The following is a 1,153,433-nucleotide window of genomic DNA, read 5'->3' as shown; positions in this document are numbered from 1 at the left end:
TGGGGAGGAGAATCAAAAGAATGTAACTTTCGCGGGTTGAGATAAGAACAGTCCAGTAACCAAGGTATAGCACAAACCACTGCTGCTACCACCAATAATAATAATGGTAAGGGAAATAATGAGGGAAGAGAATACAACTGCTCACCACCCACCGACCAATACCCAGCCTGACTTGAGCAGCGATCTAGCCTTTCTGGGTAACTGCCCCCAGTTTATATAGTGGGCATGACGTGCTGTGGTATGGAATACCTCTTTGGCTAGTTTGGGTAAGGTGTTCTGTTTCTGCTTCCTTCCAGCTCTCCCTCCTCCCTGGCAGAGGATGAGACTCCGAAAGTCCTTGGTCAGACTAAACATTGCTAAGCAGCAACTAAAAACATCAGTGTTATCAGCGCTGTTCCCAGGCTGAAAGTCAAGAAAACAGCACTGCATCAGCTACTAAGAAGGATAAAAAATGACTGCTACTGTGAACCCAGGACACTAGGCAAAAGTGAAGCTCTGTTTAAGAAAATGGCTGTTTGTGATTAAAGCTCTAACCACAAGCCCAAGGCCATGGAGTCCATCATACATAGTGCAGAAATGGCAGTGGTTGTGCCCCATCTAATTATGATCTAATTAGTTTAATTAGACAACATTAGCTCATGTTTTAAACCATGGCATCACCTATCACTCCGTGGTTTCTAAGTTTACTTACAAACTCCTGTAAAAAACTTTTATCAGACTTTTTCAAAAGGATAAATTCTATCCATTTGTTTTTCTTTTCACACTAGCGTGAAGGTACTTCCAAAGAACATGAATACATTAGAGAAAATTGATTTGTAGCAGTTGGCTGTATTCCAGTTTTCATTTTACCACCCTCCACTACCTGACAAAGTTTTTGAGCTGCGCTTTCCCCAGAATGGAAGCATATGTTGCGGATTCCACATGGGTGATGGTGCAGGAGGACCTGCATGATGAGCTTACCTTTGGATCAGAGATGGTTATTTTTCGCTGCTTTCCTACACTTAGAACACCTCCATATAGTGGAGGCCAAATGAGAACTCCCTTGACTCCAGCTGAGATACTTGGCTTAAAAGTCATTGCCAGCCTGCATCTTTTTTTTTTGCTTGGGGGAAATTTCCCATTCTCATACTGTAGTACAATTCTTAAGAAACCATATGGCCATTGTTATGAAAGAATTACCTCTAAGCAGACATCTTTTTCCATCTTGGCCTCTCTCTGAAGCTTGCGCATCTGCATGTGCAGGCTGATGTACAAAGGCACTGAATCAAAAGGAGGCAGCAGGGGATTACTAAGAGAAAGAAGCAACATCCAGTCCTATCCCTTTCTCCCTGACATGCAGTATGCCAAGTGAAGGCTTGAAACAAGTACAGCATCCATCTCAACACCACAAAATAGTAGGCAGTGGTTTGGCCACTATCTGAGACTGCTGGTGACCCATAATTGTCTCCCTGTTTCCTCTACTACCCTGCTTGCCAGCAACCCTGTGCTATTTCGTGAATCACAGCCCAGGCCACCTTTGTGGTAGACATGAGCACACTGCTCTCTGCTCATGTTTGTTATAAAATATTTCAAATGCAGTTATACAATGCTAATACAATTGTACTGGAAATTGAATAACTGCATTAGCTGAACTAGTAAAGTTTTTCTTCTTTGGGCACAGCACCATGACATGGAAAAAACAGTCCCCGAAGTATGGCCATTCATGTTTGCATGCAAAAGACTACAGAGGTGAACTGTAATCTCTTTTCATGGCTTACCACTGCCTTGCACAACAGGGACCCAGTCCATGGCCCAAAACCCTAAACACCCCAAAAGTGCTGCTGTAACTATGCAACAACATCTATTAATGCTAGCAGGAAAAGTATCCATTTTAAGCTCTGATTTTGTACAATGTTCATCTTTTTTTTTTTTTTTAACAGGATTGAAAAAAACCTAAAATCATATCATTCAACCAAACCCAGTTAAAACAGTGCTCTGTTATTTCTGGAATATGCAGGCAAGAGCCTGTGTAGACTGGGACAAACAACCAAAAACTCCCTTGTTAGAGAAGAGAGCCCCCCACACCAATTGGTGTGTTTTGGAGCACTGATGCTCCAAAAGTACTTGCACTTCACCTCTGAAGTACCACAGAGTTGCTTGCAGGGTGCATGAACAAACAGGTTTTATTTTTACAAACTGCATGACAGCCTTTTCACAGAAGCCTAAATTTCATCTGAATACTAATGCTGGCATTGTGTTGACTTTACAACGCAGAGTTCTCACACTCCCACTATCAGCTCAAATACCATAAAAATTTCCTTCGTTACTGCTGCAGCCTCACATACCAAAACCCTCCCTTGCAGGAAATTACATGAATTTCAACACTGACAACAAGCAAGATCTGACAAGTAAATATTCTGTTGCAATGAGATTTGAAATCTGGACTACAAATGCTTTCATCTCCAGAGGATATTGCATTAGGCTTTTTCACATGAAGATTTAAAATTTTGTGTCCCTTTTACAAAGCCAGAAAAAGAATCACTGAAGAGTGTGAAATTAGACAATTAGAGAAAAATTTTTAGTATATATACCTTTGCAAAAAGCTGAAGATAGAAAAAATCTGTAAAGTATTTTGAAAATTCCTGTGTTCTCAATAACATGAAAGCAAATCCAAGAGTGCCGTGACTTCCAAGTTGTTCAGATAATATGAAAACTATACAGTATCAATACCAGCCCTGTCCTTATGGAATAATGAGAATTTATCACACACAACCAAATTCAAATTCTAATTTGAGAAACAATGCTGTTTGTTGCAGATTACCTTTATTGGTGCTTTACAAATACCAAAAGCCCTTTTAGGGGAGAAATGCTGTCTACCAAGGTGAGGAAAGAACACAGATGGAATTTGCTGTGTTTTCCCAATCCCAAACTCAAAAAATTTTCCTTTAGGGTCACAGGGCAGGTTTCATGACTTTCAGGCTGTAATATACTGCAGAACTACTACAGCCCAGCAAGAGGGAGATATAGTTTATATAATCATGGCCTTCTCCTCTGCTGTGTCCACAACTCAGCACCAATTCAAGGGAACAGGATAAAATTCAGCTGTATGATATAGGAGGTGTTATTTCCATGCTTCAGACCTTTTCTGCTATTACTCTGTGCCATTATGTCTATAAACCCTGAGATCAGTTCAGTGGGCAATGAACTGTGCCTGAACTGTACCACAGGCACCAGTACTGTTCCATGATTACCTTATGCCCTCTTTTTATGCTTCAGCTATTACCTGTGTGTTTAACAAGTATGTTTCCACGTTCCATTTTGTATGAATCTCATAATTTCAATGCCCTACATGTCCCAGTGCACCACACACACCTATACCCATGCCTTGGTGGGCAGCAAACACATAATGAAAGAGCCAATTATTAGTGCCTGTCAAAATGCTAAAAGGCTTAACTATAATCACCTATCTCTTGGTGGGTGTGGATTTCTTTCCTTTACCCACACACTGAATTTTGTATGCTTATTGGAACATGGTAGCTATGAGGTGGGTGCCTGTCTGCCATTTTGGTTAAAATCAGCCAGCATTTATGAAATTACTAAGGGAAAGGGTAACCAGCAGAAAAGGCAAAATGATTGCATGAGCTATGTATCCTTTGGAAACCAGGAAATTAAATAAGTAATTGGATTCTGTAATAACTTTGTGTAAGTGGTTCTGAATTAATCCAAAGAATTAATATTTGTGAAAAGAAAGAAGGAAAAACTCATGATTCCATTTATTTTTCCTCCCCAACTATCTGCTGCCAGCACAGGCTAGTGTTTCTCTTTTCTTTACTGCAGTTCGTTTTCTCTTCAGGCAGGAATATATTCTAATCTGAGCTATTGAAGGAAATTCTGTAGATGTTGTGGAGTTGCTCCATATTTTAATCAAAGTGACTAAACTCAGAAGAAATATAAATATATATTTTGTATTTTTATTTTGCTTCTTTTTCAGTTCTGGGCCCAGCCTTTCAGTTCTTTACTGCTGCATTGCTGCATCAAGTCTCCTCTTCAGAGGAATATTCCCCAAAGTGCCTGTTCCTTGAAACAGTGTTTTCTTTAAAAGGCAGAAATGACTTTGTGGTCTGACACTGGAATACCTGAGGGATTTCTACTGAACTTACCATGTGAATGTTGACAGAATCAGCAGGAGACAAATAGAAGCTTTACTCTTCTAAACAGGGTCATGGAAATGCCACTGTATTTATAATGGATGTATAAACCCCCAAATCCCTTTGTTCATTGTTCTTCGAGAACTTGCTTAAACTAAACTAAACAAAAAACACTTGTGCAGCAATTCTGTTAGATTATACCAACAACAAAGGAATAATCAATATGCTAGTCACAGTCTGTCACAGTCCCCTTCCAAAATTCCTTGTTTTTCCACTGGACTGATTTATGTCTAGTGCAGAAGGCTTATCGTTCACAGGTGTATTATTAATGTTATAACCAATAACAAGGTCTGCAATAATAAAGCAGTCACTGGACTTTGGTTGACAAAGTACTCTAGGCTCATCTTCATTTGGAGCGCATGTGGAGAGAATACGTAAAACAGCCAAACCCCATTCTATTCATTTTTAAGTAATTAAAAAAACCAGTGCCAAGCAGAGCCTGAAAGACTCCAGAAAAGTGCATAGTAAAGGTGGAAAGAGAGTGAGAGGGCAGGCCCAAGTCAATGAATAACTAAAATTAGATTAGGATAGATTAGGATAGATTTATACCTCATTTTGACCCACTTCTCTTTAAATAAGGTAGTGAATTACATCAGATGTGTGCACGCTCCATCATGCTGCATGCTTTCCTAAATCTTCTTTCTTCCTAGAAAGAAAAAGACACAAAAATTGGAAAGAAATGTATGCTACTCTCTTGGAAAAAGGACACGGAACAAAGTGAGATATGCAAGACCTTTACCACTGATTCTACACTGGTAACATGACTAAATTTGCATTTGACATCTGTGTACACAACAAAACCCGGGACACAGAGGTCAAAAATTCAGCTGCACACACACAAAAAAACAGTGGGAATATGCAGAAGCCAAGAGGCCTACAGTGCTGAGGACCACATTAAGGAAGGGTAACATGACAAATCTCTTCTGTCCCTTTCTGGGTTGCTTGTGTAAAAATATCTCTAGCCCACTTCTGTTCCTTTGTTGTGCAGTTGAGGGTATGTCAACACAGCATTCAAAAGCGTAATTTTGGATTGTGTGAATATACCCAACTTTTAAAATATCTAGCTTGTGTACTCAAAACACTGTAGCTGTGGATGAAGTCCAATGCATATTTTCTGACAGTGTTGCCAGAAAATATAAATTACTGAAATTTGGTCCAGACTGGGTCCCATTATAGAACTCATTCAACTCCATTTTCTTTTCCAAAATATGGATAAACTAGCCACAGACATCAAAAACAAACAAACAAGAAGAAAGAAACAACACCCCCCCCCCCCAAACCCACCCAAAAAACTAAACCAAACCTAAAAAAACAAACCCAAAACAAAAAAAAAAGACCAAACCAAAAAGAGAAAAAGAAAAGAATACAACTCTTTGTTTGGGTTATTCTGACCATAGTACTGTGACACCACGTCTAGTAGCATAAGTATTGTAGCCAACAGCAGTAAATTAAATGTACTTGGGACCACGCTGGCTTGGAAGCCAACTGGAACACAACAGCCAACGAAAACAGGACAGCCATGCAAAAACCTCTCACCCCTCCATACTGGCTGATTGCACCCATACTGCTCACTGAGAAAGTCCCTGGCCTGTGCCTGTTCCTGATCCACAGCCAGGATTTCTGTATGAGTAAAATCACTATCAAAATTGTGCCAGCACAGTGCTGAAGTGAGCCAGAGACCAAGCTAAAGGATTGGATCGCTGCTCACTCACATTGCTTAACTCTTAGTCTGGCTACTTCTGGGTCTCTCCAAGACACCAAGGGATAGCCTGGGGGAGAAGTCACACCAGGGATTGTATGCAGCAGTCAGTAGAGGTATAATTGCACCAGGGGTGGCTTCTGACAATCCCAGCTTCAGACCCTCAAACTCTTCCCTGTATTGTCTTGCTGTATCTCAGGGTATGCCGTGCACCTTGTTTTACACTGTGCAAACAAGGCTGCCAGTACCTCTGACACAAGGTATCACATTATTTCATATTTATGGTTTTGGGCCTCACAAGCTTCACCTGACAAGTCAGCATACTAGATAAAGAGCCTGCCCTGAGTTCGCTCTGGATGTGAGCCAGTTTCCCCCAAATTGCTGTGAAGCACCCTCCTATTAAGCAGTACAGAAACAGTTTATGAGATATTGCAGAGATGCAGAATAAAAAACTGATTCTTCTATTCTCATTTTTACATCCATTACATCTAGAGCTTTCCCTTCCTCACCCTAAAATGTCCCCTCTGCAACTTCCATAGCTTGGGCAATATGAACTTCAGATCCCTTAACAGACCTTCTTGTGTACTGGGCATTTACAGGTAGGATATGATGCCCTTTGAACTGTCTGGTACTTTGGGTTAAAGTGGCCCACAAATCCAGGTCTGCAGGTCTAGACATTAAACCTCTATGTTTGCCCTAGAGCAGACACAGTTTGAAACTACCATTCCTTCAGTTCACCCGCTTGTCTCTCTCTTCCTTCATTTAGTCCAGCTTAGGCTGAAAGTACGAGAATGGGATGTCAGTAAGTGACTGTCCCACAAACTCGCTTATATTGCTCATGTCTGACCCCCAGTTGTCTGGTTGCTGCCCATATGAAGAAACCAACCAGAAGAAGAGCCAGGAAATTCACACATGGCTTCTGAGGAGGCCTGTTCTTTGCAGCTAAGAGGCAAAAAATGTGGGCTGCTCTGCTGTGCATTATGAAGAGAGATACAGATGGTGTAAGACAGCTCAGAATAATTGAGAGGGAACCTCAGGATAGACCTTACATATCAATGTAGACATATTATGCTTCCTTTGCAGATGGTGCACACCACAGCATATAGATGCAACAGAAGCTCTTCACCCCATAAAAGTAAAAGCTGCATGCCTTCTACGTAAAAACCTACCACCACACAGCTAAAGTGAAGCAATCAATAATCTTTCCACTACGTCTATTTCTTGAATTTGACAAGGTGCCTGACTGATCAAAAATAAAAATTGTTGTCTCTTTCTTAACTTACAGACACAAAGCAAGTTTAGTTTTGCTGGGTACTCACAGAAGGCAAAGGATTATCTTCCTCCTTTTTGAATGACACTGGGGATATTTTGTTTTAATTAATTAATTACAGTCTAATGCTGCCACACTGCAGTTGGAATAAGAAGTTCTCACTGTATTATACTTTTTCCCCTTTCCTAAGATGTTTCCACTTTCTCACTGCAAACCTTCTATCTCTAAATTATTTCTGGATTTCAGATTTATACAGAAATATGTATAAACCAAATGAAGAAGAATGAAAATATATTCATGCAGCTGTTTCTTCCTATCACCTTTAATCTTTCATGCACTTTAAAATATGTGCTTCCCACAAAGGGAGAGAGATCTATTTTTGCTTTATGTGAATATAAAAGTAATTTGTTGCCATAGCAATATTTTTCCATCCAAATGCTCTGAACACTACAGTTGCTTCAGGTTTTGGGCAAGCTGTAACTATCCCCCAAAAACCATGTAAAATGTTATGCTTCAATAACCTTTTCAGTTCCATTATAATCACATTTTTCTGCTAAGCATTATTAACAAAAAATAATTCAGTACAGATGTTTATGTCTATACAAGCTTACTCCCAGAGACCACTTTCAAAATCGCTTGCATCTTGTTTAATTCAATTTGAATTAAATTTATGAAGAATGGACTGAGGAAAAAAACCTCCAGTCTCTATCCAGTAGGCCAAATTCTGAAGCCCACAGGAACAGTGCACAGATCTACAGAAAGATGTTAATCTCTACATGCTCTACATTCTCAAATCCTCTCCCCCTCTCATAGTTCTCTTCGGTAGGGTTCTCAGAGAGGTTAGCCCTGAACATTTCCATAGCAACCCTCTCTGAAGAGTGGAACAATTTGTTAAAATTGTTGCAGTTCACCCTTGGTAAACAGCCCTACCATAAAGACTGATAAGGAGAAGCCTCCCAAACCTTGGGCTAGGAATCTCAAAAGCACCTTTTTTTCACCTTAATTTTGATCCTGTCCTGGGAACAGTGACTTCCATGGCTCTGGGAGGACATTGAATGCAAGCTGGAACTATGGATTATGGCATGCAAAACACAGTGCCTGCTTGAAGCTGTGTATTCTTATTGCAGTATTACATAATATTTAAATAAAAATCTAACAGATCCAAATGAAACATAATCATCAAGATCTTAATAACCTCCCCCCCCCCCCAAACACACAGATGTTGGCAGCTTTCCACTCTCTTCCACCTACACCTGATGAACAATTTCACAACACAGGATTTGTATAAATTGAGGTCGAGTGCCCTATCCCACTGACAGTGCTTCCAGGCATGATGCCACATTAAACTCCATCAAAACCTCCACACTGGCCACCTGGTGCTCATACATTCCATGAAATTCTCCAGATGTGACTGAAGCTGAATCACTGTGCAGATTTCATTTGGAAAGAAAGCACTGTAGATGTGCATGTTGTTTTCTTACTGTTTCTGACTGGATAGGAGTTGTGCACATGGAACTGTACTTGTTACCTGGCATGCATTTTCACCAACTGCTTGTCTGTTTTGCTGCACACTCCTGAGCCTGTGTAGCCTTGCTGTATGCTCAAGAGCCTGTGGACCCCTAGGGGATATTTATTACATAGCCCACAGGGCCCCAGACTGGTTAAGACTAGAATATAAGAACTGTATAAACATGGTTGTTATAGGCCAGACATGCTAACTCAGATCTTAATTCTTAAAAAGCCTATTATATGTTTTGTTAATCCAGATTAAGTTGGGATTTACCACTGCATTTAATTGTCACCATCTGTTTAAAGTGGACATGAAATGCAAAATGATTTTTTTTTTCACTCTCTCACAGAGAGCCTGAAATGCAATGTGCCTTTCATACTTTTGAATACAACTGACTCTTCTGCATATGGCACTTCTTTTATGCAAGCACTCACACTGGTAGTGCCAGCATGTGTCTTTATATATACCAAGACAGAGAGGGAAAGGAGACAGGACAAAACAGCATTAAGTCCATGAAGAGGGATCAGGGAGTCTTCAATAGATACTTGCAGTATATAAACTGACATAACACACTTGCCTTGTTGAAGTTTCATGGTCAGCTTAATACAAACTAAACCCACATATACAAAACCCATGAGTGTTCTCACTTTTCCTTTTGCCCCAGTCTGCAAATTTCTGTCTGCTCCCTTCTGCCAGCATTATAGCAAGACTGGGAAATCAATCTAGCAAAAGCATTTTTCTGTTTTTGAGTTTTGCCAGGTTATTTTCCAGACTTGGCTGATCGTGCAGCCATGTAAACCCCAGTGCAGGAGTGAAATTGCCCCTTCCAAGGGCATCACACACAGTGCAAATGGAGGTCAGTTAATCCCTATTGTGAAAGAACACACTTAACTGACTAAATTTCATATTGATAGAGTTCTCTAAGGGGTAATACACAAAATAACTATCAATGCATCAGGCAGTTTACTGCCAGAGGAAACAACTTGCCATAAACAATGTTTCTGCAGGACAAGCCCATATTTAGATCACTATTTTACAGATAAGGAAAGAGTCTGAACCACATTAATTTTTAGCCCTAAGGTCAAAGAGAAAATAAATAAAGCAGGATAGGAGGAAAGATCTCCTGCCTCTGAACTCCTGTACTTTAACTACAAGGCTACCTTTTTTGCATATTCACCTCTCTTTCGTGTGTGAGTGCATACATATATAAGCAGATATAAATTTATGTTTCAAAAAGATGTGTGTCTAACACTGACAAAAATTGATTTTTGTGGTCAAAAAAAAGGCCAAATAATTTTATAAACTCTACTAAACTATAGGATCAACAGAGAAAATTAACAGCATGTGCACAGAAGAATGTTGCTCAGCATCGTACATAGACTTCATTCTTAGTAGCAAAATTATTAACCATTTTTTACACCTTGGAATAACTAATAGAGACCCATTCTGTACTTACACTACACTTCCAATGTGTTTTGAATATTTTTCTTAATGTGAAATTCCATAATTTTGGTTTACCAAGAATCAACGGGTATTAATATAATTGCATCAAGGTATACTGCTTATTACTATTATTTTACTGTTAAGTTCAACTAAGTAGCACCTAGGTGGGGAGCATAAGCTATTTCAAACACAATGGCAGATGAGCTCTGATTTTGCGTGTATCAACATCATAGTTTCAGAAACACCAGCTAACAATGAGCTTTATTGTACCGAATGGGATACATGATTAGGCCTTCCTTCATGATTTTCCTTCTGGCTGCCTTCTTTGTCTCCACAGTAAGGCAGTTGGATGACTGGCAATGTTCCAAAAGTCGTGGAGATTCATAAATGCAAATATGTATTAAATATGCAAACATTATGGATATGCAAACAGTATGCCCTGAAATATGCATATTCTTAAAACATAACAACATAGTTTCCTGATGATACCTAATGACATCTGACAGCATATTCTAAATGGATTTCCATCTGGAAGAAGAATTCCTGGTGAATACAGATAGAGAGATACAAGAAAGTAAAATAAATATGTTTTTACAGAAAGAAAAACATTTGAAGGGCAAATAGAGAACCCCCCGGTGTCGATCATGCTACAGAAGATCTTGAATATATTGCAGTACATGGTGCAGAAGGTCTGTTCCACCAAATAACATTGCAGAGGGCTTGGGAGAGTCTGGGAAAGGAGGGACGTGAATTTTGGAGCAGAGGTATACTGATGAATCTGCAAGCATGCAGGCTTCATAGCCAAAGTCCTTGGGAAAGAAGGATGAAGCTACCGTAAAGGTACTCCAAGGGGCAGATACATAACCCTCACAGAATTCTCCAACCTATGGCTCATTTATCATGCTTTAGCTTGGGGCTGTACGCTTCATGAGGTCAGGGATTTATTCCTCCTTTCACACAGTGAAGCATCCATTAAAGCTGTGCCGTAAACAGCTTCACCAGCTGGAAATAATGTGCCAGAGAAAGTTTGCGTTTAAATAGGCAAAACACCGGGAGGGCCATTATCTCAGTTGCCTAAACACCCTTTATGCCACCCTGACAACTGAAGGCAGGCATGTAGTATCCAGATCCAGTGAAGAGAATGCAGCCTGGTGTTGGACTAGCCCAAAAAACTGCCACTGCAGCCCAGGTCCTTGAGCAGTGTGGGGAAAGGGAGCAGGCAGGGCGGAGATGGGCCAGACAACTGCAGCCTTCGAAACTTGGAGCTGGGGCACCCCGCGGGGCCTCTACCTGAGGGCATCATGAGAGAGCAAACCATAACTGAATGATGGACACAAACTGCCTGCTGGATCCTCAGCATAGAGCCTCTCCCAGTATGGTCAGTTTCACAACGAGGAATCGCAGAATCACAGAATGGTAGGGTTGGAAGGGACCTTAAGATCACCCAGTTCGAACCACCCTGCCCTGGCCAGGCGCACCTCCCTCTTCACCAGGTTGCTCAAGGCCCTGTCCAAACTGGCCTCGAACACTGCCAGGGATGGGGCATCCCGGGAAGCAAATTTTGGACTCCCGTTAATGTGCCTGGGTTACGCTGGGATCCCAAAGGCGGGCCATAGGCCCCAGGGTGGCTCAGGGAGTCATGGTGCTGCTGGGGGGTGTGGGACCCAGCCTGGGGAGACCCCAGCGGGGTCCAAGCCTTGTCAGCAAGCGGGAGCCACTGCCCAGCCCAGCTGTAGAGGGGACTCCCCTTCCCAGAGCACAACCAGCAGGACCCTGAGCTAACACCCAGGCACTTGCCCCAGCACCTCCTTGCTCTGGTGGCAGCATGGCTGCTCACCCTGCTGCTTCCCAGCACCCAGGAGCTCCCTCGCTCGTCCCGGGCATTATCCACGTTTCCTCCCTGCCTACCAGAGCATGGCTCCTGTCCATGGCTCAGCTGCCCATCCTTCCATTTCCATATCCCATAAATGAATGGGAGGGAAAAAAACTACCATATCAACGTATCCCCTGGCCCAAGCTGAAGCTGGCCTCAGCCCTCAGGCTGGCCAAGCAGCGGTGTGAGGCCTGGGGTAATTTGCTGTACCTGGGGATGACAGATCCCTCCAGCCTCTTCCCCTGCCTCAAGCAGTTCTTATAAATAGAAACATGGACATCTGCCCCGGTTCAATATACAGTGGCAAAGAGTTTCCATAACTCTATGTATTTCAAAAGGGGGAGAAACATCAGTGCAGTCCTCCAGATTGTTCTGAACAATATGAAGAAGGATGCAGGTCACTGAGGTGGGTATAAAAGAAAAGGATCTGGGGGCATAGGGAGTACTGCCATAAGACAGAAAGCTTAGACTTCAGACCTGAAACATCTCATGATCCAAAAGAAATGGAGAATCGCATTATATGCCAGATGTGGCCTCTAGTCACTGTTTAACCACTGACTTGCTGCACAAAGTTGATCTGAATCATCACTTTCTACTTTTTTTCTTTCTTTTTTTCCAAACAGAGATAATGTGTTTTGCCCTTTCTGTGAGGTCCTTCAGCTTCCATGGAAGAAAAACCAGTATGTATGAGTCTTTTTGTTACTTGATGCATGAAATCTGCCAGGGTCCGTCATTTTGGTTTGTATTTGTACAGCATGGTCCTCCTTTTTTGCTAGGGTTTGCAGGCACTGTCAGGCCAGCAGAAGTACATGGAGTAAATTGTACCCATTCACGAATGCATGAAGAAACACATTTTTTAGAAATAAAAGTAAAAAGTAGTATTCTGGAAGACTGTCTCCTGGGGCAGCCTATTTGCATCAAACCCCTTGAAAACTAACTGAAAGACAACGTAGAGCAAGCACAGTATCTGAATGAAAAAAATAAAACTGTCTTAACAAATAGTGTCTATATGAAATGTTCAAATCCTGGTCTTCCTTACAGCACCAAACAAACATACTAAAGAGAGGCTTACATGCCAGATTTTGGTGTAACCGGACTTTTGTTCCTGATCTGCTGGTGTTTGTAAGCGACTATACTGATCTTGCTCTTGGGAGAGCTCAGTGGGAGCCAGTGTTTGTCATCACCAGGCAACTGTGACTAACACTTAGGAGTGACGATCTCTTAAGTATCCCAGTTCTTTTTCTAGTCAACTGCACTTCACACAGACTCCAAAGGTGTCCCAGTCCATGTAAGTTAGCTAAGAGCAGGAGTTACCTCCTTCTGGAGCTGGCCTGGTCCTTTAAAAGTTTTAAATCTTTGCTTTAAAGGCTGACAATTGTTTACTCTCACGCTGCTCCCCTCCGCTGTGCTCTTTATTCATCTCCTCAACAGTAATTAAACTTCTGTGTCAGCACCACAGCTTGCTTGCAGATTTGCAAAAACAGAACTTTGTTCAGCCTCCAAAGGTCTTCAAAAAGTGGGTGTTCATTTATACACCAACCCCACTTAAAAGCATGAGGAAAAACCCTTTAGGTACATGAGCAGAGCTTATTAAATTCAGTGGAAACTATGGCTTCAGTTCCTCCAGAAATCTGCTGTACACAGCTGGCCAATCCAGGAACTAAAAAATAAAATAATCTGTTAAAAAATTATTTGTTTAAAAAAATACTTAAAGGATGTGTTATCACATATTTTGGAAATATATTACATTTCCTATGTATACATTATCTGACTTTAAAGGTTTCATGAGGGGAAAGTCCTACAGCATTAGAATATGAAATTAAGCAAAGGATCCTGTCATTTCTCTACTGACATGCAGTCTTTTGTTTTTTGTTACGAACATTATATCGTCCATAATTATGGTGACCCTTTACTTCCTCAGGCTGTGCACTTCTGCCCTTATTCTGCAAGGCACCCAATTTACCATAAATTGGACATTAAGAGAATTAATTATTAACATATTTGTAACCTGGAACACAATTAAAATGCAGTTCAAGTATGCAACTTGGATAGCTGGAAAAACTGCTTTCAGTAGTGTATTTGCATCTTACAGTAGTGACTGAAAAAATATAAAAGAGTAAAATATATTTTCCAGACATTTTTTACTGATCTGGGACTTGTTTTTACTGGAGAAAAAGGAAGAAAGCAGGAATTTGAGAAAGACAGTTGCAATAATATTTTTATCAGTTAAGAACTGAACACAAAGCCCATTTCAGTCAGTCAGGGAACGAAATATAATGATAGATGTGTAGTACTCTTGCAAAGTGTAATCAGTAGCACAACAGAGCCTACTTCTTATCACTGTTGATGCTAGAAGCCAAAAGGAATGAAATAAAAATAGCTGGAGATGCTGAGCTTGGAATCAAATGGCTCACACAGCGTATCTTGACATATGAACTTAAGGTCCTTTCCAACCCTAACTGTTCAATGATTCCATGATTCTGTGTTACAAACTGGGGATATGCACAGATGTATCATGCCATTTTGGCATGCTAGCATTTACATCATTTAAGGCATTATTTAATAAGTAACAATGGATGTGCCATTGTATTCCAGTTACTGTGCTTGTGCTAGGTTTTATCCAAAAGCCTCTGCAATGAGCAAAGAGGCTAAAGTTACTAGTGAATTTTCCAACCACTGCTAATTAAAGAGGTGAAGGAAAAAGCTAGCAGACAACTATGGAACCTTGTTTCTCAAGGAAATAAGATAATAAGACTTTCTTATGTTGTATTTTCAATAACGAGGAAATCTGATGTTTGTAATAAAACAGTATTTTGATTTCGGTAAATCCCATTCATCTAGAACATGTTAGTGATATAGTATTATACTGATTTTAGCATTGTCAGGGTTTTGGAAAGTCATAATGATTGATAAGTACCATGCACGATAAACAGAATAACAGCAAATTCTGGGCCCTTAAATGACACGATTTTATCTCTTTGATTTCAAAGAAGTAGTGGCCCATGAGAAAGGCAGAAAATTTTACTCCTTACTATCAATTCTAACAGATATTTGCCAGTTATTCCCACAAATCTGTTCTTATTATCGTGTGCCTAATAACTGATACTGTCATTACATTATATGCCAAAAGATTAGCGGGCCATAAAATTAGCTGATACTGTGATTGGTGATATTAAAAGGATAAATTAGAGGTGACACATATGCTAACATTTGCTAAAATGCTTTGCTAAAATTATTTATTTAGCTGTGTAAAAGATGATGGTTAAGAACTTTTTTTTTTAAGTTTTTCTTTTTCAGCTGAAATCTGATATACTTATTCTCAAATATGAGATAGTATTCTTAAGTAAAAACTTGTTAAATTATTTTCTAGATGGAAATAAGTGCATGTGAGGGTAAGAAAGCCCTTTTATTCAATCTTCATCTGAGCAGCTCTCACACTGCAATGAAAACTGCTGAAAAATTGAAATTTGTCAGAGACATATTTCTGGAATGTAGATATGCCTTTCACTGGTCTGCTGAAAAATATGGTTCAGGATTATAGTGCTTTAATAACATACTTTATACACAGACGTAAATTATTTTAAATGGATAAAAGCAAAAATCTTCCATTCTTATGGCACTTCTGTGAATATATTAAATAAGTGAATATTGGTTAGATGATGTTTCAAGATTCCATTAGCTATGAAGATGCAAGCACATAAAGGTGGATGGAATATAATACTTATTTGAGGATTGAAAATAAGATCTGTGAAGGGGTGTATAAATGAAGTCTGGGCCCCAGAAAATACTTTTTCCTGCATGATGCAGAAATATCCAGATGTTTCTGCCAGGGTGATGAATATGTAGCATGTAGTGTGGTGCATTAATTCTATGAAATAGCAACATGTGACTTTTTTTCTTTGTTCTTACTTTTAGTAGATGTCAAAAATGGCAAAAATCCCATGTTTCACAGTAAAGCACTTAGTAATTAGGATACTTTGAGGCAAATGTCGCTTCTCTAGGCTAAACCTTCCACGTCTTTTGTCCTCCTCATCCCACTCTGGCTTTTATTGTAGAAGGCCAATTGCATGGGCATAGAGAGAGATGGGAGTAGTGGGGATAATGCAGGTACTTCAGTGACTGACTTGATGCAGTCAGCCTGGGAACCAGGGACTGCAGGATACACCAGAAAACACATTGCCAGAGGGCTGGGTGTGTAGGAGAACCCTGCTTCATGGTGGCTGGGCTGGTTTTTCAAGGGGAAAATTGTGACATCTCTTTCCAGTGTGGGTACAACATTTCCAGGAGGGTAAATTACCACACAGAGCTCTGTACTTGTCTCTCACACAATACTCTGTCTTGACTTCTGAGTCAATGAGTTAACACTTGCAAAAAACGCAGTGCCAAGACATGGCCCCAGATGCCCTTGGTCAAACTGTTGGATCAGTTCCAGGTGCTGTTTTAGCATTCAGGATTTAGCTAACTTCTGGCTCAGAGACCTTGCCCAATAGGCAAGTTGGATGTGGTTATCCTGCCTTGGAGTCAAAAAGACCTAAATAGTATGGATTTAACTCGATGGCTAGGGCATGCCTCCTTGTCTCAAAATCAAAGAACAGACCAGCTACATCATGTAGCTAGCAGAAGGTTTAAAATCTTGGATTTCAGAGGCCTTTGCTGACTTCTGAAGTTTCCTCCTTCCTAAGGCAAGCACTTGGGTAGCCCAGTATAAGCACACCTGCTCATAGCCACATTGCGTAGCCTGTTAGCTATGTCAGGTTTAAAAGCCTGTTCGTCCTTGTGTAGATCAAAAATGCTTTTCTTCTAGTATTACACCCTGGATAGATAATCCCACTTCCCCACACCATCATATGGTTGCCTCATACTGAGTCAGTTACTCACTGTGACCTCTAAACCCTTCTTGAAGTTAATGTTTTTCATGGTATATCCCTCAGTTCTCTGCTACTGCTTACTTCCTTGTTCCTAGCTGCTGGAGCTTGAACTTGGCTTTCTTAAAATGCATTTTTAATGGTCTACCTTATAGATGTCTCCTATGGCTTTCTTATGCTTGTTATTATTTTTCCACTAGGTAGAATAATCTGCTGTTTTCTAACACTAACATCTGAAAGGTTTCTTTAGAAATACTGTTTATTATTTCTTACTGATCACTGCTTTCAGAGATGTGTCAGACAGTTTCTAAACCATGTAAGAACTGTTGTTTGTTAGGATTTTACAGTGCGGTACTCTTATTCCCATGGCAGTGGGGTGCCTGGTTTTGCCTCCCCCTCACTGCCCTTTTTTTTGTGGCTGTTGGTCATTTTCAGACAAATTTGTGAGGAGATAAATATCCCAAAGACAAATATATTTCATGAAAGTAGAGAGTTGTAGGAAAATACTACTGGAGTTCAAATATAGCTCTCAATAATTTCTGAATCCATTGGGTAGCTTATATACCTAAAGATGACAGCATGTTTGTCATTCTGAAATACCCTGCAGCAAGAAATAATAACCCTGTGTTGATATATGCAGAGTAAACAGAAAATCTAAGTATAAGACTGTTGAACAGTCAATTAACCAAGAGACATGATTCCGTAGAAAGCTGGGTTTTGTTAGCTCTCAGAACTACTTGTTTAATCAGATTGTCATGTGATACTAAGGCAAATACCTTACAAACCTCTGCCACACTTCCATTATCAAACAAATTTGTAGTTCAAAAAATGAGATTGTTTTGGCCAGACTGATTTATCATCTTGAAATTCTATTCCTATCACTTGCTATAGACTCAGGCTCTTACCAGCTTTTCTGTTACTGGGTTCAGGCTGACTCCATGCTAAAACTCTGTGCTAAAAGGTTACTCCATGCAGTAACCTTTTTTTGATCATTGACATAACATTAGCACTGTTTTTGTCTTCCTGAATTTCTGATATATATTAAAAATTAACCTCATCCATTTGTACTCTGACATCCACACCTCAGAGGCATTCAGTTTAATATCCTTCTTCTTTACCAGGGATTGGCTGGGAAGTACTTCTTTGAATTCTTATGAAATTAGATATTTATTGAGTTCTTCTGCCTTTTCTACATCATTATTTATACATCTCCTTGATTATATGTCTTATTAATGAGACCAGTGTCAAAGCGCTTCCTGAATTATTCATGGTAGTTTGTGGTGATGAAACCATGGAACATAACAGAAGATGAATGCTTTTGTGGTTAAGATATTATTTTAGCATTGAGATCTAGGTTTTAGTCTTACAGACTTTCAGTGTGATACTAGCAAATTAAAACACTATTTGTATTGTGTGACTACCTTCTTCTGGAGATGCTGATGAAGTATTTAAGACCTTGTCTGTTTTTCTAAGTCCATTCTCTCTGCTTCCTTCATGATACTTGTAATTCATGAAGATTTTCTATTTTTAGTTCTCAGGCCTCCTTCCTTCTTAAAGGCTATCATAATCCACTGTCCTCTACTATCAAAAGACAATGAAAGATCGTCTCAGACATGCCCCAAAATCTAATGCATCTTTAACTTTACTGCTTCTCCTTGCTTCTCTTCATGTCTCAGTTTATCAAACATACGGCATTGAACTATTATACTGAATTACCGTTTATCAGCTTTCATGTATGCAGGCCTGACCTCCCTACACTGTGGTCTCTCTACTCTTTCCTGCACTGAAACTTCTACATGGTCTTCTGTGATGTTTTCTTGTGCCATGGACATTTTCTGCATCACAATATCTTATTTTCCTTGACTACCATGGCTATCTTGCATTGGAAATACCCATATCTTCATTTTTCAGCTTCTTGGGTTTCAGCTTTTACCTGTAGCTTTTGTTGTTTTTTGTTTATTTTTTTTCTTTTAATAATTTGTTGGCTAAACAAATTGGGAAGTTTCAAGCATTTCACCTCATCAATTGCAGTTTTCTTTTGTTTTCCTGTTAATCTCAACTGTACTCCTTTTTCCTGATAATATTTGTATCTTGCATTGCAAATAATCTTGATGGTCATTAAACCTTCTATTACCAGCTTAATGTGAGAAATAGAAAGGTTCACTGATAATCAGGTAGGTCAGATTTCATAATTAGAGCTAGTGAGGTTATCTTTGCAAGTAAGATTGGGCCCATCAGTAGGAATGCTATATAATCGTTGAGTATTGTTTCTGGATGAGTGTTTTTGGATGACAGCAAAATGGACTATCTCTATGTTCAGCTTCATAAAGATGCCCTTCCCCTCTTCCTATTTCTGGACATAATTGCAACTAGGTGCATCCACAATCAGCTATCTTAGCCAGGTGTTACTTCTGAAGATCATCAGCAAGTTGTCATTCTTCAAGTCATTATTATGTTCCTGGATTTGAGTGCAAACAGGTCACCACTGCTATTTCTGAGACTTCGTGCATTTATTTTTTATGTTCTATCCATTGGCTTTTCCAATTCTCTGATTTTAGAAAGGCTTCTGTCTCTTGAGACACTATTCACCACTTGAACTACAAACTACATGCAGGTAATCTCTGCTATGACATTTTAAAAGTAACCTACTGGCATGCTAAGAATGTATCTGGGAAGGTATACAAGAACTGAAGTTCAGCACTGTATGTAGATCAAGCATATGGAATATAAACACCCTAGAGTAAGCTTACAATGATTCCCATTTTGTTTTTGCAAAAGCGAGTACAAACATGCCACACTCAGCACCTACAATACACAGCACTTTTCTCCCCCTGCCTCCACTTTTCAGCTGGGTAGTTTGATACAGATGAGATGATCTCAAGGAGGAATCCCAGGTTCTGAGTAGAGCTAACATGGATCAGCTGGAACCAGTGGGAATCAGACAGGTAACAAGGAAAGCTCTTATAGCAGATGACTTTAAAAAATAGAAGACATGTAGGGACAGATCTGGGAATGACACTAGGCCCTAGGAAGAGGAATGAATGGACTTGAAACACATCCACAATCCATTAAAGCCATCTACCTATCCTATTTATTACTACTTGTAAGTACATCTAATATAAATTTAAATATATCTGGGAGCAATTTCCTGTGGTTTGGCCAAGACATTTACTGCTACAGGAAACAGTTTACTTCTGGAGTGTGCTCAGTTTAAGTTAGGAGCAGCGAATGTAAAGTGACTTTTCATAATTAATTTTCTGTCTCTTCCAGCTTCGGCCCTTCTGATCTCATGTGTTCAAAATGGTAGGCTGAGAGGTGGGAAAAAACTCTCAACATATAACCCTGCCTGTTTCATAAGCAGACTTTCCTGATTTTTACCATGATTATAGGGTTATTTTCATAGCCTGAGTAGGTTTTTATATAATTGATTTCAGTGAGTGATTACATCAGTCATTGCTGGGTTTTATGGCTTTCCTATAAGAGCACTGGCCAGGTTTTAAGAACACACTGGCCAGTATAGTGTGCAATGGTGATAAGTGCCAAATTCTTCAGGCAGTAGCTGTAGCCTGTCCTCATTTTGACTGCTTCCTGGGAAAGATTCCAGAGGGCTGGTATTTCTTGCTCAACTAATATTAGGCTTAACATGCTCAGATGTAAATATTCTGGGAACAGTGAAGAACTGAAAGAGAAAATGAGACATCAGTCATTGTGCGTCCTCTAAGGGAAACTCATGATAGTAGAAAGCAAGGCAGACTGGAGAAGGGTGGAGTGTGAAAGGGACATTCTGCCACTATTAATAACTCTATTACTCATTTAGAATTTTTTCTCCTAATGACAGAAGGCAATTCTTGAAATATTGCCTTTATCAACAACTCTGGACACACCACTGTGCTCAGTGCAAACAGATCCATCTTCGTATCTTTAAACTTCCTTTCCTTTCTCTGCTATAACAGGTATGTATACATATCTGTTACAGATAGGAGAGAGAGTATAATGGCCATTAGGGATATATTTCAAATTCCTATATTTCCTTACTTATAGGGCTCCTCCACTCTCTATTACATGTGTTTCCTTACAAAATAATGGTTTTGAAGCTACTATCAAATAAATAAATATGATGAAGAGCACGAGAATGTTTTTCACTAAGTTTGCAAACGATACAAATCATCTAGACTGCACATGGGATGCTTCATACAGCCCTCAGACACAGATGTTAAATGAAATGGATTTACAGTCTCCTCTACGTCTAAAAATTGAGATAAAAGGCAACAGACTTGAAATTCAGAAACCATACTTTAATCCTCAAGTAGTAACAGCAGCCCTCACTACCCACCTACCCATCCTGAAATAATTAAGGTTCTTTCCTTGTGGATTCTTGTCATTCATGCAGTACAGATATCTTTACAAAATATTTACAAAATAACCCAGCAATACAATGTTATATAACAGAATATATGGAATAACTTCCCTCCCCCACTCAGTGAATGTATTTGAGCTCCCATTCCATTTAATCAGAAAAGTATCGCACACTTCTGAGCAATTCTCGTTATCACACTGTCAAGATATTGGAGGAAGATGTGATCTTCCCTGGGCTTGCTCTGAACCTGGCTCACATTGAGGCCTATGGCTTTGTGAGTGTAGACCAGCATAAAACCTGGGAGTTCCCCTGGATTCCTTCTGTATAAAAACATTCCAATCTACCCCTGCAGTTGTAGTGCGGAGTGCTACAGTCTGTATTATATTTGTCACAGTAGTATGCAAACGTTCTTTTAGTTAATGTCTGCTATGTAAATGCATACTCCATTTAACCCACTAAATGTGCTCCTCACTCTGTTACTGAAACTGCTTTGTATTTAACATAAACTTCTTCTTCCAAGGCATATAAAGCCAAAGTCAGTCGTCCAGCATGATTTTTGGCACTAACATCTCATTGATAACAACAGTGTTAAGAGGAAAATGAGTTTCTATTTGTCCCAGCCTATAAATACCAGTCTTCCTCAATATCCTGACATTACATATCTTGCCTCTGCTTCCCAGGTGGGTGTTAAAGAACCTGTAATTAAGACCACATGCCTTGAGGAACCCAAGGTGAAGTATCTTCTGATTTGACACTTTTGGTTCCTCCTTCCTCAGGACAAATTCTGGCCATACTCATGACAATAAAAAAATTCAGTTTCACTGGCTATAAATTATGTTCCTTATCCCATCCAGCCATCTGCGTGGTGTAGCCATGATAAGATCCCATTGCAAACCTCCAGCAGTTGACTGGCCAGTATCAAATTGGTTATACACTTACCTATGCTAGTCTGGTTTATCCACTTCCATCAGTGCACAGCCGTCAACTTGCACACCGGTATAATCACCTTCATTTGGAACAGGGACAAGGTCCCTCTAGCAGTTGCAGAAAAGTCAGATGCTTCACCTGGGGGATCTGCTTTCACAGCTGATATCAAAATGGTATGATCCCATTCTCTAACTGCTCTTATCCCTGACATGTACCTCTGGATGCAGTAGAACTACACAGCTATTGGATTTTTCCTGAAGCATGTTCAGTCTGCTGCAGATATGCCATCCTTCAGGCTTACCAAGACCACAATAGTCTGCTCCATACTTCATCTTGGAAACAAGACATTTCAATCTAAGGTTTGGATGCGTGATGCAAAGGAGGCCCAAATCACCTCTGTGCTGGAAGTATGAAGAAAAAGTCAGGTGTCCCAAAAAAAAAGCACAAGTCAGTTCTTAAGGATCTTATTTTATGACAGTGGGAAATCTGAAAAATGCACCCACAAATCCTAGTGCTGAGTATATATACACAGAGTATAAGTGTAGGAATAGGTATTTGAGGTGGCTGGTGTTTACAGCAAGGCACTGTATAAATCTGAGGACAGAGCCTGGTCTCATCTGAGCAGGATCTGGGTGCTCACACTGTGGATGAAGTCTTTGATATGTTCTGTAGATCTTCCCCTGCCTTAAGCCTGTAGAAATGGTTGGAAAAATTTTCTGACATGTCATCTCTGTGATATCTCTACACAGAATCCATGCTTATACCAGACGTTATTCTGAACATGTTGTCTCTTTCTTACTACTCAGTTAAATGAGCAAAGGATGATCACAATACTGACAGAAAGCTGAACACATGAGAACTCAGTCTGCTGGAAGTTGATCTGTTCATCAGAAATTTGCCTTCTATATGATGACTAGCAAGCGTGAAATAAAAAAGCAAAGACATTGCACTTGCAAATGAGTTCTGATCTATAAAGTTCATGAAATATTGTAAAAGTGGTAGAGAAAAGATTCTGTCAGGGAAGAATCTTGCTTAGAAGACATTCCCCTCCTTTTCATTGTTGTTGGTGATATAGCTGAGTTCTCAGACATAAGAGGTACTTAAGTGCTATCTTACTAGTTCTCCTGCTCTTTGATAAGTCACTGACTTTCAAACAGACAGCTGCAATGAGTGACTCAGAGTATGGATACTTAAAGTCCTAGGTGGTTAAAGAATGGTGTTTCTGAAAAATGGTGACTTATGACCATATGCCAACCAACTCACACATTAACAACAGCAACAAATCATCAAAGCTGAATTTTTCAAAAATATCTAATTGTGATACCATGCAGCATATAGGCAGATGTTTATATCTGCAACAATTACGTGAATTACAAAGCTATAACCAGCCTAGTCTCTTAGGAAGTATACCTTCTCATATGCCATGGGAAAGAAGAGTTTTCCTTTCAAGAACAAATTAATGCATTATCTTCATTATCCTTTAGGCAGTGCTTTCTATATTGCAAAATCATTACCCCTCTGCAAACAAACAGTTGATCTTAAAATGTAACCTAGTTGCCAGTTTTAAGGCACTCTGAGCAATAACACAACATGGTATAATAAAGCTTTCCTGGAATTTATTTTTAAAATGTTGATTTCCATAGTTTTCTGTCTTGCACAAAAAAAACCCAAACACAAAACAAAACAAACCAAATAAACAAAAAAAAAAAAAAAAAACCCAAAAACCACACCTCAGAGGTAACCACAGTGTCAGAGAGAGTGAAAAACCCTGATTAATTATAACTATTGTCAGTAGCAAACTATATTGAAAAACAGCCACTAGTATTTTTTAGGCATCTTGACTCATTCTTGAAATTGTGTTCCAAAGGAGCACAACAGAGAGCAAGTCTGACTGCAGAATGCAGGAACATGCAGTTGTGGGAACAGAATTCAAACTCAGCATATCCTCTGAAATCAGTGTGGTTGCACCAGAGTAGCTGAGAGCAGAATGTTCTGTATGTTTCACATTGGAAGTCCTGTCATAAGTCAGACAAAGAAGAAATACATGGCACACACAAGATGTGACACAGCTAATAGGAACTAGCCATTTTCTGTGATAAAGATCTTGAAATCTTTTGTTTTCTGTAAAGCATAGAGTTGAATTTTAAAGTATTTTTGTACAAGGCATCATTGAAACTGTGTAACTCTGTGTTAAAAGCTATTTTTCTTTTATTGTAATTTGTTTGCTTTTATTATAGCAGGAGCTAGAGGCTGCAGCAAGGGCTGAACAAAAAGCTGGAACTTCCATCCACTTTGGGACAAGAAGTCAAAATATCAACACACACTGTGGAACAAAATGTTCTGAAAAACATGGATTCAGAAACAATTGAACATTTCTTCTTTTCCCAGCTGAGCACAAAAGCTGCATATTTCGGCAATGTTATGCTGCCTGATAGGGTTTGGAGGTTGAATTGCCTATTGTGTCATTCCGTCCTTGGTGAGTAAGACCACTGGTTCAGGCCCTGTCTCCAGCATCGCATCACAGCTGTAGGAATGACAGCAGGAGCAGTAAGTGTATTGTATGTAACCTTCTAGGTAGAGTCTAATCCAGGAGTTAACCACAGGAGATAGAGTAGGCTAAAAGTACAAACCCAACTATATAATACAGCATTGTTACAGAAACCAGGTTCCTACTGAACCAAGTTAAATTACTTTGGCTCAAAGAAAAGGCACAGAACGAATTTTTTCCCATAGAAAATTTGGGAGAATGTTTTCCTTGTGAGAAAGCAATTTTGACCCAAAGCAGCCAGGTGACTGTTTTACTTTTTGACCAGTGGTGACTTGATGGTGTTAAAGGCTGTACAAACCTAACCAGACAAAACAGTGCATGTTTAGACAAATCATGTATTCTTGCCTCCATGTCATGAACCCATGCACCATTAGCAGATACTTTGCTCTGTCTTATAGTGCTCTACCTAAACTAAACATGCTCAGGATAAGCTCCCCCAGATTTGTTTTGGCCTGCACCATCTAGCACTGTGTCTGGGCATGGTTTGGGACACTGGCCTTAAAAAGCAATATGGATGAGATCACCCTGTTTTTGGGGAGAAAATATACATGTGGGATCCATCAAAAGGCAGACCTCACCATACCTTTTGCCCTCTGAGTCCTGTCCATGATCCATTTCAGTTGCTTACACAGACATCATCAGGTGGTAACACAAATGTGTGCCCCTGTGGTAGCCAGAATGCACAGTGGGTCTGGGCTGATAGGAATCTTTTTTTGGTGCATCAGTTTTAGTCCAAATCTGTCCACTAGTCCTATTCAGCAATTGTGCGTCTGCTTCTGCAGGTACATGAGAAGGGGAGGAACAGGCACTAAGGAGTGCCAGGGGGCAAAGAAAGATAAGACTGCAGTGTTGGCTTAATATATTCGTGAGTCTATGGCCATATGTAAATTTAGGTACTTACCAAAAGGGTCTTTGTGAACTATCATTGTTGAAGCCCAGCTCTACTGTCCATGGCAAGAAGTCTCATAGAATCATAGAATCATAGAATAGTTAGGGTTGGAAAGGACCTCAAGATCATCTAGTTCCAACCCCCCTGCCATGGACAGGGACACCTCACACTAAACCATCCCACACAAGGCTTCATCCAACCTGGCCTTGAACACTGCCAGGGATGGAGCACTCACAACCTCCCTGGGCAACCGATTCCAGTGCCTCACCACCCTAACAGGAAAGAATTTCCTCCTCATATCCAATCTAAACTTCCCCTGTTTAAGTTTTAACCTGGGGTTAAATTAAAGGGTTGTTTAGAACTGCCTGCCTTCTGCTTTTGTTATCAAAAGGTACATCAGATGTGGAAGTGCAATTAAAATCCAGTGGGCCCAGTTTTGCAGCTAATAAAAATTTGCATAAATTTAGTTCATTGGAGCACTATTGATTTTCAGCACCTGAGGAACTACCCCTTAGTTTTAACTTCATTTCTTCAGTTTTTGAAGTATTCGTCTTATTGTGCTGTGGCAGAAAGGTGCAAGAGGCAGAAGTCAGTATGAAAGAGAAAAGACATATTTCTTCAGTACCTTACAAAAGGCCATAGGGAAAATAGAAGCTTTAACCCAAATAGATGCAGGAATATATGTTTTTGTTTTGCTGGGTGTTATTTTGGTTTGTGTCAGTGGTTATGTAGAAAGAATGAAAATGCCCATCAGAATTGAATCTGCTAAATAGATATTTTTATCTGTGTAGAAATACATGATTGCGAGATAGACCTATTGAGAAGATTACAAAAGGCTTATTTCTCACTAAATAAAAGGATGGCTCTTCCTTCACTTATCATCACTGTAGGTTGGTGCCATCCATTTAAAAAGTAAATACAGCTCTAAGTAAATTGACCTGCACTTTAACATATGGGTCCTCCTTGGGGTCACATAAATGAAAAAAACTGAATATGAACATGTACCCAAGGGACTAGGAGGTTGTATATAGTACTTATTATGTGTAGTACTTAATTTGTTCTGGTCCATTTATAATAAATATCTATAAATAAAATGCAGCCTTAATGTCCATACTTTGGTCATCAAGCACTTGCTAAATGATGTTTTTTGTGACACTTTATCAGTAGCCAAGGCTAGTACGTGGTATTATCAAATGACAGCTGCACTGACTGTCTTTTCTTTCTAAATGATAATGCTTGTGCAAAACAGCTTTGATGCAGAGCACATTAATGAAACGTTAGTGAGGGTTTGAGACAGTCTTCTCTGATTTAAAACAGTATTTCATTAATTGTTGGCTGCATCTACAGAGCAAAAAAAGTGTCCTACAAAAAATCAAAACAGATGAGCCCACCTTTGGAGTCATGGGGAAGTTACCATACCCCATTCCTCCTCTCCTAGCAACTTTCCAAGGCTGACAGTGTCAGGAGATGTAGCTGCTAGGTGGCGGGTGTCCCTCTTCAGAGCTTCCAGAGTTGGGGATGCTTGTTCCCAATCAAGACCAGCAGCTGAGGAAAGGAAGGCAGAGCAGACTAAAGGAGTGCTGGGTGAGGCATCAGAGGCTGCAGAACAGGCCCTTTAGTATCCATCAAGTAGAAATTGCTAAAAATGCTGGGTGTAATTTGTAGTGTGTAAGAAAATCGTGGACAAGCGAGGCTTGTTTCTGCCTGTAATGGTTGCTGCCTGTGATGTGCACCCGCACTGGATTCAGCAAGGATGTGTGGGGAGAGGGAGTGCTGAGGATTAGGAAAGGATGGAAACAGTTATTTTTCAAACAGTGAATTTTAAATCTATACCTGTATAATCATTTGATAATACAGAGAAAGCAATGAATCTTTTACCGGAACCGGTGTCCTAAAACTATTCACGGTAAACAAAGAAATGGGAGGGAGGGAGAAGGGAAGGAAAAAAAAAAAAAAAGGCAAGCCTTTACCTGCTACCACCATCTAGTGGTAAAACAGAAATAGAGGACGCGTTTGCAGAAATGGTCTGTGGGAGGGATGCGGCTGCTGAACACGATTAAAGAAACGGAGAATTGTTATCTGGCAGCCACTTGCTTTCCCCAACTGCAAACACACACATTTATCCATCGCTCTGCTACACCCACACCCTGATCCTGACACAGAAAGTAAGCTCAAAACCAGAACTAGGAATAGAAATGATAAGTCACCGAAACATCTTGACCTTAGTCCACATTTGCTTGATACATGATCTTCCAGCCATGTCCACCTTTGCATTCATAAATATACAATAGCTAACAAATAGCTAACGAATAGCTTACTATTATCTACAAGAAAATACTAGGTCATGTACATAAATGAGTGCTTCTCCCTTCCTGAGGTAGGGAATTTAGTATGGTGGCCTCAGCCCCTTCTGTCCTCACACTCCTTGCTGTATGCCAAGGGAAGCTCTGCCACCCTGCCCAGAGGATGCCCTCCACTCCTTTCCAAATTGCCTTCTGTCCTCGCTGTGCAGGGAAGCAGAGCCTTTCCACCTTACTGGGACTCTCAGACAGAAGCTGGATATTCCCTCATGGGAAAGAATTGGGACTCCATCTGCCAGGTCCTTCTAAATTGCCAGTCTAGGTGAACTTCTGCCTCACAGGAATGCAAGCTTATCTGTCTAAAATGCAAAGTTAAGAAATTATTTACCATATTTAGGACAAGTGTAGGGAGGGTAAATAGTAGCGGACTTTCCAATTGCCTTGCACATTGTTTTGGCTTTGAGCTGTGTTCCTTTAGCTCACAAATGAGCTGTTGCTCGAGGTGATTCACATCTCTTCCCAAGACAATGGAAAGTTCTTCCAAGCTGCCTCTATCCCAGTGCAGCTTGCTTTCCTTCCATCAGTGATAAACCTAATGCTTTTTAGCTGTTGGGAATCTCAACAGATAATTCAGTAGTAGACTTCTGTGTCTACACATGTGTAATGCAAAGAAGGTTTAGGAGTATAGTATAAAAACCAAGAACAATGTAGGTTATTAGTTTAAAATATAATAATTAATGGACAAGAATAATTGGTTGTCATACACTGGAAGACAGAAAAAACTTGTCATTGTCCCCCAGTGACTTGGATTGAAGTCAGCTGCCACTCTCCCATATTTCAGAAGGATTCCTGATGCATATGTATGAATCTTTGCAGCTTCCTGCAAGCTTCAGTAATTATTTCATCAAGGTATCAACTTCAGTGTCAGGTGTGATTGGAATCATGCATACCACACCTCCAGCCACCAGTGTGTTGGGTATCCTTGGATCAGGTCTTCCTCCTGCCTGAACCAGGACAGGTTTCACATGTAACTGACAGCAAAAAATCTGTAAAATGTGCCTTTTCCTTCCAGACACGTCCGAGTGTAATCAAAAGTTTATGTACCTAAGTTCAGAGCATACTGTTACTGTTTGAGAAGACTGATTTCAACCTAAAGTCAATGCCTGTAACAAGTCAGAAGAATCAAGTGCCAACAATACACTCTCTAGCTCTCCAAAGGGAAAAAATAAACACAAAACCCCCAAACCCTTAAAAACATGCTTTATTTTAAACTTACAGTTTCAAACTTGATGCCTAAAATAGGTCAACCAACCACTAAAAGCACTTATCTCCACTGACTATAGCAGAAGCACAGAGGACCAACTCCAGTGGAAGATACAAAAGCTAAAGTGGCTGAAGGTCAGCTTTGGCTGGAATTTTGGCTGGTGGGTAGGAATTTTCACTGCTGATGGGGCACTAAAAACCAGGGAGAACAGGACAAGGCAGACATTCCCTATTGACCATCCTCTTGGGAAGAAAGCAGCAGCTGGACAACCACTGGTTCTAGAAGGAAAACTTAAGGTATAAAATCCTGACCTGAAAACAGTGCTGTAGGCAAATTGGACCTCCTTTTACATCCAGATATATGATCACTGGAAGGCCCATCACTGTTTTATCACCATCTCGGAAAGAGGTGCTGGCCCATCTATCATTAGCATCAAACTCCAGCAAGTTATGGGGGCAGATCTGTCCCATGTCTCAGGTGGCTTTCAAGAATTATTTTCTTGCAAACAGCTGGAGCAATGCCAATGATAAATAATTCATATTCTCCTTTCCATCTCCCTAGTTGCATGTTGTACAGTCATTTATTAGAATGATGCTGTCTCACATTTATTCAAGTATCTATTGCTGAGAGACTTGAGAAAATAGAAAAATAATTATTCTTCATCAGGATGCAGTTGCATTTATAGAAACATTTGTTATATTTATAGAAGTGTTATCTACTTAAACACTTATTCATGTAAGTGTAAATGCCAAGAGATTCTGTAGTATTTATAATTAAAGGAAATAAGGAACTTTAAATAAAAATGACATGCATATTTGTCTCATAATAATTTAGTTCTAATATAAGTTGCTTTTGCCATTGCATTTATTTAATTAATCTATTCATACATTTATTAATTTCAAGCCTTACTTTAGATAATCTTTCACTGACTAGATGGGAACATTTTGTATCATCCTTTGTACTGGTGATTGTATATCCCTCTCTTCATGAAACACCTGGAGGTGAGTTCCTCCTTCACGAGAGAGCCACAAAGACCTTTTATCTGACCAAGATGTTTAGATGCAATTTTCTACCTCCCACATATGATTAAAACAAAAAGTAATGAATCATATTGAGATCCCCTAATTATTTTGATTAAGCAGTTGGTATCCTGATGACTCAGTTAAAAGGCGCTTTTGCATTTTGTTTGCAAAAATATTAAGCCTGCATATCAGGATTTATCCCTGCGAAGATGGCATTGTTTTTATTCTATTTTCCCCTACTGCATAAATGACACATTTTTTTCTTCTAGTCTGGTTTAATGAAAAATAAAGTTAATAAGACTGTGTTACCTGTCTTCCTCTTCTTCCCCTTTGTCTGTTTTTAGCCAGAGGTCTCAAAGATTATGAAGTCTTAAAAATTCTGTAATAATGAGGGACTGAGTAGGGAAGACTGACTTCCTTAATGCTCCTTCTGAGTGAAAAGAACAGAGGATTTGATCATGACTCAGTTCTGGTTAATAGCAGGCACCTGGACAGCCAGCATGGGCAGTCAGTGTGTCTGTAGCCTTCTCTCTTGCTCATGTTGTCTTGCACAGCCAGTAAGTCCCAAGAGGTAGATTGAGAAGAGATGCATGGGCAAGTGGAGGTCCTGTGGTGTGGAACCTCGGGGAACAAAGCAGTACTGGGAGCTATATGGGGCAAGTATGAGATACTTGTGACACCTACATGCAATATGGTGGGAGTGATTGTAGGTATATGGAGAAGCTCTCATTCTTGAGGTGAGCAGGTGTGGCGTGGGACATTGGAGGCAAATCCATGTGAAGCAAGATTTCCTTAGCTCCACTCTTCATGTGCTAACTTCCTTTCCTTTATGCTCGACTTAACGTTATTTTTATCATCCAATTTTCCTGCTAAGGCACAGGTCACAGAGAGTTACCTGCCTACCCAGCCAGTAACCTTTGCATCTTCTCTGCACAGGACCCACTGTTGTTGTTTTCCAGAACTGCATTCATGCTTTCAGATGCTCTCCATCCATCCTAGGTTCTTGTTGTAATTTCTTTCTCATGATCATAATTTTCTAAAATGATGATCTATCAATGGTGAATGTATGCTGCAGCTTTTTTATTACTTTCCATTTACCAGGAGTATTTTTTTCTTGGGTTTAAATGCTTTATGTCATCTTTAGTTTTCTTCGTGTTTATTTTAACTCCCCGTTTCTTGCTTGTTGCATAATGATAATTTATTATCCTCTGTTTTATAGCTGCTAGATACTCAAGAAGTGCAATGTCATGTGCAAACTGCATTGGTACTTCTCATTTATTCTCTGTAATCTTACTGCAATACAGCTTTCTGAAAACTTCCACCAAGCATGTATAGAGAAAGGGGGTGGGTAGTTGCAGTAGCAAAATTATTATTATTTTTCTTCTCACTCTTGATGGATGGACCCCTTGGTGGATAAAGAACTGGCTGGATGGCTGCATGCAAAGAGTTGTAGTCAATGGCTCAATGTCTGGCTGGAGACCAGTAACGAGTGGTGTCCCTCAGGGATCGGTGTTGGGACTTTGGTCTTGTTTAACATCTTCATCGCTGACATGGACAGTGGGATTGAGTGCGCCCTCAGCAAGTTTGCCGATGACATCAAGCTGTGTTCGGTTGCTACGCTGCAGGGAAGAAATGCAGGGGGACCTCGACACGCTTGTGCGGTGGGCTGATGCCAGCCTCATGAAGTTCAACCATGACAAGTGCAAGGTCCTACACCTGGGTCAGAGCAATTCCAGGCACAGCTACAGACTGGGCAAAGAAGAGATTCAGAGTGGCCCTGCAGAGAAGGACTTGGGGGTGCTGGTCGATGAGAAAATGAACATGAGCTGGCTGCAGTGTGCTTGCAGCCCAGAAAGCCAACCGTATCCTGGGCTGCATCAAAAGGAGCGTGACCAGCAGGTCGAAGGAGGTGATCCTGCCCCTCTACTCTGCTCTTGTGAGACCTCACCTGGAGTATTGTGTGCAGTTCTGGTGTCCTCAACATAAAAAGGACATGGAAGTGCTGGAACAAGTCCAGAGGAGGGCCACGAGGATGATCAGGGGACTGGAGCACCTCCTGTATGAAGACAGGCTGAGAAAGTTGGTGCTGTTCAGCCTGGAGAAGAGAAGACTGCGTGAAGACCTCATAGCAGCCTTCCAGTACCTGAAGGGGGCCTATAGGGATGCTGGGGAGGGACTCTTCATCAGGGACTGTAGTGACAGGACAAGGGGTAACGGGTTAAAACTTAAATAGGGGAAGTTTAGATTGGATATAAGGAGGAAATTCTTTCCTGTTAGGGTGGTGAGACACTGGAATGAGTTGCCAAGGAAGGTTGTGAATGCTTCATCCCTGGCAGTGTTCAAGGCCAGGTTGGATGAAGCCTTGTGTGGGATGGTTTAGCGTGAGGTGTCCCTGCCCATGGCCTTTCCAACCCTAACTATTCTATGATTCTGTGATGGTCTCTGATAACTGTTACTATGGGGAGATAAGCGCTACTTTAGCCCCAAATTAATGAGCTTCATGTGACAATTACTTAGTGGAATTTCATGGCCTATGGTATGCAGGTCAGATTTGATGATTCTTCTGGCATTAAAATTTATTTATCTAAATCTTCTTGCTTCTCGCTTGTTCTTGTAATGCTTCCTAACATTTGCAATGAGTAAGAGCCTTCTCATCTATCAAATACGCAAAGCTGAGGTAAATTATTCTGCATGACCTTCAATTCTATTCTGTCATTTTAGGTCCAGTCTTACAGATGTTGTGTCTCTAAACCTCTCAGTAGCTTAGAAATTATGGGTGCCTAAGGATGCCAGCCTGAGCGTTTGATATACTGCCTTAGCATGAAAAATCAGGTGGCTTGTCCTAGGCATAGGTTGCTTGCCATGTAAAATGCTTTTTAACTAGCTAGTTTACAGGAGTAGATTATTTGTAACTCACAGGAACTTTTTTTTTTGTTTGTTTTTTTCTTTGGGTTTTTGTTTAACTGCTGGTAGAAACAGTAGATTTCTATTGATACATTTAGGAATTTATTACATTTGTTTGTAGCCCCTTCTTTCTTTAGCCCTGATGTAAGATTTCTCCTACCACCCAGGGTTTTTCTGACTGTGTATCTGGACGTACGACTCAGCTCTGATGAAGCACAGCTGCATAACCTCCACCCAAACTGCTCAGAAAAAGCTGTGTGAAAGTCTGCATGGAGATAAGAGAGGTAAAATTACAGGCAGAAGCAGGATTGTTGAGATAGGATCAGAAGTAGCTGGAGGATTCAAAAAGTGAAACATCAGTGTGGAAAGGTGTGACAAAATAAAGGACAAACTTCAGGAAGGCTGGTCGTGCTAGTCAGGGCTGCTAGTTGCGAAGCATCAGCTCATTGGGGCAAATGATGTGCCATCAAGAGCAGATGGACAAAGATAACCCTGTGACAGTGAGGACCTGCTCCAGAGAGCTACAGAGGCCAGCCCTGTCACTCCTTGCTCATGCGTGCCTGGCCAGCAAAAGCTTTCAGGGTGCTCTTAAGGGTGGGGAGCACATCTATGCTTAGCCTTAAGGCTGGCTAAATGCTACCTACCTGCCTCTCCCTGTTTGCCATGAAATAAGTGCTTTATGCTTTGAAATTGTTTTTTTTTTTATCTTGCTTGCAGAATCCCTTGTACCAGGGTAAGGATACTGGAACACATTAACTCAGGAGAGGTTCAGAAATACTTTCCTTAGATGACAAGTTCAAAACTCCCAAGTATTTTTTAAAATTGACTCCTTAAAAAAAAAATAATAAATATTTGTTAGCATTTTTTAAGTCTTCATTCTGATTTTCCCAGTTGTCATGATCCTAATAAATGCTCTTGTCCTTGCTTTTTTTCTGCTTCTATTGTGTGTGTTGTATCACTCACTATTTTGTGACTGTTCTTAATTATTTGCCTTTTTTTCTTTAGGAATTTCTGAATTGTTCTATAGTGAAAGCTTTAGGTAAGAAGCAGGTTTAACATACAGATTTGCAGCATCCTGATGCAACATAAGCGGAAATATTCACAAAAATGTTTGTACTATCACTGGAGAAGGTGCTTGGCCTTCAGGGCTAGATCCTGGAAGATGACAGATAGGTTTCTCACTGCTTGACAAGCACAAATCCAAGTTAAAGTTGGCCTAATCAAGCAGCTGAAGATTCTCCAGAAGGGATCTGCCAGTGAAAGAAAATGATAGAAATCAGATGTCCACCCTTTCCAGGTTGCCTGACAATTGTAGGTGTTCCTAAAGACCCCTTTATTATAGGCTTGTGGAAATGAAACTTCAAAATCATGAAGAAAGCCTCTTTGAGAGGGCTCGAGAAGGGAGTTTTGGGCTTATCCAGAGCAGCACTCAGGCACACAACCCTCAGAGAGACCAAGTAGCGGCTGCAATTAGGTAGAACAATCACTGACCATTTGGCAGGAGAGCATCCTCTTCACTCCAGAACTGCCTTATCAAAATGACTTCTCAAATGAGTGATCTAGACAGAAAGTTTGAAGGGTTGAGTGGAAACACACTGAGGGAAACAAAGAAACATAAGGGACAGATCCCCAAATAGGCTTGTAAGTCAGAAAGCACTTGAAAGGTTTTCTTCCAAATATGCTGGGGGACAAGATGGGAAAACACCTTCAGGGCATATTTAATATGTATTAGGATAAATCAGCACTGTTAAATGAAAATAGTATGGTGAGTGATGGAAAGGGGCTGTTGTAATAATTTATAAAGCCAGACCTTCACAACTGTCAGCATAAAGACAAGGAAGGCAAAGAAAGTCAAGCGTTTTTCTCATAGTACTGGGAGGAAAACTGCAGTCACAGAAATAAGACATACTCTTATGGGCACATGGGTTATTAGTTTTTTATTAAGTTTCATTGTTCAATCAGAAGCTCTACTGCTTGCTAATGAAGGATCATTTTTAGCAAACATTTTTATTATTATATGTGTGTATTATTGCATCATTTTTGTTAATGTTGAGTACTAAGAAGTCATGAAAGGATTTTAAATCTTATTATTTCAGGAGCATTGAGTTCTCTCTGTTTGCTTTACTGTTGAAGTTTTTAGTTTTTTTCCTCTAGTCCCAAGTGCTAAGAACTTGCCTCCCTCAAATTCTTATTTAATTACTTCAGCCAAGGAGTTTAGGAACTTTAAGAAAAACACCAAATATCAATGGGTCAATTAAAAATGGCAAAACTGACAACAGTGTTATCTCCTTAAGCCATGTACAATGAAACATGTCATTGTACATTTGAAGAGCAAAATACCCTTAAAGACTTAGGGTTTAAATAAGGGAAACAACCAAATGGTTGACGAAAGGATGATATTCTCACAATGTCTCAGCTGTAGATTCCTGACAGACTCACCCAGGCAGACTTTGTAAAATGAAACACAGAAATCGGTTGTTTTGCAGTTTGAAGGAAGATTTCAGTTCACACGTAAACCAAATATCTCTCGCGCTGATAAATTTTTTCTCTGGGCAAAACTAAATCCCTTTCTGAATGCAGTAATTATGAATACACTGGCCATCAACTCCAGAGTAAGAATGGGATTCTTAGGTTATTGAAGTTAAAAGGAAGATGGTTGCAAGATTTTTTTTAGTCAATTAATTTCTGTGGGTGGTTTAAATAAGATTGCATCTTGCATTAGCTACGTCTTTTATCAGTGTGTTCACTTACTCTTCTGATGTCTGAAACAAGCCAATAAATCTATGTAAGAATGTAGAGGTCCAGTTCATAACCTAAAGAGAGATATTGGAAAAAAACTTTAGTTGCTGGGTTTTTTTTTTTGAGCTGAGAAAATTAATAGACATTTTTCCACCTCAATGGTTAAATCTATACCCTAACCACACCCTTCCTTCATTTGGGAAACAAAGGGAACTTTTATAGGTTCTGAAGATTACTTTCTTTGAAGCAGTCAGATAAAAATACTGCCCTTTCTTGGAGGCTGACATGGTATTTGACTGATGAGCTAAAATGTTTTATTCCATTTTGTCCCTTAGGGAACTGGTGTCCCAACAGCACCCTTTTCATTTATTTATTTATTTATTTTACTTTTTTTGACTTGGTATTCCAGGTTTTTTACAGTTTGGTCAAAATAGAACAGATAAATCAGAGTTGCTGGAAACTAAAAAGAAAAGGAAACGTATAGGCAGATAATAGGATATATACATATAAAAATTAATTTGCAGAAGAGATGAAACTATTACAGTAGAATCTGATAATTTTAACACTGATTTTTTTTCATCTGTATCATCTACTTTCTACAGAAGTACAGTGTATTTTGACAGGTACAAAAAGCTGTTAGGAAAAGCTTCTCAGATTTTTACTTTTTTCACATACAATGTAGATGGTTAGTGTTATAAGTTTGGATTCACTTTCATCTCTCTAACAAATGATAATGAATCCCTACTCCCTTTCCATGCCTACGAAGGTGGGACCTTGTCCTGCACTATACTAAGCCAATAAATGACGCTGTATGACATTCCTATTCATTGCCTTTTTCTATCTCTGTTTTTAAAGTAGGGTAAAATAATAATAGTAATAGTAGTAATAATAATAATAGTAATAATAGTAATAGTAGTAATAATAATAGTAATAATAATAACAGTAATAACAGTAATAATAATAATAATAATAATAATAATAATAATAATAATAATAGAATTGTTATCTGGCCTAAAATGAAAGTGATGTAAGTTTTCTTTGTGAATAAGGTCTGGTACCATTTAGGTACTACTGACATTATAATTATTTCTACTATCTCCTAAGTTGGTTTTTGGTTTAGTCTTAGATTCCATCTCTCCTATAAAAATAGTGCATCTGTGACAGAGAATTCCCCATGGGTCAAATCTCTTGTCAGAAGTAAATGGTGGGGTATTCAACTGACTAAAACAAGTGCAATTTATTTTAGTTCACTGGGCCTTACCAAAGCTTGTTCTTACATTTTACTTGTTGACCACGTTGTTGCTTCAGGGCTCCATAACAATCTGTGCTAATAGTTAAAACTATATTTTTCCACCAATTCTTCATTCTGCTCAAAATTACTGGTCTTTCAGTTGTAAACAAAGGGTGATTTATCATTGCTGCTAAAAGTAGTGGAATTAGCCCGTCGTAAATTCAAGGTAATCTGTTTTTCCATTACTTGCTTTGGTTCAACAGCTAATGAAGGCAGAAGCCAGAACATTAGAGAATTATTGTAAGGTGACATTTTAATGAGAACATAACTTTTGGGGAACTAGAAAAGGACATGCAGCCACAAATCCCACTAGGAGGTTGAAAGCTGGCCTTACTTTCTTTCATGTGAGGCAAATAACTGCCAGAATAGTTTTATTTAAATGTGTCTCAAACTGGCTGTACTTGCTATGCATGAAGAGCAGGGCAGCCCAATTCATTAAACAGAAAGAAATGAATGACCCAGTTCAGGCGAGGCATGGCTGCTAACCAGTATTTCAAGTTTTGACAAAAACACTCTTTACTTGAGGGTCGACCTCAAGTATCATGTTTCTTATTTTACTGTATAATGACTATTTTACTTTAAGTGATTCACTAAAAGCATTTCTGAGCTATACCTTGGAGTAGAAAAAAAAATAAAAATGTTTATGCATACATCCAGATTCAAACGGACAGATACATGTTGTTCCTACTTATAAGTGTGTGCTGTGTGCATAAACTTACATTCTTAATCCACTTGCTGTGTCTTATTTATTCTTCTGTTAGATTTCCTTTCAGCTGGTAACATTAAATAGCACACTACTTAAATAGAATGTCTATATTTCTTTGTTTCTAGCCATTAATTTGGCTTCATATTTTGTGCTTGTGAAAGTAGTCTACAATTCATGCTGTTTCCAGACAGCAGTTACCTTCTGCTGTCAAAACCTGCCACATTTCTGTAATTAATCTCTATTATGAAAGCATATGCATGGTTCTGGGGGAATAGTAGGAAAGAAAAGAGGAATCAAAGAGAGGAGCTTTGGTTCATCCAGAGCAGTGTAAAACAGATTGTGAGACAGTAGCCCTGCAGGCGTGTCTCTGTCCCTTGTGTGCCTCTGGGGACACCACTGTGTGCCTGGACAGGGGTGGTGCTGGTGCTGTATGCTGTCCAGTGTCCGCAGTGTCCTGCTGGAGATGGGAGGCATCACCATTTCTATCCCAAACCAAGGGTTTCTATTTCCAAATTCTAGGATAAAAGGTAAGTTAAAAATAGCAGTCAAGAACTGAACTTTGCTATATTTTTATATGTGAGGGTTATTGGCTGGTAAAATCTGGAAACCCACTCATGCTAGCGAAATGTGGAAATCCACTCAGGCTGGCACTGGAACCGTGTTGGGTCCAGCAAAACCTCCTGTGCATGGTAAGCCTGGTTAATCCAGGGTGCCAGCTGCTTTCTACCAGCTGGCAGACAGAAAGCAGACGCTGGGGGGCCAAAGGCCTCTCTTAGTAAGTACAGGCTGGGATAACTGTATGAGGTGTGAGACAGTGAGCAATCTAGCTTTGTGCATCACTTGAATGGCTGATAGGACATGCTTGCTTGCAATATAAGCTAACCAGGCTCATCGACCTTGGAGGTCCCACTCAGCTCTATGCAAAAACATGGTTATTATGGTTTTCATATTGAACAAGGGGATACTCTTCTTTAGTTTCAAGGAGAAAAAGGCCCAGATACATTCCAAGAGCTCTGCATTTTGTCGATGCACAGCATCGCTCCATGAAATGATGTATCCTTCCTCATGCCCAGCTCTAGCATAGCCAGCCTTGCCATAGGCAGGAGGTTGGAGCTACAAGCATAAGCCTCGGAAGTGGATGGTTGTGCTTAGGCTTGAGACCCAGTGCAGTGACCCTGCATGCAATGGGGAGATTTCTACTGAGTTCAATAAAAGGCACGTCTCTTTGAATGATGTTTTCAGTAGTTACAGTGTTTGAGCAGGCATAATTAGGGCAGGATCTCTGTGACAAACTGGGCATCAATCAACAAGAACATTTAAAAATGTTCATTTGTGTGATACGTATGTTTGCTTCTGAAGGAAAGTTAGAAAAAAATGAGTAACCTGCAGTGCTGAAAATTAAGTTTAGAAAGGCTTGTTGACTCAGATGTATCTTATTTTAAACAACAGTGTTAATCTTAAGGTTTCCAATTATAAGAAAGAAGAACAAGTGCAAATGTCTTTGTGAACATTATATTCAAATGTGAGTAATTGAAGGAATGAGAACATTTTGTCTCTCAGTGGAACTGAGTGAGCTTTATAATACTTGCTCAAATTTAGATAACATAACAGACTGAATGCAGCTCACATCGCAGTTAGCAAAAAGCATTATTTTCAAAATCAAAAGGGCAATTATGAATGAAGAAAAGAATTAAATTACACAGTGCTGTTTTATTGTAGTGTCAAAATAGAATCAACAAAGCAAAGTCAGAATTTAAAAGAAATCCGGATAGCTGTTATTTAGGTTGGATATTTGTAAGTGTGCCCGACAGAAAAGGAATTCCAGAAATGCTCTTGACAATGCTGAGGAGAGTTATGCTGTTCTGCAGCTCTTGGGGCAAGCGAAACAATTAAAATTTAAATTTTAATTAATAGTATACCAGTGTAACTGGGAGAATCCATATGTAATCTTTAGAATTCCTGTTATTTTTTGAACAGTGCTTCGAGTGCAGGAACTCGAGCATGAGATACTTAATGTGAAATTTCACACTTTGTAAAAAGCTACAGGACAAAATACGTTGTAACTGTGAAAGCCAGCCTCTGACCATAGATAAACTAAGGAAAATTGAGTCAGGAAAGCCAAGCAATGTTGAGAAAGTTGACCTTGTGTAATCTCCCCAGAAGCTTCAACCAGGTGCCTACTGTCTATCATAATGAAAGGGTTTAAAATGCAGCTAACATCTGGAATAAAAAGAATGAGAGTGTAGGGTTTTTGGTAATACTGGAGATTTCTCTTGTCCATAGAACTAGCTAAGGTTAAAGAAAGCCGTTGTGAGCATACAAAAAAAACAGTGCAACAGCCTGACTAATTATAGTCTCTAAGTGAAATAAAACCCAGGCTCCAACGGGAGATTGTAGCTGCTCTTAGAAGTGTTTAACAACCCATTGTCTCCAGGGTGCAAGAGGTCCATGAGACATCAGAACATGGTCCACAGAACAAATGTATTAAAAAAAAAAATCTCCAAATATACACATTCCTACCTATGCAAATAAGGAACAATGTGGAAAAACAGAATTAATAAGCGATTACTCAAAACTTAGGTTAATTTCTATTTGTCTGTTAATATAAAGCAATGATGTGATATTTCATAGACATGGTGATCCTTGCCTTAAAAAAAGTTAAGAAATAGTATCTAAATCAGCACTTCTCCTTGGTGTGTCTCATTGTTCGCGTTTAAAGAAAATTTATGAACCTTAAAATGTCTTTTGCTTTTTCTCTTTCCTGATCAATAAAATTCATCTGCTACCTATGATAAGGAATCACGAAGAAAGTTCTTCATGAAGCACTGGCTAAAATAAAATTGAGGAATTTCCTTACACAGTGGTGACGAGTGAGCATTCAGGAATGATCAGAAAACCCAGGCAAGGAACAACAACCAGGTCTGTCAATATTTTCACTTTGATCTGCATGTCTCTCACACTAACATGGATAGAAACTTCATCAACAGTAGTGTTGGGATACCTATGCTGTCTAGATGTTCCCCCACGGCCAAGGAAAGATGTAATCTTACATCACTCCGGCTCAGACCACGGGAGATGCAGGAAGCCAGGGCTCAAGGGATGACCCTTCTGGGCAGAGGGGATGCTCTGTGGCTGTGTGACAACCATTGCAATAAGGGTTAAGAATTGCAAAGTCAAAAATTCAAAACTATAAAAAGAAGCTGCAAGAAATTCCTTTACCTTCAGCTTTGTCGCATCTCCAGCTGCTGGTACTGTATTTTCACTCTACCTCTGCATGCTTCAGACATCTGTCTAATGTTGGGAGGGACTGTTTTAGTTCAAGTCCCTGTGTCTCTTACTCAGAAAGTTTCATGTGCTGCTTTAAGAACTTTGCTCTCTTCTTATTATCTATGGGGAAAGCTAACTGAGCTCAGATTACATTCGGTTCACATGAAAAAAGAGAAAATGAAAAATCTTAAAGAGATGTTGCTGCTGCTTACATAATAGCTGCCGTCTTGGGCTAAAGCAACTCTGCACATTTTTGCCAAACAGGATTTAGTGTCATTTCATATCAGTACTTACATCTCCTTGTGGCTTGAGGGGAGATATAAAAAAAACTTTGCATATTTGCTTCATTCTCAGCCTTCCAGCTGATGAATAGCACTGTGAAACTATCTGACAAGTTATTGTGTCACTCGGTTTATGGCAAGGATATGATAACTTTATATCTTTGTGGAATTGCATTTCTTACCTGAATACAAAGACGAAAAGGTGGCAGGAGGTAATGCAACCAAAGATATCAATAAATCCCACTGACATAATCACTTCGTGCAAGAAAGCCTTCTGAAGCCAAGCTCTGTGGCAGAACCTATATCTGTATTAGTAAGTAGTGCAACCAGAGAGGAATGCATTCGCAAAGCAAAGCAGTTGTGGCTGTGGACCTGGCATCTATTTGTATTTAAGGTCTTATTCACATAGCTCTAACCTTCCTGCTTGGACTGAATACCCATGAGTGCCTTAGTGCTCCCCTGCAATGTATCTGCCAGTTTGGCTCCACTGGGAGGAACTTGTCTCCTCTCCCTGATGTCAACCAAAGCACTGCAAGTGGGGACAACTGAGAGACTTCTTTTAAAACTGCGCACCCACTGCAGACTAAAATGCTACTATAGATGCAGTCCACAAAGCATGGCCTGAAAAAAGATGTTCAATTCAATTAATTGGAGTCACTGGACACAGCTGAACTTGATCAACCCATTGTAAGGGTTTGTTGGTGATGAGGGGTTTGGGGTTTTGTGTCTTTTTAGTTTTTTCTTTTTTTTTCTCTTTCCTTTAAAAGCTTCTAGAATGAATAACTAAAGCAAGATAATTCTGTGAGATAAATCACTCTGCTATGAACAGGGAATTCTTCAGGCAAGAGATGTATTACTGTTTGCATATTTCTAATGGAATGAGAAGAGATTTGTTTCACTGCATCTATTGATGATTGAGTAGTGTGGTTCAGAGAATCTCTTCAAGCAAAAATGATGCGCAATGAGCTATGAGATGAGACTGGCTAAGGCATAAGTGCCTATATTTTCTACTTCACCTTCTTCCCTTATTGTTTAGAAAAATGAAGACAGGGTACCAGAGCTTACAATTGCATACATGGTTCATCTTTACGGAACCAAGCTTCTGGCATAATTTTAATAAAATCAGAAACTCATCTGAGACACTTTTCAGATTGAAGGAGTCAGTGTTCAGCTCCTGCCCATTTTGATATTTTTGGACATCTGAATCATGAAAACATAGATAGGATAGAAGGATCCAGACTCCATTGCGGAGGCAACAGATGGTTACAGGAACGCTGAGTAAACTCCCATTTGTTGCTGCCTGCAAAATGGAAAGCTGTCAATGACAGCAGATTCTAATCACCTCTCCAAGTCTGAAGACCACTTGGAGACTAATTTCAGCCTGGACATGTTAATTTGAGTGGGTGAGACACCCCTCATTACATGAATCTGTACAAAAATACTCTTCAAGGAGCAATGTCCAGGGGGTTAAAATGATGTTACCCAACTAAATCTGTATAACCCTTATATATTTGTACACTGGAAGCACTGACACTGGCTGTCTGTAAGTTGCTTCTGAAGAAAGTTTAATCACAAATCATGCTAAATTTGAATGCTGCAAATATATTGTTGCTGGCAAATATTTCTTCTGTGAAAGCTGGGCCAGGATTTGGAAGCACGTGAGTGTATGTCGCTGTACAACAAAGCCTGGAGAGCATGGACTCCTGCTCTGCGTGGGCTGTATAGCTCTACACAAAGATTTGGGTTCTGTATGGTCACTCCGTTAAATTCAACAGCCATCCAATATATGTTTATATTCAAACTCTGTTCAGATCTCCTTTGAATAATTTTCTATGTCTTGAAAATCTAAATGCTTACAAATTCCTAGCCACCACCAACGTATTTAATTAGAAATTTAAATACACACTTGCATACATGCATATGCATCACATTATTGGTAATTGCTGATAAAAACCATCTGATTCTAACGAATCATTTGGAATCCATTCCCAAAATGACTGCTATTTACTTTCCCTACCACAAAAACTACTGGTTGGATTGGGTCAATGTAACAGTCTCAACAAATAGGAAGAATATTTTTTAAGCACAGATTGAGAAATACAGTCAGTCTTAAGTTGGTGGTTTCAGGTCATGGCCAAGGCGGTGTGTGTAAATAAGGAGTTGGAAGTCCATAGAATTTGGATCTGGAAGTTAGGAAAGAAGGCATAATGTGGTAGTAAATGCAGTTTTTGACTCAAGCTTTTCTGAAACAAAATATATGCATATGCTGTTTGAAAATGGAGTTGCCATGGTAATTTGTTATTTACCAGAGAGGAGTAATTGAACAATTTTTTTTTCCTAACTGGTTTATGAACAAGTCACACCTGTTCCTGAGTGGGTTTAAATTACTCACCCTTCTTTTCCATGCCAAACTTTTCATGTTCAATTGCTTTGCTATTTCAGATTCCATACACTCCTTTCACTGATGACTGATGCTACTTCTCGTTTGAAAGTAATTTTTTTCTAGCTGAGATCTTAAAGGGTATTTTTTTTTAATTACTATTTAGAACCACTACCTACAAATAGCTAAACCCCATGCACTAATCATGTATTCATATGTATATAAAATGCATATATGTAGGTATATGTATATATACTTTTATATTTCATTGAAACTCAGGTAAGCACTACTTTTTAATAGATTGCAGAGATTTAATATTCATTGGTTTTACCTCTGCTCATGCCAAAAGAATTCTCTGAACAGATGAGAAATTGGATCCACAAAAGAGAGTGTATAAAAAGAAATTGTTTCCAAAATTAATTTTCAGCTTTGAGCAGTGTTGCACACTAAGACAGCTGAAGAAAAACACATAGAGGTAAATGTCATACCTATTGAATTATAGCAGCTTGGAGACTTCCTTTACCGTTTAGTGTGTATGCAAATTTCAGGTAGGTTGGTTGGTTGTTTTTTGATTTTTTGGGGTTTTTTTTTTTTTTTTTGGTTTGTTTGTTTTGGTTTTCTTTAGGGTCTCCCCTCTCCCCCCAGTAACTTTCACAGTAAAAAATCAGCTTACTTTACAGTAAATCTCTTAGTAGGTTAGAAGTGTCTATTAGCATCACTTGAAAAACCCTTGACAGAATGGAGGAATGAGATAGCAAAATCATGGATATATTATGATTTGATGCTACCGCAAATTCAATTAGATCAAAGCTTACTAGCTCCAAATACCCATTTTTAATGTTATAGTGATGCCTTAGGGTGCCATGGCAGACACATTCTGTGACGATAGCTGAGATATTTAAAACTCAAAATATTCCTGATTTTTAGGGCTATAATGTCTGTTTTAAAGATTTTTAATTAACACTTTCTGCATGCATTAAATATGTTCCTTTCAGCCAATGAAGATTTTTTCTTCCGTTTGAATTCTCTGAAAAGAGTTTTGCTTCAGGTCTTTTATCACTATCAAAAAATAATAGCAACCACCACATTAAAAAGAAATTACCCGACAAAATGAAAGATTTGCTTGGCTGAGAACATGAGAGAATGCATACAGTTGTGTGTTAGCTCTTACTTACGATTAATTATATTGCTATATTCTTCAGAGGAGGAAACAAGATGATTTAGCCAAGATGATGGGGAATTGTAGGAGCCTGAAGGTTATGGTGAGGGGGCGGACAAATGCCAAGTCTATAGGCAACTTCAATCATGCATTTAGATGTCAAACACATCCGTATCCACATATACAGAAATTGGTACTTCTGACTAGCATTATCCTGAGTCTCTCACAGATCAATGGGTGGTTGAGGTGTGGTTCCCCTCCCAACTTGCTGGCCCATGCCACAGAGGTAACCACTATGTAAACTATCTGCAAGTTACCATGAAGCTCCTTTCAGGCCAGGGTGTGCTGGGGAGCAGTTTTGGTACAGCCCTGTCATGTTTTTTGGCTAGTTGATTAGAGAATTACATAAACAAAACCATTGCTTGTTTACATACGAAACTGTAAGTGCATGAGAATTATTCACTGACTGCCAAGAAAATAATATGATTTCCTACTTACTTGTGCCCATCTCCTTTTCCCCAGCTTCCCCTACTCTCTTTCACAGATGATACTTTCCCTATGGGTTTGTGTCCCAAAACATGGGAGGTCCCCCTTGGTGTCTCCTCATTCACAGTGTTTGAACCTCTTTTTCTATAACACTTCTGGAGCCCTTCTCTTCCTTCTTTCCCTGACCATGCTGCATTACCATGGAAAACAGCTTCCTCAGAGCCTCCCTTGTCACTTCATTCCTGTCCTTCTTTCTCCTTCTGTCACTGTAGAAACTTTAGGTTCTATGTGACCTTTGTTGCGCTCCAGAGGTGTCTGAAATGAGTAAACAAGTCCGACATTTGAGGCTGCTCTTTGTACATGTCACAGATTTCACTAATGACCTTCCTCCTCCCTGCCTCCCAGCAGTGAAGCTCCAGTATCTTTCCAGCATGGCTTGGGGATGGTATGAGAGCCTGGCTGCTAATTAACATGTTGGTAGTACCAAAAAGATGACAAAAAGCTTGACAATTCATGACAAAATGTTATTGATTTATCATGCAAATTACCTCATATTACTCACTGTGCTCAACTGAACTCTACTTTGGCAACGCTGTCTGTCTCAGGGGCACTTCTGTGCTAGGTATTAAAGGAAAAAAAGTCCTTGTTTGGGAGCGGTGTTACAGTTTGCAGGATTTGTATGGCTTCAGTATGAACCCCCTGCACAATTCACTGCAAGTTTAAGATCCCCCAGTCTTATGGTCCCATTCCTGCATGATGTGTGCCAGCAGATAGACCCGTGATGCCTACCTCTGTGTAGGATCAAGTGCTGTTAAGAGAGAGTATTTATTTGTAGCTCTGGAGAATCTCTTGCTGTTTATGACAATATGACCTTGGTGACTAGATAGAAGGAAAAAAAAATATTTGCTTGCAGTCAGTGGCTGGAATTTACAGTTTGAAATGGATAAATTGGCACAGCTCTTCCTTGGCACAGGGAGCGCTCAGTGGGAGGAGGACACTGGAGCGACGGTGAAGGCTTTGTTATGTTTCATGCAGCACGGGATGCTCCAGCTTAGCGATGCTGAAACACTTTCCTGATCAGTATCAGCACTCTCCAAACTTTAAAAGAAACAGCCTCCTCAGTCCTCCTGCCTTTATTCTGTATTTTAAAACAGCTATTCTCCTGAGAAGCTTTAGCTCCTTATAGAACATTTCTGAACTCTTTAGTCCCCAAGGAAGCATGCTTTGAGGGCCTGTCTTCTGGCCAATATCTCCTTCCACCTCCTTCCACCCATGTCCTTAACAGTGGGTTTTGGGGAAGGCTTTGTCTAACTGCAGCTTTCTGGAAGGGACCAGAATCAGCCAAGGTCTTACAGTACCTTTCCCTCTAGGAACTGTTAATATATTTACATCTTGAAAGGTTGGGCTTTGTAGCTTTGTTTTTGATGTTTCTCTTCAAGCTGACAAATATGAATGCTAAAATCACCCAAAATCTTGGAATTAAAAGAAATCAAAACCAATCTGGCAAAACAGATTCAAGATTCATAACTTTTAATTCCTGCAAGAGCTATTGTCATCTTGTCATCAAATCCTTCACCTGTACAATACAGGCTCACGACACAGATTTGTCTTGTGATTGAGCAAAATATGTTTTTCAAAGATGTCAAACTTGATATAATGACTTCAAGTGATGGCAAATCTAAGGTGTTCCTTGTTAGATTATTCCTATGGGTCTATATTTACAATACTGATCATCCATAAGCAGTGACAATATAAGAAATACTCTTCCCCTCTTACTATTTATGAACTGATGAAATCATTATGTGAGGATTATATTTCTAGATTCAAATCTCAATTACTGACTTACTGGGGAAAAAAAAAAAGAAAAAAAGAAGGAAGTGTGGAGCCATATCTTCAAAAAACATTTCTGTGAGTGGAAAAGGGGCTTCGTTTCACACCCGTGTTGGTGTGCATTTGTTAACCCAAAGCTTGAATTCAGAAGCAGCCCATCTCAGACCTGAGGCTGGTCTGAAAAAGCTTTATCCTCTTCGTCCTTATTCCATCCTGCTCCGAAGTCAGAGGAGCACTGACACAGGTACTGCTTCCATGTGAATGCCTGCCTCTCTCCCCTCTGTGCTGGACCAGTGGTGCAGAAGGTCCTGAGCCCATCCACGGCTGCCAATAAAGGGAGCAGGGGTGGCAGCTATCCCTGGAGGAACTGATAGTGGGATACAGAGAGGTGACAGCCAGCACAGTGCTCCAGCCACTTCCTGTGGTGGCTCTGGTGGCTGGTAAGGAAAGCTGGTGGCTCAGACACGATGGCCTCCGTGCTGTCTGCTGTCAGTCCCCTGCCTGCACAGCAGTGGCTTTGTTAGCCAGCATGACTAATGCTGCAGAACACACTGGGAGATATCTGTGCTGTAAACAGACAGCTGACAATGTGAATTTCTGTCTCCAAAATTCATTTTTGCTGGAATTCTACAGGCAATAAATGGGAATTAGTTTTTTATATCTGGGTGCTTACCATGTACTCTTTGGTCAGTCTAAACCAAAATGTTAGGCAGAGATGAAGGCTACTAGTTCCTTCTGGTATTGTAAGAATTTGCCAGATGTCAGTGTGAGTCCATCTTGGACAATAATGCTTTTAACATTTGCTTTGGTCCTAGAGATACCAATTTCCAGCAGAGACATGAAACAGCCTTGACCATTTCATCTGGACTATATAACATTCCCCCTGCTGTTTCATTTCCATGTTGTCTTCAGGAGTGCTTTTATAAATTGCTGCTTGGTATTACTTTGTATTAATGGGCATTGGTATATTGACTTTTATTGATGGAAGAAAACAGTATTTTTTGAAATCTAATATTAGTGAAAAATTGTGAAATCCTATATATAACAAAGTCTGTAGTTCATAACAAGTTGAGACATTAGGTAGCATACCTGCTGTAGTTAAAGGGCTTTCATTAGCACACAAGTCAGCTGCTTCTGATGTGAATGGGAGTTTTACTATTGACTCCAGTGGAGCCAGGATTTCAACCACGTTTTTAACGGTTTTATTATAGAAGGAGGTTTATTGAGTGATTTTACAGTCTTGAGAGAAGAAAAGCTGTCCAGCTTCCTGTCTTAGCTTTTTAGCTCTGAAGCAAGACCCAGACAAAATCTATAAAAACCAAATTTCTTTTACAGGCAATGGAAAGTGCACGGAGTTGAATTTAGCTTTGCTGTGTTTGATCAACTGTTCTTGTGACTCTGCATGCACTGTCTGTGCATAGCAAGTGCATGGTTAGCCTGCCGTAAATGCACTGTACCAGCAGAAAATGTAGAGCAGACTCTTTTTCTTGAACTATCAGTAATACTATGCAGTGTTGTATTAAGAAACACCTCACATGGTACTTTATAGGCAACACACACCCACAGCAAAGTGGTTGAGTTCTTTTGGCTAATCTGAACACAGGGGGATCAAACTTCAAGTCACTGGGTTGATGTATTGCTTGGATAAAAGCGAGCATGAAAGGAATGGGGAGTAAAACATTCAATGAAGTTGGAGTGTGCAAAAGGAAGTAAGAAGGCAGTTGGAGAAACAAGTACAGAATGAACACAGCAGAAGAAAGGCATAGAGAAAGGGAACTATTGAAATATTAATATCCATAAATAGCCAGTGAAACCTGTGTTGTGTCAGGCATCATTACTATTAGGCTAACTCCTGAATTAAGAAACATCTGCAAAGAATTTGCCAAAAGCCTGAGTATAATTCTCTGTCATTAGACGACTTTTGAAACAACTGGTTTATGTCAGTCTGATGCAGCTGCATGAAACATAAAACATGCCTTACACGTGATAATACCTTGTGCCAACTGTGCTGTTGGGTTTTCTCCTGGACATTGGGTTATGAGGTGTTCCATGATTACTGAGATATAACACAGGCTAAATTAATATGTAAAATCCTTTTTTTTTCTCCTGGATACAGATTTAAGTGATGCAGAATAACTTGCTGGATCCTGCAATTTTTGCTGCTGGTGCTGACACAATACAGTTTTTGTCTGACCACTGTATTCAATATGCTTGTTTGCGTAATTTTCTAGCCATATATTTCTGACAGATTTCTGATGGACATTCACATGAGTTGCCTTATTATACTGCAGTTATTGAAATATTTTTGGGCATAATCTGTATTTCCAGCTCTGGGGTAGAGATCCTGATGGAATGGGTTATTACCTCTAAGTCTGAAAAATTAAGGAAAAAAAAGGTGTCTATGTTGAGAAGGATAACTGTTTTCCTTTTGAGCTTGCAGGATCTCTGTAAATATGAGGGATGATACTAATTTTCTATAATGGTTTTTGTATTTTCACGCGTGGGGACAGATTTCCAAAGTCACAGACCAGCACATCCTGGACAACAGATCTCAACAAGGAAGAGCTGAAAACTGCCTTAGAAGTGCCAAGACACTTGCTGCTTGTGCATGATGTCAGCAGGTGCTGGTCCCTGGGATGTGCTGGGAAGTGTGTGCTCATGAGAGGCCACAGAAACTCTGCCAGAGGAGCAGAGCTGGGCAGGGAACAGAAGGGGCAGATGAACACTGCTCCCCACCATTGCCCAGAAAGAACTGCAAGCTTCAGTGGTATTTTACCTCTTGCTCTGAAGCAGTGAATGTGCTCAGGTAACCCCTACCTGCTGTGCAGGCAGAGCCCATGGGCTGAAGCCCAGATATCATGTCCAAAGAAACAAATGTTTGGAAAACACAGGACTCTATAAGCATGGTATTTTGAGATTTACCTTGCCAGACGATCCCACTGAATGCCAGCTGGAATATGCATTGCTCCGTTTGAACCTGAGACATGAAACAATAGCCGCCAGAGCCTTGTAGTAGGCATTTAATTTTGCTTGGCCTCCTTCAGGACGGGTGAAGCCTTCTCTTTTATAAACTACATGGTAGGTCCGTCTGAAACAATTTTCCTCTTGAGAAGTTGCTCTGAGGATGTTGTTTATAAGCTGCTGACCTTTAAATGGCCTTCTTGTTCCATTACCATGATTCTTGGTTATTTAAAGCCCCAGGTCACTTTCACTTTTAATTGTGCTTTATTATTCTTCATTGTTACAGAATGTTTCAGTCAATTTAACTAGAAGGGAGCCTTATACTCTCCTCTTAATGGATTGAATTTGGGTCATAACAAAATGAACAATTATCCTTGCCTATTTTATCAATCTTAGTCTTGTCTAATTTATTTTTAAGTTTCAGCAGATCTCTTTCAAAGGCAGATGTAAGCAGAGTTTATTGCAGGTTATCAGGAGGAAGTGCTCTCTGCTGCTGTGGGTGAAAGCGAGATGAGGAAGACGTATGAGATGGGGAGGGTTTAATACCACTAGGATTTTGAAATAATTGCATGGTTCATATATTTCTATCAGTGTCAAGTGAAAATTAATAAAGCTGCAGTTTTATCTGGCATTTATTCCTGATGATATTACTCCTTTTTATGTACAAGCTTGTTGAGCAAAGCATAGACTTGCATTCCTTTCTTTCCAAGATTTACTAATTGGACTCCAGCACTAGACCTTACTATATGCAAAATCGCTCATCTTCCAATTAACAAATGTGATTATTAAACACATAAAACACATGATGGTAACTTCAAATGCTCTTTCTGTAATACTCTGGTAGAGCTGTAAGATGCCAATCAGGTTACTAGCTGTGAGCTTTCAACATGAAAAGTGGCTGGGGTTTATTTTTAATCCTGATTGTTCTCATTTTCTCCCACTCCATCCTAATTCTGCTGTTCTCTTCTTACACCCTTTTCCCCACTTTCTTCTCCCACTCTATCCTTATTCAGCTTCTATGTCCTTCTAGCACATTGTTTTCCCTATTTTAATTTTAAATGTTATCTTGTTTGAATTGCAGGATAGTTCCCATTTCAAACATAGGGAATTGGCACAAGGGGAAAAATTATTTGCCTGAAATTCCCCGAAGTCCGAAGTTTGAATCTAAGCCTACCTATCTATACGCCACTAACCCCTGGGGCTACCTGAGCTATGCTTTGAAAGTTCACCTTTATGCCAAAATTTTCTGCAGTCTGAGCAGTTTCTGACAGTTCAGAAACTAAGAATTCTCTTGCCTACAAGCCCTCAGGTCCTTTATTCAGTCAGCATTCTCCAGTAACATACAGTGCATGCTGCAAAGATTTGATTCCTCACCAAATGCAATTATTTTCCTTAAATACATAGTTAAAGATATAGTGCTCAGACATACTGGGTTAAGTAAGAGGAGGTGCCTGTGAAGCAGGAGATCTGATTCCTTCCTCAGCATCAGTAGTTTAAGACATTTTATCTCCTGTGTCCTAGAAGAGTAGACAAGCAAACAGAGGCAAAGGATGAGAAAAAATTGTGTTCCCAAATCAGTTTGTGCATCATGTCTAAGCAGCTATTTAGTCCTATCTTTTCTCCTTCATATTCCCTTTCTTAAGGGAAACTTCACCAAGTTCCTTCTCATGCTCCCTTTCTGGCCTCATTGCTGCCTGCAGTGAAAAGGAACTCCTGCAGAACATGGTCCCTCCTTCTCCATCTCTGATATCAGCCGGTGTAGTTCAGGAAATTATGTTGGGAGGAGGAGAGGAAGCAAAGGAGTGACTCTAGGTCTCTCATTTTACAGCTGATGTGTGTGTGAGGGTGTATGCACCTGGATCTTACTCTGATGTAATACCAGGTCGAGGTTGTAGCAGGTACTGAGGCCTGGGCACTGGGTCCACAGGTATGTCCCAGTCTGAGACACTTATTCTGCTTTGGGGTGTAGGCAGAGGAAGGCCCATGTTCTTAGTTATGTATCTCAGCTGTAGTTCAGTACTCTCAACTCATTTATGCCATTGCTTGGCCTTTGTGCTGCTGACCAGTTCTTACATAAAGAAATTATGAATACTGACAGAATGGGGGATTAACAGTAGTTTTGGTACCAGGTGATGGTCCAAGAATGATGGCAAAGTGAGTTTTGTTTGCAGAACTAATATTTTATTCATCATCAGCTAGCAGGGTTGGAAAAATGTGACATGTTTTTGTGTGCACAAACATCCCTGGAATAGAAGTACCAAATTGCAAAGCTCTGTGAATGGTGAGGACCATGCAGCACCTTCTACACTTCAGTCTAGTCCAACTGATGAAGCTATTGAAGCATGTAAGTGGCGGTGGGATTCACCTCACTTAACGGTAGTGTGGTTGTTTATGTCTGAGATAAATCTCTGTATATGCCCTTTAGAACTGACATAAAATCAGTTCTAGCCATTAGATTTAAATTAATTACGCTGTAGAGCTTACTATTCCCTTTATGGGCTATGAAGGGAATGTAGGCAACTAGGTCACATTAGATCATGCTCTTAGATGTCTACCTTTGATCCAACAAATCTCTGCCAATGCATTTTACTTGCAGTAGGATCATGTAGTGGCTGGCAAGCTGAATTTGTGGTATATAGGCCAGATGACAGATTTGCCAGGAATCAGGCAAGGATTGAGGGGCTCAAATCTAATCTCAGAATGCTGAACGTCTCCTACTCTCACTAAGGGGAGATAAGAACACTCATTCCATTTAGGAAGCACTTGTTGTCAGCAAATGCACACTCTGTAGGAAGCTCTTGTAAACAATTCACATCATTTAATGTGATAACATAGTACCTCATGCTGGAAATAGGTTAGTGTTTTAAATTTGTAAACTTCAAAAAGACCAATAGTGGCAAAGGAATTATTTGACCACTGTGTGCTGAGGGATACATTAGCTGAACAGTGACATGACTGGATGCCACTATTAGGCTCACAGAAGTTGCCAGACTGCGTCAAACCAGTGGTGCATGAAAATTTGTACTACAGAAGATGGGAAACCATTGCAGGCAAATACATACTACATAAACTTGTCTAGGGTGGTAGTTTCTGTCTAATCACCAAAATTTTACTAAGTGATGTCCTGAAACATGAGAATTCACAGCTTTGGTAATGTTTATTTTGTATTTAATTTAGCTGTGTGGGTTCTCATGCTCTCTTGGCAACAATCAGATAGTTTTTTGGTGCTCCTAAGTTATTATGTCTATGCTACTAAAGGAAACAGATGCAGATGCATTGCCTGCCCAAGGGTAAGTGATGTGGCACATCTCACATTGCGGGTAGGCCAGGAAATCATCATCCCCAGGACTAATGGCATCAACTGGCTTGCATTCACGTGCCACTCTGCAGTGGAGTGCGTCTAGCATATGGTAGCTTGGCTCAGTATTGCCTTAGGGCTCAAATGGTGGTCCTAGGACATAAGAATATATTTTTATTGTGGGTTGTTGGTTTTTTTTTTGTTTACCAACTCAAAGCGTCTGAAATAATGTAAACAATATTTCAGAGTCTGTGAGAGTGGCAATTTAGCAATATTAAACTGAGGACATACATCTAATGGCCTGGAGTGCATCTGGGAATATCTGATCCTTTGAGAATCTCATTAAAGGGCAGAAAGAGAAAAACTGATGCACTGTTGTCCATACAAGAACAGGAAACTACTTGCTTTGTAAGAAAGCAATTTGGAGCTGCTGAGAGAGCAAAGATGTAAGATTATGTTTAAGCAATGGGAATGCCTGGAGGTTCAGTATATGAGCAAACTCCCTAGTCCTCTTTTTGCTTAGCAGTTGTAGAGATTCTCAGAGACACCTTGCAGCAGTGAATTCCAAAGTCAATTGTGTTTCATCAAAAAATGCATATCCTTGTAGCAGCTGGGTACCTGTTGATTTCACTGAACATTCTTTGCCTCCTGTGCATTGACAGGAGATTAAACAGCACACAGAGTCTAAACTCCTCATACTGTCTGTTGGTCTACAGATCTTTGCCATTTGTCTTTAAAAAAAAAAGTCTGTTCGTTTTAGACTGCAAAAGGATTTGGGCAGAAAATATCTGTCCATTATGTGCACAGAGGTGTCCAGCAAAGAGGAGTATCTGACTTCTAGGAGATACCACTTTAGAAATTATCAGTGGTGATATTCTCCTTTTTTTTAGTGACTTCCCATGTAAAAACCCTTCCACCTTCCTGATTACTTCCATTAACTGCAATTTTTTTTTTTTTTTTAGGATATCAAACAACCAGATGTGATTCTAGAAAACCTATTTGGCCATTTGATATTTCGTATTAATTTTGTGAACAAACTTGAACTAAGTAAAATCTTCTGAAGTGGCTATGCAAAGTAGATCTCTAGGCTCAGGTCAGTTCATAAAGTCCAGTTTTCAGATGTATGAGCACATGCTAACCCTGTGTTATTTGGGAAGTTTAGTGCTACTGGAAACTGGGCCACTCTGGTTTGCATCCTCCCACATGAACCCACATTTTTCAAAATGGAAAATACAGGTCCCAAGGGGTCTGGATTTTGAATCATCTCAGGCGTTACTTTTTTTTTTCACTGAAAAAATAAGCCCCACTATCTCTGCTATATGCACCCTTCCCAATTCCTGTATAGTAAATATTGTAAAAATATCCTTAGAAAATCAGACGGCAGCTGTTAAAATGCTGTGTTCGAGTCAGGTCTATGGTACCTGACACTCAGGTCAGGTACCTGACAAAATCCTTAACCTGCTTTCAAGGATGTTCTTCCCTTAGGTCTTCTTAATGAATTAAATGTGTTTATCTCTTAAAAAATCTGCTTTCATTTTATTTTATAAATCTTATATATTGTCCCTTGTCATTCAATGTGGTTGTGCTCTCAGCTTAGATTAACAAAGTACTGTTCTTTAGGAAACTGGGAAGAAATATCTGTTAAGGCTGTACAAGTGATAAGTTACCACAATGTGAAATACCAGATATTGTGTGTTTCAGAAAATACAGCTCATTTTCAGTTCTGAACTATGTTTCTTAATAAAGGTGATCTATTTATGTAGTTAGCATAATCAATGGCATCAGTGGTGCTACTTAGTCAAGTTGATATTGCTTGTGGGAACAGAATATGTTTCCCTCCTGCCTCCTTTGTGATTTATGGTTCTGGTATCTTAAATCAAGATTGAATTGCAAGTGCCTCAGAATAGGGTTCAAGATTCAAGACCTTTTTTTGTGAAGTAGCTAGGACACTTGTTTGTTAAAAATGAAAAACTCCTAATTTATTTTGAATATTAATTATTCATTTGCATTAATTTTTGTTAAAATTTGCATTTGCATAGTTGTTTTGCATTGAAAATCCTTTCTAAAAATACTTAAAAGGGGGAACTAAAATAATAAGAATTGCAAGAATAATGAGAATAATCAAATTAAGGGTATTTCAAAATAAGAGTAAATTAGTAATTACTTTAAGAATTATGAAATTATTAAAAGGGAAGGAGAGGAAAGTGTAAAAGCAGAAAAGCCAAAAATATTCTGTGATCTGGGACTTCGTACTTTACACTGTAGTCCATCCTGTGAGGATAACGCAAAGCGTTCAAAAGATGAAATGTAGTGACGGAAAAAGAATAGCAGATAAATCCAGTGTAACTGCTGGGCCCCACTGTGCTTTCTTACAAACAGCATCGTGAGATCTCGTAGAGAACTGAACAAGTCAGTCCAGTTTCAGGTGAGACTGCAATAGCACAGAATAAAAACCATCTCCTTTGTCTTACATTATTTCTGTCATTTTGGTGATCTTGAATAGAGTGGGAACAGGTAACAAGAGCTGGGCAGGAGTTTTGGGAGAAAACCTTGTCCAGAGGAAAATGCAGTCTGACAACATAGAAATATTTTACGCTTTCATGTCTAGAAATCTACTGGTTTTTGTCTTTGTTTCCTTGGTTCTTAGTTGCTCATATAGCTTTTACTAAGGTAGCCCTTTATAATGGCTCCCATGTGTAAAAAACACAGAATCAATGCTGGTCTTCTTACATTATTTTCCTCATAGTTTTATCTGTGATGTGACATGACATTTATTGTGTAACTCAGTAACAGTGCATTAGCACAGTATTTATAGCCTGTGAAGATCCGTATTTGTCTAATCTCAGCTAAAGACTTTCAGCTCCCAAATAATAAAATGTTCACAGAATTTAATTGACCTATGTCTGATCCCTTATTGAACTGGTTGTGGTCTAGGGCTTGTAGCTGAGCTTAAGATACATTTACGTGTATTCAAACTATGTCACTTTACAACCCACACGAGCATCTTTTTTTCAGATGCAGCCATATGGAATGATGATACCAAGGCCGTATAATCTATTTACTACAATTTTGAGAACTCAGATGGCATAGTAATTGTCCCAAAGTCCTCAAGAACCGTGAATGATTTGCATTTCTTTGGGAAGTTGTTTTTCTGCAGGACAAATAGCAGTTGGCAGAGAAGTAAGCTTCCAAAACTAATTTAATTTAAATGCATACATTCACATATACAAACAATCACACTTCAGCATGAACTGTAGCTGTGGAATTAGGGTGTGATGCTACTAGGAAAATCTGTGATTTCAGAAATTCTTTTGAAGTACATGATTAAATACTAATGAGGGAAACAAAAGAAGGTCACCTCATCTTTATTGTCTGAATGATGCGACTGTATTTTTGTCAATCCTGTTTACCACAGAATGTAACACTAGAAGACCCGTATTCCCTACCTTCATGTGAGTCAAAACTAGAAGCTACAGAAGGCTGCGTTTTAATGCGATGCTGATTTCTTTGCCCTTTGATGAATTAAATGATTTTGAAGACATGCAGTGTGCCTTTGCTTATTTCCCAAACACTTTCAACAGCTAGTAGGCTCTCAAAGGTCTGATTGCTTTTTCTTCAAATATGTGATATATTTTGCATTGAAAATCCAATTTACTGCTAAGAAACCCTCACAAGAACAGACATTGTTTGCCTCTAGTTTTATTTGCTGGCTCTTTTGAGGTTATCTCAGGCACATAATAAGCATTATCAGCCCATCCATTAATAAATGTCTCTGAGACCAAGACAGCTGAAATGCTTTGCCCATCAGAGCATATTACAGACCTGATACTGCACTCTGACTACAATGCCTTGTCTTCTTGAAGCCACATGAAAATAAAAGAAGCCAAATTAGTGCTTGAAGCCTAGAAAGAAAAGTGTTTTGATATGTAAAATCCTATAGAAAATATGTAGGCATCTTGACCAAAATATCTGTTACTCTATATGTTTCTGTATCATTTTAGAGTCTTATGATTATGAGGCTTCTTGTTTGTGGTTTTTTTTTGGGGTATTTTTTTACAGCTTATCAATTTAGCATCAGTGACATCGTGCTGCTTCCCCAGTGATTTTCATCCTTCTTGTACCTTGTATACTGATTGTTGTTGCTATATGGAGGAAAAGCTGACTGTTGTTTCGGTTTTGATTTCAAGAGGCTTTGTTAAGCACATGCTGTAGTAACAAGCTGCAGGTTCGGATGTAAACTTCCACCCCCCCCTTTTTTTTTTTGCCAGGCCAGCTTTCAAATATATTTTTTGTTTTAAAATTTAGTAAGTTTTGTCCTCAGCAATGATGTGTCTGAAACTCCTGAATCGATTGTTCTTCACTTACATCCGTACAAATTCATTAAAGCATGATGCTGGTATATCAGCATTTCCAGATGCATTTTCAAAACTTTGGCCCAAATAATTTTACGGAATGAAGTTCAGAATCGGATCCTTATTCAACAAGGCGTATAAGTACTTTACGGAGATTTCTTTTTTTTTTTGAGGTTAAAATCATGTGTTGACTTTCTGCTTGTGTTTAGTGATCCTGGAATAATAGTGGTTGTAATTACGAAATGAAGAGTGCACTCTCAGGCACCATATTTTGCTGGTTTTCAAATGAAAATAAGCAAAGTTCTTTTCTACCAGTGTCTCATCCCTCAAACCAGCAGTAAGAGAAACACCCTTGCACTACTCCCTCAGTTTAGGTTGTTTCCTATTCTGAAAGCTCGCCACCACTTCTGCACAAAGGAAACTCCTGCAGTTGCTTCTTCAAAACCTCTAATTAACTCAGATCCACTTTATTTTATACCTGTTTTCTTTTACCATTGATTAACTAAATAAATCATTAGAGAAAGAAGTAAATTTATGTTCATTTTGCACTTTGTAAGTTTGTCCATAAAGGTATCTTCATCAGAAAAATTAACATTTTAAAATCTACTGGAGATGCTATTTCAGAGTATAATTAACTAGATTACAGGGAAATAATTTTGTCATTGATCTTTAATGTGCTGCCTTGCGCGGTGTTTCCTTGATTTGAAAAGGCATTTATATGGAACAGCTAGCCTGGATATCACGGTGCATGTACAATCTCCTTTTATTAGAGATCAGTAAGAATGAGAAAGGAGGACTCTGAGAATAGGAAGTGTCATAAACCATTTTGTTGCTTCTGGACTATGTCTTGGGTAATGTTGTTTATGACTTGGCTGCAATGTTGATATTTTGTGAATGTTGTCTCATTTAATAAATATAAATGTGATTAACTTGAATAGGCTGCTTGGAGTGCACTGTAACAAGATTTTTTCCTTTTGCATTATGAGATAGATACTTCTGAAATGTATATGATGTTTTCTTCCCCTGGTTCATTAGGACCAAATCCAAGATTCACTTCTGAGGTTGAGTAAATGGAGTACCTGATGGAGAAGCCATTCAAGTTGTGGAGAGCAGAACACAGCTTCTCAGGACAGGCATCCTGCAGCCTGCTCTGCATGGGAGAGACACTTCAGTGGTCTCATCATTGTTGTCTCCAGCCTAAATCTTCTGAAGTCTTCATCACGCTCAGTCTTTTAAGCGGGAAATGGAGGCAGAGCGAGATTTATCCATTTTCATATGGTCAGGAAGGACATCAGAAGCAGTGTAATCAATAATGGATCTGATTCCCTGACCTGCTAACAGGCAGTGTACTCAACCAAACAACACACTAGCTGTATAACATGCACAGTTTGTTAAACAAACACACTCTCCTGGGTTCAGCAGTAGCAGTCATTTTTCTCCTTCTTAGTAGCTGGTGCAGTGCTGTGTTTTTGACTTTCAGCCTGGGAACAGCGCTGATAACTCCAGTGTTTTTAGTTGTTGCTCAGTAATGTTTACTCTGACCAAGGACTTTCTGAGCCTTGTGCTCTGCCAAGGACGAGGGGAAGCCGGGAGGAAGCAGAGACAGGACACCTGACCCAAACCAGCCAAAGAGGTATTCCATACCACAGCACGTCATGCCCAGGGAGGTAAAACTGGGGGCAGTTACCCAGAAAGGCTAGATCACTCCTCAGTCTGGCTGGGTATTGGTCGGCAGGTGGCGAGCGGTTGTATTCTCTTCCCTTGTTATTTCCCTTATCATTATTATCACTGGTGGTAGCAGCAGTGATTTGTGTTATACCTTAGTTACTGGGCTGTTCTTATCTCAGCCCGTGGGAGTTACATTCTTTCAATTCTCCTCCCCATCCCTGCGGGAGTGGGGGGAGGAAGGGGGTGGAGTGAGCGAGCAGCTGCGTGGTTCTGGGTTGACATCTGGACTTAAACCACGACACACACTAAAGAGAATAAACACACTGAAGCAAACAAGCACACTAACACAAATCAGGTATATATTTATATATATAGTAAATAAGCACAATAAAGCAAATTACACACACATATATATATGTATAGCACAGAGGAAAATTAGCAATGCATCAAACCATTACTGCATAAAGAGAATAGTGATTAAGAAAAAATACGTCACCAATTACCAACAAATTATCATCCAGGCCCACACTTCAAGCTGGGAAGCCCTGTTGCAGCCAATGCCAGGAGTCTCAGGTAAACGGGAAAGTGCCTACATGGTGCATCCACCTATAGGTGTGGCTTTGGATTTGGATACAAGAGAGTCCTGCTTTTATATCCTTAGAAAAACAGCCAGCTTTATACCAGATCTGTAATTGTTTACTCATAGGGCTGTGCAGTTTGTCATGATCTCACTATTGTCCGTGATGAGAACATTGGCCAGGCACCCCAGTGCCTTTGTTATGTCTCTCAGTCATGAGTAGGAATCAGCTCTCATCTAGGTTCCCATCCATTACATTCCTGTAAATTGAAGGCTATTTCTCTGTCAGCAGTTTTGTTGATTAAAAAATGTAATTCTCCACTTCAGTTGGTTATTAATGGATGCGAGATCCTGATGCATTCTGTGCATATTCGGAGAAGTCACAGGACAATAAACTTGAAAGTTAGACCCTAACCCCATGGGACATCAGAGAGCCTTGCACAACAGAATGGAGGGTAAATATCAGGCACTAATTTGATTAGAAAATCAATACTTAGAGCAGTATCCTTGCACTTCAGTCAATTAAGACAATGATAAACGAAAGTCCCTGGGCTGCTTACGCATGTTACATTAGATCTTTACTGGATAAAAGCCACAGCCAGAAACCAGAACTCCCTTCTCCCACCCGAATGCCCTAATTTTGAGGCTGGGGCCACAGTACTTTACTCCAGGTCTTTGTGATTGTGAAGATTCCTCTTTGGCTGCCCAGAAGATGGCTGCTGCAGCAAGAATCTCTTCCCCATTCTGCATATCCGAACACCACGATGTCTGGTATTTTTGCGCACTCCTTTACATAGAATCACAGAATCATAGAATGGTTTGGGTTGGAAGGGAGCTTAAGATAATCTAGTTTCAACCCCCCTGCCATGGGCAGGGACACCTCACACTAAACCATATCACCAAAGGCTCTCACCAACTGGGCCTTGAACACTGCCAGAGATGGAGCATTTACCACTTCTTTGGGCAACAAAAACCCTATGTTGCAACCCACCAGGCAGGAGCATGTGGGGTCAAGGTCTTGGCCCCCTGGCAGGTGCATGCTCTGCCTACCAGGGTCACCATGTAAAATACTGATGTCCCCCTTTGATCTTTCAGTGTCTGTCTTCTAAAATGAGTCCTGTGCATATAAATGCCTCTCCCCAGTTGGGACATCTGTGCTCTGAGCAGAGGCATTTTGTGTTGGTCTGACTGGACCCAACCCCCCCAAAAGGTGGGTTTTTTAATGGCCATTCCCTATTTACTGCCTTTAGGACCAGCACTCACGCAGATGGATGCTCTCTGTTCAATTTCATCCTATCCACTGCCTGCAAAGGGAGTTCTAATCTGGATGCCCCTGATGAGAGTTAGACTCCCAGTTTTAGTAAGGGAGTTGACAGTTTGTGTACTAGAAGCGGATGAGCCGGTGCTTGCCCCTTGTTTTATCTTTCATTTAACTCTTTTCTATTTTTGTCTGTACCATTAGAGGACCTAGTTCCCATCCTGAATTTTTTGCAGAATCATGGTTCATTGTTTGAGTACAAATACTATGTGGCATATTTCTTTCTGCATGAAGACCCTTGTTCCCCAGCCTGTAAGTAAGAAGAAACCAGGATTCTTTTCTTGCAAACCGTATTTCAGTCATCAAGATTTTTATAATCTGAATGTATAGTGGGTATATTAATAATGTAATTTGATATTGAAGTTTCGTTCATGGTCTCCGTTTCCTTAATGTGATTGGATGGTATTTTATATCCTGATTTAAAGTATTGGTTCTGGATGTCAGGCTTCTAAAAAGAAATGATTGTTTTGTAATGCAGAATGGTGGATCAAATCAATGGTATGAAACCAAGTGTGTATTTTACACATTAGGTGAGAGCTGTACTGGTCTGACCTCATTCACACTGAGTTCTATGCTGCTGCCCTTTCGCTGATGTAATGGAGTTAGTCCAGATTCACATGTATGTGTGCAGAGCAGAGCGCAAAGAGAAGGAATGGACGTCTTTGTGCAGCTCTGGCTGTGGATGGGTGCACGGGGAGAGGGTGGGTGCTGCTGCACTCTTGTGAGTCTGTACCCTGAGAGGTGCCTGCACCCTGATACTCCAGCAGGATCCCTGGGCACGAGCTCCCAGTGTGATCCTAAGCTGCACCCTCCCACAGGAGTCAGGCTTCCTTGGGCTGGGGGAGAGGAAAGAGGAAGAAGACCCTCACTGCTCCTTGCCTGGTATTTTCCTAATAGAGAGTGACATGCTGATTTTTCTTCACGTATTTTGCACCATTAAGGCACCATATGAAGGCCTTAAGGTGAGCATAAAAGACAAACACTTGAGTTTTTTGGAAGATACTTTTTTTGGGGGGAAAGATGTTTTCCTTACATTTTGTGCAGCACTAAGCCTTTGAATTAATAGTATTCATTATAGTGATAGTAACTGTACACCCAGAACAGCAACTTGCAGTCCAGGTGTCTCTCAAAAATTTAGACCTGGCTGAAAATAAATTGATTTGGTCTCAGTCTGAGTTTCTTCTACTTGGCCCCAGGCATGGATGGAACTAGATGAGCTCCTTGCTTTTTGTAGTTCAATAGGATTAACTTAATTCTATAAACTCCATAAAAAGCCTTGATGTTTCTTGACCATAAGCTTTATTTTACTCAATACATCTCTTCTACTACTCAGATATTTATCACCTTAGAAGCAGTGCCAGAATTAGGCGTTCCGTTACCCCAGCTGATGTTGCAAAGCACATTTATGTATTGATGACCAACTGGTCCTTTTCAGATATTTGGTGTGTTCACTGAGGGTGACAATAACATTGTTGAGTCATAATTGTGTGTGTGCTGGAGATGTTGTTAGTGTTCGGTGTCAGGGAGAAATGTGATGGTACTGGGTAATCCCTTCAGGCTGGCCCTGTGCAGGCTGCGAGCTGGCTGCTTAATGCGCTACTTGTTTGTCCACTGTAATGGAAGACATTTGGGAACCCTAAATCCATCCTAATGCACCTTTTGTGGACAAGTTGTTATTATGTTATCTCAGTTAATATTTGTCTAGTGCTGATACCATTCTGCTTGCCTCACAGAAATAAAGACAAAGTCTATGCCTTGAAGAGCTTGCAAATGAACGTCTCCACAGAGCTCAGCAGTCCTGTGGATTATAAATTGTACGGACAGGCCTTAAAAAAAAGCAATAAGGTAATGTGGGGAAATGTTGTACCAAGTGGTGTACAGTGAAACTGCGCGGTAGCAGCCATTAAGCTTCTGATTTGACAGTTCTGCTATTTCTGTATTGATTTTAGAATTATTTTCTGCTGTTTAGATGCAGATATTGCAAGCATCGCATCTCAGAATGAAACAATAGTAGTAGATTGTGGAAGGCAAGGCCAGGTGAAAGTTTCTTGCAGGCAAATTCACATAAAGAAAAGAAAAAATGCTGCCACTGCAACTTCATTCCTAGGATACAGGACCTAAGCTTCTTGCACTAGTAGAAAGTGGAAAATAGAGATAATAATGGTAAATTCCTGAGTTAGAGCCATAAGTAGTTTTGTTTCTTCTCTTACTCTTTGTTCCCCAAACTGTAAGGTATAGAAAAGTCCATGTAAACTACCTCTCAATTTGATATCAGTTTGGTCTTGGATGTGATAATACACAAATCTCGGGTGATGCTTATAATGAGGTAGGAGACAACCTAACTCATACTTTCTTCTGCATTTCAGCTTGTTTGATGCTCTTTGATTTCCAATAATTTTGAAAAAGTTTTTTTGAGGAGACTTCATGGACTTGTGCATACTTCCAAAATTAATGTATTTTTTTGACATTTTTACCTCCTGATGTTTCTTTTGATTTTTCAAATTTTGGTTAGACATATTGAATCTTAGCATTATCATTGTATATTGTGCTGTTTTCACTAACACTGAAGGATCCAAGCCAAAATGTAACAGCTCATACTGTGTCAGAGAAAGCAATGAACAAATACCCGAATGCCTTCTCCCCAAGGGCACAGAGACTTTAATAAATCAGGTGAAGGTACTGACTTCTTTGGCACTGATGCTGCCAACCAACACCACTTAGGGTAGCTGTAGCCACCTGATCCTGCAAAGATTTCCATGTTCTGCTTGTAGTTTCGCCTTGTCCTTGTTCTGGCATGAGCTTCACCTGTTAATGACCATGTACTCTGTGTGCAGGCTTCCCTATCTGCAACAGGGGATACGGGTATTGGGACTGCCCAGCTACATAACCATGAGGCGAGTAATTCTGGGTCTCACTTGACTTGGCCATCCATGAGCTGGGTATCTAATCTGAGAGAGAGAGAGAGGTATTTCAGTAGTCAATTGAGAGAAATGGGAAGAGAAGGAAGGGATAGTGCTTCATTTGAACAGACATGTCTGAGGCAGGTAAAATAAATTATTTATCTTCAGAAGAGTTTCTTTCCACTGTGCTTTGGAGGAGCGTGGACAACTGTTTCAGATCTCAATCCTTATTTTTACATGGCTAAAATTAAAATTGAGATCAATCCCATCTTTTGCTTATTTCATTATCTCAGATGGTAAATTCTTCATGAGGGAAGTAGTGCTTCCTACCCACTGGGCAGTAACTAGTTTAATGGTTTCTGATTTCAACTGAGGCCTATAAATGACTGTAATAAAATAAAATTACTTTTGCTGCTTTCTGTTCTTTCTTTACTGATTCTTCAAGGTTTTCATCAGCATTACAATGTGGATTTTAAAAGATCATGTTTCTGTGGGGTACAAAAATAAACCCTTACACAACAAACAGCCATTGTTTTTGGGAAAGCTTCTATTTGTAATAACTTATAGGTCCATTTGGCTGCTCAGACAACTGAATTCAAAGTATTTGATTGATCCTTCAGGCCAATAGGCTTTCATAATTTATTCCAGGAGTTTTCGATACAGCAATGTCAGTTCACAGAATCACAGAATCACAGAACAGTTAGGGTTGGAAAGGACCTCAAGATCATCTAGTTCCAACCCCCCTGCCATGGGCAGGGACACCTCACACTAAACCATCCCACCCAAGGCTTCATCCAACCTGGCCTTGAACACTGCCAGGGATGGAGCACTCACAACCTCCCTGGGCAACCGATTCCAGTGTCTCACCTTGCAGAATATTCAAACCTGTATACTTTTTATTGGTAGAAATGTTCTATCACATGTGCAAAGTTGGGCAGCCCTAGAACAGTAAATGTACATCGGGGGGTGTCTCTATGTATTGTTGGAGAAAGAACCTCACAGTCCCTCCAACTTCCCCTGCTTGTCTTTCCCTTCCCCTGCTGGTGGATTCTGCTGCAAAGCCTTTACTCACTTTTCTGGTTTATTGTTGTTTACTGATGTTGAAAAAGACTGGAAGGTCTTCCCCCACCACCCTTATTCCACCCCTGGTACTATAGTACTGTTTGGGCCTGGGATCGTTATTTGCTATTTCCAGCATTAAACAATATGACAGAATCGTAGAACAGCCTGGATTGGAAAGTGACCTCCGATGATCATCTGGTTCAACCTTTCACGGGAAACAGAGGCTAGATAAGATTATCTAGCACCCTGTCCAATCACATCTTGAAACATCCAGCAATGGGGACTCGGCCACATCCCTGTGGAGGTTATTCCAGTGACTGTTCTCACTGTAAAAAATGTCTTTATTATGTTCAGATGAAATCTGTCCCATTGCAACTTGTACCCATTGTCTCTTCTCCATCTGGCTCCTTGCAAAGAGAGAGCTTCTGTCCCTTTTGCAGCTGCCTTTTAAGTACTGGAATACTGCAATGAGGTCCCCCTGAGCCTTTTCTTCACAGAGAAAACATCTGACTCCTTCACCCTTCCTTACAGGACAGGTTCTCCAGCCGTTTGATCATTTTCATGGCACTCCTTTGGACCTTCTCCCATCTGTCTCCATCTTTCTTGAACTGTGGAACCAAAACTGAATACAGTACTCCAGGTGCAGCCTAACAAGCACTGAATGTCCCTATTCTGCTAGCAAGGCAGAATAGCCTTCATTGCTGCAGCTGTGCGCTGCTGGCTCACATTCAGATTTTGTCCACCTTGAACCCTGGGACCCTTTCAGCAAGGTGCTCCACAGCCACATAGATCCTAGCTTGTGCTGGGCTCTCAGGTTATTTTGTCCAAGGTACAGGGCTTTGCACTTTCCTTTGATTCTGTCTTGAATTTTCAACTTATTTCTATTTGATCCCACGTATTTTCTAACATACAAATGTCTCCACAGAGACTTTGCCTCCTCTGTTCATCAGAGCAACAACTTTCAGTAGCAGTGGGCATATGGGACAAACAGGGCATCCTGAGTGCTGGGTGCCTCCTGGAGTTACACAGGTGACAGCTGTAGTACCTGTGCTCTGTGAGCAACAAGGACGGCTGAATGCAGGTGCTGATCATTAATGTGACTACATTTGTATACCATATGTCATCATTAGCTGTATAAAATAATATTATTTTCTTTTCAAGTAAGTTACTTGCTGCTCAATGATGCTCTTCAGCCATTCCAAATGTTCTGCTTTTCACATGGCTGTGATTCTTCCTTCCTTCTTAGCTCCCTGGTCCTTGAAGAGGTACAGCGGTCATAGGAGCAGACATCGTTCTTAACAGCTTTTCTCCTTTTTAATTTTTTATCCTCTGATTTTGTTTTCCTTTTCCATATGTCCTTGTTTTGGCTGAGATAGAGGTGTTATTTTATTTGGTTTGGTTTGGTTTTTTCTTGTAGTAGCTGGTGCAGTGCTGTGTTTTGAATTTATCGTGAGAACAATGCTGGTAACACACCCATGTTTTAGTTGTTGCTCATTAGCACTTACCCCAATCAAGGACTTTTCAGTCTCATGCTCTGGCAGTGACAAGGGGCACAAGAAGGCATGAGGAAGCAGAGACAGGACACCTGACCCAAACTAGCCAAAGAGGTATTCCATACCACAGGAAGTCATGACCAGTATATAAACTTGGGGGGAGTTACCCCGAAGGCCCAGATCGCTACTTGGGTCGAGCTGGGTATTGGTCGGAGGGTGGCAAACAATTCTATTGTGCATCACTTGAGCTTTCTTCTTTATTGTTCTTTCTCGCGTTTTACTCTTCTCTCTCTCCTTTTCCTGATGTTGTTGTTATTATTAACATTATTTCCATTATTAAACTGTTCTTACCTCAACCTGTGGGTTTTACCTTTTTCTAGTTCTTCTTCCCACCCAACCTGAGTGTGGGGGTGAATGAGTGAGCAGCTGCGTGGTACTTAGCGTCTGGCTGGTGTTAAACTACTACACTGTGGAGCCCAATGTGATATTTGATCTTCTCTTCATTCTTCCTGAATCTTCAGTCCTTCCTTTTCACATTCCTGTCTGCCATCTGTGTAGCAGCATTATACAGTGAATAAGAGTGTTTTATACAAAAACAAATCCACCTAACTGTTTACTTTCAGATGCTGTGGTGTTTGCTGGCTGTACATGGTAACTGAATGACATTCTGCAAATCAACCGAATGTTATTTTTTTCTATTCAATATTGTTTAAGATTTCCTTCAATCAAGAGGAAACATACATACAAACAATAATGAGAAGATATTTTGTGCACACAAGTGATGTATGTGTCATATATTATAACCAGAGATCTGTTAAACATAATATACAAATAATTAGACTTAATAAACAGGGTGGATAAGCATTTTTTTCATACATAAATTATATTGGCATTCAGCCATAGAGAATTTCACTCTCCCACATTACTATCACTTTATTTATTGTAAAGTGCTGTTAGTGCTGATATGTGGTTATAGCAGGCAAACGGCAGAATAACTCCAGAAAACAGAGTGCAAGGGGGATAGCTGCAGATGCCTTTCATCAATGCATGTTCAGGAAGCAGGAGTCCTAGGTAGCCCATTGGACATTCATGATAAAGAGCACCTGGGCATATTCCAAAGGAGAAATCAGAAACTGAATGCAGTGTCTTAATGTACTGAGCCATTATAGTTCTTATACACTAAAGGCAATCTGCTTTTTGCACAAAGGGTGGCGGCATTCAGGGCTAGAGTAGGGAAGGGAAGGGAAGCACTTTTGACCTAAGAATCTGAAAACAATGGGAAATGTATCTTCATCTTTAGGGGAGACAGAATGTTTATATTCCCCAAAATAACTGAATTTAAAGAGGTCACAGAATGGCTGTTAAAGTCCACATTTACTAGTTGCATCTATAATGCTTTTATAGTGGTATTTATATAACTCTCTACACAAGACTTAACTGCATGCTCAGCCTCAGCATTGTGTGTTTCCATTGTAGCAACATCTATGGTACAGTGCCAGTTTCTGCATTTGCTGGCTGTGCAGGCATTCCTCTATATGGGAACATGGAAGTCCAAAATGAGAGCAACAGCTCTGTCTACGTTACCAGGGCTCAAGAATGTTTGCTGAAGACTGTGTAAGCTGCCAGGCTGCTCCCTTTCCCTTGATGCAGTCCATCTCTGGGTGGCTCTCGATGCCTGTGCAGTGGCTGGAGCCTGTGAGGCATGCTCAACACTTCCACTGCCACCACCTTTCTGAAGAGTGACCTTCTGCAAGGGACATGAAGATCTGAAATCCACCTTTCTGCCAGACTGAAAGCCACAGGCAAGGGAGGATTGGAAATGAGACCTGATGCCCAGCTGACGTGCTAAGTCCCAAATATATTTTTGCTGTGAGAGTCTCACTCTCAGTGATTATTAAATCCATCTGTTGATCAATTGGTGTTTCTATTTCCACTGCTCCTTGGCAGCTTAGCTACATTGTGACTGACTGGTTTAGACAGCTAGGTCAGAACAAATTGTACTAATTGCATGCAACCATTTTACTTCCAAACTTCTGCCTGTGCAAGAATATCCCAGAGCTAATCTTTAGTACCTATTTGGTTATTTCTCTAATTAAACACAGGTGACTGAATGATATAACACTGGCTTCGAATGATATTTTACTTGGGGGAGGGGTGGGGTGGTGGAAATGACTTGGCCCCATTCATAAGGTGCTCCGGAGGCTGCCTTTATTCTGAGTGCTCCAGGCTGTCTGCCCTGGCAGCATCAGTGGAGTCAACCTCACTTAGCATCTTTGCCAGGTGCTCTCAGGCCTGCCTCAGGACATGGAAGAGACAGCAGTGAGCTGAGCAAGGCTTTGCACATCCCCAATTATACGTCTTTCCCCAGGGAGGGTGGAGGAATAGAGAGAGGACAGGCAGCAAACAGACCAAGGCATCCTCTCCTGTTTCTCTCAGTCGACGTGCTGGAGGACCTTCCTAGCACAGCAGGCTCAGCACCTCACCCCTCCCAGGAGAGCTGTCATTAGTGGATTAGTAAACCACAGAGTGTGCCTGTCTTATAGCTGGATTTATTAATAGCATCACTTCGAGTCTTCTGAAGATCAGTCCTGTGCTCTCTCAGGAATACCTTGCACTGCTGTATAGGAAAAAAATACCTTTCTGTTAAGAAAACTATTAAGTGACAGCTGTAAGAAAATGTATTAAGCTACGTAAATTGAAAGACTTTCCAGGAATAGTCCTTCCCCCCTGATTTCCAGTGAATACGTTACTGGCAAGCAGGTAGAAAGTCTTCCAGTTGTGGTGCTGAAAAAATAGTATTTTCCTTAAGGACATGTGACATTTTGAAAACCCAGAGCTCTGGCATCCTGCAGAGCAGCATGGACCAGGGAGCCTGAACCTTTCTCTGTCCCTGTACATTCATGGCTGCAGAACACACCAGTAGGAGAGTTGCTCCTCCTAATCTGAGGATAAAAATTTCTCCCTTTATTCCAAAGAATTAGAGATCACTCAACAACATTATAAGAGCTGGCTCAGCAAAGTGACATTTGGGACCAGCTAGGTGGTCAGTAGGGACAGTCACCTCCTGGGATGGCTCCTGAGACTTACTAGTCGCAGAGGGAAGCCCAGAGGGATTCCCTGTCCACTCTTGAAGTCCATATGCATGCGACAGTCTCAAGTTGCTGAGTTTCTTGATTGCATATTGAGACATAGAAGTACCACGAAATATAATATAGCCTTGAAGAGCGCAGTTTAAAATAAATCTACTGATAGAGCTTTGACTATAAAGGTGTGAAGAATGTCATGATAATAATAAATTTCAGCCTTAAAAATAAATCTATTAAACCAGATGTAGCAATTTATGTAGTTGAACCATTATAAAGTAATTCTGTATTCTGTACTGTGGTGCTCAAAGAATACTAAATCTGGAATATATTATTTTCTAGCAAAATCCTTTAACCTGTAAAATCCTGCATCTTTAACATACCACAAGAATTTGATTAGTATAAAACCTTAAAGGTTAAAAAATACCACATGTCATATTAAAACCTCCTCAAATTTTTAGAACCCAAAGGTCACCATGTTAGTTGGGAATTTAGAGTTTCACAGTTCAGTTTCCTCCCTGTTTTGCAGAAGGCTTCTTTTCTGTACAACAGAAGTTATTCCTTTCCTAAAGGTTAATTTGTGGGTCTGAGTTTGATTCAGCACTTTCCATGAGCTAGCTGCCTTCTAATTCAGGAGCAATATCGACACTGAGCCTTTCTTCACCAGTGATACGCAGACACTTTATCAGAATAGAGGGACAGCACTAAGCCCTATATTCTGTTGTGCTGTAAGTTGCAGCTCTTCTGTAAATAAATGGGGTTATCAGTACTTGCAGGTACCTCTGGAATTTGTCCTGTCTTGTCACAGCCCTTCAGTATTTAACATCAGAGCACACCACCTGGAATAAATATGTAGGCTCCTCCTCTAATCAGGGGGTAGGCTCCAATGTGTATTATTGTATGGGATGTAAACTGGCTCCTAAATGTCTGTCTTTCTCCAGTCACCAAAGTATGAATCTAAATGACTAGTTTGGATTAGATTAATCCTGCCTTTTTGTCTTTGTAGCCAAAATTCTCTGCAGCTAGACTTCTGCAGGAAGTTTATGGTCTACCTGGTTGGGAGATCAAGTATTCCCCATATCCTTCTCCATAGAAAATGCCAGTAGTTGAAGTCTAGGAAGGGAAGTGCTTTGTCATGGGTAGGAAAAAGAAAGCAGAAAAGAAATGTTTGTGAGATGCTCAGATGCTGAGGTGAGTATAATCAAGTTAAGTGATCAAATAATAAATTTACTTATTTTTTAATAGAGTGGTCTTGCTAAGAAAAAATATTTCATTCTGCTAATATAAGAATGTTTCGTAAGGAAGTGTTGATTTTTGCAAACTTTTAGAGGGAAAAAGTCAGACATTTTCCGTCAAAGATATTTTTGTCTGATTTTGTGGCAATAATACGCTTGTATTACATTTTGTATATCTATACATAATGTCATATATACTCATTTCACTATTATTCGAAGCCTGGGGTAAAAAAAATTCTGAGTGACATAATTTGAATACAGCATTCTGAGTGTCTCAGAGTTTTTGGAGGTCCCAAATTGTTTGATTTATTGTCTGTTGTGTGCTGGGGTTCTTTTCCCCAGAAGCCTGAATTTTCTGTGAGATTCTAATGATCCTTTAGTTTTGAGGAAGAATTTAAAAATGTCTAGTTAACGGAATTGTCTTTGAATATAAGTCCTATCGTCAGTCACCCCTAACACCTAGATAACATTATCTAACTATCCACTTCTCACGTGGTGGTCCTAGGTGGTGCTCTCAGTGAGCTGTAGTCCATGTATCTGTATGCCTGTTTCCTGCTAACTGCTGTTTTGTCTTTAAGGATAAAGTATGCCAAGGTGAACAGAACTATACAAACACAGGTGCATGCTATAACAGTAAATGCCTTGTTGATTACTTAAATTAAGACCAATTTCAGAACACAGCTGCTAGGTATACTAACAAGTCTCCCTTAGCTATTGTTTTTAACAAGTTGTGAAACCAGCTTGAGGAGGTTTTTGTCACATCTGCTAGTAAATATTACGTGGTAGAGCAGTTGTATGCAGAATAATGAGAAGTTTTGCTAAGAATATCCAAATTTAAATTTGTTTTTAATAGGTGAAGTATTTGAGCTTGACTAACAGAAATGTATCAATGTTCAGCTTTTTACAAGACAAAAAAACCCCCACAAACAACCTGATCTTGGATTCAGCAGTAGGGATATTTAAGTTATATGTATACTTCCAAATCATAGTCCAAAAGCACTGATTTAAGGAACAGGAATTTCCAATATACAAATGATCTTTGTATAGTAGAAAAGCCCAGGTGGTTGATGGGGGATGTTCCTGTCAAATTTGATGTTCCTGTCAAATCTGGCATTTGCTGGACAAATTCATAAAACATTAGGATGCAGCAATGGAGGATCACTAAGTTATGCTTAGCCTTTAGGACTGACTCACAATTTTGAAAGAGTGCTAATGCCCAACTTCTGCACAGGGGAAATTAATGAAAAATACACAAGGATCAGGACTAATGGACATTTTGATTTAGCTCCATTCACTTCTAAAACACTGATGTGGCCCCAGTAGGGAGAGGCTTTTGCGTTATAGACACCTGCTGAATTTCCTCAGGGGAGACAATGGGAATGTGAATATGAATGCATGGTTGACAGATCCCAGTTGGAGTCCTGAAAGAATTTCAACAGATCCTCTCACAAAAGCTGTTTAAAGAAACTGAGTCAGAGAATAAAGAAGACTGTCTTCATATTGCTGATGAACTGTTTGAAACTGAAAGTCTGAGTAAATGACTGGAAAGAGCGAGGGTGGCGGTGGCAGGTCACTGGTGGATTCTTGTCAAAGTCTGAGTGGGCACGAGGACTGTTCAACGTATTTGTAAACAAGTGAAGGAAGGGATGAGCAATAGCATGACAAAGATTGCTGATGATGCAAAATCATAGCAGGACTAAAAATAAGTGCAAGGGCTGAATGTGAAGACTGGCAGAAAGATCTTATGAGACTGACTGCAGAATAAAATGGCAGGTGAAATTCGGTGTAGACAAATAAAAGTGATGCACAGAAGAATAAAACTCACTTTGTGGATGAAATTATGGCCTTCTGGCTGACCATTGCCTCTCAAGAGTGAGATCTTGAGGTTATAATAAGTAATTCCATTAAAATGTCAGTCTCCGTGCTCAGTAGCGGTCGAAGAAGCAGATGCAAATATTAAGGATCATTAGAAGAAAAGAGAGAACAAACCAGAAAATGTCATAATGCCATTGTATGAATTCATGGTTTGTCAACATTTTAAGTATTGCATAAAGCACAGGTCCCCTCATCTTCAAAAAAAGTTGTGTGAAGGGCAACAAAAATGATTATGGGTATTGAATAATTCCAATGTGACCACCATCTATATAAAATACGACTCTTCAGTACTGGTAAAGAAGCTTGTGCAGGAGGGGATAAGGTGGGGGCATGAAGGATCATGTTTGGTGTGAAGAGGAAGAGGGGTTGATATATTCGCCGTTTCTTCCAGTGCAGGTATTTAACAGATATTGTACAATATAGGTTAAAAACAAACAATAAGAGATGTATTTCGCCCACTGGGTAGTCAGGTAGTTGGTGAACAAAGTGCTTGTGGCTATCGTGGATGCTAAAGCTACAGGCATAAAGGGAAGAATGGACCAGTCCATGGAAGAGAAAGACATTGCACAGCTTGATATCATTGGCAAACTTGCTGAGTGTGCACTCAATCCCACTGTCCATATCACTGACAAAGATGTTGAATGGTATTGATCATAATACCAACCCCTGTGGAATGCCACTTGTCACTGGTCTCTACTTGGACAACCAAAGAATGCAACTCATTCAGTGCAACCATATAGCCAATGCCTTATCCACTGAGTGGTCCATCCATCTTATCCATGCCTCTCCAGTTTAGAGAGAAGGATGTTGTGCAGGACAATGTCAAATGCTTTCCACAAGTCCAGGTAGACAACATCAGTTGCTCTTACCTTATCCACCAACTCTGCCACCCTGTTGTAGACAACTACCAATTTTGTCAGGCACAATTTGCCCTTAGGGAAGCTGTGTTGGCTGTCACCAATCGTCACCTTTTTCAAAGAAGAATCTGTGATTAGATTATCAGAGTTTACAGTAGATACTTGGATTACAATAGTCAGGAGGTTTTCCTATTATTTGACATGCAATTAAATGAGTTTATGTGCTCAAAAGCAGAAAGGTGACTGCACTGGGGAATATTTTAAGGCATATTTTTGGCCTTAATTAGTTCAAACCTTTTATCTGCTTCTGTGGATTTCCTACTCCCCTCCCTTATAATTACAAAGACTAAAATCTCTGCCGTATCTAGAAGCCAACAAAAAGATAGCTGGCAGCAAGGATCCCAAAACTAGGAAAACTAATGCCACCACTGGTATGTCTCAGCAAATATTTCTTTTTTCTTCTTGCCACAACTCCCTGCTACAGATTAACAAAATATCTCCTGATTTTTCATTTACATCATCAAGTGTTTGTTCTACATACTGTGGAATAAATAAAAAGACCCAGACTTCTTCAGGACAGCTTACAGGCTAATAATAAAAGGGGAAGTTTATATGTTATCCAAACAGTGAGTCAGTTTGTAATCATAGGAAACTCTGAGTGAGCACAATGAGGTGCCACCTTAGCCAAAAGACTATAGTATTCTCCTGAAGTTTGATTTGTAACTGCAGATTTTTTTCCCCCATGTTAGTGATTTTCAGGTCTTTGCTTATGGTGGCTCTTGTAATCCTTCAGTTTTGGCCTTCAAGGACACTTGTGTGTTTCAACAGCCTGAAGGAAAATGCTGTTTCTCTGGCAGGTACCTTCATCACTGGTTAATACAGAGATGTTTGGTCATGAGGTATTATTGAACTGGCTGATAAGTTCATAACTGGCTAGTAAGTTTTATCTCCCTTCTGAAAAGTCAATGTAAAGACCTGTAAAGACCCGGAGCAAGAAGAGAACCATCTGGGTGCTGCAGTTTTCACAAATGTGCGTATTAGCATTGCGAAGTACAGAAGGTGCAGCAACAAAGTACTCTTGAGAGGAAAGTCTTGCAGACCTGCGGAGAAGAGTGACAGTTAAGATAAATAATAATAATTAAAAAATTCTGAAAAGCTCTGGGACTGTGATATCACCTATGATTTGCCAAGTTAAGCAGAAGACTTTCTCCTTTACCAAATATGATGAGACATTGTCTGGGAAAACTATTAGTGTCTGCAGATCTCAAGAAGGCCAAAGAAGAGACAAAAGTCTTGGATGAGAAAGATGGCAAAGATTTGTATTCTTCCAAAAGACTCAACCAAGCTTCAGTAATCTTTTGGCTTGTGAGGTTTTTTTCTTCCTTTCAGATTTTAGACAGATATTAAAGGGTTTGGTACATTTATAATAGTTTGGTAACACTTCCTGTTTATTGGTAATAAGTGAATCCTGGGATGATAGCCTTTGCTGTGCCTGTTTACGAGCCTCATCCCTTCCAAAAAGAGAAAGCACCCACTGCTTAATTTCAGTGTCCCTCTCCAGCTCTCTGAATCTCTGAGGACCTCTGAAGAAAAATAGCTTCAGGAAATATCTCCATACAGTGCAGGCAGCAGTTACATAAGGAAGCACCATTTTAGCTAAGGTTCTTGGAAGTACTACAGTCTAATAAGATCAATGAGAGCTTGAAAGGCCATATATTCATTGTTCTAAAGAATTGTGCTTATTTCCCTTGCTGATCTACCCACCTGCCAGTGGTGCTCAGTAGCTTTGCAAGCCAAGAAACCCAGCAACAGTGTCCTTGCCTGTGGTGTAGCCTGCCTGGGTCAGCCCTGGGGATGTGGAAAAGCCACACTGTGAAGCTTTTGTGAGATCTGGAGACAGCCAGTGCATGACATGGAGAGGACACATAGGTCTGAGTCACTCAGTGATGGCACTGCTTGTGTTCCATGCATGCTACTCTTGCAAACTTAAATCTAAACCCAGAAATATTGTTGCTGAACCTTTAGAGCGTGGGGGAGCCCAGAACAGAGGATAAGCTGTACTCTTGTGGCATACATTTGCTGAAATTGAGAATAAAAAAAGACATAATTCCTGAGAGTTCTGTATTCTAGTTTACTCTGGCAGGTACCAGACTTTTGACTTTCCTCTCACTCTTTCAAAGTGAACCCCGTCATATTTTTTCTTTCCATTAAAGTTTCAAATTGTATGATGCCAGGAAAATGTTCAAGTTTTCTTAGAAGTTTTCCCTCTTAGAATTCTGAGACTTCCAAGTGCACTAAAAGCTGAAAACACAAAAACCTTAAAAAAATACCCTGAAAGCCAACATTTAAAAAATTAGTTTCTTAGCATTTCTAAGACAATTGCTTGAGTTTTAATCCTGACTCAATGCTTTAGAACACATGGCATTAGCTGTAATGATTTTCACATCTGTTAAATTTGGATAAATATAATTAACTGCCTTGAAGCAATGGTGGAAAGTTAATCACTTGGAAGAATGTATGAAATGGAAGTTACTATATGGCTGTAAAGTATTAGTGTTATTAGCTACGATATCTTGGCAATTAAAATATAAATTTTGCTAAACTCAGGATTTTAACTGACATCAGATCACGAAGTATGTTTTTCCTTTATGCCAAATACCCCAGAGGAAAGCTTAAATCTATATTTACTCTCCAAGAGAAGGGATGAGTTGGCTTGTTCAAAGCAAATTGCATTAAGTATATAAACACAACAACACCATCAATTACTATGTTAGCCCTTATGCACTCAGCTTGAGGTTGTTCACCAATCATGTGGGAACAATTATCTTTATGGATTATTGATTATATTCAACCCTCAGGCAGCTGTGGGCCTCATAAGACATTTTGTGGTTGCAAAAAGGGTAAATTTTGCAGGCTTTGTCAAGAGCCTTCCTGAATAATTTGAGAATGTATTAATCAATGTCTAGGGTCAGTTACCACTAGTAATCAAACTAGATGGATAATTTGATTAATTAGAGATTCTTTAGGACATAATTAGATACAATAATAATGTTAGGAAAACTAAAAATACAAGATAGTGGCACAAAGGTCTAATTCATGTATATATAAGGAAAGAAAATTATAAATATGTTGGGACTGGTGGTTGGAAACAGTCATTGTTTTCCTCAGAGACAGCCAGAGGGAAGGAAAGGATGGCACATTTTTCTCCTGATGATTACCTTCAGTGGAGTATACCAACAACAGTTTCTTCAGTTGTTTATGAAAAACAGAGGTCTTTTTATTTCCAGTGGTGAACTGACTCAAAATAACAGGATTTGAGGCAAACCCCACCAAAGTCAATGGAAACCCTTCTGTTTAGAATGCTACTGTACTGATACAGGACTCTCTTTAATTCTGAGATGTCTGGCTCCTGTTTTACCGGCAAGTATCGTGTTTCCAGCTTGCTGCTATTTGGTCTTTAAGGGTTTTCTCACACTCTTTTAAAGAAATAGTGTTGTCTGCATACTGATAATACAGCTGTGCTTTGTATAGCATGTCCATTGTATATTCATGTATTGTTTTTTTTTTTCTGGCTACCACTTTCTCCCTTTAATCTTAATGAAGTTTAATCTTAATGTAGTTTAACCATGCCAAGTGCAAGGTCCTACACCTGGGTCGGAGGAATCCCAGGCACAGCTACAGACTGGGCAAAGAAGAGATTCAGAGCGGCCCTGCAGAGAAGGACTTGGGGGTGCTGGTCGATGAGAAAATGAACATGAGCCGGCAGTGTGCGCTCGCAGCCCAGAAAGCCAACCGTATCCTGGGCTGCATCAAAAGGAGCGTGACCAGCAGGTTGAAGGAGGTGATCCTGCCCCTCTACTCTGCTCTTGTGAGACCTCACCTGGAGTATTGTGTGCAGTTCTGGTGTCCTCAACATAAAAAGGACATGGAACTGCTGGAACAAGTCCAGAGGAGGGCCACGAGGATGATCAGGGGACTGGAGCACCTCCTGTATGAAGACAGGCTGAGGAAGTTGGGGCTGTTCAGCCTGGAGAAGAGAAGGCTGTGTGGAGACCTCATAGCAGCCTTCTAGTACCTGAAGGGGGCCTATAATGATGCAAACAGTATTGGTCATATTTTAGGCAATCTGTAGCCCAGTGGCTTTTACATCTCTGAAGACAGTCAAGGTTTCAAAATTTTGTGGTTTGGGCTATGGAATCGACAAATACTAGGTTGCCCATAGGAATGCAGGTCCCTTCTCCTTCTAGGTAATAATTCCAGCAAGTGATATATTTACAGAGTAGAAAGTCAAAAGTGCATGGATAAAATTTGTGCGCCATTGCACAGTTGTGTTACTGCATACAGGCCTAACAATTAGCAGAATTTAATTGCAGAATAATGAATAACAATAAAGCTAGATTTAGATCTAGATTCTTAGATTTTTCAAACATGACTAATTTTGGCTGAACATGCTTTTGTTAGACAGAAAACCATACCTTGCATATTAGAGTTCAGCATTCCTATCTCAGAGAAATTCATATCTGAAAACACATCTGTGGCTTATTCTTAATTAACAGTTACAGAAAATGCAAGCTGAATCTCTAATGTTGCATAAAGTGCATGATCAAACAAATGTGCTTATGTGCAGCCAATTTAATATTCCATATATCTTACATCTTGAACCAGAACTTCCCCAGTATGTATGAAACCTCATCCATGAGACAGACGTGTCTGGCATGTTTCTGTTCTTGTAATTTCTGGACATTTGAAGCTATGTACTTCATATTTTTAAGAAAGAGAAAGAATGGCAAGGTCTTATATAGAGTAGCTCTATGCATTTGCTAAATGTTTATTGCTAATAGAAACATGGAAAACAATATTTCTCAAACAACTATAAACAGAGGGAGGAAAATCTTTATGAAAGTGGAGATTTAGAGAAAAATGTTCTCCTGTTCTCTGGGAAACTTTCCTAAATGTGTGAGAGAAGGGTACTTGGGCTTTTTATCTGACTGTCTACCAGTGAAATTCCTGGAAGGTACTAAATTCTTCTTTGCTAGAGATTATTAGCTTGAGAAATGCTGAAGTTATGTGAGGCACTAGTTTATATTTACACTGTTATCTCTTTTATTTTAATATGGGAGGAGGAAAGGGGGCAATAAATAATAACAATGTAGGTACTTTTGATCAAGCCTCAAAGAGATTAAGGAAAGACACTGATTCTGGGCCCTTCAGCTGGCCCAGGCAGGGCTGCAAGGTGGCAGGGGTTGCAGCTCCAGCCATGTGACACTGCTGAGTCTGAGCTGAACGTGGCTCCTGGGGGCACAGGCTGGCCCTGGTGGAAGTGTCAGTCATGTGTCAATGGATGTCACTTGGGTAGATCTGAACATCTGCTAGCAGAGGTTTAGAGGAGCACCACTAATATGGAGACCAAGCAGCAGCATAGAAATCTTGAGGTCAGGACAGCTTGTGAAAGGTTTGGGTAGCCCAGCATCTTGTGTCCAGGAGTACCTTATAGCATCTGTCTGGAAGGGAATGTAAAAGCAGGGCAAACAGGCAGGGTACTTCTTCAGAGATGTGTCACATAGGGTCTTGCTTAAACCAGGGGTTGATATTCCTTTACACAACAAGCTGTAAAGCAAAGAAGAAAAATATGACGGAGGAGAGAAACAAAAACATGTCTATGTTGGGCAAACCATGCCTCTGCAAGCAGCCTGAGGTGTTCTTTGGCTTGTGGGATTTTTAAAAGCATATATTTTCCATGTACCATTCCTGTGAACTGGTGCAATTTCCTAAATTTATTGGTATTTTTCTCCATAACGATTGTACTGCCTATGCTTGCCGTCTCGGAAGCTGTGCACCTGTCAGATCTTCTGCTTGTTATCTAGCATGTGTTCCCAAACTCCTTTCTTAGGTCTAGATTTGAACTCTCAAGAAGATGAAGTGTCTTCTCTTATCTATTTCTTCTTCTCTGTGAAAGTCAGGCTGTTAGCATGTGTGGGGGCAGTGCATCTCAATTGCATCCTGCCACGGCCCTGATAAATCCAGCAGCATGTGTCAGTGAAGTAAGTGGTTGGCAGACCTCAAAGATAAGCAAGATAAATGCTGTGTGCTTTTCCAATGAAGATCACAAAAATATGAAGTCTCTCAGGCTGTGATCTGGGCCTCTTTCTTCGTAGAACTGCTGTATTTTCCCATCTGCTGCATAGAAAGGCAGATTATTTGTAAAAGGGCAAGGATTATTCGTAAAACTTGAAAGCTTGGGAAGGGAATATTAGATCATGTAGTGTCTATTGTAAAAGCAGTAAGAGTGCTGTTAATAGACGTTATTGTTACAAATGGTGGTAAGCCTGGCTTGATCTACCTCTTGTAAGGATGCCAGCTGCCCAGAGAAGGCTTAAGGCAGCTCGAAGTGGCATAGGTCTCATTCTGTTGCAAACCTCCCGCCAAAAGACCTGTGCAGTGTTGGACCTGGCACTGCTTACTGCTATGGCAGGACAAAGAAAATAAAAGGGAAATCAGCAGCTGGCGTACAGCTCCTTCCTCACCAGGCATTGCTGTTTATGCCTGTCAAGATCCAGGTTATTCAGATTATTCAATCAGGGAATGAAGTGCAGAAAGGTGCTTATTGCTGGCTAGTGGCGTGTCCACCTAGGCATCAGCCCAAGCAAATATGCCGCTACCAGGGCTGGGGCTGCTAGGGAACTTAAACAAGACTTACTATCTTTGATTTTGGCAGTATTACTCAGTATTGAGTGTTGATGCCTGCAAGCCTGAGCTAGTATCAGCCGTACTAGCAAAAGTGATAGCTGTTGTTTATAGGAAAGACAGGTCTGTGGTTGCCCTTGGTTTACACAGCATGGCAGCAAACCTGTTGTTACCTTTGCCTTCTGCTTCCTGACCTCTCCTGTTCTATGCTGTGCATCTATGCTACATGATGCTGTGCTATGCTGCACTGTGCTATGCTGTGCTATGCTACACTATGCTAATCTATGCTGCCTATTCTTGGAGCATGTACACCTGCTCCTCCCCAGCTACAATACTGTGAATGAGGCTTTAGTATTTTCTGAATCGCTGTGTCAGGGCAGCCTAGAGAAGACAAAGACCTAATCTCTTCAATCCACTGTACCACAGCTGGTAAACAATTTTATCCTGTAAAGCTGCCATTTTCACAAACACAAAGTTTTACATAAGGAGGTGAAAAGAAACAATTAAACTCAAGTAGAACATTAAAGGTGAACTGAAGAGATATCATTTTGTGTTTGTTACATCTGTTCAGGCAGTTTTTTGAACAAATTATACCCTCTTAGCCAGAAAGATTTACAGTAAGTCCTTTACCTACTGGTCTGTGTAATTTTAACATTTCAATTTGTACCTCACATTGCTATATAACAAAATTATAACAGTGCCTCAGTGAAATGATGCAAACTTCTTATTGCAGTGGTTTAAGCTCAAATTCATTTGAAAAAACAAAAAGACATTTCAAAATTATACGGGATTGATGCCCTTCAGCTACAAAATAGGTAAAGACTCATGATTCTCCTCTTTTACTATTAAACTTATTTGGAGTACAAGGTAAAGTGCATTAGTTAACCTACTAGTTAAAGACCATAAAGCTGTCTTCTTTCTGGCAGGTAGGAAATGCTTCCAGAGTGCGAACAAATGCCTGCTTTTTTCAGCTGTGATCTGTGCTTTAATTTTACTGGTATGTTGTTATGCTATCCTGTGTGCTAGCTCTTTACACATTCCAGAGATTATGAAATAGTGTAACAGAGTTTGCTTTTCTTCTACTTATTAAGAGAAATACAACTTCCCAGTCACTGTCTGAGTTGCATCGACAGTTCCCAGGCTTGTTTTCCAAAGAAGAAGCTCTCAGAAGCCTACAAAGCCTGTTGTTGAGCCATTTATTGTATTTGAACTGTGGCTGAGTTCGGAGTCCCTAGCTGAGATTAGGACTCCATCAATCTAGCTGAAACCAGGAGAGCAACGTACAGCCGTACTGTAAAGACAGTCTTTACCTAATGATTGGGGAGAGTGGGCCATGCTATACCTCCACTATCAGCTAACCCTAGGAGGAGTCCCTGGTGACTCATAGCAGGCACTTCCAGGCTGAATATGAGCTGCTCCCTCCCCCAGGTCCCAGCATCCCATCACCATGAGAGGATAAGGAAACTGTATCCCCCTTCCCTGCACTGAGCCCACTAAGCTGTCTCTTTTAGCACAGTGCTGGGCACCGGGAAATGCTGTGGTGTTCCCAGAACCACCAGGTACGTCGACTTACTGCTGTCATCATGGGATAAGGCTTCCTCTGTTAGACAGTAAGGAGAGAATCACATCCCTGTGCCATAACAACCTTCTGAGAAGCTTTGCCTTTCACAGCCAGACATGTTGTCCATGGCCCTGACACAGCAGAGCTAAGACAAAAAGGACCATCAAATGGTACTATTTGGCCTGTGTACTGAGCAATAACAAAAGGCAAGAATTTGTGGCGAGCAAAAGAGTTATGTCCCTGGGCACAAAAACTGAGCTGGGTGAGCAGAGAGAGCATTGTCCCAGGTGCCTCCTTCATACCTATCTTTTGGGTGGGAGAAGGAATTAAGCTTTCTCAGCTGTAGCCCCAAAAGCAAGGTTTGTGCCTTCCACTACAAACCAAATGGTCACGTACCCAGCAGGGCTGTTCGAGCAGACCAGTAATGGTTTGTGGCATCTACAATGAGGACAAATAGGAAAAGTACTGTCTTTCATTATAGACAGAGGTTCTGCCTGAGTAATTATATTGAGGAAGCTATATTATAATGTCTCATAATTATAAGTGTCTCATAATTATAAGTGTCTCATAAGGGCTTCTTCACTGTGCCAGATCACATTAGTTTTTCCCTACTGTGTTTGCTATTTGCAGGTGTATTTATGTGATTGTAATCCAATTTGCCATATGAGGAATGTGGAATATGAAGCCTTGATACCTTTAATTCAGTCTTTGATAGATCCACATTTTTTTCTTGGAGCTGAAGTTGCTACCTTTCATGTCTAGATTTGACCTAAATCTGTTAAGGTCAGAGATAACCCTTCAGAGTTTGCATTGCAATCTATATATTTCATGAGCTGTGGTATAGCGTACTTTATTCTATAAAAAAAAGACAATGAATGAAATATTTTTGCTAGTTAAGAATGACCTTGGAAGCAATTCACAAGGGTTGAGCACAGTTGCACAGATGCATGTGCAGATTGCATAAAGCTATAGCCATTGAACAGGGAATATTTCAAAAAGAAACCATACACTGAAGCATCGTGGTCAGACATATGCAAAATAATGAATCTTTTTAAAAGTCTCACCAGTAACAGGGAAATTGTCCATGATTGGTGGACTTTGCTTATGTCCCAGCTGATAAAAAGTCAATGGTCACGCAGTTTCACTGTACTGTATATCATCTAAAAGGCAATTTTCCCTCCATTTACAGGAACACTTCAGATTTGATCGATTACATTGCTTTTTGCTTGAATTTTATCTGTACAGATTGATGACTATTGTACTATACATGTAGTACCTGAACAAATAAACTAATTTCGCTATCATTTTATTTATGGAACACCTTCAAGGGATATTTACATTCTTTGTACAATATTTACACTGTGATACATTTGGTTATAACAAATGCTTTTCCTTCAGGATGTTTACTTGGTTGTGTGTCTTGGCAAATATGATTTTACTAAGCATCGAGTAATTTTGTTTGGCCCAGGCTGGGTCGCTTGCCAAGCAAAAGAGCGTCTCACAGGAAAGGACAGGCTCTGTCTGGCAGAGTGTGGACAATAATTTATGAGTCAGAAGTGGAAAATTAGGCCAGAGGTGACATAATGGCTTCTTTTTACTCTCTTACACCCAGTTTGAGTTAATTGACCTACAGTAAGTTGCACTATGTCTGCACTGCTGCAAAATGACACCCTGACTTGCAGCACCTCTTTTCCTGACTGGCTGTGTGATCTTGTTTGTTTGGATGGAGCATCAGAGAAGGATACAGATGCCTCTACAGGTACGAGGTAAGTCAGGAAAGGACATATTTCTGAACCCCCCACTAGGAATCATCTGTTCCATCAGCCTTCTAACAACTTCCAGCAGTCTAAAGCTTCATACTTTAACTTCCCAAAGATGAATGAAGGGCTTAGTTAATCACATGGGGTTGGAAGCTAGAGTCAAGCAAATAAATGAGATGGCTTCCAGTTAGGTAATGTAATGGTTTCCAGCTAAGTGTTGGCATTTTGGGATAACCTAAGTTTTGCTGGTGTCTGTTGGGCATCCTCTGAGCATTGAGACCTGAGTAAATAGCTGGAGTTAGGCAGAGGGCACTAAACCAATCTGGGCACTATGTTTGAAGATGGGATACTAGGGAATCTGATTGCCTCACAGTAGCAGCTGACTCCAATCCAAATTGTCCATGAAGACAGACTGAGAAAGTTGGGGCTGTTCAGCCTGCAGAAGAGAAGGCTGTGTGGAGACCTCATAGCAACCTTCCAGTATCTGAAGGGGGACTATAGGGATGCTGGGGATGGACTGTTCATTAGGGACTGTAGTGATAAGACAAAGGGTAACAGGTTAAAACTTAAACAGGGGAAGTTTAGATGAGATACAGGGAGGAAGTTCTTGACTGTAAGGGTGGTGAGGCACTGGAATGGGTTGCCTAAGGAAGTTGTGAATGCTCCATCCCTGGCAGTGTTCAAGGCCAGGTTGGACAGAGCCTTGGTTGACACGGTTTAGTGTGAGGTGTCCCTGCCCATGGCAGGGGGGTTGGAACTTGATCTTAAGTCCTTTCCAACCCTAACTATTCTATGATTCTATGTGGAGGAGCTTTCTGGGTACGAAAAGAAGCAGCTGTGCTACATACATGGCTAGAGAGCCACAGCAACTCTTAATAAGTAGCACTAAGTATACAACCTGGACTTTGGATTTTGTGTGTGTGCTTGTGTGCCTGTTGTTCACTTCCTGGTTTTCTGTTTTGCTTTTTTATTTGATCTTGGGTTTGTGTGTGTGTGTTTTAGTGTGGTTTTGTTTTGTTTTGTTTTCAATTAAGAAGCTCACTCAGGGTATACAAGAAGCAGCTACTAAGAGGGGGTTTTACCCCGTGGGAAAGCATTCAGCATCAATACTTTTCTTATTTGTAGGCAATGCACCATTCAGGTGGGAAGAAAGAGGCACAGGTGCTTAGCAAGCCCTAATGCTTTCCTGATGATCCTGCAAGCAGTCTGGCTCCACAGCTACTGCAGGATCAGATCCCTGGTCCCCACTGGCTGTTCCTTGCTCTGAGCACTGCTTTTATTTTCTTGCCACATTTGCTCAGAAAGCAAGGGTGAAGTCCCACCTGAAGCACGAGGGTGCACTCTTCCTTGGCAAACCTTTCTCAGAGTCCTGAGAAACATTCTTATCACGAGGGTTTTGCTTCAGATTTAATGAAGCTTTTATTTTATTTTTAAGTAAAAATGTGAAATAAAGCTGTTTGCGAGTGGAGATCAGTATAAATAAGAACCAAAAGCTGAATGTCCTGCCTGGTATATCGCAATTAGCACTGGATTATTAGTCTGCTGGGGTGCCAGCCTTGAAGTAGCAGGCTGTCTTGTAAGACAGCTGGGAAACTCGTTAATTGTTTTTATTAATGAAGAAAGCTTCCTCTCCTCAGCTACTTCTTAATGAAATTGTGGGTTTTTCCTTGGTTAGTAAATCAAATCAAACCACATTTGCACACATTTCTGTGACCAGCAGATTGCAGTTTGGATAAGAACAGCCTCTGAGTTTCAAATACAGCTCATGGATAATTAATGCACATTCAATGGTAATAATTAAAATTATTAACACATGAAATATTGTATCTGACTGAGATTTGGTATAAGAATACTGGACCCAATACAGAAAGAGAAATACTAGGGAATAACCTTTGACATCAACTTAGATTGTGTTTATCTTAAAAAAAAAAAAAAAAGAAAAAATATTTCTAGTTCAAATAAATATTTCAACAGCTATGTATGGAATGATGTGATGTAGTTTGTAATAGGTGTGTGACACACCAAAGTGCTGCCAAGAGACTTCTATTTCTTGCTCGAGTCACTTGATGCAGGTGATTGCTTTGTGAGATTAATACTCTTGTCACATAACACTTGCCTCTGTCTAGTGTTGTCTTGTGTCTGTGAACCAAATGCAAATAAAATGGTGGTGTCAACTAAATTTGAAAAGAATAAAATAGCATCCTTAGTCAATTTTTTGATGCCTCTGAAAGGCCAACAGGGATTTCAGGGCTTTTTTTAAGTTTTCTTTTTTTTTTTTTTTTTTTTCATTTAACTCATCCTATTTAGTGATGATATAAAAAGCCATTCCTTCACAAGGTCCTGGTCTGGGTAGGGCTGGTGCCTCCCCTGCTGTGCTCTTCTGTCTGCCACATCTGTACCATGGTGATGCAAGTGTGCGGCAAACTTGAAGCAGCTGAACAAACTGTGTGTATACATTTGTGGTTTCAAACATTTTTTTGTGGTAACAGGGAAGGCTGTGAACTGTGCACTAAATTAAGAGTGTTGGTCCATGCTGTACACACTTTGAAAGCCATGGTAATTGGAACACTGGGTCATGAGAGTAGTGACAGCTGGAACAACCTTTCCAAAACTGAGTAAGAATGTGAAACACAGTATGCAGGATCCCATCCTGTGCTATTATAGTGATAGCACTGGAATAGGAGAGATTGTGGAAAGCTGTATCCATCACTGGGCCCATGACCAACTGCCCCACTTATGTCAGCCCAAAGGATGCGCTCCACAAGCTGATGCAGTACTTGGATTGTAACATGGGCTACCTTGCTCCAGCAATCTGTCCCACTGACTCTCCCCTAAGCCCTGCTCTCCTTTCCCTTTCACCTTTTCTGTCAAAATTGCTGGTATACTGACTTCTCTGGAGTGCTGTAGAAGCAGCCCTCTAGTAGGAGAAGTTCATAATGGAGATCGAATAATGAAAAGGCATTGAGAAGACAGGGAGAAAAGGGAATTCCTGAAGGTCACTCCAGGGTCAGAGTGTAAGAATCTTCCTTTTCTGACAAGAAGTCAGCTCATTATTTTAGTCCAGAATGACTCGAACAAGAGGAGTTGATTTTCTCAAGGATGATCTTACTTGAGAAATGCAGTTATCTTGGGAAAATACATGTGAGATTTTAAGCAGGAAGGGAAGTGATGGGGGAGGAGAGGAAATCTCAGGAGGACATATTGCTACCTTCCCTCTCAACTACTCCTCATCCACAAGGATGGGAACACTCTGTGAGGTAAGAGGTTCAATGCAACACTCTTTGGTGACACAATGGTGAACTTCAATACAAACGCCTGGTGACATGCCAGAGCCAGAGCCTCTGCATGGCCAGAGCAGCTTTACCAGGCAAAACTGAGGGGCCAGGACCACTTTTCAGGATGAGGACCTGCAGAAGGTAAGATGCTGATAATGTTATTTTCCTTCTGCTGAGAGGGTAACTTAGTTGTGACTATTCAGTGCATGTCTGCTCCCATCCACAGCAAACATGCTATTTCCTTGACTGTTCCCATGAACAGAAAACCATTCAGTTGTTTAAGTCTGCCCTGTGACAAATCTGCTTTTATTTTTACCTCCACCCTGGGCCAAAGTTTCAAAGGAGAAGCATATGGCTAAGCAAAGAAGAGCTCTTAGCAACCAGTGACTTGTTCTTCGTGACAGCTTCGGAGAAGGTGTCACCAAATCAGCCAAGAAACCACTTTCCTAGGGGTTGAACTCCAATTAAAGTGATAGGAGAGAAAGAACAAAGCTTCTCATCTCCAGATGGAGATCTCAAGAAACACTAAGTCCTGGGCCCTTGTGAGCAGATCCTGAAAGCTGCTAGAGGGCAAGATCCCGTTTTGACAGGCATCATAGCTAGGACTTCTCTGAGCTGATTTCAGTCCTTTTACCTACAGTTTCGCCTTTATCTTTGATCTAGCTGTTTGTTACATGGGTTTGGACCTTCCATACACATCAATGAATAATTTGCTTCCACCCTTATCTCTTTCTGCAGGTCTTAACTCTAACAGAGTGGGGTGGGTTTGTTTTGAAAAAGATTACCTTGGTTGTTGCAGCAGGAGAGAGAAGAGAGAGAGGAATACATTCAGCACTGATCCCAGGACAGCTGGGCATGAGCTGTCCTTTCGGAGAGGCCCAGATGCCATCTGAGATCAGGGAGGGCAACTATTCCGGCCTGAGCAGTGTGTGGCCAGGGTATGGAAAGGACAGGCAGCATTTCAAAAGAAGAGTTCAGCCTGGATGGTGGCTATAGTCCAGTTCGAGGATATTGTAAAATACTGGAAGAGGTTTCCCAGAGAGGTGGTGGATGTACCATCCCAAGAGACATTAAAGGCCAGGCTGGATGTGGCTCTGGGCAACCTGATCTAGTTGAAGTTGCCCCTGCCCATGGCAGGCGGTTTGGACTAGATGACCTTTGAAGGTACCTTCCAACCCAAACTATTTTATGATTCTATGATATGCAAAAATCTTATGCAAGTTTTTAACATTTACAAAACTGAGCATGTTTCTCAAGCAGAATCTCTCTCTCACCTCAGCTGGTGTATGAAGTGAGGAAGATTCAATATACCACTTTTTCCAAAGGTACAATAAATAAAATGCCAGCTGCTGCTTGATAAGGCTGAAAAAAGTTCTCTTAAAATAGTTATCTAACCTGTACCTTTTCCTTTCACCTGCTATAATTTCTCTGCCACTCAGCAGCCCAAAGAGCAATGCTCAGCATGTTTTACAAGTACTTTATGTAACTTGCGGAGAAGAATAAAAAGGTCATCTTTCTCATGCTGTGTAATCCTGCACATTATTAAGTGCCAAAGATACTTCTCTTTTGTACCAATCGTACTGAAAAAGCAAGAGTGGAAGTCATAAGCATTTGAAAAGTGTTCTGTTGGACATACATGTGATCAAAGCCAGGAATAGCCCTTTGCTGAGAGAGACATGCCATACATTTTCAAGCTGTAGCATTTCTGTAATCTTGCCCAAGTGTTACAGCATATATTCTCAGCTGTGTCCAGTGATGCAATGGATTTGCCTTAATTTCTGTATGTCTGCTGTGTGTATTGATTATCTGGGCAAATGATGCTAAAGCAGCTAAGTGGTGTTTACCCAGATTGAAAAGATAATTTGCCAGATTCATCCCTAATATAACTGTTCCAATCACTGAAGTTCTTTCAAGGACAAATTTGTCTCGGGAGAAGGAGAATTCCCCATGATGTGCCTATTAAACCTATTAAACCAAAGCAGTTGCCAGAAATAAAGTAGGAAAAACAAAGCAGCTCTCCCAGAAAAATCGCATTTTATCCAAATATATGATTCCCAGCTGGGATCCAGAGAGATGTTGTTGGAGGACAAGTTCCTATGGCAGGGTGATGCTGTAGGGCTTTTGTGCCCAGTCTTTGCCCAAGTGGTTGGGTTGCAGAGGCTGCTCTGATCAGGTACCCAAAAGACTTGGCCTGGGTGTCCTCACCAACAGATCTCCATTGTGCAGGTGGGGACAAGCCAGTGCAGGGTTGAGTCGGTGGAGACCTCTTTACCTCTTCTACAACTGTACCTCTAAATAAAACAAGAGCACACATCTAATCCTTACAGCTCCAGCAGACTTGTGTCCACCATGCCTGTGTCTAGTACTGCTTAGAGTGGACAGCTAGTTAGCAAGGTCGAAACAGAGCCCCTTTTACTTATCAGCATAAACATCCCCACGGGGCTGGATTGAATGTCTGCATGCTGGGGAAAACAGACTGTGCCAGCAGAAAGAATGAATCAGTCCTAAAGACATGCATCTTGCATTCAGCTTCTGTGACTGCCAAACTATTACTGCACCCTATTACTGGGAGGCTCAAGCCTGTAGTGTGATTTTTTAGTACTAGTGGATATTTTTAGTCAAGTTTTCTTTCACATTCACTCTCCTTACATGCTAATCATTAATGCAATACACATTTTCTTTGTGGCATTTTGTGTTTAGAGTTTTCTCAATGAATGGATTGTTCTGTAATACAGCTAACCCTAATGAATAAATGTCAACTCAATGTTTCATAAAGTAAAATACTAGAGCTGTTCTTGGTAATACGCTAAAGTAATTTTACCTTTACAGCAATTCTGATCTCAATTTCAGTCTGTTTTTAAATCTATCCAATATAAATCTGACCAAACAATTCATTTTGGATAATTTATGCAGCAGTTTTGACCCACTTTTCTGTTTGTAAATTACTATAAATCCTCTGCAATGGTTCTGTTTTCTCCTCTAGTTTTTGCCCTCTAAACCTAGACTGAGGCCAAGTAAGGCTATTCTAAACTGAATGATAATTTAACCCTACCTAATGCTTGCTTTCAGACTGTAGGTGCAACTCTTCTATGAGCAGATATGAAAACACACTGTGATTATTTAGTTTTTGTATTATTCCTCTTTGAGGAGAAAGGCAATCAGTTGTTTTCTGAGAATTTTATGCAGTTATCACTGGCACATTTATAGGATTTTCATCTTGTGATGGGTCATCTCTGTATTACTATTGTTGTTAATTAGTTAATAGAGTTGATTTTGCAAAGAATCTCTGAAAAAATCAATAATGGGCATAGAAAGATCAGTGGAAACTGAAGAATAATCTATTTTCCTCATCTTCTCAGAGCTTTGTCTTTGAGCTTCAGTTCTAAAAAAAATCTGGCTTAATTCCTGATTGATGAAATACAAAGACACGGGAAAAACATTGATCTGTGGCTGCACAGAAGAATTTGCATTTTTCTTTTTCCTGACATTCTTTAAACAACAAAATTGTATTTGCACAGTCTTTCTCATGAACTATGCAGTGATAATTTTTCCTCTTTCTGTTTTTGATTAATTATTATAGCACCTAAGTACCACCCTGAGACTCTGGGGAGCTTGTGTGTGTTGTACTCTGAATACAGTTCAGAAAAGGAGTTTCTAATTGTTCATGGGGAAGTAAAGCCATATGCATTTACTTTAATAATCCCAGTGGTTCTGATACAGAGAGATGTTTAATCTGCTGAACAACTCTTTTGAAATATTAGGGCTTTTCAATTGATCTTTTTTTTTTTTTTTGCTTTTCAGAATACAGTGTAGCATTACAGTTGTGTATTTCAACCTCAATAAAGTACAGCATTTGGCGCTCATCCTTTTTAAAAGCATTCTTATCCCTTTATGAATGTGGATAGTATGGTCATGAAAAGCAGAATATAGCGTCTGAAAAAAATGGGAACAATGTACGAAGAGGCAGTAAAAATAAATGAAGCATTAGATTCACTAGCCAAGCAAGATGCTACAGTCTACAGAAAGGCAACGATTCTGACTTCACAGGACCCTGTGAGCAGAGCTTCTGTGGGCAGCAGCAATTTACAATTAGTGGTACATTAATAATAGTATGTGATAAGTGAATTACTGGGACGTTGGTAAATGCTATTCTCGTTAAAAGTCAATCTATTGTTGGCACTAAACTCATAGTTTTCAGAGATGCCTACAAGTTTAACCATTATCGTTCTGAGCCATCATCTGGCAAGAAGAGTCTCAGTTGAGGAGTCAAACCTAATTTTAGTAGGTGCTGTAGAGAAAAACCTTTTAAGTCATTGAAAAGCCATACGTGTGTAAGATGTTGGAAAACACCTTTCTATTAATTTCCTGCAGAAGTAGGTTAATGATATTTGAGTTACACTTTCATCAAAGCTGTCAGCTAATCTTGAAAGATGAAGTGCCCTGGCAAGAAGGTTTGGGGCATTTCATATTTCAGTTGTTGTAAAGAATCTCTCCAAGATCCGATTTTCTCTGTTACGGATTGGACTGCCTTTTAGTTATTATCCCGTGGTGATCTTGGTTACTTATTTCCGTGTTGGTAAATGAGTTTAGGTTTTCTTTTGGTTTAGGTGACCTGGAGATGTTTGCTGGGGAGAGTATCTTTCTAAAAGACAGAGCCTAGGGAGTGGGACTGATGACTCATTTAGAAGACACTGAGCTAGTGAAAATATGGGGAAAATGGGGAAATAGCTGTGAATGGGAACTGTAGACCTTCTATCCTCACATTCATCTGAAGAGCTAGGCATGTATTCCTAGATTTTTTTGGGGTATAGACAATTGTCTGAAACGTTACTGTGCTTCCTCTCAAGGGCTTCAGTCTAGGAAGTCCAATTAAGTAAGTAGACCTCTTAGTTTTTGAAGATTGTACCTGAATAAGGATTCTAACATGGGGTGAACCTTGGAATGCATTCTCTGATCAAACGATGGATCAAAACATTTTCTGTTTGTCATCTTGCTTATACATGCACCTGCTAGCAAAGGTTTGCCTCAGCAACTTGACTGGAGTGCTAAGTCTCTATGAGATGTGAAGGGGCCCCTGAAGATGTGAATAGGGACAGTAAGATGCATACATCCCAGAAGAGTTCTGTGACTGGGGAAGAGACCAGCAGGATGTGCAGAACAGAAAAGAAGAATTTCCTGAGTCAGCCAAGAGGTTCCATTCATTTTATTCTGGCAATTTTGTTCTTAGTCTTCAAGGTCCATAGACAGTAAACAACATTAGTGCCCTTCAGCCTTAATCTTGTTCACTCTGCCTCTGAAATATCTACGGACCATGATAATATCCTTGTTTCCTTACTGGATGTTTTATATTTGCGTGACTTTGTGTTTTCTTATTAGGTGGCTCTTGGGACACATGACATTTTTAGGTAAAGACCCTTTCGATTCCCAAATTGATCTGAACTAATATCAGACCGGACTGAAGGGAAACTGTTAAAGGTAGTGTGGCCCAGTAAAACACTGTCGCCTTGGCAGTCCATTAGCTGCACAAGCATTTCTGAGAAACTCAGAGGCCCAAGTAAAAAGACAAAAGTATTTATATGACTGTAATCTTGAGGTGATGTGTAAATGCATTACATTCCTTAGGACATTGTACTAAAGAAATGGGGGTGTTGTGCTTCTGCTGACGGGCTGTAAAAAGAGGCTCTGGTACTGCATGAGTCTCAGTGACCTATGATGAAGATGATTAGACCTAAAGGTTTCCTCCTGTACTGCCATTTAGAAAACATACCCTTAGAGAAAAGCATGCTTATTCAAGGTTTTAGCAAGCTTCTCAGGAGACCTCTTCTTCCTGGAATAATTTCCATCTTCTTGAATTATTCTTCAATCACACTTTCTGCAATAGCCTCATGTTTTTCATTGACATGTTGACATAATTGCAGTAAGCTATCATGTAAAGAGGTACTGCACACAGATTGAAAGCACTGGATGTCTTGTGATTCTTCAAGAATCTCTTAGGAATGTTAATGAATCCCATTCTTACTCATTCTATCACAGCCTTTGTTTTTTTAGCCTTTTTTCTTTTTTTCTTAAGAAGATGAAGTGCAAAATGTTTAAAAATGCTTATTGTAAAGTGCTGAAAATAGAGCCTTAAAATGGGAACAATACTCTCTACTGAGCAAGTTTAAAACAGAAAAGGTAATTGGAAATGCAGTTTCAGTTTTCTTAACTGGTGATCCTTACTCTGACCTCATGTCAGAATCAACTGAATTTTTCTCCACTATGTGCAAAAGAACTGCTGTATTTTTACTGATCTGCCCATTCACATTTTTAGTGGTCATACTGGAGATAAACTAGATAGCCCATCACACATCTGCAATATAAAAATCTTGGAAGTTGGAAGACGTGTTTCATCCCTAAGGCTATATGTTTTACACCGTGTCATAGGGTAGATTAAATTAAAATTCAATTTAGGGTTTTTGGATGGCGCATCATTCAAATAAAGAAAATTTGTGTTCTGTGGTCTGTGGAAAGGTGGTCTTACATGTGCGGTGAGGAAGGATTCAAGGATTCGAGCACTGGCCACTTAGCTTCCAGAGCGTATTGCAGCTTGCCTTTATGATGTATTGAGAATGTTTCCTCACTTGGTAAATACTGCCCACAGTGGTGTCAGGCTGGAGGAGAATGAACCAGAAGCAACCCTCTTGCTGTGCCAAAAAAAAAAGTTTCCAGAAGTTGTGATTCAAAGTGCAGCTATTCTGACAGCACTTGGGATGGATACCTATCTTGATGACAGCAACTCTAGACTGCCTATTTTCCTTCATTCAATAGTTGGTGCTGAAGCCATTACTCAAGTTGTTATGGCAAATACTGTGTGATCTCAGCCAGCAGGAGGTAGGTACTATCACTTACAGTGTAAATGGATAAAGATCTTGGGTGTTTCTTTCCAGTGATGAGGAGAAGGTGCCAACCTACACACTCCAGTAGGTGTGAGCACACTCTCTAGGTCTGGTCACAGTGCTAATATCTTGGTAACGATAATCTGCTTAATGACGACGTGGTAAGTTGTTCCTTGTGGTTAGTGCCTAATTAAAGTGCTGTTCATGGAGGAGGATGATATCTTATGATATCTGTCACGGAACCTGTGTACTAAAAATCTATGTAGTCCTGATCAGGAAGTGAAGCAGAATGTTTTAGATTACTTTACATACTTGTTTGAATGGAGCACTGGAAATGCACATCCAAGTGCTTTCAAAGACCACTAGAACTTCTCTTCAGTAGCCATCAGCAAGTATGTTCCTGAGTTTACACACTGGTGTACATACATGTGAGGGTTTTCATGAAAGACTCCAAAATTCTTACCACAGATAATCATGATGGCTTCTTCAGTGTTTCACCAACACCATATTGAATAATGATAATAGTGTTAAACTAGTAGCTTTCCGTGTTCTGTTTACTTATTTTCCTCAAGCCCTCTCTTTTTTTTGCACTGTGTGTTCAGATAATTTTTTGTAGGTTACCTCATAATTTTTTCCTGTCAGTACAAGAAATGAGAGAGTGATTTTGTAAGCCATGTGTAATATAAGAAAGCATTTGATCTCTCCTCTAGTGAAAACAGAAGGTGTAGGAGAGAAGCAGCATGGAGTAGATGCTTTGGTCCCAGAGTGGAAGGTGAAAGGCATATGTAGCACACCCTGTGCATAACCCCAGTGGTGTCTGGGGACTCAAAACCTCACACTGAGTGGGATGCTATCTAGAGCTAGCCACCAAGAAACACTAAAAGAGCTAGGTCAAAAGTCTTGCTCATCTCCAGATGTCAGAAACTAAAGCGAGGCTTGCAGAGAAGCACCTTTTCCCTCTCTAGCTGCAAAACATATTTCTGAACATATGTTACTACTGTATGTGTTGTTCTGAAGAACCAAAACTCATTCAAGTTGATAACAGATGTGCAACTCGATGCCTTTTATACAACAGCTTAGGTACTGGTACCCACCCATGGAGCTGGAGACCTGGGCCCAATTTGTTCTTTGCTATGATGGAACTCTCTTATATCACATCTCACAACAGAGGATCTTCACCCTGCCCGAGGCTGCAGAGGGTTGGACAAATGAATCTTGTATTCCCCCTAGTTATTTCCCTCATTTGAGAGGGTGATGCAGAAAGTGGTGCTATCCCTGGGCTTGGGTTCTTTCTTGAGATGGTGGGTTTGAACCCTCCCAGGCCATTCATTTGCTGAACGGAGGCTCTATTTCATTCATTTCTGTGTAAGAAATGAACCATGCTGTCTTGTCTTAAATGACAAAGTAGTCATATGGCTTATATGACTCAGCAGTCATATTTTAAGAGAGAGAGAAAGCACAATTTTCACAATGACTTTAGACTGTAAAACCAATTCTTAAGTAAGTTTAAGTTAAAACTGCAAGTATGTACCTCAAAGACAAGATTTCAGGCACTTTGTTTCTCTATTGATTTACGATTGCACTAAATGTCTTTCACATACAATGTCTTTCATATACTATTTCTTTCGCATACTATTCTATACCAGCATAGAGTCATAGAATGGTTTGGGTTCGAGAGGACCTTACAATCATCCGGTTCCAACCCCCCCGGTAAGGGCGAGGACAGCTCACACTAGACCATGTTGCCCAAGGCTCTGTCCAACCTGGCCTTGAACATCTGTGATTTCCTTTTAAAGCTTATGAGTTCTACTAGGTATCAAGGATATATACAAGAACCTGCATTTTTAACTCACGTTTGTGATCAGCATTTTCACACCTGGATGCCCCAGTATCTGTAGTGTGGAATAAAATCAGGACTGAGTGAAGGCACATCTCCCAGGGGGGTGGGTCATCACTGATAACAAATGTGGCTTCATTATCCTTTTCCTACCACATTACCTGTAGAGGAAACCTAGGGTGAGATTTGCTGTAGGGTATTTCAGTATCTGTTGTTTATTTACATTGCACAGTAAGAAAAAACAGAATAAAATAAACTTCTTCACTTTGTCCCTTGGCATCAATGCTCTGATGTTGTCTTTATACTACAGCTTTCATGTGGCTTCCAGTGGGACTGACTGCAGCCAGGAGAACAGAGAAATGTTCTTTTTACAAACGACAAACATCTGCTTAATGCTGTCAACAGGTCCAGCATGTGAAAGCTTCACTTTTTACCAGCTGCTGCCTCCACAGCCTCTGCTTCTCTCCCAGAAATATTCCAGTTCTGGGGATCAAATGGAAAATACTGTGTGGTAGCTATAGGCTCCCCAAGAAGTTAGTTTGTTATGAGCAAAGATTCAGTGATATCTGTCTAAGACAGTGAAGGAGCTGATATTTCAGATAGACTAAAGCAAAGCTGCCAGTCAGATCTGGAGTCACAGTCTGGCCTGTCATTGTCTTGGAAAGCAGAATGGCCGTTGTCCACCAGGAAAGCAAGCTCCGACAGGCTCTGGAATAGTTGAGGAAAGAGCTTCCAACTCTAGAGGAGATTCAAAATGACCACAGCCAAATTAGTAATTAGAGAAACAAGGTCATTGGGATTCACCACAACACCATCTGACCTCCAGGTATCTTAAGTCATTGAGATAAATGAGTCTACTGAGCATCTGCAGTACCTCAGCGTGGTTGACCCTGGCTGGATGTCAGGTGGCCACCAAAGCTGCTCTGTCACTCCTCAGCTGGACAGGGGAGATAAAATATAATAAAAGGCTCATGGGTTGATATAAGGACAGGGAGAGATCACCCACCAATTACTGTTACGGGCAAAACAGAATTGACTTGGGGAAATGAGTTTAATCTATTACCAATCAAATCAGAGTAAGATAATGAGAAATAAAATGAAAACTTGAAACACCTTCCCCCCACCCCTCTTCTTCCTGGGTTTAACTTTACCCACAATTTTCCTTTCCTCCTCACCACCAGTGGCACAGAGGATTGGGGAAGGGGTCTCGTGGTCATTTCATCACACATTGTCTCTGCTGTTCCTTCCTCCTCAGTGGAGGTCTCCTCACACACTTCCCCTGCTCCAGAGTGGGGTCACTCCCATGGAGACAGTCCTCCACATACTTCTCCAGTGTGGGTCCTTCCCATGGGCTGCAGTTCTTCATTAACTGCTCCAGTGTGGGTCCCTTCCATGGGTGCAGTCCTTCAGGACCAGACTGCTCCAGTGTGGGTCCCTTCCATGGGTGCAGTCCTTCAGGAACAGGCTGCTCCAATGTGGGTCACCCATGGAGTCACAAGTCCTGCAGCAAGCCTGCTCTACTGTGGGCTCCTCTTTCCACAGGACCACAGCTCCTGCCAGGAGCCTGCTCCAGCGTGGGCTTTGCAAGGGGTCACTGTATCCCCCTGCTACTGCATGGGGTCTTCCATGGGCTGCAGGTGGAGACCTGCTCCACTGTGGACCTCTAGGGACTGCAGGGGCACAGCCTGCCTTACCATGGTCTTCACCATGGGCTTCACCATGGGCTGCAGGGGAATCTCTGCTCCAGCACTTGTAGCACTTCCTCCCCTCCTTCTTCACTGACCTTGGAGTGTGCCGTGCTGCTTCTCTTACATATTCTCACTCTATGTCCGCAATTGCTCCTGTGCAGTAACTTTTGCCTTTCTTAAATGCATTATCCCAGTGGTGCTACCACTGTAGGTGACGGGCTCAGCCTTGGCCAGCAGTGGGTCTCTCTTGGAGCTGGCTGGAAATGGCTCTATTGTACATGGGGGAAGCTTCGAGCAGCTTCTCACAGAAGCCATAACTGTAGGCCCCCCACTACCAAAATCTTGCCACACAAACCCAATACACTCAGTTTCAGTGGTTACAAATACTTTATGATTAAATCCAGCAGCACAGAGTGCCAGGAGATGGATCATATGGAGCTTAACACAATCAGAAAATTGTATCTGTTAAATTTTCTGGCCAGCTCAGCCATTAACAGTTAAACTATGAAAGCATTGGCCTGAAATGCTGAATCTAAACAAAATGCAGCAGATGAAACACATTACTTTATGGGATTATTATAGCACTAAATCCAAGACCTTGGAGCCGTATCTCAAAGTTTTTTCTCCCTTAGTGAGTTGCTGCTTAAGGAAAGCAAAGGTTCCAGAACACTGACTGAAGGTAATACTTTAAGTACACTGACCACACCAACTACTGAAAATAATGAGGATCTGCAGCTTATACGATAGCAGCATACTTCCTCCATTGCTTGTTTTAATTCAAACTGATAGAGTCATAGAACTGGTCTAGTTTTGCATAAATCACCAGTGGTAATACTCTTTCAAGGGTAATCACATCATTAATATCCCAGGCAGGGCAAGAAATAATTAAAATGTAGTAGATTCCATATAGAGATTTCCAATATTAATGTGAAGCACCTTTAGTCAATAAAAATGAGCAGTAGCTTTAGTTCATAGAAATGAATATTTAAAACAATACTGTAATGCATTTTCTTTCAGTTGTTTTTTTTCCCCTCTTGCAATCTTCATCCTTCTTGATAATAATGGCATTTTTTGTCCTACTAATATATTTAATTTTTCTTTCTAAGAGATGAAATGATGACACATCTCCCACATCCCTCCCCCATCACTGGGCAGCAATATATAGCTCCATAGATACATCTCACATGTATTAGATAGCAGATTGCTCTTTCCAGAAAAGGAATCTGACTTCAAATCCTTTTATTATGGGCCCAGCTCAGCTGTCCCTGTTTTTGCTGAAGAATTTGTCTAAGAAAACTGAGACTTCCCACAGAAGATGGCAATCTCTGGTTCACATCTGTAGCTGTTGAAAAGAGCGGCTCTTCAGAGAAATGCTTTCACAAGCTCCAAGGTTATTATTTTTTCTAATTATCTTTGACATATAGCCATTTCTGAGTGTGACCCTCTCAACGCACAAGTTACTGTGACATTTCCTTACTGTTTACAGGCATCCACAACAGATTTGCAAACAAAAGCAGACTAGGGTGAGCTCTGTGATTTCCGTACAGGTTGAGATATTTGAATTAAATAACAAGATTAGTGATTTTAGATTACAAAGGAAGTAGCTAATTAATTATATAATATTTGATCTTTCCTAGTATAAAAAAAAAAAAAAAAAAAGGATGGCAATGCAGATTCTTGGCCACTTCTTGGCATTTTCTGTGGCTACAAAATGGCTATTTTGCAAATAATTGAATTGAATGCAAAGAGATAATCAAGGTAACTCAACAGCTTTACGATTTGTCCATGAATAAGCCAATGGCACAGCCAAATGCCAGTATTGGAGAGCTATAGTCAAAACCAGAGTTTGGCATCTGGCCTTAGTGATGGCCAGATTTATTCAATGAGGGACTGCAATGGATGACTGTGAAAAGAGTGAGAGAGAGCTGAGTAAGGATGCAAAACAACCACCTTTCCCTCCCATTTCTCCTCCTCCTCCATCCCCATATGTCACAGTGCTAATGAAAAGAATGACATTCCGCCAAATTAATGGTTCAGTCCCATGTCTGTGACCACATTTTTGGAATGCAAAAGGTGCTCTAAAACCTAAGCTTGTATCAAAGTCTAATTTGTGACGTCGGTGATAGGATGTGTTTGGAAAGGAGCTCAGCCAACTGGCCTTTTCAAGCCTTATAGAATCAGGTTGTCCAAATACAGTGCAGTAAAGCTGTTTTTAAAAGGATGTTTTCCACCACCCCATTGTCACATGACAGTGTGTGTTGTCAGCAGACTGTCAATGAAGCATGACACGCCTAATGACACTGGCTATCATTAATGGTTGATTGAGAGCTGCTGTGTTTCGTCTTGTGGTTCTCTGACAACTGAAGCTAACTTTATTTTTTTATTTTTTAAAAAATATTCTTAATCCATATAAGGCTCATGTACTATGGCCAATAACTACCATTTAGAGCTTGTCCACATTTTGATGCTGAAGGAAAGTGATCTGAACTAAACATAGTGATTTTGAAATTGGTTATTGAAGTTACATTAATCTCCCATGCCAATGGAAACTATTACACAAAATGACACTTACTTTCAGTCATTATACTTCCCTTTGGACTTTAGAAGTGAAGCAGATGAAATTGAATTTAGCCCTGTTACTTTGTGAATAACAGTGTCCATATAAGAGGTTTAATCTGGTATTACAGTTATTTAGATTAACTTTACTGAGAAAGATTATAGTAATTACATGGGAGAAGGTAAATAGAGACTAAAGGAAAAACCTTTAAAGTATGTAAAATCTTTCTTGCTTCCCAAACCTTATTTTAGCCTTTCAACAGGAACTGCAGATTCGGTGGCCATTTTCTGTAATTAAACTGTCATGGCAATATTGAAATAACTTGAGTGTAGGCCTTAATCGTCCTAAAACATGCACAGATGCACTTTTACCTTTGAAATCAGTGTATTACTGAAAGTATTACAGCCAGCCACACGAAGTACAAAAGCAGGAAATGGCAGAAGAAGAGCCCTAATAACTCTGTTGTTTATCCATTTCTGGGGTCATAAGAGTGTAAAGAGTAGCAATTTTTTTTTTTTAGCTTCAGCCAGGGGTGCACGACACGATTCCCCTACTGCAGACTTTATTGACTAGCTGTGGACATGTGTGGAGTATCTGAGTTTACCATTTGAGTTTCTTTATGGTCAGTGGAAATAAACAAGAGCTTCTAAGGTGCTCTTATCCTGAAGTAGCTACGAGGTTATGCTCTTAAAGTATCTATTTCCCTATGTACCAAATGAATTCTCAGCTAGGTCAGATGCTGATGTGTGTTGCTTGGATTTCATCTGAAGTTAGGAGAGATCAGTTTGTCTTCCCAGAGACTCAGAAGGATATTAGAGTGCAGTTCTTGTCATCTGGTAATGCAAATGCTTTCTCTGTCCAAGATGGACAGATGTGTTTCTGAGAAAAAACATACAAAAAAGTGCCGTCATTTTCATTAAAAGTTTCTAGGTATATTAATGACCAATGTCACATCTAGGGAAATCTGGGTAACTCGCTATCCTCCCCAGATAAAGGGAAGAAAGGGAGAGAGAAAGAGGGTTTTATTTGTGCCTCTTCCATCTGCTTGCTCTCTCAGTACAAACTACTTCAAGAGCTTTAATATTCTGGTGAAGACCTCTTTACTCTCACAGACCCAAGGTAAATATCTTTTCTCCATCTGCTTGATGAATAAATGGTACTGAACAGATTTTTTCACTCACTAGATTGTTATAATTCACCATTTGGTAAAAAGCTTTATTTATAACTTTATTCTTTCATCAGAAACTCATTTTAAAATAATTTTATTTTGCATAAGAAGTTAGTAGAATGAACAATATCAGGTATTTTAAAACTAGTTTATTCCAGCTACCTGCTAAAATGCATTTCACTGACTGTTTTTAACAGCATCTCTATGTGAGATCAGGCTGTCTCCCACTGCCATATCAGAGGGTTGTTTAAGGATATCTTCATATTTATCTGCCTCTCTTCTACAATTTTTGCAAACAGCTTTGCAGAAGACAGTAATGGTCTTGTTTCTTGCCTGCAGAGCTGGACTCACGGCCAAAATTAGAGCTGTCTAGAGAAAATAAGTGTGGTGAAGGTAGGGCATCAGCAGAGAATCACCTCCTATAGCTCTATACACAGCTCCAGATTGAAAGTGTTTTATTGCATTACCAACCTTACACTTTTTTTTTCTGTCCATGTAACAAGTCAGTCAAATTTCATGTAGTAACTAGAGAGTTATCTCCATATCCAGATGTGTCCCTATATCCAGATGTGCCACTGGATCAGAAACAATTGGAGCCTGTGTGAGCTGCGTCCAAATATTCTGCAAGTGGATAGTTGATGCTTACAGCCTGGGAACGATTTTTTTTCTGGCTCTCATGCTGGGGATTTGTCTCATCAGAATTTAGGCTCTGTCTGGAGTAGGACATCATCATGTAAGACAAGATCAAGGCACAGTTGAAAAGTTCCTGAATTGTGATTGCAAAAGCCTCATGCTGCAGCACTTAGCCCAGTTTCATTTTCAAGGACTTTGGAAACTAAACAGTATGTAAGAACTTTGGATGCAGGCTACATGTAATTTGGTCCAAGAGAGCACTTCTCCTTTCCCTCCCCATGGTGCCTTGCTTGCTGAAGCAGCAGAAAGACCTGAGTTTTAGTGGCTAAATGTTCTCAAGTGCCCAAAGTTATGCTCCAGTGCAAGGCTGGAAATGTTGCCACTTAGCTTGAACTGAGCATCCAGCTGTTTATTTCTCCCAGAAAACTTGACAGTTCATTTTAAAACATAGAACTGAAGAAGGAGGTCCTCTGTGCACAGTGATGGCTGGCGCAGCGTCTCAGGAGGCCAGGGTCACCAGCATTCCTGTTCAGGAAGTTTGGCTTTACTTTAATTCCAGTAGAGCACCGTCTGGCTCTGCAGGTGGTGGACAAGAATGTTGTGCCAAGACCTGCAGGGACAAAAAATACAAGCTCTATTAGCCAGAAGGATGGGAACAGGTATCAGTTTTCCTCTGTAATAATGGTACTTTTGGAGGGCAGAGCAGATATAGCACCAGTTATACTGCTGTTTATTCATTTGAATACAACCCCAGAAAGGATCCTGGATATTAATATCAGAGCCTGACTCTACTGTTTTGCAGGGAAGTGCCCTGACTATCACACTTTCTGAAATGTGTATGCTCTCCAATTTTGCCCAGAGTTTGGAGAGCTTTGCTATGTACTGTGATCAAGTCAAATAAAGGCATGGATGCTGACCACATCCAGATTAGGTTTCTTACTTGTAGGCTTCGAAGCTACTGGAAAGTGTTGCTTGCAACCATACAATCTGAAGATGGAAGTAGCCTTGTTTTCCTACTTTCTACATCACCACCTTGCCACATTCAACTCTGTTTACTGCAAAGATGTAGATGCAGATTTTAGGCATATGTATATGTGTGTATGTATGCATGTAGGTATATGAAAATATGTATGATAGTATATGACTACTACTGAAGGTATCATGTCTTTTCTAACTGCAAAATCTCAGCTCTGGGTTTTACCCCAAGCCAGAAGACCTGGCAGAGGCCTTGCAGACCTTTATTTTCTAGTACCCATATCTTCTATTGGATACAGACCTCAGATACAAAACCAGACATGTCTGCTTCTCCCGTTACCTTACACTATGAGGAACATAAAGTTAATTCATATGATAGGGGGTTGGTTGTATACCAATAGGAGCTGAAGAGCACAAAAGGTCAAAGGAAAGATGTGTTTTAAGTTTTTCGCAGTGTATTGTGTGCACCTGCATCTGGTGGGGGAAAGGGGATTAAAGGTTTCTCACAGTTGGGCGACATTCTTTCCATGATTATTTAAGCATTACTTGAAGCAGATTCTAGTTCATGCAAATATCTGATTAGTACAGCTAAGGCTGTCAAGGAAAAGGCGAGCAGTTTGTGAGGTCAGATTTGTTTTGCTGGAATCAAATGTGCTTATGAAAAGCAGTGGAAGGTTTGGGTACTTTCATTCCTTCCTGCATTTTTTTTCCTCTGTTCAGAATGGTATAGACTTCACAGAGTTTATGAAATGTCTACATGAAAAATTCTTGCTAAAGTAGCTATATTAGTACAGAGTGTGGAAAATGCAGTCTTGTAGGCAGTTTATTCTGATAAAAAATGCCAAGGCTGATGTAATGCTGCCTATGAAATTGTTCCTTTTTCAGTATAGCTGCATGTTTGTTAGGTGGCTTTGACACTCTAATTTCAGTACTGTAGGCTAAACCACAGAGAGTCAACTGCCCAGGCATGCAGTTTTTGTTTGCCAGCAAGTCCTTGAAAACGATGTCTGGTGAATCTAGACCAGTTCATTTGTGCAGACTGAGGACATGTTTTGAAGAAAATCTCCCATTTATCCCTGTGAACCTAGCTCTGGGCCATGGAGAAGTCTCTTAGCATGCAAGCTGGCCTTCCTTGGTTGAACTAAAGAAAATGATGGGCTTCAGGAGAGCCTTTACTGTGTTCCAGCCAGTCGTGGACATTTAGTTCATGGGGTGAGACTACTACCTGAAGTACTGATCCCTGAACCTGCAGATCCTTCACACCACTGCAGATTCACTCCTATTGCACATCACTTCTTACTAACGCAGACATGAACCAGGTTTTTAAACAGAAAGGAAAACCAGGGTTTATTAAAGCATTTTTGTTTCTCATCTCCTCTTGGCTTCAGCATGGGGTTTTGTCACTGAGCAGCCCAGGCATTTTTGCCACTTAAGATTAGACCGGCATTAGGTCTTTCATACTGCATTTATTATTTCATAACAGATTTTTGTTTCCTCTGCATGAGTAAGCAGAACAGCATGACTCCTTGTCTTCCTTCAGGACTCGCAGCGTGAGCTAGAGAAAGGCCAATGCAACCAAAACAACAATATTTTGACTTTACTGAGGAGTCCTCTCTGAGTGGGAACAGAGATCTGTTGATGTATGTGATTTGCAGTTTCAGTGCTGGTATTCTCTTCTGGCTAGCACAGCCTGTCCCCTAAAAATAAGTGTAGAATGAATGCTGTAGGTGTCCCAAAAGGAGAATACAGAGCACAATAGTCTAACCTGCTAGCTTTCCTGCCAAGGAAAGACATTTTATTTTGGTTATGTTGAAGAACATTTGCTTCTTCTGTGAAAAGCTATACTGAATCCTGATCAGCAAAATAGTTTTGGTTTAAAAAAGGAACATGATGGTCAGTTGTGCCACAGCTACTGCTTCCTTTCTTGGAAATAAGCTCCCTGGACAAATGACCTAGGTTGCAAAAAGAGGCAGCCCAATGGGTAGGTACCCACATCATCAATTTGGAAGCAGCAGTACTAAAGGTAAGACTTCAGGCTTTAGCTGTCAGAAGGCTACCTGATCAGGCTAGTTAAGCTCCTGTCAGGACCAGGGGGGAGACACATCTCCAGAGAGCAGCATGCCCCAGCCATCTATCTTAACGTGTGAGGTACTGTGCTCAGAAGATGTCTCTCTTGCTCTCTCAGAGATGATTTTAGACTGGATATTTAATGTTTGAAGTGCTGAGATCACTTCCACCTTAAATTTCCATTCCCAGTTCTGCCTTCTCCTCTTCAGTGTGCAACAAGAAGATTCATGTCTGTCTGTCTGTAATCAGACTCCCATTTATAAAACCAAGATAAAATACCTTCTCTACATCACAGAACCTTTTTTGCAGCTATCTTCAATAAATATTACTGGCGATCAGGTTCTTTGGTACTGGAGACTGAAGATCCTAAACCCTGTAATTATAAATTACGTAATTGAAAGTGTTTCAAATCCTAGCTGTCCCAACACTGAAAACATGATTTTGATAATTCAGAAACAATATTTTCTCAAGTATGTTCTTGTAAATGTTGTTAAAAGTCTGGCAAACATGAATTATACCTAACAGCTTTTCTGTGAGGACTGAAAAATCCGTATCTTTGCACCTATTTTATATAAGGGTTAACTAACTCACAGGGCACTAAGTGACTTTGTTAGAGAGAGGCCAGGCTACAATGCGACACTGGGCATTCTGATTACAAAAGCCATTATTTGTTAGATTGTTTGTTCCAACCAATAAGATAAGAGAATGTCCTAGTGCAAAGAGATTTGTGGCATGCTCAGCCTGTCCTTTTCTCTCCATCTTCTCTTTGTTTTTTCTCTTGAAGCAGAAAGAGTTCTCAGTGAGTTTCTTTGGAAAAAATAAAATTCTACATGTCCTGGGTTCAGCAGTAGCAGTCATTTTTCTCCTTAGTAGCTGGTGCAGCGCTGTGTTTTGACTTTCAGTCTGGGAACAGAGCTGATAACGCCGATGTTTTTAGTTGTTGCTAAGTAATATTAACTCTGACCAAGGACTTTGTGAGCCTCATGCTCTGCCAGGGACGAGGGGAAGCTGGGAGGAAGCAGAGACAGGACACCTGACCCAAGCTAGCGAAAGAGGTATTCCATACCACAGCACGTCATGCCCAGGGAGGTAACTGGGAGTTACCCGGAAGGGCACGGGCTCTCTTCTGGGGGTCAGGCTCATTTCGGAGGGTGGTATCATATTCTCTTCCCTTGTTATTTTCTCTTATCATTATTATCACTGGTGGTAGCAGCAGTGATTTGTGTTATACCTTACTTACTGGACTGTTCTTATCTCAGCCCATGGGAGTTACATTCTCTTGATTCTCCTCCCCATCCCCCCGGGAGCCGTGGCGGGGGGGGAGGGAGAAGGAAAAAAAGAGGGAGGAAGGAGGGGAATGAGTGAACGAGCTGTGTGGCTGAGTTTAAACCATGACACTACAGGAGGCTATAAACTGAGGAGACCAATTCATGCTACAGATGGAAAAGGATCTGATAAATATGGTTAATTTTCTATTTGAAAAAACCCAGACAGCTGAAAAACAGGGTTCTTGGGTGCAGTGTATCTGTGGTTGATGGGACTGTCTCAGATTTTACAGGTATGGTTTTACTCCATCCAAAGTAAGTTTCCTCATGCTGATCACATTATTGTGCTCTATGTATTGAACTACTTACTGCAAGAGCAAATCCAGTAAGCATATGAAATAGTTCTGCTGTGAGCTGCTAGGAGCTTGAGATCTCTCCTTCTGTAGCATTGTTTCTGTACAAAACCTACCTTAAAAATTTACATCTATTCATTTGTACATATACTGTTGTAATATCAATTAGGATAGCATCTGGGGATCTTCACCTTAATGTAGGTGTGTCTGCTTGCAGTGCAAACTGTGTTTTTACCACTCTAGATACGTGCTTTAGCAACGCACAAATTGAGAGACAATGCGCAAAGAGAGGCAGACCCTTGCATATTGAAACAAAGCTGTTTGATGGATTTCAACATTTGTTCTGTAAAAAAGTAAAGCACAGAGGACTATTACATCAAAGAAATCTGCTAGGTAAGTGGCACAGCCAATATGCAGCACTGCATAACTGTGGCGAAGGAGAAGTTACAAGACAAAGATGATGGTTGCTGCCGTTCCATTTCCCAACCTGTCTCTAGCTGTGGAACTGTCTGGGAGTCCTATTGACATCTAGGGCCAATAATCCTATTTTGTTAGAATATGAGGTGTTGAATGAAGGCTTGAGAAGTTAAACATGATTAAATAAGACGTACCAGCTAAAAAAGCATCAGCCTGCAATTCCTTACTTCCTAGAGAACTCCAACAATTTGCTTGCCCCAGGTTCTCAAACATGTATGAGTTGAGTGATGCTTAGAAAAAGGAGGCAGTGGACTTGGTTCTATATGGAGCTGACAAATAAATAAGAAATGTATTTTGGTTTAACGCTTCCAACTACTGTCCTTAGTATCCTTTGGTAGATGTTGTTACCTTTTCAGTTTTGGTTTTCACATTGCCAGTACAACTCCAGTGGTGTCTGGAGAAACGACATAGACAGATCTTGGGCCTGACACTGATCTCCCCCTTCAGCTGGTGCCTTTTGGAGGGGAACACCTTGCCATAAAGAGGCCACTCTTAGAGTTACAGTTCCTGGAGGCTTGTCAAAACTTTCCCTGACTTGCATATTTCAAGAGCCTTGGCTTCTCCTGCTCTGGAGCTGGTGTTCAGACGTGAGTAATGACAGTCAGGCATTTTCTTTTCAGGTGAACATCCATATATCTCTGTCAGGTGACAAAAGAGCAGCTGGGGAAAATGGGTTATGTGAATATTTACAGGCACATAGAACACATGATTTCCTCTTTAATGCTAATCACAGGCCTGAACAAAACAGGCAGGGTTGGCAAAGGAAAAGCATTAGTCTAGGTTTAGTATTCGGCTGACAAACAAATAGGAGGTGTATTTCCATTTTAACATTTTCACTGACATTTTTAGTATCATCTATTTGGTATTACCCTATTTTGATTCATAAATACTTGCTGACATCCATTTGTGCTGCAAAATACATTGTCTGTGTATTTTTAGAACCATAAAGTGACCCTTACCCTATTTTTTCCACAGGGGAACAGCAAAATATGGAACAGTAATTGAGCTTTGAATTCTGTGTTTACAGGGAGCTTTGCATATATTAGTGTGTTTAAAATTAATGATCCTTTAATTAGTATGATAAACCAGAAAAATAAAGCAAACATAGGATGACCAACTCTTTTAAAATTGTCAGAACCTCAGTTATCCATGCTGATCTGAGAACTATCAATGTTTGAAATACATATTAATGAAAATTACAAACGCCTGCTTATGACTAAAAAAATTTACTCATTAAAATAAAAATAGCATTTTGGAAGTTTTGAAGAACTATCTACATACCAGAGAAAGGAATCCAGTTTGAAAATACTCTCATGGCACAACTTACTGCCTGTTTTGCATGAGATTAGACTAATCAGCTGGCACTGAAAAAGATGGCATTTGGTTTTACTGATGCATTACAAAAGTGCACTGTTGCATTCCCTGCTCCTGTAAGCCTTGATTAAGGTTTTACACTGCTGTTAGAAAAACACCTTGTTGCAGCAGTGAGGAAATTCACATTCTCCAGGTCCATGTGGTTGGATGTCATGAATGAGAAAGGATTGTGTAAGAAGGAGTGTCATCTAGATCAAAAAAAAAGGGGACTTCTTCCCAGCCCTAACAGCAGAGCAGAGTGTAATACACCTTGGGCTTAGTAAGCAGTTATGATGAAAACAAATGGGATCTAGGAGAAAGGAGGGGGTGAAAAGAGAGAAGAGACTGCCTAAAGAAACTGGAGGAAGTTTTGCAGCTGACACCCAGGCATGGGTGCAGTCAACATGCTCAAAGGCAGGGCTGTGTTCAGAGGGACCCAGGCTGCTGGGAGAAACAGCCAACAATAACCTCATGAAATCTGGTAAGGAAAAATGCAAAGTCCTGCCCCTAAGCAGGGAGAAGCAGTGGCACCAGCACAGGCTGGGGATGGACTGGTTCTGCTGTGGGACAGCTCTGCTGTAGATGCTCTTTAGGTTTAGTAGATGGTGAGCTGGGCATGAACCAGCAGTAAGCCTGGCAGCAATGAGGGACAATGGTATCCTGGCCTTGACGAATAGAAGCAGAGCCAGCAGAGCAAGGGAAACGATTACTCCATCTGCTCAGCACTTGTTATGCTATATCTAGGCTACTATATCCAGTCTGGGCTCTGCAGTTCATGAGAGACATTGATAAACTGGAAGAAGTTCAGTAGAGCTCAGTAGAGGCCACTACAATGGGAGGGGGAAGGACACTTGTCCTAGAAGAAGTGGAGGGACCTGGGCTTGTTCATCCTGGAGAGGATGCAGCCTGGGGGCATCCAGCATCAGCCTCCTAGCACGTACGGTGAGAATGGAGCCAGAGTCTTCAAAGTGGTGTGTGGTGGGACTACGCTGAGCTTGAAGCTGACCCTGCTAGGTGCAGGAGGTTGTTCTAGAAAAAACATAGTCACTTGCAAACTGAACTATCCAATGACCCTACAAATAGTAAGAAAGGGAATACATTAGGCAACTAAAATATTGGAGTAATTTGCCTGCCCAAGATTTGCATGCAAGTCTTTCCTAACCTGGGTCACGATTGCTTTTTTATGCACCAATAAGACAGCACAAACAGGCAACACAGTAAATCAGCAGGTAGGTTTCCAGGTGGATAAACATTCAAAAGCCACAGTTACTCCACTACGAAGAAAGCAAAGCTTCAGAAGTCTCAAAAATGAAGCAAAAACTGGAGAGAGAAAGTGGAAGAATCTGAAACAGTTGACTTGGCAGGGTAGTTGGTGAGGCTGTGAGAAGTGCTCAGTCAGGCACAAGTACTCAGTCTGGGTCTTGACTTCAAGTCTCTCAGTCCTGATGAATAATGAGAAATGAAACCAAATGAGCCTTAGAAACATGCCAGTTGGTTTTATTTGGGAGCAACTGAGCTCTTTGTGGGTAAAAACTAGAATCAGAAGAAGAGATGAAATGCATAATTCAAAGTTATAAGAGAACATGAGTCACATGCTGAACGCCACAAAATGAAGTTTCAGGCTCAGAGTTACCATTAAAATACAGTAGTTAAAAATCAGCATTCTGTTTCTGAAGGAAGTTGCAGCCAATTTGCTGATTAATCCTCCTTCAATGCTGTAGAACAAGTACTCTTTGGCCTACATGAAAAGCATCAGAGGCTAAAACTCCAGGGCCCTTGAATACATTTTTTAATGAACCTATTTAAATTAGTGTTGAAGAATTCAATATATTCAGGGAGAATGTATGTTTTGGGTGATTGGTTATGGGTGACTGAGCTTTTCATTTTGTGTCACTGACTTGAATACTGTTCAGAACTGAACTGGTTGGAAATCACGACTGCTGTCTGCTGGTTCCAGTCCAGTTTCTAGTGAACAGGTGTCTATACTATGAAAAAACCATCATCACTACTGACATTAATATGTATCTTTATGGAGAATCAAAGTAGAGAGGCAAATATTCCCATGAGCTTGACTCTTGAAGAGCTTTTGCAGGGACAGAAATGGAGTATTAGAGTAAGATGGAAGCATGACTGGAAAATACTCATGGCCTGGTTTTATATATATGCTCTACTTATAATATACCAAGAGAAATACAGTTTCCAAGCCTTTAAATTTTACTGTTCTCCAAAAATTCACATTGAAAAAAATGTCAGATAATGTTTACCTTCCAGTCAAGCTGTCTTTATAAGTTCACTTCATCAGAATGTCTGTTTTACTGTGTTATTCTCAAACGATTATCTTCCACAGGAGATTTCCAAGATAAAATCAGTGCAAAGAACTGCATCCCCACCCCATAATTCATCTCCCTGCTATCACAGAAGGTGATAACTCCAGAGTCCCACTAATGCTCACAGATTTCCTCACCAGCTGGCTGCTGATTTGCACAAGGAGGGTGTTTCAGCAGGTCATTGACTAGGGGCCTGGTTATTGGACTAATTTCAGGCTTTGGCAGTCTTTCTGTGTCTGAAACTGCAGGGATACACCTGCCTTCTGGATTAGCAATAGAAAGGCAAGACAGATCTTTACACACCCCATCCCCACATGAAGTTCCGGCTGGCCTCCTAGCCTCAAGTAGAGCAACTGGGAGAGGGGGTTATGAGAAAGACAATAAAGCCTTCTTCAAAGAGAGTTCTGAGGATAGATTTCTTTCTCTTCTAAATGAAGAAGTAAAGCCATTGTTGGGGGATTAAAATGGAAGATGCAGCCAAACATTTCATGATGTGGTCCATGCCAGAAATAGAAATGTTTCCTTTGGTCTTCTCATGCCATGAAAGTGATACACTCACCTACCAAATCCACTTGTCACCCCATGGCCTTTTAGTTGTGATTATTAGAATTGTTTTATATGTGATCATTAGAATTGTCTGATGCAAATAAAGAGATATGTGGCAGAGGAGGCAATAGAGAAGTACTTAGCCAAAATCTGGGGACATGTAGACAAAGGGGAACATGTAGCATTACGTATGTAGAAATAAGTTTTGTTTTGGGATTTTTTGTTTGTTGGCTTTTTCTTCTGAAGGTGCAAAGATTCCACTAGAGTTCTAGAACTTCCGGATAATTTTGCATTAATTACTGTAATAAGGGTGTATCTAATTAAGCCAATAAATATAAATATCTCCAGCCTAAGGATGAATTGCTTTATCCTTCTATTTTTGGCAGAATTTCTTCCTGTGGCTACCTTCTTAATGTAGCACTTGAGGGTACCTAAAGCTTATGGAATCCAAAGAAATCTTTTGTAGAATTCAATTTCTGACTGCTGCTGGATGTTGATTGAACGAAAACAATTTTATATTTAGCCTTGCAGGCCCAGCCAAGTCTGTGGGAAATGAAGCTTGTACTTTCTGGCTTGTCACTTGCCATAAACACCTAACTCTCATCAATTCATGCAACAGGAACACTGTTGTCTGTCTGTGTCATTTGCTGTTAAAAACATGGTTTGCAAAACAAATACATTGTTACATTTCCTTCATCATTATATTAGTTGATTCCCAGATGAATAAGTGTATTCAAAACTGTTCTGAGCTGGTTTAACAGCTGTCAAGAAATTTAATTGGACTTTTGTTGAGTAGTTTTGAAGACTGGCTCCCTTGTGTCTCTCTAAACACTCACAGTCCTTATACCAGTGTCAAAAATCCTGCATGAAATGACTGTGCTGCCGAGGGGGCAGGGATTAGAAATAGTGTAAGAGCTTGAGCACTTATTTCTTGCGGTTGCTCATTGTCCCTTTTGGTTGTTCTGACTGTCCGCGTTGCAAAGTCATGGACTTGAGAGAATTCTAGAAAAGTAATCAAGACAGGTCATATGCAGCCCTGACTCTGTGAAAGTTAAGCCCCTCAAAGAAATTTGGTTTCCGGGACAGCACAGAGTGGGGCACTAGCCCTCTTCCCTGGTAAAGCTGAGCCATCCTCAGCCACAAATGCAAGAGCTCTGGGCCAAAAGAAAAGACAAGAGAAAATTGATTTTATAGCCTGGTTGTAAGTGTGTTTGTAAGCGAAAGGGGGCCCCCTGAATTCTGTGGTTACTGACCTTCTCAACATCTGTGAACAACCACATGGTATCTGTCTTTTTTAAAACAAAAATGTTTCTCAGATTGGTTTAAAATTATTGCCACTTTTTAGCTGAGAGAAACCATTAACACCAAAATCATGTAATTAGCAAAACAAAAAATAGAATAAAAATGTTTTAGGAATGAAGGCTTTCATTTGTATGTTCTGGAAAGTCTTCTCATTCAGCTATAATACATGGAAATAAAAGTTCTGTCTATAAAGCTAGAAGAAACACTCTTTACCTGGACAAAGTGGGAGATATGAGACACTTTTTCAAGGTTTGCACATTTCTGCTTTGTAATAGCTGTAAACAGAATGGCATTATTTTCCTTGCTCATTTAGTTCAAGTAATGAATGTACAAACCTGGGGTTGTATAAATTTTGTAGTCCCTAATAAATCATACCCTCTGCTCGATAAGAATGTAATCCATCACCCATAGAATTTAAATGGAAAAAATACCCATGGTCTACTGGGCGCTGCTTCAAGCCATCCCACCACAAGAGTAAGCAGATTCTTAACCCCAAGTTATGATGAGAATCAAATGCAGCAAAGGGTCCTTTCTTATTCAGTATGAGACTTTTATGCCCGCTCTTCTTTTCTTTGCATTAGTCCAGTCTCCCACGTTCTTTACCTTTTTCTTTAACTCCCTGATTTACGATTCATGCTGAACAGCACTTCCCAGTGGTTTCATCAAAGTGAAAGGGATTATGAATCAAATCACCTTTATATTCTACAAGTACAGAAGATCATTGTAATTGTGACACCTTTGGTGTTGCCTAGAGCTCCAAAACCTCAGAACAGAATACTCCTTCTAAGCAGGGTAAAAGAACTCTATAAAATTAAAACTTTCCCATATGCCGACTTTTTGCAGAGAATAACTTTCTTACTGTTAAAATGACAAATAGAAAGCATCATAAAAAAGGACCTGACAATCACTTGATTACAGCATCACTTGGTTGACACTTTCATAAAAGTGGCCTTAAAATAATATAGAATATAAAATCTTAAGATGAAAATAAATGGGACTTTTGGACCCTAGGATTTTTTTAATAACACTGAGTTACCTTGCAGTGTTCATATTTTTATCTACTGATATGATTCAAAGGGCGATAACAGCTTAGTGCCAGAAAAAATGCTGAATGGGAAAAGGAAAGCTATATTGCACGTAAGAAGAAAGATTCCTCCCCAGTGCAAAAAAAGAAGTTTTGCACAGACTTCTGTTTTACAAAAAAATACAACCATGCCAGCGTTACTAGAGCATTAGTGAGCTCAATGTTGTCAATGTTTACAATGTCATTTGTTTACTACTCACAATCCTGATCTTCCAAAACAGGTTATATACATGTATATATATATCTTTATGCAAAGAAATATCTCAACACCGTGAAATGGACTTTTTAATATGAATGTTCACAGGCATTAATAGGAAATAGTACAAACATGGCATTTTGTGGGCTTTGTTTCATAATCCAAAGGCCTCTTAAAGCCCAAAGCTGGCCACTGGGTAATAGGCAAAAGGCACAGAGATTTAAGGGAGATTAGGCTATGTGAGTCTGGGATTCATTGTATTCAGCCAGCCCTATCTCACACTTTATTCTTGCTATCTCCTGTTAGTTTTCAGTCTTCCTGCCCCATTAAAGGAATGCTTCCCTGTATTTATGTGTTGCAGTCTTGTGTCAGCATTCACCTACCCTGAGCCCCTCAGATTTTCCGAATTATTAATTGAAGGAAATTTGCTAAGACACTGGGCAGAGCAGCAAAAGCAGTGCCAGAGATGTCACTGATTTCCAGCTACTCCATGACTGGGTGTGTATTTTGCAAGCTCACCAAAAGGAGTAGGGAAGAAAGAAAGGTTTGGAAAAGACATGTTGCACAGAGAAGACTCAACCTGCTTTTGAAATCTGAAAGTTTGTCCCAACTCTAGACTCCAGAGGAAAGTGCCAGTTTACATTCCCTGTTCACACTGACTTTTTAGCATGTCACCACTCAAAAATAAAAGGCTGGTTCAATACTTCTAAAAAGAAAATCACTAAAAGTGTGAAGTGCTATGGCAGTGCTCCCTCCTATTTCTTAAAGTCTTTCCAATGTTCTACTGATAAAAAAATATGACAGTTATCAGCCTTGTAGATCCAAAGTAATTCTGGAGCTAGACTCCTTTTTACCGCTTTATCATAACTCACACTGTTCGAATCATGACTTTATTGAGAACATTGTCTGTAAATAAATCTTACCTTGAAATTTGTTCATCTACTGCCTCCAGTGGCTCTGTGGATCTAAGATTGTAATTAGAAATTGCAAATTAGAGTTGGCAATTGGCTTCATGACTGGATGTTAATAAATGGCTCTTGCACAGCTCAGAAGAAATAAAATCTAGCCCAATGTTTTAGCTGCATTGGCTTCATAGAGTTAACACAGGCAGAAAGTAGTAAAAACTTGCTTTTGTCGTTAAAAGTGAACAGATCTGCTTCTGAACACATTAAAGTGACAAATCTGATGAGTTAGAAGGTGACATTTTTACATAGCTACTTTGCAGAATAGAGCTGAATTTTAAAACATTAATTAAAAGTGAAGGTTTCTTGTGCTGGTTGGGAACATATTCCACCCAAGGATAATTTGGGGCCACAATCCCAGTGCAAAGGGGATGAGGAGAGACAGCCAGTGTCACTGAGACAGTGGACTTTGGGAATGAAAAACCTTTCATCTGAACAGCTTTTATTGCTCACTACAAGTTGTCCTGGTAGGACAGCTATCCCCAGGCTTGAACAAGGTGAGATTCAGAGCTGCCTGGTGTAGGCGATAAGGGCCTAGGGCACCACCAGCCCCTGCTAAAGCTGCAAGTTAAGCTGCAAGTCACTGCTTGCCACTTGACTAGTCCCTCTTATGGAGCTGTGTGGCACTGGCTGCCTGCTAGGCACTCTTCTGGGACTTGTTTCTGGCTGTGGCTTGCCTAGCTCTGTGTTGATTGTACTTGTTATATTCAGTTCCCTAGATAATATAAATCTTCCCCTCTTTTCATGTGAGATCACCAGCAGTTATTGCTAAGAACATCCTTGGTGGCGACGTTTTTCTCCTCCCCTTATCAGGGCAAGACTGTACTATGCAGTTAAACAGTAATACCCAGAAGTATGAAGACGTGATGGTTTGTATGTGATTGATGAAAAGCATTTTTTTCATGAGGCAAAAAGGAGCAAGCTTAGTACTATGAGTTTACAGTGAACCTGCGTTATGCTGTAAATACATGTCCATGTGTGGGTATCTGCAGTTGTACTGTACTCCTGTCCCCTTCTATTGCCTTGCTTCATTCTAAGCCTATAGCACCTTCAAGAAAATTTCGAAGAGGAATCCCACCTTTCTCAGACACATCTTGCTGCTGCATCCAGCCCTGCAGACTCTTAGTTTTTGAACAGATTTCCCATCTGTTAAAATTTACTCCTGTCTCCACTTAGCACACAGATGGAGTAAAGGATGGAAGGTCACAATAAAAGTCACTGAAATAATGCTTTGAAGAATATTTTAAGTTGTATTTTGGAGAAGATGAAGGGAAAAGTTGAATGTTTTCACCAGCTAAAATATCTCTCCTCCTAAAGGAAGTGATGACATCTCCTGTCTCATCTCAAAAATATTCAGAAAAGTTGAATAGAAATAAGAATAAAATTGATTTTAGCATCTCATATGCAGCATCTGCAGAAAATCAGGAGCAGAGAAGTTGAGCACAGATTGTGTGTGGCAGTCATAAAGGATATTCAAGACATACCAGTAGATACCCATAGGGACAATCCAGTTTGCCATCTTCATGACAATAATCCTGTTGGTAGGGGCTGTAAATCATGTAAAACATGTGGAAAGCAATGTGTTTTTCTTAGAAACTGCTTATTGCATACATGATATATCTGTAGGAGAAAGAGGTCTAATGTTGTGTGTTCTTGGGCACCATGACTGTTGATTATCAGATAAGAATTGTGTTTCATAAGCCAAACTTCATGTGAGACAAATCACCTCATCTTCATAGACTCTCCCCAATTTACAAAAGCCAAGAATATTGCAGGAAATCTGGCTTCTTCAGAAGTATTGCCTGGTGCTAGAGTGCAAGATTCTCATTCTTCCAAATGCCCAGTCAATATTATGAAATAGAAATGATACCTAACTAATTACTGAGGACTTGCAGGCCTGATTTCACGTTATTTTGCATCAGTTGGACTATGTACACTAACATGGAGGTGAATGAGACCCTCAAAGCATGCTACAGTGCACAGCATGAATTTATAAGCACATTTACCAGGCAGACTTTTTTTTTTTTGGACAAACTGAAAAATCTAAGTAAGGAGAAGCAGTAGATATGTGGATCTGAGTCATGCACGCTTTCCACTGCATTTCATTAAACTTTATTCTTTAAAATGTATTCTCACTCTCAGGACTCACAATCCATGTGATTGTGCTATCATGTAGAAAGAAAGCTAACTAAAAACTATTTGAAAAAGGAATGTTAAGTGGCACAGTATCTTGATGGCTAATTGTTTGGTGAGGTAAGAGCTGGAAGAGAAAATAAACAGCACTAATGAAACTAACAGATGATACATTACAAGAACTCCAGCATACTTGGGTGAATGGAAAAATCATTTCTTGAAGAGTTCAGAACATAGGACCCACTTCAGGAAAGTTGGGGAAAATGCCTAAGACAGAAATTCCCATCTGAGAAAAAAAGGAAAATAAAAGTGGGAAAATAAGGTTAAGAATGAGTGATTATTGTCCATCTATTAGCTGTCCTCCAGCAATATGCTCTTCATTGTACTAAACCAGTGTATTCAGACACTCATGGTCTTGAAGACATGTACGCTCACATGGTTACGTACTTGTGGACACACAGAGGTGGAAGTTGCTCATCTGTCGTGAGCTACAATGTAGCTAGTTACCCTAGGTCTGTTTTGTTGTGTATTTTTCCTGTCACTCTATACTCCTTCCTGGTGTATGGATAGGGACTGGCCACTTCAGGGGACATTTCATCTTTTCATCTCATCCTTAAATGCTTACCTAAGTGGGATATCAGCAGCAGAATGTCTACTTGGAGACTAGTAGCTAGCAGTGTATGCCAGAGGTCAACGCTGGGTCCAGTCCTCCTTAAATATCTTCATTAATGACCTGGATGATGCGCCAGAGTGTATCCCCACCAAGCATGCTGATGACACAAAACCAGGAGGAGTGGCTGATACTTCAGAGGGTCATGCTGCACTCCAGAGGGTCTTTGAGAGGCTGGAGAAATGAGTTCACGAGGACATCATGAAGTTCAGCAAGAAGTGCAGAGCTCTGCAGATGAGGAGGAACAATCCAAAGTACCAGTACACACTGGGGGCCACCTGGTTGGCAAGCAGCTTTTCAGAAAGGCCCTCGGGTGGACGCCAAGTTGAACATGAGACAACAATGTGTCCTTGCAGTAAATAAGGTATTATACTGGGCAGCATTAAGTAATGCAAGCAGGTCAAGTTCCCTTCCCTTACCTCTCCTCTCCATGAGGAAATACTGAGATACCTGGGGCTGTTCAGCCTGGAGAAGACTCAGACAGGATTTTATTAATGTCTATAAATATCTGAATGGATAGTCTTACAGGAAAGACACACCACCCTGGCCTGGCAGCCAGAGGACACACTGCAGTACTGAAAGACGTATTTCATGCCCATGTTTAGGTGACTGAATCCCATCCAGCTGGGGTCTTTCCCATCCCTTGTTCACATAGCAAATGAAATATCTGCTTGCTGTGAAATACGGCAGTGATTGGCATGTGTGATTTTAGTTTCTGCATTCAGAGGCATTGTACAATGAATGGTGTTTAACTCCAGATTCAGTGAAATGTCTAAGCTCTCACTGTAGTGAATGAAGATCTAGCCCCCACATTCAATAGAGTCCTGACATCATTCACCAGAAACCTCTATTGGGTCAGCTGAGTAACTCTCAAGACTCCATTGCCTCATGAGGCAGGAAATGATTGGGACAAATATTGCTTTGAGCTTCAGGAACTGCAGGTGTGTTCAAAACGGTGCAGAGAAGTCTGCAAAAACTGTCAAGAATTATTGGGGAGTAATGAAACTCAGAGACAGAAGGAAGAACCTGACTCTAGTCAGTGCCTGAGATGAAGCATTTGTTTCAAAAGGCTGTGCGAGTGGGCCACAATATGGTCAGAACTCGAAAGGTCTTTATCCCGAAGGAGTCACAGCAACAACCAAATCATAAGTCACTCCAGAAGCTGTCAACAACAGAGGTAATGGCTGAAAGAGAAAGCAGAGAACAGTCATTATCTCTGCCACTCCACCCTGAGAAAGACACAATATATTGTGTACCTTCAAGCAGGGATGAGGAACTATTAAACTATCATGAATATTCATGTTAATCTTTAATTCTTAAGAAGCATTTTGTGTGGATGAGGACAGTGTAATGTGGACCTCCAGGCTTTTTGTCTTTAAATGAATGGAAAAATGAACTTCAACTAATTAATTATAGCTACAGGTCTATTTTAAAAACTGGCAAGCAGGAAGAATGCCCCCTCTGATATTTTCAAGAAGCTCAGTGTACAAAAGATAGAGGAGATCTTCTGAAGCCTGCGCTGCACTCCTGGAGACTACTGTCCCATTTGTCTCATGAGCATTCTGAGAACAAAGCAGCGCTTGAAAACATGACAAGGCCGCTACCTATGTCACAGTCCTGAAGTCCAGTAATATCCCCCAGAGTCTTCATGCTAATGTTAGAATGGGTATATGATGAGTAACAGGAAAATATTTGTTAGCATTTTGTCTTAGTTCCCAGTCCTTGTAACACATTGAGTGTGAATGGTGAGGGGAGACAATTTCTAACATGGAAGTTACTTCAGTACAATCTACTTGAGGGTTGCAATTCAAAATAATTGCAATTCAAACCAATTCAAACCTGTTGTTTCCCTTTTGTACTTATCATTTTCACACCCTCCACTTTTGAAATACTTGTAGAAGTGTCTTCTACCATATGCATCTTCCCACTTGAGGGTGGTAACTTATCAGAAACAAGAAGCATTTTGAACCTGGGACATCTTTTGCAACCTTTTTAAAACCTCCCTTGACTATACTCATAGATAGTCTCCAGATGCTTTTTGCCCAAATATTCTTTTGCTCCCCAGGGATATACTGCAAACACTTTTTGCTCATGATGTTTTTGTACTGTCTGTTGTACTTTACATGATTATAATGCTTCATATATTGCAGATTGTTTACAGATACACTGGCAGGATTTTATCATCAAGACCTCTTTTGCACTGATATGTCAGTTAAAAGGATTTCCTAGATCAGGTCTGCCTCTCTACCCATCTTTTCTTTTTACCCTTTTTTTCTGGAGTCCCATGTTGCAATGCAAAAACGCATTTTACCATTAGGAAAATAAAAGGATTTCTAGCTTCTGTTTTCTCATCCATCATCCATTTTCCCATTTTATGTGGGATCCTAAGCACCCTAATTACAAGTTTTGAAATAGTAGTGGATAGATTTCTGTCACCCTGAGGGGAGAATGCCTGTGTTCTAATTAGAAGTTTATTGATGCATTTTGCTGGATTCAGAATTATCCCACATAAACTTTCAAAATATTTTTCTTTGCAAAACCACATAAATAAATAATGTTTCCTGAGGGCATTTATTGGTCAGCCGATAGAATGTTTCAGGGCACACTCCTGGCAGTTAGGATAATGAAATATGAGTTTCTATTCAGGGTTTGGTTTTTTCTTCTTTTTTCCGTAAAGTCTCTAGATTAATTTGAATATGCCAGGTCTATAAAAAGGATCAACTTGATCTTACACAATTTTAGACCTTGCATAGTGTTTAAGCAGTGGTCAAAATGGGTTGATATGTCACATGAACTATACGTCATAACAATACTTCTCCAGATTTCAAAGGCACATACTGAAGCTTTCTGGGTATGGGTTGCAAGACTTCAGGACTTCTAGACTTCCAGTTTGTCAGTCATATTTGAATCTGTACAAACTGAGTGTCACACATGTCACCAAGGCTAAGTACATTATGAATTCTTACTTGGAGATATTTTGTGTCCAATTTAAACAGCTTTAAGTTTTCAGTGACCATCAGAAACATCCAGTTAGGGCAGAAATACCTTAAATTTTATTATACAGTTATTTTTGTCTTCATTTTATTTAACCTATCATCATCAGAGAAAGTCCTGAATACAAACTGAGGGCCAAACCAGCAATTTTTCCTTCTCTGTCACATATGAAAGGACAAAAGAAGGTAAAAAACAACGACAACAACAAAATAAAACCAAGCAAAACAAAAAATCAGGGAAATCATAAGAGGACCTAATTAATTTTCCTCTCACCCCAGTTTACATCCTTTATTGCTTTCACATAACCTCACAAGAAAACCGGTTGAGTTCCACCAAGTAATTATCCAGAGTTAAAGTGTGTTAATCACTTGTTTTAAGGCAACCAAATACCACCCTCAGAGCCTAGGGGCTTGGCTTGGATGCCCCTGCTTAGTTGTGGAGTTTCAAATGTCATACTACAGATAGGATAGATAGAAAGTACAAACAGATCTGACACTAGGCTTAGAAGAAAAATATACCTTCAGGATTAGCAGCTGGAGGCCAACTAGTTCCCTGAAGACATCTCAAATGGTTTCTCAACTTCCATGTCTAGAATCAAGCTATGTCTCTTTCATCTACTGTGCAAGAGGTGAAATTCAGCTGTCTAACGTAGCTGCTTTAACCACTTTATCTGCCTTTAAGCAGCCTGCCTAGACTCTTTCCCATGGAGGAGTGTCCCACAGAGCTTTTGTCAAGTCTGTGAATCCCAACTGAGGAGCTGTCTCAGTTTCCACAAGATATATGAAAAGTCATTAAAAATTGATGTTTAGGCAATCTAATGCTGCCGTGGGGAGTCTAATGAGACTAAACTCTTACCCTAGGCATCTCTGATGGGTGTCTAAAACCAGGTGGTTCAAGTCCCATGAACTCAGACATAAAATTAACTTAGCTGCCCAGAGGTAATTTTATGTCAATGTCATACATCTGGTTATTTTGAGATGTCTCCACGTACCCTAACTTGCCCCTAGCAACTGTTGCAGATGATCATCAGTCTCCTAAAGGTCCTATGTTGTGGTGGACGTCTTCCAGACACCCTAGGGCATCTCAAACAGCAGTGGATACTTCAGCGTAAGCAACTGAATTGAATTGTCTTCTCCAGTAGGTCTGGGAAAAGCCACAATGATCCCAGTATCTCAAAGGTTGTAATATATGTCAAGCTAATGCTATAAGCCATGCCTAAAATGTCAGAAGGGTTTATGTACACCCATAAGGACCAGAATAATGGAGGACAAATCTGAGTGATATATGAAATATCTATATCTGGGAAATAATGATATTTCAACATTTAGTGTTCTGAATTAGAACATAAACATCTTTATGAAAAAGACAATGTAAAATAACGCAGAATATGAAAAGATACATTCATAAACAATAATCACAAGGTTTCTTTAAATACTTTCAGTCTGTTAACTGCACACACTAAGGGGGGCTTTGATTTGGTTTGGGGTTTTCTGTTTGGTTCTGTTTTTTGGTTTTTTTTAATTTAATTTTATTTTTTTTATTTTGGTACAGTTCAAAGTGCAGCTGCATTCGCTATCACTATTCCTCCTTGGAGATGGACAGATGTAGCTGTAGTTCTTTTTATTTTGATCATGTTAAGTGCTCTAGACCCCCTCACATGCACTGTGGTCTATTTTCATAGTATCTGCTGAACCTGGAATGCAAAGTTATGTTTGAAAATGCTAACTCGGACATACCTTGTTTGTCCTTATTAAATCTTTAAGTTAACATGTAGAATGATGCTTAGGAAAAATTAGCAAGCTTATAAAAATCTTGACAGGCAAGAAATAATGGATTGAATAGAGAAGGAAAGGAACCTGGTTACATTATGAAGTGACCTTCATCAGTACACAATTAACTTGTATCTACTGAAAATAAAAAGGAAAGAAAAATGACTAATTAAATGCTGCACCAAAGAGTATTCAAATAATTCAATAATGGATAATAGTATTTATTCATACGTTGTCTTCGGAGAAAGAAATCCACCCTTTGACTACATCCTCAGTTTTCTTAGATTTCTGCAATGAACTAAATTTGCCTTTCATACCAGCATAGTAATTTGGTAATCACTGGGGAATTGGTAATCTTCTGGACTACTGGTTAGTGGTCATGCCATGTGCAATGTTTGAACTTAGAAGAAACCTTGCTGGAGATTTAAAGCACAGGGACCACGGGCTAATGTCAGTCATGTGGAGTTTGGTAGAAGTGGCTGAGTAACAAATTAAAAAATTGAGTACTTGAGGAACAGCATCTCAGTACTGTTCACATCACTTCTGTTTCTTTTCTAAAGTGGTTACAAATCCCTATTCATTTTTTTCTCTTACCCATCTCAGAACTGCTGTTCTAGAATTTTTCTCAGGCTAACGTGCTACTTTACCATCCCAAACTAGAACAGAGTCCATGTGGTCAGAAAACATAGAAAAACTTCTGGCAAACAGTTCCATAGAAACTGCACTACAGTAACTGGCATGTTGTCTAGAAGACCTCAGAAGCTAAATCCCCACTGTAACCCACCCCTCTGACTTTGGTATGACCAAGTAGGTAAAGTCCCACTGCACCTAATATATCTTGCTCCCAAACCCAGGCAAAGATTTCTCCCTATTTGAACTTCATGCTCTTTCACTAGTGAAAATAGCGATACAATAGAGAGGTCTGCTTTACTATGACAAGTGAAGAAAAAATTGATGGAAATTTGTAATAACCTAAAAGAAATTTCATACATCACTGAAGGCAAAGAAACTGAAAATAAAAGAGATTGAAGCTATATTTCTTTTTAATAATGTCAGTCAAAATGTTCCAGTCAGTGATCTGAACACCATGGGTGACGGCAGATTCACCACTTCACTCCACTGACTATCAATTTCAAAGCTTAGCAAAATCTTTGTAAGAGGAGATGGTGAAGCTTAAACTTCCTGTCAACAAAATACCCAAGACAAATAATGCATTCTGATAAAAGAGCTGCATGATCCTTGAACTGGAATATCTAAATGAGAAAAAGGGTTTTAAAGGAAGGTTGAAAGGAATTTGTAAAGAATCAGTGATACTAAATAGGCTCATGTCCAGTTTTGCTGCCACATAAAAGAGCTGGGGCAATGCTGGGTGACACAGATAGCCTTGTAAACACTATGTAATGGTAAACTCTATTAGAAGAGATGTGGGTAGACTTCTGACTTGAGAAAAAAAGACAAGAGAGTGCAATCAACAATGTAACATCACTTGATGCCGAAATGATTGTTTAGCAATGAATTAGAGTGATGCTCAATTTGTAATATGGGCCTGATTTCTTGGAATTCAGGGTGAGGTTTTGCAGTTAGCTTATGCAAAACTACTGAAGCTTATGCTTCAGGGTATCCTGCCTTCCTCCATCCTTATACTTGATTATTCTTGCACCACATCATGCTGTAAGGTTTCAGTCAGTTCTGCTCAGTTCCTTGATTCTGCTCCTGAAAAAAAAAAGGATGACCCAGTCATGGGTCTACCATTGTATCTGAGCTTTGTGACTTTCGTTTGGATAAAAAGGAGGACATAGGAATGAACATCCTCTTGAGTGGGAATTTGGTCTGAAACTCTGCAACTACACTTTATTTCAGAATCCATTTATCATCAACAATCATAGGCTGCAGCAACGCAGCTGTCCAAATTCCACATTTGGATTCTTAATATTATGCTAGATTTGGTTGCTTTTCTTTCACCCCACTTGATAACTCAGTGGCTAGGTGAGTTACTGCATATTATTTCTGTTTTCAGATTGATCAAAAAATCTTATGGAGGTAAGTAGTATACAATATTGACAAAAGCATCTTAGATTAGATTTATACATTTTTAAGGTTTTACAAATATTTTCATAAAAAATGTGAATGCGTATATTTGTATACTAACAGCATTATGACAGAGCAGAATGAATTCTATGTATGTTCATTTATTTCTCCATTCTCCTTATTTTTTTCACATTTTTCTTACTGTTTATGTCACACAAAAGTGCTCTGCAGAAATGTGCAATGGCTAATATAAGTAGTTAGTGGCAATACCAGGGATGAAGTTTTATATCAGCTGCAGGCTACAAGGACAAATAAGAAAAAGCATGGGAACACAATTCTAAAGCAAAATTAAATTTTAAACAGTATATGCCATGGATAGTCGTGTAATTTTTAAGGATACCTCAACTAGCATTGTACAAATCTGCTAAGGTAGAAGGTCAGAAGTGTGCTTAATGGTGGGTATCACAGGGATTTACATAGAAATACTACAAGAAATAGATATGTATGACAATAAAAATACAGTAAATAACAATAGATTATAATTGACATTTGGAGTAATTCTTTCAAAACTGGATGAACACGGTCACCTTGCAGATCTCACACAGTATTTGTTGAATGTTTAAAACTTTCAGTGGTATTCAGAGAGCCATTTGTGCTGCAAGAAAGTATTGAAAGTGTTGTGAGGTACTGGGTTAGGAATGCTGTGCCCTTCTTAAATGTAAATATAGATTGTGCTGTACCGGTGAGAACAAGAGCCTGCCTCTGAGCAGCAAAGGAAGTTCTAAAATACCTCCCAAAGGCACAAGATGGAATAAATTTTATTAATATTATCATCTGTTTTTAATTCATAGCAGTATAAATTTGGCAGTGTCCAAAGTGAGCAGAGCTATCCCAGTGTGAGAACACCTTAAGTTTTGTTTTTAACTCATTTTGATTTTTATTTCCTCGTTTCATTTATTTGCTTTCAGTAATTTTCCTTGGTTTGACAGGTCTTAAGGAGACTGCTTGTATGTGCTTGTTTTAATAAAAGAAAGTAACAGAATTTCAGACATTCAAAGACGTATTTCTTGCCCCATCAATACCTTCCCATCTATGGAAGTATAGGCACAGACATGCATTCATATGTATATGCATATGTACAGGAGAGATGATATAGAGAACTGAAGACGAGAGACGAAGATAATTTTATTTAAGCTTTCACAGACCTGACTATTCCCAACAGTCGTTTACAAACCTGGGACACTTAGTGAGATTAAATGGGAAGGTTCATCTCAAAGGTTATCATCCTAAAAATAACCTTTAAAAGGCTGAACACTTGTAACAACAGAGAAAACTGTCACAGGCCGTGACACAGAGCAGCAACAGTAGTCTTATAGAAAGCTAAAGATAGCTGCACTGACCATGGCAGCAGGATGCCTCAAGTCCCAGGCTTGGAAAAAGGGCAGCCCTAGAGGTGGCCACAGGCAATGACAGTACCACTGGTGCTAAAAAAAATATAAAATTATATAATAAAATTAAACGCTCTTTATTGCTTAAAAGGCAGACTTTTAAAAGGGCCAGTTTAATACAAAAATAGCAGAAAAGGGTCGTGGTACGCCTGAAAAAATGAAGTAGACAGCGGGGTTTCTTTTCTTTAAATGAGAATGAAATACGTAGAATTGCATTAAACACCCTGTCAGAGAAATAGTCCTCAGGATAGCCTCAGGCACTGGCAGTACAGACAAGTAGCAATGAGTGAGGTGTGTGGGTGTGTGTGCTTTAAGGGAGCATACCTCATAGTGCTGGCCTCCAGAGAGGCTAATAAGACCATAGAAAGAAAGGGAAAGAAGGGGAAAAGAACTAAACCCAGACATCCTTTCTATTGCTGTGAGAGAGCAAAGGAGTAAGGCGCTGCTGGAGGCATATCATGCATTATGCAAATGCTCACAGCTGTCCAGCTCTTCCAGATCCTCAGTATGGTTAGCACCAATGTAACTAACGATGCCAAATGTATAGTGAGTAGTTGAGGGATGAGGAGCAGGCTTAGTCACTGAGAGATCTAGAGTATTAAAGAGCTTTTCTTCTGAATTCAAATGCCAGAGAAGGACTTCCACACATGTCAAAAGGTGCAAACTTCACTGGGACTCTCAGCCAGGAGTTCCAGGGCAGCATTCCCTGCTGTATGCCAGCATTGATGTGAGCTGAGTGATGCTCGGGGAGCTGCAGAGGGCCAGAGGTGGGAATGATGGCAGAGCAGTGGGGAAAGCAGTGCCTGACAAATAGCTGTGTGGTGATAGCGGGCCTGATGTTTCTGAAAGGCAGTCATGGGACGCTAAGGAGGACTCAGGCTCATACAGTAAAGCCTGGTCTTGAAACTGTGCACATTTCCCAATGTAAGGTGGTTCCCGGCCACTTCTGCTGCGTGGGGATGTTCAAGGAGCTGCATTGAACTACATGCCCCAGTGGACAACTCCTCCACCTCTTCTCCCTTCCTCCTCCAGCCCAGGCTCATAAATCTTCATTTGTGATGGGAAGAAAGGTGCTGACAACACCATGCTCCTGCCCCTGGAGAAACCTCCTCACTCTCTGCCTCTCTTCATCCTAATTCCCTAAAACAGGATAGATTTTCTTGTGTTCTTCTGCACTCAAACTTACTCTGACAGGACAGCAAGGCATCAGTGCTAAATTCCACAAGGACTTGAGATGTCTAACTGGTACTAAAACCAGTGTTGCTTTTGATAGAAAGAACTCTGCTTTGGTATCAATAAATACAGTGTCTCATCAAGGTGAACAGGAATCTGCTAGCACACATTCACCTTATCTGCAACTAGCTCAAGAGCAATACCATCTATGTTATCTTTTTTTTTCCATATAAATTCTGAAAATGTGTTATGATAAACACATTCTGTTTTCCACAGCTCTAATTACAGGAAACAGCATCAACCAATATATGTAAGTGGGACAATTTGGGAAGAAATGGCCATAGCAGCTTTGCTGCCATTGTCCAATTTCTTCACTACTAGCATCTTCCTGCTCTGAAGTACTTCTGCTCCATTGTCTTTCTCAGCAGCCCCCAAGCTTCCATGACAGCAAGATAATCTGCCAGATGACAACTAACCATTTCAAAGAAATATAAAAAAAGGAAATTTTTTCCCATCCCTCCTAACCAATTCCCTTTATAGCTCTGATTTCTGTGGTGATCGAAGTAGACTTGGTGCCTCAGAGCAAAGTAAACACATATGTTTGGGAAGGCTTTTAAACTACTTGGCACCAAATCACCTTGTGCCAAACACAGAATATTTTTTTCAGCCTTATGGACTTCTGATGTGTACGAAGCACTGGCTTTCAGATTCCACGTGTTTCTTTGAGATACAGTTGGTGGTGTGGTGGTACGTGTGACCTCAGACATCTGGACTAGCTGTCAGCCTGAGCCTTTAGTGTTTGCAGCACCATACTGAGGCTCTTGCACATCAGATGGAGAGGAAAATATTCCCAGATATTGGCTCCCTCCCAAAAGCAGTACTTCCCTTGGATCACACCTCATGCAAAGCTCTGTATGAACTGAAAAGAGAGATGGGTTATTGGCATATTTTGTACAGGCTGTATGTTGGCTTTATTGTAACTGACGACAGCTCCAGCCTGGAAGAGGCATGACTGCATGTTGGTTTGTGCATATATATTCCATTTTGCCTGCTGTTTCAATTTGCTTTTGTATTTTCTCGTTGAAGAATATGAGACAAATAAAAACCATCTTACTTTTGTAGCAAAAAGTATATGCCAGTTGCAGGTACTCCTGCAAAAAAAAAGTGCGCACATAGAACAAAAAACAAATAAATTTTTTTGTATATACTAGCAAAACAGAACACTGTTTGAAGGTAAAATCTATTTAATCCCTCTTCCATCCACTGCTGCTAGAAAAAATAAGCCACAAATTGGTCCTAACCCTGAAGAGTGTCACTGAGATTACAGAGTCCTCATTAGAAATCTGCATCTAGATCCCATGGGTTTTTGAAGGCATTGCTGCTGAAGTGAGACAGGGCTATCATTTGTCAAGTAATCCTCTGAATAAAATTCTCAGATGCCAGCTGACTTTAATCAAGCATAGAGTAATATCCCAAGGTAGGCAGCTTGCTAGTAAGCCTTCAAATAGTGCTGCTGAGCAGCAGCAAAGGATCCCAATGAGAAGGACTACAGAAGTTAAGGAGATGCAAGCAGAAACTGAGTACTTGGATGGAAGAAGGCCATTAAACTCACAGGGTTTGGTTCATCACCATGTCATGGCAGGGAGAGAACACGCTTTTCCTGTGGTGGAGCTCAGCCATGGCAGACTGAGTGCAGTACCCACCTCTCCCTGTTGAAAAGGTAATGGGAACCTAGGCCAGTGGGTCTGCCGAGCCATTCATCACAAGTCACTCCTGATATTAAACACTGGGTCATTATTGAAATCCCTTTTATAATAGCATACCATTCTCTATTTTAGATTAAGATTAAGATTAAGAATAACTCTCTGATTAGATAAATAAAACTCCAATTACATTAACAATAAATCCTTGTCTTTGTTTAAAAGTAGTGCATCTTTCTGTCTATAGCAAGATTTTGAGTGTAACAATGACTATATTCAGTACAGGATTGGATATGGTACATAAGTTGTTGGTGAGTGAAGAATTAGTTCATGACCCAAGAAGGACTGGGGTGGGATCTGCACCCACAAAGTTGCAAATCTAGGCAGGAAAAAAAAAAAAAAAATGGTGAGTATGAAAAGGTCTTCAAAGAACAAAAGTGTTCTTTGTGAACACTTAGTAAAATAGCTTCGTGCAGCTTAACAACAAAAGAAGAACTTTTGTACTACAAGACTTTCAGGAGATAGCTCTGAAGAGCTGGCATCTTGTGTCCTGTGAGGCTGAAAGCAGCATTGCTCAATGCAGAATGGTTTGGTAATGGAGGGCAATGAAAATTATATTAAGCAAAGGAGGAACTATGGAGGATGAATGCAACAAAATGATCTCTGTTGTGCTGTTTGCTTCCTGCTTAGAGACTACACTGTCATTCATGTAGACAATTGCATCAGGGTCTACTCAGAGCATATCCAAGAGCCCGTAGTCAACAGCATCACTAAGACTGTTCTAAAAGGTCAAACTAAAAAGGGATCTTTCCCATCTCAGGTGAGTGCTGTGACCCCAAACTATCCCATAACTATTTTTTTGTTAGGTTTTTTGTTTTGTTTTGTTTTGCTTGGTTTGGTTTGGTTGGTTTGGTTGGTTTTGTATGTTTATTTGTGTCTTTTTTTTTGGCTCAGTTTCATTCAGCATCAGAAAAAAAAATCAGATTTTGAAACTTCAGAAAGTTTTCAGCTTGCCATCCTTACCGAAATCCAGTAACAACTTCAGTTTTCTGCCACAGGTTGACTAATTCACAGTGGGGAATAGAACTGTAGAAATGTGACATTATGATGGAAGGAGTAGTATACAACGGAAGAGTTTCAATTTCTTAGTTCAGGGACTACACATCAGAAATACATTGGCTATGAGGCCACTATTAGCAGCTCTTCTTCCCCACATAATTGACTTGGGGCTGGAAACCCTCTCTCCAGAACTAGAAGCAAAGGCTGCTGCCATTTGGGCTGATGGCATGGCATTAGTTGCACGTGTTAAGAACCTTCTGTTCATGTGGAAAACTCTCTAGCAGCCAACTCTTCTGCTCTGGGCCTCCAGTCTTTTTCTTCTCTTTTTCTCATGCTTCAGTGATCATAGCAAAGACTCTGTGCTATTGATATATATACACACTTAGCATAATTTGACTGATATCAGAAGAGATAATGTCAATGACAATGTCAAATCTTTTTTGTCATGACTGTTTCTTTGCTGGCAGTACCACTTAGCAAAAAGAAGACTACACAGGAGGGTGACAACAGTCATCTCTGGCAAGAATAAGTGGCTTTAAAAACATACTTCAGGCAATGTATATTCAGAGAGATTATTCTGTACTGAAACCATTTTCTTGCAAGCATGCTGTGATGATCGCGCTTGCTATGAACAATAGCTTTGCTGAATGCCGTTCTTTGGCAGTGTTAGAAGGATGAATGCGGTCATGGGTAATTGCCACTCATCCCACTGTGTGTTCATTACAGACAATTCCAGTTGCACCCATTTGCACTATGCACAGTGTGTAACGTAACATATAGTCGAACAAATCTCATAGTCTTTTTATAAGTCTTTTACTTTGTGTGGCAGCAGATGTCCAAGGTTTTAAATAAGTGCACTGTGAAAACAGAAAATGAAAACAGCTTGGATGATGTCATAAGAGGTTACAGGATGAAACGTCCGTAATTCCTTTCATGTCAATGTACTTATAGTAAGTATATCAAGTATATTTCATCAAGGGCTAATTATTAGCATATTGTTGTCCAGTAGGGGCATTAAATTGCCAGTAACAAATCCTTGCATGCCTAGAACCACAGCATGCGTAAATAATTATGATTGACTTAACAGTTACTGCTGTAATGAATCTAAAAATAATTAGAAGCCTTGGAAACAAGCATATGAAATATACTAAAACGAGGGAAAAAATAAGGTAAAGTTTTGAAATTCTGTAAATCCATAAGGTCATACTAAAATCTACTTGAATAATAAAGGGGGGATTTCCCATGCACAGAAGCCACCATCTCAGTTTGCCAGTGTGGTGGAATTCCAGGTTCAGCATCCATGGGCACATCTGCATGGTCAAGAACACAGCCCCAGACCAGTTTGTACAGGGATGTACCACCCTGCATACCTGAAAAAGATCCTTGCATAGTCCCAGGTCCAGCTTACTAAACTGTAACTTGCCTTTTCAGCAGGGTGTATTAGTTTCAGGCACAGCATGGCACTTCAGGACCAGCTCTGAGCACAGGCAAAGAGAACTCAAATCTCTCTGCATGTACTCATTTAGACATATCCTCATAGTTCTCAAACACATTTTTGCTGTGGTTGCCAAATTCCCAGTGGCGACAGTTTTGACAGTCACAGTCAAAATACAACTGTGTAATAATAAGTTTTCATGTGTCAGCTGCTCATAAAGTCCTTGGTGACTACACGTAGACACCAAGCAACATTGTGAACTGCTGCTTTAAGGCTGGAGTGGCTTCAGTAAAAGCTTTCTGGATATTAAAGTAACCAATAAAATCATGTTACTGGAAGTCCACTACAGAGACAAGAATTATATTTTCCTGGGTTCAGTTTCTTCCCTGTGAAAGATAAGGAAACTGTTTTCCATGATCTTCCAAGCAGAGAGTATGTAAACAAATTTAACGATGTTTGTCTTAGAACAGTTAAGAAGATTGCTCAAGAAAGGCTGATGTTCCCCCACCATGAAACTCTTCATTACCAAAGGGAAAGGTAAAATCAATGGAAGTTAAGAAAAGCTTTAAGTGTAATTAGCATAATTCTTTTTCCTTTTTTTTTTCTATTAAGTGGTTAAAAACACTGGTTGCTAGACTAGAAATAAGGTGTTATCACATATGCATGGCTGTGGACCACAGTGAATGCTTTATGTGTCATAATTCTCATTCTCACACTTGGACCTGAGAATTTCCCCTTAGCAGCACAACAAGCCATTAGCTCATAACATTGTGTTAACCTGATCTTCCCTTTCCTTCTGCTTCCTCAGTTGCTGCATATTTCTTCTTCATTAGCTGTATCTATAGGCATTTGTTTGTCTCATCTGCCTTTTGAAGAATAGGATGTCTCAGGCCTGTATCACCACTGACTATTTTAATCTCATCAGTTAGCTGGCATTCAAGAGATTTTTGGATGAAGAAACAGAAATTTGAATCACTGTGTTCTTTTTTATTCATGGTAAGTCCAGTTCCACAGAAGATTTCCCAATAAAATGATTAAACTATTGCTGCCTTCCTCTCTGTTCATGTTAGCCTGAGATCGTACAGATCTGCACTGCCTCTGGAGGGACTGCCACTTTGTACAAGGGTGCCATCTATTCCAATGTTGTAAAGGAGCAAATTATTTCCCACTTTTACATCAAAGCAAGAAAGGGAATAGGCCAAATACTAATGCCTGTGACCACTTTCTTAAATCATTTTGCTTCTTGGGGGACATGAGCCAATGTAACAAGTCAAATTAGTGCAGTTCTATGAAGGGATTATGTTGATACAGCTATTCTGATAAATAATGAAGGGACCAGACAAATTTTCCACACCTGAAAACTGTTAATTTGCTTCAAAGTTTTGTTTTGGACCACTCCAAACAGCCTTCTCAAAAACAATGTCCAGGTACAAGTAGCAGAACTTCAGTGCCAGGACCAATCCCCAAAACCAATACTGATTAACCTGTATGAGATCTGGCTCCATCCGTCCTGCATATTCCTAGGGATCACAGAAGGCTCTTCATTCTCACAGATACCCATATGTTTGCATCTCAGTGCAGGCAACGAAAGCTACAGCATGGAATTTATATTATTTATGAACTTAAAGCTGAGAAAAAAACACATGTAGTAATAATTATATCCTAGATCCAGACTAGTTGCTATGACACTCATGGCAACGTTGCATTCCGATGTACTATGATAATACTTTTATCTCAAGATGTACTGCTATGCAACATAAATGTAGACAGCCTGCTCTAGATCAGGCTAGCTCTGAATGCTGTAAAGGTCATCTCTACTCTCCCCATCATTTGATCATAGTGTGATGAACCATTTGCTTGAATGGATGCATTTAACAGAACAGATGTAGCCCTTGTGAGGGTTGCAAGCAGGGAAGCAGGGCCATCTTTTGATGTCCTCTTCTATTGCTACTGATTTAATAAAGGACGTTGAGAGCAACTCTTTACCTAAAGCAAGCACCTCATACTCCAGTTTGGAGCTCTAAATCTGCCTTACTGCTGACATGAATGATATGCCCACTTCACCTCTAAGCCCAGCATTCACACAATTAATCTTTCCTATATTACATCTGGCTCCTCCAGTGAAACTCTGTTTTGGTTTTAGGGATGATAAGATTGTCATTTTTAACATAATTTACTGATGTGGAAGGAGAATAATATGCTACAAAAAATGGCAGAAAGGCAAGAAAACTCGTAGAGAAAAGCACGTGCCAAACACTCAAGGACTTAGGGTAGTAAATAGCAGCATGTTTGGATAGGCTGAGGTTGTCTTTTTTTTTTTCATAAAAGTTTTGAGCCCATTCAGTTGTACAATTTGGCAATTTCTCATCTAGACTGTGTCAGGTTATTTTTGATTGTGCAATTCTCTGCCAGCTCGCAAATACAAAACTTTTATTTTCTATTAAGAAGCTCTTTTCAGTTGATTTTCTATGATAGAAAATGAAATTTCTATGAGCTAGCCACTAGAGAATCTGAAGGAAGCAATATCTGGGTTAACAGACTGTTTTAAACACATTCTCTCAGGACTTTTGCCCTTCAGCATTTTCATGCCTCTTCTTTCCTGCTTGTTTCTTCAGTGTTCAGACCTGTTGTGATCTACTTGAAAAAGTAGACTGGGTGTAGTAAAGAAAGTCTTCTCATACCAAGTGAAGATTCAAAATAATCTGACAGTAACAGAAAGGGAGAATGTTGAAAGGTTCTAGAGAACAATACCTAGGGCAGGACTGGAGGAATGGTGGGCAGATCAAGGCACGTTGCACAGGACAAATAACAAGCACATTAGCAAGCAACTAACTTTTATCTCATTAGTTGCCCTTGAGATAGCTGTATTGCTTTGATCTTAATTTGCAACAGCAATAGCAAAAATAAAGTGAAATCTTTAATCTTGTAAGTGCAGTAGCCCCATATTCACTCACATTTATCAGCCTTGAAGATAAACTAGTAGAGCGCATGTGAGTTGGCCTGCCTCTCTGCAGTCTGTCTGTGACATAAAGGTGTAGTTTGCACAGCTGAAAAAAAGTTTTGTTAGAACCAGAACTATATGTGCGCACACATGTATTTTACTTTGCACTTTGTAAAAGGAAGTTTCCATAGATTCTTCTCCATTCCAAAATGTCCAGACTTCCATTTGCAAACTTTCAAACCTGCCTTATAAAATACCCAGGGCCTGAGTCAATGCTATGCACTGCCTTTGATATCAGCAGCCTCTATTTTTCCTCCCAGCAGGAATGATAGAGTTCGCCACCGATTGCTTGGAGCTAATGGCATCCAGACTAAAGAAGTGCAGAAAGAATAGCTATTTTGTGCCTGAAAAACATTAACAGGTCCAGTGAAAAAGAAATATGAGCTACAACACCCTCAGGACTTTGAAATAACACTCGTGACAACACTGCATTGTATTCTGATATACTGTGGTCTAACTCTTATCTGAAGAACAAGTATTTTGAACTGTACAGAGACAGAACATGGTACTTTGTAAAGACATAATGATAGACTGAAGTCCTACAGAACTGTGTAAAGATCATCAGTTTCACTCAGGACTTTTGGCTAAATTGTCAGCCACAGCACTAATAACAAAATCTCTTCAGCTCAATTATGTGGCTTAGTCTTACTCCACATTTAACTGTCATGCAGTGGATGAACCAAGAGAGGGTTTCCACCAAAATAATTCTGGAAAGCACTTGAGGAGCCATGTGTTGCTGTTTACATATTAAATCCATTTAATCAATAAACATTGGACATCAGATTTCCTAAACAATAAAAAAATAAAATAATTGAAACAGTGAAAATTGTAAGAAAAAAAACATACCCATATTTTGTTTCAGGAGCAGAAAATAGTAGATCATGGTTTGTAGATACAAAATTACAAAATGTGGTAACTGAGTAGAAATTAATTTTTTTCAAGTTAGCCTTTCTTTTACAAAATAATAAGCTGATCACATCAATCTCGTCTTCAACACACCCTCTCCTTAGTGTTACTGTGACATTTCAAATGTAACTGAGATATCAGGACAGCTTTGTTGTTAACAAATAACAACACAAGAACAGCAGCCATACCCTCTTATTAACCTAGTGGAGGTATCATGTGATTAAAATACCATACAGGGATCCTGGAAATTGGAGATTCTCTTTCACAGGTTACACGTGATGTTGAGTATATCACTTAGTGGATTACTCAACCATGAAAAATACAAGCCCAGTCTTTCTTAGCATATCAGTTTGTTCCTTGTATTCATAATTATATCTGCCTGTGTTAGAGGGAAAAATATGTTTCTGGCATTAACTCCTCTGAGGAAACACAGATAAATGAATATAACCTGGAGTCTGTTCTTGCTTACAAAGTGCCAGTGCAGGTCACACAATGCATTTCTCCTCATTCGCATCAGTCCTGCAAAACCAAAACAAGAGTCCCTGACATTCTAGGTGAAGCCAGTAAATCAGGCAGGGTAACTCAGGTCCTAGCACTGTCCCAAAGGATTTGTACTGCTTTCTGCTGTACGAAGTGGAAAGAGTTAAATTCACTGTGGGACCCAAGACTGAATTTGCAAGTATGGCATTTGGGGAAAACAAAGCTGCTACTGTCATCTATCACATATGTACTGGGAATAAATGAGAAAATATGGAACTATTGTTATGGGCTTAGAATTCACAGTAAGCCTGCATTGCAACTGAGTGAGGTGAGCTCTGTAGGGATTATTTATTAAATGCTTTGATGTCTAAAGAAGAAAGGTGCAATAGACATTCAAAACTGCCTCTATTCAAGTGATATGGTTGCTGAGCTCCAGCTCCTGTTTAAATGATGTACTGAGCATTGCAGAAAAGCCACGATGTAGGAAAAGGGCTGTGTTCAAGGAAAGTGGGCATATTTGGCAGCGAAAGCATTTTGTCTGGAAGACTGCCACACTACACAGCTCTTGCACATGAGTCAAGGTAAGGAGCTCTTGCTGTGGTACAGGTGCTGGAGACTTTGGAGGCGGAGTGGACACCCTTCACCATTACAAATAGGGACATTCTTTGCACTGAAATAATGAGTCAAGGGAAAGCTGAGGAGACCACAGCAGATTTTACTGTGAAAAAGGATAACCTGGCCAATGCTCTGTCATGTTCCTTTCATGCAGAAAGCCAGTTCTTGCATTAGTTCTTGGGAGAGATCAGGCAATGCCTAAGGATCAGGTTCCTCAGGTAAGGGCAAAGATGTGACTGAGATTGTGAACTTCAGTGCTACATCCACAGAGATGGCCTTCCTCTTCCAGGTGTCCTACTATCTGAAAGTCACTGGCTATGAGCCAAAATAGGCATAAGCAAATTAAGGCTCACACATCTAGCTATTCCAACGTAGATAATGGCATTACACCACGGCAAAAACAGTTTCAGAGATTAGTCCTGAGCCCTCTGGGCAAAGGCACAAGAAGACCCAAATATATTCACTCATTTCACACATATTCATGCTGAAGAGTGTGTCAGCAATATGCAGTTTATCTCAACCCACAGAAATCTATCCATAAGGCATGTACGGAAACATCCCAACATAGTGACTAATCCTGCACTAGCAGCGTTGTTTTCTTAGTCACTTGGTGGCTTGGAAGATACCCACATTTAGAACCGAGCTGACAATTGGAAGCGAGTAATTTAATGGTTTAAATCAACCTTTCCTAATTATTTATTTGCAATCTCAGCAAAATTTCCTTCCATACTGTAATTATCCACAACAAATCCCATTTTATCAGTGTACACATGTGCGATTATGGATTTATTGAGAGGTGCATAATGCATATTCAATGTATTTAAGTGACAACTGATTAAACAAGTAACATGTCTCTTTTCCCTCACTGGCTGAGAGTAACTGTTGACATTTGGAGTTGAAAAAGCTGGTGCAGGGCTGAACACCCCAGGGGAGTGTGGTGCTTTAGGGATAGGTTGTAGCTAAAAGAGATAAGAGCTACTTGAAACACTTATAAATTCATCCTTTTCGAACTACGTAAGACATTGCTTAGGCAGGATCCTAAAAAATCCACAACCTCCTACACTCTTTATTGGTATAAGTGCAGAATTTGAACTTAATTTTGGCTCACACTGCTCATACAAATGAATCATCTGTGGAAATGCTCAGTGCACTGGCAAAAATTTTCAAACCTTGATACTTCTTCTTTGGGTCTGAAAGGGTTGATAGATCTAATATTGGGCCTGGTGCTGGCATTTCTAACTTCCCACTGCTACCCTTCAGGCCATCAATATGTCGTAGGCAACAGAAGGGAAACACTTAAACTGGGGTATGACACAGAATAAGTGTCTGCTATGCTTTTTTTAGTGTTGTCATTTATGTATTGGATTAGCATGAGCCTTATGTAGGGACATGACTGAAACCATAAGGATGGGGCTGTGAAGCAACGTTGCAAAGCTGAAGCAAGGAGCTGCCCAAGTCTGACACTAGCTCCTCCAGGCAGCCTCTGCCTCTCACACTGTGCTGCCAAGGGTTAAATTGAAGTTCATATAATTTGGCAGTACTTACATAGTGTCTTCTCTGCCTCCATTCTCTTTTACTCCATATGCAATGTAAGTTTATCTCTTTTTTTTTTTGCAGGATATTATGACCTTTGAACTGAAATATCCACAGCCTGCTATCCTAACAGAGCTGCTGACATATCAGTATAACCCAGCTTGGCAGGCATCCCTGTAAATACTATAAAAAGCTTTATTGCTTAAAAAGTGCAGCTATTCCTACCTCACACTTTTTTACAGGAGCAGTGCTCATGTATACTATGAGGCAAGGAACTGCCGTGAGCATGTGGTGGCTGCTGAGGCTGTACTTTTAAGGCTACACTTGTTGTTTCCTAAGGAGCAAGCAAAGGGGGAAGGGATGGGGAATGGCTCCAGGTAAAATAAATGCCTAGAGAAATGGTGAGACACTTGACCAAACTAATATCAGGGCTGATCACTGGTGTTGTTAGAGAAGATAGCATGGGACTTGTGCAGTTCCTTGGAAGAGGCACAAATGCATAAGAAGCAAAGACAAATCAGGTGCAGAGTATATTGCCTGGAAAGATCACCCAGGTGACTATGAGGTCCACATATGAAATCAAAGGAGGGGTAAGGAATGGCTTCTATTAAAGTATGTTGGTGTTATAAGGAAAAGCTGATGGTAGCTAATCTAGGCATGCATGAGTTACCTGTAAATTAACTAACCCGTATCCTGAGAACAGTGTACTTGATCTGCAATTACATCAATGCAGAGTCCAGGGATAGATTTATAATCTTTGCTAAATGCCATGTTTACTGAAGTTAAGTATTGTCAGCATGTACACTGGGTAGGTACTTAGCCTACATAGCTCAGATAACCTATGTTATCTTGAATGCTTGAATATTACAAATATTTTTCTATTTAGGAGGAACCGGGGTCTGGTAGGTAACATCATACCATGTCATGGAAACTTCCAGCAAAGATGAAGAATGAACCTCACCTCTTGATTTCCAGATTTATGTCTTAGCTGTGGTAGCAAATATCTTAGCAATATCAAATGGACGCAACTATTAGAACAAGAAAAAGATATGTTGCTAAGGCAGTGGGACCAAGTGGGTTGCAAAGTATTGTGAGTTATGATGTCAAGGAACAGATGAGGAAGGCTCTGAATAGATTGGTCAGATATTGACTGTGACTTGGAAAGGCATTACTGAAACCTGTGTCTGTATGGTCTTTGCATCCTTTGAGTGTCTTAAATACAGATTAACAAGCCTTGGGTTACATTTGCCCTATAGGTCCTCACTGAAACCCTGCAGTTCAACCACTCCTGTACTGACTTGTTTTAAATTTTCTTTTCACTAGCACTTGTTTCTGGTTTCTGCCTGGTCCATGTGGGCTTGGTCTCTGGAGGTCATTATGCCTTTAAATTTACCAGCAGCAGCTACTAATAGTGATCTAAAACAACCTTTTAAAGCACAGTTTAGTATTTTTTTCTGAATTTAACTAAGTGGGAAGCACAGTTACACTATCACTGAGGTTTACACACACCTGAGTTTATTTTCTAGGTTTTATTACATTTCTTTTAGGTTAGGCACGTGTAGGTTTTATTAAATTTCTTTTAGGTTAGGCACCCATGACATTGAGATGGAGACAATCTCCTACAGTAACTCCTGCACTGTCGTCCCCCCCACATTACTTCACCCCTGGTTTCTTTATTCCCCCACGTTGCCTTCCCCCCAGTTTCTTTGCTCTCCACTTCTATCTAGGAAGATTTTTAAACAAATAGATGTCTTTTGATCTCAAGCCATAGAAGTGGGACAATAAGCTTCTTAACCTTAGTCTGAACCAGGCAGGTAGGCACTTTCAGATTAATAGCCTACCCATTGTTCTCTGAAGGACTCTTGGTATTTCCCCTGGAGATATCTTATCTGTATCACCGAGCAAGCAGGAAATGAAACATAGATTCATAAAGTTTAAGCCCAGAAGGGACCATTAGAAGAGCTATTCTCATCTTATATGTATCAGAGGGCCTTTAATTTCACCCATTTATCCTTGTAGTGAGTTCAATAACTTCAATTTGACTAAAGAGAATGCTCCTCCTAGTAGATGCTCCAGATTTAAATTCGAGCACTCAAACAAAAAAAAGTATGAAGCACATAAACTGAGACAGGTAAAACAGCCATTGAAAACCAATACAGACGTCTCCCTTATTCTCTGTAACAGTGCCTAGCAGTGTTTTGATACAGGCCATGGTATGATGTATCATACCATGTTTTAGTTTGTCTGCATAAATCACTCCAAAGTTAACCCATTCCCAGCACAAGAGATCCTTCCAGCAAGGAAGTCATTAAAGTAAGTGTAAGAAAGTAATGTACTCTACAATGCTTTGCAGCAGAAGAGGGAACACTCCTGATCACTATTAACCAAATTAACCCAACCAAGTAACAGAACTGACCTTGTTGTCAAACATAAAACAATCCAATACAGTAACATCTTTGGACATCTGCAAAATCTGCTGAGACGAGGAAGACTTTTTTACCTGTGTGTATTATAATTGTGTACCCTTCTGTATGCACTATCATACCAGCACTCTTTCACGCTGCTTGTAAGCAGTCATTGAAAACAGGAAGGTTTTGAATGATAATACACACCCCTGCGTGAGGTACCTTCTCAAGGAAGATAATAAGGAATGTAAGTGTGGCTATAACATTCCTTTTCCTAAAGACATTACAATGTTTAAAGTTGGCTTTAGTTCAAAAGATTGAGAAAGGTTGTATTTACATACCTTGTAGTAAATTCACACAGTAGATTTTACACAAATATTGGCTTCCAAAAGTAACAAATACAGAACTATCCAGGTCAGATAATTTTAGGACTGGGTTACTTGGATTTATTTTTTTGTGGATGCAATCTGCAGTATGCTCAATCATACATTTCAGTTTGGGGCGTTCTCGCTCCAAAAGGCCAAATCTGAGAAGATTTTGAGCAGTCAGCTTCCATCAGCTTCTGAATATTAAAGTAGGCCCATAGGAAATAATTCAGTGAATTTTTGCTTCTCACCTTTGGTATATTCTATATCTCTGGTTCTGTAAACCAAGACAGAATATGCCATTATTCCTGTGAAATCTCCGAACTTCTTATTACTACCTAATTGAAATTACAAAACCCACTATGCCGTGACGGAATGCAGTTGAGACAATGCGTGCATGTTTCCATCCAGGGAGAATATTTTGCTGACACGGATCACAATTTCATGACAATGCTGGTTTAACAAAAGTTTTAATTCGTCTGTACCAATGCACCTGTTAGGAGAGGATTCTGCAAAGTCTTTGAACTAGTTTAAGGGACAAAACTAGGGAATAACACACCTAAAAATGGAAGGCAAATGAGGAGACTATAAAATTCAATCCATCTTCTGTGGGATTCCTTAAATTTCAAAAAGTTAATTCCATTAAGTTCTAATTTAGAAACTAACTCATTAAAGCCACAACATTTTACTAGAATGAATATGGTTTGATTTCAAGACTCTTAGCATAAGGAAAGAATTTGAAGGACATTGCTCAGGGCTCACTCTGATAAACAGAGATTTTTGTGATGTCTCTAATTTCAAGCATCCCATGCTTGGATGCAACCTAGTCAGGTGCTAGTTTACGGTTTCTTTTTTATGATTTTTTTTAGAGTAGTTCCCGCTGATAAGTATGTGCACTAATGTAGCTCAGCAACCGGTCTATCAGTATTAATAAATATCAACAGACTAATTAATGTGTGCCTGCTGTGTGTATTTCAATAATACAAATGTCTCACTATACAAAAGGTGTCAGATAGTAAGGCAATTTTTAGAAGTGGGCTCTGTTTCCTAGTTATAGATAGCTGAAATATCTTATGACCTTAGTGTAGTTCAGGAAGCAGAGTAATATTTTCAACATTTTATTTCAAATATAGTCTATAATTTTCAAATAAGTAACTGACTTTCCAATTTATCTTTTTATGTATATTGTTTCCCTTAACTCCAGTGCATATTGATAATATGCACTTTTTGCAAGCAGGAGGGCTCATTCTTTTCATTTATGGTAGTTTTATGCTGAAATAGCTTCAATAATACTAGTTAAATCCAGTATGGCCAAGAACAGAATGAGGTCCAGTGACAAAAGAAAAAAACATAGAGGAGTAAATTTCAGTTCTACAACCATCATAACAGACAGTCCAGTCATGTAGAGAATCTCCTCTTCTCCATCATAGCCTCTTTAATATACTACAGAGAACCACTGAAGCTTTCACCTCATTACCAGTGTTTGCATATGAGTGCAAATTCATGGTTTTCTATGAATACAAAAGAACTAGTGGAGTAATGCCAGCCCTCCACTTACCTTGCTACATGCGCTTTTTCTCCTTATTGCTTGTTTAATATCATCATATTAAACAATGAAGGTCATAACCTCTTCAGTAACACTACTTCTACTAGTCATGTGTGAGAAGCTGAAATAGATTTTGAGAGAATGCTATTATGCATATATACAAAACCCAATAAAGTCATTAAAGCTGTATCTTATTCTCCTGTAATGTTCTCACTCTAGTATCCAGTAACTATTATGAAGTGAGTCTGGCTGACAAGAAGACAAAGATTTTCCTGTTAAGTCTATGGGTACTCAGAGCCTCCTCCATGTTTGGAAAACACTGCACACTCCTTCACCAATTGCATGATAGATGTTTACAGGAATCATTTTGGTTCCCAATACTCCTTTGAAAAGCTAAACTTTTTAATTGATGTAATTTGCTGGGCTTATTAAGAGAGGTAAGTGCAGTAATATTCACTGGTAAGCAAACTGCATAAAGGGGGAATATGTGTGCTGTTTGCCACTATCATTGTGTATCTGCCTCCAGAGAGACTCCAACAGTCTTCTGACAGCAAGCAGACAATCCAGCCTTTGCAGACAATGTACTTCTCAATACATTTTCTGCAATGGCAGACTGAAGAAAGGGAACCTTGGCATCACAGTCGGACCATAGTGGCGGTTTGTTCAGCGTAGTCATCCCCACTGATGTGAGTCTCAGCTCACTGACAGCAAACAGCTCCTCCAGCCCGAGGCTCAGCAGGCTGTGTTGCCCTCCCCAGGATCCGGGGCCTTGGAGCTGGCAGGCTTCAAAGCTGCGGGGAGCTGCAAGGATCCTGCAGTGGCCACAACAGAAATGCAGGGCAGGATGTAACGATGCTGCATGTAAGGAACTGCCCTGACCAGGTTCCCAGGGTTGGGCTGCAAATTGTCGCTTCTTTTAGTGCTGAAGGCACTATGGCCAATGTCTTTAGGCATTTACATGTCTGATGTATGGTGCTGTTGTGAGGCTGCTTCTTGTGAATAAGTAAGGAGCTTGGCATTGAAAGTAGCCATCCCGATGACCAGCAGCTTCTGAACTGTGATGGGCCCGAGCTCTGCCCACAGCTGTCTGCACCTGTGTGGCACCAGATGCTCCATTTTACTTGTCAGAACAAATATGAGCCCCTGGGCAGCATTTCCCTCTCAGGGGGTTACGGGGGAGCTGAAGTTAGGCAGACCCCTTTGCAGGAGCAGCACTGATGGCTGGGAAAGGTGGGTGAGCTGCCCTGCCATGTAGGGAAGGTGACCTGGGGTGACTCGTGCAGTGGGAACTCTGCTGCCAGCACTGAGAAGCTGCTGTCTAGGTCCCTGCTGTGATGATGGGAAGAGTCTGCTCTGTACATGTAATTGATGATTTTGAAATGTGAGAGATATATTGATACCCTGAGTGCCTGCATCCTCTGAGGGTGTTTATAGTTTACCTAATAACATCCCAAGTTGCTAAGACAGATGAAGTTGCTGCCAACAACAGGGAAAGAAATGGAACCAATGATGAACGTAATAACACTTCCCCACATTGGATCAAGGCAGCTGCTATGCACTGTAGAATAGCAATTTTTTTTTTCCTAAAAGATCTAATACAGACTTTCTGTACATTGTGGGGTTTGCTGGTGCTTTGTTAAAAGCCTGAAAGTTTCCAACAGGCTGGTAGCATTCTTACTGTGTATTTTAAACATACTTTGTGGCAGATTTGCATTGATAACTGACTTGAGTGAAAGATATTTAGACCCCACTTAGTCAGATTTTCCTCCTCTGCTAGTCATCAATAGATCAGTGTGACTGTGGCACCTGTGTGAAACTGATAATATCGCATCACCTTATCTAATGTATATAATGGCGCTGTGGGAGTGTGGTGTTTGACATGAAGGTTGTTTCCTTATATAGCTCTTTAAAAGTTTCATCTATTTTTCAATAAGAGTAATTAATACTGGGAGTGATTAGTTAATACAGTGTTCAGTGATGTTGCTTTGACTCCATTAATACGCTCCTTTGTACTTCACTTCATTCAATATTTGCAAGCAGTGTTTTTGCACTGTGCGCTCTTCCTGCCAGCAGGCAATGAGCTGCATGGCCTCTTTGTTGCTGTTGGTTTACCTGCACTAGAGCTGGCAAGGCCTGTTTTGCAATGGCTTTTGTTTTGTTTTGTTTTGTTTTGTTTTGTTTTGGTTTGTTTTACGTAAGTGCTGGTGTTAAGAAAGTTCTGTAACACAAAGTTTTAATTACAAAGAATTAGATACCTTTAAAATTCTGACTACAACTGCATTTAATTGCAATTTTAGCATCTCTGCCTTGACAACAGTGTAGCATTGCATAATGCTTGTATGCTCAAAATCAGTGGGCACCTTGTGCCTAAACTAGAAGCTTTCCAGGCACTGAAGCTAGGGGCTGTACATGCTAACCTGAAACCTCAGAGAAGCTGGTATTCGTACACAACTTATGCATGACAGTCTTGCAGTTGGAAGTGTTCTCCAGAGGAGAGGGACCAGAAACACAGGGTGTCTTGTTTGAACAGAAATCTTGCAGTCATACTCTTTCTTTTGTCCTGTTTTCCTTGTAACCGTGTGGATCTTGCATACCAAACTGAGATGTGGCCAGGCAAATACTCTGTCTTCCTGCCCTCCCACCAAACCCCACAGCAAGGGTCTGAAATGCTCTACAGCACAACCTCTGAGAATGCAGATCTGAGCCCTCTCCATCTGAAGGACTTTTCAAACCCAGATTGCGCCCTTCTTGAACCAGTGCTTCAATATCATTGGTCTGTCACAAAAAGATGCAAGCACAGCCATCTGGCAGCCTTCAAAATGCAAGCGTTCAGCTCACTTGGATAGCTGTGTGAAAAGGCAAAATATTTTCAGCTGGGATCAGAAATTGAAGATGCAGAGAGAATGGGAAGGTTTCTCACCGCTACAGGTTTTTCTGGCTACCCCTGCGTGGTATCCTGTTCAGTGTCAGTTTTCAGGGACAGTATCTCTCTCTGCAAACCTCCAGATGATCTAGATGTCTAAAGTGTGTTGTGTGGGCCGCCCTTTGCAAAGCCGGGGGAAGTAGTTAAGCCCTCATTTTGGATATCTCTGCTAAGACCTCAAACACTCAAGTAAATCACCTTGCATGTTTTTCCCTTACCTTCGTTTCCCCACCACCTCCTGAGGACTCTGTGCCAGGTGCAGAGGGACTGAGGGAGGTTAGTGCTGAAGAGGAACCCACCATGTTCTCCTGGGACTTCTGCATTGGAGTCAAGACAATAATTGTCCTGGTGGCAACTGTGACCAAATAAATTCTACTTCAGACCAATTTTTAGTTCCAGTTTAATGTTAAATATCTTAGAGGATAATAAATTGCTTGCCACAGCAGTCTATCAACCTCTGAATGCCATGGCTTCAAAGGCAATTTCATCATGTTTTTTAAAGATTCCAAATGCATTAACAGCAGCTAAAGTTTTATCTTAAATCTGTACTGATGCTGTCATTTGCCAGAAGTTAAAAAACTGCAAAGATTCCTTATTAAAAAATGTTATATACTGCTTAGTACCAATAATGTCAGCCTTTTGCTTCACTCAAGCAAAGAAGATGACTACCCACAGCATTACAAAGATGGATACTCACAACATGTACTGCCATAAAACCTTGGCTTAGGCAGTTTTGAAGCATGAGGGCAATTTTATACTTTTTAGATTAAGTTAGAAATAAGTATGCTTCTAACAGAAATTTGATCCAACTTTCTCCATCTCCTGGTGGGTTCTTGGAAGATTTTCAAATTTTTAAAAAATCCAATGACTGTCTGTGCAATTTGTATTTTTGTTTCATTTACAAGGGAGGTATGGCATTCTTCCTGACACTCTGAGAAGAAGTCCTGGCTCTGATAATTTTGTGGTGGTCTGTGATGATGTCCTATAAAAATGCAACCCACTAAGAACTGGGTTCAGCTCCAGACTCTTAATGAGTTCACAGACTTCTGTGGGCATTTGGGATGCTCTGAAATGTAGCAGCTGTCCTCTATCTGCAGTTCCAGAGGGTTGTGAATGCTCCATCCCTGGCAGTGTTCAAGGCCAGGTTGGACGAAGCCTTGGGTGGTATGGTTTAGTGTAAGATGTCCCTGCCCATGGCAGTGGGGTTGGAACTAGATGATCTTGAGGTCCTTTCCAACCCTAACTGTTCTATGATTCTACTAAATGTCTTCTTCAAGTTCTCAGCCATAGCCTTCAGCTCTTTGTGAATCTTGGCTGCACTAAGCTGTTTCGTATCACATAAGATACTATAAGCTATGTATATGCTCCTGTTGTAGCCTAGTGAACTATTGATCTCACCGTAAGGCAGATACCTTCATCTGGTCAGCTGAATAGCTTCTCAGATTCCACTGTCTTTTACCCCAAATAATTTCTATGTAACTAATTTTCCTGATTATCCTCACTAAAATGATCAGTATTGGCACAGATGAAATGAAGAAAATTTCCACGCATGCTAAGAAATTCGAGTTCTGCCTGCCTTAATCTAGTAACTCTTGCACATATTAATGGATATACTACAGTTTCACGGAATTCATGGGTAGCAAACACGTGGATGTGGGCGCACATCTGGGAGCTGAGAAAAGGTGCTTCCAAGAATGCCTTTTCATTCAGTATGTAATAAGTTGTAAGTTTCTACCGTTCATTTTCAATCAAAGTATGTTGATAACTATTTTTCAGTCTCTTATATCTGCCTTACCTACTGACAGTATAATGGATTGTAGCAAAAATAGTGATAGCCTCATTAAGTATGGTCAGGCAGTTTTTGACATACCTTTGGTGAAAGACATGGCTTCCCATTCTTTGCAACCCTTACTACATGAAAATACACTTCTAACTTTCTGATACTTTGCCCAATTTTTTATAACTTTGTACCTAACTGACCATATAAAACTCCTATTTATTTCCTTATTAATCCAGGGCATCATGGACAGAAAAAGATAAAATCAGCAATAGTCTTCTGTAAAATAACCCCAAAATTGGGACATGCAAATCAGTCACTCATACATATTTTGCTCTACCTTATGGCAACTGATAAATCATATATTAGTACAATTTCAAGACTTGTCACAGGACTCCTCAAAAAATAAGTTATTTCCCTTATTCTCAGGTTTGTGAAGGGGTCTGAAAATACTATGGGTGGAAATATACCTAGATGAAATCAGGATCGAAGACAAAGGGTAAGACTATTCCCTTGATAGCAAATGTCCCACTGATCTCAGAGGGGGAAGGATTTTGTTCCAAAGAGTAACATGTTCTTAGACAGACACTATAATGCCTAAGTGATGCTGCTGCTGCTAAGCTCCTATTGAAACAGGCTCCTTGGAAGGATGAGAAATATGTACTTGGAAAACAAATTAAGAGCCATAGCAACTGCCTGAACACACCCACTACATGAATGAAACCGCCTCAGTGGTATGCTCCCATCATTCAATCTCTGATTGACAAATCTGTGCACAGAGCAGCCAAGGGATGTTTGCACATTGCTGAAGGGAGAATGTGGGAGAAGTCAGGGCCAAATGCAGCAAATTTTCTTGCTACCTAGCCATCAAATTCCTCTAATTCTACAGAAAATATAAAAGTAAAATATTGCTATCCCTGGCAGCGGTCACCCCTGAAAGAAAACGTCACAGCTCACGATTGGCTCAATTCTGGCAACAGATAGACCAGTGGGAATTTGCTATTCAATTCACCTGGACAGTGCCTGAACTCTGCTTTAGCATGTAGCCAGGTTTCCCTGTGGCAGTAAGATCTATCTGTATATATACATTTACATAGATGTATATATTTAGTCATCCATCTTCTCTACATTTGTAGGTTTCTACAATTTCTAAAACTATAAAATTCAAAATAAAGACAAAATCACTTTTTTTTCTTTTAATTTTGTCACATGGGTACAACAGACAGTATAAGAGATGTAATTAATAACCTGTAACTTAAGACATGAGATTTTCCTTTTAGTCAATTGGAAATATTTTATAAAGGAATCTTTCAGAATAACTACCCTCACTTGATAAATAAGGAAAGTGGAGCATATAAAGGAGAAAGGACCTGTCTGTAGCAATGGTATTTCAGGTCACTGACGGAGCTGGAAACCAAATCTTTTGAGTTTTAGCCCAGTGCCGGCTCAGCTGGATTGTGCCTTTCTCCAAGTAGGCAGGTGTAAGGACTGATCTGAGCAGCTCTACTCACCACCTGTCCTCTCTGCAAAACCAGTCTGGTATGGAGATAAGAAAGCTTTCAGTGACTTTCAATCATCGTCCATTTGGTGCTCTCAGAAACCTCCCATGTGTTTCTGTTAGTCCTGTTTCCTTTTAACTCCATTTATGTTTTTTCTCTTCAGTTTTATTTCTCCTCCCCAAGAAAATACCAGTTTCCAAAGACTAGATTTCTTTTCTAAGAGTGCAAACACCTCAGAATACACATTGCTTCATCCTTGCATGCTCTTCAGGGTGTTGATGGCTGGGACCTGCCCCATTCACATGTGCTCTCCAGCCGAGGTGCTGTGGCTGTCCCACTTGCCCTTTGAGCCCAGCCTTTTGGAGTGGGCTCCCCTGTTCACCTCACTAATCACTCTGCAATGGCAAGTCAGATATGAAATCATCTCACCTAATTTTAGACATCCCTAAAAAAGGGGGATGCTTGGTTGAAGGTTTGGTATCAAGTCGTCTTGTGCAATCAGTAAATACAGAGACATTTCCAGACAACTTCATCCCAAAATTTGAAGACCAGAAAATGTGTGATAACCAGCCCTCTGGAGGTGGCCCTGTCTCTTTCTACAGGCTGAAGACAGACACTGTCTATGTAGAGTAGACAAGGTGCCTTATATTCAGATAGCTGTTCTTAGGTGAAGTAAATATCTTTAATACCTTCGCACCCTGTTTTGTCCATCTGTTAACTGGGACTAATACAGCCATCTTTGAAATGCTGGGTGTCCATTTTTATTATCTGCAATTATGGAAAGATCTTTAAATGTATAACTCTGTGGAAATATGAAGAAATCATTACTCACAACTGCGACAGATGTCAGAACTGGTTTTAGGCACAGTTTACTGTAAATATTCCATATATTGTGTTTTGTTAGGAGGTTTAACTAGGCAACAGGGAGGTAGAATGACTGCTTACACTGTCTTGACTACAGCACGGAGTCAAGCAGCTAGGTAAGCTTGGATAGGAGCTCCCAGAGGGCTATGTGGGGCAACAGACAAGCTAGAGATACTGTCAGCAATGGATGGTTGCAGTGGGACAACCTGCTGGCTCCCAAGAAAAGCAGAGAACTAGTTTGTACAGCAGGGTAGAGACAAAAATAAATGCCTCTGGCTTTCCTGATGAGGCAGAGGAAACTGTGTGACAGTTACAACAGCCCAGAAAGATGCTGAAAATTACTGGACTGGAAAGCAAAATGGAAGATGCCCCTTGGAAGGGCACAGTGGGGAGGGGATTCATCTTCCAATCTTTTAATTTAATCTACTTTACCCAGCAATGATGAATGTATTAAAGGAGATATTTTAGTCTCATTTATTGTTTCTGCACTCTGATAAGTCTTACTTTTGAAACATTGTTATCTTTAGATGTCTTTTGGTGTGAATGCTCTAAAGAAAAAGCAAGCTAATTTCACCTCTGGCTTACATGAAGTCATGTCACAACTATCTACTTTCCTCTCATGCTATTCACTCTGGCATGTGTGGATCCCTACTACAACTGGGTACAGATTTAATTTTAGTGAAGACTCCCATGAAACAAGTATTTAGTCCTCTGGGGGGAGAGTGTCTCCACATGAATTTACAATTAGGTTGAGAAATTTGTTTACGATTTGATTTTAGAAATGTAAAGTTATATTTGAAAGTAAACAAAATCTTGTTGAAATAAGGCAGCTACAAAGCTGAATAAGCTACAGAGGCAGGTACTGCAGAGTACAGCATTTGCTGTAAATCAATACTCTCACTTTACTCACAATAACTTCTTCAGAAATGTATGAATGATGGATGTGCCTTGAAGCTGATGGAACTGGAATGCCTTAGGCCAGTGGGGAATTTGGCCCACCACCTGTGACTGATATGAATTACTGAGAAATAAGAGAGTATTTTCATAAGCAAAAAGGTTCTTTACTTGATGTCAGATTACAGGCAGAAGGCCAGTTTAACTGCTCTGTTAAACCTAGCTCAAGATATTTTGACCTTGGCAAAAATAATAGAAAACTGTGTGTTTGGGATGTAGTAGCGGCAGAAATAGACATCAGAGCGGCTGGAAAAGTTCACGGGTATTCAGAAGGCCAGGGCAGGGCAGAAACTTAATAAAGATGTATTTTGTGGATTTACTTGGTCTGAACTGAGATATTGAAGTACTTAAGTGATGTAACTGAAGTTGGGTGATTTTGACAGATTTTTTTTTTTTTTGTGTCTGCTTTTGCATTTTATATTTTTTTCAGTGGAATTTTTCAGCCTAGGGAACGTTTGTGCACAGTGTAAAGCACTGGATAGTGGGACTCATCGTTGTACCACCCTATGCTCTTGAGTTCTTATAAGCTTGATGAATTAAGTACTCTTACCATTCTCTACTTTAGGTTTTCCAGGTAATAAATCCCATTCGTGCTCTTCTACCTGTATTGGATTCTCTCCTCCTGGTCTCATAGCAATAGCACACCACTTGCACCATAATATATGGAAACACTTCTATTGCAAATGTCAGTGTAATGTACAGCATCTGTTTACAGCTTTCATGAGCAATTATGCTGAGGCACAGCCTCAGTCTGGTGTTAAGAATTATTTGGGTGTTCATAACAGTTTCTTTGAGTGAACTAATGTCCTGTCACATAGACACAGCAATCCACAAAAGACTGCAAATTTTAAGAAAAGGGTTAGTGTAGAGCAATTTCATTGCTATATATATGCACATATATATGTATTTACTGCAGTATCTTCAAGTGGAGCAATTACTGAATATTCAAATTATTTACCTAATAAAATTTCATATAGGCAGATATTTTCCCCTAGGAACTCAATATTATGAGCACCAGAAGCAGAGTACATCTTGCATTAGGAAGCATTTGCTTTCTGAAGACAGATGACAGTACATTCAATTTTCTTATATATAACCATCTGAAAATCGGGAATTGACCTCTGACAACAAGTATTTCACTGAAAGGACCTGTGAAAACCTCTAAAAAATTATTCTGAAAATCCACCTGAGAATTTAAACTGTTTTAAAATATGTTAATTTATACAGATCTGAACCATTCAATTGAGCTCATGCTCAAAATGGTTTCCGCTGACAGGAGCTGCCTGCCATCTGTTAAGTCAACTATTTCTATTGCCAATGATCTTAAGTTCATCGTTTATGCTAGAGTGATTGAGATTCTTAATCATAAGTATCGTCTGTTCTTTTCCCTCCCTGTCATGATTCTGGCGGGGGGTGGGGGGAAGGACGACGACACTTTCTTAATCATCATTTTCTGAAAGTGAAACTGCAGGAAGAAAGAAAGCACAGCCTGGGAGAGGGGTGGCTGTTACTGTTACCTGCCAGTTTACAGTGATTTTTTGCTGACCACAGCACTATCAGTTTGTGTGCATTTTCCTTGTATTTGATACACTGCCACAATGAAGTGGAATGTTAACAACAGCTTTGGGTCATCTATTTACTTTCTTTCTGCACGTCAGTGTTTTCCACACAGACAAGAACACTTTAATTTTCATAAAAGGGTCAGGTCCCTAAGGAATTGTAAAAGACATCTGAATCAGCAATATTTGCTTCAATAATCCCCAGAAGTTTCCTTATACAGTTCCTGCAGGCCAATTCTTGTATCTGAGCCTCCCATATCCTTACAGTAGCATATTTCTCCCGACAAATATTTATTTTTAACTGAAATTAAGGACATGCAAACAAACAAAGAAGAAATGATTGTCACAGTGTCTTGTTACTGCTTTTTAGAGCTGCCCAACAAAACAGAAGACCAAAGATTTGCAGTTATCCTGTTCCATTTAACAAATAATTTGCTGGTTTAACATTTATGGTACTCTGTGTATACACTTATCTATTGCTTTTCTCAGCTGTTGTATCTCCTGGCTCATTCCATCTCCCCTGTCTTTGCAATCATACAGTTTTGCCAAGTCTGCCTTCAGGAAGAAAGCAAGGAAGGAAGAAGTGAGGACCATTGACTTCTAACCCTGCCTTCCTGCATAGCTGCTGAGCATGTTCTTCGTGCTCCATAACAGCATGAGGAACAGAAATTTATGCTTAAATTCTTGCTGCTGGATCTAGAGTACACTGGGTCATACATTCATCCTGAAAGTGTATATGCGTTGGCTATGTGATTTTCATAGAGCCTAGCTGGTGCAGAAGAATCAATAAGCTCCTAGCACCTGAGAGCCATCATATTTGCATGAACTATGTGGGTTGTAAGAACTCCCACCCTGTCTCTTACTGCATGGTTTTGACCTAATGAAGCAACTCAGGCTTTGTTCTGCAATAAAAGATAAAAGGGAATAAGGGTAAATTAATTATTGACTTTTTAACTATATATTTCAGGGTTGTTCTGTTTCTCTTTGCCTTTTTCGCTGTGTGTAGTGGACATCTTATCTGTTTGTATGAAGAGCTGAGTGAAATTCAGCATTGGAGACAAAAGGGTTTTATCAGCAGGGTAGCAGTGAGGGTGCTATTACTTTTGCACCACCAGCTGCTTACTATATGAATGATTTATGAAGGTGTGACTGTCTGACTTCACATTGGATTCTGCTATTTCAGCACCCCTATTAGCAAGGCTATTAGCAAAAATTATCATTCTTCTGTGTTTGAACAAGAATTTAGAACCTTATTCTTATAAAGCAAACAACAGCAACAAAACCTCAAATAGATTGCATTAAGAGCAAGATACACTGATGTACTGAACTTCCACAACTCCCACTGAGACAACGGAGTGAAGGCACTCTGCATTTCCTTGGATGGGGAAATCTAGTTCACTCAGTATCCTGATAAATTATAAATACACAGTTGATTTTACAACTAGATCTTGATGAAGAATATATATTGCTGGAGCAATCAAAGAGGAATCAGAGTGGACATTTAAATTCAGCAATATTCGGTTGATATGCAAAATCGAACCTACATGGCATGATTTTCTAAGCTATTTGGAATCTGCTTTGAAGTGTGTTACTATTTCCATGACATGTTACATTTCCAGGAAGAAATACAGCCTTTTGATTTTACAGTACAATATTCCACAGTCATTTCTGCAGCTACACATAGCTTATTTACTTAAAATACGTATTGAAACTCCAAAGCTAGATTCAAGTTCACTAGTAATGTGATTTGAACTCTGAAGAATCAAGACATATCAGAGGAAATAAAGCTGATGTTTTAACATGAAATGTAAATTCCCTTGGCTAAAATGTAAATGCAATATTATTTTGCTTTTCTGATGCTAAGGAGCTGCAATGTAATTAAGCCTGATTTGTTTTGTTTTGTTTTGTTTTTAATTGCAAAACCTGGTATTTAATTTTGTAGCTACTTTGTTATCAGATTTCACATCATCATAATAATGTAATTTAAATCCCACAGATAGTAGGTCTTTAACTGGATCCTTCACAAGATACTAAACTGCATTTCATGGTATGCTATTACTGCAAGAAAAGTGCATGTTATGACTTCCATGACAAATATCTCGATGCAAAGAGAAGAGCTATAACTTCATGAACAACCATATGTTACCATGAAATTGATGCCTTGTTCCCTTTAACTTAGGTTCTTGGAAACTAGGATGTGGCTATTAGAAACCTTTTTAAAGTCACTGATATTCCACGACTCCCTTGGATCTTGTGAGTGTGTTCATTGCAGTGACAGCTATTGCACGTGTGAAGCTGCAGTGGTGTTTATTATTATGAGTAAAGAACTGCAATTTAGGATCAGATCCCCATAGCTATTTAAGTGCCTAAGGCTAATGCTGGCATTTCAAAATCTACAGCTGAGTTTCTGCTCTTCCTGAAGGTGACTAATTTCCCCCCCTTCAGTGTCTGTAAAGAGGACTAAAGAAGCAACGCTATTTCACTGCTGACTAGCTGCTCAGAGACCAAGGTCAAGCTGAGGCCCAAAAGATTCCCAGAAGCGAAGTTATTAAGAAAATGCAAATTTGATACATAAAGGAAAATATCTATAGAGTTTTGTATAGCTTTCTTCTTTCATCCCTTTTAAGCCCCATTTCCCATGACGTGTGCTAAGAACATGGGTGGTACCGCTCTAGGGCAGGGGAGGGTGGAATCCAGGTGTTGCCTTCTGTGGGAAATGTGGCAGGGGGCACAGAAGCTTACCTGCGTAGTAAGGTTCCGTCCTATAGGACGGGGCGGGGGCCAAGACTGTTGGTTGATATTCAAGGATCACCTGCTACAAGCTCAGGAGTGCTGCATCCCAACTAGAAGGAAGTGCAGCGGGAGGGCCAGGAGACCTCCTTGGGTGGATAAGGAGCTGCTGAGGAAAATTCAAAGGAAAAAAGTGGCTTATAAAAGGTGGAAGCAAGGACAGGCGGCCTGGGAAGAACACAAGAATGTTGTCCAGGAAGCTAGGGACCAGGTTAGGAAAGCTAAGGCCCAGTTAGAATTAAACTTGGCTAGGGATGTGAAAGGTAGCAGGGAGGGATCTATAGTTACATTGCAAATAAAAGACAGACTAGGGAAAACGTGGGCCCCCTCTGGAAGTTATCAGGAGAACTGGTTACCCTGGATTTGGAGAAGGCTGAGGTTCTGAATGACTTCTTTGACTTGGTCTTCACTGGCAAATGCTCTGACCACACCACCCAAGTCTTGGAAGGCAGACGCAGGGGCTGTGAGAATGAAGACCTTGGGCCCACTGTAGGAGAAGATCTGGTTCGAGACCATCTTAAGAACCTGAATGTACACAAGTCCATGGGACCTGATGAAATCCATCTGCGGGTCCTGAAGGAGCTGGCAAATGAAGCTGCTAAGACACTGTCCATCATATTTGAAAAATCATGGCAGTCAGGTGAAATTCCTGACAACTGGAAAAAGGTCTTCTATGACGGGGCTACAGAACCTATGGACAGGGTTAGAGCAGTCGATGTCATCTACCTGACTTGTGCAAAGTTCGACACTGTCCCACACAACATCCTTGTCTCTAAATTGGAGAGACATCAATTTGATAGGTGGACCACTCGGTGGATAAAGAACTGGCTGGATGGCCGCACACAAAAAGTTGTGGTCCATGGCTCAATGTCCGGCTGGAGACCAGTAACGAGTGGTGTCCCTCAGGGATCGGTGTTGGGACCGGTCTTGTTTGACGTCTTTGTTGGTGACATGGACAGTGGGATTGAGTGCGCCCTCAGCAAGTTTGCTGATGACACCAAGCTGTGTGGTCCGGTTGATACGCTGGAGGGAAGGAATACCATCCAGAGGGACCTTGACACACTTGTGCAGTGGGCTGATGCCAGCCTTATGAAGTTTAACCATGACAAGTGCAAGGTCCTACACCTGGGTTGGAGCAATCCCAGGCACAGCTACTGGCTGGGCAGAGAAGATATTCAGAGCAGCCCTGAGGAGAAGGACTTGGGGGTGTTGGTCGATGAGAAACTTAACATGAGCCTGCTTCAGTGTGCGCTCGCATCCCAGGAAGCCAACCGTATCCTGGGCTGCATCAAAAGGAGCATGACCAGCAGGTCGAAGGAGGTGATCCTGTCTCTCTACTCTGCTCTCGTGAGGCCTCACTTGTATTTTCCACTATCTGAAGGGTGTCTATAAAAATGCTGGGGAGGGATTCTTCATTAGGGACTGTAGTGATAGGACAAGGGGTAACGGATTAAAACTTAAATGGGAAGTTTAGATTGGATATAAGGAAGAAGTTCTTTACTGTGAGGGTGGTGAGGCACTGGAATGTGTTGCCCAAGGAAGTTGGGAATGCTCCAGTCCTGGCGGTGTTCAAGGCCGGGCTGGACAGAGCCTTGGGTGGCATACTGTAGTGGGGGGGTTGGAACTAGATGATCTTAAGGTCCTTTCCAACCCTAACTATTCTATGATTCTATGTAGAAACAAAGCAGTTTCCTGTGTCAAAATAACAGTGATCTTGTTAAGTCTAGTTGAGTATCCTCAAGTCCCAGAGAACTTCCTACACACAGCTTTCACCCTGTAAAGTTACCAAAATGTGACTTTTTTTCAGCTATTATTACTTACTACCAGAATGAAAACACCAGTATGAATAAACAAGGGTTGTCTTCACTTGCCACTTGACTTGGGACTCTCTTAAAACTGTTCTTATCTATTCTTAGAAAAAAATATTTTTCTTTATGTGGAATTTAGATGATAAAATTGGTCAGCAGAGGTATATTTGCAGCTGGATTAGGGAAATAGTTTTATAATAGAAATACAAATTGAAGTGTAATCATATTGATATTGGTAAACATCTTCTCTGTGGTATATGTGCGCAGGTTAATTAGAAAGTTCACAGCCTTGCCTGTAAAATCCACCTTTTTAAAAATGTAAATTTGAATTTGGAATTTTAATGAGATCTACAGAAATCTTACAATGTTTTCTGTTCAAAGGCAGAAGGCAGAAGAAATAACACTACAGACTCTTTCCTGACCTTTTCTTGAGCAAATTGACTAGCTTGGATATGCAAGGCAATTATTGACTCTGTAGACAGTAATTACATCCATATAATACTTATAGCACACCAAAAGAAAAAGAGAAAATTAGAATTCCATGGTCAAGTATTCAGCACACAAACAACACCAGCATGAGCACTGCTTGTATTTTACTTCCCAAGCCCAGAATCATGTTTTTCAGAGAAAAAGCACTCTGCAGGGAAAAGCTTTAGGAATCATTGCAGAGAGCTTTACCACTCAAGCTCAGGGCACAGCTGATATCAGTAGCAGGAGATATTTTTGTGGGGATAAGCAGAATATAGAATGGCATAGTTACCCACTGAATGTCCAGCTAGCACTGGAGGAGTGGCCAACATCATAGAATCATAGAATCATAGAATGGTTAGGGTTGGAAAGGACCTCAAGATCATCTAGTTCCAACCCCCCTGCCATGGGCAGGGACACCTCATGCTAAACCATCCAACACAAGGCTTCATCCAACCTGGCCTTGAACACTGCCAGGGATGGAGCACTCACAACCTCCCTGGGCAACCCATTCCACTGCCTCACCACCTTAACAGGAAAGAATTTCCTCCTTATATCCAACCTAAACTTCCCCTGTTTAAGTTTGAACCCATTACCCCTTGTCCTGTCACTACAGTCCCTGACAAAGAGTCCCTCCCCAGCATCCCTATAGGCCCCCTTCAGATACTGGAAGGCTGCTATGAGGTCTCCACGCAGCCTTCTCTTCTCCAGGCTCAACAGCCCCAACTTCCTCAGTCTGTCTTCATACGGGAGGTGCTCCAGTCCCCTGATCATCCTCGTGGCCCTCCTCTGGACTTGTTCCAGCAGTTCCATGTCCTTTTTATGTTGAGGACACCAGAACTGCACACAATACTCCAGGTGAGGTCCCACAAGATCAGAGTAGAGGGGCAGGATCACCTCCTTCGACCTGTTGGTCACGCTCCTTTTGATGCAGCCCAGGATACGGTTGGCTTTCTGGGCTGCAAGCGCACACTGCCGGCTCATGTTCATTTTCTCATCGACCAGCACCCCCAAGTCCTTCTCTGCAGGGCCGCTCTGAATCTCTTCTTTGCCCAGTCTGTAGCCGTGCCTGGGATTGCTCCGACCCAGGTGTAGGACCCTGCACTTGTCGTGGTTGAACTTCATAAGGTTGGCATCAGCCCACCTCACAAGTTTGTCAAGGTCCCTCTGGATGGCATCCCTTCCCTCCAGCGTATCAACCGGACCACACAGCTTGGTGTCATCGGCAAACTTGCTGAGGGCGCACTCAATCCCACTGTCCATGTCACCAACAAATATGTTGAACAAGAGCGGTCGCAACACCGATCCCTGAGGGACACCACTCGTTACTGGTCTCCAGCCGGACATCGAGCCATTGACCACAACTTTTTGTGTGCGGCCGTCCAGCCAGTTCTTTATCCACCGAGTGGTCCATCCATCAAATTGATATCTCTCCAATTTAGAGAGAAGGATGTCGTGTGGGACAGTGTCAAACGCTTTGCACAAGTCCAGGTAGATGACGTCAACTGCTTTACCCTTATCCATCAATTCTGTAGCCCCATCATAGAAGGCCACCAAATTGGTCAGGCAGGATTTCCCCTTAGTGAAGCCATGCTGGCTGTCACCAAGCACCTTGTTGTTTTTCATGTACCTTAGCATGCCTTCCAGGAGAATCTGCTCCATGATTTTGTGTGGCACAGAGGTGAGACTGACTGGTCTGTAATTCCCCGGGTCTTCCATTTTCCTCTTCTTGAAAATGGGGGTTATATTTCCCTTTTTCCAGTCGTTGGGAACTTCACCTGACTGCCATGATTTTTCAAATACGATGGCCAGTGGCTTAGCAACTTCATTTGCCAGCTCCTTCAGGACCCGTGGATGGATTCCATCACGTCCCACGGACTTGGGTGCGTTCAGATTTTGAAGATGGTCACGAACCAGATCCTCTCCTACAGTGGACCCAAGGTCTTCATTCTCACAGCTCCTGCATCTACTTTCTAAGAACTGGGTGGTGCAGTCAGAGCCTTTGCCAGTGAAGACCGAAGCGAAGTATTCATTCAGAACCTCAGCCTTCTCCAGATCCTGTGTAGCCAGTTCTCCTGAAAGCTTCCTCAGGGGGCCTATTTTGTCCCTGGTCTGTTTTTTGTTTGCTACGTACCTGTAGAATCCCTTCCTGTTATCCTTAACATCCCTGGCTATGTTTAATTCTAACTGGAACCTTAATTATAATGGGAACCTTGGCTCTGCTGTCAGATCTGGAAAGGAGTGTGCAGGATCATATCTGCCTTTCTCGTACCTATGTGATCGTTTCTGTTCAGATACATCTCAGTCCTGCCTTCTGCACACCCTGCTCCAGTCTCAGTCTGTGTTCATCTATTTGCCTGGGCTTCATGCCCTAAAAGTAGCTTTCCCACGTGACTATTTTCAGTCCTCCAGTTTCTTTCCTTCAGACTACTTATCAACAAACCCATGATCCTTCCCTATCTTTATTTTTGCCAGCATCTTTTTCCCACTTTGCCTTCTAGCCATCCCTTCCCTGCAGATTCCTTGTCTTCTCTTTACTGTGACTACTGTAGCAATTTCTGACATCACCAGTTCTCCTACAGCTTGCAACAGGTTTTCAAAGGCTGCCTACTAATCTGTGAAGATCAAACTCCCCTACCAGCTTCTGTATAATTTACTTTTAAAGGCTGGCATGAGAAAGAGGCATTGCATTTCCTCCTTCCTCAAATTTGACATAATAACTTAGTTTGCAGATCTCTTATCTAGGAAATATACTAAACTCCATTTTCATACTGAAGTACCCAGATATGCATGTTTTATCAGTTCAGTAATGTGATTCCAAATACGATTTCACTGGGTAGGAATGTGACAAAAAACCTAAGCTGTCTACCTACCGACTAGCTGGACCACTGGGCTGAGACTTACTATTTGTCTTTTCTACCAAAAATGTATGTGTATCTGACACTAAAAGTAGAGAAAATAAAATACAGAAAGACTTACTGAGACTCAGGGATCCTTTTTTCCCACCTTGTAGAAATGCTACAGCCACCATGCTATAAAATAAGACTGTGTTCTTTATACTTTGCCCAGTGTACCTGGTACTACTTCTGTGTGGTCACAGAGCTTGTACCAGACTTTCACATGAGATGGTAGGTCTCCAATTTTGTAGCAGGCATGTGGGCTAGACCATCTGAGTGGCAGTAATAGTCCTGTCCTTCACTTCAGGGTTTCCTGTGTCCCTAAGAGAGGCTCACGAATCTCTGAACAGCTCAGTTTGGTGGCGCAAAGCCTCGTTATACATCTCTACGTTTCTAGCAGTTTTTACAAGTGAATACCATGATCAGGACAAAGAAGTCACAATCACATTACAAAGTGGCTGGCGCAACCCTCAGAAGGCCTAATTTGCTCAGGATTGTCTTGTGACTCCCTTAGAAGTATGCCTGTGGGTACTGGGAGCCATGAGAGTGCAGCAGTTGATACAGTAGGAAAATTTGGTAGCACCAAGCTCTGGGAACATTTAGCAAATCTTTTTAGCAATGCTCATGATCCAGTGGGTGTATGCCTGCATCAGAAGGAATGTCTGAACTATACCCACAGAGTGCTGCAGAGAAGCATTACACATGCAGACAGCAGTGGCACTCTGACCATGCTCTCGCATCTCAGTACAAGCAGGGTGTGCTTGGGGTTTCTGGGAGAAATTCCAGTGTCTGGAAACAGGAATTTCCAGGAGGAATCTCTTGTTTCTGCATGGTGGTGGATCCTGCAGACTGCCCTTCCCAAAGAAAGGATGTGGTGACGCATTAGTTGCTCCATGCTTGCACAGAGGTGGATTTCCACAGTCAGGAGCCATGGCACATTCTAGGGTTTCTCCAGCTTTAGGGACACCTGTCAGCCCAGAGCTGTGGTATACACCTGCACGGGGCTGTACTGATGGACGTATGGTTGCAGCAATTCCCCCAGTGGTTTGGCTTTCACCTCTTGTGTGCTCCTCTTCTGACCCTGCTGGCTAACTATCGACACTGGGGGTTGCAGGCAGCCCAGATCTGCCTTGAAACCAGTATATTCATCATTTCTTGGTCTGCTTTGCTGGAATAAGAGCTCATGTTTCTGATGAAGGCCCAATGTCAAGGCCACAATAAGTATTAATTTATCAGCCAGTCCTGTATCCACCTTGCCTATCACCAGCTTTTCTCAGCATCTGGGGGTGTCTGAGATGACCATTTCCTATACAAATTCTGATAAAATTTTCCCTTTACTGTCCTGGAGTGCATCCAGATCTGACATCAGAAAAGCCCAAGCCTGAAACCCAAGGCTGCTGCAGTAGCCATCCACTGGCCAAGGCCTACGAGCCCTCAAAACCACAAGGACAACTCATTTATTTTGGGATTTTCCCTTTGGTAATCACAGTGTTCATTTGCTCAATCAGGTCTGGTATGTAAATATCTAAGCTCTGCATGTCCTTCCCCATCCTCCTTCCTGAGGGGTTTAGTGCATGATGACCACACCAAGACAGCATCCTCTGAAATGCTGCTTGCTGGGCCATGGGCATGACTCAGTTGCCTACACATATGCTTCTAGTGCTGCTTGAGATGCTGTGAAGCATCCAAGTCACCCAAAGAAATGGCATATATGACACACAGCAGAGGAAAATGTGTGCCTGTAGGGGTCCAGGTAATTTAGGGTTGAGATACTTTGGGGGTCTGCAAAGATCACTAGATTCCCATGTTTGTGCACCCATGGTGTGCATGGCATGGGTTACTTTGGGATGCGAAAGAGGAGGAATTTGCCAAGTGGTTCATCTGAGTCCAAGGCTTTACAGCGAAGGAGCCTGTGGGACTCAGAGAATTGGAGACAGCTGGAAAAGCCCACCCTGGACTGTTCTCACTGAGATGGTCATCAGAAGAGATCTACAAGAGTTTTTGCAAGGTGCCCCCCACTAAACTTCATTAATCTTCCTAACAAAGTCCATCACAGCTGTTGCAGCTGTGCTCTTTTCATTAGCAAAATAAGGTACTCATTATGTTTGTGTGTTTGTTTAGTTTTGGGTTTTGATTTTTTTTCAGTTTAAGAAAGATTAACTAGTATTTGCACATCGAACTGTGAAGAATTTTTTACATGTGATAGGTCAGAATATTTCCCCAGCTCAATAAATTTGTCATCATATGACAATAAACATAAGTACTACACAATCAAAGGTATAAAGCAAATCATGGCTGAAGTGCAAGGAGGAGATAACTCATATTTTTTGTGGAAATCAATATTAGGGAGTTGTTCTATAACCTTATCACGGTGTTTAAGTATGGATGATAAGCACCTAAATATTACATTAATATTAAAGTCTGCTGCTTTGTAACCTATTCCAATGATTAGTTATTAGGAGAGGGTAATAAAGTTGCACAGAGGTGCTATTTCATTAGCAAGTTATGCTGTCCATATGACATGGCTTATCATCATGGTATTAACAAATTCTTGCCATTAATTATGAATTCACCAGAGCAAGTCCTTAATTGGAATTTTTATTGGTTTCAAATCAGAAGTCTTCTTGTAGAGAACACCTTGGCCTCTCTGCTGCTCTCATGAAGGTGAAGAGAATTTCTGTTGCCTTTAGCAGGTGTTAATTCACCTCTTCTTGTTTTTTCTACAAGATAGACACTGGGGTTTCTAAAAGGCAGCCTTCTACATCTGTTCGACCTAGGAACAGTTACAGTCACACTGACTGAAACTGCCTTCTCTGTATGGCTGATAGAACTTGGAATCCTATAAAAATAGATAAATAGTACACCTGCAGCATGTACCTTAAATGCCCTGGAGATGGTTCCCTAAAAGAGCGAAGGAAATTACCGTTTTCCTTTTCTGAATAAATGTTTTTAAAGAGATGTATCCATTCCACAACAGTAACCAAAAAGTAAATATATCTGAAAAAAATAAATAATTACCTTTGCAAAATAAGATTGCTAATAGTAACCGATTAGTTAAGCAGTGGCACTGGTTTCCCACAGGTTAACAAGATCCTTTGTATACACAAGGTTTCATACATTTTTCAATGGCAGGAATAACAATTTTCTTGTTTGGCAGCTCCCAAATGTCATTTTACCATAGCACCTATGTTAGGAATAGATGCCATTTCTGTTAGTGTCTGGGAGGTTTTCCAATTAAATGAGCTGGAGCTGACAGGACTTGAATGAGTTATAGTCTGATTTTATGTCTTTTTAAAATTTGTGCTTGATTTTTTTAGCACTTCAGCTGGGTTGTTAGCATAACTTAGACTTTTTGTTCACTTCCCCAAAGTGACCTATACAGTTTCAATCTTATATGCAGCCTTCACTTAATCTGATTTCAGTAGCAGCTTGATTCCTCAAAGCTTTTTGTATTTGGGCCTCTACTCCTATGTATCTGCTCTAATTCCCATTTAGTTAATCAGATTATTTTATTTTAATGAGATAATATTTTAACTTAGATAAAATCCTGAAATAGTGAATTAGTCTTTCCACTTCAACAAGAAAAAAATACATTATGTTTCGGTAGAAACAAACACCATCACTAATTATAATTAATAAATTATTAAGTGCATCTTAATAAATTATTTAAAATTACAATGGAATAAGTATTCGTGACAACTATTAATTACATTTTGAAAGACTCTCTGATTTTCCTAAAACAGCATCCGTTTTAGTTATGGATTTCACCATTTCTTATACGAGTTTGCAATGTGTCCATTACGTCGTTTGTTCTTCCGAAAATAATATTTTTATATGTTTGTAAAGATAATTCCTTTTATAAAATGGTACCAAATATTTGTCATTTTTCTACCCAAGACAACAAGTGTCTAAACTGTTCCCTTTCTTATTCTGTTTATTTCTGTCAATTATTTATTTCATGCAAGTTTTTCTAACCTAATCAATTTTCACACTTTGGTTTTCCACAGTCAGGCTTGGAAAGTAGAGAAAATCCAGTTAGCTGAGGTGATGACTTCAGTTAAACAGAAAAAGGAAATCTGGTATGCTGTGATTTATTTTATCAAATACCTACTGAATACTGAGGAAAGTTCTCTGTGACTGATATCTGTGCAATTCACGTGTCAATCACATTGGGCATTTGGTATTATTAAAACGCTTTTTTAAGTCAGTCCTTTATTCTTCATCTGTTGTATGCAAGCTAGTTGGGGTTTTTGTTTTCAGTTGCCAAACCAAGAATCCCAGTTTGGCATTCTGTTATTTAACAGTATGAACAAAGACAAGCTAAACTTGATTAGGCCTGTTTAAGGATACCAGCTGAAGGCAGAAGCTCAGCAGGCAGGTGCCGGACAGAGTATTTCCCTGGTTCCCAAAATGCTATAGCTTTCTATTGGGTGCACTGCAATCCATGATGAAGATCCAGGACCCCCTGCCTGGGCAGTGAAGTGGTCCCACAGCCTGCTTACTGGATGCCCGGCACACATGCCCACAGCTTCCTCCCAGCAGACATGATGGCCCTTAACTGGGATCCAGAAACTGGCTGGGCTTGTCTCATCCCATATACTGGGGAGCCAGAGTGACTGGAGCTCTTAGATCACAGCAGGTATGTCCAGACATGATCATGCTTCCTCAAATACATTCCTGGAGTTCATTTATTTGGGAAAAGGTGAAGAAGGATATGATGGTAGTTCCCTTTCATGCAGTGCTGTAGCCACAAGAGTACCCTTGGGAGCTGTGTCATGGGCAGGGATGTCCACTCTAACCAGGGCAACCACCAGCAACCACAGCTTTTCCTGGAGCAGTAGCTGGGGGGTTTGTCTTTAGCATGTGTTTAATTCAGTGTAAATATTCTCACCTTCAGAGCAGCCTGTAGTTTCATGTTTTCTCTGCACATGAAAGAATGTCAGAAAAGTAAGGGGATAATTTAACAGTTGTTAGGGTCTCAGAAACCCAATCTCCTTTTTCTGTTTTCAGATGTTTGCCCTGCAAGAGGCCTGGTAAGATCTCTAGCTATATGCAAATCTATGCAAGGGTAACCTCAAATCTCAAGACAAACTCCCCAGATCTTGGTTTAAATGCTTATTTTAGTTGGAGCAGGTATCCTTTCTAATAATAGCAGATGATATCTTGTTGTCAAGATACTGCACAAATATCAGTGAGCACACAAGGCGATGAGCAGCCTTTGCTACAGAGTAGATACATTTGGATAGATATCACAGACAGGTATGGTTAGATGGAAAAACATGCCATGTGTAAACAGGGTGATGCTTTGAAGCTGTCAGTATTCTCAGAATTACCTCCACAGTATTTTTTTTTTTTTTTCCTGGAGTTGGAAAGGGGTTTTGTGTTTGGTTTTTTTTGTTTGTTTGCTTTTCTCCTTTTACCAAAATCTGTTGTTTTGAAATCTCAGAGGAAAAGGGTGCAGCAATAAGGCTATAGATGGACAATATGCAATAGCAAAGGACTTACTTTTCACTTCAGACGTACAAGATACTGAAGCATTTTTGTTGAACTGCAGTCACAGTTGGAATCTCTGGTTATCAATTACTATTATCTCTGATGGAATTTCTTTCCAATCATTATCCAGCAAACACGACTGGAATAATAAGCGTCTTTTTGTTAGTGGAATTGAGCAGACACTGGTAACATAAGCAGAACAAGATTTCCAGTTCACTCTCAACATTTCTTGCTGTCTTCAGTGTTGTTTACCTCAGTTTGCTCCCTCATCTTGGATAACCAGCCCTACTATCCATCCAGAAAAACCTGATGTACCTGACTTCTAGTCATTTTCTTCAGCGGTGTTTTAATTTTTTCTGTTGTTGACTCTGGGGAAGAGGATGGGAAGGTTTTCTCAGTGTTTGTAAAGTAGCCAAATGTTGAATTATAGCTGTCTCACTGGAAAGTTTAGAGAGAAGTTAAAAGGATCTTAGCCCTCATTTACTGGTAAAACTTAATAGACATTGTTTTGCATTTTTCTTGCACTGATTATGGTATTTTTATAGTATTACGATTTTCACATTCACACTCACATTTCATAAGCAGTTTCAGATTCAATCACACCAAATTTTGAAACTTTATTGGCTAAAATTAAAGGCATTAGTCTACGCATAAGCAGCTGTCATGAGAAATAGTGTTCTGTCAGATATTATAAACTTCCTATATTGGGTCTGTAGGTACACATATTTATTTCACCTTTTCCAAATGAAAATTATCTAATTTTCAATGGAAGTTAAGCTGATGCTTAAATATTGTGTTGAATTAGGCCGTGATTACTTGCTTGTTAAAAATAAATGATTGCTTTCTGGTTTAATTTGATTCCTTGCATTATAAGGGAGCTGTCTTAGAGCTGCTAACATGTACTTGCATGACAGAAAAATCATGAGGCCAGCTTTGTTACTTAATGGTTCTTTTATATTTTTCATAGTTTATATAAACTAGGATTTAAGCAACTGTGAATACATGTAGCTAAATACATCACATACTGCATTGCACATCATTATAAATTTGTGCCCCCTTCAGATATGATGCCTGGCTAGCCCAGCTTCTGCTAGCCAAGAGAGATGAAGAGAAATCTTTAAAGCAGGAATTCTCAAACTTTTAACAAACAAGTAATTAACTGCAGGATGTGAGACAATACAAACGATGTCTTGCAGAGAAAATGCAAAAAGGTGTAGCTGAAAGATACCTCTGCAACATGCAGGTATGCATAGCAGCCCTAAGGCTGCATATCTCACCCTTGTAATTATAAAGCAAATGAGCGGAGCATTTTCTGCAAGCTGCATCTTCGGATGTAGTGCAGTGCCCTGTAGCGCATTGGGAATGTTACTTACTGTCTGAGATGAAGCATGGGTTAAAAAAGTAACACTGGTTAGTGGATAACTCTCTTAATGTATCACTGAAATTTCATACATTCATTCATCTCAGTAATCATCTAAGGAGTCCTGAGGTAAGAGTTTAGGTGCACAGTATATTTCTCTAAAATAGTGTATTTTTAAGGAAATGTGAATGAAGATTTTGATAGACTAAGAAGCCTAACCCTCTGGAGTGATCTGTAAAACGTAAATTATTATAAGCTTGTATCTGTGATACAGCATATTTGTTAAATATTCCACAATCAGAAGGCATTTATTCATATCAACAGATTGTACCTGATTTTTCTAGTTATTCAACTCTGGGCTCTCTTTAGTGCTCCATTCCCAAAAGACACATAGAATTATAGAATCATAGAATAGTTAGGGTTGGAAGGGACCTTAAGATCATTTAGTTCCAACCCCCTTGCCATGGACAGCAACACCTCGCACTAAACCATGTCACCCAAGACTCCATTCAACCTGGCCTTGAACACCGCCAGGGATGGAGCATTCACAACTCCCATGAGCAATCCATTCCAGTGCCTCACCACCCTTACAGTAAAGAACTTCTTCCTTATATCTAATCTGAACTTGCTCTGTTTAATTGAACCCATTGCCCATTATCCTCTCTCTACAGTCCCTAATGAGGAGTCCCTCCCCAGCATCCTTTTAGGCCCCCTAATATCTTCAGTGCTCATTCTGCATCAGCTTAACAAATGCTTCTTCCACAAATAAGGCCAGTCAATGTTTTTCCATCAGTGATCCTCTGCCACTGTTTCTTCTTTGAAATATTTCTTGAAGCTACTCACCACTTAAGTGAATAGCTTTGGGAAATATGCTCACCATCATTATTATTCTAAATACCCAGAAACATGTATCTGACCTATGAAAATAATTGTCAATGGTGAATGACAAATTATTGTTCAGTCCACAGTATGTACAAGCTCACCTGAATACTGGGAGTTCAGTTCAACATGAATTCAAAAGTTATTAAGTTCATGTTTGTCTAGAAAGACAACGAGTGATAAATGTTTATGCTAGAGTGTTGGACTTAAAAATATAAGTTATGGTTTCCATAGCCATTTAAAATTATATCTGAATAAATTGTACTAGTGTGACTAGTAAAACAGTTCAGGGCAATGGCCAGTTAAAAGTGAACAGATGGGAATAGGCTTGAATCAATGAACCAGTGGTCCTTAAAAGATGCAGGTGACTATGCATCATGGACTTGGAATCAGGATTTGCAGTTAGAAAATGCTGCAAACTGATCCAAAATAAAAACCAGTCACATTAGTGACACAGATAATAGATACAGGCAAGTGGGCACTACACATTTCTTCTGACTGTATCTGATCTTTTCTTAAGGTTTTTGTTATCTGATAAAACAACAGCTACGTATCCAGTAGCCCTTTAAGCCCTAAAAGAAATCATGGATGCCGCTGAAACAAAAAGCAAGAAGGATACCTCAGAAAGTCATTGACTTCATTCCCAAGCTTCAAAACAAGGTTAAACACAGTTTCTGGGCTACTCTAACTGGATCTGCTCTTCAAAAACTGCCAGGAACTCCAAAACCTCCAGAAATAACTAAATCCAGTGTTCAAATATCTTGACAGCCAAGTTTTTGAAATATCTAATTTAAATGTCTCTTGTTATAAATTAGGCAATCACTTCCGATGAGAAAAGCTGATTACTGTTAGTGTCAAATCTCTTAAAGTGATTATACTGGCCTGTCTCAGTCTTCTCCTTTCTCGACTAAACATTTTCCTTATCTTTTCTGATAAATTTTTTAGGTTACTTTTCACTTTTGTTCATGACTTCAGGTTTTCCTCCAGTTTATCCATAACATTTTTTAATGATGTTTTTCAAAATGGGACTTAATGTTGTCATCAAGTGCCTACCATTTGTTCCAAGGAGTATAATAATTATGTAGCACATTAATAATTATTAGCATGTTAATATTTAATTAGGAATAACTCTTGTATGTAATGAGATTTCAGAATGAGACTTGTCTCTTTAGTGACAGCATCTCAAATGAGGATTCAGTTCATGTGAAGCTGCCTGAGCCTTGTTTGCAGTGCTGCTGACTAACCAGTTTCTCTGCTTTTTTCTCATTTTGCATTTACGAATTTAATTTTTATTTTATTCCTGGAGAACTTTTCACTTGGCCTTATTAAATTTCATTATATTTGTTTCAGACTAGTCGTCTACTTTATCGGGTTCATTCTTTATTCTACTTCTGACCACTGAAGTATATGTTGTATTTCTCATATTTCTGTCATATGTAAATTTTATGGGACTACCCCCTTATTTCACCATCATAATCAAGGTTTGTATTAAATATTAATGGCAAGAGACTTTTTAAAGGGTCTGTCAATTTGTCATTTTAAAAGCAAATTCTTCATAAAACCAATTCAACAACATTTTCAAAGTTTACACATTAAAATATTGCAGGGGCTCTGCCACAAACTTTACTAAAGTCAAGATGTACATATCTACTATTTCTATCCTATTCACTAGGCTTTGTTATCCCACTGAAAATGGAACTTGAGTGATGTGACTGCTCTTGACAAATCCATCTTGACCTGTTTTTCTTACTGTATTTTCCTTCAATCTGAGAGGTTTAGGAATTTGTTCCAGTAGTTTTCCAGGTAACAACTTTAGGCTAGCTGACTCTTAGCTATGCTTTGCAAAGGTTGAGTCCATATTTGGAGCTGGTCTTCCAGTGAGGAAGTTAAAGAAAATTCTGTGACAGCTCTGGGTTTAGCTCCAAAGGAATGGCAACTCTATTTGGGTTTCCGACAAAACTTAAGATTTTTGGATGGAGGAGCTGTGATACTATTACAGTCACACTGCTGCTCTCCTGTGCTGGATAGTCCCTGCAAATAGTATCCACTTTGTTCCATGTTGACACAGAAAAATAGAAGTGAATTAATGTTAGCATACCAGAGGCTATGTTTGTATATCCATTAATATTTAGAGCTAGCCTTATAGACAGTTTCTGCAGGCAGAGGCTAGAGGGAAAGCAGTAACTTCTTGACCTCAAGAGAAGAGAAGCAAAATACACACAAGAGGTATGAGATCACTCTTTCAGAAGAGAAGTAGGTCATATTAGGAAAACAGATATTCCCAAGTTTCTTGTGAGTCACTTCTGAAAGTCCCACAGACTGACTGACTACCTGTAGGTGTCTGAATACTTTCATTCTTTTCTTCACTCTCTGTATGTAAAGTAAAAGCATTAGAATTCCCTTTCTTACCTAGTTTATCCCTAAATAGCTGAGTGTAATGACCTATATGCTTTCTGATTATATTTGTACCGTGCTTTCTACAATAGCGCCCTGATTTTAAGGACATTATGCACTGATAACAGACAAAAATAATAATATGAATGTCAATACTGAGCCAAACGGGAGGAAATGTTTCTGGTCTCCTCAGACAATTGTACATGAAATCCAGATGAAACTAGCTGGAGCATGTAGAGACCTAAATTGTCTGAGGGGTCCCAAGCATGTTTACACAGTCAAAAAGAAGTATATAGAGGGATTATGCATGTGAAAAACAAATACAAAGAGATGTGGGAATAGTGTGAGAAAAGGACATGTTATGACATACACAGGACAGTGGGCAAGCAAGCAAGAAACAGAAAACAGCACTGAACCTAAGCAGGTAAATTGTCCCATTAGGACAGGATATACTGCATTCTTGTCTCTGCTTCAGTGACTTGACTACTTGTCTCTTAGCAAAAGTCTATTTATTACTAGAGCCATTCTTGTTAGTGGGAGAACCAGCAGGTCTGTGGTGCAAATGTGGACACCTTGTCTTGACTGCTTCATTGCCAGATGCTCCCTGGGTGGGAGCAGGATTTGCCCTTAGCACATGCAGCAGCCAGTGGGCTGTTTCAGGCTGCTCCCAGGGAGCAGAGAAAGGGATAGCTGAAGCCCAAGGGGCAGAAAAAGGACTGAATTCCACTTCCTATTCTTTCCTAGTTAGCTCTCCAAAAAATTAAATGTGAACTTACAGAGGACATCCCCACACTTGCAGAGTGGCAGCTAGAGGGACATCTCAAATGGTGCTAAAGTTTTAGGCAACTGATTTAGCCCTAAATTTCTCTTGACTGTGATGAGAGCAAGGTGATATGATTTAAACACTGAAATTGGTGTGTCAAACATCTGAATAGAAACTGAAATGCTTTGAAAGAGGTGATGAGCAACACAGATCTGGTCTGCAGGAGAGGCTTCCAAAGTCTTGATAGTGAATTTTAGACCCTCTTCAACTCACTCCTCAGGCATTACATATAGAGAACAGTACTGCTGTTGGTGGAGCTATAAACAAAATGCACAGGAGGAATTATGGTATTCCCCAAACTAGGAGACGGCTAAAGCAAGGTGTCTGACAAAAGTGCCATGCTTTGGTGTGCACGCTTATGTACAAGGGAAGTACCCTCACTACTGCAGGCCCCAGGCAGCCCCTCTAGGCAAAACCACCAGGATGTCCATCCTCCCAGTCTACGTGATAGCTGGAAGCAAAAGAGTTAATACTCTTCTCAAACAAAATACCCAACAGAGGTGCTCACACGCTGGGACTGCAAAAGAAGCCAGGCAGGAGGGAGTGTGACTGAATTCTCTTGCTGTAAATTATCATAAGGAAAAAAGTAAAGAAGGAAAAAAACTACAACTATAAGCATTCAGCAAAGCTTTCCTCTGTAGATTTTGTGCTGAGTGAAATCCAGGAACTGTCAGAAGACAGTTCAGTAGTAGGAGGCTTCTTTTGACTTACATTTTTTTTAGCCCTGGATACAGGAAGAATGTTAGCTCTGATTTGCCTCAGCCCAGGGCACCAGGTTATTCTAAATTTAGCCAATCTAATGCTAAACTGCAGAGAAAATACTAAACATTTTATCTGAATATTTGCTTAAACCTCCAACAAATTCTGTGATCTGATGTTATATTTTTTTATTGCAAATGAGGTATTAATTTATACTAGAAGCTGTAGAAGACTAAGACAACAATATATGTTATGACACAATTCTGTTTAAAGAAGTACATGACAAATGACCTAGATAAATTGAACGAGCTTACGAGGTGTTAGTTGGAATCTGGATGTTGAAGTATCAAAATGCTGAAGTTCAATATGGATGTTGAAGTATCAAAAACCACATAGTAAACCACAGGCTGTCTAGCCTGGAAAAGTGATAAGGCAGAACTTGATAGAAATTAAGCCTGATAAAGAAGATAGGCTGAGTGGCAAGATTTACCCCAATTTAGTGCAAAAAGAAACTGAATTTCCATAAGATCGTACAATCATAGGTTCATTAGATTGGAAAAGACCCATAAGGTCATTGAGTGCAACTATTAACCTGTTAGCACTGCCAAGTCCACCACTAAACCGTGTCCCTAAACACCGTATCTAGATGTCTTTGAAATACCTCCAGGAATGGTAACTTCACCACTTCCCTGGGCAGCCTATTCCAATGCTTGAATACCCTTTCGGTGAAGAATTTCTTCCTAATATCCAGTCTAAACCTTTTCTGGTGCAACTCAAGGCCATTTCCTCTTGCGCTACCACTTTTTACTTGGGAAGAGATTGACACCCACCTCACTACAACCTCCTTTCAGGTAGATGGAGAGGAAGAGGGTCTGCCCTGAACCTCCTCTTCTTCAAGCTAAACAACCCCAGTTCCCTCAGCTGCTTCTCATGAGACTTGTGCTCCAGACCCTTCACCAGCTTCATTGCCCTTCTTTGGACATGCTCCAGCACCTCAACATCTTTCCTGTAGTGAGGAGCCCAAAACTGAATAAAGTATTTGAGATGCAGCCTCCCCAGCTCTGAGTACAGGGGGATAATCACTTCCCTGGTTCTGCTGGCCACACTATTTCTGATACAAACGATAAAAATACAGAAATGAATAATATGTTGCATAGTTAACATTTCCAGAGGAAGCTTATTTTCACAGTTTCACCCAGTCTGATATTTAGTAAGACTGAAAACAAAGATTAGAAGTGAATATAAATTAGAAGAGTAATGACAATTGAAACAAAGCATTCATCTACATATATAGATACAAAAATGCATACTATATTTGAGAGAGGACAAGAAATCCCACGACTGTTAACTAGTGGAGATGTTAGAAACTTTTGAGGGAGGACACTACAGTATTAGTTGCTTGCTTAATTTTAATATAAAATCCCTGATCAGTATTAGAGACAAAATATGAGGAGAAGAGCTGGTATGGTCTGGTATTCCATTTCTGTGTGCTCATTAATGCACTAACCCGATCATTCTGGACAATCTGACTTTTGAGCTTATATAATTCATAAATGGTGGCTGGCTAATAGTCATCTGAATCAATTTTTAGAACGACCTAACAAAAAAATCATGACCACTACATCTTTTGGCTAAAATATACATTTAGGTATTCAATACATGTGCTTGTATATTATGTATTTATTATAAAAAACTCCCAGATTTAATCACAAGATTCAAATCTGGTAGATTTGTTAAAACTGAAATGTACTGGAGGCTTGCTTTGTCACAAAGCACTTTACAACATTACTGCTCTTCTAACATGCTAAACATGCAGTTCACTCAAAATGAGGTTTTAGTAATGTCTTTTTCTGTTAGAAACAAAACACAGCTTTGAGATTTTTCTCGCAAAATAATGGCTTTTGAGAGAAATGTATTTAATACAACAGTTTTACAATTCTTGCCTAGAATCAGTAGCAATTGCAAAGATTTAATTGGGATTAGTGATATTTTATCTCACAGATATCCATTAAGCTTTGTTTGAAGCAAGAAATTAATAAATTCTTAGAGGTAAAATTGCATTATATATTTTTTTCTGTAAGTTCTTCCTTAATCAAAAAGTGATATTAGTTGCAGTATCCTCAAACTAAGCAATTTCCTTCATATTTTATTACTCTATGTGCTACTGTTCTTTCATTTAGCCTCAACATGGCTTGCAAATTATGGAAATAATATTATCTTCATTTTTCATGAGGCGAATTTTTCATAAATGGAACTGAATCACAGAGAAAATAAGTGGTTTGTCCAATCTAATACTGGAAGGCCAGGGCAGGGTCAAGGATTAATCCTGATCTTTCTGCAGTGTAAGATCAGAGCATGAAGCAAGTCAAAATGTGACCATTAGTGATTGAATGAATGATGTGAAATTTCTAAGACAACGATGTTGCAGATCAGCATATTTCTTCAGATTTTGAACTTAATGCCGTTATATTGCAAGTGGGTTTCAACTTAGAAACATGGAAATCGAATTCAAATGTGTAGCTGTTAAGTTATGGGTGTATTATACTCCTTGGATCTAGTGAGCTTAGGTCTAACTTCTCTCACCTCTGATAAGTATTGTTCCCGTGAGCTCTTGGTCTTGGCTGTAAGGAATAGTGTCTTCACCACCCAGTATCTACTTCCCTCGGCTTGTAAATGTTTGTTTATTAACCTGAGGAATGGATTTTGTTTACACCAAAATTTAGACGGTTAAGAGGCAGCTGAGTAAAACCTTGCTGAGATGAAAAGGGGAAGTTCAGATCTCACAGTTACTCTTCTTGCTTTCAATCAGCTCACGTAGTAATGCCTGGTTTAAATGAGTCATGGGTAAGTTTTTCAGAGCTGTGACAACTGAAGACTTATTTTCATAACTTTTTTGGGGAAAAAGAATTAGATCATATAGTCTGACTGTTCTGCCTCTTACTGTGCATCAGCTATAAAACTCCCCTGCCCCATTATGTGGCTGGTAGATAATCAAGTGAAATTTAACGTTGAGAATGTAACCTTGACCTCAAAAGTGGATAAAAGAGATAAAGAACATGGATATTCTGACTTATGTGATACATAAGCATGGAAATTATAACCTTCTTTCCACAGGGAAAGAGAGCTATTTGTCTTATCCTTTTATAGGAAAACTCATCCTCTGCAACTTAATCAAAGAATCATAGAATAGTTAGGGTTGGAAAGTTAGGGTTGGAAAGTTAGGGTTGGAAAGGACCTTAGGATCATATAGTTCCAACCCCCCTGACATGGACAGGGACACCTCACACTAAACCATCCCACACAAGGCTTCATCCAACCTGGCCTTGAACACTGCCAGGGATGGAGCACTCACAACCTCCCTGGGCAACCCATTCCACTGCCTCACCACCCTAACAGGAAAGAATTTCCTCCTTATCTCCAATCTAAACTTCCCCTGTTTAAGTTTTAACCCGTTACCCCTTGTCCTATCACTACAGACCCTGATGAAGAGTCCCTCCCCAGCATCCCTATAGGCCCCCTTCAGGTACTGGAAGGCTGCTATGAGGTCTCCATGCAGCCTGCTCTTCTCCAGGCTGAACAGCCCCAACATTCTCAGCCTGTCTTCATACAGGAGGTGCTCCAGTCCTCTGATCATCCTCATGGCCTCCTCTGGACTTGTTCCAGCAGTTCCATGTCCTTTTTATGTTGAGGACACCAGAACTGCACACAATACTCAAGGTGAGGTCTCACAAGAGCAGAGCAGAGGGGCAGGATCACCTCTTTCGACCTGCTGGTCACGCTCCTTTTGATGCAGCCCAGGATACGGTTGGCTTTCTGGGCTGTGAGCGCACACTGCAACTGGCTCATGCTCATTCTGTCATCAACCAGCACCCCCAAGTCCTTCTCTGCAGGGCTGCTCTGAATCTCTTCTCTGCCCAACCTGTAGCTGTGCCTGGGATTGCTCCGACCCAGGTGTAGGACCTTGCAACTTGCCAAGGAGAAACTTCATAAGGTTGGCATAAGCCCACTTTACAAGCGTGTCCAGGTCCCTCTGGATGGCATCCCTTCCCTCCAGCGTATCAACCGGACCACACAGCTTGGTGTCATCGGCAAACTTGCTGAGGGCACACTCAATCCCACTGTCCATGTCAGCGACAAAGATGTTGAACAAGATAGGTCCCGACACCAATCCCTGAGGGGCAACACTTGTTACCTGGATCACTGAACCAGTGACCACAACTCTTTGAATGCAGCCATCCAGCCAGTTCTTTATCCACCAAGTGGTCCATCCATCAAATTGTTATCTCTCCAATTTAGAGACAAGAATGTTGTGTGGGACAGTGTCGAACGCTTTGCACAAGTCCAGGTAGATGACGTCAACTGCTTTACCCTTATCCATCAATTCTGTAGCCCCATCATAGAAGGCCACCAAATTGGTCAGGCAGGATTTCCCCTTAGTGAAGCCATGCTGGCTGTCACCAAGCACCTTGTTTTTCATGTACCTTAGCATGCCTTCCAGGAGAATCTGCTCCAAGATTTTGTGTGGCACAGAGGTGAGACTGACTGGTCTGTAGTTCCTTTGATCATTCATTTTCCCCTTCTTGAAATTGGGGGTTATATTTCCCTTTTTCCAGTCATTGGGAATTTCACCTGACTGCCATGATTTTTCAAATATGATGGCCAGTGACTTAGCAGCTTCATTTCCCAGCTCCTTCTGGACCTGCGGATGGATTTCATCAGGTCCCATGGACTTGTGTGAGTTCAGGTTCTTAAGATGGTCTCGAACTAGATCCTACAGTAGGAGTAAGGTCCTTCTCCAAATCCAGGGCAGCCAGTTCTCTTGATAGCTTCTGGAGAAGGCCTACATTTTCCCTCGTCTATCTTTTATTTGCAGTGTAACTATAGATCCTTCCCTGCTACCTTTCACATCCCTAGCCAAGTTTAATTCTAACTGGGCCTTAGCTTTCCTAACCTGGTCCCTAGCTTCCTGGACAACATCCCTGTGTTCTTCCCAGGCCGCCTGTCCTTGCTTCCACCTTTTATAAGCCTTTCTTCCTTTGAAGTTTCCTCAGCAGCTCCTTATCCATCCAAGGAGGGCTCCTGGCCCTCCTGCATTATTAGATGTGCTAGATTCTCTAGCCAGCTTACAAGAAAACATGCACCTTATTACTGTCCAGGCTGTTGTGAGTGGATACAGCTTCTAGATGCCAGCTTTCTAGCCATTTGATTCTAAATCCAATTTTTAGATCTGGAGCTAAGGGCACACGGTGAAGTTCCAACCCTTTGCCTATCATCTGTTGAAGATAGGTAGAACACAGTCAACCCAGAAACTGAAATGCCATTTCTTTAAGAGTGACATTCTTCTAGGGCTCTCGCAGGTACCTTCATGGACTTGCTTGTACATGTCTGTAGGATCAGACAACATTCATGCTTCCTCTTTGCTGGCTGAAGAAATTAGCAGCAGCTCACACTGCCACCTTTCTCTTGGAGGCTGCTGCTCACTCAGATCCGGTGGTATATTTCACGCATGGGACCTGAATGAAGTGGGCAGTTCAAATACTCCATCTTTGCTAAGTGTCCTCATTTTGATGGGAATGATTTCATGAACAGCTCTCAGAAAACAGTAGCTGACAACCAGAGCCACCAACAAACAGCTGAGACAGTGGAGGCAAAGGAAGTGGTGCTTTGTTTGGCTCAGCCAGCCAGAAATGGGTATAACTAAACACTAACACTGCAGAACTAGTTGGATCTGAAGTGCCCCATTACTGATTTGGTGGTTTCTCATCTCTCCAGGCCAAGGCAGCTGTCAGGAGCACAGTTCAATAGGCATACCTTTGGCAAGATAAGACATGCAGCCAAAATGCAACTCATAATCTGTCACCGTCACCGTTGCCATCACAGCAGTCTGTATTATGGTTGAATGCAGTCTTCTTTCTGATTTATTATAATACAGGGGAAAAAAACAAGCCTAAACAGTTGGAAAATTAATAAAGGAAATTTGAGAATTTCATATTTCACACGGTAAAGGAAAGAGAACTGTATTAATTTGAACTTAGTCTTCATACAAGTAGAAATAAGGTTTGTGGGTACTGATAATTCAAAACATGAATTAGTCCTAGAAAAAGAATTAGAATTAAATCATAGTAATTATTCAAAACAGGGCATAGAGGAAGGTTTAAAAGTACATTTAATTATCCAAACTTCATGGTTCATATAGTAAAATTAACATGTAATCATGTTCAAAGGCTGTGTTTTAAGTTAACAGATTAAGTTATATTTTAGAAATGATAAATAGATTACAGTTCTACTGACAGAAAATTATAACATGCAGCAGTTTTGCTCTTTGCTAGCCCCTTTTAATGCAGCAGAGGGATGGGAGCCTGCCTACACATGAATGAGCTGAGCCCCACAAGGAAAATAAGCCACAGGAGGCATCTGATCTCTGACTTGCTGCTTAGTGATTGCCTGGGGCTGCTACAGGAGACTGCTGAGAACATCTTGAGTTGGGGTCCCATTCTGCTTGGCTATAGAAGGAGTCTTAAGAGATTAGACCCTTACAGCTAAATACAGACTTCAACAACCTTCTTAATTTCCTTTTGTTTTCCTGACCACTGCTTGATAGTGTATTACAGTCCACTGTGTTCAAATACATCCACACATCACCCTGCACTTCCAGAGATGCAGATGTCTCAAAAGATATGTGATGTATTGTACACTTAGAAAAGGAAACATTCATATTCATTGTAGATAGACATTTAAGTCACTGTATTAAATAAGAAGAAACCACAATAGGCTACAAGCACCCTGTTGATATCCAGTTGAACTATTCCTAGCATGACACTTGTCTCCCTGCTATTTCTTCCTGGATAAGGTTCCAATTGCAGAGCAGATGGGAACAGAAATCTCTGTAATTTAACTTCCGATCCCACCTTGCTCAAAAAAGAAAATAAGTGAACCACAATTACTGACCACCTTCTTTTTCTTGTTGTCCTTGAACTTTAATGAACTAGAAAGAAGAGTAAGAAAAGAGAGCAGCCAGGAAAATAAGGTCACCTACCCAGCTGATCATATATACTCTTTTGCTTTCTTTTGCTTTTAATTTTGTTATTAAAAGAAAAATGTTTCCATCAGTAGTAAACTGCTTGAACAGTGACTAATCAGAAATATGTAGTGTGATACATTCTGAACTCAAATAAAGAAATTTGATTCTTCTTTTTCTTCATATGACGTCTTCCTTCACCTCCCATTTATCTCTCTTCCTATACTCTGTTCCACCTTCAGCAGTTTCCTTTTAATGAAGGGGCAGAATATTTCAGATGCAGAGGTTATGTTCTGTCATGTCATTTATCTTTGAGTCCAAAAGCTTGACTTTCTCTCTTGAGGATGAGTTACAAAATACTTGCAGAGCTGGACATGCATCAATTTGAAAGTTCCAGGAGGTTTATTTTGGTGCCACCAATTGCTTCCTGCGTTTCATTATGTTTTTGTTGCCCTTCACTTTCGTAATTCCCATACGCATTGGCAAGTAAGGTTTAAATTTACATGTATTTGCCTAAACACATATTTTCGATCTCAATTTACTTGTGACATGCTTAATGAAATCATATGGACAGCATGTATTTGTATACCAATTAGCTTTCAGAAATTGCCTGTTTATGTCCATAAAAAGTTAGGTAGTAGGCTTCTGAGGTGTCAAAATATCTGGACAATATATGATTTGCCACATCATATGCCACTGCATATTCTAATATCTGCATATATAGGACTGCTTTCTGTTTCTTTGCTTTCTTGCATTATCCGTCACAGTATCACAGAGAGAGTTTCAGAAAGCCAGAAAACGGGCTTCATTTCCTGTTGCCTTGAAGATGCTGTAAAAGGAACACACACACTGTTTGCAGCATATATTGATGTATGCAAAAACTGGCCATGTCCTCTACCAGCAACAATATCTAAATTATCTACAATTTAAGAATATCCTTTTGGGGCAATCTTTGTGTTTGAAAGTAAAACAGAACAGTGTGGAAGGAAGAAATTAATCTAGAGGGAATAGTACAGTTTCTACATAAGCAAATATGGTATGCTAGCTGATAATCTCCAGGAATGTATGAAGCATTTGAGCATAGATTATTCTTCAAGTATGCAACATTTGCTGATGCCTTGAAGAATATCCCATGCCTAATTTGGATGAGCTATTTTTTCTAAGTAAGACAAAGAGATGGCTGTGGCTTGGCTAAAGCGGAATATGATAACACAGAACAATACAAAGACCCAAGGCAGGGCCATTTTTTAAATATACATACTTGCTGCATATCCACTGTTTCAAATTCATACAATAGAGTGCTATAAAAATGCCCGTTCAAGTCATCTGCCTTTTTCTGCTCAGTGTTGCCAAGATTCCCGTCAACCAGACTCTATTTCTTTTACTTGGTTATTATGTATCAAGATAACATTTTAAATGCCACAGTCTATTTTTTTTAACATATTTATGTTTTTAATTGTTTTTTTGGTTTGCAAGGGAAAGGTCTAGATTGGCCTGTATATCCCTGAGTTATTCATGAAAAACAGAAGAATAAATATTTAGAGAAGAGGCCTGTAATGTCAAGGGATTTTAAGGATTATGTATATTCATACAGTGATCCTGAGGCTGTGAGTAGGTCAAGCTAAAGAGAAAAAAAGTAAAAGCAAAAGGTCAGGATACAAGTTGATTTTGCCACAAGGTTTTCCATTATATGACAGATACTTAGTGTTCAGGAAGGAAAAAGATACACTATAAAATGTTTACTTGCAGTATAGAGTATTTCTCCAAGAATTCCCATTTCAAAATATTTCCCCTTGCAAGCAAGGGTATTGTTTATAACTTACATAGTAGAATATTTTTTCTTGCTGACTGTCTCTTGGTGTACTCTGATTATTGGTTCATCATATGCCTGAATAAAAGGCAATGAATAGAAAACTGATGTGAAAATAACACATTCTTAAAACAAGAACCTGTGTGATAGTTTCTAATTCCATTTACATGAATTTAAACCAGACTCAGCCCTTAAACTTCAGAGGACCATTACAGATTCACTGTGGTGTAGCTCTGCTTCGAGCCCTGAGCTTTTAGAAATAAATGTGTTCCATTTGTGTGATATAATAACCAGAGTTTTCTGATATTCAGGGGACTTGAGAGTTAACATCCTAGAGCAAAATCAGTAAGGCATAGATCGGAAAGGTAATGTGTTTTGGCTTATGGAAATAATAGAGCATACATGCTGGAAGGGATCCCAGGGAGCGCACATACTCTGCCTTTGTTAATTTTTTACGGCATTTTGCATACAAAAGTACACACACATCTCACTTGGTGAGAATTGTTTGTGTATGTAGAAATGGCATTTCAGCCTGGAAGCCTTTGCAAGCCTTCATGTTTCTTTAAATTCAAAAGTATGTATTGGTAAACTTGTAGTAAATACATAATTAGGACATTTCAGATCTACAAATCCATCAAAATACCATAGAATATACAAAATGTATTTCAAAGTTATCTCTATCTTACAGACAATGGTATTTTTTTTATCAGAATTGCAAAAATGTCCTGATGGACATTTTGGCAAATAAAATTCCCACCAAGATTTTAATAGAACATTCTGTCTTTACTCTTTCCAGATGTGGATGAGTATAGATAATTACAAAGAATATAATTTATAAACAACAGGGACTCTTTTAAGAACAATGTAGTCTTCTAAGGACTAATTGCCTGCTACACAATAGTGTACACTGCACAGAATATGCAATGAGTCAAAACATGCATACATCTACCTCATCATACACCAACAAACAGAAGATTGAAAGTAGAACTTAAGTTAAAGATGAGATCAGTTCAAGAGAAATCAAGACCTTGTTACCAAAACTCAAGAATTCTCATTTGTCTTATTTCACCTAACTCTGATCCAGGATAGCCAAGATCTTCTGAATCTGGACAGCTGAAGAACTGAAAAAGCATGTAATGGGATTTGCTGCTCTTTTACAATGATGGAATGATTTTCCATTTATATCAGGACAAGTAAAAGGAAAGTGAGCCTCATTATTGACAGTGGAATGTAGTTGAAAGCTCATCTGAACAGTCCTGAAGAGAGGTTTGTAAGTTACAGGGTCACCTCCTACTCACTAATTACAGCAGATCCCAAGATAGAACTCAGGGAGCACTTTTACTTGTTATGTTCATCTTGAGGACAGACACATTGGGAGAGATTGAGAAAGCGGGGACTGTACTGAATAAACTTAATGAGCAGAAGCTTAAGAAATCAGGAAATAGCATTTCAACTGTTAATTGTAGGATGATACTGAAACACTTTGAATTAGATGTGATTGTCCTCCTGCAAGGGTTAAAACACCTCTTAAGAGGAGCTATTTAAAGAAGTACATAATTTCCTCCCTCACAAATCCTGAAAACCTGTTCTGTCCATGCTGAGAGAAGAGCATCAAAAAAAGTTCTCAAACAAGGAACAAATGATGCCTTCCTAGCAAGAAAAATGTTTCTAGACAGTCCATTGTTGAACACTTTCCAAATGTCACAGATGAATTAGATGGCAAAACTTCCCTTGACTTTTGTGGCAACAGAAGCACTGAATGACAAATGAAAGGGCAGGTAAATCTAGAATCACAGAATCACAGAATCCCAAGGGTTGGAAGGGTAGTATATCATGTCTTGCTGTGATGCAAAGCATATTGGCATCTGCCACCATGCCCAATTTTGGGTCTTAACAGTGTGTTTTAAAATGTGTATTTAACTGAAAATGCAACTATAGTATTGTATAAAAAATTAAACCAACTTGGAATCTTTCTAAATCTGAAGAATATTCACAGTAGTGTTTGTATTGGTACTGAATGAGGTTTTGTACAGAGAGAACCACACCCGCACCAACGCCTGGATAATCATGCCTTGGTAGGCCAGAGATCTGTCCAGTTTTAATGTGGTCAAATTCTATGGTTTTAGTAAGTCTGTTGGAATGGAAGCAGAACATAGTGGAGTTCCCAGGATCCAGTTTGTATGGAAAGTTTGATTACTTTGTGAATGGAGATGGTTAAGGTCACACTCATCTGAAGAGAATGCCAGTATTTTGTTTAGAGTTGCCAAATCTAGTACATTGATAGATGTACTAGATAGATGAACGATCTACTCATGTCCACAGGTCCAACCAGTAATGAAACTAAACATGTGTCCTTTTAGGCACACATGCACAAATGCATTTTGCTGGCCCCCAGGTTTCTAATCTTTCTTGTTGCTGGCCTGGCTTGCAGTTCATGTGTGTTACGTGTACTTACATACGCACACAGAGGATTGAAGTTCCCCACGGAAACACCCTTCCCCACTTGTTGGTGCTTAGACCTCCCGTATACACACACTGAACAGAGATCCCATCACCTCAATAAGTCAGCTTTGGTAAGATGGTAGAATAAAGCACTTTTTGTGACAGGAAGCTACCTTGACAACTATTCTTGACTCGCAATCTACAGAGTTGAAATTATTCTCGATATTTTAACTGCCTTCAAATATTCTACCACCTTTATTTAAATCATTAGTATTCCTGAAGCTGACAAAAGGAATAAGTGAAGCAGACCAGGGCAACCATACATGCACTGCTGCCTTCAGGTAAATTGCTTTTGTATGGCTCCATATAATTCACTTGCCTCAACAGGAGAAAGTAACACTGGGATAAATCTGGATCTTGCTTATGGAATCCAAACCTATACAGAGTATAACATGACATTTTTACAATGGATTTTCTATGGTTAGATATTCTTAAGAAGAATTTGATGTATGCTGTGCGAACATATCCACCAGTACAGACAAGTTCTGGTCCTTAATTACTTGTCTGTTTTATTGTTTGAAAGTTGTGCTTATAAAAGAGTAGGTACTCTGGAGCGGGTTTACTATTTCCCAAATTACCTTTTGGTGGCATTTCTATTTGTATTTAACTTGGGCTTTTTTAAGCTTCTTAAGTTAAAATACACTATATTTTTGTATTTCTGAACTTGCAAATCACTAATGCTCAGGAAAGCTCTTGTTCCAATTATATTTAACAACAATTCTCTGCTCCTCAGGATGTTCTAGAGACTAAAATATTCAAGATCATAAAGCATTCACATGCTGTATTTACAGTATTTTTATGTCCACTTGAAACATTTGAGGGAAACATTGCATACCAATTCACCCATGCTACTACCACCAGAAGTACTTTCCAGTTCCTTAGACTGCATGTGCATCCCAGATCTCTTCTATCTTCGTAGCAAGATGAGACTGATGCACAGTAGTGTATTTGCTTCTCCAGTTATCAGACAAGCTGGAGCAAACTAAGCAAATTATTTGGGTGTTGGAGAGCCAGGACCCCAATGCGTTATGTGTAAAAAGACAGCAGTGGTATCTCATAACCGGTTATATCATTCATAGTTTACACAGAAAGTTTCGATTTTTTGACACCAGTGGATTTAAAATTGGTCATAATATGAAAGAAATTGCTAAGAAAAAATACAGCTCAAGCCTTGAGCAAAAGGAAAGGATTCTAGTGTTGCAGCTGGGGTACTGTAAGATGTAGCTTTTAAGTACCTGGTTTCTACAGCAAAGTCTAAACCCCTACTTTAGGTAAACTTATTCCTCTCATAACCACAGACAGGAATTAGTGACTCGGACTGGGACTCCCCAGAACAATTACACTGAATTGCTTAAGATATGGGGAGGGGAGAAGTGAGAAATTGGTGGATCTCACTCAGCACCCTGAGAAAGTGGTTTATTCTACCAGGGTTTAATAACCCAGGAGTCTCTCTTGCAAATACATATTCCTGCTTTTTCTTTCTTCTAAATGAAATATAGATCCCTCTTCAGGCAGAGATAATGGGCAGGCCTTGTTGGAGGACTGATCAGTATGCACACTCATCTAACAGCTTCACTGAAATACCACTCAAAGCAATCCTGAGAGACAGCTGCGATTGATAGACAAGTTGTCTATTCAAGATTGTGTTAAGTCAGTTGGAAGGGTGGAACAATATGCATGGTCCTGCGAAAAAAGTGTGTTCACTGAATTGAGGGTGTATCAAGGTGAAACATGAATATCCAGAATGGGAGGTAGAAGCAGTCTGAAATGTTGCTTTGACCAATGTATCAAGCAGGGTCAGAAGTAATGTAACAGATTTTGGACATGGAGACATGATAGAGCTTTGTCATGGGCACAACTGTGCTAACACCTTGCTGGACAAACTACTTTTGTTTTGGCTATGCTTTGGTGACAGAAAACCAGGCTATGACTTTGCCACTTTACTGAGCCTACAGCTATGTTATACAAGACAAGATTAGCGCTGGAGTTTCCAGCTGCTAAGCTGCCACCAAGATTACAATACCAACACTGCACATCTACTAACAGTGGACAACAACAGCTGGAGAGAACATTTTTATAAAATAGCTTGACAGTATGTGAGAGACCAAGTTAATTTGCCTAGTTTGCCTCAGGAAAGATCTAGCCTACAGGGGTAGGTTGAAAAGTCCTCCGTACAAGTTTCCCCTGTGACCAGTCTACAGATGGATGGTTAGGGTACACTCCTGGCATGCATGAATTTGGATCCCTTTCAGATGTAGAAGTATCCTCCCCTGTACATGAGAATGCTCTAACCAGCTGGCTTTCCTGGGAGGAATGTAACACCTCCTTCTGCCCAAGGGTTTACAGAGGAAGAAATTTCCAACACTGTATCTTGTAAGTATCACAGTCTTGCATGCTCCAACATGCTACCTGGATTAACTTGTTATAGGAATGTCTATACTGCTGCATAAAAGAGGGTTATATGAAAGAGTGAGATCAAACACTGATCATACACCCTGCTTAATTCCTGTCACTGATTTGAACTGCTTTAGCTAGTGCTCTCCATGAGAGATCTGCTGTGAAATGGCTTGTCCTCAGCAGCATGGACATGAGCCAGTCCACACTATAGGCCTCTCCACTTGACCCCCTCCTATTTACACAATGAGCCTAACAGACACAAGCCAAACAGTGTCTCTGGTGTCTATGGAGAAATTCATCTTTAATTTAGGAAACCAAAAGTCAAAGTCTGTGTACTTCTCCTATGCTATCCATATAAACAGTGGAGGTAACTCTGGGGGTGATGCAACTCATCCAGGACTGGTATCTACACTGTCAGCTCCTGCTTCACTACCAGATCCTGAAACCCAGACTGTCCAGGCCAGATGCCTTCTTCTGAGGGCCAGCCATCAGCTCCCTTAGAAGTGAGCACTGGGTGCTTTCAGCAGGCTTATCCTGACTAGGCAGGCAGTATGGCACGGTAAGTCCCATACCAACACCCAAGCAGGGCTTGTACCCTGGTGTGGCCCAACCATCCTATGTTATACTGCTTTGCACACAGCACATTTACCAGGTTACACATGATGAAACAAGGCCAATAATTATTTTGGACAAATTGAACTGAATCCCGCTCCTCAAAACATTATTTTATGGGGCACTACAAAAGGGCTAGAGAAGATCTGACCAGGACTGAATAAGGGCAGTTTTCACGGAATGGTGACAGCAATGTGGTCATCTTTAGGCCAGAGTTTTTGTACTTAAACCTTTAGCACGTGCTCTGCACCTGCCTGGTGGGCAGTCCTGGAAAATCGGTGACCTTCTCTTCTCAAACCTCCATTCTGGAGCCCTCCAGGCTGGTGCTTCACCCTTCACATGAAAGATGCAGAGTTTGTGTTTTCATAACCAGTTATTCCTGCCTTCCCCCCACTGCTTTTGAGTGTTATTTCAAGTATTATTTTGAGTATTATTTCAAGTATTATTTTGAGTATTATTTCAAGGCCAGATTGGATGAAGCCTTGTGTGGGATGGTTTAGTGTGAGGTGTCCCTGTCCATGGCAGGGGGGTTGGAACTAGATGATCTTGAGGTCCTTTCCAACCCTAACTATTCTATGATTCTATGATTCTATGATTCTATGATCAGATAGTCAGCAACACCTGGTATGGAGTTCTCACCCTGGAGTGGTGACAGAGGCAGCGCAACGCTGTCCTACAAGGCTGTCCTAATGATCACCCTCTTGAGTGCCTGTTTCTTTGTATAAGGAGAACCTATGGTGACATGCTCAGACCCAGAGATCTAACTTTTATATTATTACAGATGAGGCTTGGAAAGTGATTTTTGAGGACAAGAGTGTTGAAGTGCCTCAGGAGGAGATATTTTCCAACATAATAAGCAAACACATTAATCCTTATCAAGTACCACAATGTTTCTACCCATAATGCTTAAACATTATTGACTATATCAAGAAAGGTTCTTTTGCTGAAGAGCACAACATATTAAAATTGCTCTGAAAAACTAGTTAATATTTATTATGCTTGTGACACCATGAGAGTTTGAACGACTGATTTGACAGCTGCAGTTGATGATAATAGACTTAGAAGCCATTAAAGATTTGATAGCACAAAATAGGTCCTTCCATTCATCACCTAGTACCGCTTAATAAAGAAGATATGTTATTTGGTGCATCTATACTCCATGAAAGGCCTGGGCTTCAAGCATACACTTGAGCCCTAAATCATGTTACACTTACAGAACATGGAGGAAATCTGTATTATCATGTGGCAACACATCAGATCCTGTGTTGTGGAGGATTGGCTTGTCGAAAAAGGTCAAAAGGTCATGCTCCCATCAACGAGCTGAAACAAGACATCTGTGTAGAAGATGGTGCAAACCTCTCACGCCAGATAATGAGGAAATGAAGGACACCGGCAAACAGCAACATACTATGACCAATCACAGCCAAGGCCACTAAGTGATAAGTGCATGAGAAGGAGGATGGTGGGGGGGTGCACGGTGTAGCTGCAAAAAATGTAGAAGCTACAAACCAATGATCTTGTAACATGTAAAAGCTGTAAGCCAATGATCTCTCTGTAACCAAACTATAAACATGCAAGCAAGGTATATAAGTATCCATCTGCTTAGCAATAAATGAGACTTGTTGGTCATCATCTGATGAGCTCGTCTCCCAGCGATTCCCACACTGTGTTCCTTTCATTGGCTGGACACGCTATGTCTGACCCAACTATAGACAAACATCTGTCCTTGCAACCCTGTTACATAGCTGCTTTCTGGTGGACGATTTACGTCTGGGATCTTTTTTGAAATGGCCTGATATTATGTGATACAAGAGTAAATATGAGTTTAAGAGAGTGGGATTTATTATTACTGAGGACACATCTAATCTAACTACAACTGCCCTGCACCCTGGTTATGTGGAACTTCAGGACTGGATCAGGGGCACATGGGGGTATTGCACATCTCAGCATATAGATTACAGATTGTATAGATAACAGTATTCCCATAGACTTTATCCAGTCTGTACATTCTGGGTTTGTGGGGTTTTTTTTCACTTCCTCAAAACACTAGCTTTAGAAATAATATAAATTCCAGGGGGCTTTTTATGCAGACTGAATGCTGCATTTTGGTTTGCAGTGTTTGCAAATGAAGCAGTCACTTCAGTCTCATGATTAGATTTGTGTCATAAGAACTCACTGCACCATTGCCTGAACATTACTGTCATCTCTGGATGACAAAACATACATTTCCTGCAGAATTCAGTCTGAATTGGACAATCTCAAGCTTTTTTACAATTCCATGTGAAAACACTCTAATAACAATTTCTTCTTCCAGAAAAAGAGCAGATCCCATCCATATACTCGGATGGTTTTTGAATCTGTAAGCTTTGGGGAGGGAAAAGCTAGGTTCTGTTGGAAAACTGAGAGTGTTTGATTTGGGGCAGGAAAGTTTTACAGAACTGCAGTTTAGTTGTGTTCTCTAAACATTCAAGTGAAAGACTTTGCTTTGCTAATAGTACAAAATGAGGTGGGAAGTGATCTCACACTATCAACACTGGACAGGCAATACTGAGCCAACAGCCACCTGTAGAGTGATTTTTATTTTTTAAAATATGAAGGGATTCTCTTAGTAGAACTTCCTGGCTAACATACATTTAGCTTGGTTTTCTTTCTCCTTCACAAGAAAATAATGACCACCTTCTACATCTAATTGCCACTTAGATCTTCTCTCCACTTTCTAGTAGATGCAAGGTCACAACGGATACTTTAGCTGCAAATGTCTTAAATCTAAGGAGCAAATATGTGTTCAGTTTTTTCAAACTACATCCCTCTCTCTACTTAATTCTTGGCAGTAATTATAATCAAAATTCTTCTTCAGACAAGGACAGAATTTTCCAACACATAGAGAAGAAGTGATGTTGAGGGTAAGTCTTTCCTCATTAGTCCTCAGTTTGTTGTGCTTTAGCAGGGTTCACACCAGCAGTAACTGGTAGGAAAGAACAACCCAGATTAGGAACTAATGTGAATTACAAACCATCTGATTCTGGCAGCATTCAGCATGTCATGACCTCTTCAGCCATCCCATCACACCTATTCCAGAGGAATGAGATGTATAAATAGCTATACGTATCCATTTTCAACAATGTATATCAGGAAACATACATCCCAGGTGGCTGCTCGAAGAACAACTCATACAACCCTATTTACAGATTAGGTAGACCTGTAAAGAATATTGTAAAGAAATCCATTGCAAATAATTAATTAATCATTAAGGAGTGAAAAATTATAGAAAACTATGTTGCTGTTATTCTTGAAAATTTATAGGGATTCACAAAAATAAAGAGGCAGAGCAATCAGCAGCAGCTGGAATAACAAGTAGACTAAAGGAAACTGTAACAGATATAAAATGCAGAAATAATAACTTGCTTGAGGTTTGTTGAAATTACCTCCATTTCTCCCTCAAGCCATCAGCTATTTTTATGTTAGTGGGAATAGTACAAGGCTGGCAGGTCTGCATCCAACCCACAAAACCATAGCCAGGGAGAAAAACATCCCTAAAAATCTCAAAACAAAAGAAGCAGCTGCCTGAAAAGATAAATCACTGCCAAAATGCTCAGACAGCCTATTGAAACACAAGCAAAGAAGGCAAATACTAACAGTTGAGAAAAGCACCAAATGAAGCAATTGATGCTCAGCTCTTGTGGTACATGGTAATAGCCTGTGCAGATTTCACTCAATTGTTCTCCTTTCTGAAGGGTACAGATTGGCAAGGGGGTTGCTCTGCTTTCAAAAGTTTTTGCAGTAACACTTCTGCAAAATAAAAAGATGGTCCACACATTTTCTAATTTTGGGAATTCGGGATTTACAGTTCTCTGGCCAATACCTCTCTTAGTTTTGCTATGCCTTGATGTCAGCTCACTCATGCCACTGGGTTGTACCAGCTTTGGTCTAAGAGGGTAGTGTAACACAAGCACTGCTTTCAAGTGAATGGCTCTTTATCACTTTTTTTCTTAATAGCTCTGTACCTACACTTCAAGTTGACAGCACCCTCCCCTGCAAAAAGGGCTACTTCCTGTCTGTAACTTATGAAGTGAGGTTTGAGCTAATCTCAGTCCAATAACTGAGCTGTCTCCATGTCCTGGATGGCACATAAAGCTTTACATCCACATGTCCGCCAGATGAAACTCCACCTTGGGCACAAAAATTTTACTATCTTAGTTGCCTTTGCAGATTTCAGGTGGAGATTATCTAAAAAAAGCTCCTATGAGTGACATATTCTTCTTGTGAGACCTCACTTGGAGTATTGTGTGCAGTTCTGGTGTCCTCAACATAAAAAGGACACGGAACTGTTGGAACAAGTCCAGAGGAAGGCCACAAGGATGATCAGGAGACTGGAGCACCTCCCGTATGAAGACAGGCTGAGAAACCTGGGGCTGTTCATCCTGGAGAAGAGAAGGCTGCTTGGAGACCTCATAGCAGCCTTCCAGTATCTGAAGGGGGCCTGCAAGGATGCTGAAGAGGGACTCTTCATTAGGGACTGTAGTGATAGGACAAGGGGTAACGGGTTAAAACTTAAACAGGGGAAGTTTAGATTGGATATAAGGAAGAAATTCTTTACTGTAAGGGTGGTGAGGCACTGGAATGGGTTGCCCAGGGAGGTTGTGAGTGCTCCATCCCTGGCAGTGTTCAAGGCTAGGCTGGACAGAGCCTTGGGTGACATGGTTTAGCATGAGGTGTCCCTGCCCATGGCAGGGGGGTTGGAACTAGATGATCTTAAGGTCCTTTCCAACCCTAACTGTTTTATGATTCTGTGATTCTATATAACCAACATCAGCCATGTGACGGCACGGCAAGTACCAATGGGAGCATGTGGTGGACATGAAGGATAATGTTTGACTGGTCCACCTGCACTGGAGGCAGATGATAAGAGTACCACATTTCTCCTGGGAATGGGTCTCTGTTAAAATGTCTAAATCATTGTCTGAGCACAGGCTTTCATCCAAAAAGTAGCTCAGAGTGTAGCAGCAGCTAGAAGGTCAACAAAATACTAGGCTACATCAAGAGTACTGAGAACAACACCAAAAAATAAAGACAGCATCTCACTGCTGCAAAAAAACTGGTATAGCCATATCTTGAGATGTGGAAGTAGGCATATTTCTAGTGTTCAACTCAATATAAATACAGAAGAAGAAATTAAAAGATCAAGAGGACAGAGCATCTGCATTATGAGAAGAGAACAAAAAGGTTAGGACATAGAAGAAGAGACTAAAAAGCAAGGAAGAGATCATTAGTCTCTTAATTTTTGGAGAGGAGAAAGCTGGATGGGTATGACCAAAGCCATGAAAACAGTAGATAAGACCATGTAGAACTGTTATTCACAATCTTTGAACTACAGACAGGTTTTAAACCAATAGGAGCTTGATTTAAAACATGTAAATGAAAGTACTTCTCTCCGGTGGGTAGTGAACTTCTGCAATTTACAGCCATAAGAGTTTGTGGATGCAGATCGTATCTGCAGGTTCAAAAAGGTATTAGACATCTCAAGCACAATGGGTCCATAAACTGATAATAAAAGGAGAAGAAATACACGTATTTTCTGACATCCCTGACATACCAGCTGGCGTGATGGGGAGTACAAGCAGAAAGGACAGCAGAATGTGGTGGTGGTTATGTGCTGCTGGAACAGCATCTCCTTTTGTTAATGGAGACCAAACAGTGAGCTGGATGGACCCCTGGTCTGACCGAGACAGGCATTTATTCTGGTCTTACATTCTTATGTTCTTATCTTCACTCTGCCATGAATACAGCTATGTGCTAGGCAATTCATATTCTGTTGACTTCAACTACTTCATTACAAATGACCCAAAAAAGACAGTCTTGTCTAACAACGATTATGCTAAGGTGAAATTCTGAATTCTTTTCCAATTAATCAACTAAAATAAAAATGCAGTTCACCAAAAAGGAAAAAAAAAAAAAAAGAAAACAGTAAAATCATTCTGCTATATTAATATGTTTAATTCTTTATGCAAGCTTTTGTTAGTCTGGCCCACACAGCTGCTGCAGGAAAAGCATACAGTTGTTTCTGACATGATATAGAGACTAAAGGTGGAAAATGACCAGGTAGGAATATGATTGCCTAGTACTCAATTTGTGTGTGACATTCAGAAAGTGCCAGGAAGTGAATAAGGATAATTCCGTCATTATCCATAGTTCTCACATTTAATGCTTTTATAATGTACAATAGCCTTTCTGGTCCTTTCCACAGTAATTGCTGGGTCTACTCACAGCCTCATCAATATTCTGCAACTGCATTAACCTGCATAATGCTAATGGTATTACAGAATGATATCAGGCAAATAATTACAACAAGAAGCAAAGGAAGAACAGGGAAAGGACAGAGCATTATGTAGACTGTATGGTGTGGTTCTAGATGAGGTAGGAAGGGAGGTGGAGACACTTTACATAGTTAACTTGGTGTAAAAAAGAGAACTTGTCACTTCTGTAGAATAACAGGCCTTTATGTTCCCTAAAACAAATCACACTCTGAGTCTGCAATAACCTCTGAGTTTTGGTCTATGCTGGATATGGAGCTCCAAACTAAGAAGCCTGTGCTGGAGAGGAAAGGTGGGAGATTTTGTTTTCTCTTCCCTGCAGCAGACCTGTGCTCTTGTTTCTCTAAGATGAGTAAAATGAAACGTTGGTTACCACATGACATTTGTTGCTGACAGTGCTCCAGATAATGACTTGGCTTGCTATCTTAGAAAAAGGAGAGAAAAAAAAAATTAGTTTCTCATACTTTCTCTTTTTGGAACACTGAGCATTTTGTACATTTTAGAGAGGCACATGAACTGTGGCAGGCTTTCTAAGGTGTTTTTTGTGGGTAGCCCTTTACATTTAAATGAAATCTGTAAATACAGTTGAGATCTTTTTAGGTCCCTTCCAACCCTTGGGATTCTGTGATTCTGTAATTTCCAATAGGCCTAAAAACAATCCACAGGGATGTACAGCTCTGGTGTGGTCTCATCTATTATAGACTGTTATACAAATATTTGTTCTAAAGAACATGGAGCTGCATTTGTATTGTGCCTATAAACTATTAAATTGTAAGTGAAAATAGAAAATAAGTAAGAAATGTAATTTTCACTTTAATCAATTCTTATCCCAGAATATTTGGTATTTTTTAAGTATTTTTTAGTAAAAATCTCGAACATTGTGTGAAAGGCTGGCTCCTTCATTGTGAAAGGAGTGTGTGTATGTAATGGCTCCAGTTGACTTCATGATCGGAATTTTAAAATCGAAATTAAATAGAAAGCAATTGCAGAATGTTAGCAGGAACCTTTAAGCATCTTCTAGTCCAACCCCCTGCCATGGACAGGGACACCTTCCACTAGACCAGGTTGCTCAAAGCCTTATCCAACCTGGCCTTAAACACTTTCAGTGATGGTGCACCTACAACTTCTCTGGGCTACCTGTTCTATTGTCTCTCTAACCTCATCATAAAGAATTCCTTTCTTATGTCCAATCTACCTTCTATTTAAAACTATTACCCCTTTTCTATAAAAACGACATCTGTACTCTTCTCCATTGCATCAGCTGGAGAACTGGAGCCTAAACTGAGCCACACTAGTTTTGCAGGATCATGACTGAGCTTTCTGGAGCAGACTGGAAAGCTTTCCACCATAGCCCACACTCATCTACCTGGTCTGAAGACATAAGTTGGTCCCTGAGGGAGAGAGTAGGTCAAAGGTGCCAAGTAATAGTGAGGACAATACAGAAGTAAAGCAGTTTGGGAGCTTTCTCTTTTCCACCCTTATCTACATCTGAAGCTAAATGCCACTTCTTTTGTTGCTAGGACATCTGGAGAAAGAAGTGAGGGAAGGCACTGACTTCTCTACAGTCTGGCAAAAAATCCTAAAGAGATGATTTCTAGCCCCTTGGGACAAAAGACGGCCATGTGGGTCAAACTTCCTAAGAAACAGAACTGGAGAAAATTAAACATATAGTGTAGTATCCCAGTCATCTTGTATATATGGGGTTTTGGGGGGTTGGTTTTGGTTCATTTTTTTAAATAACAGATGCGAAGGTTCCTTCTGATAAACCAGAAGACTTCTCCACCAGTGCTGAGTGTTTTCCTTTGTAGGGGCCTTATGGCCAAAGACTTAGGCTGGGTGGATTTCACTTCACACAGTTTCTGACTGCTGAAATGAAGAACTCTGTTAGCATCCTGCAGCTAACAAAGATATATAGACACTTTTGTCTTATTGAAGATGAAGTGTGCCACAAAATGTCCTTTTCTGTCTGTTGCAAATCAAAACAATCCAGATGACTGGTAAAAGTGTAAAGTTTTATTACACCTACACTCAGCAAGGTTCTTCTCCAACAGGCCATTGCTTTAAAGTTTTCCATCAGTGGTCTGGGATGGTGAGTGAAAGCAAGCATGTTCCGCAAATTCCTCCAAAGCAATATTAACACTAATTCTTATTAAGCTAGGAAAGAAGTGGCAAAAAAAAAAAAAAAAAAGATCTTATTCAGACTACAAGTAAGCATCTAAATCTTACACTGTAGATAAAATATCATATTTTTCCTTTTTTTTTACTTTTCCTCTTGATACACTTACATACCCAGCTATTCCTTCTGCTCATCTTTAGGCATTCAAACTTTCTCTTCCAGCAGAAAAAAAGTTTTGATGTCAAATTCAGAACTGTGATTTCCATTCCTGGAATAAAGTACCTAAAAGTTCCCAATTACATTCTTAGATCTAAACCTTGAAATCCCCCAGACAGGTTCAAGAAAGATAAATTAAGCCTGAAGCAGGTGCAGAGAAGAGCTATTATGGTGATCAGAGGAGCAGAGAGCAAATTTCATGTGAAAATTTAATGCTAACATAGTTTAACAAAACAAAGGTGACACAACTGATTTTTAGAAATACACTAGAGAGAAAGTAGAGTTACTTAATCTGAAGAAAATACTATTACAAGCACAAAAAGGTATAGACTGCCCAAGGAATAAATTAAAATTGGATATTGGAAAAAAAAATCTATTTCCTGTTTCAGTGAAGCACTGGAAGATCCTTCCAGCAAAGCCAATGGGGAAGAATAGAAAGCATATAACTTCAAATGGCTCCTGGCCACCCAAACGATGGAGTCATCTGGTGCACCTGAATTACTTGTGACAACTTCTGACACTGCTGAAGTCAGTAACCAAGGAATATGCTCACAGTCTTTTCTTCCTCATATTCTTAACTGCAGACAGGGAGTTTTAGCTTATCTCTTGCTGGAGTCAAGCTGTAGCTTGAGCAACCTATTTCAGCTAGGGAAGGAGGCTAGAGGTGTCATTTTGTTGGCACTGATAATATCAGACGTTGATGGCATTTCTGCTACTTTCCCATTGTCTGTAGTTAATCTATGTCTGTGCTGTGACATGTCCCAGCTCAGGTCACCCAGCTGCAAGGCAGAGGTACATTTCCATCTGCATCAGTAAAGTGAGACAGATATCAGAAGGGGATGAAACCTGTCCCAGGGATGCCTTACCAAACATTTGCTACAGCAGAACCTCAGGGACCATCTCAGCACTCAGAGCAGCTCTGACCCTGGGGTCAGTTTTACAAAACAGAGATGCTGAAGAGCAAATCAAGTGCTATGAAATGCCCTCTTGGGTTCTGGATGAGGCAAGCTGGGATGTGTCATGTAATCCAAGTCTGTCCTGAAGGAGCAAGAGCAGAGCATTGCCTTCACTTCTCATTCCAGCTCCCCAGAGTAAGGAAGAAAGGAGATGACCCTACCTCAGGTACAAAAGGCATCAGGACTTTTGACTTACTCTGATACTGAAAAATATACCTGAGTGTTCTCTACTTCTCCTTACTTTCTGTGTGGTCTGAGTGTATTTTCTATCCACTCTTCTGTGAATTGCTAGTACCTAATTTTAGCTAATATGCGCTTAATAGTTTTTCTTGTATTAGGGATGCTCTACTGTAACTCAGTGAATATAAAGTACAATATTAAGAATTAACGAAGTCTCTTTTCTGTAGTTCTAAGATGTAAATGAAAAAATAATAACTACAAGGCATGTATGAGAGCATTTTTTGGCTTTTTTGTGAGGGGCAGTATTTGGCACTACTCTTTCCTGACTGCTAAAGAAAATGAGATTTTCACAGTCAGAACAGTCTTCAAAGCACCGTTTCTCCATTTGAAGGCAGGACACCTCTAGGAGCGTTTGAACCATCCCAGGAGCCCAGAGCAGCACTTTATTATCCTTCTTCTGCTCCCAGTTGTGTTATCTCAGTAAGTACCCAGCGCAAACCCCTGCTTATAGTTCCGGCCCTAAAGAATCCAGCCAGTTTCACCAGTGACCTCAAGATAGTCAAAATTTTAAATTTTAACTAGATCTGAATTCCACTCCTGCACTCTGGACTCATTTCTAATACATAAACCACAGTAGTAGTTCTCATCCTGCAGCACTTAAACCTGGCACATTTAATGTGGTGATAGCAGAGCTTAATATGACACTGCAAATATACTGAGCAAACCAGGGCAAACTAGCTTAGCTAAATGCAAAAGTCTCTCTCCAGAGCATCAACCCAGAATGATTTCAGTAGAACAAAAGATTTTGATCGGATTGCTCTCACACAGAAGGAGTGGTGATACACTGTTCATTTTACTGATGTTAAATGTGCCTTTTAAGTTCAAGATCATAAGCAACACACATTTAACCACCTGACATATTTAGAGGAAAACAAATTTCCTTTCTGCACACCAGATGAAAATTATAGGTGTGAGAGCTGGGCACAAAGCAATGTCTGTAAATTGATAAAAAGGTTGATAAAAAATTTTATCAACCTATTTCAGGCTACACAATTAGAAAAGTTATCAGTTAGATCACAACTCATGATACATACCTGCTGAAGTGTCCCCTTTGGGAAGATCAATACAGCTAGCTCATCACAAGAGTAAAAGATGTACATCATTTAAATTACACTACACTCCCAGGTGATGAGCTAGGTTATCTGGAAGCAATTGCACTGCACATGGAACTGATGTCAGGCCGCAGGGAGTGCTAGGATTTACGTTGTACATTTTTTGAATGCACTACCAAGGAGATCGCTGTGATCATTTTAATGGAACTGATTATTCTCATGATCCATACCCAATAGATGAGACTTTTTACAAGTGGGAAAAAGTGGAATGTGGATACATATTGATTAGAATATGTCAAGCAGTTAGTCGAAAATGCCAGGGAAAATGTATACTGGTAGCTCTTTCTTCTCTATTGCATGTGACACCTACCTCAGGGGAGCGGAACCAATGCCTCTGTGAAACCAGGTTGGATTAATCCCATCCTAACCTACACCTGAGTTTGTCATCCTCTTGCATTTTACAAGAGAAAACTTGGAAATTTCAAGCACAAATCACTTGATTTCCTTAATACCTTTATTTATACCTTTATACTTTATGTCCTCTACTTTTAAGAGAAGTCATGATGTACCGTTTGTTTCTCTCATCACTTAAAAAAACCCCAGCTGAATAGATAAAGCCAGATGTAGGCACCTGTGTTTCGCCAGATGAATTCCACCCTGGTATTTACAGTTTTGAACTCCCTCCTGAGTTCAAGTTTTCTTTTTTGTGAATCAGAGTGGAACTATGTTATGGTCATTTCATGCATAAACAGGAGCATATTTGGCAGAAGGGTCCCTGGGCTTTCACCTTCTCACTGTCCTTCAACACTGTGAGCATGGTCCCATGCCACATGATGCAGTGTGGGCTACATATGCCCTGTTTCATTCCTGCCTTATTCAGGTTTTTCCCTGTGTTAAAGCTTAGTGAGTAATAAACTTGTTCAAGAAATGAGACATATGACTTCTACACGTTTCATTTGGAGGAAGTAACACCAAATCCAAAGTTGTTTTCCCTGGGAGAAAAATGTAATTAATACTTTGGGAATGCTCCTCCTTCCTGTTTAAGTTGGGCATACAGCCAGGAGTATAAGAACATGTAGGTCTGAAAGGAGAAAAAAATAAAGTGGAAAGCTTGAGTCCAGTCTTAGTCTTCAAGTACTCAGCCAAGTAAAACTGCTGATTAGAAAAAGGCTGATTATGCTAATAGAATGATTTGTGTCAAGTTCAAGGTTATCTCCAAAGTAAGGTGAGGTTTTGTTTTTCTAATTCATTACCTTAGTCTGCATTTCTCAAGATTAATCCATATCTATTAACATGGGTAAAATTAAGCAAGAAACTCTACTTTCTAAAAGATAATACTGCAAAGACAGTACTGCTGCGGGGAATGATGTTGCTAGCATTCCAACTAACAAAGGGTTTGGCAGTATAGGAACATGGCATAATCAGTGCTTTCAAGAGCTATATTTCCAATTATAATGCAAAACATATGATAGTTCCCTTTAACTAGTGCTGCAGGTAGAAAATTAAAGCTGTACTGCCTTGGCAGATGTGTTTTCCTCTGTTCCTGTGTAGTCAGTGCAGTCTTATTTTTCTAAATGTGCTTCAATCATCCGTTTTAATTATCTCTTTAATAACTAAATATGAATGAGAGATTTCAATATAAAAAAAAAAGAAAAAATAAACTTTAATGGTGCTAGGAGGGCTAAATAAGCTCAATCTAGGATCTAGCCTAGTATCCATCCTCCAGCAGTGAGCAATAGTAGGTGCTGATGCACATGAACAGAGCAAGCATGTTGTGACACTGATCAAATACTCTGAAGCCTGTAGCTGAAAGGTTTCTTTAGCCAAAGATATTATGTTTGCTTATGACATGAAGGCAACAGAAGAGTGAAGAAGTATCAGGCCTCTACTTACCTGCAATGGTGATTTTGTTTATGAAATTCTATGTTCTAAAGGAAAAAATGAAGGGAAAAATCCAGCTTGATATGGTCTTACATTTCCTAAAGACTTTGTAGAAATACGTTGCTCCTCTTCATCCTCCCACCACCTGATCCTGGCCGTGCTCTAGGGTTCATGAGCATAAGAATTCCCAAATTTATGAGTCTAGCAGCCAGCACCACACACCTTTTACTCACAAGTGAGCAAATACAACTCTTCACAGCACACAGCTTCCCTTGTATCCGTGGAGTAACAGCTATCAGTAGTAAGTTGATTTCTCCTGTAGCAACCTGAAGTATGGCTGTATTGCCTATGCCGCATTGCCAGGGCTGAATTTACATTCCTTGTTCATGATGTTGCCAGAGGTCCTCGCTGCTGAGGTACCTATGTGCTCATTTTATTGTCACAAATGCTGTTGACTGATCCTGTTAAATCTGTGTATCTTGTGTGTGAAAGTATCATTTAAACTAGACATCGCCATGTGGGAAGGTTCAAGTGGTTTATATTTATAATGTCACTGGGATTATCTTTAATATAATTTGCAACTTTTCTGCTTATCAGGTTTTAGTTGTTGCAGAGACAAACACAGAAACAACAATTTGTAAGTAATAAATAGGTACTTGAAATAGTTTCCAAAGAGTCTGGTTATTGGAGTCCATCCAGGTGGTCTAGTTGGGATTTGTTTTAACTTAGAAATTTCAGAAGAAATAAAAGGATGTCCCTTCTCTTAGCAGTGGTTTTGAAATTACCCTTCCAAAAATTCAGTTTTAAGCACAAACTTCTCCAGGAGCTTTCTGAAGCTCCTCTGCTCTCTCCTCTGCTGGGAGGCAGCCTATTTCAAAACTGAACAAAGAAACACAAAATTCTTTGAAAGCAAAGACTTTGGAGTCCAGTTCAGTTCCACTAATACAGTGAAGATACCAGCATCTCAGCTGCAAATGCAAAGGACCCTAGAGTTAACCCAGCTGTTTACTATACATAAAACACTGCAGCAAGATCTGCAAGCAGGAAACCGAGTATAGAGATTGGAAAAAATATGAAAGTAAATATGGATATAAGAAAAATATTGTGATTATCAGTAGAGTATAAGGATTTCAGAAGTGATAGAAGTACCAGTCACATACAAGAGAGATTGGCTACATTCCAATGAGGAAAACAGACAGGGCCAGAGCTGTAATACATGAACTTGGCAACCTCCACCTGGGACACCCACCATTACCCCTCTCTGGCATTCATTCATCCATCCCTATGTGTCAGTCCTTTCCCTCATGGACAACACTGCCTGTTCCATGGGAGGATGGAGTTAGGAAGAGAAGAGTGCAGTCGTGACCTTTGCAGCTGGTCCCTGGGGTAGCAGCAGGAGTGTTCACTTGATCCCAGCTGATGTCCCTGCACAAAGTTCTTCCTTCCTCTCACTGCTCCTGGTTGAGGCCTTTGTTATACCTATGTTACAATGTATTGGCTGGTGCTAATTAGACAACTGCTAGGAGTGGCCTGAATCCCTCTTCATTTTCCCGAGATCTGGCTATTTGCAGCAGTACTACCCCTGTAAGTAACATGCACTATAAATGTGTGATGCCTGTTAGTCCCATTTCCAATTGCAACAGATGTTTTTAGGCCCTGACTATGGAACAACTCATGATTCACTGCCAGACACACAGCATCAGTGCAAAGGCAGTCAGGAGGCATGGAGACCACTGGGTCATATCTTGCGCATTCACACTGCAGGTAGGGGCCCTACTGAATGTGTGAGTGCACACACTTTGCTGTGTCTAACTTGCAAGATAAACTGACAGGTTTTGTTCCCCTGCCAGACCCTATGTTTCATGATAAATCTAGTGCAAGTGCTTTTGTCAATGTAAACTGTATGTGAATTTGACATAAAGCATGCTCTAAAAAAGCAGTTCAGAGCCTGTGAAGTGTTTCTGATACACATACACAGAAAGAAGTTGAAGCACATAAACGTGGAGCTGCCTGTCCCAGGAATGAGAGATGGTTAGAAGTGGAAAAGCGTAACGGCCCTTTACAAACAATGTAGAAATCCCCCAACAGCACCTGTAACCAGTTGTCATGCTTTTTGAAAAAACCCTATAATTGCTGAGAGAGAGGAGTGGCAGTAATTTGCAGTTCAGCAGGGAACTCTTAGGTGCTGTGGTGTTCTGCGGGAGCAGTTAATGAGAAGATGGAGTAGGAAGTTACCACTGAGATGGATCTCTGTTATTAGGATGAGTAAACCAACAAACAGAAGAGATGCTTATAAGAGAAAGAGGAGACACAGAGATCTGTTCAGCTGCTTGTAGGGTGCTATCACAGATTTAACTAAACAGCTAAAGCTCGTTAAATCAGTGCTGAATTTCAGCACAGATTTCAAAGGGTGAGACATTCTCCCAACTGCTGGGCACTACAACAGGTGGCACATTGCAACTCTGGCCAGCAGCTCCTTGTTGTCCCAGGTGATGATTTTAGCATGATAAGCTGCAGCAGCTCACCAGGAAGGAAGCTGGGGGTATTTGCCTACACCTTGTGAATGATGTTTAAAACCCGGGATGTTCTCAACATGTCTACCTCCAGCTGACATCTCCATTTTGCTTGCAGAGCTGGTTTTTGTTCCACTGCTCTCTTCTGACCTCAATCTCAATCAAAATTCTGCACTGACAGTGGACAGTAGTGGAGGGAGCTAACAGAGGAGCCTTAAGTGTTGAGAAAACAAACCAAACAAAAAGATTGTAACCATCCATTGCAGGGCAGTTTTTCAGTTCTGAGCTATAAGGAAGATGCAACTAGATCTCAGAAGAGTGGACTGGAGACTTTGATCGTATATCAGAAGGCCGTGGATTTATTACAGGTTCTCACTGTATTGGAGCATGCCTCTACTGCTTAATGAAGGATGGCACAGCTGCTGGAGATGTTTGCAGTAAGTCCACACAGTGCATTATTAGCCCAGCATTGTGCTGAGACAATTTCTGACTCTTGGGAAAATTGATCAGCCCAGAGACACCCTGACCCTATCTGCTTCACATCTAGAAAATCAGGGTGTTGTACCCCACTCCCCAGTATTTCTGATTCTGGGACTATCACAGGAAAAATGAGTTCAGATCTACCTCGGTGTGACAGAGCAGTCACAACCTGGGACAAGTTGAAGGAGAAAGACTCAATCCTCTTTAAAAGCCTGATCTTGCTGGAGTAACTGCCAAGCACTAGCTGCTGCAGCTGCAGGGCAGGTCATACTTCATTTTCATACTCCAGAGGTTCAGGCGCTATGACATTCAGTGATCATTCTGAACAACACATTAGTCTTACAGCCAGCAAAGGGTTTAACTTTGTTGAAACACGGAAGGTTTTAGTGAACTTCAGTGAAGGCAGGATTCACCTTGTGATATATAGCAGCTTTCAGACTAGAAACAGTTTTTAGGTCCTTGCAAATGTCAGTATTCTTCTTTCCAAGTGACTCTGAAGCAGACTACACTGCTCTTGAAGCACAAGGAATGGGAGCATCCTTGGAGCAGGATTAAGCATACCCTGTCCCAGGTTCTTCAGCTCTGTAGCCCACTGAGTATGGGCCGCAAAGCCATATTTTAGATATGGTACTGACACCACTCACCTCTCAGAGGGCTCTTACCTCAGGTTGTGACATTGTCCGACTGCCATTTCTGGAGAAAATTTCATGTGAGCTCTGTGGTTAAAGTTTAATCCTGAGTCAATTTGCTGCATCCAACACCCTGTAATCTCCATCAAGCCCTTCTGTCCATCTGCAATGACACTGTCAGGCAGACAAGAAAGATTTATGTTGTCTCCTGGAAGGGTCTGGCACAGCCATCTGCAGAGCGGTGGGAGGTTGTAGGCAGAATTCAAACTGGGCTGAATTCAGGCTGCTGGAAAAGACACTATGGATCCACAGTGCTGGGCTTCTGACAGCCTCAGCTTCAAGCCTCTCCAAGGAAGCATCTGGTGCAGTACGGACAAATGCAGTCAAATAAAGCAAAATTGTGGCTGTCTTCCAGACTATTCGACCATAGTGAATTCAGCCCAGCCTGTGATCGCATACGGCCTCCCCTGTATAAAGGAGACCCTGGCCCGTGACAAGGTGCCAGCTGTATTTGGCAGCTGTTGACATGTCCTGACTACCACATCAAGTGTACTACAGATGAGTTTGAAGTTGCAGTTGGCCTTAGGCCTGCAGGTAACTGAGGGTGCAGCCTTACAGACTGTGGGGCAAAAGGCAGCCCAGGTATGAAGAGGCTGATTTCTACTTTCATATATTTCTGGACCATAAGTCTTTGCTGGCGTTTTTTTTCTGGTCTGCTTTGATGCATGAGACAGTTCAAACTTCTGCTAGGGAAGAAATTTGACTTTAATGAAATATATAGGTATAAGCAAAATCTAGATGATACATGTGCCACTGTAGAAGAATCCTTTAGAAAGATTTCAGAAATGGATGCTTCTGAACAATTGTCCTTGCCCATTTCAGATCACCTTGATCTTCCTGGACCCTAAAAATGCCCTTTCTAAAAAACATTTGCAGAAGCTATTGCAGCAATGGTCTTGAAGGGAAATTTGAAAAGTGCTGTTAGTTTTCTGTTTGAAACACTTTTTTTTATCCATTTATTTTAATTTTATTAATTAGTACCCAGCTTTAAAAATCTGAAGAAGAGGCAAAGGGATTCAGTCTCCTTCAGAGTGTCATTAGTAAAGATTTTTCCAGATATGGAGGAATACTTATATATCATTATTGCAATTTTCTGATGATACTTCATTTCCGAAACCTCGGATTATTTCAAACCTAATCAGTTCATCCAAAACTCTGGTAGGTCGATTTTAAGCAGCTGAAATCCTTGAATGGTGTAAATGAGAATAACAGCTGTCATTGCTTGGTTTCACTCTGGTCTTCTATTTCTTTGAGGATTTGAGTACATTGAAGTTAAGCCCTCTGCTACTACTTCATTTACATTTTAAATGTCTTTTGGATAGTTCTTCACCCAACTATATGCAATCTCTTATTTAACTGAAAAACAGTAACATTTTTCATTGCATATGATACCCATGGAAGGGACCCACACTGGAGCAGTTCATGAAGAACTGCAGCCCGTGGGAAGGACTCACTTTGGAGAAGTTCACTGAGAACTGTCTCCTGTTGGAGAGCATCCTTTATGCTGGAGCAGGGGAAGTATAAGGAGTCCTCCCCCTGGGAAGGAAAGAGCAGCAGATTTGGGTCCATGTGAGGAATTGACATTCATTGTCATTGCCACACATGCCTCGCATATCTTCTACAAGCAATCATCCAGGTTTAGTCATCTTCTTTGCCCTCCACAGCTACTACTGAGTATGAAATATCTCTCTATAGAAATATCTGTGACTTGTTTGGTCTTCTGAGTAAATCTAAAAGACCCATTATGTGAATAAGTTCAATACACTTATCTGTTGGACTGATGCTATAGTTCTCCTGAATATGCTATATGCTATGGGGCTCAGGACTTAACTGAGATGCATAAAACAGAAGGTAGCTACCCCCAGCAGTCTCAGTAGCCTGTGGTGATAGAGATGCACCTCAGAAGGGCAATTCAGATCCAGCATACGTAGAATTGCTCTTTGCAGGTACTTCTCTCTTTCTGTCTGCATTTTACAGAGCTGACAAAGAAAAAAAACCCCCACCCCCCACCCCCCACCCCAAACCAAACAGCAAACAAACAAACAAACCAAACCAACCAACCAAAACAATCGTGTCCTGTTTGAGCTAGGAAAGGATCTGAGTCTTATCCACTATTAATGGAAAGACAATGATCAGTCTGAAGCCTCTGTGCTTCCTGGGATAAATAAATTCCTATATCTGGAAGGCGACAGCATCATACTATAAAAAGTACATAGAACAAATCAAGAGCTGTCTTAATCTCAGTGATAAATAATTGAACATTGGAAATGTTTAGCTCTAAGTATATTTAGATACAAAAATCTAGGTTTAAACACAAATATTCAAATCAATATTAGCCCTACTTCTTTCCCTGCACTCCTCACCTTGCCCAGGCTCTACTAGAAATTTGAAGCCACTGGTTTGGAGAGAGAGAAAGAAAGGAAGCAAGAATGAACCCTGCAAAATCTATTATGTAGGAAAAAATATGAGATGCAAATGGAAGTGAGTTTCAGTGTGTATACAGCAGAATACTAGCATTCAGCTGGCTGAGAAATCTGCTAGTGAATACCAACCTTCAGACAGGAATTTTTTTTCCTGTGATTCAGCATATTCCTTTTTCATTACTTTAAGAAATATCATAGAGCATGTAAAGCTCTGGATTTAGTATACTAACAGCTGGAAAAAAACAACATTCATGAGTATGATCTATAGGATGAATGGAAAGGTCTTTTGCCACAATAATTACAAACCTTGGCCCTCCACTATTTGTCTTCCAATAGGTGAACCTGGTACATAGTAAGGTTTAAAGCAAGAAATCTATTGACTTTAAAGTGCTGAAATGTTGCTATTGAAGAACAGAAGAAAACAAAACCAAGCAAAGCAAAGGAAACCTACCCTGTTGACACTAAAGTCAAACACAATCCAGCAGCTGTCTGTTGTTTCAGGATCTGTTTCCTGCATTATGCCCATAATGTTTTGCAGGATATATTTCAACACCTTCAAAGATTAAATTTCAATATCACACCCAAAAACTAAATTGTAAAGGCTTTGAGCTAAAGTGGTAGAATTGAATCTTAAAAGGAAATATTTCATCTGTGATTACAAGCAAGGGAGCAAGCTCTAAAAAGCAGAAACTGAATTAATTTTCTCCTTCGAATTTCTATACTGCCTGTGCAATGCATGAGGTTTTACCTTAGCCAGTACATAAGTGAGATTAAAGGGAAGATACATATTAATGGAGAGGTTTTACTGAACCTATTTCCAAGCTCAGCTCAGTAGAGCAGTACAAATAGTGGTAAGCCACTGTGCAATTAGAGACATGGTCATCAGACAGGCAGCTGGTAAGACATGAGGTACATGAGATCTCGCATGTACCTTTCTGTAAGGTCTGAAGGAGTGACCTGGGCTCTGAGAGAAAGTGGTACACAGCCACCTAATCACAAAAACAGCTTGATGAAAACAAAGGAGCATCAATCACAGATGTTTTTTGAAGATGTCTCAAATAATGTCACTTTTACAATTTTATCACACATAAGCAGACTATTAGCTGTGGTATTGATGCAAAAACTTGTGCTCTAGTGGCATACAATAAAAGCAAATCTCTTTCTTCCTATCTTTCATGATGTGCATAAAATGGTGATTTAGAGCTTCTATTTAAAGACACAAAACAGATCCAGTAAACGCATGAGCATAACCTGAGGGACTTTGTCTTCCTTTCCTTCCTAATTGGGTTTTGTTTTGTTTTTTTGCCCCAGTCCAAAATTAGATTGTTAAGTCTTCAAAGCAGGGACCCTGAACTCAATTATCCTCTCATTTTCTTCAGTCAAAGTCACTGGAGTTTCACTAAGAGTAAACTTGCAAAAGTGGGTGAAGAATCAGACTTGCCTTACTGTGTCCCCAAAGAAACTGAAATTACACAGGAGTGTGATGCAGTCACCAGGAAAATCTGCTGCATGCTTACATGGGTTGTTCCACCTTCCCTGTTGTAATTTCTTTCATTATCACGACTACAAAAATGCTGCCCCTTGCTATTCTAAGGTTGCTTCCACGTCTTAAGATGCAATTACAGCATGACATATTGCTTTACTGTTGCTTCCATGTCTTAAGATGCAATTACAGTATGACATATTGCTTTACTATGGTCAGTTATAATTCTGGCAGAAGTATTTCTCATTCCAAACATGTTGGCCTCCTCCCTATCTTACAACTACAAAAAGACAGGTCCTCAAGTTAAAAATTCAACTTTAAAAGGAAACCAAACAAACCAACCTTCTTAAAATATTGCTCCCAGGAGAACCACGTTGAGACATGTCAAACAGAGCTATATGGTTATAAATCCCAAGCAAAGGGAAGACCTTCTCAAAGGTGCGTCATAAGGCACCTGACCAACTGTGTCAAGAAGGGCTTAGCCTGCAACACTCCTTTCTGCATCTCTTTCGTGTTAGTTTACAGCTGCTGCTATGCTTAAATCCTAGACTTTAATGCTTATGGCTCTTCCTCTTTAGCATATATTCTTTCCCATGCACTATGTGGAGGACTCGCCAACTTCCTGACATTTCTGGATGCAGTCACCGTAGTTACTAGGATTTGGAAAGTCTTCTCAATCCCCAAGAATGGTGCTGGGAATTAGGAAGAGTATTCTGCTTTGAAGAGGTAAAAGTCGTGGGATAAAAATGCAGCAGAAACCTCTGTCCAAGCCAGTGTCAGGGTGACAATGCACATATCAGACACATTGGAATGGCAAGAGAAGTGAATATCGAAGGTAATTCTGGAAATCTTAGGAAAGCCTAACTGTTTCACTAAGTCAAAGGGCATAGAGAGGAAGTGAATGCTTATTTAGCTTGCTTAACCTTCTGTCCTTGTAAAATTTCCTTTAATTATGTGTACATGTACAGGGGTATGCAGATACAGCTATAGAAGCAAACTCCTAACTGATCCCCCAAAATCACTTAATCATTCTGACGTTCTGTTCATAAATGGCGTAGGTTACCTTTATAATTACCTTTATAGTTCCATTTTATTACCTTTATAATTTATTAGCCCTTTTATACATTGAACTTTAACCTAATATATGAGGTAATGCTTTATAATGAGTTTCATTTGTTTAAAAGGCGCTGCAGTATTTTAAATAGAAGTTGTTTTCACATAAGGTGTCTTAAAATGAGAACTATTTCTGTCTAACAACAATAACCAGGTACAAGAATTGTCAGCCTCAAATACAGTGAATGAAAAATAGTTAAAATAAAATTTGAACTCTACCTAACAGTACTCCAGCCATATTTATAGATTTTATTGTTGCAATAAAATTTGAGGGGGAGAGGTGGACTGATTGATCTTCTTTGTTACACCTATTAGGTCTACACTGGGTTTTATAAGATATCCAGACAAGGGAAATAATTAAAACAAAAATATTCTTAATAACATGAAGAAAATAAGCTGAATATAGTATTTTGAATCTCCTTCAGTTATTGCAAATCATAATGATAAAATTGGAACACAAAGAGGCTTGTTTGCTTTTATTAGGCTGGAAATGTCCCTTTCACATTCTAATCTAAAACTGAATTGTGCACACTCTCTCAAGTCTTGGAAAAAAAAGATGAAGTTTAAAGAAGCAGTTGATGTCAAACAACACTTATTCTGCATTTCTCTTGAAAAAGTGGTAGGACTGGCAGTTTGCTTTGGTTTTTACTTCAGTGTTGTTGTCAGTTTATGGGTAAAAACTAGATCAGTAACTCTGCTTCATTATAGATTTTTTTCTTGTTATTTATCTGTACTTTGAAAGAACAGAGAAAATATGATTTTACTCCAAGTACACGAATCACACCTGTATGATAATGTCTGATTAATGGTCCAGATGATTGTCCCTCTACTCCGCTCTCGTGAGACCCCACTAGAAGTACTATGTGCAGTTCTGGTATCCTGTCCTGGGTTGAGCAGCAGCAGTCATTTTTCTCCTTCTTAGGAGCTAGTACAGTGCTGTGTTTTGATCTTTTGGCCTTGGAACAGTGGTGATAACGCCGATGTTTTCAGTTGCTGCTCGAATGTTTGGTCTGGCCAAGGACTTTCTGAGCCTCATGCTCTGCCAGGGAGGAGGGGAGGCCGGAAGGAAGCAGAGACAGGACACCTGACCCAAACTGACCAAAGAGGTATTCCATACCACAGCACGTCATGCCCAGGATGTAACTTGGAGTTACCCGGAAGGGTTGGGACTGCAGGGTTGGATGAGGTATCGGTCGGTGCTTGGCTGGGGGGAGTGGGGCGAGTTATTGGTCGGCTGGTGCTGAGGTGTTGTATTCTTTCCTCTTGTTATTTCCTTTATCATTATTATTATTGGTGGTAGCAGTAGTGATCTATGTTATACCTTAGTTACTAAACTGTTCTTATCTCAACCCGTGGGAGTTGCATTCTTTTCGATTCTCCTCTCCGTCCCTCCAGGAGCAAGGGGAGGGCAAGAAGTGGGGGGAGTGAGTGGACGAGGTTTGTGGTTGAGTTTAAACCACGACATATCCTCAACATAAGAAGGACATAGAACTGTTGGAACAAGTCCAGAAGGCCACGAGGTTGATCAAGGGGCTGGAGCACCTCCTGTATGAAGATAGGATGGGAAAGTTGGAGCTGTTCAGGCTCTGTGGAGGCCTCATAGCAGCCTCCCAGTATCTGAAGGGGGCCTACAGGGATGCTGGGGATGGACCCTTCATTAGGGGTGTAGTGACAGGACAAGGGGTAATGGGTTAAAACTTAAACAGAGGAAGTTCAGATTGGATATAAGGAAGAAGTTCTTTACTGTAAGGGTGGTGAGGCACTGGAACAGGTTGCTCAAAGAAGTGAATGCTCCATCCCTGGCAGTGTTCAAGGTCAGATTGGACCAAGCCTTGGGTGACACGGTCTAGTGTGAGGTGTCCCTGACAAGGCAAGGGGGTTGGAACTAGATGATCTTAAGGTCCTTTCCAACCCAAACTATTCTATGAAAAATAAAAGCTACAAAATTAAACTTTGGAGTAACAGTGACCTACAAAATAAAAAACCCTATAAAACCCAACACAACAGAGAGATCAGACCTGCTCTAGGGACGAATAGTGCTTGTTTAAAGTTACTAACAGAGGTTCCAGAGATAAAAAGAAGAGGGTCTTCATAGCAACTTATTAGATACTACCTGCTATGTGTACAGAAAGAATGGTAATGGCCTCAGGTACTGTAAATTAGGCCAATGCAAAATTAAGAAAATGAACCAAGTTCAAAAGGATGAGGGAGAGTAATAAAACCCTTCTGGATTCTAGTGGGACCTGTTAATTAAGGACAGGCAGGCTGCATAGAGATCCCAGTCAGTTTTTTCTTATTCATATGACTAATATGAGTTACTAAGGAATACTTCTAGGAATAAAGCAAGGCTGGAGCTGAAGTTAGAGTGGCCTCAGACGCTCAACCTGGTGTCTGAGAGGCTAGTGCCTAACCCCAGCAAGGAGCCACTTCTTCATCACCATCAGGGGAGGGTTCTCTTCATTAGTGTGATGCTGTGCAGCTGAAATCAGAGTGGAGGACAGTGACCAAAGTCCTGCTTCTCTCAGACCAAGATCTCATGATTTTCTGCTTTAATAGACAGGAGTGGAATATAAAATGCACACAGTGTTTCATGAGTGAGCGCTGACTCATATGCTGCATGCACCTCACAGCTGACTGCTGGTTAGGGGTTGGCCCTAGCCTCCCACCCCTCTGGACTTACGGCTTTTGCACTGCTGGGCACCTCACAGCTCCATCCCGACAGTTAGGCTGCTGTGCAGCGAAGCAGCGCTGTGGCTGACCCGACCCTGCAAGGCCTCAGGGTGGTGCAAGACCCAATGAAGAAGATGTTCCTGTGCAAGGCTGTCCTTATGTAAGTCTGGAGACCTGGAGGTCACTCCTTATCTGAGATTTACACCCTCTGAACTAATCTGATTTAGTCCTCACCCTTCTGCAGGTACTTTCTGTCAAAATGACATAGCAGGAACAGTCAATAACATTCACATAAAAGTCACTATAAAAAAATGAAAAAGTTTAATAGGACGTTATCCATTAGCTTTTTTGTGATTTTATTTACTGTTTGAAAACCAAATGGAAAGTCTTTACACTAACTGATAACCAGTCAAAATGCAGATTTGACTTTTCACCTGCTTCTTTTCTAAGTGATGAAGCAATGAGTCAGGCTGCATGTGAAGGGCAGTTTTATAAAAACACTTTTCTGATAATTTCTATTCCTGATCCTTTTTCAAGAGTATGAGTTTCAATACATTGCTATTACCCACTGATTTCATGGTCCGTAGCTGAACATAAGGCTGTAATTCAATTATGTTTTTTTTTTCTAATATCATAAACAGCAAGAGTAATTCTGATTTACATTCTCAGTGTTCACTGAGGACTATGTATTATTACCTACAATATAGGCAGTTTATAATATAGGCTATTTATAATATAGTCATTAAGTTATTTAAAGTCTGTCATGCTGGAAAAGAAAAATTAATCCATAGAATGTAGAAAGAAAGGGATTACACTGCTGGATATCTCAAAAGGAAGAGATTATCGAGGAAAAAGCCACGAGCGGAGTGTTTGTTCTCTGAGGAACTATCACTTGTAGGCAAGTAGCAAAGAGAACGCAGTGTGCCTGCTTGTACTATCAAGTTTTTAACTAAAAAAGTATTATGTGGCCAATCAAATACAAGCAAGTAATTGCATTTTAAGGTATTTATAACAGAATACACTTTTCACATAATAATACGTGGGAATTAATTGACAAAGTAATGAAGATCTCTTATATCTACTTATGCTTGTTCTGGCAGATATCTATTTCACGTTACGTTCAGATGAACAAGAAAGTACCTTCATAATTGCAGTAGGAAAAGCTTTTGAAAGATGTAAAATCAATAGCTGTCCTGAAATTGGTACTGGAAGAGAAATATTTTGCAGAGTGATTAAACTTACAATTCACTGGGAACCATGCACTGTCATAGCACTTGATCTTACAAGAAGCTGAACATTTTCCCTCTGCTCCAGCAGACCACTCAAGCATGGATGACAGATAAAGTCCCAGGGACAGCACTGACACTATTCATGTGCTCATATTTAAACTGGTCCTTACACACTTCAGGTTTTGAACCAGGATGCACAGCAAGATACAAGAACAAGCCTTTAATGAAGATTGATTAACCATCCAGACCTGAATTCTTCAGTCCTCAAGGTCAAGAAAAGTTCTGCTTCTTCACAGTCTGTGACTCATGCTGCTTAAGGCACCTGGGTTGCACATTTAAATTATGATTATCTCACAGTCTCTACATAGGCAAAATGCTCTTTGGTCTTCCTATTGAAGCAGATGTATAAATTCTACATATCAGATTCTGGACTTTTGATAATAGCTTAATCCTCTTCCTTTAATTCTGTACCTCAAGCATTCAGGTTGACAGTGTGTATCACTGACAAAGGTATCTTTGCTGCCATCGGCAGATCTAGCAGCATTCATGTGCTTGCGATGAGAAAGGGAGGACAGGAAGAACCTGAGGTGGCTAGGCACAGGGCTTATATCTTTATCTTATCCCTAATTTATATCTCAGAGACTCCCACTGTGGTGGCTGCTTTAAAAACAGTGAAGGCAGGAATAAGTCAGAAAAGTTGTGACAAGGCAAACAGATCTACTATCTTTTTTTTTTTTATGGAAAAACCAAGGACTGGAAAGCAGCAATTCGGGAATTGCCTGTTGGAAAGCAGGGATTCAGGGATGCAGGAAGCTGTTTCCACTAACATGGGGCAAACCCTCTGCTCTCTTCCAGCCAGAGAGGTAAGTTCTTTCTCTCTCCCTTTCTCTCTCTCAACTTCTTCAGGTGGCTGAAAATGGGTAGAGAGATTAAGATGCTCCCTCTGCTATCGAGTGTCCTCACTGCACTGCTATGGGAAGTTAATTTTATTAATGCCTGACCACTGGCTTCATGAAAACTAGAGCTTGTTCAGCTAAATTAATATCTTTTTTATAATAGGGAAGGCTGGTTGGTAAAGAGAATAGCATTGACCTAACATCAGCAGAGAAGAAAATATTTGACTTCATGTTATACATTTTTATTAAGAAACTAAAACAACAGAAAAAAAATCACATGGTAAATGTATTAAAAACTAGTGAGCTGATAGATCTCAAAAGATATCTATAAATTAATAATTTTTGCATGTGTGTGCTTCTTGGGAGCCCTCCAGGCAGCAGGGTTTCGTTCTGAGTTGTGTAGCACTACTCTCAGTGAGGTGGACAGAAACATAACATCACGCAGGTAAGATCTGCAGATCACAGGGTTAAGGATGGAAAAGAGTGAACAGGCTCTGTCACTTATGAAGAGAATAGTGTTAAGCAGTGTTCATGTGAAATACAAAGCAGGAGGGATAAACACAAAGTCATTCAAGAATACAAAATGCAGATTATACATACGGGGGCGGGGGGGGGCTGTGTGTAGCATAGACAGCAGTCTGAAAAGAGTTTGGGGATCACACTGGACAATCTTAATATAAAAAAAACCTAGGCTGACACTGTCCAAAGGACTAAAACAATCCCAGGATACATAAGAAAAGGAAATTTCCAATACGTGGATAGAAAATTATGTTTCCAGATGTGTTGAGAACCTGCTTCCTACTCTGCATGGCCCGAAGCTTTTCAAAATGCTTCAGGGAGGAGCCATGACAAAGACTGATTGAAGGGGTAGGAATCTCTGCTTTATAATGCACTCAATTTTGCTTACCAAAGAAAGGTTCAAGGATGGATAGCCGGTTTATGAGAATCTATGTAGGCAAGAAAACAAGGACAAAATTCTCTGACTCACAGACAACCTATGAATTTTTAACTGTTAAAGCCTGTGCTGAATTCAACTTTGCCCAAGCTACATGAAAGGTCAGAATATGAGATCTTAATGGCTTCTTCTGGCCTTCTAGACTTTGAGTATATATTCTACAAAATGTTTTACTTCTACAATCTCCTATTTCAGATCCAGTGTTCTGAGAATGTTTCTTCTCTCTGACCTGGAAATTTCATTATCTAAGGAGAAACAGGTTTAGTAAATTGAACTAAATTTCATCCACTGGCTTGGCAAAGTTTGCTTCCAAAAGAACAGTAGATGTAAACTGTACTGGATACTTTACACTGTGCATTTTTTGTCTCCTGACTACCTTGTGCTTTCACAGTCCTGTATGTGCAACAAAGCCATAAGGATTAAGGGTATAAGAATAACTGCATTTCCCATTTGACTGATAAACCAAAATATTGGAAAAATCTCCTCACCAAAGTAAAACCAAGAAAATCAAAAGTATGAAATTTAGAGTAGAATAATTCACTCTCAGATCTTTGATGGAGAAAAAAAGAGGCAGAATGACTAGAGTAAAAGGGGGTGGGGGAGAAGGAGACGGTGTCTGGGTAGTTCGTTCTTAATGTTAATAAGCCTGCTTGCCTATCACAGCTCCCAGCTGGACTGCCCAGTATATTCTGCTTTGGCGTGTCTGAAAACCATTCTACTGATGCTGTCCTTGGCTAGGGGTGCTTAGATACTCACTTACCCTTACTGAGAGAATAAGAGAAAGTACATTCCCTGGAGGAACTATAAAATGAATTGAAAGGACATATGCCTCCATTGGCACTCTTTGGAGGAACAGCCAAAGGGTGCACACAGCTAAGCAGTGCAAGCCTTCCAAAAGCACTCTTGTGAGGTAAGCAGGGACCCAGAACAGCCAGAATGAGTATGGAAACATGTGAAAGATAAGATGCAGAACATCTCATTGTTTCTCCTGACAACAGCCATACTCAGAAACAAAAGAGGATATGGGCCACTGTACCACTGTGTAACTACAAGGCCAAGTGTCACCAGCCAGCCCACATGCATACTGCCTATGATATTTCCCACTATAGCAAAATATGCTGGAGAGCTGATTGGAGCACAAAACAGAGCCAGAGAGTGAGCAGATGAACATGGCACAAGTGCCTGTTCTTACACCCCAGCCATATGTGCACAGAATCCCCATATCCCACTCTGCCACTCTCTCCATTGCAAGGATGCACACTGTCATTGGTTCAGCACACATTTCAATATGTCTGAGAATAACTCAGAATACCTTCAAACGTGGTAGCTAGGATATTGTAAAAGAAAGGATTTCTGTCCACTCTCATCAGACTGTCTGAATTCCTTCTCAATGAATAGAAAGAGATCATCTTTACCTTGACAACATTGCCGAGCCAGCACACTGTGTCTTTGCTTCTATTTAGTTTTGGACGTGAAGGGATTTTGGAAGTGCATGTAAAGATATTTTAGAAAACATAAGAATTAACTGTTTTGACATTCCTAACTTAGCAATACACTGTGAATTTGTCCAATGATTGCAGCTGTACCAACACTGTTTTATTTGTTTTTTTTTTTTTTCTGGTGTTCTTTAATTTTTGTCGAATTTAAGATTTACTGAAAAAAAAAACCCAAAACAACCCTGGCTTATATCTAGTCATCTCATTAGCAGGGCACCAAGGTTTGCCTGCAAGCAGTGTGATGATGCCCATTTGTCAAGAGCCCAGGTATGAAGGAAAGGGGCTGAAGCACACCCAGTTCAGTTCTTTTCCCCACATAGAGTCACTACTGGGCCAGGATGTTAATTTGAATCTGGGAGCTCAGGACCTCTACCAGTTCATTTGTTTGGTTTCCTGCAGCTCTGGGTCACACAATGACGGGAGCGTTCAGGGTCTGGAACACATTCTTCCCCCTCTAGAGTTTAGAAGGCTGTGCTCAAGGCCAGGTCACCAATGACTGCTATGCAGCATGGGCTGGAAAAACCTCAAAGAGGGCTTTCCGTCTCTTGGAAGCTGCTTTGGAGGTGAAGCTCATGTGCTTGGTCCCCCCTTCAGCAGCACTTCAGCTGCTTTGCAGTCATAACTGTGCCCCATATTGTGCATTCCTGATCTTGACTCTGATCATGAACCTCTGCATTGTCTTTCTAGCATCACCTTGGACTTGCCTCATCACTGTGGATTTGCTAGAATGTTAGTTTGTGCCTGATAATGGCTGCTGTCACAAGCCTGCTCTACACTTCTACCTCAGGTGCCATGGGACAGCCCTGGATGGTGACAGCACTGCCTCTGCCTGCTGTGCTGTGAATCTCAGCTCCCAGCTCCCCTTCCCCTGCTTAGCGGTCAACCTTCACCTCTCCCTGTCAGACAGTGTCCTTGCCAGAGCTTTTCAGTCTGGTTTTGATTTCCTGTTCACTAGTTCAAATTCAGCTTATCTCAAAATGCCTTGAAATCCCTATTTGAGTTCAATTGCCTTCATAAAAGGAATAATATTGAGTTGGCTTCCTGAAGATTGCTGTCCACATCTCAACTGACATCTCATCTAATCAGAGTTAGTGCTGGTATTCTCAGAACCAAAATGCAAGTGTGGATGATGATATGAAATCAATGGAAGGACATCCACTTATGTGGAAAAAGACCCTCTCACCTCGAGTACTTAATTTCATAGATCTGACATGAGGCACAAAGGCTCAGTAGTGCAAACTCATCTACTCATTTCATCATGCCTCTTACAGGGGCAAAGGGAAGACCCCAGTCTTTCTGTGCCTCTCAGTCTGTCACTACTTGTCTGCACACAGGGAATTATCTCTTTAAAGACGACACAGGAAAGAATGAATTAACAAATAAATAAATCCATGGAACTATTTGAAAAAGTTAACACAGAGATATAGTTCATGTAACACGCAGCAGGACACTTAGGGGTTTCTCAGGAACATAGATGCTGTTACACAGATGCCTTGTTTGTGTGAAATTCCATTATATTCTGTTAATTCAAATTTAAGACTAATATAAGGTAGGAAAATTTAAAGATCTGGAGGGCTGAATTTACTCTGCAATGCTTTTAATCCCTGTTTTTAATCCTTGGTGAGTTTAAAACTGTTTGGCCCAGTTACCTGTTGGGCATGACAGGAGGTGACTAGCAATACTCTTAGCTTAAACTATGAAGTATTTGAAGCAGAAGACACTCTTTTTAATCTTTGTCAAGCACATGGTAATCTGAGGTCCTATGTCATTGTCATGTAAATTAAACATATTAAATTAACATGACTCCCTCTTCACCCATCCAGAATTAAATCTTTATCCACCTCCACAAGAGGTGTAGAATGTAATATTTTGTTAAAAAAAAAAAAAATCCCTATTGATAAAGATAATATTTTTCAGCAAAGCTGAAATTAATCATAAGAAAGAATTACAGGTGAATTGAAATATCTTTATGGCAAAATAAGAGGAAGATAAATGTGTTTAGAAATTAATCCAGTACTTGTAGTGCAGATAAAGAGGAAAGTGAATCTAAATTTCATTTTCTCTTCAAAGGTGAGGCTTTCCATATAGAAATAAAAGATCTGTCCCTTATGATAACTTTTCTGAAGCAGTGGAATTTAAGAACAAGATTGTTAAGTTAGCAATCATACCAGCATACCAGGATCATAACTTTTGTTAAATTCTCTAAGAACTGTTATTTTATTCAGAAAACCATCCGGATGGATAAATACGATTTTCAGAAACCATACAGAAGCTTAGCTTTAGTAGTCCAATACAGCCATATATATGAGCAAAAACTTCACACGCATAGCAGGGATACACAGAGAAGCGTTAAACTCAGACTCTGAAGTTTACAAATTTGCCAAAGAAAACAGTCTGCCCACTGCTGAGCTTAATCAAAGACAAGAGAAATAAAGTGCTTCTTTAGGTAGTGGAGGCTCTGAATAGCCCTGCCTGGTTCTCAGTGAGGCACCTCCCAAGGGGGTTGGTGCAGCCGCTGCACGCATTAGGCAGATGAAGAGAACAGAGTATATGTGGTGTACTGATCTCCTTCTGAAGGCATGATCAGCATTGCCCTGAAACAGTCTTCATGAAAAATGGACTTGCATAACTGTGTTAGATGGAGTTGTGTGTGATAAAAGGCACCTGCCAAATCATACACCTGGCTTAGAAGGGCTTGCATGAGAATAAAGAAATTTTGCCCAAAGATCAGGTGATTTAAAGGGCTCTAAACTGGGAATGTGTTGTTGGGGTCATGGGAATTTGAGAGCTGTATCATCATTCTCCACGCTGGATGTACTGTAATATTTTATTATCAACATGTACATATTTACACTTAAAGTGAGGTAAAATAACTGAAATCAGATTAAGCTGCTGAAAGGACTATAAGTAAAATTTATGCCAGTTAGTGTGATTTGAGTCCTTGTCCTGCTAAATTCAAAATAAGTGATTAGGTACAACCCTCTCTAGGAAAGTACTTATATGTACATTTAGTTTTCATTCGTGTTAGCAGCTGTTAAGCGAGCATTTAAAACCTAATGCATGGTCAAGAGCTTTACTGAATATGAATTGAAAAACTGAGGCTTTAGTTACAGTAACAACCTTGGGAAGCCCAACTGTGAATTGGGATATAAGTCAAAAAATTTCCAGTGGGGGACAAATACTGATCCTCCTTCTTATGTTAAATAGCAATTTATTCTACCCACTGACTAATTCAAGTGAATATCAAAAATTGGTCCAAATGGCCTAATATACCTGTACTCCAAACTAGGATTTTCCAGAAAACATTTTATGAGACCCAAAGTCTTAAGGCTCAAAGCAAATATTGCATATAAGAAGATAATACATGTTAGAAAGGATCAGAGATCTACAGTTGTCATTCCTCAGCATGAAAAGTAGAGTTTTTACTTTTCTAAAAAAACTTGATTGTTGCAAAATTTCTTCCAAGCAACCCCCCCCAACATTAATAGAACAAGGCAGTTTCCATTGCCTGAATTCAAACTAAACTTGAACACATTTTTTTCAAAATCAAGCCTGCCATTAAATAAAGGGTAAATTTATTAAATGTGGGTGTTAGATAATCAGAATTGTGGAATGGGTACAAGCTGTGCTTTTTCATCCTAGACATTTACACCAAAAGATTTCAGTTTTCCAGGAAGCGGGGAAAGAGTTCAGTCAAAACTAATATTGTTTAGTGTAAAGCTTGCATGATAAAGTACTTCTTAATTCAAGAATTTTTATATTTGCCATAGAGGAGGCAACACTTAAATGAAACCAGCAGAAATATCAACTTGAACAAGTTATAAATGGCTGCTTTCCTTTTTTTTAAAAAAAACCCCACCTTTTGTTATGTCATAATAATGATTACTTTCAAGGGCTGTCATTTGACAGTCCCACACAGTGTAGGAGGGGTGGATGAAAGCTGCTTCTTCTGCCTTCAGGCTGAAGCACACAGCAGACTTGAAAAAAAAGCAAGAGCTGAGAGTATGCTATATAGCATTATCTCAGTCATTGCCTAATGAGTTGTCCTTAGATTTGATTTTATTTTTCAGGGGCTTTTTAACAAAAGTAAGCCTCTATTGCCTTCTAACCTTAGTGAGCCACATTTTGTGCTTTTAACCATTTGCTTCTTTTTGATCTGCCTCCCAGTAAACATGAAGCTTGAAGAATGATTATGTTGTTCAGGAAAAAAATAACAAAAAATCTCCTCTTAGCCTGACTTCTCCTCCCCTGCAGACAGCCTACACAAAACTATGGACATTATTATCACAGATAGTATTTAAATCTCAGTTACATTCTTGAGGCCTGACCGCCACTGACTTACGGCAATTTACACAGATGACTTTCTGACCCCTTGCTGACAGGCTAATGGAGTCCATGAAATCCTGCACTGTGGCTCAGTTGCACTGAATTGCACCTGAAAATACAATATGTGGATAGATTTCAGTGTCAGTGTCCAGTCTTTCAGCAAGCTTGTACACATATTTAATTTTACACACATAAGCAAAGCCATGGTTTCATTTCAAGCAAAACTAAGGGCCTTAATGTATTCTCCTACCACTTATAGTATTTCTGTTAACTGTTCCACTCCATTAGTTATTTATGCTCTTAAAATATTATCTGTTACTATTTTTAAAATCTTCAGTTTATGCTTACACAAAGCACGAGTCTGATTCAGCTGCCATGAAAGTCGCTCTATCTGCATTACCATTGTTGTTGTAGGTGGGTGCTGAGATTTTACCAGCTGGGCAAAAACCCAGTTGTATTCACACTGCAACCATAATAGCACATTGATACTAACCCTGACACATCCAACCCCCAGCTTAATTACTGTCCTCCCTGTTGCCCATGTGAAGTGTTCTGCCCTCTGTAAGCAGTGAAGGAGTTTGGTATTTTTCTAACCATGAAATGCAGTAGAAACAAAGAGTGAAAAGCACAGGGGCTAAGAGGCTTGTGGGCTGAGATAAGAACAGGAAGAGATCACTCACCAATTACTGTGACAGGCAAAACACACTCAACTTGGGAAAACTAGTTTAATTTATTACCAATCAAATCAAAGTACCATAATGAGAAATCAACCCAAATCTTAAAACACCTTCTCCCCAACCCTGCTTTCTTTCCTATCTTTACTCCCAAATTTCTCTGTCCTCACTCCACAGAGGCTCAGGGACATGGGGTCATTTCATCATACATTGCCTTTGCTGCTCCTTCCTCCCCAGGGGAGGACTCCTCATGCTCTTCCCCTCCTCTAGTATTGGGTCCCTCCCACAGCAGGGCAGTCCTCCGTGGACTTCTCCACCCTGTGTCCTTCCCACGGGCTGCAGCTCTTCATGAACCACTCCAGCATGTGTGCCTTCCATGGGCACAGCCCATCAGGAGCAGACTGTTCCAGAGTAGGTCCATTCCATGGGTGCAGTCCTCCAGGAATAGAAAGCTCCAGTGTGGGTCCCTCCCATGGGGTGCAGTCCTTCAGGAAGAGACTGCTCCAGTGTGAGTCCTTTCCATGGCTGCAGTCCTTCAGGAACAGGCTGCTCCAGTGTGAGTCCTTTCCATGGGTGCAGTCCTCCAGGAATAGACTACTCCAGCTTGGATCCCTTCCATGGGTGCAGTCCTCCAGGAATAGACTACTCCAGCTTGGATCCCTTCCATGGGTGCAGTCCTTCAGGAGCAGACTGCTCCAGTGTGGGTCCCCTGTGGAGGCACAAGTCCTGCAGCAAACCTGCTCCAGTGCAGGCTTCCCATGGGGTCACAGCCTTCTTCAGGCATCCCCCTGCTCTGAGGTAGGGGCCTCCATGGGATGCAGGTGGAGATCTGTTCCACCATGGGATGCAGGGGCACAGACTACCTCACTATAGTCAGCACCATCAGCTCCGGGGGAATCTCTGCTCTAACACCTTGAGCATTGCTTCCCCTCCATCTTCACTGACCTAGGGCTCTGCAGAGTTGTTGCACACGCATATGCACATATGGCCACACTATTCCTGGTACAGGCCAGGATGCTGTTGGCCTTCTTGGCTGCTTGGGCACAAGCTGGCTCATGTTCAGCCATCAGTCAGCTCCCCTAGGTGCCTTTCAGCCGAGCAGCTTTCCAGCCACTCTTCCCCAAACCTGGAGAGTTGCATGAGGTTGTTGGGGCCCAAGCACAGGACCCGGCACTTTGCCTTGTTGAACCTCATACCATTGACCACAGCCCACCAATTCAGCCTGTCCAGATCCAGAGGGATCTTCCAGAGCCTTCCCACCCTCCAGCAGATCAACACTCCCACCCAACTTGGTATCATCCTCAAATTTACTGAGGGTGCACTCATCCAAATCATCAATGAAGACATTAAACAACACTGGCGCTAACACCGAGCTCTGAGGGACACCACTAGTGACCAGTCACCATCTGAATGTGATGTCATTTATCACCACTCTTTTGGGCTCTGCCATCCAGCCAGTTTCCAACCAGCAAAGAATCTTTCTACCCAGGCCGCGAGCAGCCAGTTTCTCCAGGAGAATGCTCAGTATTTTCTCTTCTGCATGGGCTGCTAGTCATAGCAGCCAAGTCATTATTCATGCCTCATTAAATAATGTTGATAATACCTACAAAAGCAGCTGAAAAAGTCACCCCCTGGCATAGAAACAGGTACAGGCCGCTGTAAAAGCACATGCCATAGAGAAGGAAGCCTTTTGCCCTGCCCCCAGCACATCCAGCAAGCAGTGGACATCCTGTCCACTTCATCGAGCTTGCTGAATGCCCAGCTGACACAGGAGGGATGTAGCCTCTGTCACAGAGGGCTTAAGCTTCACCAACTGGCAAAAATTACTGAAAGTGGATAATGGGAGAGATTTAAGGCAAAAAAAAAAAGTGATGTTATCTGATACAGCTCTGGAGAATCATTTGACAACAAAGGCCGGAGAGCCTGAATTATTTCAAATTGGGACAGCATAGGGTGTTTTTATACACAGAGCAATATAATACCGTGAAACATAATAGTCTTCTTATTATTAATCTGGTATTTATGTGAGAACAAATTGGTTATACCAAAATCATGAGAAAAAAGCCATATAAAAATGATACTTAGATTCTTATTACTCTTCGGTATGTCATAACCAAAAAGTAATTTCAGGAAGTGTATAATAACAAAACGATATCACAGTATAAAATAAAATAATCTCTTTGCGGACTGTAAATAGCTCTCAAAATAAAGCTGCCAAGCTTCTGGATGTCAGTGAAAAATCTATAGCAGCTCAAGCTAGGTGAAATATCCCAATTGCTTTATACTGGTAGAACTTTCTATCTTGTTGTTGGAAGTCCTTACTGGAGTAACAGCCTCATCAGCCACCTATCACACACATACTATACCTTGTTACAGATATATGTATTACCGTATAGATATACTACCATGGTGATAGCAGAGCGGTGTAAAGTACACACACTATAGGAGATAATCCCCCTCCATTTCACTAACTACAGAAACGAGTCTTTGAGGGCACCATGGGTAGTAAGTGATAAAGACAACAGAGATTGTTCTATTTATCCTGAAGATGAGAAAAAAGACATAGACTCTACTCAGAAATTAGGACTAGGATATCAGTCCTAGTATCTGGAATTAAGGTAACTACAGAATAACAACACCAAAATCTGTTGAATATAAAAAAAAATAAAGTAAAGTGAAATGCTAAATGCTAAAAATTATCATATACATGCCAAAAAATGTAAAGAAACTGCTATGGAGCTAAAGCCCTCATTCAGTTAAAAGAGATAGCTGTAAGGCAGTATCAGCAGGAAAAAGAAGAGCAAGTTTCTTCACTTTGGCTGGTTTTGATACAATTTTCCCCCTTCACTGGCAGGTAGGAGGAGTCTTATTATACAAAGATGAAGACACTGAAGGCAAAAGAGTGCCTAGTTTCACAATCAATAAAGTTGTTATTTTGGTAAAATCAGATTCTTCCCAAAGTCCTCAAAATGCATGAGAAGATCTCAACCTGGGGGCTGTTTCTTGCTTTTTTTAAACCCATGCAGCTTAATTAATTTTAAGTTTGGTTTAGACAAAACATAAGCATTAAATAAATTAACATTTAAGTTAAGTTTAGACAAAACGTAGAGCAATTTCATTTAAGTTGAATTGTAATGCAAGGTATGGAAGCTCTGTAGTCATTGCATGTTCTCTCTTTGCCCTAGGTAAAGACAGAGTGGACCTTTTTCCTCTCAGATTACAGAGGGTAAAACTAGCTGTATACCACATCTTGCATCTGCTATCATGAAATATATAACATGTTGCTTGCAGTTTGTTTATGGGAAACAACATAAATGCAGTATGAAATGGATCTTTCCACAGTCAGGCTATTTTTTCACCTGTGATGACTTCAAGATCCTTTAAAGATCTTAAAAGATAATTGAAGACTGCTTTTTGCTGTGGGTTTGGATTTTTTAGGTTTGATTTGGGGTGGTTTTTTGTACCTACACTGAAAGACTTACAGGGAAAAGATTTGCCTGATCCTAACATCCTCATGTTAGGTCTCACAGATAACTCCAAGGTAAAAGACTTCTATTACGATATTGTGAGCAAAGAAATTCTTGTTACTTCTAAAACTTCAGATTATTCATTTCTCATGGAGAAGCATCAAGCTTTGCTAGCATTAAGGATCAGATACGAGTCACAGGGCTTATATACACTGTTTTTCCCAGTAACCTTTAACTTTACCTTTGATGATTAGCCACTGTTTGGGTTTGTTGTTTTTTTGGGGGTTGTGTTTTTATTTCCCCCCCCCCCCTACAATCTACTGAAATTGAGGCTATTATTGAAAAACTTAAGTTAGAAACCTTCAAAAATGCTTCTGACACCTTACTTCTGAATTCCATTTGGAAATAGATAGTATGGACTTTTTCTTTTCATAAAATACCTTTAATGTGCAGCTCTGACAATAAAAAAAAAAAAGGATTTCTATATAAAGAATTCTATGTATAACACCAGTGAAACAAAGTTTTGTACAGAAAGAAGGTAAGGTTTCCTTTAGGGATTATGTTTCCCTTCAGGTATAAAGGGAAGGACTTTAAATGCGGAAGTAAAATCAGTCTGGGCCAAGCAGAAAGAGGCAAAAGACTGAAAAAGGAATAATGATTTACTATTGAAAGGACAGTCAGACAATAGTGAGGAATCAAGAAATGGTGTCATGTCACTGTCACTGTCGTGTCTCCCACAATTTTTAAGTTTTATAGACTTTTCAGTGGGAAAAAAAGGGGGGGAGGGAAGAATATTGCAAGGTATTCTTGGATTTTATTCAAAAAGTCTGTTAGTGCAAGTACATTAAACTACCATACCTGAAACATCCTGAATGTAATTCAGACTGTTCCAAGCTTGCTGCAAAACCATTTAAACACATTTAAGCAAATCATACTTCAAAACTGTTATTGGTGCTCCCTAGCAACAGTGTTAACTGAGTAACATAAACTGAACTCACTGCAAAATCTTAAGAAACCAGGCTGTGGTTGAAGTACAAAAGAAATTTCACCTAAAACTCTAGAAGAGCATCCCAGTCCGTAATACAATGAAACAACCTGTTTCATTGAAGTTGTTAATACTGGGCAGCATATAATGAAAAATATTTATGATAGGAACATAGAATATCTCAAGTTGGAAGGGAGCCATAAATATCATCGTGTCCAACTCCTATATGTATAGATATATACACACATATATCTAAATCATCTGTACATTCCATTGATTAAAATGTGTGCTGGCATTACCATGAATCAATGCACTTGCATTTCAGATGTATCTCAGACATCAGAATTTCACTGATTTATTCTGGTACATTTGATTTTCTTTGAGACTGCTTGGATTCAGACTTTAGCTAGGAGCACAACTGCTCAAATATGGGTCAATATCAAGATCCTCCCGCACAGGCATCATCCACTCACTGTCCCCACAGCAGGGAAAAGTAGCATATGTCTTTGTGGGCTGATGAAAAAGCCATCAAAGATGCCACTTCAAGATTCGCTTGGGCATCCATTTTATTTAGATAATGGAGAAGAACACAGTCAGTCTGATGTAAGAAGGATTAGCTGGAAAAGTGCTTAGAGAGATAACAAAAGAACTACTTTCAAGATGTCTGAAGTGGTAAAAGTATTCACTTTGAAAAGATTCGTTTATTATGCTATTTATGTCTAGACTAAAATATTGAACTCTTTACAGCCCAATAATACAAGTGAATTTTGACACTCTCCCATGTAATCCTTGGTTTTGCCTTAGTTTTTAATTGTGGAAAGATCTTCTTAGTTGTATCCTGTTTCTTTTTTATTCACTAAAAAGCTTTTGTATACCCCACTTTTTTGGACTCCCCATCCTATTGTAGTGCTCCCAGAGCTATAGCCAGAGCTGGCTTCAGTGCAGCCTGGGGCAACGGCTGGAAACTATGGCACAGAGTGCTTAAACACCAGCGTTAGGCACCTAGTCCTCAGGGTGAGACAAGAGGCTTCTTAGTTTCTAAAACATTTCCACATTTTGGCCCCATCTCCAGGCTTCTGAGAAAATTTTTCATTTTTATTGCAGCTTCTAAAGACGTCCTTTGTTTCTTGTCTGTTAATAGCATATCAGTTTGCTTTAGATCAACTCATAGTACAAATACGATATCTAGGTGTGAGGACACAACTACATTTCCTTTTTATTAGCCAGAACACACTGGACAGTGTGCAGCTGGGTCTATGTCTACTGTATAAAGAGAGAGACCTGATCCAGCAGAATGTATGAAGGGATAAAGTTACTCCTTCAAAATTTTAAAAGGAGTTTGAACTGGCAGAGTGAACTTGTGTTAATTCAGTGCTGTGCATCGTGTCAAGGCAGCATCTCAGATTTGGTGTTTTAAACACTAAAATTAAATTTACACTATTAAAAATACACAGACTTGGTGACCCCTGAAACATAATCTAGATACTGGGAAAGATTCCAGTTGTTTACACCTGCATAAAGCAAATGCTAGCACTGAGAACATCCCAAATAAAACTCACTCTAGAAAAGAAGATGGCTTTTTTTGTATACATATGCCTTGGGGATCTTTCCTTTACTGTTGTGCAATGCACACTGCTATTGTGCAGATGCCTGTAAAATATGGTTTCATGTTGGTTACAGATACATATATAGTACAGATGTGGTTACGTACCATAACCACACATATCTGAGAGAATCCATCTGTAGACAGGTCCACATGAAGTCCAGGTGTAATGTTAAGCATGTAAGCACCAGTTTGTTTATAGTGAATTGTCTTTATAGTTAATTCAGAAAAAAAAAATACTATTTCTACAGAAAAAAAAGGACTGTGATGGACTTCAGTAATGGACTAGGAAGTAATAAGGACATTAGGAAAGATGAAGGAAACAGGCTAGGGAAAAGATACAATTTATAAAGTTTAAATATAGTAAATTTAGCAAAAGTGTATGTAGGTGGTTTTATAAGTGTAACATCCCTTTTCATGTCAAATAGAACATTTATTCCTGGTAATTGTGATTTCAAAATGATTACAAAATTTATATTAAAAGCCCTCAGGAGAAGGACTTGGGTGTGCTGATTGACAAGAAGCTCAACATGAGCTGGCAGTGTGCACTTGCCTCCCAGAAAGCCAATGGAGTTCTGGGCTGCACCGAAAGGAGTGTGACCAGCAGGTCAAGGTGGGTGATTCTCCCCCTCTGCTTCACTCTCATGAGACCCCACCTGCAGTATTGTGTCCAGTTCTGGGGTCCCCAACACATGAGGGACATAGACCTTCTTGAGTGAGTCAAGAGGAGGGCCATAAAGATGACCAGAGGGCCGGGGCACCTCTACTAAGAATGCCGGGCTGAGAGAATTGGGGTTGTTCAGCCTGGAGAAGAGAAAGCTTCCAATACCTTAAGGGGCCTATAAGAAAGCTGGAGAGGGACTTTCTACAAGGGCATGTAAGACAAGAGGAAATTAATTAAACTGAAAGAGGGTAGATTTAGATGTAGACTAGGAAGAAGATCTTTATTATGGGAGTGGTGAGACACTAGAACAGGTTGCCCAGAGAAGTTATGGCTGCCCCATTCTTGGCAGTGTTCAAGGCCAGGTTGGATAGGCCTTGGAGCAACCTGGTCTAGCAGAAAGTGTCCCTGCCTGTGGCAGAAGGTTAGCACTAGGTGATCTTTAAGGTCCTTTCCACCTTAACTATTCTATGATTCTACGATTACGATTTGGGGCTCCTGAAAATCAATGTATTTATTCTCAGGGTTTATAGTGAGTTGTCTTTAAACGTAATTCAGAAAAAAAAGCTATTTCTACAGAAATGTGGCAAAGGCTGAGGTTTCATCAGATATTTGTCTTCACATACATGTTTTGAACTGTTTGACTATTCATCTAGAATTCCCAGGCTGCTTTATTATTTGTGTAATCCTGTATGGGGGCTGCTATCTACAAGTTTTGAATTTATTATCTTAGGCTGCACAAAAGGCCCATAAACCAACCTCCTCCCCTACCATTCTGCTGTGGCTGATAGTCACTTTAAACATTCTAATAATGGAAAAGATCAGAGCTCGGCTGAGCCAGCTGTTAGCTTTTTAAAGCTAGTATATACTAATACCGCAGCAACAGGAAGAGGAAAAGAGAATAGCTGATGGGAAGGGGGAAAGAAAGCATGCAGAAAGTCATTTTAATATAGTGCTACGCTTTAGAAATTCAACCAAAGTATAAAATGAAAAAGGGAAAATTCAAAGTAGCTGTAAAATGTGAAGCTATTTCAAGCTGAACAGTGCCTTGGAAGGCATTCCAACACGACTCGTGCTGACAGTGACTAAGGCAGGACTAGCTGTAAGCTTCCCTGCAGCTACATTTGTCCTGTATCATACGCGACAAGGTCAGCTGTAAGTGTCACAAAGTGCACGTGTCTCCTTCAAACAATTCACACTACTTTATAACCTAGTGCACACATTTTTTATTTATCTCTCTGCAAATGAAGGAGATGGTTATGGCAGAAGAAAATTGTTCAGCAGTAGTGAAGGTCAGGAGCTGAACAGATTTTTTTTAACAAACCATCTCAGTACCATCTTTTTAATCCTCTGAGAGAGGAACAGAGCAGAAGTGCTGTGAAAATTCAGCTACTTCATTATTAATTTGCCTTTTTTCTTCCCTATTAACTCATATAACACCTTCCACTTCTAAGCAGCAGCCATAGTAAAAGCCAGGGTCTGGCCTCAAGCAAGAAATATGTACTTGTCTTACAGAGGCTATCCAACATGATGAAACCATGGAGCCTCTAGTTAAAGGAAACAACTACAGATTCCCCATCACCCTCACTCCTGCTGCCTGAACAAAACCCGTGGGGAAGTGCAAGATGTACCCAAAGCATTAAATCCATTTTCCATTTCAAATGTGGCAACTTCCCACTGTGTTTACATGGACATGTTCACGCAGATGTATACTCACCAGCATCTCCCTGCCTCTGGAGAAAACTAGTATGGCTTTAGCACAGTGCAGTCTCATCTGCAGATTTGGTGCAAGAGCAACTGGTTGCGCAATACACAATACCTGCTGATATCTATATGGAGTGAAATCTGTGTGCAACTCTTGGGATATAACCAGGACTAGTAAAAAATAATTTGGGCAAGAGGATTGTAGGTGTTTAAATTTATTCCTCATTTCAAAGAGTAGATCTATGTACATCATAACCCACAAAGGACTGCACACATACAATGCATACATATGACCTGAGGAATCAGTAAAATGCCTCAATTAAAGCATTGAGCTGGACAATAAATTTGGAGAAGTGCTGTTATAAGTAGATAATAGTAAAATAACATTCTGAATGGCTTTCTCTAGTGCAACTGCCAACACATGTGAACTAAGAGTATCTGAAGCTTTACTCTAAAACACTTCATTTGGCAATGAAGACCCATAGAAAATTAGACAGCAGAAGTCCCTCAGTGTTCACGGATATTCTTGGTGTGGTTATTCAGTGAGGGACATAATTTCCAGGCACTAAGAGCTCCTGAGAAGGGCAAACTGAGCAGCCTTTTAAGGTAAGATTTCTGCTCCAATGATATGTAGTGGTTTTCTGGTGAAGTCTTCCCAAGCACCATGGCCTTTCTTCATTGCAGCTACTGGCTGTTCTGTCTACCTGCAAACACTACCTCAGGCATAAGGACACTGCCCCGGGTGACTCCTCTTAGCTTCTCTGGTTTTTACACTCTTTTAATAAGTCAGTCCTTTGTAAAGAATCCCATGCACCATTGCAAAGAAAAACTAAAACACCCTTAGTGACATTTTCCTTAGCTAATTCCTGGGGAGTAGGAATCCTTTCTGAAAACAAGGATTACAGACCCTGAGAAGTGAAAAGGCAAGTTTTTATCCTCAAGGCATCTATCAGGACGCACATATGTATCAGACCTCCTACCCTGTCAGTATATCACTTTCTTACCCATCCTTCTCTGTTTTTTCACACCCATCCTGAGGTAACTGGACCCCAGCACTTCCTTGCACCTCAGAGACAGATAGGCATGTTAGGCTAGGAACCTGGTGTGTCTCTCATTGCACTGAACTAGGCATTTACATGATGTGTGACTGTCCAAAAGCTCCTCAGCTCATGCACTGGCTTTTTCCTTTCAGGTGGCTCACTCGTTAAAAAAATATGAAGATAACTACACCATACATGAAAAAGAGTATGAAAAAAAGAGGGTGTTGTCACTGACACCCACTGTGCTATACAATGCCTTAATGTTAGATTGTTTACTTCACAATTGAATAGATGTCAGACTCAGGAACTCTGAGAGTCATGTGCTCTTCCTGATGAGAAGAAGCCATGGCCACCAACAGAGATTATCTCCACCTACCTCATGTGTTAGCACTGGACACAAGCTGTCTTGCAGCACACCTGCAGAAAATCTTTCCAAAGTTAACATAAAATGTGGTTACCTTTGCAGAACAAGCTATTTCTACTTTTTCCCCAGGTGTATTGTAAAATCTATGCACTAAAGATCATTTTAAAGGCTAGAAAGGATTCAGAAGCTGAAACCATGGATTTTTGTTCAAGCCTGAGATGAACTATTACAGCCACCCTCTGGTTTATAGTAATGGATTCACTTCAAGGCACAAATATTATTTTTTAAAATATTTCTACACAATTACTGCTTTTGATTTAGTTCTCTGATTTCTACCTAGTCATCACCCTCCATGGTGACTTGAAATATTTTCAGGAAGTTGAATTCCACCCTATTATCTTTATTAACCAAAGTTCTGATTACAATATTGGCAGCAGTCATGTAGTACTGATGCAAAAGTAAGAAGAGTAAATCTTTCTAAAACTAGTTCCAGGAAGAAGTCTTTGGCTTTAATATCTTGTTAGAAAAGTTGCAGTGGCCTTTTGACGCAAAAAAGAGCCTCATTAAAACTCAGACATCAGTGAACTCTCTTGATCAGGATTGATTTCTATTTCATTGTGCTGTGCTTAATTAAGGAAAAAGAGAAGTAGTATTATAGTAAACTAGCCAAGGGTTATCCCTTTAGGGACAATAATATCTGCTCAGTCAAGAGACCTCACAGAACAGCTTTTTGTTCTGATTAAAGTATATACCCGGTTAAAGGTTTCAAACCAGTTCCCACTCAAATCAATGGGAGCTTTCTCCACCAACTTCAATGGTTGGTGATTAAGCCTGCAGAAAGGTAATTCTTTCATATATTAAAGTATTTCCAGATTACTCTGGGTTTTTTTTTTTTTTGAGGTAAATTACTAGTTCAAATAGAAGAAGGAGGACCCTGAGACAACAGATGGCCTGAGAGATTTCTGAGGTAGGAAATTTGCAAAGAAACAGAAGTCAGGATTTTTTTCTAAGAATTCCTGCCTAAGACCCATTTATTTGAGTCAGGCAGCTTAGCTGTGAATTACTATAGGTGTACACATAAGCATCCACAGAATAGCCAAAGGGTTGTTTTATTCATGTTTGAGAGTGTATTTAAGTTAATAAATAATGTGGACTAACAGATAAAAGCAGAGCTCTGAAGGATTACAAAAGGGGTTTGGTTTTTTTTCTTGTTCTTATTGTTGGGGTTTTATTTGTTTGCTTTTTGTTTAATTTTTTTTTGTTTGGGAGTTTGTTTGTTCCACCAGTGCATGTGAAATTGACTATCACAGGAGAACTATCACACTAAATTTCCCCAAAAGTCTTCTTAACTCCTGTGAGAATGCTTGAAAATAGTTTTGGAAGGGACAATAAATTTATCTGAACAGAACTACATTGACAGAGGTATTACTAGAAAAGAAAGTACGTACCAATATCTCTTTGGTGTTAGAGTCTGCATGTGAAACACCTTTACAGGTGTTACAAGAAACTGGGATTGCTTTCATAGTTAAGAAGCGCTGTGGCCTTTCAAAACTATTGTTTTGTTGCATTAATTTCCTTATAAAATTTCTTAGTCAAATAGATGAAGCAAAATTCAAATAAAGAATAATTTCAAAAAATTAACAAACATCTAATAAAAAATTATTTGAAAAGCAGTTAGGAAGCTAATCATGGTAAGTCATGCATCTAGAAACAAGGTTTATCTATACATTGGCAGTTATGACTGTAAGTAGCATAAGGTTAAAGACTGCATCTAATTTTCAAAATTACTTAAACTATTTAACAGAGCTGAATCTTAATATTTAGTTAGTTTCATTAATTAACATCTTGTGATATAAGGATCTGGTCTACAGATCTATACCCTTCAACAAGATGGAAGACCTTCAGTGGTTAAAAATGTCTTTTCTTTTTTATAAAGAGTATTTAAATTCTAAAGCAGTTAGAGGCAAAACTTCAGCATTTTAAGAACCAAACCAGACAGATTAAAATCTAGATGGATTTACGGGAAGGTTAGAGGAGATAGGAGATGGAAGCTGCAAGTATGGCTGGCTTATATTACTGAACAATCGCATTCTTTGGGAGGTAACTTGGGCATATTGCACAGCCCATTCAAAAGCTGTATTCATAAAGCAAAATTTGGACATACAACCAACAATCATCCATAGTCAAGAATTTTTTAACTGTCAGTGCACTTCTAACAAGGGCAAAAAGGCAGCAGTGGAGAGGGCAACTAGCAAACCTTTCAGCTATCATTAGAACATGAGTTCTTAATGTCTTTTGCATAGCCACGTAGGAAATATACTCCCCATTTTACAGCATTTGACAACTTGTGGAGTAGCACGTGAGTGCTGGTGAAGTTGAAAACTGGAGGTTATCTTGTAAATGAGGTTAGCAGGAAAAAGAATAAAAAAAATCATAGCAAAAGTAATCTTTAAGAACTCAATAAAACTTCTTGAAATCCTTATCTGTCATATTTGAGACCATTTATATTGCAAATAGGCTGGAGGTGGAATTCAGGTGTCTGCACTGATCCAGGTAGAGCAGGTGGATTTCAGACCACTGAAGGTGAATTATTGGATGCTTAAGTTTGCCAGTGCTGGTGAATAGCTAGTTTCAATTCTCAAAGGAACGTGGAAGGGATCAGCAGCAACCTTCAGTAGGCTGTGTTATCAGCTATTAACTGGTATGAAATTTAGTCCAGTTTGATGTCTTAAGCCTGTGACCTAACTCTAAATTCACCATGCTGCATTCCCTCCACTTACATTACTTCTGCAAAAGCCAGAATCCTGTATTTCTGCTACAAAGCCATTGAGTGTCTGAACATCTGAGCTAGGTCACAACATACCAATGTGGAGCTTGAAGATGCTGTCAGTCATTGTGACCATGATGGCATGTGATAGTTATCACCTTTAATAATGCCAGCTGAAATCATCTTAGAACAAACCGGTTCTGTCAAAACAACCTAATCACTGGGCTACACTTGTTTTGTCACTTGATTCTCTACCTCCATGTATGCTACATTCTTTCCTGCACTTTCACACAACAGTATACAGTAAGAGGTTAAGTAGATGTCATGACATAGCCTTTTGCTTGGTTGTTTTGACACATTCTTCAGATGAAAGAAGTTCTGGGCTGGATTTGTCAACATAAAAGATAATTCAAGTGATGTTTCACATGTGTTGGGGAAGCTTCTAGTGCCACTAAGGTAATAGAATACTCATCAAATTACAAGAAATTAGCTATTGTTATACTTATGTCAAGATCCTATGCAGGCTGACAGTATATTCACTGTTACACCTACATTATATGACTCTGAGAAGCTTCTAGATCCCAAGAGGGATTACAATGAATGAAGACTCAAACTATTAGGAGCAGGGAGATCTTTACATACATTAAGAAAGGACACCTTAGGCAGTTTACAGATTTGAAGTGAAGAATCACTGGCATTTAGAGATCTTCGGAGTAAAGCAGTTAATGGCACTTTGGAGACTTTGTGTCTACAGTCATAGAATCATAGAATCATACAATAGTTAGGGTTGGAAAGGACCTCAAGATCATCTGCTTCCAGCACCCCTGCCATGGGCAGGGACACCTCACACTAAACCATCCCACACAAGGCTTCATCTAACCTGGCCTTGAATGCTGCCAGGGATGCAGCATTCACAGCCTCCCTGGACAACCCATTCCAGTGCCTCACCACCCTAACAGGAAAGAATTTCCTCCTTATATCTAATCTAAACTTCCCCTGTTTAAGTTTTAACCCATTACCCCTTGTCCTGTCACTACAGTCCCTGATGAAGAGTCCCTCCCCAGCATCCCTATAGGCCCCCTTCAGATCCTGGAAGGCTGCTATGAGGTCTCCACGCAGCCTTCACTTCTCCAGGCTGAACAGCCCCAACTTCCTCAGCCTGTCTTCATACAGGAGGTGCTCCAACCCCCTGATCATCCTCATGGCCCACCTCTGGACTTGTTCCAGCAGTTCCATGTCCTTTTTATGTTGAGGACACCAGAACTGCACACAATACTCCAGGTGAGGTCTCACAAGAGCAGAGTAGAGGGGCAGGATCACCTCCTTCGACCTGCTGGTCACACTCCTTTTTGATGCAGCCCAGGATATGGTTGGCTTTCTGGGCTGCAAGAGCACGCCGCCGGCTCATGTTCATTTTCTCATCGACCAACACCCCAAGTCATTCTCCGCAAGGCTGCCAGAATTGTAGAATAGTTAGGGTTGGAAAGGACCTTAAGATCATCTAGTTCCAACCCCCCTGCCATGGGCAGGAACACCTCACACTAGACCATGTCACTCAAGGCTCTGTCCAATCTGACCTTGAACACCACCAGGAATGGAGCATTCACAGCTTCCCTGGACAACCTATTCCAGTGCCTCACCACCCTCACAGTAAAGAACTCCCTCCTTATATCCAATCTAAACTTCCCCTGTTTAAGTTTTAACCCTTTACCCCTTGTCCTATTACTACAGTCCCTAGTGAAGAGTCCCTCCTCAGCATCCCTATAGGCCCCCTTCAGATACTGGAAAGCTGCTATGAGGTCTCCATGCAGCCTTCTCTTCTCCAGTCAATCTCAATGTTATTCTGGATTTGGCATGTAATCACTAAATGTCATATCTCTTTGCATATGTTCTTTCTCTAGCTGATATTTCTTGATTCAGACAGTATACAGTTTTTGAGTGAGTATCAAAGGGCACAATGTCAATGTGACCCATCATTGTGCATGCTCACCCTTTTGAATGGAGAATTAATTGGAACACTGAATATCTTCAAGAATGCCAAGGAAGTCTTGCATAATTCCAGCTTCAAAAGAATTATTGGGTTATGTTGAAAAGAAACATTCTTGGCATCTCACAATTTTGATCCCCTTGGCTAAGCCCTGTTTGCTTTCAGTCATTTCTTAGAAAATGTAAATCTTCCACTTGTCTGACAAAATACGCAGAAATTACTAGTAACCTTTAGTTAAATATAGCACATCTGCATTCCTACAATTTTCATACTTAGTCTTACTAATTTTGACACCCAACATTCCTTTCAGAATAAATTCTATAGTTGAAAGCACCATTCCTGTTATTGCATGTATTATTAGAGTGCCCATGTGTGTATCAGCCAAGCATTTTTAGAGTGCATCATGCTGCAAGAAATGAAAACAAGAATACAATCCCTGTTTCAAAAAGACTGCTATCTAGGTAAAACAGGAACAAAAAACCCACAATCCTACAGTGTATTAATGCACACAAGTCAGCACAAAACCAGTTATTAATTTTTATTTTCTTGTTTCTTCAGATTCAGAATTGTTCCCTAGCCTTTTGCTTGTCTTTCTGAGTGCATCCTTTGATATGTTAGTCCTCAGCATTCTTACTTTACTGCAGTAAAGATTTTGTCCTGCATGCTTACCCCAGAATTATTGAAAAAATCCAAACAATGGTCAAGTATTATTGCCATGCAATTGTAAAATTGATATGAATAGCATTCTTGAAGGCTTTTCTTTTTATTTTTTTAAATTCTTAATATAAAACAAAGTGAGCTGATCTAAGCATCAGTGAAAATTAAAGGAAGAAACAACATTCTTATCTAGACCCACATGGGCTAAGCTGGAGATGCTTGAGTTATAAGAGGAAAATAGATGCAGCTGACCTTCTTTGAGCAAGAATAACTTCATCTCTGTCAGCTTCCCAAAATACCTGGCATCCCCTCAGGGGTCTGAGACAGCACCAGTTTCTCAGTATTCCATGTTCTTTGTATAAGGCCTGTGTATAAACTTTTCTTTTGCATAAAGCATCACCATAAAGCAGCTAGATGTTTACCTGACTTAGAGGACATTTATATTGCTTATTCAGCTCAGTGGCTGGTGTAATGAGACTTCTGATTGTCAGATGGTTTGGATTTTCAGATACACATTTTCGGTTCCAGGAAGCAGGAGCTGGTTTCTTGCAGAAGCAGCACTGTTTGCTGCCACCTCCCCAGGCAATCTGGTACCTGTGTTATGGAGTCCTATTTTTTCTGCTCTTTTCCAAATTAAATGGGTGAATTTAAACCACCTGTGCTTGTAAATAATTATGTCTCAAGCTCCCCTAATTGACTTTGCAGTGGAAGAAATAAAGATCAGTGGTCTCAATGTGGAGATGGCAAACAGCAGAAATACCTTTCACTTGGTGGAAGTTGTGCGCTGAAACTGTTCACTGCCTCTGGTATTTCACCACTTTACCAGAGTACCCTAACGTTTTGTGTTTGTTTGCCACAACCATATTCAGCAACTTCATATGCACCCAGCAATATACCTTAATAAGCAGATTTTGGTAAAACTTTGGAGACAACAGGGAATACCCATCCAAGTTTAGTCAGCAAGAACTGTACTTTGACTTCATGGTCCTCAAGTCGTACTCCCTCTGATTAGCTCATGGAGAATTGGTGCAACAGATAGTGTACAACTAATTCCTTAATGTACCTCTGGGTTTAGATCAAAACAATGGATCATGCCACTCACAAAAATTGTCCTTGTCTAGCAAGGATGCAATACCAAAGGCAGAGCAAAATCCTTCTGTCCTGGGTTCAGCAGTAGCAGTAATTTTTCTCCTTCTTAGTTGCTGGTGCAGCGCTGTGTTTTGACTTTTGGCCTGGGAACAGCACTGATAACACAAATGTTTTAGTCTGACCAAGGACTTTGTGAGCCTCATGCTCTGCCAGGGAGGAGGGGAAGCTGGGAGGAAGCAGAGACAGGACACCTGACCCAAACTAGCCAAAGAAATATTCCATACCATAGCACGTCATGCCCAGGATGTAACGGAGAGTTACCCAGAAGGGCTAGGACACTGCAGGGTTGGAGAAGGTATCGATCAGTGCTCGGCTGGGAGAAGTGGGGTGAGTTATCGGTCGGCTGGTGTTGAGGTGTTGTATTCTTTCCTCTTGTTATTTCCTTTATCATTATTATTATTGGTGGTAGCAGTAGTGGTTTGTGTTATACCTTAGTTACTAAACTGTTCTTATCTCAACCCATGGGAGTTGCATTCCTCTGGGAGTGGAGGGCGGGAAAGAAGCTTGGGGAGTGACAGAACGAGCTGCGCGGCTGGGTTTAAACCACAACACCTTCCTTACAGGAGAAAGAGAAAGGGTTGGAGAAAGTGACTCTGACAGCACCTTCAGGGAAGGAAGAAGAGAGGAAATTCAGCATGGAAGGACCAAAGTGGAAATAAAGCTGATAAGTGGAAAGAAGCCTTCATTCTTACACGTTTCAAGGATCCAATGGTTCGTCTCCCTTCCCAAAAATTAATTTCTAAGGTTATTCTCCCATGTCAATCTAATAGCTCCTGATGTTCACACATCAAACCATTTCAGACTCAACTTTTACATGACATTTTGAGTCCTCTCTGGCATATACCATATATATAAATTGCATCATTCATCTTGATTTTCCCAGCAATATATTTACTGTTCTTACCCCCTTCTTATTTGAACAGGACGTCACTGTTTTATTTGCCATCTGTGAGCTCCATATGGTCACAGCTAATGAAAGCAAGTAGTCTAAAAAAGATGACACCATTAAATAACCTTTGTTTGATTAAATACACAGTCTACTTCTTTTAGCTTATCCTTGCCATCACTAAATGTCAAGATAGATAGTTTTCTTGCATTATCTGAAGACCACAGTGTTTGGGATAGGTGAAAAAAACTTTGGCTGTCAAGTTACAACTCCAATGAAATTTGCTAAAAGCTCTCCAGAATTAAAGTCCTGCTATATCTTTTTCACTCAGATAACACATGTTCATATTAGCAGTTTTCCCTGAATCTCCAGCTCCACCAGAAACAAAAAAGGAAGCTGATGGGCCATCACATTTTTGTCTTCTAGCTTTAGGCACTTGGACCCCTCAATCCATAGAGGTTATCTTTGATTCTGTGATCTCTTTTATGAATCTACTTCTCTTGGTGGGATGAGCAGCATGGGAAGCCCTTGGTGTGCTCTTAGGCACCACAAACACCACTGTGCTTTAGAGGAATGAGCGATAGCAAAATCAGCTGCATCTCCCTCTCACTTGTCTGTCTCATCAGTACCCATTGCATTTGGTAGACAATAAAATATTCTTAGGCCTGTATCTGCACCAGTGAGGCCTTTCAGATCCATGCACTCTGCCTTCCCCTAGAGGAAACCTTAGCAACCAGAACAGCATCTGCAAGGTGTCCCAGTGAAGCTCTCCAAGGAAGACGCTTTTTCTGACAACTCTTGAGAAAAGAGGCCAGGCTTTGCTCCTGATATATTTTTACATTTTAGGGATATAATTAAGGCTGGCTAACATCTGTGAAACCCCATTAAAGCTCTGGCAGTCAGAGTGAGGACCTTTTAAGCCGGTCGGTTTCCAAGTTTGATTTTTATAAATGAAGTTGAAATGGTTGCCAACTTTATGTGGCTACAGCACTGCTACTGTACACATGAATAGTGGGTTTAATGATTTGTTAAAATCCCTGGGGTCTTGGATGAGGTTTTAAATACTGTTTTTAAATACATTAAATGAAAATAATTAAATAATGCATTGCTTTTACAGTGCAACTAAAAAGACTATGTAATTAGAATGAGGGGTAATATACAATATTTAATTGTGGTCCTGGTGTTCTTTATAATGAAGTTTGAGTAATTAGTAGGATGATGACTGAGTGCTTATTACTTAGTATGAGGTTTGTGTTCCATTACATAAAACATCAATCACTGTTGCCCCATGACAGCTGTTAAAGGCAGTGTCTCTTTTTTCTCTTTTCCTGGGACTCTGTCTGCACATTTATAGAGTTCCCCTAATTTTCGATAAGCATTTTTCACTATCTTCCTTGACTGTTTTGACAAGTGAGACCAAATTCCACTGTGATCTATATAATGTAGCATGAATTACTACTAAAAGGGATATCTATTTTTTGTTTTGATGAAACTACTTGTATTGAAAGACATACTGCAAAAATGTTAGGTTTAACAGGTTTTTTCAGCATAGTTATGCATCTATGAAGTTTTTACACTATGCCCATTTATTACAGAATTGAAAAGGCCTTTTTGTGGCACCTGGTAACCTTTTTTATAAACATCTATTGATGGGTTCTTCCTATACTTTTCTCTGCTCTTCAAGAATTGAGACCATGGGAAAATACCACCTGCTATTGTCTGGCCTGATCCTCTCAAGGGTTTTGAAATGCAAAAATTGAGTGTTTGTCTGATGTTTAATTAGGATCCAATAGTGAAGAAATGCTTTTCTTATCACATTTTTGTTTGCTAGCAAAGAGTCTGAGGTTTCAGACTCAGCACCAGTTGAAGTTTCTGTTTGGTTGTTCTGAACTTTATTAAAATGAGGGGAAGTAACTCAAAAATGGATGGGTTACATGACTGTGATAGTATGGCCCTTCTTTTTTTCTGGCTGGGGAAAACATGAAGGAGTCTTTTTTCATTTTCTTCTTGCTATATATTTATTTATTAAAAACATGCTACGGAACAAGCCAAAGCAGTTTCAGTGACCAGGGAATAACTGGCACTCTAAGAATAATGGAAAGGTATTAATTGCCTCTTCAAAGATTGAGTACTACTCAGCATTTCCTGACTACATCCAAGACAGCTGTTCTTTGTTCAACATCTCACATCATCCACACCTTGAGGACTGACATGGTATTTCGGCTGAACATGAAAAATGACAGCATCTTCTCAGTAAAACTAAGACCACAGCACTTCCTTGCTAGCCAGCCACTCCAGGGCATCCAACAGATACTACTGTCAGTTTTCTGTCATGATGTTTAATGACCAGGCTGAGATCAAAAAGCATCCCCTTACACCACACACTAGTAAAGGATGAACCACATGTATATGATGTAACAGAAAGAGTCTTTAATGGCTGCAACAAGCAATGGCCTGCTGTGATATCTTGCAAGAGGCAAGGGCATGTATTCAGCTTAAGTGACTGGATGTTAGATTGTGAGTAGAAGATAAAGAAAAGAGCTAGGTAGTTGCTGTCTATACTGAACAGACTGAGGGGCACCTCATGACTGTGCTAACCATAACAGCAAAAGGTCATTTTAAACATGTGCAGACCTAACAGTCTAACATCATAGCAACATCTTTCTAACACCAAGAAGAACAAGGGGGAAAGGGCCTTTTCTATAGATACAAACAGACTAAATACAGGAAATTGCTCTGCTTGTTTTGATTTTCCTTCCTCTGTAGAAGCAGAAAAAGGCTGAGTAACGTAAGAACTGTAGTGGCTGTTAGATAACACACTTGGCCTGGACCCTGTAACCTCTGGGGTTTATTTATACATTTTTTCTTTTCTTTTTGTTTGCATGGTTTTATTCCACATTCAAGGAACAGAGAAAGACAATCTTTTACAAAAAGGCATTTTCATGAGACAAATGAGACCATAAATATTACCAGTTTGAAGTATAAAGTCAATCCTGAAAAGATGCTGCTCTGCAGTTGCTAGCTTGAGCAACTTGAGCAACTTAAGCAACAATTTGAGGTGGGAAAATAAGTAAGGACCCTTCCCTGACAAGTACTGTTGCTTGTGCTTAGATTGGCCCATACAGTCAATTTACTTGACTTCAAGATAACTGTGCAAGGTTCTGATTTCTTATCGATTTAAAATAAATTTAAAACATATGGAATACATTACATCTAATGATAAATAAGATGAAGGCAGAATAGGCCCAGGGAGAGCATTTGAGGTGAAATGAAAAATGAAAGGATTAAAGAGGGGAAATGGGAATAAGCCATAGGGCAAGCTTAGTTTCATGTAACTTTGGTCACCTAGAAGCTAAATGTGTAGCCTGTGATAATTATCCAGATTTTCTCCATAGCCATGAAGAGCAAATGGCACCTCCACAGAGATATTAATTTCACAAATCTTGGAAAATTATTTTTGAATGGAATGAATCACCCTTCAAGGTATCTGTGTCTCTCTACTGAGTTTAGAAAGAGTCTAGGGAATACTGGGGAAACTTTATCTGGGAGATGAATGTATCCATTTGGAAGAAACCAAATCAGCTATGAAGCGGTTTGTACCACTATCCCATAGATAAATGAATTATAAATTAGCCAGATTTGCTGATTTATTTTAGGTGTTTTATTGAACTCTAAGGTATAAAAGATCAAAAAGACTTTTTCATCGAGTAACACTACTAATTTTTCTCTCTAGCTCCACTCATTTTTAATCAAATGAACCTCAGTTTTTAAATGTACCTGAATGCCCATATAAAGAAAATAAACCAGCTGTTATGTGCTGGGAGCATCTTACATGCAGTCATAAGCATTTGCATTATTACCATTTAATCCATGGTGGGTGTATCCCATCAGACTGGTAAATCCTTCATTGAGGGCTATAACCATAGGAGAGCTAAATCATCTAAACCAGGATTTTGATCACACATAATCTTCACAATCTTTAAACCTCAACCCAGTTGTAGACATATTTTCTATTTGATTTCTAACAGCCTGCTCTGCGAACAGTACTCTGCAGAATTATTCCTATCTGAACCGTTAGGTGCATCACTCATTACCGATAGATGCCCATAAGTAGATGCTATGAAGCTGTCTGACCACTTGCTAATTAGGTGTTCCAATGACTAACTTTTAAGCATCTGGACACCAGCCTGGTATCAAAGATTCAGAGGTGGAAGCTTAGGAAAAGCTGTAAAAAAAAATTTCAGTAAGGAGCCACCTTTAACTAATCAGTAGTAAACAACATAGTTTGGGAGTAGGAGAGAGTGTGTTTGGACAGGGTAATGGTCAAGGAGGCCAGAGAAAGGGCACAAAGGAAAGTAAAATGTTTCCCCTGAGACTTGTGATCATAAAATCACACTTACGGGAAGTGTGGAAGGGGGCTTAGAAGCGGAAGATAGTCTTGAGACTGCCTTGAGCCAACTACCTGCCCTTCAGCTCTCTGGTCCTCTCAGTGAGGAGTTCACAATGACAGCATGCCTGCCTTTGGAACTTTCTCTGAGAGATGCTCTTTACCAAGCACTCCCTTTTTTGAGGTGTGCTCAAATGCTACATATCCTCCGGGCCACTGGTTTCTTCCAGCATCTTCTGAACAAATTTGGCAGGAGGTTGGAGCCTGTTTCTGCCCCCTTGTCAACTTGAGGACTTCAAACCTTAATGTCTCACTCACCACTGCCCTAAGAAGACATTTACAGCTTAGATTGAGGGCAGGAATCCTCTTTCCCTTTTTGTTGAAGTTACCACATTGTCTGGGAAAAAATAAATCAAGATTTCTATAATCAGACAGAAAGAGAACAAACACAGTCAGATGAAAAAGGACAGTTACCTGTCTGGGAACTGCAGGCCTATCTTGACAGAGAAAAAAAAAATCCTACTTGCAATGTCTTGAAACTGTTAATACCTGTTCCATACACTTCCTTCCTGGGTAAATGTCCTGGTTACTAGACAAGAAAAACAGACCTTTTCTCTCTGAGCCTTGAATTTCTGAAATGAGCTCTTAGCAGCCCAGCAATTCCTAACTTGTTCTAGAAGAAGGGCTACAATATATATGAATGTTTTCTCAGACATGGCTTCTTTTGCAACCCAGAAATCTCATCTGTGAGTGGTTCAAGAAACTGATTGTTCCACATGTCCAGCGCTGTGCTGCTCCTTGTCTCCAGGAACAGTACAGCCCTCCAGCGATGACAGAGTGTGTGCTCAGTGGGGAGTGCTGGACCTGTGTAGCAGATGAAAATGTTGGAGTACACTCTGGGACACTGCACAACACATTAAATCCAATGCTTTTTGGAGGTGTTAGGCTTACAGTTCATTGTGGGAACGTGCAATAAGTTTGGAACTGCCTGGAACAATTCAGCTTACTGAGACTTCCTAAATGTCACACTCTACTGATCCTTGATACACAATCATTTCTCCATGTCAGAATATGCAGTGAGAGGTTATTTCATTTTCCCAGCCAAAAGTAAAAATATCTTCCCATGTGGCAAATAGGCATCTAGCACAGACCTGACTTCCAGGAACAAGCTCTATCACGTGAAGCATTGTGTTATGTAACCTGCATGCAGCTAAGTCTTCTTCTAGATTTGGTCCCAACTGTCCGTTTGCTAAATAAACAAAAGTTTCTCTACCTTGTGTTTGCATTAATAGCTGTGCAGCATAAATGTAAAATATTATTCCTATTTGACAACCTTTTGCACTAATTTCTGGTCTGATATACACCGGACATGAAGGCTTGGGCTGTGATCATTGAGCCTCACTCTGATTTTAGTTGCCCCTGAATAACAGTAACTGTTTAACTAGATTGGTTTGTGATAGTCAGGATTAGTTTCTCAGGAAATAGAATAGTTCTATGCCACATAAAGTCCATGAATAATACCATGAGTCTGTGAGCAGACTAAGTGCCATGACTAGCAATGGTAAGAGTAGGAAAAGCAACATTTCTCAGAAAGATACTGCATAGCATGTCTTTTTACTCCTGGTCACTTAGAGATATTGTATCACCTTCCAGAGTGTTGTGGTTTAAACCGATCCACACGGCTCGTCCACTCACCCCCCTTTTTCGCCCTCCCCCTGCTCCCGGAGGGATGGAGAGGAGAATCGAAAAGAATGCAACTCCCACGGGTTGAGATAAGACCAGTTTAGTAACTAAGGTATAACACAAACCACTACTGCTACCGCCAATAATAATAATGATATGGGAAATAACAAGGGAAGAGAATACAACACCTCACCACCAGCCAACCGATAACTCGCCCCACTCCCCCCAGCCGAGCACTGACCGATACCTCCTCCAACCCTGCAGTCCCTGCCCTTCTGGGTAACTCTCCAGTTACATCCTCCCTGGGCATGACGTGCTGTGGTATGGAATACCTCTTTGGCTAGCTTGGGTCAGGTGTCCTGTCTCTGCTTCCTCCCAGCTTCCCCTCCTCCCTGGCAGAGCATGAGGCTCAGAAAGTCCTTGGCCAGACCAAACATTTGAGCAGCAACTGAAAACATTGGCATTATCGACACTGTTCCCAGGCCAAAAATGAAAACAGCACTGTGCTAGCTACTACGAAGGAGAGAAAATGACTGTTAAAGCTGAACCCACGACATAGAGTTAAATTTTTGGGGTTTGAGAAGTTCATAGCTTCAGAAGAAATCTTACTACATATAATTTTCCCTCTTGCTGCTACACCAGCATCAAGGATGCTAATGCTTTCTTCATTCTGACACATTCTCCATCTCCCTCTGTTCCAATTGCCATTAAGATGAATTTAGCAATCTTTACTCACACAGAAGACAACAGCTTGAGGACAAGGGGGAATGAGTGGTGACTCTGTAGTCATGATTACTTCCTTAAGCCAAATTTAGCCAAGCTGATTCCTCATATCCATCATATTAGCTTGTTAACTCTTAACAGGCCTCCAAAACCTGCTTATCAGTCTGGGCTCTTACCTCGTTTCAGACCCTCTTCAAAACTCACTCAAATATTAAAGTATATTTTTTAAACTAAAGGAACTTAAAAAGGTCAATATGCAAAAATGCTGTGCCTTATCAGTCATAGCCACATGGACACCTCGGTTATCCTACAGCATCTAAAATGTCATGAGTCATGAACATTCAGTTGTCATGACTGCTCACCACATAGTCAAGTCGGTTGTCTAAGACAGTTACCCTTCATAACAAGTAAAAGTAAATAGGCAGCCCCAGCAGGCCAGTCATTCTGTCTGCTTCAGACACTTAGCTAAGGGAAAATGAACCTTTCTCAGTGGATGCCTGCTTCTTCCCATTGATTTAAAAGGGAACCTAAGGTAGTGTCATGGTTTAAACCCAACCACAAAGCTCGTTCACTCACTCCCCGCCCTTTTCTTTTTCTCCCTTTTTCTTTCCTTCTCCCCCACCTCTGACCCTCCCTGCTCCTGAAGGGATGGGGAGGAGAATCGAAAGAATGTAACTCCCATGGTCTGAGATAAGAACAGCCCAGTAACTAAGGTATAACACAAATCACTACTGCTACTACCAGTGATAATATTAATAAGAGAAAATAACAAGAGAAGAGAATACGATACCACCGCCAAACAAGTTCGACCCCCCTGAAGAGGGACCATATCCCTGCCGGGAACTCCCCGTTACATCCTGGGCATGACGTGCTGTGGTATGGAATACCTCTTTAGCTAGCTTGGGTCAGGTGTCCTGTCTCTGCTTCCTCCTGGCTTCCCCTCCTCCCTGGCAGAGCATGAGACTCAGAAAGTCCTTGGTCAGACCAAACATTTGAGCAGTAACTAAAAACATCGGCGTTATCAGCTCTGTTCCCAGGCCAAAAAATGAAAACACAGCACTGCACTAGCTACTAAGAAGGAGAAAAATAACTGCTACTGGTAAACCCAGGACAGGTAGACAGGTCAGACCTGTATAAGTTCTAGGTGCCTATTTTAGGACAAATGAATCCCAACTCAAATCTTAGGTGAGCTCCATTCATATTTGAGTTAACCTTCTTCAGGAATAATGCAACAGAAACAATGACATCTAGGTTACCTAATTGTCAGAATTTGAAATGCACCTTATCCTGCAAGTTCTAGGCAGATTCTGCTCTTTCCATGCAATGGTTCAAATAGAAATAAGATCAGTGAGAACAGAGTGAGTCTCAAAAAATACATTCCTGACTAAAGCAACCTGCACAGTGTAATGCAGAGAGTTAACTGCAGAACAGTCCAGCTGTTTCATGGCTTCTTACTGAGTGGGAATGAAATTAAACAGTTTGCAATAATCTACTAAAGAATAAAATTGTTTCAAAAAGCTCTTTGGGGACTGAAAGCAGATCCTTTTTGTTTAATGTGTGGAGGGTACAAGCATTTTGGTAGCCACGTCAGTGAGCTCATCAGAGGAAGATCTACACCCAGGGTGTGCTCTGAAGGGGCTTTCCATCCCACCACCACAACAGATCAGGAAAAGCTCATTTGAGACAGTGCTGGTATCACTGACTTACTTTTTCTTGAGCTTTAAAACCCATTCACTTTACCATAATCAATTAGTTCCATTTCATTCGCTGTATCATAAGCACAGAGAAAACATTAATGGGAGTGTGTAGTTAAGATCAGGCAATTTTTGCGTAAAATGCAAGTTTCTTGTCATAGTGGGATTATATCTTTATAAATGGCTTGTGTTCCTAAAGCAGATAGTGAAAAGATTGGTATACTTTTGAAATTAAAAGCAATAAAACCAACTAAAACCCACCCAGAAGATTCTGCGGGTTTGAATCAAAATAGCAAGAATCAGCTCTATCAAGGAAATCTTCATGCTATAAAACTAATCAGGTAGAAGTTTGGGGTTGCAGTTTTGTGTTGAATTGATAACGTTACCATATGAAGGTCTGTGCAAAGCTGATTTTAAAAACTAAGGACCTGATAAACAGTTTCTAGAAAGTTCAGCTATACAGAGACTGGAAAGGAAGGTTTGACCTGCTCTATGCCTTCTTGGCCATGTTTTCCCTGTAAGAAAAGTCACGTGACGTTTACCCATGTTTTTGAATCAGGGCATAATCTAAAGCTTAAAGAAATTATTTTGAGAAACTCCTTTCAATCAATTGGAGTAATCTTTTACATGGCTCTTTTCCTGAGGCATCCTTCCCCAAGTCTTACTTTCAAAAATGCCATATTGCTGGCCAGAAGTTAAAAAAAAAAACCCTGCACATTCAAAATTTCACCAAGCACTGAGCATTTTGCTTTCAGACATGAAAACACACTTTTTTTTCCCCTGGAAAGGAATCCAGACATATGAATATTCAGTTCAGCTCTTCCTGAGATTTGAGATATATACAAACAAATGCAAAGGGTAATGTTAGAGTGGTGTAACAAGTAACCTCTCATCAGCTGAACTGTGGTAACTGTCAGCATGCATAGTCCTAGGCAATTACAAAAGTGAAATAAAACATTTTAGCTTACATTTCGCTGCAAGTATGGAAGGTGATCGCTCTGCATCTCAAGATCGGACATATAAGGTGTTGGAGATGTGTTAGATTCAGTTCAGAAGGGTACATCCTCTTTTTCTCTTAAGTATAGTGAGTACCTGACCACACCTGGAAATCTGGGCCAGGCACATTCACTGCCATGTCTTCTATTTCTTCAGTTCATTAGTTTGTATAAAACTACCAAGCAATACTAATTAGACTGCTAAAAAAAAAAAAAAAAAAAGGAAAAAGAAAGAGTAAGGAAAGATTAGGTGGGTGAATTGCATCTTGTAACATCACGATCAGTTAACTGTGAAATTACTGCTTATCACCACTATACATTTTCTATTACCCTATGGACATTTCCAAACTCAGTATTTTGCTGGCTGAAAAATAAACTTTTTAAAGCTGTAGGTTAAAGACAAGGTTAAGCAAACATATATGTATGTGTGTCAAGGTGAACACCGATAAAATAGATTTTAGTTAGATTGTTAGGGCTTAGGAAGAGCTATTTAAATTTGAGGTGATTATTTTCTTGAGATGAATATCTGAATAAACAGAATTTTGCATTAAGACATCCAGACATTCTAAACTGTGCCCTACATGTATTCATTAAGAAGCTTTAAGAAGAGTGACTTATCATCCCTAACAAACAATTCCCTCTGCACTATGTGCAGCTTGGCCAGACTCCAAATCCTGTCCCAGAGAGTGTATTTTCTGGTGGATATAAAAGGATTATATTTCCTCTTAAAGGAATACATTCTGCACATGATTAATTACCACAGGGATGTGATATTGATCTAGACAGAAAACTGTATTTTAGAACCGAGATTAGGAAGTGCCAATTCACAAAAATTCCATTAATTCATTAAAACAAAGATCCAGAGGTTGTTCATGTAGTTATTCATTGCAATAACATAAATCATAGTAAAACTCTCATATATGAATCTGTATCAATATGATATATAATAACAACAGAGAAAACAACAGGTATACACAGAAATAGCTTGTTGACTTTTGTACAGCACAACTAAGGCAACATCTGAGTACTGTCAAATGGCTAAAGAACAAGAAGCAATCTAATTTTATTCTACAGGAAACATTTTAAAGAAATTAGATAAGTAAATTTCAAAACCAGGTAACTATTCACTTTTTAAAAGCCATTCTTCTTTAACAGCAGACATTATAATAGCTTGTTTAGTTTATATAGCTGTAATTTCTGAAATATTTGTAATTATGCAAAATATATGAAGTACAAGGACTTCATGAAGGTTATAGGAATTAGCATATGACTAATGAAAAATAAAAGCTCAAAAAACATCTCCAAGTTTTTCCGTAAAATACCTTCAAATTACCTCAAACAACAAATCTATTACACAATATATTGGAGCCTGGATCTTCTAGCAGAAAGTAGCACTCTACAGGTGGGAGGAAATAGAGACAATAATAGCACATCTAACTAAAGAATATTCATTCAAGAATGGAATATTGACCTAGTCTGTTACTGGTCTTCATTTTTTATCTGATTGAACTCCTACTGAAGTTGAGGGAAAGATTTCAAATTACTTCACCTGAAACTGGATCAGCAACTGTACTCCTTAGTAGATGCTCAAACTAAAAGTTACTGGCATACACCAAAAGCCAATGGAATATAAAGCAGTGACTTCAACCCCAGACAAACTGCTCATAACCCCCTGTGGAGGAGCCATGACAGTTAGTAGTACATTTATTAGGCTATCCAGAGCATCAAAATTTAATAGAGATCTCTGCAAAATAGCCATTCCAAAATAGCCGTACACTGTTTAATTACGTCTTCTAACAGTGCAGCATTCAGTATGGTGCAAACTAATCCGCATTGTATCGCATGAGCAGCCACTTTAAAATAATTGGACACACAGCCTTGGTATCCATTGATCACATGGCACTTTGAATCATCACTTGTGTTCTTATAGGCTATAGAGACTAACTAAATGACATTTGGCAGTATACATGTATATACTAGTATTTCAGTCATGTTGGTTCATAGGGAAAGACTACCTGCAGCTGAACTGAGCAATGGCATCTAGGTTCAGCAGTGTTGAACACTTTCAGGGCCTACTAAGGAGATCCAGCTTTATCTATGTGGACAACAGACTTTCTCCACAACATTAAAAGCTGATTTACTTTTCATAAAAGGAATTGTGGCATACAAGACACTCAAGCAGATATCAGAGGCATGTAAGCTTCTAACCAAATACCAGAACTTGGTACTTTAGTCAAGATTTAAAAGCTTGCTCTGCTAAGTGCCCTGACTGCATCAGCAGGGTAACACAGACGCATGAGACAGGAAGCAAAAATCACTGCTGTTATCTGGCTTATCTCACAAGTATGAATAGGGTTATAGGGTTTTACTTTGTCTTTTACTGATCAGGGTTTTTTTTGCTGAGATCAGGATTAGGTGTAGAATCTGTAAACTCCAGTCAACAGACATGACACACCAGGATGGAGGAATGTTTCAAAGATCCATGTGCTCTTTAAATGAAAATTTTAAATGAGAAAGAATATTCTTCTGAGAAAGGTAAATAATGAGAGGTACTTCATGGCGTGCAGTGCAAAGGGTATGAGACAACATAATCACTGTTAAAAGTGACCTCATTTTTATTTCTTTTGACGTTTGTGCATGTTCATTCAACTGAAAGGACAGACAGTACAAAAGCACTGCAAGCCAGTGCCTAGCGCCAGTTACACAGCTACTGTTCCATTGAAGTCTTGCCAGTATGTATGAAGGGCTTAGGTTTTTGTATGGGATCATGTGGTTTTATTTACTTTAGCCTTTGCAGGCCAGCAGTGGAGTGGTTTTGGATCACCAACTGGAAGAATATAGCCACTGGCATCTCACAGCAAATCACCATCCTCTAGTTTGGGTGTCAAATAAAGAATAGCAAAGCACATTAGGTAGAAATCTAAGAGCTTAGTTAATGCATCCCTTATTGAATGGTTTTCTCAATAAACTATCAAGTGTATTTACTGTGAAACATTAGCTTGGTGTTAGAAGAAACAGTAACATAAATTTATGAGACACCGGGAAAATAACAATGACAAATCTCCTCAAATCATTAGTATAGTCCTTCCAGTTTTAATGTACTCACAAGATAACTGTTTTTTTCTTTAGTAACTGAAACTTTTTGCAGATTCTAGAACAGCTTGTGAGATGAAATATATTATGTGCTTTTTTGCACATAGTTCAGCCTATGTGTTTGCACTATCTTTCTGTAGTGGAGTGCACACTATTGTTCTTGTATCTTGTTTCAATTATGTAAGTGTTGTAGGAAACAATATTTAAACCAGTAAATAGAAAAAAAGTATTTCCAAAATGGCTTCAGGAACATCAGGATGAATTTTTTTCTGTATTATTTTGTGCAAGCAGTCGTGCTTCCATTATCTGCATAAGTACTCCATTACTGCATACTTCCAACTAAATCAATATAAAGACTTATAAATGTCAGCACAGTAACTATTAATTTTATTTTTAAGAATACCGAACATATTTTATTTATCACTTTTGACATAATGACAGTTTCACACTTGGTCTACAAAATGAATGAGCTTGCATGCACTTAATGTTACTTCAAAATTTAAAGGTGCAACTGCAGAGGGGATATAACAAAATGTCAATTCATAGGAAATAAAGACAATGATTCCAGAAAAATACTCTCTACCCTGCCCAAATCTCAGAAATAGTCACTAGGCGAGAGTTACTCTTGAAATTTCAAAAGATAAAGCAAAGTGTCTAAATGGGACAGGATAATTGGTGTCAGATGGAAAATGTGACACAGAAACTAGCATTGGTAAAAAACTGGAGAAAATTGATTTAATATTTGAGCATATAGCTTGAAAACTTAAAACAGTGGTTATCCCATTCTGACTTTTGAATTTAGTTATATACAGTACTTATAATTAAATCCTGAGTTTCTTTATTAGGTAAATTCCTACCACAAAAACTGAAACTTAGCCAGAACAAGGACATGCTCACAGCTGAAATGATAACTTCTTCATTTGTGTGACAATAATACATCTATGTGAAAGATGTTTGGAGTTCTCATGGAGTCCTTTCCCAATTTTTCACCAGGACAGAAGTCTTAGGATGTTTGTCTCCTCTCCCCTCCTCCCTGCCATCCCTTTCCACTAAAAACCTTTAGGATATCAGGATAATGCAAATGTAAACCAATATTTTGTGTATGATGTCTCCATAATGAAAATTTAGTGAAAGAAAAGAGCATTTTGGTGTGATACCTTATCAGCCTTCTGTAGTACCAAGACTATATTGTGCAAGTCAAGTTCAGGCAGTCCAATACCTCCCAGAGCCAACCTAGGCCACATCTGTGCTAGTAAATCTAACAGACCAAGGCCTGTTCTCTGGATGTGACATGATGTGGTGTAAGCTATAAAGCAAAAGAATATTTTCATAGCCTGTGTTGAGAGAGAGGAAATTGATCATCTGATCAATGGAAATTCAGGGGTTCCCTTTCTTAATATAGCTATTCAGTTATGTATCATAAAACCTTGGAGTCACAGAATTGTAAAATCATAGAATCATAGCATAATTTGGTTTGAAAGGAACCTTTCTATCCTGAAAAATACTACTTCTGTTCCAGAAGTTTTTCACAATTCCTGAAGAATCTAGAAACTTCCTCCCTTCTCTAGTGTTTATCCTGTAAGTCTCAGCAAGTGAGGCTCTCCCTTTCCCTTCCTTTCTACTCAGTGCTGTAAGAGCTTCTAGCTTGGAGCTGCGATTGCTCTGAAGTGTCTCCAAAGACACTGTGGAAAGAACTCTGCCCCCCTGGAGGACCCCACAACTTGCCCAGGGGATTTTTGTAGCAGGGCTTTCTTTAATGTGACAGGAGAAAACTAGAAAAACCTAATATAGCCTTAGACCATGAAAGTTTGATGACACAGAATAATTCTGGGGAGAAGAGCTCAGCAGTCCTTTATGCAAGCCTGTGCCAAGCATGCAGAGGGACTTTTCTGTGATACATGAAGAGTGTTGAATGTGCTACCAAGACAGATGGCTTCTGCAAAGCGGGTCTCCCCAAAGTACAAACAATTTGAAGGTGGAATAAACCAGAGTAGTGCCCTAATGTAAGTGAAAATATGAAGGTTGAGTACTGCATGGTAAACATCAGTGAAATGAGGTGTTTTCAAACAGCAGGTCTGTGTGGAATTTTAACTACAAATATTTTTGCAGTTCTGGAGGAGAAACACTTTCCAATTTAGCAAAGGATCTGAATGAAGGGAACAACTGTGGCAAAACAGAGTGTGAACACAGTAGATTCTGCCAAAAGAGAAACCCTTGAGGGAAAAGGAGGATGAAGGTGAACTCTCAGTTTTTATTGGATTAGTTCCAGTATAGTGCTGCATGTTGAAATGAACAGCAGCAAGGCTTGAAACAATTTCTGGTCAGGAATCTGGATTTATTTTCTCACTTCCACAATGCTATGGATTATGTATGGCTTTTATGTCATGTTCATTAGCTGCACCTTACTAACTAACCATTTGCAAACTTAACTAACAATTGCAAACTTAAATGGCTTCATTATTTTTAAACTCTTTTAAACTTAACTCCCTTTGACCAATTTCTAAAAGATCTTTATTATTTTATTCGCTCACTGGAGCCTGGAACCCTTGAAAAGTTATCAAGATCAAAATCTTTCTCGATTTATGACATTGCAACAACTGAGTCAGAATAAAATGTCAACAAATGGAAATAAAAGAGACAAAGAGAGACTCAGCTGTGAAAAAGGTTAGGGGAAATGTGTTGCTTTTCCTGTTCTCTATCCAACACCTTTTGGAGGGTCTCAGAGCTGGTGACAGACTGAGAAGCCCAGGCCCTTCTTTGGAATTATCACAATTTTCTAATCACTGTGACAATGCCAGATACCTGCAAACCACTGCAAAACAGAGTTAGCTTCAGTGTAAGCCAAAACTAGAAATCCAATTCAGTGCTTTAAATCAATGACGAAGCCTTGCAGAAGCCTTTAGCTCCAAACCTTTTTTCTTTGTCAAGAGGAAAATCCAAGTCCAAAGAGCTGTATAAGGAAAATAAAAAATGGTGCTGATCACTGTGATAGCAGAGGTGTATTTCCTTTAATAAAACAAATACAAAATTTCTAGCAGATCACAAATATGAAATAGCAGTTAGTAAAAAAATAATAATTAAAATGAAGAACGTGCTAATTGAATAGCTATATTAAGAAAGAAAAACCATAAGTCAACCTAATGCATTTTCATTTGTCAGCTGTTCAATTTCCTCTGTCTCTCAAAACAGGATATGAAAAAGCTTAAACCACAACAGAAAATATTCTCTTGTTTTACAGCTTACATCACATAACAAATTGCAATATCTAGAAAATATCTTTTATCTAAAATCTTAGGGTTTTTATAAAATTCTATTTTAGGTAAAATATCTCTTTTTATTGCTAAAAAAGGTGAAAATTAAGACTGACGTGTCTTTGCGCAACAGCTAATACAGAAGTTAAAAAGCTTAAGAAACTTTGTAGGATATGAATGAAAACCTTCAAAGGAGGCTCCTTAGCTGTATCTGCAATACTAATTTTCAAACAAGAACCCCAGCTAAAGCTCAGGACCAAGGCTCTGATACTTGTCAATTACCTCATGAGGCCCCTCCTGAGTAAAGAAGATTTAAACCACAGTTCAGTATCTTAATGCAAACTTAAAAATATTAAAGCCCGTTCCAGCACACACTACCCCAAATATAGTTCTTCTTCAGCACTAAGTGCTGTGAGCCCAATCTACAGTTAATATAAGAACCCATAATCACATAAGAAAGTATAGATTATGGGGGTCCATGCAGTTAAACCTCTCTAAAGTAGTGTGTGGTAATCTCCAAGGAGATCTGCTAAGGAAAAATGTTGGGAATCTGCTAATTCTGCTCCTTTATGACAGTACAGAAACCCTGTAATGTTTCTTTTTATAAAAAATGCAAAGGATGGTGTTTGTAGAGGGGTTAATTACACTTGGACAAATATTTAGCTGTAATATGGAAAGCAGCTTAGCAAGCTATTTGGGATCTCCTTGAAACTAGGGCAGTTTCCAGGCAGAATTTCTTCATTTCATCCTACAGAACAGTTAGCATGTTCCAGGAAAGGGAGCTGTCTCCTGATACCTCTGATAGGGAACAAATGTCGCACACAGCAGTAAAACAGTGAATTGTTTAGAAAGGAAAAGAATATGCTAATACGGGTGTATGCCCATGATTTGTAAGTGCACTGATGAATAATCTGGAGAATACTATTGAAATTGCAGAACAAGTGGGACCGGAAACCCTAGCTGCTGCTGTGCAAGCTTCCATCCAGACTGCCTGATTTCAGTCATAAACAACTTTCAGGAGCTATCATCTATCTGGTTTTTCAGGTAGCTTTACTGTTCCAGAGTAATTTCTTGTTGTTTTGGGGGTTTATTTTAAGTCTAAATCGTAATAGTCCGATTACTTTTGTGAACTCAAAAAGAGGAATATTATCTGCATGACAAATAATGAAAACCATTCCAAATTTTGTAAAAGCTCTAATGTCAACACTGTTATCAGACCATGAACGGCATCCCATATTGACAGCTGGAGAAACATGAGTCCCTTTCTTTTCTTGTGCACATTTACCTAAGGTGCACAAAAGTGCTCCCATCTGCTCCCCTGAAATGAAACTTACAGGATTTACCAAATTACCAGGATTTTTTTTAATTTTTAGGAACTTCGAATGAGAGTTCTTTTCATTGTGAGAAAGGAGTTGAAGATCATACTTAAGTCCCCAACAAGACCAGCTCGCTGGTAAGGAGAGTTTTGTGAGACACTGTACAAGCCTATGTTCCTCAACCTTGGAGCTCGTAGAGTTGCTTTACTGGGACACTCTTGCCCTTCACCCCCAGAAGAATTGCACTGTATCACAGCTGTCTGCATGGCCATAGGTCCCATGGATCCAGACCTCAATCCGTGGTGTCACATTCCAGCCCAAGCTTGGGCCACCCTTGTTCCCAGGGAGGTGCCCAATTCCCTGGGCTGGGGATGCCCCCAGCCACCCTTCTTGCTGAGGGCTGTGCAATGTCCCTGGCTGGCGAGGCTCCTTTAGCTGCCACTTTCCACTCCTGTCAAGCAAGGTGGGATGCAGTCCTGACAGGCAAATAGCCACAGATTAATGTCACTAAAAATGAGCAACTAACTGGGACTAAATGTAGGATCTTGCACTCTCTCATCCTCTAGAACTAGTGCCCTGACTCTGGAGAGCGCATATAAAGTTTAGTTTCCCCCACCTGCAGTAAAACTTTGTAAATAACCCCCAAAATGTGCTTTCCATTTCATCTAGCATCTGTAAGGTAGGCATCTTGGACATCAAGACTGTCTAAATAGCTGACAGACCAGAACAAGCCTCTACAGAATGTAAATTATCCCACCGATTTTCGACAGCTGTCTCAAGATAAGGCACACACCTTTTACTAGCCATGGAAGGTGCTCAGACGTCAAAGCCCAAAGAGTGGTGGTAAATGGTATCACATCTAGTTGGTGACCAGTCACTAGTAGTGTCCCTCAGGACTCAGGGCCAATATTGTTTAACACCTTTACTGATGATCTGGATGAGGAGGTTGAGTACACCCTCAGTAAATCTGTAGATGACACCAAGTTGGGTGGGAGTGTTGATCTGCTGGAAGGTAGGAAGGCTCTGCAGAGGGATCTGGACAGGCTGTATCAATGGGCTCTGTCCAGTGGTATGAGCTTCAACAAGGAAAAATGTTGAACCTAGTACAGCCTTTTCCAACCTAGTTGTTTCTATGATTCTATTAATTAATATTTCTTTCAAATGTTTTCTAAAGCTTAGCTTACTACTGAAATCAATCTAATCTATTGTGGCTGACGTTACTCCATATTTTTCTCTTTTGAAATAGGTAATTTTCCAGTCATGAAGCACCACCCAGTATTGACAGAGCATTTTTTAAAACTTTGTATAAATATCTGTGATTTCATGTGATTTTTTTTTTTTTTTTTTTTTTCGGATTCTGGGTAAATATTTAACTGAACTATGGCAGGAAGCAACAACTGTATTTTATTTCACCTTAGAGTCATGCTTACTGTATACGATTTCCCCCTTGTTTCCCTTGTTAGAAACATATCATAAAAACATGAACCAAAAATATTTAGATGCTAACGATCACCACTGGACCACTGGAGGGTTTTTGGAGTTTCTGATGTTACTAGTCACTCAGATCTGAGAGATCTAAATAGGGGATTGATATATTTTGGAGGATAAGCCCCTGCTAGCACTTTCAGATACACCCCAAAATTCTCAGTGTATTTCTAAACTAGTTCTCTTCCAGATAATTTAATGCACCTACAGCAATAGAGCACTACTTCTTTGTCTGACAGATGTCATCATTCTGTGATGCAAAGATGGTGCTCCTGAATGCAGTCTGGATGTTCTGAAACATGTATTTCTTGTGCTATGCCAGTGCCCCATATTTACTTACATAATTCAAATCAGAATGAAGAACTTGATTTAAATTGGTAGGAGTCATTAAATTACATCCTAGGGCCTCCTCCTAAAATGAGTTTAGTCTTGTGTTTGCATTGCCTGAGACTGTTTTTGTTGGGTTCCCTTTATCAGCTTTACCTTTCACCACTGTCTCTCCCCCATATTCTGCACAGGAAAAAGCTGCTGCCTCCTCAGTCATGTCTAGAAATAGTGCAGAAAAAGTCCTGTGGTTAAGCTTCTGAAATTACTTCTCCAAACTATCACAAAATACATATGTGACCATAGACTGCATGTCACACACAACTGCAAGTATTTTGCACAGACACATCTAACATCAGTTATACCTTTCTACTAAGCAATGAAGAGAATCCATGGCAGGACTTTAGTCTGGTGCCTAAGGTTAGGTGACCTGAATCTGAGAGGTAAGATTCCAGCTCAAATAAAAGTTGTAATGGGCATAAATACAAGTTCCTGAGGAGTGTTAGTGAAGTCAATAGGTTTTAAGAACATCATTAAGATCAAGCCTGCATGTGTTTTGTTTAATGGTGTAGAAATTCTCAAATTAAATATGCCTCAATGTGTTAATGGATGGGAGCTTTTTCCTCTGTATACCTCCTTCTCTCATTTAGAAAGAAGAGCTACTCTTTTACTTTCTTTTGCTTTCTTTTATTCAGTTTGTGACATCCCTAGGGCAGACAGTCTCTGGAAGTGGAAGTGAAGAGGGTCACTGCTGTCTGTGCCTCTGTATTTCTTTGTAATGTTTTTCTTATAGTCATGCCTCCTCAAGTTATCTGAACACTCTGGAATCCAGGCCTTCATTTAAAATATTGAAAACTTCTATGCTCGGTAGATACAGAGAGACGTTTGATACATGCTCAAATTTATCTTGACAGTTTAGCAATCAGGCAACAACAACAACAAAAAAAAAAGCAATGATAATCTTTAAAGCATCATTACTTCTAAACTGATGTGATGATAATTGGAGCTTCATTTACAGGTTTTGAAATGTTGAAATGTTTGAAAAGTTGAAATGATCTCAACAGTGCAATGGGACAAAATATTCACCAGAATCAAACATTGCAAAAAAATGCCTTATTAACTTTTAATTTGCATGAGCTCATGTACAGACATTTCTGTCTCGACTTTATCTGGAAATATTATTTGGCCTAGGTAAGTAGCTAGACTATTTTAATTCTCCCCTCCTTAGCTGAGGCAATTGTCAAAGAGTATCTAATGACCAAGGACACTAAGGACAGGGCAGGTACTGCCATTTAAAATGAGCAAGAGTGGTGATCTCAAACAGGGAACAAAACTTTTCAGATATTCCCAGATCTGGGGAAACAAATGCAAGTGAAAAGTCAGATATTTCAGATGCTTATTCACTCTTTTTTTTCTTTTTTTTTTTTTCCTTCTCATGTTAGGAAGAAACGTGTTCCAAAAAAAGTATAAATGTTCAAGGTCTGCTTATGTCTATTCCTGCTTTATGAAGGACATAATTAAAAAAATCCTGTTGAGCAGAAGACTTTTTTAGAATTTACCAAGTTTATGCAAAGCCTGGACACACTTTTGGTGATTGCTCTTTGCTGTACATAAAAATCCCACAACACTGTTTCTCATTTACTGAAGGTCTTTGGCTAGGTCTTTATTTCTTCCAGGTCCATTTGCCCATTGACAATTGTTAGTATTCTGTATGAATGTTTGGTCTCTAAGACAGCTTCAGGTACAGAATAAACTATGTCTCAGCAGGCTAGCTACTTATAACTGTAACCACTTGAAAACAGTAGCAGTAGGAGAGCAAAGTGAGATTATCATATGTGTTTGAGAACAGAACAAGAAGTCAAGGAAAACAAAAGTCACTCAGAGAAATAAATGCTAGAAAAAGAGTTCAATTATAGAATAAGCACATCTTCTGTTGTGTTTCTTCTTCTAAACAAGAATAACAATGCTGCAGAAAAAGGAACTTTATATTTAAAGACGAAGTACTTTTCAATTATGCCAAACTGAAGCTTGAGTGAGATAAGGGTATATTTTCCTCTTGATGCATGTACTTCAAATTAATGCTAGTGAAGGTAAAGAAAAAGATCTCACCAAACACATGCAAAGAAAGATATACCCTAATACCAACTATATATAGACTTCATCAAAGCCATTTATTTGGCCAACCAGTAAGTGAGAAGCAACATAATTCCTGATACTTTATTTGCTTAGCTCATGTCATAGAATTATAGAATCATAGAATAGTTAGGGTTGGAAAGGACCTTAAGATCATCTACTTCCAACACCCCTGCCATGGGCAGGAACACCTCACAATAAACCATGCCACTCAAGGCTCTGTCCAACCTGGCCTTGAACACTGCCAGGGATGGAGCACTCACAACCTCCCTCAGCAACCCATTCCAGTGCCTCACCACCCTCTCAGGAAAGAATTTCTTCCTTATATCCAAACTTCCCCTGTTTAATCTTTAACCCATTACCCCTTGTCCTATCACCACAGTCCCTAATGAAGAATCCCTCTCCACCATCCTTATAGGCCCCCTTCAGATACTAGAAGGCTGCTATGAGGTCTCCACGCAGCCTTCTCTTCTCGAGGATGAACAGACCCAACTTCCTCGGCCTGTCTTCATACGGGAGGTGCTCCAGTCCCCTGATCATCCTCATGGCCCTCCTATGGCCTTGTTCCAACAGTTCCATGCCCTTTTTACGTTGAGGACACCAGAACTGCACACAATACTCCAGGTGAGGTCTCACAAGAGCAGAGTAGAGGGTCAGGATCACCTCCTTCGACCTGCTGGTCACGCTCCTTTTGATGCAGCCCAGGATACGGTTGGCTTTCTGGGCTGTGAGCGCACACTGCCGGCTCATGTTCATTTTCTCATTGACCAGCACCCCCAAGTCCTTCTCTGCAGGGCTGCTCTGAATCTCTTCTTTGCCCAGTCTGTAGCTGTGCCTGGGATCGCTCTGACCCAGGTGTAGGACCTTGCACTTGTCATGGTTGAACTTCATAAGGTTGGCATCAGCCCACCTCACAAGCGTGTCAAGGTCCCTCTGGATGGCATCCCTTCCCTGCAGCATATTAACCGAAGCACACAGCTTGTTGTCATCAGCAAACTTGCTGAGGACTCATTCAAGCCTACTGTTCTTTCTTTTTAGGAATCTTCCTGTACTTTGTAATCTTACGATTCTGTCATTTGCGTATTCCTACAAACATTACTTCTTTCTGAAACTTTGGGAGGAGTCTTAATTTGTAAAAGTACTTGAGCTCATACATACGCTTTTGGTAGGAGGAGGCCTCACCAAGACACTCAGTTTTCCAGGAAATGCAAATATTTAAAGAAGACTGGAGCAGTGTTTTGAAAGAATTGTTTTTTCTCATACAAAGTAACCCAAGCCTAAATACAAGCAGCAGTGAGGCAGGTGAAGTTGGATGATCAAACATTCTTAAACCAGCTACATTTCTTTCAAGTACAGTACACAGAAAAAGGTATCCATAATGCAAGCAGATACGAAGGCAGGAAGTATAAAAGTTGCTGCCCCTGCTGACCCCAGCATTTACCCAGCATTAAGGGTTCTGCAGCTTATTTCTGTTAAGAGCAGGAATGGGTGGAGCCAGGTACCTTTGATCCTCTCCTTATTTACAAACAGAGGAGTCTCAGTCCTTTTCCTCTCAAAACAACAGAAATGAAAAAGCCAGAGGCAGTTTCCTTGCCTGCAGCTCCAACCCCCTTCTCAGCTCACCACTGTTTAATAAATAGCTTCCTTTCATAGCAGAAGACTGAGAAAAGGTAAGAGTATATCTCTGTTTGTAGCTTGGCCTCCTTCTTGATTTATTTGTGGTTAACTTTGGTGCTTTTAGTAATTCTCTTCAATTTATCACCTTGGTCTGCCTTCACCTCCTTTGCTGTTATTTGACATTTGGAAAAATCCTGGAAACACAAGACCTAAGTTAGCTTCAAGATGCTCATATTATTGAAAACCTATGAAATTTCTCAAAAAAAATAAGGGAGGTAATTGAACATCTAAATTTAGCTGGTAGCTAAATTGCAGCATTCCTATCAGCATTTTTAATTTGGGCTCATCTCAAAGAGGGGAATAGCTGGTCAGGACCCAATTAATCTATTTAGCTTCAATGACAGACAGCAATCACATTCAATCAATTTCAGTGAATAATATAGCCATATCACTTGTTTATTTGTCATCTGGGGGCATTTCTTCACTCTGAACAATATGATTTCCTCTATGATAGTCAATACATACAGTGATAACGAATGTCAGACCCTGCTTCTTGCCTGCCTGGGCTCAAGGTGCATTTAGACAATGGTGCCAGTGTTTGGCCTTGAAGAGAGCTGTTGGCAAAAGCTCTGCTAAAAAGCCTCAGTGTAGGTCCGTCAACAGGTCTGCTAAAATGCCCCAGCAAGGAATCCACTTCGTTGCCCAGGAGCTCACTTTAAGCTGAGGCTTGCACCCCCAGGTGCTGCTGGGGCCATGCTGCAGTGGTGTTAGAGCCATGCCTGCTCCTTGCCACATACCCGCTGATCCACATCTGGACCCTGACCCAGAGACTTGCTTCATGCTAGGAAGTTGGCTGGCATTTGCTGGGCAGTTGACTAACCTGGTTGCCATCACCACTCTCTTCCATTCAGGTGCAGTGGTGAGCTGCTGCCCTGCTGCCCCTGGGAATGCCCTTCTGTTCCTGGCCCCCAGGGAGCAGCCAGCCTCTCCTGAAAGCCCAGTAAAAAAGCAACAAAACCACTACCAAGGGAAATAAGCAACTGAAAGAAAGCACAAGAACCAACCCCCCCCCCCCCCCCCCCAAAAAAAAAAAAGAAAAAACCCAGCCAGAACAAATGATTGCTCTGATAGCAAAGCCTTGTAAGTAAACAAAAGATGGGAGTGTCTGTCCTGAAAATTATAAGTGCTAGTCTTTCTTTTCCACTGTACCCAAAGGTGCCACATGCCTTCCTCCCGACTAAGCCAAAAGGCACTGTCAAACTTTGCCAGGCATAAAGTACACAATCAGGTGATGTATATGGGAATTTGACCCTGATTTATAGCAAAATGTAAAAAAATGCAAATATAATCTATGTTGCATCTCCTTATAATGGATGGCATATTAGTTTTGAATACCATTTTGTTTTAAGATGCCTGACTTATTTCATTTAACAAACCACAGATTTTAATGAAAAAATATTCAACTGCCGCCAATAAGAATGATAATAATTAAAATTATTTCAACTACATTATCATTAGAGGCCCCAGGTTAAACGAATTCAGATCAGCTTCTAACACAGCTACACACATCATAACCACCCTCTGTCTTTTTTCTACCATAAGAAAATAAAAGAAAAAAAAAATAAAGCAGTTGTGCCTTGTTCCAATAATGTTTCTTGAAAGCTTTAGCTTGTGGGGAAACTCAATTTCAGCCACTTTATTTTTGCTGTGTAAAAGAATCTATTTTTTCTGATCAAAGAGTGATTTATGAACAGAAGTGCCTACAGAAACAATAATCTGCAGGTACTTGGCAAATTCTTACTTAGCCTGGAATGTACATTGTACTTTATACATTCTAAGTAAAATGCAGATCCATTCCTCTAAGTGATATCTTACTCTGCAAATTATTTAGATGAAATCACTAAGAATACCTGCACAGGAAAGTGACAAACATTGTGAAAAAAATAACAGAGAATCTGATCATCGTTGCATAAAAAGAAAAGGTGGAGGCTAAAAGAATACTGTTAGCTCTCAGGAACGCTTTCAAGACAAAAAGAAAGATAGCGATGCAAGAAACCAATTTATACTTATTTGCTGGTGAGCTGAAGTTTGAAGTTAGCTATATAGACCAAGATCAGAATATAATGCAGGAAAACTAAATGGACACAAAGACTAAAGAGGAACCAGTGAACAGTATGTAAATAGTACAAGGCGCACTGTGGTGTAGACAGACAGCTCTGAGAATATATATGTAAACTGGGAGTTTATACTTTGAAACTTCAAATAAATTTCAGGGAAGAGTATGTCATACAGGAATTGTGTCCACCAATGTGGGGGGGACAGAAAAATGCAACTTTAAATCTAGAGTATATCCCTTCCTACAGAGAAAGAGAAACATGAATATTATAGTCCTCTGGAGGTCCCATCAAGTAGGTCATGCATTTCTGGTTACCTGTGCTCATGGAGGTTATTTCAGATAAGCTAAACTTGGGGAATATTAACCAGATTGTTCTAGAGAATGGAAATCACATTTTATTATCTGTGAGGTGTGGCTTGCTTAGACAAGCAGGAAGAATCGGGGGGGGGGGGGGGGGAAGCAACGGGGGCAATGCTGTTTATAAGTATCTCAAGCAGAGATACAGATCTATTTATAATAAAGAAGAACCACTTATGAATGGACCATGAATACATTTGCTGCAGAATAGGCAGGCTATGAACAAACAGCACAGTGAGGTGCTGAACAGGTTGCTTGAAAGCTTGACAGAGAACATTTCCATTTTTTTCAGCCTCTGTTCAGAAAAAGGTTAATCAATACATAACAGGAGATGGTTCTGCTGAAGCTGATAACTCAGGAGTTCCCTTCCAGTCTTGTGCAACCTGAAGTGGCATGGGGGAGGTAATAAAGATTATAAAAAACCCTGAGATTAAAAGACAAAACAAAGGAGAAAAACTATGACCTTATAAAAGCTATTACAGGACGTTTGGACATTTATTTCAACATCAGTTTTCCATAAATCCATGCCTGATCTGAATCATATTCTGTATTTATAATTTAAAATGGATACAGAATGGATTAGGGCAGAAAGGCAAAGGAGCTGTCCTACCTCGGTGGTGATGAGGCATTGGAACAGGCTGCCCAGAGGAGTTGTAGGTGCCCCATCCTTGGAAAAGTTCAAGGCCAGGTTGGATGAGGCTTTGAGAAATCTGGTTCCTGCCATTGGCAGGGGAGCTGGAACTGGATGATCTTAAAGGTGCCCTTCAATACAAACTGTTCTATGATTCTATGAGATATTCCAAGAGCTATACTCAACACTGTGGAAAGAAGTGAATGCACTAATACTCAGAGTGTTTCTCAGGCTGCTTGAGTTTACTGAAAACAAGCCTTTTTTCCCAAAGGCAGAAATCTGTTGTGTTTGGCCTTTGTCATATAATATGTAATTGGGATGTTAATTCAGTTACTTGCTAGCCTTCCTATTCCTTTGGCCCACTGAAACTCAGGGTGGCTCTCACCACTGCGGGTGGTACATATTTCCCTGTGTGCTCTTCTTTCAGGCATGTTTTCTGCTAGATTGCCAGTACCAGAAATTGCAGTGAGCTGTAGAAAATCAGTTTTGTAATGCTCTTGCTATGTTCTCTTTCTCAATGTCTGATGTGACATTTTGTTTGTCCTCATGCCTCTCTGCATGGCATTTAAAATGAGGGAACTCTGAAACCACAGTGCTGTCAGAAAGCTGGAGCTCAAGCAGGGTTCACGGAGCAGTTAAATGACCAGGTCCTGTGGCAGCTGCAGTTACGGATTTTCTGAGGACGGCTGTTTAGGGAGGGTGGCTTCCTATCCAGGCCCTCTTCAAGGGTTAGGAGAACTGTTCTAAGCAAAGTTAGATGGTTCAGTGCCTTGCTCTGCACCCTGCACTTCTAAATCTCTGTTCACAATTTTGCTCCAAGCTGCTGGTCTAAGCTCAGTCGACACCCAGTAACAAAGTCGCATATCTCAAGCAGTGTCTCAATGCTCCCCCATATACCCTCTGAGCTACTTCTGTCTTGAATGTAGCTACAGCATTTCACACATACTAAAAGGCCAGCAACTATAATTCTTTGTTCCTGCTGAGTTTGTGGCCACATATGTCCCCGGCATAGATAATGAACAGCAGACGGTGGAGACCTATGGGAAAGTGCTATCCAGTCCTGTATCTGTGCTACCTTCTACTAGATTGCTCCCAAAGGACATTCCAGTAAGGAAGGCTGAGCCTGATGTTCCACATGCATTTCAGGCTTATACAGTAGTACCTTCTGGCCCTGCCAGCTATCTTCACTTTGCATGTGATGTGGGAAATCTTTGGGAATACATGGTGTCCTGCGGGACCTTGTGGTACCTTTGCAAGGGCAGGCCAGAGCCCAGGTCATACCCTAGCTTGTCTTCAGTTCATATACTTTTTTAATCTCACATGCTTCCTCTATAAGGGAACTGCCTTGCACTCTGCCTCAGCATCCACATTGATCATGCTCTGCAGCACACTAACACAAACTGTGACTCACAAATTTAGGTGACAGTAACAGAAATAGCAAATCTGCTTCAGCATCACAGCACCACTGCATGGTGGGTGATGAAGAGCACTCAACTTACCCTGGCTTTGATGGTGCAGTTTGTGATGGTCCCAGACACACTGTGAATAATCTTTCAGCCTCCTTCCCTGTCACATGCCTGTTGCAGACATTAAAAGCCATCAGTGAAGCCCATATCAGCTTGAACTGGTATGTGCTACTGTGCTCCAGATTGTGTTTTTTTTCCCCAATAAAATGTCTACTTATTTCTAGTCTCCATTTTTCTTAATGAATTTGGCACAGGGGTTTTTTTTGCATTTGGGAGACTGGAAGGTTCATGAGTATGAAAATCACCAGCTCACTACCAGTCCTGGTCCTCTGACTGTGCATCTGTTGGTTTATTCCTGAGACTAGTTTCCTCTAAAGCAAAACCTTGGCATGGTTCTCATGGCTATCGAAGAGCAGCAATGACAAGAATGCACCAGATGTGTCTCCTATAATTCTGAGTACCTCTCCAAAGTCCTCTTTGTCTTTTAATCTCAGGTTTTTTTCTAATCTTTGTTATCCCCCCCATGCCACTCCAGGATGCACCTCCAAAATTCTTCACACACCTGTATTCTTGTGGTCATGACATGCTCTAGGGTGCACAACACAGCCTTGGTTTCATTGTATAAATCGGTAGCTATGCATGGTAGCCTGAAATGCAGGTCTCAAATTATTATGGTTGCTCAAAACTAGAAAATTCACCAAAAAAAAAAAAAAAAAAAAAAAAGTTGTATGACCACAGAGCATGACAGGACGACCAAGAAGGCCAGGTCTTCCACCAGGATTGAATCTGTCATTGTAATGTAGAGGAGACTATTGTCACATAGTCCTGTGACAATACAGGCACCCTACAGGAGGGTGTAAATATTGTACCCTGGAGCAGACAATGTCAGCTCTGTGGTCATAGCCCATGTTTACACTATTTGCATTCACCCACCACCATAGTATTTTACCCCTTATTGTGATTTAAACCCAGCTGGTAAATCAGAACCAATCACTCACCCCTCCACCTTCTCCTCTCTGGGTGGGATGGGGAGGATAACTGAAAGAATGTAAACAGATGGGTTGAGGTAAGAACAGCTTAATAACTAAAGTATAATATGCTACTGCTATTACCACCAATAATAATAACTATAAGGGAAATAACAATGGGAGGGACTATAAAGCTAAATGGGAAAAGGGAAAAAACAATAAACACAAGGGATACACAATACAATTGCTCACCGCCTGCCAACCGATTGATATCCAGCCCTACCTAAGCAGCGATCTGTCCCTTCCAGGAAACTCCCCCCAGTTTATATACTGGGCATGACATGCTGTGGTATGGAATACCTCTTCAGCTAGTTTGTGTCAGGTGTCCTGTCTCTGCTCCCTCCTGGCTTCTTGTGTCCCTCCTCACTGGCAGAGCATCAGGGGCTGAAAAGTCCTTGATCAGGGTAGGTGCTACTGAGCAACAACTAAAACATCAGTGTGTTATCAGCATTGTCCTCAGACTAAAGCCAAAACAGCACTGCACCAGCTACTAGGGAAAAAAAAAAAAAAACAACAAACCAACAAAAAAAACTCTTACAGTTAAAATCAGGACACATCTGCACCGGGCAGCTTTTGCTAGCCTCTTCCAGAGGCCTCCCTTGTCATTCATTACTAGCTCTCCCCTCCTTACTTCAAAGAAACTTCCCCTATCTTTTTCTCCATGTTCCACCATTTTTCTGTTGCCATAAAAATGCCTTAACAGCCTGATTGAAACATAGCAAATTTCTCAGAACTACCTTAACAAATATTCTTTATTTGAAGATATATTTATTTGTGCTGCCTTGGACTCCAACCAGAACCCACTGCAAAGTAATGCAGGCAGCTTTTCCTTCCACCTGCATACCCCAAGGTTTACCTTTAACCACACACATATTCTAACCATTTTCCACTCCTCTGTGCCTCCTTCTGACATGTGGCCAGATACCAGGGCCATGCCCTATCATCTTCTCACTCTATTTCTCACTCTGTTTTTATTACTCATTGCAAATAAACTCTAAGGCTGCAGATAAACAGACCAGTGAAAAGGGCAACCCCTAAAAAACAGCCCTTGTTTAAGCAAGGGAGCGTAAATTAATGTACAAAACAAACATATATAAAGAATAGCTGCCTTTTGGACCCAGCATAACTAATTAAAAAACCCTCCTGTAATACATAAGGAGAGGCTTACATTTGTATTAAGGACATCATACATTACTTAGAATCAATGGCTCTAAATAATTTTTTCCTAGACCTATTGTTTACTTGAGGCAGGCCAAGCACTGTCACAGAGTAGTGACATTTCACATATCTTTATTTACTAGAGTCACCAAGAATCCTTGCTTCCCCTTCAGACTAAGTTCACAGACCAAAAACCAGCTGCAGCAGGTTATTTAATGAAAGGTAAGGTACAGGAGCACACTGTTCTCTGAGAAACAGAGTTTCTTGTAGCTTCCAAGAACCAGATATGTAGCAGTGCCAGTGTAATACCTCCCAGGTGCACAGAGGAGGTGTGACTTGGATTCTGATAAAGACAGAGGAACTATGGGAGCCCCGGGTGATTCACAAGTGCTCTTCTGCAACTACCTGGCAGGTTTGTATCCCAACAGGGTGAGGTTTAGCATCATGCCCTGGTTGAACATCATTTTCCTGCCTGGGTCCTTGCTCATTGAGTCCCTAGCAAATAGCAAATAGTTTCCTGGATGCCTGTGGTGAGAGGAGGCATTCACATATATGCCTGTAGTTTGAGTAAATGGGGTACCCTTAATTTGAAAGTCTGTGTGTCTTCCTCTTCCTTCCCCTGCTCCTCACTGATAATGGTGCTTTCCCCACTCAAGACTGAGCTAAGCATTGCCAAGGGCCACACAGAAGCTTTGCTGCTGAAGCCCTTCTGTAAGACATTTTAACTGTCAGGATTGCCCACCCTGGACGTTAATTGCTGCAGTGTTGGACTTCTAAGCACTTCTCCCTTGAGTATCAGGATGATTTGGGTATAGGCTCCTAAATATTCAGTCTATCTGTGGAAAATACAGAAAACTAAACTCAAGGTTCCATTCTCAAATATTTTTTCTTTCAGTTGTACACTAAAATCTGCAGAAATGGAAGACCTTTGAAGGATGTTTGTTGTTGTTGTTTTTTTTTTTTTAATATTGATTGCAGTATTTTGCATCCACAGTATTTCCCTGTGTTGTGTTAAAGTACAAATACAATGGAAAGCTTTCTTAAAACTATTACAAAAATAGAGAGGCCACAGTGTGAATTACAACCAGACCCGTGAGTTTTCTTGCTTTTTTCCCTTTAGAAGTTTCCTTATATTATATCACCTTTCCATTGCTTTTGCTCTGGAATGCTTTTGAAAGGCCCGGATAAAGCTATTTTCATTTACTTCCCTGGGTAAAGGTGTTAAACTAATTGTCTACGGGATCACACTTCACTAGTGCCAGGCATAATTGTTGGAAGCTTTATCATTTGGGATTTTATGAAGAGAATAAGGAGCATAATAAGTATTCCTGTAGTGCCAAGGTAAAGTAGCTTTATGTCTGAAAGTTAAGAGAAGCTTCAAGAAGCAGAGGGGCTTCATTTTCTCCCTTGATAAATGATTTGCTATTTGCACATGATGGTTTAAACTTCATATGAAAAAACAGTAATTCTTAAAAAAGAAAAACAGCCAGAGGGAAATGGTGTCTTTCAATATACAGCACACAGTCACTGAAGGTAGAGCAGAACACTTCAACAAATAAAAGGTCATATGAGTTAATTAGGCTTTTTTCCTCTTCTATTTAATAAGAAACAAAGTTACCATGGAGACTGTATAATGCATTCTATTTTGGTACAAAAACACCTTTTAGAAAGAACATATTTAGTGAGGAATTTTCAAAGTTAATGCCCTGGAAAAAAAAAAAAAACAAAACCAAAAAAAACCCCCACATGAAACCTTTAGTCATTCTTTCTCTTCTTCATTTGTCTGTGTGTTACTGGTTCTGTCCCTGATGTCTGGTGCTTGTCTGGGAAGAGTTCTCTGTGGTCTCCATAGAATAGATATGTGGAAATAGCAATATTGGCAAGAAAGCAGCCCTACCTATCTTGAGATAGGTAGAACAGGAGAAATTATCTGCAGATCTGGTACTCCTGGGACTCCTGAATTCTTTGACTCTTCAATGAGTTGCTTTCTAATGCTATGGATCTTAAATTCCCTGTGTCTAAATTGATTTGGGCCTTATATTACTGCAGTAAGGCCTTCACAGAACAGAGAGAAGTCTCTTTCTTAAGCCCTAGGGCATTGAACCAGGACTAGGAGAAAAGGTGCGAAGAGGAGTAGTTTTCATCCTGGTTTTTGTCTGGTATAGATACCTAATTCATAAGAATGCTTTCCTCTGATGGTTATCTACTGAGACAAATATTTCAATACCACTTTCATCTTGATAGATGGCATGAAGTATGTTCTCAGGCACCACACCTGTCTTCTCCAGGCCGTTCTTTGAACAGGCAGCTGACTCAGAGCTCACCATCATTTGCCGAAAGGACACCTACAAGTTTCCATAAGCTGAAGGGGTTGCCATTACCATTTCTAATTGTTTTGATTTCTATGAAAAGAAATTTCTCTCATGGAGACTGGGACTATAATTATAAGACTTTGAGTTTTAATATTCTAGCTTTACATTTCTCTGTAATAATTCAGTCAGGTTATTGGATAATATATTTTTTACCTGAAGGAACAGTCCCAAGATATTTTCTGATTTGTAATTAAGTTTACCTTGACAACAGATTTTTTATGTGAGCTTTCATATGTACATAGCACAAATTTGCTTCTCCAGTCACAGAAAAGTTAATGGAAATAGATAATAATAAGAAGAAAGGAAATTATATTCAGAAGTGTTTGAAATGTCAACGAATATTATTTCATTACTCAATGTTCAGAATACTAGTGTTTAGTAAAAGTTGATTAATCTTACTCAAAATCAGGCTTATAAATGAATTCTAAAATGCATATAGTAAGAATATTGTGAAGGACAGTCATTATCTGTTCTCTAGGTTAAATACATATTGAAATATACATTGCCTATGTATCTTAACAGGTGAAAAACACTCCATAACGCTAAAGGTATTTTTTTCTGGTTTTCTCATTCATTTTAAATTCCTTGTTTTCCTTTGCATCTAATCCAATTTAAGGAAATAAAATTGCACATACTTCAAGTTAAATATATCTTTTAAATAATATACCATTCTCAGCGTTTTGACACATACATTAGACTTTGTCTGCAAGTGGGCTATTTTAAAATGTCCCATAAGGAGCCCTTACCTAGCAGGCAAGGAGGCAAAAACATCTGGACAAGCCTGATTATGGTCTCCAAACAGAGCAGGTAGTAGCTGTGTGGAACCAAGCATAATCTGTCATAGGAAAGGCTTACTTGGGGCGCTTGGTAGAAGTGAGACCATTTAGAGGGGAAGTATTTTTTCTTAAATTTATTCCCTGAAGGACAAGAGGAAATATTAAATATTTAATGACTGCGCAAAAAAATAAAATTGCCAACTTTAACTCAATTTCCAAGACTGATTGATGCTGTATTATTTCTACAGCTACATAGATGACTAAGAACTTGACATATGACCATAGTTTCTTAGAGACATACAGAACAGCTAGAAAAATATGGGAAATATTACTACCTTTGATGGATTTGGTAATTGACCAGAAGAATTGCTCGGCACACATTCCAGATAGATAGATACTTTCAGGATGACACACTCATGTTATGCTATTATTAAATAGTGATAGTGGGAAATTCAAAGAAAGTGTTCATAATATGCAATTTTTATAAAATATGTACTTTAATGCTTTCAGGGTGAAGTCATAACATAGGACTGCTCTTACTATTTCACTGATTTATGGTTGATGTTTATAGAGACTGATGTAAACTTCATTTGCAGTAGACTAATAAATGCTAATATATGAGGTCTTAAATAAATTTAAAATATGAATCTATAATACAACTTTAAAATAAAACTAAGAAAGAAAAAGCATCAAAAAGAGTAAAATTAGATAACCTACAAGAGATGGTTATCAGTGTAATTAAAGCATAAAACCATGCTTTCCTTCCACCAGCCATATTCTACAAATCATGTAGAAGAGGACCTGTTGAGTGGGAACTGTATTGTCTAATTTAACATGTCTGAAAGTGAGACATCAAGCCTGACCTAGTCGCTGTAGGATACTTTATGATCAAGAGGGGAGAACAGGCACTGTCAAAAAAGGATTAATGTGTCCTTTGTTGGACTCTGATCACAGGATCACGATATAATTTATTTCTCTCCTCTGATAGTAATATGAGCCCAAGTTGCACAGATTTTCTACTTTTTAGATACTGAAGAAAATGATGATTCATTCCTCTTGTTTCTTGTGAAAACACACGTTCTTTTCAAACAATTCTCCAACTTAGGTACAAGAACTTCTATGAAAGGGAAAGAGTGCACTGTGTTTCATTAATACCCAGAACAGACTGAGCATTCCACAGTTGCATGCATCTTGAATCACAGGCAAGGTTCTGGGACTGGCTTTTTTTGTATGTTACATATGTTGCTTACCGTGATCACAGCTTTTTGCTGAAATATTGGTGCTTGAGCTTCAGATGCAAAGTGTAGATACAATCTCTCTCCTATAGAATTGCAGATAATTTACTTAGATTCTTATAGGCAGAAACACTATAGGAAACTGCTTTCAAGACAGTGCAAATTGTCCAAGAGGGATTACCCAAATACTTGTAATAATTTTATACGTGTCTTGGAATCAACCAACAACTAGTGCTCCTCATGTTCTTCCAAATGCACGACTGATTAATACTCGTAATAGGATAAAGAAACAGAAGTGCCTGTGTTGCACTATTGTATAAGGTAATCCTTATATGAGGTTCACAAGAAAAGGTGTCCTACTCCTTCACTGTGCAGTCAGACCCACATCTGTAAGAGCTACTTCCAAGAAATATCTTTCCTGATGCTATTAGAGATCCAGTTAAGGAACAAAACAAACGCATCAAACCTGCAGCAACTTCAGTATGAAAATGTTCACATCTTTGTCATCAGCCAATTGGACTTTCACCTTCATATAAACAAAGTCCTTAAGTTCTATAATGAGGCTGAATATGCTTTTTTCGCAAATGATTTAACAATGCCAATCTGTAATTCTTTAATTGAATCACATAGTGTTATTCCTTTCATCAGAGAAATAGGGACTCTTCAACTACCTCACAGATGATAAAGCATGTACCAGATTTGATGCAAGTCGTCCAGTTAGAATGTCTTCAATTGTTTTATTTTTCTTTTCATTTTTTAATCGCAAAGGAACCGGCAGACATATGGCTTCCTGAGGTACCAAGTAACTGCATACTACAAACATTTTTAATTTTGCTTCTTTGAACACATTTGTTTTGCTTTAATCTCTCTTTTTTTTTTTTTTTTTTGTTTTTGTGTAAGTGGAATCCCTCCTATGAAGATTTGCTAAAGCTAGAAGATAATGGTTAGACCTCCCATGCCTGCACTACTGATCTTCCTACATGAGGTAATTTTCTTTTCTTCTTCACAGTAAACAACTTCATTAAACTGTAGATGAACAAGTACAAATGTGCCAAGACATTCAGCTCAAACTGTTCATTTTTAATGATATGATTCTTCAAGCAGGAACCGCAGCCTGAGAATACAGAGTTTGCTTTACAGTATTTTTAATAGTTTTATAATTTTAATAATTTTTAGAAATTTATTGGATTTACAACTCTGCCCATCACTTTAGTTTAATTCTAAATGTGAAGTAAGAAAAGTATTTTGTAGGCAATTGGTATATGATGAACAATCTCAGCAAGTCCACTGTGGCTACCAGTGTGCTTTGCTTAGGCAAACAATTTTGAGAACTTCGTTGGAATTAGCTGAGATTCTTTGATAAAAGCAATAGTACTTTTATAGCTGGGCATTCATCTATGCATCCTACAGAGGATCACTTTGTGGCATTTTAAGGATTTGCATTATAGATGGGGCACAATACCATCTCCCAAGGGTTTTTAAGTAAGACTGAGACTGTAGTTTATAGATATAAATGAACAAAAGCAACAACTCCAAAACAGAAAAAGGTATGTGGTTTTGAAAGAAATTCAAAAGAAACCTGAACATACAGAGCCATAGCTCACCTCAAAAATCCCTGCCATGTAATATTGGGACTCAGTTTTATCACATCAGCCAAATCCTGTGAGAGCCTGACTGGACTGTTCCACTGCCTTGCTGGATATGTGGGCAGTAATTTTACCTCAACAACAATTACATTGTACTTCTCCATACTCTCTTCAAAACTCAGGATCAAATGTCCAAAGTTATTTTAATTAGCTTAATTTCATTCCACATTCAGGAAGCCTTCAAACTCCACCTGCACTTGTGCTTGGCACATCAAAGCACTCCTGGGTCCTGGCATCCCTTTGAGAAAGGACCCAATTTGTTTGTTCCAACTGACATCCTCACTGCAAGGTTTCCTCCAAGAATACCAGCCTCCTACTACTTTTATAAGTTACCACTAATAATAGCTACACTATAGCCATTACTATGATTAACAAACACTTAATTAATACAAATTAATTTGGGTCTGGGTCTGCCTTGTGGCAGTGAAGGCACAGCCATTCTTTCTTGTAAAATATCAGTCATCAGGGTTTTTCCAGTCTGCATCTAACCAAAATCACAAACAACTTCCACACTGAGCCTTTTAGTTATGAAAGTATTTTACAGTATTCCTTTTCACTTGGCTGTCCTTCTACATCTAGAATGTAATTACTTGCCCTTTTCTGTGTCCTAATTTCTAAATTTGAACTTAGTTTTTCCATTTTATTTCAACTTAATTTTGCTTTAAAATAACTTTTTTGAGAACTGATTAAAGCAACTGTGTACATTAAAAATTGTTGGGTTTGGGTTTTTTTTTTTTAAGTATGTCCTCACTAGAAGCACTTTATAAAAACAAAATAAATACACATAAGGTAAAGTGTTTTAAAAGTTGACTCTAGCAAGTGGCAACACAAATCAGAAATGAACCATTATATCCTAAGTGAAAATAAACTATTACAATTTCATCGGTATGACGGGAAAAGGCCTGAATTCCACAATTCTAACCAAAACATGAAATTGAGAAATTAAGGGGGTTTTTTCAGAGTGAATTATAGCCTGTTTTGTGGCTTGGTTTTGAACTTTTAGTCAAACTCACTATATTCTCTAAGCACCCACAGAAATATTTAAACATATGTCACTTCCTTATGAAAGGAAAGACACCATTAGAAATTTGGCGAATACAGTGAGTTTCATTTAGTGTTCAAAATGACAGCATAAAGAGTCAATACAGCGTGTTGAAGCAATGAGAGAAAATTCTCAGCAGCTTCATTCATTTAGAGAAAAATAAAAGAAATACTGGCAGCCTGAGAAGGAAACCCACTGAATGGGAAGAGCCCTTTAAAATGTTTTTTGCTCTGGATCAGTAACAAAGGAGGACCCACACTGTAGTGAAGGTGCAACTATAGCATAAAACATATATGATATTTATTTGGTCATGCTCCCTCTATTCTGCCAAAACCATCTGAAATCTCATTAGCATAAGTCAGCTGTGTAAGATCCCTACTTGCCAATATTTATTGACAACTGCTTTCAATGAGTAAAAGGCAGAAACTTGAAAGTTGTTGAAGTTATTTCTCAGAGAAAGATAATTCAATAAAACTGAAGGTACTCCATTAATGATCAGCAACTCTAATAGAAGTGCACAGTTTGGTAATTTTAGACCTATATAACTGGTTTTGGCCTGACTTTCACAAAGAAAAATGTTAGATGTTTCACTTTTTTGTCTGCTCGAGACCTCCACACACCTTCATGTGACAAAAAAGAAGAAATTGGGGTTTTTTTTCAAGTGTCTTTGTGTTTGGTCATCTGTGTGTATCTATGCATGTGTCAGAGTAAGCTACTGTGTTCTCGGTTAGAGTCCTTATTTCCTTCTAGTTCCCAGGCCTAACCATAACCATTCACAGCACAAGAACTGGAGCCATTACACCATATGAACCCGTGTACAAGATGTATCTCAACAGTAAATCCGTTTATTAAACACTGTTGTTTGCAGCCTTCAGAAGAAATTTCTGCAAGAGTTCCTGGAATACTATGGTCACTAAATTCTGCAATGATGAGAATGTTTTCATATAAGGATGAAAATATTTACATGTCTACATGGCCTTTGTTTCTTCAGCATTTCCCCTTTGTCCTGAAGATACATCTAGAACCCTTTTTTCCACAGCTGTCAGTATTAAATGTTTGAATATCTGGTTCTGTATTTGCACTGTATGGGGAGAATGTCAGCTACATTATAATCCAAGCTTTCTATATTATCTCTGAAAGCAACCACATGTGGTTTCAGTTCCTTTGCAGTAAGGTCAAAATTGCTGTTTACATGTGCCAAACATTGCAGTTGGCAGTTCATATCCTAGCCCATGTTATTAAATGGTCTTAGGCAGCGGGCCATGCCCAGTATGTAGAGACAGGAGGGGAGCAATCCCAGGCACAGCTACAGGTTGGGCAGAGAAGAGATTCAGAGCAGCCTTGTGGAGAAGGACTTGGGGGTGCTGGTCGATGAGAAAATGAACATGAGCTGGCTGCAGTGCGAGCTCACAGCCCAGAAAGCCAACCGTATCCTGGGCTGCATCAAAAGAACTGTGACCAGCAGGTCGAAGGAGGTGATCCTGCCCCTCTACTCTGCTCTTGTGAGACCTCACCTGGAGTATTGTGCACAGTTCTGGTGTCCTCAACATAAAAAGGACATGGAACTGTTGAAACAAGTACAGAGGAGGCCACGAGGATGATCAGGGGACTGGAGCACCTCCTGTATGAAGATAGGCTGAGAAAGTTGGGTCTGTTCAGCCTGGAGAAGAGAAGGCTGCGTGGGGACCTAATAGCAGCCTTCCAGTATCTGAAGGGGGCCTATAAGGATGCGGGAGAGGGACGCTTCATTAGGGACTGTAGTGATAGGACAAGGGGTAATGGGTTCAAACTTAAACAGGGGAAGTTTAAACTGGATATAAGGAAGAAATCCTTTCCTGTGAGGGTGGTGAGGCACTGAAATGGGTTGCCCAGGGAAGTTGTGAATGCTGCATCCCTGGTGGTGTTGAAGGCCAGGTTGGACAGAGCTTTGAGTGGCATGGTTTATTGTGAGGTGTCCCTGCCCATGGCAGGGGGGTTGGAAGTAGATGATCTTAAGGTCCTTTCCAACCCTAACTATTCTATGATTCTATGACACAAGTTTCTAGAAACATGAATGGATTAACTGCACAACTCTTAAGCCTGCTGCCCATCTGCATCGGCATGCCCTGCCTTGCACCACTTTCATTCTGTGCAATGTGCAGGATTTTGCCAGTTGAGGTGGGCACTGCGAGAGGTCAGTCTTATTCTGTACACATCATGCCAATTCAGAGACAACAACAAAAGAATCCCTGCAGAAATAGAATTCTACCCCCTTAGTGCACGACTGAATTTGTTCAAATCAATGGCTTTTTTGTGTTTTCAAGGTTTATGCAGCTATTGAGCCCTAGAGACCTGAACTGACAGTAGAGAACTGAGGAAATCTGCATGCTACTACAAAGTTTTATCATTGTATTGTTATGTTTTACTTGCAGGCTGTCCACATCTGCTGCTGATTTACATTATTACAATAGAAAACTCTATTATATAGTTCACCTTAGGACTGGCATGCTGGCAGTAGCTTGGCAGGTTTGTGTTGATCCATCAGGCTGAGAAGTCCATATTTTAACATAGCACAAGCAAATTTGCTCTACAGTAAATGGAAGACTACCATACAGAGATACAAGCATAGCTGTACATGGTTAGGCTAAAAGTGATTGGAGCAAGTTACACTTTTGTCTTCAATGAAGCTACATAACGACTTCCATGATTTTACTGCCTGATGCAAAGAATTAACTAGGTCGTTTTTAACTAGATGTTGACAGCCACCAGCAATTCCTACAGCTGCCAAGAACAGGACCATGGTTCATAGACCAGACAGAAAGCTGGTACCCATTTTTCTAGTACGGGTGTCACACTCCTATTACAATGTTCTGAAAATGAATCTTGTACATTACCGGCAATTCTTGAGTGGAACATACATTTATGTAAAGGCCAAAGCTTGCTCCCTGTGTGGGGCTTTGGCCAGAGCATACCTAAAATTCATGAACCATCTACTTAATTCCAAAGTCACAAAGAAAATACCTTGGATAATGTGGAACATACTTTCTATAACTGTCAGGACTACACAATTGAGAGGTACTACTTTCTTATCTTGGCAAGATGTCCAAAGAAGGATACACTAATTTGCTATATTTAGTCCAGCACTACATGAAAAATTGGTTGTAATAAATAATTATACAAAGCAGAGCGCCCAGGAAAATTAAGAAATTACTTGCTTTCTCACTTTGGGGAAGGTGTCATCTTGTTCTTTTTTTGTGTGCACAGAGCTCTTACTTGCTAGTGAAAATGTACGGACAGAAAAGAGTACCTACAGACTCCTGAAAGCTCATGTCGTGAATCTGTCATTGCTGACTGCCTTGTTAAAAAAAAGAACCCCAGCAGCTACTCATTCAGGAGCATCCACTGAATTTTAAGTTTCCTAAGTTTTCTATTTTTATGTATGGAGGAAATAGAGCAGAAGTAGAATTGTGAGTGGTAAAAGAGTCCCTTTAGTATCTGTACTTCTGTAAAACTGGTGAAAACAATTTCGCTGGCTGCCTTGGTTAATTTTCCTTCATAAAAGTTCACCAGATGATCAGTGCTCATTTTTGAGCTGTAGCCTGGTTAAGACTAAAATGAAAAGAAACAACTTCTACTTCAGATACTACAGCAGAACTAAAAGAACCCCTACTACCTTCTACCAACCTTGTGGTTAAACATAAGCAGTTGCATTAATTTGGTGACTTAGTATTTGATACCATTGGTTTATTGATTCAATTTCAATTTTTACCTTGATTTAATTCTTGCATCAGTCCATTGTTAGTTAATCTCAGACAGTCACAGCAGCTTTAATCAGTGATATGTATGTTTAATTCTGGATTACATTGTCCTTTTAATAAAAATCATAATAATAATCTGTTTTGATACATTCTTTTCAGCTGCAACAAGGGCCAATTCTTCTAAAAAAAGTCATTCAGATAAGGTATTTGAAAACCAGTTGGTTTTCTTTCTAAATTCATACCCTTGCCTCTCATAGTTGCGTCATGTCAGTCAGCAATAAAGTTGCGGTTTGACCCATGAATTGTTGTTTACTAGCACTCCCAACAAGAGTTGTCTTAGGAATGTTAACACTATCACCTGCAGAAACAGAGTCACCAACTAGAGACTGTGATTTAAAAGAAAGTTAACTAGAACTATAGTATAACCTGAGTGTCTTTTGCCTCAAAGCACTCAGTGTTTCCCCTTAGCCAGGCTAACATTGCTTTATCACCCCCCTCCTCTGTAAACAAAAATAATTATTTTATTGAAAATTAAGTGTGAACAATATCAAGAATCATCAAAAAGGAACTAGACTGGTTGTGGTTTATTAAATTTGAAAGAGAGGACGATGCATATAGCAAATCAACAGTAGGTTTGAATACCTGCTCAGCAGACTGTCCTGGGCAGATCTGTCACAACAGCACAACCCCTTAGACTTGCTTGTGGATAGCATGGGAACAATGCAGAGGCAGCAGATGTGCAGGACCCTGAAGGCTGAAGCCGGTGCTTTGTTTGTCAATGGAAGCAATACTGTGCTGTACAATCACTGTTTTTAGCCTCTTCAGTTTCTACCTACAGTGTGCCTCCAGTACACATGTGCATGAGCTGCCACAGTCATTCAAGACCATGCTTCCAAGTATAGCAGTGATGCTTTCTTCTATTTCTTCTTTTTTAGAAGGAATGACAAGTCTTTCAAACCGTAGCCACTACTGTACACAAAGGGCTAAGGAACCTTGGAATGCTTCCCAGACCACCAGTGACAACGTGGATGGACAGTCTTCATATCCTCTTTTTCTTCAAATACTGAGTCAACCAGCCTGTTGCATAATCAACATCAGGTCTGACAGAATTTCATGAACATGGTGTCCTCCAGCAGAAAACTATGCAGACTCATCCCAGACTGAGAGCACAGTGTAGTCCCTCTGCACTGTTTGTGTGGGTCTTGCTGTTTTGTTTACTAGGGAGGCATTCAGCCACTCTCTCACGTAGTATTTGTGAACTATCTCCCCTGCATCACCTTTCAGTAAGTCAGGGCATATCAGATAATAAATAAGCATGTTTCATGGTGCTTTTGGCAGCTTCCCTTCTAGCCAGAAAAAAAATGGTTTAGATATAACACTGAAGAACACATGCTGATGAACATCAGAAATTATCTATTAGTGGTCTGTGTAGTAAAAGGAGAATTAATGCTTATTAGGATTTCTACCGTCTAGAAGGCCCTAGAGGACTTACAGGACTTAGTACATGAAGGGATTTCTAAGAATCTGGTGGTGTTTCCAACAATGCCAGATGGTCTTCAGAAAAATTGCTATTATCTGCAACAGTCTAAAAATTGGATTAATGCTAGAAATGTGTGCCTAGGAGATGATAGTTGTGTTAAAGCAGTTAACCATTAGTATAGATGCAAACTGCAATTATAGGGAAATAATATATGTGAATCCTTGTTATTGTGTGAAGACACAACGAGCAATTAGGAAAGCTATCCGCCATACAAGAGCTCTATAGGCAAATATATCTGCAGCTTTACCAAATCCAGCAAAACTTCTCTACCCTAGACTGCAATAATCTGTATTCAGCAGTATGGATTCAGCAAATAGGATTTAAGAAAAAAATGAAGTGGAATCAAGTAATGGGTAGCTATAAAATAAAAATTAAAAAAAAACCCACACAAAAAAAAAAAAAAACAAAACAAAACTGTGTACATTATGGAATGAAGTAATGGGTTTTATGAGGGGGAAGTCATGTATGACCAACCTTATAGCCTTCTATGAGGAAGTGACTAGGTGGAGGGATGATGGTAGAGCGGTAGATGTAGTTTTTCTTGATTTCAGTAAGGCATTTGATACTGTCTCCCACAGCATCCTCATAGATAAGCTAAAGAAGTGTGGGCTTGACGATCAAGTAGTGAGGTGGATCGAGAACTGGTTGAAAGGAAGAAGGCAGAGAGTTGTGGTCAATGGCGCAGAATCTAGCTGGAGGTCTGTGACTAGTGGAGTTCCTCAGGGGTCGGTGCTGGGACCGGTGCTGTTTAATATTTTCATCAATGACCTGGATGAGGGAACTGAGTGCACCCTCAGCAAGTTTGCTGATGACACAAAACTGGGAGGAGTGGCTGACACACCAGAGGACTGTGCTGCCATTCAGCGAGACCTGGACAGGCTGGAGAGTTGGGCGGGGAGAAACTTGATGAAATTTAACAAGGGCAAATGTAGAGTCTTGCATCTGGGGAAGAACAACCCCATGTACCAGTACAGGTTGGGGGGTGACCTGCTGGAAAGTAGCGAAGGGGAAAGGGACCTGGGGGTCCTGGTGGATAGGAGGATGACCATGAGCCAGCAATGTGCTCTTGTGGCCAAGAAGGCAAATGGCATCTTAGGGTGCATTAGAAAGGGAGTGGTTAGTAGGTCAAGAGAGGTTCTCCTCCCCCTCTACTCAGCCTTGGTGAGGCCGCATCTGGAATATTGCGTCCAGTTCTGGGCCCCTCTGTTCAAGAAGGACAGGGAATTGCTTGAAGGAGTCCAGCGCAGAGCCACAAAGATGATTAAGGGAGTGGAACATCTCCCTTATGAGGAGAGGCTGAGGGAGCTGGGTCTCTTTAGCTTGGAGAAGAGGAGACTGAGGGGTGACCTCATCAATGTTTACAAATATGTAAAGGGCAGGTGTCAGGATGATGGAGCTAGGCTTTTTTCAGTGATATCCAGTGATAGGACAAGGGGCAATGGGTGTAAACTGGAGCATAGGAAGTTCCACGTTAACATCAGGAAGAACTTCTTTACTGTAAGAGTGACAGAGCACTGGAACAGGTTGCCCAGGGGGGTTGTGGAGTCTCCTACACTGGAGATATTCAAGGCCCGCCTGGACAAGTTCCTGTGTGATGTACTGTAGGTTACCCTGCTCTTGCAGGGGGGTTGGACTAGATGATCTTTTGAGGTCCCTTCCAACCCTTGGGATTCTGTGATCTATAAAAAACCCCAAACAAAACCCAAAAAACTGTGTACATTTTAAAGACAGAAACAACTGGGTTTCAAAATGTTATTTTCTCTTATAGCAATTATCTGTGTACTCTGAGTTTTTAGCTAGATAATTTAGGGACATAAAATACCTGATGAATAAATTGGATAAATAAAGACATGAATAAAAATTCACCTCTTGCCTCACAGCAAAGAGGGACAAACAAAATGTAATTTTCCTGTTCTAAACATTGAATGAGTTATTTAAAGACTGCATTCAGCTTGTGCTGGGCACAAACTAGTATGACAGATATCTTTTACATGTTCACAACAGAGAAATCCAAGTTTAGATGGTAACTGCAGAGCTGCCCTGAATTCAAGTTATGGGATGTTGAGCCCTTAACAGAAAAGTTTAGGCTGGGTCTTCACTTGATATGATTTTTTAAGATTCAATATCCATTTTTTTGGCAAATTTTCCTGAAATGATATTTTTCCTTGATATTTGAGGAACAGGAGTAGGAAAAAAAATTATTTGGAAAAGGAGTAAAGGAAACAGGTATTTAGAATGTATGGGACGCTGAAGTAATAAAGGGACACTGTCATACAGAAATGTAAATATTTAAAGTATTTGTACAGAGCAGAGATACAGCCACGAAAAGTATGTGAGCAGTATCAGGTATATAGCCTTGTGTCCTCTAGGTTCAGCTGTTACAGCCATAACATACTATACTGTGGAATGCAACCATCAAGTCTGAAATAGAGGTGGCTACTTGTGTGCACTGCAGAAACCTCTCTCCTAACAAACATTGGCTGACAAGAGCATACTTGGCTATCTGTGCTAGGAAACATGACCAAGGTCAAATACCAAATCTTGATATCAGCCCAACTCAGAGAATTATTTTCCGCTCTTATCCTGATAGAAAAAGAAGAGCTAATGTTCACAGGAGTGCATCTCCTGCTTGTACCTCTCCAATGACAGATCCTACCACTGTGATGATCATGCAAGGATGAGCTAGACACCTTCAGGGCAAGAGACAAGATACGTTTTTGTTATACTTCATATCACATGCATATTTTTTCACACCTCAGAGATCCTCTTGAAATAGAAAGGAAAACTATGGGAGTATCAGCTAGGATAAACAAGGGAAATAAATAAGGGAAAGCAAACAGATCCTTGTGCAGATGAGCTATTTAAACTGTGCCAGTAGTGAAGGCACACTCATTTTACAGAAGCTAGTGTTTCAAAGATGGACTGAAGGCATTAGTAATAAAGGCACACGATATCCAACTTGGCTTATAGTGCAGACACGTGTTTCTATTACGCTGAAACCAGTATTTTACCTGATATTATTACATGGGGAAGAACACAATATTGATATAGTTATTTCTGGGAAATTAAGGATGTTCTATAAAGAAGAATAAGACATCTAAAAAAATAAAAGCTATCAGTTTGGGAAATCATAGTCACTGTACAAATAGAGTTTGGTCTTAAAATTTTATGATTTCATAACTATCAACATACTGCAGCTGATATTATTTACAGTCAGTCTTTCTTAGAGCAATGCTTCACAAGGAAATTTTTTAATACTCTCTTTTCTAGACCAAGTTTCCAATTGACAGAGGTGACTACATACAGAATACTGATTGTCACTCTACCAGTCTGAAGACCTGTCAGTGAAAATTATTGACACTAGCAGTTCTCCCTTCTGTTAGTAAAAAAATTCAGAGCTACAGCTAGCAAGTAGCAGAGGAGCAAGTTTAATACATAGACACGCATGGTACATGCAAACACGTATACACTGAAATGGATGATAAATTTTTTCCATGGGAGGGTACGTAATGTATAATCAGTGTCATAAAAAATTCTTTCACATTTCCACATTATCTCCAGCTCTTTTGAAGCTGCTACACTAAGCTATGCCTATTGAGCCTTTTCAGAGCTAAGAAATAGATTGAAGGTGGCAAAAAGGATCCATGTGATACTTGAATTTCAATTCTCTTTGTGTAGAGGCAACTTTGGCCAAGAAACAGTCGATATTATACAGTAGGAAGAGAATGATTTTTTTTAATTAATCCATCCTGATGAATACACTTATGAAAAGGATGCAGAATTCAGCTAAATTTGAGTATAAGTATGATTAAATCAGTACCCTAATTTGATTACAGATCTGGAAATAAAAAAGAAAAAAAAAAGACATCCCAACATTGACATCTGCAAGTCTTACTCTTTAAGTTGTAAGTCTGAAAAGTTTCTGTAACTTATGATTTTGGTGTAGCTAGACCATGTTGAAAGAGACTCCTGAGATCTCATTCAGACCTTGTTTTCCTAGCTTTAGGATCTTTGCTCCTCCTCACCAGGTATAAAGTAAGGAATAACTTTAGTATTGCATACAGCTTTAGAAATTCCTGTGAGGATTTAAAATTCTTTTAATTCAGAAATAAAAAATATTACGTGCATGTTTATGTACAGTTTCCCCATATTGCTGCCAATTTCAGAAGCAGAATTGTATGTAATGACTGCATGTGTATGTAATGACTGCATGTGTATGTAATGACTGCATGTGTATGTAATGTAATGACTGCATGTGTATGTAATGACTGCAATGTAATGTATGTAATGTAATGACTGCATGTATGTAATGACTGCATGTGTATGTAATGATTGCATGTGCTCCCCACCAGGACTAGAAAGGGATAAAAAGACCACCCACTGAGAAGAGGCACCCCGTGTGTGAAGCCTAGTTAGTTTAAGGAGCAGTTAAAAATGCTGACTGGGAAGGGAAAATAAAATAAATCAGAAACTGACTCCTACCATGAGGAATGTGGCACCTTGCTTTCCTTTCCTGGAAAAAGGTGGGAAGTAGGAGCCTTGTATGCCTTGAGAGAGGAATGACTCGAGTGTATGGATTTGGGAAACGCTTTAAATGGACTCCCCCAAAAGGAGAAGATGCATAAGATTGTGTTCCCAAGCCTCCATTACATTAAGCACAACTGGCTTTTAATATCTTTTAATATATTTAATATATGCTCTATCTTTTTTAAGCATTCTGTACTCCTTTTGGACATACAAATGGATGTTTCTACTAATAGCCCTTACTAGCACCTTATATACAAAAAGGACCATCATCTATTGAAAATACACACTGTTGATGTCAAAGTGAAACCCTACTCCACACGTACTATTTTTTTTTCTTGCAAAAAAATAACTTGAAATCTTTACAGGCTCATCTCCCTAACTTGAGATATTTATAAAAGAGGATGAGCTACTGAACAATTAAATGTTCCAGCATTTCAGATTATGAAAAATTTTTTGTACCTCCCTTCATTAGAATTTTTTTCTACACATCAAATGATTCAATACTAATTATAGCACAATACATGGACATCTTCATATATGGTGAACACCTGTACTGTATTGAGTTCTTTCCAAGTACTTTCATGCATTAGACTATACATAAACCTTGAAAGGAATTTCTGAGTGTAGTTTCTTCAATAGGTTACTCTAAGACTTTGGCTGAATACAAAGAGTAAATCTTTTCAAGATACTCCTTACTGCTCATCAGACAATCACTAGGAAAAGTTTAATTTCAGTATATCAAGTTTACCCTTAGGAGATGATGATTCAGAGTAGTCAATCAAAATCATTCAATTAATAGATGCCATTCAGTACTTCAGAGGACTGACACACTTGGGAGATATACACTCTATCTAGTCATATTTTTACATTAGAGATTTCCTAAAGGAAGAAAAAATTCTGCAATGAGTGTTCTGAGAAATGGAAGCAATCTATAGGAATGCTATTTAAGTCTTTCAGTGCCTTCTCATTTATTACTGAGTAAGAGCTATCTGGCTTTTTAAGCATGATTTGTCTTTAAAAGCATGCATTTGCTGATGGAAGGGAGACAAATACCTGTTAACCTCAAGCACTAAAAATATCTAAATAAATAATATTACCCATCAATTATTTTTTATAGTGTTTCGATTTTCAAAACCTTGTGCAGTTAACAGTTCATTGTTGTAATATGAACTCATTTGCTGCATACTGCAACTTTATTAGGTCCTAATCCTCATTTTTGCTCAGTTTATAGAAAATGTACTGCAAAAATATTACTTGTTCAAACAGCACAGAGTGCCCGTTTTCTGTACTGGTGCTTGTGTCTTGAAGAATTCATCCACAATATTTCCAACCTTTCAAATAAAATTAGTATCTTTCCTAACTCTGCAAATTAATTCTGATTTGTTTCTGCTTCTTAGCCTGCTCTCCACCTTTCTGGAGCTGCACTGGTTTACATTCACTTGTCATGACCCATGTTCTCATATTTAGGCAGAGAAATAAAATCTCTATGTTTGCATCAATAACATTCTTTAAACTGAAGAAGTGAAAATAATGAAAGAATAAAAGCAAACATAATTCAGAAATTATAGTATATGTTTTCCTGTAGCATGCTGCAGTTCTTTGACCAAATGACAGGCTGCTCTTACCATTAAATTAAGTAAATCCCATTCAGTAAGGCTGCATCCTTACGAAATCATGATGCCCTCAAAAATCACAGAGATTTCTTCAGGGATTTCTCCCTTAAATTCGTATACATAGGATGTCTGCCTAGCAACTTGCATTCTCTGGTCAAGTCCAAAACTTTTCTGTTTCAGTAGGAAAATAAACCCCTCATATTGCACCACGCACTTGAAGGTTTCCAATCAGAAAACTGTTTTCTCCAGGAAGGATGCAAATGCTTCACACCTATAGACTTTCCTTGATTAGGGGGCAAAACTGTTGGTCAAATAGTCCTAAACAGATTACTCTCTCCTTATTAGTCCACCTAAACCTGTCATCTTGATTCCCTCTCTCATACTAGAAAGAAGTAGACATTTCTGGGATGTAATGCCTATCTATCTTTGACATTTTTCTTAGGATGGGCTTGACTGACCTCTCTTTTTCATGTTTCTTTCCAGTAAATGTATTGATGTGTACTTCATTATTTTCAGTAAGATAGCTAACATTTAGAAGGCTATATTCAGTGAAATAATGTCCACCTTTTTGCGTGTTTATTCTGCTAGTGCCCTGAAAGATTCATGTTATTCTTTCTCTTGTGGTATACAAAGGAGAAGGTGAACCCAGCAGCGCCTTGCCAAGATTTCCAACCCAACCTTGTCCTACACTTTCTAAGTTGTAAAGCAACAGATGTTGTGTAGAAAGCAGAATTGCTCACCTCCCTAAAATCGCCAGAACCAATATTTGAACTGAAGGACTTAAAGCAATTTCTGAAGTTCTCAATCTTAGGTTGCTCTTCTACTGGGTACTAGTCTGACAGGTACAACTGAGGAGCGTATTATATAGCTGGAGTATGGAAGCCAGGGGGTAGTTATGGTGAATTCTGAGAAGGTCTCTGATTGGATGTCCTGTAGATCCAACTGAAATGATACTGCTACTGAACCTAACGAGCTGAGATGCTCTTCCAATGAAGTTGCTGTCTCCCTCCCTCACATGACTTCCTTCCGTGACTTAAGGAATATCTTGTCAAAGAGTGTGAGTATTTGAGTCATTGGAATTAAATTAATGATCACATAATAATTTGGTATCATTTCATGCTTGAGAACACTCTAACCTACTGCTGTATGCATGCTGATTTGGAGAGGTGGAGGACAAAATGTAATTATTCAATCACTCTAATCTTACAATAAAAATGGTGCTCACACAAGAAAATGGAGTAGACCTTACTATGTCAAACCTGTCCATCACAGTGTTCTGCTATAGTACTGAAAAATTAATAGAGAACTTTTTAGGCAGAAAAGTAAGTCCACATGAGTATATGCAAACTGTGTTGCATATATAAAGAAAAGCACTGCATTTATTACGAAAAAAAAATCCACAAAACACTTCTGCAGTGGAGTAATCAAATTATTTGATGTGGAAATTTTAGCCTTCTGAACAATAAGGTAGCAAATCAGAATGGGGCTAAAGCGTTTGGTTTCATTAACTGAATTGAACTCCTCCACAATAATTACTTTCCCTTCAGTCTCACATTTCACTGAAAATTTGGTGCATTAAAAAGTATAGTTCACTGTTTTATTTTCTCTATTTATACAAGGTTTATAATGGTAATACAGTCTGCCATTCTTTATGCAGTCACATAGCAAAATATGAAACAGTTGGCTTAGAAAAACGCTAATTCCCAGCTTCCCTTAAATGGCACATCATTGGCAAATGCCTCTCATGGATACCACAAAAATGTAATTATAATGTCATGGGGTTTTATCATTCAGATGCAGTCAATATTAGTCTGTTTGAGCCTACTGCATGGGACTTTGAGTCTAGACAAGGCGTGAAAGCAAAGCAACAGCTGACAATGCCTTTTGCTGTCTCAGATATCCTCATCAGTCATATGTTAGTGCGCTTGTATCATCTACCCTGATCCTCTATTTTACCATGAACAAAAATGCATTCTCAAACTGACTTGCCTTTGATACAGTGCCAATGTTGAGAATTTATGGGGCTTCCAAGTAACAAATTTCTATCTCTTCCTTACAGATATATTGGTAATATAACAGAATATGCCATACAGTCTGTGTAAACAGTAGTACAAAAAAAAACATAAATCAGAAGTATATACAAGGGAGTAAAGAACAATATGATATTGTCTTGAATTCTGGGAATTTCCATTACTGTAGTTATTGTTTCAAAGCTGTGCGCAATATGGACACTAGAGTGTTAATGGTAAGGTTAAATTAATGGTCTGTGACATTGCAACCATAAGCCTGTTACAGCAGCAGGATGCATTAAGAAGAATCCACAGTCTGAAGAAATCATGGCCTGTTTTCTACGGACACAAAGGCAAAAATGATGAAGATGCAGACGCATTTTGTAGTAAACTGTGTTCAGAGAATGAGTTCACAGTCTATAAGACCTTTCAGCAGTGGGAAGAGATGACATTACTCTTAAAATTCCAAAGGCAGAATTATCCTTGTGCCCTTGTTTCACATCTCGAAATCTTTTTTTCTCAAACTGAAGTACTACAATGCTGTAAAGCATAAACTGTTCATATTCGCATCATTCTACCAGAGGAAACAGAGTAGAATATCTACTGTCAATAATGTGTAGCTTTACCAAAGTCATGGACTAAATTGACATATAAAAACCTGGAATGAGATTCTGTTTCTTGTAAAACCCTAGCTTGCTTTCAAATGAAAAAAAACCTCTTTAGAATTAACTTGCATGTCACATTTCATTTGAGACATTTTAACTAGGTTAAAACACTTTAAACCTGGTAGCATGCCTTATATATATTCTACTTACATATACTGTATCTTAAAATACCTTAGACCAAAAATTTTATGATAATTTAAGGGAGAAAGACTACTTCCATTTCATTTACTGAGGTTATCTGTAACAGCTTAGCTTTACAGGTCTTTTTAATATATCTTATATAAGATTTGAGATGCAAATATAACAAAAGGCAGCTCTAAATTGTGTGATATACTTCAATAATCAAGTACAGACAAATGAAGTAGGCATTCATGGTTCAATTTTCTCAGAAGCTGAATAGCTGCTAATTACAGTAGACAGTATTTTATTCCATTTAAAATACCTAGTAATGCTTTATGTTTGTTACTAGGAAACCATTAACACATTATAGAGAACATGAAATAGCATAGTAATGCATAATTTTGTTATTTAGCCTTTCCTTTTCCTATTAACCCTTAAAAATAAGTATTTTCCTGTGCTTTTATAGTGAAGAATGGAAATATTTTCCAGAACTCCTGAAAGATATTGTAGTTAAGGTTAAAAATCATTTACGTGTTCACATGGTCAGTAATGCAGTCCAAATTTACACCAGCTAATTTGTTAATACATCTCCTAACCTAGAACAAGCCTTTTAGGCATAAAAGATTTCTCTGTCACTTTAAAAAGGGTTGCCATTTGTTATCCACTGGTATAGTTTCTGTGAAGATACCACATCTGCTGGAAAGTGATTTAAATATGCATATCACCCTAGCTGTTTGGGCTCTGTTTTGTTTTGTTTGGGTTTTTTTTTTTTGTTTTGTGTTTTTTTGTGGTTTGTTTTTTTGGTTGTTGTTGTTTTGTGGTTTTTGGTTTGGTTTTCTTTTTTTTTTTTTTCTCCTTTAAGTATGAAATATCAATAATTCCTATGTTAAATGAAGTAGGAATTGGCTGCAGCCACAAATCCATAATACAGTAGGTTTGGCAGGAATGCCAGCTTAAGAAATTCTTGCTCCCTATCTAACTCATGCTTCTGAGATTTAAAAATGGATTGAGTAATCTTAACCCTATATGATATAGCTGACGCAATGAAAAGAGCACCATGTTCCTGAATGGGGATGGGAACAAACAGTTAGGCATGCAGCCAACAAAGTTAAGCCAACATTGCTGCTTAAGTCCTTCAGCTGAGAAGCTGAGGTTCCACTGAACTCAAAACAGGTTTCAACCTGTTCAGCCATTACTAAAGGTAAGGTGCCATTTCTGTGCTTGAAGAAATGAATTGGAATAAATCATATAACAGTGGAGAAATAATTTTCAAATTACAGTTAGGATTGGTAAACAGTGATGGAAAGCCATATTAATACCATTAGATTAAGAAAATCCATATGAGGAAAAACATGTCCAAAAAAGCTGGGGAATGATGACTATATATTGGAAAACAACAACTCAGGAGAGAAAGAGTCACAGTGGGCAAGCAGCTTAGAATGATATCTTAATATCACTCTTCAATGTAAGTGCAGAGGAATATCTGAGAAGAGTTGAGAGAGTATCTTTTCCCTCATTACATGACATTACTGGACTAGAAACTGCATGTAGTTCTTGCATTTACACCCTTAAAAGCTGTAGAAAAATTACAGTAGGAACAAAAAATATGACTCAAACTATTCAGAGCTAGGAAAACACCTTATAGTTGTAGACTGATGGTAATCAAAAAAAAAAGCATCAAATATTTTTGTATATGTAAACAGATCTTCTGGAAGAAAAATATATTATATAAGAAAGGGTTGTTTGGACAAAGTCTTAGATATCCAGTTCCATAAGTTGCTGAAGCACATCAGGTGCTAATGACATTTCCTCTTGCAAATAGTTTTAGTCTCACACAACAATAATTCTTTATATCAAAAATAAATGTAGTTTAAGTACAGAAGAAAGTTCTGCTACACAAATACAACAAACAAGAGTCTAAGTTTATTGGATTTTGAAAGTTGATGTAATAGTTGTTTCTATTCTCTAAATAAAAAAGAAAAAATGTGCAGCTTTATGAATATACTTGGAGATAAGGGAGTATGAAACATCTATACATTCATGAAAATATAATGTGGATAAAATGACTTAGGTTCCCAGAAAAGAACGATCATATAAAAGTCAAAATTCCATAAAATACAATCTTTACTCCAACTGTAAGAGCAGCTTTTTGAATTGCTAAAAAGGAATTAAAAGCTAGAAGAGAAAAGTTTTCTAGCATTTCATTAATCAAACTCTCTAGAGATTCAGACTGATTGATTTTAACAGCAAAATGTAACATCAATATGTCAGAAAAATATATTACTATGATAAACAATAATGTGTCCTTCTAACTCCAAAAAAAAAAGAAACCATCTAAGACCTGCTTATATCCAGTCAAGGGTTATTTGTTCAGATTTGCTGACATGAGAAGTGTCAATGAAGATCTGCTTTGGTAAATAACAGTAATGTGTCTACAAACAAGCAGTGTTCAGTTGCTCAGTGTTGCTCAGTGTTGTCCATTTGAATTTGAATTAAGAAGAAATATTTCCTGTTTATTTAATAATGCTTATTTAAATAAAACAAACAAGAATACAAGTGCAGTAGTACAGAACACTAGCAGCATCTTATTTATCCCGCACTTTCTTTACAAAACTTATTAAAGCAACATGTCATATTTATGATAGTCAGGAGAAAGGATCAGTGCAATAAACCTGTGACACATAGTGTGCTAGCAGGAGACTGATTGTTTTTTTCTGACACGACTCACACAATCTGGATAATGACCGCCATAGACTGACTTTTCTTTTTTTACATTGACTTTGACAGTTTAGGCCACAAGAGGACAGGATGCTAATCTTATCATGTTTGTACAGTGACTCATCTTCCACAGAAGCAATAGAGGCAGAGAAGAAGTAACTTCTTTGTAGTATGTCTTTCCAGAATACACATTACCAGAATCTGTGGGGTGAAATATGGGAGGAAGTGGGGGGAGGAAGGAAAATTAGAAAATATGAGTTAAAAGGGAGGATGTGCAGAATTGCTGAGCTTTGCAATTCCAACTCTGCTCTTCCTCAAAAATGAAGATTACTAATTCCTTACTCTCGCAACCAGGGCAAATGATAGTAGATATTTAAGCACACCAAATCTGCATATTTCAGAAAAACGAATGCTACTGTGGCCTTCACACTTTCAGCATTTCTTTGAATAAAAGAAGAGGAATGTAGAAGGATGGGCCTGGATCATGCAGGAGACTGAAAGAATAATTGAGGAAGGAAGCATGAGGGAAGCTGAGTTAGTTGCTGCGGACATTGGTATAGGACAGAAGAATAGTGACTGGTTTACAGAAGGACTTAGTGTATCAGGCAGGCTTGAGCAATAACAGTGCAGCAACTACAATAGGACATTGGCAGCTGCTGTAGGGTGCTGGTATATGTGGGTACATGATATTGGGTAGTATTTGTATCTAAGAGTTGGGTTGCCTATATAGCAGAGCACTGATACTGGAGACACTAGTGTTCTTTCTTCTCCTTTATCATTGCTCTTCGTCTGTGTGGCACTTCCCCATAGCTGCTGACTGTAAGATTGGTGAAAGACAAGGCAGAAAAAACACATGAAAAGAGGATGATAAAGGAAAGGAAGAGCTATTGAGTAATGTCAGCAGCCCTGATGAATGTCTAGCATTCCAGCCAGGCTGTTAGAGACGTGAAATGCATGTGTTTTGGCAGATTAGAAAATAAATCTAAGCCCAGAAAATGCTGCTGACTGTTGCAGTCTTTCTCCTTTTACCTAGAAGGCTTTCAAGATCAGCTGTTGATGCAAGAAACGGCTATGGGTTCAACAAAAAAGAGTTATATGTCACCTAAAGGAAGATCCCAAGTGAAACAGCTTCAGTCCTGAATGCAGGGGAAAAAAGAAGTAATAAAAGCTGGTGTGATGAACACTCGGAGTGTCCACATAGAAAAGGATAAGAAAAGACTGAAAGGGAAAAAGACTGTTCATTGGAGATTTTGGACAGAAAAGAGGGCTTGCTATTGATAATACCAAGATTGAACTTTGCATGAACTTCAAAGCATATACCCATTTCCTATTTAGAAGGCACTTGGGAGACATGGGAAAACCACGAACTGATGAGAGAACATTACATTACTGAGGGAGTCCAATGTAACGACAGTGAAAGGGAACAGAGCAAATACATGATCTACTGGTAGCTGCAGAATAATGGTTCTTTGAAGGGAGCACACAGTGCAGTGAAGAATGACTTTATTTAAAGAGCAGGAGTGGTTTAGAGGAGCCCCACATAGCTGCATGCTGTAATCAGAGGGAGGAGTTAGGAGAATATTTCAGAGATACAGACAGATATGCAAATCAGCATTCGTCAGAAAAAGGAATTGATGAAACAGTGATAACATCTGTGGAAGCTATTAGATAACAGCAGGAGAAATTGAGGAAGAACAAAGAAAAATGCTGAAAGTATGTGATCAGAAAGAGGACTAGAGCAGGAAATAACCTTGTGATCAGCAGGAAAGCTACTTAACACAATGCAACAGGAGACAAGTGGGAAGGTCTGGAATAAATTTGCTGGAAAGACCTCAAAAGTACAAGGAAGTAAATAATCAAGGGACACATTTTCATCTAAAAAGTTACATGAAAGTCTTATGGGAAAAATATTTAGGGGGTTGTGTTTATCAGAATGCATGAGTTTTGAGGAATAGGAATTCTATGATGATGTGCATTTTGAGAGTATCTGCTACTCTGCAATCCTTATCTTGACTGAAGCCTATGAAGTTACTATAATATACATACTATTGTTGTGGTTTAAGCCCAGAGGGAAATTCAGAACCACACAGCCATTCACTCAGTTGCCACCTTCTCCCCCCCTGGCCCCACTCCTTACGAGACAGCAAGGAGAGTTGAAAGAATGCAAATCCCACAGCTTGAGATAAGAGCAGTCCAGTAACTAAGGTGTAACACAAAACCACTACTGCTACCACCAATAACAATAATGATAAAGGAAGTAACAAGGGAAGAGAATATAAAAGTAAAAGGGGGAGAAAACAAACAAACAAACAAAACAACAAAAAACCCACAAGTGATGTTCAATGCAATTGCTCACCACCCACTGACCCATACCCAGCCCAACCTGAGCAGCAATCTGGGGCTTCGGGGTAACTCCCCCCAGTTTATACACTGGGCATGATGTGCTGTGGCATGGAATACCCCTTTAGCTAGTTTGGGTCAGGTGTCTTGTCCTGAGTCTGCTTCCTCCCAGCTTCCTGTGCCCCTCCTCATGGGCAGAGCACGAGATTGAAAAGTCCTTGGTCAGGATAAGCGCTACTTAGCAACAACTAAAACATCAGTGTGTTATCAGTGCTGTTCTCAGACTGAAGTCGAAAACACAGCACTGTACCAGCTACTAAGAAGGGGAAAAATATTACAGCTGAACCCAGGACAACTGCGTTATACCAATATGACAGTAATTTTATCACTTCTGCACAACAAATAGCATGGAAATTAAATGGCTTTGGGCATATTCTTTGTGTTTGTGCATGTAAGATCATTTCAGACACATGTATGAAAACTTAATTCATTTAGATTTACAAAATATACTTAGGGTGCTTTGGGCACCCTGCCACCAGGTCTACATGCGAGCCAAAGCCAATCTCGACAGTTAGATTTCCAGTCATTGTAACAGAGGCACAGAAGTCATTTGCCTCCCGCATAACCATGACACAACATTTAGTAGATCTATCATAATCACCTGAATATTGAGTCTTTCATGACCAGTATTCTAGAATCACTTTGTTTTCCAAAAGTCAAAAACCAAAGAGGTCATGCAAGACAAAGTACTAGCAGGATCCAGGATTAAAGCAAACTTGTTTTGCTGAAAATTTGGTTTAAATTGTCCTGCTTCAGTCTTTTAACTTGTTTCCTGATTTCTGGTTGTATGAAATCAAGCAGAATCCAGCCTTATCATTTCTGACAGTGATATTAATGCTAAACAAAAAACTAGTAACAAAAACATTATTAGGAAAAAAAAAAGAAAGAAGAATAACTTTTATATGCAGAGAAAAAATAAATGAGAGCAAAAGAATCTAGTTAATAAATGAAGAGGAAGAAAATTAGTGATGATGATATAATTGCTGAGGTGCTGACTGCTCTGTTTTTAATGAGGGGAAAAGGGCGGGAAGTAAGTATAATTAGGAAGCAATGAAGCTTCTTTAAATACCGCTGTTTCTAAAATAGAGGTAAGAACATGCTGGAATGTATAATGGCTATATTCACCAGCATTTTGTTTGTACAGAAACTATTGACCAAGGCCACAGTTTCTTCTGCTTAGACTGCTGTGACTACTGAGCCAAGGAGCACAGAGGTTATGGCAGTTAACCTAAAATATTCTAAAGTGAATTGGCTGACTAATTTCTGATATTGTTCATAAAGAAATGAGAGCACAACACAGATGTGATTCTAGAGTTAAAAAGTAAGATAAGGGTTTTTTTCTGGTAAGTAGTGTTTGTTAGCTCAACACTTTCAAAATAGCAAACAGGTTGTTATCTAAAGTTTGGAAACTGGCTGCTGTCTGTCTGAAAATGATTCTGTAGTTTCAGTTAATTTCTTAGTGGAATATAGTAAATTTCTGATGTAGTCTACAATATTTATTATTTCCACTGTAATTTCCAACAGGCAGGGCAACACTGAAGCTGATATTCTAGAGAGTTTACCTTTAAGGGTGATCCTCTAAATTCATATTTAGGGCACCTAGCACATAAATATAAAGACATTCTTCATGCTTCCTGAAATTGTATGTCCATGCTGACTGGAAGGTAGCCAATATACAAGAAGGGCATGAGGGAAGATCCAGGGAACTACAGACCTGTTAGTTTAACCTCAGTTCCTGGAAAAATTATGGATAGGATCATAATGGGTGCTGTTGAAAGACATGTAAAGAACAATGCTATCATCAGGCATAGTCGATATGGATTCACAAAGGGAAAGTCCTGTTTAACTAATTTTATATCATTCTATAATAAGGCCACCTGCCTAGTGGATAAAGGGATGTGGTGGACGCAGTTTTTCTGGATTTTTGTAAGGCTTGTGGCAGTGTCCCTCATAGCATCCTCTTTAGATAGGAAGTTGTCAGACTGTGGGATGAGGGGTCCACAGTGCACTGAGTGATGAGCTGAATGAAGGGTAGGGTTCAAAGTGGTGCAGTGAATGGGTCTGGCAACTGGTCACCAGTGGTGTTCCTCAGTGCCTAATTTAGGGCCAGTTCTTTTCAATATTTTTATCACTGATCTGGATGCAGGAGCTGAATGCACCATAAGCAAGTCTGCAGATTATATTAAGCTGGGAGGTGTTGTGCAGTCTCTTAAGCGACAACAGGCCTTGCAGACAGATCTAGGTAGACTGAAGCAATCATCAATGACATGACATTTAACAAGACCAGGTCCTGGATTCTGCACCTAGGAGGGAGTAATGCCAGGCACAAGTATAAATTCAGAGAGGAGTGGTTGAAGAGCAGCCCTGCAGAAAGGGAGCTGGAGGTGCTGGTTGACAGCAGGGTCAACAGGAGCCAGCAGTGTGCCCTGTCAGTTAAAGGGCAAACATCACCCTAGGGTGCTTCAAACAGCATAACTATCCCGTCAAAAGAGTAATTTTGATGCTGTATTCAGCACTGGTGCTGCAGAATATCTTGACTATTGTGTGCAGTTTTGGGCCCACAATTTAAGACGAATGTTAAGGTCCTTGCATGTGTACAAAGGAGGGCAATAAAGGTGGTGAATGGGCTCGAAGAAATGTGATGTAAAGAGTGGCTAAAGATTCTGGGTTTGTCTCATTTGAAAAGAAGTTTAGGGGGTGACTTCATTGCTCTCTAGCAGCTTCCTGAGGAGGGGAAGTAGAGAGGGAGGTGCTAATCTTTTCTCCCTGGTATCCAGTGACAGAACACTTGGGAATGGTTCAAAGCTGCACAAGGGAAGGTTTAGACTGGACATTAAGAAGCATTTCCTTACTGAGAAGATGGTCAGACACTGGAACAGGCTTCCTGGAGAGGTGATCTGTGCCCCAACTTGTCAGTGTCTAAGACGCATTTGGACAATGCCTTTAACAACATGCTTTAACTTTTAGTCAACCCTGAATCGATCAGGCAGTTGGACTAGATGATCATTGTTGGCCCTTTCCAACTGAATTATTCTCCTCTTCTATTTTCTCTCTTCTCTTCTCTTCTCTTCTCTTCTCTTCTCTTCTCTTCTCTTCTCTTCTCTTCTCTTCTCCCCTCCTCTCCCCTCCTCTCCCCTCCTCTCCCCTCCTCTCCCCTCCTCTCCTCCCCTCTCCACCCCTCTCCTCCCCTCTCCTCCCCTCTACCTCTTCTCCTCCCCTCTCCTCCCCTCTACCTCTTCTCCTCCCCTCTCCTCCCCTCTACCTCTTCCCTTCCCTTCCCCTCCACCTCTTCCCTTCCCTTCCCTTCCCTTCCCTTCCCTTCTCCCCTCCTCTCCCCTCCTCTCCTCCCCTCTCCTCTCCTCCCCTCCCTTCTCCTCTCCTCCCTTCTCCTCCCCTCTTGTCCCCTCTACCTCTTCTCCTCCCTTCCCTTCCCTTCCCTTCCCTTCCCTTCCCTTCCCTTCCCTTCCCTTCCCTTCCCTTCCCTTCCCTTCCCTTCCCTTCCCTTCCCTTCCCTTCCCTTCCCTTCCCTTCCCTTCTTCTATTCTTCTACTCTTCTCTCCTCTCCCCTTCCCTCCCCTTCCCTTCCCTTCCCTTCCCTTCCCTTCCCTTCCCTTCCCTTCCCTTCCCTTCTATTCCATTCCATTCCATTTCAACTTGTATGCAGGCTAGTCCCTGACATCACTCTCTGAGACCATGGATAAATTCCCACAAGTAGAAATTTCACAGGATGTTTCTACATCTAATGATGTTGTAAAAGAATTCATGGGAGATACAAACAAAAATAATCCCATGCATAGGAAACTGCAAGGACCAAATTAAGGCAGAGATAGTATGTTTAATATTATAAAATTTCACCCACAAAATAGTTACAGAAATGGATGGTGACATCTGCATGCACAGGGTGTGTATGAGTTAAATGTCATATGATACACATTGCAAATTACTTGCCCATATTGGTTTGATAGTAAACAAGTCAAATAACAGTTTTACATGCAAGAAAATCTAAAGGGAGTTGGTAAAGAAGAAAAAAGCATGCTCTTTGTACCTGTTCATCTACAGAAAATTAGAACAGTGTGGTTTTATAGTTAAAAAGGTGTTTAACATTTTAAAAGGTGTTTAACATTTTAAAAGGTGTTTTATACTTCAAATGAAGCACAGGCAGTTCCAAGTTTCATTTTACATTCCCAGGTCTCAAGAGCCAAATTCAGTTCTGATGCCACACAAAACTTTCAATGTGCCTAAGTTCTTCCCCATTTATGTCAAAGGCTGAGCAGCTATAAAGGATACCAGATTTTTCTCTTGCAGGTGAAACCCGTTTATTCTAGGAAATAATATTTGCACAGTGTCTGTTATGACAGGATATATCTCTCCTTGGTGTCTCTGGAAACATTTAAAACAGAAACACTTTTAGTCTGCACTGTACCAAATAAAAACAATACTGAGTTTATACAATTCAAAACCAAATAGGTACAAAATGAAGCAATAGTGCTATTTATCCTCATTTTATAGTTCATTGAACCTAATCAATTACATTAACATATTTTATAACAGTTATATAATAACTGTGGACAGAGCTCAAGGATGAATGAATTAAGTTGAGCTTCAATAGGTGAAACTGAAATCCAGATTTAAATCCCTTGAACTCATGTAGTACCCAGATCCAAGCATTGTCTTGCATTGTCTCCTGTGGATATACATTTTGCAATATGATATTGTAAGGCAACAAGGCTGGTATGGTTTGAGGGTTCTGCTACAATTAAAACCCCCTTACTTTCTTAATCATTTATCATGGTTTAACCCCAGCCAGCAGCTGAGCCCCACACAGCCACTCGTTCACTCCTCCCAGTGGGATAAGCGAGACAATGAGAAAGGTAAAACTGAGAAAACTCATGGCTTGAGATAAAGGCAGCTCAACAGGTAAATCAAAAGCTGCACATGCAAGCAAAGCAAAATAAGGAATTAATTCACCATCCCATGGTCAGGCAGGTGTTCAGCCATCTTCACGACAGCAGGGCTCCATCAGCAGTAATAGTTACTTGGGAGGACAAGCAACACAATTTCAAATGTCTCTTCCTTCCTTCTTTCTTCTTCCCCCTACTTTATATGCAGAGCATGACACCATATGGCCTGGGACACTCCTTTGGTCAGTTGGGGACAGCTGTCCTGGCTGTGTCCCCTCACAACTCCTTGTGCACCCCAAGCCTGATCACTAACAGAGCAGCGTGAGGATCAGAAAAGGTTTTGACATTGCATAAGCACTGCTCAGCAACAGCTAAAACATCCATGTGTTATCAACACTGTTTTCATCAAAAACGAAATCTCACAGGAGAACGGATATTGTGAGTTGGTTTTGTTTGGTTTTTTTTTACTTTAGATTGTTGTTTTTACTACTGGTGCTTGTTGTGCAGGCACCTCCCTGTCACACTCCTAAAAAAGGAGCCCCTGCTGTCATCCTGCTATTTATGGGATGGACCCACAATACACATGGTCTCAGAATTCTTGGTGTGGAGAGGAAACCTTGTACAGCCCTTCTCTTGTCAGATAAACAAAATTTTTGAGCTCTCTTGAGGGCTACCTTGCCATGTGCAGATGACCTGTACCCACGACATAACGGACATAACTTGGAAGCCTACATTTGCTCAGACAACATTGTTGTATTCACCTCAGCTTAAAAAAAACACAACCCAAACCAGGCCAAATCAAGAAACCTCACAAAAAAACTGCTTTTGTTGTTTTGAAGGGGCTGGGGGTGGTGGGGAATCAGGCATGCAGATGGGGCCTGCTTTAGCTAAATCTGTTCTCTTCAGTGCTTCAGGCTCTTCAGTGGCTGGTGGTATACGAAGATGGTGTGCCCCTCTAAAGTCTTCAGGGAACGCTGAGCTGCTCAAGGATGTTCTTTCCTGAGGACTTGCCAGCAAAGACAACCCCATACATTGGATGTTTCTTTATCAGGTTTGCACATTTGACAGAATTTGTGATGTGTAGACCCTACCAGATATCTTAAGAAAATAGAAGCATACAAGTTATGTTGATGCTTTCTGTAATTATTTTCTTTTTGGGGGGGAGGGAAATATCTCCTGTGTTAAGTTTATGCCAATAAAGTATATGCCAAGAAAATGAAAGAAGATTAATTTTGCAATTGTTTTTCCGGTTTAGCATTCTGCTCCCACAGAAACCAGTTTTTCTTGATTATCAGGAACAAGTAAACAAAGACCATCCCTAACTAATCTGTCATTTATGGCACCTATATCCTCTTTGGCAGTAGTTTAGTGCAAATAAAGAGTGGGCAAGCTTAACTTTTTCATGCATTACACAATAATTCCCAAATGACAGGCAGATAAATTTTACATACCTGCATTTATCTTCAACTATATCTCAACTATAATTCAGAAAAGTAAAAAGGAAAATATCCTTAAAAGATCAGCTCACTAGATTAACTCTTTAGCTCTCACAAGAAACGTGTATCAAAAATATGGAACGTCATAGGCATGACAAGGCAAATAGAAAGACTTCAGCCAATTATCACAGGAACCCATGGATTCAACGGGTTGCCCTTAAAACTATGTTACTGTTGTTGTTAGGCAAGAGGTGTAACTCTTGTTCTGCTCTTCACATCATTCTTTGTCACTGAACTTACAGTGCGCAGCTTCTTCCCATGACTTTTCTTTCCCTTTTCTAAATGCAACACTCAGCAGTCTCAAATCTTTACTTCTGGAGGGTGCTTAGCTGCTCTTTAGGAAAAGCATAATCTCCTCTCAAAGCATCCTACCAAACACATTCAACTTCTTAAAATAAAATAACAGATCAATAAGTGAAGAGAACATATACTATCTATCTGTTAAGGTGAATATGCTGCTACTTGATAGGAACTAGGTGCACCCTGCCCTTCTATATGACAAAACATTGGAGATGGTAGAAAGGGTGAGTAAAAGATCATCTGTCACGAATTTAAAGTTACTTTAACAAACATAGCATTTAACTGTTAATATTTTGAGAATTAGGATCTGTAATTTCTTTCCATACCCTCTCAGAAAGTCCACCCTCCATATATTTTATACCATGACTTCTATTTCATTGTAAGAAACTATAGGGGAATTGCCTACAAAAGTATTTTACAGAATATTTAACTGTCCATGATAGTACAGCAAATGTATATAAGCTAATTAATCTTATTTCTAAAAAAAAAAAAAAAAAGTAAAAAATCTTATTCTTGTTCTCCTGGAAAATCAATGCCAAAAGTGCTAATACAGTTGTCCTTCTTGCTTTTCTACGATCCATTCTATCTATATGCTTTCAGATAGAAATCTGGATTCATCTGACCCATCTTTGGATTTCTAGCTGGAATTTTAAATGCATGTTTCTGTACCGTGACCCTAAGATACCTTCGTAGTCAATAAAAAGAGATACTTGCAAAGGCTGACCCAGAACTTCGTTAGGCATTTCACTCTGTGTGGAGTATAAGGGATGTACAGAAACTCAGCTTCTAGCCTAGGTAACTCAGTTAAGTCTCTATAAAGTTAGGTGGAATTGATCCTTGACTGGGTCTTAAACCTTGCAATAGCAGAGGCACATGGTAGTTTTCTAGCCCAAATGATATTAGTGAGAACAGGTAGCACAGCAGGAAGCAGACAAGTGAAATCAGAGTATTATTTGTCTTCTTCTTTGTTGCGGTTTAAGCCCAACCGGTAACTCAGAACCATGCAGCTGCTTACTCACTCCCCCTCTTCTTCCCTCCCACTCCTGGACGGATGGAGAGGAGAACTGAAAGAGTATAAACCCCATGGGTTGAGATAAGAACAGTTCAGTAACTAAGGTATAACACAAAACCACTACTGATACCACCAATAATAATAACGATAAGGGGAGAGAATATAAAACTCAAAAGGGAATAAGAAAACAATAAACACAAGTGATGCACAATACAATTGCTCACCACCTGCCAACCAATACCCAGCCTGACCCAAGCAGCAATCTGGGCCTTCCAGGCGACTCCCCCCAGTCTATATACTGGGCATGATGTGCTGCGGTGTGGAATATGTCTTTGGCTAGTTTGGGTCAGGTGTCCTGTCTCTGCTCCCTCACAGCTTCTTGTGCCCCTCCTAACTGGCAGAGCATGATACTGAAAAATCCTTGATCGGAGTAAGCATTATTTACCAGCAACTAAAAACACTGGTGTGTTATCAGCACTGTTCTCAGACTAAAATCGAAAACACAGCACTGCAACAGGTACTAAGAAGGAGAAAAATAACTTACAGATGAACCCAGGACACTCTGTCTCATGGTATTCACCCAATTTCTATATTACCTGCAGAAAAACCCCAAAATTCAAGTACTGTAAGTTTTCATGGCATTGAATGGAAGAAAAAGTCAAATTTGCATTTTCCTGTATCTTAACTCTGTTTTGTTCTTTTTCTTTTTTTTTTTTTCCTAGGTACCTAATATTTTGATTTTGTTATACTCTGGAAGGATATGTGACCAGAAAACTGTAACTCGGTATTAACAATGATTCTTGACACTGAATATAGATATCATGTGCAAAAAGCAGGAAGAGTTTTCATTTGGCCTGCCATGATATCATCTAGAACAATTAATTCTAATCTCAACACTGCAGAGTTTTTAATAAAATTGTGAGACTTCAGAAGTTAAAAACAAATTCTTAAGGAAGATGGTATGATAGAAACACGACTTTTTCTTCAAGTAGTTAAAAAGTGGAAATGTAACAGCATTTGGAAAATACAGAGAAGTGCAAATACAGGAAATAGCTGAAGGTGTTCCAAAAGATTCTGACTTGGTGAAACAGGAAAGCTGTACAAAAAGAACAGGACTGAATAGTGAGAACAAATAAATCACGAACAATTCATTAAAAAGGGTGATGAATGTTTCATTGTGAGTAATTCCAAATTATGCTAGAAAGTATGTGATAGGTGCCGTATGAAACAGTTCCATGTTATTAGGCATAAATCTCTTAACCTGCTTATTTGAAGTTGCTAAACATGTGGAGCCATTGAGAGGTCAGAATGCTCTACCTCTCTAAAATCCAGATTGTTCACTTCATCTGTTCTAGCTTTAGCAACCAAGCTAAACTAACAAATTTAGATGCTTAAATAATATCTAGTAACCACAGTTGTTCTCTATAGCTAGCACACGGAAATAAGCAATATGTGGTGGGCAGAACGACTCATCCCAGGGTATCTAAGGATCCTTGACAGTGTCATTAACGATCTGGGTGATGTGGCATAACGTACCCTCAGCAAGACCTCAGATGACACCAAGCTGAGAGGAGCAGCTAGTACAGCAGAGGGTTTGGTTGTCATCCAGAGGCAGGCCATCATTGGCAGGTCGGAGAAATGGGCTGACATGGTGTTCAACTGTGAGAAGTGCAAAGTCCTGCACCTGGGGAAAAACAACCCCATACACCAGCGTATGCTGGTGGCCACCCATCTGGAAAACAGCTTTGCAGAAAAAGACCAGGGGGTCCTGGTGGACCACAAGTTGTGCATGAGCCAGCAATGTGCTCCTGCAAATATAAGCAGTACCCCGGGCTGCATTGGGAGTGTTGCCAGCAGGCTGATAGTGATCCTTACCCTTGATTCAGCACTGGTGAGGTCACACTTGTGCAGCTGTTTCCAGTTCTGGGCTCTCCAGTGCAAGAGAGACATGGACATACTGGAAGGGCCACAAAGATGGGTAAGGGACTAAAGCAATTTACATATAAGGAAAGGCTGAAAGAGCCGGGAGTGTTCAACTTGGAGAATAGAAGGCTCGGGGCAGTCTTAATGTATATAAATGCCTGAAAGGAGGGTGTAAAGAAGACAGAGTCAGGCTCTATCGGTACCTAGTGACAAGACCAGAGGCAGTGGGCACAAACTGAAACACAGGAGGTTTCCTCTGAATGTGAGGAAATATGTTTTCCCTGAGAGTGACTGAGCACTGGCACAGATTGCTCAGGGAGGTTGTGGAGTCTCCCTCCTTAGAGGTGCTCAAAAGCCACCAAGCCATCTGGATAGGGTCCTGGGCAACTAGCTCTAGGTGGCCCTGCTTCAACAAGGGGTTTGGGCCAGATTATTTCCAGAGGTGCCTTCCAAACTCAGCCATTCTGTGATTCTGTTAAGGAAGCTTACATATTCAACCCTCAACAGCAGCTTGTTTCTCTCACTTGATTATGAACAAAAAGGATGGTGAACAGATGGTCTTACAGGTTCAGCTTCTAGACATATGAAGTTAGGTTAGATGATTTTGATGATTTTCACTCACAATTATCTAAATATATATTTAACTGCTTTTGGACATATAGGCATAGGCAAGCCCTTAAGATGACTTCTGCATTTTGTTAAGTTTCATTTTCACTAGTTCAGTAGACTGTGAACAAGGTCCAAACTAGCATGTGAAGATTATAAAACTTTCTATTTCATAAATAGCTGTTCTGATACCTTATCTGATATATTTTTGTCCTTATGGAAATGAATTCACAGAAAAACAAAGTTGCACATTGTAAGCACAGCGATTACAGCATAATTGTTGTCAAAAGCTACCACATAATTGTAACATAATCTTTCAAAAGTTTTGAACTCTGCCTTATTCTTTGTAAATTTTAATAATGTAGCTAATTTAGATTGTAAGTGGATATTTTGCAATTGCCTTGAAGTACATTAACAACAGTCAAACAAAAACACACAGAAGTCAACATGGAGTGTAGTATTACACTGGATTCTCTTCCTAAGCTATGAATATAACAGTATTTATTGGAAAACACTTACTAAACTGACATTACTTAAATCTTCAGAAATATCAAACTAACACAAAATTACTGTAGATCTCGTGAATTTTTAAAATGCTTCCTTATTTTGTTCATGCAAATAGGATCAGAGTGTTAAGTATCATAATTCCTCAGCTGAAATTTACCATTCCCATTCATCACCCTCCTCAGTTCAAATACAGTTACTATAATTAAGACAAAGAATCATTCAGGCTGAAGTGAAGAGTCTCAGGTCCACCCTCCTGCTCCAATCAGAGTCAACACTGAAGCCAGAGCAAGTTGCCCAAGGATTTACCCACAGCTACTCCATGCTGACTATTCTGAATTACCTCATTTTAATCCATGTATCCAGAAATGTCTTCATGATTTTCTCAGGAGACAGCCTGAAATTCTTCGGATTGTGGTTCTTGTCATTATCTATTATTTCTTCTTCTTCTAACTATTATTTCTTCTATTAATTAACCATTATCTTGGCATCATCTAACTATTCTATGATTCTATGATTTTTGAGGACAGGACATTTGCTTTTCTCCAGTCATCAGGAATCTCCCTGCCCCAATGTCTATGATCATTCAGACGTCATAAAGCTAGCATCCTCTGCATCCTTGGAAGCATCCTGTTTTGTTCCATGTACTTTGATAGGTGAAGATTTCTCAGGTGAACCCTAACTTGATTCTTTTCCACTACTATTTCCTCTCCTCCTCAAACCCTGACCCTGGGCACAAATGCATAATTTAATGAATCTTGATTTCAGTGGTAGTTTCAACTTAACAGCAGTCATAACTGACTCCCTGACAGATTTCTTAGTGTAATTCAGTAGAGAGTATGGAGGGAACAGCATTCAGTGAATACAGGTCCTATTTCAGCCATCACTGCCATCCAAATAAATGCTTGTCAGACTGAATCCTTGGCTGAATAAGATTTAGATATCTACAGTCAGACTAGACAGATCCCATCCCTCATGTGTACACAAGGTAGCCCTGGAAGTCTTTATGCATTAAATATTTGAAGCTCTATTAAAAAGGAGACAAATCAGATATGTTTTCTGCTATTCCTTTTTATGTTATGTGTAGATAATAAACTTCTGAAAGGTTTATTACAGCTAATGGCAAGTCATTTTCAAATATAGACTTACGAAGTTGGAACCAAAGATATGAGCATTTCCAGGTATGAACCAAATGCATAATTATGGGCTCATACTTAAAGATTCATATCTTTTGGATGTGAATGTTGGCATAACTCATTTCCTTGTTTTTCTATTTTCACATTGAGGGAAATTCATCATTCATTTCAGCAAATTCTACTCAAAATCTGATGTTTTGGAAGCTTAGTTTGGAGGAAATTAATATTTGTGCTGAAGAAATAACAAACAATATTTTTAAAAATCTGTGTTCATAAATAAATATTTTGAGTATGTTGAGTTTTCTGTATAAGCAATTCCCAGCTTACTGCCCAAGTGTAACTTACCATTTTAATCTGAAACATTTACACTCTGCTAGACATGCTGAAGTAGCTTAATGATTCAATAAATAAATGCATTAATTACTTATTTAGCATAGTACCAGATGAAAGAAAGCAGCCAGTGTCACTTACAGATTTTCTATTTTGTTAAAAATTATCATGATAGCATTGACATTTAATAAGAAGCAATATGTATTACTGGGGTTTGTGACATGAAGAAGTGAAAAGGGGCTGTTGTTTTGCTCCTGGTGCTGCAGGTGATGATGCAATTTTCTTCCTGTTATAAATTATCTGGCCTGAGAATTTCCACTCTAGTGTCAATCAGAGAAATGTTAATGACTTTTCAATCTTACTTTTCTTTTTTATGTCAGTGTGCTACCTAAGTTCAAGACACTGCCCAGGAATATATTTGTGCTCATAAATTAAATCAGCAGGTGATCAATGTTTAATGTTTATACTGCAGACATCTCAAGATTCCTTAGCACCTAATTACATTTGTATTATTTGATTATTGTAAAAAAAACCCCTTGGACAAGTTCCTTATCCCCAGAAATACATGTTATGACACTGATTTCAGTGGCGTCCCATTGAAGTGAAGGCTTACATGAATTAAGAATCAAACTCTTAATGGAAGAGACATTTAAGTTGGGGGGAGGGGTAAGAGTACAGGGGTGCCCTTTTGACATTTTTATCAGACTTTAATTGCTTTTTCAAGATGGATTACAGAAGAATAAAAACCCATCCAGGTTCATACTAACCTAACAGATGTGCTAGCCTCTTATAATACAAAGAGTCACAGGATCACTATTAGGAATAAAAAGAATATTTACGTGACAAGTTACACAACACCACCAACCAGTTTCCATCAGGTCTGGGACGCATGTAAGCTTTTATAGCATGATTGCCAATGACACTTGAGAAGAAGGCTTAGGAAAAGAAACTGAGGAAGGGATACACTAATTTGAGGGTAAACGAGCTGCACTGAAGAAATCTAAGCTGAATGCTTTCATGAAAACCTGTCTAGGAAGAGCCAGTATAAGTTCAGGAATTACTTTACTCTCCAGTAACTAAGCCACAGGAAAAGCAATCTTGAAGGAAAAGTGATGAACAAACCTGAGGCTCTATTAAACCAGGAACACAGTGTGTAGCATAAGAAGTACAAGCAGATATTTTCAGTTCTTTAAGCAACCTGATAAATAGATCTTGACCAGCTACTGTATGAAAGGCAGTGCTTTGGCTATATAGATTATCCACACCAAAGGCAGTATGAATTGTTTTTATGTTACAGTGTAAGGAGGGGAGCGTTGGAGAGCAGAGAACCAATCCAAAGGATTAAAAGAGAATATGGAAATCCTGGCTGCATGTTGCAAAATCACATCTTGCAAATTATTTAATAAAGAATGATTAAAAAAAAAAAAAAGCTGCATTGTTTGGATTATCTGACAGTAGCTGGGACTTTTGAAAATATGGAGTTCCTTCACCATAAAACTGATGATCACTTTAAACTGTGATGCCACTTTCTTAGGAAATGGGTTATTTGTACTCTGTACAGTATACGGTACATCCAGTTTATCTATTTTACACACTGTTACGTAAAATGAGCAAGGAACCATCTTCTGGTTCTGAGATCAATGTTTCAGTTTCACCTGTTGCACATCTAAACCTCATATTGAAACTTAGAGCTCTATATAACACCAAAGTTAACACTATCTAAATACCAGAATGAGTCCAATCTATGAGGTTGCATGCTGAAGACTGAGCCAGTCGTAAACAGGCAAAATAGATTGAGTTAATTTTACATCAGAGGCCAAAGAGAATACAATAGAAAATGTTTTTTATATCCTATGCAGACGGCTGTGCTGGTACTACTCAGTTTCCTCCTACTAATCTACTTAACACTACATGTAAATCTCTTAATCTGAATGGTTTTGAACCCTTGGTTCACAGTTGCAAGGATACTGCCCCAGCCACCATGCTGGAATGATAAAGTAGCGGGACAATACTTTCTGCTGGACCTTCACACAGAAAGTGCAATGGATAAGAAACAAAAAAAAAATAAAAGCACACTTGACTCTCCAGTTCAAAGAGAAGGAAACTCCCGAGGAAGAGCTCCAGAGCTACTGAAGAGAACTTCATGATGAATAGAGATGCTTACTGTGCAGCCCTAATTTAAGTTCTTACTCAAACACACTCTCTAGTCACCTTCTTATACCAGCTCTAGGTTGTTCTTCACACAGGATATGACAACACTTGCTAACTCTGGAGGCAGTTATCTACAGGGGTAGTTGGCTCAAAAAAAACAGCCAAAAATAATCCAACTCACCCCAAACCACAAAACAAAACACAGAGAAGGAGAAATACCTCATTTAGATCTTCCAAGGCAGGCTTTGTTAGGCCATATCTTTTCTCTACAGAGACAGAGCCCACAGATAATCCAAACCACACTGCTACAATAACTAAATAGCAGGCAGAGAACAACACAAAATCTGTCAGTGGACCTGGTCAATCAGACCATTTCTGCAGATACACGGGGCGGGGGGGGGGAACCTAAAGCTATATGAAACTACCTGTCTCATTATGAATTATTACTTGTGCTGAGAAATAAAATGGATTCTGAAACAAAATTATATTCTGGGAGGTCTAAGAGCAGGAGGGAGAGCGAACAGACAGTGAATGTAAATGTTTATCAGAGTACCTTAAATCACCAGCAAGCTACACTGGGATTTTACCAGTTTTGCTGAAGAAACATTTAGCTAGAAGCTTATAAGGTAATGACTCTATTTATGTTTTTAAACGCAAGAATGAAAGTCCAGTCAATAGCGCAAACCATTCACAAGCAGAAGTATGTTTGAAAATAAAGCTTTCCCAGATGGAGCTTGATAAAACTTGATTTCAGGCAGCTAAGAATAACTCCAAATGAGCACCCCCCAGAATACGAGCAAGGACAATACTCTCTAGTAAGCAGCAAACAGACTAAATATTTCAAAGCATCTTAAAAACAAATAGTAACAAAATTCTGGATTAAAAAAGAGGCATAGACTCATAGGATTGCCATAGAGGCATAGGATCATAGGACTGGTTTGGGTTGGGAGGGACCTTAAAGTTCATCTAGTTCCAACCTCCTGCCATGGACCGGGACACCTCACACTAAACCAGGTTGCTCAAAGCCCCGTCCAGCCTTAAACACTGCCAGGGATGGAGCATCCACAGCTTCTCTGGGCAACCTGTGCCAGGGCCTCACCACCCTCACAGGGAAGAACTTCTTCCTTCTATCTAATCTAAATCTACCCTCTTTCAGCTTAAAGCCATTCCCCTTGTCCTATCCCTATATGCCCTTGTAAAAAGGCCCTCTCCAGATTTCTTGTACACCCCCTTTAGGTACTAGAAGGCTGCCCTAAGGCATCCCCAGAGCCTTCTCTTATCCAGACTGAACCATTCCAACTCTCTCAGCCTGTCTTCATAGGAAAGGTGCTCCAGCCCTCTGGTAATTCCTGTGGCCTCCTCTGGCCTCGCTTCAACATGATCCTTCTTAAAATGGGGACCCCAGAGCTGGACACAGTACTCCAGGTGGGGTCTCACAAGTGCAGAGTGGAGGGCATGATATCTTTCAATTTTGCTTACCTCTGTTGAAGATATAAAGATACAGGTTCGACAACTCATTTATAGTGATAACAGCTCTCACAGCGTAATGTGCAAAGAAAGCTGTCATGAACAGGGAAAATTTGAAAAATCTTCAAAGCTTAAAAAAAAATAATTGGAAATATGATACTATAATAAGATCTGTTGGGTTTTTTTTGCTTAGCAGTGAAGACAAACTCTGTGAAAGGAAAAATTTTTTATCTAACCTTTATCCATACTCAACACTGAAATTAAAAGCTGAAGCAAAGAGTGTCTTGTTTCCTTCACACCTACATCAAACCCAAATGCCTTGTAAGCTATCTATAAAGAAATTAAAGATAGCATTGATGTGTCTACCTCAAGTTGGAAACTGCAAGTGATTGAACTGTGTGGAGGTTAATAAAAACGCTGTAGCTATCCAAGAAAATGAGTCAAAGCTGTGAGTCTCCGTAAGTCCTTTTTTTAACTAAGCAAACCTTTGAGGTGCAATGTGTACAAGGCACAGTGAGACTGACAGTTCTGATCAAATATAACATTAACACTGTTCAAACATTGCAACTTAGTTATTACTCGCCTGGTCTGTATAACCTGTAGGGAAAATAACCTGACACTACATTGCACCATGTTAGTATAAACAGAAATAGATTTAAGTTATTTCAGTGTGAGAAAAAAAAAACAAACCAAACAGCAGTTGATGAAGTTTTATGTAGAATAAGTTGTATTAATGTGCTCTTAAAAGCTACCTTCCATTTACTCAAGAAAAAATAAAAAAGCTGTAGAAAAGAAAATTCTATAGCCCAGATATTCCAAAGTTAAGTTTTGCTGTGCAATTACAACTGCTCCCTTGTGCTTACACGCTATGGCAGTGTAATCGTTTGATCACCTACTAATTTTCAAATGATACATTAGAATATCTTGCAACAACTTTTACAGCCCTTACGAGACACATTTTTGAAAGCGTGGTTTTCCTGGGGACTTTTTCTACATCATTGGGTCTTGGTAAATTAATTTTATTGATGGACTTTCACATACAAAACATCTGTATATTTATAAAAAGATTGATGAAAATCTGTAATTTTATCAAGAAAATTTTATATAACTGTGAAAATGAGGATAAATTGGTCACACTACAAAAATATGCAAATAACTTTAGTGAAACCCAGTTTACCTTACCAACCCTTTATCTGTCTAACTGTCCTCTCTATTACAGAGAGGACCCTAAGAAAACTAACTAAATACTGATGAGTGCTGATGAAATCTTTTCAAGAACTTCAGCTGTGGAGGTATCTGCTGAAGTTTTCAAAACTTCTTCCTCTAATGCACAAGTTTTATGGACAAACATATAACACCCAAAACTTGTGGGTTTTTTCCCTTCATCTATATACAGAAGTAATTTACAAAAACCTGACACAGTAAATGTATCATGGCCAGCAGCCAAAAAACAATATTAGAAGTTGCCTGCCAAGCAGGTAATCTTGTTTGTGTGGGAGGGAAATAGGGTTGTACCGATATTCAACCATCTCCTAGGGAGTGCCAGGGAATGCCCCAAATGGTGTAAAACCAGGAACACTACAGCCAGTGATGCAGTTCACACCAGAGGGAAAAACAAAGGAGCTTACAGTATCTTTCTGAGACTGCACAGGACTGCAAGAGTCAGCACAGCTGTCGATGTTGGCATGTCACAACAGCAGCAGCAGCTCCCCAGCAGCAGCCAGACTGACTGCTCCTGGCACAGAAGTCTTCACTGAGATGAAGCTCTTAAAAGAGGACTTAACCATCTGGGTCTCAGGGTGCAGAGAGAGCCTGCTGCTTCTCCACAAGACTGCTGGAAGTGATTGTGTATTCATCCATATGAGGCTCTGCTCAAAACGTTGAGCCACCAGGTGAAAACGCCAAGGAAGTCAAACAGGCACAGTGTTGGAGGGAGTGAAGGGGAGGAAATCTACAAGTTCTTGATGAAGGTTTATCAGAGGTAAGCCAGAAGCTACATTTGAGTGAGTGGTGGCTGGAAACACTTGTCACTTCCACCAACAGAATGAAGGATCCTTCTATTACTACACACATGCAACTGAGGGACACTTGCAACAGGGCAAAAAGAACAAGTTTCATGAGGGGTTCCAACTGATCCATACGTTAAAAATCTGAGATTGAGAGGCACTAAGATGCTGCAGTGGTAACCTGCTTTCTGCAGGTGACAGAGGCACCAAGCAGCTGATAAAGCCTGCCATACTTGGAGGTTTGTTTGCAGGGGCTTGGATCTAAGATGTTGCAAAGAGATTGCCAAGGCTTGCTCAGCCCTCAGACCATAATACCTATCATCCCTGTGAGCACCAACGTTGTCAAGAGAGACTCCAGGGTTCTGTGACTTAAGCGGAAGAGCACAGGAGCCCAGATAGGCTAAGGTAGGAGTAGAAATATGCTATGGATCAGCAGTTGGCTGAACAGCTGATTTTGTAAGCAGTGTTCTGGTTTCTATGACCACAGCACTGTCTTCGAGGAATGAAGACAACTACAGGGAGATAGCATCAATCAGTCAAAATGTGGCATCTTTGTCAACAGGCTCAACTCATGAGGACTTCAGACTACTTTTGTCAGAGGATAAAGCCCAAAGCTTGGAGTAGGCAAAGAAAGGAGGACAGAGAAGGGCCTGTTGGACAGTATAACAGGGCAGGTTCACTATTCCCCTGAGAAAGCAGCACAACTGCATACTCAGTGGAATGGGAAACCTTTCAACTTGGAATTGGAAATGAAGAGGAATTAGAAGTCCATATACAACCACACAGCTATTGTCAAAGACTTATGACCTCACTGGAATCATAGAGGTGTAGTGAGATAGCTCATATAGCTGGAGCAATGCTATGGATGGATGTATATTATTAGGAACCACAGGCTGTAAGACAAGGAGGAGGCGCTTTCTACGACACAGAAAAGTCTTGAATGCACAGAGCACTGGTATGGAAAAAGTAACAAACAAACCAAAGCTCATCTAACAGGATCATAGGGGAAGTTAACATAGAAAGCTGTGAAAAGCGTCTATTGCAAACTGCCTCAAAAAAAATAGGAGGTAAACAAAGCTTTCTTTGAACAACAGAAAGAAGCCCTTGTTCTCATGGGGGATTTCAACTACCCTGACATCTGTTGGAACGATGGCACTGCACGGCACAAGCAATCCAGGAGGTTCCTCAACTGTGTGGAAGACAACTTCCTTCTGCAAGTAATAGAGGAGCCAACAAGGAGTGGTGCCATGCTTGACCTTGTGCTCACCAACAGGGAAGGTCTTGTTGAGAATGTGGTACTCCAGGGCAGCCTTGGATGCAGTGATCACGAGATGGTCGAATTTGAGATCCCCAGGACAGTGAGAAGAGCGTGCAGCAAGCTCACTGCCCTGGACTTCAAAAGAGCAGACTTTGGCCTCTTCAGGAGCCTGCTTAGCAAGGTTTCATGGGATATAGCCCTAGAGGGCAGGGGGGCCCAAGACTGTTGGTTGATATTCAAGGATCACCTGCTACAAGCTCAGGAGTGCTTCATCCCAACTAGAAGGAAGTGCAGCAGGAGGGCCAGGAGACCTCCTTGGATGGATAAGGAGCTGCTGAGGAAAATTCAAAGGCAAAAAGAGGCTTATAAAAAGTGGAAGCAAGGACAGGCAGCCTGGGTAGCGTACAGGGATGTTGTCTGGGAAGCTAAGGACCAGCTTAGGAAGGCTAAGGCCCAGTTAGAATTAAACTTGGCTAGGGATGTTAAGGATAACAGGAAGGCATTCTACAGGTATGTAACAAACAAAAAACAGACTAGGGACAACATAGGCCCCCTGAGGAAGCTCTTGGGAGAACTGGCTACACAGGATTTGGAGAAGGCTGAGGTTCTGAATGACTTCTTTGCCTCGGTCTTCACTGGCAAAGGCTCTGACTGCACCACCCAAGTCTCAGAAGGTAGACGCAGGGACTGTGAGAATGAAGACCTTGGGCCCACTGTAGGAGAGGATCTGGTTCGAGACCACCTTCAAAATCTGAACGCACACAAGTCCATGGGACCTGATGGAATCCATCCGCGGGTCCTGAAGGAGCTGGCGAATGAATTTGCTAAGCCACTGGCCATCGTATTTGAAAAATCATGGCAGTCAGGTGAAGCTCCTGATGACTGGAAAAAGGGAAATATAACCCCCCATTTTCAAGAAGGGGAAAATGGACGACCCGGGCAATTACAGACCAGTCAGTCTCACCTCTGTGCCTGGCAAAATCTTGGAGCACATTCTCCTGGACAGCATGCTAAGGCACATGAAAAACAACAAGGTGCTTGGTGACAGCCAGCATGGCTTCACTAAGGGGAAATCCTGCCTAACCAATTTGGTGGCCTTATACAATGGGGTTACAGAACTGATGGACAAGGGTAAAGCAGTTGATGTCATATACCTGGACTTGTGCAAATCATTTGACACTGTCCCAAACAACATCCTAGTCTCTAAATTGGAGAGGCATCAGTTTGATAGGTGGACCACTCAGTGGATAAAGAACTGACTGGCCGGCCTCAAACAATGAGTTGTGGTCAATGGCTCGATGTCTGGCAAGAGACCAGTAACGAGTGGTGTCCCTCAGGGATCGGTGTTGGGACCGGTCCTGTTTAACATCTTCATTGCTGACATGGACAGTGGGATTGAGTGCGCCCTCAGCAAGTTTGCCGATGACACCAAGCTGTGTCGTCCAGTTGATATGATGGAGGGAAGGGATGCCATCCAGAGGGACCTCAACATGCTTGTGAGGTGGGCTGATGCCAACCTTATGAAGTTCAACCATGACAAGTGCAAGGTCCTACACCTGGGTTGGAGCAATCCCAGGCACAGCTACAGATTGGGCAAAGAAGAGATTCAGAGCAGCCCTGTGGAGAAGGACTTGGGTTGCTGGTTGATGAGAAAATGAACATGAGCCGGCAGTGTGCGCTTGCAGCCCAGAAAGCCCACCGTATCCTGGGCTGCATCAAAAGGAGCGTGACCAGCAGGTCGAAGGAGGTGATCCTGCCCCTCTACTCTGCTCTTGTGAGACCTCACCTGGAGTACTGTGTGCAGTTCTGGTGTCCTCAACATAAAAAGGAACAAGTCCAGAGGGCCACGAGGATGATCAGGGGACTGGAGCACCTCCCATATGGAGACAGGCTGAGGAAGTTGGGGCTTTTCAGCCTGGAGAAGAGAAGGCTGCGTGGAGACCTCATAGCAGCCTTCCAGTATCTGAAGGGGGCCTATAGGGATGCTGGGGAGGGACTCTTTGTCAGGGACTGTAGTGACAGGACAAGGGGTAATGGGTTAAAACTTAAACAGGGGAAGTTTAACATTGGATATAAGGAGGAAATTATTTCCTGTTAGGGTGGTGAGGCACTGGAATCGTTTGCCCAGGGAGGTTGTGAATGCTCCATCCCTGGCAGTGTTCAAGGCCAGGTTGGATGAAGCCTTGTGTGGGATGATTTAGTGTGAGGCGTCCCTGCCCATGGCAGGGGGGTTGGAACTAGATGATCTTGAGGTCCTTCCCAACCCTAACTATTCTATTCTATAAGCCTCAAAATTGCAGGTCCAGGTTCCCATTTGGGGGTCTTTAACCACTTTAGAAGAGTAGCATGGTGGATTGTAAGCAATCCAAGAGTTTTCTTGAGTCCACTGAGGACAGACTTTTGACACACGTGACACATGAGATCAACTTCAAAGGTCATCTACTAACCAGTAAGGAAAAAACAGTTGGTGATACAATTATCAAAGGAAGTTTTGGCTGCAGTTACCAAGTGACGAGAGGAATTTAAGATCCTGACTGAATTAATGAAGGCAAGTAGCAGAATAAAGATCTTTGATCTCAGAGCAGATTTTGGCTTGTTCAGGCATTTGCTTGGCAGAAACCTATCAGAGGCTGCTCTAAAGAGCAAAGGAGACAGGAAAGCTGATTAATCTTCAAGGATATCTTCCTCAAAATGCAAGAATGTCTCCATCCTGGGGTACTGGAACTTAAACAGATATAGCAGAAGGTCACTCTGACTTAATGGGGAACCTCTGATTGATCTCAAATGCAAAATAGCAAGTGTACAGAAGGTGGAAGTAGGGACAAGCTATTTAAAGTAGGGACAAGCTATCAAGGAGGATTAGAGAGACACTGGTCGAATGTGTAGGGAAAGAACTGGGAAAGCAAAAGCTCAGTTGGGATTCAAATTGGCAATGGGTCTGAAAGGTCACAAGAGCTTTTATAGGTAAAACAAAAGGAAGAATAAGAAAAATGTGGACTTGTTGATGAAGAAGTTGAAGAACTAGTGATCAAGAATATAGAAATGCTGAAGTACTCAGTGCTTTCTTTGTCTCAGTCATTATTGGCAAGATCTGCTCCCAGCCACTGGTCCCTCCCAGGTCCCTGGGTCTAAAGGCAGAGTTTGCAGGAGCCAAGTGCTGAGGAAGAGTGAACTGATGATAATTTAAGCAAGTTGGACATACAAATACATCCAGTACTGAGAAGGGAATTGGCCAATATTACAGGGCTGCTCGATATCATCTTTGAAATGTGTCATGGTTTAACTCTAAATGGCAACTAAGCTGCTCACTCACTTTCCCCCCTGGTGAGATGTGGGAGAATATTGAAAGAGTAGAAGTAAGAAAACTTGTAGGTTGAGATAAAAACAGTTCAATAGGTAAAGCAAAAGCTGCATACAAGCAAAACAAAACAAGGAATTAATTCACTGCTTCCCATTGGCAGGCAGGTGTTCAGCCATCCCCCAGGGCAGCAGGGCTCCACCGCAAGTAGCAGTTACTTGGGAAGACAAAACACCATAACATTCCCACCTTCCTTCTTCTCCCTCCTGCTTTACATGCTGAGCATGATGCCATATGGTCTGAGATATCCCTTTTGTCAGTTGGGGTCAGGTGTCCTGGCTGTGTCCCCTCCAACTACTTGTGCACCCACAGCTCACTCACTGGAGAGGTGGTGTAAAGAGCAGAAAAGGGCTTGGCTCTGTGTAAGCACTGCTCAGCAACAACTAAAATATCACTGTGTTATCAACACTGTTTCCAGCACAAATCCAAAACATAGCCCCATACCAGCTACTATGAAGGAAATTAACTTGATCCCAGCCAAACCCAGCACAATAGGTCTTGGGGATCAGGCGAAATTCCTGACGACTTGAAAAACAGAAATGTCACAATCATCTTCAAGAAGGTTCAGAAAGAGGATTGTACACCAGGACAGTCATCTTCATACCAGTCTCCAGGAAAATGGTGGAGCAAGTCCTCCTAGAAATCATTTTCCAGCACATGAAGGAGATGATTAGGAACAGTCAGTGTGGACTTATCAGAGGAAGATGTGCCTGACCTGACTGCCTTCTGTGGATAAGGGGAGAACTGTTAATGCTCTTTATCTTGGCTTTAGCAGAGTTTTAGATAAAACCACCCATAGTATCTTCCTAGACAGAAGACAGAGGTACTGGATGGGCGGACTACAACGTACATGCAGAGCTGGCAGTGGTCAGCAGCTCGAAGTCCACCTGGCAGCTGATCATTAGCGGAATAATAAACCCTCAAGGGTGGGTGTTTGGGGTGATTATAAGGAAGCAGGAAAGTTCCCTGCTCCACAATGGATGTGGAGCGAGAAGCTGAATGCAACAACACAGGCAACAGGGCAAGGGCCTTGGTGGTAAAGACCCTGTCCCACGGTACCTAAATGAGGCAAGTGGGGTCTGGCTGAGGTGGCCAGGGTGAGACATTGTCCAGTGATCGCAAGGCAAGTCCATACCGGTAAAGCACAGCCAAAAGAGTCATCCTTTGCTGAGGCCTTCCTGGGACCACTCTGTCCAAGGCCATCAGAGGAAGGGGAGTGGTCCTCAGCTGCGCTATCCTAAAATTGACCCTGAGCCCAGGGTGCCAGACTTCCAGGAGGGAGAATGCTCTCAAGGTCCTCTGCCAGACAAACTGATAGAGTCTGGCACAGGCCATCAAGATGGTTAAATACTTTTCAGTATCTTTAATAAAGACCATAATACTAGGATGAAGTTCATTCTCAGTTTTGTGAATACTACCACTGACAGAAACAGTTGATAAGGTGGAGGGCTGGGCTGCCGTTTGGAGGGACCTCAACAGAGAGAGAAACTGGATGGCAGGAACCTGCCAGGGAGCAGTAGGGGCTGTCTCCCCTGCAAAGAAAAATAACTGGCAGCAAGGCAGGCAGAGGCACACCTCATTAACAAGGAGCCAGAACGCTGAGTCATTAAATCTGGGTCAGGATCAGGTCTGGACACAATGAACAGCTCCAGCTCCGATTCAGTGATCGCTTTAAAAGTCTACAGTAATAGGACAGGTCCAGTGCTGCATTGATGAAGTGCAAAGCCAAATTGGAGGTTCTGGACCAGGGTCAGGATCAAGAAGGCACAAGATCAGTCTCAGCTGTAGATGCTCCACAATTGCAATGTAGCACAGGCAGGGGCCTGCAGTACAGCCCCAGCGTAAAAGCAGTTTCCAAGGGAATGGAGGGGCATGCCCTCACTTCTATCTTGCTTTGCAACAGCTTTCACCAGTGAAGGAGCTGACTTTGGACTGAGACAGCTACAGTCCTTAGCTCAGGCAACTAAAATACTAGAAGGGGGAGAATGTGCTCAGGAACCTGAAAGCATCTCATGAAATTCAGCAGAGGCAAATGCAAAATCCTGAATGTGGGATAGAATATTGTAATGGCACAGGCTGACTATTTAGAAAGCAGATCCACAGAAAAGGACCTAGGGTTGCCTAAAGGACAAGAAGATAAGCATCACTAACCAGTGCATTTCTGCAGCAATGAAAGCTTAAACACAAATCAGGTTGCATTAGTAAGAATATAGCCAGTGGGTTAGCTGAATTGCTTATTCTCTTCTAGCTGGCATTTATGAGACTGCATTTGGAGAATTGTGCCAAGTGTGGGACTCTCCAGTATAAGAAAGACATTGACAAACTGGCAGAGTCTGGCACAGGCCATTAAGATGGTCAGAGAATGAGGGCATTGGGCTCGCTCATTTTGAATAAAAGAAGGCTGGATGACAGCTAACTGCTGTCTTCAACCATGCAACAGTTGGCAATAGAGTACATGGAGTCAGAATTCTTGGATATGCACAGTGAAAATATCAGAGGCAATGAACAGAAGTTGCAGATGAGCAAATTCCTGATAATTACAAGGGCAAAAAGTCATCATGAGTATGGACAAATATTAGAAGAAGATTCCGAGACAGGCTGCAAAATATTCAATTCTGGAGATGTGAACATCTAGAGATAGTCAAAACTTGACTGCTCAAGGTTCCTTGGCAACCCAAATTTAATATTGGATGTAACTTCAAAACTGACCTTGTTTAAGGCCTCACAGTGTTGTGAGTTGGGGGTGTGAGAAAGGAGAATTAGATCAGGTCACCTTCCAAGAACCCTGCCAGCCTAAATTACTTTGTCATGCATCCTATTGTCAGCTCAGCTTTTTGGATTGTCTTAGAACATATTTTGAAAGTAAGACTTGGAATCATTGTATGTAACTTTTATTATCAGGTTATAATGAACATAAATATACAGTTCTTTATAATGAAGAATAGATATAGATGGCTCACTGTCCACATGGAAAACAGTGCCATGTGTTCTTGTGCAGGGGTGACCAAGGTTTGATGCTATGTAATAATGTCATTAATGATCTGGATGATGGAATAGAGTGCATACTTATTAAATCTGCAAACAACTCTAGGCTGGAAGCAACTGTGTGTACACCGGAAGACAAGATTAGAATTCAAAGTGATCCTGACAAACCATAGGAATGGTCTGAGGAAAACAGGATGCTATTGAACAGACGTAAGTGTGAGGCATTACTTTCAGAAGGCATACAAAATTGCAAATACAGGATGTGGCTCATTCAGCTTGTTTGTATTTCTGCACAACAGGATCCAGGGGCAACAGAGGATCATAGGCTGAGTAACAGTCAACAATGCCATGTTGCAGGAATGAAAGCTAACTACACTGGCATTTTTTCTTTAAGAGGTGTAGCCTGCAAGACATGAGAAATAATCTTCCCACTACACAGTACTGTAAAGTCTCAACTGTAGTAGCCAGCCCAGTTTTAAGCACTGCTACAGGACAGATACAGGGCAATTAACTAAAGGTCATGATTGTAAACATAAAGCCTATTGGAATTCTAATGACAGGTTAATTTTAACTTACTTGGGGCAACCGTAAACAGCCAGAAATACATCCTTTTCCCTGATGTGTGCCAGAACCCTTTTTCTACAGTCATAGACTGAAGTGATTAAGCCAATGTCAGTAAAATACCCTGAAAGATAATCACAAAACAAAGGAAATAAATAATACTTGGAACTCGAGGAAGAAGAGTATCATAGCTCTTTCTTGATGATAAATTGCTTTTTTTTTTTTTTTTTTTGGGGGGGGGGAGAGGGTGATGTCAGAAAACAAAAGAACTACCCTGAATAACAAATTCTTTTAATTTTACTGCCAGCAAAAAGAAACTACATAAAGCCCTTTGGAGAAATCCTGTACCTATTTTCACTCATTAAACTTTGAAGTCAGTTGGTTTGCAGGAGTATAATGAATATGTCTATTGGGTCTTTGTTTGGTTGTTGTGGGTTTTTCTTAAACTATTTCTAATGTTACAGATATAACAGCTAAATATATAATTTATGAAGATAATCACAGAATCATCGAACCATAGAACAGCCCAGGCTGAAGGGGACCTTCAAAGATCATGTAGTCCCAACTTTCGTGGGAAAGGGAGACTAGATGCGTTTATCTAGCACCCTGCCCAATGACATCTTGAAAACCTCCAGAGATGGGGACTCTGCCGTGTCACTGGGGAAGCTGTTCTAATGAATGATTGTTCTCACTTTAAAAAATTCATTTCTTATGTTGACTGTCCCAGTGCTACTTGTACCCCTCCTCCTTGGTCTTCTCCATGTGGCTCCTTCTGAAGAGTGAGTCTCCATCCTCTTTTAGCTGTCCTTTCAGTATTGGAACACTGTGATGACCTTGGCCCTAAGTCTTCTCCACAGAGGAAAGACCTAACTCCTTTAACATTTCCTCATAGGGCAGATTCTCCATCCTTTTGATCATCTTTGTGGCCCTTCTTTGGACCCTCTGCAGTATCTTCACATCTTTCCTGAATTGTGGGAACTAGAACTGGGTACAGTACACTGAGTGCAGGCTGACAAATGCTGAGTAGAAGAGTAAAAAGAATGCTGAGTAGAGCAGAAATACTGTCAAATAATACTCATAGTTACTGTAGGTTCCTGCTGATAATATTAATGATATTTCAATAAACTGTTGAGTGTTTCCTGATAATAAAATTAGGCTGTCAAACACACACTTAGAATCATAGAATAATAGAATAGTTAGGGTTGGAAAGGACCTTAAGATCATCTACTTCCAACACCCCTGCCATGGGCAGGGACACCTCACAATAAACCATGTCACCCAAGGCTCTGTCCAACCTGGCTTTGAACACCACCAGGGATGGAGCATTCACAACTTCTTTGGGCAGCCCATTCCAGAGTCTCACCACCCTAGCAGTAAAGAATTTCTTCCTTATATCCAATCTAAACTTCCCCTGTTTAAGTTTTAACCCATTACCCCTTGTCCTGTCACTACAGTCCCTAAAGAAGAGTCCCTCCCCAGAATCCTTATAGGCCCCCTTCAGATCCTGGAAGGCTGCTATGAGACCTCCACGCAGCCTTCTCTTCTCCAGGCTGAACAGCCCCAACTTTCTCAGCCTGTCTCCATATGGGAGGTGCTCCAGTGCCCTGATCATCCTCGTGGCCCTCCTCTGGACTTGTTCCAACAGTTCCATGTCCTTTTTATGTGGAGGATACTTTGTAGACATAAACTAGCTTACCAATTTTAAACCTTCAACTAATTTCTGTTCCTTGGTGTACTATAAATATTAAGTCCTTAAAGTTATAAATTGGTGGTATCTTTTTGAGCAAATGCTTCTTGTCTCCTGTTACTGGTCATACTGTGGTACATAGACAAAGTGTGTCACCAGCATCCTTTCTGTCTCAGCATCTATTTGGTTCCAAGTAGTTGAAGTATAAACATGCAGAAGCATACAAAATACGCATAATTTGCATTATTAGGTCTTTTTCTTAACCATAGACATGTATAATAATAATGATTAGTTTGTTGTATTATTGCAGAGAATGTTTCCAGCAGAAGTTAATGTACATCATAAGTTATTGCCTAGAAACCTGTTACAAGAAAAATCTCAGAAGTAAAAATAATTTCACTCATACACATGGAACTTAAAACAATGCTTGTTTCTTGTACCATTTTTAGGACACTTCAATTAATTCTGTAAGAGCTACATGCTTTTAACCCTAATTAGGATTTTGAATTTATAATTAAAAATATTTTTTTCTAAAGCCAGCACACGGAGATCTAGTTGTAAAAAGCATCTTGGACTAGCAATGGTAGTATGGAGTGATTTCTTTGTGAACTGGCCACATCCTAATGAATGCTGGAGGATAACTAAAGTTAGCTGGCAGCTTGGCATACTCTATGCAAATGGAATACTTAACTCAGAGTAGGGAATACAGGGAGAGGGGAGACTAACATGATTTTTCTTATGATCTTTACTGATGTCTAGAAAATAGATCTTTATGGGTCATCATGTTACCAAATTCCCATTGAATTGTGCAAAAGCCAACAACATAGACTGAAGCATCTACAGATCAAGGAGATGAGGTATCGGGAACAATGAAACAAAAGGTTAAGGAGAGAACCAACAAAGAGATCAATATTAATCATTAACCTTCATAATAATTTACGTTATAATAAATTCGATATTAAAAGTGACTGTATTAATTTCAGCACTGAAAAGGCTCTCATATTTAAGTTCAAAAAAATGAAAAATATGAGGATAAATGGCTGAACTGATTAAGCAGCTCAAACTCATGGTTTTAAACAAGATTTGTGACTCAATCACAGAATAAACCCTTTCAAAGCCAAGAACATAAGAGCTACACATTAGTATAACAAATTGTTCTGTATTTTTTCTGTAATTTCATGAATCCTGCTATTTACATCTATGATTATACCATAATGAAAGTAAGTATAACTTTTTTTAAAAAGACAAATTGAATACTGATTTTCATGTCAGAGTTATATTTTAAGTGGATCTGGTTACTGTTTAGCAGCTTCTCAGACTATTACCTCTTTTTACGCTAAAGGTTTATATTTACTGAATTCTTCCCAGTAGCATTTACAACCGTGAGAACAAACGTAATGTCTACTTTCTTTTTACTGCTTAGAGTACAAAAAAGGAGAAAGTAATTTAAGTTTGAATAATATAAATTTCATACAGATATTAATTACATCTTTCTAAAAATCACACCTGAATTATTTGGATAACTTTTTGCAATAAAATTCACAATAACTTAGTGAAGTTATACTGGCTTCACGTGATTCACTGTCAGTGAAATGTTTATAACCTCACTTGGAAGGCCTGTTACAGTGTTTCTGAAATTGCACAGGGTATAACAAAACTTGCCTCTGGAAATACATACAAGGGTTTGGTTTTTGTTAGTTTTTTTTCACATTTTTGTCTTTCAAGACTAAAGAAAAGGCATTCTAGAAAAAGCAGGTAAAAATCATTTACAGTTAGAGTAGAAAGAAAAATCTGACTTCATGGTTTTGACTTCTGCTTTCATGCACCCTGTCACATGGAAGTTTAAAAGCAATGAATGGAACTACTTGGTGCAATATATATGCACAGTATGGTAAGTTTAGATGATGTGATGGCCTTTCAGTTTCTGTTTCCTAGTTTTTTATTTTAAACTTTTAAGAAATCCTGGTTATCATGAGAAAGGGGCTAACAGCACTTCCTGAGCCTGGCACAGGAACAAATCCCATTATCCTTCCTCAGGGGAATAGTCTAATTAAACACAACAGGAGTCCTCATACGGACATGGTAAAGCAAGCAGTAGTTTAATGCCACAGTGGCAGATAAATGAAAATTGTCTTTCTCAAACATGGCTCCACCCTGATCTACACCATTTCACTCCTTTTTTTTTTTTTCTAAAATTTAGTGTAAATACATACCTGTACAAAGCAGTCCCTATTCACTTAAGTAGTTACCTTATTTGTAGCCAAGAGTCTGTCTTCTAAAGCATGTTTTTTCAAGCTTTCTCTTTTTACCCCCAAAATAAAGTAGTATTGCTACAATTTATTTTCCAACTGAAATAAAAATGGAGCTAAAACATGTTGATTTTATCTTCTCCCTCATCTGTTTGTTACAAGCATAGGAACATGGGTACATGTCTTTTTCTTTGGTTTTTGAAATTATATTTGACATGATCTTTTGGCATTTAAAGAGATTGGATGCTGAGAAAATTTGAAGAATACCATAAAAGAAACCTCGTCATCTATTACAAGTGAAGCAAAGGTGTAGTCTGGGAGCAAAGGCATTGCTTTCATTTCAGTGGGGAAGAAGTGTTGTGAAAGGTGCAGATCAGATCCTGGCATCAGTCTTTGTGGAGGATAAAGGAGTGCATAGCATCTTTCCATTCATAGCATCTCCTGCCACACCTGGTCTGGGCCTGTGTCAGTGACTGATCTTGCAAGCTGAACTGAAAATGGTTTTAATCATGTAAATATTATGATTCTCTAACACGTGCAGAACACTTTGCTGGACTGGGATGCAACTCAATACTTCATTGAATGACATTGTCACTGACAAATTCAGTCTTTGTACTGAATATGTCAATATCAAGGAGATAAGACAAACATTAAACTGAAAGAGGGCATATTTAGATTAGATATTAAGAAGAAGTTCTTCACAGTGAGGATGGTGAGGCACTGGAACAGTGTTCTTTCAGAATGCCAGTGCTACAACAACATTCACATGACCTGATGAATAGCTCACCTCAATGAAAGTTTGCTTATCAAAACCAAACACTTTTGATTAGAGAAGACAGCTACTTCTTAACAGTGTTACAGCTTATAAAGAGAACGTGATTTTGTAAAACCAAATAAGAGATTAAGACCCAAAGAAAATCTCTCTTATTAAACCTAATGTTGGGAGTTTACCTTCTTTTAATGAGAGTTTTTTCCTGTACAATATATAGCATATTGTGTAATTTCAGCAGAGGAAATGACAGTCAGACAGCTGAAGTCCTAAACTGGAAGTTATATACTGAAGGATTTCACAAATGCAGCTTCTGAACAAACTCTTGATTGTGACATTATCAGAAATTCAGTGTTGAGGAATGCACTGATGGTTGTGTATAGACCAGCCATACACATGTACTAAACTAAAACAGCATGTGGGTATATATGTAAACCATGGAGTCTCCTATGAACAGTAGTATGAAGTATAGAATGGATAAGAAAACAAATCAAACCATATGTTGTTATCCTACTTTTCTAGAAAAAGGAAGTTTTTGGGGTTGTGCTATTGGTCCATCTGTTCCAATCATAAAGATGAACAAGTCATTGACAAATTTTAAGTAAATTTAACACTGGATCTCAAAGTTACAAAGTTATTTTGGGATTTTCTAAAGTTGGTAAGTTGCTATACAAGTTAATATACCTACCCACAGAAAAGCAATTATAACTTTGCCGAGGAAACTTCAGAGGAAAAAAGAAGTTTCTAAAAGGTGGAAGCAAGGACAGGCAGCCTGGGAAGAATACAGGGATGTTGACAGGGAAGCTAGGGACCAGGTTAGGAAACCTAAGGCCCAGTTAGAATTAAGCTTGGCTAGGGATGCGAAAGATAACAGGAAGGGATTCTGTAGAAAAGTAGCGAATAAAAGACAGACTAGGGACATGGGGCCACTCCGAAGCTATCAGGAGAACTGGCTACCCTGAATTTTGAGAAGGCTGAGGTTCTTAATAACTTCTTTGCCTCAGTCTTCATTGGCAAATGCTCTGACCACACCACCCAAGTCTTGGAAGGCAGAAGCAGGGACTATAAGAATGAACACCTTAGGCCCACTGTATGAGAGGATCTGGTCTGAGACCATCTTAAGAACCTGAATGCACACAAGTCCATGGGACCTGATGAAATCCATCTGTGGGTCCTCCAGGAGCTGGCAAATGAAGTTGCTAAGCCACTGGCCATCATTTTTGAAAAATTGTGGCAGTCGGGTGATGTTCCTGATGACTGGAAAACGGGTGGTAAAATGCCCATTTTCAAGAAGGGGAAAATGGATGACCCAGGGAAATACAGACCAGTCAGTCTCACCTCTGTGCCTGGCAAAATCTTGGAGCACATTCTCCTGGAAGGCATGCTAAGGCACATGAAAAACAACAAGGTGCTTGGTGACAGCCAGCATGGCTTCACTAAGGGGAAACCCTGCCTGACCAATTTGGTGGCCTTCTATGATGGGGCTACAGAACTGATGGATGGGGGAGAGCAGTTGATATCATCTACCTGGACTTGTGCAAAGCATTTGACATTGTCCCACATAGCATCCTTATCTCTAAATTGGAGAGACATCAATTTGATAGGTGGACCACTCGGTGGATAAAGAACTGGCTGGATGGCCACACTCAAAGAGTTGTGGTCAATGGCTCAGTGTCCAGCTGGCGACCAGTAACGAGTGGTGTTCCTCAGTGATTGGTATTGGGACTGGTCTTGTTCAACATCTTTGTCACTGACATGGACAGTGGGATTGAGTGCGCCCTCAGCAAGATTGCCGATGACACCAAGCTGTGTGGTCCGGTTGATAGGCTGGAGGGAAGGGATGCCATCCAGAGGGACCTTGACACACTTGTGAGGTGGGCTGATGCCAACCTCATGAAGTTTAACCATGACAAGTGCAAGGTCCTACACCTGGGTCAGAGCGATCCCAGGCACAGCTACAGGTTGGGCAGAGAAGAGATTCAGAGCAGTCCTGCAGAGAAGGACTTGGGGGTGTTGGTAGATGAGAAAATGAACATGGGCCGGCAGTGTGCGCTCACAGCCCAGAAAGCCAACCGTATCCTGGGCTGCATCAAAAGGAGCATGACCAGCAGGTCTAGGGAGGTGATCCTGCCCCTCTACTCTGCTCTCGTGAGACCTCACCTGGAGTATTGTGTGCAGTTCTGGTGTCCTCAACATAAAAAGGACATGGAACTGTTGGAACAAGTCCAGAGGAGGGCCACGAGGATGATCAGGGCACTGGAGCACCTCCTGTATGAAGACAGGCTGACAAAGTTGGGGCTGTTCATCCTGGAGAAGAGAAGGCTGAGTGGAGACCTCATAGCAGCCTTCCAGTATCTGAAGGGGGCCTATAGGGATTCTGGGAACGGACTCTTCTTTAGGGACTGTAGTGATAGGACAAGGTGTAATGGGTTAAAACTTAAACAGGGGAAGTTTAGATTGGATATAAGGAAGAAGCTCTTTACTGTTAGGGTGGTGAGGCACTGAAATGGGCTGCCCAAAGAAGTTGTGAATGCTCCATTCCTGGTGGTGTTCAAAGCCAGGTTGGACAGAGCCTTGGGTGACATGGTTTATTGTGAGGTGTCCCTGCCCATGGCAGGGGTGTTGGAAGTAGATGATCTTAAGGTCCTTTCCAACCCTAACTATTCAATTACTCTGTGATTCTATGAACTTAACTCCCCACCCAATTAACAGGCAGCAGCCATGTGATGAATTAGAACAATAAAACTGGTCAACCTATGAAGCTTCCAGGCAACTGTATTATTCGTAGCAAGATGCCTCACCATATAGATGCAGATATGGGAATAACAAAGAGAGCTGTTGGGTGTTAGCTCCTAATTGTGTTACACTTTTTATCAGTGTTACAGAGTTCTAGGCTTAGGTTTCAGTTTTGCAAAAAAAGGTTATGCATTCTTGATTTCAAAAATATTTACGTTTATAATTAAATAACTTGTTTTTTATCCAAACTTGAGGACCTCCAAACTCTAAGAGGTTACATGGTTGACAGATATGAGTCACTAAGAACAGCACCTCAGCGCTGCCCCTCACGCTGCGGAGGTGGCAGTGCGGCTCCCGCGCACCTTTTTAAAATCAAGAGGAACAGTTTAGGGCAGCCTAACTTAACATTTACTTAATTGTTTGGTTTTTAAACTGGAATGGTAATTTAACATTCCTACATAGTCAAAAGTTTTACCTTTTGGAGAGGCTTTTTTCTGTTTGTCTGTTTTTACAGTAAATGGGGCAAAGTAAAACAAGTAATGGAATCCTTCAGTGATGTTCCCAAGCTAAGGATTTTTGCCTAGGTTCTTCTGGAGAATCTTTTTGAAAGCTTCTAGAACAGGACTTCTTTCAGCCAAGGATAGAAACAGCAAGTGCAATTCAGAAGACACTACTCCATCAGCTTATTATTATCCACTGCTTGGAAGTTATTGTGCCTGGACCTCACCCTGTTATATACGAGAGCTTCTTGTCCTCTACAGTCGAAAGTCTGCCTGATTACCTCACTGGAACACCCGTCTTTGGGGGCTTAAGCTAAGATGGGCTGACTCTGTTGTAAAGCAGTTAAGCGCATGTGTATTCATTTTTACTAGTTCTGCTATGGGGCTGGTGGGAATAGGACCTTTGGCCCCTCTGTGAGTATATGAAATTATAGTTTTACTGAGTCATACAAGGTTGCTTGTGGATGGTGAAAAACTGTAAAGGAATTTCTTTCCAAGAAAATTTTGTGCTTTCTTATCTCCCATAACCAACCCTTTTGGGTTTTCTCTCCATCTTTTGCAACTTTCTGAAATAGTGTAATTTCTGTGAATTCCAGCTAACCACTGTTTTAGTTATGTCTATGCATCTGGGCTATGCATACTGTCAAGCACCTATGGACCTTTCAAACAAGTAAATATAACTGTATTTACCAGTTCATAGAGCTAATGCATCTCAGTGCAGAGCTAAGGTCTTCTCTTTCTTCTCTTGGTGAAGCAGAGCAGCTGCTGTAATCCTGGAGGATGGAGTGATCAAGTCCTGCTGACTGTGTTGATGCAGTTTATTATCTAGCTGGATATAAGGAGAACTGGCAGTCTAGAAAATTCCCAAATCTGGAGCTATAGAAAAGACAAGATTAATGGTATTCTCAGAACAAGGTCAACCAGATTTGTTGTCAAATTCAGCTTTCTAATGATAATCACTACAAAGCCAAGACAGAACAGGTTTTTGAACAGGGATAGATTATCTCCAGCACATGTATAGCAAATAGATACAACTTTGTTCAAATGACTATTTGAATAATTTGAGCCTCCTCAAAAAAACTGTTTCTCTGATATAATACTGGAGAGACTTGGGAAAATGCTATTGCCATGAGTCATCACTGAAACCAAGGGGCTTGGTAAAATTGCTGCTGACTGGACACCTCTGTATACGTCCATCACCACCAACACTGAGGAGGGCAGGTATTAACAAGAACTCTGGAAAGACATCTCTCTCCTTGAACGAGCAGCACACGAGCTCTCGTTTGGCAGACCCCCAGATTTCCCCTATCACACCCCAAGGGGACCACAGCTCAGAAGCCCTTGCACAACCCCTGACACCCTCACTCAAACATGACCACTTCCTAGGACTGGAGTTTCTAAAATAACCCACCCCAGAAGGTTCCTATCCAGACACTTCTCACTCAACAGCGTGGGACCAGGGGGGGAAGAGTCACGGCAGGGAGCACCAAACCTAAACCAGAGAGCACTGAGCCCGCCGAGGAGCCTAACAGAGGCTGGCGAGGGACACCGCAGGGTCCCTCAGCAGCAGGGTCCTGGGGGAGTCGAGGAAGCGGCACTTCCCCGTGACGAGCGGCCCGAGGGCCGGCCCAGCAGCCCGCCCCTCCCGCAGGGGGCGCGGGTCTGCGGGGCGAAGCCGGGCCCTCCACCGGGGAGCGGCCCCGCGTCGAAGCGGGAGGGCGGGCACCACCCCCTGCCCGTTCAGGCGGCGTTGCGTAACCTCCCGCGGTGGGTGGGCGCCGGCCCGCAGCAGCCCGGCGGCAGGCGGCGGCTCCCCGCTCGGCGCTGCCGCTCACGGCGCGGCGGCGGCAGAGCCATCCCCTCGCACCTGCTCACCTGTCCCCCGGCCGGCTGGGGGGGCCCTGCCCAGCCACTCCCCCCGACGGGCTCGGCGCAGGCGCGCTAGCGGCTACCGCAGGCAGGGGGCGGCAACATGGCGGCGTGAGCGGCGGCGGTTTCGGCTCCACAACAACAGCGGCAGCGGCGATCGCTCGCGCCGCCGCCAGCTCCGCGCGCCGCTCGTCTGAGCCGGTTCACGCCGCGCCGCGCTCGGCCGCGCCCGCTGTTCGGGCGCACGGCGGGGAGGCGGCTCCGGCCGGGCAGCCTTCGGATAACGGGGCATCAGCGCCCATAATAATCCCTCATTATAACGGTGCGGGGGAGCGGCTCTTGGGACGGTGCCTGAGCCTCGGGCCGGCTCCCTGCGGCCCCGCCGGGTGCGACTGCGGTGGATGCGTGGCTCGGCCCGGCCGGGCGAGGAGGCGGGGGCGGCGGCAGGTGCCGGTAACGGCGGGAAGTAAATGGCGAGCGAGAAGCTGGTTTCGGGGCCGGACCCGCAGCCCGCGGGACTCATCTCCGTCGGGGCCGGCGGTGGAGGAGGCGGAGGCGGCGGCGGCAGCAGCGTCGCGGTGATGGGGGAGCTGAGAGCGTCGGGCTCCGGGGCCGTAGTGCTCCCCGCGGGGATGATTAACCCGTCGGTGCCGATCCGCAATATCCGGATGAAATTCGCCGTTCTCATCGGACTCATCCAGGTCGGGGAGGTCAGCAACCGGGACATCGTGGAGACGGTGCTGAACCTGGTAAGCGGCCGGGCACCCTGCCCCGGTGACGCCCCGGCGGTCAGAGGGCCCCAGCCACCGGCCCGCGCAGCCCACCTCCTCCCAGGGCAGCTTTCCCCCGCCCCTGGGCAGCCCGAAAGGGACCTTCATTTTCCTGGCCCCTGCATCCTTCCTACACGTACGGCCCTTTTGCAACCGTCTTCCCTTCCCAAACTCCTCTAGTGCCTCTCTCCCCTCGTTAATACTGCGACCTGCGCTTCTCCTCGTCGTGCGTGTGACAGAAGCCCCCCCAGCGCTCCCTAACTCTATGCAGGACCCTACCTAGGCAGGCCACTCTTCCCCATCCCAGTGCCTTCTCTCGGCCGCCTCCTGCAGAAGTGGAGTGTGTGCAATTCCCAATGTAACTAAAATAAGGAGATTAAATAATTCACAGTTTAGGGTGCTGGATGCTGCCATATAACGTGGTGGCTTCCTCACTGGAAGAAGAGCGGTGTGAATGGAGTATCTGTTTTTAATCGAAAAACATGAACAACAAAAAAGGCAGCTTGAATTGGTATCTTTTCTTAGTGGCTGAAATGTGAAGGGTTCAATGCTGTTAGCTCAGACCTAGTTCAGTATTTTATGTAGAGGAAGGGGGAGGAGGGAGATTTTTGCAAGGATTTAATATGCTTTAATATCTGTAATAAAGAGTTAGTTGTATTGCAGTATTGAATTGGGTTACTCGTGTCTTAATGATCTCGCATGCTTTCCAAACCACATTCCTGTCTGCAAAATAGGTGCTGGTGTGAATTATTTTTTTTTAAGGTCTGTGTATTGCAAAGTACTGTTGTATGCTGGTAAATAGCTTTGATCAAGGAAAAGATGCTAAAATGTAGCTCCTTAGTCATCTGCTCAGTTCACGGAGTGAAAGAGTTACTGCAGGACTGTATGACTTAATGTTTTTGCGCTACCTACACCAAAGCCTGAGGAACCTATAGAAGCCAAAGGAGTGGATCTAAAAATGAATCACTTTCAATTATGTGCAATTTGGTGCTGTTCCTGAATGCAAGATTTGCTGCAGCAAAGCTTTTGAAGCAGTTCAGTCAATGAAGTATTCTCAATTTTTGCATACAAAATAGGATAGAAAAATGACTGCTCAAAACTGAATGGCAATTAATTGAAACTGCCTTTGTTTCAGATGAGTTTAATGCTTCTATACAAAGTCACATAAATAATATATCTTGTTTCAAATACTTTAAAATGGTGTATTCTTCTGTTTGACAGTTATTTGCCTTTGACCTAGCACAGACTGAATGGAAAAGCTGCAGCATGCAGGGAAAGACATGATTTGGTCAGATCGTTTTATTATTTATAATTTATCTGAACACACAGGGTTAAAGCCCCTGTAGTTTTGTGAACATGTCAAAACAGTAATTTGGTATATTTCCCACTCCTCTCTACAAGCTGTTTGACACTTAACTGAAACATGATTTGTATATATTTTATTATTTTTGTACAAGTGTGGTATAAGTTATCATAACTTTTACAGGAATAGGTAATAATCCAATAAAGTAGCACTCAAAATAGGGGAATGACACGCAGTTATTTTATTAACTGGCTTTGTATAGATCATGACAAAGATGTTTAATCCTTTTCCAGTTTTCTTTCTTCTTTCATTCTTCTTACTGATATTTAAGCTTATTTCAATTCTGGCTGCTAATGCATCAGAACTGAGCTAACATTGACTTGTCTTTGGGAGTAAGGTTACAATGTGTTTTTGTATTTGTGTGGAGGACCTACAGTGCTTGTTACAGTGCTTCTGTATCAGACCTACCTACTAATCAGTTTCTATTGCTGAAAACTATGCTTATATTTAAAAATAAATGCAAGAGTGTTTAACAGTGCTCTCAGTGTCAGAGATGTTTATGAATGTGAAACTGCTTGGGAGTCTGCTGCAGTAGCGATGCATTCTGGATCAGTCATTACTTAACAGATGGACTCTAATACACAATAGTCAGTATTCCCACAGCAGAGAGAGCTTATATTGTGTCTGCTGATCTTTTTCTTCTCAGGTCTCTGAATGTCTCAAACTTACGCTTGTATATTTGAAATGTAATTTACTTGCATGGAAAAGAAGCATAGTGAATATGGCTGATGCAAAGTAGAGCTGATGGCATATCCCTAAACTACAAAACATTATCTGATTCTGTATTAAGAATTTTAATAGCAACTTTAAATAAAATGCAGTTTTGTATTTTAGAAGCATTCTTTGGGGTTTCAGTGGGGGTGGAGAGAACTTCACTTGGGGTTTTTCTGGTGTGTTTTTTTTGTTTTTTTTGTTTTTTTTTATCCCATCAGCCTTTACTATTTCTGAGTGACTTCTGATGCAAGTGTGATAATGAGTGCAGAGTGCTTAAAGAGCTGATCTCAATTTGATATGGCAGTTGATATGTTAAGTCCCTAAGAAAAATGTTAATATGTTGATATGTTAAGTCCCAAAGAGAAATATAACCGATACATTGAGTATCTGTAAGTCATTTGCTGATAGCTTTTTAGCATAGGAATTCTAAGTAGCTGAGACTTTTTTATTATTGGAGAGAATCAGAAGCTGACGAGATAGTTTTTTGAATTTACTTATCTCGGATTACTGCTGTATTCTATGTAAAGCTTAAACAAGTCTATTCATTCATCCTGCATTGGTGTGAAAGCAGCAAATGTTCAAGACAAAACTTTGGTTTGGCTTGCCCTTGTCATGGAGATAGTCACTTGTATTTCCTGTTAAGTTTTTCTCTTAGGGTTTCTCTTGGACAGTTTTTATCTTTGAATGCTTTTTTTTTTTTGGTGACCCCACACTGTAGTCTCTATTACTGCAATTCAGACTTACTTCATGTAGTACCTACTGATACTGACAGACACAGTGATTTATTGTATCTGTGAGGTGATGAAGTGTGTTTTATCCAGTGCTGAAAATCTTTTTCCATGTCTAATACGTTGTTGGATTTTCTGCTTTGCCAAATTTTAACAGTTGACTTTCAGCTCAGTCAGTATTTTGTTCTTGGGCATGCCCATGCTGTCTATGAGATAGGTTTTTTTCTGTTGATGCTTTGCTTTTCTTTAGCGACACTTTTCATCAAGTTTTACCATGTGTTCAAAGTTCTGTTACACCGGTGAATTTGTTTAATGGAGTATCACTTGGTAGAGTTTCTAATATTGCTTGTGTTATTTTTCATTTAGTATTACAGTGGTAGACATAATGGAGAGAGGTTTCAGCCCTTTATATGTCAATCCCTATCTATGAACTATTTACAGTTACCCTTAAAAAAGAAATCTGGTAGTGTTAATATTGTTAGAAGTTGTCAGAAGTCAGAAGATGTTAAGAGTCTATGAGCTGAAGTCTTTACTAAAATTATTTTTAGCATATTGTGTTCTTGTTACATTTCTGGAAGTACGAGGGGACTCCTAACTGTACATCATACATTCTTCTGTGGTGGTGTTTGTTTTGATTTTGATCCATGGGGTTAATATGAATTCTCAGGTTTAGTATACTGTCCCTGAGATGTGTGTTCACTGACCCTTGTGTACTGCAAAGCACCAAACTAGAAAAGGCTTTCCTCACAAGCAACATAATCCTCTAATTGCTCTTAGTGATTTTGCTTTGGGCATGTTTTGACATCAGTTCTGTGCTTCTATTAATGAGGAGGCCTCTTCCCTTTGAACAGCTCTATTAGTTTTCTTAGGGTACTGTCAAGGATGTTGTTATTGTTGCGATAGATGTGCTTGCTGGTGGTTATTCTCCACAGTTCCTGTACTTATGTATTAGGCTGGTGTTTAAAATAGAGTTCTGCAGCATGTGTTCCAGCCAATATGATACTACGGTGAAAGTGGGTCAGTCTGTCCACCTGTATTCTACTTGAAGTGTATTTTTGTTTCACTTATTTCCTAGTGCAAAATTTCCACACATGGCTTTAATTTGTTTTTGTATAATATATCTCAAATGGCCTTTCCTTTCATTAGTTTTAGTGACTTGCCTCCTTAATTCTTTGCTTTTTCAGTATTTAATGGTTTGGGGATTTTTTCCTTCAGTGTATATTTCTGAACTGTCTCTTGTCTGGACAGCTTTCATCAAACATGACTACGTGAATTGCATTGTTTCTTAGCTTTTAGAGAGCTTTCTCTGTTTCAGTTTGAATTTCCTAGAATTTTTGATTTTAAGTTTTTTAGTGCTGATTCTACAGCAGTGCAGCATAAGAAAGGTGAACAGGCAGCGACTGGTACTTAAAAACTGTGACTGGTGCTAACACGTGCTGCTTGTTTAGCCTACGCATCTTGAACAGATGATGTGATGCAGCTTTGAACAGATTTCAGTCTGATAGAGGTGTAGCTGACCAGGGTTTTGCTTGTGCAGTCTGGAAGTCTTTTATATATGTTTTGTCAGGCTAGAGAGTGCTTATAAGAAGTAGGTCAAACACCAGGCATAGTTCAAAAAGTCTCTTGCTGTTCTTGTTGACTTCAGCCCACACTTCTGCCTAGCTCTTCTCGTTTTCTTGGCTGTTCCATCCTACTTCAGTGTTAGTCACCCATCACAAGAGGTAAGCCATTTTTTAGTGCTCTTCCACTTTGTGTACTTGTAGGAGTGGCATCTGCAGCTTTAGAGCAAATGGGTTGGATTAGATGAGGGATCCTTCTGCTCTACAGGCTTCTGTAGTAGTGAGCATAAGGAAGAATGTAAAGAGAGGCATATGTAATAAAGATTATTTCTTTTGGTTGTACTTTTCTTCAGAGATTGGTTGAGGGCTCTCTTAAGGCAAAGTTGGCTTTTGATATTTGAGTTCTTTGAATCCATTTACAGTTTTGGTTGCTGCAACATCCTGGGGCACAGTTCTGCTCTTGTGCAGGGAAGAAGAATCACTTCTGTTCATTGGATGCTGTTGTATTCTGAGAAAGCGTGGGCCACATGAACTGTAGCCTCCATCATATGACTTCTGTTTTTCTTGTGGAACTAGCTTTGCAGGCTTGAGAATCATTCCGTTTTCTTGGAGTAAGCCTTCTGATTTTTGTGGTATATTTCTCTGCTGATAGAGGGGGGATTTTTGAAGGTGGTTTTTTTTTTTTTTTTTTGTGTGTGTGTGTATGTGAATTTTGTTTTAGGTAATACTAAAGTGGAGGTGGCAGTCCTTGTCCAAGTTACTGTCTGTGCTACTGGTCCCTTTTTATCCTGCTTCTGTCATCTCCATACTGAGCTGTGTCTGGATGTTACTGTAGGAAACTATCAGAGCCATATGAAAAGAGCTGTATCCCATGTGAGAGCTTGTAATAGAAATCCATGGGAAGCTACTTAAGAGTTTTGTAGCTGTTGTCATTATCTGGTACTTCCATTGACAGCTTAGGTTTTGTTTTGGAAAATCTTTGAGTGAGTGAATGTTCACTTAATTTCTTTTAGCATAGCTGATTTCTTTTGGCTTTTTTTTATCTAACCTTTGATAGTGGCATTTATGGGTGTGAATTTTTTCAATTGGTCGTGAAGCACTAGTGGTATCTCAGTAGGGGGCTCGGAATCTGCTGTGGTTCTGGTACGATGAATTGATACATTTCTATAGGTGTTAACATTTAAAAATCTATCATGGTGAGCATATCACTGAGTATTACTTCGTTTTACATCTTGTCTTTAGAGGATGCAGCTTATGGATCATAAGGGAAATTAATAACTAGAGGCTTTGTTGTTATTTTTGTCATGCTGAAGTATTAAAATTCTGAGACTGGTGTTAATAAAACACCTTTGATCTTTGGCCTTTCCTCCTACTCCCACCTGTTTTATCCCTTTGCATCAAGCAAAGGGTTAGCACCTTTCACTGTCAAGATGCTATTTTTATGAAATTGTGACCTGATTCCCCATTTAAACTGGGTGTTTACGAGGCTAAGCATTTAGCTGTGTACTCAATTATCTACTAATCTTTTTTTTTCTCCTCCATATTTTCCCTCACTCTATTCCTTCCCTCCCCTACCCCCCCTTAGCTCTCAGATGGGTACTCAAAGAAGTCAAGGAAATGGCTCATTACATTCACAGGGTTTATGTCTGGGAGGATGTGGTGCATCTCCTGTCTTTTATGTTAATGCTTTTCAGTGTCTCCACTTACACTTTTCAAATGTATGAATCACTGTCTGTATTACACCCTTAAAAAACCCAAACCAGATACACAACTCCCACCCCCCCCCAAGACAAAACCCGACACCCTAAAACCTGCATAATCATCTTTCAGTTCGTACTGAAGCATTTGTTCTCCATTCATGCTATACTGAATTGAGTCAAAGTGGAATGAAATCTGTGATTGGGTTATTACCAAAACTGAGACTTCTCTAGCCTGATAAATACTGTGCACAGTATTAACACAGTTGTGCTAATTTAGTAAGCTCTCCAAGTTATTTTAAATCAGTCTCTTTATCTTACCTGTTTATTACTTGGTACTACACTTTTTTGGTTTTGCATCTTAGCCTGTCTTGATAAATATGTCATTTCAAATCAACTTGTGTTGCTTTCCCATTACTACAGCATTTTATAGTACTTTGCACAGAAGAGTATCATTGTAGCTGCGTCGTTAGTTGGTATCTTGTATGTGCCTGGTGGCCAAAGGGCCAGTGTAGTCGTGTGTGATGGAGTTCTGTTTATTTCTGTTTTATTTATGGTGAAATTTGATCCTTATGATGGAATTTGATCCTTAATTACCACTCATATTTTTTTGCAATAGCTGATTGTGGAGTTCTATTAATTCTTACATAGACAGAACCCTCAAGCTATTTTTCAGTATGAACCAAAATTAGAACTTGCTTTTATAATCAGAGGCAGCAGATCTTTTGAAACATCAGTTTTCAGTTTGATGATCTACCTCCCACTGTCATGCAATAGTTTGGCTTGGATGTGCTATGAATGATACAGTATTCAATATGTGATACTCAACGTAAATATAATGAACAATTAAAAAAAGAAGGATTATTTGTAGAGGATCACATATTGCTTCCTTATTGATAGAAATACCTGTTTTAACTATAAGATTATGATGGATTGCAGCTATTTGAACTAGAGTTTCATAATTTCCAATTTAGGAAGACTGTTAATGACATTCATCTCTAAGGGAAAGATTATCTGTGACTTCAAGTAGAGCAGCACTTCAACTTCTGGTGAGCTACTGACTCAGCTAAAATCTGCATTCTGGTAATTTTTGTGGTTTGGAGTTTGTTCTACTTTTGAAGTACATGGAAACTAATAATGTTCAGTAAATAAGTCTAAGTAGTTATACCAGTAACGCTGATTCAGTTATGCTAATGCAACCGTATAATGCGACTGCCCTTCTTTAATTTAAAATTGGGTTGCATCAGTGAAATTGTTGCGACGTAACAATTCACTGAAAGCCGGCGTGAATGTGGGTACTGCTTATGCTATTCAACAGCTTACAAATGCTTGTCTTCCATATTTGGACAATTATGTTTCTTTCACTGCCCTTTTGTTTACAGTTGGAAGACTTTAAGTATTTGGAATAGGTATTGGGGTTTGGGGTTATCTGAAAGTAAGTTAGGGCAAGATACAAGTGAAATTGTCATTCATATCATGGTTTCTGGAACCTGATGCTTTTGTAGTACTGAGAAAGTGTAGATAGAAGGCTGGAAATAATAATTCTCTGAGTAGAGCCTTCTAAACCAACTCCAGTACCAGCAATATGCCATTGTAATCAGTTTTACATGATCTCACTTTTCTTCTTTTTTTTTTTTTTTTTTTTTTTGCTTTAAAGTCTTCGTATTTTGTGTCGAATACCCAATTATGTAAAATTTTCTAACGTTTAGTGACTTTTGATTGCCTGCTTTAAAACCCATTAAACAGGGTGGGTTTTTTCAGGTTTCCTCTTTTGTTTTGTAAAAAGAAAATATTTTAAGTGTTTATAAATACAAATATGAACTTGGAAATAATGTGTCCTTTGATTCACAAAGGAGATTGTACAAACCTGTTGAAACAAAAACTCTTTCCTACTACAGAATTACAGAAAACAGCTTTCAGTAAAACAGACTAGTAACCATGAAATACACATTCAGGCTAGTAATGAATGAACTGAAGCTAAGCCCTGTCTTGGCTTGCTCATGCCTGGCTGATCAGTTTGCTCTTGCTCTACAGCAACACTTTGTATCCCAAAAATATTTATTGATATAATTGAGCTACAAAACTTCCTGTGTTGAAGAACCTTCAATTAAAAAGTAGGGGAAAAAAAAAAAAAGATTACTCTGAATTCAGGGAAGCATTCTTCCTTAAATTGAATTTGTTTTATAGCTAGCAGAATGGTAAAGCTGTCTGCCCCTTCCAATAGTACATGCACATGAGAACAGCTACAGAGTTTTGTCAGCTCCAGTTGCGTAGCATCTGCATGATGTAAGTCTGAACTTGTATATCTGGGGATGTTGTGCAGGGAGAATGAGCTTCCCAATGGTCTGGAGAATGGACCTGGGGATTTGGCATCTTTGCAGAAAGGCATTAGCTGTAGATGTTTAATTGCAGGAATTGGAATTTTGAGAGAACAGGACAAGGGCTGTTGCCTCAAGTGAGAAGAAATAGCCGATTTTGTTGGAAGAGCGAGCTTCTTAAATGAAACTTATCAAGAGGTCTCTGAAAGCTGCATTGTGGCTATGCTAAGTTATGAAAGGAGGAAGGAGGTAAAGAACCTTATGAAGTGATATGTTATTCTTTCATGGCTGGTGACTTTCTGTTTTCTTTGAGATTGAGAGCTCCAACAAAAGCCATTTCTGTAAACTTAGTGTTTACATGTCCAGTAGAATTGTTTGCTTCAACATGTTCCTCCATAAGCAAGAAGTTTGCTGACATAAAGCTGTCAAAATTAGTGTCTATTTCCTTCTGTTACTCCAGTGAAATACATTATCTGTTTTGGTAAATGGCATCCCCCCATCAAAAAAACGTTAATGATCACGCCTCTGCATTCTTCTCTTTGGCACTAACACTACAATATCATCCTGAAAATTCATTGTCAGAACACTTTGAAATGTCTGTGATTCTGCTAGTTTACGAAAGAACTGTAGAAGAACAGTTGAGGATGAAAGGGGCCTCTGGAAGCCTCTAGTAAAAAATCCATACTCAAAGTAGGTCAACTAGAGCAAGTTGCTCAGGGTCTTGTCTGGATGGGTTTTGGATGTTTCAAAGGATGGAGACTCCCATATCAAATTTTTAGTCAGGTATAAGTGGAGTTTCTTGGGCCTGTTGCTATTCATCCTGTTGCTGGGTGCCGCTAAGACAAGTTTGGCTCCCTTGCCTCTACTTCCTGCCCACCCTACCCGCTGCAAATATACACACACATTTATGAGATCTCTTCAAACCTCTTAGGACTAAACAATCCCAGCTCTCTTCAGCCTTCCATTATATATCAGATGTTCCAATACCTTAATCATTCATACATTTTGATCTTTATTCTCCTTGTGCAGATAATAGTGCTTCCTTTCAAAAAAAGTTGGAGGTGGAGTCTGGGAAGCCTTTTAATTATAGCAGCCCTTTTCCTCATCTCACAGTATGAGTTGCAATATCTACCATAAATAATTCAGTCAATATTACTATGCCTAACCCAGCAAAGGACAATTTGCACCACATGCAGCTAAGAAAGAAAACAGACCTCTGTGAGCCACAGCAGTGAGTGTTTGCTTTTCATTTGTTATGCCTGCTTGTTAGTAGATAGCCTTGGATGAAATGCACAAACCTGAAGAGTGTGTATCAGTTCTGCAGATCACAGTTATGGTTGTAGGTAAACTTTATTTCTTGGACTTCAGAAATATTAAACGTAGCTACATTTGATACTCGGCTGAAAAAGTATGAAGTTGAATTAATGAAACTTTGTGGCTGTTAATGTATATTAAATACCAAGTTCTTCAACAAATTAACATGAATTGAAATTGAGCTAGAAGAGCTGTTAACGTAGAGTTACAGGTGCTTTATATCAGGAGAAAAAAACCCAAGCCACATAATATTCAGTGTAGAGCCAAAGCTGTTGTACAGCATTGAGTTTGTTGTAAAGAATAGATTCATGACTTTATATGTTGTCTTATATTTACAGATTAAATGTTCTATAGAACTTTATGTACTTATAACTTTGTAACTTAAACTGTAATATACTGAGCAAAGATGGTTCTATAACAAAACTTAGAGTTCATGTTTTATGCAAAGAAAATCATTAATTCAAGGTAACTTATACAATAACAAATGTGACTGGAAGAACGTGTAGGCTTAGCCACTGAGAGGGAGTTAGTCTTTAACAGTTAATATAGTGCAGTATTTGACATTTTAGAGGTAGTCCTCTATTGGAGTTAGTACAATCTTTAAAATGGATTGTTCTTCAATGAAGAAGTTGACAGTTACAGGTATTTCCTAAAATGCAAAAGCTGGTAATTCCCAGTTCTCACAGTCGTGATAATTTCCCTTATTACTATTATAAGCAGTTTTATAACAAGGGGAAAACTAAAAAAAAAAAAAAAACAAACAAAAAAAACCCCCAAAAAACCAGCCAACCAACCAAACAAAAAAACCAAAAAACCAACCCCTAAAAAAACCCAAAAAAACAACCCAAAACCCCCCCAAAACCAGCTCAAGCTGTTGGGTTTCTGAAAGCAAATAATTGTAAAATGCGTTTTAAGAACATTTTGTGTAACTATAGGCAACAATCAAATGAGGATGGGAAAGGGGAATGCAGAAGTTTCAGCTGAAAGATGCTAAGCCATATGAGCGAGTACCTTTTGGACTCGTTAAAGCTGATACTTCTGCAGCGGAGTCTGTTCTTGAATGTATAAGGACTAAAAAAAAAAAAAAATTACTTGCTGAGGTGAAATTTAACTATTAAGAAATTATACCACTGGAAGCTTTACATTTAGAGAAACTCTAGTGGTGTGAGTGGAAAATACAGAGTACAACAGGTTCTTTTCTCTCAGTGATGCAGTGTCTGCCTGGATTTACAGAGACCTTGAAATGACTGTTTATGTGATATTTTATTAATTTTTGAGATGTCTGAGGGAATTACCACCATCTGTTAATACCAGAGTCTAAGCCCAAGTGTGGGCTTCAAAATGCTTTAAGTGTCTAATTTTTTAAGTAAGAAATCCTTCTTTAAAACTAAATTTAAAGCAGTTAAGAGGTTTCAGAGTGTAAATAGAAAGTGCCCCCTCCATTTCCCCCACCCTTTATTTTTTTTTTTTATTTTTTTTTAATACTCCAGATTTAAGCTCTTGGGTGGTTTGTCACAGCTTTGGTTTGTGGTTCTAGCCTATTCTCTGAAGTTAGAATAGCTGCAATACTTGTAAATGAGGTCTTCTGCAGTGGCTTTGATTTTTGTAGTTGCTTTTCAGCTTACTTTAAGTCAGTCGAGCTCTGTTTTACCCAAAATTTACTTCACCCTGAAAAGAGAGCAGCCCATATAATGTATTTTTTTGGTCTGGCTGAGATCAATCCTAAATATGCCTTGTACCAAAACATGATATTATCCAGATGTGCAGAAAAAGTTGTAAGAAGCTTGAAGTGTTGATACAATCTGAATCCGTTCTGGAGGTCAGAGAAATCTTAGGAGCACCTTGTTTAAATTATTATTTTAAAAGTCCCCTCATATGTTCTTTGTGGAGTTACAGTAAGTTTTATGGCTTCCTCAGAAAGGAAGGTGTTTAAGCAACTTGAACTAAAACTCATGCCAGCCTGCTAACATAGGGATTCAGTTTTCTGAGCTATGTATGTGATCCTGTTATGTCTTTTTATTCTACCATCTCTTAAAGTGTTGTTTTCCCCAGCCCCTTACAAGTACTAGGGCATCTGAGGGTATGGGGCATTTTTGAGGATGAGGGTTGGGCTTTTTGCCTTTGCAGTACATCTGAACTGGCTATGTATGTTTTTGGTGTGTTAGTCTTTTGAAAAATCTTGGGTTTAAAAATAAACGCATGTATGCATTTTGTAGAGTGTGAGCTGCTGAGTAGACCACATACTTCATAGTACAAGCAGGGCATGGTACAGGCTGCAGCTGACAGCGCAGCCAGTGTCAATTTTGATTAAAAATTCTGTTAAGAAATCCTGAAGATTTCCTGGGAGATAGGAAGTTGTTGTTTGTGGTCTAAAAACAAATCTCAACTTAAAAAAACTCTTTGGCATTTCTATTTATTTAGAAAATTGAAATCCAACTAAATAGTCTATACTTAGTGTAGCAAAATGAGATCTTTAGAACACTATAATGGAAGGCTACAGAGGCATTATTAAAAATTAATGCAGCCAAGAGAGTTATTGAGAAAAGTAGCATTTAGCAGTAATTGTTAATACATTTTGGAACTGCTTATAGTAAGTAGCTTCCTGCTTCTTAATCTGTGATCAGTTTCCCTAGTAATATTTTTAATTATTTTTTCAACTTTCATTTCTTCTCAAGTATTTGTAAATGAAGAGTAACCATTCTGTGTCAACAGATTTGTATTGTGATTTACCTAGTCTTTTACTGCTATAAGCATCAAAATAAGCTGTAAAGGAAAAATAATTTATGTAATCAGACTGATCTTTGGGGGGTAAAATGTCATAGAAGAAACTATATTATGCTTCTTTGTGGGGACAGTGTCTGGGATAATGGTCAGGTTTTGAAGGTGTTGGGGTTTGGGAAGTTGAAGAGATGTAGTCCTGGGTGTATTGGGTTTGCATGGCAGGGTTTTGGTAGGAGGTGTGGCTACAGAAGAAACTGCTAGAAGCTTCCCACACGTCCGAAAAAGACAGTTCCAGCTGGCTCCAAGACAGACCTGCTGCTGGCCAAGGCTGAGCCTATCAGCAACAGTGGTAGCGCCTCTGGGATAACTATTTAAGAAAGGGGAAAAGTTAACTGCTCAGGAGCAATTGCAGCTGGAGAGAGGTGTGAGAATATGTGAAAGCAACAGCTCTGCAGACACCAAGGTCTGCAGAAAGAGGGGCAGGAGGTACTCCAGGTGCCAGAGCAGAGATTCTCCTGTAGCCTGTGGTACAGTCCATGATGAGGCAGGCTGTGCCCCTGCAGGACATTGAGGTTCTCAGTGGAGCAGATGCCTACCTGCAACCCACGGAGGAGCAGATATTACCTGCAGCCCATGGAGGACTCCACAGTGGAGCAGGGGGATGCCCAAAGGAGGCTGTGAGCCCATGGGCAGCCCATGCTGGAGCAGGCTTCTGTCAAGACCTGTGGCCCCTTGGAAAGAGGAGCCCACACTGGGGTGAATTTGCTGGCCGGACTTGTGACGCTGCAGGGGATCCACGCTGGAGCAGCCTGTTCCTGAAGGACTGCACCCCATGGAAGGGACCCATACTGGACAGAGCAAGAGTGTGAAGAATCCTCCCCTGAGGAGGAAGGAGCAGCAGAGACAGCATGTGATGAGCTGATCACAACCCCCATTCCGCATCCCGCTGCTCCACTGGGAATAGGAGGTTGAGAATTCAAGAGTGAAGTTTAGCCTGGAAAGAAAGGAGGGGTTTTGGGGGAGGTGTTTTTAAGATTTGCATTTATTTCTCATTATCCTACTCTGATTAGATTGGTAATAAATCAGTTTCCCCAAGTCTAGACTGTTTTACCTGCTGAGTGATCTCTCCCTGTCCTTACCTCAGCCTATGAGCTTTTTGTCCTATTTCTCTCCCCTGTTCTGCTGAGGAGGGAGAGTGGTTGAGGAGCTTGGTGGGCACCTGACATCCAGCCAGGGTCAACCCACCAGTTTGAGATAGGTTTTGCTTAAATGATGCAAACATTTTGAAATGCAATTCTTAACATGTGGGTTAACTATTTTTATAGTTGTAAACAGAATTAGTTTAATATAGAAATTGATCGAAGTATACTGCTATTAATTTCTGTGTATTTTAAGAACTAGCTGTTTTTTCAGCTTTTGAAATTTGTGGGCTTTCTTTATTGCGCTGACATTTGCAGTGGTGATGCAAAATGAAAAAAACATGATTAGTAATTTTGAGTGATGAACTTAGGTTTAGTTATGCATACTGGCTGCCCTGGATGCATTACCGTTTTCGACCAGTTAAATGAACTGGCTGTGGCTAGCAGCTCTTTAGCAACACCACTGCCACCTCTGTAAAGTCTTGTTTGACAGAGAGGAATCAGCTGCTTCTGTCATGTAGATAGCTGATATTTCCTGTGAAGCTATTTAGGGACTTCTTGGCGGACAGTGTTACCGGTAAACAGTATGTATTGAACTTTTTGTGTCCCTAATCCCACATTATTCTTCAATGCAATGTGGATGAAAGCGCTTACGTTTCATGCTCTGTAGCTTTTACTTATACACATAGGGATTATTTCCTACTATCTAGTGCCCCTTATGTGACACATCCACTGGAAATGCATGCCTAGCTTTCATACCAAAGGTCTTGTAGAATTTATATGTATCTCATAGCTACATTATGCTTTTTATGTCTCCAGCTAAATTGAAAGATGACTGTAACTGTTCCTGTGGAGAGTACATAGTGATTGAGGTATTTTGCCCTGGCTTAGAATGTTATAATTAACTGTGTATTAAAGAGGTAATGAAGAGTTTTCTTTTTGAAGTCTGTCAGACAGCTACAGCTGTTCAAAACTCTTGTACAGGAGAAAACTGTAATTTATTTGTTATGGTCACTGAATGGTAAGCTACAATTTAAATGTAACAAACTTAGTAAGTCCCTATTCATCATGTTGGTTCTGGTTATGTTCACAATTCACTCAGCTAGTTTTTAGTTAAGCATTATAGTGCCATGGCACTGTTACTGTGAGTTTTCTTTTTTTAACTGGAAGGCTGGAAGTTTTTTGGTTTTGTTTTTTTTTTTTTTTTTAATCATAGAAGAAAGGATTTGGGCCATGTTTGAACTCCTTCCTTCTTATCACTATCATATAGTATTTTCTGTTTTAGTTGACTGCCAGAAATCAGTATGTGTGTGGTCTACCTGGAAACATTCAAATGTTTTTAATCTGTATTTGGTAGTTTGTGATGGATGTTTACATAAGATTTTCTTTGTGTGAGATTAATGTTGTTTAATTTTGTGTGCTTTTTATATTGCAGAACTATTCCTTCTTTTCCTTGCACAGGGACAGTTAAGACTCTCAGAGATGTCTGGCACATTTAATTGCAAACTTCCATTGAACTGCACACACATTGTTCACTTGGATCATCTTTTTTCTTGTTTAAAAATTCATGGCAAAAATGAAAGAAAATGAAATGCCTAGTAAGCATCAGTGAATTAGAAATGTAAATACAAGCATTTGGAGGTACTTCTGCAGTATAAAAAAAAAATGTTAATGTAGATGTTGTTATCCGGCTTTGAATCACAGGACTCTGAAGCTTTAAAGGTGAACCCTGAAAGTTGGTTGATATCAGTAAAAAGAAACAAATAAAAAAAACCCCAAACGAACAAAAAACATCAAAAACCCCCCAAACCTTGGATCAGTTGCGGAATGTTAAATCATGACTCCCAGAATAATTTAGAATGGAGGACCTCTTAGTAGTAGACACAACTGAGAAAGCATGTATTCAAGTGTAGGCTTTGGGGAGAGGACATAATAGAGCACATACAGATGTAAGAATCTGATGCCTTCCAAATACTGTGGGTTTTTTTCCAACATGCATTAAAAGATTTGGTTTTACTTTCCTTTAAAAGATGTTAAAGCTTGCTTGTTTAAAAAACATGGCTTTATTGGACCTTGTGCTCAACAAGAGTGTGGCCTTATGGCTCTTCTTGATTATTTGTGTTAGTGACACCTTATTTACAGGTGAATAAAATTTGCTTCTTTGAGATGAAAGAGGTCTACAGAGCTGTTTACAGTAAAAAAAGTTATTTAAAAAACTCCTCACCTGCTCTAAGCAAGCTGATAAAACTGGATATAAAAGGGACATATCTGTTTATTTGATTTGTTGTTTTAGGCATTTATTACCCAGTGATTTCTTTGTCATTGTTCAGTTTGTTGAGCTTTCTTCAAGATGGAAATTTGAATTAGTGTACTTAAAGGCTCACTCTTTATTCTGTCATCTTCACTATTTAAATACAATTGCATTTTTAAAGTCTCCTTTTGATCTACAATAGTAAAGTTCACTGTAATCTTTGTTGTAAGTGATGTCAAACTGTGGGTTATAGCTTTACTTTAAAATTGAGTAAAAATTGCATTGTCATAGAGAAAAGTATTTAAGATGCATTTCAATGACTGTTGTGGAGTATGGGGTAGATACTGTTACTGAAGGAAATGGAAACCAAGTATCTGCTGTAGGCTGTCTGGTATTTTTTGTTGTAGTTTTTCTTCTCTTTTGTAGGCCCATTCAGTTAGATTTATACATGTTCTCCCTTCAGCTTCCATAGCTTCACTATTACAGCTTATCTGTAGCTAAAGTTATAGTAATTCTTTTTCAAAATGCTTATTTTTAATAATTCTTCAAAGTGAGAATTGTTACTTTTGGAATGAAAGTAGGCTACCATAGTCTTATTCTGAGGAAACGGATTAAATCTTTCTGTGCTTAAACTTTCATGGAACATCAAAGCTGTTCCTTTTCTTACAGGATCTGGGGCTAATTGTTGGGGTGTTTTTGTTTGTTTGGGGTTTTTTTTAATGATTTTCAAATGGAAAATATGTATGTATTTCTAGCTCTGCATTCCTTAAAATACAAACATACTTTTCAAATAATATTCAAAGTATCTGACATGTGAAGTATTTGGCTGGAGTATTTTGGCAGAATTCTTATGTCCGTAAAAATCCTTGATTTGGTTAAGTTACCTTTACTAAACTACTCTTCATAAAGAACAATGAAAAATCAGTGTCAGAATTGTGGTGTGACTTTGTGGTTCATTTTGTTTATTGTTTTTTTTGTTTGTTTGGTTTGGTTTTCTCTTGGTGTTTTTTTGGAAGAAATAATGTCAAATAAGCAAATCTCAAACACATGTTGAAACAGCCCCACTTGACTGAAAATCAGGTCATTCTTTTTTAAACTTAGAATACCAGTCCTTTTGAATAATTTTCTTAGAACTAAAAGTTAAAGCTGGTTATTTGCACAATAGGATTAGGAAGTCTCAGCTTTGGGTATGGTCTGTGAAAGTTTTCTTTGCAGACTGATTTGGGACAGACACATCTATGAAGGGCTAGATGATATTGCTAATATCATTTTCATTTTCAAGAGAATGCTGGATTTTAGTATCAATAGAAGTAAAAAGGTTAATTCATTTGTTCCCTGTTGTGGTGGATTTTATTTCTACCATTCTTTGTAGATTTATTTTTTTAAATGACTTCTGAACATCAAAAATGTACTTTACTGAGTGCCTGTATACTGTTGAAGAAAAAAGCAGGAGTTTTAAAAGCATATGAGAAACTGTACAAAGAAGTCCCAAAGAAAAATATTTTTGTGATCATCAAGTTTAATTTTTGCTCAAAGGGGTGTTTTCAATTAACATTTTTAATTGTACATGAATAACATCTCATATAAAAAGGGGAAAAAATATTTTACTTGCAGATTTATACAAATCACATAAATATGCATCTTAATACAGCAACATAGATGCAAATACACTCTATTTATTTTTAAAGAAAAAATAAATTCATATGAATTTTTCCAGAAGTTTTAATTGCTTTTTTTTGTATTTGTTTTGTTTTTGTTTTTAAAACTTCCTTCTCCTGTGTGAAAAATGTTAGGTAGGTCATCTTTTGCTAAATAATTGGTGGAGGTAATAATTATGTGGTGGAGATGTTAAAAAATGGTTCCTGGACTATTACTTGAGCTCTTCAGCAATTAAGGTTTATTGAGGAGGCCAGATTCAGGAACCAGAGTAGCTTTTCAAAGTGAGATTTATACAGTTCTGAAAAATCTCTTCCAGATTTCTTGGTCATCAGTGTAAAAAGACATCCTTTAAGCCCTTTTAAGTATTTTCTTAGCCAAAGAACCACTGCTGACGGCTAAATTCTTGTACTAACATGTATTTTGTACACTTAGGTTACTAACTGAATTTCAGATCAGTTTTAAATATTCAAGTACAGTACTAAACATCTTGTGGAACTTCTGTTCATAAGTAAGTTAAAATATGTTTTTATAAATGCTAAAAGGGAGCTATAAAGGCTTCTCTTTTAACTTGAATAAATTGTTAAATTGTTTATGGAAAGGAAAAGATGAAGGGGGGGGGGAGGAGAAAACCTCTTCAACATAAAGCAGTTTCGCAATTTCAGTATTTATGCAGCCGTGTTCAAAATTACTTGGTATATTCTTTTCTGGCTGAGTTGGATATTCATGCTATAACTGTGTTCCTGTGTTGCCCAAAGGTTTGATTAAAGAAGTGATGGATTTAAGTGAAAATATTGATTTGATACTATATTCTTGGCATATTTCTATGCCTGAATCTAGTGTTTCCAGTCATAGCCCATGGGATTTCTGCTTGGAATCATAGAATACCAACTTGGAAGGGACCTCAAGGATCATCTGGTTCAACCCCTCTTGACAAAAGCCGGGTCTAGACCAGATGTCCCAGCACCCTGCCCAGTTGAATCTTAGAAGTGTCCAACACTGGGGAATCCACCACTTTACATTGGAGATTATTCCAATGGCTTATTGTTCTCACTATAGAAAATTTTCCTCTTGTGTCCAATCAGAATCTTCCCAGGGATAATTTGCACTCATTCTCTCTTGTCTTTTCCATGTGACTCCTTGTAAAAAGGGAGTCTGCATCTTCTTTGTAGCCACTCTTTAAATAGTGGGACATGATGATAAAATCTCTGAGCTGCCTTTTCTCAAGGCTGAGCAAACCCAGTTCTTTTAGACTTTCCAACACAGCAGGCTTCCCAGTCCTTTGATCATTTCTGTGGCCCTTCTCTGGACCCTCTCCAGACTGTCCATGTCATCTTTTGCATAGCAGGGGCTAAAACTGAACACAGGATTCTCGATGTGGCCTGACAATCTCTGAGTGGAGAGAGATTAATGACATCTTTATCTCTTCTTGTGATGCACTTGTTGACGTAACCCTATATTCTGTTGGCTTTCATTGCCACAGTGGCGCACTAATTTACTTGTCCTTGATTTGGTGAAGGCAGAAAAAAAGTACGTTCTTGTTTTCATTGTGACAATTTCTTTTTTTGAGTAGCTTACTTATTTTAATAATAGCTATGTAGTATTGCAGTCCATGACTCCTGAGCGCTGTGAGGTTATTGCGTCAGAGTTTTTCAACTGGAAGGCAACAGTATATTCCGTAACTGATTGCTGATGAAATTGCAGTAATTGTTATTGTGTGTTGAAATGGGGTGTACATAATGCTGTTCTTAAAAGAGAAAAATCTGTGACTGTGTGTCAGGCTCCCAACAGAGAAGAGAATGCCATTTAGAAGCTCGGCTGTTTGGATCAGGTTTTGATGAAAGAGGATCTACTGATGGATATATGTAACTGAGTGATGCCATTCCAAATTTAAATTATGCTGTCACTATGAAAGATAAGGTCTAAAACTTCTGTTTCTTCTAGCGAGACTTCAGGAAGTCCTTTTAAAAAGGAAGATAGGCTACGTTTTAGAATTGTGAAGCTGGAAAGCTATTCTTTTTTTGTGTGTGTGTTTTCCTTGCCTTAATCTCTTTCTCTACATCTTTGGAAAAAAAACACAAAACTAAAGGTGGTCAGTCAGATTTTAGTTTTTCAAAATACATTATCATTTTTCTTAAAACACAGGCAGAAATCCTGTGTCTGATACAACCATCCATCTCTTGTAGTTGTCCTCGATCACTACTCTGTATGTGTGCAATTGTGGTTTCCAAGTTTCTTTTTACCAGCTCTATTTTAGTGTCATTTCTAAACCTCCCTTTTTTAATACACTTTTATAAGCCACCTAGAGCAGGATTTTTATGGTTTGTTGTTTTTTTTTTTTTTTCTTTTAAGTCCCTCAGGGTGGGATTCTTCCCCCCTTCCCAAAGACTCTCTCATATGCACCTAAAGAAAAGGTAATGATCAGGCTTCATTATACTTTTAACAGGAAAATTCAGCTTCTGAAAACAGACTTCTGTGAAGCCAGTATTGCACCCCTGTCAGGTCTCATGAGATTTAGTAAGTATATCAGTATGAAGCTCCTGAAATCTCAGATACCATCAATGTAGTAGTAGTATGATACTGTGGACATACTTTGCTATTGTGTTGATCAGGGCCTTCATTTCTTGGGCTTCATTCTTAACTGAGACCCCTGTGATGCTGCTGATCTTTGCCCACTGTCCTGAGGTAAGCTTGTGTCAGTGATCAAAATGCAGCTTGTACAAGTGTGGCTACATATAGCAGGCATTGTTTTTGTGCCCAGGTAAACTTCAGACTTGCGCCCTTGAAATCACCTACTGTCAGAGCACTGCTGGCACAGTTCTGCTGCTTTTACTTTTTCCACAAAACAATGGCAGGACCATCAGACCATCTGAATTAATAAGCCTTTCCCTTGAAGTTGGTTGTTCTTTATCTTCTGATTTGGAAAACTTACTCCTGTAGCTAGAGCAACATGGACCCATCAATGCCATAGAAAACAGCTGTACACCAGCATAGCATAACACTGGTAAGGAGCACGTGCCAGGCATTTGTCTCGTGGCCAGGATTAAGATGTACGTGTGAATGACAACATGACGGTGCTGCTTTACTTTCATAAAAAGATATCCGAGTTTGTGTCACGGAATAGATTGGTCTTTGTGAGTAGCGTATAAACATTAGTTTGCTTATCAGAAGTTTCCCTTATGGAAGTGATGAGCTCATAAGAAAGCTTATAGAAAAGATTAAGACTCTTTACCAAGTCCTGAAGTGACAGATCAAGGGTCAATGTTTTTAAAATGAAAGAGTAGATTCTGGTTGGATAGGAGGAAGAAAATTCTTACAATGAGAGTGGCGAGACACTGGCACAGGTTGGCCAGAGGAGCTGTGGCTGTCCCATCACTGGGACATTGAAAATGTTCAACACCAGGCTGAACAGTGCTTTGAATAAGCTGGTTTAGTAGAAGATGTCCCTGCCCATGGCAGGGTGGATTGAACTTCATAATCTTTAAAGGTATCTTCCAACCCAAACCGTTCTTTGATACTGTGACCACTCTGACAAATGAGAACTGGGCATTTCATTTGCTTAGATGTTACAAATAAGAGCCATATTCTGCCCTTCATGTTCTTGAGGATCCATTTCTGTGGGATCAACTTTCCTTTGAGGGCTCAGAGTGTGCAGCCAGTCTACTCAACAGCTGCAGTCTGTGTTCTCTTTTGTATTTCTCCTAATTCCTTGGTGACTGAGGTGTTGAGATTCAAGTGGGGAGAGGGGAGGAGTGAGGTGACGTGCTTGTGACTGCGTGGAAGCTTAGGTGCCATTGTTGTTTCAGTCAGTTAAGCCAGTTAGCTGGGATTTGTGAATCTGTTGTGTTCTTGCAAGTCAGAGGATGAAGGGATATATCTTAGCTGAACCTCATATTGCTTGTGAAATGGATTTTGTATGCTAGGTACCTTTTTTTCCTTAAATCTGTTTAAAAACAGGTAAGGGCTGCATGTATCCACCATGTGAACCAGATTGCAGTATGAGTCTTCCTCTTGGGTGATGGTTGTTGTCAGATTAGGATGCTTCTCAGGCTGTGAGCTGCATTAAGGTCTCATATGTTGGAGCTATCCAACATCAGCTCTTCACAGATCCGCTCTTTGTTCTGTCTCTCCACACTCCTCCCATGTAGCCAATAGTAAGTTGCTTAATTTTGCCAGGTAGCTTTTATCTCCATGGGATCTGAACTTGACAGTTGTTGATATATGTTCTGCCCTTTGCAATCCATTTATTGTTTCACCTCTTCAGAAAACTTCTGTCTCCACTGGAAGAACTCCTGTCTTTAATGGCAGGTTACTGTTACGCTGTCTTTTTCTCCAGTAAGACTGAAAAATCAGATCACTCTTTATCAGTGAGGGTCAATACTGAATTTCTCCTCAGGTGAGCTTAATTTATTTCTGTTTTGTTCTCTGCCTCTCAAGCAGAGGCATTCCACTATATCCTGGATCCAGGGAAATGACCATCTTAACAAGACAAACCAAATTACCATGTGTTTTTGAAGATGCAGTCATCTTTGTCTGGAAGATACCAGAGTCGTATTCTTCTGCCCCAAGACTTTAAACAAAGCTATGGAAATAGATTCATTTCAAAGTTGGAGAATTCTCCTTAGTGGACATCAAAACGTTGCTGCCTGGAACTTCTTATTTCTATCAAGCTGCATGTAATAAAAGAGTATCCATTAATAGTGTTTTTTTGGCAGAGCAGTTTTGCAGTAACTCTTCTGCACAGATTCTAAAAAGTAGTTCCAGTAGCTTGTGATTTCACAAGGTACTGCACAAGGATTGTTATTTCTCTTGGAACTACCCAGTGTGTTTCTGCCTTACAGATATAAGAATTAATAAATAAAATTTACAAAAATAGAATCATAGAATCATAGAATAGTTAGGGTTGTAAAGGACCTCAAGATCATCTAGTTCCAACCCCCCTGCCATGGGCAGGGACACCTCACACTAAACCATCCCACACAAGGCTTCATCCAACCTGGCCTTGACCACTGCCAGGGACAGAGCATTCACAGCCTCCCTGGGCAACCCATTCCAGTGTCTCACCACCCTAACAGGAAAGAATTTCCTCCTTATCTCCAATCTAAACTTCCCCTGTTTAAGTTTTAACCCATTACCCCTTGTCCTGTCACTACAGTCCCTGACAAAGAGTCCCTCCCCAGCATCCCTATAGGCCCCCTTCAGATACTGGAAGGCTGCTATGAGGTCCCCACGCAGCCTTCTTTTCTCCAGGCTGAAAAGCCCCAACTTCCCCAGCCTGTCTTTATACGGGAGGTGCTCCAGTCCCCTGATCATCCTTGTGGCCTCCTCTGGACTTGTTCCAGCAGTTCCATGTCCTTTTTATGTTGAGGACACCAGAACTGCACACAATACTCCAGGTGAGGTCTCACAAGAGCAGAGTAGAGGGGCAGGATCACATCTTTCGACCTGCTGGTCACGCTGCTTTTGATGCAGCCCAGGATACGGTTGGCTTTCTGGGCTGCGAGCGCACACTGCCGGCTCATGTTCATTTTTTCATCGACCAGCACCCCCAAGTTCTTCTTTGCAGGGCTGCTCTGAATCTCTTCTTTGCCCAGTCTGTAGCCGTGCCTGGGATTGCTCCGACCCAGGTGTAGGACTTTGTACTTGTCATGGTTGAACTTCATAAGGTTGGCATCAGCCCACCTCACAAGCATGTCAAGGTCCCCCTGGATGGCATCCCTTCCCTCCAGCATATCCACCGAAACACACAGCTTGGTGTCACTGGCAAACTTGCTGAGGGCGCACTCAATCCCACTGTCCATGTCAGCAACGAAGATGTTAAACAAGACCGGTCCCAACACTGATCTCTGAGGGACACCACTAATTACCGGTCTCCAGCCAGACATCGAGCCATTGACCACAACTCTTTGTGTGTGGCCATCCAGCCAGTTCTTTATCCACCGAGTGGTCCATCCATCAAATTGATATCTCTCCAATTTAGAGAGAAGGATGTCGTGTGGGACAGTGTCAAACGCTTTGCACAAGTCCAGGTAGGTGACATCAACTGCTTTACCCTTATCCTTCAATTCTGTAGCCCCGTCATAGAAGGCCACCAAATTGGTCAGGCAGGATTTCCCCTTAGTGAAGCCATGCTGGCTGTCACCAAGCGCCTTGTTGTTTTTCATGTGCCTTTGCATGCTCTCCAGGAGAATGTGCTCCAAGATTTTACCAGGCACAGAGGTGAGACTGACTGGTCTGTAATTCCCCGGGTCTTCCATTTTCCCCTTCTTGAAAATGGGGGTTATATTTCCCTTTTTCCAGTCGTCGGGAACTTCACCTGACTGCCATGATTTTTCAAATACGATGGCCAGTGGCTTAGCAACTTCATTCACCAGCTCCTTCAGGACCCGTGGATGGATTCCATCAGGTCCCATGGACTTGTGTGCGTTCAGATTTTTAAGATGGTCTCGAACCAAAAAAAGTTATTCCTTGTGATTACTGTTAGCTTATGAGTGCCAAATTGGGAACTTCTTTTTTCCTTCTGTGAAACCTGACAAGAGCCAAGATGTTTTACTGAGATCAGTGTCACCTAGGAATGAACTTAGCCCTTTGGCTAATGGGGATGAGCTATTGGTAGGTAACCCAGTGATGCAGGAGTGTTAGTGGAAGGTGGCTGGATATGTCAGGGTCTTTCACACTAATTTTAGTGTGATCCTGTTTGATAGCAACTGAAACAACTCTTTATTTTTCAAGATCTGGATTTCTCCAGGAAGATTTTTGTCTGTACTTCTGGAGCGCATCTTTCAATTTAGTCATCTGAAATATAATTTGTACACTCCAAGATCATGCTGTGATGTGAACTGAAGCATCCATATTCCAAATGGAGAAATATAGATGATTTGCTTCAAAAGCACACATATGATCTTGTGAACTATGATGCTAATGCAGACATACTCTGACTTTTCCCTTCTCATTTATTTTTAGAGATTTCTTTTCCATTTAGATGCATTAATTGTCAATCTTAATTTCCACTGTTAAGGATGATGTAAAACTGTGACCATACTTTTTCTTAGTCAAGAGTACCACTAAATTTTCTTCTGTTTAATCTGCATTTTTTCTGCTATGAACTTCATTCCTTACATAATGCTGAGCTATTTTTTTATTTATGAGAAGTTTTGCATCTGACTACTATAAGTATTCAAACTGTGTCTGGGAGATCTGTGAACAGTTACACTGTCCACTGGTGCAGAGATCCTGCTGTTACCCAAGGAAACGCAAAGAAGTGATTTAATCAATCTTACAGGGTATGAGGGGGGAGCTGAAGGTAATGTTTAGAGTCATGCTAACCTTGCATTACAGTCTTCACTCCATTGTTTAAAAGCAATGCAGTTTTCAGAACCTTCAGAGTGTTAACACCTTATTTATGGCCAAAATGAAAAAAAATCTAGAAACAGCACATGTTTAAACATGTCTGATAACCTAGAGAATTTGACTATTGCAGCTGTGCTCTGCCCTCTCCCGCCCAACTTAATTCCATAATGATTTGGTTTCTTCAGTTGAAGTTTAGTTTTGAGTGGAAGAGGCGGGGAATGTTGTTTGGTGTTTGGTTTTTTGTTTTGGGTTGTGGTTTGGTGGGGTTTTTTTGTTGTTTTTTTTTTTTTTTTGTGGGTTTTTAGGGAGGGTTTTATTTTGGGGTTTTGTTTGCTGGCCCCCCCCATACCCCCCCCTCCATCTAATAATCCTTTTTGGTGGCTTGACCTTGGCTTGATGCCAGGTGCCCACCAAGCTGCTCTGTCACTCCCCTCCTCAGCAGGTTGGGGGTTAGATGGAGAAGAACTCACAGGTCAAGATAAAGCCAGTTTAGTAGAGCAAAAGCAAAATTTGCGTGCAGAAGCGAAGGGAAACAAATGATTTATTCTCTTTCCCATCAGCGGACAATGTCCAGCCACTACCCAGGGAGCAGGGCTCAAATACACATAGCAGTCTCCGGAAGATAAATGTAATTATGAATGCCCCTCCTTTCTCTTAGCTTTTATTGCTGAGCACATGTCACATGGTATGGAATATCTCTTTGGTAAGTTTGGGGCAGCTGTCCTGACACGTGTCTCCTCCCAAGATCTTGCCTGCCCTCAGCCTACTGGTGTTTGGTGTATATGTATGAGTCATGCTGGAGCCAGCCTTGATGGTGTGGGAGCAGTGCTTAGCAGTAGCCAAACCACTGGTGTGTTAATTGACACCTTTTGACTTACAAATATGCAGCACTGTGAGGGCTGCTGCGGGGAAAATAAACTCCATCTGATACAGACCCAACACAACCTTTTATATGTAACTTCAAGCGCATGGACTTCTGCATTCTTCCTCAGTAAGTGCTAACTGAGTTAAACAGATTGCTTTGTGTGTGTGTGTGCTTTGGTACACGTTCAAACCCATGTCTTAGAGTCCACTACAAGAAAATAAATGTCAGGAAATTGGTGCTGCCTTTACAAATGAAATCTGTTCATGCTCTGGGAAAGTAAGTAGTGTGAGTCTGTCAATACGACTGTTAATTCCCCAGTGGAGTTTTTCATCATGCCTCTTTAACTGGAGATTTTATTTTACTATTTTGGGACTGCAAGCATATCCTTTCACGGGAGAAACTTGGTTGTTCTCATTAAAATGTTGCTTGTGCCAAGTTGCACTAAAGACTCATCTAGCCCAGGATACTGTTTTTCAAGTGTGGGTGCATAGGGGAGATTTAAAGAGCAGGGAAAGCGTATAATGAAGCCTTTTCCTAATGCTGCTCTAGCCACTAGCAAAACATGGCTCTGAGACTTCCTAAGTGCCTTCCTTTGTCCTTAGTATTGGTCGATGTATTTCTTTTCCTTCTCCATCAAAATTCTCTCTTTGAACATACGTAAAATGTGGTTTAGCGTATATTCCTGTGGGAAGGATTTGCAAAACTGATTATATTGTATTTATTTTTAAACCTACCTTTTCCCACTTTAATGTGATACCCTTTAGTTCTTATATTTCAAGAGCTGTTGATTTTTTTTTTTTACTGTACCACCCATAATTTTATAGCTCTCATATATTTTCCTCAGATGCCTTCTTCAAGCTGAAGAGTCCTAGTTTACTTATTTCTTGTAGGAAACTACTGCATATCTAAACAGAAAAAAAATATAAATGGTGAATACTTTAAAACCAGCATTTCTGTTCTTAACTGGAGTGAAAAGTGTTTTCTAGAATTACACCTTTCAGTCCTAACTGCTGTTTGAGTTTTGGGTTTCTGGTTCATGAGCTTGCCGGAACAGATTGAAGTCATGATCCCTTAGTTTTAAATTCCCTCATTTTGAAGACATACTGTTTGAGTTTTTACCCCAACTGCTTAACAGTGTGATACATGAAGCAAATCCTTACCTGTTTTGTTTGCTTGCTGCTGTTTTACTAGGCCTTGCATCCCCTGCTGATACTGGTTAGATCTTTTTGTCACAAGTAATTGCATTAACGATGTAGGAATGAGTCTGTTTTACTAGAACTGAGTTTTATGACCATTGATTTTTTTTCGATGGAAAGAGAATACTGGGAGTATTTGTGAAAGCCATTATTCAAATTTAATTGGGAAATTCACTCAAGCCTGATTTGGATTAAATTGGTTGCTTACAGGTATCTGAAATTTTTGCTACAGTGACATAGTGATGCTGTCTTGATTCTTGTCTCGATTTAGTTACCTGTGAGTTTGTTACCATGGCGTTGTTTATCAGGTGCTATACTGAACTTTGGTAATTTATCAAAAGTTTTCATTGAAGTGGATTATTTCCCTGATGTTTATATAACTGTCATTTTTAGAAAGTAGGCTAAAACTCCTCTCTTGCCTTATACAGGGTATAAGCATCAATATATTTAATTAGTGCTTCATAATGTGCTTTTTTTAATGTATATTTTTTAAGCATTAAATACTTTAAATGCCAGATTGTCTGTTTTTTTCCTACGATTCTATTGCAAAGACGCTTGGGAGTACAGAGGTACTAGTGTGTTGTTTCTGGTCTTTTTAAACAGCATCTCAAGGTGCTGCTATTTCGTCATCTTCCCTTGGTTCCTGGCAGGAGAATTCAAAAGGAGGTTGTTTGGCTATCGTAAAATCTTTAGTATTTCTCACAGCAGCTCCCTTAATTTACTGCCTGTTGTTTGAAAAATAAATCACACTGATGAAGCAGAGATAGAGCTTTTGTTGCCTAGGTGTGACAAATTGTCTGGGTTTAATGGTTCAGTCTTGAATGTAGACAAATTGTGACCATTTTTCAGTGCCTTAGTTGCATATAGATGTGGTCAGATAATTGTATAGTTCTCTGGTTTATTTATCTGAATTTTGGGCACTTTTTTCAGTCTTTTTGGTTCATGTGTTTGTAATAGCCGAACTTGCTTTTATGTGTGTGGTATTGAAATTCAGTATGTTATTTCACACCTTTGAGATGAATCCAGTGTTTTAACATAGGTACTGACTGATCTGTGCTCACACAAATGTGACCAAAGTCATTATAAATATGTATTTAGATGACATTTACACCATGGTAGAATGGTAAAATGCCAGTTTTCTCTATTTCAGCAAAACCCAAAAACCCCACCAACATAAACCCCAACTGTACCATCTTGTGAAAGAGACAGTGGTATCTCTTGTCCTCTGACCAAAGCACTCTGCTTCAGGGCTGTGAAATGAGTAATTAAAGACACTGTGGAGTAGCTGTTCTTTTCCTGAAGCTGAACACCTGTTAGATTGTGAGACTGTGTAGTTGGAAGCATATCCAGCACTACAACATGGATTTTCTGACAGGCCAGTTTTCTCAGACTCTGGTGACTGTGAATGTGTCAGGAGGACAAAATGAAGTTGGAGAGTTGGTGGTGGTTACAGTGTGTAATAGGTACCAAGTTTGAGGCTATCATCTCTGTACTTTATAACCATTAAAGGAAAGGAGGAGGTGGAGAAGGACTGTTTACAGAGATGGGAAAATGCCTGAATTAGAGCCTTTTTTTCAGTTGACCTTAGGAAAGATGTATTTATTTATTTATTTATTTATTTATTTATTTATTTATTTATTTCCACTTGTCTCAAGAGATTAATCCTTTGTTTAGGAACCAAATTAGATCTCAAATTCGGTAGTGCAGATGTTTTCCTAATTACCTAGTGATTAATTTTCACTTAATTTGAGATCTGCTACTGTACAGTCGATATCATCTCTCTTCTTGTGCTATAATCAGTGGTACTGACATATTCAGATCTGGGATTTGAACTTTGATAATTTCTTCTTGGAGTTTTGCGATTGTATTGGTGTCGTGGTTTCAACCCAAACCACACAGCTTGTTCACTCACTGCCCCCCTTCTTGCCCTCCCCCTGCTCCTGGAGGGACGGAAAGGAGAATCGAAAAGAATGCAACTCCCATGGGTTGAGATAAGAACAGTTTAGTAACTAAGGTATAACACAAACCACTACTGCTACCACCAATAATAATAATGATAAAGGACATAACAAGAGGAAAGAATACAACACCTCAACACCAGCCGACCAATAACTCGCCCCACTCCCCCCGGAAGGGTGGGAACGGCAGGGTTGGAGGAGGTATCGGTCGGTGCTTGACTGGGGGGAGTGGGGCGAGTTATTGGTCGGCTGGTGTTGAGGTGTTGTATTCTTTCCTCGTTATTTCCTTTATCATTATTATTATTGGTGGTAGCAGTAGTGATCTATGTTATACCTTAGTTACTAAACTGTTCTTATCTCAACCCATGGGAGTTGCATTCTTTTCGATTCTCCTTTCCGTCCCTCCAGGAGCAGGGGGAGGGCAAGAAGGGGGGCAGTGAGTGAACAAGCTGTGTGGTTTGGGTTGAAACCACGACAATTGGTTTTGGGTTTTGGTTTTGTTTTTTTAACACAGACTTTTCTATTGTAGTCCTTTTTTGTGTAGGCAATGCAAATTATTGTAGTGGTTATTAAACTGGTATCTGTAAAGACTTAGAGCAGTTTTGTTACACTTGATCTAATATAGAATCGTAGAATCATAGAACAGTTAGGATTGGAAAGGACCTTAAGATCATCTAGTTCCAGCCCCCTAGGGGTTGAGTGAGGGCAGGGACACCTCGCACTAAACCATGTCACCCAAGACTCCATTCAACCTGGCCTTGAACACTGCCAGGGACAGAGCATTCACAGTCTCCCTGGGCAACCCAATCCAGTGCCTCACCACCCTTACAGTAAAGAACTTACTCTTTATATCCAATCTAAACTTCCCCTGTTTAAGTTTTAACCCATTACCCCTTGTCCTGTCACTACAGTCCCTAATGAAGAGTCCCTCCCAAGCATCCCTATAGGCCCCCTTCAGATACTGGAAGGCTGCTATGAGGTCTCCACGCAGCCTTCTCTTCTCCAGGCTGAACAGCCCCAATTTCCTCAGCCTGTCTTCCTACGAGAGGTGCTCCAGCCCCCTGATCATCCTCGTGGCCCTCCTCTGGACTTGTTCCAACAGTTCCATGTCCTTTTTATGTTGAGGACATCAGAACTGCACACAGTACTCCAGGTGGGTTCTCACAAGAGCAGAGTAGAGGGGCAGGATCACCTCCTTCAACCTGCTGGTCACGCTCCTTTTGATGCAGCCCAGGATACGGTTGGCTTTCTGGGCTGCGAGCGCACACTGCCGGCTCATGTTCATTTTCTCATCAACCAGCACCCCCAAGTCCTTCTCTGCAGGACTGCTCTGAATCTCTTCTTTGCCCAGTCTGTAGCTGTGCCTGGGATTGCTCCAACCCAGGTGTAGGACCTTGCACTTGTCATGGTTGAACTTCATAAGGTTGGCATCAGCTCACTTCACAAGCATGTCGAGGGCCCTCTGGATGGCATCCCTTCCCTCCAGAGAATCAACCAAAACACACAGCTTGGTGTCACTGGCAAACTTGCTGAGGGCGCACTCAATCCCACTGTCCATGTCACCTACAAAGATGTTGAACAAGACTGGTCCCAACACCGATCTCTGAGGGCCACCACTCATTACTGGTCCCAGGAGGACATTGAGCCATTGACCACAACTCTTTGTGTGTGGCCATCCAGCCAGTTCTTTATCCACCGTGTGGTCCATCTATCAAATTGATGTCTCTCCAATTTAGAGACAAGGATGTCATGTGGGACAGTGTCAAACGCTTTGCACAAGTCCAGGTAGATGACATCAGCTGCTCTCCCCCTGTCCATCAGTTCCGTAGCCCCATCATAGAAGGCCACCAAATTGGTCAGGCAGGATTTCCCCTTAGTGAAGCCATGCTGGCTGTCACCAAGCACCTTGTTGTTATTCATGTGCCTTAGCATGCTGTCCAGGAGAATGTGCTCCAAGATTTTACCAGGCACAGAGGTGAGACTGACTGGTCTGTAATTCCCTGGGTCTTCCATTTTCCCCTTCTTGAAAATGGGGATTATATTACCCTTTTTCCAGTCATTGAGAACTTCACCTGCTCACCTGTATTTTTAAGTTTCTAACGGAAATGTGAATATATAAGATTTCAGACCATGTTTAGAATAAAATCACTGAAATGTCAAGTTCATTATTTTCTCTCTTCAGGCACTGTGCATCTCTCTCATGGGTGCATGAGACACAGTGGTTTTATTCTTGATTTATTTTCTGACCCAGATGCAGTCATTTTTGTGATTCTAGCTTTGCTTAAATAATAAAGCTTTTATTGCAAGCTTCATTGTGTTTTGGCAAAGAGCATTCTTGTGCATTTATTTTCGTAAGGTTTCAAGCCCAAAGTTACCAACACCGATAGCCTTCCTTACAGGCGGAAGACTATCAACTGGAACTGAGTTTTAGGACTTCTAAGGCTAAAATAATAAATAAAACTCTTAAAAAATGTAATAATCTGTTCTTGCATCTTTTAGAAAACTGCCATTTTCTATGTGTGAATCTCAGTAGTGGATTTTTAGAATCTGAGTAATGGATTCATACAGTAAGTGGTGTCACAGCTGTAACTTGTAAAGCTTTATAAATATAGCTTTTGGGTGCCAAAACCCCCCAAAGAAGCAGGATAAACAAGGTAATCTTATGGCATTTTTAAATATTTTTTTTTTTTTAGTTAAAAAAAACCCAAAGACAACCTCGAACAAAAAACAGTAAGTTTAAAATCTTCATCTCTGATTTGTTGGTCTGTTCATTGAATAACTAACCTGAGGCTTGTAGTTTGTTCCCTGCTTCAGTGATGTTATAATTGATCATGTCTAAGGAGACTGATGGAGATATTAATTAGGAGTGATTCCTATAAAGAAATAGTATTGAACACTGGAGGGCAACATTACTGTTTGCTGAAAGCAGTCACTGTCTGCTTGTGGGAGAAGTTGTTCTCACATTCAGTGATTTATGCCTGCTAACTTTTCTACTTGTCCTGTTTTAAGGTTCTTCACATATAAGTTACAGTGAATAGCTGAAGTCAGCCAAAGTCAGCTGACTGCTACTGTGGCCTTTACTTTGCTGTTTCCTGCAATGCAGTGATGTAATGAAATTATCTCATTGCCCATTTTTAGTCAAGCTTTAAAATGTCAGACAAGGTGTGTCTACTTTTAATGAGCCCTGCTTACCATTGCTTGGTAATCAAAACCTTATCTTCCATTTTGTTTAAGTTAGTGGTTCTTAAACATTGATTCTGTATATATTTTCAAAATGCATACCAAAAATACGAATTTCTTTATTAGGTAACTGAGATTCATGTCAAACTGAATTTGGAGAGTAACTCAGTTTCATTCAAGTATAGGAAAAAGCATTTTAACAAGTTTTTAAAATATTTATAATGAATTTTATGAAGTTTTTGAAATACCAATAGTCACATGCTGTTTTAGTATTTATCAATGTATTGGTCAGGAAATAGAAAAATTAATAAGATCAGTGTTCCAAAACAGCTTAGACATAGCTGTACCTCTGAAAAACTGGCTCCACATCTCCTAATGATTTTTTCTTTTTTAAATTTTCTTTTTGTAATATGTGTGTCTCACAACTTGCTTTTTGGAGTACAGCTTTTGTGTTCTTATTTGCAACTAGTTCAGGTAAAAGATTCAGCTTTTCATAAAACAGGATAAGCCATTATCTACTTTGCCTTCTTTAAAAATAGGATGTTTATCTTGTGTGTAACACTTGTGTTTCTGCTTGCTTTGACATGGGACTTGCCTTTTAGTTTCTGAATTCTCATCTGTGATGAAAAATTATTTTTGCAAAGATGCTGGCAAATAGCGTTTTGTTACTGACATTCTTTAGGGATAACTGTTTCTTCATGGACTTGCTTCAGCATAACCAAAATTGTCTTTTACAGGTATTTTTGTTTGTGTCTTTACATGAAGTCACATGGAATGTCTCAGTATTTATACTTATAGACTTGGTCTACAAGAAAGTTTAGATACCCCGTATTTTAAAGGATATTAATTTATTTGTATTTATTGGAATCAATAAGTGAGGGGTTTGCATTCAAGTGTTTTGAGTTGTGTTAGCATGTGTGTATGAGTTTGTCATGGAATAGTCTTTGCAAAAGATAGATGGTGAGGTCTTTGTCTCCAGGTGATTGCTGGAACAGTTGTCTGACCTAAATATTCAGTCACTGTGGTTAAAGGAGAAGGCCATGAGTAATCTGAGGTGGATTAATTTTCTGACATAAAAATCTATTGGCAGCATAAAGTGGGTGCTTGTTAGACTTTGCCCTTTGAAAGCACTTGGTGTTATCAGTGGGCTGAGGTTCACCATGGACAAATGTAAGGATTGTCAAGAATAATGTGCCTAATTCTTCTAATATGATAAATATTTAAAAGACCCTGATGTGTCTACCAGTTCAAGAATATATGCTAATAACATTGGTATTGAAAGTATGGAGGGGAATAAAGGATTGTGGAAAGTAGGAATTAAAGAGTGAGGAACTGATGGGTGAGACTATGTACCTATTTTGGTAGAAATGGATGTAAGGGGCAGAAAAGAGAGCAAAGAGAAATAAGGGGACATTTGACTGACAGTGTAAACAGAGTATTTGGAATGCAGAAGATTCAAGAGACATCAGCTGATAAAAAAAGGAAGATTAATATTCTTGGAAACATGGAAAATGTGCTAGAAGTGGTGTGAACAGCAAGTAATAAAAATAGGGATAATCCTAAAATTTGGGGAGAATGAGGAGGAAAAAGGAGGAAGGAAGAAGGATGCAGATAGATGGGGGAGGAACAGTTAAATACTATGCTTTGATTTTGATTGAAAAAAAAAATACTGTCTTTAACAGTTTGTTTGGTGTAAGGCTTTGGTCTTAACATTCTTAATATCCTCAATTTGCAGTGATGTGATTCTAATAAATGACAAAAGTAATCATGCTGTGAGTTCTTCCAGAATCGCAGTCTTCAATAGGAACTAAGGAAGGCCCTTGGTTTTGCAATGCTGCTAGCTGGGTTGTGGTCTATGTATTTTCCTTCGCTGTGTCAAATGATCACCACAGTTCCGGAGTCACTTTTTCCTTTCTTCCCAGAGCCCTGTGTGGGCTGCCTATTGCAGCTTTTCTAAGAACATGTGCCTTTTTGGCTCCTCTGTGCACACATTAGACCCACTGCTATAATACAATGATAAAAGTGAATTTGACCCAAATCAAGGAAATACAGCATTTAAACAGAAGTACATAACCTGTTGTAATTGAAAGTTGATATGTGTTAAACTCCTACTTGGTATTTTTGTCTTCTAAAATAGCTTAAAATGTGTCTTACAAAGTGTAGTGTATTTCTAATATAGTTGCAGTTATAGTTAACATACTGGAACTAAATACATATTTCTGCAACATACAGATTACATTTTTATGTGTGTATCTTTGTATAACTGAAGATCTTATTTCAAAATTTATTTATTCTTGTACTTGTGATTTGTGGTAGCTAGATTTAGGAGGACAAAGTAAAACATTAAAGGATTGTCAGGAAGATACAGTGAAGTAGATAAATCAACCTATTTTGTAATCTGAAGGTGTGGCTTTTATGTGGTTGGAAATTCCATAATTTGTCTTAATATCAGTTTTCTCTGAAAGTTGAACTGGTTTGGCTTGGAAGGGACTTTAAAGATCGTCTAGTTCCAACCTCCCTGCCATGGGCAGGGACACCTCATACTAGACCAGGTTACTCAAAACCCCATCCAGCCTTTCCTTGCCTTAAACACTTCTAGGGATGGGGCATCCACAACTTCTTTGGGCAGCCTGTTCTAGTGCCTCACCCTGCTTGCAGTAAAGAGCTTCTTCCTTATACCTTACATAAATCTACCATCTTTCAGTTTCAAGGTATTCCCCCTTGTCCTATCACTATATGCCCTTGTAAAAATTTCCTCTTCAGTTTTCTTGTAGGCCTCTTTAAGTACAGAAAGGCTGCTCTAAGGTCTTTCCGGAGCCTTTTCTCCTCCAGGCTGAACCACCGTAACTCAGCCTGTCTTCGTAGGAGAGGCGCTCTGGCTCTCTGATCATCTTGGTGATCCTCCTCTGGACTTGCTCCAACAGGTCCACATCCTTTCTATGTTGGGGACCCCAGAGCTGAACGCAGTACTTCAGGTGAGGTCTCACGAGTGTGGGTTAGAGGAGAGAATCACCTTTCTCAACCTGCTGGTCATGCTCCTTTTGATGCAGCCTGGCATGTCGTTGGCTTTCTGGGCTGCATGTGCACATTGGTGGGTCATGTTGAGCTGCTTGTCAACCAGCACCGCAAATCATTCTTCTTAGGGCTGCTCTCAGTCCATTCTCCACCCAACCTGTGTTTGTGCCTGAGATTTCCCTGACTGACATACAGAAACTTGTACTTGGCCTTGTTGAATAAGGTTGACATTGGCCCACCTCTTGAGCCTGTCAGGGTTCTTCTGGATGGCATCACTTCTCTCCAGTTGTGTTGACTGCACAACACAGCTTGGTGTCATCAACAAACTTGCTGAGAGTACATTCAACCCCACTGTCCGTGTTGCTGACAGCATTGGTCCCAATACTGACCCCTGAAGAGCACCACTCATCACTGTAAATATTGTGTGTATAGTCCCTTATCCACTTAATTACCCACCTAACAATCTGGTTGTAGGGAAAAAAAGTTTTTTTATATTTTGGCTCATTTGCATTGTCTTGAAAAACACTGCTTATGCTTTTAACTGTTAATCTTATTTCTTTTAATAAGCTTTTCTTATTTAACACCTGCAAACAATGTCCTTTTTGAGACTAGCCATAGTTTACTTCTGCATACCCACCAAGACCAAAGTAGGATTTGGACTGGTTGTTTTACAGATAAGTCAGTTAAATGACACACATCTTGTTTATATAGTGAAATAGTATACCTTCAAAAACCTTGGTCGTGTAATTAAAAGACATAAATTTGTGAAGGTCACAAACTTATATAATTCCATGTTTTTAATAAGTAAGCCTTGTTCTCCAGGGATTTTATTTCATAAAAGTATATGTGTGTGGAAACTCAAACAGTGTTTTTACTTCATATTCTAGTATAAATGCTTATCTTTTGTTGCAGGCATTTTGGGAATGTGTACTTAACACAGATGCTAATAGCTATGTGAACTGTAGTCCTGTGGAATTTATGCAGGTTTAGGTAGGTGCCAATTAGGAAATTGGAGCTCTTGAGCTGGTATTTTGTTTTAAAATTTCCTACTTGTCCATGTCTTTTGGACCATTTTGGAAAGGTTTCTCAGGACTCTTACGAAAGAATACTTCTCTCAAATGGAGTCTAAGAACCACTTTCAAGAGGGATGAAACTTGGATGTTAGTTTTTCAAGTGTTTTTGTACATTCCCATTTATACGAGTTAAAGAAGCTTGTGGCATTAACTTCTGGAACTTGTTTGTGAACTGTGTCTTGCAGGTTATGTTAAAGTACCTCCTCCTAACACAGGGTTTAGAAGGGTGAAAGACTGCCTTTTTGATTCTGATTTCTTGGGATGTAGTAAGCTTGTGTTTCCTTCAGAGTTGTGATTGCTTTCTTTTGCTCTTTCTGTGATATTTTAATACAGAGGAAGAAAAAGGTTATGTATCACCTGCAGGGTGCATGCCTTATCTCTGCAAAGGTTCCCTTATTGGACTAGAGAACAACAATTACTTAAAAGAATTAATCTTAGGAAAACATGATTTATGTACTGAGTGTTGCAATTTAGAGTTGATAAAGTTGTATTAAAGTTTATCTATGAAGTTACATACAGTAAACCATCTGTGTTCAAGCATTCAATACCATAGCTATTGAAAGGTGCCAAAAGTAAAAAATGTTTTAGTACACCCATGTTTGCATGTACATGGTCTGAAGCTTGCTGTCCAAGGAGATTGATATTCAAAGTCCTAAGAAGCATCAGATTCTATTTGATACATTTTTCTTTACTTTAGTGTTAGAATATAGTTAGAATAGTGTTAGTTAGTGAAATGATTTTAAATAACACTGCTTCTGGGATGAGATTAACATAAAATCTGAAGGTGTTTGATAGTGACTTTTTAAGGCAGAGATTGATTAAATAGAGTTTGAAAAGCCTTATGAACCCAATACAGACCCAGCTACTCTGATGCTAGGACTTGGTAGTTCTTCAACAACAGTCTGGTGTTTCAGCATTGCCTGCAGTCTGCTCGATGCAGCATGATGTCACGAAATCAGATTGGAAGTGTTCCACACAGTGCCTGTAATGTCCTCCTCTATAGTAACCAGTGACAGATACAGTTATTGCTGTCTGGCTTTTCCACTTGCTGATGAGTTCAACATCAGTTACTTAATGAGTATCTTAGGGAAAAGGGAGAAAAAGGGAATGTAATGATTTTTTTATTTTAACCCATTTTGATGTATATATTAACCTGGTATATTTTTATTAAGAGAATGTGTAGTTTCTTTTGGAGAGATTTGTTTCTGTTAATGTATTTTGTTAAAGTAGGACATACCCTAAAACATGTTTTTTACAAAAGAAATTTAACTGTTGAGAAGCAAGTGTGCAAACATGAAATCATGGACTTGTTTCCGTATCTGATTGTATGTGTCATCTGACTTTTGAGGGGGCTGTTTCTTGTGTCACCGTTTCCTCTTGCGAGGCAGTGCTTGGTACACAGTGTGTACGTACCTTCCAGCAGTGCGATGGTGTAAGGTGTGTGCATTTTCTTCCAGCAGTGACTAACTGAATCAGAGCAGAAGCGCATTTGAACAATTACTTAAAAATGAACATTCATTGACCTTGAACTATTATTTTTCAGTCTTCATTGCTCACAAATCAGAGATATACCAGACAATTACAATTTCAGACTGATTCTATTTAAGCTGAATATGAGTTACTAAGGACCTGTCAGCTGTGGGACTGTGTGAACATGCTGGGATTTGCAGAGCAACCCTTCCTTGCTGCATGAGTCAGCAATTTCTTCAGCAGCACACAACCTTTCTTTCTTTGGTATTTGGCTGTTGAGCTCCTTGATCCCACTCTGCTGACCCTAGCAGTAAATGTGCTTGTTATGTGAAGCATCAGCTAATAAGACAAGCCATCTTTACCCAGCATTTCTAAGAAATTTAAATATGAAGAAATGGAATTATAATAATGGGCCTATAAGAAAGATAGGGAAAGACTTTTTAGCAGGGTCTGTTGTGATAGGATGAGGGGTAATGGTTTTAAACTAAAAGAGGACATCTCACACTAGACCATGACTAAGCCTTGAACAGTGCCAGGGATGGAGCATTGACCACTTCTTTGGGCAACCTGTTCCAGTGCCTCACCACACTCACAGGAAAGACCTTCTTCCTTACATCTAACCTGAATTTCCCCTGTTCAAGTTTAAACCCATTACCTCTTGTCCTATTGCTGCAGTCCCTGATGAAGAGTCCCTCTCTGGCATCTTTGTAGGCCCTCTTCAGATACTGGAAGGCTGCTATGAGGTCTCCAAGCAGCCTTCTCTTCTCTAGGCTGAACAGCCCCAATTTTGTCAGCCTGTCTTTGTGTGGAGGTGCTCCAGCCCCCTGATCATCCTCTTGGCCCTCTCTGAACTTGCCCCAACAGTTTCATGTCCTTATGTTGAGAACACCAAAACTGCTTCCAGACTGCCTGTCCTCACTTCCACTGTCTATAGGCTTCTTTTTCCTTTGGAGTTTTTGCAGAAGCTCCTTATCCATTGTCCTGGGTTCAGCAGTAGCAGTCATTTTTCTCCTTCTTAGTAGCTGGTGCAGTGCTGTGTTTTTGACTTTCAGCCTGGGAACAGTGCTGATAACACCGATGTTTTTAGTTGCTGCTCAGTAATGTTTACTTTGACCAAGGACTTTCTGAGCCTCATGCTCTGCCAGGGAGGAGGGGAAGCCAAGAGGAAGTAGAGGCAGGACAACCCTGACCCAAACTAGCCAAAGAGGTATTCCATACCACAGCACGTCATGCCCAGGATGTAAACTGGGGGCAGTTACCCGGAAGGGTTATATCACTGCTCAGGTCGGGCTGGGTATTGGTCTGCGGGTGGTGAGTGGTTGTATTCTCTTCCCTTGTTATTTCCCTTACTCATTATTATCATTGGTGGTAGCAGCAGTGGTTTGTGTTATACCTTAGTTACTGGACTGTTCTTATCTCAACCCATGGGAGTTACATTCTTTTGATTCTCCTCCCAGTCCCTCCGGGGGCGGGGGGGAATGAGAGAGTGGCTGCATGGTTCTGAGTTACTGTCTGGGTTTAAACCACGACATCCATCCACGGAGGCCTTCTGGACTTGTTGCCCATTTCCTTCTTGTTGGAATGCAATGCTCCTGAGCTTGGAGCAGGTGATCCTTGAATTTCAACCAACAGTCTTGGGCCCCCCTTACCTCTAGGGCTTTATCCCATAGAGCCTATTGAGCAGGTTCCTGAAGAGGCCAAAGTCTGCTCTCTTGAAGTCCAGGGCAGTGAGCTTGCTGCACGCTCTTCTCACTGTCCTGAGGATCTTGAGCTCAACCATCTCATGATCGCTACAGCTACGGCTTCCCTGGAGCATCACATTCCCAACCACCCTCTTCCCTTTTGGTGAGTATGAGGTCAAGCATGGCACCTCTCCTTGTCAGCTTCTCTATCACTTGCAAGAGAAAGTTGTCTCCTACACAATCGAGGAACCTCCTGATTGCTTGTGCCAGGCTGTACCATCCCTCCAACAGGTATCAGGATGGTTGAAGTCCCCCATGGGGACAACGATACAGGACTGTGAGGCTGCTCCTATCTGTCTGTGGAGGGCTTTGTCCAGAGTCCTCCTGATCAGGTGGCCTGTAGCAGACACCCACAGTAATGTCCCCCATAGCTGTTCTCCCTTTAACCGTAACTCCAGAAACTCTCAATTGGCCCATCACCCATTCCCAGGCAAGAGTTCCTTGCTCTTCATCTTGTCATTGATGTAAATAGCTACACCCCCTCCCCTTCTGCCCAGTCTGTCTTTCCTAAAGAGCCTATAACCTTCCATTCCAACACGGCAGTCGTAGGAGCCATCCCACCATGTTTCCATGATGCCAGTGATATCATATCCCCATAGATGTACACACATCTCTAATTTCTCTTGTTTATTCCCCATACTATGGGTATTTGTATAGGGGCATCTGAACTAAGCTCTGAATAAAGCCAGCTCATTAGCCGAAGCAGCTGAAGTAGCTTTGCATTGCTCTGCGTGTTCATTACAGGTGGCATTTGACTGGCAGGGTTGGGATGGATCAGTGTCCTCTCCCCCAGCAAATCTAGTTTAAAGCTGCCTTGACCAGCCTGGCAAGTCTCCGTCCAAAGCAGTTATTTTCCTTTTTTGTCAGATTGGCCCCATTCGCATCCAGTAGACGTGGCTTCCCAAAGCAAGTCCTGTGGTCTAAACAACCAAAACCCTGAGTACAGCACCACCTCTCTAACCATTAGTTAACCTAGCAATCATATTCTGTGATTCTATATAATAATGAAAATGGTTCTGAGGGGATCAGGGGAGCTATAGGTTCAGTACATCTGATAACTGTACTGGTAAGCAGGAAGAAATCACAATTTAGAATTAGGATATGGGTGAATACTGGAGACGTTTTAGTATGTTTCAAGTATCAGCTATGGATATGAACTGAAGGAGCTATATATATGAGCAGTTGATACCATCTGAAGTGTTTGGCTAGATTTTTCACCAAAGGCGCTTAAAAGAATTTGAGGTGCTGTGGTAGATTGGGAGATTCTTACACCTGTAAAAAGTGGTTAAGAAGTTCAGTGAAAAGGACAAAAATAAATGCCCCATTTTCATACTGAAGGGAGGTCATCAATGCAATCCCATAAGGATCAGAACTGAGGCCTGTGCTCAGTTAAATCATTTAGAAGAGGAATGAATAATGAGGTGTCAAAGTTTGCAGACACTATAGGGCAATTCAGGATAAGTAAAAATAATCCAGCTGATAAAATGGCATTTCAGTTCAATGTAAATAAGTATGTATATATATGGAGAAAGGGAGTAATTCTGATTTTACGTACAGATCTGTGGTGCTTAAGATGATAGTTACTACTTAGAGAATGAAACCTTGTAGTTAAAATAGATTAATGAAAACGTTAGCTTAATTCTCAGTCACAGAGAGGGAAGTTTTAGGAATCATTACAAATGCAATTGAAAGGAAAAGATCAGAGCAGCACACCAGCAGGGTACAGTTCTGCTGAAATAATGATATGGAGAGTTGAACAGATTTGCAGTTGCTTCTAACTAGGAGTTGTCATATTAATCTAACAAGTAGAGAGCATTCAAAACTAAGTAATATCTTTTTCAACATTATGTATAGGTAGGTTCTGAGACAACTCGCTATGGGCTTTTGCAGCAGAAGCTATCGCATACAAGTGTCTGAAGAAAATACTGGAGGGTAGAATTAGGGTAAGCATATACATCCCTTGACCTATCCTTATATTTTTGCCATGATATCTTTCCAGGTCTTGTTAATAAACAGATTTTTCTAGTTAGATTTTTTTTTTTCCTTTTTTTGTCTGACCTAGTACAGCAGTTCTTATGAACTTTCTCAGTATGAGAACTTTTTCTGGCCACAGTCTCTAATTAAAACTCTAATTAAATTCCTCTCATGAGGGAGAGGTAGGAGGGAGGGGAGAAGTAGTATATTTGACACCTCTCTTCTGATGGTGGTAGTATTAATATATGGCTCTCCTCTAGTCCTGCTGGCATTGGCAGTCTGACCTTACTTCTGTGTTGTCGTTTAAGCCCAGCCAGTAACTCAGAACCACGTAGCCGCTTGCTCACTCCTCTCCCATCCTCCCCTGGCTCCCAGAGGGATGGGGAGGAGAATTTAAAGAATGTAACTCCCACGGGTTGAGATAAGAACAGCCCAGTAACTAAGGTATAACACAAATCACTTGGTCAGAGTAAACATTACTGAGCAGCAACTAAAAACTTCGGTGTTATCAGTGCTGTTACAAGGCCAGAAGTCAAAACACGGCACTGCACCAGCTACTAAGAAGGAGAAAAATGACTGCTACTGCTGAACCCAGGACATTCTGATATTCCTTTTGTCATACAGCTATATGTAGATGTGAAGGGGTTCTGTTTTCTTTCCTGTTAGCATGCTAAGCCTTTTCTCCTACTGCAGCACTACACTTCCAGCATGCCTAGTGCTTCTTCCTCAGCTCCCTGTATGAGGTTTAACAAACTGAAGGGAAGCTATAGTTACCTGCTGGAAACACAGGTTTGCTTCCAGCTTTGCTGTGGAGCAGGAGATCAGGTTTGAAGTTATACTTACTTAGAAGCCTATCTAATTATGTAAACCAGCCTATGTATAAATACTACTCCCTCTCCTCCCTTCTAACTGTTTCAAATTAGAGCGGTATAACCAAGCTGGTGACTAAAACATTACTGACCTGAATGGGAAACTGAACTACAAGAACTTAACTTTGTCTGCCCCTGAACTGAAGAAGGAAATTGTTCTGTGCCCTGGCTCATTAGCTTTCCAAGGAGACAGCATGTGCAATGTTAAGGTTGTTTGAGGCTTGCTAAGGAACAGTTTTTCTGTTAAATAATATTAAGTCATAGACATGCCTTGCTGTGAAAATTGGAAAGATACTGATGATCCTTGGTTCTAATGACATATGTTGGTATTGAACTGATTCCTGTAGAAATTTGTATAGAGTAAGGAGACTCCTCATTTTTATGCTTCAAAGTAAATTGTCAGCTGAAAATTTAAACACAAAATTGTAGAGTTAAAAATAAAAAAAAAAAAGAAACCATAGAACAACCTTAAGATAAATACTAAGTCTTTCATTGTGATTGTGATACTGTGAGAAAGCAGTATCGGAAGTGGGAGGTCGTATATGATATGCTAATAGAATTTGTTTTGTAGCCACTAAAGGCTGTGCCCTGACATGCTCTTCTGCTTTTGTTCAGTCAGACAGGGCAAGTTATTGTATGCTTAGATTACACTTCATTGTCTAGATTTGAGACACCACTGCATAAATATGTATGTTTAGTGTCACAAAGAGGTGCTGGGAGTAATACCAAAGTACAGAGTGAAGGTTTGTGTTTTCAACCAGTTAGGACATCACCATATACTGAAAACCCTTCTCAGTCCTTTCCTCCTTCTGCGGGGACAGACTCCTATGCTAACTCTGGGTCTTGTCAAAAGCAAATCTAAGAAATGTGAAGTAGGCTATTGGTAAAAGATTTTAAGTTTCTGAGATAAATTCTGTAACACAAAGCTGCAATTATTTGAAAATTAATTTTATATTTGTACATTTATACTAACTTGCAGATTTTGACGAGTTGTTTGAAAAGTACCCTCTGGTTTACCTAAACCATTCTTTGTTTACAAAAGAAGTAACACTTCTGTTGCAAAATGTTAAAAGTGAGCCCTGAGAACTTCCCACTGAAGAGAAACTGTGTTTGCACTGCGGAATTTGATTTTGAAAGCATTAGTATATCTCATTATGGGTTTATCCTGGTAGGCAGCTAAGTACCATACTGCTGTTGCTCACTCACTCCCCCTCAGTGGGGTGGGGAGAGAATCGGAAGGATAAAAGTGAAAAAAACTCATGGGTTGGGATGAAGACAGTGTAATAGGTAAAGAAAAAGCCACAGAGAACAAAACAAAATAAAGACTTAATTGTCTACTTCCAATCAGCAGGCAGATGTTTAGCCATTTTGAGGGAAGCAGAGTTTTATGATGCCTAACAACTACTTGTTTATTGTGAGGTGTCCCTGCCCATGGCAGGGGGGTTGGAACTAGATGATCTTAAGGTCCTTTCCAATCCTAACTATTCTATGATTCTATGATTATTATGTTATGTAGCACGTGACTAATTGTCCATTAAGGTATTTATTTACACATACACATCCAAGTTCAGTACCTTGGTTGTGTTCAAGGTATGTGCTATTTTTGTAGCTATTCTGACTCTTCTTAGGTAGAATGTATGTGATAAAAATATAAGTTCAAATTACTTGCTTAACTGTTAGTGCTAGCATCCTAATAGCAGGTGCAGTCCTGTAGCAACAAGCAGTTTTCATGTTAATTGTTGCTGTATATAGTGTTTCCAGTCCTTTAAGCCCTGGTCTTTTCTTTCAGAATGAATCAGTAGATAGAGATCCATGCTATTTTTTATTAGTTAAGGACAATTTCTGTTTTCAGCACTGTGCAGGCTGAATGCAGTGCAAGAACGCTGTTCAGATTTGCTCAGGGGATACCTCATGAAAGGGGCACTGTGCATGTTCATGCAGTATTGTCTGGTAAAAGCGCAGTAATGCAGTGAAAGTTCTGTATCATCACAGTCATCTCATTTTGCTGTTAAGAACCACCTCCTCATTTTTTTTCATAGATACTGCTGCTCAGTTAAATATCTCATTTTTCACTTGCTTCCCTTCTCTATTGGGATCCCTACTAAAAATATGGGGAAACATGGGATCAGATTTCTATGATTTCTGTTGTATCATCCATTAATTTGCCAGCACTATTTTCAGGCTACTCCTAAGCAATGCTGATAAATGCTATGATTAATGAAGTTATCATGTGAGTCTTTTTCCTAGTTGAATATGATTTTCCTCTTTATGGGAGAAGGAGGGTATAAGCAGTCACTTCACTGTACCATTCAGTGGATAAACTGTTTTGACTCTGCCTGCTTTGTGTGAAGAACCTGTCCTGTGTAAGATTCTGGTCAAGGAAGTCTGCATTTTCTATCATCTCTTAATTACTGGTTGTTTCCAGAGAAAGTCTCAGAAAAGTATCAGATCAGTTGTACTCTGTTTGTCTGTTTGTGTTTTTTGTTTGGTTAGTTTGGTTTTGGCTTCTGTTTGTTTCCCCAGTTTAGGCCTCTCAGTTACTCTTGTGGACAGATGTTTATGTCTTGTTGAACTGCAGTTGCTTGTACAGGAGCTGCATGGGTATTTACTTATCTTTAATCCAGATCATGTGCCTGATTCATTTTAGCTGGGCATTTATCAGTGCCTTGATGGATATGCGGCTAGCTTACTGACGGATTTCATAATTTCTAACTTGTAGTACTACCTCAGTTAATGAATATATGAAGATGGGACATAATTTCTTTTAACGAACCCTGCTCAGGAGACATGTCTAGGATCTACCTATGTCATAACATAGGCAATAAACACAACAGCAGTCTCCTAAACACAACAGCTTAGAACTTTTTCAGTCTTCTGGAAAGCCTTTAACTGATAGCAACTCCGTTCTTCATAAACTTGTCAATTGTGGTATGGTCTTGCCTGTAAGACCTAATTTCTGTACAAATATTGGTGAGATCATTCAAGATGTTTATCACCTGAATAACATATTTAAAGATCAGAGGATTCTGAAAGAGGATCTTTCCAATCACCTCTAGCAGTTTGACTCCACTTTGCTGTGCCAGTTGCATTTTTTCTTTTCTTGTATAAAATGGACAGTAAATGAAGCCTAAATCCTCCTGGGAAAGTTCCTGAATTCCAAATATAACATGAAAGATGTAATTGCTTACATGGTCTTTTAGTGCACCTCAAAGATTATAGCAGAGGTAGGTGTGATGTCTTTTGTGGGTATCAGCTCTTCTTCACTGACAGGGAGGCTCATCTGTAGTAGCTTTTCTGTTTGAAAGAGAGGCAATTTAGTGGTTTGTGGTTCAACTGTGGAGGAGAGGTGAAAACTAGGTGAATACTGTATCAAACAGTCCCAAAAGAACAGCTTTATTTTTGTGGCTGTACTTGTGCTAGAAAGTACTTTTTTAAAATTCTCTGCTGGCATTTACAGGTCAATGCAAATTATTCTATGAAACTAGCAAACGTCTTTGATTATTGTTAAAGATGGGAGACTTCATAGTCTCTTGAAATGTGCATCTTGATTTGGGCCATTTTCCTTATGAAATTTCGTGTTAACTAAAACCTGAACATATATATATAAAAAAAAAAAGCTGTAAACTAGCATAGTCAATTCTTGATTCTTTTCTCTCTGTGTTTGTTTCTGCAATAAAAGCAATTACTGTATTTTATAAGGTTTTAACTCCTGTAATGCTCACCTGTTGAACAGAGCAGGGAATTCAAGTTAGTATTTGGGAATACGAACCATGCAGGGTTTCAATGACTGTGAGTTTCAATGCAATGGGATATGAAGTGTATAAATTTTGTAGAAGGTGAAAAGAGACTTTCATTTGCCTAGCAACCAGATGGTACATAGAGGAAAATAGGTTAATCCCTATTTCGCGTACGGAACTAGTACTTACTTATTAGCAGATTTCTTCTCCATAGAAATTTCAGTCTGGTTACAGTAGAGCTCTGTTCCATTGTTGTTCCAGCATTTCTGTTTTTGTAAGGATCTTGCATAACATCTAGATCTCTCTGAGCCTGGAGCTCTTGAATGCTAAGTTACATCTTTTCTTAATCAAATCCTTCATAAGAAACAAAATATGAAAGGATGCTTTAGATGTTGTTCATCCTGTCATGGATGTTCTTTTGAGAAGTATGAAAAAAGAGTAGCCTGCTTCACTGATAATATTATTTGTTAAAATAAAGTCTTTCTCTCATGGCAGGAAGAGAAAGGGAAATTTGAAGGAAATCATGCTTGAAAGCTCTGTTCTGATCCCTTATCTTAAATATTTACAATCACCTTTGCTCTGACTTAATAGTGGCTCTAGAATTTGGTTTTGAAATGTGTATGTGTGTGTATCCAAAGGTTCTTTTCCACAGGCTTATATGTACCCCAGAGAAAGCAGTCTACATAAAGGATGTCTGCAGTGGCTTATAGAGTTGTATAGGGCAAAGTGAACACCCTTCAGTTTGTGAATAACTCTCTCATACTGAAAAGATGTTGCCAGAAAGACCTCAAAAGCAGAAGGGGCTTCTGACCACCCTTTTCCCAGAGCACTGGTGGGATATAAGGTGCACACAGGTTGAACCAGATATGGAATAATTGTGCTGTGAGGTACCTGGAATTTTTCCAGAAGAGTCAAGAATGTCCATGTTTGTTGAAAGCAATCATATTCCTTTTCCATAGACAGGAAAGTCAGCTTCATTAGGGGAAAAAAGGAAAATAAGTGAAGAAATGGGTTGCCCAGGGAAGTTGTGAATGCTTCATCCCTGGTGGTGTTTAAGTTGGCAGAGTTGAATAGAGCCTTTGGTGGCATGGTTTAGTGTGAGGTGTCCTTGCCCATGGCAGGGGGGTTGGAACTAGATGATCTTAAGGTCCTTTCCAACCCTAACTATTCTTTAATTCCATGAAATAAGTTTTAATCCCTTTTTTCTTTGTCACATTAAATTGATGGTACTTAGTTTGTCATAGTTTTAATGTACATAATAAAAAATGTAAGAGTATTGCTTTCTTAAAGTATCCTGAATGGCCTCGTTATTTTTTTTTCTTCCCCAATTGTTAAAGTTCACTGTAGACTAAATATATACCATAAAATGATTACAGATTCCTTCCAGATAATAGGATAGTAATTCTTAATGGCTTTCAGTAAGAGGAGTTCACATTAACTTTTTCATTTAAAGAACACAGGAAATATTTCTAGGTCAAATGAAGTGTTGGCTTGAACAATCATTATAGCAGTTTTCCAAAACAGGAAAATTACATCTAACAAAAGAATAATTTGGGGCTTTAAATATTTTAAAGTGTAATTTTGAATGTCTTGTTTGTCTTTACCTTTTAGAATATTGAGTACAGAACTAAGAAGAGGCTCCTAGCGTCTGTGGAGGAATGATCTCTGTTTCTTTTATGTACAAGTACTGTAATGAACAGAAATATAATGAACTTCACAGTTCTCCAGTACTGCTACTGATAAAGCCTCTTTGTTGGTCTTCCATCAAAATCCATGATTGTTTTCAGGGCCTGGTTTTTAGAGCTTTAGCTTGTTTTCTTTTCTCAAAAGATGTTTGTAAAAAGCCACAGAGCAGATTTTCTTGCATCTAAAAATCTTATCAGTTCTTACAGTTAGTTGTCAGAACTAAGACTGACTGCAACCCTAGACAGAAGCTGCAGGGTTTTCTAATGGTCCTGCCTTTTTATCCCTCCCCCCCGTGCCCCCAGTGTTGACGGTTTTAAAATAAAACCCAGGATCCTCATTTAATTGTCTGACTTAAGAAATCAGAGCAAATTTTAATATAACAATTTAGTGATTTGATATACTTTGCTGAGTATGCTAATTTCTGAAGACTTTTGTGGGGGAAGGCTGCACATATCAAAGCCTCTTCTGAGTCTGAAGAGGACTTATTTTCTAAAATTAGGTCATAATCTTATTTTAAATCTAAGTAATTTATTAGAGGAATAAATGTATATTTTCAGAGTATCTGAATCATACTAATTTAATTGTTTTTAGGCAGTCAGTGTATCTTCTACTTTGTGCTTTTTCAATTACGTTTCGTAAAGGACGTTAAGATATTCTAATGTATCCCCAAATAAAGCCACATTACTGAGCTTGATGCTGCCTTTCTGTCAGTGAGTATCAAGGTCTAGTATTTTAGAACTGCTTTTGTTCATAAGTATGTATAATTTTAGGTGTTCTGATTACAGTTCCTTAAAATCGCCTTTGAATTTAAAACAGCCTCAAAAATATTGCAGGAGTTTGGATACTCAGTTGACTGAGTTCCTGGTTCTTGACATTAGAATAGCAGATCCGCCTCTTCACTTACATTCATGGATTAAAAAGGGAAGTGGGGTACTTTTTGTGTATCTTAGCCCATTTCAGAAGTCTGAATGTACTGATAATGATGAAGGTACTAATAAATTTTAATAATAGACTAGAATTATGTATTTTCTGAAGTTTTTCTCTTCACAAGAGACTTCTGTGTCAAGGGGTGACTTAGCCCTTCAGCAAGCAGAATTTGACAGTTAACCAGTGGCTTTTGTAGTCATGTATCTCTAAAATTTCAGATGCGCTACTTAATTAGAGCATTACTAAAATGTATTTGCGTAAGATCCAAGCTTATGTGATGATTTCAGATGTAATGCTAAATTGAGTTTTAATAATTGTTTGCTATTAAAAAAAATAAATGTCTTGAAGATTTAGGCAGTTCTAAATGCAAGGAATTAAACTAACCTAGATAAGTGATAATATGTTGGTGTGGTCTAGAATGGCTTACAGATATGTGACATTCTCTTTTGTCTTCTTGCTGAAATTTAGGCCATGTTCTCTAAAGGTAGGTATAACTTTTTATAGTGTATTCACAATTTTGATGGCTTGAGTTCCTTCTGTAACTGTTTTGATAAATCAAAATGTTAAGCATTTAAACACAAGTAGTTAATTTGTAGCAGTAGAAATAGGAGCCTTTTGTTGCTTGCTACAAGTAATAAGGAAGAACAACAGAAAATTCTGCATTCGCTGGTTGATTTTTGTCTGTCACTTGAGCAATTACTGTGCTGCTTTAGATACGGGGAATCTTACTCTGCTGGAAGTCTTGCTAATGGTCCTTCAGGGCACAGCATCTGTAGGTCTTCTCAGAAAGAGACTTGTGTTATTGCAGTCAAGTTTAAGCTGCTGGTTTATCTGCTGTTGTCTTTCTTTCTGCAAGGACAAACAGTAGGTATCCAGGAAGAGAGGAAGACCTAGCAAGGTGCTGAGGCTCTATACAAGGCTTGAAGGACAGAAACTTTAATATAGTCCAACAATGTTTATCAGTTTCTGCAGAAAACTATATATAAAGTACACTGATTTTAATCAAGCACAATCTGCATCTTCTGGAGGAAGAGGTAAATTGTGCTAATCATCTCCATAAATGACACATTAGAAGCAGCATTTCTGTAGTGCAGAGAAATGACTCAACAATTAGTTTTGCTTTGATATTTCAAAGGTTTTTTTTTTTTTTAAATGACTTAGTAATGTAGAGAAATTCAATGACTACATCTTTGTCAAGTAGGAGTGTGTCTTTTTACTGTCTCCTGCTTACTAAAGGAAACTTGGGAGGACCTTCCCAGTGACTTTGCATTTAGAAGTGCAAACATTGACCATTGCCACTGGGTGGCAAAAAAGCATCCATATCCTGTCCAGAAATTCATCTGCTTTGGCAAATACTGTTTGCTTAGAGAGCAAGCACTGCAGCATTTGAAATCGTAACTTCTTGAGAAGGTATGAAATCTGTTTTTTAATCCAATTTCATGATAAAATGGAAAAAAAAAAAACCAAACCAAATATAATAAACAGAACATTTCTATTCTGCCTTGTACTGTGAGATGGCATTTTGCCCCTCCTTTCAAGTTACTTAAATATATTAAAATATATATATAATATATATGAAGTTCCCAATGACTAGAAAAAGGTCAATATAACCCCCATTTTCAAGAAGGGGAAAATGGAAGACCCGGGGAATTACAGACCAGTCAGTCTCGCCTCTGTGCCTGGCAAAATCTTGGAGCAGATTCTCCTGGAAGGCATGCTAAGGCACATGAATAACAACAAGGTGCTTGGTGACAGCCAGCGTGGCTTCACTAAAGGGAAATTCTGCCTGACCAATTTGGTGGCCTTATATGATGGGGCTACAGAACTGATGGACAGGGGGAGAGCAGTTGATGTCACCTACCTGGACTTGTGCAAAGCGTTTGACACTGTCCCGCATGACATCCTTCTCTCTAAATTGGAGAGATATCAATTTGATGGATGGATCACTCGGTGGATAAAGAACTGGCTGGATGGCCACACACAAAGAGTTGTGGTCAATGGCTCGATGTCTGGCTGGAGACCGGTAACGAGTGGTGTCCCTCAGGGATCAGTGTTGGGACCGGTCTTGTTCAACAACTTTGTCGCTGACATGGACAGTGGGATTGAGTGCGCCCCCAGCAAGTTTGCCGATGACACCAAGCTGTGTGGTCCAGTTGATATGCTGGAGGGAAGGGATGCCATCCAGAGGGACCTTGACACATTTGTGAGGTGGGCTGATGCCAACCTCATGAAGTTTAACCATGACAAGTGCAAGGTCCTACACCTGAGTCGGAGCAATCCCAGGCACAGCTACAGGTTGGGCAGAGAAGAGATTCAGAGCAGCTCTGCGGAGAACGACTTGGGGGTGTTGGTCGATGAGAAAATGAACATGAGCTGGCAGTGTGTGCGCTTGCAGCCCAGAAAGCCAGCCATATCCTGGGCTGCATCAAAAGGAGCGTGACCAGCAGGTCTAGGGAGGTGATCCTGCCCCTCTGCTCTGCTCTTGTGAGACTTCTCCTGGAGTTTTGTGTGCAGTTCTTGTGTCCTCAACATAAAAAAGACATGGAACTGTTAGAATAAGTCCAGAGGAGGCCACGAGGATGATAAGTGAGCTGGAGCACCTCCCATATGATGATAGGCTGAGGAAGTTGGGGCTGTTCAGCCTGGAGAAGAGAAGGCTGCATGAAGGTCCCACAGCAGCCTTTCAGCATCCGAAGGGGACCTATAGGGATGCTGGGGAGGGACTCTTCTTTAGGGACTGTAGTGATAGGACAAGGGGTAATGGGTTCAGATTTAAACAGGACGTTTAGATTGGATATAAGAAGAAGTTCTTTACTGTTAGGGTGGTGATGCACTGGAATGGATTGCCCAAGGAAGCTGTGAATGCTTCATCTCTGGCAGTGTTGAAGTCCAGGTTGCACAGAGCCTTGGGTGACATGGTTTATTGTGAGATGTCCCTGCTCATGGCAGGGGGGTTGGAACTAGATGATCTTAAGGTCCTTTCCAACCCTGACTTTTCTATGATTCTATTGAAATATGTTATTTATTTAGCTAGAAATGATAGTTATTAGCTAGAAATTATAGTTTTCACCAAGTCACAAATTCTTCAAGAGCATGAAAAGTTTTTAAGTGGTCTATCATGAAATACTGATTCTAGACGCATCTTAAAAGAACCTGAAAGTCATGGTTGGTGTCTTCTGACATTGACCACAGTAGACATGCTAGGAAGTTAAACTTGGCAGGTTGACTACATTTTCTAGACTATGCTGTCCCTGCTGTAGCTTCATTTTGGAGTTCACCTATCATAGCTGATTAAAGATGTAATTTCAAGTGTTAGATTAATTAAATAAGTTAAATGAAAAAAAGGTCTGTGGCAAATTGTTGATTGTAGGTGCATCTGACTAAACCTAAACATTATGGTTGGTGTCTTCTCATATTGACAGTAGTAGACATCTAGGCAATTCAATTCGGCAGTTTTACTCCTTTTTCTAGACTACACTGGCCCTGTGGTAGCTTCAGTTTGGAGTTTAGCTGTCATGGTTGATTAAAGACTTAAACTGAATTCTTTGATTAGTTAGATGAGATAGATGGAAAAAAAAGTAAGTGACTATGAAATAACTAATCAGTCCAAGAAGAGAAACTGCCAAAAACATTAAATAAAATAAGTAAATTTATCACTTCTGTTATGCTTCTGAAATTCAGTAAACTTTTGTATTATAATAGCTGAGTTTTAATTTCTGTGTTTTATTCCAAATTAAAAAAAAAAAAAAAAAAGGAAAAGGTGAATCTTATTCAAATAATGGGCACAGACTTTGTTGGAAGTGTGCTTTTCAGGAATCTGGATCTGAAAGTACTAATTTTTTGCCAAAGGAGAGTGCCTTTAGATTATTCCAACATTGAAGTAAATACTTAATGAAAAATCTATATCACTCTTGGAAAGCCTTAATCTATTACGGAAAAAAATAATTCCAATAAAAAGAAGAGCTGGCCAACACAGTCCCTGTATTTGTTGGGAACTAAAATAAAATTGAGGAGAAAAGTAATGAATGTTTAATTACTCAAAAGTCTCATCCAGAATTTTCATTAGATGAAAACATGTAGTCTGTCTAATTTCAATTTATTGGAAATCTTTAGATGTGATACCAATACAGAATCAGAAGAGTATGCATTGCTCTGGGAAATGTTTGGAATGTCTTTGCTTTGAATTTCAAATGCAGACTTAAAAGTTTGTCTTTTAAATTAGAGATGCATATATTACACTTCATACACAATTTTATTTTACTGTACTGACACATATTTACTTGAAGTACATTCTGTAATATATGGTTTTGGTTCTGAACACACATAATACATTTGATAATTTTACTTTTAGTTCCTGGAGTCTAGAAATATGTAACAAATTGTCTGTATAAGTCTTATAAACACTTATTTGAATAATGTCCTTCATAAACTACTTTCTGTTACTGAGGTTTTGAAGGAAATTATTGTACACTGTTGTGAATGAAAACAGGTGGTTAAGTAGGAGTTTAAAAGTCCAAGATTACTATTTTGATACCATCATAGTTCTCAATATTACCTGTTACCTTAGGTGAAAACTGAAATCCATAATTTATGTTAAATGTCATTATATTTGAAGTTAATGCATCATTGAATGTATTGATTATTTGAAGGGCTTCAAAATACCATCTGAGTTGGCTGACCAAGCTCTGTCTCTGATCTGCTCACTTAAAATGAGCTCAATGCAGTCATCCAAATATAAGTTGATGATTTAACTGTGCGCTGTGACTGTTTGCCAGACAAGTCAGTGTTAATTGATGATTATGACGTGTAAGTGAAGCGTGAACAGAGAAGGACCTCTGTGGACTTGGTGGCTCTTTTCATTCACTTTCAGGTACTTCTTCCTCATTCTAGTTCAAAACAAGGCGAAGGGAAGAAAGCAGATTGCATTGCTCAACCTGGCAAGATGCATCCTTTGACTGAGTTACTGAACTGCTTCTGCAAGTTTCTCTTCAGTGATTGGCACAGGAACAAAAGCTTGAGAAGACAGGGAGTGTAGAGCAGCACAGTTAGTCCAGGGAAAAAAGGTTGCTTTATATCGTCCCAGCAATTTTCCACAGTCTTCGCTGATCAGCAATTACCCGCTCATCCTGGTGTTGTTCTAGGCATTTAGCTTCGGTAGCATCCTGTAATCTGTGCTATCCTCTGCCCAAGCATTGTCATTCCAGCCACCCCAGGCCTCTGACTGTTTCTGTAACTGAAGCAAGTTCTGAAGCAGTAACTTAATCCCTTTTGCGACTCTGAATTCCCTTTGAATATTGGTGTCACTTAGATGTAGGGGAGAGATGATTGCATGGAGATTACAGAAGTCTGAACAGGCACAAAGCTAGTTGGAGGAGAGGAGGGCTGTGTGAACAAGGATGAAGAAAATTCTGGTCTGGCAAGATTTAGCGTTCTGCTTTGTGCAAACACCTCTGTGATTTATGACTTTGTTACAGGAAAAGGTGCTGCATTAATGGGAAGAAAATACATAGATATATTTCTGTTTCCATAGTATTAAACTAGTTTACACCATTAGTGGCTTCTTCTTAAATAGAAATTATGTTTGTTTTCTCCAAATTGCATGTATTTTTGCAATAAACTAGCAGTATGGAAGAGCTGAATTAATTCAGAGTAGTTGAATAAGCAGAAATTTTGAGGTCAGAATGCATATAGCAAGCAAGGATGAAATACCTATGTACCTAAAGAGAAAAATGCTGTCAATTCACACTTTGAATGACATATATAGGTAAGGTTTTAGCTGAATAGGGTAAAATTGTTGGTTTTGGTCAGAGTGACTATCTTGAAATTAATGTGGGGGAAAGCTGAAATGATCCCTGTATAAACAATGATATGATAATTACTCTGTTAATTTATAGAAAGGAAGGGGTGGATTGGATGACTGCTAGAGAATGTAAGTAGTATTTATCTTTCTGTCTGTGTTCTGTAATACAACTGTTAGAGTCAGCTAGATACTCCACTTTATAGAGGAAAAGGGAAGTCCCATGCTGGAGTGTGATTTATGTGACTTCATTGCAGTAATAATTATTGTGGCTTTCATGTCTGCTTCCTATTAGAGAAAAAATGTGCTATGAGTTTAGGTGTGTGTCAGGTATAATTTGTGCTTAACACGCAGTAACCTTGAAACAGAGGTAATTTTTATATAGGCAGATATTTTTCATAAACTGCCGCCTGAACATCAGTACAATATTAGAGTTGTTCTTCTGAAATTGATCTTCTCTTTTGCATGCACGCTTGCACATGCACACACAGCAGATCAGAAAAGGTTTCTGTTAAAAAATTACCAGTAAAAAGCGTAGTATTAAAAAATGAGTAATAGTGCCATCTGCTGACCCCGTCATAACATAAGTTGTCTGCATGGGCACTGGGAAAGTCATTGCAGGAAAAAGAACTACAGTCAGCTGACCTAAACTGAAAAATGAGCCAAAACACTTTGAGCTTATCCTAGTGTAAGAAAACCCAAGCCCAAATAAAACTGGAAGTAAATGTTGATCACAAGGAGAATTTTCTTGGCAATTTTTTGATATTTATGTTAACAAATTATGAGATTTTACAGTAAATTAAAGTCAATCTGATGCTTTCCTGCTGTTCAGTAACGTTTTGGACTTTGATCTTGCAGTCAACATGAATAGTTTTGCTGTCATGTGGTGAAACAGATATATCTAGAAAACTCATCCAGCATGAGAGATTATAGGAGTTTATGGCTACAGCAAATCTCATAAGACTGCTTGTTTCATTGGAGTGACTTCTTGGACTGTCTTAAGTTGGTTATGCAGCTGTCTTTGTTAAAGAATTCATTTGAATGATTATGAACATCTTTCTGTCGTATTACCTCTGTCTTCCTTTAGTCCTCATTCTGAGATTTTCTGTGAAATTTCCATTGTAGTATGCCTGTTCTGTAAAGATTGCTCTCACTAACAGCCATGTAGAAATGTACTTATCACTTAGGTTGAGGAATATGCTGGAGAAAGCAACACAGATTTTTGAGTAATTGGGTGCAGCATCTAGAAGAGCAGTGATCTTGGAACTCAAGATGATCTCAGAAGATCATCTTCTGTTTTGAAGTTCTGAAAACTGACTCAATGCCTGAATAGAGAAAATTACTGCAGGCATGTTTGTACATGTTTGGAAGGAGAGGCAATATTCAATATTTAGGTCACAAGCTGAAACATGAGGTGTTTTTCCTGAACAGGAAACACTTTTTTGTGACTGAACAGTGGTACAGCTTACTCAGAGAGGTGGTGGAGTCTTTCACTTTGGGGATATTCAGAGGCTGTCTGGACATGGTGCTGGGCAACTGGTTCTAGGTGGCCTTGACTGAAGAGACCATCTGCCATGATTGCTCCATCCCTGGCAGTGTTCAAGGCCAGGTTGAATGGAGTCTTGGGTGACATGGTTTAGTGTGAGGTGTCCCTGCCAATGGCAGGGGGGTTGGAACTAGATGTTCTTAAGGTCCTTTCCAACCCTAACTATTCCATGATTGAAGAGGGTGCCTGGCCTGGTTGACATGATGCCCATCTTCCAGTCATTTTGTAATTCTGTGATATGCCTTTGAATTTTTAATAATAAACTAGCAAAACAGGTGTAAGTTGTAAACATGTTACTTTTAGCAGCTCAGAAGTAAAATTCATATTGGACTGCCTTGGTTCTTGACTAAATCTCTTTTAACCAAGTTGCTAAGGTACTGTTTTATTTTAAACCTTTGTCTTCATAGTAGAATTTGTCTCGGGTGATGTAGCTTTAAAATAAGTACGAGGACAGCCCACAAACCCAGCTTTCTCAACAAACCCTGAATGGGTGATTTGAAAAAGAACAATTTGCATTTTCACTAAACTCCTGAAGTGATATCCTTGTGGCAGTGAAAAGTTGCAGAATTTCAGTGAGGACCACCTGTCTGGCTGACCCTGTGTCTGCTGTCCCTGCCATTTTTTGGACACCTGTGTGCATCATAAAATGCAAACCTGCATGTGACTAGCTCAGTAGTTCTCTGGATTCACTGACTGAATTGCTTAGATTTTAGCTGTCAAGAGTGAGTGCTTACATAGGCAGCTGATGTGTAGATATTTAAATTAAGAGCACGTTTAAACTGTACTAAAGTTCCACCTGGCATTCCTGCAAGACCTTAAAGAACTTTCTAGTATTGGTTCCAGTCTAAGCTGTGCCCATCCAGGTTTCTTAGTGAATTAGAAGTCTCCAGATGATTTCACTTGAGTCCCATTTTAAAACAACTTGCTTTTTCTGGTGTGCCTAAATTCTGTTCAGGGTGTGGTGTTTATCTCTTCCAAGTTGCTCTTTTAATATTTATGGGGAATCATAGATCTCGATTTTGCTTCTACTACACGTAACATTTTTTGTTTCCTTTTAGTACATACTTTTCATAGTCAGGAGCATAAAACTTGTCTCTCTGTATTTTGTTCCCCTATCTTGTTTGACAATTTATGCTTTTTTCCTTTTCTTTCTTTTTTAAAGGCTTTTCCTCTTTTGTTCTCTATCATTGTTAAATTATTTTCATTCTTTTTGTTTCTATTTCTGTCTTAACCAAAGTGACAAGACATCATTGTAACCTCGTCTGTGTTGTGTTAAAATACATTTTTCAGACTTCACTGTTTAGTCCAAATGTGTTCCGGTTATCCCAGCTGTATCTTAAACCACTTTATATCTGTTTAGTGAGTTTAGTTTGATTTTTCTTTTTGAATATAAAATCCTCAGTTTAATAACAGATCAGTCGATGATGAACTAACCTCCTTACTCAGCAACTGTCTGACTGGCATGCTGCCACTGATACAACTGAGCTTTTATTCTTCCTGGCCCCTTCTGTTTCTTCTAGAGAACGATGTTATTTTCTTCCCAGTCTTGTATAAATAGTACTGACTTCTTTTCAAAGTACACTGCTGATTTCTAGCTTGCAGAACACTTCATAGGGCACCTTGTGATCTGTCCTGCAGCCTAAACTATATTTTAAGATTAAAAACCAATTTAGTGTGCTCATGCAATTTGAAAGAAAGGCGAAAACCGAACAAAACCTCAGCATATATTTGATTTACATGGAGGTTTTGTGGTAAAGCCCTTAGCTTCCAGGTGATGGCTTACTATAATTGTTATAGGAAATAATACAGAAACTTGCATATTTTTTACAAGTTTATCTGAAAGGGCAGTCTAGTGGAAATGTTAATAACATCAGCTTTGGGTTTTTTTGGTGTGTTGGTTGGTTTTGGTTGTTCTTTTTGTTGTTGTTTTACTTTTTGTCTTATTTTCAACAGCAATAAACTCAGGCTCCTATAGACAAAGATATGTGGCTTGTGGCCCCAGTGCATGTATTGGGAAGCCGACTCAAAAGACTGATGCTCTTCAGTATTTTGGGGGTTAGTGACAGAGCTTCTTATTGTAATACTTTCAGTAATGGTAATTGATATTTGCTTTGTAATTTGTGATTAGCTTTGGCCTGCTGCTCTGGTATCACTGCTTCTCATTGCCAGGTTTGCCTCTCTGCACTTCATTTTCAGATATAATTCCTTGTTGTTGCTAAGGGAATCTGGGACTGTAGCTCTTGCTATTTTACTGTCTTACAATGGGTGTAAGTGCTTGAAACACAGTTGGTTTTCTGAGTTATTTTCTTTTACTCTCCAGTGAATTTCTAGGTGTTCTAACTTAATTTACCTCTCTTGTAAAATCTGTAAACTAGAACTGTAAAATTTGTGTGAATTACTTAATTTTATTATTCATGTTAAAGGTGTTCGTTCATAATCTGTAAGGCTGTATTCCAGTAACAGATTTGATTTATAAAGATGTGAGATAAGTTTCATGTTTTATTTTTCAAGTCTTTTTTTAAGCTGTGGCAGTTGCTCTCTGTTTTTTGGCTTATGGTTTGTTGTTGGGTTTTTTTTTAATGTTAACTGAGATCAGATATCTTAAGGGAGTTGCATCAGAATGCTATGGGATTTAACATTTACTTACTTTAAAGAACAGTGAAAACCTCATTGCTTCCAAATCTTTTAAGTCTTTGTTTTCACTTGTTCCATTAGATATTGCTGAATATTATTAAACTTCTACTTGTATTGCTGAAGAGAAAGGAAGGCAAAATAAAAAGAAGAAAAACAAAAAGAAGGGAAGACTGGCATTGTGCTTTCTTTTGGTTTTCTTTGTTTTTTAATCTCTTAACCAGTTTCCAGGTACTTGTCACTAAATCTAGCCAAATTGCTTTAGGCCTCAATTGTTTTGCCACTGCCCCTATCTGAGAAGGGAGCTGCTCATGCATGGTAGAACATGAAAACTAAATGGGTTAGCTACCAATGCCTGGGCTGCTCACCATTGCCATACTTTGGTTGGATGTCTTGCACACTTCCTGAGTTGCCTGTAGAATTTGCTGAAATACAGAACTTTGTTTGACTTTTCCAATTATTCTTAATAGTTTTGTGATATTAAAAATTAATCTCCATGTTTTTCTCAAGGCTCTTGTATTTGACAAGCCAAGTGTTTATAACTGCTGTGTCCTTTTTCAAAAGAGTCGGACTAATCAGTCCTGATTAGTGAAAGTTACACTCTGTTCCATGGTTTGTGTGGCATTATGATTTTATTGATGCAGGAAATTTTTAAGGTGCTACTATAAGAATACAGGCTCAAAAACTGTTCATGTGCCAGATGGATAGTTTGTATAGAACAGAAGGACAAAATCTCAAATATGTTATGAAGAAGTGTGTTCTTCCTTGAGGGAATGTTCTTCTATTTCTTAAATAATTTCTTTGAATAAATGCTTGGTTCCTTGGTTTGAGTCATTGAAAAGGTAGGCTAAGCAAAACCTTTTCAGAATTTTGAAAAAGACAAATCTTAAAAAAGTTAAATGGAATACGTATAGTTAACTCCACAATCTTTTTAATGCAGACATTCAGTAAATAATATTTCTAATACAAAGCTACAATAATATATTTTCTTTGCAGAATTAAAATAATTGATGGTTTGACATTAAAAATTCTTTCATCTTTGAAGTGTTTCTCTTTCCAGATTTAAAAAAAAAAAAAAATTACAAAGGAAATATTTGTATGCTTAGTATTGTGTGACAGTTTCTATGTAAATAGTTTTGTTACCTATGAAAATCTGTCAAGTTTTTGCACAAAAATTTTCATTCTTTCAGCATTGTGTGTGCACAGAGAAAGGAGTCAAGAGGAAGCCAGCTGAGCCTGGGCAAAAGACACCATTGTGTATCTCTGGTTGCATTACAGGAAGGCCCTTTGGAACAGGCACAGAACAGTGAGACACAAAGGCCTGGGGGATACTAGAGGCTCTTTTGTTAATGCTTAATAAGCATAATGTAAGGGCAGCTGGCAGTGGAAGCAGGTGGAAATGCTGGAAGTAATTACAAAAGCAGGTTTGAGAATTGCAGTGGTAAAAAAGGCAGTGAATAAATTGAGAACATGAATATTATACCTTATATGTTTTACCATGAGTATTTTCAAGTGTACTATGGTGAAGTAGAGGAAAAGCTAAAACAAGAAACAAATCTTAATGCCTTTTGAGTCACTGTCTAGGATTTGTGCATGCAATGTTGAGTTATGCTTTGTAGTTCTGTATGGAATGCATTCAACTTGGCTATACTGTAATTTGTAAATTCCTAGCAAATGCTTCACCTCACAAGGCACTTGTTATTATAATTGCATAGACTGGTTCTTATCTCTGAAAATGAAACAATGAATTTCTTAAATAAAACCAAGAAACCAGGCTCAATAGTTACGTCACTTTGCCAGCAGTTCCTTCATCAGCAATCTAAAATACCTTTCCCTGCATAAATCAATTACTTTGATCTGACATTTTGGTAAATAAAATAGAACAGTTATGTGATGGTAACTGAAAATAGTTTTAGGCAGGATTATGAAATTCTTGATAATATGAAAATGAAGACAAAAAGTAACCATTTCTTTGAGCTCTGGTTCTTGCGGCATGTCTCTACAAATTGTACTTTTCCAACCTTTTTTTCTTTTTTTGTATATTAGCTTCAGATCGTGTTCTCAGTTTGAACCATTATTTGATTTTCTTTCTCTTCGAAGTGTTCTATCTCTAATGAATAAGAGTATTTGAAGTCAGGTGAACCAGCTTGCATAGAGGGATTGCCTCCAGTCATTAATCAACTACATCTTCAAATCTGTTACTGCACAGAGATTTACAGTTCGTAGAAGAATGGATTATGGACTGATAGGATTTTTAAAAGGATTACTATTGCTCCATTATTAGTGTAGTTTTTCGAATAGTTACAAAGTCAACTGCTTAGGTGCCCTTGTGTGTTGCATGTTCTGATCTAGTGCTTCCATCTCTTAACAGAAGTCTGAGTAAATGGCAGTAGTCTGTTAAGGTATCATGGGCAAAATGGCCTTGGGGATTTTTTACTTAATTTATAGAAGGTTAAGAATTTTTAACTAGAATTTGGGTATTGAAGAGAACTAAATAATCCAACTCTTATATAAACACTTTCTTCCATGTGCCAAAGACAGGAGAACATCTAAATAACTATAATCACAGAATCATAGAATCATAGAATAGTTAGGGTTGCAAAGGGCCTTAAGAGTGCCTAGTTCCAACACCCCTGCCATGGGCAGGGACACCTCACACTAAACCATCCCACCCAAGGCTGTGTCCAACCTGGCCATGAACACTGCCTGGGACGGAGCATTCACAGTCTCCCTGGGCAACCCATTCCAGTGCCTCACCACCCTAACAGGAAAGAATTTCTTCCTTATATCCAATCTAAACTTCCCCTGTTTAAGTTTTAACCTGTTACCCCTTGTCCTGTCACTACAGTCCCTAATGAAGAGTCCCTCCCAAGCATCCCTATAGGCCCCCTTCAGATACTGGAAGGCTGCTATGAGGTCCTGATCATCCTCGTGACCCTCCTCTGGACTTGTTCCAGCAGTTCCATGTCCTTTTTATGTTGAAGACACCAGAACTGCACACAATGCTCCAGGTGAGGTCTCACAAGAGCAGAGCAGAGGGGCAGGATCACCTCCTTCGACCTGCTGGTCACGCTCCTTTTGATGCAGCCCAGGATACGGTTGGCTTTCTGGGCTGCGAGCGCACAATGCCGGCCCATGTTCATTTTCTCATCGACCAGCACCCTTAAGTCCTTCTTTGCAGGGCAGCTCTGAATCCCTTCTTTGCTCAGCCTGTAGCTGTGCCTGGGATTGCTCCAACCCAGGTGTAGGACCTTGCACTTGTCATGGTTGAACTTCATAAGGTTGGCATCAGCCCACCTCACAAGCATGTCAAGGTCCCTCTGGATGGCATTCCTTCCCTCCACTGTATCAACTGAACCACACAGCTTGGTGTCACTGGCAAACTTGCTGAGGGCGCACTCAATCCCACTGTCCATGTCAGCGATGAAGATGTTAAACAAGACCGGTCCCAACACCGATTCCTGAGGGACACCACTCGTTACCGGTCTCCAGCCAGACACTGAGCCATTGACCAATGTGTGTGGCCATCCAGCCAGGTCTTTATCCACCCAGTGGTCCATCTATCAAACTGATGTCTCTCCAATTTAGAGACAAGGATGTCATGCGGGACAGTGTCAAACGCTTTGCACAAGTCCAGGTAGATGATATCAACTGCTCTCCCCTGTTCATCAGTTCCATAGCCCCATCATAGAAGGCCACCAAATTGGTCAGGCAGGATTTCCCTTTAGTGAAGCCACGCTGGCTGTCACCAAGCACCTTGTTGTTTTTCATGTGCCTTAGCATGCCTTCCAGGAGAATCTGCTCCAAGATTTTGCCAGGCACAGAGGTGAGACTGACTGGTCTGTAATTTCCTGGGTCATCCATTTTCCTCTTCTTGAAAATGGGCATTTTATCACCCGTTTTCCAGTTGTCAGGAACTTCACCTGGCTGCCACAATTTTTCAAATATGATGGCCAGTGACTTAGCAGCTTCATTTGCCAGCTCCCTCAGGACCCGCGGATGGATTTCATCAGGTCCCATGGACTTGTGTACATTCAGGTTCTTAAGATGGTCTCGAACCAGATCCTCTCCTACAGTGGGCCCAAGGTCTTCATTGTCACAGTCCCTGCGTCTGCCTTCCAAGACTTGGGTGGTACGGTCAGAGCCTTTGCCAGTGAAGACTGAGGCAAAGAAGTCATTAAGAACTTCAGCCTTCTCCAAATCCAGGGTAGCCAGTTCTCCTGATAGCTTCCGGAGAGGGCCCACGTTGTCCCTAGTCTGTCTTTTATTCGCTACGTACCTACAGAATCCCTTCCTGTTATCCTTAACATCCCTAGCCAAGCGTAATTCTAACTGGGCCTTAGCCCTCCTAACCTGGTCCCTAGCTTCCTGGACAACATCCCTGTATTCTTCCCAGGCCTCCTGTCCTTGCTTCCACTTTTTATAAGCTTCTTTTTTCCTTCTGAATTTCCTCAGCAGCTCCTTATCCATCCAAGGAGGTCTCCTGGCCCTCCTGCTGCACTTCCTTCTAGTTGGGATGCAGCACTCCTGAGCTTGTAGCAGGTGATCCTTGAATATCAACCAACAGTCTTGGGCCCCCCTGCCTTCCAGGGCTATATCCCATGGAACCTTACTAAGCAGGTTCCTGAAGAGGCCAAAGTCTTGAAGTCCAGGGCAGTGAGCTTGCTGCACACTCTTCTCACTGTCCTGAGGATCTCAAATTCAACCATCTCATGATCGCTGCAACCAAGGCTGCCCTGGAGCGTCGCATTTCCAACCAGCCCTTCCCTGTTAGTGAGTAGAAGGTCAAGCATGGCACCTCTCCTTGTCGGCTTCTCTATTACTTGCAGAAGGAAGTTGTCTTCCACACAATCGAGGAACCTCCTGGATTGCTTGTGCCAGGCCGTACCGTCCCTCCAACAGATGTCAGGGTGGTTGAAGTCGCCCATGAGAACAAGGGCCTGCGAGCGTGAAGTTGTTCCTATCTGTCATCCACAGATTCCTCTTGATCAGGTGGTCTGTAACAGATCCCCAAAATTATGTCCCCCATAGCTGTTCTCCCTTTAGCCCTGACCCACGAACTCTCTGTTGACTGCTTACCTGTCTCCAGACAGAGTTGCATAGTCTCCAGCCTATCCCTAACATAAAGGGCACCTCCCCCTACCCGCCTGCCGGGCCTGTCTGTTCTAAAGAGCCTGTAACCTTCCATTCCAACACTCCAGTCATAGGAGCCATCCCACCATGTTTCTGTGATGCTTAGTATATCATACCCCTGTAGACGTGCACACATCTCTATTTTGTCTTGTTTGTTCCCCATGCTACGGGCGTTTGTATAGAGGCATCTGAGACGAGCTCCACATGAAGCTGGCTCATTGGCTGAAGCAGCTGGAATGTCTCTACATTGCTCCAAGCATTCATTATAGGTGCTGGCAACTGACTGGGTGTGTTGGGATGGAATGATGCCCCCCTCCCCCAACACATCTAGTTTAAAGCCTCCTTGACCAGTCTGGCAAGCCTCCTACCAAAACCGCTCTTCCCCTTCTTTACCAGGGCAACTCCACCAGCCCCCAGTAGACCTGGCCTACTAACTTGGGTCCTGTGTCCAAGACACCCAAACCCCTGACTATGGCACCACCCTTCTAACCATTTATTAACCTGGCCAATCCTCCTAGCTTTTTTGGGGTCCTCCCCTGTGTCCTGGAGAATTGACGAAAAGACTATCTGAGCTCCTGAGCCCCTAACCACCTCTCCCAGGGCTCTTTAGTCCTTCTTTATGTTCTCCGGGCTACTGCTGTCTATATCCCTAGCACCCACATGGATCACTAGAAGTGGGTAATAGTCTGTGGGACTTACTAGAGCAGGCAGCCTCTCTGTAACATCCTCGATCTGAGCACCTGGTAGGCAGCACACCTCCCTCGAGACTGGGTCAGGCCGACAGAAAGGTGCCTCTGTTCCTTTCAAAGTAGAGTCCCTTACTACTATGACCCGCTGCTTTTTCCTGGCAGCACCAGTAGAGATCCACTTTACTGGTGCATCAGCTGGTTGTTTGAGTTATGAGTGTGTTTCCTTATTAGCCCCCTGTAGGATAGCAAAGCAGTTCTGGGTCTGGACAACAGATTTAGGAGGAAGCCCCTTGCTTTTAATTGTCCTCTTTCTCCTTTTTTTGGTTTTTTTTTTTTTTGTTGCTGTTTTTTTTTGTTTTTTTTTTTTTTTGTTGCTGTTTCCCAGCTTCTTGGGTTAACAGCCTCCTTTCCTCCATGAGCTACAGTGAACGCTTGAAGCCCCCTGCACAGTTTGATCCTGGAGCAAGCAATCCTGCTTCCTCTCAGCTTCCCTGACATCTTGCAGCCTATTGACAGCGTCCCGCAGCTCAGCCCCTGCTGCAGGAGGACTTTCACCAGGGAGCACCGAGTGCAGCCCTGCCCATCGTGCTCCTTTCCCTCACCAGACCAGTGCAGGCAGCCTCTACACTCCAAGCTCTGCCCTGTAGCCTCCCCTCGCATCTGCTCTGTCTGGGGGCCGACACTGCCCACCGCCGGGGCAGCCCGAGCAGAGCTCCCAGAGTGGGCCCTGGCCATACGGCGAGTGCTCACTGTGCTGCTCTCCTGCCCACGAGAACTGCCTCAATCCCCCCGGTCGCTACACCTCTGTTCGCCGCGCTCCCTGGGGCAGGTTTTTACCCCCTCAGGGCTGGTGCCGCCTCTCCTGGCTCCGCCCCCTGTGAGTCCCTGCTCCCGTCCGCGGAGCTGCCGGCTCCAGGGCAGGTCCTGCCGAGGACTTGAGGCTCCCTCGGTGGCTCTCGCCGCTCTGAGTTGCGGCTCCTGAACGCTGAGCTTCCCCGGCTCAGGGGTTGAAGGCGCTCTCTCTCGAGCTACTCACCTCAGCAATTCTGATTATGAATTATGATTTCTGTCTGTCCGTTCTTGATTCTTAGTGATCTCCTCTGCTGTGTTTCGCTTGCTCATTTTTTTCCTGTGCCTCATTGCTTATTAGAAACATAGAACAGTTAGGGTTGGAAAGGACCTCAAGATCATCTAGTTCCAACCCCCCTGCCATGGACAGGGGCACCTCACACTAAACCATCCCACACAAGGCTTCATCCAACCTGGCCTTGAACACCGCCAGGGATGGAGCACTCACAACCTCCCTGGGCAACCCATTCCAGTGTCTCACCACCCTAACAGGAAAGAATTTCCTCCTTATATCCAATCTAAACTTCCCCTGTTTAAGTTTTAACCCATTACCCCTTGTCCTGTCACTACAGTCCCTGATGAAGAGTCCCTCCCCAGCATCCCTATAGTCCCCCTTCAGATACTGGAAGGCTGCTATGAGGTCCCCACGCAACCTTCTCTTCTCCAGGCTGAACAGCCCCAACTTCCTCAGTCTATCTTCATACGGGAGGTGCTCCAGTCCCCTGATCATCCTCGTGGCCCTCCTCTGGACTTGTTCCAACAGTTCCATGTCCTTTTTATGTTGAGGACACCAGAACTGCACACAATACTCCAGGTGAGGTCTCACAAGAGCAGAGTAGAGGGTCAGGATCACCTCCTTCGACCTGCTGGTCACGCTCCTTTTGATGCAGCCCAGGATACGGTTGGCTTTCTGGGCTGCGAGCGCACACTGAAGCCGGCTCATGTTCATTTTCTCATTGACCAACACCCCCAAGTGCTTCTTTGCATGGCCGCTCTGAATCTCTTCTTTGCTCAGCCTGTAGCTGTGCCTGGGATTGCTCCAACCCAGGTGTAGGACCTTGCACTTGTCATGGTTGAACTTCATAAGGTTGGCATCAGCCCACTTCACAAACGTGTCAAGGTCCCTCTGGATGGCATCCCTTCCCTCCACTGTATCAACTGAACCACACAGCTTGGTGTCACTGGCAAACTTGCTGAGGGCGCACTCAATCCCACTGTCCATGTCAGCGACGAAGATGTTAAACAAGACCGGTCCCAACACTGATCCCTGAGGGACACCACTCGTTACCGGTCTCCAGCCGGACACTGAGCCATTGACCACAACTCTTTGTGTGCGGCCATCCAGCCAGTTCTTTATCCACTGCGTGGTCCATCTATCACACTGATATCTCTCCAATTTAGAGAGAAGGATGTCGTGTGGAACAGTGTCAAACGCTTTGCACAAGTCCAGGTAGATGATATCAACTGCCTTACCTTTATCCATCAGTTCCGTAGCCCCATCATAGAAGGCCACCAAATTGGTCAGGCAGGATTTCCCCTTAGTGAAGCCATGCTGGCTGTCACCAAGCACCTTGTTGTTTTTCATGTGCCTTAGCATGCTGTCCAGGAGAATGTGCTCCAAGATTTTACCAGGCACAGAGGTGAGACTGACTGGTCTGTAATTCCCTGGGTCTTCCATTTTCCCCTTCTTGAAAATGGGGGTTATATTTCCCTTTTTCCAGTCGTCGGGAACTTTGCCTGACTGCCATGATTTTTCAAATACGATGGCCAGTGGCTTAGCAACTTCATTCGCCAGCTCCTTCAGGACCCGCGGATGGATTTCATCAGGTCCCACGGACTTGTGTGCGTTCAGATTTTTAAGATGGTCTCAAACCAGATCCTCTCCTACAGTGGGCCCAAGGTCTTAATTCTCACAGTCCCTGCGTCTACCTTCTAAGACCTGGGTGGTGCAGTCAGAGCCTTTGCCAGTGAAGACCGAGGCAAAGAAGTCATTCAGAACCTCAGCCTTCTCCAAATCCTGTGTAGCCAGTTCTCCCGAGAGCTTCCTCAGGGGGCCTATGTTGTCCCTAGTCTGTTTTTTTGTTTGCTACATACCTGTAGAATCCCTTCCTGTTATCCTTAACATCCCTGGCTAGTTAATAGTTTTCCTCTACTACACAAGGCTGCTTCAGATTTTCCTCTGATATGATTGTCCTCAGTGGCCGTCCCTCATGGTGTCAGCCCCAGTGTGAGTTGCCCACGGCTGCTGTCCCTCAGGGGGTGCACATCCCTTCTGTAGTGAGCTACATGTTGTTGCCTGCCCCTATGACTGCTGTCTCTGGTTTACAGACACCCAAGCAGAGGATAGGCATGCTGCTTGAGGAGGCGGTGTGTGCTGCTTTGGGGTGTGATAGGTTACTCACAGTGGTTTTGGAGCCAGCTGGAAACTGGTTGTGATCAGCCAAGAGAAGTTCACGGCCACTCCTACACAAGGCCTCCTGTAGCTTCCTAATACCAAAACCCTCCGAGCTATGCCCTGTATATATACAGTGTTTGTCTGTAGGATTTCTATGTCATTTATTTTGGAAGCTAAGTATGAGATGGAAGGAGGAGTTGTAAGAGTAAATGGAGTAGCATGAGACCTGTACAAATACTGTGTGAATTCACTGAAATTTCAGTGTTTGGATCAAGCAACTTGTCAGGTAAGTTATGTTGCTTTAACTTGGAGGGTCTGTCAGAGGTTGGAGAATTTTGTCTGTTACCTTGAATCCATGTTTATGCACACTTTCATTTTGCTGGGCTTCAGAAAAGCTCTGTACTTGCATCATGAGAAATAAGTATGGTACTGATAGTCTTCTGCTCATGACCTCTTGGAGAGCTGCTTCCCTCCAGCATTGCCTGCATGGCTTTGCTTTTGGGCCTAAAGCCCACGTAATTGCCAGTGCCAGTTGCACTTCATCGAACAGTTTGGTGCTACCATAATTCTTTTTAAACTTTCTTCATTCTGGGAAGTGTTAAATTCTTAGAGGACGTTCTTGACTGAAGATGTCCTTCTCCAGGTTAAGCTACTTTACTTCTCCAGCTATTGCAGCTTGTGTCATCCTAAAGAGCATAATTGAGGGAGGTCCAGTGCTATGGAGCTAATACCAGGTAAGAATAGCTGGTTAAGGAGTGGGGATTTTGGCTTCAGTCAGAGCAGGAGGGTTTCTTTGTTTACTTTTTTTTAATGTATTTTTATTTTTTTTTTATTTTTACTGAATGTGATCTCTGTATATTTTGTTTCAAAATATCCCGTTGTTTAATACTGATTTTAGCACTGTAATGATGGTAGAATTATTTATGTTCCTTACATGTGGGAGTACTTTATAAACCAACACCGAAAACTAGATGTTATTGCAGAATGTGTAAAATGTCAGAACAGCAAGTGTAGCAGAAGTGATGTTCATCAATGTAGTAGCATCCCTGGGACTCACAGTGTCTCTGATTTGAGTGTATAACAGGTTTATTCATTTGTTTGTGACTATTTTTTCTGTTGTCAGTTTTGTGATGGTTCAGCCTCCAGCCCTAAAATCTGAGTGTGCTGGCACGTAAAGCTAAGAGCAATGAAAACCCTGCTGTGCTGGCTTCTTGCTTGGATGATAAGTGTGTTAATCCAGAAATTTCTTTGGAAATTGATAGGACAAGGGGCGATGGGTGTAAACTGGAGCATAGGAAGTTCCACGTTAACATCAGGAAGAACTTCTTTACCGTAAGAGTGACAGAGCACTGGAACAGGTTGCCCAGGGGGGTTGTGGAGTCTCCTACACGGGAGATATTCAAGGCCCGCCTGGACAAGTTCCTGTGTGATGTACTGTAGGTTACCCTGCTCTTGCAGGGGGGTTGGACTAGATGATCTTTTGAGGTCCCTTCCAACCCTTGGGATTCTGTGATTCTGTGATTCTGTGAAACGCTATGCATTTTAAGCTTACTAATTAAGTGTTTATTAAAATATTCAGACTGTAACATGATCAGTTCATCAACACCATTATATTAAAATACAAATTGTATGGGGAAGAATGAGTCCTATTTCTAAATGAAGTTTTCCTCAACCACTGGAGAACAGAACTGAACCTCGGATAATTCTTAGTTTTTGCATATCTATTTACTTTATAAAATGAAATATCTGTTCAAAATTCACATTACTGTTCAAGATAACAATCCTCTTTGTATGTTCCAAATAATATCAGAGGTCTGCAGGATGAGGTAGATACTGTATACATTTATAGATCATTTTCAAGTGGAAAAGCATGAACAGCGTATAAACCCAAGAAGGTTGCATATATTTTGTAACTTGGGGACAGGTCTACTTAATAGCACATATTTTTGATTCCTGATCACATAGGAAATTAACCAATTGTGAAGTGGGGTATTGGCACTTGTCATAGTTTAAACCCAGCCACACAGCACGTCCACTCACTCACCCCACTTCTTTCCTTCCCTCTACTCTCGGAGAGACAGAGGAGAATCAAAAAGAATGCAACTCCCACGGATTAAGAACAGCCCGGTAACGAAGGTATAACACAAATCACTACTGCTACCACCAATAATAATAATGATAAAGGAAATAACAAGGGGAGAGAATACAACACCTCAGCACCCGCCAACCAATAACTCGCCCCCTGCCAACCAGCCAAGCACCAACCGGTACCTTGTCCAACCCTGCAGTGTTCCGGGTAACTCCCCGTTACATCCTGGGCATGACGTGCTGTGGTATGGAATACCTCTTTGGTCAGTTTGGGTCAGGTATCCTGTCTCTGCTTCCTCCCAGCTTCCCCTCCTCCCTGGCAGAGCATGAGGCTCAGAAAGTCCTTGGTCAGACTAAAACATTTGTGTTATCAGCCCTGTTCCCAGGCCAAAAGTCAAAACACAGCGCTGCACCAGCTACCAAGAAGGAGAAAAACAACTGCTACTGCTGAACCCAGGGCAGTATCCACCCTTTATTCCATACCATTCACGTCATGCTGAAATCCCACATTTTAAATATACCATCACTCTTATCTCAGTGCACTCTTAGTGCATGGACCAGTCCTTATAAAGCTGCTGAGTCCATGTGGTCCATGATGTCAGGCTCCATCTCTTGTAACAGTCTCTCAGAGCAGGAGAGCCTGTGTGCGGTGTTCACACTCATGAATAACCTGGGCAATAGTGTCCATTGCTAAGTTCACCCCTCGATCATGAGTCCGTCTCTGTGTTGCATCTCTGCCCTGATGGCCTGAAGTGCCATGGGCCCACCAGGCTCAAAATAATTCACTGTTCCCTTAAGCAGTTTCTGCAGCTTGTTGCTGGGGACTCCATACAGCTCCTTCCATCTCTAACACTTCCAAAGCACTGGGGGGCCCAGTGGACCAGATATTTGCTCATACTGTCCCACACACCCTGCCACCCATGACTGTCCACCTTTGGGGAAAATCTCCTGCTCCTGCTATCGTTGTCTAACTCTAGACAAGACCCAAACCCGACTCTGCTTAACTTTTGAGATCAGACAAAATGGTCGTGGGTAGAACACACTGTGTGTGTGTGCCAACATGCTGATCCCCATCACAATCAGCAGGCAGGTCCCAAGGGTACCCAGAGGCCATTCAAACCCTTCAGAACTCTCCAGTGACGCTGCTGTACTTGTCCCTGGGGCTGGTGCAGCTGCTGTGCCTGCCGGCTCTCCCACCACCAGCTTCTCTTTTCCTGGGTGCAGCTCTTCCTCCTCTGCCCTGCTGGGAAATGCTGCCTGGGCTCCTGCATCCTTCCGGGGGCTCGGCGGGCGGCTGCCGGGGGACGCTCCCGGCCACCGCGGGGCTGGGATCGGCCGCAGGGCTCGGCTCCTCCGCGGGGCTCGGCTCCTCCTCGGGGCTCGGCTCCTCGGCCGCCTCCTCCCGCTGCTCGGCAGCCGCCTCCTTCCCGTCCTCCGGCCCCGCTCCCGCCGCCGCCTGGTCCCCGGGGCCGCTCTCCCGGGCCGCTTCGGCCGCCGCCGGCTCCCGGGGCCGCTCCCCCTCGGCTCCCCGCAGCCTCACGAAGACGGAGGCGAGGACAAGGGCCAGGGCGGTGAAGAGCAGCGGGGCGGCCAGGTACAAGTCCACGGCCACGTCCATCCCGCGCTGCTGCCAGAGCCCAACCGTATTAGAAGTCATTACCATAAAGTACAGTGAAACAAGAACCTTAGCCCAAGCTCCACACTTGATAAACACCAACACAGCAAATACCGGCTCTAAGTAATGTACAATATTCTGAAACTGTGAGATCAAAAGGAACAACTTTGAGAGCCAATAAATCAGCATTGTGACGAGTGACTATTAATCCGGTCAGATCTGTCATTATCTCAACCCTTCATGCCCCATGCTGGGTGCCAAAAAGAACTGTCGTGGTTTAAACCAGCCACACAGCCCATCCACTCACTCACCCCCCTTCTTTCCTTCCCTCTACTCTCGGAGGGGCGGAGAGGAGAATCGAAAAGAATGCAACTCCCACGGGTTGAGATAAGAACAGCCCGGTAACTAAGGTATAACACAAATCACTGCTGCTACCACCAATAATAGTAATGATAAAGGAAATAACAAGGGAAGAGAAAACAACACCTCAGCACCCGCCAACCAATAACTCGCCCCCCGCCAGCCAACCAAGCACCGACCGATACCTTGTCCAACCTTGCAGTGTCCTAGTCCTTCCAGGTAACTCCCTGTTACATCCTGGGCATGACGTGCTGTGGTATGGAATATCTCTTTTGGTCAGTTTGGGTCAGGTATCCTGTCTCTGCTGCCTCCCGGCCTCCCCTCCTCCCTGGCAGAGCATGAGACTCAGAAAGTCCTTGGTCAGACTAAAACATTTGTGTTATCAGCCCTGTTCCCAAGCCAAAAGTCAAAACACAGCGCTGCACCAGCTACCAAGAAGGAGAAAAACGACTGCTACTGCTGAACCCAGGACAGCACCACAGAGCTAACTTGGAGAACCTGTAGTGAATGTATAGGAAAAACAGTCCTGTAAAGCTACAACGCTTCCTTTAGTTACTTAATTGCTGTGCTAGATAACTTTAAGGGATGGACTGAAAGGCATGTATTGTATTTTCACTCAAAATTATAGTAATTTTTTTCCTCTTGTAAATCTTGGGAATTGCATTATTTTGATAGAGACATTTCAAGAATTAGATTAATACAAATTAATTTATATAAAAGTGAAACTTAAAAAACATATGGCTGAAAGAATGGCCTGACGGCCCAATAAGGGCCATATTGGAATTCTGTTAAATTCTCTTCAGGATTTTGAAAAATTTCCTCCAGTGTTTTGAAAAAGAGGCAAAACCAGTATATGTGTAGACATAACCATTGTTCTCTGGGGAGTTGCCTATGCGTAGAGAAACAAAGTAAATTTGTGAACAGGAAATAGATAATAATGGAGCATTTAGAAACCAATAGACGGGTAATACTGAACATTAACATAGAGGATAGTCTACTTAAATAAACTGTTTCTTGCATTTCCATGCTTATTTTTATGTATTTCTGTTACATAAATTAGATGTGTTCAGTAATTACGGCAATTTCAGTGATTCTTCTTCTGGTACATCTTCAGAAAAATTCTTCCCAGTTCAACAAGTGAATACAAAAAGAAAGCTATTTTAGAATTCAGTAACAACATAATAGAACTAAAAGTTAAACTATTAATGTTGGTTTTATAAACAAATCTTGAATACTGTTATTTGGCTGTATTCATGGAAAAATAGGAACTTGCATAACTACCAAGAAGTAGGAGAATAATATGAGGAAGAAAGAACTGAGTTAGGAAGGAAGAAGGTATGGACATTTTTCAGTAGGGGCAAGGGGAGGAGGGACTGAAGAGGTAACCTTCTTTATATCTTCATTAAGGTTACATGGAAGAAAAATACTTGAGACCATTAACAATTTTGACAAAATTAATTGACGTTAAGGTTTTTTCACTTGGCTGGGCTAGGGTGAGTGAGGAACTCTTGAGATGCAGTTGTTTTCATAAGAACAGAAGTAAAAAGTGTGATTTGAGAGGGGGTTGTTTATTTTCATGTAAGGTAACTTGAGTGTTGCTTAGGAGAACAAATTTTTCATTATGCATTTTTTTATCTTTTATTTGCTGTTGAAGGAAGTACAAAATTGTGAAGGTAAATGGTTGGCTTCTCCCAGTTCCTCTTTCCTTTTCACTTCTCTCTTGTCAAGTATGCGTGCATAAATTCTTTTAAAATGTACGCTCATGTAAGATTCTCTGTAACAATGCATATATCATACTTCTTTATTTTCCTTTCATTCTCTGGTATGCCTAGAGCTTCTTCATTTTAATCCCATCCCTCCACCCACCCCCCCACAACCCCAGCCTTCAAAAGTAATTTCTTTTCATGTCTGTGAGAGAAAATCTTGCAGGAAAGGACATAAAGCTCAGTCAAATGAACTTATCAAAGAAGATGAGGTGTGACTTCATTAGAAGCGTGTAGGGAATTCTTTGTGGTAAGAGTTTCTAAAAGTCTTGTTAACCTAGTGACAAAAAACATCAGAAGAACAAATGGCCACAAGCTGGAACCAGGCAAATTAAAAATGAGATGTACATTTTTAATAGAATATAAAGCCACTATCTGTGAATTTACCCAGGAGGAGGAGTAGTAGAGTATCCATGTCCTCTTACTACACATTTTGAAATTAAGATTTTGGATGTGTTTATATGGTCTTTAGCAAATCTAAGAACAGGCAAACACATGTTTCTTTGGAAGGACTTTATAATTTGCTTAAATTTGAATACAAAAGCAAAAATGCATTCCGATAACTGCTGTATTTTAAGATACTTCCCAGAGAAAAGCGAGCTAGAGGTTTTTCAGGAAGTGACTGTAAAGATGCAGTTTTATTTTCCCCATTGTTGTTTTGGCAATACACTGTCAAAAGTATTCAGCCCAGAGCAGATATTTGGTAAAATAATTATATTAATTTCAGCATCAGGTCCTTAACCTAGAACCCCATTGGAGCAGGAATTTTCTGAGTGTACCCATCATGTTAGTAGGGGTTTGAACATGGCTATAATCAAGCTGTTACATGGAAAATAGAGCTCATTCCACTGATTATTTTTGTAAGGTTTCTGCATCTGGTGCTGTAAACGTTTGCTCACTGTCCCTGTTTTTGTTCTTAATCTCTTTGTTGTAGAGTAGTGGAACTTAGGTTTTACATTACTTTTGATTGAAGATATTTATGAACTGTATTGTGACATAAGGTATTTTTTTCTTGGTGTCCTCCCATCTGATAAAACCATGACTATGGTGAGTAATTTTGTATGATCAGTGTAATGGTACTCACTTTTCTGTATGGAGGAACCAGAGGAAAACATTTTTACAATGGATAGTCTTTTTAATCATACATCCTTTTAGGCAGAAATTTCTCATGAGAGACAAAGGGCATAAATCAAAGTAAAGGGGTAAAAGAATATTATCTTCATCTTGCAAGGTGGAAGACTCAAGAGGAATGAAAGGAATTCTTACAGGTGTTCTTGATGTTCTTGTGGAGGGGCATCAGTCAAATATAAATGAAGTTTCGGCAGCAGGAAAGCTTTAATATCTTTTTCTTAGAAACATTACACAAATATATAAATATTAATACTTTATACTAATTCTCTAAAACTAGCTTATGGTTTAACAGTTTAATTGCCAAATTTATGATCAAATAAAGTCACATACATGTTTTTATTTCCGTTTTCTCAATGTGATGATTGACATAGCAAATAACCCTGAAACATAAGTGAAGTCATCAGCCATAACTGGATTTCTTAATTGTACAAAGTTTGCTAAGCTTCACCAGAATTAATTTTTTACTACAGCAGTGGTGCTGGTTAAATCTGTACACAAGTCTCTAAAGCTTGCAGTAAAGAACAGAAAATAACCTAGTTTCTCTTCTTCTCATAATAAAAACACAAAGTAAAGGCTTTTTTATAAGCGTATTTTGTAATGGAAATTTCATCAGCCTTTTGAGTGAACAATTATGTCTTTGTTTCCATGGAGCTAGCACAGAAATAGCTCAGAAGCAGTGTGGTGGTATTAGGAACATAATGTTAGGGCTACTTTGAGGAACTTTCCACCTGATCTGGGAAAGGCAATTTCAAATAAGTAACTTGTCAGAAAATGTTAGCTGATCAAAAGTAAAATTTAGAATAGTATTATATTTGTGTTGTTGGGGCTTTACTTAGCAAAATGCTCCTCCTGCGCCTCCTCCCCTGAAGCCCTCAGATCCACAGTAGGAACTTTTATACTTTCTGTGTATAAATACTGCAGTGGCAACTTCACCCACAGTGTCTTATCTATAGGAGGTATGTACCGACACCTAGGATGCTTGAGTTTGGGGGACTACATTTCTCTGTTCATTGAAAAGCATACCTGGACTCTTTGGAAAGTTTTGGGTTCATCTAGTTGTGGAATTGGAGTCTCTGTATATGTGTGGGGTATTTGTTTAAAGTTTGGGGTGATAAAACTGTCAACCAACACCCCCAAAGTTTCTGTGAGCCAGCTTTCCAGCTACTCGTCCCTAAAAAGCATGCTTATTTCCCAAAGTGATTAAAACAAAAAAAAAAAAAAAAGGGGGGGGGAGAGGGGAGTGTGTGTGGAAGGGGGAAAGTATCCCAAAAAAAATAACCAGAAGTGGTTTAGTGCTTCAGATCTTATAGTCTTTGTTTTTCATGGTTGTTAATGACTGGGAAGGTATCTACTTCTCTCATGGGATCTCTTGTTTCCTAGGGAATAGGTTTCTCACCCTCTGCTGTCTCCCCTTAAAACTCTTTTCCAGCACCAACCAAGGGTGTATATTTTCTGTAATGAAAAGGCCTTAACACAGGCATTACTCCTTATTAGCAAATTCGGATCTGTATTTTGGAAATTGGGTAGTTTGTATCACAGCAGTGAGTATCAAAAGAAAACAAAATGGAATGTATTTATTTTCCTCTTCCCTTTTAATCTTAGACTCGTAGCTTTAATGCACCATGTTGGAACAGGTAATCAGATTATTAAACACAATGGCAGTAAAAAAAAGAAAACCAAAAACAAAACCAAAGGAAACCTCAGGAAATCTGAGAAAATAACAGATGGATCAATATAGTTATTCATTACCTTGCTCGCAGGCATAGAGCTTGCAGAGTAAAATCAATGCACATTTAATGTCAGATGTTTAAGCAATTATTTCAAAGGACTTAAAAAATTTTACAGGGGACTTATCTTGACCATTATAAAGCGACTTGGTTTTTTTCCCAGTTATGTCACTGTAAAATATTTGATGTGGACAATCTGGTTTTCCTTTGTTTCCAGTCAGTCTGTTATCTCCTGTATTAGTTGGTTTGAATTACAGAAATACTATAATAATTTTTTTTTTCATTGTAACTGTTTTTTTTTCTGCTCATTAGTTAAAACTATCTTTGAAATGTCTACTTTCTCTATCTGTTATGCTTAAAAAAGTCTTCTGCAAGGAAAGATTGCTCTTTCTGCAGACAGGTTTCTAAAATTTGGTTAAACTGATGTTCTGAAGTTCACTAAGCAGAAATTTGCCTGTCTTGCCTATTGCACTCTTTTGGGTAGATTGTTTTTAATAAAAATGTAAAGCTGTAATAATCTGATATGTTAATTACACAACATTACATGGAGTACTAAGTGTAGTTAAATGAAGGCATGCATAAACTGAATTCCTAACATTTACTGATACTCCAGATTAGGTAGTAAATTTTTGTTTGTAACAGCTAGATTGAAGCTCATTCTTCGGCAGTCCTTTGCTGATTTGCTGCAGTCTGTTCTTGTGGTCCCCATCCAGAATTATCTTGTTATCTGGCTGAAGGTTCACCTGACTAATTGCAGTATGAATCATAGCTTTTTGTTCTCTCTGAAAACACCTCACTGTACTGAAATTTTGATATCAATTTGATTTTTACTTCTAGTTTACCTACATTTAGATACATACACTTTATGCAGGATTAATACTTACAAAAGCCTGAGCAGACCTGAAAGAAGTTGAGCTTGCCTACTGTAACTGGGGAAGCACTAGTGTGTGGTCACTTCATAGACAGCTGTCTTCTAGGAGATATTATGTAAGGAACATTATCAGGGGCTTTCCTGGCATTTTTCCTGTGCCTGAACTTGGTGTGTATGTCTCTTTATCATCTTCAGTTACTCAGTGTTGACTGTATTCCCATTTCCAATGTGATGAATTGCAGGCATCTTCTGAAAATATTTGATAAAAGAATGTGAAGCATGCTTAATATCTGCGTTTAAGCTTATTTCTGCGTGTTGTAAATCACTATTTATTAAAGAGATCAGAAGTTCATATAGTGTTTACTTCTAGCAGAACAGTGCAAAAGATTTGCCAGTATTTTCAATTTTGAACAAGTGCTTCCAGAATTTTGTCAGATTGGATCTTGTCTTTCACAATGAGTTGCGAGACGGCTAATACTTTGACAGTAATCATGTAAGGACATCTTAATAGTTTTACTTAGTAGCTATGTGGAATATTCTGTTTTCTGTAGTCTGAAAGGGTTGTTGATAATGATTTTTACTCTTTGAAAAGGTAGAAATTACTTTCCTTTTTATTTTTTTCATCTTCTGGATTTGAGAATTTCAAGTTAAAACAGAAGGAAAAATAATCTGTGGCACTTCAGTCTCCTATAGCCTCTGTAAGCATTTGACCATAGTGGCTTTTTTAATAAAATGTGATAGATATGGCATTTGGTCATACATGTCTTCTGTTGCATAACTCCTTGTTTTCACATGCTGTGGGTGTTAAGTCTGATTTGGCTATGACCATGTACATGTTAACATGCCTTTTCTAAAAACTATAATTTTTATTATTTTCACAGCATGCAACTTGGGACATTTTAAGAATTTTTATTAAACACAATTGCAAGTAGATGATTGCCGTCTTGTGGTTCTGGTTGCTGTTGTATATGTAAATATGTAGATACCATGTTGCATGAAAGAATAAGTAGCATTTAAAATCTGAAGTACATTTGTCAGTCTGTGAAAAGACTTAAATAGCTCTCTTACATGCAAGTAGCTTAAGTGTCTAAACTGTGTATGATAAAGAAGCTTCCAGCAAATCTGTTATTAATATGAAGCCTCCAGAAGTTGAGTGAAGTGCTTGATATAGAAAATCCCATTTTAAATTTTAAAATAAAAAAATGCATAGAGATCTGTCTAGAGAAGTAGTAGAAGGTCTGGAGGAAGACTGGGTAGTTGCTGAGTTTTTATGATAGAGGTAGTAATATACTACTTTGCCATGTATGAGTATACTTTATGAGTCCATGTCTTGTGAGAACTGAGTAACTCAATGTTCTGCAATGTCTTTCTGATGAAATTTGACTGTGTCCTGTGATGTGTTGGGAGTCGAAGCACAAAGATGTGCGATGAATTCTTACCTCTTTTCAAATGCACAAAAGTTTTAGACTGCAAACCATGTTATTCTTCAGTCAGTTTCTTTGATGCAAATTATCATAAAACCATATGCACAAAAGTGTAAGCTTGGTTTACACTGCAAACCATGTTATTCTTCAGTCAATTTCTTTGATACAAATTATCATAAAACCATAGAATGTCTGGAGTTGGAGGGGACCTATAAAGATCATGTCTAACTCCCTGCTCCTTGCAAGACTACCTAAAGCTAAACCATGTGACTAAGAGCATTATCCTGACACTCCTGAACTCTGACATGCTTGGTGCCATGACCACTTCCTCGGGGAGCCTGCTCCACTGACCAGTCTCCCTCTCAGTGAAGATTCTTTTCCTAATGTCCAATCTTACCGATGCAGCTTCACTCCATTCCCTTATGTCCTATCACTGCTGAGCACAGAGAGGATATCAGCACCTCCCCCTTGGCTGCCCCCTTTGAACAAATGTACAAAGTATGAAATACCTGTATTGCCGTTGATGGTAAACGTTTTGAATTAGAAAAAGTTTTATTCAGCTAATTCAGCATTTACAGTCAATCTTCATGTGTCTGTGTTCCTAGCTTTCCTAGTTTGCAATAAAATTAATGTTATTTATCTAGGAAAAATAAATTTCATGTGGTTGGTTAAGTATCTTTGAAGTGGCTTAATTATTATTTTTCTAATATAGATTATTCAGTATGTATGTTTATATACAACTGCAGTGTCCCAGATATGAAAACAGTTGCATTAAAAAGAGGGGCATCCTAAACCAACAAAATAAAAAGTGGAAAAAAAATAATTTCTTGTAGCATATTGGAAGGTTTTTTAAAATTCCATCCCACCAGTGATCTGAATTAAACATTAAATACTAGTTAGGTTATCTGATTATACATGAAATGCATGTACGCTTGTGCTTTAAAGATGTAAATGCTTAGATGAAAGATTACAGTGGTTTTACACTTCTATTAAGACTGAGCATGCTAAATACTTTAGTAAGTTTTGATGCATTTTTAAGAATCCTCTAAGTTCAAGGTTTTTAAGAAAATGATGTAAGTTGAAAATAATTAACAGTGAAGTAATATCTAAAAGGAACATTGTAAATGCGATTTGGCTGGAATATCAAAAAATGAATCAGATGACAGGACTATGTGGAAATTGCTATTCATCTAAGATACTTAAATATCTGGTAGTGATACTAAGATACTTAAAATGACTTGAGGTAGGAGAGCAAGGGTTATGAGAATTTTCGTAATAGGGTGCTTTCCGCCCACTTTGCTTTTGCACGCTTGCTGTGTTGTCCTGTATTGTTAAAGGTGGTTTGGATAGCTGCTTTATTTTTATATTTATTTTTTTACCTGTTACAACTAATGAAGGGGCATACTGTCTTGCTTTATTATCTCCCTCAAACTGTGAGGCATTTTCATATGTGAACTTAGCCTTTCTTATACACTTAAGACTATTAGACCTATCCTAAGGCTGCTTTTTTGTGGTAAAATTATTTTAATTGGACTAATTCTGAAATAACTTCTTAAAAATGCAATTAATGTGTTTTTTGTTGCTTTGAAACACAGAAATTTTATTAAAGCTCTAACTTAAATTCAGAGGAAATGTTCTAATAAAACCATTTCACATAATAAGGGGTCTTGAGTGTTTGTCAGTATGGAGTCTGCTTCAAATGTACTTGTGCCTTAACAGGATAATTTTAGTCAAGTATGCTCGGTGCACACCATGGGCCCATTTGTTCTGCTTCAAATCTGTGAAAACTAGGGAATCTGTGGCCCTCCCCACTTCTCTCTTCTACCAGGAGCAAGAAGGGACTTAATAGTATTCAGTCCATGATGCTCCAACCTCAGATCTTTAAGCACCTGTTCCAACAAATGGAAAAAACCCACCTCTAAAAATACTTAATCCAAGGCAATATAATCTTAATCAACCTTTGTAATCTTTACAGTTTTTAGTAATTTAAAATAAATTAAACCTCCTCCTGTAATGCTGGTATAGTGTGGTTGACATGGCCCTTAAACCAGAGAGAAACAAGACCAGGAGTGATCATCCCTCTCACCTCCCGACTTCTCCCCATGTGGGCACATGGGCCTCTTTGCAGTCCCATTGTCAGCTTGCACAGGCCCCTCCAGCATGGCCACTGCTACCGGAACCTCGGGGGGGGGTGGTGGTGGATTTTACATGCATTAAGCTGCTCTCGTGTTGCAGTAACTACGTAGCTTTGGCTGACTTCAGATTAGGAGGGGGGCTGGTAAAACAAAATGTCTTTATTAATGAGGGAAAAATCTAAGTTCTCCATGTCAATCAAACTTGGAGTGTGTTACTAGAATGCTGATCTGAGTCATCAAGAGAGGAAGCGGAAAGTGTCTAAGCCAGATAAAATTTGCATCAGTATTGTCACTGGTATTGAAAGTAGTATTATTTACAGTACTAGAGATTACTTTTCAACATAGAGGAGAAGTGGAAGGTGTGTGACACTATTTCAACTGGTATTTCTTTCCACACAGAACTCCATAGGAGAAACATTCGGAAATAAACCCTGAAGTCTCATGTTGGACTAAAGAGGGAGCAATATATGCTGCTTGAGGTTAAGTGAAGCTTAAGTTTGATAACAGAAATTTCACTGGCACTTCTTGAAGGACAAATTGATACAGATTTGGGTGTTTTCAAGTAATAAACATTTTTGACACTGACTTTACTTCGTTTGCCCCAACAACTTCTCTGTTTTCCGGAGCCTGTGCTCTTTTTTCTTTGGGAGTGATGCCCACTTCACAGTTGAGCTATTTATTTTCTCTCAGTTGTTAAAAGCAGTCAGAATTTAGTTTTGCAACTTTTTGCCTTTTTTAATTCCGTTTAGCTAGTTATAAGTAAGTGTATTTTCTTTTATGGATTTTCCTGCTGCTGTGACTAATGAGAAGTGTACTGAAAATACAGAAACATAGAATATTTGGTTAATTACTTAGACCTTCAGAATCAGAACAAAGCAATCCATTGTTTATAAATTACCAATAATAGAACAACTTAATCATTTTTACCTAAATCAAGAACCAGTTTTGTTCTACACAAGCCAGAAGGGGAAACCCCTACTCTGTGTCAATCCTGATGGTCTAAGGCATGGGTCTCTGAAAACATTTGTAATTTTTTTAATGTAAATTTTAATTAGTATAATAATGAATTATAAATAATATAATATTAAATCAGCATTAATATAAAACAATGCATTTCGTAAGGTAAAAATATGGAATAGCAAAAATCATATTTTCAGATTGCTTTTCACAAAGTATCTGTGTTGCTCTTTAACATTTCACATATTCAAGATTCGATTTGGGATGTTTAAAATGAGATCTGAAAAGTTCTTTTCATAGATCCTGTGGGGTTTATGGTACTAGATAAATATTAAAAATATTGTGTAGAAAGAGTGAACTGTATCTAAGGTTCCTTCTTATATTTTATTCCCCTTTCTAATTATATAAGAAATTGAAAGGGGAGGCAAGGTAACTGCACCCAGCCATCTGAGGAGGCTTTGTTTAGAAGTCCTTTCCTTAGTTTTTATTACTTCTTAGTAATTTGTACATTTCCATAAAAAATGAAGGGTGTGTAAGTGCTTGTAAGACGCCGCAAGACCAGTTAAAGAGTTTGACTGGTGCCTTGTGTGATCTAATTTGATTATTTATTTTTTTTTTTTACTTTCTCATATCAATTAGTTGAATGGAATGGTGTTTTTTTGTCTTTTTAATAAAGGTGTATTAAATGCCTTTGTATTCTAATTTATTTTCTGAAACTGCATTGAGTAACACGTTAGGCATCTCCAAACATAATAACTGTAGGATGTTGAGGATCCAAAAAGATGAGAGTTCAGAAATTAATCAGAGAAATTAATGGAAGGAAATCCAACAGCTTGTTGAAACAAAGACATTATTTCTGGGTCAAGAAATTCCTGTGTCACAAGCAGTGGGAGAATGGGACTGTATAATGGAGGAAATCTAGTATATGTTTATCCTGTTCTTACACCCTTTAGTCAATATTTGGCATTTTGGCACATGGATAGGCTGGATAGATCATTTTGCTGGTTTTGTTTTCTTGAGCAGTACTTCAAATAGTAACACCAGGCAAACACAGTGAGAGAATAGTGCAATATTGGGATAACCTTCTCTGTACAGGGATTTCCTACTGCAGTAGTTTGGTTTCATTTCCTTATGGGTTTCATCTATAGAAAGATGCGTGTATATTTTTCAAGTGCTGGGATGCTTTGTGTAACAAACTAAAGTCATAAGACTAAGTAACAAAAATAGGGAACACACATACAGTATTAGAATTAACCAAAACTTTCTCTCTTACCTTGGCTGTAGGTGCATAATTGCACCAAACCCTAATTACGTTGTCCTTGCTTCTGGATTATGTAAAAAAAGTGGAAAATGCAAGCAGTTCTGCATAAAATGGTGTTCAGTGTGGGAAAGCTGAACAATTATGAGATCCAGCAAGCCTCTTATATTAGGGAAGGTGTCTGACCACTGATAAATTGTTTCTTATGCTTGTTTATCAACCTCCCAGTTTCTTCCTTTCAAATTATCTTTTGTGGTAAAGTTGCATTATTATTAAAGTTGCATTACTGACTATTTTACTGTATGATTCTGGCCTTTGTCATTGACTGTATTATCTTCTACAGATTAAAGAAATTATTTCATTGGCTGAAGAACCACATAATAAATTTAAAAGGATGGGGGAAAGGCAATTAGGATGCACTTCTGGCTTTGTAAAACAACTGTCTTTGTGGTCTCTGTGGTGACTGCTTTAGTGGTTGAGGTTTTGGGTTTTATCCTTGCACAAAAAGTCTTAAATAATTCATGACAGCTAGAACCCTGTGAGAGACCAGTCATAAACCATAACAATTATCTCACACTATCCTGTGAGTTATTTAGAGAAGAAAAATAGGACAAATATTGACAAATCTGGTTTAAAAAAAAAAACCCTTAGTCTTGTAAGTCTATTTACTGTAGGCTTCTGTTGACTAAAATTGTCTCTTAGTATTTATAGGACTACAGCTTATAAATTTGATAGTAAGAATCAATGAGAACCTGGAACAATATCTTAAGACAAAAGTAACTCAGTTTAAATAGACAGAAACCTTTTTTCTTGGGTACAGTTACTTTGGGACAGGTTGCTGAAGTGACTTAATGTTACCATTGCCATTATTTAAGCATTACCATTATCATTAGATAAGTACTGATGAATGCTATTTTGCAGGGCTTATCAAATCGGCAAAAATTTCTTCTGGGACTTGGGAAATACTGGAATCATAGGAGTGGACTGAATGGGTCTTGACAGACATACCTTGTGTCTGTTACTATCTATAATTGCACATTCTAACATGTGCTTGCTTTTGTTTGGAAAACTCTACAAAGATGAAAGTTCACACCCTCAGCGGTTGGCGTTGGGACCGACCTTGTTCAACGTCTTTGTCAGCGACCTAGACAGTGGGATTGAGTGTGCCCTCAGCAAGTTTGCTGACAATGCTAAGTATGTGGTCCAGTTGACATGCTGGAGGGAAGGGATTTCATCCAGAGGGACCTTGACATGCCTGTGAGGTGAGCCAATGCCAACCTTGTGAAGTTCAACCAAGCCAAGTGCAAGGTCCTGCATCTGCAGTGGGGCAGTCCCAGGCACTGCTACAGATTGGGCAGAGGAGATTCAGAGCAGCCCTGCAGAGAAAAACGTGGGGGTGTTGGCTGATAAGAAGCTTAGCATGAGCCAGCTTCAGTGTGCACTGTAAGCCCAGAAAGCCAACCGTATCCTGGGCTGCATCAAAAGGAGCGTGACCAGCAAGTCGAAGGAGGTGATCCTGCCTCTTTGCTCTTGTGAGACCTCACTTGGAGTACTGTATGCAGTTCTGGTGTCCTCCACATAAAAAGGATGTGGAGCTATTGGAACAAGTCCAGAGGAGGGCCATGAGGATTATCAGGGAGCTGGAGCACCTCCTGTATGAAGACAGCCTGAGAAAGTTGGGGCTGCTCAGCCTGGAGAAGAGAAGGCTGCGTGGAGACCTCACAGCAGCCTTCCAGTATCTGAAGGGGGCCTGCAGGGATGCAGACAAAAGACCCTTCATCAGGGACTGTAGCAATAGGACGAGGAGTAATGGGCTTAAATTTAAACAGGGGAAGTTCAGGATACATAAAAGGAAGTTCTTTCCTGGGAGTGTGGTGAGGCACTGGAACAGGTTGCCCAAAGAAGTGGTGAATGCTCCATCCCTGGCAGTGTTCAAGGCCAGGTTGGATGGAGTCTAGTGTGAGGTGTCCCTGCCCATGGCAGAGGGTTTGGAACTAGATGATCTTAAGGTCCTTTCCAACCTTAACCCATGCTATGATTCTATGGTTCAAAGTTGCGATCTATGGCTTGATGTCCAAGTGGAGACTGGTGACAAGTGGTTTTCCTCAGGGGTTGGTACTGGGACTGGTGCTTGTTTGAAATCAGGAAACATGCTTTATAGTGTATTCAGAAAATTTTGGGGTTTGATGTTCTGAAACCAACTTTGAAAAGTAAAGTTTTTCAAAGAACTCAGCAGGCAATGCTCAAGGTTAGTTGGGCTAATGTTCTTAAGCAAATTTTTCTGTTTCATATTATGGTTTGACACTGTAATTTACAGTTTTTCCCTTCAGCACTTATTTTAACAGCATTTATATGAGATTCATTAGTTTACTGAGTTGAGCGGTGATGCTCCGTGGTCAAAACTGTGTAAAGTAAATTGGAGGACAGAAGCCAAAAATTTTAAACCATGGTGGCTTTATCCCAGAAAGCAATAAGCACCTGCTACCTTACGTGCTCCCACACACACATCACCACACTGGGGGAGATACTCAGAAGAGCCAAAGCAAGGGAATAAAACTCCTGGGTTGAGATAAAGGCAGTTTAGTAAATATGTCTGGGGAGCAAGTGATGCAAAGGCTATCACTTACCACCTCTCACAAACAGACTGATCCCCAGCTACACTTTGTACAACCGCTAATTTGGAAAGACTACCCCAGTGCTCTTTGTGAGCATGACAGTGTGAAATGTCCTTTTGGTAAGGTGGGGTCAGCTGTCCCGGCTGTGTCCCCTCCCAACCTGTTACACACCCTCAGTCTACTCATTGAGCGGGCAGAGTTAGAAACAGGCAGCTCTGGCAATGTCTCAGCACTGCTCAGCATTAGTTGAAATATTGGTGTGATATCAGCACTGTTTTAGTCACAAGCATAAAACACAGCATGATATGGGCTGCCATGAAGAAAATTAGCTCTACCTTAGGCAGAGGCAGTATATAAACATACAGGAGTGTCCTCCTTCCCCAAAATAAACTATTAAGAAATCAAAGGTAAGTATTTCACTGATATATTTTTAAGTTTGCATAATAACAAGTTTGTGTTTGGAAGTACCAGAAGTGAAGCAGAATGTGTTACTTCAGTCACACATTCTCAGCAGGTATAGAAGTTGTTTAAATTATTTTCTTTTCTTGGAATAATTTTAAATTGTCAAGAAATTTGAAGTAGCATTCTGTTAGTGGCACACTGCTGTGTGCGTGCTATACATTATTCAGGATAAAAATGTTTTTGAAGCTAAAATAAAGGAAAGCTCCTTTAACAACGGTATGGTAATGTGGAGAATTAGATGCTGTTGTAGTGATTCACATGAGAATCAGTCCTTTTAGTGCTGTCATTCACTTATAAACCATACTGTGAACACATTGGGTAAGGTTAAACTTTAGATGTGCTTGTCTGAACTAGTTGTCCTTTTGCAGTCAGTGAAAAGTACATTTCCAGGAAAATACTAATTTCATGCTAAAACCAGGTAAGTTGCATCTAAAACCAGAGAGATGAATTGCTTCCCAGAAGCACCTTTTAGGTTCCATTGAAGGCAAAGAGAATTTTGAAAATTACAGCAGATACACATACCTGTAATTCAGATCTCTAAAGAACTTAATTCAATGATTAAGCTTTTAAAAATGAAAATATTTTTTAAGAGAAATATATACAAATTATGGAAAATAAGTTTTGGTTATCTGTGGTTCTCTGTGTAGTTGTTTTGATACATTTAGGTTAACAAGTGCATATGGTCAGCACATATATTGGTCACTGAAAAGTTTGATTTATGTAATTTAGCATTCTAAACACTTAAAGAGATCTTCATTAATACAAAATTGAAAAATTATCTTTGCCTGACCAAAAGTGTTTAGACATCTTCCTGTCGTTGAGAATCTCACATTTTATAGTGTTTCTGTGCATTTGCATTACTGTGTTTTTGTTACTTTAGCAGAATGCACTCACGGTTTTCATTTAACCAAAAAATTGCCAAGTGCCTCTAAAATATCCTTTTGCATCTCCCGCACTTCTTACAATCCTCATGCTTAGCGGTTGTTTGGTTTCTTTTAGTCACAGATGAAGTTGTATTGAAAAGTCTTCATGTCTTCAGCAATTTTTAATGAAATCTTCCTAGAATAAGTTCTGACCTCTGCTGTCTTTGATTTTTTGCCGTTAAGTAGGATTTTCATAGAATCATAGAATAGTTAGGGTTGGAAAGGGCCTTAAGATCATCTAGTTCCAACCCCCCTGCCATGGGCAGGGACACCTCACACTAATCCATGCCACCCAAGGCTTCATCCAACCTGACCTTGAACACTGCCAGGGATGGAGCACTCACAACCTCCCTGGGCAACCCATTCCAGTGCCTCACCACCCTAACAGGAAAGAATTTCTTCCCTATATCCAATCTAAACTTCCCCTGTTTAATCTTTAACCCATTACCCCTTGTCCTGTCACCACAGTCCCTAATGAAGAGTCCCTCCCCAGCAGCCTTATAGTCCCCCTTCAGATACTGGAAGGCTGCTATGAGGTCTCCATGCATCCTTTTCTTCTCCAGGCTGAACAGCCCCAACTTCCTCAGCCTGTCTTCATACGGGAGGTGCTCCAGTCCCCTGATCATCCTCGTGGCTCTCCTCTGGACTTGTTCCAACAGTTCCATGTCCTTTTTATGTTGAGGACACCAGAACTGCACACAATACTCCAGGTGAGGTCTCACAAGAGCAGAGTAGAGGGGCAGGATCACCTCCTTCGACCTGCTGGTCACGCTCCTTTTAATGCAGCCCAGGATACGGTTGGCTTTCTGGGCTGCGAGCGCACTGCCGGCTCATGTTCATTTTCTCATAGACTAACACCCCCAAGTCCTTCTCTGCAGGGCCGGTCTGAATCTCTTCTCTGCCCAGCCTGTAGCTGTGTCTGGGATTGCTCTGACCCAGGTGTAGGACCTTGCACTTGTCATGGTTGAACTTCATAAGGTTGGCATCAGCCCACCTCACAAGCATGTCAAGGTCTGTCTGGAAACATAATCCTGATGTTCCATTTGTTTATTTGTTTTTTTCACATTGATTGCTGTCTTTCTTTTCCTTCTGTGTTCATTTGATGAATTTTCAAGTTGAGAAGCCATCTATTATTGGAGAAAAAACAGCTGAGGGGCAGCATCATAGCTTTCTCCAGCTTCCTGGGGAGATGAAGTGAAGAGATGTGCTGATCTCTTCTCCTTTGTATCCAGTGATAGGACATGTGGGAGCTGTTCAAAGCTGCACCAAGGAAGGACAGGGAGACTGGATGTTAAGAAGTATTTTTTTACTGGGAGGGTGGTCAGACACTGGAATAGGCTTCCTAAAGAGGTGGTCAATATCTGAAGCTTGTCAGTGTTCAAGAGGCATTTGGACAATGTCCTTAATAACATGCTTAATAACATGGCAACCCTGAATTGTCTGAATTCGTTAGGCATTTGGACCTGATGAGCATTATATGTCCTTTCCAACTGAAATACTCTATTCTGTTCTCTTTTCATTTCAATCCATTCTTTAGAACTTGTTTTGAAGAATATGATTCTGAAGAGTTCCAATCTTCACAAGTAAACCATTTAATTCTAGATGTTCAACAGCACATACTTTGCTCCATTTTGAGAACTGATCTGAACAATACCAGACATATGTAGAGAGTTTCTTCATTTTGTATGAGTATTTCACCTTTATGCTAGATTTAAAGGGCATGAAAGACAAGCCTAAGTTCTGTGTAGTTGCAGCAACTCAGGAAGAAACACTTCTATTGCATAGCACAGCGAACGACAGATGCTTACTGAGGAATGGCCACAGTATTCAAAAAAGAAGAGATTCTGAGTAGTGAGCTGCTTTTGAGGGTGGTGGTGTGGGATAAGGTAAATTCTTGGAACAATTTGCAAGGAGCATCAGTCTGTAAAAAACCTCAGTACAGGAAAGCCTAATTTGCTTATAACTGCCAGGTCATTACTTCTTCAGGAGGAGTTAAGTTTGTTGGCCATAGTCGTCTGGCTTGGAAACACAATGTGAACATTAGTTTGCTGCTTCATTTCTTACAGGTGTGCTGTGAAAGATGCAGAATAGTTAAAAAGCAGTGGTACGTGAGCTTGACAAAGTACAGGCAATAATTCAGGATACTTAATCACAGTGAAAGCATGGTCTTTACTGAGTATTAAATGTTCACTTGAAAAATGCAAAGTAAGACCAAATGTTTGACATTAGAAAAAAGGTTGTATTTGAGATCTATCATATGGAAAGAACATTGATTTATAGTATGGTGTACTGGTTCCTGTAAGGATTTCTATCTTAGAGTTCATACTGTACTGTAGATGAATTTGTCTAACTACAGAAATCTTCACACATTATATTAAAACTAAGTTACTTTATGGCAGTATGATTTAACTTTTTTGTGTGTGGTATCGCATCCAGAATTGTACCCAAGTTATAAAGTTGCAGATTTAATTATGAATTTGTAGTTGCCTACTGACAGTTTTTAATGTGCCATGGTTATTTAAAGTAGAACCCATAGAGACACCAAGATCTCTTTTGTGGCTGATCATATCAGATTTGAGCCTGACATTTTGTACATATGGGTAAAACTATAATAATGTGGTATTTGTTTGAATTTACTAACTTTGAACTCTTACACGTGGTTGGCCAGCCACTTGCTAATAGAGAAAATCTTTGCAGCCCTCAGTAGTTGGTGGGTTCTAACCGTATTTAATTATTTTGGGTTCTTTAGCAAACTTTGTGCTTTCATTAGTATCCACACTTGTCATCAACTCATTATTGCTGTGGTTCTCCACTGATAACCTCCCTCTGTTGTGAAGACTGACTGATTATTCCTTTTTACCTACTACTTTTTCTTGAGAAATGAAAGTGCAGAAATATTGTTAGAGAATGCTTCTCTTTGTAGTGAATATTCTACTGCTTTTCTTGTCTGAATTATATTTTTTTCACATTTTAAAGCAGAAGTGGTTGCTTTGTATTACTTCTTGAGCACAATTTATGTCATTATTTTTGTATGCTCCATTTTTGTTAAAATTTTCCTTCTCAAGTCTTCTGAAACTTCTTTTTATCATGACTGTTAATATTTTAGATTTATGTTAATTTTTAGGATGGCTACTTTTTAAAAGTACTGCCCTGCCTGCTAAGTTTTTGCTATCAACATTAATTTGTTCATCAATTTGTTTATTTTATTAAGTTGATTTTCATAACTGTGATCATCGATAGAGGCTGAAATACTCTTAAACTGCAGTTAAGGGCAAATCAGATACATTTTAGTGTTTTCTTTGTGGAAATAAAAAGTTGTTCTGGTAGATTATAAATCTCTTGCTGCCAGTTGGACAAGTCATATAATTGTAGTGCCTACCAGACAATCCATATCCCAGTCGAAGATTCTCCATAAATCCAATTTTACTAGCATTCAGTGTATTTTTTGATTCAGATTCTCTGAGATGTTTTATATACAGGCAGCTTGTTTTTAACAGTATTGAAATGTCCCATCACTTTAGACTGATAGTGAGGTCTATTTCAGTCTTTTAAAATGTCACATATCAGTATATTGGTTTACATTAGCAAGCAAATACAGTTTGACTTATTTTAGTCTTTTTTAACCATTCTATGTTAATTAATCTATTTAGCACAAATTTCACAATGAATAGTGTTTGAGGAAAGAGAGATCAGTCTGTACTGATCCTCTGCATTCCAACCGAGGTATTACTATTTTTTTCCTTGATTTTAGGTCCATCTGTTATCAAAAACAAATGGTGGGATTCATCTCGCCTAAATTAGGTATCTGAAAATTGTATATCTAAATTTTATCATAGAATTGTTGAGGTTGGAATTGATCTCTGGAGCTTTTCATATCCAACCTTCCTGCACAAGCAGGGACAGCTGACCCTATTGTCCAGGTCTATGTCCAGGTGGCTTTTGAATATATCCAAGGATTCAGACTGTACAAATACAATTTTTAGTCCTGTATTTCCTGCATGGAAAGAAATAGAAAAATTAGACACTTCCAGAAGGGGTTCATTTCATCTTAGAATAAGCATCTGAGAGAGACTGATTGTCTTCCACAGGTGCCTGATTTACCTCTGTGTGTTTTCAACAATCTCAGACAGGCTCATCCAGGTGGAGAGATACTGGAAAAAAACCACCCAGATTGCTCTTGAAGTGTGCAGCAGTTACTGCTGTTTTCAGAAACAGAAACTCCACCAGGATTTCTTGAAAATTCGGTGGTTTCCGTTGTAAAACTATTTAATGATTCTAAGGAATAACTGTAAAAGAACCGTACTTCTAATTTTGACCATTTTATTGCCTGCCCTTGGTACACACTATGTGTTTAGCCAACATTCAAATATATGATATGCAGTCACAATTTCTAAACTAAAATACCAGTCATAGTCATAGAATCATTGAGTGGTTTGGGCTGGAAGGGACCTTAAAAGATCATCTAGTTCCAACCCCCCCTTCCATGGGGAGAGACACCTACCACTAGACCAGGTTGCTCAAAGCACCATGCAGCCTAGCCTTGAACACTGCCAGGGATGGGGCAGCCACAGCTTCTCTGGGCAACCTATTCCAGTACCTCACCACCGTCATAGTAAAGAATTTCTTCCTAATATTTAGTCTAAATCTACCCTCTTGCAGTTAGGATAATAGTTTTATTTGAATGTAATTAAATGTCTCAGGAGAACTAAGTTTATATATTTAATATATTAGAGGCTTTAGGTTAGAAAATTGTAAATTTTTATTAGCAGTTAATTGACAGAGAAAAAGTAATTTGTAAGTGGATGAAAAGTATGAATTACGGTAGAAGCCAAAGCTAGTCCTTGCTTAGTTTTAACAATTTTGTCTGAAGATTGGGTCTGAAGGAAGACTTTGAATATTTGGAGGGGTTCAACAGTCAAAAAGAAGTTGGCATAGGATTTCAGCTTCTTGTTTGGAGTGCTGCTTTTAGACTATGAAGCAGCCTTCTATTAAACGTTACTTGAAATTAAACACTTACACTTGGATGAATTCTTTGAATATCTTTAAAAGATATTATTGCAATTTTAGTTACATATTTTTCTGCAACAACTAGAAAATAATGTCTTAAAATTATTTTAGAATTATTCTCTTGCTTTGCCTTTCTAAAGTTGGTATTTGCAGTTATTGAAATTTAGCGTTGGTGCCTTCAAAATTCTTCAAAGCTACTAGGATAAAGTAGGATGCATGAGAGTCGGGCTTTATTTCAGAAATGAAAGATGGTTTTGCCATTAGAACGAGTAAGATTGATTTTTTAAATGTGCCTGGTAGTTGTGCTATTTAATGGGAGCTCAGGACTTCGGATAGCGTTTTGCAAGCGTCTCGGTAGATAGGAGTCAGGCTGTAATTTAATCAGTACTGCTGTTAAATCACTTTTCGCCTGAGTGCTTGTTCTGCCAGTGCTGTCTCTGCCTTGCACTAGCAGTGGGTTTCCTTGGCCACATGACAATCTGATCTATGGTATAATTGAACAAGTTTTCCAAGTCTGCATTGGTCCAAAGCATGTCACTGATACTTTTCTGAGCATGACTGTTTGGGTGGTACAGTGGAAGGGGCAGTAGAGTCTTGCAAACATGTAACTAAGGGCAAATGTTGACTTGTATCAGGACAGCTTGTGAGCTTTCCAGGTTCTACGGCTTCTGCACTACATCCCTCTGGGCCAGGCTGCCATTTCAGTTACTTTGTAGGAAGGAATATTTCAAATATCTTTTAATTTGTTTTATGGAAGTCTTGTATCCAACATTATGACAAAATCCAAAGTAGTATTATATGATAGTGTATAGATTTTGTACAAGCTATATTTTGCATAGCCTGATTTTTAATTTGCTGTATACAGATCATAGCTGTGAGTTTGTCATATCTAAATTACTTCTCTCATAATGCAAAAAAAAATCAGTGTTGGTCACAGTGAAGATTATGAAAGACACTAAGCTATGTATTTCACATTGTAATGTTGTTCTTGTTTTCTTTTGTAGCTGGTTGGTGGTGAATTTGATCTAGAGATGAACTTTATAATCCAGGATGCAGAGAGCATTACGTGCATGTCAGAGCTTTTGGAGCACTGTGATGTAACGTGCCAAGCAGAAATCTGGAGTATGTTCACAGCAATTCTACGTAAAAGCGTCCGTAATTTACAGACTAGCACAGAAGTTGGCTTAATTGAACAGGTACTGCTGAAGATGAGTACTGTGGACGACATGATTGCAGGTATAAATTGCCAACTGATAAAATAATTATTGCATTCTTGAACTGTCAATGTTGTGGGATTATGGAAGGGCTTGGGATGTCGGTTTTTACTTAAAGTGATATTTTGGTTAGTACTGCTATTGAGTCAGAAGTACTTTCTTATCAATTTCAGAAAAATGACAAAAATATATTCCTGTATAAAATATATGTAGATACTTTGTTTAAAATAATTGCCTATTAATTCATCTGAGGAGATAACATCTTTGTGATAAAAAAGCAATTTCGAACATAATTAGAACAGTACGTGTCAGACTTCTCAACTGACAAGGTAATGTTTTAGTTTTTAAGCGTACTGATCATTTTGAGTTACTCAGATCTTAAAATTGTTACTATGATTCACTTTAAACATAATCTGCATCTGACAACATATCAGAAATTATTCACAGGTTTGAATGCAGGACACTTGGATTATATTAAACAGTAATTTCATAGTGTATAGCTGTGCTCCCTATAATAAGTCCTTGAGTTTTATACTTGCGATTTTTAATATCTGTAATTTTTTACAGCGTTAAAAAAGTTGCATACTTTGTTCACTTACTGAAATAAGTGATAAAGTTGTTGCACAGCATTTTCGGTGTAGGGGTTTATATTTCACTCTGTATCTCTCAATAGTAGGGTACAGGTTGTAATCCTGAATTATTTGGTTGGAAGAACAGGTTTTATTGTCACATTTAAATATGGTAGGCTAGAGCTACCTGTAGCTGGTATTTGCCTACTTATTTTTCTTGGGGAAAAAGCTTATGCCGGTTTCTTTCAAATCGCTGTGAAAGCACTTCTTAATTTTTATATAGTGGGATACTTAAATTGTAAGGCATTTTTAAAAGATTGAAGAGGTTTGTCTTCCATAGTCCTGAGATTTTGGTCCATAATCTGATTCCTAACACAGATATAGGCTTTGGGGAGCAGTAAACCAGCAAGGATTTCAGACCAGAAATGAGAGGAGGATCCATCAAAGCTGTATTGTTCAGGAATGGTTTTGTCCTCATCTTTCTTTTTCAGTATAAATGTGTCTTAATATTAAAGTATTTGGAAAAGCTACATTTTGTATTTCAAAGCAAGTCTTAGTGAACAACTTGTTGATTAGAAATGTATACGTAAATGCAAAACCCAGCAGTCTTATGCTAAATATTGTTCTGCAAGGTTCAGACTGAAGTCTAATACATCAATATATTTACAAACCAATTGTTTTCACCAAGTGTGGGGTTTTTTTGCAGGACTTGTAAATACGTCAGTATAGTATAAGGGTGAAAATACTGCTTTATTCCACTTTAAATAGAAGACATTAGTTGGTGAAAATACTTCTGTCTTGTTTCACTTATGGAAGTAGTATGCTTACATCAGTAATCATTATCAATGAAATTTATCCAGTTTGAGCTTCCCTGAATAGTACTTCTATATGTGGCATATGCAACTGTAATGATGTACCCATTTTAAAAAACTGTGTAGCTAATTGTAGAAACAGAAATCAACAGTGTAGGATCTGACTTCCAGGAGCATTTGGTAATTGGAAAATCACTCTGAATTCACAACTGTTAATATAAGCCACGGGTAGTACATTAATAAAAAAAAATAATGGAGCCTCTACCCCATTAATCTTTTTTTGAGAGGCATCACACAGTACTTCAGAAAGAGACCTTTTGCAGAGAAAACATGATTCAGCTTACTTTTCTGTATACTTATACAAAGAGAGCACATTTAATGTAAAATCAAACCTAAAAATCGGAATATGTTGGCATTTTATTTCTGCAATGTGTGTCAAATTATCTGAACACTCTTCTGTGTATCATGAGCAGGGATTTAATAGAATTACGCTTTGTAGGGTCTTTCTTTGATAATTGTAAATAGATGAGAATGGGGGGCTTTTAGAATTTTTCTGACAAAGGTGTGGAAGCAACCAAATTCATCATTTTGCTTTTGTCTCTTGATTTCTTCAAGCATTTCACATCCCTTTTATAAGTGGCAAAAATGTTGGTAATAAGTCATAAGTAATAATTATGGTCAGATATTAACTAGTTCAGTGGTAGGCACTTGACAAAATTAGTGACGACTAATGCAGTATCTGTGTTCCCTAATTCTGCTATGCGATGTAGAGTCATTATGACACCAGAACTACAGAGCTGCTTTGCCTCAAACACTTCTAGGAACTTTCCAAACCTGGAGAATAAAGTAAAAATTTTGGTGGTAAAAATGTTTTTTGACATGCAGGGGGGGATGTTTTGAACAGAAGCTGTGTTAGTGCTTACTCCTAGGAACTTTGTACAACTTTCTTAGCAAAACAGTTGTTCAGACACTGTCAGCCCTATATTTTGCAATTGGCTTTTATCGTCTGTAAAGGGTACAGATTTTTATTTGGGGTTTTGAGGAGTTGTTTATTTGTTTTTAGGTCATCTCACTGTTCCTTTGTGAAATGCTTTGATTAGACCTAGATAAGGTTTAAATAGACAAGACAGGCATAATCTCTTTTTTATGTTCTGACAGCACACTTTCAGAACTCTGAAGCCACTCTTCTCTGGTTTTATGGAAGTAAGACAACAGCAAATAAACATTTACCCAGTCTTTTGCAATGAGAAGAACTTCTCTGTCTGTTTAGATTATGACTGTCAGGTTCATGAGGCTTCTCAGCATTTTATATATCCCACTTCTTGAGGTTTCACAATTTCTGTGGTCAAGAATAGAAGCTTAATCACCTTGAAAGTCTCAGGTGCAGTCCAAATGGGATCACTGCTACTCCTATTCCCATTTGCTTTCCAGAAACATCACTTGTCAGAAGTTGTCTTTGTACTGTGATAATCTGTCATGCTAAGATAGAGGATGGTCAGCCATGTTATCAGCGGTTAAGGGGAAAAGGTTGCTAAAATAATTGCATAGGCGATTGGCACTTTTTTTTTTAAGGATCTTCCTTGAGGGATTCACTTTTTGCAGTTCTGTTTCCAGCTGCTGAGTAGTGAAGCAGATGATCTGCTGTGAGAGACCCTTTGAGACTGTGTGTCGGTAGTGCCTTCAGAGAAATCTGAATGATGGATGACAAAGTAGCCAGAACTCATACAGAGTGGCTGTCTCCCCTAAGTCTCATGTTATTTCCTGCAGTTCTATTGTGATGCTGTAGGTAGTTGTTCTAAAATTGCTGGAACTGATTTCTTAAGCACTTAAACAGTTCCTAGTTTTTAAGTAAAAATCTAGGTTTTGACTGCTGTGTCGTTAATGATCTGTTAACAAGCATTCTCTTTCAACTGGTTCCATAAGAAAAGCTTCAACATTAACACAATTTGCCAACCTGTAGAAATTAATTCACTGACAGAATTCAAATTCACAGTTTCATGGCAGTCAGTTATTAAAAGGTTAAGGAGGCATGAAGGTAGTTTTCCTGAACTGTTTGATATGTTTCCAATGCTGTTTAATATGTCTTCTAAAGTTAATGCCATACCATTCATTTTAATATAAGCTCACTGTCACTTGAAAGACAGACAGGCTCTTTTACCACTGTATTTTCATATTAGATGATGGAATTAAGCATTACTTCAAGGTTTCTTGTTAATTTATAGATCATATATAAGCTGCTTAGTATAAAAGTAGTCAGAAATTGCCATTAACAGGCATAAAATCGGTTGCATTCAGTGCATTTTAGAAAGACATGGAAAATGAGAAACAGTGCCAGTTTTCTCCTTCTGAATGTAATATCATTTTCCAAAATCTTGTTTCTGAAATGAGATCATAGATATCAGTTATATATATGGTCATATTTAATATAAAAAAATGAAGTAAAAGTAAAAAAATCCAATTGTAGTATGTTTCGTGACCTTTATTTATAGATGAGTGGATTATCAAGAATTATAAACCAGATGTGGACTGACTCTTTTATATGAGTTTTCTAATAACTATGAATAAAGTTATGTAATAGAGTTCAGTTCTTTTTATGTCTTGTTATATTGAAACAACAAACCTTCTTTAGGTATGTTTACAGCAATGGTTTAAAGTAGAAGTAAGGGATTTGTTTTCTACATGTGTTCTTTTCTTTATATATTTCCTACTGGGCTTCAGTTTTTCAGGTCTTTGTTTTACCCAGAGTTATGTTGTTAGGGAGCTTACATTCATTTCTCTCCATCAATGTTTTATTCATTATTTATAAATATGTATTTCTACTGCCTGCGGATTATCAACATCTTCAGCAGAAATAAGAAATTTTCTGTGCCATGAGGCAGCACAGGGCTATAATGATGATACAAAGCAGCACATGTTCAGTAATCTTAAAAACCTGTCAATCATGTATGTGTTTGACTGCATTAATTTACACTTTTGTCATCTACGTTAGAAGATTTTTTTGAATCATGTTCTGATTTTCACCTAACAACTTTGTTTCTACACAACAGTTTTTCTTTCTGAAGGAAACAAAATTTGAAGTAGTTTGATTTAAAAAGCAAGCTAGGACTACAAAATAAGAATTGGGGAATTCTCAGCTATTCACTTGTGCCGATTTTGCTTTTTGAGTTTCCAGTGTGTTACTATTCCCAATTTCTAATCATATACAATATATGCAATCACTGCCAGCTTCACATTACAGGCTGGGGACTCTACAGTGAAAGCGGCAGGTGCTTGTAGGTGTTTGATGAAGAGCTGAGTCATAGAATTCACCATCATAAATGACATGTAGGTTTAGTTTTCTTAGCTATATTTTGGCTTCCCTTAAGAAGTTCTGTCACAAATAGGATGTGGCACTAATTTTAAAGAGAAGTGTAAATAAACTCTTTCTTTAAAGAAAGGGAGTGGAAAAAGTCTATACTTGAACATTAGGAATATCTTCAGATCTTATTATGAAAATGACTGCAAGTTACAGGGTTTTTCTTTTGCTTGTCTTGACGTAGTTTTTTTCATGAAACTGCTTATTATATATCTCCTGTAAATTAAATGATATTTCAGTCTTCACACATGCATTTTGCGAACTGAGGACCAGAGGTTGGCTTCACAGTGGAACAAGTTAAATAGATACTTATGGTCTTACTCAAAAATACATATGTAGGGATTTGCAGAGAGAAAATTTGTTTTATAACAAAATATCAATGCAGAATCTCCTCAAAAAGGATGAATGCTTTTCAAGACTACTCTTTGTCAGTACGCATGAGAGTCATCCTTTCTCTAAAGGAGAACATGTAGTCCTGCAAATAAGATATGCTTATTCATGTTTTATGAGGGAGATTTCTGATTTTTGACTACATTGAAAGTTTGTTAATGCTGGTTCTGTCCTGTCCTCCTTTTTTTTGTGTGTGTATGTTTAAATCTGTGTACTTCACTGCTTTATGTCTGAATTATCTGTGAAGATAAGTAAAACGTTGTTTCTCCTTCTACAGGAAGTAGTAATTCTTAGTAGTGTGTTTTATTCCGAAAGAAAGTGTGTAGTATAAGGCGAGGTCCAGCATCCCACAAGTGTCCTGGGTTCAGCTGGGCTTAAACCACAACAACAAGCTAAAAAATTGTGAAAATTAAATTCTATGTTTTGAAATAAAGGTCCAAGCACTAGCAGTTATTTTAGACCTGCTATTCTTTGAAAGCAGGCTACGTAATTGTATTAGCTTAAAAGTATGTGGGTTTTGAGGAGTTTCAATGAAAGCCGTATTACACAGATTTTGATCACTTCTTTTATCTTTTTGTTGTAGTCTCTATTGTTTTTTTTGTTTTGTTTTTTTTTTGTGGGTTTGGGTTTTTTTTTTGTTGCTTTGGTTTGGTTTTGCTTGGACTTTTTTCCCTGACCTTTGATTCAGGTGAAACTTGGAAGCATTATCACTGTGGCAAAACTGTGGTAGCTATAGAAATTCTCAGTAACGCTGTGCTTACGTTAAATAATAATGTCAAGCATCTTTTGGAAACTTTTGGAAATTTTTGGAAAATACTAACTTCAGAAGAATGAAGAAAGCATTATCTCAAAAGTATGTGACAGAAAGGAATCAAGCAAGGTTATAATATATGATGAATGTGGTTATATGGGAAGAATTAATTTTTCATAAGTTTAATAGAGACTTTGTTGCAAGTGTGATGCAAATTCTAAAGCTGCACGTTTGGTTTTTTTTTTCTAAAATAAATAGAACAGTGAGAATATGAAATTCTGTGTAAAATATTTAGGGCAACTAAGTTTAATTTTTTGAATTTGTGAATACACTTATTCTTAAAGGTATTAACTTTTTCAGCTTTTTTTTTGTCAAAACAATGAAATGCAGAGTTCAGAATAACTTTATTTTCCTTTGAAGATCTCCTAGTTGATATGTTGGGGGTTCTTGCCAGCTACAGCATCACTGTCAAAGAGTTGAAGCTTTTGTTCAGCATGCTTCGAGGCGAAAATGGAATCTGGGTAAGCTGTGATCAGATAAAGCATTAAGTGTCATTCTGTTAGAGCCTGAAGTTAACATAAATTGTCTCCTGGGACATATAAACTTGACTTTTTTTTTTTTTTATGTTGATTGAACATATGTTTATGAAGTATTTTTGCTAACTACTTTAGAGTTAATTTGCTGTGTTGTTTGAAAACCGTCCAGTTTCCGTTGTAGCCTAGAGAGTGCAAAAATGGTTGTATTGACTTTTGTGCTATTTTCTTGTTTTCACAGCCAAGACATGCGGTTAAACTATTATCAGTCCTTAATCAGATGCCACAGAGACATGGGCCTGATACCTTTTTCAACTTCCCAGGCTGTAGTGCTGCAGTAAGTTTTCAAACAAAATAATAAAGCTTGAGGAACAAATAAATTGCTCATCTTTGCATTTTCTTTTATTTGGTTTTGAAAATTCTTGAAGGGAAACAAGGGGTGGGGAGTATGTGCTTGAACAGTGTAGACCTTCCCTTCTGTAGGTTTGCAAGGTAGCTGTAGTGTTGCGAAATTGCACTTACAAGGATGGACTGTCAAATAGCAGATGTTTGTCTGGGGAAGTTATCATAGAAGTGAAACCTGAAAATTCCAAAGAATGGTGTATTTTATGTGAATGATATAATTGATATTATACAGAGCAGAGGCTTGATGAAAATCTAGGGATGAGCTTTTACAGTGACAGCTGTTTGCAGTGACAACTTAATCGTAAATTTTATTGTGTCTTTTTATCTGAACTCCATCAGCTGTTTCCTTTCCCTCAAGGCAGAGAGTTAAATGCAGTCTTCTTTTAGCTTTACTTTTTATGATCACTTACGATGATGAAATTGTATTACTTTTGCAACCTGAGAAGGTTATTCTCAGACATTCTCTCATTCACTGCATGTATCTACAAATAAATTCAAATATTGGATACAGGTTTATAAATATTAAGACAGTAAATATAAATGCTTAAAACTGAGAAATGTGGATTTGAGGTTTAGTTCCATTCTGGTATGGAATAGTATATGCTCATGGTAAACTTGGAATCTTTTAAGAGGAAATAATCCTGAGATCCCTGTCTTTTCATGCCAGTGCATGAAGGGTGGTAGGAGCTTCTCTTGGGCTGTTCTGCATGTGTTTCCTCAATAGCACTAAGGTTACTCTTCAAGAATAAACCACCACCACCTCCTGTTCTTTGTGAATACTGCTGCTGGTGTGGCAGATTTCATCAGGGAATAAACTGGCTGAAAATCACTGGTTTTCACCTAGGTTATTTTTGGCTAGATCACTTCCTTGATCTTGTTTGATATTCAGCTGCACAGATGTGTCAGCAAAATGCACAGGGTGGATTGTGTAAGGAATTAATTACTGAGTTCTGAAAGAGAGTTTCATTTGCTACTGCTGAAATAAAAACCACAGTTAAGCTCTTCTAAAAGTACATGCAGCAACAAGACAGCTGTTGCAGAGTATGAATGTCTACAATGAAATATACTGCTTTGACATTTCTGGGCTTCAGAGGCAAACCCTTATGAAATGTCTCCTTATATTTAATTTTGTATCAGAGGTTCAAAAAAAAATTTGCAGAATACTTTCAAATATTCCTCCCTGTCCGAAGAGGGACATCAGTCACAGGAGTATAAAGTGTCTTGACTGAAATGCAAAATGAGCATTTTTCTTGGTTAGGATCTTGTTTTATGTACCACTCATCATTGATTAACTGCACCCTGTAAATCAAGAAATGTGAATTTCAAATTTACATTTCTGAAGTAGTGCATGTTGGATTACACTATGGAGTTCTGGACAGCAGTCATCCTCTGAAGTGGACCTAGGGTGATTTCTTTTAAAATGACCCAAATATCAAAACACTTCATTAGAGAAAGACACTGGATAGGCTGTAGTTTACTGGCACTGAGTTCAGGGTTTCAGGTGTGATGCATGGTGATGACATCAGACAGAGAAACAGCATAATGTTTACTTCTCATGGTAAATACGAGCTTGGTCCTATTCAAAGTTAGGTGCATGCTCCTTGTACAATCAGGAGTTCAGTGGCAGTATAAAAGAGCCTGTTTTTTGTCTGCTGGTGAGAGCTGCTTCACTATCCGAACTGAAGGGCTCTTCTGAATACTGTGTTATATGTTTGCCAGCCTGTATAAGTAGTCCATTAGTCTCTCCATTAGCAGGGCATCTTGTGGTGACCATGCTATTCCCGGATGTTGTTCCTGTTTGTCATGAAGCAGCACTTTTCCTGTTCCAGGCAGGGAACTCCCTCTAAGGAGGCAGGAGTGATGTCCCAAAGGAGTTCCTTGGCATGTTTTGTACTGAGCAGTTAGTATCAGGCAAGCAGCAGAATCGGTTTTACTTCTTTTGTCAGATGCTAGCATAATCTGAGGATGTTGCTGTATGTAACTTTAAAATTTACCCTGAGTTCACTATCATTCTTAATTACCTATGTCTCTGCTTTTAAAATCTTTTCAGTGATTGCCTTTCATATAAAGCCAACGAAAAGTCAGTCCTATTCTGTACCTTTTTTTTTACATACTTCTACATTGACGTACGATTCTGATGTGGTTATTCTTACTACTGCCCAGAGACTTATGTCTGTTCGCATTTTAAGCAGTGAATGAGTTTTCTGCAGCTCCTTGTAGTCCTTGGTATGAACTGGGATGCCCAACATTTGAGCACTCATGGGAAAATATATCCAACTATGACTCAGGTATCACAAAGAATCATAGAAAGGTTGAGGTTGGAAGGGATCTCTGGAGGTCATCTTGGCCAACCCTCCCTATGCTGAAGCAGGAAAACCTAGACTTGGTTGCCCAGGACCGTGTCTAGATGGCTTTTGAACATCTCCAAGGATGGAGACTTAACCTCAGTAGTCAACCTGTGCCACTGTTCAGTCAGTATCAGTTATAGCTTTGATAAGAAAATACTGTTGGTGCAAGGATTAATTTTCTAATCATTATTATTTTAAAGTATAGTAAGAGCTTACATTATTTTACTGAAACTGAAAAACATCAATTAAATGCACTTAGAAATAACATGCTATTGTTATATATAAAATTATTTTCATATGCTTTGCCTTCATATACAACTTATTTCAAGAAGTAGTATTAAAGACTATTATTTCTTAACTGTTTTTGTATAAAATATTCTATATTTTGTCTGATAGATGGAGAAAGAATATATTGTTATTATTGACTACTACAGTAATCTCTTAAGTCATTACAAACATTTAATTTCTTACATTTTTAAAATTACTTAATTTAAAATCACTTAATTTTGTGTATAGTTGTTACACTGTGGCAAAAATTTGATTTATCTTTTAGTGTTATCATAGAAAACACTTTATAAGTGACCTCTGAAGTTCATCTTTCCTGATATCCTCCCTAAAGAATACCTAACTTCAAAGCTAGATAGGTATTCAGGGCCTTACCCAGGGATGAAGAGTTCTCTGAAACCTCTTCTTCTGTCAGCACGTAAATATGAAATCTTGAAAAATCAGTTTTTTTTCTTAGGCCTTGCCTTAAGATTAATTTATTTAACTGAGAACGGGGATAAAATATTCAGTCTCTTACCTTACTGAGTGTTCATGGGAAAGGAAAAAACTGATAGTACTCTTAAATCTCAGAGAACTACTTTTTTAATGCTGTAGTTTTAACAGTGAATCTCTGTTGTACTATCTGTTGAGATTAGTTTGGTCTTGATGTTTAAGTCTGTTGATGAGATGAATACTTACTGAAAGCTGAATTTATATTTTTAATTTCTAGAGAAGTAGTTTTTCTACTTTTTTCTTTTTTCTTAATATTGCCTATTCACAAATTTAATTTCATGTCCTCTGTTGGTAGTATTTATGTAGTTAAAAATTTACACATTTTAAAATAGATAGAAAACTAATGCATTTATTCAAAAACACGATTTGAAAGCTTGGATTTTTTTTATATTCCTCTTTAACATTTGAAAGTTAAAGCGGATTTGGAAATCTAGAATGACAGGAATTTAGAAAGTGCCTTTAACAATGGTTCTCAAAAAATTCATTTTTGGACATGCTATTTCATTGTTGGTTTTTTTCCTTCCTTCCAGGCAATTGCATTGCCTCCTATTGCTAAGTGGCCTTATCAAAATGGGTTTACTCTTAACACCTGGTTTCGTATGGATCCGCTAAACAATATCAATGTAGATAAGGATAAACCCTATCTCTATTGGTAAGTAACTTCTAATACTGCAGTTACAGGTTTTGTTTTGTTTTGTTTTGTTTTGTTTTGTTTTGTTTTGTTTTGTTTTGTTTTCCTCTGGCTTCCTAATTGTGTTTAATTTTTCTCATTAGTTTTAGTTTCTGGCATACAAAAAGCACCCCCAAATGCATACAGATTTTAATGGCTGCTTATTGTATACAAACTTGTACAAAGTCGTCTGTCCTTTTTGCTCTACAATTTGTATATCCATGGATGCAAGATATGTGCCTTGCAGATAAATCATAAAATCTAGTGTGATGGTTTCTTTAGGAATTTCAAAATGCATCATTTTTTAGAGTTATAAACTCCAAGTATGTCAATTTTCTGTTAATTTTTAAGATTCTTGGCTGATGTCAGTAGTACAAAACAAATCTGTTATAATCAGAGCGCACTGTTTGCACATTAGCTAGAGGTAATAGAGGGTCAATCTGTGAATTTGAAAATGGCTCACTGACCACCTGTTCCCAAAAATGGAAACTGTATTTCCTAATAAAGTGATTGCAGGAGAGATAATTTTGATTTACTTAGGTTTGCTGTTGTGATGAAAATAGAAATGTTTGACCATTTTTCTATGTTGTTTTTTTGGTGGGGTTTTTTGGGTTTTTTTTATTTTTTTTTTTTTGCTATGAGGTAGTTCTGATGTTTATTATTATGTGATTACAATTTTTACTGAATTCTAAGATTTTGAGCTTACTTTTTAACGTACTTTTTGCACTGAAATACTTTAAAATTCTCCATGTGTTAAGCTGCCCTGAATATTTATGGGTGCTTATGGTCTGTGTCAGAGGGAATTTACTTCTGTTTCCGTTTATAACTGTATTGATTTAGACCTTGTCGCTAACCACGTTGCTACAAAGAAGTGATATAGCTTAGGAAAATTGCCACTTAGACAACTTTCTTTAATAAACAGATCTTTCCTTTATCAGATTATTCGTTTTTGAACATGTCAGTGAATAAACTCCATAAAGCTGCCCTTTGAATTATCTAAGAAACCTGAATTTCTTCCTTCAAAAGAATTCTAGGTCTTACCTTAACTTTATACTCTAAAGAATAGTTTTTTAATTAACATACTTATCATCTATAACCTTAACATTTCTATGTTTACTTAAAATTGTCCACTGACAGTAAAATTTACCTATTGTAGGTAACTTAATATAATACGTGTTTATTAGGTTGATTGGAATTAAGAGTCTAGCAGAGTAAGAAAACATTTTTTTCCCATGAGTTTACCTTTCCCCATAGTTGATATGTGCTTTTCTATGTTCTTGGTTTTTGTTTTTTCTGTTTTTAAAAACCAGAACATAACAAAATAATGTTTTCTGTATTTTGCTGTTGCAGCTAGGAAACCAAACGAAAAAGTATAGCCCCAAAACATAGAGTTTCAACTCTAATTTTAGTACATAAAGAATAACCTCTCGAGTAAACATAGGTATTATGCATGGACTCTTCAAGTAATCTTTGGGCATATCTATGCTGAATGGATGACTTGTTATCTCTTACACTCACATACGCATGCACACACAGATCTTTACAGTTCAGTGTCTCAATTTCTCATGTTAGTTCTTGTTATGGAATATATGTAAAATTAGAGTATTTATCAAGAGTGGGAAATAAAACTTCTGTGACTTATAAGGTGGAACTTTTCAAGTGTTTCATATGATCCACAGAAAGAAGTTATTCTTACAGAAATCAAAGAGAAACTGAATATACCAACCTCAGAAGGAAATTAAGAACAATGCTAATTCTTAACATTTTTATATAGTGGCTGAAACCAGGCCACAGCTAATAATTAAAAACAGAAAAAAATACTCAAACTAAATCATCCATCTGAACTTCTTTACACGGATTTTAGACTTTGCCACATGAAAGGCTGAACCACACTCAGCCACTACCAAGAGGAAGATGCCAAAGCAAAGATTTATTTTCTTTCAATGTGCTTTTTTTGGCATATACCATCTTTTTCTATTTAGGTGAAAAACATATAAATGAACATATAAATTCACAGTTTATTCTTAAAAGTCACTTGTCTTTTAAACAAGCTTTATTTTTAAAACAAAAACTTAGTATGTTGTACAACTTCAAAGACTGATTTGAAGCAGTGGTGCTGAAATCAGCATCAGCTAGAACTGGTTCCTCGGGACATTCTCGTCAGGTTTTTGAATATTGACACATTGCAGCCTCACTGGAAAACCTGTACCAAGGTATGTACTAATGTATGATCCAGGCCTTAAGTGAGTACAAAAAGATGTGGCAAGAGGCTTTTCTGGTAGGAAAGAGCTGTTACATCAGCCTATGATGTGAAAACTAATGCTTAAAAATGGAGAAAGGAAGCAAGGAAATGTTTTCACATTTGCCAGATGTGAGGGAAAACTGCTGCTATTCTGTAATTAGCTGAATGCTGAGTGCTGCTTCAAGAATTGGAAGCCAATCTGGTTTTTCTCAAAAAAAAAGATGATGTTGGGCAGCTGCTAAGTGACAGTCTGTTAATACTTGTGTATTGGAACCATGTTGTCACTTTCTTATTAATTACAAAATGAGTGTGACAATCCTCGAGGAAAATTAGGAGTCTCTGACATTTGCATGGATGATAAATGACAATAAGGTGAAAGTTTTGTTGTAGAGCAGTCAGGTTCAAATGGTAAGATTCATAATTCTGTAGCGCAAAGTATAAGCAAGCCAGTGATATATTACCTAGCAGTGAATAACGGTGCTGCACTTAAAGAGTTAGTAGTTATTTATTACAAAGCAGTAATTAAGAAGGATATTAAGGCTTTTTGTAGGTAACCAACTGACCATAAACTGCTTTTTTATTGCTCTAGCTGAAAGAGCTAATGTGATCTTTTCAATAGTAGTCTGAACAGAGAAGAGAGTAAAGGTGATGTGATCACTTCCTGCAATCTTGGCAAAAGCATTACTGGAATACCATTTACAGTTAAAAATTGCTACTTCCTTTAAGAGACCATGGAAAAAAATTGGTGCTATTCAAAGAACACTCTGGAGTGAACTGTACTCTGAAAAACACATTTTATAATGAAACCTTCCAAGAAAAATAGAATTCCGAAGTTAGGTATGCTCTCAACTTCTGTTTTCAGAATTTATGCAAGATCTGATGCAAATTGTGTATTGGACTCTGTGAAAGAATTAGAGGGTGAACTGAGACTTGGTTGTCATAGTTGTTGCTTTTTGTCCTTAAAACATCCAAATGCTTCCACAACCATTTAATGGAAGAATGGCTAAAACTTCTGAAAGACTGTTCAAAATTTTATTTTTACTGATGTAGGGAAAAGAAAAAAAAAATAGAAGAAAAAAAACACCCAAAACAAAGCAAGCTATCTAGACTTTTCAGTTCTCTAGAGCTAATAATTACGGAGATGCAGAACAGTTGCAAAAGCACATAATGGAATTCCAAAGTTAATAGAAAAGAATGAATTATTACCTTCTTAATCTCAATACCATGGTCATACATTAAATTGCACATAAAATCCTAAGCTAATGAAACTAGAATCACTAAACAGTTTCACCAGTGGATGGATGAATGCTTACCAGCTATTGAAGTGTAATACCATCCAGTAGCTGCTTTGAGAAACCAGCTGAAATGGGACATAACTATAAGGGGTTTATGCACAATCTGTAGTAAAACAGTATACCAGCTGCTATGGGAGGTAGTTAAAGGTTTATAAAACCATATGGCTGTTAACAGTACTACTCATGTTGTCTCTGTGCATTTCATCTTTGGATGTGGCAAGTTCTGCATGTGTAGGTAATTGGTAAGAGAATTTCTGTGCAGTATCGTAGAGACTAGTCCTAGACTGCTTTACCTTTGGCAAAAATTAACATAACCTATATATTATTATGTTGAGGTAAACAGAGAACATTTGAGTTCTCACTTTCTCAATTACTGTTGTATTAAAATGCTAATTCACGTGGATGAAAAAAAAAAAAGAAAGTAAAATCTTGGCTAAGCTTCTTGTGTAGAAAATTGTTTGTTCTATTCCAAGATGAAGAGGCCTGCTAACAAATGAGCTATTTTTTCATTTTTTCATTGTTTTCTTGTCTTTCTAAGATGAACTCCAGGAAGTTACACATGTAAGGACAATTCAGTGTTTAAAATCTCAGGAACAGTGTGGTTGACCATAATGGTAAAAAAGTCAGCCAAGTAATGTTGGAGAAGGAGGGAGGTGGTTAGGAAAGGGAAAAAATTTAAAGGTGTAGACGTTTCTTCAAGAACAGTTTTTTGTTTGTATTTTTTTCCTTTTTTTTTTTTTTGTGGTGTTTTTAACAGTGTTCTCAGTGTATAACAAAATACTTAGTAGCTCCTGTTCAAAGTAGTAGGAAGTATTTTGCACAATTTTAATAAACTTAGATAAAACCATGATGGTATTTACAATGAGTGGCTGTTGGTAATGTAAGAAAAAAATACTTTGTCATCTCTAATCAAATAGTTCTACGCCATGTGTCGGAACATAGTGAATCTGTGTATTTTTTTTTTTTTTTATATCCCTCAGAATAGGATTCTGATAGCCAAAATAATTTTAGCTTGTAGTGATGACTTACATTGCTGAGAAACAAATTCGGCATTGTGAGAGATGAAGCTCCCTTGTGAAATGTTCTCTGAATGGCATAAAGCCCAAGGAGGTAAATCAAAGTCTCAAACTAGCCTACAACACATTCAGTTATTCTTACTGTAAGAGTCGTATTTTAAGACTTTTAACCTTCATGTTATTGTACAAAATTCAGTACTGTGGTTGTGCAGGTTATTTGTGTATCTAGGTAATGCAAACTATATATATATGTATATTTATATTTATATTTATATTTATATTTATATTTATATTTATATTTATATTTATATTTATATTTATATTTATATTTATATTTATATTTATATTTATATTTATATTTATATATGAGTAATATTCTTCCGTAAGGCTCTTCACTGTTATTTTTGTTGTGTAGTATAGCTGCTTTATGGGGTCATTGTGGAAGCAAGTTCATTGAAATGATCCATGTTAATAACAGTCTTGAAAAGATGTAGGGGAGTGGCAGTGTTATAAACTGTCTTCACTGTTGAGGTCAGTGTGATGTACAGTATGTAATTTTTTTCCTCATTCTTAGAATGCATCTTAGGTTTATTTAGAGAGGACTTTTTAGGTTCTTAATGGGGTCCTTTTGTTGTCAAAGCCTGTACAATGGGCTGCGGCGGGAAATAATGATCCTTGCCAGTGCAGCAGATTGCGAGGAGAGAGAATTCCGTATGACCTATAGAGACAGACAGAAAAATAAGGAAACCACAGCCTGAATTTGGGAAAATAAAGCTTCTGCAGCACTTTAACAAGTTATTTAAGGGAAAGAGTGAACCAGGGCATGTCTCAAGGCCAACAGAATCTCTGATCATCAGGTATAGTGTGCTGAAATTTGTAGGATGACTGAAATCAAGACTGGGAGTAAGGACCTCTGTGCAGGGGCCCATTAGGGTGGAGAAGAGTCATCTGTAGATGTTATCAGGGCTATTCTGTTTAGGCTGATCACTGTCATATTTAAATAGAAGTATTCAAACTAATTATAACTAGAATGTGAATCTCTTTTTTACCTTGTTTAAAAATTCCCCTATATGGACATATAAGCTCTCACTACCTCAGGGCCTAGTTACACCACCTAACTTGTAAGGTGTTTATATTTTTCTGAAAGGTGTGGTTTATCAGCTATATTTTTGACAGTGAGAAAAGAGGAAAATCTGACTTTCTCCTCCAGTAATGTACACAGACAGATTTAACTGTAAGTTTCTGAAGATGGAATAAGGTCTCTATGTTTTTTTCTCTGCATATTAAAATAAAGATTGTGTTTGTGTTGTGGTGTAGATGAAAGATGTAGAATTTCAGCATCCGTTAAGTAAAATGAAATATAAACTTAGTGTTTGCATGTACCTTTCACCACTTAATGTTACTATGGAAAACCTAAGAAAAATGCTTGATGAAAGTGTTACAACAATGAAATAATTTTAAAAATATTTATTGTAATAATATGAAATTATTTTATAACTCACCTGTATTAAGGAAAAAAGAAAGTGTAATTAATGGGCTATAGGAGTATATATATAAATATTGAAAATAAGTTGTGTCATTTTTTCTTATACTTGGCAAGGCTTCATTTCAGAACTTATGGATGAAGTTCACCATTTAGATCTTGTACTTCAGCCACTGCTTATTTTTATAACCTGATTGTAACTTTAAAACAAAACAACAAGCTCACTAAAAGCTGTATGAAGTGTGCTCCATATTAAGGATAATGCCACAACAAAGACTTCTCTTTGTTGTAACTTTTCAGAAAGAAGTGACATAGCTGTAGATATGGACTTACTTTGTTAAAAGTTCTCTGTGTAATGTCATTCATGAGTTTTTACCAACTACCTTTGAGAATGTTTTTTAAGAAGTCTAGAATTTGTCTTTATAATGCTTTTGCTTTCAAATATAAGTGGAGAAATATATGAGCTTTCTGCATTGTCTGTCTTTATGATATTTGCCACAAGAAAGCTGGAAACCCTTACTAAGCTTACTTTGTTAAAATTGTAGTCCTTTATCAATTTGACAAATGAAAATAAATCCACAAAATCAGATGATTAAAACTTCATTAGCCTAAGTAAATCATAACTCTTGAAAAAGAATTCTTGTGCATAATAATTGCCTTCAATGCAAATTTGTATGATGTACTGGCCACATTGTTCTCCAAACCCCATAAAATTACAAGGCATCTCACATTTGTTCTGTGATTAACTTTTCTTTACAACTTTAAAAGATGATGAATTAGGAAACTAAGGGGGAAACCTGATAGATACAGTATTTACCATCTTGGATTTTTGAAAGAAAAAATACCCAACAAAGTACTGATTTTTAGGGTCTAGGCTAGAATCAAGTAAGTGATGAAGGTTTGTAGTTCCCCTCCAGAGAAATGGTGTGGAGAGAAGATATAAAGGAAATTAAGTTCACTGTTCCAGGTACTAATTTCTGTTCTTTCTCATGGCAATTTAAAGGAATATTTGGACCTTTTTTATCATACAAGAATTCACCTTTTTCCAATTTCATTAATAATTCTTTCTTTTCAGTTTCCGCACTAGCAAAGGTGTTGGGTATTCTGCTCATTTTGTTGGCAACTGCTTAATAGTTACATCATTGAAGTCAAAAGGCAAAGGTTTCCAGCACTGTGTGAAGTATGACTTTCAGCCACGCAAGGTAAGCAAAATGGTATTTACAATAAAGACTAACATTGAAAATGTGACAAAATGCTTCTGGGAAGGGCTAAAAGCCCTTTAGTGCCATAGTGCTACTAATAATTTCTTATTTATAAGTAGCTTCTCTGATGGTCATGCAAAGTTTTATGTCAGTTACAGATCAGAATCAATTCAAAATGTAGTAATTTATTCAGTAACACTTCTATGAACTCAACTCCTTCTTAAAAATACTGCTTAGTTAGCTTCAGATACAGAAGAATCCTGGGTATTTGCAAAAATGATTCTATTTTATTTTTAAAGGATCTATTTTATATTTAAAATGTCATTATTCTATTTATGAACATTCTGTACTTTGTAGCCTTGGTGCCAATGTCTGAATCAATTTTCTGGCAATGTTAAAGTTTTGTTATCTGTTGCTGGGGAACATAAGGCTCTGAACTTTCTTCTATGTCAGTGGTGTTTTGGGATTTCTTTTTTTTCATAGTAAATCTTGATTATTTCTCTACATCATATTAGTGTTCATTTCTACTGTATGCCTAGTAGTCCTAGGAGAGCAATGATTCTGCTGGCTTCAGTATTTCAGTTAGTTAACTGAAGCACTAACTTTTCTGTACAGTGAGCATTATGTGTTTGTCATTGATAGCAGCCTTGTATATATTTTGCTGTGAGGCTTATTTCTTTTTTTATGGCCTTAGAATTTGTATATTGAATTTTAGTGCTTGTTTTGTTTTGAGAAACCAATCTCTTAGGGAGGGAATGCCGTTGTTCTCTCATCAGCTTTATGTTCTGTTTTTCTTGGTATGTATTTGTGATTCAAAATCGCTGATTCTAATTCTGTCATGTAGCTTTGAGGTCATTTGTGGTGTTTTAAAACATAGTAATACCTTTTCAAAGCGTATTACTCAAGGATGTTTTAAGCCTTATAAACACATGCCTGCTGGCAGTATTGAAATGAATCAATTCGATTTTGCGAATTTTGTTTAATTTTATAGCTAGAAAAGATTTGATGATATTTCTGTTTTCTTTCAGAGTAGCACATCTGATCAGCAGTAGTGATAAACTCAGCCTAGGAACAAATTGAACTGTTGCCTTTTGGATTATGTTATCGATAACTAGCTTTTGGGACCTAGCTGATCATTTCTTTCCTGGTTGATGAAGAAGCAACCTTTCATATTTTAGCAAAATATTATTTTGATAATTTTTATTATGACTGACTAGTTCTCTTCATGCCATCCCTGGAAAATTTTAGCTCATGTTATTCTACTTAAAATAGTTAATTCTTAAATACTAGTATATGTATATCTCATTATATGAGTATCAGTTTCAAATCATAATCTGCTGATCTGATTAAATATGTCCAAATATAACTCCTATATCTCAAGGATCATGTTTCATAAACTTTGGGTCATATATCAGATTTGGAAAGTGTTTGAAATAATTTTTTTAGAATATATGTGCAAGTGGTTTGATACGATGTGTATTTTTTCCCTTAATAACTTGGATGTACACATATGTAGGAAGGTACATAACATAATGGAGGAAAGAAAACCTGTCAAATAGAATTCTTGGCTATAAAAAGTCCAAACATACCCTGTTTAACATGTAGATTGATTTTCTTCATGCTGTTTAGGTGTTACGTTGGTTCCATTGTGTAAGCATTGAATGTGTGTGTATGTATGTATTAAAAAAAAAAAAAGTATCTGTTTACAAAACAGCTTACTATCCAAATGTGTACTTGAGAGGTGTGATTTTTGTCATCATATGTACTGTTTATTACCCATTTACTTATAGGTGTAGACGTTTCAGCAATAGCTTTTGCAGAAGCACCATCCTCATTAAACTTATGAATAGTGTTTTAAAACTTTTTTTTGTTGAAACACAGTAAACTTATTTATTCAAGCCACCTGGTCAAAAGCTTTATGTAGGCCGATCAGAAAGATACTATGTTCATGTGAAGATCTTCCACTAAAAATTAGGTTTAGCAGTGTCCTGTTTAATATGTCTGTACTTTTGGGACTCCAAAGTGACATTTTTCTGTATTAGTAACCCCTAGTAATTTTCATTCGCCTCCTTGAATGCCAGCCTCAGGATCAATCCTCGTAAATGTATGAACAGGAAAGCACTGTAGTCAGGAATAAGTAGTTTTTTTTGGTGTTTCTAATCCTGAACACCTTTAGTAATAGTAGTATAAACTGAAATAAGTTCCATATTTTGGAAATACTTCATGTGTGATGCCTCATCTCTCTCAGTGTACTGCAGTATGGAGTAGGAATATGACTTACTCAGCAGTGGGTGATTAAGTTTGAAAGATTTCAGCAGTATAAAAAATGGACAGGCTGTTATCTAAAATGTCTTTGAGTACCACCTAAGGAAGCTCTTGTTATAGCAGAGGCATGGTCTTGGTGCATTTTTGAGAAAATTCTGTAGGGAAGGAAACTGTAAGATGAACCTGAAAGAAAACTGTATGACTGGCTTTGAATATTTAAAAAAATAAAAAAAAAAAAAAAGACGATTAAAAAAATTAAGAAAAAAACTAGTTTTCAACTAAAACTTGAAGAAAAATTGTGTGTGAGATTATACAACTTGGTTTGGTTCACTGTGTAGTAGTAAAGTCCTGAAATCCATGTTCTCAGATAGTAAGGAAATCAACAAAATGCCTGTATAGCATTAGCAAAGAACATAAATGAGAAATAGATAATAGGAAGTTGTAGGACATATGTGTATGTGCTTGTTTCTAGACATCTGAAAACAAATATAAAAGAATCTGGAATATCTATTTTAAATTAATTTATTGACATAATAGAGGTATCAGAAACTTTGTTGACTTGACCATCAGTGGACACTCATTTCACACTGTACTTCCGAGTGAAGCTGGGGCAGGTCTTGTCAATAGAGTGATGCCTTGTATTCAAGACTTAACCTAATCAGATAACTAAGTTCATTGTGACAATAAATAGCAGAGTTTCTGTATACGGAAAATCTGTTACTAGGTAGGAAAACCACACTACTCATATTAAATTGTTAGCCGCATTATGAGGATGGTTACAGGATCTGTGATGAACTAGCAAATATAAGAAAGCATACTACTATAAAAAAGCTTACTTTACTTTGCTATGTACTGAGTGGCATCTTATTAGAACAAAAGTTCAAACTTTTAAATACCAGAAGCATTTGGATTTATTTTGCTTTGAAACTTTTAGAAATTTAGACATTGACTCTTGATTGATTTTGTCTTGAAAAATGCAGAGCATGCTTGGATATGCAGGATGTGCTATTTTTATTTCAGGAGGAACTGCAAAAAGCTTCCTTTAGTTCTTAAAAAAAGGATAAAAAAAAACAACAGGAGCAGTTAAAGATGGAGGTGTTTGATAGTGCTAGAGAAATTGCTAAATGCAAAGATACTAAAGTCTAAGAGCAAATATACCATTAGTAAAAAAAATCCAATAGAAAGTTTAAAAGCTTCTCACAATGTAGCTGTGCATACGTAAATAGCAGAACCATTGTAAGTAAAAAGTTCTTCAGAAAGGAATTATATCAAAATTAAGAGTACGTAGAAAAATATAGGTTATAGCAAATTGCATGTAAAATAATAAGACAATTCTTTTTTTCGAGTTCATAGGAGCAATTAGATGACTAAGGATTTGTAGAAGCTCTTGAAGCATATAGTATCATAACAAAAAACCTAAGTGAATTAATTGCATCATTGTTTACTGCAAGATGAGTCAATGGGAATGAGTCAGAGGAAATTGAAATGGCAGAAGAGGTATAGAAATCAATATAGAGATAATAACTCACTTCCAGGACACTGAGCACCCCAAGTTCCAAGTAAATTTGAATATGAAATTTACCAATCTTTTAATTGTGGTATATAACCTCTTTTGTCAAACAAATGGGTGATGGAAAATTATACACATTTTAGAAAAAGGCTATTCTGATAATTAGAATTACATAGTATCATGCATGATTTCTTAATCATTAAAATGGAGTAGAAGCTAGAAAAAGAGAAGGAAATTATTAGAAAGCACATAGAAAAACATATTGAGGACAAAGCAACCCATTAATGCACTGGAAATCTTGTCTCCTACGTCTGTTGAATTATTTCAAGGATTCTTACTATATGTAAAAAGAGGTTTGTGAGCCAGTTGGTACATGCTATTTTGATTTCCCAAGAAGTTCAGGCATTATACTTCTCTGAAAGCCCTAAAGAACTTATGCTATCATGCAGTAATAGAATTTATATTTGTTAAAATACAGGGATGGAAGGATATAAATCAAGTGAGTAAGCAGGAATCTCAGAAGGACCTTTATTTTCCTGTCAATAAGACTGCATTAAGGACTTAATTCAGTGGAGCTTGTCATCCTCTGTTTTAGGAAGTAGCTTTGAAAACCCGTGTTACTTATTTTATCTAGATTGATCCTAGTGACAAATATGACACAAAGAGTAAACCATTTTTTAATACCTGAATACTTCCCTAGCTAAAAAGAAATTACAGTTTAAGATGTAAATCTAGCTATTTCAAGTGCAGGTTGGCAAAAGAGCAATTTTTTTTACTGGGGTAGTTACGACAACAACCTGGGGTACTCTGTGTGGATGTGTATATGCACAAGTATTCAAGAGACAAAAAGCTCAGTGTTTTTTGTAGAGATTGCCTTGTGGGTCAGAGTAATAGAAATAGGTAGCGCTCTGACAATGGCAATGCTAAAGATCAAAAAAGAACTGCATGAAAGAAAGAAAAAGCTATCTGTGGATGAATAGTACAGGCATTTGTATAGAAGCATCTGAGCCGAGCTCCGAATGAAGCTAACTCTTTAGCTGAAGTGGCTGAAGTAGCTCTGCATTGCTCTGAGCATTTCTTACAGCTGCTGCCATCTGACTGGCAGGGATGGATCACTGCCTCCTCCCCCAGCACGTCTAGTTTAAAGCTTTCTTGACCAGCCTGGCAAGTCTCCCACCAAAGCAGTTCTTTCCCTTCTTTGTCAGACCAGCCCCATCAGCCTCCAGTGAAAGACGTGAATTCCCAAAGCAAGTCCCATGGTCTAAGTAACCAAAACCCTGAGTATGGCACCACCTCCTGACCATTTATTAACCTGCCTCTGGCCTTTTTAAGGTCCTCCTATGAGTAGGAGCATCGATGAAAAAACTGTGTGAGCTCCAGAGCCCCTAACCGCCTTTCCCAGGGCTCTGTAGTCCTTTTTAATGTTCTCTGGGCTACTGCTATCTATATCACTAGCACCCACACGGACCACAGGAAGTGGGTAATAGTAGGAGTTACTATAGATCAGGCAACCTCTCTGCAACATCCCTGAACCAAGCCCCTAGTAGGCAGCACATCTCCCTCGAGACTGGGTCAGGCTGACAAATAGGTGCCTCTTTGCCTTTCAAAGTAGTCACCTACTACTACAATCCACTGCTTTTTCCTCGATGCAGTAGCAGTGATCCTCTTTTTACTGGTGTGGCAACTGCTTGTTCCTCCAGGGTGGTGGGAGTTGCCTCGTTAGCCCCCTGCAGAGCTGTGAAGTGGTTAATGGGTGGGACATCAGGTTTTGGAGGAAGCCCCTTGCTTTAAATTGTCCTCTTCCAACTTTTTAATTGTTGTTTTGTTATTTTTAGTTTGCCCATTTTTATTTATTTACTTTTTGTTAAAAGTTCACAACCTCCTGATTAACGCCCTCCTTCTTTCTTGTATGCACTATGGTGGACGCTTGTGGCCCCTGTACAGTTTGGGCCTGGAGCAAGCAGTCCAGCTCCCTTCCAGCTTCACTTTCTCTGTTCACAGTCTCCTGCGGCTCAGCCCTCTGCTGCAGGAGGACCTCCACCAGGGCGCAAGTGCAGCCGTGCCCGTTGTGCACCCTCCCCTCAAGAGGCCGGTTGAGGCACTTTCTACACTCGGAGGTCTGTACTGCAGCCTCCCTTCTTATAGGTTCTGTTTGGGTGCTGACACTGGCCACCGCCAGGGCAGCCAGTGCAGAGCTCTCAGACGGGGCCCTGGCCATGAGGTGAAGAATCACCTGCCTGCTCCAACTGCCACACCACATCCTGACCGCCTGCCCCGATCGCGTGCTCCTGTTCACTCATGTCTCCTAGGGTGGTATTTTACCCGCTCAGGGCTGGTGCCGTCCCTTCCGGTGCCACCTCTGTGAGTCACTGCATGTGTCAGCAGATCTGGCGGCTCCTGGTCAAGGTCTGATGAGGGCTTCAGGCTCCCTCCGTGGTTCTGGCTGCTAGGAACCAGGCTTCTGGACACTGAGTTTTCCCTGTGCTCGGGTGCTGAAGTCATCCTCAGCTCTGCAAATGACATGGTGTAGGGCAAGGCTTCCCTGCCCATGGCAGGGGAGTTAGAACTAGATGATCTTAAGGTTCTTTCCAACCCAAATCATTCTCTAATTCTATGATTCTATGAATGGGAGTTAACACAGAGGAAAAAAAAAAAAAACCTATAAAAAGTAGATTATATCATTTGCCTAAAGTTTGACACGGCCACCAAAGCTCTCCCAAAATAGCATGGCTCATTTTAGTTCCTTACAGGCTCGGTGGACCATGTTTCGACAAAAGTAATGAACTATTTCCAAGTGATGAGTCATCTGTTAAGCTTAAGCTTACACACAGGGACAGTCATACAAACCGGTATGTTGTCAGAAATGTTCGCACTGTGAAAGAAAAATCACAGATAGAAGATAAATGGAAAAACTTGGGGATTATGGGTGTCAGCTGGTTTCTGCTAGAAAAATGTCAACTGGAAATAAGAATAAATCATTATAAAAGATACAGCTTTGAGTAGTGCTGTTGCAAAGAATGCCTGTTTGCTGGGCAGTATTGGAAGTATTTAAAATCATCATCACTTGGTGTAGAGTATTGGTAAATTAACCTTTGAAGGAAAGAGGACAGGGGAATTTTTCTTTTAAGAAATTTATGTTAGGTGGTTTGGAAGCTTTGGAAAAGAAGTGTTGATGAAAGCAGAGCTCTAGTCATGTGGTTTGCACTTGGTTTCCAATTAGCATAGGCACCAGTTAAGCTTCTAGACATTGAGTTACGAATATTTTGTTGAATTTATGGTGGTGGTTCCTTTCTGAAATAGAACATGCCTACAAATTGGGGAATAACATTTGCTTTATTGAGTTGTGGGTTTGGTTTTTGATGTTTTTGGGGGGAGAGTGGGGGCAGTGTCCTACAAAAATACCTTGTTCGTGGTTGCTTGGAAAAAAAGAAAATATTAATCACATGTGACTTCAGAAGCCAAAGCTGTAGCAGTACATGCTTAATCTGGTATTGCCCGGTAAATCTGTTTACTTGGATATGCAAGAAGTGAGATACTCGTAAGTACTGTTGTATTGTTTTTCCCCTTTCTGTTATAGGTTTTAAGGAGGGAAAAATAAAATTGTATTTTTAAAGACCTGGAAATAGATGTGGAGAAACATTTGTATTCTGATATATATATAGCTATTATGGATATGTAACAGGATATAGCTCAATTTGAGAACTGCAACACAATGATTTTTGTAAAAATATGTTTTGCTGCATGCTTTCTTTTTTTTTTATTTGTAATTCCGTGCTCTGATTTCAAAATTAACATGTGAAAGCTTTATGCTTTTTATTTTTCTGTTACAGAGAGGCAGGTTTTTATATCAGTAGGCTCTGTATCTACCTACCACAGCTCAGGGAGCGAGTCATCAAGTGACTTATTAAAATAATGCCCTCAGGGATGCAGTCTTTCTCTGCTTTGAAGAAAAGAGAATTAGCTGAATGTAGAAATCAAGAGATAATAATTGAAACAGATACCAAGAAGGGGAAGACAACTAAATTGTAAATTATTATTCCAAATTATTAAAATATGAAATTATGTTTTCAGGGCAGATAAGCTTACTTTTTCGGTAAGGTTGGAAAGGAACGTGTTGAGACAGACAAGTCTCATCTCCTGTTCAAAGAAGGGACACCTAGATCAGGTTGCTCTGGATGTTGTCCAGTCAGGTTTTGAATTATCTCCAAGAAAGGAGACTCCACAGTTTTCCTGAGCAACCTGTGCTAGTGTTTGTCTGTCATTACTGCTTACTGCCACCCTTGTTACATATGTTTAAAAAGAGTTTCCTGTATTTTGCTTTGTGTCTATTGTCTTTTGTCCTGTCACTGGATACTAGTGAGAAGTTTCTGGCTACATCTTTATCCCCCGCCAATCAAGTGGTAGTACACATGGATACAATTCCCCTAAATCTTCTCCAGGCTAAACAGACCCGTATCTCAGCCTCTCCTCAGATGTCAATTACTTAATAATCTTTGTGGCCCTTTCTGGAATTTCCAGTATGTCCACTTTTGTCTGGTTTGTATATATTTTGAAATAGTACAGACACCCATTATAGTTAAGTATGAGTTGATTTGCAGATCTTAAGAGATTTAATTTACACTTCTAGTCTTAGATGAGTTTTAAGGTTTGGTTTTAAAGGAAAGTGAAGGTTTTCTTCTTGAATTTACTCATCATGAACATGATTCCTGTTGAACAGGTTATTTGAAAGATTACTGTAGTTGTACTTGGAAACGTTTTACTGTGATGCTTTCTCTCTTTGAGTATATAATGGATTTTTAATGATATGGCAATTGTCCAAAAATTAATGAAATGATAAAGAATAGAGGAGGAAAATCATATAAACCAATCAGGCTGACATCTGTAAACCAGCCTGTAAAATTTGCTGTTGTGATTTCTTTTCCTTTTATTTAATAATTTCTGACAGAGAGCTATGGTAAAATGGCAGAGGTATGTGGTACAAATTTGTTAAGATAAGTGCACATAGAACTAGATTTCCCATCAGAACTCAATGATGTTTTGTGTAACAGCATATAGTGTTTAGGTTAAGTTACACTTTCAGGAATGGAAGTGTATTCAACTTTTTAATTATATGTATGCATTTTTAGCTCTAATCCCATAAAGGGTTTCAGGTGGATACATCATTACATTAAGGCATGGTTCTGCTGACTGGACTTGAAGTTCCACTGACTTGACTTTTAATTTTATGAATTTACAAGGCTTCATCTGTTTGTAAACTTTACGAGACTAGTCACTGCTATTCATTAACTTTATGTTTTATGGCATGAAACATGCTGCTGTATACTGATTTTCCATGTCTTTCCAGTGGTACATGATAAGCATTGTACACATCTATAATCGATGGAGAAACAGTGAAATACGATGTTATGTGAACGGTCAGCTGGTATCCTATGGTGACATGGCCTGGCATGTTAACACGAATGATGTAAGGTTTCATTTTTTAACTTTCTCATAGCTTTTTGTTTTCAAATAAGTTGAAAAATAAAAAAGGTACTATTTTTCTTCTTTAGATGTTCATACATTTTCTTCTTTCTTCCTTAGTTATGTACTTAATAAAATGTAAGATTATTGATTTTATATGACAATATTTTTTGAATATTGAGAAGTTTTTGGTTTTATTTTGTGTAGCTATTTTAATGAAATTTTCAAAGATTTTGTTTGGAGAGATTGCTAGAGATAGTATTTTCAATATGGGATACTTTATAGAGGACAAGTAATAACAATGGATGAATACTTTTCATTAGAAAAATGTGATAAGTTTACGGATTTTACAGATTTAGCTTGAGAAAGGTCTTTAAGAAAAACTGATTCATTCTGCCAAATGCATATAATGTATGTAAAAGTACTCATTTTTGTACTGCATTAAGTTCTGTGTTGGATACAATACGAAATACTTCTAAGAGTTAAAAGATTTCCATGCTTTTTTGTGTTACTGAACATAAAATTTTAACTAAGTTTTTAAATTGCAGTAGAGCTATGATCAGAGTCATATGGGTTTAAGCACTGTACAAGTATAGTAAGAGATCATTTCTTCTGTGCAGAGTTTATAATTTTAAACTAACAAGGTAGACAGAAAGTCTGATGAAGTGTCAGGAGTATTACATTATTATGCAAAGTCTGAAGTCTTGCATCTGTCTTCCAGTAACAAGCATATTTTGCCTTTGTTTGACTTGACATTAGTAAATAGGCAGTTGACCAATATTAAAAATCTTGTTCTAAGTTTTAGGGTATTAATATTTAATTAATATTGCTGGCAAATGCAACTTAACTGCTACAAAATTTCATTTCTTTTAATACTGAGCTGTTTTCTTGGGTAATAAACTTTTAGAGAGATGTTCTCCCTCATTGGCCATCCAAACTGATTAAAAGATACTGAGAAATGTAAAGTTGCATAGCACCAGGCAGCTCAGAGCAAAAACATGGTGATCTGCTTGTCCCACAGCAGAAAACCAGTAATTTTTGCCTTGAGAAGATTGCATGTATACCTATATCTATTAATTGGAACACATTGAAATTAACAGTATATTCTTACAGGAAATGCATCAGTTTTTAAAATACAAAAATATATTTAAATTCTCTTAATGAAATCTGTATGTTTTTTTTGGGTTTTTTTCTCCCTTCTTGTACCTTCTGCTTTGGAACGTTTGGGAGTCGACACCTTATAACGCAGAAAATAGGCATTCTTTCTAGCCCAAAATTTTCAGATAGGGAAAGCAGACAAAATTATTTTCATGTGCTTCCCTTCAGCTAAGTCTGTGTTAGACTTTCAGAGGCGCTTGATTCATCAGCTTGCTACACTTTCGTCATTTCTTATTTATGATATAATTCTCAGTTGTTTCTGACTGCCTGTATGGGGTAAGGAAGCTCTTTCGTACTTAAGGAAATTAACTGGCTCTTGCTAAATTCTAGAGGCAAAGTTGGATTTGAAAGCGAGAATGTTTATTAAAGTAGGAGGGTTCTGCTTGCCAAAGGTTCTCATCATCATTCTTTACTTTCCTGGTAGCATTTCTACTTGAAAGAAAAGCCAGGCCTTTTACTTTTTGCAGAGCATGCTTTTTCCTTGGTAATATAAACATTTTTGTGACAGGTTAGAATGCAGTGATCGAAAATCTAGCTGAGGTCTCAGAGGATTTTGGCTGAGTTACTAATTATATCATGTAGTCCTTTATAATAATTATATTAGAACATTTTGTTTCATGTAAAGGTTGAGTTCTTGTTGAATTTTCCTCAGTTATGAGAAGTAACATGAGAGATAGCATAAGAATTCTCTTCAAGGTGCAGCATATGAGCATACTGATATTTGGTGAAAGATTTTTATTCAGGTAGTTGGATGAAGATCAATGTGATGATGTGATGTCTTTCACATAACTTTACATTTCCATTGTAAGATAAGAAAACTGTAGAAGGATTTATGAAGTAACAAGATCCATAAATCCAAAGAGTTTAATTTTTCTATCTAAATAAAATAGGAGGATTTGGATTAAGGCACTGAATGAAGCAGGTATGTCTATCACCTGATCTTGGGGCCATTAATGACATACTACCAGGAATATACAGAAATAGACAAACAAACTTGGATCAGTTGGTGTCCATCAGGTCTACAACTACAAATGTGGGATAATTAGAGGAAGACCAAATGAGCTAGGAAGCCAGGCGCTGATTTTCAAATAAATACATACATAAATCAGGCTTATTGCCTTTTTGGCACCTGGAAAAGAAGTGAATAAAAATTACCATAAGTTCAGGAGTTAGCCCTCCCCTTCCATTAATAGGCAATAGGGAAGATTATTTGGTGCTGGAAAGTATTGTCCTAATTTTCTCTGTTGTATGTTGAATAATTAATAAAAGCCAAATTCTAACAGCCAGTCATAGCGGCATCATAATACTGACCTGTAAAACATTTAATGCTATGATATTCAAATTAAGTTGTTCACTACAGGAAACCAGGTGCTGAAGTAATAAATTATTGATTTATTTTCTTAATTACAGTCTCCCTTTATTGTTTGGTTTAGTAGCTGTACATGAATTTTATTTCACTGTATAGTTTGTATGACTAAACTTTGTTAATATTGCCTCTTTCTGATGCAGAGCTATGATAAATGCTTTCTTGGCTCTTCGGAGACTGCTGATGCTAATAGAGTGTTCTGTGGCCAGCTTGGAGCTGTATATGTATTCACTGAAGCACTCAACCCAGCACAGATTTTTGCAATACATCAGTTAGGACCTGGATATAAGGTAATAATGGATCTTAGAAAATGTAAAACTGAAAAAAGAAAATAATTTATAGGTATACCTGGAAGATAATGTATGCGTGTGGATATTCCTCTTGGGATCATGTAGAGCTGTGTGACTTGTTTTCAGCAAAAGAATATTTCCTCAAGTATCTAAACTAACCTTAATTCCTACCAGCTTTTTGAAAGATGCAAGTTGTTTCTTTAAAGCATAGCTGAAACACATTTGTATGTCAAATTTATGACTTTGGATCTTAATCAGATTAAAGCAATTTCGTATTTGGTGTACTGAGCACCAGGGGAATGACTTTACTGTTTGTGTTTAAAACCTGACTTAAGGCAGATTAACATTCAGCAAGGCATAATAAACAAATTTTGTTCAAATGCACAGTTTCAAACAGTTCTGTTGAAGTAAAAGTTGAGCTTTTTACTCACGCTTTGCCAGTGACATTTAGGGGACAATTTGGAGAAATTAATGGTGCATGCATAAAGCTGGATCTCTAGTGTGAACAATCACTTATGTCTTGGAATGGCTGTGTATAGTCTTATTTCATCAAGAAAAACTACACAGATACTTTGCAGAAGTCTGCAGAAACTGCCTGGTAGAGAAGGCCTGAAAATTAATCTAACCCACTATTGAACTTCTACCATTAATCATTCCCATATTTTCATTTTCTAATTTGTGAAATTTGCAGTATCATCTGAAGTAGATTGTTAGGTTTTCAGTACGAATCATATACTTAGAAAATAAAAGCTTTTTGAAGTAGCAAGTAATAATCAACATTTAAATTCTAATAATACTAATTTGGTGAGCTGAAAAGGATTGCTTTAAATTGTTTGATGACAGCTAACACTGAATGACAGCGACAGTTGAAAATATCTTCCACGGTATGTATGTAGCATGAGTAGCCAAAGATATGTCAAGGTTACTTGGAGAAGAGGAATTCTGTTGCGTATGGTTGATGGTTAAAACCTGCCTTGAAATTAAAAATATTCAGTCAGACAAGAGTGCAAACACCTGTGCAAACAAGGAATACTTTATTCCAAAGTTAATACTGTACTGTGTGTTTGAACAAATATTTCTGCAAATGTTTTTTTAGTTGTACAAAACAATGTAATGTAACCTTATACTTAATAATAAATGCAGTAAATTTTTATGGATTTATTAAGTAAGTTTCTGGATTAGCGGAAGTATACTGAAGTGATATAACACTTTCATTTATTTTCAAGAAGTGAAAATTATTACGTATCATTTTTTGAGCTTTGGAGGAGTTCATAAGGTATACACGCTTTCATGCTACTGCACTAACCTTATTACAGTGTTGTCAAACTAACTTGCTTGACTCATAGGCTTCCCTTAAATTACATTTCTTCACAACTGTAGTTTCTCTGATTTTTTTTTTTTTTAATGTCAATTAGACAAAATGTAATAAATACTTTAGGGATATTCTTCTTTGGTATATTTTTAGGTTTTAGTTGTGTTTTTAATTTTCGGTTGTATTCCCAGCACCATTAATGGTCCTTTAGTATCTGAAGTAGTTTCTTTTCTTGTTTAAGAATCTGAAAGTATATTTTACTAATAGCCATTAAAAAGAACAGGTTTCTAGAGCAGGACCTTGGAAATAACACAGTTCCTTTCTTTAGCTTCCTTATTTCCAGCAAATATTCCACGATTCCAGGGCACTGATTTTGGCTTTCACTGAAAGCTTGCCTCTTTCATGTGTCAGTTAAGTTTATTTCTGTAATTTTTTTAAAATTCTATGTGGATGCAAAGGTCCATCAGTTCAGAACACTTCAGTGTGCTATTTCATAGTACACAGGAGGCTCAATTGACATGTAGCTCAAATTGCTGGACATTAGAGACCCCATTCTTGTTCTTACCTAGCTTGCTGACACAAACTACTTTTCTTTAGTTCACTACATGTCCTGTTCTTTCTTATTGTTGGTATTGTTACCCAACTGGGAAAATCAACTGTTCAACTTTTCCAGAAAAGCAACTATTCTAGATTTATTGTGAACTCCAGTTGTGCCAAAGCTTTCCTCCCAAAGAAGGATTATTCAAAATACCTGAGAATATTTTAGGCAATGTCTTCATACATTGTGCATTTTCTTTCCTATGACTGCTTGTGCTAGTTCCTTTGATTTATTAATCTTACTCTAGTGCACCAGCCCAGGTTTCTGATTCTTTCAGGAAAGCAACCATCTCTTATTTAGTGCTCTCCCTGCTTTGCATATGACAAAAGACTGATTTTGCTGAGCTCAGGATCATTCATTATGTCCCTAGTGTACGACTGCCATTAAGACCTCTGAATACAGGGAAATCTTCCTACTCTACCAAGATACCAGATGTGTAATAAGATGTGTGTGCAGTAAGCACATATATGTGAATATATGTAATATGTAGTGTTGCAACAAAGTTCAGGAAAAGACAGATTTTGATCTACAAAGAAAAGTGAATTTGTTGCACTTTGTTCCATCCCTATTCTGTGATGCAGGCACAAGCAACGTATTTTAGGATTAACTAGAGAAGCTTTATTTATTTGTAGATAATATTTATATAGTTTCATGCATACATTATATATAGTTTCATATATATAGTATTTGTATTATTGATTGCACATTACATACTTGTTAAAGAACATTAGCAACAATTCATAATACTTCCATGCTGGTCCTGTCAACATGTCCTTCTGAATGCGTTTAGTTGTAACCAGCATGCCTTAATATAAAAAATTATTTATTAAGCAACTAGGTTACTTTGAAATACTAAGTTTTCAGGTGTAGCAAAAGGCCTTTTTTTCTAACAAAAAATTGATTATGTGAGCAGCAATATTGAAAAGCTGCCACACTTAGTAACTATTGCATAAAAATGACATGTAATCAAACCTCTAAGAGGGGAAGGAAGAAAATATACTGGCAGTAAAACTATTTGTCTCTTCCCAAATTCATCCATAATTATATTTAGTAGAAACATAGTAGAATTCAATATTTGCATTCTGAGGTTTTATTTGTCATAAAACATGCTCATTTTGAGACTTATGGTTGCTGAAAGGACTTTTACCTACAATATTGACACTTTTGGTTGCTGGAGCTTGAAGAAAGGAAATGAGAGCAGCATTCTTGCTCTCATTGTGCTTTTTCTGCTACCCATCCTTGTTCCCAGGCAGCAGAGAGAGGACCATGTCTCAGTTGGGATCCTGAGGGGCTGATAAACACAGAATAGAAGGGCAAAGGAAGTAATGTGGGAGGAGCACACACATCTAATAGCAGAGTTTGGTGCTGGTTTTAATTGGATGTTGCAAAAAAACCCTAATAGCCCTGTCGAGTCTGTGCCACTCCTCTTATCCCTCCCATGCACATTTCAGAACAAGTTATTAGATTATTTCATATGTTGCTGCATCTGAGTTTGCCTTTGATAAGTGCTGCGGTATCAGTCTTATTGTCATCTACGAAGGTTGGAGGAAAAAAATGCATTCATACATACACATTCAAATACACACAAAATACTCTTGAAAATTCAAATTTGCTCAAGCCAGTTATATAGTGCAAGAAAATATTTTATGTATGATCACTGAACTGTAGTAGGTAAATGAGGTGAATGATAAATCAGAAAGCAGTTCTGCTGCTGAATGAAAAGGGAGAGCTGCTGGTGTTTGAGTAGTGGTCCTGATAAAGCACACCTTCTTTTACTAGAGAAAACAGTGCTGAAGTCGTTCTCAGCTCTCTCTCTTCCCTCTCCCATTCCTGTAGGAGCAACTAATCTTTATACCTTCTTTATGGATCCTGTATATATTTTTACCATATAGAGAATATTTTAAATCTAAACCTTTTTTTTTTTTGCCATCTTTATGCCCTAACACTTATTTTACCAGATCTTAAAGTTGCATTACTTCAGTGACCAGTAATTAACCACTTGCAATTTGAGCTTATATGCTTGACAGCCTCTGCTATCCTCCTGTGGTCGTATTTTCCCAAGTTCCTGGTATAGTATGCATATACTGAACTGCTTTTCTCTTTCTGAAGATATATGTTAGTAATAAAGAAATACCATGTATCAGAATTTGTAGCCTGTCTTTCAATTCTGTTATAATAATCTTTTGGGTGGGAGAACAGCATTTCCAATTTATGGTCACTTTTTCTGGGATTTGATGGCAAAATGCCCCTTTAATTCTTGTTTTTTCGCCAAAAAAAAAAAGTGAGGTAGCATTAGATTGATTTCTAACTTATTTGTGCCTGGCTTTCAAATAGCGATCTCTGATAAATTCTTAAGGTATAGTAAAAGCTGAAAATTAAGAGGTAGATTAATGCCAAATTTGTTTATAAAACTTATTTTTACTTCATCATTTTAGTAAGTTGTGAAATTTCATGGTAATGAAATGATACAAATTCTGTTTTGAAACACTTTGACATATTTAAGAGAGCAAAGTTATGAAAAACTGCATCGAGGTAAAACATTCTGAGCTTTGGAATCTGACAAAGCTCAGAGGCATGACAAATTTTCGAGGTAAGAAGTGTTTTCATGTCGTAAAACATCTGATAGCCTGGACGTAGCTTATTTTAATTCTTCTAACCTGAGAACCAAAACCCTAGTAATAGTACTTTCAGTAGGTTAATGATACATGATTTCTTACTATCCGGGGGGGGGGAGAGAGGAAAAGATTTGGTAACTACAAAGGGATAATGAGAGTTGTGATGGCTATATGCAGTGAAAACAAAGGGATAATGAGAGTTGTGATGGCTATGTGCAGTGAAAACAAACAAAAATATTCATACTTAATCTCAGCAGTAAATTATTTTAAACTGAAGATTTTAGAAATGCAACGTATTAGATAGTGCATTAATTAAATGATGGTCATTTCCAATAAATTTGCTGTACTTGCATCAGTACAGCAATGTATATTACCACTAGTTGTCTTTTTGCCACTGTCAAATGATTATTACATGCCGAAGTAGTTCTGTGCCAAGTAAATTTGACAATGCTTTGCAGAAGGGCAGAAATCAAACTTCTTGTGCTTGATTAATTTGTCAGTGTTGCCAGAAAACCTAGGTTTAGATCAGATATGAATTTTGCTATGTTTAAGAACAATACTAGAAATATCCAGTCTTCATTTGTAAAAGCTTTGATTTTGAGGACCATCGATTTGAAAAAGTATTTATAATTTTGTTTGGATCTTTTTTTTTTTTTAGGGTAGGTATCTTGTTTGTATAGACTTCTGACTGTTAATGAAGCATGGGGTTTAATGCTGTTTAAAAATATTCTTTTAATCAGAATGGTATAGGATTTGATATTGTCATTTTAGGGAGTTTACATAAACTAAAATAGAAGGCATTTAACTTATTTTTCATCGTTAATGCAGTCTGTGCTTAAGTTTTTTATTTTAACTTATTTATATCTGTTTAATGCGTCATATTTCTGTAGTTATTTCTGAGACTTGTTAACACTAATGCTAAAATGAGACAGAAATAATGTGACACAAATTGCAGATACTATATCGATGTTGTTGTGGAGTGGAGTAAATAAAAAATAGTCTTAGTGTTCAGTAGCATTAAACCACTGGAAGATTAAAACAAAGTTTAGCAGTTTCTATATTCCTTCTCAAGTTCAATGGTTTTTTTTGCACATTTTTTGGCAAGGATTTTGTCTAAAATATGCACTCAGTAAAACTTTTCTTTTTTTCAGAGCACATTCAAATTTAAATCTGAGAGTGACATTCATCTGGCTGAGCACCATAAACAAGTGCTGTATGATGGGAAACTTGCAAGTAGCATTGCTTTTACGTATAATGCGAAGGCTACTGATGCTCAGCTATGCCTTGAATCCTCACCAAAGGAAAATCCTTCAATTTTTGTACACTCCCCCCATGCTCTTATGCTTCAGGTTTGTGCTACTAAATTGATGTTATATGATTACTGTTAGCTCAACCTTATTTGGATAAGAAGTGTACAAAGAGGTTGCTATTTTGTATTATTTTATCTCTAGTATACCTATCAATTGAACTGTTCTTTATTTGCTAACTTTCTAGAGAAGAAAAATATTATTGTTTCATTAAGAAATGCATACTTCATAAGGCACAGTTTGCCATGATACTGAAGTTTTTCTGTTTAATGTTTGCCTTTAGTTATAATGATTATAATTGAAACTTAAGTATTGAAAGTAAGTTAAAACAAGTCTGATTTAGTTTGTACTTGATTTACTGTTAAAGTGTTCCCAAGTTATTCTGATTTTTCCTTTAAAAATCAGAATAACTGAGGTTTTTCCTTTTGTGTTTTTTGTTTGGTTTTTTTGTTTGTTTTTTGTTTGTTTGTTTTATTAATTTAGGACGTGAAAGCTATCGTAACCCACTCCATTCACAGCGCAATTCATTCTATTGGAGGGATTCAAGTTCTTTTTCCTCTCTTTGCCCAGTTAGACAATCGACAGCTGCATGACAGTCAGGTGGAAACAACAGTTTGGTAAGCTTTTTTTAAGCAAGATAAAAGCTAAATTAATCTAATAATGTTTCTGGTTTTATTGTGTGAATATTTGATTTACTTTCTCTTTTAAATGCTGTGACTTACATTTTACCCTTGTTTCTTTGAAAATTACATTATTTTTTAAAAGCAGTTTACTGTAGACGTGTAAATTGTATTAATCTGATGAGATTCCAGATGGAACTGGCATTAAAATGATTGGATTAAATCATAGAATCATAGAATGTTTTGGATTGGAAGGGACCTTAGAGATCATCTAGTTCTAACTGCATGCCATTCAAATCACTCTAGAGTATTTAAAAATCAGTTTTGTGGCAGGTCCTGCAACTTCTAAAAGAAACCAGTGCGCTTTTATTTTACAGTGTAATGCTGTTTACTTTCTCAAAGACCGTCATTTGAATTCATATTTCATAACATTCATAATTAATGAAGGATATCCTCCCTATTAATACATGGTCAGAAAGTCACAGAGCTATGATGGTTATTTTGTAGCCATATTACAGTTGCAACAGTGACCAGAGACATACCAAGAGAGTTTTAAACAAGGGCACATGAAGTATCTGATGCTATGGAAGTAACCCCTAGGTTGAAAAGCCTGTACAGAAACCAGGTGAATGCTACCATGAATAGCCTGCAAATTACTGCTTAAGAGTCTGTCAGTGCCCATGTCAACTTGTTCAAAGCTAGCTCAGCTCTGGTTATTTTTGCAAACAAGATCTCTTGCCTGTTTGTCAAGGCAGTTGCCTGTTCTAGTGGCAACAGAAGATGTCTAAACTTGTCAGAGCAAAGTGTGTTGCCTAAAACCTCTGGAGGTAGAAAAACTGCAAAGGTAAAGCTGAAGAACTGCCACGGTGTTTCCCTGTAGGTATACGGTGTGTAGGGTGGTAGGTAACCAAAACCTGCTAGAAAAGAGTGTTTAGGGGCAGCATAAACTGATTCTGTTATTTCAATAAATTTATAAAAGAGGTGCATTATGAAGAGTACATGGCTTATGTTCCTGCTTAGAACACGGTGCTATTAATTGTTCTAGATATTTTATATTGCATTAGATACTTCAGTAATAAATTAGTTAACTGAAAAATGATTAAATGATACTAAAATCAATGGCTATTTTGAAAAAATTAATTGAAAGCGCTACACTGGTATAATTTCTCATGAAAGATCACTTGTCTCAATCTAACTTAGAATTTAATCAATTTTGTGAAGTTTTGTCAGTCATATGTTTTTCCATCAAAGTTCCCCCATTGACTCAAATGCCTGTAGCTAAAATGGCTGCTGGTTTATATTTGTTTCTGTAGTGTGAAAAGTTAATGCATTTCATGAGAATGTTTCAGTACAATGTTAGAACACCACACTCTTAAAAATAACAAGTTCTATTCCAAAGCAGTATAGTGATGCTGCAAATGATTACATTCAATTTTAAAGAAAAGTTCTTTGTGTATTGGGTTATGTGGGATGTTTACTTTTTTTGTAGTCTGTTTTCCAGAATGTATTTTGCATTGAAGTATTGTGAAGTAAAGGGAATATAAAAAAAAAAATGCATGATTTGAAATAAATTTGGAAAAAAAAAAAAGTATGTTTTTATTTACTGGCACAGCAGGAGGAAAATATGCTTTATTCCAATTTAAGGAAGATTATGTTCATATGTGCGCATACATATGAATAAAATATGTGTTAAATTCTTTAATGAGCATAGTCTGTAATAAATGTTAAAGCAATAAGTAGGTCTGTTTAAAAATGGAGAGCTAATATAATGTAACTTTTATAAGACAGTGAAAAAGACTAATTCTACCCAAGTGTGTGGTCTTCCCAGTGAGTGAGAACATTCATAAAGTTCAGTTTAAAATGTACAGATCATTTCTGGATTTAGTTGAACTGTAAGTAGAAAAAAAAAGTTGTTCTGTAATAATCAATGCATTTCTTCTATAATTAGATTATATTCTGAAAAGAGATACGTAATTCATTATGCTATATGAGTTTACAAATTCATAATACAACAAGATGTAATCCTAACTCAAGAACATATTCAAAAGATTTTTAAGCAAATGACTGCTCAATGAGATGTAACTGGCTTGTTGAATTACCATAGCTTTGGTAATTCTTGTGTATGAATGTGGTGTGTGTGCAGAATATTCTTACATATAATCTAACAGGGTATAGATACTGAGAAAAATAATAGTTTAAGTGAAGAAGGAAGTAGGCAGATAAAGGAATAAAATATTTCTGGGGACATATAAAGAATATATTGTAGAATGGAGGCTAAAACAGGGCTACATTTAAGATTAATTTGTGGAGTGAAATAAGGGAAGTATACTTACTGAGTCCTTTTCTTCTTTCCCCTTGTTTTTTGGTTTTGTTTTTTTTTTTTACTATTCTCTCTTTATTTGTTGTTTTCCAAAATATGATTGTCGAACTGTGTCTGATGCTTTTTTATACCATTTTTATCTATGAAAATGTATCTACAACAGCACTGAGGGCTGCACCACTCCTTCCTGAAAAGTAGTTGACATTCAGACATTTCAATATGTATGTTTTTGTAAGCATATTATCTTGGTGCTGCTTTGAAAAAAGAAACAAGTCCGGCTGATGCTTGATGACTGTAAACTGTTATGTATGTAAAGTGTGTAGAATTTATTTCTTTCTGGTGACCAGATTGGGAAACTCAGAAGTCACTTGTATAGCTGTGCTGCCTCTTGTCCTACTGTGTTCCTGAGAGGTAGAAAGCATAAATAGCTTGGTATCCCAGTATAAGTGTCCAGGCTTTCCAGACTACTTTTCTGAATCCTCTCCTAGACATATCAAAATCTGTTTAATAACCTCAAGGTACACAATTACTTGTTTAATTATGGTTTTTTAAGATTAGAAGGGGGTTGTTAACAGGACTATGAGGGAACACCTTGCCTTTTAATCATCTTGATCCACTTACAGTTTTTATCTTTTCTAAATTAATAGATTAATTGTGAACAAAATTTTAAATCATAAAGCAGGGAAATATGAATATAGGAACTTCGTGCTCTAATGGTATTCTTTGTAAATGTTCTTTCTTTCTCTAATATGTATATCCCTCTGTGCTTTATCTACATCTTCCATGAGACTAAATATTGAAATTACAATTTTGATTTTTGAGCACAATATAGATTCCTATGCTCTCATACACTGAAATTGAAAGAGTGGAATCTAAGTTCATATCTTAAGTATGTGGTCTTAGATTAAGTGATTCATCTGCTGCTGTTCAGAGGTGATCCTTCAACTTGAATGCCAAGACTGCTGCTTTTCATCCTGCTTTTCAGTACTCTGATTAGTGTAGATAGTTTAGCTGTTTATGTCAATAAGGTGTTTATTTAATAAAAAGAAATACAGAGGGCTTATGGTGGGTTAACCCTGGCTGTATGCCAGGTGCACACCAAAGCTGATCTATCACTCCTCTTAGCTGTACAGAAGAGAGAAAATAGTAAGAAAGGCTTTTTAGGTCAGGATAAGGACAGGGGGAGATCATTCACCAATTTCTTTCATAGGCAAAACAGACTCAACTTGAGGAAATTAGTTTATTATCAATCAAGTCAGAGTAGGATAATGAGAAATAAAATTAAATCTTTAAAACACCTTCCCCCACCCCTCCCATTTTCCTGGGCTCAACTTTGCCCACAAATTCTTTACCTTCTCTCCACCAGCAGTACAGGGAGACAGGGAATGGTGGTTGTGGTCGTTTCATCACACATTGTCTCTGCTGCTCCTTCCTCCTTAGGGGAAAGACTCCTCACACTCTTCCTCTGCTCCAGTGTCAGGTCACTCCCACATGACACTGTCCTCCATGAACTTCTCTAGCGTGAGTCCTTCCCATGGGCTGCAGTTCTTCATGAGCTGCTCCAGCGTGGGTCCCTTCCGTGGGTGCAGTCCTTCAGGAACAGACTGCTCCAGTGTGGGTCTCCCACGGGGTCACAGGTCCTGCAGCACACCTGCTCCAGTGTGGGCTCCTCTTTCCATGGGGCCACAGGTCCTGCCAGCAGCCTGCTCCGGTGCGGGCTTCCCACAGGGTCACAGCCCATTTCAGGCAGCCCCTGCTCCAGCATAGGGTCCTCCAAGGCCTGCAGGTGGAACCTGGTCCACCTTGGATGTCTATGGGCTGTAAGGCGCAGCCTGCTTCACCATAGTTTGCATTGAGGCTACAGAGGAATATCTGCTCCAGCACGTGAAGCACCTCTTGCCCCTCCTTCTTCACTGGCCTGGGTGTCTGCAGAGCTCTTTCACATAATGTCACTCTCTCTGTCTGCAATTGCTCCTGCACAGTAACTTTTCCCCCTTAAACATATTACCTCAGAGGTGCCACTACAGTCACTGACAGGCTCAGCCTTGGCCACCAGTGGGTCCATCTTAGAGCCGGCTGGCACTGGCTTTGTCAGATATGGGGGAAGCTTCTCACAGCTTCTCACAGAAGCAACCTCTGTAGCCTATCCTCCTACCAAAATCTTGTCACACAAACCCAATACAGTATTTTCTCAATGTTATTATACTCATGTTGTTACGTTTGATTGTACCTATATGCATATATGATAGGAAGGACTTGCTTTGTTCACTTGTGGTCTCTCATGTACGGTTTTGAATTTGGGTCTGCTGAACGCTGACATACAGACTGATTCTGACAAGGGGCTGGGTGTACAGTCTTTGTTACAGTCTTTGTCACAGTCTTTGTCAATGACCCAATTCCATCGCAGAATGAATAACAAGTGTTATTTCAGATGAGACTGTTCCTTTGGACTATACCATATTGGGAAGATACTTGAAAGCAGAAGGAGATGTAGCTGTTTGCTTCAATAAAGTCATTCCAAGAATCCTTTTAAATATTTATTCTAGAGGTTACTAACTGGACTTGCTAGATCTTGTATACTATACAATAAAAATTAAAAATATTGTTTATCATACTAAATAAATGCAGTGCCGAGGCCCACCTTGATTTTCTTAAAGTTGATATATACAGCCACCTAACATAAAAGCAAGTAAACATAGGCATCTTTTCAATCAGTTTTATTACTTTCATTATTTTTACTCTTCATTATAGGTAGCCTTGTTACAGAATGTATTGCCCAGCTTTTGTGAATAAGTTAGTGAAATTGAAACATTAATGAGGGAGGCAATAATAGCTCATGTTCTTCATCTTTTTCTGTAAATGTATTTTGTTTTAATCACTTAGTATATTTTACTAATTTAATTTTTTTTTTAATATTCAGGTGATGACTGTATTCTTGTCTGTAAACAGTAGTGTTGCTGCATCTACTATTTGATAGATTAATAGTTTGATAAATAGTTTTTCTGTTAGCTTCCACAGATACAAAATAGCCCAGCTTGCTAGGAGATAAAATCTGATGTCTTGATTTTTTTATTAGGTTAATTTGAAAAATCTATGAGTTTCCAATAATTCTTAATAATGTCATTAGTTTAGTTGAATTTATCTTTAAAGTCATGGTAGTAAATAAGATGAATGCCAGGTATTACCTGTCCTCTCCTGCTGTATTTCAATAATTTTACTGTTTGCCACAGCTGGCCTGGGTATTTAAACTTGAGACTAGGTATGAAAGTCATCCTTTCTGAGGTCATTGCATTTACCTTTGTGCTTCTGATGGGGAGCCAAGGTCTCAGTCCATCACTGCCTGCAGTCTACAATGTAGAGTTTGCAAAATGGGGTGCCAATGACTTTCTTCTCATGTTTCAAAGGAAAGGCTGAATATTGCATCTGGAATTTCACATCTCTAGTATAACCTACCTGTGCTTCCACGAAATCAGCTGTACTAGAATATTCCCAAACTGTGAAAGCAAGAATATGACTTGCCAAATGAGACTGACTGGACCATAGTTTATAAAGAAAATACAGTTACTATATCGTGGTAGAAATCCTTTGTAAACTCCCAAACTGTGATACCTCCACATTCTCCAGAAAATCCAGGGACTATTAAGGGTGGCTAATTTATGTCAGGAGTCTGTATCCCAAAATAGGATGCCTGTAAGCAGAGTTGTGCAATGACTTGCCTCTGGTTCTCCCACACAACACTTAATTCATCTGACTCATTTTCAGTGGCATCAGTTTGGACGAAGTGGGTTTAGTATTCTTTTCTTACTGTCCTCATCATATGTTATGAGAAAAAAAAAGAAGTTGAAAAGGGAGAAGAGAGGAGTAGCTTCTCCCTTCTCTCCAAAAAACTTACAAAAAGAAAATGCAGTTAATCTGGAAGCTAAAGAAGCACTTTAGAGAGCTGCCACAGCTACAGCTCATGGAAACTTCCTTTCCATCCCCACCATCTGTCCGTGTCTCTTCTGCCCTGAGTTTACCTTACCCCCAGCCTGGTTAGGGGAACCCTTCTTGGCTTTGTGGCATACAGGCTTTAGTGGCCATAACTTCATAAATATGAATGAATGAATATGTGTAATAAGTAAGGTAGCAGCAGAGCAATTCACTGTGTTAAAATACGCACAAATGTTTGATTTCATGCTTTAGCAGTGAATGTGCGTTTATAAAAATCCTTTTTTGTATTCCCAACCTATATTACCAGTGCAGTCAAAACAGTTTCTGAAATCCATGCTTACTCTTTGTGCTTTGATTTTCTTCCTAAAGGAATGAAGTAAGGAAGTGGAGATCATCTCACATGTTCTGTGCATCTAAATATCTTGTTAGAATGTTGCTAATGCTTCTCCCTGAGGATTTTTGAAGTCCATACTAAGAAATATTTAGTAATAACAAATATAATATTTCTTAATGAATCAGCCAAAATCATTTTAAATTGGTTGCTAACAATGAGGTGTAATGGCAGCCAGCAGATGTAATAGTAGGAGTAATAACAATAATAATAATTTATAATAATAATAGTAATAATTTATCCCTTTAATATAAATGGGCAGTGGAAATGAAATGCATTTGTGTAATTATTCTTTTTTAAAATCAAGTAGAAATTCTCATATTTTTGAATTTTGAAGCCTTTTATCTACAGAAGCTGTTGGTTTTGTGAATATCTGTAGTTTTTTTTTAAGGAGTAACATTGCATGACTGTTGGCTGAAGGTTGTGATGCTTAAGCATTGTAATGTTGAAACACGAACTACTGACACATAGTTTTTACTTATATTTATGTATTTAGATGAAATAAATTAAGCTAGGTGGTATTTATAACTTCCCAGTGCACATCATAAGAATAACTGAATTTTAAAGGTAGAGACTCACAAATATAATAAATATGTATAGACATGAAAGCACCCTTAAGAACGTCTTCCAGTCAGACAGTGTGTGTTGTGAACACCAATTCTGTGCTCCCGTATTAGTTTAAGTCTTCACAAGGGGCATGCATGTTTGAGGGGAAAATCAGACAATGCTGTAACAATGTAATTAATTTCAATTTTTTTACATAGCGTTATTGCACGGACTTACTGTCTCTACAATGTGCTAATTACAGAACAAAGAGTATCATAACCATTGGAAATGCAGTATCTTCATGTTTTGGTGTGCAACCTTTTTTTTTCTGCTTCTTAGTAATAGAAAACTGCTAGAAAAATTTTGTTATGAAATTAATTATATTTTCAGTAGAAATCATAATTCTGTCTGATATAGTGTTGGCTGACTTTCATTGTGTATCTGTATTTTAGCTGCACTGCAGACAAACTGATATGTTCTAGGCAGGGTGTGTGGTATAGAGGAGATGTAGGAATGGGCTGAAGTATCCTTTATATTTGCCTTTGTATCTAGGGGAGTTGAAAATAGGCAAGAATGGAGAGAAATTTTGTATGGCAGTGCACAGAATTTTGCAAGTGTAATGTGAGCCCTACAACAATCCGATGCATTTTAGTTACTGGTAAGTTTGTTAATTCTGTTCGAAAATGTGTTCATCTTAGAAGGCAGTCTTCTAATCAATATTATTTCCCCTGTGTCAACAACAACCATTTGAAAGGCATAATTTTGGCAATCTGGCTCTGCTGATAGAAATTATTATATTTAAAGTATTCGGGTTTAATGTATTTTCAGCTGCCAAGATGACTACAGAAATTGAGTATCCTTAGAAATATGTTAAAAGTTCTGGATACAGTCTTCTAAATTAGACAGTGAGTTCTCTAGAAGACTAAAGTCTTAGAATGCAACATTGAGGAGAAAAAATCCATTATGTGAGTATGCGTTTTTATATACACACACATGTATTTAGATGTTCACTTGAGGTTAGTCTAAACATGTGGGGAAAGAGAAGTTTTGAAGAGGCTAGGAAAGCTTATCTGAGAATTGTTAACTGTTGGGTCTTTTCAGGCAAATTGAATTCTCTCTGGCATAAATAAGATAGAGAACCTTACATGTAAAAACAGTCTTTTGTGCAACAGCTGTTATTTAGTGCAGTTTCATTTCTTCCTTCCTCCTCCAACAAAGAAATTTCACCTGAAACAAGTGTAAGCAAGATTTGTGGAAAAAAAATCAGACTAAGCATGCAATCTGTTTTCTGCCTGTCTCTGATCATGATCTTTAGGTAGTAATAGTTTCAGTACTGTACAAGCAGTGGAAATTTAAAAACACTTCCGTTTTGACATTATAGTTCTTCTATGAGTTAAAATATTGCAAATCTTTTTATTGCTTCACATCCTGCAAATTTCAAGACAAACTGCTAATTACATTTAATTATGGTGTGAATTTTTATCAATACTATGGTACTATACAGTATTAATCTCAAACTTCATTGTACCTCTGTGTGACTACCAGGTGGTTCTCCTTAACTGCTGGTTTTTCTGTACTTGGAATTTTTTATGTGCTTGAAGGTGTAATGATGCATATCCCAAGTTTTTAATTACTATATACCACAGTCAACTCTTTTTTTATAGTGGCAATCTTGGATAATGCAGAAGGATTAGAAGCTAGAGTTACTAGTTGCAGACCTGAGCTGATGCTGCAGAGCTGGTTTGTGGTGTCTTTAAGTGTCTGGTTCAATAGATGTTAAAAGCCATTTTGGACTTGGGAAAAGACATAGCTCATTCACAAAGGTATTGGCTGAATTAATACATTTTCCTGGAACTAGAAACATTGGCATCACTTTGCAGTGACAGCTAAAGGAGGTCTGTGCACAGCTAACGCAGTCAGGCAGGATTAATTAGTTCAGCCATACCCCACATAAAGATGGTTAATGTCTAAAAAGTGATATTTGGGCTCTGTAGGCATCTGAATTGGCAAGGTTCCTTAATTCAGTCTTTCTTGCATAGAACCAGTTTGTATGTTTCTGTCTGTGGCACAGCTAAATATTAACTGTCCACTGATTATTTCTAAGTTAACTGCTGTGTTTTATGCGTACTTAAAAGAAACGGAATGAGACCTAAACCCTAACCTTTATTGTTAGGGTGTGAGTGTGTGTCTTATAAGTTGTATTTGGACTTCTGTCAGGATGTGTAACAGTTGTGTAGAGACTGTATTAATATGAGGTAAGAATAACTGCAGCCCATGAGTTTACATCTAAGTTCATAGAATGGACAGATAAACTGCAATACAAAGAAATGGACTTTTGATAAATCACTTACAGGTGTGGAAGTACATTTTAAACTTATGTCTAGTGCCATATTCACGGTACAACAATCTTTTAAATGCATTTTAAGAATATTTTTGATTTTTCAATATAATATTAATAGCATTTATAGTTGTAATTTAGGTCCTAATCCTGCAAGGCTGTATATTGTTTCTTAACTTCATGCATAATTAGTTATCCTCCTAAGTCATAAAGTTGTAAAGGATGATGGTAAGCACCATCTATCTGGAATTTCCTTTAACCTACTAAATTTAAACCAAACAAAGTCTCAAAAAGAAGACTCCGATCCTTTAGATGAGCCATGGATTGCCATATAGTTAAAATGATGAGTATCTTATTTTAGATGACAAGTACAATAGAAACTTTCAGTCAGGGTAAAAAAAAAAGATGCCTATAACTTGATTTGAAATTGATGTGACAGCTTGACAGGCTGTTTTGATAAAAGCTTTGGAGTACTGTAAATGGATATTATTTGTGTTCTTTTATTACTGACACTGTGGAGCATTGTGTATGTGATTTTAGACAGAATATTGAGACCATTCAACAATGAAGGAAGACAAGGCACTATTTCATGTTCACAGCATGTGCTTTACCTACACTGTGTACTTTTTGCATGGCAGCCTTGCACCAGAAGGAATAAATATTGTTTTCCTCAGCACATTGGTTATTTTTTGGTGCTGTAATGAATTTAACCAATCTCAACATATATTTTGAAGTCAAAAGATTGTATTTGGTGAGCAAGCAAACCTGTAGCTGACTAGATACTTAACATAAAGGTGAAATTTATAAAATGCAAGTTGGACATTTCCTTTAATTCACTTTTGCATAGCTGCATAAGCCACAGTTTTCACCCTTGCCTGTGCCCACCATCTGTGCGAGAACTTTCCTGGTTGCAGAGACTTATCTGTACAGCTAGGAACTGATACGCCTAATTTATTTTTAGAAAAAGAGTAATGACTTCATGTATGTATTGTATATGCAGTAGAGTGCATTCTGTCATCTACCTTTTAGGGATATTCTAAAAATAATTTTGAATTTTTCCATTCTGTTAGAAATGTGGGTTTTGGTTGGTTTTTCTTTTTTTATGATTTCTCCCTTTCCTCTGTTTTTTTCAGCACCCGATGAGTGTATTGTTGTTTACCTCTCACCACCCAAGAGTCAATTGTGAATTTTTGCTCATGTTGCAGTGATTTGTGATATGTTTGCACTGTTGGATTTCATAACACAGTTTCACTTCCTTGATGAGTCTGTTGCCTAAAGTTTTTCAGATCTATTCTGTTTCTGAATTGTAACCTTTTCTGACCACTTTTGTCCCCTCCTTGTGCTTTCTGAACACCTTGCTTACAGATACTTCTGGGATGGGTTTCTGGGTGATTTCCTTGCGTGCATGTTCAACCATTTTATGCCTCATTTCTGTGATAGTAGTGACTTGAGGGGCTGAAAGTGTGAAAGGTTGATATACCTAGTTGATGCAAATTTTGCAGTTTGGCATAGCTAGTCTGGATGGTTAAATGGATGACATGGCCCCTGCCTGCATCATTCTAGCACTGTCAGCTGGATCACACTCATCATATGCTGACTCTTCCAATTGCAAAACATTTCACTAGAACTGCAAGCTGCAGGACTGGATATTTAAAACTGGGTTAGTCTTGGTCAGATCAGGAGAACTGACAAAATGATTTTGCACTTCTGTCTGAATATGAGCTCCTGCTTCTACTGTTGTAATATATGAGCAATCATTGGAGAAACTTGTCAACAGGAAAAGTAAGATTTGTATTCTTTCAAGGAATCGTTCACTACTTCAAGCCTGTTTCTGTTCACTTAATAGCTGATGAAGATTGAGAATGTGATAGATTGAGTTTTCTGCATTTGTAATCTGAAAAATGCTTGTTCTTTACATGCAGTGCTACCCTATTGGCTTTCTTGGTTGAGCTTCTTAAGAGTTCAGTAGCCATGCAAGAACAAATGCTTGGTGGAAAAGGCTTTCTAGTCATTGGCTACCTCCTTGAAAAGGTATGTTTGGAGGGTTTTTTGTCTCTGTTCTTAGTATTTCAGCTGTCATTGTGATATTTCCAGTCACTTACTTTAAAGGACTGGTGGAATAAAATGTATTTGTGACACAAGTTATTTTTGATTTATAATACTTATAGTTATCCTCTTATATGCCAATATTGGAAGAATCCGTTTTCTGTAGTTGATCCTGTTTGCCTTTTCTAATTTATGTATTTTCTTTAGGTCTGTTTGTGAAGCATTTAAATGTATGTAATCACTTGTGTTTCTCCACTCGCCGTCACCCAGACTCTCATTTGGGAAAGTTCTTTTGTTCCCAGTTTGTACAAGTGTACCACAACATGTCATAATTTAAATTTCTTTTCTCTTTTTTCTTTATTTTTAATTTTTGTATATGTTAATAAAAATTAAGTTAATCCTCTGTGGCTCAATCCTGAAATTGTTGAATTGTTGAAATAGTTGCTCTGTGTTTTGAAGAAGAAAAACTGTAAAATAATTTCATTTCTGAAAGAAACATTTGCAAGGGGCATTCCCTTTACTTGCTCATTTTCAGACATGATGAGCAGTTATCACAAAACTGAGGTCCAGCTCATGTGCTTGTGTGAGGAACATAACCTGCCTCCTGGCCCAAAACCCTCATGAAGCCTTGATACTGTGATTTAATAATCTGAAAACTACTGTTGGCTGTACTAATACAGTAATACTCCTATGATTGAATCTCATTGCTCTGACATTCTTGCATGTCTGCTACTGTATTTTTCATTAGCATGCAGTCAGTATAACAATCATTTGATAAGGAGTTGTGACCAGAGCTTTGTGTTACCCAGTAGTGAAATTAAATAACAATAATTTCACCTTTAAAAAGGTACTAAATTTTGTAGAAGAATGATAAATAATTTCTCTTATTCTGGTCCCTATGTTATTTTCAGCTAGGGAAGTCCTTCCTTATAGCAGAAATGCTTCACTGAAGTAACATCTAAAAGCAGATTATTTTCTGTGCTGCTGTGATTTCTCTACTGAGCAAGTGTCATTTAGAATGTCAAAGAACTAGTCTAAACTGTTTTGTGTTGTTTTTTTTACTGGTAGGTTTTCTTGTGACTTAAAAATAATGAATTTACGAAGCTGTTAGTTCCATGTCTGTAAGTTATATATAGGCAAGCTAGTGAGCCTCCATGGAGTCCTTTCACTACAATAGAGCACTATGGTTTACACACATCTTAATATGTCAATTTAGAATGCTGTATGTGAAATAGCACCTGCTACAATCATTACACTCGGAGTATGTGAATATTTAAAGGATTTTGATTGATTTTGTCACAACATAGTTCTTACAGCGTATGCTTTTTTCTGGGAGGTTTTGTGCTATATTCTCCCTAGCTACAGTTTTCAAAAAGATGTGTTTTGTATTTTCAGTAGATGCTTATATTCACTTGGCACACATGGCAGGAAAATATCCTTTTGTTTCCTAGCCAAGCTCAATTTTATTATTTATAAATTATCTGTTGTTCATTTGCATGTGATCAAATACTTCAGAGAGGACAGAAAGCTTTCTTTTTCTGACTTGAACTTCAAAATAACATTGTTGTTCTTATTAGTTGCAGACTACTTATTGTGAATTGTGATGTACAAGCCAAATTAAGCTCAGCATTCAGGCTGAACTTGTATTACTGACAAATGGACTTCACTTCTAAAAATTACCGGGAATGTGCACTTACAGCATTAAAAGTAATTGGAACATTTTGTAGGGAAGGCAGGGGGAAGGATGTTTAGTAGTTTTTCCTATTAGTTCCTTTTGTTAGCTTAGTATGTAAAGAAGTTTGTCGAAGTCCACATGTCATGTTACTGCATAGAAGCAAGTCTCAACAGTGATTTTATAGCGTATGATATGAAAGCGAAGGACTCCCTTGAAATTTGAGGAAACCTTGAACCCTTATTCTTCTGTTACCTACTTATGTTTAAGAAACAAAAGCAAGTCTACCATTATTGTGTGTTTGCACTCTTAACACCCAATTTTAAGAAGACACACCGTTAACTGAAGAAGAATTAAGGACTTCAAATGAATTTCTTAAGGCACTATGTTGTAAAATGTAGAATCCAAAACCAACACCCATTTCCCTCCTCCCCCCTCCAAAAAAAAAAAAAAGGGATTTAACCAAAAGGATTTAACCTCAGTTATTGATGAATATTTTTAACCTGTGTGTAGCCATTTAGGCTTATTGTGAATTATTAGAAAGTTTAAGTAGCTGATAACTTTTTTTTCTCACTTTCATATGCAATGACATAAAAAAAAATTACAATGTTGCATGTGCTTAGTAAAGATGAGCCTGCTCTAAGTATACTGAGGAACAAAGTTTTTCTTTACCTTTGCTCTTTCTGACTATTTTTCCCTAGTCATCTAGAGTTCATATAACCAGAGCAGTTCTGGAACAATTTTTGTCATTTGCAAAATATTTGGATGGATTGTCTCATGGAGCACCTCTGTTGAAGCAATTATGTGATCACATCCTTTTTAATCCTGCTATCTGGATACACACCCCTGCAAAGGTAATTGTATAGTTGAATGATGTTACAAGTCTCCTACAGTGAAATGAAATGCTAGTATTCTTTTATACCGTGGTACTTGGGGTTTTGGTTTTTGTTTGGTTGGTTTTTGTTTTCTGTTTTTTTATTTTAATTTTAAAATGTGATGATAAAAAAGATTTTTTTAGATCATGAATTCTGTGCCCTGCATAACTATATTATCTAGTGTCTTTTTGTAAGCCCCTAAAACCAGTTACATTCTTGCCTAAGGTTCTGGCTGATTCTGTTTGAAAGACTGTTTCTAGAAACCCCAGTCTCTTTTTCAGGGCTTGTATCACATTGCTTTCCTAGAGATTAAGCATAGAAGTACATATTTTTAATTGTAAGGAAAAGGTGATAAATGTTTTGTTACACATTCACATAAGCTTTCATTTTAATTTAAATTACATATTTTGGATTGATAAAAACTATAAAAAATTGTTGCTCATCTCTGGTAGAAATGAGTCAGTTGTGTCCCTAAATAATCAATGTTTAGGAATGTGCACTATAGCGAAAAGTGACATGGTCCTAAATCTGAAAACATACTCTTTTTTTAAAAAAGGCCTGAATAGAAAAACAAACAGAACAGTGCATCTATCATGACTTAAATCATAGAATCATAGAAAATTTATTTCGGAAGCAGCCTCTGAAAGTCATTCCAGGTGTCAGTCCAGTCCCTGCCCTAACTACAGTTGTAATTATGTTTTATTGTTTGTATTATCATATCCAAAATAAATCCTAAAGAACTTGCAACTTAAGGTTACTAATATAGAACTTACATTAATGTGGATAACTGTTTCATTCTTCAGGTGCAGCTGTCTTTGTATACCTACTTGTCAGCTGAATTCATTGGAACTGCTACGATCTATAACACTATACGCAGAGTAGGAACAGTACTGCAGTTAATGCACACACTGAAATACTACTACTGGGTGGTTAATCCTGCAGATAGCAGTGGCATTACTCCTAAAGGATTAGGTAAGTGCAACGTATAAGAAAGAACATATAAGCATAAATCAAAGATTTATGATGTAAATGTGTGAAAGCTTCTCAGATCTGTAGACAAGGAGATAAATAAATGGCAATAATCCCCCCCAGTGGTCACAGAATCGCAGAATGTTTTGGGTTGGAAGGGTTCTTAGAGATAATCTAGTTCCAACCCCCCTGTCATGGCCAGTGACACCTTCCATTAGACCAGGTTTCACAAAGGTCTGTCCATCCTGGCCTGGAACACTTCCTGGGTTGTCAACAGTAGGACTATGCAAGTACTTTTAGTGTATCATACACCTCTGATGATAATTCCTCATATTTATATGTATTCCCAGAAGATTGCAGCTCTGGTCTATGCTCACATCCCATATGCTTATGTGGGCATACTTAGAAAATATTAAAATCACCGATTTTTCTGTAACAAAGAGGAAACATTAAGCAAATTTCACATGACAAAGAAAACTTTGTGTGGTTTATGTGATTGGTAGTGCTAAATGACCTTGAAAACAGATGGAGACTTCTAGTTCTCACTGCCGAGATATCTGAAGCTGTATTTCCAGTTTAATAATAATTTTTCTTTGCCCTTTCAAAATAGAGATTGGTTTAACTTTAAAGTCATGCACTTAGCTTAGCTCAGGGAGCACTGAATGATGGCAACAACAAAATACAATAATACATGTGGACTAAACACTGTATGTAGCACATGTGTATTAGCCAAAGCATCAAATCATTCTAATCCCGTACACTCTAGTTGTAATGTCATTACGTCTCGCTGACTACTTGTGCTCTGCTCTGTTGAGGGTAATGCTGTTGATCCCCCAGGATCACCAGGCACAAAAGGAGTTCAAAGACCTAAAGGTGATCCTGGCTTCCCAGGAAACTCTGGTCTCCCAGGACGGGCACGTTTTGATGGAACTCCAGGGCCCAAAGGTGACCCTGGAGCAAGTGGACCACCAGGACTCCCAGGCCCACCAGGCATCCCTGGCATTGGTGGTCAAGTCCACCTGGATCTCCAGGACCCCCAGGTCCTGTTGGCCGCCCAGGGTTGCAGGGCGTTCCAGGAGAAAAAGGGGATCCAGGTCCTCCAGCCCTCAACGTTCCTGGTCCTCCAGGTGACCAAGGAACCCCAGGATATCCAGGACCCCCTGGTCTCCCAGGGCCTCAGAGTTCACCTGGACCACCTGGCTTGGATGGAATACCTGGATTTCCAGGTGCCAAAGGGAAGATGGGCATCATGGGAGCCCCTGGTCCTCTATTTTTTTAAAAAGAACTGTCATAGTTTAAGTCCAGCCAGAACTCAGAACCATGCAGCCACTCTCTCACTCCCTGCCTCTTCCTCCTCCCCCACTCCTGGAGGGATGGGGAGGAGAATTGAAAGAATATAACTCCTGCGGGTTGATATAAGAGCAGTCCGGTAACTAAGGTATAACACAAAACCACTACTGCTATCACCAGTAATAATGATAAAGAAAATGACAAGGGAAGAGAATACAACCACTCACCACCCACTGACCGATACCCAGTCTGACCCGACCAGTGATCTAACCCTTCCAGGTAACTGCCACCATTTTATGTGCTGGGCATGAGTTGCTGTGGTATGGAATACCTCTTTGGCTAGTTTGGGTCAGGTGTCCTGTCCCTGCTTCCTCCTAGCTTCCGCTCCTCCCTGGCAGAGCAAGAGTCTCAGAAAGTCCTTGGTCAGACTAAATATTACTGAGCAGCAACTAAAAACATTGGTGTTGTCAGTGTTCCCAGGCTGAAAGTCAAAACCATAGCACTGCACCAGCTACTAAGAAGGAGAAAAATGACTGCTACTGCTGAACCCAGGACAGCTGCATAGGTTTCACAATAGGACAGTTTCACAGTAGGAGAAGTTAATCATATCTGAGCTTAGTAGGAATTAGGATGTTAAAAACTTAGCTGATCAGTTTATATTATGTCCACTGTATTTGTGACTGTTGAATGACCATCTGTTGGAAGGTAAAGTTTCCAGATGTCAACTGTATTTACACCTAGACAGAGACCTGAAAATTATTCAACAAGTTTGAGACTATAAGTTTGATAATATTGTCTATTTGTAATTGCTGTAATTCTTTTGGGGTCTTATTTTGGCTTGACTTTTTTGTTGGTTTTGGTTTGGTTTGATTTTTTAATTAAATTAATTCCTGTACCTCTGTGTTATGATATTGGTACCTAACACCACACTGAAAATGTGTTGCACATTACAGACTACCCTCTTGGCTAGGCTTGCTCTGTGTGGAAACAGTGTGACATTTCTTTCTGTAGGAGGTGTAGCTTGTTTTTGTCTTGCCCAGATTTGCATATTTGAAGTTAGCTGTATTTTTGGAGTGTTCGTATGTGTAATGCCAGTTGAATAGCTGCAAAAAAAGTATGTAATGTGTTCCTCAAAACCTGAACAGAAAGCATGGGGTACACAAGGACACAAAATCAGGAATGAGAAGTGAATCAGGTAACTCAAAATTAGCATACATGTGGCTGTTTTACATCCTTACCTTTTCTTTCATTATTAAATATTTTAAAGGTATAGTACATTCCCTTAACATTTGTGTCAGTTCCAGACAATATTGTGGTTTTCTCATGAAGGCAGCCATGCAGGTTGCTGAAAGGTAATCAGATACTGCAGATTGCTGGCTGTTTGGAGTAGCAGCATAACAACAAAAATCACAATTACCAACACTTTCATACAGTAGTTGGGAGCACATTTGATAAACTGTGATGCCATGCACATTTTCAAATATTATTGTCCACTATATCTGAATTTTCTCCTTTTTTGTTTAGTTACATTTATAGATAAACTTGATATTTTTAAAGGTTAGTATCACCTTTCTTCTGTATTCCTTATCCTCTTCCTTTCTTCCTGTTGCTTAGACTGCAGAAAGTCCCATGTAATTGGTACGACTGTAAGAAAGTATTTTATAGTACTCTCCTGTCTGTAAAAATGGTTTTCCTTGTATTGAGTTGAAGAGTGTCAAGTCATCAGGGAGGAAGATCAGTGGCATAGCAATGGATATGCAAGTCCAGCATAGCTATGGAGTTTTCTCAATGCAAATCAGCCCTAGGAATTTTTTTGCTATTGTTTCACAGGTAACTTCTACTTCTGATACAGCTGTAATAACTGTGGTGATTTGCGAACGACTGTGGAAATAAAATAATTGTTGAGGTGATGGGTTGCTAAATTTAATTTTGTATTAATTTCATATTAGTTTTTCATCAAATTTACATTAATTGCTTTCAATAGATAATATTTCTGAAAACTTTTCAAAATGTTTAATCACCTGGATGTTACGTTGCTTTTCTCCACCAGATACTCTTTCTTTTAATGCAATCTGCCAATGTGATATGCAGGTCTGGCTTATTCAGGCTTATTGTTTTAGGATAATATAATGAGCTGTAGTTAATATGCTTAATGATTATTTTTTCTCCACCTCTGTGGAAAATTTTTGGCAACTTATAACTTCATCAGTCCTCGTATTCTAAAATGTTGACTGTTCCAGAATTTTGGTTTTATGTTGGGTTTTATTAGATGGCATTCAGCCACTACTGCCATATGTAGCCAGGGAGTTCATGATTTTGTAGAATTGTAGGATGGTATGGGTTGGAAGGGATCTTAAAGATCATCTACTTCCATTCCCCTGTCATGGGCAGGGACACCTTCCACTAGACCAGGTTTCACAAAAAACCATCCAGCCTGGCCTTGAACACTTTGAGGGGTGAGGCATCCACAACTTCTCTGGGTGCCTCCCAACCCTCATAATGAAGAATTTCTTCCTTATATCTGATCTAAATCTACCCTCTGTCAGTTTGAAGCCATTCTCCGCCTTGTCCTATTACTACATGCCCTTGTAAAAAGTTCCTCTCCAGATTCCTTGTAGCGCCCTTTACGTCCTGAAGGACTGCTATAATGTCTCTTCTCCAGGCTGAGCAACCCCAGTTCTCTCAGCCTGTCTTCGTAGGAGTGGTAATCCAGCCCCATTTGTTAAATATAGAATAATGTATAAAAAGAAGTTTGTAAAAGTAAGAAACACTGTAAAAATACCACAGTGTGAATGTTAGAGTTGCTTCTTATTAGTAGCATTTGATATTTCAAGATGGAAGAACACAATACATTTTCTATGAACAGTAATTTTACTGTAAGAAACATTAAAGTGTTCCCTTATCAGAAGAAACTGAAACTCTAAGCTAACTGGGCATGAGAATTTTCAGGTCTGAAGAAGACTGATGGAAAACTTGCCAGTATCCAAAATTTGACTGTATGTGCTGTAGCGGTTTCAAATAATTCACTGTCATATTAGAAAGTACGCTTATTCATGCAGACATTTTAGTAGTGTGATGCTTTCTTGTCTTCTAGGCCTATAATTTTTTATGCTGATACACTGAAACACTTTTTAATATTAGTAGTTTGATTTACTATTACTACAAGGTTTTGTTGCCTTCACCTATCTTAATGAAGAGCAAAGTAGATGAATTTTGTGTACTGACACTTCAGTATACTTTGTTCAAAGCCAAGGTGGCCCAATATTGAAGCTTCCTATTCAGCTAATGCTGTTTTCTTATAAAATGAAAGTTTACCCCATTCTTCTCCTCATATTCAGCTCACAAAACAGGTGTAAATCTTTCAAATTATTTAAAAGGCTCAAAGATGTATTTCAAATTCGGGATTGTATCTTCCCATTCACTATTGGTTTCCTGTTTCAAGCTGGTATTTCTTCTTTGAGTCAATATATTAAATTTGTATTGTTTTGCTTCCTTCTGAAGTATTAGAAACACGTTTTTCAGAATGTATGAATATCAGCTAGTTTGATATTTATTCTTAGGAGGCTGTAGATACAGATCCACATAGTGGAGGCAATTTTTCTGTTTAAAATTATGAGGTTTACTTTATTTTTTTTGTGTTGTATTTGTGTTTGTTTAAAATTAAATTACCACTCATAGATAGGTGGCAGGACAAAAGTGACTTTTTTATTAAACCATATTAAAGGTGAACTTGTAAGCAATTCTCATGTCAGGAAGAGCAGAAAAAGTCAAACCGGTTTCCACAGGAAAGTATCTCTAAACTTAAGTATTAAATTTACACTTGGTCTATGATTATAGCTGTTCTTTTTATTTGTCACATGTATGCCTTTAACATTTTGTTGAATCGTTCAGAATAAGATATGAAGGTGGGATGAGATCTTAAGGTTACCCAACACTTGCAGCATCTAAAGACACAGTGAAGCAGGCAATTGAGAAAAAATTATTTAAAATTATATTACTTCTCTCCATAATTGTTGCCTTTTGAATGAATAAATGAATGAATAAAAAGATGAGTGGGGAGAGATTTAGCTCTTTATTTTGCACCATCAATGGTAGATGATGCATTTCAGTTATAATACTTCAAGCTGCCAGAGAAGTCTTAACGTTATGTCAGCAGTCTGTTCTTTTTTTTTTTGGATGTTTTGTCTTTTCAGTATATGTATTAGACTGATATCTAAAGAAAAACTATGCTGTGATTTTCTTTCAGAAGGGGCAAACCGGACATTTTTAATATCAAAGCAACAGAAAAATTTAAACACACTTAATCTTTGGATGTCTACTTACTGTTGGATAGTTTAATTTCTTTAATAACCTTTTCAGGAAAAATAAAACATTTACACACTTTTCAAAAGTAATCTCCATGTTGCTAAATTATTTTGATACACAATTTCTGCAGTGTAAGAGAGGACTCATTAGAGCCCAACAGGATATTTATGTTTTGAAATATCTTCACTGAATAGCTTATCAACTGCATGATATTCTCTGAAAATACAGTGGGGAAGTAATGAGAAGGCATAAAATGAAGGCAGTAACAGAGAAACAAATGAAATACTATGGAGGGTTTTTTCCTAAGAAAAAATATCTTAGGACACTCAGTGTTAACCCTTAGAAATGTAGTGTGCTAAATTCTAATTTTGGACCCTCTTACGGAGCATCCTTATGAAATACTTGCAACTTCAGGACTCCCCTTGTTCTATGAGAGAAATGTGCATCTAGGTTCCAGACTATTAAGTAATGTAGTTCATTCGTGAGATTTTGGCCAAGCATTTCTTTTTCTCTACTAGTGTTTCCAGTGTGCTTACCAACTCTTACCCTGAACAGACCTTTATGACCTGTATTTTGCCTCCTGCTAGAGGTTGTTAATACCTAAGTTAACTCATGTAAATGGTTTTTAAGAACATTTGTAATGTTTAATATTTTTTAACACAAATAACAAAAGTGAGAATTGTAGAAATTATTGCAAGGAGAAAGTAGCTATAATTTTTCTTTTTGTGGATTTAAACATGTTGCGCAGAGTAATTTTAAGGGCTGGGTTAGAGTATAACTCGGTTCTCATTAGCTTTGCAGGTGTAAGAAAAGTAGGCCCTGCTGTGAGCCACATAACGTGATCTTATTTATGCATGCATGGCTATCAGATTCTGCTATTTCTGTCATTTTTTTTAATTTAAGGATTAGAAAAATCATGATTTTTACGTATGAAAAAAGCCAGATGGAAGAATATTGCATTTGGTTGTTTGCAGAACTTGATAGCTCAATGTTTTCTTTCCAAAGACAGGATTATAAATCATTATTTTTGTTATTCAAAGCTCCCAGTCATTATTTTACACCAGTACTGATTGTACTTTACTTTGTGAATATGTTTACTTATTCCCTCTTAATTAATTCTGGTTTATGTCCTATAATGGGTCTGTGCTACAAAGATGAATTGGATTTTTTTTTCCCCATTTGTTTTTGTCTAGATAAAGCTGGCTAACTCTCATTTGTATATTAAAAAAAATATGATGCAAGTCATGTGCTATCTGCAATAAATGCATACATAAACAATCTAAAAGCAGTAAATGATTTAGTGACTCATCCTGGTGTGGGAAAAGGGAGGCATCCTTTCTTTTTGCCAGTTAATAAGAATGTTGCTATTTTGTACTAGGGACTTACGGTTGCTGTACAAGTTCTTAAAAGGATTATCTTCGTTGTTGATTTGGTTTGGGTTTGATTTTAGTCTTTAGCAGTGCTGTTTATTGGTTTCTGAGTGATGGTGGCACTGAATTACCTATATCCAATGATGGGCACAAAGATTAACAGATAGTAAAGAAAACTACTTTCAATGTCTCTCTTTGCCTCAGTATATGTTGTATAATGTATATTTTTATTTGTAGCATAAATTATATTATATTGCTTGGTCAATTAAGCATTTCTTAGAATAAAAATAAATCTGCAAGTAGTAATTAAGTTCTTCACCTAGTAATGAAGCCAAAAAGTGTGATGACATAGCAATTATAGTTGCAAATGCATTTTATGTAGCTTTGCAACTTCCTAGGCTAATTAATTCCATTTGATACATATCAGATGACTGTTACATTACTATTTCTGCAGTCATTCTTCCACTCTTTGCAGCTGTCTACTGATTATGTAGCCTCCTGTTTCTCCAGCCTTTCTTCTTTTTCTCTACAAGTCCTCTTAAATTTTTCAAACTAATATAGTCTTTTGGGTACAGGCTGTCCCCTTTTTCTGATTCTAATGCGCTGAAACTTCAAGACACAAGTAAAATACAGGGAGTAAGTAATACTTGAGGACTGAAGGGAAAAGCACCATTTTGCCTGCATGGCATATAACCTGCAAGCAACAGTTTATTTGATATCATTTGCATGTTGAAGAACCCTTTTCAGGGTTCTCACACATCTCCAGAGAAACTAGTGGGTATGGGAATACGAAGTATGAAACTTCTTTGAACTGGTTCCCAGTTAGAGATATCTTCTTTTTAATGCTTCCTTAAAATTTCTGTTACAGAAATACTTGGCAGAGCCCATGGCTTTAGTGTTCTGTTTTCTGCTTTAGTAATTACAGTGTTCAGAAAGCACAAAATGCCTTAGTTTGTAGGCCTGGTTTTCAGATATTGTCCAGTATTGAATCCCAGTAAAGTGTAGGAGGGAAGAGGGTGTGCAAAGAAACAGATTTCTTTGATGCAGTTAGAGGAGTTGAATCTGCATTTGAATTAGGGAAAAAAATAGCTGTTGGCTAGAAGCACACCATTGACATAAAAAACACATGCAGTATTTAATGTACTTGCAACTAGTACCAAAAAATCTAACTTACTTCTATTTTTACAATGGAATATAAATGTTTCATGGTGCTGTTAGAATGTATGGATATGAAATTATTCCAATAGCTTTAAAGCCTATATGACAGTTTTTTTTACAATATTCATATTTCTTTTACACATGGTGGTGCAGACAGGTTGAGATTTATTTGCTTCTTTCTGGAAAGTACCCACTTCTCCTCTCTCCACTCCTAAATGGAAGAAGGCTTGAGAGGATTAACCACTCTTGTTTCTCCTGCTAGTCAAACAAGTTTAATTTACCTTCAGGTCTGCCCTTGTTGCAAAGTTAAATTACTGTGTGTACAGAAGTGGCTTCACTTCAAGAGTGTCACCAGACACTATAAAAATATTTTCATTAAAAAGTTGCATTCATCTGGATTGGAAACAATACTGAGACATAGACTGTTACTAAGCTTTGGTATGTGTTTATCAGCATAAGATGAAATAGTTGATGAAAAAATAAATTAGGTTACGTTTGTTTTCACTATGCAAAATTGAAGTCTATGACATGCATTTTTTGAAAAGTGGGAACTTAACAAAGGAATTTCCAGGTCAATCTTAATTATTTAAGAAAGGGATGAATTGAAAATGCAGTAGAGCAAGCTTCAAGTGAATATGGTTGTTCAGGCTCTGTTTCTTACTCAATTTTTCAGATACTTCTGTTTTCCTAATGTACTTTCTCAAGCACAAAAAGAATTATGGATTACAGGATGGGGTGTGTGTGTGTGTGTGTACTGTTTTAAATTTAATATTTCCTTCAGATTGTAGTTTCTCTTTGGTTAAATAGCTTCAATTTCTGTCACAGGTGTTGGCCACCACCAGTATTTCATTAATCCTTTCTCTGCTGTTTTTCATTCAGATAGTTATTTAACATGCTGGCTTTGTTACTACAAGTTGTTCTCACATATTTTAGGTGAGATTCAACTTTGAGTTCAGACCTTTTTAGTTTACATGTCCACAGTTAGCTCGTAGTAGGTGTTTAAAGTCCCATTGTTTCCAGTGGAATTCAACTCAATGTAGTCAGTAGAACTTTTTGAATTCATAATTTTAACCCTGAATTGGGCACTAACATTGATTTTGTTGAGTAGGTTTAGTCAGTAGAATAGTTGCTTATGTTGGGATTTAAATCTCCTGGTTCATATAAAGACGCCCACAGAACATATGCCTTATTTAGTTGTGTGAGTCTAGACATAATTACTACCTTTCATTTTCCTGTGTCTTTGTACAATAAAATAAAATTAGATATATAAACATAGATTTCTTTTATTTAAGAAATGAAATATCACTTATGTATATTGTTGTAAAGTGTGATTCTGAAAGGTTATAGATGATATTATTTGCAAATACAAACTTTTATATAATGAATAGAATACTAAATCTGTTGTAGAAACTGTGATTTCCGTAAGGAGTTGCAGTCACTAGAGGAATTAATTTATATTTAAACGTGGTATATTTTGCTTCTTCCAGATGGTCCTCGGCCCTCACAGAAAGAAATCATATCGCTAAGGGCATTTATGCTTCTGTTTTTGAAACAACTTATATTGAAGGTAAAACAGTCAGCTCCAGATGAAAAACATTGAGTTCTGTTATGTACATATAATAGAATCTTTCATAGTAGCAAATAGACAATACCTGTCATATATTGTATCTGTTTCTGGTTAATTTTAATGTCCATGCGCATACTTTAATCAACATAAAGGTTGTAAATCCATGCAATATTTTGTATTAACCTCACCAAACTATGGCAGTTATATTTTGTTAAATGTACATGCAGAAACTGTATGACACTATGGAACCTTTCAGGTATGTGTGCTTTTTTTTGTGTGATGGTAGGTGGTTGCTTGATCAAATGAAAAAGATAATGGTACTTGTTAAGTTAGTTACTGTTTTATCCTTTTTTGCTGATTCCAGCACTGTTTGAAATGGTTTAGGACTCTTTCTCTCTGTTACAGTTGAACATTAGTCTTTGAGGTATGTTTTACTGTTTGAGACTAGACTGAAACCCAGTATTTTCTAGCCTGGCATTTTCCTTCTCTTTTTTTCTATCTTAGGGATTGGAGGAGTGGCAGTGATAGCTTATAGTGGCTCAAAGCCCTCACTGTCAGAAGTCTTTCTAGGAATAGAGGGCTAACTTCATACTGTTTTGAATTGTCAATGCGATAAGGAAAAGCAATGTAATGAAAGAGAGAATTTAGTCCTTTGAGTTTAAATAGAAAAAAATGTAGGATTGTTTGACTTCCATCCAAGTTTTTCATTTGCCAAATCTAAAGAATGTATTTTCTTTGAATAATGCTCCTCTTTTTTTTCTTTTTAGGACAGAGGAGTGAAAGAAGATGAACTACAGAGCATATTAAATTACTTATTAACAATGCATGAGGTACATTTCTGTAATTATCTATCTTTACTGTAACCAATTGTACCAGCTCTGTGGGAAGCCTACTGTTGAGGTTAGTTTGTAGAATAACATTGATGCTTATTATACAGGATGAAAATATTCATGATGTGCTGCAGCTGCTAGTGGCACTAATGTCCGAACATCCAGCATCCATGATACCTGCCTTTGACCAGAGAAATGGGATACGGTAAGACAGTGAAGTGAGAAAATATCTTAAGAGGTGTCCCAATATCGTCACTCTCCAGATTATTGCTTTTTCACATAGATACCACACTTGCTGATGTTTCAAACTACAGTTTTGTTAACTTAGATGCTTTCTTTTTTTTTTTTTCTTTTTTTTTTTTTTTTTCAAATATAGTGGGTTTGGTAGCTTAGAGGAAAAAAAATTCTGCATAAGGTTATCATTATGATTTTTGAAGGTAAATGCACTTTTGTACTTGCTTCTCAATCTCAAATAATTAACAAGATCCATCACAAAGCCAAGCATCTATCTCAGAGATGTCTGCAGAGGTTTAACATAATCTGGAGCAAAGAAGAGAAAAATGAGAAATAATGCCCTAATCTCACAAATTCATTCTGCAAAATTATGTGTGGAATTGACATGTTCATCTGTTTGATGGTAAAATTCGTAACTGTTATTTCCCAGAGAAGCAGTATTTTTTTGTTGTCTTATGCCTAACTTGGTAATGCTTATTTTTTTCCCAGAGATTAATAATTTACTATAGAATTTTATTCTGTGCTGTTCTGAAAATGCTTTGGAAAAAGCAAAGGGCTAGTAAAACAGGGAAAAACCCCAACAATAACAAGAAAAAAACAATCTTCCATTTTGCAAAAGAACTTAAGATCTTTGTACAAATACTTGGACTTAAAACTGTTTGCATGACCATGCTTGTTGAAAGGAAGACTCATTGTATTCAGGTCTAGGACCTGGTTTTCTGCCAGTAGTTGTCTGTATGGAGATAGAATTCTATTCCTGAAACCTTCTAAAGAAGGGTAAGAATGATCTAGATGATCATATTGTGTAAAATTTGTGGCAACAATATTAAAATTGTTTGATGGTGTAGTTTCTGTGTTTAGAAGTCTGCATTGAAAAAACTTCCAGAGAATGCACAGGGTTGCAACATTTATTTATTCTTGTATTTAAAAAAAAGCCTTACATAGGATTAGGGGTTTGTCTGCTTAGATTATCAGAGGACAAAAGCCTTAGAGGTCATTTGATAGTGGCTTAAGTCCTCTTAAAAGAGGAAGATACTGTCTGCTAAGGCAGTCTTTAGTGGAAGACTACAAGTAGTGGCTAAAAACTGAAGCTCAGCTAATTAAAATGGGAAACTAAAATAAAGTAAAAAATTTATTGAAGAACAGTCTAGAGTAAGGGTGATGTTGTCTGTCTCTTAGTCCACTCAAACCAAGGCTGATTTCCTGTCTGAAAGACTGGAATTTGTGCTTAAACCAATCAGAGAATCATAAAATGACTTGGGTTGGAAGGGACCTTAAAGATCATCTAGTTCCAGCCTCTCTTTCATGGGCTCAAAGTCCCATCCAGCCTGCCCATGAACACTTCATAATAAATCAAAGTAGTTAAATTTTCAAGTCTTTTTTTATCACAAATTTAAAAACAAGAGGGTGGTGAGGGGGAGGGTTCCCCTTCAGGTTTTGATGCAACGAGGATGTAGCTTAATAAGTGTGTATGGGATTTTGCATGATATATTGCCATATTTCACTTTTGACAAGTGAAATTTTAGTATAAACATCCTGTGATTAAGTGCAGGTACCCTTTCCTGTGTAGAAAGGCTATTAAGTAGGGGTTTTAAGAATGAAGGGAGTTTTTCTGTAGAATCCAGCTGTTCCAAGCATCTCCAGGATGTGACCTTCTGTTCTCCGGTCTTCTTCTCTTGTCTTAGGCTGCAACTTCTCAGGCCATCATTTTATTCAATTGTTCCCAGGTAGAAGTATAAGATAAGGTTGTTGCTTTCTGTTACAAAATCTTGAACTGATCCGAAACTGACTGTGTCTCTAACTTAAAGAATTCATAATCAAACTCTTATGCTGTGCTCAGTGCTTTCAGTATATCTTTTCATTTTGTGTGAATTGCTATTTTTATATTTTTCTGTTAATAAATATCCCTGTTCAGTTAAATACAAGCTATATATATGGTGTTTGCTAATAAAATGAAAAATTGTTGAATTTCTTTTTGTTTTTTAGAGTAATTTATAAGTTATTGGCTTCCAAAAGTGAGAGTATATGGGTGCAAGCTTTGAAAGTCCTTGGGTATTTTCTTAAACACTTGGGTCATAAGTAAGTGTATTTATTTTTTTTTTTATTTAAATGGTGTACTGAAGTTCACAATTCTTCTTATCTTTTTGTCATGATTACTGTATAGTCTTTGACAGTCTTTAGAAATTGCTTCAAATAAAATTGTTAGGTTTTCTGATTAATGATTTGCGTGCTCTGCTGCCTATATGCATTAGGATAAAATTGATTTTCCAGTTAACTTAGAATCATAGAATCATAGAATCAACTATGTTGGAAAAGACCTTTAAGATCAAGCGCAACCATTAGCCCAGGCCTGCCAAAGCCAGCACTAAACCATGTCAGTGAGGGCCTCATCCACATGGTTTGTGAACACTTCCAGGCACAGTAATTCCGCCATTTCCCTGGACAGCCTATTCCAATACCTGATTACCCGCTCTGTGAATAAATTTTTCCTAATACCTGATCTAAACCTTCCCTGTTGCAGCTTGAGGCTGTTACCTCTTGTAACTTGTTGCTACTGTGGCATTTGAAAAGGTACAGTGATTATCTGCCAAATATATGCTGAAATCCAAGTTGTAAAACAGATGAATTTTTTCTTTCAAAAAATACATTTTATAAACGTATTTTGCATGTTCAGCTAGGGATAACAGGAAACATATGACTGTCATCAAGAATTTTTTTTTGGAATTTTAAGTGTCATTGAAATAGAAGCTTCAGGACAGGACTTTTAAAAATAGCTTTAAAATGATGGGAAAATGGATACACTCTTCACATGGGAAAGTTTCAGAAAAAGAATTAAACAGACTAAGTAAATTATTATAAAAAAAGGAGGCAAGGACATACCAAGAAATATTCATGTATAAAATGTGGAAGCAAGAAATATTCACATTAAAAAAAAAAGTCATTAAATAGACATGCTTAGTCTCATCTTCTAGTGTTGACAAATATTTTTGTGTTAAGAAAGAATTAAAAAGCATGCAGTGCTGTGTAACCTGCTGCTGCTTACTTTTCCCCTTCTATATACGGTGTTTAGTTTCCTGCTGGGGTCAACTAAGAATGTTATTTCAGTGGGAGACTGTGCAGTATAAAAATTAGCCATGTGCTTCACAAGAGAATTCATCAAGCAAAACCTCCTTAGAAGCGAAGGGAGCTAGGAGTCCAGCCAGAGTGCAGTATTGCTAGACACACTTTTCTCAGTAAGATCAATAAAGTATGTCTGTGTAATTGAGAGACAGTTAGCTGAGAATATGCTCCCAAATGGGATTTTTCTTTCAGGATCCAGCAAGTGAACTAGTGTTCTGGGAATTAATAAAGCAAATTGATAGTCCACTCAAGAGTCTCCAAGGGCTTTTCAAACATTAGTTACTAAAAATCATTCACATTGAGTTGGATTAAGTAATATACACCAGACGAGTGTTGGACTTGTGTAGAAGCTTGCTTGTGTCCAAATAAGTACATTTTTTTAGAGCATTCATTGCTTATCCAGTGAATCAAATAGCAAACTCTGTCAGTGGAACATTATAGAAAAAGAAAAGTGAGATTATTCAGAAGCTAAAATTTTATTTCCCAGTCCTTTAGCATGTACTTGTCATTATGGATGTATCAATGTAGTTTCCATTGTTGAGTGAAAGTAGGTCCTTGGGACAAAATTAACTTTGGTTTTCATGTAATTGAAGTAATTGAAATCCACTTTGAATATTCTGTGTAACTTTCAAATGTTTTGGTATATTTTCAGACCTCTGAGCATCTGTAAATGCTTACATTTTATGTAGATTTCTGCGAGTAAAAATGCCCTCTATTTTCATGGTAGTGTGTACGAGGTGGGCTTATTTGTGCATATGCGTATGTATGCAAACGTGATTTTATAAAATTGTAGTCAGCTACAGGAAAATCTAAGTGATTATAAAATTATAAACCAAATAAAAGTATAAAACTTAAATTCTGTTTCACAGTACAGAAAACAGGCATTGTATTTTACTACAGTACAGCAGAACTACATAGATATTATAATGGGATTTATGAAACTTGATCTGATACAATATTAATAACAAATGTGTAGGTATAAAAGAAATTACCATTGCTGTAGTTCATATATATTCATCACAGATTAAGCTGTAGTGTGAAGGTAGTTGATTCTTGTGTTAGATGATAGCCTGAATAACTAATTATAATTTGTGATCTCTGATGATGGACTATTTGGTCTAACCTTAACAGTTGGAAAAATACTGTCCTTTCTCTGCCAGCTTAGATTCTTTCTGTGCCACCGCTGAAATCATAGTCCATTATTTACTTTTGTTTTTTTACTTAGACATTTGAACCTTCCAAAGAATTTTTACTTAGACATTTGATACATCATAGCTCACAAGGTTGAATACCTGTAGTTTTTCATCATAAACAACTCATGAACTCTCTTCTGTGAGGGGAAGAGTACACACTCTTGTACTTTGATGCCATTCTCTTTTGTGGTTATTCAAAAATTCTAATGTAATCTATTAATTTCAAGATTTTTAGAATATATGTAATTTGAACCTGTGTTGTTATCGTCAGTAATAATGAAAAGAGAATTTCTTAGATTTTCAATACATAAACTTTTGCAGAAACTTTACTGTATTTTAATTTATTTCAGCTTTTTCTGCTGCTTTAATATAGATTATTAATTATGTTAAATAATGTTTTTCATTTCATATTTGTTACAGTAGTAGGTAAATTTAATGATGCTTCTGCTTACAAGAAGTACTCTTTATTAATGATGTTATATCCAATTTTAACAAGTAGCGTTCTGGGACGCATCAAATTCACAGGTGTAAGATGTTTTCTCTTCTTTTTAAGATTCAAGTAGTTTTTGACCCTATCAATAGAATTTATAGAATCATAGAATGGCTTATGTTGGAAGGGACCTTAAAAATCATGTAGTTTCAATGACCCTGCCATGAGCAGGGACACCTTCCACTAGACCTTCCCCATGACCATTGTCTTCAATCATTTAGGATTTTATTTTCTTTGCATTGTAGTGCATGTTATTCCAGGATTTAATGATTGTGGCTGCAAAAGAGAATGCTATATAAAAAGAATGGCAGTACTGCTAAATCTGTATGTGTTCATGTGGGAAGATCTTGAGGCTGGATTATCCTGAATCTGTGAAAGAGTGACAAATGATATATTCTGCAGTGATCGCATTTTATCCAGCCTGTGAACATCTTGCACTCTTTCAGCCTAACTAAGATAGAAAGGGATTCCTTTGTCTTTTTCCACTGAAAATCATGGAGGGTGAGAATAGTGTGTGATTTACTTCATATAAAAGCACATCCTATATACAACATAGCTTTTTGAGAACCTTTGTGTAATACTGCAATTGTGTTCATATTGGGAAAGATCTTAAATTATGTTTATTTTATAATATTTACAGAATAAAAAGTTTGAGACCTTTTTAGTGCAACTTCAACATAGTTGGCTTTTGGGTTTTCTTGCATTTACTAAAATATTCAAGGCATTTTCCTAATGTTTTTGTTTTCTCTTCCAGGCGGAAGGTTGAAATCATGCATACCCACAGTCTTTTCACACTCCTTGGAGAAAGGTTGATGCTACATACAAATACAGTGACCGTTACAACATATAACACGCTTTATGAGGTACAAATTATTAACATAGAGATTGTTGTCTCTGTTGTAAAAAAATATGACTTAACTAGTTGTGACAGTGCTTTGCAATATCATGAGTCTCAAGACTTTTGAGAATATTTTAGAAATGTTAAGAAAGGATTTCTTTGTTCAGAGTGTATTTTGCAATGCTTTGGATATTTTTATTAACAATGCCATAATTTTTACATAGTCTCTATAAAACTTTCCACTTACAGCATTACATATAGATGGAAGAGATCCTGCTGTTTAAGATTTTCATCGCTTTCCACAGCAACAAAATTATTGTAGACCTCCAATTGCTCTTTCTCCTCTGTTGTTTCAAAGAGTTTGTTTCCATTGCAATGGAAAGTTTTGAATTGAAAGAGTTGCCTTTTTTTTTTTCCATTTTCTTTTTTTCTATTCCTTTCAAGTTTACAAAATTTTTAAAAGTGCAATTTTAATTTTTTAACTACTAATGCAATTACAAAATGATAACCGAACTCAGCCACTTTCATGTGATAGATACTGCTTGAGGCGAGTGAATATGACCTTGAAGCATTCAAATGTTCTTGTAGGGTACTTGTAGAAACCTTAGAGTACTGAGTCTGGGTGACCTAGAAAATGTTCTCATATGATTGTAAAAACACGAATGTCATCTGTTTGCCAGCGACTTACTCAGACATCAAGTTCTTTTGTATTGCACATATCTAAGCTTACCCAGTATGTTTTGACCACTTGGGTCTCAAAGTCTAGATGTCACTGCATTCGTATTTCTGAGAGCTTCTGTGATTGCTCAGAAAACACATAACTCAGTGACAAAATAAAAATCCTCATGGAGTTCAGCATCCACAGACATTTACATTTTAAAATATAGTCAGAAGAGGCAAAAAAAGAGTTCAGTGCCATAAGTACAAGGGATTTCCTAAGGAAATGATGCAGGTATTTTCTGTGTTCTCTCATAAAAAGCAATGGCATACTTGCTTTCTATTTTAAATACCATTATGTAAAGACCCATTCAAAGATACTGTATCTATAGCTGGCATTAGTTTGAGTATTGATTATTGATTAATGAATGAGCTAAAGTTCTGCTTTAAAATTAAGCAGAATTACTAGTGAAATTGCTCTGTTCTGAAATATATTTGCTTGAATATACTTACTGAGAAACCCATATTAATATCATTACATTTTTAGTTTGTTCTTAAAGTTACATGCATAGAACCAGTAACAGGTATCCCAGCATGACAGGTCTGTGGCATTGCCTCAATACAGATTAATTAGTTTTCCAGGTACAATGTATGAAACAGCATAATGATCCGTCTTACTCAATATGGGAAGCCCCAGGATTATTCTTAGGGATGCTGTCTGTGACTGTCCTCTTTCCTAGCTGGAGAAAACCAAACCAACTTTCAAGAATTACTTGGTTTGATTATGGATGGAATGTATGAAAATAACTTTAGGTGTACAGTGCTTGCAAAAGATGTTTTTATCCACGAAAGTATAACAGTATAAGGAATGGAAATGAAATTATCTTTAAAAAAAAAAAAAGTTGTATATTTAGCTAGCTAACTAAAAAGTTAGTTAACCAGACACTGTACAAGCACAAAAATGCTGATCCTCGCATAGAGGAATTGCTTGTTTCCATTCTTTAAGAATAAATATATTTTACCAAAATGTTTTATATGAAGTTACAGTGTGGCCATAGTAATTGTTCTTAAAAACTAAATTAAAATAAGCAAAAGAATGCTGTAATGTTTAATTAAAAATGGTAAAAGGAACTTGCTATTCTGTTTTAGATTTTGACAGAACAAGTATGCACTCAAGTTGTTCATAAACCGCATCCTGAGCCAGATTCTACAGTGAAAATTCAGAATCCAAGTAAGGACAATATGTTTGTATGATAAATGTATTGCCTAGAGGTTGAAAAAATATGATTCAGGAACCAAGAATAATTCATTAGTGTATCTCAAATACATACAGGTTTCAGTTACTACTTACATTAGTTGCTGTCAGCAACTTTTTAGTGTTGTTAAAATGTGTTATGTAACTAATTTGTTCTTTCAAAGTGATTCTTAAGGTGGTGGCAACGCTGTTAAAAAACTCCACGCCAAGTGCAGAGCTGATGGAAGTTCGACGCTTGTTCTTATCTGATATGATAAAACTCTTTAGTAATAGCCGTGAAAACAGAAGGTATGTCACTACAATAAGTATTTTCTTATCCTCGATTTGTGAGTAATAGCAATCTGTTATACTCTTGTGTAAAGTTTTATACTTATATTAAATGGAATACATAAAAAGTAAATGGAGTAGGTTTATGGTAACTTTTCTCAGTTCAGCAACTAATATTGGGTTCTTCTGTTTAGAATATGCTTTAAATTTTTATTCATCCTGAAGCATTTATAAGTTGCTTCTTACTATTGGATTGATTTTCAGAGGAGATGTTCCTCCCATTTTAACCATCATAATTTTAAAATAAAGAAGCTTTTTGTGGATATATTTTGACCTAATTATTTCACTTCAGATGTTTACTTCAGTGTTCAGTGTGGCAGGACTGGATGTTTTCTCTGGGATACATTAACCCTAAGAATTCTGAAGAGCAGAAAATCACAGAGATGGTTTACAACATTTTCCGTATTCTCTTGTACCATGCGATAAAATATGAATGGGGAGGCTGGAGAGTGTGGGTGGATACTCTTTCTATAGCTCATTCCAAGGTAAGAAATGGTGCGTAGATATTGCTTTTAATTGTGGCAGCTCCCGCAAACGGACTAGCAATATCATGAGAAATGTAAAGTGATTTAGTGCCATCTGGTGGCTATCTCCACACATATCAAGATTGCATTTTTTGTCATCGTTGTCAGGTCCTTTGCTGTGAAACAGTTTGTAGTCTGTGTATAATGTATGTTAAGATTCTTGTTAGGCTTTGTCCAAGTTCATGTAGCATGTACTCATCCACGTAATCTGTTGTTTTATTTTTAAGGTCACATATGAAGCTCACAAGGAGTATCTAGCAAAAATGTATGAAGAGTATCAAAGGCAAGAGGAAGAAAACATAAAAAAGGGGAAGAAGGGGAATGTGAGCACCATTTCAGGTCTTTCCTCTCAGACAACAGGAGCAAAAGGTGGAATGGAAATTCGAGAGATAGAAGACCTTTCACAAAGTCAAAGTCCAGAAAGTGAAACAGATTACCCTGTGAGTACAGATACGAGGGACTTGCTCATGGCTACAAAGGTATCCGATGATGTGCTTGGAAGTGCTGAGAGACCAGGAGGAGGAGTTCATGTGGAAGTTCATGACCTTTTAGTTGATATAAAAGCTGAAAAGGTAGAAGCTACTGAAGTAAAACTTGATGATATGGATTTATCACCAGAGACACTAGTAACTGGAGAAAATGGTGCACTTGTAGAAGTCGAATCTCTCCTAGACAATGTATATAGCGCTGCTGTTGAGAAGCTCCAAAACAATGTTCATGGAAGTGTGGGTATCATTAAGAAGAATGAGGAAAAAGATAATGGTCCATTAATAACTTTGGCTGATGAGAAAGATGAACCTTCTACTAACAGTACCTCATTTCTCTTTGATAAAATACCTAGTCAAGAGGAAAAACTTCTACCTGAACTTTCAAGTAATCACATTTCTATTCCAAATGTGCAAGAGACACAGATGCATCTTGGTGTAAATGATGATTTGGGATTGCTTGCACATATGACGGGTAGTGTAGATATAACATGTTCTTCAAGTATAATAGAGGACAAGGAGTTTAAGATTCACACAACTTCAGACGGAATGAGTAGCATTTCTGAGAGGGAGCTGGCTTCATCATCTAAAGGATTAGAATATGCTGAAATGACTGCCACAACTCTTGAGACAGAATCTTCCGGTAGCAAAACTGTACCTAGTGTTGATGCAGGAAGTATAATATCAGATACAGAAAGATCTGATGATGGTAAAGAAGCAGGAAAGGAGATACGGAAGATCCAGACAACTACCACAACCCAGGTAAGTTTCAAGGGCTGTAGCTGTTTATGTGTCTGATACAATCACTGTTTCTTGCTGCTGGATAAATTGAAAGGTGTTTGAAGTATATTCCTTGAATTATATGAAAGGTGTCCATCCTCCAAGCCTATTTGCTTTGAAAATGCCGTGATGTGTAAGAATTGTCAAGTCTTCCATGTCTATATAGGAAATACATATTGCACCTGTGGATTCTTTAGCTTAAAAAAAAACTCAGCTAAGAGAATCTCTCACCATCCATTTTCCTTAGTTCTTCTGGACAGATTAACTGATACTCCCAGAATTCTGCTTTAGACTTTCTTGTTACTATGTCTTAAGATTAGAAGTATATATATTTTACTGTGAAATACACATTGAAGTGGTTTTTTTACTCTTGCTGTACCTTTCTCAGAGTTCAGTCTCGCAGCACTTTAGTACACCATCTTTCTTCTTCTACAGGAATGCTGGCATAAATAATCTTCGTATTTGATTCTAACACAAGAAAAGGCATAGTTTAGGGATAATGAAAGAAAAACAGTGACTTGATTTCCAGATGAGAGACTTGTCTGGGTCTCCCTCTGAAAAAATCTGAGAAATTAGAGATTTTGTGAGAGCCATAGCATTATGAAAGTAGGAAGGCCAAGGCAGAAGACTGGTCTTTGAAAGAATTTTTTCTCTGTATGCACAGCAAGGTACAGGATCGCTTTGAACTTTTAGAGCACAGGATTAATTTCCTCACTGGAATTATTCAGAAACTATAGTACGTAATCAAAGACTGTTTCAAGGGTATTATCAGGTAAATGAATTGATTACCTTCAAGATTTTGCTAGCTGAGTGTATGCCCAGTATGCATGCCAGAATTTATCTTCTAGGATTTTGAAGTCAAGCAGACTTCCTTAAACTATATAAGAAGAGCCAAACAAAAATTGCAAAAATTGCTCTGCCCAGTGTATACCAAATAGTCTGAAGAATTTCAGAGATACACTCAAGTACAGTAAAAGTACATGTTATCTGATGAAAGAGCACAGTTCAGCCTGCTTTGTTCTTCAGGGAGATAATACTTTCAGAAAAACTCCAGTGAATAGACAGTCTATTTAAACAATGGTTTCTAAAGCAGATGCTTTCCCTTTTAAAAAATAATAAAAAAAAAGAAGAAAATTATTAAAAGCCTGGTTACTCAGACCAGTGGGTTCTGACATACAGAGAGTACACTCTCTTCTAAGTCTCTCTTCTATGGCCATAACCTCATTTTGAAGAGAAAAGGAGATTAAGCTCTTGCATTTGCTAGACAGTTGTAAGAAAAGTTTGCTGTTCTCTTATAAGTATTCTGTCAAAACTATGAGAATCCTTCTAACATCAGTGACGGACTGTCAAGCATTACGTAGAGTTCTTTATAATTTGAACTATTATGTGTAATAAAGAAGAAGCCTTCAACAGGAATAGTGAATCTATTACTTTCAGTTCCCAAACACCTTCTTTTATGTCTTAAAATTAGGACTGTTAATACCGTGGAAATGAATAAATGAAATGAATGAAGGATAGCAAGAAAAAGGAGCAGTCAGTTTTTATTTTGAACTGTGGAATTTTGTTTAAAAAATAGAAGACAGTTAAAATGCCAGTGTTCATTTGCTATGTAGATGTATGCGCCCATAAACAGTAAATTTGTAAGATAAATCTTGAGTGGAAAAGATAATCTGTCTTTGTACCTAGCTAGTGTAGAAAATTCTGTCAGTGTGACATTGGGACTTTTCTGTTCATTAACCTCTTTTCTTGATGAATGTCACCCATAACACTTGAATTATAAAAATTAAAAGAGGAAAGAAGAAGATGAGAATATGTATTAAATAAAACATAAATAAAACATGATTGTTTTTGTGAGTGGAGACTAATGTTAATTTTAACATGTTTACAATGGAGCCATGGGTTGGATTTTGATTGCAGCATGTGTGGGAACTCCCACAATAGATTTGTCATGAGGTCGAGAAACCACTGAAAAAAATTAAAATTACTTAAAGACCATCCACCCAAGTGTAGATAGTTGGGTTTCATGATGGTTTATGCAATGCACATTAAAGCCCATTTTTGCAAATACAGTATTTTTGACTATATTAAAGCTCTTCTGTTATGGTACCATTACTGCGGCAGACTTGACAGCTACCTGTAGTTGTACTCCAAAAAGAACAATTGGCGTGTGAATGGAGTTGCTAACCTCAAATTTTCTAGTACCTGATCTACAATCAGCTCCCCGCCTTATCAGTAAGAAGTAAGCTGTCTTTTGTCGAAAAGGCCTGAAAGGAAGCAGCAAATTTCACAGCAGAGATAGGAGCTCCTGCTTACTTCTAAGGAGAATTAATGCCTTTATCATTAGTAGACCATATATTTAAGACTATAAAATTAACTCTTTCTTATGGTCCCAACTCGGAAGGACTGAAAATAGAATTGAAAGCACTATGCAGAATATTCATGCAAGTCTGAAAAATAAAAAAAAGAATAATTTAAATATAACTTTAAAGAAAAACATAGAAAATTAAAGCAACAGTACCAGTTTTGATCCCAATAGGTCAGATCGAGTGAAGGAAACCTGCCCTGATCTCAGAATGCTGGCTACAGATCAAAATCAGACTAAAGATCTAAGAAGCTTTCCAGCTCAACTCCAAAGCCATGTCCACTTTTACATTGCTAGCACAAATATTTTGTAAATGCCTTTTTGCTTTTAAATGTCCAGATTTTAAACAGTATGCTGAGATCAGAAAATGATTATGTGAGCAAATGTGAGCTGTATTTTTTTTTATTTTGCAGTGTGAAACTAATCTAGAGTAACTTCAAATAATTTCAAGGATCAGACATTATATTTCTTCCTTTCAGAGATGTTGCACATTATAAGTAATTTTGTTGTTATGAATATTTGCTTCAAGTTCAGTCAAAACATTTGTTCTTTACTGCTTTTTCCTTCATGTTATTCTCCATCATAGCAATGTGTGTGCACATTATATGTGTATCTTTTACTTTTGTCTTTTATCACCAACTGGAAACAGTCAAGACTATGTGAGTATAGAAGGGGAATGAAATTCGCATCTACCATCAGTTGGGAGAATTTTTTCTGAGAATCCGTAAAACTGTTAACCACTTAGCAAAGTGTAACAAAATTCGCAAAATGAGATTTGGGAGGCTAAATTTGATTCCCTAATGATCCTGCTAAAAGACCATATTAAAAAAAATTTGGAAAACGAGGAGTTTTCGAAAAGTACACACATTCCTTGAAGCCATCAGTGTGTAGTTTTGAGTCAGATATTCAAAGAAAATTGTGTTATTAGCACAAAAGAATAGTTATTTCCTGAAAACGAAGTCTTGCAGCTGCTGACCTGGTACATACTACATTTGGTCTTTCTTGTCATACTTCCAGTGAAAAATCTGAGTGTAAAACATTGATGAATAGCTGAAAAGAAGGCCAGCCATAGCCCCTTAGTGCTGGTTGACTTTAATTGGAACAGCTCTTCCTTCTTTGGAATATCAATATCGCCTTTAGTTTGTGCTTGATTCCAGTTCTAGCCCATCCTTTGTCAAATTCTATGATCCATTCAAAAACACATTACAAAAAGTTAACATGGTTTTTAAACTTCTTGTTGATGTAGGCAGTACAGGGTCGATCTGTTACCCAGCAAGACCGGGATTTACGTGTTGACTTGGGATTTCGAGGAATGCCAATGACAGAAGAGCAGCGACGACAGTTTAGTCCAGGTCCACGCACAACTATGTTTCGTATTCCAGAATTTAAATGGTCTCCTATGCACCAGCGGCTTTTGACAGACTTGCTTTTTGCACTAGAAACAGATGTACATGTTTGGAGAAGGTAAGTGGTTGTTTCTTCTTTAACTCCTTTGTGTTTCCATTAACAAGGAAAAATGTCTTGTAGAGAGGGTGTTATTGGGATAGTGGGAAAGAGTTGGTGTTAAGTGAAACACTCTTCTGTGTCTTGTATTTTCCCTTTTCACCCCTTCCTAGCCTATAACTGCTCTATTTCACAGGTAACAATTTCTGTTTTCTTGAAGGATTGTGTAAGTCATACATACCTAACTAAAATGAACTACTCTTTCAGCCTGTTTAGCATGCAGTCTTTTTGTACACTTCAACAGAGATACTCAATAACTTATAGTTATCAGAAGCCTTAGGTATAATAGATACTATCTAATCTGATTTCCAGGAAAGAATAGTTAATTTTCAGAAAACTTGAGCATAATTCTATGCAAGGACCAATTTATATTGCGTTTAATTTCCAGTTTGGTGAACTGTCCTGTGATAGTTGCTAAGAAATAGAGAATTCTGATAATTTGGTTTTGGCCAAATATGTGGGAGGGGTTTATACTTTGTGTTCAGGTAATGCTTGAAGATTAAAATTCAGTTTGTCTATTTTCAATTAAAGCCTTTAATTTTTGTTTACTGGCTGGCAACAATGTTGTTTTGGGAAAAGAATACACTTGCAGACTGAGTGTTACTTAATATTTTCACACAGTGTTTTATATTTTGGGGGAGTAAATGGTTCATGGGACAATTTCTCACCAATAAGGAGATGCTGAGATTTCATCTAATCTTGTTGGCATCTGGCTTCCAAAGGAATTGCTAATGCTAAATTTAATATTAGTTAATAAAGTTAATAATAGATCAAGGTATCGCCATATTATCAAGTTTCTCCTGTAAAACACTCTGAGGTGTTCTCGTTAGGAGTTACCAAGGGTACTTCAGATGGCACTCTGAACTGTTAATTCTAATTAATAATGTTCACACTGAAAAAACACCACCACTGCTTTCAGCAGAACTACCTGTATAGTGAAGTACTGGTTGATGGGAATAAAAGATTATGAGCTATTGTCCTCAACTGGGTATCTGAAACAAATCCTCATGTGAAAATAGATTGCAGTCAGTTTGTTCATTAAGCTGATCCTGTTCATATTTTTAGACCATTTGCATGCAAAGTTTTTTAGACCATATTTTTCTTGATCTCAAAGAAACATTTGGGTCTGGTTTCAAAAAATAAATTTATCTGAACTTTTATTTTAACTCTTTTTAATTTGTCCTTCCTTATGTTCTTGCAGTCACTCCACAAAGTCTGTGATGGACTTTGTCAATAGCAATGAAAATATTATTTTTGTACACAACACAATACACCTCATTTCCCAGATGGTAGACAATATTATTATTGCTTGTGGAGGAATTTTGCCATTGCTGTCAGCAGCCACATCCCCAACTGTAAGTACAATATTTCCACCTAGTGGTCATATTAGAAATTGTTGTTAATAATACGAACCATAATTTGTAGCTGACTTTTCTTATTTAGGGACTCGTGTTCCCTCTCTGCTAATTCCTTAAAAAAAAATTACATTTGTAATTGAAAATGTTAAGCTTTGATATATATTTTACATTTGCAATATTATAATTTTGTTAGAGAAATATTACTAAGAATAATATTTCATAGGAATTTAATATTTTGAAAGAGAAGAACATTAGGATCATGGTCATGAATCATGATTACTCTAACAAAATCATATGCTTTATGATGGCTAGTCGTTGATATTGATAGTAATAAATCTGTTTTGCATGGCCACCATTTGTTTGCATGCCAAATGTTACTAGAAGTCATCCCCTCACTACTCTCTTTACTTCTTCCTTCGGTAGATACTGAACATTTTTTCATAGGTTTGTTGTTTTTTTCTAATCTTGTGTTGAAATAGGCTGATATTTTTATCCACTCCAATGTTCTTAGTAAGCTGTAAGTTCTTAGGTGAACATAGCTCAGGTAGACAGAGTACCCAAATAGAGTGCTTCATGAAAAAGGGAGAAATGTTTTGTAAATATGGCATTATTGTCAAAAGTAATTACAGTATTTGAATGTGACATCTTGTCTGAGCATATAGTATCTGTAACTGTTTCGTACTGAATGTTTTATCTTGAGCATCCCATAAGCATGTGCAGTTACTATTGGTCTTTGAAAGGGGAGAAAATGAGGCCCAAAAAGGATAGAGAGGCTCCTCTGAAGTCATGTGGCTTGTAAGCACTGGAAGCTCCAAATGTAGCTTGGTAGTAGCCATTCAGCAACTAAGATTACTTTGCCTCTGCTATTACTTCTAGTTAGCTAGTCAAAAAAAAAAAAAAAAAAAAAACAACACAGCTTGCATGATATTATTTGAAAGGTGTGAATGTATGGACTAGCAGTTGGCTAAACATTGATACAACTTTCACTCAGGCAATTAATGGTAAAATAATGTGTCTTTACTATTTTCACTGTGTTAAGTGGGAAAATATTTGCTGTAGGCAAGAGTGCAAGACTCATGGGAAAGACTTTAGTTGTCTCTAGTTACAAGAATGATTTCAAGGTTGCTGAATAAAAGATTTTGCAAGTGCTTCTCTGTAAATAATGACAAGTATGAGAGAGTGCACACCATTTCCCTCTATTTTGTTCTGGGTAATAAATATATATGTGTGTCTGTGTGTACAGATAGATAGCTGATACAGCTTTCTAAATTATACATCTGCTTGTTAAAGTGTTGCGTGTTAATACTGCATTGCAACAACAGCAATGATTTTCATGCATTGATACAGAAGACTACTTTTTGCAAATTCTTATGCATGCATTTCTCCGCCACATGGGGACTGTGTGTATTATTTAAATGCTTGATTTTGTCATCTGTTTAGGGTAATAAAATAGATGGCGAAATAAACTAATTCACTAAAAGATCAGTAGCTGGCTTCAAACTGAATTAATCCTACCCTGTGAAATTAAAAAAAAAAAAATTATAAAAAGGCTTACTTCTGTCCCAAATGTACAGATAATCTGAAGTAATTGATAAAATCACAGATTCCCTCCACCTGGAAATAACTGTTACATTTAGATGGTGATTTTATAATCCTTTCCACCTAGTAGAGAGCTTCTTCCCTCCCTTTCAGCTCCATTCCTGTTTCCATCATTGCCCATGCATAAACATTAGCAGGAAAGTGGGTTTATTAGTTGTTGCAGATACAAATAGCTGAGCATGTCATTCCTCTTACAGAAGGCGCTGTCCCTCAATATTGTTCTGAATCACAGTTATGAAGGGATCAGATGCTCTGTTGGGCATCAGACCACTTCTGAATATCCATCATATGATGAATGAAGTTTTGTAGTGATTCTTAGACTTCTAATACTTTTGCATCCTTGAACTGCTATGGAGAAAGTGGATGGACTGCTGTTAGGAATATATGTCTTCTCAATCTTGAAAAGGCAAAGTAGTCCAGGGCTTACAATCACTTACAAAAGACTGTCTCACTCTCCTTCTCAGAGCTACTCATTGGAAAAAAGGTCTGAAATTGGGAGATTTATATGATGTCTCCACTGCATAAAACCATGGCAGGCCTTCTAGTGGCACTTTTCTGTCAGAGTAACTCTCAAGGGAGGAAAGGTCTAATATGCTTTCTCCCTTACCAATTCAAAGAATCACAGAATCATAGAATGTTTGAATCTGGAAAGGGATTTCTGGAGGTCATCTGGTCCACCTCCCCTGATCAGGAAGGGTGACCTACAGCCGGTTGCCCAGTACTGTGTTCAGATGACTTTTGAGTATCTCGGAAGAGAGAGACTCCACCACCTCCCTGTGCAGTTTGTGCCAGTGCTTGGTTACTCTCACAGCGAAAAAGTGTTTCTTGTTTTTCAGATAGAACCTGCTGCGTTGTAATTAATTACATTCATGAATTGTTTCTTTCCACAAATCCAAATTTTGTCTTGCAAAAAAAACGATGCTGTGATTCTGTGTGATTTTGTAATTCTGTAATCTAAACTGGGCACTGGTAGAAGTCCAGTCAAGGAGTACTGTGCTATGCGTATCACAGAATCACAGAATCACAGAATCCCAAGGGTTGGAAGGGACCTAAAAAGATCATCTAGTCCAACCCCCCTGCAAGAGCAGGGTAACCTACAGTACATCACACAGGAACTTGTCCAGGCGGGCCTTGAATATCTCCAGTGTAGGAGACTCCACAACCCCCCTGGGCAACCTGTTCCAGTGCTCTGTCACTCTTACAGTAAAGAAGTTCTTCCTGATGTTAACGTGGAACTTCCTATGTTCCAGTTTACACCCATTGCCCCTTGTCCTATCACTGGATATCACTGAAAAAAGCCTAGCTCCATCATCCTGACACCTACCCTTCACATATTTGTAAACATTGATGAGGTCACCCCTCAGTCTCCTCTTTTGCAAGCTAAAGAGACCCAGCTCCCTCAGCCTCTCCTCATAAGGGAGATGTTCCACTCCCTTAATCATCTTTGTGGCTCTGCGCTGGACTCCTTCAAGCAATTCCCTGTCCTTCTTGAACAGAGGGGCCCAGAACTGGACGCAATATTCCAGATGCGGCCTCACCAAGGCTGAGTAGAGGGGGAGGAGAACCTCTCTTGCCCTACTAACCACTCCCTTTCTAATGCACCCTAAGATGCCATTTGCCTTCTTGGCCACAAGAGCACATTGCTGGCTCATGGTCATCCTCCTATCCACCAGGACCCCCAGGTCCCTTTCCCCTTCGCTACTTTCCAGCAGGTCACCCCCCAACCTGTACTGGTACATGGGGTTGTTCTTCCCCAGATGCAAGACTCTACACTTGCCCTTGTTAAATTTCATCAAGTTTCTCCCCGCCCAACTCTCCAGCCTGTCCAGGTCTCGCTGAATGGCAGCACAGTCCTCTGGTGTGTCAGCCACTCCTCCCAGTTTTGTGTCATCAGCAAACTATAAAAGCAAGCTGTTCACAATTTGCATAAGCTGCCTTGCTGGGTCAGCCCAAGGGCCCGTCTGGTTTAGCCTCCAACATTCTGCCTCCAACAGTGACTGTTTGCGGCTTACATCAAAACACAGAACTCTGAGCAAGCATATTGATTGCTCTAATGATACTTCATTTCAGCATTTAGGATTTTAACAGCTAGAAAGGGTGTCCAAGATGTCATGTTTAATAACTACTGTGGAATTTATCCTTATAGACTTCATCTAATCTTTTTTGAAGTTACTTATGCTTTTAACATCCATAATACCATGTGGCATTGAGTCTGACAAAGTAATTATATAATCTTTGAAGCACTTTGGTTTTTTTATGCCTACTTAAATATATAAAGTAACTATGTGCCTTACTGTTTATGCTATAAAAGGAGTGGTTAATTTTGTCTTCATTCATCTCCATATCATTTATGACTGTAAGCTTGAGTCGTATCTCCTGATGTGCCTGTAAGTCTTAATCTTGTTTAGTCTCTGTCTTTGGAAGCTTCTGATCTTCCATTATCTCTATTCTGTGGAGCTTTTCTGCAGTGTTGAAACCCTCACATTTTATAGGTCCTGTAGAATACATATGTTTAGTTTATCAACAAGTATAAGCTCATTTTACTTATTTTTTTCTTTTTCTTATATTTATGAATGGTGACTCTAAAATCATATAATCATAGAATGGCTAGAGTTGGAAAGGACCTGAAGATCATCTAGTTCCAAACCCCGCTGAAAGCCTTTTGGGCCCATATTGAAATTTTATAGCAGTAGTTCTTAATTGTTTCCTCCTAATATATATTTATGGCGTAGGACATGTGTTTACACCTAATTCCAAATATTAATTTACTTTTTGGTCTGGAATAGTGAAATATGAGAGCAAAGCTATAGAACAGACAATAAAGGTCATTTCATCCTTTAATTTCAGTACGATAGAACAGGATGCAATTCAGGAAGAGATTATAGTAAATTTACGTATCCACTTGGACTACTTACATGTGGACTAGATTTCTAGCCAATGGAGATCTGCTTAATAGAAGCAAATGATTCAGCTATCTCTGATGTACTAGATATCTAGTGACTGGACAGCCAACTATCTATAGTGTTCACCAACTGCAATGTTTGTTAACCTGGAGCTGAATCCAGCGTCTTTTTTGCAAGGTAGCCTGTTTTCTAATGGGGAAGGTGACAGACAGAAACACATCATTCCTGTATCAATATCAGAGCCCTACCTAGGCACAGTTCCTTGACTTCAGTTTCTCAGTCCTGAGTTCAAGTAAGGCTTCATCCTGAGCTGCTCATTCTTAAACAGTCCTAAATGTCTGTTATGAAACTCTCTTCTCAACAACCTGCTATAGAGGTAGTTGTTGTTACATGAGTGCCATTGCCTTTCATTTTTTTTAAAGGCATTTCATCTTTTTTTCATTAGTAGAATAGATCCTGAATATTGGATGATTGAATTAACTAAGGCTATATGCAGAAAAGAACTAAATTTAGCAAAATAACTTTCAGAATATCAGAGGAGTTGCAGGGTTGCTTTTTTTTTTTTTTTCCAACACATTCTGTCTTTTGTTCCCTCCCCTGCTGTAAAAGCAGTACTGTTACAGTTTCTTTTAAAAGATGAATGTTAGGGGAGTTTTCCATTTCAAAAAGACTTCTTACTTTACATAGTTACGATTTGGAGTGAAATGGCAATTCTTCTGGGCTGGGTGGAAGATTACTTCATAATCTCTTGTCTGATGCAAAATAGGCAATTCTAATTACAGAATTTCCTCACTTTGAATCTTGTAATAAACATCTGCATTTTGCCTTGCTTTTTTTAATTTAGACTAGGACGGGCTGAACAATGCTGTAGACAGGAGCCTTTAAATTTGAATAGTAAAATGAAAGGGGGAAATGTGTTATCTGTGAAAACAAACCACTCACAAATCTATGAGTGACTTGAGTACAGTGAAGACTATATGTTTGTATGGAATACATGGGAAAATCTACTGTGATTCACACTGATCTATGTTTTAATATTTCCTTTGATTTCAGTTCTATACTACCCCTGTCTCAGGATCTGTACATTTTTAAAGGGTTGTAAATTATATATATGAAACAATTTGAAATTAAAGCAAATATTAACAAAAAAATATAACCAGTTTTTGTTGGTTTACAGGGTAAACTGGGATGTGTTCTGTGTTGATTCTGTTGTCATCTTATTAAATTGGGGATATTAGATAATTCTGCCAATATTATAGAGTGGACATTAAATACTAAATCCTGGTTTCCTTTTTTTCCTTTCTGTGGGGGAGGCCTTTGAGGCGTGTTTTTTTTAATTACAACTATAAGGAAGATATTTTTAAAATGGTGTGCAGGTGTGAAAGACACACATTTGGGAGCTGTTAGGAAAAAGGTTTGTGGAAGATGCATTCTGTTAATAGTAGCTGGTTTTCAGATAAAGCACTTTCTGTACAAGCTAGGAATTTGAAGTAATTATTACTTACTACGAGAATAGCAGATAATGTCAAGGACTTGAGGATATTAAGGCAAAAGAAATTTGAGGAGTTACATATATGTGACAATTGAGAGTAAATTTCCAGACTCCTTGCAATTAGTTAGTTTTTCTGTTTGTTCTTTGAAGTCTATAATTCTAATTCTTACTTGGAGCGTTTGAAACAGAAGCTTTCAAATTGTGATCTGAGGGCTGCTTGAGTTACATGAACAGCTGTCTGTAAAACTCAATTAAACATTTTTAAATGGCCTTATTAGTAATGTGGATTAAAAGCCATTATGTGATACATTTTTGTATGTCCTGTATATGTTATTAGCATTATCATGTTCATGACTCATGTGCTGTCAAAGGTGCTGTGTGATCTGTAACGATTCCGAGAAAGAGCAGTGGCCCACTGATGTAAGCCCTTTCAACTAGTAATCAAGAGATAATAGCCACAGGTTAATTCTTGAGATGTATCCAGCTACAGAAGAAGACACATTTAAAAATCTGTTGAATGTGGTATTTTGTATTCCAAAAGAAAAGCAGATAGTTTTAGCTTGTTTTTCTTCCTGTTAGATTACATTTTCCCGCTATTTAAATTACAAAACTACTAACGTATTCTTGAAAATCCAGTTTCTGTCTCTTTTTTAAATATAATTAGTGAAAAATTAAGAATTAGTTCCTAGCCCTTTGTGATGAGAAAGTCCTTCTACCTAAAACTAAAACATAAAAATTTAAAACACCTGTTGAATTACTAACAATGGAACTTGAAGACTAACTCGGTCTCAGGGGCTTAATGAATCTTTCATTGTATTTCTGTGATTCAGAGCATTCAGATATGCAGTATGATCTTGGTTTAGATTGAAGAAATTGCTCCCAAATATAATAATATATATAATGATCTATCTTGTATTGCTTTGAAGGAAGGAGCATTATGCATGAAGAACCAGTTTGCTTTTTGTAGTTTATATTTTTTTTGTCGAGGCATTTTAAACATATTTGCCTCCTCATACAAGGATTAACTACTTTATTACATTACATTCGAGTGGCTTGTTGTAAAACACTCATTTTATTTCTATGTAATCAGTGAAAACATTACTTTGATTTACATTGCTTCGTAAAATTGCTCTATATACTATATAAAATATGTACATTGGTTTGGAAGAATCAGTGTTTACAGGAACTGCGTAATAATACAGGATTTACAGTTTTCTTTGTGCATAGATATCTCTTAGAAGCCTTTATTTTCAAATGTTCATGCTGAGCTGTAATGTTTTGCTGTTCTAATTGTAAGTTAAACAAATGTATAATTCTAATATGCTAATTTGTTTAAATTTTACATGGTATTTTTAGTTAACTTAAATAATTTTCTTTTTCTTTTATTGTTGTGATCTGTTGTCTGTTTTGTCTGTTGCATGTCCAGGGTTCTAAGGTTAGTATTGCTGCTGTAAGTTTCAGTTTTTTGGATTTTCAAAAATACCTTACTTTTGATCATTTAACATTTTGGCATTATTATTATTATTATTATTATTATTATTATTTATTTTCTTATATAGTAGGATGTGAATAGGAATATATTGGATGTAATCATTAACTTTTCCTAACCTGTGTCCCTTGAGTCACTTAATGCATTGTTAAGTATGATGCTTGCTGTTAGCTGCAGACTGAATGTAAGCAGGTCTGTGAGTTGAATTAATGGTTATCAATGGAAAAACACTTTAGGCCCTGAATATGTTTATTGTAGAGGAGACATGTTAAGCATGATCTTAAAGTATGCTAAGTAGTTATGAAATGGTGATTAGTTCACTTTTTAAAGAGTTTTTGAGCTACACCTATTTAAAATACTACTAATACCTAAAGGCAGCTTGATAACAGTGGAGTTTGTTTAAATGTTATTCGAATATCAACATGCTGTATTTAACAGGTAGAACTGATGGTAAGTTTTGCTGTAAAAAAATTTTCGGTCTTTTTTTCTTCCGTACAGCAGAATTCTAGGGAGATTTGAGGTGTTAAAAAAAAAAAATAAAAAAGGGTCGGTTTGTTGTTGGGGTTTTTTTTTTTTTTGCAATTCAAAGGTTACAAAAATCTTGGTAAAATGCACAAAAGTTTTATAAAAAATGCATTTATTATATAACTTACAAAGTTTTTTTAAAAAATAAGTTGGGATTTTGGGGAGGTTTAAGACTGTGATTGATGCAATACAGTTGGAGCTCGAAAAATATCAACAGCAGGCAGTCAGTTGGCTGCTAGCAAGCCTGATGTTATTTCTAGCATGAGGTCAAAGTTCAAGTTTCTATATCCACCTATGAGTTTTTCTAGCAGACTGTTAAGGGTATAGATTTTTTCAAATCTATTTTCTTTGGATGAGTGCTTTCAAAAATGATGTTATAAAAACGCAGCAACTGATTTTTCCAAAAAGCAGAACACAGTCCACACTAATCAGGGGACACCTGGCTAAAGAAGATAGGCTAGAAATCATTCTTCGGAGCATTGTCATTTTACCATTTTTCTGATATTATTGGGCAGATTAGACAGATGACAGCCCTTCCTGAATCACTCATGTAACCGACTTGTTAGATCCTAAGAGAAATTAAATGAAGTGGAACCTATTATGGTGGTGACACATGCCAAATTATATCCTCTATCTTTCAAAACAGTTGTTTCCTTAATAGTGTTTTGCACAGTTCACACTTTTATAATTTTGTATGGAAAACGTTCTAAAAAGTGACTCATGAGTGAGGATACTAATTTTTTTAAAGTACGGAAGTAAGCCTTTTTTTTTCTGTATTTCTTTTTCTTCAGAAGGAAATGGCCTTAACAGCATGAAATATAATTTGATTTTTTTCATAGATACTTCTAAGCAAATTAATTCAAATAAACCTAATGAAAGTAATACTTTTCGAAGAGTCTGAACTCTGTGTTCAGAAAAGCCCTGTAATATGGAATTTTGTGACAGTCAATAAGAATCAGCCATCTGTAAACAATTTTAAAACCAGTATTTAGGCATATAAATGTGGACGCACTTAAGTGCTAAGTCCCGTTTTCTGTTTTGCCTGCCTCCAGAGGTAAAAGTGTTTAAACATATTTATTTTTTTAATTGAACTTACTGTTTTCTCATTTATCTGCACTGTTAGATACCTGAATGCATTTGAAAACATGACTCAGGGCATCCCAGTGTATTTTTTAAGAAAAACATAATCCCTTTTTAGATTTCAGAGATACGGACTTCAGTCAGCATTTTTCTGTGGATTCCCATCAATGAGAGTCCAACACTAAATTAGGAAAGAAATGGCCTTTCTCTGGCAAACATGAGCTGCGCATCTTATAACTTGCCACATTTTTACTTCCCCTCATTGCTGTCATGAGGGAGTAAGTGTACTCTCTTCTGATCTCAAGGAGAATTGGAATCTGTCAGGCTTCTATATGTGTAAGCATTCCCAGGGAGAATCAATTCATAGAAACAGGGCAAAACTGTCTGATTTTTTTCCACTCCACTCCTCACATTTACTTGTTTATCTAAAGGAATGTAAAAGCTATACAAACAGTAATTACTTTCGTGTTACCTGACAGTTTGCTTAGCCTATGGAAAAATGTAAGAGTACATTGCACCCTGATATACCATGCATTGTTTTACTATCTGGCCACACTTTGTCTTTATGTAATTGCTAATAATTTTCTCATATATATTACACTTTTAATCATCTGTTAAAGCATGTAAATGTAAATAATTTTCTCACTCTTCATGCTGTCTTACTTTGACTCACGGTTTATGTTGATGGTAACAGTAGGAGATTTTAAAATAACTTTCGGTGTACTTGTCAGTAAGCATAACAATTTAGATTTGTATGTGTATGTGCTATCTTTATATTTCATTTGTGTTCAAACAGTTTAATTCAATTTTCTCATTTTAAAGACTGAATTGGAAAATATTGAAGTGACACAAGGAATGTCAGCAGAGACAGCAGTAACTTTTCTCAGCCGTCTTATGGCAATGGTGGATGTACTAGTATTTGCCAGTTCTCTAAATTTTAGTGAGATTGAAGCTGAAAAAAACATGTCTTCTGGAGGACTAATGCGGCAGTGCCTAAGGCTTGGTAAGTCAGCAGACACTATATATTTAATAATTACTTACAGATCAATGCGCTATGGATGGATCAGATAGTGGCATGTGTAGGAAAGGACTTGTACTGATTATGATGTAATAAAATAAAAATCTCATTTATTATTGATTTGATACATTTTAAGCTTAATTTAGTCACAAGAGTAAGTTAAAATGATGTGTTTGAAATTGTTCTTTCTTAGGTTTGGGGGGAGTAAAAATATTAAATATAAGTAAATAAATATAGGGTGTTTTTTTTTCCTTAAAACTGTTTTGCTGCCTTCATGCTGCAGGTTTCCTTATTCAGTTCTCCGTGGTTTTGGAAGACTACTTGTAGTCTATGTAAGACTAAAAGTGTAGGATGTATGTGCAGACTCTGTAGTCCTTGATATATGTTGCAACAGTCTGGCACCTCTCTTCACTGCTTATTATTTGCTATATACTGTTATAATTAATTTAGGAAACTGAAAATTTTATTAATAATTCAAACTATATAACTTTATTGCTGTGAACATTAAATTTTGACTGTCATCTGGCATAATGTTGTTTTCCTAATGTTACATGCCACATACTTTTTCATTTCTCAAATGATGAATATCTTTTGTAATCAGTCCTGTTATTATTCATACCAGTTATTATGTCAGTGGTAATTATACTGCTTCTAGTATAAAACATGTAGTTTATCCTCAGTGATCAATTTTCATCACATTCTACTATTTTTTCTATTCTAGCTGTATGTAATTACTTCAGATTTTAACTGTTAATAACTGACCAGTAACGTACAAGAGCTGCAGTTCAAGGACTAATGATTTTCAAATTTTAATATAGTGATATAACACATATAAAACAGTTGTTCAAATAAAGAATGGAACGAGTAAAGTCATAGTGGTTTGTTTAGTAATGACAGAGTCTAACATGAGAACCGTGCTGCACTTAACTATTTGGACATGATTATTAACATATTAAACTAGATGTACAGACTGTTATTAATTGAATAATGGAAAATATTCTAATATATAGCATTTCCATAACTTTTCAGTTTGTTGTGTGGCTGTGAGAAACTGCTTAGAATGCCGGCAAAGGCAGAGAGAGAGAGTAAACAAGACATCATTAATCAGCAATAAGACACAAGATGCCCTTCAGGGTGTAACTGCATCAGCAGCAACCAAGGTAACCCAGTCTACAGTTACCAGTAGGAATGACAAGTCTGTACCACAGCTTTATAGGATCAGAAAAGAATTGTAACTGTCTTCTCAAATATTTAACAAAAGCTCAACTGTTTTAAAGTAAAAGTATTTGAGGGAGTTCGTTTGAAAGAAGAAAACATTAATTGCAGTAGTATGACCGAAACAATTTTGAACAGCTTTTTCAGTCTTGCATGGTCTCCTTCAGAGAGTAAGTCCCATTACTCACCTCGGTCATATATACCTGCATAGCTTTTTTTAACCTGTCAGAGCACTTACAGTCTTGATGAAATCCTGCAATCACATCTTCATTGGTGGAACATCTGAGTCTCGGTAATTTCAACAGACCTTTGCGTGTATATTAGACATCAGTATTTTCTATCTAATTTTATGAATTAAACTTGTCTAATATTCAAGTACAGCTTAGTTCTTCCAGTTTCTTTAATTCATTGTTAATCCTTCTTAAACCAAAAAAAAAAAAAAAACCCAAAAAACCCCCCAAAAAATAAAACCAAAAAACCGAAACTTGTGTACTGCTTTAAGACTTTGAGAGTCCTAAAGCTAAAATCTCAAAGAATTTAACACAGTCCATGACTAAATTTCAATACTTTGCATGATGTAAAGGTTTCCTTTTTTTTTTTTGCTACTCTACTTCCATTACTAAATTCTGTGTTTTTTCTTCTCTAAAGGCTTTTTTAATTCATCTCTTTTCACAATATTATTTCATTAAATCTCACTAAAAACATTACATTTCTCCATGTTATCACATTTAGTGCAAAGCAAATCAGTGTAAAGAGACTTTTTGATATTTAGGCCTCATTTCTAATGCATTGTCATTTTTTAAAGGAAGCATACTGCTCTATGCTTTCATAGTAATAGCAGTTATTCTGTAAGTAGTCTGTAATAATTCTCAGTAAAATGAACATGAACTGATTTTTAAAAATATGCTAATTGTTTTTAAATTTAACAAACATATTAGAAATAATTTATTGTACTGCTATGACACAACTATTATCTGAAATAACCTTTTGTGTGCAAATTATTATCTAAACTCTGGGAAGAGATATGGATGTTCTGAGGTACTTGGAAGATGTAACAGTTTATATCTAAGTAGTTAGTATTAAGGCAATAATATTGCTTTATTTCTAGAACTGTTGTCTGAGTATTATGTTGGAAGTATATTGGTAGTAAAAAAGCATGTAAGATTGATGCAATATCTAAAAGAGGTGTCAAATTAAAGTCCTAACAGAAATTCCTTTATATTTGTGAGGGAGCTAAATATCACTACTTTTTACTTTTAGACTCCCCTTGAAAATGTCCCTGGCAATCTTTCTCCTATAAAAGACCCTGATAGGCTTCTTCAGGATGTTGATATTAATCGCCTACGAGCAGTTGTTTTTCGTGATGTGGTGAGTAATATGTGCTGTAATCCTTTCTTCTGCAAAATTGTCACTTATATTTTGAAAGAGATTTTGATTGTCCCAGAATTAAAAATATCCTTCATGTGTTGCATTTCTTATATTATCTGCAAACCGTCTGCTCGTGGCTTTGTAACTACCAGCCACTTTCTGCACTTCAAAATCATACTGGTAAGCTATTTGAAATTAGTAGTTAACAGTCAGACTTTATATTAGCCAAACCATCGTAGCCAGAATAAATCAGTTATAACCTATGTTGATTAAAACTGTACAACTAAAGGTGTCAGCTATTTGGAAGAATTATTATATGTATTACAGAAGTGCATTAAGTTGATTTAGAAAAAGAATTTTTACTTCTGCTAAACATACATGTACATACATAAATGTATTTTTAAATGTTTTTCAGATTTTCTGCAACTATTTTTAGCATAAAATTGCACCACAATGTGTTTGGTTTTGAAAGTGGTACAGTAAGAATTTTTATTATATATACACAAATACATGTTATGTTTAAACTTCTCCAACTTAAGTATGAGTGTATTGAAGTAAAAACTGAAGTTAGAAATAAATTCGAAAAGAAAAAGGTAGAACATGACACAAAGAACCCCATCTGTCAGGATGACCTTGAAAAGGTAGGGTTGAATTTGGAGATCGTCTGTCACCTACTCTTTTCTTAACTAGAGGAGAATAGAGGAAATACTGTTTCTGACATTTCTATGAAAGAAGTTACTAAGAGGCACTGGAATGGGTTGCCCAGGGAGGTTGTGAGTGCATCCCTGGCAGTGTTCAAGGCCAGGTTGGACGAAGCCTTGGGTGGGATGGTTTAGTGTGAGGTGTCCCTGCCCATGGCAGGGGGGTTGGAATTAGATGATCTTGAGGTCCTTTCCAACCCTAACTATTCTATGATTCTATGATATCTAAGCCATAATTTACATAGTACAGCAGACTGGGGTGGGAGGAAAAGAAGACAGAAAAGTTGTTTTGGACCTGACATTTTCTTAAATCAGAGTCCAGGAAAACTAGGATTGCTGCGGACAATCCTGTTGAGGGAGAAGTCAGAATATAGGAGCTGGGATTTACTGCTGGAGGAAAACTAGTGGTCATATCCTTCCTGCTTTTACATGTTACCAGGAGGTGTTACGCCCACTATGTGTCCAGTGTTAGCTAGAAAAGCATCAGTGAGGTTTATTTTCTCTCAGCAGTACTTACCTTCTTGTGGCAGGAGCTTTCAGAGACTCATCCTTGGGGCAGCAAAAGTCAGTTGCCCTTGCACTTAGGAAGCCTTGAAAGAATGCAGAGCAGAGTTAGACCTCTGTTCTGAAAAGCTTATTGACTCCACAGTCCCAGAGATTTTTGAGTTGCCAAATTACCTGTAAAATTTAGTACTTCATATATTCTATGTGCATAGTACTCCACTGAAAATCTATTAAAACTTCTACATAATCTATTTATAACTATATTAACAGGGATAACATTTCAGAAAGGTATTATTTATCAAGCCTTGTGATGATTTTGTGTGAAAATTCCATGGAAATATCTGATACTACAGATCTGTTCCTTTTTCGCCAACACAGGATGACAGCAAACAAGCTCAGTTCTTAGCTTTGGCTGTAGTCTACTTTATTTCCGTTCTCATGGTCTCCAAATACCGTGATATCCTAGAGCCACAACGAGAAACTGCAAGATCTGGGAGCCAGGCAGGTAGAAATATCAGACAAGAAATAAATTCGCCAACAAGTACAGGTACTTTTGTTTTCCTCAGATGTTATTTAATTTTATTAGAAAGGTAATTATTTTACTACAAAGTATTTTTAATGAGTAGCTTAAGTTCTGACTAAGAAAATATTTTCTACTTTCTTGCTCTATAATCTTTCGGTTCTTTAACATACATTGACAGATTTCTGTTATTCTATTTGCTTATGGGCTATAACTAATTTGTATCTGTATAGTGCTTTTTAATGCCTTTTTTTCTTTAATTTGAAAATAATTAAAAATTAGTGCCTGACAAAGTTAAAGCTGTAAAGTACAAGATAGTTGATCAGCACAGCTTCCTTAATCTGTTATTTGTTAGGAAAAACAGATACCTTTAACTCTATACCATGAAATGTATAAACGGCGAACAGCTGTTTGCCCATGTGAACTCCTTTTGTTTGAGTGAGGAGGTTTGTGAAAGGGTACTGGTGGAGGACTGAGTACATTCTTGGAGTCCTGCTGTGTTGATGCTTGCATTTAAAAGCCTATGGAAACAATATGATAAAAATGAAACATTTCTGTTGCCTTCTTTGACTGAGATGTTTGTGATTTTTAGTAGCAGTAGTGGTTTTTGCTAGCATGTGCTTTTCAGCTTGAGAGGGAGTCTGTTAGCTGTCAGAAATCATCAGAAATTAGGAATCCAGACTTTACTCCACGTTGTTTTAAATATTTTAAACAGTTCAGTAAGTTCTTTTCAAGTCTGGTTGGACTAATTATAGCTGTACCTTCTGTGTTAAAAGAGCTGAAAACAGTAATCGAATTTGTGTGTGAAGCTCTTTATGTGTTTTTCTTCTTGCATTGATCTTCGATTACTTCATTTATGGAGTTGCTAATTTTCATTCTTCGTAGAATTCATCTTCTAATTTGTGTCATATTTATATTTAGTCATTGTTTTCTAATTCATCATGATGTTTTCATTTACTACTTATGCATAATTTTTAAAGTCCATGTACTTGTAGGCTTTCCATTTTAAATATATATGAACATTGTCAGTTATGAGAAATAATAATTTTTTGTGCCTTCCTGGTTATATGTTATGGTTCTGCACTCAGAAACTGCTGGTTTCAGTGAACTGTATCAACCACGACTGTCTTGCCTCTGTGCCTGTATATATATAAATATATATATATATATGTGTCTCTTTTTCCCCATGAATGTTGCTCTTGAAATGCCCAAATAATAGGTATGCTGTTTCCTATCTCTTGATACAGAACGTGTTTTCTTCCTTTAGAAATGCATTTTTTTGTTGATAAAACCATATTTGCATGTTTCAATGAGATAGGATATCTGTCATGGATCCACAGTGGACCAGGCCACACATGAATGCTACTAGCTGGCTCACATTTGATTCCATGATTTTCTCCACAGTTGTGGTCATACCATCTATCCCTCACCCAAGTTTGAACCATGGATTCCTTGCCAAGTTAATTCCTGAGCAGAGCTTTGCCCACTCATTTTACAAAGGTAATATTAACATCATCTCCTAACCTGTTTGGGTGTTCTTATTTAATGTAATGTAATTCAAGAACTGTGATGTAATTGTTGATAAATAAATATACGCCTCAGGTTACATGGAGATCAGACCTGATGATACCTTTAAAACTTTAACTTCCTGCCTACATTTATCTAGGAAATCTCTTTCCCACTTTTTACTACCATTTATTAACTTTATTTATTATGTGGGGGAAAAAAAAAAAAAGCCGTCAAGAGGAGGGAATGAATCTAGAAATTTTTAAATGCTTTTGGTTTGTGGTTATTCTTTTACAATATTAGGTCCATAAAAATAAAATCAGGCCTATATTAAAAATATTGCGTAACACAAGCATGTAGTACTTTTGTAGTATTCCCTTTCCCTGTATCTTTTCCTGCTGTTTGCCTTTCTCGTTTTTTTCTTGCCTTCTTGATGGCATGTAAACCTCTGATATTGTATGTATTGTGAATTATTTTATGCCTGTTAGTTAATGTGCTGTGCTGTGTTTTTCTTGAAGGAAACTGCTTTTGTGACCAGAGCAACTATTATATGTTTTGGGCCTGATCTGTTTTGTTTGTTTGTTTGTTTGTTTGTTTTAATAGATACTGTATAGTGTAGGGAAGTGTTTTTCAGATGTCATTCCTTGAAAGAGAGGGTTACCTGAATGTAACTTCAGCCAACTTTGCGTGTACATTGCCCCAGTTATTTGCATGCACTGTGTTGCAAACACAGAAATGTAAAATAGGTTACAAATTTAATCTGATAGATTAAAATGTTCTTGGTATAATTTTGAAAAAATCTCCGTGGCTAAAAACACTAATTTGTAAGAAGTTTAAGGGGTTTAAAATTTCATCCTGTTTAAAAGAACAGAAATAGTTAACTTCCTACTTTAGTAATAATGAAACATTATGTTTATCGTATGCTGTTCTTGGAGCATTATGTTAAAATACTGATTACACCAACTTAAACTTTCACTATGTTAATCTGGAATTTCTTACATGAAAAAATCATTCAATTTGCTGATGAAATATTCTTTGTTGTGATGTAGTTGCATTTACATGACTTAATCTGTCATTGATAAAACAAGGAATTGTTTGCTCTTAGTTCAGAAGAGTACTGCAGCGCTACATGGTACAATAGAATAAACCCTCAAATTTTATTAAATACTGCTTTCCCTCTTTTTTTTGAGGGGGGAGGGCATGTTTTGTGTGTAACAGGCATAGGATATTTTTTTAACCACCTTTGCTAGAAAATTGGGATTGTTAGACTGCCTCAAGACACAAAAGCATTTCAATTTTTTTTATATTTAATAAAAGAAAAATAACTTATACAACATAGATTATATTGTCATTTGTACAAATCTTGGTATTTGTTATGTGACAAAAGAAGGGGAAAACCAGTTTTACTCATCCGCACACAATACATGACTAAAATAAACCTAACAAAAGCAGGAAAAGTTTAAGAAGAAATGGAGGCAGTCATACAAACTCAGAAGAATATTTCCGATAAAGCATTTTTTAAGAATTGTGTCTTCTATGCTATCGTGGATAGCACTTGTTTTACCTTGAGTTAAAGTAAAATACAGGTTTGTTTTTAAAATAATTCAGGAGAGCTATAGTAAAAGTATGAGCAGGATACAAAAGAAAAGTGTTTTGGCTCTAGAAACAAATTATTCAATCAAGGAAATGTTATGTGCAGCTGCTTGTTACGTGCAACTTATTTATTGATATAATCACATCATTCAAGGTTTTAACTTCATGAGGTCTCTGCCTCTTACAACCAGCTGTTTTACACATAAGAGAAGAAAATATTTTCTGCTTTCTGTATTCTGATCCTGGTTCCTCTATTTTGAACATTAGCATGAAGTGAAATAAAATAAAATAAAGTGAAATAAAATAAAGTAAAATAAAATAAAATAAAATAAAATAAAATAAAATAAAATAAAATAAAATAAAATAAAATAAATAAATAAATAAGTTGTCGACACTGTCAGAAAAGGCTAAAATTCAAAACCTATGTTTTCATTTCAAGAAAGCCAATTGCTTTCCTGCTAGTGATCTGACATACTTTCAGATGTCGGCAGCGAGCATGTAAGATTTGGATATTTTTTAAAATTTTAAAGTATTTTAACATATCATTGAGAGGTTTAATGTAGCATTATTAGTAAATGCATATTTTAAAGCAAAATCCCACTCATTAAAAAATGGGTAAAAATTCAGTTGTTATGTGGAAGTAAAGTCTCTACATCTTTTTCATTCCATGTGACACTAAACGGATGTGAAGGATTTGTCCTTTGTAATTCCAATTCACTACAGCAAATTGTAACATCATTGTTAGAACTGTATAAGACTTCTTTGGGACAGATCTCTATGAATTAAGGGAGAGAGATTGGTTGCTTAAAATCAGTCTGGTTTTAGTAGATGGAATCTAATTATCTGACTAGGAAACTTATTGGGTAAGATGGGTGTAGGTATATTGTCAGTATGTAAGTGAGATACTTATTTTCTTAGTGATGCTTCCTTTTTTTCTTCGCATGGGACAGTATCTTTTATTAAAATATATTTTAAGTATGTGCAAAATCCTGCTTGTGTCAGGCACATTACAGTATGCCATTGGTCTATACTTTTTATGAGTAACTACAGGTAGTGTCAAGTGCAGGTTACAAGAATTTTAAACATTATACTTAATATAAAACTTTTCACTTCAACATCATATAAAATGTTGACCCTTACCTAGTTTGTTGATGTTATTGTATGCAAATAAAACATGGTATTGAAATAAAAGACTTTAAAATATGCTTTGCAGAGAAATTTATGCTACTTTTACTTACAGACGTTTGTAGGTGGTAAAATTAAGGATTTAATTTTTTTTTACTGTTAATTATAGATTGTTCACAAGCTATATGTTATCTTACAGTGCTTAAAGGAAAAGGGACACACCAGAGAAGGAAAAAATAAACCAATGGTTTCCATGACTACCGTTTAACAATCACAGAATCACAGAATCACAGAATCCCAAGGGTTGGAAGGGACCTAAAAAGATCATCTAGTCCAACCCCCCTGCAAGAGCAGGGTAACCTACAGTACATCACACAGGAACGTGGCCAAGAAGGCAAATGGCATCTTAGGGTGCATTAGAAAGGGAGTGGTTAGTAGGTCAAGAGAGGTTCTCCTCCCCCTCTACTCAGCCTTGGTGAGGCCGCATCTGGAATATTGCGTCCAGTTCTGGGCCCCTCTGTTCAAGAAGGACAGGGAATTGCTTGAAGGAGTCCAGCGCAGAGCCACAAAGATGATTAAGGGAGTGGAACATCTCCCTTATGAGGAGAGGCTGAGGGAGCTGGGTCTCTTTAGCTTGGAGAAGAGGAGACTGAGGGGTGACCTCATCAATGTTTACAAATATGTGAAGGGTAGGTGTCAGGATGAAATGTTTTGGTTTTTATAACATTTTATACTTTTGTATTTATTTTTCTTTCTAGCCAGATCCATGGGGAGGAGAAAAATGTGTCTCTATCTGTAGGTTTACTCCTTGTCATAATTTTTTTTTCTTTTTTGCAAGTGCTTGGGTTTCTTCTACTAGTTTCTGGTAACTTTAAAGGGTCTGCAGCTTCTAAAATAGTCTTTGTTCAGTCAGAAATTGCAAAATTAAATGAAAGCTGCTTCTCTTTTCAATTTAGGTCATAGTATTATTCATTGGAGCCATTTATTATCACACTCAAGGAAAATAGCAGATGAAAACTATTCTCTTACATCTGACAGACATCGGAAAAGTACAGTCCTACAAAAGTAAATATTGCCAGGCTTGCTTCTTTCTGTTCACAATACCGAAGAATTAGAACAAGCTAGGTTTTTGAGATGTCCAATCGTCCAGTTTCTCTGTATTTGTGAAGATTTAAAAATGGGAGACTTTAAACCAATAATTATTTAAATGCAAGAGCCTGTCAAGTGGTCTAAAAAGTTGCCTGGCCTACAGACCTTCTCATTCATCAGATTTCTTCAACTGGCTGCAATGAAGTTAAGTTATTCAATGTAATTAAAATATGGAGGTATAGTAAAGATAGGAATAGCATTAAAAATGTCTTTGCCAGACCTGTCTTCTCTTGAATAGTCAAAAATTATAGAAACATTCTTTATCCTTCTCACTATCTCTGTGACTGCAATATGACCAAAAGCTCTCTACTAGATTTTTGGTTTTTATCATGAAATAATCAGTCATGTGTGAGTTGTACTTTCTGGAAAATATCAGTAGTGAATCAATGTCTGAGCTAGTCATCTTAATCTTCCTTTATAATAGGTGGGAGAAGTTAGGTACAATTCATCTGGTCTGCTTTAGAGATTTGCTCAAATGAGAGATAAATAGGGCACTAGAAATTCCTATCTTTTTCCATTCCCTGTAGATGTCTTTGTAGATCACTGCTTTGGTCAGATTAATCCTGGCTCCTTTGACTAGGCTTAACTGAATTCTAGACCCAGAACTTGCTTTATGACAAAAGCTGTGATGAAATTCTTTGATCTCAGACACTTAATCCAGTCTAATGACATTATGTGCCTTAGTAATATCCCCATCCCATAGATAGCTATAATTTGTTATGTCTATGTTCATAGATATATATTCTTCTTTATGAGTACTACACATATATGGTTTGAAAGTAGGGACTATATATCCATCTCTAAACCCTTATGCAATGTCTTCTATTTAATAATTGGCATGCATGTTCCCTTTGTACCTGGCATCTAATAAATCTAAGCAATGCTACCCTTACAGTAGCCCCTGTTTCTTCTCTACCTAACAGTGTGCAATGCAACTAATCTGCCCCTTTCTTCATTGTAAAGTATTTTCAAATACTGACTTGTTTTGTTGTACAGATTTTCAGTTTTGTTCTTTTTTGTCTTTTAATTATTTCAGTCTCCTTTTTTGCCTGCTGAGTGCTTGAGATCCTCAAAGTAAACTATTCCTTTCAGTCTGATGCACTAGTAAACCCCTTTATAAAAATCTTTGGCTTTCATCTTCAGTAGCATCTTCTGCAAAGATTGTGTGCAAGAAATCCTAACTGTTGTATTTAGTAGGGAAGCAGTACTAAAGCTTCATTTCTACTCCTGAATGAGTAAATGGCAGATGATATCAAGTCCTTTGAAAAGCTTCTTTTCAAATCCATAAGAATGAACATAGGCCCTGTAAGCAAAGCTACTTTCCATGGAAGCTTCTTCTATTTTATCCAATAAGCAAACACATGAAATTATTCTTAATGTCACAGGAGGTTCAGGTTTTTGTAGGAGTGTTACCAAGACTCTTTCAAGGCTTCTGACCTAATGGCATATTCTGAAAATGCCTCTGAGCAGTGGAACTAGCCAGTTCCAACAGCCATTTTCAGATGAAATTGCGTAAGTCAAGGCATCATTAGTGGTGTGTACTTCTAGTCAGCAGGAACTCCCCTTGTGAACTGAGCATAAAATGCTGAAATTCGTTTTTTTTGGAATAGCAGCAATTAGAGCAGATTTAGAAAGTAATGTTTTTATTTTGGTTGATTTCTGTGGTAAGGTAGGGATGTTTTCCTAAATCTGGTATGAAAATATCTCTGTTATGTCTAGAAGGTGTGGAATTTGAAACTGAAAAATTGAGAGTAGCCCTTTCTCTTACCAGGTAGAGGGTAATCAGTACATCTTCTGAGAGCTGATTATCTTGTTATTGGAATAAGTCACAGAAGAAATGGAGGAACATGGCACCTTCTGCTAATAGCAGGCGCTTGTCCTCATGGGGGATTTCAACCATCTTAATACCTTTTGGAGGGACGGTATGGCCCAGCACAAGCAATCCAGGAAGTTCCTTGATTGTGTGAAGACAGCTTCCTCTTGCAAGTGATAGAAGAGCCAACAAGGAGACGTGCCATGCTTGAGCTCGTGCTCACCAACAGGGAGGGGCTGGTTGGGAATGTGATGCTTCAGGGCAGCCTTGGTTACAGTGATCATGAGATGGTTGAGTTCAAGATCCTCAGGACAGTGAGAAGAGTGTGCAGCAAGCTCACTGCCCTGGTCTTCAAGAGAGCAGACTTTGGCCTTTTCAGGAACCTGCTTAGTAAGGTCCCATGGGATATAGCCCTAAAGTACAGGGGGGCCCAAGAATGCTGGTTAATATTCAAATATCACTTGCTGCAAGCTCAGGAGCATTGTGTCCTGACTAGAAGGAAATGGGCAAGAAGGCCGGGAGACCTCCATGGATGGATAAGGAGCTGCTGAGGAAACTCAGAAGGAAAAAGAAAGCATAAAGAAGGTGGAAGAGAGGAAAGGCTGCCTGAGAAAAATACAGGAACATTGTCCAGGAAGTTGGGGACCAGGTCAGGAATGCTAAGCTACAGTTAGAATTGAGTCTGACCAGGGATGTGAAAGAACAGGAAGGGCTTCTATAGGTATATCACAAACAAAAAAACAGACTAGGGACAATGTGGGCACTCTCTGGAAGCTATCAGGAGAACTGACTACCCTGGATTTGGAGAAGGCTGAGGTTTTCAATGACTTCTTTGCCTCAGTCTTCACTGGCAAGTCACCTGATCACACCACCCAACTCTTGGAAGGCAGACGCAGGGACTATGAGAATGAAGACATTAGGCCCACTGTAGGAGAGGATCTGGTCTGAGATCATCTTAAGAACTTGAATGTGCACAAATCCATGGGACCTGATGAAATCCATCCGCGGGTCCTGAAGGAGCTGGCAAATGAAGTTGCTAAGCCACTGGCCATCGTATTTGAAAAATCATGGCAGTCAGGTGAAGTTCCTGACAACTGGAAAAAGGGCAGTATAACCTCCATTTTCAAGAAGGGGAAAATGGATGACCCAGGGAACTACAGACAGTGAGTCTCACCTCTGTGCCTGGGAAAATCTTGGAGCACATTCTCCTGGAAGCCATGCTAGTGTACGTGAAAACCAATGAGGTGCTTGGTGACAGCCAGCATGGCTTCACTAAGGGCAAATCTTGCCTGAGCAATTTGGTGGCCACCTATGATGGGGCTACAGAACTGATGGACAGGGTAAAAGCAGTTGATGTCATCTACCTGGACTTGTGCAAAGTTTGACACCTTCCCGCACAATACCTTTGTTTCTAAACTGGAGAGACATCAATTTAATAGGTGGACCACTCGGTGAATAAAGAATTGGCTGGATGGCCACACCCAGAGAGTTGGAGTCAACCACTCAATGTCCGGCTGGAAACTGGTAACAAGTTGGGTAGCAAGTGGAGACCAACCTCAGTGATCAGTGTTGGGACCAGTCATGTTCAACATCTTTGTCGGTGACATGGACAGTTTGATTGAGTGCACCCTCAGCAAGTTTGACAATGACACCAAGCTGCGTGGTTCAGTTGATACGCTGGAGGGAAGGGATGCCATCCAGAGGGACCATGACATGCTTGTGAGGTGGGCCGATGGCAACCTGATGAAGTTCAACCATGACAAGTGCAAGGTCCTACACCTGGGTTGGAGCAACCCCAGGCACAGCTACAGGTTGGGCAAAGAAGAGATTCAGAGCAGCCCTGCAGAGAAGGACTTGGGGGTGCTGGTCGATGAGAAAATGAACATGAGCCGGAAGTGTGCACTCGCAGCCCAGAAAGCCAACCGTATCCTGGGCTGCATCAAAAGGAGCGTGACCAGCAGGTCGAAGGAGGTGATCCTGCCCCTCTATTCTGCTCTCGTGAGACTTCATTTGGAGAATTGTGTACAGTTCTGGTGTCCTCAACATAAAAAGGACATGGAACTGCTGGACCAAGTCCAGAGGAGGGCCACGAGGATGATCAGGGGACTGGAGCACCTCCCGTATGAAGACAGGCTGAGAAAGTTGGGGCTGTTCAGACTGGAGAAGAAAAGACTCTATGGAGACCTCATAGCAGCCTTCCAGTTACCTAAGGGGGCCTACAGGGATGGTGAAGAGGGACTCTTCATCAGGGACTGTAGTGGTAGGACAAGAGGAAGTTCAGGTTAGATATAAGGAAGAAGTGCTTTACTGTGGGGGTGCTGAGGCACTGGAACAGGGATGCCCAAAGAAGTGGTAAAAGCTCCATCCCTGCCAATGTTCAAGACCAGATTGGACAGAGCCTTGAACAACATGGTCTCGTGTGAGGTGTGCCTGCCCATGGCAGGGGCGTTGGAACGAGATGATGTTAGGCGCTCTCAAACCCTAACCATTCTATGATTCTATGATTCTATAATAGCTGCTAATAAGCCTTATCATGTAAAACCAAGTAACCTCTTCAAATTGCAGACACAATTTTGAAGTAGTTTTAGCTGTGGTGGTCTGGATCGTCTAACATGAATTTTCTCAATTCCAGTCATTGAAACTATCTTTGCTTACCTTCAAGGTTTATCAAACTATTGTTTCTTTCAGCAGTGATTCCACATCTTCAGCAGTGGAAAAGTGTGAATAAACTCTTTTTTTACACTCAGCTGTCAGCCTGTTAATTATTGAGAACACAATTGATGTTAACCAAATAATGGAAAGATATTTCCATTATTGAAAATTGATGTTCCACTCATCATTATTCAGGAGTGTTTCGGAAATAAAGCACTGCGACAGTGCAATTCACCTGATGACATATTGTGCAAAGAAAATCAGTACGTAGCTTATCATAATATTTAATCAAAACTGGACTGACTTTTCAACTCCCTTGCTATCACTGTCTGTATATTTCCCAAAGCACTGTAAATGAACAGATTTCTTAAAAGTATGTGCTGTGGATGGACTGGAAGCTATTTTTTCCTTCACAGAACGAACTTTATTAAAAAGTTGCAGAAACAGCTTTTCCATTGAAGACAAGTAAAGCATCAAGTTTTTCTGATGTTTTTCATAGGCATGCAGTACTCTGGATATTGTACACTGCTATGCTATTGTTTGTATTCCTAATGTAGGAGCATAAAGATTTCCAGCCCATTTTTAAACTAGTATTTTGCATAAGTATAGCAGTCTAGCTATGCTAAGTGGACTAAAGGACTAATTTCTGTTGCCTGACAAAATGTCCTTTACTGCCACCACAAGGTTCTGACAAAATTCATGGCTTAATCTTCCCCAAAATCTAGTTATACATATGTTTTCAAGAAGCTGAGGAAAATGTTGTAAGGGACATGGATGATGATCATGAGAATCAAAATGTAAATTCTACTAAATTTCTGCCTTCTGCTTTCCTGATGAAATATATGCTGCTTATTCCAACTGCCTCTGAGAGGACATGCATTTGAAGATCATGAGATAGAAATAAATACATCTTGATCTAATATTGCCCTTCATCAACTATTTAAGGCATTAGCAGAAAGGTTTGCATATATATTTCATTTTTAATTGATCAGTCATGGTGTAAGCATGAAACAGTTGTAAAAGGCTGCAAGGTTGGGTTTTTTTGCAAGGTTGGGTTTTTTTTTTTTTTGATGTAACATTAATACTTATTTTCATTTGTGCAAATTACAGATGTTTTACAACTTCTGATTTTTTCAAAGTAGTGCTTAATATAAAACATTTTTAATATAAGTATTATCATATATGTGGAACATACTCTGTGCTTCACTGTTAACTTTTGCTGGATGCTGTAATCTAAGTGCCAGAATTTTTTTAATTTCTTTTGCTGACTGGCACGGGTGATACAGTTGTGGGGGTCTATTACAGACCTCCTGATCAGGACGAAGGAGTTGATGAGGCTTTCTACAGGCAACTGGAAGTAGCCTCGCGACTACATGCCTTAGTCGTCGTGGGGGACTTTAATTACCCCGATATTTGCTGGAAGACTCACACAGCCAGTCATTCACAGTCTAGGAGGTTCCTCGAGTGCATTGATGATAATTTCTTAATGCAAATGGTGGACGTACCAACTAGGGGAGCAGCGCTGCTAGATTTAGTACTCGCCAACAAGGAGGGTTTGGTCGAAGTGGTGACGGTCAATGGCAGCCTTGGCTGCAGTGACCATGAGATGGTGGAGTTTAGGATCCTGTGTGGGAGGAATAGAATACCTAGCAAAGCCACAGTTCTGGATTTCTGAAGGGCCAACTTTGGCCTCTTCAGTCAACTGCTAAGGGAAGTCTCATGGGAAAGTGTACTAGGCGGTAAAGGGGCTCAAGATAGTTGGTTAGCATTCAAGGACCGCTTCTTCCAAGCTCAGGATCGGAGCGTCCCAATAAGTAGGAAGTCAAGTAAGGGATCTAGGAGACCGGCGTGGTTAAACAAGGAGCTGCTGGGCAAACTCAAGTGGAAAAGGAGAATCTATGGATTATGGAAGGAGGGGCTGGCCGCTTGGGAGGAATATAGGACAGTTGTTAGAGGATGTAGGGAGGCAATTAGGACAGCTAAGGCCTCCTTGGAACTCAATCTTGCTAGTCGGGTTAAAGACAATAGAAAGGGCTTCTTCAAATACATAGCAAATAAAACTAACACAAGAGGCAATATAGGCCCACTGCTGAACGAAGTGGGTACCCTGGAGACAGAGGATATAAAGAAGGCAGAGGTGCTGAATGCCTTCTTTGCCTCTGTCTTTACTCCTGCAGACTCTCCCCGAGGGCCCCGGATTTCTATAGCCCCAGAAGGAGTCAGGACAAAGGAGGAGTTTGCTTTGGTAGATGAGGATTGGGTTAGGGATCAGCTATGCAATCTGGACATCTGTAAATCGATGGGTCCGGATGGAATGCACCCACGGGTGCTGAGGGAGCTGGCGGAGGTCATTGCTAGGCCACTTTCCATCATCTTTGGTAAGTCGTGGGAAACGGGCGAGGTGCCTGAGGATTGGCGGATGGCAAAGGTCACACCAATCTATAAGAAGGGCAAGAAGGAGGACCCGGGTAATTATAGACCGGTCAGCCTTACCTCCATCCCTGGAAAGGTGATGGAACAACTTATTCTTGACTCCATCACTAGGCATATCAAGGATGAGGGGGTCATTAAGAACAGCCAACATGGTTTTATGAGGGGGAAGTCATGTATGACCAACCTTATAGCCTTCTATGAGGAAGTGACTAGGTGGAGGGATGATGGTAGAGCGGTAGATGTAGTTTTTCTTGATTTCAGTAAGGCATTTGATACTGTCTCCCACAGCATCCTCATAGATAAGCTAAGGAAGTGTGGGCTTGACGATCAAGTAGTGAGGTGGATCGAGAACTGGTTGAAAGGAAGAAGGCAGAGAGTTGTGGTCAATGGCGCAGAATCTAGCTGGAGGTCTGTGACTAGTGGAGTTCCTCAGGGGTCGGTGCTGGGACCGGTGCTGTTTAATATTTTCATCAATGACCTGGATGAGGGAACTGAGTGCACCCTCAGCAAGTTTGCTGATGACACAAAACTGGGAGGAGTGGCTGACACACCAGAGGACTGTGCTGCCATTCAGCGAGACCTGGACAGGCTGGAGAGTTGGGCGGGGAGAAACTTGATGAAATTTAACAAGGGCAAGTGTAGAGTCTTGCATCTGGGGAAGAACAACCCCATGTACCAGTACAGGTTGGGGGTTGACCTGCTGGAAAGTAGTGAACGAGAAAGGGACCTGGGGGTCCTGGTGGATAGGAGGATGACCATGAGCCAGCAATGTGCTCTTGTGGCCAAGAAGGCAAATGGCATCTTAGGGTGCATTAGAAAGGGAGTGGTTAGTAGGTCAAGAGAGGTTCTCCTCCCCCTCTACTCAGCCTTGGTGAGGCCGCATCTGGAATATTGTGTCCAGTTCTGGGCCCCTCAATTCAAGAAGGACAGGGAATTGCTTGAAGGAGTCCAGCGCAGAGCCACAAAGATGATTAAGGGAGTGGAACATCTCCCTTATGAGGAGAGGCTGAGGGAGCTGGGTCTCTTTAGCTTGGAGAAGAGGAGACTGAGGGGTGACCTCATCAATGTTTACAAATATGTAAAGGGTAGGTGTCAGGATGATGGAGCTAGGCTTTTTTCAGTGATATCCAGTGATAGGACAAGGGGCAATGGGTGTAAACTGGAGCATAGGAAGTTCCACGTTAACATCAGGAAGAACTTCTTTACTGTAAGAGTGACAGAGCACTGGAACAGGTTGCCCAGGGGGGTTGTGGAGTCTCCTACACTGGAGATATTCAAGGCCCGCCTGGACAAGTTCCTGTGTGATGTACTGTAGGTTACCCTGCTCTTGCAGGGGGGTTGGACTAGATGATCTTTTTAGGTCCCTTCCAACCCTTGGGATTCTGTGATTCTGTGATTCTGTAATGTCTAATCACAGAACCATCAGCTTTCTCAGCATGGGTCAGAAATAAAATCATTATCAGAGATAACTGCTAACTATTTTTTCATTATGTGTTTTTGAATTTACACAAGAGAAAAATAAAAAATAGAAACTGCAAAAACTAGGGAAAATCACCTAGAAAAAATACTAATATGTTGTTCCTTATTTGTTGTTTTGAGTTGCAAATGTAAAAGGCTGGTTTTATACTATAAAGTTGACATTCATTTAATACTGTTTTCTTAAATTTAAGTCTCTGTTGTTAGTGCCTTGTTAATGCTTTCTTTTAAGACTACTGACATTTTGTTTGTCAGTCAGGTAATCAATCAGACTGATGTTACATATCTGCAAGCACAGGGTGAAGGAGGTTTGATTAGTGAGAAAGAATTAAGACATTGCCCAAACAGATCAAGAGTTATGTTTGTCATAAGTGCTCTTTTAATACTCTTTCTTTGGTCAAGGTAGAAGGAGCTGCCCCGTGTGCCCATCTGAGTTCAGGAGTGGTTGCTGGGACAGAAACACGTAAGACTTTTGAGGAATTTGAGCAAATAGAAACAATTTATAGTGAATAGAAAGAGAAGACATGCACTTACAGGTGGCCAGCTGTGAAAAGGGCTCTCTCCAGTCACTTCCCAACCTTCATTTCCCCACCCTATGTCTCTCCTGCTCCTTTCTCTCCCATTTCAGAGCCTCTCTGTTTTTCCTGGTCTAGAGCTACATCCTTTCTCCTTACAAATCCACACCGATTAAAAGGAAATTCCCAGCCCTCTCTCTTATGTCTTCTCTCTCAAGACTGCTCCCTTCCAATTGCCAACCCACCCAAGAGTCTTTCATGTTTGATCTTCCCCAGTCCCCCAGTTTTCAGCTGTGTTCCTCAGGCCCTTAGCCATTCATGTCAGAGCCCTGTGGTGTCCCTGCTTGTGGTTTTATTCTTCTCAGCCAGATGCTGCCATGGCATGCTCTCTACTTCCACCTCTTCATGTGCTCAATTACTGGCGCTCTGTTAGACAAACAGCTGAATCCATGCTGTTGCATTGCTACCCTTGCAGAAGAAAAGGCCAGTTTTTGGTCTGGCAGGAATTTCAGAAATCTAGATAAATGGTCTGGCTGAATAACAGATGCAAGCTAAATGCAGGCTGCATTTATCAAACATTTTTCTAGAAGAAAGCAAAAATGACAAATAGTAACCCTAAACCAGGCTCTTTTTGCTTGTTTGCTTGGGTTGCTTGTTTTTTCTGTCGTCATTTTGGGGTTTTCTTTTGGGGTTTTTTTTTGTTTGTTTGTTTGTTTGTTTTAATTCAGTTAACAAGAAAACTTGCTTAAAAAATTTTAGAACACCAAATGAGTTCTGCAAAATAAAAGTCAGTGTGACTCAGATAGCCTTGCCTCAGCAATAACAGAATCCCATAAGCTTCATCAGTGGAGCTCGACTTTTCCCATTAATGCATAGTTATCGTAAGAAGAGTAATACTGGCCAGGCTGCCAAAATGAGTGTACATGATGAGCCATGGCCAGAATCACTATACAAGGAATTTTTCCACTGGTGTTTTTATAACTTTCACACAGAAATAGAAATGCCAACAGAACAAAAGGTCCTGAGTGGATACAGAGCAGCTTGGCATCTTAATGTTTCTGTTACGGTGATTCTTCCCACTGTTGTGCCTCAGCCTCTGAGGACATTTCCATTGCAACTCTACTCTTGGTTACTCCTTTCAATATACTTTCAAATCAGACCGTTATTACTCTTTGATTTTGTCTCCATGCTTTGTTTCTCATCACAATTTTAATCGTGCTGCTTCTCATATATGATAACTAGTAGATTGATGTTGCTAGGAACAGTTTTTTCACTTTATAGCCTAGAGCTTAGGAATTGATTACTTGACTCTGCCACCTGTGGAGGAAACTATAATATCATTGCCTGGATGTATTAAAAGCGTTTTCAGCTTGTAGTGTCCTGTCCTTGAAAGTTTGTAAAATACAACAAAGGGGTATATAAAAGGCAGCTAGTAAGGTTATTACCAATGCTTCAAGACAGCTATATAGAAAACAACTCATAAATTTTCCAGTGCGTATAGAATCATAGAATGGTTTGTACTGGAAGGGACCTTAAAGATCATCTTCTTCCAACCACCCTGAACACTTCCAGGGATGACATACAGACTGAAAGGTGGCAGCAACTCCTATATCAAGAATGACCCAAACCGTTCATTGCCAAATGGTGCTATATTGTTTGCAGCAGAAACTTTACATTGATTTGGGATAGAATGACTTTCAAATAAATTTTCAGCCATATTGTAAGCAGTTAAAAATAATAATTTTCATGCTCTTTTACTTTTGAAAATTTTCAGCTGATTTTTATTAGGGAGATATCATGTAATTAAAAATAAATAAAGAAAAAAGAAAGTCCACAGGAATATACACACAGTTTTTCCTTTTTTAAGGTAAATAAAGATTAAGAGCTGAATATTTTGTGTTGCTATTTTTTAAAATGGCAAAAGTTGCATATTTTTTCCACAGATATCTCATTTTTAGATTATTAGATTAATAAACATTGGGGGGTTGTATTTTTTAGGCATATGGAAGCAGTGCAAGAGCTATTTAGGTAACTCAGTAGGTTAAAACAATTACAACACACTTCATAAATCACAAGCAAACAAGATATTTTAGGGAAGGAGCGTGACGGATGAGGTCACCAGATATACAATATGTCATTTACTTAACTTAAGCCCATATTTTTCCCATAATGTAGTAGATGAACTCATTAGTTACAATGAAAAACAGTAAGAAGGAGGCATCTGGCTTCCAACTGCCTATTTCTGACAGGGTTAAGATCACTAGATCTAGTAATGTTTGTGCTTTGTCTACTGACACGGCCTTGTGCTGTAGAAAACTGATGAGGTTTGCTGAAAATTTACAGGCTTACTGTCACAATGTTATAACTTAGGCAAATGCAGTCAGTTACATTTTTGCTTCTGTTCATGTTTATCATTTTACTAAGTTTTGAATATTTAGGATTTTTATAAACGCATATATGTTACCAGTTTAAGATTTTTCTAAGTAAATTTATGAAGCAGTATTCTTTATCCTGAATTCTGAAGACAACAGAAGTGCGGTGACACAGTAAAAATTAACATAGAATAAAACTTGTGGCTATGCAATGTAGCAGTGTAGTTTATAACTAAAATTGGTTGGGTTTCATGACCCATGATAAGTTTATAACTTGCATAAAGTAATACTAATACTGATGCAGAAGGTCTTATAATACATCTTTCTGACGTATTTATCTTAATTTCACAAATACTAAATTGCTTCTATTCTTATTTGAATGGCAGTTTATTAAGCAGTTTTATCCGGAGTTTATTTTCCTTTGATTTACAAAAAATAAATCAGACCTTTTAAATTCATATTCATTTAGCTTGCTTGATATTTTAAAAATGAGAATTAATGCATTGGATTTAGGTAGTTTTTAGAGATTGTTCATAGTCATAAATCAGATTAAGCTTAATTGACATAGTGCAGCATATTCATATTAGGTACTGGAGGCACAGTAAGAAAAGTAAAGATACAAACCTGGTTTCTGTGGAAATCAAGTATACATAAACTTAACTGTATATAGAATAACTTCTCTCGATATTTTTTCCCTATATAATTTCAGTTACTGTTATGTATTGTAGAGTATGTCATATCTGAATTTTATACCTACGGATTTAATTTTCCTTCCATTTTTAACTTCAAATGGTGCAATCACCTAGATATTTTATTCTCATTTGGGAGCAAAGTATTACAAGGCAACTGCTGAGTAATTAAGTACAGTCCTATTTATAGTGTCTTGAAATTGGTTTGTTTTTTTGAACCTGCTTCTCTGACTGGAAAGCTATTCCAGAATCTTAATTCAATATTGATAGCTGTCACTTCACAAATTTATTCCCAGTGAGTTTGCACGCAGTTTTGCATCATGAAAATACATGTAGAAAAGCTGTTGTGTACCTTCTCAGTACTAGCTTAGCCAGACTATATCAGCCAAACCCTTTTTTTTTCTGCAACAGTAGATCTCTGTGGATCTCCATAATGGCACTTCCATCTTTCTCAAATATAACAGTGTACATGGTACTCCATAATGAACTCTACCAAAGCCTGCTCTAATGCCATTAATAATTAAGTGTTGCAGAAACTATTTCTTTTGAAAAGTTTGAAATCACGTTTGCCTTTTCCATGTCAGTATTGTATTGGTAACTGAATTGTTACCCAGTGACTGATGTATCCAGGTTTTTCTCTTCAGTCATTTCCAGTTGATGAATTCCAGGTATAATAGGAATATCTGTGTTAGTCACTGGATTCATAACTTTTCACTATTACATGTAATTTGCAGTTCTGTTGTAATGCCTTTTTACAAACATTCTTCTGTGGCTGTCAGTTGTACCTTGTGACTTTGTCATCAGCAAATTTCACTGGCATGTTTTTACTTATTAACCTCAAATTTTTATTAAAATTTTTAATGAGATAATTTCCATGATAGTTTCTCTGTCTGATGGTTTTTTTTTTTTTTTCTTTTGGAACTATTTGTTGGCTCCTTCTTAGTCAATTTCTTTTCCCACATTCTATTAATTTCCAGATTCTCCTGACTAAATTATTATCTGTTCTAACAGCCCCAGCTTTACTGAATTTTAGTACATTGGCCCTTATTTTCTTTGAGCAATTAATATTTTAAAAGCTCTTTTAGCAAAGCCATTTTGTAATCTAGCTTGTTCTATTCCATTACTATCTTTGCTTTGAAATAAATCTTGTATCTTTCTTACTGTTGAAGGTTTGCAGTTGTTCAGATCATTTTTTCATCTCTCTTAAAAAGGGAAACCATGTGTGGTTTTCTCCAGTTATATGTTGCTCTCTCCACATACCTGTTTGGCAAAAGTGCTTGCTGTTGCGCCAGTAATTTCACAGACTGTTTCTTTCAAAGTTGGCTTGGAATCTGTTCATTCTCATGATTTTAATACATTTAATTTCAATAGGTATTTGAATTTCCACAATTGCACTTCTAGTAGCTTTCCTGTGTTTAGCTTTCTGTTCAGCATTGTTGACCTTAACGAAAATTGAGGGTAGGTGTACTCTAACTTCACCATGTAGTGGATGATGTTTTTTTTCAGTGCCCTGTTCTCATTTACATAATAGTGAAGCATTATGCTATTATACTTACTGTACATTATAAAGGGTGCTTGACTGACAGTTTAGTCCTACTCTTCCCTTCAGCTGAGAAGTGCTGTCTTTGTATTGATGAAGTTTAAAGAGACACATAAGCATAAAAATCATTAGGGTCATGCTGCAGATCAGATGTCCCTCTGTGCCAAATATAGGCAGTACTAAGTAGATAAGGATTTTTTTGCTTCCTGACCCAGCAGATGCTAAATGCATTTTATGCAGCTCATAAATCCAGTTTCTACTTCCTGCTTCACAAAGCAGAGCTCATATCTATTTGATAAGATGTGTTTAAAGCACTTAGGAGAAAGAGAAGAAGGAAGTGGCTTCAGTGTTTATGGCTGTTAAAAGAAGAAAGCAATACTCTTTATAATGGGTTCTTCTGCTTTGTATTTTTAAAAGCTTCTTCTGTTTTGTCAGTATTGGTTTGTTAATACTTATACACGAAGAGGTTTACACTACAATTAGTTCAAACACATAAATGATACAGAATTTTTTATGTGTGCATGCATACACACACTTTTGTCCATGTGGTAAATATGTAGATATTTTACACCTGATTGTATTAAACGATCAGTTATAAATTTGTAATAGTTAGAAGGGCAGGGTTAGAAGGGCATCCTTCATCTAAGGATGTTGTAAAATATTTTCTGTAATACCTAAACTTCTGTAACAGTACCATCAAAAAAAAACCCCAAACTGTACCTGTTTCATATACAGGCTAGCTAAATTTTATAATCAAGAAGGGTGATCCAATGAAAGTAAGGTAGTTTGAAAATAAATTTGATAATTGGCTTGAGTGCAAGCTTTTTGTCATTAAAAACAGCTACAGGCTGTTGCTTTAAATACATATAGCCAAAAAGATGAATATAGAAGTTATTCATAACTCTAACTTTTCTCTAAGCATAGCAAATTATTCTTATTTAATGAAGGTCTTGTGTCTGTTTCACCGAAGCAATTGATAGAGATGATACACTTTTCTCGGTTACAAGATGTTGTAGAGTCCATTTCAATCTGGAAATCTTCCAAACTTGACAGATTTTGCTTGCCTGTCTCTATAAAGCTGTGTTTATTTTGTTCTTAACATTTGCCTGAAAGAATTAGAGAATTTTACCTTTTGTGGGGAATGGGGAGTTATGTGAAGAATCAACAAGAATGCTTCTTTTTATCATTCATGTATAAATACATTTATATTCAATATAATGAGATATGTGTAAAAAATGTAGATAATACATATTTTAAACAAAGACAAAGCAAGCAAAAGGTCTAGTAGTTTTCTTTTGAGTGCAAGCTTAATAATTGCTGGCAGCAACAAACCCCCTAAATATTATAGTAATCCTAAAGCATAAGTGATTACAGTTTTCTCTTCAGTGGTCTCACAGATCATACAGATACACGGTCAACAAGTTATGATTTTTAATGTTGTTTTTGCTGGTGGCATTTTGCTATTTGATTAGTGTGTGAGCAGTGGGCTGTAATTTCTAAATGTCACTGAACTTGCATAATGCAGCTTTGGGCTTCCTCTTCCAAGCCTTTATATATGCCAAGCAGCTGTGAAAAGCAAAATGTTTTGTATGTAAAATGAGGTTTCAAGGTTTAATCTAAGATTTATGAACTTTCTAGCACATTTCTGTCTTGTAAAACCTTATGATCATATTTTTAGAAAAAAAAACACCAAACTAAATTATAAATATTGTTCATAATCTCTGTTTCACTGCAGAGACACCAACTGTATTTCCTGAAAATATCAAAGATAAAGAAACACCAACACCAGCTGAAGATATTCAGTTGGAAAGCTCTATTCCTCATACAGATTCTGGAATTGGAGATGAACAGATGCCCAGCATTTTGAATGGAACAGACTTGGAGACCAGCACAGGCCCTGATGCTATGAGCGAGCTGTTGTCTACTTTGTCTTCGGAAGTGAAGAAATCTCAGGAGAGCTTAACAGAAAGCCCCAGTGAAATGTTGAAGCCTGCATCATCGATATCCAGTATCAGCCAAAGTAAAGGCATCAATGTCAAGGAAATACTGAAAAGTCTTGTGGCAGCCCCTGTTGAAATTGCAGAATGTGGTCCAGATCCAATCCCTTACCCAGATCCTGCACTGAAGAGAGAAGCTCAGGCTATTCTTCCCATGCAGTTTCACTCATTTGACAGGTATATGGCTGGATTCATTATTTTATATTGATGTAATTCAGAAGTTTGAAAGATTTTTATTTTTTTTAACATGGTTATTCTATTGGTTTATATTAGACTGTTAAAAACCAGCTGCATTACTTCTCCAAAGTGGACCATATAGTATAAAGTAATTCACCTTGTTTTTCTCTGTCAACAGTGAATAAAACTCTACAAGGTACTTGGAAAATAAGCCTGTTGTAAAGAAATATTTTTGCAATAAAATCTTTTTTTCTTCTAAAACATTTTAGTTAAAAGCATTTTAGTGAGGAGGAGGGGTAATATCTGCTGATATAGAACAGACTGCAGAAATTCAATCAAATATTCTTTCAAAGGTTTAAATCTTAATTGGATCCATCATTGCGCTGTTTTCTGGTACTGAAATGTTTTGACCATGGCAAATTGTTTGCATGGTCATGGTAGAAACCAGTTTTCTTTTAGGTCTTTAAACAGCAAATACGCTCAAAAGTTAGTGTTTTTAAAAATAAACTGCTAAACATTTCCACAGAGAGTCCTTTGTTTCTCTTCTTAGTCTGTAGCTTCCCAGATTCTAATGAATATACGTTTCTTTAAATGTCCATCTCAGTTATCCTGAACATAGAAGTTGTGGTAAAATGTGCAATTAATAACATCCTTCCAGAAAACAGTAACCTGATCCGTTGTGGGTTCAGTCTTAACCTGTGCAAAGAACTAATGTTATGAGTGATGCCATGGTCACCTTTTCCAGTATGACAAGATCCCTGCAGTTTCTTCATAAAAATCTTTTTAGAAGGTAAAAAGATGAAAAAAAAAATATACGGTAAAACATGTCTCAAAATTTTAAACAAATTTGTAGAAATGCATTAGTTAATTATGCAGGCACAAGAATTAAAATTCTGGGGGAATTAAAAAATAGAAAAAGAAAATGGCTGTTGTGATTTATGAGAAAATCCATCTGCACTTACAGAAAACCTGCAAAAATGTCGGAAATGTTTTCATTAAAGTCTTAAGAAAAATAATATGGAAGGAATGCTTTGAGCGTAATGTAGGCACTAAGGTACAAGAAGTTACATCAGAATTTCCGACTAAAAGACTTTTTTCGTTTCAAATTCCATAGAAAAGCTGATGCTTTTTAGTCTGTATATTAGTACTGAGGTTGCTTTTCTGAAAAAATTAAAGAAACAGTCAGATAGCATCTGTTGAAAAAAAAGCTTGTATCCAGATAGGAAAAGAGAAATATGCATTAGAAGCAATTAATATGTCCCTTTCTAATAATACTTTAGGTCTGAAGGCCATTCCAGAGAAAGCTCATTTAGCAACTGTTTCATTAATAGACTGGTTTTTGTTCATCAGTGTACATGTTTTGATTTTAGAGTGACTTCAATGTGAAGTAAAAAGTACTTTTTTTCCTGTATAGTTAGGATTTTGTCCTTTTCCTCTGTGAGGAACCATTATATTCCAGAATGCATGCTTGTACATTAAGCAGTACAAAAATTTGTGCTATGTGTAGATTTAATACAGCTAACTGCAACCACCAAAAGGTTAGTGTAGTTAAAACTATTCCACGAAATTTGTAACTGGGTCAATTAAGAAAAAATACTTCAGTCAGAGGATTGTTTTTAATTCACAAACTTAGACACCTAAATTAAAATGGAGCATACCACCTCATGAGATGGCTTTGTCATCGTCAGAAGGAACTTAACATCAAGGTGATTGAAGAGATGAGTTTTATTCTGCATTTCGAAGTTATAGCTTTGTAAGAAAGCATTAAAAACTTTAAAGGGCTGCAGCAGGTTGGCCATAATCTGTATTTAGTGTGAGCACCTCCACTAGATTCTTCTTGCAATGATGTGACTGCTTATACATTTTGATCATTATTAGTACTTTCTAATACAGAATTATGGAATTACTTGAGAAGTGCTTCATGTCTAGGGTTGGTAGATTTTGATAGGCATTTTATACTTAAAAGTTCTCTTAGGTTCCACAAGGTTTAGTGATACTTTTCCCCCCTGTCCCATTAGCCTGCTGACCAAGTTGTGATTCCATGATTTCCTGTACAAAGTGTACACCTGTGTTTGTATCTTAGTAGCTTATGTTGTACCTTTTCATCCCTTGGCTTTGTTTACTTCTTCAGCAAAACAAGTGATAATTGCTGAAGTTTAGGCAAAAGAAGGCTCCTTTACATTAATTTTGTTGTGGTATTTTGTTTCTCTTAAATATATAATCCTACTGGAGAGTAATATAGGTCATGCTTTTTAATATAGCAAACAATTAGGAAGGGAAAATTGGCAGGTTCAGGCAGAAGATCAGGAAGTGTTAAATTCTTTCCTCCAACTGAGTGGTATTAGAACTGTAGACATTGTGATAAAAATACTGATGTTCTTAGTCAACATTATCTCAACTGTCTGGTCACACCTCATGGCAACATTACTGAATAGTGACCATTGTTCAGGCAAATATTTCTCTATGCAGTTTGCTCATATTTTAGAGTACTTTCTTGACCACAAGGCAAAAGATGGGTGGTGATGTTGCTTTTCTTTTTCAAATTACAAAGGAGGACCAGATTGCAATCCTGACCCAATAACTTTTTGTAGGGGATGAAACAAAGGTTAGGATAAAAAACTTTGAATAGTATTTTGAAATAGTATTAGAATTAATTAAAATATTGAGAAAGCAACATGAATTTTAGCTTGTGGTGGTTTACTAACATTTTGCATTGCTGCTAGTATCCCAATTATCATTGAAAACCTGAAAAAAAAAAGTTTTCTTGTTCATGTAAATATACTTGTGTTTACTGATATCAAATAATAAATAATATACACTGCATATTTTCTAAAGGCTAATGCTATCCCTGTGGAACATATTTCTGTAGTATCTTCTGTTGCTGGAGCTATGGAGCTTTTGGTACTTCACTGAGCAGTGCAGCTATTGATCGTGTTTATTCTCTCTAGAGAATCTTGAGCAATAGAGTGTATTGTTTTGACAGATTTTATTTGTTTCAGGTTTTATAAAATATATACAGTGATTCCATATTTATAAGTAAATCCAGGTTGGAGAAGTGTGTTTTTCACCTTAATCAAATGATATTCTTAGTCCTTGTGAGGCTAGACTTTAATTTTATTTTTGCATTTGGATGCCTGAGTCCCTTGTAGAAGAATTGAGGTAATTAATAGAAAGATAATATTATCATCTTCTTTGTTTTAAAGATATTTCTCTAACTGTAATCACTGATCACTGATGGTAAATACCACATAAAGCAAACTCCTGTAAATAGAATTGAAGTTAAGAATTTTATTTCATCATTTAATGTGCTCTGTTTTCTTCTGTGTATTCTTTTAATTGCACATTGCTAGTATCCTTGTAAAAGTCATTGTGTGATAGGCTACTGTGTATATTTCTGTAGTATTTATGCAGCCAGAAATGAAACATAAAAGTAGAAAATGTGGCCAACATGTTTTATCAAGTAGGACTTGGTGTGCAGTTAATGTATGCAGCAGTTCAAGTACTATCGAATGTAAATGATGAGGTGATATTGATGAAAGGAGGGGATTGAGGTCTCCGGGGGCGCTGATGACGGATTGAACAGAAGCGGCCTTGCACCACACGTAACTCAAGTCTGTCGTCTTCACCGCTCAAAGCCATAATGGGAGGTGGCAGTCTGAAATGAGTTGCCACGGCAAAGAGTATTATTTTTGAAATGCTTTCACACAAATCACTAGGCCCTGCATACAACTTAGTTTCATGCTTTAATGTCATCAGGAGGCACAAATTGGTGTGTCTAATTGTTTGCCACCTGCCAGCAAAATGAGCTGCCAGCCAGCCAGACGGGTTTGATTGTCTGTCAGCTCTTCAATAGATTGAGAGTGACAACATCAAAAATTTCACTTCAAACTCTGAAGCTCTGAGCAGCTTTGCAGAGACCTCTTCCCCACAAGTGCTTCTGGACAACTGCATTTTTCAATTAGTTTTCAATATATCCCTGCCTTCTGCCTCATCTGTCTTAAGGCAGCTGTAATTACATTATGAGCTATATAAACAGATTTCTGGGACACTGGAGCCTGGATCCTCAAAGTTATGACATGTCTTTTAACGTCAGACTGAATTCCTTGAAAATAGCATCCAGGTTGACATTTTTAGAAGCAAACACAAAGGGTTATTTCACCTAGATTTGCAACTAATGGAACATAACTCACCCATAATTCCTTTTTGCCTTCTCATCTTTTGTCTGACAAAAATCAGTCCCCAATAGTGATTTTTAGGGTTTGGGGATTTCTTGCTTCTGGGTTGTTTCTTTTTTTTTTGTTTGTTTGTCAATTTACATTTGGCCCACTAGACGCAGCCTATACCATTAATGTTTGTGAATTTATTTGTGATTCTATCCAGTACTGCATTCTGAAGCTTACGTTTGCTCCGCTGTCCTTTCTTCTAGAGGGCTGCTATTATTGAAATTGAGAGTGCTTGTGGGTTTTTTTGTCTCATTATTTTTTCAAAGTGAGGTAATTTACATATATTTTCTGTACTTAGCTGAATTATTTCAGTAGGAAGCATGCTTGCATAAGCAGAAAATCTTGAGTTCCTGGAAATGAGATCAGTTATTTCTGCTGCTATTAAATACCTGATTCACTTTTAATCCATATGGTAGATTTGCAATACGGTGGGTTTGCATAGTTTACATGCTTAGTAAAGTCTTTACCAAGCACATTTTGCAATATTTTGGAGGACACACTTTTGAAGTATTATAATCTTGGGGTTTGGGGGGGGGAGGGAATTGGTTTTTTTTTCCCATAGAAGGTCCTTGGGGCTAGAATAAAACAGACAAGAACTGTGAGGGAACATGCACTGAAGGTTCAAATACAGAGGTTCAATATTTGTTTTATTATTGCCCACTTTAGGGAGATCATTTATATTCTCTGGTGTACAGAGTCATTGAAATAGGTAAGTTGAGAGGTTATATTCCTTTTGCAGTCATTAGATTCTTCAAAAGATGATTGCTGAAAAATAGATCTGATTTGTCTGAAAACTTAATAAAAATGAGTTACAAGTAAATATGGTTTATTCTTCTCCCAACAGAAAAGATTACTTTTTAAAGTTTGTAATAAAAAAATAATTGGAGAAAACAAAGCACTTTTCCCATTAATTAAGAAGGGACAGTGACAGGTGCCATCTGTACTTAGTCATTGCATTTCCCATTACTTTGGGTATCACAGTATTTTGTGGATATGTGAATGAACAAACTAATCAGTAGCGTGGGAATTAAGTGACTCATCTGGGGTTCCAGTTCACTTTCAATAATTTTGCTCATCTTTGTGCAGTGGAAGTTGTGGTCCAAAGGAAACACTTGAGAGGTCCTCTCTCTAGAGTATCTTTTCTAAGGGAGCAATTAAAATACACTGCAGAGAATGGGAGGTATGATTTCAGGTCCTGTTAGACAGAGAGGAGAGCTGAATTTGCCTTGTCTGTACTTCTAGAGAGTGTCTTGGCTGCTAATTCACTAAATAAAATGGGGGAGAAGGTTGAAATGCACATCCACCTTAGCTGTTCATTTAGAACAAAATCATCGTAAATTTATGAATAGGTTCAAGTCAACTAAAATTGGGTGTATTAACCCTCAGGTTTTTTCATCAAGCTGTAATTGTATTCTCCTTGTCAGTCATTTAGCAATCTGTACAAAGGTAGCTCTTTCAAAACTCCTCTTATAACCCATGTGATGTGCATCTTCTCATATTCATATGCATAGATCTGTAGATATATCTCAACTGAAAGTTTATTTATGTTTTATCAGGAGAAAACAGTATGTCTCTGCTCTCTAGTATTACTTACCAGATACATAGGTGAAAATTGTACTGGATTTTTGTCTTGCTTTTTTACCCGAATAGGCCTCTGTAAAATCACTATTAAAGCTGTACTGATTTTTACAGGACTGCTGTTTTTTAGCTCTGCTTTTTTTGACTTTTTTGCATCATATATGCAGGATTACCCATCCCCATTCTGTAGTCTATATTGATGCTTTTTTATGTTTTTTCTTTATTCAGTGTTGTTTGCGGCATTTAATGTGTGACATTTTCATTTATTCTGCATTCACATTATTCAGACTTACTAGATTTCCAGTATTTCCAATTTCTGTGTTCCGCCAAGACCATTTGTCTTTCTTGATAGTTAGCTTTCTTTTTATCTCTTACAGTTTTTCCTTGTTTCTTGTCAGTATTTTAGATCATTTTAGATACTTCAGCTAATTTTTCCTGAATGCAAAGGAGGTACTAGTAACTTAGAATTTCACTGGGGGTAAATACTCTCCAGCTTGAGGGAAGAACAGTGGTCTTTATGTCATTATCCTAAAACCACACCTGAGATGATTCATTTTTCTTCTATTTAGAAACAAGCTATTTGTGTTTAGTAGATTAGGATAATTTTATGGACTTTAAGATTTGCATGTTTTGATGAATATATAGTATCAAATTATTGACAGAATCTATAACTGGACATTCAGCACTAATGCTGAAACTATGTTTCATTTACATAAGTCTCAAAGATTACATCCTTCTGTGAGCTTTCCATATCTCTTCAGTATACTTCACATTTTTTTAATCCAATTTTTCTTCTCCATGGCTTTTGACTCTGAGTTATGTCTTTCCTCCTTGATTTCAGATGAATCTTAATGCAGTCAGCCTAATAGGAGGTTGTCCAAAGTAGGATTCAAGATGTGTTGTTAGTACATACTAATAATCATTTGTTACAGACTCAAATCACAGTCTGGGGCTGAAGTCAGAAAGGATAGTGGGTAGTCAGCAATATACATGTTTTGTAAAGGACTGGACATGTACATACATATGAAAAATATGAATAACTTTCAGAGAAGAAATACTAAGCTTTCTTTTCAGAGGTTAAATTAATCTAGCTGTAGGAACAAGGTAACATGTAATATAGCAGAAAAATTGTCCCTCATTTTCTACTGTGAATTTTTCTGAAACAACAGGTAAAAGTTGCAGTTTGACAGAGTACTTCTCTGAAAAATTTGCCTGTACAATGAAGCCTGTACTGCTTTACGAAGAGCACTTCTTTAAAATACTCCTGCTTTCTGCTGTTGTGTGGGAGGGAAGGAGGAATAAGAATATTAATTCAGCCTTAACAGGTTTCACATATCCCAGAAGAGCATAAAGTGATTCTAATTTAATTGTCACTGCTCAGATAGATAGCACAAGACATCCAGTATTGGAGGGTTATCTCTGACCTCTTGATTGACCAGAGTGATAGGTTGGAAGGCCTTTAAATTTTAAATGTAGAAGAGATACAGAATGTGGCTCACAGAGAAAGAGAGAGAAAATATAGTGCAGTGTCACCTGATTTGTCTGTCACCGGCTAAATTTTTAAGGAAAGTTAATTTGAGGAAATATTTTTTTTAATTTCCATCTTCTCTTTTTTAACACATTGATAGTGTTACTTTCTGTACAGTTATTTCATGCAAATTTCTAAACCCCTGAAGAATCCTGTAGCCATTTGCTGGGGTTATTTAATGAATCAGCAATGCATAAATAGTATGCAAGGTGAACCAACAATGCTCATCTTAGGCATGATATGAATAACAGTGATTTTATGCTTAGGTTTATAGTTTGAGAAGGATACTCATGGAGTAACAAAATAGTGATTAGTAGTCATAATTCTCTTTGGAATTGTAAACCACCCACGGAAAAGGGAAATAAAATCAGTTGCTCCAGCAAATTGCTACTAAGCTTTTGCTGACTAAGTCATTGGGGATCGTTTGAATCCATGATGATACGATTCAGAAAAATGTGGACCAGTTTGGAACATTTAGGAAGTCTAAAATAGGTTCTGTAAAACAAGGCCTAAAGTGAAAGGATGGAAGTGTACATTTTCTTCTAGTCTGTAGATTTCTTTTCTTCCATGAAAAAAAAAAAAATCATGAATGACTGACAGATACATATAAGTTATCTATAATTTTAAATTCTTCACTCCATCTGTACTGTGCTCAGGTAAATAGCTATACTTCTTTCATAAATTTGATTTGTTTCAACTTGCCTTTTTTTGCGGAATATGCTGTTGGTGTGGTCTAATTTGTTAGAAGAAGGGGATTTTTACTTGAAAGCAGTCAGTCATCCCCTTTAACTTTTCTTGTTCGGCTGTTCTTCTGATTGTTTTGCACATTTTTGTCCACTCTATTGTGCTGTTCATGTAGTTTTCCAGTCTCCTTCAACTGGATGTCATTCTGTATTCACTTGCTATATTTTGTTTTATCAGTAGGAATGACACATTTTGACAAAGTCACCATGTATGACATGTCAGAAAGCTGCATTTTCTTTCAGTCTGGGATGATAGTGTATCACTGATTTTGCCTATCCTTATGGTAGAGAGGTTTCTCTTGATGTTTCTTGTTAACTTGTAATTTGACAACACCTGACCTGTCTTAGTGTCCTGATTCAGACCTACAAAAAACTGTCAGCCGTATGTAAAGCATTAGTACCTGTGGGATCTAGGCAGGATTGTCCTTTCGTGCCACAGGAGATGATTTTCAGTCTTAAACTACACTCTTGAGAAAAGAGTTTTTGCCTTTATAGGAGGCCAGTGCACTTGGAGGTTGGACTAGACGACCTTTAAAGGTCCATTCCAACCCAAACTATTCCATCATTCTGTTACGTCTGAGAAGTTAAGTTGACATATGTGGTCTTTGCTGGGGAAATTTAGGTTGTCTTTGATACTCTGAAAGACCACTGAGCTGTCTGAAGGTAGGGAGGCAAACCCTGAATTTAGCTTCATCTGCTTTGGAAAAGTAGCAGGAAAATAGGAAACACTTTTGCAGCAATTGTATCAGCAATTTATCAGATACCAATACCAGACCTTAGAGGAGGGAAAAATTATTTTACTTAAAATAAAACCCAAACCAAAACAGATCTCAGTCACTCTGTCTCACTTTTGTAAACATTAGAATGGGGGTGTGTCTAATGAGGCAGTCCAGCAATCAGGCACCCCCCGTGCTTGTGTCCAGATGTTACATCCAGGATCTGCGGGTGGTGACATGGGACACCAGCTGACAAGTATTCCTCACGCCTTCTGGGTCCATCATAGGCTGGCAACTATTTTTCATAGGTCGGCTCCATCAGGTAGATCTTTGTGGATTTAAAAAATAAAGCCAACAGTCTCTGTCTTTCCCCACCTCTTTGAGTTATCACTTTTTGTGACTTGTTTTTGTCTCCAAGGTCTGGTTATCTTGTGAAGCTACACACATACCTGTGGCTTGATGACCTGATAATTTATGTGCCATCAGTGTAGGCAGGTCTGACACCTTTTCCTGCTGTGTTGTTCCTTCTTGTGTCTCATCACCTAAATATTCCATTCATTCTTCATTCACACCAATCTTAGCCTTTCTATTGCAGGTCTCTACACTGTAGGCAATGATTGTAGTTTTCTTATTAAATTAGTATAACCAGGAGATGATCCCACTTAAGATACAAATCCTAATTTCTTTCTGTGTTTCTGTGGCACTACAGGAGCTCTGCTTTTGAGTACTTATTTCATATTCCTGAACAACCAGAACTCAAGCATTTCGTTGAAGTATTAAGTGAAGCAGAGATATTTGTGTGTGCATAGGAGCTAATTTTAGGAAATTTCATGGCATTATGGAACAGATTAATATAACCCATATAGACCTGTTTTTATTCACATGTAGCTGCTGCTATGTAAACACTTCATATCAGCAACAATTGGAAGAGATTATCAACTACAGACAAAAGCGATTATTTTAGGGTCACATATCTTAATCGATAACTACTGCATTGTGCAAACTCATCTTCTCCTAATATAAATGGAAGGGGACAGAAAACCATCGATATGCCTAGAATTACATTTCTCATAGTACCTGCATCAGGGTGGCGGTAAAGCTGTTGTTCAGAATACGGAGACAACTGGCACTGCTACCCCTCTAAAAGAGGGAGAAAAAAATTGCCGTTCATTGACATCATATAAGAGGATATCACAGAAAACAGCACTTGTGTGTAATTCTAACAATGGCATCATCAAGACAATCTGCATCACCAGTCTTCAAAATCCAGGGAGACTGAGGATTTAGAAATATATGAACAAACCACATTACTGTGAAATTTGTTCTGCACATTTTGATCCATCATGTGCCATCATATTTAGACAGAAGTGTACCTATTACCCTAATTAGTTGCATTTTCTTGCTTTGTTCTTTGATCACAATGATTAATTTTTATGTGCTTTATCAGAAAAGATACGTATTAGGATGGAAAAATGTTTTTTAACATTTACGGATATAATTTTTTTGGGGTTTTTGTTTGTTTGGTTGGTTGGTTGTTGTTGTTGTTTTTCTCCCCTCATTTTTTCCACTGAAATGGACTTTTTAGGAGCAGCTTTTATAAATAAATAGAAATATTAAATGGAAACCTGTAAATGTAGTTGTCTGCACTATGACAGCACTCCGGAGTTGAAAAACTATTGTCTTTATAATATTTTCCTTCTTCTTCCCTTTTAACACATACAGCAAGTCTTTTAGTTATGAGATTTTAAAAAAGGAGTGGTTGAAGATTAGCTGAGAATGTGTTTGTTTGAATGCAGTGTTGTCTATATGTGTTATGTCAGACTTTTTGTATAAAAGCCCCTTTCTTTCCTTAAAAGCTTCAATTTCTCAAGACTGCTTTTCAAATTTTATTTTTATATGGCATGTTATCAGTATTGTGAAAGCAAATATTTACTGTGTTGTATTTTAAGTGTGCTGTTGATTTTAACGATTATGAAAATTCTCCAGAAGGCTGAGTGCAAAATTATGTTTGTTAGTCAACTCTATTTGCAAGACCAGTATGTGCATGGCACTGAAGAATCAACTACTGTATTCAAATGTTCAGATCACTGGCAACAAAATTGTCATATTAGATAACTTCAGTAAGATCAACAAATTAACATATTGATTAAGACTGCATATATATGGGCTGCTAGTATTCTGACATCATTTCCAACACTCAGCACTGTCTTTGGAAATCTAAACTACAGGTGATAGCAGTGTTCACAACATATCACTGCAGTGGTGTTCTTTCCATTTTGTGGGCACTGAAAGATGAGTTAATTTTCTCAGAATCACATGAAGCTGCAGACAAAGGATAGGAGTATGGTTTTAACATAGTCTTACCCTATTTCAGAAAGGTTAAGAAAATTTACATTGTTCCTCAGCAACAGTGTTATAACTCAGCATAAACCCATCATAAACAACAACTCTTGCTGGTTCCATTGTTCAGTTTTAGTAATTTGCCATTTCTTTTTCCGCAGGAGTGTGGTTGTACCAGTAAAGAAACCCCCTCCAGGTAGTCTGGCTGTTACCACAGTTGGAGCTGCCACAGCTGGGAGTGGACTGCCACCGGGTAGTACACCTAATATATTTGCTGCAACAGGAGCTACACCAAAAAGTATGATTAATACAACAGGTATTGTCCTTAAATATTTTTGTGACCCTCATTTTTTTCTTATTTGTTTTTTTTGTTGTGTTACTTCAAGTGGTGTTTTGTTTTTTAATCATCCTTTTTGTTACTGTTTTTGTACTTCTAAAATAAAAAATGTAGGAAGATTAAATCTTGGCCTTTATTAGAGCCAGTGTTTCCTCTTCATGTATGTTTATAATCTTTGATAGTGCACAGTGGATTTGCACAGCCTTAAATAAGTGAATAAATATCCATAATACTGTTTTATAGGCATAGTTTAGAATTAAAATGAGCTAACTTATCCAGTCCTCTGCAGTAGAGGATGTTTATATGATACATACCGATTAACTGCTCCTTAAACAACTAGTTACTTAATAAATATATCATAGATTGTGGAGAGTTAATATTCTGGGCAATTACTATTTGTCAATGAAAATTATGCTACGATATTTTTGGAAGGTTTTTCAGTATGAACCTACCTAATAATTTAACTGTAGTCATGTATTATCAGTACTTGTTTATTGTGACCTAGAGAAGGAGGACAAGAACTTTTTTTAATTATTTATAATAGTAGTAATGGGATTGTCTGTCATGAAGAAGCCCATTGACAATGGAGACTGTGGTTTGGATTCAGAAATGAATCCTTACTGAGAGTAACTGATGTTTATTTAAACTCCTTTGAAATGTCTGGCTATGGTCTGTTTTCTTCTAAACTAAGCAAAAGCACTTGAGAGAAGAGCTCTCTTCATGGATATCACAACTTCAGTCAAGGGCTGAGAGAGTGAAAATCTCCCTGGGTTTGCAGAAAATGGAGAGGGAAGCTTTCGGCATCCTTCTGCTTCATGGAATAATATGAAGACACACTCATTATTTTTTCTTTCCTTTTGCAGATTACCTTTAATGTGTGGCAATAGAACTCTGATTTTTCTAAGGATAATATATCTTATATAATAAATCTTATAATTATCCTGAGGCAGACAGGAGGAATGAATGCTCTGAATAATGTTAACACTTCCATGAACAGTTCCATTTGTATAGCCACTTCTGTTAATCTTGAATGGATTTCCTTTTAGGTACTCTTATATCATGCAAAAAAAATATCATACATTGGAAACCTTGTTTTCCAAATGATACTGGATAGTGTAAGCTTTTCAGTCTTCTCTGTGATTAAAGATCTGAACTGTTTTGGCTGGAATGTAGTAGCTCTTTTTTGTAAGTAATTGCATTTTAAAATCAGTTATTTCCTCAATACTGTTCTTAGTCAAGGACAGTATTTCAAATACCATGGTACATTCACTGTGGATTAAAGGATGCTTTTTTTTTTTTTTTTTGGTAGATCTCGGAGATTTTTTTTTTTTTAAATGCAACTGCTTTTGTCTCCTAGACTATAGATTAGCTTGATTAAAGGAACAGTATTGATTCAATGGACTTTCAGCAAGTATCAGATTTAATTAGAACTATATGTTACATAAGATCTTTAGTAAATCCTTTTGTCTGAATTCATCTGAATGGGCTCTATTGATGAATTCTTTTGAGAAGTAGTTTCAGAAGCCCTTCCTTTTTAAAAAGGTTTTAATTTTATATCCACATTTTAAAAATGCTAAACACATTGATAACAGTAAAAAAATTATCACATTCAAAAAATATAAATGTATCTTAAGTTGAAATGCTTCGTTTTGCCATTTTTAATTACTATGCTTACAGTAGCCAAAACAGTGATCGTGTGTGTCAGTTTTGAGATATATACATAAAGCATTCAGGTAGTTTCTGGTTTATATACTTGTAGTTTGTGAAATTATCTATTATTTATTAATGATTTTAAAATAGTATATAGAATTTAATTGAATGGCACTTTTTTTTCTTTTTCTCTTGTGATAAAAAAGAAACATCATGCAATTTTTTAGAAACACTAGATGTCCCCCCAAACCTATTTACAGTTGTTTTTACAGTATGTTACAGACACTCTAGAAATACAGTTTTATCCTTGAGGTATATTCTGTGCTGGACTTGTGCATAAAGTCTTTTTTCAGTTATTCATGGGTTGCAGTCAGTGTTTACATTCCATCTGCCATTGCTGTCGTACTCAATGTCACTGTCACAATGTAATGAGATGTATGTTACTGAAGTCCTTTCAGTGCTTTGAATGCATGTTTTGGGAGATGACAGGTTTTCTTCCTTCGTCTCTTTATGTAAGAAACTGGTTTTACAGTGGGTTAGATTGGAATTTCTGTGATTCATATCCTGATTCTCATTTGTATGTTAATCTAGTAGTTCTAGGTCTGTTTGACCTCTTCTGGGACCCTAGCTGGTTAAACAGCTTAGCAAGTGCATTTTTAGACAACAGCCTTTATGAAGAAACTTTGACTTTGGAAGGGAAAGGAAAGAAGCTATAAAAATATGTGTTACCTAGGTATACATGAAAATAAATATGAAAATAATATAAATACATAAAACATTTAAGTATATAAATAATATAAATACACACGCACATACACACATATATAGTAAGCTTTATTCTTGTTTAAGCTACCCTATTCCCAGCTAAGTTGCCGTAGTTCCTAGGTTGAGAGAGAGAGCCTACCGTATATATTGTGTTTCTTTCTTAGTGTGTTTGGGTACCTTTACAATTTGTATTTAGTTCAAGTCAGAACCCACAGTGTAAGCCACAACACACCTCCCATTTTTGCTATTAAAACAGCAAACTAAATCAGTTCCTACTCTAAATCCTGACCCTCACCAGCTACTCCAGTGTCAGCAAGCCCAGCAAATCCTGCTGCTTTTTTATGCTGCTTTGAATACAACTCTTCTTAAATGAGCCAGTCCAAATTCTGATCTTTACTGTAATTCCTTTACCAGTAAAAAGCCAAGTTAAATTTAAAAAAAAACCAAAAAACATCCTGCTGCCAGAGAATTTTTCACCATAACCAGCATTTGACCTCTACTTCGCTGTCAGCTGCTGCTTAAGCAGCTAAGAAACCATAAATGCTTTGTAGAGCTTTGCAGAAAACTGAAAAATAATACAGACCTGTGTAATGCAAAGGAGAGTGATGTATGAACTGCTGAAACTGACCAGCATCAGGGAGTTACCAGTTATCTTTTTTTTTTTTTTTCAATGGCAGAATAATGCCACTGATCTTTAAACTGGGTTCTGCACCCCTCGCTGCTAACTTGGATAGATCTTGTTGCCTGTCGCCCTTGTCTCTGCTAGCTATGCAGCCCCTCGGGCTTTGAACTCCAGCTACAAGACTGTCCCTTGCTACCTCTCTTGCAGTGACGTGTTGCACAAGGACTGTGCAACAGGGACAGGGAACAGGAACAGCATTTATCACAGTGCTCTCACTGCAGTTCATGGTCACTTTGAGCCTTTGCTGGTTTGATTCAGAGAGGCTGAACTCACAGTGCCATTTCTGCAAACATGATAGATTGGTATTTAGAGTCTAAGTTTAGCCCTTAGCTCTGACCCAGATCACTTAAAGTATAAATATATGCTCTGTCTGCATCTTTTTTTCTGGGCAGCTGTTCACAGCCATTACAATGATACCCCCACTGCCATCTCTACCTTTAAGATCTTAAAAATCTCCTTGACTCAAGGAAGGAAAAAGAAAAACTATAATTAGGATCTTAATACTCCTAGATGCTACTTTCACCCATTGGTTCCTAAAGGAATATACATTTGTTACCTATCTATTTTCTCTGTCATATTAGATTTTTTTTTCCCTGCCCATAGTTGCAACTGGGCAGCCAAGAAGTGTGTGTGTGTGTGTGTGTGTATATATGTATATTAAAAAAAAAGTTAAATTTCTATTCTCCACTCAAGCTCATCTTAAATATACCTTTATTTTAGAAAGGTCTTGCTTTACAGGATGATGTAAATATGTTTTCATCTTTGGAATATAATTTGGGAATAATGGAAATGAGGTAAGGATTTATTTTGCCTGATTTTCAATAACTGTTTAAGCTTCTTACTATACTAGAAAAATAAGGTATGAATTTATATGATAGTGTATGCGATGGTTTTAATTGTTTTAGAATAAGTAACATTATTTCCTTAAAATATTTCCTTAAAAGTAGATGAATAAGACAGGACCCTATTAAAAGTCTTTAAAAGTTATGTTTCCTCAGACTGAATTAAGACCTGTATTTTTTGGGGGACAGGTGCAGTAGACTCAGGATCTTCTTCTTCCTCTTCGTCATCCAGCTTTGTGAATGGTGCTACCAGCAAAAATCTCCCAGCTGTCCAAACTGTTGCTCCAATGCCAGAGGATTCAGCTGAGAACATGAGGTACACAAGTTCTATCTTTTAATATTAATTATAATTTCTCCTACCAGACCAGCTTCATACGTAAACTGGAGAGGATGAAACCAGACGTGTGTTTGTGCAGCCAACTAAATGATTCACCAGATTTGAGTTGGTGTGCAAGAGACACATGCCATGGGATCGCTAATACCCCTCTTACACTGGCAGCCGGGAAAATGCCCTCTGAAATTTGTGTTAAATATCTTTGTATAATAGGTTATTATTTTGTAAAGGTATTGAGTTGTGCCACAGCACACTTCAAAGGCAATTTTTTGACCTGTCTGCCCTAAAAAGGTGACACAGGTTATACTAAGGAGTTGCCAAGTGTCCCTTAGTTGTCTGTCCACTTCGAGATATGTTTTTAAGAAGATTGGAGTGGAGACAGCAACCAAGCTAGCTCATGAATAAGTTAGTTTCATTCTCTATTGAACTATGAAGAAAATAAACTTAAATCGAGGGCCCTAAGTAACCTGTAAAATAAAAGTATTGGTGCTTCAGTGTTTTAACACGCAGTTCTTTTGCACTTTTTTGCTGGTCCTATCTCAAGCGTCAAGTGAGGGTTGCAGGTGGAATCACAGAAATGGGTGAGGGCCCAGCCTGAAAGTGTGAGGACTCTTGGCTCCATTCCAAAAGGTGTGAATAATCAAGGAGAGAATGACCATCTGTATGATGTTGTTTATTGCTTGACAGTGTTACAAAGCAAGTTAATAACATTATGGTGTAATTAAACCACTCCTTTTGCTTCTTGTCTTCTTAATATGTTAGGACACTGCTTTGCTGTTTTTTAAAATTCAGATAATGAAGTATGTTAAAATTAAACTGTATTGTTAATTAGTTTCTTTTTCAGTTGTTTTAACCAATGCAGTGTTCTTGTTTTTTTCACAGCATTTTGAAAGTTTTTGTCCTGTAATCAAAGAAAAACTTAAGTTGCATAATCTAGAATTCAAATTTTGAATTCAGTTTGAACTCAGAAGTAGCTGGACTCCGAGCAGTAACTGAAATTATGACTAAGAAAAACCTTAGGAGGAGCACAAAATCATGTATGTGGATAACTGAATATCTTCTGGCCTTTTTCACTTTTCTCCGCCCCACCCTGACCCCCAGAAAAAAGAGAAAAAACTAAAACTTTTTTTTTATAATTTTTTTTTCTAACTTTGAATTCATTGTGCTTCAGCTTCTAGGAGATTAAAAGTTGGAGTTGCTTCTGTGGGCAGAGAGCATGAAGTGAAAGCTAACCTATCTTAAGCCTTCCCATACAGCAGTTGCATAGGAAAAGTGCTGCTTATGGCTGTAGACTGAGCAAAGGGAAGCAAGCAGGAGAATGATCTTGGACTTTTAGACATTTAATAGTCTTGAATGAGACATAGAAGTTTGGCCTGGAATGAGGTTGGGAAGGTTGCGTACCCTAATGATTGCAGGATGCATTATAAGGTATAATAGATGATGGAAGCAGCTGTAGAATAAGACTGGTCTCTCTCCTGTGTGTGTGCTCATGCAGGAAAGTCACTAGATGGGCCACCTGCTTCCCTGGCACATTTTTGCAATCTCTGTGTACGTTTGGGTTTTTTTTAATTCTGCTTGTTCTTTTTGAAACTAAAGGACCAGAACTCCAGTTTTCAGCACATAAATGCGCCAGGGATTTACATGAAGGAAAAAAGATTTTTTTTTCTCTGCTTAAATATTAATTTCTGTTCTTTGATATGCATTTTTAAACAGTGCTGAGCTTTGATCTCGTGTTTTCACAGAACAATATTCCCAATTGCCCACTAGTAGATCCATAAGATACAAAATATATCAGCTATCCATTTGATAACAAGGTGCTTATTTATAGCTAATCCAAAGTGCAAATTAATGGCACATCCAAACCTCCCATATTACTTGATTCCTAAATAAAAATTGGTCTTACTTTAAAAACTTTTGAACTTGAAATTTCTTCTATTGTATGTAGAGTTTTGAGAGTCAAATGAACACAAAAATTCGGCCTTTGAAACCAGTTTACAGTGAAACCGTTATTTAAAACAAGGTTTAGAGAAATCTGGATTGATATAGTAGGCTTTTTATCCCTAGCAGCAAAAGCTTGGGATGGATCCATGAAGCAAATTAAAAATTCCAATCTGGTCACCTGCATTTCAAGTATAGTCAATAGAGACTTTAGCATAATGAAATTCACTAAAACAAAGGCTGGTGATATGAATCCATCTTTTAAAATACTAGAAAATTCATAACTGAATTCGAAATGGGAAAGCAGCACACTGAAAGAAAGCAAGCTATAGGAATTCAGTAAAATATTTTTAAGCTAATGAAGGAAAACTTCTAATCCATTTATAATGTCTGCTTCCTTTCTAAATGTAGGCATCATCATGTGATCTGAATTAAAATATCCACATTTATTTAGTGTTTATAGATAGTAGATAAAGTATAAAAGTTAAATACCAGTGTTCATTCTCTTTGATTCTGTCAAAAAATGGAACTTCTGCCTATAATGGTGCTTTTGAAAGACAATAATTTTTTTGTGGTGTAATTCAAGCACAAAGAAAACCCAATCTGTAGTCTGAAAGAGAACAGCAAAAATTCTTGGTAGATGAGACTGCATCTGTAATTTCTATTTTTAAGTAAGTTCATTAAGATAACACATCAGCTTTTTAATCCTGGCAAGAAAGTTTTAGAGGGCACAAGTATTATTCAAGTGAAGGACTTTTAAAAGATACAATCCTTAGCACAATGCTGATGTTCCCATACTATTACTATGTTTGTATCTTCAAACAAAGGTATATTATTTCTGGGATTTAAGAAGCATCAGAAGTCACAACACCTCATTGTACAAGTAGAAATGTTCCACTCTTCAAAGACTGTGTTATCTCAACATGCAGAGAAGTATAAATGCAAAGAAAATTTATTTACCTGGGATCATGTTTCCTCAAAGTGGGAGAAAAGAATATTGTTTTTCTTGATACCTGTGCTAGAACACCTTCTCATACACTCCCTTGTCTAGCTTGCAATGCCATGTAATTTGAATGCCTTCGCAATGTTATTTGAAAGCTTGATCAAAAAACAAGTTACTTGTGATTTCTTTGGGTAAATAAAAACTTCTTTTTTCAAGTTTTCAAATTTATGTAAGATTATGAGATAGACCTACACTTAAATATCTGGCATTCTGCTTAGCATGTTTGAAACTGAGAATAAAAATTTTACTTGTTCAGGATTGCTCTCTAAATGCTGTAGGCTTTATAAGGTTGACGCACTGCTGACTGACATAACATTTGCATTTCCTTAAAGCCATTTAAACACTGTAAAGTTCAATGAAATTGTAACCATCTTCTATTCTACAGAAGCTTACAGCAGCTTTTAAAAACAGGTATGATCTGACATAATTTAGTTTCTGTTGTTATGTGTTCTTTCAATCATGGTCTCTGTTCTTCCACAGTATCACTGCAAAGCTTGAAAGAGCCTTAGAAAAGGTGGCCCCTCTCCTGCGAGAAATTTTTGTTGATTTTGCCCCTTTCCTATCCCGAACATTGTTGGGCAGTCATGGACAAGAGCTGTTGATTGAAGGTACTGGTTCTGTTATCAGGTTATATATTTTAGCTATTAGTCATTTAATATGTTTTTCATTTTCATTTTCACTAGCCTTTTATAACTATTTTTAATAAATAATCAGTTCTTAATGTGTTGTTGATTTCACTTCCTTGCATTTAATTTCATTTAAAGAAATGAAAAGTGATAGCTTTTTTACCTGGTTTTTTCCCTAAGTGAGATGCTGTGTAAAGATACATCCTGTCATCTTGGAATTAAGAAAACTCTTTTATAGTTTGCTTTTTCCTCCTCGGAATATTGATGTGTTTCAGCCTGACTTTGAGAAACTAGTGAAAAATACAATTAAAAAGTGTACTCAATTCCACAGAACAAGTTAAATTGAAGTCTGTGCTCTGATATTATTGATACATATATCTATATTTGGTAGGGACACTATTTGCTTATGCAGGTCAGTTGGATTCACACAGGCAAGTAAAGAGTTGTCCCTAGAGGGGAATGAAAAGTGATGATTTTTTAAAGCAAGCTACCCTTGGGCACTTTTAAGGATTTTTATGGCGGTTTATGCATTGATTTTATTACTTCATAGGTAGAAAATTTGCCTCATAAGTGAGGCAGGAGGTATTGCAGAAATTGCAAATATGGCAAGCTCATGCAGAAATTGATGAATCATTGTGAATGCAGGTAAAATAGTGATGGGGTAATTTACATGAGTATGCATTGTTCCATTTGCATGGGTATGCATTGTTCCTACATCATGTATCCAGATGAATATATACAGCCTTCCAGAACTGTTCTTACATAAAATCTTCTTCTTTACTGGGAGGAAAAAGTCTCATTAAGGCAAAGTTTATAATGTGTGAACAACTGCAAATTAAAAATACAACCTTGTGTTCAAATTCTAAACCTCCTTCTATCATACATGTGTTTTATCTAAATATTAGCGTACAATCTTCCTATGGACTCAGTTATTACTCTCCACAATGTTGGCCCTCTTTTAATGCTGGAAGTGCTTCTAAATAGCCTTTTCCTTCTGTCTCATTATTATTTAATAATATTATTATAGAATCATAGAATAGTTAGGGTTGGAAAGGACCTCAAGATCATCTAGTTCCAACCCCCCTGCCAGGGGCAGGGACACCTCACACTAAACCATCCCACCCAAGGCTTCATCCAACCTGGCCTTGAACACTGCCAGGGATGGAGCACTCACAACCTCCCTGGGCAACCCATTCCAGTGTCTCACCACCCTAACAGGAAAGAATTTCCTCCTTATATCCAATTTAAACTTCCCCTTGTTTAAGTTTGTTTAATAATACAAAGGAATGGTATAGCAGCTTGGTAAATCTCAGAAGCTTCAGGTATTTTATACAGTTTATTTTATAGCTATGAGTAGGGTGCAGTTCTCACTTAAGGCGCAGTTCTCACTTAATGGCACCTGAAGTTATCTGAGGTAGTCATTGAGAATGTGGAGATGACTGTAAGATATTTGATAGATTCCATTCTTAAGTCTCTTATTTCAATGAAGTTGATTGCAAAATACTTAGCAGTGTTTTCCTTTTCCATTTGACAATTGATTAATTGCACTATAGTTTTTAAACAATACAACTAAAATTATCTTGGTTTCACCTGAGCTCTTTCATAGATTAAAATTCCTTCATCAGTGCTGTTCCAACTTTGTCTTTTGGTCAGAGTCATAGCAAGAAGAAGGCTACAACAGTTCCCACCATATGACAAAGACTGAAAAGCTAGAGACCACAGGAACCTCCACAACTGTATGGCAGTAGGAGTTTATCTCATTGCCTGTCCAGGGAGAGACATGGTTTTATTGTAGCATTCTGCTGATACCCACTTGTACTGCTGTTCCAAATTTTTTCCCATCTGTGAATCAGCCACCTAATTGAGTCTCGGGAATCATTGGTTACAGACCAAACACTGAGTTCAAAAATAAGGACTGTCGTTCCTATAATTCTTCCTTAATGTTATGTCCAACCTTTTCTTCAATCACTCGCATTCCTTTCATTTCAAAAAACTAGTCATTTCTTCCGAAGATATTGAAATAGCAACTTGTAAAGAAAAAAATTCAAGCACACCATAGATTTTATGCTGCAGGACTCTAATTTCTGTTTGCTCCCTCTAGAATAGTTGGCCTTTTTTTCTTCTTAGCAGAGAACTCGAAAAGCTGCTTTTATAGTCACTGGGTACTTCTCATCTTTTTTTTTTCTCATTGCCTGTGTGGGACCCTTGATCTTAACTAAACTGAATTCTTGCTTAGTTAAGTTGCCTTTAAAAGAGAATTCTCAATTTTCTCCTAGTCTGATACCTGATTTACTTTGAGAAATTTCCTGCCATTGTTTATTAAAAGTGCCAGTGGTGGTCCCTGAAGTGCTTTAAAGTGCTCTCCATGTACTGACTCCTCAAAACACAGGTTTTTAGTGGCATTATTCAAGACGTGAGTACATAGAATTTCTGTGGGGTTTTGATAATTTAAATTTGGGTTTTACTGGCAAGCAGTGATTAGCTTGTCAGTTTTATATTAAATAGTTTAATTTGTTGCTTTATGTGTAAAAGTTTTAGTTAGAATAATCAAAAAGCAGCAAATAAAATTCATTTAATCAAGTCTGAAGGTGCTGTCCGCTTTTCAGATTGACCACATAAAAGTATTTCTTGCATTCTATAAAGCATGTCCTCTTCCTCTGATTATTCAAGCTTGAAATATAAATATATATATATAAGTATATATATATATATAAAAAATATACCTTTCCTCTTCTTGCTGTTTTTCAGTATCTCTTTATGGTATGGAATCCTTCCTGCTGATGCTTTGAGATAGGTGTTGTTAATATACATTTGGAAATGTGTACACAACTTAGTTATGATTTCACTTTTTTGTAGTAGCTGAGCTGTCTCAAACTTTTGGCAAAAAATCTTGCAGTCATACCATGCCATCTCATTTTCCCTTAGCTTGTGTCATCATTCTGTCCCATGGAAGACTGGCTGATTTATTGTTTGAGGGAATGATACTTAATATCTAAGCAGTGGCTTTTTAATTTTTGCGTGGAGTTGAAATAAAAGGGCTGCAATGATCTGGTCAGTCTAGGGCAAAAACATGGGCCACTCATACTCAAAATTGTTTTGTCTTTTTGTTCATATAAATTCCCAAATGTGACTGGTAGCAAAGGAACACTATCAAGTAGTAATCTGACACTGCAGAATAGATATCTATCAGTAAAACTCTCAATTTTACTAAAATAGTACTCATTTTCGCTCCTTTTTCTAAATCAAGTTCTTGCACTCGACTGAATTTCAAGTATTTCATCAACTTCCCAGAAAGTAAGTGGAATTTTTTCCTCAGTGACAGGTTAAAAACGATTGATTTGCAATGGAATGCAAATAGCTTCAAACAGAGTGTACTGAAACTAGCCTACTATGGTTCATCAACTCAGTTTCTTTTAATGCCTCACAGAATAGAAGTTGCAAAGGTTAAAATCATCCATATAGAATCCAGTTGGAAACAAACATGCAATACGTCTAGGTCACATTTTTGAGTTTACCTATACTCATTGTGGAGCTCCATTTAACACTTGCATAGATATGTTTTCAGTAATTCTAGTTTCCATATGGTCTGCAAATTCCCTCTATGTAAAGTGCATTACACCATTCTAGCTTTTAGGTGAAAATGTTACAGATGAGTGTAATCTAATCTGTAGCCAAAAGAAAAGTTGAATCTTCTTTTTGTCAAACACAGATGTGCGAAAATATTTTCACCACAGCTATTCTTGGAGTGTCCTGAACTGAAACAATAGGTCCAAGATTGAAACATAGTCACATGCAACGCTTTCCCCCCCTTTTTTTTTTTTTGTTTTTTTGGAAGTACCAAACAAACATTACCAATGCTTTTCCTTTTCCTTTATCATTAGCTTCATGGAAAGTCAGCCAGGTAGCCTTTCTCCAAAAGCACTCCGTAACAATTCTTTGGTGTACATTTGATATGTTTCTGATACATGCACAGTTCAAATCAGATGAGACAGAAAATGGTTCTATGCTGATGGGAGCAGAACCTGTTTCACCTCATTAACACACCACACAGCCTTATGAAAATATTCAGTAGAAGTGGTGATGGAGTAGCTTTCTATGCTGCTTGACAGGAGGCTTCTTGAAACAACTGAAAAATTGCCAAAAAAATCCTTTAGAAACCACAAATAGAATTTGGGTGCTAAATGACACTATAAAAGCTCCCAAAGACCAGAAGTGTGGCATCTACTAACACTGGCACAATCAGTTTCTGATTTCCTTGGACAATACTGAGTTTTGTATTAGGAAAACTGCAATAACCATTTTCCTAAGATACTGCAGTAATCTGGAAATCCCATATGCTTTGGGGTGGGGGAAGGTACTTTTTTGATGTGTGATGTGACCCTTGGCTTTCCCTTGGAAGCTTCTCAGAACCCTTGTATTATTGTTGTGCTCAGGAGCACAGGTGCTATAAAGCATCTGTGAGTGCATCCTCTTGCAGAACCTAATTTTCCATGCATATTGTTCTCTCATTCTTTACTCTCACTCTGCCATATCCCAAATATATTTGTTTGTTTGTCCAGGCATGCCTTCTTTCAACTAATGTGACTTTGGGTAATTGCTTACCAGTCTGTAGCACAGCGTGTAGCCAACATTCTAATTAAAATAAATATTAGCAAGTAAGAAAGAAAGGGAATTTAAAAATAGTATTATGATTTTCAAATTTGCATAAACTGCAATTAAGAACACATAAGTAAAATGCGAAGCTATTCATAGTGCTGAAATTTCTATAAGCCACTTTTTAATCCTACTTTGGTATTTTTACTAGCTATCTTTATTATAGTGCAGAATTATTCCTGGCAAAGCTAGCTGCTTAGACAGAGATATACAAAATGAGAAGCAAAGGCATTCCACTCGAGAGATATGTTGAATTATTTTGTGGAATAACTGAAACTCAATAAAAAGCCAAATTTCAACAGAGACAAATGCTGGGTCCAATCTCTAGGATCAAAGAGTATAAACTATATCTGGAGGGTAGGAGATGAGGGACAAACCCACACAAAGAATGTAGGGATTGTTCTAATAATTAGCATACTCTGGGCTCTCTTAGCTCAGCGCTGAGGCAACAAGGACTTGTGCAATATTTGCATGCCTAGGAAGGATAGCTGAGGAGGCGATTTAATTTTTGTGCATAACTTCAGTCAAACCCCTGCCATCTGGAGGTAGGACCGTTCTATAGCCAGCACTTCAAGAAGGATACACACACATGCAGAGGGAACAGAAGAGCAGGCCACAAGAGTGATTGATGGATGGGAGATGAACTACACAAAGTACAGTGTAAGGGGTTTGATTGGTTCAATGTACCAAAGAGAAGAGATAAAAAGAAGTTAGATAGTACAGGATGTCTTAGCCTTTCTATCAACAGATGCCTAATAGGGTAAATAACATTGGAAAATTTACTAGGGCTTACCATCAAGTATTGAGACGGATGTTATTTGTGATAATTGTGACTATTTTACACATTCTTTCTAAATATAGTCTTTGATCCAGCTTCTCAGGAGGAAAAATGTCATGTATTTGCTGAATGGTTTTGGAGCTTCTTTGTGGCTTGGGAGCCTGTGAATCCCAGTTTCGTATGTGCCATTAACCTTAATTTGCTCTAACATTGCCGTCACTGCATTTGTTCACATGGTCATAGACAGACGTACTTCTAAGTCAGCTATCCACCCGCACAGATCAGTACAAGTAGTGTTTTTTCCCTTTTTCTGTGGTTGACTGCCTCTCAACTGCAGATGAAGTCAAGGATATATTATCGTCCCTTGAGGCATCAAAGATGGTCTGCGTTGAAGTCACTGTATGAAACAAGCCTTTCTTTTGAATTCTCACGTGTGTTTGTGTGTATGTGTATATATACGTATGTAGAAAGTGATTCTTATTTTTATTTGCGGAGTTCTTTAATCATTATCTTGAAGCTCATTTTAGTATATAACATTTTCTCCTTTCTCTGCATTCAGACAAGCTTCATATAAAGCTCATACCAGTTATGGTTAGACATCAGAGAATTCCTGTTAGAAATCAAGGTGAATGTGAAAACTCTTTCTGCAGGGAGGTCAGGCTAGTGCCATTTGCAGTGTGTGTCTCAGTCTACATGATCACTCTGTTCAGTTCAGGGTCAAGAATCATATGGACTGTTTGGTTTGTACTGGGGCAAGAACACTGCATTGGTTTTCAAGGCTAAGGAATTCATAACATATTTTTTCCCTGCCCTGCCGCCTCCTTCTCCTTTCTTTCCATGTGCCCTAGGTGTCCTTTTTATAATTCTAGTAAGAGGTTATGCTGCAGGCTTAGCACAGGGCAGTTAAAGCCAGTGAATTGCCTGACCCAATCTTCTGGAAGACAAATTTCCCTAACTTGTGGTAGTAGGATTCCTGTTCACAGATTTCTTTTTATCTCACACTGTAAACAGTTGTAAAAGGATCCCAGTGAATTCACATTCAGACAGAAAACAAACCCCATTTAGATAATAAGGTTTGAACACAAATGAGTTGCAGGTAATGCTTTTCTTCAGTAAGTTTAAAAACATTCATCATTACTAAAAAGACATTGAATAACTTCATATTGTTTCAAGCTTTGAGTGTTGGTTTGCATTGGGGGATATTTTTAATTATTTTCCTTTATTACTTTATGAATTTTTGCAAGTAATTTGCAAGATTTGTTTTTTACCAAGAAAATAATGTAATTCTGTTTTTACCAAGAAAATAATAGGTAATTTTGAAACAGGACATGAAAACCCTTGAAATCCTCCAATGGATATAATTAAAAATGCTGCTGCTGATTGAAATCTTGCCTACACATATTGTAATCCACTCATAAACAGAAAAAAAATGAATCATGAATTTCAAACTGCTACTTGTAGGCTTTTAAGAACTTTGTTATAAGAAATTATCTGTGATTAGTTCTTAGTATCTTATTGAAAGGCTTCACAGTCTGCTCATGTTTCTGCAAACACTTCAGGACTGAAAGTATTTCTTACTAAAAAACACTGATGAGTCTGATACACATGGAGACAGAAAACAACACCAGTTTTCCAGAAGTCTGTAGGGTAGGAACGAAGAAATTATCAAAGGTTAAATGGATATTCAAATCTGCCTATCTATTTATACACACTCCAGCAGCGCCAGGGTTCAAAGCTTTACAACTTCCACTGTGTTTTTCAAAATATGCTATCAGTGACAAGACAGATCCCAATACTGGCATTCAGAGGAGGAACTAAAGAGCAGGTGCCACAGTAGAAGTCTCTCTTGTTTATCTACAGTGTTTATATTCAAACTATAATGACCCTTACTCCAGTTACAGAACGTTTTTCTTTCACATAATATTCCTTTATGATGTCTTTAAAGAGATATAATTACAAACACCCGAAAGTGAAGAGGAGACACATTCATTCAATTCTGAAGGTTTAACTCTTGAATTACTGAAGTTCCTGTGTGCAGAAGTATGTTCTGAACAGATGTTTAACATGGAAGGAAACAGGATAGATCAGAGAACCAGATAGCAACTAGGAAATGCATAGCATCTGGCACATTTTTGAAAGTAAACCTGCCAATAATTAATTGCACATATGAGCCACTCTATCCCTGTCTAATGAATTAGACACTTACTAAGATGCATTAGACTATGTAGCAGAGGTTAACTGCTCATGCCTTCTCCTTTGTCTTTGGCTTGTGTGGTCCCTACGTAACTTAAGGGTCGAAATTGTTGTTGGCACTGAGATTATATGTCCTTGATTATATTATTGTTATTACATTAATTAAGAATCAAGATATCTTTACAATCCAAAATGTATGGATTTCCCATTAAGCAGAAGTTGGGGTGGGTCTGTTGCTTTACCAATGGAGAAAAAATTACTAAAAATGTAAGACTGATTGTAAAGTTTATAATCAGCTACATATATTCAATGGAAGGGGTTAAGATAATGCAGCAGTAAAAAAAATACATGCCCTCAGGATAACAAAGCTGGTAGCAGTGTAGTCAGGTTTGCTGAAAAGAAGCTCTGCTAGTTATCCTTGAAAATAAAAAAGCCACTAGATGTTTTAAGTTGCTAAATTACTGTTGAAAGTGCTGCTATAAAAATTACATAATTAGAAACCAAACAATACCAGTTGCTGTTCTTTAAAAGAACGTAAAGAAATACACACAATACTGGAACCTTTAAAGAGCAAGAAAAGGAGTTGTTTGTGGTCTTTGGGTCCCCTTACCTTCAGCAGTATTGAGCACTGTCTCACAAGTTCCTTTTTCAAGCTAGTAGCCTCTGTTCCAGTTGCAAGCCATAAGGCCTGGGAAGGACTGGTATTTTTGCCTTAAAACTCTAGAACACCCTCCCTGAGGACATCATAATTCTTTGTCCTAATACCATCCAGGGCAGAAGTCTCCCTTCTTGTACTAATTTTCAGCTTTCATGGAAAATAATCTTCTTTCCCCCCCCCTTTTTTTTTTCTCAGTAAGGTTGTCTCCTACTACAAAAAGAGTAGCAAGAAATTTATTCAATGTTATTTCAAGGAAATAATTTTTTTAAGATTCTTGAGGAAGTTCTAAACATGTACAGGCACTACTGTAACATAGCCTGTAGGTGGAATCATCATATCAGGTATACAGCAGTGCTGCATGGTAACACTGGACAAAGTTGTACAATTTGTTTTTTAGAACAGCGACCTTTTCCCCCTTTATTTTCTCCTCTACTGTCCAGGTCCAAAGAAAAACGAGGTGGTATGCCAGAAAGGTATTCAGTATCTACAGGATGTTCATGCTGTGACTGAAGCTCCCCACAGCCAGAGGTTCTCTGGTTCTTATTCCACTTAATTCATCATTCAGAACTCAGCAGGGGACTCTGCCTGATTTTGGACTTGAAACAGTTGGGCTGGTATTTGCCCCACCCTTTTGCCTGTAAAGGCTTAAAAATGGAATCAATCTACTTTATTATCTCAGCAGTATTTTCCAAACTACCTAACTCTGATAAACTATAGGGTGAAAATAACATCTCTGTATCAGATTTTGCCCTGAAAGGTGTATTTCTCATGAAGCACAGTTTAATAATCCTTTTCTGTGTAGCCTGAGCTCTATGTCCAGATTCTTTACAAAACTAATCTCATTAGGGCTGGTCAAAGTTTCTCCTTCTGTGTTCCTTAACTCTCTCTCAACTTACCACCTGCTTTTATGACCCAGACTAAAACCTTTTAATCATTGACCAAGTTTACAAAACTTCCTTACTTGTCCTAATGATTTAAAGGCGCTTACACAGTTCCATATCCTATTGGATATGGATGTGCTTGTTTGCATGGCATAAAGAAAGAATATTCCACAAGAACTCTTGAATCACAGAATCACAGAATCCCAAGGGTTGGAAGGGACCTAAAAAGATCATCTAGTCCAACCCCCCTGCAAGAGCAGGGTAACCTACAGTACATCACACAGGAACTTGTCCAGGCGGGCCTTGAATATCTCCAGTGTAGGAGACTCCACAACCCCCCTGGGCAACCTGTTCCAGTGCTCTGTCACTCTTACACTAAAGAAGTTCTTCCTGATGTTAACGTGGAATTTCCTATGCTCCAGTTTACACCCATTGCCCCTTGTCCTATCACTGGATATCACTGAAAAAAGCCTAGCTCCATCATCCTGACACCTACCCTTTACATATTTGTAAACATTGATGAGGTCACCCCTCAGTCTCCTCTTCTCCAAGCTAAAGAGACCCAGCTCCCTCAGCCTCTCCTCATAAGGGAGATGTTCCACTCCCTTAATCATCTTTGTGGCTCTGCGCTGGACTCCTTCAAGCAATTCCCTGTCCTTCTTGAACAGAGGGGCCCAGAACTGGACGCAATATTCCAGATGCGGCCTCACCAAGGCTGAGTAGAGGGGGAGGAGAACCTCTCTTGACCTACTAACCACTCCCTTTCTAATGCACCCTAAGATGCCATTTGCCTTCTTGGCCACAAGAGCACATTGCTGGCTCATGGTCATCCTCCTATCCACCAGGACCCCCAGGTCCCTTTCCCCTTCGCTACTTTCCAGCAGGTCACCCCCCAACCTGTACTGGTACATGGGGTTGTTCTTCCCCAGATGCAAGACTCTACACTTGCCCTTGTTAAATTTCATCAAGTTTCTCCCCGCCCAACTCTCCAGCCTGTCCAGGTCTCGCTGAATGGCAGCACAGTCCTCTGGTGTGTCAGCCACTCCTCCCAGTTTTGTGTCATCAGCAAACTTGCTGAGGGTGCACTCAGTTCCCTCATCCAGGTCATTGATGAAAATATTAAACAGCACCGGTCCCAGCACCGACCCCTGAGGGACTCCACTAGTCACAGACCTCCAGCTAGATTCTGCGCCATTGACCACAACTCTCTGCCTTCTTCCTTTCAACCAGTTCTCGATCCACCTCACTACGTGATCGTCAAGCCCACACTTCTTTAGCTTATCTATGAGGATGCTGTGGGAGACAGTATCAAATGCCTTACTGAAATCAAGAAAAACTACATCTACCGCTCTACCATCATCCCTCCACCTAGTCACTTCCTCATAGAAGGCTATAAGGTTGGTCATACATGACTTCCCCCTCATAAAACCATGTTGGCTGTTCTTAATGACCCCCTCGTCCTTGATATGCCTAGTGATGGAGTCAAGAATAAGTTGTTCCATCACCTTTCCAGGGATGGAGGTAAGGCTGACCGGTCTATAATTACCCGGGTCCTCCTTCTTGCCCTTCTTATAGATTGGTGTGACCTTTGCCATCCGCCAATCCTCAGGCACCTCGCCCGTTTCCCACGAATCAATTAGCTTGAGAAACTACTACGCTTGAATCTTTAAAATATGCCAGTTTATAGACCCTTTTGGTTTTGATAGAAAACAATGTTAATGATGACATAAACATTAATGAACCATCAAGCCTGATCTATCTAGATATTAACAGACTCTCTACAGATCTGGGATTATTTTTGCAAGGACTAAGAGAATATATCTTTACTGTGTTCAGTGTAACTTTATGTCAAAATTTACCTCTCCCCCAGAAAAAACAAACCTGCTAAACATATATTGGTTTATAGCATGTCTTATTTTTGTCTGTTGGTGTGTGGAATTTTATGAGCCGGTCTTTATATACTAATAGTGATGCTGTCTGTGGAGATTTTCTTGCAATGGAAAACCCTCATGCTGAAAGAACTTGTGAGACAACAGAGACACTTGTGATATGTCAAATTAAGATGGCAGAGTGATGTCAAAACAGGTCTAAGGAGAGCCCATAACAATGTTACTGTCAAGTAAATAAAGAAAACTGAAACACAAGAAATACAAGTTATTTCAAGAGATCTATGACTGGTGGTTCTGTGTTTTGAGTAGCGCTGTTTTAGAGTGATTACCATTTGTCAGTAGGGCTTCAGGAGACGAGCAAGACCTGATGGCTGCCAATTCAGGTCAGCAAAGTTCAGTGTGGAAATTGAAATATTTTTTTTTAACTTGTTATCAAAGTTCCAGAAAACAGTTACTATCTAAACAAAATATTAGGTCACCAACAGTGTGCTCAACTAGATACAAAGATGGTCATCTTGACCGTAAAAATTTTGGAAGCTGCATGAGTTCTGGGATGTTATACTTTGTCATGGTACTTGCAAGCTGCTCTAGTTCACTCATTGATCTCTCAGTATGGCCCTAAGGTTGCCAAGGAGAAGAAATATAAGGAAGTAAGAAGTAAGGAGGACTAGTAATGAGTAAGTGGTTTTACTTTCTTGCCTTCTTTTTTTGTCATCATTTGCCATACACGTATTTTAGTTGCGTCATGCCATGATGATAATATTCCCCCTATAGTAGGAAAGAATGTGACAAAGAACTAGAAGGTAGTAGTAGAAAGAAGGAAAAAAAAAAAAAGACAAACTTAAGGAAAAGTGACAGTGAGTAATGCATTTTCAAGGAAAGCATGATATTGTAGAGACTGTCATTAGGGATCATGCTTACGATCCATCTTATCCAGGATGTCACTTTTGACAGCTTTAGAAAGAACTGGAAGAGGTTCTTGAGGTGAAGGGAAAACAGTGTAGTGAAGGTACAAAATACAAACATTTTCTTGTGTTAATGAGTGAAATTGGCTTGTGTACTTCTTTGAAAAGAATTCACTGTTGAGGTAATTCTTCCAAAATGTATTTCCTCTAACACAGATTTGAGAGGAGGTGAAGGACTGGGAAAAAAAGAGGAAGGAGGGGTAGATGTTTCTTCATTTAAATAAGAAAAATGTGAGGGATCGGTAGAACATGAAATTTCAGAATGGTTGGGGTTTTTCCCCAGATGTATGGAATATGTGGCAACTTCTATTCTGGTATTGGTTGTTTTTATTTAGTAATTTTTCTACAAAATTCATCACAAGAATAGCACCTTGATCAGGAAAGGAATGGCATTTTGAGAAAATATCATGACAAAACTTGAAAAAAAATTAACTTTATGCATTTTAAGTTAATTTTTAAATGGCTTCCTTTTTTTTTTTTTTTTTTTTTTTTGTCCTTATTCCATACATTGAAATAAAGCATCCTGGGCAGCAGCTGTGGCAGAAATTTAGCCACAACTCTGAGCCACTTTATTAAGGAATATCATAGGATAAAGGGGGAAATCAGAAGACATTCAGGATTCTAAACACTGTTGGGTCTTTAGAAAAAAGTGGAATGGTTTTCATTGAGACTCTTTCTAGGTAAATAAGATTGGATTATCCAGAAACTCTTAAGTTTTTTCTGAATTTTAGATCTGTTCTGGTATAGCAATTAGATAAGCATATTAGTTAACTTCAACAACTGTTTGAAAAAAGGTCCATCCAAAAAGTTACAGTTTTAAGAGGAGGACAGGGAAATAGAAATGCTTATATTGAGTAAATCCCAATGGACCGTTGGCCAAGAAAAAAATTAGCACAGGTGCTAACAATGAAAAGTTGGATCAGTTTTTAAAATCCTCAGGGAGAGGTGAAACTGAACAGTGGTAGTGGATTCATTTTATCGATTAAGTGATCACCTTCGTAGTTAATGAATGAGAATTTGTACATCATGTTAACAAATGCAAAATAGACAGAAATTCCACATGTTGATATGAGGCTGGACTTTTCAGAGTAATGTGGCACCAACATCAGTTTTGTCAATATCATTACAGCACATGGGAGCACAGTATGAAAGTCTGGAATTTTATGAAGTAAATCATGTATACATTGTAATAAATCCCCTCTCTGTGGGTGTGCTGTCAAGGGTTTTTGCCATTCTGTGATTCCATCTGGATATTTTATAGTCCTCATTCAGATTCCTTTTAGTAACTGCAGTGGTGAAGAAGTATAGGTTGTCTTGCTATAATAAAATAATTCAAGAAACTGTTACATAACGTTCTTATTCTTTTAAACATTATCCTAGTATTAAGACCTGTTTTATTTCACAAATATGATTAAATGGCCAAACCATTAGAGCTGGGTTTGAACATATTAAAATCTGGTTTTTTTTTCTGTTGATCTGTCTGCATTTATTTGAGGTGTTTATCTTAAGATATACATTCTAAAGATTTCTGATAATATTTTAAAGGTATTTCATTTGATAGCCTGAATGATACCATTTCTAGGTTTTTAGGTACTGGATATAAAGAAAATAGGATGTGTTGTGAAGTGCCTTTCACCAAAACAAAACATCATAAAAGAAGTATAACTATCTTGATCAACTACAAAAGCACTGAGTCAAATTCACATTCATCATGTTTATCTGTGTCACATTTCTGCTCTGTAGAGGAGATCTATCCATACAAAGTATGGTCTGGAGTACTAATACAGCCATCTTTCATGGTCCCTATGGTTGGTGGTAATGTTGTGTTCTGCCAATCAAGGCTGCAGAAGGGAATTGTTAAATCCATAACCCTGACTTTGGTATTTTAGTGAGTTATGGTCTTTGGAATAGCATTTCCTTTCATCTAGTGAAGGTGAAGTTTTAATTATTTTGCAGCAAGGCTGTGATTTCCATCTGCAGACTTTCTGCAATTCCTGAATATATGCCAGCCTTTGCTTTTCATAAATTAAGACCATTAGCATAATTTAAATATCTACAAAATATGTGACATGTGTATAGTTCTAAAAACTTTGAGTGTAATCTTGCAAAACATTACATTCTGTTTGATACATATCTTGCCTTTTTTTTTTTTTTCCTAATAATTGCTTTGGAATAAGAACATCTGTCATTTTAGTTAAGAGGTTTACATACTTAGCATTTACTTTAAAACTTTTCAACTATCTTCACATTTTCCCTCCATCTTCTTAGATCTGTAATGAACTCACCAACAACTTGATAATTGATTAAAAACATCAATTTGAATCTAGGTTTCTCTGAATGACAAATATGGCAGAGAGGGAATAATGTAAATTTAACCTATCCAAGTAATTTTTATTTATATTCAAGAAAGAAATCCCAAGTTTATTTCTTTGATTCTAAGTTGGATTTATGCAAATATTTGAAGAAAACATTCATCATAAGATTTTGCTGGCAGAAGAAGGACATTTTGCAAGAACAAATAAACTTGAAGGAAAACTCGCATTTACAGTTCAAAATATTACCTTCAGTTTTTTCCTAGCACTGTCACAGACAAACATGCTTTAGTTTCTGTCAGCAGCATAAACTGTCCTTGAAACTTTGTTGTGCCATTCCTAACAAATGTTGAACAGAGTATAAGGGAATAGTGTATCAAAAATGAAGGTACGAGTTCTGAGTGACAATTACCAGTGGAAATTTCCTACTCTCTCATTGGGCACAGAAGTTTTGTTTAAAGTACATGAAGACTATATCACTAGGAAATAGAAATAGCTGACCTTACAAAAATATATGTTAAAAAGATTAATTCTGGTATTTTCTGGAGGGTTTGTGTTGTGGTTTTGGTTTTTTTTTTTTACTACATTTAGGACCATATGCTCATTTTTAAGTATATTTTATTTGCTTTTCATATATTTATAAAATAATGCATATAATAACATCTTTATTTTGTCATAAGCATTTTTTTCTGTCAAAGCTCTTGTAGCTTTGATCGACTCTATACAGGAGTAATAAAGGCCAAGGTTTATCTGTGAACAGGGTTAAATGGATTAAACTTTCTCAAGCTTTTTATTTAGTCATACCTGAGACTTTAAGATAAGTTATAACTGAGTGAAAGGTTTCTCCTGGCTGTATAGTTAATGGCATTCTTTTTTTTTGAAGTTGAACATAAGATATAAAACTATTTAACTTTTGGTTTTGCTAATATTACAATTGATTCCAGTTCCAATAAAGGTTTAGGTTGACACAAAGTAAAATCATTGACAGAAAATGCAGGCAAACCTTGATAAAGACCAGATGAAACTGTGGTGGTATTCACTTAGACTCATACACACATTGTATTAATAATAATAAAAAGAAGTTCAAAACCATGATCTTATTTCACAAGGATTTTTTTTAAATTGATTTTATCAGCCTACATTATATTTCTTCACAATAGAAATTCACACTGACCAATTCAGCATGTCGACTTCGACGTTTTGAACCCATGACTTCATTAATGCCACAGGCATCACTGAAATAGTGTAGTTGAAATTAATCTTTTTTTAGACATTAATAAGTCATAGTGAAAAGAAATAATTAGCATATCTGGGACAACAGAACACTGAAAAAGAAGTCAAGTAAACTAGAGCTTTTCAAGATAATTGCCAGACATACATCATTTATTCCAGATTAGCTAAGGTCATGCACTTGATGCTCCCAGTTTTTGCATCCATATATGTGGTCATTGTTGCCATCAAATTGCTGAATTTTGATGGCTATATTTAATGGACTGAGAATAGACCATGAAGAAAAGTACTAAGAACAGCAAATATAAAGAGCACATACTCCATTCAGTTAAAGAGTGCCCTTTTTAACCTTCCTGTATGCAGGAAATATCCACTTGTATTTTAGTAATTACATTAGCTTCCTTAATGGCATTTGATACAGATGGTATAGGAAGAATTTATCTGAGGCTGAAGAATGCAGGCAACAGTTTTAGTTTGAAATGGGAATACTTTTTTTCACTGGGGTTAAGTTGGGGGAGGGAGGGAAGAGAACTGAAAATAGATATGTGTGCTCTCTTCCATCAGAGAAACCATTATTTTTCAAAGCTTGTTACCATTTTGGTTTCTCTTTATGTTAAAAGTAATAAAATCTTACACACTCTAAAAGTCTGTCAAATCCTGCGAAACAGTAAAGAGAAAGAACAAATGCAGCTGTCAGTGTGTTTGGGGTTTAGGAGATTTTTCTTTATTCTCGTTCATGTTACAAATTCTAGTTTTGATTTTTGTCATGATACCTTAACCAGTTTGTATCTTCTGTCTGTAAAATGGGAGCAGGACATTTTCTTTCTCCTTTTCTATTTTTGTCTGGTAAAAAATATACTGTCTAATGAAGTAAATCATTTCAGTGTCTGTTCCATGCTAAAAGCAGTAAGGCAGTTTGCAGAAGTTTGACTTCCTAGAACAGAGGATTGTGCAAATTTAAAAACAAAAAGAGTATTAAAATTATTTCTTTTTTCTGTTGTGTGTAGGATAAGTTAAGCAGAGGAGAATTATTATTTCCCTCTACAACTTTTGATTATGTGGAATCTTCATAAACCAGAGATTGCATTCTGACAGTTTTTCCTAGTAGGCAGAAATGGGTCTGTCCTCCATTAGGTCTGAACTGGTTTTGTCATTCTGTGCTATTGACTCCACAACAGATCTCACAGTAAACTCTGAAGATTTATTGTAGTTTGTGTAACAGAAAGAAAATCTTTGCTTAATTCAAATCTTAACTGCTTAATCATGAATAAGCAAAAAAGGGAAGAAGCGCAGTAGAGCCTTTGGCAGCTAGGAAGGAGGAAATGGAGCATATAATGGAGGGCACACACTTTTCCTCATGCTTTGTGTGGAAGGAGTCCCTGAAGTGGGACTAAGAGACTGATAAACAAGAAACTTATAACGTGAAAAGGTGGCCCTTTTTATGAACGGTTCATGTTTCTGTATTCACTTTTACTTCAAGGAATGTATGGTATGAGTACTTAAAGTTGAACAGAAAATATTTCTGTTTCTATTTTTTCTTCCTACCCATGAAGTTGCATGGTATTCCCCATTTTCTGTCATGGCTACTCTTATTTTTGCTTATTTATAATTGGAATATTGCACAGTTAATTTCTGATGTAGACAGCCCTCTACAAAGGCTATTCCTTGCGTCCATCTCTGACATTGAACTTCTTTTATGAGGCTCTCCTATTCTGTATTTTCAGATGTGAAAACTGCTAGTCTCTAAGATAGTTATTTGTTTCTTTTTTACATAAAAGCCAGCCTCTTAGAATCTCAAGTTTTGAAGTTATAAGAGGTGTTACTAGCTATTATCAGTGGATTGGGTCATCAGCAGGCAATTACAGAACTGGCCTGCTGATGTGCTAACTAGGCCCTGTAACCTTAACTGTATCTCCTCTTCCTGAATTTCATCAAACTCAGTTTGATTTGCTTTTTGAATGCAAGAAAACTGCATCCATGCTGGCAATTGATTAAATGTGAAATGCAAAAATTATCAAATGATGTCTAGACAAATTGAGAAAATAATTTTAGGTCAGACAACCACTTTAGACAAGCCCATAGAATCATCAAACTATTAAAAAGTTACATATAGCATATAGAAATTATTACTGTAAATAGAAAAGTTTGCACTAATGTAATTATTACATCCTTCATACAGGGAGTCCTGTTTTATTATGTACACAGCATTTGTGTCATTAAGACTAGATCATCATTTTTATCTGGACGGTAATCATAAGTACTTATCCTACCTTTGTGCCATTTAGGCATGTTTGGTTTGAGCCATGCTCCAAACTTCTTTTCATATTGTTTGAAGCTACACAGGTGACAACAGCTACACAACTGTCTCAGAAAGTTGAGAACTTCAAATTTAATAGATTCAGCCAGGAAGTACTCATGAGTTTAATATGTATATTTTGTATTGAGTTTTCTCTTCTATTTGGAAACCTGATGAAGATGCAAAGAAACTACTGATTATGAATAATATTAGCTATGTAATTTACTTGGTTTATTTTTTGTAGCTGTGTTGGATGCTTATTCTGGATACATTTGTTCTTTTGATGTGAAATCAGAAGGCGAAGACATGTACCAATTTAGAAGACTGTAGTATGGGAATATCTTTGTAAGAGCATTATATTGCCTTGGTCATATTTTAATACATCTGAGGTATGATTTTAAATGATGATAAGTGAGGGCATGACAGATTTTTTTTAGTTCTACAGAATATAGGTGGATTAAAAATAAACCAGAACATCCTGTGATAAAATATTTGATATGTCTCTGCTACCTGCATTTGTTTAACTGTAGAGTCTTCTGTTTGGATTTTCTTTGTCAGCTTTCAAACAGTGGAGGTAGCTTGCAGGTGATAAGTATCCCATTAATCTTTCTGCTCCTCTAGCACTTGAGCTTGAGAATAGCTGATCAATTACAGCAATTGTCTCCCTAAATGAGCTTTGCACATCTGCCTCTTATTTCATTAGTTAACTGTCTGCCCATATATCTGATAGAATGGAATCCTGGTAGCTTCTTACAGCTTGTTCTGTGGTACTATACAATAAGGATGGGGTTGTTAGCAAAATGGGCACAAAAGGGTATTTATCCACTACCTGCAATAAGTATATGTGCTATTGTGTAGGAGTGCTTTTGTCTCTAATCGCTGTTTGTAGAAACCTACTTAAAACACTTCAGTTTGCTTTTCAGCTTCCTATTTAGTCCTCAGTTGCAAGCTTTATGTTTGTGAATTTCTCAGTTATTTAATACACCCAAAGTATTTCTATGCCTGAAACCATCATGTTAATTTCTATGTGAGTTTAAATAACAGAAGCTACTATATAAAGTTAACAGTAAAGCGTAATTTTCTCTATGTCTCTTTATAATGTGTCTTTTAAAAACTTGAATATGCTATCCCCCTCTCAGAAGGTAAATTTGCATTTCCAAAGCTGCAAACAAATATTTCTAATAGTGGCAATGTTATTAGGCAGTGATTAAAAAACTTTCTGTCTTGAAGCTGGTATAGATTGGTGAAAATGTTGATGCTTTCTGAACATTTAAGTGTATTTGAATATCAAATTCTCAGATAATTGTGCCTTGAACTTGTTTTAGTGAATTTGAGTGATAATAAATACATGTTACAGATAGTTAATGGAATTTCTGAAGCCATGGAGTTATGATAACTAAATATCACCAATATTAAATTTTTTTTTTACTATTTATTGCAGGTCTGGTTTGCATGAAGTCAAGTACTTCAGTGGTCGAACTTGTTATGCTACTTTGTTCACAGGTAAGACATTCTCTGGCTTTAACTGTATTAGTTTTTTTTGCATAGTGCTGGATTACTGCCAGGCTAAGAACTGTATCATGCTGTTTGTTTCATTCTTCCATTTCAGTATAAGAAGATACAAGTTAATCTCTCCTGGTAGCATATAAAGTCTAGATTTTTAATCTTTTTTTTCAAGTTCCATAGTTTCTCTGTATTCAGAGGGTACACAGTGTATATTTGCATTTCTTTTACAAATGTGTGTGGGTGTACATTATGCCTTTTTTCTGGCTATGAACTCTCTTTCAAGCCAGTTCTTATTTAGAATACATAAATAGGATACTATTGTCATAATTTTATGTTGAAATTTGTCTTTGAATAAGTAATTTTTTTAAACCTGTCTTTGAGGTGACTATTACTTTTGATATACATGATATAATTTACTGGATCTTTTATGTAGCTGTCAGTACATAAAAAGCAGAACATGGTTTAGGTTGTCCTCAAGAACATGCAAAAGTGGAGTATTTCTATTTTTAAAATGCTGTGGTTAATTGTTGGGTTTTTTTTAGCAAAGCAGTAATGGGTTTCTCAGAAATCTGAATAAAGTAACATTTTTAATTGCATTCACAAGTGAAAAATTCAAAGCTAAAATACTTCATACCGTTTGGATTGTTTGTATCTCAATTTTAATGTTATTTGTTTTGACAGAAGTGTTATTGTGTTATTGGTTAATTTCATATATATATATAGCTTTCTACTTTAAACTCCCAGTGCTATCAGCAAACATTTCAGAATTTTGCTCACTTTGTAAATTAGAAGAAAAAAAAGATGGCCTAAAACATCCAAATAACTTCACAAGTTTTTGTATTTCTAATTTTATATTTCTATATTTTATATTTCTAAAATTTGCCAAGTACCCCATAGGTTTATAATATAAGTTAAATTCAAACCAAGGTAGTGTATAAAAATACTTGTTCTAGTATTATTAAGGGAAAGTACTTGTTTGTGTCTTTACTGTTGCACATGAAGAACATGCACCAAAAATGTACTAAAAACAATTAATTCCTAGGGGTAATTGAAATTAAGATCTACTTTTGAGAAATCTGTCTAAAAATAATTAACATTTACAACTGATTTTGTGGGAGGGGGCTCCAACTTACCTGCTGTTTGCCAGTCCGTAGGTTGCATTTCTTAAAGCTTGTGTCATAAGGAAAGCATTAAATCTTGTTTTCTTTTTTTTCCTCTTCCTTTCTTTTTTTTTTTTTTCTTTTCTTTTCTTCCTCTTTTAGCCAGGGTGGATATAGGTTAGGGAAAAGTAAAAGAAAAATACATCCCTGGCAGGAATCCTCAGTGGGTTTTAAACTTCAAACTTGCTCCAGCAGGGTACTGGAAAAATTTGTTACCTAATTGTGAAGTCCTGGGTTCCAGGAAAATTCCAAAAGGTCCATTAAGGCTTTTGAGCTCTATCTTCATGTCATGCAACTTTTTTATTTCTTTCTCTTTTCTTTCTTTCTTTCTTTTTTTTTTTTTTTTTAGCAATTTTTGAAACATTTTCAGGAGGAAAGGAATAACTTACAGTCTTTTCTTCTCTAGCCATGGGGTTTACTGCAGTTCTCAGGAATAAAGTGGAATGTAGCATTAAGGTCTAGTGTCTTTGATGGCCTCATCATCTAATCATAGGTTTAACATTACTCATTTGCTGGCTCCAGGAATTCCTGCCATTAAGGGCCCTAGAGATGAAACTTTGCCTCAAATATTGATTGAAAGGAAGAGAGAGAAATTTAAGCTCTGTGCAATGCTTTTTCTTTAGATATCCCAGTAAAGCTGTGTAACAAATGCAAATCGATTTGTTATTTTTATTGCTATTATACATGTTATTTATTATTTCAAAATATTTTACTATTTAAAAAATAAGATTAATTTTATACCTAAAATAATGTGAAGAACCTGATCATTTTAAAGTTTTGAACATTTATTCATTCCCTTCAGTGTTTGCTTGGGAGATCTATTTTCCATCTACCCAATTACTCAGGGAAACTGCAAGCTTATAGTTTGCATAGCCCATCTGATACTCAGTGTTGTTTTCATGTCTTCTAAATAAGAAAGATTTTCTATCCTGATGTCCATTTATTACTAAGTACTTGAGAAGGTAATGCTGTTTGCTGATGTTAAATGTTTCTACAGGAACTGATCAACAGGGGGCTGTAGAAGTGCAAATTGCGTTCTCCTCCCCTCACCTTCCTAACTCCAAAAGTATAGCTTCTGTAAATTGCATCTCCACCGAATATTGCATTTATTCCTATAGGTGTACAAAACAACCAGTTCTGTAGTTCTATTTAACTGCAGGAGAAAAAAAAATATTTACATGTTAAAAATGTTTGTCGAAAGAATACAGAAGGTAAACAATATGAAAATACAAATACATAACATGGCTAGAAGAGAATGGCAGACAGACAAATACCGTAATCCACCCTATAGCTAACAGAATTTGGAATTTGGAGCTGTAGGAGATGTCGTTTGCAGCAAATGAGGTTAACTTATGTCTATAAAAAGAGAGATAGTGCTACCTGAGCTTTTCCATATGATAAATTGAGTAGTATGAACTTTAAAGACTATATAAAGTACTGTGTTTTTTCAGTAATCCTAATGTAACTAGGGCTTTCCCTCCTAACATGGGGAAGTCCTTCATATTCAAATTGAATGATATTTTACAGGTTATGTGGGGAAGTTTTGAAATGTGTCACTCAAAAGATAGATGCCAATATTAAAAAACCTTTGAGAAGTACACTTTTGTTTGCACAGAACAAAGTAACTTTAGACATTGAAAAGGAAAGGGAAATGCAAAGTTTGTTTTCCTTTCATTTGCTACAGCAAATTAGGTGCTTTTATGCTCTTTATGTTGGAATTTCCATGTTAACAACTACAGATTAGCAAGGATGTCAGAATTTTTTTCTTATCTGAGCTCCTGAATAAAATCAACATTGCCAGCGGCTCACGTCCAAGGTATGGTCTAAATTTAAATGAAATATCACATTACAAATGTCTGAAGGTACATGTCATGGATAATTCAGTTCATATGGCAGCCTTGTAGACTCTGAGGGATATGCAATCAAGCCTTTCCCCCAAAGGAATTTGGAGTTTCTGTGAAAAATACATTTTAAGTTTTAAAGGAACTCCTGTAGGGATAGTGCATCATTTGTGGATTTGGGGAAGAACAAAAAGTTATACTCTTTGTATTTTCAGAATCTCTTTTGTACTGTAACTTGCTTCCCTTCACCAATTTTATTTTTTCCTAGTATCACCTACATAACTAGATTAAAATTGAGGTTAATTTTAAGGTTTTATTTTCTTTATTTCTTATATAAATGAAAAACATACATTCAAGTACTTGAAAGATTTTTTTTTTCTAGATAATTCATAGTATACATATAATGATTTTCACTTTTCGTAAAATAGGCATGTAGTGTAAAATGGATGAAGATTGGTTGTTTGACAAGATCTGTGCTTGATTAGCTGGTCTTTGTTCCCTCAGCCTAGTTGAGCATGTCACAGCTGTGTTGCTGTTGGAGTGGCAGATTTCTTCAATACACCATGCAATTTAAGAAAAAAACCAAAACCATTTACTTTTTGCAGTGTAGTTCCTTCTTACATCAGATTTAGATTTCAATTGCTTTTTTTTTTTGCTTTTTTTTTTTTTGTCTGTAGCCCAAAACAATACAATAGTTTCCAATTACTTCCAGATCTTTTGCAATTTTTTGTCTTTGGGAGTACAGCTTCTGCAGAAACTAAATGATGTTATCCAAAAGGAGTTTTATCTCATGCCACTTGTATTTTACTGTACCTTATCTATTAACAGGGGAAATTTATTTTCTTAAATAGAAAATACTGTCTTAGTATTTAGGACATTTTATTATTTGACCTCTTTAAAAATATAACTATTATAATGGATAAATTGTTACGTTCGGGGAAAAAAATACTTTGTCATTTGTTGTTGTAGAATACACGTAGAATATCTGACAGAATTCAGGATTTTGTAGTTTTCAATACATAAGTTATCTTGTTGATTTCCCTTCTCCTGTGTTGGAAGTCTGATCAAGATTATCATTCAGGAGCTTCCAAAGGAATATCAAAATTCAAACAAAAATAGAATCATAGAATAGTTAGGATTGGAAAGGACCTTAAGATCATCTAGTTCCAACCTCCCTGACATGGGCAGGGACACCTCACACTGAACCATGTCACCCAAGGTTCTGTCCAACCTGTCCTTGAACACGGCCAGGGATGAAGCATTCACAACTTCCCTGGGCAGCCCATTCCAATGCCTCACCACCCTTACAGTAAAGAATTTCTTCCTTTTATCCAATCTAAATTTCCCCTGTTTAAGTTTTAACCCATTACCCCTTGTCCTATCACTACAGTCCTTAATGAAGAGTCCCTTCCCAGCATCCCTATAGGCCCCCTTCAGACACTGGAAGGCTGCTATGAGGTCTCCATGCAGCCTTCTCTTCTCCAGGCTGAACAGCCCCAACTTCCTCAGCCTATCTTCATACGGGAGGTGCTCCAGTCCCCTGATCATTCTCGTGGCCCTCCTCTGGACCTGTTCCAGCAGTTCCATGTCCTTTTTATGTGGAGGACACCAGAACTGCACACAATACTCCAGGTGAGGTCTCAAGAGAGCAGAGTAGAGGGGCAGGATCACCTCCTTCGATGTGCCTCTGAATTGCTATGTTGAGGAAAAACATTTATTTTAGATTCTATCCCTTGTAAATAGGCTTTTATTGGAAAAACTGTATGAGGAATGAGGAAAAGGGTGTACATAACCACGAAATACTTCACTTAAAACTGGCAATTTAAACCTGTTAGGCGATTCTCAAATACATGCTAACCCAGAGTCCCTCTTATAATTAAGGTCTAAATAGAATCTATAAATTGTTTTACGAAAAATTGTAGAATTTAAAAGTATGTTAAATGAAGCAAAACTATACCAAGAGTATATCCGTAACTTGACAAACTCCTGTATGTAATTAATGGGTACACTGCATTTCAGCTAAGCCTTTCAAATGTTAGCTAGCAGTGTGAACTTCATAAATGGGCTGTGTCTGTCCACATTGTCTTATCTGTTAACCTGGAAACTTAGAAACTCTTTGGGCTGAACCTAGTTTGTCTGTCCGTATCACAAGCAGCCATTCAGTACATACTTAATCAGAAAAGATCTGTGAAGGATCTGTTCCCATGCAGCACAGTCCCAGCAGTTTGACATGTGTAAGACGTAGCAGTTATATACCACTAGATATACTATAGCAATCAAAACTATAAATTGGCAAAATGGGGCAGAAGACAGGAAAGGGAAAGGTGAATGAGTGCATTGCCTGTTGTCCTAAGCAGCAAGAAAAAATTTGGAACAGTATCAAGAAATTAACCTCACTCCAAGGAGAAGCAGGAAAACAAACCAACAAACAAACAATGTGCCTTGCCAATGCAAATTTGAATTAGATTCTCACTGAGGAAATGTGGTGATAGGTTTAACTCTGAGAATACAGGAAGACCCATCAACCAGGCACTGGAGAAATTTCAGTGTGCACTAACACATATAAATGTGCATTTTGCCTCAAAGTGTGGAATAGCTCTTGGGCTTCAGAAACTGGCAGCTGCCCAACACAGAAACCAAGCAGAAAAGAAATCTTTTTCTGGTCCCTACAGCTGACCGGAAGCAGCCCTGAAATGTGGGATTCATATAATAGAAACACAGTCCATGCTCCTTGATGCTAAACATACTCTATTAAAGGCTTTCTAGAAAAGTTTAAGTAATAATAATCCAGATCTGCTATACAGTATCTTTTTATCAAGCACCATCCTTATATCTTAAAGATCTTAAGCTCTGTTTCTGTACTATGCTATTTGTATGCCTATTTTATGCGTTATTAGAAGCCTTCTAATTTTCATTATAGATTTATTTGAAATAATTTTGTATCTGTTTACTATTGTTGCCAGCATTAGATTAAACTTTAATTATGCCTATTAGTACTTTTTTTTTTTTTTTTCCCCTCCAGGGTTATTCCTGTAGTTCTCAAATTCCTGAACTTTTGTTTGATAAGGGATAGCACTTGCATAGTAACTCTGATAGCAGCACACTAACGGAAGTGTTTGCTATTTGTCTTTTTGACACCAACTGTGGTAGGAAGGCTGAAGACAAGTTAAATAATGGATGTTTCTCTTAAAGAATAATGAACATGGGGCTTAATCTGCTTAGGAAGTTAGTCTGATGCAACTTCAGTGGTGAAATTGAGGTTGGTTATGCAAATTCCTATAGAAGTGTAATTTTTAATCTTTCTTTTCCCTCTGAAACAAGTTGAATGTTTTACCTTTGGCCGTGATTTCCAGTTTGTCCTGTTGGATTATGCACTGTCTCTGTATTTGTACCTGTGCAACTAGGAGGAGATGCATATCATATCACTGCAAAAGTCTGAATTCAAATTTTTATGGAAGGGAAGGACACATAGAAACACATATGAAAACATACAAAACTCATTGTTTTAATAATCTGTTTTTCCAGCATATCTTGAAAATATTTAGCTTAACAAAGTTCTGGATCTGCTACACTGCTGCTGTCCTGCAATGTTTATATCAGTGCTGATATTTGTAAGACTAATTTACAAGCACATCCGAAAACTGTTCAGACATTTGTTTCCTGGTTTAGTGGGTTAAGCTGGTCAAGACCATCGTTCAAAAGTCACCAGAGGTACTCAAAGAGAAGAACTCAGGATTGCAAATCTGGAAGCACAGAGGAGAAAACACCACTCATGTTTTCATGGCAGCAATCTGTAAATTCAGATCTCTGCATCTAATGGAATCATACTCTTGGGATGTAGTTCACATGGTCAGCTTGGCGCTCTCTCTGGCCCAGATCACATTGGCAGAGGTATCATATTTTCTCCATGTGTAGCTCCATATTCTTGCTTGCTCCCTTTCACCAATACATGTGATGATGGAAACAACCACATCAAAATAAGACGTAACTCTAGATAAAACAGTAATTTTAGATAGATTGCAATTCTAGAGTAGCCATGAAAGCAATAGCTCGTAGCGGGTGACAGGATGTCTGGGTCTGTAGGAAAGAAAGGCTGGCTCTGTGGCAGACAAGAAAAAAGAAAATAATTTTGCCATTTGATGGAGAAGAAGAAAAAAATTTACAAAAAAATAATAATGCATGGATTGTCGTACACTGGACAAAGTGCTAGAAAGGTGTATGAAAACATCGGTCATGTAGCTCCAGACTGAAGTTTTGTACCTTCACCTTTTACCAAAGGCTCAAATTTAATTTCAATAAATAAAGTCTTTGTAGCTGAAGTTAGTACATTCTTTAGTATTGTCATCCTGTTTGGACTATGTGTAGGTCCAACAAGAGAGAAACAACATTTACTGTGTCCTTATCCATCATCATATATGGTACAAATAACTCAAACGTGTAGTTATGTTCTGATGTTGATTTGGGGCTCTTCACAATCCAGAAGTATACATATATATGGCCTATACACAAAATAAGTTGTTACACACAGTGTAATTTACAAAAGCAGAAATGAATTCCAGTACAAGAGGAAGTGGAAAACTTTTCCCTATATATATTTTTTTCTTTTTTTTTTTTTTTTTTTTACATGTGTGGGCAGATGTATTTTGGGTTTTGTTTGTTGTTTGGTTTTGTTTTGCCTGGTGTCTCCACTTGCTTCATAGAATTCTGGAAGTTTTCCAGAAGATTATCGTTTTCCATTATCTTTTTTTTTTTACACTAAAGGTTTGTCAGAAAATTTTCTTGCATTAATTCCTTGTCCATGTGTGGAATGTCTTCCAGACCAATCTCAGGCTTCATCTCTTGGCCATCTGCTTCTGATAATCTGATTTTCAGATGGAAACTGTCAGTGTATTCTTTCCTACTTGTTGGACAATTTTACTTCATTGATTTTTCTGTGAGATACCCTTCCAGATCCCTGTACACTCAGAAACCTACTTCTGTGGTTTGCCTTTAGTAATAAGCAGGATCTCTTCTTCAATATCTTACTTACGCCATAATCATAGTGGAACTTCTAGTCTCTTGTCTGTCCTTGTCAGAGTTTTTTTGTCAAAAAAGTGCTTTTATTCCGTATCTGTGAGATGCTGACTTGTACCTCTTCTAGATTCATGGCAAAACAGGCAGGATCAAAAAACTGTAAGAATTACTTTCTCCATATCCTGATATGTCAAGGTGTCTTCCTCTGACTGCTCTGTTAAGTTGCCTACAATTGAGAAGGATCTTAGAGGAAAACACCTAGAAAGTCAGAAGGAGTCAGTTGTTATTTCTTAAAGGGCTGAGAAACGGTGCAAAAGCTCATTATTGGAGGCTATCATTATTAACAAATATAGTTTTGAGGGGGTTTGCTATATGTGTAATGAAGACAATGTGAGGAGTAGTTTTCTGTACATCAGGAAGTCTTCTCTTTAATGGTGCATTTTGGAAGATGTTGAATTAGTTATCCACCTAAACCATCAGAATTATAGGTTGTTGAGTAATAAGCGGACTAGCTTTTAGGATTGATACCCATGCGTAGCAACACATGATGTTAATAATAATTTTAGTGTCTCTTAAAGGAAGAAATATCTTTCCAGTAATGAAGCAAACTCTAGAAGTTGTGGAGATGTGTGTACCTTCTAACACATATCTTCTGTCTGCATTAGAAGATATGCAAAATTCTTACAAGTTGATGAAGATTAATATTTTAATATTGGATAATATAAAATATTTTGCAACTGTGGATTTTTTTTTTTTTTTTTCTCTTCTAAGATACCAATGAAATATTCCTCTGGGAACGTTTGACTTCACTTCCAAGATAAACTGGGCAATTACCAACAGGTGATCACAAGGGCAATGGGTATATGTGTTTCCAAGAAAGGGAAAAATTAATGTATTATTCCAAGTCAGAAAACCAGAGGAAAAATGAAGCTTTAGTCTTGTGAAAGTGAAATCTACAACTTCTCACTACCTTTGCTGCACTGTTAAAGTCATACTCACATAAATAGTGTTGTGAAAGTTTCACATTCTTTTCTTTTCTGTGATTTGGCCAGAAGCCCAGTGCATTTGAATGCTTGCAGTTTTACCTTCCAGGAGGATGTCATCAGTCATTCTGCAGCTTCCTTATTGTGGGAAATAACCATTATTAAAATGGATGACTGATCATAAAATCCTAAAATTTATCCCAAATTTCCTTTAAAGAGTTGACCAAAAATAATTTTATTTATCAACTATCAGCAGTAGTGAGATCAGGATAAAAGCAGTAGAATTTCAGTTCTTAGATCTGATTCTTATTCCATCAAATAATGGAAGCTTTTAAGACTCCAATATCTTCAGATAAATTCTTCTAGGAATGGTAGGGACAGTCTTAAAAGCTGCATAATCTCAAAAATTTATGAGTGATTTACTCAAAAATTTATGAGTCTGTATCTTGAAATCAGTTGAGTTTTCTGGTTTTACCTAGTTTTACTGGACATAGTTTTTTGCTATAAAAATATTTCCTTCAATCTTGTAACATTTCCTTTGAACCTTTCCCTTAAATAAAGCAAGATCTTGCTGATTTTAGAAGGTAACTTCGCAACATGGAGTTCAGACGCAAGCTAAATTACATGCATGTTGTGAATTGCAAACACATTTTAATAAAATTTCCTCTTCCTCCTCCTGATCAAATGTAGCACCTGTTCAGCTCTATACAAGACTTTTCTCAAAACATATTCAGGAGTCTAGAAAGAGTGTCAATGTAATAGAATATCATTTGTATCAGGAAGCTATGATTAAAATAGAGTGATTGAAGACTGAGTTATCAACTGAGTTATTAATATCTTAGACTAGACCATTCAATAAATATTCAATATGACAAAAGGAAAAAGAATGGCTTGGATTAGTTTAAGACATAGGTTCCTGTCTATTCAGTAACTGCAGTTTGTTGAGAAACTAGTAATTTGACAGTTTTAGACTTCCTTGCAGAAAGTAGAAAGGGTAAGGACTTAACGAAAACTCTGAAAATCACTATTCCCTTTTTTTAATAAAGATTTTATGTCAAATTCATTATTTAATTTTTAATATTATTGCAAGATACTTTAACAGAAATTTTCTAATCATCATGACTAAAAATTAAAAAAATATTGTATGCCAAAATTGGCTTGGAAAGAAATATAATATAAAGAAAATCTTTTAGCATGCCAAGCCGAATTGTTCCTTCTTCGCTCTTTCACTATTATATTCTACCTGTGCAAATTTTCAGGTATCAATTTAACACCTTGTTAGATTTGTTAATGCATTATTTCTCTCTGCCCTGCCCTGCCCCCCCCCCCCCCCTTTTTTTTTTCTTTTTTTTTGGTAGGCTTTGGGTTGGGTTTTATGGGGGTTTTTTTGTTTGGGTTTGGTCTTAGTGTAGCAGGGATTGGAGAATTTTAAAGAAATAGGACTAGGAAAATACATTCAAAAGTAAAAATTGTAAGAATAGCATAGAGTAGGAAAAAGTATATCATGATTCGAAAGAAAAAACGCAAATGAATATATCTAATGTGTTATCATTTATTATTTAGGATTTTTAGCCTTTTACTCTTATCCCACTTCTATTCATCTCCTGTCCTCTTCTGCATGAACATTTTCGTAACAGGATTCAGTCTAACTTTCTGTCAGCGAATTTGTGCAGATGCTTTCTGGTTGTCGTGATGCTTTTCAACCAGTGAAAGAATAGAGGAGGAGGGAGGCCAAGTTAAGGGGGAGCAAGGAGGTGGCATTGCCAGTATCCTAATAATTTAATAGAAGTTTGCATAATATATTTAGAAAAAAAACATATTGGACAGTAATTGACTATCTAAAATTATAATGTCTGTTTATTGTGTATAAAAACTTTTTTTTTATTTATTGCAACATAAGTTAAAATGGAATTTGCTATCTTTATCCTGGTTTTAGTATAAAACAGTTGTGTCATCATTCTTGAACGCCATCTGTATTAGACTCTAAATATGCCTCTATTTCCGAGTCTTCTACACCCTATGTAGTTCTAAGAACTGCACTGTTAATTGTCGCTCCCCCCTTCTCTATCAAACAGGAGTCCCTGTTTGATACACAAGAATTTCATGTTGTGTAGAAGAAATTCTGTGGTACACAACTTTGTCAAAGACTTCCATCACTTCAGCGTGTAATTGGCATCAGCATTTTGGGGCACATTAAAATGTCCCAGCTCTTGTTTTAAGGCCCAGAAGATTCAGGGTATGAACTACACCAAACCACTTGAAATATGGTGTAGTCATTCAAGCACTTAAGTGCTAATAACCACATGTCTGTGCTATGATTCTACTTGCTTATAGCATGAATTTTCCAAGCACTGTCACTGCATCCATTATGTTTGGTGATTATCTTTCTGCTTTTTGCATCTTGATGGTGAGAAAGATTTTCTGTGGAATCTAAGATACTATAAACAAAAGTGCTGTGCAGTCTTTGAGCATGTAACTCCACCTCTTAATCTTCTTCTTAAAGTATATGTAGCAATCTGAATGGCCATTGCAAAGGCAACTAATGCTGGCATTTCTATGTATTTCCATTTATTATTTGGGTCTTCTAAAAAGAAACTGGAAAAAATTAAAGATTTGCCTCTTCACAAGTACAGCTCATGTCTCAGGATTATGAATCTGTTATGCTAAACTATGCCTTAAACTTCGAGGAAATTGTAGTAGTAATAATTATCCCCTTATTTGTGGGTTAATGGAGAGTTAGGAATTTGTAGTGAACTTTGTAGTAGTCAGTTTCTAGTGAAGCAGTGCATGAACCATGAATATTGGTTTCTTTCTGGTTCTGCATCATGATGTTTTCCACTAGTTTTTGGTAGATAGTTGGGCAGTTTTCACACATTTTTATAATAGATAATTACTTTTGATAAATTAATGAGATTTTCCATCTGTGAAGGCATAAGAGATTTGTTTGCTTCCATATAGGTATCTAATGGCTTTTTAAGTACATATAGATATCTCACCTAAAATCCAGTTAGCCATTTTGAACTTCCTGCAGTATCTATCTGAGACATTTGTGCTGAGCAGGAATATCTGACAAAAGACTTGCAAGAATCTTTTGGTCTTTCGCAGACACAGGTAGACCCACTGGCTCTCTTTAAAAAATGAACTAGCGTGCCTTCTTCTAGCTGTTAGGAAGCTTTTTTTTTCTTCTCTGTTTTCAACTTTTTTCCTGAATTAAAGTCACACCATTTCTGCTTTCCTGATCGCAAAGTCAAAGCAGCTGTGGTGCAGAAAAGAAAATATGTGGTCTCAAAAGAAAATATTAATGGGAGGTTTTATAGGGTACCATAAAAGGGTCTGATTAAATAAATAAATAAATAAAAAGAAAAAATCTGCACAGCGAATACTATCTCTATCCAAGGCTATTGTTTCTTAAAATGGCACAATATCTATGTATACGCAATTGAATCCTGTCCTTCTTAGTTTCTCAGAGTGACGTTGTACTATACCAAGGTGATTCGGTTGCTTCAAAAATTAGATCATTAGGTTTGCTTCAGTTACTGGATTTGGAAAAGAACAAAATCAACAGCACTGAAGAAAGGACCTGTTACAATGTTTTATTGGAGCACAAGCTAGAGGCTCAAGTGCTGATACTCCATCCTCACTAAGTAGAATTTACCTGCTCAGTAATGGATTAAAAGTATGCTTATTATTTGGGTATTCTAGTGTCTGTATTTTAGTAACTGGCCTCTTACGAAACCAGACATGACTACAAGATTACGGGCTGGGGGGTTGGGGGGGAGGAGGTGTGTGTTAAGATGCATGACTTGATCAAATCTGCGTATTTTCATAGGATCAGTAAGATGGATCTTGCTGATTAATGACTCCTTTTCACAGCTATTCTTTAAAAAAAAATTGTCTATGTGTGCAAAGCTGTCTTTTTTTTTTGTCTTTTTTTTTCATATTAAGAAACAAGCACTGGAAATTTCTGTCTGATTTTTCTTTCCTGTAAAGCAGAATAGTTCTGTAACTGTAACTTTCTCTACTTATTCTTGTTTATAAAATGAAGTCTAAGACTAGAAAAATTCTCTCTGAACTGTAATCCAGCTAATGTATTTTGATATTTATTTATGTATGATGAAAAGGAAATATTTATTACTCTTACAGAATTTTTTCAAGAAATTATCCCTAAACAAAGGAAACTTCACTTGCTAGAGAGATTTATTAATCTTTCATCTCAAGTATCAAAAGTCTGTTGGTGTGGTAGAGGCAGTGAGTTGTATGTTATGATGTATTGAGGATTTTCTCTTTAACTTCATTTTATATGAAATAAAAGAAATCTTTTAATATCTATTAAAAGGCTTAAATAAGTTTCAGAATTTATCTTGGAAATCCATGTTAACAGTAAAAGAATTTTAAAAAGTCATTTTGTTATCAGCAACCGGTTTTGTTATTAGCAGCTGGTTTTGTTTTCACTTATAACAGGGAAGAAATAAAGACTGAACTCAAGGGGGGGTGGTCGGTACACAGATTACTGCCTGCTCTATATGACAAAATGTACAAGATGTAACAGTGAAGCAATGTGAAGAAACTGCTGCTGCTGTACTTTCTCACACTTAATATGTTCATTGGCCTACCGTGTGGAGTAACAAGATGTGTTTTCATATTCTCTAGACAATGAAACTAAAGCTTGCTTAAGGGTAAAATAGGGAACAAGACCATCTAAAATTTATTTGAAAATTAATAGAAATAATTGGGTCATACTTATTTGGGGAAAAAAAAAAAGAGTTTTGGTTTGGTTTGGGTTTTTTTAGGCATTACGGTAAGAAGTTCAGCCTAAGTTCAAGCTCCTTAGGGAAGTTATCAGGGTCAGCATCAGAAATGTTGTTTAAAATCCTTGAGTTTTGATCATGTTATATTTTATCTTCTTAGGAATGGCAAAATTCTATTCAGAAGAATGCAGGACTTGCATTTATTGAGCTGATCAATGAAGGAAGGTAATTAATTTTAAACCTTTTGAACAAGTAGTCATTTTGCATTTATTCCATTGGGTGATAAAGCTTCCTCACCATCTGTTCCAAAAAGATTGTGAAAAAGCCATTTTAATTAAGCGGTTTGTTGTATAGTTACTTTATATAGTAAATATTCAATTTGCAAATGTGTAAATGCAGAAAATTTTGTTTATTGACAGAAGGAAATATTGCTGCCATGAACTGTATATAGGCTTGGGTTTATTTGAGAATTGAACCACCATTTTTCCAGAGCAGCAAGGTTGTTTTACCCACACAGTCCAGGGAGCCCAATCTGTAAACCCATCTGCTGCTCCATCTGTTTTAGAAGCACCATGTTCATTGTACAGATGCACTTCTTTATTCTATCATTTCATGAAAGATTATTTTATCTAAAATTTCTGGTCCAGTTTGAGTCCTGTAAAACACACAGGATATTATATTTATAAGAGCTGCTTTGCTTTGCAAATTGTTAAGATACTTTATTATTAATCCTTAAGTAATTTTAATGTTGTATCTGTCTTCTGCTCTGTGCAATGTTTGTTGATACTCCCAGCCAGCAAGCTGGGCAGCCAAGGGGGCACTCTTTGGGCTTCCTGGTAGTGGAATGCCACAGACAAGCAGAGCTGCTTGTGTAATGTGTGTGACTCGTATTGGCTAGTACATTAAAATCATTTGAATCTAGATGTCTTGATATGTGCAACTGAAAAAAAGAAACACATATATAGCTATAAGCCTGTTGAAGAGCTGTTATCATTTTATATGTGATTTTTTTCACCAGTAGTACATCATCACCAAAGGATCAAATCTGTTCTTTAGTATAGGATTTTTTTTTTTTTTTGTCTGGCTGATATTTCGCTGGTTAAATCATGCATTTATTTAAAATGAAGTTTAGAAAACATCAGAGTATAGGAATATAGGAAGATGAGTATCTGCAGAACAGGGACATGTAGCTTATTACCCAATTTTTGGTTGCTATACATTCTCACTAGGTTCACTGTGCACACTGAAGTTACACTGCAGTATAGCAATGTGAAATGTAGTCCTCTTTGGAAATTCTTCTTGCTACAAAGTGGCAATGCAGTATGAGTTTTTACACCATAATAGGGCTTACCTGAGTAGGTCATTTACTGCACAATATTATGTGCACAACTATTATACAATAAATATTACCTGGCAATAGACTGAATAATAATAGAAAGTTTACAGCTTTTGTTCTCAGATAGCAATATACAATCCCATTCTGACCTTTATTATTTTCTCAGCCAGGCTAGTAAGGTCATATATGATTGCATGCTCACTATTAATAAAATGCTCATTCTGAACAAATCCTGTATCTGCATATTTTTAGCAGTCAGATATTAACATATCAGTGGACTTTCTACTCTCTTCTAACAATAACTTTTCAAACAAAGTAATATTTAAGAACTGCTGCTTAAATCTGATCAAAGGAATGTCTAATCAAACTGTACTTAGGCACATGTTCCTTCATATACTTCTGTCAGAAAGGTGTTTTAGAACAAGTGTGTACACATTGCTAGAGTGCTTTTCTCTGCAATCAGCCCATTTGTTTTTAATTTACCCTTTTGGGTATAAAGATAATCCTTTAACTGGAAATTGTTATAAATATTTATTCTACTTAATAGCTAAACTTGTGAATGCAATTCATCAATCATAGCTAGAGAATGCAATTGTGCAGTTGTCAACAATTAACAGGACATAAACAGTTGATGAATGTGCAGCTGAATTAAAGTGCTCCCTAGGATAACCTGAAATTATAAACTGAATCATTTAAAGGAATCTAACAAAGGATCTTTATAATTAAAACAAAGCAGGGTTAATGGGTTGTAAAATTGCATATAATCGCTGTGCAATAATGAATGAATTTTAAATTATTAAAAGCAAAATGTAGACTAAGAATATTTTGAAGGACTTTCTGGCTAAGAGTTTGAGAGACTTGGGTAATAAATCAACAGTTTTGTGAAAGCTTTTTTTTTTGAGTGTGGAGGCAAAGGTTTAGATGCAATGCAGAGAAAAAGAGTTTTTAATATGTTCATGCAGAAGTCTATCTGGTTTAATACATGGAAACTAAAAGGTGATTTTCTGATTACTTTTGTTGTTTCTCCATTAAATAATTCAGGTGCCTTTCTAATCTTTAACTTATTAGAAATGTTCTGAAATATTTCAGTTTAATTGTACTTAAAAAAAGTCTATATTCCTGTCACCGTAATAAATTACATTTTAATTTTAAATCACTTTACTAACTGTGCTTATTTCCAGGTTTTGTTTCTTTGTTTTAGATGTTTTCTTAGGAAGGTCTGAATGACACATTTGTAGAATTCACCATACAAACACTCTGATGCAGCTTTCTAAAAGTAGGAAGTGTTATAACAGGTTTTAGTATAAAAAGAGTATCTGCCTCTAGATTTAAATACTTTCAAGGGAAACATATGTGAAGATATTTAATTTGGAATTGTACAATAACACTATAATATACCTGAAAAATTTAGAGATATCCTGGTTGTGATCTTGAGCTTTATGCTTCTTTTTAATCACTCATGCTATGAATATGTGATGTTGAGTTTATCACATATGTCAAGAGCTTTACTGATAGAAGCTTAATTAGGATTACAGATTTACATTTGGGTATACATGTAAGTAGACTTCTTAATTTAAGAGCTGGATGCATCTGCCATATTGGCTGTAAAAGGAGACATGAAAAGAGTTCTCCAGGAATGATGTGGGAGGGAGATTATAACCCACATTTAAGTGGAGTGGTGATGGATAAGGTCAAAAGAAAAGGGTGTAGGGTGACAGGAACAACAGATAAAGATAAGAACACCCACCTCAAGTAAGTATGTACACAAATGCATACAGCATTTGAAGCATACATTTCATTTCTAGCAATGAAACTAGCAGTAGAAATTATTCCACATGCTATCACAAAACTATGACATCACTGGAATGAATGAGATTTGGTGCAACAGCCTGCACTACCCGACAGAAGTGCTGCAATGGTCAGATATAAGTTCCTCAGGAAAGACAGGCAGAGAAGTCTTTTCCCCTGGAGGTATTCAAGACCTGTCTGGACACATTCCTTAGTAATGTGTTCTCAGTGACCCTGCTTGAGCAGGGAGGTTGGACTAGATGATCCCCAGTGGCCCCTTCCAACCTCAACTGTTCTGTGATTATGTTGCATTCTCTCTGGAGAATCAGCTGAGTTGTGTGCAGCTCCTCAGTGGGAAGGATGACAGTCTGGTTGATAACTTGGAGGACAGGATGAGAGTCCAGTAAGGGTAACAGCATAGTGAGGGTTTCTTACAGATCACTCATTCAGTGTCTGTCAGGGGCAGTGGCCGGTTGCTGAACAGGATGGATGATTTAGTGACAGGTAAGCTCAATGCCTTATTTGCCTCAGTCTTCACCAAGGTTTCTCAAGCCTCTGTATTTAGTGAAAGAGTTCAAGGAGAACAACCAGCAGTGGATGAAGATTGAGTCAAGAATTCCTTGAGATCTGTAATACTGGTGGGCTACATCTGATGGTAGGGAAAGTGCTTGCAAGGCTGTTCACTATTATCTCTGAAAGGTCGAGGAAACTGGGGCAGGTCACAGGTGCCTGGAGAAAGGCAAATGTTGCACCCATCTTTAAATTAGTCCACAAAAGCCAGAGAACTATAAACTGATCAGCTTTTCTTCTGTCCCTTGGAAAACCATGTAGGAAGTCATTTAGGAACACATTTCTGGCCACATGAAGGAGAATGTAATTGAGAATAAACATAGGAATGGTTTAGCTTATGTAAATCTGACCAGCCTGTTTGCCTTTTATAATGCAACAACTATATTTGTGGACATGAGGAGAGCAATGAACATCATTAACTTTCACATTGGGAAGTTTTCCACAGTGTGTCCCACAAATGTATCAGTTAGAATGCTATATTCTGAACAGATGGACAACTAAATATGTAGAAAACTGGCTACATAATGGGGCTCCGAGGGCTGTGGGTAATTGGTGGTACTCCACCTGGATGACCTCTTCAGGTGGAGTATCCCATGTGTCTGCCCTCCCTAAGAAATGGATGTTACAGATCATTATCCATTAGTCTTTCAGAATTGGATTATTATCCTCATCTTCCATTTCCTTCCCCTTTTATGTTTTCACAACACTCACCTCTTAAAAAGTTTACATTGTCCTTGCATTTAAAATAATTTACTTTTTAAAGAATTTCTTCATTTTAAATAGCAGGAGTAGTCTGATCATAATTTAAATTTGAGGAAACATTAAAGTATTTTTCATCTCAGATTTAAAATTGTAAACTTTGTTTCTTTAATTTCATCTCTGTGCCTAAATCTGCTTTCTGTGTTTAGCCATGAAAATATATACTTTTGCGTAGCCACCTAACTGGTCATCCAAGCATACTTAAAATTCACAGGAGGCCTTTTTCTTTTAAACCTTGTTTTGTTCAGAGGTTTCACTAATTTCCTGGGAAGAGTAGCAGAATGTTTAAATAAACTGGAAATTTGTGTTTGTTTAAATTTAGATGAATTGCTGATTAAATCCTGAAAGGAGACTAATAAAGACTTACATTCTTTCCATGTTACCTCAACTAGGATTCTTTGTAACTGCAGAAAATTTTCTTTTGGACATCCTCTGTTGCAGTTTGGCAGTTCTGATATGTTTGGTTTGTGGTAAATGAGCTCACAGTCATTATTCACTGTCTGCAATACTTAAATGTTCAGGCCCTGTATATCTGTGGTGCCATTTGCCATATTTGATTTATGACGTGCATTTACAGTTGGATCCCTGGATACCCTTTGAAACACTTGATTAGTGCTTCAGTCCAAGAAGGATGGAGATAGGATGCTGTTTCTTGTTTCCATCTTGACAATGACCTTGATCACGGGAACCTTGAGGTCAGAAAGGGATCTCATCTGAATCATCCAAGAATGCAAGATACTTGGTCTTCAGACCTCATGGATAGTATGTAGCTGAGGGCTAGCAGAATAACTTGCAAAGGATTCGTCTGATGTGAAAAATCCAGTATATGCAAATCCACGTGGAAAATAACACTGGGGAAACAGTAGCACTCAGCTACAATATATATAATTTATATATTACAGTATATAAATATTTTATTTATACATATTATAAATATATATATACATATTATAAATATGTTCGATTATTCTGTTTGTAACAGATGTAACAAAATTCTGTTTCTGTATTGCCACCCTTACCAAGTGTAACTTTTGATTGGAGGAATCCTGTATCAACTGTGAGTGGCTGTTTTATAGACCTTGAGATCTGTGGAGTTGTTTCTCACATATTCTCATTTCTTTATCTGGCTGCAAATGTTCCTGTGCAGTAACTTTTTCCTTTTCTTAACTATGTTATCCTAGAGATGCTACCACCATCACTGATGGGCTCAGCTGTGGCCAGCAGTGGGTCCCTCTTGGAACAGGCTGTCATTGGCTCTACTGGACATAGTGGAAACTTCTTGCAGCTTCATAGGAGTGGACAGCTCTGTAGTTCACTCTGTAGTCAACTATGAGTTTCACTGAATCTGCTATAGCTTTTGTGGCATTTCTGAAACATTAGTTACCCTTCCTGAAGTTTATCTTGCCAATATGCTCATATTGTAGTCCAGTGGCCAGTCTTTGCATGCTATAATTTCAAACTTTTCTCTAGTAAGTTCTTCATCATTATCCTTTTGCTAGAAATCAGAACCCTGTGTTAGACATTACCTTCCCAAGTTTATAGGAGTTTACTTTCAAAGTATTTATAGCAGTACTTACAGAACTTCAAACTCTTCAAGTGAAACCAGTTTCTGAATCCTATTATAGATACCAAGTGCAACAATAGGTTTCTTTTCTTATGAATGCCATTAAGAGTAATAGTTGTCAAAACAACTGTGTTTGGTGAAAAAGTGGCATATTTCCAGGCTGCTTCTTGGAAAAATTAAGCTATGGGCATCTGATGAAAGTAAGTCAGAGAAACATCTGTTTGCCTGGACATATGAGTTGGCAGAACTTCTGGAATGAGTAGAGGAAGCAAGACCTTAGCTAAATTATAACAAATGTTCATTCTGTAATCTGTTTTGAAAATAGCTGCTTTGGAATGATCTGCTTTTTTAGTTTATCTTAAATAAAAGAAAGATTGGGTAACATAAGCACAATTGTTTTATCTAGCAGCATAACTGCTAGAAGCCCTCTTTCTCTCTGTGTGAGATTATTACTCAGAAGAACTGACTGCAGGATAGCAAAGTCAGGTCAGAGTAGTTAGTGAGATAGAAGTTTTCATCCTTCAGTTCTGATAGGTTTGCATATACCAGAGTTTGTCACAGTCCAGCAGTCTATTCCAATCCACATCTAAATGTGTTGCAAATATTTTATGCTTTTTACATGTTTCAAAGACAGTTTGGATATAGTCTTATCACCGACTTAATTCCAAAACTCTAAACAAAACAAAATAAAAATTATCCCAGCCTCTGGTTATTTACCTGAATGACTTTTTAGAATGTTGGCTTCCATGACCCGACCTTTTTAAACCTCAGTATATGAAAAACAGGGGCTTCTGACTGATTGCATATACTTTTTCACAATTTAGTTTAACCTGTAAGCACTCTATAGACTTCTAAAGCAACCTTGCTGAGGACAGAGTTCAGGAAAGCAAGCAGATAGATATAAAATAGTTTCTTACCTGCTCATTTGCAACATTTGAAAATATCTTGTGTTTCTGAATCAGCACGTCCAGATATGTACTTTTGCCTAGTCTGCTTTCACTCAGAAGTCTGAGACTTCATTTTTTGGTAAAGGAGAGCCTGCTGTTTACTCTTATTCCTACAGATACTCAAGTCCTGTCATGCTTCCATATTCCTTATGCTCAGCTGGAAAGTTCAGTTACCTATACAGAAAGCTAATTACTCCCTAGAAGTGTGCCAGGATTTGAGTCACAAGTGATTTAAGACTGCTTTGTTGGTGGATTCCTTACTGACTGTTCTTTGAATCAGTCTAAAACTAAATCAGACCGATTTCCTAGTAAGGGAGCTTTAACTGTGGTTCATAATTTGTGGGCATTAATAGAAATCAAGCTTGTCTTGGTAAAGAGAAACCATAAGCTAACAAGTCAGTGTTCAGTTACTACCTTATGCACTAAGAATTGCCACTGAACAAGGATGATTTTTTCTGGTCATTAGTTCATGCTTCAGATCAGCTCAGCTAGGGAAGGACACAGAAGCACGCTTGGCTTCCATTCTGGTAGGAGTTTCAGTGGTGCAATTGAAGAAATGGTTACATAGGATAAAGCCAAATGTTATTCTAGGTCAGTGTATTTTTTCTTTTGGTATATCATGAAGTAGTGGAAAACAGTATAAAAAGTACACCAAGCCTGTGGTGACACTTCTCATTCGACTCCTTAGCCCTCTGGGGGGACTGCTTGTAGAAAGATTAATAAGAATGACCAGAAGGCCTGATTCAACACTCTCAACATCAGTCTATCTACTAGGTCTTTAGTGAGTGGGGCTTGATAAGGCAGGATGAGGATTTACAAGGGTGAATGAGAGCAGTGGTTATAATTCAGTCACAAAAAATGTTCAGTGAAAAGGAGGTATCACTAAATAACATGTTTTATTTCCAAAGGAGAATAAAAATGGCATTGCTTTCAAATTTAAAATCTTCCCTCTCTTTAGCATTTTGTGCCTCAAGCTCCTTCTTACTTGGATTGGTCACTGTAGTACAGGGTGATAGTTTGCAAAAGATGCAGAGGATAGATTTTTCTCCAGAAGGGAGTGCTCTGTAAAATTCTGTGCATGGGAAACATAGTTGGGCAGATGACTGAAATATGAATCAGGAGATAATGGATGGGTTTCAAACTTGCATTAATATAAATATTATACAATGTAATATGATATGTAAATATTTTACAGCATAACAGTACATGGAGTTCCTTCTCTTTGAGAATATGTGCTAGAGAATGTTGGTTCATGTTTTGGAAATGTATGAGGAGGTAAAGGACCAATCTGACACTGAAATTTTCTTGTGCAAACTCAGACTATAGGGCTAAGAGAAAGGAAAACACAATTCTAGCACTGCATCCGAAAAGGTATTTCCATTGAAATAAGGCAACATTAATATTACTATGTAAATATTGACTGGAACTTGTCTGGAATACTGCTGACAGTTTAAGCTGTGCATTTGCAGAAGAGGTAAAATCAGCATATGAACTTAGTAAAAGCCCAAAAGGCAATCTCTTTTAGTAACTGGTTTGCCACACAAGGAAAGTCAGAGACCTGATTTACTTAGCCTATTAAAATACAAATAGATGTAATATCAGAAAGTCAACAGAAGGAAGAAGAATTATGTAAACTTAAAGGCAACATTTGCATAAAATGAAACAGTAAAGACTGCTGAAGAATACTTTTGTATTGGAAAGTATGAGGGTTTTAACCTTCAGAGGACCCGCCAAACCTGTGCCTGAGAAAAGCGACCTCATCACATTTTCATAAACTGAAGATGCATTTCATGAGCTAGATTTCATGAAAATGCCTTTTATAAACTAAAAATAGTTTATGAAAGAGTTTGTATTATGTGGCTGGGTGAAGGAATGAATTTGCTGTCCTAGAAGTTCTTGTTCCCTTGTCTTATTTGCAGTGTGTGAAGGGAGACAGCTATTTTTTTGATATATTGTTAGCCTTTGATACTACTGAGTGTGAGATTTTTCCTGGTTTGGGATCCTTTCTGAACAATTTCTTTTTTTTTTTTTTTTTCTATGAGAATCCAAAAGATAGTAAGCACCAAAAAAGTAAGCACTTTTTCTTGCGCAAGAGAAATATGAGTTTTTTTCTTTCATTTCACCTTTTTTTTTTTTTTTTTAATTTTGTCTTATGCCATGCATATGGTTGAGTTTGTAAGGATTTAGATAAATTGGTAAGTATTCAAAAGATGAGAACATTGCCAAGCATGTCATGAGGTGTAACCCCATTAGGACAGTATAGAGAGTTGTGCTGTGTCTATATGAATTTGAGATCGAATCAGAGTTATCTGGCTATGATTTAAACCAGATACAATAACAATAGCATTTTTCACCATCTTTTGCTTAGTAAAAATATAGTTTGAGAATGCAGGATAACTTTCCTTTATAAATAAAAATCAGTATGAAAAAATTATTGTTAAGTAGTATTTTTATATTTCGAAATAGTAACAAGTTTCCTTGAGCAAGTACGGCAAACACATGAGCAAATTCCTTTGCAAAAACCTCTAAGGCATTGCTTCCCTGTCCTTGTAGTAGCTTTCCTTTCAAAGCTAATATGACGCTAGATCAGAATGTCTTAATTCATCCCACACAGCACTTACTCCAGGTCTTCCCTCAAGCCTGTTTGATTCCTGTTCCACCTATTATTACTCTTTTGCCTGTTTAGGTCAAATGGTTTGCAGTAACACAGGGGCTACCCACTAGAATGATGTGCTGGGGTACGGCATGGAAACACCTGCAGACTTTCTTGGGTAACATCGAAGACAGTTTAAGTTGATTCAGTCTCATTGATGTGGCTTTTTAAGACTTTGAAATAGGAGTTTAAGCAGATGTCTAGATTTTTTTAATGATAGTGTAGAATTCATATTCATATTGAGACTGCTGTTAAAAACATACTTGAAATCTAAAACTTTCATAAGGAGCTTTTCTCTTCAATAATAAATAGCAAGCTTTTTCCATATAACATGATTTGTTTGTATTTTCACAAATGCAGTAAATTTTGGGTAGAATAACATTTTTGATGCCAATTAATTTGGCAATTGCATTGCAGAAGTTTCATTAATTTTAATTCTTCCATTTTAAGTCTTCTGAAATAGGTTGTTCAAAGTATATCAAATGAAAAATAAAAATCAACCTTTATATGTTTTAGATTATTGTGTCATGCAATGAAAGACCATATAGTGCGTGTTGCGAATGAAGCTGAATTTATTTTGAACCGACAAAGAGCTGAAGATGTCCACAAGCATGCTGAGTTCGAGGTAAGCCTGAGAGTTGATGCATTTCTGGTTCTCTGTTTTCACTCAGTTGTCACTTTGACTGTAACCCCATACAATAAAGATTGTTTTTTTTTTTCTTCCAAGAAAGAAATTTACATTAAAGGCATTTCAAAACTAGTTTTTAAAAGCTTTGGTAAATGTCAAACACAAGGAATGGGTTTAATTTCTAATCTCCTCACTTAAATTTATGAAAATATTTACAGTTTGAAGAAATCCCTTAATCAGAATGTCTAAACTTATATGGTAGACCCTTAGGTTCACAAACAACTTTTCTGTTTTATTGTGAATAGTAATGAAAATCACATTAGCAATTATTTTTGTTGGATTTTATCAGCAGTATATATGAGTTTAGTAAGAAAGAAAAGCAATACACTTAAGGCAGTTCACAAAAAATAAGAAATAGAAATGTTTTGTTAAACGGAATTAGTATTTTAAGGTAATTTTGATAGAGCACTTTGCATTTAGGAGCACTTAGAACATTTACTTGCTATAATTTATATATTGAAATATGATATTGCATATCTTTCTAGTCAGGAATCATTAATTATTTAGAGTAAGATTGTGGTTAAAATGTCCTCTTAAGTATTGGAAGAAATAACAGAGCATCTGACTCCCATAACTCTTTCATGACTATAATTCTTACTCCCAAAAGCAGTCAACATTCGGTTGTTTTTTTCATCAATGAGTGTTGCAGTATGCGATTTAAATTATACTGCTTGAAAATTATAGAAATATGCAACCCCCTGATTTTTAAAATGTGCTCAGTTTAACAGGGCTTTTATTATTTCTTCATTATTAATTCTGTTCCTATTCAAAAACTTTCATGCAAAAATTATGGAGTAAAGCTAAAATTTCATTCTGGACATGACTTTATCAAACATGGGTTTGCATTTTTACCTTATACAACCTTTCAGCATCACTAGTTTTTATTTCCAAACCTGCCTGTGCTTGCATATATTTGTGTACATGTAAGCATATATGCACAGACTTGCATTTCTAAGTGTTTTAATGCTCAAATGACCTAACATTATTTTTAAGATAGACTGACTTAGTATTGATGATGATAATAAATAGCTATATCAATTTATTCAACTGTCAGGAAATGCCAACAAGCACCTGGTGGCTAGAAATAGGATCCAGTAATCTCACTTTTGATTAGGTTTTTATCTCCTTGAAACAGCTCTCTTAAATGTGCACTTTGATGTACTAGTTTTTGTGCTCCTTGACATATCTGAAAAGTGTGAGACACAGAGCTATCTGTTGTCATTTTGAATACACATAACCTTCACTTCATTTTGTCAGAGCAGACAGCAGACACTTGTCATATGGGATTGCAACAACTTTATTACCAAGCATATACCGGATATTTTGAACTTAGATAAAATCACATTTACAATTAAATGTGTGTCAGAGAGAAGTTTCATATTGCCTCAACAATGCATAACATTTGATATTTATCAAAGCATCATGCAGTAACCTAAGATGACAATAGAAGATTGACTTATCTGCTCTTTGAAGAATACATTGAGGTATAAGATCTGTCAGAACTCTAGACAAAATGAGAATATTCAATTAACTTTCAGCTTCTGTTAGCAAATAGGATTTAGAATATTAACTAAATTCCCTAAAGGAATAGCCTTAAGTCGGTCTTATTGTCTGGTAAAGAAACAAAAATATTTTTCATATATGAAAACTTCTATTATATTTGTCACATGAAGAACCTCAGGTACACATTTTAGATGAGTAAGATAAAATCTGCAAGTCATAAAAGAAAATTATGAAGTGTAGCCTGTGTAAAATACGAAATTCAGATATATTTAAGTAAAGTGATGGTTAAAGTCTGAAAGAATGTTTTATATATTGTCTTTAATAATGGTAGGTATATAACTGAACATTTTATTATTTATCCTACTTGAAAGTAGTGGGGACAAAGATTTCTGGTAGTTTTCTGTTGCATAATTGTAAATCTGTCATTTTGTTTTAATAAGCTGTATTGGTATATATTCTGGGGTTTAGTACATGTTAATCGCTGCTCTCAATCAGAGAAGTGAGTGGCTATTTTATTTTTACCTTTTAAATTTTAATTGAATCATGATGGGTGAATTTATTTGGACCAAGCTGCACTGAGTGGCTGTGTCTCCTGCATAGTGGGGAGGCCATGGATCAGCATCTGAATTTTATCCTGTGACTCCAGTTGCAGTCAGGGCCAGGGAAATTCCTCCCACAGTTAACTTTCATTTTGTTAACCTTTGTAATTGTTCAGGAAGAAAAATGAAAATTTAATTTTACTGTCCAATGAGCTGTTGAAATATTAACCTCATTACTAAGGCATATCATTGTACTAATTGGTGCTTCCCTGTACAAGAAGATAAATTGAAAAATGAATTAACCCTTTATGAAGAAGTGTAATGATTGCTCTTTTCCAGATAGATTACTTGAAATAATGCTGTAACACAGTGGAAAGACCACTACTGAAATCTTACTGAATGCTAATGTGATCTGTACTAACAAGGTAGTGTGCAGAAATATGAACAATAAACTACAATTTAGCATGAGGTTAACTTATTTTTAATTGTTCTTTTGAATACTAGAAAGTAGGATTCTAGTCAGCACTGTGTTACAGCATTGAGTGTTGGCTAAATGTTCTTAAATGGTGCACAATAACTGCATTCAAAAATGTCTCTTAAAAGGTGATTTTAAAAATAACAGTTTTGAGAATTATCTCGCCTTTCTAATTTATACCTAGAAAACAATATGTATAACAGATTTATTTAAATTATTTTAATATTGCTACATTTGCTTTATTTAGACATTTTTAAATTATCTTTACAAGGAGGAGAAATTGATTCGAACTTGAGATTATTTTGAGAAAAACATGGGAAAATTACATTGTGCTTATTACACATAAAGGATTTATCAGAGCTAAAGTACATTGTAGAGTTTTAACAGTTTTGGAAACAAATTTGCATGGTCAATAGTCACAGCATTTTTTTGAGGTAGTTATCTCTTAAAGGAAGCATGATGAGAACATTAGTTCTTTTTCAGTTTAAAAGCTGAGCATTTAACCATTACCGTTTTTTAGAAATGTAGCATGTTATGAAAATTTGTCATGTCATGATATGAAATAGAAAATCATAGAATAGGGTTAGAAAGGACGTTAAGATCATCTAGTTCCAACCCCCCTGCCATGGGCAGGGACACCTCACACTAAACCATGTAACCCAAGGCTCTGTCCAACCTGGCCTTGAACACCACCAGGGATAGAACATTCACAACTTCCTTGGGCAGCCCATTCCAGTGCCTCACCACCCTTATGGTAAAGAACATGTAGTCAGTAATTTCACAGTTAAAGGAGTTTATCTTCAGCATCCATAGTAATAAAATTATCAACTAGCTTTTTAAGTTTTATTGACATCTAAAAGTCAAAACTGCTGTACATAATTCTTTCCTTTATATTATGCTATGTGTGTTATATCTGTAGTTTATACCTGAGAACACATGAAACTTTTACAAATAAAGATCATCTTTTAAGGTATATCCGTGGTCACACGTATACACACAGAAACATTTAGCTAAATGTTTCTAACTGCAGTTCTGTTGTCTTAGCCTTTGATATTTCAGTTTTTAGATACCCTGTGCTTCTTCATGGATAATATATAGTAACAGAACTCTTTCAGTTGAATGATGTGTCCTATTTCTCTTGGAAGTATTTTAATGAATTCTTGTCATGTTTAAAGAGTGTTGGTAAATCACCATTTTAAAGCAATTCTAAATAGCCAGTCTTTTATGAAGTGAATGTGCTTTCATTCCTAGTCACAGTGTGCTCAGTATGCTGCTGACAGAAGAGAGGAGGAGAAGATGTGTGATCATCTTATCAGTGCTGCTAAGCATCGAGATCATGTTACAGCCAATCAGCTGAAACAGAAGATACTCAACATACTAACAAATAAGCATGGTGCCTGGGGAGCTGTTTCTCATAGGTAAGCTGCAAATGTAAAATATCTGGGTTTAAAATCTTAAAGTTTAAGAGAAGCAGTCATTGCATAAATGAAATATGAATGTATTAGGAGCTAGTATCCCTAAAATATATTTTCTCTGTCTTTTCTTCAACTGACTCTTGAGAAGTCCTCTTTGCTAAAGATTCATTGATAAAACTTCCTTAGAGAATGCAAACATACTATTTTAACATGTTTGTTGATTATAATGCAGTTCTACTGTTGGTATATTGGTAGCTTTTGAGGCTCTTATCAGTATTAGAGTGAAGTGTTCTGAATGAGATATTGAGACATGTAGAGATTTCTTTTATAGATGTCGACAGAAGAAGCATGAAATAAAGCGAGAATCAAAATTACTTGTCTAGTATTACCGACTGAGTCACTATTAGAATAACCAGCAGAACCAAGTCACTGAGTCACTGTCTGATGCTTTCTTTTGTTTATCCCCTTTTCCATGCAAGTAATGAACTGGTAAGATCCACTGAACTACAACAAAAGAGTAGTCAGTGCCAGACATGTGTGCTTAAAGCAGAATTTACATTGTACTTAAATGTAGCATGTACAAAGCTGAACATAAGCAAAGTGCAGCTCAGTTCTGCAGGTAAGCCTATTAAAAATAAATAAATAAAAAATCAAACATAATTTCTACTGTGTGTAAGTGATATTATACTATTTGAGGTTTTAATCAGAACAAAAAAAAAAAAAAAAAACAAAACAAAAACAAACCCAAGACTTCTGAATCACAAAAATAGCCATTGGCTAAGGTGCTGACCCCCATGTGGAAGACTTGAGCTGAAATTGCTCCTTTCCTTCACTCAGAGCAAGGTCTTGAACCTGGGTCTACCATGTAAGTGCCCTGCCTGCAAAACTAGAGACTGCAAAGTCTCTCTCTTGTTTATGCATTCTATCCACAAATACTTGATTATTTATTCAGAGTAGAATAACTCAAACAGGACAAATCAAGGAAGTTCTGCTCCCAGATACCCAAATTCATACAGCTTGATTTTCTACATTAATCCTGTTTAAGTCTGCTCCAAGTCAGGCAGAACAGAAGGTCAGATTTTAGTTCTTAAAAACCTTTTCAGTAAAAATCTAGTTGAGGCTGATGGATTAATACAGACTAATAAAATAACTTCTCTAGATAAAAGTTTTCTTTCAAAAAAATCTATTTGAACTTAGCTTGAATATATATGTAGGGGTTAAGCATATTAGAAATGTTGCCAAGTAATAAAATTGACATTGTCAGTGAAAAGGTTTAATAAATACCGCATATACTGTTTGTTCTTTTTGTAATTCTATTTTGTTCTTGCAATTATACAGTGTTAAAAAAAATGAATTATTTTATGTTCATCATCCTTATATCTGCCAAAGGAATCACTATTTCCTGAATTATGATGGAGATGTATTCGTTTTTTTAAGGGGGTAGGAAGTGTGGATATTCAGTCTTGCAGAAACTCTGTAGTCTAGCACCAGAGATGTTCTGGTGGAAATTACAAAAATGACAAATAGAAGATTGTGATATTGTTAATTCAAAACAGCCTGAGTCCATAATGGATGTTAATGTTATTTCTAGTTCAGGCTTAAAGCTGTGTATCTGGAGACTTGAACCTTTGAAAATAAGTGCAATTTTCAGCCCTTTTAGTATCTTAGAATTTTTAAATAATGTTGCTCCAGTATGTGAATGACTGGAGGCACTTTGCAGGCTAAAGTCAGTTCCTGCTCACTAGCTTTTTCAGGAGACCTTCTTTTCTTTGGGCCAGATAACCTTCCTGTCCTGAATTGTTGATGGCATCCTATACAACAGACCGCTGCTGCAGGGTTTTTTTTTTTTTGCTTTTCAGCCCATGAAAGGTTTTGATGGGCCATGAGCAGGTTGACACCTGTGACAAACCTCTGAAATTTCCTACATCAAGCAAAAGGAACTCTTATTTTATTCTTGTCATGCCACTTACCGCATGTGTCCACTTCTCAATTACTTGCAGTGCTGCTTTCCTATTTCAGTGCTCACTGTGTTAGGTGCAGCCATTGGCCTGGTTGCATTTTAGCTGCAGGCTACTGCTTAACCTGGAGAAAGGGAGAATTGTGACAGCATGAGGTCTCCAAGTGGGGTTCCCCATTTGCAGGTGCTGATCAGGAAGCAAATGGCCTTGCACTGCAGGTCTTACTGTGTGTGCCATGGCAGCTGTGCAGTCCGCCATGCAAGTGTATCTTCTGTCATGAGAACCAGTAGACTGTGAATGAGAAGCCCTAGGATGGCAGCAGGTGGGGAAAGATGCCCAGTGGGAGAGCCTCTGAGCCTTGTTAAGGACCAAGTTCAGTGGTTCTAGCTGGGCAGATTTAAAAGGCTTCAAGTGCAGAAGGTACAGAGGGTCTCACTAAGCTATGTAGGCACAGAAGGCAAAAACTATTGTTACTTAGGTAGTTCTTCCTGTACTTCTTATATGGTGGAAATCGAGATGGGTTCTCAGATTTTACATACCTTAGGTCCTGGCCAGCACAGCAGGCCCCAAGTCTCCTTTTTGATTCCTGACACATCGTTACAGTGCTGCTTCACTGTGCCCCAGGAGATACAGCCTGACTGGAATACAGTTACATTGAATAAATAAATAAATGAAAATGTTGACACTCCGGACCTCTAGACCTCTGGAGTAGTGACTCCATCATTTCTGTTGGGAAGAGTGTTCCACAGTTCTTACAGCATACTGCTGGTCTCCTGTCCACCTCTGGAGACCAGTCTTGACATGGTGAATTAGGAAGATCGTTCACAGGCCCAGAAGGGGCAGGGGAAGAAAGAGGCAACCACTTCTATGTGATAAATACTTGGACAGTAGCAGTGCCTTTTGACATCCAAGATAGATAAGACAGGTATGAAACTGCTGGAGGGGGAGATGAGTGTGATTCTTAAAAGCTTCAGTTCTCTGTCACGTTCACAATCTGCAGCTACCATTTTACTGATAAGCATTTGATATATATATGTGTGTGTGTTTGTATCTCCTCAAGCTAAAGAACGATTTTAAGTTCTTCAACATACATGCTCATGTTATATACTCTTCTCAAAATGTCTAAAGAAACAAGAATGAAGTTTAATGGTGTGAGTCAGCAAAATGCCATATGAAATTTTCAATTCTAAGTTAGATTATAGTCACATAGAGGTAGTTGAATTACAAATAACAAAATCATAAGTGACTTGCATTTCAATTACCTTAATTTGCTATTAATTTTTAAAGGAGAAATTAATCATATGCAATGCTCCACCAGCTGACTAAACACATACAAATGCATTTACATTGTGCAGCCTATCCCTGTCCGTACATTAATCAGTACAGTTAGAGTTGGTCTGGAAACCTTTTCATTCTTTTATCTCCTTCTGCTTAAAAATGATAAACGAGTTTGAAAAAGAACCTTTTATTTTGTATTGCTTGTAATTTTGTAATTTTTAACGTCTTTCCCCTTTCACAAATACTCTTCACGGCAAAGTGAAAACTAAAGTTCTTTCCTCAATGTCCTGCAGGTGTGAGCATCAACTCCTATACAGCAAAACGAAATTATTGAATCATCTTACTTTCGCCTACATATCTCAGACAAAAAAAATAATAGATTTCAAAATAAATCTTGTTAGTTTGTTATAAAGCCTGTTTATGCCCTTAAACCAAACTAGTTCTGTTTTCCTCATTTCGGCAATTTGACACTTACAGGTATCTTCGTAATAGCTTATCCTAAACATACTGTTTTCCCATTTTTAAACTTCCGCATTATACCAAAACTGGAATCCTGCAGGTTTTTCCCATTCAGATGAGAAATCGATGAGTTAGATATTTCTTTGATGCATTGCCACTTATTCAGAATGAATATGCAACATCCTATTTCCTTGAACTGAGGAAGAATCAAACAGGGTGTTTCATAGTGTAGCATTCAAAGCCGCTTTAAAACAGCACTTACCATTAGCTTTTTTCAGGGCTATAGTCTTCATGTCACAACATATGCTTCCTTCAGTCTTCCGTCAGCTTCATATGGTGCTTGTCTTCTCCCCATCTGCTTCTCTCCCCTTACACATCTTTCTGGGGAAAAAAAAAGTTTTGTAAAACCTGTCTGCACACACAGTTCACATTCCTTGTCAGCCATATGCATGCTTGTGTTTCGGGCCGTAATCTGGTACCAGCTCTTATCTCAGCTGCTTAGTTTAATCAGATAGCTCAACTTTTCAAAAACTTTTATTCAAGAGTACTGTACATAATAGCTCTTACTATAGGTTTAAGGCAATCTAGGGCAATGCAAGGAATTCTGAGTTCCAATTTGTGTTCTAAATCTAAATATTAAATACTTGTCATAGATATTTTCACATGAACAGTTTTGATATACACAGGAGGGTTACCATAATGGGAAAAATTACATTTAAAAATGAGACTTGGTTCTCTTGCTTTCCATGATTTGATAAAGGAGGTTCCACCTACACTAAAGCAGCTTTATCAAATAGCAAGTATACAAGGGCTTTTTCTGTTCAAATCCGTCTTTGGCTAAACTAGACACCCATAACAAATTAATCATGCATGGTGGAGGGCAGAGCTGTCAGTCTCATTCTGTGGTGAAGACCAAATTTGTCTGGGGGGACAGGCTGGAAATAAAAAGTTTTTTGCCAGACAGCTAGTTTTGCCTCTCACTACAGCATGTGCTTCTGCAGAGGCTGAGGTCTGCTGGGGGCCAGGGAGGGAGAGCATAAGGAGGGGAACTTCCCTTTTGTGAGTCTGTGGGGCTTGGCAGTTAAATAAGTTGATTCTGGGATGACAATGCTTCGAAACCAAATGTTTCTAGTTTACAAGGAAGACGAGAATGCAGGAATTTAGTAAGAAGGACTTGCTCTTACAGCCAGCCCTTGGCATGCTCTGACTCCATCTCTATACTAGCTGCTGTCTTAGAAAGTTCAGAGAGACACAGAACCTATCCTGTCCCCCACTGCAAATCAGCTTCATCTGGTTTAGCTATTCGTTCATTTCTGGCTCATTTTAACTGCTAGACATAAATTAAAAAATGAGCTTTAGAACAGTGGAAAAGAGCCTGTCTACTGGATCCAGAAGTGTGTTTTGACATGCCTATTGTTAGAGGGCCTGTTAAGGTACTGCATTTTTCTACATACTCTGTAAGAACTATGAATTTTTGTATGTTTCTAGAATTACTGGAATCTCTTTATATTTGCAGAATAGATCCTTCCAGATAGATCTGGTGGAACTGCACATTTTTCAGCTCAGTCATTAGCTATCTTGACTACAAATTTCAAATATTTGGTTTGAGATGATTTCATCATAACCAGACATTGTGAAAATGCTTTTCTGGCTTCTGTTGTTTTTACTTAACTGAGCTACTTGAGATCAGTAAATGTGTCATTATTCACATTTTAGGTCGAGTATTAGTCATCCTTCTGTAGCAGGATTTAAACATAAATGTGGGACTATTTTCCTAATCTGATAACTTTTTTGTAGTATTTTACTATTTCTATCCCCTTCTGATCTTTCTTACTGTGCTTTCAACTTTGTGCTGCTCCTGCTGATCTGCAGTCATTATAGTACATCCCCTACCCCTGTGTGCCCTCTTCCTCCTTCACTGATTGCTTACTGCTGTGGTGGAAGGCAGAAACTAGTTGAAGCTCTTGATAATGGTGCTGTGGCATTTGAAGAGCACAATGGGAAAAGGAAGCTAGAAGAATTCTGTATCCTTTTCTAATAATAATAAGTTAGGTGTGGTATGCTATTGGCAGCATAGAGATACCTGCCAAGAAAGCAGTATTGTATAACCAGGGATGGGCTCTACAAGTGAGTGTACAGCATGCTTACATGAGATTTATTCAGTTCTGTGTTTGTGTAGGGTTATTCAGTTGTTTTGAAGCATGTTGCTGTTCACTATGGATTTTTTTCCCACAACTGCAAGAAACCTCAGAATAAAATATTTTCTTTGGAAAGAGGTAGCATTTTCCAGTGTTGGAAAATGCATGGTACTCAGGGAGAACTTGTTCAACTCAATGGAAAGACTTGTCTCTAGGAAGTACAGTGCATTGTATTTCATATTAAAGAAGGAAGGCTTCTACATTTTGTTTCATGTTATTACTTCTGCAGTAAGAGAATTATTTTTTCTCGGTTTTTTTTTCACTTCTCTTGAATATGCTCTCTCTTTCTGCCTTATTTTTTTCCCCCTTTTTCTTCATGGCAAACACAAACAGGAAAGATTTGCCAATACTGTTTTTCTTTAAGCTTTAGAAACAGCTGACCTCCAGATGTCAGCAGGGTCTTTAACTGGAACAACAATCAGAATACATATTCAAATTGCTTACAGTCAACTTACTGTATGTATTTTTGTATTGTAGCAATAACAAGGGAATTTTAAAATATGCCTAAATTGACAGAAAGGCCAGCCTTAGCAAACTGAGAGGGACTTCTGTTCCTTCATAAATCTATCCAGAGCTATCATGTTCAGCAGCCATTCAGCTTCCAAGATGCCAGTCACAAGGGCAGCCATAATGGTTCAAGACTAGCAGTCCATTCAGCCCTGTAACCTGTCTCCAACTGTAAGTGAATCTAAAGAAATGGAAAGATAGGACAAGTAGACATGATAGGTCCATCTGATACTCAGACTCCTTGAACTTTCAACTCAGGATTTCCAGAGGAATTTCAGTCAGTCCAATTTTAAATTTTCCACATCTCAGTAGGCCTTCAAAATCCAGCTGCTGTTTTCCTCCCAGATCCTGCAGTGCAAACAGCCTCTGAAGGGGTATCAGTAGACTGGACTAACAGTGGCTGGTACTGGACAGGCATCTGTGCTCCTTCTTTCACTGACTCCTATTTGGGTAGAAACTCATTAGGCAGATAACACTTCCCTTAGATGATTCTTATTTTTTCTCCCATGTCTATCTAGCAATACATGTGCAGTATAGCACTGGATTTCCCATCTTTATATGTAAGAATAAAAAGCAAAGAAAAAAATGAATAAAATCCATAGATTAGAAGATTCTGAAAAAGTAATTCTATTGTTCCTAAGGGGGCTTTTTTTCTCAGAAATTAAAATCGTTTGATTTATTCTTTATTTTGTGACATAAAATAGGTGAGAAATATCATATTTTTAACTTACAGTGTGCTGTTGTAGTACCATTACACTCCAAGATTCTTTCCCATGTCATACTTCAAGTAGATTACAGACAATGAATGCAAAGCTGTAGAAAGTGTTGGGTTTTTTTTTCCTAGGAGAACATCTGTAATGTTTTGACAGACTTCTCAGAATTTTTGTTAGAAACATCAGAAATGCAAAATTTAACCAGAAGTGAAAACCCAGTGGAGCCATTTTGATTCCCCTCCTCTCAAAACCTTAATGTGTCTTGTACTTTTTTATTCAAAACACATCTATTTCCAACTGTATGTTTGTAAAATAGTTTGAGATATTCAGAGCAGGGTTTGGAAAGGAACTGAAGACTAAATCATCCTCAAGCACAGACTGAGGTAGGCATATTCTGGTACATCCCTATTACATGTTTTGCATCCTCCTTTCTTTGAGGAGAGTGGAATTCTGCAAATGCCTTGGAAAACTCGTTCTATGTCTTTGATAGTTTTAATGTTGAATTTTCATGTGTATTATAGGATCATTTTCTTTGCTACAAATTAGATTTATTATACCTGATTTTAAACCTAGCCTTTCTTGAAGGCTTTGGAAGCTCATACTGGCCTTCTCAGTGCTCCTTTACTGGTTCAGTTATCTGTATCTTGTATAATGTTGCTGTCTTGCTGTAGATTCCCTGCAATTTGCCTGCATCTTCCTTAGAAAGAGGTATTCCAATCTGGGCCCTTGATTGTGGGTGACGCCTCAACAACGCACAACACTACTTGAGGTTGTTTCACGCTATATCTTAACTCCCTAAAATGATTGTAGGCTCTGTCAGTACTTCCTAGAACCACTCTGCAGGCTCTTACTCCTACTAATTGGCAATCACTTGTTGTTGCTTTATATCTGTGCTTCTAATTATTTTAAGACTGGTGTCTGTCTTGTTTGAATTATTATTCTCCCACACTATACTTACAATTCTTTGTTGTTACGTCAGGTCTTTTTGTGGATTTTCTGATTCTTTGTCAAAGTTGGTAACAAAATGCTTAATACAGCAGAATTCAGGAAACAAGCCATATAGTCTCCCACTTAAAAATGTTCCCAATCTGGTCATGAACCTTTGCCATATGCTATAAAACCCCAGGGTTTAACTCTTCATGTATTCATTTATCATATTATTACATATTTTTCTTAGTCTATGCAAACCGTACATACTGTTGTGTTAAAAGATCGCTATTCTGATTATGCCATGGATGAATGAACAAATAAATAAAATGGTGAAGGTGTACAGGAAATTATTTGTTCTTAATAAACCATAAATAAATCAGCTGATTGATAAATTCTCCTAGTATCCTTGCATACATCAAAGGTAAAGATTAGATTAAAATGCATTTAGTATGTTTTTCCCCATTTAAGACCGCATAATATTATCTTCCAGTCATCTGGAATCACACTTATCCTTCATAAATTTTCAGAGGAATGCTAAATAAATGATCAGGGATTGTCCTGTCCTCTTCCTCTTTTTTTCTTTTTACATTTCCTTTTTGATTACATGAGTTTATGAAAGAGCTCCTGATTACAACCACGTTGACATTTTTATTATACTTTATCTTCCTTCCACATCAGAATTTTTTGGTGTTATGTATGTAATTTCAGTTTTAGGTATTGTGGAAAATTTATTTTAGCAGAGGCTTATCTACCAGTTTCCTGAAATTTTCTTTGTCTAGGGGATTTAAACTTAGTTGTTCTGTAGCTTCAACATTTTTCCTTGGAAATAGGAATTCTTTGTTTCAGTGATTGTTTTCGTTCAAAATATATTTCTTTTTTAAAATTCCTTTGAACTAGTCAGAATCAAATCTAAAATGCCATCCTTAACTTCAGCTGCTTTTTCAACCTATACATTTGTACACAAAACATGCATCTTTTTGTAACTTCTTTTTTCTTTAAGATCGTTTTGATAAATGTTCCCTTTACCACTGACTTAGGTCTTTTCTCATTGAGCTGTTTTGAAAAACAATGTGTAATCACCAAAGATATGTTACAGGCTGATCCATTTTTCTTGTCTCCTCAGCTGTTGTTTTTTATTCCTCCTCGTCTTCCCCCAAGGGAAAAAAAAAAGGAACAACAAAACAAAAAAACCCCAACAAAAATAAGCAAACAACCTTCAAGATGAGTTTTTCCCCATTTTTGCTTGTCTGTAGTACAATATCATCCTCCTTCACACTAGTTGAGAGTTTTCCTAAGTCAATGCATAAATCATACAGGTTTAGCATCTGATGCTAAAAAGAATTTATTTTCTCTCTGCGTATCTCTGCATAGCAGGTTTTTGTTTCAGTTCATAGTCCCATATTTGACAAAATCAAAGCTCTCCTTTCCACTGTCCTTATAATCTGCAGCCTTCACCTATCCATATCTTAAGTATCAAACAGAAATACTTTGTGCTCCTGCCTATTTCACATTATATTCTCTCACTCTGCAGTAATTGCTAATCTGCTTGGAGTCATATCTTGTAGTGTTATTGCAGGGTAGTAATAGGCAAGTGCATGTGTAGCTGCTGCGCCCAAGAGACATATAACAGGTCTTGTTTTCTGGACACAGAGGCCAGCAACTTCCTTTCAACAAGGCCTTGCCCCTTCCTTCTTACCTCAGTACAGCTTAGCAGGAGAGTTCCTTGGGTTTGGTGTTGCTGTATGCATTTCGTTAGTATAGTCTGTATGTTCACAGATACTAAGCTGTGAAGATCATCTTTAGACAATTTACTTTCCTCATTTCTGAACAATATTCCCAGCAGACATTTCTCGTTCAGTTTATCATTTCTGGGCCCTTTTTTGCTTTGTTTAAAAGAGTGAAAAAATAAGTTTGCATGGATTTATTTTGACTGATTCAGGAGCACCATGTCTGTCATAGAGTCCCCATGACTTAAATGACATTTCTGTACTTGATTATACTGCTTTCCTCATTGATAAAATAGATATGGTAATTCACAGTGCACTTAAAAAGAGTAATTAAATCATTCAAGTATATATTGAAAGTACTATATAGATTTAGTTTTATAATCTGTTTTTACATGTCTTGTACCTATTTGGAACAGTTGTTATTATAGCATTTACTTTTTTCTATATAAACATGCTTAACCTGTAAGCTCTGGAATTTTTCAGCAGTAATGCCTGTTCACATAAAGGTTTAACATTTATATGTATTTCTTGTACACTTACAGACATAAAATATCTGATGACAGATTTTAAGCTTCTCCCAATATTTGTGCTCCCCAGTAGATTGATATCTGTTGTCAATAATATAGGCTGTTGTTTAGGTTATAGAACTCCATTGCTCAAGTGTTACATTTTGAAGTCATCTGTCATGGATGTGTTGTGGATAGGAGTTTATTTATGTTTATGGCATTTTAAGTAACTCAGTAGCACCCTTTAGAATATACAGAAAAGGCTTGTTTAATGACATGACTGCTCACTTAATCCTGTGACCTTGACATGATAGTATGCCCATAAAGCTCCCTTCCCATAAAATAGATGAACATCACTGTCTAATGATTGTTTCAGCTTCAGGAATATACTGCCTTATGCCGTAAGTATTTCTTAAACATTCAGTAGCATTGAAACAGCATTTTAAAACGTGGTAATGTAGTGAACTATCCAATTGCTGGATTATTAGAAAATCCACACAAAAATGCATAAACCACATGTACTGTGGTTCAAACATATGTACATGCTGCTCAATTTAAGAATTCAAACCACTCTTTTAAAAATATTGTGGATACACAATGCCAATAGACTAAAATAAAAATGAAGCTATGTCTTAAAATTCAAATGTAATTATTTTTCAGATTCCCATTGTCCTTTTTTCTTCTTTCCTGATTTTTTTTTTTTCTAATAAATTATATTTACTGGGTTGAATGCTTTTTGGCTTTATTACAGACACAGTCTTCATGTGTAAGAAATTTCTTTTGATGATTTACTAGAAGTTATGTTTGCACTAATGGTAAGAAGCAATAAAAACATACATAAAGAGGAAGCTAAATTCAACATCTCTTAGGCCTAATTTAGAAATACTACTGAAGCCTTTTGGGATACTTCGTCATAAGAGAGTCTTAATTTTTATGCATAATATATCTTGTGCTATGTGAAAACATGGAGAAAAGTAAAGCATGATATATTTCCCTCACAGTGAGTGCAAGTCTTGTTACTCTTTAAAAAATGTTAATTTTAAATTTTTTCAATGGCATTCAAATTTTCAGTTTCTGATAGCTAATAATGCACTATTTTCACTCACATAGTACTCTTTTACACTAAACAGTGTGTCCTGGGTTTACCAGGAGCCGTTTTGCTCCTTCTTAGTAACTGGTGCAAGCTCTGTGTTTTGACTTCCAGCCTGGGCAGAGAGCTGATAACACCAATTGGTTTTAATTGTTGCTAAGTAATGTTTATTCTGGCCAAGGACTTTGTGAGTCTCATGCTCTGCTGGGGACGAGGGGAGGCCGGGAGGAAGCAGAGACAGGACACCTGACCCAAGCTAGCCAAAGAGGTATTCCATACCACAGCACGTCATGCCCAGGGAGGGAACTGGGAGTTACCCGGAAGGGCACATTCTCTCTTCGGGGGGGTCGAACTCGTTCGGCGGTGGTATCGTATTCTCTTGTTATTTTCTCTTATCAATATTATCATTGGCAGTAGCAGTAGTGATTTGTGTTATACCTTAGTTACTGGGCTGTTCTTATCTCAACCCGTGGGAGTTACATTCTCTTGACTCTCCTCCCCATCCCTCTGGGAGTGGGGAGGGTCAGGGGTGGGGGGTAAGTGGACGAGCTGTGTGGATCGGTTTAAACCATGACACAGTGCCACAACCTCTGGAATAAAAGTGACGGTTTCAAAGTTGATGACAGCTTAATGGTAGAGGAAATTTATGTAGTGAAATTCAGACAGTGTTTTTAGTGGTAGAGTTTCATACTGAACTGTTGAGCTAAAATTCTATGAAAATTAATTGAGTGAAACCTGCCAGGAGCAGGAGCAGGATGTGATATATGTTCACCAGAACAAAATAGCATCTCATATTCTTTCTGATTTAATCTCAAATAAGTAACACTGAGAAGCATAAGAGAAAAAAAAAAAACAAAACAAAAACACCCCAAAATCATAAGAAAACAAAACCCACCACATTATTTGGCTAAATGCCAAGTAAGTTTAAATAAGAATAAAATAGTTTCTTTTGAAACTTCCCATTTGAGATCATCACAAATTGTTAATGAAGATCTCTGCATGCTCTCAGAGGACCCAGACAGACAAACATTTTAACTGTTCCACAAGTATATATTACTTTTAATTTTTAATAGTCTTGGAATTAAAAATGTAGAAAAACAGTGACTGGAAACTTGTGGGAATGGCCAGCAATTTCTCTAATTATGGCCTCAATGAAAGCTGTACTCTGTTAAATCTTAACAAAGAAAGTGTTACAAAGGTTTGAGGCCCAATGGAATAAAACTGAAGTATTAAAATTAGTATGAAAGATTGAAATTTATGTACATTTCAGTAGTGTTAGAGGAATATTACAAATTATCATTCAAAACAAGGAAATTACTTTTTATATACATACTATGTTTTTCCATTAGTGCAAATGCTCTTTTATGAAATATACTTGGGCTTAGTTTTTGACTTATTTTTTTGACTGATACTGCATATATTGGTGCTCTTGTTTGTTGATGAATGCATTATCTTCCCTGGAAAGAAACAGACATGTTTCTTTCTGAATGGAGAGCCAGTTGAAGTTGAGGCCAAGTACATAACTTTTTCCAATGTCTATGTTACAGAAACTGAATCTACAGGTCATATGTTGGGTTCTGGTATTCCCTGTATATCTGGATCATTTGATAATCTTTACCTGAGCTATGGAAGGTTGTTTCCAACTGTGCACAAAGTTCTGAATGGTCTTTTGGACACCACTCTTTTTTAAACAGAGACTTTTTCTTAGGAATGTCCTATTTTGAAAGTACTAGAATAGCTCCTTTATTTCAGTGACACACTGACAAATTACTAAGGGTGGCTCTCTTAACGCAATATTTATTTAGAGGGTTCCACTTCTTTAAAAGTAATCAACAAAACTGGGATTTGTGGACACCAAAACAAAAAACCCTTGTACTTCTAAATTCTTGTTCTCTGGTGTTAGGATTAAGAAAAAATTAACTTTTCATAATCCCCACAGTAAAGTTGTAATGTGTCATGGTTTAAGCCCAGGCCATAAGTCAGCCGCGCAGCCCTCTCACTCACTCCCCCCTCCCCGCAACTTTCTCCCCTGCCCCGCCCCCAGCTCCCCCAGGGACAGGGAGGAGAATTGAAAGAATGTAACTCCCACGGATTGAGATGAGAACAGCCCAGTAACTAAGGTATAACACAAACCACTGCTGCTACCACCAATGATAATAATGATAAGGGAAATAAAAAGGGAAGAGAATACAATACCACCCATCAATACCCAGCCCGACCGAGCAGTGAATCAGCCCTTCCAGGTAACTCTCAGTTACCTCCTGGGTATGACGTGCTGTGGTATGGAATACCTCTTTGGCTAGTCTGGGTCAGGCGTCCTGTCTCTTCTTCCTCCCGGTTTCCCCTCCTCTCTGGCAGAGCATGAGACTCACAAAGTCCTTGGCCAGACCAAACATTTGAGCAGTAACTAAAAACATTGATGTTATCAGCGCTGTTCCCAGGCTGAAAGTCAAAAACACAGCACTGCACCAGCTACTAAGAAGGAGAAAAAATGACTGCTACTGCTGAACCCAGGACATAATGCTACTGTTTTCCAAAAGACATACATTCCATAGGAAAAATATGTATTGTAAAAATTAAAAGGCCACAATGGACATTTCCTTACTTGATAACTTCTACAGATTCCTACTGTTATTCGTGGTTTCCAGAGCATTCATAAGATAGAATCATAGGATCATAGAATAGTTAGGGTTGGAAAGGACTTTAAGATCATCTAGTTCCAACCCCCCTGCCATGGACAGGGACACCTCGCACTAAACCATGTCACCCAAGGCTCTGTCCAACCTGGCTTTGAACACCACCAGGGATGGAGCATTCACAATTTCCTTGGGCAACCGATTCCAGTGCCTCACCACCCTTACAGTAAAGAACTTCCTCCTTATATCTAATCCAAACTTCTCCTGTTTAAGTTTGAATCCCTTACTGCTTGTCCTACCGCTACAGTCCCTAATGAAGAGTCCCTTCTCAGCATCCCTGTAGATGTTAAATCACAAGCAGGTTTTGAGGTAGCCTTTAGTGAATTGGGATTCCTGGCTGCTGGCTTCTTGGGTTCTGCATTGGCTCTAGTACTCAGAAGTTTCTCTTGTTTTTCTCCCCATACCAGTTGGTATTAGCAGTTGATAAGGCAAGTTGCATACTCTCTGCTGGTACTTTTTCAACCCCATTATAAATTCATAGCTAATATCATTACAGGCATTAGAGCAACATAAAGGTCAGTGAATGATATAATTGGCATAAATACAACTGAGTGATGGTATCAGTTCCAGAAAATTGAAGTTACTTGGACACCTAAAACAAATGAACTGAAGTAGGGAGAGGAAGATCTTCATACTACCTGACAAATAGTGTCTGACAGAAACTGTTGTGACTGAAGAGGCATTTTATAAAAGCTTTGAGTTTAGACCTGGCAGACAACCACATTTGGAAGAATCTGAAAGCCAATGGTCCTTACTTCCTAGTTTTTATTTTCATGTCTAGCATCAACAGTGAAATTATAAAGTATGAGTCAATCATTTGCGTTACTTTTTGAGCTACCTGAATTTTGGATTAGTAGCACCTTTTTTTATTATTTTGAGAGCAGAAAAAGGGTGAATCTTCTTTCCCTAACCATGCTCACCAGTCTTCACTTTGTTCTCCTGATAGTAAAAAAGACCATCAACAACAAAATGGAAAAGTTTTGCTAGTCTAACATCAGTGGAGAAGCAATAAATTTTGAAGTCTTTTATGAGCTGAAATAATTTTCAGGAATTCCAGGAAGGACTAATTTCCTTAATGTGAATTCTAAATTCACATATGTCTTCACAGATAAATTAAGGCATATGTGAAGATATGTCTTCACATTTTACAGTTTGCATCAAGAAGGAGCAAAATTCTCAGCGTTGTTTCCTGAATTTATGAAGTAGGGAGAGATTGGTGATATATTCCAATATTTGCTCTGTATTTTACATAACAGCTTCCTTTTCTTTTTTAAACAGTAAGGAAGGAGGAGTGTGGTTTATAAGATTTATAGGGTCTGTGGCCCCTTCCTCAGATTTTTCCCTAAGCACAGTTGCCAGTACAACTCAATTTAGAGACAAATATGTGCCTCCATTTTTCTGTACGTAGGTGTTGCCTACCTTCCAAAACTTTCCTGTAGAGTTGGGTCAAAAGGTTTTTAAATGACACGATATTGAGTGCACTCAGTAATGTTTATAGTATACTAAAAACAAGGGAATTTAACATACATAATTTGTCTGCCTATTTCATGTGTAGAGATTGGGAATTAAGAGATAAAAGTACTGTAAAATGCTGTTTTTTCTGTGTACTGCATTAAGCGATTATGCTCATGCATGCATTTCTACCACAGCATGACTTAAGTCAGAAAGCATAGTTTTTGATATTTTCTTCAGCACTGTTGCTTAGTTATTTTTACTTTTGTGGTTTAATTATTTATTTGCATATTAAGTCTTAAAAATTATATGCTTGGACATATTTCTTAAGCAACTGAGTAATGCAGGAATATTTTGCATATGATTTTGCAGGTGTTTTTTTCATGGGTCAAGAAAGCAATAGGAATGAAAAAATGATGTGTTATTTCCATGATCTAAATGTTCTGCAGCAGTAGCAGCAGCTGAGCAGCTCACTGTTATTCAATGCTACATTAACTTTTCCATTAATGCTGGTACTGTGAAATATGAAGCCCTTAAGCACTGTGAAGTTGCTGCCTGATTTTTGTTCCTTTACATGGCTGCTGTATATTTGCATGTTACAACCATTATATAGATAATCACCACCATTACTTTTTAGAAGGTCATTCTCTTCTTGTTCTGAATACAGTTAAGTACAGAAAAGCCTTAACAAAACAAAGGTTCTTTAAACATATTTGATACAAATGCTTTCTTTTTAGTTATTTGCTGCTGTGGTTATACGATAGCAGCTCAAGTGTCAACAAGATATTTTGCTTCTGTTTTTTTCTTTCATTCTTCATTAAATAAAAACTAAAGCCAAAAATAACCCAAGAAAACAAGCTAGAGACCATGAGAACTAGAGACCTAATTTTTTGCCTAGAAAAAACAGCCAACCAACCAACCAAAACCAACGACAAACCAAAATAACCCAGCCCTGTTAGGGAGGAATTATTTTTCAAAACTTATTAGATGTAATTTTACACCAAGAATAATTTTTATTATGTGATAAACATATTTTCAAAATACTTATTTTTTTCCGAACTGTATAATATGTGGAGATTGGAATTGCAGTTATTCAGTTTTTATGTAATTTTTAAATCTTTGTTGAAAATACACATTTTTATGGGACTAGTGGATTTAATAAATGCGATTAACAAATCAGAACAGCAATTCATGGCACTTCTGACCAAGACATACCAAGCGTTCCACCCACTCTCCCCTCCAGAATTCATAATACAGTTCATATGTGAAAGTAAGATTCTTTTTTCAACTCTGAATGCAGTCACTTTATGTTCTAAATAATGAAGTTAGAGTCTTGGTGTGCTAATCATTTCAGTCTATCTATCTGCCTATTTTTCCCCATCTGTAATATGTGAATTATGGTACTTCTGTAAGAGGCTGATTTGAGATCTGCTGATGGAAAAAATGCCCTAAAAATAGTGCTTAATTATCATCTTATTTTAGGAGAACAGTTTTAAATATTTAGTGCTGCTTTGCTTTATTTTTAAACATACTTTACTTGTGTAGCTCTTCAATGAGTTTTTGCAATGCCTCATATTTGCTGTATTCAATTTTGATGGTTAAAATCATCAGCATCTGAATAATAACAGGATAAGTTTGTGTGATGGCTCATACAGAGTCCTTTCTAGCTGCATATAGCCATTGTCATTGCACTTAAAATTTGATTCTCGCATTTTTGCAGCAGGATGAAAAGACACATCTGATTTGACTATCAATTCTTCTGTATTCAGTTGAATTGGTTTGGTTCTTTTCTTTGATTTTCTCTCTCACCTGTCTACCTGTCTATCCTACAGAATTTTTGTGATACTTTTTTTTTTTTAATTCAGATATTTTGATTATATTATTTGATTTCAGATACATATGGAAAGATGAATTTAATATCCAGATTGTAGAAATAACATCCTGTATTCTCTAAATAGACAGACTAGCCATATTTGCAGCCCTAAGTCTGCAAAGAAATTCGGCTCTGGTTTCATGACATTACATTTACAGGAAAGTTTAGAATTTATTATAATCTTTCTAATATTATTGCTTTTATTTTAGGAATTTCACTTATGTAGTGTCTATGTTAATAATTTAGGAAATTTTCATAGTCCTGTTTAGTAATCACTAATCTGAATGGTATCGTGTTACCAGCACATGTTCTGAGTGTGCTCTTACTAATCTAAACCCTCTTGGGTGTTGTTTGAATCTCATCCTTGTGTCCTTCCAACGCAGGATTATGGTTTTTCTCATTTATTTCTTATATGCTGCTGAGAAAATTCTTACACTTTTATACGGAGTGTATTTCATCCTAAAACCTATTCACTGTCTTTTCTGTGCTGATGCCCTGGCCGGATAGTATAACCAACAACAGTGTAGCACACAGAAATGTTCATTGTCCTGTTTATGCAGCTCAAAAGGGGCTTTCTAGGAATTGAAAAGAAGGTGGGGTAAAGGAAATTATTGGTTCAAACTTGAAAATTATTTTTTAAGCTTTTTTTTTTATTACTGTTAAGTGAATAAGATACTCGGGATTGCTGAAATACTTTGGAACAAGAAAAGCTGTACAAGTAAAATTTATCTTACAATGTTTTTTAACTAATCAGTACTTAGTTTAGATGGGCTGTCACAAAAATCAATAGCTATATTTGAGTAAAATAACATAAAAACAGCATGTTTTGAATGCTGAGGAACAACAGGGCTCTCACATAACACAAAAAGCAGATTAGAAAAGCCTAAGGTGGGTAAAACCCTGTGTGGTTGTGGAAATAGTATCATTGTGTAGAGGACAAAGATTTGTTTGATAAATCAGCTGTTTCCACTATAAAATTTGCCCTTTTTTTATATATATCTGAAAAAAAGAAAAAAAATCCTCCTCCTGAAGTATTAGGTGCTTCTAGGCTTGGGAAACAGCTTAGAGTACAAATTTAATATTCACCATAACTGAATATTTTAATTTGAAGTTCTAGCTTTTCCTTCTGTTCATGAAAACTGAAAACAATCTCAAGACACTTGATCGAAAAGCAAAGAGAAATTTTATGATGTTTCTTGAAGTGAAATCAGTTGAAGGATCAGCAGTGTAAGTCAGACTCTGAAATGTAAAGGCTAAAATGTATTACTCAAAATACCATTTTAGCAGTGATTAGCTATTATCTGGAAAAATAGATTTCATTTCACTCAGTGGAACACTATATTTTGTTGAGAATCAAAGTTTACAAAATAAATTTTAATGTTTTTTAGCATGGCAGGTGATGAGTGTTCTCCCACAGAGGTTATATCAGAAAATCAATAATTGTAAAATTGAAACAGTATAGGTTTGTATTGATCCATGTGGCTAAATCAAAATGAAAGGCTTTGTAACAGCTTTCTTAGACAGCCTGCTAGCCAGTAACGGCAAACTATCAATTTTAGCTTTCCACTGATAAATCAGCTTGAAAATTGGATGTCAAATTTTTTTTTTTGACTGAAGTAGTGATTTTTTTTCTGCTCTCTAACCTTTCTTGATGTGTTTGATTGGTTTATAAGACTAAGCTCTGCCTTTTCGAAGGCAGTTGTCAAAGCTGACATTTAGATATATTTTGAAACAAAACCTAAACTCTTAAAGCTTAATTTTGTCCACTAGCTGCCTTGCTGGTAATCCTGTGTGTGCACCTCCGTGTAAACAAACATGAATATATGTTTAATACTGAAAATGGCATTGATTTAATACCTAATGTTTCTCTCTTTTCTGATCCATGGAGTTCACACAGGTCAGGTCTTCAACTGCAGCTTTTAGAAACTAATGCTTCAGAAACTGTTTTAGCTTTCAGTGGTTAGGAAGATTGATTTTTTCTTTAATTGACTGATTTTCCTTTTTTATTTTGTGTTAAGTGAGACTTTATGAAATGACAATAGCAGTTTCAGCTGCAAACTTGCGTGGTTGCTTATTGTTTTAAACGATAAAGAAGATATATTTGCTTTTACTTAGAAAATAGCAAAATCCTTTATAGTGGTGGAAGGAAACCCTCTAATCTGGGTCAAATGCAGTAGTTTTTAGTGACAGTTGACAGTGCCATCCCTTCCATATCTGTACCCTAGAATGTAAGTTAGCTCAAGTGGGTATTGATTGTGAAGTTTGCTGTTGTATAATTACTTTTTGGCTGTAGAAAAATGTGCTGTGTATTGATCTGGATGGAAGCATTTGACTAGCAGTTTCCCTTGGCTAACAGTGAGTGTCATCTTTCAGCCATGATAAATGGTAACACTATGGGTCAGCATAATTACTTGGTGGTGAAATGAACCTCCTGTACCCTTCTCCCTCACACCAAGGAGCCACCATAATCATTTTTATCTGAAAGCCATGATTTACTGAACTAACCAGCCCCTTAATAAAGTCCTTTCCTCCCTCCCCACAGTATACACATGCTTTAATTGTGGCTCTGTACTGTTATTTTAAAAACCAAACTGTTCTGAATCCACAAGTATTATTATTTCTTTTTCCCTAACCCCTGTCAATTGATCTGCAGCAGACCAGCTCCTGCAACAGTCTTTTAATCTCTATGTTTAGTGCTTCTGTAGGAAAAGGAGAAAGACTGAGGTATTTGTACTTTTGACACATTTCTTTTTAGGTCCTGGATTAAACATTATTAACACACTGGTAAATTATTAGTGTAGTGCAGTGAAAACTGTTGTATGAATTTATTATTGGTGGCCCTTTAGTTCTATAGAGTAGTGTGCACTCTGGATACGCTGTCTTTTGAGAAAAGATGAGGATATCTTTTCACAATATACTACCAGAATAGTTTCATGTATAATAATTTTGACGCATTTAAGAGTTTTAAATGTAAGTTTTTTTAAATGGTAGCCATTCTTCTGTTCACATGTACATCTAATAGGTAACAAATGGTATCAGAAATAAGGAAATTGTCTATACTGCTAGAACAAAAAACTATGATGATTGGTATTGTTTGGCACCTTTTTAATGGGGAGTTTTCAATTTGTTATCGGTATTTCATTAAAACTTTGTAGCATGTTGTTGAAAATGGATTTGTGTTTACTTGCCAGTAGTGTAATATGGCCCTGGGGTAATGACTTTTTGTTAAGTAATGTTAGTTAAAGAAAATCTGGCAATAGTTTTAGATCATTTTAAGACAGCTGTGAAGGGTTTGGATAAAGGTCATTTTCAGTGATTGTGCTTAGTAAAATAAATGTGAAGGGTTTCACAATGGGAATCTTGCTTTTCAGTATGCTGTCATAAATTTCCCTCTAGCACATCTGGGAATACAAAGTAAAATGTAGTTGTTTCTGCCTTGAAGGCAATGTATTTTATATTTTCTTTGCTTTGTTTGTTTTCCCCTTATAATGCTGTTTATTCGCATAACTAGAGTTCAAAGGTTTTACTTTGTCATAAATTAAATCTGTTCTCTGACAGTTTTTGAGACCTGCTGGATATAATTTTTAAATGGTTGTAACTTGAAGATTTTTTCTGAGGTTTAGTCATTAAAAGTGTTAAATTTTCTGACAACTCAGCCTCTATTTTGACCCTAGTTCATTGCTTGCTCTCTCCCTTGGCCACAGCTGGCCTCTTGCTGTTCACAGCTGAAAAGTGAAATCAATGCTGGGTCTAACAAAATGCAGATGAAAGCCATTCTGATCATATATAGTCATTTCCCGTAATTTTATCAGCCTTCAGTTTCTTAAATGATCTCTGGAAATCATTGTTTGTTCATGTGAATACAGTATCGAATTTTGTGATAAAATGTCCTGTCTTTCTGAAAAGTAATACTTTTTTTAAGCGTTAATAGTGATGTGCAGCTGACATTGCCGTAGCATAACTTTTAAAAATACCAGTCTGCTCCTTCCCCTGTTCCCTCCTGAAGGGAAGCACTATGTATCAAAGCCCCGTCAAAAAGCTGCTGGCTGAATCCTGCCGGCTTTGAGCCTTTGGAATCTTGTGAATTGAGGGTTTATGTTCTACATGGCTCAGAGCTGGAAAGTAAGAACTCTTACCATGTGTCAATCCGTGTTGCCATTGATCTCTTATCCTTTTTATTTTTATTTGAGCAAGATTGGTAGGAAAGCTATGTTGCAGTAAGAGGTGGCAGCGTATGATGTAGCTTAATGCTTCAAAGGTCACGGAACTACAATGAGTTTGATGGAAAACAGCCTTTTTCCTTATTTTAAGTGGTTCCTGCTTTGATTACAGGCATTTATTATAATTATCAAGAGATTAGTCTGTTGTTATAGAATCCTTGTAATGGAACCATTTAAAAGGAATACCATGGCAGTTTATTGGATTTTGCAAAGGAAAAGAGAACAGATAAAGTGGTGTTTTTTTTAATGGATCAACTCCTGCCCCAAGCGTACTGATTTTTCTTTTGTTTATCTTCACTTTCTTTTTGTTTCACAGTTTGCAGTTACATATTGAACAAGTCACTTTTTTTCCAATTTTGAAGATGTTTTATGTGTAACATTTTCATTGCAGTCTAACCCTATGCAATTTAGTTGTTAAAGACATTCCTTTCATAAATGATCTTAAACTATACATATCATACAATGGGTACTGTCTTACACAGCTTAATGATTTTAATAATGTCTCCATTTAAAAAAATGGCAATGAAAAAATATTGCTGATCAAAAATAACATATAAAAGAAATTGTTAATTGCATATTTCATCAGTTAAAGTGCAGCTAGGGTGATTTCCATATTAGCAAAGTATGATAATATTGATGAAGCTTGGTGATTTTCTTTCACGATTAGATTATTTTGCCCTACTTAACAGTGTATGGTTGTGTTTACTGCACTTACTCCAAAAACATAAATGTTAAGATTATATATCAGTTATCTCATTCAAATGTTATAGAATACTATTTGTGACCTGGCAATGAATGTAAGTACTAGATAGCATTTTTTAAAATTAAAAGCTCATAGAGAGTTTTATACTAGATACTAGTTTATATTTCAAGACCAATGAATTCTGCAGTATGTGTGCATCTGATCCATTGTATGAACACCTTCAAAGGTTTGGGCCAAATCTACATTCTTCTAAAGAATAATTACAGAGCCTATATCCTCCTGCTGGGAACATGCTGTTCTATGCTCGATATCTGAGCAATGGCATGAGTTACTTAGTACTGCTGCTAACCTGGGGAAGAAAGGTAATTGCCTGAAACTTGGTTGACATGGGGCTATTTTGATGGCACTGGGGATCAGCCCCAAAACAACAGCAGAAAATGATAAAATAGCAAACTACAAGAATCAGGTTACAAGTCTGCTACTCGAGTGTCTGTTGGCTGCCAGCAGAGGAGGCCTAGGGAGGAGAGTATAATATTTCCCTAGTTAACTTTATCATGATACTCCCCCAGCATATCCTCACAGCTTTCAGCAAATTGTAGCTCTGGGACTTCCTGAGCCTGAGGTGATATCCTTGAATTTAATAACTTTTGGTAGTTTTATTTTTCCCTCTGTGAAAGGAAATGTCTAATCCCTTTAAAAACTCCTGTAAAATTTTGCTGTCCATGATATGGCATAGTACTGAGTTCCACACCTTGACTATGCTCTGTGAGAAATTCACACAAACTGCACTTTCATTGTTTTGAACTTGTTGCTTCATGACTATATGTTCTCCCTAGGTCTTCTCTTATCAGTGAGTCCTTGTTGCCAATTCACCCGCTTAGTGCCATTCATATTAAAAGATCACTATCATATCCCTTTCAGCTATGACTCTGCTCTTTAGCTGGGGAGGTCTGAAATGGCCTTGTCCACCTTTCTACAGGCTCCCCTTGCAGGCTGTAGCTTATTCTAGAGCAGGTCTCTGTTAATTGTTCCAGATGAAGATATTTTACTTTGTGTAATAGGCAGACAGAAGAGAATGACATACACATGTGTTTGCATCTGTCTCGTTCCCACTCGCCCTCCCTCCCCCATAATCATGAACCAGATTGTAGCTTTATTGCAATTAGGAAGCAGACCAGGAATGACTAAAGCTTCTCCAACCAAATCTACGCATCTACACTGACTCAGTATTTTCAAAAGGGGAAAGATAGTAAAGACTTGGATTGTGAATTGGAGCAATGTGGCAAGAGATGAGCCTGGGTGGGAGCCATATGGTTGTAGCCCTTTCACTCCCCATTACAAATGATATTTTACTAGTGCAAAATGAGATAGCATCATCAGAAAAGGCTGACAGTGTTCCATTCCACAAGACTTTGGTCATTCATGGGGGTAGCATGTTGTCTCTGCCATAGCTTTTCTTATATAATAGTATTTACTTTCAGATAGAATCAGCAGTAGCAGTCTAGGCACAAGTTATTATTAGTGTGTATGTTTGAGAGAGAAACATTTCATTGACAAAGCCTGGAAAAAAAAATTATTGTTTCAGGCTTTCAGAGTATCTCCAGAAGGTTGCAGGCATCATGCTCCATAGTGAATTGCATTCTGATGTCTTTCGATGTTAATGAATTTAATGCATATGTGTATTTCACAGTGATGAATAGTGGTTTCTCTAATTTTTGATACACAATGTACAAATTAAAAATATTCTGCTTGCAAATTTAACTGGAAAATTAAGGAGAGCAACCACAATCCCTCCCCTAGTGGATACACCTTGAGCACTGAATGGCACATAGTGACTCTAGGGCAAAAAAGGCTACATGGGGATAGAGACCTCCCAAAATTGGGAAGGATTCCTCTTCATCTTTGTAAAAGTTTCCCTATAGTCCTAGTGCTGGGTCTACTGCTGTTCTAGGATCATTGGAGCTCTATGACTGTATTATGCTAATTTCATTTTGTTCTTTTGGTGTGCTGCCAACGTTTTCCTGTGAAACAGAACACAGAAGGTTTTTTTTTCAAAAATTTGTATCTCGCTCCAGAAAAGTATTTAATATCAGAAAGAGCAAGGCTCTAACCTGATTGCTTGCTTCCTACTTTATTTCAAAGGCCTGCTGCAGGCAAATTAAGGTTTTGGAGATGTTCACTAAGCACTTCTTATAAACACTGTAGTGAAAACACCAGTAAGTAAAATGATCTTTTGACAGCTCATCCAAGAATCCTCTGTAATGTTTTCTGTATTTTCCTTCTACTCTGAGTTATAATTTCTTGTGAATTTGACTGCTCTAAAGGCAGACTGAAAGGTTCTGTGCCATCAGACATTTTTCATGATGGCCGAATAGGCCCTAAGGGATGAAATGAGTCTGTCTATCCATTTGTGACTATTAACTGGTGGCTGATAAAACTCTAGCAGATAAGTGTCTGACAATGGTGCATTACTGAGTCAGGTCTGAACTTTGTGTTTCCATGAGTGTGAGATTTTTAGTGTGTTTCTTTTCCATCATGTTAGCTATGCTGAAGGCTGCACAGGTATTTGTGACTTAGCAGCAAAGGGGTCTTCACTGTGCAAGAGCTGACAGTTCAGCTGGGGAACAGAGGCTTGTCAGACAGCATCAACAAGACTCTATCAATTACAGAAATTATAGCAAGTAGTCCAGTTACCAGTAGGGAGTAAATTCTGAATCGTACTGCCTTCTCACTGGTCACCAAATCACTTCTGTCATTAACTGTCTTTTTTTCATTATCAATCTATCTGTTGAGTTGTCCTGCCTGTTTGGAAGATAATATTGCTGTTATCAGGAATTAATTTTTAACACAATGTTGTAAATGTGGAGGACAGTAAAGCAAGAGTAGTTTCATGGCATTGTATGTAGATATCATGGCACAATATAATTTTCCTAAGCTCACCCTGAAGCTAAATATTTTTCAAGAGGTAGGTTAAATTAAAGCAAAATGTTCTGTGGGTTTTTTTGCTCTGAGCAAGAACACATTTTTGTGGGGGCTTATTTGTTGTTTTTTTTTTTCCCCCCAAAACCACACAAGAAACTTTTAAAGATTCAATATTAAGCCAGAAAGAGCAGCTGTCTTCTTGGTCCATAATCCAGCTTTACTACTCCATGGGAGGATATGGCTATTAAAACAGTAGTAGATCCATTATATATTGTGCTTTTGTTTGTATGCACAGTTTGGAACCATATCATTATCTGCAGAGATTATAGACCAGCTACAGAAAGACAAGGATGCTTCAAGATAATAGGAGTATGACCAAAACAACTTAATAGTTTGGAAAAGAAATAGTTGCGGAAGGTCTTAATCTATAAATATTTATCTGCAGAACAATATAGAGGAAAGAACTAAACCATATGATCTTCTGCTGACAGGACAAGGAGCCTTATGCTAGTTCAGTTAAACATTAGGAAAAAAAAAAAACCACAGCTGTTGAGCAATACAGAGTACAGGCCTGGTGTGTATATTCACCCCCCTAGTCCAATGTTGCTTTGGTTGCTTAAATAAAGTGTGAGATGCTCAACAAAAGCTATTCTAGACCTGTATTACAGTTATTTATTTAGTAAAGTCTATAAAGTATGAGATGAGAATAGAATCTGTATTCATTTTCTGTATAAAAACATTAATAATCTTTCAGAGTGATTTAGCAGCTTTTCACACTGTTGTCAATTCAGTCAGTTTCTTATTAGTTATTTTGGAAGCTTTTCACTAGTTTGGCTTTCTGGTTTGTTTGCTTGCTTCTTTAACAAAGAACTGTTTTAGAAAGCAGAAACAAGTTAACAAAATAATCTCAACTAAAGTCTTATTTGTTTGTAATAAAGAACAATTACTATAAATCTTTTCCTAACAGTGTTCAATCTGTAGTGTAAAAATATACATAGTTATTCTACCAGTAGCTTAAAGCATTTTCTCAAATTTTGGTGGAATTCAGCCCCTAACATACGTCCTGAAACATGTCTCAGTTTAAATATATTGTTGACTTCAATGGGGTTTTTCATATATGTATACTTAAACTCATATTTCCTTTTAGAATTTGGCCTAATTTTTTGGCCTAATTTTTTTTCGTCTTTAAAAATATGCATATACTACACCACAGATTCAGAATCTCCAAAATAATGGTTTCTATTCTTCAACTCCATATTATGCATAATAAAGAGTATTCTGGTTTTAAGTATTTAACTCTTGGGCTTTCTTGATTGCTTTAATAATACAGTCTGATTTTTTGAGCATGTCAGCTTATATCTCCATTGCTTGAATTTATGTAATAATTTTGTTTCCAGAATGTAAATATTTTCATGCTCCTTATTTTGTGTCAGCTCAAAAAATTTTGTTTCCAGTAAGGCATTGGCAGTCTGAATCTGGGGATTTTGAATGCTGACCCTCTGGTTGTCCATTGCTGTTTTATAGCAATAAATTCATAAGCTTGTTCTTTAAAAGAAGAACTTTGATTTTTTTTTATTAATATTATTTGTTTACACAGAGGAGATTATTTCTGTGATTTTTGTCTGTTTAATATTTCAGGATTCCCTTTAGAAAGTCAATCAGGTGATGAATAGAGCTTTCGTGTAACTTGTAGTAATGTAAGACTGGGACAAGTCAATTGGCCATTTTCTCCAGTTCTCTCATTTAACAATATCCATGTAGCCTATAAATCTCATCTTCTCCATCTGCCTCTTGGATTTCACTCAATCATGTGAATTTTTTTACCTGATCCTTCCCTTGACAATTCCACACAAGTCTTAGATGCTAGATTCTTTTGTGAGAGCTCCAGGTTTTACTTTCTCTGCTGTTGAGACCTTTGTTACTTGAGACAAGAGCAATAGGATTCCTATCACCCAACTCTTTCCAAGGTGCAACTAGTTTTCTTCATCGCCTACGAAATGGGCTTGGGTTGATTAGTTAAATGTCAATAATGTTGACATCTTAAGTTAGATAAAAGGAACTCAACACAGCTATCATTTGGCATAATTTGACAACTTTAATCTTCCAGTAAATTACAACTGTTAATTGCTAGTATTAACTTCCCAGTAATTGAACTGTGCCTTCCAGATTGCAAGAAAGGAAAACAAATTTTATGAGGTCATAGGCAGTTTGGTCCCTGTAGAAAAAGCAGTTTCCAAAAATAAGGTGATAGTCAACCTTGCATCATCTCCAGACAATTTCCTCCAAGTTGGTCATTAGAAATTGGAGAAACTCTGAGACTGGCATAACCTGTTCCATGGCTCTTAAGCCACATGTGACTTTTCAGCACTTCACATTCAACTGTCTTCCCAGACCTGTGTCCAAAGAGCTTTGGCAGAAAGTATTCTGGATGATCAGATTCATAGCCTGGAGAAAGTAAGCCAGAAAAAAATACCATCACCAAATAGCCTTCAAACACAGGTACAGGCTGAGTACAGCTCCATTTTGTCTCACTTTTCCCACTTTTAAACTACTCCTAGAATATTGTCTCTTCTCAACACATAGCTTCTATTTCACAGTCATGTGAAGTTTTTGATTTTTGCTTTCTTGGATCAGGAGATTTGGCTACCTATGCTTTTAAGGCAAAGCAACACATCCTTCTGTTCCCTGAAGTATGGTTCCTTCCTCCATCAATGGTCTACCTTAGTACTCATCCAGTCAGTAAACTTTCTTTCTGGTATAATAGATGGATTTGAATTCTTGTCTCATTTCTCATTCTCCATGCAAACTATAGCAATAAAGTCTTAAAAAGAACCCTTGCAATGAATGTGTAACAGATGAAATCATCTTGAACAAGGGTGAGGATTGTAATTCCTCATGGTGATTCTACACAGAGAAGTGGTGGGATTTTGTATAAATTTATTAAATTGTTGCTACTGATTTCTCTTTAACTGTGGTATTAAGTAAGATACTGCCAAATATACATTCAATATTATATATGTAAAGCATCTCCATATAGGAAATCATACTATACAGTATCAACTGAACTATGAAAGTACATGGAAAATGCAGAAAATGCATGTAATCATGTCACAGATTTGTGCTATAAACAAGGGATAAGTCAGCTATGTCTCATGACTGTTACAAAGTACTGCTTAACAGATTAAGTAGCTAAAAGATAGGAAAACATGAAAAAGTATTTCCAGAATAATGAGTTGTCAAATACTTTGTATGCAAAATTTCTGCGAAGCCTACACTGCTTCTTTTTCAAAACCTACAGAAATAGATATTTATTCTTTTTCCAAGGCAGAAAACAAGGAAGTTTTAATTCTGTGTTTTCTTCCTTTTTTCTTTTTATGTTATGTAGGCTTGTTCTCCCATGAGTTTTGCAGAGCTAAAAATAAGTCATTAGGTCATGCTGATATATTGTGGGATATTTTATAGAAGACTGTTTCTAAACTTCTAAAGAACCTCTTGACTTTCAAAAATAATGTATAAATAGAACAGTTTAGATTTACTTGGAAGGCTGGTTTCTTAGCTCTTACAAAAATTCCCAAGAATGAAAAAGATCAAAGTTAAGATTCTTAAGCATTTATTTGATAGTATTGTAAACATAGCCTCTATTAAAAATTCTGTAAATTCTGTAGCACTCATGGCTATGCCGCTTGGCAAATGTTTATGTCATCAATACAGGTTGCATTTGTGGATAGGAATAACTGTTTATACACCAGTCAAGCTGTATCCACTAATTGGACCAGCATGTCTTTGTTTCAATTCTTAAGAACAATATTAGGTTTAAAGCTAGATGTATGCTTTGTCTTAACTTATACTTTACTTCCATATGATACTTAGGAGGAAAAGAAATCTGTCCAGAAAAACTTGCAGAAAGTTTAAAACCTTAGACTTCTATACATTTTTAATTCAAAGATTTCCAATAACCAAGCTTGAAACAGCATTTTGCAAAAATAATTACTCTGTTGAAATAGTGTATTATTAGACTTGCATTTTAATAAACAACTCTGCATGATGGAAATTAAAATAATTGCCTAGGTAAAACTTTATTATTTATTTATTAGATTTTGGTTACTGTTGCTGTTCATTGATACGCCTTAAAGAGACAAATTATTTCATCACAATGCCAGGTTTATAGGTTAGATGTCTTTAAACAGTTGCAGCTTGGATAATTTATAAGGGTTTAAAACAGTAATTCATTATGGGGTTTTAGAATAACACTTTAAAAATATTTAGATGAAATATTTTTTCTTTCTTCTAATTAAAGGTTTTGAGAGACCAAATTTCTATTCCTGGATGCCATAGCCTTCGAGCTGTGACTTATGAACAGGAGTAACTAATGAGATAATGAGTCCTAGCTATCTATCGCAACCCTGCAGTTCATGTTAAAAGTACAGGTCTAGATTTTTTGACAAGCCATTGCTGGTTTGCCTTGAAACTGGACTGTAATTGATATTCTCAGTAGCTTCTTATAGTAGTTCTTTCACAAGAAATTCAGACACCTTAATCTGTGCATCTGAAATGGAGCAGATAGTTTGGGCAGCACCCTCATCATCAGTCGCATATGTTATCCCTGCTTAGAAGTCTGAGCCTTTTGTGTTTCACCACAAGCAAGCCAATAAGGCACCTAATTTTTCAAGCGCTTCAACAAACTCATTTACTTTGGATGCCCACTTTGAAAACTTGGACTGTTTTTTCAGTTGTTCACAGTAATCCTAACTGAACCAACTTTTGGCTGGTATTTTACTCTTCTAGAATTGCAGATAAATCACAAAAGCATAGATTTTTTAAAACCCAGCATATATTTGATATGATAGAGAACAATCTGGAAATACAGATTAAATTGGTTTTCTTGTAAAAGTTGTCTGCTTCATCAAAACTGCAAAATCTCAGAACTGCCATGCTGCGCTGATGTGGACTGTATGGGGGTGACATTTGCAACAACCTAGGGAGGGACCCCAGCCTCCAGCTTTGCTTATCAGAATTTCTTAATGCAGTAGTATTCAGAATTCAAAGGTAAAATGGATTTTATTTTATTTTTCCTACCAGAAAAGATAGAAAAAGCTACTTAAAAGATCTAGTGGTGTTCATTTCTCTCAGGAGCAAAACATTCTATCATTTACATAAGTAGAAAAGATAACATTCAAGCAGAAGGCAAAGGAGAAGGGTATTTATGTGAGCTTTGAATGAATTGTTGTCTTCCCTTTTCAGTGCTACACCTGAACAAAGCAAATAATACTAAAAAAAAATAAAATTAAACCCCAACCCAACCAAAGTTAGATGGGCAAGGGTTGTTCTGGGGGACTTAGGTTTTGTTCCTTTTTTTTTTTTTTACTAACTTCTGTGTAAAAAGGGAGTCAGCTGGTAAGATGCTATACCAAAGGCAAAGCATAACTACAAGAGACCAGTGGTCATAACACCAGTTTATTTGTTTTTTACTGCAACCAATTGGTCACCTTCCCAGGGCAGAATGAACCACCCTGCTATATGTCTTAATTTTAGTAACTTTAAAATGTGTTTCATTTTAGTGTTTCCAGGGATACATGTTACTCTTCCTAGAATATGGTTCACTTGCATTCTGTTGTTATTGATAGTTTGGTTTTAAAAAAAACCCATTGTGATTCTGGTGAGTCAAATGCTGACAGTTTATGTATCGACTTTTTATGTTGCCTCAGTTGTTAATGTCATTGGAGTAACTGAAAGGAGCGGAGTATAAAACTTCAGGAAATCGCATTGTTTAATTTAGCTTTACTACATGTAATGTCCTACTGTTGCACATTAGGTTTTTGATTGATTTGCCAAAAATATCTCATATTACTGTAAATGTATGTTTTATGTTAGATCAATTTAAGAATTAAAAATTTGTGTTTACCTGTAGTTTTACTTTGTAGACATTTGACTTATTGTCATTTTCATTGCTATTTTTTCAACAGGTACATGGCTTTTTCTTACATTTTTTCACAGATAGCTTTTTGCATGGTTAGTCTTCTTTCCCTAAAACTACTGCTTCTTGGTATAAATTTACTACTATTTAATATATAGCAGCTGTTCTAGAATGAGCATTTCATTCTGGAGATCTGAGCTTTGTAAAAAATCTAGACATCAGCATAATTGTCAGTCCTTCTTTGTCTGTTTGTTACCAGTTTGTTCCTTCAGACTCTTTTGTCTGCATTCTTTATAAATTTTCCTGATGATCAGAAGCAAGTTATTGGCCCATACAATATGACCTCAGAATTAACTGCATTAGAAGTCTGTGTTTCAGGTACTACCATAGCTAAAAGAAACGTCTCTATTACTGCAGCCTCACTCTCACATTTACTAACATTACTGTCCTTTCTGATGTCTCATGTAAATGAAAATTAATACATCTTGAGAGATTTCTGTTTTCAGCTTCCACTTTCTATTTTTCCTAATTTGAACTTCAGTGTTCTAATCTTTTTCACTGAAATGAAATCATAAAAGTTTTAGGAGTCGGAGGGTTTCCTTATGAGTGTGTGTATATTAAATATACCTGTTTTCCAGTGCCTTAAGAAGAAAATAAAAGCCAGATAAATCAATCCCTCTTTTCTGACAAGGATGTTACAGTTTGAACAGTTCTTTGAAAATTCTTGTCTGGAAATTTTGAGGATCATTAATCATTTGTTGTCTTCTGATAGTTTTTTCTCTCTTTTCATTTGTATCCAATTCTCTGTTCCTTTTAGTTTTGTCCTTCATTATTAATGCAAGACCATTAGTAACATGATCATAGGAGAGAAACTGTGTTAGCAGTTTTCTTTTTGCTTTTCAAAGGTGACTCCTCTGTTCCTGCTCTGATGATTAGTGGTAGTATTTTCTATTCCTTTGAGTTCCTCCATGTGCTATTTCAAAGTCCACATGAAAACTCTTGCCCTCTGCCCAAACCTTGCAAAGCTATAACACACAAGTATTAACCTCTGTAAAAGTTTGCAGGTTTATAAACTGCATTCATCCTTCACAAGTGTAAATAACTCCAAATTTTTTTCTTTCCTATTTTAAAACCTTTTACCATTCTCCAGTCTCCACAGGGAAACCTGTGTGTTAACTAGTATGTAATCTCCTGGCAACGTATGCTGCATATAAACTGTATTAAAATTAACCTTTTTTCACTTTTTTTGCTGATAAAGTAATCATGGAATCCCACAGATCAGCCCTAAACTTCACAGATTTCTGGAGTTCACAAAAGTAGCTCAAATTCACAAGTTTCAAAATATTACAGATTTTTTAACAGGTATTTTTGATATCCAGTATTTAGCTATCCCTGATTATTCGTACGGATTTTTTTCTCTTCCCATCCACTTTCACAGTTATTTCCCACTAGCTTCCAGTTGTTGATTTTCTTCTCACATCTGTTCCTTTCAAACTTACAGCTTCTCTGTTTTTTCCAGCTCAATGTTGCTTTTTCTTCACCAGTCAATAATTACACTTCAGTCCTTTCATCTATGTCTTTCAATTTCTTTGCCTCCCAATACATTGTCTTTATGGTTTCCCATTTGCCTGTATCATGAAAAATATTGCTGGAAGAAACCTGTCCTGCTGTTTCACTCATACTCCAATAAAATTATTCCAGTGAGTATTATCTATTGGTTACATGCTACTAGTTTTTTAATTCCTCACTGCCTAGCTCTAGATGTTTCTATCAAGTCCTTTTTCATTTTTAGGACTCTGACTACATTTCTCCTCAAATTTCATCAATCATTCCTGCCTCATGTCTCTTCTCATTTTAATTTTTCACATTTGGCAGCCCTATACAGGAGGTACAAAAAATACCTCTCATCTCTCATGTCACTTCTGAATACAGCAGTGCCTGGGATTTAAGTCACCTAGCTGGACTGCTGTGCTCTCCACACCATCTCCTGTCAGTGACCAGGACACTAGCTGCCTACCAAATTTACAGGGAACTCCTCTGCTTTCTTACAAGGGGTAATGGGTTAAAACTTAAACAGGGGAAGTTTAGATTGGATATAAGGAGGAAATTCTTTCCTGTTAGGGTGGTGAGGCACTGGAATTGGTTGCCCAGGGAGGTTGTGAGTGCTCCATCACTGGCGGTGTTCAAGGCCAGGTTGGATGAAGCCTTGTGTGGGATGGTTTAGTGAGAGGTGTCCCTGTCCATGGCAGGGGGGTTGGAACTAGATGATCTTGAGGTCCTTTCCAACCCTAACTATTCTATGATTCTATGATTCTTTCTCACTTCTACCCATGCTAGTTTGCTGCACTGTTTACAAATACAAGATAAACTGAAGAAAAAGCTAGTGGTTACTGACCATCCAGCCATCCCCCAGGAGGTGCTATCCCTAATAATAGCCTAGGCATCTCTTGTTTGCCCACTGCCACAACCAGCATCCCTCAGTATGCAAGTGCCCTCTCCACCAGCTTCTTATGTTCTTCTTTATGGGCTGTCTCCCTGCTCTTATGTCACCTCACCAGTCTGTGAACATAACTTTATCGTATTGTACTGATATACTTCCCTGGGATGTGTCCACACAGCTTCTTTCAAAAATTACAATATGAATCGAGTCACTCAACATTGTATTAACAAAAAAACACCTTTTAAAATATTAAATGTGACCTATATTTCTATGAGTACTTAGCATCCTTCTATTTAAATGGTAAGCTCTTTTTCTGACACTTTTTCCCTTCTGCGCTGAAATTCTGCTAAATATGTACTGATGTGTAACAATTATTATTCTTCTGCATGTGTACTTAAGATAGAAAATATTGTTAAGAATGCCTAAAGATTTTTTAAACTCCTATTTATAAATCTTTTACTGTCTTTTTGAATTTTCTCTGCATTAGATGTTCCTCAGGTTATTGACATCTTTATTTTAATATGTGTGGGTGTTTCCTGGTTTTAGTATTATTCTTAGTTTTCAGTATTTCCAGTTATATTTCTATGATTTTCTAGCATGCTTTTTGGAAAAAACATAATGGAGCTTTGTGATTTTTGTAACAAAAAATCTTTTTTTGTGAGGAGCAACGATACTAGTTATGCAAATTAAGGCTTCTGATACGTATTTCTGTTCATGTGCAATAGGGCTTTGTTTTAGCCATTGTAATTGTTTTATCCATTATAATACAGAATATGATTTTTGCATACCTGTCTCACCATCTTGATAAAAACAGTAGTCACTGTTTCCATTTCAAGCACAATCAGAAAAGCCTTCACTGTAATACACTTACGGTATCTGCTGCTATACTATTTGAAACAGTATTTTTTTCTTTCATTGGTACAAAAGACAATATTACTTAGATTTTCTGGCAAATAGATTTATATTTTAGCTTAAACTTTTTAACTCTAATACTGCATAATAATTACTTGGATTTTTTTGTATTTTCAAGTTTTATTTTACTTTTAAAAAAAATATAATTTTTCTATTCTTCATATTACCTTAGGGAAATGCTTTATACTTTTTTAACATACTTTTTTTTGCCTTATTTCTCAAAACACAGTCAGAATTCCACCCTGTGGAATTTTCTTTTTAAAATATGTTACATAAAACCAACCAGGACTAATTCTTGAAATTATAGATCATCAGTTCCTTGCCTTTTCTATGCAGTTTCCCACTATTACAAAGATTATGGATTCTCTGACATCCTTTTAATTCTGTGACCCACCTCTTTTTCCAAACAACTTTTTCCCCTTCCCCCATGCCTGCAGGCTTGTTCCTCTTCATTAACATATTCGAACTTAATCTCTTCCATCTGGCAGCCCATCCTTTGGCCTGCGGTCTAAAGATCTTTTATGAACATGTGTACTGCTACTCTCCACTGTTTGCATTTGCCTTTCGTTGCTGTAGCTGTAGGTGACACACAGCAAACTGTATTTATACGTTAACAGGGACTATGTTTCACAGCCATAGAGCTGCTGTCACAGATGCTGACTTGCCCACAGGGTGCACAAAGGCTTGCTATTTAGGATAGATGATATTCATAAGTAAAAGACTAAAACCTTCCTATGCGCTTCATCAGCGCTGTAGCCTAGGAGTTAACAGAAAAATGTTTCCAAAAGCTGCCTTGAAAAAGTTCAAGCCGTAGAAATGTTGGGAAAAGGCAGGGAGGACTTTGCTGCACAGGCCTGCTTGATATTCCTCTAAATAATTTTGGTGGAAGGGTGCTACACAATTTTTCCTCTAGGATGGTAGTAGGTTTGGTTATCTGAAATACTTTGGTCTGTCTGAGTAATCTTTGTCCCCAGATATATGGAAGGTGTGTGTGGTGCAGGAGCAAAGAGAATTATACAGAATTCTGTGCAGTTCTGAGTTTTAGAGCAACCTGACCTTGAGAGACTTCAAAACTGTTTGCTCTAACTTACCAAAGTCCACCTTGGCTACCTTGGATAGCATAACACAACTTTCCATGCTATGCTGGTCTTTAACAAGATAAAATGCTGTTCCAAGTAGGAGAATGTACATAGCTAACTGCTAAGTGGGCACCCATGATGACAGTGACAGTGAAACATAATTTGCAGTCCTTCAGTAAATGTAGTAAAATAGCACTTTTTCCACTGAAACGTTTACATTTTGTGTCTGTATTAACTCTATGAAAGACTGCAAATCTGGAATTTAGGTTTAAGTTTGCAACATGCACACCACTCCAGACAAGTTTTGTAATATCACTAGTTTCATGCTAGTCCTCATTATGATATTACAGTTTGTAAGGAAATTATCTTGAGAGTTAAACTCACAGTGCAGACTTCTTTGGATCATGTGTTTTAGGGTGCATTTTAAATAACTGTTCAGTTAAATGGATACAGATATATTTCTTTTTTTTGAAATATGTAGAAGTAGCTCATGAATGATGAACTTTTGGTTGTTAAAAAATAATAATTCATTGCAGTGTGCTTAACATGCACTTTTTCATTAAAACAAGCCTGATTCAAAATGTCACTAAACTGGTATAAAATATGGGGGAATAAGAAATTACACAATTGGTGTGGAAATAAGCATTATTAATAATATACATTATTTAAGAAAGTAAACCCTATATTGTACTTGTTGCAGAGTTAAATTACTAAAATTACTTGATTTAGACAAGGCACTTCTAGGAAAAATGGATTGTAGCACAAACAGATCTGGATAATTTACAGACATGCTGTTTTCTAGACTGACTTGTGCCTGGTACAGCATTAGAAGTTGCTGTTCTGCTTGATTTACAGCCATCATTTAGAATTACCTTTCAGTTACCTAAGTTCCTGAAAAATCTTAAAGCCTGACTAGTATCCACAGGATTAGAATATAAGTATTTCTAAAGTACTGTAATCTAGGGCTAGACAATTTAATACTGATTCAGTCCATAGCTCTGGATTTTTAAAGCAAGTTAAATTCTTAGTTTTAGGCGGCAACTTGTGGCCTCAGTCTTCTACTTACTAGTAATTTTAAATCTAATTAAAAAATATAATAATATAACTTTTTAGGAAAATCCCACTAGTTTATTTGTCTATAATGCAAGTGACGAATCTCAGCCATTCAAAACTTTCTGTAAATATAGCCACCAGATTTTCAGGTGTCTGCTTTCTTGCTAACTACAGGGTACGAGAAAGTTATCTTGTCTTTTTATTAAAAATGTTGCTTGAAGAGACAAGGGTGAATCAGACAGTAACTGGTTAAGATTCAGAAACCTTTTCTCCAGGGTTCAGATACCATCTTCCAATATCCAGAAGTATTTAATAACATTGTGGGATAGACTCCTGTAGAAAACCCTGTGGAGAATTTCAGCTGTGTTTTGAAAAGCCATATAATTTGTGATTAGGAATAAGGTTTGTGTTCTGTTATCTTTAATTTTTTTATTTTGCACCATCATTACATATTTCAGGCTTTGATCTCTGATGAACTTGAACCTTTTTTGGATTCCCAAAATAGACTTTATCCTCCGACAATTTCATCACTTCTTTACCTAGCACTTCCTTAAAATAGTGACTTTAAAAAAATAGCGACTTCATTAAAAGAGTGAACTGTTTTACTTTCATCTGAGAATACACCTTATTCTTCAGACTGATCTAGGGCCCACTTAGAATTAAACTTGGCTAGGGATGTGAAAGATAACAGGAAAGGATTCTATAATTACATTGCAAATAAAAGACAGACTAGCAACAACGTGGGCCCTGTCCAGAAGCTACTGGGATAACTGGCTACCCTGGATTTGGAGAAGGCTGAGGTTCTTAATGACTTCTTTGCCTCAGTCTTCACTGGCAAAGGCTCTGACTGCACCACCCAGGTCTTAGAAGGTAGACGCAGGGACTGTGAGAATGAAGACCTTGGGCCCACTGTAGGAGAGGATCTGGTTCGAGACCATCTTAAGAACCCGAACGTACACAAGACCATGGGACCTGATGAAATGCATCTGTGGGTCCTGAAGGAGCTGACAAATGAAGTTGCTAAGCCACTGGCCATCATATTTGAAAAATCATGGCAGTTGGGTGAAGTTCTTGATGACTGGAAAAAGGTCAATATAACCCCCATTTTCAAGAAGGGGAAAATGGAAGATCCAGGTAACCACAGACCAGTGAGTCTCACCTCTGTGGCTGGCAAAATCTTGGAGCAGATTCTCCTTGAAGGCATGTTAAGGCATGTGAAAAACAACAAGGTACTTGGTGACAGCCAGTATGACTTCACTAAGGGGAAATCCTGACTGGCCAATTTGGTGGACTTCTATGGTGAGGCTACAGAACTGATGGACAGAGGTAGAGCAGTTGACGTCATCTACCTGGACTTGTGCAAAGCATTTGACACTGTCCCGCATGATATCCTTGTCTCTAAATTGGAGAGACATCAGTTTGATAGGTGGACCACTGGGTGGATAAAGAACTGGCTGGATGGCCGCACACAAAGAGTTGTGGTCAATGGCTCAATGTCTGGCTGGAGACGAGTAATGAGTGGTGCCTCTCAGGGATCGGTGTTGGGACCAGTCTTGATCAACATCTTTACTGGTGACATGGACAGTGGGATTGAGTGTGCCCTCAGCAAGTTTACCAACGACACAAAGCTGTGTGCTTCGGTTGATATGCTGGAGGGAAGGGATGCCATCCAGAGGGACTTTGACACACTTGTGAGGTGGGCTGATGCCAACCTCATGAAGTTTAACCATGCCAAATGCAAGGTCTTACACCTGGGTCGGAGCAATCCCAGGCACAGCTACAGGTTGGGCAGAGAAGAGATTCAGAGCAGCCCTGCAGAAGAGGATTTAGGGGTGTTGGTCAATGAGAAACTTAACATGAGCCAGCTTCAGTGTACACTCGCAGCCCAGAAAGCCAACCATATCCTGGGCTGCATCAAAAGGAGCGTGACCAGCAGGTCAAAGGAGGTGATCATGCCCCTCTACTCTGCTGTTGTGAGACCTCACCTGGAGTACTGTGTGCAGTTCTGGTGTCCTCAACATAAAAAGGACATGGAACTGCTGGAACAAGTCCAGAGGAGGGCCACGAGGATGATCAAGGGACTGGAGCACCTCCCGTATGAAGACAGGCTGAGGAAGTTGGGGCTGTTCAGTCTGGAGAAGAGAAGGCTGCGTGGGGACCTCATAGCAGCCTTCCAGTATCCGAAGGGGGCCTATAGGGATGCTGGGGATGGGCTCTTCATTAGGGACTGTGGTGATAGGACAAGGGGTAATGGGTTAAAACTTAAACAGGGGAAGTTTAGATTGGATATGAGGAAGAAATTCTTTACTGTGGGGGTGGTGAGGCACTGGAATGGGTTGCCCAAGGCTGTTGTGAATGCTCCATCCCTTGTGGTGTTCAAGGACAGGTTGGACAGAGCCTTGGGTGCCATGGTTTAGTGTGAGGTGTCCCTGCCCATGTCAGGGAGGTTGGAACTAGATGATCTTGAGTTCCTTCCCAACCCTAACTGTTCTATGATTCTGTGATTGATGAAATTAATGGATTACCAGATTAAAAAACGAACAAATTAAAAATTATTTTTTTTAATTCTTTGAATATTTCTTAATTTCATTAAAAGTTTTTTATTCTTACATAATTGTATCTTCTTATCTACCTGACAGCCTTTTTTTATTAATATTGTGGAGACAAATGTAATTTCAGAGAACTCTTTTGCTTAAAGTGTTTTCTTTAATATCTTTGCTTCTGTTCCGTCATTAATTACTCTTAGATGAAATTAAAACGGAAAAATTTTTAAAATTAAAAAAGGGAAAGCCTTAAAAAAAATCACTGTCATAAAAAACCAGACTTCTGAATTGTCTTTGATATCATCAGTTTAAGATCTAGACTTGAGGTGTGCAAGGAGTCTTTAAGCTTTGTCTTTTAAAGCATGGGGCAGTTACCTACTCATTTCTGCATTCGTATCACATCTGGGTCAAGTCACAGTAAAATTAATCTATGCTCAGTGTAGGAGGAAAAATGGTGGACTGATACTTCAGGCTAACAGGACAGGTCTAGCAGAAACTGTACCATACCACAAAACCAAAGTAGGCTATTTTATTTAACAAAAGATAACTGGCACTCAAGATAGCAAGATATTTCTGTCTCAGAGCATGCAGTCTAGGCCATTATTGCTGCATCTTCCCACCATGGGAGCTCAAAGTCCCTGCCTCACCTTTACACAAGATGTTCTGAATTGTTCTCGATTAGGAAGCAGCTCCCACTGAACTCCTAAAGTTGCCTCCTTACTGCTTGTAGATAAGTAAAATGCCTGCTCTGCAAGGTAGCAGTGAAAGTAGGATCTTCATACAGACTCAAGAAGCATATAGTGAAAATGTCATTCAGAATGTGAAAAAGCCCAAAACTGACTAAAATGTATGAGGTGCTGCTTCTCAAAATTTGTAACTAGAATGTATTCTGGAACATCCACTCACCTTGGTGCTGTGTGCTCCAGAACTGATCCAGGTTTTATGACAGCAGTTAGTAAAATTGGACAAGAACTCATGCAAGCATGAAAAAAAAACAGGAATTAAGACTGTAAAAAATGAAAACGTCTGTTCTACATTATAGCATAATTCTGCATTTTCTCTGGAAAAGGCTACAAGTATGTAGCTTATCAAAATGAAGGCAATATAGAAAACAGTGGCTGAAGTGACACATTGTAAAATCTAGAAAAGATGTAGTCCATACTTATGAAAACTTTCCTTTATTTTTTCATCTTCCTTTTGACGACACACCTCCAGGGTTCTGAAGATAGACTGAAAGTTGTTTAAAGCATTTGCTCCCTGGTTATGGTATGAAAGGTCATGATCTGCACAATCATTTTAACTGCATTGTGTGTTCATTTAAGATTTTGATGTTAAGAATGCATCCACAAACATTCTGGGTATTTGACAGTAATCCAAAACAATTTCATAATGTTGCCTTAAAATACAGCTTAGCCCAAATATCTCACAACATACTTAAAAAATTGATGTGGGAGATGTTAGTGTTGATAAGGTCAAGAAGTAGTCTGAAAGTGGAGATGGTAATTTCTTTAGAACCAAAGCTGAATACCAGATGATTATATGTATATATGTTTTGACTCAAATATAGGTTAACTATGACTTCTATCAGTCTACAGAGCTTTAATATGGCTTTTGAATGTAAAAAGGCAATGTAATGCGAAGATGGCCATGGTTGTTAATGGCTTGTATTAGCTGGAAGCTATAAAATCATCCTAGTACTCTGTTAGTGCTGGCATAATAATTTACCAAGACAATTACCACATGGTGGAATTTTTTTGCTGCTCTAATTCAGTGTTATTAATAATGAATAAAACTGCAATTTTCTCAGGTTGCTAGGGGCAGTAGGGAATTATTTCAATGAATATTTCAGCACATTAGTTTAATCATAGTTCCACAAAATTCAAGTGGGCAATATTTTATACTTCTAAGTTCAGTCTGCTAAGGGACCATAGTCATTAAATTGCAAACTATTTGCACTGAGGTTCATTCTATGATTTACAAGTCTTGTTAAAAAAACTGTAAAAGAAAACAAGCTGTGCCATTAATACTTGTAATTTGATGCTGCATTTGTTAATGGGCTCAGCGTGATTAATGTTTTTAGCAGCAGCAGAACATTTGGGACAGGCAGGGCTGAGGTTTATAATATATAAATGCATGTAAAGGAACGTTAGAATACTGTATGTTTTAGTAATACTTTTTTTACAAGATTGTATTCTTGAAATAGAAAAGCAGCAATGAAATTATACTATAATGTATGTAAATACAGTTCAAGCTGTGGTAGGTGCTGATGTGTGTGTTCTTTATTTCACAGCCAACTGCATGACTTCTGGCGCTTGGATTACTGGGAAGACGATTTGCGCCGGCGGAGGCGATTTGTTCGCAATGCTTTTGGGTCTACTCATGCTGATGCCCTCCTAAAAGCTGCTGTGGAATATGGTCAGTACTACCTCCTGCTTAAAAATATAGCTTATGATGTTTTCTTTATATCCATGAGTCCCTGAAAATCATGTCCTTTGCTTTCTAAGGACTGTGCTGAGAATTCCTAGGACAACATATTCTTAGAAAAGGAATTCTTTCAATTCTTACACTTTAATGAACCAGAAGGCTTGAGCTTGTCAGCTGTAGAATTATCTGATCCCTAAGAGATTCACGCTATACCTCTCTAGCATTCCCAGCACTAATTTTGAGACACCAATAAAAGTAACTGAACTTGTCTCTCTGGAGTGACAGAACAAAACAGTTAGGCCATCAAACTTATGTGTTGTAATAGCTCCATTCGAGACTTTTCATGGATGAGGAGTTAACTGTTTTTAAATACTATCAGAAGTTTTATCCTGGCATGAATAATCTCAGTCAAAAGTTCATTGTTTTTTTTTCCCCTGCAAATCATGACATACATAAGAACTTGTTTAAACTCATTATTTTAAGGATACTTATGCTTTGAATAGTTAACTGACTACAAACGAGGCTCTAGACACTTAAAGATTAGATGATGTTTGATTTTCTTGGAGAGGTAGCTGAAGTATAAAAGAGGAAGGATGAACATGCTTACAAATTTCCTTATATCATCTAAAAGTTTAATATGTTTAGTGACTTCTGTACAGCAGACTGAATCTGAGTACTCCGGAAGTCTAAAGCAAATATATTTCTAATGTTTAAGCTGAGGTATCTCCCTAATGTATCAAGGAAACAAGGTTTTTAAAGAATATTATGTTTTCTGCCCTTCTTTTTTCTCTAATCAGTCCTTTTCTTTTTTCTTTTTTTTTTTAATTTAAGTCAGTAGTACTGAAAAAAAAAACAACTGTGTTTCTTTAGCATTTAGGAGTAAAAACTTGAAGTAATCTGCACAAAGCAAGTTGAACCTTTCAGCTGATCTGTAGCAAAAGGCTAATGTTGCCAGAAGTTCTGAATAGGATAGATGTAAAGCTAACTCTGTATGACCTACACATTTCACCAACTTTGCAGGTTCTTGAGGCAAAGAGCTGAGATTCAAACAAGGTTAGACATATAAATGAATATATGTGTGTGCAGTTATACTAGCTAGTGTAATTTAATACTTACTTAAACATGAAGACTGTCATACACAGGACTTCAGTCATAAACTGTTCGTAAGTTGGGTTAAGGAAGATATTTCCCCCAGTAGTATATAGTATTTCATATTTGACAAAGGGTTATATTCACCATGTTCTTCCAAAACATCAAAATACAGATCTTATGAAAGGCAGATGCAAAACTGTGCTAATTGCTATGTTGCATTTGTAAGCAAATAACCATCAAAATCATGGGCTTTACATGTTATATAGGTATAAGAACACTTAAACATATTTTCAAATTTTTATATTAAACTAACATAAAAATAGGAAAAAATCTGATTTATATGCTATTACAAAGTCTTAAGCCTTGGTATTATCCTGTTTTTAAAATAACAGTAGCTTTCCATTTACTTATATGGACTTGTTTCATGCTTTTAGAGCAGGAGTGTTGCATCTTTGGGATAAGATTGCACTTAAAGGATGCTGGAAATGGTTTGGGTTTTGTTTGGGGGGGGGGGTTATGAGAACTATGATACAGCTTGCACTTAAACAGTTTCAGCATGTTGCAGAGATTGCCTCCATTTATGTAGTTCTGTGTTCTAGTTTTAGTGCAGGTGACAGCTGCCTAGTAGTAGAGCTAGTCTAAAAGACAAAGCTGCAAGAAAAAGAAATAGAAAAACTGAAGTGGTTTCATACTGGATTGTTTCCATATAATCATAGAATAGTTAGGGTAGGAAAGGAACTTAAGATCATCAAGTTCCAACCCCCCCTGCCATGGGCACGGACACCTCACACTAAACCATGGCACCCATGGCTCTGTCCAACCTGGCTTTGAACACCACAAGGGATGGAGCATTCACAACAGCCTTGGGCAACCCATTCCAGTGTCTCACCACCCTCACAGGAAAGAATTTCTTCCTTATATCCAATCTAATTTCATGCTACTCACCTGTTAGTGCATTCAACATAGAGGAAAATTAAAGTCCAGGTGTATTTAGAGGTGGTGTGCATCAAACTTAGTGGTTGCGTAAAAATCACAATAGACTGAAGTTGTCTTGAATGCAAGACAAATCATTCTAACAAATCATTTTAACAAATCATTCTAACTTTTGACATGTATTTAAAATGAGCATCTGGAATTTTAAGCCAGCATGCATTAAAGTTATAATTTGTGGATTCTATCTAGATGTGCTTACTTTTGAGAGGCTTCTCATACTGAAACTTTCTAGCTGACCTTTCTCTGTAAGAAAACATCCTTAACACTGATGTTATTTTTATGCTGCTTGGTGTTACTAATGAGTTGAATAATTTATGAGGTTGTCATGTGAAAAGGATTTGGTGCAGTTTGATGTACTTTTAGCCTCTGGTGTTGCAATGTGATTAATAAAGAGCTGGAGGCAGATTTTTTTCCACAGGGCTTAACTTTCATTGTTGGATTTTTTTATTAGATTTGTTTTGATAATTCTGTTTGAAACAGTTTGGTAGTACAATGCCCCTAGCATCCAAAACTAAGCATGATATCACACTACAGAAAGCAATTAAAGCATTTTGAAAAAATCATACTGCATAGTTTGCCAGTAGTAGTTTTGTTGGGTTTTTTCTGACCTCAGATATTTTGTTTGTGAGAAATAAACTATTCATCTCAGCAAACTTTGTTGGGCTTTTGTTATATTAATAGCAATTTTTCATCTTGACTGATACCTCTAGTACAAGTAAAGCTATTTTGAGCAACAGTAAAATAGTGAAAACATCTCACAAGTTTTTGTTATCTACACTGACTGTCAGTTACCATTTAGGGACTTTGTGCATAAATATCGCAATGGAGGAATGTTTAGTCAAAGCCTAAGTCAGCAAGCTCCTCAGTGTCTACGATCAAAGGCATCAGCTTAAATAGGTCTGATCAGGCATTGCAGAAGAGGGCAGACAGTTTCAGCTGGGCAAAAATCACAGAGCAAAGATGACAAAATTAATCAGTCATTTCTTTGGCAGTAAATAATAAGATGTGCTGAGTACTGCAGATGAGAGAATCTCCAGATACCTTGGAGGATGTGCCTGCTTAACACCTGATTTATCTAAGCTTTTTCAGCCATCAAAATATGACCTTGATAAATAAAAAAGTGTTCTACAGTCACTCTAGTATTAAATCAGAGTTGATGGTGGATGTATGGATACTGTAATTATATAATACTTGCAGTCATCAAGAAATAGAAGAGTCTTGGAAAGGAAAACTGTATCTGTGATCCGTATGTTTGTTTTAGAGAAATTATAGCAAATGATAAATTCTACCTTAAAAAGATTATTTAAAAAGTTATAATTTTAGCTGATAAGTGACTACTTCCTGTAGGAAACATTATGTATAATCTACTACTGGAAAACAGTATTCTCTCAAAAAATGTCTACTACAGGGCAAGTGAATGAAGCATCATTCATATTTAACTACAGTCTGTTAGTCAGCTGTTTTATGCATGTTCAGATGTCTGGTTTTGATAAAATATAATATACATACATACATGTATGCATGTGTGCATCTAGCACACACATATACATATATGTGTTTGAAGTATCTGACAAGTAAAAAATATTGCAGTGAGAAATTATAACATATTTATATGGCTATATACAAGTGTTTAAAAAATTATAGCTTATTCCTATGGTTAAGTACTTAGATGTCCTTTGAAACTGTAGGTACATCCAAGTCATAACAGCATTTACACAAGATGTACTGGAGAAATTTTGCCTTTGGATTAGTCTCCTCCATTTTTAAAATTTGGTATTAGGCATTGATTCGTCTGTAATCTGTTAAAATGACTTTCATATCTAGATTTAAAATTCAAGCATAATTGGTTCAGCATTGCATCATCTGCTGCACCCTTTTGTTTTAGTTAAATTCTCACTTAAATAGAAATATAGATTCATTTCTTCCTTTTGTGAAGCTGAAGGGGTACTATTTCCTGCATTATCAAAATGCAAGCTATAATGGGATTTTGAACTATCTGGAAACTTTACTTAGTAGAGTTTTAATTTTATAGTGTCAGTGGCTTTTGAACAATTTTTATTTGAAGTTTAGATAACATTTCAATGTAATTGATTAAACTGTAGACTGAAAAGAAAGAAAAAAGAAAAAAGGATTGTATAAAACATTATAAACTCTACTTCCCCAAATTTTGCTACCAATAAATGCATGACATATGCAGATATGACCCAGTGATTCTGTACATGTGGTGAAAGAACTGTCTGTTCCAGTTAATCACCTTAACAGTTTACAGTCATTGGAGATTAGTATAGATGAGACACTACTGTCCCACCCTGCCAGTGAGACAGAATACTTCTCCACAGAGGTCATCTGAAGAGCAAAATAGTTAATTTATTAAGCTTTGGTCCTTCAGTCTTTGAAGACTGTGGTACACAAACCATTTGCACATAGAGGGTGTCTAAGAAAGGCTACATTTTCTAGTCTGCACTGGAGGAAATAAACATGAATAACTCTGTGCCCATGTTCTAAACATATGTATGAAAGCTGGTCAAATATTTCTAGTGTCTGTGCTCAAGAATATTGGGCTGTTAAGCCAATTATCATGACAGATCCTGGATGCTTAGAATGAAAAAGAAAAAAAAAAAAAAAAAATAGAAAAAACAAAACTATAAAAGAAAAAAAGCCTTCATAATGCTTCCTAATGTAGTGTATGATACATTCAAGTTTTGAAACAAAGCTGTAGATATGTCTTACATGTGCAATATGGCAACTCCTTTTGATCTTGCATATTTTAAGTTACTCATTCCATTATGCATTTGGACATCTAATTAGCAACCTTATTTCAAGAGCGGTTCTAGCTGAAGCACTGTATATCGCTCCTTCAGGGACTTGTCGTTAGTGCTTTGAGTTTCAGCAAATGTTGTGCATGCTCATCATCAGGAATATGGTTTCATTATATAAACAATTAAAAAACATCAGGTTTTGAAATCTGAAATGTGCAAATCTGAAATCTGCTTTCATAAAAGCAGCTGGATTTTGATAGACTTTCAAAGAATTGCAGGCATGATTCCTTCAGGCTGCTGAAGGACTTACATTCACAGACTGTTTAGCTTCAGGTATGCACTACCTTGCATGGGTTCCCTGCTATGAAACTGAAAGTCTGAAATCCATGGGAACCCATACTCAGGTCAGAGACTGTCTTCAGAACAGAGACTCTGGGTGTCCCTAAAGAAAGATTCAATTTTTGAGGGTCCTCAGTATTAAAGAAAAGTGTAGCAAGATGGACTTTCAGTAACTGTAACTCTAAAGCAAACCTTCAGGGTTGAGAAGTCCAGAGCGGTTGATTCATGCAGCTCCTGACTTCCATCTCCTGAACTGCTGAGCTTCCTGCCTACTTCAGCCAGTGTTAAAACAAGACAGAGGTAGGAGACTCCAGAGAAACTGGTAAGAAGTTGGTTTAATTTAGCATGCATCAGTTTTACCAACAAACTCGACATTTTCAAATGATAGACATTTTAAGAAATAGAAATGTCCCATGGACTGGAGATATCATCTCTCTTCAGAAGCTTTGCTGTAAAATCAAACGCCTTAAGCCTGAATGCCCACCTAAAAACTAGTCTTCATTTCCAGACATCCTGCATTTTGGTTTCTGCACTTTGATATATTAGGTTCTTGGCACTAACAGCATTGCTGACAACCTAGAGGTCTTTTTTGTTTGTGAAAATGCCACCATGGTTTACAGTAATTTCAAGATTGTGAAATAAACTCTGCATAAATTATATATAGCTAACAACATTCATTTACTTCTCAGCTTCGTAATGCCCTCTAACTTCATTATCTTCACCCTGTCTTTGGCTGTACATATTGAATATGCCTACCATATTTCCAGAACTGTTTCAACAAAACCAATTGCAGATATATCCTTAAGAAAGTGGCATTTTTTAGTAACTAATGCAGAACTGAAAGCAAATTGAAGACAACTGATAGATACCGAATCATCACCTGTAAGAGTTTTCTAGCAGGCCCACTAGATGCATAAACCCCAGTTACTTTTCTAGGTATCTTATCTGCAGTGAGAGCATTCTGGATGTAGCATGTAAGAGATTAAAGACCTAATTATGCTTTCAGTTCTGTCTATAGAATCATAGAACAGTTAGGGTTGGAAAGGACCTCAAGATCATCTAGTTCAAACACCCCTGCTGTAGGCAAGGACACCTCACACTAAACCATCCCACCCAAGGCTTTGTCCAACCCGGCCTTGAACGCCACCAGGGATGGAGCATTCACAACTTCCCTGAGCAATCCATTCCAGTGCCTCACCAGCCTAACAGGAAAGAATTTCCTCTTTATATCCAATCTAAACTTCCCCTGCTTAAGTTTTAACCCGTTGCCCCTTGTCCTGTCACCACAGTCCCTAATGAATAGTCCATCCCCAGCATCCCTACAGGCCCCCTTCAGGTACTGGAAGGCTGCTATGAGGTCTCCACGCAGCCTTCTCTTCTCCAGGCTGAACAGCCCCAACTTTCTCAGCCTCTCTTCATATGGGAGGTGCTCCAGTCCCCTGATCATCCTCATGGCCCTCCTCTGGACTTGTTCAAGCAGTTCCATGTCCTTTTTATGTTGAGGACACCAGAACTGCACACAATACTGCAGGTGAGGTCTCACAAGAGCAGAGAAGAGGGGCAGGATCACCTCCTTTGACCTGCTGGTCACGCTCCTTTTGATGCAGCCCAGGACACGGTTGGCTTTCTGGGCTGTGAGCGCACACTGAAGCCGGCTCATGTTAATTTTCTCATTGACCAATACCCCCAAGTCCTTCTCCGCAGGGCTGCTCTGAATCTCTTCTTTGCCCAACCTGTAGCTTTCTATACTATATCTATATGAACAGATTTGCTGTCAGAATTGAGTTTGTAGATTTTTCTGTAGGCTTCTTTTACTTCTGAACTGATCCAGATACTATTTAGATATTCCTTGTTTAGCTCAGGGGGAAGGCTCAAGGGGGCCATCTAGTTGTGTATAAATATCTGTTGGGAGAGAATGAAGAAGATGGTGTCAAGACTTCTCTCCCTAGTGACAGGACTATAGGCAACAGGCACAAACAGAAATACAGAACATTCTATTTAAACATAAATTAAAACTTTTTTTTCCTATAATGACAGTCAAACAATGGAACAGGTTGTCCAGAGAAGCTGAATAGCCTCAATCATTAGAAATATCGAAAACCCAGCTTGCCAAGGTCCTTGGCAGCCTGCTTTAGCTGACCGTGCTTTGGGCAGAGGATTGAACTAGACAATCTCCAGAGGTGCTTTCTAGCCTCAGAGATTCTGTGATTCTTATAATGGAGCCAGAGCTTAAAGTAGACAATTGCCAGAACTTTGTCTTCAGTAGTATTTTTAAAACTCTAGATTATTTGTATCTTGATGTTCAAGATTGGTTTTATGTAATTTCTTGTGAGCTTAGAAATAGAGCAGAAAAATTTGATTAATACTAGAAATGCAATCCATGACAAGTTACTTTAATCTTCATAAAACTTTTTTGAGAAATGTAGATTTACGTATCATATCATTACAGAATTACTGAGGTTGGAAGGGACTTGCTCAAGCAAGACCACCTAGAGCAGGTTATCTAGGACTGTCTCCAGAAAGCTTTTAAATACTTCCAAGGGTGGAGACTCCACAGCCTCCCTGAGCAACCTATGCCAGTGGCTGGTCACCATCAGAGTCAGAAAGTGTTTCCTAATGTTCAGAAGGAACCTCCTCTTTCAGTTTTCCCCCATTTCTTCTTGCCCTGTCACTGAAAGGAGCCTGACTCTATCCTCACTGCACCTTCCCTTCAGGTACTTACTATACTGGTAAGATCTCCCCTGAGCTTTCTCTTCTCCAGGCTGAATACTCCCAGCTCTCTTAGCCTTTCCTCATATGAGAGACGCTTCAGTCCCTTCATCATCTTCATGGCCCTTTGCTGGACTCTCTCTGATATGTCCGTATCTCTCTTGTATTCAGAAGCCCAGAACTTGACATAGCATTCCAGGTGTGGCCTCACCAGTGCTCAGTAGATCATCTCTATCAGCCTGTTGTCAATGCTTTGCTTAATGCAGCCCATGATACCATTAACCTTTGCATCAGGAGCACATTGCTCATTCATATCCCACTTGCTGCCCACCAGGACCCCCAGGTGCTTTTTTACAGAGCTGCTTTTCATTTGGGTAGCCCCAGTATATACTGGTGCCTGCATCTTGAACACTGCCAGGGATGGAGCATTCACAGCTTCCTTGGACAACTGTTCCAGCGCCTCATCACTCTCACAGTAAAGAATTTCTTCCTTATATCTAACCTAATTCTGCCCTGTTTAAATTACCTCACTGTATGAGCTAACTTGCATACTGATTGTGAAATCTCCAATGTAATCTGAATTGAGTTTATATCCAAATTGTGTGCCTGAAGTGTCCTGGGTTTAGCGGTAGCAGTTGTTTTTTCTCCTTCTTAGTAGCTGGTGCAGCGCTGCATTTTCGACTTTCGGCCTGGGAACAGCGCTGATAACACCGATGTTTTTAGTTACTGCTCAAATGTTTAGACTGACCAAGGACTTTGTGAGTCTCATGCTCTGCCAGGGAGGAGGGGAAGCCAGGAGGAAGCAGAGACAGGACACCTGACCCAAACCAGCCAAAGAGGTATTCCATACCACAGCACGTCATGCCCAGGATGTAACCGGGAGTTACCCGGAAGGGCACTCTCTGCTCAGTCAGGCTCATTTCGGGGGGCGGTATCGTATTCTCTTCCCTTTTTATTTCCCTTATCATTATTATCGTTGGTGGTAGCAGCAGTGATTTGTGTTATACCTTAGTTACTGGGCTGTTCTTATCTCAATCCATGGGAGTTACATTCTTTTGATTCTCCTCCCCATCCCTCCGGGAGCAGGGCGGGGGGCGGGGAAGGGAAGAAAGAGGGGGGGAGTAGAAACTGCATGGCTGACTTGCCAACAGGGCTTAAACCACAACAAGAAGTCACAAAAATCTGTGTGGTTTTCTAAATATAACAATTTAAGATTTACATCTGCAGCCTTATAATTGTAGCCCAACAGTGCCATCCACTGCTCCTCCAAATAAACTTCCAAACATTTCATTCTCATAGGGTTATAGGGAAAATATGACATGATAATTGTGTCATCTTAATATTTTACATAGTAACTGTCAGATACAGATGAAAATGAAATTTGTTTAGGGAAAGTCCAGGAATAAGATCCTACAACAGGTATTACTCGAAGGATCTGTAAGACAAAATCCTAATCATGAGAATAATTAAATCTGAAATACTAGATTTAATTTGGTCTTTCTAGTTTTTCTTAGCCCTGCCCCCCCCCCCAATTGTACGTATATTCTCATTCAGTGTATCTACTGTTATGATGATTCTCATTCTTATAACTCGTTGTAATGTAATGGAAGACACCTTCAAGGTGTAAACTGTAATGGAATTTGCTTAGGTAGAGTACTGCACACTACTGTGCTGAGTTCTATTGAACACTCAGTGTCTGACCTTCTGCTGTTTGGCTAGGTGACGGAAATGAGTTACAATTGCATCCTAACAGTCTTTTGCAGTCTCTAAATGTCTGCTTCCTGTTACATGATATTTCTAGCACAGGAATTTCTATAGCAACTTTATAATAATTTTTAAGTACAGATTCATGAAGTAGTTGAATTTTTGTAATTATTTCCTCAAATCTTGAATGTCAGAATATCAATACTGACTCTTATTCAGGCTTTTCACAGAGCCAAATAGGATAGGAAAGCTTTTGTTTTCCTTCAAAACCTCTGTAATGGTTTCAAATGCTTTTCCTCTGAGATTTTCAGGTTAGCTGGCATGACCTGGATTTTAGCTACCGTTACAGGTCTGAGCTAATAGATTTTACTGTAGAATTTTCTGGCTTTTTACCAGCAGTTAACTACTTCTATTTCTTGCTTCTTCATCTGAAAGCATATGACTTCAGAATGTTTCAATCAAACTGGCTTGCAAAACCATTCCTGAGACCTAAATATTGCAACTGTTGCCAGTCTTAGAGTTCTAGCTGCATTTTTCTCCTTCCACTGTCACATTGTCGTGTGAAAAGAATACACAATATCTGTCTGTTCTGCAAAATTAATGTACTTACTGAAACCCATAAATTACTATGGTGTGAAATGTTTTCAAACGCACATGAAGGGTGTATTTGTTCTATTAATTCAGTTCTATTGCTAATTGACAAAGAAGTAGAAGTTATTGACCCATGTATATTCAGTGCATCTCAGAAACATTTTGGAAGAGCATTCTTTCAGTGAATGTCTATTAATAGTCCTTCAGGACACCTTTCACAGCTGGGTGAATGTAGCTCTTGGGACTCAGGTTTTAGTGTGTGCTTTTCTTACCTCCTATTTTCTGTGTTTTAAGACTCCATATTAAGGACTTAACAGCACTTAAAACATCTTTGGCTAGTTAAAAGTGCAAAAATAGTCTGGTTTTACATTTTCTCCACTGTTCTTAATGTCTCTTCGACTGCAGGTCTTTGTTCTCCACTTTGTATATGAGTAAGCGAAAATATGTATATTTTGTTACGTAAACCAAATATTTAGTAACACACATAACTGAGTACAGAAGCCAAAGCTGGATGACACGGGTCTAAAAATGCAAGGTGAAGTTCCATTTCTGCCTGTGTGGAGGAAGGTGTTTAATGAAGACCTGGCTGGGACAGCCTGCCAAGCACATGTCTGGAATGGAGAGCCATTAGTTCATAGTACCGATTTTAAAAGACTTTATTTTCTGGCAGCCAGTAGGAGGCATGACAGGCTTTCAGGCAATGGGCTCAGGTTCTGAGAGCCTCTGGGCTACTGGCAAGGTAAAGATTAAGTCCACGGGATCAGATTGCAAGAATCTTGGATATAGGTGACTCCTTGTCTTTCACAAAGCAAATGGAACCGGTATGTCCAGATTACAAAAGTAAATTCATTCATTTTCAGAGACAATGTATATTTTAATATACCTAAGTATTTTTACTGATCTTTTACATTGCACTACTTTACATTTATCACAGAAAATCTATTTCTGTTATATCACATTAAAATTATCATAGAGGTTTTATGTAAATAGTAAGACTTGGACACAAGAAACAAAGACTTATGTATGTGTGCCCTGGCTATTCCATATCCCTGCAAGTACTGTGAGTTCTTCAATACCACTAATTTTACGTTACTCATTTTATAATATTTGCTTTGAAACACACGCAAAAAGTACCAGTGTAGTGAAACAAAATAGAAAGTTTTATGAGTTTCAGCATTGTGCAAGGTACAGGTAGGGAAGCAGAAACATCTGGTGAAAGCACCATTATTAAAACCCAAATACATTTTATGGAAAAGTTCTCAAATATACCACTAACCACCATGACAAGGAAGAGACACCTTGTTAAGAATTTTATCAGCCAGCATATTATACACATTTCCAGTTACATACTTAATTTTGTTTTCCATATCATGTATGCTACATCATTACATGACTTTTTTCTTATCCCTGTTGTATGCCTAAAGAGTGTATCTGCCAACATATTTGTGTAAAGCCCTGAACATCATCTACAACAGATAAACTTTCCCAGCTGAAAGAGCTATGCTTGATGCTTGTAGAGTGTTTTTATTGGTGTCTCTTTTGCCATACAGCACCAGTCATTCAATCCCGTGCCCTTAAAAAAGCTGATCATGTTGCCTAAATAGCATCTCAGTTCCAGTCTGAATGGAAAATAGTGTTGTTAGTGCTTGCAAATTTAACATAGACATAGACATTTTACAGTTATCCCTGCAGCTGAGGGAAGGTTTGCATTCTCTTACAATCTTTATGAAGCAGAATGAAAGACATCACAGGCCTCACGTGGCAGTTTAATGGAAAGTGAAATAAAATACTGCTAACCTTTTTTTCTTTAATGCTGATTGGTGCTAAGATTTCTGTAAGTTAGCTCTCCTTAATACTCACACAGGCTTTCTACCTGGGGTAGTGATTACCATTTACCTATTTCAGAGTCAAAAAAGTGAAAATCTTGTCGATTATTTCATTGAGCTGTTTCAATAATAGACCCTCAGAATCTGCTCAATGACATTTTGTGTACCGCTACTGTTTCACTTTTCATCTGCATGAAACAAAGATGTTTTATAACTGCAGATATAGTTTTAAAAAATAAACAACAAAAGCAGAGTAAAATTCTGTCCTAAATCACATAAATAGTGAAGCTTTGATTTTAATTGCATAGATAATTGCTCTCTAAATAGATAGTTTTTATAGATAATTGCTATTGATAGATAATTACTATGTCAAAGGAGCTTGTTTATTTACAGAAGCCTGGCCCAAATGGAAGTGCTGTTACTACTAGTGCATAGACCTTCACAGCATTAAGAGTTAAACACAAATATTCCAGTATTAGGTCCACACTGGTGCCTCACAAATGTGTATATCCTGTGGGTGCTGCCCTTTGTCTAGTCTTGCTGTAGGCATTGATCTACACAAAAATAGAAAGTTTCTCCCACCAGTTACTGTTGCTCCTGAAGAGAAAATTATGTATGCCAGTTCTAAAGATGCACTGATCTGTGGGAGAACAAAATGAAATTTGTGCACAGTAAAAGACAAAGTACTGTCAAGTAAATCTAGATGTTCTAATGACAGTATTATATTGGCAAATTTATTATTTATATATAATGGGGACAATCCTTTTAAGAAACAGTTGCAGGAGACATTATGTCATGTATAGGAGATCTTTTCTGTGTAAAGACTGCGTAAGATGTTCCTTCTCTATGTCACAAAAGAGCAGAACTTCACTTAAAAAGACTATCGTGCTAGAAAGCAAAAATCATTTCAGATATGTAGGCAAATGGGTCTCTCAAAGCACTGATCATGAGCTGTAGAGACTTTCTTCTATAAATAAGTAGCCTCTATATAAATTAAAACAGTTGCCTAACTACTGGAATTACAATAGTTACTGTAAAATAATTTTAAACTTACTCCCTACACCTTCATTCCCTGCACTAGAGAATTAATTTTTTAGCTGTCCTATTACGTCTCTCTACAATGGCTGTTTCCAAAGAGCTGATCTTGTTTGGATCTGATAGCAAAAACTTAAGTGGTGAGGGGCAAAACTGTCTTCTAGCAAAGACATAATCGACCATGCTTTGGCCACAGAGAGGGAGAGCTAAGAAATCATAAGACAGACCACAGTATTACACATACATCTTTCTTTTGAAAAAAATATTGGTGTGTGGACCAGTCTCATGGGTTGGAGGCTCTAATTTTTAAATGTTAGGTAGAGAGTTAGAAGTGTTAATGTAGAACACCCCAGTACAGGAGGTAAGATCAGATTTCTCACATGCCACTGCATTGCTATTGAGCTTCTAGCATGCACCAAGCATTTGTATTTCCAGAGAGCATATAATTTCTTCCCAAGGCTTTATTGTTATTAGCCTTTTCAGATAGAATGTTTTTGTGAGCAAGAAGCAAAATCGAGGCTAGCATATGTGGGCACAGTTCCTTGGTGTGGAGTGTGCCTCTTTAGAAGTCCAACAACTTTGATTCTGTCTTTAAGCTCCGCCAGCAGCTAGAGTCAGAACATGGCTTTTCCTGGAGAATGTGTGCTTGGCTTAGGTATTTCAAACTCAGAACTAATCTAAAACTTTCCAGACGTAATCCAGACCTGAATGTTAAGACATTATGTATTCTTATTATATATGTTATCTTAAAAGTTCTTTATCAGGTGCTGTTTCAAAAGCATAGAATACATTGTTTAGCAGATTTATTTCATTATTTCATTATCATGCCATACATATTTAAATTCAATCACCTTTTGCTTCTTACCTTATTAATTACATTTTTCTGTTGAAATAGTTTTGTTACCCTCTTCTGTGGCCTACCTTAAGAAACCTTTGCTTATATGTGAATATTTTGAATTAAGGACAAATGAAATTCCTTTTTGCTGTCAAAACCAAATTGTGAAAATGCATTGCACGGCTTTGAAAATCAGTACACTCTATTAGCAGACCTGTCAATATAAAAAGTGCATTCCATTTCCACCTCTTGCTCTAATAACCTTTTCTATGTTACTCAGAGGCAGTTCACATAATCAGAGTATATTGTCAGCTTACTGGAGTTGGGGAAGCATGAAATGAAAATCGCGTTAATATTGATCCAATTCTCTTACTTGCAAGTGTCCTTGATGTCCTTTCTACTGAGCAATAACTGTTGGTGTGATGTAGTTATTTTCCTCTCAGCTATTACTGTACTTCTGTAAAATAGCTGGAAATACAGTTAGGAAATTTTTATTGCTCTTGATTATTTTCTTGTGTATCATCTTTGCCTGTTTAAATGGTCCACAGTGTATCAGAGAATTTGGTTTCTTTCTGCAATTTATCAAACTACAGTATGTACCAAGAGGCTGTATCTCAAACTGACAGGGATTTGTAAAGGTCAACAGTCATGAAATATGAATCCATTCTTGTGTGTACAAGTTACAGTGGCAAGCTACATCTTAATCCAAATATAAACATTAGAGTGTTTTAAATTCCCATTAGAAGGACTACTTCTGGTTCCAGTCAGAATGAAGACTGCCCTGCAGGAGCCTGAAATGCCTTGTAACGTTTGCTGGACTGGGCATATCCGACTCCGTTACCCGCTGGCTATTTATAGTAGGTGCTGAATTAGTGCAGGATCCTTTCTCATATGCTCAGAATATCTGAAATCTCAAATAAATATAATGCTAATAGTGACGACTTCTAAAAATTTATTTTGTAACCACTCTGTTCTCCTGTCTATAAACTAAAAACATTACAAGTGCCCAACATGGTAACTTCATCTTTATTTTTATGTAGGACACGTTATATAAATATACAACACTTTAACTACAAGCACTTACTGTTTTAAAAGCCCTCAGCCTCATCTGAGAATTGTGTTCGTTTTGGTCTTGCCCTTATTCTCAGTCTCCTCATTGGCATAGTTTTTGTCAGTCTCATTTTTACAATTCAGAACTCCTGGGAATTTTTAATATGAAAACATACACAACAGTAAAGCATTTATTTACAAATGACTCATAAAAAGAAGTCAGATTGGTCAGATATTAGGTATCAAAATTGGAGAAAAAAAATATGGAATGTCTTATGATTAAATTTTAAGGTATTTATTATAGAAAACTAAAATATGATTTTGTTTTACTTTGCATGGAGTGATTTCCAAAACAAATGTGTGCAATTTTTACTTTGTATGCAATTTTCATAGAATTTTCTAGAATTCATAGATTTTTTTCTCCCTCATTTCTTCAAAGATCCTTAATAATGAAAATATTATTTAGATTCCTCTGGCTTTTATTAAATCTATTAAAACCAGCCTTTCTTTAATAACAGTCACTTCTCTCATTCTCTAGGGAAACTTAATTATATGCCAGTCAAAGCTGCCAGTTCCCGAAACACATAGCAATTTAAATAACAACTCTAGCAGACACAGGTGGGGACAGTTCATCAAGATATGCCAGCACCAGTCTGCTACTCAAAGCCAGACAGCCTTCTTCTGAGCAGACTCAGAAATACCTGGTGTGTGTTTCCCATGGAGCAAATGCAGTCCTAGGAGGGCTGGCTCTGTAGCCCTGCGGAAAGATGTTAGGCTGGGGTGGAGTGGTCACCATGTCGATGATTTAATCTTGCTGGGTTTTGTAGAGGTCAGTTTACAGACTCCCAAGCAGCTGCTCTCCATAACTGTGACTGCTGCAAGGGTCCTGGTGCCTAATCAGGTTAGTAAAAATTAGCAATGAAAGCAGGGGTTTAAACTGTTAGAATATATAAAGCAGGAGGATTATCTAGCCAAACTTTTTCCAAAGTATAAAGTATTTTCAACTATTAATAATGTTGGATGAATGAAAAAGTAGGAAATAGTGTTTCATTCTAAATCTGTGCACACATCATCTTAGTTATTCCTGTAAAAGTTTGTGTGATGAACAATCACCCCAAGGAAAAGCTTAGTTCTTTCAAACTGTTGATAAATTCTGTTTTACCTGCAATATCATTTCATGGTTCATATCATGACCTCTCAGGTAGCCTCTTGTGAGAAACTAATTCTGAATTCCTTTATTTAATGAAATATTAAAAACTACCTTACATGATTAAAATCCAGCAACAAAAGAAGTGTTCTATAGAGCAGCACATACCAATGATCTGTAAGGAGGAAAAAGCAACTTAATCCTTAAAAGTTTCTGAGGAGAGCTAAGCTTCACAAACACTGTACTTCAGCTGCTATAAAAGAGAAGTTTTAATTAAATGCAGCATTTTATTGTAAAGAGAACAGACTTTACTTATGTCAAAATGCTCCTTTAGAAGCCACATAAAACTGTAAAAGACAATATATGAAAAAGGTTCCTTATAGAAAAGAAGAACGCCATCCCATGAAGCAGATTTCCAGATGTTTGGAAACATTAGAATTTCCTGTCAGTATATTTAGGTAACATTAAAATGAGGTTAACTTTCCATTCTGCCATCTCTCTTCAAAGATCAAAGAGCACTCACTGCATAAATTGCCTTATCGGTAATTCGTTGAAGTAAACTATGGAAACAACTTTATAAGAAGCAGTAGTCTCTTTTTGTTGGTTACAGTATTACCAAGAAAACTTTCCTTAAAATTAACCATATTTTTTACCTCATTTTATACTAAATACAGAGAGAAAAAATTTAAAACACTATATTTGAATATATAATAAAGGGATAAACTCCCTGTGCTCAACCAAATTGTAGTATTTAGTGTATGATCTAATAAGATAAGCATACATAAACATAAATGTAATAAAAAATATGTTATGTTTGTACTGCTAATTTAAAAATTTTATTTAGGGATAGTTTTTGTGACTCTGGACAGTTACAGTGTCAAAATTTAGATTGAATCCCTAGAACCTTTCGATCTACAAAACCCCACAGGAAATTTATTGACTTCATTGAAAATAGGCAAAAATTCAGATGTCACAATAACACACACCTCCAAATTGTTGTTTAGATATTGTCCGTATTAAATAATTCTAGAGGCTGTAGCTGCAAAATAATACGAGATTCTTCAGTTCTTGGTAGATTATTAGGTTTTTATGGGGGTTTGGTATGGGTTTTTTTGTCTGCTTAACAATTTCTGTTTAAGAAAAAGTAAGCTACTGGAAGAGAGATTAGTAAATTCTTGGCAATAGTGTACGATTTTACTGTGCAGCTCATATAATCTTTCAGAAATATGAAATACCTTCTCATGGAAGTAGGAGTTTTGTAGAGGAGTGGTGGTTGATTAATTTCTTTAAAAGATGGGCTCTTTTCAGTTACTCTGAAGCTACTGAAGGAAGCTAGTTTTTAACATGAACATCTAAAAAAAATGGTTAAGGTGATAACAGGTGTAACAAAAGATGGGTTTTGGGTTTTTTTTAATAGCTTATCTAACTTATACATACATTCTCTTCAAGTATCTTTGAGACAGAGCCTTCAGGTTTCAAGAAATTAGAAGGCATCAGCTTCATTTGGATTTCAGTATGGGCCAAGTGACTTATTTCCGTTGAATTATTTGCAAAATTAAGAAATATACAGCTGCTTTTTTCACGGCTTCTCTCCAAATCCCAGTCTAGAAAAATATCCCTTGAGAAGCAGCTTGATAAGAACTGATAGCATCTGCATACTCCAGACTGTATACACAAATGTCAGAATGTTGCTTTCTTGAAATTATGTCTAGTTTCATTTTACTTTGTTCCTATTTTAATAGATTTGAAACATATTCTAATTAGACTTAGGAACTGACATTAGTACGATTACTTACTGTGTCTTTAAAACACAAACTCTTTGTGTCCTAAAAAGAGTTTTAAATGGAATATCTGGAAATGGATTTAATTTCATAGTCATTTTGCTGGGGCTTTGAGAAAAAAAAAAAATTAGGTTTGATTTTTTATTTTTTTCCAAACACATTGAAATATTAAGTATTCATTTATTCATCTCTCCTTTTTATATCATTGTTAACAATACTAGACATAGTTTTATGTCATATAATTTTTTATTCAGTTTGTTGTCTGGTTTTAAAGAGACAACTTGTTTTTCTTTTTCTCTTATTTGGAGAGGTTCTCTTATTTTAAAACCTTTTTGAAGTCATCTTGAAATACAAAAATAGAACATCTGTGACAGATCTGTTTTGAATATATTTCACATTTCAGGATCCAAAAAGATCTGGTGGTCTGCGGTATTTGCTTGTTAATTTCTTGATGAATGGCTAGAAAGGCCATGAAGTGCACTCAGTACAGCATGTCTTCTGAAGATAGATGATCTCAAATAAATTCTATTCCCAATCAGTTTTTGATTTGTTAGGTGTTAAACCATTTCTTTGTAAGGACAGTGTTTACAAGCCTTGTAATGAGACAGCCCTGTGAGACCTTACTCTTCTTGCTGTAATTTTGATAAATGGAACTCTAACTCATAAAGGATATAGTGATTGAAGGGCAACTCCAGGTCTCATACACTTTCATTTAGATAAATGTTGGGTACAGTACAGCAAAACTGAGGTGCACTCAACAAAGTGATAAATTTAGACAACAGCCAAGCCAGAGCTCTTTTCCATCAAGACAAAGAAGTGCCATTTACTATATTTCTGTTAGATAAATGTATGTTTAATATTATAAGGCAGAATGGATTTTAGAAACATTTATCTTGTTGCTAATCTCCAAATTTGCTAAACTAATTTAATGCTTTCTACTTTACCACATTTCTTACATCAGTGTCTGGCAATATTTCTGTAATCTGGTAACCGGAACCCTCATCACGAGGGATTTAAAATACACTAAATTGCAGGTTCTTCTGATGCATTTTAAGTGTTGGTAATCATTTGGGGCTTGAACTTATTTTCCTTGTAATTTTAAAAATACATCTTCATGCATAAATAATTTTAAAAGACTGTCACTAATCGGTTACTGCAGAAGCACTGACTCCATGATTACTTCAGATTAGTATTTCTGAAGTAATTCATTTGAAGATTATCACATTTTATAAAACTCTGAAACTTTCCTAACACTCACTGGAACTAGCAAAAAGGAAGAGAATTTTCATGCTTCCTTCCTCCCCCTTGCTAGTTAATCTGAGGCACGGTCTCCTTCAGCGTCAGATATTCACAGCAGGATCTGTTAGTTGTGTCAAATAATCCTAAACTCCCTGGAAGTAAACACAAGTATAACAAGATCCTGATCTAACAATTAAATACTCAGGACAATTCTGATATAACAAACTGAAGGTCTGTTACAGCACATTACTCCTTTCTTTTTTTTCCAGACTCCTGCAATTCTTGATCCTTTTTGTGAATTAGGAGGGGGGAAAAAAAGGAAGAAAAAAAAGGAAAAAACCTTGGACATAATACTTGATTCAATTTTAAATTAAGTAAATAATTAGTGTACTAAGTAATAAGCTATGCAAGTAGGGTAATGAGCCTGATAACTGGACACAGCAAAACACAGTATACTAGTATATATTGATATTATCTTAATTGCTGTCACTATCTGTATAGTCCTAGTGGAGAGAGCAACAAACAGGAGAGATGCTGTCCTGTATTTTGGGCTTGGAGAAAAAACTGGGGGGTTGCTTACTTGTTTGTCTTTGCCTGCTTTATCATTTCAGAAATAGAAATTGAGATAAGAGCAATACTACATGAAAGGTTAATATTAGGCAACGCAAAACATGAGGTTGTCTTGGCCTGTAGTAGAGTCTGATGTCCACTATGCTAGTAGTGATCTTCAGAGTAAATGCACTCATAGAAAAATGTGCTTCCAGCATTTTTATTTATATGTGACTCTGTGTGCGCAAACTAATTAGAAGACTCATCTAAGAGTTGGAGATAAAATCATAATGCCTTCCCCACTGTTTGTAATAACAAAACTGCCTGACATTTCAGCGCCAATCCGTGCATCTGTCTCCACTGATCTGTCTACTTGCTATATTCTTCTTACTTGTCCTGTATTAATACAAGGCCAGGAGTCTTACTGGACTTCATCGTTTTACATGTCCTATAAAAGTATTCAATCATGTTTAAGTTCAGGCTTTGTAGAAGACAAGCAAAATCTACATGTGCCTGGTTTTCCTCATATTTCACCCATCATTCTGTAGCTTAGTAGGAGGAAAAATTCCAAATTGTCATACAGAAAGGAGAGATTATGTTTGATTTTTATTTCTTGGTTGGTAGAACTGGAGATACCCATACCTTATATGGTCCAAGGTGAACATGCAGGGCTTTCTGTTTAGGAAAAAAACAGAAAGCTTTCTTGCAAAAGGCTGCTATGGGTCTGTAGTACTGAAAATAAAGCTAATGTCCTCTCCCCAGTTAAGAAGGAAACACCAACCTGATGTCACAACAGGAACATGAAAGTTATTTATGATATGAAAGCTACTTATAATTCTGTCATTTGACCACACTATAATTAATTCACTATGGTTAATTTTTTATATCATGAAAATGAACTCTGGCAAGTGCTAGTAGGAACTTCCCAAAACCTAAGAAGGTTCCTGCTGTAAGGAGATGTCAGTCTGAGCAGAATAAGTCAGTTATAAACAAGAAGGAAGGGTAAGACCTACCTGTGAAGTCTTTTGACGTAGTTGCCACATGCCCATACACCAACATTTTTATTGTGCTCCTTAGAATCACACACACAGATGCACACCAAACTTCCCTTACTGTGCTTGTCTTTTTTCAGAGATTCTTTTCTGAATCTCTGCATAGCACACCTTGTATATTGAAATAAGCCTGCTTCGCCATCCTGTCCTGCTATCTCTAAGACACAAATGATGAGATTTTGAATTTCTGAAAACAACTCCTTTAATTTAGAGTAGGTGGATTGTGTTCTCAGAGGGCAGATTCAGGACACCGAAAAGAAACTCCTGCTGAATTTCTTGCAGATAGAAAACAAATGGAACAACACTGAACATAAAGTAAATAGCAATTATTAAAAGCAGGGTAAGTAACAATCATTAAAAGCAGGAGAGTCTTTGTGAAACAGTTTGTATTTTATTCAAGACTTATTTTGAAAGACAGACTAAAGATGCGTATTTTGTAAACCTTGATAAAGTTTTAGCAAATGTTCCTTTTTCAATAAAGATGATATATACCTTATTACTACTTGACTGTGGTTGATTTATATTTAAAATATTATTCAGCCAAATTGACAACATTTGTAACTTTTTTAGGCACTGAAGAGGATGTAGTGAAGTCAAAGAAAACTTTCCGCAGTCAAGCTGTGGTAAATCAAAATGCAGAAACAGAACTTATGCTGGAAGGAGATGATGATGCTGTTAGCCTGCTCCAAGAGAAGGAGATTGACAACCTTGCAGGTAATTATGCTTCTCATTACAACTGGGGTATGAGCCAAAAGGCTCTTCTAAACTTGTTGCTTCTTAAGCTTTGTGATTAGTGTCTTAATATTGACAGCTAAGTATATAATTACAGTATGAACAGATTCTTTGTGTTCCAGGTTTAATATGATGTCCTAGTTCCATGAACTAGGGAAACTGATTACAAAGCATATGCCTAGTCTTTCAGCAGAGATGTGAGAAAGGGCAATACCACAGTGCTTTTACTACTGCCTGTGTCTTGTTGAAAATTCTGTAAAACAACTGTGGAACGTCTCTTTTCTTTCGGTTAAAATGGAGATGAGGACTAATTCCACAACTCAGATTTTGTGAGTCAGAGAGCGGTTGTGCGCTTTGATAAGCTGATCCCAAGTTTCACACAGCTTGTGGAGAGAAACCTGAGCTCCTCCTGGCACCCACTTCTCTCAAGGGGTTAAGTGGCATCTCAACCCATCTGCCACAGCAAGGGAAAAAATTGCCTGTTGTAAAGTGCAACTAAGAAAGAAAAACTGTAACCAAGCTGTGAACTTCGTTAGCGTATGAGCTGGGAATGAGTCCTCAGTATATATGTACTTGAGAAAGCCATTTTGGTCCTTTCTCCCTGAGTGAAGGTATACAGTGAGGTCTCAGTTTTATCAGTCTTCTAACAGGTTTTGTTACAGCTTTGTCTTGAGGCAATACTTTCATGGGGAAGTAGTCTGGAAAGCAAAGCATGTTGAAAGTTGAAAATTCAGTCTCTTCTCAGACAAGAATGTGAGAACTGTGAAATTCTGTATGATTTTTTTTTTTAGGTTAATTTACTTAGGAATATATTTATTAAACTGGTCCACTAAGGGAAAGTTTTGTGATGTCTCAGAATTTTTTCTGTGTAATTGAATTACTAAAATAGCCACTTTTGCTCCTGTACTTTCTTCTGATGCTGTAGCAAAAATTTGTAGCAGAGATAAGATTATAAATGGATGGTTAAAAAACAAAAAAAGGCAAAACAAAAAGTAAAAAAACAAGTTAAAAAAGAAAAAAGCCTACATGAAAGTTAGTCTCATGCTTTGAAACTAGAGTAGAGCAGAGGGAGCAATGCTTTTATTCGGGAGCAACCTCCAGTATATAACAGTTAATATGTCATTCTGCTTGCTTTTTCAATCTGCTGCTAACCATTGCTGAGACACTGTTGTCCTCAGTCAATAAAATAGTGCATCAAGCAGGACCATTACTGGAATAACTTGATCAATGTCCTGTTCTCCTTTAAAAGGAAAAGTCAGTACTGCTTTGGCTAAATTCTTAGAAGCACTGTTTCTTAGAACTGTGTTCTTAGAATAGTGCTTCCAACTAAGTATGCATGTAGTAGCTCTGACAGTTCTGAGCAGGTCTTGATAAAACCAAACTGTTCATTATTGTCTAATTCTGAACAGTTACGTAGGTACAATGTATGTGATCTGGAAATCTTTGAGATATGTCAAATTGTGGTATCTCAGAGCATCATATACATCTAGTTGCTGTTCAGAGTGGAATGACACCTTGGAATTTCTGTACTCAGATATGCCTCCAATTTAAAGCTTAAATCAATTGAAACCTGGTTTACAATTATTTGGATTGTCTCAGTAAGGGATAGGAACTAAACAAAATCATTATAAACCAGGTTTCAATTGATTTAAGATTGCTTCCATTTAACTAAAACAATTTAATGTTTTTTTATTCCATGAAACTCAGGCACCTTTTAAAAAGATGAGACCTTAGTTTTTAGAAATTTTTTAACTCAGAGAACATAAATATTACAATATTTTGATTTGTGAAGCTAAAACTAAAAAAGGGAAAGTTTGAAACAGATTGAGACTGTTCGTACAAAGTTATCCGAACATACCTTTTCTTTCAGAGACTCTGTAGTTTTTTATCAACCATGTGGCACAAATCAATGTAAAGTTCACCTTGATAACTTACATATGGGATGGAGTATTTTTAAATAATTATAGTCTGAATATTTTTATTATATAACCTCAGTATTCCATGTGCTGCAATGGCAGATTTCATTATATTAAGTAGCATTTTAATAAAATATAAAAATTAGATTCCATGTTATTATAGTCTTAGAATTATGACTTCTAAGTTTGCATCAAGATTTTTAACTAAAGCAGTATTTTAGCTGTCTTACAGTAAGAGTTATCAGAAGATTCTGATATTGTTTTAGCATTTACATATTAAAATATTTTACATTTTTCTGTTTCAGTTTTAGCTCCTTTTCTTCCCAGACTGTTCACATCAAGAGGCAAGTCACATCTCTGTTAGAATTAATAATTGAGATAGTCCAGTCAATTTTAACAGTTTTCTAATACATTTTGAATCTGTGGATAATATAATCAAATAAGCTGTAGTCAGTTGATATTACTAACTCTTCTCCTTTTCCTCTTCTTTCCTATTTTCTAATGCTGCAATAGGGCTCTTAAATGCTTACCTTTTCTCTTAAAAGCCTGAGAATGCATATTTTCTAACGTTTGTCTTCTGCTTAATAGATGATTTTTTTCCAAGTTAAATGTGGATGTATTCTAATGTTGTAAGCTGGCGTTCTCAAAAGGAAATTTTAACAGATAAAAAAGTTTGGGGAAAGAATATTAAGTACTGATTTTGCACTAAAATGTATCATAAAAAAAAAAAAAAAAAAAAAAGGAATAATCATTGAACCGCTCAGGTTTCATGTATTTTAGCAATACATTCTCTTCACTTTGTTGTGAAGTTACAGATGACTTGCTGAGAATTGTTTGTGTGCATCTAAGAATAGAATATAGCCTTAATGATATTTTTGAAAGATCCATGTTCTGTAACTGGAGCACATTTCATCTATTTTGTCATATGGCTGGTGGCAACAGCAAGTAGGTCCTAGCCAAACAAAGTATCCCTGAAGTCTTTTGCTACTCTTTAAAGAGTAGTTTCTAGAAAGAAAAAAAAAGAAGCAAAAATAAGAGGATATGAGGCTTTGGGTTATTTTGGGAAGACAGAAAGCTTTGGCAGGCATCTGTCTGATTATTTGCATGGGCTCAATCAACTCAGAATCTGACTTACTCATAAGCTGTGGTGAATTACAATCTCACGACAGTCTTGCAAGAATAAATACATGTTGTGCACTCCATTATATGAGAAGATTGACCAACTCATCCAAATAAACCCAAGGAAAGATACCAACTGCCTTTAATGCATCTTAGTCTTAATGTACAGAATCTTTTGTCATTCTACATCTGTCTCTAGCTGGAAGGAAATCCCCCACCATGCAAAAGTGCCAGGAAGGTTTGAGTGAGATGCAGCTTCCCACCACTGCTCTAAGTTTTAGCAACTCAACTCCAGTATAGAAAGAACTCTAGAAAGCAGTTGTCATGGTTTAAACCCAACCACAAAAGCTCATTCACTCACTCCCCCCGCCTTTTCTTTTTCTCCCTCTTTCTTTCCTTCCCCCCCCCCCCCCGACCCTCCCCACTCCCAGAGGGATGGGGAGGAGAATCGAGAGAATGTAACTCCCACGGGTTGAGATAAGAACAGCCCAGTAACTAAGGTATAACACAAATCACTACTGCTACCACCAATGATAATATTGATAAGAGAAAATAACAAGAGAAGAGAATACGATACCACCGCCGAACGAGTTCGACTCCCCCAAGAAGAGACCATGCCCTTCCATGTAACTCCCAGTTACCTCCCTGGGCATGACGTGCTGTGGTATGGAATACCTCTTTGGCTAGCTTGGGTCAGGTGTCCTGTCTCTGCTTCCTCCCGGCCTCCCCTCATCCCCGGCAGAGCATGAGACTCACAAAGTCCTTGGCCAGAATAAACATTACTTAACAACAATTAAAAACAATCGGTGTTATCAGCTCTGTTCCCAGGCTGGAAGTCAAAACACAGAGCTTGCACCAGTTACTAAGAAGGAGCAAAACAGCTACTGGTAAACCCAGGACAGCAGAACTGCTAAACATGAGCTGATCTTCCATCCAAACCAGAGTGGGTAGCTAGTCCAACTGGCATGAGCACTAAACATGTTAAACCCTCTATCTAGATGTCTTAGTACTAACTTACTGCCCTGTGCTAAGGAACACACCAGGTCATGAGGATTTGACAGCTTATATTATTATTAATGAGCTATAAGACCTTTCACTTCCAGGTCATCTGTTTGAAGTCCAGACAAGACTGGTGGTAACCAAACATTATCAACATGTTTTTTTGGCCTATGCTAAATAAGCCTTTTGTCTCATTTCAGCCTTTTACAATTAAAAAAATATTTGACGGTGTCACTGGAAGAAACTGGAATAGTGCCAAAAGCTCTGCTAGACAGAGTTGCAGTTAAGATGGTGTAGCAGTACCTAAGGAAAAAAAAAAAAAAAAAAGAAATAAATCATTTAGCCCTCAGGGGAATTTTCTATTCCAGGTTCTAACAAAGGACTCATTTACATTTCTGAAATTATTATGAAGCCTTGCATAGGACTAGATGCAATAACAAAAACACTAACATACCAAGGAACTGCATCTAAAGCCTCGGAAAGCTCACAAAATAAGTATTTGGGATGAAATCTTAAATATGATTGACACATTTAATATTTAGCCATATACATATTTAGTTGCAAATATGTGTATGGCCAAGGTCTGACCCTGAATTTTCTTTACAAGAGTTGAGTAGTGTAGATAATCTCTGGTAAGCAAAGCTGTTTGCAACTTTGTCTTACTTGGTTTTAAGGACTAATGGAGGGGCATATTTTTAGTTTCGATACATTATTATTTGGAGGAGAGAAGAATCATCTTCATCCCTCTCAACTACTGGAGAGAGAAACATGAAAGTGGTTCTGAGAGTGGTCTCATCTTCCATCTCCAGCCCTTTTCCTCTCTCCCTGGTGTGTTCTCTTCTGAGAGACTGAGAGAGCCCTGCCACCCATCACATCTCTCCTTCCACTACAGCAGTTGCAATCCGTACATCAGTAGCTCTGATGATCTTGGGGGGTCCTAAGAGCAGAAAGCAGCAACCACAGGGGAAGCCTAGGAACGACTGTAACAAGTATGCAGTGATGCTTCCTAATAATTCTCTCTCAGCATCCAACAGCTTGTACCTCTGAGGCTTCCAGAGTCAGAGGTGCTAGTTATTCTCTTTCTTCTTTTAATTCATTTTCTCTCTCTCTGTCATCTGGCTTGCACTCTGTTTCTCTCACTCTCTTTTTCTCTTTGGAGGTGGCTAAGGTACCTTAAGCTCCATGTTTTATGCTTTTTTCTTTAAGAAAAATGCATGTACATGTGCACAAACAGATATGTCACTTAAATAGCAAATTTTCATTAGAAAAAGCCAAAAAATGTCTAAATATTTTTCCTAGTTTTTCAAGCTTCCCAGTGGAAACTGTTCACTGAATTCAGCATATGCACTACTGAGTAGTTTTCTCCCCTCAAACTCAGTTTTTTGTGCAAATTAGTCTTCAAGATAGGAATTTCATTGCAGGGGATTGTTTGGTGAAGGGACAGGAATGTGGAAGAAGAGTGATTCTTTTTCTCTTTTTATGGTAGACATGTAACCACACAATCCTTATACTTCCAAACATGGAAATTTAATTCAGTCAGATTATCATAGTTTCTGCTCGTTATATATTCAGATTTTGATCTTCAAGTCTATGTATAAAAAACATATTTGTATGAGTTTAATTTAGAGTATGGATTCAGGCATAGACTGAAAACGGTTATACTTTTGATATGTAGTTGGCTTTCACATTGAAAAAGAAAAAAAAGAACAGTTTCTTAACATACTATTTTTAGACATCTCAGTGTTTATTCTAATAATTTTTTCCACATTACTATCCAAAATAGCTTAATATTTTATAAGGTGGTTGCCAGTCATATATGATAGTGCTCCTAAGCACAGCTTTGAAGAGCTCTTTGTGCCTTACTGCACCACACTCTAAGAGCATCTTCAGTTTTTAAAGTGGCAGCCAGATTTCCTGCTTTCTGAGCTTTAAAATGAAATTGTTCAAGCTTCATTGTTTTGTATTTCAGAATGGCTCTGAGAGTCCTTCATGTTTTATGTATTCATGTATTCATGTATTTAAATTTCTTATTTTGTTCCTCCATAACTTCCAAAACTCTTTTTATTTAAGGCTATAAAATTAGACTACAATAGAGTCTTTGACTGCACACTTGCCTAATGTGTAAGTCTGGAGCTTCTCTCTTGTCCCGAGGTACTACACTCTGGATGGAGCTTGTTAGTTTATCAAAGGGCAAGCTGATGAGCTACCTGATATATGGAGAGAGAAAAATAGACATAAATAACAGAGAGAGTAATATATAAAAGAAAGAAAGGCCTACCTAGGCGTAAGGAGACAGACTTCACTGTTCTGCACCTTATTTCATCTTCACTATGCAGTAGATTCCCATGTATAAATCCCTGCAATGTTTGTAAGAACATACAGGGACAGACCTGCATAGATTCGTGTTAGGAATGTATGCAGAACTGTATTAACCTGTGTTTAACCCAAGCACTTTCAGGACATGATTTTTGCTTTTTTGCCCTTTTGCTGGTTTTGGGCTTTTTGTGTCTTTTTTTAATTTCACTGCTGTTACAGAAGCAAGGAACAAAACAAGCAAACCAAAAAAAAAAAGAGCAATCAAGAAACAGCCCATCCAGTGCATTTGAACAGTCCTCAATGGTAGCCTGTTACAGGAGTGCTTTTAGCTTGGCTTTCTAACAAAACAAGGTTTGTGTGAGCATCCTCTGTCAGCCTCTGTCTTTGTAACATCTGAACCTGGAAGCCATTTTGAGCAAACTTCAACACAGGAGTAAGGATTTCAGAGGCAATAAAATTCCTGCAGTGAGATCAGGTTGTTAAGGGAAAGTAAAAAGCCTGCATGACAGAGCCTGCCACATTGGCTCTCCTTTTATTAGGTACCAGAGAATCTTCGTGGAAGACTCTTCAGAAGTTCCCTGGCTGTGGACCAGCAAAACATGCAATCAACCAGTAGGCACAACTGCCACTAGAAAACATTCTCTGTTGGTTCTGGTAGTATTTAGAGATACTCATATTTTCAGAAAATTTTGAAGTTACAACTATTGCATCTCAGGTGATTCTTCAAAATACACCTAGCAAATTATATGGTGATTAAACAATTTGTATCTTTCTCCACACACACATATAAGAGTAGCTAACAAAATTAAGTGCACTGTAAAACATCACAAGCTAACTGAATGTAACAATTCCCTTCACTGCAGTCTCAAGAAATATAAGGCTTACAGTTTATCCTGAAATCTTTTCCAGAATGGAGACTGGAAGAAATGAAAGCTGAGGGCTCACATCTTTCCTTTCATTTCTAATCAATTGAGCTCTATTGGCATGCCCAGGTACACAAGTTGGACTGTATGAGATACCTGTCAAGTCTGGTTCACTCAGACTGACAGCTGGAATTTGATCCCTCATGTTCCCGACTCATTACAGCGAGTTCCTGTTTTGGTGGCATACTGCTATAGCAGGATGCTTTCTTTGCTTTCTCTTTTTCTTCCAAAATTAAATATGCTTTTCTAAGGTATTGGGTTTTTTCTATTATATTTTTATTAAATAGATACAGTGGCTCTCTCAGAGAGGAAACCTTTCACTTATGTGGACATGTTCAGCTTCACTTAAGGTTTTCTAAGTTGAAAAAAGTACCTTAAATTTTACCTAAAAATGAAGAGGAAGTTAGCGCAGGTCATAGTGCATTAGTGTAGTATACTCACATCTGGATGCACTGTTTAACAATCAAGGTCTTCATTTACAAACCAGCCTAATTTACTCAATCCTTCCTACGTATAGCTTCAGGCAGAGCACTCTGTATGAATCTAATTTTAAATGGCAAATGTATGCATCGCAGTACTGAGGTCTCTGTCCCAAACATTTGAGTTTCTGGCCAGCTGTAAACCATTAGGAGACTCTTGATTATTAATACTTGATCATCTGGCAGGTTGGTGCTCAAACACATCCTGGAACAATACTAAACCCACATAAGCCACTCAGAGCTTGAGCACAGTTCAGAGGTTGTCATGTATGCCACGGAATAAATCAGACTTTACCTGCAAAGGCAGGCAAAAGTTGGTTTTCTGAGTCGCTTTAGGCTGTTAGACACACAGCTAATTGTTCCATGGGACCTTCAGTGAGAAGATACCTAATAAGATTGACTTGGCTATGGTATTGAGCTTGTCTCTACATATTCTGTAACCATTCGATTAAGTGGTTGCTTTCTATCACAGTTTGAGCAATAGAAAGAGATACTTATTCCTTGGAATATTGCGAAACATGTTTTCCCTCAGGAAGAAGTACTATTTTATATTTTTCTTTCAATGTAAGCAGGCAGGTATGGAACTAAAATAACGATTTGCTTGTGGAGGTGCACGTGTCAATTCAAATATATGGAAGGCATATATATGTTTGAGAGAAAATGACTTTCTTGAGTAACACTATTTTCACATTCTCAGTAAAAAAAGTCTTTATTTCTTACTATTTTATTCAGTTTTAATATGTAAGATTATTTTTATTTACATTTTCTTTTTAATCGAACACATATGTCTGCTGTTATGGCACCACTTGAGAGAATTGAGTTGCTGTAATTGTTTAGTTATTGTTGTTGAAAAATACCATTGAAGTTGATCTTTGATGTTAGTAGTAGTGTTACATGCTTTATGGAGGAAAGGGGGGAAAAGTGGGGAAAATTTTGGATATCAGGGGCCTATCCACACTGGCAATGACATTTAAACAAACAATAAAAATCAATCCCTCCCTCACAATATGAAACATATGATTGTGCAAGAGTAAAAAGCCAACAAAATAAGCTTGGATATCTCTAAATACAGGGGAAGGGAATTGGGGGTTTTATGTAGTGGAGGAGGAGAAAAACAAGATTACAGCCATGTTTAGACTTAGATTCTGGTTTCTGCAATCAAAAAGTTGTGCAAATTATTCTTTTTATTGAAACTGTTCAAAGTGATATGTAAAGGGAGCTGGATATGTACATTCTTATAAAAGCCCAGGTTTGAGTGAAGGAGTTACTCCCCATATCTGCAATGGTGGAGAACAAATTGGGGGCAACCATCTTCATGTAAGTTCAGTATATTTACTGCAGAAGTCTTTTTAAAGGCAGTTTGGATCAGATTTATGATGACAATAGGAACAAAAAAAAAAGCCTACATTCTGTAAATAGGGTTTTTTAGGAATTGTATGTTGATTGCTTGTTATTTACATGGCAAGGCATGTATTATATCAATGGTGTTAATTGGTTGAAATAATTTTCTGACTACAGAGCTTTTCCCAAAGGCTTCCGGTGCCTGTACCTGTTTCTGCTTGTATTGCTAAGTGATTTATATTACAAGAAACTGCAGGGTTTGTGTGCATGAGTGTGCGTTACAGATAACCTGTTTCAACTACAAGGATTTGTAGTCATTTTAAATGCAAGTCAGCGTCAAATACACTTGGCTTTAAAAGTGCTGAGGGAATTTCAGTTGTCTGATTTCAGGTACCTTGTGAATGATTTTTAATTTTTAGTATTAATATTTAACATTCTTGTTTAAGCATCATATCAAATTACAAATTGTAGTTTATGCAAACTGTTTTACATAGTGAATTTATTAGTTTCAGCTAATCCATTTTATATTTTTCCATGTTAAACAGTATATGAGAAAAGATTGGTATGTTTCTTTTTTAAAACAGTGTCAGCTAAAAATTACATATGACAATATTCACTTTTTTTTCAGAATAGCCAGTAAATTGTAAAATTTAATTGGTCAAGCTGATCAGATATGTTTTCAAAGTATTTTTCCCAGCTATTTTTTAATGTTTAAGTAATCACCAAAATATTATTTTAGAAGTTAGATTTTTAAGTCTGCCGTAGGTAAATTGTTTGGTTTTGTAACTCAGTCTATAAAAGCATGTATCTTATCCTACTTAGGCGTAATTATGCTCAGTTGTCTCAGAAAATATATCTCTGGTGTAATCTGTGGGCTCATAAATATAACATATCTTCAGTTCTTACAATTAAAAATGACTGCTCACGAAAATGTTTGAAGTAACAAATTCAAAATAGCGCTTTGAGTTTTCCATAAGAGGTGCAATTTTACTAGTATTGCTTTAACAGATAGCCAACCCATTCACCTGACAGAACTTCTCACTAGCATCGATTTTCTTTACTTCAATTTGAAAAATACAAGAGCTAGGATACAAGTAAAACAACTGAATACAAGGTCTGAACTCTCTGTTTAACAAAAATTAACGGAGGGGAGGAGAGAGACTACATTCTGCTTTTATTCACTGGGACCTTCTAATCCCACGATCATTTACTTTTGGAAGGAAAATATTATTTTTAAAAGTATATGCGCAGTAGCGTTTATTTTAGAAATGTAAATCACATGTGCCGACCACAGGGATCAGGCAAAGCAGAACACTCTCCCTCTGAACAGATTACAAGACCTGTGGATCTGAAGCGATTTCTGCTCTAAGGCCAGAACTTCTTTGTTAGGTCTCTGCTTCTCTGCTGTGGGCCGCTTCAGGGAGCTTGGGAAGAGGCAACGAAATGATCCTTAAAAAGAGATACTCTTGCTTAAAGTCCCAGCAGCTGACAGGCGCCCTGCAAACGAGTCCTCTCCACAACCCCCAAGCTATCTGGCGAAGCTGAGCAGCCACAGGTTGACTTTTTTCCTCCGGAGCTGGAAGGGGGAATGCCCTCCTTGTTGCCGGCGGCTCCTGACCTGCACAGGGAGCTCCAGGGAGGGCCCGGCAGCGGCCCCGTGTGCAGCCCCTGCGAGGCGCGGCCCCTGCAGCTGCCCTGGTAATGAATATTTACATCCCCTGGAAAAGCGCAGCTCACCGCCGCCGAGGGGCCGGGCAAGGCTGGTAGCCGGAGCTCGTTATCTTTCCCGCATGCGAATGAGCCCGTCCCGCGGCTCTTGGCTCAGGTGTGCCCGGCTTTTGTTCCATTAGATTGTCAATTGAGGTTAGGAAGGAGACCCAAAGCTTCCCGATAGCGCGGTGCCATATGGAAAATCTGCGCTATTTTGATTATGCTCTGTGTAAACATTTTAATATCGGATCTTTAAAATCCAGAGACTATCCCAAAGGGGATTAAAACATAATCCTCTCTCTTTATAGCTGTACTGGATTAATTTCGTATTCTCTCAGTGGCTGGCTTGCTCCCTGAAGGCTACAACAAAAAGACTCTGTGCTCCTTAAACATGCTATGGAATTGGAAGTTGTAATTGGAGATTTCCAAAGGACAAGTGTAAAAATGACACACTGTTAATGCTGACTTTTTTTTTTTTCCTTGTGCTTTTAGGAGGGAAAAAAATCTGCAAAGACTTTTTTAACTTAGTTGGAACACTCCGTCCCCCGAAATCCTGTAATTTGACTACTGTTCATTATGCTCGCTGCTTCTTCTTTGCTAATGGCGGGGGGGGGGGGGGGGGGGGGAAGGAATCTAAACGTTTTCTCATCTGGAAAGTACGATAACGCTTATCCCTCGTTGCGTTTTAACACCTCTGACACGTTTACATTGCAACAAATGTAGGGTGTCATTTGAGCAGAACGCGGGGCAGATGTCAAGGTACCGGTCTAGGAGCTCGGATCCTTTTTTCGGGAGGAGGAGTAGGAAGAAGAACCCAGAAATCCCCTATTTCCCCTGCATTCAGCAGTGGGCTCAAAAGTGAATGTCCCCTCTTCCTCCCCACCCAGCCCCTGCCTTGCAGCTCGGCACCCTCCTCCGTGTGGGACTGCCTGTCGCTAGCACACCCGCCAGGCTAGGGGCACCTACTGTCTTCTCCTGGGTGTCAGGTTGTAGGGTTTTGGCCTTTTGACCACTAAATAGCGGTGGCTTTATTTTTATTTTAGCCGCACAGCACCAGGGAAAAGAGGTAATTGGATTAAATTGATGGTCTTCCTTCTGGGATTCAGCAAAGCCCACAAACGCCTCTTTAATATGATAGAATATCGGGTCGTTTCTACGACGCGTCTTCCGAAGGCGCTTTTCTTCCCTCACAAAGGCCCGGGAGCCCATCACCTTGAGCCGCGCCGGGCGGCGGCTGCCGGTCCCGCTCAAGGAAGGTGGAGGGGGGACTGTGACGCTGTGCTTGAGAAGGCAAGTGCTTCTGCAGGGCAGGGAGCCGCGCTCTGCCCAGACCCCCCTTCTGTAAACACAAAGAAAGGGGGCCTGGGGAATAGAAACCCAAATCCACTTGTAATCGTACAAGGGAATCGGGCGTAATTACTCGAGCAGCCTTGATGAAGATTGATGAGGCTTTAACGCGGCTTTTCGGATCGATCACCCTGCCCTGCGGAGCCTGCAGCCGGGCTTCCCCGGCCTGGCCCAGCTCGGCTCGGCTCCTTCCTCACCACCAAGAGAGGGAGGGAAGATGGAGGCGAGACAGGGGGGAGCAGCAAAGCGAGCCCGGCGCGTGTGATTCCGATCAGCTGACTAGGGTCAAGAGGCTACCCTGGTTTATTAGGAGATGGAAAACAATAAAATGAAAGAAAATAGAGTTTGTATCAATATTATCCAGCCTGCCACGCTGGGCTGCTGAAAGCTGTCACTGAAACTACACACACTTCAGGTTCCCCTTGTATATACAGTAACCCGTGCCTTCTGCTATATTTATTTTGCAGAATAAATGACAAAACATTGTGCAATACGGGCTTAAATTGGGTGTTACAGTAAAGTAAAACATTAACAACATGACAGTTAGATGCGCTGATATAGGACTAATTTGGTTTAAGCGAGTAATTGGAAGTGTCGCTTACAGGATCTGGTAGTTAAGCATGTGGGATACTGGGGGAGGAGGAAAGGTTGCATCCATGCCCTTGGTCTGGGTGCCAAGTGTAGCCCAGGGCTCACCTCCACTGTGCAGGGCTTCCCGAGCATGGAGAGCCGTCATCCCAGAGAGAGGGGTGCCTGAGGCCTGCAGGCCCCCATTGCCGTCCGAGCAAGGTCTTCTTTATAGCACAGAATTCAACTGCACAAACCAAACAAACCCGTTTTAGCATTCACTGGGATATAATCAGTTTGCCAGTTTCCAAAATGTGCTTCAGTCATGTCTGTAGCTTCTCAGTACTGAGGCTTTATTATTTGTACATCAGATGCATGTGTGTGCCTGCACATGGATGGGTGTGTTTATATATGTGTATACAAATTACCCTCCACACTTTAGTGGTTAAATCTTGAAAAGTGGTTTATATTCAATCTTTTAATTAGGGCAAGTGAGCTTCCTATACGTGGACACTGTCACCTTTAACAGTAGATTGCATTCATATCGAAGATAAGCTGGTGAAAAAAAAAAAAAAAGATCCCCTGCTCTCTTTTGCTTTAAAGCAGAAGGTTTTTTCCCTGAATTAAAACCTAACAATTTGTGCGGAAAAAGCTGCCTTTTATAATAGGTTTTCCCAACCCCATCTTGTAAGCATCTCGATATGGAATATATTTGAGCGAAATATTGTTACCGTAATTTTAAGAGGATTAAGTGGCAGCAAGCTGAAATAAAAATGATGTTGCCGTAAATATATTTAACGATGCTACCCCTTTGTGTGCCTTGGTATGGAAGTAGGTAAAAAAAACACAATTTTTTCTCCGTGCTTTTGGAGTTGAACTCTGGACCCAGAGTTAATAATAATGTCCCCAGGCTCCGCAGGACCGGTGTGGTGGGCAGGGGCTGCCGGCCGGGGACTACTGCTCTGCCGCCTGCTCGCCACGGCCCGAATCCATCGCTTTCTGGTCGAAGCTGGATGTAACGCGTTGCCGCTATCGCACATAAACAGCGGTAGTGTTAACGAGGAGCAAAGGGGCATGAAAAGAGAAGGGACCTACTTCTAAGAGGCAGCTATTTTTCACTCTAACTCCTCTGAATTTCGCTGCTGGCTGATTTATCTCGCAACCCCGGAGCTCACAAACTCGCCTCTGTCCTGACCGCGGAGTTCAAAGCACTGACCGCGGGCAGGAGGGGAATAAACACGGAGGTTTACAAACGGAGTTTATGAGGGGGCTCGCCGGGCACTGGCTTGGCGGAGGGGAGGGGAAGGGCCACCGGGAATGGGCCGGCCGGGCGCCTCCAGCCTGACCCTCGCTTTGCCTTGCAGGCCCTGTGGTCCTCAGCACGCCGGCACAGCTCATCGCTCCCGTGGTGGTGGCCAAGGGGACGTTGTCCATCACCACCACGGAAATCTATTTCGAGGTGGACGAGGATGACCCGGCCTTCAAGAAGATCGACCCCAAGGTGAGTGCGGCCGGTGGGCAGCTCGGGTCCCCTCCTCATCTTCATCTCCATCTTCATCACCATCCCCGGTCCTGGTCCCCGCACACGTGGGCCAGGCTGCCCTTCCCCCCACTCCAAACTCCCGTCTGCCGCCTCCCGCTGCGTTTTATTTAAAAAAAAAAAAAAAAAAAAAAAAAAAAAAGGGGGCGCAATGTATTAATGATGTTAAATCCTCTGTTACTCAGCGTGCGCGTTTTCCAACAGCCTTTCGCTCGGTGCCTTTGTATGAACGTGGTCAGATTTAGCAGTTAAGCCAATTGCTCTGAAATCCCTGGAGAGAGCAGCAGCCGCAGCCCCAGCCCCAGCCCCAGTCCCAGTCCCAGTCCCAGCCCTCAGCCTTTCCGAGGCACAGCGGAGGGTTTTTTGCCCTTCCCAGGATATCGTAGAATCCCGTTATTTCAAGAACGTTAAGTTTCCATGTAAGAAAATACGGCGCATTTTGTAAACACTCTGACTGCTGAAATGCAAGTTCATGCTGATTTTCCTGGGGGGGGGGGGGTGGTGCGAAAGAAGGAAAAGGAAACGGGAAATAGGCATGTGCCCAAGACTTGATTCTTGGGAAAGCTCTTGAGTTTTTTCTGAAGTCATTTACTACTACCAGTTCTCCAGCGCCTCCTCCCCCCCTCCGCGGAAGCTTCCAGCCCAGCCACCGCAGAGCAGGGGTGCGTGACTGGAGCGGAAACCTTTCCGTGGCTTCCTCCCGCGGGCGCAGAACGGGGGCTGCCGCGGGGGGGTGTGTGGGGGGTGTCAGGGGGTGCGGAGGGGCAGGCTGTTACGGGGTCTTTTTTAACCTTGTCGCTGTTACTGCGCTGGGAAATGTTAGAAAAGAAAAAAATGGGGAGGTGCCTCGGGTTTGTTTGGGTTTTGCTTTTCCTGCAGAAATACCATAAATAATTTACAAGAAAATTCTAGCGACCCCATCTGAATATGTTTATAATATGGTGATTTCTCTTTTGTGAATAATTTCTCAAACTCGGAACTTTCTTTGCAGTGCTGGGGAAAAACAACTGTCAGAACACTTGGGATAACGGTTTCGTTAGGGAAATATTTCCCACTGGAAACAGTTGCTAGTGGGTGTTACACAGGCGATCGGCCTCTTTCAGCACTTGTTGACTGTCAGGGTACTAAACCGATTCCGCGTTGTGATTCTGCGTTTTGATTTTAAAGCCGTTTTAAGGAAAGGCACAGTAAAAAGGACCAGGCGCTGCGATACGGAGAGGCGATGTTAGATCGCTTGCAGTTCTGTAGCCACACACACGTTATTCCCTCCGAATGCCCTGGGAGCGCAGGGGCTTGATTTCTAGGAGTGCAACTGGCAATCTTATCACATTCATAACGGATTTGTAGGTCAGAAGTAATATTGTTGTTCGCTTTATTGGTGCCGGCTTGAACCTTTCACCTATAAATTTTATTTTCTTCTTTATTACTACTTGTGCAAAAACGTGAGTTTTATCAGGTTCACCGCTTGGCTTACTCAGTACACTGGCTACTGAAGGATACGTTGTGTTTCCTCAGATTTGCTCAGCACCGAGCAGAAACACATCAGTGCCGTACAGTAAACCTTTCGAAAACAGATTTCTTTTCTGACGGCTGAAAAAGTGTTACTGCATGAATAACAACATCGGTGTTTGACAGATGCTGATGGGCTTGTGGAGCTAAATTCTTCTAAATTCTGGTGTGTCTGGAGCACCAGTATTTCCCTGTTCTATAAAACTACTAAAAAATGCAAAAATCAGGCGGCTGCCCTCAAGTTTTCAGCTTTACAGGGTTTAAGCAACTATGCACAGGAAGGCAAAATTCACAAGACATAGCTGCCTCTGGTTTTTCAAGTAGAAAACTTGATCCGGTATTGAAACGCTTACCCATATGCATTTTACTTCATTTATTAGCTTGTAATTAAATAAATCAGCAACAGAAATTAAAATCTAAATCACAAAAGGTAATTTTCCAGTGTATTTCAAGTGCATTTTCAAATATATAACTCCAATATTCAAGCGTTATTATATAAGCAGAATCCAAATTTCTTTTGAATATATTTAAATAACATTTCAAGTATATTTATGGAATGTTAGAAATAGAACAAGCAATATATATGAAACGAAAAATGTAAACTTAAGTTCAGACACTTCCAAAGACAATTAACAAAAGTACCATGATAAAATCTACCTTTTTAAATGGTATCTTCTCGTTAGCAGAAAATGTCCTTGAAGTATCCAAAATGGCAATTTAACTTCTGTTCACCAAATCACAAAACACCAACATCCACAATTTCAAAGACAATGTGAGATCACAATATTTGATACAAATCAAAGGTACATTAGGGTTTGTTCAGGTGGCATATCCAAATAGCTTTTACTCACAGAGGGTTTACATAAAAATACTGGGGTTTATTATAATCCGTTGGTACCGTTTCTAGGCTGAATGGTCACAATCAAGTTAAATTACGGCCAATTTTCTTTCCTAGGTAACATACTTTTTTATCATTACTATTTTTTTTTTCTTTCACGGGGAACTGCAAAATTGTGACGAAGATAAGAGAGGAACGATACTTGCTGTTGTTACTTGGTTTTCTTTGTGAAGAGCCTAAGCTATATTCCTTTTTGAGAGAGAACATTATTTGCATTGTCAAATGGAAACGTTTGACTTTTCGAACAGGCAGGTTAAACTTCATCGGGAAATAAGCAGATTTGTCGTTAGGGCCGGTTTTATAGTTACCCTCTAAAGTTTCTCCAAACTTTTCGGGTTGGTAAGTATTTCCCTAGCCAGTCGCCACGTTTGTTTTGCCGCGTTTTCCAGGGCCGAGTGAGGTTTGCCCTGAAAGAGGTCTAAGTTGGGCAAGAAGTAATGCGGGCATCTCCTGCACTGGAGGCAGGAGATGAGCTGCAGTAAAATCCCGTTGAGCCTGTCGCCCAGGCACGACTCGTCCCAGTCCGATTCGCGGGGATGCTTTTCGCACTCGTAGGAAACCAGAGTCTTCATGTGATAATTATTCAGGGGCTGGCCCGGCAGCTCCAGGTGACGGTCCCGTAAGGTTTTGAGGATAGAGAGGCATTTCTTCCTGCAGCCGCCCATCTGCAGTCTGTTCTCAGCTTCCGCGAACTGCAGCACCCAGGCATCGCTCTCGGCCGAGCTTTGCTTGCCGGCCAGAGAGTGGCACTCCTTGGACAAGAGGTTGAAGCCTTCCGCCTTGACCTCGGCCACCCTGTTGGGTCCCGGCCAGGGGATGTGGGGGAGCGGCCAGTGGGCAGCGCTCCGCGGCCAGATCCCCGTGCACTTGAACGCCGGAGTGATCTGCACCACGTACCGATCCCTGATCCTCAGCTTCACTTCGCTGGTGTCCGCCACCATCTTTACCACGTCTCTGTAACTGCACTTATCCACTGCTTGAGCCACCAGAGTCTGAAATCTGGACCGGATTTTGCGAGCGGAGAGGTAGCCAGACGCCGTGATGAACTCCACCCAGAGGGACATACTCCTCTTTCGCCCGTCGCTTAACTTTAACACAGCGCAGCCCGGCAAGGAGCCGTCGTCCACGAAGTTGAACACCCCCATTTGGTTCAGGTACAGCACGACTTCAAACTCCGTGGGGGAGATAACTTCCAACCCCTCGTAGCGATTGTCCATCTCGTTCAAGGAACTGATGAAGCGAGGCTCCTGCACCTCCACCTCCTTCAGCACGTCCGACACTACTTTGCAGACTTCTCGGATCGTTTTGGCGATGGCAGCTTTCCTGGCTTGGCATTTCTCGTTGTAGTATTTATTCAAGTGATACACCAGCTTGGCCTGGGCCGCGATCATGTTGGGGCAGAGATCCGGGTTGTATACCGGAGTCTCGCAATAGGCTGTGGGATCCAATGCGGCTGCTAAGGCTGGAGCCAACTTCAGAGGAGAAACAGGCTGCCGCACTCTGAAATGTAACAAATGTTTTTCAAAATGCGCCGGGGCTGCTGCTCCTCAGATGCTCTCTTCCTGCTTTTTTAGATCAGCCGTCTTGAAGTGTGTGTGGCGGGGAGGGGGGGTGGGGGGCGGGGGACTGGAGGGGGCGATATTTTTCCTCCCCCTTTTTTTAAAGGGTCCGTAAGTAAGAGGAAAGCATCGAGAGCTGCACCTTCCCCCGCAGCAAGAAAAACAAAAGTTGCACTGAGGCACAGTGAGGCTTCCAGTAGTCAAAATAATAAAACCTCTTCGTATTTATTTATGTTTTCCCGTAGTAATCACTGTGTGTATGCAGGGTGGTTAATCAGATGGTGGGGGGGGGGGAAAGTGCCGTGTGTGTGTGTATATGTCAGAAGAAGCTGGCTGTTGGTTTGTATAAGAGCCCAGATGCACTCGTGTGGAAATTATAAAGGCAGGGCCAGGCAGGAGGGCGGCCAATCGCCACTGGGCTCGTCACTGCAGCCTCCTTCAGCTCAAACCCGGCTAATTAATCCCTCTCTAGGAGACAGATATGTATACACACACAGGCACATATAGAGAGGTAGAAGGCTGCTGGTTGAAAAACCGCCCCGATCATCTGTGCACTCGGAAACCGGGAGAAATCGCTCTCCTTGGGGTGTAACGTGCAGGATATGGACGTTTCGAAGGGACTCGGCAGAATGGTGCCGCTCCGCAGTGAGCCCGCCGTGCCTCCCCTGGCAGCGGCGCGGGTGCAGGTGTATTCCCGGGCATCCCCCACCTCGGGAGCCACACACCGGGCTCGCTCCTGCGGGAGCGGAGACGTAAGGTCATTAACTCACACTCGGCAGCACATCGCGCTGTCCTTTCCTCCTGAGTTGCCTCTAACTGCAAGAGAGAAGTTCTTGGTGGGTTTTTTTTTTCTCCTCTCGTGAATCGGCCAGTGAACAAGGCGGCAGATTCACGGCAAATGTAGTGTCCTTTGGAATAAAGTACAACGCAAAAGTCCTCGATTTGTATTATTCTAAAAGATCTTCTGACGGGCTCTAATCGATTTTGAGGCTTAATGCATTTCGGCATTATTTCTGCCTGGCTTTTTGTGTTTGTACCTTGCAAGGGAGAATCAATCGCTAAACTTATCTGTCAGGTCTTTTTCACGTTTCCTCCAGAAAAGAAGTAGCAGATATGAACAGTAAATCTCACCTGCCACTTCTTTGGTTTTATATTCCGAATAGCGCGCCTATATATTGTGAAGAGTGGATGCTCAGCTGCTTTTTGGGGCGCAACTATAAGTTCTATTAATTTCAAACCTGGACGATTTATCATATAGCGAGCTCTGCTAGCAAGCTGCGTTTAGTAAATGTGCACACAGGAGGCATGCTAGCGACTGCATACATGCTGGCATGCTACTAATCTGACAGTTTGGGGTTTCGTGCGTGTGATGCGTAATTAGCAAATTTTGCCTTCGGTACTTTAAGTGTTAGGAACCGGGACCTTTATTTGCAAATAAGCTGGAGTGGCAAAGTCTTCTGCTTTGCAGCATTTACCGAGCTTCACTTAAAAAGAATCCTTAATTATAAATGTATGTGTGTGTTATACACAGGAGCAAAGCTTTTAATCGCTTGGAATCTTGAATCCACTGCCGATTACTAATTCTTGAAGTCACTGTCACAGGCATATATAAGGAGCAGTCATACCACGAAGAACATTTCACATTTATTCACCGTATTAATGAGACCAACTTTATTGGACATAGCGGAGAATTTCTGATTTTGTGCTTGGCTCGTTCGCTCTGGCGTTTATACGGGTGCTCCCCGTGTCGCTTCCCAGGAGGAAGCTGATGCGGGAATAATTTTCTGCCCATTCGTGAAGCAGGGCTGGAGCTGTCTTGGGGCGCCACGCTGAAGAACTGCAGGTGACAGCTCCTCCCGAAGCAGCTTTTCCTCTAACCGGCCGCAGCCCCTCTTGCCGACGGCGGAGAGGCGGCCACTTTCTGGCTATTCGGGCGAAGAGGAGCTGGTTTCCTGCCAGCTCTTCTCCCTCCTCCGGGTAGTTTTCCCGGCCAGGCGGCGCGACACACGTGCCTCGCCGCGGCCGCGGCGGAGCCGCCTGCAGTGGAGGCACACCGCGTCGGTCCCGGCGCCTCCCGAGCCGCCGGCCGGGACCTGGGCTTCCCCCTCCTTCCCCGAGCAGGCACTTACGGGGCTCCTGGCTGGGTCGGAGGGGACAGCCCGGCGCCTCCCCGCCGCCGCCGTCCCCCCGCTGTTCTTACCGGCGGCTGCCCCCGGGTGCACGGGGAACCTGACGAGGCGCGGTTGGGGACCGGCCATCACCCCCTCCCCGGCAGCCGGCTCGGTGGCACTGCCGCAGGCCCTTTGGCGGGCGGGGAGGGGGAGGCACCGAGCCGGCTCCGCACATCCCGCCCCACTGCCTCCGCCGATGGGGCTCAGACGACCCCTCCTTCCCCCGCCCGCCCCTCGGAGCCGGGGGCGATGCCGGTCGCGCCCTGCCTTAAGATGCGGGTGCGGTGTTCGTCGGAGCAGGGCACGGGATGTGCTGAGGAAGGAAAAGCGGCGAAGTTGGGTCTAACTCTGGCGGGCGGGTCCCGGGGACCTCGTGGGGCGGGGGATGCCGGCGGCGGTGCTGGCCGGGGCCCTGGTTGCTGCCCTGGCGCGGCCGCGGCCGCTCGGCCCCGGAGCCGGCCTTCGCGAAATCTCCGGCCCTGCCTGGTCCGAGGCGGTTTCTTTGCTGTTTAAATAAGAAAGAGCGCCTTCTCCGCGAGGTTACATACCGCAGCGGTGTAAAAACGAAAGTCAGAGCGGCCGGAAAAAAGGTCGTGCCTCCCGCCGATCTCCGCCGAGTGAACAGCCCATCCCTGCGGCGGCCCCTGGGCTCCCAAGCCCTTCCCCAGCTCTTAGGCTCTCCATCCCGGCCTCAGCCACTTGGTTCCTCAGTCCCTCCGCTCCCCATCCTCTCCCCAGCCGCATGGTGCACCCTCCCTCTCCTTCCCCTCGTCTCTTCATCCCTTCCTCATCCCCTTGGCTCCCCATCCCTCCCCGTCCCGTCCCAGCCCCTCGGCCGCACCGGCGCTTCACGCTGGGGTTGGCAGCATTTCGGCGAGGTTTTGTTTATTTTTGCCCTGTGGTGTTAGCTCGGGGAATCCAGTTGCTGCAGGCAAAAGGCGACAGGTCGTACCTTTAAGATGTCAGAAGGCTCAATTTTCATAATGTGGCAAAATTAATTTAAATTAAAATTACGTCATATCTTAAGAGCTTTCAGTATATAATGCTAAGATCAACCTACGGTAAAAAGTAGTGCAGGTTATATGTATTTTAGTGTGTCTTGGTGGCTATGGGAAACACTAGCTTTAGTTTTGGCTGGGCGGTGTGTAGCAGAAAAGGTTGCTATTAACTTCACTGTGTGGCTTCATTTAACATGTACACAATATACATTTGATAGTTTGGAGATTTGTGGATTTAGGCATCGCTGACCCCAGTCAACCACTGAAATGTGACTGCTTAGGTGACTCAATCGTTTAACATGACAAGAAGTCGGTGATTTGGTTTAGGTTCTGAAAATTATTATCTGTTTGACTAAATATGACACAAAATATTTTCGAAGCTGCTGACCACTTACTGCAGTTAGTTTTTCTCTGTAGTTATTAACATGCCCTTCATAAATTACAAAAGGAAAGTACACCTTTTCATCACTGAGTTCTGTTTTTGTATGTATTGAGTTGGTTTGGAAAATTTGGATTAAAATCACCTCATTAAAATTATGATTGATCATTTGTCATGATAATGGTACCATATGATATGGGTGACTTTTACCAAATTACTGTTTTCTAGATACTTACCCCTAATTAGGGGTACTATAACAGTAGTTGTGGAACTCTGCTTGTTAGTTCCCATCTTTCAAACTGCAGTAACTTGTCAGATAGTGCTCATGTTAGCCAAAAAGGCAAATGATGTTGAAAATCTTTGACTGCAGGTATTCGCCCACGCCCCTCAAATGGGATTTGAAAATGAAAGAGAAGAAAAAAGAAGAACATTGCCATATTTAAATTCAACCAATAATTTCATATGGTGAAAAGTGGAGTTAAAATGCACATGCAGATGCATATACACACAAAGTGCTTGCATTGATATCACTTTATATTTCTTATGATATAGTGATGGTTATTTCACACACAACTGCTCATGAATTTTAAAGTTTTATTTTTTAATATCTGCCTATTGCACTAGGGAGCCAGGAAAAAAATGAAGCTGAGTTGATGAAATTATTTATCCCTACTGGTGAAGTGAGTTTGAAGGCTCATTGAATGTATCTGATTTCTTGGCTCTTCTTTCTCCCCTTCTCTCCTCAATTCATACTGGTTATTTCATCCATATCATCCTGCCAGCAACAATAAATTTATGTTTTTCCAAGTGGGAAAACTAAAGACATATATTTGTGCCGAGTTTGCTTTAAGTGTCACGTTATATAAAATAGGCAGCATCAATTTTTGATGATAGAAGTTGATGGTACCTGTGGTTTTCTGTATTCTTATTTTGTAGTTTACTTTGTGCCTCCACATTCAAATTTAGGAACAAATGAAAAGTTTAAATGCAAGTTGCTATAGTATTTGCAAAAGTGCAATTTTAATAAACATGTATAAATTTCTGTAGAATTTGGTATGCAGACGTTTTTCTTCCATTATCTACAATATTCTGCAAATGTTTTTTATTCTTTAAAAAAACTGGGATGTAGCTACTTTTTATAGTACACAGTTACCATTCATTAGTGCTAAATACATGCATGTATTCTCTTCCAATTAAAAATAATACTAATAAAAATTACTGGTTTTTATATAACATGAAAATAGTTTGCAGTACTGTTGGACTTCATCATCCTAGGTCTTTTGGATGATCAGTTAATGATTTAAATTCTTCTAATCTGCAATCTGTTAAGGGAAAATAAAACAGTAATTGATTTGTTTTCTATAAAATGTTATGTCTCAAAAGTAAGCACGGAGGTTTCACAACTGTAATTTAGCTAGAACTACAGGAACATTCAAGCAGGGGAAAAAATGCATTGAATTATTCATTTGGTTCACTTCTCCATCAGCTTCTCCGAAACCAGACATTCCTTAAGGTACAGTGTTTTATTTAAGCAGTCAGCACTGGTTGGTTGTTTTGGGTTTTTTTTTTCTTTTTTTAAGATCTGCTTGGAGAATGCTCTTTTCTGCTGAACTGGGAGAGGAGTGTGGAATCAGTGGGGATTAGCACCTTTTAATCTACTACATCTGTAGTGGGTCGTCCAACACTGCAGAACTCTCATTACTCTTTCATGCTGTATATGATTAAATGACTGAAAATATTCAACGTTGACCTTGAAAATAAAGCTGTAAGTGTTGGATGATCAGCTTCCCAAGACTTCCTGTCTAAACTAACCTTTCCCCTTGGTAACTTGTAGCCCTAGAATACACTGTTTGAGAAAGGACTAGAGCAATAGTCGGAACCAAAGTGTGGGAGCATTTGAAGTGCATCATTATATAAATTACGTCATCACTCAGCTTGTTCATGCTATATTTTATGAGTAACCTGGTATCTTGTTAGCCCAGTCAAAATGGGAGGTTGGTATGTCTTGAAGACACTTATTTTTGTGACTAGTATTTTTATGTAAGCTGGTTTCATCTCGATTAGCAAACTAAACTACATCATCTTGCAGATAGCTGCTAGAGCTATTGAAATCAGCAGAAAAGATGTTGCTTAACATCCTTGAACACTAACTTATATAAAGCTATAAATAAGCATTATCTTTTCACATACATTTTGTCATGTTAGGTGTTTATTGCTAATTTTTGTGCTGCCAAAGCTTTGGGCATGTTAAATACCTCTAACTCAAACCGAAACTTGCCTTCTCCCCTTATAGTAGCATAGGTATGGTAAATTACCTGTGTAACTCACTTTTATCTTGATTTAGCTATAAAAAGACATGCCTAACATATTTCAATGCAGACTTCTAATTTTTAATGTAGTGTATAGCTCTGTGATATTTTCTTTCCAAATAATGGTGAAGGAAGGAGTTGAGTGAGTTGATTGCCAGTGATTAATACATTTCATTGAACCTTATGAAGACCCTGATCCTTCCAATGCACACATGGCTTGTGAAACATTCAGCTGGTTTTGGTGAGGTCAAGGACTTCTTTAGGCTCACAGTTAAGTGCATGGGCAGTTATTTGCAGGATCAGGGCCAAAGTGGGATAACACTCAGAGGTTAACTTTTGAATAGGATGAAATACAGTAAGCCTTTAAAATACCTAATGCAGGTTTAAAATACCTAATTACATGTGTTGTCAAGGAAATACATTTTTGGCCCAAATATCTAGTCTTCTTTCAAGCAGAGCTTCCTCCTTAATTTGATTGTGTTCTAGCAATAGTGTTGAATTAGCTTCTTAAGAAAGGACAGTGCTGTTTTGTCCATATTTTAACAAGATGCTCCCACAAAAATGCTTTCCCCAATCTGCTCTAAAGCTTTACGAAGAGGGTGAGGGTATTCAGAGAAAAGAGTGAAAGATTAGGCTTTCAGAAATCTCTGTTTAACTGTATTTTTCATGTACTTTGGCGTATTTAGGACTATTCCTATAACTTGCAAAAGGTACAGAATCTTTTAACAGGCTTAAATATAAGCAACTTACATGCTAAAACCACTTATTGTTTCTAAAAATATGCTAACTGTAGCTGTAGTAGAAATGTATCAACAAACTTGGTATTTAAGTATTTAAGGAAGAAGGGGAGAGATCTGTTCATGAAAAACTTGATGCTGAATTCTTTTGGCCTTTGAAATGTATTGGTTTTCCTACCACTAGTCTGAACATTCGTTTTTTCTGAACTGATGGAACATTGTCATTGTAGAGAGTAATATTTTATCTAGGGGAGAATTGAGTCTCTTATTAAGAGCAGCAAATTACTCTAGTTCTCCTCTAACTTGCGTTTAAAAATTCAACCTAGGTCACCTACTGACCTTCCTACTTTTCCCTACCATTTTTTCAGTCTATCTCTAGGACAGAATATACAGAACTAGATCCCTTGCAGCTTAGGGCTAGTGTCATTGAAATGAGAAAGACTACACAAAAATAACATGTAGTCCTGTAATTTCATAAATCTCAAAATTGTTGAAAGAAATACTGGCTGCTTATGAAATATCTGCTTATCTTATAGAAATATTACTATTTATTTTTCTTAATAGTAGGAATAGATTTTGCCTTTCGGTTATGTTATTGTTTGTAATACTTTAGTACCATCAAAAAGAAGAAAAAGGAAAGATGGTGTATCTATCTGTTAGGGTAGTGACAATGTTTTCTCTTAAGTCTCTTTAGTTTTAGATGAGGCAAAGGAGGTATCTTTGGTTTTTCGCATTTCTGAACCTTCTTTATACACATTTTCAGTTGATACAGAATAATTATTTGTAAAATTAAAGGAGAATTTCCAGAAAAAAAGTTTTTGTTTTTTGTTTGTTTTGTTCTGTTTTGTTTTTTTTGTTCTTTGTTTTGTTTGGTTTTGGGGTTTTTTGTCAATGCTTGTTTTAATGGCATGGATTTACTTAGGTTGTGTGACATACTCAAAATATGTGTCAAAAATGGACTGCAAATATATATTCTTTACTACTTTTTATGTAGTCATTACAGTGGTAAAGTTATGCAGTATGTACAGGCCTATTAAGAGAGAGGTTACTGTGATCAACATAATTCTGTCTTATTTTAAGTGAATGTGCAAATTATTTCCAGGAATGAACTGGCTAATTGTGGCTTCAGTTTTTTTTTAAATAACCTTATCACAAGGAACAATTAACAAGTGCAGAACTCCTGTTAGCTCTCTGAAGCACAGAAGAGTATATGCATATGCTAGGTTGTGCCGTAATGCTTATAATTTTCAGCCATACTTCAAGGCATTACTTCTTTAAGGAAGTAAAAAATTACAGCAAGTATGTTGGACAACAGTTTTCTCATTATGTGAGTAAATTCATTATGTATTATTAGTCCTTAACTGTAAGGATGAAATAATATAACCATTTCTCTTGGCAAGTCCATTATTTATAATCTGTACGTTAAAAAATTGTGTGGATCTGTGTGGATGTTTTCTTCTGCATGTGCTATTCAGATTTTTGACATAGGGGATGAAAAAAAACTTTTCAGGTTAAATTTATAACTAACCTAATCCACTCTTGGTAGGCAAACTGTGTATCTCGACGGGGTGAAAGAAGTCCTCTCTCACTCACGCCCCCAAATTCAGTTCTTCATTTGTTTTGTTCACCACGCTGCATTAACACAGTTTTCCCTTGTGTGCATCTGCCAGTGTACAATTTAGCCACGGGCATCTGTAGACCTTGTGGTGATCAGTATTGCAGGCAAAAGCCATATGTGTTTAAATAAAAAAAAAATCTCTTTATTTCATTTGCTGTTTTAACTGGATGGATAACTTTTGTGCCTCAAGACAGAGGAAGAGAAAATACAGAAATAATTAATTGCCTCTATTCTTGAGGCAGTTTCATTTTCCCTCTCCAATATGGAATGCTTGTCAGCTTCTCTGATAAATGACTGCATGTATTTGCATAGATTTTACATTAACACAAAAATTAGTTTTATTTGTGAAAAACTAGTTTACATAATAATGCAAAATCGCATTATGGATTACGGTTCCAAATTTGAGAGACTGGAGAAATCAATTTTTTTTTTCTCCTTTTTTAAAAAATTAGGTTTGTTTGTTGCTGGTTGTTTTTTGAGTTGTTGGTTTTTAATGCCAAGGCATATTGGGTTTTAGGTTTGTGGTTTGTTCCTATAAAAGGAAACAAATCAGGGTCTTTTAATGTTTATAAACCATTTCTTCAGTCTTTCATAGATTGAATATTGATGGTAGTATGAAAACTACTTCTTTCATACACTTTTGCACGTTCCAGTTATTAATATGCTCTTAAATATGATTAATACATTTACAAAATCTCATGGAAGTGTTTTGGGAAAAAAAAAAAAAAAGGCAGCAAACTTAGCTTTTAAATACACCATAAGAATATACTTTACGTTTCTAATGTTGCTATTAAAATAGTGCTCCAGCAGGTATTCTTTCAAAGCATTAATGTAATGCATTAGCTTGTATGCCAGTGTAGGGCTATTTTTTCCTTATATCTAATAACCTGTCTGGTTTAAGTAATTAGGCTTTCCTAGCTCGAAGTGGCAGTACTATACCTCTAGTTAAAAACTGTGTTTTATTCACGATTTGTCATGTCCATAAATACAATTTACAAATCAATCAGCCTGAAATATCTTTGAAGGAAAATATAGTGCCCTAATTTTGAGCCAATTGTAGTTATTTTTAAGTGACATGAATTGGATGTTGGCTCATGCAATAAACGTGGTGTCTTGTTGTCTAAAGGCAACTGCTAATTGTGTATCAGCCCATTCTCCATGGTGAAGATGCATTCACCGCTGTTATTTCATGCTCTGTAACAAAAAGAAAATATTGCTCCTTAGAAGCATGCTATACTTAATGGCAACTTAAGGTAAAAGAGTGCCTTTGCCACTTCTTGAATCTGGGACACCCTAGGTGCCAGCTGTCACTGCTCAGCTAATGATGACAAATGCCCCTCTCTATGCAGATTGCAGAGCTTGCAGGCTGCTATGAAAGGCAGTCAGATTACCTTTCTTCAGATAGTAACTTAACCTTTTAAACTCAAGTGTCAGAATGAAATTATTAGCTGGGATAGTTTCAATATCTCTTTCTTTAAAAAGAAAAAAAAGAAAAGAAGAAGGTGGTGACTTCAAATAATACCACAGCAGCTTGTATTTGCAAATTGTTCATGCTTCTCTGATGTATAAAAATAGGAAATTGCTGCCACTGCGCCTGTGAGCATTATATGGAATTTGCTCATGCTGAATACATGAATACTGACGCTGACCTCTCGGTTGCACTACAGAGAAATGGGGCCAAGTGAGCCAAATTCTGTCCTTGCTTACATCCACACAGTGTTACTGATGCACGGATCTGGCAGATCACAGGTTAACTGATGCTATTTATAATAGACCTTAATTGATCTCACATATTGTGGATATACTCAGCTCTCTTCATGACAGTTCATGTTACCACTACGAACCTCAGTCTATGAATCTTACAAGTCTATGAACCTCAGTTAGTGTCCACTGTATAAAAATAACTGAGTATTTATTTTGTGGGTATGAGTGGTTTCATACGGGTTTCATACAGTTTTCAGTGTCATGTGGGTAATGTTAAGTTAGTAATTTAAATACATTCTTCAGTCAGAGTTTTAGAGTTACTTTCTGGGCTTTCTTGGAAGTAGCAAACAGATGTGAGGATATTACGATAGTTCCTTAACAGTACCTCAGAAGCATAACATACTGTAAGCAACTGTATGTGCCACCTAAAGGTGTAGGGTGCTTTTTGAGCCTGTACCCATACATGTGTATGTATTTTTGTGTGGGTCTATTTGTATGCATTTATATACTTGAATATAGAAGTAAGTAGACACATGGGCATTCATATCAATATGTGTACACATGCGCTAGCCTACACATGTAATATCCAAACAATATATGTTTCTGTGTTTATAGTAAGATACTGACATATATGAGCATGTTTAACTTGCACGTTATATTTGCCATTAGATCACTCTATACAGTGGACTGTATATCGATGTGCTTCCCTTTGAGTAAAGCCTAGTAAACAAGTACTTACCTCCAATATTTTGACATGATAAAACCTCCATACAGGGATTAATAATAGAAAGCTACAGAAAAAGTGTGAAAAGGCATTAATGAAAAGACCAGAAACACTACGGTATATGGATGCAAAGAAGTAAGTAACAAAAATAGGAGGAAAAAATGTGCGTTTGGTATGAGACTGGAATGTCCCAGACAGAAAATATTTATTATTATTGGCAGAAAGTGCAGGAAGCAGAAAAAAAAGATCACGTTTACAGAGCAAAGTTGGGATGAATCAATGTTGCAATAATTGTAATGTGGTTGGTTCTGTCATAATCATTAAAGGTATTCTGATCCATGAACATAATACTAAGTAATATTCTTTTCTCCAGAAAAGAATAGATCTGATTGCTGATGCATACGTTCTCAAAGAGCTTCAGTTAGTACTTACCTCTTTTGGTAATATGAAGTATGAAAGGGAGATTCTGGTTAAGATTATGTTTGAAATGTTTCCTTTTAAAGTTTGGGGAAGAGTGTTTGGTTTTGCCTATGTGTAAGTATGTTAAATGTAACATCTTGTTTTGTTTCACTTTGTTTTTCTTTCTTTAAGTCATTTCTAAGTATTTAAAATTACACGTTTCATTATTTTGAGCAAGTGTGGCACTATCTGGGAAATAAAAAAGACAAAGACCTAGTGTTTCATAGTCAGCTTTCTCAGCTTGTTGGTTGAATAGGCATCAAATGAAGTCCAATGCCTATACAAAAGAAATGTTCCTTGTTTGGATTTGCCCCATCTGTGTCATCTGGTGGCTTATGCAATAGGAGGTGTTATCACATGAATCCAAATGCACAAGCCAGTTGTTTTATGAACTCTTTCTGTGCTTGGAGGAGTTTATAAGTTGCCCACTCTATTGTGTGTCACTCCCAGATGACACGTGTGCATTCTGCTGAGCATATTTTGGGGGTAATTATAACTAATGAAGCCTGGTACACAGCTTGTTCACAGAGTGATTTATTCTGCTCCTGTCTGATTCCTGAGAGTTCTGTAAAATGGTTATATTGTGCCTTCCGCTTTGGACATGTATGGGAGCATGTGGCATTGAGTCCATCTGAGAAAATTTGCTATTCAGTGTACCACAGACTAATTACAAATACATTGTCTGGGTACATCTGTTTAAAAATATAGGGATGAACTGAAATTATAAATGGGATCTGTAACTTTAGGGATGTTGACTTTAGTATGACACTTGTTTAGTTGTTTACTCCTCTGAGACTTGCAGTAACCCCCTTAGATGTACTGCTGTTAAATGGCTGAGAGTTCCTCTGAACCCTGTAAGTTAAGGTTTGGTTCCCCTTACACCTTTTAGCAAAGCAGACTTTATTGTGCAGTTTTTGTTCTGATAACGTTTTGTGGAAAGATGGATTTAAAAATTGGGAAGGAAATACCATGTAGCTTTGCAGGTTTCAGAAAGCAACAGCAAAAATAGCATTACTGATGCCTGGATGTCACCCTTTATTTAACCTCAGATGTACCATTCTCACCCTAATCTGTTTTGATTTACCAGTTTCTCAGGCAAGTAAATTCACTGACATTAGTGGGACTCATCCTATATACAAGATGTACATTTGTACATCATACATTTGTTTGCCAACATGGTTTTAGAAATCTTTTTTTTTTTCCAAGATGCTAACATACCTCTGAAGTCATGAAGTAGTGGGCGCATAGAAGCTGCAGGGCTTGTCACTTCATTTACTAGATTCACTGATACCCAAGCAGGCTGGATGTTTTTACAAATATCTCAGCATCAGTGATCAGTAATAATAGTCTTCAATTATATCTGTCTCTAAGTTATATCAGCTTCTCCCTTCTTCACCCTCTAACTGTATCCAGATTTAAAAGACTTTATAATTGTATTTTTTTTAGTGCTTAAACAAAATTTTCCTTCACAGAAAAAAGGGGGGGGGGGTGTTAAAATACATAGTACTTGTGGGAATGGGAGAAGAGACATAAATACTTATTTTGGTACACACTTCATAAAAAGCATTTTGTAAGGCTGGAAAACAACTGCTTAGAAAATATAGTTCACATACTAGCTGCATGAGCAGAAAAATAGTTTTACTGAGAATGAATCATTGTTTTAATCTGTTTTTTCAAAAACGACCTGGGGTGTGCTCAAGACAATATTAGCAGTATGATGGGTAAGAAGCTATTGCTAGTTCTCAGAGTTGTGTAAGATGACATTCCTCAGCTAGCATGTTAAGCAAGAGGTTGGAGTCACCAGCAGACCTGATGTTTGCCGGTGCCCTAACCTGTCCCAGCAGTGAAGTTTGTAGTACCAACAGCATTTTTCAAAATCAGTACTTTCAGTAGAAAATGGAAGGAAAGAAAACAAAATTTCAAACTGATTTTTATTCTCACAACCATGAAGTTAAAAGTGGACAGGGCTGCCAGTGACTTCATTCTTGCACCTGAATTTGTGTGTATCATGTTCTTTTAATAAGAGTTTGCAGTGTTGTGGACCCAAGATGATAACCATCAGAAGGTAAGAGCATTGGAGAGAAGCTGTTTGCATATAATGGGTGTGAATGTAAGTGTATGCAATGTGTATGGAGAAACATACCAGTGACTGCCTTGCTGAGAACAACTGTATCATAATGTAGCAGTTATGCTTAAGTTATTTTAAATAAACAGAATTTGGTTTTGGATTGTGGCAGCAAGGATGTTTAGCTTTGTTCTTTGTTCTGGATTTCTTTCATATATAAAAGCATGTTCTGCGGACAATCTTCACACAATGATTTATGGCAATATGAAATCTGACCTGGGTTTGGGTTCATTGATGATACAATTGTGATAGTTTTGACTTCGGGGATAGCACACATATTAGCTGCTCACCATGCCAGGTTTGCTGAATTTAGAATGCATGCTTATCATTGAAATCCTTAGGTAGGATACTCATCACAGATGAAAACCAGTATTTTGCATGGTTTTTAAGGTTTTCTGGGGTTTTGTTTGTTTTGTGTGAAAGGATCGTGACAAGCTACAGTGACTGGTATATTAGAAAATGCCTAAAAATGAGCAGTTGTTTTCCTTGGAGAAAGATTGTCAAATATTTAAAGAATAGTTAGCTGGAATATGTTTTGTGTTATTAAAATATTGCAGTTGCCAGGTGTAGTTTTGTTTGCTGAGTAATCTACTCATGTTTAGTCAGAGTACATCTGTTCTATATAATTTTAAGCTTTTCGTAAAGTATTTAAGATTAATGGTCCAAATCAAGCACTAGCTTAAACAATGATGCTGATTACATCAGATGTAGCTGGGTCAGTGATGCTTACCTTACATATCATTCTTTTCTGCTAACTTTCTTTGCATGAACTTATGTCTCATTTTAGTCAGCTTCTGCAAGATTTGTGTCAGAGCAAAATGTGTCTGTTCGAAAGCTTGGAATTGCAGTGGTAGTTCCATTCTCTGTGCTATTTTCTTTTCTTCTGTAAGCTGCAGTAATTTCGTTCATTTCCATTCCTTTGCTACGTCAAATGAATTTTGTGACAAGAATGACTATTGAAGTCACCTTGAACCTAGAAACTTATTTATGATAGGGCTAGTGCATATTATATGCTTATCAGTTATGTGTAAGTGAAAATAATTTTTCATATGAGTATCTAGAAAAATAGTAGCAAAATTGTGCTCATTAGTACCTACAGTGATAACCATTTATTAGAAATTGAAACCAAGAAGATGAGTAATTTTTTGAGCAATAAATTCTTACTTTTTAAGCTCATTGGTGTTAGCAGCCAGCTTTCTTCTGGTAAGCCATGCCCTTCCGTTTTCCCTGGTAGTGTCCCAGACTTGGGGGGTAAGGCTGCCTTTTTGAACTGTATGTTTTCTTGAAATTCTGAAAAAGCATTAACAGAAGAGTGTTTGCCATATTCCGTAAGTGCCAATCAGTCACACAGTGGACATGCTGGACTACTTGTAAAGCAAATGCTGGCATGTGGGAGTTGAGTGAATGCATAAAGAATTTGAACTCCAACCTCACACTGACCCTATGGTACTGTATCTGATGATCAGTTATGCAGCTAGAATGATAGTGATTCAACTAAAACCCCAATTTTTATATCAATTTAGTTATAATACAGCTTTGTGGAATAGGAGAAATAAATCATAAACAAGAAGACAACCAAAAAATATGATGTGCTTGGGTTAGAAAACAAGGTGACATGATGGTCTGAAGATCAGGGAAAAAAAAGTCAACGAGAATGAGTTTTAAATGGAAGACCTCAAAACTTCAGGAAAAAATTAATTTGAAAAATTCTAGCAAAATTTGTTTCATCAAAGGGAGGGGACTGAAAAACCATTATAAAGAACTGAAGGGGGAAATAGGAGGACAAATTATGGAGGCAGAAGTAGTTCTTTGCTTAAAGAAGTTTGAAATAAAGTGCAAACATGTACGATTTTCTTCATATAAAGGTAAATACCATATTAAGCAGAAATCCCAATTTTAAGGAATCTCTCAGTGCACATAAGCAAGGTTGGCACACGTGGTGACTCTGATGTGAATCATGATGGAAAGTGTCAGCATTTCTTGGCTTACTCTTGATTGTGCTTGAAACGAGCCAGTCTCAATGTAGCTGCTGCTTTTGTGGGTGGAAGTCATTGCTCTGTGAAAGCAAAGAGGGTAGTTCTGCAAGAGCTGCTTTCCAGAGCCCCAGGCATTGAAAAGAACAGCCTTTGCAGCATCCTCCACTGACTTGTAGGTTAACCTGCTCAGAAGCTTATGCGGTCTATACAGTAAAGGAAAACTCTGTGATGGGAAGCATGATATGTTTGAGGGAGGCAACAGAGAGTTTCCAGAAGCTGAAAGGGATCACATGTAATGAAGTTCATGGCACATCTTTTAAAATATAGATAATTTTATTGGCACCTTGGCTGTCATTTCTGTACCTTCTAAATTAAGTCCTAATGAGTAGGACTGAACAGGACCTTTTTGGATGCACAAACTGCTGAGCTTGCTAGTACTGCATGGAACTGTTTAAATTAATGTTATTAAACATGAGACTTTTGAGGCCTTCGTTCACAAGCCTACATTATTCGTTACTGGTCTTGTTTAATATTTACAGAGTGACACACATTTCCATGTTGCCTTAGAGAAATAAAAATTACGTGATTCTGGCCTCATTTTACAGTCTAATTTGGCCAATGCAAGATATTGTGGAAAAAAAAAATAACAAAAAGAAGAGGTAGTGGAAAAGGTAGAAAGGTTGTAATAAAAAATGCATGCTTCTTTATTATGTAGGAAGCTTGTATATCTAATTTTCTTAAAGCCAGTGTAAACGGAATTTCTGAAAGGACAGTGATGTAGAGAATTTCTTTCTAAGAGTTATGACTGGGAGAAGCAACTGTTGAAAGGCACAGGTAGAAGGTGTGAGAATTAGATTTCCATTTAATGTTTGTTCAGGTTGGTTGAGGGTGCTGAGAATTCACTCAGAGGTGTCTGAGGTGCAGTGGCTAGAACAGGTAGGAGTATTTCACTGTTCCTGCACCCAGGTGGATGAGTTGAAGACCAAATGGTAGGCAAATTGCATGTTACTGCCTGCTAAGTAAGCTAACTGAGACAAACACTAGAGTTGTCAAGGTTTCCCAAAAATGCACAGTTCAGTGCATGAATACAAAACATTCAGCTGCAATGTTTACGTGTGGATAGTAATGCAGGGTCAATTTGCTGCCCAAGAAAACCCAACAAAAAAATCTTGGCAATCATGGGAAGGATGACACTGGTATTACATGATAGTATGTTATTTTTTAGGCATGGCTGAAGTAATGGATCATGTCACTGTTGCAACATCGGGCCTGCATCATTAGCTACTTTCTTGCTCCTTTTGATGTACCCAGTGCCAACATGGCTTTGAGAGGTGGTGCGCTACATATCTTGAGTCTTCCTTTTGTGTGTCTTTCTGGACTCATTTCCCAATTACTAGCATTCTAGTGTTGAGTTTCGTTGATGCTTGATGATACATCAGGAAGTTCACTCATATTTTGTTGAGTGTTGAATGAAAGAATGATTCATCGTTTTAGTCATACAGGCTGCAAAAGTGTTCAGAGCACTTCATAAATGTTAGGCTGATATCCTGTCTAGGATAGCTCTGTTAATGCAGAAACACAGAATCAATTATTTATACTTCTGGACTGGTTAAAAGAGGTGTTCTTAAATATGACTTTTTGCCTTAAACAACAAAAACTATAATCTTTCAGTGGAAGGTCTACATATCTAGTTATAATAATCAGATGTAAGTTACCACAAAGATTAGAGTATAAAATGTCTCTACGAGTGGATGAAGTTCTGGCATAAAAGCTGACTGGTTTTATGACTTTCATGTGACCTTCATGGCAGTGGTAAGTTGCATGTAAGAGTAGGCGGTCAGTTTTGCACAACTACAATTTGTTTTCCTTGAGGTCTTCTGCTTAGCTGACTGGTATAAAAAATGTGCAAAGTCTTTATTTTTTTTATTCTTTTTTATGCATGAGTCAGATAAGTTGCAGTGATTGTAATTCCTGTTATTAAACCTTGTTCATTTATTAATGTTAATCATTAGGTGGTTGTTAATCTGGCTAAAAAGACATGCAGAGAAAATAGTTCTGTGATAAGAAAGCAGCTTTGTCTCAAATAAGGAACCCTGGATGTAATGCTCTGCACAGTACATTTTACAGAAGCGCATAGGATCTGTTTACCTGGTTGAAATTCAAATTGTTTTATTATGGTGTCAATTCTTTGGTTTTGGCAGCACTTCTAAAGTGTCTATACACAAAAAGACTACCACAGTGAATGAATGCTAGTGTTGACACCACCTAACAAGCAGGGATTATGTGTTTACAGAAGAAGTAATATGATAGGTCAAGTATAAGAGGCACTTCTCAAGAGCACTTCACCACATAATGAGTGACTGACTAGAAAGTGCAGAGCTGCCACTCTCTGGCTTCGTTTCGGTGTTGATGCCTGCCTCTCTCCTCCAAAGCCCTCTTGATCATGTTCAGCTGCTCTGTTCTCATGTGGTGAATAATAGTAGAGTAAAGCTGCTTTTCTGTCTCATTTTTCTTGCTAATTTACACATTCAAGCCATTTTTTGTTTGCTATCCTTATTTGCTATTCCCTTTTGTCAAGGCACTGTTCTCTTTTTTGCCTCAGGCCTAGGAACTAATTTGAGCTTCTATAATTACTTCATGTTTTACACCTGTCTGCATATCATGCACCCCTTGTCTCTGTACTTAAGCTGTATATTTCCTTGGAAGGAAAAAAAAAAAAAAGAGAGGCTAGTTTTCATATGCAAGGAATCCCCAAGTTTCTCCCTTCAGTCTTCCTACAGGAGAAACACAATTAAACTGTTGAGATGTTCTCAGCAATGCAGCTGACCTTTTGGGTTCATGAAGGACAAATGAATGCTGTCTGTTCAGACAGTTTGTGTTAAGACATTGTTGAGCAAAGAGCCCTGAGCTTTGTTCCTCTTGAATGAAGCAATGGTTGTAGTCATTTTAAAATCATTAAGAGCCTGAATGCACGGTATCATTCTACAGTGTTTGCTCTACAGCTGCTCTTCTGCTTTAATAGCAGCTTATTAAATTTGGGTCAAGCGCACTCTGAAGAGTATCACAATGAAGAAACTGTTCAAAAAGTTACCTGTTTGAAAAAAAGGCAATTGATTAGATTTTTAACTTAAGCGACAGCTGCAATTCATTGCCTGTTCTTTGTGGTGTCCTGCAGCCAGAGTGGAAGCCTTTTGTAATTTGGTCTTCATTTTGTAAAAGCTTTCTTGAATAATCCAGGGTTGCTTTCCACTCTGAGACCGCCTCAATCCAATTAGGAGTTTAACAAGGGTCAAATTAAGGAGACTTTACACTTCATGTTTGCATCATTAGCCATAAGACTGTTTTGTGTGTGCACGACTGTGTGTCGAGGGAGGAGGGGAGGCTGCAAGATGGGGCAGACACAAAGCTGTCATCCACCATGTGGTGCATCCCATTGCTGAATGGAGGCACAGCAGGCTAGGAACAACATTTCCAGTTGTCTTTTGGGGCTGTCGTCATGTGGATTTCAGCTGGTACATAGTTGTTTAGAGGTTACAGGTGCTAGCTAGAGCCAAGGAAGAAGAGCACGCTCTGTGCCTAGTCTTTTCTCTCCTGGTAGCCTATTGTTATCGGACAAATGACTGGGAAGAGATGAAGTTAGAAATCTCTTGAGCATTCATTATTTTTGATGGGATGACAACTAACCCAGTTCCTTGTTCTCACTACTCATGCTGTTTCCTGTTATTTTTTGAAAACATGATTTTTGTGTGTGTTAAGAGTATTATTGTACAGTGTGAACTTTTTTTTTTTATACAAGTAGTTTGTTCGCAGGCTTTCGATAATCAGAGGTGCATATGGAAGACTACAAATATGCAGTTGTGTTTTCTACAATAACAAGTGGTCTAAAAATGTGGCTGGTTTTACTTATGCAGATTTCTACTATGACTACGTCTTTCTAATGAATTATTTATAGAAATTGTTGAAAATTAAAGAGAAAACCATAAGACCCTCTTTTCTATGCAAGATTGTTCTTAATGACAAGAAAAATTCTCCTACTAATCGGTGTTCAGATGTGTGGGATATTGCTGGAGAACTGTTGCAGTGTCTCTATAGCAAATGCTTTGTGCTGCTACATACAAAGTAACGATTTATCTAAAAATAACACTTTCATTGTTCCTCTCCCCCTAAACCCATTAATAGGTACTTTAGTATCATGCGAGTTTTCATAGTTTAATCCCTTTTCAAAAGCTTTTCAGAATAAAAGCTCTAAATGGTCCTCAGTATTAATTTGATGTGACTTCTGTACAATATGGTTTGAAACTCTCAGAAGCACATTTTTACAGCTTACCCTTTTTCACTGGATCAGTGTGTGGAAAATACCAGCTAAATGTTTCATGGAGTCTCTGCTGTAAGCCTTTTTTGTTGTCTTGCAGATGCTATAGCTTTGTAGTGATTTTTATTTAGTACTGTCATTATTAGATAATACTTAAGCCAGATCAAAAACTCTACATAAATTATTGTTCATTGAATTTAAATTTTAGGAAATGCCACCTAAAACATGATTTAAAAAAAAAAAAAAAGTTTTGATCTGTCTCTTGAATCTCATTTGATGAGAATTTAGCTTCAACAGTAAACCCTGCATAATAAATGGTGATTGAGTTTAATGTAGTCTGTGTTTGTAGTCAGTCAGATCTTTGTTTACATTTAGACAGGAATAGCTGGCTTTAGGGCTTTGGACAACCAGAAATAATTACATTTTTAAAATGCTCAGCTCTCAGTGAAATATTAATATGATGTGTCTGATGGAAGTAACAAAAAATAATTTAAAACTTGTCCTGTCAACTTCTTTATCAAAATGGGAATGTATTTTCTGATCAGATGGTGGTATGCTTAGTGACTGGTGAAATAAAAATCCTGACTGTCCAATTCTTTTTATAATGTATGTCTCCTGTGGTGTTTTTTTTTTTTTTTTTTTTTCACCTCAAAACCACTGCCTAACTGAAACAAAAGAGTTACAATAGTAACAAAGGTGTAGGGGAATGTGTTTTGGTTTGGTTGGTTGGTTGGTTGGTTACCACATCTTTAGGTCTTTTTCATTAATTAGCATCATGAATGAAGTTAATGTAAATTGTGTGATATAAGTCTGTTTCAGTACATCTGAGCTGTTCTGAGCTATATATATCCAAGAGGATCACAATGATAGGACATTCAGAAAGTCATAGATCTTGGTCCTTTATTATGTAGTTTCCTCTAGTCTAACCTTAGTCTAGTTTCCTTGGAGACCGGTAATGAGTGGTGTCCCTCAGGGATCAGTGTTGGGACCAGTCTCATTCAGCATCTTTGTCGGTGACATGGACAGTGGGATTGAGTGCACCCTCAGCAAGTTTGACGATGACACCAAGCTGTGTGGTCCGGTTGATATGCTGGAGGGAAGGGATGCCATCCAGAGGGACCTTGACACGCCTGTGGGGTGGGCTGATGCCAACCTTATGAAGTTCAACCATGACAAGTGCAAGGTCCTACACCTGGGTCAGAGCAATCCCAGGCACAGCTACAGGTTGGGCAGAGAAGAGATTCAGAGCAGTCCTGCAGAGAGGGACTTGGGGGTGCTGGTCGATGAGAAAATGAACATGAGCCGGCAGTGTGCGCTCGCAGCCCAGAAAGCCAACCGTATCCTGGGCTGCATCAAAAGGAGCGTGACCAGCAGGTCGAAGGAGGTGATCCTGCCCCTCTACTCTGCTCTTCTGAGACCTCACGTGCAGTATTGTGTGCAGTTCTGGTGTCCTCAACATGGAAAGGACACGGAACTGTTGGAACAAGTCCAGAGGAGGGCCACGAGGATGATCAGGGGACTGGAGCACCTCCCGTATGAAGAGAGGCTGAGGAAGTTGGGGCTTTTCAGCCTGGAGAAGAGAAGGCTGAGTGGAGACCTCATAGCAGCCTTCCAGTATCTGAAGGGGTCCTATAGAGATATCTGAAGGAGGCCTATAGGGATGCTGGGGAGGGACTCTTCATTAAGGACTGTAGTGATAGGACAAGGGGTAATGGGTTAAAGCTTAAAGAGGGGAAGTTTAGATTGGGTATAAAGAGGAAGTTGTTTACTGTGAGGGTGGTGAGGTACTGGAATGGATTGCCCAGGGAAGCTGTGAATGCTCTTTCCCTGGTGGTGTTCAAGGCCAGGTTGGACAGAGCCTTGGGTGAGATGGTTTAGTGTGAGGTGTCCCTGCCCATGTCAGGGGGGTTGGAACTAGATGATCTTAAGGTCCTTTCCAACCCTAACTATTCTATGATTCTGAAGAGAACCCAGTCACTCGTCCCCAGAAGGTGCTTGCCATGCCCAGGTAAAATACGGTATCAAAGGATATTTTTATGTTAAAGTAAGCTTCCGTCATGGATTTGTAGTATGTCTAACTGACCATTACATGTATATATTCAACACATGCCAATTCTGTGTTTTTTTTGAACCAGGAAGTTATTTAATTTTATACTTCAGCATCCTGATGCCTTTTACAAAGTTGTATAAAACTCAAGCGAAGAATCATAGTGGTAATGAAATCACTCCTGTAACATAAAATATATTTTATGGTCTGATATTTTGTGATTGATAGGCTGAAAAGTGCTTTATTATTTCTTCAAAATAAAACTAGTGAACACCTTCCTGTACTGAGTTCAAGTTCCCTTTTGCCTTTCTCATACACATTTCTATTATGTTTGTGTTTGTGGGTTTTTTTTCCTCACAGCTGCAATGCCAGAATTCACAGGTTGAAGGAAAAGTAGGCTTGTGATGGGTGGACGTCACCAGTCCTTAGTTCCTATTTCTCTACTAGAAAACACAATGGTAGAAAAAAAACATGTCATCAGTTTTGTGATTCTGTGATTTTGTTCTAAAAATATATGTATGGACATTTCTATGTAAATTAGATACAACCTTTGAGCTCTTGGAAAGTTGTCAGAGTGGACGTTGGTGCCACAGACCCTCTGCCCTCACTACCAGGATTTATGTAACCATAAGAGAAAAGACAACAGTGAGATTTATGCATCTGTGTAAGTTTCTGAGAAATCACCCAGTCACCATTTCATGCCAGTGTCACAGGGATCTGAAGGTGTAAATGGTAATCAGGCTGTTCAAGTAAAGCCTGAAGATTTCTTTCAACTACAAAGGTTGGAATTTTAGATAAACAGATTCAGAACTTACATAATGGCAGGAATCAAATATTTCTTCTCAATTACAGTATGTCTGTACAGCATAAATTCTTAAAAGCAATGAAGCTTTAAAGGCTGCTAATCTAAACTTTGAGATATCCTGTACTGGTGTGTACATTTTTGCTACTAGTTAGTGTGACACAGATGTTTCTTTCATTTTAAAATTCATATTTTCTTCTGTTTATGTGTTGGTGTAGAACATAATGTATATTAAAATATGAAGCTATTTGGATTCTTATTGTACAAAGTCACCATATACCTTGTTTGTTTTGTTTTTCCTCCTTCTAACTTACAAAACCATTTACTAAACCTAGTTTTACTGTCAAAGTAACATCAGTATAAAATTGATTACAGTACTTATCCAGAGGAGGGTCAGATGCCAGCTTTATTCCTTTTTGGAAGGGCTATCTACACTTTCCTTGTATAATGAATTTAGTTCTCTTGAAAAATGCTGGATTGACAGGCCTGAAGAGCAAAGTCTTTTATTTATGCATGAGCAGCAACAGTTCTGCCTTTCCCACACTGCCCTCCTGATATGCTTCACCCATGACCTGTAGGATCCCCCTTGGGGGTGACAGTTTAGTAGCCTTCATACCTATTCACTCCTCCAGTCCTCTGCTGAGAGTGCCAACATGACTGCCCGGGTGGTGGAGCTTTTTTTGCTTTGAACATTTGATAAGTGCCTTTCAGGTTGCAGTGGGTATCTCATTTTCCATAGATTATTGCACAGCAGTCTGAGGGTGACAACTTCCAGGCTCTTTGGGGTTATGGCAAAGCAGAAGTCTTAAGGTAGTTAAAGGCAAGAGCAGGATTTGATTCAATTATTGTATATAGCCTAGTAAATTAGAGTCAAGTTCTCTAGCCCATTTCCAATTTCCTGACTGACCTGGTCCTCTAGGACTTTTTACAGCACTACTCATGTTCCTCAGATCCTCTTCTTTTACTCGCTGAAAGGAAAGAATGCTTTTTGCAAGCACGAGTCACAAATAGCCCAATTTTCTACTGGCTTGCAAAATGCAAAGCATAACTAATTTGATAGTGGATTGTACCAAGTTACAGGCTAATTTAGTATGTTTCTGATCTCATTTATAGTAAAGTTTAAATTCCATTTGTGTTACACTAGATACACTTGTGGGCATAAGCAAGGGTACTTGGTTCCCTGTATATAACTTCTGTACTGGATGTATGTAATTGTTCCTTTATGAGACATAAGAAACAAATGTACATGCAGAATTATAATGGATCAAATAGTATAGTGCTAACAGAAGCTCTAGCTTGTTCCCTGCAATAAATTTATTTATCATATTTTGCATCAGTGATGCATTTATATTGGAAATATATGCTTAGTGTGATTCAGTTGCCCACTCCCGTGTGTATTTTGAGAAAAATGGACCAGGAGTTTGATTTTATATTTCTAGTTATTCCAGAAAGTAATTCAGAAATTTATTCAGAAAGTTTAAGTATATAAAATATATTTTATATTTATATTAAATAAATATTTATATTGAAATATATTTATATTGATCGTAAATAAAAATATATTTTATCTGAATTTTAAATCCAGAAAGTTATTCCAGAAAGTGTTTTAAAATGTGGCATTTGAAAAAGAAGGAAAAGAAATAACTGTTGTATTCTGCTAAATGGGCATATTTTTGCTATTCAGTGGAGTATTGAAATACTCCAAACGCTAAATAAGAATACACAAGCTTGTGCATATGAAGAGTTCCACAAGTGAATTTATTTTAGAATCCTTAATGCATGATTTAAGTATTTAGTAAGATAATTAAGTTATGTATGCATTAAAATAAGTAAATGAAAAACTTGCTTCTTTAAATCAGAATATGAGAACCCACATTGTATACACAAAGGTACATGCAAAGCCCTGGTCACGTTGCTAAAGGCTGTCTATGGCTCTTTGGGGAGGAAAACCTTGAATTTCAGCCCAGTTGTTTCATATTTGTCAAAATGATTGTGTTCTTACAACATGAATTTAAAACAAGCCAAAGTTTAAAATTAAATAATTTTTAAACTATGCAATTAAAGTTTGAAAAATATTTTTCATTGGCTTAAAATATTTTAAACCAACAGCCAATCTCTCTGTGAAAAAGTCATTCAGCTAGAAAAAAGTATACAAAAAAATCCGTCCTAAAATAATCATCTCAAGTGGTATGACCTGGCAAACATTTAATTTGAAAGCATCACTTCATAAAGTTGTTTATAATACTGAATTATTTGAGTAAAAGTGCAGAATCTTAACATAATAGTGAGCTCACATGGCAGTATTATAGTCGTTGAAAGTTATTATTCTCACTCCTGTGCTCATTAATAAAAAAATGGGGGAAAATCTAGAGAAAAAAAAATCCTCAAGTTTCTAGACTCTGCATTGCAGGAAGGAAATAAATGAGAAAAAAAATAGATTTTTATTTTATATCAAAGAAACCCTTGAGGTGGAAAGTTAGGGAAAACTGCATGGGTTTGTAGCACACAAAATGTCGCTTGAATTTTGCTGCTCAGTAGTTTGATATACTCATTTGCTGATGCGAAATGACGAGGGCTTAGAAAGCAGGGTTTTGTTTTTTAGCTGTCTGTAGACCTAGTGGGGCCTTACAGAACCCAGTCAGCAGGTCATTAACTCTGGAGAAAACAGCTTGCATTAATATGCTCTAATCCGGTATAATTAGTCAAATTACTGCACGCCGACCAGCTTGTCATGTGTTGTCAGATTTGGCATGCAGGCAGGATTGCCAGGGTCCCTCTGGAATGCCGTCCTGGATCAGGGAGAAGGGCTCGTTTGTAGTACTGTGGATTTCTTGATGAGGAAAGCAAACGGAATCAGCAGCCATAACCTTGCAGAAAAGAAAGAAAAAAAAACCACAGCCAAAACCTTATCTGTTATTATTTTGTTGAGAAATACGGAATTATTATTGTGGGAATTATTTATGGCTGATAGCTACTGTTAGAAATAGAATCTGTTCAGCTGTTTCTTACAATTGCTATGTATCTAACAAAACTGGAGGTCCGCCGTACTATATCAGATTAGCATTCATAAAAAGATTTAAAGTAAATAATTACAAGAGGATCGGCTACAAATTACCTACCACACTGTGACACAGATTATTAAACTATGGCGTGTGTGGGTACACGTGTGTATGTGTGTGCTCGTGCGTGTGCCCCTTTTTCCAGTAGGGGAGGAGGTTATTAAACTATAAAAGGGCCATATTAGCATAAATTTACAAGAGCTCTTGTTCTGGCGGCATGATAAAAACCTGTGTTACCTTTGCATTAACACTGAATTGCTTGTTGTGCTTTTGGCAATGACAGATAAGTCAGTGTAATTCCCCATCGCAACGGAAATGATGCTCCAGATTCCAAACGCATCCTGAAGATGTCACTGACAATAATCTTCAAAGAACGGCCAGTGAAAGTGGGCTGTGTGTTTGCAGGATGATATACTGCAAATGACAGGAAGAATTATGTGAGTGAAGACGAATCTGTAACATATTATTAAGCAATTTCACGAGAATAACAGGGATAAAAGGATAATGGATGAGGGTGTCATTATTACCTTCATGTAGAGGGAAAGCAAAAGCAAAGGTAGAGAGACAAGATTAATTGAGGAAGGGTGAAGCATTCATTGCTCATCAGCTCTTTTGTACTCTGCTCCTGAAATTCCAGACACAAAAAAAAAAAAAAAAAGAAAAAAAAAAGAAAAAAGAAAAAAAAAAAAGAAAAAATTGCTCAGGGCTGCAGCATTTTAATGCAGCTGGCAAGACAGAGCTGAAAACTGACAGGGCACTTTTTAGTCACCTCCCTGCTTCAATAAACACACAATGGCTATTACTCCTGCAGTCTTCCTGTGGTCAGAACAGTAAACTGGTGGGATGTTCTTTTTTTATCACAGTTGCTGTTTTTAATTGTGCTTCCCAACTCGGCAGTTTTATCTGTCGGTGGTATGGAACTGAACAGGTCGCTCCCTACTCATTGTTTGCATTGCACAGTTGCAAATGGAAGCAGACTGTACATAATAGATGTCAGCAGAAGGGCTCCTTCCAAACACAAAGGCAAGCTGGAGTGTCCTGTAGCATTAGTGACAACATGAAATTATATCAAGATATCAAGGTTTTACTAGGTTTTAATATAAAAAATTGAAAAATGGGAAGTCATTTGGCAATTGTGCAGACCAATCCTGCAGTGTTAAGTATAATTCCTGTCGGAGTCAAGTTTTGCTTACTCAGAGAGAGTTATCACTGGGTCAATAATTTCAATTACCATTCCTATTTTCTATACATTCTCCAAGTAGCAGCTGATTTCACTGCAGAATATAGTTTTAAAAGTATCCTATTTGCTTTTAAACATCTTGGTATATAATACAGTTTTAAAATTTATTTAAATATTCTATACTTATACAATGTTTTCACCTGATAATGACGTTTTTTCTGTGCACATTATAACTTCAAAAGGAATGTCAGGGACCTAGATAATTAAGAACATATATTGATTTGTATTCAGAGAATGGATACTGGATTTTAAACCTTCAAAGATATAAAACCTTCAAAAGTATTCAGCTTCCTTGATGTCTGTGTTTATTTCAGAGTGGTTTTGATGAAGTTAACAGAGGACTTTTTTTTTTTTTTTTTTTAACTGATAAAAATAACTCCAAAGTTTTGAAACCAAAAGAAATTAATTTCTCAGCTGCTCTCTGTTGGGGATGAAAAAAAGATGGTTTTTTTAAGAACTTTAGTACTGTAAGGGATATAGAGGAAAACCTGCAGTTTGATAAGGAAAAAAAAATGGGGAATATGCCTCGATTGATTGTTGCTTATAGTAGTGAAAACTGGGTTTGATTTCATAAAGTTGTATAATTTTTTAATTAAACTTCTCACATACAGTAAAGGGCATACACAGAATTCCAGAAAGAACAGCTAAGGTCAACAGCACAGGCTCACTCACTGATAGTCTGAAACCAAGACACTGGGGTAGAAGGATTTTTTCTGTTACCTCATGCCTAATAGCGAAGATAAACAGGGAGGAGTACTGTAGGACAGAAGTGGGTTGGGAGTTGGCTTAGGTGTGAGGGGGTTGCACTTTATTGCAGCGGGTTTATCAATCAGTGATAAATACGTGTGTGAAAAGAGTAGATAGCAATTCTGTTCAGTATTATGCTTTGTTATATTAACACAAGAATATGAGAAGGTTGTTTTAGTAGGGCAAATGCTGCACTGTCCAGGAATCAAATGATGCTGTGAGGAGCCTCACAGGACCAGAGGACCCTGTTCAGGTTCACCACAAAGGTTTTCTTAGTGATCTGTAGGATCTCATGCAAGATCTATTGCAGTACGCATCACAATAACCTGCTTCAACAATGTAACTTAGAAACTGGGTCATCCTACAGGCAGAACAGATTTCTCTGCTTGATAGTTCAGCTCATGTTCCTTCTTGTGGATTTTACTTATTCATAGTATAAAGTTAAGTTGTTATATTTAAAAGTCTAAAATCAGTGCTATTATCAATAAATAATTATCAAGAGATAATGGTAATGATCATTTGTGAATTCTTCTCTTTATGTTCAAAGCAGCTGTTGCTAAAGCAAATTCAGACTTCAGAAGATACCCGACTGGAGAGATTCGTGTCAATCTTGTATCTTATATTTTAAATTTAAATTAAAAAAATGTATTGACACATTGTGCTGATTTGATCACAGTGCTAGTGATTAGACTGTGTCACATCAGCATCATCTCTTCGCAGTACACATGGTAAATGTTTGTGAGAGGATGGGAAGATTCTAGTCCTAATACCCACTTCTCATCCTGAAGGAGAGATGTCTGTTGGTCCATTGTCTCTACCTTTCCCCTAGGTTGGCCTAAATGCTGTTCCAGTATTTAGCAGTGTCATGTCTTGCAATAAAGCCCTGCAGAACTGATTAAGAATCATGGAGAAAGTGTTCTGCTTGTCCCATCATGGCTCAGTGTATGGTTTGTTTGACTTTTTTGAGCTTAAAGGGGAAGAAGGCGGAGAGAAAAGCATTTTGCCTGTGGAGATTTTCTTTTGCTATGATTAGCAATGCTCAGAAGAGCACAGTGGAATTTTTCATGACTCTATCTTTAACCACAGCCACCAAAGCCTAGGAAATGTATTTAGCTTTGCAGGTAAAGTGCAGACAAAACCAAGTTTGCATTTTTTTCTCTAATGAAAATTCTGTACCTCAATTTTACAATGTCAACACACAGCATATGCCTCAGGTGGCTTGCAGTTACTGGTGATTTTATGCAACCAGGAACGAATCCAGCTTGACAATGGGATTCTCAGATGAGTTTGCTTGACTCATCGTTATATAAGTAATATCGTTCTCTGATACCCAAACTGCTTATACACAGCCCGAACTAGGTGGAGCAGAATACACTAACTCTGCAAAACTGGCTCAACAGAAAGTTTTGAACAAGTATCTGAACTGATGTGTTCTTACTAAACTGCAGACTAAATCCTGCCCAGGGAAGCAGAGGGATGTCCTGACAAAACAGTGGTGCCTTCATTGTATGGCATCCCCACCTTTCAGCGTGTAATTACAGAATGCAGAAACACTTTAAAAAAGCAGGATGTTATGGCTGTGTTTTGTTTATCCAATGTCCCTTCTCTTATCACCTAATAATTTGAATAGTAACATGCTCACTTTCTTTCTCGCTTTCGTTGTACTTAATGCTGCTTCTACTTTTTAATGATGTTTCTCCAATTAGAGTTCCTTTCAATACAGAGCTACTGAAATTGGTGGAAAGACCTGGAATTATTTCAGTGGGGTTTGGATAAGGCTCAGTCCTAAAATCAAACAGCTCTGCAATTCTGATCAAACCTTTTGCAGTTTAATGTCCATGAAAATCCTTAGACTTAGTGGGTTCCAGAGGCATAAAAGTACTGCCGACATCCACATGGGGTCATCATGGAGAAAAACTCAGATAATTAATAAGTTCCAGCTAATTTTAATTGTGTTCCTATTATGTTATTGTTTATACTATTAGCAGTTTTGCTTGAAATATTTATTGAAATTTATAATGTTTCAGTTCAATATCTAATTTTTCCACCTCCTTGCCCTCTAGTGGACAAGTGAGCTCATTATTGTCAGAGCCTGACACAGCTGGGACAGCCATTACCCATAAGCAGGTTTTCTTCTTTACATGAAGTGATGTTTTCATCACTTAAAATCGGTCCTGGGCTGTTTTACTTTTCAGTTGGGATCTTTTTAGTTTGTCTGTACTGGGGTAGAAAAATGTTACTTGCTGGTGTTATTTGGTGTAAGCTTACAAAAAGTTTAAATCTTTTTAGGAGTATTTTGTTCAGTGACATAACAAAGATGACATAATAAAGATCCCAGCAAGACCAGTCTGACTCTTCCCATATTCTGAGTTTTAATAATAAGTTTGAAAAGTCATATTTTTTGATTCATTCCACTATAAAATGACAAAAAGTATTACAAGTGTTTGGGTTTCTATAAAACTAGTTGACATTATCCATTGTAAAAAAAATCATATTTTTTCATAAATAATAAAAGTACCTAAAGTTTTCCTGATGGTAGGGAAATCTGTTCCAATAGCAACCAACTGATTTTTAAAAAGCTCTTCCAAGAACACCTCTCTTTTGGTATTTTTAAAGTACAGCTTGATTATCTTATTCTCCATGGTAAATATGCTACAACAGGAGACTCGTGTCTGTATGGTACAGTTGCACTGAAAGACTGAAATGGATAGAAGAGACGGTTGCTGTTTTCATTCACTGAGGTATTTCACAAATTATTGTCACCTTGTTTCATTTATGTTTCGCAATCTCTTAAACTAATGATACCACGGGGTTTTTTTAAGGATAAGTGGTTAATACCAGGAAGGAGAAAGTACATATCTAGCTCTCCTCCTGAAGAAAACAGGTGTTTCTTCTCAGCAATTACACATGGGTGAAACACTCTTCCATGGGAAAAGCAAGTAAGGTCACTCTGTAGGTACCTGAGACTGGGTACCTGTGTGTGAAACAGATTTGTCTCTGAAGTACTTCTGGCTTCTACTTCAAACTTCCAGGTGTAACAGCTGTTTAGAGCACTCAGTATCTTTTCAAATAAGTTCAAAGTCAGCATTAATATTTATAGTATCTTATTTAGATACTGCTTCTAGAGAGATGATGTAAAAAATTCTCTTATTTATTTCCTGTGGTGTTAAAGTTTTAAATTATTTATAGTAATTTGTATAAAATGGATTCTTCTGTCAGCAAAACTGATGGAGCTCATTCTGTTAATTTGGTGAGATCGCATCAAAATAAATGGAGGAAAAAATTCCTTCCAGTTCAGGCTTCCTCACCCTAATTCTGCTGTTTTCATTTTGCCTAATAATTTTTGGCAGAAAAGGCAAGTAAGTGATTGTGGTAATTTTGCATTGCTCTCTGTTTTGGAAGTGTAGTCTTGTCTCAGTTTCCTGTTTTGCTTCCAAAGGAGAAACTTATCTTTTAGGTAACATTTTAGAATACAAAATGGAAAAAAAACAAGTACTCAAAAGAATGTTTTTTTCAAGGGGATGGTGCAGTTTTCACATCTACAGATATGTTCCCAGTGCTACTACATTCCAAGTGGATATATAGGTTTAAATTACTTCTTTTGTGCTTGACAGAGGTAGCTAAAAATGAATATAACATTATCATAAGATATGGTGATTAACATTAAATTTGGATAGAAGAAAGTTGGATGCTTATCATGATACGAAAAAGGTTAATATTTTAAAGTGGGGCTAAAGGTTGACAGGAGAAAAATTGAGTTAGTTTGCAAAAAAGAAATTTGTTTCTTTAAGTGAAAATTGGGGTCAAGAGGCCAGAGCTCTCTGCTTCAACATGAATGAAATAAATTAAATAATACCACCCTAAAGCAGCAGTATATAAGCTAACGATAAAATAGTACTTGGTGGTTTTGAGAAAAATACCGTCTATGATAAAAAAATCTGTGGTAATGCTGTTTCAAGTCAGTGTTCTTGTTTTTTTTTTAAATTTATTATTACAATTATTTTCAAATAGAACAGCTTTTCTTTTTCAGTTGGAGGCTTTTAAATCTAATAATCTGTAATTATTAAAAGCATCTTAATGCTGATGTTCAGAGAAAATTACAATTTTAGTAATTGCGATCTGTCTAGCAGAAATTTCTGGAATTTCAGATGGATGTACTATTCTGTACCGCTTCATAGCCCAATTAGTGTAAGATATGTATGTTTCCCCATCTTAAATCAACAGTTGACTGAGTTTCTGTGGTCAGTGTGTAGTAAGCCCTGTGAATGTCAATAAAGATAAGACACTGCATCAATCTATAACTAGTCATACAAAAATACCAAATATAGGAGATAGGAAATATATCAGTATCATTGCCCTTCATCATGTCAATCTATACCTTTGACAGGCACAGCTGGGCAGCTGGCTTACTGTCATCATGACCAGTGTCACGCACCTTTGTTTCTCCAATAAAAAGCATATTTTTATCCATTTTTTTAATCAAAATAAAATTCCTAAAAAAACCTGCACAATAACAAACCCAAACAGATTTCTTATTTCCTGCTCTCTAAAGGACTTTTGCAGCCTAGGTAGCTTATGTATCCAAGAGCTAACAGGTTTTGTGACAGCATTTGCTTCTCCTGTCCCATTTTTTGGATTTCAGGGATGGTTAGGCAATTGTAGGTTGAGGTATATTTATGTTTGCATCTAGGTTCCTTGCAGAAGTGCATTTGTATCTAGACTTCTAACAGCACATTTCCATTTGTATGTAAGCAGTAACACATTTCTCTTTGAGTTTGTCCTCTCAAGTCTATGGATAGGTTTTCAGTAGTGGCCAGCTCTGCTATGTATCCTCCTACATGAGTTTTGCAGGCTGGGTCCCTGTTGGGGAGTTTTAGGCTTTACTGAAAGGTCGAGGGTCACCATTTCTTGATGGCATTGGCAGTGGGAGCTGCATCCAATCTCAACTTCTGTTTTCTCTAGCTGTAGTCTAAATTGTCAAAGAAACGATTCCTTTTCTCTTCCCAGGAAAGTAAGATGATGCCTGACTTCAAACCTAATATCTCAAAAATGGATTAAAAAAACCCAAAACAAAACAAAAAAACCCACACCAAACAAACCTGATTGGTCTTCAGGTTAAAAAAAAATGTAAATGCCTTTTACTGGTTTGGACCATCTCGTCCATACGGAATCATAAGGGTACCCATGGCTTTAGTCAGCGTATATTTGTCAGCTGAATCTAGATATTACCCTTCCATCTGGGGTCATAAGTTTGCTTTAAAAGAGTTATGTATGTATGAATTTTCTCTAAATTGTAGCAGAGGGTCATAAATTAGTGTCTAAATGTGGGCTTGACAAGATTATTATAGTCTGTATTTCATGCCAGAAACAAAGATGAATAGAGATAGCAAGTTTTTAAACAGACTTTCTGACATCTATAATGTTAGCAGAGAGTGAATGAATGGCAGGATGCAATAACAAATCTTCATTTTTTATTATTTTATAGGGATTAGATGGACCTATATTCATTCACAATTTGCTCCTAAAATATTTACTGCATGAACCAGTCATTTTCCATCCCAGTTACCTTCCAAGTAATGCAAATTATTTACTAAGATGTACATATTAAGATACATACAGTAGAAAATAAATATACTTTGATTTATGTTTAGGAGTAGATAGGATACGCTTAGTTAACACTTTGCCCATTCGTTTTAGTTGACTGTGTTATTTTTAAGTACTTTCGTTTACATCTATGCTTAATAATTTGTTTTATTGCTATCGGGGGGACTACTTTTTATTACTTTTTTTAAGCAATAATTTTCACTCTTTCTTTCTGTGGATTTACTGATTATTAGATTTCTGGAGCAGAGATCTACGTTAGCAAGTTTTGATTATTAAATTTCTGGAGCAGAGGTCTGTGTTGGCAATTTTCAAATGAGAAAGACAGGATGCCTACCAGAATATTACTACCTTCTCAGTATAGTCCCTTTGAACCACCTATGTTGAGGCCATGGGCTCTAATGCTTTTTTTTTTTTTAATTGTTATTTTTAGTGTATGAATATTCATTTCCATTTTAGGAGCACAAACAGCCCCACCATTAGATGTTTGGGAGTTTTTGCCCAAATGATAATACAAACCCTTGAGTGATGGTTAATGAGGAGATATAATATTCAATGAACCCAGCTGCTTGGAAATAATAAAACCACATACCATTAGTCACACATTTTTGTAACTATAGTGCTGCCAATGGTGACAGATATTTTTGTATCTATATATATGTTGGAAAAGAGTGTGTATACATAGCAATAAATGCAGGAAAAACATATCCAGGTACCACAAATACTGTCTTCTTTTCACTTCTTCTGTAACTGCTGGCATTAATGTTTTTATTGGCCTTCTTTTTTGTTAAAGGAAAGACAGAAACAGTTCCACTAGTGGAAACCAGCATAAACTGCTAGTAGTTTTTACATGTTTTCCTCCCCCCTCCTCTCAAATGATATGTAATTGGAACAAAAAGCATTGTCTCGATCCTAATTTTTTTATTTGTGGGTTTTTTTTTTCTCTTTCTTTTCCTTGAGCACATCCTGTCAGACTGCAAGCGTGAAAGTTATTTTCTGGTGGTGTGATTAGATTGGGGCTGAACTCTCCAGCTGGCAGGCCTGTCTGTGACTGGCGGCGGCCTGTCCCCAGTGCTTGTCATCTCCTGACATGCCTGACAGGATGGGGACAGCAGCCCCAGACAGGTTCATTAGATGGTGTTTTCTACAGCTGGGCTAAAAAAAAATAAATATATATAAAGAAAAAAAAAAGAAGAAAAAAAAAGGCCACACTTTGTCAAAGCCCAAGCTGTAGGGGCCCTTCTTGTTGGTTTAAACCAAGGCCTTGTTTTGACAAATTCTGATCTGTGCAGTTTTTAGATTTTCTGACACATTTTTGTTTTCTTCCCCTTTGGCCTGCGCTCTTTGCACTCTGCCTTGTTGCTGCTTCAAAATCCTAACACTGCCTTCCCGGGAGAGCAGGGAGGATGCTTGTGGAAGGCTTGGAATCAAAATGGAGCACTACAGTGAAAAAGCAATAAGTGTTCATTTCCATGGTGATCAGCCCAATGGCACAAAAAACAACCTTGGGACTCTCAATAAGCCAATTACAAGAAAGGTTATGAGTTTTATAGTGCCAGAAACATGCCATCTACATGAGAAAATAGTATCATTACTAGCAATCTGCGCTGTGAAGTATATTGCTCTCTGGTGCTGCCAAAAACATAAGCTGTTATGTTATTTTCAGATTTTTAGAAGCCACCAGAGTTTTTTGGTGATATTGTGAAGCTTTGGTGCCGTACATCAAAAATCTACATAGTTATAGATTCTAAAACAGTATAAAACAGTAATAAAACGATTTGAAACCATTAGGCACATTGAATGTCACAATGTTAACTAAATGTGTTCAAACTCTGAGTATCTTACAGATTTGTATCAGATCTTCACTTTAGATTTTTATCATAAAGACAAAGGATTTGTACATCATCTATAACTAAAGAATCCTCTATAAAATATTTTTTAAAAGGAAAAACACTTAATACCTTAGTTTTTCTGTTGCAATGATAAAGTATTTTTTGACTCTCAATTCATGGATTGGTGACTGTAGTTTGACTCTAGGGTTACCTGCTGTTTTTCTTAGGGGGTGTCACTCAATTCCAGACATTTTAGGTACCTACAATGTGCTGGTGTGTAAAACACTTCCCTAGTCACTGGAAAAAAAAAAATGTTTACTGTTTTTCTTACCTTGCCCTTCTGCATAGGAGTGCAGAGAGCATTACAGCCTTTTATGTTTTCTGTATTTAGCTGCTTGCACTGTGAGTACTGTGTCTGGAAACAGAGCCCTTCATTCACAGAAATCCTACCACTTACCTTTCCTTTGTATTGTTAGTTACTGCTGCTTTAGTTCATGGTCTCTATGACAACTGTTTAAATTGGGATGGGCAACTGTCATCTGAGTATTACTGAAAGAAAAGTGTTAGTGAGCACACGGTTCCATAGATAGAGCATTTCAATATAATCCAATTTTAATTGAGCTCCAGAGACTTTGATGTGCTGCCGAAGGTTGGGAGAGAGCTATTCCAGGGAGAAATTAAAGCAGCCCAGCAAGGCTTCACTACTCCAGACTGTCACCATTCTAAATAAGCATTAGCATCAGACTTAACCTTCCCCTATGAAACATCTCACTTTCTTTTTTTTTTCCCCAGCTTTTTGCTGCCTTTTTTTTTTTTCTTTTCCCCCACATATAAAGGCAAAGATACTTTCATCTTTTTATATACATTTCTATATTCCCTTGATTAAGTTTGAAAAGCATGTACTGGGCTTGAGACGCATCTGAGGATGTCTGTTGGACTTTGCATTGCAGTTCATAGAAAGCACTAGAAGCAGAGTGAGGATTAGTTTGGAACAGTCAAATGGCTTGTGTTGGATTTTCTCTCTGAGACTGCTGTAACAGTAAATTGTCCTTATGCTAAAAAGTTGAGTAGGGACTTATTTTAGCTTGGTTTCATCATTAATTCCTTTTCACATAAATCAAAAAAAGCAAGTATTTCATTGGAGACTCTCCTGCTAACATGTGTCCACTAGCTATTTTTTGTTTGTTTTTGTTTCGCGCATAACAGCCAAAAATAGTCATATAACAATTACAGTAACAGAAGACTTCTTTCTGGTTTTGCACAGTGAGAAGCTTAGAACATGATTGTAAACTATTGAGCCGTTGAATTCTTATGATCACTTATTTAAAATATAAAATCCTTTTGTAGCATTTTCTTTCAGAAATAGTTATATATACAAAAAACTTCTAAAATGAAAGAACTTTATAATACTTAAGTAAAACTGAGGATGATTGTATATTTTCCAATTTTTCAATATACATTGGACAGCATTGCATATTAGAGAGCTAAGACACATTTTAACATTATTAATATCCTCAGCTTGTATTTTTTTTTTATTCCCCCCCCCCCTTTTTTTTTCCCCCTTTTTATTTGGCTTTCTTGTCTTTCAATGAAAGAAAAGCAAATTTTCAAGACGCTGAGCTCTCTTTCTGGATGCTCAGTACTCTCCGCTTCAGCTCCAAATGCTCCAAACAGTAGGAGTTCAGATACTCAGCTGCAAAGAAGAGATGCATCTTGCAAAACTGAGTCTATCAGAGATTGGGTATTAGGGGATGTTTGTATTCTTTAGAAGGAATGTGATATGCATCAGACCTGGACTTAATGGGAGCAGAAATAGAACCAATCACAGTACAGGCAATAATCTGTCTATACAAGCTAATAGGGTTTATTGTCTACTAAAGCAATTATCCTCTTACCCACATAAAAGAACAGTAGAATCTAGATTAGTAGGAGAATTTGAATAGTTGGCTGTTGCAATCTATTTAAAAAAAAAGTGGAAATATCAAATCTCTTTGTAAAGCTTGAGGTAAATTCCATTTTATTAATTTTTTTTTAATTAATGTTAAGAATAAATTAATTTAGTCTATATGAGGGAATCCTCTCTGACTGGGATTGGCACACTTTTTCATAGTCTCATAGTACCCAGAAGTCCATAAAATCTAAATGCCTTCTGTTGTGGAGCAGCTTGTAGTGGATAAAAAGAGAGGCACATTCACACAAAGTATCTCTACACGCTGACAGGTGTTCCAGTAATTTCATACTGGGAACCTAGAGCTCACCACAGGAAAGCCTGTGAGTATGCCCAAATTTATGACATTCAGGTTTACATTCCAGTTGGCTAGAAATCCGAAGAAGGAACTGTATATCAAATCTGCTATAGCACTTCTTTCCCTAGCTATTGCAGACATCAGAGAACTATATGTGTGCCCCAGCATTGATTTTTGGTAGCCAGCTGAGTAGACTATTAATATTCATCATAATTTTCATAAGCATTGTTTTGACAGGATTAGACCCCCCCAAAAAAGTTGTACTTACCTATCGCTTTGACCTTTACATTGTTCAAATTAAATAAACTGGTAGTTAATTATATGAAAGTACATATAGAATATACAGAATGCACATACTAAGAATATTGTGTAAATGTGGCTTCAGTTATTGGAATAAATATAAAAATCATTTATGAAGTTTCTATATGCAGTTTTCATGTTAATTTCTGCAGTTTTTATAATTTGTGCAGATTTATTTTTCAGTGCTTAATTACTGTATCTGCAAAAAAAGTATTCCTTAAAAGCATGTATAGAATGCATAGGTACTTTTCATGTAATACTGAAGCAAAATAAGTGTAATGAAATGCAAGCGAATTAAATTATTTTTTAGTTGTAGCAGGCAGTTTGCAAGCACTCCGAGTTAAAATTCTTGTAAGAAACATTGCTATTTCTTCCTTGCATTCACTTAGTAATATGTGATGATGTTTCATACACAATATTAAAAAACGTAGTAGAATTCTGGTTGCTACTGGAACTGTGGCTTAAGTTTTTCTGAGGGCTATATTTTGTTGTCTTCTCCAGCAATGCAAAAGAAACTCATCTGAAGCTCATCATAAGTGATCATAATGAATCAGTTGGTATCACAGTATATTAAGAAGATGAAATTTTTATGTACGTTCACCATGATTCACAGGCAGTGTAATTGTTCTTTGGGGACATTAGAAGCTGACATAACATAGAATAGCCCTGAATCTGCTCTGAATTCCAGTACTGAGCAAATTGACTTCCAGGAATCACAGTGCTCCAGAACCAGTACTTCTAGCCACAGCAGAGTGTGTAGCAGTTGTAAAATTTTGAATTTCTGGAGGATTACGCTTGTCTGTAACAAATACAGATATTTTGAGGATGGTGGAGATATTGCAGATGTGTATCTATCACTTCATTCGTATATTTCTTTTTGCTCATAAAAATAAATTTTAATTTTGTTGCTAAAATTTGAGGAGTAGATATTACTCCAATTATATTCCCAAATGTTGGGATTAATGAAACAGCTTTTGTATATGAAATTAAAAAGAAAGTGTTACTGGTTTATGATCAGCCTTATATAGGAGGAGATATTAAGAACAAAAATGTAAAAAAAAAATGAGCTCTGTAGTAGAAAAAATGCCATCTTCTAATTACTGTTATAGATCTTAGATCGTGTGTATTCTGCACTGAATAAATCAAACAGGAAACTTAAAATCTAAGACACTTGCACACTGAGTTCACATCTATAAAAGGAGGGACATAAACCTATCTTTCTACCTGTCATTAGATAGGAAGTGGGTAATGTTTAACCAAACCTAATGTTTACACATTTCTCAAGACCAATTACAGTCCTTTCAGTTATAATGTTAAGGGTTTGATCAGGGTACATTTGAGTCTTCGAACACTTTTTATTGGATTTCACTTTTGATTAAATACATTGGTATGTAAATTCTAAAAGAAAACCAGCCAAACAACTAACCAAACAAACAAAAGACCCCGAGGATTTTATGACAGCTTTATTCTTTATACTTGGGAAAGAACACATCGCATAGTTGTGGATACCATATGTGGATATTCAAACTATTCCTATATTTTTTGCTTTTGCTGAGTCTGAAAGCTCGACTGAGTCACTTATCCTTAGTGCAGTGGAAAACTTAATACATGTGAGGATGAAGTAAACACCAGAAGACAACACAGTTTGAAATTTTAGAACATAGAAGAACATGAGTTCCTTCTATTCCTTTCCAAAACTGGATGATCAGCACACTCACCTGGAAACCTGGGAGTCAGGCTACCTTGTGTGTTGGTAAATTATGACCAGTGATCAGTGCTTGCTTTGTAATCCTTGCAGAAACATGACAGTAGTCAGGGAGCTTCCTCTTTCTGTTGCTTATTCAGTCATTTGTGTGTAGGAGCTTGCCAGGAGCTGCTTAGCTTTTCCTAGGGCAGCATGCAGCTGATGCAGCTCACTCATGCACTGTCCATCCTGGACCAGTGAGGAGCTCTCATCCAGCTGTGAGCTGCTCACAGAGAGCATGGTGTGAGGTAGAGCAGACCACTGTTGGGGGTGTCATTTGCATTCACATAGCTTTGATAGAAGGGAACTGAATCTGAGTCCCTACCCCAGCTTCTTCTTTAGGCAACAGAGAACTTGTTCGTTTTCGTCTGGTGTTTGAATCTAGTCCTGTAAGTTTTCCCAGCTGAAACTTTCATTAATTCTGTTAAATCCACTGATATTTCAAGTTTAATAAAATTGCATTATCCTGCATTTTAGCTATTTAAAGAATAAATTTCCAGCTTTGGTATCAGGCTACAAGCATTTATCAACACTGTCTTCTCCCTGCATTTGTAATTTTACAAGTCCTTTCTTTGCGAAGGAGGTCCAGAATGAAGCAGTTGACAGAAAAACAAGCTCTCCATTTTTTATCCTGAAAAAAATTCTCTATTTTTGCTCAGATCATATCAATTTTATGTCTTTTTTGGCTTATCCATGCTACTTAAAATGTAATTTGTGCAGTTCTAGTTGAAAAGAATTGATTGCATTTCAGTGAATGTGGTGCTGGGGGGAAATTGCTCAGAGCAGTCTTAGTGTAAATACTGAGATTACCATTTGCCTGTTTGGATTAATCTCTAAGGACGAGAACAGAAACAGCAGTTCTGTTAAGATTTTTTACTAGACTTGAGTCTGACATCCCATTGTTGCCAAAGTCAACACAAAATCATCTTAAATCTTGTGAGGTAACAGGCACAGTCTACTTCAATCCAGTTGCTAACTAGAACTAATTGAGCTGCTCTACTTCAGGTTTTGCCCCAATAAATTCCTCAACCTCTGTGTTTTGAGTTGGGCAGTGCTCTGGTATGGCTTTCTATGGCACTAAAATATATTTGTCTTGTGCTTCTTCACTTCCACTGATGGCCCAGCTGGCACCATCAGTTCTATTCCTGCTTTTAGAATCCTTAAATCAGCTGAAACTTCTGATTAAAACAGTAATTGTTGGAATTTAATTTGGAAGTAGGCCCTAAAAAAGGTCTCTGCTTACCTTTTCTAAGGTGGTAATGTCTAAATCTGCTATCCCTTCCTGATGCTGTTCTTCCCAAAATCTTCAGTTCGTTGCTGGTGTTTCAGGAGTTGCCTAAACTGGCAGTCTGTTTAGACATTGCATAGAAAGAAAACCATACAAAGGCACACAAATGTGTAATGTTCATTAAATGAATGATAAAAATTATTATTAAGAATTCTATTTTCACAGAGGTAGTATTTTACCCATCTCAGTAGCCCCTTATCCTTGTGTTTAAAACTATGCGTTCGTGTTTCACAGAAGCAAAGTTAGAAATAGTGCACTTAGAATAAGTAAAATACTCTTTTTGGATTATTTTGAGCTGGACATTAACATTTAGCAACAGTGTTTCCATATTGAGGAGTGGATTTTTTTACTCTGATAACCTTTCTGTGGCTGTTTCTCAAGAAATCCCCATATCATTTCCATTACTTTTCTGAAACACAAAATCATAACATGCGAAACCATTTTACCAATGCAAAGAGGAAAATGGCCTGAAAATGGGCCAACTTCAAATAATTTTTCAGATGACTGAAAATGAATGTGGGAATAAAAGCTTCAGTTAGTGTCAGCTGAGTGGGCATTGTGGGCATATTGAAGCTCTATGCTGATCAGAGAAATCAAACTTAGAGAAGGTTGGGGCGAACAGAACCTCATGTTTCAAGACAAGGGGCCTCTTGAAAGCTTAAAAAAACATTGAAAGTAGAAGTATAAGCTGAGAAAATTTGGCAAGGAAGTAAGGCCCAAAACCACAAAAATAATATCTGCATTTTTTAGATCCCTGAGAGGAGGAGAAAAATGAAGCAGGAGTGCCAATATTTATTTAAAAAAAAAAGTTCTAAAAAAGATTTTAAAAACTGATGTGAATGAAGACATTATAATGGCATATAATGTTCAGCTCATCCTGCAAAACATAGCATCACAAAGGGTGCTTGAAGGATAAAGAAACATTTTAGATAGAAGCTTTTTATAAGTAAGGGAAAAGGAGGTCTTAACATAAGGAGAAATAGAGAACATTTTACTAAACCAATGTTTTCAAAGAAAAAATTATAACATGGTATTTGGTGAGATTTTAAAAGTGTATATTCTTATGTGACTATGGGAATTGAGGAAGAGAGGATGTTCTTAAGGTGGCTTAAAAGTATATAAAAAGAGAAAATAGTTAGAAGTCAATGAATGTTAGGATACTAAATTAATTTGAACTGTCCTTCTTATTTATATTATGAGTTTCCCATTTCAGAAAAGGAAAGTACAAGGTATTTCATTCTTTGAAGTTACCTGATTTTGAAATTTCTTAATAAATGTTTCCTTTATACATTTACATATCTTGACATGATATATCCCATGTTACAGTGTGTGCATATTTTTTCTGCTAAATCTGAAATTTGATCATATTCAGTACTTCATCAAACATTTTAAAATTATATAGTGCTTACTCAATATGGTATTTCATAAATTCTAAGAGTCTGGTTCCATGCCATTAATGTCTCTCACTTCAGACTGTATTTAGAATATATGAAGCAATCATGCAGTCTGCTACATACTTGTAGTGGGCTCCATGTTGTCAGATAGTTCTGGAGAAGAAAGTTTGCTGTATGTGTACAGGCGCCATTTTTTTTAACCTATGAAGATCTGCATTCAGAATTTCACATTTTCCTTGAAGCAAATGATGATGCTAGAGAATGTATGAAAAAGGGAAATCCAGATCACTGTCAGGAGAGAATGATTTTCTATAATCATTTTCAGGTGTTTCTTGTGGTTCTGGGCAACCAAATCTAGTTGAAGATGTCCCCGCTGAATGCAAGGGGGTTGGGCTAGATGACCTCTGAATGTCCCTTCCAACCCAAACTATCTGTGATTCTATAACCTCTAAAAGCGTACCATGATGCTAAACTAATTTAAGAATGCCTACTGTTTGTCTGGCTCAGGTGCATGTGCACTCTTCTGTAGCTGGCTCTAGACAGCTCTCTGATGAAATATCTGTTCACTGTGATTTGTTTTCGCGAAGTACTCAATGTTTTATTGGCAAGGTATCTGAGGCTGCAAATTTGAAAACATCTCATAAGACACTGATGTAGGTTATGTACCAGATAAGTAGCATGAATTTTATGATTACCATGAAATGGTTAATACAAAATCAACTGCTGCTTTGTGACTGAAACATACTATATCCTGCTGTTTCAAATATAACTATAAAGGATGGTAGCTTTTCCCACAATGATAATTAATTTTTTCTTCACTTCCTTGGCTTTTTTTTTTTCCCCCTGCCTATTTATGTACAAAAAAGCTGAGGTGACCACAAATACAGATTTAGCTTTTTCATTATGGACCTCTTAGCTCATTATCTACCCAAAGCAGGAGCTACAGTTTCCACCAGACAACAGGGAGGCAGAAGACTCGAGCAGAACCTTTTGCATAGTTCATGCCCATCACAACTGCGTTTGGCTATTTTTCAGGAGGGTTGTATCAGGCTAACAAAAATATATCTTCTTTTTTAAGTTTACAGCAGAATTTTATTGTAGAAAATACTTTCTCAACCTTATATATATGAAATATTCTTTTGACAAGAATGGATGAGGGAGCTTCAGAGAGTTTCTCTTCTCTCCTTGCCAACTAACTGCAGTAACGGAAAAGTCTATCATGAGAAACTATATGCAGGCTCCTGACCTGGAAACCTGGAACACCAGGGCTATTTTACTTTTTCTTCTTTTTGATAACATAGGTGTAGGAACTGTAGTGTAACTGAAATGAATCAAGATTTCTTCTTCCTCTCTTTCATTCAAGGTTGGGACACATAAGATAGATAGGCTCATACTTGGCTCTCACACGTAATCTGTCTTCCAACTGAAGTTGGTGATGGGGAATGAAGAATGAAATACGAACAAAAATCCTGTTCAGACTAAAGTACCACTGTATATGTGGACCACAAGGGCTTATTTTGTATTGGAAGAAACACAACTTTGCAAGCTTAGTTAACAAAAAAAAAAAAAAAAAAAAGACAGAAAGGCACAGCATATAGTTAGTGCATAGATAAAATAGTTGTAGTTAGTGTTGAGGAACACATGCAGAGTTTGGTGAAAGTTGCAGAACTGGACACATAATTCAGAACACTTAAACCACTGGAAAATACAGAGACCTGAAAAATTTGTTATGGTTATTAGACTGTTGGAGGAACAGATTGTGAATATACAATACAGTGCCTTTAAGCGTATGCCTCCAAACCTTTGAATGAAAAAAAAAGATGAAAGGTTGCTTTGGGTTGGGCTACCAGGATGCAACAGCATCCCACTAGACCTTAGTCAAGTCTGTTCAAATGTAGAGTGAATACTTCTTGAAATGTAAAAGATTAAAGTTAAAGAAGTAGAAAAAGTAAACTTAGAAGGAGGAAAAAGGGTAAATCATAGAAGTTTATTGCATATTTACAGGAAAAAGAAAATGAAATAAGTAACACATGGCAAAGACAATTATCCTGCATTGCCGAGTAACAAAGCTGTCTAACAGATATAAGGAATTTTGATGTCTAAACTAAGGACATGACAAAGTTCTTTTCTTTAATGTACTAACTAGAATAGCAGTGTCTAGGTTAAAAATAGTAGTAGATACACTTAAACACTGGATAAAACTGTCTTTATAGAATGAAAAAGTGTCCTTGGTACCAAAATTACAGTATTCTTGGAAGCTTTTTTGGTTACTGATCAAGAAAAAAATATGTTTAATTTCAGGAAATGGCCATTTTTAAAATTTATTTATTTTCAGAAAGCATGACTGAGGATCATTTTCAGACTTTGAAAAAAAATAATCTGTAGGAACTTTGAAATGTATCTGTGGAAATGCGGATAAAAAAAAGCCCTCAATTATATAATACATGAGTACAAGGCAACCATGTTCCTAACTGCTCTTGTCGCTTGACAGTATTAGTACAAAAGGTAAATAATAATGAACAAAATCAGTAAATAAGTGCTTTGAAAATAAAAAAAAAAAAAAACCCACAGAACCAGTTATATTGCATGTTAATGGATATATACATTTTGCACTAAACAAAGATTCACAGATGTTACAAGTATCAGTTGATACATTATTTGTTGAATCAGGTTAGAATTAAAATACCCTGAACCAGAAATCTTGTTTCAAAATACAACTGATGAATTCCTACTGAAAACAGTAGATTAAATTCACATGCATAGGCATTAATGAATCACCCCAAAGGGCTAGTTGAAAAAAAGGAAATACTTTGCAATAAGAAACAATTTTTTGCAACACACTGGAGAAATGACCGTACTTACCATAAAGTTTGCGTGTGAGAATAGACAGGACTTGTACAGGCTGCTTTCCTCAATTTCTTTGTAGCACATGATTTTGTGATTATTTCAGAAAAAATAATCAAAAGGAAACAGCCAGAATATCTTTTTGCATGCTGTGTCTGGTGCTATGAGATACCAGAAAGCGTTATGAACCACTAAGTGTTTTTCCTATAGTCTATCAGAAATTCTAGCAAAATGGAAACTAGTAATTCTGGTCTTCTTAATGCAGTATCTCAAAATTCCATTAGTTAATTAACAACTAAAACATTATCAATAACTGAATAATTACTGAAGTATGTTTATGATTAAAAATTCCTTAACTCTTAATTGAAAAAAGAAATCCACAGGGAGGTATCTTGATCGTATCAGAAATAAAATTAAAATGGAGCCTTCACATTTGAGGCAAAAGGAAACCACTTAAGTAGTGGTTCTGTTTCTCTTCTGTAGATCTTTCAATCTGAACATCTCAAGATGCCTTACTAATCTAATCAAAGTGTCACCAATATATGTTTTTTTCATATTACAGAATCCTGAGATTTAGAGAGAGTTCTCGTTTCCCTGTTAGGGTGACAGCTACATTTTACTGCAGTGCATCCTAGCAAATTTTTGTTCTTGGTCTGTCATCTGCCCAGTGGACCCATTACTATCTTTAAAACATGGCCATACTTCTGAGTAAATGAAAGGGTTTTGTAAGGAGAAGTGAACTTTAAACCAAACAATCACAGTTGATATTAAAAATTAAAAGAGTGCCCAGTCAAATATAGACTTTGGTTGGTTTTTATTTCATGAAAACCAACTTGTTTAAGATACACCTAGAATTCCATGCTTTGTGATGAAATTTTAGCCATTAAGAACAAAAAGTCTTCATGAGTGTTTTTAGGGAAAAAAATCATAAAGCTATCAAAATATTGAGCACTGACTTTGGTTACAAACAGTGAGATACTGGATAGAGCACGTGGTAATTTTGGCTTCAGATATCTAGGTAGCATAAGTTCAGTGTCTTTTGGTGAATGAAGTGGTTATTTCCATGTTTTTTATGAATAATGAAATATACAATACATGCAGGCATTCATTCACGTAATATGAGAAAGTGAATGCTAAAAATCATCATGGAAGAAAAAAGTATGAATGTTTTAAAGGATTCAAATTCAGAAAACTTAAATTACTTGGTTTGGCTTTTACAACACAAACAAAGAATCTTGCAGCTATGTCAGTAATTTCTGTTATAAACTGTAGATACCTAATAATGAATGCTTGAAAATAGTTAAGATGTCATGGAGGATGGCAAAATTGGGTAGTATATTTTGGACAGGAAAACAATACAACAGAAATACTTAAATAATTACGATGATTTGATATCAACATGATAATCTGATATTTGTAGGACTAATAGACAGTTAAGAAGAGTGTAATTTTGGACAGTAATTGAATTACAGACTCCTTCCTTTCCTCTGATTTCCTATCTATCTGCTTTACTGGCATGCTTTCTTAAGTCATTCATGTCATAAAAGGATGTATGTACCTCTATGGAGTTACACTTGGTTTATATTTGAGTAAAAAGAGAAGGAAGAAAAAAGCAGTGTATGGTCAGTATACAATGGGCTTTTAGTGTTGACCTATAACAACTAAGCTGTGGTATACGTTAAGACATTGTAAAACTATTACTGTGAATCATCTAAGATGTTAATACACAGGATATAGTCAGTATTAAACATTTTTCTTTAGGAAAAAAAATGGACAACTAGAAACACTTGAAATAAAAAGTGACTTCCTGAAGCATGGTGTTTTGTCAAGGAACTAATTCTTTGGCAAATCTGCTGGCTGCTGTAGATCTGGTTGCAGCTATATACATTTCAAACTCCTCTCTCGGAGACTGTTTTCATCTTTTAGCGTTTTTAACTAGAGTGTTTTCTTCCCTATTTTCCCTGTGTATCTTAAGAACCCTTGTATTTACAAAAATAACGTATCAGATAGCACCAGAATGCATTCAAAGAAGGAGGGTGCTGAAATCTTCGGTCATTGTTCTTAGCCATCTGAATTTCACGTACACAATACCAGCTGTATCCTAGCATCTGATCTCAATGAAAAATTGAAAGAAAATTTGGTTTATTTATCTTATCACAGAGAAAGCCAAGCAGTAACTAGATCACAGTCTGTAATTACTGACACAAGGAAATCTGTCCCTATCTGATACTAGAAGACTTTCTAATCTCACGGACAAAGGTGTCATGAGATCTAGTGGCTAGAAGCTGAAGTCAACAGGGTTCAAAGCAAAGATCAGGTGCAGATTTTTAACCGTTGCAAGACTTAAGCATATGAGGTAGTAATTCCACAGCTGGCTTGTGACTGTATGGAGGGAGCATATAATCTCTTGCGTGTGTCTGGGGACCTCCAAAGAAATCACCCTGCTTTCCTTCTTCAAGGCTGTGTTTAGTTAGTGTGGAGAGCTGAGTTGAGCAAAAAACAGGGCTGTCAGCCACAGCTTTGCTCTAAGTTTTGTCTATAACTTCTCCTCATATAGGCAGAACGCTAGGCTCAGTGTGTTCCTCTGTCCAGTTTCCATCAAGGACAGAAGCAATATTTGAATCCTCTTAAGTGTGCTGAAGCATATTGCTATTACTGCTGTTACTTTCAGCTCTGAAATAGACTCATCATGGTTATGAGAAAAAGGTTATGGAGAAAAAATTAACAAAAATCTGTGGAGCTCTTTTAGCATCAAGTGTATAAACTTTAATCAATTTTTTCATATATGAAGACGTCACAAAATTGAAGCTACATCAGTGAAAAAAATGAGTGAATATAATTTCCATTATCTCAAGCATGAAAGATTGTTGACAGCAGCAACATATGGTTTCCCTAACATTTCCATTTTCAGAAGTTGGAGGAGGTCATGATAACAGAAAGTAAAGACGCCAGCTGAGTGAGTAAAGCATTGCAAGCTGGTGTACCAACAGTTTCTATGTACCTAACAGAGAACAGAGAAATTCAGTCATTCCAATCTGAAACCTTGTTTTTGCATTTCCCTTTAGCAAAGGTTTTCATTGTGTTATTTTTTTACTGAAGCTACAGCATTCTCAATAACTGCAGCGTAGGGGAAGATGCAGTCTACAGAGCCTGAGAAACGCAGCTGGGTATTGTGAGGGGATGATAACTGTCCCAGACAACTGATTCCTTCTAACATGAAGTCAGGGTCTCAGCTATGGACAGAGCCCATCTGAGCAGAGGCAGAGAGCTGAAAACAGCCTTCCAGCTGATGAAGAGCATTGGAAAAGGGTAGTTCTTCAATGCATGATACTTCTGGGATGATAATTCACAGATGAGAAAAGTTAATAAAGCTGATACCTAATTAAATTGTGTCTTTTTTGTCTGTTTTCCCTGAACATCCAGAACAATGAATGAAGAATGAAAAAAATAATTTAGGTATTGCTATCTAGCCTTAAAACTATACCTTCAATTGAGAAATTGATACATTGGAAATAAATGCTACTTTTAAAATATTAATATTTTTAAATATTAATTTAAAAATGCAAAAATTTAACAATTTTGTTCATAGTTTGGGATATTACATGTAGTACTTCTTCTAGCTAATTTCTATATTTATTAATGAAATGGAGGGAGTATGACCCTGAAGTGGATGTGAATAAGGAGGTATATTATTTTGGTTGTACTTTGCATAAGATAGTCTCAGAAGTAAATCTGTTACCCAATACCTGACAACTGTGTCATGCGGAGTGTTGGAAGAATATACGGCTAAGCATAATTGCAACTGTGTCCATTACCCTCTGTTTGCTTGTAGAGTTTGGAGGAAATAAGTTAATGTGACTTACAAGAAATATCATGTATCATGTTACAGTACTTATGATATTCTTCTAACAGCTATACTTCATTGTATTTTTTTTTTTTAATTGATGTTCACGTTTTAAGTCATGGTTTTTAGGTGTTAAAGAGATACAATTAACTTTACTTCATTAATGGGTGATATTTACTATGTTCTTATGCAATACTTTAATGAAAAGCTCCTGCTAATAACTCTTACCTTGATTTTTTTTAAGGTCCTTGCCTATACAGAAGGCCTTCATGGAAAATGGATGTTCAGTGAGATTCGGGCTGTTTTTTCAAGACGCTACCTTCTCCAGAACACAGCTTTGGAAGTGTTTATGGCAAACAGAAGTATGCTTTTGTTTATTTTGTTGCATAAAAATATGCTAGTCCTTATTTTGTGTGTTACTTGTTAATTCTAGAATTTAAATTCTGTGATTCCTTTGATAAAGTGCTCATGTCTGTTTAGTAATGCCTACCTTCCATGTGTTCATTGCATTTCATATTTAAATCAATTGCATAAGTCAGTCTCACTGCTTTCTGCATAGTAGAGATATTTGCTTATAAAAACAGGTCATTGCAATTGGTAAATTCTTCAAATGTTTGACAGGAAATTTGCTTTTTCTATGATCTCACCTGTCTGCTCCATTTTCTGAGTTGAAGTAAAAAGGACCAGATCAATAAATGGATCCAATCAGTTTTCTGTATGCGCTATTCTGAATCAGAGTTGAGTGGTTGTGAGGTGTGTCTGTAGTCTTTTGCCCTGAGGAGCTCTGATACAAGTTTTAATTTCAGCTGTAGAGGGAATTAGACAATTTCTGGTCCTGTGTGTTTTAGTGCCAGCTATTTAACAGCTTCCCAGCCTGGTAAGAGGTTATATGGGTTAATGGTAAGCTTCAGTGCCTCTGAAGGATGCCTCACTCAGGTCTTCTGCAAAATGGGAGAGATAGTGACAAAATGCTAATGATACATAGGCATTAAATATGCCAGGAAGTTCTGTTCTAACTTGGATTCCCAGGAGGAGGAAAGTAGAACTTGACTTCTCTTCCCAAATAAAAATCAAAGATCATTGTAAAAATATATGCAGGTGGAGAAACAGACTTCTTCAGATGGTTTACTAGTCTGTATTTTCTCTTCTTTATTTAGCTTCTGTTATGTTTAATTTTCCTGACCAAGCAACAGTGAAAAAAGTTGTGTACAGCTTACCACGTGTTGGAGTAGGAACCAGCTATGGTTTGCCACAAGCCAGGTAATGTAACTAAAACAGTTTGTATATTTTGTGCTTTATGTATTATACAAATGATATTTTTAAACATCAATACTAAAATATTATTCTTTATAATATATATTCTGGAATGAGATTCTAGATTTTCTCTTTCTCAAATTTAGTTTGAGAAACAATACCCTTTATTTGCTATATGGCCTATTATGGAATAGAAGTAAAACTATTATAAATTATATTTTTATTATAATTACAGAATATAAGTACCTTCTAGTGAAGAACCAAAAAACCACCTTATACCTTATCTTCTCAAAGCATGGTTTTCAGTCAGGTTTTAAAAATGCGACAAAGAATGTTCATCCTTGCTATGATTGGTATGCAGGACCTAACTTGACTAGATTTTGTGGCTTATGAATGAAAAGAATTTTTTATATCTGTCTTCTCACTTGCCTTTTGTATGAATGTGTGTGGGTTTTACTTCGCTGGTCGTCAAGTATAGTGGCTGTTTTGCAATTTCCAAATTTCTTCCATTCTTTAGTATAATGCATTATTCTTTCCACTTCCAAAATTAAGGAGGATACATGTTTTGGAAAAGACCACTAAGGTTCAGTTTTACAGATTTTCACATATGTGGACAAGAGCAGTTTCAACATGAATATCATATCAGGTCAGGAAAAGGCTGGGGATTGTCAGATCTTATACTATAAATATGTTCATATTTCAGTGACGGATAAAGTCTTCATATGTACTTCACTGAGTTTGGTGGGGGGTGTGTTTCTACCTCCAATTTTTTTGGGTTTTGAGTGTTTGTTTGGAAATGTCTGTTCAGACCTAATATTGGTTTCAAGGGTGTATCCACAGAAGTTTGGTGAAAAATATTTAGGTTCAGAATTAATTTCTGGTCAAAATGAAAGAAGAATAAATAAACATAAGTGAGTGTGGAAACAGCAGGAAATTCACAAAATGTGGTACGTAGGGTTCAGGTCTCCATTTGGCTTGACAAAGAATGATTGGCAAAAAGCCAGTGTCTAAATCATCACTGTGGTGTCTGGGATGTGTCTTTTCTTTCTTTAAGTCATTTCCTACAAACTAAAACTTCATATTGTCCTTGTTTTATCCCAGTGCGGAGTGTGGAAATACTGTGAAGCGTCAAAGCATTTGTAGGATTGAGGAACTATTTCAGTCCCAGCTGAACATCATTCCCTGTCATGAGCTCAAGAGTTTCATGATGCCTAAGGCTTGATCTCCTGGATGTGCTGAAGTTCTTAGGCAAACTGCCAAATTTTTCAAGATATCACTGAGATTAAGGGGAAGCTGGGGCATGTCCTTGGAAGGTGCATCTTGTTAATATTTGCATTGCTCTTCCAAATACTCAGATTAAAGGAACTGCTGTCTCTAAATGGAAAGTAATAGTACTCTTTTCTGAAATACAAATGGCCACATGGTCTAGAACGAACAAAATGCAGATTTCTCAATCAGAATTTTATATCTACAGTGATGTTTTTTGCTTTTGAAATTCATATCCTTTGTGCGTTATTCAGTAAATAATTGTCTGAAAAAGTTTGTGGATGTATAATTATTTAGAAAAGTTTCATCTTCAGTAGTGTATGCAGTTATTTCAATACCTTCTTGCTTGAATTTTGATTTGAATCAAAAATGGGCTTGCTAGCCTTCAGAATAAATCTAGCATACGATAGTGAAGTTGTTTTTGTGCCAATCATAGTATGATTTATGCACAATAATGACCATGTAATCATGGTTTTTTGTTTCTTTTTTTTTTTCTGTCTACATACCCTTGTTGTCTTCAGTAGGATTGCAGTGGAGTAACTGAGGAAAAATGTCTCTTAACTGCTTGGTAGTTAATATTTTGTTGATGCTAGAATGTAGTTTCCTTTCTTATGAATATGTTTCTTCTGGAATGGTAATTTAAAAATTCTGTTTATTCGCATATGTAGCATTAGGAGAAGTTACGCTGAGCAACCAAAAAGAACTGCTATGCTGAGTAAAATGTTACCCTTTTTTATGAACGATTTTCCAGATTCAGCTGTGCTTTAAAATATTTTAACAAAAAGCAGATCTTTGGGTTTTTTTGCTTGAGTTCTGAGTTAATTTTTGTAATTAATATTTCCTCTCTGATACTACTCTGATAAACATTTCATCTAAAGTTAAATACATTATCTAAAGAATTATGTTCATGATGGAAATGTTCTGAAGGAGCATTTTACTTTTAATACATTACATGGACTTTAAATGCATTTCTGTTTTCATGGGGAAATCCTGCAATTAACAAAGAAGGAAGGAAATAGAAAGAAAAAAACAAAATTCATGATCAGCTGGTGGCACAAAGAGGTAGAAGCAGATGAGCTAGTATCTCTTCCCAAGATTGTTACAGACTGCTGATTTGAGCATGTCTCCAGATTGCCTCTTTACTACTTTTCCTAACAAGCTGTCTTATGCTTTGCTTCAACAAAGCATTCAAGCCTGTGCATAATGTTACAGAGAAGTTATTATGTCCTTAAAATTACAGTTCACATGTTGAAAAGTTTGGTCTGATTCAGCAATCAAATTAATCTGTCCTTAATAAACACATTTTAAATGTTACTGAAACATAGGTGACACCTGGGCAGACAGTACTGTGCCTTGTATTTTACTTATTTCTACAGCTCCATATGATTTTACATAGATAAATATGCTCATTTTTACAATGCTATTAGCAGACCACTTTTTAGGTTCTGACACCTCAGGTGTAATTTACTGATACATTTTTAGTAAGGGTAACATGACAGCTTAGAAACTGTGAGCTGCCTGATAGCTTTGTAAGCATATAGAGATCAAAGAATTGGTAAAAGATAGAGTATCATACTTCTCCACTAAACATATGCTAGCACCTTCCACTGAACTTCTGTGGGCTATTAATGCATTATGAAAACAATAGCTTCAGTTAGTAAATCTAAGAAACAGAAATTATGTTTTTTTTTTTTTTTTTGCTGAATGGAAATGTATTTTGTCTAGTATGTTAACTATATTTAACATCAGCTCAGCTTTGCCATTTATTCCACATCAGTAGCTTGGTAATGGATTTCCAGATGCAGAAGTTGGATTTTGAGATTTTCAGAAGGGAGAGAGTTAGGAAAACTAAGATTTGTTGTCATCACAGCATGAAACCCCTTTCAGAGTTTTGATTAAAAGTGGATATAGATGAGATTCTTGTCAAAGGTTGGTGACTTACTTTCCCAAGCCTTTTTTGTTTCTGAACAGGAGCAACACACCACAGAGCCTCACACAGGTGCTATATTTTTTTCTAAGGTACTTAAAAGATTCTTTGTATAAGATTGGCTTGTAGCTAACTAAATTAAGTGATCGTGAAAGTTCATGGGATATATAACATCCCTTCCCTCAGTAAAATGGGAAAAATGAATCTTGAAAAATTGGCTCATCCCCGTGTACATCAGAGAGTCTTCTGCAGTTTCCACTTTAAGTAGGTAATTCATGGTTCTCTAGAAACAAAGGAAGCACATTCATTTGTGCATCTTCATATTGGTGAGGGCATATCGAAGGAGAGAAATGGTTTGATCAAAGTTGTGTGCATTTAGCAAAACACAAAACAGTGGGTCTTCCTATGTTAACTGAAACAAGCAGATGTGGAACCAATTTATTGTGCATAATTTTTTCCAGTCTCTGCTGAAATAGCTGCAGATCTTTCATACTTTAGATATAGAGTAAATAAGTAGCTTTTTTAATACATTTTGATTTTCTGTAGATTTTGCACAAATCAGGCATTCAAATGTGAAGTCCAAAACTTGACAGTTTATAGATTTTTGAGGTTCCCTGGGAGATTGTGAGTAAAATCTAAAAGGAACTACTAAGCTGTACTGATGCATAAATGTTTTGTCATGGGAGAGACAGTCTGTGACAGAAATGGTTTGTAAATTTAATGACCTCTTTAGTATTTTTATTTTCTGTATTTATTAATTTGTGTGTAGCATTACACAGAGTTTACTGGGAACAACATGTCTTCGAAAGTTCCACTGTAAAAGTAATTGTTATTCTATAAAATGCAATATAAAGTATGGTTACATTCAGATAATTCTTTGGGTAAATTGTTCAGAAGATGTGCAACAGAAACAACTTCAAAAAAAATTGTCTGTTGTGTACCAGTGAGTGTCTTTCTTGCCAAGCTGGCAAGACCTTATATACTGCTATTTTGGGTAAATACAGAGATTAAAGGAAAAAAAAAGGAGGAAGGAAGAGTACCTACGTTTCCATGGTCATTTTTGTATGCTCAATTTGTCAGCCAAATTATGACAGAGATAGGCAACTGACACATAGACAATTAGACATATAATTTTGATACCTGTACACTCCAGTCACAAACCAAAACTTATACTTTCTCCAGAAATAGGGTTTAGTGCATACATAGGAGTATGTATGTGTATCTATAGAAGTAGATGGTCCATGTTTTTGTAATTGCTGCCCAATTTGACACCTTGTTTGTGACTTTAAGAAACTGCTCAGCATTCAGAGTCTAGAAATAGTACACTTAATGTTTAGTGTGCAACTGAAAACCAAAGCATTGGGGGTCCTTATTTACTCTTTACAAGCTATATAAATACTAGATACGATCTTTAAATTAATGAATAGGCTACACACTAAGGATCCCCTAATTTATTTATTTATTTATTTATTTATTTATTTATTTATTAGCAGGTATAAACATCTTTATTTTCACCCATTTATAAAATTTAGGTTTCTGTAAAAATAAGTATCTCAGGAGTTGAACTTTTTCTTCTCCCAAAAATTTTCCATGTCTTTTTTTTCAGGAATGACTGTTTTCCTTAGAAATGAGTTGTGAGCAGTGAGGCTATTTCTGCTTGTTGCAGATTTTTTTTCTTTGATGCATTAATCTAGACTGAATCTAGTCCCCTGTGTTTTACCAACCATGGTTGGTAAATGCTATGGTATGGGTAATTTAGAATTTGGTGCATAGTATTTGGTTACTGTGATGCTATCAAATTGAACACAGAAGAGCTGAAGTTTTCTGCTTTTCCTTGGCACAGTGGTTTGTTTGTTTCCCCCTTAATTCAGTCATATAAGTTTTAGGAAGTGTGTGGAAATTGAGTATCTCAGAAGTGTCTACTGCTTTTCCAAATCTGAATGAAATGAAATTCAGAAGTTATTATGGAGAGACAGGCAGATGGATATGTGAGTGGATAAATGAATAAAAGTTACTTCTTTCAGAAACCAGGCTGTAAATAGAAATCTTGAAGCTTACTGGGATATAGGAAGGGAGCATGGGTAGCTGACCATGGAGGAGGTGCACAAATTGTGGAATAAATATCTTCAAACCATGTGCTGGAAGTATATGGCACTTTAATCTATCACTCACTCACCTTAATGAACTTATCTCAACATATCCTTTTGAAACAGGGAAATGGTATTCCTCTTTTATTCCTGCTGGATAAGCCAGGCACCAGGAGGTCTGCAGTTTTTTACTCCCAGCCTTTTAATCAGATTCAGAATAAAATAAAACACAAAATATACTATTCTGAATTATTACTATGCTGCAGTACTGGTAAAATAAAATACAGCTGTTAATTTTAGTTATTTCTCAAATAAGGGTAATAATTTCTTCTTGACTTTGTTAAATGGAATAAAAAAGCCTCTGAGAGAGTCTGAAATTAATCACACTAATGACGTTGCCCTACATCTTAACATTTAATGAGGCTCTGGAAAAAAATCATTCTTTAAATATATTTCCTAGGAGAATCTCTCTGGCCACTCCCCGACAGCTTTATAAATCCTCCAACATGACTCAGCGCTGGCAAAGACGGGAGATATCTAACTTTGAATACTTGATGTTCCTCAACACTATAGCAGGTAAGGCTTCTAACTCTGTAATTCTTCATAATATGTTTGTGTTTGTCAAAGTCTTAAGCACCGTGAGTTGATAGCGTACATTTATCCCTCTAGAATTCAGATGCAGCTTTATGATAGATTCTGAAACACACACATAAAATTCTATCAGGAAATGCACTACCTATCACTGAGACTTCATATTCATATATTGTTGTAGAGGCTGTTGCTTGCTCCCCTTCTGCCATTTCCTCTGCTGACAGCTTTGTCTGAAGCTTTATTAGAGTCAACAAACCATTGCCAGAGAGTGTCTGGAAATAATAATGGGAAAATGTAATTTCGCTACTTCATCATTCTCAGCAACAGCAACTAGACAGCAGAATAACAACAGTATTCTGCCTAGTACAGATGTCACCTGGATTGTGGTATGATTAGATTACAGCATCTTTTCTCGTTTAGTTCTTTGAGCTGAAATACAATATCAGATTAAGTATTCTAAATGAGGGATAACTGCCATAGACATCATTTGTTATTGGCAAAAGAAGAGCTTTCCTGGCAATTGTCATTAATTAAATATTCACGATGGCATTATTCTTTTCACCTTTCTCTTTTCTATGTGTTAACTTGTGTGGTAATTTTGAATGTAAAAAGCAGCAGCTTTCTACGTTATATACAAAGATTTTCAGGAGGATGTCTGCTATTAAGATTCCTGCCTGTAGCACACATGCTGCTTACGAATCTGCCTGAGGAGAGCCTTCCTCAGACATTTCACTCCAGTGAGCTTTAATTTGAAACCCAAATTAAATTCCACCAGGCATAACTTTTTACTCCAGTGTTACAACTCTCATCTTTACTTCGTCTTGAATGTTATGCTTGAGGTTACCCTCAGGCCAGACAGAAGACAAATATAAGTGTGAAACCCAAAGGTAACGCCCGTTACACTGACCAGTCTGAGGACAGTCACAGCATTCTACCCATTAGGGCAGTGACAGAACTCAGGAGCTGTCAAACTCACTTGGTTTGAACCTTTAGGCTTTTATATGGTAGTCATCCTCTGTGCATCCAGTCTTACAGACGTTAATAAATGTGTCATCAAATTATCCCAGTGTGACATGGAAGTGCTACCACTGAACAGTTGGAAATCTGAGGGCATGTTTACCTTGTGCAGTGGAGCACAAAGCAGAGTCCCTGAAGCTATTGGAGACCCTGGGCTGGAAAGTCCATAGGGTGCAGTCCAGTGCAGGCTCACCAGCTTGGTTCACAGGCATTTTAGCCACAATCCCGCAGATCTCTGCCGAAGGAAGGAGCCTTGCTGAGCATTTATTACCTCTGGCTCAGTGCCACAAGAATGCTGCTATCCTGCTTCTGGACACTGGCCTGCCTCCAGCCGCTCTCCGTCTCTCGCACATCCGCTGCCCTTCTGCTGATGAGGAAATGCAGGCAGAGTCTCTCAGGCTCCCTGACTGCCTCACCCGAACTTGGAGGGTTTATTGAAGAGATGGGAAGTTAGCCCAGGCCCCCTCAGTCCTTGTCCAATAGATTATTGACAGAACTGTCCTTCACTTGTAATTTCCCTTTTATGTATTCATTTCTTCTGTAAGCAGTATGTCTAAACTCTTCAAATGAGAGTAGACAAGAGCTGAGCCATTTTTTGATAAATTACTTTTCATTTTTAATCAAAATTCAAGGTCATTTATTTTTAGGTATATCAGAAAAGCATCCAAACCTGGAAGACATCATTATGTCTGAATTCAATTAGGAATTTTAGTGACACACTGAAGTATGCGTCAGTAAGCAAGGTTCAGCCTGAAGAAATTCCTTCACAGCATCTCAGAGGTCTCAGGAAAAATGTTTTTTTTTTAGCTGTTGTTTGATACTAGTACTGCTACACAGGCTTTATATCCAAACAGCTGGGTGGTCGCATGAGACACATTTCTCTTAATGTCATATACTGTCATCCACCTGCCTTACAACAGGATGGCCTTGCATTTTCATTCCATGTGCCACCTGCTGTGCCCAAGGAGGTATTGGAGGATTACTGACTATATTTTTGTTTGTGTGTGTGATTCTATGAACTTGTATTTTATTTGGAAAAGCTTCCAGCAGCTGGGTCAGTACCTTTGTAGTGTCTCTCTCTCTGACTCAAAGCACTTAATTTCTGGCAGATTTTTTGGTATCAGTCTCTTACTGGTAAATCTCATTTGTTCATGTAATCTCGTTGTTGCTAATTGTATAAGCTCACTTGCTTATTTTCACAACATTACCTACCATCTTATGAAGTCTTTCAGCAGTGCATGGTCAAGTTCAAATTTAGGTAAATACCATATTCTCCAAAGGAAAAGAAGCTAAATTTGAGTCTTCAGAAGAAATTCAGCCTCTTTGTCTCCATCTTGTATTGACTGATTTATTTTAAGTCATTCTTTTTAATGGTGCTTTCGGTTCACATGAATGAACAGATAAATTTTTTCTAAAGGAGAGCCAATATGCAGATTTTTAAAGTTTGGAAGACACCAGTATTGGTGAAATAAAAAATAGTACTGATGCATGCTATTCTACTAAGGTGTGAGCAAGGTGTTGAGTAACATTTGAGGTAATTTTCCTTGTTAGAAAAAATATCCCATACTTTGATTTTTATTTTAAACCCGTCTGCATTTCTTGGATTTTGCTTATGGGTCCTTACCTGTCCATTTATTTTCTGTTCTGGTTTCGTTTCCCTAGAAGGGTATCAGTCATCATGTTATGCTGGGAAGACAGTATCACTGTACAATTGCATAAATCATTTTGGAGGAATGCCTAAAAGCAGCTGAGATTCTTGGGTACTTTCCCAGTCAGCAAGAGTGCTGTCACATCTGATACTGTTCCATCAGGATTAGTGAAATAAAGGGTCCTGCTGACATCAACTATTACTATTCCATGTTAGAATGGCCTTCAATGCAAAGAGCTTGTAAGAAAGCATGATTGCATTGCTGTATTATGTGCTTTCTATTTCTGCTTCTTCTTTTAAGATTTTGAAAATTCATAGTCTCTATGAACATAGAAAAATAGATTTCAGTTGCTAATGTCATTATGACATCTGCACTCACTGATGCACTCTCATATAAACTCATTATGTTTCTCTGCAAATTAAAATAAAATTTATCCTCAGTAGTTGAACTCCCTGCCAATGGCACACAAGCAACCTTTGCTGAAAACAACATAAGAGAACTAAAACTGATTGAAGCTCAACAGCCAGTTCCACACACGACAACAAATTTTTAATCTTAATTTGGAACAAATCCTGAAATTTTCCAACTTTTTGACAGAAGCAAAAATTCACCAAAGTTATTTTTTGAAAGATCAACCTGGGTCTGTAGTCCTAATGAAGTCTGCGCTTCAGCTAGGAAGCTGACTTCCAAAGCCCCAAGAACTTGTGGGTATTGGAAAGAATTTACTAATAAAGTTCCTGGAAAGCCAGAACCTCCTCCCAGCCCCATGATGGAGAGCATGTGAGCTAGAAGTCCAGTGGCGGTGGAGAATGCTTCAAAACATAAATGTATGCTAGAAAGCCTAAAAGTTCCCACATCCCCAGGCTGTTTCCTGGCTTCACTGTTGCATGGCACTCTACTGCCAGGGCCTGAGATCTGGGAAACTGCAGGGTAGAGAGCTGTGAGGCAGCCTGAATGACACCACTCCTTTTACAGCTGTGCCTGTATTTCTGTAAATTTTCTGTTGGAAGGTATTTCTCAAAATATTTCCTTTGCGACAAATAGGCATTTTGTAATAAAGCACTAAAAAGAGAATGTCTCTACCAGAAATACAGAACTGGAAGCAGAGTGCTTCTACTACATGTTGCCCTTGTTTTGATAGCACTGAACTGATAACTGTCCAAATACATCTGTATTGAACAGAAGCAAATTCATATATACACTGTAGACAGGACCCTTGGCAGTCAGAAGAAAATACAGGATTCTCTATTTTGTATACAAAGATAGAGTATTGAATATATTCATGACCTTATTTGTCAAGTAAAGAGGATACATGTATTTTCTTTCTTCCTTGGAAATCCGATTTACAAATAAATTTTGAATTATATTATTTTGTAATGAGATCCCATAAGAAATATTTCCTTAAAAGATACAACTTCTTTGCCAGTAAGAAGAAGCAGCTTCTTCTGTTCTAACAATATCATTTTGTTAGCCATTGAAAAATACGTGCAGCAAAATTTTTTGATTTGTATTGCCATTTAGCTCCTGCTGTCTTATTCAGCATATCTGAGCTGTAATTTAGCCACTTAAGAAAAATTTTGGTTTGGCACCTAAGAAATGCTGTTAAGTGATACATTTTCTTCTCTTCCTAATAAATAGAGGTCCACTAACAAAATGGTTGAGTACACTTTTTGCCAAGTCTTTGCAGCCTCCTTTCTTATTCCAATGGTGCTTAATTAGCATCTAGCCCTTTACAAAAATCACTCATGTTTTCTTGCAATCCTTTTCTGAAATTATTCAAGAAGTAGCAGCCTTGGAAGAGAGCTATTCAGAAGTGAGACTGCTGGCACCAGCTCATTTCTTTAATTTGTGACATGCAACTGGGTCCTTTCCCACAAGAATTCCTTTGCTTGCTTGTGAATAGTCTTAATTACACAGACCATTGGTCTCTGTAGAACAGAACCACTGAAATAAATACATGATTTTCTTCTTAAATCTCTCCCTGGTTTGCCAATATGTCTGTCCTGACAAGCATGGCCCCTGGCTATTCTGTTAAGTTCTTAATCAATGTTTGAAATACTGAAGTGTCCCCTTGGAAAAAAAAAATAAAAAAAAAAATCCATCCTTTCATGACTTTTTTTTTTTTTTTTTAATATATATGTATATAACTTTTACATCACCTTGTTACCACCTCTGAATTATTGCCCATCTTCATTTTATTTCAACTGTTACTGTTGTGGTCCATACGTATGACTTAGTAACTGTCTACTTCAGCTGTCATAGTTCTCTCTTTCTAGATAATTTCCTATCCAGGATATATGATTACCATCACTTGTGCTAGCCTGATGGCTTACTGCAATTTCGATTCAAAGTGCCTCTCCATTTTCAAACTCTAAAGTCTTGTTTCGACCTGTTTTCTCTGGCCCTCTAGCCAACTGTTTTCTCATGTCCCTGTTCTGCTTCCAAGGTCTTCACCTCTTTCTTGCCCTCTTTTCTGACTCAAGCATATTTCATCATGTTTACAGCTCTGGGTTTTTCTCCCAAAGGTAAACACTGCATTCTGCTGCTTATCAATCAGTCTCTGTGTTATACTCTCCTTGCCCCTGTTTTTTGTCCTGGTTGTGTAGACATAAGCCTTCTTGGCCACCTTTCCCCTCCTGGCCACCTTCTTAGGGATCCTTTGAAAGCTTGGAAGCAGATATGATTATACTAATTGTCCTTTTTTCAGGCACATAGGAAAACACCATATTGTATATGAACAGTGTGTATGTCAATTGAACCCCCTGGGTGATATAGGGAATTTTTATTATTCTCAGTTACAAGATTATTAAAAGAAGTACTTAACAGTAATCCCACTGCATCAAAAGGAATTGAGATGAGTGGGAACAAAAACACAGTTTGTAATATGGTTGTAGTGCCCACTGTTTTACTCAGAAGTCTATTTCTCAGTATTTAACTGATGTCTGCTGGGTTTTGTTTCTTTCTTTTTTTTAAATTATTTTCAAATTGCGGTGTATTATGTGTGTTTGAGTTTGTATTTGTTGAAATTTTAATGCTTTTAAATCCTACCTGCCACAGCTTTTAAAAGAAGTGGAGAAAAATTATATACATGATTTTTGTAAATAATTTCTTCTACTGAAAAGGGATTATTTTTAAAGGTTTGTGAAAAAAAATTAAAAAAATTACATCTTCAGTCAGGTAATAAATTCAGACAAACTTCTTCTCTCTCCCCCTTTTTTTTATCCTGTTTAGCATTTTCCACTTTTTTACTCTGTGATGTACAAGCCCTCACTGGTTAATTATGTATATATTTAGCTACTGCATGTGTTGGGCTTATTATTGTCATCTAATTAGATGTAACTCGAACTACTTGCTTCTAGAAAAATCATTAAAAATTCTTTCCTAATGACCTAGAGATGACAAAATGTCTGTAAAGTGTGAAGAAGCAGACAAGCACAGGAACATCGCTCTTAAAGAGTGTTAATCCAGATGCTGCAATCATCTAATTAAACAATATTTTGCTGTCATTAACATTTTCACCAAGGAATTGCAGTTATAATTTCTTTGTCAGCTGTCTCTAGCTCACTTTACCTTCAAAACTAAAATGCCATATAAAAACATTAAATTGGATGGTTTAATTAAAAAGTTGGGGTTTCTTTTGTGTTTTGTGGTTTGTTTTTTTTTTTTTAATGAAGAAGCATACCAAGTGTTTCTGAGGTCTCATTTGCTATGCCTCAGTTTTATTGTTCAAGTAGATTAGCGTCACAGGCTTGCAATATTTAATATTCAGTCTTTAATATTAATCTTTGTAAGCCTACTTTGAGGGAAATCTGAAGCTTCTGAAAAGGTATAGAGACTACCAATAGTGGTGCAGATTTATGTTTGATGTTTATTTCACTAAATAAAGAACCAAATAATTCTTGTTGAAAGCAGCAGACAATTGATGAGATGGCTAAATATATTCATTGTCTGACTTAACTCTGAAAATAATCATTGTGAAGCCAGGACTGACTGAGTAAGCATTCCTAATAAAGTTAAACCACTAATATTTATGCATGTTTAGAATTAGGGATTTGTAATCCCATTATAGGCCTAGATCACTGTCCTCCACTCAGATAAGCATAGATGTGTGGACTTACCATGTAGGTTTGGTCTCATTTCACTATTTAAATTACATATCATCTTCTCAAGTCATTTTTATTTGTTGGTATTAAGAAAATAGTTGAATTGAGAAAAAAAAAATCACTAACTTTATTACTAAACAAATTAATAGCTATTCTTAGTAGTGAATCTCTTAATAAGTAAAACATCGTCCATAAATATTGAAGTAGGAGAGAAGTAAATACTTTGGTTTTTTTTCCACAAGACTATGGTTATATTTATCAAATGCATAATCATAAAGGCTCCATTGTTTCTGACTTATCCTACCTAAGCTGCATGAAATTGTTTTTCAGTGTGGGGTGAAAAAATGCACACAAGAGTTACAGCAGTGTCCTGACATGGAGCTAATTCCACATATTTGTTCATGTGTCCATACTGTAAGTTAGCTATCAAAACCATACAGCAAGAAAGAACTCACATACAGCAGTGAGGCTCATGATTGCTTTTTTATTGTGCTATTCACATATTTATGATGTTCCGAAATGGAACAGGAACAGAAAGTCAAATCCTGTTCACTGAATATTGAAATTGAAATTAAGGGAATATAAAAATTAAATAAAATCCCAGTTTTGAAGTAAAAGGTCACCTTGGGTAACCCCAGATTTCCTTTCAAAATTCTGTGAAAGGATGTTCTCACCTCGCCAAATATTTCTATAAATTCTTTTCAGCTGAAGGTCTTTATACTGTGAACTGCATCCCATGAAACTTCTGATTCTGAAGAATCATTATTTTACTTACGCTTTGTAAAAGATTACAGTCATCTCAGTTATTCTCTTTCCGAATCTCAAATTTCCTTTAGTCTGCTTTCCACAGAAATGCAAATGTCTTTCTTTTGCGCAAGCTCTTACATACTCTTCAGTTAATTGAGGATTCTGATGGTAAGAAAAATGTTAATTATATAAAGGTATAGTTTTATAAAGGCCATATTTTACAGAACCTTAAATTTTACAATCTCAAGAAATTTTACATTTCATATGTAATAAATCCCTTGCTAAAGAGGAGAATAGTATTCTGATTTGATGGATGTGGAAGATGAGGCAGAGTTGTCTTAAGAGTTCAGAGTTGTTCAGAGTTGTTGAGACATATAGAGCTCCCCCCAAAAAACCTAAACCAATTAATATTCTGCCAGAGAGCACCTTTCCTTTTCCTCCCTTACATGGATTATGGTGTATTTCTTGATTTAATTGTTTGATACATTCTCATTCTGTCCAGGAGTGTTTTCGCATTCATCCATTGTCAGTATTAAAGAAGTGGTTTTGTTTCTGTCCATCTTGATCTGCGTGTCACAAAAAAGTGCTGACAGTGCTTTTTTAATGAAGTTGCATTGCACCTCAGTTATTTTTTTATATTCTTGTGAACATCTATGTGTTCATAAAGTAAAAATGAGGGCACACAGTTGTTAACAATATGTACTTTTCCTGTTTCCAGTGAAACTATGTACAAAATAGAAACTTGCTTCTTGTTCATCAACTTCTATTGAAAAAATAAGGTGTTTGTAAAGCAGTGAAAGTTTCACATTTCATTAAAGCAGAGTTGATTTTTGTGGAAAATTGCAAATACTACTCAGAACAAGGAAGCCTGTGTTTTCCTGTGCTGGGTTTTATACCCCAGGAATCTGTCCAGAATCTGGAAGGAAGCAGTTAGTGAGACAGGGCTGTAAATCTGCCGCAGGACTGGGAATTGTTAACCTGGGTTATTTCAGTCTGCTAATTGTATTATATAAATACATACACACATATATTTATAACACGATTTTGGTTTTTAAGAGTCATGCTGCATATTATGTGGTTCTCATTAAATCAATAGGGTTGATGGTTCTGTACTAAGCAGCTTCATTTGTCTCATCACTGAATTGTTAGATACTACTAAATACCAGCTGGTACAGAAATAACAGCCTTTCCCAAACACTTTTCCTTGTGATGAATTCATAATTTCCAGTTCAGCTGCAGATTGTTCTTTTGGAACTATAAGGACGGCTTTTGCACATTTGAGTTGCTGGGATAGTAGCAATGTTTCTTTCATTATGTTTGGAGAGAGTGGCCTGGGGCAGTCAGCTCTGTCTTCTATGGGGCTGAAAATGTTTTTTAATTTTCAAAGTGTTTATGAAATAGTGTTAAAGCAAATACGACTTCCTCCACTTTAATTCCGCTATTGCAGTGAAATCTCACCACTTCAGTGAAGAACAACTGTGGGGAATAATGGATTAGTATGGTCTACCTAGGACAGACCTGCATTTGCAAATCTCAGATGTCCTTTGCTGTTTGTAGTCTCATTTAATCTTTGCCAGCTAATGATACTGCATACAGTTGCTGGGAAAATAATAGTCAAGTGGTTTTAAATTTCAATATTCAGGCTATGAAAACATGTTCATGGAAATAGAAAAGAAAGGGTTTATTGGCATACGGTGCATTTTAGTTGATCTTGAAAGGTACTGTGCTCTTTATATTCTACTGATTTCTGTGTTGACTTCTGATTCAAGATAAGTGCATCTAAATGGCTACTTTTGTCTAGAAGATTTATACCTGATTCTGTGAAGTGGTGGGAACTGAGAACATCTGAGGCAACAAAAGTAACTGCTAGACTGCTTTTCAGCTGGAGAAGTGGATGCTATTTCCGAATTCTTAAAATATTTTCTTTCTTCATAGGACGAACGTACAATGATCTGAACCAATACCCTGTATTTCCGTGGGTTTTAACAAACTATGAATCTGAAGAGCTAGACCTGACCCTTCCAGGCAACTTCAGAGATCTTTCAAAGGTATGCTTCAAACATGTTAAAGACAGTCAGACAGCCCTCTTAGGAAGAGATTTCGTTTTATATTTACAGCCTAGCTAAGTTAGGTCTTTAAGTCAGAATAGTCTGAAATAGACTTTGCTATTTTAGAATCATTTTATACTGAATCTCTATATTATCCTACTTCCTTGTACCTGACTGAACTGGTTCCAACAGATCTGCAACTCCTCCATACCTTCTGACTTAACAGATCATGAGTGCGTTAGACCATTTGATCTCACTAATTGTCTCCCTTAGTTTATGAAAGCTGATCCTTCAGGAATAAAAAGTTTGGACTTCTGCAATGACTGGATAAGTAATATAATAGCAGCACCTCCTTTTGGTTTAATAATTATTCCGTAAACAAGTATTTTGTATGTTAGACCCTGAAGTATTTGGTCCCTATCATTATTTGTGAGTGTTGTCCTCCCACTGGACTTGAGCATCTAGTGCTTTGTAGTGATGCAGTTCCTAGTATCTGTTTCTCTGATAGCACCAGGCTGCCATCTATACCCAGCTCTGGTATTCTGATTTTGTCAACAGACTGGGGAGAAGGTGTGTCCTGGCCAAGCACAGTAGGAGCATGTAGAGGGGCTCTCCTTTTCGACAGCTGGAATAAAAGCGAAAAACAGGGCTTGAAACTGTGTTGTGGGAAGTCTCCTTCCTGTTTCCAATCAACTAAGAAAGTGTTTGTTTTTCGTTACTAGTCAAAATGGATAGCCTTGCAATATCCCCAGCATGAGGTTTCTTTTGTTTGTGCATGACAGCTTTCTTGCATCCTTGCAATGGTTACTCAGCCAGGAGGGAGAAGTTGCTCATACAAGTTGAGTGAGGCTCAAACCACAGGAGACTATCACTTGCTGACTTAAATGAGGCTGGAGGCAAGAAAATGACCCCCCAAACAAACCCTGTTCTGCAGCCCTTTGCTGCAGCCCCTGCTTTTCCTTCTGCTTCTGGTCAGGGATGGAGTTTCTGGGGCTTCTGCCTTTAAGTCTGCTTTTGTTTCCTCCCAATCCTGCAAGCACATATCATAGGCAGCAATGGAAGGATCCCACCCTGTTTATCTCACATTGCCATATCCCTGCTGGAAAGAGTGTGCTTTCAGTACCTCCAGATGTATTGTAACAGTTCCTGGAAGCCTGCTTTTGTGAGACTTCTAAAATAATTTAAGTAGGATTTGACTGCATAATAGCAGAAGGACACACTGAAGTTTCCTCTCCCTTTTTTCTTAGCTAAACAAATAATAAAAATAGACATTAAAATGCATTCACGGCATGCCTCAACTGTAAACAAATTGGTTAAGAATTGTACCTAGGTTATGTAGAACTCCTGAATTTTCATGATGTTATAGGTATGTTTCACAAATGTGTTTTTTTCAGTTCCATAACACCATTGTAGTTTGTGCTAGGAACAATGAAAGAAGATGCACAGACATCAGTTAAATAAAGACCAGTGATCATTTTTCACTGGCTTGTTGCCTAGCATGTGTAAATATATTTCTGGTTTAAAATTGTTTATAGTAATAAACCTTTCATTAAGATACTTACACTTATCAAAATCTCTCAAGCTCCCTTTTTTCTAATATTAATAGCACTGCATGTGATGAAGTGCAATAAGATCAGATAGTGTCTCAGGAGTCCTTCATTAGGTACTTAGTTTTGGTTGAATCCCAATTTTTATGGCAGCCTATCAAAGTTTGTAATTGCTACAGGTAGTAGTGTGATAGTTGCATAGATAGGTTTTCCTCATAAGTAAGTAAAGTCTCACCATGGAATTAGTGCTTGCATAGCTTATTAAGTATCGCTGCGCTCCTAGTAGTGCTCTTCTTTGAAAGGAAATGTAAAATCAAGTCCCTGGTTATTTATATTTCTTCAAGAATACATACAATGTGCACAGCAGTATTTTGCCTGAGGACCTTTTCTTACCCAATTTGATAACTGCATTCTCTTGTTCAAAAGCTACCAGTGATTTCCTCTGGAAAAGCTAGGATTTTGACCACTAAAAAAAAGCCTACGCAGAGCTAGTTAAAAATGGTCTTTCCTTTCTGGCAATATCTTGGCTGCATTTGTCCCATGGATATGTGAGAAAACACATGTGCAATCTGTAAAGTGTTGTGGGTTCCCTCAGGATAAACGGGATGTAATTGCAAATTTTTCCCACTGTTTATTATAATAACATCTGATAGATTTCATTTCACAATGGCTTTAAAAGAAAAAAATAGATTAATGATTTTTTGTAAAAGGCAGTGGCCAGTTAATATGAAATGCCTTCCTTTGTGCATTGGGCTGTTACGAATTACTTGCATTCTGTTTCAATTTGGGCATTATCAGTAAAACTCTTCAAAATCGGAATGTATCTGAAGTATTTCTTTGGCAATTCTGTCTTCATTTTCAATATTGTCCTGTATCTGTAAATAAGTCCCTTCTTTCCTTGCTAGAGAGGTAAATCCTGAGTAGCCTACTGCTTAAAAGCAGGAGTTAGTGATTTATTGTTCACATTATTGAACTGGGGTGTGCTATCAAGCCTCAGACAGACCTCTGGGGCAGGCACACACAGTATCCTTTCCATGAGGAGCCATTTCCTTCTGTCAGATTTTACCCTGCAATGGAAAAATGTTCCTGCAGATTAGATGGCAGATCAGAACCTCCAGCTAAGCTGTTGATGGATAAAATCTCCTTTGTCAGTTCCTGACCTTCTGTCTTCCTGCAAGTTTGCCCCTCTTAAGTTTCACAAAGCCTCTGTCTTTAATATTGAGCAAGTAATAACCCTCAAGCAATCTTTTGAAATTATTTAGAATTTTAACGGTAAAAACCCCACAAAATCAATGAAATTAAAAGAGAAACCAGCTATCATACTTTGTTTTGTTGGTTTAAAATAGTTTTGATAGTTAAATGCAGATGCTAAATCTAACTTAAAAAAATAAATACTTTGTGTATTATTACACAAAGTTCATGCAAAGCTCCAGTGTCAATTATGATAATTTTAAATTTTTTTAATCTTTGATTCCTAGGCTTTCTGTATAAGTTATGATACACCATGTTTGTGATATCACAATTCCTAAGTGAACATACACAACAAATGCAATACATATGTTTTGTGGAAATGAAATTAGATGTGTTTGGCTTGCTTATGATGTCAGTGACAGAGTAAAACATATGCCTTTTGCATTTAGCTCAAACTTAAATATTTACATTTCTGCAGAGCTGTCTTGAATATGTAACTTGTCCTTTCCTTCCATTCCATTCTATTCTGTTTTTATGTAGTGCTCCTTATTGTGGTACTGTTACATCCAGATGTTGCTTGTTTTCTTAGAACAATTATACTTAAATATTAGTCTGAAAATTCCTGTGCTCTTTTTCTTTGAAGTGTTTGGAAATATCAAGGATTTTTTTTTTTTTTTTTTTTTTTGCTTTTGTATACAGTTTGAGATTTAAAACCAGGGCCCATGGGCATGGAAGGTGCTGTAGCAGTAGGATATATTGGACCTCTCATTTGATTAGACAGTGTGGGCTGAAGTTTTATTCATTACATGTACGAGGTTAAAGGTTACATTTATTGTTTGACACAATGAAAAGCTAATGAAAGAGGCTGTCACAGATACATAGATTATCTTTTCACTATCAAACCACCAGGTGATCTGCTTTTTTTCTTCTTTATTGAGATTTCCTTTGGAAGAATACCTCTGGTATTAAACAGTAGTGCATGAAAAGTATATGAAGCCCTTACTGTCCATTGAGGTTTTGGGGGTTTCACCATACTTATAACACGGTACGGGATTTTGTGCAAAATTGTATGACTTTTACTCCTAAATTATACTGAATGCATGGTTTTGACATGCTGCATTGTCCCTCCTCATTAAAGTGTAAATGGGAATTCCTCCTCATTTACTTCCAGTCATACATCCTGTTAAATAAAATTATTTCTTCACCAGGAAAAGTAATACTAATATTGACATGTGTATGAAACATCACACACCCATTCACTGAGTGGAAAAAATTGTATTTTGTTAATATGGAAGGTATTTGACTGATGGGTGGTGATAAGCATAACCACATTTCCTTATTACTATGCCATTTCAAGAAAAGGAAGTGATAAAGCCCCAAGGCTTCTAAATGTAATAATGCAAATGAACGCATCGAAGTGTGAATATTTCAAGGCAAACCACAATTAATACTTCCAAAAATGTGTATGCTGTGGAATGGAGTTTATAGGCTTATCAAGAGCCACTCTCACTGAAAAAATGAAATCAGTTTCTGTAACTTAAACTTCTGTCTTTACCACAAACAACTCTACCTAATCAGAATTAAAATTAGTTTGACTCTCATGTGGTTTAAGCCACACAATTGAACATTTTCTTTTCTTAAATAAAAAGTTCTGAGTGAGACTGTGGTACTTTGAATCTGCCAGTACTCTTACTTGATAATGTTGAGATTGGTATGCTAAAGAAAAGCTGTTTACAGATTTGGATAATATTAGAATTTGTTTTAAATTTTAAACTACCATCCTAAGATGTCCTACTTAACGGTTGTTGTTCAGTGCTTTTTTTTTTTCTTTTATAAAAAACAAGCAGTGAGGAAAAGCTTAGTGTTTACTCAGCCATAGCCAAATAAAGCCATGCTCAAGATTTCTTTTGTACCCAGCTACACTTTTGTGCAATACATTACCAAAAAAAAAAAGACAGATAAACAGATAAGGTAGCTGCTGAATGAATTAAAGCCAAGATAAGCAGGATATTTCAGTGGCTGGATAAATAGGATGCTACGTTCAGTTCTGCTCTCATGAGGGAATGTAGTTCTATGAAGATAGTTGGCAAAACAGTAAATATTACATGAGTTAACATAACATGTCCAGTGGATATAAACACTAGAGGTATTGACAATACACTGGTTCAAAGGCCAGATGTCTGAAGAGATTAACCAGGTAAGAAAAGAATGACATGAATAGCAGTAAGTTTTTAATGTTAAAGTAAATGATTACTTTATTTTTAAACGGAAAAAGAAGCATAAAACAAACTCAAAGAGCAGCTTTTAATACATCAGAGGTGAAGTGGCTGAATAGGCATTATCATGTAGTGAGTTGTTTTGTTTAGGTGGAGGAAAAGAATAAAATGTTTTTATGGCATTTCACATGAAATGTGAAGGACTACAATTAGAAGTAGAATCATAGAATAGTTAGGGTTGGAGTTGCTGCAGAACTTACTATCTAGTGTGACACATGCCTCATCAGAGTAAAACTGGGTTAGTTGCTAGTTCGGACAACTGAGATTTAAAGTCTTTACCAAAAATATATGTCTTTACTGAAAGATAAACTGTTACCATTTCTTTAAGTAACAGCATTTTGCCAAATGGACATTAAAATAAAACACTAAGAAAGCTAGACCTCTTTGTGTTTACTCCATGCTATTTTATTAACAGAAGTTTTCACTTTCAGAAAATGCCTGGGTTTTTTTGGTGCACACAAGCTGATCTATTTGTGGTTAATAAGTTTTTTAATTACACAACAAAAAAGATACTTGAGCACTTTCCATTAGCATTTTCAACTCGTGTGTTTTCCTACATCAGCGTAGATTTAAGTCCTTTCCATTAATATGCAGAGAAGTGGTTCACATAGAGGGTCTCCATTACTGCAGAGAAAAGGGGGATCAGAAGTTGCTTGTATTTCTTCACCACAGGCCAGTGATAATTGGTATGATGCTGAAGCAGAAGCTTCAGAGTTGCATGAGGATGGGCAGCTCCCAGCTCTCCTCCCTCTGCAGTGCTTCTGAGATTTCAGTTGCCATGTCTGCATAAATGGTGCCGTGTTTGCACGCCAGCCCCTCTAGAGATAGCACAGGTATTTCTTGCACACTTTTGTGTTGAAAGCTAGTCATACCTAAGCAGTTTACCCAGGAACACTGGAAATCTTTGTGGAATGGAAGAAATTAACCTATACCACCCAAATCCCGGGCTATCATCCAGATCACTAGTTCATCCAATTCAGGATCTGTCCCAAGAAGTTGAAGTGAGACTTTCTAGCTGAAAACAAGCTCTGCCTAACCCCTTAAATTCTTTCTTTCTTTGTTTCCTTATCTCTGTGTCAAGAAAGGGTAATTCCCAGAAAATATTCTTCCCAGAGATTTTCACACAAAAATTTCCATATCAAGCAAGAAGAGAGATGATTCTCATGATATTTCTCTTAAAGAGTGCATTTAATGCAGCAGATATTTTGTGCATTTCAGCATTTTTCTTGAGATGAATCCCAAAGTAATTGAAAGAAAAATGGATTCTGACTCTGAAAAGAATATTGATGAGGATGAAGGTAATCTTCAGAATACAGCTTTTTAGGTTTATCATTTAATAAATTGAACATGTGTCTTCTGAAAGTAGATTATTTTAGCTACTTGTGCAGGCATTGGGAATGCACCATCTTAAAACATTATATCTTTTATCTTTTAAATTGAAATAACACTTCTCCCTGAAGAACCTAGAAAACACGATGGTGTGTTTGTGTTGGTGTTTTATGTGACTTTGGAAAAGTATTGTCCATTTCTTGAGAGAAAGTAGCTTTTCCATTAAGTACAACAATATATACATATATATATATTTAAAGGAGTTTTTTAAAGCTACAGGTTAAGCCATCATTAAAATTTTGCTGGTCTACAAAATAAAATACCTTGTAATTATTTTTGAGCAGCAGTTATGCTTCACAGTTCTTGTTACTGTAATCAATTCACAGTGAAGAGTGTAAACACAGACCTTATTTGATGAAAGACATCTGATCAATTTCAAATATATTTTGAAAGGCCTGGAGTTTTGATTTTCAGTCTTGCATTAATCGCCATATCCCATGTCTACTTTGCCTTCAATCATGTACGTACAATAATATTGTGACAGATGGTGCCTCTGTCTTCCATAGCCTCAAAATTTGCTGTAGTGTAGGGTAAGGTGCACCTTCACAGTGAAGGGAAGAGAGATTCTCAGGGTAGTTTTCTGTTACAAAATTCAGTCTCAACAGTTTGGCTGCAATTTTTAGTTTCCTTCTCAGAGGGGGTGAACATTTCCTCTTAACAAACTAGAGTGTGAATTACTGCTTTAAATTTTGAAATGTGCTGTTGGGGACTAGAATTTATTCTGCCAGAGAAGTGGATGCACAGTACTTAATGAGGGCAGTAGGTCCCATGCAGTCCCCAAAGCAACGCAGAGCCCTAAATTAATTTAGCAGAGTGCACAGTTTGTCAGTCAAATAGGTAAAGACTCTTTTCATAAGTTACTCTTTCAAGGAAGTGGTCAAATAACCATTTATATATATTGGCAATTTTTAGGCTATAATTATGCCAGTGTGTTTCCTGACAGTGGCAGGATGTGTAACGAAACCAAGCATAACAAAAATGCAAATATTTATTTTTTCTTTTTCCAGTAGTTGAGAAATAAGCCTGGAAAGAGTTAGGGAATGGTTCATACTTCTTTTTCAAGAATGTTTTGTGAGTGCAGTCTGCACCAGATAACACTGATCTTTAGGGATTACTCATACATTTTGCATGTATGAGAAAGCTACTGACATCTCCATGACACAGCAAAGTATTAAGCATCCAGAATGTTTCATGTGAAGAATACTGAAATCGTAATATTTAAAAATGTAAGTGTTCATCAATGTTACTTGAAAACAAGCTCTACTATGAAAAACTGGACAATATCACATTCTGTGTCAGCATTTTAACAGCCATCTTAAAAATATAGAAACACTGAAGTAATAAAATACTTGCAGCTTTAAAACTGTTCAGTTACTTACATAGTGTAGTGAAACACACTGAATTGACCATGTACTGGTATTTCCATTCCAAATTACTATGGATTTTAATTCAGTAGAAAAACTGTGTGATGGAATGGAATGTGAGAATACCTGTTAGCATTTTGAAAAGGGTCTTGAAAAGTCCTTGAGTATATGTTTGGTTTGAAGTTGTAATTTCCTTAATAATATAAATTCTAACTCTTACTTTTTATTAATATAAATCAAGTAATTATTTAAATTATTATTAATTTATACAATTATTTGGTGTGGAGTGTGCTCTTCTCTAAGTATTAAACTGTGTGTGTTTGGTTAATTTTACCACAAAAGCTAAAATCTGAACATTCGTTACAGATAAGTAGTAAATACACTACTACTATCTCATCTGGAAAAAAGATTTAAGATCACTTATTTATTTATTTCAACATTTTAGTTGCTTTCTGTTGTATATTTTCAACCCAGTGAATTTTGTATCACTCAAGAACAAATGCATTTTGAAAAAAAATCTGAGATAAAATGGATTAAAAAAGCATGGAAAAGCATATGCCCCTAAGTAGACACTTGAAAACAAACAGTTGCTATTATTGCCTTACATTTCTTTTATTGTTTACCTATTTTGTATGGATTGTCGGTTAAGTATGCTCGGAGTGGACTTTAAATTTGTGAATAATTTCCAAATTCTATTGGTTTTAAATACAAAGCTTGTTTGTTTTGCTCAGTAAAACATGGCTTTTGTTCAGTCAAAAAGTACATCTAGTCCTGCAGGACTATGCATGTTTTTTAAGTATTCCTGCTTAGGATCACCAGACACCATCAGCAGTTCCGCGTGAAATCTTTTCATCATGAACTGTGCATTACAAAGTATCCTGTGTGAGTAAAAGTCAGTTTTCATTAGCTGTGTGGTTATGGTGAATGACAGCAACAGAAATATTAGTTTGGCCTCAGTGCATTTTAAATGCAGTTTTAGAAGTTGATTTCTAGCACAATGTTACTGAATTAATTGGGAAACAACTCATACTTCAAGAAGATCTTGAAATTTTGCAGATGTTGATCACTTATATTTTCAATTAAAATAAGAAAAGTAATATGACTTCTAGTACAAAAAGCCTTTGGAAAAAAAAATTCTAAGATTATAGCAATCTGAAGGGATTATTATAGTTTGGTTGCAGAGCCTCCTATGTAGTAAATCTCAGTGCAGAATTACAACATAGCAGCCATGCTGCCCTTCAGCTGATGATGTATTTGTCCTCTTTTCCCTTTGTAGCCTATTGGTGCTTTGAACCCAAAGAGGGCAGTCTTTTATGCAGAGCGGTACGAGACATGGGAAGATGACCAGACTCCACCTTACCATTACAACACCCACTACTCTACATCTACTTCTACATTGGCTTGGCTTGTTCGTATTGTAAGTATTTCTGAATCCGGGTTTTCACTAATGTCTGTAGCTACACATCTCTTCTGTCATCACTATTTTTATCTTTTTCATGAAAATACTCTTCTATCACAATCTTGTTGCTCTTCCAGAACTTAAAATCTCAGAAATTCTGTAGGTATACTGGTATACTCATTTGTAATGATCAGGGGTCCTTCCTATCATAGAATCATAGAATAGTTAGGGTTGGAAAGGACCTCAAGATCATCTAGTTCCAACCCCCTTGCCATGGGCATGGAAACCTCACACTAAACCATCCCACACAAGGCTTCATCCAACCTGGCCTTGAACACTGCCAGGGATGGAGCACTCACAACCCCCCTGGGCAACCGCTTCCAGTGCCTCACCACCCTAACAGGAAAGAATTTCCTCCTTATATCCAATCTAAACTTCCCCTGTTTAAGTTTTAACCCGTTACCCCTTGTCCTGTCACTACAGTCCCTGACGAAGAGTCCCTCCCCAGCATCCCTATAGGCCCCCTTCAGATACTGGAAGGCTGCTATGAGGTCCCCACGCAGCCTTCTCTTCTCCAGGCTGAACAGCCCCAACTTCCTCAGCCTGTCTTCATACGGGAGGTACTCCAGTCCCCTGATCATCCTCGTGGCCCTCCTCTGGACTTGTTCCAACAGTTCCATGTCCTTTTTATGTTGAGGACACCAGAACTGCACAGAATACTCCAGATGAGGTCTCACAAGAGCAGAGTAGAGGGGCAGGATCACCTCCTTCGACCTGCTGGTCACGCTCCTTTTGATGCAGCCCAGGATACGGTTGGCTTTCTGGGCTGCGAGCGCACACTGCCGGCTCATGTTCATTTAACAATCTGAAATATATTTAGGCACAAAATTGTTGTGGTGTAAGGACACATATAATGAAGAAAATGCACCTAAAAAAGTCTCTGGCCCATACAAAAAGCTGATAGCAGTCAGATATCCATTTATTATTTTCATCTAGGGACAGATACATACAACATTAAAGAAAAACCTTTTGTAAAAAATCCATTAAACTATGTCAAATTGAGAGGGGACTTATAGAACCAGTTTCATATTATAAATATCATATTTATATATATTTACATTATAAATATATATGTTTATATTAAAAAAATTTACAGTTTTCAGAAATTTAAAAATATAGATTCAAACTTATATTTCCGTTCTGGAAATCTCATGCTTAAATCTATCCTCAAAATCAGATCTAGGAAGGGGACAAAACATCAAAGATAGGTTGAATCTGAGCTCAGTTTACATGTTAACACAATGAATTACAGAAAAAGAGAATTGAGAAACTTAAGGTTGCACAGAGAAACCTAAATTAATGAAAAATTAGTCACTATGTGACTATGTAACTAACGAGTCACCAGGTATTACTGAACTCAAAACTACACCCTGCCAATGAAAATCTGCCGCATAAGGTGTATTGTAAACATGCTTCGCACATGACCAAGCAAAACAGAGCCACACAAAGCTTGATATCTGAGTTTTTACTCATCTCAGCTTTCCTTAGACATAGCTTGTATTTCCACTCAAAAGGGAAGAAGTCATGTGTCTATGAGTTCAGGATATACTTCTTAACCCGTGGGAAACTAAACGTTGATTACACTCCTATATGGGGTGATCCCTGTGCTGCTTTTGAGTGTTGCTAAATTATTCATGTACTGTGAATATATTTTATGGTTCACATGTGCTTCCGTGTTGCCTTAAAGTATATTAAAAATAGTAGTCTTATTTGCATGTTTATCTATTAATTTTGGCAGCTATTCAACAAAAGGTCCCCTCTTGCTAGTCGGCAAAAGTCTGAAAGTGCTTACAGGCTGAATGTACAACTCACCAAGGAGTATTCATTTCCTGCATTAGGCTAATGCTGTGTCATTTTTACTACTGATGTTTATGTAGTATTGTAGGTGTTTTTGCTCTCTTTCCCTTCTGCCCTAAAGGAGCAAGAGAACAAGGTCTCTGCCTTGGTGGCCTTGCAATATAGACCTGACAAATTGCATGTTAGAGCAAACAATATATGTGAGAATATAAAGCAGAAAAGAAAAGGAAAAACGGTATTTTCTGGGGAAGAGATTGCTGATGGCAAGAAGGTGAAAACAACAATGGGAGAATTTCAGTACGTGGGCACACCTAGATAAGTATTTTAAAGATTTTTTAAATGGGAGTGACCAGCTAAGAACAGAAATCTCTGGTGGGAGGAGACAACAAAAGTGAGACAGATGTGGGGAAAGCTTAAAGCTCAACAAAAGGGAAAAAAAAAGTAACTTGATGAGATCAGATAAGGCTGCATATGGAAACCCAAAATAAAGGTTTGAAAATATGTTGGTATGAAGACAGGAGAAGTTTACAAATACGGGGATTATAAAGTCATAGGATTCCTTAGAACAATATTTTTGGCTGCAAAATAAAAGATGAAAGATCCTAAGAAAGAAGATTATGCCAGTGAAGTTGATAAATAAGGGTAAGTGAGATTTCTGGAAGTAAAAATAGGATTTCTTGCTTGTGAATTTCTTGAGCTACTGTTTTGGTTTGAGTTTGTGAAAAAGACTGTGTAAGAACATTTGTAACAGGTGAATTGTAGTCTAGTCCAAGAAGAGGAAAGTGACAATAAGAAATGCAGAGATTCAAGCAGAAAAATGCTTTCAGTATTTCAAGAGATTGGAGATTCATTGTAAGAGATTTGTTACAGAAGAGCTTTTGGTAGAAAGTGGTAACAAATTGAGAGTGAAAGAGAGGAGTGAAAGTGAAATCAGGGGGTGGGGGCTGCACAGACCAAAGAATAAAAGAAAAGGAAAGGAAAAAAAGATAAACTGAAAGAAAACAAGCAAGCAAATGAACAAACAAAAATCTTACAACAGAATGTATACTGGGAATGACATAGTCTAGAGGCAGACCAAAATAGTATAGAGTAACGGGGATCCAGGAGGAGAAACTATATAATCTATGTGCGTAGACCTTTGTGTTGGAGGAAACAGTAGTTGCAGTAGGAGAGAAAGTTTCAGTCACTCTGAAGTATGTATATATAGTGTTGCAGAAGACCTTGTGTTTTTTTTAATCTTGCTTTTTGGCTTTGACAGATGAATCTGGTTCCTGTCAGTTCTCTTCAAAATATTGCTTGTAATATCATATTTCTGAGTCAATTCAGTGATAATCTGCTCACTACTGCTTTATATTTCCCTCTATTGCTTTCCTTTATGTGATGTACCAGGCTACTTTTATAAAAGGCACTTTATGCCTCAGCCTCAGTTCTGTCCTGTTTAATTGATTTTGATATCATCAATCTCTGCCACAGTTTTGTCACTAATAAATTTTTCAACCTAGAAATATTTAATGCTGTAATTACAAATGAATCCCACTGATCTCCAGAAACATGAAGTTTGTATTCAAAATCATCTGTTTCTTGAAAGTTATCAGCTTTCTTTCTAAATTGAGAAGTAGATTAAAAATTAGATAACTACAGAAATAACGAATGTGAGGGTCAACTGTATTATTCAGTCAGGTTAATAACGAGGATGAAAACTAACAAAGAACAGCATGATTTATGTAACACTGTCTTCCTGTCCTTTGAGGTGTTACTGAAATTAAACCATGGTTAAGTATTTTTGCACATCACGTGCACATCTAAGCCAAAAAAATATGCTTATTCTATAGGAGCCAAACTTAACATGAGCCAGCAGTGTGCACTTGCGGCCCAGAAAGCCAACCGTACCCTGGGCTGCATCAAAAGGAGCATGACCAGCAGGTCAAGGGAGGTGATCCTACCCCTCTACTCTGATCTTGTGAGACTCACTTGGAGTATTGTGGGCAGTTCTGCTGTTCTCAACATAGAAACGACATGGAACTGCTGGAACAAGTCCAGAGGAGGGCCACGAGGATGATCAGGGGACTGGAGCACCTCCCGTATGAAGATAGGCTGAGCAAGTTGGGGCTGTTCAGCCTGGAGAAGAGAAGGCTGTGTGGAGACCTCATAGCAGCCTTCCAGTATTTGAAGGGGCCCATAGGGATGCTCAGGAGGGACTCTTCATCAGGGACTATAGTGACAGGACAAGGGGTAACAGGTTAATTCTTAAACAGGGGAAGTTTAGATTGGATGTAAGTAAGATCTTTAAGGGTGGTGAGGCACTGGAATGTGTTTCCCAGGGAAGTTGTGAATGCTCCATCTCTGGTGGTTTTCAAGGCCTGGCTGGACAGAGACTTGGGTGGGATGGTTTAGTGTGAGGTGTCCCTGCCTATGGCAGGGGGGTTGGTACTAGATGATCTTGAGGTCCTTTCCGACCCTAACTATTCTATGATTCTATGATTATTCACAAGTTTTCTTCATCAAACAATTACTCTTCTGATTCTCTTCCCCATCCCATCCAAGGGGAGTGAATGAGCGAGTGCTAGTGTGGGGTTTAGCTGCTGTCTGGGGTTAAACCGTGACAAAAAGGTTTTTTTTTACATAGTCCAATTTTTTAATAAATTAAATATTCATAGTTTATAGGTAGGTGCCCTTATTACCTCATTCAAGAGCCGTTTTTTTTCACATTTTGTGCCTGGACTAGTAAGTATTGAAGTTTCAGAAGGGAGAATAGATTAAACCAAGAATACTGCATCAGAACGACATATACTCCAGTGACTTGAATGTCAACCTGAAAAGCAGACAGAAGAAAAGAGAAAAGTAGACAGAAGAATGACTTCTGGCTTGAATCATGTACAATCTAAATATCAGCATTTTTTTTCAGATTTTTAGGTGAAATATGCTAGAGTTATTGCGCAAAAAGCTCTCAGTAGTTGCTGTTGAAGAAGTTGTGTTTGTGTGTATCAGATACATCTTCACTGAAAGGGAGAGCAGTATTAACGAGCATGATTCTCTAACATAGTAATTAAGAAGTTTGTAGAGAATAATTGGCTTCCAGTTACTGTTACAATGACTAAGTGCTTGTACAACCTGTACAAGAAGAAACTCTGGATTTATTATGCATCAGGTCTGATTGAGCTGAAACCAATTTTAAGTGAAGGTCAAAGGTGAGGAGGACTTGAAATCCTTTCATAAACATAAGTGAATCTGAGCCTTCATTTTGATAAGTCTGAGCAGGACAGTGGAAGATCTATCAGACAAAAGGTGTGGATCACTGAGAAATCCCAAAATGCTCTCTTTTTCTCTTACAATGGCTGAAAAGACATTTTTGTTTGATGTAAGATGTCTTACAATGACACATCACTTCCTTCTGGTTTCCTTACTCCCACCAGAATTGATTCAGATGAGGCTAGGCACTGTGAAAAGGTGAGAGAAGTGCTGTTGAATGGAAAAATTCCTTGTTCCCACAGCTCAAGCTTGTATTCATCGTAATCAAGTACCCCAAGAATTTCTCTTTTTGTTTGCAGTGAAAAAGGCATGAATTTTATTCAGAATATTAGGAATGAGTGAGATGGGGTTATAATGAGAATATTGTGCAGCTTTATAGCTTTCATAGTAGCAAAACCTTTACATGAAACGACAGTAATCGGTGTCATAGAATAACAGTATTTAAATGAGTGTATTGAATACAGATATGAATTGTATTTCTATAATGTAAGCACTTGACTTTCCGGAGAATAAAAATTACCTTAAAATTATGTGAGAGGTTTGAGATAAAGCAAGTGAAAGCTCTGAATTTCTTCTAAGGATTAAAAATCCAGAGAGAGAGGCACAACAGGTCATAGCAGGATAACATAATAGGGCACCCCGTAGTGCTCAGCTACTAAAAGTTTAATCCTTGATTACGAATCTTATTGCTTTTGTGTGTTTGTCTCGGATGCTTAAAATAATGTTGTCATGGATTTTTGGATTAATATTTTCACATAATGTATTGTAATTACATCATTTGTCTGGTTTCTGCCGTTTTTAAATCCATCAACTGCTGCTGATTTCAGAACCTCAACAGTGACCCACAGTCTGCTCCACAATGATATTCACAACAAATTACATGTATCCTATAAAGTAAAAAAGTGATAGATGGGAGTTGGTAGAAGGCAGAATTATTTGTGCTAATATCAATATACAAAGTTTTTCAGTATGGGTAAGCTAGAAAAATAGCATGATTTGCAAAGATTGCTGTTGCAATTGGGAAGGAATCCAGTTAAAACCAAAATAATTCTAATTTTAAAAGAATTTACATACATTTAATGTTAAAATTATACTACTAGAATTTTAGGATAAATTAAATATCATACAATTTCTGTGTTTATTGTTTTTCATTTGCTAGCTCTGGGTATAAATTATATGCTTTTTTTGTTTATATTTTACTGCTCACTGTCAAATCTGGATACATAAAAACTTAATTTCTTTTCTTTCAGTATTTCAGTTCATTGTGATGCCTTTGTGCTGCTCACCAAGCTTAGCTATGGTTAAATTTTAATATTCTGTTCAAATTATAAAGCTCTTCCTCACTTGCCACACACTCTCTCAACATTCACAAGTGCGAGCAAAATCGTTGTGCAATGAGTGTTCGTTAGAGTACTCCAACAAGAAATTATATTGTGACAATTTTTTTATTTAATTTGATTATTTTTATTATAATAACACATAATAGGATTCTATGATGGGAACATTTGTACTGATGAAAGTAAATTTCTTAGGTTGTTACCTATTCTTTTATCCTTTAAAAGTAAATCTACAATGTTTTAAGCAAAAAAAAAAAAAAGCTATGGGAAAAAAACCTGCTATTCAATTAGCCGCAGAATGTCTCACATTATTATAAGGAAAATTATTCTAAATTTGCACCAGCGGACACTGAAAGTTAAGGTACTGTCCTGGCTCAAAAGAAAAGAACAAAAAAATCTTTGTTCAAATATAAACAATTCCCCTAAGCTACTTCAAAAGTACTGGCACACTATGATGACAATAAGAAAGATATGCCATTCCTTCTCATTTAGAAAGTGAAATTGAAGTTTTTCTCCTTATTGAAAAAAAGTAGTCTGTGTTGACTGTTGTGCATCATAGGAAAGATTAATTGGGAAAACATGCAGAGTAAAGATTAGAGAAACAATGGTCTCTGAAAGTCTGAGTTCCCTCTTTTGTTTTCCTCCTCTTCTTGGATTCTTTCACTACCTTTGTGTCAAAACTTTTCTTATGTTTATTTTAATTGCTCTTAAATGCGACAGAAAATTAATTACTTCAATGTTCTTTCTGGGTAATTTAAATGCAGTATGTATAATGTGAAATAATTCCCTCGGAATCGCTGCATTAATGGAGGGGTTCCCTCCTTTGTTCAAAACTTTCATAAAGGGAAATAGAGGATATATAGAATAAAATTGAAATAGTAGGTGAAAATACTGTAATAAGAATTCCAATATGGTAATTATGAACTGTTTTGTTTAGCAAAATTTCCAAATATTCAGGACATGCAAGGAAATAAATTTGTGTGTGAGTTTAATGAAAGGGATACTTTTACTAACATTCCCCATCAGATTTTGGCAGTGTTTTTCTTTTATGTGGATACATTGCCAAGTATTAGTTTAATCTGAGGGTTTATGGACTGGTGTTGGAAAACCAGGGAGTCGGCAACGATTTCAGTATTCATGTTCTGCTGTCAAATTAAGGATTTGTTTTTTCCCTGTTAACCCCTGCCCTGTGGTGGAATGCAGTGACATAAAAATAGGTTCTCCAGACTTTCAAGGATTTGAGCTCTTCCTACCCAGAAGTTAATAGCTGTGTCCATTTACGGAGCATTGGGAGTGTGGTTTCAGATAGAATTAGCAAAACTAAAAACTCTAAATCTTTCATCCCTGTACCTCTGCCCCAAAGTAAAGATAGAGCTAGATAACTTGCAACCATAGTCTGCATCATCATGACTGTAGAGCCGTTCTGTGCACTGTGAGGCTCAGGTCTTTTAAGTTAAATGGAACAGAAGCAAGATTTTATTTTGGCATAACATCTTACAAGAGGTAAAGAAGCATTGTAATATAAGAACACAGAGGGTGTTTACGACAGTTGCAGTGAAGAAGGCAGCCATTGTGAACTCGAGCTAAGCTCCATAGGTCTGCCACTGGTGAGTAATTAGTCTTACGGAAGAGTCAATATATAATTGGGCTGATGCCAACCTTATGAAGTTTAACCATGATAAGTGCAAGGTCAGTGACCTGAGTCAGAGCAGTCCCAGGCACAGCTACAGGTTGGGCAGAGAAGAGATTCAGAGCAGCCCTGCAGAGAGGGACTTGGGGGTGTTGGTTGATGAGAAAATGAACATGTGCCATCTGCAGTGTGTGCGCACAGCCCAGAAAGCCAACCGTACCTGGGCTGCACCAAAAGGAGCGTGACCAGCAGGTCAAAGGAAGTGATCCTGCCCTTCTACTCTGCTGTCGTGAGACCTCACTTGGAGTATTTTGTACAGTTTTGGTGTCCTCAACATAAAAAGGACATGGAACTGTTGGAACAAGTCCAGAGGAGGGCCACGAGGATGATCAGGGGCATGGAGCACCTCCCGTATGAAGACAGGCTGAGGAAGTTGGGGCTGTTCAGCCTGGAGAAGAGATGGCTGCGTGGAGACCTCATAGCAGCCTTCCAGTATCTGAAGGGAGCCTATAGGGGTACTGGGGAGGGACTCTTTGTTAGGGATGTAGGACAAGGGGTAAAACTTAAAACAGGGGAAGTTTAGGTTGAATATAAGGAAGAAGATCTTTACTGTAAGGGTGGTGAGGCACGGGAATTGATTGCCCAGGGGAGTTGTGAATGCTCCATCCCTGGCGGTGTTCAAGGCCAGGCTTGACAGAGCCTTGGGTGACAGTTTAGTGTGAGGTATCCCTGCCCATGGCAGGGGGGTTGGAACTAGATGATCTTAAGGTCTTTTCCAACCCTAACTATTCTATGATTCTATGATTCTAAAATATCCTTTCTGGGCAGAACTCGGTATTTGTGTGTGCAAAATGGGTTAGAGCCAATAAATGTATTAAGACATTCAGTACAGATACCCATGCATAGATGTAACTATGTGGTGCCATACTTTTCTTTAATTCTGCTTTATGAAGTATTTTGATCTGAAAAAATATTTGGATATTATTAGAAACCTGCTGCATGATTCCTTCTGCTGTTTTCTTAATCTGTCTTCATTTCATTAACTACAGGAGCCCTTTACAACGTTCTTTCTAAATGCAAATGATGGCAAGTTTGACCACCCAGATCGAACCTTCTCTTCAGTAGCCAGGTCTTGGAGGAACAGCCAAAGAGATACCTCAGATGTGAAGGTAACATATTCAGCTTGATCTAGTTTAAATGTCCCTGCTCTTTGCATTGGGTTTTGACTAGATGACTTTTGAGGGTCCCTTCCAAACCAAACTATTCTGTGATTCTGTAGATATTAAATAAACTGATAAAGGTGGATTTTCATTTATGGACTTTATTTTTTGTAGGGATAAAGAGGGTTTTATATTTCTTATCTTTATATTCAGTACATTAAATAAAAGGTGAATGTTACTAAAGATTATTGTCCTAATAGGAAGAAACAAAGATTCTTTGAAGTTGAGTGGACAAAAGGTGTTTTGTTTTTATACAAAACCAACCTAACTGATCTAATTTAGATCAGATAATCAGGAGACGGAGAAAAGCCCAATAAATTGTTCTTTCCTGCTGTTAACTCAATATTTGGCCCACTCCATAAAACACAGCAGGAATTGGATTTGACCTTAAAGTGTCATATTGTTATAGCTTGCCTAGCTCTGGGGTTGCATTGCCTGGGGCAATTAATAAAGCATTAATGACAAGACCCATTAAAATGTTGGCTTTTCTGTACAGCTTTAGCTTTTACTTGAATGTGCCTGGGGATATTATGCAACAATACGCATTAGATTAAAACAAATTCTACATGATATACAGAAACAGCTGGAGAGCAGGGGGATTTTACTGTTGTTATTCCTTACCTATTGTTAAACACAAAGGGTTATTGTTCATATATGTGGGACCTTATCAGAAAGAAAGCAAAATCTAATAATATTTTGAATAATATTGTCCTTTCTTGATTCTCGTTTTCTAGTAATAAAGTAAGCAAAGGCTGCAGCACACCATTAATTGCTGTTTTAGAAATTATTTTTTTAAAAGTGAATATATCTCTCTTCTGTTTTGATACTGCCACTCAAATGAGGAAATGCTAAGGTCAAGGTCACATTACCATTGTATTTTTCACTTAACCTGACCAAAGAAGAAGATGTAAATGTGTTGATTTATTTTTATTCCAGAACTCCTGTTTGCATGAATAAACCAGCAGTCTGGTATATGTGTACGTGGACAAGCCTTCTTGTTATTATTCAGTTACTAGTTAGAATAATGAATTGCAAATTGTATGGACAACTTAACATATGGGAGAAAATGCTTTTTAAAGAGGAGAAATTAAGCCATTTCATGTCTTTTTATGCTCCTTTGTAATTCAATAGTATTTTAAATACTAAAACAAAGGAAATTTCAGAACTTGGGAGGAATTTGAGTATATATCTGCTGTATTTGAAATGCAGCCGTTTCTTCAAATTCAGACTGCCGTCATTTTGATCTTTCCTTTCAATGAAATCTGATTTTCCTAGAATTTCACCAGAGTCTCTGGGAAAATGTCTTCCTAGTAGTGGGGCTGAAACAAAAGATAAGCGCCTTAAACCTAGGAATAAGGGAAGGCAGTTGGAAGTGACTGTAATATTCTTGCCTGGCTTTAGTACACAGGAGGAGGTCAGTTCAATACACAAAGGCATTGCAAAAGATAGAGTAATATTTGTGGACATACAGAGGGATGGTATTCAACTAGGGTATATAATTAGTGGAAGGATTGTTCCTAAAATAGCAACTGGGTGAATTGTCAGGAAAACAAAGAACTGAAATGTTTGTATGAAACAAAGTCTTGTGAACCAAGTGGAGTAATTTAAACTGCTGCCAGAAGCTATTGCAAGGATGTGGGAATTATGGAGGAATAACAGTTGCATTACACAATGTATTAATATTAAAAATTCCCAAGTTAGTTACTAAAATAAAATTAGTGTTAAAAAGATGTTCAAAACTGAATACTCACCTTCAGGAAAGGAACACAAAAGTTGAATATGTGTGGTAAGTATATTCTTTAGTGTCATTGAATTTAAAAGAGGGAGTTGGGGATAACATGGGTGAAATAGTAACAATTAAAGGTCAGAGTTACACTGGGGAAAAGATTGTAAAATAATGTATTCTAGAAAATGTTTGTAAGTGTTCCATAAAGCCCGAGAGTCAGATTTAGATATATATATATATATATATTTCTGTTAGGCCATTAGAATGAGAAATACGACTTGGAGCTAAGTCACGAAAGAAAATCTAATATGGGAGGCACAGATGACGTATGTTAGCCAATAAATATTTTCTCCAGATATTCCCTGACCTGACTGTTCAGGGATACTTCCAGGATTAAAGATGCTGTTTAAAATATGGTTTTGTTAATTGATGAAGATACAGCTAAGGTGGGTTTAGAAATTGACCTTGAATTGATTTATTATGAGTGGATCCAGCTTAAGATAAATAAACAAAAGTATATTTAAAAATATGAAAAGCTAAATCTTTAAGCAAAGAGAAAAAGTTCACAAGCTATCTAAATAAAAAACAAAAAGTAAAAAAAAATATAGAAAGGAGAAAAGAATTTGTAATGTATTTAATGTCAGCACTCAGTGTATTGCATCATCAAATTAATTTATTGTATATTAATACAAAGCCACTACTGGAATAAGTCTACTGAAGTATATTTCAGTAGCTTAAGCAATATATGTCACTTTCTTGCTGTTTAGTGTTCAGTTTAACAAGAAAACTTGAAGATCAGCAGGACAGCAGAAAGCTGATAGTGAGACCAAAGCTGTATCCGTAGCATTCTAACAACTAGAATATCTCACAGCATCTAAATTCCACTTGAAACAGTCTGATTAGTTACTCGTTTGTTTCAGAGCTCTGACATTCTTCAAGAAGACAAGTTTGTTGTTTTGGGTTTGTTTTTTTTTTTTTTAATTTTTCACATGTATTCATGCTGGATAAAGCAAATTCTTAGTGCTGAGAGCTAGCTAGTGGAAGTATATACCCGAGCTGGAGGGAGCCATAAGAAAAGCAGCAGATTAAGGAGTTGGATACAGGAAGAAAAATGTGTGTATGTATGTGTGGGGTAATTAATGTCTAAAAGTGAAGACTTGGTTACATAAATACTATGAAATATGGAAGCATATGAAAGGGAGAAGAACTGTTTGTCAGGGAACAAAGAGGTAAACCTCAAAGGAAAGGGGTAAGAGTTAAAAAATGCTTACTTAACCAACAGAGAATGCAAAGTTGAAGTGAAATGGGGTATTCTCTGAATTTTAATATCCTTGCAAGGGGAAGTAGTAAACGCCTTATGTCTCAAGTTTCTTAGAAGTGTAGACTGGTGAAACACTGGAAAAGCATCGAGGACAATCATGAATTGGCAAGAGGATGTGCTAGTTGACCCTTTAGGCCCTTTCCATTCTCAGAGTCTGTGTTTCTTAGCGATAAATCAAGAATGAGTATAGCAGCTAATTGTTGCTGTTCTTTGTTGCTTAAGATCTTAATGAACTGCATTTCTCAATGCCATGACATCAGGGCCAACTTTTCCCTGAGGCCTTGGAGTTCATTCTGCAAAGGGATGGGAAACTGAACTATTATTAATACCACAAATACCCCACTTTTTTTCAGTTTAGTTGTGCTACTGCTTGGAATGCCTTACAGTCTTTTTGACCATTTCAGTCAAGTTTTCAGGGAGTGGGAAAGCAGTGAGGTTTGGGGAACCACTAGGAGCCCCCTCAAAATCGCTACCCATTTTGCCCACTCTCCCAAGAGCAGCAACCACTGTCTTGCACAACAAAGGACCTTCAGCTCTGAAGTGTGAAACATCCAAAATTTCATATTCAGTAATCTGGCAACTTGTAATATTTATGTAGCAGTCCTGTAAGAAAGTGGATAGTGTGCAAAAAAGAAGATGTGTAGAGGTCGCATGAGTGCAAAATCTTGTACTCTGTCAAAGTGTTCTGCATATTTGTGTAGCTTTTTCTGGCTGCGCACACAGTGGTAAATGGGGGTCTTTGTGGATTCCAGTGTGACATGCACAGTGTAAATTGTTTTCCCACCCTAAATACTGAGTTTTTATAGTAAATAGTAAGTGTGTGGAATACGGGCTATCCATCAAAGCAGCAAACTTTGAAAACTGTTAAGAATAGCAAATGATCATTATTCATGTATTCCTTCTCATATATCGGAAATTCATCTGAGCTGCTTTAAGTGCATTTAATCTCTCATCTCGCTAATCTCATTAATTACTGTGGTACAGGTTATAAAATAATTTAAAAACAGCATGTGTAATCAATCTGACATTCTTCAATGCTGTGTATTATAAGATGGCCACAATTTTTGCTTTCAGCTACCATATTAAATAATGATATATATTGCCTTAATTCTCCATTAAAAAGGTATAATTCAAAAAAAACTTTTAGTTATTTTTTTAGGAAAGGAAAATCTGTATTCTGATTTCTTTTTTTATCAGTTAAGAAAGAGGACTATCAGGTGCTTTGTTCTTAAGTGCTTAAGTAATTTCTGAAGTACGCCAGTTTTAACTAGTAAACTGAGATTTTTAAGCAATGCAGATGCTTCCCACAACAGTGTTCTTTTGCAGCCTCAATGTAGTTTTAAAAGAAACACCCAAGCCACTTTTCAGAAATTCTGCATTAAAATTTTAAAAACAAATACTTGACATTTGCAAAAGAATTAGGAAGCTGCACTTCTGTCAGTCTCCTTTTTTCACACACGTGTCCTTTCTGACATTCTATTTCTCCCTTCCCCCTTTCTCCTCCCCTCTCCCCCTTTGTGTATGTGTAGTTTTCTCTGGAACTAAACTGTTTCACACTAAGGTAATGAAAATAGGGCTATGGCAGTAGTTTGATGAGTCAGATAAACAAACCATAATTGCTACATCTCAAATTGTGGGAAAAGGTACTCTGTCTTTGAAAAATGTAATATATGATAAATTGTTGCTCAATGGATGATTAGAGATCTGCTTAGATGATTTTGTTCCTTTGGGACAAACATTTCAACTGTTTTCGTTCATTTTCAAAGGAACCTGTTCACCTACAGTGGATGAAACACAATTAATACAGTATGCGCTATGTTAAAGTTGTAACACACAAGGGATAACCTGGATAACAGTTTATTTTATTGTGTCTCCTTTTATCAACATCGACCTTCTCTTGAGATAATCAGTACAAGCTGGAGGAAGAATGAATGTTCATGGAGTGACCTTTGAGCAAGTCACCCGGAAATGACCATAACTTGGCCAGTCAGCTTTCACATTTTTAACTTTCCACCTCCCTGCTGCTCCAGTTTTTGGTAACATTGACTTCCCCAGAACCTCCTGTTCAGGCACTAATCTTTCCTAATGCCTCTCAAGCTTGTTATAGTACTTTTTGAATTGTGTGTTTAGAATTTAGAAAGGTAGCTCTGACAAAATGTCATTAAGATACCTAGTATGAATTAACACAGTTAATAGAAGTACTCATGAGTGACTCATTGACCTAGTACTGAGCTCTTGTGGAATTAATGGATGCCAGGGGATCAACCTTTTTGGAGGAAAAAGAAAAAAAAAAAGAGAAATGGCAGCTTTAAAACCTTAAAGTGAATTATATTAGAAAAGTGAAAACGTCTGGATTGGATTTGATTTTGTTGGGAGTCCATAAAATAGTATACCCTTAGCAAAACATATTAAACAGAAATGTCAGATTTGAAGCAAGTGGTGTACAATTATGATAGTGTTAATAGTGGTCCTCTATCACCACAAGGCATATTTTTAAAGTTTAATTTCTCAGCAGCTTGGATTTGTCACAGGCTTGTAAATTAGAAAATGCATTTGGGGATGTTTTCTTATATGAAGACACAAGGCATATAATACTGTTAACTATACCTTAGGGTTTTAGTATAGCTATTAAAATAAACTAGAGATCCCATTTACAGACAAGAAATGTCTGTTATAATATTCATTTTACCTTTTTTTTTACACCCCTCAGTAGCTTTATTGCATCGTTCTTCATCTGAGAAGAGCCAAGCTTCTCGGGCAGTTTGAAAGGTAGCTGACTGTTAAATGATAGAAAGCTAACCTGTCTTATTAGAACTGTGAATGAAAGGGGAGCAGAGGAGGTTACCAGCTCGCGAAATGTCAAGGACAACTAGACAGAAATTACTGCAAATAGATTTAGATCACTAGAATCCCTATTTTTATTAACTCTTTGAACTCTAGATATTTCTTGTGGTAAGAAATTACCCATGACAGGTTATGTAGTCAGAAAGATTTATTTAGAACCTTTGATATGTTTTGGCAAGAGCAAAGAAACCAATAAAACTTACTGAATTGCATCAGTTAATACAAAATTATATATCAGCTGAATGACTTACAATAACAATATGCACTTAAAATGCTTAATTGGTCTGTAACCATTTAAAAATACCTTACTTTTAAAGGTATTGGTCTTTGGTGTTCCTTTTCTTTGCATTCCCTCATTTTATGCTTGCAAACTGCTATAACTTCTGGGAAAGATTTTATGTTGTTATTTTTGATATTTTTCATCGTGTCTTTAGATTGGCTAAGTCAATGTGTGTAGTGGAGGAAAAAAGTATTTTGAGATTTGTCTTTCATGAACATTTGTACCTTGAAACATAAACTCAAAATCATGATATCTTCAAACAAGCATTCCTTTGCGTAGACCTGACTGTGCATCGACCTTTTACTAGCAGTGCCACTGAAGGTGTACTAAGAGTTTTAAGGATCCACTTATCAGCCGTTCTGTCTATCAAGTGGAAAGCTGATTGGGAGAGAGGTGGTCTTCTGTGTCCCATCCCTTGGTGTAAATACCATCCTTGAGATAAATTTTTCCCCTGCTAGTTTCTGAGTCTCCTTTTCCCTATCTTCAGGGTGAATTTAACAATGACGCTTCTAAAGTATGGAGTTGGTGATTTGTGAGAAGCTGTGTTGTATGGTGAATTGCACTGTGCATGAAAATGAATGCAAAATGGCAGATACTGTCAGAAAAGCATGCAATCTTAATCTCTGATATAAAGACCACAGAAGTTGTTAAAAACATTTATTTTGGCTTCTGTGTGATGAACGCGTGACAAAATATAATAAGGCCAAAGTACATATAGGAGTAAATTAAGTTATGCACTGTATAGGAATAATTCTACTGGATATTTGGGGAGATTAAAATAATATTTTACGTATCTGTAACTAAAACTTAAGCAATGTGGCAATACGGAAGGTAAGATCATTTTCCTTCATTTGGACTTGTAGGAACTGAAAGGCTGTAAAGCTGTAGGATAATGCTTTCCAAACATTTAATAGACTGTGCAAATAGAAAACAGTGATTTGGTCTCTGTATCTGGGATGGATTGATAGCTAGGACAAGGGGAAATGCTCTTAGATTGTATAATGAATGATTCAGGCCAGGTGATAGGTAAAACTTTCTCAGGTAAAAAGTACTGAAATCCGTTGATGGAAGGGTTGTGGAGCTGCTGTCACTCAAATTCTTGAACAACAGGGTAGACAGATACCTGGCTGGGAAGTTGGTATAGTTGAATGTCTTCTGGAACAGAGGAATGGGCAAGGTTGCCTCTCCAAATGTAACCCTGAAAGAGATATTTGAAGCATCAAAACAGCTGTCTCTCTCTAGCCATAATCTTTGTTAGAATATGAACTAGCACAAACCCACTTAGGAAACAAAGAAAAAGAGCCAAACTCTGGCTAAGAAAAATGTTAATAGGTTTCAAAAATAACTCTAGCCATTGCTAGTGTTATCCTTTCTTTCATTCTTGTGTTCATTCTTACAACTTTCAGTGGCTTTTTGCTTAAAGAAATTCTCTGTGACCTTCAGTTGTCATCTCACTGTCTCCATTGAGGTTCGCTCCTGTCTGTTCCTTCCTTTTCCAAGCAACCTCCCAGGCTCCATCCTTGCTGCCTGCATTGTCCTTGATAATCCTTCCTCTGTCTGCCTCTCCCAGCTTGTACTTCTCCTAGCGGATTGTGCTCAGGGGCCCTAGGGAAGTGAATCTTCACCTTTCCATCCTCACGTGGCACCTGCCATTGGCATGAGGTAGAAGAGAAAACCTCTTCAATTTTTTTTCTCAGCAGAATAAAAAGTGAACACATAATATTAGCAAATTCATACTTACAAGGTGCCACAAGTTTTCATAATGGTTCTCTGTTTTAGTTTATATTCATTCATTCTCTAGAAATGAAAAGGGGGTGAATTTATCTGAGCTGTTTTTAAGTGCTGTGGTTTCTTAGTCTAATCAATAGTGGAGACAGCAAAACTGCAAGAGGAATATCACAAATATCAAAAACAGTGGTTAGTGCAAAGTACAGGAAATATGTAAGTATCTATGAAAGGCCACATGCAAAATTGTCCGTATCTCAAGGAAAGGTTCAATTTGTGCTAAACAGTACTCAAATAAGCACAAAAAATTGTAGGCTGCACTAAAAGTAACACCGAAGAGAATCCTGAGGCTGTAACATAGTTGGCTCATTACCTTTTTTTAAAATGCTATGTTTAGTTTTGTTACTTTGATGTTTAGTTTTGTTACTTTGACTAAAAAGTAAAATTGAATTAACAGATTTGTGACTGGAAAGATAAGGGTTCTAGAGAGAGTTTATTTGAAGAGGATTTAGATGTCTGACACTGGTTAGTTTCCAGAGCATAGGAGTAAGACAGGTCAAACTAAACATATACAACATAATAAATCTTATGAAGAAAGTTAATTGCATGCTTTCTATTTATTCTATTTCTATTTATGTTTTGTGCTGTACCAGGCAAAGGAACATTAAATTACACTGAAAGCAAATAGCAACAAAGATAAAATTACTAAATAGAAATACCATTAAAAATACTTAATGACTTAGATCCCTTTGTTTCAAGATACCCCTGAAATCAGAAGTTTAGTAGAATTCAGTTAGACACTAGATGTGTCTCTGGGTAGCACAAATCTTTGAGATTTGTTGCATGTAAAAGTTCACAATTAGATCCTAGAATATCTAAAACTGAAAAAGGAAATTTAAGAGTTAAAGTATCTTTGATGGAATCTAAACCTGCTTGCTATTTGACGTTACAGATTAGTACACCACCAAGGTGCACACAAAATGGTAATAATTAGAAAACTGGTATGTTTTTCAAGGTTTCTATACAAAATAGAAATTAATTTCGCTTACTTTTTTTTAATAAATTCTGTTCCATTTAAATATTAAATTTTAATTTAATTTTGACTTACTGATATTTTATCATTCTGAGGTCTTTACAGATATTACTTTTCTTTAAGGCAATGCTTTTAATTTGTCAATGATTTGTATGGTAGCCCATGTTGGGTTGTGGCCAGCTGTTAGGCCCAAGTTACTAGTACTTTGTTGAGCTCTGGAAAGATTAATGTCTAGTTTTCTCCTGCTGTGAGGATCATTCATTCTTCTTTGGGTTCCATTAGAGAAAGCAAACGGGCTTCCTAAGGAACCTGAGCGTTAGCAAATCCTGTCTAGCGGAGAGGGGCAAAGGTTATTTTTAGAAACATTCTGAGTATATTAGAGGTATATAATAAAACTTAAGATTGTCAGTAAAATAATATTTTTTCTTTTATAGGATATTCAGGATTGATTTTAGTTTGGTTTTGCTCTAGCGGCTGTTTTATTATTTACTGCATGCAATATTTTTTTAATTTTTTTTGCTTTTTGAAATTATAGCTCATTTCAAACTAAGCTATTCATGCTTAGGCTTGTCTCACTTGGTTAATGTTTTGCACTGGTAAGGTATTGATTTGCATTGCATTGAAGTCTAATCTGCGTTCAGACTGGTTTCAGCATATTAAAAATAATGTAAAGAAGTAAGTAAATTGCCTCCCAAAACATACTTAAAATTGTAATATAAATATTACCCTTTTTTTTTTTTTTTTAATGAACATATTTGAAAGGACCATCTATGTTTTAACTGGTCTATTCTCTATGGAGTTGCAGATCAGCTTTAATTAGATAAGTTTGTGTCTGCAGTGATTTTTTTTATGCTTCGCGTGTCTGCAGCCTTTGAAAGGACCACAGAGAGATTCAGGTTTCACCTGCTGTGTTATCAGTTTTGATCATGTTACACAGCTGAACATAATAAAGCTTTTAATAATGTAATTTAGTGAATTTACTCCATATCTGGATATTAGAAAAGAGGTAGCAGGCCTGAAAGCTTTTTGTTATTGCAGTTCAGTACTTACTGCTAAAATGATAGACAGCAACAAATGGCAGTATTTATTATGTCAAAATGCATTTTTGTTTAGCTGTCCTGGAAATTGGGAAAAACTTTGCACTAACTTATCTATAACATATTAATGCTGTGCAGATGATCTTTGCTACTTAGTCATTGATCTTTCACAGTTTATATATCATGTGTTTGTTTTAAGGACATTTTTTTTGTGCTTTTTCCTCCATGTATTTTTAATTTTTTCTTACAGTAGAAAAATAATTTCACCATGAATTCTTTCTCCTTATATAGGTAATAAAGTTGCCATATTTTCTTATGCAATTAAAGAATATAGAGGAAGTAAATTTGAGACAGTGTTATATCAGGAACTTCCTCCCCTCCCTCCCTCCCTTTGAGTATTTCAGTTAAATAGTGATTAAAATATACGACATTATTTATAATGTTGAAGGCTAAGCATACAGTTTCTCCTACCTGTTATCCTGAAAAGGTGTCCTTTATTGGTATGCTCTGCTTTTCAAAAGTTATGCTTTTCATAATAACAGTTATGGGCAAAACAAAGATTGAATATTTAATTACAAAAAATATGTTTGATTCTAAGTTCAAAAAACAGATTATAAAACACTTAAACAAGTGTGCATAAGCAAAGCCAAAAAATCTTTAATTTGTATAGCAGAGCCTGATTCTGGCAGCACTCTTTAACGTCTCTGTATAAATGTGAACTCTCATTGTGTGTTTTCTCCATGCTAGGAGTTAATTCCAGAGTTTTACTACCTACCAGAGATGTTTGTCAACAGTAATGGCTATAATCTAGGAATCAGGGAAGATGAAGTTGTTGTGAATGATGTTGATCTCCCCCCATGGGCCAAGAAGCCTGAAGACTTTGTCCGTATCAACAGGATGGTAAGCTGAACTTTAGCCTAAGTAATGAGTTCTCTGTTTTAACAAGCTAAACTAAAGCCATTTTTCGTATCTTTAGAACTAGATTTATAGAAATAAAATAAAAAGTGAAGGAGAATTTGCATTCTGTCTTGCTTGACAGAATGCTTTATTTTAGAGTGGATTTTCCTTCCATATGCCCAAATCATGGAAAATGAAATTCACTTATTTGTTCTCTCATGAGAAAACATGAGATGGGCATGAGTTGGACAGTACAGAATAGCCTGAAAAATATGTCTGTTCCTCCTCACTACTTTCTACATCAAAAAAAAAAAAAAGTTATTGTAAATGCTGGTATCTTGCAAGATGTATTGTATTCATTACTTGACCAAAGCTATGCACTTCCTATTCATTGAAGATGAACTGGAAGTGTAGAAATATGAACATAAGTCAGTAACTGCAGTCTCTGAAGAAATTTTGCAAAAGAACTGCTCTGATGTAAATTACCATGAAGTCTGCAAAATTTAAGCATGAAAAACATTTATCTATATTGTATGGTTTTTGATTAATTCGATGATTTTTTTAATGATAGAGGCACTATGCACATATGCTTCTCGTATTTTTCAGGAAAACAAGGTATATTCTGATTTGGCCAGCAATAGTTCAGTTTAAGGTTATATTCTGGAAATGGGTCTTCCTTAAAATCGTATTGCTTGTCTTGCTTACAGAGTTTGGACTATATGTTGAATAAGCTGTGGGTTTCCATACGGTTGCAGAACTTTTCAGCTTATGCATTACTGCATATATAGTGCTTTTGTAGTAGCATTGTATGTCTAGCAGTGTTGTGTTTCTTCTAATCACTTTGGCAATTTAATTTCAAGAACCGTCTCTTTAAAGAAAATTGTCCTTTGGGACTTGAAAGAAAAAGTGGCCATTTAAAATTCAAAAGAATAATATTATAAAACCAAATCTCTTCCCAGATGTATATGATTTAGAAGTGTCCTCCATTTAGAATAGTAAATGGTTTGATATTTGTGTAGCAGTCTCCTAAGGAAGTGGTGGCAACCTCATCACTTGGGACATCTGAAATGCACTTCCCAGAGTACAAGAAGTGTGTTCCAGGGAGTAGCCTTTGTTGGCAGGATGAACCTGAACAACATTTTCCTTCTTTTGTTCAGCTGATCTCTCTTATAGATGCATGTATTGTAACATTATTTTTAAAAGCAAGTAATTGTCACAGCTGGTAGCAATAAATTCAGTTTTACTAGCAAATATGGAGATTGCCTCAAAGGGTATCTACATTCCATTCACATTTTCAAATGTGGGAGGCACAGTCACAGGTACATGTCTCCAGAGTACACATGCTGCTGCACATAGCCCCTTTTTAAAAGATTGTGGTTGTGGCTAAACCTGAACTGGGCCAAGGAGTGAGAACACTAAAGTTGACCAAGAGATTTAGTTTTGACATTTGTAAGAACAGAAGTGTGATACTTTAGTGAAAAGGGATAAACAAGCTGCCACCTTTCGGGGAATATAATGAGAGAAGCATATTAATGACTCCCTTTGGGAAATTTTATAAAGAATGTTCGTTCTTGTATCCTAGATTTTGTTTTCTCCATCTTTCCACAAAGATGGAATGATTAATAGGAGGATAAAAGGTGCTGTGACATGAGACCACTTGAAGAAAAGTGCTACCTTTAGTTTATTTGATTTCTCTCATGAAATTTCTGCTTTTTTGAAAATCACATAGGAGCTCTCTACAGAAATGTTTTATGATGTTGAAGAAAACAACTTGCATGAATTTAGAGTGTAGCATTAATGCTCCTTCAGGACTATACTTTCAAGAAAGGCTAATAGTTAAAAGCTGGAAACGCGATTTAAATTTTAAGCTGTAGCAGCACTAAGGACTGATTCCATACGCGTGGAATTACGCTCAGACCGCAAGGAGACAGACAAACTGATGTTAAGATTAGAATAGTATTAGAATTACAGTCTTCAGCTAATTGAGTACTTTTCAGCTCTCTAGCATCAGAAATTACCTCACTTATGCATCATATCCTTCCTATACTGTCTTTTACTCCTGTCCCCATAGATGTGAGCATCATGCCGTTATTACATGGTTTTGCCTGGAGGCAGTTTCTGCATGGCTTTTATTCATCCCAGCATCTACTTTTAGCAAAGCATGATTAGTAGTTAAAATTCAGTTCTACACAGATATATGCTATCTTAAAGTGAGCAGTCTGATGATGTTCACAAATGATAATAAAGTTGAGAATTGCCTAGAAAGCAGGAGAAAGAGGCATAGATTTATTTGACTTAGATGCAGAAAATACACTGAAAATCACCTTGAGAGGAAAAAATTAAAGATACTCAATAGGAATCAAAGTCTGGAAACAAAAATAGTACCAAAACTAGAGCAGTAGCAAGGGGAAGGGTGGCAAAGAGCAGCAATTCAATTAGATAAAACTGTAATTCTCTGTTCACCAGAAATAAGTGTATTTTGATGCCATCTATGGAAAATCATTGCATCACAGAGGATGGAAACAGTTGTACCGGTCTATGGTTCTTTTGAGGCTGCACCTGGAATATTGGATTCACTGCTGAGAGACTAGATGACAGAAGAAGTATTCGCATTTGGATGTAGTTCAGAGGATAGAAATTAAAGTGAATAACTTTGGAGTGTTTAAAGAGTGTGATATATAAGAGTGTTTTATAAAGGCTATTATAAAATAGCAAGTAGCTAAAGCAGGATAATCCCTGTCAAGAAAATGCAGATCGTGTGTGTAGTAACAAGTAATGGAATTACATTTTGAAAGTGTAGTGGCTTGAGTGTATAATAATTTTTCAGAAAAACTTCCTCACATAGGAGTTTATTAGTGTATCCAGCAAACTGCCAGTTTTTGGTCACCGGAATTGTACTGGTCAAAGTAACAAATATAAGGGGATTGGAAAGTTTGACATTCCCTACCTCATGTCTGATTCCATGTTTTGAACCAGCCAACAGACGTATTACTCTGTTAGGTCATCCTCAGGCCAAGCTTTGGCTGTTATTCAAGAATCTATCTTGAGACAAAAAAAAAAGCCTGGGTGTGGTGCTGACGTGTAAAACACAGCAAGCTTGTGCAAGCCTGGAATTTCTACAGCAACTTAACAAAGCAAGTAGAGAACATGTTTACAGGAAAGCCACAGAAAATAGAGGAATATTTCACATAGGTGTTGTCCTCATCCCTTGTCTATTGAAATAAGTGGTCGTCATTTAATTTCAGTGGAAAGGATCATGTGTGGTACTGTGGAACATATAATGGGATCTTGTTTTCCCTTAGCTGACATTATTTCCTTCTGTTCATGCATATTGTTTACTTGCTGCAGGCACATATAATGTGTAATTTTATGTGGGAGTAAGTACAAATCCTTATATACTTGCACATTTATGAATGTAAACATTTTCTTTAAATAACAGAAAGAATTTCAGCATTCATGCGTAGACTTACCAAAGCGAACGGGGAACGGCCTAGAAAACATCACAGAGACACAGTGGCATAAATCAATGTGATTTAACAAAGTGGTTAACAAGCTTTACTAAAATTCTGTGCAAATTAATAAATGGCAGGCAGGATTTTGGTGTTGTTTTATATGATTCTTCAGCTGGGTGTTTTACACTTCTAACTAAACACAGAAATTGCAGTGGAAATGGTTTTCCATCATAATAGATTCTTTAAAACTTGTGAAAATTAGGCTTGTTATAAAGGCTGGAAAAGATATTCTCTCAAGTTACTTTTAAGACTTTTTGCAATAGCTTCTAAAGCAGTCAGTGTATAGGTCAGGGGTGTTGTAGCAGTTTTGTTTATCCATAAAAAGCTAGACTGATTACTACAGAGTTACTCATGAAACATTAATAAAGCACTACGTTCAATGCTAACATGATTATGGTTTGACCTCGGTGATGGCACAAAGGACAGAGCCAGAAAGTGTCCCTGATAACATTACCCTAATGCTGGGCTCATCAATCATAATCTCACAGTTTACCAGGAAAAAAAACCCTACACATAAAACCTTTCACAGATGTGCATCTGTAGTCCTACTCAGCCTCTCAGTCCCCACAGATTTAGAGCAGTCCTGAGAGCCAGAAATAGAACAGATTCAGTCAGTAAGTCAAGCATGTTCAATCAAGGCAGGGAACACCACTGTGAAACACTGAAGCAGAGCTTTTGTAATAAGCATTCTTTAGTTTTGAAACAAAAGATGCAAGATTGTGTAATTCAAAGTTAATTATAATGATATTTTCATTATGGCTTATGCACATATTATATTGCAAATTACAGTGTTGAGGAAAATGCTTTCACTGTAAATTATATTTTTGAGAGACTAAATGGTGTCCTGTTTTTGTTATACATATTTTGTTCCAATTACATAACTGTTACTAAGACTGAATTTTCTTTCTGTCTTTGAAATGATTTATTTGCACTCTTCTACTGCTGCCAGTTACATTTTTGTACAGTTCCCTGGCTATTCAGAAGCATACATAGTATTTCATAATTAAAAAGCTTCTTGAATAGTCATTAGAAACATCTATTATGAAATCTCTGTGCTATGAGGTTCTGGAAGGTATGTCTTTTCTCCTCACCATTCAGCAGCAGTTGACATTCCTTTTTACCAGATAAGCAGTAGATAAGATTTGATATTATTTCTTCAGTAATAGCTTTGATTTTATTTTGAGTATTGCCAAGATTCGTCCTCAGTGCAATTAAAACTCATTCAGCTAATAGGGGTTTCGATGCAATTTGGAAATGGCAGTAATTTTTTTTTAAATTATATGTATCTTACTGAAGAATCTTATTTACATCTTGAAGATGATCTCATAAAGGATCAGTTTCTGTGCAGGCATCTCTGAAAAACCCAGATCTGTAGAATGCACTTCTGTCACTTTTATAAAACTATCCCTTTGTTTAAACAGTAATTTCAGATATTAGGATTGCCTGGTTTATTTTAAGACAAGAGTCAAAGATTTTACTCCACAGTTAGTACAGGAAATGGTAAATGAGGCAGAGAAATACTAGCCAGAGAGAATCTGTGTATTCAATTGCTGCAGAGCATGGATGTGAAGGGAGAGAAGAAAAACCCCACTCGCAGCTAGTGAAACAGCTAATGGTATGTTATTGGGCAGATCTACAAAACTGAAGTGTCTCAGAGTAGTTTTAAGAAGATATTTTTAAACATACTGAATAAAAGTTAATAACAAGATACAGTGGCAGTTCATGGAGAGACAGACAGCATATAGCTATGCAGGGGAGGGAAACAAGACAGGAAATGCAGAATTAGGGCAGGCAGGTGCAGCTGTGGTCCGAATGAGGGGCAGCATCAGAGCTTTCCTCTGCTCTGGATGCACAAAAAAAATGCAGGTAACACAAAACATTGTGTTGGAAAGAGGTTGGAATAGAGTATTTCATTAATCCGGAATTCTTGACAGTTTACACAGCGCATAGTGTGCATAAAAATAAAACCCAATGCCTCCTACTGCAATCTCTGTAAAAAATAATTTTAACATCAAATTAGGATGAGTGGCAAGTGTGCAGTGTTCATACTGCACAAATGTCTGAAAAGTGCTATAGTGATTGATCCCATCAAGCAGCAACTTGGCTTATATTAACTTTATTTATACATATATTATATGTATAATATATAATTATTTATATTATATGTATATTTTTATATATATATGTATATTTATATTATATGTATATATAATTATTTATATATTATATGTATAATATATAATTATTTATATTATATATAAATATAATATATATTTATATATATTTATATATATATAAATATATATAATATATATATATAAATATATATATTTATATAAATATATAAATATATATTTATAATTATATATATAAATATAATTTATATATATATATAAAAATTTATATAATATATAATATATATATATTATATATATATAATATATAATTATTTATATTATACATAAACATAAGTTTACTAATACCTGTTTATATTTTATAACTGCTACAGGTTTCATTTTCAGCCTATGGAACACATGTGCATACACTTGCCTGCAAACACACAAAAACCCCTGTACGTTTATTTCAAAATATATATATATACAGAAAATATATTTATACATATATATACACACCCTAGATGTATAATAACCCCTGTGGTTTACCTGTTGGCAGTAAAAAGCCCTCCATTGAAAACAGTAACGCAAAAGGCTCCTTCCTCACAACAAAATCCATGAAAAAGTACTGACTCAAATGCTATTTGAAAGTGAAGCCTTAATGACAGTGGTTCAAGCAAGTTCAATTTGAGAATGCCTGAATAAAACTGTTTTCTGTATACTTCAGTTATAATAGAAAATAAGCTGGATATTATCTCATTTCTGTTTAACAGTAAGAATCTTAAAAAAACATAAATAATGTTACCTAATTGAAGAAGTAATAATTACTGTTGCCTTTCTAAAAAAACAAAAAAAGTTTCCTTATATGTCACATTAAAAATGTGCTCAAAAAATTAATAATTATTGTTGCCTTTCTAAAAAAAAAGTTTCCTTATATGTCACATTAAAAATATGCTCAAAAAAATAAGCGCCACAATGTTTTAAAGGGAAAATATTACTGAAAAATACTGTTCTTTAGGGCTATCACCAGCCTCATTTGAATATATTATTGTTATCTTTTTCTGCATGTTGTTCCTACTGTATCTACAAATTATTTTTTACACAGAAGAATCTCTCACCCTATTCCCTACTGAGCATTGCATATTCTTGAGAAACCAAATGATGTACTGTCAACAGTGAACAGCTCATAAATTTTCAGGAGACACTTACATAGAGGGAAAGCAGCCTGTGCATTAGAGCAAATTAGGGAGAGGATTCTGCAAGTATCGCATGAGTAGTGTTGCCGAAGTACTTGAGAGAAACACCAGCTGACCAGGTCATATGTGATATTAGAAGCTTTCTCCTGGCTAAAACACGAATCAGGAGCCTTGTCTCCACTGAGGTCCAGGTGGGACTTTGTGGCCTTTTAGTGTCCCATTCTTGAGTACACTTTGCCTATTGTTTTTACCTTGCACTATACCCCACAGGACACCCCGATGGAGAGGCCATGAACTTCACGCAGCAGCATCACAGCCTGCAGCTGAAGGCTGTGTAGTGTTAAAGGCCCATGCAGAACCACTCTCCTCACAGTGCTGGCTCCTCTCTCCAACTTCCCCTCTGGTCTCTGCCCCAAATCCCACACCATACCAGTCTTCCACCACACTGTGCCTGGCGGGCACAGTGCTGTTAGTCCCCTTGCTGCCGCCAACATCCTCACAGCAACTCTTTCAACTTCCAATTTTGTGTGGAGTTTTGAAATTTATAGTTCAACATAATTAAATTCACTCCTTCCAGATTTCACTGAAGTTTCCTTAGAAACTAAGGTTCTTCTCCAAGGAACTAAGTACCTGAAGGTTTTTTAAAGAATCGTTAGACCTATAGATGCAGGGCAATAAATATACTTAAAGAACTGGAGACAAAGACATGACATGCTGCTGTTAAAAAGTAGCTCATTTATTTTGTAAGTTATTAAAGAGCCATTCATCCATGTGAAATAGAAGTTCTCCAAACCTGCCAGGGTCAGTAGGACCTTCTGTGGAATGACAAGCTGCTGAGTAAGGGCTGGTCATGAAAGTAGAAACTGCCTCAGGGAAGCACAACTTAGGCCTTCAACTCTCATAACTCTCCTAATTTTGAAGGTCAAAGAAAGTGTACCCCCACCCCCACCCTAGCACGATGAGCAAGCCTGGGAAACTGGTAAAAATGGATGAGGAGAAGTCAGAAGTACTCAGAAACTTTTTTGCCTGTCTTCACTGACAGTCTGTCTTTCCACACCTCTCGAGTGGATAGACTGCAAGACAGGGACTATAGGAGCAAAGACCTTCCCACTGTAGAGAAGGTCAGGTTTGTGACCTCCTGAGGAATTTTCTGATGTTGCCAAGCCACTCTCCATGATAGCTGAAAAGTCATGGCAGTCAGATAAAGTCCCTGGTGACAGGAAAAAAGGAAACTTTGCAGTCATCTTTAAAAAAAGATTGAAAGGAGGACTCTGGGAACTGCTGACCTGTCAGCCTCACCTCTCTGTCTGATCATGGAATAGGTCCTTCTAGGAGCCATACTAAGGCACATGGAGGACAGGGAGGTGATTTGATACAATTGGTATGGCTTCACCAAGGGCATGTCCTGCCTGACCAACCTAGTGGCCTTCTGTGATGGAGTGACTACAACAGTGGACAAGGGAGGAGCTACTGATGACATCTATCTGTACTTCTGTAAGGCCTTTGGCGCAGTTCCCCTAACATCCTTCTCTCTAAGTTGGAGAGATACGGATTCGATGGGAGGACTGCTTGCTGGATGAGGAATTGGCTAGATGGTCACATTCAGAGTGTAGCAATTGTCAATAGCTTAATGTCGATGGAGACAAGCAGTGTCGCTCAGGAGTCTGTACTGGGACCAGTGCTATTTAGTAGCTTCATCAATGACATAAACAGTGGGATCAAGTTCACCTTCAGCAAGTTTGCCAACGACAGCCACGTGTAACTGACAAACCTGAGGGATGGGATGCCATCCAGAGGGACCTGGGTAAGCTCAAGAAATGGGCCTATGGAAATTTTATGAGGTTAAACAAGGCCAAGTGCAAGGTCCTACACTAGATCGGGGCAACCCCAACTATCAATACAGGCTGGGGTATTTCAATACAGGTGTTAAAAGCAGTCCTATGGAGAAGGACTTGGGGGTACTGCTGGATGAAGAGCTGGACGTAACTTGTCAATGTGCGCTTACAGCCCACCAAACCAACTGTATCATGTATTTTGCTGCTGCAAAAGAAGCGTCAAGCATGACGAGCAGGTCGAGGGAGGTGATTCTACGCCTCTACTCTGCTTTTGTGAGACCCCACCTGGAGTATTGTGTCCAGCTCTGGAGCCCTCAGCACAAGAAGGACACGGATCTGTTGGAGTGGGTCCAGAGGAAGGCAGTGAAAATGATCAGAGGGCTGGAACACCTCTCCTATGAGAAAAGGCTGAGAGAATTGAGCTTGTTCAGCCTGGAGAAGATAAGGCTCCAGGGATACCTTGTTGCGGCCTTACATTGCTTAAAGGGGACCTATAATAGAGATGGTACAAGCTTTTCAGCAGGGCCTGTTTGTAATGTAGTAATGGTTTTAAACTGAAAGAGGATAGATTTAGGCTAGGTATAAGGAATTTTTTATGATGAGCATGGCAAAACACTGGCACAGGTTGCCCAGAGAGGAGGTAGAGAGATGCCCAGAGTTGTCCCTGCTCACTGCAGGAAGGTTGGACTAGATGACCTTTCAAGGTCACTTCCAACTGTTCTATGATTCTTTGCTTCTAACACCAGGGTGAGGATGTTAAGGAGATAATGGGTGAAATACGTTCATTTGAACCAAGTGCTTATTTTTTTCAAAATTACTGTCCCACCTTTAAACAGTCAAAAGTTTTGCCATTTTCCTGAAATGCTCCCTGCATTCTAGAAAAAACAATGCTGTTTTTTACCAAAGAAAAGACTTAAGTTTTTTTTTATATACTTTTTAATAAAAAATGATAGATACAGACGCAGAAGAAACTTATAAATATGCAAAATTTGGAGGAGGAAGAAAACAGGCTGCTTGCTTTAAGTTGGTCAGAGATGAATCCTGACAACAGGATCCAAATTCCGTTTTAATTTTTGTTACATGGAAAGGAACATTAAAAATTGAGCATTTAAAAGTTAAGAAATGCTTTATTTATGGTTAGTGTGACATACTTAATGTTATCCTTGCGTGCTATCATCCTGCATGATAAATGAGGCAAAAGTCCAATGAAGATTGTATGGAATGATGTAGCTACTGATGAGATGACCTTGCGTGCACACAAAACAATATAATTAAGGATTTGGCATTTCTTAATTATTTATTGGGAGACATGCTTTTAGCATTAAGTATTATTAATGCTATTTAAATAATATAACTTGCAATTTGTATATGATGACCTCTGATTTTGAAAAGCAAACAGATTTTCATATGGTTCTCTGCAAGATTTCCTTATAGCTTCTTACAGTGTGCTGAACTTGAGCCCTTGAAAACTGAGCTGCATGTCATATATTAAGCTTGAGCTTTCCCATCCATTTTGTCAGAAGTAAGAGTCACTGGCTTCAATAGAAAAGGGTCCAGTTTTCCACCAAAGTGCAGAGAGTTCCTCTTCCACGTGGACCATTACAGAATGTCTGAGGAACAACTGCATGATTACTCAGGGAGCCAGTCTCATGTGGCTTGCACTGTCTGTGGCTACTCGTGCATGTAGGCTGCTGGGCAGGGAACTGCTGCCAGTGGGCAGTGCATGGCATGGTACTACTATGTCCGATGATTATTTCTGGGGCAGCCTCCTTTGGATGTAAATGAATAAAATGAAACCACATTTTTTCCAAAGTTTATCCCCCTTATAAAATATGAATTTTCCTGGGGCAGACATGAAAACTTGTCCTAGCTGGAAGGTGTTTGTGCTGGATAGTGTATAAAAAATAGAGAAATTAGGATGTATGTGTGTGTGTGTGTGGAAAAAAAATCCACAATCTTTGAGAATTAAAAGTATTAGATAATATAGAGGGTTGCTGCCAGCTCTGCCTGTATGCAGTAAGTAGTAGTAAGTTTGACATAGATGTTTAGATGATAAATTACATTTACACTGGTGGTCAATGGCGCAGAATCTAGCTGGAGGTCTGTGACTAGTGGAGTTCCTCAGGGGTCGGTGCTGGGACCGGTGCTGTTTAATATTTTCATCAATGACCTCGATGAGGGAACTGAGTGCACCCTCAGCAAGTTTGCTGATGACACAAAACTGGGAGGAGTGGCTGACACACCAGAGGACTGTGCTGCCATTCAGCGAGACCTGGACAGGCTGGAGAGTTGGGCGGGGAGAAACTTGATGAAATTTAACAAGGGCAAGTGTAGAGTCTTGCATCTGGGGAAGAACAACCCCATGTACCAGTACAGGTTGGGGGTTGACCTGCTGGAAAGTAGTGAAGGGGAAAGGGACCTGGGGGTCCTGGTGGATAGGAGGATGACCATGAGCCAGCAATGTGCTCTTGTGGCCAAGAAGGCAAATGGCATCTTAGGGTGCATTAGAAAGGGAGTGGTTAGTAGGTCAAGAGAGGTTCTCCTCCCCCTCTACTCAGCCTTGGTGAGGCCGCATCTGGAATATTGTGTCCAGTTCTGGGCCCCTCAATTCAAGAAGGACAGGGAATTGCTTGAAGGAGTCCAGCGCAGAGCCACAAAGATGATTAAGGGAGTGGAACATCTCCCTTATGAGGAGAGGCTGAGGGAGCTGGGTCTCTTTAGCTTGGAGAAGAGGAGACTGAGGGGTGACCTCATCAATGTTTACAAATATGTAAAGGGTAGGTGTCAGGATGATGGAGCTAGGCTTTTTTCAGTGATATCCAGTGATAGGACAAGGGGCAATGGGTGTAAACTGGAGCATAGGAAGTTCCACGTTAACATCAGGAAGAACTTCTTTACTGTAAGAGTGACAGAGCACTGGAACAGGTTGCCCAGGGGGGTTGTGGAGTCTCCTACACTGGAGATATTCAAGGCCCACCTGGACAAGTTCCTGTGTGATGTACTGTAGGTTACCCTGCTCTTGCAGGGGGGTTGGACTAGATGATCTTTTTAGGTCCCTTCCAACCCTTGGGATTCTGTGATTCTGTGATTCAGAGGTGCTGAGTAGCAGGACACAAGGCAATGGGTACAAACTGAAGCACAGGAGGTTCTCTCTTGACATCAGGAAACACTTTTTTACTGTGGGGGTGACCAAGCACTGGCACAGGTTGCCAAGAGAGGTTGTGGAGCCTCCATCTTTGGAGATATTCAAAAGCTGTCTGGGTATGGCCCTCAACAGCCTGCTCTAGATGGCCCTCGTTAAGCAGAAGTGTTGGACCAGGTTATCTACAGAAGTCCCTTCCAAACAGCCATTCTGTGATTCTGTGTTTTTTCTTTTTACAGCAAAAGTTAGTTCCTAGATCTGACAACTGAACTGAACTAGTTCTGATGGAAGGGAATTAGGTATATGACACCATACAAAATCAGGACTGTGATGGACATGTGATCAACGACATGTATAAAAACTTGGTCAATGAACCATAAATCTTTATTTTAACACCAGTACCTGTTTATCACAGCTCTGTCCCACACGACATCCTTCTCTCTAAATAGGAGAGATATCAATTTGATGGATGGACCACTCGGTGGATAAAGAACTGGCTGGATGGCCGCACACAAAGAGTTGCGGTCAATGGCTCAATGTCTGGCTGGAGACCGGTAACGAGTGGTGTTCCTCAGAGATCGGTGTTGGGACCGGTCTTGTTTAACATCTTCGTCGCTGACATGGACAGTGGGATTGAGTGTGCCCTCAGCGGGTTTGCCGATGACACCAAGCTGTGTGGTCCGGTTGATAAGCTGGAGGGAAGGGATGCCATCCAGAGGGACCTTGACACGCTTGTGAGGTGGGCTGATGCCAACCTTATGAAGTTCAACCACGACAAGTGCAGCGTCCTACACCTGGGTCGGAGCAATCCCAGGCACGGCTACAGACTGGGCAAAGAAGAGATTCAGAGCAGCCCTGCAGAGAAGGACTTGGGGGTGCTGGTCGATGAGAAAATGAACATGAGCCGGCAGTGTGCGCTCGCAGCCCAGAAATCCAACCGTATCCTGGGCTGCATCAATAGGAGTGTGACCAGCAGGTTGAAGGAGGTGATCCTGCCCCTCTACTCTGCTCTTGTGAGACCTCACCTGGAGCATTGTGTGCAGTTCTGGTGTCCTCAACATAAAAAGGACATGGAACTGCTGGAACAAGTCCAGAGGAAGGCCACGAGGATGATCAGGGGACTGGAGCACCTCCTGTATGAAGACAGGCTGAGGAAGTTGGGGCTTTTCAGCCTGGAGAAGAGAAGGCTGCGTGGAGACCTCATAGCAGCCTTCCAGTACCTGAAGGGGGCCTATAGGGATGCTGGGGAGGGACTCTTTGTCAGGGACTGTAGTGACAGGACAAGGGGTAACGGGTTCAAACTTAAACAGGGGAAATTTAGATTGGATATAAGGAGGAAATTCTTTCCTGTTAGGGTGGTGAGGCACTGGAATCGGTTGCCCAGGGAGGTTGTGAGTGCTCCATCCCTGGCAGTGTTCAAGGCCAGGTTGGATGAAGCCTTGTGTTGGATGGTTTAGTGAGAGGTGTCCCTGTCCATGTCAGGGGGGTTGGAACTAGATGATCTTGAGGTCCTTTCCAACCCTAACCATTCTATGATTCTATGATTCTCTGAAGGTAGCATTAGGAAAGAAGGAGCAAGTGTGCCAGGATGCCACCTTTATATGGGAATAATTTGTGTATCCAGCTACAGGCCCAGGGGAAGCTATGACAGTTAAAGGGGTATGAAGAAACTGTATAATACCTTCAGCTCCAGTTCAGGCAATGATGTGTACTAACGATGCCAATCATGTCTGATAAAGGCACATTGGTTGAATCAGGTTCAATGGTAATACTATCATCATTTCCTTTGTCTATAAATAATCTCTTTCCATATGTTGAGCACAAGAATAGTAATTCTTGAATCCATTTTTAAACTAAGTAGTCATGGATTGTGTTCTCTCTAGTGAACCAATGAAATGTCAAAAATGAGTGTGAAAAATGTTTTTTGCCTTTGAGAAATCAGTCACAGTTTACATATGGAGTTCAGAATCTTATTTTGCTGCTACAGCTTCTTAATCCTCAATTTTCCATTTTAGATTTCAGACCAATAACTGATAGCTGGAAAAAGAGTTGGAAGATTTTTTTTTATTATATTTTTTAAATTGTTTTTCTTTTTTTATTCTTGACAAATTACCTAACTTACTTGACAAGCCCAAAAAATTAATAATTAAAACCCCTTGCAGCTAGGAGAAACCCAGCAGCTGAGAAGAAAATTAGCATGATATAAAGCCGAAGCAAAGAATAACATATTTTTAGTGTTTCGCTGAATGTAATTAGTTCTGTTTTTCAGTGTGTGAAGGATTTCAAATATATCAAGTAAGCCTGAACAGGAAATGTAATGATATCCATTATGTTTCCTCAGTTAATAGGAAAAGGTAAGACATAATTTAAGCATGAAATTGCAAGATAGAATTTATTTCCTAACTCTGAATTTCACTTGCAGGCCCTGGAAAGTGAATTTGTATCATGTCAGCTTCATCAGTGGATTGATCTTATATTTGGCTACAAGCAAAGAGGACCAGAAGCAGTGCGTGCACTCAATGTTTTCCACTACCTAACATACGAAGGCTCTGTGAACCTGGACAGTATCACTGATCCTGTCCTCAGGGAGGTAGGTGTTTACTGCCATTTCATTCTAAAAACTGCTGTCATATCACAAGAAATAGTACTGTGTCCATCATTTACTGTTCAAGAAAATTGTTCTGTGTGACTTGATTCAGAACTTAGGCCTTAAGTGACTTCAGAGGGAAGTATTACTAAATTAGCAGTAAAACACGTCCCAAAGTATTTTGTTTGCTTGAAATTACGGATATATTTAATGGTCAGTTATGATATGGCAAATTATGTATTGTATATTCAGTAATATCTATTCTTTAGATTTTAATAATTTTATTAATTTTATTAAGTTCACTTAATAGAACTGAAAAGCTGAAAGAAAAAGCTGCATTATAGTCATAGGGAAAAAAATGTAACTTTTTCAGTTACATAATGTTGGGGAGAATGTGTATCTGAAAAAGAATATATTTGCTAGAGTGATAGTAGCAATTATTCAGATTACTTTATGTTAATCATGTAAAGTATAATCAAATTCTTACTAATACAGAAAATGTTTGCTATGTTGTGCATGTATGTATCTGTGAAAGATATGTATGTGCTCATATACAAGTAAGCATTTTAATCAGTACATTAAAAAAAAAAATTGTACTAGCTATCCTGATAAATGCTTCATTCCAGTGACTGTATTTGTTTTTAGTAAGACTATTAATTTGAATGATCATTTTCTAATATCATCTATTCATTGGCTAAAACAATTGAAATCTGGTGAAAAGTGTGAAGAAGCAACAGCTGCTAGATGAGTACTGCTGTGATGAAGCTGTACACACAATCTTCCATTCCCCCAGATAGCTGCCATCTGCTGTATGCAAAACAGTAATAATTTATACATTGCCAGGCGATGGGTTTTTGTTTGTTTGTTTGTTTTCCAGTTTTGGAGGCAGAAATCTACAGATTTCAGAAAGGAGTAGATTCTAGATTAGCATTCGTATGCAGCTAAGTATTGGGTTTTGGCATGTTGTTTTTTAGTAGTGCGTTGTTGCATCTTGTTACATGTGATGCTTTTTGAGGAGCAGAACTAAAACAACATTTAGACCTCTAGCTGTTTTTTTTCACACTGTGCATTGCAAAGCTTATATTTTGTAAACAGTGTTTTAGGAATGGCTAGAATTGGTTTAATCCCATTGCCTCAAATATTTAACATTAAAATCTACATAATGGCTTTCTCGGTTTAAAACTTTGAGCACAAGAAGAATCAGAGGTGCAAAACTGGATATACATGAAGGACAAATGCTTTTTTAAGTATAAAACAGGTGCCAAGCACCATAAATACAAGGGATTTGCATGGTTTCAGGTCCTGCTTTGCATGGGCAGACTCCTATGTCTTGACTAAGAGTCTACTTCCCCAGGTTTGTAGGATCTGTCTGTAGGTCTGTCTGTCTGTCTGTCCACCTCATTTAACAGTTTATGACATGGTAAGACTCTTCAGCTCTCCTGTGGCTGTACTGACATGCAGAACTTGCCATCAGAAATTTCAGGATATTCATGGAGATGTTTTTGTTCACTCACTTGTACATCTAACCCATGCCCTGTCAGTCAATAGGACATAAAGCTGTTATGCTATTTACACCATGCAAACTTATAAAAAGCACAGCTTCGTCTTCATTGCCACAAGTTAGGTAGATTGGTAAATAAAATTTATTGTTAGCAATGAGAAGGTAGCATGTCTAGTAAGCATGCATCCTTCTAATTTTTGTTACATATAGATACCTAAACTTGTATGCATGCATTTAAAAGTAGCACACTTTCACCTCCAAGAGATCTCAGATAATGGTGATTTGTGGTTTGCCATAGAAGGGTTAAAAAATACCTTTTATTATTTTTAATGAGAAATTGCAATACACGTGTAAATATAGACAGATTTAGAGTCGTCCTCTTTTTCCCTGAGCTCTGTTTTTGAAACTAGCAGGCATTTGCTGGCCAGTAATAAAGCATTTCACATCTTGATGATCTAGTAGATCAAGTATGTGGATGTTATGTTTCTGCTACAAATACACAGATATTCTATATACATTGTTTTGTTGTATTTTGGGGGAGGTGGTGGGTTTTGGTGTGGCTTTTGTTTTAAACTTTATTCTGGCTTTTTAAAAGAGATTAAAAGCAAAAAGATCTTCTAAAGCCTCTGAAGAAATGCAGAAATAGAAAGGTAGGAGCACTAGCACTTTAAAACATTGTATGTTATACTGTGGCAGGTGGTGATATCTGGCATCTTAGAATCACTGCAGTTTAAAATGAATTGAGCTTTGCAGTTATCCAGGAAAATTAATCTCTCAGTATCCAAATTGCTCTTGATGTGTATTTTCTAAATAAACTTGAACATTTTTGTTCTGTCACACAGAAATAGGTCAATGTTCCCAATAAATGGCTGTAAAATAATCCAATCAATACTACCTTATTGGCAGGAGCCGTTATCAGGCCAATGGGCTCAAATATGGCAGTAGGCTCCTCAAACTGTGGCCATAACTAACTTCATATTGAACTGAGTCCCAGTAGGACCTGTCCATTGAAATAAGGCTCCAAATAAAAAACCCTCTCATTTAGGTCTGATGTGTTAGAAAGACATAATTTAAAATTACAGATCCCAGTGCCCTGTTCATGCTATACCTTGCCCCTTTCACCTGTTGTTTGAGCACCTCACTTAACCACTGAGGAATACATTCTTAGCCAAATGAAGAATGGTAGTCACTTCAGTAGCCTTCTTGCTGAAGCAAAACTAACGGTGGTGGGATAATTCATGCCTGCCATTTCTTACATCTTTCTCGTGAGCATGAGGAAGTCCTCTAAGAACTCTACTATTTAACACTGGAAAAATAATGTGAAACTGGAATGCTGGGGTAGCATTGTTTCAGATAACTGGAGTCTATGAAATCACATACATCTGCCCCTGTAATAACACTTTGGCAACTGAAGATCTGCACTGAAAATATACTGATTTCATTTAAACATGCTGATTCTGTTATTTCAAATGACTTTACAATTTTTTGGTAACACAAACAATACTTGATAATTATAATTTATTTCAAGTGGTGATGAGGCCAACATGAAAGTCCTGCTCCACAGAATGTATAAAATTGAATTCTGGGTTTTGGATCTTTTATGATTACAAATTGAGAAATTCTTCAGTTCTAACAGTCTCTTTTATTCTGCACCCTGCAATTCTTTTTTCATGCTGGAATAAGGAGGAGCAAAAAATTTTTTACAAGATGAATATTTTTTCAAGCCCCAAATTATTCCTTTTTTTTTTAATTGTTATTGCAACTTTTTGCAGTCTATTTGTAAAATTTTTCTTGTTTAAAGTAAAAGCAATGAGGTGGAAGCTAAAACTTGAGGAACAGCTTAAGGATATTGATACATTCTTACTTGACAGGTGAAATCATAGTTGCAGCAAAAGCCACAGCAATTACAGCATTAAAATGTCAAGAAATTAGAGGTCAGAATAGCAGATAATTTTCCTCCTTTTGTCAGATTAAAAATTGACATTCTTTGACAGCACAGGATTTCTGGCTGAGAAAATTATGACAGCTTAACTCATCTTGTACTTGTAAAGCAGTAATTGATAATGAACTTTACCATGACAGTCTTCTCCTGTGGAGAAACATGACAGAACATCCCTCGTACAAAGCCTGTATCTCTTTTTAATATGTAAACAGTAGTTATATCGGACATCAGATGTTATTTGGAATTGTCTTTACTGTTAGTTTACATCATAATCCAAATTCTTTCCACTGGACAGATCTGGCTGACTTCAGGGGCTTGATGCTGAAAATGCTAATATATAAAGAACAGTGTCAGAATTGTAGTTGTAGTGCTTCAGTGTTATTGGTTCACTTCTTTAGGCAAATATAGATCCTCCCCTGTTTTCTCGCAGAATGTCTATTGATTTTAGGACCCTAATTTTTCCCAACCACCTGGAAATTTGGACACTCAGAAATCAATAGGGTTATGGCTTTTTTCAAGTTAGGAACTTGTTTCTGTATGACACAGAGTGTTGTGACTGAAAGGGAGCAGCACAGTTGTGCTGATTATTAGAAAATGCAACAGAAGAGTTAAAATTATTTTCAGTACTACCTCGTAGATTAAACACAAAAGAAGTGGGCAGTCAATGCATGACAGATTAATCACAGGTAGTACTGAAAGCACATCCAGCATGCAGAAAAGTACTATTTTGGGTGTTCTGTTTATTTATTTAAAATCATAGCCAGATTTGTATTTCTTTTTTTTGTTTCAGATGTTCAGCTTGTTTATAATTTGAAATGTTTTTAAAAAAACGAGTGAAGTACTACATAGCTATTGGTTTGTGCTAGACTTGAGTCTAATGTGTCATCCTCGTGTTCTAAGAGTTGCAAATACAGCTTAGCACTGCAGTACAGTGACTTTCCAGTGACTGCTGCATCTTCCAAATGCTTGTATTGCCCCAGTCCAAAAGGAATTGCAAGTGCACAGGAAAGGAAAGCAGTGTGAATCTACTGGACTCAGATATTTGTTTTCAGCAGCTACCTGTCAAAATACCTGAGCATACTTGCAACTCACACAGCAAATTGAAAATTGATTAAAATTGCTAGTGCTCGACAGGCAGTTGCTGCACCCGTAAACTAATCCTAGTAGGACAGTTTTGCTGGCAGCTAACAGAGCATATGGCCTATGCAATATTTATTTCTTTAGTAGTGACTAGATATTTAGCATATTTAAATAATTTGAGAAGTCATAACGATGCGGTAGTCTTGCAGTGCTTTTCAGCTACCCTCATTTCTGGGTGTTATTTTTCCTCTTATGTTTTCTTCTGTTATCTCTTTCTTTGATCTGACAGGAATAACAAAGCATCCCTCTGGATCTGCTATAGTGAAATATGCCCACAGGAAGCAGAGTAGATCACATCAGTTTTCACTTTTTTTTTTTTTTTCTCCTTTCCTTTTTTTCCCCCTCCTTGCTGAAACACTCTTTGCTACTACAGAGGGCTGACATGATAGGGCTGTCAAGACTCAGCAAGATAGATATATCTGTAACAAAGGGAGCTGGAATGCAAGCCTTTCCCTGGTGGCTGAACCTGGCAAATTTATGAGGAAAAAATTAACACACTATTTTGATATCACTATATAATGCTTCCAGGGTAACTCCAGCCCTTGCAACCATGTGCTTGTTCTTGCTTTTGCTCAGAGTTATTCTTATTTAGTCTGATTTCATTTTTAACTTGTTAGATCTTTTTCTTCTGGGCGCCATTTCTTTGATGTGACAAGAATATCAAAACCACCCCTATGGATCTGCTTGATTGAATTGTACCCACAGCACTGGCCACTTACATGTTCAGTTGTGCTTAATTGCCTCCATACAAGGGGTTGGTTTGTGCTTCCTTTCTAGGAGCAGTCCTGCTTAGGCATGAATACACATAGTGGTGAAATAAGTAGGAAGCTATAAGACATATCAATATCCACTTTTTGGAGGAATCTGTATAGTAAGTACAGTTATTCAAGTAAAAGCTCAAAATAATTTCAAAATAGAAATTATTTTCTTATATGCTAAGGCTTCAGTTCTTCTCTAAGAAATATGTACTTGCATCAACTGTTGTCGTGTTTCGCTGAGAAGCCTAGACCACCTTCGTTGTCAAATACTGTGTTTCCCAAGCATGTAAAATAGGGATTTATTTATTTATTTATTTATTCCCTCAAAAATGTGTATTGGTTTAGGGAAAACCACCTTGATTATTTTGGAGTACTTTTGGCCTGTGGGTCTGTTAGGTATGCATTAAGACATCATTAACAGAAAACTAAAATATTTTTATGTTTCACTTTGGGAGCATCCATGGATATAATACTTTTTATGTCTTTCTCGTGAGTTTTGGAGCTCAGTATCCTCTTCTGGAAATAGGAGAGGAAGAGTTTTTACATGCTGTCATTTTGTTGTGATAACTCTCTGTAGATCAGTGAGAAAAACATGGATTTTTTGGGGGTAAAAGGTACTTATTTGTGTAGGTAAAGATTCCTGCAGAAGACACTGAATGCAGGAGGAGACACCTTAAATCAGAATATTCAATAAAGAATTAGTGTAAATTGCATCAGGTCGATTACCACACAGTAATTGCGCAATTGTGTGCTCTTTTACTTGTTTCTTGTTCAGGTGAAAGTGCTTTTAGAAGTAGTTTTCTGCAGAGTGATTGAAACATTTGAGCTTTTCATCCACTTTTACCACAAAGTAACTTCTTGGGAGCACCTACCCTAAGTAACACAAGCCATTTATGAGAAGGATTCAGAAATCATAATCTGTTCATAGGATTCCAAATTAAAAACATCCCTCTACCATTGCTTAAAAAAATTTACACTTAGATTAATGATTGATCATGATATCTCCAGTTACTGAATGTATTAGAGATGATCAGTATTTTAGTGAATCTGTGCTGATCTGAGTTCATGACCATTCCTGGATCACAGCGTTTCATGCTTATGGGACTTCAGAATCTTTTGATAGACAGGAAAATATGCTGTTCCTGAAAGTAAATCAGATTGTGGCATATAGGTGATTTTTGTTCCAAAATGCATATTAGTTTGGGATTTGTTTATTATTCATTGTACTTGTGACTAAAAAGCTTAGCATCCAGACAGAGCTAAGCACTGCCACTCAATGTACATCACCAATCATACACTGAGCATTCAAACTGAAGACTGTCCATAAGTTATTTAGCTGATGAGAGTTCAGCCATGCTATTTGATAACTATTTAAGATAATTAATTCATCGAAAGAGCACTAGGATGAGTCTGCAAGTAACACATAGCCCAGAAAAATGTCTCAACATACTTTCAGTATTCTTTGGATTAAATTGTTTCACCAGTTCTCATCTACAGTAGAAGTTTCATATGCATTTTTTTCAGAACATCCTGGAGTCTTACCCAAACTGAGTTTAATGTTTTGCTGATATAAAAAGAATGTCATTAACCACAATTGCTCTCTTTTATTGCAGAAATACATAAAATACAGGTCTTGTACATGAGAATTTCTTCTTTATTGTCTGGTTATTTTGTTTTTCTCCATATGGATGAAAGGTACCAATTATTGATTTTTAGAATCAGCAGCAAAGATTTTAACATACACTTAAAGTAATATTATATGTGAGAGACAGAGAGAGATCTGGGGTGAGAATTACTGCAGCTGATTGTAACAGAAATAGCTGGAAGGGGCTTCTTTTTTCCTATTAGCACAGATTTCAGTTATATTATGCTGTCATTACCTCAGCATAAATTAACTATTATTCAAAGCATTTCACACACAGCAGTTTATTGGAACAGATATTACTCAGTCTAAGTATCTAGTCATTCACTTAGATGCAAAGCTGAGCTTTCTAGATGTTTTAAACATACTGATAATGTGCCTCTTTAATGCCATTTTGAAGCCTGTATATTGTATATCTATATTATTGTTTTCAATTTATGTCAAGAACAAAGTGAAGTTTTGAAGAATGTGTTCTGGGAAATAATCCAAACAGAATTATTTCTTTATAAGCTAAACCCCCAAAATAACTGAGCACATTTATTTTAAATGCAACAGCATAAACTGAAATTCTAATATATACTGAAGCTTCATAAATGCTATACTTGACACTTTTCAGTATGTATGCTTTACCTACTTCCCTGTCCTTTTTTCAGCTGTTAGTTTCAAAGGTCTTCCTGTTCTCTGAGATAGTTCTTGTGTCCTACAGTGGATAAATTGAAGGCTGGCAGATGGTTGGAGCCTCATCATAACCACAATTTGTAGTCAAGAGTATGTGCTTGGTAAATCTCAGTGCACCTTCTTAAGGTGGGAACAAGGCAGATGATTTATGATAGAAAGATAAAGCTGAGAGCAAAGAGATAAGCCAGCATTTACTTTCCATTCAGATAAAAAAGAGCCACTAATGCTGTATTACCACATTCTTAACTTAATCCTTTTTATTCATTAACATAGAATGATTTTACTTAGGAGTTTTCCTTTCTTTTTGACAAAGCAGCAGTGGAACATGGAGTCGCACTTTCAATTTTGAATAGTTTTATATTAAGAACAAAACATGCATGCTAGATACTTCAGTTTACCGAGTCTGGTCTGCTTTCCGAGCATTAAAAAATGCCTTCAGTGGTCATGTTTTATTTCAGTAATAAACCAGAGGAAAAAAAGTCACAGCTAAAATGCATTCTTTAATGATTAAGTACCCTTTCCTCTTCTATTAGTGCAAGCTGTCAGAAGGCGTGTTCAGTTGTTTGCTTCCCTGTTTTCCTCATATTATTGTTTTGTTTTGTTTTCTTACAGGGGAAATTCTTAATAGTAAAATTAGTAGAAATAAGTATGTTGACTGTTTTCTGTGTAATGGCTTTCTGAAATGTGTAAGTTATCCTTCTGGAAGTAAAGGTTACTTGTTATTTCAGCTATTAATAATGCTTATTTTGCAAGACAATGATGTTCTATAGATTTGATCCTATACCTTCATTTATTTACTTCTGCACCAAAACATGTCAATGTCCCAGTAGTTCAAAAGACTGCCTGCTTCTGATCTGAATTCTTGTCAGCTACTGGCCAAATTGCCATGGGGTATGAACAGTTGCTAATGGACCCACTTTCATATTTTGGTTGAACTTCCTCATGAGCATGGTGCATTATTCTCTATGCTGGTTTACCAGAAAGATTTGAGAGAGTTCAGAAAAGAGCATCCTAATGATGAGAGGATAGAGAAGACTGTCTTATGAAGAGGATTTCAAGAGCTTGACAGAAAATAACAGAGTGAAAGGGGACATGTAGCAGAAAGGCAGGAATACGGAGGGTTGCTCATACCAGCTGAGATAGGGATATTACTTGGCCTGGTGCCAGGTTAACTAGCAGTTACAGGATCAACTTCAGGCAGGAAAGCTCAGGCTTAATGGCAGAAGTTTCCTAAGGTCTATAGGCTGGACTTTGGCTGTACAGTCTTGAAAGAGAAATTGTAGAAGCTTCATTAAATAATTCATTTCAAACTAGAATGGGCAAACACAGTAAAAATGCATTGTTAGGAAGAATGTACTCTATGGGAAGATAGAATAATTTGGACTTCTTCACCTGCGTCTTTTATTCTGCTGTGTTCTGTTATGATGATAGCTCTAAGTATAACATGAACGCAGCTATGTTGTCAGTAATCGCATTAGCCTGTGCCTCTTACAATTACATTAACTTCCATCATAAGTCACTGCATCTTTTTTGTTTTAATTCGGGATTATCTTGATAAGTTTTTATATTTTGACAGATTAATACTTAATGTAGAAATATTTTTTTTAAATTGCTACAGTATAGGTGGAAATTTTGTCAGTCAGTTTAACTCTTCGAAGCTTTTCAGTTGCATGTAATTTACACCAAGTCACAGAAATTAAATGCTGTCCTAAATATTCACATTCCCTTTTTAATTTCTTACATTGAAAATTTTGTCAGAATGTTACGCAAGACGTGTAAATGTGTAGTAGTTTTATAGCATACAATGCAAATGTATGAGCATTACCTCAGACAGATAGAAGGAGAATGGCATTTAGGAGAGAAGTATAACAGCAGTGGAAGAAGAGTAAGCAAATAACTTGAGACATTTTCCTTAAAAATGGTGTAAGTTCAGTTTATGGGCAGAAGAATAATGAATGAAATGGGGGAATTTAAGAACTTTGTTTCTTAAAAGTCATTCCCTCCCAAAATAAGCTCATCATGCAGAAACTTTACATACATTCATTGTTGATTTTAAAAAGTTTAACTGTGAATTTGTAAAGCTCACAATTTAGCTTTTAAAATAAAAAGCATAGTTAAAAGCAGCTGTAAGCATGCACTGTTAAAGCTCTTAGTCACAAGAAAAAAAATTAGTTAGAAAAGAGTGAATGAAGTTTCAAAGTTTAGTGAAGCTGATATTACTGTTGCATTTTTATGGATAGGATGCCTACACTTAGAAGCCTCTGTACTCCTAAAAATGACAATTAAAAACATATATGGTGTCTTAAACAAAACTAAAGGCAAGGGGAGCTAATAAATAGTAGTAAACCTGATGTGGTCCCTAACAGATTCTGCCTTCTACGTCACGGAGTAAAAATTCTGTACGTGTAAGAGGTAGTGCACTATTAAGTTGACAGCAACCTCCCTTAAAACCATGGGAAGTAGCCCAATGCTACTTCCTTGGCTTCACTCCCAGTTACTCCCCAAAGCACTTCACAAGTCTAGGGTACTTGTATTTTATTTTCATACTGATTATTTTTTCCTTTTCTTCTGGGAGCTGTGACGGTACCAGCAAAGCCAGGCTTTTTCTTCTTCTGTGATCTTTCCTAGCTAGCAGAACTCACAAGCAGTTGGTCACCCAGCTTGAAAGTTGCAGGTCTTTCATAGTCACTCCTACAGTTTCCTCAAAAATACCACTGCTTTTTCTGCTTGATGCATTGGCCTGTTGAGAGCTGTGAGTGGAGGTCAGGTTGGCTGCTTAGGCTTTCCAGACCAGGCCATGGAATAAGCAAAGGATGCTCAGTTTTGCTGTTTTGTCCAGACCAGAGGTTGTTCCATGTGTTTTTCCCCAGGAGATCTTCAGGAACAGAAGTTTCTTCTTTCCTCTGCCTCAGTGGAGAGGAAAAGCAACTGGATTTTTCACAAGTGCCATCTCTGTTTTGCATCATTTTTACTTCTGCAAAATACCTGGAGCTTTATTGTTGTATGACTATAAAGGTATAATAATAACACTGTCTTCATTGCCACAGAATAGCGAGCTTCTCTTTTCGGCTCAACATTTGAGTTAGTATAAATAGTGATGGATCAGTGATGCGTGAGCTTGATTTTTTTTTTTTTTTTGTTCCTTATAAATAATAGGAAAATTAAAACTACTGTAATTTTTGCCCAGAATAAAGCCTTGCATGTGCTGTATTGTTTAACCAAAATGGAATTGCATTGGCAGATGGGCATTTACACAACTACTGTCTTCTTGAGGGAGGGAAGAAGGTAGAGAGGCTAAGGTGCAATAGGAGCATGAGCAGACAGAAAGGGCATTTGAAGCTTGACACAGAGAGGAGCAAGGGAAAAGATTAGGAAGGCAGTCCTTGGGAGCCTTATAGAGGAAGTGAAGGAATTACTGCAGGAAGAGAGAGATCTTGATATGGTTGTTAATGCAGAGAAATTATGTTTGCGACCTTCCCAGAGCTTTTTTGGAATTTTTTGTGTTGACTTTGGAGACTTCCTTTTTCATTAGTGAATTAAATGAGATACTGTATAATATAATCTAGTTAGGCATTTCTAAACAAAAGACAAGACTTTACGTAATTCTGACTTGTAAAATTTAGGTTTCTAAATGCAGTTGATGGTGTTTTGAAAAATACTATTGGCAATTTTTAGCCTAGCACAACTGGAACTTCACACTTTCTGGCTGTTTCTCACTGCTTTTCACATGTGGAAACAATTCTAGCATCCTAGACAGCAGCAGTGTTTTTTTTAAATGCCTGTAAATTTTAGTGACTGCCAACTAAGGGATGCTAATGACAGTTTTAATATAATGTTTTTATTCCTTCGCTTCCTTTTTAGTAGACTTTGAAAATCAGTAGTGATTCCAGTCAGAAGAGAAGCTACATTTAAAAATTCAGAGAATTTTTTTTTTTTTCCAGTTCTTACTCAAGGAAATGTAACTGATTTATCTCTGCTTTAAAAAAGCTGTGAAATAAGTTTTCACTATTGGAGATAATGTGCTTGGAATCCTAGCAGCCTTTTCAGAAAAGAATATTTGTGTCATAAGTTTGCTCTGTTTAAAAGAAAAAAAAAATCCATCACAAAGATTTAAAAGCATAAATTAAGATTTCAGCATCCTGCCTTGTATTTTATATGCAAAAAAACAAATTAGTTAAAGAATGACATAATGGAGAGGAAAGGAATGCTTAGCTTAAGAGCAAAACTCCTGAGTAATAATATGAAGAAGAGGTATGACAAACCTAAGAATGTAATGGTTTGGCCAGAATAGAAGATGATATTCTGAGCAAGATCTTGCTAAGAGCTAAGAGTGAGTGCTCCCTCTTAGTGACACGATTTATACAACAGGAGGCACATTGAGGCAATGGAACTGGTTTAGTTTGTTTTGCAAATACTACCTAGGACACATCTACAGTTCTGCATGTTGTGATGCTTTGATTACCATCATGTAAGGGAGTAATACGAAGTACTAGTATCAACAGGGGAAATTCTGTGTTGTAGGTGTACATTTTAGTAATTTGCATTGCAGAATCAAGATGTCAAAGACAAGCTTGTTCTATAGACCTAAACACCAGATGGGAAAGATCATCTATATTGGCCTCTCACCCAACAAATCACATAGCGCTTTTGTCCATGTAGCCTTTTGAATGTAACAATAAGTGTTTTTGCATAAATAACAAAAAAAGCTGATGGAAGTGTTTCATTATATAGGTAGAGTTTAGGTGATGAGAAATTATTTCAGTCAGCCCCCGTAAATATTTATCATCCAAAACCAACAACAAATATACTTGTTTTAAAAGAAATGAGGGAATGCCTTCAGAAAAAATAAAACTACTTGTTAGTTTGAGAGGAATAGTTTCTGAGGTTGTCCATTACATAATACAAAAAATTATTACAGGGAAACTGTCAGTCATCTACAAATAAAAAAAAAATCCGATTGCCCAGGTTTTTCAAAACCTTAACTATTCATGGCATGAAGTTACATATTTGATGAATTATTATATCGTGCTATCTCTCACAAAAGTAACTTAGCAGTAAAATCTTTACTAATGTGTTGTATTCAGTAACTTACTAATCAAAGAAATAAACATTTTCTTTTATAAACTTAATACAGATATGGGAGAATGATGACAGAGAGATGATTTCATTTGGCATGACTTCAGTGAACACACAAGAGTTTCAGTTAGTGTTACCAATCTGTGTGGGACAGGAATTATTACTAATATGAACATAAGACATACAATAGTTCAACTGAAGAAAATAATGGCATGAAATGAGAATACTTAAATGTTTTTTATATGAGATGTGACCTCATTGCTCTCCACAACTTCCTAAAGAGGAGAGGGGGAGAGAGAGGTCTTGTCTCCTCTGTCTGGTATCCAGTGGCAGGGCATGTGGGAATGGTTCAAAGCTGTGCCAGGGGAGGTTTAGACTAGACATAAGGAAGCACTTGCTTACTGAGAGGGTGGTCAAACACTGGAACAGGTGGCTGATGCACCAGTTTTGTCAGTGCTTAAGAGGCATTTGGACAATGCCCTTAATAACATTCTTTTAACTTTTGTTCAGCCTTGAAATGGTCAGGCTGTTGGACTGGATGAACATTGTAAGTCTCTTCCAACTGAGATTATTCTGTTCTGTTCTCTTCTGGAGGGGAAAGAAGGAGAGGATTTCACTCCTTGAAATCAGCCCTTTTCAGTGTAAGGAAGTTTTCCATGATTTTCAGGGGAGTGGGCTGCTAGAGAGGAAGTATTTGTGCTCAGACACACAGGATCTTTGCAAATGAGAGTATGTCTGAAAAAGTAAGCAACACTCTCAGCTAAACGTGCCCTGACTGCAGGATATCCATCTTTATGTTATTTTTGCTTTACCTTCTCTGTTGCTGTTTGTGAGATGTATTGAATTTATTTCCAATTTGGAGTGTATTAACCAAATGCTTGCTTAAGCTGGCAGAGTGTTTGAAATTGTTTTGCATCATGAAGACATATTGGACTGCCAGGGGCTTCTTGACTTCTTTTATATTTCTCCCTTGGGAGAACTATAAAGGTGAAAAAGGGAAGAATTAGGTATCACAATTAGTAGCTGAATGAGGTAAATATGAAAGCTAAAAGGCAGCGCTCCCTGAGACAAATAAGGTCACCGATGTGATTTGTGCCTCTAAAGAGAATGTGAGATCTTGCCTTTCACATTCTTATTCCTTTCGTAGTACTATTTCTTTTCACAGGGGAATGAAGAAGAAGAAGTTCAGGGCTGGGCTCACTCTGGGAGGAGGCTGAAGGTCAGCTCTGAGCTTTCGGTCTTCTGCTAGGGAGCCATTTAATTGCACACAGGATCCAATGAGATACCTCCTGTAAGGGGAAGGAGCTTAAGGTTGCCCCTACTCCATTGTTAAATTAATAAAGTAGTGACCTGTGGAGAAATCTGCCCATCTTTCAGTCCCTTGAGTATCCTGATTAAATAACTGAATGTATTGAAGCCTCCAGACTAGTTGAGTCATTGCTTGTGTTTAAACTACAGCACTTTTTTGCTCCAAACATACAATAATAAAATGGAAATTAATAGTCTTAGCCTAACTTATCAAAAATCATGAAGATATTGGTGCTGCTTAACAGCTGTAGATTAAAATAAAAAAGCAGTATCATCTCACACCACTTGTACAAAACAGTAACATTTCCAGCTGCTTATGCTGCCCACCAAAGGGCTGTCAGTCATGTGTGCTCTGAAGAAGACAGTGCTTGGGGGCTGTTGAGCGTCCTGGCAGAATAGGTGGGGAAGCACATAAAGGATTCCTGTGTTCACTTGGATTCAAAAATGAAATAAACCTTCAGGAAAGCAGAGCTGGATGACTATTGCTGTGGTGCGTATTTCTCAAATGCCTACAAATTTTTGCTCTTCATTGGACGCAGCCCCCATGCACAGGGGAAAATGGATTGTAGAAAAGCCTGAATGTGGTTCACAGGAGGAACAAAACTCACCAGGACTGTGGGAATTAGTAATAAATAGAGTTACTGTATTAAAAAAAAATGTAATAAAAATATAGGGAAAATCAGATCAAACATATTTTATAAAGTTTAACTGATTATGGTAGAAATCAGTGAAGATGCATAAAACAAGGCCACTTCACATAAGAATAAAACCATTGTGTTACTATCAGCAATGCAGTCTGTTTTTAGGATTTTCTTTCTTGCCTCTGTAATTCCAAGTAAAAGTGCTCTTATGTTTCTTGTGCAGTCACCAGGCATCCCTCTCAGCAAAAGGACTTTGCAAATGAGATGGACTGTGGATATCTTCCATGGTGATTTACCCGCATTTTTAAAAAAACTTTTTAAGAGAAAAAGTATGTCAAAAGTAAGCTGTTTCATGACTCACCCTTTTCGCAAAGCTATGTCAAAGAGCAAACAAGACCTTCATTTCTGTGATGCTTCAGATGAGTCAGCTTTAGCATTTTCATTTAGATTTGGTCTATGTTTCTGAAGTGAATCTACCCATCATGCTTTCATTCATGCTGCAGAGCAGTTTTGGAGTGTCTGAACTGGCTTATAAGCCACAGAAGCAGTGTGGTCCAGGGGCGAAGCTAGCAGAGCTCTGCTGTTGGGGTCTACAGCCCACGCTGGAGCCAGCCTAGTGTGAAAACCCTGAGGTGGGCAGTTTAAACATGGGTTCCTCAAGAGGAAGGTGGCTTCCTCTTCTCTCTGGTATCCAGTGGTCGGACACATAGGAATGGTTTTCATGCTGTGCCAGGGGAGATTTAGACTGTACCTTAGGAAGCATTTCTTTACTGAGAATGTGCTCAGACACTGGAACAGGCTTCCTGAAGAGGTGGCTGATGCCCCAAGCCTGTCAGTGTTTAGGAGGCATTTGGAAAATGCCTTTATAACATGCTTTAAATTTTGGTCAGCAGTCATGCAGTTGGACTGGATGATCATTGCGGGTCCCTTCCAAATATAAAGAAATATCATAGCCTATTCTGGGACCAATGCTTTTGCTCTGCAACTCTACTTCTGTTGAGTTACACTGCTTACTGTTGGAGTCATTGCCTTTGACCACTAAAAATAGCTTGTAGACCTAGAGAAACATTGCTTGAATTATTTATTGTTAGATTTGTATTTCTTTCAACCGGAATTAAGAAATAAAACCAAAATATTTCAATAGACTGCATAATGAGCAAAACAGATGTATTGAACTCTTCATTCCCCAGGAAGCTGACACTAAGGATGGATCCTCCAGGTTGCAGGGGAGAATCCCAGTGTCCTTGTGAATATACAGTCTACTTTTAAACATAAAAATTGAAAACCAATAATTTATTTCCTTTGAGCACAATGCATTGAGGATATAGCTCATTGTATCTATGATTAGTATCATTCATAAGATTGGATGATTTGATATATTAATTTCTTGACCGAAATATGTGTAAACGTATAATACAAATCTATGTAATTGTTAAATGGCCAATATTAAATGCTATTAAGTTGTGTTTTACTGGATTGCATAAATGAGGATGTGTGAGATCAACTCATTTTAAACTTTGAATTGCCAGCAGGTTTTCTTTCCTTGTTCTGACCTATGATTATTAGGCTAAGACCCATTTTCTCTTTCTGAAATACATTATCAGATCCTAACAGGTACTCCCTGAGTGTCTGGAGTACAAATCTCATTTTATGTGGATTAAAAGCAGTAGGGAATCTAAAATCAGCTCACTAAATAGCTTTTCTGCAACACCTTATTAAGAAAACAAATAATATAGTTGTCATTTTGCTGTTCCAAAATCTGCCAAATCTGGCAGCCACTGAATTCCAGCCTTATATTGGTTCTACATGAAGGACCTTTGAAGGTGAAATTTTATTAAAATTTGTATACAATTGACTAGAATGGGTGTCTCAGGAAGTGGAGTAGCAGTTTGCTCACAATAAGCAAGATCTGATGGGAGAAAAGGAATTGATTAATTAGAATGAAAATTTTAAGACCATTAAATAAATCTGAATTTTGATGATTTACAACTCAAGAAGAAAAAATGGTGTACATTTACCAGTGTTCAGATTAATTTCAGATATAGCCAGAGTTCTCTTTTAAAGAAATCAATGTATTACATTATTATTCACAGATCTGTTCCGTACCTGCTTTTTATTTTGTGTTGTGATCTGATAGGAGGCAGCATTAGGAATACCCTTAGGCCATTTATCGCTTTATCTCCTATGCTTATGTTTGTCTTATGTGTTAAGTTTTGACAAGGTTTTTCTGTCCTTCTTAAGTGTTGCGAGCTTCAGAAAGGAATAATAGTTGTAGCTGTGCACAGCTGTGGGGTTTGCAGTGTATAATCTCAGTGCATAGTTGAATTTTACAGGTATTTTATAAGAAACATTGCTTCTAAGAGTTATCAGTTTTACAAATGGTACTTTTGAAAGAAAAAGATAATATTACTATACATTCAGTAGGGGAGTAGGTTGTCTTGTTAAGTGCAAGCCAGCAAAAATATTCAATATTCCCCAGAATATCAAGGTCTTGATTCTGCATTTGTTCTGGATACAGAAGGACTTGGCATTAATTTAAATGTTTTTAAATGTTTAATTTAAATGATGGGTGTGTAAAGTATGTGAGTATTTACCAGAATATTTTCAGCTGTAAAGTAACAGTAGTTTTTGACAGTTATATCTTAAGCTTTTGTATTCTACTTCTCTTACTCTTTCTCTATTACTATCATAAATCCACCTGAACTGGGAGGCAGAGCAGGCAAAGTTTACGTGTGCAGAATTTACAGGCAAACTGTTAGAACTTGCTGGACAATAAAAATACTGGACAATATGAAAGGAAATGTATAAATTAGAATTGGGCTGCAGTGAAAAAAAATATTAATAATTCATTTCAGTGTGCCTGTGGGAAAACAGAAGTATCATATAAAAGATCACTATAAAGGGTGGGAAAGGAATATCTGAGTTCTGTTCACTATTGCTGCCAAATGCTATTCACACTCTTATTTCAACACAGAATTCTTAAAAAATTAAAATTAAATTAACCTTGTTAATTATTTGAAAAAAGAAAAATGGAAATTGCTTTTCTGAAAATATTATTGACAGATCTGCATGGAAGCATATATTACGCAGCGCCTGATACAGTTAGTATTAGTCTTCGCAATTTTGAAAATGAAATTCACACACAGGTATCATTCCCTTCCCTTCTCCCTACCAGGCAGGTCAGTTCTTAAGTACTGAATGAGATAGAAAATACTACTTTCAATTTGACATGATGTGAATTTTATGTTCCTGTATAAAAAGTGTCTACATGAATGAAGATGTCTACAAGTGTGTGTAAAGAGGTATTGATGGTATGGTACATATAGATAGCTGCTGTATAGACATGTACACATGTGCACACATCTATACACATATGGCCACACACATCCCCACACACGCTGATTTTGTATAAAATTATTCTATGATTTAAAATTAATTTATTAGTAAATAATGTTAATAAAACCCAAGGTACTTACCAGTTCCTAAGAGCACTCTGCCTTGGAGTATGAAGTTCACTCTGAATTAGTCAGCAAACAAGAAATCACCTGTATTGAGATAATTAAGGCATCAAATGCACTATGGCTACAACCCATTGAAAGTCCTTCAGCTGCTTGACTGGACTTTGCTCTAAGTTTTTTTTTTTGCCAAATGTTTGTTTGTGGTATTCGATTATGTACCTGTCAATCTAGGTCATCAAGAGTGGTAGACATTAGTAACCTGTGGGGAAATCTCTGTCTAGCATCTGTTCTTAAATCTATCCTATGAAGTGGAGGAAAGCACAGATTGGTTTGTAGGAATCACAAAATCTATGGATTAAAAGGATTCTTCTTTATCATGAAGCATTTATTGTGCTTCTTACCATGTTATGTCTGAAAGAAATAACGTCATTTACCAAGACAGCGATCTTTCTGTTGCTTTTTCATGTTTTTTATGTGGTAGCAAACAAAAAGTTTATAAAGCTCACAAGAAAAATATTAAGGGTCAGTAGTGCAGGGTACAGTAGATATATAGGTACATAATGCACAATGCATTTCAAAATCTGCCAGTTTAGCTTTCTGTGAAAGCTTTATTCTCAATTTTACAAGGTCAAATAAAATAGCATCTGTCTGAAAAATAAGGCGTGTTCTTTAACAGTATTTCTTTTACAAGCTGCAATCTTTTTACCAGCATTTTAAAGAAAATATCTTAAATATATACTCTTTTAATGAACTGTTTGAGTAGTGGAAGCATCTCTGCATATGGGCTGTATTCTACTCTGATCGGATCACTCCGGATTTATTCTGCAAGTAAATTTAAGTTTTGAAGAATATACTAAAATTGCTAAGTTTTCATTTCAAACCTGTGAAGCCTGAAAGCCCATGGAAAAAAAAAAAAAAAAAGCAGTAAAATTAAGCATGAAATACTCAGTGAATGTATTCAACTTGGAAAGACTTATACGTTAGTCTCAATATGCCTGTCAAAATTTGTTTCTGGCATTTTTTTTGTTTTAGCTTACTAATGTTCTTGTTGAAATAGTAATTATTTGGGGTTTTTAATATTTTATACATGAATTTTGTTTCTCAGTTTGCTTTTCTTTCCTCCCATTTAAGATTCCAGAGGCTTATTTTATTAGAGATCCTCATACTTTTCTCCTTACAAAGGACTTTATTAAGGTATATATGCTCTTTTTAGTGCGAAAAAAAAAAAAAAAAAGAAAGCTCTCTCAAGACCTGAACTGCATGTCCTCACAGGTTAACATTTTCACATATAACGCCAGTTACTGGAAATGAGAATGGTTAGTTGGTTAACTGAAGCATGCTTGAAAGGAGAAGCAAAGCTTGTCTGCAAAATACTAACACTTGGATGAGTCTGCAGCCTGGGAGGAGAGCACCGGGTGAATTTTCTGGACTTTTTTTCATGGTTGACTTGGGATATGCCTGCACTGTCACACAGTGTGTTGACCTCTCTCCTTGATGCATATTGCTTATGACAGTCCCTCTCCCTTGCCTGCAGGCCATGGAGGCGCAGATACAGAACTTTGGACAGACGCCATCTCAGTTGCTTATTGAGCCCCATCCACCTCGGAGCTCTGCCATGCACCTGGTGAGACGTAACTGCTGGCTGGGAAAGCATTCCCTTTGCATCTGAGGATCCTTTTTAGGTCATAAAGCACCCATTAAGCAACAGTTTTAATGCCCTCCATTGCCCATGCAGCCATACTTTCTCCTGGCAGCAAGGGCTTGCAGAGATCTAGCAGAGCAAGGTGGAGGTTTGAATAGCTTTAGCTTCCTGTAGTCCTGGCTTTTCCTGTCTAATACTGTATAAAAAGACCCTATCTTCATAAATATACAGTTGAAAAATACCTATTTACATTATTATTTCTGCAAGTAGTGGGAATGACTGCAGGCTTTTCTTAGGGTGAGCATGTTGTTTTGCTTTGTTTAAAAGGATGCATTGTTGGGGCTGATTTATGAACAATGTCTGCTTGAGAAAAAATATTGGAGCTCAAATCATACTGGAATCCTCCTGCCTATTCCTCCAGAATAATACAATGTATATTTCAAATTTCAATTTGAACTCCAGAATTCATTCCAAATGCATTCTTCTCTGTGCTTCTTGCAAAGAATTACATGAAATAACCAGATTGAACAAGACAGATCTCTGTGCCCCTCAGTGCCTTTGATTAAATGCTCAGAGCTAGATATTATCTTGTAAATTTTGTAAATGGACAATAAGATGTGCAGTAGTTTCAATCATTTTATCTGTCTACAAGGCAATCGCTCGATCTAGTTGTACACTGCAAAAGTGGGAATTGACCTGGGAGTGTTAGCTGTGTTATTTTAAGTAATGTCTAGATGTCAAAGGTACATAATACTTATTTTCTATATTTAAGATATGGATAATATTTTTAATAATAATTTAAAGACAAGTAGAAATTATTATTTGAACTTCTAGAAATAATTCTATTTGTTATAACAGTGGTTGAAAATAATAACTTTAAAACCAGCACTTAATAACAGTACTATTATCCATGTACAAGAAACTGTGTCACTTGTGGAATCATCAAACTAGTTTATAATTATTTAAAGACACCCTAATAAGTATATGCTTTACATGGAACTGAGTTGTCTCTGTTTAGAAGTGCTGTATTTCATATAAAAAAATTATAAGCAAAAATTAAAATGCATTAACTCTTTTATTTGAATCTTAACTCTATAGTGTGGATATTAACTGCTGTATAATTTTACATGTTACTGTATATGAATTAATGCTAATAGTAATTTTGTGCCCTGTAATGATAACCCTTACCATACCTATTCTCTATTTGCCCTCATGTAATGATCCCATAATAGCTTCTGATCTTGCTCTCCTCCATCACTAGTGTAGATGTGCAGGTAGCATCATTTTCCCTGTATGTGCACATGCTTGCCTGCTCTTTTTTAACCTCGTTTTCCCTCAGACCTCCTCACTAATTGTGTTATCCCTTCTGTTTTCTTCTGCTCTCTTCTCCTTTCTACTCAACAGTGTTTCCTTCCACAGAGCCCACTCATGTTTAAAGATCAGATGCAGCAGGATGTCATCATGGTGCTGAAGTTCCCATCAAATTCCCCAGTCACACATGTGGCAGCCAACACATTGCCCCACCTGACCATTCCCGCTGTGGTGACCGTCACTTGCAGCAGGCTTTTTGCAGTCAATCGGTGGCACAACACAGTAGGTAGGTTCTCATGGACACCTTTCATTCAAATTTGCAGACCTTAATAGAACAGCTTTAATTTTGAGTGCAATTTAGCCAGATGTGGGTTAATCTCACTCACCTGCCTGTGCACAAAAATGTATTTCTTTTTTCTGGTTTATGTCAAATAATCAAAGCTTGTGTTTTCTCTGGTGTCATTCCTAGAAACACTCTCCCTAACAACAGTACATCACCATGGCAGCCAATTGATTTGTGGTTGCATCAGGATCTTTGATGTAATGCTTTCCAGGGAAGTGCTGCTGTTCTTGGCACAGCCAATATTAAAATGTCCCAGGTTTCAGGAATACATACTGGCATGCTAGAGAGAATACATCACTATCTGCTGCTTGAGAGAGATTTCAGGTCCATCCAGGAACTTGTCATAAGCCTTCCCCTGGGTCACCGTTAGGTAATGTGGGACCCTAAGGAAGTCTAAGTACCTGGACACCAAACTATTCAGAAGAGAACTTTTCTTCATTTCCGCCCAAAAGCACATCTAACAAGGTCATCCCAAATTTCCCTTCCAGATCCTCTGCTCACATCTCTGTGTTGCCACTAGGACTGTCCTGTCTCCTTACCTGGACCCGCAGGTGCTGAGGTTGTCCCAGGCATTGCTAAATAGGTGGTGAAGCTATAAAGTGCATGAGGGAATGAACAGGTTTCATTTTCTAAGGCAGCTTCCTGCTGTGATATCCGCTATGCTGAAGTACCTGGAATTTTTTAAAGGTTTCTTGCCACCTGGAAGAAACAAGAAAGTACCTGGTATTTGAGAGCATGACTCAGTAGCTGGCTTAGGAATTTTGTAGGGACTAGACAAAAAAAAAAAGAAAAATCTTCCACTCTTTACACACAGAAGGAAACCCCTGGAGAGGGTTTTGTAATATTTAGGTAAGCTATCTACCTCCATCAGCTTCTAGATTACTTAGGGATTTCAATGGCTTAAATGTAAACATCTCCTTAGTGAATAATTCAAGTCAGGTGAAATAGATCCTACCTCTTATGCACAAGGCTGGCCAAAGACTGGTGTTACAGGCCCTAATTAGGTGAATGAATGTGGGGAATTCCCTTATAGTCATGCATTAGAGGAACTATCAGAGCAAGTAAAGTTAATGTAATTCTGAATTCTTGACTAATAATACAAGACTTAATATTATTTATATTCTGAACATTTAAATAATGTTACCATGAATATTGAATTTCACATTTATTTGCAAGGTACTTGTTTCTGTTTACAAACAAAATTTGTGTGGTGGTTTAGCAAATGCAACAGGAACAGAACAGGATACTTGATTGCCTTTCACAAATCCATGCATTTATGATACTCCATCAGGTGCAACTGCATTAGGTATAAAAATGTTTTGCCCATTTCTTTAAAATGAAAGCAAAAAATTTAGAGGTGGGAAAAAAGACAAAGTTCATATATATATATATGTATATGACAGTGTCCTCAAAGGAAGAGCCCAATGTCATAAATTATTGAGAGGCATAGAAACTGTCACCTGTTATTTTAATACTTTTTTGACTAACATGGAATGACTAATTCCTAGTTAATTCTCTGGATTTTTCAGGGATGCTGCACAAGTATTCTGTACCCATCATGATTCACATCTCCTCCATTTGAGGAGGCTTTTTAGTACTTGAGTCCCCCTTTCTCATCCAGAGTGTTAAATAAGCGGAAGCCAAAATTCCTACCCATACTTTACTGGAAAGGAGTCAAGGTTACTAATAGTGCTGTGTCCTGGATTTCAAGGATTTCCTTAATGACTGTTGTTTAAAGTCATCCATTTTAATATAAGTTGTGTTGGCCTGTGACTGTTATGTTTTAATTTTTCATATATTCTTGCTTTATTTTTTCCTATATACTCTTGTAAAATGTAAGTCGTGTTGCAAAATGGAGAATTCACATCATGAACCAACCATGAGCTAAATTTTACATCATCTGAAAACCTCTGTTTTAAATTGCAAAGAGAATTATTTCTGATTATATTGTAACAGGAAGAGACATGAAAATAAGACTTTGATTTGAAGAATCAAAACTCTTTTCTGATGATTTTCTCAACTTTTACATCCTGCCTGGCAATGTCTTTCATTTTGCAAAAGGCCAATCCAGGACAGGATATAAATTTCCTACTATTACCATAATATATTTTAATAAATCACAGTTCTAGTATAAAGGATAGGTTCATCTACAGAAATGTACACACAGACCACTTTTACTGATGTGGGATGGAAGTAGAAGTTTAGAGTTTATACACAGTAGAAGGTATTTGCACATCCATCTTGCAACAGAAGCAAGCAAATCCAAGTTAATACCAGCAAAGATCTGTCCCTGTGGTTGGTTGGGTGCCAGGTGCCCACCAAAACCGCTTTATCACTCTCCCTCCTCAACTGGACAGGGGAGAGAAAATATGACAAAAGGCTCATGGGTTGGTATAGGGACAGGGAGAGATCATTCATCGGTTACCATCACAGGCAAAACAGATTCATCTTGGGGAAATTAGTTTAATTTATTACAGGTCAAATCAGAGTAGGATAATGAGAAATCATAACTAAATCTTTAAAACACTTTCCTCCATCCCTCCCTTCTTCCTGGGCTTAAGTTTACTCCCAAATGCTCTACCTCCTTCCCACGCAGCAGCACAGGAGAATGGGGATTGTGGTCATTTCATCTCATGTTTGTGCTACTCCTTCCTCCTCAGAGGGAGGATTCCTCACACTCTTCCTCTGCTTCAGCATGGGGTCTAACGTGTGTCAGGTTGGAGACAATTCTTCATGAACTTCTCCAGCATGAGTCTTTCCCACAGGTTGCAGTTCTTCATGAACTGTTGCAGCATGGGTCCCTTCCACAGGGCGCAGCACTTCAGGAACAGACTGCTCCAGTGTGGGTCCCATTGGGATCATAAATCTTGCCAGCAAACCTGCTCCAGTGTGGGCTTCCCACAGGGTCACAGCCTCCGCTGGCCACCAGTGTGGAGCTCCATGTGCTGCAGGGGCACAGCCTCCCTCACCATGGTCTGTACCATAGACTGCAGGGGAATCTCTGCTCTGGCACCTGGAGCACCTCCTGACCTCCTTCTTCACTGACCTTGGTGTCTGCAGAGCTGTTTGCTCTCACATGTTCTCACTCTTCTCTCTGGCTGCAGTTTCTGTTGCACAGTTCCCCCCTCCCCACCCCCCCTTCTTAAATAAGTTATCCCAGAGGCAGTACCACCATTGCTGATGGTCTCAGCCTTGACCAGCAGTGAGTCCGTCTTGAAGCTGGCTGGCATTGGCTTTGTCGGACATGGGGGAAGCTTCTAGGAGCTTCTCACAGAAGCCACCACTGTAGCCCCTGCCACTACCAATAACTTGCCACACAAACCTAATAAAAGCCCCGTCTGCTTTGGTTTTGAAAAGAGAAAAAGAATGGAAGTTCTCATAGCAGTGTTTTTCAGAAGATGGCAGGGCCAGCTATAGACCCTGTTTTCTTTTGCCTCCTCCAGTTGACTATTGCTGTAGCAGAAGATGGAATTTATTCTCCAAAACTCTGTATCTCCTCTTATAGAGGATATTCCTGTGCAACATGGCAGTTTCTGACAAAAAATGTTAGCACTAGTGACCATTGTGATTTATGTGCTAAGGAAGGTGCTCAGAAGAGCCAAAGCAATGACATCCATGCATGAGAGCCGATAGCACTAAACATGCAACACCTGATGCACATTTGAATAGCCTAAGGACTGCTCAGGATAGAAATAATAGGAATAATTGTGGCAAATTTACTGTAGCCCACAAGTTTCCTGCTAAAAAATTCTAGATAAATGTGTGAAAAGGTCCGAGTTTCTGTCACTTCCATGTATAAAAAACTTATAACAATGTTTAATCCAATTATTTGTCATTTCTGTGTTATGAGATCTCACACAGTGCTTAAACGTAAAAAAAAATAAAAATCTCTGTTACACTGTTTCAAAGGAGTTAAGGAAGTTTAATGAATGTTTATGGCTTCAGAAATCATGGTAAAGTTCACACTCATACATTTATAGTTACTATAACATTACTGAAAAAATAACAAATGCATATTTATGTAGCACAAAGGAAGGAGTCTTAAAAGATTCATAGAACAAAGTTGTAGTAGTAGTAAGAAGTTACTTTTTTATATATCCAATAATGCAGTTTTAAACCTAGAAAAATCATATGAAAAATTTAGACAACAAAGTTCCTATGTGCTTTATTCTTACTTTCATGTGTAGGCCTTCGGGGAGCTCCAGGATATTCTTTGGATCAAGCCCATCATCTTCCAATTGAAATGGATCCATTGATTGGTATGTCACGATGAGAATGTAACGATATATTTGAAAACGGCATTGTCAGGAATTATTGATTAAGCTATATTTGTATATTATGCTTCATTTAACAGAGTAGATAGGAAAATATTTATTCTTGTCAGTCCTGGAGAACTAAGAGCATGAGCTATTGATGCTGAATGATTTACATGAGTGCTATTTATTATTAACATCATCAGCAGCTGGTATTTAAGAAACAACCAATCAAGTCAGTCACATTGTCAACCCATATCTATAATTCTGTTCTCTTATCAGGTCACATTAGCAAAACAAAATGTGAGAATCTGGTAGAATTCACATATTTTCCTTTTTTTCCAGCCCATACAGAATATACCAGTGCAGAAGCAGATCCATTTCTCTTCATTCAGTTTATGATTTTGATTGGTTTAGTTAGCATTACTAAATTCATATATGAAAGACTGGATTTTAAAATAAGGCATGATTGTTTTTTTCAAATCCCAAAATATTTGAGAAAGTGAAGTATTTTGAGAAACAGCATCTGCTGAATCTATTCAATGCAGGACTTGTGTTCCCAGTGGTCATTATTTCTCTTTTGCAACTATTTGCTTTGTGGTGGTTTGGGTTTTTTATTTTGGTTTGGGTTGTTTGGGGTTTTTTTTCGCAGTAGGCATATTTTTGAAACAGAAATTGGGGATAGAGACAATTTTGCAACGTTGGCAAGAAAAAAGAAAAGCATTTTTAAACCTCTCCAGATGAAAAGTTCCTTTTTTGTCTGTGTCAATATTCACGGTTGAAAGATTTATATACAAGTACCTCAGGAGAGCTAGCTTTCGCATTCTGTATGTTTCATTTGCTCATATAATGACAATGGTTTTCTCTTCAGATTTTCCTCTCAAAAGCTAGGGCACAAATATTGTGCCCACCTGTTCTGGAAATTTGAGTTGTTTTTCATTCATTATCTTTCAGTGGATGGGCAGAGAGGGTCTGATAATTTAAAAATGTGTCTTGGAATGTGTATGTAATTGTATTAATTTTTACAAGCAAATTTAAAATTGGTTGAGGGTTTTTTATTGGCTGAGTTTTTGATTTCATGCAGTTTTTAGCAATTTAAGTAGAATAACCAAAAATGTGGACAAAAGAAATTTGAGAATATTATCTGCATGAAGTCCTGTTCCTATGTTAGGGCAAAACATGTCTCTCAGAATGAGTTTTATTTCACCTAACCCAGCCCTTCCTAGCAGCTCAATTTGACAGGGTGGTAGGGTTCTGCATGAACCATTGCCTTTCTCTCCTTTTGGGGGAATTTCCAGGTGGCATTGGCTGTTCTGATATTAACATCCATGGCCTGGCTCTCTGCTTGAGGGATGAGAGACTGTTGCAAAAGCATGTTAGATTTGAATAGTTTCATTGGTTGATTCCTTATGTCTTTGATCTGATTAAGTGTCTGCAGGTATAAGGGATGTCAAGGTCACACAATGCAAGCTGGGAGATTTTCTGTAGGTGAGATGCCAATCATCTAGAATATACTTTCTGCAGTATTGTTAGCATTGACTTGGTATTTAAAATGGGCTTCTATCACTTTCCCCTAGTTCAGTTTGGGTTTTGAGAGTACTTCTGCAGAGCACTTAAAATACTACCACTTACTATGCAGTGCATCAGGCAGTTAATAAGAAATTGTCATCTCCTGTAAAATATTTTGTCTTATGCAGAGGGAAACCAGAAATCTCAATAGTTTTGTATTTCTGACACCCATATAGACAGCTCTAAATGTTCGTATTTAAAATGCTTACTCAACAACAAATTCACAGTTCATTGAAAGTTAAATGTATTCATTTTCTCCTGTAAGTGGATGACAGGAAGGTGTTGGAATGGCTTACTTGTAAAATGTGTTTTGCATGTCATTACAGCCAATAACTCGGGTGTGAACAAACGACAGATCACAGACCTTGTGGATCAGAGCATCCAGATCAATGCACATTGCTTCGTGGTCACAGCAGATAATCGCTATATTCTTATCTGTGGTTTCTGGGACAAAAGCTTTCGAGTTTATTCTACAGAAACAGGTGACCCTAAATACAACTACCTGTTCTCCTTGTGTCATAAAGTGGATGTTTGTCTTAATACTACCTTATCTAATGCCTGTGCTTCCCCCTCAATAAATGATAAAAGGCTTTTTATAATACCCTTCATTATTGTTTGAGCATAAAGGCTTTAAAATGCTTATTTTATGGAAGATAAAGGATGTAAAAGAAAACAGGCACACAATTTTGTTAGTGGTAAATTTGGAAAAACATAGTTATATTCGGGAAATCAATCAGATAAAAAAGATCAAGCAAAATTTTTGTTACAATATTTTTATGGCTGTGTTATTTCCACCTTTATTTATCATCATGTAATAAGAAAGTAGGTTACATAGCTTGCTACCAAGAAACAATATTTAATTTTTTTGTTTGATTGCAGAGTCTAATATTATTCACTGTATTGCTAAAAGCTGCATATGATAGTAGACAGAAGGAGGTAATGAAGTAAAACTTAGTTTGACATCAACATAAAACAAATATATATTTTTAATATAATAATGTAGCACCATTACGGAAAAGTTCATGTGCTCTCTTATGCATATCATTCATGAAATTCACAAATAATGTTCTAACACTATTGCTTAAATACTGATGAAGCAGTAATTCCACTTAATATTCAGTGATGGCAGCACTGTCTTCATTTTCAGAGATGAGGGTTAGGCTATGGATTGGCATAGGGCACAGCCCTCAATAGGAACATAAAAAGAGAGAAAAAAAAAAGTTTTCTAATCTTGTTCTAGCATGTAGTGAACTCTAATTAGGGGACATAAGGCAAAAAATGTTTGAACTGTATATTTGTTAATGAGTTAATGAATGATTCTTAAATGCTGCAAGTACTTAAACCCCCTGAATTTGTATCACTTTGCATTCCCACCAGGAAAATTAACTCAGATTGTGTTTGGCCACTGGGATGTCGTGACTTGCCTTGCCAGATCAGAGTCTTATATTGGTGGTGATTGCTACATCGTGTCTGGGTCTCGCGATGCTACATTGCTGCTTTGGTACTGGAGTGGCCGACATCATATAATAGGTGACAATCCAAACAGCAGTAAGTATTCTGTAGAAACACAACTTCCTGAAAGGACTTCTGTCACGCCTATTCATTCTTATTATTCCTTTTGTCAGCTTCAGAAAATATTACCAAATATATCCATTACTTCTCTTACAGGTTGAAAGTTGGTGTAAGAAGAGCACCACATGCTAAGCAATTCATTGAGTACTAGCCCAAAAAATGTTTAAACAGTCTGTGCATGGTGACAGATAATAGTATGGGAGTAATTCTTAAATTTATAATTGCCTTTATCACTTACAGCATCATATCATCATAAGTTAGAGCAAGACGGTTATGGCCTTTAAGTGACAGGATGTATATCACTGTATTTTGACTTTCCTCAGAAATACTTTCTGGCATTTTAACTTGCTTCTTTTGTGCTACAGCATGCTATATCAGCTGCTTGCCTTTTCGAAAAAGGAATATCTCACATGCCATGGGATTAAATGAGTCTCTGTGAGAAAGGTCTTTCTGTAGCAAGCAAACCTTTGGTGAAGCAATGTGACTGAATGAAAATAGAAAAATATAAAATGTCAGGAAAAGTTTACATTTAATTTGTAGGGAACTAGCTATCAGTACTTTGCAGGGTGAAGAGGGCATGATAATAATAATACTAGTGTATGTAAGAGGGCATTTAAAGCTCACAACTAATTCACAAGGTCCCTTCACCAAGCTAGTAATACAACCACAGCTTAAGACAAGAGCCACTTTTATTCATGTACTAAAGATGTTTTCTAAAACACTAAATCACTTTCATTTAAAGCAGTTTCTGAATTCTGATGATTATTTTCAGCACAAGGATATTGCCTCTTTGGATGAACATGGAAAAAGCCATCACTATCAATTTTGATCTTTGCTTCAAGTACTGACTGGAGGCAGTTGTAGACCTGTCAGTTACGGACATCTAAGTGAAAGTATTTCTTCAGCTGAATGTCTGGTAGAAAAGTGTCTTATTTGTTACCAAGTAAATATTTTGTTAATTTTGCAGCAGTAGTTTTTTTATTGTGTTTTAATTTTCTTCCATTTTTCCGTAAGCAGAGCAAAGAGAAGACACATAGAAGCCTCTTTCTCACCTGACTTTTGTTTCGTTTTATAACAGAGAATGAAGGGTGTGTATGTGTGTGTAAAATTATGTCCCTGTAACAAGTTTATCTAATTTTTTATGTATATTCCAGAGCTTTTTTTAGCACTTAATTCTCAGATAGGGAGAAACAGTCTGAACAGGAATTTCATGTCGGGGCACTCTTGACGCCATTTTGTGCTTCTTTGAATGGCTTTGTGATTCGTATCAAGTATTAGTAATTTCTGTGCTAAATCAGAAAAAAATAAGAGCTTGCTTCTTTTGTTAAAGAAAAGAAAATTAAGACTTTACTTCCTTTGATTATATGGGACTTCAACAGCCTTGCCATTAGCATTTCCTTACTGGCTGATACAGGCTGCTCCAGTTCTTTTGCAGATAGGTTCATTTTAGTTCTGATACTTTTGTCATCATGAACATATCTAACTGCAAGAAAGTGGTACTTTTTGGAGTCTCAGGTTTCATATCTTAGCTGTGTAATTGTGGAAGTGTCTGCCTTGGAGATCTTTAATTTTATGAAAAGAGGATATCGATCAGATGAGAGAAATCAGTGGAAGCAAAAGCAAATTATATGATTTGCTGTCTGTCTCTACCTTTATACATGTAAGGCACTGTTTTGCTGAAGAAAAATACCTTATAGTCAGGGTAATGGGAAACTGCTTGCAGCTATGTCCAGGCAAATGACATCTCACAGGCGTAGGTAGCAGAACTCAGGAAGATTAAATACCAGATTAAGTCCACTGTTGTAGCATCAATCTATTGATGAAATTTTTTAATAACTCCTGTTGCAGACATGTTGAAGACTCGTGCTGAGAAACAATGATATCATCACTATTATTGCTATCTCTACTCATTGGAATAAAGTTATTATGGATATGGTAATTATGTGCTAGTACTGTACTAAAACCAGAAGTTCATGTGTTGTAAACATATTCTTATTAACAGCTACTTTGACCTTTCATGAACATACATCAATAAGAATAGATCACATGAGTGATTGTGTGCCTGAAGGACCTTCTGCCTTTTAAAACTAATACAATTACTAAATCTTTCTGCTTAAGTAATACCTACTAGTTTCTATTCCCTAATATGAACAGCCATGATAGTTGTATGACTGATTCCCTGGATGCTTATTTCCAGGAGTGAAGCATTCTTAGCAATCCTTGTGAAAATATGTTTGAAGTTTTACATAGTTACAGCCACCAAAGTAGCAAAAAAATATTTCATAATCTACTCTTCCTATATACTTGCTGGTAGAAGATTATGATTTATCTTGTAGGAAAAATGAAAGTGAGATGTTCACTGTAGGTCAAATCCAATTACTTAACATCTTTAGAATGAATTTCCAGAAAGATGTAGATGATATTTTCAGGGGGAAAAAAGAGGGATTAGGTTTTTTAAAAGCTGTCATCTGGAGACACAGATAAGGTATTTTATACCACAGGCTGTAAGAAGGTGAAGAATTCAAAGAAAAATGTCAGGTATAGTAATTATCTGGGTCATATGCTTGACTTTATAATGATCTTTTAAGCTGAAAGACAGTTAATTATCAATTTCAGCTTCAATGCATCCAATTACCAAAAGGAACTTAGCTGTTTCAGAAAATGTAAGGCGAGGGAAAGGGGGGAAGAATGGGGGTGAGAGAGAAGCAAGCCCCAGTCCTAAACAGTTTATGTAATTCAACATTTGTATAGGAAACGTAGATACCATTTCAGTACAAAATATAGTAATGACAGTCATTTATTGTGAAATACTCTGGGGAAGAAGATTGTCAGGACGAAAGCCTTACTGATTCTGCTAAAATTCCATACCCAAGGGTTAGATAAAATCTTTATTAAACAATATGTATGTCAATAACCCAACCTGCTGGACCTGTGCAGAGCATTCTCCTGAAATACCTGTGTGGGCATGTGCTCAGAGGGTGACCCCAGCTCTGCCTGTGAGAAATACAGAATCGGCTGTGGTTTAAAGAGGATAATGGAGAAAAAATTTGTCTTGGATAAGACTCTCGCTAGTGGCTGCACCAGCTCAGTAGTTAAAAATTTGCCTATGAGAGCATCGTGAGCTTTATTTTATAGTTTAAAAAAATTTTTCCAGTCAATGCATTGATTAAGTTACCACTTTTACTCTACAACAAATATCAAAAAGGAATTTCTGGTTCAGTTTGTACTTGTCAAAATTTATTGACACTTACAATTACTGTGAGAAGAGCCAAGTTTTTTTTACCAGGTTTTAAAGATGTTTTCCATGAAGTAGCCTTCAAAAATGACTTGTAAAAAGCCTTATGGTTAGAATATTCGTACAGGAAGTTGGAGACTCCAGTTCTTGGCCTCCAGAGACTGGGGGAATTCAAACCCACATGCCCATATTCACAAGCATATGTTGACTATCAGGTTATAAATTAATGTGGGAGGGGCACGCTGTGAACCTCCAGCTTTGGTGGAGAGCAAAATTCTTTGCTCTTGTTTAAGGATATTATGAGACTCAATGATTGGATAGAAATAGAGCTGAATCAAGATACTCAGGAACCAAAACTGCAGTTTGAACCAAAACTTCAGCAGCAGTCTGTAGGGCAAATCTCCCTACTTGTAATTTCTCTGGTTCAGCAAAAATGGGTTTCATGACTATGCAATGGCTAACCTCCAAGAGCAGTGATTGATAGAAAATATCTTTTTCCAGACTAGGCTAGAGGCTGGTGCCTAGGGATGCTCCTGAAAAGTGGGAGATACGGCACAAATTCCTTTAGGCTGAAGGGCAGCTGCATGTAGGTTTTTATGTATGTTTGTGAGTCCCCTTATTTCTTTATCTTTGCTTAAGTATCACCTCTGGGAAAAAACACTGAACTGAACGAAGCTTAGTCATCTTGCCATGGTCAGATACCTACTTTCTAGGGTAAAATTGCCCATCTGAAATAGGTAATCTGAATCTTCACTTTATAAAGCTGATGACCACATTATATAAATCTGCTGCAGTTGAGAGAACAGTGAAAGGAATCTGTTTTCCTTTAAGAAGGACATAGTTTGCTTATTTTAAGTCTCTGAAGTGATCTGGCAAATGTAAATCTTTGCAATTCTAAGAGATTGAGTAGAAAAAATTATTGTGATGGCATTTGACAATTTGTGTTTTGACATTTTTTCTCTTACAAAATATAGGGATTTGTTTTAACTGAGTGCTAATTTGTATACAAATTTGTTTTCACATAGCAACTGTATTAGTAATCATAAAAAGGAGCAAAGAAAGTACATGATATGCCCTGGAGTTCAGTATGTATCATTGTAGTTGTTATATTTTTATGTTTTTATGATTGCGTTACTGAATGTTGCTTTCAAACAAGTGACTTTGAAAATGAGAATTATCTCCAAGTCTTTGAAAGGATACCAGAGTGGATGATAGAATTGCAGAAAAGTGAAGGACAGATGCTTTTATCTGAAACAGACACAAATTCAGAAACTAATTTGGAAGTGATAAAAATTAATTTTCACACTTTAATTGGAATCGGACTCCTGCATGAAAGAAGGGAAGGCTAGGCAGCTTGTGCTAAAAGCTGATTGAATTTTTTGTCAGGTAAGTATGTTGGACTTGGCCGTTTATCCTCTTGAGTCTCTCTGTGCAATATATTACATTCACCCTCTGACTGGTGTTCTTTAAGAGGATCAATGCTATTCCTGTTTTGCCCCTAGAGCCTGAAATTTCATTGATCTTAGGACTTGACATCTCTCATTACCTATTGTAGCTTCCAAGAGGATAGTCACAAGAGGTGTGAGAGTTAACCCTGCTTTTTCTAATGGGAACTGTGCTGACCATTGGAAAATATTGTGTCTATCAGCCCTGCGCTGGGTTTGTTTAGCATTATAACATAATCCTCAGAGGTGCTAACAATTCATCCACTGCAAGTGAGTGTATTCTGTATATACCTGAAAGGGAGGGTAAATGCTACCAAAAAAGGTCTTTGTTAAGTTAACCTGCACTTTTTTTAAGTCTGTCATGAAGTATACCATTATGTGTTCCTTTTGCATAACATATTTTTTAAACAATTTTAAATTGTGAACATCATTGGTTTCATGAGTTTATGTCTTGAAGGAATAGTTATTCTGAACTCAGAATGTTCACTTATTCTTTTATATCGCTCTACATTTTGATCTGCCCTAGTTTGACTTTGAAAGGGTGTCAGTTTCAAAATAGCCACCCATGTGTTCTGTATTAAATGGACTGGATGGCTGTTTGAAGGTCCTGTGCAAAGCACATTGGCACACATGGAATCTGCTTTGGCTGTTAAGGAGTTATTGTGGTACTTTTATGTTTGTACAATTTAGGTATTAATTTTTAAAATACAGTATCTTAGCACCGTTCGGCCAGAGTAGGAGCAATTTGAAAACAAGTGTGTACTTTTTACTGGCACTGCCTGTGGTATCCAAAGACAATTCTCTCGTAAGACTGCTATGCAAAGGTCAATGAGCCAATAATACACCTGAACTAATGCAGTTATAGCTAGCATTTTACCAACAGATGTCTGCTCCCATGCTTTGCTGGGGCTGTACAGTGCAGGGTGGTTCAGCGACTCGCCAAAGTTCCCAAGCAATTTAGTGGAAGAAATAGGAAGAGAAGCTGCAAATCCTTACTCTCCTCTCCTCCACTGTATTTTTTCCTTTTAAGGCCTGGATAGGTGCAAGGTACCTGAAATTCCACCCACCTGGGTGAGTTGTTTGTAGATACATGCAATGCTGCTCACATTCTTCAGCAAATAAACCAGTTCTGCCAGAGCTGGGAATATTTTGCATATATGACTATATTTTGGTCAGAAATCTTTCTTTTACAACTATTGCTCTCTGAAGTGGACATTGTTATTGGATATTTTCTACTTTGAAATATTCGTATTTATTGCCCACAGACTTACATATTCGTCAAACTAAAGGATTTTTTTATTATTTTTTTTCCGAGAGTAGAAATTCCAGAAGGCTGTTACATCTTCACTTCCATGAAAGCCATAGTGTTTTCTAAGGTCTTTTTTTTCTGATGAATATCCCCTCAAAAGTTTTAATAGTAAAGTAAATAGTAAAATAAACTATTTTCAACAGATAATTTAGCTATAGCATTGTACTTGCTTCTGTCAAAGTCAGAGATGAAATAGAGGCTGAAATTTGCCTTGTGCTCTTATGTTTCTTTACAAAGAAAACTCCTAGATATGTGCCCGTAGCAATCTGTACATAATTCTTGGAAAAGAGCAGTATGAGAGAAATGGTAACAGTCTGTTCTCTTTCTTTTTTTCTTTTATTTTCATTACAATGCAAGAGTACCATTTGTTCCAGAACCTTACAACAGAATTAAGCATTAAATTTTTCAGAGAGGAGGGAAGGTGTATTGTGTTTTAGACTTTGTAGAAAAGCTTGTTTTGAAATACAATGCAGATTTTTATTTTTTTCTATCTGCCCTCTAGTAATTCGGTTCAAAGGTGCTCCTTGGGGGAAATTACAGGGAATTTACAGTGATGGTATCTCAGTCTTTAGGTAGGATATTTTCACCTGCAATTCTCAGAGCTTCAGCCTTTGACCTCTGGCTGCATCTATCAGTGGTGATGTGACAGTGACAGAATCTTTTGCTAGATTTCAAATGATTCCTGGAGTTCACAGCTTCTGTCCATAGCAATAAAATATAATATGACTGACATTCTGTTCCCCATGCCACAGCTTTTCCTGTAGAAAGTATCACTGAATAATTTTTTCACAGAGCCCTAAGAGGAAAAATCCCATTTTCAATTACTGTTAGACTGTTACTCCTATTAATGATATGCCATTATTAATTTGTATTTACTGAGTAATAGGACTCAAAGATCTGTAATTCAGAGCAGTTGTTTTTTAAAAGCAGTTTCTCATAAGCAGTTGTTTCTGATAAAAATCAAGAAGTCAATTAAATATGTTCATTTTTCGTATTCAGGCATTTTACAGTTTCATTATATTAAAGTGTTTTCCTGGGAAACACTAAGGAAAACACCCTTTTGGAAATTGCGTTATTTCTTTACCCTTAAAAAATTTCTAACCATCTAATAATTTCAGTGTCTCACCCTTGCAGTCTGTTGATGCTGCTGTGTATACCTCTATAATCAGAGCTTAAGCCAAGATGACTGTTAAGCATAATTTTCTTTTTCCCAGGAGGACATACAGAAGGAAAAGAAAGGTGGAAAGCTCTGAATTTAATTGAATTTCTTTTTCCCTCCCACTTTTCTGTTATACACTGGGAGAAAAAAAAAAAAAATCAAAAGGAGATGAGATTCTGAACATCAGCATTGATGGGGAAGTTATAAAAATCTAAATCTCAAAATATAGGTAATCTTTGATGAGTTACATTTTCTGTTTCTTCCAACTACAATGCTTCTGCAGCAGTAAAGTCCAGTTTTCTATTCACGTGTTTAGTTTCCAGACCAGAGCAACTTTTTTCTTGCAGGCTGAGATAAAGATTGGGAAACTAGGATTTACTGGGGTAGCTATTTTCATAAATGATAGGAAAGTGTTAGTGTGTGTCGTAGTTTAAACCGATCCACAAAGCTCGTTCACTCACTCCCCCCCCTTTTTTTTTTTCTCCCTCTTTCTTTCCTCCCCCCCTCCCTCCTTGCTCCCAGAGGGATGGGGAGGAGAATTGAGAGAATGTAACTCCCACGGGTTGAGATAAGAACAGCCCAGTAACTAAGGTATAACACAAATCACTACTGCTACCACCCATGATAATAATGATAAGAGAAAATAACAAGAGAAGAGAATACGATACCACCGCTGAATGAGTCTGACGCCCCCGAAGAGAGGCCGTGCCCTTTCAGGTAACTCCCAGTTACCAACCTGGGCATGACGTGCTGTGGTATGGAATACCTCTTTGGCTAGCTTGGGTCAGGTGTCCTGTCTCTGCTTCCTCCCAGCCTCCCCTCGTCCCTGGCAGAGCATGAGACTCACAAAGTCCTTGGCCAGAATAAACATTACTTAACAACAATTAAAAACAATCGGTGTTATCAGCTCTGTTCCCAGGCTGGAAGTCAAAACATAGCGCTGCACCAGCTACTAAGAAGGAGAAAAACGGCTACTGGTGAACCCAGCGCAGTGTGTCTGTGCTATGCAACAATAAAACCAGGTAGCTTGAGCCACCCTGTACTATTGCATCCAAAACTGGAATCTTTAAATCCATGGTTGATAGTTCTCAGCTGGTTCAGAAAGATGGTAAAATACATGGAATTCTTATTAAAATTTTGATGAGGGAAGATGTTAGGGTTTGGCAAGAAATACTGTAGACTCATGTTAAATTTTCAAGAACTATTGTTACATACAGTTCTGGCTACCCAAATTTTAAGACAGAACTGGAGCAAGACAGGCAGCGAAATGTGTTGCTGCAATGCCTAAAAAATGGCAAGCCTGCCACTTCAAAGGAGTTTGGTTTGTTTAATAGGGGAAGAAAGGAAGACCAAGAGGGCTGATTTTTTCTGTAAGTACAATGAAATGGGAAAACACAAGAGAAGGAGAAGACCTAATGCTAAAGGACAATGCTGACACATGAAGAAATAGATACAAGGTAGACAGGAATTAAATTCATACTGAAAATCAGAATATTTCTCTCCATTAGAGTAGGAAAGGTCTGGAACGTCCTTTGAAGTTATATACCTATACAGACATTTCACTAATTTATTAACAAGTTTATGTGATATGTCTGCAATAAAAAAGACTAAATTCATAGACCCACAGAAGTCTATCCAAGCCTCCTTTCCTAATGCATGTCTTTCAGAAACCCATGCAATATTGCTTAGCAGCTCGGGTAGTTCCTTTTTTTAGTTTGTTTTGGTGTTTAACTGTTTTTCCAGTTAGGAAACTGCATTTTTATCACAGGGTTGAAATGTGTGCAGCCATTTACCCACTGGACCTCACTGTGCCAGTAGCTACAAGATAAATTTCTGTGTTGTTTGACATCTTTTACTCTTGTGACTCCCAGCTGCACTGGTCAAGTCACTGCTTTGCTTTCTGTGTAGTGAAGAAAGAAAACACTTTAAACACTGTGCGGCCTCCTGTCTTATTACCTGTATCAGTTGTGTGACCTTCCTTTAAACTAATTTCTATAAATGTGGGTACACGACTTTAATCTTTCTGGTCTACAGTGTCAGGATAGTTCTCAACACCTATTTGCTATTCTAGGGTATTGCACTGAAAGTTAATGTGGAGGAAGTTTTCCTTTCTGGCTCCAAAAATCCTTCTCTGTCTCACTGTCTTCCTGAAGAGAATGTCCTCTCCAGTGAGCAGAGCTTGTGCTTGGGCAGGAGCATCAACATTTCTCCTGGCCTTATTCAAAATAAATAAAATAAAACACATTTTTCTACCTTTTAATTTAACTAGGCAGTGCAAAGAATGTTGTCTCTTCATTTTACAGTTGCCCATGAATCTTTGTTTCATTTTATATGCAACTGTATCTTATCAGCAAGGATTTTATATTATACTGTATTTATCTTATTTGTTAGTATTTGATCAAGAATCAATTCCCAGCTCCTAACTGGACATCCTACTTTCCAATATCCTAATATGCAGCTAATAATAAATACTTTTCTGTGGTTAAAAATTTCTAAGATTTGTTGTTGAACCAGCTTCTGTACTATCCATGTTGTTGTCCAGAGTCAATTTCATATCAAATGGGTTTACATCTAAACATTGTTCTACTAACACAAATACGTTGAAAAAAAATACATGGAAGCCATTTTAACATAGACATCTTTATCAGCTCTGCTTGTCATCCTGTCAAAAACAGATAAGAAGCTTGCTTGACAAGACTCTCATTGCAGTGACTGATATTAATGAAATTTTTGCTTCCAATTCTTTGTTGACAAAACTGTGGATTAACTATTTTGTTATTTTGCATAGGATTAATGTTACAGCAATTCATCTGTAGTTCCCTAGGTCATTTCTTTTATATTTTTAAAGTATTTGAACTACACTGGCAGAGCTCCAGTCCTTTGGGATTTCACAATTTTCTATTTCATCATAACCAGATGAAATCTGTGATATCTACCAAGTTGCTAATTTTTTGTTACTGATTAATTTTGACTGGCAAAGCAATATCAAATACTGAGCAATTAACTGCATATAGGAGTTCCACTTTAAGATGTCAGCATCTGTTATTATTAGAAACAACAGAAATGTTGCTATTTGTCATATAAACATGCCATAAATGCCCAATTGCCTGAACTCAAAATAAAATACATTTAACTCCTGAATATGAAAAATAAATATTTAGGGAGTAATTTATCTTACTTTTTAATACATTAAATGTGATAAAAATGGCATAGGTATCCATAGTGATACATATAAAATGATGTATACCCATAACCATTTTTAGGTATCATTTTAATCTGTAAGCATTCAACATGTCTCTGAATCAATAATGTTTATGCAACAGTAGTATCTTTTTACTACAGTGCTGTTCCTCTCTTCCTACCACCAGTTTCATGAAACACATTATGATTCTTAATACACATCCTTAACTCATCCTACTCTTTAGATTCCTAGCAGAAGTCTGGAGACGTATATCTGACAGCAGACCTGTATGTTACAGCTTCTTTTAACACCACCACACTTTGTGTTGTTTATCTGAAACATGCTTTTACACATTATTTTTAAGCCATAAACCAGCTATGTATTGTTATTATTTGGTTATTATAAACATGTCATTTCTAAACCAAAACATTTCTCTTAATGTATTGGGAAGCTGTGCTTATGAAACTTTATGTTATCTGAATGTATTTTGCTCAAAAACCTAAGTATGAGATATTTAAGCACACTGTGCCTCCCTGTTTCTTACTGACTTAAGGAAAATTACGGCAAAGTTCTTTTGTTGATAAAACAGGTCTGGTTTGCCATTCCTCTCTTGTTTGCTATTTTTGTTTTCTTCTTGTGCGTTTCTTGTTTTGTTTTGTTTTTTTTAACAGGTGATTATCCAGCTCCTCGCGCTGTTCTAACTGGTCATGACCATGAAGTTGTCTGCGTGTCGGTCTGTGCAGAGCTGGGACTTGTTATCAGTGGTGCTAAAGGTCAGAAATGTTTTTATGATTTAAGTCTTAAAATTTTTAGAGCCTTTTTTGTGGTACTTCTCAATATTCCCTCAAGCCACATATACTTTAATTATTCAAAGTCTCCTCTGCTAAGATGTGTTGTATTTCTGGGGGAATCTACAGTAACTTACTTCTAATGTTATTGCTTAGTCTCTGGACTTACCAGGTTTGGACACAAATTAAGTTCCTGCCAACTATCAGCCTGTGCTACTATTCCCCTCAGATCTGGAAAAGTAGTCAATAAAAATTTATATAATAATTCATAATGACATCCATTGATTTGGAAAAAAAAACCACCCTTTTGATGGCAAAAGCCATCAAAAAAAAAGCCATCAAAAAGCCATCAAAAGCTGGCAAAGCCAGCTCCAGATTCCTACCCTGATCTTAATAGAATGGCAGTTTGTAGGACTGACCTCAATCTCCTTGGCAAGGGAAACAGGGTTAATTTGCTTGGGTTTTGATCTGTGGACAGCACTTCATCCAGTAGTTTATTTTTGTGGTGGATTCAAAATAGTAAGGAATCTGCAGGTTCTATTAAACTTTCTTGCCATCTGTTCACACTTCTTCCCTGATACCTATCAATGGAGTCCAGAGTATCCCAACAATTGCTAATACAAATGTTCAAAATGCCTTTCCATACCTGCAGCATTCTTCTGTACAGCAGTTAATCATCATAAATGAAGCACCTGCCTCAGTGAGTGCTTGCTTCATCTTTCCTTATTCTGTTTCTCCTTCATTTGTTCTATTTTGCTTGTGCCCACTTTCTCCTTTTCTGCTTAATTCCGTGTGCACTTTTCTTCCCCCACTGCCCTTTCTCATTCAGCTTTTTTTCTTAATTTGACAAACTTCATGTCTTTTGTTTTTTTCCCTTCCTATTTGCCTCTCCCTTTTCTTTCTTCTCTCTTCCTTTCTTTTGTGCTACATTCTCTCTTCTCCCTTCTTTACATTTCCTTTCTTTACATTACTCTTGTCCTCCCTTAAGGTTCTTCTTCATTATATATCTTCCTATTTCATTTCCACTCCACTCCTACATCCACATCTGGCTGCTTGCTTTCTCTGTCTACAGTGATGCCAGTTTTATTCATCCCCATGGATATCTTTGTACTCCTTTTTGAATAGTTTGCTGCTTCTGAGGCTAGGACGGATGTGATGCTTGTTCTGCCTGGTTTTACTCACAGCCTGAGCTCCTGGGTTATCATCTTTTATACTGCCTCAGAGTTCAACGTTTATTTTCAAAGCTGAGTGTGAAACTATTGAGTAAAGGCATTTTTAACAGGAAATCCTAATGGGTCATTAACTGTTGTAATGACATACTACATAACAGTCATAGGCAAAGTCAAGTAATTAATGAAAAAAATGTACAGTGATACTGAACCTAAAGTCTTTTTTTCTTGCAGTACTGCTATCTCTTATCTCTTAAGGCACTGTTATATACTCTTACTGCTGGAATCTGTATTCTATTATCTTCTGCTTCATTAAGTGTGTAATGTTTTGGTAATTTATGTAATTTTAGAAGTAAAGGCTGCTGGAGGACCAAATTACATCAAATCCATAATATGTTTGTGATTGATCAAGTGCAATGGAGGCCCTGCCTGTCATCTGAGTTACTCATGTTCTTCCTTTTCAAACTCTAGTGCATATATAAGTGCAGAGTGAAAATCCCTTTTTTATTGCTGGTTTCCAGCAGATGCCTGCTTTGAGGCTTCGGTTTCTGCCCTTTCCAGTTTCTAAGATTGCATTTTGTGGCATTGCTGGTTGCTTTGCTGTCCTTCCTCAGTGCTGCTGTGCTCCCTCACAGGGAGGCTGTCTCACTGAAGCTTGCTGCACACTGTGATAACATGCTTGAGAATCTGCAGAGGCAGAGAAACCACACATACAAGACTCCTCTGAGAAAACTCCTTTGCATCAGGTTGATGCTTGCACGTTCTTATCCAATAACCCCCCAAAAAGAGCAGTCAGTCAGTATGTCTTCACAGAGCATCGTAAATAATATTTTCTTTATGCCTTTTCTTGCCCATGACCACTTAGCTATGAAGGTATTACATTTTTCTTTTGAAAAATCTAACATGGTAATTATCGTAATGGTCGAAGCATCACTTGTAACATTTTGGCACTTCAGTATTTTCAAAGCTAAATCTCAGCTTTTTGAGAAAATAAATTAATTCCATTGCAGTCATATCCCATGGGCCCAGACAGGCTTGAGGTCTCTCTGCATGAGGCTTTATGCGAACACAGATAAAAACCTGAACCAGAAGGTCTTACACACAAATTCACTGATGCTGTGATTCATTCTACTTGGGCAAACCCAGCTGCTGTGTGAATTTCAGAGAAGTTAGAAAGGCTTAACATGAGGTGGCTGAGTCTGCCACTATGAATTTACTTTCAGGGTCATGAGCCAGTTGTATAAGGAAGAGATTACTGTGCTGTCCAGGAGTATCTTGTGATTCATAAAAACAAACATTTAGTATTTACCATGACTCTTTACATTTATCACAGAAGAGACTCTTTTTTCTTAGTAGGAATACAGATCTCACTTTCAAAAGAGCTTTTTTCATAGATCTTGAAATGGAAATAGCCTAGTTTTGCATCTTAAAATGTATATTTTAATTTTCACAGTTGTTATTTTTCTTTCATCAGAAGTAATAAAAAGACGTTAAAATTTCATATGAAAATCCCTTTGGAGTAGTGCAGTTATAGTGTGATCTTCTAAAAGCTCTTATAGTCCAAATATCATACTAACTCTTGGCTGTCAGATGACTCCCATTATTAAAACAATTTGGGACTGAAATCTGTGCATATAGTGTATCACTAGGCAAGAGGACCTACAGGAACTGCCATTGGCTATAGGAGAAATATGCAGTGATACGATTATATGCCCTCTGGGATTTGCTCCTACTAGTCACTGGTAGGGCCTCATCTGTTTAGTGTGAATGGGCAGACTAAAGAGAGTTCATGCTGTTGGAGGAAGACAGTGAGATGGAGGCTTCTAAATGCCTGAAAAGAGGAGAGAATATTTTAGAAGATAGATTAATGAAAACTTCTACCAGTTTGAGTAAAATAATAAATTACAACTTTTAGGAATGTTGTATCTATTTTCTTAATATGCTAGCTTGTGCATTTCCTTTTCTGTTACATATTTTAAATTCTTTCAGCAAACATTGCATCTAATGTGATATAAATGTGTATTATGCATTGCCTTTGTGCACAGCATATACAGTTCATATAAGCAGGAAATGTATGCTATATTATGTTTTCATATACAGAAGGTCCTTGTCTGGTACACACAATTACTGGAGATTTGCTGAGAGCTCTGGAAGGAACAGAAAACTGCTTGTATCCTCGCTTAATTTCAGTATCTAGTGAAGGTCACTGCATCATCTACTATGAACGAGGACGGTTCAGCAATTTCAGCATTAATGGCAAACTCTTAGCTCAGATGGAGATCAATGATTCAACCAGGGTAAATGTTAATGCAAACAAGCATTTGTTGTGTCTCACCTTTATTTCTTAAAATAAATCGAATTTATGTGCCATGTGATTTAAAGGAAATCACGTATGCAAAATTACCACCTCATGTTGTCCTGTTCAAACACAGATCCTTTCATTTCCATCTCCAAATGCAAAAATGCACTTGAACTTTTCCAGAGTAAATAAGAACAAATTGTTCATGGTCCCACGTGATTCCTGGAATTTTTGCTTGCAATTAAATTTCAGTGGGAAATACATCTTTGAAACAAAATGCTTTGAAAAGTGTCCATTCTTCATTTATTAGCGCAGACATGAATTTGTGCCTCCAGGGCTCTGCTATGTCACTAGCACTTGCAGTAGCATTAGGAATGCAGATCACTGTTCCGCTTTAGGTGTTAGTGATGGCACTGACTATTGTAGCACAAACACTGAAATGTTATGTGCTGAACTCAAGTCTTGGCAGATTCAGTTAAAGACCTTTTGATTATATATCATGTTTATAATGACACAATTGTTTCACTTTCTGATTGGGGAGAAAGAGGAGTGGGAGCCTTTTTCTTCAAATTTAAAGTGAGCGCAGCGAACTAGATGCTTATAAGTTGATTAATTTTTTGTAATATTGACCTATTTCCATAAAAGTTAACTGTGTGATTGGGTTTGCCTCTTTCTCCTGAAGGCCATCCTCCTGAGCAGTGATGGGCAGAACTTGGTGACAGGGGGAGACAATGGTGTAGTGGAAGTATGGCAGGCCTGCGACTTCAAGCAGCTCTATATTTACCCTGGCTGTGATGCTGGCATAAGAGCTATGGATCTGTCTCATGATCAGAGGTGAGTTTGTTGTAAATATTTGTATGCACATGGTAAAATTTTACAAATTATACATCTCCATAAACTTTAAGGTATAAATTTATGGTATGCAGTCATTAACAGGTACAAAACCATTGCCCTAGTTATTATCTTCTTGATTTTTCTGACTGCATTTTTTCCCTGAGTTTCATAGCACAAACACTTAACATTAAGATGAGGTCTTATATCATTGAAGTCAGTAAGCCAGAGACTTATCAGAGAAGTCAGTAAGCAAAATATGGGTGAAATTACATTAGCTTAAGAACACAGGAATAGTCAGACTGGATTAGAGTGCAGAAGTGCCTATTAACCAATGTCTTAATCAATTACATAAATTTGTGGTGCATTTTTTATTTTCAGCTATGTAGAGCTTGAGAATTTCGTGGGGTTGCATCTAGACTATAAATGTGCAGTATTATCAGTGGATCTGTCCACCCGGAGTGAATGTAGTCCTTTCCTTTGACCTTCTTGAGCAAGGAGGATGCAGCCTAGATTTTTGGTGTCGCTGCTATGTCACTAAAATGCAAACTGTAAATATAAAAGATATATGAAACTGGTCCCTCAGTCTTTTAGTGTAATGTGGTTATAATGTAAGTCTATATGCTGCATTTATGCAGGGTTGTGAGTAGATTTGCTGTTTGCATCATGCATCAGTCTTGTATTTCTTACTAATATACAAACTCATGACATGCAAAGAATTCACAGGATATTAGAAACATCATACAGCATTCATTTCAGTTTATTTTTCTTACATGTTTCAGCATTCCTGTGCTATGTACCCATTTTGTAAAGCAACAAAATCACCTATAAATAAAATATGTACCTCATTTACTCGTATATGAGTAGATGACTTGCTGCAAGGCAGTTCTGCAAAAAGGGGCCTGGGAGTCCTGGTGGACAAAGTTAACCATGAGTCAGCAGCAGTGTGCCCTTATGGCCAAGAAGGCCAATGGTGTCTTGGGGTGCATTAGGAAGAGTGTGGCCAGCAGGTGGAGGGAGATTGTCTTGTTCTACTCTGCTCTGGTGAGGCCACATCTAGACTACTGTGCCCAGCTCTAGGCTCCCCAGTTTGAGAAAGACAAGGAACTACTGAAGAGGGTCAGCAGGTGGCTATGAAGATGATTAGGGGACTGGAGCAACTCTTTTATGAAGAAAAGCTGAGAGAGCTGGGCACGTTTAGCTTGGAGAAGAGAGGACTGAGAGGGTATCTTTTCAATGCATACAACTGTCTTAAGGGTGGGTGTCAAGAGGATGAGGCCAGCCTCTTTTCAGTGGTGCCCAGCAACGGGATAAAGGGCAATGGACACAAGCTGAAACACAGGAAGTCCCATCTCAATATAAGTAAAAATTTTACTTTGTGAGTGTGACAGAGCTCTGGAACAGGCTGCCCGGAGGTTGTTGACTCTTGTTCTCTGGAGATACTCAAAACTGACCTGGATGCTCTAGGTGAACCTGCTTTAGCTGGGCATTGGACTGGATGATCTTCAGCCTTGCCTTCCAACCCCAACCATTCTGTGATTGTGTGATCTCCCTTGACCATACTGGGAATGTAGAAATTTGGCTTATATGTCAACGCCCAAATGTAGTGTCTCCACTGCAAACTGAATCCCACCCATGAACTTAATCTTCAAACAGTGTTGCAACTTTTTGCCTTGTTCTGTTAGCTTTTTTACTGTTTATGCTAAGCCGTTGCTTGAGAAGGTAAAAAAAGTATTAACAGGACCATCGTTTCCATCTTTTTCAGAACTCTGATTACTGGCATGGCTTCTGGCAGCATCGTAGCTTTTAATATAGATTTTAACCGGTGGCATTATGAACATCAGAACAGATACTGAAGCAGAATGAAGAAATGAAAGCCCAGGTAAAGCTGAGAGCACAAGTGCTGCAATGAAAGGTGTAGTCTCTGGTGGAAAAACACGTCTGCATTGATCTCCGTTGTACATTCCATTACACCCAGCAATAGCTGTACATTGTAGTCAGCAACCATTTTACTTTGTGTGTTTTTTCACAACTGAACACCAGCTGCTGAAAAGCAAGCTTGTATCATGTAAATTATATGAATTAGGAGATGTTTTGGTAATTATTTCATATATCTTTGTTTATTGAGAAAAGGTAGTAGGATGCGCCACAAGAGACTTTTGAAAATTCTGGGGAACCTTGATTCCAGTTATTTCAATGTTTAGGCTTTGAACCTAACATGCATCCCATCTCCAGCCTCTTTTCAAGCTGAGATAAAAAAATACGTTTGATACTTTGTACATCAGATGCACATCTTAACTTTAAAGGGATACTTTTGTAAAAGTAAAACCTTGTATAAAGAACAAAACTGTTTCTTAATTTTATTGTGGAGTTACAACTTGCATGTACTTTAAACCTGATGTCTTGAAGGAACAGGTGCATTCACACAAATGGAACTGGAGATCTCCTAAGGGTACAGCTTGTGTTAAAGGGTTGAATTTAGGCGCAAACAGTAATTTGACATTTCCACCAACAGTTTTGTTGTTTTTTTTTTCACTTTTTGAATCTAGACTTTACCCCTCTTAAGTGGAGTTCTGCTCATGAAGCATTTGGATAAAAAGCCATCATTTGCCATATTTATACTTTATACAATAGAAATTAAATTCCTCCCTTGAAAATTCAAAGACTAGACAGAAAGGGAGCAAAGAGGGAAGTTCAGTTTAATGTTTTGCAATGCTTGATGACTCCCAATACAGTCAAAGTGCTATACTTCTGGATTATTAACAAATCATGGGCAAGAGAGCCCCCACTGATTTTTTCCCTTATTTTTGCTCTGAGCAGCTTGGTTTATTTGACAGCCTTAGCTTGATTGTAAAGGTGACTGAGGTTATTCTTTTCAGTACTTCTGAAAATCTCACCTGAAGCTACTCAGACTAAGGCACTTCATGTTTTACAATACCGTAATGATAACTATCGGAATAATTTTCTGCACATTGTACTGATCAAATTATACACCCAGGGGTACATACACTTTAATTCATGTTTCTTCTTTGTATATTTGGTGACTGTATTGTCATAGATGTACATATTGTGTCGGTAGGGCTATGAGGCATGTAACAGGAATGTAATTTTCTCAGAATTTACACTCACTTGCAGTCATTTATTTAAAAAGATAATGGATTCTTTGTATTGGCACTTTGCACCAAAACATATCATTATTTATTGATGTGATTACTTATTTGTTATCCACCTTGTATTAGTAAGTTTAGCACTGAATTTCCTTCTTCATTGTTGTTTGTATTTATCAGATTCTGAAATCATGGGGATCAGTGTAATGGTTTAAGTTATTCATCACCCGTCTGTAAGCAATATCTTGAGTTTGTAGCTTAGAATTGGGAGACTATTGAACATCTGGAAGACAAGTTCATTTCATCTTAAGATCATGGTGAAATATTTTGGATATATAAATTCCTTAAGCTATTGTAACCATGTTTTATTGCAAAGATGTAAAATATGCCAGATGTGTGTGAGTTGGAAATCAAAAAGAAAAATAAAATATGCAAAGAATTCAGTAATTGTTTCTCATTTCAATGAAATTTTTGTCAAAACATTCACATTACCATTAGAAACAAACAATTGTGTTAAGAAATCCTCTCTTATATGATATGTATATGCCAAGAATTATGCATGCCTGGGTGGTTGTATTTCCTGGGGTCTCAGGAAATAAAACAGAGGTTGCAGGGTGTGTTTTGCAACTCTTTTGATTGTCAGTACATGAAGAGAAGCTACTAAAAGTACTTTGATCAGCAGAAATGAAGAATCAGAGCCTTTAAGGAATATTGTGGATCTTTGTGAACAAGCAATAACCTTGTATAATAGACCTTTCAGAAAGCAAAGATCTGATGAAAGCCATTTTGGGTATCTCTCGATGTCTAATAAAATGGAATTAACTTGGGGCATTGAAAGTTAGATATCCACACTCCCTGCATAGCAGAACAGGTGAGATAAATTGCATTCTGGGAATGCTGAGGTCCCTAAAAATGTTAAAGCAAGTAAGTGGAGACAGATAGTTACTAAATGTCACATGTCTAATTTAAGGTAGCAGTGGTAAGCAAAATGCATTCGTTATGATTAGAAAACCCGAGACTGACTAAAAAGTGGGATAACAACCAACACATAGTTACCCCACTCATTGCCTTTTCAGTTGGAAAGATTGTTCTTTAAACAATTATCAAAATGAACTAAAGCCAATATTTGAGACCCTTTATTAGAATACAGTGTACATTTTAGCAAATATCTGTTTATAAATGCTTTTGAAGTAGATAGATAACCTAACTTGATTGTTTTGGTCTGAAGTATTGATGAGAAAGGAGATGAGAGGATGGTCATGGTGGCACGTGAAACGATTGATATGCCGTAACCTCCATTCCATTATTATGCATCACCCCTAATGTCATATTTTATTCAACAAATCGATTAAAAAAATACACCATTGCAGTTAAACAAAAAAATAGTCTTACCGTAATCTTAATTAGTACTGTTTGCATGAAGTCTGTCAGCATTATGTGAAGTGTGATTTAGTCACAGATTAGAAGGTTTTATGCCCAAGCAAACTTTTGTCTGAGAAATTGGCCATGGTTTACAAAAATAAAATAAAATCCTACTGCATGGTGTTCATAGTTACCGGTACTCAAACAAGTAACAACAACAATAATAATATGCCACCTTCATCATGGTTTAAGTTAAAAAAAAGGAGTTTCCACAGAGCCACAGGACAAGGGGAATGTATTAACAGGCTGGTATAGTCACATAGACCAGCCTGATACATTTTTTTGTGGAGAAACACCACTGTTGCCTTTTACTCTCTAATTTCTAATTTTTTAAGAGAAAAATGTTACAATTGTGCTAGAATATTTAATTTTCTTTGTTGGTTTAGGGGCTTGGATTTAGGTTTGTTTTTTCTGTTGGTTTGTTTGTTTTTTAGTTTGTGTTAATTACATTAGCGTATACCTATCTGTTGCGAGGTCTCTTAATGTAAAAAACCCAAAATGAGAGATCTCCAGTTTGTTTCACAATACTATTCCAAAGCCTCGGTTGCCCCATTTGTACCACAAAGTAAAGCTGGCTGACTTGCCTTTTTTACTCTATAGAAATGAGAGTTACTGATTCCAGGGAGTCTCTGAGAGCTGTTTGTGGAAGATGAAGCAGCTTTGACCAGACCACTTAAATGCAGTCTCTCAACTCTCAATCTTCCAGCTAAGAAAGATGCAGCATTAAGAATAAATGGTGCAACTAAACCATACCTACAATGAAAATAATGTGCAGCTATTGGCTTTGTTTCTGCCCGTTAGTCCTAGGTTAAGTACTATACTAAAGCCAGTGCCAAACCAGAAGGATGATGCAGCAGCAACAAGCCTTATTCCTTGCCAGATGCTATCACTATCAAAGAGGATGCTGCTTTCTCTACAAGAACAACAATGAAAGGCTGCTGCATTTTTACCCTGAGAAAAGACTAGTTAGGCTCAATTTCCTGGAAGAGTCAGGTAAATAATGATTATGTTGATAGAGAACCTCATGGGTTGTGCTTGTAGAGCTAAAAATGCTGCCTGTTAACACCAGTTGTGCTGAATGCTTGTTATAATATAGTGCATCATCCCTGCTGACAAGCAAGCGGGATGTTTGAAGCAAGCTTCGTGCTGCCAGTGCTAAAAGGATTTGAAGGAGACAAAGGGACTGAAGGCCTGACTTTTGATAACAGCAAGCGAACCCCATCCAGATACAAGACATCTAGTACATATAAATATTTCCTTTGGAGACTTCTAGCTGGAGTTTATGCTCACATTTTCCAAGAGTTTAGTTGTGGACTGGTTTTATTTAAGCTTTTTTTTTTTTTTTTTTCTGGGGGGGTATCCTTTTTTGAGGGGGGTATGTTACTTGCAAACACTAAGAATGAATGGACTAAAGCTGGTATTTAAAGAAGGAAATAAGTACTGGAAATGTATATCTCTATGCAATACAGTACAGTTTATAGACTATCTAAGCTCAGTGATTAGTTTTGCAAATTCTACAGTTACATTTCAAGCTATGCAACCAACAAGAAAAACAAGCCTGGAGATTGCTTTCTTGTAAGATTTATAAGCTGTATCCATATGATTAGTTTATAGAGGGATTTGCATAGATGAAAATCTGCCAGACAACTGACTTGATTTAGGGGTCCCTCTATGGTGACATCATGCCTAAACAGCACTACTGCTCTGTATCATTATTTAGAAACAATTTTCTGTCAATGGCACTCCACTTGCAGAAACAAGGACCTGGGCAGCTAACATGAATACCTATGTGCAAACTTTGGAGCCTGGAGTGCTTTTTATTCATTAAAGGATTGGCATCATTAAAGGGCTCTGTGTGCCAAAGGGTGCCACAATGCCAAACTACCTTCAGCCTACTATTCCTAATATCAAGCAGAGAATACACTTCTATATACAAAACCAGAGAGAAAAAAAAAATCCTCTGGTGCCAGAAGATTACAGACAGATAGAAGCTATTAGCACCAGTGGAACTGACTTAAAAGTTTCGTGTCTGTTTACACTTTGAAGAGACCTAGTCTTGGCAGGATGCAGCAATGTTGCAATGACAGCAAAGCTAATCCTAGTATCACAGCTGTGCAAATTTAAGAACGATATACTTAGTTTCTCTCACTGTGTAGCACTAGTGATTTCCAGAAAAGGCAGCAAGCATGACTGAAAGTGGTTTCAGTCTCCCCCCTGTGCAGTTATACCTACAGATACAGTGCCCAAGGCTGTTCAGATACATTTAAGTTTGTACGGAGCTATCAAGCAGGAAAAAAAAAAGGTGCCTGTTGGCCAGTGTCCCTGCATGCACATCTTTTCAAATAATAATAATGGAAAAAAGAAACTGTTTTAGTAGGAAAGCAGCAGGACTGTGGGCAGGACCCCTCAGATCAGGGGCTGGAGAGAAGTCAGAGAGGGACAGATTTCATCTACAAAAAAACACTTGGTCCATTTCTTCCAAATAGGCCCAGAGTGTCCCAGTGCTGCTCCTGCAATGTTCCTTCCCTCTCTCTCCTTCCTCTGCTAGACCCTCTGACCCTTTGTTTTAAGTTGCCATGAAGAGCAGGCTGTAAGCTGCGGTTTCTCTCTCCAGCAATCATGTCTCTTTTGGTACCCATCACATGCCCTTACTCTCCTTAACTGCCGCAGAGGGCTAGAACGAATTCAGCCTAAAGCACACGCATGTGAGGCTCCAGGAGACCTATACAAATCTCTTCACCGAGCTCCTTGGTGTCCCAGTATGAATTGCAGGAGGTAAAAACCTGAAATGAAAAGGATATCCTATCTTTCAACTGTCTATTCAGGCAGAACCAGTGGTTGTGGAAGTATTATTCTCCTAGTAATTAACACAGGTCAGAGCCCTTCTCTGATGCTAAACCAAGTGGCATGACAGTCTCTAGCCATGCCACCAGACTCCCTGGGACCAGCCCTTAACACATCCTAGCCCATGCACACTGCAGGGTGTTGTTTATAGGGTGATAGACTAATTGCGTGCCAGTTACACTGTGCAGATGAGAACAGGACAGTTCTCAAGCCTCTACCTTTAATTGCTCAAATTGCTAGGTATAGCCAAGACACCTACAAGGAGTCGTCTGAGCTCCATGACCATCAGCTTATCAACCATATCCTGCAGTCCTGATAGATGAAGCTTGGGACTTGGTATTTGCTCCCAGCCACAAGACCACCCTATCCTCTTTAAACACTATACCCTGTGACTACAGGTTTTGGATCACTGACTACAGCTATTGCAAAAACTTACATAAAAGCTGCTCAGCTCATCAAGACCTTAGTGCTTTTTGCCATTGTCGGTCTCATGGTCCTGTTGTACGCTACCTTACGTATACCTGTACATTATGGGAAACCAATATCAACTGGAAAAAGCTTCTGCTGGTCAGGGGTCCTCCTTGGTCATTCCTTCATTAAGTTCATTGATACCAGCTTCAGATCCATGAAACTGGATACCTTGAATAGTGGTAAAAAGATCTCACCATCATTGTGATAGCTTCCTCCATTGTCAGAGCCTCACTGCAGAGGCTCATGCCCTAATTTGCAAAGTCCCTCAATGGTAAGAGCTATCTTGTGGCAAATAAGCCTGCTCGCCAGACACCTACTGCAGCATTCACTTACAAATGTAAGGTGGGAAGCTTTCATCTAGGACATAAAATTCTAGACATGTAATGAATGAATATGGATCCTGCACAGGAGCTGGCTACAGATAGTGTACTCATGTATGCCACATTTCCATGTAGGTTGGGATTAGTGTCCCAAAGGCATGCTGATGCTTCTCCACTGATGGATGATCTGGCCAGTACACTAGTCAGGAGTACCTTCTGAGTTCCATGTCAGTCCATAATGAATGGGGCAACTCAACACGCACAGAACTAGAGAGCTCAAGGGTTATGGTTTTCTGCGAAGTACAGTCTTAATTGAGGGAGGGGTGAAAGGATGGGTTCTCAATGTACATAAAGTTGAAAAAAAGATTGCTTGCCTGCAATTTTTCTTCAAGATAAGGTGCCTACAGGGACATTTTCAACCTACTGCTCAACCCCTCGCTTCTAAGTCTCTCCCTGTTTCTGAAGTTTCTGGAATCCCTTTTGTCACCACGTGTTTGCAATGGGGAGGGAAGGGACCACTGTGCCTTTCAGAGGCACTTACAGCATAAGTATGTGTGCAAGCATGTGTGTGTGCAAGGCAGCTCAGTTATGGATCATTCTTTATGCTACTTAGGAACTTTCAAGCAAAAACCAGGCCAAAAAAAAAAAAAAAACCCAAAGAAATAATTAAATCTCAAGGCTAGATTGTACCAAGGAGGATAAAGGGAACAGTGGAAATTCTAGTCATGGAATCTAGCAGGATCTGGGCTTGGGGCAAAACAAGGAGCACAATGCCAAGTCCATTTTTTATATCTAGAGGCAAAAAGAAACAAGGCGTCTCCACTAACAATTCTAGAATAAACTGGGGATTTGTATAGGAACCATTCCAGATTAACAGATGTAGCCATTCAAAAATCAGGATTTGAAGGGTAAACCACTTACATTGCCACCACTTCTTTTGAGAATATAGTATCATCTCTCTGTATCTTGCCTGTAGACAATTATATTATGGGACTGCAACTCCTGGAAATGTCTATTTCTAGTCATTTAATGTGGATCTACTTATAAGTGCATAAAACCTCCAGTCCTTCTTGAAGACTGTTTTTCTTTACAGACATCAATGTCTGCAGTAATTTCTTTTAAGCATATTTTCAGTAGGAGTCCTCCTTATTACAATACTTTTTCCTACAACACAGCTAAAAGATTTCTGGACTTCTCATAAAAGTTAGCATTAAAATGCAGACTATACATGTTTCAAAGAATAAAAGGTTAAGAGCCTGAGCAAGCATCTGCATAACTCTGAAGCAGACACACTGAAAGTCTTTTCCAAAAGAAAATATATAAAATCTCAGATCAACAAGAAATTTATGAACTCAGAAACAAATCCATTTTTGACAGCAAATAAAATAAGAAAAATGGGATTCTGCACTGGGCAAATACGGGACAATCAAAGTGCCCTTTTGCTGCATCTTCCATTGCTTTCAGCCTTTGGCAGGAGTTTTCTAATGGAAAAACATTTCTGCACGATTCCAGAAGAAAAACAACAAAATTTTGGATGTTTGAAATAACTATGTTCTACTGACATGGATGTAATTGTTATTTCTTCATCAAAATATTATGCAATATTAGTCAAATGCTTTTCATAAAACCATTGTTATCTCTCTTAACACATCTGTAATCTCAAAACTATACCAACTCTGTCTATTTTTTACAAATTATTGTGACAACAAATTAGCTCATTATTTTAACTCATCTGTAAATTCCTTATTAACTTCTATTTTCCATGGGGTTGTATCAGGATGATCCTGTCATAATTTGATCCATTTTTCCTTTTAATATGTAGGTCAGATTTTTGTGTTTTAATTGTTACATATATATATATAAAGCAAAAATCAGTATTTCAAAAGACATCCAGATCCTTTAAACTCTTTAAGTTACAGAATACACTGCCTTGAGACATTTTACATTAGCAGAACCTCGAGCACACAGAAATTAGGTAGTCTTTATTATTTAATTTATGATTTTTACTAAGAAAGAGGTGTCTACTTGTAGCATTCAAACCAATGCAGTATTTTCATTAAGAACTGCTAGAACAATATAGTGCCACCTCTGCAGTTCCACAGGTCATTTTGTGGCCTTGAGTAACATTCCAGGCTAGAGGGATTTCTGCAAGAAGTCCTCAGCTCTCTTGTCATTCGAGAGGACCAAAATGTCACCAGCAAATGTGGATATCAGACCCACTTTATCCCAGGGTTGAAGTATTAATGTCTTTCTCTGGTGTGTATAATTTGCAAGCAGATGTGACTTATCTTTACTGATTCCTGAAACCATTTTGAGACTTTCAAACAAGACCTTCGGAGAAAAACAAAATGTGATCCCTCTACATATTAGCTGAGAGATGTTTTTCTCCCCATTGTGGTTTAACCCCAGATGACAGCTAAGCACCACTCAGCTGCTCATTTACTCCCCCACAATGAGATGGGAAGACAATCAGACAGGTAGAAGTCAGAAAACTTGTGGGTTGAGATAAAGACAATTTAACAGGCAAATCAAAACCCACATGAGCAAGCAAAGCAAACCAAGGAATTCATTCACCATTTCGCATAGGCAGGCAGGTGTTCAACCATCTCTAGGAAAGCATTACATCATGTGTAATGGCTACTTTGGAAGACAAGCACCATCATTCTGAGCATCCCTCCCTTCTTTCTTCTTCCCCCAGCTTTATGTGCTGAGCATAACAGCACGTAGTCTAGAATATCCCTTTGGTCAGTCAGCGTCAGCTATCCTGGCTGTGTCCCCTCACAACTCCCTATGTACCCCCCAGCCTGCTCAGTGGTGGGGTGGGGTGAGACAAGGCTTTGTCTCTGTGCAAGGACTGCTCAACAGGAACTAAAACACCCCTACTTTATCAGCATTGATTTCAGCAAAAATCCAAAATATAGCACCATACCAGCTACAATGAAGAAAATTAACTCTACCCCATCTAAAACCAGCACACTTCCATAGAAAAAGTTCTTGTTTCAATTAAGCCTTTCACTACATTTCCTGAACTAAAGAAATGAAGAGGGGTGAAACAGTGTTGGAAAGAAACCTGTTCTTACAAAAAGCAGCAGAAATGTCAGCCAGGACAACACTAAATGACACCATATCTTGAGGGGAATATGCAGCTACACAAGGTGTTCTCTGTCTCCTGATGCCACCTGTGTTGCTTCTATGGGCTTCATTGATGCAACGTGGAAAACAAGAGTTGCTAAAGTCAAACCAAAGCACCTTCTCCTCCTGAGAGATAGTGGTTGATTACACCAATTCGTGTCAATCAAACAGTGTAGAGGCATCCAGAGCAGCTACCTTCTGCTAGGACACCTGAAGATGTCCCATCTCTCTGACATGTCCCATGCCATGACAGTGTGATAAAAGGCTTTAAAAAAAAAATCTGGGGAGGGATTACTTACAGACCCAAATATTTGTTTTATTAAACCAAAGGCAAGAATATACGAATACCATATCAGAGGAGACAAACGTTTATATCACAGGCTGGAAGTCCAGAAAATTTTGACAAGAGTGTTAGGACTGATTTCACATTTGTGTCCCAAACACCCTCAATTTCTAGGCCTAAACAAGGAAGATTCTGGTTACTGACTCACTCCCAGGCTCCCGCTTTAAGTGTCAGGTCGAACTACCTTCCACATCGCCAATAATAACAGTGCCTCAGGGCCAAATTAGGTACTCAGTTACACCTGTGCTCCCCCAGGCCCTGGATTAGGCTGGCTGTGATAGGGGTGTAATCCCTGCGCGGTGGCAGGGCCAGGCGGGTGTCACTGCCCGAACTCATTATGCGATTATGTTGATGGAGTGTAAGAGGCACCAGCTGCTCCCTGCTGAGGTGCGGCACTGGTGGCCCTTGCACACAGTGGCTGCAGCAATAAGGTTTGGAGCTAAAACACCTGAGCTAAATCAAATTACTTTACTCTGCTCCTTCATTTCCATCTGGTTATTAATCCCATAGCTGTTTCAAGCCAGCAGTATGAAACAGTAGGGGAAGGGTTTCCAACCCTTCCTCCAAGGGAGACACATGTCCACTTAAGGCAGGAAGAGGACACTAATTTTGAATACATGATGGGTAAATTTCTATAGAAAAGTGTGTTCCTTGTGCACTGGACACTTCCTGGGGCTGCCAGGGCTGGCATAGTACAACCCCTACAGTCCACCTAATTCTTCATTTGGAGCTGGCCCACCTGTTTGTTGGCCTAAGTAGTTAGAGAGTTGTGGTCAATGGCGCAGAATCTAGCTGGAGGTCTGTGACTAGTGGAGTTCCTCAGGGGTCGGTGCTGGGACCGGTGCTGTTTAATATTTTCATCAATGACCTGGATGAGGGAACTGAGTGCACCCTCAGCAAGTTTGCTGATGACACAAAACTGGGAGGAGTGGCTGACACACCAGAGGACTGTGCTGCCATTCAGCGAGACCTGGACAGGCTGGAGAGTTGGGGGGGGAGAAACTTGATGACATTTAACAAGGGCAAGTGTAGAGTCTTGCATCTGGGGAAGAACAACCCCATGTACCAGTACAGGTTGGGGGTTGACCTGCTGGAAAGTAGCGAAGGGGAAAGGGACCTGGGGGTCCTGGTGGATAGGAGGATGACCATGAGCCAGCAATGTGCTCTTGTGGCCAAGAAGGCAAATGGCATCTTAGGGTGCATTAGAAAGGGAGTGGTTAGTAGGTCAAGAGAGGTTCTCCTCCCCCTCTACTCAGCCTTGGTGAGGCCGCATCTGGAATATTGCGTCCAGTTCTGGGCCCCTCTGTTCAAGAAGGACAGGGAATTGCTTGAAGGAGTCCAGCGCAGAGCCACAAAGATGATTAAGGGAGTGGAACATCTCCCTTATGAGGAGAGGCTGAGGGAGCTGGGTCTCTTTAGCTTGGAGAAGAGGAGACTGAGGGGTGACCTCATCAATGTTTACAAATATGTAAAGGGTGGGTGTCAGGATGATGGAGCTAGGCTTTTTTCAGTGATATCCAGTGATAGGACAAGGGGCAATGGGTGTAAACTGGAGCATAGGAAGTTCCACGTTAACATCAGGAAGAACTTCTTTACTGTAAGAGTGACAGAGCACTGGAACAGGTTGCCCAGGGGGGTTGTGGAGTCTCCTACACTGGAGATATTCAAGGCCCGCCTGGACAAGTTCCTGTGTGATGTACTGTAGGTTACCCTGCTCTTGTGGGGGGGTTGGACTAGATGATCTTTTTAGGTCCCTTCCAACCCTTGGGATTCTGTGATTCTGTGATTCTGTGATTATGGTACAGGCTGGCCTTTCAACAATATAAATAGTAAAAAGCTGCTTTCATGGATTTACAGGATTTACAAAAGCTAGCTAGCTAGCTATTTCTTATAATAAAAAATAAAGGACTGATAGGAATGTACTGGAATGCACCGTGGTTGACTGGAAAACGAATGAGGAGAAAACCACGAAGACAGAAAAGGCAATCTTATAAATGTCACTGCAGATGAATATATATCAGCAACTTGGACAGAAGAATTGTTACTCCAAAAAAGAAGATACCTTCTAGTTTAATGAGTGTCCTAAGTGCCAGTGATGATGTGTATTGACTAGAGCTCTTCATATGTTCTGGGATTGTCCAGAGTAACACGTGTCTTGCAACACATGCTAATAAGCAAATGCATAATATCCGTTTGTAGCCTGAAGTAAAACTCCTCATTTGTAAGACTGGTTGAGGGGGCATTATGGTTGCTCCTGTCTGACATTTTCTTCTCAATGAACTTGTGAATACTTCACCTTTCATTTTTCAGTCTGCTATCAATCTCAATGCCTTTTCAAGTTGGTTGGGAAGAGACTTTATATAAAACCTGCATTTTGAAATAAATCTAATAAGTGTCAAACAGGGAGATCAACATTACTTTCTGTAATAAATTGGGTGTTGCATAATTGTAAAAAAAATAAATTTAAAAAATATTTTTACATATAAAGTCACTTCTAAGAGGACTCTATGAAACTTCAAGAGGATTTTACAGAATATCACTATTCATGTACAGGCAACAGCTAAAGAAAGATTAGAGTGACAACAGCAAAAATACAGAGTTCATTAACTATTTTTAACCATTTACCGTTTATCCATTTATCTGCTATCTCTGCTATCTAGAATTCTATCACCTAGGCCTAAGTTCATAAGTGCAAACTACGTCCAAATGTGCAAAGTATGCCAAACATGGGATCCTCACTGTTCTGTATTACCCAACAGTGTTCAAATAACTCTAATAGCCAATTTTAGCTCAAAACCATGGTTTTAGTAAAGCAAGTTTTAACCTCAAATAATTTTAAATTTTGCCTTTCTTCCTATTCACATATTTTTTGTGCAATCTTATTTATAATTGTATAATATGTAATATATAAAATTAAGGGGAAAAGGAAAAAAAAAAAGAAGTTACATTATATCCTAAGGTTATTATTGGTTTAAACAGCAATTACTAGAAATACTGGCAGTTGCCTAGAGAGAAACTTACCAGTCTTACTGGTTTTATTATGGAAGTGCAGAGGCGATCAAATACTACAACAGTTTCATGAAGCTTTTTTGTACAATCTTTAAAAAATTCTTTTCTGCTGGTGCTGGTGATGGACTGGACAAGTAAGAAGAGCAACTTTATCAATAAACTACTCAACAAAGATTGACAGGCAGCAGACAGACAATTTGTACAGCTCTGTTTCCAAAAGGCAATTCCCAAGAAGGCTAGATGTGCCAACAGGACCCAGACTGATCAGCACTAAGTGATATGAGACAGAAAACAAACATGGGGAACTGGAAGCACACAGCTAGGTGTTTCAGCAACCCAATTTTCCCATGGGATAATGAGAAAGGACAACTCACGCCCTTGAATGGCTTTCCAAAGCTTTGCTAGCAGCACTGTATTGTCCTCTTTTCAATGCAAAGGAATCAAGTTGTTCTGCAGAAATCATACAAAACACTGCTGTTTAACATAATGTTCTCTGAAGTAGGACTATCCAGATGAAAGAAGCCATGGAGCAGCACCACCATCCTCTGAGTAATGCAATTGCCCCAAGCTTCTTAACAAGTAAAGCCATGTTGCTGACAAGTGCCCGATTAGCTCTGTCTTTCGAAGCCTTATCTGGGGAGACCACTGTGAAATCAGGGAAGAAAATAAGTGTGGAGCTGTCATAAAACCGCCTGACTGAACTCTCTATTGTCAAAACCAGTCACTGTAACCACAAAGCGGAGCTGGTGAGTCCACTTTTGCACCAGTTCCAGCTGATAAGTAGAAAGTGACACTTGGTAATGTTAGGCTAAATGGTTCTCAGAAAGTCTGTATGTGAATTAAGGAAAGACTAGATGTAGTCCTTGATTTCACTAACAAGCTCACTTCTCCTTATCTATCCACTACACTAGAAATCAATGTGTAATAGAGAATGCGGAGGCTAAAGGGGCTCTAGACACTTACTACACAAGAAGCTTAAGATCAGCGCTCAGTGCTATTTACAGTAAGTAGAAAATGACACTTTCCTACAAGTTAGTTGTGACACATTGTGGGGTTGCTTTTTAATTTTAAAATTGATTCATATGTTTCAAAAAATTATAATCACACAGATCTTACGCAAAAGAAGACTGACAGGTATTTAGATACAGAAGGTAAACATTTTAAATTTACTTCAACACTACTAAATCTAGATTATAGTGATAGGACGTCTTACAAACTTGGTTAAATGCCAGAGAAACACACCTCATGGCAACATTTATTTATATCTTACACTTGAAGCTTATCATAGTTTTCTCAGTATCTTCCAGGGCAAAAGAGAACTAGTTTGAAGCCTGAATTTCTAACAAAAGTCTGTGGTGACCCCCTGAATGAAATATCCGATTTATCAGCTTTTGAAGTGTAACATCTTCTTAAACATCTCCTGAAGATCGAGACTCAAAGCTTACCAATTCTAGCCCTCAAATGAACTGATTCCCATTGAGGCACATCAAGTAAGGAACCTGTTGCATATGTTAATATAATTTAGCTATTTAGCAATATGCAGGTGGGTTTCAAGTCCATTAGTTGGGACATGCTCAGCTGGGAAATGCATCCACAAAACCCAGTATTTGTTTCACCCAATGCTTCAGCTAAAATCAGATATCCAAATCAGCACATATCACCCCAGGATACTTTTATAGTCAATGGAAAGATGCAAAGGGGCACTTGTGGAGAGAGAGTCATTTGAACTGTTTGAGATACCTGTCTTAGGTATCTAGCATACCTAGTGAGAGAAATCTTCCTGTGGTATTACATACTTAATTCTCTTCACTGGTAACAAATGCACCCTGGGTGACTGGCTTAGATGTAAATACCTCATATCTATACAAGTTAAGGCTTTTCAAACTGGTGTTGGCCGTCCAGCCCCTCCCTTCCATCTGATCCAGCCAAACCTGGACTTCCTGTACTACAGCTTTGGCTTCTTCTCCCATCTGCCAGGTAAAGTGGGAAAGGAAGTGGATCAGGGTGGAAAGAGAGACCTTCTCTCCTTTTTTCATTCCCCTCAGTCTTCATTCTTGGCTGGATCAGTTCTCTGGATGGATTAAAGCTTATGCACACTGTCCAGCCAGCCCTTCTCTGAGCCATGTTGCAGGTATCCCTGGTATAAGGTCAAAGGAGATAATGGGTAGAGAGGTGGGAGGTGGAAGGGAGTACGAATACAAAGGACTTGAGGAGAGGGATAAACAGTAAAACCTGGCATGCTCTGCCAAGAGCGAGTTGTCACTGGGGAGCAAAGCCTGAGGAGCATGTTGTGCTCAAAGAAATACATCTGGGAAGCATGTACTGCAAGTCAGGCAAACACAAGAAGGACTTTTCTAGTTGGATCCTGGTGGCAGTGGTTTCAGCACGATTTTTTTCCTTCTCTATTTCTTCTAAGTGCCTGTAACTGTGATTTCTGTTAGCATGTTGTAAATGAATAAATTGATTTGCATTTTATTGTATCCTGATTTGAATTAAAGATGATTTAATGCACCCTGCTTACAACAAAGAATTCCTTACACAGGATACAGCAAATCTAAACCACAAGCTCATGTTACAGAATTAAGTGCCAGACTCACTAAAACCCTACTTGAAGGTCTCCAAGGAAGAGCTAAACACACCTCCGTAAAAGGCGCACAAGCCAGACCATGATCCCGGGACCAGGTGAAGAAGTGTCTCTCAGATACCAGTAATAGTGAGGAAAATTCTCCAGCGATTCCAGCAGTATTTAAGGAGCACGCTTGGATCCAGAGATATGTCATTAGCTTGAGCAACTTCTGACAATTCAAAACACTAATTTAAGGGAATGTCTTTATTCACATACTGGGGAGTACTGTATCCTCAGCAGGAGTCTGCAGTCTGAACAGAAGAGAAGCCTCAACATACTCCAACAAACCTTTGGTCTGGAGACAGGAGGCATACTGAGGGACAAAAACAAAACTTACAGTGTCAGGCCTGCCCGAATAAGAAATCAGAAAATAACATATATTTTCTGTATTTTATATCTGCCTTTTAAACATAATAGGCTAATGAAGTATACAGCTCCAACACTGTCCCATTTTCTGTTCCTTAGCTCAGATGCAGCAAACAGAGACAAAGCAGAATTATTTTGTTAAATAATTTAACTAGGCGAGGTGAGCTAAGTACGTTCCCACAAAATGAAATTCATTACAGAAACACAGCCTTGCAAATAGCACAAACACCTGCCTGAAATACCTGGAGAAACTCCACAGAGGAAATTTCAAAATCTCTTATGAAACAATAAAAATTGTCTTGTTTATATTGTTGTGTATTTTACATTTTATTTGTTATACTGAATTTATTTTATTGTTGGAGGGGGAAGAAAACTGGTTATTAAAAAATTTGATTTCAGTCCAATGTTTTCTATAATTTTATTTTGTCAACAGATGGGGGCATATCTACTGAGCATATAATGGGTTTATCACTTCTTGAATGCAACCGCTGCCAAATCTCTAAAGTTAGTCATCTCCCAGCTATAACACTGTGAAATCCATAATAACTATATTGAAATTCACAAATGTTTCTTTATGATATTTTAAATGAAACTAAATTCTGAAAATTAGTATATTTCTGGGTTTGTGTAGGTGCATCCTGGTAACAAGTATTACCATTAAAGCATTACCATTAAAATATTACCTTTTAATGGTAACAAGTATTCCCATGAAAGCCGAATGGTTTGGTGGTAATATTCATTGAGTAGAAAAAGCTCCTGAATAGCTGTCAACCTTTGTTCTCAGCTAATCCTGATACAGAAGTATATAAAGGACTAAATGCAATATTTTACAATTTCTAAGGCTGGTTTGAATTATACTACTGACACTTCAACACACATATTATGCTGGCCAGATTTTAAAATTTTATGTAGCGTTTGTTTTGGAATGGAGGTAATTTCTGTGGTTATGGATTAGTAGTGCAGCTTGGCTTTTCCCACTCCCTGTTACCTCAGGCTACAGCCAGAGAATATTTTTTGTTTGATATTGCCAACTTAAAATTTATAGGTGCACAGCTCACACCACCAGTTGCCAGAGGCACTCATAAACCCTTTTTCCTAGCACAAACTATCAATATATATCCTGATCAGAATTGCACACTGTAAGTAATGGCTCTTTGTTTCCCTCTGGCTGCAAAGTGCCATTGCTGGCCACACAGGATTTGGATAAGAAGAAAGCAGTGATAGTTACTGTGCTCTGACAGATGCCTCAGCAATTTTAACCTGCTGATATACAATACAATGAAATAGCTCTACTTGGAGCCGTTCTACAGAACAAATTTGGCCAAAACTCATATTTGGTCTGAGTGGGACCAGGACTCAGTAGTCAGTGCCTAACAGAGCTCTGAGGAGGGGGAGAGGTCAACGTATAGGTCCTCCTCCTCCTCTTCCTTCTGTGCCTAATCATGACATTACTGGCAAACTAGAATTTCTTCTGCAAAACACATTTTTTCTGAAATTTGAGAAGTCTGGGAGAAACACCTTTTCAAATAGAGATTTTATCAGAGAAAGAAAGCCCGGAGTTGTGTCTGTAAGGTGCTGATCTGCGATACAAGGGAGTCCTTAGAGCAGTTTTTAAATGTCAAGACTAGTTTGAAGAAGACTGAGCAGGGTCTGACTTCTGGGTGGGTACTGCTCACATACCACTGTACACATACAGGACTGGAAGCAGACCACCCTTCATCAAAAGTGTTCAAATATAGGCTTTTACTGCATTCCAGTGGTAACAAACATATTCTAAACCATAGGCGTCATTACCAAAAAACACTAAAATATCTGTCCCTTATTCAAATCTGCCCTGGAAAGACCTTTGCAATATCAATGAGAGCCCAACTAGGCTGCAAAATTTATGCTGTGTGGAGGGAAGGTTTGTAATAAAGGCATAAAAGTAGAATGGATGCTAAGCCTGACAAACATCTGCCCAAGAACAAAGCAGGTGAAAACCATCTTCATCTGCTCAGGCCTACAATGCTGCCTGCACTCTTCCTGCCATGGAAACAGAACACTAAAGTCTCAGCTTTCACCATCTCAAAAGACTTGGTTAGAAATGTGGAACAGTTGAAAAATACTCTAGACTGTATAATTTAGGACATCATAAAACCAGTAGGAGAGTTTGAGAATTATTCAGATTTATGAGCTGATGGAAGTTACTTAGGAGTCCATACAGTCAGAATCTCTTCCATGAAGTCAAACTGCTTAAAGATCAAAGTATCTGTATCAGCGTTATCACCAGGCACCAAAAAAAAATCCCCACGACATACAACAGATGCTTCCTCTGTCTGCCCTCAAATTGTCAAGAGTTACCAGTTTTCAGTGCTATCAGGCAGGGTACACACAACATACACATATAACATAGAAGTGGGGGGATATCGCAGGAAAAGACAAAACCACTACTGAACAAGTGTATGGATGGAACACTAAAAATAGGTGAAATCGCACATGTCCCTGCTGACTTTTGTTCTTTATATTAATAATTTTCAAGTTATGCATACCATTGTACATAGAATTCTAAACATTAGGAAGTATGCAGATTTCCAGCAGTTATGCTGACCAACAAGCATATCTAAGCTGATGCAGAAAATGCAATAAACTACTAATATGCCTTTAAAGGAAGTATTATTTCCCTTGTCATGTAATGAGGGTCCTGCAAATTACAATACCGGAAACAAACATAGAATCATAGAATAGTTAGGGTTGGAAAGGACCTTAAGATCATCTAGTTCTAGCCCCCCACCATGGGCAGGGACACCTCACACTAAACCATGTTAGCCAAGGCTCTGACCAACCTGGCCTTGAACACTGCCAGGGATGGCGCATTCACAACTGCCCTGGGCAACACATTCCAGTGCCTCACCACTCTCACAGTAAAGAACTTCTTCCTTATATCCAATCTAAACTTCCCCTGTTTAAGTTTGATCCCATTACCCCTTGTCTTATCACTACAGTCCCTGATGAAGAGTCCCTCTCCAGCATCCCTATAGGCCCCCTTCAGGTACTGGAAGGCTGCTATGGGGTCCCCACGCAGCCTTTTCTTCTCCAGACTGAACAGCCCCAACTTTCTCAGCCTATCTTCATACAGGAGTTGCTCCAGCCCCCTGATCATCCTCGTGGCCCTCCTCTGGACTAGTTCCAACAGTTCCATGTCCTTTTTATGCTGGGGACACCAGAACTGTACACAGTATTCCAAGTGGGGTCTCACAAGAGCAGAGTAGATGGGCAGAATAATCACCTTCTTCACGTTCTGACCTAATGGCTCATGAAATAAAGATAAACCTGAAGGGAAACTAGTTATCCATAGTCAAACTTGTACTGATCTGCATTTAAATATGAACACAGTTCACGTCTTTTTTCTTTTCTTTTCTTTTTCCCCTTTTATTAGTAAAATGAGTCGGTGGCCTTTAGATTCTTGAAAGTTGTTATTTCATATAGAGGGAGAACCTTAAACATGAAGATATCCTTTGCCTTCTTAACAAAACCCGAAGCCTCTTACTCAGGAAAGTTGCACAGAAAACAAAATGTTGGTCACAGCTAGTTAAATACAGCACATTGCTGTTATCCCCCCATAGGCAGTGGAGCTCCAGTGACTCCAGTGGAAAGAAGTGGGATTTGTATGCCAGAAGGATTGTCCAAAAGCTATCATGTGATAAGCCATACTTCAAATATGCACAAAACCAGAGTAGATTATAGGTCTAGTCTCCAGCGCTTCTGTTAGACTTAAGGCAAATCACAAGTATTTACAGCTGTGCACCCTTACCACTGCACTGCCATTCTCAAACCTCTAGATACTGGCTCTGTCTTAGCATCTGGGTTTTCACTGCTGAAGTTCCTGCTGTTTGCACACAGAAAAGTGCCTCTCCCCAAGCAGTGCTAAGCTTCATAACACTTAAAAAGGCTCTTACCAAGACAAATTAAATAACAGGAAGTGACCAGTAATCTTAAATGGAAACAGATCAAACCCTTGATGAACAGCCCAAAGTGGTGATGTAGAGGAACCTCTGCATCCCCTTAACTCTGTCTTACATGCTGTGATGTCTGAAGAAACCCAGAGCTGCTTCAGAGCTACTTCAGTGAAATCTGCAGTTACTTGCTTCAGCTACAATACAATGCAGAAAGGGTAAACCATAAGAAATGGATTAAGCTAACTGAAGTCTTACAGGTTTCTCCAACCTAGAATAATGGAGGCTAAAACTTAACTTTTGGGAAGATATAGCAGGGTCTGTGGATGGGAAGCAGATCAGAGAGCTGCACAGAAGGGGAAGATAAGAGACATCTTGGCCTGTGAATATCCCACCCCACCTGACTAAAGAACCCTAGAGCAGTGTCCTGAAATAATTACTCCTGTTTTCCAAACTGACATTCACAAAAACCAATGTGTGTGTAGAGAAACCCACATGGGCTTCACTAATTTCTTTTGCAGCCCTCATAGTAAGAAAATCAGGCTCAAACCCCTCTGCACTAGAAGCTCCTTGACCCTTCCCAAGGCTGCAGCCTTTCACTTGGAAGCCTACCTCCCTAAAATCTTCCTCCTAACCAAGAAGCTGGTTAGGAGCTGCCGTCCCCCAGCACACTCCCATTCTCCTATTTTATGTGTCAACCTAATGTGATCAAGATGTTCAATACATTTGGGCTGAGGCAGGAGCAAAGTGGAAACCACACTGAGCTCAGCTGAAGCAGGAAAAAGAAGGTTATTTGAGATAAGTGTTCAGCAAAAAAATCCTCTCCAGGACACTCAGCATCTGTAAAAGAACTCCCAGTGAAGGAGGAGCCCCCTGTGAAGTGAATGGATGTCAGAAAGGTCACTTCTACTATAGCAACAAACTGCAAATCCGTCCCACCATGGACCTTGCCTGGTTAAGCAGGTCGCTAGCAGAGAACTCTTCTTGCAGTGTCAAGAGCCACACATTTTCCTTATGAATGACTAAGTCCAATGTAATGTGGCTTGCAGGAGTTTTTCCAAAGTCCCTTCCTGCATGTGGTGGGGAGGGGGCTGCCTTCCACACACTCCCCTGAGCTCATTGTCAGTTGCATTGATCCCAGCAAATGCAGCTGCTGTGGACGAAAGGTTTCCAATGGGAACTGTTCCCAAAGACAGCTCCGAACATGGGACAGACATTCCAAAATACAACCTGAAATAAAAAAAAGAACAGAACAGAACAGAAAAGAAAAAAGAACAGAAAAGAAAAGAACAGAAAAGAAAAGAAAAGAAAAGAAAAGAAAAGAAAAGAAAAGAAAAGAAAAGAAAAGAAAAGAAAAGAAAAGAAAAGAAAAGAAAAGAAAAGAAAAGAAAAGAAAAGAAAAGAAAAGAAAAGAAAAGAAAAACACCCTGAAAACAGAAAACTGTGGCTTGTTCACATTGACACGTCACTCAGTGGACAACCTGCTGTAACTGGATCTCTGGGAACTTTATAAGTGCAAAACTTTCCCCACTTAATAGACTGAATGGCAATGATTGAGTATGAAAATGCATGTGTCCCGGTGTTTGTGTTTGGTTAACACTGGGCCACTCACAAACAGACGCAGATATTAAGACTTTTGCTATCTTGTAACAAGTTGTATTGGATGGATCTACAAGAAACCCACTGAGACCAAGTACCCTGTAATATAGATATTATGGAAGAGATACTCTGTAGATCCTAACAGTTTTATCAGTTTTTCTGGAGTTTAACTGTAACCAGTGCTTTTTGCTCAGGTAAAATAATAGGGAGGGAAAAAGTCGTTGCCGTATTCCATTGTGCCCTGTCAGCTTTCAGACCAGGGTGGACATGGGGCCAGCTTTACCCAGAACAGCCTATTTGCAGCCAGCTCAGGCATGGTTACATGAGCCACAGCTACATTTATGACTTCCATTCAGATACAGCCTCCAAGAGTCATCCTTCACATTACTGTGTCACTTCTCCATGCTGACAGTACTTTGCACTACAGGGGCACCTTCAATATGAGGACTGTAAAGCATTCTACAACACCAGACTGCTTATGAATTAAGCCTTGCTTGCACTGGCAAGCAATTCCTGTAGTGAGTTAAATACCCTTTCCAAGCCCCTAAATAAATTCATGAGACTACAGAAATAATCTGAAAGGATATGTAGGAGCCCTTGCCTTCTCAGCCCTCCTTCTTCCCTCACAGATGTATGCAGTGTTGATTATTGCCTGCATTAAGACAAATTATATTTAATGGAGATGAAGCTGTACACATTTTTAAAGCAGACCGCCTCTGTGTGACTGTGTTGAACAAACAGTCCTACTGAAGCAGTACTTCACAGTTATTGCTTGGTTGTTTTCTGGGTTTTTGATTAAAAAAAAAGCTTCCTTATAAAACCTGTGATGCAATAAAAATGAAGATGAAGGAAAGAAAGGGTTGTGAAACTATTTAGAGCCCTGATTAATGAGAAAAATCCCAGCAGAATCAAGTTCTTTGATTCTCACATTTCTGTGTTAAGAGAGACTTCCCAGGAAGCTCATTCTCACATCAGCAGCATACCTGATATCCAGAGAGTAAATGAGCAGGAACTGACTGCGGTGCCAGACTTCTATAAGACATTAGAGCAGGAAAGATTTACAGCATGAGGCTGTATAATAAACTGTCCTTATAGTGATAAATCAGTTCTCAGAAAAGAGAGGAGAATGGGTTTCTATGGGTTGCTGTGGTTAAGGCACAGGAGTAGATGTCAAAAAAGAAAGCATCGTGTGAAAAGTACTATATACCAGTATGGTACCGCTGTGTGAGCTTTGGTAATTTATGAAGCCTTTTACTTCATTGTCCATCTTTTGAATATGATATTTCCTTTTCTTTCATGTATTCATGCTTGTGAAGGACTCTGTCCTTAGGTAGGAGGTGCTGCAGAAGCATGGTTTTGCAATGTTTTTCTGGGTGGGAAAATGGGTTTAAAAGCATTTTAGTATTTTCCAGGGCTGAAACATGGTTGAGGAGTAATATACGTTTCTTGGGGGAAGCATAACAATGAATTTTTAATGAAGAATGGTCAAAAGGTCAAAAGAGCACAGTGCTGCTCCTTTCAAAGTGATGTGATAAACTGGAGCCGCACATCTGCAAGAGACTTAGCAGGAATAAAGAAAGCATCCTGATAACCAGAGTTAATCAACTGTCATGGCCTCACCAACACATACTACCTTCTTTGGAAAGGGAGCGAAAAAAATAACCTTAAAAAGGAGCAGCATTTCAGGCACATATTTCTGAAAGAGCAGCTCTACAGCGAACGGCAAAACCAGTAAGCTTGTAACTGATGAAAATGTAGATGTCATTTACCAGACATGCAAGAAGCAAATCTGAATAGTGGAAAATATCTGTTTATCAGCTTCAAGATTCTGTTGTTTTCATCAACAGAGAAATCAAACAACAAAAGGTGAATGGGAAGAATGTACTGGGACCTATCTGTCCTTGGGAACAGACAACAGTGCAAGAAATGAAAGGTGCTCAGATACAACTCAGTTTGTATAACCCATATTCACTATGAACATCCACAGCGGAGCTAGTGGTGTTCAGTTCCCTATACCAACAGCAGAGATAGATAAACAAGTTTCAAGAACACAATTCCTCACATTCTAAAGCAAACACTTAAAATAGAAATCTGATGGTTTAAAAAGTTTGTTTCTCTCTTTTGCACACAAAGTTCAGTATGACTAACTCAAATGGAGACAGCTTAAGGTGGTGTGAGGAATCCCATCCCAAGATTCATCCAAAGATTAATTTTCTCTTCCAATTGTCCTGACACAATGATATCTGTCTCAATGACATGGTAATTCCTTACAGAAATGAAACTGTTGGAAATACTCGTCTACCAAAATAAAGGAAATGTGAGAACTGTGTTTTGCAAACAAAGGTGTTTGGACCTCAGAATGGTCTTAACCTTTCCATGTGTTATTAGCTCCATGTGTCTGTTTCAAGCACTTGACAAAATTGATTGTGAAATTAGTCTTTTTAGTTTTTGCATTCAGGTATTCAAACACCTCTATGAAAGCCTCAAATTTAACTGGGCATCTGTGTTTTAAGTGCATCTGAAATCCTAAATACTTTCAAATTTGCAAGTGGCTATTTTTTTAAACAAAAATAGATCCCTGGGAAAACTGCAGACATCATTGTTACATTAGGTATGAAACTGTGCCTGCTTAACAATAGCATAAACAAAACTTGCTGTTATTTGCTGGCAAACTATAAAGATTTCTGACTTAACAATGGGAATAAGCATACACTGACAAGCCAGTCATTGGCCCTGGCTAGAGGGCATACTGCTTTCTGCCATTGAGGAAGTACAGCAGCACTTTAGGAGAAGGACTGCATGAACTAAATATTTTTACAAAACATAGCAAAACATGCCCATGGAGCTTAGTGACACTAGAAGCTGACGTAATGTCAATATTTAAAACTCTCTGCTTTCAGGAAAATTCAGGCCACACGAAACATAGATTAGGATTGTGTGTCATGAGCCTATTCCAGTATTAGCATTTATAAGATCTAAACTGGCCAGCAAAAATAGCAAAATAGTTGCTAGAAAACAGCAACTAAACTATCCGCCATCATCTGTCTTATGATGGTCTGAGTTGAAGCTACAGTCAGTGATACTCACCCTAAAGTCAGAGAAGATTAGTAAGTCAGGTGTCCTGGCCATGGTACTGGACTGAAAGATAAAGCGGAATTCATTTAATCTGTTAACCAGGATTCTAACATGCAAAGGCCCTATCTTGAAGCTTTTCAAACTGTCATTGTGGTGAATGATAAAGTTAATATCAGTTGACAGTTTGCCAGAAGCCATTAATTTAAATGCTCAGTTTTGTTTCAGGGCTTGTTAATTTTGTTGTGGCCTGAGAAGAGGAAGAATCCAAGTAAAGAACCATCATGCTCCCTGTTACTTTTTTTCTGAGCAGAAAGGTCATTTGTAAAATTTTCTTCACACACACTCTTTTTCTAAAAAGTAAAAATTAAATTAGACCTTTGTTTATACAGTACTCTGCACTGGTCCTGGATTTATTTTTGAAAGTTGGTAAACTCTCCTTCCAATTTAAATTGATTAAGTAGGTACAGCTGAGTAAATGGACAGAGTTAGGCTGTAAGTCATATGTTTTCACTTTAAAATTACATGTAGAGGAACACAAAGAAAGGAAGCAGAGAAGAAAAAGTGTACAGAGGAGACTTCACAGTTTTCAAGATTAAGAAAATACAATTGCAAACAAGATTTGATGACTGCCACATTTTGCTCTCATGTAGCAGATGCTGTGGTCAGCTATGGCAGGCTTACCCACAGCAGTGGCCTGTGAAGCAAAGCACCTTAACAAAGTAGCACTTGCGTGTCCTTTGGAAGTATTCAGTATTTCATGTTGCACCAGCTAGCTGAATTTCCTGTTTGTTAGCCATAACATGGAGTAGGTACACAAAAAACCACTACCAAAATGCAGCTGCAATGCTTCCATAATGGAGTAATCTGGTCAAAACCATTTCCTTTCTCTTAAAAATAAAGAATGCTTCCAGTCCTATGTAGCAAGCAGCATCTGTAAGTCTTCAAAGAAGGAACCTAGTAATTCTAGTTAATTCTATTATTTCCCTACCAAAATCACATATTAGACTGTAAGCCAATTCCTTTGTATATATGAAATAATTAAGGTACTGCAGTGAGCTAAATGGTTTCCACAAAAAAGAAAATTAAAGGCAATTCTGTGTAATTGAAAGAGGTTTTATAGTTTCTGTTAAGCTGAAGAATGAAATAGGCTTTTTTCTTAATATCAGTTTTTCCACTTGATAACTGGAATTATTAAATATATATATTTATACATATGAAATATAAAAGGAAATATATTAAAATAGTTAAAATCCAGTACAATTGCTTTGTAGAACCTGAAAAAAACCTGAAGTCTGCCTCATCTTGAAAAATAGCTCACATCGTTTTCTGCTAGAAAGAACCTGTGCTGGCTAATTTGCAAATAATTTTTTGCCATCCCTCAAAGAGGATTGTGGAGAAAGATCCTTTATCTGTTCTGAAAACTGTAGAAGGTACAATGACAATAGAAGGACATAGTTCTTTCCATACAAGAAATACACCTTTCCATACATCTTACACAAGGCTATTAAATCAAACTATTTTGCTTTTTCTCTGTATATTCTGCCTTGGTGTTACAGCCTTTGGGATCTGCCTGTAATAGGAATTATATCTGCTTTCACCAATTCTCTTCTATATTATTTGCAGTAAACCTTGTTGAATTATTTTCATCCACATTCCACATTAATGCTTTTCCTTTTCTGCTTGTTTGCTTTAGGCAGGCACAGAGAGCAGACTTACACTGCGAGTTCCAGTTCTCACTTTTATTTAATGGGTCAAACATATTTTCCATGTTACATTGTTCATTATATCTCAATATTTGGTCATAGACCCAGCCACAGATCTAATCACTACATGACAGAAGTGATATATGTGAACTGTTTCCAATGTATACAGTTAGAATACTGCTAAAAATATTCTTTTCTGCATAGGGAAATTTCTTGAATAAGCAAACAGGGATCATTCCCATTACATGGATACTCTCTGGCTTATTTAATCATTTGGAACTTCATACTCTCAAGCCACTGAAATGACCAGTTAGAAGAGTGTCAGCACAGTTCTCATAGCAAATATTCTACTGCTTCTGGTTTGGGAAAGTTAAGTTTCTACCTCACTGGGAATGAGAGGTTTTGTGTTGGGCCCACTGTGGAAACTTGTTACTGACTCTACAGGGGAGTTGCCCTGTGAGCCAGCAAGCTCCCGAAAGAGAAAGGATGTCAGACAAGTAAAGCAAACAATGTTCATTGAGTACAGGTCTCATGAGGAGCAGCTGAGGGAACTGAGGTTGTTTAGCCTGGAGAAAAGGAGCCTCAGGGGGCATATTATCACTCTCTACAACTATCTGAAAGGAAGCTGTAGTGAGGTGGGTGTCTGTCTTTTCTCCCAAGTAGGAAACAACAGGACAAGAGGTAACTGCCTCGAGTTCCACCAGGAGAGGTTTAGGTTGAATATTAGGAAAAATTTCTTCACCAAAAGGGTTATCAAACACTGGAAGAAGCTTCCTGGGAAGTGGTTGAGTCACCATCCCTGGAGGCATTTAAAAGATATGTAGATGTGGTGGGGGGCGGAGAGGATGGACCAATGGGATATATGATATATGTCTCTATATAATATTATTAGTGAGTTACGAGTTTATTGATCCTACATGCAAAACATCATAGAAGTTACATTGATACACCAAGCTTCAGCACAGGGCATTTTCAGGATTTCTTTCAAAAATCAGGTTTTTCTTCACTATTTTCCCCTCTGCCACCTACCTGACCTCCCATGAAACTTTCAATCGGTGTATCAAAACCCAGGACCGTGGTTCCTAAAAGAAAAGTAATTTTTCCATGTCTAGCAAAAGTAAACATGAATTCTGTACCTGGGTTTCTGTTTTGACTTTTCATTGGTTTTATTGCCTTCAAAAAGAGAAATACTAAAAGCAGGTGGCCTGTGTCAGGTCTACATGTCATCAGTATTCAATAAATATCTACCCTTCATGGAGATACTAGGTTTTACTTTAAGAAAATAAAGTAACACAAGTAGAGGGTTATGTACATGAAAAACCAATCTCCAGATCATCTATTCATACTATTGAAGAAACATATTTACACATAAGTTTTTAATCTGTATTCTGGAACTTGATGATATTTGGTAATCATCAGACTTCATGGTATGTCTAAACATATCTAGAATATACAGCATCTGTCCCTCCACATATTAGAACAGCTTCATATACATCCAATAGGACTCTATCCCACCACAAACACTGCAAACAAGAATGACCACATGGGCTTCAGCTGACCAGTTACTTTAGCATTCATTTAGTCAGTGGACAAAAAAACCATCTGCATTATGGATACCAGAAAACAGACAAGAGGAATTCCATCCAGCCTGACTTCTCCAGGCAGGGCTGATGCGTGTGCATGCCCATCAGCTTTCACAGAAGGTGGAACTGCAGTACAGACTGAGCTGGGCAAGGGCTAGGGACATTGCCATTGTGTAAACAGTTTGGCAGGACAAAGACCTCCCACTCACTGAATCTGAAACCAGGAAGCCACAAAGTCATTTAAGACTCCATCTCCTTCTTCCTGAAGGACCACATATGTATTTCAGGTATATCTCTAACTGGGTGCTGTTAAGGAGAGTGTTTCCCTCTTTCCTACCTCATATATATTTCTCTCTGCTATGACAAGGAGAAGCTTTACCCTTTATTTTTAAGCCAGCAAGGATCTAATATTTGAAGGACAAAATCGTTTATTATAGGTATTGCTAAAGTGATTCCAGAGATGTGCTACCCTGCACAAACAAGGATAGCTGCTAAGAATAGAAATTGTACTCGTAAATAAAGCCACCACATTTTTGTTAATGAGGACAAGTACAAAATGCTACACATTTTTCCAGCAGGGAACCAAGCAACAGCAGCAAGACTTTGGCAGAATTATAGTAAACTATACTTGGCAGGTCAGCTAACATGATAACTATAACCAGCGTCTGCAAATGGCCACTACACAGGGTTGACAGAGGATGGCTCTCCCTTAGGGCTTGAGCTGAGGCAGTTCCATGTCAATATTTTTTCTCGCGTGGTTCTCATGGGGGATCAGACCCCAAACTGCACCTGAAGAGGTTCTTGGCTTCTACCTACAACACCCTCAGCTGCTCCAGGAAGTCAACCCAGCAGATGTTTCTTGTGACAGTGCATTAGGCCTGACCATGTCTACAAGAATGGTATTAAAATACATGTCTCACTGCATTTCTCTGTGATGCTCACTGCGCAGGTGTCATGTGAGGTCAAGCTGGAATTCACTCAGCCACCACTGCAGCAGTGCCAGCCTTCAGCTTCAGGTCAGCTTTGGTTCCAAAGCTTGTAGGCAGCCACAGAGCTCAGCCTGTGCGTTTACTCTTCTCTGTGGCCACTGCAAGGTGCGATACATGGATTCTACCTTCTTCTGCTCCAATGCAAAAGCTGATCTTTAAACATTTTCTTAGCATCCCTTTTCTATCCTGTGTCTCAAGCTCTAACAACAATCAATTATATTTTTGTCTTTTCATTTTACATATCAACTTCTGATTGCTGGTAGCAGGAAAAGGTCACACAAGATGGAACATCACTGGTTTATAAAGTAACTGGAAAATACTGAAAATCCTGCTGACGTATAACTGATAAAACTTTCCAACCTTGTCATTCTTCTGCATAGGAAATATTACTGTGCTGAACTAAGACTTTACTAAAATCAAACCAGTGTTCAGCTGTTGGAAGCTGACTTTTATTTATAGCACCCAAAGCCTTTTTTCAAAAAGCCCACCCAGCAAGAATTTCCATTTAGCGGCAAATGGGGCACTTTTTCAGCAGCTCTCCTTGGGAGAAAACCCTCAAGGCCGATGAAACTCCCAGCCTTGCACTGATGTGTGTCCACACCTACTCTGTACTGAACAGACATGATAAACATCTGAATGCACATGGCAGTAGCAAAAATTAATATTTAGACATTTTTACAGGAAAGCACTTTGGAGTGTCAAGCATTGGTCTTCCCGCTTTAAAATCTGACCCCAAGATTAGTTTTGTGAATTGAAAAAAAAAAAACAGACTGTTTTTACAAACAGAGATAGATCAGTAAGGTTACTGAAACAAAACTGAAGTTTGCTACCGCTGTTTTACATTAAAGAAACATTGTAAGTGAAAAAGATTGCAAATATCAAACCCTTATTCTAAATATCAACCTCTCCATTCTGTTTCACCCTGCATTAATGGAGCTAGACACTCCAGGCAATCATATATTTTCCCTTTTCATGTTCTTCAGTTATTGTGCAACCTGGATAAACACAGGTACCAGAAGACTCGGAAAAAAAAAAGGTTACAGGGAAAAGACAGCCACACTACTTCATCTAAGTTGTAGAAAGCATTTGAAGAGCAGCAGTAAACCATGGCATATATTTATTATCTCTCTTCACATCTCAAAATTCCTTCACAGAAGTGATTGGAATAGACCAGTTGACACAGAGATGACCAGAACAAGAAAAGGGAATGTCCAGTGGGATTGTGAAATTGTCTACTCTTATCTCAAATTAAAAAGAGATTGATAGATTTCTCTGGTGCTTCAGATACTCCAGCTCTTTCCTACTTTTGTCTATAAGTTTAAAATACAAGATTTTTTATGATCTACTCTGAAATAGAGCTTACCTTGGCAGTGCAGGCCTGAGAAGATGAAACCAGAACAATGACCTGTAGATAAACAGTTTCTCAAGGTGGAGAAGAAAAAAAAATCATAAAAGCAAAAAACCCCAATATTAAAGCCGCTGAGAAGATGGCCCAAAACAAAATGCTCTACACCCCCCCACTAATGCCTATGGTGTGGACATTCCAATAGGTGTAAGGAAGAGGATTAAAATATTGAGTTTGCCACCTCAACACACACAAAACTGAGTGTTCAGGCACTTTGCATTTTAGCAGTCAAACTCACAAGCTGGCAGCTGAGGTGGGTGCTGCTGTGCTGAGCACGGAGGCCTTGAAGAGAGCACCACAGTACAACACACCTACAGCGTTACAAACAACCGGGCTTCCTCAGTGCCACTTTTTCTTGTCCTTGCAGCAAAGCACCACTAAGGATGAGGTTTGTGTCTGTAGCTGTGTGCATTTGCACATATGTGTATGTTTTGCTAGTTCCTAGTTATGTCTGTTGATTCGTATTATTTAAACTATGTTGCACCAATGAAATTACAGCCTTTAAACAGGTCAGTCTAGGCCAAGTAAAGTCAATGACAAAGTCTGAAACTATGACGGAAAGTGAAGGTGCAGTATGAATTCAGGTAGGTAAAATAATTCAATTCTGGGTGAAGAACACAGTTTTAATATCTGAAAGCCATCTTACTTTACATCTCTCCCTAGGAACAAGGATTGTGAAGCTGTGTCCTGCCCTTTAACAGGTCCTGTAACAGTCAAGTGTTTCACGTCAAGACACCTGACAGTGACTGTCGTGTTAGACAGTCATTTGCTGGATTTTCTCCCAGTAATCACAGTGCAGATAGCTCTCACTTTTGGCATATGACCACTGGCTACTGTTCTGAATTGCTCTCTTCATTAATCTTAGTTTTCCCAGAGACAAGGTCACAGGTTTTTTTACTAGTTTAGCAGACCAGCTCTGCCTTTGCTTTATATTTCAATGTTTTAGGCTAAAAGGGACTCTGAAATTCAGTAGTCAGTGGATAAGCCAGTGATGTTGTTATGAAAAGTTTGCATGTTATGACAAGCCCAGCACCTGGGCAGAGGATTCAGAGGGTTGGGTGGCAAGGCACAGGCTGATCATGAAAATCAAGGAGTTCAGTATCAGGTCTAACCCCATCTAGAGCAGCAAAAAAAATGAGCCTGTCATTTATTTTGCTTTCTGTATTAATAAAGCTGCAACTCATTATGCAAACCATGTGCTGTTTCCTCAGTTGGATGCATCAATGAAATCCTCTGAACAAGGAAACTTGATTTTTTCTATTAAAAACGGGAACTCTTCTGCTTTTGCTAAAATCCCTTTTCCTTCTCTTTGCCAATTTGCGTTTAGTCACAGTCTCCTCTAATCCGTTTCTGACTCTTCAGTCAAAAATGTGACTAAGGATTTCCAAAAGGGCACCGGCAGGGGGGAGGGGAGAGTTGACAGAAACAAGAAATTATTTTCTACAGCATTTCATGTTCATTTTTTAAGTACTTCTTTTGATTTCTCTTCCTTACACCCATGTAACTTCCCTGTGTAAGCAAGAACAGATGTTGCAACAAGCAGAGTTCACCCTTTGACCCTAAGATCTCACTGCTTCTTTTCTCTGGTGCATGTTTGGATTTAGAGTGAAAACCCTATAAAAATGCATGGGGGTGGGGTGAGATATGAGACAGGGAAAGAATCTACTTTTGGAAAGTCTTCCCTACCAAACCCTCCCCAACTTCCACTTGTCTCACTTTATTTGTGAATGTCTCAGTCCCAGGAGCTGAAGATGTCTGAAACGCACCCAGATGCCACACTGAGCAGCATTGTAACAGGGTACCCAAGTGCATAAATTAGACCTTGTTCTCCAAAACTTTTTCCAGAAGACATGACCTATTGTCATTCCTACTGCGCATAATGTGGTGCAGCAGACGACAGCCCCTTGTCCACATTAACCCATGCACAGACCTCTCTGTGGAGAGCTGTGTTTCACAGATCTGCAACTCTTTCCCCCACATACATAAAAATTTTTACTCACTAACAAGTAAAAAAGCAACAAGCCCCCAAATCTATCGCAATTCTATCAGTCACCTTCTTGCCCTGTTTTTCTATTGTGTTTTTGCCATTCTTTTTGCTCAAGCTGCAATTGCCGCTCATTGACAACTCTCCCATTTCAGCTGGCCAGAAGCAGGGCAAGTAGGGCAGGCACAAAGACAACTGTGACAAACAGCTCTCAACGGCTGGCAAACTTGCTGAGGGTGGCTGCTAGTTGTAGGGTCCTGTAAATATCTCGAATCCCGCAAGTTCCTTCTTAATACTGTTTTTTCTCTCTGCACTGCTTGCAGACAGGATCATGGAGCTCCATTCAGCTGCGAGAAGAGAGTTGCCATACTCCCACGGGCTTCTGGTGCCCACAATCCCTTTTGTGCTGCTGAGTAAGAAGTGCTGCCAGTGACATGTAGATGACAACGTTGGGTCTTTGCCCCTACCAGAATCAACTTGTGCTCCCTTGGAAAACTCACTCCAAGAGCTGTGAGAAAGAAAAACAAACAAGAAAACCAATGCAATTACAGCCATTATATCTCAGCACAGAATTCTGAACTTTTTATAGCCCTTTTTCTGGCCTGCTTTTCTTTGTTCAGAGGACCTTTCCCAGGGGAGATTACTTCTCAGCCAAATACCCTGTCAAATTTTTCTCAGCAGCCATAGTTTTCCACTCTTCTTTTACTCGTTATGCTTCTTTTCATATACCAAAAGTGCACTTCCCCATTTTTCCATACATATATACCTTAAAGTATTTGTAGACTTGAGATGTCTACCTATCTTAACCATCCAAATACCTTGCTTTCTAGCAGCTAATGTATGATACTTGGCTTTCTAAATCTTTGTACTAAATGTAATTCTCTGGGGCATTTAAGCTCCTTAGAATATGGATTCTTTGTTTACATACACCCCTTGTTATAATGGAAAAAATAATCAATATTTAATGGATGCAGAAGGGTGCCTTGAAACTAATATTCTATAAAATGAAAGAGCACTTTCTGAGACTAGAGAAAAGACTAGAGATTAGAGCTGGCAGCTTTCCATTGTGTGGCTACTTACTGTCACAGAATCCAGCAAGAGATGGCTCTTGCCATTCCCTTTTGATTTCTCTGTGTAAATCTGCTCCCACCTAAAGCTTGACCACATGACAGTGCATACTCACATTAAACTGATTATTTCTGTCTGAGCTGGGTGTAGAAGAGGCAGTTTTATCTTCTACATAAAAAATGCCCCTCCTGGAAACACCCCCATTCACTGCAGAAGGAGATGCATTTCACATCCTTAACAGACCCCTGCATTTTATGTTAAATACTTGACGATAACCAGGCAAAAGACAGCCTAACATCTGCATTTGAAGTTGATTAAAATGTCCAGATAAGGTAGCCAGACACACAAATTAACCTAAAATGTACAGGTTTCAGATACTATAGATCAAATTAAAATTTTACCATTCCTAAGTAATACCAGCAACTTGCCACAAAATCTGTTCGCAAATTTACTTGACTAACCTGGAAATAGTTTATGGTTAATCAAGTTCCATTGCAATACAAGGGAGTAAGAGATGATCCATGGTCTGTCAAGCTGGTGTTCCCCCACAGGTATAGTGCAAACACAGAAAGGAAGAGCAGCCGGGTTCACACAGAGGAATAAATAGCATGATTGCAGAGATTTCTTCTAGTGATAATTAGTCCTCTATCTTTCTGCAGATACAGCATGTATCTGGAGAAAACTGGTGCATCTTGAGGGTGGGACTATATGCAAGTTGGATTAGATAAAGTACTGAGCATCCTTCTGGTTGATTCAGCAAGTTATCTCTGCGGTCCCCTAGGAGCAAGAGAAGTATGATTCTATTTCCTCCTTTCTCTAACCTCACAGCTGTTGGGTCAAAGGATGCTTTAAATCCACTAATCGAGCAGAAATTTATAGCAAAACCCAATCAGATGCATTTTATTAACCTCTTGCGGAAGATACTGACATCATACAAATGCAGGTTTATAGTTTTTATTTGGAAAATTTAAGCTATAATAGAACAAAGCAAATATATCAGTCAGACCAAGAATGTGAACAGTTGTAGAATTTCAAGGAAAGACTCTTTATAGCATGGACGTGACCCAAAATGATTTAGAAAGTCCTATTAAAAGGAACAGGATGCAGCATTTCAAATGTTTCACCATCTCTAGCTTTGTGATGAAGGTTTCAGGAACTCACAAAATTAAGCTGTTCACATTGTTGGTTGCACGTCATCTCTGAAGCCACAAGGAAGTACCTATCATCACTTTATTTGACTTTCCCTCTCAGGTTTGTGGTATGCTGTTGGACTGCGTACCAGAATGGAGTCCAGAAACTCCCAATTTAGGATTTTGTGTATGACTATACAAGTTACAAGCACTTCTTAACAACCCAGAAATTCTCTTACTTAAAGTTACAAAGCAGCATACTGCTGAAATGAGTGGCATACAAAGACTGCTTTGAAAAGTTCACAAACTGAGTAACGTAAGAAACAGACCTTGCAAGCACACAGCCAAGGGACTCCATCAAAGAGCAAAATCATTATGGCCAGTGGTCTCAAAAGAGAAACTAGCAAGAAGATTTTCGGTAAAGCTGGAGGAGAGCACTCTAGGCCAAAGGGGAATAGGAAAGCAAGCCAAGGGAAACAGAAAGGTCTTGTGCCTTTGTCAGCTTTGATCAAAAGCAGTGAAGACTGTGGGAGCACTTGTAGGATGACTACAAGATTCGTGGTAGCACCCCAACAAATACCCCTTTTTGACTGGCAAAATTTTGATTCACATTTTGTCCATACTGCCATTCGTTATATTGTCATTGCCTACCATATCATTATATACAATCTACCCTTCTAACTTCACATTTACATCTGCTTTTTAAACTGTGTGCACTCCTCAGCAGCTGACCTATGACCAATATAGCTGTTCTGTTTCTCTTATCCCTTGAAATCTGCTTGCACCTGTGACACCAGGAGTTCTTTTTAATTTTTTTTTTTTCCATTCGTTGGATTTTCATATTTGTGTATATTAAATCGAAGCACAGGGACTATAAAAGTGTCTGTTGAGTTTGTTTTTCTGTTTCCAGGGCTGGAGATCTCCCTACCAGTTCTGCTAGCCTAAGTCCCTAAAGCCAGAAAATTGGGTATTTAACGGATGTGTAGAGAAATTTAAAATATTGTCCCTGTGTGAATTCTTCTCAGCTGTCAGTGTCCCAAAGATTCTCTAAAAATTCAAACCTGGATACTGTCTTCATAGCTTTGTCAAACTTTGGTCCTGCTTTTCTATCAAACAGGAGGATTCTTTAGAGGGTCAATGGAGTTTCTGTTTCTTTGAGTAACTTTGCCAGCCCAGGTAATTATCATTCATCTATTTCAGGGAGAATTTGGGAGTACCATCTGCCCTCAGTTGAAGGCTGACCCATAGATTTTCTTCCAGAATCCTTTTTAGCCTCATATGCATCCAAAGCACATCCTTTTTTTTTCTCTACAGCTATTTAGTTCAGGCCAAATATCTCACAGTAACGACCTGCCATTTAATTCATAAAAACCTCTATTTTTTATGTTCAAGCAAATTTCATGTTCTTTAATGGTTTTCTGTCTGTCTTCAGATCATTCTGTCTTATTATTTCTCTCAGTGTGACAATTACCTGAAGAGTATCTTGTGTTCTTCTTTCCACTCCAGTCTCAGACTACATAGACTGCTCTGCCTTCTTTTTCTGCGGTAGCTAGTTTCCCTTTTTCAGTTGTTACCTATCTTCTTTCTGTTTGTCCCTGCCATTCTTCTGCATAGCAAAACTATCCAAAACTTTATTTCTCTTCACTAGGCAAACTCTGTCTTCTCCCTTTAAGCATATTTCGCCACCTAAGCTCTCCTTAGCTAGCTGTCTGACTCCCTCATATCCTTGTTTGGACTTTGCTTGTCTGCAGACCCTCTTCACCATGAAATCCACTGTCCCATCTACTACTGGAGCATTACAAACCCACTTCAGAAGAACTTAGGCCTCATGGATTCTGTTCCTTTCCCCCCCCCCCCCCCCCCCCCCATCCAGTCAATTTTTGTGCCGGTAGCCATATCCCTTCCTCAATTCCTGCTCTGAAAGTAGAAAAGAAAATCCCACAGATAATTTATTAGAGTCTTTCAGGTACCTAATTCCATTTCCTATTTTCTGTATGTTATCTCATTAAAAATACATAATCCAAAGTCAGGACCAGCAAAATGGCAGTTATACAAGGAACACTCTTTTCAGTGTCACAGCTGAACATTTACAGAAAACATCCACATTGATATAGTTTATAAATACAATGTTTACCACTATCCTCCCACTACTATGTTTCAGGAAAAATAGTTTCTGATACTTTTCACTTTTATGGCTTTTCTGCTCACAGGAAATGTCTATGTGAAGAGCTGTCAGACTAAAACCTTTGCCTTTCCAATTCTCACTCTCATTTGCTGCATAGCAGTTTGTTGTTCACCTAATGTGTTCCACACAAGAATTTGCTGCAATTCAAGTTTTGTATTTTTCAGCCTTCTCCAACATTTCCCATTTTTCCTCCATAGAGCCTTTCCTGAATTCACCAGCTATTGCTTTGTAAGGAGATACGTTATTTATACGGGATCTGCTCCTTAACCCTGACTTATTTACCTTATCTAACATCTTATTTCTTAGCCCACATACACTTTATGCAAATCTGTTTAGAGTATTTCCTATTTCTCTATAATTTTTAGTTCCCACAATCACATATCTTCTACAGATTTATTCAACTCCCTATTCAGTACTGACATCTTGACACTAGCAAACAGCCGTTCATTGAAAATCTTTTCCCATGACTTAACTTGGGAATCAGTTTTTCCCCATTTCCTTTGTCTGCCTTTAAGTCTAAGCACTGAAGGTTTTCCTTTGCAGCAGCCACACTGGTCTAGGCCAACTGAATTACCCTTCCTCACATCCTGCACTCTACTGATCCTCCCAGCCTAAAAACCACATGGAAGCCCAGCCAGGGAGTAGATCCTGGAAAAAATCCTCTGCTGAGGAAAAAAAATAATAAAAAATTATCGAATTAATTGAAACAAATTACTTTTAAGCCCCTGAAAACAATCACCATACATGGAAGGTTCACACCAGTATCTCCACTGTTTTAGTTTCTTTCTTTCAGGCTCCTCAGATTAACAGCATCTGCTGCTGGCAATTCACTGCATTTGTCTTTCTCAAGTTGCTTCATAACTTCCTCCTGAGAGACTGCAATCTCTCTTAAGACCAACGTCTGATTTCCCATAGGAAATACCCTCTGAGTAGCACCTTCCACAGAAAACACAGATGCAAGGAATTCATTTGATTTCACTCTTTGCTAAGTCTCCTGTCCATCAGACTCCTCATTGCCTAACGGTGCACAGTCACTCATGCATTTTTCTAAACACAGGTACCTGTGACTTTGTCTTGGAAATAATTTTATATTTTAGAAAAGAGTTTCCTGCACTTATAGGGCACAAAGTCTCTATAGTCTCAAAGTTTCTTTATAGTGGTTATCCCCAACATTTATTGGGGTAGAATGTTTTAGACAAAGAAAGACTAAGAATTCTAATAAAGATTTTCCTCATTTTTACCCATTTTTCTTTATGTTCACAACCATTACATTTCCCTGGAAGAATTCATATTGATTAGAAGAAAGATGAGCCTTCTACATTCCTCACCCGAATTAGCTCCTGCAATTACCTGATGAATCTCTTCCTTTTTCACAATCTCCAAAATGAGTTATCAAATAATCAGTTACTTATGCTCTCAGTAAACTGCTCCAAGTCTGAAATTCTGAAAAGGCAAACAAGGTGATACACTAATTATGCATCGATAGAGGTGCCAGTGTAGCAAGCATCTTAGAAAGGAATAACTTTGGCTAAGACAATAGTTTTGGTTTTAATGTCATATGTAGGTGTTGCTTATTCAAACAGAGCTAGTAACAATATTTAAATCTCACTGACTCAGGAAAATATGGAGAGGCATGCAAATTCTCCTGTCAAACCACAAAGTAAACAAACTAAGACACAATGGGATTAAAAGATGGGATAAAAGTCTGAGATCAAAGAATCCTCATCAGAAACTCCTATGCACCAACAGTCACTTCTCATGCAAAATGAGTTGCAACTATACTGAAATCAGACAGGTAGAAAAAGCAAAACCCAAAACAACAAGAATTGTGGGTTTCTAAGGGGGTTACAGCATCAAATACAATTCCTTATAATAGTGCAAAATGCAATTTGAAAAACAGTAAATGCTACAGAGAACAGGGGTAGAATACTTCCTGCAAGGTTTTCCAGTTAATAGACAGCTGTATTCTGCACTTCCGTTTTACAGCAGGTCCAACAGCAGTGAACTCTGTTCTCTAATTATGATGTGCGAAGAGGCTTAATCAGTTTGCAATCTTTCCTTTTTTAGGTAAATGAAACAGGATTAAATAAACAGTGTACAAATGGAAGGAGTGTATCCTCTGAACAAAGACTTGATCAAGATCTATTCAGAGCTAGTTGATGCTGAACTGTCATCAGCATCTGATGTCAATGTGGAAAGAATCAAACACAGAGTACTTTTGTGAAGTTTAGAAAGAAGAAATTGTGTACATATGTAATGAATACATCACCTAATAACTAGAGGATGCCTTTTCTACTGTTTCAGGTCTTATACATAGTAAATTCTTCTGCAGTAAGGACAGTATTTACATTCTTTATAGTAAATTCCTTTATAATCCTAGTAAATTCTCTAACACTGGAGTCAGTTTTGTGACAGTGATTTTACCAAATTCCTTGACTCACTGAGTTTCCCTTGTTTTTCTCCAGACAGGTGGGGCTTAGAAGGATTATAAAAAAAAATAATTTGCAGATCATATTAACGGTATTGCCATACCAGTCAAGAAAGATAGAAGAAACTTTCTGAGAACCAGTCATGGACTGACTTACTGGTGACATTTATTTCTACCTACCACCATTTGTAAATTTGTTCATGCTTTGAAACATGCGGAAATATTATGCTTTCAATCTTTTATTAAAAATACTCCCTAGAGAATTGCTTTTAAAGTTTCTACTGTATTTGAGATTATTTTACAACTCCATTAAAGAAGTTGTTGCATGTTTTTCAGCTATTTCTAATCTTGCAGAATAGCTGCAGATTGTACAGCAAAAGGAAACACTTTTTCACATCCATTTGATATGTATTGTCTTCCAACTACATTGAGCATACTGTTATCACTGTATTCTGAGAATGGTTGTAAAAATAGTGCTTCTTCACCTTGTGTTTATCAGTTATTTCTTCATATATTTTATTATAACTCTTCTCTCTCTTCTGCCCTAAACAAAACATGTCAGCATATGAATTAACTATTTTCCTTTTTCTAAATGCTTGTCATGAATATATCCCTTCCTGGTGAGATAACCTGAACTGAACATGCTATATATTACTATTTCTGTTCTGAAATAACCACTGATTTATGTAGGTGACTTGCTAATATCTCCAGAATTGTCACTGTCCTTTTTCTAAAGTCTTGCTGAGGTTGTTTTTTTTAGTGGTTTTGCACATTGGGTAGAAGTCATAATTATATTTCCATAATAGTACCCAGGTGTCTTTCCTGAGTTAATTCAGAATTCAGCAAGGCGTGTGACTAATTAAAACTTAATTTAGAAACAGATACTCTTGAGGCTACTACATAAATGACTTTATGACTTTTTTAAACATAGAGAAAAATGGTCTTTGTTATATATCAGCTGCTCCAGGCCTCTGCAACCTGATAAGCAATTAAGTTTTTTTAAAGTATATTCTTCTCTATCTTAGAGTTCTGGGTGTATAGAATGAGCAACAGATACTAAATTTCTTTGTGTAAACAGTAATAGTAAGATAATAATTTTGGCTGTGTAAAAAAAAAATAAAATAAAATTTATAAATGAAGAAGCCATAGCCCTCAATCTAATGTTAGTTGTTTTAATTGTAGCGGCAAATTTTACAAGCCCAGGGAATGTTTAATATGGTTATCTAAAGCCAGACTGGTCTTGGATACAATCACTTGATTCTTATTTATAGACTCAGATTACAAATCCTGCAGGTAACAAAACATGGCTCTGGAACTGAAAAGGAGCATAAAGTTATAAATAGAAATTCACTGTCAAGTATTTCTTCGGCATCAGTGGAGATGAGACACAGATGGAGAGGAGATTAGGTCTACAGGAGACCTGGGGTATATTAATTAACCGTCTGACATTACAGAACACATGTCTGGGGTGAACATAACCAATCTCGTCCTGGTGAATTGATTTTCTGATAGTGTCTTGAAGACTAGTATCCTTGATAAAAATCTTTACATCTACATTACTTAGTGAAACCAGGAAATAAGCATCACATTCTGGGCAATTATTAGATTTAGCTAAAATGTTTAATTCTTGCATGGCAAACAGACACTTTCTCTAGAGTTACTGGACTTATTCCCTATCAGATGGAAAAGCAACTGTGAAAAATCTTTGCATAAACCTGCTGGGACTCCATCAAAGCCAGGTGTTTTGGCAAGACAATTCTTCATCTGATCTCCAAGTTCCCTAAAACATCACTGCCTTTTCTGATATTAGCTGGAAGAGACAGGAACTGTTGTTTAACTTTCTGACTGAAATGAGAAACACAGATGTGCTGGGATCCATAACACCATGGTTTTATCATACCTTTAAAAAGATTCAAACACATATAAAACCAAGCAAAAACTGTATTAAAATAGTCTGAGTAAGCTTGCAAATTCAAGTGGCAAAACCAAGGAAAACTGGGGGAACCTTCATTCGGTCCACCTTATTCTTGTCCTTGAATCTACAGCGTCACTCTAACCCAATAAATTATGTGGTCCCCATTATAATTTAAAAAAAAAAGCTTTCAGAAAATTTGGGAACAAAACCAAGTTTCAGAATTGAAAGTTTAGCTAACTATCTCAATGGGGTATACGCAGAACGTTGACATGCACACAGATAAAAACACATTGATAATGTATCTTTTTGTAAATTATTTCCCCAACCCCTACTTATAAATTACCTTTTTTTTTTTTAGTCTAGTGATTTTCCTCTCCTTTGCATGCAGATAGGAACTATAATTGTCCAGTCCTTATGCACTGATGCCTTGAAATTTTCTGCTCTTCTCACCTTTCTAATCTCACTTAACCTCTAAGCGCATATATAAAATCAATGAATAATGTAAAAATTACTTGTCTTATTACCCCTTAAAAAGCACTGCATCAGCAAATTGAAACAAAAAGAAAACTGGTAACGAATCGAAGGTCAGGTCTTCTAAATCTAGAACCCCATCTTGACAAATTTAACAGGAGGATGGGGCAACAAAAGGGTGGGTAGAAGAAGTGGTATGTAAGAAAAAGAAATAATGAAAAACTGTTGTATAGTAAGCTGAAATCTCAGCTCCTTCTTAGGTACAGTCTCCTATTACCTCTGACTTTTCAGAACAGTCGTGAGCTTTGATTCTCTTTCGTAACATCTTCTGCAACGAGATCCTGCTTTGTGATTGGTGTTTCTGTGCACTGCTTTATGGCAACAGCAAAAGCTTCCCGCTTCAGATTTATTTCAGAGGATTTTTTAGCTGACATAGACACAGTTCCGTTAAAGTATCATGGCACTTCACAGGAATTAAACACACAAACTGTTTTCTTTTCCAGTCCCCAAATCTGCGCAGCAGGTACCTCTTCTGGACATTTGTCCTGTGTAAGCTGGATCATCAATAAGTAACATGAACTTCTAAAGCAAGTCTTTAAGCTTTAATCAAAGAGTTTTGCCAATCTACTGATGTAGAAAGACACACTATTCATGTATATAATATATACATAAAAACAATGTGTGTGTGTGCGTGCATGTATATGTGTGTACAAGTATATATATATTACAAGCAGCAGGTGCAATGATCAGAAGAATTATCCTTACTTTTTAATAAAAAGCGACTGGAAAAGTTCAGGGAATTTGCTAAAGCAACACTGAACTCAGCAGTAGTATTTTACTGCTATTAGTGCAAGACCTTGCTGTGTTTTCATTTCTACAGGGGTCGTGCCCCTTATAGTTTTTTGTTTTTATAACGCTTCAGAACTGAACAAACAAGAAACTAAATTAAACTCAGCTAAAACCATTGTGGTTAATCTAGGTGTGAAGCATGACATCATGAAAAACAGAGTTTTGCCCAATTTCCACATGAAACAATAATCAGCCATGGCTGACTCACAAAAGTCAGCCCATATTCACCAGAAACTGCTGAAACTTCATTTTCCTTATGAAGCTTGCCTGGGATATGGGGGTGAGAAAGAGGGACGATGGAGGGGTGGGCGTATTTTTTGGTTTGGTTGTGGGTTTGTGGGTTTTTTTTTTTTCCTTTTTTTTTGTTTGTTTGCTTTGTTTCATTTGGTGTTTTTTAAGGACCTAAGATTAAAAAATCACAAGAAATATTTATCTACATTTTCACAAAGCTCTTAGAATCATGGCAAGGTCTATAAAACTCAATTTTCTCCTTTATGTTTGGAGATACGTTCAACCCAACCTGAAAAATCACTTTACTGGAAAGTCAGGGGGTGAGGGAATGTAAATTCTCATTAAGAAAATGCCTTTGGAAGCCTCAGTCTTATACTAGACCATATGTACTTGAGTTTGTTTCTCAGTCATGAGGAGGTACACAATTCAAAGCTTAAAACCACATTTCAGTAATTGAAGCAAGTAGCTTCATAGCTCAGCTTTATCATTCAGATCAACTCATAGCCTAATTCTCGTCACAAAACATCAGCTGAAATCAATGTTCCCTTGCTAATTTCATACTCTGTAGGTGCAGAGGTATTTTCTTTCCCTGAAACTATTTGTAATCCTTTTAAATTTAGATCATTTATACTCATTGCAATCAATGTCCAGTAGATATTATCAAAAATAATGACTACAAAAATATGGTTTCTTCACTTTTCTGTAAATAAGTTACACCATGAAAATGCTGCTACCTTAGGTAACAGACAATACTTGGGGTTTGGAGCTTTTCCTTTGCTATTCACAACTCCTTGATTCTCCTGTGAGGAGACTGAGCCATGTGAGACTCCAAGGGAGAGCAGAAATTGCCACCACCATAGATCAGCATCCTCAGGCTTCAGCTGACATGAGAGAAGTCACAGCCAGGAGGAGAGTCTGCTTGTTTTCAAGCATGAAGACAAATTGCTGCAACGGATAGACAGAGTCCAACCTCTGAGATGATGGGAAGAGCTTTCCTAGAGACCACAGATCACTGGGTAGACTGGCAGCAGTGAAGAGAGTCCCTGTGATGACTGAAAATGGGTTGTGAAGAAAGGACCACAGCAGGAAACAGAGAGTTACCCACACGTCTTTGGTATTTCTGTTTGTCTGACCAAATCACTGGGAGTATTATTGCTTGGGAAGGCAGTTCCATAGCCCAGATGTAAACAAAACTTGGCTCTTCAGCATTCAAAAGCTTTTCAATTTCTCAGAGGCATTCACTAATGAAAAGGTCTGACAAAGCATCTTTGGCTAACTAATCACCAGCCACAACTTGCTACTGTCATCAAATTGTGAGGCAAATAAAGCACCTCACAGTACTCACCCATCTGGCTGCTTCTGTAAACTGACTGTACAAGCATTAGCAACTTGGATGCATTTACACAGGTATGAGACATACATCCCTCCTTTCCTAAAGAACCCCTTGAGATCTTAGCTTTAATTACTGCTTCTGGATTTCACGTATCTCTGCCATAGCAGTTCAGCGTACAATATCACAGAAGATAAATCACAACCAAGATTCTCAAGTACCTTAAGGTTATTTCCTCTTTCTATCCCTCAAATTTGCAGTATGACAGTTCTCAAGCACAAGTTTTTCAGTAGATAGTTAAACATGATGTTTCTGAAAAACAAACCAGTATTTAAATTGAGGAGCTAAGAACACAGCGTTCACCATAAACAGGCACTTCAACTGAGATCATAGAATCATAGAATGGTTAGGGTTGGAAAGGACCTTAAGATCATCTAGTTCTAACTCCCCTGCAAAACATAACAAGACCCAGTGCTCCTAGAGGTGTAGGCTTTGTGGCTCTCTGATGATAATGGCAGCTTGGGGCTGAAGCAGAGGTCCCAGCACCATGGGTGACTGTGAAGCTGCAACACTGGTGCAATGCTATGCTCCCATTGGCACGCCTTTTCCTACCCCAGCATACCTGGATCTGTGGGCTTTTTGGATCTCTGAACCTTTACTTCAACCTAACCCTAATGGTAGATTCGATTGAGGCCGAGGTCCCCAGGAAGGTGGCTGACCCAGATTAGAAACATGGAGGCAAAAATGTTGGTGCAGTGCAGTGCTCCCCTGGGCACGCTGTTTCCAGCCCCACTGTCCCTGAAGCTATAGACTTTGTGGCTCTCTGAAATTTGACCCTAAAACTAATGGCAGCTTGGGGCTGAGGCTGAGGTCCCCAGCACCATCAGAGAGGTGTGGAGGAAGCACTGTTATTGCGGTGTAGTGCTTCCCTTAGAATGGCTTTTCCAACCCCCAAAACTGTAGGTTTTGTGGCTGTCGTAAGATTATACCACAAATATCCTTTCCCTTGAATGCTTGTAGCAGGAAAATATATGTTCCACTAAAGTATACCTTAGATTAGATGGACTAAGGGTCTTTGAAATGCTCTCATTTAATGATTTCTTGTCCTGTTTTTATTGGAGAAAAGTGCCACATAAAGGACTGGTAGAAGAGGATATATATTATTATTTCTTTTTGCAGGGCCAGGTTATACGATGTGTCACAACCTGTTATGAATGAAACAAGATCACAGAGGAAAATATTAAAGAATTAATTGAAATAGCCCTAAAGATACAAGACATAATTCCACCTTTCAGTAACAGTGCTGTGATAGCCAGAAATTACTGCAGTATTTGTATAGGAAGAATGCATTCTTTATCAACCCATCCAATACGATTAAAAAAGATAAAATTGCTGTTGGGTACTTTACTGGTACAAGGTTATTGTGTTAACTTACCAGGAGTTATTCAGCACATGTTTCATTTCAGAGGTTTGCACACAAAGATTTTGGTGCTTACCTTTGTCCTGTCAGAAGTGCTTGCAGGAAGCATTTCAGGAGGAGATCTATGACCTCAAGAAGTGTCTCCCTTGTCTTTTGTAACCAAAGCGTGTCCATGCCTGTCACACCTGTGGGCAGGAGAGTCATAGCATTGCGGCACATCTTTCTCATTGCCTTGTTTGTCCCATGGACATTGTACTGTCCCCTGATCCCAAAACAGCTGTCCTGCTTCCTGCACCTCTCCTGGGTTTGTGCATGCCTTGTTTCAGAAACAGAGAGAAAAGGAATTGTACTACCTGCTTTTTTCCCATGGCTGACTGAATGCTTAGGAAATCCTGTTAGTACCTAAATAATCAGAAGCAATCACTGAAGGATATCACACCTGAGGGTGCAAAATGACTTAAATACTTGTCGTGGTTTAAGCCCAGGCGGCAACCCAAAAACCACACAGCCATCCACTCACTCTCCCCCTTCCTCCCCGAGCTCCCGGAGGGATGGGGAAGAGAATCAAAAGAACGTAACTCCTACGGATTGAGATAAGAACAGTCCAGTAACTAAGGTGTACACAAAACAACTACTGCTACTGCCAATGATAACAATGATAAAGGAAATAACAAGGGAAGAGAACACAACTGGTCACCACCTGCCAACCGATACCCAGCCTGACCCAAGCAGTGACCTAGCCTTTCCAGGTAACTGCCCCCAGTTTATATACTGGGCATGACGTGCTGTGGTATGGAATACCTCTTTGGCTAGTCTCTACTTCCTCCTGGCTTCCCCTCCTCCCTGGCAGAGCATGAGACTCAGAAAGTCCTTGGTCAGAGTAAACATTACTGAGCAGCAACTAAAAACATCGGTGTTATCAGTGCTGTTCCCAGGCTGAAAGTCAAAAACACTGCACCAGCTACTAAGGAGAAAAACGACTGCTACTGCTGAATCCAGGACAATACTGAAATAAAGATTTTAGATATTGGTGGTTTGAACAGGCTCCATCTGATTGTTCACTGAGCCCACAACACCTGACACCAAGAAATGCAGAGGAATTCTGCCACTGAGAAAACGTTATGGGAACATCATGGAAGAGTTTGGGATGTAAACAACATAGTGGACCAAAGCAGAGAAATTGGAAACGATTATTCCCAAGTAATCATAGAATCATAGAGCAGTTAGGGTGGGAAAGAACCTTAAGATCATCTGGTTCCAACCCCCTGCCATGGGCAGTCTTATAGATGTTTACACCCAAGCAAGTCATACAGCATTCATTTGAAATATTTCATGTGACCTTGGGATGAGAAAAGTCATGTCTTGTAAGTGTCTGTTTCCCTGCATCGACTACAAATGCAGATTGGACTGATGGGCTCCAATGTAGACACTCACTTGGTACTGATCTGTGTTTCTCCATGATCCTGCCCCATGGACCAGACAGACCTCTCTCACTGCCAGGTCACAGAGCCTCCCCAGGGACCATCATGTACCTCTGCCTCTGGAGGCCTCTTGTTAAATCTGTGGAGCATCAATTTCTTTAGCAGCAGTTGCAACCGGTCAGTGTTTCTTCAGCCTGTACCAAAGTCTGACCTTCCCACAGCGAGACAGCTCAGTTTGGTGCAGGCCTGGACCAAGCTGTGCTGTCGTACCCTGCCTCCTGTGGATCTTTTTTCTCCCTTAGCCAGGCAACCTACACTCCCATGCAGGCTGGGGTCAAAGTATGGCTTTGCTTTGGGACATTTAATAAATTCACTATCACGGTAGAGAAAAACTTGATTCTCTTGTTTCCCAGTGCAACACTCTTTGCCACCGTGATACCTGAGCCAGAGGGATGTTTTTGACACCTTTCAGCATGGCAGGAAGCCTCTGCTTCCCCAGCAGAGAGCTGGAGGGTATTTCTGTCTTTCCTGACCCGTGTTAGCTCCCCATGTGGTTCAGATGGGCCTGATCTGCTGGATCCCTTAGATGCAGTGGACAAGGTGCAGGAAAAAAAGGCCAGGGAAAAGAACACTTCGCTGCTGCTGGTAGGTGACCTGAGACACAAGTGGGAAACAACTGCAATCCCCTCACTTCAGGCTAAGCAAAGACACAAACATGCATTTATTCATAATATTCAAAAGAGACAACACTTCCACAAATGTTTATAAAAGATGTAGGCAGAAAAATATAAAAGCAAAAATATGCTTAATCTGCTTATACCAAAGTAACATGGGAGAGTTCCCTCTTTCCATTATTCATCAGATTTGCTGTTTACCTCCTGATGAGATGACAGTTAGTTTCTGCTTTGCCCATGTCTCCTTTTTAATGGATAGCTCAACTTTTATAGCCAATGGACCCTTTAAACCTCCCAAATGATAGGTTGGCTTCAACTTTCACCCCTAAATGCTTCTTTTTGTGCAGCAGGAGACTGGCTGTTCACCTTCATGAACAGAATAAAAGTTGCTTCCCAACTACAGCAATGTTATATAAATTCCAGTCTGCTCTTGCGTTTTACCAGTAATTTACTGGATTAGTTACAGTTTGTTAGTAGTTACTAATATTTTAAAGAGTGCTACATTAGGAGTCACCTGCTGTTCTTAAGTGGTGGCTAAAGGACTGTGGCTAAATGGGGTCTGAGCTTCTTGCCCTTTCCTTTTGGCAGCTTCTTGGTGTGACTTGGTGAGGAACACATCTTTCATTGACCCACTTTCTCCATCTTTTCGCACTTAGAAATCTGTATGCTTATAGCGTGCTGACTGTATATAATTCATTACTAATATTTGCCCAGAGAAGCTGGCAATCAATCACAGTGAATCAGCAATGGGTTTTGGGTGACTGGTCCTGAACTTCTACTGAGAAAGATGAGGCACATACAGTGTATGGATCTGAGAAAGGACAATGAGAATGGGGGAATGAATCTCCAACTCTGAGCTTTGTAGGTGCTCATGGATTTAGAATAAAGAAGAATTGGTTTCATTGGTTATTTGTTTGCCTTTGAGGAGAAAGGTTTGACAGCTTAGTTATTTTCCTTCCCTTTGTAACGAGACCATATTTTGTTGACAAGCTCATTTAATTAGGAGTAGGTGACCTGCTGCACATCAGGAGATCACAAGACAGGGATTACAGCTTTATTTTTTACTAAAGAATATTAGTGAGGGAAAGCAATCCTTTGCTCAAACTGGATTAAGGACCAAAATAGCTTTTGTTCACTGCTTCAGATTAGGTATGAAGACTAAATCACACTTTATAGAAGGCAGAAAAAGAGGGCACCAAGGTAGAAGACATGCAAAGTTACACAACTCTGAACAGACTGAAATGCTCCCAAGTCTGTGTTACGTACCTATCGCATTATACTTCCAAAAAGAAGCTCAGATTCAGGGGAACACTTGTTGTCTAGTTAATCCACCAACTATCAAAAAGGTAATAAATAAAAGTATGGAGGGGAAGAGAGGTAAAAGATCCACTATACAAACAAGCAAGCAAACATTTAAACTAAAAGTCATCAAATTAGTATGACTAATGTCAAGCTGAAGTGCATGGTAACCTACTGTCAGGAAGGATACTGACCGTCTGTCATCCTGGAGATAAAAAGGCAGTCATTAATATTCAAGAGCTTGTTTTTCAAACTCTGGATCATTCACACCCCAGATACAGTTCTTCTGTAAAAAACCAAATGAGGCCACTGGAGGGGGGTTGAATTACATGGTAGGTTAGATACATGATGAAGTGGGAAAATAAATGGTGAGGATAATGAGAGTTTCTTAAATTCTAAGCTCTTGAACGAAAGAGAAACATACTGCTTAAGTTAGCAGAACAAAGCAAAGAATGGGAAGAAACCTCAAGTAGGAATGACTCAGCCTGTAAACCTGAGGGCTCAGCAGGAAAAGCAGACAAGGGAAGCAGACATAAACTAAAATTTAAGAAAGATGAGATTTAAGCTGGATGACAAGAAAAAAGAATTACTCAAAAGGTTATTTGGTTAAAGATCAGACTACCAAGAGAAATAGTTTAAGATACAATTATCAAAGAATTTAACAATGGAACTAAAGAACATTGGGAGGCTTATAACATTTCTACATGGGGTGGATTCACTCTGATAAAGCCAGTGGCCCAGACCAGACAGAGCTGTGATTCTTTCCAGCCAAATTTCTCCTATAAGAAACAGAGCAGAATTCCTTCTACACATTTCCAGTAAATTAAACCACATCAAACTTAGAGTTTTTTACTTAAATGCTACAGTGTGTTTGTTCTCCCAGTGTTTGTGCTGTGCCTCAGGTTTACAAGGTTACTGCAGGTTACAGCATTGTCATCTGACACATGCACGTCATTACTGGTCAGGGCTGAAGCGCTATTTCTGTAAACAGCAGTAGGCTGGGGCAAAAGAGCTTTCTGGTCTGAGTGCCAAAGAACAATGCCAGCTTCTGCTGCCATATGGCACAGGGACAAGCAGCAGGGTCAGCTTTTCACAGTGTTTTGCGTGGTTTTCCTGCCTCAGATTGATGAGCATTAGCCAAGCAACTGTTCACGTAAGCTTGCAAGACAGCGTCACTTGTGCAGTCAGCCTGTAAAAGAATAATATTGCAGGTCTGCAAAATATTCAGCGGTTTGGATTTGGGGTCCCCCCCAGTCTTTTCTTCATAAGACTAATAGCTTCTAAGCAAAACTAGCTGGAAAATCATTGTGGGGTCTGTTTGGGTTTTTTTCTGAGACAAAGAGCAGGCAGGTGGGAGCTCCTCTCTCTGAACTGGTAATGGTACCCAGCCTCTAGAATAGCAGAGAAGGGGTGGAGCGCAAGGGCTTGAAAACAAGCAAACCTTTAAAGAAGGCCAAGGTCTCCCTGAGTGTCACTGTCTCAAGTCAGACACAGTGTTGAGCTGGCCCCACCAAAATTTACTCTTTTCGGAAAGAAGGCCCCAGAAGAGCCCTTGAACTGCCCAGATACGGGCCAGCCAACTTGCTTTAAACTCAGAGTGATTATACCAGACAGAATAGAAATGCAAAGGGTTTATCAACACACCTCCTGCTGCCCGTTGTTCCCTTGCAGATAGATCCTTCGACTCTGCCTCTGCTTCAGCCAACTCCAGGGCTTGCTTTGGTTGTAGCAAGCTCTGCCCAGCCCATTTTGTTCCTCCAGCTCGTCTTTCCACCACTCTTGAGGTCAAGCCATGACTATTCCTTCCTGTTTTCAGCCGTTTCCCTGTTTCTGTGTGCTCCATGGCTTGGCGGAGCAGCCTGCACTGCTGTCCTGCCACCCCTCAGAGGAGCTGTCTGCCACCCCTCAGCACAGACCACCACCACCTTTCTTTAGAACACCTCTCAAGCTAAATAGTAACAAATAAACCAGATCTTGGCCATCACATAGGCCTTGGCTGTTCAAACTGACAACTCGTTTTCCTGTTGTGTATTTGAAGAGCTCTAGTACCTCTGTGCTCTGCTGCAAGGACATAAAATTGGCCACTCTGCTGATGCTCACTGGGGTTAGAGAGAGCTCCTGGATTTAGGCAAGTTGAAAAGTTTCTGGGCACCAAGGGTTGCACATGCTCACCATTAGAGCTTTACTTCTAAAAGTCTTCATTCATTTGATGTATTTCAGGGTTTCCTCTGCACCAGCTGCTCTGCAGTCTCCCCTGGGAAGAGCATAACCCCATAGTGCAGACACAACATCAATGCTGCAAACAGGAGGTTTAAAACAAAAGCAGCTGTCACCTCTTTATTTGGCCTAACAGAAAATATCCACAGGTTTGAGAATCAAGCGGAAAACATGAAGTCTAGTTCTTCAAAGAGGGGATCTGGGACAGCCAGCTCTTGCCTCCACTCTTGTACGGACTGCTCCTCTTGTTACAGCATTGCACTTCACCATCACTATACGATTTGCATGCTTGTGCAGCATGAAATGCTCTGCAGCCAGAACAGCTGGCCAGACCTCACCGGTTCCTCCACCGCCAAACCTTTTAGACTGAGTCACTGAAATCTTGGGGTCTGGAAAGTTTTGCTTGGTTCACGGCATGTCAGGTTTTTGTGCTCTCCTTTTCAGCTCATCACTCTTCACTGGGTATGTTCTCTTGATTTGTGAACTGCTGGTCTCTAGGAATTTCAGTGCCACACGGTTATTTGTGGTTTGGCTTTCTCCATCTATCATTTTTTATATATATAAATATGTATACCAGTCTCCATCCCACTCCAGCTCCTAAGACTGAGTTCTTAGCCTCTCTCAGGGTTTTATCAGCGGTACCAGTTTCTGCCAGTCTACATTCCCATACAAGCACAGAGCCAGTCACTGAACCTTTCCAATGGCCCTAGAAAATTTCTACCTAAGGCAATTATGGTACCATCAACCTTGAGTCACAGGCAGGAATCTTACAGTCTTCCTTCCTAGTATAGCTGCTATAAGGGGTAAAGGTTGACATTTTAATGGCAGCCACTACATATTTTACACAAATTAGGCAACTGAGCACATTAATACATGCAGTCAGTGAGTTAGCTACTTAACTGATCCATTTGGGTGAAATGGGAAAGACTGCAGAGAACATGGACCAGTTTCTCCTGACATGTAAAGAGAAAAGGATGACACTTTCTGATCCACCACAGACTCACAAATAGAAGAAAATGTTATAACTAATTACTGACAGGTATTTTCTTAGCAACAACAAAAACACCAAAGGGAAAAGGCCACAATCCTCAAACAATGAACACAGAAAGAGCACAAAACGTTTTTGCTACACATTTGTGAAGGACGGATGGTGTTCTTCATTGATGCGCAGAAAATTTGACCTATACTGGGGAAAAAGAAACCCAGAATCTAATCCTCCACCAGCCAATGGAAGGGACTGCTTTTGCAGGAGAATGATTGCACATATTTAATGGCACCTTAACACAGCATTTCAGTAAACAACCAAATTGCTGTGCCATAGCAGCATGACTGTGGTCTACAACACCCTTTCTCCCTTTGTCATGTCTGTCAGTGAAGAGGAAGAGCTTGCCAGGCCACTGTGCTTTGCTTCCAGCTCAGTGGCTGCAAAGTCTGAAGGTAAAGAGGGTCTGTGGGGCTCTGCAGACTTCAGTAATTAAGTGTGTATTAAGAAGATGGTTTTAAAGAATTTTTAACACAAGAAATCTACGCCAAAATGTCTTCCTCTGTTGCAGTTTAATTCAGCATCAGCTGGTCAAAAATGAGATATTTCTTATTCTCATGGAAAAACTGGAACTGACAAATTCATTACTTAATCAGGCTAATCTAATAAATTAAGAGGTAATTCTGAAGAAATAATGAAAACTCTCTAGTGGCATATTAATTATGACTTTCTTCTCAGCTATTAAGAAAGGAGGATTATGGATGTGGCCAAGAATAGAGAAAGAGATATTTTCAGGGTCAGTGGATTTATCTTTTCAGGTGCCTAACAGAAAAGAATAAATTGATTTCTTTCAATGCAGGTGATTTGAGAAGCTCTGGACCAGTAATTTTTATTTTTTTTTAACTACATTGCATAATTAAACTTCCTATTTTTCAAAGTTCAGTATCTGCTCAAACAAATACATGCGAATTCATGGTTTTGATCAAAAATCCAGCAACCTCTGAAAACAGGAAACTGACTCAGTGTTAAAAGTTTATAATTATAATGTCATTCCTTAAGTCTGCTACCTGTGTATACCAAGAGCTGGTAAAAAAAGATACCAATCTGGGAGATATCCTGGAACATTATGGTACCATAGATTTGACTATGTGCCAATTGCATATAAAATAACAAGACTAAGCTCCATGTTATGTGAAAGGAAATGAATAGTGAATTACCAAGGTTTCCATTTAGGTGATTTATCTGCCTAGAGTGCAGTATATCTGTACTTCAGAATGACCAGATAGACATAATATAGGTCTTAACCTTTCTCATCTGCCTGTTGCTCAAACAGGAGAATAATGATAAGATTCGGATGGTTCTTTTATGTAAACCTGTTAATTGGTTTTACTTTTTTTTTTTGCTTCTGAAGTCTCATTTCCCCGAAATAACAGCAAAAATGTAACAGGAGTAAGTTTGAGTTTTGAAAAAGTTTCCTGCTTAAAAGAAGAAAAGCAAAACCGAAATCCATCTGCTTTCTGTGGAAGACTGTGACCATTTACTACTAACTTGCAAGCTGCCCACAGGGTCCCTGTTTAGTGCCTAACACCTGACATGTGCTCAGATCCAGTCCAAAGGCAACAAACCAGCACCCCAATAGCTGCATTTTTCAGTTCTTTTGCAGAAGTGGGTATTTTATGATTATAATTTTTTCAAATATGTTTTCAGAAGAACATTTCACTGCTCTTCATCTAGCCAGACTAAAGGTATTTAAGACATCACCAATTTTTACCTTGTCAGAAGCTATTCTTCCCTATATATTCACTATGTATTCTTCACTATGAGGATGGTGAGGGACCGAAACAGGTTGCCCAGAGAGGCTGTGAATGTCCCATCCCTGGAAGTGTTCAAGTGTTCAAGGCTAGGTTGGATGGGGCTTTGAGCAATCTGTTCTAGTGGAAGGTGCCCCTGTCTGTGTCAGGGGATTGGAACTAGATGAACTTTAAGTTCCCTTCTAACCCAAATCATTCTATGATTCTATGGCTCTATAAGCTGCTGCTGACAGCACAGCGCAGAGGAACCTCACAGATGCTTATGTTTTCTGGCAGAAACCAGCAGTGCAAAGCCTGCCTGATGGTGTAGAGTTGTCTGGGGTTTAGTTTTCTACGTAAACCACAGTGACTGGAAAACACTGCCTAGCCAGCACAGCTCTAGGGTGGAGCAAAAAGCTACAACCAGGGCAGCATCTAGGATTAAGGTTTCCAGCAACTTCCTTTTCCTGTCTTGAAGGTTAAGTGGCAACAAATAATAAAGCTATGTGACATTTATCACCCCAGGGAAAATGACTGCAAGATAGAGCCTGTGTGTGTCTTCCGTCATTGCCCTTTAGAAAGCATCAGAAAAACCTGAAGCATGTAGGCAATCTGCAGGCAATACATGATTCCTCCTCTCCACGTGTTCCCAGTTTTACTGAGCATATGTAATGTTTAAACACAAGTTACTGTGTCACAATTTCCTCTGAGTCTTTCTTCTTTCATTACTGTTTTTTTTTTTTCACATCACCCCACTCTTTCAGATTATTCAAAACAAAAAATGCCTTGAAAGGTCCAGATATAAAGAACAAAAGTTTAGAACGATATCCCAACAGACACAATACTTGCCCCTTACTTTTATTTACAATTTAAGCCACCACTGCTGTTGAAAGTAGTCCTATCTTCCCACTGCAGCAGTCATTATTTTAATGCCCTTTTTCCTTACATTCTGGTGTATTAGAGCAACGAACAGAACTAGGTAGTTAATGAAGGGTAAAACTTTCGTATTTGCCTGGAGCAATTTCTCCTATCTGTTGTACCACATGGATGTACAACACTTATACTGAACAAGAAAGGGGGATTGCAGGAAGGAGAAAGAAACAAGTGGCCTGGAGGGGCTGGTGGTGTGTGGAGGCTCTTCCGACAGAGAAGTCTTATTTGAAGACAGCAAAGGTTCATGAAGGTTTATGCTTTTTACATATCACTAGCCTTCATTTTAGCATGCCAAATCTTTTACTCTCAGTAAGATGGAGGATACTGTATTTGGGAAGATAAAGTCCAAAAGGGAAAGTACCACTTGCCTGTATCTCTATTGTCAGTTCATAATCTCTGTGAACATAAAAAATCATCTTTGAGACAGACAGACATCTTCTGACAGACTCTAAGCTTTGCAGCTATCTTCTGCATCAAGAATCATTCCATGAACAAGCTGTTAAATAGCAACTATTAACTTGTAAATGAGAGTAGTACAAAATACACATTTTTACCAACATAGATAAAATAGCATCTTTTCTGCCTTTCAGCAAAAATAATCAGAGAGCCCTGATGGGGTCTCATATTACTCAGACTCCTTATTTGTTAGCTTTTACACTCCAGCACACTTGCTGATAATGTATGAAGTATGAAATTAAAACTAAATCATCAGAACAAATGAAAAAGTACACTATGCAATGCATTATTCTCTAGTCTTCTATTGTGTTTCTTCATTCACCTGCTAATTCCCAAAATCCAGCCATTTACAATGAAACTTCCAGTCATTAGTGGGATTTAGCAGGCTTCCACTGTAAAACAGTATTCACATTTCTCATGAGAATTGGTATGTATAGTGCTGAGCGGCACAAGATACAAAGGCTGTCAGTCCACAACTATATTTGATTTCCATATGCTTATCCAAACTCACCTCCTGTGCTGGGAAATTAACACATGAAGTACAGATTTTTGGAATAGTTGCTTCTTTTTTTTATTATCTTGTTCATCAAGACTCGCTTTGGTGCAGAGGTTTATGTGGGAAAACTGAGATGTGGCTGCATGACTAATTTGTAAAGCCTGCGCACAGCTTCTCAGGCGTGCAGCAGGATATAACTCCTTAGTGGCTTGCTTGTGATGACTGAATTGAAATATATTGTAATGCTCCTTTGCTCAAGAAACATGACCTTGTTAGAAGTTGAGGCTAGAGTTGAAGCATTAAGTGATTTGTCCATTTCTACTCTTTTATTACCATTTTAGAGCAAATATTTTCCATAAAATTAAGCAACAAATAGCTTACCAGTTAAGGTGATAATATCAGATGTCATTCCTGTTCCTTTACATTTATTAGTGTAAGTGACAGGATTTGAAAAATGCTATTTGGCTTCCTTCTTTATTTTTGCAGGAATATGTATCATTTAGAAATAATTTAATTAGTACATTGAAAATTAAGGATTCATCCAAGCTGTTCAAACCACACAGCAATTCCTAAGTTTCTTATTTTTAAAAAAGAAATGAATTTTTTCTAAATTAAAATAATTTAGAAACTTTTTAAAAGGCCAAAATTTCCTTAAATAGCTTTTTAGCATGCATGAGAAAAGTGCTATTTAATTTCACACTCAACTAATCCTTTAACAATTTTCTTTCAGGCAGAATATAAAAGGTTATTATTAATTCCTTAATAAAATAAAAAATAAGTTGTAGTTGATATGTCTTTAACCTTGGTCCAGTTTGAGTAATTATTTTCCCCTCAGATGACACCAAAGATCAGCACAAATAGCAAGTGATAAATTGACCTCTGGGAATTACACAGGAGTACTCCTCCTCCCTTTTTTTCAGATTACCTCTCTCTGGAAATGCCTCTTTGAAGCATGAACTACTTCTGGTTTTAGCATCAGTCAGTCAATTTGATTCCTCCCACCCCTTAACTATCAATGACAAAAGCTGTCAAGATCTCATGTTACCCACCTTAAATTTTAACTCCCTATTACACTGAAGTAATTTCACTAAGACTACACTTAGTTAAGACTCCTGATGAACGCCAAATTGTCATAAATTCATATCTTAAAGGCTAATTTGCCTTTTCCTATGTGCTTGGATTTGCTGAATTAAAAAATAATATCAATCGCTCTCCTTCGCAAGATGCAGCACCAGGAATTCCCTTGGACATGTGATCCATTTCATTTATAATCCTCTCTCTGTTTGTCAATGCGTCTTTTACCAGTTCTCAAACTCTCACCATATTATGCATCCCAACTTCTATGCTGTGGGCATTCTGTTTCAAAAAATAAAATTATAGGTGCTATTACTCACATAAGATCCTTCTGGTCTTATTAGCAGATTTTGAAGCATTTCAGGCACCGAATGAAATGTGTAGGCAAAAAAAGTAATTACCTCTTAACAGCAACGGTGGTGGTGGTGGTGCTGATGATGGTAGTACTAGTAATAGCAGTAGCAGTAATAGTAGGAATGTCAGCTCCTCTTGAGAGTAGCTCTAGACAAGTAAGCTAGGCTTCTTTCTCATAACTGCTTTTTTCTCCTGGCACTTAAAATTAGATGTGTATGTATAACTCATCACTAGCTTTAAGATCTGTTAGGAACACAGAAATATAAGGTATCTTCTGGATTTCTGAGTCCAGTGTCTTCCTACAACAGGAAACATATATAAGGACAAATCAAAAACACCTCAAGAAGAAAGTTTCTCATCAACATGTCAAGTTCCACCTGAAAATTAGCTGGAGTTCCCTGGCTCCAACAGTTCCACTGGAAAAAATCTTGAAATTATAGAATCATTATGTTTGATCAGTTGGTCAGAAACCATTTACCAAATGCCAGTCAACATTTTTTATGGCTTATCTTTACCTATATGTTTTTTTCTAGCTCTGTCATTTAGAATAAAGTTATTTTCTCAACCTGACGTTTACTCATGGTTTGACAGATGTGCAGCACTGCAGGCAGATTCCAAAAATATGGCCTAACTGTGTCCAGTGTCCCTCCCCATCCACTTAGGTAGGGTGAACACTTGGAAATGACTGAGTGCTGTGGTTCATCGCTCAAGTCAATCACTAATAAGGACCAGGAGGACATCTCCATCAAGGTGGGTCATTCCACGAACTCTATTTCATGGATACTTTTTTTCCTTCCTTTTGCCCTGCTGCAGAAAACTGTAGGTAAAAATAAAGCCTCAGTATAGCAACTCAGTTTTGTTTGGCATGGACTGTTCAAGTATATACACAAACAATTATAAAATGCATAGACATCACTTTTTGAAAGCTGTAGTTTCCCAAAAGGACCCATTAAGATAGAAGCATGCTGCAGAATTCCTATTAAAAACAATTAATTTGCAGTCATATTTTAAACACCTAATTTCACCACTAGCCTGTGTAACACTACTTCAAAAAGCTACACACGGTCTCATTTAGTGAATATATGAGGAAGAAGTCTGCATTATGTTTGCTAAAAGAACTGGGATTTCAATTCCATCTGCCTCTGGGTGTGTTTGAGTTGTACATTAATTATGCCTGTTTGTAGCTGCAAAATTTGCTCCAGATTAGTAGGTGATTGGCTCTGCACATGGACTGATTATGCTGCATGCCTCCCTTGCACTTTTATAGTTTCAAATTATTCCATACTTATGCTTTTTATACTGCTTTTAATACCCGTCTTATTCAGTGTGAGCTTTTAACCTGTCTTATTCAGACAATTTTTTTCCCCTTAAGAGAAAACATGTTCCTTTAATTCTTCTCTTGTGGACCCTTTTGGCTGGTGTAACATCAGCTTTGTCCATGGTGCTACTCTAAGATACAAGATGAAACTGCTTCTTCTGCCAGTCTTACAGAGAAACTCATCATACTCACATTCAGCATTTGCTACAACAAATGACTTAAACTAGTGGATTTAGGAATTATATGAGCACTCAGCAGGGCGCAGACTTTAAATGCTTGTCACGTCAAAATAAAACTTTCCCACATGTGGAACATTTTTGCTCTTGATCACTGAGTTTTCTCCCTGGTTTTTGAAATGCCCAAAAGTTCTGAGCTGTCACCTTTGTAGTTAAGACCTGTGAGATATGCTTGAAAATGTAACACATCTGAAATGAGCTGCATAAAAACTGCCTTTATGTCTGTGCGTGTCAATGTGTGTGTACACTTAGAAAGTAAATGTCAAAGAGGTCAAGCTGATTTCCCTCATATTTTAGGAAAAGAATCATTCTGAGCTGAAAAATTGTATGCCAAGTTTCTGCCTGAGGCAAATTTCTACAATCAAATTAAAAACCTTTGAGACTAAGAGTTTACAATAGAAATACTAAGACATCCTTAACCATGGCAGCACTAGCAGCCGCTGCAGTAATATTAAGAAAACTCTCCCTGACCACTATCTACACTAAATAAAAGATGCTATTTTCTAACACATACCCCAGGCTAGCAAATAACAATGATTTAATGTACTTGCCCTGTGGTAATATAGTGGCACTGCAAACCTCTGAGCCATTTTTTCCTTTCTTTTTGTTTTTTTTCCTTTTCTTTTAAAATATATGCCCCATAGGGAAAGGATTGCAGTTTAGCTCTTATTTGTGAATATATTGCTTTCATTTCAACGATTCTTGAAAGCCTTCCTGCTGCCACATGCTACTGTATGCGAGCACCCAACTGAATAAAGACCCACCAGGCTTTTTCAGGAGTTTATTCACAGGTTTGGCTTTGCTTATTGTAGTATGCACCACATTTAAATTAGATGAGGGCTACTGTAAAGCAATAACATTGTTAATGACTGGAATCTCACTTTCCCCTCTAACAGTCTGAAGCAAATTAATGTATTGGTTGTTCATTAACAAGTAAACAGTTTCTGCTACAATGTCAAGGAAAAAGAATGTGTTCATTAATATGAACAATCTTCATCTACAAAGATGATTTACACAATGCATGTCATGAGATAGCTTTCCCCTAACTATTACACTACCAAACTGAAAAGCTGATTCTTAGAACTTTCTTGAAATTACAATATTGTTTGTTTACCTATAAGAAAGACAGGCTCAGTCACCTATGCCACCATTGTATGCTCTATAGTAAGTACTTAAAAAAAGAGAAATTTCTTGAGTCACTTGTGGAATTAATAAAATTGATAACTACAGACTTACACTGCATCAATGATACATATTATTCCTGTGATAAGTTAAGCTAAAAATAAGATTTGGTTATAGAAATTCCTTAAACAACAACACTTAAGTTATTTCAAACTTTAAATTTTTCAAGAATTTTCTGAAAAAATCAGCAAACACTGGCTAAAAAAGCAAAGCAGTTTGGATACACCAATGTAATCAGCATGCCTAGTGCTTTTCTGTTAACCCTCTGAGTAAAACCATAGTATTTTGGATTTCTGGATTTTTTTTTTTTTGTAGGTTAATGCTATGAAAATTATAACTTACAGAAATATTAATTTATATGTCATGACTTAATGAATCATGATGTAAATATATTTTGGCTAGACACCTCATCTAGTGAGCTATTCATCCATTCTCGAGTTTTAATTATCCACTGAAGAAGCCAGTCTCCAGCAGCTATAAGGGAAGCTTAGATGATTGCCGTAGATTTGATGCATAACTATTAGGTGGATACATTTAGATGAGAAAATGCCCAGCTCGGTGCCATTTAACTAATCCTGTACTATCACCTATCAGTACTACATTTTCACATCAAAGATTATTCACTGAATATAAGCTCACTAAAATATTGCACTTAGGTTGGAGTCCACATTATCCCCACTTACATTTAATTGAGAGGATTTAAGCTGGAAGTGATCCTGTTCTACACTTTTGTTAATACTAAGATCGGATTGTCAGGCATCTCCAGAGACTGAATATTAGATGACCTGAATCACCCTTTGGAAGTGCTCCCTCCTCTCCATCTCCCCAGTGATAGACAGTCCCTACCAGGACTGCCATTCATCTCAGCTAACTACGCAGGCTTTGTGGGAGGAAGTTGGCCTTGTATATATAATAAGCATTAGGAAAAAAAAAAAAAAAGTCACATTTAGCAACAATATGATGCAATGATTCAAAAGGGAAATGAAGGAAGAAGTCAGGACTGATAAGTATTATAGTAAAATGACCACACTGTGCTATGTGCTCTCTGCTCTCACAGATTATCACATTAGAAATAGTCTATTATCTTTGATTTCTTGTTTTCACTGGTGTTTCAAATATTTTTAGGGCCACATTTTCTGTCTTCACTTACCCCCAGGAATTCAGAGGTTAGACAAGAAAAAGGGCAGTCACTGCCAAACAAGCCTGAACCATTATTTCCATGAAACCATACACATATACAGACATATATATATGGCTATATTTAAAAATATATATGGATACATGAATATTTTTAAAAACATCATTGTAAACTCTTTTAAAACAGTTTAAATATTCAGATGCCTTTCCTTAAAGCCTAAAAAAGAGGCTATCAGCAATTTGAAACCCACTTCTCACAGACCTAAAAAATAACAAGAAAAAATATATTTTTACTGTTAAGTTCATAAAACATGAACCAAAGATCAGAAACATGGAAAATGTTGGGGAAGAGTAGGGTTGTCAGGATCTAGGATTATTTTTACGTTCATTTTAAGTAGTACAAAATGATGTAAGATAAAGGAGCCAAACATCTTATTCTAATGATAACTCTGTATTCCAAAGCAAAGCAAAGGTGATAGGAAAATCCCAGATGGGTTTTTGAATAATATTTTGCATGCATAAGGTGAAGCATATTTTTATATTGAGTTTTTTGTCCTTACTTCCCTCTCTAATTAAGAAGAATGAACATCGGCCTTTGCTTTAAAACTGCCAAATTTTCCCAACAATCAAGCAGCATGTGGTATTAACGGATACTTTTTTATTACCAAATATATTTCTTTCATTTACATGGCTGAGTTGTAACTGTCCTAAAGGGAAGGCTGTGATATACTGTGGAAAGAACAATGCTGGAAGAACATGTGAGTAATCCTGACCTACGGTAAATTGACGAAGGTAAGTGGCAAGGGAGGATTTACCTTGGCTGAGGTTTTGATGCTATGGAAAAATAATCCCTGTCCTGATGGAAAAATAATCCATCCAAATGTTATCAGACTACAACCAGTAACATCACAGTGGCAGTGGCTGTGCTCTGTCTACCAAGGGTCTTCTCTCTGCTGTGACTCTAGGGTCAGCTGGGCACAGATCTGCCACAGACAGCCCTTTCCCAAAATCTAAAATGTGAGAACTATTGCATAGCAGTTCCTTTGTCCTTTCACCTTTTGCCTTGAGAAGTTCTCCAACAAGACACCTATTCGCTTTACTTGGGTTAATATGTTATGACTCAGGTTCCAGTAACAGAGGCTGTACACAGGCCTTCTGCCTATGGATGTTATGTTCAGAGATCAGAGTCTTTCAATGACTTAAGGTGAGATTCATTCTACTGAACTCATAATCTGAAGTTTGGTGTCTGACATAAGCTTCCACCAGCAGTTTCTTCTACCATCAATGGAGAGCAATAGGTGAATCAAAGCATGAGTCCTACCTAAAATGCGTGCCCATGATCGGTGAGATGAATCAAATCTGGAAATGCTCATACCTCTGTCCTACCAAGGAAATCTGGAGATCTGTTTTCTACTAAATGTCTCATTTCTAGATTATTAACATTGGGTGAATTTAAAAGCATTCTGTATGAAATGCTTGTATCACTTGTGTGAAGATGTACAAGATGAAATTCCTGTGTTTAAAAAATTTAGAGCTTTTTGTATATAAATTTTCATTATGAGGTAATGAAAGATGCACTTCAAATGGTGGAGAAACAAAAGAATTTCAATGTTTCTTGAAATACAGTTCAAATGATACTTCCAACTAGAAATGCAGAAGAGCATTACACTATCTCCAACAAGCTGCGGGTACACATGCGCTGCCACAGCTGCTCTTAGGGACAGTTCCTTGAGGAAATACAGCTCAATGGAAGTGACTCTGTAGGCAACTTGCCCTGTTCCTCCAAAATTTACTTATACTTTTAGCAAGATCAGAAAAGTCTGCTTATCCTTTTGGGCAGCATGTTGATATTTCTAGTGGTATAATTTGAAAGAAAAAGGGAGAAAGAAAGAAAGAAAGAGAAAAAGAGCAAGGAGAGAGACAGAGAGAGAGAGGCAAACACATCTATGTGACTTTTTAAAAACACTGTCTGAAATTTTAACTTTGGAGCAGAAAGCTTCCATTTTACACGAGTAATAAAAACAAGTATAAATTTCAGGGGGTTTTCTTTATTTATTTTAGAATTGGAGTTTGGAAGTTGCCTTTTTCATTCAAGTGAAATTCTGAGTAATTTTGTATTTTTTTTCTTTTAAATTATCACATTTGAAGCAAAAGTCTACAAAGTGTAATATTTCTGTGAAAGCCAGCTTTAGGATAATGGTTAAATAAAATTCTATAATGCTGTGTTGAGATTTTAACAAACCAGAAATGTGTATACTCTAAGTTAATGCACATTTTATTAAATATTACAAATATAACTGGTGATCATTTTTAGTTGGTCCATTCCAAGACAGAACTTTTGCTAATTCAGTTCAGGCTTTACATATATATGGAATTACTTGTATTTTCCCCAATTTAGAAGTACTTTAGCTATTTTAAGTGTTATTCAATGTAAATCTTTAAAAATGACTCTCCCAGGATAACCAGGTCATGTTGAGAGGTTGCCTGTACATTTCTGAATGTGAGTCAAAGGAACCAGGAGCTTCTCAGCTAGATCATTACATACCATTAAATGACAGAACGTGTCCTCAAGCCATTTCCCAAGACTCTGCATTGCCATTAGCAGCAAACGATACGGAAGCAACCTTTTGTGGCCATCATCATGTCATATTCTGTAAACTATGAGTCCACCCTAAACTGAATTTCCCATTTAGCCTGCATAATATCCTCCAACAACAGTCACTGCCTGTGGAAGTATGATGCAGGTTTAGAAAGAGCTGCTACAGAATATACTGTTTGGTTAATTTTATTTTCATTTATAAAGCCTATATTTGTAACCCCTAAGCAGTAGTGCGCTTGATTTGGCCAGGAACAGGCAACGAACTCTAGGGTACTATAAAAGATATGTGCATATAAAAGCAAAAACCCCAAAATAAAGCTCTAATGTGGGTTGTCATGATTTAAGTTGATCGGTTACTCAGAGGGTTAACATGGGCTAAAATTACATACTGCAGTTCCTAGCTTCACTGATGAAAACATTCACTGCTTCTATTTTTAAATAAAAAAGCAAAATAGCCTTAACCCTTTGAGGATCATATTAGCAGCAAGTTACAATCTAAGGATAGAACAAGTATTTCAATCAATTAGGAAATTATTCTTACAAAGATTCTGTGAGCACCCTTTTGCGTTCCACCATCCCAGTGTTTACTGCTGGATAGATCAGCTGTAATCACTTCACACAGGTCTGAAGGATTTTCAGGGTCTCAAAGGGTTAAAGCCAAGACTTCTGAGTAAAAGTGTTTTATTAAAAGGGTGAATTAGGTGAGCGAACAGTCTCGGATGAACTTGGTGAATAGTCTTCCGATTCGGAGTTGAGTTCGGGTGGAGCTTGCTGTTCCTTATAACGTCCCCTCACATCCTGGTTGCGTCTTCGTCGGAAAACCTGCCTCTCCTTATCAAGAGCGGTGGTCTGGCAGGGGCATAAAATAAGAATAAACGAAATTAGGCTGCGTGTGAAATGCAAAGCTAATGAAAACCATGAGTTTATGTGGCCTGCAAATACCAGGGATAATAAGTGTTCGGATCAAATTAAACCTGTTCTGTCTCTTTCAGGTCTGAAAGGCTGAGCCCACAACATAGCTAAATGCTTTAGAAAGTGCATTTCCCAAACCTTGAGAGGTAGCGTGACATCATCAAGCAGATACAGTACCATATATATGGATGCCATATGTTCTACTTCTGGATGTTATGAATTTCATCCTTTAATAGATTCAAATTTCAAGCCAAATACCAAATGACCTTCCACCCCAGCCTTCTCAATGTATATATCTGCTTCTACAGGCAAGGCAGAGATACTCGCTTGTTTTTGAATTGACCTAATGAAGGCTGATCCACGCTTACCCATGTTCAAGTCAGTGCAATCAGCTAAGAAAGGTAAATTGTAATGAAGTTGTCAGACAACAGGGAAAAACAAACACTGAAGGGAGCTAGCCCACCCATCTCTCTGACACCTTTTCATGCTGCTCTATGGATGTTCTTAGGGAGAATGCTTAATTTTGACAGAAAGACCCATTTAGCCTGACCCCCATCTCCTCCTGTAGATCAAGGTCTATCACATTAAATACTCCACTAATTTTATCTAGGTCTATCTAGAGTGTCTAGGAATGGGAAAGAAGGATGTTTTCTTCATGGGCCTTATTTTTTGCTCATTCTGCAACTACTGAGAATGCAAGTCTCAATAAGATAGTTGTAACTTCCAGCCACGTCCCTTCTGCTTTTCTGGAACATTTACATGGTGAGACTGCAACCCACATAAGGGCAGCCAAAGTCTGACTAATGATTTCAAGCATGGGACTGGTTTTCTTGAGTATGGCTTATTAGACTGCAGTCCCTAAAATCATTGTAAAATTACAAGTTCAGCAGGATGGCCTTGATTCAGCAAGAGCAGTTTGACACATAGTTAACTGTCTTCTGGAGCAGGGCTGCCTTCTTAAAACACGGTTCCTGATTGTTTCGGAAAAAGCAAAACACAGATGACATACAAAATGCAAACAATTATGTGATCATGCTACTGGAGGCAAATATAACTTTGAGCACTGTATAGGTTTAACTGGTAAGGCTTGTAAAATTTATCCCTAGTATGAAAATCTCTTTTAAAAGAATGCAGCCAAAAGGTTATTCTGCTTCAAAGGATTTATTGTGTTCTCTTGAGACATACATGACTGATTTCTCTAGAAAATTTACCAGTTATAGTGTGAGCCTCATAGGAGAGCGGAGATGTCTTTATAGCCAACATATTTTTGAGAACAAAATGAAAACTAAATCCATCATACTGGTGCAGAATAGCATTATAGCAATCCATGCTCTAAAATAATGCAATCAGCATTCAATAATGATGTAACAGAGACGGAAAGATGGACAAGAGTCCAGAGCTACTACAGCAAATGGATTTAGTTAGGCTAAATGGCTGAACTATTATCTTTGTGTCTAGAACTTACATAGCACTACTTTAAAGGGGTAAAATTATTAGCTTTGATAAGTTCTTCCCCATATTTTAAATAATAATTGCTACAAAATGCAACACTTTTCATCTGCTGAGTTTCTTTGTTTACTGCTCATCTTTCAGTTAAGAGCTCTAATTAGTATTTTGAGTGCCTTCTATGGTTCTTAGCCTTGAACCAATTCAGTTTTTGATTATTTTTAATGTGAAACAGAAAAATACCTAGATCTTTTACATATAGTGAATATACAGCATACAGTATGTAATTCTGTGTGAAAATTGAAAAGAATGGCATATATTACCACTCTATAAAATACAGATTTCCATTTAAAAGATTTTCTATGCTTACAGGAAATAAGCATTTATTTAAAGTTTAAACCACATCACATCATCTTGTGGTAACAGATACTCTCCTCTGAGAAAGTCAAACATTTCTGGTTGAATAAATAAAAATACTTGTATTAAATTAAAAAATTGTTTTTAAAACCTGCTACATGAGAATGGTAAATGCGTATGCCAAAAACTGAAGGTATTTAAAATGAGATAAGTTACACAGAATAGAATACTTTGCATAAAAGATTAATTTTGAAATTTAGCCTAGGACATTGTTTTTTTTGAAGGACAGAATTCTAAAATAGCAAAAGTACTTAGATAATTGAGTATAAGGACACGTTTTTAAAGGTGTCTTTAAAAAAATAGACCCCAAGATACTAGTTTGCTAGTATTGTTGGGGAACCTTTGGGGGCTGTTGTTTAAATGCATTTGTTTAGATAAATGTAAATGCACTTCCTGACTTAATAATGAAAAATATTAAGCAAAAAAATCCCGATGATCTCACTTGATCCAGCACCATATTTCTGGCTTCCTAACACTTCAGAAACTTCCTGAGATATTTAGAGATGATGAGTTTCGTTACATTTTTATCCAAAATCTCCACCAAATTTCATTTAGTTGGTCTTTGCAAAGACACGCTTGTAGACTCAGGGGCATTGCTGTGGTTACTCTCCTGGTCTGAGACATTCATAGTGTTTCTCACTCAAAGAGCTTATAGAATAAAAATGTATAAAGCTACAGAGAGCCAACAAAGGAAGTATATAACTAGAGAAAGCAAAAATACACAGGTTGTATTCTAACCTTTAGCATTTAACACGCCAGAACCAAAAAACAGGTCACCTCTGGCCACAGACAGAGCACTGACAGAACTTGCAAGATCTGGCTTATTCTACTCAGTTGATGATGTTTTGCACTTCCAGTGTCTAATATACTGCTGGGTCGTATTGCCAGTCTACTTCTGCACAAGTACTATTTTTCACTTAATAAGGTCATGGTTACTTTTTACCTCTAAAGAATTTAAAAATATAATAGATTAATGGTTTGGAATGCAGAGACAGTAAGATATATTTGAGTATTGACCGCATGTGTTTTGTACAAGCAGTTGTCACCTAATGTACCGTCTTGTGCACATGGTATCTTCCAAAAATCAGCTTTTTCATTATTCTTACTGGTTTTGTACCATAGGCCTCTTACACATATTGCCTTGGTTTAAGAGACGAATTATTTCATCTACTATTCAGCTGGGTGGTTCACTGGTGCATGAACCAGTCCATTATGGATTTCTATGGCACTTCAACTTGAAGCTACTCTTTCAATAAATAATAAGAGGATCTGAAGTGCACTTAACTTCACAGGGCTGCAAATCCCACATTTTCATTATCACATTTCGACATTTTTTTCCCCTGGCTCCAGGTGAGAGAGTGAGAACTTTGAGTACTGTATGACAGTAATGGCAACTAAAATGTAAGGATAGCATTGTCATTTAAGATATGCAGCTGTCCTCCTACAATCCATATGAGGAAATGCAGAGCTTCTTATCCAGCAGCAGATAAGTGGATTGCCTCTAATAATTTGGTGCTGATGGGTCTGAAGCACTTCATTAAGCACTAATGTATTTTGCATCAACATTTAGTAATCCTGACACCCAGTTCCAAATGGTTAACAAGCAATTTTTGGGAATGCATTTAATTTGAAGTAATGTAGCATTAGTTTAAAATCCTTGTTTCTGTCACCTCTATGCTAAGACGTAGTTAGCTTTTTTCCAGGATTTTGACATAGGGAGTGTCTCTACCCTGATTCCTACCTCTTGAGGCTGCGAGACTCCTGGGACTTGCAAATTAGTTTTTTTTTTTCCTTGGAAAATGTTGAACTCTGTGTTTATGAACAGACACTCAAAAACTACAACTGCTTTGATATACGTGTTGGATTTGCAGTGGGAAGCACCTTATTCTAGCTGTGGGGTGATATTTTCTGTCAGGTCAGTAATTATTGTATTGAAGTAAATGGATTTTATGAATGTGAGAAGTGACTTTTTCTTTTCACTTGTCTTAATTTACTGCTGGCCACCAAATATAGATATATATTCATTTCATTAATAAAAGAACATTATTGTGCATTTTGCCTCTTAGCCCATCCATTATTCATACCAGCCAGGAGACTGAACCGGGGATGCAGCTGTTCATACATTAATCTCAGAAAACTGTCCCTTCAATCGCTTTCATTCTGCAGCAGCATATTTGCAATTTGTTTGCAATTTTTGCGCTGCTTTGTTTAGTGTGTGGAATTACACAGACATATGTACTGAAACACAGATATTTTTCTTTCAGTGCATTCTCTTATATACACGTATGTGTACACACATATTTAAATGTTCACACCTAGATAATTTTTTCTTATTTCCTTAAGCTTCTGGCTAGTGACCTCAATACCTTGAGGTATGCATCAGCAGGTTTCCTTACTGTAAAAACGACCATTAAACAATGCTTGTGGCATGAGTCAGGCAGCCTTTTTTAATTTTTTCCATGGATTTCTCAAGTTTTATATACATATATATGTATATATGTGTATATATATATATGCATACATATATATATGATCGATTCATGAATCAAGACACTTTTTGGAGTGTACTTCAAACTTAGCAATGCACCTCAGTCCAGGAGTGAAAGACACAGGTTAGTTTTGCCCCTCAGGCACAAGCTATAACTAAGTCAAGTTACACGGTGATTTGGAGACGTGCAAATGACCACATCGAGGGGACAAATTAATCGAGTGGATTTGAACCTAGACCTCCAAATACAAAAGGCCAGTGCTTTAGCACACCATGTAACTTCTGGCATGAAACTTAGCTAAAATGAAAATAAAAAAGATAGAAAACCAAATCAATTTGATGCATGTTTTGTACTGTATTGGTGGGTGAATACAAAGACAAGTATTCTACACATATAACTGCTGAATTCCTATTGCTATACTTAAGTTTGTGTTTACTCTTTGACATCCCCCCCTTTTTAGAGACACAATTCCTCAGCTGGTTTCAATTACATGTGGAAGAGAGTTAGTGCCAAGTTGTTTGCATGGGTGAATTTTATTTATAGTTTGTGAATCAGTTGTGGTTTTCTTAGTCAAAGAGCAGGAGAAAGATTTTAAATGAGTTTAGATATTTGCATGTTTCTACCAATACTCAGTTTACAGAGGGTTTTAAGGTATTCAAAATGGCACTTTACAGATAGCAAGACTGATTCCCAACTTCCTTGTCCCATGTCAAGTCCAATGTAACTTTTGACTTGAAAATGACTTGTATCAACTGGGGAGAGGGGTAAGTAACTCGACAGATGCAAAGTTGTGGGAATTAGGAACTAAACACGGAGGATGGAACTACGGGTTTTTAAATGAGATATTCAGATACATTTAAAACTGTGTTAGTGAGAACTATATTTTAAAATCCAGTATTTTATTAATTATCGACTGGATTGATGATTATGTTAAGCATCAATGTAAATCATCTCCTTTCTATTGTCATTACATGAATAATATCATTAATGACTTTCCCATATATTTCCTGGGTTTTATTTTGATCCTTTACCTTTTATATAGTATCTGTACATATATAGAAAATAACATATGTTAACATTGTATACTTATATATTAATATTACATATACTAATATTTCCTGCTATGTTAGATATAACCACTGTGGTGCTCCCTTGATGCTTAGACTCAGGCCAGAAAAGGCAGAAAATTCAGGCCATTCTGTCAGTAGCAGATTAAAATAATGCTAAGACTTAGACATAAACCAGAAGGAGTAAGGAAATTCATGGTCGAAGAAAACATTGGGAAGTTATGTAAAGTTTTGCATTCAAAATGTGCTGCCATTAGGAGGTACAGGTAAAGCAGCTGAAGAAGGCTCTGGACTGGACACTGCAACACTCGGGACTAAAGGGAAGGCTTGAAATACTTTTAATATTCTGGCTTAGTTACAAGAAAGCCAAAAAAACCCCTCTTAAAAGCCTCAGTTAAGTATATCTTAAAAGTTTCTTATAAGTAAATCTATCAGTTATGATATTTCTGAAGGACAATGCAGGTGCCATTTTGACTGTTTGTGGTCACTGGTGCTATATTTCACTAGAGAGAAATCATAAAAGATAAATGCATTTGCTTTAACCTTTTTACAAAGAGATCTAGCAGAGAATGGGCTGACTTTGGAGGAAAAAAAAAATCGCAAACATAGTATTTCTGCTTAGAGATCGGTGATCCCTGCTGTCTTTGACTTGAGTTGACATTAGTTACTTGGGGTGAATGAAGATGTGATTGCACCATCAGCTTTACCTACCTACACCAAGGCTGGCTTTCCTGGCTGTTAATGTTTCAGCAACCTTGGGGCAGTGCAGACTGACAGTGTTTAACTGGGACCTCCAGGTCTCATCCCCTACTGAGACTGACTTGGCCTTTCCAGCACTTCTGATTGCAGGGCTGATATCCACAACAGCATCAGGTGGGCTAATTATAAAACATGTATCAGCCTGGGGTCCAACTGATTTTACTGATTTGACCCCTGTGTTTTTTCTGTTCCTCATATTCAAGGACCAATGTAAGATTTTCCAGGCATTATATCTCTTACCTGCTACAACAGCTATCACTGTACATAATGTTTGTTTTACCTTAATATCTCAAAAAATTCACTTTTGCACATATTATCCTACTGAAAGGCAATAAATCAGGATGCAGAATAGCTGCATAGAAAATTAGGACTTTGAGGCCCTTTGAATAGGAAAATCTTTTAGGCAGTGAAAGGGAAAGTTTTTCAGGTTGACTGAAGGAGGAAACAGTGCTATTTAAAAAGATATTTTAGAAGACTGCTAGGGATGAAAACGATCAAAGGAGTGGAGAAGAAACGAACAGTTTAACACTAACAAAGGGAGCATTAAATACTCCTTGGGACCTGGTTGTACTTGTGAATTCAGGTTAATTTTCACGGGCCTGCGATAAATTAACTGTTTTATAGACAGGAATTGAGGAACCTTTTCATATGTGCTACTAAAATGTAAACACTTGCTACAACAAATCGGTTTTATTTAAACTAAAATGTTGGTCACTCCAGCAGTTGCTTGTTCCTTTGAGTTGAATAAGGACAGAACACAGGGCAGTGCTTGTTCAGAGGTATCCCCTGTTATAGTAATTCCTAATTAAGCATCTACACCTAGGAGCCCTGCTCTCCCAGTTTGCCTTTCCACAGTAGGGGCTCTGTTTAGAAAGCACTAATTATAAACATTGTTGTTACTGCCCCCAGCTGGAAAACAGAGCAGTTTATGTATGAATAAGAGAGATTATCACCCATCTGCTCCAGCCCATTATTCAGGGATGTGTCATTTTGTATGCTGATGGAAGCCATTACTAGTGCTTTAGTCAAATGACTTTTTTTTTTTTTTATATAGCGTTTATTTATTTACCGAATTTCAGAATTAGAGTCTCCGCCCCCACCTTCTCAAAATGCATATGGTTTGTTTCAAAATCTGGGCTATGCAGTTAAACTGAGTCAAGGCCAATCTGAGAGGAGATCCTCACTTTTATCATAGGCTCATTTTTCTGGTGGCCTGCTTCCCTGAAGCTGGGGTTTTAAAAGATTCAAACACAGTTTTATAACAAATGGAAAGACAGATTTCTTCCTTTTTTTTTTTTTTTTTGTAAAATAAAAACTATAAAGCAGAGGAGGAGTGTATGCTGATGATGGAGAGCAATTCAGCTCCAGAAAGATGAATAAAGGTCGTGTGAGCTTTCCCCCATTTTACAGAGGAGGCATTAAATTTGCAACTATTTGACAAAGTCCTGCTTTACACAAAATGCCATTATTGTAAGCAGAAAGGAAAAATTGCTCTAGCACTATCAAATCCACACTCAACTAAAGTTGGGCACTCAGAGCCCATTCCCCCCTCCTCCAAACCAGAAAAGCACTAATACTGTGCTGCTGCCTCTCAGCTCTATTACAGGGATGGAACCTGGGAAGCATGATGCCAAGTGGCAAGCTAGACCAAGCAGGTTTTGCTGTTATCTTGCAGGCCATGGTAGGTTTATAGCCACCACTGCAAGTGTGATAGGATAGAATTACAGGTCCTGCTACACACTTGAGCACTCGGAGTGAAAGTGTTTCCCAATTCTTGCTAGCCAGCTCAGCTGATGAATGGGAACCACTTCTCTACTTTTTGCTAGAAAATTAGGACTTTTTTTTTTTTTTTTTTTTTTTAATTTCCCCAGAACATCCATATCAAAATCTACTTAACCCTTAATGTGTGCTCAGGGAACTGCTAGGTTTTATGGAAACCATGCTGTAGCCCGATCCATGCACTCAAGTGAAGTGATCCAGGGTGGGAGTTTTAATTTACTGGAAATACTTGCAGTGACCATCTCTGCAGTTTCACTAATGTGCTTAATTTGCTGAGTTTTTCCAAACACCTCAAAGATGAATTTTTAAAGGCTCCAATTACTGCAGTGTTAGAAAATGCAGATTTTGCAAGAAACTTGTAAAAATTTCTCCAGCTATCAAAACACGGGTTGTGAGTCACAAGAAGGAAAAAAGCCAGCAAATAACCACTTCATGGAAATACCAGGGCTCTGGATTCATTGAAGTATGTGGGCCTTGTGTGGGCCATCAGACCTGGATCCTTCCTTGCTGCCACACTAGAATAAACCCCTCCCACCCAGAGTCCCATTTTGTCATACAGGTCAAGCCGTCTAACAACAACCCTGGCACAGTTACACAATGAAGAAAAATATATTCAAAAGACTCATGCAATATAAAAAAAAAAAATCAAAGTAAATAGGTATTAGAAGGGGTTTAAAAAGAAAAGATAAAGAACGCATTGTTAGAAACACAAGCTTACCAGCACATACAATGCATTGTATTTCATTGAACTTGGGAGAGTTTCTACCACCCGCGTTATGTAAATGCATTGTTCGATCTAAGGTAAGGATTGTGTTCAGTGGGTTTAAAATGACAGTATATAGCTCCACTTGCATGGAAAAAGAGGAAAATATATGCTGAGAGCCTGTTGCTGCTCCCTGTGTTTCAAAACAGGAGCATAGGGGAAACAGATGCCTTAACAAGCAATAGGGAGGGGGAGGGTGCATACTTCAGCATATCTAGTACATTTTCTATATACACTGTCCTTTTAATTATAGGGGAAATTGATACTGAGCATGTGCGATGAGGAGAAAGCTGGCAATGTGGGTGTGAGGGATGGGTGAAGAAAAGGAATGAAGGGGTGTGGCATCTCAATCAAGATTAAAACGAAACTGATAAAGCAGCATATGGACCGGATAACAAATCAAAAAGCATGTTTATCCACTGAAGGAACTGGTTAATGGAGACTGCCAGCACGTTGCCATGGAAACACTGACTGTTGGTGCTGCACCATCTCATACCTTATCCAATACATTCCTGGTTGTTGGTAGTAGTCCAAAGACCCTGATCTCTTGATGGTAAACCCGTGGTCCAGCTGAGCAGAGAGAAATGGGGCAACTCAGTGGATCGACGTTAGGCTAAAGAATTCAGACTCCAGAGCAAGCTGTTCCTTATTTAGTGCATATTTACTGTTTTCACTTTCAGAAGGCACTTATCTAACATCCTAAAGCTATGTACTGGAGATGAAAAAGAAAGTAAAGAAATAAAAGAAAAAGATGCTAACTCTAGATTCAGTCTTGCTAAATTAGAAGCCAATTTATTCAAGCTAAAATGGAGTTTGTGAAATAGGTTACTTAATACGCATTATGCATTCATTTAAAAATCTGACAAAATATCTTGTTACCTCCAAAGACGGAAGTGCCCTTTTAAGTTGCACAGACCAGTAATGGAAAATTATCTTTTGCAATTAAACTGAGAGGTTTAATGTTGCTTTTTTTAAAAAAATGCAACAGGAGCAGGCAAGACAGACTACACAAGGCTTAAATTAGACTGCTTCATAATCATGGAATGTGTAAAGATGAAAAGAATCAGGTTTTGATACCCCATCAATCATGGTAATTCATTTCTAAAAATGTGTTAACCTTGGAGAGTAGAACTACTCAGAGCCATGAATAACATTGTTTATCATTTCAGCTTACACCTCATGCTCAAAAAGATAACAGTATAAAACTATTTGGTTTAAAATTGCACCAATTAAAGTCAAAATGGAAATGAACTTAACACTGTGTCCAGGAAAGTGTGCTCCTGCTATTCCTTGAAGAATACAGATCTTTTAAGTTTAATTCATCATTAGCAGAATCATGTGCATAGGGACAAAGAAAATGTGCTGTTTCCTCTAACCCTTCTGTTCTGCACTAACAGACGGTGGAGACATAATTTAGCCAAGTTAAATGAAATTTTAGGGGAAAATATCTTGAGGGAGACACTCTGCCTGCTTTAAAATTGTTAGTTGTGATGATTTTCATATTTTGCCCTATGAAGAGAAAAGGCCATTTTGTGCTTCAATAAGAGCATGGCATATATTTCCAATACTGATGACAGCTTCTAATTCTAAATTCAGAAAAGCAGTTCAACACATTTCCAGTTACCAAACACTTCAAGGGTAGCTAGGAGATAACTCCAAATTTAAATTTTTCTTGATGACTCCCCTGCAAGTGTAGATTTTAATAATTTATCGAATTATGTTAAAATAATGACGCTTTCATCTTATTTAGAATTATTTAAAGGACGTTTCCTATTTAAAGCCACGAGAACCTCGTACCTACAGTTAATTTTCGGTTGGCTTATGTACACTGGTCTGCTATTGCCATCTACTGGCTTCCTTGTATGTTGCACATAAAATACACAAAAGGGATGTTTTCTTGAAAAGCAGATCAAAAATACTGCCCTAAAATCGAATATTTAAAAAGTAATACAGAGAAAATAGGGCGAATTGCTTCCTAACACGAGTTGAAACAATTTAGTCGGTGTGGAAATCCTGCCATGAGAAAACTGATCGTGGACAAACAATTCCAGGACAACATAGACAATAGATGGGAAGGGATAGACGAGGCATGTGTTCATCTTTAAGCCAAGCAAAACTCACAGACTAAGCTTGGCTCCTCTTCCACACCACCCAGGAAATCTCACCTCTAAAAATGCCACTTGTAATTTCAATTTTATTTTAAAATCAGCAGATTGCAGAGCAATGATCCACCTGCTGCCTTCCCCTTGCTGGACTGCAGGCAGCGGTCCCACGCCCGTGTCCCCAGCCCAGCGAGGACTCTGCAAAGCTACACCAACTTTCCGAGCAGCTTTTCTCTTCTGGTCTACTCAATTCATCTGGTTCTCCAGCTGGAGTTCACTCTCATTGCCAAGACAGAGACCTCATATAACCTTGACAGAAGATTATTAGTCTTTCCTCTGTCTTAACAATGGCAAAAATATAAGCACAAAAGGGACAACATATAGGCAAAGCTTTAACACTTCAGACAAGGACACAAATTAAACAATGCTTGGTTCATACAAGGAATTACAGCACACCTCTGGATCACAGAAGCATTCTTAAAAAGTGACTTTGGCTCTTGGACGCTTTAGCCACTGTCAGGAATGGCCAGAGGGTATAGCCACAGGATATTCTTTTGTGTCCAAAGAAAAATAAAAAAAAAAAAAAAAAAGGATGACATCCTTGGACAACTGAAGGAAACAAATCTATCCCCAAATTTAAAACAAGACTATTTAGTAAAGTCTGGTTTTATGTTTTCACTGTGGTAGTGTTTTATAAACAACATCACGGAACCACAAAATACTGTTCCTATTGGAAAGCTGTATGAGAAACCTGATCCTGCAAATATGTGGCCATTCTGACACAGACCGAAAGGGCACTAGCCCAGTCCTTGTGTCCTGCAGAGACCAGTAGTCAATGATTATGATGAACAGTGGAAATTAAGTGATCTTTCTCCTACATACTCTCTCATCAGCAAGCAGTGCTTTTTAGGGACTTGTTAATTCTCTTGCTATTTAAAAAGCTAGTTCTCCAATCAAAATTTTGCTGGTGGAGCTATGCTGGTTTAAGGGATTTTTTTTCCCAACTGACATAGTTATGCTGTCAGAACTTTTAATGATGCATTAATGTATCAACAGAAAAGTCTTTTTGCCTGTACAGTTAATTTTGTTTAAGGATTCATCTTCTGCTACATCAGCAAAGGAACTACTTTGCTAGGCATGCACAACATGTTCATTATCGCAGCTTGTCCAAACTGACAAACCCTTTCAAATCTGGACAATGTGAAGTCTGGACACATGCGCAAGAACTTCTAGAATGTCTCTGCCCTGAATGGTCAGAGAAAACTTTTACTGAAGACTGCCACATCAACAAGTCAGACATCAGTCTGCACTGAAGGAGTCAATGCAGTGGTTTTGGGCATTGCTGAAGGAAGCAGTAGCCACAGCAGATGTATGTAAAATACACATGGCTTCAAACTTCCTCTAGGTCAAAGTGACCACAAACACATCTTTAAAAACTTAACTTTCATCTTAGAGTTTTAATTGGTGCATATGATAGATAACATTTGAGATCTTTGAGGTGTGTTACTTATTTCCACTGAAGAAAACAGGCATATAATAGCATACCAGTGTGAGGACGAATTAAGAACTGAATACCACAGAATAGCTATCTCTATGCATAAACAGTTATAAAGAAAATAATACTAATATTTATCTTTTATACTATTAAATAACTATATAAATATATCCACATATTAACATATTTCCACAAACACACACACACACAGACAAAGATGTGTTATGTAATATATAGAAAGCATCTCTATATATTATATACACAAGCAGTCTCTCAAAAAGTTACAGTAAACATACAGGCAGGCACAATAAAACTGTTTTAATCGAAAATATAATTAGTGCACATCTTTAGTGCTGAACAATATGTTACAGCATCTGTATATACTGTGAAAATTCTAAATGCAGAGCAGTCTTCATTAATAGGGTTTACTTCTGTGATATTTAAGATTTCACAGTTAAAGGAAGATGTCCATCCGTAAACCCCTGATGAGATACATATCAACTGTATATTAAATATGCTTTCAAATGCAGAAACAACAATTAAAGGCTTTGTTGTTTTGCTTTTGGCTTTATTTTACTTATTAAATTAGCTTTGTAGAAAATAAAGGTAATTTATTCTTAAAATCAAAATCATCCAGCTTTCTGGATCATTACCAAAACACTAAAGAAGTCTATACTTCCCCATCTCTTCTAAGTTTCTAGGAAATAATTGACACAAGCTAATCAAACCGCTAAACTCTGTAAAAATATTCTAATCATTTCTACTTTATAGGCCAAGTTGCAGGATTAATCGTGCCAGAGTACGCTGTTCACCCATAGAGATGATCACTAATCTGTAAAATTTCCAAACACTAAAAAATAAATAAAAGCCATTAAAAATATAATTAAACATATACATTTTTTTCCCCTAACGTATAATGTTTTGCATTGGAAAGATTCACTACAGTGCCTTTTTCATTACTCAAGTGTCAAACCGCTGTAAACAATTCCTTGGCAGAGCAACTGGGGCAAAGGAAAAAAAAAAAGGAGGGTGGGGAAATTAAAAACATAAAGGAGGCAAGGGATGGATGAGGAAAAAGACACCATTTCTTGCTTTTAAGCTTTGAAGTTATTAGCATGGAGGATCTGAGCAGTAATTCTCATGGACAAGCGTGCTGGCAGTCCATTCGAAAGGTACACAGTTTCAGCTAGGCTATACAGAACATACCTGCATTTCAGATGAGCAATGGGTATGTGATGTTTTAGTTGTGGGAGAGCTGTTGCAGTATTATTGCTTAAAAATGAAAATAAATAAATGCTGGCTATGTTAGCTGATGACTGAGAAAATCTAGGAAAAGCATGAAGAACAACTTGCTTCCATGTTGAGGACGTTCAGGGTTGGAAAGAGTAAAGAAAAAACATGAGAGAGGCACAGCTTGAAATTTTAAGTACTTAAACCAAATAACTGAGAGATACGCATTTTGCTGCACAAACAGTTCACACCTGTGAGCCAGATTGCATGTGCTGAGCTGAGTTTACTTCATGCTGATTTAACTCACCACTGGAGGGGCTGAGCTGAGAAACATGAAAGTGGAAACAGTACAAGAAAGTACATGTGCAGTCACACCACCTGCAACTTATGGAAGCTGGGAATGAACACTGAGTAATCTGATATGGGAATGGTTATGTTTAACGTGTCACTTATTTTCAGTGACTATTTGGAGTGTTAACATTACCATGAGTAATAAAGAAAAGCTTACAAACACAGGCAGATGTATCAAAAATGTGAAGGATGTGTGTGTTACTTTTCAATGGCATTAGTATGAATAATCTCATAATACACTGCATATATTCTGTGTGCATGTATATCTAATGCACACGTTCATCTTTGGTGAAAAAATACAAATGCATGGGATGCATGTTACCCTGAGGATGCCATTGAAACCTCAGTAAAGCCTGGTCAAAAGTCTGGTCAAGTTTGGTTTCAGAAGCTCTGACACATTCTAACCTGGAATGCCTAGACTGGAATTGCAACATGGCAGAAGGCAGCAAGGAGCTCCATTAAGTCTTTACCCCATTAAGTTCTGATGCCCAAAGGGAAGCACCTTGCATGTGGCAGTACAATAAAATGCGGCTGCTGCTCAGCTAAATCTGCAGAGCTAGACTCACATCAACTATGAAGGTAGCACTGAGGAATCATAGCTCTCTTTGATGTCTTCAGAGGAGAGAAACTTAGGCTGCCATACAGATTATCTGTTACAGATTTTAAGTAATTATCATTTTATAGTTCTGCTGTCTTTTTACAACCTCTGTGTGGCCTCAATCCATGTGATGATTCTGCTGCCAAGTAAAATGCCATGATCCCATAGATCAAATTGTTGAACCTACATTGTAGTTAGGTCTACTGATCTGGTAAAATGTGGAAGTGTGTGTACAGAACTGTATCTCCTACAGCTGTTAAATAACAATGTGACTCACAAGGAGAATCAAATGAAGAAATTGTGCAGAATACCAGTCTATATTTATATTAATTAAACATTAGAATTATCTAAAGATTAACCCTCTCCAGTTTCTTTTGGTGGCACGTCCTAGACACACGCTGTCTTGTGGGCACATAAATTTAAGTGTTGCGGCTGTGTATTTCAGATGCTTACTGCTATGACAGAAACTCCAGCTGCTGTGCTGTTCGGTTTAGGGCCTGTGTTGAAATGCTTCTTTATCTTCCCAGCTACTGAGAGCTGATGTTCGTTCTCTGGAAGGCCATCATCCTGCAGAGAAGTAAAGCAAGATAAAACCTCAGAGAGAAAAGGTGAAATAAAGGAATTGTGAGGTGATTCTGACAGGACCTTAATATAGAAAAGTTTACAAAAAAAGTTATTCATGAAATACATGTTAATCTTTGTCTCTAATCTTTGTCTTCATATCTAAGGTATTTGTAAGATAACATAACGGCACGAACCAGCCTCCCTTTTTTAAAACAATTTATCCAGTACCTTCCTCTCAGACTTTAAGTAAAGTTAATTAATAATAGTTGTTAAATATTTTATTGTTCTACCACATGTTAACTACCACTGCACAGTTATTGTTAAGTTCATTAATATTTCAAAGCTTGAAAGCTTTGATAAGCTGGGAGATGTGTATGATTCTGGTTACTCATCACATAAATGTAAATACAATGACCTCAAAAGTAGAAAGTGCCCAAGTGATTAGAGAAGCCATAGGCCCTGCTCTGGTAGGATGCAGGAAAGAATCTCCAAAAGCTCCGAGAGACACCAATAAGGTCCTTGTCTCATCAAAAGGTTACAAACTCAGGGACTCTATGGTTGTTGAATATTGCAGCCATAGCTCAGGGAGTCTTATGGTGATGAAACCCAGGGAACAATCAGAGGTACAGGACAATCAGAGGTATAGACTGCCTGGGAAAGCAGAGAAGGACCGTGAGCCAGCTGTGGGTGGCCTCTTCTTCTTTGCTGAAAGGCATATGTTCTCAAATTGAGCTAAGGTGAAAGTAGGCACACAACTGCATGGCCAGAGGCAGACACATGCTCTGCTGTTGTGCATGCCAGGCGAGCCGGCTGCGTGAGAGCTGCAGCCCAGAAGACATGCAGCTGGGCCAGAAGGTGCCTCCTCCCAGCTGAAACACCCCTCTTTGCACAGCAAAACTGTCTATCTGCGCCGAGGCATGCAGGCATCTTCAATGTTGAAGCAAAACCCTAGCAGAAAGAAGGGAGTTTGCAATTCTGTGTAAGTCAGTGGGTTGAATTCAAGCCCAAGGGAAGAAAGGGATTTTTTAGAAATTGTTGCTAAGAGCCTTATGCCTGAAAAAAAGTGCAAAAAGTCACTGCTTGGTGAGACTTCCCTGCAAGCAGAATATCACAGGACAGGAGTCATAGGATACTTTGGATTGGAAGAGACTTTCAAAGGTCACCTAGTCCAAACCCCTGCAATGAGCCGAGACACCTCCATATGCAGGATCTCTGGCAACAATATACAGAATAGGTAGAATAGGCAACAAAATGCACAATGGTCATCCCAAGCTGGTACTGCATGGTGTGTGTAGCAATCAACTACACACATGATGAAAAAGTTCTTAAATTCCACTTAAGCAAAATCCTAGCAGAATACAGGCAAACAACAGACAAGATCAGAGTACATGGAGATGACTGACTTCATTTTCTGTCTTTGAAGCAATTCTGAGCGCACTTAAAGTGTTACAGAGTTGCTGTAGTAAATCATGAGTTCAGTGAGCATATGGGAATTTTAGGGAGGTTGGTTAGGGTTTGTTGTTTATTTAGCTTGGGGAGCTTGTGTTTAGAGATCCCTCACTCACCCCTTAACAAAATGTCTCAGCTGGCAAAATATGGTCAAGTGCACACAGCTGCAAAACACAAAACAATACAACCCAGTAGCCGATTATTGTCTAGCACTGGGGAGTCTTGGCTCAGTGGTATTGACCCCTAAAAATAACCTGCTTTCCGCTGACCTTGCCTTTCCCAGAAGAAAGATAGTCTGTAAAGTGAACTCTTCTTCATTATAGGGGGCGAAATAAATAAATAAATAAAATCATTCCCTTGGCTTTCTTGACATGAAAGCCTGCCAAATGTTCATGTCATCTTGTCAAAAGACTAAATTATGGAGAAGACAATGGTTACCAAGACTGTGGTAATATATTATTGGTGTAGCACCACACCCACAGTTCCAGTGGCAATGCACCAGAGACACATAGTTTGGGCTCCAGCTTTTAAATGAAGTATCTTCCAGCTCAATTTAAGATGCAGCATAGGGATATATAGGAATTACTGTACTGTTATTAAATTTTCTTACTACGTTAGTGCTACGTGATGTTTAGTAGTGAACTCTTCTTTAATTCCAATGTGCTTTATAAACAAGTTAATATATATTTGCCGGCTCCGGGAATCAGCCAGCAATAAAATAGATATTGAGGATAAGAAATGACAGCTGTTTAACTACATAGAAAACAAGCTGCTCTGCACCTTAAAAGGCAAGAAGTTAAGAAAACCCCATCAGATCCACCAGAATCAGCAGGGTAAGTTGTAGAACTGGAGAACAGACTAAACACTGCTGACAAGAATTTCGTCGGATTGCTGTAATGGAAAGGATGTCAGACCCTAAAGAGTTTAATTGTTCCTTTTCTCTATTTCAACCTTTTACCATAGGAAATTCTTCTTGCATTGGATTAGGAACACAGAATTTCATCTCAGCTTCATCTCAGCAGTCGGGACAAGATCTTTTAAAGATGACTAATGATTTTTGTTGCTTAATTCTGGGAACTTTAAAGGGTCATCAGCTTCAGAAAACGTTGATTGCTGATGCTCTTAAAGAACTGCTGTCCTGAGCATGTCTCAGATGTTGAGCAGTCAAAAATCATTTACAGTTTCAAAACTCTGGTCCAGAGTTTGAGTTTTCAACTGGACAATGTAAACTGCTTGGGATCTTAAGATACCTTTTTTTTTTAAAAAAAATAACTTCCATAGAATACCTTTCCTGGTCTATTTCCAAGAGAAAAAAAAGAAGAAAAAAAAGGGGGTGGTGGAGGGGGCAGAGGGTCTTGGAATCATATGAGTCATTAACAAACACTGTTTTCATATTTGCATTGTTTTCTATGTCAGCAGGCACTGCCACTCAAAAAAAGAAAGAAGTGTTGAAAAGACAGACCAAAGTTCAGGATTCCAGATTCCTACTGCCCTGAAGCACTCAGATCCATTTCACAAGCCTGTCACAAGAGCTTTACTTTTCAGGTCTAAAAGCATCAGATGAATAGGTCATTATATAAATAACAGCAGAAAATTAGAACAAATAGAAGTGCTGGAAAACCTTTTGGACTCTGTTTCCTTCAAGGATTATAAGGCATTTTTCTTTAGTCAGTGTCCTAGGGCGTAACCAAAGGTATTGAAGCTGCCAAATAAGAAATGTCTTTTTAAATTACCTTCATCGCAAATGCTCAGCTTAGTACTACTTACTGCCTTGTTATTAATTTCTTTTGCGCACAAAAGGCAGACACGGTTAGGGAAACATGTAAAAGTTCCACTTCTGCTAATTCTTTTCAGGCTGGTGTGTGCCATCTCCAGCAACAACACACCACATATTGATTATTTTAACAGAGAAGGATTTACAGAATGCAATCCACTCTTTTCAGCATTCACTGCTGTATAAGGAAATATTTATTACTTATATAACACAAAGAGAGTAGGCTTGTCCTGTAACTTGTATAGTATAATTTAAGTTATCAATATCATCAATGTTTAAAATGCGGACCTCAGGCTTCCAGCCTTTTTTATAACTCTGATTTTGCAAAGAATTTGAGCAGGTAAAGGAAAGACCTGGGGTCCCTGTAGGGGAAGCATAAACTGATGGATATGTTTCCAGGTCTAAGTGTACTGCATAGGACAGACAAATCCAAATAAACTAAATGGAGGGGGCAAGGAACTGCTGCTGAATTGCATTTTAAATTCAAGATCGCCATCTGTGGCAGTGGCATGCAGCCAACATCTTTTCAGGTTTTGTTTTTTTGAATTGAAAACAGCTGGGGTATTATTGACATAGGAACTGCTTTACTGGTCTCACTCTGCCCAGAACAAGTTTTGCAGTTTCCAAGAGGATTCCAGCTATTTTTATAGCAAAAATTGAAACTGAAATGAGGGTTGGCTCCTACTGAAACTGTCAAAGCACATTCCAGGAATCTCAGCAGTTTACCAAGTAATCACATAGTAAGCAGCTATAAAGCAGAATGGTTATTTACAATCTACAAAATGGTTTTATACAGTGTAAGCAGTTATAACACTTCTATCAAAGGTTTGATCAAAGAGAGAAAATGTTCCTCAAAATTGCTGAAGAAAACACATGCCTTTTTTTCAAGCCAGCTCTCCTATCCAGTATTTTAGCTGCAAGTTTACCACTTTATGAATAGGTTCCAAACTGAAATAAGAGAAGAGAAAGTAAAGTCCAGCATTTAATGCCATGGAAAAGTATTTAAATGTTATCTGGGAAAATCAACTGTTAGGTGAAAACCCTTTATGCCATTTCTTCTCAGAAACAGTATTTTATAGAAGTTGCAGATAATCACCCAGGTAATTACAACACATAGATCACAGAGCCATTTGTAAACAGGGATGAGTGTATTAATTCCTTGTGCTGAAGCTGGGAAAATGAGGTACAAGGAAGCTGTGTGGCAGAATTGCAGCTGGTCAAGCAGGTGAGGGTATGGGGATGAGAGGTCAGATCTACCAGTGTTCTGACACCACCATGAGATCATTCTGTCTCTGTATGCTAGCAGGCTGTCCCTGCTACTCCGTACTTCCCAGACTCACTTCAGGAAAGCGTTCTTTTCCACAAAAGCACTCAAGCACCTGTTTCAACTCAACCTTGTTCTTATTTCTCCTTAAGAGAACTAGGATTCTAGCGCCATCTAGTCAATTTTATGCTTCATATTAAGCGCTTCCATGTGTTATGTCCTGAAACAGGATCGACGTTTGGAATGTACTCAAGCACCATCCTCAATTGGTCCCACTGCCGCCCTTTCTCATTCCAGAAAAAAATATCTGGAGGATATGTAAGAGAATTCAAAAGAGGTTTTGATATGCGTTACAAACTATTGTTTGCATGTTGCTGAAGACAAAATACTTATTTGTCTCAGTTGCTAAAAGCAGAAAAGGAGAAATTACAAAATTTTGGACAGAAAAGAAGAAATTACAAAACCGTCATGGAATAATTTTGCTTATTTATGGACAGAACTGCTACAGATTTTGATTGCAAGGAATTATAATCAGCATAAAACTAGAAAAACCGCAACAGAGTTAGACCAAAGTTGAACTGAACACGGTATTTTGTTTCCAGCTCTGCATTGTAGTCACTGTTTATGAAATACTACATTTAATGAAGACAAGTAGATCTTTAACTTTCCCTGGTATATACTCCAGTTTCTGCCAACCAAGTACTTAAGAACTTTGTGAGCCAAGAGTTGTATCCAGACCCCTGTATTTAATAGGAACCAATGGGCTCATCCTCCAAAAATGTATCAAACTCCCTTTTGAAATCCATTTATACTTGGACTCTACAGCATCCTCTGGCAAACGGCTCCACATTTTAACCTGTTGAACAGAAACCCAGGAAGCTGCCAGGGTTCTTCAATAATCAGAGTTTAGGTTTGGTTAGTGGACCTCTGGAGTGTTAAAAAGTTTTAGTCTCCAACCCCTTTCCCCGTCCTTTCCCTTCAGCAGGCACTAGTGAGGGCAGAAAGCAGACCTTCATGTCACCTGCACACCATCACCATTACGCTACTGACAAAGAGCCACACCTCTTCTTCATACACCTCTCTAAAAAGTCATCCTAAAATACATTGTGGTATAACTGAAGCAAAAAAAAAAAAAAAAAATGGTGCTTGGGGGAAGCATTAACAGTTCCAATATATTTTTCAGAAAAAGAGGGAGATAAGTGATCAAATCCTTATGTGGTGTAAACATGTGATATTTCAGTAACCTCAGCAGCAGTGTGCGGACTGTCACTGTGGGTGACCTGGCCTCTCTGCAGCTTCTGACCAGTCACTTCCATCTCTTCCTCAGCAGCACTCCAGAAATGCACTCCAGTGGAGAGAGAGAGACACCTCAGTCACCAAAAGTCATTATAAACTGTGACAGAACACTGTGTCCAAGGACAACACCTGGCACTGAGGAAAGTTAATATTTCAGCTGCTAGAACATCATCTTAAAAAAGAAGAGATTTTCATCAGACATTGTCCTGGATCCTTGCATTCTTCATACACTGTAGACGTGCTCCGCATGATAACAGCATTTGCAATTTAAGAAAAAAAATTTGGGCAAGAAGTGAGCTTTCAAGATACTTGGTGAACACTTAAGCGATGACCACAATTCTGGGCTATATGGAGGACACTTTCATTAAAAAAAAAATAAAAATTAATAAATTAACATTCGAAGTTACCGTATATATGAATTTTTAGGATAGTGTTTTAGTGAGAAAAAGATTTCGGATACAGCAGCTGGGGGACCAGATAGCATTCCAGGGAGGACTGCATACTCAAACTTTCAACCAACAAAATGAAGCAGCTTTCTTCCTCCTTTATTTTTTTTCTCTGCTCATCCCAATGTATTTTTTTTCTCAATCTTCCTTTCTGAATTTGAATCTCAATTTTCTCCAATTTTTCTTTTTTGTCATACAAATATTTTAAGGCATATTAAATAGTATGAAATAATAAAAAATATTTAAGTAGTATCCTTGTCTCAACATTAATTAAAGAGGAATGTTTATCTTCTGCCATATTTATCCATACGCCACCTCACTGATTACCACTTTTATGGCAAATGTCCAGTAGCTTAGAGACAAGCCACAATACATATACAGGTATTTCATGGTAACTCAAATTAAATGAATATGGCTGCACATAAATATATGTATATTTCAATGTCAGAAGCTAAATATGATTTTAAAGGTTTCCCTGTTTCATGCTGGCTCAAGAAGGCTTAACACTATTGACTATATTTCAGTATCTCTTAATCATGACTGTCCAGATTTTTGTGTCTATCTGATTTCAGGATAGCAAAATGTGCCACTGAATCGATAAGATGATTGTTGGAGGTATAAATTTGTCATGACTGGTTGAGATTTTTTGAAAACCTAGCCCAAAATATTTCAGAGAAAATGTAGCTGAGCATGCATAAAATACTGAATACTCTGAGGCATGTGTGACATACTAAACCAGACTGGAACACAGCTTATTTCCAATTAAATCTGAAACATTTTTAGAATGTGCTGGCTCCAAAAGGGCATAGAAAAGACCTGATAGAAAAGAGCTCAAAGGTGCCAAATTACAAGTAGCATCTACAAGCCTGAAAATACTTACATTAACCCATGGATGCTCAAGAACTTGCAAGGCTGAGAATCGCAGATCTACATCTACTTGAAGCATCATCGTGATAAGTTCCTGAGAAGTGGAATACTGGGTTAAACTTAAGAAACTCTTTTAAAGAACAAGTCAATATTAAATTCACTAAAGTTCTTTTCAGCTGATTATATATGAATTCTCAAAGAGAGAGCGAACTGCCAACTGCAGAAATATGTTAAGATTATTAAAAAAAAAGAACTATGAACTGCTGAACTTCAAGCTGAACTTTTAAATCAATATCTAACAGTATCTTGAAAAGCTAGAAGACAGTTCTGAGTTACAGTTCTGTAGCCACCGTTTAAGAGAAAAGCACTTAGTACATAATGTACAAAACAGATGGTTGCATGAAATTAGGTTAGCCTCCCATTAAGCTAATTCCTCTGTAGGAAAAAGCCAGCAAACCTAGAATTTTGCTTCAAGCTCTTGTATAAATGACATAGAAAATATACTAAAAAAAATTCACTTAAACCCATTTTTCATTCTTGATTTCTTCTGAAATTACCTAGTTTGCAACTAGCATGTAAATAAACATGTATGTAATTTGACCACTGAGTGGATTGCTCAGAAAACAGGATGGCAGCATGACGGCAAATAAAGGGGTATCACCAAAACCCAAAGTTAATAGTGACAAGTGACAAATTAGTGACAAGGAGAAGTTAAATAAATAGGTTAATGCTTCAAACCAGAAATTTTAGACTGAGTTATTCAAAAGAAGGAGTTTCACAGCAGAATGCTTGCAAAGGACTTGCAGAGTTCTCATTAATGTTGCTATGAAATAGAGCCTGCTACAACACAATGACGTGGTAATTGTATAAATATTATATATAAATATAAATAGTTTTATGGCTCTGGCTTTTTTTTAATTACATACACATATATATTATCTCTCTCTATATATACATGTATACACATAACTATAGTGAATGCCAGATCCCTAGAGAATCTGAGTTGAACTGTTGCTCCAGTGCACTAATGGAGTTAGAACACTTGATCTGCTCTGCAAGTGTAATGAACTCTGGCAGGGTCTGTATCCGGAAAGGACTGTACCTGCTTTAGCACACGTCAAGCTCTGCCTCCTCTGTGGCATCTGCCAAGAGGCTATGGGCCATGATCTGGTGGCCAGAACAAGTCTATTTCATATCACACTGACAACAATAAGGAATTACAGGCAATGCAAGGCCTGGTTCTTTGACAGGAAGAAACAAGACATGCCATCTAATGGGATTAATAAGGGGAAACCAGCCTCCCTATAATGTTATTATATAATATTTGAATGCTCCAGGTTTGTACCTGGTCCCCATCATAAGTACATATAGAGTGCAGTCCCAGGTAGCTTTCAAACTAAGAAGCATACTTCCATAAGAAGTTACTTCGAAATTTTCTTGATCTGTAAGGGTTGCTGGTGTCTCTGTTGTGTGAGACATCATATAGAGATGGGATCCATTTCAGAACCTCCCAGAGTCTAACAGACAGAGTGATCAAACGACATCACACCTAGTGACCTAGAGGAATTTATAGGTGTAGCAGGACATGTATGAAACATGTCAAATACAGCACTGTGAGAGAACACCATGCATGAGATACTGGCACTAGGAATAATATTGGAAAAGAAAGTATCATCTACTATAAAACCCACCTTTGCAGAATCAGAAACATTGTCCCAATATGGAGATGGAAAATCCACTTGTCCCATCAAAATTTGGTCAAAAAGCACTTCTTGGTCATCTCCACTTCTATAAAGTAAAAACCAAACAAAACCAACAACAAAACCCACAAAGAAATTATTTCCAGAGATGGTTTCAATAGGCTTCTTGAAATTGCTTTCAATTGATGATCAATTAGTATGGTTTTGGAAGCTGTTAATTCCCGCCAGGCACACAATCATAGGTGTGAAAGGTGAAGTAAAACAAAATGCATTTGGTACATTTTTTCTGAGGTAACCTGCTTGTCTTCAGGATTGTCAGCAACTTTGCAACTGTTTTGATGGGCAGGAAAGATCTCATATGTCCTTTTTAAGTGTCTTACATTTTAATTACCTTTTATCAACCACAAAATATGTTGTATTTGGTCCATGAAAGAAGATGCTTATTTCAGTGTGTATTTTAAACATCAGGCAAAGGCACACAGAACCTGTAATGAAGGCTCTTGTTTTATAATGCAATGAAGTTTAAACTAAACAACATGAGACACAGATTTTACAGTAAAATCACAGGCATTTATGGGGTTTGTGTAAATTACTATGCAGAGCAGAGGAAAAAAAAACTACGAGTAGAGTACTGTTTCCAGTGGGAAACTCTGTGCTTAATGCAAAAGCAGCACAGGGACCAATTCACAGAGTAAGGATGGTTGAATAGATCAGTCCATACCCACGGAATGGAGGAAACCCACAGAGTAGGATGTAAGTAATCACACCCGCTGCCCAGATGTCCACCTTCAAGCCATATCTAGAAGTGTGAGAGACATGGTTAGAGACATTTGAATCCTATGAAATACAGTAGAAGAACAGAGGAAACATTTTCAAAATTATTAATAATTTCTTATATATTCTTATCTGAACTTTCTCTAGGTCCTATCTGCCTATCCTAGTTCCATTTTAAGATCTTTTTTCACATTTATAACTTAAAACTATGTTGGATCAGAATGTAGGAGTGTAGAGAAGCTATTGTACTGTATTCTCGAGTTAGACAGTGATGCCTACCTTCACCTAACATGAAGCCTGCAAAGGCGACGAAGGCTGCTCAAGCTAGCAGGCACCTATTCTGTGGAACAAATCAGAAGATGACAGTGTGTGATAATGAAATCAAATTAAGTGAATGGTAACTTAAGAATTACTTCTACTGTATCTTCAAGTGGTTAGTCAGTAACTCAGTGTTAAGCTGAGAAGTCTGAGGCCACCAACTGGCAGAGGAACCTGATATAACTCCAAAGTTGGCCCTGCTCTGAGATGGTTTGGACAAGATAGCCTCCTGAGGTTCCTCCCAGATAAATTGTTCTCTAAGCCATGATTCTGCATCATACTCAAGCAAAGGCAGCATAAAATTCTTAATTGCAAGAACTCCTGCCTGGCTTATTGCTGAGAACTCGCTCCATGGCGTACACATTAATGAATCATCACTAGAAGTGATTTACCCAGTTTCTGCAATGATTTCTGGAGCTACATATGTTGGGGTCCCACAAACAGTATATAGAGGTCCATCCACAATTGTTGCTAGACCAAAGTCTCCTAGCTTCAAGGACTTGCTTCCATCTTGGTGTTCATAAACCTAAATCAGGATGAAAATTCAAAGGTTTAACACAATACTATTAAGGTAACTATCGTATGATTTACTAACTGCCTTCTAATTTACAGTCTTTTTTCTCCTCCTAACCTACAACATACTTTTCTTTATGCTTTGAAAATTTGGTATTTGGACAACTTCCCTTGAATGTACTCAGGGTGTTTGGGAAAGACTTGTCTTTTTGTCTGGACAACAAAGGACTCAGCTAGCTAGAAGCTAGAGCCCAGAAGCAAAGGTCTGACCTTCCAGTAGTGACATTCCCAGGTTAACTCCCCACTGACAGCAATTCGCAGTGTAGGGTTTTTGAGTTTATTAATTTTACTTGCACAGAGCTTAAAGGCTTACATAGGATTTTCAGCTTCTGAGATAATACAACAGTGACGGCACTGATAGCAACAACAGATTCTTTCCCTTGTATTGAAGTCACAAGACACAAGCCTGGCTGGAGTGTTTCACCTAGAAACACTGTCCTTTCCTTGGATGACTGTTAAACACCAGTCAGTGCCTTAGTGGCATGTTACCATAATTATCAATGGACATAGGTTGGGCTGCTAATAAGCATACTTGGAAATCCTGTCATAAAACATGATCTTCTGGGTTTTTATGGGTGCAAGGGGAGATTAAGGTATAGCCACAAGAAAAATGCTGGAGCCATCAGAAAAAATACACATTTTAAAACCTGGCTTAATGCAAAAGAACAACTTCTAACTTGCAAACACTGGAAAATTACCAAAAATGTTCAAAATAAAAAAGTATCTAAATTAAAACACTAAACCATGAGTCTTTCCCTAATCTATCTGCTTGTTTGGGTTCTTGCTTCCCATTTTGAAATTGTTTATGATGCATTTTAATTCTGTTTATCACAACAGCACCTTAAAAAATGGAAACAGTTTACAGGAGGCACTTTATTATTTTGCAACCCAAATCAAAGCTCTATGCAGTCTGGCTCACCAATCCTGACAACAATTACCAGTAAACAACCACACAAAAATAGAAGATATCATACTTCACAATCAAAACCAAAATCATACCCATCTTGACCAGCTACTCCTATATCAGAAACCACATTTATCTACAACTACTTGCAGGGAAAAATCCTATATATCTCCTTACAAAAGCACAATTACTTCCACAATGAATCCTTGAACAGTTTACTTTGTGAATGTGAATGTTTACTTTGTGAAAAATAAAATCTCAAAGTTGCACCACTGTTTGCTACAGATCTGCTATAGCTAATAATAATGATATATATTTTACATCCCAGTTTGTCCTTTGTTAATGTTAGTTATGTCTAAAGAGAAAACCCCTCTCTGTCCTGAATCCCTGCTACCAGCTGATAGAGCCTTAAGCAGATATTCAGAATAAACAAAATCCCTCTCCTTTCCTTATGTTATTTTTAATAATACAACTGGATCTTTCAGAGGACCAGCAATTTCATATGGATTCCCATTTCTCTGCTACTGCAAAGTCAGGAAAAAAAAAAAAAAAGATAGGCTTATAGAAAAGCATTGGAAAAAAAAAGCAATTATTGTTCTATTAAAAACACAGATTGTTAAATACATCTGGTTCCTGAAACTAAAGAAAGTGCTCTCTGAAATGGCAGTAATAAATCTAATCTCAACAACAGTTTTAATTAAAGGCTAGAGACTAGAGCTTTAAATATTCACTTGCTAAAAAATGCGGAGTGTGTATTTAGGCATGAAGAGCTGAATCCAGTCTAATCAGCATCTCCTATTCTATTTCATGCAGTTATCTCTTACAAAACCCTCTGAGTCGTGTTAGCCTAGTGAACGTTCGTAAGTTTCTTCATTCAACAGACCTCACCTTGTATGACTTCTATATCCTAGAAGCTAATTGCGGAAGAAGCCTGCTTGGCAATATTTACCAATGCAGAAGATTTGATACAGTGCATTTTCTAGTGTTTTGCCCCATCTGTTTCTAGGAATTATTTTCCTTGGAAAACTACTTCAGCTGACTTGTTAAATTGAAGAAAGTAACTTTTCCTCACCCTGTTGTAACTCCATATAAAAAGGAGCCCAATGTGAAGCTGTGGTATGTTACTTGCCAGTCAAGGAATGTGAAAGATAACTTAACACTCATGTTATTCAGAATAAATGCTATATATGTTCCACTGCATTTAAATACTGAAGGGCAATTAAAGAAATGGGGATTAGTGCAAATTACCCACTATGTAGTGCTTTCACTGTTTTAACTAAGCAATAAAACTGTGTAATTGTACAACACTAATTGAATGCAGCCACACATAATTGTGTGCCACCATATGTATCCTATTACTATAAAGACTGTCAATAGTTTCTAAGCTGCTTTTGTGATCAGCGCAGATGGCAGCAGTCAGAGAAGTCATTCTCTAGGGTTTATTATATGGCTATAAAGACATCCCCTGACTTGACAAAATAAACGTGCTAAATAGCAGCAATTATGAAAAATGTTCCAATTCAAACACAGAAGACACTCTCTAGAGAACAAAAAAAAAAAAAAAAAGCTAAAACATCACAGGTATTCAGCATACTCTTAGACAGTTAACTGTTAGGTGGGCTTTGCATATTCTGAAGATAAGGGATATTTAACCACTTATTACTGGTATTGCACATAGGATGCTGAGAGAGGTTCACACACAAAGGTTTATCAGCAGGGTCTGTAGCTGATGGCACAGATCGGTTCTAAGCATGACTGTTGCTTTTGGGGAAAAGTTAAAAACAAAGTAGAGAAAGAGGAAGGTGCTGCTCTCTCTCCCTCCCTCCAGTCAGTTGTTCTGCTCTGGGCAGGTCCATTATAGGCTGCTCTAAACCTAAAGCTACAACTTGTGAGTCGGATAAGGGCAGGGGAAAAAGGGCTGATTCTCACACTGGTGGCCAGGAGAACTTACTGAAACACCACTGGAGTTTGCAGGTGCCAGACCATGATAGTAATGGCATGAAAGCAACAGCACAAGAACAAGGGAAACATACTGCCATGACCACTTAGGTGAAATGTCATAGACCTGCAAGCAAAAGGCAGGCCAGAGAGGGCAATTAGAAAGTCTTTATCATCAGAAAGATGAAGACTCATATGGCATTATGCAAGTGTTCTATAAATGCCATTGATATAACCTTAATTTCAATCTTGTGATAGGAGGAACTATGCATCCCATTTGAGAGACAAGAACAGAAAAGTAGAAAGTTCAAGAGACACTAAGGCCATAGACTGCCAATATCCAAGACAGGGTCAGAACTCATATGAGGCTGTTTCCAAAACATTCTTCTAAAACAGCATTTGTTTATTTCAAGGACACGATAAATCTTAGAGAATTAATATTCAAATACTGACTTTAAAGAGTTAGGATGCTGCAAGAGGTTAAGTGCTGCATCCTCACTGCTCACTATGAATATCGATGTAGGACATTTACATGCACACAGCACGGGAAAAATAACTCAGAATCAAATCAGCTACAATGCAAACAGTCTGATCATTCCTGGTTGTGGAATCCACTCCCTACTGCCTCCACCTCCTGCCTTCCTTTGCCTCTTCCCTCAAAAGCTTAACTCTGCTGTTTTCAGACTTTAGAGACATGTCAAGATAGCAGAAGGGCAAGCCTTGCCCCAGACCATGTCACAGCATTAATGACCTCTGCATGCAGTTACCTGTGAACACAAGGACAAGGACTGTGAAAGCAGGATCAATCACTAGTGTTTAGTGAAACTTCTACCTGACATGTTTTTAGCAGTTTCTGGGAAATGAGGGCAGGCTGCTTCCTCACCCGGAACTATAAAGGCACCTGCCATTAGAGGAACCTCCACTGTAAAAATCCCCCTCCCTGGAAATTCAGTAAGATCGACTTGAGTCAACTTCCCCATAAAACTTCTTCAGTGTCAATCAGGACTAAAGGCACTAAGCCATGCCAGAGAGCATGGAACTGAGAGAACTGATAATCTAGGTACCTTAAGCGCTGTTTTATGGCCACAGAATATATGGAGAATTGGGACATCTTGGTACTAGAACATGTTGGCAAATTTGGGAAAACTCAGAGAACACTGAAATAATCAGAAGAAATAAAACTGTATCAGTTGGACAACACAATTGCTGCATTCAAGAATGAAAATTCTCAGGACAACTACTTGTTGCCAGGGTATGTTTTTCACCATCTTCAGTGGACAGGGGTTATACAGATTCACCCAGGAAAATGAAGATTTAGGCTGTCTATGTTAGAAAGTGGCTGAATACAAAGTGCTATGGGACTATCTGAAAGATGCAGCAAGGAAAGGAAGAACATTGAAGTTTCTTCTTGGTTGTGCTCTGATGTACTTCATGATTAGGGTACAACATTTACATCCACAATATTTGTAAAACTGAACTGCTACTAATTATGTAGGCAGCTGCAGGAGTACAGAATAGCCTGTTGAGGACAGGACAGCTCTTTGTTTATGAGAAGCTTGAAATTGTACTGCAGCTTACTAAAATGTCACTTCTATTGACCACTGGAACAATTTTGCTGCTGTGTCCTGGGGAACAGTCTAGACATACCAGCTTATGTTACTGTACTTCTTGTGATAGCTGTTATTCTTAGGAGCGCTTACAAAGCTAAGGTTAAAAAAAAGACCAATGATTTAAAAGACTGAAAAAACTTGGCAGGTGTGTGATAGGAGGCAGAAGCGCAGACCTTCTCTCACACATTCCCAAGTTATCAACAATGCCAAAAGTAGAACCTTCACTTACCAGTAGATTCTCCGGCTTAATATCCCTGTGGACAATGTTCAGGCTGTGAAGATATTTGATGGCGCTGGCCAGATTGTAAAGCATCCCACTGGCATCTCTCTCTGTATATTTGTTGGTGGAAGTAATAGCATCGAAAAGATCTCCTCCCTGCAGTAAAATGACCATGGCATATGAGCAATATTGCTTGTGAAACGACCGAAAAATTTAGGGAAAATCAAGGAGCATCATTTATAGAGGAGGAAGACAGAGGAGTAGGACAGTTTCCTTGGAGCTATAAACTGCGGGTACTGTGACAATATCCCCCATAACGGCAGTTGAACATATCAGTAATTCAGAACCCTTTGTCACAGCTTAGTTGGTCAGCCAAGAGGCAGGAGTCTCTACTGCAAACCATTCCCACCTGCTGCTGCTTTTGTAACATGTCCAGCACTTGACAGTCTGTGTGTTCAGAGCCCTTGTTGTGAATTTCTGGCATGCCAGCATGCCTGTGATGATGCCACATACTGAGCCCTGCCACTTTTTATTATAATCATAAATAGGCTGATATCAAATTTTTGCCCAAATCCTGACTGAACTCCAGAAAAATGAAGGAACTCTGAGTAAAACTCAAACCAGCTACCTGTCATCACTGCTAGTGTATTTTAAAAGTCTGTTTCCGTCTCATAAAACTTTGAAAACGTGGATTTTAGAAACCACTTTGTCTGGACAAGATGTGAAGTTTTTGGTAGTGTGATGCTTCTTGAAGCTAACACTGAAAAACTTCCCAGCATATATGTCAGACAGTCATACTGGAAGACACTTAAGAATTATTATTAGTATTTCACCACAGCTACAAATACAGATGGCAGCTTGTGTCATTTCCATCTCATTGTGCTGTCTAATGCAGCTAAAAGCTACTTCCAGTGAAAGAAAAACTAGAAAGAAAGAAAGAAGAACAGAAGGAAAATTGGGTAAAATTCTCAAAGTTGAAATAATCTTAATCAGGACCTAAGGCAGCCATGACATTTGGACTGTATTTCCAGAGCTGAGTTGGCAAGTGGGAAGAAGAACATGGAAGTGCTTGGAGAAAGACTAAAAAATAAGTTTAAAGAAGAAATTAGGGAGGAATCTTGAATCTTGCCAGAGTGAGTGAAAAAAACAAATCTTTTGAGAGATACTACTCAGAGGTATTGGGCCCTTGGCCAAAATCAAAGCAACAGAACCATAAAGAAAACACAGGAAAAAAAAAGGTAGTTGTGGGGAGAAGGATAATTCTACAAAACCAGCACAAAAAATCCATGCCGCAGTCAAAACATGAAGATAAAAAATAAATACAGAAGATTTTATTGTAAAGAAAAAAGGTAGGTATTTTCTGAAGAGAACAGATGAAGCTCAACTTTTCCGGCTCTCGGGATTTTATCAACAGCCTTAAGTTATTTGCTTTTTTTTTTAAAAAAAAAAAAGCTCAGCTACAGAGCAAACCTTGTTTTCACTAAGAGAAAGGAGAGGGGGAAAGAAAGAAAAACCATAATTTTCCCAGGAACCATGGCTACAGAGAAAAAGGTAGGAAAAGACAAACACCAGAGACTCAAACCTGAAAAAAAAGACCCTACTTGTTAAAATCCGCAAACAAACTATTAGAGATGTTGCATTGTTGAGGTGCAGCTGAAGCCTGCCAGGGCAGGTTTACTCCCACTGTAGATGCAAAACCCCAGCTTTGGAAACTGCTTGCAGCCAACCATTGTGAAATCTGGACCACATCAAAACCTCTTGCTCTGGCTGATGACTGATCAAGACACATCAGGATACATAGTGTCAAGAAAAAGAGGAAAAAAAGGCCAAGCTAAACCAGATAGAGGATTACAGAGAAAGGCCAAATATTTGGCAAAAGTACAATACCATGTACTTCATGGCATTATCTGATCCCTAAGTATTAGATATCAGCATGTGGCAAAAGATGTGGGATAAATAATCTATCTTCCATAAGATCCTTCCTGTGAAGTCCCTGTACCAGCTGCTTTTTAACATGAGGTAGTGGATTAGACAGATCTTTGGTCTTATCTAATATATTCCAGATGCTCAGGAGAAGTGTCAGTAACATCAGCAAAAGATCTGCTTCCAAACAAAGAAAACTATCCAAGCTGAGATGTAAGGGGCAAGAAGGAAAGAAGCTGAACCTTAAAAAGAGAAGTGAATGTTCTGGCCTTAAGTCAGAAGAAAAAAGAAAAAATGCCCACGTGCACGTTAAAAAAAAATAAAAAATAGGAAACTCAGAAAAAGACAGAGGCTGCAGAGCACATTAACAGACAGTCAAGCCGAGCTGAAGCAGAATAATTTTCTCCATTTAAGCAGTTTACTCAGTAAAGTTTCTTACCATGTAGCCTGATAAGACAGCATACACTTAGGCTGTGGGATTCTCTGCAGTGAAAACAGAGGTGATACCCTGGAAAGAGTTAACAGAGCTGACAGCTATATCAGGCAGAATTGTTTTCAGACTTCCCTTTCCCTGAAGAGCACTTTAACCTGCAAGGTTCTGCTTAGCTGATTCACACAGCAGGTCACTATCATTTATTCAGGCACAAGGGGTGAGTTCAGAATGACATTTCAGTCTTAAATCCCTGGTTCTGGAGTGAAATGGGATCAGCAACATCTGAATGCAGTTTTTATCATCTGTGCACATGAGGAAGTATACTTGGAAGTACAGTAACCAATTATTTATTTATTACCTTGTTATGTAAATGATATAATCTCTGTTTTCTTCTGCAAAAGTGAAATCATATCCTGAAGCACTAAAGGAAACTCTGCAATAAATCTTGCTTGTTAAATTGGCCAAACCCCTGTTAGGTTTGAATAACAATTTTGTTTCGCTGTAAAAAGGCAATGTGCCAGAAACTTGGTCTTTGCTTCCTTTACAAGCACCACTTGCAATGTGTTTATATTTGTATTTATGAAGTGCTTTTTCTTACACTTTACAAAGCAATGAATGGCCTATCTGCCATGAGGTGAGGGCAGTATTTGCAGCAGCCACTTATGTCAAACATGTTACTGCCAATTAATGCAGGGTGGTATTAACTGAAACCGTGCTCTGCAGTATCAAGCCCTTTCTCCTTGAATTTCTTTCCTGTCTGTGAGTTTGATTTAAAGTCAGGTCTTCAAAAGTCAGTCAATAACAGATGGTTAATCAATTTTAACAGCGTATGCTACGAAATGGTAACAGTTCGCAATTGGTGAATTAACAATTAATGTCTTTCCAGAAATACCTTCCCTGGTGCCCATAGAGTACAACAAGTTGGTTTTTTTGTTGTTTTTTTTTTTTGTCAATTAAATATTAAGGAATAGATGTTTGTTTCAAAGAAACAAGGCTGACTTCCCAAGATCAAGATATTTCTTCTAAATTTCTCCTATTATTCCACATAAAAGAACATTAAACAAGTGCTCTCTAGGATATCTAAACTACAGAAATGTCTATAAAGCCATTCTATAGCATAACTAAAAGCATAAGTATGTGCAGAAATTCTAAAGAGTAAAGAAGAAAGAGTGCAAGAAAAGAGATTTTTCCAGAAAGTGAATATAATGGATGGTTTTCTTTATATAGATCTGTAGGCCAGTTATTTTGTAAGAGTTGTCAGTCCCCTCCTCTCTTACTTAGCTGAGTAGGACTTTGATTAAAAATCCACTGGAGACTACAATTTGAACATCTTTCAAGCATGAATAGCACAGCAGGTTGCACCCATAAAACCAGCTATGTACTTATGTCTTGCCATGTTAGACAAGGCACAGCTTTTACTTCTTAGCACACCTCATGGGGCCAAGATGAAGGATTTGTCAATGCGTGCTGAAGCCGTGGCTACGTTAGATTACAACATCATGCGAAAGTATTGAGGCAGCTTTGAACAAGCTCTTATCAATGCTGGAAAAAACCTACAATAGCATGGATCTCCAAGTGAGCTCACTTATTGTAGAAAAGCGCAGTAATTATGGTTAAAATAGTATTAGATGTCTAATGGCATCTGATATGAAGCTGTGCTGCTTCACATTGCACTCCTGAGTGTGAGAGAGGGTTGTGACTATGAATAAGTGGGGAAATTCTTCTGGCAGTGGTTACGCAGAAGGATTTGTGATGTGGAAGAGTGCCAGTACTTTGCTTTTTGCTTAGGATTTAACCTCTCTACCAGAGACAAAATGGGGATGCCGAGTACCCTGTCAGATCCTTGCTACCAGCATGTCCCAGACTGCTTCCTCAGAGCTTGGAGGTGGTGGACAGTAGAGTTAGTGGTACCGTAAGCTCCACAGCACCACTCAAGCCAAGCGGGACATCTGGCAGGCTCAAACCTAACAGGATGACATTGCAATCTTCTAAGCAGTAGGACATTGCCTGAGCTTCTCATGGATGATAAGACTATGCCAACACACCAAAAGGACTGTGAAAATCTGTGGCCATCCACTCAAATGCCATACTTGACATACTCGCAGCCCTGCACTGGGAACACAGCTTGTGTCACTGGTGCTGCCACAGAGCATGGGGGATGATGGAACAAAACAAAAAACTTATTTCGTTCTCCTTGGTCTTGTATTTCAGCCTACAGATTGAGAAGTTCTTTAAGAAACACTTGGACCTGGGATCAACCTATCTAATATCTCAGTGAGTTGCCTGTATTAAGAACATCTCCTAATCTTCACCTACAACCACAGCAAAACAGATAATGGTCCTGCTTGCCAAAATTACTTTCTCTCATGACCTATGCTGATGCCTGTTTCTAACCATGGATACAGAGAATGTCTGCCAAAGGTGACAACACCTGTAAATTTAATTTAAATGTAAGTGATCTATACCAGAGTTCAGACTACCTGATTCGCTCACAAGTGTTGAGCATGCATATACAATGTGCCTGCACACAAATGCTGCTGCAGCTGCACAGCTTTATTGTAATCTTTGTTGTTAAAACACCTAAAACTGTGGATTTCCGAGGTGGCATGGTAGGCTGTCCCAGGAGAATATGCTTATCAAGATACAGAAATAGGGGTGGCCACTGGAAAGATGTCCTTCCCACAGAACAACTGAGGAAGGAAGAAGAATCACTAATCACTAATTTAGTGAATGTGAAAAGCAGGCATATTCTGTTAAAATAAGTATGGAGGACAAGATGTCCTCAGCAGTTTTCTGTCCTAATTTGTACAATTTATGCAAATGTATTTTTACCACCTTTTATGCACAGTGACATACTTGTGTATTAGTACCAGAATTGAGAGCTAAATTAATACTTCTTGCACTGCACAGCTGACAGTTTTTGGGGCAAGAGATGACCTACTCTGAATTTCATAATCCATTCTGAATATGTCATTCCACCAGCAAGTGAAATAAGTGCATGAGATCTGGAAGTTACTGTGAAGAAATAAATAGGGTCCCAAGTATAGAATACTGCATTCACAAACTTACTTTTCAGAATAGAGCCATGCTTTATATGGCAGGTTTTTCTCTTTCATTTCCCCCCTCCTCCATTTTAAATTTAGATTCTTATCAAGAAGGCAAGGCTCACAATGTGTTAATAAAAATCAACAGAGAAAAATGACAGGTAATAATGTTTAAATTTAATATAAATAAATAAAATTTAATTAAACTATATTTTATCAAAGAATATTGAATTTTGAAGGCTGGTATTTCTGGATATTCAGACTGGGGGCATTTTCAATTCACCTCAAGGCAGATGCATTTCTTTAAGTTGAAACTTTTTATAGACACTTTTTTGGGGGCAGCAAATAAAACTGGTCATCTTCAAAGTACTGTTCAGAGTGTGGCTTACAGAAAGACAAATATTGGAAATATTTGAAAGTTATAAAAGAAAAATCTGACAGTATGTTACACATCTTTCAGTAGGGTGCTGGACAGAGACTCCTTCCATTCTAAATTATTCTGTGACTCCATGACTTTTAGTAAGCATTAGTACCAATAAAACTTCTCAGTATGGTTGAAACAGCTTGTCTCCAAAATACTCACTTTTACAAGTTCCATGACAAGGTACAATTCAGTTGGCACGTCCATCTCCTCAATCAGAAGTACAATATTGGGATGCTTAACTCGTCTTAAAATAGATACCTCATTCTGGATCATGTGTTCCTGCCACACAAAAGAAATCTTTAATGACTATGAGTTGGTGGGAAAAAATTTCACAGTGAAAAAAAAAAAACAGAGAGAATTTGGACCTGCACAGACTCCTCAGGGTTTTTAAAAAAGGTAACAGATGTTGCCTCCAGCAATATGAAAGGAGCATGTCTAGAAACAACATCCATGTGATAACTGAAAGAAAAAGAAACACATGAACAGAGAAAAGTTAAATATGGAAGTTTCTAAAGTTTTTTTCTCCGAAGCAGCATCTTTTGTTATAGATTTCAAAAGCTATCAGTCACTTGGTAAAAATATGACATCAATTTGATTAATCTTGCATACTATTTAGACATAGTGACCAGTGTTGATATAATTCTTAGTATTATTTTTCTGTTTTCTATAGCATCTGGAATTCTGAAAGTTAGAGGACATAATTACAGGGGTAAAGACCAAGGGGAGTGCCCACACACAACCAACAAACTGGAGAATGAATACACACTTCTATAGCCACATCACAGCCATTTATACTGCTACTCCAAGGATCTCCAGAGGACAGGCAAAGGCTTCAATCAAAAGTATTCTAACAAACACTTGCCAGGAAGTAGACAAATACCAACAGCTTCTCAAACTGATCTCACAAAATGTCACAAAATGTTTCCTGGGAAAAAAAATCAAAATCTTTTGTCATTTATGAGTTTTTCATACTTACTTTTCCTCTACATTTACTTTTTTTGATTATTTTCAGAGCATATTCTCTACCAGTTGATCTGAAGAAAGAGAAAAGAAAAATCTGTATGTTCAATCACACTGAATACTTTTCTCAGTCGAGTTAATATTTGTCATTTGAGCACAATAGGTCTGGGCAATAATTCCATTCAAATAATTGTTCTGTCAAGAAATGAAGCTTGGATTTGACTGGAATTGTGAACTTGATCTAAATTTATTGTACGCCTGAGGAAAAAAAGCAGTAAGCATTTTTTTTTTAAATGAGGACATTACAATGTTTTCAAAACAGAATAACCTGGGTTTTTTTTCCATTTTGTATTAATAATTGTTATTTCTTCTGCAGTTTTATGTGAAAACATTATACAGTATTTACAGATCCAAACCTTCTAAAACCCCAAAACTGTTTTCTGTTATAAAGAATACTATGAGCTATGGAACATATTTTTCATTTTAGACCTAAAGTGAAAAATCTTTTGTTTGTACATCTGCACTCACAACTGTTATGATAGAAAAGTCAGTCTTTGAAATAATGTTTTATGTATTCAGTAAGTATATAATATTTAGCAGAATTAAATAGGATGTTTAGAACAGAATATGAAAGGTTCTGGAGACAGTAAGAAGTTACAGAGAATTAGTTGAACATGAGGACACATTTCCTTCTGACTGAGTGTGGGGTTTTTTTAAACCATACAATACTTATCACTCCTATGCATTTATAGATAGTTATTATATAGAATGCTAACATAGGAAAATAAGCCTGTAGACAAGTTAACAGTATCAACTTCCACTTCTTAATCAAGTTACAAAACCAAAAGATGGTTGTAAGGATGAAACCAAGAAGCTCTGTTCACAAGCTCTATTTACACTATAAGATTAAATGGAGAAAAGGCAATATAAGAAAAAAGCTCTTCAAGAAACACTTTCATTTTGTAATAAAGATCTAAACAGTTTACAGAAGTCTATTATATTGCCCTTAAGCATATGTTTTGTTAAAAAACAATTAAGAAAAAAATAACCTCTCAAGCATATGGGGAGTTTTTTTTTTAATTGTTCACTTAGCAAAACATAGTTAAACTGATAGATTGAATTAATATATAGTAAGTTAATTAGAGAAATGAACATGCCTAAAAATATGCACAGTCTGTCAAATAACACACGCAAAGTGAGTCATAAAGTGAAAGCACTGCATTAGGAAAATGATTGGGTATTTTCATTGCCGTATTTAAGCATGGAGAACTCTGGCAATGATGTACCATTATATTAATTTTAGGAAAAATAAGGACTTCAGCAAAATAAAAAAAACAAACCAGCCCAAAATATTAATTCTGTTTGAGTTCCCAGGGAGCCAAGACAGTCTGTATTAAGACAGCAATGGCTTTATTAAGACACTCAATGGCTGTGCAAAGAAATCACACCGGATGATGATGTCTATGACTTATAAAAAATGTACAGCATGGCTGTTCAAGACTTGACTTCAGCAAAGCAAAATGAAAATCTTTGCAGATCTGTACACAAAGGAGTTTAATGCTACAGCCTGCAGAAATGGTCCTCACTCCATGTGGGGTGCCCCTTCCTGGTGCTGCTGTTTGGTGGCTACAGTGCCAGATCAGTGAGAAGACAGGCAGAAATAGGGACACTATTTTTGGAAAATGAAAGGAGGAGGTAGGAGAAGGAATATTAAAAATTACAATATTTGGCGTTCAAACTCAGACAAAATATGCCCTCTTTCAATAGGAGTCTCTTTCCAGCTGCTTGCCTGCCCTAGGAATACTTCCTTTCTGTCATGAGAAAGGAAATTGATGGTTTTTGTTGGCCATGGGAGACTCCATGTACTCCAAAACACTGGGAAATCTGATCTAGTGAAGAAATGTCAGAATTTGGAAGTATCTGAAAGTTAAAAATGAACACATATGAAAACACCACAGGACAAATTGCACATATGATAAAGTAGATTTGTAATGACCAGATGACAACTCTGACTGTTCTTTGTTTTCGTAAAAAGAAAATTAAAGCTAAGATAATGCAAATCCTTTCCCTTAAAAAGCTGCAGAACCACAGTCTGTCAGCAGCACTGCAACTTACACACCCGCCAAAGAGTATGCAGGCCATGCCAGAAGCTCAGAGTGAAATGGGCATATCACCTCTCACCCAAACAATGAAAAGGGGCCACACAAAGTGGGAAACACGTTATAGCTGTATTAAAGTCTGGATCTGTAACTCTACAGCAGGACACAGGGTTAGACTTCTAGTACATAACAGGGCCCCGTGCCACATTCCCTGGCTGTTCTAACTTTTTGCAAAGCCCACAGAAATTTCCATTGCACTGGAGACAATATCTATCTTCATTATTTTTGTGTGTGTATTAAGTATTTTTGTGTGTGTACATACCTGTGCGTTCACAGATGCACAGAATGGGACTTAGAAGTCCTCATGTAAAAATTTTAAGGATGGCTTATGGTTTCTGTTTGGACTGGTTGTTGTCAGAGGAAAATGCCTGTGAATGCGTCTGAAGTGTCAGAGTGGCTAACCAGCGCACACAGGCTGATTTCCACAGCTATGGAGAAGAAGAATCCATGTGATCAGTGAAGTTGTGTAACAAGACCCATTCCTACTTGCCTAACACCTCATGGTGCTATTCCTTTGAAGTCTAATGCACACAGGAATTGTACATCAGAGGAAAATGGAAAAGTCCTCTGTCCCAAGTATCACCCCATCAATTCTGTCTCTGCAAATGATGGACAAATCAGACTTTGAAGTGAGGTGCTTTTTGCTTAGAAAGACTGCGAAGAATGTTTTTGAAGGGGTTTTACACATACTGGATTTAATTTACCCTCTGAGCCTTTAATTTGTCTTTCCGCACTTCTAATGGCAACAGTACACTCTTTAGAAGTGGAAACTATCAGAAATAATTCTATTGTAATTTTCAGGCTCTTCCAAAGTACTAACTCTGATACAAATGGGATCTTGGAATGGTACAGCTCAGAGACCGTAGGGGTATGAATCTGGGAATACCTGAGTAATCATGCCATTTGAGCATGTATTCACTAGGTACATTGTATTAGCAGATAATTCTGGGACCAGTGGCATAGACGAGAGGGCAGGAAACAGTCTTCATTTTAGGTCTCAAGGATATTGTAATCTGCATTATTTTTAGATGTGGCAGGACCTATATTTAATTTTGATTGTGCCTTTTCTCTCAGCTTGAGAAGAGTTGTAAGATGCACATTTGAACCCTCTCTCAGCACAACTAGCATGTTCAGCTGAATGACAGTGTATCAAAACCTCAACCTTTTATTATTTTGCCTTGTAATCTGTTTCTCCCAGTCACTGCTCACTTTACTTTTAGCTTGCCTTTTTCTCTTTTCTTAGTTCTATGTTTACACCTGTGCTTTTCATCAGTCATGCCCCCTCCATGGGTTGTGTTTCAGTGCTTTCTTGTTTTCGTCTTATTTGGTTTGCTTCCTTTCGGTTTCCAGATTCCCCAGTCTAGTGTTCAGACCCCAGGGTTTGATCTGAAGAGCTATCACCCTCAAGATGACCAGCTCCACCAGGAACTCACTCTGACAGAGCTCTAAAGGGCTCCTGAGAGCTTTGGCCAAGTCCCACAAGCATACTGTCGGCTGATACAAAATATGCTCTTCCCCCTTCCCCAACAGCTGTCTTCATGGTCTCTGACTTTGCCAGACACTTTGAGCAGGAACTGTCTTTTTCCAGAGAGTATGGTTTAAAACCAGCAAAGCTAATTTATCAGAATCTGCCATGAGATCTAATCTTTTCTCAGTCTCTAGGGTTAATATCACATTCTTGCAAGCTAAAGTCCTTTCTTTGAGACCAGAGGTCAAGTTACAGTCTCCTCTAAGAGTCTTCTCTCTAGGACATGGTAACAGGGCATATACAACTTCACTTGTGGAATTCTGTTATCAGACCTTGACAGTGCTATTCCTTCTTTTGGACATCTCTAGCTCTGGATTTTGTTTTTGCTTTCTCTGAACTACTACTATATAACATGAGTGATCTTAAAATCCTTTGACATGCAGAGGAAATACCTACTATCTTTTTTACCCCATATTCTCCTATTTTTAACAATACCACCAAAAGGCTCCCATAGTTCTCAGAAAATATCTGTCTTTGTTCCATTTTTTTTACACTCTAATATTGGGTAGAGGCAGTTCAAACCTGGCTTATGACCTGCCTGGCCAGACTTAAAACCTGACACCTGAGACAGTCAACCTGGACACTTTTTTAGCAACAGGAACAGCTGAAGTGACTTGTGGCTAATCTGAAGTGGGTGTCTAAAATCAGTCATCAGTCATAAGGGGGCCTGTTCTCGCTTTTTAATGGTAGAGCGGACTGAAGAAATCAGATTTTGATGGCTGCAGTGCAGTCTCCTAAAGTTGGATGGAGCTCATATAATGGCATAAAGCAGGCAAGGAGCAGAGAGATGCCATGTAACTAAAGATAAACATGGAACAGGTTACTCCTCAGTGTCAGACAGCAGAATAGATGGATCTAAAGTGAGTTCTTTGTGTTCACTACCACCACTACACTGCACACACAAAACTTTCTGACATCTTACAGAATTCACCTACATGTGAAATGTTTCATCAGTCTAATGTTGCAAAGGGAGAGTTGCAAGGATATACTGCAAGAAAAGATGTTAATTCAGTACAACCAGAAAGATTTAACACGAAGAACTGGTAAAATAGTGCAGAGTGCAGCAGAAAAAAACATATAAAACCCACAAAGAATTAAATTCATAGACTGTGCCTTGGATTCACTCATTTTTATTTTTCATTACTCTCTTTTTTCCATCTGGCATTGACACAATACCTGACTCTATGTCCAATAATCTACAACTAAAAACATGATCTAGAAAAACAATGGCATTAATGATTATTTTTACAGTAATAAGTGTATTATGCTCCTCACCTTTCTATACACTCCTTCACAATAGCAAAATTTCCATCTCCTATAGTCCTTCCAACTTTATATCGCTCAGCTATCGATGCTGGAACCTGGAAACCTTCCTCCAACACTTCTGAAAGAATCATTAGTACATTTTTATTGTTAGTGAAGGAAACACAGATGTTGCACATAACATGCATTTTAAGTCTATGGCTTTGGAGCCTGGAAACCATTCAGAGTCAGTATCCCACTTACTGTACAGTGAAACCATGCTGCTGACATTGTATATACTCAACAGGTTTCACACAGATACAATAATGAAAAATAAGACTTTTGGGGGCTCAAACATACCACCATTTGACTGTTACATTGTTTACCATTCCCATTGCAATATGCCCCTGGGACAAAACCAAAATTGTATTTTTTTAATTATGAAAAGGCCCCTGTGATCTGCACAAGCGCAGACCAGCCTCCAAAAAGGGCTGGAACTCCTTGACACAGCATGATTAAATATATGTACCAAAGAAGTCCAACACTCAAGCACTTATTTTATTACATCCTGTAAACTGAGACATCCATAAAACTCCTCATGCGCTAAGTGCTAGTTCTCCCCCTCCCCCAATATTAAATATTTAGTTTTTAAACAAATGTTCTCAATAATACTACCTCACATGCAACCTGGGCACCAGATGTTTAGGTAAAATTGCATTACACAGTGTCTAAGCATAAGAAAAGTTTGTAGTTTCATGTGTTTTAGTGCTCATTCATGTACCATTATTTCTAAATGTATTTGAAATAGCTTGTTGCAAATACCTAACATGCCTCTAAAAGCTGACTGTAAACTGCAGATGACACAAACTACCATCTAAATATCATAACATCAAAAAAATGCCTCCCAGAAATGTGACTTGAATTTACATTAAGACTGTGCTTTTGACTGTATTTTTATCTGTCCTTTTTTCCAGTTTAATATTAAAAGTGAATATTATGATACAAGGGAGCTGTGGTTTGCCTGAATTCACAGGCAGCATGTAGAGGTACTGTCAGATGGGAACATACAAACACACTTACGTGTTTGTGTGTGTAAAGTGGCAGTATTCAAGCAGACCTTATCCCTTAGCCAACTTGGTCAAAGCCCTAATATGGGGTAAGATTAATAGTTTTTGAATGAAGACCCAGGGCTGCAGTATGTTCTTTAGCACCATGATAGATGAGACAAAAGATAACTAAAATAATCCACTCAGCACTGCATCACCTGCGGAACTAGTATCTTGAGTATCCTGCAACAAAAACACCTCTCAATAGTGGTGTCCAGATCAATTCTGAACCACAGTGAACCTAACTGGTTTGCTAAGACCTATGAACCTCCTCATGGAGAGTCATCCAACCCACAAAGCTCCCACCTTCTCTGGCAGGAAGAATGACTCATTTCCTACACAGCTGCTGTTATCACTACACTGACTGCTTTGAAATGTCAGCCTTCAAATGTTACCTTCTGCAGGTCCATCATTTTCATCCATAGAGCTGCAAACTTTGGTGGATGCTAATGAGGTAGAGGAGCCACTGTGTTGGGAGCTCTGGAAATGGAGAGACACAAATGAAAACAGATGATTTTTAAGGAGTATGAGTACCCACAGCAGATTCCTGCTGGACACACATCCCGGAGAGACTTCAGTGTTCACTATATAGATTTAATTTGGTGTAGGGATATGTGAATGCTTGGAGGAGTCCAATTTTTCCACTGAAATTATACTTTTGTTACCCTAGCATACATGGAGACATCTCTGATCCATTATGTGTGGTAATGTGCAGTAAGGCATTTATGTACAGTCTATTAGTTTCTCCCTATTCTACCTGTATTCTGGCAGGGAAAACTGAGGAGCTGTATGCCCTCTGCAGGCAGAAGACTGTTTTCTCAGCAACACCGTTAACTCGGCATCCACTAGAAGTACAAGCGAATCCTTTGACTGAAGTTGGCTTTGTTACAGGCAGAATTCCTTACTTTTGCAAACATCCCTCTGGTTAAATCTGCCCCAGTTGTGTTCCAGAAGGTAGCAATCATTATGTTAATGTATGAAAAAAATAAAATGTCGGGGTGAATAATGTTTTCTTCTTTGGAAAACTGTTTGATTGGGTATAGCTCACTTGAGGCATGAGTCGATAACCTGGTTTTAAGTACTTGTGCAGCGTCTGTGTTTGCCTATACAGTTAATGGGAGGAGGATGGTGTCTCTATCATCACTAGAAGGAGATTTGTAGCCACCCATCTTGGATGCTAAAACTATAGCAGGCAGGATCTCACTAAGGAAGACTTCTAAAGCACGTATCAATGTCTATCAGTTACATATGGATTCTAGGCATGTACTTTAGGAAGATTGCTTCATCACACATACAGATGGATGAAACTACACAGACATATGACATGGACTGGATTTCACCCAAAACTTTATCCTGTGTTGCATAACAACTATACAAACATATCATCAGAATTCTCTCATCTTCAAAGGAAACTAAGAAGCAGCTCAAATGTATAGCGGTCCTTTAAACCTACAGCAAAATCAAGCTCAGGTCATGTTGCAACATAAGTGCTAAGTATTAAGAGGATTTCCAAAACTAAAACTTTCTTGGGTTCACATGTTGAAAGGTTACAAAGTGCTGCTGTACTTAATTACCTCCTTCAATCTGCATATTACATAAATTGTAGGCTGTACTGCATGTAACTAACAAACACCATCAGCCTCTTTTATCTATATTTGCAAGGTATCTAAATGCCCATAATCAGGGTGCCAATCCCCTTCACAAATTTTATACAGCATATATGGAACAACCTCTCTCCTCTGCTACCACAGAGCACAGCTGATGACTGGAGCAAGAATAACTATTGCTGCAGCTGCTGGGATTTTTGCAGAGTACAGAGCCAGGGAGAAGGCAGTCAGCAGAGTTAAAAGCTGTCCAGTATGCCAAGTTCATTTGAACAGACTAACTTTTAATTTCTCCCATAACAGATTAAGGTCAGATGATTTAGACGAAGGTTAAACTCCCATTTTTCACTAAATAATCCTGAAAGCTTGCACATCCCATCTACCATGAGATTCTTTGCCCTTTTTCTTTCAATCAACCCCTGCTCACTGTTTTCATCCATCCAAAGCATTTCTTCTAAGCTTTGACCAGAATTAAAAATGACATTAATCAGTTTTTGAACTAATTTTGCTGCCTCTTGACAAGAGAAGTCAGCAGCAATGGATTTTATGCAGTTCACTAAGATATTGCTGCCTTGTTGCATGATTAGGACGTGCTTATGTATATGGTATTGGTGTGCTAAACTGCGGGACCTGTCCATAAAAACTTACCTCTGGTTCATTTTTTGAACAAATGAGCAGATGAAGATCAATGTAACGGGAAAATGCTAGGAGTTCTCATGCCTGGAGAAGTCACCCTCAAAGCCTATTTTTATACACATGTAATGAGAGAATTGTTTCCTTTACACGCCTGCTTGTAAAATAAGCAGAAAAACATGTTTTCTCTACTCATTCTTCTGGGTCTGTTTGTTTTCCTAGACCAGGCATCCAATTTCTTGCTTCTTTTCCCACTCCACAGTATTTTCTTACATAAATTACAATTTAAATATGTTTAATATTTGTTACATATACCATCAGGAATGAACCTTTACAACAGTTAAGGGGTACAACACAAAAAGGTTAGTGCTAGGTTTCCAACAGATAATTAAACAACTGCTTTATTGATTTTTATTTTTTTCTATTTTAAATAATAAGATTACACTTTTCAGCAGATGTTAGGTCAAGACTGCCGACCACACACCACTTTCTTTAGCAGCTTTCTTTAGCAGTCTGATGGTCCCTTTACAAGAGTCCTGCACCCATTGTTTTCATTCTTGAGAGTGGGAAAAGTGAAAATAGAGACCAAAATTGGTGGCCACATCTTCTCAGAATGGGTGCCTAGAGAGATTCAAATTTCTGTTTGGGAACCTAATTTCTAAAGGACCCTCAAGATGAGGTTTAGCTAAGAACTGTGATTGCTAAGTCATTTCCTTCCAAAATTAGACCCCTTGGAGGGCTCATTTCAGCAAAGTGCTTCAGCAGCACTACACTTTAAATACAAATATATTTACAAATGCATTTAAATATATTTTACATACATATATAATACATATTATAAAGACAAATGTATTTAAAAACTGTGGTCTTAATGGCCTACACATAACTGAAATGAAATTCACTCTTATATATCTGTCTTAGGTATGGCTCACTAAATATGTATTTAGGCTAGGTTTAATTAAACAGGAAAAAAAAAGTGGCCCATAGAAAATTTAAAGGATATATAACCTCTTTACTTATCAACTCTACATAAGAATGGGAAGACTAGGATGATATCTGTAACTGAAGAACTAAAGCAATGCACTAGTAGCATTTACTATACTATAGGTCTGCAAACAAAGCATACAGCCCCCTCAGTGAGATCTGCATGCAAAGCACCAGTGGGTGACTAGAAGCAGAGCTCACCAGTGAAAAGTAACAGTAGCTAAGCAGAGACTTGCTAAAAATACATACTGAGAGTTCAAAAGCTTTAAACTTCAAAATTTTTAAATTAGTTGAAAAATGTGAAGAAATCACATACTTTTCATTACCTTTGCTGAACCCCTCCTATTAAAACACAGATTAAAAAGAAATAAGAAACTGTACATTTGCACATATTCACCAAGTCTCCTGATGGACCCCCTTCCACCATTAAAGAGACGTTACTAGATAAACAGGAAACAAATATTTTCATCTTTATTCAATTCTCTGGAACAACACAGAGATATTTATTTATTTATCTTTACTTCAGCTGGAAGGACATTTCATTTATTTAGACTTTAATTAGCTCTTTGTTCTCACAAGCTGAAAGCCCTCCGAGTCCAGCAATCCTTGTGGGTCTCGTTGTTCCTTCCACTTGGCTTGCCAATCGTAAGGCATTCTGTTGCGTACACTGTCGCTCTCACAGCTGTGGACCCCATCAGGGACATTGAAGATGGGGAGTGAGGAAAAGCAAACTCTAAGCACGAATATAATCACTTCAATACACAGACCTTAATGCAATTAGCTGCTTTAATTTTAAGAGATGTTGAGGTGCTTGAAATGTCATCACTACAACACAGATTTAAAGGGGTCCAGCTGCACAGGTTGCCAGCACATAGCCATTTTTATGGCACACCTCTATAAGATGGCATAAAAAAGTCAGGTCTTCGGTGTAAGGATTTCAGATCCTATTCAGGTTTATATAACAGATGGTCAGCACACCACACGACTCATTGATGTGAATGGAAACATTAGCACTATAAAGTTTCATCCGTGTCTCACTGGGAGATTTATTTAGCAACTGTTTTGTAAATAGCTTGTATCTCAGTGGAAATTGTGCTAAATCTACGAAAAAAGGGAGTAAAATAAATATTACTGTAATTTCTCTCTCCTCATACTCACCTTTGTCCTAATTTAATCTTAAAATCCCACTTCAACAGCAGGAATTATTCTTGTAGACTACAAGTGTCAGCAGTTATGAAAAGAAACTTAAAACAAGTATGACTAGAAAGTTTGCTAAGGCAAATCAAATTCCTGAATCTTAAACCCCAAACACTGCATTTAATTTTCCAAACCTCTCAAAACCTTTATTAGCACATATGGAGTCTAGAAAGTCTCTCAACAATAGATCCCTTTGTATGTTCCTAGCATGAAGGAAGCATCTGGATGAAATGTGAGTAACAGAAATGCACACAGGTGTAACACTAAGTTTGGATCTCATGCTGAGTTCTGCTGTTTTAGAAACAGCCTTAGTGAAGAGTAAAATTAGTAAACAAAGTGTAAATTCAGGAAGGAGACCCAGGATAGCAGAATTATTAATGTCTTTAAATGATGCCTCCTAAGATTTCCCTATTCTGAAGAATCTTACAGAATTTAAAAGCATACAAAAAGCAATGTGTGTCAGTAATATGTGTTAGATGTTCAGCTCAGCAAGGATAAACAGCATTAAACCCAGATCTAAACAGTTAAGGAATCACGCTCACCTCTTTTGGAGCCCATACTAGTGTTCAGCATCGTTATAAATAACTTTTGCAAGGTAGCCGTCATGAAATCCTGACAAAGCCAATTCCTAAATGTCATCACTGTTAATAGGAAAATCAAGAAAACAGTCCAGTGCATGTATTAAAGGACTCCGAAGGGCTCAAAAAATGTATGCAATACATATTAAGGAAGAAATAAGTAAGTCAATACAACAAAATGGTACATCTTCAGAGAACAAAAGGTAAAGCAGAGGACAACATATTTAAAACAGTAATATATTTTGATGCCAGTGTTAAAGAAACAAGTTCAGTTTTTATTATTCCATTTAGAGAGAAGCAAAGGGTTACACTGAAACTCCCTCTCCCAAGTCTAACTAGTGAAAAATAGTTTTGATTTTCTTTTGTTTAATCGTGTACTTTTTTTTTTTTTTTTTTTCCCAGACAGCTCAGAAGGGGTAAACATGTAAACAGTACAGAGCTGGCAAAGAATTACTTCATGGAAAAATATCAAATCCACAATCTGCATGCTGAAAGAACGGAAGCCAATGAAATTCAACGTATAGAAAGAGAAATGATGTAATTGTTTTCTTTTCAAATTCAGACAGCACACTAAACAAGATCCAAATTTATTTATAAACAGCTTCATCTGGAAAGGAACAATAAAAAATGTATGCAAACCTGCTATTTATCCACAGTTTTAAATCCTGCCCTGGCTTGTTAGACACTTGACTAAAGAGAGGCCCTACGTAGGGAAATCTATGCAATTCAGGATTTACACAGCTTGGAGAAAGGATAAGTTTAAGCTACGCAAGCAATACTCAGGTGTGTGTCATTCAGGAACTTGTGCTGATTTTCTTCTTTGAGGGATAGAGGGACAAATGGAAGAGTTTGCAAGTAAATCAAGCTGACAGATTGAAATTGACTTTTCAAGTACTTTGTTTTATTAGGATCCCCTTACTAAGCTGCAACATCAACTGCTTATACACTCATTTGATTTGTGGAACAAGGCAATTCTGAAAAACCAACATAGTTTCCTATACAGTATTTAACAGTAAACTTATATCTAACCTCCGCCAGCTCCTAGCAGCTGCTTCCAAAGCAGAGCCATAATTCAAACTGTAGGCTCACTAGACCTTTGGAATCCTCCAGAAGAGACTGATGATCTAAAAAAAAAGTATCAGATTCATGGAATCGGAAGTTGACCTGTCATTACTGTATCCATACTGTGGTTAACATGAAAAGTCACATGTACAATGATGCAATGAGAGGGTTTCCTTTTCTAAAGTTATACACAGGTAAAGTTTTCCACTCAACTATAGAATAGAAATTGAAAGACCATCAAAGGAGGTTCTTATTTCTTCCACCCAATTGAGGGCACAGAGCAATCACCACTTTTGTTTTTTATCTCTGTGAGTTGAGTTTTAAAAGCTGTTCTGGTATTCTTAAGTGTTACTTGGTAGGGACAGAAACCCCAATTATTTTGTGTCTATTCTTCCTCATTTCTATCATACTGCTTCTATCTATGTCTGCACACTAGTTTTAAGCAGACCTATTTACTAGCAACCAAGTGGGTTTCAAAACTAGAACTTTTATCAGGCTCACAGATCCCTCTAAGAGAGTGTCTGAACATCAGCTGAAGCATCAGACTGGCAGATGACATGTCAGAAATTGTAATGCTTCTCTTCCCCTGCCCCTGCTAAATAAAATAAAAATAAAACCAGGCTATTGATGTGTATTTTTAAAAAGTGGAAAGATATATCAAGAAAACAAGGTACTTATTTTAAAACACCATGGGTATGTTTCAGTCCTCTTAGCTTTTCAGGACATTATTTGCCTAATACTTGCCTTAAGAGGAGCACTGCTGTAGCTAACTTGTCAGCAGGGAGATGGCACCTTGCTTTGGACAGTCTACTAATTTCTCACTTCAAGTCTACCCCATCGTAAACACACACGCTTACCCCTAAGCAATTCAAGGCAGGTATATTTACTGTCTCCAAAAAAACATATTAGAAGCCAAATTCTTCCTTGAAGGATCTTTCGCATCTACACACTAGAGCCTGGGTTTTAAAAAAGCACAAAATACATTGACTATTTAAAGTGACCCACTAGGATGCCTGAATCCCATATGCCAAGTGAATCATCAGATGGACAATGCTGATCCAACTCCAGTACCAACTGCAACTATTTTTTTAAAGCCTGTTAATCACGTTTCCAAAATAAACTCACTGAACAGTGTACATTTTTTAAATATATTTATTACATTGCGTACAAGAATCTACAGTAATGTTAAATCTACCGAAACAACAAATTGCAACCAGGATGACATGGTCAAATATGAAACACAAGTACAACACAGTATGATGAAACAATGGCACAAAAATTAAGGTGATTTTCTTCAGCTGATTATATGAAATAAAACATTCATTTGCAAGTTTTACATTTTTTGTTGATAAATCAACAGGTTTCTTTTTGGTTTCCTGCATCACATTAATACAAAAATGGTATATTTTAAAAAGCAAATATCTAAGCACTTTTTGAAAAAGAAAAAAAAATAATTGTATGCATAATTTTGTAAAATCTTAAACTTATGTTGTAAATGTGCCAATATTTACAATACCATAGTGCAACTAACAAAATGAAGAGGCCTTAGCACAAACATCATTAGTTCCTCTTTCACTAGAGTTCAAATTCCAAAACACTGTATTGCAGGGCAAACCACAAACTAATTACCTCAGAGAACATCAGACAACAAGTACACGCTGAATACAGTACACCTTTCTTCGTACTTCACTGCTGAGGGTTAAGTTAAGCAAACCTGAATATAATCAACATGCGCAAATACAGACACTAAAATGCATACGGATAACTATGTGTGCACTGTGTGTGTTTTTAACAACCCTTCGCTAAGTGTGCGTACACAAGAAGTATCTACATACCCATTGCCTTCCATGGGGAGTGAGGGAGCTCAGCCAGTCTGAGATCAGGTGCAAGGTGAAACAGGCAAACTGAGCCAGCTGAAAGGTGTTACAACAGCAAACACAGCTCAGAATAGCCCCTGCTCTGCTTGTTAAGCTCTCCTTTTGGAATGGAGGGGCTTCTGCAGGAAGCACACCCATTTCCAGAGTGTGACAACTACTTGCTTGCTTTGCTCTGCATGTAAAGCTACTGCTTGACTGCATGACATAAGGTATTTTTCTGTTGATCATTCATAGTTACAAGTTCTCGTTCTGTCACTAACAAATAAACTGAAAGTGAAGATTAAATAATGAGTCTTTCATTTGGTTGCATACCATTAACTGTATACAAGAAAAAGCACAGACAACATTAATCTGTGTAGCACCACAAAGACTTCCTGTTTGTTCATTTCACTGCTATTTTTGACAAAACAGTAAAATTGAGTTGATCAGAGGTTCTTTTCTATATTACTGTTACTTCATTTTAACATTTAGAGTTGGAGGGCACTTTTTGCAACATAGTCCACCATACAAAATTCACATACTTCACACCGCTGTGAAATATGAAACTGTAAAAGCAAGCAAACACTATTATTTATTTGAATTGTTATACTACACAATCTCAAGCCAGGTGTTCTTCAAGGTTGTTTCACATTATATAGCCTTTCTTATAATATATGCTTATAGCCATAATATTAATGCCCCAGAATTTTCATTTTACAGTCATATATGCCCTGTGAAAATGGTTTAAAGTGAAAAATAAGCAGATATAATGTGATGTTGCTGAATTATTTTGCAAATTGAAAAGCAATTTTCACATTGGATAATGAAGGTTAAAGATTTTACTGTTTTCAACAAAATAACTTTGAATATTGCAGGAGTTAAAAACTTTTAAACAGTGCAATTCTAGAAATTCAAGTCTGAACATACCAAAATAATACCATTTCAAATTTATGATTAATGTTTTGTCTGTGTATATATAATATATTTGTGCATAAGGTCCTAATCCTTCCCACCTTGCAGTCAATGGTGGCTTTGCCAGTAACTGCAAACTCAGCAGAATTTAGCCCTTGTTCGTACATGAGATCTCTTAAAATTGGGCAGACTTCCTCAGAGGAGCTGCTCAGCAAGTGCAGGTGGGGCAGCTCCACCGATTTTAACAGAGCTATAGCAAATCCCACCAGATGAACGTCCTCCCACTAATACATTTTCCCCACATATTTGTTTAAAGCCACAAATGTGACACAACTGTACATGGGTTTCAAAGCAATTAATCTATATGTGTGTGTATATAAATATAAACATACACATTCTGTGCTTCACATGTGAACTTTTTGTTGTATAAAAGAAGAAGAGATTAAAAAAACCCTGAAAAGCTGCAGAAAGCATTAGGGAAATAATCACAAGTATTCATAAAGCTCAAAGGGAAGGAAAGCATTCACAATCTATACAAGACTCTTCAGCTACATCATAATCACCTTAAAGTAGGCACAAATAATGCAGCATACAGAGAACTATAAGAGGGTCAAATACTATAAAGTTGCTTAAGCTATTAAGTTATTTAATGAGGTTGATGAAATCTAGGAACAAACTAAAACCTGTGCTGTTGCAAGCAGAACTACAGCATCAAGAAACACAATTTCAGTTTCACCCATAAACTGAAACCTTCTGGTGTTGCTCAAAAGAAACATTTAATTTATGCTCATGTATAATGGGAATTACATTCCACACAAAAGGCATCTCAAAGTCTATAAACAGTATACCTTTTCAATCTCTAAGGGACTTCCATTCCTTAAATGAAATATTGATACATATTGCCCCTGAATAGCCCCTTAATACAAGTCATATGCTGAAATGATTAAATGTTATGGACTAGCATATTCTTTGAAACAGTCTTGATGGAGAACTCGCTATGATAACAATTACTGATATAAGGTCCATTTTTCTTTTCCAGAGCTAAGAAAAGCTGTGGGATTCAGGTTTGCTGGCAATCTGTGCTGTCTGCACAGAACATTCTCAATAAACTGCCTTACACAGCAGTAGCTTATAAGGGAGAGGGGAGGAAAATCAAAATTCCTGGAATTTATTTTCTTCACAGGAAAAAAAACAATTTTCAAAATGTCAGGAAGTATTTTGTTCAATCTCGTGGAGTTGTCTGAATATTTGGGAACTGATCCCAATGCACCTTTACATAATATGAGTTTCTTGGGAATACGTAATATATTTTATAAAAACATTACCTCATAAGAGGCAAAAATGCAAGTAACTTCACAGCTGCAAACTTTTTCAGTAGAACAGGGCAGCCTTAGAGGATCAGGGTATGGAGGGGGGGCACGACTGCTCATATTACTGGTAACAGTTTTAGATCTGAAGTCTGAAGCAGGAATGGCAAAACATGCATTTCAAAAGGAATGACCTAACTGCTTCAGCAAACCTGCCAGATCAATGACTTTCTCTCCAGGTGATACTGGAACCAGGTATTGAAACCCGAGAAGGTAAGTTTTGTATTCTGCTGCCCTTTTACTTCTTTTTGTAAATATCCTCCATAAAGAAAACAATATTGATACAGTGAAGATGTAGCATCACATGCCAACATTTTCTAGCTGCTGAATTTTATTATGGACAAATCAGTGTAAAGGAATTATTTCATTACATTTAAAAGTTGGCATGTGGCAGCTAAACATTTGCTGCTATTAAGAAAAATTTCCTGATTTCAAAATATATTAAATCATTACTAAGTAGCTCAAAAATATAATCTCTATAGATTTTTGTTGAAGATCATAATCACATTAATTTCTAATTCTTAAATCATTAGCATTTGAGATACTGAACAGAAAGGTGTAAGAGTAAAAAATGTGTGATCGCTACACAATGGTCTTAAATACAACACATAAAATTTAAAGCAATATGCAATGACGGGAAATATTGCTATTACGTGCATTAAAATAGACTAAGATTCCCACAATAAAGCAGCAGAAAACAAATAAAATTAGTAGATAATTTGTTAAGCAGCTGGTTATAATGCATGACCTACTTTAACAATAGAGTTTTGCATATTCATGCCGTACAAAATGACCACCTCTAGGAATTATGAAAACAGAGAAATTAGATCAATAGGAGGATGATTAACAGTACCACCATTTCTGTAGTCTTTCATTTTAAAATGCATAAAATGCCTTATCACAGCAAATAAAAAGCCAATGTTCCTGTTCTTAAAGTAAGTGAAAATAATCACTAGTTTCTCAGGCAAATTGTGTTTTTCCAAAAGGTATCATATGTGTGTCTGATGACGCTAATAGCCAGTGTGTTCCCAGATTTCCTCATTTAGAAATCTGTCCATATTGCAACACACAGATGATCTGTATTAACAGCTCCTGCCAGGTAAAACATTGATGTTGCCTGTGAACACCCTTCTGTTTAGTCATCAGATGGTAATGCAGTGAAGAGAACTTGAACACTGCTCTGGAAGCTTTTACTTTTTGTCCTGTGACCACACAAGATTTCTTAATTTTCTTTTCATTTAGAGAAAAAGACTAAACTTAGTGTTCCAAATATGTGTGTCAGGATCAGACAGCATGGTGCAAGCAGTTTAGTATGTCAGGATTTTTCTTTTCTGCATTTTACCTATTCATTGGTAAAAGCAAAGTATTCATTAACCGTTCATACCAAAATGAATAAAGATACCCATGGTAAAAACAGAACATATAATCAGTACCTTAGATTATAAAAAGAGTGCTATTCATAAATGTGCCCATTATAGATTTGTGCGTTACATTCACCTTATCCAATCTTTGTTCCTTAAAGTGTGCACAATGCTGTTTTGTAGTTGACGGACATATTCAATGGCTCATTCATTACAAATTCTTTCATTAAAATGAAGTGGTAGAGCCAAAAATACACCCCCCCCCGAATTAATTTGGCCCCATGTTTTTAATATTAAATATGCAAAACTCTTTCGTGCGATTCACTATAACTGTAAATTAGCAGCTATTCTCTTGAAAAATGTTAAACCTTCACCAAATCACAAACCATAAACATTGCTCCATTTTCTCTTTTACACTGAGTCTCCTACTGAATCCATATCATCCGAAGAGAGTGGGCGATACAGGTCCTGTAAGATGAAGTGCAGTATAGATTTGTTTATTGTGTTTGATTTGTTGCACTGCAAATGTCTTACTTTCTTTTTGTTACTGTGGACCAGAAGATACTGTTTAACACAAAACACACATATTCTATATACTCAGATTTTTGGCTTAATGTCATTTAATTATTTTTATTCAACAAACAGACGATTAGTAAATAATGTTGGAGTTCCAAAGTACAACACATTCTAAGATACAATTATTTTTTTCTTTGATTTTGTCCTATTAAAAACTATTAAGACAATATTTGTGTGTTCGGAGGAGTCTCCTAATTGTTTGGAAATTTGGCACTATGAATTTAAGTTTAAAGGGAATACAGTTCCCTTTTTGCTGTTTGGCATACAGCAGTAAGAAAGTAAGTGCTTACCTTGCATAAGGTAATCAAAACTTGCCACCCCATGCTGATATAGCATGGATCCAGCAGCCTTAGAGCCACAGAATGCTGACACTGGATATTGCCATTACCTATATTGCACTGATAATGGTATCTCTTTTCCACAGTGTTTCTGTCTGTGTGCATGTGTAAAAAGACAGCATGTAAAACCCCCATGACAGGCTCTTTCTGACGGTAGCCAAGCAACCAGCTCCTGACAAAAGAGGGAGAGTTTGAGTACATGGATTCATTGTTTTTAAAACACCCACCCCAAGCATTCTCTGATGGATCAGATAATCCTCAAATGCCAGAGGTGCTAGGGGATGACACATTGCCCTGTCCAACCTACACAGCACAACAATCCTCCCCAAGATACACAGTAGCACTGAATGAAAGAAGTTCAGCAAAGAGAAGTAGCAGAGGACAGAGTGCTATCTTTTTGAGGTGAAATTAAGCATCACTGATGGTTTAGATGGGTGCTGTGCAGGCAGGTGCCCAGAACAACTCATAGCCAAATTCTGACACTTTTAAAGTGTTTTGGTGGATCTTTTAAGTATAGGACATATTTACAAAATATAACAAAACAACTACAAGATGAAATACAAGAACACATGGGAATGGGAAGGCTGATGGAGCCAGCTTTAGGGTTGATCTTGATTTGGGGTTTGCTTGTTATTTTTTAACCACAGGAAAATGGCACAAAAATAAACAAATTGAAAAGCTATACTATAAAACAAGGACTCCTAAAATGAATGCTTTACAAATTTCAAATTTAATAGGATCTCAACAATGTATGTATTTTTATGTTTTACTTGGAGGCCCTTTCTGAGTGAAAATCAGCTCTCAGATATATTTCTATGTTGTTGTGAACTATCTAGACATAAGAAGCATTTTAAACAGACAAGATCACATCATTATGAATATTAAATAATTATCTAATTATTAAAATTTCTTTTCAGCACATACCATTTGGGAATTTCTAATATGTAATACAGAAAAACAGGAATTTAATTTGCTAGTGAGGGTAGCACTAACTTTTGAATAATATCTTCAAGGTAATGGCTTAGTTTCTCTAAATATAAAACCCATGCATTCAGAACGTACAAAGAAGACACTTATGGTGACTTACTTTTAATACTTATGGAACGGTTTTGTGCTTATTTTACTAACTCTATGCTTGCTTCAAAGCAAAATAATGCATGAAATTTCAGTATCATATTCTCTTGGTTTTTTTCATATACACTTAAATACTTGAAACTTTCTTAAACTTTTCCTTTCTGCAAGAATTTTCCTTGCCTATAATTAGCCTAAGAGCTGTATTTCTGAAAAATATAAGAACCTATTTATTATTTTGCATAGATTAATAAAAAGACAAAACTTGCTGAACGAATAAGACTTCTTGGCCACATATAGCTAAAAAAAGCCTTATATACATACAATCCAACTCTCTCTGATTAGGTGAGAGGCACCTTAAATCTACTTTTTATTATTCTATAGGTTGTAGGCTCTAGGCAAGTAGAAAAAACATTTAAGATAATGGCAAGCAACGGAAAATCAGGTATGATGCCTAGTATGTGTCTACCTTAACGAAGTTAATTACTCTGATTAGAAGACAGAGGAAAAATAAGCTCATTAAGCATTATAAAGGCTAATCAAATAAAATGTGTTATTTATATTTATTGTTATGATAGCCATGTCACCTTTTCTGAGTCTGGGTCATTAACCATACTTTGTTGTGGTAGGAACTATATGCATGTGCAACACAATAACTCTATTTGAACTGCTATAAGTCTGAATTTCAGATGTTTTAATCCTGTGTGGAAATACATTATTAAATACATAATAATTTTAAACCAAAATTCTTAATTTCCTATTTAAGAATAAATATAAAGAAAGAATTAAACTACAGAAAAGTATAGCTATAGTACACAGCCGGCAAGTTAAAATACTCTGAAGCTGATAATTGGTTAATAGTTTGCTCAGACAGCTGATAACTGCTTCCTAGTTCACTTTGAAGTCCTTGTATTACAACCAAAAATTATTCTTTCAAATCTTATTTTCCTTAAATATAGATTGAATTTCTCCCAAGAGTATTAAAATGTAACTTTCACTGATTTCTGAATTTCTGGAAAAACCTCAGGCACACACATATGCAAGTGAGAAAGGATAAAACTTTATCTTTTTATGTTGTGGCTTTTGAGGGTGAAAAATTCTATCTTTAGGGTTACATGAGTACTAGTTTCATGAGCATGTACCACAGCAGCATTTTTGGCTTTATTTACATCAGTGCAAAACTTTCAGTCAAAGGCCAGTAAGTAAAATGATTGATCCATATTTTAATTTGCCTAATGAACCCCATAATTAGATGGAATATTTTCTTTGGAAAATTCTACCACCTCTACTATTTTTACAGGACTTAACTACTCTGAGGGAGATATACCCAGTTTCTGCAAATACCTTGCTTTGGTGCCTCTGAATCCAAAAGCATAAATTCCCTGCACCTGTACTTCCCAGGACAAACCCTGGCGGCCTGTCCAGACCCCTCAGCATTGTGATGCACTAAGCCTACAACTCCCTCACAGCACTCAGTTGGGGATGCTGAAGAGATGATGGATTAGTTACAATCAGGCTATACTAGAATCAGTGTTCTCTATTGCCTTCCTGACCCAGTATACACCACTGACATCCCATGTATCTAACAGCACAAGAGAACATGCACTCCTCTAACTCTAACCAAGAGAGGGGCAGAAAAAAAACAAATTACGCAGCTGAGCTGGCATTCCCAGGACCTAGCATTCCAGTTCGAAAGCAGTAACTCCCTCAAACACCATGTAAAGAGAAACCCAGACAAGTCAGAAACCCAGCCATCACCTCCAACCCCAGAGTGTGGCTCTAGTAGCCAACACTCTTTTGATGGAGCAGGAATACCTCACCTTGAAACACTGGAGACAAGGCAGGCACTGAAATCAGTCTCCTCTCTTGTAGATCTATCACGATACCAACAATTCAACAACCTCCTAGTGAATAACCCTCCCATAGCTTCCTTGTCAGCCCTGTATCTGAAGCCATCAAAGACAAAGCAAAATGCTTGGGTTCAAATTTTGCTTATGAAAATATCGTACATAAAATCACCTGTCCTAAATAAAACATAAATGGCATCATACAAAAGTTGGTACTAAAACCAAAGAGAACACCATTTATACTCCTAATATGAAAATTAAGATTAGTATGCACCGTTTAATGGCTGTTCATATAACTAACGTAGTCATTGGAGTACACATTATGGCCTTTAACAACACAATCATATGTTTTTCACTAAACTTCTAGCTCATTCACTTCTCAAATTAAACATGAAAGGAGCTGAAATAAATTCTCAGAGCAAGTGTAAAGTTCCTATCCCTGAAGTTCTGATCAATTGATTTTGTAACCTAAATAATATTATTGCAATGCATTTTTACATGATTGGGATCTATTTTTACATTAATGCATTCCATGTTTCATTGGGAAAATAAAAATATCTGTCCAAAATAAAGCCAGACAAGCATGAAAGGTCCCCTGCTGAGGTCAAGGAGGCTGGATATTAATAACTGAGCAGGGAATTCAACTCTTTAAAAATGTCTTATCTCTCCTCTAGTTTACTTCAATATTTATTTTCTATTGAGTTAGCAACATGATTGTTTTACCATTACACAGCCCTTTGCATCCATAATACTGCCACTCAATGATCCTGTTACACTTCCATATAAGGAACCCGGATAAGCCCATCTGCTCTCCTCTCCACATTTGAAAGTCAGAAAAAATGTGGCCAAAACCCCCTTGTGTCTAATGGTGTTGACCACATGGTTCCCACTCACCCACCCACTCACATTAACAGAAAAACATCTCTTCACTGTGGGGAGAGAAGTATCAGTGGTGGAAACAAAGTTTAGGAAAGTTACCAATGAAATGAGACAGCCTTACAGCAAATGAAAATCCACTGTATACTGGTACCATCCACCTAAATAATGTATAATTCATTTGGGAGACTCTGTTCCCTGTTTGGCAACTTAATAATGATTCATTAATAAGTTTTGACAGTAAGAATAAACAATAGTGTAAGACATAGCATTCGAGAAGATTTTAGTACCAGCTTACCCCTGGTACAGAAACTTTCATCTTTACTCTCTGTGTACCAGGTGATGAAAACCACAACACTACCCTGAGGCTTCAAGCTGCTGCTCTCTCGCTCTCTTCATATTGCAGGATCACACTTGTCTTCCATTTCTATAAACTAGTCACACAGAAACCCATGGCTCTATCCCAGCCTGAGGTAAGACTTGGGTAATCACAGTTCCTCAGCTCCCTGGTATCCACTGGACAGCAAGAAGGGTCCACGGGCTAGAAGCTATGTCATGCTACATGCTATTCCTGATCTGGGTATCTGGAGAATCAGGTCAGCAACAGCCCCTAAAGTCCAGCACTGCCAATCTTGTACCTAATCCCTTTACTTTGAGAGACACAAATTATGTCTTTATTTAAAAACTGAAAAGGCAGAAAAAGCATGTGTTCAAACTGTGTTTATAAATAAGCCTGAGATACACAGTACTGTCTTAGGGATGCTTTCATTGAGAACGTATCACAGTTTAGAAAATAGCAGAAGAGAAGACACATAGATATCTGCCCCATTGCTTTTGAACAGATACAATTAATTTAATCAGCATATGGAGCTTTTTGGGTTGAACGACTAATATTTTGTCAGTGGGTTACAGCATTAAGATAGGTACTACCTTAATTCTTGATGCACACTTAGGTACACTGTAGATTCCTCTGTAAGTTATAACTAGGGAGAATCTACAGCTACTAGTAACTCTGGTCCAACAAAGTAATTGACAAGTCTTATACTGCCTTGGTACTGATAGTATCTTCATTGCACAAGGCTATGATACCACAGCTAATCTGCTTCTAAATTCCACAGTGCATTCTTTCACCTTGCTTCAAAATCAAAACTGTAGGTTTTGTAAGTGACATAATGCCTATGGCAAATTAAGAACAAAACAAAATATGTCTTTGACAATGTGAACATTTCCTTCCAGTTGTGAAACATTTGGTAAAAGAAACTAAAACAAAACAAGACAAAAGTTTCGTAAAACAGGAGAAAGATATCCCTGGTTTTCCCCTGAAGGAGAAACAAATTTGCAGCATACTTAGCCTTTGGACAGACACAGAACAGTAGTATTCCACTTCAGTGTGTTGTACAAAAACAACAAGGACTGTAGCCAGGCTCTTCCACCCTATGACTCTACACACAAGGAGTGGGGAGAAGCCTATCGGATAACAATGCTTATGCCAGACTCTCCCCAGCCATGCTCAGAAATCAGTTTTCTTATTTCCTTACCCTCTGTTTCCGTAGGCTTCCTGGGCTGGTGGGAGATGGGCTTGGAGACTTCCCAGAGCGGGGAGTAGAAAGCTGGCTACCAGGGGTTCCATTCACTAAAATAACAATAAATGGAAAAAATAAATACAAGGCATTATTTAAAGCAAAGAAATAGTTGAATCAACATATTTCTTTTCATTCTCTGTTGAATAGATTAATTTGGTTTTGCTTAATGTTTTAAACATTAAATAAGGTAATTCACAAAAGAACTATTGCCTTAGAGTTTTGGTTCATGAAGCCAATTTTTATACAGAGCGCAAGCAAGTGATCAACAAACCTGAAAAGATTGTTTAGTCAACAGCAGAGAACATGATCATGTTTTCTTGCATTGTATTTGTTCCTGTACTTGAAAGTGATGGGGAGCAAGGTGCTTTGTTAACCTTAACAAACATTTGCTAATGTAAACATTTTAATTCCATTTACTTATGGCTTGAAGCGCCACCCACCAAAATTTTAAAGCAATACTGGTTGCAAGAACATATCAGCTGGTTGTTGCTCCTCACTCATTCATCTGAAGAGATTTTTGCAATACTATCTCACCCAAACGTCACCTCAGACTTAACCCAGAAGGGCTTTGTAGAGGCATGTAAGTCTGACTTACAGCAAAGCATCCCACTTTCTCAAATAGGTAAGTTCCTTCATATATGTTAGTGCTGATCATTTTAGAAGCCATCTTTTGCATGCATGTGACATTATTCATTAAATTAACAAAACAATACCAGCAGAGGACAGAATTCTACTACAACAACATGAGAGGCTATCAATAATGTTCATACTGAATCACTGACAGAAACACTACAAAGCATGTATCTCACATATAAGTAAATATTCTTCAACAAGCAATTGTTATATCACAGTCCACATTTATCAGCACCAGGAAAAAAGAATCAACAATCAGATTCCCAGATTCTGAATCTTAGGAGAATATTTACATACTAGGATAACAACAAGGCATTTGACTTACCTTCTATGTGTTCTAACATGGACAAAATCTTACTGTTTAACCTGACAATAGCAAGCAGCAAAATTCCTGCTCTGTACTAAGCCAAGCTGTAGCCAAACTGAGAAGCAACGGGATTAGTTAAGGATAGCTGGGGTTGCTCACAGAGTGAGCTGAATGCGATGCAGGATTCATAAGCAGAAGCCTTTTCTGCGTAAGCCTGACGTCTTCAGAGCAGCAGTGGGAGGTGCAGGTGCTGTCTTAGGGATACATCAAAGGTGTCAATTAAGCACAATGCTGCTGCTTCACAATGCTGAGCCACTGCAACCCCCACTCGCTTTCCATGGAGCCCCGAAAGCCAAAGCAATTTTCTATGCTGTGCACTGAATCATAATGAGGTGCCTTTGGGGCAATATACCAAATGATTCATCCAAAAATCAAAATGACAATAACTCTTGTAAAACCTTGGCTGACTGGCAATCAAGCAAATGCTAATTCCTTTGGATAATGCAGTAGGGATTTTAAATAGATTTTTCTTACTTTTTACATAAATACATTCTTCTCACTGGTTAATAATGGGCTTACACATTATAGGAAGAAACATGTATACCTACCATGTCACGTGCAGCAGTGAAACACATTATACTGTCTGATAAATAATGATCAGTTAATAGTGCTTAGGTGTTATGAGTATCAAATCTCAACATCACTTTGTGCAAGGCACTGTTCAAGGAAAAGGAGCAACATATTTCTATAATCATAGGAACAACAAGATACATTAAATGGATTTCAGTAAGCTGATTTTCTAGAAAACCATTCCACTCATCTAGGCTTTGGATTCTCTTTACACAGAGGACAATGGTTTGCATGTATCAGAACTAGTTCAAATATTGTACTAAGTGTGTGTGGGAAAGCAGACACATACAGACACATTCACTGAAGTTCATACAGTATTCAGCAAAGCACTCAGTAGGTCTGGCCAAAATGGCTAAAATAAAACTTATTATCAATACTTCCAAAATAACTGAGGAAAAAGGCAAGATGAAGACATGAAAAATGAGCTTTTTGGAATCTCAAACTTTTAAAGTTTTAAAGGACTTCTTGTAAATAAAATTGGTGTTATTTAGAAGCTAATATGAAACTACTACTATTCACATAGAGCTAGTTCTCAAGACTGCTGTGTAACAATACTAGTGCTCTGCCTTCTCTTTAAACCAACTTAGGTCTTATTATTATGAGAAAACTTAAGGTAACAGGTACACTTTCATAAAACATTGTAGCACAAGGCACCAGTTCCTGTTCCTTACAGAATGACTCCTTCCTCATAAATTTCAACAACAGTTTTTCTTAGAATTACTAGTGCAGTTTTTCTGTCCTGAAGACAAAGACTTGAGACTACCAGGTGGAACTAGATAAATAGATTCACTGGTGTATTTAACTCTTGATGTATTTCCCACATGTACCACTTTGATGAGTAGTATCAAGAAGAAACAAAGTATTATAAACCCTAAAAATTACTCACTTGCCACCATTAAGAGTGTTTAAGCTAAGCACCAATGCTGTCTCCAACAGCACTTTTTAAAAAGGAAAATTATGATAGTTGTGCTTGCGTTGGCTGTCTGTAATATGTGAAATAAAGAGCCCAATTAATGGATCAAGGCCGTCATGAGATTTAAAAGGAGCTTGCTCACCTCCTTATCCATATCCAAAATACAAAGGTGATAAATACTTAAAACACATACCAGGATTTTTGTGAGTGTACAAGGTCTCCTCATAGAGAGCTGTTTAGGAAACTCTAGACATGAATATTACCACTGAGGATGAGATTCCTTTTAGTAATCTTTAGGTACCTATTTTATTGGCTTCTACATCTGAAGTAGTTTTATGGACCTTATTTTTAACCAAGCTGCTCTCATAGCATGAGCTGTTCCATCTGCAAGCAACCATCTAAAACGGACCTGATGAACAATGTACTAGAAGTATTCACTGCAGTGTAGACTTGTAAAGTTAGGCAAGGTGAATCCAAACCCACACACCCAGAGGTTTAGGATATGCTGGAGATGAAGCAAAATCATCAAAATTCCCCCACCTATGAATTTTGGTGGATTTTATTTCAAGAGTAGAACTCCATTAAATAAACTCTGATAACTGAAAGCCATACAGAGTCTACATTACAGTCAACCTGAACAAAGACTTGGGTGACGGATTCTATTCCCAACCTGCACATCAGACAAGTCATTTAATCTCTACCACCTCCCTACTTAGGCTTTACGTTCTGGCAGAATAAACCCTCTCTGCAAACCATTTTGTCTGTCTTCAGACCACAATTATGTTCTGCATACCTGGAGATATACATTACTACTGATATTATTGATGTAATGCTTAAGACAGACGTCACAGCAGGGGAGAAATGATAATTCTGAATAATTCCCCAGTCCACCCCAGGAGCCCTCCTTTTTATCACCTTGTATATGGCTTGCTGGCCATTCCACCTCTGAATCTAGTTCTTTTTGAGTCATTATACTATTTGCAAATAGAATTGATATTAGGTGCTGTGTAGCAGGAAGAGACTGGACTGATTTTGACCCTCCTTCCTGAACTCCATTTACAATCACTATACCATTCTTACATATGCCACTCATGACCAGATAGCATGGCAATAATTAAGTGAACAAAAACTGTAATTTTTAATAATAATGTATTCCATGTAAGTACAGAAATATAGTCCAAACAGTTCTAAAATCCAGTTCTAGGTGGAATGCATTCTGTTTGGAAACTGCAATCCTGTCCAGTATCTGCACTGCATTTCTCACTGACTCATACAGCACATATGCCTATAAGGAACCTTGCTGTAGATAAAGACATATGAAATTGGTAAATCACTGTTGTGATTAATCATGTTATTGAGTGAGGCAAGAGGTTTCTTGTCATTCTTTATTCACAAAATGGCAGGGGTCAGAGACTTCAGCTTAACAGATGACACCCTCTCATCGTATCATGAAAAAGATTTATCTGTTCAGAATTTCACAGGTAAAAACTGTATTAAAAGGCTAAAACAATAACAAAATTATTGTGGCTGCTCTGAGCAGATGTATGCAACTGCTTAGCTGTGAACTCCTTTCCTTACTGTCCTTTCTTGCTGAGGATGCATAACAAGGCAAGGACCTGTCTTTGCTTTTCCAGCAACTGGCACACACATGAAGGCAGAAACTCCCATAAAGCAGAATGCTAAACCTGGATACCATCATCTACTGAGATAAATGCAAAATACGCTTTCATATGATGAAGTTTATAAACCAGTGAAAATGCTACAAACAAAAAATACTCTGAAGGCATTCCAATAAATAAATTTTGATAGGGCATCTTTTTATTAAGTAAACCAAAAAGTGCACAAAGCTGTATTAAAGTATCAAGTGCCAGTCTGAGAAGCTGCCAGTGCCATTGCACTGTATTAAAATCATACTCTCCTATAAAACTGTCTGTTGATGCATTAGCATCTTGTACTCTACAGAACAGAGAGACAACTCTGTGATTACAAAAGTAGTTTGCCAAACACAAGTGTGTTTGCAAAGAGGCAAGAAGAGACAATGGGAAAGGAATCGTGCAGGCTTTTTTTTTCACAGCCACAACTTACTTATGGGACAAGTTGAATTGAAAAATTACTTACAGAAATCACATTATGTCTAGGTCATATTCAGCAACCGTCAGCTAGAAAACGGTGATACAAGATCACTAGTTGATCTTGTCTCAATTACACCTGTAGTTTTGTCACTGTCCTTTCCAAAACAACATTTTTGTCTCAATAAGATTATGTAGTTAAAAAGTAGTTAGGGAACAAACCATACGTTGCCTTCTAATTCCTTCTGCTTTTGTATTCTGCTTGTATACATCTCGTCATCTTTGTCTTCAATCCAAAAGACAGTTTGTCCAGAACACTACATTGAGCAAATGCCCTCATTATCACTTCCCATAAAGATAAGGCTTTTTATGTTCTACCTAAGCATGCAACTGCTTGAGAAAAATGCCACATAATCAGTACTGCATTTGTTTTAACTGGTATTAAAACTGTCCTTTTTACATTCAATCTTCTTTAGAGTTTGTGTCAAGAAGTTATGCAGATGCAAGATCTGTCTGCCACTGAAGACAAGGCTTGGTAGACCCATACAGAGCCTTCATCTGATCAACAGATCAACAGGTGAGAAATGTCAGCAGAAAGGGTCACCTTCAGGTCAGGTTTACATTCCCATCCCAGCAGCCATCAATACCTGAGTCCTTGCAAGTCACTGGTACCTGTGGTAGCTGTACAATGTATCCCAAACAGTGCAGAGCTCAGCCCATGCTGTGTGATATGCTGTGTGATACACCCATGCTGTAGCATGCACTATGATAACACTTCTACCTCAATCTGAAGTCAGCTATGTCCGCACTATCAAGCAGAGAATAGCTGCAGACACCTAAACATTGCAGACATGCCTTATATCTCAGAAGACAGGAGACTTTCTTGAAAATACTGTTCCTTGGAATCAATGTTGGTTTTTTGGTTTTTTTTTTTTTTTTTTTGTAGCCTCAGAAGGTGGGTAAATGCCTCGTTTTTTTTTTTTCCATTTCATTAGAGTACGGCTGACATCTATGATCTTGGCTAATTTCACGTAGTACCTAATGAAGAGAACATCTATGTGTATATGAGATTTAATAAAAATCTCTCCTTTGAACTGTTTTGCCTAATTGGAAATACTAGGATTCCCAAATCAGTCTGTGTGAATGAGTACCAACTCTGAGGATGTTCATATGCAATTTAACTTTTTAATCCTTTAAGGAGGTTAAACTATTCTGTCTGGCCAAACCTATTTCTCTTACAAACTCTTTTTTTTTTTTGTTGTTACAGGTGATAAAATGATAGAACTTAATTTTTTAATGGTTTGTATCAAATACAAACACCATAAATAAAAAAATTAAAAGGAAGCCACGATAAAAGGAAAAATAATATGGAAATCCCTGTGTCTGTAGGATGACTCCGTCGCTCCCATGGGTTTGTACTCTTGGCTCCAGGAAAGTTTTGATTAATCATATTTATTACAAAATCTGTCAGCTGAGTACCTATAACCGTGTGAATAAAAACATGTCACCTCGCCAAAGACAATATGATACATCATGTTCCTTCCTTTGGGATCCAAAAGACCTTCTTGAGTCAGGTGGCTGAAGAAAAACTGCTTCTGGATAACAGCCTAGGATAGTTGATCAACTATCAAACTAAATAAAAACATGATTTTTTTTTTCAGAAGAACACATCTACCTCCTTTTTCCTGGCTACCTGAGAATAGCATAGGCATCTGCTCTAGAGAAGCTTTCAGTAAGATCCAATTTCCATATCCTAAACCCCTTTTTTTCTTTAGGGTACATCTACAGTCTTGATCAGGCTTTAGTTTGACCTGTAGCTTCACTGTTAAAAAACCCCAACAACCACGCAGCCCTTGGTAATACCACCTACTTTATTCATTCTTCACATAGATTCCCTTTGTCATTCGGAACAGGTACATATCAACCCTGTTACTCTTGAAATAGATGCTTGCTGAACTAAATAACTGAAAATCCTAAATAACTCCACACCAAACGAGTTGCTGTTACAAATAACATTTCAAGCATTGAAAATATTCTGGGGGGAGGGGAAGTTTGAGGGGAACAGGAGATAGCTCAGAGGGGAGGAAAAGTGAGAAGGAAAAAATTTGAAAGGAGGTGCTCAAACTGAAAAGAAAAAAGAAGGAAAAAAAAAGGAAATAGTTGTCTTTGACAGCAAACCCTGAAAGTTAGAGTTGGCATTTCAGAAGCTTAAAAAGAGTTCATCCAAATCAGTACCTTTCCTTAATTTAATGGACTAATGGTACAATAATTCCAAAAGTCTCATGCTTCTCTTAAAACTAATGATCATGAAGAAGTAAGCACTGCTTTCTTCAAACCTGTTGTCTCTTCACCTGCACTGGGGCTGCCACCAATGGCGTTAATTGGTAGCTGGGCAGAAGCTGACAGGTACTGAGTAGCTGTCAGACGTTCATAATTTTCAGTCACCAGCAACAAGCTGACGCTTGATCTCACCAAAATTTAACATCTCTGTTTTGATGTCCTTTCCTAAATAGTACTTGATGCCAAGAACAAAACCAAAAACAAACTAAACAAACAAACAAAAAATCAAACTGTTTTACAGCCTTTAAGAAGACATCAGGAAAATTAAATAGAGGCAGGATTATCTGTTCAACCTGGCACCAGACTTCAGCCCTCTGCCCGCCTGGGAGGTCATACTATCTTTCTGTTTTTCTTCTCTATTTAGACTGAAAGCATTTTGAATCAGAAGCCTCAAATGCATTTGTGAAAAACCAGAAAGAGGTCCTCCTGCAGCGAGACTGCTGTCTTGTGGTACTGTTTTGGAACACTGTCAGATGTAAATAAAAAACTCAACACAACACATAATGGAGAAGTCAGCCCTTACCACAGATCTTCCTAGCTTGCACGTACTCTTAAAAAAAAAAGGATTCTGTGTTTTTATATAGAAATAGGATGCATCTGCTCTCAGGAGCCAGGGAGGCTACCAGGAAAATCTTAAGCACATGAAGCATATGCTATGTTCAGAAACAAAACACAAAACAAAACAAACAAACAAACACACCCCCCCCCCCCCAAAAAAAAAAACCCACAAACAAACAAACAAACCCACAACAAAATGAAAAAAAACATAGATTGAAGAAAGAAAAGTGAACACCTATGGAAAGGCACACATTCTTCTTAAATATATCAAGAAATGGTGCAAAGCCAGGTTGGACAGAGCCTTGGATGACATGGTCTAGTGTGAGGTGGGGCGGAACTAAATGATCTTAAGGTCCTTTTCAACCCTAACTGTTCTATGCTTCTATGCAGCTTTTTTTGCTTGCTATAGGTTGTATAGCTCAAGAAAGGGTGGGAAGAGTGTGTCTCCCATTCCCTTACAGACTGACATGTTACCTTGCCCTCAGTTGACCAGAGCACAGATTTGAACCTGCATGGCACTGAGCACTAACGTAGCCTCTGGTATCACTAAGGGTCTTTCTCTCCAAGCATGCCGCCTGCTTTTCACTCATAGCTCTACTCTTTCCCCCATGCTGCTGTGGCTGTCCACAGAGCCTGTGGGATAGTATTTTTTATCCCATTGTTCCCATGTTATTACTCCCATGGCCATGTACCTGCAAAGCTGGACAGTGTTTTTATGGCAGGTTCTGTATGGGGCTTTCAAGCTTGATGAGGATGCTGCCTTTATAGGCAATGGAGAGAGAAAGGCACCTCCAAAGGGTGAAGTTATCTAAAAACTTTGGGAATGTCACTAAGAGCTCTTTGCCCCCAGTGCTTGGGGTTTTTTCCAGGAGAGGGGACACTCCGGCCTTTAAGAAGAATTTTCTCTAAAAATCATTTGTTAACATTACTGAATTTGTCTTCAAGGCATCAGTTTAGATAAAATGGTACTGCTCCAAACATAGAGATGTGAAAATGAGACAAAGACAGTAAAGAAAATCAATAAACTGAGCAATCCCACAAAATAACCCCTTTAATTTTTGTAAACAACTTCAAAAGCTATTGGACTGAATTTTGGAAAATTCATTACCCCATATGGTTATTTGCTCAGAACAAAGGACTTGTAGACTTCATTGTATTCATAAACATTCAGTTCAACCCAAAACTTGGTTTAATCCACTTACCACTTGAAATTCTATGTCAAAGAAAGGAAATAGTTCTTGAGGATGGTATTTAAGTGCTTAAATCAAAGCAGACTATCTACATGTCCCAGGCTCACTTACACATCTGCTTCCCTAACAATGGGGAAATGACCCTATGACCGTACCTGCACTAACTCTAAAAATAATGAATCCCAATCAGTTATCCTGTGCCTGATGAGAAGAAAAATAATGTTTTAATATCCGAATTTGAGATTTTATTCTTTTTTTGACACAGTCTTTGTCTATGCAACTTTTTGGTTTTGGCCCATGTAGTTATCCATGTGCATCAGCTTGATATGGACATGAATTCATGACTAAGGCAGCCATCTGATCTTTTTGCGTAGCAAGAATGAGTAGCCTTTTCAAAATACAGCAAGAATCTAACAAGAGGAATGAGGGTTTTTTTTCTAATTATCAACATGCTCTTCTCCATAAAGCTTGCTTTGCTTTTTTCTCAAGGGTACACTATCAATAATGCTTTCTGCCTGCCCTTTACCCCTACTTTTCTCAACTTTCTTTTATGATACAACTCTTCACAAAATGATACACCTTTTCATTTTGGAATGTGTATGATCTTTGATCTGAGCAAAGAATCTATTGTTTTTCTTTAGTATTTATCCCTAATGAAAGAAAAATCCCTAACAGTAGTTTTATAACAATTTAATAACTAAAATAAAGTAAAATATAGTGATGACATGTTAGCATCACTATACCACAATATCACTACATCACAATAACATTATATTATTATTAGGGTTAAGACTGGACATTAGGAAGCAATTCTTTACAGACAGGGTGGTCAAACTCTTCACCCATGCTCCTACCGGTTGACAGACTGTTCTGTTAGCATCCTATACATTCCTGTAGGGCTTTGCCCAATGTCTTTCTCTAAGAAAAATTAATTACAGTGTCCAAATGATTATGTCAAATAGGCCAGGTCATGGACCATCTTTTGACAGACTAGTATGTGTTTGTTTCCTGTAATTTTATCGTTTTTACAAAGGATATTTTTAAGATGGGTAAATTTGTCATAAGCACAGAACCATCCAAAATCGTTTGCATTTTTAATGTCTCCACTACACTGTTTCTTTTCTTGCTAGAAATTTAATGATACATTATTATTATGGCATAATGAAAGCATTACTTTTTCTAAAAAAAAAGATGTAAAATAATTCCCTAATCTTTTGCAGTAATTGAACATGTAATGGTACTCTGCTCAGACCTGCCATGAAACTGACCTACAGGAAATTAAGATTTACTTACCTATCCTTCCCTTGCATTTTTATGTAAAACCAGTACTATTTCGCTCAGGACCAAACCCAACAAAGGCATCACTTAGTCAACATGGCAAAAATGTTGCTAGTCCCATGGCAAAAACATTTTTTATGCATAGCAGGATAGTTATTCCATATAGAAGTGAACATACAGCATTCAGTGTCCATTACCTGTACTCCCAAATGACTATTCATCAGAAAAAGACCAGAGAGAGTCCGTAACAATCACACACTGAAAAGGGCCTCCCCTGCTAAAGTTAAACTCTGTTCCACCTATCTACAAAGAAAGATACTTATTATATGCTTAAGAAAGCACTACTCTGACCTTGTTCCTAGCACTTGATACCTTTTACCATTACCTCTTTTCAGGTTTCTCTATTTCAGCTGTTCTTAGGATGTGCAGGTGGCACATTGCCCCCCAGCCCTGCTACCCACATCTACACCTTCATCTCTGTCTCTCCCACTTTCCTCCATCTGTGAGTAACAAAGCATTTTTTCTCAAATTAGTCTTCCTGTAAAAAATATGGTTCCAGGTGGCCCATGCCCCCACCTCTGTGAAACCAGCTAGAAGCACCATTGTTCTCATCACATCCCTAAAAAAGACCTTACGGTGCTTGTTGTAGAACTCAGTATGACATTCACTTCCCTCTTGGCAAAAGACAGGGCAGAAAGAGTGAAGTGACTTTCAGATAGCTCTAACTTGCCTCTCGGAAAATCCAAACTTACAAGCAATGCTAGAAATGCTGGACTGGGACTACTCAACTGGCACACACCAAGTATTACTTGTATTTTTAGGCACCAATACTGGCAAACTACCAAATGCATTTTTTGTCTAGTTATTTGTTTTGCTTTGGAAAAAGATGCAGGGAGGAACTAGTCATACACTGTTCAGTGCGAGCAACTCCAAAGGCAGTCAAATCAAGACCCTTCAGATTGACCTTTCTAAAGCTTTTTGCTGTGTCTTCTCCAGCCTGTACCACCGACTTGTTAGGTCAACTCTGACTTCTTTGGTCCTCAGCTATCTTTGCACCTCACATTCACATCCATAATTGCATTCTTTCTCTGTCTTGCCGCCCTTTCCTCAATATTCTTGTTGTCTTCAACCTATCCTTTCCTCACTGCTGCCTCTTAACACTCTCAGAAACACAACAGACGATTGCAAAATCAACCACTGAACTTATGCTGTGTAACTCGGACTACTTTCTGCATTGTGCTCATTCAGTTTCTAGTACAAAGAATACCTTCTTTTGTCAGTGCTTAGGTACTGGCACCAAAATCATGCACAGAAAATAAAGTAAACTGAACCATGGTAATGCCAAATCATGAGTTATAGAACAGTGAAGAACCATTTCGTATTGGGAAGACGCTTCATCTCAGATACACCTAAGAAAACAAGTGAATTTTTACTGTGGACTGTTTCATATATACAATGTTTTTCCTCAGAAACATGGAATTTTAAATGCATTGTCAATTGTATTGGAACAGATTGGTTGCTGTTGTTAAGGAAGATTTCTTATGTGCTTTACCTGAGCTAGTAGAAGCAGGAGACTTGCTGCGTCGGGATGGGCCCGGGCTCTTGGTGGTGCTTCTACGGGAAGTCGAAGCTATTTTGGTATAGGAAGTGGATTTCACCACCCGACATTCTAAAAGACAAAGAAACTGCATAATTTAGCAATTAAGAAAGCCAGCAAAATTCTGCAATAGAAAAAGCACTGAAAAGCACAAACTTTTAGCCCACACTTGTTTTCATTCACCTTGAGGAGTTTTATAGGAAAATATAAAATCTGTATAAATGGCTCCATTAAAATCAAAGTACAGTATGTACCACATCTCAGACAAAGAACTGCTGCAGTAATCCAGACTTTTAGATACCATGGTTACTGCAGGTACTTAGGATAGCTTAATTTAACAGTGCTGAGACTATACATAAAATTTATTTGCTTTTGAGGATTTCAGCACAAGTGTTCTTTGCTGTAAATAATCCAAATGCAATGTAAGCACTTCTGTCGACCTAGGCAGTCTCCTCTGGATGAACCGGAAGGCTGCTTTTATACATCAAAATGTTAGGACTGTATAAGATGATGCAGGTGTCTGTCACTCATGAAAGGTTTGAAGAAAGTGAAGTAGGTTTGTTGCTCCTGCTTAATCCTCCGGTGAGCAACAGCCCACATTGTATAGCACATGCGATTCATCACAGGTTGAGGGAAATGGCACTACTTGCTCATAAGAAACATCAGTAAAATCAATGAAGAGGCGAAATTACCCTCCCACTTGAGAACACTTCAAGATGTTCAGGTTAGAGTCTATATACACCCACACAGCTCTAGGCATTTTTGCATTATGCCTGCAAAATGGTTCTTGGCCAGAGGATGAAAGAACTTAGTGTGTAAAACACTGATGTCTTGCACTTGTAATGGATACTGAATTAATCACCAGACATATTATACAGTTGGGGGAAAAAATATTTTCACTTCTTAGCCCACATACAACTAGAAGTATGCAGCAATGCTTATACTGTCTTCACCTGACGATGTCAGTATACCTCACCTGTTTAAAAATACACCAGTAAACATACAGTACTATATCAGACCTATTCCCCATTTTCTTTCCATGGTTGAGGGTTCCTCAACACAGGTTAAGAGAAACAAGATTTTTTTTCTCCCTAGTCAGAAAATACCATGTACGAGTCTGCACATTATTTAGTCTTCACAGATCAGTTCAGTCTGTAACATGGTTTAGACATATTAAAGAACAAAGAAATAAAATTGAGCATAACTAAATAACTTAAAAATATCCACCAGAGAATGATGTCATGAAAAGTATTTCTCTTGGCTGCCCTAACTATTTGTCTTTTGTCAAGTTCTTGAAGGAAATAGAAGCAAGAACTGATGTATTACTGAGGGATTATCCAGCACAGCTGAGAGGGCCAGATAAACGCCCTGGTCTTCCCAGAGAAGCTTTTCTTCTCAAACTCTCCCACCTTCCTGATACCCAATAGTAGCTTCTTTCTTTTGACATCTTATGTGATTCATTGATGACTACTCTGATTTTATACTGAACAATGAGTGGAAACGGAGAAAAACATTTACTCTGTTGCAAGAGGAAATTACCAACTGAAAACAGGAGGAATCAGATGAAAGCTTTCAATTAGATTTCACTAGGTAACCACAGCAGGAACCTTACATTGATGTGCTGGCATAAACAGCTGCTCCAGAAACCATCTATATATGTGGAATGTTAACAGGTTCTTTACCTTATTGTAAACAAAGATTTTAAATGTCCAAACACCTAGCAGCCAACTTATTTGATCTTATAAAACTAGGATGTAATCCCAGAGTATGCCCCATTCGCAAGAATTCATCGGTAAGGGAACTGAATATTCCAAGGGTCAACAAACAACAAGACTCAAGTAGAATGACCCAATCAAGCTAGAACCATTAGAATATAACCATTTGCTTAGTAGAAAAACTGAAGAGTCTGTAAAGAAAACAGCTAACTACTTTTTGTAATATACTTTACTATGTAAAAAGCTTTTCTGTTTCCAACATATAAAGAAAACAACTATCTGCATCCCTCTCTTGCAATTCATGCTATAAAGTTTAACTCTCATCTTATTATAAGTATTAATGCTCATCCAAGTTCCCTCAATACCTTATAAGCACCCAGAGTTAGAATGAGGGTAGAGATAAGATTCTGTAGAATGTGTATTTCCTCTCACAGTACTGGAAAGGTGAAAAGTGGTATGAAAGGAAAGAAGAGTCAGCTAAATGCACATTCAGGTTATCTTTCCATCCTAGTGATATAATGCTGTTGAGGACAATACTCAAGACAAACCTTATGTAATTGTTGTGGTTTAAACAGTCAGCCATAAACCACACAGCCCATCCACTCACTCCCCCCCTTCTTGCCTTCTCCCTACACCCGGGAGGACAGAGAGGAGAATTGAAAAGAATGCAACTCCCACGGGTTGAGATAAAAACAGTTTAGTAACTAAGGTATAACACAAACCACTACTGCTACCACCAATAATAATAATGATAAAGGACATAACAAGAGGAAAGAATACAACTCCTCAATACCAGCTGACCAATAACTCACCCCACTCCCCCAGCCAAGCACCGATCGATACCTCCTCCAACCCTGCAGTTCCTAGCCCTTCCGGGTAACCCTCGGTTACCTCCTGGGCATGACGTGCTGTGGCATGGAATACCTCTTTGGCTAGCTTGGGTCAGGTGTCCTGTCTCTGCTTCCTCCTGGCTTTCCCTCCTCCCTGGCAGAGCATGAGGCTCAGAAAGTCCTTGGCCAGACCAAATATTTGAGCAGCAACTAAAAACATCGGCGTTATCAGCACTGTTCCCAGGCCAAAAAATCGAAACACAGCACTGCACTAGCTACTAAGAAGGAGAAAAATGACTGCTATTGCTGAACCCAGGACAGTAATTTTCAACCAACCTTCAGAAATAAAAGAAAAACATTTTTTTTAAAAAGTTATTATTCTTCATCTGAAGTTTTGTCACTCATGTGCAAGTGAAGTGTGTGTGACCTGAACTGCAGAGGCTAAAAGTATCTTGCAACCATCTTCCTCCTCTCCCAGCAAGAAATGCTCCTGCTCACACGATATGGAGGGGTGCTAACATTTCTACGAAAGACGGAGACTGGCAGCTGGCTGCACCCACTAGGGTATTTGACCACTCTTCACTCAGTCTCCTTAGAAAGGGTGATGTTAAGAGTAGTCTGAATATTGTCCTGATGGGCTACATACAGACCATGACCTGTTATTTGAGTAACCCTGTACTAGTGGCATATTATCCTATGAGAAAGCTACCTTTCACAGCTAGCTGAACATTAAATCTCCCCACTGGAGCAGAAACACAGATGACCATATGTTCATATGATAATTTGAGAAATGAACAATAATCATGGGTTCATACGATAATCCAGGCTAGGCATGAGAAGTTCTCTAGTCCAATTTCCTGCTCAAAGCTTGAAGTAGCCTCACATTCACAGTCCTGGTCCACCTGGGGGACACTTCAACTAACCTAAGGAACAACACAGCAGGGCACAAACAGTGCAGGAGGATCCTGGAGAGCATCAGTGACAACTTCCTGGTCCAAGTGATAAAGAAACCAGTGAGGAGAAATGCTCTGCTTACACTCATAAAAAAAAGAAGGGCTCACTGGAAATGTGAAGGCCGAAGGCGGCCCTGGCTGCAGTGCCCACAAAATTATGGAGTTCAAGATTGTGAAGGGATGGAGGAGGACAAAAAACAAGATCACAGTTCTGGAAGTCAGGAGAGCAGACTTTAGATCCTTCAGGTATCTGCTTAAAAGAGCCACATTGGATAAGGCCCTGGAGGAAAAAGGGACCCAAGAAAGCTGATTAACATTCAAGGACCACCTTCTCCAAGCTCCAACAGATTTCATTCAACAATTAGGAAGATGAACAAAAATGCCAGGATGTCTCTATGGAGGAACAAGCTGCTCCTGACAAAACTCAAACATAAAAAGGAAGTACAAAGAAGGTAGAAATAGGGTCAGGTAACCCGGAAGGAAGTCAGAGCGTGCAGATACACAGTTAGGGAAACCAATGCCCAACTGGAATTGAACCTGATGAGAGATGTCAAGGGCGGAACCAACTGCTGAATGAGGCTGGGCCTTGGTAACACAGAATATGGAAAAGGCTCAAGTACTTAATGGCTTCTTTGCCTCACTTTTTACTAGCAAGTCTGGTCTTCAGGAATCCGAGGTGGCAGAAGCAGGGGGAAAGCCTGGAGAAAGGAAGATCTACCCTTGGTGGAAGAGGGAGAGATTACAGAATACTTTAGCAAAGTAGACATATGTAGGTCCATGGGACCTGATGGGATGCACCCTGCAAGAAGGGATGCTGAGAGAGTTGGCTGATGTCATTACAAAGTCACTTACAGTAATTATTGAAAGATAACAGTGATTGGGATAGACATGTGATTGGGACAGACCCAGCAAATCTCACTCCTCTCTTCAGAAAGGGGAGAAAGGAGTATGACTCCATCATCTTGATGGAGAAGAGAGGATGTCCCATTGGCACTGGGGACTGCTGGCAGGTCCCTCTGAAGCCATCTCCTTCTCCATGCTGAATAAGACCAGCTTTCCCCACAGGGCACATGCTATAGCTTCCCACCATCCTGATGATCCTCCTCTAACTGCCTCTTATTCAGTGATGTCTTCCTTGAACTGGGGACTTTAAAATGAACACAGTACTCCAGACATGGCCTCACAAGTCCTGAGTAGAGCACAGGAGACTAAGTATTTCCCTGCCTTTATTGAGTCTACTTCTGTTTGCACAGCCCCAGATGCTGTTAGCACTCTTTGCTGTCAGGGCAACTCTCTCGTTAGTTTGTCATGTAAATTTTTTCACTTTACCTATTTTTGTATTTGTACAAACCTTTTTGAGCTCAGTTATGAACTTCTTTGGCACAATTTTTTTTCCTCTCAACAATAATTCACATGTCACAAAGTTTTAAAAGGTAGTAGTTTAAATACCACTGAGAACGCTATGGTAAATTTTGTCAAGTACCATGCTTCCTATGGGTTTGGAAGTTTATTCATAAATGACATTGGCTGAGGTATGGCATGTGGAGAACCATGTGGGCAAGACTTCAGTGCACACTGGGGTCTGGCAACTCACATCTTCATGACTAGTTAGAGTCTAAAGGGATTTCCAGTCATGGGTAGAATGCAACCATGCTGTTTGTTGTAAATAGGTCTCACCTCCTATGAACAGTTTATGTATGTAATTCTGTTGTCACATTTAGTTTGGAAAATAAAATTTTACTGCAGGCAAAGATCCCACTCAGTAACCACACAACCACTGGTTGTCTCCTCTAAGACATTACCATAATCCGCATGTTGCTGTAGGAGAACTAGATGTACATAAAGAGGGAGGGAAAACACGACAAAAAATGCGTGTTTTTTAAAACCATATTTTCTTCACAGAATCTGTACTGGTAATGAATAAATATGTATCTTCTCTTCAACAGTATTCTGGTAACTATACAATGGGTCCTTGGTAAGCCAAAACTGTATCAGAAATAGATCTGAATTCCTGACAGAAGAGAGTTACACTGCCTTTCTCACTCATGTGGGCATGCCCAGCCAAGAGAAACACCAGGTATTTCTATATTATGTTCAGCAAGGAAAGAAATGTAGCATGAAGCCCCAGTCCTTCCCCTCACCACTGGCTGACTAAGATTAAAGGAACAAAATGATGACACCCAAAGTAACGTTAAGCAAAAGAATGTCAACTTAAAGGTCTGATCACAGGCTTTCTGCTTTCAACTCAGAACACCACATAAATAAGAATGTTTTTCCAGCCAGAAAATATTTCAATATGTTCTCTTGTATAACTACAGACAGAAGTACAAAGTAGAAGAGAAAAGTACAGACTATTGGCAGCAAGACCAACACTGCAGTCCCTTTATAGCACGGAATATTACTGCAGAGGTTGGAGGCATTTAACTGACATTAACAACACTAAGGCTGAGAAAAAGAGGAAATACTCCAAGGCTATGACTTGACATTACTGAGAAACCAAATGGACAAGATAAGGACCAAGAAATTCCTGAGAGTACACAGTGGTGTCAATGAGCAGTAGGAACTGGTACAACTAAGAGAAACCCCAACATATTTACATTTGAGTTCTTGGTTCTTCCTGTTGTCAAATGGATAAAATGTAAGCATGAAGTAATTAGAATAGAACAGAATCACAGAATGCTAACACGCAGAATCGTAACGCCTCCAGTCTCCAGCTCTGTGATGGTTCATTTCCAAAATGTTTCATTAGTTTCTATGTTCATTAGATTTTACAATGGCGAGAAAGCAGCAGAAAGTACCTAATCTGCAATAAATGTGTCATAAACTGAATAAATTTAATGTGTTTTTAGAGAAGACTGTTTAAAGTTATCCAAATTACCAGAAGATCAAAAAGGCTTACTTGTCAGCTTGTTGACTGGCCTTCGTGAGTTCTTTCTGGCCTAAATCATCACTCTCTGCTGTGCTTGCCTTTTTTTTTTTTTTTTTTTTTTTTTTTTTTTTTTTTTTTTTTGAGGTCCCTATAGAGGGGATAGGTATTTATTTTCTGGTATCCCTGCCAATCTGCTTCTCTAAGATGAGAACATCCAACTTGGTTTCAACAACATCTGTATCCTACAGATAAGCAAGGAGGGAGGATCAAGGATGTCTGTGGTTGCTGGTAAGCCATTTTACTGTAAGCCTTAGGCTGATACTTTTTTCCACTGCTGAAAGACATTAGCCTCACTAGCAATGTCCTCAGGCCAATGAGTAGATCACTACCCCAATTGCACTACCGATTTTAATTTTTAATGTTAAGAGTAATTTGTTCCATGTTGCTAATTCCTACTGCAGCTAATAAGATTTTACCTTTCAGTTGCATTCATGCCTTCAATTAAAAGCAGTCATGCTCTGCTTGCAGAACTAAGTTTCAGTTTCTTCAGCAAAAGGGAAATGGTACCATCCTATTTAGTGACACTGCGATTCACCCAACCTTACTGATGAATCAGTGGCAGCTATGACTTGTAATTACACCATATTCAAAAGGGTCACTGTCTTACAGTTTCCAGAAATTAAAGGGATATAAGGTGTTTCACAGAGGTTTAAGTAATTCTAAATCTTCTATCGTCATGGTTGTGCCTACTTCGATTTTGTTCTGCATGTCTTCCCATTCAGTGTTTTCCTGATCCAGATGGACAGTGATGTATGCATAGAATACAAAAATCCTAAAATTTTATCCTATGCACTAAGTTGTCACTGTAAATGCATGGGGGTTTGAGACATCTTAACTTCTGATTTGATTTCTTACCAGTAACCAGTCCTCCACTCATGATAAAGATTAGGAATACTGTCTCTTTCAGCTGAATATTTGTAGTAGAAACAGCTAAATAGCCTCTTTTTTTTTTTTTTTTTTTTTTTTTTTTTTGCCAAAACCATGCTTTGACTGGGTATAAAATACAGAAAAAGTTAGATTTTCTTTCATGTGGAAAAATTTCCAGTGTTGAAACTAGGATAAGTATTTACCAACATGGCAAAAGCCACATACAATAAAACATGAACAGTTAAAGCCATTTATGTCTTACTGCAAATCAATAAAATAATCTTGCTAGCTCTTAGGAACATAGCTCTTGCAGGTTTCATCCAAGCCAAGAATGCTTACAGATGCATGTACTACTGCAAAAGTGACTTTTAAGCTAGTAATAAGGAAGGTATATGTGAATTAGTGTATTATTATTAATATCTTATTCTGCTTTAATGTATAATTTTCAAAGTCCTTATTTGTTTCTGAATTCAGTGAAGTTGCCCATAATGTTTTTCTAAAATGGTTAGTAGATTTTACGTATAATCAAAATGTTGCTTCAAGGTTTTCCAACTTTATTTTCAAACATGCTCATGTCTAAATAACTTTTAGACACTGCTGGGAGGACTGAACTCATCTAGTACTAGATAGATAAAAATATGATGTATATGTGTGAACTATTCACCCCATGCTCCTTCTGCAGTTAATGGAACATGATAATTTCTGTGACCTATCTTAGGAGCATGTAAGTTAGAAAAGATGAATCTTACTTGTGAATGACCAGATACAATTATAGGTTTTTGAGTACTGGTGAACATAGCCTAATTGGAAGCAGTGTCTTTGGGTGGGGATGAGCCTTTCTACTCTATACAAACAGTAACAAAGACTTTTGCTGAGACATCGTACTTAATCTTATCTTAATCAAAAAAATCTTACACAAGATTTTTTTTGAGATATCTTACTCATACACAGTAAGATATTTCATCATCTTATTGTGTATGAGTAGATTTTATCTTTCTGCCTTTTCCAAGTGCTAACCTTTTTGTCAGAATCATGTCACACAAACTTTCAGGTTAATATTTTGACTATACTAAATGTTAGATTTTACTTTTCAACAGAGAAGGAATCTGTTATAATTAAAAATTCCACCTCACAGCAGTGTTAATAAGGAGTTAAAACACATTTTTCATCACTGCAGCAGTTTCACTGGCAAGGCACAATATCTAATTATTTTTCCAGTTCTGCATTTGTAGGCAGCCAAAATTGGAAGACTTCCTCAAAACCTGCTTGCCTAAATGAATCTGAAATATTTCCTACTGAACCACTGTGAATGAATTTGCTTGTGTAAAATATGAATCTCTGAAAGTGAAATTGTATTATCAGATTTTTTTAAAGAAACTTGGAGACCAAGCTGAAATAGGAATTTTATTTGTCATTACTTAAAACACACCACTAACATGTAATCTTTTAACATGTCTTATGTGTCTTGCCACATACTCTGCTTCATCTCCAGGGATTTTAATTATCCTTGTTCAATATACTCAACCCAAACTGTTCCAATACTGATATAAATGTTCATTAGTTTGACCCTGTATTCAGAACCCACCTGTGGGGGAATGGCTTGTCAAATAGACATGCTGCAGCTGGTGGAGCAGGAATGTGGTAAACACCACAATCAACAGGTTTAAGACCGTGAGGGAATGGTTTGTCGAAAAGGGTCACATAGATATGCTGCAGCTGGAATGTGGTAAACACCACAATCAACAGGTTTAAGACCGTGAGGGAATGGTTTGTCGAAAAGGGTCACATAGATATGCTGCAGCTGGAATGTGGTAAACACCACAATCAACAGGTTTAAGACCAGGAGGAGAACTGAGCAGCAAGTTATCACCAAGGACACAGCATCCTCGGGAAGTTACATTGTATCTAGCAGAATATGTATAACTTGATTAGAAACCATAAACAGTGTCCTTGTAAAGCTACATTGTATCTAACAAAATATGTGTGACCTAGTTAGAAACCATATAAATAGGTGTTAAGACTTGCAATAAATGAAGCTTGCTGTTAACTCTTATTGAGTCGTCCAAGTCTTCCTTTCACGACACCCACCTACTACTTGCACAGGTTTACCACACTAGCTGTACTGACGAAAATACCAGAAAGTTACTTTTAATTGGAAATGGTCAAGATGACACAACTTATTACAACTGCAACAATTACATTGTTTTTATTTATGGCTTCAGCATTATTCTTCATTAAGCAAAGAAATGTTCCCTGACTTTGCTTATGACTTTCTTTTTCTTTCTGTGACAAAAGCTTGCTTATTGGGTAAATCCTCTAACAACAGATATGCTCAAATACACTTGGTGAAGTAAGACGAAAAATTCATCACTGAAGTGCCTTTCTTTATCTGCACGCTTTGGATGGCATTTTTCTTGGCAATGCTTTATTCATGCAATTGGAAGTTAAACAAGAGGATAGTACATATACATTAGTTCTTAATTTTTCTGTTCAGCAAGATCAATGGCTTCCTTTCTAGTTCAGCACAAAGAGGTAACATTTGTAACATTACCTATTAAAAATCATCTTGTTCTTTACTTTGAGAATAAACAGACTTCCTAACCAATCCATATGGTAAATATTAACATCATCCTGAGCATCAAGTACAAAGGCATTCCATCATATATTTTTTTTTTATTTTGTTATTCCCTGCCTAAGAGAAGCGACAATTCTACAGTCCAACAAATTCTGGTGTTTTGGTACTACCACTTGCAGTCTGAAAAGTATCAGGTGTTTTCAGGTTGCTTCCATTTCATATGACTCTTGGAAGCTGACAAGCTCAAGGCCTCTCTACAGTCAGAAAAGAAAAAAATCCCATTTCCAGAACATTGGCTTTAAATGGGAAACATCAGCTAAAGGTGTTACTAAGAAACATCCATTCAAAACAGTTAACTTTTAATACTTTTTAATCAGGTCTCCTGAAGTTACAGAGTTTTACATGTAACTGATTTGTGGTAAGGAAACATCTATTCAAAGTGAATGTCCTATTTATTTCTGCTTTGATGTTTTTTTCTCAAGTAAATCTACATATTTATAATGCACTTAGTCTAACAACTTCATTGTGCAGTATTAAGTTTTAAAAGTCTTTTTTTTTTTCTTTCAAAGGAACAAAGTACACTACACTGGGATAAATATTATAGTCACAAGTTAAGCACAAACCAAATTCCCAAAGCACTTACAGAGCTAATTAGACTACCAAGGAGTCTTGCACAAAAAAAAAAAAAAAAAGGGATTTAAAAAATCAACTATCCATTAAAAACAGATGAATATGAGAAACCGTTTTATTTCTTTGTTTAATTTTCATCAAAAAAGACTAACTGCAATCAGATAACATAACTTTAGCAACAGTGGGATTAGAAGACAAAATGCACTTAGAGCAGGTTACACAGAGTCCTCAGATAACATTTTCAAATTAGCTAGATGTCAGGAATATTTAGAGACACACTTGAGAGAATCTTTGAGCTATCAGATGCTATTTTTTGAGAATTCTGAAGGACAAGTCAAGTTCCAATAGACTAGAAAAAGTCAAAGCAAGTGCCAATCTTTAAAACTCGGACAATCAGAAAACTGGGAATTGCAGAACAGTCAGACTAACTTGAGATTATGGAAAAAAATATCCAAAAGGAGGGTATAAAGAAGGCAGTCAGGCTCCTTTTCTTTTGTTTGTATCAAGACAAGAGGCAATGGGCACAAACTGAAACACAGGAGGTTCCCTTTGAACATCAGGAAACACTTTTAACTCTGATGGTGGCCAAGTGCTGGCACATGCTGCCTGGAGAGCTGCTGGAGTCTCCAAGCTTGGGGATATTCAAAAGCCATCTAGACATGATCCTGGGTATCCGGCTCCTAGTGGCCCTGCTTGAGCAGGGGAACTGGATTAGATGAAATCCAGATGTCCCTTCCAACTTCAACCACTCTGTGACGCTACATTCTGTGACAAAACAAAACAATAAAGCAAACAAACCATTTGAAGCTTGGCAGATATTGAAATTATATCATAGAATCACAGAATACTAGGTTAGAAGGGACCTCAACGATCATCTGGTACAACCTGTCATGGCAAAGCATGACCAAGACTAGATGGCCCAGCACCCTGTCCAGCTGTTATCTTAACAGTGTCCCATGTTGGGGAATCTGCAACTTCCCTGGGGAGATTATTCCAATGGCTGATTGTTCTTATTGTGAAAAATTTTCCTCTGGTGTGCAGCCGGACTGCCTCTTGGAGAAACTTGTGTCTATCACCCCTCCTTGTAAAAAGAGAGTCTCCATCTTCTTTGTGGCCACCCTTTGAATGAAGCGTAATTATATAGTACCCTAAATAGTTCTGTCAAGAAAAAACTGTGTCAAATTAGCCTTTGTATAACATCATAATGGGGGCGGGAGAGTAGAAATTATAAACTTTTCTAAATGGGATTTTGAAACCCAAGCTGCAATTTAGGAAAATACCATCTACAGAAATTGCTTTTAAGATGGGTGTTGGGAAAACCAAACCAGAGTAATTACCAGTGGGCTTACTGTCAAACTAGGAGAGAATTAGCGCAGGAACTCACCAGGGTTTTGCTTCTGAGCCAGCTGATGGAAATTAATACTGAGAGAAGCCATTTCTTACCATCTTCATGGATTACATCCTTTTTTACTCTCATTGGACAGGTCTAAACCGATTTTGTGTTTGAACCATGCCTCCTCAACCTAGAACGCTTGATTAGATAGATCTAGGCTCTATCTACATCCTTCATAACTGAATCTGCTCGAGAAATACACCCTTCATTCTTCATTCCCTATACAGGCATGTCCAGATGAAAAAACAAGATGAAAACAGAAGCTCACACATAATACCCAGTTCAAGAAAAGTTGTCATGCCAACCCACCGAAAACATGTTAGCCTATACCATCTTCTGAAGCAGTCTGGATTTTAAACATTGGAAGCAAGGATCACAGCTTACTATGCAGCTAATGCTTAAATGACAATAAATAAGCAGCGGATAGGCAAAGGGGGAAAGGAAGAGTGCTAACTATGCATCAATATGTATCAAATATGTATCTCTACACATTCAGTTAAGTTATTGTTGGAAGCAATGTTTTACACTCTACCTTATAAAAGTGCAGGCATCATTTATGACAGTATCTAACATTTCACAAGACTGTTGTTTTTAAAGTCTTTTTTTTTTTTTTTGTAAAATTATTTCAATTCTGAGCTGCAAACTTGGCTGATATTAGAAAAATCCAGTTTGAGCTGACTTTCTCCCACGAAATGAAAGCCTTTACTACAACTGACAAAGTATGCTAAGCCCAACGATACAGTAGACAAATATGTTTCATAGGGTCTTATTTTTTTAATTCAATGACCTATTTAATTTTTTTATTCTGCAAGGTGGTGTCCAAGAAACATCTCTAGCCCTGTATATCCTCCATTTATTAAAAAGAAAAAATAAAAGTCAAATGTGAAACCATATCCATTGCTGAATTTTCAAATGAAGATGAAATTCTATGAAGTGTTTGATGAGGGCTGCCATTTGTGTGACAAAACATTGGGCTGCTTTTGAGATGAAGTCAGGTAGCAACTATGAAAGATAAAAAACAATTAATTTAACAAGTTCTGCCATATCATTCTTTGTGAGTCACCCGCAATTTTCTCAGACATGTTCTTTATTTAAAGTCTTACTTCCCCAAAACATGCATTGAGAAGTCTGGGATTATTCAATATGCAAAAGTAAGAATATTCCTTGTCTTGGAAGCGATGTAACATTCAGAAGCTGTTTCTGAACAGATAAGGAACAGCTACCAGTAAAGACAAGATGCAAATCCAATGTTTACTCTTTTTCTATCAATATTCACAGACACTTAATTTCCTGCAAAAAGTCATTCTAATATACTTTTTCTTATAAGAATATTCAAGAATTCCAAACAGATAAACCCAGAACTTTAACTTAAAAAACAGGTTTATTCACAGGACCTACTTTCTTCTAGACATTCTAAGAGAAAACATGACTTCTTTCTCACAAACTTAAGCACACATATAGCAATGTTGTTCAAAGTCACAAAATACTGAATTAGGAGACAATACCAATGATAAAATATAGTTCCTAGATTCCTGATTTCCATTCTACCAGTATTTGGAACCCAAGAAACTCTTCAAGAGCATCATAAATCTGCTTTGTAACCAAAATGTAGAAATACTGAAGGCAAAACATCCTTGCCTTAACTTTCCAATTTGCTTCTAACCTCCCCATGGCTTTGTTAGTGTCAGTCCCAGCTTCCCAGATGTCTGTTCCTCCCACAAAACAGCCTCTGCACTTTCTCTGACACCAACTTCTATGAATAGAAAGCTCTCGCTGAGGCGACCTGTGCAAGGCAGCTTCCCCTTTTGTATGATACCCCGATGATTTTATAGTTTAAATATTGCATTTAGGATGATGTAACACAATGCAAACCAAACAGATGGGTACGAGATGCAAAGCATGGCCAGGCCTAAAGTGGAGAACATCACTGCCAGAAATACTGTTGGGCTTGCAGCTGCTGATATTGCTCCTGGGATGTGTGCACACTGAAGCTTTGCTAGCAGCTGTGTTGCTGGCTGAGGTTTGTGGCATGTGGTTCTATTTAGGTGCCACAAGCTGGGCTTTGTTTGCTTACTACACATTTACATGTGCCTGCATGAAAACCTGTGGAGATAAAAAGTAATTCTGGATGCCAAAACTCTGTTGTGCAGAAAGCATGCTTTCCTACACTGAAAGAATGCTATGAAAAAATAGGAGTTTTTTAATGAGGCAAGTTTACTTTGTGACTAGAGTGTAGAGATATGGAGATACCATTCTGGATTCAACTTGAATACTGGTAGCAATCTAGCTACATGAAAATGGAGATCAGAAAGGTAAATTAGCATTACCACATGTTAACTTCTGGGCTGCTGGAACAGTCTGCTTGACTGTGTGAGAGGGTTTACTGAAATCTCACTTGGGCATCTCTAGTACTAACTAGACTTTGTGATAGTACTGAAGAAAAATAATCAGTCCCACTCAAATTTCTCCATGTGACAGAAGGTGTGGTTCATCAGTCACGTAAGAATAGAGTATTAGAAGTACTGCTTTAAGGAAACGTAATTCTAACAATAAATAAATATTGGAAAAAAGATAAATGTAGTATAAAGATAAACCTGTGCAAATGCAATGATAAATCACAAGAGAACATGATAAACCAAACCCTGAAGTATTTTGATTATCTAATCTTAACCCATCACCCTATAGATCACCACTAGACAATGCTGTTTCCACAACAGTGGAGCAAAGACCACTTGCTGGACTTGAAAAGACCACTTGATGGACTGAGCCATACATCTTAAGCGGCCAATTGAAACAGCTGTGTAAGACCAGTAGCATTCAAGCTCCCTGCACTCTTTCAAGCAGGCAGCAGCCTTTAAAGTGGTCAAACTTACGCATAAATTGCCTTCCCTGCTAGAAGAGGAGGAGACTAATATTCACATTTAATGAAAACAAATTACAGCCTTCTCCAAATTTATAAGCTAGATATTCTGTGGCCCTCTCACGGGTGAGAGGAATACAGTGAAATAACTAGATTAACACCTGTCCTGCTTTGAAACAGACAATGCAAACTAAGATTTTCATTTTGTTTATTATTTCTTCCATTCCTTCACTGCAATTAATATTTTGTGGGAGTAAATATGAACCTAAACACATCAAATAGATAAACAGAGGTATTCTGACCTATTTCCCAAAACCCAGCCTAATTCTAACAAGCTTGCAAATTATATACTGATACCTAATAAGGTAACACAGTTGAATTACAAAGTTGTTATCTGTAAAACTGGTCCAATTCCATTTATTATTCAGATGTCAGAAGACATGAAAGGAATGGATTGTTGAGGCAGGAGGATATATGTTTTATTAAGGCAAAACATTATTTTCTGGCTATTGATGCAACTACTACAGAAAAATTCACACAAATGCTGCCAAAACTAATCAGAGACTTTGACGCATAAGACATCATCAGCCACAGTCCCTACTAACAGGCACCTTGTAAATGATTTAACACGACAGAGCAGACTGCAGCTTCATTATCTGGTGATATTTTATTTATTCATATTTAATTACTGCATATCATAACAATTTGAAACTTGACTGCATTGCAGAAGATGAGGGAAGGAATGAAGCTGTTACACTGGCTGTACTAACACATCTGCTTCACAGACCTACAGGGATTCACTCAGCCACAATATATAATAAAAGTGAAAAAACACTTCTACTCTACAAATGAGTTACAAATTCTCCATGTTAAAACTGGGTGAAATAAACAATGATGTCTTAAAAATTCATGTACTGGACATGAAGAATTCTATTTATCTTCATTATATGCTGAGAGTGTTTGGGCCAAAATCCCCAATTTAGATGAACCATGAGGAGGAAAAAAAGATGATGGCAGGAGCAAAAAAAAAAAAAAAAAGCAACATGACAAATTAGCAGAACCAAACCTCTCCCCCAGTGGGAGGGAGAGGTGAAGGCCAAAGGGTAGATTAATCTTGCTATATCATATGGTCTTGATCTTAAAAATTTCTCTGCATGTTTAGCAGAAAACACACGCACAATGGGGACACTTTGAAAAGATCAGGAGCCAGAGCAGATTAAGATGAAATGGGGCCAGATCCATAAAGCCGTCAACCTCCCACCCTTTCCTGCAGACTCCCATGTGGACAGAAGATTGTTTCGTGGCTCCAAAGTGCTCGTCTGCATTGAACTCATTGATGAGTGCTCCTGCTCCCTGTGTCCCTGTCAGAGAAGGAGGTTTGACTTCTTTCTTCACAGAAGTATGAGCCACAGCTGTAGACGCAGCTCTTTGTAACCCCTTTCACTTTGTGGCCCCAAACTAACGTGCAGAACTTTGCTGGTCCAACCACAGACACACACACACAAAAAAAAAGGATCCCTGTCCAATCAAAAAAGAAATAGTATTTTCAAAAAGCAAGAGAAATGAGAAACTTTGTTAGGTCTGGCTTAGAACTGTAATTTTAAAAACAACGTGTTCAAGTAGATGATCAGGTTACTGCAGTTACTGAGTTACTGAGTGTCAGCTGAGTCACCGCAATTATCTGCATGTATCCATGCTAAAAGTGAATTAATGCAACATGGCTTAGCTAAGCCTACAATAAAAGATTAAATTATGTGCACATGAACAATTGCTACAGCTAAACTGATGTGCAAGTACTTTTTAAGCAGCTGAAATTGCTTGCGTATGCAAACTTCAAAGTCTGCCAGCTACACAAATAATTTTAGAATTTAAAAAAAATTGAATTTAAAGAGGTTTAAAATAAGCTATTTATTTAATGAGTGATATGATGACAAAAAAATAAAGAAGGACCCCTAAAAAGAATAAATGCTTTTGTAATTATTGATCTGAAAATTCAAATGAGTCTGTATGGAAAATTGTTTTACCAATTTGCTTTCAGAACAGCTAAGTGCAAAAGCATATGTCCATTCACATAAATCTAACAGCAGTGTTTCCACTCTCTTTTAAGATAAAAGATAATTTGTACCATGATGTACGATCTCACTGATTTCCCATATTGAATTAGGTGAAATCATCTCTATCATCCCACAAATCATTATTAATGTGGTAGCATACACACACTGACCAATATGTTCCATGTGAATTCATTGTGGATAACATAATAACTTTATGAGAAAGGGTTATGCATCTAGTAATGACAAATATCCACTCAGAACTTTTACACAAAGCACACCAAACACAAACACCAACATTACTCCTGGTTTTAAGCTGGCACAAATACTGCATTCTGTAACTTGAGAGAAACCTTGAACCTTGTGTAAATAAGATACTGCGCTGTGCTCCCCATTCTTCATTATGAAGAGCAATTCAACAGGCACTTTTATAGCTATTGCTGTATATGTCTTCTTCAGTTCCTCTTTTTTCTTGTTTTTTTTTTCTCTCTATTTCCTAATTAGATGACGTATTTGTTTGCTCTTTCAATATTATCCTATAAATGTCTACCAGTCAAGTTATTACTCACTGAACTAGGCAGAACTCTTTCTTCTTCCCCCTACTTTTTCCCTGCAACCATAACTCATTGCTGTTTTCCCTCTAATATTTAGATGTGCTTGAACGAAATACGTTGGTTTGTACCTAATGTAATGCATGTGTTTATGGAACACAGCAGGCCCATATTCCATTTTCAAAAGACAGAGCAACAGAATAGCCATTTATGAAAGTTTTACTGTTTCTGATTCTGGCTTTCTCCTTACTCCCCACCCCCTCCCAGAGTCTAACTGGAACATCTGGGTGTATTGGATTAAATAATGGACTCTTTGTTTGAAGAAAATTCACAGGAAACATTAAACTCCTTTTAAGACAGGAGAGGTTAGTGCATGGGAGCCAAGACAGGAGAAAGTCAAGGAGTCAAATGGAGAACTGTGATTCTTGGGGACAGAAATTCAAACTTATCACTTGGATGTGTGAAGGTCCACCAGTGATACCAGAGTCTTGGTGGAATAAGTAGCAGCTAACTGTCATGGAAATGTATGGCTCCTCTGCACCTCCTGTACTGGAGGGAAAAGGCAGAAATAAAGTATCACCTAAACAGGTAGGGATGGACCTCAGAGGAAATTATCCATCTGTATGGGAGAATTTCTGTAAGGCTTTTGTGGATAAACTGCAGTTCAAAGAAGACTACAAAGAATTTGGTCTGATCTGTTATCTTTGTCTATCTCTGCACAACTTTCCACATGTTAATGTATCTTAAGAGGGTGTATGTGGCATTTTCTTTTTGCTAAATTACACCATGGAGAGAATAAAGAACCTAGAGTTGTACAAGAGATGTGCATTGTTCTCCCAGTTCAGCTTGGTGAGGAAACTTTTTAGATTAATAGAACTTTACCTCCATCCTTGGTTTAACACAACACATTGCTTTCTATTACTCTGGCAAATGAGCAATTAATTTCATTTTAATCAGAAAGTTAGTTTAAATAATATGGAATATTCTACAGCATTAATATTAGATATTAGCTTTTCTATTTGTTTTTTAAATTCTGCATAGATCCAGTCCCCAAAGTTAACTGCTGATCTTTTATATATGGACACAATTGTATCCAACAAAAGATTTCTACATACGTAGGTATCTAAATATTTTATGGCTTCCCTAGCAATTTGCAATGAAAAATGAATCTCTATGGAAGCAATAGAATTTGAGCATAGCAACATGTTGCTGATCTCCACAAGATTAATTTTACATCTCAGGCATAAGCCATTTTTAATTTATATACGTAGGGGGTGGGAAAGTATGTGGTGATTTGTACCGCGTTGGTACTATAGAAGTGGAGAACACCTACATAAAGCAAAAGCCTTATGCTTCATTTATCTGGATTCATTCTACAATCTATCAAGCAACAAAGAGGACAAGGAACAGTCTTATCTGTTTTCCCCTTTTCATCTTACACAGAAAGGACACTAACCAATCAGACCAAGCTGTTATCAGGTACAGGACCTAGATTGACATTATGAGACATGCAGCCCAAAAACTATCAGCTGCATGACCTGAAGTAAGAAGAGCAATGTTGCACACAGTAGTAAGAACCCCTGCACTTACCCTAGTGAAGTCTGACCTTCCCTAAGCTAGGTAATTTTTCTTCAAGTTTACCTGATCAAATACTAGCAATGTTGCACCTTTATTAAAATAAACCTGTATGAAAAACAACTTTGTATTTCGTTCTCAGATTCTGGGAAGCAATGCAGGGAGGCTACAGCAAAGGATTCTTTTAGCATATGCATCAGTAAAGAAAATCTATTAAAGTATGCTATGAAAATGAACCCATAAACAAACCAGTCCTACCAACTTTCTTTCTACCAATTTACAAAACCATTCCCCTAATTTCTTTGGAATTTCCATCACTTTCTACCTGTACATCATAGTGAGTACCTCAAAGAAACTGACCAAATTGTTTTAGTGGATAGCTAGCCTTCTTTTAATAACATATCATACATCTTAGGTTTTAAGGTTTCTGTAACTAAACGCCCTTGATATATTTTCAACTTATGGTCCAGAGGACTAAACGTCTGAAAAAAGAAAATAACAAAAACCAGACATTCCACAGTTTATTTCACTCTCTAAATATTTTTAGAACTTTTTTAAACAGCAGATGTTTAATATGCACACTTTAGTGCACATTCTCAGCCTGTACATCTTGATTTTCATTGAGTTACTATGAAGGGACCTTGACAATACATACTAGCTGATGACGTTCCTCTTGGACTGTATTTGGCTGTAGAAAAACCTTCTAAAAAGACTTCCTATTTTCCCCATCTTCTCTTAAATAAATAATTTTACATATTTACCCAATGATATTTTAGGGTTGCTTTTAATTATGAGATTTTGATTATTTATTTTTTTACTCTGAGCCGAACAGGAAAATTAAATTTGGAAATAAGTCTTATGTAAGGAGTATGAGTGAATGCTTAAATGTCCACCTTCGTTAAATATTCCAAACCTGTAATCAAGTTTTGCTTTTTTGACAGTGAGTTTGCTTCTACCACGAGTAGTACCATCAAAAAAATATTGAGAGACCTTGATATAAGAAAATTTCTCCCATTAACATAAATACTCCCAGGACACAGAAACTTTAACTGAGTAACGGTTTTGAAGACCATCTTTAACTATACTACTCAGCCAGAAACAAATACATTGTCTACCAACATCTTATCACATCTTGAGACTTATTCTGACGATAGTCATCTCTCTCCCCTCTTCCCTAGGAGTAGGTTGGGGATTGGTTTGTTTTTGTGATGATACACTGAAGCAGTGAGAGAGTAGAGAGAGAAGCTAGGAGATGAAAATGCAGGAGTTAACAGTGAAGATGCTACTGTGGAAAGTGTGATCAACAGTGCGTGATCTGAAAAGGGTCAGAGAGAAGGATGAAGCAGAGGGTTTGTTATATGGGAAGAATGGACAATTAGGAACTCCTAAGAAACCACATTTGATGAGTTGAAAATAACACAAGCAACACTGAGGTTTACCGTTAACAGTCACACTGTGTTAGAAAACAGTCTCCTTTCGCCACAGAGCTAAATTTCCCTCTCAAATGCATGCCATGTTGCAGTACATACATTCGCATTGTGAAGAGAAGGTGTACTAAAGACAGCAGAGGGCCAGATATAACTTATTTTTTCAGTCCAAAGATGTCTATTGGCTTAAAACCAAATGCCAGAATTGTCTTCTATTCCAGGCCTCAGATTTAATAACACGATACTCACAGCTCCAACTTATCTTCTCATTCTACATCTTTCAAAGGCTTTTAGCTCCGCATAACTTGCTTTTAAAATGACCTTTTCTTGAACAGTTCAAACATCGTTACCTGAAACTTCCTTTTTCCTCTATAAAGTCATAACAAAAAAAATATCTTAATAATATGATATTTCTTTTATTTTTACCAAAACCAGCTCAGACTCGTAGATCTTAGAATCATGGTTTGGGATGGAATGGAACTTAAAAGTCACCTAGTTCCAGCTCCCCCTCCACAGGGAGACCTTCCTCTAGACCAGGTTGCTCAAATTCTCATCTAACCTGCCCTTAAATGCTGCTAACTCTTGATAACATGTTGAAAATTTTTGAACTTTTTCATAATTCTTTTTAGACATAAAAGATGTCCAGTAAATTTTATTTATTTATTATTTTTGCTTTGATGATTTACATGTTCAGACATCCCCAAGCACGTGAATTTTGTGAGGACTTAGACCCTAGGGCTAATAACTGCATGAGAAGTCCTAGATGACACACCTGCATTCTTCTCTAGACACCATACTTAACAGATACCCCAACGTAGAAACCGCAATGGTTTTCTTGTTGCTGTAATTAGCGGCACTATTTAAGATAAATTTTTAAACCAAAATAGCAATTTTAAAATTTTGTGCTTCTGCTGAATTGCATATAAAAAATGCACAAGCAAACACTAAATTATTCCATTCTGTGATTCATATTTAGCACATTGCCACATTTAAAAGGTAAGATATTTGGTGACAAGAACTTTTGTTTCTTTGCAACTCACGTGTGTAACGTTGCTTATACCACATCATGAGCTTTCCTGAGAAAAACACATTATTGAGATGACATTCAGAGGAACATTACAGTTCACTGCAACGGAACATTCAATTCAATGTTATAGCTGAAGCTGCTTGACACCTCCCATTACAAAATGCTGTTTACCAGTTGCTTATAAAACTTCATGAACACTTTAGCTGTGGGTTGAAATCTTCCATGTTTACTGTCTGTCTCTAGGCTGGTTTACTCAGCTTTAAAGTCCTCAACTGATTTCCAGAACTTAGAAATTTTTAGGTGAAAATTTATTATTTGTCAGGTTAAAGAAGCCAGAGGACTGGAACAGATCCCAAAACACCTGATTCCATAAAAATTCTTACTCATCAAGTAAGCAAAGATCTAGACAAAATACAAACCTGTGGAAGTGATTAACGTGATTAAAATACTTCAGACTTTACAGAGATATTTTCTGAAGATTCTGCCTGCACCATGGAGGACTCATCTCCTCTATAGCTTCTGCCCACTGATGTGGGCATGTTGTACGTGATTAGGTGTGCCATGTTGTACAACCACCATTGAGCATCTCTCACTTGGACCCTTCAGGTGAATGAATCCCTAAGAAACAGAATCTGTATACTGGCCATTAAAGTTTTGTTCCCATTTGTGTATGTACACATATATACGCCTATTCAGATGGTATTTTTAGTTCTTTCCTTTTCATGTATCTGCTCTTATTATAGTCCAGTCACAGCTATTTCCACACATCATTTCTATTTCCTCCCTTCTCTATCACAGACTACACATTACCACTCAGAGTAGAGGAAAACAAGTGCACCAACTGATTCATTTAGAGATACATTGAAGGTAAAGAAGACAGGCTACAAAGTATTTGCATGAAATTTCTTAAGCTCTAACAGCTACTCACTACCATTTCTACACAATATGAACCATATTCTGTCCTGTGACAAGGTAAGCCAGTAAAGATGAGGCACTTTCCTTGGATAAGGAGCTATATTCTAAGAAGGCACAGCTTAAACACTGTGCATAAAGCACACCAGTGATAGTTGCACCACATTTGATAATCTCTTGGCATCTTACAGTTCAAGTATCTAACAACACAAACAGTATATGGAAATACTGGAAAAACTGACAGTTTTCATACATATAAATCAACACCTATTCAGATAAAGTTCTTCTAACATCCATGAAAACTCCCCCCAGACAATTCTGTTTTTATTTTGCCACTGCTAATCTATGAAGCTATGGCTTCTAGCTAATCTATGCACTGTTTTATCGCAGAATCATAGAATAATTAAGGTTGGAAAGCACCTTAAGATCATCTAGTTCCAACCTCCCTGCCATGGGCAGGGGCACCTCACACTAAATCATCCTACCCAAGGCTCTGTCCAACCTGGCCTTGAACACCGCCAGGGATGGAGCATTTACAACTTCCCTAGGCAACCCACTCCAGTGCCTCACGACCCTCACAGTAAAGACCTTACTCCTAATCTAAACTTCCTCCTTATACCCAATCTAAACTTCCCCTGTTTAAGTTTTAACCCATTATGCCTTGTCCTGTCACTACAGTCCCTGACGAAGAGTCCCTTCCCAGTATCTTTATAGGCCCCCTTCAGATACTGGAAGGCTGCTATGAGGTCTCCTCCTCTTCTCCAGGCTGAACAGCCCCAACTTCCTCAGCCTGTCTTCATACGGGAGGTGCTCCAGTCCCCTGATCATCCTCGTGGCCTCCTCTGGACTTGTTCCAACAGTTCCATGTCCTTTTTATGTTGAGGACACCAGAACTGCACACAATACTCCAGGTGAGGTCTCACAAGAGCAGAGTAGAGGGACAGGATCACCTCCTTCGACCTGCTGGTCACGCTCCTTTTGATGCAGCCCAGGATACGGTTGGCTTTCTGGGCTGCGAGCGCACACTGAAGCAGGCTCATGTTAAGTTTCTCATCGACCAACAGCCCCAAGTCCTTCTCTGCAGGGTCGCTCTGAATCTCTTCACTGCCCAACCTGTAGCTGTGCCTGGGATTGCTCCAAGCCAGGTGTAGGACTTTGCACTTGTCATGGTTGAACTTCATAAGGTTGGCATCAGCCCACCTTACAAGCGTATGAAGGTCCCTCTGGATGGCATCCCTTCCCTCCAGCGTATCAACTGAACCACACAGCTTGGTGTCATCGGCAAACTTGCTGAGGGCGCACTCAATCCCACTGTCCATGTCAGCGACAAAGATGTTGAACAAGATCGGTCCCAACACCTATCCCTGAGGGACACCACTCATTACTGGTCTCCAGCTGGACACTGAGCTGTTGACCACAACTCTTTCTGTGCGGCCAGCCTGGCAGTTAATACCCCCAAGTATCAGATATTTAAATCTGGTATCAGATATTTAAGTCTGAGATTTTAATTACCACTCTGTGGCTTTGAAATACCCAGGAGATACATATTACTGTTTCATTTCTTTTTTCCTTCTTCATTGCTGGGTTTGCAAACCACAGGCAACTTTAAAGAAAATAAGGCCAACTTCAACTTCAGTAGCAATGGTGGCAGTCGCATATTCTGCCTAGTTAGGCAGTTCTAATACATGCAGGATGTGGTGTCTAAATATGTTCTGAGTGGGAGGCCTGACAGCAACGCTTCTTCTAAAGATAAATGCACAGCAAGTGTATGTTGCAGTAGGAAGAATGCACTCAAGCTTTTAAAAGTAATGTTTTAGGATGAGGATCTTTTTTCCCTCTCACTTTTCCTATTCTCATAGCACGGACATTGCTGTGTCAGAACTCACCACAGTATACCTAAGACTAATATTAAATATACATGACCAGGTGTTTACTAGTTTATTGAAGCTGTTCCCATATATAAGAGTTGCTAATCACTCCCATGAAGAATACACAATCTGTTCTACAGAATTTGTCAGTAAGGGAAAGTAGTAACAAGATGGCTACACAGAATCATATGTTCCGTTCTCCCATGTATACTACCTAAACCGCCTTTTCCCCCAGATGAATGTGATGGATGACCTTTGAACTCAAGTCATCTTCCAGGAAGTGATTTTAGGAAATAATTACCCAAGAGTTAGTGAATCTGCTATCCTTCTGGGAATAGTTTTCTAAACTGGAGTCTGTAAATGGACTAGAATTGTTTGCTACTGTGAGTTTGCAATGTCATCAATAATATGTGAAAGTTCATATAGCCACTGAACTTGCTATCCTGTATTTTTCATTGTGTCACACATGCCGAATTCTATTCTGTACTTTCTGCAGGAGTACAGTGCAAAGGAGACACACATTTAAAGGGTATGTTGGAAAACACCAAGTCAGAGGTACCTGGACAAGCTCCAGAAGTTGGCCGGTGTGAACCTCATGAGGCTCAACAAGGCAAAGTGCAAGGTCTTGCACCTGCGTCAATATCAGTATTAATACAGGCGGGGGGATAAAGAAGTTGTGAGCAGCCCTGAGAAGGACTTGGGGGTAGTCATGGATGAAAAGCTAGACATAAGCCAGCAATGTGCACTCACAGCCCAGAAAGGCAACGACATCCTGCGCTCCATGGAGACTTTACTGTGGCCTTTCAATAGTTAAAGGGGTCCTATAAATAAGATGGGAACAAACATTTTAGCAGGGCCTGTGGTGATAGAAGGGCTAATAGTTTTGAGGAATATTCTTGCAGGTTATTTAAAAAGGAAGAAAAAAAGACCTGCGCCTCATGTTAAGCATCTTCAACTGCCCATCCACCTAACTGCATCATGAGGCTTACCAGAAGATCTTATTCTCATCTTCTGAAGATGCTCATCTTTAATGATAAGTAATATCATTGAAGAAAGATTTGAAACAGATGTCTTACGGATGAGTTAAGGAAGGCTATTTCATATGTGTGGAGGAGGAGAGGGAAAGAAAGTTCTGGAAAATGTGGGGGAACCTGGCCACCAAAGCTAAGAACATTGTGGAAAAGCATTTAACATTTTGAACTGTTCAGAAGAAAGCTATGCGCTCTTAACGCGCTCTTAAGGGGCTTCTGTGTCGTTTAAAGGAGAATTATGTTCTAATCTCATTCAGGAAGCATCCATTAAACATGTTTAGAAGTTTTCCCTGTTACCTGTTGGGGAGATTAACTGCTCATCTGGAAACTGTCATGGCTACATACTAACACAGTCTTACTAATCATAGACATTTTTCATGAAATTATGTCTTCAAGTGACTTCTTTTCCAAACTTGTCATATACAGAAAAAAACATATTTCGGAAGCTTGGTCTCTTAGGAAAGCAGGAATGTTTACACCCTTCCAACTGAACTATTCTATTCTACTCTTTCTTGAAGAACTTTATGTACTATTTCAAAGTGACATTCATTGTTCCTTTCAAATATATGAAAACTATGTGAAGAGTTAATGTGAAAACACAGATATAGGCATTGCAATTTACTGTACATCATAGAAAGCTGTTCTGATGCCACCCATTTGAGACCTTGGAGAAAGTAAATCCCCCTTATATGTTCCAGTGATAAAGAAAAAGAACCCCACGGGTACGTCAATATTCTGGGACAGTAACAAGAACTATACTAACTGTCTTCAGCATATAATCCAGTAATTTGAAACATAAATTACAAGAATGAAAGCATTTTTTTTTTAATCTTTCAGATGAATGTTTGTTGAAAGAAATAAGGCTGCTGCCCCATACTATTCAGGCAAAACCCTCCCTAACGTTCAAAACCTCCCCAAACCTAACAAAATGCCTGTAGCTTAATGAAGACTATTTTTTTGCTTTAAAAAGGAAACAGCATTTACATTCAACTGCAGCAATGTAATTTGAACAAGCAACTATCCATGGAGTTTCCATCTCGGAAACAGAGTTGCCTAAAAGCTGGTAAACATCCCCTGAAGAAGTTTTCACTACTGACTTCATATGTCTACCTCTTCCTGGTACCAACTACTGAACCTCCTTATTCAGGTCTCCCATTTCAACAAGTTCTATCTACCTGGGAGGGATCTAATCAAGTATGTGAAAGGAGGTTGGAAAGAGGATGGGGACAGACTCTCCATAGTGGTGCCAGGCAATAGGACAAGGGGCAATGGGCACAAACTGAAACACAGGAAGTTCCACCTGAACATGAGAAAGAACTTCTTTACTGTGAGGGTGACTGACCATTGGAGTAGGTTGCCCAGAGAAGTTGTGAAGTCTCCTTCCCTGGAGTTTTTTAAGAGCTGTCTGGACACAATCCTGAGTAACGTGCTCTGGGTGATCCTGCTTGAATAGGGAAGTTGGATTAGATGACCCCCAGTGGTCTCTTCCAGCCTCAACCATTCTGTGAATCTGTGATTTTCAGCATCAGGAATTCACAAACAATTCATTCTTAATGTATGGTGTGAAAGAGACTGTGATAAACATAATAATCTGCAAGGTCCCTCTACGGTCTTTCATATCCTGAAATTTCATGTATTAGACCTTGAAATAATTAACCTGTCATGGTCTCAGGCTAGAAGCATTTGTTTTTCCCTTTATAAAGAAGAGGCATAAAAAATATTTAGGAATATTGCACTTGAGCTTACAAAGACTCCTGTTTCACACTGTACCCATATACCCCAGTTACTTTTAAACAACTCAAAGAACTAGTATTGTACCTCCGTAATACAAGCCATTCCAGCTATGTATAGCTGTATCTCCACCAATAAGTGCCTCTCATTGTTGGAATACAGGTGGCCTGACAAAAACCTCAGGCAGTCGAAGATGTGAGGGACGTAACCAGAACACCCATAAAACATCACAGATGTGAATAACAAACGTTGGTATGCAGCATACCCTGTACGGGAGGACACGAGATGATAAGCGGGGATGGTGTGAATTGTAGGGCTGGAACTGATCAAAGCTTAGCTAGTACAAAAACAAGGGTAACAGCTGAATAGTTAAGATCTAAAAATAGCTTGTCTAAAAATAGCTTCTGTGATTTTGTATAAATATGGGAAGAAACTCAGTAAAAGTGATTCAGTTTGCACACACACACTGTCTCCGTCTCATACTTTGCTGCACCTCATCTATAACAAGTTCTAAATACCTACTAAGCATCTAGGTCAAATTCAGAGTTGGAAATAACGACATCATAAAAGCAAGAGGAAATACTCAATATCCCACCTCACTAAAGATGAAAGCTATTATAGCACAATGCAATGCAAATTATATTAGCGCTCAATGCAATAAAAATCCAGGGAATGCAATACCTCGAAATAAAGCAATTCATTAGATTAATCTCTAACACGACACAGTATCAAGGAACCTCTTATCTTAGGGCCACAAGGATGATAAGGGGGCTGGAGCACCTACTGTATGAAGACAGGCTGATAAAGTTGGGGCTGTTCAGCCTGGAGAAGGGAAGCTGCATAGAGACCTTACAGCAGCTTTCTAATATCTGAAGGAGGCCTACAAGGATGCCAGAGAGGGACTTTTCATCAGGGACTGTAGCGACAGGACAAGGGGTAATAGGTTCAAAATTAAACAGGGGAAGTTCAGGTTAGATATAAGGAAGAAGTTCTTTACTGTAAGGGTGGTGAGGCACTGGAACAGGTTGCCTAGCGAAGTGGTAATTGCTCCACCCCTGGCAGTGTTCAAGGCCAGGTTGGACAGAGCCTTGGGTGCCATGGTTTAGCGTGAGGTGTCCCTGCTCACAGCAAAGGGTTTGGAACTAGGTACCTTAAGGTCCTTTCCAACCCTAACTATTCTATGATTATATGATTCTATGTCCTTACACTAGACTGTAGACACATGCTTCCTCTTGCTTCCTACCTCTTCAGTTTTATGACTCTTGCATTCCTGCATGCAAAATATAAGAACACTTGTTTTGGGGTGGAAAATGTGGACCAGCGCCAGTAAGAATCACACTATTTCAGCCTACTAGGAAGTCACTGGTTTCAGCACCCAGTATAGCTCAATCGATGTGTAGGTGTTTAGGCTAATTATAGGCTTGCCCATGACAAGAATATCAGGTATTAACAATATGTTTGCTATTCTGTGCTACCTTGCTATGTACTTAAAATACTTACTATGAAAATAACACCATGCTTGCTTCATTTCTTGCAGGTTTTCCTCTCATCTTGTCGTTTACCAAACCTCATCCAACCATACATTTAAAACAGTGTATCACAGAGGGGGAGAAGAGAAAAGCTGTTGGCTCTTTCATACCATTCCTCTGTCTTCACTATGAAAAGCTGTACCTAAATCTAGTCCAATTTACCAATCACCAATCACGAACTTCCCTAAAGAATGCAATTATTCGAAATTCAGACCTTTGTAACTGTTCTGAATTTGGTTTCGGTTCACAGAAACATGTAAGTAGGTGTAGACTGCTTGTAATGGGTAGGAAAAGGAAATGAAATTTTCAAAACACTGAAAAAATAGAGAATTAGTTATAATAACCATATTTTTGTTCTTTTTAAACAAAAACTGTTATGTAAGTGTCCAATGCAGTAGGTTTGGTTTTAAAGAAAGTTAAATAGGCACGCACAGGCTCTCTTGCAGCAAATAAACTTATTTAACATACCTCAAGGAATTCAGAATATTACAGATTGTTTTTTTTCTAGTTAGTCCCTCAAATATTCCTGTATTACAGTACTGAAAGCCAGTAGGCAGCAATTTCTAAAGAAGAAAACCATAAAGTGATTTTGTCTGAAGAAATAACCACCACATGGTATTTTCACAGCTATTTAAAAACAGCATTAGTTGGCATGCCCTTAATAAAAAGAATGTCTACAGTGTCAGATATTAATAATTTGAATGTTTTTCATCAAATGTTCATGTACATAAGAAAAAATATTGAGCTGCAACTTAAGAAAAATATCAAATAAACCAGAGTCAAAGGAGTCGACAAATGATTACACGAAAAAAAGTAAAACTGGAGATTTGGACAAACTTACTACAACACAGACCTCCTCAAAAGTTTATTTTTACAGACAAAATCCTCATGCACCAAACAATTAAATACAGCACTCTTACTAAAGCAAAACACTGTTATACGATGACATTAAATCCGCTTTCACACCTGGACGCACATGCCCCGCACACTGAGCTGTGCTGCAGTGTGGGGAACAAAACCCACCTGCACATATAGGCACACATAATTGCCAGCCCACCCACATTTTCGCCTCTTCTGCCTCCACGATGGTATTGCTACTTTCAGCTGCAGTGGACTTACCACAGCATTGCTTTACCTCTTAACAGAAAACCCAGAAATCAGCTTCCTGAGTTAAAAAAAAACCTGAGGACTTCAGGACTGTCTCTAATTTAAAAAATCCCTGGGCAGCTTTTGTCTCTAATATTAATGGGTTCTCCTTGAATGCTATCTGGTTCAGGCAATTAAATTTTGCTGTAATTATTTAGATAAAACTGAAGTAAACAGTCTGAGTCATCCTGGCAATAGGCTAACAGTGGATAGCTGGAAAATGTGGTTTTACTAAGAACATCTGCTAACACCACAACATTTACTGAGGTGTGTAAAGTCCGAATGACTTTCTTTTTTTTTTTTTTCCTCAGAAAGTTTAAATAATGGCAGATTGAAAATTCATGTTAGGCTGGAAATAGCCCATGAAACCATCTTTCATTCTGTATATCACAACGTACTTCATAGACTGTTCAGAGGAGTGTTTTGAAGTTTACAGATGAGATTGTTCATAAGGATGATGTCCTAAAGAGCCTGTTTATATTGAGTATGGGAACTAGATCAGTAAAGAAATAATAGACAAGCTTTACTAATATGAATTTCTTTTGCTTTACAGGAAGGTGTAGCAGCATTAAATTCTGTTACTATCTTAGTAGCATATACAAACGTATTTTTTCCTCAACAGTGACAGGTCTTATATGCACACCACCATGCATTTTGCAATTGACTTCTGCAGTCTTTAGGATTAGTAATTTTTATTTCTCCAAAGATTCTGATCAGACAGGATGCTTCTCCCTCATTATGTATCTTTTTTTCTCATTTGTTTTTCTGAATACAGAGGCAAAAATATTGAAATAGTGTATCTGTCATTACTACACTGTATCATGACTCCATGGCATTTTGTTTATTGGTTGCTTTTGTTTTCAATGTCCTCATCTGGCTAAAACCTTTATCTAATTTAATTTACTTTGCAAAGTCAAAATCAGCACAATTTTGGCAAATATGACTATGTGAACATTTGATGCTTAGGTTGAGATATAAAATTCTTTACTGACCAGTTCTTTTTAGGCTTTTAATTTTCTGATAGTTGAGTTGGATCTCACCGATATATTTTGGACCAGTGCAAACCTAAGCCAGATTTTGGATGGCTTTTTGGTTGAAATTTCAAACCTCCTCAATGTTCAAGTCCCGAAACTCTGAAGTGCAATTGAATTCACTAATTACCTTGATTTTTCAATGTGTTCTCTTTTAATAGAAAAAAACCCACTTAATTGCTGGAAGGGTTTTGTTTTCTTTAATCTTCAATTCAACATAAGTGAAATCAACGTGCAATTACAACGTCTAATAGCTTTTTCTTAAACAGCTCTTCTGTAATATCATTAACAACACTAAATCTAAAGAGAATAAATGTTCTCAGTTAGCATTAGAAGCATTTTGTCTCTAACCTGCATCTAGGAAGTTTAAGGGTTCTCATAATACGTTAGTATTCCTCCCACTGGTAAAACTACACAGCTGTCTGCATCCAGTCTGAGCTGTGATCCCAGTAGATTCCCAGCAGAATCTCAGGAGAATGGTCCTCCCCCAAGTGATTTTTAAAAAATCAATCTGGTTTTATTTATGTAGGTTTCCCTTATTATTAAATGTTTACATATAAATTTAAGATTTTTTTTTTTAAACGATAATTTTAAGCAATTTATTTGATTCCAAAGTTAGGCTCCCTGGTGTGTATTCTCCATAATTCCCTATTTTATTTTTTTTAAGTAGAAAACAATATATCTTATCTTCCAACCCTGCTGTACTACTGCTATACAAAAGATCAGTCCTTTCAATTTTCTCCAATCACCTATTCTCTAGACATTAATATGTGCTTGCAAAACAGAAAGAGCCTGTAAAGTTAAAGACAGAAATAATTTGTATGAAGCTTCGACAAAATTGTTCTCCTGAAGGTGCTTTTTACTTCCTGAACATGGTGTCGTCATCAGAAACTACCTAGCTCTGTAACTCTGTAACTTGTCTTCCTTTTTGTCCTAGACAACCTTAACAATTCTAAGTACCTGTGAAAAATTTTTCTTTCCTATTCCAGAGTAACAGGAAAAACTAAGTGATTTAAATTTCTTTGTCTTCTAACCACCCTCCACGCTATAAAGAATAATTAAGAACCTTCCAAAAACTTTCCTTGACCCAGGTCTTTCAGTTAAATAATGAGAACTCAGGTCAGCTCCCTAAAAGCTTTTCTTCCAAAATTAAAAAGCACAAGTGTTACAAATCCTATAGAACAAAATTATATACATATATAGAAAAACAAACAAACCAAAAAACCCTCTGACGGAAGAATAAAAGAATCCAAACCAGAGCTCCATGACCTACCACCTACGGGTGTTTAATTCCATGGCAACATGCGTCTTCCTAATGATTACGCAGCCTTAGATTACCTTATGCATAATATTACCATCCAGTCCTCCTGCAGGGAGTTATGCTATGAAAAAGGTATATTCCAAGGTGACTCTTCACAAAAGCAACCTGAACCCTCAGGAAATACTTTTGAGTTTTTCAATGGGAAATTTCTGTAGGTTGCATTTTGAAATGTTGTGAGCCATCAGGTTAGCAGTGCAGACAAACACAGATGTTTTACAGAGATCTTCTACCGGCTGTGTTTGCAGGACAGTGAAACCCTTTATGCTTGACATATTTGTGTCTGCATACACAGCATCTCAGTAAGTATGTATGAGTATATAAATACAAATACCCATCACTGAGGTACTCAGTTTCTGATTTGAACACTTTGAAATATTATCCAGGTAGGTTTTGATTCTCTCTCAGCTGCTGTACTACAGCTGAGTGTTTGCTAAGATTGGGAAAAAAAAAAAAAAAAGCCCCTCAATGAATACATTTTCCTCATATTCCTTCTGAAAGTTTCTGCTTTCTAAAAGCTAACAAACTCTGGATTTTGAATAATTATTCTCTTTTTGAAAGATTTTTCCAGTAAAAGAGAATCTGTGGATGGCTCTGGCATTAAAAAAATGTGTACACACTTACTCAAGACATGACAAAACTCCAGGTATAAAGTCTGTATCTAGTATGAGAAGTAGAAAATTAAATGGGCGATTTAAGAAGTCCAATTTTACTGATGATGAGTAGAATCTATTCTTAATACAAATATCTCTGATACAACCATACTACCCAACAAACCAAGAGGTCTCCAGGGCATATCCTAATACAGTTTACCAGACAGCACAGTTCAGTTTCTCAAACTGAATAACGACGTGCTGATGTTACAAGAACTACTCATCTTGAAGCTGTCTCACACAAACTTGTAATAACTCAAGAAAATGGGTCTAAGTCACCTGAAGGATCTCCTACAATAGGACTACAGGGTACATATTTTCAAAAATAGATTAGATTCTAATACTTTCCAGCATTGGAAAGGATCTGCAAACTGTGAAAAACACAAATATACTTGCCAAGATATTGTTCACCAAAGCCAACACAGTACACTCTGTTTCACCCAGCTAATTAAAGACAAGGAAAAGTACAAATATAACCACGTGGGAAAGGTAATTCCTAACATCTCTGATGTTAAACTCCTCTACGCTTGTCACCAAACTCCACAACAGACTCAGTGGAGAGGGTTATAATACACAGCTACTGTCTGCTGATTTCATCATCATTGGAACTGGAAAAACAAAAGATAAAAGTCTCTCCAGAAAACACTCAAAGTTAATACCATCCTCTAAGGATACAGATTGAACATACACTCAAAACTCAACCTGTGGCCTATAAAAAATTATACAAATTATACAAACAGTGAAGTAGCATCAAAGGCTGTAAAATAAAGCAACTTCCATGAAAGAAGTGATAGCAGACAGCCAAATTAAGAACTCAAGTGCCAAGATCTACCCTGTTATGTCTAACAAATTTCTCCGTTACTTCCCCAGAACTGAAAGTTTGTTTATGAGACTGGTCATAAAAACTGGAATTACACTCTTTGCATTTGGGTATACAACTGAGATGTTTGGGAAACTAGCTTAAAATGTGGTGTTACAAAAATCATCTCCTGAACCAATCTGATTAATCTAAATATTCCTCTGGTAAGATTCAGTTCAATAAATTACAACAGAAAAATAAAATGAAAGCTCAAAAATATCAAAAGCTACACAAAACCAACAAATGCATTGTCTACTCTGTTATTAACGACATATTAACATTACTTGTTATGAATAAAACCTCACATACATTAAGATAATAATACTGATGATGCTTAATAACAATTTTCTTCTATTTAAAACAAGCTGAAGTTTTATATTATAAATTCCCAATAAAAATGCAATTTAATTAATATGCAGCTATTACTGAGAAATGCTTGATATTTTTGGACTCAGAAGTTTTGGTATTTTTATATCCAAAATCAGCTTTACAATGGAAAAATGTTGGAGAAACATGCACACTCAAAACTCCTTATGCAAATGAAGTGGGATTTCCATCAGTTCTAATATATTGAATGGTGTTTCATTCATGCTATTTTTAACAGACATCAGAGAAAGCAAATACTGAAGAAAACACATTGAAGAACATTTGGTTAAAGGAACACAGTGAATTGGCATCAACTGCAGTCTTACTGTTTGGCTAGTTTCAATGAGAGACTTCCATTAGTTTTAAATGATCATGATTTTTCCTAGTTATACATACAGGCAACTTTTTCATAGCAACATTGATGAAAAGTGATAACTGCAAATATACATGCATGCATGGTGAAGAGGTGGGGAAAGGGAAAGAAGAGATAGGCACTACAGTATAAATCTGGATTGAAGAGTACATACATAATCTTCTTGAAAGCTCTAATGTCCTTATTCACATCTATAAATCTACCAGACAGGGGGAGCAAAGATTTATGATTTAAGTGACCAGACTTTCACTGATAGTGATGCTTAGGCAGAAAAGTGAGAAACAATATCTCAAATAAGTAGACTTGAGAGACAGAGTATATTCAAAGCAAACAGCTTGCAGACAGCAGATACAGAAATGGACTTACGTAATCAAGAACCTATCTTCTAAAAAGCCAAATATTAAAAGAGAAATCCTGCATAGAAAAAATCCTGAAGTTCTGTGAACGTGTTTTTCATGTGAAAAGCCCATTTGTTTTAAGCGTTACTACAGATTTTATTTCATGAGCACCACATAATATTATATTACCAGCCACCTGATGATCATGTGAACATACTGATACTGTTCTCAGTATTTTAACTGCAGATCAGCATTTGAGGCGAGTCATTCACACACTGCCCTACGGACAAGTACTTCTGCACAGCCAGAGGCTAGCCTGGGGTGTGGGCCGGGGTAAGGAGGTACTTTCAGCATGGCTGGATGCAGGAGGTCTCAGTGAGGGGATGTTCCCGTCATTTTGGAGAAAGTTGTGAAACTGTCACACTGCTGGATAAAAGAGAGACCCCGTTAAAGTCCTTACTGTGAGGAAGACAAGGACAAGCAGTAGCATGCCAAATGTTAGGGAGCCGAGAGGGCTGTGCAAGTGTCTAAGGCATTATGAGACGGTGGAGATGAAACTGGAGGTCTTGGAGTAGGAAAATAAAGGGGACACTGAAAGCAAATCCACAGGACGATCAGCTTCTTTCCTTCTGCCCTTTCTGAACCATTAGCCTAAATGGTACTCACAGTCAGAGGACTGCTCCCCCCCGCCTGCATTTGTTCCTGCCTCATACACAGAATATCCGTCTCCAAGGCCCAGAAGTTGTCGACATTTGAAAATATCACACTGCACTGGAACACTTTATATTTATGCCTCTGTTGAAAGCAAAGTTATATCTCAAAGTCCCCAGAACCCACCACTACTTTCCAATTGCCAAAGCATGAGTTTTTAATGAGGACAGAGTAAGTCAGCCAGCATGCTCTCCAATCCAAAGTCCAGCCAAAAGCTGCTTAAAACATCAGTCTCTGTCCTATAAATCAAGGTAGACAAGGACTATACCAATTTCCCCTTCCTCCCTCTTTTAGGAAGGATAGAGTAATGGAGGTTACAGAAACCTGACAGTTATTAACAGGGATAAACATGATACTCCTGACCCTAACCGCAGTTACTGAATTAGATGCGTGTGCATGCCTCCACGTGCACATGCATATGTGCGGACACCACAGGACTCAGAGTTTCCTGGCAAATTATCTGCTGCTGGCAGGATGAAGCAGTAACACTTCTGGCACAGAGATACTGAGCTGAGGACTAAGATAGGCCAGCAAAGTCAAAGTGAAATTAGGTTTCAAAGATCCTAGTCTAAATTTTCCCCTAGAAGAGACTCATTCTCATCATTGTTTCCATAACAATAATATGTGCTCTTGACAAGCAATCTATGGTTGTTTTCACATCCAGACATTCTATGTTGGTTATGCTCTGTTTGGAGGCAGACACTGGCTTTGGTCAGCTGAGATCACAGTCTTTTTACATGATGTGTCTCAGTATGTGAGGAATTCTGTTATACTTGGGTTTCTGCAACTCTTAAGCTTCCAAAGAACTCAGCCAACATTAATTAAACATAAAAAAATTAATTAAAAAAAAAAATAAGTAAGTCTGATACTGCCATCTGCAAAAAACTCTCATCTTTTACAGTGCTAAGAAAGAAATATCCATATAAGCCAAGGAGATGTTCTCATTTAGGGACAGTCCCATGAGTTATTTACACTGCCAAATCCTGTTTAGGTGCCTAAATAATAGCTGATTACAAATATTTTTGTGAGCGTATCCTTTAAACCTTAATCTTAGCCAACACACAGCTGAGAGCTACAGAAAACCATCCTCTGACCTCTTCTTCAAAAAGAGCTAAAGCAAAACTGGGATTTCTGGGAAAGCTTCCAGAACTGCAAGCTAACAATGCCTGAAGCAGCCACTGCCATATTCTACACTGAGGATTTTTCCTTCTTAAAAGCTGGCAGATGTAATGCATGCTTCATTAATGTAATGTTTTTGTGCTTACACTTCCCATGAAAACTTTCTATGAAAGTAGCATTGCCACTGATGCTTGACAAACAAGGAGTATTTACTTCTTAATTTTAGGGTCATTCCCATGCATCTTCATGTCCCATCTGCAGTTCTCTTGGTAGAAGTGTGTGTGGCTATTGCATTTATTGATTAGGTTGAATATAGAGATGACTGCTAGGAATTATGATGTGGGTGGTGCCTATTGATTCTGTACTTCCTCTTATAGCATGTTCAATATGAAAATCATCTATGAAGGAAGAGAGTAGAAACTGCAATGTATGTGCCAACTGCTTGATTTTCTCTTTGATGGCTCCCTAATTAACTGCCTTTTCTTAACAGATTGCCAAGGGAATGTGCAGTGCCTCTTCCTGAAAAGACATAAAACAAAGAAGGGACATAATAAAAAGGAGGAGCAAACTCTCCTTCAAGGACAGGTTTAAGCCTAAAGTCAAAACAAAGGCTGAACTAATTTTTCAGCCTAAACAAGATAAAATTGATGTGGTTTATGGAAGTCCACAGAATTTTTCAAAGAAAAACGAATCATCTGTTTCCATGTTCACAGTAGATAAGAAAATTAGTAATGGGTTTCATTTATAGCAAGGGAATCTGGGGTAAGATAGCTGAAAAACAGTGAGGAGAGTTCACCGCTGTCAAAGAATGTCTCAGGAGGTTACAGATTCCTCCTCATCAGAGCCATTACAGCATCATGTTAGAAGTGTATGTCAGAAATGAAATGGGTAATGTTAATCCCACACTTAGACAGGGAGATTGATTCACTGACTTCTAGACTGTTTCTAAATTTCTGATTCTATGGCTTTTAAAAGGTGTTATCCTGTGCTAGAAGCAAGCCATGGAAGCAGGATAAAGACAACTAAAAATAATGCAGACTCGTGAATCTTTAGACTTTTCCTTTCTGATAGGGTGGAATTAATTGCACCCTAAAAGTTTTTAAGCAACTTTAGAGGAATACAATGTAGCTAAGAACAGCTAAATCAGGGATATAGACCTCTTTACAAAAGCAAACCAGTCATTTCTGGAGCATAATTCACATGAACTGTTCAAAACATGCACCTTCAACTGAGTCAATCAAACATCTACCATCTACCTTGTCAACAGGACTGTTTTATTTACTGGGGAAGAAATCTATTGGGACTGGCTCAGTTGCAGATAAACATGCTCTCTTGACACATGGTGTTAGTTAAAAATAATCCCAGTACAGGTGATTGGTTTTCCAATCCCAGAAACTTTGTCTCTTGCTCACTTCTAGTATCAGGAGACAACAGGACAAAGGCATTCTTCCTCCCTGATAAGTAATTCCCAGAAACCTAGAGCTCTGATTGTTTAGGCATTTATTCTCTGTGCTTTTCTTTCCCACCTTCAATTTTTGCTTTTCTTTATTTCTTGAGCCACAACACCTTAACCGGCTGAAAGTGGGAAATGCTGGAGGGATGTGGTGACAGAGAACAGCACAATGTTGCTTCAAGCTGCTTTACAGGGAAGCAGAGACAAGGTTTCCAAGCCTTGCACAGTTTGACAGCACTTACTAATAATTTTAATGTTCTTAGATTAACTATGAGGGACACATGAACCCATAGTGTGGTCACACAGACTTCACTTGCCAAACAAAAAAAAGTTCAGTTGTTTTTTAATTCTCTCTCCAAATTTTGTTCCTACCTCAGAGAAGCCTAACTAGATGCATATCTAGTTGGTACATCAGCTATTAATGGCGAGCAACCTAAACAAGTTTTTTGATACTAAACTTAGTTGAAAAAATATCCCAAAAAACTTGAGTATACTTCACAAAAGAATTAGAGACAGTGGGGAGTCTAATTTTCTGCTCTTTCTTTGCTCCTGTAGTCAAAACAGTCAATGTTCACTGAATCTTTAAAGCAAATACCAAAACAAATTGATGAAATTGGACTTTCAGCCTAGATTCCAAGCTGCTTTTCTTTTTTTTTTTTTTCCCCAGCTCAGTATAATATGGTTTTAAGCACCAGTGTTCCAGAGAAAGATAGTGCTTACTCAAAGAGATAGTGATGTGTCAGACAAATAAAGACTAGGCAGAGTCAGGTTATGTCTGTGCTTTGACATCAGACATCCAAAAAAGAGCACCGTACTTCAAAAAGGGATTTAGACAAATCTGCTGTCATCGTTTCTCCCCGAGTCAGCACTGGAAAAACTGCCACAGGATTCACTGTGAGGAGACACCAGGCAGCCGCCAGTGTTATCTTTCAGATAAGAGACACAAGCGAATTCAGACTGTGCAGTCAGCTACCTGGCTGTCTTCTCATTAAAGGCAAGGACAGCTGTGCTGGCTACATTACCACCTCGGAAACCCCTGTGCTGCCCAAATATGTCCCCATTTCCTTTCTAATTCCTGTCCTAACGATGGCTAAAGTTACTTTTCCATAGTTAGTGCATTTTAGTTTAGAAGCACGTACAATTACGGCGAAGAACAGATATGCTGCACTATCTGATTTTTATTTCCATATTATAAGGTCCTCTAGAAGAGGGCAGAATGTGTGCTTGCTTCTGCTTGTGCCTGATACAAAATGCTGTTCCTTTACCAGCAGCAAAGATACCTCCTTTTCCAGACTTATCCTTCAACTCACAATATAAGGTCTGCACAAGTCAGCTCCTTCTGCTCCTACACAAGCTAATGGAGCATTTGTCTGGATCCAGGTAAACCAAGAACCCTTCCAGTTTCACAGGTTAGTCAGGGAAGTACAACTGCACCATCTTTCATTTTGAATGTGCATTTGCATCCAAACCAGTGAGGAAGTGGTGAAGTTAAACAAATACGCACATGATGACTATGAAAGAAGTTACTACTGTAATAAAATATTTTCTGATTTTCCAGTCAGCTGTTGAGACCTTTGAGATTTAAAAAAAAAAAAAAAAAAAAAAAAGGTGAGAGGAGTTGATACCAGTGGATTACAAACACCCTGGGGACTGAGAGAGACCGCAGGGGCAATAAAACCTTTGCTGGGCCTTGCAAAATGCACAAATCTTTTAGATTTTTTCTTGTTACTGAAGTTTCTAGATTAGGAAAGCTCTTTGTAACAAAAATGGTATTTGCAAATCAAATATGTATTTTCCTTAAAGGATTACGTACACTGGTTACGTTACTGCATGAGTCGACCTCTGAAAAAAAAGAGAACTCCCTCAATTTTCTCAGATTACTTTGTCTGCATTTGCTGATTATCTTTCCCACAGAATTTTATCCATCTTCCTTTATCGTATTACCTGCGGAGCACTATCTATATGTCAACTGTAAGGACTGTGAGGTTGAAAAACTGCAATAAGGAAAAAGAATAAATTCAAAGAAAAATTAAACACAAAACTCTATGCACGAATTTGCAACAAAGGAGTTCCACCAAACACATGACTACTTTCTATGGTATATGAAATTCAGGCTGAAGTAGTACGCTGCACGTTTCTCTTGGCAACTTTATTGTTGCTTTCAGTTACCTCTTGTTTTCAGTATTTAGTATTTAAAGAATAAAAATATTTATGCGCTTTCTGCAACTATTTTAGGACAAACAGTTTTGGCTTAATTAGCATGATACGGAAATCTGCCCTATACTCCGGTTTTGTAAACATTTTTAAAATACATCTTACCACTTTCATCCAGCAAGAAATCATCCTGATAACGGAACTTTTCTGGTCCACATGCAATAAAAATGTCATCATCGCCGAAGAAATCCTGAAGGCACATCACCTGCAAGCAAAAAAGAAAGGAAGACATTGTATGAAATATCTCATAGCCAGAACTGTAAGAAGAACAAACTCCTCCTTGTCCTCATCTGCATGAAAACACTTCACTTTAAAGGCTATCAACAGAGCTTCATCTCCAGATAAATTTCAAAGCTGTGGTTTGACCATCTGTTATAAGAGAGAAATGCTTTTACGAACACTGCAGGAAGAGAGAGATAAGAAAGCCATAACTGTCACATGTATTACCTGATGCATAAATGGGGTATGAGGCAAATGCCTTTTGTTTACGCACAAGGTAAGGGTACACCATTCAGTAGTTACTGGGTAATTAATTTGCTTTTGAGCCCACATCTCTATCCTTTGGTGCACTGAAATGAGGTTACAGCTCTATATGCAGAATGAAATGTAGTTATTGCAGTAAAATCTCCCTGACAGGGCATGAAACTTGTATGGGTGAACTAAGTCACCCTAACACACTCTTCCTCTTTGCCAGCAGAATCAATGTGAAGTCTCTTCGAAGGTGCCAAGATGAACAATGAGGTGAGCTGGGAAAGATACTTACAGTGTTGAGTAAAGGATAATCCCTTTCCATTCCCAAATATGAATAGCCAGGATTATGCTGGTATTGAACTATTGTCCATACATGAGATTTACAAGGGGACCTTATAGCAGCCTTTCAACAGTTAAAGGGGGAATATAAGAAAGATGGGGATAGACATTTTAGCAGGGCCTGTGGTGAGAGGACAAGGGCTAATGGTTTTAAACTAAAAAAGGGTAGATTTAGACTAGATATAAGGAAGAAATTTTTTACAAGGAGGGTGCTGTGACCCTGGCACAGGTTGCCCAGAGAAACTGTAGCTGTCCCAGGCCTGGAAACATGCAAGTCCAGGTTATATGGGGCTGTGAGCAAACTGATTTAGTTGAAGATGTCCCTGCTCATTGCAGGGGGGTTGGACTAGATGACCTTTGAAGGTGCCTTCCAACCCAAACGATTCTATGATTCTATGATTTCTTTACAACAGCTTTTGGTTCACAAGACACTACCTAACGGTTTAGTATTTCCATTCACATGATTTCATATTGTTATTCTTAAAAAAAAAAATCAGTAACTTTCTCCAAACCTAATTTTTTTGGATGGACTTATTGATCCATTTTTGACAAATTTAAAAAAAACAAATTAGATATCTGATTACCTTTAAAAAAACCAAAGACACTTGGTAAACTCTGTTCCTGCTTCACATCTACAAGAGGATTTTAGAAGGCTGTATTTGCTTATTTTTACACAATGTTTTGTAATTAAATAATGTACAAATGTTTGAACACGATAATTTCACAAATAAATTTCAAGTGTACACACAGGAAAGTAACACATTAAGGATCTCTAAAAATTAACAACATAGTTGGGAACAGTTCAGCTGAGCCAGACCGCCCCCTCATATAAAGCTGGGGGAGGGAAAGTCAGCTTCTAAAGCATACAAAAACACAAGTGAAAAAAATAGCTAATGAGATTTTGCCAGACTTTGACATAAAAACATGCACCCCCCAAACTGCACCCACTGGTATCTAGAGGTTATAAAGTTCATATCATGCTTCCCGGAAACGTGCCTGAAGGCTTTGGCTTCTACAACAGTGACAAGCCTCTATGCTGGAAAAATCTTGAGGAAGAAAAACTGTGGCACTTGTCGTGACTTGCTTGCAGAACAAAATTTGTCATTAAAACTGTTTTAAAGGTAGAACAAAAGCAAACGAAAAAAACAGGAAATAAAGAGAAGAACAACTAGATGAAGTAAATAACTGCAAAGAGACAAAGGTACTCCCCAAATTATTCTTTCCTCAAACAATGCACATAATTTTAAATTCAGATCCACCACAGCCCTGTTCCACACACCATTGTCATCTTAACACCAGACAGTACCTTAACACCACCATCAGAAATGTAAATATTTGATGGAGCTTTTTACCATGTTCCTACTCAGTTTATGTTCTATTAGTGTATCAGCAACCTTTTTACAAACTCATTTACTTCCCATCCTTTTTTTTGTCTGCAAGACATATCCTGCCTATCTTCCCACCCCATACTCCCACCAAGCTTCAAACATCTCTTCCCTTCAGTCAAGTTCCTCTGAAATTGCCACATCTCCCACAGCATGTACAAAGCTACTAATTTGCAGAATGGCATTAAAAAACCTGTGATTTCTTGTTTGCCTCCCTAGTTTGACACTCTTCTGGGGAGTGATAACCTTTACATTTGTGTTTATACTGAGCACAGTATTAGAACTGAATGAATAGGAAATGACCTTAGGCACAAAATTGAGCTATTTTGACAACATGCATGAATAAAAATTAAATTCCTATCTGAATTAAAAAATTGCATGGATTTAATAAAACTCAAAAATGCTTGGCTCTGCTCAGTTAAGAGGGTTTCATCCAAGCCTAAACAGACATTAAAATGGAGGTAGCAAGACCTAACAAGGCTCAACTATGCCAATATTTGCAGCATCTCAGGTTTAATCAGTGCAATTTACATGCAAATAAGAAAGAAAACAAGATTAGCACAACAAAAACTAATTCGGACTTAGATATCCTTTTATTAAACTTTATGCTTATAATTTAAAGTGTTCTCCTGCTTGTTTCTTTTTTCCCTGCTCTCAGTTTCCTATTCTGCATATAAAACTGCATACACTTCTTACTGTTTTTCTTGCCTCCTAAGATTTTACTAATTTAGGAATTACAATTCTAGCTCCTAGAAAGCTTATAGCAAGAGCATAAGTTCCCTCCAAAACCATCCCCCTCCGGAATATCTTCTCTTCAGGCTTCCAGCATCCTTTTATATTATTTACTGGAAGCCTTGAGATGCCCTTTGCTGTCTGCATTTTCCATCCTCTCTGTCTCAGCATCCCTGGCCTGCTACACTCCACAGCTCATGCTCCTCTGAGGTTACACTGATGGTCCTTCCCAGCAGGCATCTAACAAAGACACGGCACCCCCTTCCAGCCTTTTCTGAAGGGAAATCTGCAAGCACTTTCCCTTCACACTCAGTCATCAGTTAAGCAACAGGACCTGCTTTTTATTACCGATTTTCACTTCTGGAGAACACAGCTCCTCAAAAGTTATGGTTTAGAAGATCAAGGATTTATATCACCCCTACCAGACTGTGCCAGTGCTTAAGAGGCCAGTGTGCTCTGTTGCATGTTATCAGCTTTAAAATTAGTAAATTTTTAAAATAATAAATTACAAAAGCCTTCCTTTAACATTTTCGTTGTTTACAAGTCATGGAATACATCTACTTCTCCTTCTTTTTCATAAATAAGTTTTTATCTTTCATAATCCACCAAGACATTTCTCATAATGGGGAAAATAAAGTTTATACAGCAGCAGTCAAAGATACACCTTACCGTAAAACTAAACTGAAAACATAAATATTTTCTGCCACACACTTTGTACTAAATAAAATGTGACACTTGTAAACAAAAAACTTTCTGGCAAAGAGGTGATATTTAAAGCTAGTGGTGTCCCTCTCATGCTCTGTAGGGGAATGAATAAATAACTGTAAGAATACCAGACAGCAGGGAGTCTCATGCATTACAATCCTTTGCATCCATGGTGAGAAAGATGACAAGCAGCAGCAAAGAAAATCAATCACTAGTACAGGCTTCAGGCTATACAGAAGTCACATAAAAGACTAGCTGACTAGCTGACGCCACGGCTGACCTGTACATACCTAATGCAAAACAGAGGAGAGGCAGAAGAATTTGGTATGCCTAAACTCACCTGAGCAAGTTGTACAGGCTGAAATTTGGATCCCCCACACATCTTTGTCCTAGCAAACAACTTAAGATTCCGCATGTCCTTCCAGTGGGAAACACAGATGTCTGCCTAGGAAGAACTCCAGATTATTTCGTATCTCCCTAGTTGCTGTGGCGCTTTCACTAGAAGAGCCAAGGGGACACAGAAACCCAGTGGGACTAGGCACCCACACTTCTGGGGGAGCAGGAAGCCGAGCAGTCAAGCTGCCCAAGGAGAACAGGGAGCAAAGCAGCAAACTGGGCTTCCAGCCCAGCCACAGGACTGGCTTCACACCATTGCACAGACACTATATGCACCTTAAAAAATACCTTCAATTTTCTTTTTTAAAACAGGCAAGTAGCTGGAACCAATGAGAAATCTAAGTATTGTGGAGCCTTTAGTTTTCTCCTGACTGACCTGAATCATTTAAGCCCTTAATATTTACCTCTTTGAAGTTGTTAACTTTGTTATGGAGACCCTTTTTTCTTGCATCTACAAAAGATGTAAGAAATTATGCTTTATGTTTTGGAGCACAGATGACGGAAGAGTAAGAATAGCAGCTGGTAGAGCCATTATGTGGTTTTATTCTCTCACCACAAGTAAGAAAGACCAGTTGGTAGCAGTGAGGAGGGAAAGAGGGAATGGGGAAAGGAGGGAATAGAGAAGGGAAGGCCAGGGATAAAAAGGGAGAGGAAGAAGAGGGAGAGAGGGACGGAGAGAGGGACTGAATCAATCCTTTCTCTAAAAGCATGAAATGAAAGCTAGAGATTAAATCACATTTGACAATTGTTTTATTCTGGCTATAGCGGGATCGGGGACCTTCTTGCGTTCACGTTTTAAAACACACACACTAAAATCTGGAAAATTTGGATGAGCAATGATAAAACCTCAAGCTGGGGCACCCTCAAGCACTACAGTCTCTGAGGGCTGGAAAGAAGAGTAAGAACAAAGAAATGAGGTTGTAAAACAAAAAATATGCAGAAGGATACAAGGAGAACTTCAAACAGTAAGTGGGTATGGGGGTTTCCTGAAAAAAGAAATGGAGGATGGCAAAGGAAAACACAAGGCATAAAGAAAGGAGGAGACGTGGGCTGAGAGGCAGGAGTGCACATCAAGGGCGACAGGTAATGGAGGCTGGTGGGGAATGAGCAGCCCAAAGGACAGGGCAGGCAGAGTAAGTGACAATTGCCTTCCAGACTTCATCCTGTAGCCAGCTAGCTGGGAAGTTTTAAAGCTATTTTAAAGTAGCCTTTTTGAACCTGAAACAATCTCATGTTGAGTTTGATTATCATTTCCCTGACAGTGAAGAAGACATTAAAACACCCTTTTATCCTTGGAAAAACCTCAGTGTTTAAATGACTCATGATTTTAGGACTCTAACTCATTAATTTTGTGCCAAGTGTTATGAGTTTTATTATGGAAGTGTTTTTCATTTTCATTTCCCATTTTGGTTCACTCAGACTCAATGTTTAATTCCTAGATAGGTCTTTTTTGCTCTTCATATGTTGAAGCAGCTCACTATGCTTCACTTTGTTATCTCCTGACTGATTTTTCCAATAAAACAAAGCTCTTCCTTGTTTTAAGATATAAATTGATCTTTATTGGTGTTTCCCCTCTATTTTATTTTCCTTAACCAAACTAACCGTCTAACCACCACCACTGCAGTACTTATTTATCTATTCCCACACTCTTCGTCTATTGCTTCATGGAGGAACATCTCAGATTAGATCCTGGACTGATCTCACTACCATCTACCACTTCAGCAAGAAGTCTCATGACAGCTACGGATTTTCCTAAGAGCTAATAAATCACAGAATCATAAAATCATAGAATATTTCAGGTTGGAAGCGACCATTAAAGGACATCTAGTCCAACCCCTCCTGCAGTGAACCAGGGACATCTTCAGCTAGATCAGGCTACTCAGAACCTCATCCAACATGAACGTAAATTTTCAAGGGATGGGGCATCTATCACCTACCTAGGCAACCTGTTCCAGTGTCTCATCACCCTCCTTGTAAAAAATTTCTGCCTTACATCTAGTCTGAAGCTACCCTCTCTTAGTTTAAAACCATTATTCCTTGTCCAATTGCAAAAGGCCCTACCAAAACCTCTGTCCTACAGAATAGAAAAGGTTTTCCTGGAGTCTTCTCTTCCCCGGGCTGAAAAAAACCGAAGTCTCTCAGCCTTTCTTCATGGGAGAGGTGTTCCATCACTCTGATCATTTTCAGGGCCTTCCTCTGGCCCCACTGGTCCATGTCCTTCCTGTGCTGAGAACCTGAGAACTGGAGAGGCAGTACTCCAGGTGGGGTCTTACAGGAGAGGAGGGGGAGAACCACCTCTCTTAACCTGCTGGCCATGCTTCTTTTGATGCAGCCCAGGATGTGGCTGGCTTTCTAGGCTGTAAGCACACATTGCCAGCTCATGTCCAGCTTTTCATCCACCAGTACCCCCAAGTCCAAGCTGTTTGTATAAGTATTAACACAGTTGTTTAACTACATAATCCTAGCAGAATTACAGGAACAGAAGAGACCTTCTACATTACTATATTTATCTCCCAGCCAGTATAGGGCTGCTTTCCAGACTAGCTTTCCCAATGCTTTGTTCAGTTTTGTAATATATTCCTTACTGTGTAGAGCTTCTCTTAGCAGAAAGGCCAGCAAAACAACCAACCATTACTCATTCAGAAGAATATCACAGCTTCAGTAAAATCAGAAATTAATCATTCCATACTGGTACAATTGCTTATTAGGTTGTTCCTGTGAAACAAGAAAGCCAAACATCAAAAAGGCTTTCATGAAGGGGAAAGAAAAACACTCATAGTTTCTAAATTTGATATCACAATTTCTTTTGTTTTGTTGTTTTGTTATTTTGGGGTTTGTTTGGTTTTTTTGTTTGTTTGTTTGGGTTTTTTTTTTTGGTTTTGTAACTTTAGTTGACCCCATTCTGTGTGGCCTATGGGATAATAGCAAGAAATACCCTTTCTGAGGGGGAGGAATTAGATCTCAACAAGAATTCACAGATCATATTTGAATATTTCATTCAAGTTTAAGGCTGGTCTAATATACTTCCTGTTGGCTCAGGCACTGGGGTTTCTATCTATGCACTTTCACATGTATCTGTAATTAAACACATGCCACTTCTTGAGACCCAGTTGTCTACAAAAAATATAATTTATGATCAGCATATATGTACTTCCTCTTTCAGCTTCTGATCCAAATTCTGTCCTCAGGTGGTGGCTTAGACAAAGGTAATAGGAGGTATCTGCTACACATTTCTGAAGTTGATCAGCAACGAATTTGCTCTTTTCTGTTAGAGTGAAATCTCCATGGTGACAACTGCATCACCAAGCTGTGAGAGCTTTTCTGTGAAGAGCATTTTACCATGAGATTCTCACGACAAGAGTGCCCTCTGTAAATGAAGAGGAGATGTTACCATAGGGGTTTCTGTAAATGAAGAGATGTTACTGTAGGGGTTCAGCTGGCTGAAGCTAGTCTTTACAAACTGTAAAACCAACTTGTGAGGCCACATAGCGGATTAATGTCTCTGAAATGCCTCCAAAACAGATGAACACAAGATGACATCATAGTTAGAAACAGGAATTTTTGTACTCAAAGTCAGCAGAAACAGTTTGCCCTCCTGCTGCCTCACAGGAGGAAAGGAAAAGCAAACCAGCACCCTCAGACACAGGGGAGTTGTGCTTCACCCCACACACACCTTCCACCTCAGCCCTGCTCATCAGCACCAGCTCACAACTGACTGCTCTTCCATTTGTTCCCTCTGTCACCAGTACAGGGGCTGCTCTACTTTTTAAACTGTTGGAAGATGCAGCATCAGTTTACTTCTACAGTTTGTATATTCATCAACATCCATTCTGCGTCACACACTGCTTGGCCTAGGGAGTACATATATGCTGATGATTATCTAGCTAACACCTGTCAAATAAATTACAAGGAGTGAAGTATTTGTTTCCCTCGGTTAAAATACATATTTCTGTCTTGGTCAGCAAGAGCTTTTCATAAGGGCAAAAAAACCTTTCCACACTGTTCTTTATACACTAATCTTAATATCCTCTGGTTTTGTTTCGTTTTTTTTTTTTTTATGTGTTGCTCAAAATGATAGCATACTTAAGAAAATCAATCTAAATTAAAATCCCAGGTTCCGCAAATGTGCCATCACCTTCTTCCTGAGGAATGTGTTTCATTTGTGACACCAAAAAAAAAGACAACAAACTTTCAAATTAATCCTCTACAGTTCAGATAAAGATAACAGAAACTTGGCAGTTCTACAGACTATAACTGTTATACCTTGGCCTGAAATATTAGGTGAGATACAATTTTTTTGACAGATTAATTCAGTAAACAAGCTTTTTTGTTACTGAATTTGAGGAGACCGGGGGTATTTCCCAACAGGGAACCCACAGGCTTATGCATGAATGCAGTGCTGAGAAACACTAATACTGTTTAATGAAAGGTTTCTCTATGAGAACCACAAACACGGCCAGTTAAAAATCTTCCTGTCAAGAACTGATTTGTGGCAGACAGGATAAGAACAGTGAGAATGTAGCTCCTATTCACATCCAAAAATTACTCCTCCGCAAATGTTATCTTACTTTGACAGCTGCACCAACGCACAATTGCACTGACTAGCTAGTGTGGGACAAAATAACACAAATTCACATGGGAAAGAGGAAAAATGTAGGGGCAGCATTATCAAGCCTAGAGTGGGCATCTCCTCCTTTCACCTTCTTTTGCGTCTCCTGTATCAAATGTAAACTTGCTGCTCTTAAATTTTCTAACTGGCTCATTGCATCTTTTGTCCTTCTACTTCACTACTCAAACCCTGCAGTGTACTAAAATTTAGTTTTCCTTTTCACCTCTTACCTCCAAAAGGCACCAGCACTGATGCCTGTTCTTTGCAGCCACCTCTAACTTAAAACACGACAGTTGCCCTCTCACTTCAGTTCTCTCTTTTAAACTCGGCTCTCTACATCACACACCACAACAATGTACCTTGCCAAAAGCATCTCCCATTTCCTTTTCTGCCAGACTCCATTTTCTCCCCTACATTTGAGTTATTTGAGCACACTCTTTCCATTCACTCTATATCCTGGCTACAACACTCTTGCAACACAATATAATTCTCCTCCCAAAACCTCCTCTTCAGCACCTTCTAAAGAGCACCACAGGCATAAAGTTGTGGAGCTTTACAATCTCTCCACCAATTCACTAACAATAGTATTTGCAAATTCAACAAAAGCTTCTTTCTGAAATGCTTCTTCCTCATCCTCAATATAACTCCAATTTATCAGAGCCACATAATTTCAGTGGAAATATCCCTTCTGGGAGATATTGCATGGCACCATATTTAGTTATTCTCCTGCTTGCAAAGACTGCAATCAGTACATTTCTCTGCTGTTTCAAACCACTCTTTAATTTCTGGAGTGCCTTAGTCTTTGGCTCCTTTTTCTTATTGTGTACTATGTCACAGATTACAATCATCAGAAAACTCTACACCTCCGATATTTCCAATTTAAGAGGATACAGTATAACCTGTAAAACTACTGGCTTCCCAAGTCCATAATCTTAGTGTGCTCCTCTTCACATCCTAATGCAGGATACTACTTTGCCCCTCTGCCTACAGTCTCAAATACTTTGTTACTGTTACTGAAACCTTAACTCAGTATATATGATTAACTAGCCAGCTCCTGTCCTGCAGCATTCCAGTCCACCCAAAGCAACTATTAGCAGGCATTTTAGGGGAGTATTTAGAAGTATTTCAGATCTTACAGTTACTATATGTGAGGTGAACAAACACCTTTACTAGCTTCATCCAATCCTCTAATGGCTGAAGACCAATGAAGCATGAGCTTTTACACAAAACTGGAGTGCCTTGCACATTCATGCTATCTAAGAAAAACACAACTGTCAGTAGAGTTTTTACAGAGCCTCTTTTATTTCTGCTATATCTGTTTCAAGAGTCACTGTCACACACAACTTAGGCCAAGGAAATCTGCATTGGTAAGGTTTACATCGCGATCAATAGTTTTTCATTGTGTTTTATGCATTTTATCCTTAAATTTGATAACTATTAAGTTGCCAATAAGGAGTCAACAAAGGTTTTGTGTTATCCACAAACTGACTCATCTTGACCTTTTGGGGAACTTCACTTCTCCAGATTATTGACAGATGCCAATAACTTTATTTAGTCAGAAAATGAGGTTTATGTGCTGCAGAGATTTTTCTGTCTAAATAGATTAGATGAGATGAACTGTTGAAGGAGAAAATCATAGTAAGAACATCACACTAGTACCTCTTTATATGGATACTCATACTCAAGGTCCCATAATTTGCTATACTCCAAAGCAACATCCCAGGACTAAGAATAGTTAAAAAATTCTGAATAGTAAGTTTTAACTCTGCTTCTCATACAGCTTCAAAATTTGTATTGTTTGGTATTCCCTACAAAATCAGAATTTGTATTTCAGCAAGGTATATCCTACGTTTTGACGGGAAGTCAAAACTTGTGGCTTTGGTTACTCCTTAAACTACTGTAGAATGCGCAGCAAATAAAAAACTAGCAAACAAGCAATGACTTGTGTACAACAAGTCACATAATGCTTTATCCAACCTCCCCACAGAGTCAACAAAAAGAGAGACATTTGCTCTAAGTTCTGAGTCAAAGCTGTATACTATTGTTTGTGGAGCAATACTTGGCCCACAGCATTTTCTTGGCAGGTAAGAGGCTGATAGAGCACAAAGCAGCTGTACGTCCTCCACTCTCTGCCAAAGGGTGACACAGAAAGCAGGATCAGGCATTATTATTGCCTCTTATAGCCTTATTGAGAAAGGATAGAGGGATGCTCTCTTCTCCCAGCAGCTCAGTAACATCTACTGGAAGCAGCAGCTGGCCAGGTACCTGCATGTTGCAGCATAAGTCAGAAATACTTCCACATCCAGGGAAAGCAAATACCACAGGTGCTATCTCAAACATAATTGTATATTATTGATAACATTATTTACCATTATATTGAAACTGACAATTTAATTAACTTTAAATATTTTAAATTCTTACGAAAAATACAAAAGGTAAAGCTGAATTGCTTTATTCAAGCAAGTAAGCAGGACTTAATGAGCAATTCAAGGACTGCAGCAATTTCTAAGCAATGTTTTGGCAAAGAAACAGGAAAGTAAACCTTCAGGTTCAGAAGTCCACTGTATTAAGAAGCAGGGTGTCCATCTGTCAGAAGCACATCCCCAAGCACTCTTTTTTTCCCGTCAAATACATATTCCTACACCACAGTTAAAAGGGAGATAAATTTGCAGCCCCCAAGCCTAGACGGTCTTGCTGAACACATACACTAGCTAAACATTTCTCTTAAATAACGAATCACTTGGCCGCATAACCTACAGTCTTCTTTTGTATTTGATGGAAACTGAATCCTGCTACTCACTGTAAAATATGCTTCTGTTAATCCTACAGCAATGGCACAACAGTTCAACATGTTTCTGATGTACAATTCAAACATCAGAACAAAAGTTGTAAAGAGACAAGGAAGAAAAAACTCCTCACATGTTTAAAATAAATTAATGCTAAACAGAGGATGTCTTTTCAGAATTATCAAGCATTGAGAAAATGGCTGATTTAACAGCAGAAGATGTAACTAATAGGCCAGTAGGACTTTGATATGAGAGTTCAACTACATTTGGATTAATTTTTTTTTCTCTGCCATATTCATGTATTTTTCTTTATCAGTTGCAGCACAATGCTACCATTCAGCAGTCAAATATACAAAGTGCAGACTTCAGCAGCCCTCCTGTATTTCTGTCCTAACAGGTGGCATCCATTTTAAGAGCAAATAGCGTACTTAGATAATCCTAAGAACCAGAAAATTAATGCTGCTCTAATTTCTGATCATTAAGCAGAATATGTTTTGTTTTTAATTTAGGTGCTTGAGTAAAGCCTTGTCAGAGGTACTAAAGCAGTTTCAAAGACTAGGCAAATGAAACAAAAACATTTGCAGGTTATTACCAGGAAAACCGCGATATTATCTCACCCAGTTCTGTGGACTTCTGTTGAAATATACCTGAATTTCAGAATTTATGCACAAAGGAAACAATTTATGCAGCTATACAAGTTGACTTTTGCTGAAAAAGATAAATGCAGTACCATGCCCTTGTGAGTTATTAATTTTGTGATTATCACCAAAATCTACTGTTAAATACTCAGGAACAGAAAAATTAAGCACAGAAGATGTTGCTCATGATCTTATGAGCGAGAAATACTAAAGAAGCTTGTTCATCCACTAACATCAGTATGACTAATATCCTTTTTATCAAGATGGTGTTTACTTTTACTTATTTGCCATTCAAATCATTGTACTCCTGAAACTGGAATCAAACAAAAGCTGCTGGTTTCAGAGCCTTCTTAAACTATCTTAAGTGCTTGTCAGTGTGTTCTTCATAATACAGTGACACTTGAGATTTCATTGGCTGGGGAAGGCCTTTGTAGGACAAAACCTCTTACGAAAGAAAAACGTACAATTTGAAGGCCATTCAGTAGAAAACCCAAGTGGCTTTTCAATCGTCAAACATATGACAAGTGAAAATGCTACATATTTTAATTGGTTTGGATAATTTTACTTTTTAGAATACCATGCCAGATATATTACAAAACTAAAATCCACAGTTTTGTTATGTTTGCAGTCAATAGCAGAGTATTGGACTAGATTCTCATGTCTGTGTGTAAAGTTTCTAAAACAAGCAAGAACAATCAGTCATGAATTTTTATTGCTCACATTTCATGACAAATTTTAGCTGATGATTTAATCCTATCCTTCTACTTGCTTAGAGTAAGTAAATTAGGGGGCAGAGAACAGCTAGATGAATTCATTCAAGAGGAAAATGCAGTCAGGTGCCAATTTCTGGGAATTATAATTGCAGGTTTGGAGGTAAAAAGGAAATGTCTTTTTAAAGTACAGATAAAAATATTTTTCAGCTAAACTTCCAGTGCTAGAGGAAATTAAACAGTGTACTCAGTCACACTTGCTGTGTTTAATAAATACATTTTATTGTCCCATTTCCTTATAAGATAGTTAGTGGGTCTGCTATTTCTGAAGTAGTTTTAATGTATTTCCCCCCCAAATCTTGCAAACTTGGATTTCATTCATAAATTTAAGAGATAAGGTGTACATAATCAATTTTTCTCAAAATATTCTTTTCAAAATTCTTGCAGATCACTGAAGCTGCCTGATTGCACTTTCTCCTCACATTCACACGATTTTTCAACCAAAGGCATTCTCATCATTTTACTTAAAAGTATGCCACACTATTATTTCTATTTTCAATTGAGAGATCCATCAAAAACATTCTATAAGGAAAGTATGAGACCTTGATTCATTTTTCACCACAATCAACTAAGTATTTTTCCAGAGGTCTGCTTATTTTTATGAACTCCTGCTCAGGAGGAAGCTATAAGCTGGGTCCTGATCTGCCTGGCTGGCAAGATGCTGCTCTCTACCTTCCCTGATGGGAACTGTGGCAGCAAGATGTAATTGCTTTTCGAGATACCAGGAGATCACACGATCTTCCCTTTGGGACTGCAGGAGACACCACTTATCTGGGAATTGTATGAATAAAATTTACTAGTTGTCTGGATCCAAATCCAAATGGAAATCTTCAATTTGTAATTGTTGTGGTTCATGATTTAGATATTGCAAACCCCTCTCTTACAGAAATTGCAGTATATATATCACTGGTTGACACACCAAAAGGCCAAAGTTATAGTCTACACACCATTATTAGAGCATCCAAACTAGAAGAGTAGCATGTCATCAGGTCCACCTGGTGGCAATTCAAGGAGGCACTTCCTGAAAAGCCCCCTAAAAACAAAGAATCCCTTTTGTTTGGTTGGTCTTTGGACTCAGAGCAATCCACCTTATAATATGTCTTTGTCAAACGTGGGAATGTTTCTGGCTTTCTTATTCTTGTGAGAGAGAGACTGTGCACTGCAGAAGCAGGCAGAAACACGGAATTTGTAAGAGTTGTTAATATCTGGACCAACCATCGCACCTTATGCCTGTAGTAGAACCATATTTCAACTGGTGATTCAAGTAGCAAATGAACTGTGCAGTAACATCTAACTATCCAAATACCTTTAGAGATGGGAGACTTATTTTTCCTTCTTTGAAAGCATTTTAGTTCCAAAATTACAGTGCTACAATGTAGGTAGGCATCACTTTAATAGCCATGACACAGTGATCTCATGTTCGCTTACTGACTGATGGTGGATTCTGATGATAGTGCTGTACACTGCAATTCTTTCAGGCATAACCATTAATAAAGAGCATGCAGGACAGCACTCCATCATATACTGTCCAGAACATAACTGAGATGTACGATGCCTTTTTGCTAGGTACACAAGGCTCAGCATGCAACACTGAAAAAGAGCGACATGGTTGACTTCTAAAAAAAGAAGGAAAAGGGAAAACAGATGTCAAGGTTTCAACAAGTCATTGCACACTGCAGCTGGAACCAGTACAAAACCAACACAAGTATGCTGATAATGTAGCATTTCATGTAATGATAAGGGCAATAAAACTGCAGAAAATGCAAAACCTCAAACAGCTGAATACCTACCTTAAATTCCAGAGGGTCAGTTGGGCTGAACAATAATAGTAATCCTTTCAATATCCAGATCAAATGATTCAATTATTAAAGCTCTTTATGCTCAAGAAAACTGAAAATTGAGAGATTCCCTTTCTTCTAAGTGTAGAACAGGGACAATAAATCTAAAGTCCAATCCAAAACAACATTCAGAGGGTGATGCTATCTCATTACCATCACTCTTGAAACTATTTGGCAATAGTTTCCATTAATACAACAGATGTTAACAAGATGGATAGAGAGCATATTAAATAAACATTAGTATTAATATATAAGTATCCATCTACCAAAGCCACTGTTCAAATTATATACTTCCCCCCCCAAGAGTATTTCTTGGAAAATTAATCAGAGAATTCATCTTGCTTGTAGCTGCTATAAATTCAAGGCATTTCCATTAATAAAGACTGCGTCCTTCAGAAAAATTACTAAGCAACATAAACAGGGTCTACATGTGTAATCCGCAGTGGGATTCTGGTAACTGGAAAGCCATTCTCACTGGGTTTGGCTCCTTAGGACCAAGCAGCAAAGATAAGAAATGTGCAGAGAGAATCTAACCAACAAAAATTTACAATGTGAAAGAGCTCAAAAGCTTACAGATGAAGAAAGAGCAGACACAAGCAATAATGACAAAAACCTGGAATTTTAATCCCAGATTCGTGGAAGAGACGCCTTCAGTCAGAACAATGTTAGCAGGCTCACCACAACTGTTACGATTTCTGAACCACACTGAATGTGGAGATTGCTTTCCCATGTAAATGTTTCTTACTGGAATGCAGACTATTGCTTGTGAGTTTCTCAGTACAGCAAGTTCTGGGATATTAGTAAATCTAGCAAGTAAAAAATTAGCAGAATTTACTAATCAATTAATGATGTGAACCATCAGGATTAGAGATGGCATCCAAGAAAGTAATCAAAACCCTCAGACTGACACTTGGAAAAAGGATTTTACAAGAAGCTCTGATAGTTACAAGTGACTTCTCAAAGATTTGAGAATTAAAAAGAAACCTAATAAGAGATAGCTAGACAGAAAGATACAACCAGATAAAATGAGCTAAATCCAGGCCAGCAAAACACAGAATAAATTAACACCTCAATGGGAGGTGAAGAGGAGCTTTCTCAAGCACATCAGGAAGTTCTAGCACAATGACGTAGAAAAAAATCCTTCAAAATTTATTCTATTTTGCTAGAAAACTTTTTTTTTAATATTTAAACTGTAATCTTAATATCAGCTGTAAACTGTGAAAAGGTGTATTTTTATTAAGAATAGTTACTCAGAGTTGTTAATTTTAAGATTAAAATTATTAGAATATAATGGTACCAATATCATTAAGACATACTTGTTCCTAAGAACATGTAAATGAAAATTTTTGGCTGCCATTCAACCATCTCACATTTATCACTGACCAAACAGCTGCATATTTATAGATTCCACAAGCGAAGAGCGTTGCATTCATGCTTAATTGCTAGAAACCTTATCCTCATCTGTGCACCTTTAGGGTGACTTATTTTAAGCTGTAGCATGGCTTAGAGAAACATGTGGAGACATATTAAGTGCCAAAGGAATTTGGAAGTGTTTTGATTGTTTTTGACATAATAAGATATATCAAACTGACACCTCGATGCAGATGCACATCTCTGCTGGCAGTGCAGCACTGCTTACATGCAACAGATGTGCTTGGAAATTATATACTATTAAAACACATTTGAAGACTAACTGACTCCAAACCCAAATGAAATAAAAAAGATTAATCACTCTGTGCTCAGGCACTGCAGCCCCAAATAACTTGTTGAACTGGAAGCCCAGAAGTCCAGAAAACATTAGGCACTTTGGCTGTTCCATACACAACTTCACAATCTTTCGACTTGTATCACCTATGTTCTAATCTTACTATTATGAACTCAATAGCCTTAGCTAAAAATCCTTTGCTTCTGAAATCCTACATCTTCTAGGGAATGATGTGATAAAGAAACATGAAAGGAGTCACGCTACAAAGTGCAGGAGACTAGTGCATTTGCAATTCTGGAGGCTGCTAGGCACAGGTAAGTTCAAGAGAGAAAGATACAACAGAAAACAGCACCATACTGGGAAGGTAAATTTGCACCACAAGCAATTATACCTGTGATATAATGCCCTGCTGCATTTCTGAATTTTCTTTTCACTCACTGATGTATTTCTGCAGCACTAAGGGCCAGATCCCCAAGAAAACAGCTGACCTCCACACTGCACCCACTGTTTACATCCAGAACAGTTCAGGAAACCAAGTTAGATATGTAGACATTTCTATGCACATCCCATGTGTATCAGTATCAACAGATCTAAAGATCCTAGGATACAATTTGCAACTGCCAACATAATGAAGCAGAATATGTTTGGCCTATGAGAAAAAAAAACCCACCAAAAAACCAAACCCAACCCCCCACAGATGAAGGTTTGTCCAAATTGGTTCTCTCTCCTAAGTCTAGGCATGAGTGTGAAACTTCATAGCCTGTATCTCACTCCTGTACTTGCATATAGGGTGGTGGTTTTTTTTTTGTTATGGAGGTTTGGGTGGTGGGTTTTTATTAACTGAGAAAGCGAAAGAACTGGGTTGTCAGCTCAGAAGCAAAGAGGGGGGAAAGGTAAGTATCCTAACCACCTGAAAGCAAAGATGGAGCTGTGGATACATCAAATGTCGAAGGTGGGTAAGGTCGTTAGTGCAGCATTAAAAAAAATTATCAAGTCAGATAAAAGCAGCAAGAAGGAACATACTACACAGCCCACAGATGGTGATACACTCTGATGGGGATGGAAGTAATTATGAGCCAGTCTTAGTGCTGGGATTATTCAAGGAGTCCTTGAATGATATTCACAAACATTAGGCATGTGAGAGGGGATAAACACTCTCACTTATATTAATGGCAAGGCTCCAGTTACTGTGACTGGCTTCATTAGTTTGGAAGTGTAGTTAATTACTTTCAGCAAGTGCAGGTAACACTTCAGAAAAAATGAGATGCTTTTCTTCGTGAAGAGATACCACAGTAACAACTTGATATTGGAATCCAAAGTTTAAATCTTTTTGGTGCTTAAAGGAAAACCTGAACAAGGGGAATATGAACACAGAAAAATCAAGAGTTTCACACCCATGCTTGCAGAACACAGCCAAGCACAGAGCTGTTCAAGGACACTCTGCATAGTTAGTCTTCTTTATGTGTGTCAGGCAGAAATGTCTATGAGATGCATTTGTTTTGGATTAACTGCACAATTACAATTTTCTAGCAGATTTATAACAGCCAAAAATTCCCTCAAAAATACACCCTTACATGAGCTTTCCTCATTATTTAAAATCACTAACTCTCTCAATCCCCAAAGATACTTCTTTCCATCCCTTTGCATTTTTACAGAGGTACTTTGCCGTTTGCTCAAGATGATTAGCCTTTAGTATTATCCTTCTTTTCATAAGCCAAGAGGCTGTGGGCATGTTTATTACAAGAAGGGCATTTTCCTTTCCTGCAACAAAAATGAACCTGAAAGCATACAAAATGACTTTTGTCCACTTAAGAGTAGTAATTTGGTACAGGAATAACCTACAAGGACCCGGCATAAGCTCTCAGTTGGAGCCAGAGAGTTTAGCACCACCAGTGTAAGGCCAGTGATAGGACTCAGAAAGGTGTTTTATCAGTCTTTGATTTGGGCACAGTAGAGGTATTTGTACTCCTTTGAAACTAAGTTATAATAAATTGTGTTTGTGCTACTACACACAGAGGGAATGTATTCACAAAAGTTAACTTTATGAACTGAAAGGTCTTCCACGGAGATGGATTTAAAGATCGGTGATTCCAAGCAGAAGCAAAACTTGAGTGTTTTGAATTACCTTCAAGAGGTGTCTTAGTGCTGATAGTCGCAGTAGCTTTGAGTGTCAGTAAAAACCAGCCTTACTAGTTAATAACCTTCATAAATACATTTACTTGGCATCCCTAATTGTCTCAAAATTTCCTAAACCTGCAAATTAGTGAATGAGAGTGACAAAATGGAGACACAGCAACAGAAAAGACCTCTAATAGATTCATAAAATATATCTAAAAATCCTCCAGACTACATTAGAACTTGCCTATGCAAATAGAAACTTGATCACAGAAGTAATGTATTAACTTCTTTCAAGTGACTCAAAAGTTGATGGAAAAATATGAGAGGAGAAAACCCACTCACTGCTTGGGATGGCACAAGTCAACCAAGTTGAAGGTTCAGAAGAACATAAAGTTCTAAGTTACTACCTGAGGCATCTTTTAAAATATTTCCTGTGCAAAGATTACCGTCTGCCTTACTGAGTTCATAGTGATCAGAATTAATTCAGTTTTGAAAAAGAACCAAAAGAGCCTCCTAACCAGCCAGGAATATTCACAAAAAATGCTTCTAAATGGGGCTAAATAGGTCTCTGCCCATCTGAAGTGGCTCCACAGGTCTTAATTCAATTTTACTTACCCAGTGCAGGCTTCAAACCCTCTGCATACTCCAGCTCCACAGCATGTGATCAACTAGCTTGGTTTATCATGGCTTTAATTAAGTTTATTTAATGTTAAAAGTGAGCATTAGTAAGTCTGAATGTTTATTGAAAAGCGGGGATGCCTGTCGTTCCCACACTCAATGTCCTGGTTTCAACTGGGGTAGAGTTAATTTTCTTCCTAGTAGTTGGTGCAGTGCTGTGTTTTGGCTTCAATACGAGAACAGTGCTGATAACACACCAATCTTTTAGTTGTTGCTCAGTAGCACTTACCCCGATCAAGGACCTTTCAGTCTCTCATGCTCTGCCAGTGAGGAGGGGCACAAGAAACTGTAAGGAAGCAGAGACAGGACGCCTGACCCAAACTAGCCAAAGGGGTATTCCATACCACAGCACGTCATGCCCAGCATATAAACTAGGCGGAGTTACCCAAAGGGATTGATCACTGTTCAGGTTGGGCTGGGTATCGGCCAGCAGATGGTGAGCAATTGTGTTGTGCACCTCTGCTGTTTGGTTTGTTTTTTTTTTTTTTTTTTAGTTTTATCTCTCAAAAAAAAAAAATCCTTTTTCATTATTAGTGTTATATTTTATTTCAATTATTAAACTTCTCTTAACCCACGGGTTTCACCTTTTCCCGATTCATCTCCCCATCCCACAGTGGGGAAGTGGGGAATGGGGGGTGAGCGAGCGGCTGCGTGGTACTTAGTGCTGGTTGGAGTTAAGCCGGCTTGACACTCAGCAGACTCAGGCGCATGGAGGCACCGTACCAGCGAGGCTGGAGCTGAGCAGAGACCCTGGTCTCGGTGCCGCTGCCACTTCCCGCTTGCACACACGGGGGAGCTGCGGCCCCGCGGAGCCCTGGGCTGCCGCTGCCCTCTCCTCCCCGAGCGCAGCACTCACCGCGGTGCGCTCAGTTGGCGTTTCTATACTCTCTAGCAAAGAGACACACGGCTTCATACTCGGCTTCATATACCCAGACAGGCTTAAGGGGGAAATAGCACATAAATGGAGAAATAAAGGGGAAAAAATATCATAAACAAACTCTCCTATATCCTGAAGGAAGCTTTCATTGCAGAACTAGTGACTTCTATTTTTAAGGGTGAGAAATTGGTTGTTTCTGCCCAGGAGAAAGCCTTTCTCTCTTCCTGACATTTCAGATGCATAAACCTAGCTTTTCTTACAGCTATGAGCAATCACCAAAGCTAGTGCTCATAGTGAGAAATTTGTTCCTCACACTTTCTCTCATTTTTTTTTTTTAACATCAGGAAACAGATTTTAATGTGAGGGTGACCGAGCACTGGCACAGGTTGCCCAGGGATGCTGTGGAGTCTCCAGCCTCCAAGATATTTAAAAGCCATCTGGACATGGGCCAGGGCAGCCTGCTGTAGGTGACCCTGCCTGAGCAGAGGGATGGACTAGATGACCTTCAGAGGTCCCAGCCTCAACCATTCTGCAATTCTGTGATTTTTTTCCTTCAGTTCACTTTCTCCGGCCACCATTCTCTCACTCTCACTCTTTTACTCATTAGTATCTGCTGCCGCAAATCCCTTATTCCCACTGTATTTTCTCTCTGCTGCCTGTTCATCTCCTGATTTTCACTCTTGGGTAGTCAAAGAATATTCTGCCCTTGGAAAGTAACAGCAGAAACTATTTGTAAATTGGAGCGAACGATCAGGTCCTGCTGAAGCATTTTCTATCTCCATAGTAACACACGGCAAGAGGCAATACAGGAAAACACTGGCAACACGGCTGGAGGATATTGATTCAGGTGTATATACTATTACCCATACTTTGTGCAACAGTAAATTGCACTGATTGTATCAACGTAAAAATGCTTCTCTGCACCATGAGGTCTGCTAACATGCTGGAAGTAAATGTATGTTTCATTTGAGAAGCTGCCACATACACAGTAAGTATTCTGCAAAATCAAGTTTTAATTTCTGCTTATTTTTTAAAAACTGAGTTTTGAAACTAATTGTAAGGGATAGTAAGCAGGCTTTATATAGGTTTAGAAGTAAAAACTGACAGGAGGCTCCAAGCATTCTCCGAAACAGCTCACTTCTTTAAAAGAGCAAAAAATAAAAACCCAAGCTAGGTGTAAGTCACTTTCATAAACAAAAGTGGAACAGAAATAAGTAACAGAACAGACTGTAGGTACAAAATTTACTGGAGACAATCCTCAAAGCCACCAATCCCTCTCAGTTTTGCCTGTGATCTGTGAAGAAATTCCTCACCAACTTTACTTAGACATCAAATTACAAAGGTACGTGTCATGATTAACCTCACTCCCAGAAAGCAAACTATCCTTGACCCTGTTCCTGAGGAAGAGGGGTAACTGCCTAAGGGAACTTCAGTCAAACTCAGGGAAGGGAAGACTGTTCTCCCTCCTGCATCACCTGCCCCAGCTAGGGCATGTGGCATTCCTGGGAGAGTAGCACAAGCTTGGGAAAGCTCTTCCCTGCTCCCAAAGGCTGAAACACAGCATAAACAAAAGTTCGAAAACAAGCCTTCAATGTTCTTTCTGTTGCATCTCAAGCTCTGAGCTTACCTCCTGGCATGCAATTAAAGCTGTCTTAAGAGTTCTAAAAAAAAGTATTGAGTCCACCACATTACACCCAAAAAAATAAAAGCTCAAGCTTGTTATGGAATGACATATTAATCAGTTTCAGGATTGAGGCTTGCACTATTATGACTATTTAAATCAGAAAAGAATAAACTGTCTGAGAGAAGTAGTGGTGAGCCCAGTCCTGACAAATGATACCTACTCTACTGTTGTCCCTCGTCTGCAAGCCCCTGTTTCCCACTAACAGAAATAAAGGATTTAACCCTAACTCAGTTAACTTTGAAATACATTTGCTCTATCTCAAATTTACCCAACAGAAAATTATTTCTGTTGCTAAGCAGCACTAACTGTTAAATTCAGTTAAGTTTATAGTTGGCATGTTATACACAGAAGGCCCTGCTGCTATACTTCAGATGCAAGAAGGCCACACAACTCTGTGGCTCTGGAACTACAAGTGCTTTCAGGCATATGGACCACAACAGGTGAAAGTGGGAGACATCTCCCAGAATATCTGTGCTTTTTGCGCCTCATTCTACTGGTGTTTTTCAAACCAACAGAATTCATATCATTCAAGGTGAACGAAAAAGAAACCCAATTTCAAAAATAATGAATTCCTGTGCAATCCTAGCATTTCTTTACTAAATCTGCTTCTCAGCAAAAGCCTGGCATTCCAACAATTGCTTACTTTCTTGTTGCATTCTTAGCTCAGTTTCTTGATAAACAGCTGTTTCCATGGAGATGACAAATGAATATCATCCATGTTGCAATAAGCTCCTGATTTCATCTTGAACCATTAGCTTTCCAACCACAGCTTATTCATTATTCATTTGCAGTAAGGAAATGGCAGAAATCCAGAGCATTACAGCAGATTAAAATCCATGCATGCAGTCTCAAAGAAAGTGCATTTACCACCATGCAAAATGAACAAAACTCCCTGGGAGTATGGGAATTAAGCTACATTTTAAATACTCAGGCAGACAGGGAACTTTCAGGAGGAAAAAACAGTAGGTGACATTCAACTGTTTTACACTCTAAGAATGACACAAAATACTTCACAGAAACTTTGAAACGGGCACAAATAAAAATAACCTAAAATCTGATTTAATACCTTAATAGGACATGAAAACTTTTGTGCTTTTTGACTGTTCATGTGTATAAACCCAGTATCTGATTCCTGTTAAGAAACTGCCTTTATTTTTTCATTGGCTGACAGGTGACTGTAACCTTTGGCGGGTCTGAGCGAGACTAAGAAACAGAAGGAGAAAATATTTCCAATCCTTCCATAATTAAAAGCCTTCACAGTTGCTGCAGTTATTTTTTAAAAAGTACTTTAAAACGCATGAGAGCTTTCCATTCTGCAGGAATAAATATCTACTTTTTGTCTGCCCAGCTTAAGAGAAATAATTATTTCTCTACTTTTATATAAATTAAAGGCAGTACAATTTTAAGATGGCAAATTACATTAACATATGTTAGATGCAGTCCATCATCTGAAAACATTTTTTCAGTCCTAAGTCCCGGGCTAGAAGAGAAAAAATTTCAATGCACTGTCATTACTACATGTAACATCTTCTGAATTTTTTCATTTTTGCCCTTTCATATATGAGGGCTTCAAGTTTCTGGTAATTGTAAGAATATAAAATATTCTTTCTTAAATGCTGACCTAAAACTAGCTTCCTTGGAAGGAAGGAGTCTGTGACCAATGTTTGAAAGACACAGCAAACACACACACTGCATTGTCACCTCATTTTTACTGCCTGCTCATTATAAATCATTGCCTGTAAAACCATTAAAATTTAATATAATTAAGGTAGGCAGAAATTTTCTGGATGATTCTCAGGTTGAAGGTGCTTATATATACATGACCTGAAAGACATTTTGTCTGGATGAAAGTTATCATGAATCTGATCCAGGGAAACAAAACAGGACATAAAAGTGGGACATCCTTCACACTTGCCCTGGTTAATAACATCCATGCTCCTGCTGCCTAAGCACTGGAGTTGTCCTGGGAAAAGCATGTCAATTAGAGTAAGTTATAACCAATTACGTACCTCATAATTTAAATTATTGTCCATTAAGAACTGACCTGAGTTTACAGAACACATTTAATTCACATAATAGGCTTAATACCAGTGTGACAAGAGGTTGAAGGGTAATAAAAGATGAACAGAGATTACTTTGTTACATGGAAAGGGGACAATGAGCAGTAGATCATTTTTAACACTAACCCTACATGGCATTTTCATATTGCTTCTATCTTACCTACTCTCTCAGACTACCATGAAGCGGGAAGGATCGCACGCTCCACTGCACAAACAGCCATTTCTATAAAGTCTCTTCATATCTCACAGATGAGGCTTTATCCAAGCATAACACGGGGATAAGATGAAGCAAGCAATAAAGGCCAACTCTTATTCATGTCAAGAAATACGCAGACAGTCTAGACAAAGCACAGAGCTCTTCCTGTGCAGGTTGCCTCATGTGGAGTAGAATGTCTACTAAATGACCTTTGTGCAGACACACAAACTTGCCAGTGCCTTGTTGTTGCAAAAAAGGATAGAGGAGAGGGGGAGAAAACAAAACCACTGCCCAGCCTTTACGACCTCTGAGGATCTGATCCACCACATTTAATTTAGGGAACTCAAAATGGAAGTTGCAATTGAATCTTTCCGTTATTGTAATTCACAGTAGTTAAGGTCTGGAGCTGCCTAAGATTTGAAGTGAGACATTTGTGACATGGGCTGATGATAGAAAATATATTTGTCTCTCAGACCTAACTCTCTTATTTGTCAGGAAACGGGAAGTGCTCTCCCTTCATGATGCTCTTCATTTGCCTCTGAGCACAGATCCATAACCACCATGACAGCATGTTCTCACTCGCAAGTACAAATTGTAACTTTCATAGGAAATAAAAGCAACAGGCAGATAAACAAAGCCATGGGAACTTTTCACCACAGCACAGTCAGGGTTTCAGCATGGAGCTGGACAACCGATGGAGTGAACACATGCGCTTTTTTCATGAGAAGAAAAACAAGGAACCCCAGCATGGAACAAGGTGTTCCACAATGTCATGGAGTACTATTTTATAACTTCCAAAGATAAACACACAAAAGACTTTTGGTGATATTTACTGGAGCCAAAATGACCACTGTGAACCCACTGAAGAGTTTGTTTGATCTTCTGAACGACAGTGTGATTTTATTAAGTGCTATGTTTGGAAATATTTAACTTGTAACTTCTCTTTGCTTTCTCTCTCCTGCTTTCTTATAAGCTTGCCACTGTGTGCCTACCTGCTACAGCCTTTACCTTCTCCAACTGGGTATCAAGAAGTAACTCAGCAGAGAGACAGCACAAGACAGTCTGAATCCACTAAGAAGTGAGCATACATGGTCCTTCAGCAGAAAGGTCTGTGTGGTCACTCCATTTTACATGATGCAAAAGGAAGCCTTGCTGTCTGACACCTTCCTCTGGTATTATTTTCCATTAGATGCTATCATGCATAACACACTTGACCTTTCAATATCTGCAGCTTCCAATTAATTTAATGAGCATAATCCTGTATTTACTACTGTTTTAAATACCTTACAGCATGAAAAATACCTGCAAGTTTAGAAAATTCTTGTTTTCCCATTTATAAAATGTAATTTATATAACTGACCATTTCTGAAGTAACAGGGTGACAACAACTCTTGAAAATCACAGGCCTAAAAGTGCAGGACTGAGGTGCGGGAAGGGCTAATTAGCAGCCACAACAGACTAATTAATGCACTAAATCCTAAAAGGGAATAAAGGCTCATACCCCTGTAGCACTTGGGCTATAGAGATTTAACCCCTAGGCCTAGTAACGCACTCTTGTAGGTTCTGTTCCAAGATCAATTTCAGCATGACCTTCCAGAAGCCATCATATGATTTGCGTCAGTTTAATCAATGTGTTATAGTACAGATATATTTTTTACATTTACAATGTGTCCTGAGTTTGGAGAGTGTTCCGTAAGAACTGTAATGGAAGAAAGAAGTTCATTTTTCTTGAGCACTAAAGAGCCAAAATCTTCTGCTGTAAACCTGAAGTAAGAGATGAAAAGTTTATCAATGAAAACCATTTGGCCTTTGTTCAATGGCATGATATTAAAGCAAGAGTACACAATATTCAAAAACATTTGAGCTAACATCATTCCTTTTCCTATTAGGAAATAACTAAAGTCAACAATGTAGTTTTTATTAAGTCATACAATACTGAGATACTAAGGGAGAAAATAAGATTTGAAGCATAATACCTCTGATTTACTTGAGTGGAAGTCACACTGCATGGGGAGCAGTCCACTTGAGCTAAGCTGAGTCAGCAGAAAGCAGCAAGTTAGTATACAATGCGGCCTAAGAAGGCAGATACAACAGCCCTGACCAGCTGTGTCACACCAATGGGAAATCATCCTGCCAGAGCCTGAAGTCAAACTCAGCGTGCAGCACTATCAAAAATATGGGCTATTGCAACCAAAGCCTTCTACCAACCTCTGCTTGGCAGGAAAAGCAGGAAAGGCTCAACTGTGCTGTTGTAAAGATCCTCCCCAGCTTACAAAAACAGGAGAAACACTGAAACTAGGAACTGCTCATTTGCAGAAGCACACTGCAGCATTTCTTCCCCAGTGTCTATCTAGTGACCACATTAGTGCAGCTTATCTACTTTTTTGCTTTCCTTCCTGTCTTGAGTACTTGGAGTGATCTCCCACAACCTACTGAGAAGTAAAGGACTCGAGAATCTTTCAGCTGAAAAAATGTGCAAGCTGCAACAGGACTGGAACAGCGGGCTATCTGTGGCACTGTTCTGAAACTCTCCTGTCATCTCATGGTGGAACAAGCCCCATGGAGAGCCAAGGGAGAGAAGCTCAGAGTCTTTGACATTCCTGAGGGCAATCAGAAGCCCTAACTCACAGTCCGTATTCACTAGGCATAAGTGGGGCCAAGCACACAGCTTTTGGCCACAGCATTTTGTCAGCTTTGAAGTCAAGCTCTATGGCTAAACAGCTTACAGATATTTTCAGAATGTACTATAATCTTTGCCGTTTCCAACATGTTTGATGATGAACTGCAACCAGAATGGATAACATACCACTGGGGCACCATTGCAAAGAATAGCTCTGATTTTAAACTACTACATCTCTTCTGAAAGAAATCTTATTTTTGTTTCATGAAATCTGCTTTTCCTAATTTCTCCTCTGCAGAAGGAAGAATTTATGCAATGTGTAGAGCTGGCTGTGCTATGTATAGATAGTATAAATCATCATCTTTGATGATGATGTGGAGTTCTTCAACCATTTGACATTTTCTACACCAGTGTCAGTCCCAAAAAACAGCAGGGAAACCTTCAGCAGCATCTATTCAGCCATTTTTCTGTAATCCACTAGCATAAAACTCAATCAACTTAAGCGTTTCATACAGAAGATTCAGCCCTTCCACCCTCTGGAGCAGGGACTACACCAAGGTCAAAGAAAAGCCTCATTTCTCTCCCTGTGAAAACTCTAGTTTGCTCAGATTTTAAGGTGGGTGCACATTATTCAAACGCACATCCTGCAAAAGCATATTAGAATCAGACAATGTCTTTTTCTAATTCTCTGTCCCCACAGGGCAATTTCTAGCCCTAGAAAGTGCAAAGCAACATTAAGGAGGCTGTGCCCCTCCCAGCTCCATGGCACAAGAAACTGAAAAAGCCCGTTCTTGCATGTGCAATTGCTGTTCCAACCACCAGATGCTACTGCGGCATTAGAATGGGAGCCAGGGGCTGCGGCTGCTGCACTCCCCCTAGTCTGCTACTGGGGAATGGACATTATACAATCTTTAATTACATGATCATACACTAGCTCGTCCCCCGGGCAGGTGTCCTTGAAAGAGGATAATGAAGAAAGTTATTATCTGTAGGACTGCTCTTCATTTGCTGGAAAAGCTAGCAGGTACATATTGAACAAAATGAGACTACAGGGGAAGAGGAAGAGTGTTGGGCTGAGGCGGCTGCACACAATGAAGCTGTGCTGCACAAGAGACTGTTGGAAAGGGCTGCATAGTTGGGAGCCTGAGTACAGACACACCATTTTGGCTATCCAGAATCAGAGGGTATTCTGTATTTCATCTCTCCATGTTTCCATTTTCTCTGTAAAATGTGGATAAAGCTTGCCAATGTCTCCAAAGTGACTTTATGAGTATTAAACAGTGGTTCTATAATGCAGTAATGTATTTATACATGAACTATTAGTAGCAGTGAAAACTGCATTGCACCCAGCATAAAGGAAGAAAATGGCTATTTAATACACTGTCACTCAGGAAATTTTGTTTTGCTTTTACAAAAAAGCTAAATATGTACAAAACTCAAAAAAAGCTGTCAACATGTTCTAAGGACCTTTGGCAGTATTACATATCTAAAGTTCATCAGCACAACTTGAATTCCAATCCCCTTCTAGGCACATTGGAAGGAAAATTCGGAAGCCAAGGTTAGGGAGAAGGCCTCCCTCAGGATGCCTGTAAGGCAGCCAGCACACCACAGCCACTGCCCCTTTACTGCAACAGAACTCAATCTCTGATTCCTTGGTATAAGGAGAATAAAGGCCATAGTATCTCATGGATGGCCAGACAACAAGAATGAAGGTGAGGTGCAGAGAACAGGAATGGCTGGCAATGCCCTAGGTAAATAGTTCAAATAAGTATCCAAACTACACTGAAAGCCCAGATTTAACACTTAACCCTTCTGCCATTTGCAGTCATTTCCCCCATCATGTTGCAGCCTCACCGAGTGCCCAATAACATTTGCATTACTCCCTTCCGCCTTTGCTACAACAAAAACCTGAAGTCTGAGGACTGTCAAACAGAGGGTTTAAATCACAGGGTGACAGGATACCTAAAACTTCTCTAATTCTCCCTCCATGACCAGACCTGTGTTTGACAGCAGCCCGTGCCTGCACTCACTAAAGCAGCTCAGCAGGAAAACCACTACTGTTTGGGAGGCTGAGCTCTGTCGCAGCAGGGTGGAAGAAAGAAGAGGCACAGGGGTAGAATAAGTATCTTAACTTATTCAAAGCAAAGTCACCTTATCAGCACATTGAAGGTAATCATGCCACAAGAGAGAGAAATCTTGCTTTATTTTATTTATATTTTAATTTTAATTTTATTTTATTTTAGGATTGCAATGTCCTGAAAGCAACCAGGCTCAAACATAACCTCAATATGCAGAACTGACAGTCCCTCTCCATGATCTCATTTCCTTTAGATAGCATTTTTTCTTCATCACACACTTGATTATTGGGCAGAGATTCAGAGCGGCCCTGCAGAGAAGGACTTCAGGGTGTTGGCTGATGAGAAAATGAACATGGGCCGGCAGTGTGCACTCGCAGCCCAGAAAGCCAACCGTATCCTGGGCTGCATCAAAAGGAGCGTGACCAGCAGGTCGAAGGAGGTGATCCTGCCCCTCTACTCTGCTCTTGTGAGACCTCACCTGGAGTATTGTGCGCAGTTCTGGTGTCCTCAACATAAAAAGGACATGGAACTCCTGGAACAAGTCCAGAGGAGGGCCATGAGGATGATGAGGGGGCTCGAGCACCTCCTGTATGAAGACAGGATGAGAAAGTTGGGGCTGTTCAGCCTGGAGAAGAGAAGGCTGCGTGGAGGTCTCATAGCAGCCTTCCAGTGTCTGAAGGGGGCCTATAGGGATGCTGGGGAGGGACTCTTTGTCAGGGACTGTAGTGACAGGACAAGGAGCAACAGGTTAAAACTTAAGCAGGGGAAGTTTAGATTGGATATAAGGAAGAAATTCTTTACTGTAAGGGTGGTGAGGCACTGGAATGGGTTGCCCAGGGAGGTTGTGAATGCTCCATCCCTGGCAGTGTTCAAGGCCAGGTTGGATGAAGCCTTGTGTGGGACGGTTTAGTGTGAGGTGTCCCTGGCCATGGCAGGGGGGTTGGAACTGGATGATCTTGAGGTCCTTTCCAACCCAAACTATTCTGTGATTCTGTGATTCTATGATTCTCAGCTCCTTTCTAAACCACAAGGTCCACAAGTTCAAAACAGAGCAGCTGTCCCACCCCCTGCTGCCTTCCAGCAACCGTCCTGCACAGTCAGAGCTTCAGTCTTGCCTGTAGCCATTTAGATGCACGGCACACCAATGCCTTTCTTCTCATCTTCCTCCTTGTTCACAGGAGCCTGTGACTCAGGCCAGGTTTCCTCTGTTTCCTTTCCCTATGTGTTTGCCAGTTGGTTCTGCGCTGCAGAGCCTGCAAATAGATTCATAAAAGGATGGTGCTCAAATGGCATCACTAACCCAAGCAAATACCTGGAATTGCTTTTGACTGTACAACTGCCTGGAGCTCAGCACTGAGGTGTAGAATTGGGATGGGGTAAAGGACAGGAGCAAGAAGGTCAAGGACTGAGGCAGAAAGTGATAAAGGGTGAGAGACCACTGTTCAAAAAGCACAAAAGGATGTTAAGGCCGGGACCTTTCCGGATGAGGACTTCAGGTTTGCAGGCTTTTCCCAGTGATTACTCACCTGGATCTTACTGTCAGGATTGGTTTGTGGGCTTGTAGTTGACTAAAGAAGGAGAGGGTTTATAATTTTATCCTGAATGTTACCAATGTTTCAAAATATTTTTTTGAAGCAACAGGACAGTTCTACTCCACTTTATTAAATAAATTTTGCAGACTATATTTTCTGATGTAAGCTACAGTGACTTTACAGAGACAAAGGCACAAGGGTGAAAGAACAATATAAATGTGTGTTCATGTGTGTTTGAGAGAGAACAGCAACTGGCTCTTGATGTTTCCCCTATATTACCACAACTACCATGTGCTCTCACCTCCAGTCTTCGTTCCTCCTCCACATCATAAAATACAAAGATAATTGCCAACCATCTTCTAGTGAAATCTAGCCCTGTAAGTGAATGCCACTTAGCCCTCTCTGGGGTCTTGATCTTCTGAGAGTGTCCCCATTCTCCCTGTATTGCTGGGTTAAAAAACAAGCATCCCAACCTACCCTCCCAGAAAGGGTTACTGTTTTACTGAGTGGGGCAGCTGGAGGCTTCAAGAGAGAAGCACAAATGCTGCAGTTTCCTCTGCCTTGTAGGAGTGGGTTGTAGTTCTCAGATAGTGTAGGTGCCCCAGATAATCTTTAGGCTTGGGAAGCATCTCAAATGCTGCTCATTCTCTACAAAAATGGTAGCTATTCAGAAAATACCGCCTCTAGGTTCATTATCAAACTCCAAGTGTTTCCTAAATAAAGGAGATATTAGAAGCAATAGTTATGTTTCTCGTGAAAACTTTACTTCTTTTAAAAAGTAATATAAATGGTGAGAGATCATATCACTAAGTTAGACTTGGACAGAGTTTAATCACCTGAAACAAAATTCAGGTTGGACTCCCAGCACAGTTCAGCACGAGCGTTTTAAGCCTGCTTCAAGCAATGCCAGAAGAAATTTCACTTCTTTCTGTGAGCTTCTACCACCACACTGATAGCAATCACATTTTAACCATAGAAATTTTTTGAGAAGCAGTACTCAGCTGGCCTAAAAACAGCACAGCTGATTGCGATGGAACTTGACTGCCATTTGCTGTTCACAAACCTTTTCAGTTCTTGTAGTGCATGCTGTTATGCAAGGTAATTTTCCAGTTATAATGAGGTTTAAAATAGCGAGACTAGAACAAGATAGAGCACATTCAGTAGGTATTTTGTATGCATTTCACCTTCACTATCAGTAAGGCTTCCAACTATGTCTTGACACATTGATAGAGAAGTGTGATGTTATTTTGATACAATTAAGCATAAGATTTGGATTTTAACTTACTGACCCTGAATTTCAGGCTATTTTAATTTCTGTATGCTTATTCTTATGCTTCAGAATAATCTTCTGATTTGACTCTGAGAAATATGACACCACAATAAGGTGAAAAGAAATTGCTAGGAGTCAGTGGCAGACAGCATCATAACTGTTTCTCTGCAGTGGCAAATGGGGACATGCCTCCCCTGTGGAAACAGTGACTGCCTAGGGAGGTAAATCCATAGAATCATAGAACGGTTTGGGTTGGAAAGGAAATTAAGATCACCCAGTTCCAACCACCCTGCTATGGGCAGGAACACCTACCACTAAACCAGGCTGTTCAGAGCCCCACCCAACCTGGCCTTGAACACTTGCCAGGGATGGGGCATTCACAGCTTCCATGGGCAAGCTGTTCCAGGGTCTCACCACTCACAGAAAAGACTTTCTTCCTTACATCCAATATAAATCTCCCCTGTTAAAGTCTGAAGCCACTACCCTTGTCCTGTTGCTACAGTCCCTGAAGAAGAGTCCCTCTCCAGCACCCTTGTAGGCCCCCTTCAGATACTGGAAGGCTGCGATGAGGTCTCCATGCAGCCTTCTCTTCTTTAGACTGAACAGCCCCAATTTTCTTAGCCTGTAAAGTGGCTTATACTGGGTCGTGTGCTGCTGCAGAGACACTGCTTCCAGCATCAGTTAGTAATTTAAAACTAGTGCGGAAATCTCTACTGTGTGCTCCTGCGGCAGCAGTGCAAATAAATACTGAGGCTCTCACATGCATGTCAAAATGGTATTTTCCAAAAGGTACCCTTTAGAAGAAACAGGAGGAAAAAGAGAATCCTTTTGTCAATTTTAATTTTCATGCAGTGGTTAAACTGTGGATGAGGACAGAGGTAGCTACATTTGGATGGATTTTGCTGATCATGTGTAGTTGTTTTTTTTACTGTTACTTAATAAAGCAGGATATGGACAACAAAGCCAGAGGAGCTCTCCTACACATCATTATGTACTTGGGAAATGATAAATTCAAAACACCTAAACTTGCTGACTTCAGGTCTATCCAATGACTACTGCGTGTCTAAAAGAGGCAGGGAGCACCTGCAGTTTTTCAGTAGCTGTCAGTGAGCCACCATTCCAGCAGAATACACATTGCTTTGCTGTGTGAGGGCATCCTAAACTACTTAAATGTTGGTAATTTTCTGGCCTTCCACAATTTCTAAAAGATGCTGAATCAGTGACTGTGAAGGACAGACAGTTCATATGGAAGGAGACAGAGAGCAGGATTCAGAACAGGCCTGTGGGACAGGGGCTCTGCAGCAGAAGGCTTTTTTTGTGCTCTTCCATATCCTTAAACACTGTTACTTCTTTCTTCACCTTCACAGGCCTTTGGAACACTAGGGATCTCACATGCTAGATTTCAAATGGTTGACATGTCAAACAGTGCCATAAAATTCACACTTTCTGAGGCAACAGTCTCATCCAAGCATCTCAAGGAAAACAGTCGCAATTTTCCACACCTTCAGCTTCTCAATAAATGGCTCGGTGAGAAGGCACATAGATGTTACAGGCCTGATTGATTTCATGTACAAGAAGCCTATCTCATGCACTGGCAGCAGGAACGTCCTATGTACCTGTGCTACTTTAAGACGCAGAAGTTTGTTGTGAGGGCCTCATCATCTACACCTTAAGAGAGCTTTAGCCAATCTTCTTTGTGCTTTTCTTTCTCCACTGCCTTTGCGATACATCCCAGTTCTGAGGTCTATACTCTTTCCCAACACAACAAACATTCCCAAGCACAGGAAAACTAGAAGTTCAGTTTTATTAAGTATTCTAATTGCATCCCTAATTTTAGCTTCTGATCGACCCTAATGAAAATATTTATTTAAATGTCAGCCAGAAACACAGACAAAAAAAAAAAGTAGTATGAAAAAGCATAATTGCATGCAACAAAGCATTATTGAAAGGCATTTTCATTCTCATTTTTCCCTTCTGCAATATTTCTTCTAGAAGAGCGGTTAAAATGCCAAGAAATGACATTCTGATTCAAAATGTCTCCAGGTACATCTTGTATTTTAGTGCAGCTCAACCTCATCTGCCCTTTTGCCCGTCTGCCTCACCAGCCACCCAAACACTTATTCTCCAGAGACCAGTACGGAATCAGACTTCATCTCAATTGCCATTTTCTTCTTCCCTTCCACAAGAATGAACAATGCTCTTTTCCACCACTGCACAGTGACCGAGCTTTTACTTTCCCACACTTCAACACAGGAAATGTATGCCTGACTTTTTGTGAAACTAACAGCAGCATTTCACGGCATCTGTGTTTAAAACATTCTACACAATAATCTTCCAATAACAACAAAAAAAAAATCCCAAAACAAAAATTACTGAATAGCACATTTGTTTTCTGGGTAAAGAACAGTAAATTGTCACTGGGAGTGCTTTACCTTTGAAGCAATAACTACATTTGGAAAATTACTGGAGAACAGAAACGAGTCTGAATGCATGAGCACAGACTCACAGCTCCAAGACACTCCCCAGCTCTGAGTGGCTACAGATTTCTTCCATAACTATGAGCATAACTGACTGCAGAAAAATAGTACAACTATTTTTTGTTGTTGTCCAGAACCTGTGGCACGGCCAATTAAGATAACCCGGGCTAAAAGCCTTTCTTGGTTTGGGGGTTAAATAATTTAAAGTATCTGTTATCAAATAACACAAATGGAAAAGAAAGGAATAAACAGCAGCACAGTAAAAGCTGTTAAAGGACAGAAAAGTAGCAAACAAATATGTCAAATATTCTCACCTCCAATGTTTGAGCAAATTAAGAATAAAAGCAGCAGCATAGGTTCTCTATGGATCAGGATGGTAAAGTTGTCAATAAAGATGCAAAAAAAGGTTTGTCTATCATGCATTTCAGAAGTGGCAGAAAAGTTACATCAAGTCACTACAGACTGTGTTCTAGTCCCTTGATAACTGAAGAGAGTATCAGAAAGTATCTGCTACAAAACCAAACGTTTTGAATTCGGAAGAGCTGGGTAAGTATAATCAAAAGGTCTAGAAGAGATTAGATTAAAAATAATCTACCTGGTTGATATATAAATTTGGCTGCTAGAGAATCTTTTACAGACGGTAAGGATACAAATAAAAAACACAAGGTCATTTCAGATAACACTGGCAGATACACTCTAGTTAGCCTGACACCAGTCCTGATAAAAGCAGTGCATCTGGAAAATAAAGAATTTGAGGATAAGAATATAAGTAGGGTCAATAAATATATTTTTTTGTCTAATAAATCTGGTTTTATTCTCTGATGAAATAATTTGGTTGATAAAGGTAACTACATAGATGCAACAGACAAACTTTGATGAGACATCTGACTTGTTATTGCAGGACGTTCTGATTCAAAACCTAGTAATATTCAGTATCAGTAAAGTGCATAATAATTGGATTAAGGTGGCTGAACAACAGTTCTCGAACAGTAGCTACAAGTGGGAAATCACCTTGAAAAGGCAGGATTTCCAGCAGGGGTGCATAGGTACTGGTACTGGGCTTGATGATGTTTAACAGGTTTGGGACTTTTTGAGTCAGTAACCTCAAAAGAAATATGATAAAGTCATTGCTGATGAGATTTGTGAGACAAGAATAGTCTTAATATGTAAGAAGTGCATGCAAATGATGTTTTATACATTTCTAATCATTCTGCAGTGCTATTTTGGACCCTCAGGTGTCATCTATACAATTAAATTGAACATTTTTTCTAACACAGGAGTGTGCTGGTTAGCTCAGACCAAAAAGCATTACAGGGGACCTGCAAATGATGTAATGTTGTGAACAAGAGAATTCCAGTGTCAGGAGCTGGAACTCTGTCAAGTTCAAGAAAAACAAAGAAAAATGTACAAAATGACATGAAAAAAATAAAAATTAACAAAATAGAGTTGTTTAGTCTGGAGGGAAAAAATTGCTTGGTCATAAGCATTTGTATTCAGCAAGAACTACTGCACAGGAAAAGGATATATTGCTAGGACAGGAAGAAATTTCATTATAAGAAAGAAAGATTTACATTTATCTTTAGGAAAATCTTTTTGACAGCAAGCACAGTAAAATACAGGAAAAGATTCCACAGAAATTTGCAGAATCTCTTGGCAGTTGAAGTTTTAGACAAACACATGCTAAGAGTTGGTCCTGCCTTGGAAAAGGGAGGCTGACTCAACAGGCCACTGACCCCTTTGGAGCCCCTTCACATATTTTTCTCCCATAATACTACAGTATTCACACAAAAAATTAATACAATTCCCCACTTCTGGGAAAACAAATATCCTTCCCCCTTTTATGCTGCCAAAGCTGATGTATTTACAGCATACTTTTAAACCAGCACAGATAAGAATGTTTGCAAAGTCTCAGAACCCCAAAGCCTAGACAGAAACTTGTGAGTTCTACTCAAGTATCTTCTGGCATTGATGAAAACAATTTCAAGACTTAAGCACTTTTCTGAGTCATTAGATAAGATCTTTAGATACTCCTGGTTTTGTTGTGCAGAGAAAAGTCTACCTCCAAATCAGTCTACTGAAGGTTATTTGGTCACCTCTCTGTAAAGATGACATTATCTGTAACAAAGACAATCTGTGTTTGCTGATCTTGAGATTTCATGTGGAGAGCAGACACAATGCGTCTAAACCAAATTGGTTTTACATTCTTATTCTCTTCAACAATACAAACTTTTGGGATCTAAAAAGGACAGGATGCAGCAAGTTCTTCCTTTTGTACACAAGGTATTTTTTCCTAGTAAAACAGATTTAGAACAAGAAGTTTTATTATGAGAACTTTGATTATATTTCTTGTGAGGACTATTACAAACATGATGCACTTGGCATACTTTGTAAAGCCAGTCTGTTTCTACATTGGGACTCTCTTCCCTGGAAATGTCAAATGTCCCTGCATGTTCCCCTTTTACAATTCATCTTTAAAAGAAAAGGATAGAGCCAAGAGCTTTGAATCATCATTCTGAGCCACACAGAGTACATAAACGACAGCAACATCCCCTAAGACAATATGCCTGCAACAACCTAAGCAGAGCAGGAACTGTTCTGCCCTCAGAATACCCAATCTCATAAAAAAAACCCCTACTTCTAATGCCATATGAAGCTAATTAGAGATATTAATCTCTCTGAGAGACTGAATATCATCACTGAAGAATCAGTGCAAACCTATTTGATTTTGTTGACTCTGAAACTGATAACACTAGGGCAAGAGTCCAGCCTCTAAGATAAAGTAGCTTTACATTCAAACAAAATTTCTGGCCTTTTCTGTAAACATAAAATGGACTTTTAACCCTCACACACATCTGCTGATATATATAACTGTATCATTCAGGATTTTTCAAGTATGTCTACAGTTTAAATAACAGGCATCACATAAGACCTTACAGTCATAAGCATTTTAATTTAAAGTTGGGATGGAAAGTAAGAAGGAACTAAAAAGGATGATTAAGTGTGCTACCTCAGAACAAAAGTTACCTATCCACTTGTCACATATGTTTAACTCACTGCATTAACAGTTCACGAAGTTTAGAATCTACTAATATTTTTTATGGTTTATATTTTTCTATGAGAAATTACACTAAACCTTTGAGACTCAGAGCAGCCCTGCGGAGAAAGACTTGGGGGTGCTGGTCGATGAGAAAATGAACATGAGCCGGCAGTGTGCGCTCACAGCCCAGAAAGCCAACCGGATCCTGGGCTGCATCAAAAGGAGCGTGACCAGCAGGTCGAAGGAGGTGATCCTGCCCCTCTACTCTGCTCTTGTGAGACCTCACCTGGAGTATTGTGTGCAGTTCTGGTGTCCTCAACATAAAAAGGACATGGAACTGCTGGAACAAGTCCAGAGGAGGGCCACGAGGATGATCAGGGGAAGATGAGGGGACTGGAGCACCTCCCGTATGAAGACAGGCTGAGAAAATTGGGGCTGTTCAGCCTGGAGAAGAGAAGGCTGCGTGGAGACCTCATAGCAGCCTTCCAGTGTCTGAAGGGGGCCTATAGGGATGCTGGGGAGGGACTCTTCGTCAGGGACTGTAGTGACAGGACAAGGGGTAATGGGTTAAAACTTAAACAGGGGAAGTTTAAATTGGATATAAGGAGGAAATTCTTCCCTGTGAAGGCGGTGAGGCACTGGAATGGGTTGCCCAGGGAGGTTGTGAATGCTCCATCCCTGGCAGTGTTCAAGGCCAGGTTGGATAAAGCCCTGGGTGGGATGGTTTGGTGGGAGGTGTCCCTGCCCATGGCGGGGGGGTTGGAACTACATGATCTTGAGTTCCTTTCAAACCCTAACTATTCTATGATTCTAAATAAATGTAAACACTGTTTCTTATTTCTATTTGAGAACTATCAACTATTGCTCATGCTATGAGAAACAGCAAACAGTAACTCCCTATTCAACTTTCCCACATTATTCACGATTGTATGGCCCTCCCTTTTGTTCACTGTCCTCTCCATGATAAAAAGCTTCAGTCTTGGGAAAAATTTCAGGTCCTTCATTTTTTTTTTATTTTTTTTTTTTTTCCCTTATATCCTCTACTCTTCTTTCTCTGTACATCAGAGAAAAAAACAGAGTTGGCCAGGACTGCATGCACAACTTGAGAAGTGTGCATGCCACTACAACACTGTGGGCATTCAGCAGCATCTGCTGTTTTGTCTCCAAACCATTTCTAACACCCCATTTTTGTCCTTGACCGCTGCTGGGTATTGAAGCTGCAGCTTTCAAAATATAATCAGTTTCAGCTTCAAGATCTTCTTCTTTAAAAGAAACTGCTGATTTAGAAATTACTGAATGTGTGCTTAGGTTCACCACTTTTCATCTGCTGACAAGTTACATTTGTGCTTTCTTTCTGGCGAGTTGTTTAATATTATGAAATACCTGTGCAAGTCTTGGCCACCAGCTTTACCACTGACTTTCCCAATAAGAAACATGCTGTCAACCAAACGCTGGTCCCTCTTGCCAGATGTTTATAAGCCATGATGAACAGGACAAGTGTTAGCACAGAGCCTTCTGGGATTTCATTATGAATCCGATCTAACTCCCACCACCTGTTTCTCAGTTTTTCACTCATTATTAATGAAGGTTAAGCAGACCTTTTCTTTCCATGATGCTTCCTTACTTATCCAACTACTGCTCCAAATTTCAAAATACAATTCAGATCATAATTTCTTGGCTGACATATACAGCTCCACACAAGTGAACCTTGAAATGAAATCTGAACTTGTAGAAGGTAAAAAAACTTACTGGCAATTCATACTGGGTATTTCATGTACAAGAAATGGCACAGTCATAACCAAAATAAATAAGTCTGTTCATTTATGAGCTATAACTTCCAAATAACTTCAGATTTTTAAAATGTTTAATTGCAGGGGGTTTTGTTGGTTTGATTGAGGGGAGTGGGTGTGCTGGGTTTTTGAGGGTTTGGGGGCTTTCTTTTGGGTTTTGTGGGGTTTTTTGGGGGGAGGGGTTGGGGTTCTTTTTGTTTGGGTGGGTTTTTTGGTTTTGTTTTTGGTGTTTTGGGTTTTTTGTTTGTTTGTTTGTTTCCCTTATTCACACTCACCTCTATTTTTGAACCAATAGGCTTTTATTTACTTGTGCTAACATAGGGCTTCTGCCAGGAATAAAAGTGTTTCACTGAATTCAAGTCTGCTTCATGCCTGCTAAAATTCTATATGTTTCTGTTCTACAGACTTACCTATAGACCCATTGGGCATCTTATCACGCATTAGATCTCATGCCTGTGATGAAGGTTGAGTCAAGTGAAACCAAAAGGGTCAAAGAAAGACCACAGAACAGTACAGAGGATTTCAGGGAAGTGTGAGATAGGAGCCAGTTCTGCAAGGTTTGCACAGTAAAAGATGCAACAGCTCTGTTTATGCTCCACTTCTTAATCTCATCAGGCTGTGTTCCAGTTCAGTCTATAAATAATTTGGGCAAAGATCATACTGCGTATTGTCCAAAACCTAAGACTATAAAGTCAATACTGCTTGATGCACCTGCAACACAGTTCAGCTGAAAACTCTTTGTAACCAGACCATTCCTTAGAAACACTTTCCTTTGTGCTCTCTGCTTCCTCTTCACATCTGCAGAAGTTATAGCCATGTACCCTAATATCCACCCACATATGCCCAGTAAACGGGGTAATTGATACATATGCTATTACCCATTGTCTAGGTAACAGGCACTGCTACTTAACACACCCCAGCCTAAGTTGTTCTGTGTTCAGCAATTAGAGGTTGGCTTCCAAAGGAATTTATTTTCAACTTTTCTTTAAATAGCATAAATCGCAATGCTATAGTTGCATATTTAGACAACAACAAGATATACACACACCCTTCCAAAACCATTTGCTTGCATTTCCCTGTTGTCACTATCACCAAAGAATTCTGACAGTCCCACAAATTTTGCCATGGGGTTAAAGGATTTAGGTTGAGCGGGAAGGGGATTTCAAGCTTTCTTCCTAGAAGGAGAACCCTTAGGAACTTCCTTAAAGAATGGATGCTAAAAGGCTAATGTGACCTCACTTCGTATGAAACCCAGACTGGATTCTGAGTTAAGCAGGAGGTTAATGAGTTGAACAATCTGACAGTTAGTTTGATAGGCAGTGATGAAAGGCCAGCTGTCAGACTTAATTTGTTTGAAGATAAGCTGATTTATTGCTTACAAGTAATATGGCTGTCATAGGGCATGTGTCTGAGTAATGGTACATTTCAAACACTATCACAAAGCATTCAATTCTGGCAGTACATTCACTGTTCAGAAAAACAAATATAATTTTTGAAGGCTGTTTCAAGCTATCATTTTTCTGTTTCTTTCTATGTGAAAAAACAAAAAAACAAAAAAAACCCAACCTCAAGCAACCACCAAATTTTCCACAATAAAAAAATATTTTATTTCGTATCTAGCTAGTACACCATAATGAATTGCTGCCACTTACATAGCCACTTTAACCATACTCACCTCTGAGTTTTAAAAACTGAATTGCAGTCTATTTGTAAAGAGATTTGGGAATGTTGTTTTGTTGGCGCTGTAGCAGTTGATGCTTTCAACTCTGCATATTCCCCACTTTCCACTTGTATCAGTGGATATCTCCTGATAGTCTTATACTTTGCCACCATTTTGAATAAAAAAAAAAGCTTAGCTCTACTAAATAACAGAGATCCACAGAAATTAACTAAACAGCCAAAACCAGGCCCATCACAAGACAAAGTGTTACAGTACTTTGTAATTACTATTGAAAAGGGAAAAATACTGAAATGGGAAAAAGATTAAACAAATTTCCCTTACGGGATAACCAATGGAAGAACTAAAAGCAGCAGCAAAGTCAACAGCACTAAAGGACTACCAGGTACAGAGAAGATGAGTGACAGGGTAAGAGGCAGAAGATTGACAGGGGATACCAAGGTGAATTGGGACAATCAGAAAGGCTGGATAAAGCTACAGAGAAATCGGACAAGATATGAAAGGCAGGTTAATTTCCCTTTTGCTAACAGAAAAAAATAACCAAGGCAGAGGTTAAACAGAGAGAGTTCTCAAGCTGTTTAATAGAGAAGAAAGAGTGAGGAGGCTGGGAGGGGGTCTATTCAAGAAGGCAGGAATAGGGAAATGGAGGTGACCAGCTGCCCCTGCCTGCCTGCTGTAAGGCCAGGTGATTCCAAGGTGGAAAAACCTCCATGAGAAGCACTGTCAAAGGCAGGAGTTTAGACATAGAGCAACACAAAGACTAACCTCATGTGAACAGAGATTTTGGGTTTAAGATTTGAAGTAGGCTTTCCAGAAAGAGCAAAAGAAAAGGAAGAAGGTAAAATCAGATACCCTGGTTTCTCATGCCTCTGCAACTACTGCTCCATTTTCTGCATTCCTTCAAGTATACAGGCAGGAAGCATTTGCTGTGTTCAGTCTCAGAATTCCCATCTCCATGCCTACTCCACCTTCAGTTTTGCCTCTTGATGTCCACTGAGATTGCTCTTGTTACACTCTCAAAGGATCTCTTCCTTGTACCCACCCATCCTCTACACATCACTGTCACATCACTTCTTAACAATTTGCTGCGTCAAGAAGCAGCAGTACAATAGTAGAATCACAGAACAGGTAGGACTGGAAAGGACATTAAGATTATCTAGTTCCACACCCCTTCCAAGGGCAGGGACATCTCACCTTAGACCATGTCACCCAAGGCTCTGTCCAACCTGGCCTTGAACACTGCCAGGGATGAAGCATTTACCACTTCTTTGGGGAACCTATTCCAGTGCCTCATCACTCTCACAGTAAAGAAATTCTGGGCTGTAGAAAAGATAAATATGGATTGGTATTTCATTTCTTTTAATACTTTTTTTTTTTTTTAACTAGACAGAAAAGCTTTTAAGTATTTTAGTAGTTCACTAAAAAGAGGACTCACTATGGTAGTATTTATTTTATAAGGGTTATTTAAATAATATCAGATACACATATTTGGTATCAAGAAACAATGCAGTGGCATTTGACCTTAGTCAAGGGTATATGTACTAGTAAAAACGAAGGCAGTAAGTCTTCTTGTAAGGCAAGGCTGGAAAGAAACTGCATGAGTCCCAACAAGAAACCGAGCATCTACAGCCAACAGGAAGCTCACATTTCACGTTTACCCAGAGCTTCGTAGAGGTGATTTCTCAGGGAACAGCGCATGAGTTGCTTTCATTTTGCTTGGAAAGAAAGGGCTACAGTCTTCATATGAAGAGAAAACTCATGAGCCATTCACAACAGTAGCAGCATGAAAGAAACATTGTTTTTAAACAGGAAAAGAGGAAAAGGGCGTTGTATGAAGTGTCCTAGGCATCACCATCAGAGACACAAGGAAGTCTCCTACCACCCTCACCACAGCTACACTTCCAACTCTTAATGCCAGCTTATGCCATGCTTGTCCCTGCAGTACCCAATTACCTCCATAGTTATAAGTACTTGAGAGCTTCTCTCCCTGATAGCTGGCTGCCCTGCCAAGAAAGGCTTCAGATACTCAGTGTCCTTAATATGCATTTCTTACAGGACAGGGCTTCAAATTTGTTTTAGTATTTCAGTCTTGAGGCAGGGTAGCACAGTGTCATCTGATCTCACTACAGCAGAGTCCCCTGTTGGCCACCCTTGCTGAAAAAGCTGCCCTGCACATGCATCTGCGCCTCTCAGAAGGAACTGTCTCTCACGAGAAACTACCACCTTCGCTATACAGTCCTTTTCCAGAGATGTTGGGTCAGTTCTGTAATGGACTTCACAACAATAAAAAAAATAAATAAAAAAAAAAAGGAAATAAAAGTTGCAGGCTGCATGAAGAAATACAGGTTTTCAAATTGTATTGTTCTCATTACAAGAGCTGCCGCAAAAGCGGAAAGAAATTAAAAGCCAGTAATGACTCTGAAGTTCTCCCAAGTGTATTCTGAAGTATATTAATTGTCTTTGTGACAAAAACTGCTCATCCAGGAGGACCATTCCTTCCTATCTGAAATAATAACTACCTACATAAAAGTCTTCATTCCGCTGCAAGATCTAACATGAAAATTCTGTCGAAAAAAGAAAAAACAAACCCAAACTGCTGAAGGGCAGTCCTTTAATGCAGGCAAATCTTTCTTCTGTATCTACTAAAACTCATGTTTTTTCCTTACTCAAGTAGCACCAAATGACTGCATTTTCCCATCAATGCTCAAAGAGGGGAAATGCTGAGTATGAGCTCACAGATATGACAATATGCTTTTCCTGCTTTCAGCAATAGCATTTTTCCTGCATCCTGTACTGGGTGGGATTTTTAAGTTGACCAAGTAAAACTCCATAGAATACTGCTGGTTTTGTCCTTATTTGTTGGCAATTTCTGTCTCCCTCATTTATGATCCATCCCCTTCTTGCTATACCCCCAATTATGTCCTTAAAATATCTCCACACTTAGGAACACTTGACATCCTAAAGCTTCTATGGCAATTTTAAGTTCCTCAAATTTATCATCTTTTCTGTCTGTAAAAACAGAACCTACAACATCCTGTAAGCTGTTACATTCTGAGTATGTGAGCACTGCAGCTTTCCCTTCTGAATCTTATTAGTGGGAAATATTTTCTACATTATTTCACTACAGTTCTAATTGTAGATGAAACTGCTGCCATTATCTGGATTAATCTAACGGATTAATGGGTCATCTTGTTTATTTTAACTTTTAAATTACTATTTATTATTATGTTATCTTCCTTTCAACTTGCCATTTTATTCCAATGACTATTTTCAAATCGCAGCACATTATCAATTAAAAAGAAATAATAGAACATTACTTGCATTTATTTTTGTATTTGTAAAGTTCTGTAATTATGAATAAAATTCAAATTGAATAAGTAAGAACAAGTTTAAGAAAACAAACCCTGAAGATAAAGACCATTCTACTGTTAAACAAATTACTCTTTGAATCACCATGAGCAATGTGATATCCTGCAAGATGTCACAGTATACATACTATGCCAAATTCAGATTGACCTTTCTGAAGTGCACAGGTGGAGCAAGAAGCCACCACACCACACAGTCAACACAGTGCAGTATCTCTTCACTTCTTAGAATGTAGATTATTCTTCCCTAAATACATTTGATGTATTTGACACCTGCATCCCAGTTAACAGACCTAGGCAGGTATTTGATGCCACTGGTGTGGTGCACACACATTTTTTACACCCACAAGAACTTAGAGAAGAACAGTAGCAACACTGAACTCCAATCCTAAATTTCTGGATGGTCATCAAAAGTCCCTCTGCTGAAATGCACTGCATGATCCTAAGGGAATTTACATGAAAAGTAGATCTAATAAGGTTTTAAAAAAAAAAAATCTGAAATTAAATGTAGATCTCTTATAATCCCATTGAAAGCTACAAGTTACTAAAATCTTGGTGCTAAATTGCACAGAAAAATCCTTTTTGCATTAGAGCAGCGTCCTTACATTTCAGAAGCATTCACCTGCTGTCACTTGGAATGCCAGACAATTGGCATTATCAGCATGATTCAAAATAATATAATGCACTAGCTGAAATCAAGCCAAGCTCCATATGGTGGGTTGACCCTGGTTGGATGCCACGTGCCCACCAAAGTCACTCTGTCACTCACCTCCTCAGCTGGACAGGGGAGAGAAAATACAGTAAAAGGCTCACGGATCAAGATGAGGACCGAGAGAGATCACGCAGCAATTGCTGTCATAGGCAAACTGGACTTGACTTGGGGAAATCAGTTTATTACCAATCAATTCAGAGTAGAATAATAATAAAAAATAAATCTTAAAAACACCTCTCCCCGCTCCTCCCTTCTTCTTGGACTCAACTTTACTCCCAAATTCTCTACCCAGGGCTGAAGTCAGTTCATCACACAGTGTCACTGCATTCCTTCCTCCTCAGGGGGAGGACTCCTCACACTCTCCCCTTGCCCCAGCGTCGGGTCCCTCCCACATGACACCATCATCCATGAACTACTCCAGCATGAGTCCTTCCCACAGGCTGCAGCTCTTCATGAGCTTCTCAGTGTTGGTCCCTTCCATGGGTGCAGTCCTTCCGGAACAGACTGCTCCAGCGTGGGTCCCTTCCATAGGTGCAGTCCCTCAAGAATCCAATACACTCCGATATCATATCACTAAGCTGCTGCTGTGTGCCAAGTAACTGTGTATCCATAACATCACACAGAGAACTTATTTGCAAAGCATTTAAATTAGGTTGGCAATCATTTCTAGACATTTCCACAACAATGCAGGTGAGCAATTACTCTAGTTGCATTTCTGCTTCTTAGATGTTAGGCCATAATTAACTACCTTACGGATTAAAAGTGCAGGTCACAAATACTTCTGCCTGGAGATGGAAACTGGTGAAGAAGTCAGTAGGAAGTTGAGAAGGGAAGGAAAATTAACCAGATGAGGAAAGATATTTATGTAACTGGAATGCATTATACTGCCATATTTATTTTATTTCCAGGCTAAAAAAAAAGAAAATACATAGGAAGCAGAAATTACATGCTGTTTCAATATTCTTCATTGAGCAGAATAACGCACGGTAACTCAACTAGACCGACCCAGTAACATCAGAACATTGTGGCAGTCAAAAGATGGGACTTAAAAATTTTCTGAACACTTCCATTAACATTTATATTTCTATACTCTATGTGAGCATGACGGCTGAGCTCATCAGAGCTTCAGGCATGAGAAAAGCCTCTGAACGCTGGTGTGGATGACAGCACTGGTGATCTGAGGGAAGAGGCTGACCTGAGACTATGACACGTTAGCTGTCATGGCGACATCCCAGTGCCTGTTTTACTCAAGATTTTTACGTATTGGGAAAAGTTAGAATTTGTCACTCTAGAGATTATGACATTCAGTATCAGCTATCATCCACCTGCTGTTAATTGTGATTTTATAGAGTCATACAATAGTTTGGGTTGGAAAGGACCTTAAGATCATCTAGTTCCAAACCCCCTGCCATAGGCAGGGACACCTCACACTAAACCATCCCACCCAAGGCTTCATCCAACCTGGCCTTGAACACCGCCAGGGATGAAGCATTCACAACCTCCCTGGGCAACCCATTCCAGTGCCTCACCACCCTCACAGTAAACAACTTCCTCCTTAAATCCAATCTAAACTTCCCCTGTTTAAGTTTTAACCCGTTACCCCTTGTCCTGTCACTACAGTCCCTGATGAAGAGTCCCTCCCCAGCATCCCTATAGGCCCCCTTCAGACACTGGAAGGCTGCTATGAGGTCTCCACGCAGCCTTCTCTTCTCCAGGCTGAACAGCCCCAACTTTCTCAGCCTGTCTTCATACGGGAGGCGCTCCAGTCCCCTGATCATCCTCGTGGCCCTCCTCTGGACTTGTTCCAGCAGTTCCATGTCCTTTTTATGTTGAGGACACCAGAACTGCACACAATACTCCAGGTGAGGTCTCACAAGAGCAGAGTAGAGGGGCAGGATCACCTCCTTCGACCTGCTGGTCACGCTCCTTTTGATGCAGCCCAAGATACGGTTGGCTTTCTGGGCTGCGAGTGCACACTGCCGGCTCATGTTAAGTTTCTCATCAACCAACATCTCCAAGTCCTTCTCCACAGGACTGCTCTGAATCTCTTCTCCACCGAACTCACAGAGGTGAGACTGACTGGTCTGTAATTCCCCGGGTCTTCCATTTTCCCCTTCTTGAAAATGGGGGTTATGTTTCCCTTTTTCCAGTTGCCGGAACTTCACCCAACTGCCATGAATTTTTAAATACGATGGCCAGTGGCTTAGCAACTTCATTCGCCAGCTCCTTCAGGACCCACGGATGGATTCCATCAGGTCCCATAGACTTGTGCACGTTCAGGTTCTTAAGATGTTCTCGAACCAGATCCTCCCCTACACTGGGCCCAAGGTCTTCATTCTCACAGTCCCTGCGTCTGCCTTCCAAGACTTGGGTGGTGCGGTCAGAGCCTTTGCCAGTGAAGACCGAGGCAAAGAACTCATTCAGAACCTCAGCCTTCTCCAAATCCAGGGTAGCCAGTTCTCCTGATAGCTTCCTCAGGGGGGCTACGTTGTCCGTAGTCTGTTTTTTATTCACTACATACCTATAGAATCCCTTCCTGTTATCCTTAACATCCCTAGCCAAGTTTAATTCTAACTGGGCCTTAGCCCTCCTAACCTGGTCCCTAGCTTCCTGGACAACATCCCTGCATTCTTCCCAGGCCACCTGTCCTTGCTTCCACCTTTTATATGACTCTTTTTTCCTTTGAATTTTCCTCAGCAGCTCCTTATCCATCCAAGGAGGTCTCCTGGCCCTCCTGCTGCACTTCCTTCTAGTTGGGATGCAGCACTCCTGAGCTTGTAGCAGGTGATCCTTGAATATCAACCAACAGTCTTGGGCCCCCCTGCCCTCCAGGGCTATATCCCATGGAACCTGACTAAGCAGGCTCCTGAAGAGGCCAAAGTCTGCTCTTCTGAAGTCCAGGGCAGTGAGCTTGCTGCACGCTCTTCTCACTCTCCTGGGGATTTCGCATTCAACCACCTCATGATCGCTGCATCCAAGGCTGCCCTGGAGCATCACATTTCCAACCAGCTCCTTGTCAGCTCCTCTATTACTTGCAGAAGGAAGTTGTCTTCCACACAATCGAGGAACCTCCTGGACTGCTTGTGCTGGGCCGTACCGTCCCTCCAACAGATACCAGGGTGGTTGAAGTCCCCCATGAGAACAAGGGCCTGCGAGCGTGAGCCTGTTCCTATCTGTCTGTAGAGTGCTTCATCCACAGGTTCTCCTTGATCAGGCGGTCTGTAACAGATTCCCCACAATAATGTCCCCCATAGCTGTTCTCCCTTTAGCCCTGACCCACAAACTCTCTGTTGACTGCTCACCTGTCCCCAGACAGCGTTCCATAGTCTCCAGCCTATCCCTAACATAAAGGGCAATTCCCCCTCCCCACCTGCCAGGCCTGTCTTTTCTAAAGAGCCTGTAACCTTCCATTCCAACACTCCAGTCATAGGAGCCATCCCACCATGTTTCTGTGATGCCTATTATATCATACCCCCGTAGACGTGCATACATCTCTAATTCCTCTTGTTTGTTCCCCATGCTACGGGCGTTTGTATAGAGGCATCTGAGACGAGCTCCACATGAAGCTGGAGCGGCTGGAATATCTCTACATTGCTCCGAGCATTTGTTATAGATGCTGGCAACTGACTGGGTGTGTTGGGATGGAAGGATGCCTCCCTCCCCCAACACATCTATTTTAAAGCATCCTTGACCAGCCTGACAAGCCTCCTACCAAAACCACTCTTCCCCTTATCAGTGCAGCTCCACCAGCCCCCAGTAGACCTGGCCTACAAACTTGGGTCCTGTGTTGAAGACACCCAAACCCCTGACTATGGCACCACCCTTCTAACCATTTATTAACTTGGCTAATCCTTCTAGCCTTTTTGGAGTCCTCCCCTGTATCCTGGAGAATTGACAAAAAGACTACCTGAGCTTCAGAGCCCCTAACCACCTCTCCCAGAGCTCTGTAGTCCTCCTTTATGTTCTTCAGGCTACTGCTATCTATATCACTAGCACTCACATGGATCACTAGAAGTGGGTAATTTTAGTTGGTTTCAGAATGAACAAAGATAAAAATTCGCTGAAGCTTAGGTTTGTAGACCTCATCAGGATGATGGGAAACAGCAGCTTTAATGAACAGCCTTAAAATCCTGTAAAACTGATACTTTGAACACTGGCCACAAGAATTGCACAACCTTAGATATAAGCTGCAGATATCATGTTTTAGCAGAAACAGTGCAATCAGCCCCCTACAATTCAAACTATGAGGAAAGCCCTTATGATACCCAACACATTTGAAAGCCACATGCCAGAACAGAACCTATTTAACTAACCAAATGCAGGAGTTTTAGTCAGGAATTGCACTTTGCAATATGTTTTTGTTCCTTATTACTTGAGGTTTCTGCCCATGGTTCTGGTTAAAGATTTCCATGGGCTACACTACAGCTCCTGACCCAGCCTGAAGGGGGGGCACAGAGATGGAAATCGCACCTGTGCTAAACAAAGGGCCAGGTTTGTTCCACAGAAGGTTGCATGGGGAACAAGACAGCTGGTGGCCAGAAGCCAGCCCAAATATGTTCTGTCCCACTCTGGACAGCCCTGAAAAAAACACCTGGGGTTGTGCGCTTCAGTAAAGAGCTAAACTGAGCACTATAAAAAACAGTCCTAAATAATCTGCCTCCATTATGCGTTATAAAAGTGGAATCTCATCAGTGAATAACATTCTTAAATATGACTCAAAACCAATTTACATCCAGTTCATATGTCAGTTCAGGGCAAGGAGCCCATACAGAAGAAGCAAAACAAAACAAAAAAACCCAAACCAAAAACCAAAACCAGAAAAAAACCCCAAACCTAGAACTGCATTGAACCATAAATGCACTAATTCTTTTCATATTAGACAGTATTTTAAGTTCTTATAGAAATATATACGATAACCCGGGTTTATCAAGCTCACCTTTTGTATTACACAATTTGTCACTTCGGAAAAAGAAAGACAGATGAACTGACTTGTTAAAGAAGTATGTGCTTTATTTACAGCACTGCTTTCTGGTGGCAGACACTTTTTACAGGAAATGTTTCTTGATCTTGTAAAGTGCAAGGAAAACTGAAAACAAAACAAGACCTGGACTCACACTGCTATTTTTCATTAAAGCCAAGACGCTGTTCTCATCTTGCCATGGACTGACTTTTCATCAATGCTCCACAGAACATGAACAAACACTGCTTGAAGCATAAACTGAAATGATCAATAGCTTAGTAAATGCACTTCACGTGTTTCTAGAAAGAAAATCAAAATGTGACAAGGAACAGATGAAACCACCTGAAGTTTCACCTGTCTCAAACCCAAACATGTTCACTGACTGAGGTGATATTGGTAACAAGCTATGTCTTTTTTATAGAAGACAGCCAATGCTGGCTTGTACACTTTGATACATAAGTTTTGGAATGTCTTAGAAAATTAATAAAACTCTTTTTTCAGCTAATAGCATCAAGAAGACATTGCTTATCTCTTCCTGGAAGCTTATTCTACATTGAAGAACCTGCAAAAGCACTAGGACCTAAAGAAAAAGATGTGGAGGATAACATTTCTGCTGAAGAAAACTATAAAAACAGGCAAAACTTAAAAAAAAATAAAGGCAGAATGGTTAATACTCTTTTAATCAATACAGAGTCCAATGATTTTATTTTGAAAGCTTTTCCTTTTCATTGCCTGTTCCTGTGCTTGTTTTTTTATTGTAGCGTTACACGTGATGGCAGTGAAACACCCCTGTAGTGAAAATAATGTTTTCTCAACATAGCTGTTGGAATAGAACCTCCTTCTAGTGGCCCAATTCATACAGTCTAAACATCTTTAAAATCTAGAAACCATCCATTAAAGCTAAACCAACCATTAGAGCTAAAGGCTTAGCTTTAATTTAATCTTAGCCTGGTGTGAACTTCTGACCTCTGGAATCCAAACTAAACTGTTTAACCTTCATTAGCCCTACATCCATTCCTTAAGAACTTGCCACCTTGGGAAACAAATCCTCTGCACACAGAAATATCACAGAGGTGAAGGTCTTCAGCTTGGATTACTTTATTACCTCAAAGCAAAATCCATGTTAAAGGCCTGCTTCCAGTTGCCTTATTTCCCTCTTACCTGCCCACTTCCACCTAAAACTTGTCAGCATCTCTGCACAGAATCCTTCCTGTTCCATCTCTCTCCCAAGCTTTCTTTCTTTGATCTTTCATCACATGTGTCTTGTCCTTCAGATTTTAGTCAAATGACCCTCTCAGCCTCTGGATTCCATCAATTTTGAGAAGTTTTAAGGCAAGATTCCTCTTAGGATTAGACATCCTGAGTTCCATATCCTATTTATATTTCTCTCTAATTAATGCTGTGTATATTATCTTCCACTATCATTTTGTAAGAATCCCTACATTATCAGGATAAAAGTTGAATCTTATGTTTAAATAAAGTATCGGTGTATACAGCCAATGCTTCTTTCAAATGCTGCAAAATTCACCACTTATAACTTCATTAAGCATTCATCTGTTTTTATTTGGTCTTTTGAAAAATACTAATTACCAATACAGCCATCCCGTCTCCATACCTTGCCTCCTCTAAGAAGCCTGAATAATTGAAACTTTCGTTTTATTTGGTACTTCCACTAGTAATTACCTTTTAATAGCATCTTTCAAAATCAATTCAAAATGCTTAGCTTCCAGGAAGAAGTCTTTAAAAAAAATGCTGCAACATATACAAGTCAGCTCCAGCTTATGGATGCTTGAAAAATACTATTACAGATATCACAAATAACAGAATACAGACTATACAGATATCACATGACAAAGTTAAAATAAAAAGGTATTTTAGCAGACCCCGTACTTCGTACAATTGAACAACGAAGTACCAGGATTTTTCTAGTTCTACTGTCCACAGTCAGAACAAGAGACTACAGATGAAATGGAAGACTTCAAGGATCTAAAAAACAGCAGTGCCTCAAAACAGATGCACAGGAACAGCTTATGTTCAACTACTGCAACCCACCAAGTAACTCAGGGTGCAACCATACCTGTCACTTTTATAGATGCAACTGCAGCAGTCTTGAAGTCTAAAAAGACAATCTTATATGCTAGAAATAATACTCAGAAAAAAACTTAATCTACAGAGTTCCCAAAAAATGATGAAAATGTGACAGTTGATTTTGTGGGTGTTTTTTAACACAAAATGAAATGCAGAGGATTTATATATAAAAGATATTGAAGTAATGACTACTGTGCAATTTAGGTAACATTACTAACCCCAGATCCTCACCCTTGGTGTTGAGCTCTGCTGGGTGGCTATCTATTAAACCAGTCCATCAAATGTCAGGTCTGTAAGCCTTTCGCAAACTGAACCTCCTTAGTAACTCTCTAAGCGCTATATACATAAATGACTTATGCTTTTTACAGTGGCAAGAATCCGAACACCAGCCTGAGAAGCAGACACTGCCAGTGCAGAAAGCTGCAGCAGGGCTAATCTGCAGCAGTGCCCACTGTAGCTGACAAAAATATTGAGAAGTGCAAAGAACTATACAGATTTCTAGAAGCACCCCAAAGCCACAGTTTGATCTTCCAAAAGACAGTTCTGAATCAGAGCAAGACATTAATAAACCAGTGGCAGCAGCTGCTCATCATACAAACTTCTAATAATCCTGTCTTGCATAACACTTTACCCTATCACTCTATAAGCCTTCCTTTAAAAAAATTGCCCAAAGGCTTGTCTTCAAGACTCCAAAAATCTGAACTTTGCAGTTTGACACGTTGTTTGCAAGATTTAAGAATAGCATCATCCAAAAAAAAAAAAAAAATTACCACCACTATGTCTATATGAACAATAATTTCAGTGAAGGTTTAATCCATCAAAGAACATGCTGGGAAGGAAAAAAAAAAAGCCAGCAAAACAATGCAACAGTGGTGTAGGAATAGTCCAGCCTCTGACACATGCAGATGGAAAAGATGGATCTTATTATTACACAGCAAAATCACCATACAAATAAACATCTTTTAATGGAAGAAAAATTGAGTAATACACCAGCAAATCTGTGCTTTGTCATCAAAAGGTACATTTTTATTTCCAAGTGGATCTGTTTAACTTAATCTAACTAAAAATTAGTCTATTGTGGTCCAGCCTATTTTTTGCCCCTCTCTCCACCCCCCTTCCCCCTTTTTTTTTTTGGCTAAAGATTAAGCTTGAGAAATAAATAATTAGGTCTACATAACTAGACAGGAAACAAGTCACCGTATGGTCCCCTTACTACATATACAAGGGAGATCTAAAGAATGTCAGAAGTCCTCAATAGTAGCCTGCAATTATAATAAAATCACTTGAGCTGAATTTAATCACAGACCATTTTTGGAGATTGACCCTAACCACTGACAATTTTCAGCTACAGTTCCACAGTTCTGCTCCTTCTGCAGTCTGCAGAAGAGCACAACGAGCAGCTGCTTGGTGCTTGGTGGTACTAGGGTTTCCCAGTAGATGTGCAGACACATGCAAGCAGAAACACCTACAAAGGAATGGGAAAACGAAAGCCTTCTACCTTCAAAGGCTTTAGCAAAGAGAAGCAGAGGCTCCTGCCACATGAGCATAATCCTGGCACTGAAACCGTTCCCTAGCAAAAGTGTTTTGGGAAGTTGTTCTAGCATGGATTTTGTTAAACTGACCAACATGACAAGATAGGGTTAGCTACAATGGTTACATGACAAAGTAGAATGGTAGCATGGTTTGATTCATGTAATAAGATAGTAGTTGTTCAATTTCATTTGTATTGGAATACTTAAAAACCAAGCCTAAAGATGCTTTAAACTTCCAGAACAGCTCCCCTTAACCTAATAGAAAAATGCTGCATACTGTTGCCTTGTAAACATTATTATAATCAAACCCAAGTATTTCTTTTTCCTGTTTTGATGGTAAGGAGATAATGCATCTCAAATGTCAGCCAGCAACCTCAATGCAAACACAAAGCAAGCCAAAGCAGACCTGTGCACACATGTAGAGCCATGGGCAGCTGAGTGCCAACACCAGCAGGCAGCCCATGCCCTTCAGGGAATGGCACAACAGCAGGCATGTGGATGTGCTATACTCACTGCGCTTCTCCCATCTTAGTGGGTGGCTGGAACCTGAATTTTACCAGCCAAAAGAATATAAGGAATGATTTTTCAGTCATTGTTAAAATTAACAACTTAGAATGAACAACTGTAAATACACCTGCTGAGGATATCTGCTGAAGTGGTGCCTTCAGCAAAAACACTCCAAAACCAGCACCAAGGGATTGTATTTCTCCATACCCTGCTGCAGCAAAGGTTTAATGCTGAGTGTCCTTCTCTTCTGCCTGCCTAACTGCTCCAAACTGAGCTTCACTGATCTCCTCCCTCAGCAATGTTTGCTTAAGACTTGACAAAACACGTTGATGTTTGTTTTCAGGTAAATTCAGCGTGAGATTCCTAACCAAAGGGGCTCAGTTATCTTATCCAATTTGATAAAGGACTCAAGATAGACATGAAAAACAGATAGCAAAACTCTAACCTAGTAATACTAGTTTTGCAAGCCAACAACTTTCCAACAGAATGGTTTATCTTTTATGCATGATAAAGATATTCTCATTAAGTAACCAAAATTCAATTCTGTCATGCATGCAAAAACTAATTCCTACTATAGCAAGTGGATTTTAACTCAGAGCTTTGTGCTTTTGTGCAAAACAGATTGAAAAAAAACACTGGAATTTTTCTCATTGGGAAATGAGGATTTGGTTTAATTAAAACATTTTGTGAGAACACAGGCATTTCATCAATATTTTAAACAAAAACAGTGTTGATGTTTTTGAAGCGCTCCATCCACAAATGAGTTTGATGTTTTGTCCCAATTAAGAAAAAAACTCTGCTCAGAATCTCCCAAAGAATAAAAATTCCCCATGATCAGTTACAAGCTTGTGCTTGAGTCTGCAAGTGGCTGTTGATCCATTTCAAAGGGTACTTGTATTTACAGCAGAAAAATTCTTTACAAATATGAACTGCAAAAGTCTTAGAAAAAATCACCACAAAAATAAGAACATAATGTATAGTCTCTGCTTCTTCAACAGCATTTTTATTATTTCTTGAAATATTCCACATCCCATTTGCAGCAAAACTAAGATTTCTTTCAAGAAAATCCACAAAAGGATGTATTTTTAAACATATTGACTCTTCAGTTTTGTACAACCTTGTAAACATGATTGTTCCACGTGACACTCCTAAATCACCCTGAATCACCAGCTTGCAGCAACAGAGGGGATGAAAAGGGGTAACAGGTTAATTTACACAGCCATGCAATCTTCACAGAAAAAAAAACCCATGATGGAGCAATACTTCACTTCTTAAACATTTTAAATAGTCTCAATATATAATTTTAGGAAATATTTTTTCTACCTTCCTTTACAAGTTGTAACTTAAATCTATCACAGTATTCAGTATCGGTAGCACTAGGAGAGAGATGAGGCATGAAGTTCCTTTAACACTCTTCATGTTGAGACTCCACTTGCTGTTATTATTCTGAGCACTACCTCTTCAATTATTCAAACTTTTGGGATTTCCTGTGGGACTTAATCATAACCAATATACAATTCTTCCAAGGTTAGGAATTAGATTTTAATTTACCCTTCAACAGCATGGTACACATTCTGAAGAAAGACATTAAAACTGTCCCTCGCGAAAGCAAACATCTCACCATAACTAAAGCATTTTTTTTTCTCAATGAACCCTTCAATAGAAGTAATAATTCCATAAATATTACCTCTCATAAGTATAAATTGGTGCAGTTGGTATAACAGATTAAAGATTTCCTAATATTCCTGAAACTTACAAAACACACTTTTCATTCCATTGGCAAATATTTGTGTAACAAACTGATACAGAAAGATTTTAAAAACATTTTCCTATGTACATTCATGAAGTACTTAAACAGAAGCAAAGATAACACAGTCTGACCATTCCTGATCTGCAGGAATTCTAGCAGAACTTGAACTGTTCAAAAGAGGAAGGTGCTCCTCTACTGGAGGGAAGAAAAGCAAGTACCCTAATTTGTTTATCCATACCTCTACTTAACTGGGAAATGTTTTCTTGAGGACCATCTCTTTAGTAACTGGGTTTTTCAAATATATTTTAGTACAATGTAATGTACATGCCAGGACCATCCCTGAGATTCTGTACTCCTGACTACAGATGCTATGCTCAGTAACTGAGCCAGTTGTTCATCCCTTTTGGCTTGAGCAGAGGAGTAGATGAGAGCAGCAAAGCTTTGTTAGTAATATTGCAGGGCAATATGCAGAGCTGGGGAGCAGCAAATAGCTTTGTTGGAGAGTTTCCCTTCTCTTCCATGATCACTGTGCCACTGACCAGTAAACAAAACCCTGTACTGACTGGTGGCTATACATCAGAAGAAAACTAATGTTTGAAAGGATGAAAAATAACATTACAATAATCATGGAAGACTTTTCTGACAAGCAGGCTTACAAATTAGTAGCACCACAGGATTAAGAAATGACTCAATTTTCTACCTGTAGCATGGTGCAGCATGGAAACAGGAGACAACATAAATGGAATGGCAAAGTGAATTTCTTTGAGGTTCCTCTCAGTTACCAAAATAAAAAAAGGGGGAAAAGAAAAAACTTCTGCAAGTGAGCTGTTAACTAGGTAAGTGACATGAGCCAGGATATAAAGGATGAAATAATGCCCCCAACATCATCATCAAAGGAGGACGCTAAACAGCAGCTGCTCCAGTACCAGTTTTGAACCAGTAAACTTGGGGATACCTTGAATTCAAGACACATAAAAGAGGCTGAATGAGGCCCTCTGAAGCAACAGAAGTCCAGAAAGACTGGAAAAAGGGTCCAGTCCAACAATCGCGGAAGCTGAGCAACGTTATCTGGGTAATTAAAATGTCTTGTCAATCAGACACTGGGTTCTAGGGAAATAAGATGGTTGCTGATGTGCGGTTCAAGCAATTAAAAGAAGGAAATATAATGAATGACAACTGGGAAAGATTTCTAATTGATATTTTGAGAATGTGGAAATAGTTGTTTTAAATGAGGAGTGCTACCTCTGATGGGTGAACTGGTAAACGTTAGTGCTTGCTGTAATGTTAAGACCACAAAGAGCAAATACAGTGTTTGGATGTATAAAATGGGATCTCAAATAATGGTATAGAGTGATGGTATTTCTGTGTTTCAGGCTAAGACAGATGTTCTTTGAACATTGTCTCCTGTAGGATACTGACAGTAAACTGTAGAGTTTAGAAAAAAACAACTGAGGGATCAGACCATACCCCTTTACTACAACATTCAAGGATCCCTATGTATTCATCGTGTCAAAGAGAAGGTAAAAAGGCCTACAGACTAAGCAACTATACCAGAAACAGAAACTTAATTAAGAATTTCTCTCTAGCTGCCAAAGACCTAATCAAGACAAATTACTGGAAGCTGGAGCTGGTTAAATTCTTATCAAAAGGTGCACCATATAATATTAAGCCATTTACAGTAATTATCAAGGGTTATGGGGGATTTTTCAATCATCGGAAAGTTTTTAAGTATCAGTGTTTATGCTATAGGAGATACTATTCAAATATAGCTACAAGTCTGGGAGCCAAAAGAAGAAGATCAAACCCCTTTGTTCTGCTTATTATGGCAGATCAGGGTGACCACAACAGACTGTTCGGAGATTTTAATTTTTCCACCCATGGATAATTACTCTTGTTTTTTGTTTAACAGATAACCACTGTGCTCTCTTACAGACAAAGTCCTCCTATTGGTTCACAAGGCACTGAAAATAGTACTTCTTTTGTACTTCACTGGAATTTTGAACTAAAGCCATTGCAGTAATGGCTCATCAGCTCCACAGTTTTAGGATGCTTATTAGCCTTACTCTACTCCCTCAAGAAAGCAGCCCCAGTTAGTTCAGAAAGTGACCTACTTGACTAAGAAATATAGGTCCAGGAAAAGTACCATCTGTAAATATAGCACCTTCCACAGTGCTGTGCACTGTGTTCACAATGTGCTGCTTTACAATAATCCAGTTTTCTCTTTCCAACAGGAAGACAAAACCAATACCAAGATAAAACCTCACCACAACAATGCCTTAACAACAACAATTACGATCTCTTCATTATTCACTTTCTAGTCCTCCCAGTAAAGAGATCTTATCAAAGGCATATTTTTTCCATCAGTAAATACCATGCCTCACTTAGGTATTCATCCCAATCACTCCTCTCTGGTAAATCTCTGTATTACCATGACATGCTGCTGGCTCACAGGGAATCCTGAATTCTCTGCAGATGTTGGAAAGAAGGACGGAAGTTAGTCCTTTATGTTTTGTCACTAAATTAAGGATTTGTTGGGAAATGTCTTCTCATAGCTTTAAGCACCTCTGTATGCTGACGTGAGCAGTTGCCTTGGAAACTAAACCACTCAAAATGTAATAAGAACAGAAGACATGTTAACCAACAGCTTCAGAACTGTTTCCACCATTAAACAATTACACCACTTGTCAATCTGTACAGTAGTACAGGATCTGCTGCTAAGTAATTCTTCAATAGATGTTCTGCCCATAAAAAACATAAACGTTCCTCCCATTAAGGTAGCTTCTACCATTTGTGCATTTACAGGGTTTGGGGGTGAGGTTTTTTTTGGTAGAGAGCAGTTAAATTTAGGAGAGAATTACCACAGCCCTGGTTATAGTTAGTCATTCGGCACTCTGATATCTGGGAGTCAACCAGACAGTTATTACATTCCCCATTCATGCAGGATGAAGCCACATTCTTCACTTAAACATTTCTATGTTGCCAACTGTCATTCAAGATGTGTACACGCGAGAGAACCGAATGACAGCTGTTGAAGGGAACAACTTTCAGATTTGTGCACACAGAAAAAAATAGTAACAACAACAACAAAAAAAAGATTACTTGTGAGGTTCATGTTTTTTCTCATTCAGCTATAGAAACTGAACAATTTTCTTCTATTAAAAAAATTGCATTAGTTCAGATGATTATCCAAAAATACTATACTGGCAAAGAAGTCATATTTGTGGTTTATTTCAAAATAGGGACAATGCGGTACAGGCACAGGTATACAAGACTAACTTCCTCTAACTGGTGTAGTATCCTTGCATTATATACATTTTAATTACGTGTAATACGTCAAACATGCCCTAAGTTTTAAACAAGGGGTGCAGAATCCCACAGTAGCATGTAAGAGAAGAATTTTCAAGTCATCTTTCCTAGAAGGCATCTTCTTCACAATAAAAAAAAAAAAAAGAAGAAGAAGAAGAAAGCATTGTCTTCAGTGAGTGAGCGGCTGCATGGCTCTGAGTTATTGGCTGGGGTTTAATCACAACACTTATTAAGAAATGTCTCTCTGTTTCAGGAGATTTTGCATTAAATTCAGAAGCACAGCCACTTGTACCCTTCTTTCAAATATTTCCCATAGACCTACAGGCAGGACAAGGGGGAAGATGAAAAACAAAATTTGACCTTAGGAGAAATTAACTGACATACCATGATACTATCAGTCGCAGTGTAGATGCTATTGAGAGTTCACAGAAATATATATCCATGTTCTTTTGCTTACTGCTGCTAGGGATTCTTTGTTAACTCTATAGTTTAGATGCCACACTTCTAATAAGAATTGTCGTACCAACACGCTCCTTAAAGACAATTTCTCCTGCCTTCACACCTTTGTAAGTACCACCTTGCACCTCTACAGTTTTTGGGGGAATAATCTATGACAAGCTTAACTGTTAAGACTTGCTTAGTTGTTACCAGTGACTGAGTAAACAGTTCAAAATGGCAACTTCTTTCCAAAACAACACTGTTCATTCTTCCCCAAAGCACTCAAAAAGCAGAGGAGAAAAGGTTAAGCACATAATGCTTAGAGATTGCTTCCAGCTCATCCCCTTTCTTAGAGCTTAGGTGACCCAGGATGTCCCAGACATCCAGTAGAGCCCCTTGCCTTAATCCACAATACTGTTCTTTGTCTTTGGAAGCAGCTCTTCATTCCTCCCCCTTTATTACATGCTCTATCCTAGAAATATTCTCTTGGTTTTTTTTTTTTTTAATAGCTAATTCATTATTTATTTTCTGTCATGTCCTAAGCAGTCCTCTTACCTCCACATAATCAGTCAAAATAATACACATAATTGTCACAATAAAACAAAACCAAAAAACTACACACAAAACACCACCCCCATACCCACCCACCCCCCCCAAAAAAAAACACACCCCCCCCAAAAAAACAAACTTTCAGATCACTAAAGTCAGTCTGTGACAAGAACCTGATCTGGATGAAGATGTAGAATGATTAGTCAAGTATGTGTATATAAGATGACTGGATCACGATGACTGATTCTGTATGAGCTTCCTTTTATCTTTCCTGGCCTCCAGCCTGGCTGCAAGGGATGCAGAGGTATCAGAGCAAATTTACCTCCAGACTTTTCAGCCCAAAGCTCTCCACACAATTATTTGTACTGAACTGACAAGCTTTAAGAAGTGATTTCCTAGTACCCTTGTATTAGCCTCCAGACACAAGCAAAGGAGCAGCAAGGGACACGTCTGGGGAACACATAATCTGCCATCTTGACTGTGTGCACAGTATGGATGAGACCTTTTCAGAAAAGTGCTGGGGAAGTTGCTATAACATGGCATCACAGCAGGTAACTGCATTCTTCTGTGCAGGTGGTGCAGATTAATTATTCAATATGTTGCCTATACAGTCTCCAAAACTTGCACTCTACAATAAAAAGGAGATGCTACAGTCAGGCAATAGACTGAAGGCTTAGTGGACTCTGAAAATTCTTGTTCACATCAAATAGTATTTTGTAGACAACTAATGCATCGGCTTGTTTTGGTGATAATTATGAAATTTCTCTCTGTAGCATCAGGAAGATGGAGAGAGTACTGGCACAACAGGTAAACTGCCCAGGGTCTTCAAGTCTTTGTGCCAGTTTTCCAGGTCATGATTTAGATTTAAAATTCATCTCTTTCCTTCAGAAACAATAGTGAGACTTAGATGCTTGGATGAAGCTAAAGAATGTGACTGAAAAAGTGACTTAAAGAGCATGCAGTGAGCCAGCACTGCATTTACACTTCTGCCAAGGGAAATGCCTTGTTCTTTTCCTCCCCAGCTCTCCTACTATCTCTAAACAAAACAGAAAGCCTACCATCAAATAAAGACACAGAAATAAGAGACATACGACTCACTGTTAGAGACCAATATGCTGGTCCTCTAACAAGCATTTAGTTCCAGCAAAGCTTAAATAACAATTCAACCACAGATTTTAAGATTTGCTTAGTATTTTCTCTACCTAGAAGACCTTACAGGAGAGGGTGGGGTTAGGTATTTGAGGGGAAGGGGGGCTGCGAGGGTTGTTTTTTGGGTTTTTTTACAAAATTAAATAATTATAAGTCAAAAGACTACCCTGTGACTTTAAAAACAAATATCACACAAGTCAAGAAAGGTTTCAGCTGGTTGTCTGCGGACAGAGCACACTCAACAGCAGACTGCAAACCTAAAAGGGTAATTTACTGAATCAGTCATATCAGCTTATTCCAAGAAGAACTGAATTGCCCTGTGGAAATATCTATTTATCTCTGAACAATTAGCTTAGTCTAGGTACACTGAACTTTAGACAGTGCTAGGTGAGATCAATCACCCTTTCCTTTACTCTCTTCTACCTCTGTACCTCCGTCTGCTGGAACATAAGGATACAGATACAGATGGCTTTTTTATGAAACAATAATCCAAACCAGAAAATCCCAGTAACTGAGTTTTTCATATGTTTATACAATACCAGTCTACAGATGTTCCCCCCTACCTCCAAACACAACAAAGAAAAAAACAAACACCAGACACTTCAAATGGAAGTATCTCTTCAATGACTGTCAACCTATGAAGTGAGGCTTCTCACAGGCCTTTTCAAATGAGGCACTGCAAGTAGCTAAGACAAGTAAAACTTCTTGCTGTTTTCCTTAGAAGAACATTTAATTTCAGCAAACATACAGAAAATTCACATAGCTACATTCTGACCTGGTTATCTAATAAATTCCTTGCTGAATTTTTTTTATTCAGTTGATATGTAAATATGTATCTACTGTAAACATAGATTAAAAGTCAAATATCAACTGTGAAAGAATTCTGTTGCTCTAAGTTCTCTGCCCACTAGATTTTGATCAAAGTATCTTAAAATGCCTTACTGCTCTCCTTACAGCCACATCTGCCTTTTGCATAGTAAAAAATTTCACATACATAAAGTGACAGGTCTTTAGTTTAGAAAAAAATAGTGTCATTGAGCAAGTTCCTACAGGCTCTAGTTTTTGCTTTTATCCACACGGAAATCTTTTCTTCCCCCTTCACCAAGTGTCACAATGAATTCGCATTCTTGTCTAATCACAGGCCCAATAAAGCCCGGTACTGACACTGTCATCTGATTTCTCAGTGAAAAGTGGATAAAGTTTTAAAGCAACAATGGCTCTGCGTGGCCTGCTAGGCAAAATGACTAATGGACCTGGGCTTTGGAAAAAGAAATGCTTCCAGTGACACAGAAAGGAAGGTTACAAGATTGAGGATGCATTTTAAAATGTACTCAGTAAGAAATTTAAGGCAGTGAAAATAGCTTGTAAGACTATTTAAGCTCAAAAGAAGAAATACAAGGAGAGTTCAATCAGCTTATCAGCCTCACATACATCTGCACAGGCAGTATCAAGAGAAGCTTTGCTTAGGGACTGCAGATCATTCAATCTATGTTTAAGCAGATAGCATACAATATGATTGCAACAAAAAGGGTGCAAGTTCCAACATGGTTGTTAGCCTGTCCTTCAGCTGGAGTAACAACTGTGTGGCGAGTATTTCAGCTCTGCACCACTCCAGACAGCAGGCAAAACATTGTAAGCTGGCACTAGAGGCACCCTGTAATTGAAAGTACCAGCCTCAGAAATTACAGTAAGAGTACCTTAGCTCTATCTACTAGCCCTCAAAGTTACGGACAGGTACAAAGCAGAGAGACCCAGAAGAGCTGGGAAATTCAGAAACACCACCAGAAGTTTTACTTGTTGCCACCCCATGAGCAGGGGCAGTCTGGGCAGCGCAGCGTGCATACATGCTGGGAGCCACATTGGTCATCCTTGCTCAAGGCTCAGTGAGCCAACAGCTGGCTGGCAATCATCAGTGAACTCCATCCCATTCCTGCTGAGCTTTTCAAATGACCCGTTATTATAAGAACTGCTACAGTTCCACAGCATAGTCCTGAATGGAAGTTGATAAACTGTGTGTCTTTTACAGCTTGACTGTAGAATAATATGGCAATATGTTTCCCAGAATCATCTTCAGAGTTTGCGTAAGTACTCAGCAATGAACAGTACTGTGGTCTCTTATGGCTCTGCATCCTGGGGGAGTTATTCCCTTAGTGATGAGAAAATACATGATTCAAATTCTTGCCAGTGAAAATCTTCCATTGACTGACCACCTTCACCACTTCCAACCCTACAACACAAAATCAGAGTTGAGAAGTAGGCATAGTTCTTCCCTCCTCTAGAGGGAAAGGAACATTTTGGTTACAAAAGGTGGGAAAGGGAAATATTTAGAGACTTCACAAGCATGAGTGGATGTGTCCCTTCCTGATTTTTTTTCTTTTTCTGCAGGACTGATGAGAAGACAGGTATCTTCTGATATTCCTCTGCACAGTACATACGGGAAGGGAAAGAATGGAGTTTGCTGCAGCCAGCACCAGCTTCAAAGAGCTCCAAAGTGCAGTAGAAGTATTGAGCAGCACTGAACTGAGGCTAGGTTGCAATTTTTGCCTTGGAAATAGAAGATTACATAGGTATGCTGGTGTTGGATCAGAGCTGGCTAAATGGTACTGGATGAATCCGTGGGATAAAATTAGTGCTTGGGAACAGGTTTCCAGCTCCTACTTCCAGCAAAAACCAAAAGTTCACACAAGAGGAAATAAGCCCCCGCAGACTACAGGAGCATTAACATTTTTGTAAGGGTCACAAATGTAAATGGCAGTTAATTGCATAAACCTTTTTTTTCCCCTTTTCTTTTAATACCATGATTATTTGACATTATTAACACAGAATCCAAAACCCAGAATACGTTATTTCAGTGCTGCACAGTTATAAAACTATGCACCAATAAAGGTCAGGCACTACTCAGAGGCATAGTAAAAATCTAACACCTGTGGTAGTCATTTATCATGATGCCACATCTTCCTGAAAAGGAAAACCAGAGCAACACATTAGATATGCCTCAACTTTGGAATGTTCATAACAACTATAATACTTCCAGTACAAATCTTTGCTGAAAATTTGCATGGAGGAGATATCTGTAATGTAATGGTGTAATTATGACATAGCAAAAATATTTTTAAATTTTAAAACAGAAATACACTCCCAAGTGTACACTGTCTAGTTGCAACAGTTTATTTTTTCCTGTTATTGAACTGGGTGTAGGAACAATGAACTCATATGTTGCTGGCTGGATACATAAGCACTTCATGGACAACTTACAGAAACATCATCCTTACAGTATTCCCAAGACCTGTGCTGGGCTTCCAACATCTCAGAACCCTCAAAGTTTGATTTCAGTGCATTTTGGGGTGATTATACTTTTAGGGATAAAGGAAATGGAAAATTATTAATGAGGTAAGGGGAGTGAAAGCCACATGCAAGAAGAAAGCTCCTAATAGGCAGGCAAAAATTTTGAATACATAAGTAACTTCAGGTGTTCTCAAAAAAAAACAAAACCTTGACAAAGAGTAATGAGGCATTTATCTTCCAGAGTAGAAAGAGTAAAAGGCTCTGTATGATGTGATGTACTTTGTCAGATCTCTCAGGAACAGGGTCTGAAACAACTGAAAGCACTCAATAGAGTATCTAAGCAATTAACAGGAAACATGAAGAACTGGGGGGCGGGAAGGATGTACCTTAAATATCACCTCTGCCAATCTTAAATGCTTCACTCCAAGCATTTTGTCACAAGCCAAAGGCTTTCCATCATGGAAAACAAGAGTATTTCCTTTCAGTCTGTCCTGGGTTCAGCAGTTCTCCTTCTTAGTAGCTGGTGCAGTGCTATGTTTTCATTTTTTGGCCTGGGAACAGTGCTGATATCGCCGATGTTTTCAGTTGCTGCTCAAATGTTTGGTCTGGCCAAGGACTTTCTGAGCCTCATGCTCTGCCAGGGAGGAGGGGAGGCTGGGAGGAAGCAGAGACAGGACACCTGACCCAAACTGACCAAAGAGGTATTCCATACCGCAGCACGTCATGCCCAGGATGTAACTGGCAGTTACCCCGAAGGGCTAGTGGACTGCAGGGTTGGACGAGGTATCGGTCGGTGCTCGGCTGGGGGGAGTGGGGCGAGTTATCAGTCAGCTGGTGCTGAGGTGTTGTATTCTTTCCTCTTGTTATTTCCTTTAGCACTATTATTATTGGTGGTAGCAGCAGTGGTTTGTGTTATACCTTAGTTACTAAACTGTTCTTATCTCAACCCGTGGGAGTTGCATTCTTTTCGATTCTCCTCTCCGTCCCTCCAGGAGCAGGGGGAGGGCAAGAAGGGGGGGAGTGAGTGAACGAGGTTTGTGGTTGGGTTTAAACCACGACACAGTCAAAGGTAGTAGACAAGCAACATTCTAATGGTTACAGGAAATACTTCCCTTTCCTCAGGAAAGCACTCTAACAACCAGGTCAAACTATTCTGGGCAGCAGCACTTAAGTCTATAATGATGCTGTTACACTTTGAAAAGTACAACACAGATCATTATTAGTTTAGAAAGCCAGCTAACACGAAGTACCGTAATTTTCTAGCCCAGATGTTAGCGTACTCAAGAAAACCTAAATGTCAGTTACTATAATCATGTGGTACTCTGATCATGCACAGAAATGCAAACCACCTATGCTGAGGGAGAACTAGGTTGAAGAACTGAGGATCAGGCACCCTTTTTATCCTCTAATTGTCCCTAGATTTTCAGTCAAATATCTGATTTTTTCACCACAAAAGCACAAAGAGAAAAGCAGCAGCGTCACTTCTCACATTACATAACTACACAGCATGTTCACCCCAGAAGTCCCCCTGCCCTTACAGTCCTGTGCCTCTGACCCACCACACTGTTCACACCTACCACATGCTTCCCATGGGACACCTTCATCTCTTCATTTTCACATAACTCTATTAAGCAGTCCTTGAAATTAACTTTCACTTAAAGACTCTTCTGTTATTATAAGGGGCTGCTAACTAATAACCTGAAAGTGCTCAGCCCTCAGTATCATGTCTGCAACATTTGGTACCCATGACACGGTAAATTCAGATTTGTTTTTTTCTAAGCAAGGTAAGGAGCTGGTAAAAGGCAAGTAGCAAAGCACTGACTCATACTGGAGTAATTTTTATAATGCTGAATTTAAAATAAATAAAAAAACCCCAACAAAACAACAAAAAACAACAAAACAAAACAAACCCCAATCGTGTATCTAAAAGCCTGATTTCTTTTAAAATCAAAAGAGGACAGAAATGACAGCTATTTTAAAACCTGCTGGCAAAGTAAAAATCCTGTTTGCAGTTCACTTCCTCGCAGAAGTCTAAAAAAGATGAGTGAGGAGAAAGTGACTAATTCTCTCCAGCCTTACTAATGGCAAGGTAATACAACTTACTGCAAGATACTAGTGATTTTTATTGCTGGTTTTTTGAGGTACCAACTGAAGTTTGGAGGAGCTTTTTTTCCTCCAGAGTTTAATGTAAGCTAATGACTGATATTTCAGGTGTAGAGACTTACACACATGACACAGAAATCTAGCAGTGCCCTCACACACACACCTCTTCCTGTTCCTCCTCCATGTCCTCATTTGCAATGCAATCTCTAGCAGAGACTAATTCTTCACTGTGGTAACAGCCATAATGAAGAACAAGATTTCTCTGCATAAATTAGCTTACTTAGACCAAGATGTTAGGTTAAATACTCACAGTTGCTGATACTGCATTTATTTGTTGTGTACAGAATTATTTTACATGTATTTCCTTACTTAATTTCAGTTTTGACTGCCTAACCCCATGAAGAGGCAGCCTTAAGGAGAGCACAAAGCTGTAACACCCTTTGAGCAGAGTTATCAATGAGAACAGAGCAACTACTTTTAAGTTGTTTCACCTGTATCTAAACATGAAAATACTGTCAAAGAGATGGTCTATAATGCTCCATAAGAAAGGTCAACCTAACACTGCTCTGAAAATGTATTACAGCAGGAATGAATATTAAACTGAGATGGCAGGTTCATGCAAACTGCCACAAAAGGGCAGGAGCTGTATATTTCAAGTCATAAAATCATAGAATGGTTTGGGTTGTAAGAGACCTTTAAAGATATCTAGTCCAACCACCCTTGCTATGGGCAGGGACACATTTCACTAGACCAGTTTTCTCAGAGCCCCATCCATCCTGGCCTTGAACTCTTCCAGTGACAGGGCATTCAAAGTCAGCTATGAGTAGTTCGAAACACAGTGCCCCAAAACTGACTGGTGATCTTGCACCTTCAGACAACACACACATACACAAACCCCAAACAATGCTGCACAATGAGTTTTGGATGTTAAAGACAGAACTGTAACCTAAGGAGCAATGCTGTTGTCCTCTTCCTTCCTAAACCTAGCAGGCACTGGGAACAAAAGGACAACAGTATCTTCTTTCATGTTGCATAAGACTATTTTTCTTTTTCTTTTCTCTTTATGTCTTCTCATTTCTTTTCAAAAGAGGTAAATAAGGACAGAACATGCAGCCAACATCATCCTCTAAAATACATAGCTCATATGTCTATTTGTCATCTCATTCCTGAATTAGCTTTTCTAATAAAAAAAAAAAAAAAGAAAAAAGTATCTGATTAGCCCTAACAATTCCTTTGCTTCTGAGAAGAGTGCTTTCTGCCCACAGCAAATGATCTATTATTTTACAGCCAACACTGTGCATATTTTGTTTTGGCTCATTAACCTAAGCTGGGCAAGCTGTAAATAGAAAGCTCTGTCCTCATTGATTCATTTCTAGAATTAAAACAATGGATTCGGCAAAAGAGGCAAAATATTTATCATTAGAAATGAATCACTCTATCCAGTACCTGAAAGACAAATGTTCCTGAAAAATAGTCGTATGATAACACATTGTGAATAGCCTGAATTTTATTCACAGACTTATTTTTAATACTAAAAGCCAGATGCTGCCTGTTAGAAAAATGCACTTCAGCCAAAACTCATCATCTTGTATACCCTATAATGATAGCAGAATTTCTACCAGATTATGTCCTTTGATTTTCACATATCTGTGTGTGCAGATCTGGGCGTGGGAAGGCCTTGCAGATTCGCAGTTTGGAAAATCCAAACATGGTTAGCTAAAACCTGCTCCTGAAACTGAGGTTAGATGAAGCTTCTGTTTTCCTAGACAAATGCCACCGGTTTCCAAGACAAAACTGTTAATTCCTGATGAAGGTGTTTCAGGGAGGAAAGAGTAAAAACATATCTGCATGCCTAATGTTAATCAGCTGTATGTGCTAATCAGGATTGTCTATGAGGCCAGAATCTGATAAAAACCCTGAATAGTGCTATGTTATCAGGGTTGATTATCAGGGCAGAACTCACCGTTCTCGACTAAAACACACCATGCTGACTAGGTCTGATCACCTGGCTGTCCCACACATGCCACGCGATGACACTCAGGTGTCTCAGTGTTGATGGGACAGATGCTTAAAATGCAGGGACTTGAAAGGAAACACTGAGAATATGAGAAAAGAAAATTGATGTTATCACACTAAAGTCATAAAAACTTCATAGTAACAAGCAAGTTTGGCATGCCAACACACACAGAAATGAGAGAGAATGGGACCCTTTCTGTTCATGGTATTTAAGTGGAAAATTGTGTAGGTTTAATAGATGAGCATCATGTCTTTGACTGGCACTGAGAAAGATGGATAGGATTTACAAATAATCAGACATGGTAACTCATTTCAACCCTATGACAGGCTATTTTAAGCTAAATACTATGGCCAAAAGGCATATGTGTAGACAAGCAACTAAAATGCTGCAAGTCCCACCTCTGAAGTCAGGGCAACCACTTTCAGCTATGAAACATTCACTACAGTGCAAAAAAAAACCCCAAAACTAACAAAACAACCACCACACTGTCCTAAAATATCCTTGAAAAGGCATCAAAATAAGGACAAAAAAATGCCTGTAGAGAGAAGAGTATTTCTTAGTTTCTTTGTTCTGAGTGACTTTAAATCCAAAAAAGCAGTATCAATATATTTTAAATAATAATTGCAGCAAAATAGTATCTACAGCAGAGGAAATAGCTTTCAAAATACCCTGATTCCTCATGAATTCAACTGGGTATAGATCTTACATCCGTACTTTTTTGAAGGCTGACTTTGGAGTCTCACTTGACGTTCAGGCAGCTGGACCTGCCAACTAAATGCACAGAACTGACGTGACTGGAAGCAAACATTAGGTTTAATTGCAATGATGGCTGCAATTAGGTAACTTCCACCAGAGATGTCTGCCTCCTACTGTATCACCCAGCCACTTGCTTTATTTTTATGCAATTTTACTTCTTTAAGTCAGGGATATTAGAATAATTCTGCATAATCACTAAAGCCAAGATATTCAAAGCAATCAGGAAATCTGAATATTTAACATACTGCTCTAGGGAATAAAAGGAGCCCTGTTAAATCAGACTATTCTGAAAATGAGTTCATTAGCACCCATGTGAGTGAATGCAAAGAACAAGTACTAAACGCAAAATTATTAAATGAAAGCAGGAAGCCCCCTTCAACAACTAGAAAACTGTAAGTGTGCATTTACTGCAACTTAGATGGTAAGTGTGGAAAGGATGAACTACAGTAGTCTTGCAGAGTAAATGAAGATATTCTGGGTGGTTCAAGTTTTGTTTCTACAAAGGCACAAGCAATCAAAGTAAAAGATCTGTCTGCAAAGGAAGACTAAATTAGCATGAACAGCTGCTGAGAGAATGTCTCATGCCTGGTAAGAAAGCCTGACACTTGTATTCCTGTCATCCAAACAGGAGCAAGCCACACAAAATGTCATACCCTAGGCACCTGCACAGGGAGCCTGGCTCCCCACAGGACCTCATTTCAGGAGACTCTCATAGAATTTTGGCCAACACCAGCTTTAAGCAGTTTCAAAAGAAGCCGCGTTCAGAAGGCAGGTTTGGTCTGAGATGCTTCGGATGGTACACACCTGAGAAATCTCAGAAGATTCTAAGAAGTCAAAAGGTTTTGGAGGAGCACAAACAGCACCTCCGTGGCACCACTTGTCAACAGCAGTCTTTTGTCCACTAAGAAAAGTGAACTTCCATAACCCCCTCCAACAACCATCAACATCCCCTTAGCCTGCAAGGATTCTTCTGAGAGAAGATTACATATCAAATCCCATTAATTCTTCTGATCTTTCTCCTTAACTGCTTTTTATCCCAGACCACAAAAGCCTCATTGCAGGTGTCAGTCCTGGTGTTCCAAGACAGACACACAGACCTTGTTCTTCTGAGGTTCTCAGCTCCCTTAAATCCATAAGACACTGCACATGTTCAGTAATCAGGGGGAATAGCAATCACAGGCTGGGTACACTGTGTTCTCCTAGCCCCCAGCTGGAAAGGCCATTTGACAAAATTAACTGAAATACTTCAGTCAGAAGGGTGGGAAAGTGATAAGGAATTACAGGCTGTTCCGAGGAAAAATGTGTCTATGTCTGAGCCACTGAAAATAAACTCCAGCATAGAAACAAAATTAGTTTGTAAATGTTTTTATATCAGCCAAATAAATGAGAACTTCTAAATAGGATCTGAATCAGAGACAATAAGCTAATTTAGCTTTCTTATTTAGTTTGGTTGTTTGGTTGTAACATCACCACCCTATGGCAATGCCAACCCTGCAGAGCATGACATGGCACTCTGGGAACTGCAACTGCATTACATTGAGACTGCTGCAGCAGTTAATGCCCACAAATCCTCAAAGTGAGGTATTTGTGCAAATGCCCTACTGCACTATGAATGACGTGGGTGTGTTACCAGCTACAGTGAACAGTATGTCAATGGTTTCAGGTAACAAGACGTCAGAGTAACTCGTTTTTGTTGATTTTCAGGAAACAAACATTTGTCCTTTGAAAACTTGATATTATTTCTACAGAATGATTAACAAAAGAAATGGGACAGCAGACATTTGGAAGTGTTGCATTTGATATCAAGCCTTAAAAATGTAAAAGGATGGTGTTTGGCTCCTAGCCTGACATAAGCAACATAAATTCGGTTTCTTCTTTGTAATCACAATACAGGAATATATGCTATTTCTTCTATGACCATGTCTCCTTTTGTCATTAAATTTCTTTACTTGTGATTATCAGAAAGTCTTTATATTTACTAGGACTGCAACAGCAATTTCAAGAACAGTATTTCCATTTCCTGCACAATAAATTTTTCAGGAGAAAAAAACATACACATAAAGACAGAATAAATGACCAAAAGTTATGAAACAAGTTTATCACCACATTTATAAAGGACTCAATAAGACTTAACAAATTAGATGTCCTCTAGCTCAGTTCTTCACTCTGATTTGCTCTGGAGGTATACAGCCTTTGACAACCTCCCTTGCCACCCAGTACTATCAAACACTTGGAAGGGGTTACATTTGCATGGGCCATATCCTAGATGCACCTAGAAATCACACATGGGTGCAAGCGAAAAGTACCAACTTTGATCCTGCTTAGGTTCCATGTAATATGCACACTGAGAATCTCTCAACCAAGAAAGGAGCCTTGGTAATCACCGATTTTTCCTGTCCATTTAAAATGAAGCAGTTTTAGTTAACAGATACAACTTTAGACTACAAACTCCTCCACCAAGAGTCTCAATGTATTTTTGCAGACTCTCGCTTTACTTTTTTTTTTTTCTTTTTTAATCTCTGCACACTGTGCTTCATGCCAGAGTCAGCAGCAATCCAGCAGGACTTATTAACTCAGCTGCCCACTGCACTCGGACACAGCCCAGCATCAGCATGTTCTGGTTGAAGCATTTACTTATTGCACACACCCCTTGCAGAGACAAGGCACTTGGAGCTAGGGTGTGAGCAACAGAGCAGGAGAGTTTCAACAGAGAAAACAAGTATTCCCTAACAGGGATGTGCACATCATTACTGAGTGTCAGTCAGCCATGGCAGAGATGTCACCCTGAGAAAACTGCACATCTAGCCATGTCAAAATCACTTTGTTACTCAAGTTTTTTATCATCTTCTCTCTAGAACTATAAAAGGGTAGGTTTTATCCACATAGCAAGCAGAGTATTTTCTGGGGTTTGGGAACTTAATTTAGGACAAGTTATTTCCGACACAGTCTCCTCCCACTCTTCTTCTCTGACAGAGTCCAGCATTGGGCAAGACCCCTAATTGGTATTGCCAACTACTGACATAACTTTCTTTATATTAGAAGGGGGAATCAGATTTTTGAAGTATCGTATAAGAAAAAGAGCTGCAATCAACATCAGCTGCACTTTTCAGATCCCATTCTTTAATCCAAGTAAGAATTAGCTTGCAACTATGCGCACACTGAAGAACTAAAATTCTGTATGTGTTTCTCTGAACTGCAGAATCATGAGAAGAGAGAACTCAAGATCACCATCATAACTTCTTAGTGCTAACACACACAGGAGCATAGTACAAACCTTGAAGAAGGAATTGATTCCTGGATTACTTTTTAAACAAGCTAGAAACACTGCAGGGAACAAATCCCATGATGTCTTAACCTGGGGACATAACTGATACACAACTCCAGTGTTGACGATCACCAACCAAGGCCAGCTCTGAAAAAGATTCCCAGGAATCAGCAAGAATATGGCACACAGACTATACACAGATATTTCACTTTAAAATTTACAACATCACTGTGAGTTTTGTCTATCTCCTGCATACTTTTGTGCAACTGGTATTTGCAAATCTTTCTGCTCACAGCACAAGCTTCAGATGTTTTACAGAAACAGGCTGAAGGAATCACACAGATTTTATTCTGTTCAACCTGTGGTACAGAGGCTGATCTGGGCCCCCAGGGAGAATTCATTTAGTTATGTGGCAGACAGCTTCATTTCCTCAGGGCAAATTAAAAGTGTAAGAAAAGGGTCTTCAGGGCAAAGGCTGGATCCCTTGCCCTGGCAGCTGCTGCAGCAGCTTAACCTGGAGTCTTTGTGCAATCCTTCAAGCCTATCACATCCCCAGGTACTTACACCTGCACTGCTCCCCAGCAACAGCAAAGCTGTCATACAAGCACAGAACAAATGTACTATGAATAAACAGTTAATCCCATGCAAGCAGGAGATAACCATTCTTCTGTACAAGTGCAATATACATGACCCATAAAGACCTGTAAATCCAGTGTGTGCAAAACCATTGTGGATATGCATTTGGTTTACCAAGTGGGAGGAATGCCATGCAGCTCCTCTCTAAAACTAAAAGAATTTAATGTTAATTAATATTGTGGGTGGGCATAAGCGACACTTGATTTAGAAAAAAGCATTTTCTTTACTTAAATCCTTTTACTTCGCACATTTGAAATTTACTACTTTTGTCTTCAATGGGTTGAGACTGTTCAGCAACTTATGAGACAGGACCATTCACTGCAGAGTTTTGAGCTATGCAGCAAAACTTGTTACATTACTCATCTCTTAGGTGCAGATGATGATAAATACCATCTAAATATCTGCTATACACACAAAAAAAAAAAACACCAAAACAAACAGAAAAGATAATTTTCAATGAACTTATAACTGGAGAAACACAATGTAATGTGGAAGAAAAAGGGTCTGAAGCAAGTTTTAAATTACAAATGTGCTATGTTTTCTATGTCTGTCTGCAAATTTCTGAGACCAGAACTGAACCTAGTCATCATTTTCTTTATGAACGCTGACGGAAAGCCAAATATTGAAGCTTGTACTTTTGTTACTTTTGTGTCTAATATTGCAGTGAGGATTACTAAATTGTTCTACAGTAGTTGGTAAGCAGGTATTTATTACTGCTTCAGAGTGAAGCTATAATAATATCTAGGGTAGCACATTAGACACCTTTTATTACCTCCTCATAAATGCCAGGCACATTGGAACAGTCAAACCTTACCTCCAGTACTCTAATCCCACAAAGCTGGTTTCACAAATTCCTCATTAAAGGACACACTGATGAGGTCCTGGTGCATGTTGCAATAAATATGCTGCCCTGTTTAATTCTGGTATCTTACAGGAAAAGCCAGATCATTGAATAATCAGATTTAGCTATCAGCACAGCAGGAGATCTATGTTTTAAACCAATTTAAAGACTGCAAATACCATATGCCAGCTGACAAAATCAAGCAACATAATTGACTCAAACACTATCCTCTTCTGTTCAGCTGTTTGTTGCAGGACAATCTATGAAGCTACCTGACAAGAACAGCTACAGTTCCTTTTGTCAGAGGCCACTCAGCTGACAGACTCATTAAAATGCTTTCAGGCACAATCTGCACGAATATGTGAAGCTTAGTATTTAACTATTAGAAAGTTTAAGCATGCTTGTAGAGAGAGATGTTTAGGGAGAGGAGTAATGAAAGGAAACTGGTTAATACACAACAATTTCTTTTTGCCAACAGAGACTATGGGAGTTTCTCCATTGCATGCGCGCTCCACTCCCATTGCTAAGATAGGGGCTTCGGTCTTCACTGCCTCCAGTGCCCTGCACCAGAGGCAGAGAATATGCATAGGGAACTGCAGTCACACTCCAGACTGCATTGCAGACATGCTAGGAGCTTTCATTAGTACAACCCCTGGAAGCTTACAGAGAAATATTGGAGAGAATGCAAGCACGGCTGTGACCACCATCACTCCTGAGCTTTTCAGTCTGTGGATTTCATGCAGAAGATGGCTGAAATCAGGGACTTCAGTTTAACAATCAGAAATCTTTAAGTTGCTCGACAAAAGTTTCACAGGAAAGGTATTCAGACTGAGCCTTCCTGCAGACATGCAGCTGTGCAGGTCTCTGGCTGCAGCGAATGCCTGAGCCTGGCACTTGTATTGGAGGGAGCCAGTGATACTGCTTGTGTTTGCTGTGAGCAAATAAATGACCTGCTCAGGCAGGTGGCTGAACTGAGGGAGGAGGTAGAAAGGTTGAGAGCCATTAGAGAGTGTGAAAGTGAAATAGATTGGTGGAACCACACCCTAAGGCAAGGGCAGAGGGAAGTGCTTCAACAAGATATGGATCCCCTTCCCTCCTACCATCAGACAGAAGGAGAGAGCTTAATGGACAAGGATGGATGGAGGGAGGTTCCTCCTCGGAGAGGTAAGCGAAAACCCTCACAATCCCTTCCTCCCTCCCAGTTGCCCTTGAATAACAGGTACGAGGTCTTGGAACTTCAGGGCCAGGTGAATGGAGATGGTGAGGCAAATCTATCTAGTGAGTCACCCAGGGCTAGTCACTCACCCACATACCTCAGAACTTCTCCAACCAAGAAGAAAAGAAGAGTAATTGTGGTGGGTGACTCCCTTCTGAGGGGAACAGAAGGGCCCATTTGTCGACCGGATCCACCCCACAGGGAGGTCTGCTGCCTGCCTGGGGCTCGGATTAGAGATGTTAAAAAGAAGCTCTCTGAACTGGTGCAGCCGTCTGACTACTACCCACTGCTGGTTTTTCAGGTTGGCAGTGACGAAATTATTACGAGGAACGTAAGGGCAATGAAGAGAGACTACAGGGCCCTGGGACGGCTGGTTAAAGGGTCTGGAGCGCAAGTGGTGTTTGCCTCCGTACCTGTTGCAAGCGAGGGTGAAGGGATATATAAGAAGACTCTGCAGGTTAATGTATGGCTACGTGACTGGTGCCAAAGGCAGGGGTTTGGGTTTTTCAGTCACGGGCTGCTGTATGGGACACCTGGTTTGCTGGTGACAGGCGGGATACACCAGTCCCAGAGAAGAAAAAGGGTTTTGGGGCAGGAGTTAGCAGGGCTTATTGACAGGGCTTTAAACTAGTTATGAAGGGGGGAGGGGATTTAACAGGGCCTGCTGGGGACAAGCCCAAGAGGAACATGCTAGGGATTGAAGGATGGCGGGCTAAGGAGGACTATCAATCTCTTGTTTCACTTGTGGGAAAGGATAGCTTTTTAGACCCTGTCCCGCAGGGGAAAAAGGGTACTAGGACTGGCTCCCTGAAATGTCTGTACACCAATGCACGCAGCATGGGGAATAAACAGGAGGAGTTAGAAGTCTGTGTGCGGGCTAAAGGTTATGATCTAGTGGCGATTACAGAGACATGGTGGGACAGTTCACATGACTGGAATGTGGTCATGGATGGCTATGTCCTTTTTAGGAAAGATAGGTCAGCAAAGCGAGGTGGTGGAGTGGCTCTTTACGTGAGAGAGCAACTAGAATGTATTGAGTTCTGTCCGGGGTCGGATGAGGAGCAAGTGGAATGTCTGTGGGTACGAATCAAGGGGCTGACTGGCACGGGTGATACAGTTGTGGGGGTCTATTATAGACCTCCTGATCAGGACGAAGGAGTTGATGAGGCTTTCTACAGGCAACTGGAAGTAGCCTCGCGACTACATGCCTTAGTCGTCGTGGGGGACTTTAATTACCCCGATATTTGCTGGAAGACTCACACAGCCAGTCATTCACAGTCTAGGAGGTTCCTCGAGTGCATTGATGATAATTTCTTAATGCAAATGGTGGACGTACCAACTAGGGGAGCAGCGCTGCTAGATTTAGTACTCGCCAACAAGGATGGTTTGGTCGAAGTGGTGACGGTCAATGGCAGCCTTGGCTGCAGTGACCATGAGATGGTGGAGTTTAGGATCCTGTGTGGGAGGAATAGAATACCTAGCAAAGCCACAGTTCTGGATTTCCGAAGGGCCAACTTTGGCCTCTTCAGTCAACTGCTAAGGGAGGTCTCATGGGAAAGTGTACTAGGCGGTAAAGGGGCTCAAGATAGTTGGTTAGCATTCAAGGACCGCTTCTTCCAAGCTCAGGATCGGAGCGTCCCAATAAGTAGGAAGTCAAGTAAGGGATCTAGGAGACCGGCGTGGTTAAACAAGGAGCTGCTGGGCAAACTCAAGTGGAAAAGGAGAATCTATGGATTATGGAAGGAGGGGCTGGCCGCTTGGGAGGAATATAGGACAGTTGTTAGAGGATGTAGGGAGGCAATTAGGACAGCTAAGGCCTCCTTGGAACTCAATCTTGCTAGTCGGGTTAAAGACAATAGAAAGGGCTTCTTCAAATACATAGCAAATAAAACTAACACAAGAGGCAATATAGGCCCACTGCTGAACGAAGTGGGTACCCTGGAGACAGAGGATATAAAGAAGGCAGAGGTGCTGAATGCCTTCTTTGCCTCTGTCTTTACTCCTGCAGACTCTCCCCGAGGGCCCCGGATTTCTATAGCCCCAGAAGGAGTCAGGACAAAGGAGGAGTTTGCTTTGGTAGATGAGGATTGGGTTAGGGATCAGCTATGCAATCTGGACATCTGTAAATCGATGGGTCCGGATGGAATGCACCCACGGGTGCTGAGGGAGCTGGCGGAGGTCATTGCTAGGCCACTTTCCATCATCTTTGGTAAGTCGTGGGAAACGGGCGAGGTGCCTGAGGATTGGCGGATGGCAAAGGTCACACCAATCTATAAGAAAGGCAAGAAGGAGGACCCGGGTAATTATAGACCGGTCAGCCTTACCTCCATCCCTGGAAAGGTGATGGAACAACTTATTCTTGACTCCATCACTAGGCATATCAAGGATGAGGGGGTCATTAAGAACAGCCAACATGGTTTTATGAGGGGGAAGTCATGTATGACCAACCTTATAGCCTTCTATGAGGAAGTGACTAGGTGGAGGGATGATGGTAGAGCGGTAGATGTAGTTTTTCTTGATTTCAGTAAGGCATTTGATACTGTCTCCCACAGCATCCTCATAGATAAGCTAAGGAAGTGTGGGCTTGACGATCAAGTAGTGAGGTGGATCGAGAACTGGTTGAAAGGAAGAAGGCAGAGAGTTGTGGTCAATGGCGCAGAATCTAGCTGGAGGTCTGTGACTAGTGGAGTTCCTCAGGGGTCGGTGCTGGGACCGGTGCTGTTTAATATTTTCATCAATGACCTGGATGAGGGAACTGAGTGCACCCTCAGCAAGTTTGCTGATGACACAAAACTGGGAGGAGTGGCTGACACACCAGAGGACTGTGCTGCCATTCAGCGAGACCTGGACAGGCTGGAGAGTTGGGCGGGGAGGAACTTGATGAAATTTAACAAGGGCAAGTGTAGAGTCTTGCATCTGGGGAAGAACAACCCCATGTACCAGTACAGGTTGGGGGTTGACCTGCTGGAAAATAGTGAAGGGGAAAGGGACCTGGGGGTCCTGGTGGATAGGAGGATGACCATGAGCCAGCAATGTGCTCTTGTGGCCAAGAAGGCAAATGGCATCTTAGGGTGCATTAGAAAGGGAGTGGTTAGTAGGTCAAGAGAGGTTCTCCTCCCCCTCTACTCAGCCTTGGTGAGGCCGCATCTGGAATATTGTGTCCAGTTCTGGGCCCCTCAATTCAAGAAGGACAGGGAATTGCTTGAAGGAGTCCAGCGCAGAGCCACAAAGATGATTAAGGGAGTGGAACATCTCCCTTATGAGGAGAGGCTGAGGGAGCTGGGTCTCTTTAGCTTGGAGAAGAGGAGACTGAGGGGTGACCTCATCAATGTTTACAAATATGTAAAGGGTAGGTGTCAGGATGATGGAGCTAGGCTTTTTTCAGTGATATCCAGTGATAGGACAAGGGGCAATGGGTGTAAACTGGAGCATAGGAAGTTCCACGTTAACATCAGGAAGAACTTCTTTACTGTAAGAGTGACAGAGCACTGGAACAGGTTGCCCAGGGGGGTTGTGGAGTCTCCTACACTGGTGATATTCAAGGCCCGCCTGGACAAGTTCCTGTGTGATGTATTGTAGGTTACCCTGCTCTTGCAGGGGGGTTGGACTAGATGATCTTTTTAGGTCCCTTCCAACCCTTGGGATTCTGTGATTCTGTGATTCCTTAAGCTCCTCTATCCCTCCTGGCAAGTAATTACGGCCTCTCACTGCACAGCTCCTGTTTGAAACTGGCTGACATAATAGGCAAAAAGAAACAGATTTGCTTTTTGCAAACCCAATACTCTGCATTTTTATAGCTACTTCTAGATTCTTTGGGCTGAATGGCACAGTGCAAGTATAAATCATTCACTTTTAAAAGATAACAAAGTTCTCTTGTCTGAATGGAGTCAGACTGAAATTGAGTTTAAAACACGTAGTTCAAGAAAGTCACCTTCCAAAAATATATAGCCCCTGCCCTTCAGCACACAGTGTTGAAGTGTAAGTGCCTCTTACAAGTGTTACTCATTTCTATATACAAAACACAGACCAGTACTTCTTTCCAGTTGCATTGGAAAAGTTGCATCAACTGAAGAAAGATCAGAAAAAGATCTTGCTTACCTATGAGTTTATATACATCACTATAATAATCTTTTTGTGCATAGCATATAATTAATTTCCTTACACCACATTAATGAAATATAATTTACAGCATGAATGGGAAGAACAAAAGATACCACACTGAATTCATGTTCTGCAAGTGAACAGTCTGTTTCTAATACGGCCATTGACATAGCTTAACCAATATATACCACCAGCTATCATGGAAAACTATGCAAGCAATAAAGTACAAGTAATTTCACCTCCTTGGCTATATTAAGGCAATAATTGCTTAAGTATCCTCTATACTAAAACCATACAATGAGAATGTGACCAATTGGATATTAAAATGCTCAAACTCATTAACTTCCTTGAGTAAGCTGACAGAAATTACCAATACTGTGTAGTATACAAGTAGAATCGCATGAATTAAACAAACAAACACACACACACTGGCAGGATCCCACCTGAGTAATGCATCCATTTCTGGGGCCCCTAACTTAAGAAGGACATGGACTTGCTTGAGCAAGTCTAGAGGGCCACGAAGATGATCAGAGGACTGGAGCAACTCTCCTATGGAGACAGGCTGAGAGAGCTGGGCTTGTTCAGCCTGGAGAAGAGAAGGCTCAGGGGGAGACCTTTATAATAGTCTTCAATTCCAGAAATGAGCCTACAAGAAATCGGGAGAGGGGCTTTTTACAAGGGAATGTAGGGATAGGACAAGGGGGAATGGCTTTCAACTGAAAGAGGGTAGATTTAGATTAGATATAACATAGAAGTTCTCCCTGTGAGGGTGGTGAGGCACTGGCACAGGCTGCCCAGAGAAGCTGTGGCTGCTCCATCCCTGGCAGCGTTCAAGGCCAGGCTGGACGGGGCTTTGAGCAACCCTGTCTAGTGGAAGGTGTTTCTGCCCATGGCAGAGGGGTTAGAACTGGATGATCTTCAAGGTCCCTTCCAAACCAAACCATTCTACAGTTCTGTGATTAGGAGGAACACACCTTTGCTGGTGTCCTGGGTTCAGCAGTAGCAGTCATTTTTCTCCTTCTTAGTAGCTGGTGCAGTGCTGTGTTTTTGACTTTCAGCCTGGGAACAGCACTGATAACACCGATGTTTTTAGTTGCTGCTCAAATGTTTGGTCTGACCAAGGACTTTGTGAGTCTCATGCTCTGCCAGGGAGGAGGGGAAGCCAGGAGGAAGCAGAGACAGGACACCTGACCCAAACTAGCCAAAGAGGTGTTCCATACCACAGCACATCATGCCCAGGATGCAGCAGAGTTACCCAGAAGGGCTAGTTCACTGCTCGGTCAGGCTGGGTATCAGCGGGTGGTATTGGATTCTCTTCCCTTTTTATTTCCCTTATCATTATTATTATTACTAGTGGTAGCAGCAGTGGTTTTGTGTTATACCTTAGTTACTGGGCTGTTCTTATCTCAGCCCGTGGGAGTTACATTCATTTGATTCACCTCCCCGTCCCTCTGGGTGCTGCGGGGGGGGAAGGAAGTGGGGGGAGTGAGCGAACAAGACTGTGTAGCTGACAGAGTTTAAACCGTGACAGCTGGATTTCTGTGTAAACCAGCATCTTGTTTCCTGACAGTAAATGAGATGAGAAACCTGTATGAGAAAAAACAATATGCAACTGCATAACTAAAAAGACGGCCGACAGTCACATGTGGAGGCTGAAAATACTTATGCACATAACAAATGGCCTTTCTCAATTTTTTAAGTACCATATTTTGTAATCTCAGTAAGAACCTTTTCAGAATGAGGACTTTCCCTCCCCCTTTTTTTAATACAGTTATGTGAAGATTACATGAAAAGAAAAAATAAAACCCGTAATTATATACAAGATTTACTGTAATTCACAGTCAACAGTAGCCTAAATTGTTCAGCAACATGAACAAGAACTGCAGGCACAGACTGCCAGAGCTATGGGTCATGTCACGAAGGGTTTCTAGATCTTTGCTCATTCTTGGTGCTCTTACATTTGGCCTGTCTCCAACCAGTCAAACATCTTTTCTGAAGCCTGAAGCCTCATGCAGGGCACATTTCATTTCACTCCTTACTCGGTATTTTCCAAGACAGACGAGTGCTGCATATAACCACTCTGCCTATACAGCCAATGGCAATGTTTTCCAACAAGATGTCATTCCTAATTAGTGTCCAGCCTGAATCAATTGCAACCTCAAAATTCTTCTATTCAGACCTGCTTAACTAGCAACTAGTTTCCATGTGGTATTTGATTATTCTTGCCAACTTCACACTTAGCTTTTACAGTGTTAAAAAAAAGAAACCATTGGTTTTAAATCTGTTCTCTAACATAGCTTCTATCTCTGATACAATCTGCAGGACAGATCTTAATTAAAAGTTCTTGTTGTTCACAGCATTAATATTAATTAGTAGCAGATTTGGGCCAGGTTACTCCAAAATGAGGAAATTCTCTGCAGCTGAAAACAAACAAGCACAATGATGCACTAAGCCTGGTTTTATGTCTTCTTTGTACAAAGCTTCAGCTACATAGTACTTTTACATCCTGTTCATAGGAGCACTAGAACGTGTTGAAAGCTTTCCTACAGTCAAAATATATCTAATCTACTTCTCCCATACCCAGCAGGCATGTTGCTCTGTCACAGAAGGAAGACAAACTAATTCAAAATGACTTGTCTTTGGCAAGTCTATGTGGATTGTTTCTCACCACCTCACTTTCTTCCAAATACTCATAAATCGTTTGTTTCAGTATTTTTCCAGAAGTTAACCTGCCTGGGCAGTAGTTGTGTTCTATATTTCCACTTCTAATTCCCTTCAGAAACAGGCACTAAGTTGGTCCTTTTTCAGTCTTCCAGAATTTTGGTTATCTTCTGTTCATTCACAGATAACATCCCTAATCGTATCAACCATTTTAGTGATTTGTCTAAACTTTCTATCTGCCATAAGAGCATTTAGGAAAAGACCCCAAGCTTAAGCCTCTGTGTATGCATGCCAGGCTGTGTTCTGACATCTTAGCCCTTTGTGCTTGTCCACTCACTTAATCCTGATCAATGAAGTAAAAACGGTCCTTACAACCTCTCATCTGTCGGCAACTTTCTAGTGTTTCTGCCTAACAGACATGGTCTTTCTTCAGTGATTTCTCTTGCTACTAATATATTTATAGAATAGTTTCTTGCTGCAGTTTTGCCAACTCTGTCTTGTTTTGTACTGAGTCCTTCTAATAATGTCTCTACAAGTGAGTACTTTTCTAAGACATGTTCAAAAGCTGAACTAGTACCCCTTTTTTCCATGGCTCCTTTAGTTTCAGACTAATGAATAACTTGCAATTAGGCAGTGACAATTATGGCTATCTATTCTTCCCAAAGAAACAGCTTGTACTTGTGCCCTTACAGCATGTCTTTAAGAAACCACTAAATCTTCTGTTCTCAGACTTTGACAAATTCTTTGATTTTCTGAAGTATGTTTTCCAGGCCATTGCTTAATACCTTGTCCATCCAATTCACCACCCTCTTCCACCCCTTTCTTCCTTTTAGTCAGAAGCAAATACAGAGGATATTCAACATGAGATGCTTTCAACACTGCCCATCAAAAGAATTGCTGAAAATTTGCAAGACTTTGCATATTACAATACTGTTTTCTGGATTGCCAGAGCAGTTGAAGTCCCCCTGAACACTATACCATCCCTGGGAACACACATGGCTGAAAAACAGCCTGCCTGAAGAATCTAAAGAGAACTAGTATCACTTGTTTTTTCTTCACTGTACCTTTAGAGGCTTTCAACACTGTCTAGTGGATTAAGTGAATTCATCTTTAACACACAAAGGAAGAATTTCTCTTCTTAACTGGATTACCTGTCCTATGAAGAAAGGCTGAGAGGGCTTGAGTTCTTCAGCCTGAAGAAGGTAACTTCTGAGGAGACCTTATTGTGGCTTTTCAGTACTTAAAGGGGGCCTATAAGAAAGATGGGGAGAGACTTTTTACTAGGGCCTACAATGACAGGATAAGGGACAACAGATTTAGACTGAAAGAGGGTACATTTAGATTGGTCACAATGAAGAGCTCTTACAATAGTGGTGAGATACTGGGACAGTTGTTTGTCAACCAAGGAAAGTTGTAGATGCCCATCATCAGAAGCATTCAAGGCCAGGTTGGACAGGGCTTTGAGCAACCTGATCTAGTTAAAGATGTCCCTGTCCATGGCAGGACACGGATGTTGGACTACATGATCTTTAAATGTCCCTTCTGATCCCAGCTATTCTACAATTATACTAAATAAAGTACAACTTTGATTTACAAGTATGTTCAGTTCCCCTTACTCTAAATATATAAACCTGTCATTTCTGCAATTAAAGCAACATACCCATGAACTAGATTCCAGGCTAAACCAGGAAGATATTTTGGTCCTTACAACCACCTAATCAGAACAGCAACATTTAATGTGATATGACAAAAATGCAGTACCATAATGGGAGACTTCAGATCACTTCCTTTCAATGCAGATCACAAATATCCCATCATTATCAGGATATGACTTTTTTGCATTAACTCAGTGACTGTTTCACAGAGCAGCTGGGTAGGAAGTCCACAAAAGAAAATGCAACGCTTGATTTGGTCCTAAATATAGAGTGGCTCTTCAGCTGGAAGATTTTGAAAAACCCTTCATGCAATAGATTCCCAACAAGAGCAGTGGAGGTGAAAAATAAACCTACAGTTGCATCCAGTCTAGAGTGCAGGCACAAGAAGGTAAGGGAGCTTGTGAAGAGAATCCAAAAGGGACAGAAAAAGAACTTAAATCTTTACAAGCACTGTGGAGACTATGAATGATGATGAGACTGGAAAGACAAGGCAGGTACATGCTTCCTATTAAGTAAAACCTGAGAAAGGAAGAAAGGAAACCAGAACAGTTAAATCAGCAGTGCAGAAGTGAGGCTACCCTCAAAAAAAGCTGAAGTCAAGTCCAAATAGAAAAAAAAAAAAAAAGCTCAATAGATCATAAACTCTGGCAAACTAAATGTAAAACACAGCAGGGCAGGCAAAACAAACAAAAAATCCGATGAACAATTGGCAGAGACTAATGATAAATCTTTCTTCAAGCACATCAGGAACAAGAAGTCTGCCAGAACCTCTGGGGTGCAGCTCATCATCAGGATAGTGAAGGAATACTCAGAAGATAAACGCATTACAGAAAATTCACCAGATTCATTGCAGTGACAGTAACAGCACCAGAAGCCTCTCTAAAAAACTGTGATAGAAGTATTAACATTGATATGAATGAAGAATAAATAGTAATAGTTTGAGCACAGAAACACCAGGAAAAACAGAAGAGGCCATATAAGAATGGCATTTGTTTATGGCACCTAGATTAGCAAGCCAGCAAGACTGCAGCACATTTATATGCAGTGTCTTCGTGTACTCAGATCAGGAAAAGAAGTCTAAAACTGCAACTAATTCATGATGATGTAGAGGCGAGAAAGGATAGAGAAACTAACCACTAACCAGATGGATCTAACTATATGCTTGCCAAACTAAGGGTACAAAAGTTGTGATGAGAACTCAACAGCTGGAGTCCCCTGTCTGATTTGGAATGATTTCAGTGCTGATTTGGAAATCGCTGCAATGCACCCTGAACCAGCAACTTGGTTACACACATCTCAGTGCTAAACTGTGTGGACAGAAGTATCTTGGTAAGAACACAAGTGTAACAGCGTGGAATGAAACCAGTTCTCTATTAAAATAAAATCACTTCCCCTTCCTGTAAGATCTCAGAGTTTTACCACATTATTGCTATAATATTGCAACGCTATTTCTCAGGATTTCCCTGTCATGACCCCTCCTGACAGGGCCTCCAAGGATGTGTTTGAAACTGCAATGACTATATGAGCAATACAACAGGAACCAAGGAAACAAATGCTAATACCTCACCAGGACCAGACGGCACTCAACCCAGGAATCCTAAAGGAACTCAAGCATGAAATCGGTGAATTACTAACTCAATGGTATGCCACCTCTCAATTAAAAGTATCTTGGTACTACAGGACTCTGTGTTGGCAACAGTGACAGACTTTAGAGACTGCAGGCAAGACCTTAAGCCTGAAATCTTTGTTGTACACACTAGCATCAGCATGCCTTTTGTAATGGGATGTCCAGCCTGCTGGAGTTCAGTGGAAAAGACTGATCCAGTTCCTTCCTTAAAATTTCAACATTGACTTTCAACAAAGACTTTAATTAAGGCTTTTTAGGATGCTAAGTATGCAAAATAGCAACGGTCCTTCTTGCACAAGTGAATAATTCATTGAAAAATTGACCACATACTCCTGCTCATGTTTCCAATTCTTGCCATCATCCGTGGAGATCTAGAGATATCTGTGCTGAAAAGTGTAAGACATACAGCTCTCCTGCTCTCGATATGGGGGTGAGAAGTGCACTGACAACATCCACCGAAGATATTAAGCTATTAAAGGTAATAGACAAAAAAGCATACTACAGAAATGTAGTATGTGTTTGGCTGGGATACAGTTAATTTTCTTCATAGTAGCTGGTATGGGGCTATGTTTCGGACTTGTGCTGGAAACAGTGTTGGTAATTCAGGGGTGTTTTCCTTACTGCTGAGCAGTGCTTACACAGAGACAAGGCCTCCTCACATCACCCCACCAGCAAGTACACTAGGGGTGCAGAAGTTGTGAGGGGATATGGCGAGGACAGCTGACCCCAACTGACCAAAGGGATATCGTAGACCATATGGCATTGTGCTCAGCATATAAACTAGGGGAAGGTTGGCCGGGCAGCTGCCACTCAGGAAGTATCTGTACATCAGCTGGTTGGTGGTAAGCAATGTTTTCATTTACATCACTTGTCTTTCTTGGCATTTATTTCTGTTATTTTCCTTTTCATTACAAATTATCATTATTATTTCAATTACTGAACTGTTCTTATCTGAACCCACAAGTTTTCTCACTTTTACCCTTCCAATTATCTTCCCCCATCCTGCTTTGGTGTTGGTTGGGAGCAAGCAGCTGTGTGGTGCTTAGTTGACAGATGGAGTTAAACCATGACAACAAAACAAAGACATAACATAGTTCCAGAAGGACAAAGAAGAAGTGATTTTGTGGTCTGTGGATATTATTACCTTATAAAGCCCAAGGCAAGAATTATCAGATCAACAACACTCTCCCAGACTGAGGCCTGATGGACACTCAGAACTGCTCAAAGGAAAGCTTTCAGAATCTTTCTACAGAAAGGCCTGGTTAACAGAGTACCTTCTCTGATACTCACCATGCAAAAACTGAGCATAATTTGGCTTTTAGCAGATTCCCCTCCATACCTTTGGTGCTTTCACTATGACCAGTGAAACTTCTGAAACTATCGTCAGGATAGTTTCAGAATAGCATTTGCATTAGCATCATTCCCCAAGTCTTACAGAACAGAAACATTTAACAGGGATTGTTATATTGATCTGTGTGCATTTTGCTATCACAAGATAAACAATGAAAATAATTACATCGACATGTCCTGTTTTCTGACAATTGTTTTTTACTTCAGGTTAACAAATGTAATTAGATGTTCATAGGCCAGAAAACCTACCAGAAATCTAATTCTCTTGTTGTCAGTTATTCTTTTGAGACACACATAGTCACAGTGAGTAAAAACTGAAACTCTGAAAAAACCTCCACCTTACAAGCTGTTATTTTTCTTGAAAAAATACAACTTTTCCAGATTTTTTATGTTACCAAAAAATGCAAGGCACCCCCAGTCTGCATTCTCTTCTATTATACTCGGGTTTGAGTGCTAGAAAAAAATTTGAACTATTCAGATTACTCCTGCCTACGTAATCAAATCAAAAATTCTTACAACACTGACAAAGCAACATGCCCAAAATCCACGAAGGCAGCCCCAAACTTTGTAACATAAAAGCAGATGGAAGATCTTCAGTGGTGAATAAAAATCAGTATACAGATAAAATGCTGTGAATCACATTTCTAAAGTTTCTTCCAAACCCTAACATTTAGCAGCTTAGAATTAAAAAAGCAATACAGATTCTCACACAAAGCTGCAGGAGTTCTGAAGCCACATTTTCAAGACTGACAATGACTACCACAAAATTCAGGACAGAAAAACTGGAGCTGCCAACCCTGCAATTAAACACCTCCAAACAGCCCATTTTATTTAAAATTTCAGGGCAAACAGCATCCTGGGTTTGCTCTTCGCACCCGGTGACTGTCACCACTCTGCTGCTGTGGGTGTACTGACACGTTGTTATATAACTCACTCCCTCCCAAGAGGGATTAAATAAAACCAACAAACACCCTCAAAACTGGAAACCAACCATTTGTCAGATAGAGTAGCCTCCTCTAAGAGATCTATTATGCTGCTGATCTGGAGGGTGAATTCACAGGTAGCAGAAAGTCTTACGGCCTTTGTCTTTTCGCTTCTAGCGGTGTCCAGTGCCAGACATGTCCTCCAGCACCATGGTGCTCTTCTGCCCCAGCTGTGGCTTTCCATGATGCAAACATCTACATGTACTCTGGTTACCTCAAGCTCCATTTCACAAAGAAACAATCCTCTCCTGCAGGTTCAGGTCATCTCATCTTACAAAAGATCACGAGTCATGCCTTAGAAATGCCTATATCTTTCCACCGGCTATTACAATAGCCTAGACAATTAGCTTAAACAGAGGAGGCTAGGCTATAAACATCTGAAGTGAGACAAGTGAATCTCACCTGAGGAAGCAGGCTCACGGCTCCTTACTTTCCCATGCAGGGCTGGGCTGCCTTAGCTCCTGTTTTCATTCTCCTTAGGCCTCCAATGTGTGTCAGTCCTCAGCCTAGAGATACTGAGAGCTGAATTTAAATTCTTAATGATCTATTTACTGAATAAATACATACACAGATTCATAACAAACTCTAGGTCATTGACTTATAAAGGAGCTTTTCCTACGAAATAGTTCAAATGATCATTAGTAACACATGCAGCAAGACTGCCTAGGAACCGCTCCGCTTCAGTGAAGTTCTCACTAGAAATGGCATATTCCTGTGAGTATGCTGAACTTAGGTTATCTTTGCAACAGAAAAATATAAGCCTAGTCACAAAAGGGGAAAATGACCTGCAACCAAACAGAAATACTCCTTTCCAGTGTAAAGGTGGGTGCTTCCAGCCAGCTGGATCCTTTCAGGCATCACCAAGAAAATTTCTCACTCTACTGTTTCACTATTTCTGAACTTCACTGTTTCTCCATTAACTGATCCTTTTCTCTGACCTGTTTTGTCAAACACTCTCTTCCACTGCAGTGCTTGCTTTCTATATGAGTTTTTTCTACCCTCTCTAATTTAGAGGATCCTTCCTCTCCACCCTCTGATTTTAATCTGCCATTTTAATTCTTCCCTTTCTGATGTAGAAAACTTCAACATCCAAAACAAAATTGGAAATTCTATTCCAAAAGTCAGAAAGATAGTTAATGTTGGTTAATTCCTGCTCTGAACAGTTCTTTCTCTCTTTCCTGGGACTTCAGGAGTTAGTCTCCTATCACTGCTATAGCACATCAATTAAACGCTAAAGTTAGTAACATATCTCCAATGCCTTTGCTTTTACAGCTGTAAAAAGATCACTTCCCCTCAACTTCAACACAGACACATTTCTACGTTTTTGCAGACGCTTTAGGTACTGCCAAGGCTTCAGAGTAAAAACTGGTGATTTTACAGCACAGCCATATTATGACATCCTAAGTGATTTGCTAAGGGCTCTGCTTCAGAATTACAGAAATCCAGTAAATGGAAACAGCAAAATCACTCTACATTTAAGAATTTAAGAATTAGAAGAGCAGCATGGGATCTAGTTTCAACGTACTTTTTCCCTCCCTTTATGTTGCTAGCTCAGGTAACTCTCCACAAAGGCTGCGGTCACTGGAGCTCTGTATTAAAAAGCTCCTGACCCAGAAAGGCAGATGCTAATGGTACCAGCAGATTGGACCAGCCTTCCGCCAGCTGGTGGTACAGAGGGAGAGCAGATACCCCGAGAACTGTCACTCCCTGTTGAGCTGGCCTGCCACAGCTGTGCCACTGCCCTTTACGCCAGAAGCTTCTGCTCAAAAGAAAAGTTGTGTTTCACAACAGCAGATCAGCACAAAGTATTAACAAAGTAGTTCACAAAAATTACCTGGAGACTTACTCAACTCTGCTATTCATCCAAAAAACTGATGGCTCATTTGATTAATTTCTCTACCCAAACAGTATTATTACCTGAAATCAGGTGGGAATCATCTTTGTCTAGAAAACATCATAACCTACCAAGCAACAACAAACATGCTTCCTTGACCATGCCCCCATTCACAGTGCAGTCTTGGAGGGAGTCATGGGCTGTCCATATCCCAAAAATATAACTTCTCAGTTCAACATACTCCAGAGGGAGATATTAATCTGTAAAGGGCAGAAAGCACAAAGGCTAATCAGAGCCCAACTGTCTGGGCCCTAATACAATATTTTTTTCTGAGCTTCTTAGAAAAAGTGTTAAAAAATGAGTGTGCTGAATAATGATAGAGCTCCTATCTTCTGAGAACATCTGCTATTGTGTATGGTACCTGCAGACACATGTGGCTGTCTGTATTTTACTTTATCCTTCACCAATGAGACTCCTAGAGGTGCTCCAGCCATTCCATTCTCCAGTTCTCTGTTAACTGGTCCTACTCATTCACGCAAGAAAACATGTTTACTTTTCTGGTTTGAATTTCAAAGACACTGAACTACCCGATGAAGCAAGTTTTGTGCGACAAACGTCATTAGAAACAGCAAAACCTTTTCAAAAGTAATAAGTAATCTGAAGACAGAAAGGAAACACAGGGATTTTGTAATACCAAAAGCAAACTCATGCTTCTCAGCATCATGCAATTCTCTCTTTCTCAAAAGCAATGGAAGCATGTCCACAGCTATTCCAGTTTTAGAACACAGTGCCAGAATACTAAACCATACAATCAGTCATAACATGCTGTTACAAGCAAAAACCAGAGTCTAATACATCATTTGGACTATTCCAATACAAAGTTTGACCTACGTACAAACTTATACTAAAGGCCATACACACCTGAATCTGGAGGTTTTCAAATAACTGGATAAAAACAGGAAAGAAAAAAATAACGTATTAAAAAAAAAAATCCTGAACAATCGACTCTTGTAAGGAAGCAGGCTTTTGCAAACACACAGTGTACTGCAAACCACATATTTTTATCTCTGCAATATTTTACGTCATTGGCTTGACTCAAATTTGACAGAGGAGCAGAGGTCTCAGCTATTTAACATATCTCCTCACTTATCAAGGAAGATACTTTAAATAAAGACAGACATAAAAACGACTGTTGGAAGGGGAGGCTGCACAGGAGTTCACTGCCAAAACAGATTACAGACAACCACTGAAAAGCCTTCTGTGGTTGTACTGTAAGACTTAAAGTTTATCAAAACCAGAAAACTAGCTTTCTGTTTTGCTTTGTCCTTTCTTACTTTCAAAATAGAACAAAGTAAAATTTACTTAAAATATCTGTTTCCATAAAACTGAAAAGTGAAGGACTCCATGATTTTTGTTATTCTGCATCTTTAACACAATCATAGAAACAAGCATTACTCCTAACTTCAAAGCTAAACATCCTGAAGAGACCCACAAAACTGACCTTTGTTGAACATCCTAAGTCTAAAAACAAAACAAGAAAACTAAACAGACTATTTTACCACTGGGAAAACCGAATCATCTAAATAAAAATGATGCTAGCAGAGACTACCTTTCTCTTCAGGAAAGAAAAGGTTACAACTTCTAAAGTATTTTGTAATTAACTCACTACTATATTGGATGGGTTTATCCCAAAAGGCCACATGCAATGCATTTTTCATTCTCCAGTGTTAGGAACAGAGAAATGATTCTTATATGGCCTTAAAATCCCAATGTGTTGCAGTAACAGTTAAAAGTGATCAAGTGGAATAAGAAGTAAATCATGAAAGCAACTATTCATGTGAAGCCCTAACAGTGTATGCCTGCAGTTACTTGTGACTTGAAGCAGGCCACACTGATCTTTCCATCAGCCAACTCTGTGGCCTAAGGCAGGTACTTGCACTTTTTCCCATCTAAGCAGAAAGAATTGTTCTAATGGGCTGCAAACTCCCTGAGCTTTAAGCACCATAACATGCACACAAGTTAAGAACTTTCCACAAGGGATTTTTGTAAAGCCATAAAAAACATTTCCTCCTTGTTCATCACTTTAACACTGCTTTATTTAGAGAACAGATCACAACTATGCCCATGTTCTTGTGACTTTCCTACCGCCAAAACATCATCTTCTAAAAATAATGCTATTTGCTACTCCAGTGCAATGTTTTACCATGCACATCATCTTCATTTCAGAAGCTGAAAAGGGCACTCAGTTAGGAAACAGAGGTTGCTGAATAACCTTTATTTGCTTTGGTCGTATAAGCAGTATCTCTAAATTAAAGCCCTCTCCCCTGAGGCATGAAGTGGCAAATAAATAAATAAGCTGAGAATTTTGAAGACTGATGAAAGGAAACCAAGAAGCTTTTATATAAAAGACAAACTCCACATGACTTCACCATACACTGAGCATTACCAGTCACATGGGAACTATCCCTTTGGAAGCTGCTGTTGTAGGGAACAGAGTTGGAAAAGTCTCTTCCCCAGCAGGCAAAGTCTGCTTATCCTCCACACACAGAAGTGAGCTCAACAGGGCTATGTAATGCACCATCAGTGCTAAGAGATCAACTAATATCCTGTTCTGACCAGAAGCCTGTCCTTCCCCCTGCCTTTTATTCCTTGTGTTTCCCCTTTTCATAAAAATATTAATCCTCTTCTAAAAATTGAAATGTTCTTCAAAATTTGGCAAGGAATGATGCATCTGGAGTAAAACTTCCCATGCTATGTAGAAGTCTCACATCACCCTGATGTGGGAAGCCTCATTAACTACAATTCTGACATGTGGTTTTTTCATATTAAAAATCTTTGAACTCTCATTTCAATGAGAAGCAGTTATAATTCCACAATCTGGAGCACAGACTCGCCATTTGGTTAGGAAGCTAAAGCCAAGTTCATGACTTTTGAAATATTTGTGATAACCCTCTTGAATGTGACTAAATTACAGGCTTCTGAAATGAACATAACTCAAATATATTCGTCAGCTATCTGCTAGGATGTAGTTCCACCACCACCACCTGCAGCCAACCCACATTAGTGCTGCTGTCATGAGGTTAGTCACATCCTACCCTTCCACCTCTGGCCAGCTGTAGTACTTTCTCTCCATCCCCCAGTTTTTTACTGGGTTTAATGCTTTTGAAATCCCAGTCAGTCATCTTTGTGTTCTGGCACAGAAGAGGCAAGAGGATACTACTGCATCTTTTGGCAGTGCTGCTAACAGAACCCCAGCCAAACAGGAAACTGCTTTCTAGGATGCTGCTCTGTCTTGACAGCAAAGCTCTAGAGATTCACTCTGGATGAAACATGTTAATTATATCACGCGTGCTTGAGCTGGTAATAAAAAAATCTCATCTCTCTATGACACTGAACATTAGCATCTTAAAATTCATCCTGAGTTTCAAAACCAGGCAAATTTCTACTACATTTGTAATGACTTCCATAGCTGCTCAGAGATAAACAGAAAAATACCTAATTAAATATAAGCACAAAAGTAAGAACATAATGAAGAGCCACAAGGATAGCATGATGGGAGAGATGCAGTTACCATTTTATGCTCCAGATCTAACAACTGATACTGTATTAACTAACAAATAGCTAGTTCCAGAGACATGTTTGAAACGTTCTGGAAGAGGACTGAAGGTACCTTGGTAAAGTCATCGAAAAATTTAAAAAAGGAAGGGAGGTAGACTACCATCTGTACATGCCACCTCCTAGAAATCACTTAAATGTACAATTTTTAAACAGAAATAAAAATGACAGTATTTCTAGAAATACACCATGCAGAAGCTCGTGCTTATGTAACTCAGACAAGCTTTAACATGGAATCACAGAATGGTTAGGGTTGGAAAGAACCTTAAGATATAAAGTGCTCTGTACAAGATATATTTATATATCCTCTATTTTCATATGAACATACTATGTCAATAGGTCATATTAAAAAATAAGCCTACTTTACATATATTTAATCTTAACAACAGATACCACAAACTCATGTATCTAGAAGTCAAATTTGTACTGAATATGAACTAGTTATCTTAGGATTTTGAGGCTAAGAGGGCTGTTGTTTCTTTCTAAGATAAACAGATGGAAGATTGGATGTTGTGGATCCTAAGAAAGGATGCAAAATTGAAGGTTTTTTTTATAACCTTTAGAAAAATAATCTCAAGAATCTATGTATCACGGAAAGCCAGTGTGCTGTCTCTTTATTTTTACTTAATCCATGTTCCATGAAGTTTTATCGCACACACCTGCACAAATCTTGAATCTTTGCACATATTCATCCATCAGCAAGCAGATTGATAATGCAGATCAGTGAGATGTCCTGAGGAATAAAAGAAAATTATTCCCAAGGACAACAATGACTAAGTATCAACAGTTGTGATTTACAAAGCATACAAGAGAATGACATGTCAAGATTATCAAACCTCTACATGGGTAAATTATTACACAGCTAATACACAGGATTCAAGATGAGTAGCTGCAATGTACCTAACATTCAAAGGTACACTCTGCCCTGAGAAATGTGGTCTGTCACATTGACTGTGGGCTACAAATGAAGAACTGCTATTCACCACCAGTTCACAGCAGAAGCTGGGCTTGCTGGGCTACCCAAAGAGGCCAATAAAAAAATAAAGAATAGTGTTCACAGAACCATAGATATTTAGTTGGAAATGACCTCTGGAGATCTTTAGGCCAGACTCCTATTTCTTCCTCGTGGTTTCCATCGACTCAAGCTCCAAAAAAGTCTAGGGATGAAGACTATACTAATTCTGCACAAACTTCTCTGGTGCTGTACTGCCTTCCTAATGAAAATGCTTCTCCTAATGTCAAAATTTAATTTCCCAACTGAGCTATTGCCCCTGCTTCTCTTCCTAGGCTAGGAATGAAGTTTTGTCTACAGAGGCTGATGTGGGACTGGAAGAGTACTTCAGCCTTTCGTGTATTGCTGCCTTCCTCCATCCTTGAACACCACCCTATTTTCCCTGAACATTCTTTTGCAGGTGCCATACTTAAAGGATAATGAGAAAGGATCCCATAAATCCTGCATTAAAAATAGTTCCTCCAGCAAACCTCTCTGCAAATGATCAAACTATGTGTTGCTTTGTTAAATGGTAATGGTTAGGGATGGATTATGAATCTTAATGTACTCTGGAAAAAATACAGAAGCGATTTATGGCTTAAGACAACCTACATCCTCTCCTAAATACTGAGGCAGTTTGTCTAGTAGAGTCTGCAGTGCCCAAGCAGTACCTGAGTTGAGGCTGGGAAGGAAGACTGGGAAGGTAAGCAGCAGAGCTGAAAAGCTGAACTGCAGGAGAGAAGACTTTGGGTTATTCCAGGAATTGCTAAGGAGAAACCAATGGGAAGCCACCATGAAGTCAAGTGTCTGCCCTAGGTCCCTTTGGGTTAAGGGCCTTCTACTGCTCTGCCCTATGTTTTGTTTTTTTTTAAATCTCTTACTTCTAGTATATTAGGCTGCTGTTAAGATTAAGAATCACTTGCTATGATGAGAATGTTAAGCAGAGAGTTAGAGACAGCCCCTGACCTCATTGCAAAAACAAAGTGGGATGGACACACCATCATTTGTTTAGAAAGTTTAAGCCCATGGCAGGGAGTTGGAACTAGATGATCTTAAGGTCCCTTCCAATACTAACCATTCTTTGCTTCTATCAACCAGAACCAGGGGCTGAACTGAAATTCCAAGGCCAATCCATTTTTCAGCTGGCTTTCCTTACTTGCTTCTCTGAAGTGGAACCTTTACATGGTTCACTGAAACAACTATTTGATAATCTCTTTTGAAACCTGCCCAAGTTTCTCTGCGAAGTACACCCTGAAAAACAAAACCAAACCCTGCCACCATACAGTTCCCAAAATTGTGCCTAGTTTTGCTTATATGTACTTTCTACCTGACCTGAGCTTTAGAGCCAAATTTAATAGACTCATCCCAACAGAGACTGCAGTGAACAGTTTAAAAGGTATTTAGGTGGCTGATGATACTGGTAGGCATCTAATAAGGCTTTCAGATGAATACTAGCTGCAGGCAGCTAAGTACGTATAAAGACCTTTAAAAATCTTGCCAGGAGTGTAGAGATGTTTCTGAAGAGTAGCAGCAGGAGTCTCACAAACTCCATGTTGCCTCTCAGCAGACAGGCCTAACCATTAGTTTATGGGCCACTGACCAGAATGTTTGATGTCTCCTGCATTTGCCACCAAATCTGATTGCAAACACCATGTTGCCTGATTAGCATTTGCTTTTGGTGCATCCTAAAGTTACCATTTCTAAGACCTCAGTAATCTCCACTAGTTTGTTTATGACCGGACACTAACTTGCTATAGAGAGGTTCTGGGGACAGTTTAGAAATAAAGTCAAAAAAATAAAATAAAATTACTTGGGCTGAGTAACAAAGCAGCCCAAGAAAAACTGCAAGCTGCTTTGTGAAGTGAAATTGCACCAAGGAGTAATCTACCAGCAGGAGATGGAAGAACACACCATGTTTACTTGCATGCATTTTACACTCTACTGCAATCTCACGTTCTAACTTACAACTGTTTAAAGGCAACTGCATCATTGCATATGGTTTTCATTTTTGCACATGCTGGGTGCTTTGTTTTCCATACCATAACCCTGGCTTGGATTTTGGAGAATCTAACTCCTCCCCATTGCCAATGCACAACTGAATCAAGAATTATGCAATATTCTGTAATTTTCCTCAAAGCTCCCACTTCTGGTTTCAGGCATTCATTCAATCCTTGTTCAATCTAAATTTCAGCATGCAGTGTGCAGTACCAAGGAACTGTTACCTATCCCCAGCTCAAAGTCTGGAAGAGCATCTGGTGGGGGGAAAAAAAAAAAGGCAGGGAGTAGCAGGGGAAGGAAGTGAAAGTTTCTTTTTCATTACTTTTAAAATAAGCATGCTGATTTGTAAACTGATCATAAACATTTGGTCTTTGATTTGAGAGTGCTTCGGATAAAGAGATTGATATAGTTCCCAGTTTAAATGCTAAGAAAGTAGCCATGCTAACAGAAACAGCTCCTTGTCTTGGAATTTTACCTGAGGACCATTATAACAAGAGACATTATATGTTAATACATTGTGCAGACATTTTATTTAATCCAAATATTTTTTGTGACAATAAGCCCAAAACCAAGATTAAAAGTTTGACTAAGATACGACACAAGGCTCCAAAGTCAGAAGTACAAGAGACCACCACTGTTCTGCAATGTGGCCAAGATCAGCAGGATGTGGAAAGCTGTCAGTTTTCAGCTACATCCTGCAGCTCTCCATGTACCTGCCAAATAATGATTCACAGCAGAAGAATTCTCAAAATATTGTAGAGCAATCACGAGAGAGCAATGAAGAAAAGCATTGTGGTTTGATGCACAGATCAAAGGCAATTCATGGCCAAATTACTGTAAAGAAATCTTCCCTAAGTAGAATAACTGACCAAGTTCATGTAAAAACACGATTACTAACATTCAATACACAAAGTAACCCTTCCTAGTGTCTGCAACCAAGAAACTGTAAAACAACTAAATAAATCCTACCCAAACTCCAAAGAATACACATAACCCATGTAATCTACCTCACTGAAGCTGTAAATAAAACCCTCTAAGGACAATTACCCCGAGTACCAGAGGCAGTTGCAGACACCTTGCCAATGGACATTCAGCTTGCTTAGAACATCCTGCTACTCACGTCCTTTGACACTGCGCTTCTCAGGCTGAGTCAACGCTGCCCTTCCAAAGCTGACATTTACTGATGGTGAACAGAATCTGAAATGATCTCTCCCCACAAGTCCCTGCAGCTGGCTTCAGCAATTTCAGCTGCACATATTGAGATGAGCAAGAGCCACATCTGTGAAAACTGCCCACCACAGCCCCTGAGACTATCCTACTATCCTGCTGCTAAACCTCACAAACTGAACCACAGTCACCAGGCTCGCTTCCTCCCCCAATTTAAACCCAAAATTAAAAAAAAAAAAAAAAAAAAAATAATCCATCAACTTCAGAAAACAGAGCATTTTGCCTGAAACAACCATTTCTTGCAAGAATTCCCTTTGGAAACAGATGTGAACAATAAATATAATTTCACTTTCAAATCACAAGATGGGCTGTTGCCACTGCAGTGAAAACATAGCCAAGCCTGTGCATGTTCAAAAGAAAGTGAGTATTTCTGAAGCCTCGTGATTGCTGTGACCCTTCTCTGCACCCTTTGAAAAAGGGCAAGAGAACTATCAGTATCATCTGCTGCTCCATAAGCCAAAGCAGCAGGTTTGCAGGCAGTCTAGAAGACCCAGCTTGGGTGATTAAGCACAGAAGTATGATACTCTACTCTGGAGCTTTTCCCCATATAATGGGGTGAGGCTGAACTAAACTAGACATAATCCTGTAAGCCAGTTTCAGACCCTGGGCAGTATAGTCTTGTGTGCACATTTCAAATGTCACTAATATTAGATGTAGCTTTTGTGACTCATGAGCTAAAGCCATTAAGGCCTCACAACATAAGCTGACAAAAAAAGTCTCAAAGGTGAAAACTGCACAAGTTTATAATAAGGAAACAAATTTATGTCCTCCTGTTCCTTATTTTATAAAGACATAGAGTGATAGGACAAGGGGGAATGGCTTTGAACTGAAAGAGGGTAGATTTAGATTAGACATTAGGAAGAAATTCTTTACTATGACGGTGGTGAGGTACTGGAACAGGTTGTCCAGAGAAGCTGTGGCTGCCCCATCCATGGCAGTGTTCAATGCTAAGCTGGACAGGGCTTTGAGCAACCTGATCTAGTGGAAGGCGTCCTTACCTGTGGCAGGGGGTTGGAACCAGATGGTATTTAAGGTCCCTTCCAACCCAAACCAGCCTGTGATTCAATGATCTTGCTGAGGGCATCCCAGTTTGCTATGTTTCTGTTAACCAAAATAAGTTTAATGCAACCAAATTTCTACGTGCTGTTTAAAATGGCAGAAAAATTAATAATAGGAAAAAAAAATCAATTTTAGTATGTGACACTTAAAACCAGCAAGACTAACAAACATACACATTCATTGGGTAGGCTAGGTTTTAGGAGCTTATGGAAGGTCCTTTATATAGAATACCTGAAGAAGCTTAAGCCGCCACTGCAGGGCTTTAAATAACAAGGTGGCATACAGAGTAGACTCTCACAAAGAAAAAAGTATTAAAAAAATAACCTAAGAGGGATCATGAGATTTTCAGCAACTTGTCAGAAATGCAGAGGCCGTGCACTTTACTTACCTAATTTCTGAAGGGGCAGCCTGAATAAAAAAAACCAAACAACCAGGAACAGACAAGTTTCCCCAAAAACTGGAGCAGCCCTGGAGCCAGGCAATAACTAAAGAAGGCATGTATAATCTCATATGGAGAGTCCTTTTGCAGGATTGGAACAAAACAGGAGTTCTTTTGGGTGCCTTTTTATGCATTGATATGTAAAACCAACATTACATCCTTAGCTGTTTCTAACACAAGAGTCAAAAGGGTCAACAACCTGTTAAGTGCATAGACTCCCCTATATCACACAGCTGGTGTCAATGCCCTTATTAAATCAACAGCAATAAAGTATGAGTAACTTTATTTCAATGGTACACTATTTAGATAGCAAGTACTGACAACTTACTAAATAGAAATTCCAGTCACAGAAATGCTGGGCTTTAGTGGTATTTCAGAAAGTCCTAGTTCTGTGATAACATTCTTCTGAATGTCTGAAGATATTCTTTCCCTGTGAAGACAGGGAAATTTATCCGAAGAGATTTCTAGGAAGCTATTTACTTGATCAGCTGTCTCCTTTCTTAAGGCAAAGTTACAGAATTATGTAGCATGGTTACAGAATTATCTCACAGCCCAGCTCCAATACATAACACAGGCTGAAACTAAGCTTTAGTTCTGTGAATCTTAAGATGTGCTGTGAAATACTTCTGATTAACTTTAGTGTCTTTTCTTTTTCCAGATTCTTTGGAGGCAGTGTAAAGAGACTGATTTTTGGCTCAGACTGGTATGGCCATAAGATACATTAGGCAACACAAACATCTTTAAACCATCAGTTCCTTCTTATAAAACTGAATTACTAGGAACTTGGACTAAACACACGCAGACACTCTCCAACCAAGGATCAAAACCAGAAGGATACTTTGACAGTATCAAAAGATGGGAGGAGTACACAGGACAGGGCTGGTTGGTGAAGCTTTCGTGCTGACAACTGCAGAGCCAGGCTGGGAAGCCAGGCCTTGACAATATGAGCACACCAGGCCATGTAAGCAAATTATAGAGCAATCTCATCCCAACAAAGCTGCACCAACATGGGTAATAAACATTTTCCCCATTTAAGCCTTCTTCTAGAATACATTCTTTTGGGCCACTACAGACCTAGCAAAAATAAGGACTTCTTTCAGAAATTTCTATTCATGTGTGCAGTCAGCAGTTTATTGGATTTTGGCAGGGTAGGCAATAAAGAGAGATGGAATACAGGACATGCACTTTACGTAAAACATTTGTGTGGATTTGCTGTATCAAATCAGGATTTTAAAGTCCATTATATAAAAGGAGGGGAAAAAAAAAAAATCCCCAGTGTGACCAGGTTCTAAACAATCTGGATAACTGATCTCATTTAAATAAAGGTCTAATAATAACTCAGGAAGTAGTGCTCAATTATACTGAAATGTCCTTTCTCCCTTGTAAATGGTATTTCTAACAAACATTTTTATTTAATAAATATTTAAACAGTGATCACAGGCTCTCTAATCAACCTACTTGGAGATGAAAACATTGGTGCAGTTCAGTGTATCTACACTCAGTGTACAGCCCAAGTGCTGCCCTACATCTGGCTCAAAAGGACAGGTTTAGGTCAAATACTTAATCTAGTTGCCTGGCTTTTATCAGTCTCTGCTATAACTTTCACATTAAGTATGGTTTAGTATCTAATTGATTCATATAATTTTTAAGTAAATCATGCCTCGAGTGACTTGTAAAGCTATTTGGGCAAGTGCATTACACAGAAAAGGAATTTGATGTTCCCCATTTAATAATACCCAAATGGTTTTTAAAGAACATTGTAGAGCTTGTATTATGGAATACAGCATTTGAAAGAGAGAGCAAGTACGAAGGATAGGTTGCTATTTACAGCATTCATTAAAAGATAGGTAACTTGCTCTATTATTTTTCCAATGCATTCTGTCTTCTCTGTTCAAAGCTTTCAGATTACAGCTAACTAGGAGAAAAAAGGTTGAGGGCTCTCTGTTCTGCACTATGAAATACCATCACCATGCCTACTGCTTTATTCCTAACTTGCAAAATGTAGTTGGCTTGCTTAAGGTGTAATACAATATTGGAAATCTGTTATCTAGCCTTTCAAACATTAATATAAGTCAAGTTATCACTCTGATTTCCAACAGGCTTATCTGTGCTGATTGCACTATAGCCTTCCTTACAAATATCCTCACTATGAAGCAACAGATTATTTTTATTACAACACAGGAAAGGTTTCAGCACTTCTCCACTTAGAAATCTAAAAAATAATGAATTCAGTAATAAAGGTGATAACAACAGTCAGAGAGAAAACTGCACGTGACACAGTAATCCATCATGCTGAGAATAACATGCAGAAGCACTAACTCACTTCAGGGACTGAACTCCAGTTTTCCAAGGTCAAAGCATCTCTAAGCTAAACCGAGTCTAAAAGAACTCCTCTAAGTCAGCCTGCAGGCACGCCAGTTCACATAAGCAGGGCTAGTACTGGCTGACAGAGGGCTTTAAAAAGTGTCCAAAACCTGGAAAATAACATTTTTTGGCCACATTTACCTTAAGAGACTATGCCTGACTCAGTACCTATAAAAGCAAACTGGCCGCAGCTAACATAGTTTTTTGACTGAACCATAGAACTAAAGATGTTCTTGAATTTCTAGTTACCCAGCTTCTCCTTGTACTCTGTAAGCTGCATTGTGACCGTAAACTCCTCCTGACATTTTAACTACAGGAACAAACAACTGTTCTTGACCTCTTTTCTTACACACCTGTGGGCAGACACTGTGCAACAGCTTCTCTCTTTCACAGGAGTATCCGCATGTCTGTATATAACAGACTACTCTGTATTATACAATACTCACTTCACCCTTCCTGAAGCTATTACAAATGCTAATTGACTCAAAACCCACTGATGAGTAGCACTCACGTAACAGTGTATAGTAATGGCACTTCACCAGAGAATCGATGAGAGGAGGTAGACTAAATCTGAGGTACAGATTCTACATTAAGGTCAAAAGACCCTATTTTTGTTTCTACACCAGCCTCTGAAGAAAAGTTCAATTCTCTCTTTCACTGTCACAGAACCGGATTTATTGGTATGTCTATATACAATATTTTGTCCTTATTGTCACTTACAAAACTAAAAAGCAAATTAATATTTTCCTTTGAAAATATGTAATTATTTTGTAACAAATTCCAAATGAATTCCTTCGCTACTTTGAGATCATGCATTCAGAAATTCACAGCCACAGAACTGACGGCTGCAAGGCAGCCTCAAAAATAAGATTTTACACTAACACAGAATCATGACTCACAATATGCTCCCTCTATCTGCATGCATTTTAGAAAACTGATGAACTGATGACAGGTGCCAGTTTGTGCTTCTTAAAAGAAAGATCAGATGGGAATCCAGATTGTAGTTTAACCAGAGGTCAAATAAGAAAATACTTTCAGAGTTCCAGAGATCCTAGGGAGCCATGTGTCCAAGAGTTATCCTAATATCCAAGAGTAACTCTAATAGTGCTCACTTTTAATCCTGTCTTTGCTGGCATATGTAAAAAGAGAACTAACTGCTCTCTACAAAACACAGAATTTGGGCTTACCTTGCATTGTATAAATAATTTTTTAACCAGAGAATATCACAATTAATCAGATGGTTGATCTGATGCTCTGAAAACATGCATTTTACAGTGCTTTATGTCTATGTAACTGTTACACCTTTCCACAGGAGTCCTGCAACTGCATCTAACAGGAGGTTTGTAGTGGCTGCAGTACAAAGAGAAGCCAATACCTCAGTTAAACTTTAAGAATAATAAAGTTCCTGCTAACAGTCAGCATGGAGGCCATACTCCATCGAATATCAACCTTCCACTTCCACTGCCTATTAGAGCCAAGAATGAAATCACTGTGTGGCAGTGTCCCTGTCCTTTGTGCAGCTGAAGCTGTTCCTTGGCAACCGATGCAGACAACTGAGTTGCCACGGAAACGGGAAAGATTCATTTATAAAAACTCTGAAACAAAGCAACTGTAAAGACAACCCTAAACAGGGTGGGCTTGCTCTGTATTACTTTCTACAGCATTCCCACTGTTAAAACAAATAAAATACTAAATTACTAGCTACAATTTTTGTTATTTCTGTAAATTTGTGTTTATGGAGACCTGATGCTTCACTGCATCAGCAGTAAGAAGCCCCAGTCTCTCTTTGATTCAAGTTGGCAAATACACCTGAAGATTTATACCGCAGCAGAAGAGGAATGCTTCCTATTTCAGCCAGTGTTTTCTCTTTCAGGGAAGAAGAGAGCTCAGGGGAAGAAAAGCACAGAACTGCTGAGGGGTGTGCCCAGAATATTGGGAAGCTGGATAAAGCAAGGGTTCACATAGTGAAAAAGCAGAACAATTTTGTACATCATAGCTCACTTTCATTAAAGAATGTATATTCAAGTCTCTTATTCATTAATAAATATTTAGTAGTAGTAAATATTTTATCTTCTTTAGTAATTAGAGATGCCAGAGACAGCCGTCTTAATGCATTTTGACCATGTTTACATTTTGTGTATATGCACGTGTGGAAAGCATGCTCAAGGCATATATTTTTACCAGTGAACAAGGGGGATTAAAACCCCACCACATGCTGTATTTCCCAGGAAAGGAAATCACTGTAACAACAAGTCCTCTCTTCAAACGGAAAACTAGTACGTTCAGCTGCCTAGACAGGCAACTTCTCAGCATGATGTACCCAAGAAAAAGAGAGATGAAGAAAGCCTGAGTACATTTGCTCAGGGACACAAACTCACTGATGGCAGGTTCCCACTGACAGGCACAGTATGGATTCTCCTCCTGCCATGTTAACCTCAGCACTCTCCAATTTATCATGACACCTCCACAGAATTCGGATTAGGTGATAACTGTGTTTACTGCCTGGGGTGTATTGGGAGGAATGTGGCCAGCAGCTGAAGGACATGATCCTCCCCCTCTACTCAACCCTGGTGAGGCTACATCTGGATTACTGTATACAGTTCTGGACTCCTCAGTACAAGACAAAGAGCTACTGGAAAGGGTCCAGCAGAGGGCCACAGGAATGATCAGGGGCCTGGAGCATCTCTCAGGAGGAGAGTGCCAGGACAATGGTGCCAGATGCTTTCCAGTGGTGCCAAGCACAGAACGAGGAGTAATGGCCACAAAATAAAACACAGGAACTTTCACTTCAACATGAGGAAGAACTTCTTTATGCTGAGGGTGACAGAACACTGGAACAGGCTGCCCAGGGAGGTTGTGGAGTCTCCCTCCCTGGAGACATTCAAAACCCCCCTGGACATGTTCCTGTGTAACCTGCTCTAGGTGGTCCTTCCTTGCCAGGGGGGCTGGACTACATGATCTCCAAATGTCCCTTCCAACCCTAATGATTACGTGATTTATGACTCTATGAAACACAGCATCAGCGACAAGAGTGCTGTCTGTCTTGCCTTCACAAAGGGAAAAGTCCTTTTGCAGCATTGCAAAGACCCAAGCCTGTTTTACTCACCCATAAAATTCCACAAAGTCATTGAAACTGCTTCAAAATTGCTATTGCTCTTTCAAGCCTAACTTAAGCAAACCCATAGGTTCAAAGTGTATTAGTCTAGAACTGAAATAGTCCATAAACTTTATTTCCATGGGAAACAAAACCAGAACTGAAGGAGATGTCAGCAAGTTTAAAAGAAAATGCATCTTCTTGATGCTTTCTGCAAATCAAAGAAAACAGTCACACAACCATACTTGTCTTTAGCTATTCAGTGAACTGTGAAAACCAGTGCTCTCACTGGTGATTGTGTGTAAAACCTAGTGGAGCTGAAGGAAAGCAGCTGCTCTGGAGAAATGCTGCACATCTATCCATTACCAGGAATTATAAAAGGGAAAAAAAAAAAATGCATCCCATCTGAACAATTCCCTGAGTTCCTTTAGTTTAAAATCTTACCTGCTATATGAAAAAGTTCTGCACAGATGCCGTATATTTTAATGTAATAGTGAAATAATTTCTGATCCACAGGGTGCATGTAAGAAGTTTCTCCAGTCTACTACATTACACACCAATAGCCTATTTCCCACCACAGAAAAACTCACTCTAATGACCTGATAAACACTACTGCATACAGCTCTTTCAGAGAGTTTTAGAAACTGAATTTCAACTTCTATAGCTCGAAGGGTTAGAGTACCAAATATTCCCAGTGAAGTTCTTCCTACTGTGGTACTCTAACAGAACTACAGTAACTTTTTAGTTACCTGTAAGAGAAACTCAAAACAGAAATACAAAAGATGTAAGAAATTTAAGTTCTTTTAACCAGACACTGAACACTAGAACACCTATGAAAGCAGATCAAATTCACTTGACAGAAGCGTTAAGATATGTAAGAAAACTATCCATCTATCTCAGAAGTGGTTTTATACTTTTTAACTATTTTGCTATTTAAATGCCTAGAAGAGTTAGAGGCCTGTCACCTTAGCATAGAGCCTAAAAGGTGGGTACCTTATTTCTCTCTTTACACCCTGCGTCCCGAAGTGCAAGAAGCTTTTATTAGCATGTCAGCTGTTAACTTGTTTCACTGAAATACATCATTGCGCATTCTCTGCTCTTCAAAGAGGAAGGTGGAGATACACTCTCCACTAGGAAGCCTTAATTCTCTTCTGCTGAAGATATGGTCTGGTCAAAAGTCTTCTTGGACTTCCCTTGATCCCAGGAAGTCAGTCAATAAAACTCCATGTGGATATCTGACAGCATTATGCTTACACTTTCCACGCTGTGACAAATCCATTCTTCACTGCCTATATGAATTCAGTTTACCCTGAAGATTATAACTCAAATTTTTCATCAAACTATCAACTTATTGGAACAAGGCAGCTGTTATATGTTAAATCAAGAATACACAGCTTGATGCTTATTTTAACAGTTTCTTCATTGTTCATCCTAAAACACTCATTGGATTAAGGATCTTTAATCATTCTGAAATGTTTTGGTCAACAGTCGGCTGAATATGAGCCAGCAATGTGCCCAGTGGCCAAGAGGCCAACAGCATCCTGGTTTGTATCAGAAATAGTGTGGCCAGCAGGACTAGGGCAGTGATCATCCCCCTGTACCTGGTACTGGTGGGGCTGCACCTCAAATCCTGTGTCCAGTTCTGGGCCACTCACTGCACGAAAGACACTGAGGTGTAGGAGTGTGTCCAAAGAAGGGCAGTGAAGCTGGTGAAGGGTCTGGAGCACAAGTCTTATGAGGAACAGCTGAGGGAACTGGAGTTCTTTAGCCTGGAGAAAGGAAGGCTCAGAGTGAACTTTATCACTTTCTAGAACTACCTGAAAGGATGTTACAGGGATGTCATTGTCAACCTCTTCTCCCATGTAGAAGTGATAGAATAAGGGGAAACAGTGTCAAGTTGTGCCACAGAAGGATTAGACTGGATAGTAGGAAAAAATTCCTCACCAAAGGATTACCAAGCACTGGGACAGACTGCCCAGGGAAACAGTTGAGCCACCGTCCCTGGAGGTATTTAAAGGACATATAGACATAGTGCTTAGGGACATGGTTTAGTGGTGGACTTGACAGTGTTAGGTTAACAGTTAGACTCAATGTTCTTAAAGGTCTTTTCCTACCTAAATGATTCTATAAGCAATAACAAACATTTGCCCAGAACCTCTAAAAATAAGGGCTTTCACATTTTGATATGATAGCAACACACTTCAGTAGTTCTGAAGATCAGCAGTAACATTAAAATAACCCTGCTGGTGACAAGTTCTTGCACACCCTGAAAAGATTTTAACAAATATTTTGAAGCAAGTGGCACAATTATATGTATATGCATTTATATGTAATGGTGCAAAATCAGGGAAGAACCATGCCAAACTTTCTAGCAACATCTTCGTCTTCAAAAGCTGTACCTGCTCTCCCTTAAAGCCAAATGGCATAGTGAAGGACTAGTCCAGACAGGCTTTGTTCAGTCCTAGTTCCCAGTAAAAAAAAAAACTTCACTATGCTGAGGGAAATCTGAGCCACACCAACAAAGGGCAGGGAGAAGATGGGGGGTGAAAATCCACCTGAAAAAATAACTAGGATAGCACAGTTTCTGTTCACAGACAACACTGCCTGGAAGAAACAAACAACAACAAAATCACCAGAAAAGAAAATAATCTTTTTATTTGTTATCAACAGAGGCTATGTGAGCTCTGGGTTGTGGGTGTATATATACGTAAGCACACAAAAGAGTTCCAACCTGCCCTTCCCAGATGGGCAAGTCAGTCTCTAGCAGATTTATGCAGGCATCTCTGAAGAAATAAACCAGAAATTATACAGGGTCATAAAAGAAAAGGGGGGGGAGGGGGGGAAGAGAGAGTAATCTCTGTTATATATAGATTCATTGTGTCCTCATTCAGGAAATAACTTTATGCTTTTGGGAAGGAAAAAGCACCCCCAGACCAACCTCTCCTCTTGCTTCCCTGCCCCTTCCTAGACCCCATCTTCCCTATATGAAGGGAGAAAACTAGGAAGAGTAGAGTTTGACCAGCGGTTTTGCAGTGTTGGTAAGTAGCTGACAGTCTTGCTTCTCCTCCATGTTCACTTCCTTCTAAATTGTCACAAGATAAGATGTTTGAAGAAAATCTTCACAGGGTATGAAATTTTATGAATGAAAGCAGTACCAAAAAAACCCTGCTTAATTTAGTTTATTATTCTGTTGCAGGATTTGTCAAAATACTTGTTAGCATTAGCCACTTGACTCAGAATGGTATTACTCACAGCAGTTAAGTCTCTTCTGAGAAAGGAAGTTTGAGCACATGAAGCCTACAAAAGCACTGACAGGGTTGGGTTTTTTTGAGAACATGAAGCCTACAAAAAAGAGCTGCCTAAAGGGGAAAACCCACCAAATTATGGTTTCACTAACAAGACAAAAGAAAATTTTTATTCAAAAAGACCTTATGCAGCTTCTGCTACAGCTTCAGCGCCTAACTCTTTAGAAGACTCTCTAAATTACTTATTACGTTTTTGGAAATGGAGAAGCATCTACCCTTCCAGGGTCTAGAGTCCTCTCTTCCTTTGGGATGCATTAGTTGGAATTTGGAAGGAGACAGCTGCTTCTCCCTCTGCAGTGCCTACCAATAACCCCTCTACTCCCAGGGTTCCTGTACGAGTTTCACAGGATTTTAAATCCTGACCTATATGTAACACAGGCTCCTGTGTAAAGCGGGGTAAAACTTTTCAAGTCTCTTCCATAGCAGTATACTGCTTTCTACAAATTATTCTCTTCTTGCTGTTCCTTCTGTGCTGTGTTTAGCCTCACTGTTCCAGTCCACTAGCATCATCCATCGCAACTTTATATTGTCCTCTCAGCTTCTGTATCTTTCCTCACAGAAGCAAGATTATCCAGTTACATGCTCATCTTCATGTCTACTGTCAAATAACCAGCCTCTCCTCTATATCTCTACTTCTAAGTGATTAAGTACTAATTTAAAGAGCAATTTCCTTATTAAAGGAAAAATGTCTCAGTTTTACTTCTCATAAGCCCCCCCATTTAACAGTTATCCAGCATCTTCTGCCTACCCTTGATTAGGACTGCAGGAAGAAGTAGTGTCTTTGTTCTTTCCAACACAGCACACACCCACTGCACCTCAGGAAACTGTTCCAGCTCTACTTGACAAGCTGAAAATGGATTGTCACCTTTTCTAATCTGGTGGGTTTCCTGCCAAGTTTAAAGACTCAGTTCCAGGGACTAATCTAAAATAATACAGAATAAAATCCAAGGTAAGGTGGTGCACGTTTTCAGGGAGGCTTTGTTCCCAAAGAACAGAAACACCGCATAGACAGACTACCATTGATTTGGCATACAATAATTTCCCACACACTATATCTAGGTTCTTCTGGAGGAGCTAACTTGGAGCTGTAAGGCTGCCTGTCATTTCAGAATGATGTTAAGTCATGACAGGCTGCTATATTAAAAAAAAAAAAAAAAAAAAAAAGTAAGCTTGATGACTGCATAACATCACAACGTTTCAATGCTACAGCAGGACAAAATGCCATGCATGAAACTAGAGGCAAGGGAGGAGGAAGGAACTGGAGGTGGTGGTGAAGAGCTTCAATCAGTATAGCCAAAATATAGGCCTTTTTTCAGAGCACCCACCTGTTATTTCACTGATCCTTCTGATTATTTACCTATAAAAGAAGAAGCACTGTTAAAGCTTTCCTTTTCTTGCAGAGGTACAATTTGACATTCAGCTGTTTCTCTCCCCCCTCTTTCAGTAACATTTAAGAGAGCAGTTCCTGCTGTATGCTGTGAAAGATGACTTGCACTCAGCACAAGAGAAACCAGAGCTTAATTTGCTTTTCTAGGACAGCCCTCCTCCATCTGCAGATAGAAGTGTTCGTTTTTTACAGGGATGCCACATTTAAAAGCTACTCCTCCTACAGTGTCATTGAAGACTTGCCAGAGAAGGGAAAGTCTCATCCTTTCGTTCTTATCACCTCCCTCCCCACAGAAACAACCAAAGTATAAAACACAGCAAGCTACATACCAGGACACCACGTTTAAATACTGCCTCTTAAATGAGATTTAAATAAGCTGCAATATAATTTTGGTTGGAAGCATTTTTCAAGGTGATGTTATTTCTACAAATACTATTAATCTGTGATGACTCCTATACATCTTTACCCATTTGCTCCTTTAGTCCCACACTTAAAATTTAGCAAGTATTTTAAAATTAATTTTAGCTTCACAGCATTATTTTTTGCTCATGTTTTAATGATTTTTTCTGATTAAAAAAGTATTCAACTGAGTAGCTTTTTGTCAGAAAGTTACTGGATAAATCTATTCATTTTGACAAATACTGTAACTGAAAAATGCTTGACATTTTATTAACTACTGAAATACTTACACATGACTATAAAAGGTTTTATTTCCTTTCAATCTTATGTTATAGAAATGAAGTCTCAGAAAGACTTTACCTAGTTGCTTGGCGTGTCCACACCACAGATACTGAACATTCATCACCAGTTTATTTGTTGCTATATTTGACCAAAAAAGTGAAAAGTTCATGTATCAATGTTCCTGGTTCTCAGTCAGTTAGAGTAGCCCTGTTCTTCCTGTTACATGCCTTCAGATACTGCGTCTCTCAACATTTGCTCAGCATTCTGAGAGTAATCAGTGGTAATGTTAGTCCAATTGTCTTTATATAAGGTACAGAAATTCTAGTTTGCATATCCCTGATGTAAAAAGCAGATGACAAAAACTGCTTTCACAAAGATCTGAACCAACTGCACAAATGCTTCTATGTCCCATTCTCCTACGTACATATGTTTTTCCACCATCTCATAGCAATGAAATGCTCAACACTTCCTGCATTAAAAACCTTCACGTCACGGTTACTGCACTCTCATCCGGTTTCTGTTCCTCTAGCTCCAATAGGCCATTTCATTCTTTCCTACATTAACTGCTTCATATTTGCCTTATTAAATTTTACACTGATTGCAGTCCATGTTCCCAGTTTATCAAGATCACACTCTATTTAAACGGATTTCTCCAGAGTATTTGCAATGCCCCTCAATCTGCCCCAGAAGAGATGCGTTCTGGTTTAGAAACTGAAATGTCCAACCCTTTTTTTCTTTAAGGCCTATAAATTTTCTTCCTTTTCACAAATATATAGAAAACTGAATGTGCTGGAGAACAGGAGGTATTTGAGTATCAAGAAGTAGCATATAATCCATATATAGCAATATGGACTATTCAGACAACAGGAAATAATACAGTTCTCTTTTGTATTCCTGGTGTCTCACTGTAAACCCAACTGCTTAGGTGTAACTTCTGCTGCCACCATCATACCCACACAGGGCCACTCACCCTATTCATGTCTATTGCAGCTATTGCAATATGTGAGCAGAAAATAAAATACTTCGTATTAGAATCAACAATGTCATATATGGATATTTTCACGATCATGAGCTTCTATATTTTTAACCTTTTTATTCTGAAGCACTAACACAAAATCATAGCATGCATGAGTTTACACAGGGTTTCTCATTATCAGTGTCTACTGTGCCAGGATCATGTCCCACAACACATGCGTGCTACACTTGCCTCCTTCTGAAAGTTATTTCCTCTCTAAGGAGCATGTAAGTATACCACTTAGACACTCCATATATTGCATTAGCTTTAACTCAGATTTTGTGTGGGTGTAAGATGCAAACACAGATTTCATACATGGAGAAAACAGCAGAAGGTTAAAGAAATCTCAATTATAAGCAAACAACCTATGCTAACAGAAGGAAAGAGCTGGACTGTGGAATCTAGATGTGATCAGGAGACCATTTCACACAGACAGCCACCTTCACAGAAAGTGCCATTTGTCAGAAATTGCTGGATTTTAAATAAACAGGAGCTGAAACCAGACATCAAATAAAATGAGAGAATACTGAAACACACAAGAACAGTAGTTAAAAACTCAAAGAAAATTTAGGACTCTCCTAGAAAACTTTCAGAACCAGAAAAATAATTCAGAGGCATATCAGAAATGAAGAAAGGGAACATGAGACAGTGGGATATTCCAGGGACAACTAGAATAAAGAAAGTGTCAAAGGTTTAGCTTTTGGATGCATGTTATAGAGCAGCAGCTGCAGTCTGCAATTCAAATTAATGCAAAACAGACACATAGCCTGGCTGCAAGGGAAGGCAGGTGAAGGTATTTTAAATAGCAAACATTCCTCTACTTAAAGAGCCAGCATGTGCCTTTCAGGCAATGTTTGCCTTCCCTGAGTTTTAATCAAAGGCACTCTACTGTGGGTATTCCACAAGATGCCCACATCTTCCCCTACTGCCTCTCAGATTTGATAAAATCATTGCTTAAACCAAGCCAAAAAGATAATAAAAAGCAGTTCAAACAAATTTCACTCTCCATTCACCCAGTGAGTCAATGCCTTATTCAGTTTTAAGCCATTAAAGCTCAGAGGAGTTTTATTTAAAAGAAGTTTCTGAGATCCAACACTTAATGGAAAAACAAATCCACCAGAACAACTGATATGGAAGCAGCAATCAGCCTAAACTACTTAACAGGTGTTTTTATTTTCAGTAACATCCAACTCTGAATTCAAAGCCCTAAAATGCTTTGCTGGTTCCACTCGGAGTATTCGACAGTCTTTTGTCTTGCTTTCTGAACTCATTCTCACTTAGCTCTGATAATTTCACACCCATTTGCACTCAGTTTTATCTGTGCATAAAGTACCATACCCATATCCTTCAAGACTCCCAAGACTTCTTTGGTTTTCTATTACTTCAAGAATTCAATCCTATGGAATAAACTTGATTTTCTCCTCAGCAGCCTTCTCAAGAAAAACACCTCCTTGTAGCAGGTGGTCTGACCTACTTCAAAAGTTTTTTAGGGGAAACTGTAAAAGAAACTGCTTAAAATTTCAGAAAAAAAATGTGATACACACCTTGTCACATACCATTAACTGGTGACATCAGGAAAACAGACTCAAAAGAGTTTAATTGGTTTATAAAAATCTAAGCTCTTTTCAGAGCATTACTGTCTTCATTCAGTACAACGGAAATATTTTAACTTACTGGTAATTGTATTAGTTCCTAAATCTGATTGAGTCTGGACATTCTGCACCCATGAACTGGCACACAGTAGCGGGAATGTAGATTCAGAAGAGATTAAGTCAATACTTCCTACAGGATTGAACAAATCAGTTTCAAACTTGAAGAGGAATGGAGGGGCAAAAAGGCAGAATACATTGTACAGTGCTGATTTAATAGGACCTAATATTGTTGTTCCTGAATATCCTGGAAGTCTCAGTCCCACTTCTAGTGAATTCACAACAGAAATCCTCAGACACACAGAGTAAGGAAACAGAATTGCAACTCCAGCTTCTATACACAGCAGGGCTCATTTAAGAAAATTCTTCTGGAGGTAGAGACCTGGATTCATCTTCATTAACTTGATGAGCACCTGGCAAGTATGTCATTGCCCTAGACTCATTTTCTACAAAAAAGAATCACGAGATGCAATTCTGGAACAAATAGGCAGACTGTCCAAAGACATCTGTCTTTCTTGCCACTCAGTGTAAGATATAGCAAAGTGTATGGCTTAAAAAGATGGGAAGTATTTAAAATATGTTAAAGATGCTTCACAGCTGACTGCAGTTTCAGAAAAGAAACTGAGTTCATAAAAGCTTAATTGGAAAAATAAGGAACAAAATTGGGCTATCATTAGCATGTCCACAACCGCCTGTAATTTTAGAACTATTCTGCCTGTAACAATTACATTTTGTCACGTTTTAAAGATTTTTGTTCCTATAAATAGGCAGAGAAAAATTAAAGGATTAGGTTTCACAGAAAAACATGACTAGTGACAGAATATTTATGTCATTTGCCCTCTTAATATTTATCATTCATGGAAGAATTTCTTCTACCCAAGAGCTTGGCAAAAAGGCCTTGAAGAGAGAAGCAAATGAAATAATCAAGGACATGCACTAAGTTTCAGGTAGCTGTTCAAACCAAAGTTTGATTAAAAAGTTAGCAACCCTTGGCTTATTAACTTTTTTTTTTTCAAAAGAGAGATTCCTAAGATTTTCCACATTTGTGCAAAAATTCATTACATTACAAAGATAGAATCATACTAAAATGCTTACATTAAAATATAATTTTTTTTCATTCTAATAAGCTGCATGCAGTATAAAGAATTTTTTCTATGAACAGTATAATTTAATTTCTCGGGAAGAAAGGAAACACATGTGCTAAAAAAACTATGACAGGAAAATACACACCCCACACTTACTTACGCCAATGAAAAAAATATTACTAACAGTAACAGCTTCAGAGAGTAAAAATAAAATCACAGTGAAGATGAACATTCGACAAGAGACACTGTAAAGTCTTCAAACTATTAAGCTCAGCTCATTCAGTGAAAGTCATAAAATAGAATAATTTACAGGATGAGGGATTAAAACAGAGAAAGTTTAGGATGACTACTGCTTGAAAGCATCACAAAGATTTCAGCTGTTGACAGAGAACCTACCTGATCCTGAGGACTGCGTGTTACTGAGTGGTGGAAACTCTTTTCAGTGATTGCCAATAATCTCATGCCTCTCTCCACAAAATAATCATACAGCATTATCAGAGAAATCGGCAAGTACTTTTCCAAGACCTCTTCCAAACAAGTAAGAAAAAAATACACATAAACACACCCCAACAAGAACATACAGTTCAGGATGTTCTTTTTCACTTTTCCTCTACCCCCCACTAGTCAGTAATATGCAAATTGGAACTTAACTGGATGAGAAGCTCTTCTTACTTATATTGTACATTTAAAGCAACAAAGCAAAGTCCAGATGTAGAGGAAAAGGACACTTATCACAGTAACTAATAGTTCTGAATGACCACACCATCTCCTTTCCACTAAGACACCCTTGCTCTTATTTACACAACATGACACTCCACTTTGAGGAGTTAGAAATTACTCTTCCTTAAAAAAGGCTTCTGGCTGCACATAAACTCTCTAACGAGTAGCTAGATATCCTTGCAAGTGAGTAATGTCACCTTACATTATATTTAAAGCATAGCAAAGCAGATACACAACTTTACAGTCTTATTCAATTAACACTAGCTTTTCATTTGCACAGCATGAAAGCCAGTCTAAAGGTCACAGAAGATGGCATCTTCTTAATTTTCAAAGTCAGGCTACAGTTCCTAAGGGATGTCAGTTAGCAACCCTGGAAACTCCTATTGTGAGACAGCTTTTAGAGACAGAGCAACAGAGTTGTCAGTCTAAGCTTAATAGGAACCGACCCTATACAAACGAATGAACACTCTGCTTTCAATTAGGAATGGGCTTCTGTTCACTCCTTTACTGAGGACTTTGAGTGACAATTAAAATTGTTAGTCAGTGTCATACCATGACATCAAAACAGCCTACCCAGAGTCATAAGGATTCAAGGACCTATCACAGCTCTCTTCTAATACCAGGATAATACCAATTGCCAGCAAACTGAATGATTTCAAACCAGATTATCATGATTTTTTTGTTAAAGTACAGTCTAATTTGTAATGGAAATCCATTTCTCTCAATACGAACTGTAAGAGTAGTCCAAGACCCCCCAGAGCTCATCACCACCCGCTGAAATAGGCAATTTGCAGTCACTGAATTTTTTGTTCTGTCTTTCGGTCTATCATGTCTTCAAGAAGGGGCCTTTTCCCCAGTATTGAGAAAAAAATCTTCACCTTTCAAGTAAAAAAAAAAAAAAAAAAAAAAAACCTACAAAAAAACCCACTTTTCCAAAACATCAAAGCCACAAATGATAACATCTTCCAGAGAAAGGAAAAGGGTTTTGATTAAATATACTGCAGGCAGGAAGAAGGGAAAGTGAGGTGCATTAAAAGCTGGAGAGACACTCTTTGTTCTTGGAAAGTGTCTCTCACAGCTACATAACATGCTGGTCTGTCAGGATCTCCCAGACAGGGCTCGAAGCTTCCTGTCCAAAATTAAGCAGCACAGGCATTTTCTGAGGAGTATGGCCAACTAGCATTCACATTAGAAGCCCTTTAGGAAAAAACAGCTTGTACCGTGCAAGCACATTGGGTTTCAGGTCTGCAGCTGATAGCGCAATACTAAAATACCACCTCAAAAACAGAGGTTTCCCTAGCTGTTGCTTCCTTGTTAAACTGCTTGCATGAGCTGCAGAAGACATTTTATTTAATGTTTGCTCCCCATTAGTCAGTAGCTGCACATTTACGTCTCTCACAGAATTCACCACTGTTCCCTTGGTCAAACACCACCCCTGTATGCCTGTGGCTGGCAGGGAGCTCCAAAGCCTTCAACAAGAGAGAAGTTAAAAGTTACTGCACTCAAGAGAGGTCATACACAAGATAAAATAGCACTTATTGTCCACATTTTTCAAACTGGGAATAATTTTAAGTTGCATGCATCTCAAGTGGATTGTAACTATAACTTACGAACAAATAAAAAGAACATGCACAACCAGTCACCCTTAAAATTAAATGCACCTTCTACAATAAGAATAGAACTGATTACAAACACTGATGTGAATCAAAATTACAGAGCACACAGAAAAGGAGTCCCTGCACATAAATTTTATTGTTTAACATTCCTTTTGTCTAGATTGTTGTATAACGTAAGCTACACAAATGCTAAGCAGAGAATGTCTTTTCATGAATGGTACCTACCTTACTTTATGTAGGCTTTTCTGTACCAAGGACAATCCAGGTCTAAAGACATTTGAGATCTTTAATCCATCCTACAAAAAGGCATATTTGGCCAAGAATTTACTGTAATATACAGATACTATTATCAGATGTTTTCCACTTGTTAAAAACAAAACAATTTTAAAAGCACATGCTCACTTTAGGGGTAGGTGGAGTTGCTTTCTTCTACTTGAGAGAGTACTTTCTCAAAACTGTAGTATTAATTCTTTACCAGAAACAAAGATATCAGGTGCCTCCAGAGAGAGGAGTCCACAAGAAAAGGAGTTTATCTGCATCATAAGATACTCCCTTTAGAGTGGGGTTCCAATAAAAACCAACAACACATTACACTATGAAGCTTCAAGCTTTCCATCACTGTGATGTTCCCTTTGCTTGCAGCCACAAATTTTTAATAGATTTGTAAAGGTAATTTGGTTTGCAATAATGTATTTATGAAAATAAATAAATAAGTAAATCAGATCCTGACTTTTATTCCGATATCTCTGCCTCTGGCCACTTAATCTGTCTGGAGTCAAACCAACAGCATAACGTGTAAACTGAAAAATAATTTGCATGATTGCATCTTGTCAAGCTAAACAAACCACCTGTTCAAATAAGCAGGTCCCATATAAACCAGATGTTTGCTCTACCAAAAGCAAATGGAGAACCTACAAGGTAACAAATCTCTTTTGTCCAAACTTTAGTCTCTGTCTAAACATGCAAATTGTAAATACCTTGTGCAAATATACACATCATAACATCCCTAAAAATGGCACTGTTTCACAATTTTGCTGTAAAGTGTTAAAGTTATTTTTCTCCCATTTTAGTCTCTGTTGATGTTCTAGAAGTACACCAAGTAACTAGAAACCAGAAAACTGAGCTTGCTTGCAACACAGCAACCAGTCTCTATCTTCACAGGCAGCTTGTAGCCTTGATGTAAAACGCACACAGTGCCTTTTACAAAACTGTATTTTAATGCACGTGAAACTAAAAATGACACCTCCTATTAAGGGAAGGATAAAAAACAAACTGCAAAGGTGCAGCTACAGTAAAGCCGGACATATTTTAGCTATGAGACAGTGTTCCATCTCAGCACAAGTACATGATAACAGGAAGGGTCAACACTAAAAATATCTTCACATGCACTTAAAAAAACTTTTAATCTGGAAAAAAAAAGATAAAGAAAATGAGTAATACAGTAAGAGCATGCCCTCATGATTGGTGCTCCTACAGGCAGCCATTAAACCTACTCTTTCCATTTTTGTTTTCCTTACACAGCAAAGTTTGCAAGGAAAACAGTTCAAGACCTGGAAAGGTTTTTATTTTAACCTGAGCTCATAAAGCTTCAACACTTCTGAGTCCCACAGGTGGAAGTGATTCTCTCTCTTCCCCTAGCATACAAACAGCATTATTTGCTTGTATCAGTAGGGAAAAAACCCATAATATATCCATAAAAATGTATGTACAGTATTCTAAGCATGCTATGAAACCTACCTGGCTTTGAGGAATCAATAACTGAACTGCAAGAGTTTACTAAATGCAGGCCACTGACATGCTATATGATCAGGCAATAGCTGTATATTGTGGCTCTTTTACTGCAAATCAAATTATACTTTAAATTTTCAGAAATTTTTAAGTCAAAATATAGATTCTGATGAGTTATAAGGAAATGCAACTAAACCATCTCATTGTTTCTAAGAAGAAGAAACACATTATAACAAAACTAAATTAAATGTATTAAATCCAATACTGAAAAACATCGTTTCAGTCCCTGAACTACCACTGACACAATGAGACGAGTTTGGGATTTGTTTTACTGGGGGTTTTAGTGGGTTTATTTTATTTGCTTTGGGGTCCCTTTTTTTTTTTTTATTTCTCCTGCTATTTCAGCATTAAAAAATTTAAATGGCTCCTAAAAGCACACCTACTTAATCAAGGTCCCTGGAGTTCTACGGAACACCCACAAAGCATCCTGTGCACCAAAAATTACTGAATTTTCCAAAACCAAGAAGAATTTGAGAGATAGGGAAACAAGTGGATGCTACAGAAGAGCTTTCTTCCTAGCAATCATAACTTTCCTCAGGTACTGATTGTCCAAGCACTACTTCTGTCATCAAGACAAGCTCCTTACGTTCTCATCAAATATCACAGAATCACAGAATCCCAAGGGTTGGAAGGGACCTCAAAAGATCATCTAGTCCAACCCCCCTGCAAGAGCAGGGTAACCTACAGTACATCACACAGGAACTTGTCCAGGCGGGCCTTGAATATCTCCAGTGTAGGAGACTCCACAACCCCCCTGGGCAACCTGTTCCAGTGCTCTGTCACTCTTACAGTAAAGAAGTTCTTCCTGATGTTAACGTGGAACTTCCTATGCTCCAGTTTACACCCATTGCCCCTTGTCCTATCACTGGATATCACTGAAAAAAGCCTAGCTCCATCATCCTGACACCTACCCTTCACATATTTGTAAACATTGATGAGGTCACCCCTCAGTCTCCTCTTCTCCAAGCTAAAGAGACCCAGCTCCCTCAGCCTCTCCTCATAAGGGAGATGTTCCACTCCCTTAATCACAGAATCACAGAATCACAGAATCCCAAGGGTTGGAAGGGACCTAAAAAGATCATCTAGTCCAACCCCCCTGCAAGAGCAGGGTAACCTACAGTACATCACACAGGAACTTGTCCAGGCGGGCCTTGAATATCTCCAGTGTAGGAGACTCCACAACCCCCCTGGGCAACCTGTTCCAGTGCTCTGTCACTCTTACAGTAAAGAAGTTCTTCCTGATGTTAACGTGGAACTTCCTATGTTCCAGTTTACACCCATTGCCCCTTGTCCTATCACTGGATATCACTGAAAAAAGCCTAGCTCCATCATCCTGACACCTACCCTTTACATATTTGTAAACATTGGTGAGGTCACCCCTCAGTCTCCTCTTCTCCAAGCTAAAGAGACCCAGCTCCCTCAGCCTGTCCTCATACGGGAGATGTTCCACATCATCTTTGTGGCTCTGCGCTGGACTCCTTCAAGCAATTCCCTGTCCTTCTTGAACAGAGGGGCCCAGAACTGGATGCAATATTCCAGATGCGGCCTCACCAAGGCTGAGTAGAGGGGGAGGAGAACCTCTCTTGACCTACTAACCACTCCCTTTCTAATGCACCCTAAGATGCCATTTGCCTTCTTGGCCACAAGAGCACATTGCTGGCTCATGGTCATCCTCCTATCCACTAGGACCCCCAGGTCCCTTTCCCCTTCGCTACTTTCCAGCAGGTCAACCCCCAACCTGTACTGGTACATGGGGTTGTTCTGAGCATAATATTTATTAACGTCTTTTAGAGACATACATCAAAACATCACATCTGACCAGGCTGCTAGAGGGAGAGCATTTAAGCTCAGTTCACCAATGAGTAGCATCAGTATGGGACAATCACCTAACTTTAATGTCCATTTAAGATTCTGACTCCTCCTACTTCCTCTTTATTAGCCTGAGGCATCAAATGATAGTGCCCAACAACAGTATACATACCTCACTGCCCGCCAGCACTAAGACACACAGGATTCATGTCAATTTTTGGCATGGATAGGCAGTTCCAGTGCTTGCCTCATAAAATAACTCACAAGAGATGACTGCACAGATTATTCTTTCTCCAAGTTACATTTCCAAATGATAATCCTAGGAGAGCTTTGTTCTCTTATCCTTACAGTAAATTACTTTTCTTGGATCAGAGCTGTAAGACTTTATTGCTTTTTAAGTTAGTGATGAAAGATTTAATCACAATATTTGTTAGATTTAGCCACTGAACACAGGCTTTTCCATAACCTTAGAAGCTCCAGCAGGAGTCACAGTAGAAGTTCCCAACTACAAATACTACTGGCAAAATTTTGGATTTACCATACATTTCCTCCCAGTAATCATTCACAGCTTGAGTTAAGCAATAAAGAAATCCATCACTGGGTCCACAACACCATCTGGGAGATCAGGCTTTTGGCAGAGAAAAATGGAACAGCAATGCCCAGCAGCACAGGAAATCAATGATTTCCCCACACAGGGGTAAGAAACAGGCTGCTCCTGCTGAGCACAGGATCATTCATTTCCCATTCTGCCAGCAAAGTTGCTTTGTACGTGCAGTGAGCAAGGTCTCTGTCACACTGTCAGAACAAACGGACACCTTCCCCCAAAGCCTCCCCTTACCAGTAGGCTACACAACGAGCCATGCGATCTCAACAAGCTAAAAAGCGAAGGAGTGTGGAGACACCAGTCGCCTGCAAGAGCCTTTTGGCATAACGGTTTCAGGCTAGGTAGCTAACAAGTGTCCCAATACACCACCAATTTAAACTCATCTCAAATCCCATCAATTGACAAAGGATTCAACTGAACTTTGACAACGTCTGGACCAAGAAAACTGGGCTTCCCATTTCCCCTGGTAGTAGGATATTACTACTTACTTCCAGCAGTTGGAGCTCCAAAACAGATGTAAAGGTATTTTTTTCATTTTAAGCACAACCATTAAAGGGGAGTTGGAATATTAGAAAAAAAGTGAGTATATTATCCAGGAGACAGGAGGCCACATTGGCATCCTTCCAGGCTGCACTTCTTCATAACTAAACCACAAGTTTATTTACACATACAACACAAAACAGAGATGAATCTTATTTTATTGAGAGGGTTTACAGGAACCAGAATAGTCACACAAGATACTCTGTCAAGGTCCCAGCAGAGACCACCACTGATCAGCTTTAAAATCCCAACTCCTTCCTCAAAGTTACTAGCCTTAGTGCACCATGAAGCATGAGGCAAGGTAAGAAGCATAGGAGTTAAGAGTTTCCCCAGACACACACTTTTCCTGCAGAACTTCCCATCCACATTTCTGCGCTAGGTCAAAGTTCCCAAGAAAGCCAGAGTAATGGAATCCTAACAGGCATGTATGCAGTCATCAAGAACCAAACTACTGCCTGTAACTGGCATCAGAGGTTACCGATACAAAACAGCAGATGGAAGGGAGTTCTGGTCAAGCCAGACTTGGCCCCAATTTGAACCAGTGCTCTGAATAAGCACCTTGTCCATTAACCAGCCCTCTCTGAAATCAAAGGGTACTGCCGTAACTGTTTCCAGAGCTATGCCTGCATATTAACCACCATAACTGCAGATGTGTTAGGATCACCACTGGATCTAGCCAAGTACTGACATGTATCATGGATATTTTGCAGCATTTTCTGACAGCTACACTGTTACCTGTATAGCTGTGAATCCTTGAGGCAGAATCTATAAAACAGCTATATTACAGCAGAAATATCTTGGTCATTAGCAATTTCTAGCTTCTGAGGGAGACTGGTCACTCAGCTTTCCACCCACATTTTATACCGCTATAATCTCCTCAGTTTAATAAGTTACATGTGTAAATGCAAATATCTGCCTTATTTCTCTAGAGTCACCACTGCTCTAAATCAATTCAGGTCATGCTGAAATTAGTCTTGCCCTTCACCAGGTTAACAGCTTCTCCAGTTTTGCTATAATTAATATATGTCCGTAGATAAATTACAAATAAAGTGAAAGACGAAGAAGTAGGATTACTCTGTAGTATGTTTTCTTGTCCCTCCATCCTCAAGTTCAATAAGAAGCCTCTCAAAGATCTCACCCCACCAGAACTTAATAAATCAGCAAAAAAGAGACAATGCTTGAAGGTGTCAAGAAGAAATAACATGTAACCTACAACAGACTCCTCAATAAATGTGGGCACCATACATAACCCTACCTGTTTTCCTGCAAAAGGGAAAAAGCTCACTCATTTTCTAAGCTTCCACCTTCTTCATAGTCCATTCTAGCTGCAGTAAGATTCATCATTTGGTCACTCTGGACAGCAGTAGGCCTGCATTTATCATGGTGAAGTACATCTTCATTGTATGTTCTTACAGTTTATGGAAAGGCAAGTACAATGACTCATAGAACTGCTGCAAGAAAAATCTGAAACAAGTTAACAGAATGAGCTTCTGTAAAATGACATCCTACGTTTCCGACATGCAGAGCCAAAACCACATCACACTTTCAGCTGACAGATTTAGAGCCATTATTTATCATAAATGGCAAGACCATCACTGAGGCTAAGTAATGCTTCATGATAGGCTCTTGTTCGCAGATCTTAAGCATAGGATAAGCAGCGAAAGGCCTGATTCTATGTTCTAGAAACATGTGATATATTTTTTTTTTTTTTACTAATGTACTATTCTTTTCCTTTTGGAAATTTGTATTTTCTTCATGCTGAGAATGATCACCACGAAAATTCTTACCTGTTTTCCATCTAGTGTGTATAAGCGTTTAACCACCCCTGAATCCAGCTTGATGGCATCAGTTATATCAGTAAGAACCTGTTCAAATGAATGTGCTGTCTTCTTGTTGAGCAGAATCCGGACTGCTTTTCGTGGCTTCACTCCGCTCCTGATGATAGTGACTAGTTTAGGCCTAATGAAATCCTTATTTTCTTTTGCATCTGGAGTACCTCCTTTAGCAGTGGCAAGAGATGGCACTGAACGAGAAGTAGAAGTTGTCTTAACATTCACTGACCAGTTTGGGTTTACATTCTTCGTATACTCCAGTTTCTTGAAGGGTTCTATGGAACCACATACATAGCTTTCCCCTGCAGAAACAAAAGTGCCAGACCAGCAAGTCAGATTGGAAGGGGACACAACAAAAAAAACAAACCAACACAACAGAAAAATATCAAATCAAATCGTTCTCAAATTATTAAACTTTATTCTTATCATCTTGATCTACATAAAGTATTGATCTCTTCCCTTCCCAGATGCTATAGACTGTAAAGTATCTTTTAAACATCACTCATCGGCTAACCATTCAGAAAATGCTGTTACAAAATCCTTGAAAGCAGCAGTTTTCTTTTCAGAAAACACCATCTGCAGCAGGGATCGCTGCTGTCAGTAACTAGTGTTCATATCTAATCAGCTGCTCAGCCCCAGCACATTATCACAGTAGTCCCCCAGCCTTCATGCTTAAGTTGCCTGCTCCTAACAAAACAGCTGGCCCCAAACACTTCACGGGAAATAATGTGAAACATTATCCAAAAAATACAGGTTACAAATAACTTTCCATAAAAGGTGGATGCAAGTGTCATAGGAGAGTTGTTAACATTTGATTATTTAAAACTTTAGGTAGCATAAGTGCAGGATATGTAGAGGCAGGAAACCTCACTATTATTCTACTGACTCAACATATAAAAAGGGGCAGAAAGGAAGGCAAAGAAGAATAATTACAGAGCACTACTCACAACAAATTTACCAAACTTTAAAGTAAAAAAAATGGACTGTAGCTAAGATTTCCAATGAAACATTATCTACAATAAAATATTTCCGCAAATACCACACCCACACAATTTTGGGGGACCTAGAAGATATAAACACCAGCATATCCCAGTTGATTAACCCCTTAATGAAGTACAGCTGCAGGCTGCTGTGAAAAGGGAACACGCTTAGATGCTTCCAGCCTCTTGAAGCTTGACAGAGTGATAGCGCTGCCAGTTGCACTGGGTGAGTTAGATCAACGTGGTGATCTGACTGAACGTAACAAAGACAATACTAATTTTGCAACAATCAGCTGATTCAGTTCACCCTTTGGCTGGGGAAAAAAAGAAAAACAAAACCACCAAAGGAAACAATACTAGATCCAACAAGACCGCACCTTCTGGCAGCCTACAGTTAAACTCCATTGCAAAAAATGCAAAAATCTCATCCTGAACAATACCACAAAGACATTTGAGACGTTTTAATTCTTCTGGGTTCAGAAGTTCAGTGTATGCTATCATCACAGAGACCTTACTTTTAGCAGTTTAGCCAAGGTATTAAAACAAAACCAGAACAAAAGCCAGTGATGTACCTCCTATGCCAAAAACCACACAAAACCCAAAGGTTTTCCTAAGGATACCTACCCCAAGAAAAGAGGACTTACAGTTCAATACTTAAAAGAAAAATAAGTATTTACATTTTACTTCTGGACACAAACTTTAAGGTTTGCCACACAGACAAGACAGCATACAAGGAATGCTAGCAGGTACACAGTTACCACAGTTAGAAATAGAGGAGATGATCTGAGACATGAGGCCCCAGATGCAACAGAGGTTCAAGTCTATTGGCATGATGCTCCAAACATCAGACAGTAACACACTCTACTGAGATTATCAGAAAGGAAGTGGACGAACACCAAAAGACAAGTCAGAGCTACATGTGAAGATGGACCGCTCAGCAACAAAGATAAATGTAATGGAGTGTGATCAAGCAAGAACCATAAAAAGATTTGTTGTTTTCTTCTTTTTTTAAAGCATTCTTTTAAAGCTTAACAAGATACCAAGTGTGAGATGAAGACACTGTAATGCTTACTAGTCACCATGAAAACTCAAGTTAATCTGCGCATTCTAGTAACATCTAAATCGTCAATAGAATCTAAGATGAAATATTACATCAACCTTACAAGAAACAAAGGTAAGTTCTTCGTGTTATCTACTGTATATATTTGAGAGGGATATAGACATACATATGGTAACTTCAGAACAGAAAGGCTTTACCACAGTGATGAACCACGAGTTACCAGTTTCCTGAGCGTGGAACCCACCCTGACAGCACCCAGAAATTTTAGTATCTAGCCTAATCCTTTAGAGCCATGGTGTCTGTATGCAGATGAAATCTCAAAGAAAAGAACAAAAATCCTTCACCTAGATTTTCATCCTCTCTTCTTTTTCATAGTTACCTTCAGGAGAGAAGACTGCAAAGACCTTTCACAAGGGGCATGACTTACTAGTCCAATAAATCCACCTTCCACCTCAACTATTGCTGCTTCATAACTAACAGGTGATGACAAAAATTTGTTTTTATTTTTATTTTTGGTAACCTCACAGACAACAGCTTCACCCCCATGTTTGTACCTGAGGAGAGACAGAAACAGTGTAATCTGCGGACAGGCAATACCAGCAGCAAATTGGTGTTCACAGCTCCAAAGCACCAGGAAAATACACATCCAGAGGTAATCCCACTGAGCACCACCAGCTCTTATTCTGGGGCAAGCCTGAGCATAAATACCAGCTTTGACTAACTGGCAGCTGGGGAAAGAAGGTAACAATCTTCAAACACTAGATATATAACATAACACGTGCTGAATAAGGAATCCTTGGACTATGCTCGATTAAACAAAATGCTGGATTAAACAAAATCTGTACCGGATTAAACAAAAGCATAGAAAAGACAGCCCATTTGAAGTGTCTATTTGACTGCAGTTCCCCAAGAGAAGAGAGCAAGCTTTTCACAGTGCAGTCAGTTGTCACTAATGAAATTTTGACACTTGATTACAGTATCAATAGCCATTAGAAAAAGGGGGACACCCAGCTGTTTTGGGATATCTGACATCTATGAAAAAAAAGAAGTAATTAATAAATCTTATAAAGTATCCCTTTCCTGACAGCCCCTTCTTCATAGCAACAGTGTAAATGAAACACACATCACTTTAACCCTTAAAAAAAAAAACCAAAAACTATACACAATGCTTGTTTGCCAGTTTTGAACCAGGAATCCCACAATTTAACTGGTGCAAGTGCTCAACACTTCAGGAAATTCCATGTGGAACAATTAAAATTTATCTCAGCATTGAGAAGCTAATCAGAAAGCTAACCACGTAGGAGGACAGATCCCAAAACACAGTTTATACTTAAAAAAAAAAGAGAGACACAAACAAAACCCTACTACCTGTAGTTACACATCTGTCAAAATTCAATGCAGCTGAACCATTAGGGCTTCTCTCTAAAATGGAGAGATATCAATTTGATGGATGGACCACTCGGTGGATAAAGAACTGGCTGGATGGCCACACACAAAGAGTTGTGGTCAATGGCTCGATGTCTGGCTGGAGACCAGTAACGAGTGGTGTCCCTCAGGGACTGGTGTTGGGACTGGTCTTGTTTAACATCTTCATCGCTGCCATGGACAGTGGGATTGAGTGCACCCTCAGCAAGTTTGCCGATGACACCAAGCTGTGTGGCCCGGTTGATACGCTGGAGGGAAGGGATGCCATCCAGAGGGACCCTGACATGCTTGTGAGGTGGACTGATGCCAGCCTTATGAAGTTCAGCCACGACAAGTACAAGGTCCTACACCTGGGTCGGAGCAATCCCAGGCACAGCTACAGACTGGGCAAAGAAGAGATTCAGAGTGGCCCTGCAGAGAAGGACTTGGGGGTGCTGGTCGATGAGAAAATGAACATGAGCCGGCAGTGTGCGCTCGCAGCCCAGAAAGCCAACCGTATCCTGGGCAGCATCAAAAGGAGTGTGACAAACAGGTCGAAGGAGGTGATCCTGCCCCTCTACTCTGCGCTTGTGAGACCTCACCTGGAATATTGTGTGCAGTTCTGGTGTCCTCAACGTAAAAAGGACATGGAACTGCTGGAACAAGTCCAGAGGAGGGCCACAAGGATGATCAGGGGACTGGAGCACCTCCCGTATGAAGACAGGCTGAGGAAGTTGGGGCTGTTCAGCCTGGAGAAGAGAAGGCTGCGTGGGGACCTCATAGCAGCCTTCCAGTATCTGAAGGGGGCCTATAGGGATGCTGGGGAGGGACTCTTCATCAGGGACTGTAGTGACAGGACAAGGGGTAACGGGTTAAAACTTAAACAGGGGAAGTTTAGATTGGATCTAAGGAGGAAATTCTTTCCTGTTAGGGTGGTGAGGCACTGGAATCGGTTGCCCAGGGAGGTTGTGAGTGCTCCATCCCTGGTGGCGTTTAAGGCCAGGTTGGATGAAGCCTTGTGTGGGATGGTTTAGTGTGAGGTGTCCCTGTCCATGGCAGGGGGGTTGGAACTAGATGATCTTGAGGTCCTTTCCAACCCTAACTATTCTATGATCTTAGAGGTCACAACGTGCACACGAATTTCATGACATGCTTCATGTATTAAAAGTATAATTTAGAAAAATAATATCTCTGTACAAGGTGGCTGCTAAGGAGACACTGAATCACTGTCTGTAAGTACTGGAGCTTTCCTGACACAAGAGTTGATCCCTTTTTTTTGGCCTATTGGTGTTAGCAATTTGTTTGTTTCCTTCAGCTTGCTGATATTCGCACTACAAGAATGATCAAGGTGCTATCTCTGAAAAGGGATGTTTGGCATTGCTTTTCTGTGCTAAAGTCGACTTGGCCTAAAATGGCTTTATACAGAAGCCAGCTGATATTAGGTGTACATCCTGGAGAAGGAACACAGAATCTGCTTGAATCATGCAGAGAGAACAACCAACCCCTCTTTGTAGGGACAGGAGAACAGCCAATTTATTGAAAATAGTGTTGGTTCCTTGGAGCAGAGTACATACTAGGAAAGGAAAGTTAATCTACAAGCCCACCTGAGGTAGAGAAACCATGGTGCTTGCACACTTTGGTGGTGACAATGTTCAGTGCAGCATTCAGTGTGGTCCATTTTCCCAGTGGATAAGGCAGGAAACAAATTCAGAGAGCAGGAAAGGGACTGATACCCCCAGTACCCCATGCAACGGGTACACCAGCTTTGCTTCACTTCCACTATTCGGTTTTGTACATAAAAAACGTAGAACAGCAACCTCTCAGGGGAAAGGACAAAGAATTCTCACTATCCCACACCATGCAGGTGAAATTGCAAAAGGAATATGACCTGAACCAAATAACTTACTACCTGATAGTTCCCAAATGTGTTGGTTAATAGAGCAATAACCTATTTAAACTACATTACTGTTGCCTTGTCTTCCTGCAGTGTCTGAACAAAATGCAACAGTGCAAAAGAGAAGGAGCTACAGGAAATAAATCTGACCTACCCATGTTCACCTAGCAATCAGAAGCACCAGAAAGCACTGGTTTAAAACAGATCTCCTCGAACCTTTTAAAGGACTTCTTTCGCACATCATTCTTTCTGCTCAGCTTAGACTAAAACTTTTTTGTTTTCCTCATCAAAAGCCAAATGAAAAAATAAAGACATACTTCCTCCTTCTCTACCCAACCAAATTTCTGTAGTCTTTCTACAAGCAAGACAGGCATTGTCCATGCTTAAAAAAATAACTGGAAAGTACTTAGAGAAAGAAAGCATGGGACCTTCCAAGCAGTTAAGGAAGACACAGTGTAAATGGTGAATCTAATGGATGAATCTTCTCAAATTCATGAAATAAAATAATCAAAAAAACAGTGCCAGAACAACCCTTAACCATTTTACGCAACAGGATTATTCAGTGGTTTGTTTATCAAACAATATAAGGATTGCAGGCATTTCTGCCACAGGATCCAGTCCAAGTTCACTAACTTTGATAGCCCTGGATCAAGTCCATGGTAAATATCCAGTGTAAATTCAATCCTATAAACAAATGTCCACACAGATCCAGCTCTACAAACATTTAAACAGATACTTTACTGTTATTATTTTGATAGCATATTACATACGCATATGAATCTTTCCAGCCCACCAGTTCCCAGCTGCTGAGGTAGACATGACTTAGAAGAAAGAACATGAGCTCTAATGTGCATCAGAGACCACGTCAATCAATTCCTACAGTTTGAGCTGGCTGGGCTTCTCACCAGCACCACTGGAGAGGTCAACAAAGTAAAGGTGACAGCAGTAGTAGTAGGCAGGAGAGTTTCGGAAAAGCTGAGTTAAGAGGAATGAGGTGACAGTGGGAGTAGCAATACACACATACAGAAAGAGTCAGGAACTTTGTCACAGTCTGCCCAGCACTTTGGCAAGGAGACACTGCCTTTTGAACCCTCCTCTGGCAGGCAGCTTCTCTGCTGCATCAAACACAACTGCCTACCTCCAGCTTGCAAGAGCCTTCCTGCAGACCTCAGGTGACATCTCCTCTGACACTACAGTGAGGTTCACCTCTCCCAAGAGTTATCAGCCAGTTAGAGCCATTACCAGATTTTAAATCTGGTATATCTCTGCTCTTTCAGACTGCTCCTTCAATGAGGACTGCAGCTCCAAGATAATCCCTGAGACACATTCATTTTTATTCTTCAGATTATTCCTGAAAACTATTTTTGCCATTATGCCTACACAATATGTGCACACACACACATACAAGTCTTTACAAAAGATTGGCAGTGCACCCAATATTGACATGTGACAATATTGTTTCTCAGTACTCTCTCACCCTTGTGGTTTGGGGGTTTTGGTTTGTCTTTGACTGCCAATTCTCTGCTGCAGGGTTCATCTTTTGTGGTAGGTATTGTGGAAACCTGAAATGATTCTGGTTCATACTCAAGACTCTGAGGTAATATTATAATAAAAATTAATGGGAAAGGGATACAGTTCTAGCTATGGATTTACTCTGTGGTCTTTGTTCCAAGTAGCAGGACCCCAGGAGTAAAAACAGTGAATAATACTCTTTGTTTCAAAGTAATGCTGCTCATAATAATCTATTACTTTTCTTGATATACTGTTCAGTGGTAATTTTTTTGTTAAGACCCATGAGTCTTTGCCTTTAGCTCTAAAGATGGCATACTTTCGGAAAAGCAAAAGGCATTTTGTTTTTTTCTTAGACTTTGTTTATGGCTAGACAATTTAGCCTTAAGAGCAACTTCATCTTTATTGATTCTACATGCTTTGATTGCATGTCACACCTAGGGAATAAAGTCATGTCACATTTGGAAACAATTCTTTAAAGGTAAGAAAGTCCTGAACACGAGGTCTGACAAAAAGAATGCAACATGAATCCATTTAATTTTTCCTTCATCTAAGGTAGGGAAGAACAGAAGTTACAGGGCATGTGAAAATTTGCAACAGTACACACCCCTTGTTATCAAATTCCAACAAATCTCACATACACCAAGTCTTAAAAAAAACCAAACAAACCAACCTAGGGAAGTCATTACTTTCAAATAAAGGGAAGATGTGTCCATGCACCTCAAAATAACCTACAACATCAGCATACAACCATGCCAGCTCTGAATTCTATGCAGGACAGAACAAAATATTACTGAAGCAAAACAGTTCCTTTACAATCTTTTTCCTTTGGGACTATCTTTCATGCAGTTCTGTGTAGTAAGCTCTAAGATGAAAGACAGTGGCTGCTGTCTTGTTTCCCTCAGGAGCTAGTTGCTTCTCTGTCTTCGTGACCATATGGGAAGGTAAGAGTACAGGAATTTCTTCACAGGCATAAAGGCAAAAAAACCCAACACCAAATCAAGACCTTACACATTTAACTTCCAACAGAATCACTAAAATCAGTGTACCGTCCCACCTCCAAAATAAATAAATAAATAAAAGATAATCATCTGAATTCATAGCAGTCTCATTAAATGGATTCACACAGTAAGGGAACAGAAAGTAACACTTAATATTTCAGTAGTTTGAGCACAAATGTCATTTGGCAAGAGGCAAAAATCAAGTGATTTTCCAGCTATTTAAACACAAAGCACAGCTTCAAGCTAATTAATGCAGTAGCAGACTAGCCAAACTCTAATAAACTTGTACGGTAAAGAGTGAAAGGGGATTATGTAAAAACCATCACTGAGCTAATAATACATGAACCTGTAATGCACAGAGAAGCTCTATAGTAGAAACAATAACCCATCTCCTTTATACAAATAGACAGAAGCGCCCTTTCAGGTGAAAGAAGGATGTACATCTCTACTTGCACTCAAAGACTGACTTCTGCAAATCCCACCATGTTACTGGCACAAGAAAATAAGACTGTCCAACTGGAACTATACACAGGAAGGGAGATGTGTTCAATGAAAACGTAAGGAATAAAGTTCCACAGAGCTAAAAGAAATACCAAAGCCCTTACTTAAAATATACAAGTGCTTGTACTGTCATTCATTTTGACTGACTGATTTATAACTGGTGTTATTCTTTTCTAGGATGCCAAAATAAACCAATCTTACAGGTTGCTGAATTTATCTGTGCATTCAGTTCTTTCTTTTCAAAAGCTGGTTCTGACTGGCAGCAAAAGACACTACATTGATGCAACATTAGCATCAATGATACTTGCTTCTTGATTAGCATACCAATCAAATGTGACAATAAAATGTACAAATACTGGTTTTAAACAGATGTTGATTAATATTGGTCTTTCCTCACAGAAATTGATTTTCTGCACCAATTAAATACTGTCCTGACAAATACAATTCTAACTTTCCCCTGGAATTCATAACATTGATCTTAGACCAGTTTCCTTTTAATTTCACTAAACCTATTGTCCTAACTCCAAAAACCCTTACTTACATGCATAATCCTACCACTTCACTTTTCTTTCTGAGCATCTTCAGGTTGTCTCCTACTCTCCTTTTTATGGAAGGGGGATTATCAAAAATATCCTCTTCATAAAACTGCTTACAAAGCTTTCCTCTACTATGACACCTAAAGGGGACAACTCAATGGTGGCTGAATACCTGCTATGCAAAGATGCGCTCCTCTTTCAGGAATTTTATTCATCATTAACCTTTTTTTTTCTCTCCCCACATTAGCTACCTTCCGATTCTCTCATCACATCCTGATACTGCAAATTCTCTCACCCACTGCTAAAAATTATAATCATAAAGAAATTACAATCTCTGTTACAACTGTAAAATGGCTATCCAGCGGCTTTGCAGGTTTGCCCACAATACAACAATGAAAACTTTGTCCCACCTTTATTTTATTTGAACACAGTCCCAAGCGCCTGCATTTGAATTTTACAGATGAAAAACAACCCTGGTTATGGCCATATGCTAGTTAATGCTTTCAGACCTTATACAGTCTGGTGTTTTGTACAAGGAGCTACTGCCCACACACACACAAAAAGAAACCCACTGAAAGCCAGAGGCACTTTCTGTTGGAAAAGCTACTACAGCAACTTTAAAAACTTGTATTTATTAACACAGTAAGTATTATTAATAGCCTCGGCTTACTATTCGAATTGATTAATACTGACAGTTTCTTTTGCCAACAAAACTGTTTGTGAAGAAGGGAAAATTTCAGCGTCAATGGGCAAATTGGCAACAGGAACCTTTGATGTTTGACAGTGACCAGGACCTGTTAGTTCTGACCAAGTCACTAGTAATGCTTCATACTGCAGGTACATGAGCCTTATTTAACAACAAGGTAAGGGTGCTGATGGACTGGGTTAGAGGAAAAGGGAAATGCTACAGGGGAGAAAAGTTTACAGTCTACCCCATGGCTGCAAAATTACAACAGGTTGCCTACATTTATGCTACTCAATGAGAGGAGGGTGTTTTACTTAAGGCATATTTACTTGTATGGAAGAGTTGGAGTTTTTCACTAGGTAGACACAGACTTTAAAAAAAAAATGGTTAAAATCCATCAGAAGAATTTCATGTAAGTTTTATCAAGCTTAACTGACTAAACTCTCATCAGCATTGGCATTTTTAAATATGCAAGTTCAAGAGAAGCAACAGATGTGATCTTTGAGATCTAGGACTATCAACACTAGATTAACAGAAAAGGAAAGGTCAAACACTTTCAGCAAGAGGGAAACAAGAAGCAAGGTGATAATATTTCATGGCACACTTTAAGATATTCACAATTCTAATTATACCACTGAAGATCTTTTTTCTTTATCAATAAGAACTATACCATTACCTACTTACAGAAAATTTAACAGATGAGACAAACAAACACCAACTCAAACATAACTTTATGCCTCCAAATCTTACTGCTGACCTTCTACTAGCTGGTCCAAAGAGGAAATCTTCTTGGAGCCATCAATCGTGTAGATTGTTCTCACTCCCTGGGGCAGATTCACATTGTCAGACAGAGTTCGGGTCAGATCAGCCAGGAGAGCTTCAAAGGACCTAAACCGGTCAGGGGAGATGGCATATACAATCCCTTTGAAATACCGGTCTCCATTACGATAGAAACGAACTTTCTTGGCTTTTTTCTCAGAACTCAGGGTCTGTAGAGTGCGCGTTCGGTAAAAGCTGCAGTGGGCACTGTGAGTAGGGCTGGGCAAACCATTTACCCGGGACCCCCTGCCATATCGCTGCGCTTTATCACGCTCATCAAAATGCTCCAGCTCCATATCTCTCCCAAAGGACATCTTGAAGTTCAATCTAAGGGATGAACAAGAGACCAGAAAAAGTTTAAGAAACTTACACATTTTAAGGAAGCTCACTTTGGGAATTCATGTTCTATACATGCCACTTACACAGGACTGCTTTTCAGGTTGAGAAAAAAAATGTTTGAATGAAACCATGCCACATTCACACATTCATTTTACAGCTTCCTCTCTTGCCAGGCCATAAAACCAAGTTAGGCTTGTACACAGCATAGCAATGGCACTCATGAAACCAACGGCCAGTAATACGCAACATAAAAAAGTGTTTGTTCAAATTCAGCAAGAACTGTGAAAATGAGGAGACAAAGTTGAGCTACTGGGGAAAAAAAAACAAAAACCAAAAACCAAAACCAACCCAAAACAAAACCAAAAAAACACATCAACTTTCTATTTCTTCTCATGTTACATTCAGATGCTATTTGAGTCCAGTTTACCTTCTAGACCATTCATCCCACTAAATTGTTTGTTCCAACTGTGATCTCAAGACCTTCCATTTCAGAAGAGCAATCACCACCAAGTAAGCAGTTAAGAACTCGTCAGGGGAACAGGTGTTGCAGGTTGGCGATGAGAATCAGGACTACTACTCAGTGGGTCAAGCCCACTGTTCAACAGCCCTTGCATGTTCCAAATATTGGTTTCCCTACAGCCTAAGCTTTGTAGTAAACTATTTCATTTGTCCTTGCGCAAATACTTTGAATACACTGAAAACCAGAAGTGCTCAAATGCAATGAAATAATAATAAAAAATATTAGAGGGAGACAGGAAATGAGTACCTTTCAATGAAAAAGCTACTTCAGTGCTCTGTAACATTTGCAAGATGCATTATTAATATCCTAAGCCTAATATCAAATTGATTAAAGCTGACAGCTTCTTTTGCCTAAAAAACCATCACCAAAGGAGTGATAAATTCACTGTTGAGGGGTAAATTATCAATTGGTGTCTCCCATGTTTGACAGTGACAAAAACCCATCAGCTCTGACCAAAATGATCCCAGCTGTTCAATATAGATCACAGATATGGATGCTCACATGTTCTGAAATGAAATCAAGGAAGTAGATACTTCTGTTCCTTTTTACAAACAACACAAGGCTGAACACAAGTTGCACATTAATCTTCATAAATAAAGATATTTTAAAAATAGAATTATCAAAATATCATTAAGTTGAAAACACATTTCTTTTAATTTAGGAGCCATCTAGATTTGCATTGTCTGCAGAACAGCAAAGCACAGTAAGTTTATTTATAGCACATACACACAGACCTAATTTAGAAGAGGCCTCTCTCATTGATTTCCAATAAAAAGGAAAAAAAAATAGCAAGCACAAGCTTTGTTTCAACCACTCATAACTGTGTGACCATGAAGAAAAAAAAAATATATTCAGACCAGTTGTAAAGCAATAGGAGGAAATACAGAAAGACTTAAGGATGCTCTCTTAGCTTGCAAGAGTTTGCATTAAAGCAGTGATTATACAGCTGGACCCTGATGCTGCAAAGCTGTAGGGGACGTGCTCAGCAACTTCACAGTGCTTGACTGGAACAAGCACCTAAGGCAACCACTGCAAGTGGGGGGCCTTGGTGGAGATTACTTACCCTGATTTGGTTACAGCTCACAGCTTACTCTGTTACATTAGCACAGGATCATGTGCTTATGTTTATATGCAAGATTGATATTTGTAAATACTTTAAAGGTACCTAAAACACATGAACAATACAGTATGAAGTGGCGATAGCAACAAGCCTGTCACAGTTCAAGGAATGTCTGGATGATACTTTTAGCCATATGGTTTAGTTTTAGGTAGTCCTGCAAGGAGCAGGGAGTTGGATACGATGATACTTATGGGTCCCTTCCAGCTTGAGGTATTCTATGATTCTAGTATATATTTGCATATTATGCATATAAAAGAAAAATACTAATACACATTTTTCCTCCTCGGTATATATACACACATACAGCCTACTTCAGTGAAAGAACACTTACTGTGGCATTTCACTGACACTCCTCTATAGTTTAAACACAAAATATCACTCGGTGGCCAGAGCTTAGAGTCAAGAACATAACGCCAATGTTTCCGTGTTAAAAAAATCATGTCAGTTGTTTTACTTCACTTTTTATTCCTATGAAAACCTGTTATTCAGATTTAACCAATCGTAGGACTCACAATCCAGAAACTGTACCTCAAAATCTACGCCTGTGCCAACAAAAATGGATTTTTCTTAGGTCTGCTATTTCATTTGCTTAAACCATCTCAGACACAAAAAAAAAAAAAACCAAAAAAAAAAACAAAAGAAACCCCAAAACACGAAAAGCGAGTTTACATGAAGATAGGCCTTTTTTTTTTTTTTTAAGAGACTTTCAGCTTTACCAATGTTGGATGGGGAAAGGTAGAAGTGCTAGTTGCTGCCCTTTCTTCCACACACACATATGCGTTAATCAATAATGGTTGTTAATTCCCAATTACGCCCTTTAAAAAGGAAACAGAGCTCCCCTGGAACACTACAGTCCTGTTATGTTGCAGAAAATCGCATTCAAAACACAAGGTCAGCAGACAAAGAAATCCTAAACAATCTGATCTGATGAGATGCTTCCGTTTGTGTGGGCATAAACGTACATTCACATACGTAGAGAGACAGAAAAATGAAGGGACACACCCCTGCAAAATCACCATGCCCAACACTTCACGCCCTGTACATCCGCTAAAGAATTATTTATAATGCAGGTGTGGGTGAGCAATTACATAAAACAACCTGATGAAAAAAAAATATACATCACGCAGCGATGCCACTGGCACCCAGCGAAGATCGTTCAGAGACTAAGCCGCAGCCTCACTACCAAGTCATTGTGGGGGGATAAAACGTGGCTACATGCCGCAGCGCCTTCAAGAACAGACAGGTTTATTCTGCTGGGGTAGGTAGGGGAAACGTGTCTGCCATACAGCCAGCCCGCTGAAGGCGGCACCAAGCACTTCAGCCCCGCTGCGGACCGGTAGCGCACCGCGAACCGCACACGCTGACAAACCCGAGGCGCGTTCGCCTCCGGGGGAAGCACCTGGCGCGTTCCCGGGGCGCCGGGGGACGGGCAGCCGGGGGGACGGCGCGACACCCGCGCTCCCGCCGCCGGGCACACACCACGCCGGCCCCCGCGGCCCGCCCGGGCACGGCGCTGCGGCGCCCGGCGGAGGCCGCCGCCCCACACAATGGGCACAGGTGCGGCGCGCCGCGCCCCGACGCCGCAACCCCCGCGCAGAGAGGGACGACCCCGGCCCCACAAGCCCCGGCCCGGGAGCTCACCTGTTCTCCGCAGGCTGGCGAGCACCTTCTCCCTCGGACCTGCCGGTGGGGCGCGGAGGAGAGGCGGCAGCTCGAAATGGGATGAGGCCAGAGAGCGGCAGCTCCCCCCTCACCCCCCGGCCAACAGCCGGCTCTAATCGCAGGAGTTGCCGCAGAAAGCGGCTCCGCTGCCTTTGTTACGCCTCCCCCGGCTGGAGCGCGCTGCTGGGGAGCCCGGGCTGCAGCTGCTTCGCCTTTCTTCTGCTGCTGCCGGTTGCAGTGATTTGCATTAGCCCGGCCCTCATTGAGATGCGGCGCTCCGCACCAGCCTCTCCCCGCCGCTCTCTCCGGAGGGCGGTGCCGCCGCCTCTCTCACGCTCTCCTCCGCCGTTAGCGAGCCCGTTTTTCCCCTGGCGCTGCTGAACCACGCCGGCAGCGTGCCCGGCCCGAGGGGCGGTGGGTGCGAGGGGACCCCGGTTCCGCGTGCGCTGGGGGCCGCGGCGGAGAGGCCGCACGGGGACGATCGGTTACGGTGCCAGTGGGCTCCCCCCAGTTAATTCGTGGCCGTACCGCGAGTCGCTGTCTCCCGCCGCCCTGGCGAGCCCCGGCCGGCGGATGAGCTCCATCGGCGGCTGGCAGGGAGGCAGCTGCCGGCCCGGCGTCCGGAAAACGCCCCCTGGAAGTATTTGTACCAAAGTGTCACTGGGCATCGAGTTGCTGGAGAGGGTCCAGAAAAGGGCAACAAAGCTGGTGAGGGGTCTGGAGAACAAGTGCCATGGGGAACAGCTGAGGGAACTTGGGGGTGTTTAGCCTGGAGAAGAGAAGGTTCAGGGAGGACTTTATTGCTCTCTGCAACTACCTGAAAGGAGGATGGAGAGATGCAGGGGTCTATCTCCCAAGTAACAAGTGATAGGACAAGAGGAAATGGCCTCAAGCTGTACCAGGGCAGGTTTAGATTGGATATTACGAAGAATTTCTTCACCAGAAGGGTGGTCAGCCATTGGAACAGGCTGTCCAGGAAAGTGGTGAAATCATTGTCCTTGGAAGTGTTCAAAGACGTGTAGATCAGGCCCTTAGTGACATGGTTTAGTGGTGGACTTGACAGTCCTGGAGCAACGGTTGGACTTATCTTAAAGGTCTTTTCCAGCCTAGCTGATTATGATTCTATGAGGTTCAGCCAGTCCCCAGGTTCCTGTGGCAGGGTTTGGGTGCTGAAGGTGGGGCTGATCTGAAATTTAGGTACTAAAACTGGGGCCAGGCTCCTTCACGCACACCACATGCTCAGTTACAGCTGACCCTGGGGGTGACTAACCTCCGTAGATACTACAGTTTTTATGCTTAAGTTCCCCAAAAGCTGTATTTGCCCAAAGGCGTTTCAGGCTTCATCCGACTGACTTGCTCCTGTCACGCCCAAGCCCCTCAGATCTTGGAGAACATTTGCTAAATCCACCTCCACACAAAAATCAGCCATAACTGATGCTTCCTTTCCAAAGGCTTGGTTGTTCTGCATTTTAATGTAAAAATTCCAGTGGTTAAGACATTCTCCAGGTAAAGGACCTGGATTACTTTGGAAAACAAAGACTTCAAGTCTCTTCTACTTGTCAGGTAAACAGCCCACAGTCCACAGGGACATGGAAGAGAAGAAAACAGTCTGTCCCTTCTGCTAAAGCTGCTCACGTTGAAAGAATTAAAAATGCATTAGATCAGAGAGAGGGAATTAGTCTATAACCTTGTGGATATGGCACTCACTTGGGAAGGACAAAAGATGGCTTTTTGTGTCTTTACTATGGACCATTTATGTGGTTTATATCCATAAATCCAGAAACAATCAGTGGAGCAGGGGCTTAAGCCCAGGGTGCCCTGTTCCCGGTCGTAGACCTCTAATCAGAATAGAGGCTCCTGCTTAATCTGTCTGAAGGCAAATGAAGCCTTCAGTCTACAAAAACTGTAAGAGGCTCAAAGGAAGAAGAAGCTGGAGCACTCCCCTTCTTTTCTATTCCCCTAGAATAGTCCCCAGGGAGGCTCTTAAATGACATGAGATTCCCTAAAAGAATAAAATTAATTGTTGCTGAGTCTTCATTGTCCAGGAGGAGTTCTTTAATCTCTGAACTATACAGCAAATACAAGAGTCTTCCAGCTACACTTGTTTTCTTAGTTTTTAAAAGAGAAACAAGCACCTAAAACCTTCAGCAAAACCTCTGCTCAAAGGAATGATAGTATTAAAACACCTGAACACCAAAGAGATTCGGAACTCAGTGTGCAACTCTGTCCTCAGTACACTCTTACCACCTACCTTAGTTTTTGTGGATCTTGTTCCAAGGCACTTAATTCTTCCCCAATGGTCAATGGAGTGCTGAGGCACTTTAGGAGAGATTGATGTTTTTCAGAAGCAAGTTCCTAAAAACTGAGCACCTCCACACTGAGTGTTTTACCAGTCTGTTGGTTCTGAAAATCTCTTGGTCTATGTTTAGATGTAACATGGTGATCTTGGTAATGTCGGTATACTAGATTAGAGAATGGAAACTAATTTTAAAACAATTCTGGTAATCTTGCAATAAAATTCTGTCCTTTAAACCGCTTCCTTTGTAGCTCAACAAACAAAATATTCATTATAGTCTTAAATTATAAGAAAAAACAGGAGATCACAAAGATTTGAGATGGGAAAGACAGTCATGGTCCTCATAAAGGACTGGTCTGTAACAATTCTTCAGTGCTGTTTTGTGCAGTTCATTTTAAATTCCTCAGGTAATGGGGCTTCTACTTCCCAAAGGAGACATCTCTTCAAAATTGAATTCCTCCAATTATAAGGATTTTTTTTCTGATGATCAAGTTAATGGAAGTTTCTTATGTTTCAGCTCATTACTTTAGCTATAGTGCCCTGTGTTCACGTACATAATTTATTTCTCCCATTGGTGTTTACATCTCTCCAACATGTATTATTTACGTCTAGCCTGAGTGTACAAAATATTTCACAGATGTTCAAGAAAGATCTTCACTCTGATTATGTTAAAAAAAAAAATAAGAAAGGTCAAAAGAAAAGAATACAACATAAATCAACACGGAAATATAGACCCGATAGAAAAATGTCTTTTAAAATGTGTCATTTTGTTCATTTACAGTTTTGTATTCAACCTGAAGACTCAACACCATACCATGCAGTCTCTTTGCCTTTGTCATGCTTGCCTGCCATCCTTTTTTTTAAAGCACTTTGAAAGATGCTTTTCCTTTGCCTTTTTCATGTTTGCCCTCAAATTAAAGCAGTGCAATTCTAAATAGAAACAAAACCTGCATAAATTTTTTCAACAGGCCCATGGTTACCCTGTTAAAAGAGCGTACTGTTTTGCTACT

The 1,153,433-nt window shown here is 38.5% G+C and overlaps 3 protein-coding genes across 9 annotated transcripts; 1 reads left to right on the top strand and 2 right to left on the bottom strand.

The window, feature by feature from the left end:
• The first annotated feature begins 328,313 nt into the window (after positions 1-328,313).
• On the top strand, positions 328,314-839,250 carry NBEA (neurobeachin). 3 transcript variants are annotated; one of them, XM_065678396.1, is made up of 59 exons: positions 328,314-329,006; positions 421,910-422,141; positions 428,417-428,517; positions 428,771-428,866; positions 432,590-432,711; positions 439,841-439,967; positions 449,087-449,206; positions 451,870-452,016; positions 457,693-457,890; positions 458,332-458,465; positions 469,916-470,024; positions 472,413-472,565; positions 473,390-473,558; positions 483,166-483,245; positions 484,013-484,075; positions 484,183-484,280; positions 486,296-486,388; positions 489,867-489,975; positions 491,757-491,838; positions 492,027-492,150; positions 492,482-492,674; positions 492,941-493,960; positions 497,587-497,804; positions 499,045-499,198; positions 506,622-506,630; positions 509,112-509,292; positions 510,337-510,467; positions 511,783-511,890; positions 513,474-513,642; positions 515,020-515,115; positions 534,214-534,652; positions 545,942-546,096; positions 550,246-550,372; positions 553,812-553,939; positions 573,254-573,315; positions 587,224-587,288; positions 597,197-597,305; positions 601,137-601,303; positions 642,764-642,888; positions 664,169-664,312; positions 678,412-678,548; positions 731,298-731,415; positions 732,211-732,313; positions 738,048-738,163; positions 747,630-747,742; positions 756,786-756,926; positions 766,031-766,150; positions 776,915-777,067; positions 791,286-791,453; positions 810,726-810,788; positions 811,129-811,218; positions 812,641-812,833; positions 817,078-817,149; positions 819,039-819,194; positions 820,090-820,260; positions 831,285-831,386; positions 834,671-834,867; positions 835,552-835,703; positions 837,466-839,250. In XM_065678396.1, the coding sequence occupies exons 1-59, from the start codon at positions 328,728-328,730 to the stop codon at positions 837,554-837,556; spliced, it is 8,892 nt and encodes a 2,963-aa protein (XP_065534468.1). In that variant the 5' UTR covers positions 328,314-328,727; the 3' UTR covers positions 837,557-839,250. The 3 variants fall into 3 exon arrangements, with proteins under 3 accessions (XP_065534468.1, XP_065534469.1, XP_065534467.1); XM_065678397.1 differs by lacking the exon at positions 810,726-810,788; XM_065678395.1 differs by lacking the exons at positions 328,314-329,006; positions 421,910-422,141; positions 428,417-428,517; ... (21 more) ...; positions 506,622-506,630; positions 810,726-810,788 and adding an exon at positions 666,552-666,590 and having other exon boundaries at positions 509,115-509,292.
• Positions 680,797-682,479, bottom strand: MAB21L1 (mab-21 like 1). Its single transcript, XM_065675852.1, has one exon. It carries the CDS (start codon positions 682,383-682,385, stop codon positions 681,306-681,308), a length of 1,080 nt encoding a protein of 359 aa, XP_065531924.1. The 5' UTR covers positions 682,386-682,479; the 3' UTR covers positions 680,797-681,305.
• A 60,984-nt stretch (positions 839,251-900,234) lies between the features above and the next one.
• DCLK1 (doublecortin like kinase 1) lies at positions 900,235-1,150,729 on the bottom strand. 5 transcript variants are annotated; one of them, XM_065678389.1, is made up of 17 exons: positions 1,150,107-1,150,729; positions 1,146,425-1,146,813; positions 1,136,053-1,136,399; positions 1,014,230-1,014,329; positions 974,045-974,161; positions 962,530-962,624; positions 945,125-945,209; positions 943,657-943,765; positions 938,711-938,768; positions 937,894-938,013; positions 931,920-932,066; positions 927,058-927,191; positions 926,295-926,372; positions 925,565-925,661; positions 923,887-923,967; positions 916,667-916,780; positions 900,235-901,654 (listed from the first exon to the last, which is right to left on the bottom strand). In XM_065678389.1, the coding sequence occupies exons 2-17, from the start codon at positions 1,146,798-1,146,800 to the stop codon at positions 901,490-901,492; spliced, it is 2,223 nt and encodes a 740-aa protein (XP_065534461.1). In that variant the 5' UTR covers positions 1,146,801-1,146,813; positions 1,150,107-1,150,729; the 3' UTR covers positions 900,235-901,489. The 5 variants fall into 5 exon arrangements, with proteins under 5 accessions (XP_065534461.1, XP_065534464.1, XP_065534465.1 ...); XM_065678390.1 differs by having other exon boundaries at positions 901,513-901,665; XM_065678392.1 differs by lacking the exons at positions 1,136,053-1,136,399; positions 1,146,425-1,146,813; positions 1,150,107-1,150,729 and adding an exon at positions 1,078,621-1,078,680.
• Positions 1,150,730-1,153,433: the final 2,704 nt, after the last annotated feature.

The sequence above is a fragment of the Lathamus discolor genome, chromosome 4 (genome assembly GCF_037157495.1).
Source record: "Lathamus discolor isolate bLatDis1 chromosome 4, bLatDis1.hap1, whole genome shotgun sequence".
NCBI classification, from domain to species: domain Eukaryota; kingdom Metazoa; phylum Chordata; class Aves; order Psittaciformes; family Psittacidae; genus Lathamus; species Lathamus discolor.
The sequence above is the reverse complement of the archived record's forward strand: the minus strand, read 5'-3'. Positions and strand labels throughout refer to the sequence as shown.

What these genes read in the sequence shown, in the direction of transcription:
- MAB21L1 (XM_065675852.1), bottom strand. Translation starts at nt 682,385, where the DNA reads ATGATCGCGGCCCAGGCCAAGCTGGTGTATCACTTGAATAAATACTAC.
- NBEA (XM_065678396.1), top strand. Translation starts at nt 328,728, where the DNA reads ATGGCGAGCGAGAAGCTGGTTTCGGGGCCGGACCCGCAGCCCGCGGGA. An exon ending in GATGTACATGTTTGGAGAAG is followed by an intron (nt 497,805 to 499,044) that starts GTAAGTGGTTGT and finishes ATGTTCTTGCAG; the next exon opens with TCACTCCACAAAGTCTGTGA. An exon ending in TTACAAAGGACTTTATTAAG is followed by an intron (nt 810,789 to 811,128) that starts GTATATATGCTC and finishes CCTTGCCTGCAG; the next exon opens with GCCATGGAGGCGCAGATACA.
- DCLK1 (XM_065678389.1), bottom strand. Translation starts at nt 1,146,800, where the DNA reads ATGTCCTTTGGGAGAGATATGGAGCTGGAGCATTTTGATGAGCGTGAT. An exon ending in AAAGTAAATGTAGAGGAAAA is followed by an intron (nt 938,014 to 938,710) that starts GTAAGTATGAAA and finishes TTTGTGTGGCAG; the next exon opens with GAACACATGATCCAGAATGA. An exon ending in GAAATCATTGCAGAAACTGG is followed by an intron (nt 926,373 to 927,057) that starts GTAAATCACTTC and finishes TCACACTTCTAG; the next exon opens with ATATGGCTTGAAGGTGGACA.